At 39.0% G+C, this 1068534-nt stretch overlaps 6 protein-coding genes, 2 long non-coding RNA genes, 2 other non-coding genes and 2 pseudogenes across 20 annotated transcripts; 5 read left to right on the top strand and 7 right to left on the bottom strand.

Annotated features, from left to right (window-relative positions):
- The first annotated feature begins 2066 nt into the window (after positions 1-2066).
- On the top strand, positions 2067-7693 carry LOC144369482 (uncharacterized). The gene is made up of 3 exons (XR_013429312.1): positions 2067-2868; positions 6509-6584; positions 7491-7693. It is a non-coding gene; the product is annotated as an uncharacterized LOC144369482 (long non-coding RNA).
- Positions 7694-82790: 75097 nt separating this feature from the next.
- Pyroxd2 (pyridine nucleotide-disulphide oxidoreductase domain 2) lies at positions 82791-108440 on the bottom strand. 2 transcript variants are annotated; one of them, XM_005335245.5, is made up of 16 exons: positions 108214-108431; positions 104270-104289; positions 101798-101891; positions 101655-101728; positions 97734-97889; positions 95773-95926; positions 93877-93938; positions 93687-93784; positions 91681-91822; positions 91198-91332; positions 89873-89945; positions 89482-89638; positions 86503-86657; positions 85587-85693; positions 83787-83907; positions 82791-83099 (listed from the first exon to the last, which is right to left on the bottom strand). In XM_005335245.5, exons 1-16 carry the CDS (start codon positions 108338-108340, stop codon positions 83023-83025), a joined length of 1752 nt encoding a protein of 583 aa, XP_005335302.2. In that variant the 5' UTR covers positions 108341-108431; the 3' UTR covers positions 82791-83022. The 2 variants fall into 2 exon arrangements, with proteins under 2 accessions (XP_005335302.2, XP_040128523.2); XM_040272589.2 differs by lacking the exon at positions 82791-83099 and having other exon boundaries at positions 83895-84032; positions 108214-108440.
- Positions 108441-110361: 1921 nt separating this feature from the next.
- Positions 110362-133741, bottom strand: Hps1 (HPS1 biogenesis of lysosomal organelles complex 3 subunit 1). Of its 6 annotated transcripts, none has more exons than XM_078029427.1 (20): positions 133605-133741; positions 132172-132277; positions 130616-130732; positions 126474-126611; positions 126110-126252; positions 124877-124985; positions 122422-122582; positions 121928-122033; positions 121452-121553; positions 121228-121297; positions 119393-119442; positions 117896-118063; positions 117636-117815; positions 117138-117199; positions 116605-116739; positions 116451-116515; positions 115339-115484; positions 113128-113241; positions 111579-111661; positions 110362-111088 (listed from the first exon to the last, which is right to left on the bottom strand). In XM_078029427.1, the coding sequence occupies exons 3-20, from the start codon at positions 130730-130732 to the stop codon at positions 110926-110928; spliced, it is 2112 nt and encodes a 703-aa protein (XP_077885553.1). In that variant the 5' UTR covers positions 132172-132277; positions 133605-133741; the 3' UTR covers positions 110362-110925. The 6 variants fall into 6 exon arrangements, with proteins under 6 accessions (XP_077885553.1, XP_077885506.1, XP_077885599.1 ...); XM_078029380.1 differs by having other exon boundaries at positions 132172-132286; positions 133605-133720; XM_078029473.1 differs by lacking the exon at positions 133605-133741 and adding an exon at positions 133387-133595 and having other exon boundaries at positions 132172-132286.
- Positions 133742-137795: 4054 nt separating this feature from the next.
- Positions 137796-767737, bottom strand: Hpse2 (heparanase 2 (inactive)). Its single transcript, XM_005335241.4, has 12 exons — positions 767391-767737; positions 764190-764347; positions 687278-687439; positions 381608-381781; positions 369641-369812; positions 342565-342612; positions 285434-285527; positions 270995-271101; positions 265935-266049; positions 167307-167452; positions 160127-160273; positions 137796-141790 (listed from the first exon to the last, which is right to left on the bottom strand). The coding sequence occupies exons 1-12, from the start codon at positions 767678-767680 to the stop codon at positions 141625-141627; spliced, it is 1779 nt and encodes a 592-aa protein (XP_005335298.1). The 5' UTR covers positions 767681-767737; the 3' UTR covers positions 137796-141624.
- LOC101961178 (cAMP-regulated phosphoprotein 19 pseudogene) lies at positions 526733-527063 on the bottom strand (annotated as a pseudogene).
- On the top strand, positions 734363-734496 carry LOC120886012 (small nucleolar RNA SNORA18). Its single transcript, XR_005728794.1, has one exon. It is a non-coding gene; the product is annotated as a small nucleolar RNA SNORA18 (small nucleolar RNA).
- A 159-nt stretch (positions 767738-767896) lies between the features above and the next one.
- Positions 767897-828189, bottom strand: LOC120885251 (uncharacterized). The gene is made up of 3 exons (XR_005727735.2): positions 828046-828189; positions 772543-772614; positions 767897-768325 (listed from the first exon to the last, which is right to left on the bottom strand). It is a non-coding gene; the product is annotated as an uncharacterized LOC120885251 (long non-coding RNA).
- Positions 820142-820203, bottom strand: LOC120885977 (U7 small nuclear RNA). The gene has a single exon (XR_005728763.1). It is a non-coding gene; the product is annotated as a U7 small nuclear RNA (small nuclear RNA).
- Positions 828190-841535: 13346 nt separating the features above from the next.
- Cnnm1 (cyclin and CBS domain divalent metal cation transport mediator 1) lies at positions 841536-896321 on the top strand. 5 transcript variants are annotated; one of them, XM_005335239.4, is made up of 12 exons: positions 841541-843386; positions 867180-867323; positions 870139-870279; positions 871338-871507; positions 873312-873411; positions 873859-873906; positions 877336-877398; positions 885087-885250; positions 890765-890948; positions 891102-891251; positions 892716-892817; positions 893856-896321. In XM_005335239.4, exons 1-12 carry the CDS (start codon positions 841808-841810, stop codon positions 893933-893935), a joined length of 2925 nt encoding a protein of 974 aa, XP_005335296.2. In that variant the 5' UTR covers positions 841541-841807; the 3' UTR covers positions 893936-896321. The 5 variants fall into 5 exon arrangements, with proteins under 5 accessions (XP_021588867.1, XP_005335297.2, XP_005335296.2 ...); XM_021733192.3 differs by lacking the exon at positions 891102-891251 and having other exon boundaries at positions 841536-843386; XM_005335238.4 differs by lacking the exon at positions 877336-877398 and having other exon boundaries at positions 841543-843386.
- Positions 896322-900824: 4503 nt separating this feature from the next.
- Got1 (glutamic-oxaloacetic transaminase 1) lies at positions 900825-923876 on the bottom strand. The gene is made up of 9 exons (XM_005335237.5): positions 923635-923876; positions 914801-914982; positions 909011-909134; positions 908443-908555; positions 908126-908230; positions 906181-906331; positions 905929-906094; positions 904777-904919; positions 900825-901627 (listed from the first exon to the last, which is right to left on the bottom strand). The coding sequence occupies exons 1-9, from the start codon at positions 923750-923752 to the stop codon at positions 901488-901490; spliced, it is 1242 nt and encodes a 413-aa protein (XP_005335294.1). The 5' UTR covers positions 923753-923876; the 3' UTR covers positions 900825-901487.
- Positions 923877-929000: 5124 nt separating this feature from the next.
- Positions 929001-930180, top strand: LOC101959939 (large ribosomal subunit protein uL3-like; annotated as a pseudogene).
- A 78739-nt stretch (positions 930181-1008919) lies between these two features.
- Nkx2-3 (NK2 homeobox 3) lies at positions 1008920-1012483 on the top strand. Its single transcript, XM_005335236.3, has 2 exons — positions 1008920-1009442; positions 1010930-1012483. The coding sequence occupies exons 1-2, from the start codon at positions 1009097-1009099 to the stop codon at positions 1011664-1011666; spliced, it is 1083 nt and encodes a 360-aa protein (XP_005335293.1). The 5' UTR covers positions 1008920-1009096; the 3' UTR covers positions 1011667-1012483.
- Positions 1012484-1068534: the final 56051 nt, after the last annotated feature.

The raw sequence follows: 1068534 nt of genomic DNA, 5'->3' as shown, positions 1-1068534 counted from the left end.
TTGGTGGCCTGGGAAACTCGTTGTAGAATGGGAGAGGGAGGGTTAGATCACAGAGATCCAAACCTGGGGAGAAGAGGAAGGGCGGAAGACAGGAGTGATCCAGGGACGTGAGAACAAATGTACTTGGCCTTTTTTGCCAGAATGGAGCACTATCCTCTGAGTCCGAATATTCCCTAGTCCATAAGTCTGAGAACAGTTCCCGAGCTACTGGAAACTTCTCTATTGTGAAGTAAAGCATTTTTAGATTTTGCATGACTCCAAAGTATCTTCCTCACCTCAGAGGTTTCTTTTTCTCCAGTGTGGCCTGGAGGTGGCCTCCTGTGAGTCTAAGCTTTTATTTAGAGAGTTTTCGGCATTCCCCAAGCCCTGACGTTGCCACAATTGAAATATCACAAATGGCCTTACCTAACCTGCTGGGATCAATCCTAGCAGAAACTTGGGCCTCAGAGAAGCAGAAGCACCTACCCACAGGCACATGGCAGTGTCCCCGCTAAGCCCCCAGGCTCCTGAGTCCCAGCCCAGTCTCTTCTCCCCATTCTCAATGTCCCACCATGTCCCCCTGAAGCCCTGACCCGAGTGCTCTCTGCCCTAGGCACACTTGGTGTTTGGGGGAAGGCCCCCCTAGCCACAATCACTCTGCTGCACCATTTAACTCATCCCTGGACTCAGGTTGGTCTTGGTTCCTGGGTTCCCACCCTCCACCTTGGAGGGAAGGTAACTTTGTCATCAGGTGAAAGTCAGAAAGAGAATGTTTGCTGGGGAGAATGCAAAATGGCGAAGCTCCTCTGGAAAACTGGTGATTTCACGTGTAGTTCAACACACACATACCTACGATCTGGCTCACTCCTGGGTATTTTCCCTAAAGAAATAAAAACCTATGTTCACAAAAAAAACCTGCACATGAAGGTTTCTAGCAGCTCTATTCATAATCACACACACAAAATAAATAAATAAATAAATAAATAAATAAATAAATAAATAAATAAATAAATAAATAAAACACCCTCAATCCAAACGAAATGTCTTTCAACAGATGAATGAAGTGTTGCTGCAGCCATGCAGTGGAATGCTCCTTGGTTACATGCAGAACAAACTACTGAAAAGTTCAACGACCTGGGTGAATTTCAAAGGCATTGTGTGCAATGAGAGGGGCCAGCCTCAAGGGCTAGAGACTGGATTCCAGACCTAAGACCTTCAAAAGGCAAAACCACAGTGAGGGAGAACAGATCAGAGGATGCCGGGGACTAGGGATGGGACATGGTGTAACTACAAAGAGCAGCATGAGGTTTTGGGGGTGTTGGGACTGCCTGTATCCTCACTGTGGGTATGTGAATCTGCTCAGTGGAGAGCGCTTGCCTAGGTTTAATCCCCAGTAATGGAAAAATAAAACCTAAAAGTATTCAGCAAAAATAAAATAAAGTTCAATAAAAACCAAAAAGGACAAGATCCATCCCTGCTAGATCCAGTATCAGGAAGAGGTGTTTCATGAGGAGGACCAGCTGTTGTAGACCCCCTTTCTGCTGTCCAGACCAGCAGGACAAAGCCTGGGGAAGGCTCCAGTCCTGGCATGGCACCGGTGCATCCTAAGCTGTCACCTCCAGCCTGGAGAAATGTGCATCTTCACCTCTGGACCCAGCTTGGAAAGCTCCAAGGCTTTTTCTTGACTTCTTTGAGACTGGCCAAGAAATTCCAAAGCCCTTTTCCCTTCATGCTAGGGAACAGATGGCTGGTTCTGGGGACAGAGGTGTTACTCACACATGGTTGCTCTTTGGAGCTATGCTCTACTTCCTGGGATTCCAGAGAAAGGAAGCCCAACCTCCCCTTCCACCCCAAATCATTCATCAACCAGAATTACTCCACCCTGCTACTAGGAAAGACTCCAGATTCGAATTAGCCTGAGTTGGCCGAGCTAGCTGGGAGCCCATGGGCCACGGGCACGAATAATGGGAGGGTGCCGGGAAGAGATGCCCAGGGGTGACAGCTCCCAGGGTGATGATGCCGATGTTGAAAGTACCTCTGGCCCAGCCTGGGCTGCAAACTGTTTCTGAGTCCCGATGACCCACATGTCATAGGATCGCATTAGGAGGCAGGAGGAGAAAAGGCCGGGTGGTGACTTGAACCATCTTCAGTTCCAAGGGAACTCAGAAGGGCAGCTGGTGGCATGAGTGACTGGCAAGGTCTTGGGCAGAGCTGGGCCATCCTGGGTGGGTCTGGGCTGTTGGCCTCAGCTGCCAGTACTTTTCCCACTTACTCATCAAGCTCAAAAACAACTCCACCCACTTGTGGTGAACTCGGCCTGCATTTTTCACCTTTGGGCTCTCAAATCAGGGAAGAAATATCAGCCCAGGAGGAAGGTTTTGGCCAAGTTCAAAGGGAAGGACTTGGAGAGTGGAAAGTCCTTTGAAACCTGGCTTGGATGCTGACTGCCTGACCTAGATTTTTTTTTTTTTTTTTGGTTTTGTTTTAAAAAATACGCTTTAGAGCTCAAAGACCCGGGTGTCATGTTGACGTGGGCGTGACAGAGTTGCAGGGAAAACTCAAACCAAAGGACAGCTGGAGCTTCACTCAGGATAAACCTCAGGCCTGAGTCAGGCCAGACTCCAAAGGTCAGCCTGCGATGGCAGTCATGTGGTGCCTCTGGGGACACCTGCAGGAGGTGAGACTTGAGCCCATCCTGAGACCCTGGTTGGCTCTTCTGGGGACAGCTCCTGTCCCAACAGGAGGTCTCTCTCCCCTGTCTCTGTTTTTTGGGGATGTCTTAGTTTCCCCAGACATGGAAGCTGAAACCTAGGAAGTGACCCCAAAATCACCCATCGAGGCCGCTCCTCCAGATGACATTTCTGCAATCAGGTCAAAAACAACACGCAGGTAGGTACTTCCCAGACTCCACTCCTGCGGAAACAGAGGTAGCAAAGGCGGGCCAGGACAACATTTTGCACACCACTCTCTGCTGGCATTTCTATGACAAGGAAAAGAACTGCCATCCTTTCTTCTCTAGCTTAGCACGTCCCTTCCAGCAAGGACGACACCTGGTCCCAGGCATACCTGAGTGACTTCCTCCCAGCTGACTCCCTCGTCCCCTACAGATGGAAGAAACAGTGGGAGGAAATGCTGAGGATGAAAGGGACAGCTCTCAGGCCGGTCTTTCTCGGGTGCCTGCTGAGCACCCACTGCTATGAGAAGCCTGGGTCACCCCCAAATTCAGCTACCTGGAGCACTTTCAGTTCCATGGGTCCCAAAGCATCCCATGGAAGCCAACTCCAGCCCAGCCTCACCTTCCACCCCTGGGCTTGCTCGATTCTCCTTCACTTTTCATGGGGCCTGAGGCTGTCAAACAGCCTGGTGACAACATCTCTCATCCCCAACCCATTGTTCTGTACTCGACTTTGTGGTACAGGGCCAGGACTCTGCAAGCCACATGTTCCTTTGGCCAGCCGTTTCCTGTTAGGTCCTGCCAATGGGGAGGCTAGAAGGAGACAAGAATGCAGGAGGCGGGAGCTGGGCCTTGCTCCTTCCTGAATCTCTTGTTGCTTCTGGTAAACTCATCCCCCCCGCCCTCAACCCTGCCCCGGTCCTTCATCTGGGCAGCAGAAGGCAGTCCCTGTCTGTAGCTTTTCTGCATACTTCTAGAATCAACCTCCCAGCGTCCCTTTAGATGTGCCAGCCAAGCAGCACCCCTCCTCGGAAGTTTGGGTCCCAGTTCCTGCCCCCCAGGGAGCTGCTCTTCCAAACTGCTGGGTTCTGGGAATCCCAGCCCTTCCCTGTCTTCCTGCCCTGGGGTTGGTGGCTAGTTTTTGCAGTTAACCACCCTGTCATCTCAGTGTGTCCTTATTCTTTTTCATTTCTCTCCTTTTTTCTTTTGTATTGAGGATTGAACCCAGGGCTGTTTTATATCCCCAGTCCTTTCTCTTTATTTTTTAATTTTTAAAAAATGTTTTATTTAGAGACAGGGTTTTGCTAACTTTCCCATGCTGGCCTCAGATTTGTGACCCTCCTGCCCCAGCTTCTGGAGTCACTGGGTTTACAGGTGTGAACCACCGTACCTGGCTTCCTTTTTTTTCATTCCCTCTTTTTTTCCTTCTTGCCATCCAAAACCAGTTTAACAAATCCTCTAGGTTAAATTCTCTCTGTTAAAATAACTGCAATGGTTTCTGTTTTCTGGACCAGGCACCAGCTAATACACACCCCACAGCTGCCAACCAGGATATAAGGAAGCTATAATTTACCATCTGTTTTTCATCCCTCCAAGAAGTAGGTGGTTGTAAGCTTACCCAGTTACCTCACCATGTTGAGGCCATTCCAGCCCAAAGCAAAACTCCCTGATATTTTGGTTAGCCTATGCAACCTGATCACGGGCAAAGTTATGGATCCCCTTCTGCATTTAGAAGAAGTGAGAACTTTTGGCGGGGACCCTTGAGATCACTGGAGGAAAGGAAGCAAGTGTCTGACCTCAGGTCTCCTTAGGCAGTTTCCAACTTCCATGGCTCCCTCTTAGGTTGCCACCCTGCCCCTGGGACCCACCTCCCTCCTCCTAACCAGTTATCAGTGCAGGGTCTTGTGGTGTCTTGGGGTCCCTCAGAGCCTAGACCAAGAGCAAGGGAGGTTCCAGCACACACAGAAGCTGGGCTTGAGCTTTTCCAAGCTTGGTGACACCACCATCCACAGAGTCTCAGAGCTGGGAGAGAATCCAGAGATCAGCTGTCCCCACCCTGCCATTTTACTGATGGAGAAAGCAAGGCCCAGAGTGGGTGAGCATCTTGTCCAAAGTCCTACAGCTGTTAGAAACAAACTGTGACTAAGGCCAAATTCTGTCTCTGGAGAGCTCCCAGCTCTTCCCTCTGGCCACACAGAGATGACATGGTCTCCAAGTCTGAGGTCAGTTGAGGTCAGTCTGTTTCTGCCCAGTGTCCTCCTTCCTGAGAAATCAGCAGCGTTCTCTGCTAAATCCTGGCTTAACTCTTCCAGTCCCCTCAAGCTCTTTCTTACTCTCTACTTAAGCTCCAGCTTCCTGATTCTCTGCCTGTCCTACCTGCCACCAGCCCCAAAGCCCTTCTGGCTGTCTAAGGGGACAGGGGGCTCTCACTTTCCCATTACCAATTAGTCCTGACTGCAGGATTCTGTAAACCATGGCTTAATGTATAGCATACTCCTGCTCCATGGACCCTGGTTTAGCTGCCTTTCCCTAAAACACCGTTTTTCTCCGACTGCAGCCTCCTGGGTACCTTTCTTCTGGGTGTCCTTGGGAAGACGGGGCAACATCTGTCCAGACACAACGTTCTTCTGCTCCGTCTGACTTGCTCCCCAAACCATTTCCTGCACGAGCCTGTAGTGCAGAATAAAGGGAAGGCATGGTTTCCCTCCGAATAGTGACAGTAGAGTCTGTTCTTAGAAATCACACCTAAAGACTCTGTCCTCATCACAGCACAATAGAACCTCCACTTGGGTTTGTGGTTCAAGACTGTTTACCCTGGTTCAGGGACTAAATCAAAACCACCTGGAAAACTGCTTCAAAATAAACTCCTGTCCCTTCCACTGGGCTGGCAGACATAGTCCTGGGGGGTGGGACGTGAGGTCTAAGGATCTTTATATTTAAAAAATCACTTTCCTGATGATTCTGTTGAGCAAAGTTGGGAAACACTGACTTCACAGATAACACAGGAGGCCTCGAGACTGTTAGCACATTTGGGTGGATGCAGGGGAGGGTCTGGAGTGTCCAGAGAATGAGCTTCTGCAACTAAACACTTTGAGGCTGAGCATTTGTCCTGGGGTAGGCTGTGTGGAGACATATTCTGGGCTCAGCTCTTTTTGACTAGTCCTAGTTGGGCAGGAGTTTTTCTTGCAGGGTCGTGCCACCTCTGAGACATAGGCTGAGGAACCAGGAGACCTGTTCACTCTGACATCTTCCTGGATGACTTTGGGACTTGCATGTGCCTTTAAGGGCTTCTGTGCAAATATGATGTCTGTGAAATCTGGCCCACAGTTATGGAATGAGGCTTGTAGGTCCCACTCTGACAATCCCTATTACTTTCTATTTTTTGGAAAGTCCAGTGAAAAGAAAAATACACTGAAAAACCTGTGACTAAAGTAATTCTGCCTCTATCACTCCTGAAGTCTTATCCTCTATCTATCCTCTATCTAGCCATTTACTGTCTCTCTCGTGTGTCTATCATATAACTACTTAAGAACTTCTTTGCATCAACAAACATTTAAAAGTTGTTTGCATTGGAAGTCCAAGTGACTCTATTGGATGTGAGTTCATCATGTCTTCTTGGTTTGCCCAAGAATGGCACCTCCCTGTGAATGGCACAGGGCATTCACACGCCCTGTAAATGGCACCTCCCTGTTCAGTCTCCATATCCGGGCTGGGGGATCTGTCCCCCGTCTGACTGTTGAATCAGGGGTGATTCCAAACAGGTCAATTCAAATTTTATCTTCCAAAAAATTGGAGTTGGGACTAATAAAATGGAGCCAATCTGGTCAAGTGTCTGTTCTGGATCTACATGGGCAGGTGGGACAGAGGGACAACCAGCCTACAGAGGAAATAAGAAGACACCATAGAAGAGCAGAGACAGTGCAGGATCCTGGTAAGTTTATAGCTCCCAGTCTGCAACCCTGCCCAGCTGTGTGGCAGTTTATGCTCTTGGCTTCCATGAGACACCACCAAGTCCTGAAGCACAAACCCTGTTATTATTATTATTATTCACAAGCTCACTTCCTTTTTCTGTTACTTGCAACCATTGAGTCCTAACTCAAAAATGGGGAATATGAGTCACCAATCCAGATATTGACTGGTGATAGGAGCATCCTAGTCACAGATCATATGGATATTAATATTAGGCACTTGTTCATGAGCACCTACTATGTGCTAGACACAAGATAAGTATTTTATACTTCCAACTTTTAAAATTTCTACAACAACCCTAAAATATAAGTGTTATTATCTCATGGGTTTGTGGTTTTTCAACTCATGGGTTTTTCAACTCATATATTGAGGGGGGTAGAACTGAATTTCAAACCCAAAGAAATGTCCCCTCTTTCAACGATGCTACTCTACTTTTTTTCGTGTGCTGTAAAACTAAAGAAGATGTAGACCCTGCCAGGCTGTTAATATTAGATATAACTGGATTCGAAGACAAAAATCTAGGAAAGCAGAGGTAGCGGACCCAGCTCAAGACCTGAGGGTCCACTGGGTCAGAGACTCCAAGCAGAGGCTGTCCAGTACCCTGGAGAGCTCCCAAGGAGCACCACAGACTAAACCTGTTTGCCCAACTAGCCGCTCAGCCCTCTGATGACCCTCTGATGTTGAAGGCTGTTCTCTGGCATACTCAGGAAAGCGCATCCCTGGGACCCTAAGGACTCTCCTGGAGCATCCTCTGTGGCCTCTACCCCAGCCTACTACCCCACTGTGCTTTATGGGAGGGAATGCTGATGCAGGGTGCCCGTGTTTTCATCTCCAAAGAGTTGAAAATAACTTAAGCAATCTCTTTCAGGCTTGCCCACCTTTTCATAGATGAAGAGACGGGCAAATGTGATCCGTTCATCACGCCAAGCTTCCTTAGGCAATGTGAAACCAAACTGGCTGCTTTGCAATGTAAAACCAAACTGGCTGCTTTGCATAATAAAAGGTTAAAATTATGAGCCACACAGGGAACAAATAAAGCTTGATCATTCGGGCTCGAAATCTGTGACTGAACACCCTTGCCGTTGCCTTTCACATTTGCTCCATCGTTACACGTCTGCCCTCCACTACGGCTGTTTATTTTTAAGCTGTGTTTCCCCAAAATAGACATTAATAATTTTCCTGCAGCTTCCCTGGCAGTACCCTGTGCATCGACCAGGAGCAACAATATTTCCCTGACCTTACGCACTGGGGTTTTCTTTGACACCACAAATGGATCTTTGACTCGGTATTTAAGTTGGCTATTTGTGGGAAGCGTTGACCAGTTCAGGTTTCCTTAATAAGTTCTTCATGACTGCTTTTGAGATGACGCTAATGAAAGCATTCTGAATATCAGTGGGCAGGTAATGAACACAGGGTGAGGGCTCAGAGAGAGGGCGCGGCGGGTGGCGGAGGGAAGTGTGGGCAAAGCTGTCTTTCTGGCTCCTAATGGAAGGTGAAGGTGAATTTGAGATCCCTCTTCTCTCCATGTCTCCCTTTCCTGCCTCCATTTGGAGACAGTTGGTGGAGAGAATCCAGGAGTATAATAGTTCTGTCCCCAGCCTGGGCAGCAAAATAAGACTGAGTCTGCTCTTCTACAAGAGAAGCGAGCTAGGGTTCTCCTTTCCATGCTTAGAGAGAGACCTGGGGGGAAGGTCTTGATGCTTGTTGAATGCATTTGGCTTTTCTCTCTCCTTATTGCTGTCCTTACAGTCCCCTACCCCCATGCTGGCCCCTGGCACTGCACATCCATGCTGCTGGGAGCAGCTCCCAGCCTCCTGGCCCTCTCTCTTTTCCAGTCAAAGGTGGACCTGGGCTCCCACCTCTATCCTGGGAACATTTCCTTGGACTGCAGAGGGTGGAGGAGGCTCTGGGGACCTTGCTCAGGCACTCTGTGGGTTGTCCATTCCAGGCTGAGCCAGCTATTCAAGAAATGGAAGGGGAGAATCCAAGGTCTTCATGGAACCGTAGTGGATCAGGGATGAAGCAGAAAGGAGCAGTGCCACCCATCTAGGCCACTACACCCCACTGTGCAGATGGTGCACAGTACCACCCGGGAGGTCCATTCATATCTCATACACAGTAGGTCTGCAGAAGAGTTGTGCCAGGTTCCTGGCAACCAGGTATCCTCCACTAACAAAATCAATAGATTACAACCTTGTTTCAACACCCGGGAGTGAAGTGTGTTGCACAGAGATGCTGTACAGGCTGGAGTGGTTCTCCACTGGGAACCCCATACATTGTGAGAGAATTTCTGCATCATGCCTGAAGTCAATATTAGTCTGCCGGTTGTGTTGGGATCTAGTCATGTGAGATTAAACTGGTTTCTAAAACTTCCATCGAGGGTAAGAAGAACGGGAGCCATAGAGGCGGCGGCTGTGTGTTCTGGAAACAGTCACATGACTGCTTGAGCCTCCACTGATCCTCTGAGGGCTGCAGCGGCTGTGGTCCAGTGACTCTATGTCCTGGGGGCATTAGGAGGCGCAGGCATGAAAACGCTGCGCACGTGCTCTGGAATCTGGGATTTGGAGTTGTTTAAATACTTTGGCCCCATAATATACACAGGGCTAGAGCAGGGGCCAGACCACTCCATCCACCCCTGCAAACAGTAGTTCCATTTCATCCTTCTAGACATTCCAGAGCTGCTGGAATAACAGTCTGCTCTTCAGAAGGCCATTCAGTAACTTTGGCCCTGGCTGGCCCCTCTGACTCTTTCCGTAAGAAAATAAGCAGGGAGGCAACCCTGGCAGTAAACAGCGGGACCAGGGGCCAACCAGGCAGCTGTGAGGGGCACTGGGGGCCAGGTGTGGAGCTCTTCCTCTGGGCAACAGACAGTCCTGCTGAGCAGCCAACTGGAGCATCGCTCAGGGAGGTCACGGGGAGGTCAGGGGCCGTGCCTTGGACTCACCATGGACTCAGGGAGGGTCTTGACTCTGGGCCTTAGTTCTCCAGAAGGTCAGGGAGAGGTGATCTCTGAGGGTCCTGGCCACTGGGAGAGGTGTGGTTCTGGGTAGCTCACCTCCTGGCACGGTCGCAGGTGCCCGGGAATGGGACGGCTCACATGTGGGTTTGTGTCCACCTTGGCCCTGGTCTGGGAGCTGCAGCTCTCAGACCACCCCCAGGCAGCTTGGTTGGAAGAAAATGCATTCCTTTCCCATCTGGGATCTGGGCATGTCCCAGCCCAGCTCCATGGCCCCCGCTCCCAGACAGCTGGTCTCCCAGCTGGAGCACAGAGGTGCCAGAGCAGCAAACCAGTCATGCTGCTGATTTGAGAGAGCGACTTCGAGGTCGCGTGTGTTCTTCCCTCCCCTGGAGAAGCTGCTCCCTGTAGCCAAACATCTCAGCTCAAGGGAGTGCAAAGCTAATAAAAATAGACTTCCGTCACAGTGGCAGGAATGGGAAGAGGGGACAAGTCCCTTTCCTTCCTGAAAAATCAGAACAGGCTCTGAGCTCCACCCCAGGGGTCGGGGGCAATTGCTCCTTGCCCTCCTGCCTCTCCGGAACCACTGACTAGTGTCCTGCCCCACCTTTGTCTCTCAAGGAAGGACAGAGGGGCTTGAAGGAGGGCTTATGTCATCATTTAACAGAGAAGGAGAGCTTTGGTGTCAAGAAGATCACATTGGGCCAGGTAATAATAATAACCAGGTTTATTACCAGGCAATCCTGGTAATGGATAGTGGTAATAACCCACTGGTATTCAGCACTGGCTATACACCAGGCACTGCCACATGCGTTATTTCACTTAGGTCTCATAGCAAAAGTATCAGGGTTATAGTGTCATAGTCGGTTTGGGATGCCATAGGAGAACCACACTGGGGTGGGCATTGGGGGTGTTAAGCAACACAAAGGGGGCTGGAGGCTGAAAGTCTAAATGAGGGTGCCAGCCAGCATGGTTGGTTCTAGTGAGGGCTCTCTTCCAGATTAGACTTACATGATAGAATGTGTGTGTGTGTGTGTGTGTGTGTGTGTGTGAGAGAGAGAGAGAGAGAGAGAGAGAGAGAGAGAGAGAGAGAGAGAGAGAGAGAGAGAGAGATATGGGGGAGGGGGAGGGGGAGAAAGGAAGCTCTCTGGGGTCCCCTTTATAGGAACTAATCCTGTCCACCCTCATGACCTCAAGACCCTTTTAATCGCCTCTCCAAGGCCCTACTTCCTAATACTATCACATGCGGATTAGGACTTCAACAGAAGAATTAGGGGTGGGGGGAGGGGACACAAACACTCCTTCATGTTACCAGCTCCATTTCTCAGACAAGAGACTGAAGCTCCAAGAGAGCCAGTAACTTGCCTGAAGCCACCCAGCTGGTCTGTATTCATGCCAGGATCCCAACTCTGTGCCTACCCAACCATCAAGCCCATGTGCTCAGCTACGGGGTCATGTGGGCAATGCACCTGTCTGTGGATCCAAGCTGATGGGAGTTTGCCCAGCTAGGGACCCTGGGAAGGAGGGCACAGTGATAGATGTTGGAGGCTCAGATGGATGTTCAGTACCCAAGATGTTCAATACAGGGGATGACCATAGGCCCAGCAGATGTGCCCCAGTGTCTGGAGCCTGGGGAGTTGGGGAATGCTGAGCAGTTGGCCCCTGTTCAGGTGGCCTGCAGGAGGGCAGGTCATCCCCAGGGAGGGATGCGAGTGAGGAGACCCCAGACTCACCCTCAAGGGTTCTTCTGATGCCTTTAGAAACTTCTACAGGTTTGGAACCCCAGGACTGCCCATGAGCCTCTTGGGAAGGGCCTTGGGAGTTGGTCTTGTGCAAGCTGCTTGGATGATTCTGATTCAGATGTCTTGGGGACCGTATTTCAGGAAGCTTCTCGATGAGTCAGAGGTGGACCCAACAGCTCCCAACTGCTCGGAAAACTGGCAACAGGGTAAGCAGTCAAGTCACCAGACACGAGGTGAGCGCCAGGTGCCACCAGGATAGACACTGGGCCCCTGAGGAAAACCCCCAGTTTGGCAGAGTGAGGTTCCCAGATATCTCCATGTGGGGTTGAGTTAGGATTCAAGCTTGAAGTGATGGGAATGGGAAGGATCTTGTAATTCCTCCGTTTAAAAGTTTAGAGGCCTCCCACACCCTAGAATAAATCTAAACCCCTTCCAAGACCCTCGCACTCTGCATGATGGAGTCCTTTGCTTCTTCTCTGGCCTGGCCCCCTCCAGCCTCCTCATCCTTAAAGGCTCCCACTTCTGAGCATCTGAACATACTGGTCCTTCTGCCCTGAGGAGCTTCCTCTCACCTTCAGTGGGGATGGAACTCAGGGCCTCCCGCGTGCTAGGCGAGCACGCTACAACTCAGCCACCTCCCCAGCCCTTCCTCTCGTTCCAACAGTCCCATCTCTTGGTTCTAAGGGAGGGACTCACGGAGGCTTTGGACGTCTATCTGAGGCAGGTGCCCTCACGCTCTACCCCACAATTATTTTCTGTCTCAGCTCCCTGCTGCTTTCTCTCATAGGTCTCACCAGTCTCTGTGACGTTTTGCACACCCCACCCCCTGCCCAGGGCTCTCAGTGGGCGCTCAGCTCCGTGAGGTAGGAGGAACAGGCCATCAGTCCTGCTTACCTCTACAGCCCCTGAACCTTCCACTTTGCTCACACCTGATCAGCATTTGGGGTGGTGGGAGACAAGAGAAAACTACAGGGCTTCAGAAATATCCAGAAACTTTCTGAAATGTTTTCCGTGATATTAATTTACTCTGCATTCATGGAAAGCAGAGAAAAAATGCATATCACCTCTGATGCTGTTGTCTCCGTCTGATAGAGATGGGGGTGGGGGAATATGTGTGCTCTTGCTGGTGCTTGAAAACATAAAGTAATAAATACAGCGGCTGCTGACAGGTTACCCTTCCCTAAGGCTTTGCTGCAAATGCCACCTCCCCCAGGAAGACCTTCCTGATCACGGCCCTCCTTAGCCAGTCAGGTGAATAGCCACCTGCATTTTTGTGTGTGGTGCTGGGGATTGAGCCCAGGAGTGCTCTACTACTGAGCTACATCCCCAGACGGTTATGTTTTATTTCGAGACCGGGTCTCACTAAGTTGCCAAGGCTAGCCTAAACTTCACGATTCTTCTGCCTCAGCCTCCTGAGTTGCTGGGATCACAGTCGGGTACCACCTCACCTGGCTCCCCGCTGCATTTTTGCTGCACCTTTGGCATACCTTCTGAGATGCTAACCACATACTGCCTGGATTGTGCCCAGCCCGTGTGTGCTTGTCTTCTGTGACAAGTGTGCATATCTGGCTCCTTAGGATCCTTTTGATTGTCAGTGACAGAATCTCAGCTCAAACTGGTGTAACCTATTAGGGATGTATTTAGGAAGAAAGGCAAAGCTAGGGCTGGGCAAGCTGCGTGGAGAATCATCCAGCGGCCGGACACGGGCAGCAGCTCTGTTGACAGCCTCTCCCTCCTCTCTCCCCCCACTTTCCTACCTCCATCTTTTCCTACCCCCAATTACCCCATCTCCTGGCTCTTCTCTTTCTATAAGAAATTTATTCTCTTCCTTTGAAGCATTTCCTTTATGTAGTAAGGCATATGCTCACTGCCAGTCTCAGACCTATCATCTCCCTGGTCACTGTTCATGCAGGATAAGCCTCTCCCCCATCGTCCTGTATCAAGTTGCATGGAAATGTCCTGATTGGCCTTGCGTGGCTCATATGCCCAGCCCTTTGGCCAGGCCTTGAGAATGCAAAGGGGGATGAAGATTTGACATGTCCACCCTTGAGCCAGGGCAGAGGCCACTGTGATTGGCAACCTTCCTAGACCCACATGATAGGGAAGGGAAGAGTAGGTTGCCAAAAGAAAGGGACATGGAAGTTAAGCATAGTAGAATTTACTAAACTAGCTTATATGTCTCTGTCATTTTAGAGTGTTTATGTGTTACACATGGAGTAAGACCTTTCCCTATGCTATTTCTAATTCCTTTAAATAGATAATCAAGGTGGAAATTATGTATCTTATTTTTTAAAGTTGAGGAAACTAAGTTCAGAGAGGTTAAGTAGCTTACCCAAGCCACATAGCTAGCAAATGGCTAGTCCATGATTCAAGGTGTGTTTATCCAGAAGGCCCAGTCTTGTGCCATGCCTCTATTATTCCCGGTGATAGAGATGGTCTAATACTAGGAGTAAACTGATAGATAATCTCATATATTCTCACTCAGGGATTGTATCAGTCAGGACAGATTTGTTTAAGATACAGTAACAAACAGCCCTCAAATCCCAGTGACTTAAGACTAAAATGTCTTCTTTCTTGCTTAGCCAACATGTCCATTATGGGTCAGCAAAAGAACTGTGCTCATAATAGTAGCTCAGGAAGCCGGCTGATGGAACAACCACCATCTCAAAAGTTGCCAGTCACTGCCAGAGGGAAAAGGAGTTCTGAAGGATCTAGAACCTTCCATGCACAACTCTTTGGCCAAAAAGAGTTATCATATCCCAAAAAGGTCTGGGGATGTAGCTCAGTAGTAGAGCACCCCTGGGTTAAATCCCCAGCACCACAAACAAAAGTGCAGGTGGCTATTCACATAGCCTCATCCAAGCATAGGGGCCCCAAAAGTGCAAATCTACCATGCAACCCACAAAGAGGAAATGCAAAAGAAAAAAATTTAGAGTGCAACACTAATGATCTTAAAAAAAATCATATTGTAACTTTTATGTAGTAATAAAGTAGTTTTAAAATATAAGAATTTTATTTTAAGTCAATATGTTATTTAAAAGTATACAATAAAATTTATTTTAATTATTAATTATATCCATAATATATAAAGATGAATTGGGGCATTTCCCTATTAAGTGAGCAATAAGTATTTGATTTACTTTAACTTAATCATAAGACTTTTTGACAAATCTTAACTTGATATATTATGGTTCACTGAAGACCAAATGTATTTTTTTAAGTGCAGATTGTAGTGATAAGTTGCAGCAAAAACAAGCAAACAAAAAAACCCGCTTTTAACTTTAGACAGGGCAACGAGGATGGAGGGGAAAGGAGTGGGTATAGGGATAGGAAAGTTGGTGGAATAAGATGGACACCATTACTCTAAGTACATGTACAAAGACACAAATGGTGTGACCCTACTTTGTGTACAACCAGAGACACGAGAAATTGTTCTCTATATGTGTACTATGAATTGAAATGCATTCTGCTGTCATATATAACAAATTAGAATAGATTAAAAAACTACTTTTCAAATTTCATATCTGGAGCTGTTGAATTTTTTTTTGTTTGTTTTTTTTTTAAAAACCAACAGGTTTTTTCTATTTAATGTAAATGGTTTTCTTCCATTGGATATGGAGATTAAAGGGAAAGTTTGAAAACCCTGTTTACAAGCCTTTCTTAAAGCCACATTATGGGAATAGTTTATCTTTATTCTTAATAAATAAAAAGGCCAAATTGGCTCTAATTGCCGTTGTGTTTTCCTTTTTTAGTATTGGTTTATGGGGTACTAGGAACATTTTTAGAATTATTCTATTTTTTATGTTCTTCATTAACTTGGTGTTGTATTTCCATCTCAGTTTTCCTTATGTTTCTTGTCTTAAACCAATGGCCCATACCGGGTGTAAATTAAACTGACTATGACTCAACATAAAAAGAATTTAATATTGCGTGATGGTGAAATTCACCAGGATGCTTAGTGGTGTTTGGCCAAGTGGTGAACTCAGGGGCTAGAGACTGAGTCACGGCCAAACTTACCTGGTCTCACTCTGGCCCACAGAAGTGTTCTCAAGGCTGGCTTCAGAGCACTTCTCCTTCAGTTGGAAAAAGTGATTATTTCTTTATTGATTTAGAAAAGAAATGGAAACAAACTATCTTTGCCTTTAAGCACCGCTTTGCAAGATCATCAGGAGCCCTTGGGAAGCACCAGCAAAAACCCGGGAAGTGCTTCCCAGTACCACTTTCCATCAGGCTGAAGGCACCAGGGGCACATCTGGAGCTCAGTTATCGGGCAGATTACAGCCTCCTGGCTTCCAGCCCAGTGCACTGCGCGGAGGCTGAGATGCTTGCTATTTGTAGATAATTGTTGATATTGCTTGATATTTGGAGGGAGCAAAGAAAATAAAGAGGGAAAGACCCAATACATCTTCTTGAGTCTATTCTGCTTCCCAGTTTACAAGGCAGTGGGCTGCATTGCCCAGGTCTGGATTGTGTCTGCCCAGCTCAGGGAATGAGAGGGGAGGTTGGGTCAGAAAGACCGGGCTGGGCTGAAAAGAGAGGCAGGCATCCCCACCACCAGTGTGTGAGCTCCCGGGCTGTGCCCTCCCTGGCCACGAAGAGCTGAGATAATGAAGATAGAACAAGTTCACCGAAGGGCAGCAGAAGCCATCCAGGAGACATGACTTACGGGAGGAGAGTTTAATTGGTTTAGCCTAAAAAGCCCATTACGCTCTCTGCTGGACACGATAATGCTATAAATATCCGCAAGGTGACAACAAGGGAGAGGGTGAAATCCGTCTCACTGGGTACGACTGTAGGACCCGGCGAGGAGGGAGCACAAAGTCTGCTGGGGGTCTGGGCCCGTTTCAGGTGCTTAGAGACCTTTGCAGTCAAATCCTCTGTTCAATAAAAGCAGACGTGGAATTCTGCTACTTGGAACATATTGACAGCTGTGTGTTTCTAGTTGAAGTGAAGATTGGGCCAGGACCCCTCTCTGCACCCTTCCCCTGCACATCAGCCCCACCGCCCGCCCAGCCACCTTCTCGGGGTTTAGCGTGGTTCCCAGTTCTGACAGCCCAACCTGGAGAGAGAAAGCTGGAGCTGGAGAGGAGGGCACACAGAAAGGGCGATGGGACACAGACAGAAGCAGGGCCACGGGTGGAAAGGGGTCTTGGATGGGATTCGGCTGTGAGACGGTCCCAGTCAAGCCTCAAGAAGAACTGAGCTCCCTGGGTCCTGAGCTGGAGCTCACCAACAGCTGTGCTCTTGGGTGCAGGAATTGGTGAGTCTGCGGGGCCTCTCAGGAGTCAGGAGAGGAGCTCAGCTTCCGGGGAGCATCTCTCTCTTTTTTGGGGGGGGTACCAGGGATTGAATTCAGGGGCACTCAATCACTGAGCCACATCCCCAGCCCAATTTTGTATTTTATTCAGAGACAGGGTATCACTGAGATGCTTAGCGCCTCACTGTTGCTGAGGCTGGCTTTGAACTCACCACCCTCCTGTCTCAGCCTCCTGAGCTGCTGGGATTACAGTTATGCACCACCGTGCCCGGCCTGGGGAGCATCTCTTTTTGAGTGTGCAATGGCAGGAAGTGAGGGAGAAGGAAAGGGGAGAATCTTCTGGGCTTGGGGGCTGCTCAGAGGAAGCAGGTGGTGAGGCCGAGCATCCTAGACCCAGAGTGTGAAACTCTGAGCTCCAGCCCCAGCCCCCTAGTGAGTGTGCCATGTGACCTCAGGTGGCTGGCTCTCAATTTCCTTATCAGAAACACAAGGCTGGGTAAGAACAGGGAGAGGAGTGGGGGGATAAGCAAGTGGACTCCCAGACCAGACTGTCAGGATTCATAAGCCAGCTGGTGGTCCTGGGAAAAACCACTTACCTTCTCTGTGCTTTGGTTTCTGAAACGGGGACGGCAGCTCCATATTAAGGATTAAAGTGCTCCATGCAGAGGGTTTAGAAGAGTGCCTGGGGCATTTAAGTGCCAGCTCTGCTTATTTCACCACTTAAGTAATTGGGTTCCCAGAATCTTTTCAGCTCAGCGGTGGGTCAAGGGTTTTCTGTAGAAAAAGGAACTTGTTACATGAGAGAGAGCAGGGAAGGGGACAGAGGAGAACTACTCCTGTCCTCGAGGCCATCTGGTCTTACCCTGTGTGCGCATTTGTTCATTCATTCATTCACTTGACACTTCTGAAGCACGCGTCTTCCATAGGCCACGGGCGGCTAAAGGTTGGGGCCGACCCTGCGTCTATGGAGCTTGTGACTGAGGAGGACAATGGGTGATCAAAACCCACCCAGAATGCTCACTGCTTTTAGAGGTGCAGCTATGGGGCACAGGGCAGGGGAAAGGGGTCAGGCAGAGTTTTCCAGAGGATGTGAGGTTTAGGTGGAGAAAGGAGGGAGACATAGGAGCTGGCCGGGGAGCAGGTGGAAAGGGGCTGAGGATGAGCATTCTAGGAAGGACAGTAGCATGTGCAAAGGCCCAGAGGCCAGATAGAGCAGCTCACACTGGGAAGCCTGAGGTCTTCAGGCAGTACGTAGAGATGAGGCTAGAGAGGTGGGCGGACCTCAGAGGCCACACGAAGGTGAGTTTTATCCTGGAGGCAATGGGGAGCCACAGAGAGTGTTAGGTTGGAGAGTGGCATGACCATTTTGGTGTTTTAGAAAGACCCTCTGATGTCCATTTGGGAGTGGATGGGAGGGACAGAGCTGTGGATGGAGCTGTTGGAATCATCTCAGCAAGGGAATCAAAGAGCAGGACAGACTCAAGAGGCATTTCAGGGGTAGAACAAGCAAGGCTACGTGATAGTGTGGATGCAGGAGAAGACCCCAAGCTTCCTGCCTGGGTGGCCCATGGTCCTGGAGACAGGGAACCTGGGGCATGAGGAATTGGGACCGAGGATACTGTCACTTGTTTGGTGCTTTAGAAGAGATGCTGGGCCTCTAGCATTGCCCTGCAAGGGTGGGGGCTGCAGAGCTCCTCCAGGGCCTAGAAGGGAAGCTGATGATAGACACTAAGGCTTCGTGTTTCTGATTTACACACGAGTGCATCTGGTTCTGATGCAGCTTAATAAGGGCACTTTGCAGATGAGGAAACAGTCCCACGAGGCCAACTGATGGGCCTTAGGTGTGGAGGCCATCCGAGTCCTGCAGAGATGAGGTTCTCAAGGTACAAATCTCATCCCAAGTCCCAGGAGCTGGTGCTGGGAAGGCAGGCCTCAGAGTGGCCCCTGGGGAGAGCCACACAGTCGGTAAAACTGCTTGCAGAGAAGTGTGCACAGGTGGGTTTTAGCTCCCAGGGCCCGTGACCCTCAACTCTAAGAACACAGACCTGGCTGAAGGTGGTCCCAGGACTAGCTGCTTCGGCTTCAGTCTGGGTCAAGGGCAGGGGAGGAGGAGGGTTCAGGGTTACAAGTGTGGGACTCTGTGCTCCTAGGTGTTCCCAGGTCATAGGCACACCATCAGGTGACTCGACGGCAACAAATATTGATTAAATGTGCCCTGAGATGGGCCACTGGGGGCTGGGGACACGGGAGAGCAAGGAAGCTCTGGTCTATTTGTTCTGGTGGGGGGGCTCCTTTCGGACCACTCCCCACCCCCCCTCTGTCCCTTCCCAGGGGCAGTCAGCAAAGGAGGGTCCAGCACCTTCTCTCCCTGGCCCTGTAGCTTGGGAGCAAAGTCCTGAGGGACAAACATGGGGGAGTGTTGGGGGAGAGGAGGGAGAATGGGGCCCCAGCTGCCTCCCAGCTCCCCAGAAAGGCTTCCTGTGTGTGTGTGTGTGTGTGTGTCCTGTGTGTGTCGTGTGTGTGTGATGTGTGTGTGTATCCTGTGTGTGTATGCCCTGTGTGTATGTGTGTGTGTGTGTGTGTGTGTGTGTGTGTGTGCATCCTACTCAGAGGGAGGGAAGTGGCCCACTCAGGGTTCTTGGAGGCCCCCCTATACCTGGTGATGCCCTCTGCCTTTCTCCACCTAAACCCCACATCCTCTGGAAATATTTGTTGCCGTAGAGTCACCTGATGATGTGCCTATGACCCGGCTCCTGGCATCAGGGCAGAGAGGTGGGGTGTTTCCTGGTGTTGCTTGGGAAAGTGATGGAAGTGAGAGAGAAAGAGGGGGACAGGAGTGTGACCCAGCAGCAGAGAAAGGCCCCGGGGGCCCCGTGCTCCTGTAAAGGCTCCCCTCCCTGACCACTCCAACACCCCAGCTGTGCAGCTACACGGACGGACGTGGGCAGCACTTTGGGGTGAGTACAGGATCATCCCTCACCTCCTTCTGTGGGACCATCAACCTGACTCTGCTCTCATCTCCCAGTTTGCCAAGGAGGCTGTTAGACGCAGGGAGGCCAGTTCATTCGTTCCCCCGCAGCCAGGAAGGGGTTCCCTGGGAATCCCACGCACAGTTCAGTTCTCATGGTGGCATTTGTCCCGTTAGCCCTGCTCCTCCTCCCTTCTCCTTACTCCCTCCGCCCCCCCCCCCCCCGCCCTACTCCAGTGCAGTGCTGGCCCCCAGGGTCTTCCGTGGGCTGCCCTGGGTGCCTGCCCATTGCAGAGGCTGCTGGGCTGGCCTGTTACCAGGCCTCTCCTGCCCTCTTATGGCAGCCCATGACCAGTCTCTGCTAGGAGCCTTCCCAGGGCCTCGGGCCTGTGCGGGCAGCCTAGGGAAGCTGGGCTTGGCAATGACCTGGCAAGGGCGTCCCGGGCTGTGGCTCCTAGATGCCGGACAGTGGGCTCAACTCCACCCAGAGCTGGGACAACTCCCTCCCCAGGGACCACCTGGTGGGTGACTTTTATATTCTCTCTCCACCAGGAAACGAAGACATCTCCAAGAGTCCCTCCTTCGTTGGCTGTTGTCAGAGGACATGAGTGATGGACCCTCCTATACTGTGGTTCCTATGTCTCTCACCTCCCAATTTCCTTCCTCAAACTCTGTTTAACCTCATGCTCTCCTTCCTCACGCTCCAGTTAATCCCAGGACTGGACAGTCCCCAGTCTCTGCTTCCCTTGAAGGGCTGGCTCCTGTCCCAGCCCTCTGCACGACAGCAGACCCCCTCCCTGACCAGACACAGTTACACTGAATACAACTGTTGATGGGAGAAGCCACCCAGACCCCAGGACTCACCCCCAGATGTGAATTCCTTAGCAGGAGCCTCCTGCACCTGACACTGAAGTCTTCCTTTCTCATCATTATCATTTCATCAATAAGACAAGCAATTGTCTTATTCGCTGCTGCATAATCCTTATGATGATTTAGCAGCTGTGTGATTCATCGTGGTACGTATTGGGGTTCTTAGCTGGGTGTAGGGCTCTCGGAGAGATGACACCCAACTGCCATTCAACCACGGGAACTCTGTTCTTACCCTTCTCATGGCCTCATTGATTATCATGGTGGTGGAAACACAGCGGGACAGCGGGTGTTTTAGGAAAGATTTTATTTGGCAAAAATTCTGTACTTTCAAAACACTTAGAAATCATGGAGGTAGATTCACAAATATGTGCATGACCAAATGTACGGTTTCAAAGATGATTTTGTGTATGTAGACGTCCTCCTCCTCCCTCTCTCCCCTCCCCTCCCTGCTTCCTCCTCCTCTTCCTCCTCCTCCTCCTCTCCTCCTCCTCCTCCTCCTCCTTCTCCTTCTTTTTTCTTGTGGGACTTGGGATGGAACCCAAGGGTGCTCTACCATGAGCCATATCCCAAGTCTTTTTTTTTTTTTTGGTTTTTATTTTGAGACAGGATCTCACTAAATTGTTTAGGGCCTTGCTAAGTTCCTGAGACTGGCCTTGAACTTTTGATCCTCCTGCCTCAGCCTCCCAAGTCACTGGGATTACAGGCCCATGCCACTACTCCTAGTTTAGACTTTTTTCTTTTAAAAGTATTTCCTCAGCATTTTCCTCCACCCCACCCCCCCACACCCTGCCCCCCAGCATCACAGTTCTCTAGGGAATGCATTTTCCATGTCCCTTCTATTAGAACAGGATTCCCAAGAGTCAGGGAATCCTGGGTCCTGCCCCTCTCAAAGCCTGGAAAAGTGTCTTGTACACAGTAGGTACTCACTTATGGAATCAAATGTAAAGTTTGCTCCATGGGTAACTCTGACATGTCTAGGTTGGAGGGGCAAGTTCAAGTTCAGAGTTTCTCAGCACATCAGGGAAGAGCAGAGGTTCTGCTACTGAACTTGTGTTGGCAGGACAGCACCAGGACCACCTCCTCACCTCTGGGCCCCGTCTCTGGGGAGCTCAGAGAGTGGTTGCTGAGGGAAGGGTTTTATAATGACTCTGGGATAAAATAGGCACCGTTGGCCCACTCCTGGGCTCAGGACAGGACCCAGGTGGGGGGTGCTCCCCTTTCAACCTTGTCCCATGCCCTCCACTGCCACTGTCTCATTCAATCCCCGTCCCAGAAATGACTCCCATCAGAATCTTCAGTGGACTCTTTACTGGGGAGAGATATGCTAGGGGTCCCCAGGCACGGCATCTGGTACTTGGGTGGCTTTTCAAGGAAAAGGCAGCCTGGTGTACATGGAAGAGCTCTGGACTTGGACTCAGGGGACTCAGGTCTGGACCCTAGGCCTACCATTGCTAAACTGTGTGACTTTAGATAGCTCCCTTAGCTTCTCTGGCTCAATGTTTTCTGCATGTCAAAATGAAGCTATCACAAGCCACTCCACCAGGGTCGGTGACATTGCAGGCAGAGCATACTAGGATCAGCTCATCACGGAAAGCCTAAGTGACTCCATCTCTCTCTTTCTCTTCCTGAACAATTGCCCATCTCACCTTCATTCCCAAATAGTAATTGACCCTTGAGAAACACTCCCTTTTCTTTCTTTGCCTCTTTCCCTCATTCCCCAACATGTTCTCTGGGTCCTACCTCCTTTAGTCTGAAGTGCAGACGGTTGCATAGCTCATGGCCCTGGGTGGAGACAGGGATACTCTACAGCACCTGGTGCCAGGCTTGGCGTGTAGTATGTGCTCCGTGGAGGTCACTTTGGTGGCTGGGCAAATCCGCAGAATCTCCAGGGAGGAGGTGACAGTTGAGGTGCTCCTTGAAGAGTGGCCAGGACTGGGTGAGCTTCATCGTGCATCAGCAACCTGAGTCCACTGCGACGGCCCTGAGGGGCACTGTGAGTGAGTGTCTGCCTGGTCCCTGGCCTCCACCTGCCAAGTCCTGGCAAAGGTCCACCACCCAGGTCTGTTTGAAGTCCCTGGGCTGTTCCTGAGTGGCCTGCTGGTGAAGGCCCTTGGCTGTGGTTGGAGAGACAACCCTGGTCCCATCTGTGGGCCATTTCATTTCTGCCTCAAGTCATGGCCACAGGAAGGGACCCCACAGCCAGCTCCAGGCAGTGGACAGAAGTGGATCAAGACCCAGAAGACCTTTAGGATCTGACACAACCTCATTTATTGATGACCTCACAGCGGCACAGCCAGGCTGGAGACAGGGCCCGAGACCAGATGCCCCTCGCCAGCACCATGAGCCAAGGGGACCCCAGGAGCGGCCTGCTTAGGTGTGGCTCCTAGTCCCCGTGAGCTCTGGCTCACCCACTGGACAGGACACACAGGAGAGAAGCACAGGCCTAGGAACGGAGACGCGGTGTCTGGAGCTCACAGCTGGTGGCCTGGGGGAGGAGAGCCGAAGCCCCTGGAGCCTCAGTTTGTTCAAGTATAAGGCAGCAAGTCGGAGCGGCAGGTCGCCACAGTGTCTTCCAGTGTGACACTGGATCGCTTTCTGTGGGGAGTAGAATTGGAGGCAGCTCTAATTTCCTTCATTGTGAACTCCTAAGTCAGGGATCATGTGAAGTACCATCCAAACTGGAGCGCTTCTGAGGGTAACAGGGAGTTTTAGTTACAAATGTGCAGGGGCCACAGGTATGACCCAGGCTGACTGGGGTGCACGGTTCCTGAGTCCTAAGCTGTAGGTGAAGAATGAATATGGGGTCTAGCTTAAGCCGCAGGCACCCACGGGTGCCCCTCGCAAATGCCCTGTAGGGTTTGCTCCCAGGGCCAAGGCGACAGAGGTGTTAGTAACACCAAGGTCCACCCCGCTCCTCCCCCTCCCCCTGAGGACGGGGGATGTTGCAGGATCCAAGACAGAGAGAGGAGCCTCCTCCTGGGGGTCGTCCACGTGACACATCTGATGTCTGATGTGCCACCAGGCTTCTTCCAGAAACAAGAGTTAGCAGCTATCTTTGAGTGGCAGAATGCTATGCGGTCTTTACTATCCTGTCAATCTGCTCTAGGCCGTTTGATCATTTTTGACATTCTTAGGAGGCAGGCATCAAGATTTCCATTTTATGGAGAGGAAACTGAGGCTCAAAAACATTAGATTGTTCCAAATCCCACAACTACCTACTGGCCGAGTGGAAACTCTGGGCCAGGCACGTGTAGCCTGCCTCTCTATCTCTCCAGCCTCCACCCTTCTTGGCAGACTGGGGGCTGTGGGCTGCACAGCCCAAGCTTAGGTGCTCTGAACGGGAAGCAGCCTGGTGAGGAGGGCTGTGAATGATTTGCTCAAACCTCAGGCCAAGTACTAGGCCCACTGTGGCTTTGACTTGGTGTGGATGCCCTCCCGCAGGGAGGGGGCCTCTGCATGCTGCACTGGCTCTGCCAGGACATCACTTCTGGGATTCTGAAAAGATGTGTGACTTCACTGTCACTGGAGCCAACGCTTGAGAATCTTCCTTGGTATTTGCTGTGGAAGGTTGGAAGGTTTGCATTTCCCCTCTCTGCCAGGATCCTTCCCCAGCCTTGTAGGCTGAACTAGTCTCTGTCCTCGTTCAGGTTAGAAGTATAACCAAGGAAAGGAATTTCTATTGAGGAAGGGCCTACTATGCCTCCCTTCTGTCACTTCCATCATTAAATCCTCAGCAGGAGCCTAGGAAGGAAGGAAGCTCATGTTCCAGATGAGAAAACAGAGTCTGCCACTTGCCGAGGTCACCCACTGGGGAAGGCAGGACCTGGGTCTTGAGCTCCTGTGGCCGATGGCTTTTCCTTTGCCTGTTAATAAAGGCCGTAGATCCCAGGGAGCAGCTCTCAGAAGCCAGAAATATCCAGGGCAGGAATTTAAGTCACATTCAGGCAAAGATAGAAACTGCTCCAGAAAACCAAGAACTTGTGGGGGCTTTGAAATCTCCTTCTAGAATTCCAAGGACAAGGACCTTGGAAAGCTCTGACAAACACCCAGAAAGGGGCTTTAGAATTCAATTAAAGTCAGCAAACGTTCACTGCTGCCACCCTGAGCCAGGTGCTTTGGGGGGTGCTGCCTTTGTGGAACGCTCTGGGTGGGGCTGGGGCCCTTCTGACATCACCACCCTCTGGACACTTCTCTTCGAGATCACCTGCTCTGGCATTTTCAGAGGCCTTTGAAGGAAGGACAGTGGTTTGATTTCCTTCAGTCCAAGTTCCCTGAGCTTCTTTGACCGTGGGCCCCCCTTCCCCAGCGCCCTCTTGCTCCTGGTAGTTATTTCTTAGCACCTTTGGAATAGTTCATGGAGTCCAGTTTGGCCTGTGGGCAGCCTCATGGTGGGGGCCTAGCAGGCTGATGAACACATCCTCATCTTTCAGTAAACCACAAGGTTCTGTGGTCGGGGGCCGTCAGTATTTCTCTTTGCTCTTAGGTAGAAAAAGTGTCTGCTAATGCCAGGGCTTAGCTGGGGCTGCTTTCTGAAAAGGGTGTCTTTCCAGACTGGAGGATTCTCAGGCCATTCAGCCTTTGGGCGAAGGGGTCCCTCAGGTCACCAAACAAGCGTCTGGGGCATGTGAGTCCGTGAGTCCGGGCATGGCTTTCCTAACATATGCAAGAGCACAGTTTCCAGCAGGGTGTTGACACAGCCTGAATTTTAATAAGAAGAACATACTGGAAAACAACAGAGGAGGGACCATTTGCCTCCAGCAAGGGGGGCTTGGTCCACAGCCCTGCTTTCATCTCTCCTGAGGTCACCCTACCCACCAGCCAGACTGTAGGCATTTATTTGCAGGCTGGGGGGGGGGAGGGCAGCTGTTTACAACAACACTCAAGCTGTGCCTCATAACTGTGGCCCTTCTCCAAGGTGACACGTAGCTAGGGCTGTTTACCCAGCACGGCAGTGCAAGGAAGTCACTTAACTTGCCAGGCCTGTGGCAAAATTAAATGCCTTCATGGGTGTGGTGACATTTTTTCTTAGTTGGGAAATAGCCTGGCACAGTGACAGAGGATACTCTCCTGTGTCCTGCCCTGGGGCTGTCACATAAGCTTTCTGAGCCTTGGGCTCTTCTGCGGACAGGGATATTTCCATCTTGGAAGGTCCCACTTGGGGAATTTAAAGACCCCCTGGGCTCTGTTTTTAGGATTGGATTGTCATGAGGATGTGACAATGCTTGGTAAACTGTAAAGTGCTATGCAGATGGAAAGGATTCTAACTAAACCTTAACGAGTGTTCATTGTTTGCTAGTCGGTTCTGAATGCATTATCTCACTTAAGACTCACATCAACCCTAAGAGAGAAGATATCATTCTCCCCATTTTACAGATGAGGAAGCTGAGGCCTAGCCAAGTTAAGTGGCTTGCTAAAGTTACCTGTGAGGCACTGGGATTTCTGCCCAGGTCTGTTTTTCTTTAGAGCTCCGGACCTCAATGCTTCTATTTTTTGCTAGGAAAAAGTATTCTCCACTGGGAGGGGATGTGCAAGAAGGGCACAGGCCTCTAGGGGCTCCAGATTTTTTTCCTGGGGTCTTTCTGTCAGGTGTCGCTGAGAGAGGCGTGGGGAGTGAAGAACAGCCTCTCACGCTGGCCCTGCAGGCCGTGGTCCTTCCCTGCCTCCCGGTGCTGGAGGTGGGGTGTCGGGTGAAGAAATCACTAGTGGTAGGGATATTTGTTTTCATCTTATTTCACCTTCACGACAGCAATGAGAGAGGGACAGCAGAACACCGCATTTCACAGGGAAACGGAGGTGCAACACCCACCACGCAGAGAGCAAGCTTCAGAGCCAAGAGGACTGGCCCCAGAGCCCATCTCCCTCTACATCATGTCGGTGTTTTGGGTCCCTGGAAGGGCCCAAGGGGAATGATGTGGCCGGTCCAGGCCTGGAGAGGAAGAGGTGGGCCCTTTCGTACTTACATCACATGAATCCTCATAATAGAGGGGACTTGGCCCACTTGCTTTTGCCGAGGGGCACAGGCAGGTAGAAAGAAGAAAGGGGGACATGTGTTAATAGGGAATCACGTCCCCCGTCTGACCCCTTGATGGCTGCACCCCTCAGTCTTTGCAGAGACTTTCTTCGTGGCTTCTAGCCACTTCCCTGTTCAGAATCGACACCCTGCTATTCACTGCTCACGGCCACATGCCCCTCGCTGATACGCTGTAGCACCCAAGGGCCCAGGTCCAGGACCTCACAGGGAAGGTCAGGGCACAGTTCGGAGGTGTGGCTGGAAGAGCCAGGCTGGGAAGAAGCCGCTAGGGGGGTGATGGTGTGGAGGTGTCTGCACAGGCTGAGCCCGGGGACGAGGAGAGAAGTCATTCACTTACCTACTTGTTCCTCTTAGCACATTTTATTAAACATCTACTGTGTGCCGGGCACTGTCGTTGATGCTTAGGGTGAAGAACAGGGACTGGGGAGCTTATTGGGCTGAATTCGAATTCCACCCTGGGCAAGTCACTAACCCTCTCTGTGAAATGAGTGTCCTCGTTTCGGAACTGGAGCTGGCAGCAGCACCCAGCTCCCTGGGCTGTGATGAGCTTATGTATATTAAATACTCAGGACAGTGCGTGGCACATGGTGAGAGCAGAATAAATGGTGGCTATTAGCGCTATTATCGTCTCTGTCCTTGGGAGTTCACTGGCGAGACACAGACATTAAAGGAAGCAGATAATCTCCTAATGACTCGGGCCAGGAAGTGAGGCCAAGGTCCTCCGAGTGATGGGGTCAGAATTCCTGTCTCCCCCCTCTGTGAAATGTGGAGGTCACTCTGGGCTTCTTCTGGATCCAGAGTCCAGCAGCAAATAGTCCCTCTGCCTGGGCCCCCGGGGGGGGGCAACCAGCACAGCACCCCAACCTTTGCTGGCGATTGATTTCACCTTTTGAAAAGAGAGAGAAACTTGTAGGATTGGAAAGAAGGCTGAGGCCCCTCTACAATTCTGCACTGCAGACAAGAAACAATGAGGTGGAAAATCCAAATGGCCCAAATGCAGACATAAAAGCGAGAAGTTTAGCGAATTAACGGCGTGATGACAAGCCGCACGTGAAGTGAGCATCCCTGGGCAGATGATAAGAATTTTGGAAGCAACAAAGCAGAAAGGGATGGGGGTGGTGAAGTGGGGTAAAGTGGGTTTCTCAACCCTGGCCCAGGGCAGCTCCTCTGGGGGAGGGGTCTGAACAGCTGTATAGATTTAGGTCAGTTCACCTGAAAGACTCACCCAGAGGCAGAGCCGTCCCTAAGCATCACCTGCTTCATTGACTTCATGATCCTAGGGGTGATATTGTTCTTAAGGATGAAATTCTCAGCTTTGATCAAACCTGTGGCCATCTTACTCTCCGATCCTACTTACAGAAATCAATTTGAATTTTGTCTTTACTATTGTCAACTTTGTACCCCAAAGGGTCACTGCTAGGAGCTACCTTTGAAAAACACATTTTTTTTAATTGAAGTATCTTCTTGGAGTGGTTTAGTCTGGTGGAGGCCCTCCTTTGGAAGGTGAACTGGGCTGGATTTAGGATGAGACAGGACTGAAGCCAAATGTGACTCTTAGGTCTCTCTGCTGGTGGATCCATTCCTTGTGGTGCTACTGACAGAGTCAAGGGACGATCTTGTCCCTGCGGCGATGCTGAATTGTAATCATGGGCAAGAATTGGATGAGGAATGAGAACCACAGAGGAGGGGTCATGTGAGTGAACTAGCATCATCCAAGTGCGGAGATTTCCCGCTAGGATGGTCCTGTCCTGGTGGGCAGAACGGCTTGGATGGCCCTCCCTTCCATACATGTCTACACATTCACCCCTGGAACCCGTGAATGTGACCTTATTTAGAAAAGGGTCTTTGCAGATATGATAAATTAAGGATATTAATGTGTGATCATCCTAGGTTATGGAAGAGGGCTCCCAGTCCTTCCATGAGATAGGAGAGAACGTGGCCCTGCGAGGACAAAGGCAGAACCCGTAGGGATGACAGTAAAGGCCGAGGAACGGGTGGGGCCACCCGAAAGTGGGGGAGGAGACGGCTCTCCCCCCACCCCTCCATGGAGGAGTCCAGTCTTGCTGACACTTTGATTTCCACCCGGTGAGGGAGATTTTGGATTTCTGGCCTCCAGAACTGTGAGAGAATCAATTTCTCTCTCTCTCTCTCTCTCTCTCTCTCTCTCTCTCTCTCTCTCTCTCTCTCTCTCTTTTAAATTCTAAGTGTGGGTAATTTGTTATGTAAACATGCAGTGGGTCTAGAAGAAGTAAGTGGTGAAAACATCAGTTGAAAGCTGAACCCATGAAGATGGTGGGTCCTAAACAGGCAGGAACTTTTGAGGCAGAGGGGCCAGGGTGGGCTGTTGAGGGAAAGGTGGGAGGAGGCATTTAGAGCCTCTTGTCTTCACCCTCCAGCAGAATAAGCTCAGGCCAGGGATGAGTCACCCTGGATGACCTGGGTGAGCCCCTTCCTGGGTGACCTTCCCTTCTCCATCCTTCTAATTATGCTCCCTGGCTCTTCATGGTCAGTCACAAGGACGAGACATGCCCAGGTGACTTAAGGAGGCATGAGAACATGAGGTCACAGTGACATCCCCTCAACAGCAGCCAGGTCCCATTGGAATCCAGTACTTCCGCCAGATGTCCTAGGAGCTGCGGGGCTTCAGCACGGTGCTGGTGGCTCTCGGGGAGCTGTCCAGGTCTGGGCAGTTGGAAGTGGCTTTCTGAACCCTCGAGGACTGGATTCCTACTCACAACTGTCAGTCATTTTCCACAATCCATAATTTTTTCCCCTTAAGCTCTGATACGTACTGGGCAGCCTTGGGAGGTAACAGCATGAACGAGCAAATGCTAAGAAGTCTCACACAGCCAACCTCAGCTTGGTGTTTGTTTGTTTGTTTTTTCCTCTTCTAGGACACATGTGTTTGTGGTTGTGATATTATATCGCACACATTAATACAGTCATATTTTCTGCTAGTAAAATTGTTCCTGGCTCATATAATGGGATTACATATATCAGTATTTCATGGTGTTCCGCAAAAAGCCCCATAACTTCCAGGTGCTCAGCCACATGGACAAGTTTGAGAACCACTGATCTATAATGAAGGGTAAAATCATTGAACACATAAGTAAGCAGGATGTTTGAAAGCAGCCATTTGTCACTAATCTATCAGCATTCTGGGAGATTGTATAGGCAATCTGATAAATGTAAGTTATTTGAATTTTTCAAAAAAGAATTTGATTACCCTTCATTTCTAATAGGGTTGACACAAAATACGCCTTAGAACTCTCTTGGCCAGAAAATCAGATTCCTTACATCATGAGTCAAACACAATCTCATTATCTCATGGCCACCCTTGGATTTGTCTGTCCCAGCTTGGCCATGCAAATAGAAGTTGTATGTGTGGAGGCCACATCACAGATCTTGGCTCCAGGTGCCAGAATTCATGTGGCCCACCCTTCATTCAGTTGCCTTGGGGGGCCTCCCAAGAGAAAGGTCCATTCTGGGACCAGGGCCATTGTCTCCCTGACTGAATTGCATCCTACTGAGCATGAAAACAGAGGGGACTTAGAGTCCCTGAGAACGTCTCTGCAGTTATTGACAGGAGGACATTCTGCGAAGGCCAAGAAGCCTGGGTGTTGACCTTCTGTCAGAAGACCTTGTTCTGCCTCTCAACTCAGCAATGGACTCTCCACAACTGCAATGTGTGTACTGCTCGGCCGCTGGACATCCCCAAGCCAGGGACAGTTTGGAGAAGTTTGCTGAAGAAGTTTGTGATTTGGGATAAGAAGACAGTAAAATAGTTACTATACAGTAATAACAGGATCCCTTTAATAATAATATGGTACTATCATAAGAAAAAGACCGGAAAGAAGAAAATGTTTATAAAAAGCAAGAAAGCAAGGGATACACTTTAGACCTGAAAAAGATGACTTCAAATCAATCAAAGGGATATTTTACAAGAGCACAAACAGAAACCTGAGCTAGAGGTGGGTGGGAAGCTTGAACAGGATCCCTCTTCAGCGAAACTACAACTGGCTCTTAAAGGAAATGGTGAGCGTGGGGGACATACTGTGCATCCAGCCATAGTTTATTCAGACCCTTCCATATACTGTCCCAGGCCCTGCAGAAACAGCTGCTTGGAAGAGAGGTCTTGCCCTTTAAGGAACAAATTCTTTGGTGGGTGATCTAGTAAGATGGTGGTGATTGCAACACCAGGTGACCAGGGCTGTGGTGGGAAACCCAAGGTCCCAGTGAGAAGGGTCATCTACCCCAGATCAGGGGAGTGTGTGATCACTGGGAGACAAGGAACCCTGGCTTACTCAGCCCTGGGCAGCAGTTCCCACCCTGGGACACACCATCTCTCGCCCCCCAACCCCCTTTGCTACCAGGAGCACAAATGGTTTTGAAAGCACGTTAATGACTGGGCCCATTCATAATGTAGCTGCTGCAGCCCCAGCCACCCAGACAACAGGCAATATGATGGAGTCGACCCTATTATAAATATTTGATCTTCTAAAACAGTATGACCGTAAATATTATTTGCTGCCCTGAAAAGCTTCAACCTCATAGTTTAATTTCCCATATTAGGAGGCTAATGAAGAGGATTCCAGAGTGGACTCTCTGGGGACAGGGCTTACTGGCAGGCTCCCGCTTGTCCGTGGGGAAGAGGGTGAGTGCAGGGCAGGTGGTGCCAGCTCAGGGAAGGAGATGGATGGGCCAGGAATGGGGGTGCTCAGATACAGGTGGGCAAGCTTATGCTGCGCATCCAAGTGGGGAGACTCTTCTAGGGGCTCCATGGGGGTGGCAGAGCAGGGAGTCTGTCTATCATCCTGGCTCCTGGAGAGATGCTAAACCATCTAGATGAGGAGCAGGTACTTGGAGGCAGCTCTGCTTCTGATTCACTGGGTGACCTCGGGTTTGGAACAAAGTCATCTCACCTGCAAAACACGGTGAATACTGGCTTCCCTTCCTGCTTGAGCTGTGGAAGGAGCTCAGAAAGGGCTGGCTCCGAGCACCCCTTGGTTCCCTCCCTGGAGCAAGTGGGCTCCTGCCACAGCTGAAGGTGCTGCTGCTGCCAACTGTCCCCACCCCTTGCCTTTGTTTTTGAACATGACCCCTTTAGCAGGGCCACTGGGGCCTTCCCGGGCTGGCTCCTACCCTCTCCTCCATCCTGTCCTCCCTGCTGCTGGTACGGACTCCAGGGCACAGTTTGTGGCTATCTATGGTGGCCACACGGTCCTCTTTACTCTGACCTTGCAGAGCTTGTTGGCCCCCTCCTTCTCCACACAGCCATCAGCATCTGGTGAGCAAGGATGGAGCCTCACTCACCTCTTAGCTCCAGGGCCGGCAGAGTGCTGGGTGCCTGGGGGTCATTGTTGAATGAATGAATGTATCATAGAGATTTATGATCTCAAAGGACTTTCATGCCCCATGTGCCATTTATTCCACTGAAGTTCCCGGGAGCATGGTGATGCTTCTCAGAGGCCCAGGGAAGCTAAGTGACTTGTCTGGAGTCACTCAGCAAGTTAGAAGCATGATAATGGCTGGGACTTACCTGTGCCCTGGGCTCAGGGAATCCTCAAGGAATTACAGAATATTCTTGGGCCTGGGTTGTCTGAGCCAACTCAGGCTGTCTCTTTGTGACTCTGGCTGATTTGCAAGCTGAAGGCTCCTTACAGAAGCATCAGTCCTGGGCCCGGGCAGTTGGGGGTGAGGTGGGGGTAGAGGGTGCTTCCTGCAGCTAGAAGCCCTCAAGAGTCCCCATTAGATCCTGCACAATGCTCTTGAGCTCACTCTCAAGTGCGTACAGCCCCATGTAAAGAAGAGGAAACCGAGGCCCTGAGAGAATGGATCGCCTGCTCAAGGTCACACAGCTGCTTGGTGGTAGAACATGGCCAGAAACACAGGCTCTTAACCACTGCTCATTTCCCTGGGTCTTTGACACGGAGATCATGCCAGGGCCTAAAACAAATCTAGCCCCCAGGATGGCTGGTGCCGATGATTTAAAGGGCCTAGCAGTGCTTAATCTTCCTGCCGGGCTCCCTCATTTTAGAAAATGTTGAGATTTAAGAGCTCATAAAACTGAGCTATAACATGTCCTGCCAAGAACTCTGTACAGGGCTCTCTATCCTGGGCTGCCCCTGGCCCAGGGGTCCCAATCTTGTCCCAAGTCACCCTGAGACATTTCTGTAGTCAATTAAAGCTGCTGGGCTCCTCCCATCCTCAAGGGGACTGTCAGGCCCTCATGTCCTTCCCAGAGCTAGTATGACATGCCAAGTGGCCCTGTGGGTGGCGACTGATGGGATTTGCACCTTGCTCAGGATTCCAGCAGCAGCAGCAATGCTGGGTACAGCCTGGTCACAAAAGCAAATGAGCACCAATGGGCATCTGTTCAAGGAGCACCTTCCTGTGGCCACAGCCCGACCGACACTCAGGCCCATGGAAGCAACTCTGTCCACCAGCAGTGCCCTCCCCCTCCCGCCCTTAATCTGTGTCAGTGACAACTTTCCTGTGGTTAGAGCCCCCCTTCCAGCACGAGAAGAAGACCAACATTAAATAAGGAGGAGAGGTGGGAGGGAAAGGGACAGAGAAGGGAAATTGCATGGAAATGGAAGGAGACCCTCAGGGTTATACAAAATTACATACAAGAGGAAGTGAGGGGAAAGGGAAAAATAATACAAGGGGGAGGAATGAATTACAGTAGTGAGGGTAGAGAGAGAAGAGGAGAGGGGAGGGGAGGGGAGGGGGGATAGGAGAGGATAGGAAAGGCAGCAGAATACAACAGACACTAGTATGGCCATATGTAAATCAATGGAAGTGTAACTGATGTGATTCTGCAAGCTGTATACGGGGTAAAATGGGAGTTCATAACCCACTTGAATCAAAATGTGAAATATGATATATCAAGAACTATGTAATGGTTTGAACAACCAACAATTAAAAAAAAAAAGCCCATGTATTAAGGGCTAGGTGTCAGTGGGAAGTAGTAAAACCTTTAAGATGTGGAGCATAGGGGGAGGACTTCTGATCATTGGGGGTCTTCAGTTTGAGGGGATATTATGACCCCCAGTATCTTTTTTTTCCCTTTGCATCTGGCTATGAGGTAAATGTCTTTATCTGTCATTCACCTTCCTGCCATGTTATGCTGCCTTGCCACAGTATCAAAGCAGTAGTACACCCTGACATTGGACGGAAACGTCTAAAACTGTGAGTCAAAATAAACCTTTTTTCTTTTTTTTTAAAAAAAGAGCCCCCCTTCCAAAGTCAAGAGCCCCCAACATCTACATTCTCCAGCCAGGCCGCCAACACCTAGCATGATCCTTTCCTACAGGAGGTATCTAATCACTGTGTATAGATGGAAGGACCGATGGATAGAAGGAGGGCTGGGAGACAGGAAAGGAAGGACAGTGTATGGGGATTATTAAAACATCCCCATTTCTTTCTGGATCCACATCTTTTTCAATGTGGCCTTTCAGCTCCTTGTATGAAGTGGGAGAAGGTCTTTCCCCTTACCCCTTAAAAACTTAGGTTGCACTTGTGACTTCCTTTGGCTGATGGAATATAGTGGAAATGAATATGGACTAGTTCCAAGGCAAGGCCCCAAGACCTCTTGGAACCTCTGCTTGTTCTTTTGGAACACTGTGGAGCCGCCAAAGGAGGAGGCGTGAGCTGGCTTGGTGATGAGATACGTGGCCTAGTTATGCTATCACTCGTGTGGGTGAGGAGCCTCCAGCTGCCCATCCTCTCAGCTCACCAGCAGATACAAGAGTGAGCTGAGCCAAGGTCAGCCATGCCTGGCTTAGATCTGCCCTACTGTCCCATGAGTGACAATGAATGTTTGTGGCTTTTAAACCACTGAACTATATGTGGCGATGTGTATGTTATGTTGTTATGTCGCAGTAGCTAACCGATACAAAGTAGAAACCTGGCCAAGCTCTGCTCTCCAGACCCTGCCCTGCCCTACAGCCCTACTGCTTCAACTGCAAGAGGTCTTTTCCTTCTCTCTTATGTCCTATGCCCTCCTCCTGCCTTCCTAGCCAGAGCCTTCCACCCATGTTTGAACTTTCTCCTAAGCCCATACCCAAGATCTTGTGCAAGCCCCTTCAATTAAGTTCAGGACTCCTTTTATGTAAAAGACCTCACACCAGGTACTACGGAGAGGGAGGGAAATAACCCAGCTCTTGCCTACAATGAACTTAGTAGTAACAGTACCGTGAGCGCTAACTGATATCTGCAGAGTCTTTTATTTGCACAGTATTTGAAGAGCTCTTCCCATGTATCATAGATTTGAACCTGTGATTTAGGGGATGAAGCAGATCTGATGCAGATTTAGCTATGGCTGAGTGCTGACTCTAGACACAGTACCACAGTAGACGCTGGTGAAATGTGACTGTCACGGGGTCCCTGTAAAGACTCACTGTTGAGCCCCCTCCCCGTTTCCCTGCTTGGTAGAGGAAATGGAGATGCCAAACCAAAGACTACAAGGGAAAAATTGCAAAGAACAACCTGTAGGTTTAAAAAATCAATTTTGCAAGTGTAGGTTAAGGAAGCCATGGCTTGGCTAGGTCCCTGGGGAAAAGATCTAGCAGGTTCTGGCTGTCAGTGCTACGGAACAGCCAATGCAGTTTTAGGTTACAGAATGAGCACTGTGGGATCATGTCACTGGGTGCGAGCTCCCTGGGCACGTCTCAGTCAAGGCCTTGGAGGTCCAGAGGCCCAGATTGGTGTATTTACAGAGCAAGAGTAGTTGGGGGGAAGCACAGGACAGAGAGCAAGAGTAGTCGGGGGGAAGCACAGGACAGAGAGGAGCTGGTGAACAGTGCAGAGTGAGGGAATTTGGAAGGTTGAGCCTGCAGAAGAGGAGACTGAAGAGAGATGGAAGAAGGGCTTCCAACAAATGAAAATCCCGTTATGTCCAAGAAGGCCGCACTTTCCCACTGTTGGCCAAGGGCAAGAAGGAACAGGGTGAGGAGTGAGGCTGGAAAGGGACTTTCTCATATCTGGGCCCCTCTAGCAGAGCAGGCCTCCCTCCCTCAGGATCCGCCCAGTGTCCATGGCTGGGCAGGAGGGGCTCCATGACTTCTTAGGGCTCTTTCACCTCCACGGTCCTGCAAAGAGTTCCACAAAAGTGTCCCCCAAGGCTCCTGGTGTCCTGCCACATTCTTTTGGAAAGACCGCTGAAAAGGCTAGTTGGCAGAAGGCCCCCGTGGACACTCTGGACTCTGCAGGCTGCTGAGAACACCGAGGACAGGCACTGATTTGTCTGTAGGGACTTACAGAAAGATTTCATCTATATGAAAGCCACAGGTCTGTGTGGTGACAGTGTGGCTGTGAGCACATACCTCTATGGCATCTATATAAATGTGATGTGCAATATACAATTCTGCTCTGAAGAGGCGGGCCCCTCTTTCCATCAGGTCAAGTGACTCATCTTTCCAAATTAAAGGGTGAAGGAGTACGAAGCCACGGTGTCAACCGGAGAGGCAGGGAGGAGACGGAGCACCAAAGGTCACGGGCAACAGTGCGCAGCCTGGAGACAGGGGCGGGGGGGAGGGGACGAGGCTTCTGATGTGCTACTTTGGGACGATGATGTTGTTGATGACCATAGTGATCCTAGTTGACATTTACTGAGTACATATTCTCAGGGACTATGCTTCACATAGATCTTCCATTTAAACCTCACAACAATCTTGTGCCATAGGTGCTCTTGTACAAGAGCAATTAAAACACAGAGAATTTAAGTAACTTAGTCAAGTTCACACAGCCAAGAAGTGGCAGAGTTTGCATTTGAACCTTGGTGGTCTGATGCAGGCTTGCACCCTTAGCCTCTTCCGGGTCACATCTTCTCTGTCTCTGTGCCTGTCCAGCTGTTTTTCAGTCATCTGCAGTCCCTAGGGGGTGAGGGCATCAAGATACACTTCAAGAGCACCAAGCAATCCCACCACCTCAATATATTGATTCCTCCTCTGGAGTGAGACAGGAGAGAAAGATGAGTTCTGCCTGGTGGCATAAATTAGCTCCGTGCCCTTGGGCTTTGTGTGGCTGTGCCGCCTCCTTGCCATTCAGGTGGCCCGCCCGCCTGCAGCAGGGCTTTTGTTTTGGAGCGATTCATGAGCAGCATGTGGCGTGGTGAGTGCCGGGACAACAGCTTCCATGTTGGGCCTGGACAAATGGCAGAACAGAGCAGAGGGCAACGCGATTTACAAGGAATCTCAGCAGCCAGGCAACGGGCAATAAACCAGAAAATCGCAGAGCAAACTCGGTGGAGCATGAGCTAAACGAATTGCAGGATTTGTGAACCAATTTACGCCCATCAGAGGAGGTGTGAGAGGCACCGGCAGTGGCTCCAAAAGTCAGGCCAGAGGACCGTGAGACTGTCACCTCCAGCAGACTTGTGGAAGGGCAGCAAGGACATCCAGTCCCTGCTGAGGCACAGCAGCTGGGCAATGGCCCCTGGGGGGCATTGCTGAGCAGAGCTTGGGCCTGTCTCTCCGGGAGGCTCTAGGGTGTCAGGTGGGGGCAAAGGTGTGCATGGAGTGAGACTTCTCCTTGCTCCCAGGGAATCAGTGAAAGACAACCAAAGTGCTATTACCAGAAATGGAGCCCACCTTTGGTGTCCATCCCAAGAAGCAAATTTCTTTCTTTCTTTCTTTCTTTCTTTTTTTTTTTTTTTTTTTTTAATTGGTACCAGGGATTGAACCCAGGGGTGTTTAGTCACTGAGCCATGTCCCCAGTCCTTTTTTCATTTTTTATTTTGAGACAGGTTCTCGCTAAGTTGCTGAGGCTGGCTTTGAACTCTGGATCCTCCTGTCTCAGCCTCCCAAGCCGCTGGGATTAAGGGTATGCACCATCCCGCCTGGCCCAAGGAGCAAATTTCTTAAAACATGGGCACCATTGCTCACGTGAAACATCTCGTCAGGATATGGAAGGGGCTTGTGAGGGTGTGGAACATTAACAGAGGCAAGGGCTCCTTCTCAGCAGGTTAACAGTGGCGCTGTCTGCTCACAACAGAGTCCCCTCTTGGGAGTCTCTAGGAGGGACAACTTCACCTGTCCCAGGAGACCGTGGGGTGAGGAGGGCCCAGAGCGGGTAGTTTCTCCTGATATGAACATATCCACCTGGCTCAACAAAAGCCCCTCAAGGTCATTCAAAGGCAAATGCATCACTTCTGATCACACAGATTCCTCAACGCGTCTGGTTCAGTGTCGCTGGCACATGGTCTCAGGTGAATGAGTTAGCACACTACTCACAATACGTGTGCGAGATACAGAATTTGTGTGAGGGGACATCATCTCAGGTTCAACTGAACACAGCCCTGTAGAAATATTTTAATAAGGGGACCATGTTAGCTGGCTTTATGTCACTACCTAATTAACTTATAAAGAGAGAGGGCTCACGGTTTTAGGGGTTCCATCCACGATCAGGAGCACCCACTGCTTTTAGGCCTCCGGTGGGGGTACCGGACGGCAAATGTGAGGGGGCATGGTGGGGCAAACTGCCACCTCATGTCCAGGAAGAAAAGAGAAAGGGCACCCCGGGAACTAAGGGCATCCCGGCAGTACTACTCCTAAGGGTTCCACCGCTGGCCCATGGTACCACTCTGGGGAACAAGTCCTTAACATTGGGTCTTCAGGGACATTCCACACAAACTATAGCAGGGACCAGTGGGCTGTCCCAGCATTGTCCCCCTTGCTGATACTCCTGGGAAGTGAGCAGTGAAATATCAGATTGTAAAAGAACAGGCCTCAGTTTCCCCATCTGTAAAATGAGGGAGTTGGAAATAAAGTTCTCTCGGCCAGGCCAGCCCTGCCTTGCCACAGGTTGGTGATTTTCAGCCGCAGTGGGGAGCTCAGGCTTTGCCCTAGAGAGGCAGCAGGATCCAGGCTTCCCATAAGCCACACAGAGTCCCCCCCCCCAGAAGCTTCTGGAAAATCACCCCAATTATCTCATGGCTCTTGCTTCAAGTTCTCCAGTCTCATTGGCCACAGAAGGGCTCCCCAAGGCTTTGCTACTGCTCAGCAGGATGCAGCACAGGGGATCTGCAGGTTCCTGCCCCCAATTCCTGTCTAGGAAGCCACCTGCAATGGAGCAGGTGGGTTCTTGTGGAGGAGGGAACAATGGCAAAGATGGCAGGTACCAGGAATCCAGGGCCTGCTTCCTGGCTCTGAACACAGAGAAGGAGAGAGAGCCCAGCCACACTTGGAATTGCTTTGTCTGCTCACCTAGTTGGTGGAACACAGAAGTGATTCATCCGCTTGGGGCAAATACAGGCAGCAGCAAGGTGTGGGCCCTGGAGTGGGCTCAGCTGGTGCATATTCTTTCTCCACAGGGCTTTGGGACATGGGTAAATGCTTGAGCACATCAGTCTCCTTGTGGATACAGCAATGATAACAATAACTGCCACATAATTCAAGGGGTACCTGAAATAACGCCCATCGGCACTTAGCAAAGGGCCTATTGTGCTGTTAGCACACGCTCACTTAAGTACTGGTTATTTTTAGAGTCTAGAATCCAAATTCCAGGGCCTAAGTGGGTACACATTTCATACCTACTCATTATTAGGACACCCCAGAGATTCTAGTCCCATGGGACAAGCTGGAGGATGAAGACTATCCCTGAACTGTGATCCTTGGGACAGGCTGGGACTGCAAAAGGAGTGGAGTCTCATTTCTAGGGGAAATTAGTTAAATGGTCTCACTAATCAGGGCCAAAAGGATAAGGTCAAGAATCAGAACCAGATCTTTCATGAAGACTGTTAGAGAGTGTGTCAGTCAGATTTCGCCGTGTAACAAACAGCCACAGCATTTCAGCAGCAGGCAACACTAAGTATTTGCTTTACTGGAATGTGAGAGTCATCTGTGGACATTCTGTTTCATAAGGACCCCAGGCTGGAGGAGCAGCAGCTCCCCAGTGGAAAACCTGCTCATGGCTTTGGCAGAAGCCCAAGGGAACAAGCTGAATCAGTTCACCAGTTCTCTTAAGGTTTAGGCTTATGGGGCATACATTTTATCCCTTTCCATTGACCAAAGCAAGTCACAGAGCCAAGCTTAAAGTCAAGAAGCAGGGAAGTGTGTTCTGTCCATGTTGAGGGCACAGCAAGGTGTAGTTGCAGGGAGGGCTGAAGAATTATGGTCTTTAATTTGATCTATCACTTGAACAGCAGGCCCCAATGAGAGGGGCTTTTTAGACAGCTGAGAGATCTCCAAGGGGGCATACACCAAAGTGGGCAGACATACACAGAGGAAGTTCATGGTGGAGCTTACGTGGGTAGGGAATGTTCAGTGGCTGACCTGCTGCAGGAGAAGGCAGAGTCCACTCCCACGGGTCCCAGGGCCCTGACAAAAAGCCCTGCTATCTAAGACCTCTCTGTTTTCCTCGATCAATTGCCGAGTGCTGGTATAAAGGTGGAGTGGGCTCTCACCCTTGCAGGGAAATGAACCACTGTTACCTCAGAAAGAGGGTGCATTTGGTCAGAGACACTTACCAGGACTCACTTGCACAGGAAAATGACTAAATGATACCAATACATGGCAATCTATTCTTTAAAAAACCCTATTCCTCTCTGACAAGCCTAATGTTCCCAAGTGCATCTTATAATAGCTCCTTGGGTGCAGTTGTCTGGAAATACCAGGAGGGAATCTGGGATTAATGAAGGGAATTATTAAGTGTTCAGGCAGGCGAGACTTTAAAGAGATGACTTGGGGTCAAGGCGATAGTTATTTACTATTTGTATTCCTCCTAACTTCCAAACAAATTGGAGATGACTGACAATTAAAAATGTAAGCCCCAGGACAGCAAGATTAAAGACAAAATATCCAAAGTCATATGGATGAAGGGAAGAAATGATTAAACCAGAAACCTAGCAGAAGATAGTTACTGCAATTGCGCATTAAATTGAGCTAAAGCGAAAGGGGAAATATGATGAGTTATTGGATAAAAGAAAGGATAGCCATTTGTCAGGAGGGCCAAACTTTTCTCTGACACTGTCTGTGAGCACAAATTTATCATTAGAATCTCAATAGAAGGGACAGAGAAGGCACATAATAGACGCTTTCTTTAAAGACTTTTGCAGAAGATGCAGAAACATTCCTCAGACAGTCGTTTATTATATCGACCCTGGATAAGAGCTGCGGACTTAGGGATGAACCCTGCTAGATTTAATACAGCCCCAGCTAATGGCTTATGGATTGTTACAGCGGCAGGCCGCCTTCAAAGTGTTCAGAAGTCCAGCGCTGGCGCCGGCCGTGAAAGCCTTGGAGAGGTGCGTGGCTCTCTTCCTGGGATCCAGGCCCAGAAAGGACTCTGGGGCCAGAGACCACATGACTGTGTCCTCCTGGAGGCCTGAGAGCCAGGTGAGGCAGCGTCCTGGGTGGGTGGAGGGTGGGAAAGCCCTCCATAGAGGAAGAGCTAGTCTGCCAAGTGGAGTATGACCATATGATTTCACTGATATGAATAAAACATGTGCCAAGGAAGAAGGAAAGAAAAGGTGTCACCAAAGTTCACGGTGGTGATCTCGGGGCGGGAGGATTTGGAAGGGGTTTTTGTTGTTGCTGTTTTTGCCTTAACTTTTCATATCTTCTGCAGTGACTTGGTAAAATTTTATAAATAGGAAAAAAAAAAAGAAAAAGAAAAAAAAAGGAGGTTCTTATGCCATCCTGAGAATGCAATCCATGATTCTTGACCCTTTCCAAGCCGACAGGAATCAGACTTGGAGGACGGGGATCAGACTTGGAGGATGGGGACCCCCTTTTCCTTCCTGTATCTGCCTCCCTCACACGCTTCCCCATCTAACCCCACCTTTCTGAATTGTGTCAATTAATCACATGCCATTCATTTCACGGCAGCGGCCACCTGCTGAACGTAGGAACGTCTTGCCTCGCTGGCACCTCTCCTCTGGTGGCAAAAGCCTCGAAAGCCTGCAGCCTCCCGCTACATTCCTTCTCCATACGGGAACGCATTCTAAAGAAATAATCAGAGCTCCACGTGAAGCCCGGGCTGTAACACATTGCTCACAGCATCATCTAAATGGGGAAATGTGGGAACCACCTAAATATTCACCACTGGCCATCTAGATGCACACACTGGTCTCTGGGAAGGCAGTGCCTCCATCACGAAGGACGGCTTGGGAGGGCTCCAGGGCCGGGCTCCTGCTTTATGGCCTGTTAGGCAAAAAGTGCAGGTTGAAAAGTTTGTGCACAGGACTGTTCTATTTTTTGAAAAAAGAAAAAAAATGCATCTATCATTAGGGTTACAGGCGAATTTCTTCCTACTCCTTCTTCGGGTCTTCTCTGTATTTACTGAAGTTTCTAGTATGAACTATGTATTTCTTTGGTACTAAGAAAAAAAGGGGAAAAAACCCCGCAGTTCTGTGTTCTGGAGGAAAACTGGAGGGACACCATTAGTGTTCGGGGATCTTCAGGGAGCTTATTGGAAAGCTCCTGGTTTTAGGAGCTGGGTCGAATGAGGGCATCTCCAGGTCATTTGTCTCCTAAGCCCTTTCCCTTTGGTCTCTCGCTGAGTTAGAAGCAATTGGTATGAGAGCACAGAGTCCCCCTATCCATCCTTCTCCCCTCGCTCTCCCCGACTCACAGACACGATCGTGAAGGATTAGCTGCGGGATGATTATGGGGCTCGTTCTGAGACACTGGCTCCTGGGTGATGCACCCTACCCGGATGTGAAAAATGACAGGAGGCAAGAACAAGAACAATTGCCGCCCCTGACATCAGGCTGGCTTTTAAAAAATGACACATTCTTCTCAGGATAAAGCAGTTTCTAAGAGACAAGGACCCCAAGCAGTGCCCCTGTGTCTAGTGTATACACTCCATGAGATTTATTTGGCTTTTTGCTATCAAGTTCAGCCCTTGAAAAATTCATCTCAGTCCAATTTCTTACTATGTTGCTCCTCTTTGCAGACAGGCTAAGACATGGGGACATTTTTCCTCTTGGTGTCTCTAGCTTATGAGCTCTGAGATGTGAAGGGATGTGTCTTCAAGGGAGAAGAATACATTTTGGCACATCACAAATGTTGCCTGGACTTTGTGCTGTGAGATTAGGGATGTCTGGTTGAAATAAAGACAGGCAGAAAAAAAATATCATTTGACTGAAGGAAAGAAATGACAGGCTATTGGAGAGGCCTGAATCAAGCTGGCCAAATGGTTCATTGTCTGTTAGGATAGTTCTTAAAATATAGCCCAGGGGTGCAGGTGGGACTGAAAAAATTTCTCTATGCAATTGTTTTTCCTGTTTTTTGTTTTTGTTTTTTGATACCTGGAAGTAAACCCAGAGGCATTTAACCACTGCGTCACATCCCCAGCCCTTTTTACTTTTTATTTTGATACAGGGTCTCACTAAGTTGCTTAGGGCTTCACTAAATTGCTAAGGCTGGCTTTGAGATTGCAATCCTCCTGCTTTTTCCTCCTGAATTGCTGGGATTACAGGCATGCACCACCATGCCCAGCTCTCCACGTGTTTTACAGAAAGCAAAGGAAACAAGGATAGATTGAGGTCTCCCAGATGCAGTATGTTTTGCATAGCTCACCAAGCCTTATGCACCATAGGAAGTACCTATAGGAGAAGAGACCAAAGTTCCGAAGAGTGGAGTAATTTTCCTTAAGCCACACAGCTAGAACATAAAGGAGACAGAATTTGAGCCCAGAACTCTGATTTCCAAAAATGACCCCTTAATATTCCACCATGATGATCTCCTCCAGTGCCAATATTTGTTATTAATAAATTATGAAAATTGATCAGGACAGTGCTTTTGCCTTGGCACTGTCAAAGACCTCCAACTGTTTGCCAAAGGCACTGAATTTAAAAAGTTTAAGTACTATCTATTTCGGGCATGGATCAGTTGTTTGCTTTTGAGATTGTAAGCAAAGGGTTACTTTCTAGTGTCTGACTGAAGCAGTACTAGATTCTCATTCTTGTGAGAGATTTAAAAATGCATTTTATTTTGCCTTTATTTTTTTGCAATGCTCAGCAGAAGAGGGGGACATGCTTGGTTGGCTGAAGTGGATAATGGAAGGAATTTTCCAGAGCCTCTGCTATGATGGTGAAGAAGAGCTCTCTCCCTGGTGTCAAGAGTCTGGGGGGCACTGAGAGCAACTTCAGGAAGTGGTTGTTTTATAAAATTTAAAAATAATTTATTTTGAAATACTTTCAAACTTGTAGGAATGTGGCAAGAAGAAGTTCAAGAGCTCCTCTTGTCCCTTGCTCACATCCCCAGAGGTCAGTGGTTTACCTTATCCACGATCATTATTGTTTTTCTGAACAATTTGAGAACAGTTTGCAGGCTGGATATCCCAGAGTGTGTGCTTCCCTAAGCCAAGGGCACTCTCCTAGCGGACAGCTGCAAAGCCTCCACATCAGGGAGTGACAAGGACACAGGGCCATCCAGATCAGACTTACTCAGAACTTGCCACAGCCTCATCCACGTCTGCCTGCCTGGCTCCTCCCCCTCCTCCCTCTCCCCACCCTTTCTTGTTCAAGATCCAATCTGGGATCATATTTTGCTTTTGCGTGTCACGTTTCTCTGTTTTCTCTCAATACGGAACAGTCCCTCGGTCTTTCCCCATGTTTCTTGACTTTGACAGTTTTTATTATTTATTTATTTAGGTCCTGAGGATTAAACCCAGGGGGATCTTTACCACTGAGCTACATCCTTAGCCCTTTTGATTTTTTATTTGAGTAAGGGCCTTTCTCAGTTGCTGAAGGTTGCCCCAAGTTGCTGAGGCCAGACTTGAAGCTGGAATCCTCCTGCCTCAGCCTCCTGAGTCGCTGGAATTGTCAGTATGCACCACTGTTACCGGGCACAGTTTCTCAGTGGGTTTGTCTAGGGCTTCCTCAGGCCTAGCCTCAGGCCAGGGATTTGGACAGGAAAACCTCAGAGAAAAGTCTGGGCTCTTGTCAGTGCATCTCATCAGGGGTGCCTGCGGTCGACCCACCGTTTTCGACCCTCATGATGTAAACCTGATCATCTGTCTGGACAAAGTGTCTGCCAGGCGTCTCTACTGGGAACTCACCAATTCCCCCTTGGTACTGACAAGCCCTCTGTCAGAGGTCCTCTGAGGCTGTGCAATATCCTATTCCAACTCCCAGCCTGAGCATCCATCGATGCCTTTACCCACAACCCAATAAGGGTGGCCACGTGGTGACAACTGATTCCCATCATTCCTTCTGCATTTCTTCACTGACACTATGGTAAAGAGGAGCTACCCTATGACTTACCTCTAGCCACCTCCTACCTATCCTGTCAGTACAGACCGTGGGGTTGCCACCCACTCACACCCTCTGTTTGGTGCTCACTTGTTCCCGATTTGGCTGGGTGAGTCCATTCATGCTGGCTCCTATGTCCTTTTGACAGCTGTCTGTCATCCTTTGACACAAAGAACGTCAACGAGTTTTCTGGAACAACATGGGGTTTTACCCTCATTTTGTACTTTCCCTGCCTCGGGAAGCAGCCATTTCTCCAAAGAGCTCTGGTTCCTTTTGGTGAAGGGTGTTTAAAACCAAATACACCCTGGGGTGTGCCTGTTTTCAGGGCCTCTTGCCAGACAGAGCTAGGAATCACGTGTGTGTGTATTACATATCCGTGTGTGCATAGTAAACACACGCGCTGTCTGTCATTGACCCACCCATTGCATCCTGTCACCTCTGGATTCTCTCTTTCCATTCTCAATGATAAAATCACTGGCTCCAGTCGGCCTGGATTTATTGACTTCTCTGCCCAGCCCCCTTATGTCACAAACATCCTGACAATGTCCATGGATGCCCAGGTCCTGGCCCTGCCACACCCATCTCAGCCCATTGAGGCTTCCTGGGCCCTGGCCACCAGCCAGCTCCTTGGCCTTGCTGCCTCTGAGCCCGAGGCCATTGCCACCTACAACGGAAGGGAAGAAAGAGGAAGCAGGAAAAGCGAAGCAGAGTGACCTGGGGATTGACTGCCTTCTGCAGGGTCTTTCTGTCTTGGTTTCCTCTGTGGTTAACACATTCTGAAGTCACCTTTTCAGGCCACCAGGCTCATTCTCGGACAATGACAAAATGATGAACCACTTTTTATTCCAAAGGGCTCCCTACTCCTCCGTGCTTGCAGGTCATTGGAAGGGGGCAGCCAAAGCATGGGTTGACCAGCCACCCTTTCGATCTTTTCTAGTAAGAGCTTGAGCTGGGAGTGGCAGAGACTTAAGGCAGTGAAGTAGGGGCTTGAGCAGAGAGCCTGGCCTGAGAAGCCCTTCAGCACACTGGTGAGTGGTCCAGCAGGGGCCTATCTGCAGAGAGAACTGAGGCAAGGAGCACAGGATGGATCCAGCTTTTGCAGGACCTGAAGCTTATACATCTTGGGGATCCTTTTGAAGAAAAATAATGGAAAAGTGAGTGCCTTAGTTCATTTTCTATTGCTATAACCGAACACCACAGGCTGGGTAATTTATAAAGAATAAAGGTTTATTCAGCACATGTTTCTAGAGGCCAGGATTTTGAGGGACTGCATCCAATGATGCTGGTGGGGACTCTGCAGAGTCTCTGCAAGGCATCTAATGGCAAAAGACCCAGCCTCAGACAAAAAGAAACTAGAATAGCAGACCCACTCTCAAAGTAATCCATTAATCCACGAATAACCTCATCATGACCTAATCACCTCTTCAAGTTCCCACCATGTCTTAACACTTCACAACAGGGATTAAATTTCAACTTGCATTTCACTGGGGACACTCGTGCCACAACAATGAGTATATAAGCCCACAGACCCTAGATGTCCCTTGCCCTTTCCGTAACTGTTGTATTGAAATTAGCCCAAGCAGCTTTCCACTTCCTGCACCCAGAAGTCAGCTCTCTGAGCACAGGGCACCAGTGAGGAACAAACTGGCTGCTTTTCTTCCTCTCGATTCTGAAGGCTAACTCCTTTCAACATTTTTGTCCCTGAAAAATGCTCCTCTTAAGCAGACCACTGAATTGCCAGATAAGGTTTGGGATTTTGCAGCCATAAATAAGGAAGAATCAGAAGTTATAGTTCTGGCATTGCTATTCTAGGTTCTTTTTGTCTGATTCACACAGATGCCCTCTAAATCAAGTGTCTGGGTGTCCTTCAGCATTGCTGTTAGTTCAAGATTACTGGGAAGCTTTACATGCAGTTCCAAAGAACCGTGGAGTCCAAATCAGAAAAAGTTCGCACACACACCAGCAGCAGACGCTTTTTTGTAGAAGTGAAAGTTAACCCCTTCTGCAGCAGGCGATGGACCCCAGGGCACTCGTCGACTGCTAATGAGAGGGTTACCGGTTTGCCAACAGGGGGCAGTGTAAGCTGGAGATGCCCCTGCCACCCACTTCCTCATTCTTGCTAACATGGCAGGGTCGCAGAGGGAGGGCTCCCTCCTGCATACTCCCCCTCTCCCTGCGGCCTCGATAATCCAAGAGTTGTAAGTGATTTGGAGACTTTTTCTGAAGACTGTTACACATAACTGATGTCAAAAAAGAAGAAAAATCAGCTAGGGGTGGTGGCACACGCCTGTACTCCCAGTGATTTGGGAGGCTGAGGCAGAAGGATCGAAAGTCAGAGCCAGCCTCAGCGACTTAGTGAGGCCCTAAGCAATTTTAGCAAGACCCGGCCTCAAAATCAAAAATAAAAAGAGCTGGGGATGTGGCTCAGTGGCTGAGTGCCCATGGGCTCAATCCCTGGTACCAAAAAAAAAAAAAAAATCACGGAGTGGGAGTGTGGAGTGCTGGAGGGATCTTTCCACTGATAGTTCCTGGCTTAAATTCAAATTGCACTTTCTAAGCGAGTTACCTAACTTTCCTAAACACCGGGTCCCTCTTCTGTAAAATGGATGCAAAATCAACACCTAAAGCTCTTTGTAAATGGCAAATACAACAACGCCTCGGCAGCTGACAGTATGTATGGGGCTCCTGCTACCTCAGTCAGTCCTTGCAACCATCTGAGTCAGGCACTATTTTTGTTTCATTTTACAGATGAGGAAAATGAAGAGGCTAAACCGAGAGTTTAGGTGATTTCCCCAATGTCGCTTAACTAATGAATTATTATTTTTGTTACATCAGAAGAAACTGGAGGACAGCAGTGCCTCACCCAAGGTCATGGCGTCCTTCTGATTAAGGGATATTTGTTTTGGGAAATTTGCTGCAAGTTTTTTTTTTTTTTTCCCACTAAGGCAGGGAGCAGAGTCGGAAAAAACTTGGTGACTTCTTGAGTGTGGGTGGCCCAAGCCTGTGGTCCAGGAAAAGGAAGAAAAGCTTCTCACTCCTCCTTGGGCAGGGCAGGGGCACGGGGACCAGACAGGTGCAGGGCTCTGAGATGCATTTTTTGGGGGGCGGGGAGTGGAGTACCCTTTCCGTGCATGAGCTCAGAAGGCAGCACCAGCTGTGTGGATGGTTGGCGACCTCAATTTACCCAGAGAAGTGACCCCAGAGAGGGGCACAAATAATCCACCATCCTCCAACAGGATGCGGCTGGTAGCCAAATGCACTTCTATGTTTGAAGCACAGCAGTGACTCCCAAATTCTAATGGCTACATTATAATTAAGTGGCATCAACCGTCTTATAATTTAAGACCCACAGGTTTTGACTAATTCTTGGAACAATCCAGTGATCCCCTAAAAATGAGTGTCTTATAAAGAGATATTGTTTGGGGGAATATCTGAGTCCTCCAAAGAATATTTGCCTGGGGACACTCCCAGCTCAGTCACATGGCCATTTAGCCACAAAGCCAGAACTAAATGCCTCTTTGGACTTAGGAGCTTGGGCTGTGGGTTTGTTTTGAAGTGGTCCCGTCCCAACTGCACCACCCACTCACTGAGGGAATGTGGAAACGACTGATTGCCTAGACACCTCGTTTCCTCCTAGGCTGGAGGAGGATGAGCTGAGATAATGTGTCACCTGGCTTGGCTGGCGTGATGCTGCAGATGAGCTGATCCTGCACCTGCTGCTCTTTCTGTGGCTCAGGAATAATATGGCTCCTCCAGTTCTTTTGGAATAGTCTCCCCATAACCAGATTTGTTGAGGTGTAACTGGTGTGCCCGATACCACCCCCCACTGAATTGTGCAATTCGATGGGTTTGGACATGGGCACACACCTGTGAAACCATCATCACAATCAGGACAATGAACAGATTCCCACCCCCCACACACACAAGTGTCCTTGTGTCCTTTGTACTCCATCCTTCATATCCCCTTCTTGTCCCTTCATGAATGCTGATTGACTTTCTGTCACTGTAGATTGGCTTGTATTTTCCAGAATTTTTATAAATGCCACATGCACTTGGTTTTGGTCTGGCTTCTTTGACTCAGCATAATTATTTTGAGATTCATCTATCCTATCCGTTACTGACCTGACCTTTTAAAATATTATTTTCCAACACATGATGGACAAAGCATTTCCTTGAGAGAGTCTCGGGCCAAGGGGGTTCTTCTTCAGGGTCGTGGCTGGTGTTACTAGTTATGGGCTTGCAGCTGCCTGGGGTTCCTGACATGCATTTTGAGCACTTTGATACTCCCATAGATGGTTCCAAAGCCACAGTACTTACCAGAGAGCATCCCAGGATCTTGCAACAGCTTTTCCTCATTGCCCCTGCCCAGACCCCATCCCCAGGGCTTCATAGGTCTGAGGTGTGACCTTGTTTAAAACAATTAATACCTTAGTACCTCTAATTTTTAAAAAATAACCTTTTCAGTGGACACTAAAGCAAAATAAGGGAATCAGACAGCACCTGATGATCAGAGTCACATTCCTGGCAGGAGTAGGCTGCTCAGTGTGGCCTGAAATACCCGGTAAGACAATTGAGGTCCATAGTGTGATTATGGTACAGGTTGAGCATCCCTAATCCAAAATCCAAAATCTAAAATCCAAAATCCCAAATGCCTCCAAATCCTAAACTTTCTGAGCACAAATGACATCACCAATGGAAAATTCCACACCTGACCCCATGTGACTGGTTACAAGCATGCTAAAAATATTGTATAAAATTTCCTTCAGGATATGTCTCTAAGATATATGCAAAACACACTTGAATTTCATGTTCAGACTTGGGTCCTGTCTCCATCCAAGATATTTTATTATGCATATACACATATTCCCAAATCTGAAAATATTCTGAAATTCACATTTGGTCCCAAGCATTTTGGATTAGGGACGCTCAACCTGTGCCTACAGGTTTAACGATCTCACATGCAAACAAGGCTTCTTCCTGGGTTTATTTCAGTCTTCTAAACACAAATGACCAGAGAGCCACTTCGTGTTGGGCATCAGGAAATACACAAGGGCGTGCCATCACCTGCCCGCACACAAGGTTCTAGAAAACCACACTCAAGGGGGCGCGGAAATCAATATCGAAAATGAGACACTCGAGTTACCACAAAGAGCTATTTTTGCTTATTCCAAATTGCTCTGTTTCTCTAAAAAGCTATTTTCAGTCAGCCGCTTCCCTGGCTATGTATAGGGATGGCTCGGCAATTTAAACACAAGTGGGAAGAGAAAAGAAATCTGCAAATAGGCTCTCACCCCAGGGATAAATCTGGGGCAATTGAAAAGGTGTTGAGAGTCCATTCGTTCCCCAAATATCCGGCCTCTTCAAATTTCCACACATGGGTTGGAAACCATCAAGAAATAAATATCCATGGACGTTGGAGGGTCACTTTCTAGTAAGTGCTCAGGGTTTAAAAATAGGGATTTAAAAGGCAACGTCTCCGCTGTGTCTGGGGGCTGCTCCCTGTGCGTCCTGCTCGGCCACGAGGGACCGGGTTTAGACAGCAGGTGAGGGGAGCGCGGGTTTATTTTTAAAGCTTTCTGGTTTTCGGGTGGTTGCCAGGGAGAGTGTGGGGAAGACAGCAGCGCGGCCATGGGAGGGTGGCCCCACACACGGGTCCAGTGAGTCACTCAGCAATTATTTACTAGTCCTACTGCCCCCAAATACACGGAATCTGCCCACTTGGCTCTGTCCCCCTATCTCGTCTGCCCTTGTTTTCCACCCTGGCCAGGGGGACTTCCCGTTTTCACTTGGGCTCCTCTAGTCCTCCTCCATCCTCGCAGCCAGAGAGAGACTTTTAAAAGGGCTGAACCACAGCCTGATTAATATATAGATGTATCTTAAAGAGCCTGGAAACGGTTAATAGAGTCTCTGGGGAGGGCTGAACAGAGACCTGAATGTTTTGACCATGCCTGCTTCCATGTGGTTTTGAATTCTATTCAGTGAGCTTGTGTTTCTTTCATAATTTAAAAAGAATCCCAAATGTATAATGTGGTCCTTACCCTCCAGGAGCCCTTAATCTTGCAGTAGGGTCCCAGGTGCTAAAAATTCTAGGGGTTACATCTGTTCATTTTAGCATGGAGGAGCAGAGGTGATGGTCACTAAGTGGAAATTACTAGAGAAAGGAACATTCAAGGAGAGGTGCTGGTGAGCCCAGATGCCTGGAGATGGACAGGTGGGCTGCATTGGCAGGGACCAATGGTCAGTGCAGCGTCTAGGCTGGGGGGGGGGAGTGGTGGCAGGGATGCAGGGTGTCAGGGAGGGGACTTGCATGCAGTTCTGTGACTGATGTGATATCCTGCCAGGAACATGTTTTTAGCCCAATTGCTCAGGGGATATTCTCCAAGGGACCTAGTCACTCTCTGCTTCCCCCTTTCCCACCTTTAACCTTCATCAGGCAAATACAGTCCCAGAAGGTAGGAACAGCAGCTATGGAATTCCACATGCAGTCCAATTAGATATTAAGAGTAGAAGGAGGGGCTGGGGCTGGGGCTCAGTGGTAGAGCGCTTGCCTCGCACATGTGAGGCACTGGGTTCGATCCTCAGCACCACATAAAAATAAACAAATAAATAAAGGTAGGCTGTACATCTATAACTACCAAAAAATTTAAAAAATTAGAATCTTATTTAAAAAAAAAAAAGAGTAGAAGGAGGATGAGTCTCCAGGGAAAGTGGCCAGACATACAGGGACAGTCAGCACAGGCCTTTCCAGCTAACCTTGACCTCCAGTCTTTACCCCTAGGGCCACTTCATGTGGAGCTCAACTCCAGGACATGCTTGTCTGTCCACTTTCCAGAGGTGGCTGGCTTTCTCCCCACCCAGCTCATTCCCTCAGGCACGGTGCCACTTCCTGAAGTAGCTCATTGTTTGACTTCTGAAGGGAAGTCACACCACTGTCCCAAGGGATGACATATCCTCCAAGCCATCATTATTCTTATCGCGGAATAAATAGAGATATTGGTCTGACTGGACAAGCGCTTTATGGAGCCCACCGTGTTCCCTGCACTCTCTCAGACGTTTACAAATTGGTTGAAGCATGTTTTTATTTTTTCCACCACCTCAAGGCCAGACGATTTCTCTTTTTAATATACAGACCATGCCTTGCACAGAGTAAGTGCCAATAAATATTTGTTGAATTGATTTTCCTGTTCATAGACATGGCAGAAAGACCCTCCTGATTTCTGTGCATAATTCTTTTACACAGCTATTTTTGAATTCCTATCTCGTGGGTCCTGGTCCCATCAGCCAGCATGGGGAAAGTCTCAGGTTCTGAGCTGAGCATTACCGGAGTCAACAAAAACAGAGGCAACCCAAGACTGAGTAGAGATGGCAGTGGGGAGAGGAGCCCAGAGGTGGCAAAAAGAGAATAAAACCAGTCTCATGTGAATGGGGGACAAATATGAGCCAGAGGCAGGAAGCCAAGGCAAGAGGTTGAAGGTGTATGAGATAAGAAAGAAGAACAAAGCAGGATGGCATGATGGGTTCAAGACCAAGCTGGTAAACAATCATGGCGGCCAAGTCAGCCATCCTGGGCTTGCGTCCTGGTGTTGTGGTGGATGCCACTTTGGACAACTCGCTTTGTTCCATGGAGCCACATCATCAGTGGAGAAGCAAGGTGGCTCATAGTTATTGTGAGAATTAAATGAGGGAGCTAATATTTGAAAAAGCAGTGCAAATTAAAGAATTCCTTACAAGTATTCTTCAGCCTTCTCAGTATCTTCACACTTGGCGGGATCATAGGGTTCATTTGGACGATTCCTGTCATGCTATAGACCAGAAAACCAGCTCAGAGGGCTAAAGTCACACATGACTGAAGAACAAATCAAGTGCTATCTGTTTGGATGTAAGGTGTCCCCCCAAAGCTCACTTGTGAGACAATGAGAGAAGGTTCAGTGTAGAAATTATTAGGTTATGAGAGTCTTAATCCAATTAGTGAATTAATCCCCAGATAGGGATTAACTGAGTGGCAATTGAGTGATAAGGGGTGGCTGGAGGAGGTGGGAACTGGGGTGTGGCTTTAGGGTATATATTTGTATCAGGCAAATGGAGACCTCTCTCTGTGCTTTCTGATCACCATGTGAGTTGGTTCCCTCTGCCTTGAAGTTCTGTCTCATCTCCAGCCATGAGGAATGGAGCCAGCCTTCTATGGACTTAGATCTCTGAAACTGTGAGTCCTCCAATAAACTTCCTCCTCTACAATTGTGCTGGTCGGGTCTTTTAGTCACAGCAGTGAAAAAGCTGACTAAAGCACCATCCGACACATCAAAGGTTGTCTGAATTGGACAACCTGGCTTCTATTTTTACTTTGTTCTTTTACTTCTCTGGTTTTTATTTCACTTTCATTCTGAGGACAAGTCATGCTGGTCACTATTGAAAATTCAGTGTAAGTATTGAGGACATGGCAAGTTGCTCACTCAACTGCCTCTGGGCCTTTATAATAAGGATTACCCTGGCTCAGACCCCTTGAATCTCTGCTGTTGCAACCAGGCTACTTTGGAAAGGACGACCTTCTGCAGGTCACGGCGGGAGGGAGACAGATGAATAGCCTCAGCTCTCTTCTGTGGAGCAGCATCAAATGACTCTCCTATGCAAAGTTAATTTCCTTCAATTTTATGTGGTTACTTGTAGGCAGTCTGCTTCCTGCCACTCCTCTGTTTGCTCTGCTGTCTTTGACCAGGGCTTGCAACCCCTCGAGCTTTCCTGTTTGGCCTTGCTCTAGGTAACTGGATAGTGCCTACAAGCACCAGGGATGGGCACATACACATAAGAAGGTGACACCGTGGAATGATGAAAGGACTCATTAGAGGATGACTAAGAAACCCTACAAAAGATGGGTACATTCTTTTTTGGGGTTGTCCTTTCATGAGCAAACAGAGGAGGAACAAAGTTGCCGAGAGTCCTAACGAGGACTGAGCAGCCAGGGGAGGGCTTCAGTCAAGGAGGCAGAAAGAAGCGTTTTTTGCCACCTCGTTGAGCAGACTTCCCTACACTGCCGCCTCCTTAATTGCTGGGAGAAGCCTCATTCTGCAGGTCCCCAAAGCCCTCATGACCTACTGGCTCAGTGTGGTTGCTCTCCCACAGCTGTGCCCTGTGACCCCCTGCATGGGGCTTCCCACCTGCACTGGCCTTGTCTTTCCACCACCAAATCCTGGCTATTAACTGAGGGGTGACCTGCCCTTCCCAGATGTCACTTCTGCACTTCTCACATGGAAAACAGCCCCTGTGCTGTGGCAGAGTCTCCTGATGCTCACGGGGCTCCTCCTGCCTCCCTGCATCAAGGTAGGGTCCTTCCTAGGAGGTGGGAGATGACAGTAAGTTGCAAGGTATGTTTTTCAAACCACAAAGAGCGTACATATGTTACACACCAGCAGACATCACTGCTGGTGACGGAACTAGAGCAGGCCTGGGAAACAAGGACAAGCCACCGGCAATCTCGTTAATTTGCACAGCAAGGCTCTGTGAACAGACTGCTGATGTCAGAGAACAGTGTTCCCCATGTTCACTGGGGGGATTCTCAGTTTCCTCATTTGCAAAACAGGCTTAATAGTCAAAATAATGCACATCTAATTTGCTTTACAAGGTCCTTGTGTGCCTCAGAGAACACAAAGCCCTAAAAATCTTATTTCTTGAAAAATTATACTTGCATACAAGATTATCCGTTCCATAATTGGATATTGTCTTGTTTAAAATAAGTTCTCACTAGACTTCAGAGCTGCAGACGGATTGTGAAATGCTATTATTTCATAGCATTTCCTACTTGGTATTCATATTTGTTTGCCTGTTCAATACCCACCTCTTCCATTAGACTATAAGCCCTATGAGATCAGGAACTGTCCGTGGTACTCAGAACTATATTCCTTGTACCTTGAGGAGTCTTGGCACAAAGAAATGCTCATTCAGTGGTTTAGAGGAAATGGATGGTAGATTTATGACTCAGAAGAAAAAGCAATGTCAGGAGCAGTTGATATGGGCCTAGTTCTGGTGGGTACAATCTGTTTAACTAGAATTTGCTGCTGGTTTAGAAATAAGCTGTATCTTAGAAAGTGACTAGCTCCTTAGAGACTGAAATGTGGAAGGGAACACTGGGCATGAATAACAGATAAGGGACTCTGTGAATTTTGAGCAGGGAGAGAAGATTCATTCTCAATGTCTTCTAAAGGACTGACTCCATTTGTGTTACCCCAGAATGTGGAACTGGGACCTAAAGAAGCCGGGGTTTATGTCAGTCAAAGATATTTTAAAAATAAAATAGGCTGCCTCAGGAGGAGATGAGTTTCTTGAGGGGGGGGAAGTTATTCAAGAAGAGATGGGATGAATTCGTGGTGCTAATATTGTACGCAGACTGAAGAACTATGGTGTTGCACAAGGTAGATGGTCTCATGATCCCATTTAACCATAACCTGCAGGGTTCTGGAGGCAAAGTCCAAAATAAATCAATAAGTATGAATGCGAAGTGGGTAGGAAAAGGAGAGGGAGGAGTTGGAAAGCTCTGCCATTTCGCTTCCTTAAAGATCCTTTCCATTCTCGGTCCAGGGCCCCCTCAGGGGACCTCAGTCATGTTCAGCACCCATCTCAGAACAACTCCTGACCTACATGCTCCTTCAGTCAGACCTAGGCTTCTCCCTGGACACATGGCCTAGGGTTAGCCCTCAGCTCATCACCCCAGTCTTCAGTAGGGTGTTCTTTGGTGTAGGGAAGACACTAGTTGCTAGGGGCTCTTCATGCATGACCTCAAGATGCATATGGGGAGTAGGAATTGGTAGCCCTCCGTTAAGGACCGCACTTTTGTCTCTGCCTCGCCCCATACCAGTTCACTGAAACCCTACCCTCAGTGTGGCTGTGTGTAGAAAGGGGGGCTGTAAGGAAGTAATTAAGGTAAAGTGAGGTCATAAGTGTGGGGACCTAACCTGGTAGCATTGTGTCCTTATAAGAAGAGACATCTCTCTCTCTCTCCCTTTCTCCCAAGCACACACTAAGGAAAGGCCATGTGAGTACACAGGGAGAGGCAGCCTCTGTTAGCCACGAGGGCAGCCCATGCCAGGAGCTGGCTCATCTAGCCTCCAGAACTGTGAGAAAGTGATGGTGTTCTGCTATGGCAGCACCTGCAGATCAAGACCCCCTCTAGCAGGAGGAGACATGCTTTGAAGGTCCATTCTGCTTCTGACTGACCGAGGAGGCTCGGACAGGTTATTTCTGCTCTCAGAGCCTGACAGCTACTATAAGAATCAAATGAGAAGTTTGGGGTGTCTGCAGCACAGTAAGACACCTACGAAATGTAGGTTTTAAGGAGGCAAGACTATCTCTCTCTGTGTGATCACTTGAAATAAACCAACCAACAAACAGTAACAGCCTTAAGGTAAACCCCATCCCCCATGAAGGCCTCTTCCTCTGGACATTGAACTTGAAGGTCCCACTTGTTTTTCAGTTACCTTTCAGTTGGTAGCAGAACACTGATCTCCTGCCAGCACCAGCATCTCCTAAGTCTCCTGTGTCACATCCAAGAACAAAGTCTATGCTCTTCTCCATGGAATTTTGGGATCACAGCTAAGGGAATCAACCAGTCTGATGAACATTTGAGTCCTTCTGCCCTCCTGGGACTGGCAGACACAGGTGACAATTCCACATGCAAAATTCCAATTAACAATGGGTCCTCGGGGGCCATAATTCACATCCTGAGACTTCTCTGGGAAGGGAAGCTGGAGGTCCCCCACAGAGGAGCCAACCTACCTGCAAGTCCCATGAGCCAAAGTTGCCAGCCCTTTAGATCCAATCAGCGGCAGGCAGAGATTTAGAGCTTATCTCCAAACATCCTGACTGGCAACGTCAGTTCCAGACAAACAGCAGGAGAAGGGCCAAATTACAGGCCTTGCTTCTGAAGAGCAGCTGCCCTGGGTGTTCGCCTGGAGCACTTCTCAGCGTGCAGCCCCTCCAGTGTGTGCACATCTGGACTTGCAACTAAGAGGGACAGGTCTACATTTTTCTTGCCGCTGAAATATGGCTCCCGGGGGACCCTGCAGGTTGGGCCAACACAGACACTTCCTGTATCCTGACCTCAAACAAGCCACATTCTCCAGGAGAACAGAAGGGAAAGTCTGTACGCTGCTGTCAGTTAAGCATTCCGGCCTCCTTGCCTCGTGCTGAGAGGAGACTTTAAAAACATATCACTGCCTGGCCTGAGCTTAGGGGAGAAGGAAGCAGGAAATGTGATTAACATGTAACTATAAAATGTTGCAGCCATAAAAAAAGAAGGGAGAGAAGTTATGCATAAGTAATGGCTGCATGAATGGCCACATCAAGCTACCTCCCAGAGCCCCATCTCACTAAACGGCAGTCATCTTGCTCCACCGACAAACAACATTTCAAAATTAGTGACATTCTGCCCGGAGCCACACTAAGCGACTGCACCAGAAATCCTGACCACAGTCTCAAACATCCTTGCATTTGACTTTAAAAAATGCGATACACCCCGCAGGGAGAATGTCGGGGGTTGGCGCTCCTGGGCAGGGCCATGATCAGGTGTGAGGTGTTACAACTAATTTGTTTCCAAGGTAAAGAAATCATGCTGTGAAGGAAAGAGGAAAAACAAAAAGGAAACATATTGGACATAATTCCTCCAGTAAACATCATCTCACTTGTATTCTCAAGTGATGTTCCGAGTGGGAGAGAAAGAAATTGTCAAAGACAGCAACAGTGAGCGGCCAGCAAGCCAGGATCCCTTGCTCACCTTGTGCCTTGTGAGGGAACCTGCCCCAGGGATGAGACCCACAAGTGGCTTGGGGTGGCGAAGAGTCTGGGGATTTTATGTTCCTGAGAGGAGAGTTTCACTGTTAACTAAGGATTCAAGTTTACAGCCTGGATAGGGTGGGATGAATCCATAAGTCCATACCATGAATGCATAAGTCTGCCCGTGATGAGTTCAAATAAGCTCCTTTTTTCACTGTTCAAGAGAATCTTCCTTCAGGTCCAATGTGCTATTGTTGTTTACAGTCTATGGTCCTTTCTCAGACCCGGTTAGAATCAGAAGGCATGAAATACAGCAGGCAGGTTTGATATCTTGGAGGCAAAATCTCCTGCAAGTAGAAAGTTCTTTACAGAGTGGAGGAGTTGATGGGAAATTGAGGGAGGCATCCAAGGAGCCTGTTCTGAACAGCATCACTGCTGTGGTGTTCAGAGGAGACTGAGACTCGCAGCAGCTACATGCATCGGACTGCCCCTTCCTGTGCACACGTTCCAGCACACATGCACTGTGTGTCTCGACGCCTTCAGCAAGATTCAGGGAAGAGGAAAGTCACTCAGGGAGAGTCCCATGCCATCATGTTATTTACCGAGTAACCACAGCTCTCCCTGCGTCTACAGGCCTGGCCCTGGAAGGTAGCAGAGGAGTTTGGTTGTTGTTGGTGGCCACAGGCTGTGACTTGTGGGGAGGGACTGAGCTCAGGAGTACAACCCCCCATGAAAGTCATGTCTTAAAAGATGTAGTGTGAGCCGTGGGAATCTCTCCCAGTGAGAATGAGAAAATGCCCATGTCTGTCCAAATCCAGAGAGAAGCCATCAGTTATGAAGAGTTTATCAGATTTGCAGAAAACGGCAATGATCAAGATGTCCCTTGTATGCCTCACCAATGGCTAACGGTACAACTCCAGTGCAAAATCAGAACCAGGACATGGACACTGGGTCAGTGTGTGTCCTGGGCCATTTCCTAACATCTGTAGATCTGTGTAGCCACCACTGTGAGCATATCCTGCCACTACACAGAATACAGTCGCTCCTTTTATTGGGTCCTTAGGGTGTTCCAGGTACAATACTGAGTGTGATCTTGTTCTACCAAATAGGGTCCATAACTGTCTCCACTTCACACCTCAGAAGATGAACTCCAGATGGTCTCATTTCTCACCGTGTCTCAGTTGGTAAGTGGCAGAGAGCTTGATCAGTAGTCCTGGTGTCTCTATCTCATAGCCAAACACACCATGCCAAACCAGGGTGCTAAGAGCCAGGGTGAGATTCCAGGAAGTACAGGCAGCCAAGAGAAGCATATAGGCTTAGGAAGGAGTGGAGAGGTGTCAGGTGGAGCCACGTTACTCAAAGGTGTTCACAAGCAAGTCAGATCACACAAGAAGCGTCCATTTGGATCTGAGATGAAGTGTTTGAAGATGGACTTGTCTGTGGCAGCTTGCAAAGGTCAGGGGGTCTGCTGTCTGCACAGGAGACACCTCCAGATTTTGCTATGGTTGGAGGAAAGGGCAGAGCAGAATTGCAGGCAACTGTAAGAGGACACCCCCATTAGAGGAGAACTTTGGCTACAGACAAGCATATAGAGGGGCTGTGGCCCCATTTCTTCTCCCATTTGTCCCCTGCAAAGAAGAGAAGAACTGGAGCCCAGAAATGTAGGCTAAAGAAGGAAGATACTCCTCCTTTTCACAAGTAACAAACAGTTGGCCAAAAGTCTACCCTTGCAGGCCCTCCCACTGCGGAGGTGGCGATGTACAAGGAGCAATGCTTCAGGAATTCAGTTTGGCAGATCTGTACAAGTCTACAACAAGTTCCACGGGGTAGGATTGCATCTCACATCTCTCTTGGCATTTGCTGGCGATGACTGATGAAAGGAGCAGGCATCTCGACACTGCAGGTGCCTGCCCTGTGCTTCCCACCATGCTCCTCACCAGCGGGAAACCTGGGGGAGTCTCTGAACCTCAGTTTCCCTGGTTGAGAAATAGGGGTGGTAATAACAAAACCTCCTTCCTGGGGTGGCTGGGAGGATTCCCTGGGAACAGCCAGGTTTTGAAAATCGTATTGCCCTCTCGAATGTTTGTTAACATTGCCACGGTGCCACGAGAGAGGCGGAGGTCATAGGAAGGAAGAGCGGGGAACACGGACCGACAAAGTGGGGCAAGTTGAAACCAAGCCATTGAGGAGCTAATAAGAAGTTAATGGGAGCAATTTCCAGATCTGTCAACAAACACGGGCATGACCAAAACTAGAACCCAATTTAGGGGTGGCCTCTAAGAAGCTGCTGATGGAAGAGGAAATGGGGGGTTTAGAAGCAGAAATATCACCCAGGGACACAGAAGCCCTGCGGGGGAAGTGCCACTTCCAGAATGGATAAGCTTCTTAAAGAATTTTTTTTGCTGGTGATGGCCTCATTGTCTGAAGAGGAGCAGAGCAGAAGAGAGACAGCAGATGGGGGCCAAGTGGCAGTGGTGGGTGACCCCACCCTCCCCTGCTGGAGTGGGCCCAGTTTCCCCTGATGATACCATATTATATGGTAAGAATTTTCACTTGAGAGCAGGGCAGATGTCTAATTAGGCTGCATTACTGTTAGTGGTGGGAGCCAATGGGATGATTCCAGATACCAGTATGCTGCTGGGAGAAGGCTGGAGCCCCACGACCTCAAAGAAAGAAGCCACAGGTCCTCTAGGGAGACGGTTGACCAGGCCCAGGGCTTTCAGCAAGTCAGGCCTGGCCTCTGAGCCCAGAGCCACTGCCTACCAACCGCACCTCCATGGACAGGGTCCTTGCCTTCTCCAGCAAACTATGCCAGTCTCAACCATAAACTGGGAACGGTGTTGCCCCCGCTTGGAGGATGATAATGAAGGTCACCTGCGAGAGCAAGTGACGTGCCCAGGGTCACATTCAAGATGCCTCCATAAGCTTTTCTTTTCCAGTGCATGAAGGGCCACCAAGATGAGAGGTAGATAGAATCAAGTTCACAGCTGCCTAGACTGTCCCTGACATTGTCACTTAGACATCAAGGCAAAAAAAAAAAAAAAAAAAAAAAAAAAAAAAAAAAAAAGCACTGCCTCGTTCCCCTTTCTCTTACTCTCATTTTGTCAAGTCCAAGGGTGCCTTTGGTGCCTTTTACAAAACAGGAAAGGCCAAACCCCTTAAAGGAAATACCAAGTGCCAGGAAAATGCCGAGGTGGGTGTGCAGAGGACTGAGCAGCCTCTTCAGGCCCTGGCCCTGGCCCCATCTGTTCCTGACACTGCCTACACCCTCCGGGGGGCCTTGGTGGCTTCCGCCCTGTATGTAACATTTGCCCAGCTCTCCTGGCGGGACTCTTTCTTTTTGTGCCCTTCTTCCCCATCCTGCTTTAGCCGTCCCAGAAGCCTCGACTCCCTCCTGGATATCCATTTCCTCCATCTCCAGGGAGGTTGTGCTGATTCACAACGAGGGCCGGCTCCTCCATTGAGGAGGCTTCACCCTGGGAAAGTGTGCAGCCCACGAGCCCAGAAGGTGTGTGTGGAGGTGTGTGTAGGTGTGCGGTGTGTGTAGGTGTGCGGTGTGTGCAGGCCAGCTCACATCTTCAGGAGCAATAGCTTTGCCTCTCTCCCTAGGGGACCTGCACCCCCAACCCCACAGACACATACTCTGGGGCTGTCACGAGAAGATGAAATACCAGATGTGGGAGTCAAGGGGCCTCCTCTGGTAGCCTCCACTTTTCAGCTCAGGTCAAGGACGAAGTTCCTGTGGGCTGAGGCCATGCAGGTCATCAACCTGTCAGAGGCCCCGCCTCCAGCCCTGCTCCCCCAGGGCACAGATTCCTGTTCTGACAAATGTGACCAAAGACTTGGCTGTGGTGAGCTCAGCGTTTTATTCCCTTGTTCTGACATATTGGTAATATTGGCATTTGAGCTGTGAGATCCCATTAGCTCTCCCCTGACCCTGGGGCTTTAAATTTTCCACTGAATTCATTTTAACCAACATTTATTGGGCTGTGTATAAAGCTACCAGCTCAGCAGAGAAAGCAGAGAACTGGCCTCATGGGAGCCTGAGCTCGTGGTGCATCAGGAGCAGACCTGTGAGCCAGGCTTGTGGTAGGTGTGGGCCACCCCAGGATGGCGAACGAGCAGCATGCTAGAGGGGGGCATGGGGGATGGGGAGGAGACTCACTCTTTGGAGCCTGGAGCCAGGAGCCAGGACTGTGGGTGTGCAGCTGTCTAGGGAGAACTGTAGAAGGAGCTGGGATTTGATGTGAACAGAGAAAAGGTCTTCAGACAGAGGGGACCTCATGGGAGGGGCATGGAGGAGCAGGTCTGGGCAGAGCCTGTGGCAGGCAGTGAGGACGGGCTGGGGAGATGGCTGGCCTAGACACAAAGGGCATTGACTCCTACCTGAATCTGAAGGTCAAGGTCAAGGTTGGGCCGGGGGAGTCAAGGATCTGTGACTCCAATGGTGAGCAAGTGTCCAATGTATATTTCATCAGGGTTTCAATGAGATCCAGAGCCTTCACTGCTGATGGAGACCATGGGAGACCCATCAGGGTCTCACTGTCAAAGGTGATCAAACCAGAGCCAGTCTCAGCTGTCTTCACCTCTTTATCACCCCTACTTTGATGCAGATCTTAGGTGTCTTATAATTCCAACTGGAAATAGTAGGTGTGTTTCCAAATATCCAGCAAAAAGTATTCACATTTCCCTAATTGTCTCATGACTTAAAAAAAAAAAAAAAAAACAGTTGGTTCATTTGATTTAGAATCCATATGAAACCCAAACATTGCTTTTTAAAATCCCTTTTAATTCATAGCTGCCCATCTCTCTCTCTTCTCTCTCTCTCTCCTTGTCATTTTGTTGTTGTTGTTGTTGAAGAAACCTGGTCATTTGTTCTGCCATTCACACAGTCTGGATTTTGGGGGATGTGTGTTCACGGTATCATTTAACACGCCGCTCTATCTATTTCCTGTAGATTGGGAGTTTGAACTACAGATGTCATCTGATTCAGGTTTGATTCTTCACTTTTTTTTTTTTTCTCCTAAGACTACTTCAGGAGGTTCATAACATCTGATCGTCTCCCTTTGTTGCCATCAGAGTGATTTAAGCTGGGAAAAGAAGTGTGGGCATTCCAGAAAGTTCTGTATATGCTGTGGAGTCTGAGTGGAGGCAGGGAGACCTGGAGGCAGGAAGGTGTCTGGTCTAGGACAGCTGCTGCCTCCAGGCTCACCAATTAGCCTGTGTAAGCGAGGATGCTGGTGTGCCTGCCTCTGTGGAAGGCCACCGGAGATGCAGGCATCTCTCTAAGCCAAAGCTTGTGTCCTGGAGGCACTTGTCAGCCACATGGGTCCAGGAAGTAGCTAAATGCAGCAAAATAAACGAGGCACTCTGCCTTGGATCCATTTGCTTTTCTGTGTCTGCCTGAAGCTTTGCTAGGTGAACTGGGTTTTCAGTATGTTGGTCCTCCCTAGAAACATAACATGCTCAGGGGTTAGGAGGTGGGATGGAGGTGACTACAGCACAGAGCCCCAACCCCTGGTCCTATGGTTTGGTACGTGTGTTTTAAAAGAGAAAAACGGTAGCTGTTTTGAATGGCCAATGCTAAAATAGCGAAAAAGACTCAGCTATTTCTCAAAATCTCTCCCTCTCCAAAAGGTACAAGGAACCAATTGTTTTAAAATGGTTTTAATTTTCTTTAAGGGCCAAAAATATTGCCCTTGTCTCTTGGCCCATCAGCTAGTTAGTTTCTGTTTTTGAAATCTAGCAGGGGAAGAGAGGGAGAGGTGGATGACACCTCTTTTTGGAATGAGTACGCATGAAAGTGTCCAGTAATGTAATTTTTGAATGTGTAACTAGACTTATTTTCTAATAGTCTTGAGTCATAAGATTAGACATTAATTTTAGAAAGCATTTTGAGTCCAAGATGTAATAAAATCATATTCGATGCTGTGAAATATTTTGAAGTGTGTTTTTAAAAGAAAATAATATATTTTGGAGAACTATTAAGGAGCTCAGCTATTCAAAATAAACTATAAAATGCAAATAAAAATGTATTGGGTTATATTTTGAATTTCGGCTCATTGCCTTAGAGATGTGCTTTAGCAACAAGGATTACTGAGCCACACAGATCCCGCTGGGCCTGTTTGCTATAGGCATCTACAACCCAAGTCCTGCAGCTGGATCTTCTGCAAACTAATGCTGGTGACACCTTTGTATGTGTTTCTGAGTGTCTTAAGAAAGCTCATTTTTAAAATGACCAGGCTAGCTGGGTGCGGTGGCACACGGCTATAATCCTAGCTGCCCCAGAGGCTGAGGCAGGAGGATTGCAAGTTCAAGGTCAGTCTGGGCAACTTAGCAAGACCTGGGGATATAGCTCAGAGACAGGGGGACCCTGGTTTCAGTCCCTAGTACCTTCGGGGTGGGGAGAGATCAGGTGGAGGTGGCACGGAGAGCAGAGTAGAGGAGGCCCAGCCCTGGCGTGCACGTCCGGCAGCCATTATACAGCAGTTGGGAAGGAGAAAGACTCTGAGGACTGCTGAACCAGGGTTTTTAAGTTGACTACCATTCCTGGCTGGGTGACCTTGGGTGGGCTGAGTCTTTGCCCCCCATGTCCCAGAGCTTCTTGGGAGTAAATTAAGTCCATTGGGATGGCAGGTGTCTTTGGAGCCCTGGGAAGTGGTTCTTAAGGTCACGACCATCACTATGTGCTTTCCTAAGGGGTTTGAAAGCATGGAGAGCCTGAGACGAGCATCTTCCAAAGGGATCAGGGTGTCACCCAGAAAAGTCACAAATGTCTGGTTTCTGGGGACTCTAGGCCCCGGGTTGACCTTTCACTTAGGAACAAAAGATGTGGAAACAATATTCAGAGAAGAAGTTCCCTTCTCTCACAGCCAGGAGCTGCAGAAGACAAAGCTTTTGTTGAGAAAGAAGCTCCCCAGCTTGATCAGAAGAAAAATATCAACCTTGGTCTGATGACTCCAATACCAAAGCTTTGAGGTAAACTGGGACATAAGGAGGCTTGAAGAATGCACAAGTGTCACAAAAGCACATCATGGGATCCTTGGAGTTGGTGTTCATACCCATGTGGGAAGTCACTGATAAAATACAGAACTTTCTAGAACATTGGCGTTCCTCATCCCCTTTTACCCTGAGCCAACCATTTAATGTAGGAGATTGCTATCCCTGTTTTACAGATGGGAATACAATAATACCAACATAAATAAAATGTGGTATAACTAATGAGCAGCAGAGAGGCTCTTGCATCTCCGAGTCGGGTTTTTACCACCACACAACCCTGGAAGTGACAGATTCGTGTAGGAAACGGACTGTTAAACTAGTAAGTAGATGGGGGAGGCTCTGGAGGAAAATACTTGATCTTAAAAGTGCAAAACATTGTGCTTCGTGCCCAGTCTATTATTTCTCTCACTTGACCTGATAATTTCTGTGTGTATGCGTGCATATGTGCCTATGCAGATAAAAATATATCATGCATTTAAAAGTGTATGTCCAATCCAAACAAATCATAATAAAATAAACACCTAGTGCCTACCAGCCAGCTCAAAAACCAGATCATCGCCAGTACTTTAGCTTCTCTTGTAAGCCCTCACTAGCTGAATACCCCTTCTTCCTTCCAAAGGTAATTCTGAATTTTATGTTAAGCAGTCCTTACTTTCCTCTGTATCTATTGTTTTCAGAGTCTTCTGGGTGTTTGCTTGTTTGTTTACTCATAGTGGCCAGCATATTTGTATTTGGGAGGATTCTAGACCAGACTAACAAAACTTCTCAGTTTTCTGGGTGAGAAATTCAGACAAAAATGGATAATACCTGCCTCTCTTCTCCTCTGAACCACCCCAAGTAACGTGGACTCCAGGCGCTTGACTGTATCTAAAAACAAATGCCATTAGTCATGGACTATTAGAGATCAAAAGGACTTTAAATATCATCTAGGAAGAGTTATCCGAGTGAAATTCTGGCTGAGAACACAGGAGGAGGAGCCCCCTCCCCATCAGAACCTCTGGGGGCTGGCAGAAAAGGCTCCTGCCTGAAAGCCTGCTGGAAGTGGGGTGGGGGTGAGTCAATGGTTAATTATCATCCTCGCCCCCATAAAAATGCTGTTTTCAAGTTCAGTGGAAAGGGATGCGGGCAGAAGCCGGTGGAGGTGGAGAGCACCGAGCACAATATGCTCACAGCAACCAAGGTGCTAGGACCCCGTCCAGTCTGGCTTTGGGCTTTGCTCCACGTTTTAAGCCAGAGCCAGGCCCTGGGCTTAGAGCTGCCTGTTGACATCCTGAGGCTTGATCACAGCCCAGGGACCAACAGGTCTCTCTGGGGAAGGCTCAGTGGCCTGTGCATGGCCCCGGTGACCCTTCTTTGCACACACAGCTTGGGGCAGATGCACAACAGGGGAGGCTTGTTCAGCCCCGAACTCGCCAGCTGACTTGGAGCCAGCCTGATGTAGCCGGGGTTTCCGACTTCACCTCAACCCACCCTCAGCCTGGTCACAAACTCAGTGCCCTCTTTATCCCCAAATGAAAGGGGATGGTTTTCTCGCTTGGGGCCCAGGTGCCCCATGTTTACTCTTCTTTGAAGAGCGTATTTCTGGGCCTGTCCTTTTTTTTTTTTTTTTCTTCACAAAGAAACTAGAACAATGCCCCTTTACAGGCCAAGGGAGGCTCAGAGATCCCTCTCTAGTTCCGTCTTCTTCCCCCAGATAAACAGCTGCCCTCAGCTTTATGAATTCCTTCCTTGGTCTTACTGGTCTTAGGAGCTATTTTTAATTGACCTGTACCTCATGATCTGTCCATCAAAGCACCACTAAAAGTGTCCCATGTGTATATAACTCACCATTAATTGTTGAGTTGCGGCCTTGCCCTGAATGTCACCCGTGTGCTGGCTACTGATGAGAGCAAGAGGGTGAAGGGGAGGGACGGAGGGGATCTGGTGAGGGATGGGGACTAGGAGGTGGAAGACGGGCTTGGCTTTAGCAGAGGAAGGGGACACAGAAGATGAAAGAGGAGAGGAGAGAAATTGAGAAGGAGGAGTGGGAGGTGGAGGAACAAGCAGGGAGATGGCCAGGGACTAGAACTGAACGAAAGAAAATGAGAGAAAGGTCCACACGTCACGTCCTACCCCAGAGCCTCTGCGTGTTTTCTTATGTAATCCTTACAACGCACAGATGACAACACACAGGTGACATTCTTGTTTTCCATGCTTCCTGGTGAAGAGATGGAGTTTTCAGAAAGGTTAATTGGCTCATCGGATATTCCTCAGCTCCGAGGCAGCAGAGACTGGAATCTAGCAGAATTTGGGCTTCAATCCAGGGCTCTTTCCTTTCTACTGCCTACTTCCCATTAAAAGAACGATAGAGAAGAAAGAGAACAAAGGAAATAGAGGCCAGAGGCCAATGTTGGTAACAGGAGCGCAGGTTTGGAGTCCGGGCAATGCAGTCATCTGGACTATTCTTCACTTAAAGCCTTGGGAAGAAACGAGGCTCCCCCACATCCCTTCACACACCTTAAGGCCAACTGGTGCATGGGAAGAACTATAAATTCAACCAGTAGTCTTCAAGGCCCTGACTGGTCCTGTCTAAGTTTTGTCTTCTTTACTGATAGCCCAATGGCTCAGCCCTTCCTAGCAATTAAGCCTCTTGAGACTGAGCACTTGCAGGGTGGGCTGTCTCCAAACTTTCCTCTGCCCTTGCACAGGGTGGCAGTGCACGGGGAAGGGGAATTGATGAAATGCACCCCTCTACCCCCTGCTTCTCCTTGCTTCATGGCAATGCAGACATGGCTCCCCAATACTCCATCACCCCCTGATCCCAGTGCATGTGGATTCCTCTCCTGGATCATGTGCCCCACTCCCAACCATCTGTACCTGCTACAGCACACTTGCCATCCAACACCTTGACGTCCAAATCAACCCAAATCCTCCAGAATCTCGCCATTTGTCTTATTTATGGTGCTGGAGCACAAAATGGGAAAAGTGGCCCCCTTATCTTTTTATTCCAAATGTTTGAAATGGAACCCGGGGACCTGGAACAATGTGGGTGTGGACTACACCAGTCCTTTACTAATTTCTCATGATCCTCCTCATCCACATCCTTCAGTGATTGCTCCAGGCCTAGTCCCACATATCTTCATTGCTTATTTGCTTTCCGGAGTCTTCTCAAAGTTAGGGACTTCATGTTATTCTCTGCTCTGCCCCTGCCTCCCCCCCACCACCTAGCACGCACTGTACTTGCCACATAGTAGTCTCTCAGTATCAGTATATGCTTGGGAAATGAATGAATGGCTGCAAGGACAAGTCCTCCTATGCTGCTGTAACATACAGCACCCCCAGTCAAAACTAAGCATTATTAAAGCAACATTCTGGAAGGCATCTTATTTACCTGCCTTCTCACTGGGGGAATAGCAATCTTTTTTCCCCAAGTTCCCTGGGAGAATTTCCAGTACAAATTTATAATTATAATGATAGCCAGTGAGGTTTTTGCCATAAGCTTCTAAAGACAATAGCAGACTTGTGAGACTGTCTAAACCCACTCTACAGAGAGAATCATATACAGTTTACTATAAACTTAAGCATAATTATATGCTGTGAACTAAAGATACACAGTGGGATTTTGACTGGGATTAATTCCCAGTCACTCCTCACCCAAAGATTGATGAAAATCTTTAGCTCAGTGCGGTTAAGGAAGTGACTCTGTTTCCACCTGGTTTGGATTGATCCTCTATGTGTTGCTGTCCCTGGATCCCACCTTCCAGGCTGTTTCTGCCCCACACTGGTCAGTACTGGAATGTTCAGCTCCTCCTACCAGGATTCTTTTGTTAGCAATCGCAAGACCTTCTTAGGTCCTGTTTGCACTCATACATAATTCAGATTTTAAATTAAAAAGATGAAAATGGAATGATTTGGACAACAGGTCACAGAATATTAGAGTTAAAAGATATATTAAACATAATTGAGTCCAGGGACTATTGTTTTCTATCTCAGGGGCCAGCACCAATCAATGCTGTGTTCAGATTTTTCCAGAAAGAATACAGTGATCATCTGGTGACGTTGGCCACCAGCGAGGGATGAGGAGTTCCTGGATAGGCCATCTATTTTCCCTCCTTACAGAAAGGAGGGATGTGCTACAGATGAAGAGAGGGCAGGAGTCAAGTTGAAAAGAGCATTGGTAGTTTAGGAAAATAGAAACCTGATGGCAAAAATAGGTTTATTCTACTCAATATCAATTGATATTCAAAACCACTCTCAAACCAGCAAGGCTGGTGGCAAATTGAAAAATAAGAAGAACAATGCTTGGCCCTGACATGACTGGTTTGGGGCAAAACAAGTCTAAATCCACACCCGAGTGAAGCCACTGCCTGGGACTCCAGCTGAGTCCTGTCCTGAGTGTCAGCAGGAGTCGTGGGGACCTGGAGGTCATAAACCACCCACCCCCTCTTTCTTGGGCCACGCACAGTGAACTTTATGGGTCAGACTTGTTAGGAGGACTGTGACTCCAAACAGGTTCCTTCAAAACCCTCTTTCAGCTCCAGCAGAAGGGAAGTTGGGGTTCCATGAGGACAAATCACCTGGGTCCTGGGACGTTAAATGTTGAAGCCATTTCAAAAGCTGTACTTTGAAGAAGAGAAGAGAATACTGTGCTAAGACATAACTGCAGATATTCACTACAGAGGATTACAAAGACAACCATTGCTCATCAATCAAAATAAATCAATGGGATAAAAAGTAACACACCTTGTAAACTGCATGGCCCTCTAAATTTTGATGTGAGAAGTAAAATATAAATTGGCTATTTTTAAAATTTCAATTTTAAAGCTAAAATGTACCATTATAAGGACTTTTTAAGTATGGAAAGTCATATATGCCTAACGGGCTATGGTGTGTATATTAAATGACTTATTTTGAATGGAGGGTTAGAATAATATGGAGAATGCTTGTTATGAATATAAGTGAAACCACGGAATTGTCAGCCCAGGATGATCAAAACCAGGGGACAAAAGTGTCTCACAGGAAAAAGCCATCTTTCTTTCTTTCTGGGCTGAGGGTAAATGCTATGTTCATATGTAGTCAGGTCTCTCTAGATGTTTTTATTTAACCATCAGGTATCAAAATATCGATAACATTCGTGCTCAAGAGATACAACCTTGGGTAATTTTTTTTTCTTTTGCTGGTTTCTATTACATCAGTCCTTCTTTATTGTAGCAATATTAGAAAAAAGATCAACCAAAGTAAAATAAAATAACATGCATAATTCTACCCTGGAGAGATACTGTCTTGGTGTTTTCTGTCCTGACATTTTAATATGAGGATAGACATGTCAGCTCACTTACTTTATTCGATTGTGATGGTACTGTGTAGCTGATGAATATTTATAAGCACCGTCCTGTCCTCTGGGTGGAAGTTCATGGGCGGTCAGATCACAGACCGACCTGGTCTCTATGCTGCAAAAGCAGATGTTAAGAGGAGAAAGCCATGTGATGGACGACCTGCTCCGCTTCACAGAGGCAGCCCCTTCCCCTAGAATCTGATGAGCTCTTCACTTTTGTCCAGAACAAAGCAGTGAAGGGCAACCTGGCTCAGGGAAGCCCTTGTCCTTGCCCAATGTCAAGTGGCCCTGCAGAGGCACTTGACCAGGAGCAGGCCTGCATCTTTCCAGCACTTCGCTGAGAAGGGGGTGTCAGCCAGGCTCCCAGAGGCTCTGCTGGTGCATCACACAGGAGCGGACACCATGTCCCCGGCTTTGGGCTCAACCTGGGAGTCCTCTCAGGAAAGGGAAGGGAGACCCTCAGCTCCCTGATGCTGCTGCAACGGGGACAGGAGGGACACCTGGAGAGGTGTGGAGAGGGCTGCTCCTCCCCTGAAGCCTCTCTCTGTTCCCAGCTGGGTGTAGAGACTGGAAGAGGGGGACTCCAGCCCAGAGAGCTGCTAGCCACTGAGGCCCTGCATTGGTTCCCTGGGCTTTGTAACAAAGGGCCCATCTTGCGGGGCGGGGGGGGGGTGGGGGGTGCTTAAAACAACAAAAATGTATTCTCTTCCAGTTCTGAAAGCCATAAGTCAAAGTCCAGTGTCACTTGGGCCATGTTTCCTCTGAAACCTCTAGGGGAAGGTCCCTCCTGCCTTTTCCATTTCTGGTGACCTCAGCTTGTGCCTCTATTGTCAGTGGCCATCTTCTCTGTCTCCGCCTGGCAGGGTGGGTGTGTGTGTGTGCACACCTGTGTGTATGCCTCTGTCCCAATTTCCATTTTTTTAGGACACCAGTCATATGGGTAGGGTCCACTCTCATGAGTCCATCTGATTGATGATTACCTGACAACGGCCTTATTTCCCAGTAAGGTCACATTCCTAGGTACTAGGGACTAAAATTTCCATTTGGGGGGTCACAATTCAACCTGTAGCAGGACTACAGTAGAAAGCCTCTTTTGCTACTTCAGGTGTATCTGGAGGGATTAACTAAATCGAACAGATTAAATATCTGAAAATCCTATAAATTTCCCTAACACACTTCCAGAGCCCTCAGAAAGTCTTTTCTTTCTTTTTGTTCTATTTATTTATTTAGTGGTATTGCAGCTTGAATCCAGGGCCTTGTACACACCCAGCAAGTGCTCCACCACTGAGTTATATCCCTGACCCTTTTTAAAGCTTATTATTTTGAGACAGGTACTCACTCAGTTCCGCAGGCTGGCCTCCAACTTGAGATCCACCTGCCTCAGCCTCCCGACCCTCTGGGACTAGAACTGCATGCCACCATGCCCAGCACCTCAGAAAGTTTTTTTTTTTTTTTCTCCTGGAAGCAGTGGTGGGGGTGGGGGCGGGAGTGGGACCATGATAACTATAACTTTAGAAAAGTCACTTGACTTCTCTGGACTCAGTTTTCTAATTTATTAACCAAACTAAAGCAGTGACCTTCAAGATGTTGGCCTTGGAACTGAGCATCATTCTGACAACTAGAAACTGACCCCAGGACCCAAATCTTTCCCGTGGTATTATTCATAGCATGCTGTTCTTCCATCAGGAATATTTTCCCAGGCTACACTGGGAAACTGTGTAGTTCCTACAGGTGGCTCACACGTGTTCCACGGACTCTTCCTCTTATGTACAATGAAGGGCTTCTAGCCAGCAACCCACAAGAATTTGCTATTCATAAATTAAAAATGCAGTTCCCAGAGTTTACTGAGGACTCAGATTTATTTTTTCTACACTATACTTTACATAGGCGGATTTTTTTTTTTCTTTTTAATGGGCTCTTTGGCAGTTGTTTTGAGCTGCTGTGGGTTTTGGTTGCTGTTACTCATATTTTTATTTATAAATTACCATTGGTCCTGGGCCCTCATTATCCATGTAGCCTGATGAAAGTTTTTGGTCTGTCTTAGAGTGGGTAATAATGAGTGTTTACTTCTAGAGCGTTTTTGGTCTGTAAGATTGTCCAGTACTTAGATGTGATATGTAAATGAATCACTGCTCAATAATTAATCTTTCATGTGTCCCTATTGATAAAGGAAATAGATACATAACCCACTTACAGGCTGCTGGTATGGCAGGGTGACCATTTGTCTCAGTTTTCCCAGGGCTGAAGGATTTGCCAGGATCCAGAGCATCAGTGCTAAGACAGGGAAAATCCTAGGGTGACTGCCATGTTTTGTTACTCTATTAACAGGGGCATCACAACGATGGCTTGCTTACCTGTGGATTTGAACTATTCAAATCACTCTCACCTTACGATCAAGGTTAGCATAATAAAATGAGTAGGGTTATTTTTGCCATCAGAGGGAATTCACCTATCATGTAAATCAGTGCCCAGTGGCAGGCTCTTCTCCTTCAGCATACATAGAAAGTGAGTCATGTGAATTGCGTGATCAACAGGTTTAGGGCAACATCTTCCTTTGATTCCCCTGCAATTCTCAGCCCCACTCCACCCAATTCCCATATTCAGGAGAGAAGTGGAACGGGGTGCGGGGAGGTGGAGGGATGTTGGTGTCCTTTGATCCCACGTGATGGGCCTAGTCAAAAAGTTTAGGAACTGCTGGTTAAAGGACTTGGAGTGCTCCTCACTCTCTACCCCACCCCACAGCTTCCACCTTGACCTAGGAATCAGCCTCAAGAAGCATCTCCCAAGGTCCCTGCTCAGATGTCCCTGAAGGGTAGGCAGCTCTCCCTGCCTTGGGAAGATTTCCAGGACGGCTTCCTTGGGATGTGTCCACGGTGGGTGGTCTTACCAGGCTCTGCGGGGTCATAGGAAGGAGAGGATGGAGGCAAAAGAGCTTCCCTTTTTTGCATGTGTATCTTCAGTGGGTCAGACCCTGAGTGAAGGGTTTTTGCTTTTGACTTAATTTAACTTAGTCCTCGGAAGAACGCGGTGACATATTGCTGTCCACCCTGGTGATGGTCAGGACCTGAACTGAAATTCAGGCCTTCTCGCCTCCTCCACACGGCTCACCTCAAGCCCTGGTCTCTCCCCCTGGATCAGCTCCTCTGGATCAGTCCCAGGGAGCCCAGGACTCCACTCACCTGAGCAGAGGTCACTTTCAAACCAGAAAGGCACAGAGCCTTAAAAAGCCCAAACAAACCAACCTACCAGAGGTTGACCATTTAAAAATAAAACCAACATGAACCCCGCCTGGGATGGAAGCTCCTCACGGGTCCATCCTTAGAATTCATTGCTCCCAATTTACCTCAAACCCTGGGTGACCCCAAGCCCACTGTTGAGGTAGCTCTTGGGGACAGAGCATGCCAGCCACCATAAGAGGCTGCAGAACATCAGCAGGAGGCAGGTTTCCCTTTGCATACCATCTCCTTCTCCTAACTTATGTATCTGTTTAACACAGGAGAATTTCTACCATATCTTTTTTTTTTTTTTTGGAGGAATTGTCCTTAATAGTGGGTAGGTGACCATATTGTGACCTGATTCCTGCTCGGCCCAGAGCTTTTTCTGTTCCCTGGCAGGGGACAGACATAGCATTCCAGTTAGTGTTAGTGTTGGGACCACTATGTATTTACCTGCTAATCCCACTATGGTGGAATGAATTCACTCCACTGTTATAACTCACCCTGCTTCCTGTCCTGATGGGCTCCTATAATTCACACCTGACTGCACCATTATGTCCCCACTTCCTGGGCTGAGGGACAGAGGTTGGAAGCTGAGTCTTGGGGTGACTCACATCAAGACGTTGCCCTAGACAGAAGAGAGGTTTTCTCCTTATAGACGGAGGAGGGTTAGTATAAAAACAGTGCTAGCTTTTTCCCCCTCCTAATAACCAGTTCCTCTTTAGGCCATCCCTGTCCGAGGAACTCTGCATACTATTATTAAACTTCTTCCCAACTCCAAATATGGGCTGCCCCAGTTTCTGCAGAGTGCAGATGAGTCTCTGACTTTTCTAGTACAAACCCAGCCCCTGGGTTCCCATCTGCTCCCAGCCCTTGACAAAATGCAGGTCATTCTCGCAGTCCCCAAGAAGGCTCTGGTGGAGAGATGTCTGTTGCCCCAGGGTTTGTTACTTTCAAGATTTTGCAGACACCTTTAAAAGCTCCCAGGAGCTGCAATTACAGCTTCCCAAATCCAGGCCCCATGGCCAGGGTCTCTCACCTGTTGTTTGGCAGAGGCAAACTGCATTTGCATTGAGGCTGCTGGGGGCAGGGCTCTTTTTTTTTATTGTTGGTTGTTCAAAACATTACAACGCTCTCGATATATCATATTTCACACTTTGATTCAAGTGGGTTATGAACTCCCATTTTTACCCCGTATACAGATTGCAGAATCACATCGGTTACACTTCCATTGATTTACATATTGCCATACTAGTGTCTGTTGTATTCTGCTGCCTTTCCTATCCTCTACTATCCTCCCTCCCCTCCCCTCCCCTCTTCTCTCTCTACCCCCTCTACTGTAATTCATGGGGGAGAAATGAATTATAGTAGAGGGGCAGGGCTCTTGTATAGGGATGACAGTGGACCATGCTGGCCTCCTGGTGACATCCCTACGTTGGGCTCCTGGCCAGGACAGACAGTGGGGTGTGATGTGCTGAAGACCTTGCTCTAGTGTCCTGATGACAAGGTCCCATTCCTAAGTCACTTCCACCTCTGGAGAGCTCATTTGGGTTCTTGGGAGAGCCAGGGTGGGTGCCAGGAGTTCGCCTCTTGGCCACTCACACTCAGTAGTCTGACCACGAGTAGCCACTTAAACTGGTCAAGGGATTGGCCATGTGTAAAATCTCCAACATCCCCCCAAACCCCACGTTGGCCGGAGACGAAGCCTGCCTTCAGCCAGGTGCCAGGTGCTCGGGAAGTGCACCGTGGCCAGTCCTGGTTCTGCTGTTGCTCTTCACACATCCTCCTCCATCCCACTGTGAGCTCCTGACCCCACCTGCTGTGTGCCCATTCCCACCTCCTTGTTTTTATCACCGGGGTCCCTGCCCCAGCGGAGTTGGCAGAGCACCAACGCCCTCGCCCCTCACACTCACCAACTCGCCCTCCTAGGCTCCCTCCAGCTCCACCTTCTCTGCTGTGAGAACTACCTCCAGCTTCGCAGTTCACAGGCAGCCCGCCCTCCTTCCCTGTCTCTCCAGTGTGTGTGAACAGCCAGGGCCCTGGAGCTGTTCATGATTCTCACATGGGTGCCTCGTCTTCCCCACTAGACTGTAAACGCTGGGGCCCAGGACCATAGTTTCGGATTCGTGGACCACCCTTCACAGAAGGTGGTGAGCAATCATGGGACTTAATGCCACAAACCAGCTGTGTCCTCATTGGATCCGGACTATAGCTTCCTGCTTAGACCATGACTTTTGATATCAGAAAGACCAAGGTTTAAATCTTTATTTTTTAAAAATACCTTTATTTTGTTTATTTCGTTTTTTTATGTGGTGCTAGGGATTGAACCCAGTGCCTCACACGTGCTAGGCAAGTGCTCTACCACTGAGCCACAACCCCAGCCCAAGGTTCAAATCTTAACTATATCACCTGTCAGCTCGGTGACTATGGACACACTGTGTGACACCATTATGCTTTATACTCATCTGTACAATGAAGACCCATGGTTAAGAACCTGGGGTCGTGCAGATTTAAGTGAAGTAATGCATGTGACATGTGTATCTGGTACACAAAATCAGGGCCTCATGAAACAGTGATCATTATTAGTATTTTTTTTGGGGGGGGCTGGTATTTGCTACATTGAGAGTCAACCAAAAACAAATTAATGGAGATGCTGGTTTTAGGGGAGGCATTCAAGAGAGAATGTTGAAATGAGTTTTAGAAAATCCAACAAGGAGAAAAATCAGAGGCTAACACATCCCACTTCTCCAGCCTCTCAGCAGCCTGCAGACTGATGTGTTCAGCGGGTCCTCCAGGCAGCACATAGCTTTCCCTGGAGGCCTGTGAAGAGCAACTGTGTTTGACTCTGAAAACCAGTGCTTGTCTTTTGACCTTGTATACAACAAACAGCCTCTGAGGAAGGTAGTTCCAATTACAGTCACAGAGTTGGAGGAGCTCTTTCAAGCAGATTGATTTATTGGACCAGAAATACTGCACAACAGCCCACACAGATCTCTGCCTTTGGCAAAGTGCCCTGCCTGCTTCCTTCCCTCTTGCCCTGCTATATTGATCTGTATGTGTGAGCTGGTAGTTGACTGTAGAGGTGTGTGTGTGTGTGCACAGAATGGAAGCTCCCAACTTTGGGGCCCTCACACGGAGGCACGTTCGGTGTCTTCAATGGAAGAGAATCTTACCCATTCTCTTTTTGTGATGGCTTTCATTTCAGGTGCATCATGTGGTCCCAGAATATTCCAAAGGCCTCTCATTCTGTTTGATCCGTCTGTTTTTGAGTGGAGTAACAAATCATTTTTTTGGTTTTTTTTTCAGAAAGGAAGAGCCCTAGTTTCTGTTATGTATCTTGTGCCAGCAAAAGAGCACCACCCCCTTAGTCACAGAAGAAGTGGCGACTCTGAAGAGTGAGGGAAAAGCCTGAGGGCAAGTGGTGCAGAGCTGTAAGTCAACCCTGGTCGTCTAGCTCCATGGCCTCAGTGATGGCTGACTCCAGGCTTCACTCTTCTGCAGGATGGAGCCCAGGGACCAAGGGAGCAAATTCCAGAACACAGGGCCATTGTGAGTGGGAATACTTTGAAATTTAGGAGCACAATTTTAATTTAAATGGTTAGACATCTCTTGCATCCACCCTGTGCTTGGCTGTGTGGCCTTCTCCTTATATGAGGCATTGGCTGCTGTTAAGATTGCTACAGACTTAGTGGTGTCAAGTAGCACACATTTGTTATCCCAAAGTTTCCAGAGGTCAGGAATCCCTTGTGGAGGGTCTCAGAAGCCTGTCGTCCAGGGTTGGCTGGTCTGTGTTCTCATCTGAAAGCTCAACTGGGGAAGCGTCCACGTCTCTGCTCACGTGGTTGTGGGCAGAATCCAGTTCTCTGAGGCCAATGCCCAAGAGCCTTGGTCATCTGGAGGCTACTCAGTTCTTGTCACATGGGGTTTCCCAGTGTGGCCACTTGCTTCCTCACAGAAAGCCAGGAGTCCTGTAAGAGCCAGAGTCCTATAAGATGAGTGCTGTCCTCTTATGTGACATAATCATCTCCATTCCGTCACCTAGTTGTATTCTGTTGGTTAGAAGCAGTCATGGATCAAACCCACACTCGGGGCAGGGGTTCACACGAGGGCAAGGACTCTAGCAAGAGGGGATCATGGATGAGGCACTAAGGGTCTGTTCTCCACTTCCCTTTTTTTATTTCGCCTCTTACTCTCCTCCTTCATTCTCCCTCTGAGTCTAGACACAGACATAGGGCTTGGCTGGTAAATGAGAGCTGTGTAGTAATGATGCTAATAAGTAACCTCACTATGTTCCAGGCATCGAGTAGGGTGTTTAAAACATACATACAGAAAGCTGCAATATGCCAAGTGTAGAGCCTGATCAAGTTTTCAGAAACTGAATATAGCAGTGTAACCATCAGAGAGATGAGTCTGCAGACATTACCAGCACCCAAAAACCCTCCCTAGGCCCCCTTCTAGACCCCAACACCCTCAAAAGGGAACCTCTAACAGGAAAGATTACTTCAGCTTGTTTTCGTCCATTTTATAAATGGATCCTGCAGCATGAATTGCTCCGCATCTGGCCTCTGCCTCAACACAGTACTGTGGCTTGGTTCTGGAGAGCCAGTTCCCAGTGCTGAATGGCATCTCATCATGTGAATGTGCCACAGTCTTCTTATCCATTCCACTTTTGGTGGCCATTTGGGTAGTGTCTGGTTTGGTGGTATTGCAAACAACACTGCAGCTATAAACAGACTAGTCATAGGTTAAGCATTCCTAATCTAAAATCCAAAATGCTCTGGAATTCTACACTTTTTGAGTGTGAATGCTCTAAGAGTTTCAGATTTTTGGAGATTTCCGACTTTTTATTTTCAGAGTGAGGATGCACAACCAGTACGTTTGATGAAAATATTTCAAAATCTAGAAAACTCCAAAATCTGAAGTTCTTTAGTACCATGCACTTCCCATGAGGGGTAATTAACCTGTGCATAGCTCTTGGTGAGTGCATAAGTATAACTCTGGTGGCTGCTCACCTGGGTGTAGAATTTCTGGGGCATACGGTCACAGTGCGTACAAATTTGGATGAGCTAAGTTTAACAGATGACCCTCACATCTTCTCTGTGAGGAAGGCACCATCTTTATATATAAAACAGCATTTGAGCCAACTACATATTCCCTGCGGGTCCTGAAAGAGCAAACAGGAGGCAAGACCAACTGGTACAGAAGACAAAGGGGAGGTCTGGCTCAGATACCGTCTCACTATTGCTTTTTCTTAAGATGAGCATTGCTTTGGAAGATTTCTGCATACTGAGGAAAGGTCCATTGCTGGGGATCATTTAATTCATCTTCCAGTTCTCCTATTTCTCAAAGATATATTTAACTAACTGAGGAGCCACTGATGGGACAACTTGCGTCACAGAACTGACAAGATTCAGATAAAACCAGAGAAAATCCAGGCATGGGTTCACCTCTCAATCACCTTCCAGCAACACAGGATCCCTGGTGGGCTGTTGAAACACGGACACCATCCCAGCCTTCCCCTTGATGACGTTACAGGAGGTGATTAAGGACCCATGCCTCCACGGAGGGTCTCCAAGATCCCACTATGTCTGAAATTCTCTGATTTCTGACCAATTAATATACATCAAAGCACAAGTAATGCACAAATCATTTGGAACAGGCCTCGATCATCATTTTAGACAAGGTTCCAAAACCCCATCCATTCACTTGGGGCTTGTTTTTGAGATAAAACAGGTTAAATGCAGGTAGGACAGATTAAATGCGGTTAAATGTTTTGAGATAAAACAGGTTAAATGCGGGTAAGTGGCTGGAAAGACTTGGAGTTAGTGCTACCACTGGGCTGTACCTTGCTCCATCTCAGTTTCCCCCATTTCTGTTCTTCTCCATCTTTTCCTGTCTCTCCTTCCTTTTTTCTGTTCTCTCTGTATGTATATCTATATGCAAAATTTACAAATGTATAAAACATCTATCTCTATCTCTATTTCTATCTAGATCTACCAACCAATCAGCAAAATTAGCATCTCGGCGCATCTTACTTTTCACTAACATTTTTCCATTTGATCACACAAAGTTTCTTCCAAAATGTAAATTTTAAATTGCTGTTTGCTATCCTGTCACGTGCAGTTATTACATTTAGTTTAATTCTCTAATTTAGGGACATTTAGGCTATCCCCAGTATTTTATTTATTTATTTATTTATTTATTTTTTTAAGAGAGAGTGAGAGGAGAGAGGGGAGAGAGAGAGAGAGAGAGAGAGAGAGAGAGAGAGAGAGAGAGAGAGAGAGAGAGAGAATTTCCAACATTTATTTTTTAGTTCTCGGCGGACACAACATCTTTGTTGGTATGTGGTGCTGAGGATCGAACCTGGGCCGCACGCATGCCAGGCGAGCGCGCTACCGCTTGAGCCACATCCCCAGCCCCTATCCCCAGTATTTTAGCACTGCAAATAAAACTGCTTGAATATCCTTGTACCTAAATGCTTGGGGACATCAATAATATTTTCTCTAGGCAAAGTGATAAGATGTGGAATAACCCATCAAAGTACATGGATGTCTCAGATTTTGAGTCTCAAATACAAATTTATTCCACTGCTAACAGCATACAAGAGTGTCCCCCCTCCGATGGTAATTTTCTATTACAGATAATCTTGTAGGTAAAACATGATTGGCTTTAATCTCAATTCATTGATTGCAGGTGAAGTTAAATATTTTTTCAGGTTTGCTGCCCATGTGCATTTTCTCTCTCTCTCTCTCTCTCTCTCTCTCTCTCCCTCCCTCCCTCCCTCCTTTGTGTTTCTATTAATTTCCCATGTGCCCCTCTCCCCCAGTGAATGCCACCCTGTGCCCTGCTGGCCTCTGCATGCCAGCCTTTACCATGGGAGTGAAGTCAGCGTCCCTCAGAACTCAGCGGTTGTCAACAGCTTTGCCAACTCAAGCCCACAGCTGGTCAGACACATCTCTCATTCCTCCCACTAGGACCGCTGAACCCCTCCCAGAGCTGTAAACCTTGCACGTCCCAGAGCTTCTGGTCACCATATCCTGGGGCCTTCAGTGCAGCAATTCTCTGAGGCGTAATGATTTAGCCAGGTGAGCTTCCTGAGCACTCAGGCTCTTATAGGAGGGCCTCCAAAGAAGGGTTCCTCCTGCTCCAGGGAAACAGGCAACCATAAATCAGGAAGTGATATGGCCCTGACTTATTTATCCTTGTAAGAGTTTTATGTGCTGCAGTCAGCAAGGGACCCATTTGCTTGATTCATAGCCAATTTGCCGAACCATCACTTTGGGTAAGACGAACCCACCCTGCTCAGCAGGTTGGCATGAGTTGGAGCTTGTAGGAGACGAGGCACCCTACAGTGCGAAGGCCTGATCCTGTCTCTCCATCTGGACCAAATGTTATCATTCAGAGACATGAGACACAGGATGGGAAATCACTGAACAGTGGGAAGTTCTTCCTCACAGTGCTAAAACAGCTCTTTCCCTCTCCCCTGACCTCCTCCAAGGTCCTCCTCTTTTAGAAGGAATGTTCGGCTGGACAGCAGCTGCATCCTTGTGATCAGAGTCAATAAAAGAGAATTAAGACCATAAAAGAGAAGCTGGCCAGCCTTTGGCTGGTGGTAATTAGCAATCAAGCCCAAGGATGAACTCATCATAAATTACGATTCATCCTTATTAGAGAATATTCAGCAGTTTAAAAAAAAATGTTTTCAAAGACTTTTTGTGATTCTGGAAAGTGGTTCCAACATGAAATAAAATGGAAGAAAGACATGTACAGCCCACAGATAGAATAGAGAATATGATCCCTATTGTGTGAAAGACTAGTTGGAAATATTATAAGATGGTAGCCATGATTCTCTCTGCAGGTCAGATCCTGTGTGAGTTTTATATTTCTTTTTATTATACTTTTAAAAGTTCCCACATTAAGTTGTGGTGAGTTTTTTTTGTTTTTTTTTTTTTTTAACAGAGAAATAATCACTAGTGTTTTTAAAGACCAAGTCTGATGTGATCCACCCCAGGCCTCTGAGAATTTCCCAAGCTCCTGTTTGTTACTCACTTCTGTTCTCTTCTCTGTTAGGGCACGTCCAGGGCCATCTGCTGCGGGGGCCCAGGGTGACGTATAAGTGCTCTGCTGCAGGGTGGAAAACACGTCTTACGTAAGATACCAGTCAGCTTTGGACCTTGCTTCCTCCCTCCCTTCCTCCCATCCCTCCTTCACGGTGGGGGGAAGCGTTTCCACTGTCACTCCAAACTTGGGAGACAGGTGGGGGAGGAAAATGGGTTTATTCAAAGCCCACTTTGAGGAAGATAAAGACCTTTCTGTCTTAAATCTCCATCTTGAGGGGAAGTGTGCAGGGGTGTGTGAAAAGTTATTCTGACATAAGAGGAGGCTCAGGGGAACAAAGGGCAGGAAGTATACTAATGTAGATGTAGTCAGTTTCAGTTTCCTTGGTGTCTGTCCTCAGCAGGAAGAAGTACAAAGGACTGGATGTAGAAAAGGCATAGTGGCCGGGGCCTGTAATCCCAGCAACTCCGGAGGCTGATGCAGGAGGATCACAAGTTCAAGGCCAACTTCAGCAACTTAGTGAGGCCCTAAGCTATTCAGCAAGACCCTATTTCAAAATTTAAAAAATAAAGGGCTTGGGATGTAGCTCAGAGGTAGAGCACCCCTGAGTTCAATCCCCAGTACCAAAAAAAAAAAAAAAAAAAGCTGTTATTACAAAGTTGCTTCTGGTTTTAAAGGGAGTCTATTTCATTTCCCCCTTTCCAGCCTTTCTTTCTTCCCAAGCATATATCTATATCTATATCTATATCTATATCTGTATCTGTATCTGTATCTTCCCCCCATTTGGGCCCCAAGAGATCTTTTGAGAAAAGTAAATCTCAACAAGCCAGCAATCCTGACCCAAACTGAATTTTCAATAAACTCAAGTCCGTTGCACCTATTTTGAATGCAAGGAAATTTGGAGAAAGCTTGGTGAACCCAAAAAGTGTTGTGCACTGTCTTGGTGACAGTGCCTGCCACGGGCTAGTTTCAAGGCTGGATGGAAAAGATGACAGAAACCACCGTGACACCTTCACCACTAAGATCAGCAGCAATCCCTCTGCTCTGTACTGAATGCCCATTATGCTCCAGGTGCTGAACTAAAACATGATCTATTGTCTTATTGGATCTTTAAAACAACTCTTTACACTTGAGAAATCTGGGTTTATCATCATTAAGTAAGGATGAGGACAACTCCACCTGTGTAAATTTGCCTGGGGAAAGAAGGGAGGCGATGCTCAGGAAGCTTGTCTCTCCTCTACAGAGGGGGGTGCTCTGGATGGTGGCCTTGTCTGCTGACCTCTGAGAGGCGGCTGGGAGGGGTGCATTGCCAGGGGGATATCTGTGTGAGTCTTTCTGACAACAACTTGCTTTAGGACAACATAGTTTTATGTTGAAAGGCTTTGGTGCTGCACAGGCCTAAGTCATGGGAAGCAGAAGCCTGGGTGCTTTGGAATTGGGAGTGGTGGCCTCCGCTGAACCCACTCCAAAGTCACCCTTGATTGCCATTTGCCTGACTGCAGGTTTTGATGGCTTGAGATGACAAGCATAGCTCAGGCCCATGCCCCTGTGGGTGACTTAGTGGGTCACTGGGGATGTGGACCCTTCCTGTAGTGACAGGAATGTGGTAGCCATTGATTGTGTCCCTGCAAGGCAATCTTCCATCCACTGGTCAGGGGACCCAGCCACGCAGAAGAGGATGCTGGGATCACACTCTTCTGATGTGAACAGGTGTGAGAACACTGCGTGTCTCAGATGAGCTCATCCCACCTCTTATGATTCAGTTCTGCTATCACAGAGAAACAAAGCACAGGCCAACGATTTGTATAAAACATTGTTTTTTTAATAAATCAAACCAGCTCATTCATGGAGGCATGGGGCACAGGTTAACTTGTGCTCCATGTAACTTGCACACTTCTTCTAAAATAATGGCTTGAGTCTTGTGAACTTGGCTGCCTTAAGCAGTGTCCACTGGAGCACAGCTTCCTGGGCAGCCCAGCCCAGGTCTGACAGAGAGGCTCAGGCTGAAGTTTCGTCCTGCATCAGAGTTGGTTCAGCGTCCCGCACTCTTGAGGTCCTGCAAGACTACGTGGGCTGCATTTCGTCCAGCGGCTCCCATCACACCTCCTCCTGGAACCGAAGCTTTTCTCAAAAAACCCAGCAGGGAGGGATGAGGCAGGGCGTACAGAGACCCTGGGACAACTGCTCCAAGAGACTCTGGGCTCCCTCCAGGCTTCCGGCCACAGCAGGGGAGGGGTAGGCTACAGTTCCCACAACCTCCCTCAGTCTGCTCTGCAGTCTGAATGCTACACTACCTGGTGAGACCCTTAGCAGGCAAATAAAAAATACCAGCATGAGGTTGGAGGGGGTGTGAGTAGAGCCCTTTCTAAGAGGCTGAGGCCCGCAGAGCTCAGAGAAGTGTCCGTAGGAAGCAGCAGCCTCATCCCAGCCAGTTAGCTTGAAGTGGCACAGGAAAGAATTTTAAAGTTGAGGAACTTTAGTCAGCTTTTCTGGTCTCATATATGGGCTGGGAATTTAGGGACATGGGTCTCCCTTAACACAAAACTGGAATTGGGCAAGATGCCTTCGGTGGGACACACTCTAAACCCAAGGAGCGGGCGGTGTGCGCTGAACTGAGGGTCGTGGACAGTCAGGCAGAGGCACCCTGTGTGCTCACCCTGCGCAGAGAATTCTGGACATGGGCCTGGCTTGCTGGGGTGGGGGGTGGGGGTCCACGTCCCCTCTCGCCCTCATCCTGCAGCCTCCTCCTCTTCCTGCAATCCCTCACAGCCCACACAGGGAAGTAGGATCACTCACCAGGATGGGCCCCACTTCCGCACAGATACAGGCCTTGGAGAGGGCAGCGGTAGCTGGAGTGCAGGGGCACCGGGCGGGCGAAGTAGAGCTGGTCCAGGGTCATGGCGCAGTGGAATATGTTCTGTGGAGGCAGGACCGTGGCCATTAACTTCCGAGTGCTGCCGTCTTTATTGCCCTGGTGAGGTTTCGTCCCTTCCCATGTTCTGAAAGGAAAGTCCTTCTCCTTCCAAGATATTTTCTTGGGTTCTTAAAAGTGCAGAAAGGGATGAGGATGAGAGAGGAAAAGCACGTGTCCTAGGGCTGGGGCTGAGGTTTTCCAGAGACATTTTTCAGGATAAAAGAAGGCCGGGGGGGGGGGCATCCTCAGAGGGCGAGGAAACTGAATGGGAAAGAAATGGGGGGTTGTAAGGGATTTTTCCTTAGACCATGAATCTCCCTCAGTATGTCTGAAAAATAGGAGCATTTGATTTGCCTGACTGCTGGCTGCTTCTGTGGGACCTCGTTTCTTAGACTAAGCCACCCTGGACTCCTGGGGTCCAGCTCCATCAGGATCACTATCAAAGACAGACCAGGGTCAATGGGACCCAGTGAGGTCCTGCTCCACCTGCCTGGGTCAGACCATCCCTGGGCTAGAAGTGGACAAGGCAAGGTTAGATGTGTCAGTCCTGGACAAGGACATCAACCCCTGCTGGAGATGCTGCTCCCGCTGCCCCTCACCATGCCCCAAGCTGAGCCATGCTCTCCCCCAAGTCTGTTCCTCTCCTCAGCCGCCAGGCTGGACCCTTGGCATCACCTCCGCCCTCTGCCTGCACCTCCTCAAGTGCACTGTCACCAAGGCCACAGAGCCCTACTTGCCCCGCGGCGTGCTCTCCCTCCCATTTCCTTCCTTCCGGCTGCCTGGCCATCTCCACTCTGCATCTGGACCAGCGCTGCCCAGGAAAATCCTGACGAGGGCCACACGGGTAATTTTAGATTTACTAGTAGCCACTGTTTAAGAGGTAAAAGCAAACTGGTCCATAATAGTAATGTTGATAATCTATCTTATTGATCTGAGTACTGTGGCATACACTTGTAATCCTGGCTACTCCAGCTGCTGAGACAGGAGGATCACAAGTTCAAGGCCAACCTCAGCAACTCAGCAAGACCCTGTCCTAAAACAAAGTAGAAGGAGGTGAGGTGTAGCTCAGTGGTAGAGTGCTTGCCTAGCATGTGGGAAGCCCTGGGTTCAATCCTCAGTAACTAAATAATAACAATGATAATTTTATTTAGCCTAATCCCAAATATCACCATTTTATTGTGCAATCAACATTAGGCACTAATGAGACAGTAGCATGGTTTTCCATGCTGTCTCTGCATTGTACAACTGCAGCAGATCTCACTTTGGCCTCACCACCGTTCTGTGTTCAATAGCCACCTGGGGTTGGTGGCTGCCATATTGAAGCTGATCTCCTAATTGGGCTCCCTGCCTCTGGCCTCTGGCATTTGATAAATTGAAGGGAAGTGCAAGGACGGGCTTCTTTAAGGAGGGAGCTCCTTCTGAAGAGAGTCAGATGGGAGAGGATGATGTGGATAAGGAGGCAGAAGGGCCATAACCCTGGTGGCCTTCTCAGGTGGCACCTATGTCTCTATGTCCCCATCCCTCCCCCATTCTCTGGGTCTGACCACTTCTCTGTCCCCTCTCAACCATGGTCTCTGCCACTATCCTCCCATATGAAGAAGGCCAAGTCGGGCCCAGGGGACAGAGCCACAAAGTGGGGTGCAGGAAGAGGAATATGATGAGAGACCCAGGCTTAGACTCACCCCTCCAGGAAGCCCAAAGATTCTCTCCAGATCAGGAGGTGTGAGGATGTCTCTGCCCACCACAGAGCCCTTGAAGCCAGGGGCATAGGCCTCGATGCAGTCCAACACTGGGTGTCCAGCGGCAGGGGAATGAGACGGTGTTGGGAAGAGGAGGAGGGAGGCGTTAGAGTTATACAGCTTGGAAAATCTACCAAAACTCATTAAATTGATGCTTAAAAGGGTTCATTTTATCCTACGCAAATTATACCTAATAAGTAAAAAAACAAAGCAAAACAAGAAACAGTCCACAGGTAAATAAAAAGTTCATCATAAAGGCCTATGGGTCTTAGCCGGCACAGGCCCCACTCTTTCCCCACTCCTTACCCAACCCCAGGGACTAAGCTGCTTGCCTCCTCTTTTTCACCTCTTTGCTCTGCTCAAGCTGTTTCTTTTGCTTGCAAACACCCTTTGCTCTCTGGCTAACTCCTATTCATCCTTTAAAGCCCAGTTCAAAAGTCCCTTCCTTTGCAAGTTTTTCTTTCTGGCTCAGGGCTTCCTCATTTTGTTCAATAAAATATATTGAACGATAGCGGTTGGTTTCTTTTTCTTTTCTTTTTTTTTTTTTAAAGAGAGAGAGAGTCTCTTAATATTCATTTTTAGTTTTCGGTGGACACAACATCTTTAATTTTTATTTTATTTTTATGTGGCTGAGGATCGAACCCGGATCCCGCCCGTGCTAGGCGGGCACTCTACCACTAAGCCACAATCCCAGCCTCACGGTCACCATGCTGACGTGAGCCTCCCTTGGGCCACCCTCTCTCCTCCTGGGACAGCACTTGCAGGTGTTCATCTTGAATGAGGCGGTCAGGAGGGGAGGGGTCTACTTGGTCACATGGCCAGCTGTCACCTGGAGGCTGGCTGGTGTGGCCCTCTTTACCTTTGTCTGCGTAGGCATTTCTCTCCTGCTCATCCCAGACCTTGCCTCCAGCCAGCGTGTAGGGCGTGTACTGTGTGAAGAGGGAGACGACGTGGCAGCCGGGGGGAGCCAGGGTGGGGTCCAGTGAGGAAGGGATGCAGAGCTCAATCATGGGCCTGCGATGCAGGGGAGGAGACGGTCAGGCTGAAGAGAAGGGGCTGGGGAGCCACTCTGAGATGAATTGGGACAAAATGAAGGCCCTGAGATGACACCAACGCGGGGCCCGCTGTCACTGGAAGGCCAGAGGGCTTATGTACCCAACCGGGTTTAGCAACCACCAGGGCCGTCTAGACCCCCCTGAGGAGCACCTCCAGCCCTAGCCCCAGCCCCTGCCAGGTCTCAGGCCCCCGAGTTGCTGGTCTGACCCAGCCCCCTCTAATGTGTGGCCTGTCATCTCCTTCCTTCCCCAGACACCTTGAACTCTAACCAGGGCCCCCCAACTCGATGTCTCCAGGGTCTGGACATACAGTGAGAACAAGAAGGTGCCAGGACCCAGACAGCAGGTCCCCAGGTGGCCTGGTTTCATCCTTTAAAGGATGAATAGGAGTTAGCCAGAGAGCAAAGGGCGTTTGCAAGCAAAAGAAACAGCTTGAGCAGAGCAAAGAGGTGAAAAAGAGGAGGCAAGCAGCTTAGTCTCTGGGGTTGGGTAAGGAGTGGGGAAAGAGTGGGGCCTGGGCCGGCTAAGACCCATAGGCCTTTATGATGAACTTTTTATTTACCTGTGGACTGTTTCTGACCAGAACCAGTTCCTGAGTTGGCCCAACAAACCAGAGCCGCTGAGGCTGCTCCAGCACCCAACCGTGGACTGTGAGCGACGTCCATCCCCAGCGCCTTTGCCTGAAACCATCACCTTTTCTACCCGGAGCCCATTTTCCCTCTGACCTCCCAAAACATCAGCCTTCCATATCTGAGGGTTCCATGGACTCACCAAACACAAGTTGAAAATACTAACAACAAACAAGACTTGCGTCTGTACTGAACACACAGGCTTCCCCCAATACAGTATAACAACTACTTGGATAGCATTTCACTGTATTGTGTATTATAACACATCTAGCTGGTGCAGTGGTGCACGCCTGTAATCCTAGTGGCTCCGGAGACTGAGGCAGGAGGATCACGAGTTCAAAGCCAGCCTCAGCAACGACAAGGCACTAAGCAACTCAGTGAGACCCTGTCTCTAAATAAAGTACAAAAAAGGGCTGGGGATGTGGCTCAGTGGTTGAGTGCCCCTGAGTTCAATTCCCTGTAACCCCCACACAAAAAAACATCTAGAGGTGATTTAAAGTACACAGAATGTGCATAGGTTATATGAAAATATTGCATCGTTGTACATAGGGACTTGAGCCTCTGGAGATTTCAGTCCCGTGGATGAGGAAGGGAAGTCCCGGAACCAGGTGCCCATGCATACCAACCTTGTGAGCATCCTTCAGGCCATCGGAAATGCCCCTCCTCCGCTTTCCCTCTGAACTTGGACATCTACCAGCATCTCCAGTGACCTTGTCCCAACCTCAACGTTGGTCTGATATCCTCTTAATACCCCTCCCCCAAGCCTCTCCCCTTTTCAATAAATGCAACCATAATTTTCTAATTGCCCTTCTTTTCACTCACACCCTATTTCTGTTCAACAGCAAGTCTCATCAACGAACCTTCAAAATATGACCAGAATCTGGCCACTTCTCATCACTTCCTTTGTTCCCACCCTGGTCCAAGCCACTGTCCCCTTTCCCTTGGATTCTGCACCAGTAATCAGTTGCAACAGATGCCCTCCCTTTTTCTCCACACAGTGGCCAGGACAGAGGTTATAAGTCAGGCTCAGCATAAACTTTCCTGGTGTGAAAGCCAGGAGCTGTGACAAGACCCAACAGGATGGAGTTGCTGCGGTTTTCAGCCCCTTCCCTCCCAGGTTCTTTCCCCAGTCACTCTGGCCTCATACTTCTGTCTCTAACACAGGAGCACACTCCTGCCCCAGGGCCTTTGCACCCCACCATGTGATTGCTTTTCTCCAGATACCCACAAAACCAGTATTCTAACTTCTTTCAGGTCTCTGCTCCAATATCACAGGAATTAGCCTTTTATATAGCAAACATTCCCCTCCCCTGCCTTTATTTTCTCCCTAGCACTTATCACCAGCATGTGATGCTGACTGTCTTGTCTCCCTCCAGTGAAAGGTCAGCAACTCAGGCAGAGGCCTTGTTGACTTTGTTTGCTGCTTTGTGCCCAGGTCCCTGAACCAAACCTGACACAGAATAGGGGCCTCAAAACATTTGCGAATGGGTAAACTTTGCCCTGCACCTTTCTCTTTAGCCCCATGTCTTCTTTACCTTATGTCACAATGTTTGTGTGGCCACTCATCATAAGCTTTGTGTCTGCTTCATACTCCAGTTCCCCCCGTGTGCCAAGTACCGAGCCTGGCACCCACAGATTTCAGCAAGCGTCCATTGCACAGTGGACAGGATGGAAGGGTGGGCCCACCTGCTCTGGTAGGATGGAGACTCAGCAGGGGCAGGAGATGGGAACACTTTTAGGGGTTTTGCATGAAGGCAGCTTATAAGACACAACACAGGACATGGAACAGGGTTCGGCAAATGGGTGCCCTCTGTTGGACGGAATCAGAAATCCTCCTTTTCTCTCCCAGAAAGCATTTTCTTCTGTTCTCCCAGCATAAATGCAGTCCTCTGGAGGACTATGCCCTTCCGCTAACCCGTCACACTCTTGGACATGGCCCACTCTTCACCCCAGCTGCCCTGGTCCACACTTTCTTGCCCGGGGTGCACTTCCTGTCCTTGGAACTCATGTATGGGTTGAGGCAGTTTCCAGGTCACTGGGAAGGTTCAGCCCCAGGTGGAAGAGATTGATCCCTGCTGCGTCTGAACAGTCACCCTCACCCCAGGTCCCTGTGTCAGACCCTCCAGGGGATGTAAAGTCCCGGGGGCCACCCACCTGTGAGACGGCAGGCCATTCATGGCGTCTTCAAAGGCCTGATGGAGGAGGAGGGTGTCTTCACAGTTCAGGTGGATGGAGCACTGGTGATGGGGCAGCGGCTGGCCCGTGGGAGTATTGGGTGCTGCCAGGAAGTTGGGCAACCTGTCCACAGCCACTGAGGGACCAAAGAGAGGGTCAGGCCCACCCACTCCAGGGTCCTTTCTCTAGAGCATCGCCATGCTTCCTCGAGTGGTGGATGGGGAGTCTGAAAGTGTTTCACCTTCAAACTAGGGGGCCAGGCTGGAGGGCAGGGCATGGAGGTGATGGTGTGGGTGGATTTTCCCAGACTTGAGGATTTCCCACCCAGAGAGCATGAAAAAACACAGTTCTGCAAACTGGTGCCTCTTACCATTGATCTTGGTAACAGGAGACTGGGTGTCCAGCTGAGCAATTCTCTCTGCAAACCCCTCTGGAAGCCACTCCTGGAAGGGGAAGTCTGTGAAAGGCCTCAGAGAGCGGCTATCTTCCTGCTCAGACTGGTCTTTCAACTTCTGCCTCTACAAACCCTCTTTATTCCTCAGCATTCAGTCAAAACCACCTCCTCTGCAAAGCCTTCCTGGATCCCCTTCCACTCACGCTCACCACCTCTCCTCTTCGCTCTGCCAGCTGTCCTGGGTACATAGCTCACACCTGGACGACATGGGCCAGGGTCAGCGTATGCATGCCTCTTTTCTCTCTGGTCTATAAGCTCTTGGAAGTCTTGATACCTAAGAATTGCCTTAAGATGTGTTGCACTGATCTTGGTGAAATGCTTTTAGTGAAAACACTTTTTTAAAAAGTGGTGCTGCCCCCAGGAACAGCCCAGTAATGGTTGGGAGCTCCAAGCTCATAAACACATTATCTTCTCTTTTGGGACAAGGGAAGTGTGGCCAATTTCAATACCTTCCCTAAATCCTCAGCCCCTGCTGTGTGCACACCCCTTTTCTATGTAACTTTGTAGCATTCCACTCTGGGCTGAACCTTGAGACTTGTTTTAAACAAAGTTATCAAATAAGATACAAAGTTATCAAACAACACCATGAGCATGATTGAGCTTGCTTGCTTTTGTCCTTGGCCAGATCCTGAGAACATGCCAGGACTGCTGTGCTGAAGTTTGAAAGACACATGAAATAGAGCTCAGTCACCCTGGTCATTCCAGCAGAAACCATCCTGGACTAGCCACAGCCAACCAGCTCCCAGGCACATGAACACGTCCATCCCCAGATCAACAGGGCTGACTGGCTGCCCCGCAGCTGACGGCGGGTGCACAAGCAAGCCCAGATCAGTTGAATTCAACCAAGAGACTGAATTCTCCAGATCTGCAAGATAATATTTATTCTTATATGCCCAGCATTAATATGGCAACAGATCTCTGACATAAGATAGTGAAATTAGAGTTGGTAAGAGGGGAGGAATTCAGAGAATAGGAAAGTTGTAGAAATAACTTTAGTTAGGAAGTCAGATCTGGGTTCCAGCACTGGCTCCTCCAATTTCCAGCTGCATGACCTAGGTCACCTCACCTCTCTGCTCTTCCTCCTCACCTCCCTGCTTGCTACCTGCCCATTACCTTCCCATTTCTCCAAATAAGGAGACTTGGCAAGTGCACCTCCTGCCCTAGACAGCTCCCCGCCTACAATTTCCTGTCCCTGTCTTGGCAGAGATCTCTACTCCTGTCCACCCAGCACCCTGCCTCACCTGTGGGGTCAGCTTCAGGAAGGTGATCTGCGGGGACGCGCTGGACAGCACCACTCTGCTCCTCACCTCCAGGCCGTCCTGCAGCACCACTCCTCGAACGTGGCCTTCGCCGTTCACCTGCACTCTAGCCACTGTCTGAAGCCCACCAGCAAGAGGTCCCAGAAACCCCCAGAAGGAAACGGCGTAGGATCAGGTGGGATTTCCACTGTCTGTACCGCTCCTGGGAGCTCCCAGCTTCCTCATCCCTGTCCCACCCTCCAAGTCTGCAGCTACTCAGGGAGCCTCCACCCCCCAACCCCCAGCTTTGCTGAATGTGGTTATTGACTGGTGAATCCAAAGGGTGGTCAGAGGAACTGGGACCTCAGTGACAAGCTCAGCCACTGACAGGCTACAGAACTGTCGTCTCTTGACTCTGAGCCCAGCTGTCCATTAGGGACTACCCGAATCTGAGGCCAACCAGAGGAGTGGGAGTGGGACCCTCACCTTCTCAGTGAAGATACTCGCTCCATGTGCAATGGCTGATCTTGCAATGGCCTCAGAGAGGGCACCCATGCCACCCTGGACGTAGCCCCAGGCACCCTGGATCCCCTCCAGGCCACCCATCACATGATGTAGCAGCACGTACCTGAGGGCAGAGCACAGGATCGGTGTTGGAGGTGAGGTCTCATCTCCCAAGTTTTAGATGCAAATATCTTTTCATACCTTCAGCCTCTCCTGCCCCCATCCAGTCCTTTCCATGAGACTTCAAATGAGTTTGGAAAAGCCCTTTGCCTTCTCATCTGTGTCCCTCTCCATGCAAATGTGTCTGCAGCAGAGCTTGATGCTGCCGGCATGGCAGCAATGCCCAAACCTGCCGCGCCAGCTCCTGAGCTCCGTACTGTGAGTAGCTACCTGCTGCTTCCTTGGCAGGCATCGCCTCTCCCCATTCCCCAAGCTGTTTCACCGTTTACACCCCCCACCCAGTAAACGGTGCTCTGTTTCCAACAGAAACCCAGGTGTCAACCTTGACCCTTGCCAGTCCCTCACCCTCTATATCCAATTCCACTTCTGTCAACTCTTCCTTCCAAGCAACTCTAGAGGCAACTGTGCCCCGGTGCCTCGCTCTTGTCTTCCTGAAACTGCCACAGGAGGGCCCCCAGGGGGATCGCCTTCTCCCCACATTTGCTCACTGCAGTCTCCTCCACGCAGGCAACCTCAGAACCAGCTGGTTCCCACCACTCCTCTCCTTTCAAAACTTCACCGGCTCATTGTTGCCCTTAGGGGAACACCCGCCTCATGAGGTGGCCTCAGGCCTCCCATCCTTGTCCTTCACCATGGTCCTGTGACCCACAGCCCCACTGAACGGAGCCTTGAGCTCTTCTGGTTCCTGGAGTGGAGCACTCTGCTCACCTGTCCAGCTGCTGCGGCTGGCCTGGAGCCTTTCCTCCCTCATGGTTTGTTTGGCTAATTCCTCCTTGTCCCCAGGTCTGGATCAGGCGTCTCATTTGGATCAGCTGGAGTTTCCCTGGGGGCCTCCTATCTTAACCCTCCTCCTCATCACTAGCCTGGGTCTCTCTCTGCCAACGGGGTTTCTGGTTGTTCACTTCCCCAGCACCTCGCACAGGCACGCGCTCCATCAGCGGTTGTTGAAAGAAAGAAGGAACCAGTAACTTCATGGCCCACTGAGCAGCCTCTAAGCCTCCCACAGACCCCCACCACCACTCCCCAGAGAAAAGGACAGGAATCCAGCTGGAGACTGATTGGCTGGCAGATTGCAGAGCTGGGCCAGGGTGCAGCAGCTGCCGCCAGCCCTCTTCTCCCTGGCCCGGGGGGAGTTGGGGCTGGCTCAATATGTGTTGAAAAGCTACTTCCGAGGGATGCTCTCATCCCTTGAGAGAAAAGCCACCTTGACAGCTTCTAGCTGCGTCTTCCGGTAAATTGGAAAGGCTGCACTTGGCAGTATCCTCCATTCCAACCCGTGCGCATGTGCACGCTCCTCCATTTCTACTCCTACAAGGGGATCCTTAGGTCAAACCATGACCACAGCCCTCACTGTGTGTGATGCCCCCCTTGGACTGGGCTGTAGGAATGTGCCCTGCTCAGAGAGGCAGCTTCCTGTCCATAGAAGGTGCCTGTGAGTGTCTTAGAGCCCAGGGAAAAGAGCATGGCCGGAGGGGAGAGAGGGAGAAAGAGAAGGAGGGAGAGGAAGGGAAGGGCGGGAGGCAGGAAGTATGTTGATATCCTTGGGAGGCCTTTCCTAGGGGAGCACAGAGTGGTAGCTAAGGGCTCTGCTAGTTACTAGCTGTGTGACTTTGCCTACGGCACTTCCCTTCTCTGAACCACAGATCTCGGATGGAGCTCTGAGGTTCACCGTGTGTGAGGTGCTTGGCTAAGTGCCTGGTTCCTGGTAGCTCCGTAAATGACAGCTCTGCTGTTCTGCCCTTGTCCTTCCTGCTGGCTCTCAGCAGAGCCTCCGCTTCCTCCCGCGGCCCTCCTCCCTCGTCCCTCACCCACTGCCCGGCGTGCGAGGACTTGTCATGGCTCCAATAACAGCATCCGTTGCTAGAGTGGCTTTCAGGGGCTCAGACTCAAACCACTGATCCAGCACCTGGATGAAGAACCGTGGGAGAAGCGCTCAGGGCCTGGCTGGCAGGAGAGGTCCCCGGAGGGCGGCGGGGCCTGAGGCTGGGAGCTGCTCACCTTGGTGATGGGAGCTGTGAACACCTGGTAGTACTGAGGAAGCTGAGCTCCCAGGGTGCGACCTGAAAGAGAGGAACCCCAAAACGTCAACAGAGATGGGCTATGAGGAAACACTCTGGTCTGGTCCCAGGCGATGGAAGGATGGCAGGAGACTGAGATCTGCCAACGGCAGGCAGTGCAGCGGGGTGGATGCCGGCTATGATTTCCTCCCTTACCAACTGCACGGCCTTGGACACAGGTTAACATCTCTGAACCTGTTCCTCCATCTGTAAAATGGGAGTCATGTCTCACACCATAAAAGGCTAGCTGAGGATTCAATGAGACAGGCAAAGCATTGGCAAGTTCAGGGGCACTGATTTTATTTAGCACTTAGTACTACTTAAAAAAAATTATCTTGTACCTTATTCTCTTATTTTGAACTCTGTAAGGCCCATACCCTAGGAGAGGACCATTCCTATGACCAATTCAGAGAGCCACTGGCCAATAGTACTTGAAGGCAGAGATCTTGGTCTTAGCTATTATGGTCCCTGTGTGCAGCTTGGTGTCTGACAATAGTAGTTGCTCAATAAATGTTTATTACCCAAATGTTTATTGTTCAAAACTCCTTGGGCTGGAAGTCTGAAAGGAACATCTACTTTTGGGGCATGTAGGGGTAGATTTTCTCTGTATCTACACTCTGATGTATAACTGCAGTTCCTTCTACCCACAAGCTGGTTTGACCTGAGCCTTGACTCCAGACTTATTCACATGATTTGCTTGGCCAATGGCATGTCTGTAGATGTGACACAGAGGCTTATAACAGGCCTGGGAACCAGGAATCAGCCCCATGTGGTCTTCCATTGATATAAGAATTGCGTACCCAGACTAGCATGTTGCTTCCATAAGGAGGATGAGACACCTGAGGCCCAGCTGCCCATGATGACCTGTCCCAGCCACAAGCACATGCATGAAATCAGACTGGATCAGCTGACCCAGCTGGGATGAGCTGAACCACACATGCCAGGGAGAAAAAAGGGTTATTTCTAAATGCATGCCACAGGGGTTTTATGGGCTTTTCCCCCTTGTGATCATAACTAACTGATTCAGTACTTTTCTAGGACACTGATGCTAACTATACTACTTGGTCTGTATATCCTACAGGGTCACAGTAAACAACAGCACACTCTGTGGACCGTCCCTTCTCATACCCATGGCAGACATTACTAATTCATCACAGAACTTCTCCTGGCTGCACTCAAACCTAGTATCCATCTTATGTGGAGACAGTTCTTTACATTCTCTTGGCCCCTCAATCTTACTCCAGCCATGGCAGGATAAGCACCCTGCAGCTTTGATCAGCTTCACACACTGAAACCCCAGCAGCACATGTCACCTCAGTCCTATAAAGTGTGCTGCTTCATTTATTCCCTGGGCTCCTTTGGTACTATGCCAGGTCACCCACTGACCTGGACATCCTAAGGGGCAGCCCTTGACCCTGGGGGACAGAGCCTGCTGGATAAATCTCTCTTCCTTCTCCAGGAATGGTCCTCAAATGCATTTCACAGAGGGTCCAGGCAGGTCCAGTGCCTCGTTGCCCATCGTGGTGGCCAGGGCAATGACACACCCTGGCAGTGGCTCTCCCTTGGTCCAGTTTCATTCCTCCTTTCCCCTAGTTTGGGGCCCTGGGGTCGCCTTTCTAAATCAGCTACTTGTATTTAGGCCTTTGTCTCAGGTTCTATTCTTAGGGCACATCAGCCTGAGATCTCAGTAAAGTGCTCGGGGCAGTCCTAATGGCCTTAACCCGCCACCACTGGCAGGCTGCCATGGCGGTTCAACCTTCTGTCCAGGCATCAAGAACATGACCTCTCCTCCGTGAAGGCTACTCCTCCTGCCCCGAAGCCTGCACTCGGGACTCACCAGCCTTCAGCAGGGGCTTGAGGGTGGACAGTGACTTGAGTCTCTGCAGCATGGAGCCGCGCTGTAAGGCCACGGTGTCCACTGGGGCTGCATCCAGCAGAGGGTCGATGGCTGATACCAAGCGATTCATGAACTCCTCGTATCTGGGAAAGGCCTGGGACAGAGATCTAGGTCAAGGCTCCACTGTGTGGAATCCCACGAGGATGTGGTTCTCACGCTCTGCCCCACACCATTCCCACATCGATGCTGCACTCCACAGAGGAGCCCGGATGCTTCCACAGGCCTCAGCCCCTGCTGCGGCTCAGCTCGGCTCCACTGGGTCCTCCCACTTCTAGGTCTGAGAGTTGAGGTCAGTGCCAGGTGGGCAGTAGGAGAGCCACCGAGGACAAGGTCAGTGTGGGCCAATACCAGCCACAGGAAGCTGGCAAGTTGCTCAGGGTCTGGGCTCTGTGATAAAACCACAAAGAAGCTTTGCTCTCTGTCCTTCTGTCCTTCCACATGTGACTGGTAGAAGTTAGACCTCTTCCCCAGAATCTCAGCATGCCGTCTATTCTCTCCTGGCCCATCAGACTGACATGTCGCTTCCTCACCTGCAGCAACACAGGCCTGCGTCCTCTTTCCTCACAGCTCCCACACGGAACCCATTGTTCACGGCCAGTTTCTAACTCCCACACTCCCTTCGCTGGACAGCAACAGGGCAGGGGCAGACGCCGGAGCCACCAGGGGCCTCCTCTTGATTCTCAGCCCAGAACTTTTAATTTGGGCTCAGCTGTACCCGTGGGCACACACACGAACTTTAAGTGTCACATAAAGAAAGGTTCCGTGTTGAGGAACATTTGAGAAGTCTTGATAAAAATGAAATTTAACACCCTTCTCTAGGACAGACCTTTAAGATGACAACTTGTAAAACCAGAAATCAGGCTCCTTAGGTTCCACAATGGGAAACAGGCCCTGGCCTCCTGCTTATGTGGTCATTAGAAGGCAGAGCCATCACCAGTGTCCTGCAGGCCCAGGGACCAGGCCTTGTGCTGACTCCTGTCTAGTGCATCTGAGGCGAGCAGGATTTGGAGGGTGGAGGCCATGGTCCTGAGCCCGCTGCACAAAAAGATCCAAGAGAAATACTCTGAAAAAGCTAAGTCCCCAGGAGATCCTGCTCCTCCACCAGATTTGGAAAGCACTGGTTGGAGAGATGTGCACTGGGCCTGTGGCCCGTGGTTCTCTAGATTTTACCCCGTGTTTCATGAAAGCCACAGAAAGCAACACACATGGATGGCATTCACCTAGGTTCTTATAAAAATGCCTCCACCAAGATGTGATTTAATGCTACACCTTTAGCTTGTATGCAGGATGAGTACAAAAGTGGCCAGAGTTCCTTTCTGTGTCCACGGAACCTGTCACACCAGGCTGTCCCATCATCTAGTGACTCACGTGAACAAGGCTGCCCAAGAATTCCTGGGCAGTAATCCCAAGAGACTGCACATTCTCTGGTGTGTGTGCTTCCTTCCCCAGACCTGCGCACCCTCATGGACGCTTTCTGCCTGGAGCGCCCGAGATGAAGCCAAATTGAACGATATTGACTCCAGCCCTCCTGACGCAGTCCAGTCGGTTCTGAGTGATCTCTGATCTGCCCGTTAGCCTCCATCGCGACTTTAACATGGATAACCACTTGGGTTACAAAGTACACCCACACACAGCAGGTGGAGACAGTCTGACCCCATACTGAGCACAGGCAGGTTCAAGAGCTGGCAGTGTCCACTGGTCTCAAATGCTATCCTCCGTCCCTTTCCTTCACAGCCTAAGATGACAGGCAAGTGCAGACTGGAGCCCTCCTCACGGAAGGCAAGGCAGCCCGTCTACTTGGACATTGCTCTAGGATGGCTCCAACCAGACCCATTTCCTTTCTAAAGCCCCCTCCAGGCTGGCGAGGGAGGAGGAGCCGGGTCTCTGGACACTGTCCTTACCTGGGCATCCTTCTGTGAGAACTGGGCAATTTGCTTCTGGTTTTGTGTCATGTCTGTTCCCAGAAGAAGGGATCTGGGCACGTTGCCCCCTGTGCCCTCTTCCAACATGGGGGTGAAGGAGTAGGGATTTCGGAGATGAAGCCTCAGTCCATGTTTCTGCAGAATACAAACAACGCAGGCAACATTTTAGAGGTCTGTGGTCTCCGTCCCTAGTCTCCTTTCTCCAACTGTGTTTGTGAGACAATTTAGGTGCCTGTGGGCAGGTTCCCAAGGTATGTGATCCTGGATCCCATTTTTTAAAAAAAAATATAGGTTTATAAAAGCCCTCTTGCTCAGGCACGCAAGAAGACCGTACGGTATCACACATGCACCATCTTGCCATACTGTACCACACCAGAGCACAGCACACCTCACCAATATGCCACACCAGAGCACAGTGCCCGCCACACTATGCCATACCTTGCTACACCAAGCTGCACCATATCTGCTTACCCTGTGCCAGAGGCAGTGCTGGGGTCTACAATTACTACCTCACAACAACTCTGGCGGTATTCTTATCCTCTTTGGTACAAATGCCATAACCAAGGCTCAGAGAAGTTAAATAACTTGTCTCAGGTCCCTGTAGGAGGCAGATCTGGGTTTCCAAACCACATCTCTGTGACTCCCAGGCCCTGGCTCTCAGCCCTAATCTATAACTGTCCCACTTCAGAAATAAATAATTAAAATTTAGAAAGACACAATAAAGCAATGGTTATGTGAAAATCCATAGGCACAAGGTAGATAAATTATTTACACCCAAAATTTTTATTTACTTTACAGACTCATTTACTCCAGGGTCACTTTAAATGGAAGTTGCCTTGATGCAGTTAAAATATGATTTGATTTAGAGGGGCTTGACCAGCACACAGAACTTTCTAAGAGCACATCTACTTCTCCATAGATACAACAAAGGGGCCTGGGCTACTAACACAGGCTTACCGTGGCCGCCATCTACAGACTTCTTTCTCTAGATCCACGGCCTGTCCCCTCACTTCTTTGAAGATCTCTGCTCAAGTGATCCTTATGAGCAAGGCCTCCCCTCACCATGCCAGCACTTCCTGTCCCATCTCCCTGCATTTTTTTTTCTCCAAAACACTTGTCAGCACATGGCTAATTATACATTCAATTTTTCTTCATCTCCCACAGTAGAATGAGGTCAGGGGCATTATCTGTCTTGCTCACTATTATGTCCACCAGGTATAGATTCAGTGTAGTCACTAAGTGTGCTGTTGACTTGAGTGGATGAAAACTTTATCTTGCAGGCAAAGTGTAGCTCCAGGAGACAGAAATGAGATCTGTGAGTAGAAGTATTAGGACAGTACATGGAAACTAGAACAGACCTTCCTGATCACTACAGCTGGTGTGGCTTCACACCAGAGACCTTCCAGATGGACAAGATCCCCAGGCATTGAGCATGCTGCCCAGGAGACTCTAAACATGGCCAGGAGTTTGGATTGGACACCTTTGGGTCCTTTCTAACATTAAGACAGAGAAATTTGATTCCGAGTTGGAGGAACTTCCAGCTTGGTGCTTCTTAATGTAGAGAACTTGACCCTAGAGGGCATCCTGAGTTCCTCTTCTTCCCTCCCCCTTGACTTCCTATCCACAGCCAAGTCTCATCAGCTCCATCTGCAGAAGTTGTCCACTTCCCTCTATGTCTGTTGCCCCTGGCCCAAGTCGCCATCTTGTGAATCACTGTAGGAGCTGCCTCAACCACCAACTGATCTTTCACAGGGTCATAAATCCCATACGCTCCTTCCTAATTAAATGCCTCCACTGGTTTCCCCCTGCACCTGGGTTAAATGCAGTCCCCTCGACACAGCCGCGGTAGTCACACACCTGCCTTCCTCTCAAGTCTGCCTTGGCCTGTCCACTCCCACTTCCCTCTGCCTAGAACTCTCTCTGGTCCACAAGGCACAAAGCTGGTGACTTCTTCACATTAGAATGTCAGTTCCCAGGTCCTGCTCACCAGTCTAGGCTGGGAGCTCCAGCCTGTCCCTATCACATGGCTTCACTTTCTTCCTGCCACTTACCTCTACCCGGAGTTCTCTTGGGTCCTTGTCTCCCTCCCTCGTTCACCCCACCCAGCCCACGCCTCCCAGGGCTTCTCCAGGGTGTGGCTCAGAGCAGGTGACTAGGAACACTGACTGGATGAAGGAATCCATCAACCCTCCACATAAGGGACCCGAGAGGAGCCCAGGAGTTATTTCAAGTGTAACTAATCAAAAATGAACATTATTTTTGACTGCCTCTAGGACACTCTTAAAAAATGGTATCTTCGGGGGCCTGGGGCTGTGGCTCAGTAGTAGAGCCTTGCACGTGTGAGGCCCTGGGTTCGATTCTCAGCACCACATAAAAATAAATAAAGGTATTGTGTCCACTACAACTAAATATTTTAAAAAAGGGTACCTTTGTTGTTCTTGATGGTTTTAATTCCATGGAGTTGAAATAAGAAGGGGAGCATTAAACAGCCATGAGATTATCTCCATGAGATTTTTTTTCAAGTATCCAGTTTTCTTTAAAAACAAGAATAAAACAAGAACAGACCACTTCCTCTGGTTAACCCATGAGTTTTCTCAGCAGGCCAGCTGTCCCAGGTGGGAACTGTTGGGAAGGTCAAGGTGTGTCTGAGACATCATGGACAAGGGGGATTTATAGGTTTGTTTCTCAAAGAAGTGTCTGGTGGCTTCCTCTTTCACAACAACCTGAGACTGCTACAAAAATGCCAGTTCCCAGGCCCCACGACTCCTACAGCACCAGGCCTCCGAGCAAGAACCCCTGGGCATCTCTGTTTCCCCTTTAGTTCCCCCGGTCATTCTTCTGGACATGTAGGGCCAAGAGTCCCACTTTAGGGAGATTTCCCAGAATAAAGCACCAGCAGAGGGAACAGAGCTGAGACCTATGGAAGGGAGGAAGGGAGGTCAGAAGTTGCCTCTGGTGCCCAACATCTGCCTCCATCAACTATAGGTACAGTCACAAACTGCCTCCAGTTGCAGTGTGGTGTGGGCTGAGGATCCCAGACACACCCTTGGGCCTTGGCTAAATTTATCCAGCGCTGGCCTGAGGGTGCTTACATTCTTTCTCTCAAGTAATAATTTCTTCATTTGGGTTTCTATGGTCACCAAATTCACAGAACTCCTCTACATGAACCAATTACAGAAGCCAAGGGGTGTAAACAGCGGCTGAGCATCTAATTAATTTTGAACTTTGAATTCAGAGCAAAGTTGGCACTGAAGTACACGGCAGCTGCCCGTACACATGACACCAAGGACCTTTTTCCCAAGGGGTGGGTGACAGAGGCACAAGCAGGTGGGAGCCAAGTCAGCCTCAGGAACTTGGTGGCTTATGAAACAGGCCATGAGAGGTGGAGTCTGTGAAGGGTAGTGGGCAGAGCTGGACAAGCCAGGGGAGAGTTCTCAGGATCTCCTCCAGATAGCCCAGGAACCAAAAGGGGTGAAAGTCCAGGTTCAACGTCCTGTTCATGCTGCCAGGCTCCAAAGTTTAATAAGGGTGGAAACACGGCCCAGTCTAAGGTGGCTTTGCAAACTCAGGAGCCCAAAGCTTTAGGCAGGTGATGCCAGAAGATGACAGGGACCAGGCTGAAAGTGCCACCATGTAGAACAAGGGCCTGATGCTGACAAAGCTCAGTCTTCAAATGAGGTCTGAGTTTTGTGTGAGATTTCTGAGTTTTTAGGACGTAGGGTGGGTGACACAATCTATGGCATGCAGCAGAAGATCCTGGGGGTGGCCCAACCCTGGGACAGAAGGAATCTCAGGCACTGGGAATCACCCTGGGCACAAGGTAGGGAGCCCCTGCCCCCTGTCAGGGAGATGAGAGGTGATCACAACCACCCATCCACCACGGCCACAGGGCTGTTCTACCTTCAGCTCCAGATCTGTGTAAATCTGTGGCCTCAGAAGGCTGAGGAGGTAGGATGCACGGGAGAACTTAAACCCTGGAACAAAATCAGAAAAACCAGTCACCAGCGGTCACTTCTCAGCCCCTCCCACCTCTTGGGGCTCACCTGGAATGATCTCCTCAGTGACTGCTGCACCCCCAATCACATGGCGCCTCTCGAAGACCGCCGTGTTCACCCCCAGTCTCTGCAGGTATGCTGCCTGGGGGTCACATAAGGCCCTCTCTCATCCCTCTGGAACATCCAAGATCCCTGGGGGCTGCCTCATGGTCTTGGGGTCCTCAGTGCAGAGCCAACACACTACCCTGTGGCTCATGCTGTTCAGACGTCTTCCAAGGCCTGCTTGCTTGCTCCTGCCCCTCCACATCCCAGCTGAAGGTGACCTTCTCTCCTTAGAAGGCTGGTGTCCTAGGAAATCTCGTCACATCCTACTTACCCTGTCCCAGATGTCCCTCTCCTCTAGGCCAGAGAAAGTCTCCTTCCCCTTACAAGCCCAGTGAGAGGTGGGCACAGTGAAGTTGAACTTGAGAATGTGAAACCAAACCCCAGGTTCAACTCTGCGTTCCCTTTCTGCTGGCTCAGCCTCAGTACCTGATCCATCCTGTCTCAGTTTCTACATGTGCAAAAATGGGGTTGATATTATAGGACTGACTCTACCTATCTCATAGGGCTGCTGCGAGGATTCCCTGAGCTGGTCCCTGGCCCAGGAGACACACAATAACTGAAGCTGTGTCTACAGCAGAACTTTATTGGGGGCAACAAATGATGCAAGGGTTTCTGTTACTTTTCTTCTCACATTTAGGGGGAAATCAATAAATATTTGCTGAACTGAGCTAATCCTGAGCCTACAATCCTACAGTGCTCGTCTTCCCACTACCTCTAATACCAAGGAATGGTGAAGTTCAGAAGTCACCATCCTTGGTTCACTGGGCAACTACGGGCCAGACATCAGATGCACCTTATTAAAGTCTCCACCATCTTGGAGATAGGCACAATGGTTCTCCCTTTTGTACAGATCAGAAAACTGAGGCTCTGTGTGGTTAAGCTTGAATCCAGCTCCCAGAGCATGACATCTGGAAGCTACCTTAACATGCAAGGGTAAGCCATGTTATTCTCCAATTAGACATAAGCTACTTCACAGAATGGCCTGAAATAATTACTGGGAGACTGTGATAAAATGAGATGGAGCAAGCTCTCCGCACAATTTTGTTTAAGTACAAACAAATCCAAGGTCTCTGTGTCATCCACAAAATATGAAATGCCCCTCTCTTGGCCAGTTTGAGTGACGGCTACTTTCTTACCAAATTTCAATGTCCTCATCTCAGTCTCTGCTCCCTACAGATAAGAGGTACTGGAGTTCCCAGTCAGAGGCTGTCCTTACTTTCTGACAGTGTCTAACCTACAAGGTGGGGCCTCTGACTCCAAATCCTTATTTTCTCAGGCCTTTTCCCAAGTCATCCAACCAAAGCTCAAATCCTCTATTAGGTTCTTTCTAACACCGTGCTGAGACACCCCACGGTTCTCCCTCACTGCCAAGAGAAATCAAGACGACTTGATTAAGCCCAGGTGCATTTCTGGTGGTCTTTGGCTGAAGGGCATTGACATTAGCCCTCCCTGGGCTGGAAACTTCCAATAGTAGGAGCTAGCATTCAGGTCAAGTTTTATGTGCCAGGTCCCTGCAGCACATTAACTATTGCCTTCACCAATGGCTTCTTGAGGGTCGGCACGGCTGTTCTCATTTTATGTGGCTCAGAGAGGCTGAGTGACTCACTTAAACCTTGACAGATAGAAAGTGACAGAGCTGGGAGACAAACCTGCACTTACATTAATATCAAATCAGTGTTTAAATTACTGATTGGTTGAGCTGCAAAGGGTCCCCTGTAGAATGTTCAGGTAAAACTGATAAGTTGTTTAAGGTATTAAGGTCCTACTGTAGTCCCTGGGCACCCCCTTTGGTGATACTTTAGAGCTGCCACTGCTTAAAGAAGAGGTTCCATATTTGTTTTATGGCCTTGAAGACTCTCAAAGGCCTCTTGGAAGTACCTGGACTCAGGGTTTAGAAGGGGAGCCCCAGAGTGACTCTGGCCTGGCAGAGCTTGGGATCTAGAAGACACCTGCTGGGTACATGAGCCCTGGCCTCTCTGCTAGGGAGCTCTTGCTGTCACTTGGAGATGCAGTAGCAGTGTGCTTCAGGTTGTGGGTCACCTGAACCTGTCCCAGCAAGGACTGCCCCCTAACCTGGAGTCAGAGGCCCCACCTGCCTCATGCTCCTGATCCCCAGGGTCCCACCTGCTCTCTCTATGCCAGATAGATGTTTCCCCACATTTTCACCAGCCTGCTTCTGAAGCTCCCTGACTCTTCCATAGGCCACGGGTGGGGTCCCAAGTATTATGGAAAGGACAGGAAAGGGAGCCCATGATATCCTCCCTGAGTGGCTGCAGATACACATTCAACCCAGCTCCTGGTCAGCACCAGAGCACGCTTCTTTCCTCTCTCCTGCCACCTGCTCGCTTCTCCCTGTGGCTGCTGAGAGCCACAGGCTCTAGGGTCAGTGCAGTGGGACCCAGGGAAGATACTCACAGCCACCAGCCCGTTGTGTCCTGCAATGAGAAGGGGGAGGGGAGGACAGATCACTGGTCAGCTGGCAGATGAACATCCCTTGAGGGAGAGGGGCCCAACTCTGCCCCACTCAGGTAGATCCCTGGTGGCCCCAACCACCCCACAGGGTGGAGCGATTTGCCTGATTTGCCCTGACTTGAAAGAAGTGCTGGCCCCTGGCTCTGTCGATGGCTCCATGCTGGAGTGAGGGTCAAGGAGAGTGTCAAGGTCACAAGGGCTTCCATCACTAGGCAAGGAGCAGGTGACCGAGGGAGCATCATAGTTCACATGGTGGGGACCGGAAGCAAAAGAAAGGTGGCCAGTACGCTTTTGCTCCTGGAATAACTGACCAGCCACCCAGGTGAGCACTGTTCAGGGGCAGAGTTGCTGTCAAGCGTGGCCTAAGAAGGCTTTATCCACACAGGATGTCAGTCTCATGCTCTAAAAATGAAGTTTGGATAGTTAAAAATGAAGTAATCAAACACACTCACTACTACGGGCGTGTGCCTCAGTGTTAGCTGGCTGGGGGAATTTGTTACCTTAGTTTTTTCTAAAAAGATTTCTAAAATCTTAGGAGGGCTGCCCCTGGCCATGAGCCCTGAATTTGGCTTTGGGATCTCATGTTCCCCACCAAGTGGGTGGTGAGTGCAGCTCTAAGTAGCTCAGAATCACCCGGCAAGAGTATGGATTCCCAGACCTCCCCTCCTCAGAGCGTCCTTCAGCAGGTCAGGGAGGGCACCTGTGTGCTAGAGCTGATTCCTCATTGGATCCCAGGTGATTCCCACCCAGGTGACCTCAGATCCACAGGTTGAGCACACAGGCCCTGGGGCCTGCCTCCTCCTTTCCCCACTCTTAGGAGGAAATGAGGCTGTTGATGAAGAATCACTTTCAGGCAGAGAACAGGCCCCAGTGGTTGTCGGCCAGCTCCTGTGACCCCCAGTCTATTCTCTCCTTGGTGATAGTCACCACTCTGAGTCTTTTAGATGTCAGTGGATGACCATGATCCCGAGCACCGACCTGAATCCAGTGTTGACTCAAATGAACTGCTCAGCTGTTAGCCTGGCAAATGTCCCTAACCAGGGGCAGCGATGGCCCATGTGATGCATCTCCTCATGGCTGAGTCAGTTGCTTTATGGAGGCCTCCCAGGATGTGAGGGGTCACAACTGCATTCTTACCATTCCTAGTGGAACCTGGGCTTTTCAACCCCCTTTGACTACGATCCACAGGAAGAATCTGACAACATGATTTGGCATATGCCACGTAAGTAAATGCATTTCTCAGGAAAAAGCTTTCATGTACTAATACTAACTCTCACTGTGTGATAAGCATGTGATGATCTATTTGTTATATTTCATTTTAAAAAGCACTGGAAAATTGCCATAAGAAAGTTTAAAAAATATGCTGGGACTTATAAATATTGCCTGAACCTGCAGTTTGAGAAGCCCTTCTCTTAATAAACAAAGCAAATTCAAGAAGGCAGGCTGTCCGGGGCTCAGCCTAGCTCTGCCATTGACAGAGAGGCATTTAGCAGCCAGGAGGTGAGGCAGAAAGGGTGCTGGGGATCTTGCCGCAGTGTGGGCAGGATGACCAATAATATCCATAAAGCACCTGGCCCTTCGAAGGCCCACAATAAATACAACAGCTGTTCGCCTTTAATTAGTGGTGCTCATCAATTCTGGAAAACTAATCAAGTCTTCCAGGCAACAGAGTCCAGTCCAGCGATGGCGTGTAAACTCCCAAGGGCACAGACCCAGAAGGATGAAGGCCCAGGAAGATCCAGCGTTCCAGAATTGCCCCCTCCCCCATCCTGGATGCATTCTCCTATGGCTTCAGATGACCTGTCCCCTTGAAGGGTCTTTTGCTGCAGGCTAAGGGAACCCCTAGCCACTTCTGGGGATCCTCAGATAGCAGGTGTGTGGGACTTAGATGAGCTGACCTGAGCACAGGCTCTGTGCTGCCGGCATCAGATTTGCTCAGCGTTGGTGGGCAGATGTGCTGATGGCTGGGAGCGCCCCCTCCCCCCTCGGCCAGCCCTAATCACCAGCTACAAAGCGCAGGTATCTGCATTGTAACAAGCTCCTCAGGGCATTCTTAGCTACAGGTAGTCAAATGACAAAACTGGGGTCTCTTTGAGGTGATGGCCAGGCATGACTTCAGGGACTCAGATATAACTCTCATCTCAGAAGATGCCGCTCTGCTCCTCACTCAGTTTGGAACACCCCTAAATCAGGTAACTGAAGCCACCTCACTGAGGCAGTCACACTGTGGGAGAGTCACCAAGGCAGCTGGCCCATGGGAGTCGGCAGGGGGGCTGTGACCAAGAGCTGAGGGGAGGAGAGGCTTTTGGGAGGCTCAGAGGACACAGAGCGCTTCCCGTGGGTGCTGGACTCCAGGAAGTTTGTGAGCCCACTATCAAACAGACCATTGCGAAAAACTGAATCCTATAAACTTCCTATTAAATATACTAAAAGTGATCGCAAAACTACTTAAAATCACCACTTTCATTTTGCTACACTGGCCTATAACTATGCTCTTGAGGTCACCTGCATCTACATGCCTGGATGTGGCCTGCTACTGTATGTCTCCCCTAAGTCACATTCGGTGACCTCCCAAGGGTGGGACAACATGGGAGGACTTATACATGGGACACGGCAGGGCTTGATCTACTGTGCTGTGGACTGGCAGGCTCAGGGAAAAGATGGGAAGATGCTAACAATGCAGCTGGAATTTAATGGAATGCTTGTCGGTGGCGTTACATTGGGAATAAACAGCACCAAACATGGAGAAGATAGATGTTCTTCCAGTATCAAAAAAAAATATTATCTGACCGAGCAAAGTCATTCCTGTTTTTGAAGAAGGAATGAAGCTGGGACATAAATCTTCACTGTTTCACTTTTTCCCCCCATTTTTGTTCTGCTCTTCAAAGTGAATGAAAACATCAAGCATCCCTTTCCAAGCTATGACCACTCCGGAACTGCGGCCACAGCTCGGCAATTGAGTTTGGCAAAAATCAGAGAGTACTGGATCAGAATCAATTGGCCACATGGACTTTTAATTAAGAGCACTGTCTTCTTGAATTTTAGAACTGTGTGCTACACATTTTTAAATTCAGTATTTGCAGTAAATGTGTGTATGTGAACATGTTCCCTGGAGAGCGGACGGAGGCTTTCACCAGCTCGTGGCTGCTCTTGGTAACAGACCAGGCCCAAGCAGAGAGCACCTTGGGACTGTGCCGAGCACGGAGCCTGGGCATCCTCTTTTTTTAGGCATCGCATTGAAATGAGCCCAGTTGGAAATAATGCCTTCAGGCCTTCTGAGAGTGTGAACAGGTCACCCAGTCACACAGCAGACTTGAGTACTCTGAGGCTAGGGGTCAGCAAAGTGTCACGGGACCACACAGCATGTCCCCAAATGTTTGAGAGGAAAACATGGCTGTCATCCTCTGTTGGACATACAGTAGGGTCTCTGGGATTCAGTTCTGTTTTTCTCTTAACTCCCCTTTGTGAAGTGATTCTGGTTTCCTTTGGGGATGGGTGACCTCAATGGTGAGGTAGTGGTGACATTTTGCTGTTGTCCCAGGGTTCTTTCTATTCAATGAACCATGATTTCCAAGAACGTGGTGAGAGCTAGCTCATTAGTTCATCTAGCTGGAGACAAGAGAAGCTTCTGCATTCACCTAATGCCACTCTAGGTGACAAGACTCAAGCCCAGAGAGGGCAAGAAATTTTTTCCTAGACCACACAGCAAGCCATCGGCAGAGCCAGCACTAGAACGGAGAGGCGCAGAGACCAGAAGGTCTTCCCTCACAGCCCCGGCTCTCATCCAAACTCGTGACCAGGTTGTGCCCAGAGTGAAGGGAGAAGTGGGGTTCTGCAAAAGGGCCTCTCCGGGCCTCTGGGCAGCGCTGCCTTCCCGCCTTCTTTACCTGCTCCTATCACCACCGCATCGTACTCGGGCTTCGGGCGTCCGCCAGCTTCCCAGTGAGCATGTCTCCAAGCGGGGCAGCGAGAGGCACCCCAGGCCCTACCGAGACCCCGGCCGCTCGCAGCCATTTCTGCCTCCAGGAACCCGCGGGCGGCCCGCCCTTCGCGCCGCCCCAGGCAGCGGGGGCAGTGGGGAGGCGGAGGGGAGGAGCGCCGCTGGCCCGGCCTCGGCCGCGGGTCCTCCTGGCGCTGCGTCTGCGCAGGGCAGCCCCGGGGCGTTGCCTGGGAACCCCGCGGAGTCGGTGCAAAGACTCAGAAAGCGAGGACCCGCCGACAGTCCCGAGGGCTCCCGTGGGCGGGTCGCTGGGCTGGACGGGGCGGACCCCGCTTCCCCGGCTGTCACCGTGTGCCCTGTCGGGATTGTGGGGATGGCACAGCAAGTGGGAGAGGGACCGTCCAGTCTGTCCACCCCCCGGCGCCTGGTCCTCAGGCTTCTGGGTGGAGTCACAGTCGGAGGTAGGGACAGTTCCCCACCCAGGAGAGCCTCGGGCCACCTTTAGCAGGAGGCCTTCAGCCAGCTGCACAGAAGGCTACAGGTCTGCTAAACACCGGCCCCTGAACAGGCTGCTGCGGTCTGCTCCACGGTCTGCTCCACTTAGGGCCAGGTTCACTGTAATTCTTGGGGTTGCCTTTTTCTTCCTAAGGTCTGCACATTTCTGTTGGCATCTTTCCCATTTCCCAAGAATCCTCAAGGGTTAAAGTTCACATTTGCAAATATCCTCAGCTGAAGTGCTTTCTTACTGTCCCTTTGGGCTGTCTTCAGTCAGGAGCCCCTTTCTTCCTTGGCTACTCCTCCCCAGATGGTCCCCTGTAGGCAAAAGGCTCTTGCACTAGTCTCACCCTGTGTCACAGGAGCCTGCTACTAAATGACTCTCAGAACCAGAAGAGGAAAGACCGTCCCAGTAAGCAGGCTTTCTAAGAACCCTTCTCTCACACAGGTACCCCTCTACACACAACCAAGGTTCACACTGTGTGAATCTGCTAAAATCTGATTCAGGATATACGCCCCAGTGTTTTAATAATAGTTTCCCCCTCCCCATCTGTAGGTTCCACATCTATAGGCTCAATCAGCTACAGATTGAAAATATTTGAAAAAAACTGCAGCTGTACTAAACATGTCAGACGTTTTTGTTATTATTCCCTAAGCAATAAAATATAACTGCATTTACATGGTATTGGCTATTGTAAGTAATCCAGAGATGATCTGAAGCGTAGGGGAGAACGAAGATTACCAGCCAATACTGCATCATTTTATTTAGGAACTTGAACGTCTGCAGATTTTGATAGGCTGCCTGTGCACCTGTTGTCAAGGAGTCCTGGAGCCAATCCCCTGTGGATGATTGTACAGAACAGTCAGCAGATTAGCTCAACCAGATTCTTCACATCATGTACAGGCTAAAAATCAAGGGAAAACATTAATTTTTTTAAAAGTAGGTGTCTTATACAGTGGTGGGCTTATAGGCTACGTTCTTTTTCCTTTGTGCTCTTCTGTATTTTCCACATTTGATATTTTTCTTTTTAATTCTCACCCATAAAATCACGATATTAAGGAATACAGATCAGGTTGTCTCTGGGACACTGTCCTCATAAGGACTCTAACCCTCAGTGCCTCTGTCCTCCCCAAAGCAGTTCCCTGCAAGGGAAAGACCAGTGTCCTTCACAGAGTTTCTGCCCAAGACTGAGATGCAGAAGGCTGGGCTCCTGCCCGCACACCAGGGTGTCCTTTGCTTCTGGGGTGGATGCTTATTTCTACCCTGCCACCTCTCTCAATCCAATGCCTCCTCTTTGCCTGAGGAGCCCACACCTGTGTCCCAGTGTTCATCTTGGTGTCTGTCCTGTGGTAAGAATCTCTTGGTTAGAAGAGAGGGGCTGTACCCCTGGGAAGTGGGTTCAGTCTGGGGAACACCAGATTACCTGAGGAGCTTTTAGAATCATCAGTCTTGACTTTACACCGAGCACATGAATCTGAATCTCTGGGCCAGGGTCTGGAGCCAAGAACTACAGCCCTAGGGAGAAGCAAGCCCGGCATGGAGGGGCCAGACCCTAGCAAGGTTTCTCAGTATTGACAAAAGGGTCCTGAAGCACAGACATGCTGGATGACAACAACTGACATTTATTAAGCACCTATCATGTGCTGGGTGACCCTCCCAGCCACCTGAGGGGGGTGTCATTACTTGAAATGTGGGGGAACAGCATTGAAAATGCCCCGAGTTGCAGACGAGGCTGCAGAGCTGGAACCCAACCAACCAATGGCGCACCTATTATCTGGGGGCAGAAAACAGGCTTTTCTGCTCAGAACAGCAGAGGCAGAGGGGGGTCTTCAGACAGTCTGAGCATTAGGGTCTTCCTCTCTTCTGGGGACAAGTGGGGATGCAGCTCTGAAAGAGGAGCTGCTGCCGTCTCTGACCTCACAGTCACCACTGTTTTAAAGAGGAAGCCCAAAGCCTCTGCCTCCAGAGGGCAGGATTTAGGAGTTTGTTCACCACCCCGTGTGGAGGCGGTCCAAGTGGGGTGTGATAAACCTTGGGGCCTCCTCGCATCCTCAGGAGGCTACTGGGGACAGAAGAAAAGTTTCTGCTACGGGGGGGGGGGGGCACTTTTGCAAGCAGGGATGGCTGCAGAACAGGTGCCCTGGCAGCAGCCTGCAATCTGGCCTAGGGCAGGGGCACACGGGAGGCCTCCCCCAGGCGCCGGGCGAGCTGGCTGGCCTGTTGCACCAGCAGGTTGGTGGGGATGACTGACAGGTGCAGGGCCAGCAGCTCGTAGCACCTGATGGCCTCCGTGGGGTGGCTCTTGCTGTAGTAGCGAAGGAGCTTCCTAAAAGGGAAAAGGAGGACAAGGACTCAGGAGTGAGCGATGACAGTCCTCCCAGGCCAGAGGCCTCTTGGGCCACACAAGCACCCAGACACCCCCCCTTGGTCCTCTCACTAGGCCCCAGCACCAGGCCGGTGATTCTGTCTCCTGCTCCTCATGACCTAAGCTTCTAGGCTTAGCCCCAGGTCATGGTCCCTTCTTCAAGGTCCTCCCTCCTCAGCCGGTTGCATTCTAATTAAGAGGTGTCAGCAGGGAAGTTCTGGGTCCACATGGAGGTCTCCCTGTGCTACCAAGACTGTGCCGCATCAGGGTGGGTGGGCTCGAGGGGGCTCTCCTGGTGCTTCCTCCTCACAGGTTGCTGTGCCAGCCCCAGCCCAAGTTTTTAGCTTCTTGGGGTGGAATGGGGCAATTCTGGAGGAACTGTCCCCACGGGGATACCCTAAATCATTGACATCTGGGAACACGGACATCCTGCGCCCTGAGTCAGCGTCACCTGTAGTAGTCACCTCCCAGCACACCAATGGGGACTGAGTCATCGGAGAGGACAGGCACCTCAATCATCTGCAGCTTGTAGCCCTGTGGAAGGAAAAGCAGGGTCTTGAGGACAGAAGGTGGTGGGCTGGGTGAGGAACCCGGCTCGAGGGCGCCGGGCGTGGCCCTGCTGTGCTCAGTGCTGCAGAACGCACCTCTCTACCTGGTTTCCTGCCCTGTGAGGCGGGAACATCCCTCATGAACCTCGGAGAGAATGTTCGTGGAGTTCTCAGTGTGACACCTGGACCAGCAGGGCCCAGCAGGCCGAGGGAGGGCAAGGTGGGGGGCGGGGGTGTTGGCCAGGGTTTCGAGGCTCTTAAGAGGCTCAAGTCTCTGCTTTGAAGGAACTAGGAATTCCATGCTAGGATGAGGTAGGAAACCTGGATCCCTAGACACGGACAACAAGCGAGGCACCACCATGTGCTCTTACAGCAGCCCTCACGTGATGCTCACCTGGCATCAGAGGCCTCCCCTGTGGTGAGGAATCGGGCCCAGAAGTGTTAAGGGACTGTCCACTCTGCCCAGGTGGGTGCTGTGGCCAGTGGCCTGACCTGGGCCTCCCACCCCACAGCTCTGCTTCTTTCTACCACTCCTGAGGCCCCCTCAGCACACGCTTCCTTGTCTCTCTCGAAGCTCAGGTAAAGGTCAAGGAGCCCCCCAGCACTCCTGAGGCAGAGAGCTAAGCTGAGAGGCTGCAGGTTGTGAGAGTAGCTTCTGGTTCTGGCTTCATCACTGAGGCCTCGATGGCCTTGGCCATGGCTTTTGATCCCTGAAGCATGAGCATCACACAATGAGGTCAAGGAAGCTTGCCCCACCCACTGCATGGGGCTGTGAGGGTTGAAGGAGGGAACAGGGGTGGAGGCCCCCAAAGTACACTGAGTTACGGAAGGGGTGGGTGGGCAACCTGGAGCAGGAAGGAGACTGGAGCATGAGGACAAGAAACCAAGGGGCTGTGGGGTGGAGGGGACGATCCTTGGTCCTGGAATAATGATGCCAAGTGACAAGAAAGGAGAAAACATTAAGAGAAAGAGAGGGAAAGGAAAGGACAGAGAGGCGCTGTGGACAGCAGAGTCTGACCCACGCCAGCTGTGGCAGCTTCGCCTCAGGCAGGCTGTTAACCCCTTTGAACCTCCACCTACCAAATGGGAGTGATGGCACACCCCACTTTACACAGAAGCGAGAATGTGAAGCACTACAGAGGTACCAGCTGTGATCCGAGGGCCCATCTCAGGGGCACCCGGAGTCTATCTCTTCGTGTGTTCATCAGGACGCTGCCTGAGCAATGGCACAAGTTGGCCGGGCAGTAGGTGATCACGAAGCAAACTTAAATGCTGGCGTGACAATGTGACCATGGTTCTGGGACCCCATCGCTATACTTACCTGTCATTCCACCAGGGACAAGAAGAGATGAGGGACAGATAGACTGAACACAGTTCAGAAGAAAGGAATCCGAGGGTGACAGCAATGGACAGCACTTCAGGACTTTCCTGTCAGGGCCCTGGCACACCCACCATATCGTTCTCAAACCACAGGAAGTAGGAGCAGCAGAAGTCCCCCTCGTGGAACAGCAGAGTAGTGTAGCCCTTCTGCAGGTATCGGCGCGCCAGCCGGACCAGGGCCCAGACCTGGGGAGGGAAGAGCGTTCAGCACTGCCCTGTGGCCACATGGCTCAGGTGAAGGAAGAAGGAAGCAGAAGTGCTGGGCTGAGGAGCTCCAAGGCCAGGGGCACTGCCTTGGCTCAGAGCAGGAGCTTTGGAAGCAATCCCTGTCAGAGGGATTGCCCGGCCACCCCTCCAGCTGTGGTGAGGATTAAGGACTTTATAGGACTACTACATACGTAAGTTGTAAATTAGTAAACCCATACTTCAGGCCAGAAAATGGCCAAGGCCAGTGTCATGTGCATGACAGGAGATTGAGGTGTGGCCACTTAGAAAATTCCTCTGTACAGGGGCCCCCATGGGCTAAGAGGTGATGGCTCAGCTCTGCACCAGGAGCTGGGGGGAGCATGTTTGAACATACAATAAGTGGAAGCCAGGCGTGTCCTCTGCTACTGGGTTAAGATCCAAGTGAGGATTCACCTTGGGGTGGACATGACCAGTGGACCTGAGAGATCACCTGCCTTAGGTCCCTGTCCTCCAGGGATGTTCTCTTGCCTAAAGCAGGGACTGTCATGGAGCTGCCTGAGAGCTGCCAGAGGGAAGGTGGCCAACTCAGCTTTCCCGTACTTCCAGGGCTGGGAAAAGACTCCATGAACTCTCTTATTAAAAGCCTGGGTGGGGGGATGGAGGATTCACTCCATAGCTGATCACAATTTACTGTCTAATTAAATCCACAGATACACAGGTTGGCTATACTTTCCAGGAAAGCAACTTGACAATGTGCATCAATATCCTTAAAAACATTCCTGCCATCTAACTTAGTAATTCTGTTTCTGGGAATCCATATTGAAGAAATAATCAGAGATGAGGACCCAGATATATGCAAAAAAGGTGTGTTCTGCAGAATTATTTATAACAGGGTAAGCCTGGAGACAGTCTAGAACTTCAAACATCGGGAAATGGTTATGTGAACTATGTTGCATTCACATAATGGACTATTATAGAGTTGCTAAAAATCAGCATATGAAGAATTAATGGCACAAGGAAATGCATCTAACATAATGTGAAGTGAAAACGTGTCAAATAAAACTACACATGCAGAGTGAGCTCAACTGCAACAAAGTATGCAGAGGAAACAATAAAAAGTAACATGCCAGGGAGCCCTGGCTGTCCAGAGAGGGACAGCCATGAAGATGGTGGGGTTGGGCCACTGGCCAATGCTCTATGGCTTATATCTATATTTTGTGCCACAAGCTGTGCTAAATATTTTACATGCATCATCTCAAGTCATCTTTACAATGATCCAATGATGTAACTATTAATATCTCCTTAGTTGAAACTGACACTTCAATTAAGTCATGCCCAAGGCCACATAGCTAGTGGGAGGCAAGATGGGTTTCCAACATGGCCTTCTGCCATCCTGCTTATTTTAACTAGTAGGTATACTTTATATGGACAACACAAAAAATTGTTTTTAGAAAGTGGCAGAGGCCCTTACTCACCATAAAAACAAAACAAACAAAAAGTTTGTCATGAAAAAGAATCAGTTAAATTAGGAGAATGGTTCCTTAGTAGAAATGGTTCCATCTAATTTTAAATTCTGGTGGGGCTGGGGGTGTAGCTCAGAGATGGAGTACTTGCCTAGCATGTGTGAGGCCCTGCCTGAGTTCCATCCCCAGCACTACAAAAACTAAACATGTACAAAAATTCTGACTTCTAAACTGATTTCCCTAGAGTTCTTTCCATTTCAGCTAATTCAACAAAGTCTTACTGAGCATTTACTTATGCCAGACACTGGCCATTTCCTCCTCTGACCTAACAGCAAAGAGCACTCTGCTAATGCCAGGTGCATTGATATGCTAGGAAGTGCTGCCTGACACGGACAGAGGCCGACATGGTCCCAGATGCTGGGCCTCTCAGCTCTGGAAGACAAGGTGCTGTTCCCGAGGAGCTTGCAGCAGGTATACCTGGCAGTCAGGTACAGTAAGGGTTAAGGTGGGGGTGTTCAGAGTCCCTGGAGCCCAGAGGACAGCAGGGTCCATTCTTCCTGGGTGGGAGTCAGACCTCAGCACATCCTACCCAATGGGCAGTGCAGAGTGCCTGGACCAGAGGAGCATAAGTTACCTTGGCTTTGACGAAGGCGGCCAGGGGCCCCTTGCCCAATTCTGATGAAGTCTTTTCACTGCTGCTAAGGGAAGGTGCCACCATCTGCCCAGTTGTTCGGTCCACGTAGATGAAATGCACCAAGCCTGGGAAGTCTTCCAGGTAGGTGAAGGGTGAGTTAAGGTGCTTATAGAGCCAGGGATTATAAGCCTCTCTGTCTGGCTCCTGGGCTTCTGGTTCTGAGAAGCAGTGCCCAGGATGCCCCTCCTCATAGGCTTCCATTTCAGCCTAGCCCCCTGGATCCCTGCTGCCCCAGAGATCTCTCCACCTGTCCCACCTCCCTCAAGATCCTGGATGCCTTCACAGGTAGCATAGTAACACAGGCACTTCTGGACTCTGTGGAAACGCTGCAGTTTCACAGTTGGTCACTTTGGGAGTGAATTTAAATTATACACACCTTAAAGCTACATGTGAGCAGAACCTGGCTGACCGCTCAAGCGCACAGTGATCTTGTTCTTCCCCATCATTCACCTAAGAGGTTGGGAAGGTTCCCAGTGACGGGAACTGACCCCCATGGAAGGACAGTAGCTGGTGGACAAGAGGCCCCCAGGCATCCCTCTGTCCTGCCTACTGAAGAACAAAGTCCCATAAGATGGAGGTCTGACACTTTGGAAATTTTAATACAGAAAAAGTGTTTGAAGTTCCCTGTAAAATTGGTATTCTAAAACTGGTGTTCCATAATACAAGAGACAAATAAAATTGGGAATGGCTCTTTAAACAGAGATACACATTCACCACAGGCCTTCCCAGGATCTTCACATGCCACTGTTCCTGGTAGCAATCCAAGGAAGGTGACAGGGGCCTTATGAACCAACCAGCCCATGGCAACCCCTGTCCCTGCCCCCAACAGCTATTACCATTTTGCTGGCATAAGGAGCTTTAAGGCTGTTATGATTTACCTTTGGGACAGTGGTATTTCTGAAACTTCAGCCTTGGGGTGTCCTATAGATGAGGCAACTGTGACACAATCCCCTATTATTTTTCTTCAGAGAGAAGCAGCTGAGGTGGTGGAATACACATCCTCTCTTCCCCAGAGAGGCCTCCCTGGGCTGGCTGCTCAGATTCAGGATATGACACCATGGTGATGTTCCTCCTGCTCTTCACCAACAGAAAGTCCTTCCAGTCCACCAGCCTCTCCCTATGGGGGAAGCGAGGGCTGCTGAGAGGGGAGCCCTGCACTCCTGCTCTGGCTCCGCTCCCGCCTGTGAGGGCCTCTGCCCCACTTACCGCATAAGCTTCTGAACTTTGTCCTGCAGGTGCTGAGGCAGGTGTGGGCCTCCCCTGCTGGGCGCTGTGGTCAGAAAGCTGAGCCGGTAGATGGAGCAGAGCTGCCGCTTCAGCTTCCCACACACCTGGAGCAGCCTGGGCACAGAGTGTGTCACAGTGGGACTGGGAGCGCAGCACTGCATGTCCCTCACTGCGCCAGGAGACAGCTTCCCCGCTTCCCCTACAAGGTGCTCCTTGCCACTGTGCACCTCACCAACCTCATTATTTTGCTGACTAATGTGGGGAAGGACTTGCCCAAGATGGCATCCAGTCAGTGCTGCAGCTGCCTCAGGTCTTGGGGTGCCTGGTGTCGGGTCCTCATGCCCTGGCCCTCCACTTCCAGCTCTGCTTCCTGTGGCCTCCTGTGGGCTGGCCCTCAGCTTCCCAGAGACCCTAGAGCCTTTTCTCTCTCTGGGCCTGCAGGGACGGCAGTCTCTCTGGGGAACATCTCCCTGTTCCAAAAACTCCCCTTGTCCTCTGGGCCCACCACTTACTCCCAGGATGATCCCGGTTCGCTTTTGGAGAAGGCCTTGGTCTTAAACTCCAGCCAGGTGCTCTGTAAGGAGGACGGTGGTAGGTCAGCCTCCAAAACATGTCCTACAGTGAGGTCCAGAAGAGCGGCTCTGGGAGGACACAAGCTCCGCCCTTACACAGCCCAGGTGGGCTTCTCTGGCAGCCCCCACTAGCACTCTGAGCACCACAGCCCACACCGTCCCATTCACACAGTAGGCCTTACTTAAGAGTCATTTCCACAGGCCACGTGTGGGCATTACAATTTGTGTTTTGCCACACTTACGTAAACAGGCTGTGGAAGTGTGGCTGTTTGCTTTCTGTTCCCATTTCATAATGGGGAAAACAAGGAAGGTGGATCTGTGGGGAGCAGGCACAGGAACCAGTACCACTGGCCCCTGCTCTACTGGGATGAGATGGCCCTGCCGCTAAGCCTTGCTCATCTCCTCTGAGGCTGGGTGAATGCAGGCTTTGGGTCCCACCTGAATCTCCTGTCCCCCTCGATTCTTGATGAACTTGTCCATTCTCTGGCGCAGTTCTCCCAGGAGGGGCTGGGACCGCAGGCCACTGCCAGCCTCCTGGCCCTCCTTCAGCTTCTTCTCCACCAGGGAAAGACCATCCAGCAGCTGGTACAGGACCAAGGCCAGTGGGGTGCTGGGGCTCTATGGGAAGGAGCAAAGGGGTCATAGAGAGAAGCTGTTCGGGTTTAAGTGTCACCAGGGCAAGGTGGGAGATCCTGTACCTTGGTCAGGAGCACCATGTTGATGCCCGGCCACAGGGGTAGGCAGTACATGGTGTGGGGCACCAAAGGGCAATAAATTTCTTTTATACTGGCATCCAGGAAGATTCTTCTGGGGCTGGAAGGCACTGGGGAGTGAGGAACCTTTGTCTGGAGGCTGTCCTCAGCTATCTGTGGATGGAGGAGATTATTAGTGAGGTGGGTAAGAAATCTGGCCTCCTCCCCAAGTTGGATCTACTGTCAATTGTCCCTTCCCTCCCCTACATGTGTATGAAGAATACAAAATGTTAGCTGCAGGAAATGCTGGTTCTTAAATCCCTGCATTGCCCCAGCAACTCCAGTTTTCTGCTCTCAGCTTCTTCTGGGCCTTTCTGCCCCGGTCGGGACAGGATGCCAAGCAAGGCAGTGGAAAGGGCGCAGGGAAAGAAGGAGCACAGAAGGCAGGATGGATGGACGCTAGGGGACGGGGAGAGGCTCCCTCTCCTGCATCCCTTAGAGGAAAGTGTCTAAAGTTCAGTATGCTCGTCATTTCAAAGTCCCCCAGAATCTCCTGACAACCTTCCAAACTGGGTAACTAGGCATAAGACAACTAAATGAGCAAGACTCGCGCCTTAGTGGGGGCTCTGAATAAGGAAAGTCTTTAGTTGGAAAAATTATAGAGAATTAAGGAAATCATTAGAGATGCCAAAAAAATTTCTCTGTAAGGATGTCACTTCAGTTATATATAACAGCAAAAAACTGAAAACAATGTATGGCTTGTTCCAGGGATTTGCTAAATAAATAGTAACATATGCGTGGATGGACTCTCAGCAATTCTTAAAAACCATACTGCTGAAGAGTGCTTGGTAAATGGAAAATACTTAAGCAAGAAAGTATAATGAACTACATTAGGATCCAAATGTAAGGAAAATATATATAGTATGTGCGCATATACAGAGAGAGAGAGACACACACACACAGAGAGAGAGAGAGAGAGAGAGAGAGAGAGAGAGAGAGAGAGACAGACAGACAGACAGACAGACAGACAGAGAGAGACAGAGAGACAAAGAATGTGTGTTTGTAAAATCAAAGGAATAAAATACTTTAAGGAAACATAAAAATGTTAATTTCACTTTGTGGATAGGATTGAGTGATTTTTGGTCTTTTCCATACTTGAATTTTGAATTTCTTGTTTTTCTAGAATAAATATGTTTAGGTTTCTTTTTTTTCCCTAAATATCAAAACTTAAGTTCTTTTTTTTTAAAAATATCAAACTTATGTTCAACTTTCCCTCCCAAGAAAATGAGGAGGGAAAGAAAATTCATCAGGCCTGAGGTCCGGCGCCTGGAGGAAGCTACCCTCATACCCTCTCCCTTACCCAGGTGGGTCTGCCTCTGGGCTGAGCTGGGACTGACCAGCCTGAGGGGCAGCCGTGGGGCTAGTGCTGGAGGAGTCATGCGGTCACTCAGCATCCCCAGCACTGCAGAGGAGCTATACCCATGTAGACCTCCAGAGACTCACCTGGGGAACATCAGTTGGTGGGGTGCCCCCTTCTAGCCAGATGGTGCTACCTGTGGGCCACAGGTAAGAATAAACAACATAAATACTGTGAGAACAGAATGATGTCACCTTAGCATGTCAGAAGGACTGGCGCCCAGAGGGCCCTGTCCATTGACAGCTCTAAGCCCCAGGTAGGAGCACAGGTTGTAGCCCCAGATTAGCCACCTTCTCCCAAGCTGACCAGTGCTGGGTGAACTCTGCTTTACCAGGGCTAAAGCAGCCTGGGATGGGAAGAGAGGCTTGCCGAAGAGCTGGCTGTTGGGACTGGAGCTCCTTAGCATGTACCTGGCAGTGTGTGGGGGGGTGCATTTTCCTTAGTACCTCTTCCTTGAACCCTTAATCTTCTCCTTGTTTCTGTCAGCACACAGCTGACATCCAGTTCTCCAATCACCAGTCTTTTACTTAACACTACTATGTGCCAGGAATTGAGTAGATTTTCTTCCTAGCATAACTCACAACAACACATGAAACCCACTATATATTTGAAATATTACATGTTTGCAATAAGTAATAATTGTTCTCTCTTGTATTTAATTGCAAATAGTCTTCATCTGTAATCATGCTTCTTTGGGGGTAGGAAGTGTGCTCCTAGGTTTCAAATGCCTGATTTACAAATGGATAGCACAACTCAATAGTTTGTAAGGCTTGAGTTCTGTTCTCAGTGGATGAACATTTACACCTCTGAGGCATAAAAATACCTAGTCACCAAGAGAGAAAGACCATAAGGAGGATTCTGATGACTGAGGAAAGGGAGTGATAAGAAGGAATTTGGAAGTTCATCCAAAAGCCACACCTCTCATCGTGCCCTGGGCTCAAGGGGTGCTTAAAGAATCTGCAGATGGCTATGGACCCTTGTCTCAGAAAAAGGCACAAGCATGAGTTGTCACACAATCTCAGGGGCTCCTAAGCTCCTTGAAGCTGGTCCAAGGACTGAAAATTGAGAACATTTAACCCAGTGGTGTTCAACCTTGGCCGCATATGAATATCATTTGGCACCCTGGCCACTGCTCAGACCAATTGCCAGGAACAGGCTCAGCCTCAGTAGCTGTGAAAGATGAGTCCAGTTAGGCAGTCTTAACTGCCCACAGCAGCCAGCCCCACTTGAGGCACAGGTATGCTATGTGCAGCCAGAGCTGGGAGCCACTGGCCTAAAGACACCAAACAGTGAATCCCTCAAAACAGACTCCAACAAGTTCCTCCTCCTCCAACACTGGCCTTCTTTATTCTATGAAATGGTGTGAGCCACAGGATCCTTCCTTTTATCCTAAAAACTTCATAGATAAATGTGATGCTCATTTGTGGTAACAATGACAATACAGATTTCAGTTTATCTTCTTTCCTAAGCGATGTGTATTATTTTTTGTTAATAACATTTTTGAATGTTAAGATAAACATTTTATTGTTTCCCCACATATTCTGGAAAAACAGGGAAAGTACAAATTATAGAGACTATTTATATTTTAAAATGTACTTAACATCAAAAAATTACATAATTTTACTTAATGACAATTATTTACTACAAAAAAGAAAAATGAGGTTGATACACATATAGAATTTTAAAATGAAATCAACTTGTCACAAAATGCTTTAAGGTGCATTTGAGTGGTCTCAGCAGTCCGTGAACACACACTAGCGCCAACACTGACTGTATCCCATAGCCTGTGCTCTGGGAACCTGAATATCTGCCCCAGGTCCTTGGATCCCTTGAGTGTGGAGATCCACTGAACCCTATGACAGATCCCCAGGGCTGCAGACTAGCACCTGTGCTGCTACCCAGGCTCCTCCTCAGGGCTCACCTGAGCTCTGCTGGCCAGGGGAAGGAGCTGGTGTGAAGTACTCTTCAGGGAGAGAGAAGCTGTCTGTATCCTGGGTGGGGAAGAAGGCAGCTCAGACCCAGGGCACAGGGGACTCTCCCAGAGGGCTCAACCCCCACCCTGCTCTCCTGGGAGAGCCAGGAAAGGCCTGGTCCCAGGATGAGACAGGGCCACCCTGTCTCCTTCATGCAGTGCCTGATACACACCGTCTCTGCTGAACTCCCCTTGGTTGGGCCCGAGACACGTGGGCTCCGGGCCTGCTGCACAGGGATGTTCTGGCTTCTGTGGGGCCTCCTCCCTGGGGAAGGCTGTGAGAGGGCAGCGGAGCTGCTGGTTAGCATACATCTGACCCAGCTCTTCCCCATCATCCTCTGCATCCCAGCACCTCACAGAGAAGCCCTCCATCCCTCCACCCAGCTTAGAGGGGACAGGTACCTTCCCAGCTCATACAACTAAGTGGTGAAGCTAGATTTCAAACCAGGACTGGCTCCACAAATCTGCATTTTCAATCCACATGCATTCTAAACCCCACATTCATCTGAAAGGAGAGGAAAACAGTCACGCCCAACCACACGTCCAGCTGTCTAGCTGACTGCACAGCCTCCCTCCGGCCTGCCTGCCACTCTCAAGGCAGGTTTTCTACACCATCTCCCTGATGGCCTCCCTTCCACTGCCATGAGACCTGGCCATCATCGTCGTCCTCTACTGTGCTCTCACTTGGGTGGAGATCCTGAACCAGGAGGATGAGGGCGAGAAGGTCAGCTGGGCGCAGGGAACTTGCACCATGGCTGTAGGCACAGGAGAAGGGCATCTCATCAACACATGCCCAGAGGCAGCAGGGGCAGCTCTGCCCTCAAGCAGACAGGCAAGGTACAAATAAAACTAACTCTTCTATTTTAAAAATAAAACGTGGCTGTGTAGAAAAACAAAAATTAGCAACGAGAAAGCCCCAGGGATCAATAACATTATAAAAGGAGCTCTCCTAGATGCAGGCTTCCACACTGTTCCAGGGAGAAATAACAGAGAAGCAAGTGGGCTGAGGGAGGAAGAGCTGAGCCTGGGGCTTCAGGAAGAGACAGGCCTGGAAGCTTTGCTTGCTGGGCAGCTGCACTCTCCAGGTGGAGGGAATAAGAAGGACGATGTGGAGGCCCTCCCACAGCAGGGCCTCGGGCTCACCTGGAGTAGAAGGCCAGCAGCTTGCAGTGAACGAGCAGGAACGCGTGCAGGGCCTCCTCACTGCCCCGCTCAGGGCTGGAGTTGACAGCCTGGATGACATGCCGCTCCAGCGCCTCTATGCTCAGCTCACAGAGCTGGGGGTGAATCAGCCGCTCCACAGCCTGGCCAGGGTGGGCAGGAGAGGGAGCCATGTCACTCACCACCTCTCCTGCTCTGGGCCCAGGGCTGGTGGGCATGTTCACTCAGTCCAAACTAAGTTCATACTAGATGCCAGATATTTGGAAATAGGGAGACGGACTAACATGACCCCAGCCTGCCTGGGGCTCACAAGCTGGTCCCCAGACTCCGGTGGATGAGGCCAATAATTCACAGGAAATAGAAGACATAAGCATCAATTGTAATATATTCTGAGTAGGAAACACACAGGGCTGAGCCAGAGAAAGTAAACAGAGGCCTATTTGAGTGAGAGGCCTATTTGAAGTGTCCCTATGGAGGTGACCTTTAAACTGCCACCTAAAGAACTGGAAAGCCTGCTAGAGAGCAGGAGGGGGAATGCGACAAGTCAAAGACCAAGCAAATCCAAAGGCCCTTCGGGGTGATGTTCAGAGCAGGGCTGTCCAGCTGAAATGGAAAGCAAGTCCTAGGCAGAATTAAGTTTTTTTTTTTTTTTTTTGTAAAAATAAAGAGATGAAATTAATCTTACCAGTATATTTTACCCCATACCTAAAATATTACCAATGTATAACATAGACATGAATTGGATGCTTAACATTCTTTTTTTGTGTGTGTGCTAACACATGAAAGTCTGGCGTGCACGGCATGTACAGCATGACTCACAGCTGCATTTCAAGTGTTCAAAACCACATGTAGTCAGTTAATCACTAATGACTGAACAGAGCTAAACATAAAGTATTCCTGAAACTGAAAGAAGTGAATAAGGCGAATAAGGTGAGAGAGGCGTGAGCTGAGGTCTAGGTGGGACAAGCAGAGACAGATGGTGACGGAGCTGGTGGAGCTGGGGAGGAGTCTTGATTTTTTCTCACCTCCATTGGGTCATTTACTCTAACAAGTCTTTCTTGATCCCTGGAAACAACTGACTACCCCATCCATTGTGCCACCATGAATTTTGATAAGAAACCTAATATGATACCCAGGATACTTGTATTTTTAATACACATTCTGAATGACTTTCTCCCAAGGGCAAGAAAAGTGTCTTCATTCATCAGGGCCTGACCCACCTCTTAGTGTACAGCAGGTATTATACGTTTACTGGAGGAATGGATAAGTAGGGATGTGCGAATGAATTCCTTTCATCATCTAGTTCACTAATTCTCTCTTTAGCTATGTCTCATATATTTTGATGAGAAACCTAAGATGACACCCAGGATATTTAACTCATCCATTAAGGTTTTCATTTTACTAATTATGCTTTTGTTTCTAAATGTCCACATGGGTTCTTTTTCAAATCTGCCTGGCCAGATTTTTTTAGTCTCTTGCTATTTGTTCATTTTTGGAATTTTAATTGTTATATCTTTATATACTTTAGTTATTTTATATTCTGTAACCTAATAATTCTAATACAGCAAGCTTCTTTGTTGGTAACTGATTCCCTGACTTCCCTTGACTCTCAAGTTATAATGGCTTATTTTCCTGTGTTTCTGACTTCCTTTAACTGACTTCATTTCTATTTGATTTTAGTCTGTCCTTTAAGGCAGTGTTTTCCCAGGTATGGTTCCTGGGTCAGCACACTCAAGATCACCCAGGAACTTGTGAAAAATGCAAACTGTAGAGCCTTGATCCTTGGCCCAATGAATGAGAGGGTGGTGAGGCCCAGCAACCTATACTCATCCAATATTCCTGAAACTGAAAGAAGTCCCAGGAAACCAGTGCAAAGTGAGCAAGGACAAGAGAGGCATGAGCTGAGGCTGAAGCAGGACAGGCAGAGACAGATGATTCTAATGCACACTAGAGTGTGAGAAAATGTGTGTTTGTTGCCATGAACAATCAAGAAGTGCTATTGACCAAAGCTACCCTAACCCTCAGGCCTGGGCTCAGCCTGGAAGAGGCAGGTTCAGCTCCCAACATCCTGCTGGCTGGATGCTATTTTCTGGCTATGGTGTTGGTATCATCCGCTCTCAGGGCCTCTTGCCACTTCTTACTTGTTCACTACTTGTTCACTGCCTCCCACTCTTTTTGTGGGGTGGGGATAATGTCAAAAGATTATCTTCAGGAATTTCAGTAATACATAGTGAGTCCCAAACCTGCACTGGGAAAATTATTACCCAGAATCCAGTGGTCCATCAGAGTACGCAGCCCTCCACATGGCCAGAAAGAATGACTCAACATAAACGAGTAAATTTCAGGGTCTTCCTGTGCCCAAAACAAGGTCTTATAGCTTGATGCCCCCCGTGACTCAACACCTCTGAGGCCCAAAGTATCCATGCCCCATAGTCACCTCCACAGCGAAGCTCTGCTCCTGCTCCCGTAGGCGGCTATAGGTCCACAGCAGGCTCTGGAAGTGCTCCCACACCTGGACGCGCTGCTCCAGGTCAGGAGGCCGTAACCTGGGGGTAGAACCAGGGAGAGTGGAAGCCCATGAGAAAGGTAGTATTTTCAATTCAAGCTTAGGACCACCATCTCAGGTCAGCATAAGAGTCAGCAAGCTCAGGAGATGTGACCATCTAAGTGGGACACACACCGAGAACAGAGACCATGTTTCAGACTGTGCCCTGGCTACATTGTGGTATGACATGGGCAGGGAACCAGAAGACAGGCCCTTGAACAAATGAATTCACTCCTTAGTCTCCTTCACACAGGTGTATCAAAGGCAGCTAGAAGCAACCAGGAAGGTGTCTGCAGTTCCTAAGCTTCTCACACCCCCCACAGGCACTGGAAACAGACAACTCTGGTCTATCATCAGGGCAGAACACGGGGTGCAGCCCTCTTCAATGCTGCACAGGTAATGATGGTTTGTGTAATGGTAACTGCTGCCTGTAGCACTTGCTGCCGACACTTGTGACCATCTGGGTAAATGACTCATGAGATCATGTTTGACAATTTGGTAAATGACTCAATTGGCTACTTACTTACATCACTTCAAAACCAAAAGATTCCAGGGTTTCCTCTATGTTAGGGAATTGGGATGATTCCACCCTGAACCTTGCTCTTCTGGGTCCATGTTTCAACCAAGTCCCTTTTCTGGGTTCCTTCTCACCTCAGTGTACACTCTGAACCAACAATCTTTTTTGCCAAGTTTGTTGCAGGCCCAGAGTTGGGTTTGGGGGCCTGACCCCTCAGATAACACAAGCTTGGCTGTATGAAGGCACGCATTTTTCTGGAAAATGAGCCTGAAGCTTCTTTGAGAGGGGAGAGAGGACCAGCTCAAACCAGGGTGGAAATGACAAAGAAGGGAGTTGAGAGTACTAAAGTCAGATTTCCAGGCTGATGCTGTCGCCAATCAGCTGGATGGTTCTGAATAAATATTCTAGTTCTCTGCCCTTAGTTGCCCCATATGTAAATGAAACAATCAGACCAGCTAATCTCCAAGGCTCTTCTGAGCTCTAATCCTCTGAGGGCCACAGGTGGGGCAGAATATGGAAGCACAACTTCAGAGGCTAGGCATATGGCTGCCTGGCCCCATGAGGGTACTCAGCAGAGGACAAGGAAGGGACCAGACTCAAGGACTCACTCCTTTCGGATGAGCTGGCCATCCATAGTAACCAGTCCAAAGTGCACCTCGAACAGGTACTTGAGCACACAGAGCTTCCGCCGAAGATCTCCCTCGTTCTCAGAGTGGTCCCCATTGATGGCGATGAATAGGCATTCTCCAAACTGTAGGGACAGCCAGGCAATGTCAGCTAGTTCCTGGGGACCACCCTTTATCTGCCATGATCTCAGCAGACAAGGGAGGGGAGGCCTGAGCCCCAGGGGATTTTGATAATATGCTGTTTCTGCCCTTCCAAGGAAGTCTACAGTCCAAGATGAGGAAGGGTATGTGGATTCCCCATGGAGCTGAGGGAACAGGAACATGGGCCACAGGGCCTCACACTCACCAGGTGAAGGACATACAGGGAGTTGTCATTTTCTGTTGAGAAGCATGTGTATGTATCTGAGAGTTTCTCCAACATCGTCATGGAGGAGATGATGACTGGGGCCAAGAGGGTGCTGAGCTGGTCTTCCAGGGCAGGAAGCTGCAAGGGGTCAGGGAAATAGCATTGCTTGGTGTGTGCCAGATGCTGAGGACAAAGGAGTAAATAAGACTAGACCTGTCTGGGAGGGGAATCACTGTCATGATTGGGAGGGGACAAAGAGAACTGCCCCCACCACCTTGGGTGATAGGTAGGAAGGTGGGGAGTCAGCCCAATATCTGTGCTGATCAGACTCTGAATCTGGAAGGAAATACCAAGGAACTGGCCACATTTCCACAGTAGAATGTCTGGGGCATTTAACTGAGAACTTGTCAACTCTAAGGAAGTCTACAACACCTACCAAAGTCCATGCTGGTGATAGGAGATGTGCGCACAGATGTTCATTATAGCACAATTTACAGATGCAAACAGTGTAAAAAACATAAATGCCCAGTACTAGGGAAAGAGTTAAATAAATAACAGTATGTTTAAGTGATGGGAGAGTCTGCAGAACCACTTAAAATATTAATGTTTCGATGACAAGAAAAATTTCTCTTATACAAGGTTATGCATATATTTTTAAAAGATGTGAATGCTCTGTATTTAAAAATACTTAGAAAAAAGTACTGAAAAATATTAAGAAAGCCAACACTGTTAAGTCACTACTTCTAGATAGAGGAATTATAAGTGATTTTTTCCTCTATTTTGTTTCTATGCTTTCCATAACAAGCATGTATTTGCTTTGATAAGCGCTCTCCCTATCCATTCTCCTGGCCGCCAAAAGAAGGAACAAAACAACTAAACAAAAGCAAAAAGGAATGAGGCAAATTTGTTAAGAGCCTGTGAATGAATGTGGGAGGAAGCCAGCTGAGCTCGGTACCTCCAGTTCCCAAAACTGCAGTGAAATAAAGGAGGAAACAGCTGATGTCCCCCAGGGGACTTCAGGGGACTGGAATGGAATAAGGGGAAAGTTATACCCTTACTTGGAGCTGGCACGTCCTACAAGGAGCTAAGTAAGTGCTCGCCTTGAAAAAAGAACCAGGCGGCTGGCGAGGAGTCCTGTGCAGCCCTGAATGGGCCTGGGTGCAGCAGGACGGTGCACATTTTCTGCAGACATTCTCAACATGCAGGCACCCAGCCCAACAGTGTGTCCTGCGGGCTTTCATGGTGGCTCCTTCACATCACTCCCATCCCAGCCCAGAGGGCTCCGTTCCTGGTGGCCACCCCACCCCAGCTACTCCCCATCCCACACCCTGTTCAATGTCTTCTCTCCATTTACCACAGCCTGAACTGGAGTATTTCTTTGCAGTCTGGTTCACTGCCCATCATCCCTCTTTAGACCCTAAGTTCCCTGACAGAAAGGATCACATGGCTATGGTCACTGCTTTATCCCCGTAGGCCAGCACACAGTAGGTTCTCAGTTAATATTTGCTGAATGGATAGTCTCCCACATAGACAGGAACAAATGCTTGTTGAGTTATTCACATTCTATGATTTTCTTAAATTGTCACCAATTCTACTAATAGAAAAGCCACTTAAAATCTGATTCTATACAGCAACTCACTGTGAAGAATAGCTTTCTCTACAGACATAGGAACAATCTTTTTATGATTGGGAAAGGAAAATTTTTGGTATATGTAGAGTTGGAAGGGGCACTCTTATATACTATTTGGTGGGATTATAAAGTGCTACAATATATTTGAATAGCTTTTGACTCATTTCTATTTTAGGAATAATCATAATATCAAATAATCGGAAATAGGATGAAATTCAAGCACAAATGCCCCATACAGCAAGTGATAGCTAACTAGACGGAATATATATGTCCAGCATTAGAAAATGGTTAAATAAATGATGATACATTTGTTCATGTACTGGAATATAATGATGCCATTAAGAATTATGCTTTTGGGAACATTCAACAAAATGGAAGAATGATTTTGATATAATGGGATATGAAAAAAAACAGGAAATAAAACTGTAAATGTGGTATGATTCCTACTATATAAAAGATACTGACTCAAAGCAAGTATATTAAAGAGCTAATAGCTCTGGGTAGCAGAATTATGGGTCATTTAAAAACTATCTCTTTGCTTTCCAAATTTCCTTCAATTAACTCATGTTATTTATATGATCAGAACAAATGAGTGTCGCATACAAAAAATACTTTTTTCCTTTACACTAGTCTTAGGAACTGGAATATACTTAGGAACTGAAATATCAGGAGTTTGTTTCAGTACCAGGTTTTTAATAAGGGCGGGGAGCACAAAATAGTTCGCTTCTTAAATTGATCTAGTTGAAATAGTAGTTCTAGACTTAAGACAAATTCGTAATTTAAAAATTAGATGTCCTGCCAGGCGTGGTGCCTATAATCCCAACCACTTGAAGGCTGAGGCAGTAGGATCAAAAGTTGAAAGGCAGCCACAGCACCTTAGCAAGACTCTGTCTCAGAATACAAAAAATAAATAAATAAAATAAAGAAGGGATGGGGATGTGGCTCTGTGGTTAAGCTCCCCTAATAAAATCACTCTAATGTACCTGAGCTCCAATACCTTATTTTCTCTTAGCAACTAATAAGAATATCAGTGGAGTGGGCTCAGCTGGAGGGCAAGCCCTTCATAGCAGTGAGGGCAGAGAGGCAGCCTCTCTCTCTGTTGCTGTGGAAGTTCAAGAACTCCCACTACTGTATCCCCAATTAATTTTTTTTGAACTCAAAATTAATGAAGAAAACATTTAACATAAATCGCTTGTTCAAAATGCAGACCAGAAATATAAGTGAAAATGACAATAATTTCAGAAATCAAAGTAGTAAACTGGATGTCCATGAGTAATAATAGAAACCCCAAAACTTTAATACATACCTCACACCATATTCAGAAGTGCAAAATGGGTCATTAGGCCAAATATGAAGCACCAAACTCTAAAACTTCCAGAATAAAACATTGGAAAACTCTTGGGTTAGGCAAAGATGTCTTACACATGACATAGAAAGCATGATTTATAAAAGCAAAAATGGAAAATTAGAGTTATCAGAATTGAAGAACTTCTGCTCTATGAAAAATACTCTCAAGAGAATGCAAACATAAACCACAGACTGGAAGAAAATATTTGAAAAACATATCTAATAAAAAGACTTATATCCAAAACATATCAGAAACTTGCAAAACTTGAAACTATCCAACCATTTGGAAGACTTTAGTAGTTCCTTAAAGAGTTAAACATACACCTATGTGAGCAAGTCATTCTATCCTAGGTATTTACCCCCCACATACATAAAAATGAAAGCATTTGTCCAAAGATTTGTACATGAATGTTCACAGTTGCTTTATTTATATTAGTCAAAAACTGGAAACAATCCAAATGTCCATCAAGAGGTAAATGAGTAAACAAACTGTGGAATATTGATATAATAGACAACTACTCAGCAATGAAAATAAATGAATGATATATGCTACAATGTGGATGAACTGATAAAGAATTATGCTGAACAAAAGAGGCCAGATTGAAAAAAAAACACACAAAAATAAAAAAACTAAACTCAGATATACACTGTATGAAATACAAACTATTCATGATGGACAGCAGACCCGTGGTTGCTAGGGGAGGAGGTGGGAAAGGAGAGATTACTTTTTTCAATTGATTGTGATGGAGTCATGGGTATACACACACACACACACACACTGAAGCAGATCAAACTGAATACTTAAATATGTACAGATAATGGTGTGTTGATTATAACTTAAGACAGCTATGAAAAAATAATGCATGGTTTATTCTAAAGATTTTTGGTACAGAAACTAATAACACTAAGTTTCTCTGTCACATGGTTAAAAATCCTATCTCCTCTTGCCCTCACTCCCAGCAAGCCCTGGTAGGGAGCAGGCACTGAGGTCTCTGTACCCACAGTAACAACCGGCTGACTTCCAGGGATATGCACCTGGCTGTGAAGGACACTGGACATGCACACACCCTGCTAATTCCTTGGGTCCTCCTGTATCCTTGCATTCTGGGAAATCCACGCTGCTCCCTGCCACCCCAGCTCCTGGGACCACCTATGCTGCACTCACCTCTTCTTCCTCATTCTCTGATTGCCCGAACTTCAGTCGGAGACTTTCTTTAAACTCTTCATCTGTCCAGTAGAAGAGAACCTCTGCGCCCTCAGTGGCCACCAAGACACACTTCATCTGCCAGGAAGAAGCAAGGTCAAGGTCAACCCCGGCTCTGATATCCATGAGCTCAGCCTGAGTAATGAAGAGAATCCTAACCCCAGCAAACTCTAACTGAGCCCTTTCTGCATGCTAGCCACTATCATGAGGGCCTTCTTGATGTATTTTGTTGTACCTTGATATAAGACTCTCCAGTTACTGCCATTTTACAGAGCAGGGCGGGGGCATAGCCTGAGTGGAAGAGCTAGGACCAACCTAGGTGTGTCTGATGCTGAACCCCTGTCCCCATAGCATCAGACTCACCATGGGGCCTACTGAAAAACAAGGAAGGGACCCTAACATTGGCCTGGACACAGTGGACTGCCTAAGGACCCTGTCCACAGTTCCTACTTGAACTGCTCAGCCACCGCCTCCAGGGTCTACAGCCCTTCTAAACTCTTCCCCATTGCCCACACTTGCACCTTCTGTGCCACAAGTTTTAATACTTGAGAATAAGAAACAGTTCTTGTTACCAACAAGATTCTTAACACAGAGCTTGATACCCTGGCCCTGGAGTTCAGAGATCTGGATCCTCTTAACCTGTAGGGTAACCTGACCAAGACCGGCAAGGCCAGAGCTCTGGGCCAGTGTTTGCAGCTACATTAGTTTAGGCTTCAAATTCCCTCGTGGACCTCAGTGTGCTACACAGATGTGACTGTGCTGTAAAGTGCTAAGCTGTGATGATGCTTAGAAAACTTTGCTTTGACTCTTGTAGGAGAAGGTGTCCAGTTTCCCAGGAGGCTCACAGCATCCTGAGGTCCTGGCCTCTGCTGTAGTCTCCAGGAACTGCTCGCAGCTCAGCGGTCCTCACTGTGTTCATCTCAAATCTCATGCTGGTTTATCAACTCTGAAGCACTTGGCCCCAGGATGTTTACAAGGTTAGAGTGGGGAGAGGAAACTACCACAGAAACTGGGAGAGCAACGGGGTGTGAAGAAGAGGCTGCTGGGAGAGGGCAGGAGACCTGTAAGAGGCTGCTCAGGGACTCTGGAACTGTGTGGGGTTGGTCTGACCAGAAGGAAGTGAGCTATGATCAGAGTCTATGGTTGACAGCAAGAGGGCCCTTTAGGCTGTGGCAGGCTGGCTGGAGATGGGCCACTCTAAGGTCATGAAGAGCAGCCATCTGAGTGTGGGGTAACGAGGGCCTGCTCCTTGGTGGAGGCCAGGATTGTGGAGAGGAAGGAGCCAATTAAGGAGGTGTAGCTTAGAGATTTAGCAGGCTCGGATGACTGCCAGGATGTGGGGGATGAAGATTGGGCAAAGGTGGCATAAGGATGCAGACCTGGGGAAGGGGTGTGGGGTGGGGAGGGTTTGCAGAGCCAGGAAAGCTCAGTCTACTGTCTATCTTCGGTTTGCTTCCCACAGTCCCAGGGTGGGTGCCTCCAGCCTCCCTGTATGCCCAGAGGGCAAGGTCATCTACCTTTGTAAGTAGCAGTGGAGCTTCCAGGCAGCCAGAGGCTCAGAAGTGGTAGTGGTAGGTAGACTCGATGACCAGCTCATGGAACAACAACACAGCATTCTCAGTCCTGCAAATGCTTAATACCAAAAAAATAAGGGCAAGCAGAGGCTCTGGTCCCACTAGCTGCCTGTTCCTAGGAGTGGACAAGCTAGGGAAGGCTTGAAAGGTCAGAGGTCTCCCCTCTTCCCCCTTTAATGGAGAACATGAGCCTAGCCAAAAACATTGGTTCCTCCTGAGAGCTCTCATTTCACTATGGGTCACTCAGAAAGGAGGTGTGGTCAGCAAATCCTGAGCAGCCCCAGGGAGCTGGCTGAGTAACCAAGTGGAGACAGCACAGCACATCCCAGGCTGGCAGGTGAGCAGTCCCTGTGTGAAAGATGGAAAGTGGCTATCCTGGGGGAAGCCACAAAGGGCAGTAAATTTATTGAAAAGGCATGAGATCTGGTTCTGGCTTTGTCTTTGGCAGGTCAGTTAAACTCTGAGCCTCAAACTCCCACTGGGAAAGGAGGGAACAACCCTCTGCTGAATCTGCCTACAGGGTTACAAGGAGTCTTGGAAGCAACCAGCTAGGTTGCTAAAAAAGCTCAGCAAACTCAGCTTTCTTATATAAATGGAGAAGGGATCATTATTGTTTTCCAGTTGTCCTTCTTCAAGTAACAGGATGAACTACGAAGGTTTCAGAATCATTCAATTTTTGACAAAAGACAGGAAAAATATAAAGCTACACAGGAAACCACTGGAAGCAGCAGGGCTCTTGGGGACTAAGGGCTGCATTCCAGCATGGTTGGTCTTAATGCCAGTCTAGAAACATGGGAATGCTTTTCAGTGGGCATTAGATTCTACTCTCTTCCCTGTAGGATGAGTTTGTTTGGAAGTGAACTTCACCCATCTCATTTTGGAATTTCCTTTTCTCCTTGCTATCCTGCTCTATAGAGGAACGCACAGGAGGGGGCTTTCTGGCAATGGGAGTTCCAGATGGCACCAGCGCGCTTTCATCATCTGGACCAGGAGTCCCCTCCAGCAAACTACCCCTGTGACTTTGGTCCTGTCGGCTAACTTGGGGCCGGGCCTTGCCCCTACCCGGGCAGAGAACCTGCACTGTGTGCGGACAGAGCCTGAGCCAGCCCCCTGCAGCCGCCGGGCCTTCCTGCCCGCCAGGCACTTCAGTTTACTTACTGGTTTCACCCCCAAGACCCCAGGTTCCCCCCGAACTTTACGGCGACCCTGGTTAGGAGGCCCGGCTGTGGTCCCCGGCCCACAGGGAGGTGGGGCCCGCTCTCGGGGTCCCCACGGAGTCCCCTCCGAGAGGGCTGCGCCGGGTCCCGGAGGAAGCTCCGCCGCCCGCTGGGGGATCCACCCGGGGCGGCACTAGGACTGTCCCGAGGCCCACGTACCGGATAGCAGCCCCCACGGCCCAGCCGGCGCTAGCACCCGGGCGCGCTTCCGGGTGAGACCGCGTGACCCGCCACGTGATCGCCTGCGCGGGAGGCGGGAGCTGTGCTCCGCGGGTTCGAGCCCCGCCCTGCCTGGCTGTGCCTGGTCCTGCCTGGCCCGCGGGCGGCCGCTGTCTCTGCTCGCCCAGCTGGGCGCCCTGTGGTGCCGAGCCGCGTTTCTCCCGGCATCCAGCAGGGCGCTGGGCCCACGCACGCGTCTGTGGTCGAGGCACTTGCTGTACATCCCGCACTGCATAGTTCACTAGGCATAATGTCCTAGAGGTTCATTCATATTGTAGTGTACATTGAAATGTCCCTCCTTTTTTCCCCCTCCTTTGTACCAGGGATTGAACTCGGGGGCACTCAACCCCTGAGCCACATCCCAGCCCTATTTTGTATTTTATTTAGAGACAGGGTCTCACTGAGTTGCTTAGCGCCTCGCCATTGTTGAGGCTGGCTTTGAACTCAGGATCCTTCTGACTCAGCCTCCCAAGCCGCTGGGATTACAGGCCTGTGCCACAGCGGCCAGCAAATTTCCTTCCTTTTGAAACTCAAATAATTTCCTTTATATGTGTATAATCATCTTTTGCTTATTCATTCATCTGTCCATGGTCACTTGGGTTGCTTCCACATTTTAGCTTTTATTAATAAGTCTGTTGTGAATATGAACATGTATCTCTTTGAGATCCTGCTTTCAATTCTTTTGGGAATATATTCAGAAATTGCTTGATCATATGGTAATTCTATTTAATTTTTTGAGGTACATACTGTATTCCACAGTGGCTGCATGATTTTACTTTCCCACCAAAAGGGCATGAAGTTCAAGTTTCTCCACATTCTGTCAACATTGTCATTTATTTTTCTTCTTTGACAGCAGGCGTCCTAATGGGTATGAGGTGGTTCACCAGAAGTTTTTATTTCACTTTGGTGAACACCTAGGAGTGGGGTTGCTGGTCTGTATAGTAAGTCCATGCTGAACTTTATGTTGAACTGCTAAGCCATTTTCCAAGGTGCATGTACCATTTTATGTTCCCTCAAGATGCTCTGTACCCTTGATAGCATTGGATATGGTCCTTTTTAAACTTAAACCATGCTAGGGATGTGCTGGCGTTTCATTGTAGTTTTAATTAATCATTTTCTTAATGACTAATGACTTCTTTCCATGTATGTATATGCTACCTTTATCTGTTCCTTGGTAAAGTGTTCAAATCCTTTGACCATTTAAAATTTTAATTCTTGGGGCTGGGGTTGTGGCTCAGCAGTAGAGCACTTGCCTAGCACTTTCAAGCTGGGTTCGACCCTCAGCACCACATAAAAAGATAGATAAATAAATAAATTAAATAAAGGTAGTATGTCCAACTACAACTAAGAAAAAAAATAAAATTTAATTCTTTTTCTTATTGTTTATTTGACGTTTTAATATATTTGGGTATAAGCCACTTTATCAGGTATTTTCTTTTTTTCTCTTTTGGCAGTCTATGTCTGTTTGTTGTTGTTGTTGTTGTTATTGTTTACAGTGACTTAACTTTGTATCTAATATATCTAAAGACCACATGGAGAGGAACTGGAAAAACAGCAGCAGATCAAATACGGACCATCTCACATAGAATTGGACAACAGGAAAGTAGGTAATTGTGGGTTTCACTTAACTTGAAGTCCTCATTTTATAGATAAGGACACTGAGAGCCATAGAGGCTGAGTGAATTTTCTTTTGAGATGCACAGAATCAGTGGGATAGCATTGCTGTGATCTCTGGATGTGGGTGTTCATTTGGTCTGGAGTCTGGCCTCTGATTCTACAAGTGATCTTATAACCTGCTTTGCTATTTGAGTTTTCAAATTTTATTTTTGATGTGTCCAGTAGAGGGCGCAGCACCTAGTACTACCTGTATCCTAACTGGATAGTAGTGGAACAAGTTTTTTTTTTTTTTTCTAATATTCTTTTTAGTTGTAGATGGATACACCTTTATTTATTTATTTATTTTTATGTGATGCTTAGGATCGAACCCAGTATCTCACACGTGCTAGATGAGTGTTCCACCCAGCTAAAATTCCAGCCTCAGAGATAGATTTTTGATAAAAATCAGCCAAATACTAGAAAAGGCAGGACCTAAAGAGGGGGTTCAGGGGAAGGAGAAGAAAGCTCCTAACCTAAAAAGGTTATTTTGGAGTCTGCAAAAACGTCCTGCTGATCTAGATATTACCACACACAAATGTAACAGTTACTTGATAGCAAATCAACTGCAGGGACCTAAAACCATTGACTCATTCTCTGGCCTCCCAACATCTAAGTTCTATGCTCCTTTCCCATGAAATGTACTTGGGAAGTAGCTGCTAGCTAAGGACTTCATTTCCTGAAGCCCTAGTATCTAGATGGGCCTATGTGACTAACTTTTGGCCCACAGAACTGAGGAGAAGGGACATGTGCCATTTCCAGGTGAGGCCCCTAATTGCCTCCATGTGATCCTTTCTCTCATCTATCAACTGCATGTTGATGCCAGAGTAGCCTTGGAGGGAAGTCCACAGATGGCAGACGGCCTGTGTCAGTCCAGATTTCTAAGTGACGACTTGGGAAGATAAAGCTACTGACCCCCTTCCCTGTTACCACCAAATGAACTGAATGTGGGTTATAAGCAAGAAATAAACTTTGATTATGTTAAGCCATGGAGATTCTAGAGTTTACTTATTATTATATTTAACTGTTAAATAATATAATCAAAGACATCTAACTTGAATTATAGAATTTAATTTCTACCTAGACTAGTTGAAACAGAGCTTGTGGGGGAGGGGGAGGGCAACACACCATTCAATCAAAGGTTCCCAGCATATGCTGGTTCATCAAGCAATAGGTCTTAAGGTCAAGGTGTAACATGGACAACAGGTGCCTCCCTCTCCCCACAGAAAACCCTGAGAACAGAAAGTTAAGAGTAGTCACATTTTATTACTCACAAAACATTACCTCCAAATATAAACTACCTCATGGACCCAAATCCCTGCGATCCCCAGGCTCATATATACCATAACATAATCTGCTTTCCAGAAGGAAATATTAACACCTGTTAAAATCCTCCCCATAGAGACAAAGCTTTTCCTGTGAGGTGTCCTGTACTCATTTTGCCAACTTCCAGATGAATAAAACTAAGATTTCTTTTTGCTTCTTCCAAAATTATAATTTATTGCATAATATTTACAACTTGAAAAAGAATCCTAGAATATTTTCATGCATAATAATTAGAAGAGTAATATTCCTGATGTGGGCTGTTGGAAGTGCCTTCTTTTCTCTGCTGGGTCATGGGACTGTGCGACTGATTCATGAGCCAGTCGAATGGAACTTTCTCAGCTCCCACCCAATGCTCCCAGTGCTTACATGGACTGCTCTGGCCTATAGAAGGAAATGGTGCCAAGTAGTTCTTTGTTGTATTTTTATTCTCTTTTTTAGGGTGGTATTTGCAAATACTCCCCCTTGGTCAATGGTCCATGGATTTATTATTTAGTCTGGGAAAGTGTGAGTGGTATCCTCTGAGGAGGACAAAGTGTGTTTAGTTTCTGATTAGCTCAGTCACTTACCTCCTAGGACCTAGAAATACAAGAACCATTCATTACCTATGGTGGTGGCTGGCAGGAATTGTCCTTAGATTGTTCCACAGAAAAATACAGAGGGGGAGACCAGAAGAGTCACTGGTGGGCCAAGATGAGTCTGGACTTGGCCAAGGCTGTTAGTTGGCTTCCTTAAACCAGAGATCAAGGGGAAGGCATTGGGGGAAGTCATGCTAGGGTTCTCTGTGGGACATGCACAGGGTATTAAGAAGGCTAGCTATGGGCAAACAGAGATGAGAAAAGGTTGTCTATTGTCAGACAGAGGAGAGGCAACACAGTGTAGTGAGAGCCAACTTTGGAACCCAAAAGACCTGGGACCAAACCTCAGCTCGGCCACTCTTCACCTGGATGGCTATGGACAGGCTCCTTCTCTAATCCTCCCCATCTCTAACAGAGTCAAAATACTCACCACACCACCCAGAATGAAGAATAAATAAGATGTCTGATGAGAAGAAGGCATTCAATAAAGGAAGGACAGCTATGGAAGCAATCATTTCATTGTTAGTGGAACTCAGAGGGAGGGATTCCAAGTGCTCCGGTTGTTTGGACCTCATAGTACAATAAAATTCTGTATTTTAGCATTGGCTCTCTTGGGAGTATTTCTTACTATCTTCTTTACAACTCAGGTACATGCTAAGGAAAAGAATACATACAAATCTAAAATTAAAGTTTAAGAGTTGGGGATAGAGAGGCTGGCAGGGGAGGGGCTGTGGAACAGGAGAGCGAGTGCGGGAAGAGCAAGTCAGTGTCCAGAGCGGCCCAATGGTGCCCAGCTGGACAGGGGTGTGGAGGAAACTGTTAGGTACAAGACTCTGCCCTTCCTTCTCTGGCTTTCCCAGAGTCATATCTTGATTCATTTTGGTTACTCCATTGATATTTCAAAATATGAAAGTCCTTCCTTGTCCTAGTGTTTTTACCATCAGAGGGATCCACCTGATTTGCCTTTGCTTCTGCAGAGATTAAATGCTGACATTTTGTTTTTAGAAATAAAGCCACTCTCAGTGGGTTTCCAAGGTGAATCCTGTAGCTACATCCATTCCAGGCACTTGGCCTCAGTGCATGGATGCTGGGCCCGGCCCCAACCATGCCGCCTGCAGGAAGCTCAGTGACTAATAGCCCACTGAGTGCTGGCCCCTGATTCTGGGAGTGGGTAACAATAGAATCCATCAGGCTTCTCTGTCCTACCTGAGAGTGTGTGGCTTTGGGCCTCCCTGCCTGGGGACTGCCCACACTTCTGCTGGGGAGGAACTGGGGCTGGAATCATGGTTCTAGGAGGTCCAGGCCTTAGTCCCACTGGAGCCCCCTCCCCCTCCGCTGGTATTTTCAAGCTTTTCTCCAGCCAGCGATAATACTAATATCCCACAGTTGCAGTTTTTTTTTTACAGAGCATTAGAAGAATTGGGACTTTCTCTCCAAATAACAATGAGAATTTATTCTGAGCCTTTGTGATAAGAAATGAGAAAGGAAATCATTCCTAGAGGCAGAAGGAACACAAAACCATCTCAACAAAAGGCACGGATTCTCATTCTGCATCATTACTCTTTCAAATCAGTATGTCCACCAGCCCATTCTTTGGTTTAAAATAAAGCAGTTCTTAAGTCTCAGATGATCTCCACAGTGTCCTGCTTGAGGAAGAGGAAAGTCTGGGGGACACACACTTTGCTCTTTTGTCTCTGGCTGGCCTAGAAAATGGTTCTCTTGATATGGGTTGTGATGCTGTTTGCCCCAGGCAGTCTTTAGGGGTGTGTGTGATGGGGATTCCTAGATGGAGCAACCCCCACTGGTTTGGTAACTGCTCCTCCTACTCCTCAAGGGCACCAGGACAGATGCCCTGCACTAAAACGGAATGTGATGACAGAGTGGGTTTCTTGGTATCCTTTGAACAATGTAAGTACTTCTTCATGAGATAGTTGCAGAATTAGAACTGCAATATTCCAAAGATAAATTTCAGTGCTTCCCTCTTCCCCTTTTATTAACTAAAAAATAAACAAAACTTAAACTTCTTGGGTGCAGCATTTAATATACAGAGAAAGACAAAAGAAGCAGGAATTACCTATATTCTGCAAGGCTTAGTGAAGAATCAACACTTATTTACAGCAAGTGTGTCTGAATGGAGCTCTGAAAGTCCTGGATGTATTGAGTGAGAACATACCAGGAGGTGAAAGGGGTGAGTCTGTGACTTGGGTACCACTGAACTTGCTGATTAAGTGGATAGGCTCTGGATTAGCAACCATTCCCTGGGTGACCCTGGGCAAGCTAAGGACCTCAAGAAAAATGGGGATGACAATAGTAACTCCATCTTGGGGCTTTATATATGCAAAGCAAACTAGGCCAGGGCCTGGCTATTAAGGACTCGTGGTGTGGTTACCTGTTATTATCAGAAAGCCCTGAGGCGGCATCTGCACTGGCATCTCCAGGAGATTCGGATGTCTTCCCCAGAGTCTGGGGAAACAATTTTTTGTCTCATTTCTCCTTTCCTTGCTCTTCCCTACTTTGGCCTGTCCACCTGTCTCCTTCCTATCCTTAGTCTGGGCACTTCTCTCTCCTGTCCTCTAAGAGCTGAAGCTTCAGCAGGAGGTGCCTGTTCCTGCTAAGGGAAGCACCCTGGGGACCTCTGGGGCAGGGGGCAGTCTCAGGGTCTGCTCTGCTCTCTCCAGAGGTTTCCATGCTAATCACTGCACTGAGCAGGTCCAGTGCATCCTTGGGCTGTCCCTTTCCTGCTTGCTCTAGCACACCAGTGTGCTGTTATCCCACGCCTAATAATAAGTGTGTCAAAAACCAAGTCCACTACTTTCCTACATAAAATTAGCTAGTTGGCTTTCTAAGTTCCCAAATTCTGGATTCTCCAAGCTGAGAATCCACTACCACCTTGCTTGTTGAATCTTCCGTCTCTCACTTTGCAGACTTGGCCCCAATCCTTACTCCTCGGCTGTCTTAGGCAGCCTCCCTGGTGCTTCCTCAGCAACCCCATCCCCACCCCATTTCTAGCCTCTCACAACAGTACAGCTGTATGGCTGTCAGCACCCTAGGATGGCGACAAGTATCTTCTCCTTTAAAAGAAGCATCATTTATGTCATTTATCCTGAGGACAATCACATCCACATAAAAGAAAGTCTCTGCAACTTTTTGCAAAGACTCGTGTGCTTCCTGAATCATAGAGATCCTTACCGTGACTTTATATCACTTCCCACTGACAGAAGCTTCCCACTGACATTCCGCAGTGTTGCCATCAGACCTGTCTCCAGCTCTCTTGTTCTCCTCCATATGGCTACTCAAAGCTTTGTTTTCTGCTCAAATAAGCAGGCCTAGGATAGGAGGCACTGTTGGAGACTACATTTGTTGGAATTTCCACCTGGCCAGTGCCATGGAGAGGCTTCTCTATGTGGCAAGAGGTGGAAAGGCTACGTCTCGTCGTGTTTCACAGTGCTAAGCTTTGATTCACACCTTCTGAACCATTTTTGGTTAACCAAACAACTAAGGGCTTACCCTTTCAGGCCCTGCCAGTTTTCAGTTTTGGGGCAGGTCTGATTGGCTTTGCTTAGCCAGGGTATGTGTGATGTCTCCTCGTGCTTTCTCCTTTGTACTACGACTCTCTCCTCCTGGCAACATGAAGGATGATGATTGCTTTTTGTGGTGCCTGATACATTGCTCTCTACTCAATGAATATTGTTACCTGACTCCCGTCCAAGCCTGGGGGAATCTGGATTCACAAAGGAATAGAAAGAACCTTCTTACAGAATCTGGAGTATGATTGTAATTCTACTTTTGAAGCACCCGCTTCCCAGAGGAATGGCCAGTGATGGATGCCACTGTCAGAAACCCAGATGCACACACTCATACATCAGCCAGGAAATTACATAAACAGCTCACCCAGCAGGCCAGAGCTGACTCACCATTTGCTCTCCTACAGGAAGAGAGGTATCAGGAAACCCAGGGCAGCAGCAGGAAACAGACAAGAGAGAAGGGGTTAGAAGAGGAATGGGTTCTTGCAGGTCCTCCTAGTATTTTCCTTCCTCATCTTCTGCTGTGGGCAGTAGCCATAGGCTCAGCTTGGGGGTTTGTAGTTATGCTGTAGTGTGGCCAGAATCATGGAGAGTTGTTTGGAAACATTTGTCCTGGGAGTGGGGAATCAGCCTGCTTTCATGGTGCGTGTAAATGAAAACATACAGCTCTAGACACATACCTTTGTTCTTACATGGGTACAGAAGATGTCATTAGGGATGGATGCAAGCTACCTAGGCTAAGCTCAAACTATGACATTTAGTCTCTTTGGAGAGAAAAATCTATGTTGATTCCAGCAGGATGGGGCAGCAGAGGCAGATACTAGTGTGGAAGGGAGAAAGTAGCCCAGCAGGCCCCCCGGCAGCTCCTGAGTGGGGGGTGGTTTATCGGTAGCGGCAGGCCAAAGCGTTGACGTTCTTGACCACATAAAAGCCCATGGTGACTGGAGGGATGACCAATGTCCGGCCGGCCCGCAGGGGGCGGGGTTTCAATTCTGGGAGGGTTCCGTCGTCCACCATCACTAAGGGCTGGCCATTCAGCTGCACTGACCTGCAGTGGGGAAACAGCACGGACCTCATTACTGGATTATCAAGGAGACTTCTCAACAAAGTCTTGCAGCCCAGCTTGCCTGCCAATCACTCTGGTGCATGCTTTGCCAGCCCTTACATGATGCTGGCTATGCCCAGGTGCTGACCTAGTTGTTGTACCATAATGACTTGTCAAACATTCTGACAGCCCTCTGAGATAAGTAACTATCATCATCCCTACTTATCTCAGGCAGCAAGTGACCTGTCCAAGGTCATTCAGCTTGTAGGTTTAGGAGCCAAGATTTGAACCCAGGGAATCTAACTCCAGAGATGTATCATTTAGATCAGTAAAAAGTCTCTGATACAGGCTGTATGTGGTGGCAGACGCCTGAAATCCCAGCAGCTCAGGAGGCTGAGGCAGGAGGATCACGAGTTCAAAGCCAGCCTTGGCAATGGTGAGGTGCTAAGCAACCAGTGAGACCCTGTCTCTAAATAAAATACAAAATAGGGCTAGGGATGTGGGTCAGTGTCTGAATGCCCCTGAGTACAAAAAAAAAAAAAAGTCTCTGATACAGAAGCTGGAAATGTGGAAATGTTTCATGCCTTTTTGTCTTAAAATCATAATTGCAGCTCAGCCTGTCACTTCTAAAACTTCTGAGAGTTTTCCCTGGTGGAATGATGCACAAGCTCAAGATGATTTCAGAAATCTTCCATTTACTTCATCTTTCATTAATTTGACAGGTTAGATAACTGGCATCGTGTTACTTGTACGTGTTACTGGCATAGGGTTATTCTTTTTTTTATACCTTTATTTTATTTATTTATTTTTATGTGGTGCTGAGGATCAAACCCAGTGCCTCACACATGCTAGGCAAGTGCTTCATCCTGGAGCCACAAACTGCAGGCCCCAGAGGGTTATTCTTAAGGGGGTCAGAGATATACCTAGCAACTCTACTTTCTCTAATCTGAGTTTTATATTTGATATTTAACAGGATGGGGCAGGTGTTTTCATTTTAGCACCACAAAAAAGTAGGCAATAAAGTAGGCATCTATGGTCACAATTCACCTATCCTGCTTGCTTTTTGTTCAAGTCAGAGAAAGGAGATCATATCCATTTCAAACTTGGGGAGAAAAGAGAAACAGCTAATCTTAGGCTGGATGGGAGAGAAATGCCACCTGTCATGCCTATGATGCAGACTCCAGACAATTTCCCAGAAATTCCTGACAGCCATGCACCCAGGTGGTATCTCAGTTTTATGGATTAGTCGAAAAGGCCAGACTCAGGCCAGCAGCTGGAAAAAAGGTTGTGAGTCATCCCCAGAAAATCGACATTGCATAGTGATGTCTGTCTCAGGGCCTTGCCCAGCCTCCAAGGTGATAGTACTATAGTGATATCATCTGAGTCTTAAGGAGAATAAAATATTATAGATTAATATAAAGGCCTTTGTTTGGTATTCCTTCTGTGCTATAAATGATAGACAGGTTTACAGAGAGATAATCATCCCCATGCCCAAGAGAGCAGTGAATTCCCAGAGATAAGTGTGTTTCTAAATTTCTCCCAATGAAGAGCTAGGCAGAGAAGAGGTTCAGGCCTCGTCCCACCTGGATAACTTTGGACTGGGTCCAGACCTGCCAAGCCAGAGGGAGCAGCATGCCCACCCCTTGATGGAATGACTAAGGAATGAATGAGTGAGCAGGGGACTCCTGGGCTGCCTCCAGACAGGATGGTGTGGGAGAATTGAGAGCTGACGGTCAGCACTGGCATCATCAGATACGCAAGGAGCTTTTGCTTCCAAATATGAGACAGCTCTTGCTCTCTTCTTGTCACTGGAGTGGGAAGCAGGGTGAAGAGAAGGGTTCACTTGCAAAAAAGCCCAGACAGGTTGTGTCTTCATAGTGTATTTCAGGTGAAGTGAATATCCAACAACCAGGCATAAGCCCCGTCAAATGCAAGTTCAATAATGCTGATTAACCTTTCCCAAACACATTCCAATGTGTATCACTTCTCTGCTTGCAAATCTTCAATGGTTTCTCACATACAGAATTAGGTGCAAGAAATTAGGTAATGCCCTTTTAGATCCAGAAGGTCCCAGAACACTTACATCTTTGAGTTTTGGGAAGAGCAAAACAATGTGACAAGCAAGTCTTTAAAAATCTAATAACTATTAACCAGTAGTTATTCTGGAACAGGCCCTATTCTGACTTCTTCCCTGGGTGATTAAAAAGTCCCTGAGTGTGGGTGATTGGGGAGCACCTTCCAGACCCTGGATTGAAATCTCTAATTCCAGAAGCCAAGTCACTAACTTGCTAGATGGCTTTGGCAAATCCCTTAACCTCATGGCCCTGCAGAATTAGCATCTGTAAGCATGTTCTATGGTCTATAGTGCAGATTAAATGAAATTTTAAAAATATGGAAGCGCTTTGTGAGCATAAAGAGCTAGGTAAGTAAGAGATGTGTTTCTGTTGTTATTCTTTTCATTTTATAGACAGATACACTTTTTGGTCCTTATCATACTTGACTGCTCTGTAGAACTGACCCTTTTCCTGGCTTCCTTCTGAAAATCTTCTCTCCCCTTAGTTCCCATGATCTTTCTCTCTAGGTTTTCATCCTTCATTTCTGGATGTTGTTCCCCTCTACCTGCCTCTTAGATGTGGGGGTTTCCAGAACGTTGTTCTTGGACTCTCTTCTTACACTGTTTACTCCTCCCAGGGTGCAGTGACTCTGCCTACTATCCAGCTGTTGACAGCCGTTTCTCTAGTCTACATCCTCCTTCCAGACTTGCTTATTTCTACTTTGCAGTTCCATGGGTTCCATTTGGATTCCATGCAATCCAAATCCAAAATCTTCTCCTCAAGCCTTGTCTTTATCTCTGCTTTTAGAACACCTTTGTGATAGTACCACCATTTATTCAATTACCCAAGTCAAAAAGTTGATGTCATGAAGTCAAATCAATTCTGTTCATATTTTTCTTTTTTCATGTTTTTCAATGTTAATGTTTTCTCCATTCACTGCAATGATGGTAGTTCAGAACTTGCCTCCTACTCTATCCCTGTGCCATCTTGCGGACAGAGCAATCTGGTGTTGTCACTGCATGTCTCAAACTCCCTATCAACTGGCCATCCCTTCTACTTCACTATGGATGATGGAGCTGGCTCCACCTATCCAATCTCAGATCCTGTCAGTCTCCACAGGCTGCAACCTAACTATGGACCACAGATGTCAGCAGTGGGCAAGGGATGAATTGGCAGTTATCACAAGGATTTCTATTTTTTTTTTCTTTTATACTAGGGATTGAACACAGAGGTGCTTTACCGCTGAGTTACATCCCAACTCTTTTTTATTTTTTACTTTGAGACAGTGTCTTGCTAAGTTCCTGAAGATCTTGCTAAATTGCTGAGGCTGGCCTTAAAACTTTTGATCCTCCTACTTCAGTCTCCAGAGTTGCTGAAAGACTTTTTTCCATTCTAATCTTTGCATACGGTTATATCGAGGAAATTGTAAAGATTTCCATATGCAAAGATTAGAATGGAAAAAAGTCTTTCACATGAGATAATTATTTCTCAAGTGAAAATGTTAAATAGCTATATACTGTGGGGATTAAAATATATGCAGCATTTAAGTGCAGTAAATATTTTTTCTAGCATAAATATCAGTTGACACTGGGACTAACAAGACATGAGTTCTTTTAAAACTCTTATGAAATTACTGATAGATTTTTTTTTTGGTGGGGAGGAAAAAATATCATATCTTTTTTTTTTTTTTTAAAAAAAGATTTTTCTGTGAGCAGTGGCAAACACTTGTAATCCCAGCAATATGGGAGGCTGAGACAGGAGGATTATAAATTTGTGCTAGCCTCAGCAACTCACTGAGAACTTTCTCAAAAAATAAAAAAGGTGAGATGTAGCTAAGTGATAGAGCACCCCGGAGTTCAATTCCCAGTACTTCTAAAATGAAGAAAAATAAATATTTTAAAAGGACAATTAATGTGAAGTGGGAAGGCCATGACACACACTGACACTTCAAAGGAATCGTCACACTGGGAGAGGCTGTCACCCTTATGCCAGCACAGCCAAAAGGAATGACTTGCCAGTCCTCCTCTGTCAGATTAGGTGCAATGGGTCTGCAGAGTCTGTCCAGGTGTTTCCTCCTCTGGAAAACCTCCTCTGACCCCTGGGTTGGGTCAGGAGCCCCACATCTGGGCTGTCTTGGTGCCCAACACTTATCTATACCCAGGGCCCTTCTCTCACTGCTTTGTAATGATTTGCTTGCTCTACTCTGCACTGGTCTGTGACTCCTTAGTGCCCAAAAGAACAGAGAAGGGGCTTAATATTTTCTGAATAAGTGAATGAACTTGGAATCTTTTTGCATTATTTCTAGTCTTCCTGAGTTAATATCTCCAGTTCTGAAGAGGCTCCCTGGAGGTTCACTGAGTGACTTTACAGATTTCATTAATAGTCCAATTACTCTTGCTCTCAGTGGAGGTGTTAGATAAAATCTGAATTATCACCGATTCTCACAATCACTCACTAGATACCTTATCCCAACCTGACACAAGACCATTGGTCATGGTTAGTGTTTTTCATTCTTAAAAACGATCCATACAATCATCTCTTAGCTAAACCAATGTGAGTTAATTTTATGAGTAAGGTTTTGGGAGACCTTAAGTCTTTATATGTCCTTATCTAGAAATACATTTATTTTAAAGATAGACAATGTGCTTTATGGTCTCCATTCTATTCTTCCTGCTTATAGTTTTCTTTCACTATTTATCTGATTACTCAGTGAAATCAAATCATACTAAATATACCAATAATTCTTGGTATACATTGAACAGTTTGTAAGCTTGCAGACAATCACATTAGTGGTTAAAAAAAATCACTGATTATGGAGCACCATTTATGTGAAAGGCACTATGTGTTATGATTTTGTCTCATTCAGTCCAGGTGTTAGTATTCCTAGATTGCAGACAAGCACATAAAAGTTCAGAGGTGTCTAGAGCTTACCTGAGTCACACAGCCAGGAGGTGGTAGGGCTGAGATCTGCACTGATGCCTTAAGTGTAGTCCTATCTGGCCTCCATTGCCACATGTAATTGCTAAGAGTCCTGTGCAATTTGTAGGGCAATACTACTATTTTTGTAACTTCACTATTGAGATGAGTTCAGAAAGGTTAAGTGGCCTAGGAAAGGTCACATAGCTAATAAGTGGCTAAGCTAGGTCTCAGTTTTGGCCTCCTGACCACCTCCTGCTATTATTTCATGTTGTTTCTCCAGTTCCAGGTGGTGTTCACCAGGATCATGTTTCTTTCTTTGAAAACATTTCTTATCACATTTTCATCATATGCCTGGATCTCCTTATTGGCTTATGGCTTTTCAAACCAAATGCTAAATGATCCAGCCTAGGTTGAACTATTTCTCTTAATTCCCTAGCTTGCCTGAGCTGCTGAGGGCAATTAAATTATCCAAATATTAGGACAACTGCATTTTATCACCATCTGTTTTTACAAAGTTTAAGTTACTTTCCAATTTCTAAACTTGTTTTCTTAATTTTTCATGCTATTTGAAAGGGGATTCGATGGGTCTATCTGGAGTCAAGACCTCTGCTCTCCAGGTCTCCATGGGAGCCTCTTGGCCAGGCCATTCTCCCTCCACCCACCACTAACCTGTCTGTAATCTCTGGTTTTCATGTTTTATCATGGTTCTCAATAGCCAGGAACATTTAAGCAAGGATTTAACTGTTCCGAGTCTCAGGGGTTGTTCTGAGTCTCAGGGGTACAAGTCTAATGATCAGGTCCTTCGGGGAAGTGGGAACAACTCAGACAAAACCCTGAGACTAGAGGCTCTGACTGGAGGAGCTACAGGACAGTTTCTAATGAACTTCCTCCCTAAGCCGCCCCAGATGCGCAGCCTCCCCCAGAGAGGAGTTATCTTCTCAATCTTGAAGATAACTTGCTGGCCTCTGGACTGGCCCAGGATGACTTTTGTAAGGAATTGTGTGTTTTATTGGTAGTGGATATCTGTACATGCTGGAAGATTTGGAGGACTTGAGTGGGAGATGAAGAAAACTAGTTCTACCTCAGCCATGTACAATTTGCCTCCTCTGAGCCTAGATTTCTCATCTGTGAGAGGAAAGGTGCCATCAGTAGAATCCTAAGGTCCCTTCTTGCTTGACTGTTTTTCATTCAGGGAGCTTATACCTAATAGGTAGGCTATGGCAGAGTTTAATACCAATGATCCTGAACAAACAAATCTGATGATGATGTTCAGTGGCTTTGGGTTGTTCTTAGAACATTGTCCAAAGTGCCCCTGAGCAGGACCTTTTGTCCACTTCTGGCTGCCTCTAGAAGTTGTTCCACCCACTCCTGCTCCCTATCACTCATCACTCCTTTCTCCCATTCTGTAGCTCCTCCAGTCAGAGCCTCTAGTCTCAGGGTTTTGTCTGAGTTGTTCCCACTTCCCTGAACCTCCTCCATATTCTGGCCCTGAGTGTTAGCTTCCTTTTCCTGGCTATCCCTTACTTGTTCTTCAAATCAGGACTAAGTGCTCCTCCAAAGTGTTTTCCTATTACCCATCACCAATATTGTGACTGCTCGTCAGACTGTCCCCTAGGTAGGAGAGCAAGTGACTGTCTTCCTTTCCATCTCTTGTCCACCCACTTACAAGGTGGAAGTCAATCAAAGACATACTGGAAATAAATATGTGGGTGGAAGAACTACAACCTAGAAGGAAAAGAAACTGACCAGAAGGCCAGAAGCTGAATTTTAGTTCAGACTCGGGACAAAAATGTGCTGGTCTAGATTGGTTACCAGCCACAGGATGAAGATATGAATAAATATGTGCATGGAGAGGCCTGAGGGTCGCACCCCCTCCTAGTCCCAGCGCCCTTTCTTGTGAGCCACCAGAGGTCACTCTTGTTCTACTTATCAGCGCCTGGAGAGCGAGCCTTAGCAACGGCTCCCAGGAAGCTGGAAGGCGTCCTTCTGTCCTCCCTGCGGTCCCGGCAAGGCCCGAGCGAGCCTGCGCCTGGCCTCTCGGGAGCAAATCACAGAGTCCGTCCAATCCCAACCGCAGCTTCACTGCGGACCGCGCGGCAGGGCCCCTTCCTGGAATAGGGCCTAGAGCTAAGGAAACGTGGGAGCCGTCTGCGATTCCTGCCGGGGTGCGGCTTCCCGGCCGGGGGTCGAGAGGGGGGTCCTGGCGCAGGTGCGGGGTCGGCGTCCGTGCGACTCCGCGCCAGACTCTCCGGGCCCCGCGGCCGCCGGCCCGCACCTGGTTGTGCTTTGCAGGCCCCCGAGGCCTGGCCCCTCGCTGAGCGAGGAAGCTGGTAAGCGCAGCTGCCCTGCCCTCCCCGGGTCAGGGGCAGGTTAGAGCCCCAGGGGCCCAGCCAGGTCTCCGGACAGAGGGCTCTGCTCCCCTCTCCGCTCTGCTCTGGGGGAGGCTGCGCATCTGGGGCAGCTTAGGGAGGAAGTTCATTAGAAACTGTCCTGAGCCAAGGCTACCACGCTGAGGAGCCCCGCAAGACCACGGGCTGGTCACACAGGCCCTGCTGGGGCAAAGGCCTGATCCTCTCTGGGCGCTCCCACTCCTCAACAGTCACGGGGAGAATGACCTCCTTTCAAGTATGCCCTGTGTATTTTTCGTCCGTAACAATCAAAAAGCCGCTTCTTCCCTCCAGGGCCATCAGATGTAACCTCCTCCACGGGGCCTATCTGGTGGCCAAGCTGGGAGAGACAGGGGCACATCCTCTGCACCTAGGGTCCCCTTCAGCCTTATTTTATCTGTGTGCTTGAGTCATTTTGTCTGCCAGATTGACTTGTTTTCATTTCTTAATTTTCAATAGTACTTGGCTCATTGCCTTCTTGCCTACCACAGTAGTTCAATTAACACTTGAGTTCACCCTAGGGAACTTGGTTGGCAAGACATTCCAATCTCCTACCACTGTTGGGAGAGGAGACTGTCTGAGGGAGGAAAGAAAGCTTCTTGTTCCCCTCACCCCTCCAGTGGCCCACACCCTATGTGAAGTTCTTGGCCACTGAGATATTTTTGAGCTGATGAAATCAAATGCCCTGCATCCTACCTTCTGAGTGGCATATCAAGACAATGAAGAGTTTTGATCTATCTTCTGTATCACTGACCAGTGCAAACACTAGGACTTCTTTGTTCAAGGAGAGCTGGGGGATCTATAGGCAAGTTGTAAGGGATATAGGGTTTTCTTGTATGTAGTTAGGTTAGGGGTCATGATTTGATCTGCGTTCTATCCAAGTTTGTGTAATAATGGTCCAAGCCATAATGGGATTCCACCATGTGCTTCTAATGGCTTAAAATAACTTAGCACACTTGGCAGACAAGATGAGAGCCTAGTTAAGAAACCTAGATTTATACTGATACTGTTAACTCCCAACAGATGAGGGAATCATCTGGGGACAGTTTGGGAAGAAATCTGATTCGGCAACCATCTCAAAGCTCCATGTCATAGGCATATCATGCTCAAACCACAGTACACAATCTGAACCAGCTATAAAAACCATGGAGACTTTAGTATGTGGTTAACTCTGTCCCCTTCCCATTGTAAAGAACTGGTGCCATGATCACCAATATTCACAAACAGTGTTTAAGGGCCATTACTCATATCCCACTGTTCTTTGTGTTGTACAAATTCAATTATAACAGACTTAGTCCTTGCTCTCTAAGACAGAAAACACTGAAACATACAGATGCATGGCCAAACACACCATAATAAAAACATTACACAAAAAGCAGGAAGAGAAGGAAAATCAAATTTAGCCTAGATTTCAAGGCCTTCAGCAGTGTGGCCCCAGTGTATCTTTTTGGCTTTTTTCTCACCCCACAAAACATCCTATATTCCAATCATATGAGATGATTTTCCACCTCCAAGACAAAATGAGCCTTGAACTTGTGTACTTCCAAACCTGGAGTAAGCTTATCCTACTGCCTCAAATGACCTTCCCTACAGCATTTCCTAGGAGCTTTCCTTCCAGCTCTATCAGGGCCTTCAGCACTGAGAACTTCCCATTTCCCAAGTCAGAATTGTCTCTCCTTCCCTTGTGCCCAGTCTCTTGTACTGACCTTCAGGGGGTAAAGAGTCAATGTGCGTTCTGTGGGGAGGGATCTGGTTTCCCCAGCTCTATTTGCAGGGAGCAGGAAGAGGCAGGGTGGGGGAAACAGCATTCCTTTATAGGCAGTCTGCAGGTGGTGTGAAGAGAAGAGGGAAGATTTGTGTACATTGTGCAGATAGGTTTTCCACATGAAAAGCATATGAGGTAGTCCATAAGCTACATCCCAAACCAGTTCCATTACTCTATGGCCATGGCTCCCAGGATACCTATTCTAATCAGTTAAAGGAGATAAATACCTTGGTATTATTGGCTTTTGATAAAGTGTTCCCTATAACATCAGGGGCTTTGGTATACTCTCCAAAGTAAAAAATAAGATGTCTCAGGTGGCACAGGCTCTGTTCCAGGGTTCACAGCTATCAAAGATCAAAGTGTGTGGTGACTCTGGACCATTCTTGCAAAGATTAGCAGGGAAGGGGTGGTCTGCAAAGTGATTGCTGATGTTTGGCAGTTGGTCTACAGTTTTGTGCTCCAGGCCCCCTGTCTGGAATGAGCCACATCCTGCCCTGGTAGCCAAAGAACATTGGTTCGGGGCCCAGGCCTTGCTATAGGGGTGAGCTGCATCAGAACTTTGTAGTTCCTTGAGGTTTGCATTTGTCCATTACTAAACCACAGCTTCTGGAAGGTGAAGAGAAAGAAGATAAGGGCCACTTCTCAGTCCCCAAGAACTGCCTATATTTTCTGCTTCCCTACCTTTCAGTTTACAATCAACTGTGCAGAAACATGCTAGCTGTGCCCTAAAATGCTCATTTGCCAGTGTTCATCTGGGTCAACTAGGACAGAATGGAAATCCTGCCTCCAAAGAGGGTCCCCAAGTGAGGGGGGTTGAGGATGAGAGACCACAACCTTGATGGACAGCTATGCAGAGAGTTTCCAGCTGGTGGAGCGAGCTAGAAGGAAATATGTTCTGGAGCTGAGAACAAATGGAAAACTCAGGAAAAACAAAAAGAGTGAAAACTCTGAGGTTTTAGATGTCAAGTCTTGGTTTAAGATGTCAAGTCTCTGTAAAATATAAAAGCATTTTATAATCCTCTAATCTGCACAGTGATCTGCACATTACTAATCTGGAAGTTAAAACCAAACAAACAATAAAACCTCTGGGAAGCCAGCACTCATCCTTCCACTCAGCCATAGAAAACTCTAGGGGCTCATGGTATGTTCACACCTTTGGCAAAATGGCTTGGTGCCTGAATGAAGACAAAATCTGGGGAAAATCAAAGATGCAAATCATCTGGGACCTTGTTCCAGAGGTTTATAGAGGGACAGTGGTTCTTGACCTTGGCCACATATTTGAATCACCTGGGGAGCTTTAAGAAATATTGGTGCCTGGGTCCCAGCCCAGAGATTCTGGTTTAATTGGTCTGGGGTGCAGCGTGGGCATTGGGGTTTTTAAAGCCCCCAGGTGATTCAAAGTGCAGCCAAGTTTGAGCAGCACTGGTAGAAGAAGGGGTGGGAATATATTTGCAGCTGGGGGTGGAAGGGAATCAAATAACTTTCTAACCATTACCTTCTGAATTTATTTTGAAGAAAAAAAATGCTTTTCTTACTCTTTCAGAGTACCATATTAGGAGGCCACATATTTTAACACAGAAGAAAGACATGAATTTTTCAAGGCAAGGGTTTTTGGTTTGGGTTGAATTGACTGAAATGAGAATTTTTGCTGTTGTAGTAGAACTACTTCATTTAATCACTACCCCCCCCACACCACCATGAGATGAATTTGCTCCTCAGTATGTACAAGGGAAGTACTTGGGCAGCACATCACAGGATGAATTAAGAACCCAATCAGATGAAGCATTAGCACTGAAAATAAAAACTTTTCTTTTTGGACAGGCAAGTTCTATAAAATCCTCTTCAATTTCTCCCAAATTCTGGGATGTGTTAGAGAGTGTATAGAGTGGTTCAAGTTTTCTTTAGGCAGAGAAGAATCTATTCCTTGGTACCCTCAATATATTTTTCAGCTATGCATATAATCATTTACTTAGATAACATCATATACACTGTTATAACCACTATCTCTTAGTGAGCCCAAAACCCCCCAAAATTAGCACAAGATCTGGACTCGTCTACGTTCCAATGAGTAAGCTTGCATTATCTAAAGATGTTTAAGGATCTTTTCTTTACATATTTACTTCTCTTTTTTTTTCTACAGACTGCCTCAGAACCTTAAGTGTAAGCATTTTTAGAAATATATATGCTCACATATATTTACATTTCTGCTTTTTATAGTGTCTATTTCAGGCTCTCTGAACTGGAACATGAACTGAAATGTTAGTGTTTAGAATAAGTACCACTTTCCTGTTCACTCTCAGCCAGCTTGTAAATCTCCGGTCTTTTCTTGCCATTCAGTGCTGCCCTGTCTCTGAGGCTTGTATTTCTTCCAGAGGGCTCTGAATGACCTTTCAAAAGGGCTGCAGCTGACAGGGTTGCATCTGCCCCAGCAGGACTTTTTTTCTCCCAATGTAAAAGAAGTCTTTAATCTAAGCCTTGCTTTTTATAATGGATTCTTTTATTTTTCCTGATATTTTAAAACAAATACCTGAAGTTCCGTGTGGGTTAATAGGTTTCTTCACACACTCTCAGCTTGAACATCAGTACTATTGAGCTATTGAGGTTCCTTACCTTAACTGTACAAATTCCAAATGGACGAAAGAAATAGATATAAAAAAAGAAACAAAAAAAAAAAGCTAAAAAGAGAGAGATGCATATTTATCTGATTTCATGAATATAAATGCATACACATATAAGTGGAATGGATGAAACCACAAAGCCAAAGATAAATAGATTTAACTTTAAAAAAAGTTTTTCAAAAACAAAAGTTTGAATTGAACCCAGGGCCTTGTACAAGTTAGGTAAGTGCTCTCATGCTGAGCTATATCATTGGCTCAAGGGAACACTTTTTTTTTTTTAAATGTCAAGATAATACCTGAAAATTAAAATAGTTGGAAAAGTAGCAAATAAAGTCTTGGCAAAAAAGTTCAATACAAATAATCAAAGGGGAAAATCACCTGATAATAGTCAAAGTTATACATTATTGATAAAACAGACTAACACTCCCATAGAAAAATAAGCAAAGGACATAGAAAATTCATAAAAGCAACACAATACTAATGGACATGAAAAAACTTTGAATCTCACAAATACTCAAAGACTATAAATTAAATAAGAATACCATTCTTGATTATGAAATTGGCAGAGATGTTAAAATGTTTCTCTACTGTGTTGGTGAGGGGAATTATATTAAAATGTTCTTTTTGTTTATACTAAATTTCCTATTCCTTCTCTGACCTTTTCAAACTAGCCTGGATGAGATAAAACAATTGAAACCTTAATCCTGTGAGATCAGATCCTATAAAGTGATGGATTCCTGGGTGATCAGGAATCCAAGGTGAGTAGGCTGGAAACTAGAAGATTTGAGGAATGGTTGAAGGATCTTGGAGTGGTTAGTGTGGAGACTAGCAATCCAGGGGGAGACATATTGAAAACTTGTTATAGAAGTTTAATTTTTTCTGCTTAATTTTTCTAAAGGAGGGGTAGAAATAGCAAGAAAACACCCTTTGGCCTTATGTAAGGAGGATCTTCCCTACAATCAGAGCTGTCTAGTCCTAAAGTGGACCAGCTCAGAAACATCAAACAGAAGCTGAAAGGCTTTTTGGCAGGGACATTGTAGAAGAAACTTCTTGACCTGTAGGCATCCTTTGAAATTTTTCCTCTAGAAAGCTGCCTTTTAACAACTAAAGAACTTTAATAGAGAGGTTTATTTTAAAAAGAAACTCATTTGAATGATCCCAGACAAGTGAAGATAATGGAAACCTGCAGGGAGGACATCTGGTTGACCACAGTTCAAATCATCCAGATACCAACTACTACCAGCAGTACAGAATGCAGGCACATAGATGTCTTGGATCTGCAGAAATAAATGGACTAAAGGCCAAGCTCCTTTTGCCAGGTCTGTCCATGTCCAAAAATGAAAGATGGTGCTTCCTTTTACTAGTGAGCGATTATGGTGGGTCAGGTAGTGACCAGTTCAGCTCTCAGGACTTTTCATAATAGCCAAGTTTTGAATCCAAAAATGAAATATCACAATATAGTCGGTTCCAACAGGGACACAAAGATATTTTTAGTCTTAGCACCTGGGAATTACTTGAGTATTTTCAGAACCATTCTGTTTGGCTAACATCATATGACACCTCTCTAATGGCATGTAGTTAGATGCCAATGTTTTTCTTTGATATAGAATTTAATGAGGGTGAAATCAAAGCAAAAGTTATATATCTCAGAGAGATGGAAAAAATGAGCAGTATGTGGAAAAAGAAGAAAAAGAAAATTTTCATTTCTTCACAGAGTAGACTCTGGGTTTATAGAGGCCTTGAGAGTCTTTCAGCCAAACTCTTGGTGACTGAAGAGGAGGCTCAAGCAGATAGCAAGTTCAAGCCTTAATATGGAACCTATTAGCCCAAAAGCAGAAATTCTGAGCCTCTATTATGGCACCACCCACAAGTTGCTTCCTGTTAGATGTTTGTTTCTAATAATAGGGATAAGTTCTTTGAAGGTAGGGACCTCAGAATCCACTCCCCCAGCCTCACCCCTAAGCACTACACATTAAATAACTCTTGCAGATCAGGTGATGGTGTGATTTAGCATTAGGAAGATCAAGGGGACATACTGATCTGGAGCATTCATATTGAACTTCACATTCAGACTTTTCTCCCAATTTGTCTACCTATAATTCCTGAGCACTTCAAGTTATAAGACCACCATTCTTTTAAAATTGCAGTCAGAGTAACTGTCACTTCAAGTTAGATTGCTGCAAAACAAACTATGTCTAGCATAAGATAGGATCTCAATACAAAATTGATAATTGGATGAAGATATATGCTTTCCAGTTTCCCCCAAAGTCTCCCCTATTGGTGTCTTTCTCTCAGAAATATACCTCTGAGGGTGGTTCCATTAGGTATAGGGGAGCTGGCAATACCTGTATGTATGGGGTTGGAATATAATACACTGAGATTGATTTTTATGAACCTCATATTAAACTGCTTTATAGTGAGTCCTGGTATTTAATAATCCCTTTGTCTAACAGAATAGAAGAAACAGAAGGGACTTCCCCAGTTTTGATGAGGGGAAAAATTGCTTTTATTAGAATTCCATGACAGGAAGGTAGTTTTAGAAACAGCTCAGAGAACTTCTAAGAAAGGTCAGAAACCAGGACCTGAGAAGAAAATTTAATGAAACTAGAATGAATTAGCCCAGGAGAGAAAAGAGAGGCAACCTTACACTCTTCTAATGTACTCATTCTCTAATGAGCTTACAATGAAATGAACCCAGACAATGTCGTGACAGAGTTCAGTTATCCAAACTATGTGTCCTCTGTAATTATAATTTTGTTACTGGACTGTTGGAGTAACACACTGTTGAAGAAAGTGCTCTGGATTAGAAGTAAGGAGAACTGAATGCTTGAATATGTCACTTAATGATCTAAGACTAAGTTTCTTTAACTGGAAGGAAGACAAGAATTATTCTACATGCTTCATGGTATTGTTCAGAGGTTCAGTGAGATACTGGCTATTAAAGCTAATATCCATAGAGTCACAGCCATAGGGATAGTGGGCCCCTGTGTTATTATATGATGAAGCACTCAAATAGATTGAAATTATGGCCACTCCATTCCCTAGTTTCTCTACACACAGAGCATCCTCTGGTCCAGATAGCTTCTCACAGATTGTCTGAGGGCAGGGGATTGAACCAATTACTTCAAAATGTCATTTCACTTCAGAATACTTAGCATCCACTAAGGTCAGTGTGTTACAACAGCCAATGTGATGAACGTTGTTTCCTTTTTTTCCTTATCTTTTGGATTATTTTTCCCACCAAATGGGATTGAGCAAGACACACAGGGAAGAACCCTAGGATCTGATCTACCATCTATTCTGGGTTTGACTTTTTCCTGGGAAAGTGAGCACCATGAAGTCTTCTATTTTTGGATATAAATTGGCTTTTTTAGGGGTACAGATTCACATTGCTTCTATTTGTTGAACAACACAGGGGATATTTATGTCTCAGGTAGAACTCATTCCCTAGAAGATAATGTTTCTTGATTTGTGATTACATGATTTTCTCTTTTGTACATGATAGAGCTTCCCCAAAGGTACTCCTCTCCTCTGACTTATCCATAATGAAACCATTTCCTGGTGCAAATGGGGCCATCTTCCAGAAAGGTGTGAAACCAGGGAACATGGCCAGGGAGGAACTCACAGCTGGGGATTTTCTAGAAAAACAATTAGCCAGATATTACCACAATTTGCTCTTGTAGCACAACCTCTTTGTGTGGTCCTTTAGTGGCTTGAAGAAGCTCCTTTGCTAGTGACCAGAGAGACTTCTCCTCTGGGAGCAGGTGTAGAGGGGATTAGAAGAGAAGATTAGAATTCTAGAGCTGGAAGGGAGTGGCACTCCTACCCAACCTCCCACCCAGGAAGGAATCAGAGCACCTCTGGAGATACTGCCCTCTTTCTCACCTCCCCAAAGCCTTGTCTGTTGGTCAAACAAGGTGAGCCTTTGGAAAATGAATTCATTTTTTTAGCAAAATCTCTCTTTTAAATTGAACTCCTTGTTTTTGTGCCATTTTGGAGTATTCTAGGCCAAATCTGTTTACTTTTGCTTGGCAGTTCTGTGAGTATCTGAAAAGAAGTCCTCACGAGTCACCTTACTTTTCTTCTCTGAACAAAATATCCCCATTGCCTTCAGCCATTCCTTGACAAATATGTATTCCAGATGTAGAATACCCTTCTCTTGCACTCATTATTGCAGTTTCTAAAACCTGTATCCTCTAGGGTAAAAAGCACCCACCTTTTGTCTGGTTCCTAGAAGGAGAAAAATCTCTTATGTAAGGAGTTGAGATTTGTGTGTGAGGTCTTATGACTGGCTCACCACTGAGACAGGAAGCAGGAACCTTCTTTGTGAATCCAGATGCCTAGCCTGTGTCTGATTAGTGGCCCAGGGTGCTTCCTCTGAGAGCTGACATACCTTAGTTTTGAGTTCACATGGAGAAACCCTTTCAGAGATTTCAAATCTTTACACCCTGGATAGCAATTCTAAGAAAATGAGAATCACTCTACCTCAACCAATCAAAAACATTTTCAGGCATCTTTCTACTTCTGAAATCCTAATCCAAAATGCCTAACTGGTGGCTTGAATAGGGCACTACTTGGTCTATATCCTTTTCCTGGTGCCCCCAGATAGGAGCAATTGCATGTTCCCTCACTTCCAGAAATTTCCATCCATTTCTGAACTAATGTGGCTTCAGGCTTCAAGGAACTAGCAGACATAGAACAAAGAGTTTGGCCCCAGAGACTTACAAAAGCAAGAGACACCCAAGACTGAAACCACTTTATTTTATTTCCTTTCATTTTTCTCTTCATGTCTGTTTCATTGAAACCACACCCTTTCTAGAGACCCCCAGCCAGAACCACTGAAGACTCCTGCTCTTCAGTAGTTACTGAGCAGAACACTGGACATGGTGTTGGACATGCACCTGACAGTCTCTGCCCAGAAGCTTATAGCCCAAGATGGCATATCACAGGGTAAAGCCACTGCATTCTAGAGTAGGAGAGGTGATATATTAGTAGTTTGTAGGAGAGGAACAGACTTAGAGATGTGTTTAGGACTCTTGACCTGTTAGACAGCTTGACCTGTTAGACCAAAACACTTGGCCAGTTGCTTCCATATAGTGTACATGGTCTTCCTGACACTGGGCAGGCTCAGTTCCTAAGCTCTTTGGTTTCTGGGAGCCTTAACCTGTTACAATAACTGCAGATGAGTCAGTCGTTCTGCCAGAAATGGCTTTGCAGGACATTATTGAAAGGTAGCAGGAGACTTTAATGCATTCATGGTCCTCAGAAAATTAGGCCCAGGATGAGAGTTTTAGGGCTATGAAGGATGTTTCCAAATATACAGTAATCTTTGAATTTTGCAGGTGTGGAAACTGAGGCCAAGAGATGAGGATTTGCTCAGGTCATACAATTATTTTATGGTGAAACTGGGACTAGAACTGTGTCTCCTGCCTAGGATAAAGGCTGGGAATTAAGCATACCAGTCATAAACTACTGGGAAGTTGAGAGAGAAAGGACAAAAATACTCAAAAATCCTGCTGCTATAGGTAGAATTGGGAAGAAAGAAAAGTGGAGGCCATGGACGTGAAGCCAGGGGGAAAAAAGCCAGTATGTGAAAATACAGATCTAGGGTGGGCTAAAGAGACTCAGTAAGTGACTTCCCAGATTGTGTTTTGTTCCCATTGCACATACAGTTGGAAGCCAAATGCAAGCCACCAAGGTTGCAGTGAAACAGTGAACAATTATAGCACAAATATTTGTGGGCAGCTGTGGGAGTGCAAGCCACCTGCTCCAAGTTTACAGCTTTGTTAAACTTGGTAAACATTAAAAATGGAACAGGAACGCCCCCAGTCTGCAGAGCATCCCAAGCCTTTCCTGAGAGGCCTTGCTCGGGGAGCTGGGGATGGCCTTGCCCTTGACCAGGTCCTTCTCACTCTGGGGGGAACTGCTTTCTGTTGGTAGAGTAGTGTTGTCAATATGCTGTAGCAGAGACTGAGGGAGGTAGGAGGTCTCATGGAATCTTACAGTTTGAAAGGGCCACAGAGTCTCCAGAATATAATCTCTCTGCTTTTGTTTAGATGGAGAAACTGATATTGAGCTGTGATGTGCCCAAAGTTGTAAAGTGGGGGAGAGAACCATTGACTCCTTTTCCTTGCTTCTTCCTTTAATACTCATGAGGCTTGTAGATGATGATGAAAAGGGGTCATAACATTACAGAATGTTACAGCTGGAGGGGACACTGTAATCAACTACCAGGACTTTGGGTGGTCATGTGACCAGGGGCATCATTGGCATGTAGTGGGCAGGTGCCAAGGATGCTAAGTAGCTGGCAGTGTGATAACCTGGCATGATGAAGAACTGCCTTGCTCAAATTTCAAGAGTACCCTTGTTGATAAATATTTTGTCCACCACTTGCCTTTACTGTACTAAACCTAGAGACAAAGACGGGCTTGACCCACGCCGCTGAAAGTCAGCAGTTTTCTGACTCCAGACCACTCTTTGTTCTACTGTATGCCACTGAAGCCCAGAGCAAACCACTACCATCAGCAACGGGTTGACTCCAGCTTCCTCCCCGCTCAGCTCCTGCCACACTAAGTTATTTCCAGGTTGGCACTTACTTGGACTTCAGGCCCTCCTGCCCATAGGGCTGCAGCAGATACTGGTGCACGAGCTTGTCCCTGAGAGTTCCAGCCAGTTTGATTTTCTTTCTTGATCGATGCAGGTTGATAATAAACAGTGTAATGGAGCCACGAACATAGTTGTGGCTGAGAGCCAGAAAAGACAGAAGGGAAAAGATGGAAACAAAGTGGTCAGTTAGATGCTCCTAAATTATTTATATGCCACACAAAAGAGGACCACCCCAGAAAAGGACACTGGTTTTATGGCTCTTTGTCACAACAGACCTTCAAGACAGGAAGGCCTTGATATTGTGGTTTCCTGAGAAGATACCTGCTTCCCACCACATTTCTTGTATTTTAAAAAATGTATTGCAATGATTTTAGAAAAAAAACAGATATATAGATATATGTATATAGAAATACATATATTTTCTAAGTATGGAAGTAAAACATGATTATTGCAAACAAACAAACCTAGAAAAATATATAAAAATACAATGAAGATTCCCCATAATCATTTAATCTTGAGATATGACAACATTTTGGAAAATATTCTTGCAGTATTTTTTTAGTTTGAAAAATATTTATTAAGTACATTGACACATACAAATGTATTACTTAGTTTTTATGTAATTGGGATCACATTATTCATACAGCTTTTTTCAGTTAACAATAATCTTAAACATGTTCTCATGCTATTATATATTCTTCTACTTGTAAATTTTTCAACCATAGAAATGTAACATCATTTATTTAGCTAATCCCCTACTTTTGTGAACTTCTGTTGCTTTCAATTTTTTGCCATTATAAATTATGTCATGAAAAGCTTAATTGTACATAAACTTTTTGGACATCATTTTTATTTCTGATAGATAAACTCTTAGAAGTTTTAATATTAGGCCAAGGGAAAGCACATTGTATGTTTTGTCACCAGACGTTCCAGTCTATTTCTAATGGTGCCCTCCCCATGAGAAGATTTTACGTCCTTGATCTGCTGAACCCCAAAGTGATCACATAATTTGCCTTGTCCAGTGAAATGCGAGTGGATGCTAAGACCTCTGGGCAGAAGCTTTAGAGGCCAGCCTATGTTTTTGTCCTTAATTTTTTTCTCTGTCAGAAGACTGACAATGTTTTGACAGAGGCTATGCCTGGGTGTTGGAATAAAGATTATGCAAAACAGAGCTACAGGGGGGCCATGGTGGACAAATAGTATGAATCAGAAATAACCATCTTTATTGAAAGCTGTGGAGATTTTGGGGGTTCTTTGTTATCACAGCATAACCTCACTTATCCTGATGGGTACACACATTTTGGTAATGTTAACTCTCTAGAAATTTTGCAACCATTTGTTTCTACCAGCCTCTGAATGAGAGCACCCATTTTCTCTTACTTTAAGAGTATCAAATATTAACCTTTTAAAATACCCTGTCAACCTGAGAGGTGAAAATGGGATCTTGATGTTTTATTAATTTGTATTTTTTTCCAATTCATACTAAGGTGCAGCATTTCTTCATTTGCCCATTTCCATCGCCTTTCTTCTTTTGTAAACTGCCTGTTCATGTCTTTTGCCCATTTTCCTATTCATTTATGAAAACTATGTACTTATTAAACACAGCAAACCATTGTATACAAGTGTATTGCACAGATTAACCCAGTTTTCTTTGAGCATTTCAGTTTGTTTACATTGTATTCTGATATATAAAAGTTAAGAAATTTTGTGTAGTTGAATTTATTTATCTTTGTTGACTCCTGCTTTTGCTATTTTACCTGCCTCAAGATTATAAACTATTCACCATTTTGGATTTCTTTTAAACCTGCACAGGATGTCCAGAAGCCTAAAAGAGCTATATGCTTATGTGTAAGAACTTTTCAGCAAGCACTGATGACACTATAATGATTTCCTTCTCTCAGCAGAAAAAGAAAAAAAAATGCCTTGTTTCTCAGGGGTCCCTGAGGGCCCCATCTGGATGGGTTAATGAGAGGAAACAGAGAAAAATGACCCAGTCCCATCTTCAAAGAAGGAGTTCAGAGAAACTCTAAGTCAACTTTGCTCAGAGGAGAACATTGTTCCTTGCTGACATAGCACCCCTGGTTCCCTGGGTCACTCATCTCTGCTTCTAAAGGTGCTAATTAAGAGTTGAGCAGCCAAGGGCAGGTCAGTATGATAACTTGGAATTTTTAAAAGACATGCAAAATTCCAAGGCTATTCCCTAGAGATTCAGATTAAATCCATTTAGGTTTGTGGCCTGTGAACCTGTATTTTAAAAAGTCTTTCTGAGATATTTGGTCAATGATTTGGGTTTGATAACTTCTTACTGAAGGATAAGGTTACCTACCTGTCTTTCCACCCTGGCCTGAATGATTCTGACACCAAAACTCGTCCCATGGCCTGGCTCTGCTAAGGGTGTATATAAAGTCCAGAACCTGGTGGCCAGCAGCCATTTTATCCCTGAAAATGAGCCACACCAGGTATTTGTCAAATGGACCTTTCCGCTGAATAAAGAGATGCTTGCTGATCTGGGATCTGCTTCCTGCCTCTGTCATTTGTGTGCCATGCGCTTACACTCACTTAGAACACTCCATTTAAAATTATGAGGAGAATTCCCAGAATATTCTGCTGGCTGTGCATCAGATGATCCTTTTTGCATTCTTAGGAGGGAACATTATTGTGTTCAAAGATTTCTGGATGACTGCATTATGTTCTGATAAGTTTCTCCTATGCAGTAGTACCTCCTCTGCCAGTCTTTCGGAATCCCCTAGAGCACATGAACTAGCTTTTGTAGCTACATGAGTCAGAAGAGAATATCAATGATGTGAGCAGACTTGTGTCACCAGAGCTCTAAAGAAAGATATTGGTGGTCTGTGTTGGTGCTGACCATCACTAAAGAAGAATACCAACTGGATTCCTCTTGGGCTTCCAACTCAGCTAACATGGAAACTTGAGGAAGATACCATTAGCTGCGGGTGCTCTGGGCTTTAGAGTGTGAGCAAAATAGGCATGGTGGGCACCAGTTTTGCCAGACTGCAGTAATTCCCTTTTGCAAACTATCAAACAACACTCTCAAAAGCCAGCACTGGAGGAGGAGAGAGCCACATGCTTGCATTTATGAGTTTCTCCTCTGCAGAGCTGGGGCAGAAGGAGCCCTTGGAGACTTCAGAAAGAAGGGTGGGAATGTGGGGAAGTGGTGGGTGGGAGAGAGACCTGAAATCACAGCATTGCTGCAGGAAAGTTGTCTTTTCAAGCTGCTTGGCAGTGGTCTGATTTCCATTTACATAGATCCCCTGGGGGAGACAAACCCATACAGCCCTGGGGGACTAAAGTGCACAGGCTCTCACAGAACTCGAGGACCCTCCTCAGGTAGGAATTGGCACTGCCTCAGCCATCCCCCGCCCTGCCTGGCTGAGGGGCAAAGACATGAAGCAGAGGACTATGGCTACAAAGACACATGCTTGGCTGGGGATGACATTAACCTGACAGTATGTGTGGAGAATGCAGATTCTTGAAGAATGCATATTCTCTGCTATAGAAAACTAACCCTGGAGAGTATCTGTTTCTTAAGAAATTGGTGTCTGAAGGCTTGGTCAGGAGGCCATTTTGACTCCTGATGTTGTCAGGTCTAGGTGGCTTTTGGTTTTCTTAGTAAATGCCCCTTTCCGGAGAGAAACTGTCTCTATAGAACTTCTCTCTTACTCCATGTCTCACTCATGGTGAAACTTTTTCGCCAGCAGCCAATCCATGTATCTGGAGTTCATCTTTTCTGGCTGCTCCTTTCCTGCCTGACATCTTCTCTGTGTTACCATGGGAGGAGGAGGAAGTGAGTCAGGGAAGGGAGGCTGTACTCAGAATATCTTGAAAGTAAGAGGTGGGAGATGTCATATGGGAAGTGCATCTTGAGTTCCAGATAGAAAACAGTTGTGTTCTAGAAACATCTCCAGTGAAGCTAGGAGTCTGGGAAAAGGAAGAGAGGATGATGCTCTGCAGTCCATGGTCATTCCCAGTGAAAGGCAATGTGCTTGAAAACTGGGTTGCTCCATTGTCTCCAAATCTAATTCAAAGGTTTTGGGTTCGGTAAAAGTCAGGTCCTGTTTTGCCAAACATTTTTCCCCTTAATTTCAAAGCCCCTGTGTATTTTAAGGGAAATTTAATCCACATGTTTCTGATTCATTTACACTTAACTCATCAAAATATTGTTTTGTAACAGTCATTTGATGTCCAAGAAGCCTCAGGAACCTTTTTTATGAGCCTTTAAAAAAATTTCTTCTGAAAAACAGGAAGTTGTGTTTTGCCAACAATAAACGAACTTGAACCCCAAAAGGCTCAAGTTTGCTTCAACATCCACCAGGTTCCAACTGGTTCTAAACTTGGCTAAGGACCTCAATTCCACCCCAGAAACATATATTGTCTCAGCAGAATGGCTCATAAAAAGATTTCTCTGTCAAAACTTTATTGTTCTCTGAACAAGATCTGCCATTCTGCCCATGTCCTAATTTGTTAATTCCAGAGCAGAAAGCAGAAAAGCACCTGCTGGTGTTGATATGAGCAGCTTTGTTTCCTAAATCAATTACGAGACAAGGTTCTGCTAGGTCAGAAATGATCTTCAATGCAAGAGGCTTCCCTCAGAGGTGGTGAGGTGTCCAAGTCAGTGTTTTATGTCTGAATTTCAAGGAGACAAAGGACTCCTGTGTTCAATAGAGCATTGGGATAAATGGCCTTTAAGAATTCTCTTCTTTGCATCATTAATGCTGTTATTCACATACTGGGGTGATACCACAGAACCCTAAGAACTCAAGAAGATAATGTAAATGCAAACATCTGGCAGGATGCTTGTCACAGAGCAAGTGTCCAATACACCCTGGAGTGTAGGAGTTGTTGTTCTAATAGACACTTTCTTTGGATTGCTTTACTAGTAAGTTTATACTTTTTCATCCAATTCCTGTTTTGTCCCAGGACATTCATTTTCAGAGTACTGGTCAAGGCTGATTTGCATGAAAGGAACATGCTCACTTTGGGATAATTCTGTGACTTTGGCTTTTTTTGGCCACACCTGAACTAAATGAGTCAGTAGAGCTTCCTAATGATGATTGTGGAGGATGGATGTGGGGGCACAAACCTCTCCAGGCACCTGCACCCACCACAGGGAGGAGACCTGCAACCTCTGTGGCTCAGTGGGTCCACTGTGGTCTTTCCTTCCAGACCTAATAGGAACAAGAAGACCTTTGCCTCATTTTTTTTTATCCTTAGCATCACGTGTGACATGGATTATGAAAGCTTTTTTTTTTCTTTCTTTTTAACAGGGAATGGAAGAGGTATCGATAGAAACCTGCTGGCACCTCTTCCCTGGAAAGGTTCCTCAGTGACTTCCCATAGAAAGTGGAAGTCAGCCAGGATGGAGAGAGAGAGGATCCAATCCTGATGATTTTACTCACTTGTTCGAGGTCTCATGGTAGTAAATGGGAGAACTCCTAACCATTCTACCACACCACCTTCCCTGGCTAATGTGGTGACACCACAGAGGCAAGAGCCATTAACCAGCAGTAACATCTCAAAGCCCTATTTCTACATTTGTCCAGTCTTTCTTTCATTTATCAAATATTTATAAGACCTTTTTCATGCCAGTCACTATATTTAACATCAAGTTTATAAAAATGAATGAGACACTGGCCCAGGGTTCATGGTATCCCGAGAATATTGTAACAACTTCCATGAGAATGTCAAAGAACACTGGAATGAACATTGACTTGAGACCATGTGAGTGGCCCTCCCTGAGGACATACAACTCCTGCTAAATCCATAAGGCTACTGACAGTTTTGCCCTGGGTCCTCAGGGAAAAGGCCACAGCCTGGAGTGTTTTCCAACAGGGACGGAAGGTGCAAAGATCAATTTTTCTGTCTTGAGGCTGGGGGTCCACCTTTGGGTGGTTACCTCAGGGCTAGGCAGAGACAAGAAATACAATGCTGCCTTGTGTGATGATCAGATAACTTCAGGCCAAGGCCATAAAGCAGTCACTCTCTGTCAGGTATGGGATCGAGCTTCCTGCTGAGCAAAAGGGATGTTGAAAGCTTCTGGCCTCTGCCCAAACAGCCTCCCCTCACCTACAATAGGCACTTGTATCTACAGGCATGACAACTGTCCCCAACCCCCACTGCTCAGAGTGCTTCTTTGAAATAGCTTATCATGAGGAATTAACTGGCTTGGCTCCTGTCTCATCAAGGACAGAGAAGTAGCATCTGGTGTAATCTGACCATGGCAGCTCTTTGGCTTCCCCTCCACTTGATCAGTCCTGATAGGCCCAGGAATGGAGGTCTAGCAGGAGGCACTAGCTACCTGTCCCTGCCCCAAGGTTTTTCTCTGCAGTAAGAGAAAGAATTCTCTTGTCCAGAGCAGCTTACTTTGCCTTAAACAGGAAGTTATGTCAGAAAGACCTACTTGGCCAGATGAGTTTTGCTTTAGGCCCAGTTTTATGTCTTTCCCTTATGGTTTTAAAATTTTTACTGGCAAACTTTATTTACTGATAATTAATTTTCCTATTTATTTTAAAGACAACTCTAATGTTACCTCACTGGATAGATACATGTGAGCACCCCCATCCCCCCGAAAAAGAAGCCTACATTTTATTTAGCCTTTTAACACTTAAAATAATGAAGAAGATTTTTGAAATACTGAAATGGCTCTAAAGCTGGCATGACTATCTTTGGGTACTCTTTTAGTTCTAGGGACTCCAGTTTGAGAAAGTCTGGTCTAGGGCTAGGATTCTAGTGGTGTAGCTCTCCAGCATACATCTTAGAAATGGAAACTTATTTTCTCAAATTCTGCTGGTGGGTCATAGGGTGAGATTTGGCCACTCACCTTGCCTGAGTCTTACGCACACAGAAAAAACCTTGTGGGCATTATATCAACTGGCACAGAGAAAATGACCAATAAAAATTTATTGGATGAATAAGAAAATGAATGAATAGCATGTATTTTATTAACCTTTTATGAATAAATCCTGTAAATATGAGAAGGGGAGTTGACTTGGAGAAAAATCTACTTATCAAAAATCATTTGAAACCTGCAGAGTATGGTGAGTCTAGAGGCAGTTTTTAACTACGAATAATGAACATAAATATTCCTTGAAGGTATACCAAATGAGGGCAGAGCCATGGTGGCCTTTCTGTTCCCTCTCTGTTAAGACTTACTTGTGGTGGTTTGTGCAGTGAGCATAAATCCTTAGTTTGTCCCGGATCACTCGGCCTGGCCTTGGCTTCCGCTGGAGCCCAGCCACATGCACGGCCAAAACTTTGGGGCCGATCAGGCGCTTGTAAAGGAGAGAGAGCCAGTAGTCCTGAGGAGAACAGAGAGGTGGAGGAGAGTCAGGGAGAGACTCATGTTTAGGTGTTCTGAGTGAACATGAAAAACACATCAGAAACCACTTCCTACCAGGGGTCCAGCATGGTCACCCACTGAAATGCTTGCTCTGATTTGCTAATGAACTGGGTTCTGTCTAAAGTGGCCTTTTTCACTGACTAAATGAGGAAGGGAAGTGGAGTGGACCCACAGCTGCACACCAACAGATGAATCAAAGCTTTTCATATATGAAATAACCATCTAGGGCCTTCTATTTTCAACTTTGTTTCCTATGGCTTTAAGTGGCTTATAGCTTTGGTTTAACTGAAGAATGGAAGCATTCTAACCCGAGGATTGCTACCAATTATGAAAATCCAAAATAGTATTCTCCAAATATCATCAATGGGGACCCACTAGCCTAAGGGGAGGGAGATGAAACTTCTCCAGCAAGGAACTCAGAGTCCTTGATTCCAGAGCCAGATAGGCAAACAGAATCATGTTTGCATGCCATTCTTGGTTATCCTTTGTATTCTACAATAAAAAGAATAATTCTCAACTAAAAAGAATGTGATAATTTTACCATTCCAGGTTCCATATGTAACTGCTTAATAAATATTCTTTCTATAACATGGGTGTGTGTGAGTTTAGAAAAGCCTATCACCACCTTAATTTCAGTTGTTGCTACTATCACATATAAAATTTATATTTCATATAAAATTTATATTTTTATTGTGTAAGCTCTTAACAACTACTATGGAGTAATGACTTCACTGTTTATAACTCATCATGTAAATAAGGCTTCCTAATTCATTTGCCCCACCTACCTTGGAATTCAGTGAACATTATTCAGTGCAGACTCTAGAGTGTTCAAGACATCCTCATCTTCTCTGCCCTCATCTTTACATCTTTGTTTTTTTTCTTGTGTGGTCATCTATAACATTAGTTGCCCCCAAATTTCTGGTGAATTGTATAAATGAGAACAAATTCTCAAAGCTCCTTGTCACCAGAATAGCTCCAAATCTTCTCTGAGTAGCAGGATCTAAGCCCTGCCCAACTATTTACCTTAATTAATTTTAAGTGGCCCTTGGATGGCTGTTAAATATGGTCTCCTAATATCTAAAATGACAAATATTCAATTATTGTCAATCACATAGAAGGAGAAAATATCTTTGGTTTAATTTACTCTGATTTGGTTATAGTTTCTTTGTTTTTCAAATTACTTTGTGAAATATCTATTACATTCCAATGGAATTTCCACCTTTTTCTTACTGATTCACAACATGCCTTTTGAAAAAAATAATAAAGGTTCTTAGGGATTATTATTCCTGTTCAATAGATATGATAATGGGCTCAGAATGTTTAAAGGTGTATCTCAGGCCACAAAACTAGTCAGTGCTAACCCGTGAAAGCAAACAGAGATTTATTTGCCCCCCATGGCTGTACAATACATTTATGTACTCTGGAGGGGACAGTTATTTGTAGTATATGGAGTTACTGTGATTCAGTTTCTGATTCCTGCATTCTCAGAGCATTTCAAAGACAAGAAAGGTGAAAGTACAAAACACGTCTATTTCTCCAATTCCAACTCACTTGTAGCATGTTTCTTTTTCTTATCCTTCATTTCAATGTCTTATCACAAACACCTGGTTTTTATTTAGGAAATATTAAAAAGCTATAAAGGCTTGCTCTCAAACTTTGCATTTGGAATGGCTGTGATTTTTGCATCATGGTGATTTTCACTTAAGATAAGACACATTTATAGCAAGCCACTCACATTTAGGAAAAAGAGATATTATATTTAATTCTCAATAATTTTGTAAAGATAAATATATATTTCAGAGAAATCAACATGAATATTTTTTGCCATTATTAAGTGATAGGGTTGAATTTTCTCTCAGGTTTATTAACTTCAAACTATGAGACAGCTAAGTGCCAGAATATTCTCTAAGAAGAGTTGAGGATTCTTGGGCAAAATCTTAAAGAGGTTTTGAATCGACACATAAAACAAATTGATGGAATTAATTCTTAATGACCAGTATTTCTCCCCAGCTTTTCTTATTGTGAATTTCTTAAATTCACATAAAATTAAATTTACCATCTTGACCAATTTTAAAACTCAAACTCTATACCCACTAAACTTAAACTCCCCAATTCCTTTCTCTCCTAATCCCCTAGAAAACACTATCCTACTTTCTATGTACCTCATATAGGTGGAATCATACCTTATTTTACTTTTTTATGACTTGCTTATGTCATGTAGCATAATATCCTCAAGGTTCATCTATGTTGTACCCTAGGTCAAAATTTCCATTCTTTATGTTCCATGTTTTGGCTTTATTTGTGACCTCACATGTGGTCTATCTTGAAGAAAATATTCCATGTGCAACAAGAAGAATTTTATGCTACCGTTGTTGGGTAGAATGTTCTGTTTGATCCCGTTGGTCTATTGTGTTGCTTACATTCTCTGTGTCCTTAATTATTTTCTTGCCAGTTATTCTAACCACTACTGAGAGTGGGGATTACAGTATTCAACTACTATTGTAGAACTGTGTATATTTCTCTTCCCATTTCTGTAAGGTTTTGCCTCATATAAATTTTGATGTTATTAAATGTGTGAATATTTATGATTGCTAAATTCTCTTGCTGTATCCAAACTTTTATTACTACATAATGGCCTTCCTTGTCTGCTATAAACTTTTTTGATTTAAAATCATTTTGTCTAATATTACTGTAGCCACTCCTATTTTCTCTTGGTTACCATTTGCATGGAATTTTCTTTTTCCATTCTTTCAATCTGTTTGTCTTTGGACTAAAGTCTCTTATATATGGCATACAACTGGATTGTGTTTTTTTTTTGTAGAATCCTTTTGGCCAATTTGTCTTTTGACTGGAGAATTTAACCCGCTTATATTTACAATAATCATTGATGAAGAATGACTTCTACCATTTTGTTAATCTTTTCTATAGGTCTTTTAGCTTTTTGTCTTTCATTTCCTGCATTACTATCTTCTTTTGTGTTTTTACTGACTTTTTGTAGTGAATATTTAAATTCCTTTCTCATTGCTTTTCATGTGTATTCTATAATGTGTGTGTGTGTGTGTGTGTGTATGTTTGTGTGTGGTCACTATTGTATTACAATTAACATCATAATTACAACACTTTAATTTCCATTTAAACCAGTTTAACTTCAGCAACACAAAAACAAAACAAACAAACAAACAAACAAACAAAACAACAGTGCTCCTTCACTGCTCTGTCCCTATCTCTCAATGGCTTATATCACAAAATTACCATTCTATACACTGTGTTCTCTAAAACATTAGCTAATGATTCTTTTAAAAACTAGTTTTTTTAAAAAATTATGTAGAAACAAATCAAAATTACAATAATGCAAAATTTGCAACTAATAATTATTTTAAAAAAATGTTTTAGTCTCTAAAATCATGTAGAAAATAAAAAACAGAGTTACAAACTGTTGTTACAATAATACTAACTTTTAGCATTGCCCATGTATGTACCTTTGGTGAGATATTTATTTTTTGTATGACTTCTAGCTATTGTCTAGTGTACTTCCATTTCAACCTGCAGTATTCCTTTGAACATTCCTTGCATGGCAGGTTTAGTGGTAACAAACTTCCTCAACTTTTGCTTATCTGGGAAAGTCTTCATTTCTTCCTTAATTTTGAAAAAAAAATGATGAATATAGGTTGACAGTTCTTTTCTTTTGGTACTCTGAATAGATCAGCCTGGCTTTCAAAGTTTCTGATAAGAAATTTTCTGATAATCTCTTGTATGTTATGAATTGCTTTTTGCTATTTTCAAGATTCACTCTTTGGGTCAGGAGGATTGTAAGTTCAAAGCCAGCCTCATCAACTTAGTGAGGCCCTAAGCAACTTAGCAAGACCCTGTCCCAAAATAAATATAAAATGGGCTAGGGGTGTGGCACCAAAAAAAAAAAAAAGATTCTCTCTTTGGCTTTCAAAGTTTCATTATAATGTGTATTGGTATGGGTCTCTTTAGGTTTATTACTTATACTTTATGGAGCTTCTTGGATGTTTATGTTCATGTCTTTCATCAAATATGGAAAGTTTTCTGTCATCACTTTGTTAAATATTCTATCACTTACTTTCTTCTTCTGGAACTCCTGTAATGCATATGTTGGTACATTTCATGGTATCTCACAGATAGATACTTAGATAGATACCTGTTCACATTTCTCCAATCTTTTTTTTTTTCTGTTCCTCAGAATTGATAATTTCCAATATACTATCTTCAAGTTTGCTTTTCTTTTTTCTGCTTGCTCAAATCTGCCTTTGAATTTCTCCACTGATTTTTTTTTCATTTCAGTTATTGTATTATTTGGCTCCAGAATTTCTTTTTGGTTTGTTTTTAGGCTCTTTATTGCTATTTCTATTTTGTTCTTACATGATTTTCTTTACTTTCTTCACATTTTTAGGAACCCTAAGCTATTATTTTAAAGTCCTTGTCTAGTGAATCTTCCATCAGATATTTTTCAGGAACAGTATGTATTTATTTATTCTTTAAATGGGCCAATTTGTGTGTTTCATTGTATGCCTTGTGATTTTCTTGTTATTGAAAACCAGACATTTGAATCTAATAATGTGGTAATTCTAGAAATCACATTCTCTTCTTCCCCACAGTGTGTTGTTTTACTGTTTTCATTATTTCTTTAAATTGTTGTAGACTTTTTCTGTGCCAAGGATCAGCCTGAAATATAAACTTAAGGTTTTCTTGTTTTTTATCTGATCCTGTACCTTTCCCTAGGCATGTTAGTTAATTTCTAATTTTCTCTGCATATGCAGTTGTTTTTTGAATGTCTGGCTACTCAAAAGGGAAAAAGAAAAAATATGAAGGTGGTAAATAAAAAAAGCACAGATCTTTTAAATCCTTTGTAGTCACTTCAGTTGGGAGGGAGGGGTTTACAATAATGGTACAAAAACAATGACTGCTTGTTTCTCTGTCTATACCTCTGTAATCAGAAGCAGCAATCAGCCATCAGAGGAGAGATCTGAAGCAGCAATCAACAACCAGAGGAGATATTAGGTAGTAGTTTGTAATGAGTAGTGGAATGTGATCCAATAATGTACCAGGGACCTGGGATTTCTTTAAATTGCCTAATGAATAATTGAGTAACTTGTAGGAAAACAACAGGTGTACTAACCCTGAGAATAAATAGATGGAAACAAAGGGAACCAATTAAGAAATACTTGTCAAGAAGGAAAAGACCTACAGGGCTAACTCCTGATAGGGTCAACAAAGATCATTGTAAAGTTAGAATTTATGGCTGAGTTTTTCTCAGTGTATATCTAAAGGGAAATTTCTTTATTAGTACAAGCACCATAAGATAAAGTTTGCCTGATAATTGACCCCAACACCCACATTAACATAGGATTGATTTGTAGATGAAGCCTCTTGAATGGGATGATTGACATGACAGGACAACTAGGATCCAAAACTCCCGCGCCCAACATGAAGCAGGAGTTAAACACTGAATTGGTGAAGAATGCAGAAGGTGAACTCCAGTTCTCCTGTGAATGTCAAATGGTAATAAATTTGGAAGTAGCATTAAATTTCATTTGTTGTTTTCTACTCAGAGATGACCCACTCTTTTTCCCTCTTGAGGGTGTTTTTTGTTTGAACCTTAATATGACTGATAATAAAATTCTCTTGCTTGGCTTTTCATGTCTAACTCTAAATTTGATTTCGTTGGGACACAGGAACCGAGGCTTGGAGCTTTGGCTCACTCATTTGCCTGTGACAGAGACATCCCTGATACTTGGGGGACAGTGTCTTTTTGGCCTCTTCTTGTGTCTGCAAGCTGTGTCTCAGCTGCTTCAGGAACTGTGCACAGATGCCTGCCACAGGGCTAAGGGATAAGGAATGGGTAGTGTCACTGATGAACTCAGAGCTGAAATTGGACAAAATTAACTGCAATTCATCATCCAAGCCTTCTCTTGGAACAGTAGGCTTTCAGAGTACCAAAATAGTTACATCAGACAGATTATGCCAGTGCAGTTGTCATCTAGGTAGACAGATTGATTCTTAGAGCTTCCTATTCCATCATCTTCCAGAATCCTCTGCAAAATATTTTTTAATATTAGTAGTAAGAATCCTTTAGTTGTATATGATACACATATCATATTTAATTATTTTTGGTACTGGGGATTGAGCCCAGGGGTGCTTTACATTGAGTTATATCTTCAGTCCTTTACATTTGTTATTTTGAGGCAGGGTCTTGCTAAATTGCATAGGTCCATCTCGAATCCTCCTGCCTTTGCCTTCTGAGTCACTGGGATTACAGATGTACATCACCCTGTGTAGCATGCTTGTCAAATTTTTAATTTACTTTTTATAATTTTTCTTGAAGAATTAAAAAAAATTTACAGAAATGTATCAATGTTTTTCTTTTGATTTCTTCTGCTTTTATTCTTAGAAAGTCTTCTGCATGCAAGGATCAGATATATCTTCACTTAAATTTCCTCTAGTTCTTTTTTAATATAATTTAAAAATATAACCTTTAATTCATTAGAAATGGTTTGATATATGGTACTAACTTTATTATTTTTAAATAACTTAATAAATGGTTACTATAGTATCATATAGTGAATAAGCTATCCTTAAGTCCATCTTTATCATACAACAAGTTTATAGATGTTATATATCACACGTACTTGATATTAATGTTTTAAAAATGATAACACGATGTGCATAATTTTGTCTTTTTTTTCATTTAATGTTTTGAGACTCAGCCAGGTTGATATATGCATCTATAGTTCATTCATTTTCAATGTTGTATTTTATTTCATTGTGTGAACATTCCATAACTTATTTATTCATTCATTTGCTGATTTGAGTTGTGTACAAATTTTTGCTAGTATAAGCAACATGGCTTTAAAATTATTGTTCCTATTTCTTAATAAACAGATGAAAAAACATAGGGGAGTATTATTGCAACTGTGTTAGAGACCAGCAGCAACCTCAACACCTAGGACTTTGAAGAAATACAAATCCGCAGAAATAAATCATTCTTGGTCTACTGAGTTAGAATCTCCAGGGGTGGGGCTCCCAAATAGTGTGGCTCTCTGGGTAACTGTGATGCTCATTAAAGTTTGAGAATCTTTATTTTAGATTTATACCAAAGAGTGGAATTGTGCCATTATAGGTATACAAATATTCAACTTTACAGGGTAATGCCTAACAGCCTTTCAAAGTGATATCAGTTATTCCAAACTACTTCCAGAAGTATCTGTGTACTTGTTATCACTTTCTTTTTGTGTGTTAAGAAGTCCTTTCTTGGGGCTGGGGTTAAGGCTTGGTGGCAAAGCACTTGCCTCATGTGAGGCACTGGGTTTGATCCTCAGCACCACATAAAAATGAATAAACAAAATAAAGATATTGTGTCCATGTGTAGCTAAAAAATATTTTTTACAAAGAAGTTCTTTCTTATGTCTAGCTCAGAAAGATAATCTATATTTTCATTTAAAACTGTATTTTTTTTCTTTCATGGTTAAGTTTTTAATCAGTCTAGAATTGATCTGGGGTATAGTGTGAGATAGGTATATGATTTCATGTTTTCCACATACCAGCATCATCTATTAATTAGTCTCTCTGTTATTTAGTGATGCATAATGCCCATACATTCATTTGTCTGTTTCTGAGTTCTCTAATGCAGTACTGCCCTGCACTATTCCTTACTGCTTTATTCTGTATCGAGAAACCTGGTAGAGCATGTCCTCCTATCCTATTCTTTAGAAATGGCTTTGCTAATCTTGGGCCTTTGCTCAGTCAAAGACATTTCAGAATCAGATTATTCAGTGTCTTAACAAAATCTATTGGGACCTTGGAATCACATTACATTTAAAACTCAGATGAAAAGAATTTACATTTTTAGACTATTAAAACTTCTTACACATAATATAAAAAGAACTAACAAAAACTTCCTCTACTTGAAGGTAAAAGTTCACAATCATGTAATTTCTCTTAAGAAATTATCATAGATATGTTATAAAGAAAATAAATCTGTAACAAAACAAAAGCCATGTAAACCTTTTTTATCTCAGTGAATGAAACCAGAAAAGTTTATTTTTAGGAGTTTTCTGGTAACTATTTGGTAGTAAGCATAGCAAAACAGAGAACTCAGTGTTAAGCCTCAAACTTGCTCTGTTGGCAGATTTGCTGATTTTCCATCTCTAGAGAAAACACTTTCAAAGTGCTTCTACATTCCTCTTCTCCCTGTCTATCCATTCGATAGTCTATGAAAACTGTGCAGGATCTCTTCACTTCCATTTCCAGAGTGTGCATCACTGTGCAAAAGCCCTCATTGCCTACATCCCACCTCCAATTCAAAGGTCTGTACCCAGGTGAGGCCTATGATCTGGCAATGACTGCATTTCTCACATTTGGAAGGCAAATACTTGCTTTATATTTTTGAAAACATCAGTTCACAATTAGCTCAAATATATTTTTAAAGCACACATAAGCTGTAATCAAATTGAGTGTGCTATATATGAATAAACAAACTTTAGGACAATGGTTACTGAGGATGTGACAGGAGGAATCAGGAATGGTGAAGGGATGGAGAAGGGATTCATAGATTGAGGGGAGTTATTGCTAATGTTGTAGTTTTGGGGTTGCATGATGGACTCACAATTCTGATTGTATCATTTTGCTTTGAAAATAACACATTGGCACAGCTAATCTTTTGTATGTGCCAGTAATACATTAAAAAGATAAATGATGGAACATTTTGTGTGATTTGTTTATTAGACATTCCTTTGGGCAAATGATACTGATGACCTGCCCATTGGCTGGCATCTCTTTTAACTGTTTTGCACAAGAGAGATGGGGTAGTGGTCATTTGCTCTTAGTTTATCATCTCTTCCTCAGGGGAATGGAGGACTATTGGTGATCCAGTTCATGGAAGAGTGTTACTTTTACTTAGTGCCAGAGGCCATTTTCGTACCCCCTTTCATCCTTGCTCTTGTCACAGTTTCTCATTTATCCTGCCTCTTTTTAAAAACTCCATCCTCTCTTTCTATTCTCAACCCTCTCTCATGAAAACTAAAAGCTCTCAGCAGAATCGAATTGTTTCCTTTCTGCTTCCTTCTCTCCCTTTGTCTTCTTTCTTTCCCTTTTTCCCATCCTTCAATTTTTTATTTTAATTATTTATATATGTCATTTATATAATCATAAATAAAATTAAATAAATGAAATGACTTCTGAATATTTTTTAAGGGAAAGACACAAAAAAGTGGGAAGAATATCTTTATGCCTAAAACAAAAAGGAGACAAATAAACACACGTACATGTATAAAAAAAGACCTTGAATGAAAGAACATAATAAGATGTTACCAGATAATGTGAGTTATTAATAAGAAATGTAAATATAATGACTTTTTATATCAATAAAAAAATTATCCAATGAAAATGTATTGCAATTTTCAAGGGACAAAGAGAGACAAAGACAGACATTCCTTAAATGCATCAGACATGAGAAGCTGAAGAAAAACAGAGTCCATTTATTAGTTGGAGGGGAAAAACTAATAGCATATGACAATAAAAAGATGGAGGTTTTTAATCTTTTCTTTTTCTTCAATATTTGTCAAAAATTCAATTGCTGTCTGGAAGCTAGACAAGAGAGTACATGAAGTGAGTAAAACCAAAATAACTAGGAAAACAGGAACTGACAGAGGGTTACAGGGTTGATTGGATTAACTGCTGAGTTCTTCATTCCTTGAGAAACTAATGGGCCAATTCTGAAACTAATGGGCCAATTCCTGTAGCCCAGTTGCTATAGAAGGTGCTGTAATTCAATCACAGAATGCCTACTATGTTCAAGGCTCCGTGTTAGGCATTCAGGATACTGTAATGGACATGTCAAATACAGTTCTTGCCACTAGTAAGCTTATAACCTAGCAGAAAAGACAGTCCTTAAAGCCAAACCATATTGGCTTGGTTGGCTTCAGTTAATTAACGCCAATGGTGCTAATGATAGATTCCAAGAGATCCCATAACAAAAGGTTTGATCCAGTTCAGGAGGTTGGGGATGGTATCTTTCATAGAGTGATTTTTAAGATTTGAGAAAAAGAGGGGAGGGGACAGAAAGTTATTTGGGCAAGATAAAGAAAATTTACAAAGGCCCTGGGAAAGAGTTTGACATGTCTGGGAAAATGAACACAGACCAATTCAGCTGGCTTTCAGCAAGCAAAGGCAAAGAGTGACACAAGATGAGAAAGATAGATCAGTTCGTGTGGACCTAAGGATTTTCGAATTCATCTTAAAATAAATGGGAAACCATACTGAAATTTGAAGGGAAATAGTGAGATTATTCCACTTAACATTTAGCAAGTTGACTTTCACAACTGCACAGAAAATGGATTGGAGGAAACTTAGGAGGTTAATTTAAAAGAATGATGATAGTTTTGGTTGAGGAAGTTAAATTGAAGTGAAAAAGGATTTGAAATATACTTAGGAGATAACAATGATGGGACTGGTGATTGATTTGGTCAAGAGAATGAGCATGGGCCAGGATTCTGAATGCTCACATGCTGTTCTGCAGGATGGGATGGCGACTGGTTGCCCAGCAGCAATCGTGGGTTTTCCTTCTACCCTCAGTCCCACCTCCTCCTCACCCAGCCTAGCTCACTAAAAATTAGTGATGGCAAATTCTGCCAGAAAGTAAACACCAAAAAGGGAAAAAAGGGTCAAACAGAACAATAACAATGATGAACCAGTGTGTACGATTTGGTTCTGGGTTTGTTTTATCATTTTTAGTGCATCTTAATCTAATACATACTTTTAATACATATCTATGCACTTCACTCAGAATTTCTGACATTTACTATTTCCAATAAACTAGAGCTAGACAAGGGGACCCTTGCTTCAGAAGGCCAAGCTCTGGCCCTCCTTCTATGAGGCCCTCTCTATGGGATGAGAGACCCAGAAGTTCAAGGGTGCAACCCCCTCTCCCCCAGCTAGAGCCCCTTTCTTCTAGACCATGTTCTAAGTATCCAGAACCCCAAGTGTTCTCTGCTCAGATAACCTCTTTCATGTTTCTAGAGCGTGCATTGGCTGCTAACTATAGTCTGGCTTTCAGACCTGGAACGTGAGTTCTGGTGGACCAGTGCTCTGGGGTGTGTTCCAATAGGTCGAAAGGTGGCAAGGGAACCTGCATATTCAAATGTGATCAGGGATTGGGTTTGTGGCGGGGGTTGCCTACACTGTGTACTCATGAGACCTCTGATGATATACTAAAGAGCTGGGGTTGAAAAAGAGTGGGCTGGTCTGTGGCCCTAGGCTCTGACCAATCCAGTGAGATCTGTAAATACATTAGTTGATTCTTTTATACTATAAGCATTTTATGAGTACATACGAGTGGTGTACAAGGTGTTTTGTTCAGCCTGAGGGGTGCAAAGATGATGAAACATCTTTCTGTCCTCTGGGGACTTAAGAGCCAACACACATGTAAACAACTCTCTGTAAAATTAAGTTGACTAAAGTAAACATCATGTGAGCAGAAACCGCTTGCAGCATTTTGGGAATTCAGAGGGGAAACTTTTTTTTTTTTTTTTTTTTTTTTAAATGACTTGGGAAATTCAGGGAAGGCTTCACAGAGAAACAAAAGTAGAAAATTAATTTACTTAGAGCTGAAAGATATACACTCAAATCCTGGAAAGCTATTGATTGCCCTTAAACCTCAGTGTCCTCTTAGGGATTAAATGAGAGAATATACCTGAACACATCTATCATTTTGCCTGATTTAAAAGAGTATTTAATAAATGTTGCTTCTTCTTTTCTTTATTCCTTTAAAGACTTTTTATCTTCATGAAAATATTCCACGTACACAGTTACATTTCAGGTTGCCCCTAAGACATTGTGTGTGTGTGTGTGTGTGTGTGTGTGTGTGTGTGTGTGTGTGTTGGGAAAGTAAAGTACGGCTGGAAAGAAGCTCCTTGAGATCTGGGATCTCCTGCATCCCCATTGCCCTAGATGTTGGTATTCTTTGAGTGGAAAATCAAATAGGATTCACCTGGAGCTGATGGCGGGCTTCCAGGGTTGAATAGGAGTGAAACGATAACTTGAGAAAGTTCAGAGAACCTGGTTTTCCTGAGCTCTGACAGGCCCTGTTGCAGGTGCCTCAGCTTGTTTAATCTCAGTATTTTCTGTTTCTGACATTTGAGAGCAAAATTACAAATATTTTCCCTCATGGAGCCTCTTGTGTTACTTCCAAAATCACAAAAACCAAGTTCATCCTAAGTGGGCACAGATGTTACACCAGTAGCCACCCTTCATCTAGATATTTGGCCGTGGAGAGCCAAGAAGAAATGAGAGGAATATTACTGTTGGTTTTATACCAGATGTGGTGGGCTGCCAGAGCTAACATGTAGGGGAAGCAACCCCATAGCTCCATCTTCCTCCACAGAGAGAAAGCTGCCAGCCAGATCCAGAAATTTCCCATGTAAGGGAGGCATCTTCGGATATTCTAAAAGCTACAATTTTCTGCTTCCTTTACTACTTAGGGAAAAAGAAATCCCTCTGGTCCATTGTTTGACTATTCTACTTCCTACTGCTTGTAGACCAAAGAAGAAAAACCAGAGGTTTTAGTCCAAACTGCCCCTTCCCACTTCATCTTTCTCTATCTGGCTTTTTATGCTCAAGGATGGGGATTTTTTTCTTCCCACGACTGATGGAGTCTGTTTCTCTAATTACTTCCTATTCCAATCCCCTCAATTCACACATACTTTGTTAACTAAGATAATTGCCTTAGGGGCTTCTTTTCCAAGGAAGCCCCCCTGAGCCACCCTGCCATTTCAATTCTGTGTTACATGTTCTTAAAGAACCGTTCCCTTCATTTAGGACACCTGATTCAGTTTGTATTTAGAATGTATTGCTAGGATTATCTGACTCATATGTCTCTTTTCTTCTGGACTATTAATTCCATGATAATTGGACCATAATATATATTTTTTATAGCTAAATCCCTGGAGCCTAACACAGCACCTAGAACATAAAGGTACTCAATAAATGGGTGAAATTAGGAGGACCCAAAGGTACCCATTTTCCCTTTAATCTCATCCACTGCTTCTTTCATACAATCTAATCTATAACTGGACATCAGGTAATTTACTTTGAAAAAAATTTAAAGATATTTTCTTTATTCAGACTCATCAATTCTAGGCCTTAGTAAGGGTTGGAGATTGGTTCTGTTGGGGGCTCTTTGGAGCAGCCAGAGGTAGTGATGATGAATTTCTAACCCAGTACAATGGTGGTGATGCCCAAGCCAGAGAATTGAGTGATACGGAGATCCATGCAGCCTCCAACCCAGAACCACAGTCCAAAGGGTCCTCATACAGGGGCATCAGAAGTACCAGGACATGAAATCAGAATTACAGGCATCTGTGACTGAAAACAATCATGAGCTTGCATGAGGATGTGCCTTCATCTGCTCACTGGGAAAAGTCAGGCAATGCTGTCTGGGCTCAAAAGGTCAGTGCAGAACTGGAAAATATCATGTAAAAAATGCCAAAGTTTTCAGTGAAAAGTTATATCAGGCAAAAAAAAATGCATCTGAACTATTCTTGTTTCAGCAACTTGAATAGCAGACATGGAGGTTTAAAATGCCAATGAAACATTTCCTGGTGTATAGTATGTCCTGCTCCCTAATGTTTTTTCTTTTTTGGGGTGGCACTAGGGATCAAACCCAGGGCCTCAGGCATGCTAGGCAAGTACTCTATCACTAAGCCACATTCTTAGCCTTGGTGTTTAGTATCCAGCATGAATTGCCAAATAGTGTAACCGATGTGGAAAAACTTGGCACTCCTCAAAAAGTTAGACACAGAATTAGCATATGACCCAGCTATTCGACTCCTAGGTATATAATGAAAAAAAAAAAAAAAAAGGAAAACAGGGACTTAGATACTTGTATGTGAATATTCACAGTAGCATTATTCATAAAAGTCAAAAGATAAAAATTTACTGAAATGACCACTTAGGATAACAAAGTATATATTATCTAGTCACATAAAGGAATAAAGTTCTGATATGTGGTTCAACAATAATATGCTGAATTGTGAAATAAGATAGACACACATGGACAGATATTGTATGATTCCACTTATATGAACTACATAGAATATGCAAATTCATAGAGACAGAAAGTAAAATAACATTACCAGAAGCTGGAAAAGGCAAGAGTAGAGTTACTGTTTCCTGGTTACAGAGTACTAATTTGGAGAGATGAAAAATTTTGGAAATAAATAATGGAGCTGATGTGAAACATTGTGAGTGAACATAATGTCACTGAATTATAGACTTGAAAATTGTCAGGATCGAATTTTGTGTTACATATATTTTACAACAATTAAAAAAGAAAAGAATGAAGAAATTACCAGATATCAATGTATTTGAGAGTAACTTAGCAATATATATCTCAAGCCTTAAATTGCTGCTTACTCTTTGACTCAATAATTCTACTTTTCATAACATATTCAAAAGAAATAATCATAGATACATGCAAAGATTTGTCTGTAGGATGGTTAGAGTGGACATGGTCAGTTTTGTGCTCTGAGATTCATTCTTCCTCCTCTGGTTACAGCACTCTCTATCTTCTCATTTGGATTTGGAGAGCCACTGACCTAGAGTGTGGGAAATGGAAAACACTGGGGTATCCCCTCCCACACAAATCACAGAGACTCTCAAAAATATACATACAGGCATACTTGCATTTTATATTTAATGATGATATGTGAGAAACAGCTAACTAATGAAAAGATAGCAAGCAGAGGATAAAGTATTCAAAGGGGCATATGCAGGAAAAGGAGAGAGAAAATGGGGAAGAAAGACAAAGATTAAAAGTGAATAGTGGAACTTCAATGTGAAAGCTAGGGACCAGTGTGTTTGTGTGCCACAAAGTCCTTGACTAGAAATAAACAGATAGTATTTTAGAAGGATCTTCTGGCTAGATACCATCACCACCACCACCATCACCACCAACAACAACACCATCGCTGTCATCATCATCCACCATTGCTGAGCACTTGTGATGCACCGAACCAGCTAAGACACATTCTCATACTTTGAAGAGCTCAGAATTTGGTTTCAAAGGCCAGTGATGTTTCTGAGCTAATTCTGAGGTTCCATGTTTCTTTCCTTAACTGACTCATCCTTTTGATGTTCATGGACAGAAAAGGGCAAGCCCCTATAATGGGTCCTTTCTCTCCCTGGACAAAACCTTTTCTCTCTTTTACCATCTAAGCTTTGCTGCACCAAAAGTGCTTGTATAAGTTAGAAAAATTAAGATGCATTTAAGTTGCTTGGAGAATAGATTTTACGTCACACACTGCCTTCTGAATAGGCTATAGAAACTGAGTTGGGGAGAAATCTCTGGAAGGGAAGTTGGAGAGAAGTTGACTGATTCCTTCGTCCAGGGTGGCATCAAGATAGCATCTTTCTGAGTACAAAAAGTAGAATTAAGCTTGTGAAATCAGCCACAGTCTTAACCACAGTTTTAGTAGGCCAACATCAGGCTCAATGGCCCCAGAGGAGATATTTTCTTGACAGCTTCTCTGACAAAATCAGGGATTCAGAACGCACAAGTGAAGGTGGCCTTCACCCAGACAGCTCCAGGAAAACCTGGGGAACGTTGCGTTGTCCACGAGCTATTTTGCAGCTGCTTCAATTAAAGAATTAAACTATATCTGAGTAGCAGCAACGTCTACAAGAGCCAAATTGGATTCTTTCTTGGAAAACAAGCTACAGACCACATCTTTATTGTGCAGACATTCATTAACAAATATGTTAAAAAAAAATACCAGTTGGGGAAAGATGTTTTCCTGCTTTGGAGACTTTTAAAAAGCATTTAATTCAATCTGGCACGCATGGCTGACCCTGAAATGGCTACAATGTGTAACTGGTGGGAAAGCATGACCAGAGGAGCTCTGCCTATCAATTCACCCTCTGTGGGACAAATACACCCAAAACTTACTGGGGTCAAGGAGACAGGGCCATATCCCTTCATTTTTTTTTTTCCTGAACACCAAAGAAGGAGTTTTTATACTTGAGGCACGTCTAAGTTCTTTCCTGAGGAAAAGAATGCTAGGTACAGATAACAAGGCCAGTTCCTCCATCTCTCCCCTTGCTCCTGAGCAGAATATATATTGCAGCTTATAGAGCCTATGGCCACCTACAAAAGATTTAAAAACTAGATTTTCAGTAAATTTTCCCAAATTATTTCACATTTCACTTCTTAAATGTAGAATTTGCTGCCTGTGATTTTTTAGGGTCCACTAAGATTATCTGGACTCCAGACCCTACTCTACAAGGCTCAAGCTCAAGTAGTTGCTGGGTGAGAGAAAACAGGCCTATGGAGTAGAGCCTGCCTCCATCAGGGGATCTTGACAGGAGGAGACAGCAGCAGTGGAGAGAAAAGGCAGAAAGCTTGGCTTTTGTTCTGGGCCTTGAGTATAACTGACCCATTATTGACACCAAGTGAGGAGGACTGCTAGTTAACCGGCAAACACATTCTCTCAAACTGAATCATTTCTAATGGACTATGTACTAGAAACAAAATTAACCAAATCCTGTCAAAGCAGGATTTCTCTGGGTTGTGGTTCATTTTTTCCAATATGTATATGGACCTATGGCCAGGGACAACAGGTAATTCTCTTGGTTGGGCATGACATACCCCATTGGAAGGGTTTTAAAATTTTTCAGTTTTCATTTTGTTTTTACCATTCTGGACATAATTGTGGAACACTTTGGAGCAGGTACTCTGCCAATATAAATTCTTATTCTTAATAACTGCAAAAAGGAAGCCACAGTGCTAATTTAGTAACTACCTTTGATACTTTCATAAATTACTCAATATTGAAAATCAATCATTATTAGTCTACAGAACTTCACTTATGTGGTTTCACAGACTTTGCATAAAAAACTAGTAGTTGATGGAAAAGTTAAAAAGAATAACAATCTTGCCATAGAAATCCAGTATGAAATATAATATGAACTCTTTTAAATGTGTGAAATTTTCGAAATTCAAAGGAGAGTCCAATTTCAGTAAACTGCAAGCTGGAAAATAGCTTACTGAATTCTGAATGAAGACATTACTATAAATCTCATTATATAATTTGATTATCCTGACATTTGCAAAAGCATAATGGCAGAAGTCTTGAATTTCACAAACTTTCTACATAAAATAAGTGGGATGGAAAATATTATTCTAGTTTTACTCTCATAATCATTCTGTAGTTTTAAGTTCCAGTAGTTGTTTAAAAAGTATAAGTGGGGTACTGAAAATGTATTTTAAATTTTCCTGTATGATTTAAGTCTATATAGTGTAGGTTCATTAGGTCTCTTGCTTCTACTTCAGAGAAGTTTCCTTAACAATTATAGTGAAAAAAATGGCAAAGACACCTCCAATCTTCCCTACTCTGTTAGCCCAAGATATAAACAATACTTTCAGATGTTTTGGGGAGAAATCAGACCAGAAAACCTAACAGATTAGGGTTCTTTCTTAATAAGAAAATTAAAAATGATAATTATTATTATCATTGTTATTATTATTGTTATTATTTTGCCAGAGCCAAGGTTTCTGCTCCACCTGGTTTTTTTTTTTTTTCCTCCCAGCCACCCAATTATAACCCTTCTCAGTCCCAGGTCCAGCTTGATGGCATGCTACCAACCTGTGCAGCTGCAAACTCAGAAAGGCTGTGCTCAAAAGAGTGCTGCCCTTGGCTTACACTTTACTGTTGCCACTGTGAAATTCTCACTCATTCTATGGTTGAATTTGTAGTTGATACATGAGGTCCAATGGGGCAATGGAATATGCATATGAGTAGAGATGCGCACAAACTATCATGAGCTCCTTGCTACCCAGTTAATATGCAGCATTTGCCATGCCCCAGAGGCACAGAGTTCCAGTGGAGCCACAATGCATAGGAGTTCCATGAGACTCAAGTGAATGTAAGGGAAGGTGTGCAAGTGGGAATGGAGGGCCTGACAGTCCCAAGAGGCCACCCTTTTTGTTCATGCCAGAATTTTTTAAGAATACTGGAAGAAGGCAATGGCATTTTAAGAAAAACAAATAACCAAAGAACCTGATCAAATCCTTTCTTACTAGTGTTACTTCTCTGTATTAGTCGCACACTTTGCTGAAAATGATAACAGGGAAAGAAAAGGCAAGCTAGGGCCACACATCAATCCTTTTTTTCCAGTACTTTCTTACTTAATAATTGGATGGTAGAGAGTGTTGGTAGGGAGTGTTGGCAGAACGTGCACTATCAAGAAGCGAAGTAAAAACAGCTGAATTAGTTTAGTGCAGTGTTTCCACTGGTCTGGTGGAACAAAATACAGATGTACATGAGAGCTGTGAAATATAAGTTATATAATTTTGGTAGTTCTGTGTTTTAACACTGCAGAATTAAATGCTCTTATATTAAAATTAAAATCTTTAAGTCACATTATAAAGATGAGTGGTAAAAATTCATAGTAATTATTTAAAATCTTCATTTTTCTTAACTTAGAATAGCATAAAATGGCAAATAAAAGAAACCATGACAGGGCTGGAGTTGTGGCTTAATGGTAGAGTGCTTACCTAGCACGTGTGAGAATTGAGGTTCAATTCTCAGCATTGCATATAAATAAATAAAATAAAGATCTATTGACAACTAAAAAAAATTTAAAAAAAAGAAAAAGATGCCATGACAAATCGAGAGAGATACTGAAAAAACAAAGCTCTACATTTTAGTATCTCTAATGGCCCTTTTTTGAAGTGGAGTTTCCATATTGTCATGTCCTGTTCAGTCCTCACTTTTCTTAACTCCATGCCATCATGGTGTGCCCCTTCTTCTTGCTATATATTTTCCAGCCATATACCATCAAATGGAATAGGCCAAAAACCAGAAGAGAGAATTATGGACTGCCTCCTGGGAGGACAGGCCTAAGAGAGATTCCAATGGCTTTCTGACAATAGAGGAAAGGCCTTTGATACAGTGGAAGATGGCAGCTGGTAATTAAGGAAAATAGAATTTTATGGGTAAGACCCACGAGTTCCAGAGAAAGCAAAGCAGGCCCATGGGCTGCTGTAGTGACCAATGTCTACCCATGTGACCTCTGGAGTTCAGAGGAGCAGAAAGTGAAACGTAGGAGTGGGATGGTTGGTGGCACATGGATTCAGAAGGGTGAGATTGTGAGAAAAACGCTTCAATATTTAACCCTAAGAGGTTTCAGAAATTTGGCAGCACAAGGAAAGTAGTGTTGGAACCCTTTTTTTTTTAAAGAATTTTTTTTCACAATACCTTCATTCTATTTATTTATTTTTATGTGGTGCTGAGGATCAAACCCATGCTAGGCAAGTGCTCTACCACTGAGCTATAGCCCCAGCCCATGTTGGTATCTTTTAACATCAACTACAAATGATGTCATGCTTTAGAAACAGAATCTATCCTGTATATTAGATGCTTTTATAAGTGCAAGGCCAACTTACGTCATCTTCCCAAAACTTAGAGTTATCTAAGAATGCATTGTCTAAGATACATTTCCCAACATTACATACACTTTAGTTATCCCACAGAACAGGGAAATGACAATTGTTATTGTTCCTCAGACAAAAAGCCCACAGCCTCAGTATCTAGGGTTTCTGCTACTTCTAGGTTCTTAGGATGGTCAGATGTGGCAAATAGTAATATGTGCTACTTATGGACCTGGATGCAGGAAGAATACATAGAAGTCTGGGCCAGCAATGGAAAGTGAGCCCTAGGCATACAATTGTTAGAAGTAGTCTAGATAGAATCTTTGTCTTTTACTATGAGTTGGCATTTGCATAATTATAGAGGAAACTACAATTTTGGTGTGGCTATAAAACAGAAATGTGTATAAGTCATTTACACAAATGTCATTTCTCTCACAGCATAACAGCAAACATATTTTAGATGTATCAGATCAACTTGGATATACATTTTGTTTGGATTATGACAGCAATGCCTACATTAAACTCAAATCCTATAATATAAAATTTAGCAATAGTCATGGGTAACCAGTCTCATTCCAAAAGTCACATTTCTTTGGTTCAAATTTCAGTGCTTGTACTTATGCAGCATGGCCATCTGCTCATGACTTCAAAAATAAATACAGAGAACACTGCTTTTAAGGACCCGAGGCTAATACACAAGCCTGGTCATTATCATGTTTACAGATGAAACTAATGGGAAGAAGGGTGGGGAAGGAATTCCAAACAGGGATAAATACAGGGTAAAGGCCTGGAGAGAACATCCTAATCATAAAATAGATGGCTTTTTGTGTTCATGACCAGATTAGGATCAGGACCTACTGGGGTTGGGGAAATTAAGCTAGTATATATTTCTGGGACATAACATTCTGAGTCCAATTCAAATCCCTTGCAAAGATCTTTAGCCAGTCCACTCTTGCTTGGGTAGAGGTAGCGACTCCCCCTGCCATAGGCTAAAACCCACTCTGGGACTTGTGTAGTACTGATGTGATTTTACATCTCCTACTATCTGGACCAATGCCTTACTGACTCAGTTACTTATTATTCCTTGTTGCTGCCCTACGTCAACTCTGAGCTCCTTGAGAGCAGGAGCCCATGTCTATTTCCTTCATAGCTATGTTCCCAGAACCCAGCACGGTGCTGGCACAAGGCTGGCACTCAGCAAATATTTGTGGAATAACAAAATCTGTCTCCTGTTACAAGATCACTGCAGTGCCCAGAATATTTAAAAAATGGACCTCTAATCTATGGTCATTCCTGTGTCTGAAACCACAAAGCCGATGAATGTACCTGGATAGTAAAATTATATTTTTGATTCCCAAGTTTCTTCTCTAAGGCTCTTTAGAGGTGGGAGAGGTGGGTATTGTGCATGGTCGTGTGATCCCAGAGCTTTCTGTTGTAGCAGTGGTCGTTTTGAAAAGACAAGGTTTTTCTTTTGTAAATTTCTCACCTACAGTTTCTATGCCTTGGGAATGCCTCTAAATTTCATATCATTTACTTTTTCATAAAGTGGCTTTAACATCTGTTTTCTAGATCCCCAATGATGATGACAGAAACAACAATTAAAGGGTTCCTCATCCCCAACTGCCTCCCAGCAGGCATCCCGGCTCAGCCCAGAGGCACTCACTCACCATTGTCCCGTGCCTTCCCCAGCCAGCTTTCAGCTCATTTGACTGGCTTAGATTCAAACACACTTAAGTTTTGAAAGCCGAGATTTATAATTCAAGATGCTTACATTCTGAGTCGTGTTATAGTATCAAAAAACACATGATGCAAGTTTTAGAGGGCATTTCCGGAGGCAGAGCTGGAATTCCAGAGAAGAGTAGAGAGCAAGAGGATGGCTTGTACTTTGATCAACACTCATTTCTCAGGCCACATGGTGATTCCATCAGTGAAGCAAAGTGTGTGCAGATCAAACCATAAGAGCCAGTGGAGAACAGACACCCAATTAGTTGTAATAACCTTTGACTGGTAAGTGAAAGGAGAGAACTATGGAAACATGGACACCCAGAGCGAATTTCAGGACTGAACCACTCTGAATTTCCTATCTGATGCATCAGCCGGAAGGGCAGCCCTCCTGAGAGATGTGCTGTGCATTCATCAGAACACAGGGAGCCAACCAGTTGGGAAGTCATGGCTCCAAATGGGCTTTACAGTTACTGTAAATGAAAAAGGAAAGCCATATATTTTTAAGAGAAAAAGTCATATAAATCTGACAGCTCCACCCCACTCATAGCAAATCCCAGTCATCTCCAGCCAAACCACTCTATTTTCCTGACAGAGACTTGCACAGTGGGAAGGCACTGTGAAAAATCAGTGGTAACAACCGCAAACCACTTATGGTGCACCCTGATCTTAATCATGATGTTTTTGGGTTCGTTCATTCAGGGCAAGGTAGGTCACCCAAATTTTTCAAACACACACACACACACACACACACTCACTCACTCACAGCCCAGTACTCAAGCAACACACAGGTAGCAGCAGCTTCACACAAGATGGATCATATAAAAATCTGTTTCCCTCCTTTAAATTGCATCAAACCTTTCTGTTTTGAAATTTCTGAGTTATTAGTCTTAATAATACTATTATCCAGTTAAATTTTGTTGTGCTGAAATAGGCTAACAGGGATGAAAATAATATTTTTGATAATTTTCCAGCTAAATCTGCAAATATTCTAGTGATATCTACCAATATTTTATATAAACATATTCTGCTATGGTTTGGATACAGCTTGTCCCCCAGAAGTTCATGTGCTTGAGGCCTGGTACCCAGTGTTGTGGTCTTGAGGAAGTAACACCTTTAAGAGATGGATCTAATGAAAGGTCAGAAAGAGGTCATAGGAGACCCACCTCTATGAATGGATTAATGCTGGGTCTCTGAAGTAGGCTAGGTCTCCTGCGACTGGATTAGTTTTCAAGAGAGTAGGTTGTTATAAAGGGAGGCCAACCCACTACCTGGCCCCTTTTGCATATACCTGGTATTTTTTCTATTTCTCTGACATGTTGTGATGCAGCCAGGGGCTCCTCACCAGGACACTGATGCCAGGCTGTTTAGACTCTAGTCACCAGAATTGTGAGACAAATAAATCTCTTTATTTTATATGCTACCTGTCCTTAGGTATTTTGCTACAGCAACACAAAATGGACGAGTTCAAACCCTTTTAGTATGTTTAGAATTCCATTTTTAAATATTTTTACTAAAGACTTATAAAAATACACAAAGGTATTGTTATTAATTAATTTTTTCCTTTTTTGTACTCAAGTCCCTGAATGTAGTTGGAGAAAAGCACACATTCAAGCAGACAGATTTTAAACTTTAACATGATCTTAAACTTCAAATGTGCTTCCTATTTTGCCAGTAATCCTATGATGTTTCTCTAGTTGCTTTATCCAGCTTGCTTTTCAAATCTCTGAGATAATTATTTTGTACAGTTCTTTTCCTCCCCAAACATTTTCATTCATTTTTCTTCCTCTTAGTCAATGGCTGCCTTATGCATACCATAAACCATGGTTTGGGAGCTCCCTTTTCTGCCCACTGCCCAACCTTGCATGGCTGCCTCTTTACCTTTCTCTTTCTTCTTATACAAGTTGTACGTGCTATTTCTTCCAAGCCCGTTTAGGTTCTGTGTTTGTGGTCTCCCCTGAATTGTCACTCCTCTTACTTTCACTGAGCTTTAGATACACTGACACTTTTATATCTTCAGTTCAAACATCTCCTTTGAGCCCCAGACCTGTGCATGCTTGATATTCTGCATGGACATCCATAAACATCTCAAACTTAACATGTTCAAAGTTAACCTAAGTCATCCTTCCTCCTACAAACTATTTTGTCCTCCGAGACTTCCTCATGACAGTGAATGGCTCCCCATTCATTAGTTTTCTATGTCTTTCTTCTTCAATCCCCGCATCTATTCCTGTCATGCATGTTAGGTTTTCCCCTCTAAATATATTTTGAAACTGACTGTCATGTCCAAACCCTCCATTATCATCTTGAGTGGACTTCTGAAATAGTTTCCTGCTTGGCCTCACACCTACCCGTGCTCCTTTCCCATCTGTAATAATAGCTGAGTGGGACCCGGGTTTGATTCTCAAAAAAATAAAGGCATTGTGTTGTGTCCATCTCCAAAAAAAAAAAAAAAATATTTGGGGCTGGGGATATGGTTCAAGCGGTAACACGCTCGCTTGACATGCGCTGGGTTCTATCCTCAGCACCACATAAAATAAAATAAAGATGTTGTGTCCACCAAAAACTGAAAAATAAATATTAAAAAATTCTCTCTCTCTCTTAAAAAAATAGCTGAGTAATCTGTAGTGCATATTACCCCTTTGATTAAAATTCCCCAGTGGTTTCCAGAGCATTTAAGATAAAACTCAAACTCTTTACAAGATCTTGTATGATTGGTCTCTGCATCTCTCCAATGTCATTTCATGCTACTTTCCCTCATCTGTCACCTTTCAGCCACATTGGCTTTTTTTAGTTCCCTGAAAATGCCCAGTGCTTTCCCATCTGGGGGTTTACAATTGTTGTTTCACATGCTGAGAATATCCTACCATCATTTTGATCTACTTCTCAAAACACCCTCTTATAATCATACGTTTACTTCCTCATTTTTTTGTATATATTTCTGCTGATAGACTGTAAATTATACAAGGCAAGGATCTGATATGTATACCAAGCCCTGCTCATAATATATCACATGTAAAAGGATAAATATATATTGAGGAATATTTTGAGTAAGTAAATGAGTGAGCGAATGCAAAAAAATGTTTGTTATAGCATTGTTATAACAGCAAACAATATAAACAACTAAAATGTTTATTAATAAGTGAAAGGTTATGTAAATCGTGGCATACCCTTGGAATACTAAGAGGTGGATCTATTTGCACAGGTATGGAAAGCTGACAAAGACACATCAAGTGAAAAAAGCAAACTGCAGAACATAATATTTAAAAAAGGTCTATGCCATACATAAATAGTTATATAGTATTTTGTTAGAGTGCGTAGATGATTGGAGTCATCGCTGGTGCCTCTGGCACAGATTTTCTGGATCCCCACCAACTGCCAGGGCTTTGATTGGAAAAATCTGCAGCCCAAATTGGTGCCCACTGGCTCCTTTTGGTTTCCCTCTGGCTGCTTCATTTGTATTTATAGACAGACACGATGCAGAGGGCATGTATGTGGGGACCAGGGTGGGGTGGGGTTTATGCTCTTTCTTGCTCTTAGGTATTAAGCCAGATTTACTTTAGTACACTTGACCTTTAAGTCCTTTCGTGGCTCTCAAACTTTAGCATGCAAAAAGGATCAGTTAGAGGGCTTGTTAAAACTCAGAATTTGGGGTCCCATCCTCACCAATTCTGTACAACTGGAGAGATCCTGAGAATTTGTACTTCTAACAAGTTTCCAGGTCTGAGGCTGTACTTAGAAATGTTACTTCAGTGGAATAACCTTGTCTTTCTTTTCTCTAAGCACAAGTGGCAAGTGTTGTGAGGTCATACAGGACATCATCCTTCCCTTTTGTTGGCTTTCAGTCCAAAAGCCTTTGATTTCCCTGCCTTACGAGCTCCCGGCAATCACTACTTTAGAAAGGTGAACAGAGGTGGCTGTGGGGAGTGTCTCTGCTTCAGAGAGTCTCCAGGGTTCCAGCTCCCAACCCTGCAGTGTTTGTGCAGCATTCTATGCCTACCTCTGGCAGGATTTAGATGTCAGATGTAGGAGGGGAGTCCCTACATCCTCATTCCCTGATCAGCATCATGTCTCCTGTCCCAAAGGTGACCTCCTGGAGAAGGCTGGGAGTGAGCAAAGGGACTATAATGTGGGATGAGTTACTGAAAAAAGGGGTCTGGGCCCTGTTAAGGGCCTTGATATGTCAACCCTTCGCTTCTGCTCTTTCTTGTCCCCTACCCCACTTGCTCCTTCCCTTTATTCCTCCAGTATTAACTGAGCATATGCTCAATGCCAGGCACTATACTGTGCGAGTTAGGAAAAACAAATGTGGAAAACTCAGTCCCCACCCTCTGTTTATGTGGTTTTATACTGTTGACAGCTAGCTAAGCAGAAGATCAAAAGCAAATAGGTACTAAGATGCAAATACATGGAAGTACAGGGAGCACAGGGGTAGGAACAGTAAATTCTGCATGAAGAAATTAGGGAATACTTCAAAAAAGGGTGCCATTTCAGTGGCCACAGAGGAAAATGGGAGTCTAGGCTACTGAGGGAATAGAAAATGCTGATTTTCCCATCAGTATGTGCCCTTCTGTGCTATGGGAGTAGGGGAAGGGGTGGGGAAAGGGCATTAGTATGTCTCCAAGCTTTTACATAGTGCCCTCAAGAGCATCACGTCTTTCAAGATGCAGCCCTACTTTCCAGGGGCATTTGCCAGCTTCCTAATTTGGTAGTTGTTGCTGTGATCTATCTTTTCAGATCTGTCTTTGCTCTCTGAATCAGAAAATGGACTGTAGACTCTGGAAAACCTTCCTCACATCTGTCTATTTTGAACTTCATTGCTTCTGGCCTTATTGATGGGTAAAGATTCATTTTTTTTAATGGACCTGAGTTCATTCCCATTTCAGCAGATGCTCTGGGCTTACTCTGATCCTTTGATATCTTGACATCTACTAGGACCAGGTATGCCACTTCTTAGAGTCTCAATATTCTCAGTTGAAGGGACTATGATATCTAAGTTCCCTTCTAATTCCAGAATTCTATGAGTCTCTGGATCTTAACTGGTACCCTTTCCAGCTGATGTTTGGCTTAACTGCTACAAAGCTGGATGCATTCAAGGGCAGTGTGGGTGACAAAGATTTCAGCCAATAGGCTAGGACTGCAAAATAATCATCTGCGATGTCAAGAAGCATCACCACATTTTGAGGTTCAAACAGCATAAAACAGAATTTTATAAAAGATAGATATTCAGAGGTATTTATTGGAGTCACAATGGGACATTCTGAAGATATAATAATACCTTAATACAAAATTTCCTGGCTTTCTTTTGAGTCACTGGAACACAGTGTTTATGTTTCGTAATGTTAATCACATGCAATTCTTCTAAATCTGGGATCTAATGGATGCAAAAATTGGTCCAAATGTCAATTTTAAACATATGTTTTTTATATTGAATAGACCTGTGTGATTCCAAACACCAGTTAACTCTTTGATGAAATTGGGTCTGATTTTTTCCAGGGGTGGTTCTAATTGGTATTCAAGATGGGGAGAGATTCTTAGATCACTCCAGCAATGGGGTCAGCAGAAAAATTGGAAGGCTACTTCCCAAAGCAAGGAATGAAGGCCTGGGACAGCTCAGTGAATACTGCTCCCTCTGAGGAATGGAGAGCGTTAGGAAGCTGTCCAGCAGACTTTGGTAGGATCTGGAAATTTGAAAATTGGATAGAACAATGAACGCCAATGTGAGAACCCTTTCGTGGGGACTTTAAATGCAGATGGAGAACATACTGATTTTGTTGGTCATTAATAGTCATTTTGAATTTCAAAATGACCATTTTCATTTTTTTCTAATGATGTGAAACAGTTTCACTTGGTCCTCAGAGAGCAATTAACCAGATTTTTTGTTGGTGTCCAACAATTGTGCTTGTTGTTTTGTCTGAAGAAAAGGAGGCTGGAAGATGACTTTGTCTTTCAGGAGAAGAAGAAATTTATAGTTTAAAAATAACATAAATAAGGGCTAGACATAAGGCTTTAAATGCCAGGGCATCACAAGCAGAAGAACTAGCAAAGGCCTTGGCCCTTGAGGGATGGGGGCATCTGCTCTGAAGATCTGACAACTACCATCTGTTTATCTTTCCAGGAGATATTTAAATTGGAACTACCTTTTGAGCCAGTAAAAGTCATGGAAGAAATCCACTTCATAGTCATAACCTTGGATTTATTTTTAATCCCAAGTAAAATTTCCCAGTTTGACGATCCATTATATTCATTAGTTTTGGCTTCAGATAACTTTTGGACATTTCAAAAAAAAAATCCACCTCACCTCTAAGGGATAAAGATTAGTGATGGATAGGGTACCAAAGAACATGTCATGAATGTGGAAAGCAATTCCGAAAAAAAAAAAAATTCCCAGATATTTTGAGCAAACACAACACCAATACAAGAACTGCAGTCTTCTGGAGTGTTTTTTTTTTCTCTTGTAACTGAACTCCTTTTTTTTGCATATAAATCCAGAATGTTTTATAAAAATCTAGTATATTACCTCCTCAGCTTATATGTGAGGTCATCTGTACCTGCTGACACCCTGTCCATTCTTAGATGTAAGAGTATAAGTGCAGCAGTTTATTGAAAGGATCCAACTTGGTGGGAATCCCCAGAAAACAATTTTACAGTTTTAAAAACCTACTGCCTTTCAACCCCACTTCCCTATACCTAATGTCATCTGAATGTAAATTTCTAACTTTTCCTATACCAGTGAACAGTTTTATTTTCAAGTATAAGAAGTCTGGCCAATCTTATATCAAGACTTGAGGGTTTTTTTAAAATCGAATTCAATTCATATCTTGGCTAGTTCAGTCTTAATAAATATCAGAAAATTGTAGTGGGGAAGGACATACATACTTTTGTTTGTCTTTTCTTTAATCCTCTTCCTAGCCTATTCTGGAAGGAGCAAAGGGAAACAAGAAAGGAAAAATGGGTACAAAAATGCCTTACTGACTGGCTTGGGGGCATTCTCTGCCAAATCATGGATGCTTCTTTTGTGGGATTCCTTCTGGGAATCTCTGTTATACTGCTTTTTCCTCCCCCCAGTTCTAGGAATCAAACCCAGGGCCTCGCAAATGGTCTACCACTATACTCCCTTCCCTATGCTGTTCTCTTATGCGGGCAATACACTCTATTGCTGACCACTTACACCCCTCTAGGCTTATACTGATGCTCTGTATCCCACATGTTCTTTCTGTGGGGGTGTGATTCTTTTATGACAACTGAAGCTTGCTTGCTTGTGTGCTTCCATTCTAGCCCAAGAGAAATAGGAATGCTTGTTCTGTCCTCAGCAGAGCTATAACTTGATAACACAATACTCTTACCTCATTCAATTATTGGGGACAATTGAAAGATCCCAGCCTGCCTCTTCTTTAGGCCCTGAACTACCAAACTCCAGGGGACACATGCCAAGAACTTTCCTTATACTCCTGTGGTGCTTCTAAGGCCAAAGAACCTATCACTGGGCCAGGGGTGGAGATCAAAAGCCTTCCTCCTGTCTCTGTGTCAGGATAACAGGGCTCTCTTTAGAAATAGATACTGTCTTCTTTCTCATCAGCTGTCCACCTGTGTCTTACATGTAAGCAGTAGATGGGCAATAGATTCCCTTCTCATTTGGGTCCAGATTGCAATGGACACAAATGAAAAGGAAATTCAGGAAGTTCTGGAAGCATGCTCTAACTCTAATATTTCTTTAAGATGAACAAGCACTTTATGCTCATTGACCTCAGCTTTGGAGGCTCAATAGAAGTGGGCAAAAGAAGTTCCACTTGTTACAAAAGCAAAGACTCAATGAGAATCAAAGCCAAGGCAGAGCTGAAAGACAGTTTATCATTAGAAAAAATCATTTCAGATATAATTACTCCTTTATTGATTTGTTTTGAACTGGTGGTGAATCCAAAGAAAACTACTTTAAAAGCAGGTAAGGTGTAAACCAATGGGGTGATGCTGGATGAGACATTTCTGATGTGAGTATAGAATACTGGTGATCCTTCTTATTGACCTACTAAGGCAGAGTTAAGTAGAGATGAATCTGAAAACCAGAGATGGGAAAAGGGGGATAAGGATTGGCGGTGAAACATTAGGAAGCGAAGATTAGCACAGGGGTCCAGAGTCAGGTTTGCTCTCCACGGTCAAGAAAAATAGTCAGATGAGGCAAGAAAAGCATTATAGATCTGAATCAGTAGATTAGTGCTGAGGAATTTGCTCACTAACAGGAATTTGCTCACACACATTCACAAGCACTTTCTGGGTGCTGACTCTGTACCATGGTCTGCAGTAGGCACTGGGATTATAGCAACATGATGAGTTTACCCAGAGAAAAATAAACCACATTTAAGGGAGTGGAATAAATTCAGTTTGGCTAGAGAACAGAGTGCAAGAAGGATGACAAGAGATGAGAGTGGAGATGTGGGTAAAGGCGAAATCATATAGGTCTCTGAGATCATTTTAAGGAATTTGAATATTATTCCAGAGGAAATGAATTAAGAGTTTTAAGCAGGTGTTAATAAGCACTATGTCTTAGAAAATCAATTTGACTGCAGTAGAAAAAATAGATTGAAGAGAGTCACAGCAGAAGGGCAGAAATTAAGGAGGCTTGGAGAATAAGAAAGGGATGCACTGAGGTCAAGCAATTGGGTGGACATGGTGCCATTTGTTTAGAAATGGATACTAGAGGAGATTCAAACTAAAAGAAAGGACACGGAAGGGTTGAGGAATGAAGATGTTACATTAGATATGCCTGTGAAGCACTTAATCAGATATATGAAGTAGGAAGCAAGGTTAGAAGAGAAATGGGCAAGACGTGTATTTGTGAGTAACTGACAAATGTATGATATTTGGAGATTTTTGAGTGGATGAGGAATATGTAGAATGAGAAAAGAAGTAGGTCTACAAAAGAACTCCAAAGAATATTGGTATTTAAGGATGGATAGAGAAAGAACTTACAAATGGAAATGAAGAGTGGACAGAGAGTTAGGCCCAAAGACAAGAAATAATGGTGGGCTCAAAGTCAAGAACTTATTAGCCCCTTCTTCCAATGGACTTTCTTCATCTTCCTGTGAATCTGGAATTATTATGAGAATGGGCTTATGAATATTTTATGTTAGTTTCTTGGGGCAGCTGGGAGCAAACAAAGCACATTATTTATTCCCCAAGGTTATGTAATGTCCCCAGGCATATCTCTCATTAAGAAGGTCTAGGTCAGTGGTTTTTAACCTTGGTTATACAATGGAATCATCTGGAGAGCTTTAAAAATACTCATAATTGGATCTTTATCCTTTCCAAATTATGATTTAATTGGTCTTAGAATGCTGCTTGGAGATTGGATTTTTTTTTTAAAGAAGTTCCCCAGATGATACTCAATGTGTAGCCAAGCTTGAGAAGAACTGACCTAGATCTTGTTTAATTGAGGTAGTTTTTGATTTTGCATTAGTGCTTCCTGATAAAGGACACATTAATCTCTTAAGAACTATTTGTTTAGCTTACCATTAAGTGAAAAGTGAAAAGTTTATGCAGGCTCTTGAGAGATGTGAGTGAGTGGATGCATGAGCATACTCATTTGGGGGACACTATGGACACTCAGGGCTGTAGAAGATTGGTTCATGAGTATTGTCAAGTACTTTGACACATTATGTCTAAATTGTGTACAGGTGGCCAGCCCCATAGGCTTGCCTATTAGTAATAGCACCAAACAGAGGATCGGAATACTGTTCTCCAGAGTCATTGAGCTATTCCATGGGGGAAACCAATAGGTGGCAGCTTAATATTAAGCTCAGGAGAGTGGTGAAGAAGTTGAAATCTGGTTTTGGCTCTCTCTTGTCAAGCCATTTTATCAACAAATCAACTCCACAATATTTAACAGTCTGGTAACTGCAAGGCTTGATGCTTACTCTTCCTTAAAAGGCGTGTTAAGAAAGCTGTTTGTATGATCCTATTTTTAACGTTTTACTCATATTATTAGAAAAGCATGTGGGTGGCATTCTACTCCAGTGACTTTCCCACTGACCTCTTTTTTATCTCGTCTGTATTTTCTTTCTTCTTTCCTAGTTCACTCTGCCCCATGCCTCCCTGCTTCATTCTTTCCTTCTACTTGCTTTTATTTCTCTTTTTCTTTTGTTTCAGTTTCTTGGCACTTTGCCCTAAGCACACTGCTTCTTTTTTTTTTTTTTTCTTCCTCTTGTAACCTCTATACTCATTACTGGTTTTACCCACCCAGAGGCACATCTTTCATAGCTCTGTCTTCCACTGTCTTTCTGTACCCTTCAACATTCTTCCTTTATCTTTAAGGAAAGACATTATGAGAGAAAGGCCATTGAGTTGAGAAGTATGAAACACAGGTTTCAGGCTCTGCCCTGCCAGTGACAGCTGTATTACCTGTGATAAGCCACTTATACAATCCAGGCCTTGGCCTCTCCATAAGAAAATAAAGTTGGTGTGGACCAGTGGTTTTCAATCCTGACTGCACAGAGAATTTTAAAAAAATACTAATGGAAGGAGCTCATTACAGATCAGTAAAATCAGAATATATGGTGATGGAACCAAGGCCAGGTCCCATTTCTCTGGCTAGTGAGGTATAGGGAGACTATGCTCAGAAACTCCAAAATTCAATCCCATCTTCTTCTGCCCATAGCAAGTTTGGCTCTACTTTAGAGAAGCTTCCCAATTTCATAGTTTCAAGGTTCTTGGTTTTTAAGGCTGAGTGTAAATAAGGGGAATGGACAAATGGCACTAAGGATACAGAGAAGGAATCTGAAAGAATCGGCTGGAAATCACATTTAATTAAATCACATTAATAATGACTTGCACAAGGGCAAATGACACACAGGAAGGAAATACATGTACACATCTGTAAGGGCCAACCAGAAATGCTGACATGAATAAAAAGCTAACAATGTTGAATAAACCCCAACAATCTCAGGTTTATAGAACTACTGATATAGAGAAGAGCTGCTAGGGATCAACTAGACTAATTCAGAAGGTTTCAAAGGACAGTCCACAGATCCCTGGGATCCTCAAGACCCTTTCTGGGGTTCTTTAAACTCAAAACTATTTTCACAGCAATTCTAGGAGGCTGCTTGCTTCATTTACTCTGTTGGCATTTGGGCTGATGGTGGAAAAGCAAGAGGGGGTGAAACTGCTGGGGCCCAGGCTGAGGCAGTGCCATCCAGATGCACTAGCCTCCCATGGTCTTCACTGCCTCACACTCGAAGGAAACAACAAAGCGCTGACATGAATAAAAAGCTAACAATGTTGAATAAACCCCAACAATCTCAGGTTTATAGAACTACTGATATAGAGAAGAGCTGCTAGGGATCAACTAGACTAATTCAGAAGGTTTCAAAGGACAGTCCACAGATCCCTGGGATCCTCAAGACCCTTTCTGGGGTTCTTTAAACTCAAAACTATTTTCACAGCAATTCTAGGAGGCTGCTTGCTTCATTTACTCTGTTGGCATTTGGGCTGATGGTGGAAAAGCAAGAGGGGGTGAAACTGCTGGGGCCCAGGCTGAGGCAGTGCCATCCAGATGCACTAGCCTCCCATGGTCTTCACTGCCTCACACTCGAAGGAAACAACAAAGCGAGTGTCACTTCATGATGTTCTTGATGAAGTGGTAACAAAATTTTATTTTCTTAATTTTGACTTCCTGGGCACACATCTTTTTACTATTCCTTGTGACAAAATAGAAAGCACATGCAGGCTTTACAGTGCCTTCAGAGGAACAATGGTTTCCTTGAGAAGCACTGATGTAACATTTGAGTGGTAAGCTAAATAGCTGTTTTCTTCATGGAACATCTTTTTTTTTTATGAATAAAAATTATTGACAAACTATGATTTTCAGGTTTGGGTATTTTGGCAGAAATTTTCTCCAAAATTAATGAAGTCATCTTGTCACTTTAAGGGAAACAACAGCTAGTAGTTGTGGCCAATAATAAAAATCTGAGCTTTCAAAGTGAAAGTTGGAACTTTGGAAAACGTGAATCTATCTCTGTAAATTTCACAACTTCCCAGTAATTCATGTGTTTTTTTTTTCTGAAGAGATTTGGGGTGATTTTGATGAAGTCATTTTAAAATATTTTATAATGAAATTATACAACATTTAGAAGATCCACATAACTCACTGAGCCAATATTTTCCAAATTACTGATGAATGATGTTACTGTGTGGATAAAAGAGCCATTCAAGTGACAAGACAAACAGTGGGTTTTAACCTAAGAGTATTGAAAGTTCATTGATATGGGTTTTGGATTTCACATTGCAATTAATTTTTGAAAAATCACTCTACTGAGTTTTGGTGTATTATCAAACAAGAATATCTGAATGGACTCTTAAGTACTCCTCCCTTTTCCAATTACATATCTGTGTAAGTACAGATTTTCTTCATATGTTTCAAACAAAACAACACATTGCAACAAATTGAATACAGAAGCAGATGAGAATTCAGCTGTCATCTGTTAAGCCAGTCATTGAAGAGATTTATAAAAATACAAAACAATGTCTCTCTTTTTACTATTTTTTATTTTTGAAAATGTAGTTATTTTTTATAAGATGTATTATTTATATTTACATGTAATGGGGTTTATTATTGTTATTTTTGAATGAATCTATACATAAATATTTATGAATTGTTTTAATTTTTGTAAGATAAATATTACCATATATTTGGATTCTTCAATAATTCTTATTATTACACTTCAACAAAATGTAAAGGGGACCTGAGACCAAAAGGTTGGAGACTCACTGCTCTAGTACAATAGAGAGAACACGGGGAGTATCTCTGTTTAATCTCACATATCACAATCAGCCCTGAGGACCTAGTACAGTTTCATGATATATATGAGCTTTATGACAGAGTGAAGAAAAGAAAAAAAAAAGAAACACTAAGAAGCCAGACAGGAAACTCATTTATTATTTGATTCACTAAATATGTACTCTTTAAGGCACTAAGAAATGGCAGTAAAGAGAATAAATAAAAATCCCCACCCTGTTGAGCTTTCTTTCTAGGGGTTGATGTTCTAACCCTAATCCTGGCCCTACCTGGTTGTGTAACTTGGGTAAAGCATTTACTCTTCCTAGGGCTTGATTTTTCCATACATAAAATGAGTCCTTTGGGAAGAGTGATGTCTGGGAGCTCTCTGAATTCTTTGATGCTATACATTTGACTTGGTTTCAGGAGATAATACTAGTGAGTCACCAGAAATGCTGTCCCTCATTTTCACCTTCCTAACTCATCATCTGCTGGTTCTCATTTTAAAAGTTGCTTCTTTTCCCAAACCTTTAGGTTAGCACTCCTTGCAATACCTGGTTTTACTAGACTCTCCCCTTTTATGGACTCTCATTGGGCTGGTGATTGCTTGTTCATTATCTGTCTTCCCTACTGGGCTGTGAGTTTCCTGAAGGAAGGAACTGTGTCTGCCTTTTCCTCATACTGGATCTGGGGAACAGAGCAGGTGCCCCATAGCAATCCTCACAGATGTCTTCCCTAGCCACTATGCTAAAAAATTTACCATTTCCTCAAATATTTCCTAACCACTCTACTTGATTTTTTATCTTTAGTATCTATTTCTAATATCTTACTTAGCACGTTAATTATATACGGTGGCGGTAAAGAGGTCTACAATAGTAAAAATTCCATGAGGGCAAGAATAGTTTCTTCTGTTTAGTATGTGTCCCTAGCAACTAAAAAAGGGCCAGGAACATAGGAGGAAGTCAATATTTTTTTTGAATAAATGAATAAATTTGTTACTTGTTTAAGTCATCAGTGGCAGAGTACATATATCAAACTACTCTTGTTTTAAGCAGTGGGGTTGGATTTGAATTTATTCATACATGTGTTTTCTCCTAGTTTCTCTGGTGCATAAAAATATACATTTGTGTGAATTCTGAACAAGATCATAAGTAAGGTCTGTCATCTGTAAATGGTGTGACATAAATTGGCCCATGTGGTAAAGGGCTTATGACCTTGACCATCACTGGACCGTAAAGAGGTAGTAGGCCAAATGCAATTATGGTTGGCTTGACCATTCTCTAAAACCATTTACAAGTGTGCCTTAAACACATTTTTGAGAAAATGAAGAGCATATGAACAAAGAAAAAGAATCATTTTTAAAAAGACTGCATGAATAGACAACAGAATCCAAAAGGTCTTGGAGTAATAAACTAAAGATATAAAACATAAACTCCTTCAAAAGCACATAAATAACTTAAATAGATAATGTCTGCTCTCTGAAAATATAGTTTGCAAGATGGAGGGAAAGTTAAACAGCAAGAAAATTAAGTAAACAAAAGCAACGAATCCCCAGAACATTAAGACTTATAATCCAGTTAAGAAATGGCAAGTTTGAAATATATAGTCATTTCACATGCATTCACCATGATATAATTGGATTCAAGATGTAAAAAGGAAAAATCAAGATAATTAAATTTAAGGTTATATGAAATTAAGGACTATACTATAAACTGTATCAAATTAAAAGGGAGAAACAAGTATAATGTAAGGAAGAGAAATAGCTGTTTTTTAAGAAATAGTCTTTATTTAGGACTCAGATAACTCATTAAATAAAGAATTATTCATTAGTTCCCCTTCACATCATTAAAAACACAGTACAATAATGTAATAATTTAACTTGGGTGGTAGAATCCTTGTAGTAGTTTTCCAATTTTCAATTATAATTTAAAAAGCTTTAACATTTAACACTAGGATATCCTTACAGTATATCACTAGAATTTAATTGTTAAAATTCAGTTTTTCAAAGCTTAAGTTGGCTACTCTGAAATATGTTGCATACGTCAAAATCTGAATTATACATAAGTATTATATTTACTAAAACATTGCAACTGTCTCCACAAATTCCTAAAATAAAAACCAAAGTGAAGTAATTGAAACTGATTTGTCCATGTACAAGCATTTGTTTAAATTTGGAACTATCAAATTATGCACAATTCCCAAGAAGTTAGACAAGAGGTCTTTCTCCCCTACAGTAATCCAATTTAAAGACTTATAAACTTCTGAGATTCTAGGCATTGTCCTGGGCATTAGAAATATAGTTATAAACAACACATAGCCCTGTCTTCCAAAGTTGTTATCTCACAGGGGACAGAAAATGCCCAGGAATAACTACTATAAGGCCAGTTATATATTTAATAAGAGGACAAAACCCTATGTCTACAGAGAAGAAGAATATATTATTCACTTCTAATCACTCTTATAATACTTTGGCTGTAATCTTGATTCTTTGATGACTTAGTGAATAATGTTAGAAAAAAATATATTGTTAACAATAGGTTGGTAAACTTCCTTTCTCCTCTACTTCCTTGCATAATTTCAGAGAAACAGAGGTGGATATTTATTATTTTCAACGTTTGGGAAAGGAGAACAAGAACTCCTTTGACATAGGCCTATCATGGTGGGAATCCCATTTGAGTACAGTGGGAGTTGAGATGCCAGGTCCATTCCTGGCCTTTAATTCTATTTGTAGGTGCTTAAGCACCTGTTCATTCTGAGGGGTCAAGAAAAATCAGCACATTAATGATACCCGCATTTCTCTCCCAGGGGCAGGCAAGATTCACAGATTCAATCTTCTGATTCATCTTTTACTAGTTGCTATTGAGTTTCTCACACAGCAGATTCCCAAGTCATCCCTATTTTCACAAAGCCTCCTTTTCTTTTCTTTTTTTTTTGCCCACTTACAGTAGATGCTCTCAAATTCTATTTTCCTACAAAGTTTTAGAACATCTGATATGAGTATCCTAAACTTCCGTGTTAGCAATCTCAAAATATTTACCATTATGTACACTGAATTCAAGTTACCTGGAATTAAACCTTATTTATGTACAACTTACTTCCTTTGAAACCCTGGGCAAGTTGTTTGAGACTCTGAGCCTGTTTTTCATCTGTAAAATTAGGAACTTTATTACCTTACAGAGTTGTTATAAGATTAAATATTTTTAAACCCTTTAGAATAGTTCCAGATACTTAACAAAGATGTAAACTAATAAATATTTTTATTATTCTTTCATTGCTGTTTTTTAACAGCATATTTCTCTACATTGCTGAGAATGAAGAGACATATCATACTTGTTAAGGGTCCTCTTTCCTCTGGTCTCATTTGTAAGTTGACTCTTCTAATTATCTGCACTTTATATCTTGACTTATTTCCGTTATCTATTCTCTCATTACTTGAAAATTCCATTAAAAACCCTGTTTTCTCATTCCTGTTATTGTCCTGTGGCTCTTCCTGTGAGAACTGACAGACTTCTTGAAAAAAATATTTACAATGTTGGGAGTTCTCTTCTTACTTTTCAGACTGTGCCTTTCTCTCCTCTCCTCTCCTCTCCTCTCCCCTCCCCTCCCCTCCCCTCCCCTCCCCTCTCTTCTCTCTTCTCTCTCTCTCTCTCTCTCTCTCTCTCTCTTATCTTCGGTCTTCTCTCAAGGTGTCTTCAGTCTGCTTCTACCCAACGTACTCCTCAGCAAAATCATCTACTCCCACAGTCAGCTCCGCTTCTGACTCCTGAATCAATATCCTTGGCATGATAGCTGATGAAATCTACACACTAGTCTTTCTAGTTGAATAGAGGTCATTTGCCCCTGCATGTCTTTCTTGCTTAAAAATGTGTCCAAGTCAAGCCATATCAATGTTTGTGGCAGCACAATTCACAATAGCTAAATTATGGAATCAACCTAGAGGCCCTTCAGTAGATGAATGGATAGGGAAAACTTTGGTTGGTATATATACACAACGGAATATTACTCAGCATTAAAAGAGAATAAAATCATGGCATTTGCAGGTAAATGAATGAAGCTGGAGAATATAATGCTAAGTGAAGCAAGCCAATCCCCCAAAACCAAAGGCTGAGTATTTTCTTTGACATAAGGATGCAGATGTATAATGGCGATTGTGGGGGGAGCATGGGAGGAATGGAGGAACTTTAGATAGGGCAAAGGGGAGGGAGGGGACAGGAGGGGGCAAGAGAGTAGGAAAGATGGTGGGATGAGTTCAACATCATTATCCTAAGTACATGTATCAGACACGAATGGTGTGAAAATACTTTGTGTACAACCAGTGTTTTGAAAAATTGTGCTCTATATGTGTAATATGAAATGAATTACATTCTGCCATCATGTATAACAAATCAAAATAAAAAAAATACTGGGGAAAAAACACAAATACAGAAGCTTTTACTATTCTGTATCTCTCAGAAATTAAAGAAACTGGTAAATATATTTTATAAATCAATTTTCTTCCATTGTTAAAAAAGAAGTATGTTGTTTATTTTTATAATATTAGAAAGATATCTCAAGTTATTTCTCTGTTGTTGACTTCTAATTTAATTTTGCTTTGGCTAATAAACATAATTGGATGACATAAAATCTTTTAATTGTTTGATACTTATTGTATAGCCTATCATATGGTCTATGGAGAATATTCTATGTGTATCTGTATATAATATATAGTCTTAGGTTGTTGGTTGGAGTGCTCTATTAATATCAGTTGGTCAATTTGGTTGATGATGTTATCCAAGATTTCTATATTTTTACTGGTTTTCTATCTAGTTATTCTATCAATTACTGAAAGGGTGGTATTGATTGAAGTCTCTAATTATAATTATTAAATTATCTATTTTTCTTTTAAAAAATGTGTCCAAGTTTAAATATCCTCCTTTGAAAGGAGATTTTCTTATTTAATTACTTGTTCCTGTTGGAGTAACCTTTTCTTGTAGCATCCCCTCTCTCTAAGGTCCAGCCACGCCGGCCTTCTCATTCCTTTACAGTGTCGCTTTCCAGCCAGTGTTCCCTTTATTGGAAACATACTCTTTTTCCTGCCCAGTCGTCTTCTTCAGCTAAAATTTCACTTTACTTTTTATTGTTTTGTTAGAGTATTTTAGTTACACATAGTAGTGAGTCATTGGAACATATTTACACAGAAACAGAATAGAATTTGCTCTATTTCATTCCCCCATGCTTCCTCTTTCTCTCCCTTCCTCTGCTCTATTGTTCTCCCTTTTATTTTTGTGAGATCTTTTTTTAAAATGTCATTTTCTAAGGGTAACCCTCAATATTCCCCCATTTTTATTAATGCTTTCTCATGATAACATTTACATTTCTTTCAAAGCACTTAAAACAACTGGTTATTATATTTTTTTTCTGTGATTATTTGCTTAACATCTATTTAATCCCCCAAATATAAGCTCTGTGATGCAGGGCTAGTATGTTGGCTCCCAGTTGTCCCTCCAGTACTTGTCTACTGGTGAGTCTTCAGTAACTATCCATTGATGAACGGATTCAAAGGCATGAAACAGTATAGTATTTTTGAAGAACTACAAATATGGTGGACCCTCTCTAGTTAGAGGTTCCACATCTGCAGATTCAACAAACTGCAGGTTAGAAATATTTGAGAAAAAAAATCCATCTGTGCTGAACAAAAAATTCTCTCATCATTATGACCTCAAAAATATGGTATAACAACTATTTACACATTATTTATACTGTACTAGGTGTTGCAGTAATCTAGAGATGATTCAATGTATATAGGAGGAAATGCAAATACTACACCATTATATAGAAGGGACTTGAAACATCTGTAGATTTTGGTGTCTGTGGAAGGATACTGAGTGGTGACTATACTGAAGTGTATCTTGGAAACAAGTAAGGGATAGGAAAGGGGAATTGTGAAAGACAACCTGAAGAGGTTATGCAGGGGCCCTCAGCTCACTGCAGGCCTTATATGCCTTGTTATGAGATCCTGCTGGAGGGAGTGGGTCCACTAAGTTTTAATCAGGAAAGTAAGCCAATTAGAGTTATGCTTCAGGAAGATGACACTGACAGTGCTACGGAAGAGAGATATTGGAGAGGTGTATATCTCCCCAGGTGAGACAGAGAATGAATTCTCCATCTACACGTTTGGGTTGTTAGTCATGAACATCTGCTGGTTTTGCCTGCCCAATATGAACTCCCATTTCTTCTGGCAATAGCATTTCCATTTTCCTTTTGGAAGAGTGCCTTCTTCTCAGTGGATGCCATTTTTTGGACTGTCATTAGAGATGTCCTGCCCTTCCATCAAGGGGCGGGAGTATGATCCAAGTTAAGCCAATCAAATATGCTCTCTCTGGAATCTGAGATTTGAACTGAATGACATAAAGAATGAAGCTAATTTATCTCAATTATGGCCTCTGAGGAGACTGTCATTAGTGACTGCTCCCTAGGTCCTCACAGATATCTAATTTCCTACCCTTTTTTGGTTGTTTAGCTTTTAAAACTGTGTGTTATCTATATTTTTCCAATATGTTCATTTTTTTTTCACTTAAGTTAACCAGAGTTGGTTTCTGTTGCCCACTGCTAAGAAACCATAAATGGATACAGCACTAGATCCCAAACTTAGGTGATATAAACATCATCTAAGGTGCTTGTTAAAAATGCCAACTACAACTAAAAAACAAATAACCCAATCAGAACAGACACTTCTCAGAAGAAGATATACAATCAATCAACAAATATAAACACTCACCATCTCTAGCAATCAGAGAAATGCAAATTAAAACTACTCTAAGATACCATCTCACTCCAGTAAGAATGGCAGCCATGATGAAGACAAACAACAACAAGTGCTGGCAAGAATTCGGAGGAAAAAGGTATATTCATTCATAGCTGGTGGAACTGCAAATTGGTGCAGCCAATTTAGAAAGCAGTATGGAGATTCCTTGAAAAGCTGGGAATGGAACCACCAATTGACCCAGCTATTCCTCTTCTTGGACTATACCCAAAAGACCTAAAAACAGCATACTAGAGGGACACAGCCACATCAATGTTTATAGCAGCACAATTCACAATAGCTAAACTGTGGAGCCAACCTAGATGCTCTTCAATGGATGAATGGATAAAAAAAAAGTGGCATGTATACACAATGGAATATTACTCAGTACTAAAAAATAACAAGATCATGGCATTGGCAGGGAAATGGATGGCATTAGAGCAGATTATGCTAAGTGAAGTTAGCCAATCCCTAAAAAACAAATACCGAATGTCTTCTCTGATATAAGGGGGGGTGACTCAAAATGGGGAAGAGAGGAAGAGCATGGGAAGAAGATTACCTCTACATAGGGAAGAGGGGTGGGAGGGAAAGAAAGGGAGAAAGGGAATTGCATGGATGGTGGAAGGAGACCCTCATTGTTATACAAAATACATGTATGAAGATGTGAGAAAAAAAATAGCGTTACCCTAGATTAGGTAGAGAGAAGTGGTGGGAGGGGAGTGAAGGGGTTGGGGAGATAGGGAGAGTAGAATGTAACAGACATTATTATTACTGTGTGTATATATGTGAGTGCATGACCAATGTGATTCTGTAACCTGTATACTCAGAAAAATGAGAAATTATATCCCATCCGATTCAAATGTAAGATATGTCAAGGTCATTGTCATGTGTAACTAATTAAATAAAAAAAATGCCAACTACACTAAAAACCAAACTATTTAAAATAAATAAATGCATATTTCTGGATCTCATCCCAACCCAAACCACTGAATCAAAAACTCCAGGGGAAGGACCTTGGAATTTTTACTCTTAAGAAATTTTTTCTTAGGTTTTTTGGGGGGGGGGGCGGGGAGGGTATCAGAGATTGAATTCAACCACTGAGCCACATCCCCAGCCCAATATTTGTATTTTATTAGAGACCAGGTCTTGCTGAGTTGCTTAGAGCCTCCCTGTTGCTGAGGCTGGCTTTGAACTCAAGATCCTCCTGTCTCAGCCTCCCGAGCTGCTGGGATTATAGGTGTGCACCACTATTCCCAGCCTTAAGTAAGTTTTAATAAAAGGAGAATTCATCCAACACTAAACTAGGGCAAAGGTGTGGGAAAAAAAGGAATAAACTGACAGACATTATGATAAATTTGGATGTTGAATGAGGGATTGTTAGGAGGACATGCTGTGGAAGCTGAGGAGAAGCATGTTTATGGAGGGACAGAGAATTTGGATTGGGGGTATGTTGATTTTTATATATTACAGGACATTTGAGAGACAATTTTAACTAGTAAATTGTGCTTTAACTTATTAGATATGTGACATAAGGCATGTTGCTTAGCTTAACAACAACAATACATACTGGCAGGATTTCTTATGATGCATAATATAAAACACTGTGCCTGGCATCTGATAGCTACTACGTAAGTGTTAAGGAAATAAGTGAAGCAAAGTTGGATATAAGAGTTCACATTTTAGGAGAGACATTCTGGAGGGAGGTAAGGACTTGTGAATTAGGATCCTAGAGGGAGGGTTTGAAGTCATGGACAAGAAAAATCGAAGAATGTGTGTGGTATATAAAAAACAGAAGGACCCCTACTTTGTGGGCTTTTCTCCTATTTCAACCTGTCAAAATCCTTCAATTGCCACATTTCAACGATTCTACAATGATTTTCCCCACATTTTTAATATCTCTGAAGAAGGGATGCCTCTTATCATCAATGACATTCCAGGCATGTAACAGTTTCATTATCAGATTTCTTTTTTTTTTCTTTTTTAGTGGTCATGATACAATGGTGTTTCTTTCAATTCACAGCATCTTAGATCTTATATTTGATGAGACATATGAGAAGTGTGATCTCTTTTCTTTGAATCTCCAAGACACCCTGTATGAGTCATCCATTAATATTTATTTTAGTCTACCCTCTATTAAAGTTGTCTATCAAGTACTAGACTGAAAGGTCCCTGAGGGTCAAGAAATCCCTGACTTTGTTTGTTTGTTTCCCTAAGAAAACAGGCTCTGTCTGCAGAGATACCTCAATAAAATTGTTCAGATTGAACTGAATTCCAAGCAGGATCTAAATTTTTTAAAAAAATTCTGATATTTTGCAATTAGCTCTAGTGCTATTGCCATCTCTTAGTTAATTTGACATGCATGAATGCACCCTTGTTTTCAGGTTACTAACTTTACACATGATTCAAAGAAATTGTCTGTCATGTGAATTCCCAAGGTAGTTGATTAACTAAGCTATTTCAAGCATACTTTATTTAAGGTAATATTTAAGATAGGACCAAAAGTCTTACCACAAAATTACATTGAGAATAGAGCACAACATTCATACACATGTTAGTGTATGAATATTACACATTATTGATTAACTGTGTAATTACAGTAGATGCAGATTCTTTCTGAGTGATCTCAGTTTGCATTGTGTGTTTTTTTTTTTACCTGCTAAAGAAGCTCTAGTCCTTTCCCTGGTTTACATGCGGCTATTACCTTTGTATTCAGTCTCCCAGGAGCCCCAGGGGTCAACTACATGCTCAGACGCACAACATAAATTGAAGTAAAGAGCTCACTTCCTCTCCAAGCCTACCCACTGCACAGAACATACCTCAAGGTTTGGCCACGGCCAGGTAGATCTTCTTGGTCTGTCCCAGCTGAACTTCTTACCTCTATTCTCTCCTATCTGGCCTTGCCATCCTGTTGTTTCAAGACCTAATCTCACTCTCACCACTTGGATCCTCAGATCACACCAAGTCATTGGCCTCACCATTTTTTCCAGGCTACAGCTTGCTGAAGTCTCTCCAGTGTCACAATAGGAAAGAGGAATTTACTGTTGTCACTGATGACTGCTATTTTGTTTCTCTTTTCTCCCTAGGGCTCTTTGCATGCTTGGTTGGGAAGCTGATTTTCATCTCCATTGGGACTTCTTTTCTCCAGTGGGATGGTTGGGGTAGTCTCAGTCTGGTCAGGCCTGCAGCTCATGTATCTTTTTATTGTTCAACTGGCATCATGGTCGTATTCATTTAATTCTTTCTCCTCCTCAGAACTAACGAAGGATCCTAGGGTACTTTGAGTCATCTTAGTGTTAATTAAATAAGGATATAAGCATGTAGTCATCACCATGGAGATCTGTGGTTCCTCAGTCTCTCTTGCTATGCCCACCAAGACTCAGGCTCTGCCTACTCTCCAAGCCTTTCCTCTCTCAGCATCCTACACACTGCTCCCTCTCCCAAGGCCTCCATCCAGGTCTGTCTCTTCACTAAATTCCCCACAGACTCTAGAATCTCAGGCTGGAATTTTCTTCCCTCCTTTTAGCCCATTGAAATCCAGTTCATTCACCCAAGCCTGACTCAAATAGCACCTTCTTTATGAAGTTTCTCAGTCTCCACCTGAAAATAATTTTCTGGTTTTCTACAATAATTTTCTAATATTGCTGTATCTATACTTACTTTATTGTGTCTTGAATAATTCTTTGGATTTAAATATCCACTTATCCATAATATCATAAGTTCTTCGTGGTCAGTGACCCTATCTTAATCCTTATATCACCCCAACAGTGCTTTGGAATATTTATTAAATGAATGATTACATTAAGGCAGAGAGCTTATTTACAAAGACACAAGTATCATTGTTACAAGCAGCAGTCTAAAAAGGTAAGCAGTCAAAAAAGGTTAAGTTGAATATCTAGAAACCTTACAATTTTGAATTCTCTGAAATTAACAGGGAAGCCTCTCAGTTGTAGAAGAAAGCACACTGGTCTGGGAAATAACAGGCTTTGGTGTTTGTCTTGGTCCAGCCTGGGGCAGGTCATGTTTTCCTCTCTGGCATAGTTTCCTCATAGCTGAATGAGGGAGTTGCTCTAGACCAGTATTTCCCATAACTTAATTTCTGAAATATTTGAACAATACCTGTGCTTTATTTGCTAACAGTTTTCTTTAAATCACCTCAAGCCTTACATTTCTACCCTATAGCCACATCTTACATATCAGAATATCCACAAAATTGGTTCGTTGTGGTAGCTAGGATTTTTTTTTCTGTTAACACAAGTTAAAATAAATATAACTAATATACTGATAAAAAAACTTATGTATCATTAAAATAATTTCCTCTGTTACTAATGGCACACCAATCATGATTTAGGAGACACTGCCAACCTAGACTTCCCTGAGGTCCCTTCTAGTCCCAAGGACCCTGAAGCCTCCCATGGGGAAGGTATGTCCCCTCTTGAGCCATTTGACAAAATATATTAAATGAATCTTTAACAGAGAATGATCCAAGCATTAGCCCCAGGGATCAGAGTGGCACTTAACAGGCCTTCTAGCACCTCTGATGACTAGGATCCCACCTTCTTTATGCTTCCCCTCGGAGTCTGAAGCTGTTTGCGCATTCTGTCTTTTTTGCAGTCTCCGTTTTCCTGCAGGGCCATGGATGTGTTTGCTGCCCAGATCTCCCCGCTGAGGGCTGTTTGTGTTTGCACACTCGGCTTGTCCTGTGGACTTCTCTAACTAAACTCCCCTTTGAGGCTGTATATTCTGGCACAGTCTGGCTCTCTAGGGGATTCTTTCGTCCATTAACACCTCTGTCTTGCAGTTATACCAAAGTCTTTGCACTCTTGCCTCCAGCAAGTCGGTCCACACTATTTTGTTCTGAATGATTCTTCTGTGTATTTCCATTTACTTCCTAGATTTTCTACAATGAACGTGAATAAAGTTTATAATAAAAAAGCCCATAAATTTTAGTTAAAAAAATGTAAAGAGGACAACTGATCCAAGATGATGGAATAAAGGCATTTTAACTTGATTTTCCTCTCTCCAACCCATTTGACAAGAAGAAAAAGAACGAAAAGCAGTATTAAGAAGAAGGCTTGATGGAATAAGGAAATAGCCACAGTACCAAGCACCATAAACAAAAAGCACGCTTACCAAGTGTTAGGCATCTTGGCTTGAGGAAGAATAAGGAGTCCCAGAAAATGTCACAGCCTTGAAAGCAGACTCATGCTAGCAGTGAGAAATCTGAGGGCATAGGTGAACAAGAGAAGTCGGTAGCATCCCTAGATATTTAGTTCCTCCCCACCAAAAAGACTGAGTTGAAGAGGGAACACAGTGCTCTCCCACTTGCATTGTTTACCACATGCTTTTCTAGCCAAGAAAGACCAGTGGTCAGAGAGAGGAGTGAACTCACCAGACAGCAACAGCTCCCTATCAGTCCATCTGAGGAAAATTGCTGTAAGCTACACTGACCTCTAGAATGCAGTGAACAGAAGAGGGGACACATTCCTAGAGCACAAGAAGCATGAACTTAGTGGAAGGAGCTATGAACATGGAATTCTAATACAAATGGAACACTGCTCCCATATACATTTCTCTTTAGCAAATAGATGGCCCCAGTCAAAGATGAATAATCATCAGAATAATAATCATCAGGAGAAACACAACTGTCAGAAACTGCAGACAATATTATCATGTCTATAGAGAATTCAAAAGAATCTACAAACTACTAGAATTAATAAGTGAACCTAGCAAGGTCACTGGATATAAGGTCAATATACAAAAATCAATTTGACTATTATACGTTAGCAACAACTACATAGAAAATAAATGCTCAAGAAAGATACAACTTTACCTGGGTGCAGTGACATACATCTCTAATCCCAGAAGCTGAGGAGACCGAGGAAGGAGGATTGTGAGTTCAAAGCCAGCCTCAGCAACTTAGTGAGCCCCTAAGTAACTCGGTGAGACCCCATCTCTAAATGAAATATAAAAAATGCCCGGGAATGTGGCTTAATAGTTAAGCACCCCTAAGTTCAATCCCTAGTACCAAGGAAAAAAAAGATACACTTCAAGAAATATCAAATACCTAGGAAGACATCTACCAAAAAGTGGATAAGACCTCTACCCTGAAAATTATAAAACATCAGTGAGAGGAACTGAGAAATCTAACTGAATGAAAGGATTTATTGTGTTCACTGAATGGAAGACAATATTATAATGGCATTAATACACCTTAAATTAATTTACAGGTTTATTGCAATCCTTTTCAAAATTTCAGCAGATTCTTTTGCAGAAAAGGACATAATGATTCTAAAATTTATGAGGAAATGTAAATAACCAAACATACAAACATCTTCTTGAAGAAAAAAACCAAAGCTGGGAGAGACTTATACCACCAAATGTGAACATTTATTATAAAGTCAGTCTTTAAGACATTGAGATTTTGGTGTAAGGAATGATAAACTGACAAGTTAAATGTAATGCAGAGTGCAGAAGCAGCTCCTCATTGATAATAATCTGATTTATGACAAAGGCACCAATTTAGAACTTTGTGGAAAAGATGATCTTCAAGAAACAGTGTTGAGTCATCTGAATATTCATAGGGAAAAATGTTTATTGATTCCTATCTTATACAGGTCAGTAAGACAGTTCCAGATTCATTGCAGATATAAATATAACGGGCAAAACAAAAAAGTTCTTATAGGCAACACAGAAGAATATATTTGTGACAGTAGAGTGTACAAATATTTCTTAAATAAGACAATTCATGAAGAGAAAATTGATAAATTGGATGATGTTAAAATTAAGACTGTGAATCAATAGGTACTACTGAAGGAATGAAAAGGCAAATGGCTGAGGGGAAAGATATTCAGAGCATAGGCATGTGTCAAAAGATCCATACCAGAATGTACAAACTGATAGACAGGCTGACAAACTGATAGAAATGTAAGCAAAAAATTTGAACCAACACTTCTAAAAGTGGCTATCCAAATGGCCAATAAGACATAGGAAAAGGTGCTCAAGTTCATTAGTCATAAGGGCAATAACAATCAAAACCAATGTCACTCTGCACATCTATGAGAATGGCTAAAATGAAAAAAAATTAAGTGTTGAGTGGAGAAACTGGAACTTTTATACCCTGCTGGTGGGCTTGGGCATCTGTGACAGCTGAACATATACCTATTGTATGATCCCACTCTATTTTTAGGTGCATACTCAATAGAAATGTGCATAAGTTTATCAAAAGACATCTACTAGATGTTCTGAGCAGCACTCTGCAATAATTAAAACACTGAAACTCTTAAATGTCCAAAGACAGTAAAATTGATATATAGATTGTGGTATTCACACAGTGGGATGCTGTACAGCAGTGAGAACAAGCAATCCCCAGCTATGCCCAGCCAGAAGGATGTGTCACACAAATATAATACTGAATAAAGAATCCCAGGTACACAAAAAATTAAATACTCTTCCATTTATATAGAGCATAAAACTGACAAAGTTGTTCTATGTTCTTGGTTGGGGGTTTCTTGGCTGCTGATTATCTTCTGATAATTATGATACTGATTATGTGGGCATGTTCAATTTGTGAAAATTTACTTAGGATTAAATACATTTGTTTGTATATGATATTTCAGTTAAAAGTTTTAAAATCTTAGTTGTTTCCAATATTTTACAAATGGAGGATTTCACCAAAAATATATTTTTGACTTTTCTTAAAAAATCATGAAGCTCTGTTCATGGTGGCTTACCTCCAAGAATCCTTTAGAGCTGAGCAAAAGTTGTACCCTTCCAATAGGATGCAGCACTCTCTACCAACTTTGCTCATTAGTGTTTCCTACTCAGACCCTACAGGCGTTTGAGTTGTGTCTCTGGGAAACAAAGCAATCTGTCTACTGTCCTCCAGCTCAATCTGAGTCCCTCGGATGGAGCTTGCTCTTTGCATGCATACTCCTTCCTTTGTCCATTACCCCCTTCAATTACCCAACTCCACTCTCCTGGCCTGCTGTGGCACTCATTTAACTACATCTATCCTCATATCCCCCAACTCTTTTTCTCTCTCTTCTATTCATGTCCCTATTCTATTAATTCATTTGCTCCCCGATTCGGCAAGCATTTACTGAGTACCTAATAGGTAACAGATTCTGTATCGAGGGCAGGTGAATTAAGAAGCCATCTTTATCCCCAAAGGGCTTACCCTCTGATGAGAAGTAAAGAAAACCTGGTAGAGTCACTATACAGATAAATCATTATAAGAAATCAGATTAATTTTTAGATTAATTCTGTCAGGAAGGAGACTTGGGGTTTTGAAGAGTCCTTGTGCAAGATGGTTTGTGAGTGCCCTTTGAAGAACTGGACGTTATTTGGATTTGGATACGCAGAGAGTAAAGGAGTTTATTCATGACAAAGGCTGGATTCTGTTTCACATGGGAGAAATGTGTTGGCATGGCTGCATGTGCTAAAGGGGAGAAGAAGTAAGGTTGCAAAGTTAAACTGTGGTCAGACCATGGAGGGCTGTGGATGTCTCACTAAGGACTTCATTGTACACAGACAATGAAGACACAGAGCTGGGAGGATGAAGAATCTGCTTCATCCATGCTCATCTATCCAGTCTCTTTGACTCCCTTAAGCTCTTCCTGCCAGAACTCCAAAATATCATCCCCAAGTCTCATAGAAAATCTCCTCCTCCAATCAGCACAGCAAATTCTAGCTCCTGGAAATGATGGTCACCATCTCCTGCTTTCTTCCTACACCTTTGCTGATGAGCCATGGTTCTCCTTAGAGTGTGACTTGGAGGAGGGGGCAAAGCCACACAGAACATGTTCCTCTCCTAAGCACCTCACAGAAGGTTCTGTGCCCTGTTGTCCTTAGGATGTCCTAATGAACCCTGAATAACCTGAGAACAATCAGGTCATTTTCTTTTTCTTTTTCTTTTCTTTTACTGAGCATATTTTCCTAGTCCATCTCAAGAGGATGCTTCCTCCCTTTTTTGCTTAGATCTCCTACCACAACTTCTTCAGAGTTGAACAGCATTTTCAGTGTACAAAGTATTTGATCCTGCTGAATTCTCACAGACATCCTTCGAAAATGGAAAAGCAGTGAGCAGGTCTTTTGACTTAAAATCCTTTTGTCTATTCTTGTATATAATATTTGTAATTTGAACAACAACAAAAAATGTTTCAATGTGCATTCCAATTTCTTTTGAGGAATAGTTTCTTATTCTTTATTCTGTTTTTTCTTATTTGGATGATTTTATTTTATATGAGGCTTGATATGGAGCCTCTAATTTTAAGATAACCTTCCCTCATCCAATTATCGTATAAGGGGTTACTGGGACATGACTTTAAGAAAATAAATTTAAAAACAACACCCATGTTCCTCAAAAGGTTACACAGGAAGTTGCCACATGATCCAGAAATTTCATACTTAAATGAATGCCCAGGAGAAATGACAATATAGTCCACACAAAACCTTTATGAGTGTTTACAACAGCCAAAAGTAGACACAACTCAAAGGTCCATCAACTGATGAATTGATAAAAAAAATGTATATATCTATGTAATGGAATGTTATTCTGCAACAAAAATAAATGAAATAAGAGCCAATGTTACAACTTGGATAAATGTTGAAAATATTATTCTAAGTAAGAAAGAGGCCATTAACTAAATATTACATGTTGTATGATTTACTTAATATGAACTGGCCGTACAAGTAATTCTATAGAGGCAGAACGTATATTAGTGTTACCTAGCTAGGGATGGTTGGGGGTCAAGAGACAACAGTGAGTGATAGTGATTATGAGGTTTCTTTTTGGGTGATGAAAATGTTCTAAAAGCAATTATTGCACAATTCTGTAAATATACTAAAACCATTAATTGTACACTTTAAATGGGTGAGTTGTATGTCATGAAAATATCAAATAAAGCTATTATAAAAATGACACATTCACTAAGCAAAACTTAGAAAATGAAGACATAGAGAAGAAACAAATAACCCATTGTTCTACTCCCAGAGACAATCACTGTTGATATTCTAGCTACACTGCCTTCTTATCCTTTTTTTGTGTATCCACATACACACATACACACATAATTAGGGTCATTTCCTATGTTCAATTCTAAAACATGTTTGTTTGACTTAATATTAATCATAAATGCTTTCCAGAGATGCCAGACAGTATTCCTTGGTGTGAATCTTGTTTTTGTTCCTGACTTATGTGAGGTTTAGACAAACTCCTTAACTTCCCTAAGCTCCCCTTTCTTTAACTGTTTGATGGAAATAATGACGCCTACCTTCCATAGATACTATGAGGATTAAATATGAAATTTAACAAACACTGTTTTTCTTTTTTTTTTTCTTAGTGAAGATCAGCTAGTTCTCAGTTGCAAGGCAGACTACTCTCAGCAGTAGTCAAAAAAAAAGGAACAAAAACTAGTGGGTACTGCTATATCTCTTGACCTTTCATTTAGACTCAAGAGTTCTCTCTTTCTTAAGAGAATAAAGCACAGTAGTTAAGATTATTTCTCTAGATCCAAACTGCCGGAGACAAATTCTGATTTTGTCATTAACTTGAACAAGTTCCTTAACTCTGTGACTCAGTTTTATCATCTGTAAATAAGCTTAATTGTAGAACTAAATTTATAAGATTTTTTGGAGATGAAGAATATTCATATATTTACACAACCCGGCACCTTTTTAACTATTGTTAAAACTTCTTTATGTAGTATTCTATATTTTATTCTTTCAAACATACAGTTGTCCAAGTATTTGTTAATTTCCAAACCTAGGAAATTGTAGGACAATATTTCTTTCCTACAATGTGAAGCAGAATTTTACTGGCTTGAAATGCATAACTGTTGCTCATCCACATCCTCTAACCCACAGCACAAAGCAATTTTTGTTTGGCAAATTGAGTAGTTTAAGAATGTTGTTTCCATTAATTTTATTACCTATGTACCTCCTGGAGGCAGGGCAAGGCAGTTTAGTTAAACCAAACCAAACAAAGCATTTTAGGAGTTTATAAATGAGTGCTTATTTGCAGTGGTTCTAAATCATCTCATCCAGATGGGCATGTTTTAAATATTTCTAAAGAAGAACATTTCACAAGCTCTCTCAGTAACCTGTCTTAATATTTCTAAACCCTATGAAAGTTCTTCTGAAAATCTAATGTTTAGAGTGACTCTACAATTTGTCATCCAAACCAGGACATTTAATAATTACCACTGAAATAAGGTGGGACAGTTCTGGTCAAACAGGAACTTATGCCACTCTCCTGGAGGCAGTCCCTCTTCTTATGAGGGTTGCCCATATCATTTTACTTACACACAACAGAAAAAAATGACTGGTTCCAATGGTCTACATAGCAATTTTATATTCTTAAACACTTTTTATTGTCAATTTGTGAAATGGAGGAAAAAGAAGCAGAAGCTCAACCAAGCAAAACTGAAGAAATTTTTTGTCTTCTTTCTACTTGGTAGTGGTGATGATGATGATGATGATGATACTTATAGAGCACTTAACACATACCAGACACGTGGGGAGTGTTTTACATGTATTATTTCATTGAATCTTCACCAAAACCTGTTCAATAATCATCATATAACCTTGTGTTATGGATGAAGAAAGAGGGGGAGAGAGAGACAGAGAGAAAGCACGTTTCACCTAAGGCAACAGAGCTTAGGATCTTCCCTAAGAAAGTCTGAAGGCCAAGCTCTTAGTGAAGGTGCTCACCTCCAGCCTTCTGGATGACCCTAGCAGCAAAAACCTTTTGCTGCAGTGCCCTGCCCAGCCTGGCTATCCCTATAATACTGTGTTATAATGAGAACACTTCAGAATGTTTTAAAGTATGAAATGTACATTATCTTCTTTAATCCTTGCAACTCTGTGAGGTGGTCAATGAAGGTTATCATTCTTCCCATTTAATAAATGAAGAAAATCAAGGCTCAGAAGAAAAACTCAAACTCTACAGAGAGCAAGTGGTCCTATGACCTATGGCTCAACTCATACTGCTCTTTTCATCAACGGGCAATGTTCTTCTCTGTGGGTATTTCTATTTTAACTGAGAAGCCTTGGAAAAGCAAAGTCTACCATGAAGGATGATCTTTTAGTCCCCACGCACATGCATGGAAGGCATTTGAGGATGCAGAGTCTTTCCAGTGGCCTTCAAACCAAGCCTCTTATCATGTCCTTACCTGTTTTCTATGAGGCCATGCAAAAAAATGTAGGTACTTAGGAGCAACCACACTTTTATTTTTTTAAGTCCAGCTTCTTTCCCATAGTTGAATGGTTCTTCTGCTCATTTTCTCCAAGCCTTTGTGCAAAGGCAGTGCTTCAGACCATCAGTGACCTGTCTATGTGGTTAGGGAGACTGAAGAGAGCAGGAGCCAGTGAGCTATGGGAAAGCTTGCTCCTGGAGACCTGGTGTTCATGTCCAGCAGGGGAGTTCAATTTCCTGTTTCCTGAAGTAGAACATACAAGGCTCTCCCATGGAAGGGGAGGTGACTTAGTCCCTGTGGCTTCAGAGGGAAGAGGAAGAATGGAAAGAGAAAAGGATAAAAGTATAGAAAGAAAAATTCAGCTCAATAAATCCAGTCAGAGACAAGTGCTACACAATTACCTCATTACCATTGACTCTCATTAGACTTTGCCCAAGAAAGTAGTGAGTTCTACATGACTGAATGTACTCAAACAGCACACTTTGCTTCTCAGGGAGGGAATTAGGTCATCTGCAGTGCACAAAAATCTCTTGGGGAGCAAGTGAATTGCAGATTCCTAAGCCATAGTCCAGAAAGCATGATCCCTAGGAATCTGCATTTCTTACAAGCTTCCCTGCAGCCTCTGATGCAGGTAGCTCAAGCAACACTGCTGTAAAGGGATTCCAGTTGGAGTGTGAGACAGGATGAGGTGTAAGGCAGGGTTGAAGGGATAGGGAGAAGGGCTCACATGCATCCCTTCTGAGCTGAACCATATGGTTGGGTGAACTTTACTCTTTTAGTCTTTCTAATATTAATCTTCTTTTTGGATGTTTATTCCTTGGTTTCCTGACAGAGAATGCTTGAGTGACATATGAGGTGAGAGATCTGGGGTGTAATAATACCATGTCATGGAAACACTCGTAAAGCCATGACCCCATGGCATATGATTCTACGTGGGGTTTGCACAGGTATTAAATGTTCTGTGGTTGGCTTTTGGAAGTCTGCTCTATCCTGACACCAGGATTTCTAAGCTGGCCTGGAGGGAAGCAGGCCTGCAGCTTCCTGGTGTTTGGAGCAGATGGGGAAAGAGTCTGAAATATTCCTTGTCATCACCTCCAGCTGACAGACCACAGGCAAAGGAGGCAACAGGGAGAAGTCAGACCAGTTGATCTGGGAGAAAAGAGAAATCAATGGTGATGCCTTGTGAATGCTTCCTTCTTTGTGCTCCTCTCCAAATAGATGGTGTGTGCCAGAGAGAGAGAGAGAGAGAGAGAGAGAGAGAGAGAGAGAGAGAGAGAGAGAGAGAGAGAGAGAGAGAGAGTGTGTGTGTGTGTGTATGTGTAAGTGCCAAATTGTGCAGCACTTGTCTCTGGCTGGAGACAGTAATAAATCAGGGGTTACAAAACCACCACTAGCCACCTCCTGCAGGTCCTGTCAAAGAAACAGGCCTTTGAGAGCACAGCTGAGCCGGCAGGATCCCCAGTACTATGCCCCCCCTCCCCCCATGGGATGAAAATCACACATCTGGGATCAAGCGTGCCAGATGTGCAAAGGGCTAACATAGAAAAGACACTGCTGGAAGGCCACATAGCTCTCAAAAACATTAGTGCAGGACTCAAAGCTTTTTATACACTTAGTTGCCATGCTGCTTTTATCAGACTAGGGCAGTTGGCTTTCCCTGTGCCCTGGTTCTCTGCCCTGGAGTGTCAATAAAAATGCAAAAGGATTGGACTCTTAAAGAAAGCATGTTGATCTTACTGAGGCAGTGACAGTAAAGATCCAGAAGCAAAACGAATCCTGGTTGAAGTCCTTGGTTCAAAGTCAATTCTGGCACTTGTATCATCCTGAGCAAGTTACTTTAATTTCTATGAACTTAAGTTTGTTATCTATGAAAACAGGGTACAGCTACATCTATTCAGTGGTCTGTTGTGGGGATTCAATGAGACACCACAGAGAAAGCCCCTAGATTAGGGCCTGGCACAAAGAACCTTGGCAGAAATGAGGGCAATGCATACTTCTCCAGGGAAGGATCGGAAAAGGGAAGTAATCTCCTGCTTAGGCAGGGCCCAGGGTTTGCAGAGATGCAGGACAGTGGAAGACTGTCTGGTTCCTGGGGCTGCTGGGAGCATGCTGCCTTGTTGCCCTCTCTGCTACACGGGTGGACTTCTCTTTCTTTGTGGGCACAACAGCTCTGTTCTCTCCCTTGGCCTCTCTTATAAAGCCTTCCTTTCTAGGCTCCAGGTCCTCCCACCCCCAGAGCGTAGCCACACCAGGATGTTTTTCCTTAGAGCAGCAGGTGATGTGGGACTTGAAGATTAATGAGGATCTTTCAAGGTTTCCACCAAGCGAAAGGAGACAGAATTCCTGGCAGTCAGAGCCTTGCGTTCACTGCGTGTGTGAATTTTAAATTAATAATAGGTCAGACCAATGGGCATGGGGCTTCTTTTGGGAGTGGTGAAAACATCCTAAAATTAGATAGTGATGATGGTTCCATAGCTCTGTGAATATACCAAAACCTACTGAATTGTGTAGCTTTTTTTTTAAAGGGTGAATTTTATGGGATGTGAGTTATATCTCAATAAAGCTGTTACAAAAAACAGGTCAGACTATTTAGTTAGCTTTCTATTCTTCTGTCCTTCTCCAGTTCTAATTAAAAGGCAAATTATAATTTACTTAAAATGTAAAATATAATTTAATTAAAATATAAAGGACCATAACATACCACACAGCATTTCAAACTAAGATTAAATAACACTCTTATTTCTCCAGGTCCATATTCACTCTCTTTCTCTATTCCTCTTCCTTTCAAGCACTACTCCATCTATCAAAATCCAACTTACGTCTCTATATTTATCTTATGAAACATTTCCTGGTCTCTCCTCTTGAATCACTTATCAAGTCTGTGCTAAGTTATTCCTGTATGTCCCACATGCTCTTGGGAGCAGGGATGAAGAGGTAGAGGAGGATATTAACAATGTCACTCTTAATGTCTTCTCTGCTCAGAAGTTCTCTCATTCAGCTCTTCAAGACAGCTTCCCAGTCTCCATCTTAGACCAGGACTGAGGCCGAGGAAGCCTCCCTGCCTCCTGGATCCTCCCACTCCAGTGACTTCCAAAAAGCTTCCATGAAAGAAGTTTCTTCATACAAACATTTCCATTTGCTTTGTTGTTCTAATTAGGAACCAAATATAACATCAATTTCTCATGGGGTGCATCTAAGTGTTAAGTAATCTGTTTTATTTCTGGCTTTTAACATGTTACCCCTTGTACTCTAGGAAGGAGGATCTCTGCAAGGGTACTTCCTGAAGGTGCAATTTCTTCCCCAAGCTACTCCTCCCTTGCCCCTGGCCTCTTCCCAGAGTCAGATCTGAACACTCCTTCTCCCTGCAGGAAGTCCTCCCCTAAGGAGCCTCATTCCATTTACCTGATATTTAGCTGATATTTCTGTTCAGCTCATAGTCTGTTATTTTTCCCTCATCAGTACTATCTGCATTGCAAGGCTTTTATACCTGTACAGTAGGATGCTTTGTTCCCAAATGGTGTTTGCTGACTTGACTTTTAATTCAATTTTATTTTTTGTGGCACCGAGGATGAACCTAGGGCCTCAAGCATGCTAGCACTGAGCTACATCCTCAACCCCTTGACTTTTATCCTTTAAGAAACACTATGTACCGCTTCAGAGTTCTCCCTTTTGACTAAAGGGAAAGTTTTTTTTTCTAATAATAAATTAATACTTAATTAGCTCTGAATTATCCATATGCTAGGCAATGTGGAAACTATTTCTTTTCTTTTTTTTCTCCCCCCCACTGACACACACTCTTTCTTTTCTTTTCTCTTTTTTATTTATTTATTTATTTTTTTACTTTTTACCAGGTTGTTAGAATAGGAAAACCAGCAGTTATGGTGCCTTGGTAGTTGGATACATTGTTATGCCTGCTCAGTCCCCACCTACTGATTTCCTTAACTTTTCACTTAAAGCAAAGCAAGCCAGATGGTGGCCACAGAAGCAGACATTTTGCACAATATGATCCTGGCCATGGCCACAGATGAAGGGTCTAAGGGTGGACAACCAACTAGGTTGGGTGAATTGGAATCCCTTCTTTAAAACTGTACTTTGTATCTTCTGACTATAAGTTCAAAGTTTGAAATGCTCTGTCCTGTCCAATTTAAAAAGTAATATTCCTCCCAGATTCTGTTTTCAACCACATAGTGTTAATTTTTGCATGTTTATAGTTTTTAGTACTGTACTGTGTACAATCTCAAGTGTATAAATCTAATGACATAAGCTTGTTGTGATCTCACCAAGGGCAGTGGGACTATATGGCTTTCTTTTTAAAATATAATTCAGGCAAATAAAGGCATTAAGTTATACTAGTGCAATGGAAGATTTATTATCTAAACTTTGAAAAGTCAGGAAATTCCAGAGCCAGATTCCAGGAGAGATATTTCTAGAAAAGAAAGTAGAAAGACCTAATGTATATCAGCGCTTGGTCCATTTACTGCCTGGTACAATAATCCTGTGGATTAAGCATGGGGATCATATTGCACAGACTAACCCTGTTCCCTGCACAAAGGAGGCCAATATTTAATGAACGATTGTTGACCCGGTTTCAAAAGAGTAAAATAATTTTATGTTTTAAAAAAGCATTTACCTTGAGATAACTGGCCATTAAAACCACATTCTCTCTATTCCAACAAGAGAAACTGAGAAACAGAAAAATGAAGCAACTATCTCCTATTTCCAAGATGTCCCTACCAGACTCAGTACCTAATTCATTTCTTACTCTGAAGATTTTCCAATTTTGAAGTTACAGCTTTCATGGATTACTAATGTAGTTCATGAGATTATGAAATTCTGTTCAGAAATGAGGACATTCAAAGATACCTCCAAGACAAAATTCCATGAAAATCTCACACAAAATAATTGTTAGGAAAGAGAGGGTGAGCCCGATTCATTTCAGGCATTGGTAGCTAGGCCAGTCTTATTTTCATAACTGTGAGGCTTACTAGAACTACTATACTGTCAACTCTGGGACACTAAATCCTTGGAGTTCTAATTCAGAGTAAAAGAATTCCCTTTTTCTTTTTCTTTCTTATCGAACCTTACATCTAATTGCAAAACAAAACTGCCTTTCTACACATAGTATATTTATTCCACTGAGGCAACATGCTATATAGTTAATGATTTATTTTTTCTCTAGAGATAGCATCTGCATGTTCCAGAGGTCAATTTTATTTCTTTTTATGAACATATAATCGTATCTCAAAGTGCATCCTTCTGCTTTGGCCACTTGCTCTAATTTTTTTCTTTCCTAATCTGATCCACACATGCTCATGTGCATTGGGATGCCTGGAGTGGAGTTCTTTCCTCTGAAGGTACTTTATGAACTCTTGTACCTGTTATTTGCATCCTTCCAACTGCATTCTCTCCATCTCTCCACTTTCCTGCTTTCTTGAGAGTGAACTCACCTTCCATGACTAATGCAATCCGTAAGCCGACTTCATGCTGATTCCACAGATTTTAATTTCCTAACATTTCCCTTTAGACTCTTCCTAACATCCTCTTTTTAAAAAGAAAATCTCTTCTTGGAGTTACTCAGAGGTTCCGCATGGCCTCCTAGGTGAACTCCCCCCACAGGGCTCAGACACCTCAGGTGGTACAATGAGACGCTCAGACAAGACTCTCAAGGACCAAGTGAACTAGAAGTCTTACAACACATTTCTCCCAACATAAACTAGGAATCAACAATGTGCTGACAACCCTGATAGGAGTACAGAATGGGACAGGAACCAATGGATCTTAATCCTGAAAAAAGAGCTTGATGGTCCTTAGTGATATTCAAGGCTGACTCATGCAGAAGACAGCATGGTGTAGGGTGTAGCTGAAAGGGTACTGGCTTTGGGCAAGGGGATGTTCCTGACCTTGGGCCAGTCACTTAACAGGAAAAGGTAATGATACCTATCTCACAGAAGTTCTTGTAAGAATTCACCAGTGTGATGGTATATACAAGACATTCAATAAATGGCTTTTCATTATTTACTGTTACTATTCTTTTAAGAAATAATAGCAGCATTTACAGTTAGAACCCTCCAGTCAGTTATACAAAATCTGAAGCTCATTTTTTGTTAAGAAAGGCTTTTAAAGACATCTTCAGTACTTATGAGAAAAAAATTGGTGAGTCTCATTTTTGAGACCAGCACATAGAACATCTTTCTATTCCTCTAAAAGGGTGCATTTTTTACAATGGGGCAACTGAGAGAGGACCCTTTGGAGAACCATTCTGGATTGCTTATTGCTTTAGGATGAAGACAAGGACAGGTTTACTGACCTCCATTCTAGAACCATAGGTAAAACAGGGTGACATTGTTTCCTGTTTGACTCTTGCTCTTACATTTCATATAAATGGAATCATACAACACATGGTCCTTTGTGACTGGCTTCTTTCATTTAGTACTTCAATATTAAATGTTTGTCAAAAGGGGAATTGCTAAATGAAGCAAAGTGCAACCAAACTGTGGATTAATAGAGAATTCTTTAAAATTAGGAAAATCTAAACTGACTGAACTGGTGCACACCTATAATCCCAGCTATTTTGCAGGCTCAGGCAAGAAGACTGCAAGTTCAAGGCTGGTCTGGGCAAACCCTGTTTCAAAATAAAAAGATAAAGAGGGATAAGGGTATAGCTCAGTCGTAGAGGGGCCCTAGGTTTAATTCTCATTACAAAAAATAAAAAAGGTTATATATCTATATGTATATCTTAATAAAATTCTCTAAAATATGTACATAAATATGAAATCTGAAAGAATACACACCAAATTATCAAAGTGAAGACCTTCAAAAGGGGAGAAAAGAATAATAGCAGCATTTACAGTTAGGACCTTAGAGTCAGTTATACAAAATCTGAAGCTCATTTCTGTTAAAAAAAGCTTTTAGAGACATCTTTAGTACTTATGAGAAAAAATTGGTGAGCCTCATTCTTGAGACCGGCACATAGAACATCTTTCTATTCCTCTAAAAGGGTGCATTTCCAATTTGAGGAAGACTGCTTAATCTTTTCTTGTCATTAATTGTATATTTCAACTAAATTCATCTGATAAAGACAAGAGTAAATAATAATATAAAATTTCACCAAGTTAGTATTTTCATACATGGAAAGTTATAATTCAGGTATTTACTGTTACTAGTTAGCTAAAAATTGAAATTGATTCCTTAATTTGTAAGTGGAATAAAGCTTCTGCTTCACTCTTTACTGGAAGAAATATAGGTAAAGATCAAGAATGAGATCAGAAATAATGTGACTAATATATACTAAACTACTTAGTGATCGATTTATGCTATTACAGGTAAAACCTAGAGTAGATTAAAAAAAATCTAAGGTGTCACAGAAAAGCACAAATCACCAGGGAAACCATAAAAATTCTGGCATATGAGAAGGTGGATTGCATTTACCACAGGGAACTGTGTAGGCTGGGGAGTGGGAGGGGTGAGTCTTGAAAGGCCACTCACCCACAGAATGAAGTTGACTGAAGACCACAGAGAAATAAAAAGCAACTCAATTTGGTGTGTATGTATGTATGTATATATATATATATTTTTTTTTTTTCATGAGAAACAAAAAATGTTGAACTCATCTGCTTTTTCAATTATGAACAGGAAACATAAAACTATATTCAATAAATGCACCAAAAACTGTAATAAAAACTACTTCAGGCCCTGTTACAGCCAGTGAAAGAGGAAAAGCAGCAGAGAGGGAGGGAGGGAGAAAGAAGAGAGGAAGCTCAGTAGGGTCCCAGGCACTTTTCTGCATCTGTCACTGTCAGAGCCCTCCCTTTCCAGAGTGCCCTCCCCAGCTATCCTATTTTTCTGCCTCCTTGAGGCCTAAACATCTCCAGTGCCCTTTGTTTCCATACCCCACCCCTGCCCCCACCAAAATCTCTCTCATCACTCCCCCTACCACTCAGAGAAAACAGGTCAGCAACAAAACCCTGTGATCTGGATTCACAGCCCTTATTCCCTATAGACATTCTACTGAATTTTCAATTGCTTATCAGCATACCTGCCTTGCCTTCCCCCTCCCTCTCTCCCTTCCTTCCATCATTCCTTCTCTCTTTTTCTATATTTCATTTTTGCCAAAGTAATACATTCACATGGATAAAATACCAAAAGCCTTATCCTGAAGAGTCCTGCCTCCCACACCAAAGATGTTACTATTTCTTGATTATCACCTTTAGAAACTATCTCTGAATTCAGAAAGCTGAGGATTTAGCTTTTTAAAAGTATTCACCATCTATTCCCTCTTTCCTTTTCCCAATATGATAAAATGATATTCTCACTTTTTCTTTCAAACCTCTGCAGTTTCAAGCAACATATTTGAACCTATGATTCTTTTGCCAGCAACCATGCAATTATGTATGATAGTCCACTGGGTGCAGAAATCATCCACAGGCCAACAGCTTACTGATGTCTGTTGTTTCTCTGTCTTCATCAACATGAGTATTATTCCAAGAAGGCATTACCCAGAAGGGCTCAACCTGAGACTGTCTTTATTGCTTGTTTCAGGGATTTCCTGAAACCCCACTTAAATGAATATCAGACGGCTCTCGTTTTCAATATTAGTATCAAATGACTGTTGGCTCTCTAAGCCTCTTTGAAACCCTCACCTCTAAATTTTTGTTTTGCTGTGTCCACTAATCCTAAACTAATATATCACTCTTACTCCTTCCTAATCACGTCCCCCAATGAAACACCCACTTTAAATCAGTCCTCAAAAAACGGCCTTTGTTCTTGCTGGTCTGAGAGGCTACCAACATTTGTAAAGGTATTTTTCCTCTTTCTTACCACAGTAGGCAATCAACTTAGTTTTGCCTTATCAGAGGTTAGTTTAGTGGTAATTTGGAGGTAGTAAGAGAACTCCTGGGCATCACTAACTAAGATCTCAGTTTACTGAGCTCTGCAGACTCCTGCTGGGAGCTCTCTGACCTCGCATTGAAGTTTCCATCCCACACCAGTATCAGGGCCAGGCTCTGATTACTTTATTTCACTTCTTTAAGCTCTCCAAATGCTGAGTTTATTTTGTACCCCAAGATTAAGAAACTCTTTAAGAACACTCTCATTATCTGATCAGTTTGGGTAAACTTTATTCCTTGATAGAAACCTGCCTCATTATTAACACTACTCTTTATTTGTGTCTGCCCTTGCCATTTCCTATGGTACATCTTTAAGAGAAAGTTCAAAGGGGAGAAGACAGAGAGCCAAAATCTGTTCCTTGGGCTAGTCTCCAGGACTTAGAAGTCCAGAAAGTTCTTCACTGGCAGTTTTTGAACAAACTGTACTTCTCAAAAATAAAATAAAAAGGGCTGAAGAGGTAGCTCAATGGTAGAGCACTTGCCTAGCACATGTGAGGGGTCTTGAGTTCAATGCCTGGAACTGGAAAAAAAAAATCTTTTGATGCTTCCAACACCTCATAACTTGAATCAAATGGACTTTACCTGCTGTTCCTCTTTCCCCATTTTATGCTCTTCCATGTTTCTCTGCCTCTTTCTTCTTCAGATCCTCTCCCTTCTCTCCTAGATGGTCAGAAGCTCTCAAAACTCAACCACCCCTGAAAGTTAAACACCTCTCAGAATAGGCAACACCCTGTTGTTTTGTTTTGTGTGTGGGGAGTCCCAGGGATTGAACCCAGGGACACTTAACCACTGAGCCACATTCCCACCCCTTTTATATTTTGAGACAGGGTCTTGCTGTGTTGCTTAGGACCTCACTAAGTTGATGAGGCTGGTTTTGAACTTTTGATCCTTTTACCTCAGGTTTCTAAACTGCTAGGATTGTAGGTGTGCACCACTATGCCTGGCTAAGACTCTGTATTTTAATTTTAGCTGAGAGCCGTTGAAAGGACTTTTTAAAGCCTAAGCAAGCTATTGTGAGAACTGTAGAGGACTTTAGAATAGTCTTAATCATGTATAATTTAGGACTCCTAGATCTATAACCATTAGTTCATATGAGGGTGAGAACCCCAGATTAAAAAAAAAATAGATAGCGAAGGCAAAGCAGAAGATCTTGAGGATGATTTCAAAGCCTTGGAATTGCATTGAACACTGATTCAGTCCTATAAGCAAGGAAAGTATGAGTCCATTTAAGACGTTCAGGGTAAGTTCTTTAGCACTGTTAGACAGCGTTCAGAAGTAGATCTGGAAGCAGGGGAGCCTCCAATTCTCTCCTCACTTTTTATGCATAGCCATAAAACCAGAAATATGGGAATTAATGGGCAAGCAAACTCTAGAATGGGGAAGAGTCCTATTGCTGGAAGTCCCCATCTCACAAGAGCCTTAGAACAAAAACAGAGCAAGAATTGCCATGGCAGTGTTTTCTGTTAATTGTGGTAAGCAAGCCACTCAGCTTTGCCTGTGGTGGTATTTTCAGGAAGCTACCACTCAATTCCACTTTGTGAAAAAAGGTCATTTAGTAGTTTTTTTTTTCCATCTTTTCCTCTACCTCTCCTCCTATCTTTAACCTCCTAACCTCCCAGACTCTGTGAACTGCATTTACTTTCCTATTTTCCTAAGGATGAATAATATTATGATCTATTCTGTAATAATGACTATTTTCCACTCCTATTCAAAAGGCATATTCTGCGTATTGAAAACCACCCACTGAAAATCGGATCAACTTTTAGTTTGTTCACATTGAGTCCTGACTTTCTTATCTAGTTCTCACCCTCTCCCTTCACTTCACACTTTCTAAATACTGTTTACCTAGTTTTTATCTTAATGTGGTTACATCTTAATGTAGCTAAATACAACATAAAAGTCAGAAATTTTGGGGCTGGGGATGTGGCTCAAGTGGTAGCGTGCTCACCTAGCATGCGTGAGGCACTGAGTTCGTTTCTCAGCACCACATAAAAATAAAATAAAGATAAAACTAAAAAATAAATATTTAATAAAATGAGAAATCTGACAGTAGCACATTATATATATAGCTAAATGCCATTTTGTCGTCTGTGTACATCTGCATATCCACTACAATCAAGAACAGAACTATTCTCTTAATAGTCACTCCCGCCTTATAAACTTCCACCATCCCTAATCCTTGGATTAAATTTAATTATAAATTATCTGACTTTCTGATGTTGGCCTTTAAGAAGTGACTAGAGGCTCGGGATATGGCTCAGAGGTGGAGTGCCTGCCTAGCATGTGTGAGGCCCTGGGTTTCGTTTCCATGCAGCAGTCTGCTCACTTGCTCTTCTATCTTCTGCCATGTAAGGACCCAGTGTCCACACTTTCACACCCATGCTTGAGAATGCAGCCTTAAGCAGGCAATCAAATCTGCTGGAGCCCTTCAGTCTCCAGAGCTATGATAAATACATTTTTGTTCTTTATAAACTACCTTGTCTTTGGCATTCTCTTATAGTAACACAAAACAGACTAAAATGAGATTTACCTAGATGGTTGAATGTTCCAATAGTCATCTCTTTCTATTACTGGTATTCCTTGGTATGGATGTATTGCAGTTTAAACTAATTTACCTGTTGAGAGACACTTTGTTTGTTAACAGTTTTTGCTATTACTAATAAAGATGTTATGAACAATAGTGTATGTGTTTTCATGTGAATATTTTAATTTCTTTGGTACAAATACCTAGGAGTATGATTGTTGGATTGTTATGGTTAAGTAAGTGTGTGTTTAGTTTTAAGAAATTGCCTTTTTTTTTCTATAGTGGCTGTGCTATCTCACAATCCCATCAACATTGTATAAGAGGTTGAATTTCTTTGCATGCTTACCAGCACTATAAGCTATTTGAAATATCAATTTAAAGATAGGCAAGGTGTTAGGTTATTATTTTTCTCAAAACCATAGAAATGCCAGTTTTTCTCTTTCTTTTAAGCTCCTGAAATGTCTATCCATTAAGCCATTCTCTTAGGCTGACCATCAGGAAAAACAGAATGACTTTGTGGTTATGTTGAAGTCAGGTAGATAATGGCATGACATGGCCTACTGAGTAGAGTCAGGAAGTGGGGGTATGGAGTAGTGTCCAATTCCAATCTTGGGCTGATAGTATGATGGATGGAGTTACCTTAAATCATTCCTGGGTTCCATCTGTATTTCCAGATGCCCAGCCATAATGAAAGCACTATAATCTCAGGAGGGGGCAGAATGACTAGACTAGGGTTTTTCCTGCCTGCCTTTCTCTTCAGATGTGAACAGGGAAGATATGAAGACAGGGATTTTCCTTAAAAAGATATTCAGGTGATATTTTCTGTTTCAGTGAGTTCTTAAATTCACCCAATACAAACACAGAAGCAAAATATTTTTTGTGGTAGATTCATCCTCTAAGCTTTTTTAGCACATATGGTTTTATAGGTTAAGAGTATCATATGGATTTATAGGTTAAGAGTATCAGATCAATTTAGAAAACAAAATGAATAAAATAATTACAGACTGGGTACTAGAACCATCTGGAAGCACTTTTACTCTGGTGTCTGGTAGTTGTTGTCTATTGGTTGTGACCTCAGCTGGGCTATTGGTTGGAACCCTTGTCTGCGACCTCTCCATGTGGTCTGTGTGGCTTACTTTGGGCTTCCTCATAGCATGGAAGTTGTTATACAAGAACAAGTATCCCGAAAGAACAGGCAGAAGTGCCCAGCATTTTATAATCTCCTCTAGAAAGTTACACAGTAGATCTTCCACTGACTCTGAGTGGAGGCAGCCTATGTCGGCCCAGATTCGAAGGCTAGGGATGGGGGCAGAGCCCTCCTCTCTCTGCGAGGGTGTAAGAAGGGCATGTGAGATGGAAGATATTGTGGTCACTTAGAAAACAGTAAGGCATTAACAAACATTTCTGAGCAAATGTTTAATGTTCTAAGTCCAGTTGAGTATAACTCTAAGAAGCAGCTTTCCCTTCCTTAACTGACTCATTTTGCTCTGATTGGGAACTTCAGAGTGGGGAAAGTACCTATAGGATGGGCCTGTGGGGCTTCTTACAATGTGGTGAATAGGTCCCTTAAACAGCTTTCTGAGGAAAGGAAGTGCTATGGGGACTACTGACTTCCCTAACTTTGCTCTGTAAGGGCTATCAACCAAAGTAAAGCAGGTTTCACACATAAGTTGTAGACTATTAGAATTAATAGGACTCCTTAAACCTGGAAGATGAAGATGGAGAAAAATTATTAAGAATGCTTATCCATGCTAAGCAAAAGAAACCAGACAAAGAGTATATATGTATTCTTCTATAAAATTCTAAAAAATGCAATCTATAGTGACAGAAACCAGGTCAGTTGCTGCCTGGGGTGTAGTTGCAGGAAAGGGCTCCCTACTAAGGTAGACTAGGAGGAAATATCTCAGAGTGGTGAAACTGTTCCATGTGCAGATTGTTGGTGGTGGGATTACATACTCTATTTGTTAGAACTCACAGAACTGTATTATCTCTATTATAGGATAGTTCAAAAGAATTGATAGGCCCTTTGTGTGTACCAGAAATAAAAATGATTTTTAATAAAGAAAAATTCTAAAACACTAAAAAAAATGCTTATCCAAACTCACTCTTTTATATAGAGCCAAGAAGATATAAAGGGACATTTTAGGGTAAAATTTCAAATTTGTGAAGATCCTATTAAGTGAGAATGACAATCTGTGCTACAAAATTCAGTTAATGATGGTGAGCTAATGACAATTTGGAAATTTCCTATTAATTATGATGTGCCAATGAAAATACTGAATCCATGATAATTTTAAAATTACCTCAATTTAAGATTGAGAATCAATAAAAGAAGTAAGAAAAGCATGTCTTGCCCTCTGACCATAGAATGGCTTCTCTGCTCCACTGTCACCTCCCCCACCCCCAACATGCAGCGCCTCCTGGAGAACTCCTTCCCAGCCCTCAAAACTCAGCTTGGATGTCAGCTCCCATCTAGAGTTTCTTCCTGCCCGTACAGAGCTAATTACTCCTGCCTTGATGTTTCCGCAGTGCTTTGTACATTCTTACATTACAGCACTAATCACCCTGAGTTACAACAAGTTGTTTATGTGTCTGTCTTTGCCAATGAGACAGAGAGACTTTTGAGGGCAGAAATGACTTATTCTTATTTGTAACCCACACTTTGCACAGTGCCTGGAGTGTAAGAGAACCAGACAAAAAATGGAAGGAGAGAAGGCAGAAAGGCAGGCCGGCGAGAGAATAGACCAGGGATGGGTGGATGGGATGATGGGACATTTTAGTTCTCCAAACAAACTTTTAGACCTCTAAAATATCAGTAAATTATATAAGTCTCTAAGAACTTTCAGGATTCATGTTATAGAGTCAACTGATCTTAATTTCCTTACAAAAGTTTGTTTTATATTTTACACATTTTTGTTGAAAAGAACTCAGTATATCATTATAAACTACAGTTTCAAATGCTTTTATGAAATGGAATAGATAAAATCACCTCCTTTCGTGTACTTTTTTATATTAAAATATTCAACATTTAAAAATAATATTTGTGAGCTGAAGACTATGGAGCATGCTGGTAGTCACAGCTAGCCAGGAGGCTGAGGCAGGAGGATGGCTTGAACCCAGGAGTTTGAGGCAAGACTGGGCAACAGAGCAAGACCTGTCCAAAAATGTGTGTGTGTGTGTGTGTGTATGTGTGTGTGTGTGTGTGTGTGTGTGTGTGTGTTGGGTGTTCCAAAAGCTCAACATCTGACTATAAGTAGTTTGTAAAAGTCAATATTTTCTTTTTTTTTTAGTTGTCAATGGACTTTATTTATTTATATGTGGTGCTGAGAATTGAACCTAGTGCCTCACACATGCCAGGCAAGCTCTCTACCACTAAGCTACAACCTCAGCCCATCAATCGTTTCTTCTTAATGGAAAACAAACAAACAATTTTTACCTTGATAAATCTATTGTGACTTAGTGTGGGCATTAGAACCTCAGTAAGCTCAGAGATTTGATCAAAAATTAATTCCAGGAATAGGATCATATAACTTGCTAACAGCAAATTTAGATTTAAATGATACAACTTTTCTTTATTATTAAGTTAAAATATTCGAATCATAGTCATTATAGCTGTTAGATTATATAAGCAACCACTCACCATGGATACCATTGAATCTCCAATCTTAGATGTCCCACGTGTAAGGTGGTGGGAACAACCCACCCTGAGTGCAGGCACTGAGATTTCCAAACAATAATAAAACTGATTAAGAATCAGTCTGCTTTTTATTATCACCATGTGCCAACAATTCTAAACACGGCCGGTGATACACTACTCCTCCTGGAAAAAGGCTTTTGTTGGTCTAACTTCTAAACAGTCCCTGTGGTTACTGTTGAGTTTTAATAATACATGTGTAAGCTTCGAATTAGCACATTTTAATAACTTATCCTTTAGAAAACACCATATTCTACATGAAAGTTAATTCCTTGAACTCCCAAGTAGTCAGCTGTCCCCTCCTCATTGTTCCCTGTGAGCATAAGCTGTGACGGTGTGATCAATTTGGCACTGTGCAGGCCCTCTCCCAGCTGCATCTCACATCTCCAACCCCTACAGGGCTCTGTGTTCCTACATGTAAACAAAGGGGTCTGAACAAAGCGATTGTGTGGTGATCCTGAAGATGAGGAAACAGAACCAGAGTTGTTTCAGGACTGGAGTTGATTCTGCCTTCTTATGTGACTACTTGGACTCAGTGTTGAGAAAACACACAGTAAAACAGAATACGAGCTGTGAGGTATACTATTTCTGTTTGACAAGTGCAAATTTTAGTTTACACTAAATAATTTTACTGAATTTGAACAATGTTTAAATAGAACTATGTTTAAAATAGGAATGCATTCACTCTTTCAAAATGTCAACTGTTTTAATACTGTAAAAGAAATAAAAAAAATAATGCTATTACTATCACTACAAATAACTTTTTCATATTGAGGAAAGGGATGTTAAAATATGATTCCCCTCTGGGTGTCTCTCTGGATCACACCAATCATGCCTGGTGTGACTTGGCTGGTTGCAAGGCCAGGGGGTTCAGGGAACAGGTGAGGGTGGTAACAGCATATCACTCCTCCTGTGCCTCCCCTCTCAGGCTCCTCCCCTTCTGAGCACCCTTCTCAGCCTTCACAAATTCAGTATTTTGCTTTCAACAGTCAACTAACACATTTCTTTAAAGTAAGTCTTTCACAGAACATTTGCATTTTGTAGGAGACTTAAAAAAACACGGCTTTATTGAGATATAATTCATGTATCATAAAATTCACTCATTTAAATTAATTTAAATAATTTAAGTGTGCATTCCAGGAACTTCCCAAAGAATCCACTGATTCTTCAACAGAAAGCAGTAAACAATAGACTCCTTTGAAGCTCTCACTTCAAAATCCCCACTTGGCTGTCCATCAGTACTAAACCATTGCATCATTATCCTTACCAAGCCTAACCAATCCCCCACAATGAATGACCCACCTTTACAGATTTCAAAAATCTCACAAATATTCTGACTTTACCGTTTCTACTATGCGATGTCCCCCAAGACTGCTTAGGCAGTGTTTCCTCTACTAATAAAAACTAAACAAAATTCAGTTTTATCTTCTCAGCAGGTTGCTTTGGAGAGATTCTGGGCTGCTAGTATTTGACAGTGGATCATTGTAAAAAGCCAGCAGATGTCTTGCCTCCCTATCTGGAAGATCAGACTACCTAGGACTGAGTAGTATCCTGTATTACTAATGAGGGTGTTAAAAATTGTCACAAAATATTGTAGTAAAATGAAAAAAATATAGAAACCATAATTTAAATTTTCTATAAGATATAGGTTCTCTGAGAGGTTTCCAATGATTTAACTACTCAATCCCTTTAAAAAAGTTGCAGTTAGGTCTGTTGCTACCAGATGGTGATAGGGTGGCTTAAGTCATATGGTTTACCCTAAACCTGGGGTTAGTCACTATGTAAAAAATTATCATCAGTAAGAAAGGTGCCAAATCATACCATAAATTCCTCTTTATTTTAAAATTTGTTCCAATGTGGTATCTTTTCAAAGGTTGCCTGATATTTATTTGATGCTAAATGTTTTATATTAAAAAGGTAATATTTTACTTGATTTAGTTAGTGAAAATTTATTAATGATTACATCATGAGAGTGGGAGTTGCAGCAACCCTGGAGTTAAGACATAATCTTGAAGACCTGAAGCTTTACTTCTTTTTTTCAGCTCATTTTTACATATTTTTGGTGCATTCTATCATACCTGTTAGTGGAGTTCACTCTGACATATTCATAAATGCCTGTAACGTAGTTTGCTCCAATTCAACCCCCAGTGCTTCCTCTCTCCTTTCCTTCCTCCCTCCTCCAGCCCCTTCCTCTACTCTACTGCCTTCCATTTATTTTTTAATTGGTGCATTATAGTAATATATGAAACTGGAATGAACTGAGATACATTCATACATGCACATAGCTTTATTTCTTTTTTGTCCTCACCTTTAGGCTGGCTCAGTGTCAACACCTAGGAATATCTTTATTCATGGTGTTTGCTGTTTGCCTATTTCTTGTCTAACAAGTTTGAATTAAATCATGAGAAGCCTCTCAGTTCCCTTCCTGTCTTCATTCTTTCAAATATCCTCCTTTTCTATGTGTATCACAGAGAGAAATAAACCATGAGACAACAGTGTGCTCCAGGAAGCACAGTGCTCTGTCAGGCTTTGCCATCTACAAAGGTTTAAGTGTCACCAAACACCTTTTTATACTGTATTTCTCAGATAGGAAATGAACGTAACTTACATTACATTACATTTTCACTTTTTTTCTCTATTGTTTTCCTTGAAACAACTGAAGGTAGAAGATTTAAAATAGAAAATTTCCTAAAAATAGATATTTTCAAGGAGACATAGCATATCTCATATTTTTTAAAGCTAAAAGCACATTCCCTTTCAGAAATCTGAGACAGGGGGCTTATTTGCTTAAAAGGCCTTCATCTCTTACCTACATGCCCAGAATGAGGCTTCCCTAATATTTAACCAAGGTGATGGCAACTTTTTACAAGCAAGGGAAGGAGGGCTCGCAGTGGATTACAGAAAGAGACACTACTGAATATCAAATGTCTCCTATAAAACTGCAAGCAAAGTCTTCGCATGTAATTGTGATGTTGCCAGGTTCCTGCCTCAATCGCCACCTCGTGTATCTTAGCTCCCCAAACTACTCATTGTTTCCAAATGCACAACATTGTGATATGTTTCTGGCTTTCTGAGTTATTTTCCCTCCTTGGAGTGCTCTTTTCTTCTCTTATATCCAATGACTACTTCCTCTCCTCACTCCTATTCACTAGGCACAGTTCTTTAGTGTCCTAAGTGCCATTCACTTGGGTTGCTTTTATACCTCCATCAGCCGTTTTCACTAGTACTTTCCTAATATTTAGGTAAATATATAGTTTTTAACTTAAATTAAGTATATAAAAGGGAAAATTCATATCAAATTTTGTAAGAACACAAGAAGCATCATTTTCCATCATTGGAAAATAATCATAAAATAAATATTATGAAAAAATACTAGCTAGAAAAAGTTCTAGCTGAAAGTCACCGACTGCTCTGAATCTGAATCCCTTTGTAAGATGAGAAACTGGCAAGATTAAAGAGGTAAGACTATACTTATCAAGTTGAAACTTCCTCTTTGACTTTATTAGAACAATGAAAACGGAATAATTCTCCGTGTAGGTTTCAATACTACATAATACTCCAGTGTATTTCTCCTGATTGCAGTCAGCATGCCTAGATTTTCTCCCCTCAATCAGTAGTGTGCATCTCACACTTTGGGAAATACTGATGCAGAGAACAATGGTGAGCCTTGGAGTCACATAGTTCTGGGGTCAAATTTGAGACTTTACATTTATAAATTTGGCTTCAGACAGGTCACATACCCTGTGAGCTTCCCTTTTTGCTTATTGAGTAAGTTCTGTCTCAGTGGGATATTTGGAGGATTTGATATACTATATTTATAAAATAGCTGACAAATAATAAGACTCAATGAATAGTAGCTTATAGGATCTTTAATATAATCATCATCATCATCATCATCATCATCATCATCATCATCATTATCGTTGTCATCATCATCTTTCAAGGTGTGGATCAAGCATCCCCTTTGCAAAAATGCAACTTCTTTCCTGGAAATTTCACAATACTCTGAACACACCTTTGTTTTGAGAGAATAATTTGCTTATATCCGTCTTACTAGTGTTTGGTGAATTCTTCAAAGCCAGAGCCTCTTCTCAGCCCAGGAAAGCAGACACTGAGTGAAAGCCTACTGTATTCAAAGCTTTCTGAGCCATATCATAATTTGGAAAAAAACTACAAATTTAGCTATCAAGAGATTGAATACTTAGGCTGGTTATGGTTCCAATATGGTTATTGGAACTACTGCTCAGGAAATAGCCTCATACATGCTGAAGAGAGCAACTGGGATATTGTTCTACTTTGTAAATTAAGAGACACTTGAAGCCAGAGAATTTTCCACTATGTCCCCAGCAAGTCCTTGTCTCCCACAGCTGTTCCTTCCTACTCCTCTTAATAAAATGCAAGTTTCCCAAACAATGGCTGCTAATTCTCAAGTACAATTCCTCCTTCTTCTGAGAACTGTCCTGATCCAACAATTCCCGAAATCAGCTGAACTTCAGCTAACCTCTCCTGCTGAAGTCCTGTAACAACTTCTGCCTTCCTTTCCCAAGTTAGAATGCTCCTCAGAACCTTCTCTTGCCTGGCATTTTTTATTAAAAACTTATACCAACAGACTGTAGTTGATTTATTTTTTATCACATAAGGGAGTTAAATGTAATGTGAATAATATTTGGGGATCTTAATAAACTAATATTTTAAAAATGTATTACAAACATTTCATTGAAATAAAAGAATACATGAAATAAGCCATTTAGTTTTCATTCTCTATAATGAATCTAGTTTTCATTCTCTATAAATCTTGCTGCCCTGCAGTCTTTATATAGTAAATCAAAGACATTCAAGTTTCTGCTGGTCAGATACTACTAAGAACAAAAGAGTCAGTGCTCAGCTTTTAGTTTCAAATTAGCCTAGAAAAACTTATTAAGGACAAGTATTGGAAAACAGATTTTGTTAATTCTCCCTTGCTCCCTTCCCCCACTGAAATTCTTTTTTTTTAAAGAGAGAGAGAGAGAGAGAGAGAGAGAGAGAGAGAGAGAGAGAGAGAGAGAGAGAATTTTTAATATTTATTTTTTAGTTTTCGGCAGACACAACATCTTTGTATGTGATGCTGAGGATCGAACCTGGGCTGCACGCATGCCAGGCGAGCATGCTACTGCTTGAGCCACATCCCCAGCCCCCTGGCCATATTTTTTGTATTTTTTTTTTTAAATTTTTAATACTTATTTTTTAGTTATCAGTGGACACAACATCTTTATTTGTATGTGGTGCTGAGGATTGAACCTGGGCCGCACGCATGCCAGGCGAGCTCGCTACCACTTGAGCCACATCCCCAGCCCCTCACTGAAATTCTTAAAGCTTTTCTTAACATGGCAAAGCTTAGAGGTCTGAATATAAAGTTTCATTTGGGAAATGTATTGTGGAGAGGACAGAGGATTCAATATAGAGAAGGCTTGGAGGGGATTAGACCAAGGTCAGGCAGTTGCCTGCATCATAGAAAGAGATCCAGTGTTCAACCCCCTACCCCAATACCCACCAGCACTCAGGCTAGGGAGAATGAGAAACTGAAAGAAGAGGACACAAGTGCCCTACTTCTCATCTGGAACTTTGGGGAGACTTCGTATACCAACTGAGGGCAGCTACAGGGGCATAGAAAGGGTGGCTTGGTGTGATTCTAAGTACGGAAGGCCTGATTCAGTATTTCCCATCTGTCATGACCTGTGCTTGACTGCAAGAGATCCACAAGTCCCCATGTGCTCTGTGAGGCCAGACAACTGCCTAGGAGAGTTTGGGAAGAGTTCTGGAAGAATTCTGATGACAGCATGAGGAAGTCCCAGAGTGTGGGAAGCTTAACATATAGCAATGGTAACGCCTGTGCTCAATACAACATCAAAAGACCTGGAAGTACGCACTACACCTGGTTAAATATTAGGGTAATGTGTCAAGTCATCAGGAGATGGGATGGCTGAGTGAGGTCTGCTGGTCATCAGATGACAGCACATGAGCCAGAGACCCCTCCCCAGTGCCAGAACATGGTATAAGCACCTCGTTGTGCCCAGATGGTATGTAGGAATGAATAAAGAAGAAAGAGATGAAAATTTAACAAAGTCTAAGAAATTACCAAGAAGAAAAGATAGAGTTGCTTTTATCCATAAAGTTGATTTTTGTTGTTGTGATTTTGTTACTCCCAACGAAGGTTCAAAAAAGATCAGTTTATAAAATAAAAAATTTTAAAGTATCTGACCTGTAGAGTATGAATTCAAGTACTCCCGTTAAGATAAAATAGTAGTGGACATGAAGGGCTTTTAGAGTCAGACTTCACACTTTAAATCCTGGCTCAGTACTTTTTAACAGGAATTAAAAAATCCTCCTTTTAGTTTCTACCCAGAGTTGCAGTTCTATGCCTTATAAGAAATTTATGTCTTTCAGAAGAAATCTAAACCTCTGTTCATGACAGCCTTTCTTTGCATATCCTGAACTTACCTTTTTCGTAGACTATTTTCTAGAACTTCCAGTCCATCATCAGATCATATGATCCACAGTTCTTCACCATACAGATATCTCTCTCTAAAGGTGTTTGAAAGTCACCTGTATTCCCTTCACACTAATTCTATACTGATGTACATCACTGCTTCATGAGACTGCACTTTCACATTGATCCACAGTTGGAATAGTTCTTTTCATTCCCCTTAAATCTTCATCTTTGCTTGAACTCTTTATAGACTTACTGAAGAATTGAGCCAGCCTGTCAGGAAAAGGCCTTCTGGAAACTGAATCTACTATACAGACTTACAATTTTCCTTGTCTTATCTCCATTAAGTTGGTAGATTTAAACAAAGGGATGAGCTTAATTAGCTATCGAGCCCAAGTCCCCTGGTTGCTACTTCTTTATAAAGCAAGAATAGAAAAATAAGAAAGCAAGGCAGGGTGTCTGTCTGTCCACACTGCATATCATGACCCAGTTTCCAGACAGCTTACCTGTAATGACTAAACTTCCCTTTGGCCTTTTTGGGTGAATATTTGATCTCTTCAATAAGTGTTTCCAAATGATAAAGGAGGTCAAAACACTTCTAGGAAGGTCTCCTGTGAATGGCCCATAATGTGGTTGGGGCTTTAAAACACAAATTGTGTCCTTTCCTAGAGAAAGTGTTTCATTTGGCAAGTTACTTCTCTCTCATCCTTCAAATCCCCTCCCAACTCTTATTTGAGTTGGTACACAACTGCACCCAGGTGCTTTTCAGTAGTGGCAAAACATGTGGAAAAGTAGTCCTGAATATCTGAGATGACATTCTGTCCACATTATAGTTGATACACAACTGTCTGCACAGTGGATGTCTTACAGAAGAGAGGGTGATTAAAAATTTATTATCAATGTCCCTTTAGGAAGCAGCTGTAACTGTTTGAACTTGAGCTTTGATTTCTCCTGCTTTGGATCTCAGATTCCATTTTGCCTTTGTAATCCATGCTCTTGACTTTGGTAATTTATTTCCTTGAGTTTTTCATAAAAAAATTAGTCCAATTTTAGATAAACCTTTCTCATCTCAGGTAAATATTGATAAAATCAGAAATGAAAGATCTTGTTTACACTCTCTTGTTTACATTTTGTATTTCATAGTCTGGGACCTTTGCTCATGTATCTCCAGGAATAACAACTACCAGCCTTCTATACATGGGCCATGCAAACTAGAGATCACTTTTAATACCTTATAATCTTTATAACTTCATTGAGTTCTTTCTCAAACAAAATCTCTGTTTCTGATTATTTTGCCTCAGATGTACCTGGAGCATATTTTCAAGCCAAATCTCATTTTCTTATTTCCTGTCCATATTTCTAACTTCCCCAGACCCCCTGGATAATTTATCTATTGCACTAATATTTGTAGTTAAAGAACTATAGACCCACTCCTTCTCAGTCTTTGAGCTCAGGAAATATCTCCAATCATTTCTCAATCATTTTTGGTCCAGAGAGAGCCCAAACATGCCTTTTCTGGGGAAATTTAATCCATGTGTTTATGATTAATTTATATATAAGTCATTAAATTGGTGTTTCTAAGACATTTCATTTGGCAAGTTACTTCTTTCTCACTCTTCAAGTCCCCTCCTAACTCTTATTTGAGTTGGTATAAAACTGCACCCAGGTGCTTTTCAGAAGTGGCAAAACACATAGAAAAGTAGTCCTGAATATCTGAGATGACATTCTGTCCACATTATAATTGATACACAACTGTCTACACAGTAGATGTCTTACAGAAGAGAGGGTGATTAAAAATTTATTATCAGTGTCCCTTCAGGCAGCAGTTGTAACTGTTCTTAGAGTGGAATCTAGCTTCTAATGCCTGATTTACCCAAAGTTCAAATTCAATTTAATTCCAGCCAATTTAATAATCTTTCATTCTGTACCTATTATGTGCTGGCTACAATTAGTCATAAATATTTCCTGCCTTCAATTTTCTCATTGTTTAAAAGGAAAGACTATTTTGTTTAGTTGTGATAGCCAACTCTGTATAGCAGAAGCAAAAGTGACAAGGAATCAAAGTGCTATGAGAGAAAGAAGCTAAGAGATCTCTACAGGGGACATTAGAGAAGGTGGCCATGGAGCAGGGCCTTGGAGTTTGGGTTACTATATAGACAGAAGGGATATAACAAGAGTGGAATGACATGATCATATCTCTAATTCTGATATTGTGGGAGAAATATTGGAAATGGGAGAAAATACAGGTAGAGGAACTTTTAGGAGACTGCTGTGAAGATCCAGACAAGAGCTAGAAAGGCTCTGACTGATGACAGAGACTAGAGTTATGACAGTGGGCGACTTGAGTTTGAGATGTATCACTGAGATGGGCTCTACTTTGTTCAGAGATGAGCCAGATATGAAGATTATAGGTTGTGAGTGATCTCTGGGTGAAGTGCTTACACTCTCTAGGTATTCATTCCCTTAACAGTAGATAGAATATAATATTTCTACCTGATTTAAGAATTTAAAAACATTGTATAAAATTACCCACTTCCTTCCTACATTTTCCTTTCATAGTAGTTTAGAAGAAAATGATGATAATGAAGTTCATAAACTAGGATTTTTAGAACAATTCAATATTTATGCTACTTGGGTCTTTGAACCTTTGGTGTATTTGCTCAAAGGTCTTTCATATGTGTCTCTATAAATGTCTAGTTATTGGCTCATTTCACATTTTAAAAAAAATTTTCTGTGGCACTGGAGATTGAACACAGGGTCTCATGTATACTAGGCTAGTCTAGCACTTGCCTATCAAACTATATCCCAGGCTACAAATTTTTTGATTGATCAAAATTGTATACATTTATTATGTACAACATGTTTTGAAATATGCATACATTGTGCAATGTCTAAATCAAGGGAATTAACACATGCACTAATACATTACCTTACATACATTTTTTTATGGTGAGAATGCTTAAAATTGGCTCTTAGCAATTTTTAAGAATGTTTATATTAATTATAGTCACCATGTTTCACAATAGATCTTTCTTGAAAAGATTTCTTACAGCTAACTGTAATATTGTATTCTTCGACTAAAATCTCACCTCTACCAGAAGCAGCAGCAGCAGCCCCTGGTGACAATTATTCTCTGATTCTATTTAAGTTCCACATATAAATGGTATCATGTGACTTTTATCTTTCTGTTGCCGGCTTATTTCTCTTAACAAAATGTCCTCTAGGTTCATCCATGTTGTCACAAATGGCAGGATTTCCTCTTGAGTTTCAATTGTATTCCATTGTGACACATACCACATTTTCTTTTTCTATTCATTTACTGAGGGACATTTAGGTCAATCCCATATCTTGGCCATTCTATATAATGCTACAATGAACATGGGACTGCAGATAGCTCCTGGACATGTTGATTCCACTTCCCTTGGATATGAATCTTACAGTAGTGGTATACAGGATCATATGATAGTCATATTTTTATTTTTTGAGGAAACTCCAAACTGTTTTTCATAATGGCTGAGCTAATTTAAATTCTCATTAAGAGTATAGAAAGGTTCCTTTTTCTCCATATCCTTTCCATTATTATCTTTTTGCTCATGCCCATTCTAGTATGTTTAAGGTAATATCTCATTTGGTTTTAACTTGAATTTCTCTGATGATTAGCAATATTGACCATTTTTTCATACACCTGTTCATCATTTGGATATCTTTTTTTTGAGAAATGTCTATTCAGATACTTCGATCATTTTAAAATTGGGATACTTGTAACTTTTAATTGAACTGAGTTCCTTATATATTTTGGGTATTCACCTCTCATCCGATGTACAGTTTGCAAATATTTTCTCCATTTCTATAGGTTGTCCTTGACTCTGCCAATTTTTTCCTTGGCTGTGCAAAAGGTTTTTAACTTGATGCAGTCCCATTTATCTATTTTTGCTTTTGTTGCCTATGCTTATGGAGCCATATCCAGAAAATCATTGCCAAGACCAATGTCATAGAGATTTTCCTCTATGTTCTCATCTAGAAATTTTATATTTTTTGATATTACATTTAAATTTTTTAATCCATTTTGAATTCATTTAAATTTTTTTGTAGATGTATATGGACAGAATGCCTTTATTTTATTTGTTTATTTTTATGTGATCCTGTACTCTGCCACTGAGCCCCAGCCCCAGTCCTTGAATTTATTTTTATATGTAGTGTGAGATAGAAATCTATTTTAATTCTTTTGCACATGGAAATCTAGTTTCTCAATATCACTTATGGTAAAGACTGTCCTTTCTCTATGTGTATTCTTGGCAATTTTGTTGAAAATCAATTGACTATAAATGCATGGATTTATTTCTGGGAACATTATTTTTTCCCATTGATCCATGTGTCTATTTTATGCCAGTATAATGCTGTTTGATTATTACAGTTTTATAGTACACTTTGAAGTCAGGTAGTGTGAGACTTCCAGCATTGTTCTTTTGCTCAAGATTGTTTTGGCTATTTAGAGTCTTTTATATTTTTTTTTTCTACTTCTTTGAAAAAAAAAACATTGGATTGATAGGAATTGCACTGGATCTGTATATCACTTTGGGTAATGTGGCTATTTAAAAAATATTCATTATTCCAATCCATGAACATGGAACATCTTTCTTTTTATGTTTCTTTCGATTTCTTGCATTAATGATTATTTTTAGTGTATGGACCGTTTACCACCTTGTTTAGACTTATTTCTAAGTATTTTATTTGTTTTGATGATGTTACAAATGACTTCACTTTATTTCTTTTTCAGGTAGTTCATTGTTAGGGTTTAGAAACACTACTGATTTTGTAAATTTTATATGCTGTAAATTTACTTCATTCATTTATTAATTCTGATAGTTTTTTGGTAAGTCCTTAGGTTTTCTATATATAAGATCATGTTATCTTAAAACAAGGATAATTTAACGTATTCTTTTCTAATTTGAATGTTTTGATTTCTTTATCTTGCCTAAGTTTCTGGGTAGGACTTTCAGTTCTATATTGAATAGAAATGGTAAGAGTAGGTCGGTATCCTTTTCTTGTTCCTGATCTTAAGAGGAAAAGTTTTCAATGTTTCACTTCTGAGAATAATGTTAGATGTGGGTTCGTCATACACAGCTTGTATTGCATTAATGTGTGTGTGTGTGTGTGTGTGTGTGTGTGTGGAGGATTAAATCTGGGGTCTTGCATGTGCTAGGTAAGTACTCTACCAATAAGCTATATCCCAGCCCCTTTATCATACTGAAATACATTACTTTAATACTTAATTTTTAAAGATTTATTTTTTACAAAAAGGGATGTTGACATCTGTCAAAATTCTTTTCTGTATATACAGAAATGATCATATGATCTTGGTCCTTCATTCTGTTAATATGACATGTCACTTTTACAGATTTGCATATGGTGAACTATTCTTGTATTCATGTATATATCCCACTTGTTCAAAATAAATGATACGTTTAATGTTCTGTTTAATTTTGTTTGATAGTATTTTGTTGAGAATTTTTACATTTATGTTCATTAGGGATATTTATCTGTAATTTCCTTCTCCTCCTCCTCCTCCTCTTCCTCTTCTTCCTCTTAATTTCCTCCTCCTCCTCCTTGTGTCCTTCTTTGACTTTATATTAGAACAAGTCAATATAGCCCCAGGGTTCCCCAAGATAAAATAGATGGTGGGAATAATTATGAACTTATTGCTTGATATGGGGCTTTGGATGGACTGAAAACATTGGAAGTTCAGTTAGTTGAATTGGAAACAGCTGCCACACCTCTCAAATCTGAAAAATACTTGCTAAATCTATCCTGAAAAAGAACATCTTCATTATTAGACTCACATTTTTTAATTAATAAATTTACTACAAAGCTACAGTAATTGAGTATGATGCTTTCATAAAAACAGATATACAGGGCTGGGGATGTGGCTCAAGCGGTAGCGCACTCGCCTGGCATGCGTGCGGCCCGGGTTCCATCCTCAGCACCACATACAAACAAAGATGTTGTGTCCGCAGAAAACTAAAATAAATAAATATTAAAATTCTCTTTCTCTTTCTCTTAAAAAAAACCAGATATACAGATCAATGGAATAGAATTGAGAGTCCAGAAATAAACACTTACATTTATGGTCAAATAGCTTTCAATAAGAGTACCAGAACAATTCAATGGAAAAAGAACAGTCTTTTTGACAAATGGTACTGGGACAACCATCCATGTATAAAGAAGGAAGTTTGTAAAAATTTATTCAAAATGGGTTGAAGACTTAAATATAAGGGCCACACCTATAAAACTCTTAGGAGAAAACATAAGGGTAAATCTTTAGGGGTTTCAATTGGATACCATAAACACATAAGACAAAAGAAAAACTAAATAAATTGGACTTCATCAAAATGAAAATATTTTGTGCTTAAAAGGACACCATAAAGATAATGAAAAGACAACACACAGATTATTGAACTTCTAGCTTCCAGTTCCATATGTTCAAAGCTTGGAAGTCACCATTACTTCCTAACAAATATAAAGCTGAACTGACCCAAAAGCAATATTTCTTCTTGGACTCATAAGAGAGGTGAGAACACGGTGTAAATTGCTGCCTTCAGGATTGGACAGAGGGACAGGTAGATACAGGAGCTGCAGCTTACCAGAGTAGACAGCCGGAACTGAAACTGATGAAATGCTGGAGGCTCACTATGGGCAAGTCTGAGAGTGAAACACTCCAGGGGATTCAGTAATAAGGGGTTCCTACACCTTTGTGAGTTTTATCTCCAGGAGCTCTACCAGGTTCTTATGGCCAATACTAAAAAAAAAAAAAAAAAAAAAAAAATCCCTTCCTGCTTCTGGAAGGGCAAGAGGAAATGGATCATTTAAAAATATACCAACACTCTCTTCTTAACAAGGCTTGCCCATAGGAGAAACTATTGAACCAGAGTCGATCCTGATGGGGTATTGTCAGAGCCTAACTGACCTGATAGAAGGGAAATACCCAACTCTAGTCAGTTCCAGCCTTCCATATAGGAGGACGAAAATACCCAACTTCAGCTAACTCAGGTCATCCTATCACAGCTAAGTGGGACCAATAGTACTGAGTAGCAGTTGTGAAGTTCACAGGCCAGAGGCAGAGGCTCACTGAAAATCTGAGACCTAATCATAAGACTATAGAAACCTTCCCCTCCCATACTCCACCATGTTACTAAAGTCCTATTTACAACTGTTCCTCTTGCTTAGTACATCATTCCACAGCTATAAAGAAAAATTAGAAGGCATGACAAATGCAAAAATTACATTTTAAGAAACAGAAGAAACATTAGACATAACAAGGATGCTGGAATTATCAGACTAGGAATTTAAGACAACTAATTAGTCTGCTAAGGGCTCAAATGGCTATATCGGGCAGCATAAAAAAATTGAGTAAATAGAGAGATGTTAAGTCTTCAGAAAGAACAAAAAAGAAGTGCTAAAGTCAGAAACACTGTAATCAAATGAAGAAATAAAGAATGCTTTGGTAGACTGATGAGTAGACTGGAACGGCTGAGGAATCTCTTAGTTGAGGATATATCAATAGAAATCTTTAAAACAGAAAATTAAAGAAAATAAAGACTGAAAAAATAAAACAGAATATCCAAGGATTATGGAATAATTAAAAAGGGGTATAACATGTAAGTAATGGGAATACTAGAAGGTGAAGAAAGAGAGAAAGGAACAGAAGAAATAATTAAACAATAGTGACTGAGAATTTCTCCAAATTCATGTTAGAAACCAAACTGCAGGTTCAGTAAATTCAGAGAACACTGAAGAGGTTAAATGGACATAACTTCTCCACAAAAAAGACTATACCTAGGCATATCATTTTCAAACTATTGAAAATGAAATATTAAGATGTCCTAAAAGAATCTATCTTATCTATAGAAGAACAAAGATAAGTATTATATCTGAGCTTTTCTCAGAAACCAAGAAGGGAGTGTAGCAAAATATTTAAATGGGAGGGTGGGTGGGGGGAGAGAGAAAGAAACCTTCAAAAGTTAAGAAGTATTTACTCAGACAAACAAAAATTGAAGGAATTCTTGCCAGTAGATCTTCCCTGCAAGAAATGTTAAAAGAAGTTCTTTAGAGACAAGGAAAACAAGATAGGCCAGAGACTTGGATTTATATAAACAAAGGAAGAGTATTAATAAAGAAATAAGTGAAGGTAAAATGAAAACATTATTTTTCTTATTCTTAATTGTCTACAGATAACACTTCATTCAAAGTAATAATAGCAATAATGTATGTGATTAGGTACGTATATGCATATAAGCTTATGCTTATATCATATAAGCTTATGCATACTTAAAAGTAAGTGAAATGAATAATAGCAATAATACAGGGAACAAGAGAGGGGAATGAAAATTATTTTATTATAAGGCACTCAGATTACCATGAAGAATGTTCTTGAGAGTGGGGTTATATTGGTTGTAAATATATATTGTAAACTCTAGGGCAATGATTAAAAATATATATTTCATATTGTAAGAAAGTAGAAAAAAATGGAATCATACAAAATGCTCAAAACCAGAAGAAAAAGAGTGAACAAAAAAAAGAGTGAAACAAAGAACAACGGCAACAAATAGAAAACAGAAGTAATAGATTTTAATCAACTATATCAATAATGATTTTGAATGTCAATAGTCAAAATGCACCAATTGAAGACAGATTGTCAGAACAGTCAGAGTTGATCCAAAAACAAGGCCTAACTATAGCTGTCTATCAGAAACTCAATTTAAATACAAGACACATATAGATTCAAAATAAGAGTAAGGAGAAAAATATGCCAGACTAACACTAACCAAAAGAAATTAGGACATTAAAAAAAAATGAAATCAGGGCATTTGCCAGTAAATGGATAGAAATTGAGAATACCATGCTAGGTGAAATAAACCATATTTGGAAACTCAAAGATTGAAAGTTTTCTCTCTTTATGTGGAAGCTAGAGTATAATAAAAGAAAGGGAGAGGGAAGGATAGCATAATATAAAGATAAAGGGAAGATCAGTAGTGTAGAAGAAGGAGACCAAGACTCAAGGGTGGAGGGATGGGCAAGAGGGGCAATGCAGAATGAATTCTTAGAAAATCATGTTATGTGCCTACACAAATATACAACAAAGCCCTTATCTTTATACATAAGTAAAAAGAACCAGTCAAATATAAAGAAATAGGTGAAAGGAAGTCTAGTAGAGGAAGGAGAATGGGGGAGAGGGATGAGAAGGAAAAGAGGGCAAAGAATGAAGAACTGAAATCTAATTCCATGCATGTATGAGTTTGTCAGGATGAACCCAACTACTATGTATAACTCTAAAGCTTTAATTTTTTAAAAAAGCATTTAGGAGTAGTTATGTTAATTTCAGACACAGCATAGAAAGTTATCAGGCATAAAGAAAAGCATTACATAATAATAAAGGTTCAATTATCCAAGAAGACAACAACCCTCCATTTGTATACATTTAATAATAGAGTGTCGAATTCTAGGAGGCAAAAACTGACAGAACTGTAAGGAGAAAAAAGTTAGTCCAATATTATAGAGGGAGACTTTTAAACATCTTCTGTTCCAAAGGGACAGATCTAGCAGGCAGAAAATCAGTAGGACATAGTTGAAATCAACACCATCATCAATCAACTGAATATAATTTACATCTATAGACTATTTCATCTGACAACAGAATACACATTCTTTTTAAACTCACATGAAACACTCATAAAGATAAATCAAATTCAGAGCCATAACACACATCTTTACAAATTTTAAAACAGAAATCATAAAATCAATGTCTGCTCTCAAGCTACAAAGGAATTAAAATAGAAATCAATAATAGAATGATAACTTGAAAATCCTAAAATATGTAGAGATTAAACAAAACACTTCTAGATAATACATAACTTAAGAAAAAATCTTGAGTAATTAAAAATATTTTGAACTAAACAAAAATTAAAGCACAACTTATCAAAAATTATGGGATACAGTGAAAACAGTGCTGAGAGAAAAATATGTAGCACTGAATGCATAGATTAGAAAATGGGAGATCTTAAAATCAATAATCTAAAGTTCCATCTTAGGAAACCAGAAAAAGAAGATTAAATTAAATCCAAAGTAAGTATAAGAAAAGTAATAATGGTAATTACAGTAGAAATGAATGAAATTTTTAAAAAAATCAATGGAAGTAAGAACAGGAAATCAATAGAAAAAAATCAATAAAACAAAAGCTGGTTCTTTGAAAAGATTAATAAAATCAATAAGCTATAGCCAGGTTAACTAAGAAAAAAGAATTAGGACATGAATTATTAGTATCAGAAATGAAAGAGGGGACATCACTGCAGATCTGGTGGACATTAAAAATATAATTAAGGAAAATTACAAGCAACTCAATTTATAACCTAGATCGAATGGGCTATTTCCTTGAAAGATACAATCTGCCAAAAACTGCACAGGAATAGGCAACACGAATAGGCCTAAATCTATTAAATAAATTAAATCAATAATTAATAACATTTCCAAACAGAAAGCAGCTTTGGCAAATCCTATCACACATTTAAGGAAGAAATTGTACCAATTCCGTATAGCCTTTGTCAGAGGATAGAAGGACAGGGATTAGTTATGAACTCATGGATGAGTAACACAGATACAAAAATCCTCACTTAAATTAAATCCATCAATATATGAAAAGAATTATTAACACAAGCAAGTGGGATATATTGTAGGTATGCAGATCATTTGAAAATCATTTAATCTTATTTGTCACATTAACACATAAAAAGTAAGTCTCGATAGATCCAGAAGAGAAAGGCATTTGGCAATATTCAACACCCATGCATTTTATATATATATATATATAAAACTTTCAGTGAACTAGGAATTGAGGGGAATTTCCTCAACTTGATAGAGAATGTCTACAAAAACATCATATTTAATAGTGAAACACTGGAAGCTTTCTCATTAAGATTAGGAAGAAGGCAAGGATATCCTCTATCACCACTACTTTTCAACATCATACCACAGTCCTAACTAGTGCACTAGAATGAGAAATGGAAATAAAACGTACAGAGATTGGAAAGGAAGAAATAAAACTCTGTGTGTTTGTAGATGACATGATTATCTATATGAAAAAGTCAAAAAATCAACAAAAAACTCCTGGTACTAATAAGCAATTGTAGCAGGGTTTTAGAATAAATGGTTAATATGCAAAAGCCAATTGCTTGCTTATATCCCAGTAGTGACTAAGTGGAATTTGAAATTAAAATGCAATACTGCTATTTACATTAGCACCCCAAAAATGAAATACTCAGGTATAAGTCTAACAAAATATGTACAAGAGCTATATGAGGAAAACTATAAAACTCTGATGAAGAAAAAAACCCTGTAAACAAATGGAGAGATATCAGTTATTCCAAGTTTGATATAATATTTAATACAATCCCAATCCCAGCAATTTTTTCTGTGCATATAAACATACTGATTTTAAAGTTTATTATATAGAGTGGCAAAAGACCAAGATTACCCTACACAATATTGAAGTTGGATAACTGGCAATATCCATCTTTAAGACTTACTATAAGCTATAGTAATCTAGGCAGTTTGATACTAGTGAAAGAATAGACAAATAAATCAATGGGACAGAACAGATAAATAGATATAATCAACTGATTTTTGAGTAGCTAGGATTTCAGGTGTGTACGACAATGCCAGGCCCAGAGACCACATTACTTAATACTGCTGTATTGGGGCCTAAGTTTCAGCAGGTATTTTGGAGGGGACACCATTATTCCAACCATAACACTAGACAGATGCCCAACAGAAGACATACATTATGCATTGTACACAGTGTTTAAGTGAAACATTCTTCATGATAGCCAAAAGCTAGGACAGTCCTAATATCTACCAATAGATGAATAGACAAATAAGATGTGGCATATCCCTATGATAGAATATTATTCAGCAATAAAAGGAAAGAAGTTCTGATACTTGGATGAGCTTGGAAAACATTAAGCTGAGTCCACACACAAAGGGCCACATGTTTTATGATTCTATTCACATGAAATGTAGAGACAGAAAGTCAATTCATAGTTTTCAGAGGCTGGGGAAAAGGAAGAATAGGAATAACTGCTAATAGGCATGCGGTTTACTTTTCAGATGATATTCTAAAATAGATTGTGATGACAGTTATACATCTCTATGGATACACTAAAATGATCCATTTTTAAAGGGTGAAATTTTCAGTATATGAATTATATCTCAATAAAGCTATTATTAAAAGAGGAAACTAAGGTCAATGCAGAGCCTTGCCTACTGGCCTGGAGCTGTGCTTTCTGTTAGTGCCAACAGCCTTCTCTTCCCTCTACCCTCACTACCTGTTTCAGGGAGAAAGATGACTAGGTGTGAAGCTGAGGTTTTCCTATCTCTAAGAAGGACCAAAAGCAATATACATCTGTTCAAGTATGTAGGAAAACTTTAGGATGAAGAAACTAAAACTTTTATGGCTCTATTGGATAAAGGTATCCAAGCCACTATCCTATCAGTTTTATTGGTGAGGAGTGCTCTTGAATCCAATTGATAAAGCTTAAGCAACTTTCCCAGAAGGAAAAATAAATCGAATGTGACTTTGTGGGTAAGGCCTTTGAACCAATTCAGTGTCCTGTTGTGGCTTTTACTGCTATTTTACAGGATGTGCTGTGAATGCTCATAACATCCAGAAAAGATTCTCCTGATTCAGAAAAGTCTCATGTGGGGGAGTAGAGGGACATGTGGAAGATACCACATGTTACTAGGGCATGTAAATCACTCCTGAATCAGCCTCCAAAGCCTATCCCAAATGGTTCCAGAAGAGAAAGGGAAATCACAACATTGGTTAAGTTCTAAAAGAGAGATAGTAAGAGGTGCATTATCTCAGTCTACAGCCCTACATGTCAAGAAGAACTGGAACTGGAGACCTATGGTGGATTGTCCCCAGCTGAATGCAGTTGTTACTCTTATCCCGCTATTCCAGTATTATGACTGTAATTAAATCCATTCTCAGACTGATGGCATATGTATGTTGTCCTCACTCCACTTTTAAGTCTCCCCTCTTTGTTATCAACTTAGCAACCTTTTTGTTTCCTGAGTAGCATTCTGAATTTTGTAATAAATTACTTTTTAGTTTATTTGTAGTCTTTCCTTCTAGATTATAACTTCCAGTGAGGGCAGGGATCTTGTCTTTCTCTTTCACCTTTATTTCCACTAAAACTAGAGATTACTGACATATAACAAATATTCAATAAATATTTGTCAAATAAATAAATGATAGGATAGTACTAAATATTTTGTTAATATCTCAGTAACTGAACCAAGAGTTGAGTACAAAAGAGAAGAGAAAAGGTAACTTCTAATTTAACCAGGGTAAATAAAAGCTTCTAACTCAGTAGTTCTCATGCCTGGCTGCACATTTGAATCACTTGGGGAGCTTTAAAAAAATACCAACACCTGGAATCCTCTATGGTCCAAATGAATTGGGATCTCTGGACCTGGTGCCTGGGCACAGTTATTTTTAAAAAGCTCCCTAGATGACTACAATGTGTAGCCAGGCTTGAGAACCAGTGTTTTAATACAGAAAAGATAAAGATTTCAATATTCAGATGAGGGCAATGAATTCTAGAGTAGATAGCAGATCTTTTCAAGTCAAGTTTGGAGTAAGTGAATATGGTATACTCTGCTTCAATCCATTCAATCAATTCAATCCAGTCAGGGATAAAATAAGCAGAGATTGATAATAGTTAAAAGTGACTGAGGTACCAAATGACTGATAGATTTTTTTAAAGTTTATAGATAGTATAGTGCATTTAATAAGAATTTTAAACCAATTTCAATTTATTTGTTCTAGTTTTATTTTAAAAACACTTTTGCTCTTATTTAAACAAGCAGCAAGAAAAATTTAATGGAGTTAGGAAAAATGATTTTTGTGTGATATCTTTCTATTGCTATGACAAAATATCTAAGACGAACAACTTAAAGGAGGAAAGATTTATTTGGGCTCATGGTTTCAGAGGTTTTAGTCCTTGATTGGTTCCATGGCTATGGGCCTGTGGCGAGGCAGAGCATCGTGGTGGAGAAAGAATGATGGAGCAGAGCTGCTCACCTCATTGCAGATGGGAGGAAAGAAAGGCAAGGAAGGGGCCAGGGACAAGGTACCCACCCCTCACCAGTGACCTACTTCCTCCACCTAGGCCCTACCTCCTATATTTTCCACCACCTTCCAATAAATAGTTCATTCAATTATGAACCCACTAATGGACTAATCCATTGATGAGATCAGAACCCTCATGATTCAATCATTTCCCAAAAGACCCACCTCTGAAAATTGCTGCATCAGGTACCAAGTCTTCAACACATGAGCCTTGTGGATACATTCCATACCAAAACCATAATACTTTGGTTCTCATGGTCACTTATCAGAGGTTTATTTGTTGGTTCCTGAAGGTCATACAGAATCACTGTGCTCTTAATATTTTCAAATATAATAAATAATATAAAGTAACCTTAGATTTGTCATACTGTGCCATTCATAATTAAAGCCTTTGAATCTATAAGAGGGCATTCTATTTTTTTCCCTCTCCTGGCTTCCCTCCCTCCCTCTCTTCCTTCTTTCCTTCCTTCCTCCCTCCCTCCCTTCTTCTATTTTCCTCCCTCCCTCTTTCTTTTTAAAAGTTTTAAAATTTATTTTTACTGGTGCATGTTTTAGTCAGTTTTTTTCCCACCACTGAGACCAAAAGGCCTGACAAGAAAAATATAATGGAGGAAAAGTTTATTTGGCCCTCACAGTTTCAGAGGTCTAACTTCAATGTTTTCTGCCCAAGGTGAGACAGAACATCATGGCAGAAGAAAAACAGCTCAGAACACTGACAACAAGAAGCAGAGAGAGCTTCCCTCACTAGGGACAAAATATAAGCACCAAAGGCATGCCCCCAGTGACCCACCTCTTCCAGCCACACCCCACTTGTCTATAGTTATCATTCAGTTAATCTATTCAAGTGGATTAAGTCATTGATAAGGTTATACCTCTCATAACCTGATCATTTTGACTCTGAACCTTCTTTTATTGTCTCACACATGAGCTTTTGGAAGATACCATATATCCAAGCCATAACAGTGCATTATAATTATACACAATAGTGAGGTTCATTATGTCACATTTGTACATGTACATAATTTGCACAGTACCTTCCCTTTCTCTTCCCTCTTCTCTCCCCATGATCCATTTTCTCTACTCCACTGATCTCCCTTCTATCATCATCATTATTATTCTAACTAGTGTACTTTCATTTATATATATATATATATATATATATATATATATATATATATTTCTTGCTGCTTGTTTAAATAAGAGCATTATATATATATATATATATATATTTCCAGATATCCACACAAATATATATTTATAAAATGCTCTTATTTAAACAAGCAGCAAGAAAAATTTAATGGAGTTAGGATACATTCTAACATAACACAAAGTATTATGGTTTTGGTATCGAATGTATCCATATATCCATATATATACATATGTATATATAACATTTAATTTATATATATACAAATATATATACATATATACTTATGTATATGACTCATGGTGGTATATTTGTACATGGACATGGCATAATTTGGTAGATTTTGCTCCCCAGTACTTCCTGTGTGACCTCCCCTCCTCTCCTCCTTCTCTCCTCTTAATCCCCTTCCTCTACTCTCTTGATCTCCCTTCTATTTTCATAAGGTCCACATATTTTTATTCCTTTATTTTTTTTACTTTCTAGCTTCTGCATATGAGAGAAAACATTCAATATTAGACTTTCTGTGTTTGGCTTATTTCACTTAGCATGATGTTCTCTAGCTTCGTCCATTTACCAGCAAATGACATAATTTTGTTCTTTATGGGTGAGTAAAACCACTAAACACATAACCCAATCAATAAATGGGCAAATGAACTAAGTGGCATTTCTCAAAAGAATAAATGCAAATGGCCAAAAATATGTAAAAGCATGTTCAATATCCTTAGCAATCAGGTGCAAGTGCAAATCAAAACTACACTGAGATTTAATCTCACTCCAGTTAGAAGCAATCATCAAGAATAAAAATAACAATAAATGCTGGTGAGAATGTGAAGGAAAGGTACAATTATAATGTTGATGAAAATGCAATGATTTGTAAATAGATTTCCACAACTATTTTGGAAAGCAATATGGAGATTCCTCAAAAAATTAGGAATGGAGCCATCATATGAACCAATCGCTACCCTACTTATTGGTATATAGTCAAAAGAACTAAAATCAGAATATTGTAATGATACATGCATTCATATGTTTATACTACTTCCCTCTCTTGTCTGATTAATTGTATTGGTTTGGTAGGTAGGTGAGGTGCAGCTCTTCTCATTCTGACCTTGTTCCTCCTCACCTGCAGGTTGCTTCAAGGATGGTGAACTATGCTCCTAAGCTCAGGCACAGTGAGGCTGTAGTTGTTTCTTCTCACTAATTTATTTAGCTTGTGCACAATTTGCTGTAGCTGTGATTTATCAGTATTGCAGTCTGGGAATAATATAAATGGTTGATGGCAGAGTAAGATTTTCAATTGTTGCTTCTCAGTGATTCAAATAATGCACTATCATTACCACTTTGATGTGCCATATCATGGTTTCCAGAGCTTACTGTGCCATTTTATAAATACCAAATGAAGGTGTTAGAGCTAGTATTGCAGCTTTGTTACTGCCTTAATTGCTTTCACTGGGAAAGGTTGGCAGCATCTTTTCTGGAGGGAAATAAAATGTAATTTTTAGTTTGCCTTTAACTAGTTGCAGTCAATTCCTCTAAAGTTCAGGAATCACCATTGTACCTTTTGGTTCTTTTAATTTTCTAGCAATTTAACTTTCACTAAAAAACCTACTTTTCATATTTTAGTCATTACTTGATTTCCAGATATCTGCACAAATACTCAAATGCATATTTGTCTCACCACAGTTATGTTCAAGTTATTAATGATAATTATATTATGACTTACATAATTTTACATTTTACAAAGTGATTTCATAAATGATAGAAGTTAACATTTACTGAATATTTACTCTGTGGTAAAAGATACACTGCATTGACTCATTTAATCTTCCTGAGAACTCTCTGGGATAGACCTTATTATTATCTCCAATATATGAGAGGAAATTGATGTTTATTGAAGTCTAGTAGTAATCCATGGCCATGTAGTTAGTAAGTAGTAAGTGGGAGAGCTGGGTTTGAAATGCTGGTCAGTCTGAGTCCAAGCCAGCAGCACATTCAAATACTCCCTGCTCTCCAACGACCCTTCCCCCTTTTTGCAGAGAAGAAAACAAAGACTCCTATGACTAGAAAATTATCATGCTGAATTATGAGCCTGCAGCTTCTGATTTCAGGTCCAGAGCTCCTCTACTTCCCAAGGCAGTCATAATTGGGGTGAGTTGTTAGACAGCAGGTGTGGTTGCTGACATACTGTGCACATTGCTCAGATTGATAAATAAACAAAGGATGAGAACTAGTAGTAGAAATATCAGAGGCACTTCTATGTAAAAGCATTTGGGGCAAAAGAGCAGCCTGCCTGGTCATAAGGTGCTCTGAGGAGAAGCCAGGTGTTAGAGGCACAGAGGAGAAAAGAAGCAAATCATGTTCACTGGGCATTCAGCCCAGGTGCTTTGGCCACTGACATGGAGCCAGCCTGAGTCTCAGTGATTGATCCTGCAGCCAAAGATGCCCTTCTCTCAGCAGCCGCAGGTTCCCACAAAGGAAGGCTGCACATGGAGAAGTCTTTGTCAGGGCCCCTAATGAGAGGATTGGGTTTCACATCACAGCTCCCCTTAAACAGGTACACTTTGCTTCTTTCATCTTCCTGATGGCTCCCACGGGAAAGACAAGAAAGAGAGAAAAGGGTACACCAAGAAACAGGACACAGGCTAGTTTGGCTGGGTTTTGTACTTCCCCTGCCATACCACCTCCAGGTTTGTAGTTTGGGAATTCTTTAACTTTTGCACACCCTGTGTGGCCACTGCTTAGCAATGTGAAAAACTTCCCTAAGTAGTTTTTCATAATTCATCCACCATGACTCACTAGAAAAGTAATGTCTCCATGTCTTTGCACAAGTTACTACCTGTGTTGGGAAGAGACTCTCCAGACCCAAACTCTTCTTCCTCTGGATAACTTGACCTTCTTCAGGCTCCAGCATAGGCATTGCCTGCTCCAGAAATCTTTCTGGACGCCCATGTTGCCCTCCACCCATTCTGGCCACTGTGTTCCTTTTCCATCCTTTTAAAATGTATCTTTCATCTTTCCTGATAACTCACCTGTCTCCCCATCTGTGCTGTAAGCTTCTGGAGGGTAGGGACAGGGACTCTAGCGTCTAGCACAGAATCTTAGCACATAGGATGAGGTAATAACTGCTTATGAATGAATGAAACATGAATGATCAATGAATGAGTCTGATATCATATTTATTTAGCTATGTAAAACAATCCTTTCAAAACATTACATTGTCTTCTAAAACTAGCCTTTATTCTTTTAGATTTTTAAAGAAATATTGCTGATTGCAGCAATTTTACATACAAAAATAAAAACTGCCTGTAATCCCACTATTCAAAGAAAACCATGTTTAACATTTAGTTATAGACCCTTCCAATGCTTTTCTACATGTATATGTATACAAAAAATCAGAAACTTACTGCCATAGTTAATTTTATCAAAGAAAGCACCAATAACTTTTGGAGGCAGATAGAGAAGACATTTTTATCTCAATTTAACCAATGGAAAACTGGAACCAAATACCCATATAATTAATGGCAGAGTTAGGTTTAGAATCCACAAATCTAGTCATAGTTCTAAATTCTTGCTGTTCCCTCTGATGCTTCCTAGTTAGCTGGCATTCTCACATCAATAGAGCATAAGTGGAACTCCGTTTGTTACTAGTTGTTCTTTCTGAGAAAAAGGACAGATTTAAGCTGACCTTCTGTCCACACAGGAGCTATGCAGGGCAAAATGTCTCTAACATTTTGAAAGGAAGCAAGGATGGAGCATGTAGGATCTTGGGCTAGAATCTCATAAGAAGCTAACTAAGAGAGCCAAGCGAGCAACAACAGTAAGAGTTAGAGTTTCTTTCCAATGGCCAAATGACCTCTAAATAGTGATAATTTGGCTCAAGAATGTTTCCATGCTATGGAAACTACAATAATAGGTTCGATCTCACTATAGACTAGTGAGTTGTGCTCTATCCATGACCAATGACTGTATTCTAGAGCAATGTACATAAAAGGTGCTGAATTAAATATTTATTATTCAGCAAGAATAGTAGGCAAAAAAAAAAACAACAGCGAATATCCACACCACTATGCCAGCGTAGAAGAGGCAGTATGATATGATCTGTCTAGCTTTTATCTCACTCTAAATATAGGATTTAATTGTAATCAGACACACACACACACACACACACACACGTCATTAGCTCTGCAGATGGAGGAACTATGTCTTACTTAAGTGTGTATTCGTATAATGCCCAACACCGAGCCAGATAGATTTCAGGTGTTGATGTTTTCTGAATTGAATTATATTTTTGTGAAGACTGCATTTGCTAGCCTGGCGTGGGAGTTAGGAAGATGTTGTCTAGTAACTCACCATTCCTTTCCCTGAAGGCTCTGTAAATCAAGCTTTTAAAAAAAGCAGCAAGCTAAATTCCAAAACCCTCTCTGAGGAGAAATGCCCATGGCTGGTGGGGTCTGGACTATGTCCACTGAATGTGCAGATCTCTTCTGCACAAACATCGCCTGCTCCCAGGGGAGCCCGTGACTGGCTGGCTGGCTGTGGAGACTCAGGCGTTCCCTCTTTCCCAATGGCAGGGGGGTCAGGGGAAACGGGTGGGAGTTGAGTGATGAAGCATGGCTGAACTAAATGTTCTTCTCTTCCCAGGCAAAACAAAGTCTCACAACAGGGGGAGGGCTGCCACTTTTCTAGAGGAACAACCCTGTGGAGCAAGAGTTGTAGGTGAAAATTGTCTTTTCTGAGCAAAAGTTTTTCTTTTTTCCTTTCTCTTTTTCCTTTTAAGACTTTTTCTTAAAAACATTTTAGGCTCACAACAAAATTGAGCTGAAGGTACAGAGATGTCCCACATAACCCTGTCCCCACAGGTGCACATTCTCCTCCATATCAACATTCCCCACCAGAATGGTATATTTACTGTATTTGATGGACCAGCATGGCCAAATCACTAACACTGAAAATCCATGGTTTCCAGTAGGGTTCGCCCATAGTGTGCATCCCACAGGTTTGGATAAATGTATAATAATATGTATCCACAGAGATATTATTATTAGTGTAGTTTCACTGCCTTAAAACTCCTCTGTGCTCCGCCCTCCATCCCCATTAACTCCTGGCTACCACTCATCATTTTTGTTTCTCTTTTAAAGGGCTGTACTCACATCCTCTCTTACCTTGGATTGGTGCTATTGGAAGGGCTACGCCAGAGCTGTGCTGAACTACCACAAACTGGGATCAGAGTTGACTAGGGAGGGGTAGTTGGGATATGGCTTGAGGAGCCACAAGGCTAAGATGCTCATTTTTTTTCCTGAATTTACCCAAGAGTTCTAACAAAGACAAAAACAAAAACAAGACATTTTTTTGTTAATAAGATCCTTTCCTGAAATGCACTGAGCTGGGTTTAAAGAACCAGAATTGAAATTAACTTATTTTTCGGGGAGAAAACCAAAACACAACTCACCAATTCCTTAAGCTCTTAACAAACTCTCTTTAAGATTTAATCACAATACAAAATCCACACGTTTATATTGGCAGTATGCGTTATCAACTGCGCAACTCTCTGAAGCGGCAACCAATAGGGTTCCCAGCTTTGTGTTCATTACACATTTTAGAGAACTGCTGGCTCTGTCTGTCAGATTGGTGCCCAGGGCCTAGCCTTCTAAATTCTGTCCAGGAGAGACTTAGGACACACTCCCAGCTGCCAAGTTCTCTACTCATAAGGTACAGAATTTATTATAACAAAGAAAGAAAGAAAAGAAAGCCTGCTACTTTTTAAGAGTGCTTTTTATATGTGGTTTGTCTATTAGAGCTTGGTGTTTCCAGAAATACAGCTGCTCAGTTCATTTGAGACTCTGTGCTGAATCCATGGAACCTGTTTTAGTTTCCTATCGTCTTCTATGAGCTCTGCTGCCATCATGTATCACTGGAGGTCTTTTGTGCCAGGCTTTTAAAGGAAGTCATTGGCAATAACTCTTATGGGAGAACAAAGCCATGGGAACTTGCATCTTTAATGTATATATGGCAGTGTAAAAGTAGATGGAGGGTTGATTAGGAATCCAGGATTGTCCGACTCTGGAAATGAAGCTTGTCTAGTCATCCAAAGACCTTTTCTAGACTGTTTCTTCTTTTCAATTTCCCAATAGGCCTGTTTTTAATCTTCTGATTTAATTCAAAGGCAAAATTCTCTCTAGGCCCTTGCAAAGACACCTAAGAGAATGCTGCAAGAAACAGTATGGCTCAGTGAAAAGAAAAGGAAATTTAAAGCTGGAAAATCCTGAGATTTCCAGCTCTGGCTACTTGTTTGGCCTGGTATTTTCACTTAATAACCTCCTAGGATCTTAGTTTCTCTTCAGAAAAAGTAAATTTGAAAGTTATATTTAACTTACCAGGCTTTCTTCAGAGCAGTTTTGGAAAACTGCAATTATCTTTTTCATATGTTTATGTGTTTTCCACTTCTCAGTACACAGCATTAAATTATAAGCTCCAAGAGTTCAGGGACCTTGTCTTTTTGGTTTACCACTGTGACCGATAGCCAGAAATAGCGATCAGCACATAGTATATGATCAAGAAGAGAGAATGAAATTAGAATGAAGGAAGGAAAGAATAGAAAGGAAGAAGGAAAGATAGATTGAAAGGGGTGACAGAATTTTAGATCGTTGTTGATCCACAATTTATAAAAGTGATCTGTAAATATTTTTAAATGTAAATGTTTTTAAAATGCATTATTAAAGTAACTAATATTTGATGCATTAATTATGCTAGGTTGTAAAAATGTAAGTTGGATCTTGTTACTTCCATAATTAAAGCCCTTCAAAGGCTTTCTTTACTACTTATAATTGAAGCCAAACTGCCCTGCATAATCTCACCCTTACCTACCTACTTCTTTCCAGTCAGTCTTCCCCTTCCCTGCCGGGACCCAGTCACTCTGGTGTTTGTCTTTCTGCAAGCATGCCAACTTTGTTCTTGCCCTGGAGCCTTGTGTTAGATTCTTGCTCTGCCTGGAAGGTTCTTCTGTGAAACCTGCAAAGCAGGCTTCTTACTGTACTTGGGCCCTTCCGCGCATGTACTCTAGAAGAGCCTCCACAGGACTTCATTATATTTATTTATTCATTTATCCATTACTAGTGCCCCTGATGTTCAATAGATATTTGAAATAAATATCTAGTGAACTCATGGATCAGTCAGAGAAATCCTACAAAAGCTGCTTTTCATAAATATTACGTACGTTATTTTTTTACGCAGATGTCATATAGATGTTCAAATAGATATTTATTTCAAATAGAACATGTGGTCTTATATGTGTTTAATGCTTACATTTCATAGACACTTTTCTAATTATTTTGTTTTATTTCTACAAACATTTGAGCTAAAAGAAAACAGAACAAACCCCTATGGTTCCAAACTGAAAATTTACTCTCCATCCTTTTCCATTCCAGCTCCTCACACAAATTTTGGAAGAGGTATCCCTGTTCTGTGAATAAAAGGAACTGTACCAGTTAGTTTTAGTATTTGTGATTTAGCTGAAGTCTTGGAGTCATGTGCATCCAGTGACACAATAATTTCTGAGTACTCTAACCCAGAATGATTCTTTGGAGATGTGGAAATGGTGCTGTTGGGTGCCAGTGGAGACCTCCTGGCTCAGGATTTAGAAGGTGGAGGGAATGGGCTAGAACCAGGAAGGCAAATGGCAGGATCACTTCTAGTTTGGGTTTGTTTCCTGTGGATGCTAGGGCAACAGTAATGTGGTAGGAAGAACACTGGACCAGGCACAGGTACAGGGTCTGTGGCTGCTCTATATTCTTTCTCCTCCTCACCCCTGCTTATCAGTCCCTGATAAGGCAGAACTTGATCATCTTGAAGGGGAGACCCCACTTAGAAATTCTTTGAGTTGATGAGAGGAGTCTGACATTTCATCATAACCATGACATCTGCGTAAAAGAATAACCTACGTAATATTTATGAAAAGCAGCTTTTGTAGGATTCCTTTGACTGATCAATGAGTTCACCAGACAAATCCAGAACTCTGCTTTTGCCATTTCACTTTATTCTTCTGTTTACTTTCCTAGAGAAAATGGTGCTCTGGATAAGTCCCCTCATTGTCATCTAGAGATTGACATCTAACTGTAAGTGTACTTCAGCCGTTCCCTAAGAGATGGGCTCCTACTGTATCTAATCTTGGCTAACACTCCCCCATCTGCTTTCAACATGTTGCATTTGACATTAACTAATGTCTCGTATTAGCATTAAAAGAAAACAATCTGGAAAAATTCACTCTCAAGCAGAGTTCAAACAGGCCACAAGTAGACGTGGAATCTCAACTGCACTAGGTTTGTTAAAATAATGTAATCAATACATAAATATTTAATAAATGTTAATAAATATAATGTAAATATATATGTAGATATGCATCCATGCATATGTATGTGTATGCGTGAGTCTCTATATAGAGGTAGAGGTGTGTGTGTGTGCGTGTGTGTGTTTGTGTGTGGTGAAGCCCAAAGTCTATGAAATAGGTCAGGGGAACAGAGACAAGAATGTTTCTGTCTGATTTATGAAATTAACTGGCAACAGCAAAAGGAGAAATATTCTCTACAAAGAACTGAATGATATGGAAAAGAAAGTGGGAATCTTTATGCCACACTTACTGGTAGTGGGTTAAAATTCTGGTCCACCAGATGATTGTATCCATGATCAAAAAATGAGTGTCGTATCACAACATCAATACCCTGATTGGCCAGCATTCCTAAAGTGTTGAGCCATCTATAAGGTAGAGGAAAAAAGCTACATCAGTATATTTCTAAAATGGCATGCAACAGATCTACACAGATTAAATATGACACACATATACACTAACATTCTTTCATCAAATTTACCTAATACTATAAAGGAGAAAAATATTCTATGCATTGAATACACAGCTGTAAGAGATTTCAAAGATGACCAAATTTAATCTCTTTATTTTATAAGAAAAGAAACTGAGGTCCTGGGAAGTAAGATGAATCCTTGGTCATAAAGTCACTGTTGATAATGACTTTTATTCCTAGAATACTAAAAACTGAACAACCTAGCCACTTGTGAACCTGATGTCATCTTCCATGGCCACAGGCTATTGCAGTCACAGGAAAACATCCTCAAACTCCCCTGCTTACATCTGTCACTGTACATGTACCTTTCATGGGACTCTACCTATATAGACCTGTGACCTTCACAACAGTTGTCCAGCCATTTGCATCTTTCATATATTCCCACCAACAGCCAATTCAGTAACTTTTTATTTCGCACTATAATCAACTATTGAGGGATGCAAGTATACTACTATTCCACATGTGTTATAATGGAAGACCTGCGTTGCTCACACACTTATCTTATACCCACTTTCCAGGGGCTGTCATCCTTCAAAAATACTGCCCTCTTGATTCCTCCAACAGTCACCACTGACTTTGCATTTATTTATATATTCAATTCATTCATCCTCTAATGCATTCATTTTTCCTTTCTCTGTATTCTTCCGAAACTCAGGGAAACATTTAACTGTAACAACAAAGTGCATATGTAATAGACGTGACTTCAAACTTCAATCTTCAGATGAAAGATGAGGCATTTCACAGGCTGTCCCAAGCACATGTGTGTCTGGCTTCATCTCCCCTCTTCTCTCACCCTAAACCCTATTCCTTAAGGCTCTAAACCACATAAAACTACTCTTGATTACCCACATGCACCATGATTTCTTGTACTTACCCAAGTCCTTATATGTGTGTTTACTTCTGCTTAGAATTCTCTTCCTGTCCTCCTCCAACCCATGTCTTTTCATTTGGCAAATTTCTTCCCATTTATTAATCTCCAAATCTGCTGCTTGTAAACCCTGCTGCCCCAAAATAGCACCTTCCTCTAGACTTCTCCAGAACTCTTACTTCTGCCATGCCCTCTGCTAACCCACTGTATCATCACCACTTATCACCTCTTCCCCCACCAGTTGTAAGCTAATCAAGCATAGACACAGTACTTAAACTTATACCCCAAACACCCATCACAGTTCCTGGAACACTGTAAGTGCTCAGTACTCTTTGGGTTGAATTTCTTTCTTTCTTTCTTTCTTTCTTTCTTTCTTTCTTTCTTTCTTTCTTTCTTTCTTTCTTTCTTTCTTTCTTTCTTTCTTTCTTTCTTTCTTTTTTTATCTGGATAAAATTAGATTCCAGGAACCTTAAGAATGACCATCCATCACATGGGGGAAATTACACAGTTATAATTTCCCAAATCTGAAACCCTATGGAGCCCCAAACCCATGACTTGTATAAGAACTAAAATTTTTCCTTGCTGAAATAAAAAGTGCTGGTAATTTTTATATTCTAAATATTATGCACACTTAACAGTCTTTTTCACATTTTTAATTTTATTTTATTCTCATAAAAACTAACACAAATTTACTGATAGAATTACAAAACAAAATAAAAAGTAAAGCAAAGCAAAACACAAAAACAAAAATTTTAAATCAAAAGGAAAATCTGACTATAATACAACAGAACCCTCTTTGTGTTTATTTTTGTTCAAATTGGGACATTGTGACCCAGACACCTGAAATTACTTTTGGAATGTCACGTGGCTAAGTCACTTGCCTTATTATCATCCTGTGAAGTTAGGATAACAAGTCGAGCTTTTCCCTTGGCATAGAGGGATGGCAGTTAGTTAAATTGTCAAACATGTCCTGTGGTAGAGTTATAGTGGAATTTTCAGCAAATGCCTCTTAACTAGTGCTCTTTCCATGTTGGAACAGCACATATGTAATGGGGTCTCTATGGAGCAAATAGTTATCTATAAGAAGAAGTATGTCTCTCTAGCCTTTCTAGCCTTATGCTTGTTGGATGAAAGAAGAAACAAAAAAAACGAGTAAACAGGTGATCACAGATTCAAGAGCCCCTCCATCCAGCAGCATCTATGTATCATACAGGGTTGTACCTTGGTGATTTTATTTGTGAAAAGATACCATTTATTCCTTTATTCATTGTTCATTCAATAGTGTTAATTAATGAACTATAAACCCTGGGAATTATTTTCAACATTGAGGATACCTACTTATGCTTGTGTGATCATGTGTATCATTAGTAAAGCACTGGGTGTGTAAATATCCGTACATACACATTTCAGGAACAGTATCACATTCTTATTTGTGACCTCTTCAGAGTCTAACACAGGATTTGCACAGAATAGGTACTAAGCAAATAACTATCAATAACTAAACCTAATGTTTTGCTAGTGTATGGGTAGTTCTTGAAGAAAATGATTATGGCCAAGACCACTGCTGCCTTATGGATTTCAAGTAGAATGGTGTACTGAAGTTATCTTCATCTTTCTGAAGATGATGATAATAATGTAATGATAAGCCCCAGGAGAGGGACTTTTTGTTAGTCTTCCTTCTATGCTCAGGTAGAGAAACATGGTAAAATGACTGCATATCCCAACAAGGATGCTGTCCCAGCCACTGTTTTCCATTCCACAAATGTTTATTGATTATATATTATGTGCCAGACAACATTAGGTGCTGGAGACACAGTACCATGCCAAAGATATATCTGGCATATGCCACAGAATCTCAAATCCCTGACTGGAAATGCTACCTTTGAATACTTGTTAGCAGAAAATTCTGATTCACGCATGCATTTGTATGTGTCCTAGTGAACTCATAGTTACGTGATATATTGAAAAATTACTGAGAAAATACCATCTATTCAATTTCTTGCTAGTTCCTTGGAGGTCCCCTCCCTAGAATACTTTCCTTTTTTTCCCTTTCTCCAATTTATGCCACTTGGAGAACTAGATTCAAATGATATATTGCTGGGTACGGATAGAGCTGAGACCAAAAAGGTAACAAAGAGATAGGAGAGAAGACTAGGAGCAGAATGGACTAGTTTAATCTGATCTGCATCAATCAAACATTTATTATCTGAAAGGTAACTCAAATCTAAACAATGTTTATCTATGTGCTGTGCAGTGAATACAGAAACATCTATGGGTATTTGGCTGATGCTCATGTAAAGGCAGTTCTATACGCCTCCATAAAGGTTTGTTGTATTTCTCATTTTACAGCATTCCTTAAAGGGAAGAATGCTCATACAAACTCTCAGCACAACTGGGCCGCTTGATGGACCCCAAAGCAGAGTCATTTGGTGATGGCTGAACAATGGCCCTACCTCTGCTCACTCCAAGAAATACCCTGCACCAATGACTGCCAACCTGGTGCTCACTTGCAACACGGCTCCTATCAAACCAGTGTTGATAGGAAAGAAAACTCTCAGCAAGTCTGTATTAAATGCAGATTCACTCCATTTTATTCATTTGAACATGCTTCTTGATAACTTTATGCCACACAATGCTGGATGCTAAGGATAGAGAGATGAAAGACCCCAGGTATCACCATGAATCATACTGACTTATTATCCTCATCTACATTGGACAGGATTCCATCTATAAAGGCAATCCTGTTGGCTGCCCTGATTTGTCCCTCATGGACATATTAAAGAAGCTAGCTCAATAGAGGAGAACTGCATTGGACAATTATAAATAGCTGTTAGTAGTAAAACACATAACTGAGGGCAAAACTCCAATTCTTAGGAGAACACTATTCAGTCAGAAAGCCAGGGCCACTCTCTACCTACAGAAATTGGAGTAATCTTATGTCCCACTCAAATGCCACTTCCTGCATGAAGCCCTTCCTGAAACTCCCAGTCAGAGAAATTCTCTATTTCTTTACAGGCCTGTCACTTTCTTGGAAAGACCATGTGACACAAAAAGAGAGTGGCGAAGAGGCTGAACTCTGGAGCAGACCATCTGGATTTAAGTCTGAGCTCTGCTGTTAAAGTGAGTGACCTTGGTTGGGTGTTACTTCAACTGTCACTCAATTTCTTCATCTGTAATTTAAGGATAATAATAGTTCCTATTTTACTGTCTCATTATGGAAACCATAACATCAATTTTACTGGTTGCTAAATTATTAAATGTATATAAAATACTTTAGAAAGTGCTTGGCACATGGTAAATTAAAGCTACTATTATTGTTGCACTTATCTCTGATAACTTTATGATATAGTTATCTCTAATTCTAGTATATCCAATCATATGCTTCTGAAGGGCAAAAACCACGACTTCTATTAACTATCTCCCAGAATTATGGTAAAAATTGGATGAGAATATGTACATTGCTCGTTCTGTGGTTAGAACTGTAAACTTATAGCCAGGAATGGTGGGCCATGCCTGTAATCCCAGCAGCTTGGGAGGCAGAGACAGGTGGATCCTGAGTTCAAAGCCAGCCTCAGCAAAAGTGAGGGGCTAAGCAACTCAGTGAGACCCTGTCTCTAAATAAAATACAAAATAGGGCTGGGGATGTGGTTCAGTGATTGAATGCTCCTGAGTTCAATCCCCAGCACCTCCGCAAAAACCTTTAAACTTATTAATAAAGTTCTTCTCATTATTATGTTACTGTTACTCCTCCTCTTGCTTCTCTCATTCTTGCTCTGATACCTTTGTCTGACATTTTAGTATTTAGATAAGGAAATAATAACTGTTAAGTGGTTAAAAGTATTCACAGATGAACAGATGAAGAACTTTCAATGGGAAGCAAGCTTTACCCAGCAATGGGCAGAATAACAAGCATGTTACAGCATCATTGTCCTTCTTTCCTGAAAGTCCCTGGGAATGCAATTGTGTTACTTACAAGAATCCTGCAGCATAGGAGTCTGACAGATTGTTTGTGCCTCCAGCTGAGGTAGTCACCACACCTTCAAGCCAAATCTTCTTTCCTGGGGTGTATGTATTAACCACCTGGCCAAACAACAAAGCAGAAGGGGATAATCAGTTTTTAAAAATCTATTCCCAGATGAGAAGCAACACACATTCCCTAAAGGAAGTTTCTCTGATTCCCTGCTCCCAGGTACTTTTTTCCCTGATGACGCACACAATTGTGTTGGCATATAGCACACCAAAACATTAACATTGACACATATCCCCTCAAAGAAATTATTATTTTTCCTCAGGAAGACCTAAGTGACAATGTGATAGAACAAATGCATATTCTAGGATGTGAGGTGACTTTAGGGATGAAAACACTGTTCAATGTCAGTACAGGTCCCCAAATAAAAATCATATTATGTTTCCATATTAACAAGTATTGAGAAGCAAAGTTTTCAGTATTCTGTTATGCACTATCCATATGTTAGAATTCATTAATCATGAGAGAGTAGAGGGTGATGTTTTAGAGAATTATTTTATAATAGCAATGGCTTGGATGTTGTAGCCACAGTTTGAAAATAACTACAGTAAGTGTAAAAAGAAAAGTCACTGACCCACAGGTCAGATCCTACTCAGGGAGCAACCACAGCTGCATGCCTTCCCAGCAGAGGCAAAGCCTCTTGTCAAAATGTTGCCCTCTAAAATTTTAAAGTGGCTCAGTCTCTGATCTACAAGTTTGAGATGGAAGTAAGGATTGCAACTGGTAGGTTGATTTGGAATATTGTTAAAATTCACCCTTGGGCCTGGGTTTGAAGCTCCGTGGTAAAGCATATGCTTAGTATGTGTAAAGCCATGAGTTCAATCCCCAAACCTGCAGGGGGAAAACCCCTTCACACAGAAAAATAAGAGTCATTTGAGGATGCCACAAGACAGTCCTCTCACCCTTTTCAACACTGCTTAGAGTGCCCCACCCAGGGGAAGCTGGAAATCATAATGATGGAAAAGTAAGAAAAATACCTTAAATGATCACAAGGTAAAATTAAAGGACTATATCTGTGAGCTCCCTTAAAATGCAGTGCTAGGAATGTATCTGTGCATATGATAAACTTCATGCTTCCTTTATAATTAACTGAGTAATAGATTTGTTTTTAACTCTTTGCCTTTGGCTTCCAGGATATTCACAGTTTAGTTTTGTGTTCAAAGACAGATATTAAAGTGAGATAGTTGGAGAAAGAGGATTTGGTCAAACAAAACAAAACTGTAAACACTACAACATGGTTAAACCTTGAAAAAACTAAGCTGAGTGAAGGATGCGAGGCATAAAAGGCAAAACACTATCTGATTCCATTTATATAAAATATCCAGAACAGGCAAATCCAGAGAGAGAGAAAGTAGATTAGTGGTTTTTTAGTGTTGTAGTCAGCTTTTTTGAGGGCTCACAGTTTCAGAGGTCTTAGTCTAGAGAAGGCTGGCTCCATTCCTTGAGGCTCGAGGTGAGGCAGAATATCATGGTGGAAAAGTGTGGCAGAGGGAAGCAGCTTTCAAGTTGATCAGAAAGCAGAGAGAGAAAGAGATTCCACTCTCCAAATACAAAATAGATACCCCATAGCCACGCACCCACTGAGCCACTTCCTTCAGCCACCTCTGCCTGCCTCCAGTTACCTCTCAGTTAATCCTAGCAGGGATTAGTCACTGATTAGGTTAAGGCTATAGCCCAATCATTTCTCCTCCAAACCTTCTTGCATTATCTCACATGTGAGCTTTTGGGGGACACCACATCTAAATAATAACAGGATTGAAAAGGAGGGAGTTTGGGGGTATGTGAGCATAGGGAGTGACTGCTAATGAGTGTGAGGTTTCTTTTGGGATTGGAATTGAGCATGTTTTAAAATTAGTTGGCAATGTGATATCAAAATTCTATGAATATAGTAAAATCCACTAAATTTCATACTTTGAAAGGGTGAATGTTATGTGTATTGTATCTAATATATATATATATATATAAACACTCTAGCAAAAAGAGAGGTAGAGTCTAGGAGTGCAGTGAACCATCATATGGAAAAATATATATGCTGGAAATTTTGGGTTCCAACAGATGCTAACTTGGAGACTTTTGGAAGTCTTTATCTTGGACTTCAATTTCTTCATCAACATTTAAATATGTGGATTTGGAATAGATGAATTGTAAGTCCATTCTAAATATAAAATGTTAAAATATATTACTTTCTATGATATGAATATAAGTCCCTTTGGCTCCTATCACCCAAAGATTAAGAGAATCTTTGATTATGGAAGTTAAAATCAAGTAACAATAAAAGAAAAAAAAAGTCAAATATAGGTGAAAACTGGTCACCTCTGAAACAAAGATCTAGATCAGAGGAAGGTCCACAGAATGGTAGAAAAAGCCGGAGGAGAATATGAAATTGTCTAGAGAGAACATATAAAAATGAGGCTAGGAAAGGAATCAGGATTTCTATCCAGCTATATTAAGGCATTACCAAATGCACTAATTTATTTATTCAACAAATTTTGATTAAGCACCTGCTCAATGCCAAGCAGGTATACAGCAATGAAAATAGGTCTTTGCTCTCATTGGCTTACACTGTGGTCAAGGGGACTTGGTGGGGGGATATAATTCTTTAAATTGTAATTCTATAAATTAAACTACTTAATATTTGCAAAGCACTTGAAATAGTGTCTGGTATATAGTAAGCACTTAGAAATATAAACCAAAATGTTATCTAGATCACTCTCCTTGTCCAAGGCACATGTAACTGGGTCTGCATGAATCTAACATCAGCCATGGTTATTTTCCTTCACACACCATACTGGATGATAGGAAATGTTCCAGATGTATGCTAAGCTGCAGAAAAGGCCACTTTAGAATATAAAATGCATATAGCTAATTCACATCAACATAATTAACATTCAGAGTAGTTCACTTATCTACTCTCAATACAGACAACTCCTGTCAAGCCACACAAACAAAAATCACAGTGAGATAGAACTTTGATACAAAACCTACATCAGTTATATGAAATATCTTGTGGGTAAAACAGTCCTAGAAAGCATTAATGTGACTGGTTCTAGGAGCAGTCAGTGCAAATCAAAAACTATTTTCGGAGTATTTTCTGTTGGGGACATAGCGGGAGGCTTGATGAGCTGTGTCTTCCGTGAGCAGAGAAGACCAGCATGGTGACATGTGGTGGAGCTACAGAGACTGAGGTTGGGTGCTGGCTGGGCCTGGGGAGGAAATCTGTATGGGCAGAAGAAGAGAGAACAAATTAGGAAAAACAGATGGAACCAGCTGCAAAATTCCCTTAGAAAGTGAAACTGTAAGAAACCAAAGGCCATAATTCACCACTGTGGTTTTCTGAGAGAATATGATTCTCCCTATGCTGGAAGAGAGAAAATTAGAGGACTTTGGAAAGAAAAAGCATTCCTGGTGAGAAATGATGTGCCAGTGAAGATTATTTTAAGGTATACATTGTTTGGGGAGATTATTGAAGTGAGAGTGGAGGGAAGTGGGGCTTTTAGTTCCTTTTCAGTTCTTTTGTTGCTAAATACTTCAGTCCTTGGCCCCATGTGGTAAAAGGAGCTTTGAGGCACCCACAGAACTGTTCAGTAAGTGGCCAGTGGCTGCTCAGAACCCCTGGGCCTGCTTGACGTAGAATGGAATAAAGACAATATCTTCCAGCTCCCTTCCCTCAGATTTTAGGGTCAGGGACTGTCAAAACTGTTTCACGTGGATACACTGAGGGAGGAGGGTAAGAGAAGAAAAAGAGAGCACTTAGGCAAAACATCCTTGATTTTTCAAAAACAAAGTTTAATTTTCCCTATGACTTCAAATTTTAAAAAGGAAAAGAAAAATAGGAACATAACCATTTATGTGACACCTTTTCAAAACTGGGCTTCCTTTTCCTGCATTTCCTTGATATCCTGCCTCCAATACTGTGACCTAAGTCTTTTAAAAGACTCCTGAGAGCCTGGCTCCAGCCACTGGCTGTGTGAGAGATGGTAGCACTGTAACAGCAGGCATGTTGTTTACGGTTATCCACACCAACACCTTCCTTAATGAGAAAGGAAGCAATAAAACAGAAGTAGTGGACAGGCCAGCTGGGCTAATCAGCGCTGGCAGGAGGCCCATCCTCCAAAAGAAGCTGGAGTCCATTAATTCCAGCATCTCATCCACTTGGAAATCGACCTTCCTCAGGACCTCAGAAGAGCAGCAGCTCTTTACATAACCAGAGTGGTCCTTGATGTAGCTGGTTACAAAGAGCTGGATAGCTTCAGGAAGCTTCTTAAACCTTACCCATACAGCTGTTTCTTGCCTCTGACAGTCTTGTTCCCTTATCATATTTAAAAACAGTCTGGGAAAAAATTTATTACTGTTTCTATGTTGTTTCTTTCCAGCCTTCTTGTGTAGGTTTTGACTCTGTGCTTACTGACAATCTTAGACCAGGAGGGGCTCATATTCATCTGTCCTTTCCTTCCTCACTGCTCCTTCCTGTGATTTGCAGCTTATTATTTATTCCTTCGTCTTCCTGCCTGTACTGTTTCTCCTCCAGCCTTTCTTCCACACTGATGCCATTAAGCTAACAGAAATCCCTCCCCAGTTTAAGAACCTTTAATGGTTCCCCATTACCAGTAACAGTACTCAATTTTTCCTGCCCACTGAAAGATCTGGTTGATCAGTTGGCAGATGTGCTACAAGTAGTTTGTTTCTGGTCTTACTGAAAGCCATGTTCAGTGACCCACATGTTAAGATGCCAACTGCTTAATTTAACTTGGTATCTAAGACCCTTCAGAACTACCTCTTAGCTACCTCTTCTCCCATCCCTTCCCACATGGCCTATGGTTCACTACACAGAGTAAACTTACCACCTTTAAACTTTGCAATGTTATTTTAAGTCTTTACTGGTTATGTTCTCCCCTCCCCTCTTCCCACCAACACTATCTTTTTTTTTTCAAGGATTATTTTAAAAGTTATTTCCTCTGTGAAACATTCCTCAAACCTTCAGGAAATTATTTATTCTTTTCTCTGGGTTCCAAAATTCTTTGAACTTATATGTGATCTTGAGCTTATCAGACTTAATTATAATTTTCTATTTTTTAAAATTTTGTCACATCTAATGGACATTTTGGATTACTTTGCTTATTAAATATTTGTTAAACAAATGAGAACATACAAGAGGCAGCATTTTATTGCTGAAAAAGCTAAGTTTCAGAAAAGGTAACTAATAACCTCTATAACAAAAAGAAACACCAAATGCTCACAGTTCCAGTTCAGAGTTCTGATACTTTCTAATTGAATTTTCCTGTTTTAGAAGACCCATAAGCGTCTGGCTCACTGAATTGCCTTCATATTTAACATGTCCTTCTTCGGTTAGACAGCCAGGCTATTCTGAGCACAGTCATTCCAATATCTCATCACATTTCACTTGATTTATTTCTTCTGTCTAATGTACTTTCTGTCAGTTTCATTAATTTTTTTCTGTGTAATTTCTTTTTATCATCTTTGTGTTCTGCTGTGCCATATTTGTTCATTTTCTTTTGGTATCAGATCAATTTTTAATTTGTGGCTTCTGTTTCTACGACACTTTTAAGATTTAAAACTGTACTCTCTGCTCTTGTTATCTCAAACCACAGAAAAGCAATTGAATGTAATTGCAACAAAACATAAAATTAAAATAAGAACATACATAAACAAGATAAAGTCACTAGGGAGGTAAGGAAATTATGAACAGATGCAAGAAAAGAAGAAGAAAGTTTCAAAGGCCCAAAGCAATGACTGTGCTCAAAGGGATAAGTGCTAGTGGAAAGAGACTGGAAAGCAGACATTTGCATTTAAATCATTCTTCCTCCCTCTCCCTTTTCTTTTTGGTGACTAATCAATTCCTCAAGTTTACTGCACACTTAGCCCACTTATAAGTCACAGTGTCCACCAGCCTCAGTGGTAATCTTGCTCTGGCTCAGGAAAAACCCTATAATCCTCCCACTTCCAGGTTGCCTCTCCCTTCTGAAGAAGCATTTTCCCTCAAGTAGCTATTGGTTCCCAGGGCCATTGCTTTAAGTAGCACATTCCTTCTCATTGTCCTTCCCTTCCAGTATAGCAGGACCTTGTGACACACTGACCAAGAGCCTGTGTTCCTAAAACATGGATGGAGTCCAATGGATGAGAGTCGAACTTTGAGAAGTCTTGTCCTCTTCCACCTTTACTTGCCTAATATCTTGATATCCAATTTTCCTTCAATCCTCACCTCTAGGGCATCATTTCAGATTATCAACTGATTGTGGGGTCAAATTGATGTTCTCTCATCAAGAAATTCAGCATTCTTTTTTGGGGGCGGGAGGATACTGGGAATTGAATTCAGGGGCTCTCGACCACTGAACCACATCCTCAGCCCTATTTTGTGTTTTATTTAGAGACAGGGTCTCACTGAGTTGCTTAGCACCTCACTTTTGTTGAGGCTGGCTTTGAACTCATGATCCTCCTGCCTCAGCCTCCCTAGCTGCTGGGATTACAGGAGTGCACCACCACGCATGGCTAGCATTCATCTTTGAAAGCTTTTCTAATCCTGAGTGGTTAGAAAAATAAATATTACATGAGTTATAAAAGAAATGGTTAATAACGGTGGGAGATATAGAATAGTGTAAGGGATGATGGTAGGTTCTGGGGTTAAATGGGCCTTGGTTTGGATTCTAATTTTACTACTTAGTAAGCTCTGAAACCTTGTGTAAATTATTGGTTTATTCAATGAATTAATAACATCTATGCAATCAATAAAAAACACCCCCCTCAAATAATAGGTCTACTATGTTTTTGTATGTTGATGATACATTTTTCCATTTTAATGCTATTGAAATCAAAATGTTTTTTGTCATCACTATCAATCAAAACTTGCTTGCTGTTTCTTCCTAGCTGTTATTCAATTGATGGTGCAATCCATAATTTTTTGTGGATTAAGAATCAAGGGAAGACTGGGGCAGAGCACTTGCCTAGCATGTGTGAGACACTGGGTTCAATTCTCAGCACTGTATTAAAAAAAATAAACAAAGGCATGCTGTCCATCTATAACTACCAAAAGAATTTAAAAAAAAAGAATCAAGAGAATATTTACTTCCAAGAATTAAGGACATCAGGGTTCATGATTAAAACTCTGAATCTCTTGTGATAAACATACTTTTAGGGTAGATCCCCTGTAATATCAGTGTCTTTTTTTTTTTAAGAAAGAGAGAGAGAGAGAGAGAGAGAGAGAGAGAGAGAGAGAGAGCGAGAGAGAGAGAGAGAGAGATAGATAAAGAGAGAGAGAGAGGGAATTTTTTAATATTTATTTTTAGTTTTTGGTGGACACAACATCTTTATTTTATTTTTATGTGGTGCCAAGGATCGAAGCCAGCGCTCCGTGCATGCCAGGCTAGCACGATACAGCTTGAACCATATCCCCAGCCCCAATATCAGTGTCTTAATATGAAAATAAAGAGCCAGACTTTCCTTTAGCCAGACTTTCCTTTAGGTTGGCTTAAAGTTTTAGCTCCCACTCCCACAGGCTTTTATCAATATCCTGGGAAGGTCTCTATTAATGTACCCATATGATTAGATACCTTTAAATTTTGAAAATTTGCTTCGTCTTCTTTTCTTAAAGAGGTACCTATTGTATAAGCCTCGTGCCCTATAAAATTTAGAATCACTCATGGATGTCATCCCCATGTATTAATGTGATACAGTTTGTATTTGGAGTCCTCTGCCTACTCTGAGTACTTCCTTGGCTTGTGTTCTTCTTCCCCTCCATTGAAATCTGCTCTTGGGAAAGGATCCTCTATTGACATTAATAACACTGTGAATTTCAGCTAGTGTCCTAAATTTCTGTTTATAGTTTAGAGCATTTTCCTAATGTAGAGAATGTTTTTTTTTACAGTGAAATATCTGGCATTTACAAACAGACTGAATTGTTATTTGGGGCCATGAAGAGACCTTTCCTTTCCCCTAAACACAAACATAGAAGACATTCTCCTACCATGCTTGTGTAGAAATAGCCTACAGGGCTATTTAACACTATAGTATAAAGTTAGGAACAGCCTGAGGTTCTTCTTCAGAAAGAACACCAGAGAGCCCATACAATGTGAATGAGACATTGTTTCTTTACTGCTTCTACTATTTTATTCTGCCAATTCACTGCCCCTTCATTTATGCCCCCTCCCTCTAGCATGTCAATTGATAGGGGATATGATAAGCACTGGCACATCAAAATTAGCATTAACAGTATTGAATGAGTGAGTGAATAAATGAATAAGTAAAACACTGAATTTTTGGTGATACTACTGTTCTTACCCTAATAATGTGCTTTCATTTTCCAGTTTTCTTCAATTAGAGAAGATTGATGTTATCATAGTTCTCAGTTGCTCTTTAATTGCCCCTCTAGTTATTCTATGATCTTCAAGAATAACAGTTATTTATTCCTGCCTTTTGATAAGCTAAGAGGCTCAAATACAAGGGTAAACTGAAAGTGTGAATGAGGAAAAAGGTTTCTTTTTTAATGTATTAGTTACTTTAAAAGAATCGCATATCTTTCTGCCTACTTCCATGGTCCTGCAACTAACATATTGGAAGAAGCAGCATAATATTACTGCATTTATGGAGACTTCAAAAGAGTTGACTTTCATTAACATCATAAGTGATCAGAAGCAATGATGATGTTAACAAAACAATAATGGTCAGATTATGAATCACATAAATCATCCCCCTTCCCAATGCACATCCACATCAGTGATCCTCTGATCACACCCTAAGAACTGTGTAAATGAGAAGGCATCTATCCTTTAGGTGTTAACCCATGTGTCACTTCCCTTGGGAGGGCTTCCCTGACTTCACAAAGTAAGGTGGACACTTCCTGCCATGGGCTCTCATAGCACCCTATGATAGGAGTCATCACATTTTATGATCATTGCTTGTTTCATTAACTATTTTTCCCACTAGATCATAAAGTCTATGAGGATAAACATCACATCAGTCTTGCTCACCATTTTATTCCCAGGGGCCAAGGAAATTCTAACAACATTATGAACAGTTGATAAATGAAGGGAAGAAAGAAAGAAGAAAAAGAGGAAGGAAAGAACTTTTCAAATATCCAGGAAGCCAACTCCAGTTTATTAAGTATTCAAAATGCAATCACATGGACAGGACTTTTGGAAATACTTCCCTTGTGACTGGGATTTCACCAACTCTTTTCTGTGCTTATTGAATTGCTGAAAATAATATCAAAAAGTGTTACTTCCTCTTCTGATTCCTCTAGGAGATGAAGACACAAATCATAGAGTCCAAATGACTTAAGCCAAAGTGGTTCTTCTTGGTTCTTACATCATTATTTTGGAGTCTGCCCAGCTTTCCACACTGTACCATCTGCACTGTGTCCTAAATATCTCACTTTCCCACCTGACTCTTCCCTCCATTGTTAGATGTTCACTGCCTTTCTTTGACTCATATCCCCATGTCCAGATGATTATCCTTAGTCTAACGGAAGGGAGACATCCAAAGGAGTGGGTTGTCCAAACATTGTCCAAACATATCTCTGTTTGGCTTCCAAAAGTATCATGCAGATTTTCATATAACCAGATAATTTGTTCACTGCTCAGAACACTGAGAATTCTTCTCTAAGTGGCAGTCCAAATTTGGAAACCACAGCTGTTTTTAGCAATTGAGTCATTGTGTTTCAGGTGCCAAAAATATCACCTATCATATTCTCCAGGGTTCAAGTAGGAGGGAAGAGAGAAAAAAAGAACAAGTAAAGGATAAAGGTACCATGAAGCTTCTTTAGTCACAGAAATTATTATTTAAAATAACTATTAGAACTGTAAGAATATCTGTAACAGTTATAAGAACTAGCATTCAACAGGAATTAACAGAACAGCTTCGTATGACCTTCTTAATCTCCCTAAGAGGGAGGAAACACAAGATTCTTAGCCTCTTAATCTTACAGAGAAAGAAAACAGACGAAAAACCCCAAACAAACAAACAAACAGGGAGATCAAGTAACCGGCCCAAGACCACACAGCTAAGTCTGTGTTCTAGCTCAGGTCATCAGGCTTGAAATTCTGTTCTCTATCTCCCATTTAAACAGCTTCAGCACAGATTTATCAAACTGCTTCTTCCTCAGTGGCCCGGTGGGTGGGGCCGGGATGGTCATTAAGACTTCTCATAACTTCTATTAATAGAGAAGAAACAAAGATTCCACTTCTAGCTTTTGGGTGGGGGTTTCAGGTATACAGACATTAAAAGCTTACCTGGCCCATCTCTGAGCTGGTTTGTGAGTTTTCAAGAAAAACATTGAGCCAGTCTGCCCAAGTTTTCACTTTGGGCTCCCATTCTCCAGACCTCCTCCCCAACTTCCCCACCCCAAGGATGTCAGAAACAATCAACATAATTTTTCACCAGTAAAAGCTTGGTGACCCTGCTTTGGTACCAGCTCCTGTCTCCCGAGGACAGGCACATTATGGAATGTGAGAGAGACTCTCATCCTGGAGGCTCTGACAACTGAGTCCAGGCTGCTGTGGCCAGTGGGAGGGTTACCTAAGGAGTCAAATCTCAGAGAATCTGTGACCCAGCAGTACTTCCCACAGATACCCATTTAAGGTATATCTGGCAAAAGCTTTGAAAAAGAGAATTGGGAAATTAAAACGTGTCAGGGGAATGATTTAAAGCTTGCAAATGAAACAGGGAGGATGGGACTGTGGCAGAAAGTATTTTGCAAAAATTACTGCAAAAATATTTCTGGTCCTATATGCTTTTCAAGAATTTTGCCACTTGCTTATCAAGAGGAATTTATTTCTTTTCTTCTCTGAACTTTGTGGATCTTGGCAACTCCTTCAAGGATGTGGCTGAAGTGATGTCCTGTGACCTCTGAGGTTGAGTTAGAAAAGGTCAGAGTTACCACCTGGCCCTCTCTCTCTATCTCTTTGAAATGTATTCAATTTATTTCTCTACAACCCTTGAATCTCCATTCTGTTGTTGGGATAACATAAAATTTTATCTTTACATTTTATATACATTTTCAAGGCAAAACTTGCTTACATAGCATGTAGCATGAGTTAATATTTATTTTAGTTATATATATATGTGTGTGTGTATGTGTGTGTGTGTGTGTGTGTGTGTGTATAAACAAACAGGGAGATCAAGTAACTAGATCAATCAATCAATAAAAGGAAATACACACACACACACACACATATTTTTCCATTTATTTATTTATTTATTTATTTATTTATTTTTGGCCCTCTCTCTTGAACATCTGAATTTAGAACCTTGGGAGGAAGACTAAGCTACACAGAGAATTCAAATGCAAGTTCTCTGGCTATCAGCCTTAGCTGAGGTACTAGCTGTTAGCTGGCATTACCTGCTAGATGAGTGGCCTGGCTGAGCTTTCTGGCCATTCTGATACAACCTTTGTCTCACCCCAGCCTTCAAGTCTTCCAGCTGAGGCTTCAGACATTGTGGAGTAGAGACAAACCATTCCTGTGCTGGGAATTCCTGGCCCATATAACCCATTGGCATAATAAATGTTTGTTTTATGCCACTAAGTTTTTAGTTAATTTGTTGCAAGCAAGAAGTAACTAGAACAGGAACCTTGGCTTGTGGGGATCTCTGGGCATGTTCCTTTTGTAATAGTCAAAATGTTACCTGGGCCTGCTGCTAAGCCCTCCCCTTCCAGGTGTCTTCTATAGGTCATATCTTTCAGGGGCTCCATTTTTTTAAAATTTTTTATTTGTTTTAATCAGTTACTTGCAATGGCACTGGGCTTTCCCACTTCAAGTTCATCAGACATGTTTTTAAAGGTCTGAATCTCAATTGTGCACAGGATTTAGCCTTTGTTTTCTTTGGTCTTGAGGGTTCTCAGCCTCTAGACAAAGCAAGCCCTAGATAAATCAGGAGGTAAGCTTAGTCACAATTTCGGGGTTTGAATGTTCTGTAACCATTAAGGAATATGCAGTGGTGAAGGGTGATGGAAAGTGGGGAGAAAGAGAAGAACCTAACTCCCAGCATCTCTGACTTACTTAGGACCTAAAGCCATACTTACCTAATAACACGAGCACAGTAAAACCTTCACTCTAGCACTGTGGTATCACTTCTTAACCACAACTCTTTGACTCAGAATTTTAAAAGCCAAGATAAAGGGAATTGACTATTTTGTATATTTTTGTACTCTAAACACTTAGAATAGTGCCTGAAACATGGTACATACCCAATAAACATTTGTTGAATTTAAAAAGGACAAATTAATGAATAAATGAAAGAAAATCTTTCCCTACTTCTAGAGAGCAATATACAATATTAGATTAGCACAGTGAGATAAGGAAGCTGCTATATTCAATAAGTTGACATTCTGTTACAGTAGGTAATATGTTTCATGTTGCTCAAAGTAAATATTAAAACTTAAAACTGAGTTCTTTGAGGGCAAAGGCCACATTTTATTCAATTCTGTATCCCTAGCATCTGCCACTTTGCCTGGCACTTGCTAAGTGTTTAGTACATATTTTCACTAATTGAATGTCAAACATAGACTGGTAGAAATATTTTAAATCATTTACTTCCTCTTGCCTAGTAAATGGCAGGAGGCAGTGACAAAAAAGGATGCTGGCCAATGTAAGTGGTCCCAGGAGGAGTTAGACTAGAAATCAGAAGTCCTGGGGTTCTCAGCCTCTAAAATTTCATGAAGATAAGAAGACTCAAGAGACTGTTTGTAAACTAAGTGTGATATTTATTGGTGTGAATAGGAAAACAAGGTACAGACTTCCACTTTAGCTTTCAAAAGTGATTGTCTATGATTGCTTCAAATAGAATTTTCTTTCAGAGCTAATTTTAGACATGAACTATTAATTCATTTATCCATTTATTTATTCATTCATTCCATCTTTACTGAGTTCTACCTGTTGAGATTTGTTTTATTTGCTCAAAAGACAGTGCAGCATTCATAGAATCTCCATTTCCTAAAAAATAAACTGACTGAGCAACAAAAGATATGCTATCTTATAGAGACTTGTGGAAATTACAGGCGTAAAATCCTCACAAGTCAGAATTAACTAATCCAATGTATCTCAAAATGTGACCCTAGAACAATATGCATGTAGAATTATTTGACCATTATTAAAGACAGATCTTTATGATCTCTATTTTTAGTATAGATGAGATATAGAGATCTCACATACAAATTCCTGAGAAGAAGAAAATAACATAGTAAACCTATTCTTCCCTTGCTAAACTCACAATTTAGAAACAAACTATTAAAATATGTATTATTAAAATAGAGAACTTTTTAAAACAATTTATAATTGCATTTAATTTTGAAAGAAGTATTAATTGGAGGGTGCAGAAAACTTTAATTTTTTTAACTTTGAAATATTTCCCATGTGGACAATTTATTTCTTAATTTTATTTTTGTTTTAATTAATTTTTAATAGTTGTACATATTTACTGTGTGCTGTGTGATATTTCAGTACATGTATAAAACCTGTACTGATCAAATTACAGTAATTAACATTTCTATTTTTTTATCATTGTTTTATGTTTGGATTTTTCAAGATCCTGTCTTCATAAAACATATAACAGATCGTTGTGTACTATGCTCACCCCACTGTACTGTAGAACACTAGAACTTATTCTTCTTATTTAACTGTGTTTTGGTACCTGTTATGCAGCTTCCCCTATTCCCCTTCTTCTCCACTTTTCCTAACCTCTAGTAGTTATCATTCTATACTTTTCTAGTTGAAGATAAACTTTTTAACTTTTACAAATAAGAGGGAACATGCAGCCCTTGTCTCTCTGGGTCTGGCATATTTCACTTAATGTCCTTTAGTTCCATCCACTTTGCCATACATGACAGGATTTCATTATTTTTTTATGGCTAAATGATATTCTGTTGTGTATGGAATGCTACAAAATTTCTCTATCTATTCATCTGTTGGTGGATAAATGGACATGAGGTTGATTTCCTATTTTGGCTACTGTCCATAGTGCTATAATAAATAGGAAGTGCAGGTAATTTTTTGATATACTGATCTCATTTCCTTTGGATATATACCCAGAATTGGGCTAGCTGGATCATAACGTAGCTGTATTTCTAGTTTTTGAGGAACCTCACATTCATGTTCAAAATGTCTATACTAGCAATGTGTAAAAATTCCCTTTTCTCCATATCCTTACCAACATTTGTTAAAAGAAAGAAGTTTTGAAACCTTGATGTAGCGTGTACAAACCCTTCTGAATTTGAAAAACAATAAACAGTAATCATCAACTGTGAGAGGGAGCTCTTGCCCCTAGATTGTACTCTTTTCTATACTGGTTCCCACAGTGCTGAAATATAGCTCAGACCCTGTTATCTTTTCCTTGCTTTATCCCCAAACTCACTCTTCTTCCCAGGATACTTTTACTCACTTTCTGAATTTTCCTAATCTGGTCAGAGAGTGTGTCTAACAGGCGAGTTTTCAGGAAGTCCATCACCTTGACCACCCGGCCATCAATGTAGCAACTGGAATAAAAATAAAATAAGAATCAGATAAAATCTTGAGCGGGGGTGTTATAAGTATACTTCTCTAGTCAGAAGTCTCTGTTGCTGAGGATGCTGAGGAAACAGCCCAGGCATCCACCTGGCTCTTATCCTAAAAGGTTTTGATCCGGAGTGCTTTTCAAGCCAATCATAGGCTTTTTATCCTCTCTATTTCCATTTTCATTTGTAGGCTATACTGTGATATTTTCCCCAATCTTTGTCATGTGAAAGTCCCTTGCTGGCTCTATGAGAACTGACAGGAATTCCATAATACAACTTGGATACAGGAAAAAGCTGCATTTTTTTCCTTTGGGAAAGTGACTTTCTACTCATCTCTTTTCTCATCCCTATCCCTACCTTAAAGTGATAAAATATGTGAAGACTTTCCAAAGAATACTCACACATATTGATGGGTTTTCAAACCTTTAAATAAAATAAACACCAAAGTAGCAATCTGACTCAGTGCAGCAAGGAGTGTCTCAAACATCTCCAGCTCGCTTCCCTGGCAAAATACCTTAGTCAACCTTCTCCCACTACCTCTGGGATGAATGAATGAGTGAATAAATGAACAAGCATACAAATAAATAAATAATACAAATTAAAGCCCAAGAGCCCCCTTCTGAAATAGTAAACAGTTGGTACCCATTGGGTTTTTATTAGCTAAAGTGAAACATCAAGTGCTGACATGATATTGTGAACAGTTGACCTATGCAGCTTTATGGGGGCCTCCTTTTTGAGTCTCTTTTTCTGAAAACTAAACTGAGACTGGCCCAGAATATGGTGACCTTCATTACCTCAAACCTTCCCTCATCCTCATCTTTGCAAAACTGAATTGAACTGAATTGAGTCAGTTTCTAAACACTTATGATTCCTGGGTGCCTTTTATGACCCACTAAGGTCTCCTTGGTTGATGACTAGTGATAGATTTTTTTTCACCTTTAATAGGAGATCCACTCATCAGTACATATTATAGAACTATGTGAAAATTGTTTTTAATGTTAAATTCCCAAACAACATGTGGTATATTGGAATGGTTAGATTTTTAAACCTTTTTTTTTTTTTCTAAAATAGGTGTTTGGGTAAGTCCCACTTACTGAGATCCCCTAGGCCTCCTTTACCACTTCAAGACATTTCCACAGTATTCAGTGTTTAAATCATTGGTAAGAAGACCTTACACAGTTACATAGTCTCTATGGGCCTTAGTTTTCTTCTTTTCTTCTTCCTCCTCCTCTTCTTTCTTAGCTTCTTCCTGTGTGTGTGTGTGTGTGTGTGTGTGTGTGTGTGTGTGTATGTGTGTGTGTGTGTGTGGGGGGGGTGTTGGGGAGTAAACCCAGAGCCTCACACATGTTAGGCAAACATTCTAACACTGAGCTATATCTGCAGCCCTTTTACATTTTTATTTTGAGATGGGGGTCTCAATAAGTTGTCATTCTTCTGCCTTAACCTCCCATAGATGAGATTATAGGTGTGCCAAATCATGCCCAACTCAGTTTTCTTATTTTTTAAAAAGGGTTAACACATCTATTTCTCTGGATCAATTGCAAATTAAGGATATAACAAGACTAAAATACCTGGCATACAATAGATACCCAAATGCTTTTAGTTCTTTTCTAATTTTTCTAGTTTTCAGCTCACAAATATGGGGTTATAAGGAATAGAGAACTGATTAATGAGATTATGTGTAAGTATAGAGTTTTAAAAAAGTGGAAATGCTGTCCTAAAGGGTACATATTTCTAAACTTTTTAATGGTTTCTTAGGGACTAAAACAAAACAATGATATGGTATTTCACCTCATCCATGGTAAGCTAAGATTCAGATTCAACACATATTTATTATATACAACGCACAGTGCCAGGCATGGCCATTTCCTTAAGATCTCTTACAACCTCTTCCTGTTAGTCTTCAATATTAGCACATTTGATTTTTTTTAAAGTTGAGATAGATGGTGTATTACATGAAAGCTAGGCATATTGTGACAATGTAAATTAATAATAGTTTCTGCAATACTAATTTAACACATGGTTGAAGACATGAATATTTGTTATCTATCATACAGTGAGTAGGCATATGCCAAACACTGTAATTATTCTTTTATTATTTAATGATACATATAATTTCCTCTTTTCCTTTTGTTAGTTCCCCAGTAAATAATATTAAGGGTCAAAATTCATAATTTTTAGCAGCAACACATATAGTTTAATATATATTGAGATAAAAAATGCCAGATGTAGCTTTTCAGTATGTGGGATTCCCTCACTAGTCCACCTATTACATGGCCTAATGTGCAGCTTCCTTCACTTTTTTTCCACCTTTCTTTTATCACTTTTCTCAAGTACACAGACTCTAGAATTAAAAAATCCTGGCTCAATCTTTTTGCCACTTACCCATGTGATACTGGATTTCCCTTTCTTTAAGAGGGGTTTAAAAAGAATCCAGACCTATATTATTTCCACAGGGTTACTTTACTGACCAAATAAGGAAAAATGCTGGCCACAGGGCCTGGCATATCAAAGATGAATAGCAAATAACTAAATCTCCTCTGTCAGGTTCCTTACCAATTAATGTAGCAGAAACTCAGAGAGGCAATGGGTGGGGTGTGCAGGGGAAGCCTCTCTCCAGAGAGGAGCATAATTATCCACTGTAGGATTTGAAGGAGAAAAGAACAGAGCAGGATTTCCAGCAGGTGGGAGGCAGAGGGAAGTCTATTGCCTGGTACTGTGTACTCAATAACTAATATTCGGTTTTTCTGGACCCAGAAAAAGTCCAATTCGTCCTTCATGTACACCTCAGAGAAGAGCACCAATAAAAACTTTGACTTGAGGTTTTAGAGCCTATTCTTGACCTAATTTTTAACCTACCAAGCTGAATTCAATGATTCTTAGTCAGTTTTGAGCTACTCCTGAATGCTGTGAATTAGATAGCAGCAGGAAAAGCTACAGGTATGGAAACCAGTGAACAAAGTTATGTTAATAATGCAAGCAAGTAGTGATCTGGGTCTCAATAAGAGATCACAAAAGAAGTAAAAGTGAGAGGCTATGAAGGAAGAACTCATTGCCTAGTGAGGGTGAGGGCAAGGAAAGGACTTGGGTATATGCTTATGTGGGCTAGTCAGTCTGGGGTACAGATTTTCAGAGGTGACAAATAGGATTCTGTTTGAGATACCAAAGATAATGCAGAATATCAAGTAGGACCCAAGTAGCTGCATTTTTGAGGAGTTACACAGAAAAGTTGAGACATGAAATGTTGACCTGGGGCTCTTCTCCAGCTTATATGTAATGCATAAACCATGGCTACAGAGGCACTCTCCAAGCAAATAAGGGAAGTTAACAGGGGTATCAGAGACCCTTTAAAATGCTTCTGAAGTATAGCCCAGGGGATTACTGTCACCCTTACCCAGTTAAGGATCCCTTCCCATCACAGCATCTTAAAAAAAAATCAAAAAAAATTTTTTAGTTGTAGTTGGACACATACCTTTATTTATTTATTTTTATGGGTGCTGAGGATGGAACCCAGGGCCTTGCACGTGCTAGGTGAGTGCTCTACTGCTGAGCCACAACCCCAGCCCCTCACAGCATCTTTTTTTATTATTATTGGTTGTTCAAAACATTACAAAGTTCTTGACATATCATATTTCAAACATTAGTTTCAAGTGAGTTATGAACTCCCATTTTTACCCCCAATACAGATTGCAGAATCACATTGGTTACACATACACATTTTTACATAATGCCATACTAGTAACTGTTGTATTCTGCTACCTTTCCTATCCTCTACTATCCCCCCCCATCTTCTCTTTCTATCCCATCTACTGTAATTCATTTCTCTCCTTGTTTTTTTTTTCCAATTCCCCTCACGAAAGCATCTTTTAAATAAACTTGATCTGAGTTCAATTCACATTTGGGTGTCAAAAGAAACCTCATATTATATTGATAAGATTCAGCAACTTTTCTTTACAACTTCGTACTTACATTTATATTGTATGGAAATAGGAACTTTGGTCACCAGAATTTGGTATTACTTTTAATAGAGGGGGTGATTTAAGCATTGAGTATGCATCTAATAAATTCCTAAGCCTCTTTCTTGACTCTTGAACAATTAGCTTTCTGAATTTATCCTTTGTAACGGTGAAGCTCCTAAGAAAACATTCAGTATGGGCAATCTGTGGCTATGAAAAAATTCCTTCCTGTTTCAGAGGTTTGGTTTTGATGGTGGCTCCCTGTAGTGAGGACCCAATATATCACTTATTTGGGCATGAAGGAGGTGAAGTAGTCTTTGGTGACCATTTGGTAACAGATTGTTAAAAAATATAATATTGGTGGTTTCTTTCTTTTCTTGTCTTTTTTTTTTTTTTTTTTTGGTGGGAGAGTACAGAGGATTGAACCCAGGTCCTAGTACATGCTAGAGAAATACTCTATCACAGAGCTAAATGCCTAGCTCCAATGATGGTGATTTCTAACAAAGTGTGTGTAAAAGGAAGTGAGCTAAATTACGACTGAACATCCAGTGATCTGGGACCAACTCTCTCTGCTTTTCTTTCTCATTGGGAAGATAAACATGATTTTCACCTTTATCTCACCAGTTTCCCCAAGAGTTAATTAACTAATTTAGTAATTGCTACAAAGGACTCTGAAAACCAAATAAATTAGAAGGAAAAAAATTGGGGGGAGGAAGAGGGAAACGAATGATCAATTAGAGGTGTTCTGACAACTTCCACATAAATCCTGACAGAATGGTTTTAGAATCACCTACACTGCTACTTTTAGGTATATCATGGTCCTCCTTCAAGTTTTCTTGGAACTTCAGCATCTCTTACAGTCACACCACTAGTGACTAAGCTGTTCAACTAAAAGCTGAAGCCAAGAAAGGCAGTGCTGTAATAACCTTTTTGGCAACTATTACAAATGCAATAAGGTTGAAACCTTCATGCATGATCAAATAATTTGTCTTGCTCATGACAGCAACCTTCATTTCTGTCTCCAGATTGGCAGGTTTTATCAAGCATACATCATGGAGGTGGCAAGGACAGCAGAGTATACAAAGTAAGTTTAACCACTTCCAATTTATTTACCAACTCTATTGTCCATCTGAGATTTAAATTTTATTCCTTGTATAATACACTTCATTTTGGGTTATTTGAAATAGTGCTCTTTATTTTTTATTACAAAAGAAATGAATGCTCATTGTACACCAGTTAGAAAATAAGCACAAAATTGAAATATAAAATGAAAAATCACCTATAAGCTGAAAACCTAGAGAGAACCACTGTCAAAATTTTCTATAAAACCTTCCAGAGCTTTCAAAGTTAATACACATAAAATTTCCTCTAATTAGCTATTTAAAAATCTATTCCAGATCCTATTTCAATTAGCATATAAACTTAAAACTGCCCCAAATGAGATATCCAAAACCATCTAGAGGGACACTGAAAGAAAGAAAGGTCAAAGCATCTTACTCTTATTTTAATTCTATTCTGGACACTTATGGATCCTCTACCAGGTTCAGGTCTTACCTTCTTTATGACTCTGTCAGCCAGGCTTTAATCCCAATGCCACCTCACCAACCCCCTGCTCTATCCCCTACATGCAAACTTCAGAATTGGGCTACAATTAGCCACTTATGCCCATTAGCCTCTTAAAACATTTAATGAGGGAAGTTTGTTGGCTCCAAGGGCAGCTGGTTTTGTTTACCTGGCCTTTTACTTTAAGAGGAAAAACCTTTGCCCCTTATTTTCTGACCCCTTCTTTTATTTCAGGTAATTACATTAGTGCTGGCTTCCCAATGCTTAGGAATTTCCGGACTTATTTTGCTGCCTTCTGCTTTCAAGGAGGAGCAGGGGCAGTCTGCTTAGAATTTTAACACCAAGCCTGCTGACTGGGCAGGTTATTCCATAAAAATCAGGGCTTTCCCCACTGAAGGGGGAGAAGCTTGGATAATCATTAGAACAACCCTGTTGACCTATAAAACCTATTCTGACACCTCCAAGTCCAACACTGGAGAAGGCTGATTTAAGTCTCTATAAAGCTTTATAAATTGCCCTTGCCCCTCCTCCAAAAGCATCACCCTGGGCTCCTGCTGAGCACATTCTTCATGGGCCAGCTGGCCATGGGGGCTTTCCTTCTTAGGCTACATTATTCTTCATTTTTTCTTCAATAGGTCAAACTTCCTACCTTGTATTGAGAACTATTTGGGCTGGAAATTTAAATAAAATGATGCAGTTACAAAGAAAGATCCTAGACAATATAGATGTGTTCTGTGACTTGCTTGAATCACTATGTGTAAATCCATGCAGGAGTCATACAGCAGGCTAGAATGTTGGAATTCAGGAATTTGAAAGAGTTTGTATTCTGGAAAAATGTTGTAGGCAAATGGTACAAGTAAAGGTCAGGGTTATGGGCAATCCCACATGCAAACAATGGGTACTCAAAACTGTACTTATGAAACAATGAGTGTCTATATGATTTAAGCCACAGGAGCCAAAGGGATGGCTCTGAAGCTCAAGTGTGGTGCTCAGGGCCCCACACCCAATCTTCTCTCTCTCAACTCCTTGTACACTTTGGATGCTGACCCTAAAGTCCAGATTGTTTCCCCTCACGTATCCAGGGTTGTGTCTGAAGAGAGGCTATGTCTTGGCAGAGGTTCAAACAGCTGGACCTTGATCCCAACAGTACTGAGGAGAGCTGTACAGGAAGTTGAGAACAGAACAGGGTGGGGAAGTCCTGTCATGGGAGTGGGCGCTGAGGAGGGCACCTCTGGGGTTTTTCAGTGTAGCAGCAGGTAATGGCACCAGAGTTGCAGACAGGAGCAGATCATATGTTTTGGGTCTAAAACACAATTTGTGGGGTCCTTTTTAAGAAGAGATAAGATGTACAGAATACAAACTTAGGCTTAAAAGTAAATATTTACATAGAATGACAAAATAAATCAACAAACTCCCTGAAACTTAAAGAATCAAATCTCTTCTTTCTGGGAGCCCTTTAGGTAACTTACCAGAAATATGTACATAGAAATGCTTCCTGATAGCAATCTCTCCCCCCACCTTAGAATAGTCTATAATTCTTAGCAACTGCCAGCACTCAGGAATCAAAGCAAGAGAGGGGCCTGAAGCTTATTTCATTAACATTCTGGTAAATTTAACTGTGGGGTATTAATAATAGGAATAACAGGGTTCTAAGTTGCCAGAATCCAACCATCTATGTGTAGTACTTTTTTATAAATTCAGTGTTTGTAAATCGGTATTGTTTATACAGTTACCACCCACATCCTTTCCCTGACCTCTTTTCATATAATTGTCATTGTTTGTGGCAGAATAGCACAATTTAGCTATAATTAAATTGGTGCAATACTAACTAGAAGAACTTGGAGAGAGGAACATTTAATGTATCAAGTTTCTTTTAATTTGCTAGCTATTTTACATATAGTGTCATTTAATCCTCATGAATACTTAGAAACTCTGGCTCATAGAGATTCAGTAACCAGTAGGTAACCAGAGATAAGGTTGATGCTAAGTAACAAATACCCTAAATCCCTCCCTGCACTCTGAGCTGCCAATTGTCTGAGCACATCTAAGCATTGTGCTTACTCTGTCCTAAAATCAAGTATAATTGCTTTTCAACTGCCTTTAGTCTTGCCTATTTCAACCATCTTGACCCATAAACAATATTGGACTAAATTCAAATTTCTCAAGAAAGCAGAACAATTGCAACACAATAAAAGCAAAACCAAAACAATGACAGAATAAAAATGTGGGAAACTTAAGTAAAGGCATGGAGGCAATGTATCTCTACTTTTTTTTTCCCCCAACAAATATAGTTCAATGTATTTTAGTTATTGTTATGTGAAGAAAAGGGGGCTCTGTGGTCAAGTAAGTTTAGAAAATTCTGGGTTAAAACCAAATTAAGAAGTACTTTCTGTCCAGTCATGACAGAATAGCTGGTATTGGAATTACCATCTGGCACAAACAACCAGAAACCTAAGACAAAAATGTGTATATAAACTGTTGGTAAGAATTATACAGCAACCAACTCGGGCTGGGATTTTGAGTTGGGGAAGCACATGAGGTGCTTCTAATTTCATCTGGGTTTGCTCCCTTGACTAGGTTGGAGATAGTTTACTGACTATCAATGATTTGTGCTTCCTTTCCATGGTGTAGAGCTATTGCTAAAAAGAAGCTTCCTGGTCTGAACCTGTATTTTTCTGCCCCTCTCACAGGCCAAAGTAATGTGAAAAGAAGTCATGTGTCCCTTCAGGGCCCAAGTTAGCTGGAGATGTGTGACATTCTCAGCAGAGATAAAGAAGCTATCTCTTCCTTAATAGTATTTCCCTGTTTTGCCTGATGAATGGAAAAGTCTGAGGAGAAGCCACAAGATGGAGACTTATTTGTGAAAGCAATTCCTGTTATATTAAGTACTACATAAGTATTCATTACAGCAAAATTCCATTACACTGTTTTGCCAAGAGTTTATAATAAAGAGGTTTTACTTTGAGAGGATATGGTTATTGGTATGAAAATTAAAAAAGTTAACCTGGAGAACTCACTTCTAATTCTTGTTCAAACTGAATGAGTGTCTGTCAGAGATTAGCTGAATAATAACAATATTCATTCCAATACCACACAAGAACAATTAACTGAGGGGAAAGATCATTCTTATTCTACAAAGAGACAAACTGAGCCTTGGTAAAAACACACTGACCAGGTGATTACCAATGACCAAAGAGGACATGAGATCCAGAATGTTGGAAGGGAGGTCAATTGATAAAGGTCACATACCAGTACAGATTTTTGACTCTACATCTAGTAGTCTCTACTAGGCTTCTAGATACCTCAGTTTTTACTCTCAGGACATCTCCTGTTTGAGGTAGATTTATGGAGACATTGTGCTTGTTTCAGTTTCTCAGTGAGGACATAAATCACATGTGCTAACCTGCATGCATCATATATGCAGGAAAACCAGAGGTTCATTCTGCATTCTGATGCTTATATCTAGACACTCAGTATTCATAAAGGCACAACCCGCCCCCCTTTTCTAGCTATACTCACCAACACCCTGCATATATTAGTTCCTGCACATAACTTTTTCCTCCAGAAAACTCAAGGTTATACGCTTTACCTTATTGATGGATGTTCATTATGTAGAATATTGAATCAAAAGAAAATCTTATATAAATATTATTTCATTACAATTTCCACTTCTCTGCTTTTAAAGAAAACCTAGCTCTCACTATATGAAACCTTTTAAGGAACAATTTGTTATGAATATATGTGTATATCACACATGCATGTGCTTATACACGTGCTAAGAGAGAGGGGGACTGAAAGAGTGAGAGATTCATTTACCAGTTAGGTTTCAAGACTAGGATAAATATAAAGTTGGGTTTTGTGTTGTATGGAATGTGAATTGACCTGGAATGTGAATGGACCTCCAAAGAAACCATTTCTGGTAGGATAGCTAGAATTTTATATTTCAGAATTTGTAATTTTGTGTTAATTTGAGAATCATTAATATTCTAAAATAAATTACATTTTCCATTAGATTAATTGCTGTACTCTTTTAACTTTTGATTTTAAATAGAATAACTTCATGATCCTGTAACAAAAATATATACGCATTTTGAAACTTTACCATATAACAAAAAATACAAAGTTTAATAATCACACCAATATGCTTTTACCAACACTTAGTAAAATCATGACAGACATCTGTTTGTATAAATACATATAGCTATATATACACACTTTTGTATGTACAATGAAAAGATATAAATAATTTTAGAACAATGTTATGATACCATAGATGCTGTTTTCACAATAAAATGTAACAGTATTTGAAAGTAAGAAAAGAAGTAGTTTCAAAAATAATTAATGAATATCAGATATTAGTTCCTGAAAGCATTTTTTTTAGTGAAAAAATTTAAAGGATGGAGTCACTAGCTTTTGGTTAATTATATTCAACTTCAGACTATATATTCCAACTGCCTGTTGTGAAAGATAATGGTATTATTTCCCTTTCTCTACACATTGGCAACCCACCAGTGGGTGTTAAAATTTTTACTTCAGCCATCAAACATAATTTAGAAAACTCAAGAGAAGTAGTCCTGAGGTTGTGGCTCAGCGGTAGAGCCCTCCCCTAGCACCTGCGAGACCCTGGGTTCAGTCCTCAGCACCACATAAGAATATATGAATAAAATAAAGATATTGTGTCCAACTACAACTAAAACATAAATATTTTTTTTAAAAAGAGAAGTAGTCCATTGTGTCAATTCATCTTTTACCTTTCTGTTTTTCTTTCTTTCCATCTGATGTTCCAGGTTTCCTTATTTTGCCATTTCCTTTCTTTTTAAAAAACTTACTTTAGTCATTCTTCTGCTAACAAGTTCCTTTAGTTTTTCTTCATCTGAAAAGTTATGATTTCTTCATCCTTACTGAAGGATATTTTCACTGGATATAGGATTCTAGATCAACAATTCTTTTCCTTTGTCATTTAAGAGATGTCCGGTCATTTCCTTCTAGCCCATAGTTTCTTACAGAAAAGCCTGATTTTGTTTGAGTTGATTTTCATCATTATTATTATTATAATTATTATTATCATTACTATTATTATTATTTTTTTGCCTATAGAGATAGTGACATTTTCCCTCTCTGTGCCCACTTGTATCTGCTTGGTAGAGTCCTTGATTTTGCCTCAATGTCTGGGGCTGTGTGAGCTTGCTCTGAGGTTTGGAATACTGTGATTTTCTTCCTGGTTTCCCTGGTAGCACCCCTCTTGTTGTTTGTCTATAAGTTTTGAGAGCAGGCATCCTTTAATTGTTTTTGTTGTCAGAGAGAGAGAGCCTTTCATGATTTTTCCTTATTTTTAGTTTTCACAAGTTTGATGTGCATTGGTTTGGATTTCTTTGAATTTATCTGTTTTGGGTTTGCTCAACTACTTGAATTTATAGGTTTATATTGTTTGCCAAATTTGGAAGTTTTCAGCCATTATTTCCTGGAGGAGTACTTCTTTCAGTCTTACCCTATTTCTCCTCCTGTTCTGAGACCCCTATGATATAAATATTAGCTCCTTTAGTCCTACATATCCCTGAGTCTGTTTATGGTTTCCCTCAGTCTAAATTCTCTTTGTTGTTCAGATGAATGATTTCTGTTATTTGATCTTCAAGTTCACTGATTTCTTTGCACTATCTCTTCCAATCTGCTGTTGAAGCCATCCACCAAGTTTTCTATTTCAGTTTTTGTGTTTTTCAGTAGTAAAAATTTAAATTTCCATTTGGTTCTTTATATCTGTTATTTCTTTTTTTTTTTTAAAGAGAGAAGGAGAGAGAGAGAGAGAGAGAGAGAGAGAGAGAGAGAGAGAGAGACAGAGAGAGACAGAGAGAGAGAGAGAATTTTAATATTCTATTTCTTAGTTTTTCAGCAGATACAACTTCTTTGTTTGTATGTGGTGCTGAGGATCAAACCCGGGCCGCACACATGCTAGACGCCGCGCTACCGCTTGAGCCACATCCCCAGCCCCATATCTGTTATTTTTTTGTTGAGACTTCCTACTTCTTTGCAGAGTCTTCCTATTTTTTAATTTGTTTTATAAGTATCTGTAGTTGCCATTAAAATATTTTTATGATGACTGTTTTGAAATCTTCAGGTAACCTGAACATATTTCTTATCTCAATATTGGCATATATTGATTGTCTTTTCTCACATCAGTTTATATTTTTCTGGTTCTTAGTATGACAAATGATTTCTAGATAACACCTGGACATTTCAGGTATTATGCTATGAGTCTGAAGATCTTGTGACATCTTCTGTTTCAGCTGGCCTCCTCTGACACCACTCTGGCAGGTCAAGAAGAGAGACTGCCTCCAGGTTCCCAACTTGGCCTCCACTGACACTCAGGGTTCTGGAAACCTCATTACTGGTAGACGGGCATGAGAGTTGCAGCTTCCTACTAGGCCCTCACTGTCTTGTTACTGCTCCCCACCTGCCTTCCACTGTCACAGGAAGAGGCTAGGGAACGACCTCATTCCCACTGTGATAATGAGAATCCTGGTTTTCTATTAGGCCTCTTCTGACATTGTCCTAGGTTGGGGTGGGGAAGAAGACACCTCATTACCATCAGCTGGGAGTAGAAGTCCAGGTTCCCCACTTGGACCCCTCTGACACCTGAGTGGGGAGTGTAGGGAGTTATTCTATGTTTCTGTTTGACAGGAATAAAAGTCTCAGTCCTCCTCATTTGGCCCACACTGAAGTGGCTTATTGTGTTGTGAGGGTAGAAATCTTTGCTGATGGGGGTTAGGATTGGAGTGGGATCACAGTTTTCTGTAGTATTTGACTAGAATAGTATAGTTATTGTCCAAAATTTTCTGTTTTGCTTGACTGTTCCTATTTCTGATCCTTTAACTAGAAAGGGCTGACTTTTGCCAGGGTACTTTTTTCCCTCTGTGCTTATAGGTGACCACCTCTCTAACACCAAATACAGGATATATGAGAAAAAACAACAATGAGAAGCCAGCAACCATGGAATTCACTACACATGTTGTTCCCTGGGTCTTAGTCTGCCTTATTCTTTCCATCTTTCAGTCTTTATATGTTGGTGTACTTGTACCCCATATTTCCTAAAGCAAAAGTTTTAATATTTATTTTAAACTATAATTATAGCTATTTAACCTTTATCATTAAATATAGAAAATTTACATCCCTTTTATATTTATAGTAAATCCTTTTACCCCCATTTCTCCATCATGATTCCTGTTTTGATCTATTTTATGGTTGGCTGCTTCATCCTAGATTGTTTCACAAAATGGTATATATACCTTGTGTATTAATTAAATTCTCCCTAATCTTTTGTGTGCTGAAAAACTCAAACAGAACTTTCACTTATTAGATACTCATCTGGATGAGGAGTTAATACATGGTATATTTTAGAAACAGTTCTATGAAAAGAATATGAATTCTGCAGTTATTAAAGAGAATATTCTACATATATCTATTAAGTCAATTTGATCTATAATATAACTTAATTGTGATGTTTCTTTTTTTTTCTTTTTGGTCTCAATGATGTACTTATTGGTGAGAGTGGGATACTCAGGTTTCCCACTATTATTGTATGGGGGTGTTATCTCTCCCTTTATGTTCAGTAGTGTTTATTTTATACAATTGGTACTTATTTGGTATATTTATAATCATTATGTCTTCTTGATAAATTGTTCCTTTGATCAATATATAGTATTATTTTTTTCTGATTTTGTTTTAAAGTCTTATTTTGTCAGATATAAATATAGTTACTCCTGCTTGCTTTAGGATTCCATTTGCTTGGAATATAATTTTCCATCCTTTTACTTTAAGTCCTGTGTATGGATTTGAAGATGAGGTGAGTTTCTTGTAGGCAGCATATTGTTAGATCTTTTTTAAAAAAATCCATTCAGCCAGTCTGCATCTTTTATTTGGAGAATTAAGACCATTTATAGTCAGGATTATTATCTCCCAGTCCCTAACAAGATTGGGAGACAGTGTTACCTTTTCTTCTCTAGTAAACTGCCCTTGAACTCACCACTACAGGAAGAAGAGGCCTGCTAAGGATCTTGGAAGTGAATATCTCCCAGATTAACAAGTGAATCAGGGTGCCCTGGGACCCCCTACAAGAGCACACCTGGAATGTAACCCTTGAAGAGTTCCTTTAAAACCTCCCTGTCCCTCCTGATCTAAAGAGTCACAGCTATGGGACAGGAGTCCCCTTGTGTTTCTCCTTTGCTAGCAAAGCAAAAAACCTACTTTTTCCTTTTTCTCAAAACTGTGTCCTCATCATTAAATTGGCATTGATTTGCATTGGGGATAGAGACCAAGCTTCCGATTACAGGTTTAGACACTAGTCAGTTCCTGGTGCTTCAAGTGGAGAGGCAAGGGCCAGGATCAGAGCTATGACACTCATGATTGTTAATGATGTGTTACTTAACAGGTGTTGGAACAAATGATGCCGAGAACCCTCATGGGTGTGGTGCCCATGGAAATTGTTTTTTTTTTTTTTTGCTATTACCATGGTAACAACTCTTCAGCAGTAGAATGTCAGAGTCCCCTAACTATGAACACTTTAGGGTATAACATAAGTTGGGGGCTTTCATCCACCCTGTTTTTTTTTTTTTTAAAGAGAGAGAGAGAGAATTTTTTTTTAATATTTATTTTTCAGTTCTTGGTGGACACACATCTTTGTTTGTATGTGGTGCTGAGGATCGAACCCAGGCCGAAAGCATGCCAGGCGAGTGCGCTACCGCTTGAGCCACATCCCCAGCCCCCAACCTGTTCTTTAAATTGAAGTATCTGCTGAGATGTGGTTGGGTCTAGGTCAGAGCTGGTGCTATTGCAATTCCTCTCAGCTGAGTGAGGTGCAAAGTTCAGTAGTAGAGCACCTCTCTAACCCACACAAAATCCAGTCTCAATCACCACAAGAGGAAAAAAGAGACAAAAATATCAGCAACAACAACAGAAAAGAAAGGGTAAGAAAATAAAGAATTAAATAAAACGACAAAAGAAAGCATAAGAAAAATTTTAAAGATAAAACAATAACAGAAAAGGAAAAGTAAAATGTAGGGCAAAATAAAAAGATAAGTAAAAGAAAATAAAAAGATTTAAAAGGGACAGAGAAAGCAGGAGCAAAGCAATTACAAAGAAAAATGAAAAAGAAAACCAAAATAGAATGAAGGCTAGGATTTACCCCCCAGCCCACCAAGTTCCTTCTATTGTGCTTGCCAAGGTGATGGGTGGGAGTGAATTGTGGCTGAAGCTATTTGGAGTCCCTTTCAGCTGCTCTGCACTGCTAATAGAGCTAGCAAGGTGTGTGGAACTTGCTTGGCAAAGTTGTCTCCTTAATCCTGAGGGCGGTGCTCTCCAAGGGGGGCAGTGCATTCAGGAACCAGCTCAGAATGTAGATCTCACTTAGCTAAGATTCTCTCTAGAAATTTCTGGCTTTGCACTCTAAAGGTAGAGCTAACACTGGCATTGCAGTTAAGTTAACAAGCCTGTGAGAATGCTGAGGTCACCTAGAAGAGTTTTCTTCTGGAGTTCCCTAGGCTGTATGTTCCAAGGACAGCACAAACCCTGGGGTGCTCCCCAGGTATGCCTCCCCAATAGGGTGAGACCCAAACTGAAAATATTTGTGCTGGGCGGGGGTATGTGTGGCAGGTTCTGTGATCTGCCACATATTATCTTGAAGCCTCCAACCTTGGATCCACGTAAAATCTCATAGGGTTGTTTTCTCTTCTGGGCTCTGACAGCATGTCTCCCAAAACACTGATTTTTAAAAAAATTCTTTTTAATATAAATATTTTTTAGTTGTAGTCAGACACAAGGCCTTTATTTTATTTATTTATTTTTATGTGGTGGTGAGGATCAAACCCAGGGCCTTGCACATGCTAGGCGAGCGCTCTACCACTGAGCCCCCTCAAAACACTGATTTTAAAGGGAAGGACCTTTCACGGTTCATGCTTCCCACCAAATAAATTTCTCAGTGGATTTGTGTCAGAGTCACTCCTGTGGCAAAACAAACAAACAAACAACAAAAAAAAAATCCCCAACTCTCTCTTAGGGAGTCAGCTGAGCCAGTGGAAAAAAGAGGCTATTTGGTCAGAAAAATTGCAGGTGCTCCTGATTCCTTTTAGCAATAAGTGTAGGAAATAGAACCCTTTTCAAAATGACTTTGGTTATGACATAGTATGAAGATGCAGGGAAATGCAGAAATACTTCTATAGCAATAGTGCAGATCCTAGGTCTCTTGTCGGTTTAGACTATCTGTTTGCAAGGTGCTCTTGAGATTGCCAGGATTCTCTCTTTTACCTCTACCCCTTCTGAGAGGGAACTTCGTCCCCATGCAGAGCCCCTGAGCACTTGGTGCTGGGTGTTCTCTTTCTTTTATTATCCTGGTGTCCACAAGTTCTGGGTTTCACTTGGTTATTTATTTTCTACTGTTGAAAGCCAGTGCTATCTGAAGTCCTCCTACCTTAACATGTAGCCACACACCTGTTGTTCTGGATCTATTTCATGGAGAAGCAGGTGACTGCAAGGATGACTAATCATTTTGGTCTATTTTAGATTGACCTTACTCCTGAGACATTGTCCATACTTCTAGGGTCTGGTCACTTTTAAAAGTGTGAGCCTTCTGGAATCTCAACTCAAAGACAGGAACATGTATAAAAAGACCCCCCTCCTTGAGAAGACTCTATCTATCACTATGTGGCCACTGATATCTTAGTATCACACTTTAGTCTTCCATCTGCTGTTTTCAGCTTGGTTTCTTGGGGTCACATCATGTATATATGCCAATAACACATGATGAGGAGTTGGCCAATAACTTGTGGATAATTTGTATTCAAATTTTGGGGGCTCTTTCTCTCTGGGATTTTCCTCTTTAACACCTAGTCATTTTTGGCAGCCCTAAATACCAAGTCTGTCCTCCCAGATCATTTTTGCCCATGGTTATAACCTAGAAAATACACTTTTTCATTTTCTCATGGAGAAGTCTAGGATGGGTGGTTTTGGGGGAAGTATGGATCTGACTTTCTGAACTTCCATTTTCTCAGGTGTACTTATATTAGTTGTACTCCAGTGCCTTCAAAAGGTTGTTTCATATATTTAATCAGCTTTAGAACTGATTTTGGTGGGAGAGCCAGTTGATACATGGCCCCAAACAGCTCCACTCTCAAACAGATTTAACAAATGTTTAAAGAACAAATAATCCTTATACAGGTGTACTTCAGAGATATTGTGGGATTGTCTTCAAATCACCACAATAAAACCAGTCAAATGAAGTTTTTGGTTTCACAGTGCATATAAAAGTCATGCTTATGCTATACTACAGTCTATTAGATGTGTAGTAGCATTATGTCTCAGAAAGGAATGTGCATATCTGAATAAAAAACACTTTATTGCTAAAAAGCGCCAACAATCATTTGCATCTTCAGTAAGTCATTATCTTTTTGTTGGTGAAGGGTCTTGCCTTCCTGCTGATGGCTACTACTGATGAGTGGTGGAGGATGAAGGTTAGAGCACCTGTGGCAATTTCCTAAAATAAGATATCAACAAAGTTTGCAACAAATTTCTCTGAAACATGCAATGCTGTTTGATGGTATTTTACCCACAGGAGAACTTCTCTTGAAGATGGAGTCAATATTCTCAAAGCCTGCCATTGTTTTATCAGCTAAATTTATGTAATATTCTAAATCCTTTGTTGTCATTTTAATAATGACAATATCTTCACCAAGAATAGATTCCATCTCAAGAAACCACTTTCTTTTGCTCATCTAAAAGATTCAACTCTTTATCTTTTAAACTTTTGTCAAGAGATTAAAGAAATTAAATCACATCTTCAGTCTCTCCTTCTAATGCTAGTTCTCTTGCTATTTCTACCTCATATGTGGTTACATCCTTCACGGAAGTCTGGAACCCCTCAAAATCATCCATGAGAGTTGGAATTAACTTCTTCTAAACTCTTGTTAATATTGATCTCCTCCTATGAATTACAGATGTTCTTAATGGCATCTAGAATGGTGAGTCCTTTTCGGAAGTTTTTCAACGTAATGTGCCAGGATCCATCAGAGGAATCACTATCTATTTAGTGACTATCCACAAAATCATGAAATATATTTCTTAAATAATAAGATTTAAAAGTCAAATAGACTCCTTAAAACATGGGCTACAGAATGGATTTTGTGTTGGCAGGTATGAAATAATTAATCTCCCTGTACATCTCCACTGGTGCTCTTGGTTGACCAGGTGCACTGTCAGTGAGCAGTAATATTTTGAAAACAAAACAAAACAAAAAACAATGTTTTTTTCCCCCAAGCAGGATTCTCAACAATGAGTTTAACATGTTCAGTAAAACATGTTGTAAAAGATGTGCTGTCATCTGGGCTTAGTTCCATTTATAGAGCACAGGCAGAGTTTATTTAGCATAATTCTTAAGGGCCTTATGATTTTCAGAATGCTAAATGAGCACTGGCTTCAACTTCAAGTCACCAGCTGCATTAGCCCCTAACAAAAGAATCAGCCTATCTTTGAAGTTTTAGGGCTAGGCATTGACTTCTCTGTGAAAGTCCCAAGTATCTTATTTCAATATAAGACTTTCATCTACATTAAAAATATGTTATTTAGGGTAGCCATCTCCATCACTTATTTTAACTAGATCTTCTGGATAACTTGTGACAGTTTCTATAACAGCACTTGATGGTATGCCTTGAACTTTTAATTTATGGAAATGACCCCAATATTTAAATCTCATGAACTTCTGCAGTTTTTTCACCTCTCTCAATCTTCACAGAACTAAAGAACTTTGCTCTGGAATAGGCTTTGGTTTAATGCAGTGTTGTAGCTGATTTGATCTTCTATCCAGGTCACTAAATTTTTCTCCATATCTGCAATAAGGCTGTTTTGCTTTCTTAATCACTTGTGTGTTCACTATATACTCACTTCCTGGTGATGGGGAAGCAGAAAAAGAGAAAAAGACAAAGGGTCTAGAGAAAAGATGAGCTCTTCCAGGGCCTGCTCTCAGCGACTTGCTTCCTCCATCTAGTCCCCTGCTCCTTCAGTCTCTGCCACCTCCCAAAAGTCAATTCAATTATGAGCCCATTAATGGATTAACCTATAGATGAAATCAGAGCTCTTATGATCCAATCATTTCCTAAAAGTTAGACTTCTGAACATTGTGGCACTGGGACAAAGCCTTCAACAAATGAGCTTGTGAGAATATTCTATATCCAAACCATAATAATAATTTAAAAGTTTGAAATGTGAAAATTATCATAATGTGACACAGAGATAGGGCACATGTACATGCTGTTACAAAAAAATTCTTTGATTCTAGATTTCTACAAACTTTCAAGTTGTAAAAATTGCAATACCTATGAATGCAGTAAAGCAAAGTGAATCAAGCAAAGTGCAATTAGGTGAAGCCTGCCTTTATATATATGCAAAGAACAGAGAGATATTATGCCACCATGTCATGGTGATAGAATCCTATTCTAAAAATAGCAAATAACAACATCAGAAAGCAAAATTACCAACTCTTATCACTGATGAATATGGTAGCAAAATTCTTCAAATATCAGAAAATAGAATTCAACCAAGTACTAAAATTACTATAGTTGAGGTAGGGTTTATTCCATAAAAAAACAGTGCAACAACAGAAACTCTTTCCATGCAATATACTATTTCAACATATTAAAGAAGAAAACTGTTGATCTCAATAGACACAGAAAACGAATTGGATCCACTATGACACTTTCATTACTAAAAAATTGATAAAACAACTCCTTGCAGGCTGAGAAGTTAAGATCTCCTTAACCTCATAAAAGTTAACTACCAAAGACCTAAAGCAAAAATTGTACTTTATGGTAAAAAATTAAGTCATTCTGATCCAGTCAAGAACATATGAGAATGCCCTTTGTCACTTTTCCTATTTAACACTGTACTAAATGTCCTAACTAATTTGAAAAAGAAGAAACATAACTATTGGAAAGAAACTAGCATTATGATTTAAAGTAATATAACAGCCTATAGAAAAACTAAAAAACACTATAAATTTTGAAACTCAAGAGGAAATTTATAGTAGTAGTTAAATAATAAATGAACATATGACATTCTTAGTAGTCCAAAATAATAAAATAACTAATTATAAAATGTATTTAAAAGATGATATTTACTATAGTAACAAAACTATAAGATCTTTGGAACAAATCTATTCAAATGCATAAGAAAAATATAGAGAAAATTACTAAATCAGATTCCTAATTCATATAAAACTATATCCCAGATGGAATTAGACCCAAATATTAAAAAATTAAGACTCTAAGAAAAACAAGTGAGAGAATTCCCTATTATTTTGTAATGGAAGAAAAATTTTTTTGGAGGGGTGGGGTACCTGGGAGTGAACTCAGGGGCACTTAACCCAGCCCTTTTTTGTATTTTATATAGAGACAGGGTCTCACTGAAGTGCTTAGCATCTTGCTAAGTTTCTGAGGCTGGCTTTGAACTCAACGATCCTCCTGCCTCAGCCTCCCAAGCTGCTGGGATTATAGGTGTGTGCCACCATGCCTGGCAGAAATTATTTTTAATTATATTATAAAACAGACATAATAAATTTATATGTAACAATAGCTAGATCTTAAAAACATGTGGATTGAAATAGTAATTTGCCAATTATGTAAAGTGCTATCACTCTATATTCATGTAATTTATATAGTTTTTCAAACATAAAAGGAGACTATATATGGTTTATAGAGTCTTACATATGTGGTAAAATTATGAAATGTGGGTTAGAAGGATACAAACTAAAATTATAAAAGTAGTTGCCTCTTAAAAATGATGGGACTAGGCAGGGAAACAAGTGGACTTCAATTTTATATTTATAATGTTCTATTTTACATGAAAATATATGAAAAACTGAAAGAACATATTAAACTTGTAAATTATGCATGTGAATACATGGGTGTTTTCATATAATTCTTCTTCCATTTATGACTTAATTAGAAGATTATAATAGGAGAGACTTATGGATGGAAACTACCCTCTCACCTCAGGAAAAGTCAGTAGAGTCCTCTTTGAGCACATTCTATGCAAAAATTTTGAAAGATAAAAACTAGCAAACAGAATCTGGGCCAAAATGAAATGAAATCATATAGCACAACAGGTCCATATGTACCGGTGGAAAGGAGACCTGGAAATATAGAGGCCAAGAGGTTTGTATTTTCCTCCCTGGGGGACAGAAGTATGGCTAAAGTTCACTGAGTACTTGTGAGGCATTAAATGGGCTGAGAACAAGGAAAGTCAGAGTCCTTGTTCAATTATAATTTGGTTGCAGCATCTTTGAAACTAAGCTGCTCTGCTTGATATTGATTTCATCTTTGGCTACCAGGTTGTGTGTCTGTCTGAATAAAGACAGGAAGTACTGCTGATGGAGATGATCAAACTGAAATACACCTGAGGGGAAAAGAATAGTCATGTGTTAATGAGTAAGAGGAAGCTGATGCTGGAGGGGTTCTCAGCACAGCCTTCTCACCACAAATTTATTTTCTAAATTTGATGACAGTATGTGTGCAGAGTTGCACAAATGCTTGGGATTTCTTTCTTTCTTTCCTTTTTCCAATTGTGCTGGGTAGTTTTATTATTTTAGGACTGGAAGGGACTACATGACCCTAAGGGTGTCCTCAATGACAGACATGGAAACTGAGACCCAAAGAGGTAAATACAACTCATTACTACGGCCATACAACTCATTACTAGACCTCCTTCCAATGCTTCTGAAAACAATTCTAAGTTCCATTTCTAAAGTAGTCCGCCACTATCAAAAGGGCAGCTTAAATAGGTACTTGGCATACCACAGTCCCTCTTGGTCATAGGAAAGCTCTTGGCAAAAGGAGCCAGTTTGAACTGGGAGTGCAGTTATTGGCATCAGCTATGTCTCTGCATTCCAGCTTTTTTATAATGCCCCTTAAACCCTCTTGATTAGGTTCCAGAGCTTGAAAAAGATACAGAAGCACCTTCTGCTTCCTTTAGGATGGATGGTGGTACAATCAGAGAGGCTGCAATGCTCTCATATGGTATATGGCAGTATCATTGGATGACTCTTGAGAAGTGTTCTCTCCACACGGAATCCTTCTCTTCCATCTATATGGAACCCACTGTATTTGGCAAACAACTTTACATCTACAGTTTCAATGACCCTCAGAATTCAGAACTAAATCAGGCTCCATTATCCCAGTTTTCCAGAAAATAAAACTAGAATGTAAGAAGAGAGTAGGCTAAATTGGTACTAAAGCAAAAGTTAATCTCAGGACACCCACCTTGAATCTGGGCTTCTAGCCATTCCTTAGTCCCTCCTTGCCCTGACACAGCCTCCTCACAGGTTAAATGAGCTTGTTTGGCACAGACTAACCTACACTAATGTTCCCCTGGGAGTTGCAAGCCTGAATGAAGGCTGAGAAGTATGGGGAGCAGTGAAGGGAGTGGAAAATGATTATATTCTTCAAAGGATGCATGAAGAAAGTCAGTGGAGGCAGTATGGTAAAACTTGAACTAATGAAGTCTCAAAGGATTCTGGTCTAGAAGAAAAAAAATATAGTCTAGTGGTTTCCAAATCCCTGTTGCATCAGAATTGCCCAGGACTGCTTTTCATTTTCTTAATTTTAGTTCTTGAGTAGCTAATAGATTCACAAGGCTCAGAAAATCAAAAGGAACCAAGGATATATGGTGAGAACTCTCCCTCCCACTTCTAAGTCCTGGTGACTTCATTCATTCGCCTTCTTCGAGGAAACAAATGTTATCGGTTTCTTATCCATCATGATTTTAACCACATATAAGCAGAGCATATATTTTTCCTTCACATATTTTTATATAAAGGCAACATTTTATACACATCATTCTTGACTTTCCTTTTTCCCCTAAACAATATCTTTGAGATCATTTCATATTCGTGTACACAAAGCTTCCTATCTTTGTAATCTGCATTATTACATGCATATACCATGATTTTTATTTAGACATAGTCCTCTAAATAAGTAATTAATGTTTTTAAAAAAATTTTTTAGTGGTAGTTAGACACAATACATTTATTTATTTATGGTGCTGAGGATTGACCCAGCACCTCACAAGTGCTAGGTGAGTGTTCTACCACTGAGCCACAACCCCAGACCCTCATTATTTTAAATATTTTGCTACTATAAGTAACCTTGTGTATGGTTGTCTATGAGAACCAAATTTCAGTATAAGTTCTCATACTGTGTAGCCATGTGGCCTTGGGCAAGTGAGTTAGCATTTTGACCTTTTAGAAATGGAAGGAATTTTAATAACTATTTGATATAGTATTTTCTCATAGCATGTGCATGTAATACTCTTCCCAAACTATGCCTTCTGGAAATTGACAGCACATATTAGACTGAGAAGACCACACAACATGATTTAATTCAAAATTTCACAAATTTATTTAATAGCAGACTCATTGTTTTCAAGGCCCAATTATTAACATACTATTGAAATAATGTTCCTTAGAATATACTTTAAGAAACTCCAACATCCTCTTATTTTAACAGCTATGGACTCAGAGAGGTTTTAGAGATTCAGCACATAACACGTTTGAACTTTATAGCTCAATAAATACTATTTGACTTTCTTTAATCAGTGAGAAAACTATCTAGGGAGAGAAAACAAACCTGTAAAATACATTTGGAAAGATTGAAATAACAATAAAGAAAAAAATGGATAAGATTGAGTTAGGACATGATAAGACCACTAGAGTTCAGAGACAGATAAAGGTTATTTAACATTTATAGAGAAAGTAAGACTTAAAATAAGTCCCCAGAGGTGTGAGGGTTAGACATTACAAGAAAACACACAACATGTTCTGGAAATGAGTTTGACTAGGCCTCTAGTCTTTACCAATCTTTCTTTCTTTAGTTCCCTCACTCAATAGTCATCATTAAACACTGCTATGTACCAAGAGCATTTTAGGTACTAGGGATACGGCAATGAAAAACTCAGCTTTTTGTATATTATAGAATTTATATTCTAGAAGAGTGAAAAATAAACCGTTTCACAATGAGGATAAGTGCAAAGAAGAAAAAAAATAAAGGAGGATAAAGGTTACAGAGAGTGTTGAGCTGAGGGAAAAGACTGATCTTTTACAAAAGGCAGCCGGGAAGGCCACATTCATAAGGTGACATTGGAGCTGAACCCTGAAAAAAGTGGAGCATCATCAGAGTTCTGGAGGAAGAGTATTCTAGGCAAAGGGAGAAGCAAATGCAAAAATCTAAGGTAAGAACATGACTTCATGTTTTAAGGAACGAGGAACAGGTCAGAGTGGAGCTGGGCAGTGGTAGGAAGGTGGTAGCAGAAGAAGGGTTCAGGGAACCAGTTAATCTAGGGAGTTATATAGGCCATCTTAAGGGCTTTGGTTCTTACTTGAAGTCAATGAAGAAACACTGAAGGACTCTGAGTAGAGGAATAATAGGGTCATTCCAGTTCCCTCATGAAATAGGTGAAAGCCAGGAAATCAACTATCTATTGCAATAGTTTGTGAAAGAATGAAAATCATTTTAAATTTTAGTGACGGTAGTAGAAATAGTAGTGTTTGGAATCTGAATCTATTTCAAAGGTAGAATTAACAAGATTTGATGATGGATTATCAGATGGCACTATAGGATAAAGTTCTGCCAAAGGAGGGCTAAATCCTGAGTTCTGGTATCCTCTGTTACAGTTTGGTCATGTGATATTGGTTCTTATTGACCAATGTATAAAAGGAAGTCCCCTTGCTTGGGGTTAAGAGCCAAGTCAAGTGATTTCTTTATGTCTCTTTAGTTGTAAGATCTATATATTTGGTTTGGTCTGTGCCTAAAAATGAGCACTCTATTACCTAGTCTTTTGTATTGTTCATTACAGTTTCATGTAATGAACTGCATCTTCCCCACTGTATTATGAACCCCTTGGAAAATGAGATCTTATCACACATTCTTACACACATCCAATGTTTATCAACTGATGGTGAACAACCAATCCTCAAATAATACATCTAGGGGAATTTTAGTGCTGAATTCAATTTGTAAATAAATTTTGCAATTCTTCACTCCCCCACTACTTCTTTTCATATATATATTTAAATCAAGTGCTTAAGAATAACCTTCAGTTTCAAAGAGCAAGAAAGGTAAGGGAATAAAACAAAGAAATTCCAGTTGAATAGCTGCTGTGTTGAAGTACATAGACTAGTTAAGAAAGGCTTAAGTAAAGAAGTTGAAAGTTTGATATAGGAGCTCAGATATAAAGTAGAGGTGATACTTCGTAACATAGAAAAGAGAATGAAAAGCATTCCAAGGAGGAAAAAACCTAGCATCAGTATGAAAGTGCACACTGTGGGAAAAGAATGACCGCCTCAATTGAAGCACAGCATGTCAAGGGTGAAGGAAGTAGAATGGAGACAGATAAAGCTGTGAAGGTAAATGATTCCAGATTCTGACAGACAGGCTTTACATGTTAATCTTGTCAGTAAAAAAAGAAGATATTTCTAGAATACAATCTCTTCAATAGTAGATCTTTATGTCAGCCTTATTCTCCAGTGTATGCTAGTGTCTATTATATGGCCTGGTAATGATATGTGTTGAAAAAATTTCTATTGAATGAGCCACTATATTAAAACAGGAGAATGATATAATCAGATAAGTATCTTAGAAAAATAACTAGTGACAATGATGAGAAGGGATTGAGAAGTGTGACAGATTAGACAAGGAGACCAGTGGGCTGGTTATTGACAGTCTAGATGAGACTAAGCAGGCCAGGTTTACAGTGATGTTTATGATTAGCAATAGGATTGTTGAATATAATTCAAATAAATGAATGCTAATTTTTAAAAAAATTAATATCCAGAGGAATTAAATAGACATTTGTAAAATTAATGTAACAAAGATACAATTCTACATTTCTAATTAGCTCTGTTTGCTGAGAGGTCAATAATAATAACACCAAAATTGCTATAACTAATTATTTTACTTTAGAGTATAATATTCTCTCTGATATCTGCAAGACAGTTACCACTATCCTGCAGCATCATATGATTTACATATATTTTGTCTACTAGATGATATCAAAGTCATAAAATTGCAAAAGCTAAGAAGTGAAGGTAAAGAAGGGAACTATGTACACCGCATCTACTATGCTGTTTCTTTAGTCACAATCAATCCCCAACCAGGATGGATTTCTCTTGGCAGGGAAAGGGTAAGCAGAAGGCCCTCAGTAGTCCCCACTAATACCATGGACACATGAAGGGCTACTAGAGACCAGTTCGGGTAATGCTGGGGAACCCACACTGCTGAGTTTCCCCAGAGAAGGAGCCCAACCCAATTTGTGCCCTCTTTCATCCAGGCTCTTGCTGCACAATACCATGTTGAGACTATCCACTTCTATCCTGTGAAGCAGCCAAGGGACCACTCCTAGTAACTTAGTGGCCTGCACCTGTGAACCAGCAGATTGTTCTCTTCATGGAAGCAGATATGCAGGCCTGATCTGATTAGCTTGGCTTGCCAATACTTCTGAGAAGTAGCCAGATGGCTCTGTCCACCTGACCACAACCTGGAAGCAGTCAGGTAGTCTGTTCTGAATGGTTTATCCTGTCAAGGCCAGGATAAGTGTACTGTGCCTACTCTCACATGAACCATGGCAACTGATGGGCACTCTGTACCTGCAGTCAGTCACACCACACCCAGATCCTTGGTAAACCTCTCCTGCCTAAAGAGCTGTACCACGGGTAGCATATAAATTTCGCAAATTCCTAAAGCCTAAGCTACTGAGGCACTCACAGGCATAATTGATGTTAATTACAGCTGAAAAAGCTACACGGACATTACCCTATCAAGCTCACCTGGAACCAAACCAATGTAGCCTTTTCAATTAATATCCTAGGACACATTTCCAGGAGCAAATAAATCTTTTACTATAAAAGCTTCCCTATAAATTAGGTAAAAGCCACTAATCTACCAGATATGCAAATATCAATGTAGGGATGTAAGAATAATGAAAAAGCAAGGTATAATATGCATCTAAAGGAGCACCATAATTATCTGGCAAAAGAGCCCACAGAAAAGGAAATCAACAAGTTGCCTCAAAAAGCAATGCAAAAACAATGATTTTTTTTTTCATGGAAACTCAATGAGATAGAAGAAAATAGAGACAATTCAGTGAAATTAGAAAAACAACTCATGATCTCAAATTAAAAATTCATCACAGAGTTAGACATCATAAAACAAAGACCAAACAAATTTGGCACTAAAGAAGTAATAAATGAAATAAAAAATATAGTTGAAAGCCTAAGTAAAAAATTAGATCAAGCAGAAGAATTTCTGAGCTGGAAGACAAGTCTTTTGAAATAACCCAGTTAGATGATGAGATGTACTACATTATGGTGAGACTATCCACTTCTATCCTGTGAAGCAGCCAGGGTGATGATGGTAATGGTGATGGTGATGATTTAAAAAAAAATAGGAAAGCCAACAATGATGTTATGAAACATCATTAAATGAACAAATCTTCTAATATTGAAGAATATGATCATTCTTTCAACTCAAGAGGAGAAGAGGCAGATACACACATAAAAGGGTGTTCCAAAAATAGAAAAGAAGAGGAAAAGTAGAGAAAATTTATTCAACAAAATAATAGATGGATACTTTCCAAATCTTGAAAAAGATACAGACATCCAGGTCCAGGAAACTCAAAGGACCTCTAATAGATTTGGCCATAAAAAGTCTCTGTCAAAAGTATAAAAAGAAAATTCTAAAAACAGCTACAGAAAGGTGTAAGGTCAATGAAGGATGATCCTCATTAGACCAAGAGCAGACTTCTTAGCAAAACCTTTTCAGATTTAAGAGAATGGGATGAGGACAGGAGGAGGAGGAGGAAGAGGAGGAGGAGGAGGAGGAGGAGGAGGAGGAATAGTAGTAGTAGTAGTAGTAGTAGTAGTAGTAGTTACAATGGAAGAGGAGGAGGGGGAGGAGGAGGAGGAGGAGAAGAAAAAAATCCACAACCCTGCCAACTAGCAAAAATTACCAGCAAAGCTATCCTTCAGAAATGAAGAAAAAGTATTTCTAAGACAAGAAAAAACTTAAAAATTCATCACCACCAGACTGGGCTTATAAGAAATTCTTAAGGAAGCCCTATACTAGAAACAAAAGAATGATAAGTACCACTATGAAAATACTTCACTAGTAAAGCAGATACACACATAAAAAAGAATTAAACCTTATCAACATAGAAAATTGCCAAACCATGAAAATGAAAAAATGAGGAATAAAGGGACAAGGATATACAAACTAACCAGAAAAAAATTAACAAAATAATGAATATTTCTTACCAATAATCTTGAATGTAAATGGATAAAATTCATCCATGAAAAGATTTAGATTCTGTATTAGCTTTTTGTCACTGTAACCAAAATATCTGACAAACAACTTAGAAGAGGAAAAGTTAGTTTGGCTCATTATTTCACAGGTTTCAGTCCGTGATCCACCAGTTCCATTGTTCTGGGCCTGAAGTAAGGCAGATCATCATGTCAGAAGGGTGTAGTGGATAAAAGCTTTTCAGTTCATGGAAATTAGAAAGCAGAGGAGGGGAGGAAGAGGCAGAAGAAGGAGGAGAGGGAAAGACAAGGAGGAGGAAGAGGAGAAGAGGCAGGACAAAATATATGTTTCCAAGGCATGCCTCCATTGATCTACTTGCTATAACCAGGCCTCACGTGCATATATTTCCACCATCTGCCAATAATCCATTTAAATTATTAATCCATTTGATGTATTAACCCATTGATTAAGTGAGAACCCTCATAATCTAATAATTTCCCCAAAGCCCCCTTTGGAACCTTGCTAAATTGAGGAACATTCTTTCAACTCATGAGACTTTTGGACATTCCAGGCTCACAACAGACTGTATTTAAAAAGAAAGACTCAAAATATGCTTCCTACAAAACACACTTCACTGGTAAAGACACACAGAGACTGAAAGTGACGAGAAAAGACATACTCTGCTAATGTAAACCAAGAGTAAGAAGGAGTGGTTATATTTCTTTTAGTTAACATAGGCTTTACATTGAAAACCACACACACACACACACACACACATACACACACAAGCAAAAAAGTCAACAAGAGGAAAAACAATCTATAAATATGTATGTACCCAATTTAGGAGGACCCAATTATTATTGTATCTAAAGGGAGAGATAGACTCCAATACAGTAATAAATGGCAACTGCTAAACCCGACTTTCATCAATGGACAGATCATCCAGACAAAAATCAATAAAGAAAAACAAATAAAACTATACTAAAGAAGAAATTTACAAAACATTTTACCCAACAGCTGCATTATACACATTTTTTCTTCTTACCAGCATGTGGAATATGTTCCAAGAAAGATCATGTTAGGCCACAAAACAAGGCTCCATAAATTAAAAAAAAAAGTCATATTATCTTCTCAGGCTAGACTGGAATAAAACAAAAAACCAAAAGCTAAGGAAACTTTAGACACTGTACAAATACATGAAAATTAAATAACATTCATTTGAATGACCTAATTGTCCTAAATGACCAATGGAGTCACTGAAGGAATCAAAAGGGAAAATATTTCTTAAAACAAATGAAAATGGAAACACAACAAATCAAAACATATTATATAAAACAAAAGCAGCACTCAGAAGGAACTTTACAGCAATAAGTGCCTACTTTTTTAAAAAAAGAAGAAAAAGTCAAGAAAACGAAAGATTTGAAATAAACAACCTAATGATGCAACTCAGGGAACTAGAAAAACAAGAAAAGCAAACCCAAAATTAGTAAGAGAGAAATGACAGATATTAGGGCAAAAATAAATGAAACAGAGACTAAAAAACACAAAGGATCAATGAAAAAGAGTTGGTTCTTTGAAAAGATAAATAAAATTGATAGTCTTTGGCTAGGTGAAACATAAATAAAAGAGAGAAGACCCAAATAAAAAAGAGACATTACAACTGTTACCATAGAATACAAAGAATCATTAGGGACTATTGTGAACAACTATATACCAACAAATTTGAAACCCAGAAGAAATTTTAAAAAGTTATAGACACATATAAATTTACCAGAATTGAGATATTAATATACAGAAAGCTTTAGCAGACCACTAAAATAATGAGCTTGAATCAATAATAAACATCTTCCAATAAATAAAAGCTAGAATAAGATGGCCTTAGTGCTGAATTTTACCAGACTTAAAAACAAACAAAATTAAACCAATTCTTTCCAAAGTATTCCAACAAATGAAAGGGATGAAACCCTTCTGAACTTGTTCTATGAGGCCAGTATTACCCTGAAAAGGACACAACCAAAAAGAACCCAAATAGGGATACAACCAAACAGAAAACTACAGACTAATATCTCTGATGAACATAGACAGAAAAATATCAACAAAATACTAGCAAACTAAATTTAATGGCACATCAAAAAGATTATACACCACAATAAATTGAGACTGACTGCAAGAATGCAAGAATGATTCAACATATGCAAATCAATATATGTAATATATCACATCAACAGAATAAAATACAAAAATGATATGATCATCTCGATGGATGCAGAAAAAACATTTGATAAAAATTCAACATCACTTCACAATAAAAACCCTCAACAAAATAAGTATAGGAGGAACATGCATCAACACAATAAAAACTATGACAAATCTACATCCAACATCATATTAAATGGAGAAAGTTAAATTATTTCCTTTAAGATCAGGAACAAGTGTGTCCATTTTCACCACTATTATTCAAGATAATATTGTTAAGTCTTAGCCAGAGCAATAAGGCAAGGGAAAAAAATAAAAGATAATTTTTGAGAAAGAAGTCAAGATAGCAACCTCAATGATGAGAGCTGTAAAACAAAAAAATTCTGAGAATTAAATTTAACCAAGAAAAATAATGATCTCTACAATGAAAATTAAGAAACACTGATGAAAGAAATGGAAGAATACATAAAAAATGGAAAGACATCCCATGCTCATGGATTGGAAGAAACAATATTATTTAAATATTCACACTCCTCAAAATAATTAACAAATTCAATGCAATCCCCATCAAAATACCAATGTCATTCTTCATAGAAATATAAAAAATAATTCTAAAATTCGTGTGGAAATATAAGAGACTCCAAATAACCAAATCAATCTTGAACAAAAGAACAAAGCTGAAGACATCACAATATCTGACCTCAACACATAGTACAAAGCTGTACTAACAAAAACAGCATGGTACTGGCTTAAAATTTGACATATAGGCCAATGAAATAGAATAGAGAACTCAGAAATAATGTATGCATCTGTAGCCAACTGATCTTTGACAAAGGCATCAAAAGCATACATTGGAGAAAGGACAGTCTCTTCAACAAATGGTGTGGAGAAATTTGACATTCATATGCAGAATAATGAGAATACACTCTTAGCAGGCCACAGTGGTGCACACCTGTAATCCCAGTGGCTTGGGAGGCTGAGACAGAAGGATTGGAATTTCAAAGCCACCCTCAGCAACTTAGTGAGGCCCTAAGCATCTTATCAAGACCATGTCACTAAATAAAAAATAGCAAAGGGCAGTAGTTAAGTGCCCCTGGGTTCAATCCCTGATACCAAAGCAACATCACCACCAAACCAAACCAAATAAAACAAAACACTCCAGACCTCTTATTTCTCACTTTATACAAAAATCAACTAAAAATGGATCAAGGACATAAATGTAAAACTTGAAACTATGAAACTATTAGAAGAAAACATGGGGGAAATACTTCAAAATATCAACACATAAGTGCTTTATAATAGGACCTTAAAAGTATAGGCAAATAAAAACAAAAATATACCAATGGAATTATATCAAAGAAGCTTGGGTACAACAAAATAAACATTCAATTTAGTGACAAAACAATATACAGAATGAGACAAAAAATTGTAAACTATTTATCCAATAAGCAATTAAAATCCAGAACATAGAAGAAACTAAAACAAACAGCTCAAAAACAAATAAATAATCTGACTAAAAATTAGCAAATGACCTGAACAGAAATTTCTAAAAAAATAAAAACAAAATACAAATGATCGTCTTATATATGAAAAAATGATCAACATCACTAATCACCATGGAAGTGCAAAACAAAACCACAATGAGATATCATCTCACCCCAGTTAGAATGGCTACAGTCAAAAAAAAGGAAAAAATGCTAGCAAGAATGTGGATAAAGGGGAACTCTCATACTCTGTTAGTGGGAATGTAAATTAATACAATCTCTATTGATAAAAGCATGGAGGGTCCTCAAAAAAATAAAAATAGAACTACCATATGATCCAGCTATTCTAAAGGTATTAAAATCAGTAATGTCCAGAAAATTTCCATACTTCTACCATGTCTATTGCAGTGCCATTTATAATAATCAAAACATGGAATCAACCAAAGTACCAATGATGGATAAAGAAAATGTAGTATATATACACGATAGAATATTATTCAGCCATATGTTTTTGATCAAAACAATAATAATATTATTATTATATGATGAAATAGAGATTAAGAAAGGTTAATTTAATCAATGTATCTTTATTATATCATAATTCATTGATTAATATATTTGATAACAAAGCTTTTAGTAAAACTTAGTTTTCTAGAATTTCATGTCTTCTTTCACTTCTTTACTGATGGACACATACTTATTAAGGACATAGTATGTGACAGTATCTGTACATCCACTATTCAGTTCCCTGGTATGGTTTATTGGTTTAATCTGCCAATCCTGCTCTCCACCCGACCTTGAAATTAGCTTGGTCAAGTCTATCTTTTAAATTATTTTTAATATGTAAAATTTCATAAAAATGAAATCCTGTCTTTTGCAGCAAAATGGAACTGGAAGACATATGTTAAATGCAATAAGCCCAGCAAAGAAAGACAAACACTGTGTTCTCATTCACATGTAGAAGCTAATGAAGTTAATTTCATAGAATTAGAGAGTGGACTAGTCATCAGTAGAGGTTAGAAGTATAGAGGAGTGAGGAATAGAGTAAAATTGGAAAATGGGTACCAAAATGTAGTTACATAGGAAGATAAGTTCTAATATTCTATAGCATAGTAATGTGACAAGATTAACTTATTATATATTTATCATTAACTTATTATATATTTCAAATGGATTTATTATATAGTTTGTAAAAAATTAGAAGAGAGGAATTAGAAGGTTCCCAATACAAAGAAAAATGATTAAGGAGATGGAAATGTTAATTACCTTGGTTATATCATTATATATTGAATAGCAATACTGAATTAACATACCATATCTCAAAAATATGTACAAATATTACATGTCAACTAAAAATTAAAACAATAAAATTATACCAAGAAAAAAATGGACTCTAGAGATGACTTAATAAAAATAAACTAATTTTACAAATTTGAAGTAATCTAAGAGAGAGATTTGCCCAAGGTGAGCTCAAGGTCAGATGGAGAGCAGGATTGGCAGGTTAAACCAATAAATCATACCTTAGGACTGAACAGTGGATGCATAGAGACTGTTACATACCAGGTACTCATTAAGTATCTGTCCAATCAGTAAAGAAATGAAAGAAGACATGAAATTCTATAAAACTTATAGCAGCTCAATTCATAATAGCTAAACTGTGGAACCAATGTAGGTGCCTGTCAACAGATGAATGGATAAAGAAGTTAGTATATATGTACACAATGGAATATTACTCAGCCTTAAAGAAGAATGAAATTATGGCAATTGCCAGTAAATGGATGGAACTGGAGAATATTATGCTAAGTGAAATAAGCCAATCCCAAAGAATCAAAGGCTAAAGTTTTTCTCTGATATGTGGATGCTAATTCACAATAAGGGGGAAGAGGTCTAGGGGAGAATAGAGGTACTTTGGATTAGACAGAGGGCAGTGAAGAGAGGGGCAGGGGTACAGGAGTAGGAATGATAGAGGAATAAATTGGACATTATTACTCTGCATGCATATATTATTATGTTGAGTTACACCTGGTGTAACTCTACATCATGTACAACCAGAAGAATGAGAAATTATACTCCGTTTATGTATGATGTGTAAAATGCATTCTACCATCATGTATAACTAATTAAAACAAAAAAATTAAATTCTAGAAAACTAGGTTTTAGTAAAGGCTTTACTACCAAATATATTGATTGATTATTATGACAAATGCAACATATTATTAAATTATCTAATCTTTCTCAACCTCTATTTCATCATTCACAATATAGAAAAAATAATATTTTGATCCAAAATTCCAGAAGCAACATGATTAATAACAAACATAACTTTTGTTATAATTTAATTTTTGTCTAAACTGTTAGAAAGTTAAAAATTATTGTATTTAAGTTTTATTTAAGTGTCCTTTTTTCTTTTTATTTTCTTTCTTTCTTTCTTTCTTTTTCTTTTTAAGAATGGCTTGAAAATCTTCTTGCTATATAACACTGTGAAACATTTTGTATTTTATGATCAGGGGAAGGTTATGATATAGGTTAGTCCTTGAAATATCTCCTACTAGTGTTAAGAGTGTTCTTCAAGAATAAAGCATGTATTTTATTTTATTCCATGATCAGGGCATTTTCTTAAAGGTAACCTTTTTAATTATCATTGGTCTATTTTCCCCCCAAATAAAATAGATTTAGATTTAGCACTGTCAGAACTGTTTCCTGCTTACAATGGTTAGTGTTTGGTATTAGGTTAAAGCATATGAAATTGTCTTTTTGTGGGTCAAAACAGTTAAATACTGGCAGTTTCACATGATTCAATCTAAAACTGTAACATTTGTTATTTCCTTTTTCTATCTGCTAAAATTCCTACACAGTGCAGTCTGGGAAAACTTGTTAAACACAGAAGCAACTGAACAGAAAGCAATTGTTGGATAAATTCTGTAAAAGGATGCTGTGACAGAATACTCAGTGGTTTTTATTTTTTATTTTTGTGATCTTTCTATATAGGTTGTACATTAGTTTCTGTTAGTTAAACTTCTTAATATAATTGTAGTAAAAATGCTTGTCCCCTAGATGTTCCCCAAAGTGCTGGGATGGTGAATATGCCATCCTGCAATATTTCAAGAACCTATGATGGAGAAAGTCATAGAAACTACAGATTATGAAATTATACAAACAGCTCACTGCCTTTTCTTCCCTGTCACATCCAAACTCTGGCAAACATCAGTCCCAGGCAAAATAAAGCATCTAACAGAAGTTGGTCTTCAGGCAGTCTTAAGTGTCTCTTCTGTGTGTCATTACTAATTAGACTTCTAAGTTATTTTTTGAGCACTAATTATATATAAAATTAAAACAAAAGAGGAGTGAACTTCTTTGCCTGGCATCTACAACCCATTCTTTGTATTTCTTATTATTCAGGAATAAATTGTTATAATAATATTATAAGATATTTCTGTTGTTCTACTTCAAAAGCATTGTCAAAGGAACTTGGGGGCCTGAGAGTTAGTAGTTTCGTGTGAAGGAATGAGGGCAGGAAAAAGCCATGCTCAATCCTAACTCTTAATAAGGATCCTTGGATTCCTTATGAGATCTGTGGATGGGCTCTAGGGAATCCATAAAAACCTTAGAATTATGGAAAATTATGTGTGTGTGCGTGTGTGTGTTTAATTTTGCCCACATATATAGGCATTTTTCTAAGATCAATAGTTTTCATCAGAATTGGAAAAGGATTGATTACCTTGAAGAATGTTTTAAACCCAAATAAGTGGTGCTGAACTTTTGGCTCCTGTGGTAAGGGATAAGATTTCCTGGGATTTTGAGTGCCACCATCCACAGCCTGTCCATTGATTAGCCTGAGTCAATTTGTTTTCTCAAGTATTGAAAGTCTGCTGCTGTGGGGATGCTCCCAGTTGTGCCCTGGGTAGAACAGAGGCTATGTGCCTTCCTTATGGCAAAACATGGCTCTTTATGAAATGAAAATGTCCTGTATGCTACGTGGAAATAACTATCCCTTCACTCAGCTCATGGTAAATCTCAAAAAGAAAAGGTGCTTTCCAAACCCAGCTGGCCCTCCCTTACCCACCCCAAGCCCATTAGGCTAACTTCAAATTTACAAAATTAGCCACATAGAATAGGAAATGCAAATAACGTGCTCATAATATTTGGCCACACTTTTCAAATGATTCATATTAAAATATCATATGTGAAAGTTGAATATGTATTGGAAAAACTATAATTACCCACAATATAAGTGAATTTTATTTTATTTTTGGTACCAGGGATTAAACTCAGGGGCACTCAACCACTATGCCACATCCCCAGCCTTATTTTGTAAAAAGTACAGAAATTTTGAATTTCTTGTCTTCTATAGGAAAGCACCTATCTTTAACAAAAACGTTTGTTGGTGATGGTTCTCTTATGCTACACTTAACTTTATTTCCTTTTATTTATATGAAATTAAGTGGGAAGGGAAAAAAAGAAACAGCTATCCACCCCTCACCAAAATACCAGAATAAAACCAGAATTATGCTGCCATCTAACAATAATATATTCTGTTTAAGAAACTGCCTGATTCCTCTAGACAATAATGAAATTATATCCTGCACGTGTTCAAAACCATCTCCGGATCTTCTAATCATATTTTATTAATTATACAATTTTCTGAAGTTTAAAGGCAGCAAAACTTTCCTCAGGACAAATTCCATGAACTACTTAATTTGAGTTAGATTTTGTTCTTCAGAAAAGAGTGATAAGTTTCAGAGGTGATGATAGTAGAGATGGAGGGGAGAGACATGGCAATGCAAGTTGGTTGGGACCTCCAGTTTTAGCAGCCATAAATTTGGAAGACGACATGTGGATGCATGACTATTTTTTTTTTTGCCAAAAAGAGTAAAAAATTGGACAATTTTCCTAATGAGAACAAATGTCTGTCAGGGTAGATGATTCCCAGAGTATACTCAGCCCTTTCTCTAAAGACAGTAGGTAGGCTTACACTCATGTCATCAAGACAACTTTCACTACAAAGTTTCTCAGGAGAAAAAATTTAATTGCTGTTGCTATCATATACATGCATTCTATTTAACCTTATAAAACTTCAAATGGTGAGTGTCTCTTGTTTAATTTTTCCAAGAAAAAGTTAAATTATATTTTTAAAAGTTAATGTGAAATTCATAATTATAAAAAAATTCAATCAATATGTTCCCCAAAATAAAAAATGAATAACATAGGAATATAAAATACAGAGCACAAGTAGAAAATAATAATTGCAATAAAATAGTAAAATAAATATAACTACATTGATAAATAACATTCATTTTCTATAAAGCAGTTAATATTCCAAGCTCATGCATCTCTATTGAAACACAAGTCATTGTGTCAGTATGCATTGATGCTTAGTTCTGTGATCCACTCCAAAGACAATGGTCAGAAACATGGAGAACTGATACCAATGAACTACTAACAGTAACTACTAAAAATAACTTAACCTGAGATTAAATTTGAAAAGTGTTACAAAGTTTACCCGAGATGAGAAATTAAAATATATTACCAAAATTGAAAAATTGGGGTGACTTCCAATATATCTATGATTTTTGCAGTTGCTATCAGGTACAGCTTGCCCCATTTAATGATAGTTGTATGAGATCCTGGGTTCCAATCACCTGTGAGGTTTACGTGTTCTGTATTGTAGAATCCAAACTCCCAAATGAATACAACGAACACTCCATGTAATTTGAGGAATACAATCAAACAGACATGCTCATTGCACAGAGTAAGGCTGAAAGTCAAATATCCACACTGAGGTAACATAGCTTTCAAAGGGATCAAATGACACCAGAGACAAATATATCAAGTTGTTGTGGCAACTGATCCAAGTGTGGTCCAGCTGTTCCCAGTGTGTTTCCCCAACATCAGAGGTTATTCACTCAGGGCAAACCATAAAAATACCTCCTTGCTCATAAAAAGACATTCCCTGTCTCCTATGCCAGACTGCTCATCTCCTTAGGCTATGCCCTTCCCATTCATTCTTCTCATATGTTCATCAGAGTAAGACTTTGGGAGAATCCTGCCAATAATTAAACTTGGGGGGCTGGGGATGTGGCTCAAGCGGTAGCGCGCTCGCCTGGCATGCCTGTGGCCCGGGTTCGATCCTCAGCACCATATACCAACAAAGATGTTGTGTCCACCGAGAACTAAAAAAATAAATATTAAAAATTCTCTCTCTCTCCTCTCTCACTCTCTCTTTAAAAAAAAAAATTACACTTGGGTTCCCTAATTCAACAGAAAGGCAGTTTCCCTTAGAAGAGCAGGGGAGCACATGACTCCACCCACAGCAACTCACCCATTCAATTGTCGTCTTCCAGCCTGCTTCTTTTGACCAGGTGTCTATACTCAGCCTGTCTGGGCAGATCTTTCAAAATGCATTCAAGTGGAAGCTGATCTATTTATTTTATTTTTTCTATAAAACAGATTGTGAAGGATGCCTATTAAAAAGACCTACTAAGAAAAATGTTGTAGTGGAAAGAGCATGAACTCTGCTTGTGAACAGACTGCAATTAAATCCTGGACCACTGTTAAGTGAGTCCTTAAACAATGTATGTACTCTCTCTGAAACAAACTTACCTCATCTGAAGAATATGGTGGTAATTATGTTTGTTTTATTAGGGCAGTTCTTAATGTGTATATTAAATACCTGGGGATCTTATTAACATGCATATTCTAACTCAGTGGATTCCTAGAGTCTCCCTTTCTAAAAACTCCCTGGTGATGATGGTGCTGATGGTCTGGAGCACCCTTTAGCACCAAGATCAAAAGGGTTTTCCAGGATTTAACTTTATATAAAAATGCTACAACAATATTTGACCCATGGAATGTTTTCAGTTTATGTTAATTTTTAATTTTTATTTTCATCAGTTCATCCTCATACAAAACACTGTGCATGCAAGAGCTTCTGTTCCTCTGAGGATTTGCACTTTGAGATAACAAAATAGAATTCTAATAACATAAAATCTCCCATTTTTTTCAAAACACTAGAGAAACTGGAACATATCTCAACATCGTAAAGGCTATCTACGCTAAGCCCCAGGCCAACATCTTTCTAAATGGAGAAAAACTGAAGGCATTCCCTCTAAAAACTGAAATAAGACAGGGATGCCCTCTTTCACCACTTTTATTTAACATAGTTCTTGAAACACTGGCCAGAGCAATTAGACAGACAGAAGAAATTAAAGGAATATGAATAGGAAAAAAGAACTTAAATTAGCACTATTTGCTGATGATATGATTCTATACAGAAGACCCAAAAAAAGCTCCACCAGAAAACTCCCAGAACTAGTAAATGAATTCAGCAAAGTAGCAGGATATAAAATCAACACCCATAAATCAAAGGCATTTCTGTATATCAGTGACAAATCCTCTTAGTAGGAAATGAGGAAAACTACTCCTTTTACAAATAGCCTCAAATAAAAATGAAATACTTGGGAATCAACTTAACAAAAGAGGTGAAATATCTATTCAATGCAAACTACCGAACCCTAAAGAAAGAAATCAAAGAAGACCTTAGAAGATGGAAAGATCTACCTTGCTCTTGGATAGGCAGAATTAATATTATCAAAATGACCATACTATCAAAAGCACTATACAGATTTAATACAATTCCAATCGAAATCCCAATGGCATTCTTCATAGAAATAGAAAAAGCAATCATGAAATTCATCTGGAAAAATAGGAGACCCAGAATAGCTAAAGCAATACTTAATCGGAAAAGTGAAGCAGGGTGGCATCACCATACCAGACCTTAAACTATACCACAGAGTAATAGTAACAAAAACAGCATGATATTGGCACCAAAACAGACTGGTAGACCAATGGTACAGAATAGAAGACACAGAGACTAACCTACAAAATTACAATTATCTTATATTAGACAAAGGCGCCAAAAACATGCATTGAAGAAAAGATAGCCACTTCAACAAATGATTCTGGGAAAACTGGAAATCCATATGCAACAACATGAAATTAAAATCCTATCTCTCACCATGCACAAAACTCAACTCAAAGTGGATCAAGGAACTAGGAATTAAACCAGAGACTCTGCATCTAATAGAAGAAAAAGTAGACCCTAATCGTCATCATGTGGGATTAGGCCCCAACTTCCTGAAGCACAAGAATTAAAACCAAGAATCAATAAATGGGATGGAATCAAACTAAAATGTTTCTTCTCAGCAAAAGAAACAATTTGTGAGGTGAACAAAGAGACTACATCCTGGGAGCAAATTTTTACCCCTCACATATCAGATAAAACACTAATCTCTAGAGTATATAAAGAAGTCAAAAAGCTAAGCACCAAAAAAAATAACTCAATCAACAAATGGACCAAGAACCTGAACAGACACTTCTCAGAAGAGGATATACAACCAATCAACAAATATATGAAAAAATGTTCATCATCTTTAGCAATTAGAGAAATGCAAATCAAAACTACTCTAAGATATCATCTCACTCCAGTCAAAATGGCAGATATTATGAAGGACAACAATAAGTGTTGGCAAGGATGTGGGGAAAATCACTCATTCATACATTGCTGATGGGACTGCAAATTGATGCAGCCAATATGGAAAGCAGTATGGATATTCCTTGGAAAACTGGGAATGGAATCACCATTTGATCCAGCTATCCCTCTCCTTGGTCTATAACCAAAGGACTTAAAAACAGCATACTACAGGGACACAGCCACATCAATGTTTATAGCAGCACAATTCGTAATAGCTAAACTATGGAACCCTCTCTTCCAGAAGAAAGGAATTGCTTGTAGAAGTGGTCACTAGAGGGATAAACTCCTTGCTATCTAGAAGCTCATTAAGCTCCCCAGGAAAAAGCATATTATCTCTTACTTGTTCCCTTGTCTATCCATAACATCTAGCACAGTGCTTATACATAGTAGGGACTCAAGAAACTATTTGCATGAATTGATAAAATGTAACAGAGTCATCACAGAGAATCACTCAGTTTTATATGCTGAACATCTATACATTCCATAGTGAGATTACTTTCATAAACACAGAGAGATTATAAGGGACCATAGAAAGACGAAGGAACTCAAATTTTGTGAGGACTAGTATATTGTGTGAACTGAGCCAAGAGCAAGTGATTTTCATATTATTCCCTCATTTAGTCTTCACAGTAGTTTTGTGAGGAAGGCATTGATCCCACATTATAAATGAGAAAACTGAGCTCTGAAGAATTTCAAGGCCACACATCTACTAAGGGTGAGAGGGATTTGATCCAGGCCGGTTTGATTTCAAAGGCTTTGTTCTTTCTACCAAACCCTGATGTACAGCCTTATAGGCTTCTTGATTCTTTGCTTCCAAAATAGTGTTTTAAGCAGGTTTTAACAGTCCTGTGAATCACTTTGTCGAACCTTTTTTTCTAACTCTTTTTCTATATAAGGTCTACATTTTGTTATCATTTTTGCTTTAAAATTGTTATTTATGTGATAGATTCTTCAGCCTTCCCTTTTCTGCAGAATCTTTGCATAAGAAGTCATTCTAATGTTCCATTACCTCTGGAAATGTTCACGAATTTCCAATAGATGTATTCTCAGAGTCATTTTATTCACATTTACTTTTATTATGGGCAAATTCATAGTTGCCCTTGCAGTTACTTTTTAAAATGTTCATTTTATGCATTTAAATGTAGCTTAAAAATCTAACTTATAAAATTGATCTCTTTAAGCTTCCAGCTGTAGTATAGCCACCATATTTTGTTTTTCTGCAACAGCAGAAGTAAAGAATGATGTATACAAGTGTGAAGTGAGACTAAAGAGAAAAAAGTGCTGAGTTTTATATAAGAGAAAAACTTATTGAAAAGTCAGTGGCCTGAAGTTATGATTTTGACAACAAGGTGAAAGAATTTTCTAAAGGCCAATTCCCAGGACAATTTTTCTTTCATCTTTTCCCCTATCTACATGTCAGAAAAGAAGGTACTGAAGCAAGTTTTATACTAAAAAATATGGTGATGGATGTACTCTTAGAATCTTAGAATTCTTAGAATCATGGATGTATTCTTGAAATCAGATATAGGCAGACATCTGCTATGGCAGTGGTTCTCAAGCACTCAAGCACATGAGAATCACCTGCAAGTCTTGTTAAAAACATGCTGCTGGGTCCCATTTCCAAAGTTTCTAACTCACTGGTCTGGGAGGAGACCTGAAAACCTGCATTTCTACAAAGCTCCCAAGTGATGCTGATGCAGCTGGTCTGGAAACCACACTTTGAGTGGCTCTATGGCATGTCAGCACCCCAGGATTATTGTGCTCAATCAGGAAACTCCAGGGAAGTGATAATTCTCAATCCTCACCAACCCTCAGAATTACCCAACAAACTTCATAAGAATACTGAAACAATCAGCGATTTTAAAAATTATTATTATTATGGTCTCTGGTGGGACGTAGGCATTGGGAACACTTGGGTTTAACCTGATTAGTATTAAAAATGAATTTCATATTTTTTGGAATTTGAATTTTAAATTCATCTTATTAAAAGTAAATCTAGACAGGGGAAACAGCTGGATATCAGGTTAAACATGGTAGTTTAAGTATAGGCATTTACTAAAGCTCCTTCCCTAAATCCCACAAAACAGTAACAGAATAGAAAAATAAAATATAAAGGTGTTAACTCACAAGGTAAGTGCAAGAAAAAATAGCAAGTACAATGGTGAGACTATAAACAGAAGTGACAAGAGAACACTGAATTCTATACCTGTGATGAAGGGAACCTCAAATCAGGCTGCAGAACCCCAGGAAGTCCCAGCAGCTGAAAATATCAGGTGCTTTTGAGAAGGAGGAGATAAATGGACTGAAACAGGAAAACTGAGAACAATGAGACCCTTGATTCCCATCCTCACTCTACATCATCAGTTCTTAGGGTATGGTCAAGAATATGTGGGGGTTCCCAACACCCCTTCAGCTGTCTTTGAGATCAAAATTATTTTTCATAATAACACAAAGTCATTATTTGCATTTTTTACTCTGATTATTTCAGAAATGTAGATTGGCATTTTTCAGAGTCTATATGACATGAAAATGTCAATACTCTGACAGTTAATGGAAGATGTGTTAGTATATTCTTCCTAGACTTTTCTGAGGCATGGTTTGGGGGTACACATATGTATATTTTCAGTTTGTTTTCAATATTTCCCATTCTGTTCTTACAAGCTATTTTCTATCATATCCGATATAACATTTGTAACCTCATAATTATCCAACAAGTTATTGTGAAACCTAATTTTTTGTGTGCCTACAGAGAAATAATAACACCTTGTTATCTTGTTTTGATTTAAAATTATTTTGAAATTAAAAGTTTAGGAAGCATATTGAACCAATGTAGTTCAACAATGTAGAGATATGTTATTGAACTACATTGGTTGAAAAGTAGAGAGGTTAACTGAGAGATTAACAAAGCCAGGCAGTGGACATTGCTGAGTGTCCACTGGATGAAAGGTCAGTAAAGGAAATCATACCAGAAGCACTCCCCAATAATACAGTAACTTGTTAAATTAAAGATTTTGCTGGAAATATGAAGAAAAACATTAATATCACATTATTAAAAGTACTTTTGCCTCAGAAATGCATATATGTATAGACATAGCTTTTTTCTTGTATTTATCCAGTATCAGCAGCAACTTATCATCAATAAAGATCATTATACGATTGCTTGAAAATAAATACAAATGATAATGAAATGAATAAAGCATAAATTGACTCTCATTATTTGCACTGGAAAAACTGCTGATATTTTAACTGATGGTCTAATGCAACAATGTGTAAAACTGTTGGTACCTTAGCACAAATCAGGTCAGGAGCACCACACTGTACTGTTGGTCACTATCACATGTTTGTGATAAAACAAAAATTGTAAGCTTCACTTACGCATATACCTGATAAAGTAATAAAAATTAGGCTTGTTAAATTACAACCCTTGAATACATATTTTAGAAATATTCCATGTAATACGAAATACCCATACCCTGGTCCAAAGCAAAGATTAAAACTTCTATGATTGAAGTGGAAATAGAAATAGTTATTTTTGTAATGGAACACAATTTTTACTTAAAAGAAAAATTAAAGTTACTTTTACTGAGTATTTTGATGACTTTTTTTCAAAAATGAACTAAGTGAGCTTGTCATATCAAGGAAAATATTTGACGGAATTTGTTGCTGGTTGTTGGAGCTAAGTTAAAATTAAAATTTGAGTAGATTTGTATTTGCCACCATGAGTTTGTCAGCTTTCCAAAATATAAAGACTTGCAGTTAGGTCAGTGGTGGTGTTAAGGATCTATATAACTCATAACTCAGTGAAGCAATATTTTCCAAATGATTAAATTATGTTACAGTATCATGCCTGGGTAAAAGATCTGTTTGAAGTATAAGACCAATGAAGTTTAATACATCAGAATATGGGAAGGTCATTCACAGTGTAAATAACTTTTAAGGAACTATCATTTGTTGAATTTTGTTGTAATATCTGGGACGAAAGGATAAAATTATCTGGAAAAGGACATTCAAATACTCCTCCCTTTTCCAGCTACATCTCTCTATGAGGCCAAATTTTCTTCATATTCTTAAACCAAGCAATATATTTCTACAAAATACAGAACATTATATGGGAATCCATATGACTTCAGTTAAGTCAGATATTAAGAGATTTGTAATAATACAAAAAAAACCCCACCACTCTTCTCACTTATTTTTGTTTTTGGAAAATATAGTTAAACTTTTTATGAAAATTTTTGTGTTAAAATATAATGGGGTTATTTTTAATTAAGTAATAATTTTAAAATTGTTTTAATTTTAATACACTAATTATCTGTGAATGTGATATACAAAAAAAGGGATTTGAGGTCCTCAACATTTCTGAAGAGTGAACAGAGTTCTAATTCAAAAGAGTTGATGAACCATTGCCCTAAATAATTAGAAAACTGCCTTATAAAATACTACAATAATTTTTTCCCCAATAAAGCAAAGTACTACAAGTTGAGCTGCAGTCAGGTCACCAAGCACAGGGGAGGTGGAGGACAATTATATTGAAAGCTAGGGAATTCTATACAATGAGAAAACAACCCCTTCCCTCTAATGTGAAGATGCTAACAGATTTATACTTCTAAGTTGAGAGGACAGAGAGTTCTTCTCTAGAACAAATGAATTGCTCAAAGGAGAAGATACAGCCAGTTAAGGGGTCCCCAATGATCCAACCAGATCATCCCATATATTAGTTGAAAAGAAATGTCCATGAAAGAAATCACCCAAACAGCTTGTTATGCCTCTCTTTTAAATAAGAATTGAAACTCAAACGTCATTAAACATTTGGGTAAAAAGCTTTAGTTTGAAAGCTAGAGACTAAGAAAAATAAATGAGGAGAGGAGGGAAGCACATAGAGAAACAGTAATGAAAGGACTATTTAAAAACTACTGGAAAAAACAAAAGGGCTGAGTGAAGGAAAAAAGAAAAGAAGGAAAAGAAACAAAATTAAAATTGATATCCTTAGAGAGGAAACAGAAGGTACTGCATTCCAGAAACAAGGAAAGGAGTAACAAAAAAGGTTGCTCTTTGTAATGAAAAAGAGTTTTTGGTAATAACAGAAATGTAGATTTTAACAGACAATTTAGGTCATTAAGGAGATTTATCAGAAAACAGAACAATAATAAATGAGGGAAAATACGTAAAAATTAGAGTACTGTTTGAGAAATACTAATATTTGTCTACTAGCAGTTCCAGAAACAGCACAAGAAAATGGAATGAAGAACATCAAAGAAAAAATTGGGAGGAAATCTTTTCCCTAAATTGATAGTCACGAATTTCAGACTAAGAGGGTCTACCACATACCTAATAGACAGAATAAAAAGAGAGGCGCAAAGAATCACAGGATAGGAATATCTTAAACGTGTTAAGAGAGAAAAAAGAAGGGCAAAAAGGATTGGAGATTTTAAAAGGCACTGGATTTTTCAATAGTTACAAGGAAAGCTAGAATAAAATGGAGCACAGGTGTCAAAATCTGAGGGAAATCTATACGCATCCAAATATAAATCAAATATAAATCAAATATAAATATAAATCATTTATCTTCTCTCAGGATGTTCCTGGGAGAAACACTCCACCACAATGAGAGAGTGAACCTCAAAGAAGGGGATGAATCCAATAAATAAGAAAGTAGAAAAGAATCCCCAGGACGCTGGTGAAGGGGGATCCCAGGACAACAGCTGTTCAGGAAGCACAGAAATCAGCTGGTCCAGATGGAAACAGAAGGAGGATGGCTCCAGAAGGGGATCTCCAAGGAGATAAAACTGATGGTTACACAAGGTGTCTGCATCTAGAAAGGAGATTTACCACTTTGTAAAGTTAGGGATGCATTAGGTATAAATTAAAGGACACTAAGAAATAGAAAAAAAAAAGAATTATTAACTCCAAGGGAAACAAAAAGTTGTGAAAGAAAGAAAATGTAACCATTGCACACCACAAGTCTCTGCTGTGACTCAAATTTACATGGTAATACACACGTAAACACTGAATTCTGAGCTAACCAATAATTAAGATATAAGATACTGGAGGACAAGGTCAGGTGAGTAAGAACATTGGGGTGCATGAGGACCTAGAGAGCTAGGAGAGCTAAATTCTCATCTTTTGGCGAGAAATGAATAGTTATTTGAATTGGAAAAAAAAATCAAGAAGTAGTTGCCTCAGATTGTTATTTAGTATGTGAACCAATGGCAGAAGTGGCCAAAACTGTGAAAGTTGCTTGTTGAATGAGGGAATTGAGGGTGTAAAGAATGGAGCTTGGCACTAATGATTTTTTTTTACTATAACAAAAATGCATTATATGCTTATTACTAAAAATTTGGAAACTACAGAGAAGTAAAAATGAGAAAAAAGAATCTGCATATCCTCGAAATCTTGGGATTAATATTATTAACCTATTGTTGCCTTTTCTTTGGGTTTATATTTATGTTCATTTTTTATGTTGTTGATATATTATTTATTTTAAATTTTAATTTTAATATTGTTGAAATATGATTTATTTTAAATTTTACTTTAATCACTTAACAAAAATTATATTTTCCCATTTATGTTTTTCTCAAATATTTAACAGCAACATTTTGTTTTATAACTGGTAAGATTATTCTTTTAACAATTTAGGCTTTTCCCCAATTTTTTTTTAGGAAAAACTCAAAGCAATTCTTTACTCTGCTTAGTTTGGATTTAGTTTGTTCTTTCTCTAGCTTCTTCAGATAGAAACTAGAATGTTTCTTCTTTTCTACTATAACCATATTAGACGTAAATTTTTCTTTAGATTCTGCTTTTGCTACACATATCAATTCTAACATAATGTATATCCATAATAATTTCAAGATATTTTCTACATTCTCTTATTTCATCCTTGGCCTATAGAACATTTTTTTAAATGTCATTTTCTCAACATTTACATGTTGTTTTTTTTTTTGAGGTGAAACTAGTTTTTTTTAACCTTTATTTTTATTTATTTATTTTTTTATGTGGTACTGAGGATGGAACCTAGGGCCTCACATGTGCTAGGTGAGTGCTCTACCACTGAGCCACAACCCCAGCCCCCATTTACATGTTTTACAGATTTTTAAATTATTAACGTGTAACTTCCTTGTCATCAAAAAATATACTGTATGTTTTCAATCTTTTGCATTTACTGAGACTTGTTTAACAGCAAGCATATGGTTTATCTTGTTGAATATTCCATGTACACTTGAAAAGAATATGTTCAATCATATTCTACAAATGTCTGTTAATTCAAGCTGATTAATAGTGCTGTTCAAATTGACTCTCTCTTTTCTATTTTTATTTTAATCTAGTTTTCCTATTACTAAAAGTATATCCCCAAATATGAAAGGGAATCTGACTCATTTCCCTCTTTAGTTGTTAGGTTTTATTTGAATCTCTGTTATTAAATACCATATTAATTTTCTATTACTGCTTCAAACAGACTACCACAGTGGATTAAAACATCCAACTTTATAAATGTATTGTTCTAGGTTAAACATCAGTTTGGGTCTCAGTGAGCTTGGGAGAGCTATTTTCCTTCTGGAAGTGCTAAGGAAGAATCCATTCCTTGCCTTTCTAGCTTCCAAGGTTACAAACATTGCTTGACTCACAGCCCCCTTTCTCTGTCTTCAAATCCAAGAGGTCAAGTGCCTCTTACATGGATGGCATTGTTATACTCTCCTTTTTCATAGTTAAGTCTCCCTATGCATCCTCTTTTCTGTTCCCTTTTCCATTCTTGTGTTTATGTTGGATCCATCCAGGTAATACAGCATCAGCTCCATAATTTAAGTCAGTTGATTAGTAATCTTAATTCCCTTTGCTATGCAGTGTAACATACTTAGGTTCTACAGATTAGCATACAGACATCTTGCGGGAGACCATTATTCTGCTGTCACAGGTAATACATTTATGATTATTATGTGTTTCTGATAAACTGACCTTTTAACATTATGAATACTCCTTTTCTTTGAAAACACTCTTTTTTTGATGTATGTTTTGTCTAATATCAATATAGTTTCACTTTTTATTATCATTGCATGTATGGATATCACTAGCATCATTTTCTATTCAATTTATCTGCATATTTACATTTAAAATGTGTTTCTGGTAGACACATTTGGGTTTCCCATAGCATCCAATCTGATAATCTTTGTCTTTTATTATATTATTTAGAATGATTATACTTAATATTATTAAAAATAATATAATTACTTAATGTAATTATTGATTCTGATTAAGTCTACTATTCTGCTCTTTGATATCTATTTTTTTCCCATTAATGTATTTTAATTTTTTTCCAGTTATTTTTTTCTCCTTTGTTCCTCCATTTTTGCTGTTTTTGAGGTTAACTCACTATTCCTCAGTGTTCCATTAGAATTCCAATATGGATTTTTAGCTATATTTTTTTTGAATACTTTTGCAGTGATTCTTCTAGGAATTCAATTTTTACCTTCTTGTAATCTTCTTAAAGTAAATATTATACTATTTTCTGTAAAAAAAAAAAAAAAAAACTAAAACTCCCCAAACCTTTGGAATGGTATGAGTCCATTAATTGACTTTTCCCTTTCCCAACTTTTGTGGTTTTCTTGCCATATATTATTATATTTGTTGTAAAACCAATAATACAACTTATACTTTTGTATTAGAGGTTTTTTGTTTCTTAAATAAAGTCAGAGAAAAATAGACTTGTATATTTAACCACAAATTTACTATTTCCAATATTCTTCGTTATTTTTAGAAATCCAAATTTCCTTCTGGTGTTACTGTCTTTCTGTCTGAAGAACTTTAGTATTGCTTTTAGCTTTTGTTTATCAAAAGCATCTCTATTTCATATTCATTTTAAAGAATTTTTTCTGGTGGAATTTTATTGAGCCATAAAAACAATGAAATCATGTCATCTGTAGCAGCATACATGAGTCTGGAGGACAATATGTTAAGCAACTTAAGTCAGTCACAGGGAGGCAATGCATATTCTCATGTAGAAGCTAAAAAGTTGTTCTGAAAAAACTAGACAACAGAATAGTGGTCACTAATGTTTATATAGTTTCCACTTCACTGCCAATATTTCCCTATGTAATCACCAATGTGAACATTTGCCCCTTAATTCTGAATACTTAGAGTGGCTTCTTTAAAATCTTTATCAGCTAATTCTAATATCTGGGTTACTTCAGCATTTCTATTAGTTACTTGTTCTCTTGGCCATGGGTCCTATTTCTCTGTTTTATTATATGTGTAGTAATAGTTTTAAATTGTGTACTGGAACACGTATGCAGAGACAGAGGAGCATTGATTCTGGACCTAGTAGGAGATCAAAGAATGACTAATCATCTTGTTCTTGTGCAGACATCAATTTACATTTTGGGCAAGTCTGTTTTGTTTGTTATACTTTAGTCTTAGGGAAAGTCCTTAGTCTTGGGACATAGACTTTACTCCTAGTTGTAACTCTTTTAGTCTCACTGGAAAGAACGAGACATTTGTTAGTTTCTTCTAAAATTGTGAGGTCTAAATTCCAATCTCTATCTCTCATGTGACATCAGCTGAAACCTCTACTCAACTTTTTCAGGCTTCCAGTTGTTGCCTTCCAACAAACTCTTTGGATTCTCCACAAATATGGAGGGAGATCAGGTAGCAGACAAAGATTTGAGGAAGTTTATGTGCGTGTTTAGTATCATTCTCCTGTAGTTCCTTCAGTCTGGGATTTTTCACTCTGAAGTTCCAGCTTCTCACTCCTTCTGACACCTCTAGTCAATACAACCTTGTATAATCTGTGAGTTCTAGGTACTTTATGATCCATAAATTGTTAAGGACCCATAGTGGAAAAGTCATAGAATAACTTCTTTTAGTTTCCATCTCCTTGAGATCACTCTCCAGTGTTTGTTTGTCTTTGTAAATGTATGTGTAGATTTTATCATTGTTATCTATAGGAAGGTGATTCTGATATAAGATACTCCCTTATACTAATAATTAGAATTTCATTATACTGATGAAAAAGGAAAAAGCACCACAGGCATCACAGAAATCCAGAGGATCATTTAAAAACTTATACTCAAAATAAACTAGAAAACATAAAAGAAATGAATACATTTCTATACATTTATGACCTGGATAAACAGAATCTAGAAGATATAAAACATATAAACAGATTAATAACAAGCAATCAGAAAGAAACAGTAACAAAAAGGTTTCCAACAAAGAAAATCCCAAGATCAGATGGATTCTCAGCTGAATTCTACCAGACCTTTATAGAAGAATAAATGTCAATGTTTCTCAAATTATCCCATGAACTAGAAAGGGGTAGAACACTTTCAAATTCATTCTGTGAATCCAGTATTGCCCTAAAGCTAAAACCAATTAAGGACACATCAACAAAAGAAAACGACAGGTAAATATCCCAAATGAAGGTATATGCAACAGTTCTTAAGAAAAATGTTAGAAAACTGTACTAAACAATATATTAAGAAGATAGTTGGTTTCGTTTCTGAGATGCAAGTATAGTTTAATGCAAATTAATAAATGTAGTTCACCGCATACAGAGTTCAAGAAAAAAAATCACATAGCTTAATTGATGTAGAGAAAGCTTTTGACAAAATTGAGCATGCATTCATCATAAAAACACTGAAGAAACTAGAGATAGTAGTAATTTACCTTAATATCACAAAAGCTACATACAACAAACCAAAGCTAATATAGTTAATGGGAGAGAACGGAAAGAATTTCCTTTAAAATCAGGAACAAGACATGGATGTCCACTCTCACCATTGCCATTGAATATAGTACTAGAAATTCTAGCCAGAGCAATTAGGCAAGAGAAGGAAACATTTGCCTTCAGTCACAGGAGTGAATACGCCCCTGTGTTGCAGCAGAATGAATAAGGACAGAATAGTACTAGGTGAGATCAGAAGGCAGCATAGGCCAAAACAGGAAAGGATGAAGTCAAATTTTCACTGTTTGCAAATGGTATGATCCAATAACCAGAAGATCCAAAAAACTTCACCAAAGACTACTCAAGCTAATATATAAATTCAGAAAAGTAGCAGGTTACAAAATCAACACACAAAAATTAATAGCTTTTCTATACCCTGATAATGAATCTGCTGAGAAAGAAATTAGGAAAAGAATCCCATTTACAATACCCTCAAAATTTATAAAATACCCAGAAGCAAATGTGACCAAGGAGATAAAGGGCCTATACAATGAAAACAATGAATGCTGAAGATAGAAATTGAATAAGACCTTAGAAGAAAGACTTCCCATGTGCATGGATAGGCAGAATGAATATTGTTAAAGTCATCATACTACCAAAAGCAATGTACAAATTCAAGGTAATCCCCATCAAAATATCAATGACATTCTTCACAATACTAGAAAAAACAGTCCTAAGATTCATTTGAAAGAATAAAAGACCCAGAATAGCCAAAGCAATTCTAAGCCAAAAAGCAATGCTGGGGGCATCACAATATCTAACTTCAAATTGTACAACAGAAACTTCAAATTATACAATAGTAACAAAAACTGAATGATACTGGTATAAAAACAGACACACAGAATAAAAGACATAGAGACAAACCCACAGAGATAGTCATCTGACACTTGAAAAAGGAGCCAAAAATATATGTTGAGAAAAGATGGCCTTTTCCAAAAATGTTGCTAGAATACTGGTAATCCATATACAGAAGAATGAGAATACATCTCTCTCACTGTGAACAAAGGGCAACTAAAATTGAATCAAAGATCTAGGAATTAGATCCGAAACTTTGCAACTCCTTAAAAAAGAAAAAAAGTAGGGTCAGCAACATATAGGCACAGGCAATAACTTCCTAAATTGGACTCCTAAAGTTCAGGAAATAATGCAAAGAGTTAATAAATAGAATAGCATAAAATTAGGGGCTGGGGATATAACTCAGCGGCACAGCACTTGCCTCACATCTGTGAGGCACTGGGTTCGATCCTCAGCACCACATAATAAACAAACAAAATAAATAAATATATTGTGTCCATATTTTTAAAAAAAATCTTTAAAAAAAGAATGGCATAAAATTAAATAGCCTCTGCATAACAAAAAAAACAAGAATGTGAAAAGAGAACCTAAAGAATGGGAGAAAACCTTTGCTAGCTACTCTTCTGACAGAATATATAAAGAAATAAAAAAAAAAAACTACTGAAGGACATCTAGGTTGGTTCCACAGTCTAGCTATTGTGAATTGTGCTGCTATAAACATTGATGTGGCTGTGTCCCTGTAGTATGCTCTTTTAAGGTCTTTTGGGTATAGTCCGAGAAGGGGAATAGCTGGGTCAAATGGTGATTCCATTCCCAGCTTTCCAAGGAATCTCCATACTGCTTTCCAAATTGGCTGCACCAATTTGCAGTCCTACCAGCAATGTATGAGTGTACCTTCCCCCCACCCACATCCTTGCTTGCACTTATTGTTGTTTGTGCTGCCATTATTATTGGAGTGAGATAGTATCTTAGAGTAGTTTTAATTTGCATTTCTCTGATTGCTAGAGATGGTGAGCATTTTTTCATGTATTTGTTGATTGATTGTATATCCTCTTCTGAGAAGTGTCTGTTCAGGTCCTTGGCCCATTTGTTGATTGGGTTATTTATTTTTTGTTGTTTAACTTTTTGAGTTCTTTGTATACTCTAGAGATTAGAGCTCTATCTGATATGTGAGGGGTGAAAATTTGTTCCCAGGATGTAGGGTCCCTATTCACCTCACATATTATTTCTCTTGCTGAGAAAAAACTTTTTAGTTTGAATTCATCCCATTTGTTGATTCTTGGTTTTAACTCTTGTGCTATAGGTGTCTTATTAAGGAATTTGGGGCCTGCCCCCACATGATGGAGATTAGGGCCAACTTTTTCTTCTATTAGATGATGGTTCCATTCCTAGTTCCTTGATCCATTTGAGTTAACTTTTGTGCATGGTTAGAGAAAGGGATTCAATTTCATTTTGTTGCATATGGATTTCCAGTTCTCCCAGCACCATTTGTTGAAGATGCTCTCCTTTCTCCATTGCATGCTTTTAGCACCTTTGTCTAATATAAGGTAGTTGTAATTTTGTGGATTGGTTTCTGTGTCCTCTATTCTGTACCATTGGTCTACCAGCCTGTTTTGGTGCCAGTACCATGCTGTTTTTGTTACTATTGCTCTGTAGTATAGTTTAAAATCTGGTATTTCGATACCAAGATGCCCTTCAATAAATGAATGGATAAAAAAAAATGTGGCATTTATACATAGTGGAATATTACTCAGCACAAGAAAATAACAAGATCATGGCATTTGCAGGGAAATGGATGGCATTAGAGCAGGTTATGCTAAGTGAAGTTAGCCAATCCCTAAAAAACAAATGCTGGATGTCTTCTCTGATATAAGGGGGGTGACTCAAAATGGGATAGGGAGGAAAATCATAAGAAGATTACCACTAAATAGGGAAGAGAGGTGGGAGGGAAAAGGTGGGAGAAGGGGAATTACATGGAAGATGGAAGGAGACCCTCATCATTATACAGAATACATGTATGATGTTGTGAGGAGAAAAAAAAAAAAGAAGTGTGTCACATTAGATTGGGTAGAGAGATGTGATGGGAAGGGAGGGCAGCAGAATAAAATAGACATTGTTATGGCTGTATGTATATAGGTGACTGTATGACCAATGTGATTCTGCAACTTGTACAATCAGAAAAATGAGAAATTATACCCCATTTGATTCAAATGTATGAATTGTCAAGATCATTGTACTGTCATGTGTAACTAATGAAAAAAGAAATAAAAAAACTACCAGAAAAACAAATGGTCCAGTTAATAAATGGGAAAATAAACTGAAGAGTCACTTTTCAAAAAAAGAAATACAAATGGCCAATCAATAGTTGAGAAAATGTTCAACATCTTTAGCAATTAGGGAAATGCAGATCAAAACTGTGCTGAGATTTCACCTCACTGCAGTTAGATTGGCAGCCATCAAGAATACAGATAATAATAAAAATTGGAGAGGATGTGGAGAGAAAGGAACGTTTCTACATTGTTGGTGGGAGTGTACAAATACAACCACTATGGAAATTAGTATGGGGGCTCCTCAAAAGACCACGAATATAATCTCTAGCTATACCACTCCTCAATATTTATCCTAAAGAATTAGTCATCATACCATAGTGACATATGCATGCCCAGCTTTATTTTTTTCCATGCCCATCTTTATTAGCACAATTCATAATAGACAAACTTACAATTATTTAGCCTAGGTGTCTGCCAATGGAAGAATGGATAAAGAAAAAGTGGCATATATACACAATGGAATTTTATTCAGCCATAAAAAGAATGAAATTATATCATTTGCAGAATAATGGATGGAACTTAAGAGCATTAGTCAAGTAAAAATGCCAAACTCAGGATATGAGGGGCATATGTTTTTTCTCATATGTGTAAACTAGAGAGGAAAAAGGAAAAGAAAGGTGGGAATGAGGATCTCCCAAAATTTGAAAAGAAACCAAAAGAACAGGACCAGGAGGAGGAAGGAAGGTGAAGAGGGGAAATACTGGGAAATGATATTGACTAGTTACATTTTATATTGTGTGCATATATAAATAGGTAATAGTGAATTCCACTATTATGTATGATTATAATGCACCAATAAAAATATGGGAAAGAAGAACTTTATCTCACTAATTCTTGCTGAGCTTTCTAATTCCTAGTTAGGATTTCCTGTGATTCTTCCATGATTTCCAAATCTAGACCGAAAAATATGGTTGAGAGGGGTAAATGGTACATTCCAGGTATAATTTGTCCCCAAATAAGGGCTGAGCTGGAGCTAAAAGAAATACAACTTTCTGCCTGTTTGGAGGGTATTTTTGGCATAGTTGCAAATATGTGATATTTATCTTGACACGAGGTTAATTATTTTTAGTAGTAATAAATGAAATGTATTTTAAAAATGTATTTCTCCATTATTAAAAAATATACATATACTATGCATGCTTCATTCCATTTGTGCCAGGGGGAGTGCTTGAACAGAGAAGAAAGCTTTCTCTGATCCCTTCCTGTCAGCCATGGTAATTGAAGCCATACATTTCTAGTCAATAATTTTCTTACTCTGATCTCTCCCTACAAATCTTGTAAATTCTTTAAGTTTCAGCCTTTATGCTACATTATCCAGATAGCTTTGGTGAGGATGCTGAGCAGGGTTTCAGTAAGAGGCATTGTCTTGTTAAAGCAACAAAAGAAAGAACCTTTGGAGTGACACAGATGTGGCATCAAGTTCAAAATCTGCCACTTCCTTCATTACCCTTGGATTTTCTACAATTTCCTCTGCTACAGGAAAATGGAGGTAAAAAAAGTGTCTCCCTTTTACTTGACTGTTGTGAGGATTAAGTATGGTAAGGCATATAAAGTTCTACAACAGTTCCTGACACATTTATTGAATATTGTCATTGTTATTTTTCTACATAGTAAATCCCTTATAATGAATTTCCTGAATAGGCACTTGGTGAACTGAAAAAGTACAACTCTAGTGAAAGAGAAAAACAAGTTATGAGAAAAAAATGTAAGTTATTATGTAATGTGGAAAAAAAAGAATTACATGGGGATCTATTTTGGGTTAGGATTGTCGGGAAGAAGTCTCTGAGGAGACGACATATAAAATGAGACTTCAGAGGAAAAGCCAGCCACACAGAGGGAAAAGAAAATCTCAGGTGGAAGGAAGAGCATATACAAAGATCCTGAGGTAGACATGCATAGGAACTGTCACAGGACTGAAAAGCCACTAGTGTGTTGGGTCAGAATAAATAAGGACAGAGTGGCACAAATGAGATCAGAAAGCAACAGAGACCAAACACAAAATACCAAGAGTAGAGAATTCAGCTTTTGGTCTAAATGCAAAGCAAGGAAGACACTGTGGGGTTTTAAGCAAGGGAATGACAAGATCTTTAGACTTAATCCATGACTCACAAAAACAAATTGAAGAAGGCTAAGAATTTCTGAAAACATTTGGAATTTGTTCTTTAGATAAACTGAAAGTATAAATATAGACTAAAAGTATAAATATAGATACAAATATTTCCCATTATGACTGAAGTTACCAATAAAACCCAAATCTTTTTGGTAATATTTAACAAAGATTTCATCGACTTTTCTTTCTTTCACACTAGTCATGAATCCTCAATGGACAGTGCCACCCACTTAAAACAAAGGACAGACAAGAGGGCAGGAAGATTTAGAGTAACGGAGAAAGATGGCCATAGTCAGTGCCAGCAGAATGGAAGCATAAATGTCTGAGCTGTGAGCACCAGATAAATTTCTCAACAGAGAGGAGCAGGATGAGATTGGCGAGACACTGTAGCACAATACTGGACATCCTGTCACAAGTAACAGAAATTTAAAGAATGTTTAAATTTATATATCAGACAATTATCCTTATGAGTCAGGTACCCTTGGGATAGGCAGTCTTGTTACCACTGGCTTCTTCCTGTAATGCGGGGTTTAATCTCCTCTCTTGAAGCTGCTGCAATCTCATTATATTCTTCTTTTTATTTTAACCTACTTCAAAATTAGTGAATCACTTAGCACTAATTAACACCACAGCTGTTAATGTAATGAAGTGTTTTTATTTTCACATGACATAATGAACAATTAAAACTATTTTTCTCTCTTAAACAAGTACATTTATTCCCAAAAGAAAAGTCTATGGGGGAAACAGTAGCACGTTTAGACCTCCATTACCTCTCACTCACGGCAGATTAAGAGTGTACATAAAATAACCAAGCTCCCCAAAATATGTCAGTATTTTTTTTTGTGTGTATGTGTGTTTTGAAAACAAAATTATAGTACTAGAACAGTTTTGGGATTAATTTAATTTTTTTCTCAAAAAATAAAAGTTTATTAAACATCAGCTATGAACTCGGTTTCAACTAATTATCTTTCATTTCACACAGGTGATAGTAAGTGAGAGCAAAAATGATGAATACCTACTGTTGCCAGGTAACTGCATCCACCGTGCTTCCTGCCACTTTCATGAATCTGTAAAGAATAGAGAAAAAGAGGATAGTGTAACATAAAGTAAACCACATCCCCAAGGTTAAAATAGGATAAACCAAGACATATATTGGATCAATTCCTGAGCAGCTATGCTCTCTGAAGAGACCCACAGTCATAATTATGGCCTAACCATTGCTATTAAAGGCCAAAATAAAGAAGGTTAAGGCTAGGCTCCCCACACATCCCTCACCACCTACAAATCAAGACTTCAATATACCATTCTACCTGTGTTGACCTTCCCATGTCCAAGCCTGCTGGCTCTCACATTGATTTTCCTATAATCAAAACTTATCTATACCATTTCCAATTCTCTAAGGACTCTTATAGTTTGCTAGAAAAATAATAATAACATTTAATAAATAAATAAATAATAACATTTCCCAAGGATAACATCACAATAGATGCCCTTGAAAAACTGATGAAGAAAGCATGGGAAACCCCAATTTATTTATGTAACTATAAGGCACTATCAAATATACCACCATGAAGGACTGCCACACTTGTTTGAGTGTAGAAACTTGAACCAACCAAGAGAACTTATCCACTTCTGGAGCAGCTATGAAGAGCACTGAGTGTCCTCTGATGAGTATGCTCAGCTCAAAAGGAAACCCAGACCTGGTTCTGTGCATCTGAGCACACAGCAAAGTCTTGTTAGGAATTCCTCAGTGTCCTGAGTACTTGGTGGTGGAAGGAAGGCCAGGAGGATGCATCTGGGACTCGCAGATGCTACAGAGTATCATAAATCACATGTCTGTGAATAACTCAATTATCTGCCTATCCTTCTCTGGTCCACATGTTATGAGGCCATGTGCTGTCATGGCTGTTATTACTCTTTGAGACAGTTACTACCCAGGCACAGGAAATCAAAGGAACATTTTAATTCCTTGGCCCTGAGGCCCTAGAGGAGAGCTTTTCTTCAAAGGAAACAATCTTTAATAGTACCTCATAACCAAAGGACTCTTCCACCATGGAAGGACATTGTGTTTTGTCTGGAAGGCCCTATTGCTACCCTAACCTAGCATGATCTTGCCAGGCAGTTTCCTGGGCAAAGAGGTTGTTACTGTGTCACTTACCAGGCTCTGCTTTGCTATGCTGGTGGAAAGGAATGAATCTCTGTGTAGTATAAGCAGAGAAGGCATAAGAGCTAGATATCCGGACTTTCAGTTAGCAACAAAGTAAAGTTTATAAAAGTAGGGGAAGAAGAGGGGGGTTGGGAAGGGAGGAGTAGTAGGAGGACAGAGAAGAGGAGGAGCAAGAGTCAGCTACCATGAAGGCCCTGGCTGGGCTCTGTTCTGCATGGTTTTGCTTTTTTCTCCAGGATCACTCTGCAGTCCAAGAATGAGAATGTGGGAAATAATAGAACATGAAAATGATCCAGGAATGGAATTGGTGTAGTGGACAGGACTAAAATGTCAATGTGGGTTGGTGGGAATACAACACTTACTGAGTATCTAGTTAGGATCACCCATTTGTATGAGTTATTCCTTGTTTCTCAAAATTGCTTTGCTTGGTGGTATTATCCCATTATATAGATGACTAGCTTTCTTACAAGCTTCCAGACACCCCACAGGGCAAGTTTTTAGCAGCACTCCTAGCAGCACTCCTTGGGAAGCAGGGGCATTACTTTGTGACCTATGGACTTCTCTTTCTTTTCACCTCATCTCCTCTTCCCCAGCTCAGAAAAATCTCTTTTTAGTTGGAAGAGTAGTTCCACTCTCTTCACTACTTCTGCCCCTACACTTAGGAATTAAACAGCCAGACATGCTTGTGAACTTTGTCTTTTCCATCCTGCCATGTGCTATTCTGAATCACTAAGTACACAATAAATACCTACTGGAAAAAAGAGAGAGGAAATAGAAAAAAGGAATTGGGAGAAATAACAAAAAATTTGTATTCAAAACATTATCCCTGTCACACATTCACTCTAAGCAGTGGAAACCCAATAGTGCTCTTAGAATAGATTAGCTAGAAACAAAGAGAGGAAGATGAAATTTTGTACCTCGTCCCAGGATATTATAAAAGTTAGAAAACCTAGATGATCTTAGATGGAAGTATAATTTTGAAAAACAAATAGAAATTTCAAAATATACATAAATTTACATGAGATTTACTCTTCTAAAATGATTTGTCAAATCTCTGAAATAGAAATATTTTATTAAAAACTGTCTTTGTATTCATATAAAATAACCAGAGTGAAAACAGATGCATTTTTATTATGATATTAATAGATCTTACTCATTATAAATGTTTTTCACCTTCTTATATGTATAATTTCAACAATCTTCACAAAAAACCCATTAGGAAGGTATTCCTGTTTTATAGTGGAGGAAACTGAGTCTCATATAGGTTATCTGACATGCTCAATTCATAGAGCTAGTGTAGACTAAACCTAGGTTCTCATTCCAAATCCTCCCTACTTTCTAGCATCCTATGCTACCTCAGTTGTATTCACTGAGGCTAAGAAGAATAGTACAATTCTAAAATGCAAAAAAAGAAGTTGATTTTTGTCTTGAGGAAACATGGTAATATCAGAAAAAGATAAATGGTCTGATTATTTTCTTCACTTTTTGGCCTTTTCTTACAGACTTGAGCACTACAGTGCTCATTTTAAGGCAGTATGCTGCATGCAACTATCAAAAGATGATTGACTCAGGGCCCCTGGTATAAGACAACCACAATGAAGCCCAAGAAACAGATATGTAGACACTTGGCTATCAAAGTTCCTGTGTGCTGTACAGCTGGGACAAACTAACAGCGGTGGGATCAGTCAAGAGAGCAGTTAGTACTGTGGTATTAGAAAATGGGATACAGATTGAGAAAAGCTTCATATATATGGTATTGAATTTGACATTGAAAGGAGGATTTTGCCATGAAGAGAATCCCAGTCAAAGAACAGAATAAACTGGGTGCACTGGCCCACGCCTGCAATCGCAGTGCCTCGGGAGGCTGAGGTGGGAGGATCCAGAGTTCAAAGTCTGCTTCAACACAAGTGAGGTGCTAAATAATTAAAGTGAGGTGTTAAATAATTCAGTGAGAACTTGTCTCTGAATAAAATACAAAATAGAGGATGTGGCTTAATGGTCCCGTGATCCTGAGTTCAAACTCCAGAACCCCACCCCCCCCACACACACACCAAAAAAAAAAAAAAAAAAAAAAGAACAGCATGAACAAAGCAGGAAGAGTCAGATGAGCCATGTTCTCAGGGTCCAGAGTGAATGAATGTCAGGGAATAGGTAGAGAATGGCAAAAGTTCAGGCTGACCAGGCCTCTAGAAGTTGGACTATAGTGCTAATAGTTCTGGCTTTTATCCCTTACTCACAAGATGCAAGTCCAAGTTCTCTTTGTATGATTAGCATCCATATGTTTATAACATAATCAAAGTAGTATCAGGATCAAATTTGGGTTTTAGAAAGATCACTCTGGCAAAAGTAAGATGAAAGGAACTAGTGTAGATAAACTGACAAGAGATTACTGCAGAGAGATGGGAGGCTTTGAAATGTAGGGAACAACACACACAAATTGACAATTGAAAAACATGTTGGTGTGCTAAAGAAAGAGATGACGTTCAAGTTCTAATGGCACCAGTGCAACTGCCCAACATGGGGGATCCAGAGAGGACTTCTGATGCTGTTTTTGGTGAATATATTCTATCCTCTCTAGCATGCCTCAAAGAACGTGAAGTAAACAGCCATTGATAGTAACAGCTATGTATTCACAAGAAAATTAGGACAGAAAAATCATTCATGCCCTGCTTGGCTAAAAGGCTGTGGACTGGCAATTAAGAATGCTTCTAATTTGGCATGCTGGAAATTGGAAACTAGTTCCTCATGAGAATATTATTTGGAGATCCTCATATTCATCAGATGGTTTGTTCAGCTCTAGATGTTAACCAAGTTCATAAATAACTCTCTATTTAAAAATAACAGAAAACAAATGGGAAAACTATCATATTAGTGACATTTAAAGTAATGTTGATTATTTCTCTTTATACCCATACCTTACATGCCTTGAAGAAAACTTTTATGGAAAATCTACAGCATCTATAAATTAATATGAAATGTTTGACTCATAAATAGAATATTAAGTAGTTTGTAGAGAAATGTTTTAAAATTAAATACAGGGGAAGGTCTACCATGGTCCTGAAAAGAAAAGTAATTATTATTCCTAAATTATAGGCTTAATGAAATTATAATAAAAAATACCAGCATATATATATATATATTTATATATTGGTACTTGGAATTGAACCCAGGAGGGCTTAACCACTAAGCAACATTGACAGTCTTTTTTATGTCTTATTTTGACATAGGGTCTCACAAAGTTGCTTAGCGCCTCACCAAGTTGCTGAGACTTGTTTCAAACTTGTGATTCTCTTGCCCCAGCCTCCCAAGTTGCTAGGATTACAGGCATGTACCGCCATGCCTGGCCTCAGCAGATCTTTTTGATACTTTACAAAATCATCCCAATCTTCCTATGGAAAAAAACCGAGAAAATTCAGAAAAACTAAAATAATGAAGGGATATTTATTTACTCCATCATTTATTAAAATATGCTATAAAAGTTGTAAAGATTAAAACATTTTTATTTTAGTAATTAGTAAGGAAATCTGTGGAACAGAGTAGATTTTTAAGAAATTATATTTAAGAATTTATTGCATGAAAAGGGATTCAGTATATAAAAACCTGAGGCATTTTTTTAATGGTACCATGTGATTTGTTGTTGTTTATTTAGAAAAGAAATTAAAGTCATGTCCTCACATAGTTTTAAAAATATTTTAATTGCAAAAATATTTACTAATTTAAAACTAATATGTTATATTAGTTTTTAAATTTCAGTAGTATATTGAAGCAGTAAAAAAGTTGTTTAAGCTAACTTTGAGGAAACATCATTATTAATTATGTGTTCATGTGAAAATTGTTATAAACTATACTCTTCCTTTTTCTTTTTTAGCAAAATGATGAGACTAAACATCTGGAAGCATTTCTACACTTATTTTGAGGAGGAAAAATCAAATTTGCAAATAATGTCAAACAAAATATATACTTCCAAATACTACCAAGATAGCTAAATGCTTGTTTTTTGAGAAGTGTATAAAAGTGTATAAAACTCATCATAGGTGCAAATATTCTGTTTTCCAAAGTCTCTTAAAATATATATATATATAATGTTTTAAACTAGAAAAAGGAAAAACAATCATAGAAATAAAATAAATGAAGGAAACAGATTAGACAACATCAAGTTCGTGGAATTCTTCCCATCTCTATGATCCTTCTGAGAAATTATGGCTTTCAATATCAACTCTGTATCTATATCATTTCCATACTTTATTTTTATATCTACATTGGCACTGTGGAAGACACGAAGTAAAAAAAAATCATAATTTTCTTTGTTCAAATCAAATGCTGATGGATTCTTCTGCTCTCTAATTCTGCTATTTCTCAGAAACAGGCCTAAGCTACATAAAATGAGTAACTTCAACACAGCTGCAAAATGCTCAGCAACAATAATGTTAGAGATAGAATAACATGAACACTGAACAATGCTGCCAGGAGCAAAATACCACTGGGAAAGTGAATTTCTGTTTAAGGTCTGGTGTTAGTTTAGGATTTTCAACCACCCATTTCCAGTCCAATCTCTTGATGGAGACCTATGAATGTACCAGCTAAAGATGATCCAGGATGTGAATATTGATAAGAAGGGAAGATCTTGGTTTTCCAAGGTTAAATGTTTCCATACCTAAGTTGTTATGACAGAAATCTGGATTATAATCCCAAAGGAGAAGGAGTATATGCCCTTATGATGACCTCTAGTCATACAAAGAAGGATAACAGATGGAAGGGGACAGGGACCTGTATCAAAAGAAACTGACCAGTGCCAGGCAGACATTTCAGTATTTGGGGGTCTTTCCTATTGGAGCCAATCTGCTGCTATAGAAAAGAACAAAATATCTCCTTTCATTGTAAGAGTTCCTTTCTTCCCCCAGAGGACTCCAAATCTGGGAGAATTTCTTTCCTTTGTTATCCACCTGCACATATGACGTATCTGAAATATTGTCAAGCCTTCTCTCCCAGGGCATATCACAACTCTCTCTTATAATAAGGACCATCTTTATTCATGGTCTTGGGGGTTTGATTTCTATTCCTGCACCACAGAGTACAACCCTAAAAACTGGATTCTGAATTTTGCTCCCAGGAAAGAGGATAAATACTTCACAGGGAACTGGAGATCTAAATGAGTACATACCTCAATAAAAGGACAGCAGCCTGAACTTTCTTGTCCACAAAAAGAATGTTTTGTTTACATAACTAACATGAATATAACATCTGACAGTCATTCTATAGAAAAGTCTAGAAAAAGCTTGCAAGAAAAGTATTCATCTTGGGTTAGAGTAAACCGAACTGAACTTTAGATAAATAGTAAATTTATGGGCATTTCCATTTGGTCCACTTATTTTTCCATGGCTAATTATGTTCTGAGCTATATTACGTACTGCAAAGAACAAATGAAATATTGACATCTGTCTTTTTTCCCTCTCTCTCCTTCCCTTCCTCCCTTCAATCCTTCTTTTCTCTGTTCCTCATTCCTATCTCTCTCTCCCCTTCCTACCCTATTTATATAGAATATCACACTGGCAGTAGACTGATAAATGGCATAGCTTTATGATGACTTTGATGCCTAGTGCTCATCTCTATTTAGGCTCATCTTTAGGAGTTTATATTTCATTCATTTCATAAATATAGGAGTCTAATGTGCAAAAGAGATGATGAGATTCTTCAGCCAATCTCTCTTATCGATAAAAATTACATCCAGGAGGTTTAATTTAAGGAGGATCCTGAATGAAGAAAGGAAAAAATAAATTACTACTATTTACTGACTGACAAGTACTTGGTAGCAATTTACGTATTTAACAACCCCATAAGGTTGATACTATCACTTTCATTTTATAGATGAAGAGACTGTCCTCAAGAAAATTTAGGTAATATGTTGTAGATCTGGAATTCAAACCCAATTCTGACTCTAAAGTTCTTGTTATAACCATGCAGAGATGTCAGATTTATGATCTGTGTGGGGCTGTTCCTTTTCCTGAGTCCATAGTAAACACTGGTAGTAAGTAGGATTTCAATATTCTCTCCCTTGTCTGAGAATTGGCCTAAGAATCCTTCTCAAGATAGGGTGCCAGGCACAGTTACTTGGAACTGACCCCCAAGATGAAGGCAATTTGCTCCAGTGTGGGTGGGGGTTGGGAAGAAGAAGGCTATAGGATAATGTCTGGAATAAGACAGGCAGATGTCAGAGACTAACACACAGAGGAGGACAAATAAGTCTGCTTGACTGGAATGAAGAAAAAGGCAATGAATGGGAAATGATGAGAGAAGATGCTGAAACATACCTGGAAGGCTCTAGCTGGAGCTGTAAGAGGCTGGTTAGAGAACATGACAGACATGGCTTGACAGTCCATACTGTTGCTGAGCAAGTTGCAAAGACCTGGATTCAAGCAAAGAGGGCTACAACTGACTTGATATGATTTTCCCTGGCTGTGGAGCTCAGTGGGAGGGAGGAAAAATGCATCAGGATGTCATTATGAATTTCACAGAGAAAAACTAATCTTTCCAAAAGTTAAAGCCCTGGTAATAAGCTGACTCTATGAGCATGAACATTGTGGGCTTCTGGTAAAGGAGGACTTTCTATTACTTTGTATTCTCCACTGTTCTGCTTAGGTGAAAGATGAAAATTCAGTAAAACAACATCACAGAATAGAAAGAGAATTGGGCTTAGGGGTAAGATAGATACCTGATTTGAGATCTGGCTCCACAACTCATTAGTTAAGAAACTTTGGGTAAATTGTTTAACCACCCTAGAGCATTTTACATGGAAAGAAAAGCACCTGCTTCCCCAAAATGCTGTGAGGATTAACCAGAAAACATACATGAAGGGACAAGGGCAGTGCATGGTATACTGCTGGTACTCAATAAATGTAAATTTCCTCTTCCTGGTTCTGGCTTGTGAGCTTAACATTTTTATACCTCTACTTCTTGATCTGCAAAATAAAGATTAAAAACCTACTCTGTTTATCACATAGACTAATCATTCTCATATTTTGGTGTACAAATCTTTGTTCAAAATGCCAAAATTTGAGCCCCATCTCTGGGGCTGGTTCAGAGTCTAAAGTCTAAACTGGATACAAAAATCAATGCTTCATTTTCAATAATCCTTCTAGGTCCCTCTAGTGCAGGAGAATCATGGACTGCTACTTTGACAAATCCTGATTTTAGCAGCATCTGTGAGGGTAGAGCATTCTCGAAGGAGAATGTATGGTTATGAGGAAAAGAAGAAGTAAGGAAGAATATTTCCCAAGATTTTTGACTTGTGAAATGTCAAATGTTAGTATATGTTCCAGGACTCTATACTCCTTCTCCAATGTTCTAACTTTCATTCCAGACTGACTTTTCTGATATTAGAGGCAGGGAGAAATATCCTTCATAATAGCAAAAACTCATAAACTTGAGGTTGGGTAAGGAATTAGGCTGTTTCTCTAGTTAGGAAAGAACTCCTTTCTAGAAAAAAATGCATTAAATTTATAAGTAACTATTCACAACATAATTCTTGAGTAGGGAGTAGACCCTTGCAGTAGCCAGTGTTTCCTGTTAATGAGCACTAAACAGCTTTGGTCTCTCTCTTGAGGCAGCAACGTAAATTCTCTTCTTATGAACTACACTTCTCCTGTAGTGATGAAGTCGTATAACACTTTCACGGTTGAAATAAAACAGAACAATTATTAGAAATAACATTGTGATAATTACTGTGTGCACCAAATTGTCCCCAGCTGTGCATCTTCTCACTCCAGGCAAGAATGTGGCATAAGTGGGTTTCTGGGCAGGAAGTAGAGCTGCAATCACTCTCACTCTACTGACATGTTATTGTAGCTAATCTTCCTAGTTTCCTTCCTCACTCAATTCTCTGAACTGCTCAGCAGCCTACATCAGAGTTAAATAGGGGAAAAGCAGACTAAAACCTGCCTTTTCATCTTTAAAACATGTCTATTTTTCTTAATGACTGTGGTTATCATTCCTTTGGATGTCAATGTGAGCCAGGAACTGTGCTAAGCACTTTAAATTCATTACCTCATTTATTTCCACAACATTTCATTAGTTCACTTTACAGACAAAGAATCAGAAGTTTTAGAGAGATTAATTTATTCCTTAAAATGATCCACATAGTAGGTAATCCAAATCTGATCTAGTTCCAAAATACATATTATTCACTATCCTATTGTGGTGAGTGAGCACTTAACAAAGAGAAAACAAAAGGCTGTTGTTACATAGTAAGAAATTAATTGGGAAGTTTTTGTAAGGTTTTTTTTTTTTTTGTGTGTGTGTGTGTGTGTGTGTGTGTGTGCTCCAAACTAAGTATGTGATAATTTAAAATGGTTGGAGTGAAAAAGTAATTTGTTACTATCTCCCTATGAAGAGACTGATGTCCAGAGTGGATGTGATAGCAAATAAATATCCACAATTTTGTCTCTATTACAATCTCCTCTCAATGGGCACAGGAAAGGCCAACTTCTCCATTAGGTACAGCAGGCACAATGCCGAGGGCAATACTTTTAGAGGCCTCTAGTCAAAATCAGAAGAAAAAAATAAAATGAAGTTTTAAGTTGAAGAGTTTTGAGTATTTATATTTTATACCAGTGAAGTAAAAAAAAAATGTAGATGTTAGTATGACTTTAAGAAGAAAGGTACGCAGGAAGTCAAAGTGTTTTGGGCCTGCAAAAATCATAATGGAACACTGTGAAATTTCCATCCTTGCCCACCTGTATAGCCTTCAGAAGAATTTGTTTTGAGTACAAGGTGGAGTTTATAAAATGGCTCTAGACATGTAGCAGAGGTATTAAACACAACCAAAAACAGAAAGTTTGGATAAAAAAGGATAATTTTTCTATTCTGGTTTGTTGACCATTTAACATACATCACTTTGAAAAAGACCATTATTTGCTTCCCAGTCCTGTTCTGCTTCTATACACTTTCCTCAAATTTGCATGTTTTCCAGAGCTCTCTGTGCCACCACAGGAGCAGAAAGTTATATCTAGCCTTCTGTTCTAACATAGGTTCACATTAGAATGTTCTGCTAGCAATTCTGTAGACTGTGGGAATAAATTCCATTCTTTATTCATGTATCCATTCAACAAATATAAGCACCTACTATGTACTAGGCCTTTTGCCAGTATTGAATCTACAATGGTAAATACAACAGCTGTACTTTTTGCCCTCACAGAGCTTATAATTTACAACCCACAAGTAAATGGTAAATGTAGAGTTACAAGTTGTGATAAAGACTATAAAAAGACTAACAGTGTATGTATATTGATACAGAATTATTTAGGTAGGATACTCAAGGAAGGACTCTTTATTTATTTATTTATTTATCTATCTATCTATTTATTTATTTATTTTATTGTTGGTCGTTCAAAACCTTACACAGTTCTTAATACATCATATTTCACAGTTTGATTCAAGCGGGTTATGAACTCCCAACTTTACCCCGTATACAGATTGCTGTATCACATCAGTTACCCTTCCATTGATTGACATATTGCCTTTCTAGTGTCTGATGTATTCTGCTGTCAGTCCTATTCTCTACTATCCCCCCTCCCCTCCCCTCCCCTCCCCTTTTCTCTCTCTACCCCTTCTACTGTAAATCATTTCTTCCATTTGTATTATCTTGTCTTACCCCTCCATTACATAGTTCTTGATATATCATATTTCACATTTTGATTCAAGTGGGTTATGCAAATGGATCAAGGAGCTTGATATCAAATCAGAGATACGGCATCTGATAGAAGAGAAAGTTGGCTACGACCTACATGCTGTGGGGTCGGGCTCCAAATTCCTCAATAGGACACCCATAGCTCAAGAGTTAACATCTAGAATCAACAAATGGGACTTACTCAAACTAAAAAGTTTTTTCTCAGCAAAAGAAACAATAAGAGAGGTAAATAGGGAGCCTACATCATGGGAACAAATCTTTACTCCTCACACTTCAGATAGAGCCCTAATATCCAGAGTATATAAAGAACTCAGAAAATTAGACAATAAGATAACAAATAATCCCATCAACAAATGGGCCAAGGACTTGAAGGAAGGACTCTTGATAAGAAGAAACCAACCATGTATCAGATGGACAGAAGATCTGAGGATGAAGTTGAGCATGTACCAAGCCAGTGAGGCCAGGGTGAAATAAGAAAAAGGGTTAGTGGTAGAAGATAAAAACGAAGAGCTGGGCAGCAGCCAGATTATTTACAATAGAGCCTCATGGGGCATAATAAGAAGATTAAATTTTATTCTAAGAAGGAGAAGTCATTAAAAAATCTTCAGCAAGTTAATGACATTAAATGAATTATGTATGTAAAAGATTTTTTGGGGAGACTGAGTTGGTGAATAGATTGAAGGAGGACAAGGATAGAAGCCAATAGAAAAATAATAAAACTATTGAAGTCATCTAAGTTCTCTGAATCCTCCAAATTGTAATTCTTTTATTCTGCTCTATTGCAAACTCTCGACCAAACCAGAGCTCATATTCTAAATTGATGTGGTACAAATATGTTAGTGGAATACTAGTCCCTCAAGAAGACTTCTGAAAATATGACTCTGTGGTCAGATAAATTTAGGAAATTCTGCAACATAAATCTGCTTCATGGAGATTCACAATGTAAACTAATGTATTTAAAGTTCCATAAAGTATTTCAGTAAATGTGTGATCCCAGTATTTCTCAAACTTACTTGACCACAGAACCTTTTATTTTCCCTCCTCTGGATAATATTAATATCTTGAAAGACTAATATTCCCCAAGGAACATTTAAGGAAGTAATGCCATAAATCATTATAATCAAAAGTGAAGCAAATTCCATGTGTTGAGATGCAGGGCCTCATATTTTCTACCTCTCCTTTTATTATTCCAGTGGCTTAGACAGTAATTTCTGAATCCCCATATTTAACATGAGAATATCAGCTTCCTATGTTTTACTTCTTCTCTCTATTTCTACCTTCTATTTCCTATCAACTGTCTTTTTACTTTTCATTTTTAAGGCTGGTAAGATTTTCACTGTTTCTGTAACCTTATTTTTCTTCCTGTTTTGAGATATTCCAACAAGACAGTTTTGAGTATTCTGAATCAATCCTCTGTATCAGTAGCATTTTACGTTAAGTTTTTTTTGTCTTTATATAAAGCTTCTGGTTTGGAATATATCCTTGACTGTATCTTCCAGTTATTTTATTGAAATTTTAGTAGCCTTTAGAGGTATATTTTATATACTATGCAATTCATTTATGTAAGTGTACAATTCAATAGTTTTTATTATATTTGCAGAGTTATACAGCCATAAACCTACTCTAATTCTAGGATATCCATCATTCTAAAAAGAAACTGCATGCACATTAGCAGTCACTCCTCATTTCCCTACAATCCCTATTAATAAGAATCAACTAGTAATATATTCTTAGTCTCTATTTGTTTGCCCATTCTGAAAATTTCATATAAAAACAGTCAACAATGTCAGGCCTTTAGTGACTACCTTCTTTCAGTGCACATAATGCTTGTAACATGTCTTGGAATTTCACTTCTTCTTAATTGTCTAATAATATTCCATTGTATAGATATACCACATTTTACTTATCCATTCAACAACTGATGGATATTCGGATTGTTTCCACTTTTTACTATTCCAAATAATGCTACTAAGAATATCTGTGTACAACGGTTTTTATGTGGACATATGCTTTCATTTCTCCTAGATATGTACTTAGGAGTGAAATTATCGACTTATGTGGTAATTATATTTAACCTTCTGAATAACTACCAGACTGTTTCCCAAGACAGCTGTAGCATATTATATTCCCACCAGCAATGTATGAGGGTTCTAATTTCTCTACATACTGTCTAATACATGTTATATGATGCTGTTTTGGTTACAGTCATACTAATAGATGTGAAGTGGCATTTAATCACAATAAGAAGAAACAAATAATTTGCATTTTCCTAATAACTAATAGTGTTAAGCATCTATTTGATTATCATTTCTCTCTCCTTAGGAAAAAAATGTCTATTCAAATGACTTCTGCCCATACCTTAATTAGGTTATTTGTCTTTTTGTTGTTGAATTGTAAAAGATCTTTATACATATTCTGGGTACAGGTCCCTTATCATATATATGACTTGCAAATATTTTCTCCCATATTTTAAGTTGTCAGTTCAGATACTTAGTGGTAGTGTCTGATGCACAAAAGTTCTTAATTTTGATAAAACCTAATTTATCAGTATTCTATTGATATGCTTATTGGATGCTTTTAAGTATTTACTATGGTTTCGATGTGTACCCCAAAAGCCTTACCTTGAGAAACTTAATTCTCAATGCAACAGTGAGGGATCTTTGGAGGTGGGACCTTTAAGAGGTGAACAGATTAAAATGTTATTATTGAGGAAACAAGTTTATCAACAAAGGTGTGTATTCCTTATATAAGGATGACTTCATCCCTCTCTTTGCTCTTTTGCTATGGGGTGACACAAGAAGGTCTGTACCAGATGCCAGTGCCATGATCTTCCCACCCTCCACAACTGTGAGAAACTAAGTTTCTGTTCTTCATAAGTTACTGAATTAGAGAAGCACAAAACATACCGAGACAGTGTTGGATTTAAGAAAGCATTGCCTAACTTGTATTAGACTCTATTGTAGCAAGTTTATGTTTAGTTTCCAAAATATCTTTTGTTCTGATTGTACCTTTTCATATAAATCTAATTTTATTTTATAAGTGCAATATCTTACAATGTCTTATGAATTATATATTTTTAAAGTACTACTCTGAATTATAATTCTTCTTAGGTCAATTGTTTAATTTACTTAAATTTGTTTATTTTTATTGGTACTGGGGGCTCAATCACTGAGCCACGTCCCCAGCCCTATTTTGAATTTTATTTAGAGACAGGGTCTCACCAAGTTGCTCAGCACCTTGCCTTTGCTGAGGCTGGCTTTGAACTTGTGATCCTACTGCCTCAGCCTCCAGAGCTGCTGGGATGTAGGCATGCACTACCGTGCCCAGCTCTGCTTACTTTTTCATCTGTGCTATTTGTTTCTTTCTTTGATCTGTGATCTTTGTCTATCCATTCATATTTTAAAATTGTGAAGAACTAAGGATATATTTCTAGGCTGAAAATGCAGATTTTTCTCTGTTGTTGAATATGCAAGATTTTTATAAGTCTCTTTTTTTGACTGGGATTTCTATTTTGTGGATAGGACTTGCTGATCAACATAGGAGTAATTATAATAAACTTCAGAAACAATTTAAAAAATGCTTCAAGGTGAAAAGAAAAGCACCAAACATGATGGCATGTGACTGTAATCCCAGGTGTTTGGGAGGCTGAGGCAGGATGATCGAAAGTTTCAGGCCAATCTGGCAACTTAGTGAGTCTCTGACTCAAACTAAAAGAAAATTTAAAAAGTGGGTGAGGATGTACCTCAGTGGCAGTGCTTGCCTAGCATGTCTGAGTCCCTGGATTACATCTTAAGTACCAAAAAATAAAAAATAAAATAAAATAAAGAAGACAGAGAGAGTGTAATAAATTAAGATAAAATTGTCATTATATGGATAATAATACATAAAAGTTTACAAAAGAAAAACAGAGGAAACTGATGTAACCCTAAAGAACAATTACTTATGTGTTTAGATAAAACACAATAGCTAGGAATAGGCAGTTCATGAATGAGGAAATGAAAATAATAAGACAAACATTTTATTAATCCGTCCCCATTTTCCAGGCAACATGCTGCTCCCTATAAATATAAACATGAAGATTCTCTCTGTCCTAATGGAGTTCATATCCTCACGGGGAAGAAGATAGACCTGTTTAGTCCTCAACTATCCAAGTAAACAGCTTAAAAGTTGACTTGGCTCTATAAACTAAAGCAAATCATTGTGAATTATACAAATCACCATAATATATTGAATCACTATCTAACAATTTATAATTCCTTTCAGTCACAATTATGCATACTATTTTTCATGTTAGATAAACTTAGAGACAGTTATTGAATAAGATAAATACTATTCATTCAATAATATTTATAAAATGCCTATTATATCAGGGTCCTGATCCTAGTCCACAGTCTATAAGGAAGGCAAATATGTAAACATATAAATTATCATCAATTTGATAAATACCATAACAGAAAAATAAATAAATAAAATGCTATAAGTCCTGCAAGGCCAAAGGGGACCACAGAAATCCTGCCAGAAGATGTCAGAGAAGTCTAGGGAAAGATGAAAGAAGGATGGGCTGATATTCCAAACTAAATGACAGAAAATAAAAAGGTGCAAAGGTAAAAAGAATATGGCGTCTTCTAGTTCACATACATTTTGATGTAGCCAGCAGGCAAGTTGTACAAGGGAGTGCAACTGCTTATTAGATACAAATGTAGGCAGGCAGAGACCCTGAAGGCCAGGAATGCACCTGAAAGGGTTTTGATTTCACACAAAAATGACTTCACCAGATGTTGCCTTACAAAACAAACAAAAAACTATTCAGAAATCTATATGGGGAATTTATTAGAATCTGAGACTAAATACAGAAAAATTGTTTAAGAGGAAAAATGATAAAGTTTAAAATAAAATGAAAAAAATGGTTTATGAGTGATACTAAGAATTCAGAAATAACAGTATTAATTAATTATGTGAACAAAGAAGAGGACTAAATCTAAAATAATCTGGTCTGGGACTCAGAAAAAATCATTATCATGTTACGAAACAAACAGGATAGAATGAAAAAAGACAATATAAAGATTTAGAGAATATTCAGCTCTTTTCATTGTTAACAGAATTCAAATTTAAACAGCTATGCAGCATGATCTTTCATTAATTAAAAAAAAAAAAAGAATGAGCCAACCATTGTAGCACACGCCTGTAATCCCAACAGCTGGGCAGTCTGAGGCAGGAGGATCGAGAGTTTAAAGCCAGCCTCAGCAAAAGTAAAGCACTAACCAACTCAGTGGGACCCTGTCTCTAAATAAATTACAAAACAGGGCTGGTGATGTGGCTCAGTAGTCAAGTGCCCCTGAGTTCAATCCCTGGTATCAAAAAAAAAAAAAAAAAAAGAATGAATTCTTAAAAAATCGGGTTATGTACCTATATAAATATGCTACAGGGAATTTCACCTTTATACATATGTAAAAAGAACCAATCAAATATAAATAAGTGAGCAAAAGGAAGTAGAGTGGAGTAAGGAGAATGGAGAGAAAAATTTGGGAGGGAAAAGGGGAGATCATAAACTGAAATCAAATTCCATGCATGTATGAGTTTGTAGGGATAAACCCAACTACTATATACAACAATAAAGCTCAGATTTAAAAAAGAATAAATTAATAAAAATGGCAATACTCATTGCTGTGGGAGATTGGTGAAAAACATACCCCCTAATACCTTGCTGCCCTACAACCTAAATTATGAAGAAATTTGGCAGTAAATATGAGAGCCATAAAAATTATCATCTATTTTAATCCAGAAACCCAAGTTTTTGGAATATAGCCCAAGGATATGATTCAAAAGAAAAAACTATTTGTATAAAGATGTTTATAGTTGGACTATATATTACAGGCAAAAACTGGAAACAGCCCAAATGCCCAACAGTGAGGGAATGCTTATGTAGACTTTTATACATTAATGCAATGGAATATTTTATTGCTATTAAGAATGACAAATATGAGAATTATGTAGAAATAAGGAAAGGGTCATATGAAGCAATGAGTAAAAAATGCAGAACTCAAAATGATGCATATACAATGATTAAAACTATGTAAATTTATATCTGTGTAACCAGGAGGATTGGAAAAGACCAAAGAGATGGTAATTTAGAGTGCTAACATTTTTGTTGTTAGTTCAAGGGGAATGTTTATATGTTTCTAGTTATAGTTCACTATATAGTTAGTAATGTACATCAAGAAAGATAGCGCTCCATTTTTTCTGTCATTAAAAAAAGAAACTCGTTTATCAATATTTTTTCTTGTCCTAGAAGATTTTTGCTAGTCTTCTGGGTCCTACTTTAGTTTTTTTGATATGAAGGAAGTGGAGCCCACTTTTTGCCATCATGACACCCAAGTCACATGCTCATCTCTTTCCTCTTTGCTTATTATTGCATCCAAGTTGCTTAACTTATTCATACAAACTTAATATCTGTGTGTTCACATTTGTACCATGTACACAAACTGGATGCCCTAACTACAATTAATGTAGTGGTGATAGGTTTCTCTTATGACTTAAAAAATCTGTATTATAAAGAAACATTTGTTTCTTAACTATTTCTTTTACCCTTGAGGAATTGCCTTTAATTTAATGAAAGTCAGTCCCTTCAGGTTCCATCATTTCTATCCTAAAGGACTTCTAACTTTGGCTATATTCTGTTTTTCCTGTATCATCTAGATCTTCTCCTCTCAAAAGTTGCAATAGTCAGTTTTCATCTCTGTGACCCAAATGCCTGATGAGGACAACTTATAGGAGGAAAATTTATTTTGGCACATGGTTTCAAAGTTCAGTCCACAGTGAGTCAAACCCACTGCTCTGGGCCTGGGGTGTGCAGAACATCATGGTGGAGAAGCACTGCTTCATTCATGGAAGCCAGGAAGCAGAGTGAGGAAAGGGAATGGGCTGCAGAAAAGACACACCCTTCCAGGGCACATCCTCACTGATCGGTCTCCTCCAGCTATGCCCCTCCTGCCTATAGTCAACACCCAGTTAGTCTGTTCAAAATATGATAGACTGATTAGCTCACACCTCTCATAATCTAATAATTTCATCTCTGAATATCCCTGAATTAACATAGGAAATATGGGAGATACCTCATATCCAAACCAGAATAGGTGTTTATCTATTTAACCTACATTCCTATTCTACTATTTACCACATTAAAGAGGAAAAACATCATCATCTTCCTTGACTACAGTTCTCCCTTTATTTTCCTATTTTTCTTCATAGTAAAAAAAGAATCTCCCTAGGGTTGACTACATTTTGGTTTCAAATTCTTACCCTCCACTTACTTTTCAAACTATTGCAACCCAAGTTCAGTTCCCACTACTCTTCTGAACTGTTTCTCAAAGCCACCAACTATCTACATGTTGCCGAACCAAAAGGTACTTTTCTATATTCCTAAGAGTTGACTTCCTGACCTCCTAGAAGCACTTTCTATATATTCAAAATTCTTTTTTCTTAATGCACATTGTCCTCCAGTTTTATCTCACACTGAGAGCATTCCTCTTTTCTTTCATTTCTGAATATGCAAGTTCTTCAGGGTTCTCTCCTAAGCCACTATCTCTGCTCTTTCTATAATTCTCTAACTTATCTCCTCCATTCCTATGGCTTTAAATCCAATTTTCAATGCTAATGATTCCCCAAATTGGTATTTCTAGTAGAGATCTTGATTTCTTCACTCATTCAATGACATTCTTGATATCTCTATTTAGATTCAAGCATAATAATATGACAGAAAATCAAATATCATGATTTTCTTCCCAGAATCTTGTCACTCCCCAGTCTTCTCATCCCTGTGAATGACAACACCATCTACCCAATTATTTACACATCTGTCGGGCAGGCCCAAGATGGCTACAGTTAAGCTCCCTCACTGAGCCCTTACAGTAAGCTATGTTTTTAGTATGTAGCCAAGGTCACAAACACACTGATTCAGCTTATATACTCAAGGTCATAAACATTTGCTTGTGAGCATGAATTCACTTATGTAACCTGCTGACAATATGCCTTATTTATCTGACCTGCATATAAAAAGGTCTATGGAGGTTAATGGAACTGGTTGGGTTAATGAAGCTGGAGCTGGAGGCTGGGGGCTGCTGCTGCCTCTGAATAAAGAAGGCCTACTATTCCAACTGCACCTTGCATCACCTTCCACCTGCTGTGACCCTGAATCTGTTTTCCTGGGTCTGAGCCTCCACCTTGACAATTTGGTGTAGTGGGCAGGCTATTCCACAGGGGAGAAATGCATCAACCTCAGTAGACAGGAGGGCTACCTGAAAGGGTAAAGTTTCTAAGCTGCAAGGCCTGAATTAAAAAGTGAAGGACCAGGTATTGTTAAGTTCCTCTGCTACACCCAGAACCTGAAATTCCTGAGGCAGTTAAGACAACGCCCTACTGGCCATTTAGTTGATTAATAGCCTAGGCCCCTGTGCAGCTTGTCACGTAGGCATACAGGGCCCGAACCAATCAGTTTGAATGTGTACCCCGCTTAGGAGTGACCAATCACCCCCCCCACACCTGTTCCCGCCAATGAATGTACTAATCAAGTTTAAGAATTATTGTTTGATTTTCCCGCGCCTCATGATGATTTGTCCTGATGTATGCAAAGCCTCTGCCCTCCCCAAAAAGTGTACTTAAGCACTGCTTAACCTCTGCTTGGGGCTCTGGGCTGCTCTCCCTTCTTGAGTGAGCACGGAACCCCAGCGCGCTGGAATGGATCCCCAATAAATCCCCTTCTGCAATTGCATGAGTCAGTCTCTTGGTGGTCTCTTCCTCCGACGCTTCGCCGTACCCTTACAACCAAGAAGCACTCAGTTGCCAAGAACCATTAGCATGGATTCCTGTGTAGAGATGTGCTGAGAGCCATAGCTAAGTAAGAATGAGGCATGGCAATTTCCTTGTCAGCCTACCCCATGTTGCTTAGAGGGAGGACTCTCCATTGTGGAAATGGGCTTGCCTTGGACCCAGGTCATTTGCAGTGACATTGCATGTATGTTTGACTAAAGTGACCCTGCTCAAAGATCAGGGTAGATATGGGTTTAGGGAGGATCCTGCTGGATTAGGGTGGGTCCAGGTTTAGAGTGTATCCTGCTGGGAATAGGGAGTATCCTGCTGCCTCAGGCATCCGCCTGCTCCTTGAGTTCCCACTGAGTTCTCGCGGGATTCTGAGAGTATTTGGGGATGCAGAGCCCAGTGGAAGTGTGGATTTTCCCCAGAACGTGCGTGTAGAGTGCCGGTGTGAGTTTGGGAATAAAGAATTGCTGTTTGAATCTACAAGGCTGTGAGTGGCTCGTGATTTTGTGCCCAGCCAGACTGTGGCATTTTGTGGCCTGTAGGATACAGTGGAGGGTTCCCTGTGAGCATAGGGATTCTGATTGACCGTGGTAAATATGGACCTGGCAGAGTGGACTGTGAATAAAGTAATGGAGCTGAGGCATTGTCCACAACCAAGGGGAAAGGTGGCAGCAGCAGTGTGGAGAAAATGGAGAAACTGCCTGAGAAGCTGTGCACACAGCCACTGGAGCCATGAGATAAATGTTTCTTACAGCTCTGAGAGCAAACAGTGATGCAGCTTTACCAGAGACTGCCAAGATGAGGGAGTTGCGAGATATGGAAGAGGCCTTGGAAACCAGAGTAAGATCACTGGAGGAGGATCTCTGTCCTTGGAAACACCCCTTGGCCTCCCCAGAGAGCTGATGGAGTCTGGGGAGGAGGAGAAAGAAGATTAACCTATAAACCCAGCCAATGGTAATACAGAAAGTGAAACAAGAGCAGCCATGTCTCAAATGAGCAGCCACCGACAGTGCCAGCCCAGTTAACCAAGTTCACCACATTCTGCCTGTCAAGCAAAGTTGGTGGACTTGGGAAAATAATTTGGACAGAGGCCAAGAGAGCCCCTGGCTGCTTTGATGTTATACCTGTGAGACTTAGGGCACTGGTAGCCAACAGAGGCAAGACACCCTATGTGTTATACATTATTGATCCTGCACAACCGAGTGACTTAGAAGTGCCACAACCTTGTGACTTAGCAGCGGCCAAGAGAGAGCCTAGGTGTGCCAGGAGCCAGCAGCAGCCAAGAAAAAGACCAGATGTTCTAGGAGCTGGCAAAGATAAGAGACTTCAGGAGATGCCTAGGTCTTATTACTTATGTAACTGAACCAGAAAGAAGCAAATACCTTGGAAGCACTTACACTGCCCAGTGTTTGGTACACTGATGATGCCAGCCATGGACAACTGCCTGTGTGGATGTTGGTAGCTGTGGGACCAGAGACAGACCCTGTCTAGTTTAATATCAGTACAAGACAAAACAGTTAGTGAGCTGAACTAACTGGTGATAGCAAATGAAGAATCCTCCATAGTGGGATGTATGACAGTTGTGTGGTGTTGTGTGGTGTATTGGGGGAAAGTTCTGTGGCAAGAGCTTTGAGAGCTAAACCAACAGGAACTGGTGACTGTAGGTTGTTTTACTGGCCATGCTCCCTGACTAGCCCAGGGAATGATGGTTAGGATGTGGTGGTTAGGGCAGGCACCTTTCACCAATTGGGCATCTTGGTTGCATCACTGCCTACAGCATACAGGTGTGAAAACTATGTGGAACCTAGCCAAACAGTGGGGCCTGCCTTTAATGCAGAGTACCCTAGTGGTTTGTGCCCAGGAATATCCACACCTCTGATGCCTTGAAGTCACAGATGGCCAGGTAATGCATGGATGCGTGCTCTTGACACAAGGGCAGGTTTACCACATTGGCCCTTTACCAAAGTCAGAAAGGTGCCATGTTTGCCTTGACGACAGGGGATATGGCTACAGGCTTGTTGTTTACCTGGCCCAGTAATCAAGCAAATCTGAGTACTATGGTTCATGGCCTGGCTGTTTTGATGGCCTTATATGGTCAACCTATCACAATAGAGTGTGATCAAGGCACCCATGATGTGCATGGTGAGTCTTGTACTCAGTTGCAAATTCAATGGAAGCTGTACCTCCCATATCACCCACAGGCTGCAGGCATGATAGAAAGACATAATGGCCTGCGTAAGAGAGGACTTAGGACTGCAGTTAACTCACCTGCTAGGAAGGAGTCATCACAGTGTCTGGGGACAGTTGTGAGAGCTCTGAATAACCATCCCTGATAAGAGGCCTAGCTCCTGTGGAGGCTTTGCTGCACTGCACAGCAGCATCAATACAGGTTCAGGTGACAACAAAGAATGTTGTACTTAAGTCTGGGTTTGGAAAGCAAGAGGATGTTCTTTTGCCTGATCCCACTGGATTGAATAGAAGGAAACTGTGGATTCAACATGGCCCTGGACAATAAAGTCCTCCCCTGACCTTCCCTGGGTAGCTATGTTAGTCCCATGGGGAGAAGGTTTAGAATGTGATCTCCTTGTGACACCATGGGTGACTAGTGAATGCCTCCCGATGCACACACATGTATCTTGGCCAGATCCTGCATGTGGGACACAGATTTTAAAAGGTACCTTTGTTATTTCCCTTTGACCAATTATGAGCTACCCAGTGCTGGGTGCACACAGAGTCTGCTGAAATTCAGGACCAAGCTGTATGAGTATATGGTATCACCACCCAGGGAGGCCTCTGCAGACAACCCCTGGGTTTTCCTGGGACTAAAAGCTGGCCTGACTTCTCCAAGATGTATAGGATTTTCTGTACTAGTCCCTCTAACTGCACTGTCCTTTTGTCTATAGGTATGCCCTCACCAACACTATTGTGAACTGGGCACATGCCTATGCCAGAGTAGCAAACACCTCCATCTGCTGCGTATGCTCTGAAGTGCCTGTGAGTCCTACTGCCAGACTACTCAAGGGACAGCCAGACTATGTCCCTTGACAACTGACATGGCTGGGAAAGACTTTTATTGCCACAACAACATGGGATAAAACCAGTTTTTAGTAATCCTACGTAATGGGGCTTGTTCGCTGTTTGTATGCTGTGGCGGCTTATATAGCTGTTAATGCATATGGATGCAGTGCTGTGGCCTCCTCACTAAGGGAACTTGTAGAAGACTTCAAACGCTTAGATTATACAGTGAGAGATCCTAAAGGAATGGATTGTCGGGCAGGCCCAAGATGGCTACAGTTAAGCTCCCTCACTGAGCCTTACTATGAGGCCAAGGTCATGAACATCCTGATTCAGCTTATGTACTCAAGGTCATAAACATTTGCTTGTGAGCATATACCCACTTACGTAACCTGCTGGCAATGTGCCTTGTTTCTCTGACCTGCATATAGAAAAGGTCTGTGGAAATGGCTCAGGAGGCTAATGGAACTGGCTGGGCTAATGAAGCTGGAGCTGGAGGCTGGGGGCTGCTGCTGCCTTATGAATAAAGAAGGCCTACTATTCCAACTGCACCTTGCATCATCTCCCCCTGCTGTGACTCTGAATCTGTTTCCCAGGGTCTGAGTCTCCACCCCCAAAAACATCTCTGTCTCATCGTTATGGTCCTATCCAACACACCATCACATCCCATGGATTCTACTGTTAACAGTATATTGTACTGCCACCATCCTAGTCTAGGTCCAATCATTCTTTCTCTGCATTGCTGCAGAAACTTTCTCACTGATTTTCCTGCTTTCTGTCCAACCCAATTGCCACATACTAGGCACAACATACTAGTAATGGGATAAATCTGATGATTTGTTTCCTCAGCTTAAAAACATTCAGTGTTTTTCTGAATGTGCTTAGAAGAAATTGCGAGCCCTTCATTATGCCTTTTAGCTCCTATATAACATGAGTCCTAGTTTCTTTTCTAGCTATATCTTTTGTTAGCCAACCTAGCCATTTTTTCATCTTCAGGGCCTTTGCACATGCTTTTCATTCTAACAAAAACACTGATACTTTTCACTTTGTGTAGTTAACATCTATTCATCTTTTAAATTAGACCTTAAATACCTCTCATCCTCCCCTTATATGTTACTTGAGGTAACCCTTCCATGACTTCCCTAACTTAAGTATAGCACTTATACTCACTCACAGAACCACATAGCTCTCCTTGGTATTAGCTTAGTTTTAAGTTTAGTTGATTAATGCCTATGTCTCCCTTAACTCAGCAAATCACTCTGTGCAGGTAGAGAATGTTTTTGTTTTTATTATTTTATTACCAGTTCCTAATATAGTACCCAGAATATAGCTTCTCAAGAAACATCTTCAGGGAGCTGGGGATGTGGCTCAAGCCGTAGCGTGCTCGCCTGGCATGCGTGGGGCATTGGGTTCGATCCTTAGCACCACATAAAATACAATAAAGATGTTGTGTCCACCAAACACTGAAAAATAAATATTAAAAAATTCTCTCTCTCTCTCTTTAAAAAAAAAGAAAAAAGAAACATCTGCAGAACAAATGTATGAGTACTAGAGTGTCACGCTACCGAAAAAATGTTGTAGGTCCTGTGAAAATATATTAATCTAATAAAGAACAATAATCCTGGGCTGGCTTTAGCTCAGCGGTTCCTTCGCCGGAAAACTTGCAAAGAACAATAATCTAAAAGAATAACCATGTGAACTTAATGATAGAGTCATTAGCTTTGCTTGATTATTTATCTAAGAAATGTAAGTAACATTCTACACTCGTGATCCTTATCCCCTAATTATAATAGGCAAAATGAAACCAACCTGTCCATCTCCTCCACTACACACATACACAGAATAATTTCAAACTTCAGTGAAAGTATGCAAAGGGAAGCTCAGCTGATCTGTGGGTAAGGTCATGAATTTTTTTTTTTTTACAAAAAAAGTAGAAGTTGCTCCTGAGATGAAAGGTGTTTCAGTCAGCTTTTTGTTTTTGTTGTTGTTGTTGCTGCTGCTGTGACCAAAAGACCTGACAAGAACAATTTTAGAGGAAGAAAACTGTATTTGGCACAGGTGGTTTTAGAGGTCTCAGTCCACAGATGGCTGACTCCATTGCTCTGGGCCTGAGGGGAGGCAGAAATCCATGGGGGAAGGGTGTGGAGGAAGAAAGCACTGCAGGACAGGATAATCAGGAAATCAGGAATGGGTGGGGGAGAAAGAGAGAAGCTCCTCTCACAAGGGATAAAATATAAACCCCAAAGGCATGTTCCCAGTGACCTACCTCCTCCAGCCACACCCCACATGCCTACAAGTTAATTCATATCAATAGATTAACACACTGAGTAGGTGAATGCTCTTCTAAACCATTTGTTTCACCTCTAAACCTTTGTCATTCTCACACATGAGCTTTTAAGGGACACCTCATATCTAAATCATAACTGAAGGCAAGAAGAGAAGAGTGGGGAAGACAGCGGCATTGAAATAAGGGTGGCTACCCTTGAACTATTTGAGTGTCTTCACTCTGCCTTGAGCCAGGAGACTTGGTTTGGCATTGCAAGTTATTTTGTAGCTTGTGGGTAGCCACAAAGGAGATAAGCACACACCCTTAGCCTTGAGGGATGGAGGTGTTGAACTAGCTTCAGGTGGACCTCACCTCCGCTCAGCCTGGGAATGAAGCTCTGGGAGTGGATGTCACTCAATGAGATGGGATACACCCCCCCTGAAACCCAATCCCTTGCCTCATTTGGGTTTCTTCAATAAATAGGATGGTGGCATAGTCTCTCTCTTTCCAACAAACCTTTAAGGTCAAGAGCCGTCCCTGATTCCTGCAAGTAAAAGGTATTTCTGTGGGTTGGGAGCTTCTTTCCCATTTTCTAGTTATTGATGTAGCCAGCGCTTGTGAACCCAGCTCAGGTCACCCGCCGAGCTAGCTCCCAGTAGTGGCTCCTCCCACTTAATGGATTACACAATGCACATGACCTCAGTCTTTGCTGGGCCTGGGAGAGAGCTGCAGTAGCTCCAGAGTTGGGCGTAACCCATTGGGCCTCCTACTTTAAAAGGCAAAGAACATTCTATGGAAAAACTTTTGATGCTTCTCTCATATAAAAAAGCAAACGTAGGCTCTCTCTTTCCAGTGTGGAAGCTCCACCCCTAAGATCAAAGAGTCGACCCACCCTCCCTTTTCAAAAGTACTTTCTGTGTGCTTTTTTTTTTTTTCATCTTCTTAGCTTTATTTCACAGCCAACCTGCATCATGTAGAGGAAACCCAAATTCCACCAGCCCCAGGTTCCTGAGTGAGAAAAACACCTAAAATTAAATTTCAATTTGTTAGTGTTGCTACAGTATGAATCCTTTTGCCTTTTCAAACCTTCAGTAATATTTAATCTTTTTATGCAAGAACGAAAAAAAGAGAAATCACAAGGGCCATCAAGCTATAAGGGCCATTCAGGAGACAAAGTTTTCCCTTTCCTTGTATATCTCTGTTTCTACTTGTATATCATTTCTCTAACTTCACTTGGTCTGTGCACATCACTAGAAAAAGTCTTACTTATCTTTGATTTGTAGGAATAACCTTTCCTATTCCTGACTATTGCAAAATGCCTTTTACAATGTGTGCCTTGGTACATAGGGTACTGTGTTCCAGAAGAGCTCCTAAATCCCCCAATTTCATTGCTCTCACCCCTCCTGCTCTAGTCTCTAATTTGGATCTTGATTAAAGTTGTATCTATCTTCAGCCTTCCTCATACCACAGTGGCTCCCTGTAATGTAATTCTACATGTTTATTGGTAATAAATTCATGGTCAGGCATTTCCTCTGACCCTGAATGATTGGTCCCAATGTACACAGATTATCCAGATCAAGTCTGGTCCACCACCAGGATTGAGGAAGAAGCATTGAACAGTATCTCATTATTATCAGTGCTTTAAAAAATGATTGTAAGATTAATTCAAAACCAAAGAAATCAAGTGGTAGCAATTCTCCAGAATATCTGCTAATAAATCTATCAATTCAGTTGTTCTTTAATCTACAAATATTTGTAGTGCTTTTCAACTTTTTAACCTAGCTCTGCTTGTCAAACTTTACTTTTTATAGAGGCCATTAGAATAAAGTTTTGTTTTGCTCTGTTTTGCTTTTTATAAAATTCAAAATGATGGTATGTAATGCTATAATTAAATGTCATTTTCAAACAATGCATCCCTTCCAATCCATCCTAGAGATTGTGATGTGTCTCCCCCATTATACCACTCTCTTCTGACCATGGAAGTTCTTCCATTGTTTGATGAATAATCCCTAGTTTAGACTGGATTAAGCCACTATGGAAAAAAAAATCTCCTTTACTCTTAAGATTGAATATAACCAGGAAAAAGTACAAATACTTTAGATCATTACATTTAATGAACAATGTCATAAGGAAACCTATAATCTGACATACCCATCTAGGAGAGCAATGACGTTCTTCCTTGGACGCCCAATATTAGGGCCATATAAGCTGGCTCTGGAGTAAATCCGGATGGGTTGCAAGAGGCTCTTCAGCTGGATATAATCTTTTCCCAACTGGCTGCCATTCACAGCCCGGCCATGCATGGTCCGATAGTTATTTGGCTCTAGGTTAAAAACAGACATGTAAGTTAGCTTTGAGAAGAGCCAGACTCTGCCAACCCTTTCCTGTCCACAGACCTCTGCCTTTTCCTTAACAGAATGAATAAAATAACCAAAGAAAGGAAGTGTGGTGTATCTAAGTTGAAGAACTATCCCAGGAAAGAAGTCAATTTAGCAGTGTCCTCTTACCGTTTCACTCATTTCAAAGCAATCTTCACAAAAGATCACCTAATCCACAAAGGAGACAGTGCTGATTTTCAGGCAATATTTCATAATGCATGGTATACTGGATTGAATAGTGTCCCCCAAAATTTATGTCTACCAGAACTTCAGAACATGACATTATCTGGAAATAGGGTCCTTGAAGATGTAATCAATTAATATGCAGTCTCACTGGATTAGGGTCAGCCCTAAATTCACTGATTGCTATCTTTATAACAGAAAGGAGAAGGAAGTTTACACACACACACACACACACACACACACACAAGTATACCATTCAGACCTGTAAACTGCCTAAATGTTGACTGTACTCCCCCCACTCCACAATCCACCTACAATCTACTGGCAAAAGATGGAAGCACAATCTCTGATCAAACATTGACCCACAATTAAGCTATATTGTGATATGCCTTCTTCACACCATCTCTTCTAACTCTGGAAGGCCTGCAGAGATGAGAATTTCTTCCATTGTTTGATGAAGACTCCTCAATTTAGAGTGAGCTAGAGGGAATATCTAGAAGCTGGCCTTAAAAACGTTTTTAAATGATAAATTTAAAAAATGTAGAATTATCAGTAGCTACATAATGTGAGAGAGACAGACTCTATATAATTAGTCCATGTAAGTTTCTAAGCAAACAAACAAAAAGGAACAATAAAAGCATCTCTGGTATGGAGGATTTATAATTTAGAGGTTCTCCAACATATTATCTAAAATATATTATTTTCAACAAAAAATTATGACATGCATAGAAATAGGAAAGTGTAACCCAAATATTGGGAGGGGGAGGACTGTTCTAAGAAATTATTTCTTAAGAGGTCTTACTGTTACACTCAGCAAACAAGGACTTCAAAATTTCTATTATAAATACATTCAAAGAACTAAAGAGAATAATGAAGAATGAAAGGAAAGCATAGTGTTATTGACTTATCAAATAGGAATATAAGAGAAATAAACCATAGAAAAGAAGGCAGATTCTTGAATTGAACTGACTCATCATAAGCAAGAGAACACAATGAGATTAATGGCTGAGTTTTTGCCAGAAACAATGGAGGCCTTAAGAGAGTGGGATGACATATTCAAAATACTGAAAGAAAAACCCTGTTAACCAAGAATTCTACATGCAGCAAAGTATTCTTCAGAACTGAATGCAAAATTTATATATTCCAAGAAAAACATGTGAGTAAATCTGTCTTATAAGAAATTAAAAAAGAGGGCTGGAGATACAGCTCAGTTGGTAGAGTGCTTGCCTTGCATGCACAAGGCCCTGGGTTCAATCCCCAGTACCACAATAAATAAATAAATAGGAAGTCCAGATTGAAAGGAAATGCCACATATGGCAATTCAAAACCACACAAATAGACAATATCAATATAGGGAGTTATATAGGTAAATATAAAAGTTGAGAATATACATGACTTCGTTCTTCTCTTGAGTGACTTAAATGACACTTGCACAAAACAAATAGATAAAGTGTTGTTGGTCTTTATCATACAAAAACAAAATCCTAACAGAGTGACACATTTCAGATTCAAATAAACAAATAGATTTGAAAGCAAAAGGATGGAAAAGGAGAAATATCATGCAAACAGTAACTATCAAGACAGTGGGAACAACTACACTTCTGAATATCAGCAAAATAGACTTTAAGAACAAATGTTACTAGAAACATTGCAGAACATTTTATAATGATAAAAAAGTATCTGGTAATGAGAATAAAGACCTCAATTTTTTCAAGAAGATATAGACATACCTAACAAAAACACCAAAATACAGGAAGCAAAATTGAAAAAATTGGAGAAATAGAAAATTCAAAAATATTACAAGGATACTTAGTACTACATTCTCTATAATGGATAACACAACTGGACAGAAAATCATCTAAGATATATAAGAGTTGAGTATCATCATTGGCTAATGAACTGCTTGATCTATAGAACATTCTACTGGACAGTAGCAGGATACACTCTTCCAATGTAGGGTAGAACATGCTTCCATATATAACACATGCTAAACCATAAAACAAATCTCTTTAAAGGATTAAAATCATGCAATGTATATGCTCTGACCACAACTGAATTAAACTAGAATCCAACACCCGAAATTTGAGAAATTTATTTGAAAACTAAACAAATAATCCATGGGTCAAAGAAGAAATCACAAGGAAATAAAAACTGGAGTGAAATAAAAATATAACACAAGAACATATGGGATGCAGCATAAGCAATGGCTAGGGAAAATATTATAGTCAGAAATGAGGAATGATCTCAAACCAACAACCAAGGATTCTGCTGTAAGAATGAGAAAAATAAGAGAAAACTAAATCCAAAATAAGAAGGAATAAAATAATAATAAAAAATTAGAGTGGAAATCAATAGTATTCAAAAATAGAGACAAGTCAATGAAAGCAAAATTGGTTCTTTAAAATGACAACACAATTGACACATGATTAGGCAGAGACACCAAGGGAAAAAGAAGAGGCCACTGACTACCAAAATTAGGAATAAAAGAGGAAACACCATAAAGAACTTCGTAGTGATTAAATTGATACGGAAACACTGTGTACAACTTTATATCACTAATTTAGACAGCTTAAGTAAAATGCAAAAATTTCAAGAAAGACACAATTTATTAAAACTGGTTCAAGAAATATAAAGTCTAAATAGATATATAACGATTAAAATCAATGAATCAGTAATTAAAAAATCTTTTCATAAAGAAAGCCCAGACCCAGGTACATTAATTGGTGAATTCCATCAAATGTTTAAAGAAGAAATACCAATCCTTCATAAACTCTTCCAGAACGTAGAGAAAGAGGTCACGCTTCTCAACTCATATTATTCCCATTCCAAAGCCATTATGAGAAAACTAAAGATTAATATGTCTCTTAAATATAGATGCAAAAATCCCCATTCAAAAAAATATTTACAAATCAAAGCCAGCAACACAGAAAGAGTATCACAAACCATGATAGGATTTATGCCAGAATGCAAGGTTGACTTAATATCAAAATCCAATTAATATAAATTACTATATTGATAGAATGAAAGACCAATATCATCACAGTATCATCTCAATAGATGGGAACAAAAGCAGCTGTAAAAAGACACCACCATTCCCAATAAGCACTCTCAATGCACCATGAATAGAAGGAACTCTCAACCTGATAAGGGAAATCAGAAAAAAACCTACAGTTAATATCATCATACCTAATGATGAGATACTGAATGTTTTCCACTAAGATTGGGAACAAGGCAAAAATGTGCTCTTGCCACTCACAGTCAACATTTGTACTAGATGTTCTAGCCAGTGCAATTTCTCAAGGAAAAGAAATTAAAAGCATCCTAACTGGAAAGGAAGAAATAAAGCTGTCATTACTCTCAAACAACATGATCCTTTTTGCAGAAAATCCTAAGGGATCCACACGTGTGGGGAAAAAATTTAAATATATAAAAACAAGTTCAGCAAGGTTGGAGAATATAAGAACAATTTATAAAATTGTTATTTTTAAATACTAGCAATACACAGTTCAAAAATGAAATTAAGAAAATAATTCCATTCATATTAGCATTAAAAATAATACTTAAGAATAAACCTAGCAAAAGCAATGCAAATTGTATATGCTGAAAGCTAGAAAATATTGATTAGAGAAATTAAAAATTAATCAATCGGGAGGCTGAGATGGAAGGACCATGAATTCAAAGCCAGTCTAAGCAAAAGCAAGGTGCTAAGTAATTCAGTGAGACCCTGTCTCTAAATAAAATATAAAATAGGACTGGACATGTGGCTTAGTGGTTGAGTGCCTCTGAGTTCAATCCCTAGTACTCCCCCCAAAATTAAATAAATGGGGAGATAACTTAGGTTCAAGAATAGGAAGACACTAAATTAAGATGGTAAGTCTCCCCAAATTGATCTGTAGATTCAATACTCTATTAAAACCCTAGCAAGGTTTATCGAGGATATTAACAAGCTAGTTCTAAAATTTACATGGAAATACAAACATCCAGGAAAGCCAAACCAATTTCAAAAAAGCACAAAGTTGGAGAACTTAACACTTGACAATTTTAACACTGTAAAGATGTTGTAAAAAGACAATATAGTCCTAACAGAAGAACAGAAATATAGATCAGTGGAACAGAAGTAAGAGTCTAGAAGTAGAACCACTTAAGTCAATTAAATTTTGATAAAGGTGCTAAAGTAATTCAATTGGGAAAGAGGTTATCTTTTAAATAAAGTGTTGGGAAACTTGAAATCCACATGCAAAAAAACTAATTAAGAACCTTACTTCATATCACATGCAAAACTTAACTCCTAATTGATTCATGCCCAATATAGGAGCCAAAACTACAAACTATAAAATTTAGAAGAAAATAAGGCAAAGAACCTCTGTGACTTTGGGTTAGGCAAAGAGATAACACCAAAAGCATGGTCCATAAATTTTCTAAAATTTGATAAGCTGAACTTAATCAAAATTCAAAGCTTTTATACTCCCAAAGATTCCATTAGCTAAGTGAAAAGATAAGTTATAAATGAGAAAAAAACTGTTTTCAAGTCATATATTTGATTTAAAAAACATATTGAAAGTATATAAAGAATTCCTGGGCTGGAGTCGTGTCTCAGTGGTGGAGCGCTTGCCTAGCACATGTGAGGCACTGGGTTTGATCCTCAGCACCACATAAAAATAAATAAATAAATAAATAAATAAATAAATAAATAAATAAATAAATAAATAAATAAAGGTATTGTGTCCATTGTCAACTAAAAACAACAACAATAACAAAAAGAATTCCTACAACTCAATAATAGGATAAACGTTAAGTCAACATTACACCAAAAAAGTGCAAATGATTAATAAATATATGAAAAGGGACTCACTATCACTATTATCAGTCACCAGGAGTGTGCAAATTAAAGTTATATTAAGATACTACTTCAAACCTACTTGAATGGCTATAATGAAAATGATAGACAATAATTAATCATGCCAAAGATGTAGAAAACTGGAACCCTCATACACTGGTGACAGAAATGTGAAAAGGAACTTCATAAACTTTGGAAAAGTATTTTGTAAAATAGTTTGACCACCTCTTAAAAAATGAAAATAAATTTATCCTAAGACCTACTAACTCTGCCCCTCTTAGGTTATTTTTCTAAGAAAGAGATGAAAGCTTTATGGGGATCTTTTGAGGGTGATGAAAGTTTCCAGAAGTGGAAATGATTGTATAAATCTTTAAATTTATTAAGAATAATTCAATTATCAAATGAAAAGAAGGGATGGGAAGTAAAGGAATTGTTATGGTTTGGTTATGAAGTATCCCCCAAAGGCTCATGAGTTTAAGGGTTAGTTTTCAGTGTAGCTATGTTCAGAGGGGGGGCTTTGGGGAAGTGATTGATTCATGAGGGCTCTCATCTCATCAATGGATCGATCCACTGAGAGATTCACAGCTGATTAGACTATTGGGAGGTGCTGGAAATTATAGGAAGTGGACCCCAGTTGCAGGAACCAGTCCTTGGGGGCATACTATGGGGACTATACTTTTTCCCTAGCCCCTTCCCCTTACTGTTTCCCAGCCGTTATGCTCTGAGCAGCTCTATTCTGCCACATCTTTCTACCATGATGTTCTGCCTAACCTCAAACCCAAAGCAGTGTAGCCAGCCATCTATGGACTAAAACCTTAAAACCATGAGCCCAAATAAATCTTTCCTCCTCTCAGGTATTTGTCATAGTGATAAAAAGCTGACTAACACAAAGACAAATGGTAGACATAAAAATGTTCTCTAATAGTAAGAAAAGGAAACAAGGGGTCATAACTATCTTCATATGTACACTAATTTATTGTTAGAAAAACAATAGAGTCAAATTGAACATTTAAGTTTGAATTACTAAAGGGCAAAAATGGTGTGAGAGAAAAGACAATAATCAATTGTTTCCAAGTGCTATTTAATATTTATCTCCTTTACCAAGAGATAAGCAGCTATATCTGTTACTTACTATTGTGTCTCTCCAACCTAAAAAACATACTAGACAATCAAAAAACATTTGTTGAGTGAATGAAAGGTAGACAAAATGAAGAAAGCCAAGGAGTCTAATACTATTAAAATAAAACAAAATAACCCCCTACCCCCAAACAAAAAAAATCATAGGGTAATAGAAAAAGATTTCTATTAGAATTCTCAAGTTCCTAGTATAGATTTAACACTTACTGCTGCTTTTAGAAATTCACTTCACTTCTCTGAAGTATATATTTTTTCTTATATAACATTTACTTTATCCAGCACCTTATTTAGTTAGCATTTTGAGATCCAATAGAAGAGTCTATTTGGAAGTGCTACCTAAACTAATACTATGCACTATATTGTGCACTATAGGATGATGATAGTTAATAATCACAATGTAAAACTCCTAAGGAATAGTTATACATGTCACTAGTCAGTGGTAAGGAATATGCATTGTTATGCCCTTCAAAATAAAAATAAACAGATGAAATTTAGTGGTGATGGCTTTATTGAGATATAATTCACATGCCATAAAATTTGGAAATTCTATGTATATAATTCAGTTGTTTCTAGTATATTATACAGTTATGCAATCATAACAAAATGTGGAACGTTTTAATCATCCCAGATTAAACTCCTATGCCCCTGCTTTCCTCCCTTCCTCCCATTAGGCAACCATCAATCCATTTTCTATTTACATAAATTGTCTATTCTGGACATGTCACATAAAGAGAATGATACAATATGTGTTTTTTTATGACTGTCCTTTTTATTTAATGTTATCTTTTCCAGATTCATCCATATTATAGAATGTGTCCAACCATAATTCATTACATTTTATAGGTTATAAATAGACATGCCTATTTTTAATGATGGATGCATAATATTATGACCCTTTTAGAACATGGAGTAATAATATTGCATTCGATGGCTATGCCACATTTTATTTACATTCCAACTAATGGAAATTTAGGCCATTTCTGTTTCTTTGCTATTACAAATAATACTGCTCTAAATAGTCACGTGTAGTTTTTCTTTGTGTGTGAACATATATTTTCATTTCTCTTGGATAAAAAGTACACCTAAGAGTAGAACTGCTGGGTTATATGGTAACTCTGTTGAACTTTTGGAAGAACTGCCACACTGTTTTCCGTAGCCAGCTGTACCATTTTACATTCCCAGTAGCCATGTGTCAGGGTTCTACTTCCTCCACATTCTTATCATTCTTGTCTCCAACACTTGTCATTTTCTATTTTTAAAAAATTTTTTAAACATTTTCCTTAACTACCTGGCCATGACACTAACTAGAATTTAGGTGAGGTACCTAAATTAGGTATCTCATATAGATTCTCTACTATAATAATAAACTCAGATAAAGAACTTATGTAATTAAAATATTACTAACTTCCCTTAATAACCAAAGGATAATTAACTTAAGTGCTTACAAAAGTAAATGATGAATTTATCATAAATTATGTGCATCAATTTTTATTTTTAGCATATATTATTTGTCAGCTTATCAACTTCCCTGATTTATTATTTATTCCTTTCAAAGTATAAATACTCTCTCCAGTTTTAGCACAGGAAGCTTTATGTAGTTCAACAGTTTTAAGATTATCCTGCTTTTACATTTAGGTAATAAACTTCAGGAGACAAGAATCTTGATTCTGTTTATTAACTCTGTCCCAGGGTGCTCTGCCAAGCCAGACAGTAGAGAGCAGAGCAGAAGCTCAAGGATATCTTCTAATTTCCACCTCATCTTGGCATAATATTTTGCAAAGCACATATCCAATACATACATATGAAACACAAGAAAGACTAAATGCCATGAGAGTATGCTTGTGGACAAGAGTGTACGGGAAGGAACTGAGAGGAAGAAGGTGAAGGGGGTGAGAAGCCCACAGAGAGAGGGAAAGGAGAAGAGTAAGCCTCTTTTCCCTTCCTCTCCTTCTTTAACCATCAATCTATCACCTCTAAAAAGACAGTTCTCTAAAGCTCTGATCTGTGACTTAGGCTCATAAATAGTCGCCAATGTATTTGAGGACTGTGGTTCAACCCTTGGCTTTTACAAGGCTATTATTGTTATATATACGCAAGTACATGTGGTCAAAATGTATAAATGTACATTTGATTTTAAATGTGCATAAATATATTTTACAGTTATCCACATAATTGCAGAGTAAAAGCTCAATAGATGTTGAGTGAATAAATAAAACTGGACTTCCAGAATAAGCAGAATCATCATCTCTAAAGGGCTAAAATTGCTAAGGTAATAAATTTGACTTTATCAAATCACTCAAAGGACAGGCTCCAAGGACCTGAGTCATGAAATTAAAATCAGAGAATAATGAGTAAATATATATAGGTGCGATGTAGGTATATGATACTGATTGAGTAATTAATTATGGTAGTTTCTACTTTCTTATAGAAATGGGCAGATCTGTTTGAGAAGCACATTTATAGTTCATAATGTATTGTGGTGGTCATTCAATTAAAGTTTTCACATTATCTTAAGGTAATTTTAATTATTTTCTCTCTTCTAAAGAGAGTTTGACTGAAATTCTTATCTATGTCCACAGTTTGGGTCTCCACTTCAATTTTTTCTCAGTTTTTCCTTATTTTTGATTCATTGATGGTTAACAGAAATACAAAAGATTATAATCATCACCTACTATTAATCAGTTACAAAGTTTATAATTTATGGATATTTAAGGAAACATTTTTACCACAGAATGAAATATTATATCAGGAAAGTCATTCTTTCATAGATTTTTGACATCCTAAATGTTCTTAAGCTTTATCTCTTGATATTACATATACCTTGCTTTGATATTCACTAATTTCAAAGGATTAAAAAAAGTAGGTTAGTCACTTGAAATTTAGCCACTCTAGGAGAAGCAAACAAAGAAATGTCTATTTGGCTTTTCCAACACCAGATATTCTCTAAAGATAAAATGCTTGTTAACAGGGTATAAGTATATGGAAAGAATGAGTGATGAAGACTGACTAGTTCTATTGTCCCTCTTGAGATTGGAACATAAAGATTACACTATTACCTCTAACCAAGACAAAATATGGTTACAAAGAAGAAATGGAAAGAAGACTGGGGAAATACATTTAGGCCAGACGATGACCATGCAGATCATTTCTGACAGGAATAACTGTGGGCAGAATACACTGGATATCAGAAAGGATATGATTCTAGCACAAGGAAAACTATTAGTAGTTGATAAATTAATTAAAGAAAGAACAAAATGATTATTGTTCAGTTCCTAAAAGGCAAGCTTAGATGGGCAGATAATTTATTAAAATCATATAAAAAAATAGAAATGAAGTTTTTAAAAGAGTAGGTGGTGGGGATGGTGAGCGGGGTTTGACAATGCAGCTTAACTCTAGACTTCCTGACTACAGACAGAAAATTAGCTACAGGAATGCTCTCAACAGCTTTACTGCATTCTTTCCACCTCATTGAATGGATTTGATTATATTCCTATTCATTCTTATTTATATTCCTATTGTCTTATCTATGACAGAGCCTTTCCTTCTCATAAATGATTCTCTTTGTTAAGGGCCTGAAGTGGCCTTCGTGAAGATAGGAATCAAGTGTTGAAGGGCTTAGTGACTAACATTCTTTTAAAGTAATTAGCTCCATCTCTGAGCTGTTTAGCATAGTTTGAGGGAAGAAGGTGAATGGGTAAGGGCAAGATCTCAGAAGAGATAAAGGTATATAGAAAGATGGGTCCTTCAACCCATCCTAACACCAAATTACTCCAAGTATGTCAACTGAATATTAAGTTTAACAAACTCTCACACTCAGAGATCCCAAAACATCTGAGGAATCATTTCCATCAATAGCTCATAGAGAAGTTTTAATTGCTTTAGACTTATCTATAACTAGTTGAGATTTTTTTACAAAACAGTATTATTTAGGTATCACAGGATTTTTACAAAGCAAACAAATAAAGATAGACTGAAGGCAGACCATGTACTGTGCTGTTCAGCAGAGGCTACAGCTCTCTACCTGAACTCTCCCCAGATTTCTCCCATTCTGAGGGAAGATGAAAGAAAAAAGAATGAGGGGGGAAACATTAAAGCTACATTCCCCGAATTCCAATTAATGCCTACTGATAAGAAAACAGGACATTATCCCTACAAGACCCTTCTCCTTTACCATCTTATGAGAACTTCACATTCTGGAATGCAGTAAATTTATGTGTGAATATAAATCACATATGTGTGCATGTGCATACATACATACAAACAAATATGAATTAGCTACAGACATGCAAGGTCATGAGCAAAAATGTTGAAATAAATTTGTAATAGTAATTTTAAGAAAAGTCTTTTGTTAGACCAAATTGTTTTTGTCTAAGTTTTGCCAAAAAATCTTTTTTTTAATTAGAGAAACAGAATTTTCAGATTTATAACTGTCCATAATTTTAACTAACTTATATCAATTGACTCAATATTAGAGAGTCATGGAATCTACAGAATAGTGTATATATCATGCACAAACATGTATTATTGAGAAAACATAATTTTGGAAATATCAAACTCTGCCATGGACTTGTTTCATGGAAAGAACAGTAACAGATGTTACACATATACACACACAGCATAGAGCATGCACACACACACACATACAAATAATTCAGTGATTAATCAGGAATAGCTACATTATTTTCAGGACCCCATGCAAAATAAAAGTGTGAATCCCCTTTTTAAAAAGTTATCAAAAATTTCAAGATGGCAACAGCAGGACAGTAAACCAAGAATGAGTCTCTTCTAACTGAGGGGTCCTATATGACTACACAGGTTACATACACCTGAAAACAGTCTTGAGGTGGTACTCGTCTATAATCCTGGTAGCTCGGGAGGCTGAGGCAGGAGGATTGAGAGTTCAAAGCCAGTCTCAGCAACTTAGCAAGACCCTAAACAACTTAGCGAGACCTTGTCTCAAAATAAAAAGTAAAAACATCTGGGGATGTGGCTCAGTCATTATGAGCCCCTGGGTACCAATCGGGGGAAAAACCTACCCTGATTAAACAGCTTACAAAATAAAATAGTGTTGAACAGATTTCTGTGTAGCAGAACTTCTCAGAGACTTTACATGCTAATGTACATTGTGAACCCTCAAGAGGTTCTTGTACCATACAGCATTCCTCAAATATATTTGAGCATAGCTCTTTTGAATTATGATTTTATAAGGATCATCTTGTAAGGCCAATATTCTGTAGAATGAACATTGTTCACTGAAGCTCAGGCTGTGCTGAGAGTTTGTATCTAGTTTAACATCAACTTGTTAGTCACAAGTCACTGACCATATTTTCCCCATTTTTGTGCCATTTTCCTTATCTTTTAGAAAGATAACTGTAAATGCAAATGTCATGGCTTCACCAAGTCTACTGTCCTTAACTATTTGGTCTTTTACTATATGCATATTTAACTCCGTGGACTAAATATCCCAAATAATTTCTGGACTAGTATACTAGAGACGGTCTGATGATTGAGATTATATCCCAAACCAACTTATTTTCTTCTCCTTTATCTTGTCAATTCAGAGGAAATAATATCCTTACTTACCATTACCCAGTTCCCAAGAAATGTTGTACTTTTTGCTGGCGCTGTACTTCAACAGACTCAGGGCACTAGAACTGTTCCAGGAGTTATTGGGATTACGACGCAGTGCATTTAGAGCAAATATCAGGTGGAGTCCAGAGCAATCAGCAAAGTTATAAAGTTTGTCTAGAGACCTGGCTGGGAAGAAGCAGAGAAAGGCTTATAACTTTCAAATCAATATCCAACAAAAGGAAAATATTAGCTGCTAAAAAGAGGCCTTTCTATGAGCTTCCTGCTAATAAGAAATTGCACAGAAAGGTTTCTAAAAGGGACAATTTCCTTTTGGTGTGAGATGCAGTTTAAGGTGATTTTAGAAAGAAGCACAAAGGGGATTGGAGGTGTAGCTCAGTGGTAAAGTGCTTGCCTACCATGTGTGAGGCTCTGGGTTCCATATCCAGCACAAGCAAAAATAAATCAATAAAAAAAATAAAAAGTTTAAAAAAAAAACAATCAAAAAGCCCCCAGAGAATTCCAGAAGCTGCAAGTTGGCAATCATGTCTAACCTACTCTTATTGTCATCTTATTTTGTTAACAAACAATTGAATTGCTGATGTTTAAAATGGGACAATTCCAGTGTAGCTGGATTTTTAACTTTTTCAGGAAAAATAAGATCTGCCACTGTTGCATATCCTGCATGGCATGGCAGGAATAGTGTCTGATGAGTCTTAGGAAAAAACTCAGCCTACCAGGACTTTCAAAAAATGTCAGTCAGGTCCATGTTTCTAATATTTTTAAGTATGGAAATACCATAACCATTACTAAGATATGCTCATTTCAAGCTGATCCCAAATAACATCAACTCTATAACCCCACGTATCTCATAACCATCTCATTTCATTTCTGTTGCCGTCATTCTTGTCTGGTCCTTGTCTGTATTTTCCTGTCTCCTTCTAGATTCTTCCCATCTTGCCAATAAATCTTCTCTCAATCACCCTTATCAGTTTCACTCACCCCTCAAAACCTTAGCATATTCTCAAAACCGTTTTCTTCCTCAGTTCAAGATCTCTATGAATCACCATTTTTTTTTCCTACAATGTTAGGCATTTCTATTTCTCTCAGGGTTCTTTGTTGATGTCAACCAGTTCAATGTATTATAGAATTCTATGACCTGTTGACTTTTGCTCTAAATATTTTCCTCACTTGGCTTGCCCTTATTCAGTTTTGCAGCATATCCAGGTTTTACTTGTTCTTTTAGGCAGTGTTTCCTAAGGTATGGGTAACATGACTTCAGGTGATATGTTATTGTTAAAAATATTTTAGGTTAATAATTATGTACAGGGGTTAACATTATCTTCATATTCATTATCCAAGCTCCTAGAACAGAGTTTGTCAAATGAGGTTCATGAAACACAAAAGTTCCACAAGAGGTCACCAGGGGTTTGCAAAAGATGATGCATAGAGAATAAGGCTGTTTTATAAGCAATTTTGTTATAGGTCTTTTAGTCTTTTAAAGTAGAACTATGGTCATTAGATTGAGTTCATTATTAGTGTTTGAAGTGAGATGCAGTAAGGCTGTGACTCTCACTTTCTTACATGTGCAAGAAGGCATTTTTTAAGAAGCATTAGGAATAAGCACTGAAATTGTCTCATTTCAGTTGAAAATAAAATCCATTCGAACTATCTCACATTCTACCCAGAATTGAGCAACTAGGCAAAACAACAAAAAGCATAGGTTTCAGATTAAAGAGACAAATTTATTTATTTTTAGTTCCAAAACAGCAAAAGCAAAATGCATTTATAGGCCTATTAAAATCATTATAAAACCAACACATGTGTATAATAATTTTATAATTATATACATGCAACTCAGTAAGAAAATGGCATTTTAAAAGTCTCGTATAAACTGTATCATAGGCTATAATTTAATTTAAATGCCACTAATAAATTTTTCATATTCAAAATAATGTTAAAGAAAATTTATAAACTTTATTCAAATTAAACCTAAAAACCTACCTATCAAAAATTGTGACTCATATTGGTTTAAACAAATTACTTAATAAACACTACTTATATTTATTTGCCTTATCAGATTCTCAAATTCATGGAAAGGAACTAATTGGACTAATTTCAAGAGATAAAGTTAACAACTTTTTTTCTTTTCAAGAATTGTTTTACAAAAAGTAATTCTTTAAAATTTAAATAGGAAGAGGGAAAAAACCTATACCTGTACTTTAATATACTACATATACTACATATACCTCAATACCATTTGCACAATGGAAAGTTTTGATAAGACTTTTAGGCCTACTTGGGTAAGATACAAAAAAATTATAACTTTTTTTTAAAAGAAAAACTTTTCTTTTTTTAAAAAAGAAAAAGTTTTCTTTTATCTGTACCAATGAGGTTGGGACCATTGGAGAGGAAGGTGGTGAAACCATACAAAAGAACAGTCTGAGAAACTGGCCAGACTAAACATATTCTCAGGAAAATATTACTCTCTCTATAAAAGAGAATTGGTAATTATTATTGGATTAATATATCTACAACTAAATACTCATATTAATATACTATGAGATTTAGATATGATCACTTTTAAATAGGAGTTCCCTAATACCTGATCACTATTATAGATCTCAAACATAATTTTCATATTAAAGATCAAGAGAAGTTCATTTTAAAGTCCATTAATATTTTTGCCACAGAACTTTTGATATTTTACTCAATGTTCAATTAAATCACATCTTGCTTATCCAAATTTTTCATAATTTCAATAATAGCTTATAATGTGTTAGCTGTATTGAAACATTCTTATTTTTATAATTTTTAGTTTTAATTATAAACTAAATTCTGGCAGATTTGTTTGATATGAATGACTGATATTAATTTTAGGGAGATTAATTTGCTTTATGTAGCTTTTTACTAGAACTAATTATCTCTATATAATGTGTTATAGTTTAGATATTAAGTGTCTTCCCAAAGCTCATGTGTGAGACAATACAAAAATGTTCAGAGGTGAAATGATTGGGTTACAAGAGCTTTAACTTAATTGGTGCAGGAATCCATTTTACTCTATTAGCTGGGTGGTAATTATGGTCAGGTAGGGTATGGCTAGAGGAGGTGGATGATTGAGGGGTGCCTTTGGGTTTATTTTGTCCTTGTTGAGCAGACAGAGCTCTCTACTTCTGGTTGGACAAGTCCTGAGCTGTCTTCCTCCACCACACCTTTCTGCCATGAATTTATGCCTCATCTTGGCCCCAGAGCAGTGGAGCTGGCAGTGTATGAACTGGACCTCCGAAACCACAAGCACCAAAAAAACTTTGCTTTCTCTAAAATTGCTCTTATCAGGGCTATTGGTCATAGGGGTAAAACCATTATGCTTATCATATGGAATTCATCCAAGGGATGTGAAGTTGGTTTAATGTATAGAAATCAATAAGTGTAATTAATCACATCAATAGATAATCAATAAGCCAACTCCAAGTCAGTAAGCCAATCCCAAAGACAAGAATCACATGATTATCTCAGATGCAGAAAAAGCATTTGACAAAATACACCATAAATTCATGTTAAAAACACTAGAAAAACTAGGGATAGTAGAAACATACCTCAACATTGTAAAAGCTATATATGTTCAACCCAAAGCCAACATCATTCTAAATGGTGAAAAATTGTATGCATTTCCTCTAAAAACTGGAATAAGACAGGAATGCCATCTTTTACCACTTCTATTCAACATAGTCCTTGAAACTCTAGCCAGAGAAATTAGGGAAAGGAAAGAAATTAAAGGGATATGAATAGAAAAAGAAGAGCATAAATTATCTCTATTTGCCAATGACATGATTCTATATTTAGAAGACCCAAAAAACTCTATTGGAAAACTTCTAGAACTCATAAACACTTTCAACAAATCAGCAGGATACAAAATTAACACCGAGATATCAATTGAATTCCTATATACCAACGATGAATCAACTGAAAGAAAAATTAGTAAAACTACCCCATTCACGATATCCTCAAAAAAAAAAAAAAAACCAACACAACTTGTGAATCAATCTAAAAAAAAAGAGGTAAAAGCCCTCTACAATGAAAACTATGGAACATAAAAAAATATGAATAAGACCATAGAAGATGGAAAAACTTCCCATGTTCTTAGATAGGCCGAATTATTGTAGAAATGGCCATACTACACAAAGTGCTATACAGATTTAGTGCAATTCCTGTTAAAATTCCAATAACATTCTTCATAGAAATAGAAAAATCAGTCATGAAATTCATTTGGAAAAAACAGAGGCCCAGAATAGCCAAAGCAATCCCTCGCATGAAAAAGTGAAGCAGGAGGCATCAAAATACCAGACCTTAAGTTAAACTACAGAACTATAGTTACAGAACCATAGTTTTAAAAAAAGGCTTAGTATTGGAACAAAATAAAAGACATGAAGACCAATGGAACAGAATAGAAGATACAGAGACAAACCCACATAAATTCAGTTATTCATACTAGACAAGGGTGTCATAAACATGCATAGGAGAAAAGATAGTCTCTTCAACAAATGGTGCTGAGGAAACTGGAAATCGGTTTGTAGTAGGATGAAGTTTAACCCCTACCTCTCACCTACATAAAACTCAACTCAAAGTGGATGGAGGATGTAAGCATTAGACCAGAGACCCTGTACCTACTAGAAGAAAATGTAGGCCCAACTCTCCATCATGTCAGTTTAGGAACCAAATCCCTCAACAAGACTCCTAGAGTGCAAGAAATAAAATCAAGAATCAATAAATGGGATGATATCAAACTAAAAAGCTTCTTCACAGCAAAGGAAACCCTCAATAACGTGAAGAGAGAGCCTACAGAAAGGGAGAAAATCTTTGCCAGCTGCTCCTCAGATAGCGCAGTAATTTCCAGGATATGTAAAACACTCAAAATAGCTAACACCAAAAAACCCCAGATAACCCAACCAATAAATGGTCAAAGGAACTGAACAGGCACTTCACAGAAAAATAAATATGATTGGTGACCAAATATGTGCAAAAATGTCCCACATCTCTAGCAATTAGACAAATGCAAATTAAAATCACACTAAGATTCCATCTAACTCTGGTTAGAATGGCAATTATCAAGAATACAAGCAACAATAAATGTTGATGAGAATGTCGGGGGGAAAAGGTAAACTCATACCTTGCTGATGGGAATGAAATTGGTGCAATCGATCTGGAAAGCAGAAGGGAGATTCCTCAAAAAACTTGGAATAGAACCACCATTTGACCCAGTTATCCCACTCCTCATCATATACCCAAAGGACATAAAATCAGCATACTACAGTGATGCAACCACATTGATGTTTATAGCAGCACAATTCACAATAGCTAAGCTATGTAACCAACCTAGGGGCCCTTCAACAGAAAAATGGATAAAGAAAATGTATATCTGTACACAATGGAATATTACTCAGCCATAAAAAATAATAAAATTATGGCATTTTCTGGTAAATGAATGGACCTGAAGACTAACATGCTAAGTGAAATAAGCCAATCCTCCAAAATCAAAGGCTGAGTGTCCTTTCTGATATCTAGATCCTAATACACAATAAGAGAGAGGGGGAAAGAATAGAAGTTTATACACAATAGAATATTACTCATCAATAAAAGAGAATAAAATCATGGCATTTTCAGGTAAATGGATGGAGTTAGAGCAGATAATGCTAAGTAAAGTTAGCCAATCCCAAAAAACCAAATGCCAATTTTTCTTTGATATAGGGAGTCTGATTCATAGTGGAATAAGGAGCAGGAGCATGGGAGGAATAGACAAACTCTAGATAGGGAAGAGGGTTGGAGGGGAAGAGAGGGGGCATGAGGTTATTAATGATGGTGGAATATGATGATCATTGTTATCCAATATCCATATCCATGAATTGGTGTGAATATGCTTTGTATACAACCAGAGATATGAAAAATTGTGCTCTCTATGTGTAATAAGAATTGTAATGCATTCTGCTGTCATATATAAATAAAAAATAAATAAAAAAGAATAGAAGTTCATTGAATCAGACAAAAGAGAATGAAGGGAAGTCAGGGGGGATGGAAATAGAAAAGATAGTAGAATGAATCAGACATAAGTGTTCTATGTTCATATATGCTAACATGCGCAGTATAACTCCACATCATGTACAACCACAAGAATGGGATCCTATTAGAATGTTATACTCCACGTATGTCAAAATGCTCTCTACTGTCATGTATTTCTAAAGAAAAAAATAAATTAATTTTAAAAAACCATAATGATAGTGCCTATATTTACTACATGTCTATTAGGAAAGTGAATGTACATCAAACACACAAGCACACCAAACCTGTGAATTCATGACTTGATGGTTTAAGGCAAGGAAAAGGTAATTTAGAAAAAAAAAGTCAATGTAATGAACAATGTGGAGAAATTATTTAAATGGTTTGTTAACAAGACAAAAATCAACAACTAGAATGCTAAAACCTTGGGGAATACTTTGTTAAGGATAAATTTATATTTTGCCTTTTCTGTGAAACCATTCAGAAACAATGAACCCCCTAAAGTGACTTCAAACACAGGGTCTATAACACTTGTTGGTATCTGCCTTGTGACATCTCCTGTGACAGACATTGTCTTATCTTGGGATTAGCCTTTTGATTCATTCACTTCTCGAGAGTGATTTGGCTTGTTCTTTCAATTAAACTGATAAATCCTTAAGTCTGGTGCTATGACTCATCATATCTTTCAAAGAATCTAACACACATGCCAATTTTCTGCCTTGAAGTCATGCTGAAGAGTTCTTATAGCTTTTTTTGCATAAAAGTGATCTATTATAAAATTGAATGGAGTGAAAGAGACATCTGAAATAACTATTGCTGGGGCAAGAGATGTGATCTAGAGTTCATTAGAGAGTACAAGTATTTGAAGATAGAAAATTTAGTAGATGCTCAACAAATATACAGATTCCCTCCAAACACGTAGATACTTAAAGATGATTTTCTACTCTCTCCACCAGGATGCCAGTGCCTCCCTGTCTTCTAGTTAGGCTACCTTTATATTTCATAGGATAGACTTTTGAGGAGCAGGAGAGGAAGGGGAAGAACTGGAAACAAGCCAGATACAAGACAGCACAGGTTCTGAGGCCATCTATATAGTGCTGGTAGTTGATTTTCTGAAAGATCTTGAGACTTCTGAAGGACATGTAGAAAGATGGCCAAAACCAAAACCTTAAGAAATGTCCACACATAAGAGTCAGAATGGGGGCGGGGGGGGGAGACATTAAAGAAGAAGATCCAGAAATCCAGTTTTAAGAACTCTAAAGAAGAGCGTTACAAGCAGGTGCTGGTCAATAACAGTAGGTGTTAGTGACAAACAGAGGGGAAAAAGGATGGGGTCTACTACATTAATCAAGCAGTGAGATTACAGACTAATGTGAGGTGAAGATGAGAACTTAAAGAATGACTAGAGGGAGAACCAGGTATAGACTCTGTATCTTCAACTTGCTTATCAGAGTTCTATGGCATTAAAAGGAAGAAAAGAACAAACTAGTAACTAGAGAAGCACCAGAAACTGATTTTTAAAAATTCAATATCCAAGGCCCTATTTTGGCAAAAAGCCGTTTCTTCAATATTAAGACCAAGTAGACAAGGATAAATGAATTCAGACTAAATATGAGTGACAGATTATTTCTTTGAGTTTCCTCAGGACCTCAAACTTCAGAAAAAAGAGAGACAGATAATTCAACAAAAAAAGTAGTACATTCATTAACTCATCAATTTATTTGACAAATATACACTGAGCACCTACTATGCACCAAGAACTGTAGCAATGAGCAAAACAGAAAACAGGCCCTACCCACATGGGGATCATATTTAGTGTGGGAGCAAGGGAGGGAAGGGGATTGGTAGAGCCAAGACAGGCTTCAATATTATTTTAAGTAAATATCACATGACAAGGTAACATTTAAGCAGAGACCCAAGACAGGTAAATCAAGCGGATAACTATGGAAAAAATTCCATAAGGGAAAAGGCCAATGATAAATATGAGACTGATGGATATTAAAAACAGCAGAGTCCAGTGTGGCTGCCCCAGAATGAATAAAAGAAAAATAGCAAGAGATGAGGTCACAGTGGTAGGAGGGCCAGATCATGAAGGGCCTTATTAGCTACTGTATAAACTTTGGCTCTGATATTGAATGACACAAGATACCACTAGGTGTTTTTGAGCATGACCCACTCACATTTGAAAGACTGGAAGAGGTGGGGAGAGTAAGGGTGAAAGCAAGGAAATGAGTTGGGAGTCTCTAGCAATAATTCAAGTAAGGAATTACAGTGGCTTGGGCCAGGTGACAGCAGGAGTGGTGGAAGTGTTTGGGTTCCAGGGATGTTTTAAACATAACCAGTAAAATTTCCTGAAGGGTTGGATGTGTAGGATCAGGCGAGGAGAAAATGAGTCAAGGAAAACTTTTTGGCCAAAAGATTTTGGCTTGACAAAAGAAAGATGACCTTGACATTTATAAGGAAATATGGAAGATTGGGAGAACCAAGAGATCAGAATTTGGGCTTTGGACATGATCAATTTGAGATGCTTTTAGACACATAAGTAAAGAATTTGTATGGACAAAATATGTAAATCCTAAGGTAGGGGAAGAGGTATCAACTGAAGATATAAAACTGAGTAAAACATTTTGAAAGACTGGGAGAGGCAGGGAGACTCTTATTGTAAAGAAGGGAAATAGCTGTCATAAGGTTTCTTAAATTTACAGATGCAGCAAACTCAAGGGAGCTTCATCTTTCCCCCACTGTGCCCCCTGCTCTTCTTTCTGCAGAGCATTTAAACCTTTCCTAATTCTCACCTCCATTGACTCCCTATCTAGGATTAGCTTATCATACTTTCATCCTGTTTTTATTTTCCTTAAAGCAATGGCTACCCTGCTCCCAACCCCACTCTGACAGAGAAAACATACATTTTTATTTTACAAAACTTTTATGTAAGCAAAGCTTATAGACATGGCCCCATTTCTCATGACCAACTCTAAGTTGTTTTCTATAGAAATTATGGAGCCATAGGTATCCTTTGGGAATTTAATAGTAAATTTCTCCATAATTTTTGCTTCCAATTTTGTTTCCTGAGTTCTATCAAAAAGAGACATTTAAACATTATTCATAACTCAATACTTATAAGTCATTCCCAGCATTAAACCTACCCCAAATAAGCCCTTTTCCATTACGTCATTTTTTTTCCTTGGGGGTTAGGAGACAGCTGAAGCAAAGTATCTAGGACTGCTTAAGCTCTACCTGTTGTTGTTCATGTGGTTTGATAACCTGTTCAGATTCTCATGTGCTCATAAGTAGAATAAGGGACACTACTGCAACCATTTCTCTTTTTGGAATCACCAGCACTGTCTTCCCAGAGTTAAGGTTAAGGATCAGCTGCTAAGTCCTTAATCACAAACAAAATGCTATCTCCCTTCATGTGAAATTTTGAGAGAAGCAAAGTCACAGAGTGATACTATACTCTTTTTACCAGTTAAGAGAAGAACAGGATTTGGTGGCTCAGTTGCACATGCCTGTAATCCCAGTTATTTGGGAGGCTGATTTAGGAGGATCAGAAGTTTAAGGTCAACCTAGGCAATTTAGCAAGATCCTATCTCAAAATAAAAATGTAAAAACGGACTGGGGATGTAGGTCAGTAGATCAGTGGTAGAATGCCAGCCAAACATGCATGAGGCCCTGGGTTAAATCCTCAGCACCACAAAACAAAAAAAACCAAATTAAACTGAATCCTTAAAACAAATTAAGTAAATTTTGTGTGATTCATGCTTGCCCTTGGTTCAAAGAATTTCTCAAACACTGGAGTCTGAGGAAATTTGGGACATGTTTGAGTTCCTCGTCATTCTTTGACAAACCACATTTTCCTTGACTCCATGCTTGTTATCTCTCCTGGAATAGCCTTTCTTCTTTTCACTCTTCATAACCTAGATCAGTGGCTTCTGTGAGAGCTTCCCTGATTCCCCAAGCCAGAGACCTTGGGATTTCTTCCTCTGATCTCTTTCAATTCGTTGCCTGCTCACATTACAGCAACAGCCAAACATATTACCATTGTTCAGCCCTGTTTTTCAGTCTCAAGGCAAACTGGAACCTTTGCCAGAGAGAAGAACCACTTCTGTCTCTTTAGCATCCAATTCAGTGTCTGTTACTTAATAAACCTTATTAAATATCCAACTCATACAGGTGTTATTTCAGCCCATTTAATGCCACTTAAAATTTGTACCCTAAACTATCCAACCTCAATTATCAATATTCATTATAGCAAATTCTCTTTAGATTATATCTATTACCTCATGCTGTTAAATGCTCTAAAATAATATACTCATTGCTTTAAGTGTTCAATTTAGAGTGAATAATACTGGTGAGGCATGGGTGAACATCCAAAAAGGCTGTAAAAACAGAGGAAGCCATAAAAGTGAGAGAAATGCAAGAGTGAAAGCAGAGTGTGGCAAACTGAACTAATTCAGCCTCTTGTAATTCAGAGAGGAACTCTCAGTTAATAAGGAATCATTTGAGTTAGTGAGTATAACCAATGCAGGGAGGGAGTACTTTAATTGTAGCTATTAAGACAGAACAGCTTGAAAATTGCCTAGGAGGAAAACAGAATCATTTCAGAAAGAGTGAAGATATCTCTAAACTGAGAGCTAATTTTAATAGGAAGAAAAATGTCTCCAAGTTAGTCAGGGCACTAAAACCTTAACTAGGTTATAAAGAAATCAGCATAAATGCCTATAATTTAACTGAAGCTGTTTGAAGGAGAATGAGATTTGGGAAATGTGTGTGAATAAAAATTACAACATTATCAGAAGACTCTGTGCTTGAGAGTAATTATTGCATTAATTAACTAGATTAAAGGAAAACTGAGTGCCAGTGAATATAGTAGGTCCTTTGGATCCCATTAGAAACCCATCCAAGTAACAAGAAGAGAAGATTATAAGAGACACAGACAATAGAGACTGATACTGCTTTTATGAAATGTACCCTTAAGAAACAAGTTTTTTAAAAAATATGAATAGGAGTTCTAGAGGATAGTTTAGAAATATCTATCAGAATTTTAAATGGACAGTCTGAGACCAAGAAAAGCCACTCACTTTTAGACATTTTTCTAAGTATAAATACTTGCAAAAGTTGTCCAAAATAGATGTACAAAGAACATCATTGCAGTGCTCTCTTTAACAGCTAATAATTTTAAAAATCTCTGTCAAATGGGAACCAAATAAATAAATTAGAAAAACATCTATATTGCAGAAAGATGTTATAAAGGGAGAAGGCCAGCATAAACTCTGTACTATTGGGTTAGAATTGCAGGCATCAGTAGAGCTAACAGTTCACACTCACACACACACACTCAGAGAGAGAGAGAGAGAGAGAGAGAGAGAGAGAGAGAGAGAGAGAGAGAGAGAGAGAAGGAAATGGCTGATGCCAGGGGTATTAGGTCAGAGAAAATACAAGATTACAAGATGTACTTCAGACATTTTAGGGTACCCAAAATTAAGGAAGTGCTCAGAAATGAGGGAAGTATATCAAAAGGATATAGAAGTTAATCTGAAGGAGTCCTTCCCCAATGATCAAAGCTGAGATAATTTAAATGACAAAACAAATAATGATACATCTAAGTGCAGAATTTTGCCAGGGTGGGGAGCCAGCACCATAGTTATTATTGCCCCACCCCTATGCTCTGTCTTGGTGCATACTGGTGTCAGGGATGACCACAGACACCACAGAGTGGACATGTGTATTCCCCTGGCACTTTGCCTCATGCAGTCTGTATGCCAATGCTACCCTCTGGTTTGAAGTCATGTGCTTCAAGTCCCTCACCACTGCTGGAGCTGCCAGTGCCAGATACCCAAGCCAGAAGTAGAGCTTGCTTCAACAGTGCCTAAAGAAATGTCCTTCATCTTACTGGTGCCACCACTCCCCTTGTCAGAGTGGTTATGCAATGGGCATTCCACTCCCACTCCTGTGTGTACCACACTTGCCTGAGTCACTAGAGTAACTATCACTGGGGACCCTCTGGAGACAGTGGGTCTCTTCAACTCTGACATGGCATGAACTATGCTCATAATCATAAATTACAGTCAAAGATGCTATAGAGAGACAAAATTTTGGTGCCCAGCTGAAACCAAAGTCAACAGTGTATACCATATGATACCCCAAGACACATCTTCAAGAAAAAACTCTTTACTATGAAGGTCACTCCATAAAAGTGATAGAGATAACTGATTCACCAAATGTACAAATTTCAACACAAGATTAAACACACACACATACATACACACACAAAATGAAAAACAAGGTAATATTATACTTCCAAAAGAACCCAATAATTCACTAGCAACAAATGCCAAAGAAAATTATATTGATGAAATGCCTGATAAAAAATTTAAATATTTTCTTAAGACAAAATTTCTTAAGATGTCATTATGACACACTGACCAGTCTTTTGGCAGAGGTCCCACTGAGACAGTGATATTTTTACCATAGAGCAATAAGAAGTACAACACTTCTTACTTTACTTAAAACCAGTTAGGGTCTAGGACAGATTATGCCCTCCCATGAGCAAGGAAAGTGAGTCATAAATAATGCAGGGAAGAGCAATGATTATACAGAGATATGGGGCATTTCTCCAAAGAGTGTGGTTCTAAAACTATAAAAATCTGGCCCATAGAAGGAAGAAGAGGGATAAAGAAAGAGGTCACCAAATAGTTTGAGGCAGTGAATTGATTATTGGAATACCAAGTGTAATAAAAAATAAAACATGGTCCTTAATTTCAAGGAATTTATAGGCTGTGTCACAGTAACATGAACACAACCAGCAGATTATCAACATGGGATAGAATAATGAGACAAAAATATGCTCTGGTCATATTGGTCATCTATGAAAGCCACATTTATATTTTTCTTTTGGATGTGAAAGTAGAATATTGTTGCTAAGCTTAAAGGGTATCTCTCCAGAAAGGACATAAAAAGTTCTCATTACTCAAGACACTGAAATAGTGGTAGTTCATACACTTGGTAATTTGTTATCTCACAGTGTCCAGAAATTGTCGAAGTCAAAGTTGTTGTCTCTCATGACAATATCAATCTTTGTTGTATTCCAAACATTCACTTGTCAGTCAGCTATTGGAAACTTTGTATGCTCATCACATTTGAAACAAAGGAACAAATAGGGGATCATTTATTTAGACTGGCTAAGAATGGTTATTCGAACCCATTCTGAATAAGAAATTATAGTAGTAATGGTATGATGGAGTCTTATCCCTATAACAATCTGTGCATGTATGTGTGGTGTGTACCCACATGCATAGGGCCACCAGGAAAATGTACCACTCAGATCTCCTTCTGCAGAGCTCATAATTCATTAATGGTTCCACTTGCTACTCTTCTGCCTTTACCACTGTGTTTGTATAATGTCACACTTCCCATGAGCTGCTTTCTGTCAATGATTGAGCATGATAGCCAAGGATCCTTAGGTAGGTATCCTTAGGTCGGCTAGTAGTTGCAGAACTCTTCCTACAGACAATTTTGGAACTGTGTTGTAAGACTCATTTTATCATATGCACCTTTCTTTCCTCTCTCCATACATAGTAAACTGGTCTGAAGCTTTATTCATCATCACCAACTCTCCACTGCCCCCAATCTTTGGTATATATAATCCTCTCTTGGTGTCCACTTCTTGGAAGACACAAACTACTGCATATGATAGTGAAAATGGTCCAAGAAAACAGGAAGTAAGATGAAGATTTGGGACTGGCTCTTCTATCAACCAGCAGGCAAAAAATAAGGCTATCCTGAATGGGATAGATAAATACAGTTCCTAACAAAAGGTGAAATTTTATTTGCTAAGGATTTTATTGGTGGTGATCAAAGAAAACAGCCAGGTAGAGGGATGCAACTGAGATAACTCAGGGATTTGAAATATGTGAAAAATGTGTACAGAGAGCAGTTTCAGGTTATACAAAATTGTGTTGAGGCCATGAAGAAAAATAAAAAACTGAGGGCAATTAACAAGTAAAAAATGGGTAAAGGTGAAAGAGGACTTCCCTAGTCATTAAGGGCTCCTTATTATGTGGTAGAAGAATGCACACAGCTAAGCAGACACTTGGACATATGATGGAGTTATAGGATCAGAGGTGTTTAAATGTTCAATCAAAGCTGGTTTGTTATGCTATCAGGTATCTACTGAAATGCTTGGTACCCTGAAATATGGGACAGGGATGTTTGGGTACAAGTTCCAGGTACCAAAGCTGAAGACCCCTTAAACTCTCAAAGCTTACAAGGTGGCTCCTACTTCCCTTATAAGAGGTAGGACCCACCCTGTGCTAGAAGACACTGCAGAATCCTCTCCTCTGAAAGGCAACAGGTGACACCTCAGGAGTTGCCTCCATCTACAAGACCAGGAATATTTTCTGGCTACCAGGAAAATAATTAAGATTAAAGCCCAAATAACCCAACTAATGAAATCTAGAAATTATGCAGTTGAGGGGTTCTGAGAGTCATCAATAGGAGCCAGGCAAGTATTTCTAGAACTGGGTTTCAAAGGTGTTTGATCAAGGGGCCCAGGATATAAGACTGGGTTTGGACTGCTTTCTTGGACATGGGAGCTAGTACCCTGGCAAGAATATCAGGAGATGGGGAGATTGCTGCTAGCATGACTTAGAAGCCTGAAAAAAGGAATGGCTACATTGTGCAAAGGAGAAGTGCCTCAGATGCCCTGACAGATGGTAGAGGGAGATATAAAAGACACTCGTGGAAGGTCAGAATGGATATATTAATAAGGCCAGAAGGCCCAATAGAGATTTATAACTGAGAAGAGAACCCACAGGATACCATTCACACCAAAACATCCTTTATGATTGTGCTGGTTAGAGGAGCGTGAAATCACTAAGAAGTTCAGTGATGGCTTCTATCTGCAGGCTAAGTGTAGGCTTATCAATAACTACGGGATGATTTTCAGGGGGAAAAGAGCAAAAGATCTCAGATATTGATGCTTAACTCCTAGAAGCCAAAATGCTCCAATTACCATAACGGCTAGCATTGGGTCACCAATGGACTTGACTTGCAAGGAGTAGTGAAGATAGTTAGCAGAGCATGATATCCATAGAAGCAAAAAGATGGGCAGCTAACATGAGTGTTACTTAATGTCACAATCACAAAATGTCAAAAATGGATGAGCAAGAATATGAGTGTCATTGCCCCAATGAAAAATCCTGATCTCTTGCTAAGTTCCTGGTCCAAAGCCAATTTTTATATACAGAATCCTTTGAAGACATAGCCATGTCTCTATGAAGAATGCTGCAATATTACATATTATAATAATTCTCCTTCCCCAAAAGGATCTGTGCCCATTTATTCATGTGACTAAACTGAGGAAAAGGGAACATCCAGACATTTTGAGTAATATTTAACACAGTGTCTGAATGGACAATAATTCCTTGAGACCCAAAGCACCATCATTGTCCTATTATTAGAGTAGAACTTCTAGAGTTCAGGTGATAAGTGGAATCCTAGAATTATGTAATGCAAACTAGATGCTTGCTATTTGTAAATTGATTTGACTCATTACAAGAATGGGTGTGGAAAAGGAAGAGGAATATTATATCAGTTGAACATGTGTGTGTACTAATTTTTAAGACAAAAACATCATTAACAAAGAGTGCTGAATATGAGAATTATTGCTTGAAGATTAAAATTCTGAACACAGAATTTGTTAAATACTGGAGATTTCTAGGAAAGACTAAGATTGTAAGGATAGTTATTTCATTAGGCTGAAGTAAGTTCATGAATCCAAGAAAAGTTTTGATTAAGAGAAGATTTTGGTTAGAGAAGATCTACTTCCTCTTATTATGGAAGTCCTTAACTTCCACTTGCCTGCCTTCCATTTAAGAGCTTACTTATGGTGGTCTGTTTCTAAGATTCTTACCAGAGATAAGTGAACTACTACCTAGCAGTCAAGTACATTCTATATGTTGGAAATATTTAACGCAGTAGGGACATATGAAAGAATGTATCTCATTAGAGTATATTATTTTCTACTATAATATTATCTCCATATTATTTTCCTGATTTTTTTTCAAATGAGAATCTAAGTACTGTGCATCTTATGTCCTGTGGGTTGGTTCATTTAGATATGAGCACTACTTATGCTCCAATTAGTGTGCCAGCAATAGAGAATCAGAGGCCTAATTCTTAGATGAGCTCTCTTTCTCTAAGCAAGTCCAAAAGATTATACAGTTATCACTCTCGCATAGTCTTCAGTGATGGCTACTCCAATTGCCCCAGTTTAGACACTTTTAAGATACATAATAATGATCTTCTTTGTAACTTGTAATCAAGATCTACATATAAAAACTGTAAATTGGATAATCCTAATAAGACTTTAAGAACTCCTCAGGGAAGGAATTGTTAGCCATATGTACCAAAAGCTCTCAAAATGTACAGATCCTTTGTCTAAAAAACACAACTTCTAAAAATTTTGTCACAAGAAATATAAAGAAATAGACTCAAGAGTGCATAAGAATGTTGATCACAGCTTTGTTTAATGATAAAGAGGAAGAGAGAGAGACAAGAGAAGAAGAAGAAAAAGAAGAAGAGGAGGAGGAGGAGGAGGAGGAGGAGGAGGAGGAGGAGGAGGAGGAGGAAGTAGTAGTGGAGGAGGAGAAGAAGGGACCTAAATTTCCAGAAATAGAGGAGTGAATAAATAAATCTGTAGAATGGAACTCAATAAAGGCACTAGAGAAAAACATTTTGATATGAGAAAAATATTGATAATATTGCTAAGTGAAAAACAGCAGACTGCAAAAACAACAAATATATTTTTGTTGTAAAAAAAAATCACCAAATAGTTCTGTGATTTTTAAGTTTTCTGCATTGGCTGCAATTCTGGGCTTTTTGTCTTATTCCAGCCTTAAAATGAAGATCTTTTAGAGTAAAACTATCAACAGAAAATTCAGATCATCTTTTGGATAAATATATATATATATATATATATATATATAAAATATTTTATATGTTTGTATGTATACATATATATTCCTACATGCATGTGCTATGTTTATGCATGTGTGTAAAGCAGAGAAGATAGTAAGGACCAAAATAGGAAAGAAGAAAATGATTGAATAATAGTGCCCTGATCATATTTTTCAGTTCTACTTGGCAAGTATATATAGTACTGAAGAGAAAAATGCTTAACTGCTCCACATTATCAAGCAGTATTGATGATTCAAGAAAGCAGAAGTGAGAGAGCCACAGCTATTAAAACAATACCACCAAAACAAAAAATCGCATTATGTTGAAATGATTGTTCCAGCTCTTCTTGCTTCTTGGCACTTGTCTGCATTGTTAATATGTGGGAGAAACTTCCAAAGTCAGCTGCACAATAAGATCAGAATTCTAATGCTGGCTCTCAAGAAGTTCCCACTCATCCCAACCCCCATTCACCCGATAATTGCATCCTCCTTTCTCTTAGCCTTGTGGTGCTGGCGGGTCAGGCATGGGGCTGGTCAGGGGAAAGCATCAGGGCAGATGTTGCAGTTTTAAGTGAAATCAGGTGTTGCCTTCCATGAAGTGATATCTGGAAAATGTCAGCTGTTAAGTTACAGGTATTGGCAGCTGAACACTCATCCTTCCCCTTTACACTCAGCCTCCTCTTTTGCTGCAAGAAGTCTTTAGGCTTTCTCTTTTCCTCTTCCATTGCCCAGTCTCCTTCATCTCCTCTTTAGAGAATAATAATTATTATTTCCATTTTGAATATATTCATCCAACACGATTCTAGGTGTGTCAGAAATGGCAAAGTTTTTGGTAATAGAATCCACGAGTGTCAAATAAAATACTCTCAAGTCTTGTTGGTGACTTATGTTTTCACCTGTGAAGAGAGTACAGAAAATTTCTTGGAGTAGAGAGAAACAATTGAATCTTGACTCTTCTCCATTTGCTAAAAGCTCCAGGCAAAAACACAGCAGTCAGATTTGATAAAGTATTGAATGGAGCTGAGAGAACATTCTTCCTTTCTTCTGCTAGGTCAGTCTGGAACTATTCCATCATAGAATTGCAATCCAGATTGCAGAAATACATCTGCACATGCACGGGGAATGTATGATCATCTTTATTGTGTTTGGTTGATTTGCATAATGTGCCTCAGCACATTGTGGGACTGAACCAAACAAAATTGGGGAGGTCTGGCAGTTCCATTTTAACCAAGCTGTAACTCTCATGAATGAAACAGCCTCACACTTATCTAAGGTGATAATGAAACATGGATCACTGTGATTAAGAGGTCAAAGCCAGTGATTATCTAGTTGTTGGGGCAAATGCAATCCACAACAAAGCCCAATAAATCTGGATTTAGTTGATGTCTAAAACACAAGGTAATGGAACAACCTTAGAACTTAAAAAGTCTGAAAAATGGAGCAACAACTACTGGGAAACAGCATAGACTAGGAGCATTGGACTGCTAAATCTTAATTAAGAATGTTTTGTCACTCACAGTGTGGCAATCTTCTCCATCTCTATGGCTTTACCTCCTACATATGTTAGTGTTTTAGTACCAAATTTAAATTTCTAGTCTAGGGCTCTTCTGAACTCCAGACTGGTCATATCAATGACCTCATCCAAATGACTCATGGGCATTTCCAATGGTACATGTGAAAAAAGAAAAAGGAAAAAAAAAAAAAAAACCTCATCAGCCATGCCTATAATCCTATTTATTTTCTGATATTTCCTGAACTGGTGGATGCATTCATTTCTTAGTAACCCTGAAATTATCATAGGTTTCTCCCTATCACCTACCACAGTGAAAACTGATCTTTAAGTCTTCCAAATCTTCCCCAGAATTTGACCTTCTTAAGTTCCCCCACCATTATTCTCATTCAAACCATTATATCATTCACCTGAATAGACTCCATGTGGTCCCCCACCATTGGGCACTCAGGAATCTTGTCTCCACACTGCTGCCTGTGTTGCTTTATAAAAAGCACATCTACACATCACCTATACAGTATTGTGAAATATATTTAAACAGAATCTAACCATAAGTAAACAATCTGACAAATCCATATTTAGGCACATTCTACAAGAAAACTGAGCTGGGCTCTTCAAAAATGTTCTCAAAAATATCAGTGTCACAAAAGACAAATAAAATTGGAAGAACTGTTCTAGACTGAAAGAAGACTAAAGAGATAAGCAAATTAAATACATGCATGATCCTGGACTAGAATTGGCAGGGAAGGAGGTGGGAAAATTTACCATGGACACTACTAGGACAAATAGAAAAAATTAGGGTACAAACTGTATATTATATGATATTGAGTATAAATGTTAGGCTTCTTAGGTGTAGTAAGGTAAAACTGTGGTTATTGATAGGCGACACATGCTAAGGTATGTAGGAGTAAAACTGTCGTCATGTCCACAACTTATTCTCAAGCGAAAAATTACAGAGAGAAAGCACCCGTGACACAATGTACACAGTTGATGAATGTAGTCTTTCAACTTTCCTCAAGGGTTTACATTTTTCAGAATAAAATTTTTTGGAGGGAATGAGAGAGAAGAGAGAGAGAGAGAGAGAAAGAGAGAGAGAAGAGTTAGTCACCATTGCCAAACTGTTCTTCCAGGAGACATCTTCCTCGTAACAAAACAACTTGTTGGGGTAAAGAAGATCATGGACACAAGCTAGGCAGTGGGTCCCGATCTCCTCTCGACACAGAAAGGAGGCAGTGAAGGAAAAGTAGAATTGAGAGGTGGGTGAAAAAACAAATGCTCTAAGGTTTTCTATTATTTCGTCTGAGATGTAGAGAGACTGGAAGATAGGTTACCAGAGTAGAAAACAAACTCAGGGTGCCCTAATCCTGAACCTGAACCTGAACCTGTGGATGGGAAGGGATAAAAGAAAAAAGAGAGAGAAAGAGGGGAAGCAGACATTCTCTTAAGCTCATCCACTTTTGTCTGTTGGAAAGACAGACAAAATTTAAAGCACAAAGGTAACAGAAGGCTCCTCAAACAGCGCAAACAGCTTAAAACCAAATTGTGAAAAGAAAGCTGAGCGGGGGTCCACAGACATCTTGTGGAGCTCTCAGTTCACCAGTCCCCCTCTTAAATCAGCATGGCATCTTTCCACGGCCAGACAGCTGCAAATTAAACCAGTGGGAAGTCCCTTGCAGTGGAACCTCTTAAGAATCCAGCCAGAAAGAACTTCTAGAAGGACCTCTGCTAGCCATAAATTGCTGAAATCCCTCCACCCTCTCACGCACTGTGAAGGGTTGGTGGGGACCTGTGCCAGAGAAGTGCACCTAACCCTGCTCAGCCTCTGCAACCCAGATAAGGGCAGAAAGCCTTGGGCAGTGTACACTTGCAGGATTCAGACAACAATGAAGCAGCTTTGGCTTTCAGAGCCTGCATCCAACAGCCCAACTCACAAAACTGCACCCCCTGAGCAGTCAGCCGCAGGCCCCTGAGCTGACAAACCCAAAGCTGCTCATAGGAGATTCATAGGAACAAGGGAACTGGCTCCTGTGCCCCTGCAACTTGGAAGAAACCTGTAGCCAAAAAAATGATGGACATCTGCTAAATGTCCAAACCCCAATGAAATACAAACCCAGATTCAACAAGAATTTTCTTCACCTTGACATGGTATACTATAAAGGACTCTGTCAACTTTGATCAGATAAATAACTCCTTAACTTGAAAGATAATTGTTAACCCAATATCTAACATTGTATCCTCAACCCATTTGAATATATTTCATCTAATGGTTGAAAGCATCAATTGTACTCAATCTTCCTATCTTTGTTTACCTAACTCTAGTTTTTACCTGCTTCTCTTAGTCTCTACTCATCCTCTTGTACTATCCACTAATACCTTAGATAATTCTATTTCTCTTTCTACCTTGAAGTAAATTACCCTTTTATAGTTTATCTCTCCCTCTCTCCTGTCCGTCCTTCCTTCCATCCTTCTTTCCTTCCTCCCTGCCCCATTCTTTCCTTCTATTTCCCTCTCCTATTTGTCCATTATTTTCTTCCTCCTTTTAGCCCTCACTTAAGTTTAAAGTAAGATAACTAAATTTAACAACTAATTTTTGACCTGTTCCAGAACTTTATTATAGATTTATACCTGAATTTGGAGAACCAACAGAGAACAATTACAAGATTTTGTTTTTATAATGTTGAAGAGAACAAGGCTTGGCTCAGAAGTGATTATAGTAAATAGGGCACAGTAGCATCTCTTAAAGTGGTGCTTATATTGGGATCAGCAGAGTTCAAACACTGAATTAAAATATCAGTATCTGGATAATCACCCAAGCCAAGGCTCTTATTTAAAAAGAAGCTCACAAAGTAGTTCTTTGCTTAAAAAGAAAAAGTTAGAACTATACCAATAGATGGATAGACACACAAGCGATATGAAAAACAAACAAACAAACAAACAAGGGAACAAATCATTCCAAACAATCCATAAAACTTCGAAAATAGAACTCATTGACACTACAATGGAGGAAATGTCTAAGAAAGTTCATAGTTAAACTGTTCGATGGGTAAAAGACAATGTAATGAGTGAAATCAGAGAAAAAATACAGGAAATTGAAAGATTGCTTCAATAAAGAGAAATTCTGAAAAGGAACCAAATGAAAATCCTTGAAATGAAGGAATCAATAAATAAATTAAAAATTCAATGGAAAACATCACCAATAGACTAGATCACTTTAAAGATAGATTTTTAGGCCTTAAAGACAAAGTATATTATCTTAAAAAGAGGTTTATAGAGAAAAAAGATGTTAAAAGGCCAGGAACAGAATATTCAAGAAAGCTGGGACAATATTAGAAGGCCCAATTTGAGATTCATTAGGCTATAAGAAGGCTCTGAACCACAAACTAAAGGGATGCACAATTTTTTAATGAAATAATATCACATGCAAGGCTCTGGGTTCAATTCTCAGCACCACATTTTAAAAAAATTAAATAAATAAAATGTATTGTGTCCAACTACAATTAAAAATATTTTAAAAATGTTTTCTCTATGAGAATAAAAGGAGGGATAGGATAGAGAGGGAAAGGGAAAGAAAGTATACACAGGAAGGCAAGATAGGAGATTCTCAGAGCTATTTTCAGAGTGCTCAGAAAGGCAGTGTCTTCTCTGGTAAATTATGGGCGGATAGTTTAAGAGCTGAGGGAAATTTGCAAAGTGTTTAAATTTAACAATCAAACCACAGTCAAGCAAAAAAAAAATTCTAATTCTTAGAGAAATTTTATCAGTGTTGGGAAGGACTAATAAGTAGCTAACTTTAATTAAAGTTATTTATTCCTATTTTTTCAATCTTGCTCTTTTAAGACATGTAAAAATAATAGTAGTTAGTTTTAAATCACAGATACATTGGATTGTTATAAATAAATAAATACATTTTAAGAAAAACCATAAATCAGGATTTTTGCTCCAGAACTTTCACTACAATTACGGCACAGAAGATAGACAGGGGGATGAAGAGTGGGAAAGGATTTGAGACAGAAATAGAATATAGGAGATTAATGCAATATTACAGACATGAGATAGACTTTTGATTGTTAGATAGAAAATGTGAAAAAAGAATGCAACTGTAAACAACCCCCCATAATAAATATCATGAGCCGAAAAAAAATGCAAGTTGACTACACTGCAATAATTCAATAGAATAGGGGTCATGAGTGATAATATAGTTTGAAAGAAATAGATCTTAAAATAAAGCCAAAATTCTGGGAAAATTCTTGTAGGTCTTTACTCAAATGTCACTCTTTTCAGCAAAGCCTTCTGTGGCAGGAAACAAAAATGGCATAGTCACAGTACCATTTCCTTTTTCTCGTGCAGGCAAGGGGACATTTTTTTGGCTTCCCTATAGCTAGTCTGGAAGCACATGACTTAGTTTTGGAAATGGAAATGTGTACAGGAGAGAGATGCATCATTCCCAGGCTAAGGCATTTATTGGATACTGATCTATCTTCATTTCCTTCAGTCTATGTGGTAGCATCACAATATGGAGGAAGCCTGGGTTCCTGAGTTGCCAAACAAGGTGATGAATTGCCTACATCAGGCTTCTTATGAAAAGAGCTAAATTTGTGTTGGGTGAAACCACTAATACCTAGATTTAGTGTTATAGCAAAGCATAACTTATTCTGAATAATACATCTTCTTTTGATACCGTATCCAAAATGTCCACACACATCTGATACCCCAGAAAACAAATACCCACATACATCACACATGTACATTTTTTATCCTTTTCTTGCTTTTTTTCTTTAGCACTTGTCACTATACAACTTAGAATACATTTTACCTGTTTATTTTATTATTTGTCTTCCCCAATAGAACGTGAACTCTATTAGATTTTTTTTGTGTGTGTCTGTGTGTGTGTGTGCATGTGTGTGTGTCTGTGTGTGTTGCTCACTGTTATAACCCAAGTGATATGGTTCTTGGTTCTTGGAACATGGTAGGAACTCAATAGATACTTGTTGGATGAGGAATAAAAAGGAGGGGGTCACAGTCATAAGAAAGAGGAAGATGATGAGTATTGCAGATTGAGTTCTTCAAGAGCAAACTCTGAGTCTGAATGTTTATTAATGATCAATAACTTTGAAATGAAGGTAAAAGCTGGGAATATAGCTCAGTGGTAGAGTGTTTACTCAGTATGTGTGAGGCCTTGGGTTATATCCCCAGCATCACAAGAAAAAAAAAGGAAGTGAATGTAGGAAAGTAGGTTGGATATAGGAAGAATTCAGACTGCAAGGCAAACTGAAAATGTCCAACCTGGTGGGGAACTTTGAAGTATATATAGCCTGTCAGAGTTGTCCTGAATCAGGCTACAACGGTTGGGACTTCATGGACCCATCCCATTCAATCACTGATGTGGGGTGCCTGGAAAAAGGCTGACCTGGGATAAGGCAGCTTCCTGCAGCTGAGGCAGACCCTGAAGGAGCTGAGAGCTGGGGGCAGCAAGTACTTCTATGAAGAGGAATCTGAGCACTATTGCTTTGTGTTTACCACAAATGGGAAAAGAAGACAAGACTAATGGCTAAATGCCCAGTTAAATTTGAATTTCAGATAAGCAACAAATAATTTCTTAATATAAACACGTGACATGTAATAGTTGGGTCATAATTATGTTAAAATATTGTTTGTTCTTTATTTAAAATTCAAATATTACTGGGCATCTATATTTATCTAGCAACTCTACTAAGGGCTGAGTCAGTATAAAGCCACATGGGCAAACAGTGAAACAAGTGGAATTATCAAGAACACATAACAGGAAGTCAGAATGAAGAACCAAGTTGAGGTAATAACAGTGATATTTAAGGAAGAAGGTTTTCAAAATAGCAAGGTGATATAATATTGGATTTTGAAAAACTAAAGAACAAAATGGAAGATAAAGATGAGAACTAGTCACAGACTAGGGATAAAACAGTTTTAAAAATTAGTGGTCTTTAGTGTCAGATGACCCAGAGACAGAAAGGACACTGCTGAAATTTTAGGGGTAGAGGACAAGGTATGCCAAATTGAATGTGGTAGGGCATGCCTTGCCACAAGATGGCACTCATAGTTCCTCTTTTTCTCAAGTTTCTATCAAATATTCTGAAAGGTTTTTTGTTTTTTAAAATTTTTATTTACTGCCATAAAACAAAGAGATTGGGCTGGGGTTGTGGCTCAGTGGAAGAGCGCTTGCCGAGCACATGTGAGGCACTGGGTTCAATTCTCAGCATCACATACAAGTAAATAAAATAAAGATCCATAAACAACTAAAAGATAAAAAGATTTAAAAAACAAAACAAAGAGACTATCTATGTTTCATAAATTATATATAGCATTATGTTTCAGGTTTATCGTTTTCCCACAATGTATCATTGTTTTTCCCTTTAGAACATGAAAATATAATCAGTGCCGAATTAACAAGAGTTGGGGGTGGGAGCATGAGAACCTGGGAGAAGGAGTCAATGCAATACTATTGCAGACACTCAGTATAAAGCTTTAACAGGGCTGTTTGATTTGACGATCAGATGATGACTAATGAACTCCAAGAAAACTAGGTACAGTGATGGAAGTGGAAGCCAGACTGTTTGAGGTTTAGGACTGAGTGTGTTGCAAAAGACAAAGCAGTGAATACAGTCTATATGTTTAGTACCTCTACAATGAAAAAAAAGGAGGGAAAATAAGTATTTTATTCCTCTCAACATAAGATAAAATGAAGACAATTTTAGCTTTTTTCCTGTTTACTTCCCCGACCCCTTTTTTCTTTAAGGAATTATTTTGTGAATAAGAGTTTGTTTGCCTTATACATAAGTTTAAAATATTTGATCAAAATATTATTTAAATAACAATAATCTCACATAAAAATTACCTCTATGAAACAAATGCAGTTGTGTTACACAGCTACTTCTACTTATTTAAATAACACTTCAGTCCCTTGGTATTATAGCACTTATTTCTTTCCAAAATACTTCCATACCTCTTTTTCATATTATTTTGCCCATTGAGTGGATGTCTGACTCAAGGTCTAGAAAGATCACAAGATATGTCTAGCATTGCACAGAAACAGACTCATGAAATAAAGTTTTCTGATGTCTAATTCCACACTCCTCTAATGGAATTATTCTTTCTGTTATGTAATTTCTAGTTTAAGTTTTCTACTTATTTTTAAACTTTATTTTTCTAGCATGTATAAAATGATAATGGCTCTTTGAAATTATACTAGTTTGAATATTTTCCATGCTATTTCAGATAATGTAATGTTAAAAGAAAACATGGGCAAAATTCTATACATATTATTTCAAGTAGAAAGATATTTCTGCTAGAATACAATCTCACCATGCAATACAACTTTATTTTTAGCCAATAAATCTAATCTCTTCTTTCTTTTATGGGGGTGGGGGTGTGCTGGGAATTGAATCCAGGGCCTTGCACATGCTAGGGAAGGGCTTTAACACTGAGTCTGCATTCCCAGCTAAATCTAATATTTAGCCATTCATTTGTATCTTTTTGTCATCAAGGTGAAAATAGTATTGGTTTTTGTATCTGTATAAATCTAAGCAAAATTTGTTTTATTCCTCTCAACATAAGATAAAATGAAGACAATTTTAGCTTTGTTCCTGTTTACTTCCCCGACCCCAAACATAGAAAAAAGGGTGGAGTGGCTTCTATAGCTACTTCATCAATAATTCCACATAAACCAAACAAAAGAAAACTTCAAACTTGCTTTGTGGCTAGGCCTCCATGGGGAACAGCCTTCTTACTGAATTGGAAAGAATAAAGGGTATTTTTGAACTTACAAGTGCCTGAAAACATCATGCTTTCGAAGTGTGGTTGGCATTTTTATGCATTAAAAAGAGTTTAATGAAGCCCAGCTCCATACAAATTCCTACAAAAAAAATGAAGAATGGGAAATGGTTCCTACCACCCAGGGGTCAGAGTGGTGGTTACTGCTCCAACCAATTGTTACAAAGGAGACCTGTCATTTATAGATAGCTCCAAAGTCTTGCATTAGCAAGAACACCATGAAGACTGGCCCTTACCCAAAGAATTTACTCAGAGAGACATTTAATATGGAGTAAATACAGCCTCAAAGAGAACAGCTTTGAAGGAGGGCTTTGAAAAGGTCGGAAGAAGATGAAATGAGGAATGTTGTTACTTAGTGCCTTTATTAAACAAATGCTTGCCTTAGCTCTTCTCCAGCACGTCTCAAAATGTGGCAAAGTAATAATGACATGCCTACTTCACAGACAAAAGATAAGATGGAATGTGAAATTTTTCATTAGGATGAGCCCTCAGGCCAATGGGTTGTTCTCAAAGTATGTGAATGCCCTATTTCCTCAAACCTGGAGATCCCTTTGTCTACTGCTCCATATACCCCAGGATTGTTTGGATTTTAGATGTTCTCCTTTAACTGTCACACTGGTTAAGTTTGGAAATTCTATTCTCCCTAATCCTTTTACGCCTTTATCCCTTCAGCCCTCCCTCTAGGTAGAAGATGCTGCCTTCAGTATGGCAGACAGCACTTTAGGAATTAACTCTTCTGGAGTCATGGCACTTTCCGTTGCGAAGTCAGGTGGCTAATTGCGTTTAATTTTTTTTAAACACTCCCTACATTACTTTCTGCTGCTATTTTTCTAGTCTTTGTACATGTAAATTTATTCAGCAAATATTATTGAGCACCTGCTGTGTGCCAGGAATGGTTCTGAACAGTGAGTATATAACAGTTATTAAGACAGACAAGGTCCTGCTTGTATTGACCTATTTTCTAAGTAGGTAAGGATGGAAGAATGGGAAGTAAGGGAGGTGACAGGCAATAAATAAACAAGATAAATTCAGATAAGGATAAATCCCATGAAGACAGGAAAGCAGGTTAATGTAATTGAGAAGTGCTTTTGTTTGAGTAGTCAGAGAATGCTGCCCTGAGGTGAGGTGTTGAAGTGTCACATTTGAGCCAAGGCCCAATGATGAAGAGAAGCCAGCCAAGTACAGATCTGGGAGAATGCTGTAGGCAGAAAAAAATAGCAGTACAAAGGCTTTAAGGCAGAACAAGCTTGGAATGCTTGAGAAACAAAAAGAAGGCCAAGGTTGTTGAATTCTAATGAAAAAAAAGGGGGAAGTAGGACATGAGTTCTAAAAAAATCACAGAAGCAGGCTGAGGCTGCTAGATCATGAAAAAGTTATAAGTGGGGGATCTCAGGAGGTGAAATGAATGGCTTTTTGCCCCCCAACCCCAAAATATTTTAGTGTATTTTTCTAAGATCAAGGAGAATTACGGGAGTACAAATGTCAAAGTCAGGAAGTTTTCACTAACATAACCATAATATAATGATCAAAATCAGAAAATTATGTTAAACATTTGGATTTTTATACTGCTTCTCCATAAAAGACTTTCTAAATATAAATATAATTCTCAAGGAAGAAAATAGATATTATATTCTGTTATAGATCTTAAATTTTGCTATTAGTTCCAAAAATCTCCTTTATAGAAATATTATTGATCAAACTCAAGATCACATGTTCCATTTTTTTTCATGCCTCTTTAGTCTCCTTTTCATATAAGGAAGTACAGAATGTCAGTTTCTTCCATAACTAATATACTAAGAGGGATGGAATTTTAAAATCTATGTTTCTAGGAATAAACAATGTATGTTAATGTTTTAGAAGACAAAATATCTTAATTTAAAAAATAAGAGTAAATGTAAGCTAATTTCTATGAATTAAATACAAATACAGGAAGGATTTCCGTACTTGTTCAATATCCTGAATATATCCTTGGGGGAAAAAAGTCTCAAGTTACTAAAAAAAAAATAACAAAAGAGAAGGAAAACAGATTGTGAGTTATTAATGATAAGGAAAAAATTATGTTTAAATACTTCTAACAAAAATAACTAATTTTGAATATAAACCTATATCATTAAGAAAATGCATGGAATGATTAGGAAAATAAATAAGTTGCCTTTATTTAGGCAATGTGAAAAAAAGTATTAAACATTTAGGAAATTTAAATTCATTTGTGGCAATCACAAGGTCTCTAAAAGATTATTTTTCTTCAATGGTTGTATAATTTATATGGTCATGAAAATAAAAGCAAAAAAGAGGCAAACAAAAAAAGTTTGGTTGGGAATTTTGTCAGTAGGAATAGTAGAAAAGGAAATATTAGGGAAAAAAGTTCATATAGAAAACGTAAGGAATGAAAGGGGATAGGAATTGAGCATGAATTTCTAAAACATGAATGTAAGTAACTAGCAGATAATGATGGCCTTGAGGACGTGGACTATGGTTGTTCTCTGGTAAAATTGTCTTATCTATATCTCCCTTAAAATAGGATATTCAGAAATAAAAAACAAAACTCTCTGCATGTGGCCTAGAACATGCACAGGACTATGGCTTCCCATAAGATCACTGATACCTCTATAGTGCCTAAATCATGATCAAATCAAATCTGCACATATTTAGAAATGAAGAACCAAACTCTCATCTAGTCCAGGGCTGTCAGTTTCCAAATGAGGAAAATAAAATTCATTAAAGTTAACTGAGTTGCCAAAGACATGACTTATGAGCAAACAATTTAGGCTTAGAGCTCCAGAACACTGGAAGAGAAATCATAAAGATGTCACTACAAAATTAACACCATGCAGGGAGTGCAGGAAGCAGAGCATTGAACATGAGAGTCAAGAAATTTGTATTTGAACCCTAGCTTTGCCTCTTAACTCCCAGGAGACCATGGGCAATTCACTGCAATAAAAGGAGAGAGATAAGACCTACTTCATAAAAATATTACATATATACAATACTCAATATAAAAGTGTTTTGTAAAAAACATTAAGTACTAAAACTATTAGAATCTATTATGATGATGATCTCATGGTCAGTATTTGGTTAGAGGGGTAAAGTTTCTCAAGTAACTATACCATTACATGGATATTGTACAATAGATATTTTATGTCACTAATTCTCTGCTTTGAAAAAGATTTTGTAAACCTTTAAGTTTGCTTTCAAAGATTATTAAATTTTTTAAACTTGTAAGTAAATTTAAACATAAAAGTGAATAAAAGTATAAAAAATTCCCACATTCAATTTCAATATTTTCACTCTTTTTTCAATTTCAATATGCCACTCTTGGGCTAGGGATGTAGCTCAAGCGGTAGCATGCTCGCCTGGCATGCGGCATGCGTGCAGCTCAGGTTCTATCCTCAGCACCACATACAAACAAAGATGTTGTGTCCACTGAAAACTAAAAAATAAATATTTAAAAAATCTCTCTGTCTCTCTCTCTCTCTCTCTCTCTCTCTCTCTCTCTCTCTCTCTCTCTCTCTCTCTCTCCCTTTATAAAAAAATATGCCACTCTTTTTTTGTGGGAGTTTTAAAATAAAAATGAATAAAATTTACCATTTTAACCATTTTAAGTGCATAGTTCAATGGCATTCAGTACACTCCCACTATTGTATTTACTGTTCTTATATCTTCTAAACTTCTTCTGACCCTCACATTCAATGATTATGAGAATCTTACTTTTTACATCAAACATCTAACACCTCAATTTTCATCCAAGTAGGATGTGACTCTTTTGCATCTAAGCTTCAATTTCCTCAGAAAAATGAGTATTATATAACCCCTCTTTTGTAAAATTTAAAGGACACTTTGTAATATCAGGCCACAAGTACTCAATAAATGTTAGTTCACTTTCTCCCAGTATTCACATATTCCTAGAACTTGTGCTCATTGATGGATTCCATTTTATGAATGTGATGGCTCTGGAGTTTTATTTGGAGTATTTTCTTTACATTTCTTTATTGCTCCCTTGTACTTTATCTAGGTGAGACATATAAACTTAGTTAAATTTCTAATATGATAATGGTCTTTGTAGAAAAAATGAAGAGTTCTTTATATCGTAGTGTTAGTATTTAATTATAAAATAATTACAAAAGCAATAAAATAAGCCTCAGTATCCTAAATAGGGATTTTCTACAGTCACTGCAACTATTTATTCAAGTGGGAAAATCAAAAATACCTTTGACTTCCCTTTAATGATAAAGTCATTGCAAAGAACACAGGAAAGGGCTGACACTCTTGAGGATCACTGCTCTCACTAGACTCTCTCATCTCTGATAGTTTCTTCTCAGACTCACCCTAACTTTCTGTGCCCTACACATGGAGATATTCCAAGACCTACTCCTCTGACTTGAATACTTTTACAAGCTCCAATGGATGACTTATTTAAATTACTGTAGCCTACATCTCTAAATGAAGTACTCTAAAATCAACATTTCTAGCCAACAATTCTCTGGCTCCAAGAATATCCTGAGCCTCAAAAGGAGAATATTCAAAACTTAGCTCATCATCAACCCTCCCAGAAATCTTCTTTTCTTTTGATGATATCTATCTTAAACTATAGCCTCATTCTTCCATATTTTAAATGCTCTCTTTTCATTCAACTCAACTCCAAGAAGAGTAATTCTTCTTTAAAAATGTCTCTTTTATTTGCTCTGCTCTTTTCCCAACTTCACTAATTGAAGCATTATAACTTCACAACCTAACTAATGCGATAGCTCACTTAGTCAATAAAATATATTTTGTAGCTTATAATGTTTAATCAGAATTTTGAACTCCTCTAGGAATTAAGAGCCATGCCTTACAAGTCTTCAACTAACAACAAAGTTTTAAAAGACATAAATTCTTTTTCTGAGCCAGAAAAATACAAAGTTTTCTTTATTGGTAAAGCATGTGATTTTATAACTAGGTCTGAATAATGCAAACATCTGATAATCTTCAGAGAAATCACATTAACAAAATCTGAATGCAATCTGCACTCTTACAAATACAGCTCACATTTACCTAATTTTTACAGTCTCTATATAAAAACTTATATTCCCATAATTACATTTAGAGCACCCTTCAAAGGTGCCATAAAGATCCAGTCTTGATAGTCTCCAATTAGTATCCTAGCTACATAGCTCTGAAGTTCCAGTTTACTAGTTTAACATGTAAGCTACAGCTTATCTTAACTGAGAACATTTATCTCTAATGACTGGTTCCCATTAAAACCAAGCCTCCAGAAACATAAAACAGCTAAATTTCAGATTTTAGTTTTTTTGTTAAGTTTTTCTCTTGTAATCTCATATAAGCAAGATACCTACCTTCCCAGATGATTCTTTGGAGAATACTCTAATTGACCCCAGTGATCTGGGGCTCAAGGCTTTGGTAATAAACATCTAAAGGCAAATTTACAACTATATTTACTATTGTTGCATTTGTTTGGGAAAATCTTAGTCATAACCTTAATGTCTATTCTCAAATGAATAGAATAGAGGATGAGAATGTAGAAGAAACAAAACTGTCATAAACTGATAATGTTTATATTGTGTGATACCTGAGTTGTACAAATTCTCTTTGCTTTTTTGCAAATGTTTAAAATGTTTTCTCAGCTTTTGGAAATTAACACACTATTGATATATGTAACCAATAGAAACAATTAAGATTGATCAACCTATACTGACAGAAATAAGACAGATAAAGTGAGATGATAAACAATAAGTATAATAAGACTCCATTTCTGGGTTTTTAAAGCTGTTTCTGTCTATGAACTTAGGGATACATGTTTGTAGATCCATAGATGACTGGACAGGCCAACCAAACTAAGTCTAACCCTGGCAACAAGGAGAAACAAGAGTAAACAATCATGCCTTACTCTTCAATATACTGTAATAACCTGAAAAAATATTTTTTAAAAATAATATTAACAACTAAAATATTTACTACTGCATGGACTTGAAGAATTACATTATTGGGAGCATTAAATGCTAAGGAATAGAAAAAGTATATGTCCATATTTCAAAGTATGCTACATATTGAAGGCACAATGCACTCATATAACCTATTCTCTCAAGGCACTGACTTTAACTAAGTGCTTTTCCTACCAGCCTTATCTGGGATTGCCTTCTGTTACTTCCTGGCAAGGTTTTACTTAATTCTTTGATCTTTCCCATTATAGGCAGAACAGATGGAGAAAAAACATAAAAGATTTTCTTGCCCTTTAGTTTATTCCAGATTCATAATTTTCTGTAAAATAGTAATGGAAGTTGATTTGTATTTCTATGGCAACCAAGAACTACATTCTGTTTGGCCCAAAGATGCGCCTACTATTCCCCTAGGTAGAATCTGTAATTATCCTAATTGTCTTCGCTTTTCTAATGCTGATCCTTTCTTTGGGTCCAATGTTCCCTGCATTTTGCTACCTCCCTCCATCATCCCCCCAGCTGCCCATATCTGGATCATTTGTCTTTCCCTATCATAGCACTGTCAAACTATATTGAAGTTCTTTACTTATCGGCCTCCCACATAAGACAGCAAAAGGGTTGGAATCAGGGTAAATGTATGTTTTGTGGATCTTCAAACACATACAACTTAGGAAGCCTAGTTAAAAGAGAATGTAAAATTACAAATACCAAATAACATTAACATGTATATACACTTAGAGTGAGAAAATAAATCATAACAGATCATTGATGATTTAGAGACAAAGATCCCTCTCTTCTGAGGCGTCTGTAGAGAATTTACCAGCAATGTTCACCCTGAAATGTATCTGGTTTGCATCTAGTCTTTCCCTTCCCAATACAAGTATTTATAAAGCCTGTGCAAGTGATGGATCTAGAAGTCTAAATTTCATTAGCTTCATATAAATGTATGTGAGACTTCATTGCTTTATTTTCACCACTCAACCGAGTGCCTTATACATACTGAGTCCTCAAAATATGGCTGTGATGCAGGAAGGCAGGGATAGATGGGTTAATCCTCCTTTTATCAAATGCCTACTATAAGCCCTTTAATGGCTGCCCATTTCTCATTAAATAATGAGTGCTCAAAAGCACTGCCGGTTTGGTGGCACATGCCTGTAATCCCAGCAACCCTGGAGACTGAGGCAGGAGGATCCCAAATTCAAGGTCAGCCTCAGCAACTTAGTGAGGCTATAAGTAACCTAGTGAGAACTTGTCTCAAAGTAAAAAATAAAAAGGACGAGGATATGGCTGAGTAGTTAAGTGCCCTGCTAGCAATCCCTGATACAAAACAAAACAAAGGCACTGCTTAATCCAGCCTTTGCCTTTCTCTCCAAGGACATCTTTTTCTTTTCCTGTACTGCCTTTCTCTTAGTGCTTCAGTACCTATCCCTGGGTCGTTTGTTTTCCTAGATCCTTCTTCCCTCCCAACTTCACCCATACATCTATTTCAAATGTTTTTTTTCAAGGAATACTTATAGCCTAGGTCAAACCTCCTTCTCATCCCATTGATGATATTCCCTACTTCTTCAATATGCTTTTCAACAATGTAATTACAGAGTTTGTAAAAAGTAGTTTAATACCTATTTTGCTAATGGAATGAAAATTCCATGAAGGTAGTTTTCAAAGGTGTTTATTAATTGTTTTCTCAGTCTACCACAATGTTGTGTACATAGTAGGTACCTGATTAATATTTGTAGAATTTTAATGAAGACATAAATGAATGAGGGCTAACACTACATACTCTGGTGTGTTTTCTGGTTACTCACTTCAGTCCAAGGTATGCACATTATACTGTAAGAGTGAAAGGCAAGCATTTGACCTTGCTTAAAACTCCTACAACACTGCTTATAAAAACTCCTTCAACATGACATTGAATTTATGTATATGCATACAGAAATGTCTGGAATCTTTTTTTCCAAATTCATTGGTTATTTACAGATAGGGATTATTCATGATCATTACCAATTTTTTATTTGTTTCTGTGTTGTTTTAATTATTTATACTAGTCATCTATTCATTATAAAAACAATAAGGTTATCACTACAGAACAAACTACAATATGATGCAAGTCTTGAAGTTAAACAATGTAGTTAGAAAACTATATTTGACATTGTTAATTATGTACAGGGAGAAAATTTAAAGTGAAAAAAAAGAAATGAATGAGGACTAATGCCCAAGAAGATAGAATTCTGTGTATTACAGGGAATTAAGATCAAACACATCCACTGGCCAAAGGGAATGATGAAAACTTTCATTATAATAGATAATTTTTATTTTTTGATGAATGCTGGGCTGTAAACTCTTTATGTACAGTTATCTCATTTGATCCTCAGAACAATTCCATAAGCAAGTAAATGTTAAAATAAGTGTGTTGATATCTACAAGAAATCCTATTGAATTTGGGTTAGAATTGTGATTGCTCTACAGATCACTCTAAAGATCAGGATGACATCTTAACAGTGATTACTGAAAACCAAGAACAGAGTAAATATTTCCATTTACTCAAATATTCTTTGATTTATTTTATCAGTATTTTTTAGTTTTCAGCTTACAGATCTTATACATATTGTGTTGTTACATCTATAATCATTTCATGATTTAAGCTGTAATTGTAAATGTTATTTGGTGGACTCCAAGATGGCCGCGAATAGAGTGCATCACACCCCGTGTACTGCGCCACTGCGCAGGTGAATAACGAGTTAGAACAACAAAAAAACTATCTTGTTAGGAACTTACAGCAAAATTGGGGTGCACCAAAACCTACAGGAAGGATTTCCAGCACCAAGGTCCGGTAATTGAGTCTCAAACACGAGCCAACTGTGTGGCCGGAGATCCAGGCTGACTGATCCAAGTGGCCCGCCCCGCGGCTACAGATGGCGGGGCACCACCGAGAAGTGACCAGCAAGCAGAGAGAAACGTTGCTACGGATTCGGTGGGATCCTGCCGGCTGAGCCGTCACTGAGCCCATGGCTGAGTTTGGGATTTCAGACGGGGAAGGAATCGGGACAGTTCTATCCCCCACAATGGAAACTCCACCAAGGAAACCAGTGACACCATCTTGGAGAGCTGACATAACCACCGCCAGTGTCCAACAGATTGCAACAATAAAACAGGTGTGTGTTACTCAGCCCATCTCCCATACAGCGGGGAATTAGCATAAAATCTCTCCTAGGCATTCCTGAGGATGGATTATCAGAACAAGCCTGCATAGAGACTCGGGGAAAGCTAGAGACACCTGGCCTTCAACTCCCCCTCCCATCAGCGGCGAAAATTAAACCTGTCTTGCCAGCACTGGGGGAGGGACAAGCGGAAAAAATCAAAACAATAGAGTGCCAGGGTTCCCAATAGCCACCCTCCACACCCAGCAAACGGCAGGCCCAGAGTACAGCTTGAACTGCCGAGAGGCATCACTCAGAGGAAATCTAGTCTAGCAGGAGAAACCAGGACTAGCAGGAGAAACCAGGAGACTAGAGGCCAGGCCCTTGCAACTGGGTGGCTGGAGAATGCCTGCCCACCAGCGACTGGGAGCTGAAACCAACCAGACAGTCCAGTCCCACTCCCCCATTCGGACACCCGGCAAGGAGCCTGGGGCCCACCATAACAGAGAGGTGACGTCACGGGAGCTCAGCCATCGGAATTCCTTCCCAGCGGAATCCACTTTAGCAGGCATAGTCTACCAACACAAAGGAGAGACAACAGAGATATAAAAAACCAAAACAAATTTATAGAAGAGAGCAGAAACACAGCAATCAAATAGAGCTGGAAAGTAGCGTGAACATCATGAAAAAACAAGGAAAAAAGGAGTACAAACAATGCAGGACAACTTAAATCTACAGGAGGACCTAGAAGCATCAGAAACAGGGATAGGGAAAGAACTCAAGGCACACCTAACTCAGATGGAAAGGAATATTAGAGAAGGCATGAGACAGCAAGTCCAAGCAATGAAAGTATATTTTGAAAACGAATTAAACAAACAAATTCAAATGGAAAAGAACGAGCTTTACCAGGAGATAGACATCTTAAAAATAAATCAAACAGTAATCCTAGAAATGCAGGAAACTATAAACCAAATTAGAAACTCAAATGAGAATATTACAAATAGACTAGATCAAGTAGAAGTCAGAACATCAGATAATGAAGACAAAGTTTATCAACTTGAAAAGAATATAGTCAACACAGAAAAGATGCTTAAATCTCACAAGCAATCTATTCAAGAGATATGGGATGTCATAAAAAAAAAAACAAATTTGAGAGTCATCGGGATAGGAGAAGGCATAGAGATTCAAACTAAAGGAATGGACAACCTATTAAATGAAATAATTCTAGAAAACTTCCCAGAGATGAAAGATGGAATGGATTGCCAAATCCTGGAAGCCTACAGGACCCCAAACATTCAAAACCGTAATAGACCAATTCCAAGACATATAATTATGAAGATAGCCAACATACAGAACAAGGAGAGGATATTAAAAGCTACGAGAGAAAGGAGGCAGATTACATTCAGGGGTAAACCAATTAGATTAACGACTGATTTTTCATCATAGACTTTGAAAGCGAGAAGATCTTGGAACAATGCATTTCAAATGCTGAAAAATAATGGATTCCAACCAAGAACACTGTATCCAGCAAAATTAAGCTTCAGATTTGACAATGAAATTAAAATCTTTCATGATAAACAAAAGCTAAAAGAATTTGCAGCCAGAAAACCAGCACTGCAAAGCATTTTGAGCAAAATACTTCAAGAAGAGAAATTGAAAAATAGTGCCCAAAACTAATAGTGGGAGGTATCTCAGTAAAGGGGGAGGAAAATAACCAAAAAGTAAAAACTAGCCAAACTAAAATAAATAAATGAATAAACATGACTGGAAGTACAAATCATATTTCAATTGTAACCTTAAATGTTAATGGCCTAAACTCACCAATCAAGAGACATAGGCTAGTAACATGGATCAAAAAAACAAATCCAACAATATGCTGCCTTCAGGAGACTCATATGATAGGAAAAGACATACACAGGCTGAAGGTAAAAGGTTGGGAAAAATCATACCACTCATATGGCCCTCTGAAGCAAGCAGGAGTGGCCACACTCTATCGAATAAAATCAACTTCAAACCTAAGTTAATCAAAAGGGATAAAGAAGGACACTATATACTGTTAAAAGGAACCATCCACCAATAAGACATCACAATTATCAATTTGTATGCTCCAAACAATGGTGCTGCAACATTCATAAAACAAACTCTCCTGAATTTCGAGAGTCAAATAGACTACAACACAATAATTATGGGTGACTTCAAAACACCGCTCTCGCCATTAGACAGATACTCTAGACAAAAGCTGAATAAAGAAACTATAGAACTCAATAGCACAATAAATAACCTAGACTTAACCGACATATATAGAATATATCAACCATCACCAAGTGGATACACATTCTTCTCAGCAGCACATGGATCCTACTCAAAGATAGACTATATATTATACCATAGGGCAACTCTTAGTAAATATAAAGGCGTGGAGATAATACCATGCACCATATCTGATCATAATGGAATGAAACTGGAAATCAATGATAAAAGAAGGAAGGAAAAATCCTACATCACATGGAAAATGAACAATATGTTACTGAATGATCAATGGGTTACAGAAGACATAAAGGAGGAGATAAAAAAATTCTTAGAGATAAAAAATAACCCAATCAACAAATGGGCCAAGGACCTGAACAGACACTTCACAGAGGAGGACATACAATCAATCAACAAGTAAATGAAAAAATGCTCACCATCTCTAGCAGTCAGAGAAATGCAAATCAAAACCACCCTAAGATACCATCTCACTCCAGTAAGATTGGCAGCCATTATGAAGTCAAACAACAATAAGTGTTGGCGAGGATGTGGGGAAAAGGGTACACTTGTACACTGTTGCTGGTGGGACTGCAAATTGGTAAGGCCAATTTGGAAAGTAGTATGGAGATACCTGGGAAAGCTGGGAATGGATCCACCATTTGACCCAGCTATCACCCTCCTCGGACTATTCCCTGAGGATCTTAAAAGAGCGTACTATAGGGATACTGCCACATCAATGATCATAGCGGCACAATTCACAATAGCTAGACTGTGGAACCAACCTAGATGCCCTTCAATAGATGAATGGATGAAAAAAAATGTGGCATCTATACAAAATGGAGTACTACGCAGCAATAAAAAATGACAAAATCATAGAATTTGCAGGGAAATGGATGGCATTAGAGCAGATTATGCTAAGCGAAGCTAGCCAATCCTTAAAAAACAAATGCCAAATGTCTTCTTTGATATAAAGAGAGCAACTAAGAACAGAACAGGGAGGAAGAGCATGAGGAAAAGATTAACATTAAACAGAGACGAGTGGAGGAGAGAAAGGGAGAGAGAAGGGAAAGCATATGGAGATGGTAGGAGACCCTCAATGTTACATAAAATTACATATAAGAGGTTGTGAGGGGAAAGGGGGGGAACAAGGGAGAGAATTGAACAACAGCAGATGAGGTAGAGAGGGAAGATGGGAGGGGAGGGGAGGGGGGATAGTAGGGGATAGGAAAGGTAGCAGAATACAACAGTCACTAATATGCCATTATGTAAAAATGTGAGTGTGTAACCTATGTGATTCTGCAATTTGTATTTGGGGTAAAAATGGGAGTTCATAACCCAATTGAGTCAAATATATGAAAGATGATATATCATAAGCTTTGTAATGTTTTGAAAAACCAATAAAAAAAATTAAAAAAATGTTATTTGGTTAACTGTTATTATAATTATTCATAAATATTAATTGTACAAATTAAAGGGTTTCAGTGTGACATTTCCATACTTGCATATATTATGTTTAGTAACAAATAAAGTAACATATAATGTTACTTTATATGGCAAAAGGAATTATGAATATGTGATCAAATTGAGAATCTTGAGATGGGAAGATTATTCTGGAGTATCCATCCAGATGGTCCTGATGTAATCATAGATTCCCATGAAAGGAATGTAAGAAGAGTCAAAGTTAGGAGGCAATGTCACAAAAGCAACAGCAACACAAAAAGAAACAGACTTGAATATTTTATGCTATTGGCTTTATAGCTTAAGAAAACCACAAACCAAAAAATATAGACAGCCTCTAGGAACCTGGACATGTCAAGGAAACAGATTCATTCCTGGATACTCCAGAAATAACACAGCTCTGGGGGATTCACTTTAGACTTATGATATCTAGAAGTGTAAAATAATAAATTTATTTTGTTTAAAGTCACTAAATTTGTGATGATTTGTTAAAATGGATAATTAATGAAGAAAATGGATAATTAATAAAGAAAACTAAAGATTAAAAAGTTAATCTTCTACCAAGAAGATTAAGTAATTCTAAGTGTTCATGTCAATAAAAACATAGACTTAAAATGTATAAATCAAAAGTTAATAAACCTGAAAGGATATAAAATAAAGTCCACAATTGAGAGTGGGCAAAACCTTTAGAAACAGATAAACTACCAATAAAAAACATAGGGTTTAAGGGACAAAATCAATAAAATTCACATTTTTTTGATATTTATAGAACTTCAAACAGAAAAATATACGCTTTTCAATAAATATTTACAAAACAAAGCATATGCTAGATTACAAGACAAGCCTTAACAAATCTGAAAAAACTGAAGAGTATATTATCTACAGTAGAATTAAATGAAAAAGGTAACTATAAATTAAGCTAAATTCTTTTCAATAGTCCACAAGTTAAGGAATATTTCAAAGGGCAAAAGTTAAATTGAATATTAAGACTTGGGAGGTCCAGTTAAACCAGTGTACAGAAGGAAATGAAAAAGTTCTAGTGTTAAATGGAATATTAGAAAATAAGAAAGTTGAGTTAGAGTGGTAGAGCATTTATTTATCATGCATGGGGCCCTGAGTTTGATCACCAGTCAGCAAAAACAAACAACAAATAAACAATACAAAACAAAAACAAAAAAAGAAGAAGGTCTAAAGAAATTTCTAAGCTTCTATTTTAAAAAGTTACAAAAATAAAAGCAAATCAGAACCAAGGAAGTACAATGAAGAAAGTAATAAACACAGTTGCAGAAATCAATGTATAGAAAATAGACATGAAATAAAAAACAAGGCCAAAAGATAGTTCTTTGAGAAGATTAATAACATTGGTGAACTCTTGGCAACACTAAACCAGAGAAAGAGAACACACAAATAACAATATCAGGTATTAAAATTGGCACATCACTGTGGATCCTGTATATATTAATAATATAATGAGAAAAAATTTTAATAATCTCAATTATTTGAAAGTATGAATGAAATGAGTGAGCAAATTCCTATAAAATGAACTTATCAAAATAGACACAAAAAGAAATAAAAATGAGTAGTTATTATCTATTAATTTTAGGGGGAATACTGAGGATTAAACTCAGAGACAATCTACCACTGAGACACATCCCCAATCCTATTTTGTATTTTATTTAGAGACAGGGTCTCACTGAATTGCTTTGTGCCTTGCTTTTGCTGAGGCTGGCTTTGAACTTGATATCTTCCTGTTTCAGCCTCCCGAGCTGCCTGGATTATAGGCATGTGCCATTGCACCCTGCTTCTATTAAATTTTTTGATATTTGCCTTCTAATCCATAAAATTATATTTGGAAACTTAACATGTGTCCTATTTCAAATTTTATGGCAAAAGGGATTGTTTTCTAGCTTATTTTTTCATACTTCTACATTTATATGTTCAATTTGTAATTTAAACCATTATTCACAAAGAATATTTCTATCTAGATTGCTTCCTTGGTAAAATTCTTCTGTTAATTTAAGGAAGAAATAATACCAGTATTACAGACTCTATCAGAGCATAAAATAAAGAAGAAACTATTCCCAATATATTTTATTAAACCCACATAACCTTGATACAAATCCTTATATAGAGGCATGACAAGAAAGAAAAAATAAAGGTCAGGCTCATGAAACTAGATGTAAAAACCCCAAATAAAAGCTTAACACACAAAATCTAGCACTGTATAATGATAATACATCAAAACTAAATTGAAGCTATTCTAGGAATGTAAGCTTTTTAATATTCAAAAATCAATCCATGTAATTCACCATAGAGAATAAAAATTACATGATTGTCTTAAAGCAAAACATAGCTAAAATTCAATACTCATTCATAATAAGATTTCTGAACAAACTAGAACTGAAGAAAAAATATTCAACATGATTAAGAGTGTCTATAGATATCTCAAACTAATGATAAAAAAGTAAAAGATTTCTTCCGAGATTAGAAATAAAATGAAGATGCACATTGGTATTAAATTCTGTCATTATTTACAGGTGACACTGTTGTATACATTTAAAGAAAAAAAACTATAGAACATTTTTTAGAGTATGTGAATTAAGGAAGATTACTGGATATTTAAAAATCAATTGTTATTTCTATAATTCCACCAACCATTAGAAAATGAAATTACAAAAACATGAGACTATTTCCAATAGAATAATGCATATAAACTACCTGAATAAACTTAAAGATATAGAAGACATCTACAAAAATAACATACAAAGTGTTGCTAAATATTATTGCAGAAAAACTATGAAATACTGCAGATAAATGAATGCACAAATCACTTCATGGGCTGTAAAACTCAATATTAATTCTCCCCAACTGATTTATGTTTTGAATGTATGCCAAATCAAATCATGAGCAGGTTTTATGTAGAAATTGATTAGCTAATGCTAAAATTTATATGGCAATATGAAGGACCAAGTATTGCCAAGGCAATCATAAAGGAGAAAAACAAAGTTGGAGAATATATTTTACTGGATATGGAGACTTATAAATCTACAGTAATTAAGAGCATGTGATATTAAGAGCACATAACCAGAATGGCTGCAATGAAAGACCAGGAATACCCAACAATGGTGAAGATGCAGAAAAACCATGAGGTAATGTGTGTAAGCTAGATAGCTACTTTGGGAAACTACTAGGCAATATCTAAAACCTAATACAGTAGTCCACTGCATTAGGTGCAGGTGACATTCATTCAGTGGATGTCTGAAACTGTAGAAATTTCTAAACAATAGATATACTGTTTCAATTTTATAGTAGATCTTTGAAACCTCAGTATATGCTCCCCCCACCTCTTTCCTTATTGAGATCTTCTACCTTTTCATTGAAAGGAAGCAATTTACAGCTTCTCCTTGATATATGCAAATTTCCAGCATGCCTTCACTTGTAATTTAGGCCATTGCTAAGTAAAATAAGGGTTACTTGAACACAAACACTGCAATACTGTGACAGGCAATTTGATAACTGAGAGGGCCACTAAGTGATGAATGAGCAGGTAGCATGTACAGCCTTCATGGGATGCTTACAGAGATGATTCATGTCCTAGGCCAGAGGAAATGGAACAGTATTTGATTTCATTACAATGCTCAGAAAAGCACTCAATTTAAAAGTTATGAAATGGTTTATTTCTGGAATTTTCCATTTCATATTTTTAAATCATGGTTGATTGTGGGTTAGCTAAATCTGCAGGAAGCAAAACCATGGATAAAGTGGTTATATATCTGATTGATAGATGTATCATATTATACCTTGATAATTTCATTCCTAGGGATTTACTCAAGAGAAATGTGAAGATATGTTCACCAAAAACCAGAAATGTCTCTAGACCTCCTTATATAGAAGTACAATTTTAATAGCTCAATTTGGAAACAACCCAAATGTTCATCAATGATAGAATATATTAACTTGATATATTCAAATAACAGAATACAACATAGCAAGCATAAAGAACTATATTTGTATGGTACAATGTGCATGAATCTCACAAAAATAATGTTGTGAAAGAGCCCAACAAGAGAGAACACATACTCAGTGTTTCATGTGCATAATGTTCAAAATTATTGTGTTTCTTTCCCCCCCCCTTCCTTCAGTATTAGGGATGGAATATAGGACTTTACACATGCTAGGCAAGTACTTTACCGCTAAACTACATCCCCAGCCCTAATCTGTGGCTTTTAAAATGGCTGTCTTTGAACAGGAGATTAAGGTCATTGTGAGGGAGTGGTCATGAAGGGAGCTTAGTGCTAGTAATGATCTGTTTCCTCGCCTGGGCTATTGTACACAGGTATGTTTACTTTTCTGCATATTTATTTTATTTTCTTAAAATTTAATTAAAATAACTTCAAAAAACTTCATTTTTGTTTCTCAAGGTACTTGAAGATTGGGGTGTGTGTATTGATGTCTCTTACTATCAGAGAGAGCTGTCTAGGTTAAAAAAGTGTTACTTCATTTATCTTTAAAATGAAGGAGCTAATCTTTAAATGATTCAGAAACCTATCTAATTTCAAATCTTTTTTTTTTTATAATTCCATTAACTGGAGACCGGTTTAGTCACACTCTGCTTCTCCTATAATTATTCTCCTAAAATTATTTTATTCCCCTAAAGTATTACTTTGGGCCATCAGAGGTCATAGTTAAATGATATGAGCTGCCACATCAATTCCACTCAATGAGTCTGCTTGGTTTTCAGGCAGAGTTAATTGTTGCTTCTACTCTTAAAACTCTTAATGACTTACTTCTAGTATAGCACTTAGCAACCCTCATTGCAATTATTTACTCATTTCTCTATCTTCTCAGAAGCCTGTATGTTTGTTAAGGATAGTGATTACCTCTATTCTTCCCTTCCTCCCTTTGTTATTCACTTATCAAACGCTGACTGTGTCAGGCACTGTGCTAGCCATTAGGGACATAATTTGGAGGAAAAAAAATGGATAGGGTAACTGTGTTCTTGCAGCCAGCAGTGTCAGGAGTAGTAGATACAACACAAGTAACCATACCCCTAACCCTGCTACTGTAATAAGTACGATGAAAGAGAGATGCATGGCTCTTTAGAGTTTATAAATCCAAACAAATGTGACCTAATTCTTGGATGGTTGTGAGGTGGGGAGAGGTAAAGATTTTCCCAAAGAAGTGATACTCGAGCTAAGCTTTCTTGGTAGAAAAGATTCTCAGAAGAAGGAAGGGAGAAGAAAGAAGAGTGAATAGCTAAAGGGAATCTCATTGGCAAAATCTGGGATAGATACGTGGATAATGATTTAAGGAAAGGCTGGGGAACTAGGTAAGAAGACAATTATCCGGACCCTGAGTCTTTCTTTCTTTCTTTCCTTCCTTCCTTCCTTCCTTCCTTCCTTCCTTCCTTCCTTCCTTCCTTCCTTCCTTCCTTCCTTTCTTTCTTTCTTTCTTTTTTCTTTTTTTGAGAAAGGCTAGTTGCTTCCTGCCATTCATATTTTAGTTTAAATAAAATCTATTCAGAAAAGGCATTCTCTAATCTCCAACTTAAAGTTTAATCTCTCAAATTGAAGCCAGTTCATCTTCCTTCTTTGCAGACTGGTGTTTAAGAGAAAAACCGGCTCCACCCCCAGGCAATGAATCCTAATTGGTCTAAGTCAGTTATAGGTGGCTCTTTACCATTGCCAGGATGAGTTTAACCCTGGGCATGTAATACAATTGTAATCAATGAAATAAGAGGAAAATCTATTTCTGAAAAAAATTTCACTCAGTCACTTTGTGGTGCTAGACAGCTATAGCCACTGTATGACCATAAGAAGGAAAAGATGAAAGCCCTGGTGTTCTTGATGGTGTCCCTGAACACTAAATTAACCCTACAGAACTATCCACTCCAAATTCCTCATTAATTGTTATGCTTAATTAAATCCACCTGTTCCTGAAAGCCGAATTCATTCATTTTCAGTCTTTTAACACATCATTATAGTTTAATCATTGAAATATTATTATAGTATTTCATGTACTTATCTTCCAACTAAAATCTATGCTCCAAAAAAAATTCAAAGACCTTGTCTATCTTGTTCACTATTATATTCTTTGAAATTATTAAGTTTAGTAGAGTGGTTTGTTATACAGCAAAAGAAACAACCTTCAACAGAAAAGGGCAGAAAGCTGCTGAGAAAACGACAGATTAAATACACTTACAAAGGGAAAACAGTAATGACAGTTATTTAAGTACTGGGAAAATGAAAGGCTAGGTGAATTACAGATTTTTTTTTCATGTGGCAAAAATTAACAGTTATAAGTTGCTTTAAGATTGATGGGCAGTGGTACGACCAAGGAATATATCTGCCATCAGTCCAGAAATTTCTATGAAGGTAATGAGATTAACATATAATCAGCAAATTTAAGTAAAACAGATTACCTCCCATAATGTGGATGGGTCTCACCCAACAAGTTGAAGGCCTCAACAGAATAAAAAGACTGATCTTCCCAAAGAAATAGAAATTTGCTGGCAGACTCCCTTTAGACCTAAATTGTAACTCTTCCCTGCATGTTCTGCCTCCTAGTCTAATCCTAGATTTTGGAGTTAAAAATCACGAGTCAGTTCCTTAACATAAATCTGTCTCTGTCTCTCTCTGATTTTTTTCTGTCTCTGTCATATATTTTTTATATATTCTCTCTCTTTCTCTCTCTCTCTCTCTCTCTCTCTCTCTCTCTCTCTCTCACACACACACACACACACACACAAACACACACACACACACACACACACACACACACACACACACCCTCATAGAAAAAACAAAACCGATTCAACTTTAATAATTTTGGTAAAAGGATTGGATTGCATTTTCAAAGTGATTTTTGTAATGTGATCTTTGCTTGTGAAATTTTTACCTCTCATTTTTCTCTGATAACTACCAGGAATTTAAAAATTACTTTTTTCTTTTCTGACTATTCTCATTCATTCATTAATTTATTAGGCTTTCAGGAAGTTTATTAATAAATATTATTGCCTACTATGTGCCAGGACCTGAGGAAATAGCAATCAATGAGGTAGACTTAGTCCCTGTCATAAAGGAGATTATATCTCCAGTGGGGAATACAGAAAACAATAATAAATGCAATTGAGGGATTGGGAAGGGGTGAAAGAGCAGGGGAAAATGAAGAAAAAGAAGAAACCAGAATAAAGAATAGGACCTAAGGGGAACTAGTTTAGACCATTATAACTATTGAGAAAAGGACATCTATGATTTAGAAATAAAAAGCTTTAGCCTGAAAATAGTGGGTTCAATAACAGAACACTGGGCCTCAGCGGTTACATCCTCCTGGAAGAGGGCAAGAAATTTACAAGAATTATGTTTGACACCTACTAAATTGAATCCTATAGGAAAAGTCATTGTGTAGACTCATGCAAGGTTTACTAATAAAACTCCTAACATTATGAGAATTATAACTGTGCTTTAATCAAGAGATATTTTTTAAAAAACAGCCATATTGTGTGTGGGAAAAAGACTATAATTTAAAGTATTCTTGAACCTAACCTCCCTTGGTCAAAAGCAAACACACACATTTTGGCCCTGGAGAATATGATTCTCTCCTCAGAATCAATGGGAAAGCAGGCCATGCATTTTCAATAGTGGACATGAAATTCAATTTGATTCACAATAGTTCATGCAAATTTTTTCCCAAGTTATTTTTATATTAAGGCATGCCTGAAAAATTTCAACCCAGATTTAGGTTTAAGTTTCCCAGACCTAGTAAGTAATTGCCACAGTAATGAGTTCTTATGTCTTAATTTGGTCTGCTCCAGATGTTAACATCTCGATTGTTTGTTTTTCATTCTCTACTCCTCTGCATTTCCTTATAAAATAGTACATTTATAAATGTTCTGATTTTTTATATTGGGGGAGGGGTAGAACAAGAGAACAGGAAGAAAAAGGATGGGCAAGAAGTTTAAGGTCCCACCTGCTATGCCAATTTGACCAACTTGTCTACTGGAGGGAAGCTGAGGGAGAAATAGTTTTCAATTTTACAGCAGCCCTACTAGCCTTTTTTAATTTGTGGAAGGGGATATTCCTGAGGGACACACATTCTGGCCTGCTGGTTTGCTTCTCTCAAAGCAAAGTGCAGTACTGGTGGTCCTCTATGAGCAGGACAGAACCCTGTGGTAGAGTTGGTGTACTGTACCAAAGTCAACATATTTCCCTCCCTCCATATTTATGAAACCAGGGGAATGAGCCCCATCCTATAAACTAGCGAAACTGAGTAACCATTGGGAAAAACTTGGCTTTGAATGAAAAACATTCAAGCTAATAAAGTAATGCACTGATAGAGTATATTAATAAGAACCTGCATTTTAGACCCAGCTGGTGAGCAGCTGGATGGCAGCTGAGAGATCTGGGATTGTTCTTCAACAGATATGGGAGATCTTGCTAAAGGCCAGTGGTTCTCAAATTTTACTATGCATGGGAATCAAATAGAGTGCTAAAAATGCAGATTCCATGGCCACAGGCCTGATGATTCTGAGCCAGAAGATCTGGAATAGGACCCAGAAATCTGCTTTTTAATAAGCAGCCTCAGGTGATTCTGATGCAGGTGGTGGAAAACCACATTTTGAGAAGTACTGCTCCTCAGAACTACTAATATCATCATTCAGGATCTTTAGCAGCTGAAAAAGATAAATAGGCTTTCAACCAATCTTTCCGCTTGGTTTTTGACAGCCGAGTCCAATCCACAGCTGGTAAAGAGGTTGGATAATGACCACAGATACGTTTGATCCCTTGGGATAGAATACTTAAAATCGTTTGGGGACCTTTATTTCTCCCCCATCAATAAGGAGGTTGGAAGGCAGCCACAGACTGGGCTGGAAATCCAGCTGGCACAAAAATTGGAAGACAATCCTCAGTGAGGTCTGGGTTCAATATCTAACTGCTAAAGAGCTGGCTGTCTGCCTTGTGGTGTGTAGTCAATATCCAATTGATACAATGCTTTGATAACATATGAGCATCATGGGTTAAATCCAGAAACTGTGAAGAACTTAAATAAAAGTTCTAAGACCTAAAGTTTGGTCCCCAAATGGCATGGAGCTTGGACAATATTTGGGAATGAGTTTAATTCTCAAATGGTAAGAGTTTTGGATGTCAGGAATGAGGTCTGGGTTCAATCTCTTGTCATTAAAAAGCTTGGAAGACCAGCCTGGGGTCTGGTTTCAATCGTCAGATGGTAAAGAGTTCAAATGACAACAATGGTTTCTAGGTTCAAGTGAAAGCTGACAAACAGCTTGAAATAAACTGCAAGATCTGTGTTCAATCTTGAAATGTTAAGGGTTTAGATAATTGTCATGAGGAATGAGTTCAGCTTGGAGGATTCTAAAAGTCTAGGTGAGGTAGCTAAGAATCTGTACCAGATGATTAGAGACAACTTGTGGTCATGATCCATGTGGGAAAGGATTTAGAAGGTGGCTACTCTTTTTTAGAGTAGGAGAGAGGGTGCTCAGATACCATTGATCTGGTGCTACATATTTAGCTAATGTAGAAAGAAGCTTGAATTTCAGCTATGGGGTAAGAAAATGTGCATACAAGTACTAGGTCATGAGCTAATTTTGCAAGAGAATATTATGTGACTTCTCCATATCCACAACTATGGAGAGGAATACAGGCACCAGGCCTGGGAATGTGATTTCTGAAATAATGGAGCTCTTTTGCCAGGACTTTTGCTGACAGAACGACTGTTTTATATGGCTAAGAGAGCAGATGTCTGAAAAGCATTGAAATCTATGATGTGTGTTCCTAAGTGGGATGACAGCTGGCACCACTGCATAAAGTCTTGTTCTTACTTTTACAGTTTCACTAATACTCTTCTTTCTGATTATTCTGATTTATCAACAAACAGCAGTTTCTGGAAAACTTTAAAAGCATTCTCAAATAGTCAAGAAGCAGACAGCTCTCCAAGCACCTAAAAATTCATGAGGCTCTTAGAGAAAAATGGAACTTCATTCCTTGGGGAAAAAGCAAACCCTAGATGACTACCAACTAGTTTTCTTCCTAGATATCTTTATTATTTGACCTGACAATGCAAGGTAAATTCAAAAGAGACGTCCTCATTACGGACATCATTTAGAGTACGGGATATATCTGCCAAAACCTTCTGTGCTTCTTGAATCTGAGCATGTTCTGAGAAATACCTTTTAAGGAATAACCATGCTTCACACTTCTGGAACATATTAGGAATTCATTTTAAGACACTGCTTATGGAAATGATATTGTTACTAATAGGTACCATTTATTGAACAATTATAATATGTCAGGTACTGTATGAAACATTTCACGTATACTAGTTTATTTAATACTTAACATGACCCTATAAAGTAGGTCTTGTTATTATCCTTATTTTATAGATGAGGAAACTGAGACACAGATGTTAAGGCACTGCTGTATTCATCCCAGCACCTTTTTGTAGGATCAATGGAAGATTGCTTTTTTCCAGCATTTTTTGCACTTTCGTTGTAATCTTGTAATTCAATTCATCTAATGGGAAATGTAAATAGAAGTGATAGAAACCACTTTTGAACCAAGACCTTTAAAACATCTGGAACAATCCTCAGATTTTTTTTATAGCCCTGGCAAAAGTAAGCTTAGAGACCAGTGTTTTAGATGATCTAACAGGATAAAGTGGGATTCCCAACATGCTTTAAGAAAACTTAAACAATAAATAAATCTTATTTGTGTAACATGTGTTAGTCAGCTTAGCCTCACTGTTAACAAAATACTTGACAAGAACAATTTAGAAGAGGAAAAGTTTGTTTTGACTCATGGTTTCAGAGGTTCAGTCCATGATGGACTGACTCCATTGCTCTGGGCCTGAGGTGAAGCAGAACATCATGGCAGAAGGGCTTGGTAGAGGAAACTGCTCTGTTCATGGGCCAGGAAGGGCGGGGAGAGAGACAGAGACAGAGATAGAGACACAGAATATGAATTAATGCATTTGGGCACTGAGCATAAATAGTTGTTCTCACCATAAACAAGAGAGACAACCAGACATCATATCTCCTTTGATGAAAAAACTGTAATCCACCTACAGACTTTCTCAGAGGTTCTCAAGATAAAGTCTAAGGACTCTGAAACCCTTTTAAGAAATCTCTAGGGTCTTTATATTTCCAGTACACATCTCTGTGAGGCCAGGTTTTCTTCATATACTTCAAATAAGATACTATAACAAATTTAATATAAAAGTAGATAGGATAATCCAGCTGTCTTCCATTAGAACAGACATTAAAGAAATTTACAAAAAATGCAAAATAATGTCAATCTTTTTGCCACTTTTTCCCATTTTGCAACATTACTTATGATTTTATAATTATGATTTGTTAGTATGTAATGGTTTATTATGGTTACTTTTAATGAATTATTACATAAATATTTTTAAATCTCTGTTTTAAATTTCTAATTTGGCAAATATTGATAAATATAATCACATAAACAAAAGCTTTGGGGAGTCTTCAAAGAGAGAATACTGAAACTATGTTTGAGAATTGTTGATATGGACAAATAGATCAATTCTGTCTGATCAATCTTCCAAATCAAGCTATCAATTTTCAGGAAATACCAAGAACAGAAATCATGGTGAACTACAATATAAATATGTAGTCAGCAGAATCAGACTATGGGAAGCTCATTCTGCCCTGGATTCTTCCATAGACATACTGTAAGGAACAGAAAAGAATGAAGAGAAACCTTAAAAGACATCAAAAACATGAAATTTATTTTTAAATAAGCAAGACAAACTATAGTGTGTGAGTATGGACACTTGGGTAATAAAAATAAAATGAAATAAAAGAAAGTGGTTAGAGGTAAGGAGAAGGTTAATTGGGGCAGAAAACACTGAGGGGGGTTCAGGATGACTTAAATTGTTCTCCTACTTGACCTAAAGGTGTTTACCTTATAATTACACATTAAGCCAAAAGAGTCCTTCTTAGAATGAATAAAATAAGTTAAGTTACCATGTCATTCAGCCATTTGGAAATAGAGGAATGTGTCCCAGAGCCTGTATGGCTAGCCACTATGCTATAATGATAGATGTATTACAACTTGAAGAGACTACTCTTTAATCACATATTTAAAAGAATATTAGGTAACAGTTATGTAGCTCTTGGTTTCCTATATCTGTGACTTTTTTTTTTAAAGCTGTTGGCTTTTTAAAAAAAATCTTTATTTTTATGTGGTGCTGAGGATTAAACCCAGTGCCTCATGTGTGCGAGGCGAGCGCTCTCACTCTGAGCCACAATCCTAGCCCCTATCTGTGACTTTCTAATCATCGGTTCTCACACCTTTTCTTTGGATTTGTTAAATAAAATTTATGGAGGTCATTGTTTTAGACCTCGTGTCTACACTAGCCCCCAACAGACCAGATCAAACAGTTGCTCATGATAGGTGGCATATAATCAAACAGAACTAAAAACAGGCCAGTTTAAAAAAAAAAAAAGATTCACAGAAAACCTTCAAAAAGAGTCCAGTCAACCTGAGCTGGTATCATAAAGAAGTCCCTCTGCTCTAACTCATATAAGGACAGTAACTTTGAAATGACCAATCTGCTCTGTTCCTTGTTTCTGCTTTTCTGCTTTCTTCAGCCTTTTTCTGCCTCTAAAGTCCATGCCCTCTGCTAAGTTCAGTGAAGTACTTTTCTGTTTCACAGATGGAATGCAGTACAGTTCATGAATCACTAATAAAAGCCAATTAAGACTTTAAAACACATTTTTGAAATTTTGTTCTTTAACATAATCTGAAACCCACCTTTGAAAAGACCTGAGTTATAAAGTGATCTCCTCCCTTCTTCAGATTGTTGAAGTCTGCTATCCAAATTTCTAGCACCAAACCTTGTATTTATCTGTATATCTGCCTCTTTGCAGCAGATTGGCACACACGGCGGGTTTTTGGGAAACCTCATGAATCTGAAAAACTTTTAAAGACCTTCTGATAAGAATTCGCAGATTTTTGGGCCAGATATAAAGAAGCTAATGCACTTAACTCTTTCCCTTCAAACCTCATTTAAGAGTATCTATTCTTATATTTCATGCTATTTTCTTACAAACTCTTTGGTTCTTGCTTATAAGCTTCTAGTATTTTAGAACTAACACATTAGAAATGGCTCTTGACAATCAATTCAGCAAATGTTTGTGTACTTATTACGTGTAATACACTATTCAATATTAGAAGATAAGAAAGTGAAAGAGAAGACAAATAACTCAAAATAATAATTTTTGAATTATTAACAAATAAAAATGGCATAACTATCATTAAAGATGAAAGGAAGAAAACAGATACCCTACCAGAATTTTCAGTACAGTATATATATATCGATCAGAATTATCATAAAAACAGAGCCAGTAGGAGATGAATATTAAGAGGTTTATTTCAAGATTCATATAATTAAGGGATCTGGCTAGCTGTCTGAAATATGAGATAGACCATTAGAAAAGGTAGGCTGGACCTCATAGGAGCAGACTGAAGCTGCTGACCATGAACAAAATTTCATCTCTGAGGACACCAACCCAGATTATGTAGGTATGTAGCTTATGAACTTTAATCATAACTACAAAATATCCTTATAGAAATATATAGATTAGTATGTGACTAAATAGCTGGAAAATTTAGCCTAACTAAATTGACCCATTAAATACTGTCACAGTGTAAGACAGCAGTCTTTAATACTCATAGTATGGAAACAGCAACATAAAAAAATGGATGCATTATTTTCAGTCAGTGATTACAAGAATTTTTGTATGGGAGAGCCTTAGAAGCAGAAGCTGGTTAGAATGGGAGCTTGAATAGCATTTGCGCTAAACTTCACATAAGGTTAAAAAAATAGCAATCGCCTGTTTTAAAGAATAGGGCAGATACTGAAAAATTATGGAAGGCAATAAAACTGCCATCCAATGCCATTCCTTGGCAATACTATTGCTTTCTATTTTCTATCCATAGGAATAAAAATATCAAATTCAGAATAAATACCAAAATCAGGACAGTAGATACCCCAAGGGAGAGATAAAAGCATGGATCAAAGAGGAACACAAAGAAACCTAATTGAAGCTAATTTGGTAAAATACTAATATATGACAAAGCTGTGTGGCAGATACATGAATATTTATTATATTATTCTTTGCTATTCTGTATGCTTGAAATATTTAATAACTTTTAAAAGATGCTAAGAAAGTATATGGCATTTTTCCTTTAGAAAATGTTTCTAAAAATACAAGTTGGGAGTATTTCCTGAAGTAGTTGGTACTACTCACCTGCAGCTCAAATCCTGCTATATATAATTCACTTTCAAATCAGATATAACTAGGTTTAAAAATTACAGATCCAAAGATTACTGGTTGTGTAACCATAGACAAATGATTTCTCTGAATGTCAGCTTTCCATTCTGTAAAATGGAGATAATAGTGTGCCTTTCATCTTCTTATTGTAAATATTGACTACACTAAAATATAATAATAATGTGCATAGGGAACATAAAAGCTGAATGCACTGTATTATTTCTCCTCTGTAGCATCATTACCTTTTTTACAGTTTTGTTCTCTTTTTTTTAAAGAAGAATCCAGGCATGATTCATTTTCCTATTCCTCACAGCATCTAAAACCGTGCTAAGAATTCCAATGATTGTAAAGAAATATGACAAGATGGGGCTGGGGTTGTGGCTCAGTGGTAGAGCGCTCGCCTAGCACGTGTGAGTACCTGGGTTTGATCCTCAGCACCACATAAAAATAAATAAACAAAATAAAGGTATTATGTACAACTAAAAAATAAATATTAAAAAAAGAAATATGACAAGATGCCCATTTCCTCCTCTTATCCATACTACTGTCCTTAAGCTTTCAGCTGACCTCTATGAGGCAGAGCTCTCCCCACAATACACATATGGGTCCACCTGTGGATCCCATATAGTCTTCATGAAGTTAGAGGACATTGAAAACTTATGAAAAAGTTTATATTTAAAATTTGTAAACCATCTAGAAAAGTTAATATAAAACTGTAATATATCAACCCTAGAACTAGGCCAGTGAAAAATATGGGATCCACATTTTGCTACAATATGTCTTTACTAATGTAGGAAATGAGCCATATAAAGAACATTCACTTATTCATCTAGACATAATTAAAATATGGAAACTTTATAAACTAAAGCTGTAACCTATATCCATGCAACATTAAGGCTGAAAATTTAAATGCAGAATTTAGGAGAGATAATTTTCTCATAATATTGATGACTGGCAGTCCAACTCACCTAGGACTGCTATTGTATTTGATATAGATTATGAATCTTATAAGATTCAAACCCTTTCTACAATCTTTGAAAGACAAGATGCAGATTAGACAAAGAAATGGAACATAAAAAAGCGAATAGTACTTTTGTAATTATGAGTTTGACTTCATTATTCATTTATTAAGTATAAAAGCACACTCACAATGTTCAGGATTCCATACTAAATTGAAGAAGGGGGAAACAAAGGTGAAATTACCAGGGACCCAGTCTTTCAAATCCTTACAATTTATTAGGAAAACAACATACACATAAATAGTAAAATAAGAAATATATAGGTTAAGTGATCAGACCTGATTCATTTTTGCATTCCTCACAGAAATAAGAGTTCAAACAATTGTAAGGGGATCTGGGAAGGTGTCCTTTCCTCATCTTATCCACTACTGGCCTCCTGAACCCTTACTGACCTCTATGAGGCAGAGATTTGACAATGCCCAATATGGGTCCATCTGTGAAGCTCATATATACTAAAGCATAGTGAAAGTGCTACTAGAATTCACAAAGAAGATCTACATTCAGATGGAGGAAGAAGTGGTGATGGTTAAACAAAATTTCCAGGAATAGCAGTTAAGATGATCTAAGAAAAGCAGAAATGGGAGAAACTAATTAGATGTAAAAATATTTTAAAGCATTTTAAAAATATGTACATTCTTATTAAAACCTTATGACAATTTTTTAGTTGGATTTCCTTTTTTTTAAGATAAGGTCATTGGGAGTTGTAGTTGTGACTAATCCAAAATCCTACAGCTGGTGATCTTAAACTCAAGTTGTATTTTATGTCTATTAATAATTCCAATAAATAAACTATCTTTTAATTGAGAAAATCTCCTAACTATCAGGATGGAGCAGCAATTCACAGGATATTTACAAAGGAAAGTGAATTATACTCCAGCTGGGCTGGAGTATAGGATGGATAAATAAGAGTAGAAAATATAGTTAGAAATAGGTGGAGAGGCAGATGGCAAAAGATCTAAAGAACAAGCAATTGAGTTTAAACTTTTTAATATCTATGGATTCCCGTAGATATTATGGGTATATTATTGAGCAGAGGAATGCCTTAAAATATTAAAACACAAAGGGAGAATTAATCTGACAACACAGGACAAAACGGATGGCAGAGATAATGACCTAGAAATAAAAATAGCATTTGGGGACTATTTTAATAGGAAAAAGATAATAAGGGCCCAAGTAGGGTTTATTCTGGTAGGAACAGAGGAGATGGCTAGATGGGTTAGATGGACAGAAATAGACTCCACAGGACTTTTTAAATAAAAATATATATCCTGGCTTTTTTTTAAATACTAGGGATTGACTAGGGGTTGCTTATCCACTGAGCCACATCCTCACCCAATTTTTTATTCTGAGACAAGGTCTTGCTAAGTTGCTTAGGGCCTTGCTAAATTGCTGAGGCTGGCTTTGAGTTTGTAAACCTCTTGCCTCAGCCTCCCGAGCCACTGGGATTACAGGTGTGTACCACCACACCCAGCTTATATCCAGACTTTTTATAGTCATACTATAAGTAATCTTCTGGAACTTACCGTTTGCCCTTGATAGTATTGGTAAGGTTTATCCTAATTTCTATGCACCCTGGGTGCACATTTAGAGTCATTGCCTCCAGAAATGTAGCAGTGAGTGAAATAGGACTAACAATCACTTCCTCTAAGCATATTCTCAATAAGGATGTCTTTGCAATAATTTTAATGTAATATGCTATCATGAGAGTTGTTTACGATATAGCAAAAATTACATTGTCTTCCCCTATTAGAATGTACATTCCATGATTGTTGGCAGAATTTAATTTTCCTTGTTCACTACTATATCTCCTTGTCTGACTCTAATTACAGATTTCTCAAAATATTTGCATATATTAAAGCAATGGAAACTAGTATACAGAAACAGTGTGGTCTAAAGGCAGACATGGAGCAGGTAATCAGGAGATATTACCTTTTCCTGTGCATGCTTACCTAGAAGAAGCAACACAGTACAGCCACCAAGCTTGTTATGGCTATGGTTTCTATATTCATAAGGCTACTCTTACAAGGAACGATGTCCAGTTGGATGAAATGTTTTTGATAGACTTGTCAAATACTCTGCCTCACTATTTTATAGTCATGTCAATAAGACATGTTGTATGTTAAAATACTATATTGGGGGATATAGTAAATGGATGGTACCAAAAAAGACACTCCAAGATAGAACACAACACATTCTCAATTATTTTACAAAGTTGGAGTGAAACAATGATATAGCTAATTCAAAAGGCATTTGTATTTGGCTTTGGGATTTGGGCACTTATTTTTGAAAATGGAGACGTTTGGGAACTATATAAAATTGCAATAATTAAATTAAACCATAACATAAAAAATAACAGGAAAAGAAATGGAAAGTTCTTCAAATTCCCTAAACTACTTCCTGCTAAAAGCTATTTCCATCCCAATATTCACTGTTGAAAGTAGACATAACAACATTTCTCATGAAAAACTAGCATTCTACAACAAAACTACAAACAAATCTCCCCTTCTCTAAGTGGCTGTATTTGTGCATTACTCCTTTCCCAGGTTGGGAAGAGTGTGTTGGAATGTTTCGATTCCAAAACTTCCAAGTGCAGAGCTTATTGCTTGGTGAGGAAAAGCAAATAAAACCCCGAGTCTCCTGACTTAATTTTAGATGCATATATATCTTCCAGTTTTAGAAAGTGTTATTACTTCAAGTCTAATTCTGGTTAAAGACAGTTTCTCTTTCATTCCTAGGATTGTAGTTTCATCAGAAAATTGGAACTCCTTTGTGCTTCTAAAGACTGCAGTGGCAGGGGCTCATTTAAATCACTCATTAATTGATCTGGTTCCACCTGTAAACTATGTGGCTTTAGGTAAGTCATTGCCCACTCTGGGCCTAAGTTTCCTCACTTGTGAACTAAGGAAATGGAATAGATATTTCTGAGGTCTCTTCCAGCTTTGATATTCTCTGGATTGAGTAGAATAAAAGATGGGGAGAGAGTTGCCTCAGACATGATCTGCCTCCTCAGAAGGCACATGCAAGATTAAAGCTTCCAGAAGAACAAGAAGATGTATGTGAAGTGGCTAGTCTCGCTACTATAGGAATCTTCATTTAGAGCTTCTTGCATTTTATTGTGGGCTATGCTTGAGTTTATGATGGTATTCATTTTTGTATATGATTTTGGTTATTATTTAAATGATACTGGTATTCCAACAATAATATACTTAGAACTAGACAACAGATTAGACAATCTAGACTTCTGTCAGTATTTGACTTGTTCATAGGCAAATTAATGAAATGAAAAAGTCAGCACCTGGATTAGTAATTATCATACAAATTTAATGCACTTGAATCCATGTCTATAGTAGAATATCAATCAGTCATATAAACTAAGAAAATCACTTAGCCTCTCTGAAGAACTTGTTTTTAATTTAGCTAATTAAATGTACAATATTTTCCAGGCATTATATTGGTTTATGTTAAAAACATATTTTTATTCTTTCTTTATTCATTTATATTATACATGATGGCAGAATGCAATTCATTTCATATTACACATATAGAGCACAATTTTTCAAGTCACTAATTGTACACAAAGCATTTTCACACCATTTGTGTCTTATACATGTACTTAGGATAATGACATCTGACTCATATTTTTAATATTTAATCCTTACGTTTGGAGACATTTGGGAACTACATAAAATTTATATGGTTCTTAAGAAGTGGGCATTACTATTCCCATTTTACAGGTGAGAATTCTGAAGCTGAGAGTAGTGACATTAACTGAGAATAGTAACATTCTCACCCTGGTGTTCTGACTGAGAATCCCAACCTCTTTCAAGCACATTTCTCCATCAGTAAACTATATCAAATCAAAAATATTTATTTCAATTATATGCAAGATAAGTCAGCTGCTAAATGCTATTAAGACTAATTTCTTGGCTGAAAGCATTGTCAAATGTGACACAAGTAAAGTGAAGGTAACTTTCAGGGTCATAACTAAGTAGGGAAAGGTTAGGGGATAGCTAGGAACAAGACAGGGAGGATAATTCTGGGCAATTGTCTCTGCCTTGGACCTGAATAGGGATGAGAAAGACTTAGAGAAAGGGAAGTAAAAAGCAACTTGACAACTGAGTTAAGAGCATGGGCTCTGGGAAGGAGAGCTCATTCCTTTACTCCTTTTTCTTCACTCAAATCAAGACTAGAGCTGAAGAGTGGATAAGTATCCCCAAAGTGTCCTTCATCATCAGTTTCTCAACTACTTTTACTGTTTATTACAGGTAGTTGGTGGCAGTGATGACGTCTTTAGTGGTATCTCCTGTCTACCTCTGTTCTAAGCACCAGATCTGCAGAATAAATCGCAATGTTTTTTATTCATTGGTATTTGAGTATAAAATTGAGCAAACTTTCATGAGAAGACCATAATCTCTAAAGGCCATTCTCAAGGAGACATTCAAAAAGTATTATGAGCAATGGCATTATTTTTATGTTTTCCATGGTGATCACTTTGAGGAACAATCCTCAATTGGATGAATAAATCCCATTTTAGGTTTGATCATCTTGTTTTGCTTATAAGTTAGCCTCATTATTTTCCAGTCACACCTGGTGTCTGTCTCTGATGTGACTGGGAGCAGGCTGGACAGGGGACTTCCCGTCTACTCTCCAGTGTGTCCTGGCTAGTGCACAGGTGTGTTATGGACTAAAATAAAGTTGGGAACTGGGTCGTTTGCAGGCTGAAAGCAGCTGGAGTCTTTGGAGCACAAGCTCCTACTGATTGTCTTGGGACTGCTCAGTAGAGGAATGAAAGCTTTTAATTATCAATAGTTGTGTTTCCCAACCAATAGAAATTCTTTTCCATTCAGAGTATTTTCCCCTTGAACAGATGCAGAATAAGAGGCCTTGGGCCTGGCATGTGGTATGGGATTTCTGTTTCCTATCAAGCACGATAACTTTACAGATTCTTTGTACAGCTAGAGTTTATTTACCATCAGATGGGTTTTTTGTCATGGCTGATTCTGTAGGAGAATATGATATTATTTTAAACTAAGTGACTTGCCTTTCTACAACTTAACAAGAAAATAAGCTGGGTCAAAAGCTTATATCAACTTGCTAATTTTTAAAGGGAAGGAAGTCAAACTTTAAATTTTCAATAACTATGTCATGCCTTGCCTGCCAACTTCCTGGGATCACTACACAGATCTATTTATCTAAAAGCATTTTGAATCCCAAGTGACTTAGGAGGCTGAGACAGGAGGATTGAGAGTTCAAAGCCAACCTCCACAATATCGAGTCACTAAGCAACTTAGTGAGACCCTGACTCTAAATAAAATACAAAATAGGACTGATGGTGTGGCTCAGTGGTTGAGTGCCCCTGAATTCAATCCCTGGTATCAAAAAAATAAAAATAAAAATAAAAATGCAAAATGTTCCATGTAGATCCAACACACAATTACTTGACTATGAAGAAAATTAAAATTGAGTTTGAAGTTTGTGATTAGATTAAAAGGAACATGGGGGAAAATAAAGCAAAAGGCTTTAGGTGAATATGCCACCCATGAAGATATGCTTTGCTTCGTATCTCCTGCACACAGCCATTTCTTGTTATCCAGGAAGTCCAGGAGTCAGGTAGCATCTGCTAGAACTCTCTCTGGAATAACGAATGCACAATTTGAATAGCTTCAACCCTAATAAAAAAAAAAAAACTTTCGGCAAGACCTGCAAAGTCAAAAAGTTACTGAAACTTGAGCCAACAAAGAGGCATATTAAAGTAAACAAATGCTTCTTTTAAGTGAGTTTCGTTAAGGCAGTTGCCAATTATTACAGTGGCACATTGTTTTCTCAATGACATAGTTCACACTGATGAGTCCAGGAGATGAATTCCATAACACTGATCTATGCAAGTCAGAGAGTGTAAATCTACAGAGGCAGAAAACCTCAAAATCTTCAAGAAATTTCAAGCAAATATAAATTATAGAAGAAGAGAACTGATGGGTCAAGTTAGCCAAGCCCATTCTTGCATAGTCTAGCAAAGTCATCCCTTCAGTTCACCATTCACCTTCAGATTCAATAACAGCATATGATGACGCTGAGAATTATTAAGCGGTTTACCCAGGGATAGATAAGTTAAACTAAGAATATATTCTTGTAGCTAAGCAACTGAGCCCCAGAGAACCACAGCAATTGACCACTCAGCCAATCCCAGGCTGAAGCCTGCCAAATTATGTCCAAATAAAGCGAATGCTAAACTGCACCAATCAGATGATGCTTTTTCCTTAAATTGCCTTACAAGAGAGCAGGGAGAAATAGATGTTGTAATTTAAAAGGTAATCAAAGGGGAGCAACAAAAAATGACTCTGACAGTTAGGATTTATTTTGAATCCATATCAGACTGAGTTTGAAAACAATACTGATACCCAGCTACAGCATCCCTCACTTAAATTTACATTCAAAGAACGAATCATCTTTAATGGCAGTTTTGTAAACCTTATGACACTGCTTTTTTCCCCCTTAGTAACTTACAAACTGAAGGAAGAAACTGAAAAAATAAATTGGTAAAAAGTAAGATGAACTCTTATACCATCTGCAAGTAGAGGCTTGTTGATTTCCTTAAAAAAGAGCCGAGAAATCACTCGAATGCATATTACATTCACTGCCTCATTTATTTGCCTATCATTTATTTATTTGTTTGTCTATTTCAGGCCCTCTGTCAGGCTATATGTATATCTGGCTGAGCTCCAAAACAAATGCTTTAAAATATAAATTAAGCACAAATGGTAAAAGTCACATATCTGAATAGTTAGAAATGTAATCCATAGAGAAAATTTCAAAAATATCCATGTTATTAATCTTTTTTGAAAATTATTATGCAAAAGGCAAATGATGAAAGGCCAAGCCATTTTATTCTCACTGTTAAACAAGAAGGAATAGCCAAGTTTCCTCTCAAAGTGCTAGGCACTTGTGTAGGACTTCTGAAGAAAGCTCAAAGGGGAAAAGTTTCCTGTCTTAAGTTTGCCATAAAGCAAAATAAAGCATTGAGTCCATTTGTTCCATTCCTCTCTGAGAAGTAAGGTGCATCTGCAAACAAAGCTCTCTAATACTTCAGTTCTGATTCCAGGTCTCCAGGCAACATACTGCTTTTTTTTAAAAAAATTATTTATTCTAATTTGTTATACATAACAAAAGAATGCATTTCAATTCATAGTACACATATACAGCACAATTTTTTCATGTCTCTGGTTGTTCACAAAGTATAGTCACACCATTTGTGTTTTCATACATGTACTTAGGGTAATGATGTCTATCTTATTCCACCATCTTTCCTACTCCCATGCCTCTTCCCTTCCCCTCCCATATTACTTTTAATATTGACAGTGAACAGAAATAAAGCTTCCCATCTTTATCTTATTCTCATTTTCTTTTTTCTCTTCATTTCCTCTCATTTTCTTATTACTACCCCTTTACTCTCACCTCCTCCCTTTTCCACATATATCATTAGGAAAAATGTTTTGGTATAATGAAATGCATAGTCTTGATTAAAATGGCAAATAAAAAGTAAGTTTATGTTAAGTCAGTTTTTGCACTGCTGTGACCAATATACCTGACAAGAATAATGTAGAGGAAGGAAAGTTTATTTGAGGCTTATGTTTGTTTTGGGAGGTTCAGTCTATGGTCAGCCAACTTCATAGCTCTGGTCCAGAGGTAAAGCTGAACAGCATGGCAGAAAGGCGAAGTGGAGGAAAGCTGCTCATGACATGGTGACCAGGAAGCAGAGAGAACAATCTGCTCACCAGGGACAAAATATATTCCCCAAAGGGACACACACCCTCCGTAACCTGCCTCCTCTAGCCATACCCTACCTACCTACAATTACCACCCAGTTAATCCATATCAATGAATTAATCCACTGATTAGATTACAACACTCATTATCTAATTGTTTCACCTATGAATGTTCTTGTATTATCTCACACATGAACTTGTAGGGGATACCACATGTCTAAACCATAACAAAGTTCTATTTTCCTCATGAACCCATCTATCTGCCCATAATAATCTCTTCCTCAGCATCAACTATTTTAATACATTTGAAACATTAATATATATGAGTCCCAACAAAAAACAGAGCAACTAGAAAAGGGAATTTATGATGCTAAGCCAGAAGAGATGGTCCAAATCATACTTCTTACCAATGTATGAGTGGCTTAATCATGTATTACTCCATGTTCTGGTATGTGAAATTCTTAAACTGCAAAGGGCTAGACAAGTGAAAGGGATTATTATCTTCCCTCTGTTCTTTTATTGAGGTAAGCTAATCAATATTACCAAGATACTAGGCAAGACTTATGTATCTCAATAATTCAAAAAACTATTTAAAAATTATATTAAGAAAAGTGCTCTGGAATGATATAACTAGAAAAAAATGCCTGTCTTCCTTTACTCTGAGAATTAAAGGTTTTAAAGACAAGAATGAGAATCTAAAAGTGAAGGTTTCTGGAATGCCTCTGCTCTTCCTCTTATTTCCTCAAGGCTGCATGTTTCATGCATACTTTGTATCACAAAGACTGTTTTATGAATTGGTGATGTTTTATGAGAAATGGTTTACTGCATAATCAAGCAGGGAGAGAACTGTCTCAAGGTTCACTTACAAGAAATTCAATTATGAATTGCTAAATGTGCTGCTCACACAGAGAGGACTAATATACATTTTTTTCTGTTACTTTTTGAAATATATCATTAGCCATAGCAGGTCAGCATTTCTTTGCCTGTCAAGGCCAACTCATGACTTTTCAGCATTCCATTAAGAAAATAAAATGACACTCTAAAAGACCCAGTGGTGCAGTGACCTATAATTGAGGACAAATTTCTTTGATTGAAATTCAGCAAACATGTATGAACCTTTACTACACATAAGACACTATGTTAGGGGGAATGAGGAAGAACAAATATGAATAATAGATACACAACTGTTGCCCTTAAAGAGCTGAAATTTCACTAGAGAGAAGAAAAGAGAGCCTCTGATTGTAAGAAACATACTGAGGAATATATTCATTCCTTAGTGTTGGTGTCCACAGACACTAAGAGGGAGGGACACTCACTATAAGCTGAGGGGCAAATAAAGCCAGACTTTTTTTACTTGTGGTTTAGTTTTATAGGAAATAATTCTAAATCATTTTTATATATCATATTTACATATAGGAACAAATAAAGCTAACAGGGAGAGAATTTAAGTTATTAAACATCTTTTTTAAAAGTTTAGTAATCCACTCATTATACTTCTAATGTCAGCTTAGATACAAGAAGCTGGACAAGAGCTTTGCTCCCATTCTGATGATAAGCAAATCCATATGATAGACAAAATTGTTTCTTGAACCTATCAGAGAAAATTCAAGACTCTCCGGGCAATCTGCAAGCATGAATTCTACAGAAACACAGGCATTTCCAAGGAGAGATGAATTGCCTACACTTACTGACCTGGGGCAGGGCATGGGAATAGGAAATGTGAAGCTTATCAGAGCTCAATTAAAAACTAAAGTTCAACAAATTGCAAAAGGTGGAGAGTATTAACCTCCTGGGAGACTCAGACACAAAGGAAGTTTTGCATTCATTTGTGGGCTCTTCTTCAATGTATCTCACTGGGAATGTATCAAAATGATTGGGTGCATGGGGGTTAACTGCTGGGAGGAAGGAGATGGGGCAGGAGATAAAGGAGACTTACTTGGTGGTTCAGGCCTGGAAGGTGAAGGGAGAATAACAGATATTCTGAAAAAGCTCTGCTCATATTCTTCTGCCTTATCTTCTCAAAGGTACAAATGTCCTCAGCTACAAGGAGATGGGGAGTATACTCTATTACTCTCAGGGCATAGCTGAAAACTCATTGCAACTGAGGAAAGAGTATAGAAAATACCCACTCCCACATCACTGAAGCAGGAAAACAATCCTGGATCTAGACCATTAGATTTCCTATCACCTGGAATGAAACAAGATGATCAGTGAGAAAATCCTGCCTCTGACACCCAGAAACAGAGTGCCTACCCAAAACTAAGGTTGAACCAGGGAAACAGGCTGAACTTCCTACACATTGCCTTCCCAGCTAAGCTAGTAAACACTGACTACTAAATATCAACAGTCTACTTTTGAGGAGGCAAGAATGGGCAGAAAGATCTTTTCTGAGGTGTCAGCTCACAAGAAAAGACTGAAGCTGAAGGTAGGAGAAGAACATTAAGAAACTCCCTCAGGTAAGCCAGGCATCACTTAAGAGCTGGTGATCTTTACAGGAATTTGACCTTAGTGTTATAATAAGGTAGCCTCATCAATGATAAAATCCAAACCTAGCTAAACTCCTCATGAAAGTGACTAAAACACTCCCTACTCATATTAAAGGCCTAGCTGAAAGAGAAGTGTACCCATTTTTAAGCATGAACACTACTTTGCTCAGCCTCCACTGTCCTTCATATGACTGTCTGGCTTTCAATTAAAAAAATGAGACAAAGAAGCAAGAAAAGCAATCCTCTATCAAGAAACAAATCAACACAATCAGTCTCAGAGATGATTCGGATATTGGGATTATCAGATAGGAAATTTTAAACAACTACAATTAGCATATAAAAGGCTTCAGTGACAGTGGTGGACAAAAGCAGGAACAAATTGATTAAAAAATCATTAAATTGGATTAAAAAAAACAAACATAAAACCTCTAGAGACATTTATTCAAACTCACATCATAGTCAAAATTCTGAAAACCAAAGAGAGAAGAAATCTTAAAGGCACCAGATGGAGTGGGGAGATTGTATTACATAACAATAAAGGTAATGTTAGATTTATCAGAAACCCTGAAAACCAGAAGACAAGGTATGAAAAGGGAATTGTTAGCCTCAAATTCTACATGCAAAGCATCTTTCAAAATATATGGTTGCACAACAAAGTGCCTGTACTTAAGGCCACTAAACAGTACTCTTAAAAATTATTAAAATTGAAATTTAGGTTATGACTATTTTACTATAATAAAAATTATCTTTAAAATTATGAAGGAGAGCACCTACATTGGTTCCATAGTTTAGCTCTTGTGAATTGAGCTGCTATAAACATTGGTGTGGCTGAATCATTGTAATATGATGATTTTAAGTCCTTTGGGTATAAACCAAGAAGTGGGATAGCTAGGTCAAATGGTGGTTTCATTCCAACTCTTCTAAGGAATCTCCATACTGCTTTACATAATGGTTGTACCAATTTGCATTCCCACCAGCAATGTATGAGTGTACCTTTTCCTGCACATCCTCACCAACACTTATTGTTGTTTGTGTTCTTCTTGATAATTGCCATTCTAACTGGGAGTAGATGAAATCATAGAGTAGTTTTGATTTGCATTTCTCTAATTGCTAAAGATGGTGAACATTTTTTCATATATTTGTTCATCAATTGTATTTCTTCTTCTGGCATTCACCAGTAAATGGATGGAACTGCAGAATATCATGCTAAGTGAAATAATCCAATCCCAAAAAACCAAAAGCCAAATGTTCTCTCTGATATGTAGATGCTATTTCACAGTGGGCCAGGGGCTAGGGAATAATAGAGTAACTTTAGATTAGGTAGAGGGGAGTGAAGGGAGTGGGGTATAAGGGTAAGAAGGATAGTAGAATGAATCAGACATTATTATCCTATGTACATATATAATTATAAGACAAGTATGATTCTACATGATGTACAACCAGAAGAATGAGAAATTATACTCCATTTTATATGATGTATCAAAGTGCATTCTACTGTCATGTAAAACTAATTAAAACAAACAAATTTTTTTTAAAAAAATATGAAAGCAAAAGAAAGACTTTTTTCAGCTATTTTTTCAAGTATTGAGACCTCAAAACTTTAAATTCTGCTGCTTTGGGGCCCAATAGTCTGGAATAGAGTAATAAGTGCTGGCAATTAGCAGCTAGAAAAAACAAACAAAAAACCTGAGGCATAATTATTAAGCTTTGGTTCCTTGGCAACTTTATAGATCTGTGTTATGTTTGGCAACTAGCTGCATTCTTATATTTGGTGCTTGGCTTCCATAGACTTAAAGCCACATATTTCATTAATAAATCAATAAGAAGTTAAAGTATATTTAGAGAAGAAACAGTGGTCCATATTAATAACTGAAAGCTGGAGATTCAAAGCTGCTGAAAAATCCTCATTGCAATTCTACAGAAGGATCCCTAACTCAGTGTTACTAGTAAATTTGAGTTGGTATTGCAGATTATTTCTGAGTGGAATGATTCCCAAGAAATCTATGTTCATAATAAAGTGCCTATATATAAAAATCAACTAGCAGAGGGGACTTTGCAGGAAGAAGTCAGTGTAGAGGCCACACAGATCCCAACTTACCAACAGGTTGTTTTTTGAAATTCTGTTTCAAAGTCAATTATTCACTATGCATAATTCATTTCACCATGGGAAGCATGCTACAAAACAGAGATCAGCAGTATGATTTACAAGCCTACCACCTGTTTGGGTTTTATTTGTTTGTTTGTTTAATCCACAAGCTAAGAATGGTTTGTACATTTTTAAGTAGCTGAAAATTGTATAAATGATTAATATTTCATGTTACATGAAAATAACTTGGAATTTAATTTTTAGTGCCCACTGATAAAATCACATTGAATTACATCCGTGCTTATTTGTGTATTGTCTATGGTTGCTTTCACATATAACAACAGAAGTGAGGAGCTTCAACAGAGACCATAGGGCTCACAAAGCCTAAACACATATATTTACATTCTATCTGACCCTTTACTTTAAAAGTTTGTTGATCTTGATGGTTAATTTTATGTGTCAATTTGACTGGGCTAAGGGATGCTCAGATAGCTGGTAAAACATTATTTCTGGGTGTGTCTATGAGGGTATTTCTGGAACAGATTAGCATATGAATCAGTAGACTAAATAAAGATCTGTTCTCACCAATGTCAGAGGATATCATATAGTCTTTTGAGGACCCAGATAGAACAAAAAGCAAAGGCAGAGTAAATTTTCTCTTTTCTTGAAGTGGGACAACTTTATATTCATGCCCTTGGACTCTGGAGCTCCTGGCTCCCCAGCTTTAGAGCTCCAGAACTTATACCATCTGTCCTCACCCATTCCAGGTTCTCAGGCTTTCAGAATCAGACTAGGGGTTAACTATGGGCTTCCATAGTTCTCAGCCTTTGGAGTCAAACTGAATTGTACCATTAGTTTTCCCAGGTTTCCAACTTACAGACAGTGTATCATGGGACTTCTCAGTCTCTATAACCATGCGAGACAATTCCCATAAGAAATTTTTCTCCCTCTATAGTAGAGAACTCTAAAATACTCGTTCTCATAATAAAGGATTATTACATTCCCTGGTTAATGGACAAAAGCCTATAACATTTAAAATGTAACTGTGCTGTGGTGTTAATAGAATCCCAAGTTTGTGCTCTGAGTTCTTTGGAGAACTTTGGCAGCACTTCTAGTTGAGGAAGCTCTGAATATCAGACCAAATCCTTCCAAGGATTCACTTATGCTATTCAATCAATTTGAAATACCCTCCCTCTACATTAAAATAATAAAAAAACTAACATTTATAATCTTAAAAAATTTGAAGACTGAGATCCATAAAAGTAAAATAACTTATTATAGTTACACTTCTAAGAAGTGCTAGCATTAGGATATAAATACTGGCAACCTAGCCCATTTCAGACATTTTGCTTTTAGACACTAAGCACAAGGACATACAGATGGTTTCCAACTTACTATGGTTTGACTTTTTTGAATGAATACACATACAGTAGAAAACATTGTTTATATTTTGAATTTTTATCTTTTCCTAGGTAGCAACTTGTGGTACAATACTCTTTTATGGTGCTGGGTGAGTGCAGCTCTATCAGCTATACAATCATGAAGTTAAACATTGATATGTTACAGCGTACTATGTTGTGGTATGTTTTGGATATGGGGAGTCAATAAATTACATAAGATATTCACTACTGTATTTTAAAACAGGCTTTTCATTAAATGATTCTGTCCAACTGAAAATAATGGAAGCATTCTGTTTATGGTAGGCTAGACTAAGCTATGATGTTCAATAGGCTAGGTGAATTAGATGCATTTTCAAAGTAGGATACATTGAGCTTACAGTGAGCTTATTGGGATATAAATGAAGAAGCATCTGCAACCCCTTTTCAACTTATGAAAGTAATTTCAACTTTTAAGACTCAATTCAAATGCCTACATTCTGATGAAAGTCTTTCCCCAGATTTCTTAGACCCACAAATTCAAAATAACTGCATTAATTATGTTACCAGCCCTCTGTGTACCTACAAAAGCACTCTGCTCATTTTACTCTGTATTCTAATTTGCTTGTCTGATCACCCCACCCCAGGCAGATACACAAATAAAATGTAGATTTCAAGCTCTTTGAGGGCAGGAAGCATATGGTTCACTCTTCATACATAATACGTTCTTGATAAATGTATTCTGATGAGTGGATAAATTAGAGGCAGCTGGCTCCTGATACTAAATGAAACATTGTAAGGGAAACAATTCCTCAGCTGACAACGACACTAACACGTTCTTATTGTGAAAGATAGCTGGATTTTATTTGCTGTACAGAGTTAAACATAATCAAGGTAATCTTTCCTGACCCTCTCAACCAAATGAAACAAGCCTTACTTATAGCCAAATAGGGAGCTTGAAAAGTTCTTTTATTCACACAAGATCTAGCCAGGGAAACAGAAGCTTCAGCTTTCATATTTCTTTGAGAATAAGCCAGCATTTATTTTATTCACTGAATATTTTATTTTATGAAATCCTACATGGAAATCCAACTTACAAAATAGATGAAACCATCCCTTTTGAAGGGGACTATAGAATTCTTTCATCTTTAAGAGACCCCTAGTTCTATCATAGGACTTCTAGGACACAGAGCACAGCAAAGCCTTGAAAACAATATTGAAATAAATGATAACTCATCCATTATTATTACTTACTATGTCATCAGTTATCTCTGTAGTAAGATAGGGCCTTAGCAGCATTCAACCCCTGCCTGTTGACATAACATAAAAGATAAAATTTGATAGCTATGAGGTCAAGAAAGGATCTAGTGGAATCTGGGATAAAACAGACATAATAGGGCAGCCACCCCAGAGTGTCACTGGACAGTCAAAAGATAATGATCATAGGCACTGTCAAGAAGAGATACAGAATGAAGGATTCAGAGGGCAGCAGGCTGACCTTATATCACCACTGGAAAGGAATGTGGTAATTTTTAGTTATTACTGCAAGATGTTTTATGATTCAAATAACACCTGGAGGGAGTAGATCTTTGAAACATAGGCTTTCCAGTGTTTGCAGGAATAGAGAATTGTCCATTATAATATGAAGGTGGAAAATACATGTTCAAACTGAAAAAAAAATGTGTTCTTAATTTTATATTGGTTCAAGAAATACTCCATAACAGGAATATTAGCTGGGTTTAAGCCAAGACTTAGACAGACCACCATTGTGTGTAACTTGGTGACTTCTTCAGTACCCTGGCTCTTACATGCATACCATAAGCCCAGGCCCACAGTATAAGTCCAAGAATAGAGGAAGAGGGAGAAAATAGGAGAGAATTAAATGGTTTTATGTATGATCTTCACATTGGTAGCAACTGGAGGTCTCACACATTTCATTTCAAATTTCAATTACCAGAAAATTTTAAAAAAAATTCTACTTTTGATTCAAAAAGTCTGATTTGAAGTCCTGGCACTTAATTGTACTTACTAGGTCTATGTCCAGTTATTTAACTTTTATGCTATGTACAGTAGAATTAGGACACAGAGCACAGCAAATAATAACTTGTTATAAAAGTTTTAATAATAACTTCTTTAATAATAACTTGTTATTAAAATAGTATGATAAATTCTAAATATTTAGCTCTTTAAAGTTACTATCAATCATCAGTTATTCTCTTCTCTGCCTAAGGGAGAGTGATTGTGGAAGGTTATACTAGAGTTCAGCAAACAGAGAAGAATCCCTATGGAAAATTTTTAAATAAAACATTGGAATTATTCAATGAAGTCCCTAAAGAATAGAGTAAGGAAGAGACCACTGTCAAGAAGATCTGACTAGGATTCTTGGGACCAGCATAAAAACAATGCTATTTGTAAGTGAAAAGGAAATTCTTGATTCCTTTAGAAACACAACATGTGACATTAGTTTAAAAGAGACAGTAAAGAAGAAATTTTGGTTGACCAGAGTTACCCAAATACCACAGACAATGAGACTCAAGCCTTGGAAGAAATATGAAAAAGAAAATTGCAAAGCAGTTAATAGGATATAGGAAATTCCAATACACCAAATCATTGATATTACTTCTGATAGATCTTGTCAGTAATTCTGTGGCAGAGAATAGAAGTAGACCTGGCAAAAAACAAAATCAACAAAACACACGTGCATGTGTGTGTGCATGTCCTAATTTAGGAACATTTGCCCTGTAACTATTAACATACATATAGCTGCTGCTTTGCTGTTTCTTGGCTCTTCTACTCACCCTATTCAACACCAGAGAATAGAGGAAACCTACAGCCAGCCTCCATTTCTTCTGTAGCCTCCTGTTTCAAGTTTAGAAGGGGCTTAGCTCAGAAGTGCTCAAGCCTACAATTAGTAGGATAGTTTAGCCACCCTGTGGGTTAAGTAATCCTTGAATGGCTGGCCTAAAAACTCTCGCGCTTACCAAACTTACACCAGGTATAAGGAGACCTTTCTAATGGAAAAGCATATTATATTTAAGCTCTCAAATGATGATAACTAGATTTTTAAAAAAATCTCTTAAGAAAATGCACAAGAAGAAAGCTGCTATAAACTCAAAAGTTTTGAATGAATTTTATTTTTAGTCATTATAATAGAAATAAATACACTTGAAATTTGACATATTACAAAATATGTGCATATATTAATATATATTATACATACTATATAAAAAAATAAAATTTGCCCAGTCTATAGGTAAGAATTTTTATGTAAGGGGATTCAAAGACCTCCTCTAGTTCTGAGGGCTCCAGAAACCTGTAGTCCACATTGAAACTATTGATTTATAACATTAATCTCACATAAAAAATGTACTGGGTTCTAACTGATCAACCAAATAATAAATTAATAATGATAATAGCTAAACATTGGACTAAAGTAGTGCTTCTCAACATTTTAAAAATTATTTCCACCCCCACCACTGACCCAAGAAGCCCTTTGGACATTTATTTTTCTTAATCATCCTCCCTTATCCATAAATTTTAATACCATATATATACTACAAATATCTTTTATACTGTTTATACCATAGCCCTTTGGAGGGCTACAGATCACTGTAATAACTAAGCCTTTTCACATACACACTCCCACAATTTCTAAACAACTTGAGGGCTATATTGCTTTCATTGGAATTTTATATTCATTATTTTATTTAACATTTACACTATAATGACTTTTGTTTTGCCCATTTAATAGATAAACACACCTAGTTGAGAAAGTCTGCTATAATTTCTTTAGATGAGTGTCCCCTAATGGTCCATGTTTAAAGGTTTGGTCCCCAGGGTGGCACTACTGGAAGATGCTGTAGACCTTTAGGAGGCAGGGTCTCATGAGAGGCTTTCAGTATGTGGGGGCATGCCCTTGAAGAGGATTTTGAGATCCCAGTCTCTTCTTCTTTTTTCTACTTCTTGGCTCATAAGGTAAGCAGTATCCTCTGACATGCACTCCTCATTATTGCTATCAGGCACTCTTACCAAAGACCTAAAGCAATGGGGCCACCAGATCTTGGACTGAAACATGCAGAACCATGATAATAAACCTTTTCTCTTTATACCTAATTGCCTCAGGTATTTTGGTGTAGTAATATGAAGGTGACTAATATAAAAAGGCTAAACAAATTTTTTCAGTATGTCAGATCCACCAATACTACACAAGGACTATAGAAACACTACACATGTTAAATTCTCCCATGCCAGCCAATAGGATATGCACAAATACAAGTTGCCCTTAAAGAATGACAGTATGAAAGCCATGAGTTCTGATTTAGGAGAATCTGCTATATGTAGTGCTGGGTTTTCTCTCTGATACTCATTATTTGATTAGGCCTGGAAAGTCTTTGTGGGCTTATCAGTAAAAGAGTTTTTCAACATTTGTGAATAAATGTGAATTATTTAACTTCACATTTTAAAATGTTTTAAAGTCTTCAGCCTGAGGTAGTAGCATACATCTGTAATCCCAGTAGCTCAGGAGATTTAGGCAGGAGGATCCCGAGTTCAAAGCCGGCCTCAGCAAAAATAAGGCACTAAGCAACTCAGTGAGACCCTGTCTCTAAATAAAATACAAAACAGGGCTGGGGATATAGCTCAGAGGTCGAGTGCCCCTGAGTTCAATCCCAGGTAGTGCCCCTCCCCACTCCCCACAAAAAATCTTTTAAAGTTTTTATTTCTTAGTAGTCCAAATAATTTAAAGATATATGTGATCCTCAGACCATGTACTTCTTTAACTCCTTAGAGGCTGTATAAGAACAGGTTTTACTCTTGGGTAATTTTAGCAGGTAGCAATGATATTTAATTGTTAAATAATTTAAATTTTTGTACAGTGTTTTTATCAATGTCACAAGAGATAGATGCATGAAACATTAACACTAAAAAACTGTTCAAGAAATAATCTCAACTAAAACACAATAATCATATCCCTAATTAGAGAACTAAGAATTGAATTACAATTGTGAATCTTTTCTTTTCAACCAGAAATAATTAAAGTGATGATAAAAATAAAATAAAATTATAGATTTTAAAAATAGGAGGTAAATGGAAATGATTCGTAAAATATTTCCAAATTTCCAAGTCTCTAAGTGTACTTTAAAAGAAAATGTGAGGGCTGGGTATGTGGCTCAAGTGGTAGAGTGCTCGCCTGGCATGTGCAGGGAGCTGGGTTCGATCCTCAGCACCATATAAAAATAAAATAAAGATGTTGTGACAACCGAAAACTAAAAAATAAATATTAAAAAACAATTCTCTCTCTCTCTCTCTCTCTCTCTCTCTCTAGAAAAAAAAAAGAAAAAGAAAATGTGAGTCTTTTGAATCCAGCCAGTATGGAATAATAAGGACCAGATTCAAAATATGAAATAATTATTTTCAAAACAGTGTACATTAGGCAAGAAAAGAACAGTGACCTCTGAAAAATGAGAGCCAAATAAGGCAAGTACTATAATTTCTCAGTATTCTGCCTTAAAACAGTTCATGGGTCATGGTACAAGGCAGGAGCAAGAGGGATTCTGATAGACTTCTTGACTTGAGAATATGGAGATGAGAGTCTGGGGAGAACAAGGGACCCACTTCAGAGTACTAGGAAAGGAAGAGCTACACAGAAAAGAACACTGTATATCTGCAGAAGGTCCTCAAATATTCAGAATACAGATCAACATATGGGTATTAAAAAAAACTACCTGAGAGCAGGGAAAGAACCATCCAAAAGTGCTAAGGGGAACAGTGCCTGATGCTCGTCAACACTGAAGATAAAGCTTATTCACACCAGCTATAACAGGGAAATTCACACCTCACAAGGCATTAGATAGAATACTCAGAAAGTCTTGCCTCCATTATAGAGAACATCAGGATTAGACTTAACATTCTAGAACTGCCTAACAAATCATGAAAGCAAAGCATGAAAGGATCACATCAACTCTAAATAACTCAATTATCCCTAAACAAAACTCAAAATGAGGTATGAGAATGCAAAAATACACCTCTTGACAGATAAAATTCATAATGTTTGGCATTCAATCAAAATTAGTCAGTATGTAAAGAGACAGAAAAACATGACCCAAAATAAAGAAAAATAGTTCAAAACAATCCAGAATTAACAGATGTTAGAATTAGCAAAGAAGAACATCAAAGCAATTACTGTAATTGTATTCTATGTATTCAAAAATTAAGTAGAAACATGAAGGATTTTTTAAAAGACAAATTGAATTTCTAGAGATAAAATCTACAATGTGGGAGATGAAAAACACAGTGGGTGGGATTAACAACTGGTTAGACAATGCACAGAATGATTTTAAACTCTAACAGCAGTATGGTCTTGTTACAAAGACAACTACATCAATGGGACAGCATTGAATCCGGAAATATATGCACATATATGGAAAAATGACTTTGACAAAGGTGGCATGATCATCTAGTATTCAGAAGGATGAAAAAGAGGCCAGAGAAACCTTTTGGGGGCGATAGACATATTCCCTATTTTTATTATAGTGATAGTTTTATGAATGTATGCACATATCCAAAGTTATCAATTGGACACATTAGATATTTATGTTTATCTTATGTTAATTAATGTAACTCAATAAGATTGTTTTCAAAAAAGACAAATGTGAATAAATAGCACTTAAGGTGGGTAAAAAGAATACATAAACAATTTTAGCAGAAAACTTTGTTGATGGGTAAGATACTATAAATGCACTATTTCTTTCCTTAGAGGCACTTTGAGAATAGTATTAGAAATTTGTTAAGTAACAAGGGTTCGTTTTGTATGTGTTTTTCTAATAAAGGCAATCAAAATAAATTTGAAAAATCAGATTAATAATGTTCATAAGTGATATTGCCTTATTTTAAAAAGTATGACTATGCAAAAAAAGGATAATAAATAAGAATAATTTCTTTTCTTTAGCTTTATTGAGGGATACTAAGCTTTCAGGATGATATTTGTTTTTACTTTCTGTAAAAAAATAGATTCCATATTTTAAATTGTCATTACTGCTTTTTTAAAAAATTTCTAATTGGCTTCTATTCTAGAAAATGAGCCAAAAGGAGTTATTTCTAAGAGATATTTCAGAAAACTAAAGGATCAGCAGACCTCACCCTGTTTTAATTGGATTTATGCATAAATTGAATTAAAACTTAACTAGAATTTTAATTTGAAATGCACAAAGGGAATAAATTTGGAACATATCATCCATTATATCTGTTATTTATGCCACATTTTAATTTATTGTTAGTAGAAGGTCAAAGTTTTATAAAAATAATTACATAAAAGAGAAGTATCATATTTCTCGTGACTAAAGTGATATTATAGATCATTCTTAGTAAACAACCACGCAATAAGTACAAAGGCACATGACTTCTAATCAGAAATCAGTATTATATGTTGAATGTCAACAAAAAGAGCTCTGAATACTAGTGGGTGTTTACTGAGTACTAACTAGTTATTAGCAATAACTGATATGTTTGAAAACTTACTATAGTATGGGTCCCATCATCAACATTTTGTACCTATTTTATCATTTAATCCCTTAACAAAGCAAAGAGATAGGTATTACTAATCTCCTTATTTTACAAATGAGTTATATGAAGCTTGAAGAACCTTACAACTAGTAAAACGCCAAGGTAAGACATAAACTCAGACAGGCTTTATTAATGTTAAGTATAGATGAGGGTGTGTGTGTGTGTGTGTGTGTGTGTGTGTATGTGTGTGTGTGTGTGTGTGTGTCAATCACACTTTAAGGTCTGTTGATTAAGAAACATATAAAATAAAAAGATTCTCAGAATTCAGTATGTTCACAGTAAATGTATATATGTTTAAAATTTAATAGTAAATCTATGTAAGAAGAATATTGTTTGTTTGTGCATAGCCAATATCAACCATATATATTTGAGGACATCTTATAATAGGGGGACTGAGGTCTCAAATGAATGTAAAAACATCTTTATAAAATTACTTTTCTCATGTTAATATTTATTATTATGCACATATATTTTCCATTTACCATCTGATGTTGGGAGGAAATAACTAGTCTAAAAATCAGGAGGTTTAATAAAGGAGTCTATAAAGGGGTGTAATAGACTGGAATTGTGATAAGGTATATCAGGCACCCAATTTAAAGCATGGTGTTTGGAACAAAAATATCTACTATTCCTTGCTAACCATTCTTCAGGTTAGGACTAGTTCTAATTTTCTAATATTCTGCTTTTCTTTATCAGTTATATTGGTTTCCTATAGTTGCTGTAACAAATTATCACAAACCTAGAGGCTTAAAATAACAAAGATAGTCTCTAATGGTTCCACAGTTTGGAAGCCTGAAATCAATTTCTCTGGGCTAACATCAAGGTATTGGCAGAGCTGGTTCTTCCTGGAGGCTGTGACTTTCTTTCCTTATCTTTTCTAGCTTCTGGAGGTCACTTGCATTCCTTGGTTCATGATCCCTTCCTGAAAACATTCCAACACTTTGCTCCTATTGTCACATCTCCTACCTCCTAATCTGTGTCAAACCTCCTTCTACTACCCTCTTATAAAGAAGTATGGGTCCCATCATGACATTTAGGTTTTACCCAAATAATTCAGGATAATATTCTCAAAATCCTTCACTTAATTACATCTGCAAACTCCCTTTGGCCATACAAGTTAGAAGTCATAGAATCTGGTGATGAGGACATGTATGTATTTGGGGATCAATATTTACCTTCCACATCAATGGATAGTGCCCATGATTATTACATAAATTCCTTTGTGTCTTAGAGTAATTTGTCTTTACATTTCTTTTAGTTCACTATTTCCCAAAATATATTCTGTAGTATGCTTATTTCACAGAATGTTAAAGATAATGTGTGGAGATAAAAAAAAAAGTAAGTTCAAACATCAAAACTTGTTGGGAAAAACAGTAAATAAAAAGTTAAAATTTCTTATTAATGGACTTCTCAGACCCCGTAATACGTGAACAAGAATTAAAAATTTCCAAGGGGAGAATATAATTTGTAGCAAGTCTCAAGTCTGAACCTCTTTCTGTGGAGATTTCTGTGGAGTTAGAGTTCCCTTGCACACATTTTTGGAGATTCTGATTTAGTAGATATGTAGGACTTTTGCAGTTTTGCTATATTTCTGACTTACATATATGGCATCCTTAATGCCAAGGAACTGCCATATGTGAACATGGCTATCTTCAGTTCCCAAACATGGATGTATCACAAGTTCCCAAGACCTCACAAGAAGATTAACTATGTAGACCCTACAAAAGCAAATATTTCCAAACTGATAGGGTAGATCTTAAGAGCAAGCTTGCTCTTCCCATTACTCCAATAACAGGGTTGCCACCACTCATGGGATGTGAGTTGGAGACAAGGTAGAAAATGGCTAATCTTAGGGATGATTATTAAATGCTACAAAGGGATAATTTTCATTCATACAATTTTAAAATTTATATAAGCATTTGTCAAAACAGCTCTTTTATTATAACCTCAAGTTATCACCTTCATTACTCTTGATGTACGACAAGAATGTTTCTAAGATTCTGTAAAGCATCCTGGTCTCTGTCTTTACTGCATTATCTAAAGCCTCTAAGAGTCTATAGTTACTAACAAGAAGGATTTCATAGTAGAAACACGGTATTTTAGTCTCAATTTCATTTTGTAGATGTACTAATCAGTACATTCCTTTGGGCAAGTCACTTTTCTGGGCCCAAGTTTATACATTTACAAAATGAAAAAAGTCAGTAAGGTCACTTACAGCTATAATTTTATGGCATCCCACTATCCCAAGAGGAAGCCTGCCATAATCTATCCACCTGCCTCTAGTAACTGGAGCCACTGGTTCACAAGAAGTTGTAGCAAAGAAGATGAGGCTCTTCTTTCAGAGGTGTAAATTTTACATATGTGCTTGTTAGTCAGCTTTGTAGTACTATAAAGAAATACCTGAAGAAATTATAATGAGAGAAAGTTTATTTTGGCTCATGGTTCTGGAGGTTCCATCCAAAATCAGGTGGTCCCACTGCTTTGAGCTCATACACTATGGCAGAAGCACATATTGGAACAAACCACTTACATCTTGAATCAGGAGGCAGAGAGGGATGATAGGCCAAGGTCCCACAATTTCCTTCAAAGCCTTGCCCTTAATGACTTAAGAACCTCCTAGTAGGCTCCAACTCTCAGAGATTCACAGCACCTCCTAATAGCTCCATCCTGGGATCCAAGGACCTTACCATAAGGTCCTTTGGAGGATGGTACCCATATTCAAACCAAAGCAGTGAAGTTTCCAAAATCTCACTTCTGCAAAAATAGATTCATTCTTAACTCTGTGTTTAAAAGTTATACTCAGAAATGGGGAAGTTGACTGAATTAATTTGTATGTTAAAAATTGTGACTAAAATGGAAATTAAAGATGTTTATTACAACAATGGAAACAAGAGAACACAACATGATATACAAATCAGGAAACCCAATCATTCATTAGATACCCTACTTTTATTTTTTTTTATTTTATATATATAATATTTCATTTTTTATTGGTTGTTCAAAACATTACAAAGCTCTTGACATATCATATTTCATACATTAGATTCAAGTGGGTTATGAACTCCCATTTTTACCCCAAATACAGATTGCAGAATCACATCAGTTACACATCCACATTTTTACATAATGCCATATTAGTAACGGTTGTATTCTGCTACCTTTCCTATCCTCTACTATCCCCCATCTCCTCCCCTCCCATCTTCTCTCTCTACCCCATCTACTGTAATTCATTCTCTCCATGTTTATTTTCCTATCCCCTCACAACCTCTTATATGTAATTTTGTATAACAATGAGGGTCTCCTTCCATTTCCATGCAATTTCCCTTTTCTCTCCCTTTCCCTCCCACCTCATGTCTCTGTTTAATGTTAATCTTTTCCTCTTGCTCTTCCTCCCTGCTCTGTTCTTAGTTGCTCTCATTATATCAAAGAAGACATTTGGCATTTGTTTTTTAGGGATTGGCTAGCTTCACTTAGCATAATCTGCTCTAGTGCCATCCATTTCCCTGCAAACCCTACTTTTAATTTTGAATTTGATCTTTTCTCCCAGGCTAGCAACATGCAGTAACTCTTCCAACATGTGAGGTGGTAGTAGCAAGTAGCAGGTCCCAGTCAGACATGTCATCAAAAAGATGAACAACTGATACTCTGCAATGTGCTGTGCTGAATGAATGAGTTACGTGTAGAAGATACTAAGGGCATAGTTTTTCCTCTTTGGATCTCAGATTTCTCATCTATGAAATGATAGGACATATTAGTGTCTGGCACATAATATACTTTCAGTAAATGGAATTATTGTTATTATTATTATTAGGTACTGGGGATTAAACCCAGGAGCACTTAACCACTGAGCTACATCCCCAACCTTTCTTATATTTTATTTAGAGATAAGGTCTTTGTAAGTTGCTCAGGCTCTCACTAAGTTGCTGAGGCTGGCTTTGAATTCTCGATCCTCCGGAGCCTGGTACACCACTGTGCCTGGCTAGCCCTTTCATATTTGTTGTAACAAATAAGTTTTTTATATTAAGGATGCTACTTAAACCTTACAACACATCTGCTCAAAAAAATTAATACTTCTATTCCAATAAACACATTCAGTAGCAACAAAAGGTTGAAATGTCATTGCACTGGCGATCTCAAGATCTCTCTCCCGAAAAATATAAAAAGTAGTGCTTTTTTTGCTACCAAACATTTCTTTGTCTTGTGACATCCTCTGGCTTTCAGCTGACTGCTTCTGTTATATGTAAATGAAAAAGACTGTAACAGGGAAAGGTCATGTATAGCAACTCTGGGGGTTATTAGCATGTGACCCTGTCAACAAAAGAAAAGATCACATAACAGATTATTCTGCTGGGCTAGAATTTCATGAAAATATGGAATCTGCTTCAGACACATAGTTTAGCATATTTTCTTGTTAAAATTTCTTTAATTTGAAATATTTAGTAGAATCTTTAAATGCTTTTTTATTGTAGTTTTGTTCCAATTATCAACTTTAAAATGAAAAGTTTCTCCAAATTCAGTGGAGAGAAGGAATAAGCAGAGAAAGTGATAAAGAAAAGGAAAAAAGACTCCTGTGTATTATCTAGAAGATATAAAATCATATTTTGTTTTGCACATTTGATATTCTACCAGATGGTTGTGAATGGATGAGGCTATTTTATTTTTTTAAAGAACAACAGTGTATATTTTGGATGCATTAAGTTACTTTTATTTTTTAAGTGATCAAAAAAATCCTTAAGCTCTTTATATTTAGTATGCAGACTCACAGACAAGTTGGAAGTCCTTGGAGAGTATCTTGTCTAATACTCCCATTGCACTAAGAGGAAACTGGTGTCCATAGTGAGACAAGAAGGTAAGTTAGTGGCTTCCAGTTCAAAGAACTGCCTTTGTACTTTAGTATCATAAATAATCTATGTCTAAGTCTGTTCCATACATCTGGAATACTATGAAATGGGGCGTGGCTGACTCAGAGCACAAGATAAGATTCTTAATTATTAGCTAGCTCTAAAATATTTCTTACCATTTTTGAATACTAGAAAACTCTGCTTATTGCTACTGTAACAAAAGCTTTTATTAACTGAGGGAGAATGTCTACTTTAAGAATAATTTAAATTTTCACATAATTAAAAAGTTTGTTGACTGAAAGGATCCTTAAAGCATTAACCCTTTCATAAGCTAACCTGATTCTCCATACAATATTGAAATCTCTGTAATACTCAGGTTTAGTGGTCACCTATGTGTTTGCTTGGGAACAATGTTTTTTTTTTATTTTTGACTATTATACTTTTTAAAAATTGTGCTCAGATTTATATCCCTTTGATCCCACTCTCTACTACTCCTACCAAGGGTACTTGTATTTTTAGCAAACATAAAACAAACCTTATCTCTCTCTGCCATATGATAGCCTTTCAGAAGTAGGAGGATGGTCAACACATGGCTTCTCCTTTCCAAGCAAAACAGTTGAATGCTTTAGATGTTGTTCAAAGAACATATTTGGGAAGAGGTGAATCATAGTGAGAAAGCATTCGGTGTTTGGCATCATACTCTGAAGGTTTAAATCCTATAGTCAGCCTGCTGACTGTATGATATTTGGATACTTATTATCTTCCCTGTATTTGTTTCTTCCATCTCTAAAAAGGAATAGTAATGGTATTGATTCTAAGGTTCTGTTTTAAAGATTCAGATTATCTGTGTATAGTAGTAGGCTAGATTGAATGATCATTGATGCAAACTTCTCATTCCCTGTCTGGGTTAGAATTATGCATGTGTGCTCTTTGTCATCTTTCCAGGGCCTACCAATGTGGGAGAAATATTCCTTTCTGTCTTAACAATGTTGGGTTTAGTCAAATGACTTGCTTTAACTCAGTGAAATGTTAGCAGAAGTGATATTATCAGAGACTTAAAAGTACTTGCACAGTTTGCTTAATCTTGATCTTCTATAAAAATAATCCCCAGAAGATAGCAAATTAGAAGAATATTACATTTCCAGTTGCTCTGTAGTACAAAATTCAGCTCTCCATGGTAAAAATGCTTCTCAGCAAGATGAGCTTTCTGAAAGAGGGAATTTACTGATATTCAATTTCAGAGAGTGTCAGACTCTCTTAAAGACTCACAAATTCAGGTACACTGAACACAGAACAAGAATGACTACATTGGAGCCAAGCAGATTTTGGCAGCAGAGATTAAATAATACAGTTTTGAATGGTGAATGGGTGATAAAATAAATCAGATGATAAATTTATAAATTCTTAAAATCAAATAAAAATGTTGACACAACATAGCAGAACCTCTGGGACACTGTGAAGGCAGTTTTAAGATGAAAGTTTCAAGGTATGAATGCCTACATAAGAAAATCGGAAAGATCCCAAATAAACAGCCTAATGATGTATCTCAAGACCCTTGAAAACCAACAACAAACCAATTCCAAAACCAGTAAAAGGAAGGAAATAATTAACATCAGAGATAAAATCAATGAAATAAAAAAATAGCATTGAAACAAAGAGCTGGTTCCTTGAAAAGATAAATGATTGATAAACTCTTTACCAAACTAACTAAAAGCAAAATAGAGAAGACCCAAATTAATAAAATAAGAGATGAGAAGGGAGAAATTACCACCGATATCCCAGAAATCCAGAGGATCATTAGGGACTATTTTGAACATTTTATACTCCAATAAACTGAAAAACATAGTAGAAATGGTTACATTTCTAGACACATATGACCTGCCAAAATGGAATCTAGAGGACATAGAAAACCTAAACAGACCAATAACTACCAATGAAATAGAAGCAGTAATAAAAACCTTCCAAGAAAAAAGCCCATTGCCAGATAGATTCTCAGATGAATTCTACTAGACCTTTAAACAAGAACTATTGCCCATTTTCCTCAAATTATTCCATGAAACAGAAATGTTAAGAGCCAAGGCAAGTAATATGATGCATGGCATTTTGGGTTGAAAGGTGACACCAGCTAGCCATTGAGATGATACGATTATGTCAAGATTTGCATTCATATGGATATTGGACTCCTGCTGTTCACCTCGGCCTGCTACGGGACTCCTGGAGAGTTCCCATTGGTTGGGGAAGTACAGTAGGAGGGAATTCTGGGGGAGGAACTTCCTCTGGGGTTCCAGAGAAGCCGCGTGGGTCGATCAGGATTCTTCCCGGGGGCGTATGGGGCATTGGCGGCAGTTTCAAAAAATAAAGTTTGTTCCTGCTTGAGTGGCTCGTGATTTTGTGCCTAGCCAGACTGCAGCACAGAAAAAAGTGAAACACTTCCAAATTCATTCTATGAAGCCAGTGTCACCCTTATACCCAAACCACATAAGGACACATCCAAAATAAACAAAAACAAAAAAACAAATAAAAACAAACTACAGACCAATATCCCTGATCTTAGATTAAAAAATTCTTAACAAAATATTAGTAAATTTCATTCAATATCCTATTATTAAGAAGAATGTAAATCATGACTGAGTTGGGTTTATCCCAGTGTTGCAAGAATTGTTTAGCATACACAAATCACCAAATGTAGTTCAGCATATAAATAGAATTACAGCCAAAAAGTCATATAGTCTTCTCTATAGATACAGAGAAAGTCTGATAAAATTCAGTACCCATTCATGATAAAGATACTGAAGAAAGTAGGGATAGAAAGAACTTATCTCTACATCATAAAGATTATTGTGACAAACCCTAAGCCAAAACCATAGTAAAATGATTTTAAAAAGTGAAATCATATGCTTTAAAATCTGGAATAAGACAATAATGTCCACTCTCACCATTCTTACTCAATATAGTACTCGAATTTCTAGCCAGAGCAATTAGACAAGAGAAGGAAGTAAAAGGGATAAAAATAGGAAATAAAGAAGTTAAATTCTCACTATTTGCAATATGATTCTATACTTAGAAGATCTAAAGGCTCCACCAGAAAACTGGTAGAAGTAATAAGCAAATTCAACAAAGTAACAGGTATACAAAATCAATGAAAATCCATAACTTGCCTATACACCAATAATGGATCTTCTAAGAAAGAAATCAGGAAAACAATACCACTCAAAGTAGCCTCAAAAAATATAACCCATGAATAAATCTAAAAAGAAGGTGAATGACCTCTACAATAAAAACTATAGAACACTGAAGAAAAAAAAATAGAAGACCTCAGAAGATAGAAAGACCTCCTATGTTCATGGATAGGTAGAATTAATGTTGTTAAAATGGCCATACTGTTAAAAGTAATATACAAAATCAAGGTTTTCCCCATTACAGTATCAATAATATTTTTACAGAACTAGAAAAAAAGTCCTAAAGTTTATTTGGAAGAATAAAAGGCCCAGAATAACCAAAGAAATTCTAAGCCCAAACTGGGATATTGGAGGCATCATAGTACCTGACTTCAAATTATACTACAAAACTATGGTAACAAATGCTGCATAGTACTGACATAAAAACAGACACATAGACCAATAGTATAGAATAGAAGAAAGAGAGATAAACCCACATAGATACAGTCATCTGATTCTTAACAAAGGTGCATATGCATGGAGAAAAGACAGACTTTTAAACAAATGGTGCTGGGGAAAATGGTTATCTACATGCAAAAGAATGAGCCTAGATCCTTATATCTCACCCTGAAAATAAACCCCTCAAAATGGATAAAAGACTTAAGATTTAGACCATAAACTATACAACTCCTGGAAGAAAACATTCTAACATATAGGTCAACGTTCTAACATATAGGTACAAACAGTGACTTTCTGAATAGAACTCCCAAAGCTCAGGAAATAATATCAAGAATGAATAAATAGGATGGTATTAAATTAAAAAGATTCTACACAGCAAAGAAAATAAGAATATGAAGAGAGAACCTACAGAATAGGATAAAATCTTTGCTAACTACTATTCTGACAGAGGATTAATATCCAGAATATATAAAGAACTAAAAAACTCAACAGAAAAAATATAACCCAATTAACAAATGGGCAAATTACCTAAATGGGATACTTCTCAAAAGAAGAAATACAAAGGTCATCAAATATATGAAAAAAAAATGTTCAACATTGTTAGCAATTAGGAAAATGCAAATTAAAACTACACTGAGATTTCATCTTCACCAGTTAGAAGGGCAGCCATCAAGAATACAAATAATAATAAATGCTAGAGAGCATATGGAGAAGAAGAAACATTTTTATGCTGGTGGGAGTATAAATTAATACAAAACATTATGGGTATCAGTATGCAGGTTCCTCAAAAGACTAGCAATGAAATCAGTTATACCACTCCTCTGTATTTATCTTAAAGAATTTAAGCTAGCATAATATATATAGTGGCATATATACACATTAAAGATTTATTCAGTCACAAAGAAAAATAAAATTATGTCATTTTCAAGGAAATAGATAAACTTGACAGCCTTATATTAAGTGAAATAATCCAAATGCAGAAAGTCAAGGGTCATACGTTTTTCTCTCATATATATAAGCTAGAGAGGAAAAATAAAAAGAAAGATGTTGGTGGAGATCTCATGGAAATCAAAGGGAGATCAGTAGAGTAGAGAAAAAGGAGCAGGTGGAAGGAATTGAGGCAAGAAAGGGGAAGTACTGAGGAATGATACTGGACTATATCTCAGATGGTCATTAAAACAAGGAAAATAATAAAATATACAAAGCTGATTTGAAACCAGTCTTCAGTCTGAAGCCAAAGCTAGCAAAGCTACAACTGAAGCTCAGACTTTTGAGAAAAAAAATAAACAATTCAGTGTGTGCTATAAGCCATTGAGACATTGAAGTTGTTGCCATACTGATCAATTAATTATTGCCACAATAGTGCTGCATAATAAAGCATCTAAAAAACTCAATGTAACAATAAGCATTTACTCCTAGCACTCGTCTATAGTTTGGCTGTAGTTTGACTGATGTAGGGTGCTCTAGGCTGGAAAATATTCCAAAAGCTGCAGATTGGGTCTGAGGTCGGAGTCTGGTCCAGGAATGATATTTCATCACTCAAATTAGAATAGCAGCCATCAAGAATACAAATAAAAATAAATGCTGGAGAGTATGTGGAGGAAAAGGAACATCTTTCTCAAGCCAGCAACTTCCCAAGGCATATGCATCTCTAGGTGAAAGGCAGAAGTGTAAGAAAGTAAACATAACTAGAAAACACAAAAAAGGTGGAGTTTTTTTTCTGTCACATTTGCTAGCTTAACAAAAAGTTAAGTCAAAAAGCTGTGTGCCTAAGATCAAAATCAAGAGGAGGGGAAGTAAACTCTGTACTCCAAAAAAGTCACATGGCCACTTAGCTACATTCAATATCAATGGTTGGAGAAACAGAATCTTCCAATGGATGTAGGGGATGAGAGAAGTGAATATTTGCTAAACAATAATTTATCACCTTTAAGTAACAAAAGTTAATCCATGTGCCCAATAGAATATTTGGTATATAAAAACTGATAAATACCAACTATCATAATTAAACATCATCATAATGATTCAAGTTCTTCTCAACTTTTACTACCCTACTATTAATGTAGTTTATTAGTATTACCCTCAAAAATAATAGGTCAATAGAGAAATCAACAGTTCACATAGGGTATGGTTGGTTGGGATTATCATAGTCCCATTCTATGTATTCTTACTTCAAACCAGCCTAAACATTAATATTCTAAGTCTCATCACCCCACCTAAAACCCTCATTTTCTTCCACATAGACCATACTCAAATCATCTATTCCATCAAGTAATGAGTCATTTGGTTATATGTATATTTAAGTCCATCTTAGTATACTGAATTTAGTTGCAATGTGAACTATTGTTACAATATTGGAATATTGATTTTTAAAATCAGTATAGCCCTCCTACCTTTCTGTTACATACACATTATCTACCTTCATCCAAGTCATTGACAGAAATGTTATACTCCCAGTACAAAAGGTAATGAATTGACTGGACTATATCCACTAAGGGAAGCTATAGAACCCCTATCCATAAACACAGAGCTGACTGCTTCCAGGAAGAGTAGACCTGCTGAAAACCCAGGCAATTCTATGAATTCATCATTCTTTATGTGTTCTTACTGAGCAGCTGCTTGCAGCCTGTGCTGAGGTCATGAGACTACAGAGAGAGGGAAGTGGAGGCCCAAACCCATAATCAGAGGAAGCTATGCTCCTGGGGAAAAAAAAAATCACTGGGTCAAAAGAGCTTTTCTCAAGGGAGCAGCACTATGGAATAGAGAGAGCAGAAACAGCAGCGGGTACAAATCTTTTTCCAGCATTAATTTCTGATACTGAATTCTTTTTATTCTCATTGATGCAGAGAATTGACCACTTAGGGCTGAAAAAGCAATGTCAGGAATATCCAAAAAGACAAACTCCAAGGAGAGAAACTATTTCTCGTAATTCATCAGCTAAATGCTTATATTCATATTGATTTTGTTTTAAACAACAACTTTGTTGTTTTTTAAATTAAACATAAGGGGAAATCTAATGGTATAAAAGGCAATATACTGAAAAACAAGTCTCCTTACCTCCAGTCAACTTCCAGAAGAGTTCTGTGAAAACTCTGCAGTAAATTCAAAGTAGAAAATAAGCACATTTATTTATATGTTTAATAATCAAAAGGAAGCAAAGCAAATGGAGTCATTTAATACTTAACATTCATTTTTTTCACCTGGTAAGAGTAGGGCATCTTATTTACATATATGAAGCTCCTGAGCTTCTCAGAGTCTGTAAGATGAAAAGACAGTATCTGATCTAAAAACTAGGATAGTAAGACCTATTCCTAACAGGCATGAGGTTACATAAAGGAAAAACACCCATCATACAATTTAGGAAAGGTTTTCCAAATCTGCAAATAGGCTGTAGTTATTGAAAAGGGGCAAGGGATCCAACATCGTGGGCCAGAGGGAGGCGGCATTCTGTGTTGCTCTGTGAGCAGGGTATCAACTAGTGGGAACACTGCTTCTCTGAGAGTGATAAAGGACTCCTAAACAGCTGCTGTCATGCAGAAATCACCAGCACTGTGCTAGTGCATAGGGCTCCATGCCTCAGTGTTAGAGCAGGACTTCCAACTCCCAACTTATGCAGAGCTAGCAGGTGCATTAGCAGGATCACTACATCAGCATCAGCGCAGAACCTCCAGACACCGCTCTGCACCAATGCAGCACAATCAGCTGCTACCCACCCACAGGAACTCCAGCTGCCACTCATATGTAGATCCTCATCTACCAATGTGGGGCTCCCCTGGTTGCCTCCATCTTACAACTCTGCAGCTACTGCCAAGTCCCCTGTGAGTGGTAGTCTGCCTACACCTGGGGACATCCCACAGGCTCTGAAGATGACCAAAAGCCCCAATTCTGCATGCCACAGAAGTCATCTCTGAACACATGGCACACCATTGCCTGGCTCCCCCAACCTGACCCAACGCCCCAGCACTGGAATCAATCCACCTCTATCTTGGATCACCTTCCTTGCTATCTTTGGTGAAAGCAGCTCCCAGATCGGAACTCCAGCTGGCCAGGTACCCAGTTTCCAACTCCCCCCTATTCCCAGTGGCTGGTAACCTGGCACAGTAACTACCCAATACAAAACAGGTCTCAGCGAGATAGGTGCACAGTGCAACCTGGGTGCTGCATATGGTAGCCCCAGAGAGAGAGGTCCCTAGAAGAAGAAGGTGCAACATCTTGGAAACTAACAGAGAGACCACCATCTGGGAAATCTTCAGGCAAGATAGGAAAATAGGATCTGGCACTCAAGTCATATGAGCAGACCCAAAAAGAGACCATTGAGGTGCAGTCTCCTTTCAGGGACTGGAGAGTGCCATACTTCACTTCCAGGTGCTCTGCACCAGGACCAGCCTTCCCACCCTGGTTATCTGCACCATCCTGAGGGTAGAGATACCTGATAACAACAGAAAACCCCACCTATTGGAGGAGAAGGGAAATAGGAAAGAGACTGATCTATAACCGAAGCAATTAACAATCCTGATTTCTGATTTCTTCCTTTGAGATTTTATTTATTTATTTATTTATTTATTTATTTATTTATTCATTCATTCATTCTCTTTTTTTCTCCCCCTCTATTCTCTCACCCTCATATCCCCAATATATATGAAACAAAATATTTGCATGAACTAGGATTTTGAGGACTGGGACATCTTTGAATATTATATTATACTGGTGCTGTATATGCCCCTTTTTTCCTCTAATTTTTACTATTTTAACATCCTTTATTTTTCTAAATACATATGTGTGTTTATTTTATGTATTGTATTGTCTTCCCATGTACTTGTCTAACCAAAATTACTTCCTGTCTATTCTCCTGTTACTAACCATCTTCATTAGATTTCCCTATCACACTTCCTAAGATATACTAACTCTATATCCTCACATCCTACCTCCTCAGCATATCATGCTATACCTCACTACCAGTTTATTATTCACTGTCAGAAACTGTAAACCTTTTTACAAACCTATTGATTTTATTATAGATAATAATCAAATTCAACATTTATGTACATTGTGACCAAACTGTAAATGTCTTAATAGCAATGGATTTTTAATAGGTGGTACATTGTTCATATTGGGATCTGTTAACATTGTCCTTTCCCATAAAGGAGAAGTATTGGATCCCTACAAGGGGACTATAAACCTATAGGTAAAAACAATAATGCTTTGGACCCACAGCACTAGAAGGGAAGACACACAAGCAACATGAAAAGACAAGGGAAGAAAGTGCCCTAAATAAATCAAGATATCACATTATTAGAATCCATGGCTAGCACAGCAAAAGAAATGACAGAGAAGAAGGAGATGTAGATGATTAAAATGTTCTGTGAATTAAAGGATGATATAAGATAGCAAATACAGGCAGAAAAAGATAATTTCAACAAAGCTACATAAACAAATACAGGAAGCAAAAGATTACTTCAATAAGGAGATAGAGGTTCTTAAAAAAAAAACAGAAATCCTTGAAATGAAAGAAACAATAAACCAAATTAAAAGTTCAATTGAAAGTATCACCAACAGAGTAGACCACTTGGAAGATAGAACATTAGACAATGAAGACAAAATATATAATCTTGAAAAGAATGTAGATTACATAGTGAAAATGGTAAGAAACAATGAGCATAAAGTTCAAGAAATATGGGAGAGCATAAAAAGACTAAATTTAAGAGTAATTGGGATAAAGGAAGGCATAGAGTTCCAAACGAAAGGAATGAACAATCTATGCAAATAAATAATATCAGAAATCCTCACAATCATGAAGAATGAATTGGAAAACCAAATTCAAGAAGCTTATAGGACACCAAATGTACAAAAATCACTACAGATCCACACCCAAGGCAAATTTTTAATGAAAATGCCCAACATGCAAAATAAGAAGAGGAATATTAAGAGCTATGAGAGAAAGGAATCAAATTACATATAGAGGGAAACCAATTAGGATAACTGTAGATTTTTCAACCCAGACTCAGAAAGCTAGAAGATCCTGGAACAACATATATCAAGCTCTGAAAGAAAATGAATGCCAACCAAGAATTTTGTATCCAGAGAAATTAAGCTTTAGATTTGATGATGAAATAAAAACCTTCCATGATAAACAAAAAAGATTTTACAGCTAGAAAACTAGCACTACAAAACATTTTTGCTGAAATATTCCATGAAGAGGAAACAAAAAACAATAATGAAAATCAGCTGAGAGAGGTATTATGCTAAAGAAAAGATCAATCAAAGGAGAAACCAAGTCAAGTTAAATAACAAAAATGGCTGGGAATACAAATCATGTCTCAATAATAACCCTGAATGTTAATGGCCTAAACTCACCAATCAAAAGACATAGGCTAGCAGATTGTATTTAAAAAAAAATAAAAGAAAGACTCAACAATGTGCTGCCTCCAAGAGACTCATCTGATAGGAAAACACATACACAGGCTAAATGTAAAAGGTTGGAAAAATCATGCCACTCACATGGACCGCAGAAGCAAGCAGGGGTTTCCATTCTCATATCAAATAAAGTAGACTTCAAGCTAAAGTTAAGCAAAAAGGGTAAAGAAGGACACTACATATTGCTCATGGGAATCATACACCAACAAGACATAACAATTATGAATATATATGCCCCAAACAATGGAGCTGCTATGTTCATCAAACAAATTCTTCTCAAATTCAAGAGTCAAACAGACCACAACACAATAATCTTCGGTGACTTTAACATACCTCTCTCACCACTGGAAAGATCTTCTAAACAAAAGCTGAACAAAGAAATTATAGAATTCATTAATATAATCAAAAACTTAGACTTAACTGACATACATAGATTATTTCATCCTTCAACAAGTGAATGCACTTTCTTCTCAGCAGCACATGGAACCTTCTCTAAAATAGACCATATAATATGCCACAAAGCAACTCTTAGCAAATATAAAAAGTAGAGATACTATCCTGCATTTTATCAGATTATAATGGAATGAAATTAGAAATCAATGTCAAAATAAAAAATAAAAATTATCCCAACACCTGGAGACTAAATAATATGCACCAGATTGAACAATGGGTTGCAAAAGACATCAAGGAGGAAATTTTAAAGACTCTTAAGAGGTAAATGAGAATAATGACACAACATATCAAAATCTCTGGGACACTAAGAAGGCGGTACTAAGAGGAAAGTTCATTACATGGAGTCCATTCCTTAAAAGAAGAAAAAGTCAACAAATAAATGACCTAACATTACATCTCAAAGCCCTAGAAAAAGAAGAACAAATCAACACCAAAAGCAGCAGAAGACAGGAAATAATTAAAATTAGAGCTGAAATCAATGAAATTGAAACAAAAGAAACAATTGAAAAAATTGACAAAAAAATCTGCTATTTAAAAGATAAATAAAATTGACAGACCCTTATCGCGCTACTGAAGAGGAGAGAGAAATCTCAAGTTACTAACATATGTGATGAGAAAGGTAATATCACAACAGACACTACAGAGATACAGAAGATAATTAGAAATTATTTTGAAAACTTGTACTCCAATAAAATATAAAATATCAAAGGCATTGACAAATTTCTTAAGTCATATGATATGCCCAAATTGAATAAAGATGATTTATACAATTTAAACAGATCAATATCAGGCAATGAAATAGAAGATGCCATCAGAAGCCTATCAACCAAGAAAAGCCCAGGACTAAATGGATATACAGCCAAGTTCTACAAGACTTTTAAAAAAATTAATACAAATATTTTCAATTTATTTCAAGGAACTGAAAAAGAGGGAGCTCTTCCAAACTCATTCTGTGAAACCAATATCACCCTGATTCTAAAACCAGGCAAAGACACATCAAAGAAAGAAAACCTCAGACCAATATCTCTAAAGAACATAGATGCAAAAATTCTCAATAAAATTCTGGCAAATAAAATACAAAAGCATATCAAAAAGATAGTACACCATGATCAAGTATGATTCATTGCAGGGATTCAAGTTTGATTCAACATACGGAAATCAATAAATTGTAATTCATCACATCAATAGACTTAAAGGTAAGAATTATATGATCATTTCAATAGATGCAGAAAAAGCATTTGACAAATTATAGCACCCCTTCATGTTCAAAACACTAGGAAAATTAGGGATAACAGGAACGTATCTCAACATCATAAAGGTTATCTATGCTAAGCCCCAGCCCAACATCATTCTAAATGGAGAAAACTTAAAGGCATTCCCTCTAAAAACTGGAACAAGACAGGGATGCCCTCTTTCACTACTTCTATTTAACATAGTTCTTGAAACACTATGGCTAGAGCAATTAGATAGAAAATAGAAATTAAAATGAAACAGATAGGAAAAAAAGAACTCAAATTAGCACTATTAGCTGATGATATGATTCTATGTCTAGAAGGCCCAAAAAGTGCCACCAGAAAACTAGTAAATGAATTCAGCAAAGTAACAGGATATAAAATGAACACCCATAAATCAAAGGCAGTTCTGTATATCAAGTGAGAAATCCTCTGAAAAGGAAACAAGGAAAACTACCCATTTACAATAGCCTAAAAATAAAATAAAATAAAATACTTGGGAATAAATTCAACAAAAGAGGTGAAAGATCTATATAATGAAAATTACAGAACCCTAAAGAAAGAAATCAAAGAAGACCTTAGAAGATGGAAAGATCTACTTCGCTCTTGGATAGGCAGAATTAATATTATCAAAATGACCATACTCTTAAAAGCACTACAGATTTAATGCAATTCCAGTCAAAATCTCAATGGCATTCCTCATAGAAATAGACAAAGCAGTCATGAAATTCATCTGGAAAAACGAGAGACCCTGAACAGCTAAAGCAATCTTTAGCAAGAAGAGTGAAGCAGGTGACATCACTATACCAGACCAGCCCTTAAACTACACTACAGAGCAATTGTAACATATACAGCATGGTATTGGCACCAAAAGAGACTTGTAGACCAGTGGTACAGAATAGAGGACACAGAGACTGACCCACAAAATTACAATTATCTTACATTAGACAAAGGTGCCCAAAACTTACATTGGAGAAAGGATAGCCTCTTCAACAAATAATGCTGGGAAAACTGGAAATACATATGTAGCAAAATGAAATCAAACCTTATCTCTCACCATGCACAAAATTCAACCCAAATTGGATTAAGGGGGCTGGGGATGTGGCTCAAGTGGTAGCTTGCTTGCCTGGCATGCGTGTGGCCCGGGTTTGATCCTCAGCACCACATACCAACAAAGATGTTGTGTCCGCCAAGAACTAAAAAATAAATATTAAAAAAAATTCTCTCTCTCTCTCTCTCTCTCTCTCTCTCTCTCTCTCTCTCTCTCTCTCTCTCCTCTCTCTCACTCTCTCTTTAAAAAAAATTGGATTAAGGACCTAGGAATTAGACCAGAGACCCCATGTCTAATAGAAGGAAAAGTAGACCCTAATCCTTGATCATGTGGGATTAGGCCCCAACTTCCTCAATAAGACTCTGTAATGAAAGAATTAAAATCAAGAATCAATAAATAGAAAGGATTCAAACTAAAAAGTTTCTTCTCACCAAAAGAAACAATCAGTTGTTGAGAGCCACAGCAGAAGGGGCCCCAGCAAACTTCCAGCTGCCAGCTGATTGGCTCCTCTGTGGTGATGCTCACTGGGCTGTTTCCCCGCCCTTTCAGACCACGGAGCTGCTCACTGGGGGACTTTTTTTTGGCTCCGTCCATACTACCCAACCAATCGCCCTCAAGAGCAGGAGGAGTGTGTGTGTGTGTGTGGGGGGCGTTGAGAGGCTTGTGGGAAGCCGGTGGTGGCAGTTGGGCTCTGAGGGAATTTCTGAAGAGCTCGTGTGGTGCTGCATGTGTGTTCTAAAAATAAAGTTTGTTTCTGCTTGATAAGTGGCTCGTGAATTGTGCCCAGCCAGACTGCGGCAATTAGTGAGGTGAACAGAGAGACTACATGTTGAGAGCAAATTTTTACCCCTCACTCATCAGATAGAGCACTAATCTCTAAGGTATATAGAGAACTCAAAAAGCTAAACACACACACACACACACAAAAAAAAAAACCCCAAATTACCCAATCAATAAATGGGCCAAGAACCTGAACAGATACTTCTCAGAAGATGATATACAATCAATTAACAAATATATGAAAAAAGTTCATCATCTCTAACAATTAGAGAAATGCAAATCAAAACTCGTCTAAGATTTCATCTTACTCGAGTCAGAATTGCAGCTATTAAGAATACAAACAACAATAAATGTTGGTGAGGATGTGGGGGGAAAGGCACACTCATACATTGCTGGTGGGAATGCAACTTGGTGCAGCCAATATGGAAAGCAGTATGGCGATTCCTTGGAAAATTGGGAATGGAACCACCATTTGACCCAGCTATCCCAGTCCTAGGTCTATACCCAAAGGACTTAAAAACAGCATACTACAGGGACATAGCCACATCAATGTTTACATCAGCATAATTAACAACAGCTAAACTGTGGAAGCAACCTAGATGCCCTTCCATAGATGAATGGATAAATAAAATGTGGTATATATACACAATGGAATATTACTTAGCAATAAAAGAGAATAAAATCATGGCATTTGCAGGTTAATGGATGGAGTTGCAGAAGATAATACTAAGCGAAGTTAGCCAATCCCAAAAAACCAAATGCCAAATGTTTTCTCTGATATAAGGAGACTAGTTTCTATTGGGGTTGGGAGGGTGAGCAAAGGAAGATTAGATGAACTCTATATAGGGCAAAGGGATGGGAGGGGAAGGTAGGGGGTATGGGGGTAGATATGAGGGTGGAATGAGATGGATATCATTACCCTAAGAACATGTATGAAGACATGAATGGTGTGAATAAACTTAGTATATTAGTATATATCATATATCTCAACCAGAGATATGAAAAATTGTTTTTATATGTGTAATATGAATTGTAATGTATTCTGCTGTCATATATAACAAACTAGAATAAATTTTTTTTAAAAAAAGGGGAAAAATTAATTACAGAATACTTAATTGTAACTATGATCTAAATCCATGCCCTACGACCTTAGCCACACTATGGCAGCTTAAAGAGTGACTGATAATATACATATATGTATATTTTTGCACTTTTTGAGCCAGGGATCTGGTATTTCTCAAAATCCTAAAATATTCTAACTGAAAACTGTCCTAAGAAAAAGGAAATGTTTCAATTTGAAATCCTTAATTAAAACCACATTCATAATTCTAAGTATTTAAGGAGAAAGTTACAGAAGAAATTTACTTTTGCACATCACAGAGATTATAATAAACACAGAACCTTGCCAAAAGACATGCCTCCAGCTGCACTGAAGAAACATCAGAGTAGACCAGCACTGCAGCTTTAGCAAGAGCAAGACTGAAGGCAAAGTTATGTACAGAAAGGCAAACAACCATAATGTAAAACTCATGTTCTCTGTTGGAGTCAAATTCTGTAGAAATGCATCTTACACACACACACACACACACACACACACACACACACACACACGGGAGGGGGGTTGGCTACAGTTGTTTTCCAGTATTAACTCAAAAACTGTTAGCTATAAGTCCGTTTTCATGAGGTTCACCAAGGTCATAGATGTTTGCTCCATAAACATTGCCAATCCAGGCATAAGCTCAATCAACTTGTGCCTAAAAATGATTCACATGGGTCTTTACACTGCGGAGCTCATTACTTCAGGGATTTCCCAGATCTCTACATTCTTGGCTGCCTTCTCCAATAAGAGAATGCATATTTATTTTGCCAGGATACACATCATAGCAGGAAAAAAAACTTCAACAGTCCTACAGAATTCCTGCTAATTACTAAGAAATCCATTGCCTCAAATGTGGAATGATATACCTGTTAGAGAAACCAGTCATCAGCTTGAACAGGAATAATGCTTCCTGGTTACTCTATTAAAAATATTGATGATATAAGCACTCTGTATAGAAATGTATAAAAAAAAGTTAAAAAGTAGAAGTACTCCGAAGGAAATAAAAGAGTTGGAGCATCTCTTACAGTATACAGACATGTGTGAAACACCTTAAAAGAACTACTGAGCATACAGAGAAGCCAACAACAATAACAAAATGAGTATACTTAGACATACCATGAGTGACAGGGCTAATTTTATCTACATCCATGACATCTATTATCATCTATATGGTGAAGCCTCCCATATGTTGATGGATGAGCACTAGACCTATGTATTCCCCACCATGACAACTCTACTTGGATATTTCAGAGGTATCTCAAGTGTAGTATGTTCAAAGTTACACTTATTTTTCCTCCTTCCAAATATGCTTTTCTTCAGACTTATCTCTTTTGATAAAGAACATCATTTTCCTAGTTGAAGAGACATTCCTGACTTTTCTGCCTCCTCTTCATCTCTCCCTAGATATTTAATGTATCACCCGATTGTCTATGTCTTTACATCCCACTGGCAACTGTAATCCAGTCTCTGTAATCTCTCACTGGGGTATATGTATTAGTTTCCTAAACTCCCTTCCTCTAGCCCATTCCAGTTCATTCTAGACTTGGATGACTCCAAGTGATCTTTTAATAATATAAAATAGACCCAATCTATTTTTGTCCTAGAAAGCATTGGTAGATTCCCATTGCTACTAGGATATGGCCTATAAGCTGTGGCATGCTCTGATCGTTGCATCATTCTTCAGGTTCACTGCAGCTCTTTAACCACCAATTCCTTCTAGTTCCATTCTAATCAAACTAAATATTTAATCACCAGCATATACTAGAATCTCAATAGCTTCTGGTTCACTGAACTTCTTTCTTCAGACTAGAACATTCTTTTACTCTTCACCACGTTGTCCTGTTTATCTTATTCATCTACCATAAAATAAATTCCCTCAGAGTAAGAACCTAATTTTCTGTTCTATTTGGCCACCCTAGCACCTAGAACAGTGCATGCACATGACAGACTCTCAATAAATATATACTGAATGAATTAATGAATCTTTTGAGTCTCAGCAAAAACATGGCTTCCTTTAGGAGGCTTTCAATGACTACAAGAAAAAATTAGATCTTTTCATTATGTATTACCATAGCATGCTATATGTAGGCTGCAACCTAAAAACTACTTCTAGGCAACAAGTGGAAGAAGTTTGTTTCCCTTTTCTTAGTGATCACAGTCTTATGCTCCCTGTTGTCCAAGATCTGAAACCTATCTTTTATCCTGTGTCCAGCTTTTTAGTTGTTTAAATGAGGAAAGCAATTCTGGTTCCTATTATTCCATCTTGGCTGGAAGTGAAAGTTCCAGGTCAATTTTAAAGACTAGAACTCACATACTTTCCCTTGGAATTATTACATATTAGCATTCTCTGTGGTTTGGATTCTACTTCTCCCTAAAGTTAGTCTTCTTCCCTTTAACTCCCTTAAATTTAGAAGGTAATTTCAATTGGCTAGGACTTTGTTTTGTTTAATTCTGTATATGCAGTGCCCAGAGCAACATGTGGAGAATACAGTAGACACTGTATAAATTAGAAGTTGAATGAAACCTGCCCCCACAATATCCCCAATCATTGCATATTTGCTAATTAACCTACAGTAGGACATAAGCCTTTGAAAAATCCTAAAAAATTGATAACATTGATTTTGGAAGTATATAAAATAGTGCATTTTCAATCCTTTGCACTGCAAAAAATTGCACATTTAATTTTTGGTTATTTTAGTTCTTTATCAGTTTACTCTTCATAATAATTAAATCTCATTTTTCACTTTCCTTATTTTTAAGAATAGTTAAAATTTATAACAGTGATTTTATCTTGTGCTGATTACCAGAAATGGGCCTAATAATTGTAAGAAGAAAAAGAGGAATTTCATTCTATTTTATCCAGATATTAGGAGACAGTGGAACAGGATGATCTTATGTTCCAGTCCTTTTAGAGGTATTTGATTATATTACATTTATTAGTTTTGGAAAAGGCCTCAACAGAAAACAGTCCTACTTCTTATCTACCTACATACTTCTTTTCTAACTAGTCTTTAATCCTAGTCCACAGAAAAGATTTAACAAAATGCCCAAATAGTTGAGAACAGTGATGGAAGGGGAAGATGATTCATTGTAGATTTGATTTTTTCTCTCCTGAATAGAGAGGTAAGACAAAAAGAGAAAGAAGACCATTGGTAGAACTGTATTGTTTAGACAACAGTTTACCCTTTCGCTTTTACTATTTTGCATCTTCAGTGAGTTTCTGTTTATTATTGATGTCTTAACAATAGAAAGTCTCCAATTTTATTAATAAGGCACAGTGGATTCCTGATCACAGAATTGTCAACTCTATTAAAAATAGCCAACATTTTACCTGCTTGCCTATAGTGCAGAGTTTTCCAGAATCCTTTGCTTAGGCTGTTTTCTGCTTGGAATGGCATGTCCTACTAAATCTGATATCTAAATCCTTCTTCAAGGCTCTGATTAAATGCCACAATATTTTGTTTTCAAAGTGAATAAATATTTTTTAATCAAGGGGAAAATTATTTTAAACAAAAATAAAATACATAACATAATTATCTTAACTTAAAATGTTTACTATTAAATGCCATTAAATTATAAATAAATTAAGTGCTATTAAACTATTACCAACTGTTAAGTGTAGCTCTGAGGTTTCTTTTCATGCAGGAATATTCAGAGGTGAAATGATTGACTTGTGAGAGCTGTAACCTAATCAGTCCATCCTAGTTTGAATGGACTAATGGACTGTAGGCAGGTGGGGCATGGCTAGGGGAGGTGGGTCACTGGGGGCACTGTCTCTGCTTCCTTGCTGCCTTGAGTGGTTCTCTGTTGGGTCCTTCCTCCATGATATTCTGCCTCACCTCAGGCCCAAAGCTATGGAATTGGCCATCTCTATACTGAGACCTCTGAAACCATGAGCACCAAATAAACTTTCCCAGTTCTAAATTGTTATTATTAGTCAGTGTTGTTGAAGCCGACCAACATGGCAACATGCCTACGAATCTAAGTTATTTTACTTAAAAAGTACACAGAATTTTTTTTTTTACAGACCAGAACCCAGTAATATTAACATTTTCATGGAGGTCAGGGAAAGAAAGCACCTGATTTTTTTTCCTCATTTAGATCCATCATTTTAATTTTATGTGTACATACTTATTTATGACCCAATTTGGTACCATGTGGACACAAAATATGATTTAGACATGTACACAAAGATAAAATATAGGCAGAAAACAAAAGATTTTATAGTTTTTATCTAGATTAACCATTTGCTAGTTTTTTTTTTCAGAGTCATTAATGAGCCAGATGTCCTTTTTAGCAAAGAAGCAAAAGGAACTGCCTCTTGAGACGGGCAGAAGAGATAAACTAGGGCCTCTTTTCCTAGAGTTTGCTATAGGCAAGGTGTTGAGCAACCATGTGAAGAGTATAGGAAAATTAGTACTGCTCATTAAACAGAGTGAATTAGTTTGCATTAAGAAAACTCCCATAATATTAATTCTTCCTCATTCTAACTATGAGATTTCCTTCCAAATATTTGAGCTTGTTAATCTGGACATTTCATATTTATGTAATAACTAGCACTGCAATAATGATGTGGCTAAATATTCATAAATATACTTTATATTAAAAATCTTGGAACATCACTAACAAAGAAGAGATCGTTTTAATTTAAACTAAATTTTGCTTTTTTAATTTGTTCTTTCTAGATATACATGACAATAGAGTGTATTTTGACATACTATACATACATAGAATAAGTATAACTTGTTCTAATTAGGATCCCATTATTGTGGTTGTATATGATGTGGAGATAAATTGGTCATGTATTTATACATAAGAATCAGAAAGATATGTTCAATTCATTCTACTGTATTTTCTATTCCCATCTCCCCTCACTTCCCTTCATTCCCATTTGTCTAGTCCAGTGAACTACTAGTCTTCCCCTCCTTTGTTGTAGGTTAGCATCTATATATCAGAGAGAATATTCTGCCTTTGGTTTTTTAGGACTGGCTTATTTCACTTAGCATGATAGTCTCCAGTTCCATCCATTAACTGGAAAATGCCATAATTTCATTCTTCTTTATGGCTAAGTAATATTCCATTGGGTATATATACCACATTTTCTTTATCCATTCATCTGTTGTAGGGCACCTAGGTTGGTTCCATATCTTAAGAAAGCACCTGATTCTATCTTGGTACCATGTGAAATTCAGTGATTTTCCTATCACTTATACTGGGATGTAGACAAAAGGGTGGTGGTTTATTTTTCCATATGTGGGATGGAGATATATATCTATATATCTATATCTATCTATATATCTATAGATTTCATTTTCATAAGCCTAAAGTATTAACTAGGCACATAATCAAAATAGTAGAGGAGAGACTAAAAATGATGTGCTTTGGTATGGATAAGAGAATTGGAAAACATCTACTCAGTTTTGCAGAGCATGTGAAATGAAGGCTACCTGCAGTTTTTTTTGGTTTGGGTTTTGTTTGTCCATTCAAACTATCAAATTACTTTGACCTCTATAATCATGGTGAAATTGGAGACAAGAGTACAAACCCTGAAAGATGATAAAAGTTTTAAATGAAGGGCCTGCAATAGAAAAATAAACATTCTTAGTAGCCATAATTTTTACAAAAGAGTAAACTAACTATGTGCATCTTGTTAAAACTTCAGGATGCAAAGACACTCAAAAGTATCACGCGATGTATGGACATAAAGATACATAAAATAATTCTAGAAAGGTGTTTATGGATAAAATATTATTTCCAATATGACTACTTTTGCAATGAATTCTCATATTTCTTAATCATAAATCTCCTGCCACATGGTGTTTCATTCATTGGAGGAAACAGAATAGATATTCACATATTATATATGTATTATATACATGCATTATATACAAGACATATCCCAAACACACAAGTTAAACCAGTTTTACCTTATTTGCTTAATAAAAGGCATGTCAATCTAACCTAATAAAAAATTTTAAAAGATAATTTCATTAACATAACATTTACCTATCATCACATAAATTATACTCTATCTGTTATGTATAGATTCTTAACACTATAACACATATGATGTCTAGCCATGAGTTAAAGGTTTACTAAGGGACAAAGAGAGACATATTAATGACTCACATACAAAGCCTACCAAGGCTTTTGAGAAAGCTCATGCAAAGAGAAAAGTTTAAAGGAGAAAAACAAAGGACTCATTAAGAGGGATATCAAGATTCATCCATTCAACAAAGTTATGAAGTCCTATCACATTACAGGTTTAGTGATAGGTAAAAGAATAAACTGAGGAGTAAGCTAATCAGAATTAGTGATAAGGAACTCGGCTGGGTGGTACACACTTGTAATACCCAGGAGGCTGAGGCAGGAAGATCCTAAGTTCAAGACAAGCCTCTGCTACTTAGGGAGACCCTGTCTCAAAATTTTAAAATAATAATTTAAAAAGGGGTGGGTTATAGCCCTGTGGTAGAGAGGCCCTGGGTTCCATCCTCAGTACTTAAAGCAGGAGGAAGAGGAAATGAGTGGAGATAGGAGAGAAGATAAAGTTTGAGAAGCTCAAAGAAGTCCATGTCATGAACAGAATGGATGTGCATGTATTTTAATGCAGAGTTCACCAGGTGCTGTTCTATGAGTGCTTCCTTCAATCAGCAGGGAATGAGAAGCCAGAACATTTTTTGAACAGGGCAGTGATAGAATAAATCAAGTATCTGGTACATTTAATAGTATAATTAACTGTTCAAAAGTAATATCCACTTCAATGTTTTTTATTTGCAATTAGCAAGAAATATGATTAGATCTTTCTCAATCTACTGAATTTTGAAGACAGCAGCAATTAATTGAGTGTAAACAGTTTATAACAAAGATACCAAAGTACTGAGCTCAATAGTGTCAAAATACCACAAATTTCAAATAATTAACATACCAAATAATGAGTTTTCTTATACCACAAAATCTGCATTATCACCTCTGATTAAATACTCTTCAGAACAAAAACATACAGTATGTTAATTTTTTCAGGGCAAGACTAAGGATCATAATGTCAGTTTTGATGCCAAGTGAATTCTAGAGTTGAATCTCAGTTTACCTCCATTTCCTTAAATCATTAGGCCCCTTTTTTCTACAGTGGGGAAAAATTTATATTACCTACTAGCTCAATTGTTATATGAAAGCACTAAATCACACTGGTTAAGGGGTCTAAGACATAAAAAGTGCTAAATTTAATTAGCCATTATTAGCATCTCCTCCCCCATGCAGATGTTTCTGGTTTGAAAAATGTGAACCATGCGGACAACACAGGATCAGTAAGTCTAGTAAATGAGGAAGTGAGAAGGGTAATAGACAGACATTATGAAAGTCATGGATCAGGAAAGAAGGAACACTGAGGTGTGTGTGGGGGGGTGAGAGGTGTCAAAATTAAAATTAATTGAGTAGACAAAAATAAAGAAAGGAAAGGAAATGAAAAGAAAGGACAACACAAAACTTTCTAGGTAAAGGATATTTAATAACTGAAAGTTCTGACTCCTGTTGGGGTTACAAAAGCAACCAAATCTAATACCTAGTCAGAACCTTATACATCCCTTCACTGGATGCACACAGTGTTTATAGGAGATGCTTTTGATATGGCTATTTTAGTGACAGGGCTAGATTTTAAACTTTTCTGGACAATCCACCAAAGTACTTACTCCAAATGTCAACTGAACTCAGAAAGAAATAAAAATTAGTAACTTTCTTGATGTAATTTGACTGCAATAAACACACACGTGCATATTCAATGCATATAATATTTCCTTAATTTTACTGTCACTCTACTTTCTCATATAGATACATTAATAAAATTTATGAATATCAGAAAAACCTTACCCTGTTTCATAAAATCTTATTACTTCAAAAATTCCAGACAAAGCTCTTATGATCTGAGTTCTAGAGTGCATCCAAATGTTTTATTTCTCAGAGCTTTCCATACAATATCAAGAACTATATCCAAATCAGTACCAATAACTAACAAAAAATCATTTGAATAGCAAATCATCAAAATCTCAAAATGATCCCATAAGCATGAAATAATTAAGAATAAAATGAATAAATAATGCAAATCATATAGAATAGATTCAGTTTAAAGATGACAGATATGGATCATTCATTTCTAACTGATTCACAGAATGTAAAGAAATTATATTAGCAGTTGTTAAGTAGTTTTTTTAAAAAATTTAAATTTGTTTTAATTAGTGATACATGACAGTATAGTGCATTTATATGCTTTGATATATCATACATAGATGAGATATAATTTGTCATTTTACTGCGTGTACATGTTGTAGAATCAAATTGGTCATGCAGTCACATATATACATAAAGTAATAATGTCTATTTCATTCTACTATCCTTCCTATCTCCACATCACCTTCCTTCCCCTCCCTTCACTTCCCTCTACCTAATCTAAGGTAACTCTATTCTCTTGTGTCCCCCCTTATTGTGAATTAGCATCTGCATATTAGAGAAAACATTAGACCTTTGGTTTGGGGGGATTAGCTTCTTTCACTTAGCATGATATTCTCCAACTCCATCCATGTACAGGTAAATGCTGTAATTTCATTTTCTTCTTTAAAGCTGAGTAATATTCCATTGAATACCACATTTTCTTTATCCATTCATCTATTGAGGGACACCTGGGTTGCTTCCATAGTCTAGCTATTGTGAATTGAGCTGCTATAAACATTGACAAGGTTGCATTACTGTACTATGCTGATTTTAAGTCCTTTGGGTATAAATTGAGGAGTGGAATAGCTAGGTCAAATGGTGATTCCATTCCAAGTTTTCTGAGGAATCTCCATACTGCTTTCCATAGTGGTTATAACAATTGGCAGTCCCACCAGAAATGTATGAGTGTATCTTCTTCCTCACATCCTCGCCAACATTTATTGTTGCCTATATTCTTATGATTGTCATTCTGACTGGAGTGAGATGAAGTATTGGTGTAGTTTTGATTTGCATTTCTCTAATTGCGAGAGATGTTGAACACTTTTTCATATATTTGTTGATTGGTTGTATTTCTTCTTCAGTGAAGCGTCTGTTCATTCCCTTAGCCCATTTATTGATTGGGTTATTTGTTTTTTGGTGTTAAGTTTTTTGAGTTCTTCATATATCCTAGACATTATTACTTTATCAGAGGTGCATGTAGTAAAGTTTTCTCCTCATTGTAGGCTCTCTCTTCCCATTATTTATTGTTTCCCTTGCTGAAGAGAAGCTTTTTAATTTAAATCCACCCCATTTATTGATTCTTGATGTTACCTATTGTACTTTAGGGGTCTTGTTAAGGAATTCAGATCCTAGGCTGACAAAAGATTTGGGCCTACTTTTTCTTCTATTAAACACAGAGTCTCTGTTCTAGGGCCTAAGTCTTTGGTCCAATTTGAGTTGATTTTCGTGCAGGTGAGAGATAGAGGTTTAATTTCATTTTGCTACATATGGATTTCTAGTTTTGCCAACACCATTTGTTGAATAGGCTATCTTTTCTCCAGTGAATGAATGTTTTTAGCAGTCTTGTCTAGTATGAGATAACCGTATTTATGTGGGTTTGTCTCTGTGACCTCTCTTCTGTACCATTGGTTTACAAGTCTATTTTGATGCCAATACCATGCTGTTTTTGTTACTATTGCTCTGTAGAACAGTTTAAGATCTGGTATTATGGTTCCTCCTGCTTCACTTTTCTTGCTAAGGATTGCTTTGGCTATTATTTTTCCAAATAAATTTCATGATTGCTTTTTCTATTTCTCTGAAGAATGTCATTGGAAATTTAATAGGAATTGCATTAAATCTGTATAACGCTTTTGGCAGTATGAGTATTTTTTTGAATATTTATTTTTTATTTGTAGTTGAACACAATACTTTATTTACTTATTTATTTGTATTTGGTGCTGAGGATTGAACCCAGAGCATGGGAGATCTTCTGAGTTTTTCTTCTATTTCTTTCATTAGTGTTCTGTATCTTTTATTGTAGAGGTCTTTCTCCTCTATTGTTAGATTGATTCCCAGATAGATATATATATATATATATATATATATATATATATATATTTATTTATTTATTTATTTTTGAGGCTTTTGTAAATGGAGTGGATTATTGCTGATGTATAGGAATGTATTTGATTTATGGGTGTTGATTTTATATCCTGCTATTTTGCTGAATATATTTATTAGTTGTGTAAGTTTTCTGGTGGAACTTTTTTGATATTCTAGATATAGAATCATGTCACCAGAAAATAGTGATAGTTTGAGTTCTTCTTTACCTATTTGCATCTGTTTAATTTCTTCTAATTGTCTAGCTATAATTTCAAGGATGATTTTGAATTGAAGCAGTAAAAAAGAACATCCTTATCTTGTTCCAGTTTTTTTTATTTTTTTATTTTTTAGTGTATATGGACTCAATGGCTTTATTTGTTTTCATTTGGTGCTAGGATGGAACCCAGTACCTCACACTTGCAAGGCAAATGCTCTACCACTGAGCTAAAACTCCAGCCCCTTGTTCCAGTTTTTAGAGGAAATGGTTTCAATTTTTCTCCATTTAGAAGGATGTTTGCCTTGGGTTTAGCATTGAGAGCTTTTACAATGTTGAGATATGTTCCTACTATCCCTAGTTTTTCTAGTGTTTTGAACATGAATGTGTGCTATATTTTGTCAAATGCCTTTTCTGCATCTATTGAGATGATCATATAATTCTTGCTTTTAAGCCTATTATTATAATGAATTACATTTATTGATTTCCATATGTTGAACCAACCCTGCAATCCTGCATGAACCCCACTTGATTATAGTGCACTATCTTAAAAATATGTTTTTTATGTGATTTTTCAGAATTTTATTGAGAATTTTTGCATTTATGTTCATCAGGAATATTGGTCTGAAGTTTTGTTTCCTTGATGTGTCTTTGTCTGGTATTGGTATCAGGGTGATATTAGCTTCATAGAATGAGTTTGGAAGGGTTCCCTCCTTTTCTATTTCTTAGAATGTTTTGAGGAATATTGGTGTTAATTCTTCTTTGACAGTCTTGTAGAAATCAGTGGAGAATCCATCTGGTCCTGGGATTTCTTTGGTTGGTAGGGTTTTGATGGTGTTTTCTATTTCATTACTTGAAATTGATCTGTTGAAATTATTCAGGTTGGGTAGGTCAGATGTCTCTAGAAATTTGTCAATATCTTTGAGATTTTCTATTTTATTGGAGTTCAAATTTTCAAAATAGTTTCTAATTATCTTCTGTATTTCAGATGAGTCCATTGTGATATTTTCTTCTTCGTTTTTTATTTTAATAATTTGAAATTTCTCACTTTTTCTCTTCATTAGCATGACCAGGGGTTTATCTATTTTATTTATTTTTCTAGGAACCAACTTTTTGTTTTGTCACTTTTTCAATTGTTTTGATTTCATTGATTTCAGCTCTGAACTTAATTATTTCCTGTCTTCTACTGCTTTTGGTATTGATTTGTTCTTCTTTTTCTAGGGCTTTGAGATGTAATGATAGATCATTTATTTGTTGTCTTTTTCATCTTTTAAGGAATGAACTCCATGCAATGAACTTTCCTCTTAGTACTGCCTTCTTAGTGTCCCAGAGATTTTAATACATTGTTTCAGTGTTCTTATTGACCTCTAAGAATTTTTTCATTTCATCCTTGATTTCTTCTACTATCCATTCATCATTCAAAAGTGTATTATTTAGTCTCCATTTGTTAAAGTAGCCTTCTATTTTTTTATTTTATCATTGATTTCTAATATCATTCCATTGTGATTTGATAGAATGCAGGGTATTATCTCTTATTTTTTTGTACTTACTAAGATTTTTTTGTGGCATAAAATATGATCTATTTTAGAGAAGGAGCCATATGCTGTTGAGAAGAAAGTATATTTGCTTATTGATGGATGAAATATTCTGTATATTAAGAAGTCTAAATTTAGATAAGTCTAATTATTGATTGTATTATTTAGATCTATAGTTTTTTAATTTAGTTTTTGTTTGGAAGATTTGTCCAGCAGTGAGAGAGATGTATTAATGTCACTCAGTGTTACTGTGTTGTGTTGTGGTTTATCTGATTCTTAAAATTGAGAAGGGGAACCTGAGGTTGCTGATTCCAACATGGCGGCGGGCGCGGAGAGATCAAGTCTCTGACCTCTTCAGCTGTGCAGGCATAGGGAGTCGTAAACAGCCTAATTCTGTTTGCTCAGGATCACTAGGCAATGCTGAGCTGACATGGATCTGGGACGAGCAGTCTGGGCCTCTCAGAACACACACTGAACCCGGATCGGCTGAATTCAAGCTCCCGTTCGCCTGCTTCCCGCAGACAAACAGCTGTGACTCAGCACTAATCCATCCGGCTGAAACAACTGGTCAGCCCTTCTGATCCTACGGAGGTAAATGCCAACCGAGCCTTCATAGGTAGTGGCCACAGGTTTGAAACGGGGCTTGGGAGAGACAGTAAGGACCCACCCGTTGCATTGGTCACCCGGCAAAGGGAAACGAACTGTCGCCATTTGCAAGAGATACCACCATGGCAGACAACTGACGTCATCAGACTGCGGCGGAGGAGATTACTTCATTGAAACCTGCGGCTACAGGTGTGTAATTCCCTAGCCTTCCCTCTCCACACATCGGGGAAACCTTAAGGGCCAATCTCAGCTCTCCTGTAAGGGCCCCTCCCAGCTCTCCCGTGAGCACGGTAGCCAGACCGAGGGAATTAGAGGTGGCGCGGGACCCACGGCGCGGGACTACTGCTCCAACCAGTGCTGACAGCTGAGGTCTCTTGCACCAGCTACCCGGGGTGTGGCTACCGGAGGGGCAGTAAAATTCGCTGAGGATTCTCAGCCCCAAGCTCTACAAACTTAGGGTCTGAGGGATTGGCAAACTGGAAGAGTGTGCCCAGTCATTCATGACAACAGGGCTCCCGGGAGCAGCAGACCTGGCGTGTACCCAGTATTGTGGTGAGCGGCACCCGTGAGAGAGGCCTGGCTAGAGGAAAAGTGGGGAAGTGACTAGACACAAGAGGACGCCCTAGGCACCCAGGATTGGAGACTCGCCCAGTCTGGGAGGAGGAGCTGCTGCACAGTGATTGGTTTCCGCGTATTGATAGGAGAAACTTGGCCTGGTGGTCACAGCGCCACCTACTGGAAGAGAAGTTAATCAAACTCTAAGACTGCATTTATTAGTTTTTTGGTTTTTTTTCTTTTTTTCTTTTTTTTTTTTAAATTTTGATTTCGGGTTTTTTTTCATTTTCATTTTTCTTTCTTGTTTTATTAAATTTTTTTTTACATATTTTTTCTTCCAATTTTAATTTTAATTTTTTTCTTATTATTTAAAATTTTTTTTATTTCCTATTTTTTTCTTCTTTTGTCTTTTCATTTCTTTTCAATTATCTTACCCCCCCTTCCTTGAATTCTACCTGCTTACTCTCATTCTATTTAGTGACTTTTTCCCTTCCCTTCTAATACTTTTCCTCCCAAGCATCAAATAAATTTATAGGAGTAAACAGTAACTCAGCAGTCAAACAGAAGAAGAAGTAACATGAGCAGCTTCAAAAAGCAAGGAAGAAAAGGAGTACAAACAATGCAGGACAGCCTAAATATTCAGGAGGACCTAGAGTCATCAGAAAAATGGTCATATAAAGAACTCAAGGAACACCTTAGACAGATGGAATGGAACCTTAAAGAGGATACGAGACAGCAAATTCAAGCAGCGAAAGAACACACTGAGAATGTATTACACAAACAGATAAAAGAAGAAGTTAAGCACCTTTATCAGGAGATAGAGATTATAAAAAAGAATCAAACCATAATCTTAGAAATGAAGGAAACCATAAACCAAATTAAAAACTCAATTGAGAGTATCACTAACAGAGTGGAGCAAGTAGAAGCCAGAACGTCAGATAATGAAGACAAAATATTTCATCTTGAAAAGAGTCTAGCCAACTCAGAAAGGCTGGTAAAAAATCATGAGAAAAACATCCAAGAGTTATGGGATAACATAAAAAAACCAAACTTACGAGTCATTGGGATAGAAGAAGGTACAGAGATTCAAACCAAGGGAATGAGTAACCTGCTGAATGAAATAATTACAGAAAACTTTCCAGAAATAAAAGAGGAAACAGATATACAAATTGAAGATGCATACAGGACACCGAGCACACAAAATCACAGTAGACCAACGCCAAGACACATTGTTATGAAGATATCCAATATACAGAACAAAGAGAAAATATTAAAAGCTACAAGAGAAAGGAGACAGATTACATTCAGGGGTAAACCAATAAGGTTAACAACGGATTTTTCATCACAGACACTGAAAGCAAGAAGGTCATGGAACAATGTATTTCAAACACTGAAAGACAATGGATGCCAACCAAGAATTCTGTATCCAGCAAAATTAAGCTTCAGGTATGACAACGAAATAAAAATCTTTCATGATAAACAAAAGTTAAAAGAATTTGCAGCCAGAAAATCAGCATTGCAAAGCATTTTGAGCAAAACACTACATGAGGAAGAAATGAAAAACAATAACCAAAACCATCAGAGGGAAGTGCCTCGGTAAAGACAGAGGGCGAGGGGAAAAATAATCATGGAGAAACAAACTAAATTTTTTTTTTAAAAAAGAGGATAATTAATCAAACATGGATGGAAGTACAAACCATATATCAATAGTAACTCTGAATGTTAATGGCTTAAACTCTCCAATAAAGCGACATAGGCTGATATCATGGATTAAAAAAACAAATCCAACAATATGCTGCATCCAGGAGACACATCTGATTGGAAAAGACATACACAGGCTGAAGGTGAAAGGATGGGAAAAAATATACCACGCACACGGTCCTCGTAAGCAAGCAGGGGTGGCCATCCTCATATCGAATAAAATCGACTTCAAGACTAAGTTAATCAAAAGGGATAAAGAAGGACATTATATACTGTTGAAAGGAACCATTCACCAACAAGACATAACAATTATCAATATTTATGCACCAAATAATGGCGCTGCGACATTCATAAAACAAATTCTCCTCAAGTTCAAGAATCAAATAGACCACAACACAATAATTATGGGTGACTTCAACACACCTCTCTCACCATTGGACAGATCCTCCAAACAAAAGTTGAATAAGGAAACTATAGAACTCAATACCACAATCAATAACCTAGACTTAACTGACATATATAGAATATATCAACCATCATCAAATGGATATACTTTTTTCTCAGCAGCACATGGATCCTTCTCAAAAATAGACCATATATTATGCCACAGGGCAACCCTCAGTAAATATAAAGGGGTGGAGATAATACCATGCATTTTATCTGATCATAATGGAATGAAACTGGAAATCAATGATAAAAGAAGGAAGGAAAAATCCTACATCACATGGAAAATGAACAATATGTTACTGAATGATCAATGAGTTACAGAAGACATAAAGGAGGAAATCAAAAAATTCTTAGAGATAAATGAGAATACAGACACAACATATCGGAATCTATGGGACACAATGAAAGCAGTTTTAAGAGGAAAATTCATCGCCTGGTGGTCATTCCTCAAAAAAAGAAAAAACCAACAAATAAATGAGCTCACACTTCATCTCAAAGCCCTAGAAAAGGAAGAGCAAAACAACAGCAAATGTAGCAGAAGGCAAGAAATAATTAAAATCAGAGCGGAAATTAATGAAATTGAAACAAAAGAAACTATTGAAAAAATTAACAAAACTAAAAGTTGGTTCTTTGAAAAAATAAATAAGATCGACAGACCTTTAGCCATGCTAACAAAGAGAAGAAGAGAGAGAACTCAAATTACTAACATACGGGATGAAAAAGGCAACATCACAACAGATGCTACAGAAATACAGAAGACAATTAGAAATTATTTTGAAAACCTATATTCCAATAAAATAGAAGATAGTGAAGACATCGATAAATTTCTTAAGTCATATGATTTGCCCAGACTGAGTCAGGAGGATACACACAATTTGAACAGACCAATATCAATGGATGAAATTGAAGAAGCCATCAAAAGACTACCAACCAAGAAAAGCCCAGGACCGGATGGGTATACAGCGGAGTTTTACAAAACCTTTAAAGAAGAATTAATACCAATACTTTTCAAGTTATTTCAGGAAATAGAAAAAGAGGGAGCTCTTCCAAATTCATTCTATGAGGCCAACATCACCCTGATTCCGAAACCAGACAAAGACACCTCAAAGAAAGAAAACTACAGACCAATATCTCTAATGAACCTGGATGCAAAAATCCTCAATAAAATTCTGGCGAATCGAATACAAAAACACATCAAAAAAATTGTGCACTATGATCAAGTAGGATTCATCCCTGGTATGCAAGGCTGGTTCAATATACGGAAATCAATAAATGTTATTCACCACATCAATAGACTTAAAGATAAGAACCATATGATCATCTCAATAGACGCAGAGAAAGCATTCGACAAAGTACAGCATCCCTTTATGTTCAAAACACTTGAAAAACTAGGGATAACAGGAACGTACCTTGACATTGTAAAAGCTATCTATGCTAAGCCCCAGGCTAGCATCATTCTGAATGGACAAAAGTTGAAGGCATTCCCTCTAAAATCTGGAACAAGACAGGGATGCCCTCTATCACCACTTCTATTCAATATAGTTCTCGAAACACTGGCCAGAGCAATTAGACAGACGAAAGAAATTAAAGGCATAAAAATAGGAAAAGAAGAACTTAAATTATCACTATTTGCAGATGACATGATTCTATACTTAGAAGACCCAAAAGGGTCTACAAAGAAACTACTAGAACTAATAAATGAATTCAGCAAAGTGGCAGGATATAAAATCAACACGCATAAATCAAAGGCATTTCTGTATATCAGCGACAAAACTTCTGAAACGGAAATGAGGAAAAACACTCCATTCACAATATCCTCCAAAAAAATAAAATACTTGGGAATCAACCTAACAAAAGAGGTGAAAGATTTATACAATGAAAACTACAGAACCCTAAAAAGAGAAGTAGAAGAAGATCTTAGAAGATGGAAAAATATACCCTGTTCATGGATAGGCAGAACTAACATTATCAAAATGGCGATATTACCAAAAGTTCTCTATAGGTTTAATGCAATGCCAATCAAAATCCCAATGGCATTTCTTGTAGAAATAGATAAAGCAATCATGAAATTCATATGGAAAAATAAAAGACCCAGAATAGCAAAAGCAATTTTAAGCAGGAAGTGTGAATCAGGCGGTATAGCGATACCAGATTTCAAACTATATTACAGAGCAATAGTGACAAAAACAGCATGGTACTGGTACCAAAACAGGCGAGTGGACAAATGGTATAGAATAGAGGACACAGAGACTAATTCACAAAGTTACAACTATCTTATATTTGATAAAGGGGCTAAAAGCATGCAATGGAGGAAGGATAGCATCTTCAACAAATGGTGTTGGGAAAACTGGAAATCCATATGCAAAAAAATGAAACTGAATCCCTTCCTCTCGCCATGCACAAAAGTTAACTCTAAATGGATCAAGGAGCTTGATATCAAATCAGAGATTCTGCGTCTGATAGAAGAAAAAGTTGGCTCCGATCTACATATTGTGGGATCGGGCTCCAAATTCCTTAATAGGACACCCATAGCACAAGAGTTAATAACAAGAATCAACAAATGGGACTTACTTAAACTAAAAAGTTTTTTCTCAGCAAGAGAAACAATAAGAGAGGTAAATAGGGAGCCTACATCCTGGGAACAAATTTTTACTCCTCACACTTCAGATAGAGCCCTAATATCCAGAGTATACAAAGAACTCAAAAAATTAGACAATAAGATAACAAATAACCCAATCAACAAGTGGGCCAAGGATCTGAACAGACACTTCTCAGAGGAGGCCATACAATCAATCAACAAGTACATGAAAAAATGCTCACCATCTCTAGCAGTCAGAGAAATGCAAATCAAAACCACCCTAAGATACCATCTCACTCCAGTAAGATTGGCAGCCACTATGAAGTCAAACAACAACAAGTGCTGGCGAGGATGTGGAGAAAAGGGTACTCTTGTACATTGCTGGTGGGACTGCAAATTGGTGCAGCCAATTTGGAAAGCAGTTTGGAGATTCCTGGGAAAGCTGGGAATGGAACCACCATTTGACCCTGCTATTGCCCTTCTCGGGCTATTCCCTGAAGACCTTAAAAGAGCATGCTACAGGGATGCTGCCACATCCATGTTCATAGCAGCACAATTCACAATAGCTAGACTGTGGAACCAACCCAGATGCCCTTCAATAGATGAATGGATAAAAAAAATGTGGCATCTATACACAATGGAGTACTATGCAGCAATAAAAAATGACAAAATCATAGAATTTGCAGGGAAATGGATGGCACTAGAGCAGATTATGCTTAGTGAAGCTAGTCAATCCCTAAAAAACAAATACCAAATGTCTTCTTTGATATAATGAGAACAACTATGAACAGAGCAAGGAGGAAGAGCAGGAAGAAGAGACTAACATTAAACAGAGTCATGAGATGGGAGGGAAAGGAAGAGTAAGGGAAATTGCATGGTAATGAAGGGAGACCCCCATTGCTATACAAAATTACATATAAGAGGTTGTGAGGGGAATGGGAAAATAAACAAGGAGAGAAATGAATTACAGTAGATGGGGTAGAGAGAGAAGATGGGAGGGGAGGGGAGGGGGGATAGTAGGGGATAGGAAAGGTAGCAGAATACAACAATTACTAATTGGGCATTATGTAAAATTGTGGATGTGTAACCGACGTGATTCTGCAATCTGCATTTGGGGTAAAATTGGGAGTTCATAACCCACTTCAATCTAATGTATGAAATATGATATGTCAAGAGCTTTGTAATGTTGTGAACAACCAATAAAAAAATAAAAAATTAAATAAAAAAAAAGAGAAAAAAAAAATTGAGAAGGGACTGTTTGATGTACATAGATGCTCTATTGTTTGGGGCATAAATATAATTGTTATAATTGTTATGTCCTGTTAATATATACTTCCCTTAAGAAGTATGAACTGTCCTTTTGTGTCTCTTCTGGTTAACTTTGGCTTGAAGTCTACTTTATCTGAGATAAGGATGGAAACACCTGATTGTTTATGCAATCCATATTAGTAATATGTTTTTTTCCCATCCTTTCATCTTCAGCCTGTGGATGTTTTTGCGTATGAGGTAAGTCTCTTAAAGACAGCATATTGTTGGTTCTTGCTTTTTAATCCAATCGGCCAGTCTATGTCTTTTGAATGATGAGTTTAGGCCATTAACATTCAAAGTTATTATGGATATGATTTGTATTCTCTGTCATTTTTATTTCTGTTTTTTTCTCCTTTGGTTGAATATTTCTTTAGTGTAGATCATCTCTTTGCTGGTTTTCACTTTTTTTTCACTACATCCTCATGAAATATTTTGTTGAGAATGTTCTGTAGTATAGGCTTTCTAGTTGTGAATTCTTTTAATTTCTGTTTATCATGGAAGGTTTTAATTGCATCTTCAAATCTGAAACAATTTTGTTGGATATAAAATTCTTGGTTGGCATCCCATTTTCTTTCAGAGCTTTTCCTCCTAGCTTTGAGAGTGTAGGTTGAGAAATTAGTTGAGATTTGAATTGGTTTCCCTTTGTATGTAATTTGATTTTTTCCCCTCTAATAGCCTTTAAGATTTTATCTTTATTCTCTGTGTTAGTCATTCTCATTATAATGTGTCTTGGTGTGGATCTGCTATAATTTTGTACATTTGGGGTCCTGTGAGCCTCTTGTATTTGATTTTCATTCTACTCTTTAGGTTTGGGAAATTTTCTGTTATTATATCATTGAAAAGATTGTGCATTGCTTTGGTTGGTATCTCTGCTCCTTCATCTATTCTGATAACTCTTAAATTTTGTCTTTTCATGTTATCCCATAATTCTTGGATGTTCTGTTCATGGTTTCTTATCACCTTCTCTGCATGGCCAACTCTAGTTTCAAGATTATATATTTTGTCTTCATTGTTTGAGGTTCTGTATTTCAAGTGGTCTAGTCTTTTGGTGATTCTTTCCATTGAATTTATAATTTGGTTTTTTGATTCCTCATTTTGAGGATTTCTGGGTTTTTTTTTCACAATCTCTAACTCTTTATTGAAGTGATCTTTCTTTCACTTCCTGTATTTTTCTTTGATTTCACTCCTTATACTATCCTTTAATTCACAGACCAATTTAACTATGTACATTCTTAACTCTCCTTGAACATTTCTTCTACTGTGTTATTAGTGGATTCTGTTGTTGGAGCATCTTGGTTTGTTTGAAGTGGTTTATTCCCTTGTTCTTTCATGTTGTTCATGTGTTCTCCCATCTAGCAGTATGGCTCTAAGACAGCACAAATTCTACCCTGTAGACCTATAGTGTCCCTGAAGGTTTCCAGCACCTGACCTTTAATGGTGAGACCAATAACAACAGCACCCAGTATAAACAATATATAGCCTTAAACCTAATTGCTTCCACTAAGGTATCTGCTGCTTTCTCACATTAAACCAAAATTATAAGTTCAATAACTATCTATGGTATAAATAGAAATTTGCTAAAACAGTTTACAATTTCAAATGGTGAATGAGAGAATAGAAGAAGCAAAGTACTCGATGTTCGCAAGGGTAGAAGAGAGAAACTAAAAGCAAAAATTCACAGGAAGAGTGGAAGATGAGCTGACAGAGACTGGCTGTTGGTTGGAGAAAAGTTGGGAAGAAAATAAAAAAAAACAGACAAGAAAAAAAATTAAGACATAAGAATATAACAAAAATGCAAAACTCTATTCATATATCATTATCCTCCACACACTGATGCATAAAAAACACCTTGTTCCAATTATGGTAGAGATATAAATGAATCAAAAAATAAAATAAATCTCCATGGAAAATCAAACTGTCTCCATTAGCATTCAGAAGTTTCTTATCCTGTCTCTGACGTCTCATGGGTCTGTCATCAGCCCTCACAGACCCAGTCACTATCCCACTGATCTGGGCTTCAGGTACCTCAGGCTTGGCCACCCTGCAGTCCCAAGATCTCGGTGATGCTCCTAGTTTCAGAGAGACCAAGGATACGCTCATGTAAAGGAGCAACCCTGAGATGCAGCAGCAAGACAGGGGCCACCAGCACTCCCTGCAGGAAGACCTCAGGCACCTCCAAATCCGCAGGCACCCCCACACTGAACCTGCAGGTCGGTCCCAGCCATAGTCCACAGACAGAGGCTCTTGTAGTGGTCAACTTACTGGCATTCTGGCCTCAGGACCTGGCCAGTGTCCCAAGATGGGTGCGGCCACACGCAACCAGACCTGGAGTCTCCCCTACAGCATTCCTCTAGGCAGTGGTAGCAGAAGTCGTGGTGTTTGGTGGCAGCAGACTGAGCATCAGCAGTAGCTGCAGCAGTGGCTGCAACTGCAGCTGTGGGGGCAGGGTCACTCAGGTGTTCTGCGGTGGGGGGTGGTGGCAGCAGTGTCTGTGGTGGCAGGGCAGCTGCAGCCCAGAAAGAAAACCTCTAGGCAACTTCCAGGAGGGAGCAGCAATATCAGAGACAGTGATGCTGGTGGTGGCAGTGTAGGTGGCAACGGATTGGAGAAGAGACCTCTGGGCGTCAGCAGCAGAGACCTCACAGGTAACATCAGAGTTAGCAGCGGCCATGCACAGGGAAAAGACCTCCGGGCACAGCAGGGGTGTCTTAGGTCAGCAGTTGTTAATCCTTAACAGTTACATTCTTAAATTGAGAGTTTAAAAAATATTATTTACATTTCCAGCATTATGTCACAGATATTTCAGACACAAAACTGGGGATGTTGAATAGAAAAAGATAAGAAAAAACTGAAAAATCTTCTCAAAATTAAATGAAAGGAAGAGGAAAAAAGAAAAAATTACAGAAATGAATGTTATCAAAAAGATGAGTGTCCTCAGGATTACTTGCACTATATCTCTGTTGTATTATCCAAATCCTTAACTGCCAACACTTAGCATGACAACCAAGGCCTCCATGCAATCCTAATTATCCTAAATGAGCTTCAGAATAAATTTAGAATAAAAACTCTTCAGTGTATCCTGACCACACCAAGTCCATCTTCTACTTAATTCAACAACTATTTACTGGGTGTTTACCAAATGCAAGGGATGGGAATAGCTAAAAGAAAACAATTTAAAAATGAGCAAACATGAACCTTTCTCTCTGGACATCCCAGTCTACGAACTTCAGAAGAGCTCTTCATTATCCTTTAGAGATATCTTGTGGAACAAACAAGACATAACTGGGACAATTCCCTTCTGCTGAGTTGTGTTTCAGTTCCAACTTCCTAAAACCACAAATTAATTCATCAACTGGTTAACTGACAACTAAAATAAATTGCCTTGTGACAAGTCTCTCATTCCCCTGAATGATTTTAATTATCCCTGAAGCCAAAAATTGTGACTAACTTCTGTGACAGAAGTGAATAGTACACTGTTGTAAAAGCCATTAACACTCTTTTATTTTTAGCATTAAACCTTTGTAAAATTGTGTTCTCTACAGCACAGGGTGGGATGGGGGAAGCTTGTGTGTGTGTGTGTGTGTGTGTGTGTGTGTGTGTGTGTAAGAGAGTATATGTATAAAATCTCATTTAACTCTTCTAAATAATGCAATGAAGTAAGTATCATTATCACCTTCAGTTTTAGAATGCAGTTAAAAAGGTTAAGTAATTCAAACACAGTCACAAAAAGGGCAGAAATTGGGGGATCCAATATGACAAGCAAGCACTAATGCCATAAACCCTGGAAACATCCACCAACGTCTGAGACCTTGAGCCCTGATATGATATGGCTGAGTAGAGCACAAAGGACATGACTAGAGCCTCAAAGGAGAGAATCAGAAGATTCCTCCATAAAACTGGGGTGTTCAAGGGTTATACCATTGTAAATTGTTAATGAGAAAAAAATTAAAACAGAAAATAATACTTCCCCTCAAATCGACAGCAAAACAAAGTAACCTTGACAAGAAATGAATAGATGGAGGAAAACATATCTTTTCTGAAAACACATGCCACAGACTTGCTTTCACATGAGCATGTAAACTAAATTCACACTAGTGGTATAGATGAAAAAAAAATTCCTCAATCTTTAGAAATTATTTTAAGTAGTCATGAACTACTAATGCTCAAAGACATCTGGCAAAAATAATACTTGCTCTCTGGAGGAAAAAAAATTCAAGACTGAAAGAATCTCCCCAAATAAGTATCAAGATAATATGGGGCAGCATGAGCAACAAGCAATGAGCAAAACAACAGATATCAGAATCAGACCCAACCAGATGTCAGATATTGAAATTATCAGGAAGAAAATACGATAAATATGTTTTCTATGTTGAGAACATAGTGGTTAGACTGAAAAGGTTTGGCAGAACCAAAAGGTGGAATACACAGAAATTTCAAGTAGATTGTCATCTGGCTTTCTCAGGTGCAGAAAACAACAACAATAAAAAAAACCCCACCAAAATAGTGAAATAATACCTTAAAGTGACAATAACTACTGACCTGGCATTATACTCAAAATAAAACAATTTTTTTCAAAACTGAGGATGAAATAAATTTGATGGCAAAAAAAGAGAAAGAAAGAAACTAGGAGAGTTTACCATCTATAGACCATCACAATTTCTTACAGTAAAACACTAAAATTATGAATAACAAAAAGTTAATTATTAAAACTCCATATATTAAAAGTACACTGCTTTGCCTGGGGGTGGTTGCACATACCTGAAATCCCAGTAATTCAGGAAGCTGAGGCAGGAAGATTGCAAGTTTGAGGCCAGCCTCAGCAACTTAGCAGGGTCCTAAGCAACTTGGCAAGACTCTGTCTCAAATTTTTAAAAAAGATGGGGAGAGGTTGAGGATGTGGCTCAGGGTTAAGCACCCCTGAGTTCACCCAGTACAAAAAAAATACAAGGCTTTTAGTAAAGTCATTTTTCAAGTAAGAAATCAATACATGTAGATAATAGAGAGAGCTGAACAAAATTTTAAAATGTTGGTTATCAACACAGGCTCAATGTTTTAAACTTATACAGTTGTTAACTGGGGTTTCAAAGATTACACTAGAGCCACAAGGTCTATGTAGTTGAAATCTGAGTTCAATTCTTTGTCATTTAATTCATTTTACCGGGATCTCTCTTAAACCTATTCTGCCTATGCTCTTAACTAGAGGAGCTTTACCCCAATGTTGAGTATCACCCCAAACTGCTTAAACACTCATCCAAAGTATCTCTTCTAAAGGAATTTACTTGAAAGGAGATATTAGTTTTTCTTGTGCCTCATCTAAATATCTCTCATTCCCCACAACACAACACATCTGAGTTTATTTCCAGGTGGTCAATTAATTACAAAGTCAAACCCAAAAGGAAAAGGTTTGTGCACCAAAAGCCTTGTTAACTATGCCTTTTGGGGAACTATATAGGGGGAAAGATCCTTAGCGTGTTTGATGAGAGAGAGAGAAACTTTTAAAATCAGCTGATTTTTTGACTATAGGGAATGCTACCAGAGATGCTGTACTTAATGAAGTAGCCAATGCAACAGGGAGTAGTTCTAATCATGTTCAAATGGTTGTCTGAAATCTGGAAAAAAAAATGGTGATTTAGAAAATGTGCTACTACTTTAAGGGAAATTTAAATATATTAGAAAAGAGAAAAATATCTAAAATCAGTAATCAAGTTTCAATTTTATAAAACTAGAGGAAAAAAGAGCAATTTTAGTCTAAAGAAAACAAAAGAAAAAATAAAAATTGAAGCAGAAATTAATTAAATTGAAATCAAGAAAGCAATAAGAAAAATTAATGAAACCAAAAGTTGGTTCTTGGAGATTATCAGTAACTGATAAACCTCTAGCCAGGCTAACTAAGAAATAAAGAAAGAAGCCAAAAATTACCAATAAAATGAAAAGGGAGTATATCTACTAAACCAATAAGTAATAAAAAGATAATAATGGAAAGTTAGGTGAAACTTTATGTCCAAAATTTGATAATTGACATGAAATTAACTAATTTCTTGGAAGACTCAAATTACCAAAATCCATACAAGGAAGGTGTTATGGTTTGGATCTGAGGTCTCCCCATAAAGCTCCAGTGGTAATGCAGGAATATGAGAGCTGTAAACTAATCAGTTCATCCTAGTTTGAATGACTCAAACTAGGTGGTAGCTTCAGGCAGGTAGTACATGGCTGGGGGAGGTGGGTCACTGGAGCCATGCTCTAGAAGGGTTCATCTTCCTTACAACCTCTTTATCTTTCTCTCTCTCTCTCTCTCTCTCTCTCTCTCTCTCTCTCTCTCTCTCTCTCTCTCTCTCTTCTCTAACACAATAAGGTCAGTCCTATATTTTACCACATAATTGTAGCAGATTTTATGCTGTATTTACTTGCAAAAATGTGAGATGTGACCATTATGTAAAGTTATTTTTAAAAAAAACTGTGCTGGCATTACTTAAAAATCATTTATTACTAAACTGTCTTTGGTGAAAGATTAGAATGCATGGAATACTCATGAGTATGTATTAATGCAGTAGCAATGATTTGTAATGAAATACAGGTAGCTTTCCTCTGCCAGGGGCTTCTAGCTTCCATCATGATGCTCTGCCTTACTGAGGGCCCAGAGCAATGGAACTAGCCCACTATGATCTGAATCTCTGAAATGATGAGCCAAAATAAATGCTTCTTCTTTTACGTTGTTTTTGTTGGGTATTTTGGCTAAAGTGAGAAAAAAGTGACCAACACAGATAGAGAAATAGATTTCCCAATATTTATTAAAGAAACTGAATTGATAATTAATGTCCTTCAAAAAACTAAAGCACCATATAGACATGATTTCCTTGGTGAAGCCTATCAAACATGTAAGGAAGAAATTATACCAATTTGCTGTAATCAGTAGAAGGAGACACACTTCCTAACTCATTCTATGTGGTCACCATTACCTTAACATCAGTCATATAAAGACAAAATAAGGGGGGAAAACTAAAGGTCAAGCTCTTTTATGAACATAAATGCAAAACTTCCGAACAAAATATTAGCAAATTGATACAAAAGTGCATAAAATGAAATATACATCACAACAAAGTAGAATTCACCCTCAGTGTACAGGGCTAGCTCAATATTCAGAAAACACTGTAATCTACCACATCAACAGGCTGAAAAGGAAAAAAGCATCATATGATCATATTAATTTATACAGAAGTATTTAGAAAAAAATAAATATTGACTTGTGATTCTTTATAAAACCTGAGCAAAGTATGAATAGAAGAAAACTTTCTCAACTTGATCTACTAAAAAATTCCTGTAGCTAAAATTAGAAACAAGGCAAGAATGTTCCTTCTTAGCTTTCCTATTTAGCATTATAGTAGAAGTCCAAGCCATTATAATAAAATGAGAAGGGGAAATAAAAGCCATGCATATGGGGAAGGAAGAAATAAAACTATGTAAGCTTCCAGATGAGATGACTGTCTAAGTATATAATCCTAAAAGTTGTCAACAACAACAAAAATCCTGTAAATAACAAGTGAGGATACCAAGGACACAGGATTCAAAAGTGAATTATAAAAATTCAATTGCTTTATGCCAGCAATGAATTGTCAGGATTTGAAATTTTAAAAAAATACCACTTATAAAAGCATCAATAATTCAATACTTAGGAAAAATTTCAACAAAATATGTAAAGGATCTATATGCTGAAAATTACAAAAATCTGAAGAAAAATCATAGAAGATTTAATAAATAAAAGGATATTCCATATTCATGGATTGAAGATTCAACATTGTTAAGATTCCCAATTTAATTTATAGATTCAATGCAATCCCAATAAAATTTCTACCAAGGAATTTTGTAGATCCCAACAAACTGATTCTAAAATGTACATGCAAAGGCAAAAGACTTATATTGGCCACCACAATACTGAAGAACAATGTCAAAAAAACTCACACTATGCATTTTAAAGACTGCAGTATGTCTGCATAAGCCTACAATATTCAAGACCAGTAAAGCTACCATAATCAAGACAAGCATGGTACTGGAAAAGAATAGACACATAAAATAGTGGAACAGAATATAGAGTCCAGAAGTATACTCATACAAATAGTCAACTAATCTTTAATGAAGAAGCAAAGGCAGATCTATGAAGAAAGGATAGTCTTTCCAATGAATAATGCTTGAACAACTAGGCATCTATATGCAATAAAACTGAAGTCAGATACAGTTCTTATTCCTTACTCAAAAGTTAACCCAACATGGATCATAAATTTAAATGTAAAATGCAAAAATACACAACTTCTAGGAGAAACAGGAAAAAAATGAAGACTTCTAGGAGAAAATAGGAAAATCACATTCATAGATATTAAAGCAACTAATTTGAACATTTCGGTCCACAAAACACCTTCATGTAAATGTCATAATAGTTTCTTGCATATTTGACCCAAACTAGAAGCAGCCAAGTTGTCTTTCAATAGGTGAATGTATAAATAGTCATAGTACATCCATATGGTAGAATATTGTTCAGTGATTAAAATATGTTAGTAATATACAAGAGGCATAAATGAATTCTAAATGCATAATGCTATGAAAAAGGCAAGGCTATAAAGATAACAAAAAGATCAGTGATTTCTAAAATTATAGGCAATATAGTGGATACAAGAAGGTATATACAAAGTAATCACTTCTTTGCTTAATATTCCATATATTTATATAAATAGATTAAAATGAAACATATTAACAGGAGTTACTTCCAGTAAACAAAATTGAGTGACATGTTAAAAACCAATGCCATATATACTCCAAGTCAGTATCACTTCTAAGCCTCATTACACGTGTGATCTTCAACATTTTCCTACTATCAGTTGTGACAGCAAGATTATTTTAAGGCCACAAAATGGTGGAGCCACAAAGAGAAGTATCCTGGTCCCCGTGCAGAAGTATCTTGTGTCCCTGGATCATAAGGCTTGATCCTCATTTCTCCAAGAGAAAAATAAACCTTTTTTGTGTGTCAAGCCACTGATATTTCAGGATTTATTTGTTACTTCAGAAATTGATAAGGTAACTTTTGTAATTTTCTTTATTATTTTCCAGAATGTCAATAAGGAACATTTAATACTTCTACAATTGGTTAAAAAAATTGAAACTTTTACATTTTAAATCAATAATTTCAGTTTGGGTAATGTACCTAAGCCAAAAAACTGAAATGTAAGAAAAACTTAAGCACAAAGATATTTACTTCGAGGCTACAAATGTCATTTATAAAGAAATGAACACAAATGTCACAAATGTCATTTATAAAGAAATGTTTAGTAAACTATATCCATGTGACAGGATATTAAGCAACTATTAAAATAATTTCAGTAAAGAATTTAAATGGCATAAGCAAAGGCTTATAATATATGTGAAAAAAGCAAGATTAAAATATGTTCAAATACGGAAAGCACAGAAATATAAACTATTTCACTATAATCACTTCACACTCATTTATACTTCTTATTGTTTTTTAAGTTTTCAAAAAAAAGAGACTCTAATGCTATTGTGAGAAGCAAGAAGTGCTCATAAAAATGGTATCTAATTATGCTGAAAGAAAGGCACCACAATAGTATTGATGCCACGGGGCTAATAGGAAGGCAGTGAGCCACGGTCTGCTTACCTTCCCCAGCACAAGGAAAAAAGATGATAGTTGTAAAAGGAAGGAGGAGTAGCCCCTGAACCCCAGGAGGAGGAGAGGGAATGAGATAGAGCTACTTTGTTAGACAAAACTTTCCCTGGCCAAATACCTTCACTGACCTCAATGCATCATCGGGCTCAAAAAGAATTCTGAGTCATCAGGAAAGAGAAGTTATGACTGAAAGGAATAGAAAAAGGCCAGTGCTAAAAGTTTGAAAGATCAGCAAAAGTATATGTGGAGGCCTTCGGGGAGTGCCAGCAGTGTTCTACTTCTTGATAGTTATATGGTTTCATTTACTAAATCTTATGTACATGTTTTTATGCACTTTTCAGCTTGTATGCTAAACAAAATGTAAACTTAAAAAAAATCTCTGCAGCAGCATCTTCCTAGATGAGACAGAAGAAGTCAGGGTAGAAAGAGAGAATTCTCAATGCAACTGAGAACAGGCCCAGAGAAACAGTAATCATTCCATGTTCTTGTATCTTACAAAGTACTTTTTATATTACATACCTCATTTAAAGCTCTGGATGACTCAGAACAAGATCTAGAACTGAAGTCAGCCAGTCATATCCAGTCACCCTTCCACTAGACCAAATTCAACACAAAACACATTGTGAACTGGGGGGAAAAAATCTTTACAGATATGAAGGTGTATTATTCATAGTCTTCCTTTAAGACTTTGCCTAATTGAAGGCATTAAGTTTTTGCCTGCTCAGCTTCACCTTGCTACTGTATCACTGAAGAACTTTCTACCTCTGCTGGAAAAATATTCTTTGAGGTTTTATGATGAGGAATATAAAACATTAGAATAGGAAGACAGAATTAAGGCCAAAGAAAAGCAAGACAAGTTTAAAGAGAAGGAGGGAAAAGAAGGAGGAGAAAAAATCAGATGGCAATGAGAAACAAGTTATTGGGCATAAAAGTAGTTTGGAGGGGAACGAAGACCTTGACAAACATTGTTCTCATCTTTGAATTGTATTTCTTTGACCAAGACATGATGTGGTTCCAAGTTTTCTAGGGATGGTACATTAATCAGTGCCCATTGCAGAATATGTTTGAAGCTGCAAGAAGTACAAAAATAAGTTAACTCCTGCCCTTAAGGTGCTCACAGTCTAGTGAGGGAGAACAGACACATAGATAACTAAAGTTCTTTGCATGTGTAATGGAAGTGCAGAGATCAGAGTTACTAATTCTGCTAGGAAAGCTGGAACTTTTAGTTTTATAAAGGAAGTGACATAGGGGCTTGGTCTAAGGAGATGAATAGGAGTTACCACATCATAATGGGCATGTGGAATGTGTTTTAGGCAACATAAACAGCAGATAAAATTAACCATTCAGATAATGCCAACAAGTTTGGTGCAGCTAAAGCATAAGGACCTGGGAGGTAGTAAGATAGTGAATGGGAAAGGAAAGTAGTCAAAGATGCAGTAGGGGTCCAGCTAGAATCAGGCTGAAATGAACAAGAGGTCTGAAGTTCATTGTAAAAGCAATAATAGGCTCACTGATGTTTTAATATACAATAGCACTGCAAAATAAGACTAGAAAGAGAAATGGGAATGAGGTGGTTACAGGAAAATTAGAAGGCTATGGAAATTAGAAGGCAATATTGAAGTAGTTGTGGAGCCAAGTGGATATGCATTTAAAACCTGCTTTGTCACTTAAATGTGTTTAATTTATTTAATTTAAATAATTGGTGTGTGGGGGGGTATTCAACTTAAATAATTCCCAGACCTCTGTTTCTTCTTCTGTAAAATAAAGATAATAATATACTTTTTGCAGAATTGTTATGAGGATTGAATATGATAATGTGGGTTCTGTTTTATTTTTGCTTGACTGTCTTATTTTTGCTTGACTGTTTTTACTTCTAAGTGGATTATCAGTACACCAAATAATAATGTTTAGCAAGTTCTTATATTCTATCTCCTAGTTATTTTGATTAAAAGAATACCTAAAAGCAGGCAAAACAAGTATACTAGTATGCATTTTTCAAATCAGTCAGAATGGATAACTAAAAGCTGCTACTGCTTCACACAAGTTATAAACAACTATTTAACACTTAATTCTAGATAAATCCCCTAACTTTCAAGAAAGCATAAGGGAAAAATAATTAGTTAATCCCTTTTTTTCTTAAAATAATTTTTCTCCTCAATCTAAGAAAGAAAAACTCAACTTAATACACGTTATTTGTGCTGAATGTCATAGGAAACCAGACAGCCTCTATTAAAAAAACTCTAAGAAATATATTAAAAGATGATATATTGGAGTATTAAGTCTGTATAAGAAAGCTAGATTTGCTACTCTCCAAAAAGTGATGAGACCAACTATATTGCATACATAAATAATTTAATGTCTTTTGATCAGAAAAGAACATGAGCTTTGCTAAAGATTCATATTACATGAGGACCCATACAATACCAATCTATGAAGTAGGTACTTCTTTCTTCCATCCATATATGTGATAGAGTTCATGGATTTCTGACCTTTGCAGGCAAAGGTCAAGAGGTCATCTAAGACTTCAACTTGTTCTGCGGGAAACTTGTCTGGAGGATGATCATCTTCTCAAGGGTCTCCTTCTCCACCTCAGTATTACAACTGCCATGGATTCCAGTGAAGTGTCTTCCTTGGCCTTCAATTCTTTCTCCCTCCACAGGTGGTACTGTTCAATTTCAGCCTGAGCTTTCTGGTTGGCTGCAGCCACCTGTTGTTTCACTTGGTGATCTTTGGACACCTCTTCCATGATCCCACTTCTCCAACTGCTAAAGCTCCTAGATTCCCTGCAACTGACTGACCATAGTGGCGATGACTCAGAGCCGATAATATGTTTTGTAGTATCGGACTAGATATTATTTAATAAATTTTAGTAACAAATGTATTGGTAGTGCAGTGGCACTGAGGCTAACGAAACAGATTCAAGGGGTGATCATGAGATAATTACCATCAACAAGATTTGGAGATGAATTGAATGGGTATTTTAAGGAAGATGCAGAGGAAGGGAAAATCCTATAAATACAACAAGTACTTTGTTCTCTACAAAAAAACACCTCTAATGTCAACCCACTGAACTGTGAACATCTAATGTCAACCCATTGAACTGTGAACATCTATCTCTGAAGCATCATGACAAACAGAATAGAATCCTCTAGCAATGTGATTTGAGGTGAGTTTAGATCATTCTCCCTTTTTATATCTCCTTCTACAGTTAAGATTCTCCATTCAAAGATTTGAGATCCTCAAAAGAAAAATATTAAAGAACTATATTAAGTAACTCAGATTTAATGTAGAGTTGTAATATAAATAGCAACAACATCAGTTGCAAAAATGATAAAATAACCCTATCTCTTTATAAGGAAACTTTGAATAGCCCACAGAGAAGTGCTCAAACCGAAATCAGATGACTAAAGCCTCTGTCCCCAAAATTTAAACAAAATTATATTTTGTTCATCTTTTTATTTTTTTTAAAGAGAGAGAGAGAGAGAGAGAGAGAGAGAGAGAGAGTTTTTGTAATTTTTTTTATTTTTTAGTTTTCGGCGGACACAACATCTTTGTATGTGGTGTTGAGGATCGAACCCGGGCAGCACGCATGCCAGGCGAGCGCGCTACCGCTTGAGCCACATCCCCAGCCCCAAGTTCATCTTTTTAATGGAAGAAATTTTGAGATAAGTTTTTAAGACAGAAATCACTCATAAACTATTCTTCATGTAGTGAAGTAAATTATGTATAAATCTTATGAGTGCACAGCAGAGATGAAGCAGAGCCCAACAATACTTGGAAACAGAACTGGCCTCAAAGAAGACTGACATATTCCTATCCATTTTAGTCAGTTTTTATGTTGTTGTGATTGGCAAGAAAAATTAGAGGAGGACAAGTTTATTTGGGGGCTCACAGTATCAGAGGTCTCAGTCCTTAGAAGACTGGCTTTATTCCTCAGGGCTCAAAGTGAGGCAGAATATCATTGTGGAAGAGTGAGGTGGAAGAGCTGGGAACATGACACCATGAAGCAGAGAGAGAGACTCCACTCTCCAGAGACAAAATATATTCCCCTAAGCGATATCCCCAAGACCTACCTCCTCAAATCACACTCTACCTGCCTTCAGTTAACCCCTATCAAAGATTAATTCACTGAGAGGGTCAAGGTTCTCACAACCCAATAATTTCACCTCTAAATCTTCTTGCATTGTCTCACACATGAGGTTTTGGGGAACACCTTATATCTAAATCATAACACTAGCTTTGGGGTTCTTCCTGAAAACCCAGAAAATACCAACCTAAAAACTCTCCATTTTTGAGGAAAAATAGTCTAAAATCTACCCAAATGAGCAGTTCAAACGCCACTCAAAATGCCCAGGAATGTAGAATACTGATTGAGCGCCATGGTTTGAAGACACATGAATCAGAGCAAAAGAAATAAAATTAAAGCTGTCACTAGGGGCATCTTAGATGGGTCTTTTTAAAAATTTTAAACAGATCTTTTGAAAGGGAAGTATCTAAGGACTAAAATGTAAGAGGAAGATTCTTCAATAAAAATAAACAATCAACTGAATGATTGGTAGAGCTCAAATCCATAAATAATTGAGGGGAATAAAGTCAATTTATTTTTTTTTCATTTTTCCATAGGATCTTTGAGGGAAATTAAATTTTAGAAAGTGAAAACTAAAGATTTAATCATTGTGAAAACTAGTAATATTTCTTCAATAAAAATAAGAGGCAAAACAAAACAAAAACCACTATGAATTCTCCAACCAACACAATTTAGAATCAATTGGGGCATTTATGTTGCTGGAAGGAACCATAAAATAAAAACTAAGATTGCTCCAACATGTTGCCCAGAGGCCAAATAGCAAGCACTTCTTAATCCAGGACAGCCGCACTTAGTAACTTGCTGTAACATCAGATGTATGTCTGATCCAGTATCTTCTTACATAAGGAATGAATGCTTAATAAGAAAAGTTACCCAATCCTATGAAAAATCACCCTAGTTGAAGCCAAGAAATCTGAACCATAGGAACATAAAGATACCTTCCCTCTATACGCAAAGGCAAAAGGAAAATAGAAGATGGACATCCATTTGCTGTCAAACTTGATTGAATTTTAGCACATTCCATAATGCCCGCTAACTAAGCATTCAGAGAATCAAGGCAGGGAGGTAATGTGACAGGCTTCATACTTTGACCCTATGTCAAAGATCAACTTTAAAAAAATTAATAGAATTTATAAAGCAATATCCAAAAGTGTATACACAGTATAATCTCAACAATTTACAAAGTAATATGTTCTGAAAAGAACAGAAAGCACTGAAGGAAATGTGCCAGATCACTAATAGCTTCTGTTTTTGATGGCAAGATTATTTTGCCTTCTAAATACTTCTTTGTACCTCAACAAATTTACATGCAATTTTTATATTATTCTATATCCTTTTCTAAAGTTTTCATGTTATACAATGAACAAGCAGTAAGAAAATAAATTTTAAAATAAAAAATGGAAAAAAGGAAAAATTCAGTTTTAAGGGAATGATTCTAGAATTTTCTTCAGAATGTCATGATCTACTGACTGTTAATATCATCAAAAGTATGCTACTATGCTTTACCAACATAACAGACTAACATGCCCCAGTCTCTGGTCTTTTCTGTCATTGCATTTCCTCTCTGCAAATTTGCTAAAACGTTCACAATAATCTCATTCCATAGAAACTGTATGAATGAGAAGAGAAAGGGAAAAATTTGCAGTTGTGGAAAGAATAAATATTTGGAAAGGGGGACCAAAAAGAGTGAGAGGAACTTCCACAGAAATTTGTATGTGCAGAAATGCATATAAAACTCCAAAGGAAAGTTATATGATTCATTCTACTATCTTTCCTATTTCCATGCCCCCTCACATCGGGGCATGGAAATAGGAAAGATAGATAGTAGAATCGAATACATATACTTTCCTATGGAGTTCATATATGCATTCTGCAACATACAAATTTCTGTGGAAGTTCCTCTCACTCTTTTTGGTCCCCTTTCCAAATATTTATTCTTTCCACAACTGCAAATTTTTCCCTTTCTCTTCTCATTCATACAGTTTCTATGGAATGAGATTATTGTGAACGTTTAGCAAATTTGCAGAGAGGAAATGCCAATGACAGAAAAGACCAGAGACTGGGGCATGTTAGTCTTTATGTTGGTAAAGATAGTAGCATACTTTTGATGATCTTAACATCATAGATCATGACATTCTGAAGAAAATTCAATTTAGTTGCCCTGTTCTAGCTTGCTAACCAGAACCAATTTAATTTTAAATCTACACACAGAGCCAAGGGGGATGAAATATTTTGCAATTACTTTTAGCTCCCTGTTGGAAGGAAGAATAAGATTTAACCAGTTCTGCTCCGGCTGCGATAACTATCCAGGTTTGTCGGAGGCCTAAGTGGTGTCCTTGGGCTGAAGATTAAAGAATGGAAAACTCTGTACTGAAATTACTTGCTTTGTTTAACAACTTAATGGGAGTGAATTTTGAGAATGTGACAAATTGCTTTTGATTTATCTGCACAGAGCATGAAATACTGGTGCAAGAAAGCAATTTGTTACACAGACAATGTCTACTTTTTGCTATAAATCTGTCCACTGTCACATTCTATTTGACATCTAGTTAGGTGATTTTCAAAGAACTAGTTTATTACTGCACTTAACAAAGAGCAGGAAACTGATATATGATTCTCTTGTTGCTTCTCAGCTACCAGAAACACATTTCTCAGGTATCAATCTATGCGAGTGTCTTTTGGTTTTATCCTCTATTGTGACAGATAGGTAAACAAGCTGATAAAATCAAGTACTTTCTAAAAGGAAAAGTTATCATATTTATGTATGCTCTGGGCTTGTCACAAAACTTCAAACAGTGTCTGGCTCTGCTTACCATCTGCACAAATTTATTCCAAATAACATAACAAAGTTTGTTTCTTGATTTCTTTCAACATAAATAGAACCATTAAGTTTGGGGATGTTTATATTCTAGGAGATAGTCAGATCAATTGTTCTGATTAACCTTAGCACAAGACTTGGCCCCTGCCACCATACATACCTCAGCCCCAGCTATTCTTGTCCAAATTTCTCTTCAGTCATCTCTAGAGCTTATATCTTCAGAACCATTTGTTCCTCACCATGCCTAATACTGGGAGGAAATGAGGTTGCTATAGGTCTGGCTGAAGTCCCCCTTGGGCAGTGTTGTGGTCTGTCTTTATTAAAAGCAAAATAAAGGCCTCATATGGGGACTTGGCAACTACTCCAGATTATGCCAGGCTTTTTGATTCTTGCTTTTTTCGGAAAGAGAAGTAGAAAAGGAGGAAGCCATTTATAAATGTTATCCAAATAGACAGATCTACCCAAGACTATTTTATCACTGTCAATTTAAATGTAGACATTCTGCTCACACCAGTTCACTATTAGTTTGTTGAAAATTGGAGGAATTTGAGAGAGAAATACTAGCATGTATAGTAATAATCCTCATGAGCAAAATGCGAAGAACTACAACTGCTCTATATAAGTCTAACTATATGTATTAGGTTTTCAGTAAATATGATGTTGATTCCAGAGTTTTATTTTGTATGGCATTATCTAATTTAGTAGTTTTTATCATCATATTCCTAGACTAGTAGAAAAACTCAACAAATATAAATTATATCAGTAATATTCAGATGAGTGGGGTGGGAATTATTCTAAAAGAAATGATTCTAGACTCAATTGTGGAAAAGTCTATCTTCAAATCCTAGCACCACCACTTAACTTCCCTGAGTATCAAATCTTCATCTTTAAAAGAAAATAATATTTTTTCCTCATAGAGTTGTTATGAGATTAAGTCAACTAATTTGGTGTCTTCATAAACCCACAATAATAGGCACCTACTCTTATGATTACTATTTATTATTTTTTCATGGACTATTTACTTACTACTATAAGCTAAACAATTAATGAATAAATAAACATCTAGCAACATTTGTATAAGAGAGAATGATAAGCACGGAACCAGGAAGTTTGATTTCTTTAAGTCTTTCTTTCTTTTTCTTTTTTTAAAGAGAGAGAGAGAGAGAGAGAGAGAGAGAGAGAGAGAGAGAGAGAGAGAGAGAGAATTTTTTAATATTTATTTTTCAGTTTTCGATGGACACACCATCGTTATTCTATTTTTATGTGGTGCTGAGGATCGGACCCAGCGCCCCTCGCATGCCAGGCCAGCGTGTTACCGCTTGAGCCTCATCCCCAGCCCTCTTTAAGTCTTTCCAATAGCAAAACCCATAAGGTATTTTAATGAAGAACAGTCAAACGTCACCAGGAACATTTTTCTGCAGATACACCCCAGTATAACTGTTCAAGTATAGATTACATAGAAAAAGAATGATAGCCATTCTTGCAAAATTGCTCAGGCCCTCAATTATATAATATTATGTAATATTATATATATAATATAACATATATGATATATATATATATATATAACAAAAATAAATGGTGTAGACACAGCAGTAAAGCAAATAAGGCAAATGCTCTCAAGTAATGAAAATGGTAAGCCATAGTAACAAAATAGCATGGTACTAACATAAGAACAGGCACTTAGATCAATGAATAAAAGAGACAAACCCAGGCAAATATACCCATATTATTATTGAAAAAAAATCGCTAAAAACATACATTGAAGAAGACATAGCCTCTTTAACAAATAGTGCTGGGCAAACTGGATAATCATATTTAGAAGATTGAAACGATATCCTTATTTCTCATCCTGTACCCAAATCAACTCAAAATGGATCAAAGATGTAAATATAATCTAGAAATTTTGAAACTATTACAAGAAAACAGGGTGAATACTTCAAGACATAGGCACAGGCAACGACTTCTCGAATAGGATTCCAACAGCTCAGGAAATAATAGCAAGAATTGACAAATGGGACTGCATCAAATTTAAAAGCTTCTGCCCACAAAGAAAACATTTAAAGAGTGAAGAGACAGCCTACAGAATGAAAGAATATCTTGTCCAGCTATTCTTCCTACAGAGAATTACTATCCAGAATACATAAAGAACTCAAAACTTAACACCAACAGAAAAAAATTCAATCAATAAACCAAGTGAACCGAATAGATATTTTTCAAAAGAAGATGGAAAACCATCAATCATCATATAAATAAATGTTCAACATTTTTAGTCATCAGGGAAATTCAAATCAAAACTATGTTGATATTCTATCTCATTCCAGTCAGAATGGCTATCAATAAGAATATAAAAAATACTAAATTCTGACCAAGATGTAGGAAAAAGAAACACTTAGACACTATTAGTAAAATTGTAAATTAGTACGGCCACAATGGAAATCATTATGGAGTTTCCTCAAAACACTAAAAATAGAATCACCATATAACCCAGTTGTTCCACTGTTTCATATAGACCCAAAAGAATTAAAGTCAGCATAGAGATACCGGCATGCCCATGTTTATCGAAACACAATTCAAAGTAACCAAGTTATGAAATTAGCCTAGATGCCTGACAATAGATGAATGGATCAAGAAAATGTGGTACATAGACAGCAGAACGTTTTGTAATCCTAATGACTTGGAAGGCTGAAGAGGAAGGATCCCAAGTTCAAAGCCAGCCTCATCAGCTTAACAAGGCCCTATGCAACTTAGTGAGACACTTGTCTCAAAACAAAAGAAGAGGGGGCTGAGGATGTGGCTTAGTGATTAAGTGTCCCCGGGTTCAATTGAAAGAAAGGAAGAAAGAAGGAAAGAAGGAAAGAAGGAAGGAAGGAAGGAAGGGAGGAAGGAAGGAAGGAAGGAAGGAAGAAAGAAAGAAAGAAAGAAAGAAAGAAAGAAAGAAAGAAAGAAAGAAAGAAAGAAAGAAAGAAAGAGGAAAACAGAAAAGGAAAAGAAGAAGAACATTTGCAGGAAAATGGAGATTATTATTTAGGTAAAATAAGACAAATACATAAAGACAAGTATCACATATGGAATCTAGAGAGAAATAGAAAAAAAACCAAAAAAGACATGATGGTAGCAGAGATTATTAGAGAGAAACTATTAGAGGGGAAGGGTTGGGATCAGGAGAAGGGAAAAAAGATGATGGAAAGGGTGATATTGGGTGGATATCAAAGTGTGATATTATAAATATGCCACAATGAAACCTAGTCTATATAACTAAAATGCACCAATAAAAAAAGATGTAAACCTCAATGTCAACAAATTCATTTACTGAATAATGAAACTGAGTTTCTTATGATTCCTTAGGTATATTTTCATTTTATTCATTACACAAATATCTGTTCAATAAGAAGACTCTGTGGTGGACACTGTGGGCAATACAAATACTGCAATTAAATTTTGGTTCTGTTAGACCAATATTTATTGAATACCCCTTATGGGCTAAGCAGTGCACTATTTGCAAGGGTGATAAATAAAACTAAATTCAGCCTGGGCCTTTGAGAGAAGAAGATAACTAGCTATAATACAAAATATGGAGCTTCTAATTACAGACTGCAGAGGAGTGGATGACCAGAAATCAGGAAAAACTTCAAAAAGAATATGGTATCTGAGCAGATTTTTGGTAGTAGTGTGTTAAATGGACAAAGATAAGTATATTCTGTGAAAGAAATTTATATAGGTAGGCAGTGTGCAGATTGATTCCATACCACTGAAGAGAAAGTGGAGCAGGAATAGAAGATAAAAGTTAGTAAGGGGGTGCAGAAATAAGTTTGTGAATGGCCTCTAATGCTGGGGAGCTTGGATGTTTTTTTTTTTTTTTTTCCTTCTAAATGCTAGTAAGTCATTGAAATTCTCTAAAAAGGTTAGATCTGTGTTTGGTAATTGTTTGGAAGGTGAACTAAACAACAACAAAACTAGAGGCAAGGAGGATAGATAGAAAGCTGCTAAAATAATGTAAGAAAGTGAGGATGAGGAAACAGCTAATGTAACAGCATAAGGAACAGAGAAAAGATAAATTTTAAATATATTAAAGAGACAAAATTAACAATCATTTTAGATTAGTCAATGTTTATAGAAAAATAAAATTGAGAAGTATGTATAAGAGTGTTCTTTCTGCTCACATAAGGATAGAAATTTGAAATACTTAGAAAAATTATTAGATACAAACATGGCAAAGTTTTAACAGATTAAAAAAATGTCTAGAAAGTTGGATCTGGTGTCTAGAAAGGAAGAGATAAAGGGATTTTTATAGATAATGACTTAGATTTTAGGGCATTTACTTTTAGAAGAAAATTCCACTGAAATGAAAAGACTGCTTCTTGATTCACTTAACACGGATAGTAAATTTTAAGACAATGTTCGTTTGGCAAGGCAATGTGTAACTGGGCAGACATTGAGATGCCCTGCTCAGATCCCTTCAAGAGAACCTGCTGCTAGAAGCATAGCTTTCTGATGGGCTCCAGCTGCTGTACCTTTAGATTCATGGCAGCATTCACACTGAAGCCAGGCTCTCCATCCCAACCCCTCCCCCCTGACCCAGACAATGACTAAGCACAGAAGGTGCAGTAGAGCTAGGCCAGTCCCCTACATTATGGGGTTTCACTAATGGAGAATTTTTGCTTAAAGCTCCCTACCACCTGGCCAGGACTCAGAACTTCACTGTGGCTTGAGGCTCCTTCTGCTCAGTTCTTTTTCTTCCTCCTTCTCCTTCCGTAAGTGTCAGACGTGCATCACCAGTTGAAGGTTCTTGCTGTCTATTCCTACACCTTTCAAACTTAACTCTGCCAGGATGTTTCTCAAAATAAAATTCCAAGAGAGACACCCTTTTTGGTGTCTGCTTCTCAAAAGACCTGAACTGACAGTTTAAGTAAGTTTACTAAGAATAAGAATCACAAGGAAATGTGAGTTCCTCCTCAGAGAATCTCACACCTAAACCACCCCTGGAAAACAGAAATCTAACTGATCCTTAGGGTTTTCCAAGAAGATACAACCTAGCCCAGTGTTACAACAGCCCTCACAATTAGACATTTTATTATTGACTTACCCACCTCCCTTGGGTCATATGTTCTATTCTAACTTCCAGAACATCTTTTACTAACATTTCATATAATTAAATTAAATTAGATTAAACTTCCCATAAAAGCTGGATTGAACTAAAAATAGTGAAAACTCTATCCATAAGAATTTTATTTTGAACTGAGTGAATTCTCAACTTAAATAATCATAGTCTCCTCTTTGAGCCCCAGGGGCACAGGCAATACAGGCAGACAACATAGTCTCCTCCGGAGTACACATTCATCTACCCTCTCAGGAGAATTTGCCTTTCCTGCTGCAAGCAGCTTCGTCCAGCTGCCAGTAGAATATTTGGATGACATTGCCTCAAGTCAACACATAAGAATTCTAGTCAAGGGAGGCAGTCTGGCATAGTAGTTAAGTATACTTCTCCTACACACTTGGTTTAAATCCTGGCTCCATTAGGTGCTCAAACTGGGTGACTTCAGAAACGTTTTCCCTTCTTCTCTCTGATCATCAGTTTACTTGTGTGTAAATTGAGTATAGTAATAGTACCTTCCTTGCATGTTTGTTGTGAGGATTGTTGCTATCTGCCAAGGCAGATAAAGCATTTAGTACAGTTCCTGGCATGGACTTAGTACTCAGTAACTGGAAATTATTTATTTATGTCATCATTGTTAGCAGAAGCATCTGCTCTGGATGTGGACAGAGTTGCTTATCCACACTTGGAGAAGCCAGTGGTCATATAAAATGGTTTGGCCTCTTTTTTGACGAGAAAGCTGAGAAGCTATGTAAGTGGCCACACATTAAGGTTCAGCCTTCACTCACGACAGCAAAGGGGAAGCTGGCCTCTCTCTGAATAAGGGACAGACAGCTGGAGAGGGCCAAAAGAGGGATTACCAGAAGATTATGATGGTCAGGGGAAAGCTGAAATAACTATTTTAACAGACGATTTGTGCTCCAATTACCAACTAAATGTTCATGGTAAATAAGGATCCATAAAAACACATCTGTAAACCCCAAACTTTAGTGACTGGAGCTTTGCATGGTTCATTAGCACATATTCCTTTGCCCAACTGTGACGTCACTTATCAGCGCAGACATTTTTTTTTCAAAGTCTATTCTTCAGGAGTTGGGACCAGTGCCCTGTGATGAAATTTTATGAAATCAGTGCAGTCACAGTCCTTCTCCATTGAGTGAAGGGAAATTTATTAAGTGAATATCTTCCATGATGTTCTATTATCTACCTTTTTATTCCTCTTTTAAGGTAAAAGTTGGTAATTATAAACTAGAAAGTGAAAATTTACTACATGCGAGTGTTTAGCTATAAGGAAGCACTAAATTCAAGATCTGTACTCCAGACTTTCTCTGTCCAACAGAATTATAATGGTGAGTCACAAATGCAACTTAGGTTTGTAATTTTAAAATTTCTATTAAACACAAGAAGTAAAAATAAGAATTATTACATTAAATAACATTATAAATTAATTACCAACATAACTAAAACTTGTTTCAACATGTAATTAATATAAAACTTTTAGTGAAATTTTAATTTTTTATACCAAGTTTCAAAATCCTATGTGTATTTTACTCTTATAGCATATCTCAATACACACTAGCCAAGTGCTTATTAAGTTTTATTCTCAAAATAAATATTTTCAAGTGCTTATTAAGTTCATGTTGCTAGTAGCTACTAAATTGGATAGTACACTTCGGGGGACTGGACTGGGCAAGAGTAGGGTTATATAAAACACCAGGTTACCGTTATGGTTGTTTGTCATTTTGGGCTGCCTAGCATCTTTTGAAAATTCTTCCTATGTTAAGAGAAATCTCATATCATAAATCTCATTTCAAGAAAATAGATTTTCTCAGATTCTCCTTCAAATAATGGCCAATCAGAAACAACCACATGAGATTTGAATTATATAGAGAAAAGCATGAAGAGAGTGGCACTGTGTATGTGGAACTGGTGTTCTGGTAGAAGTGATGGTGAAGGCATGTAGTTTTAATGGGCACCAGCAGGAGTGATCTGAAGTCTAATACTCAGAACCCATGGATACAGGTATGTTCTGCTTTAACTATGGCCAGTAGAAGTGAAAGTGGGGCCTTATGGAACTACTTCAATTTGGATAATGTTTCAATTAGAATCCAAACCTGGCTCTCTGAGCTACCTGTTATCCTTTATTTCTTTCTATACTCTAGTTCTATGGTCTAGATATGGAAGGTTCCCCAAAGGCCCATGTATTGAAAGCTTCATCTCTAGTCTGTGGCACAATCGGGAAGGGTGAAACCTTTAGGAAGTGGGACCTAGTGGAAGGAACTTATGCCACTGAGGATGTGCTCTTAAAAGAGAATAATAGGATACTGGACTGCTTCCCAGTTGTCAGGAAGTGAGCAGTTTTGTTCCACTACACATTTCCCACCATGATGTTCTGTCTTGCCACAGGCCCAAAATCAACAGAACCAACCAACCATGGACTGAAACCTTTCAAACTGTGAGCCAAAATAAACCTTTTCTTCAGAAACCTTGATCATCTCAAGTATTTTGTCATAGTAATGGAAAGCTGATAAAGAAAACTAGTTAGTGTGGCCCCTCAAATTTAGCCCCTCAGAACTATGAGCCAAAATAAACCTCTTTTCTTTAAGTTTTGCTAGTCTGTAACATTGTGTTACTAGCAACAGAAAATGAACTATGGTGGTCCTAGCTCATATGTCACTGTTTGAATTAGACATTCTTTGAACATTCTAAAATCATACCCTCTTTCTTCAAATAAGTCCAGAATCCCCAGTCCCCTTTACCTTGAACTACTTTGTTTGTTTAACTAAATTATAAATTCATTTTAACTAAACTTGTAAATGAAATAATTGATGCATAGGGATACCATGTGCCTTTTACCCAATTTTCCTAATGATGATATATTTTACAACTATAGTACTTCATCATAACTAGAACACTGACAATGGATACAAATAAAACAGAACATTTCCATCATCTCAAGGATCCCTCAAGTTCTCCTTTTATAGCCACATCCATTTTTCTTCTTTGCTCTCCATCAAAAATTTCACCCTTGGCAACCACTAACCTGTTCTCCATTTCTATAATATTTAGCTTCAAGAAGATTATGTAAATGCAATCTCATAATATGTTAACCTCTCAGGATTAGTTGTATTTTTTCATTTGGTATAATTTTCCAAAAAGTCATCCAAGATGTTTGTGTCAATAGTCCATTAATTTCCAGGGCTGAACAGTATTCCATGGTTTGAATGCACCACAGTAGTTCAAAGATTAACCTACTGAATAACATCTAGGTTGTTTAAAGTTTTGAACTATTACAAATAAGCTACTACAATTTTGCATAGGTTTTTGAGTGAATATATTTCCATTTCTCCAGGATAATGTCCAGGAATATAATTATTGGATCAAATTTCTTATATTTTTCTTTTTTAACAAACTGCCAAATTAAAAATCATGCTTAATTTTCTTTTCTTTTCTTTTTTTTAAAGAGAGAGCGAGAGAGGAGAGAGAGAGAGAATTTTCAATATTTATTGTTTAGTTCTCGGCGGACACAACATCTTTGTTGGTATGTGGTGCTGAGGATTGAACCCGGGTCGCACACATGGCAGGTGAGCGCGCTACCGCCTGAGCCACATCCCCAGCCCTTAATTTTCTTTTAACAAACTGCCAAACTATTTTCCAGAGTGACTGTGTATTTTACATTCCCATCAGCAATTAGTATTTCTTTGCATCTTCACAAACATTTGTTGTTATCATTATTTTAAATTTTAGCCAGTCTGACGGGTCCAGATATCTCATTAATATACCATTGTGGCTTTAATTGGCATTTTCTCCTGACTAATAATATCAGATATCACATGCTTATTTGACATCTGTATCTCCTCTTTGTTGAAATATCTGTCTTTTGATAGTTTTCTAACTTAGTTTGGTGAGTTTTGAGAGTTCTTTCTGTATTCTAGAATCTAGTCTTTTGTCAAATATGTGGTTTACAAATACTTTCTCCCACCTACAGTTTTTCTTTAGACTGGGAGATGTAGCTCAGTGGTAGAGCACTTATCTAGCATGTGGGAGCCTAGGTTCAAACTTCAGTACTGTGAAAGGAAGAAAGGGAGGGAGAAGGGGAAGAAGAAAGAAAGAAAAAACAAAAAGACATCTCCCTATAGTTTGTCTCTTTATCCTCTTAAGTAGATCTTTCACAGAACAAATTTTAATTTTAACAAACTCCAACTACAATTTATCAATTTTTCTAGGTGTGGTTTCTGGTGTTGAATCTAAGAACTTCCAGCCTAGCCCTAGATTCTGGATTTTGTCAATATTAGATCCTGAAGATTTTTTGTTTGTTTTGGAAGGTATATGGTTCTAAGTTTTGCACTTTAATTCTGTAATCAATTTTGAGTTAATTCTTATATAAGGTATGAGATGAAGTTTGAGGTCCTTTTTTTTTTTTTCCCTAAGATGCTCAAGAGCTCCAACACCATTTTCTGAAAAACCTATCCTCTATTGAATTGTTTTACACCTTTGTCAAAAATCAATTGGGCATATTTGTGTGGGGCTATTTCTAGGTTCTGTTTTTGTTCACTGGTTTATTGTCCTTCCCTCTGCCAATACTGCTCATTTTTTATTAATGTAGTTGTCTAAGAATCTTGAAGTTAGTCAGTCTTTCTACTTTATTTCTTTTTCAAAATTCATTTATTTATTCTACTTTATTTACATTTTTATGTAACTTTTAGAATAATTCTTTTGTATCTACAATTTTTTTCTGAAATTTTGATAGAAATTGTGTTAAACTTGTACACCAAATTGTAGGAAATTGACATGTTTATTATATCTAGTTTTCCAATCAATGAACATGGTATCTGTCTCTGTTACTTAGATTTTCTTTTATTTCTTTCATTTGTATTTTATAATTTTCAATATACAAAGCTTATACATATTTGTTAGGTTTATACCTAAGCATTTCACTTTTTTAAACAATTATAAATGATACTCTATTTTTTTCATTTTAATGTATACATGTTCATTGCTGGTGTATATAAATAAATACAATAAAGTTTTATACATTGACTATGTATCCTACAACCTTGATAAGCCCATTTTTCAGGTCTTATTTTGATTTTGGTTTGTAAATTCCTTCAGATTTTCTACATAGACAAGTATGTCATTTGTAAATAGGAACAGTATTTATTTATGTTCTATATGGATTTTATTTCCTCCTCTTGCCTAATTGCAGAGTTTTAATTTTCCAGCATTATGTTGAATAAGAGTGGTAAAAACAGGCATCTTTGACTTGCTCCTAATCTCAGGGTAAAAGCATATAGTCTTTCATTACTAAATGCATATTAAGTATAGGTTTTGTTAAGTATGGGTTTAAGTATATTAAATATAGGTTAGGTAGATATCTTTTATCAAGTTAATAAAGTTCCACTCTATTCCTGTTTTTCTGAGTTTTATCATAGGCAATATTGGAATTTTTCAGATGCTATTTTGTATCACTTGATAAATCAAATCTCTTCTTTGATCTGTTAATAGAGTGGGTTACATTGATTGCTTTTCAAGTGTTGAAAGAGCCTTGCATCCCTGGAATAAACCCCATTTGACTTTGAAGTATATTTTTAAAATATATTGCTGGATTTTATTTGTTAATATTTTATTAAGGAGTTCTTTTCATCTATATTAATTTTAGACTTTGTTCTGTAAATTATTTGTACTTTTTGGTTTTAATAAAAATATTCATAAAATAAAATACGAAATGCTTTCATTTTCTGGAAAAATTATGTAAGATTGATGCTAATTCAATTTAATTCTCCAAATAAATCATCAGATAATAGAAATGTTTGTCTTGGAGTTTTAAAATTATAAAATCAATTCTCTCCATTGCTATGCAGATACTCAAATTAGCTATTTTGTTTTGGTTGAGTTGTGGTAATTTATGTTTCTTGAGGAATTGGTCCACTTAGTCTAACTTGTCAAATTTATGTATATAAAGTTGTTTGTGTTTTCTCTCTCTTTTTTTTCTGTTAGTCTGTCAATTTTATTGTTCTTTTCAAAGAACTGGCTTTTTATTTCACTGATTTGTCTTTATTGTTTTTGTTTTTCAGATTTACTTATTTTATTATTTTCTTCCTTAAACTTTTAGCTTATATTGCTCTCCCTCTAGTTTTTTTTTAAATTATTATTATTGACTGGAGACTCTTCTGATGTATGCATTTTAGCGCTGTAAGTCTTCCTCTAGGTACTGCTTCAGCTGCATCTAACACACGTTGATTTATTTTCTTTTTTATACAGTTTAATAATGCACTATCTTAAACTTCATGGAACTTATCATTTTGACTCATGAATTGTTAAAAGTGTGTTGTTTATTGATTTTTTTCCAAAATTTCGGGAAATTGCCTGCCATCCCTCTGCTATTGATATCTAGTTTCTTTCCATTACAGCTGAATACCACAATCTGTATAATTTCAATTCTTTTAAATTTGTTTAGTTTGTTTCATGGCCAAAGATATGGTCTACCTTGATATTTGAGTATCTAGACTGTGGGTTGTGGAAACGGATGTGTGTTCTACTATTGTTGGGTGAAATGCTCTATAAAAGTCTATTAAAAATCTATTAAATTCTCTTGGTTAGGTACTACTGAGGTGTATATATATATTTTTTGATGGAAATATATATATATATATATATATATATATATATATATATATATATATATATATATAGTGTTGATTCTGCGTCTAGTTGTTCCATCAATTTTTGAGAGGAGGGTGTTGAAGTATCCAAATATAATTATGGATTAATTTATTTCTCCTTTCAGTGCTATAAGGTTTTGCTTCATATCTTTGCAGCTCCATTATTTGGTTCATATACATTTAGAATTGTTATGTTTTCTTGGTGTATTGAACCTTTATCACTCTGTATTCTCTGTTTCTGGTAATTTTTCTTTTTTTTTTTTTTTTTTTTTTTGCTTCAGTCTATTTTGTCTGATATTATTGATACTGCCGGTTAACAGTAACAAGTTCTGATCCTCACATGTTGAAGTGTAACATTAGAGGAGTACACAGAGGCAAGCATATAAAGCAAGTTTTATTTTAAAAGGGGTAACATAGACTTCTTCCGGAAGAGAAGGGGGACATAACTGGTATCCTGGTATTCCAAGAAGTGAGAGCATTTTTCCTTTTTTATATATCCTAGGCTTACTTTGTTCTCCTGCTCTCTTCCTCTTATCTCTCTCCTTCCTGCATATGTAACTAGGCCCAGGAGATGGCCCAGATGAGTTGGCCAAAACGTGAGAAGCAGATGGGCTAGAGGGGCCAAGGTGGAGTGATCCTGGCAGGAAGGGGACCCAGGACACATTAATTAACAACTTTCACAATAACTTTCACAACTCCCTGTAGGGAGAGACAATCCCTGGAATAGGTTATCTTGGCAACAGGTTGGAGCAGGGGCAGGTTATCCTGATAAGGGTAGAGGAAGGCCTCTGAAGGCATTGACATTTCAATTCCTCAGACCCCATCTCCTGGACCCAAACTGGCCTCCATTCTGTGGATGGAACCTTTGCCTATCTGCACTGACTGCCTGTCTTCAATTCTGGTTTTATTATTATAACTAGTTCTGATTTCCTTTGATTAAATATTTCATGGTATCCTTTGTTTTTTTTTTTATTCTGTTACTTTCAACCAGCCTATATTGTTGCATTTGAATGAGTTTCCTGGAGATAACACGTTGTTAGATCATGTTTTAGAATCTATTGCTCCAGTTTCTGTCTTTTAATTAGTGTATATCTTAGGGCTTAAAAGCCTTCCATTTCATTTCTTACTTCCTGTTATATTTTTGGTTTCTCTGTTTTCTTCTTACCTTCTTTTAGTTACTTAAACTTTTTGTTTTAATTTATCAACATTTTTGTTTTAAAACATTTTAAACATTTTTAAACATTTAGTTGTAGGTGGACACAATGCCTCCATTTAATTTTTATGGGATGCTAAAGATTGAACCCAGTGCCTCATGCTTGCTAGGTGAGTGCTTTTCCTCTGAGTCACAACCCCAGCCCCTACTTAAACATTTTTAAAAAGAATTCTATTTTATTTATAGTGATTTTTCTGTAAAACTACTGTATGTACAAAAATGGCACAAAAGTGAATTCAACAGTCGATGCACATGCATACTTTATTCACATCTTCAACAATAAAAGGTTTTAACACTACAGAACTAAATAAGAATACCAGCTTTAAGGGCAGCTGTTAAGTACTGAAGTCACATAAATCACACCAGAATGGACAAATATTGCCCAAGCAAAATTCTATTATTAAAACTCAAACAGGCTTAAGGGCATTCAAGTTCAAGCACAATTATACAAATCTTTTGGAGTCCCTTCTATTTATGTTTGAATTATGTGAATTTTCTTCCAACTTATGGTCTTAAAATTTTGCTTTACAAAATCCAAAAGGAAAATACAGAAGAAATCAATACAGTCAGGCATGGTGGCACAAGCCTGTAATCCCAATGGTTTAGGAGGCTGTGGTGGGAGGATCCTGAGTTCAGGGTCAACCTCAACAATTTAGCAAGACCCTAAGCAACTCAGAGAGGCCCTGTCTCTAAATAAAATATTTTAAAAGGTTGGGGGTGTGGCTCAGTGGTTAAGCACCCCTGGGTTCAATCCCCAGTACCAAAAAAAAAAAAAATCAAAATCAATACAGAGGTTACATGGTTACATTAAATAAAAGAAGCATACATAGCTATAATTAAGATGAAGTGAGGAAGACCCAAACATTAAAATTGTAAAATTTGCTTGTTACTTGTTGGAACCAGTCCTACACTAGGACTTAGGTAATATATACAATTTTTTGTTGTTGTTCTTGTTCTAACATTTATTTTCCTCCAAATTGATTGTGTTTTTCTCTAATGATATGAAAAGTCTTTGTTTCCCTTTTCCAAGTGTTGAGATTCAAAAAGCCAGGTCTTAATCATACAGTAATCTTCACCTCTTCAATGTCTTGTATGTTGATTTAGTTTCATGTATAGGTATTTATGTTAGTTTTCCTCAGGGATTTATACATTGACATATATTTTCAAGTAGATTACTTATGTTGCTCTAATGCATCCTTTTCATCAGTGTACTGTTAAAACTAATCAAAACCTCTTCGCATGTATTTTCCCTTACAATCACAGCATATACTCTCACTACCTGCAAAGCCAATAGTCTCAAATGATTTAGTGAATGAAAGGAAATAAAAAGTGAATAAATAATATATGAAGGAGAAATAATGGGAATTAGAAAATTCATGCAGGTCAGCTCTTTTAATCAGCCAGTCACTTGCTAGCAACAAGGGATGGTTTCCATTGAGGAAGCTGCTGTGGAGAGGGAATGTGGTCACCAGTGACCTCTGTATTATCTGGGGCTACAGTGGGAAGTTGCTTGTTTTTCATCGCTGCTTTTGCTATGTTGCAATTCCCAGAGTCAAAATAATTTTTGCCCTTTCTACAATAATTTCCTTAAAAAAACTGAACTTCCAGACTTTTGTCCCAGATGAGGATATCTTGTCTTCAATTTTGCTTCTTCAGTTTTCTCCAGACTAGTCATTTTATTTTTCATTTCCTACTTCTCCTCTGCTGAGGCTGCCTCAGGGACTTCCACAGGCATAGCACTCCCTCTGCCTAGCCCATATCAACAGTGATTTTGAATGTATCTCTTCATTATAGCTTTTTATTGGTTGTTGTAGGAATTAAAATACATACATGTGGCTTATCCTAGTCTACTGGTGTTATCATCTTACCAGTTCATGTGAAATAAAGAAATCTTACTCGCTTTACATTTCTTTACCCCCCTCTGTTTTGTTTCAAATATTTTCTCTGCTTACATTAGAATCACATCAGAGTTGTTATAAGTTTTGCTTTATATGCAAAAAAATTAAATTCAAGAGGAGAAAAGCCTATTGTATTTACTCATATTTTTGCTTTCTACGTTCTCCCTATCTAATGTTCCAAGTTTCTTGTTTTGTCATTTCACTTCCATTTAGAGAATTTTCTTTAGCCATTTGTTTAGATTAGGTCTGCTCACCACAAATTCTCTGTAATCATGATGTATCTTGGTGTGGATTCTTTAGACTAGTTTGAAGTTCACTCAGGTTTTTGAATCTTCAGGTTTAAATCTTAGCAATTTTCAACCATTATATCTTCAAGTACTTTATCATCCTCATCCTGTTCTCTCCAAAACTCTAAGGACGATGTTCTCTTCTTCTCTTCCACCCTTTTGAAGTTATGCTTTATTGATATTTTGCAGTTCATTAAGTTCTTTTCTCTTTTCTCTCCATTCTGCTCTTAATCTTATCAACTAAGCTTTTTGTTTCAGTTGTTGCATTTTTCAGTGTTTAAATTTTCCATTTGGTTCCTCTTTATGCCTTTCATTACTTTGTAGGGATTTTATATTTTTTTTCATTTGTTTCAAAATTCAGTGAGAAATGCTTCTCACTGAAGCATTTCTTTCATGACTATTATAATATTTTTCTTAATTAAATCTAATTTTTTATCTATAGATTGTCTATTTTGTTGTTGTTCATTTTGAGATCTTGATTTCTTTTCAATTTTCTATTGAAACCTAGAAATTTTCATGTTATAAAACTCTAGGTCTTATTTAAACATTCTGGTTTTGTTATTGTTGCTTCTCTTGGTTTTATTTAATTTTGTTTTGGAGATGGGGGTCTCACTATGTTGTGTAGGCTGGACTCAAACTCCTAGGCTCAAAGGATCCTCCTGTCACAACCTCCTGAATAGCTGGAACTACAGATGCATGCCATTGCACCCAGTTTAAACCTGTTTTTACTTTACTGGCTTTTTAAACGCATTGCTTTGGCATGGGAAGTGAGGGCACTACTGCATTATTGCCAAGTGTAGTTAAAAGTCCAAGTTGACCACTAAGCCTACATTGATGCCTAAGGAAGGCTCTTCATTAATTCTGGGTAGGGGTATTAGTTATTGTTGCTCAAAGGCTCCGGTGACACTGCAGCAAAAGGGGAAAAAGTCACATCAATACCAGGCAATGGGAATGAAAGTCCAGTTTCCCTACTTAGACACCATCCTGGCAAGAGTGGTGGGGAACCACATTAAATGCTTATGAAGGTGGAAATCTAGGCTTTCCACCTGGCCTTTGTTATTATGAACAGTAGGGCAAATTTTTGTGGTGGTGGCTAAGACAAAGTAGTTATTCTGTAAGTTTTTTGTCTAGCTACATTGTTCTATTAGTCCTTTGGCTAGAGAGAAGTGAATTTTGAGGGGAGCTTCTTTGGTCTACAGTCATTGGTACTTCCAGGTTATTGGATGCTTCAGTTTCAAGTCTGGGATATATAAGGGGAAAACAAACTCCAGAGAACTCACCATCATGTCATTCCTTGAGGTCTGTCTGACAACTTCTCTTCACTTTTCCATTATATTTGTATTATATATGTAATATCCAGGGATTTTTAGTTAGAGTTGTCAAGAGGAATAAGGAAAATAAATTTTATACTATCTTCTTGGAAGTAAGAGATGAGACACTATTTTTCAAAATACGATATTTATTTAGTGATAATATCTATTTTTTATGTTATATCTTTCCTTGCTAGAAAGTGAGCCTCAAAATGTATGTTTTAGCTGGGATAGTGGCATATGCCTGTAATTCCAGTGACTCAGGAGGCTGAGGCAGGAGAATTGCAAGTTTGAGGTCAGCCACAACAACTCTGTCTTAAAATAAAAAAAGTAAAAAGATCTGGAGATGTAGCTCAGTACCCTCTCCTCAATGTCATGCTTTTAGTCTGGACATAATAGCTTGTTGAGTGAATTTATGAAGCCAAAAAACGAGTGCTACCAAAAAACAAATAATAAAAGAAGTTTGATTTTTAAATTGGCACTAAGCCAGTAGGAAGAATAGGTGGAGGGAAGAAAATCACTATATAAGAATTAAAGATAGCCAAGCATGGTTGTGCATGCCTGTAATTCCAGTGGCTTGGGAAGCTGAGATAAAAGAATTACGAGTTCAAAGCCAGTCTCAGCAACTGTGCAGTGCTAAGCAACACAGTGAGACCCTTTCTCTGAGCAAAATACAAAAGAGGGGATGGGGATGTGGCTTAGTTGTCGAGTGCCCCTGAGTTCAATCCCTGGTACCCCCCCCCCCTCAAAAACATAGAATTAAAGTTAGGAAGCAAAGTTTAAATAAAATATTACTAGAGAATAGTAAAATATATAGAGTACACAGCTCAAGCGAAGGAAGAAAATGGTGTAATACAGCCAGGATTATCCACTCTTGGAGACAGATCTGATATAGTCTACTCCCCATCCCCAACTCCACAATCAGCAATCACTACATGAAGCAAGAGAAAAAGGAGGCATATTTCATATTAGCTTTGGGAACAGTACAAAAAGTTTGGTCTCCTCAAATTGTCACCAACATACTTGCCATATTAGCTTCTTATTGCTTTCCCTTTTAATCATCCTCTTCCTAGCACTGACAACAACAGTTGTTAACAACAAAACAGCAACATGTCTTCAAGGTACTATTAAATACAAGACATGCTTTTTCTACCAAGCCCACAAGATGGAAAAAAAGACGGTTATTAGGACACATTAAATGAAAAGTTATAATACATGTTGTCCCTTACTCATCCTTTTTCTTTCCATATCACTAAAACCCTGCCCCAAACCATGAATTTAAGAGAAAAGAAAAGGAAGAACCAGACACAGAAACTTATGCTTTATTTATGCAGTAGCCATCAAATCCCCCTTTCTAGCACAAACCCATCACTCCTGGGTCCTCTCTGACTTCTGATGTCCCCTAGAAGCCATCAACTTCCTATTAGCCACATTTCTATTAATAGTCATGTTACATCCAATATGGTCTTTTAAACAAAAATTGCAGACCCAAGCTTCTAGAAACATGCCACTGTCAATTACCAGGCGAAGAAATAGAAATTGGAAGCTTCAATGACAATGGACATTGCAATTCTCTAATTTTTCATTTTCCCATTATTTATGACCTATACCAACATAAGACTTCTTGACTGAGTTGTGGTAATACCTCTCCCCTTAGTAAAATAAAAATTTTCCTTAAACTCTATACTTCAGATTCATTGTCTAAAATAGAGAAAGGAATAGGGAGGTGGACAAGATAACGCCTGATAGAGTCTACAAGATATGCTCCAAATATGATTTGGCCCTATTGATTCAGGATATTATATACTAAGCATTTCCTCATCCTGAAAAAGGGGAAGAGGAGAGGCCCAGTCTTATAAAGAGGTATGCATTTTGAATGGCTGATGAACACCTATGGCAAATAACAGAATTTCCAGCAACAAAAAATTCAGAGACTATAGATAACAAGCTTACTCTAGAGAGATCCAGAATCATTTAATGACCCTAATGGAGAAAAACTAAGACTATATATTATATATTCTTGTGTCCATATATTCTTGTAAGACTATATATTCATATATTCTTGGCTATATATTCATATATTCTTTGCATAAAGAAAGTCTAGAATAAATGTAAGCAAACTATTGCCAATGGGCAATATCAGCCTATCTTAATATAGCCTCCAAGCTAATGATTTTCACAATTTTTAAATGTCAGTTAAAAATTAAAAGAATAATATTTTACAACACAGGAAATTAGAAAGTTACTTTTAATAATTCAAATGTCAGTGTTGATACATAAAGTTTTATTGTCATATTTTATTTGTCATGTTTTATTTGTTCTCTTGTTTACTATTGCAAATGAATGAATGCCTTCATGCTACAAGAATAGAGCTGAGTAGTTATAGGAGAGATTGTATGGTCTATACAGCCTAAAATACCTGACTCTTTATTTAAAAAAATTTCCAGCATCTATTCTAAATCAATATACAAGAAACTTTATTAAATGATTACCAGGGAAACGGGAAGGGATGAGGGCCAGATTGGAAATTGTATTAAATATTTTTATATTATTTTGCTTTTTTAATTTCATAAATGTATTACCTTTTAAAATAAATTTTTAATTTTTCTACAAAGAGCATTCCTATACCCTTGTGGGAGCCAGACTTCAAGATCACTAACTTCAATTATCACTAACTTTTTAGCCAGACTTCAATTATCACTAACTTTTTTTTTTAATTTATTTTTTAGTTGTAGTTGGACACAATACCTTTATTTCACTCATTTATTTTTTATGTGGTGCTAAGGATCGAACCCTGGGTCTCACGCATGTGAGACGAGCACTCTACTGCTGAGCCACAACCCCAGCCCCATCACTAACTCTTGATATTCACATTCTCTCACACTGTACCAAGAAGGTATATGTGACAAATAATGTACTGCAAATGGTTTGTAAATTCCAAGACTGGGTAATAAAAGACAATGACTTCCATCTCACTCAGCAACCTACAGAAAGGTACATGTGGTGAGGAACTGAATCCTTTGGCCAATGGTCACTTAGGAACTGAGGTCTGCCAACAACTGTGTTAATGAGTTTGTAATAGATGTTTCATGTTGAGCCTTCAGATGAGACTGCAGCCATCCAATATCTTAATTGAAACATCATGAGAGAGCTTAAACCAGATGTATTCAGCTAAGTAGCTCTCAGATTCTTTCTCCATAGAAACTGAGATTATAAATGTTTGTAGTTAAAACATCTTAGTTTTAAAGTAGTCTCTTATACAATAAGAGATAACTAATGAAACCATTATCTTTGGCTTTTTAAGAGAAAAAAAAACTAGAAATATGGTTGAGGACCAAAATTTCAGATAAATGAAGGGTTCAGGGAGAATGTTGGTGACTAAATAGGTATAACAATAAGAATGCAGATTAATTTGGAAGGCAAAGTGTAATGACAGGGATTACATGAGTCCATTTACATCAAGTGATCAGATGGAAAATGTATTAAGGAATGGTCTCTAAAGCAGCTGATATATGGAGTAAGAGAGCAGGAAGGAGGCAAGGAAAGAGCTCTGCTGCTGCTGGTCTAAGATACCAGCATTTCCTAACCAATTATGTTTCTAATTAGCTATGGGATCCTTAACAAACATATTGGTTTCTCTAGGGTTTCAGTTTCTTATCAAAAAAAGGAAGAGTTTGATAGGGTGATTATAAACTCTCCGCTATTGGAACATTCTCTTTGCACAATGCTAGAGGTAGTAGCATTCATTTACACTAATTCAGAGGAATTATACAGAGGAATTTCATAGAGCATCTTCTCAGTTGGGAAGGCAATCCAATTTGTGATATACATTTTACCTTTACCCTTAATTCCTTGATTGTTTACTGAGTATTTTCTCTGTTCTAGGCTTTAGGGATGAGAAGAAATTTAAAAAGTCAATGAGATACAATACCATTCCTCAGAGAAACCATAATATTCTAATTATATCTAGTCTGATACTCTTACCAATGTCAATTGGCTTAAAATCCACTCTTCATCCATACCTGAAATCCTTAGTTAGCTTCAAGTTGCTTCACCTTGACCTCTTAAGTTTGTTCATCTGTTCTTTTATTTTCCCCATAGTTCTGACTTTGAACAGAAAAAAGGTACCTGACAGCCAGGAACCTTACCAAGCACTATTAATTTTAACAACCAAGGGACCATTATGCCCTTTTTTATGGACATTACACATCTATTAATGGGGCCTAAGATTGCTTTAGATTGTTTTGCTGTCATACTACAATGGTTGCTCAATCAACTGCAAACTCACTTAGGTGCAAATTCATCATTTTAGCCACAAGATGTATGACATGGAAGCCTTTTAAAATTGCTTTGCTGAAATCAATATATCCTTTGGTTATGGAATTTCCAGATAAATCAAGGCACTAACCCCACCCCAAAAAGAAGCAAACTTAGTTTGATAGGGTTTCTCCTTAGTGAACAAAATTGGTTCTTATTGATCCCCATTTTTTTGTTCTAAATGATCAAAAAGCACAAGCTTTATAATTCTTCAAATTGTTTTTACAGATATGGAAACATTAAAACCACTCTGTTGTTTCCAGAATCCATTCTTTTTGCCTTAAAAATGAACTCTTACTCACATTTGATTGACTGATAGTTTTCCTTACTTATCACATTTAGAAATTGATGCAGAAAGATTCTCCATTGCTTTCTTCCTTTACCCTCAATCCAACAAATACAGTATAAATTATAAACTATTAACATTATGGAATAAATAAATAGTCATTATATGATCATTCTAATTGCCATCTAAAAAGTCAGAAAATATTTTTTGCATCCTAATAAAAGCACAATAAAAAGTGATAGGCAAATATGTTTATAACTTTATACATATTTTGGGGTTGTGAAATAGACTCAGAACGGAATGTGCAAAAACACATTAAGTAAATGGGATTTGGGGTAATAACTTTCTCTTTTCAAAGTTTTTCTTAAATCTTTTTTTTCTTGTTAGTGGAAACTTAAAGATACTGAAAGAGAAACAATTAAGCAATACTGTCTTACTTTGCTTTTATCATTTACATTGCAATATTTCATTACTGTCCAATCCTCAAAATTGGCCAATGATAAAGACAGAAGATGGATTATAGTTTCTATTTTAGATATATATAGGTGAGACTTCCTTTTAAAGCCATAGAAAGAAATAACAACATAATATAGCCAAGTTCTTCAGATGAATTTTTTCTAACTTTAATAATTCTTCTTAAAAAAGAGTGCAATACCCCCCACTCCCCACCACAGAACACTCTTACTAACCAGGGAGTTTTACTTGAGAGTTGCCAAATGTGGACCCCTGACCCTTCCTGAATCCAGTGTAACTCAATGTCTTTCCCTGGCATTTATTAAATAGGAGCCAGGAAACAAATTCAGTCCTACTCTGGTGGCAGAGCTGTGACAGACATAAGAAATAGGAGCTGCTGTAACCAAGTTTCCAGCCATGTAAAAGCCAGTCTTAATAAATTAAGCAGATCAGAGAATAGCAGAGTTTATACATGAAAAGTGACAATTTTATGACACTATAGTCCTTGGTGTTAGTAATCCTTTAGCCATAATTTCACCCCTTTCTGAAGACAAGTTTCTACTTTGTTTGTCTAAGTTGATCTGAGCTGTATTTCTGTCACTTGAAATAAAAAGGTCATTTCGGTTTTTTTCTCACATTTTTTAAATTTGTGCATTATAGTTGAACATAATGATGGCATTTGTTGTTATATGTTAATACATGCACACAATATAACAATATAATTTGGCCAGTATCACTCCCCAGCAATTATCAAGTAGAAAAATAATAACAAGAAAGCCAAAGTGCAGCAAATGGAGGAAAAAATTATAAAAATACTTGATAGGTTGTAACCATATTTTATCTATTGAAACCAAAGAAATATCAGGTTTTCTATACTATTTTAGAAAACAAAACTCTTGAGACTCTTCAGTAATAACTGATTCCATCTTAGTGTTAACTGGGCCTTCTGCTTCTGGGTCCCTCATATGGGCCTTTCCTGCCTGAAAGCAAGACACAACATGGTAGCTTGCTTTAACAGAACAAAAATGCAAGAAGAAAAAGAAGAGTGCAAGAGATGGAGGGAGGAGGGGAGAGAGTGACAGAGAGTGAGAGAAGCCCACAGAAAGAAGCAGAGGAGAATTTGTAGTGGTTTGGATATGAAGTGTCCCCCAAAGATCCTATTAATGCAAGAATATTCAGAGGTAAAATGATTAGATTATGAGAGCTGTGAACTAATCAGTCCATAATAATTTGAATTGACTAACTGGATGGTAATTTTAAGCAGGTTGGATATGGCTGGAGGAGGTGAGTCACTAGGGGTATGCCTTGGAAGGGTACATCTTCCCTATGGCCCCTTCACTGCCTCAACCCCTCTCTGCTTCCTTGCTACTTTGAGAGAAGCAGTTTTCCTCCACTGGATATTTCTACCATGATGTGCTGCCAACTAAAACTTCTGAAACCATAATCCCCAAATGAATTTTTCCTCCTCTAAGTTGGTCTTTATGGGTGTTTTGGTCATACCAGTGAAAAAATTTGAAACACCTAGCAAGATTAACGTCATAGTCTTTTGTAATCTACATGAAGTTACTTCCCATATTTTGTTCTGCCACATTTTCCCATATTTTGTTTTGCCACATTTTTTTCTTTGGAAGAAAATCACTAGGGCTGAACCTACACTTTAGGGGTACCAAAAGGCACGAATACTAGGATGCAGGAATCAGTGGGAGCCATATAATATGTTGCCTGAGACATTAGTTGTACTCAAAGTAATGATGCAGCCACAACTGAAATCTTAGATTCACCTAAATACAGTAGGAGGTGCTCAGTAAATGTTCATCAAATGATCAAAATTAAAAAGGTAAAATGTTCCTATCCTTTCTGAAACAATCACATATATAATTTTCCTGCTATGTTATCAATGTTTCTAAATGTTTCTGACCATATCTGATGGTACCAACTTCACTCACATTGATTTTCAAAAAGGATGCAATCACAGAGACAATATAATTAACCTGACATTTCACTATGTTATTATGTGATGCGAGAAAATATAGCACCTTTCTATTTTCAGTGCAATTTTGCCATAAGTATCCTCAACAAACAAGTCAACATTCCCATCTCAAATAATCCATTCAAAGAGATGAGCAGTTCAAATGTTAAATCATTACATGATAACATGAAATCTCTTCCAAAAACTACAAAGTTCTAGTGAGCCCATTAAGAAGTAGAAATAATTCCAACCCCCTTGACTTGTTCTAATTATTGGCATTACTGTTTAAACATGTTGACCTCTTTCTACCTTTCTGTGCCACCTTAGGTCAGAGACTGTAATGAAGAAAAGTCCATGTGATGGCTATCCAAGTCAGGCCTGAAAGTATAAGTGAAAAGAAGTTGTGGTTAGCCCCTTTCTCATACTGAAAGTTTAATTAGAGAAGGAACAGGGGTGCAAGATGGGGTAGAAGATGAAAGTACCATTTTATCAGTTTAAGAAAACAAACTCTGGCCCTTTTTCTTTCTTAAAACCAAAAATCATACTGCAATAATCCTGTTTATCCAAAGGATGAAAGCAGTTTGACTTCAGAAATATTATAGAGTCAATTCTAATGGAGAATAATAGAAAAAGCATTTTTATTGGTACCATTATGATACTCTCTGATCATTCTTACAGAACTATTTCATTTTGCTTTTATAAAAAAATACTATCTTTATGAAGAAATTACAAAGTTGGCATGTGTGATACATGAATCCTCTGGACTGGATGTTCTTCCAAAGAAGTCTCCCCACTTTGTATGCAAGAAAAGGGTCTATTTTGGAGAAACACCAGGGAAGTGACAAAAAAAATAATACATGAAGTATAATATTTGGCCACATTTTATATAGGTCCAAGAGGAAAGATGCAAAAAAGCCTAGTGTAGCTGACTTCAAAAGGTTTAAGAAGACAGATAAACTGTGTGTGCAGGAAAACATGACAGCAACTTTACTGGAAAACAGGAATTTTGAGAATGTCTTTAAAGATTTGGTTTCTGAGTGCCTCTTGACTTCACAGGAATTCTGCATGCTGTTTTTCATACATGTAAGCTCCCTGAGGACAGGAAAAAAATATTATTTCTCTTTTTATTTCCAAGTATACTGTCCTCTACAGGAGATGATTAGTTTAAAAATAATAATAAAGCTACCATTTATTCATACTTAAGTGAAATTTTTCTGCTACAAACTTAACACACATTATACAACTAAATCCCTACTACCCTTTGAAGAGGTATTATTAGAAGCCCCATCTTATAGATGAGGAAATAAAGCCTTGGAGAGGTAAAATGGTTTGCCCAAGTTCATACAGACATACTATGACACCAAAATTCAAGCCAGGTAGCCGATTCCAACATTATAAGCACTACACCAAATGTTTTGCCCTACACTAAATGTTGCTTATTTGATTGATAAAGGTTGAGAGGGGGGTGATGAGTGACTTCCTTCTGATTCTGTTTTATAGAAATTTGTTTTTCACTTTTTGTGATCAGAAAAGAATAATCTATTATTCAGAGGTAGGCACTCTTTGATATGAGGTGCTACGCAGATCACCTCTTTTTCCTTTGTTCCACCACTCCCCTGTGTGTAAAAGAAAGTGCTCAAGAAAGCCAAGAGCTATTGAGGAAATATTTCTTAATCAAAAGGATTTGCAACTGTATGTGTGTTTATACACATCTGTAGTGTGTGGGGGGTGGGGATGGGTCAGTATTGGGAGGGTGAAAAACAGTGGGAGATAGATTGCAACAAAACTCATTTTAAAATAACAAATCCTTCATTCTCTTGGTTAAAGTTATCAGCCATTTACAAATCAATGTGAATTACTTTGATATGTTTGCTTTCCTTTTAGAGATAGAAAGAATTCCCACTGCTCTGGCCAAAGAATATTATCAGTCACAGAGAACAAAGGCTCTGATGATAAAGTGGTCACAGATTGGGCTTCCATAACAAAATACCATAAACTGGGTGATTTCAAGAACAGAAATTAATTTTCTCACAATTCTGGAGAAAGAAAGATCAGGGTACCAGTGTGATGGGGTCCTGGTGAGGGCTCTGTTCATGGCTTATAGATATCCACCTCCTTCCTATACCTTCCTATGGCCTTTCCTTGGTGCATGTTCATGGATCTCTCCAGCATGTTCTCTCTCTCTCTCTCTCTCTCTCTCTCTCTCTCTCTCTCTCTCTCTCTCTCTCCCCCCCCCCCCTCTCTCCCTCCCTCCTTCTCTATCTATGGATCTATCAATCTATCTCTCTCTACCTTCCCCTTTGTTCTTTTAAGGCCACCAATATTAATGGATTAGGACTCTACCCTCATAACCGCATTGAGCCTTAATTACTTCTTAAAATTCCTATCATCAATACAGTCACATTGGAGTTAGGGCTTCAGCATATGAATCTGGGGAGACAGGAAGGACACAATTCAGTCCACAGCAGTAGTGGTAATAAACTCTAACAAAGAAAAATGATTCATGACACTGCACTCATACCTTCTCCTCCCCACATTCTACCAGAGCTTCAGATAAGTGTAAGAAACTGTTGCTTAATGGGGTGGGGGTGAGGGATGCCAAAGTCTTCTCCTGATGGACAAGAGGGATATTTTTTAAGCAATCAGAATTGGGCTTCTTTTTGGTAGAAGGCTGACCTAGCAATTCTGAGAGGCCCCTAAAAGGCTTCAGTTCTAAGATTTCGGTGAAATCTATAATTCAATTAGTAATGTCCTTGGCATAGGAGACTCTTCACTTTGTTGATTGGCCTTATCTACATCAGACATGTCTAATCCAGTTCTTTCAATGACCCTTCAGCCTTATCAATGCAGGCTTACCTTGCCATGCTTCTGTCCACCATGGCAGGTACCTAGGAAGAATATTATCAGCCACTTTACTCTACATTTCATTCTGCCTAGGTCTGGCCCTCCCTACCATTAGCCTAGGTCTTTGTATTGTTGTACCCTGTATCATTCACTTAGCCTAACTGAAGGTTTTTGAGCCTGCTTGATTGAAAGCAAAAGGACAAAACTTCATAATGAGCATGTAGATGAGATGGACTATTTGGGGGCTTGAGGAATTAGGGGAGATGGTATGTAGCACTAAACTCTAAGACTATAAAGACCTATTTTTATTAAAAAAGAAGATGTGATTCACTGGTCAACTTAAAAACAATCACAGAGACAAATGCTTGTAGAGACATGAATAGAAGGAATTTTAGCCTACAGTATTCATTCACTCAGAAAAAAATGTTATTAAGTACTTATTATGCATTTTTTCTCCTTAAGGACACCACAATAAACAAGGAAGATGAGGTCTCTCCTTAAAGAACTCACATTCAAGGTAGAAGAGACAAATGAAAGGAAGAAAGGAAGAATTTCAAGTTATTGAAAGTGCCGTGTAGAATCCAAATCAAAGAATAATGCTATGTCAGGTGAAGGACACCTTAAATTGGTTTGCAGTAAATTTGTCTGAATATATAAAAGACTGCAAAATAACAATGGCTTAAGTAAACAAAGTTTATTTCTCTATCATTTAAAGAATTCTGGAGGTAGTCAGTCCAGGGCTACTTTAGGGACTTAAAAATTCATTGGGACTCAGGCTTACTATATATAGTCAATGACATTTCTCCCATGTTCCAACATGGCAGCTAGAGCAGAGTCATCACAACAGATGTTACAAGTAACAGGACAGAAAAAAGGAAAAGAATGAACCCTTTCCTTTCAAGGATGCTTTTCAAAAGCCCATTACACTTTGATTCACATTTCATTGACCAGAACTTAATCACAGGGCAACACCAACTCCACAGGTGGCTGGAGAATATAGTGTTCAATGTGTGACAATACCAAACAATAGAAGAAAAGGAGAAGGACATTGGAAGCAACTATAATTCATGCTGAGGGAGGTCAGGAAAGACCTCTTTGAGACTTCAATTAGGAAGGAGGGAGCCATGAAAGATCTGGAGGTGAAAGATTTCAGTAAAAGCAAATAACAAATATAAAATCCCTGTACTGGGAAAGAACTCGTGTATCTTTGGAATCAAAAGAAAGAAGGGCACTGGCAAAAACTGAATGAAGAAAAGAATGGCACAGAATGTTGTCAGTAAGTTGTCTTGTTAGATTTTATAAAAGGTCATGGTAAGAGATTAGAGTTCTTCCAATCCCTTTGAAAGAGTCATCCATACTGGGATAAGGACATTTTAGGCTGAGACCATCAAACATTCAATTTACCTAAGTCTCTTCATTGTGAATGCATGCCCACATAGTTGTCTACTGATTCCACACACTTCATCAATAAAACAGCTCTGGTTCTTGAGTCTCATTCCCCCTCCCCCAACTTCCTTATCATCTTTTCCCAATTGTTGCATTGAAGCACTTTGGGCTCTAAGAAGATCATATAGCCTGTAGTAAATAGAAATACAATTCAAGGTAGTTACATTTTAAATTCCCTCGAAATAAACATATCAGTCAGATAATGTAAGATTACATTTGTGGCTTCCAAGAAAAATATTCAGAAAAGACTATATTAACCTTTGTTTGCAATAAAATAAGCACCTCAACAGTTTCCCTCCTGTTTCCTCTAGATTCCATACAGGGGTTTATGGGGAGTACTCACATTGGCAAAGAAAAGAAAGAAAACAACTGGAAGGGTTATCTCTCCATCCAGCATTTGTTCTCTGTAAGCTTTAACAATCGGATTCACTGATCTTCCAGTGACTGAACTTCTAAAAAGTTCATTGGTTTAAAGATGGATCTTTATTCCCAAGAGATCAGCAGGTTTGTAACAAAAATAGTGCCCTATAAGGATGGTAGAGTCTCAGAGGGCTTTCATTGTCTCTATACATCACTCACTTGCACAAACACCACACACACATTGCACATACACCTATTTATATGCATATACAAAAGGTAAACCAGATCAAGTAATTTGCATGTGAAAACATTTTGAATATATATGTAGAACCTGGGAGGGAATTGTAAAAAGATTACTTGAACAGATAATGAGACATTTTTTTAAACACAAGAGTCCACACTGAGACCTGTGGAGGATAAAAAAAAAAAATCTAATGGAAAAGAAAAGTTGGACATGGATTATGGATTAAATAAATTAATGATGACAATAATTATTTATGCTATTTATTATTGAGTACTTACTATATGCTGGGTAATGTACTAAGCACTTTACTTAACCTTATCTCATTTAATAACAACCATAAAAGACAGGCATTATTTGTACTTGACTTATAGCTAAAGAAATTGAGTACTAGAGATATAATTTCTTGCCAATGCCTGAGAACTAATAAGTGATGAAGCTGGACTCAAATCAAATCTACTGAACTCAACCCTGTACTCTAACAGCTTTTTTATATTTGTGTGATGCTTATATGCCACAGTGAGTAGAAAGAAGGATAAAGGAAGATGTAAACTTAAGCTACATTGATATTACATTTTTATAATGTTTCTATTGTACTATATTCTTGCCATACTTAACCTGAAACATCATATCAAATTAGTAAATAAATTTAAAGACACAGACTTAGAAAATAGTGACTCCCACTACTTCTAGCTCTAACTAGTTCTGCAAGATCCTCAATTTCCTCACCAGAGAGTGAGGAAAATACCTACTTTACAGAGTTGTTGAGAAGATTACAGATATTGTATATAAAGTGAAAAACAGGTTCTAACATAGCAAGCATGGAAGGTAATATTTATTATTACTCCAAGAAGAAGACAACTAGGATATTGATCATGTTTCATGAACAGTAGTGTGAGATGTGAATTTATACTTTCTAAAAGAGCGCTTTCAATATTACTTTGCTCTAAAGTATAACAAGTTTAAAGTTGGGTCCTTCTGAGATAAACAAAATGGATCTTATAAATATAATAATTTCACATTCTTCATAAAATAAGAGAGATTCTCTCTAGTCTCTTGTCAAAATTATTTCTGGTGGGTGAAATGTCCTGTGGGAAAGGAATTCCAGTGGCTGCTGATGTCCTGCCAAATCCAAACACCCATATCTCTTCAAAGGTCTATCCCATAAAAAGTAAATAACACTTTCTGTATTGACTGACAGCTTTATCTGGGTTACAAAGCATCAAAGCACTGTTTGTGCCCAAGATATTTTGTGAAATGATACCAACGTGTTTGATGATCTGCATTTGAGAGGTTGCATTTCTGAACTGATAAACTCCAACAAACCTCACTAATAAAGTCCATTTTCAGTATACAAACTTTATCTGCATTCAAAAAGGCACCATTAGTCATCTTCAGAGGCATTTATAGTCTAAAGCGGATACACAGAGGAGTGGAGGTAGAGGGCTTCTTCTAGATTGAGGCAACTAGGGAGAAGGCATTAGTGATGCAGAAAAGCTGACACAATTCATTCTTCTTAAATAAAAGGAATTACAAGAGCAGGAAAATAAGAACACAAAATACAAGTCTTCCTCCTCTTTTCTTTTCTCCTCTTTCTCTGTCATCATACAAGCCAGTATGTTTCTGCACAATTTTTCCACAGGGATATCCTTGCCTCAGATTATGCTAAACAAAAAGCCTCTGATGTCACTTCTTTTGTGAACTCTGCCTCTTTTCTTCTGAGATCATATCCATCAAACCTAAAATATGGTGTGTGGATCCACCAAAGTATTTCCAAAACAGTGAGATTGGTACCACAGCAGTAGGGCAAGGCATTAAATAACATTGAATCACACAGGAAGAAAGTCATTCCATTTTCAGATCTTTTGAATTTCTCTTTTGTTAAGAAGCATTTCTCAGTGCCATGCTAATATGTCATTAGCACCTCTCTAACACTTGCTAAGCTTTCTTTTTATAAGGACTCAGTCTCAGAGCCAAGGAACAGGCAACATTACCTAGATAGAATTTAACAACACCATTTTATTTATACTGTCTTTATTTTTAGTTACTGTCTATTTATGGTGAGCAAACTGTTTTTCCATTTATAGAAGTAAAATAAAGTTAACTTTCTAAATTCATTTATTTGAACTATTAAAGAAGATGTATCAAGTATAAAATGGTATGAAAATAAGTAAAAACATGAAAGTGAGTTAAGAATGATTAAATTTGGGAAATACTAATTATTATATAATCTGAAAACAGAAAATTTTAAAATGTATCTCTATATTACCCCAATGCAGAACTAATCTCTCCCTCCTCTGCAATTCCAAAGCTATCTTTGAACCTCTAATACAGCATGAATTCATCTTCTCTGAATTATAGTTATCTACCTATATTTCTCATTTTCCCTAAATAGAGTGTAAGCTCCTGGAAGACAGAGACCTTGCTTTGTCTTGTTTTGAAGATGTCTTTTAGGTTATACAGAATGCATTCTCTGGGAATGTTTGATATGGGAACAATTAGAAGCATAATTCAATTCCATTTGTGGAATACTAGTAATAACTTTAAACACCTCCACAACAAGCAAAGCAATGAGATTTCTTTATAGTCCAATTTTCATTGCTCAGTGTTTAGGATCAGATAATAGAGAATCAAGATGTGCTTTCCTAACATTCTATCATATTCAAGCACTTTAGGGAATGTGGAATAAAATAAACAAGGCTCTTTTTAAACTTTTCTTCTGATCTTAAAAGTTAAATCATGATAGTTGCAGAGAATTTAGACAATACAAAAAGTGAAGGAAAAACGGTATAAAAATAAAATTATAAAATTCCACAGTCCCCACATTTTCAGATAATTGCCATTAATATTTTTAAGAGAGAGAGAGAGAGAGAGAGAGAGAGAGAGAGAGAGAGAGAGAGAGAGAGAGAGAGTTTCAATATTTATTTTTTAGTTTTCGGCGGACACAACATCTTTGTTTGTATGTGGTGCTGAGGATCGAACCCAGGCTGCACGCATGCCAGGCGAGCACGCTACCACTTGAGCCACATCCCTAGCCCCAAATTGCCACTAATATTGTAGAATATTTTTTTCCAGTCTCTTCTGTTTATTTTCAGCACTGAAGATGTTTGTATATTGAATAGTGTCCCTGGCTTTCATCTTCTCACTCATCCTATCATTCTTCTGCCATCTTGTTTTGTACTGGGTTTCTATGTATCAGCCACATGAATTACTAGTAATGGAGAAACATTGAGAAATATAGAACTATGTGTATCAACATCCCCTTACAGACTCTGTCCAGGTAGAAGCATTCCATAACTTAAAAGTAAACAAAGAGTTTCATAAAAGATGTGTCCAAATGTTTCTTTAAGTGAAGAACATCAATGGTGACTACTGCCACTACAAAATTAGTCACAGAACCATAAACTGTATAGACTGTAAAAGGCTTAAGAGATACCTTTATAAGCTAGGGACTGAAAGTCAAGATACAGTTATTAACCTAGGGAAGAACTCTCATTAGGATTTATTTCAGACAATGTCAAGTAGAGATAAAATATTTCATGTCGTAATGTAAGTCAATGGGAAACACAGGTGAATGTACACACAACTTAAGGAATAAAAACCAAGGGATACCCGCATAGCTCAATGAATCCACACAGAAGGTTTTCCCCTCTAAAGTGACCATTCAAGGACTTGTGACAGTCACCTTCCTGAATTTTGATTTTGCTCTTCTCTCAACTGGCTATACTTTCCTAATGTAGATTTTATTTTATTTCAAGTTACTTTCTGTTTTCTTTCTCATGAATGTATAATACAAGCAATTCCTATTTCAAGTTTTTTTTTTGTATACAGATCTAAGTTCCTTGAAGGAAAACAACAATTACACATTATAAATAAAGGATTTTTTTGGAAATGAAATTGATTTGAGTTACTTGGTATTCATTGGCATTACTTTCATTTTAGCTCTTTTCCTAGCTAATAGATTATTGTTTTAAAATAATTTAGAAGCCATTTTATCTGCAAATATCAAGCATCTGATCTGTTACCCTACTGATTACATTTGATTTCTTAAAGCTTTCCTTCTTTTCCATAATATTCCTCTAGTCTGGCTTTTAGACCTTCTAATCTTTCAATTTATGTTTTAAGTATCTCATCCTCTCCTTCTCTGTAGATGATAGTATTCCCTAAGTATCTATCCTCAGTCTTCTGCTCTTTTCTATATCAAAACCCTGTATTCCTCAGTGATTTCAATTGTGTGTAAGACATGTGCTATCTCTTTTATTAATCAATTATTAAATGAATCTCTCAAGCACTGACTTCTCTTCCAAGCTTCAATAGTATCCTAACACCCTTGAAGAACATCTATAATTACATGTCTTGCTATCATCATAAGAATGACTCAATTTTATTTTATTTTCCTCCAGATCAATGCCACTCCCTGGTTTATCTTTGTTTCCCTTAGCTCACTCAAAACCTCAATATCATCTTTAGCTTCTCTCTCCTGCACATTATATTTATTCCTTATAAATTAACTCTACTTTGATCTTCCTAATATTTCTCTGTGTGTGTGTGTATATGTGTGTGTGTGTGTATGTGTGTGTGTGTGTATTGTTGGGACTGAACCCAGGGCCTCATGCATCCTAGGCAAGCACTCTACCACTGAGCTACACCTTATCTCTTCTTCCTAAGATTCATAACTGCTTCCCATGTTTCCATTTTCCAGATAGGATCATTTATTGCCTCATGCAGAGACCACTGAAAAACCTTTCTTACTAGTATCTCTGTCAACAAACTCTGCCTCTAATTTATGGTATGCACGCCTACCATAAATTATTTTCCTGATCAATAAGAAATATTTTAACATGTAATTCCCCTGATCATAAGTAAGATTTTTAATAGATAATGTCATCCCAAGGAGAAGCTCCAATTTTCACCTCAAGTTCTCCATAATCTATTTCCAATCCAAGATTCTTACTTGGGGACTATCTGCAAGAAATAGTATGGTAAAATATAAAGAGAAATAGACTTTTAGTAAGAAGGAAAAGGGTTCAAATATTAGTTTATACTATTTGCTAGTTGTATGAATCTCAGTAAAGTTACTTAACCTCTATGAATCTCAATTTGTTTTCATAGACTATAAAGATAAATAAGAATGTTTTTATATATTTGAAATAAATATATGCTAAATTTAAAAATTAACCTCTGCAACAGATGGTTAATCTTTCAATCATGGCCATTGAAATCTGAACATAAGGTATCTTCCATCTCTAAAGTTTAGTCACTCTCTCCAGCCTCTCCAACTCGTCCAACTCCCACATTCACTCCTTTGAAATAGCATTCTTCCATTTGTATATACCCTTCTTCTATGCCTATTCAAAGACTATCAACAAGTTTGCTTCAAAACTCATCTACTTTGTGAAGCCTATATATAAAACAAACAAACAACAATAACAACAAAAAAAACCCTTCAGCTAAAAGTGGTCACTGTCTCCTCTTAAGCACGCAAGTCTCTTAACATATTAGCTGTCTTACATTATGAACTTTTTACATATTCAGAATATATCTTGAAGGCTGCTATTCTGCATTGTCATTTTTTTCTATTCCCCATTCATTCATTATTCATTCAATATCCTCCTTGATGAGGACTGAGTTACACTGAGTTTCAAAGGATAAGGAGAAGTTGGCAAGGCAAAGAGAAGAAGGGAGGAAATTTCAAACAGAAAGAATAACTTATGTGAAGGTCCTAAGGACAGAAATAACAGCAAATTAAAGTAACTTTAAAAAGGTGATGAGGTAGACAGAAAGAAAGGGACTAGACAAAAATTGAAAGAAGAAGCGCAGGAGACAAATCACTGGAGAAAGTTCTGCTTTACTGCAAAAGGTTGTGGGCTTATATAGATCTAAGGAGAGATGGCAGGGCTTAGATAAATGACAGGTCATCCTTTATTGGCAAGTTCTTCCAGATATCAGTTCTGGAGCCCACGAAATTAGTTCTTATTGGGGCTAAGGTTCCCCGCCAGCAAGATTTGAAATATTGGTGTGCGAGGGAGAGTTCGTGCCAGTGGGGAAAGGGAAAAGCAGGAAGAGAAGCTATTGGTGCCATGTTGGGTTTTTTTTTCTGGGGTGCGGCTGCCTTTATACTTTTTCCAAACAAAAACTAGGTCCAATGGCAGAGAAAGGGAAGAAGAAGTTCCTTCTCCTGAGTACATTCTACCAAATGGCAAACTTCTTTTTAAAGGTACCAATAACAGCATTGAACGTGAGCTGTTGCTACTATAATGAAAGACTTCATAGTAGCACAGAAACTACTGGGGTGGGCTGGGGTTGTGGCTCAGCTGTAGAGTGCTTGCCTAGCACATTTGAGGCCCTGAGTTCGATCCTCAGCACCACATAAAAATAAACAAAATAAAGATGTGGTGTCCAACTACAACTAAAAAATAAAGAAAGAAAAAAGAAAGAAAAAAAAAACTACCAGGGTGACAAAAGGGGAAGAGAGTTAAATGGTGGTGCAATATTTTGATCACTGCTTTCTACCAACCAATGGAGATGCTCCCTGCTCCTTCTCTGGCCATCCCCCTCAACTCAGCTGACATTACAATCCTTCCAGGCCAGAGTTCAGATCAAGAAAAGTTCTTCCAGGGTATGGTGAACAGTTAGGATTTCATGATAGGAAGCTTATATCTGCTTTACATTCTAAGATTACCCTTTGCATTAGAAGCACCATTTAGAGGAAAGAGCTAGAAGATAGTAGAATCCAATCATTTTTCTTCTAAGCATTTAGCTGGCAGTTTCCACAGAGGTTTAGCTAAAAACTGATATGGATGCTGGAGCATAGAGTAAGCTCAGATGGAACAGAATATCTCAGAAATAGCTTAGCATATACAACCATATTAGTCCAACCTCAGTCATAACCCAAATGTGGTCAGTTCTCTGGAGTTCGATACTGTAGATGCTATAACACAGACACCAATTAGTCATATTTTTTTCTCGGCATTTAACCAAGGAAAGTCTTCCTTCCACAGGTTTGCTCTTATTTAACCCTTCAACTATAAAATGTGAAATGCCTCCAAACCATCTGAGGTTGTAAATTCCCTGTCATTTATCTCAGCACAAATATAAACTCCTTCTGGGAAAGTCTGAGAAAAGTTCATGAGATATTTGTATGCTTTATTTAATTTTTCAAGTGGAAAAAACAATAGACATTTCCCCATTTAAAAAGAAAAACTAAAACTGTTGACTCTTACATACAAATAACTCAAACCAGCTGACCTTTAAAATGTCAAACTTCACATGTGGTCAAGCCTTGCATGGATGCTAAGCTAAGTTTAGGAAAAAGAATAATTTAAATAATGAACTGGTAAAGCAAATAAAGTAAAATACTTGGATGATGATTCAGTTGAGCAACAACTAGTGACCCCAAACTACCACTTGTTATGAGTAGATGCCTCATAAGATTTTAACTTGGAAGAGTTCAGAAACAACCCAATTATGGTGGGTGTCTTTCCAAATTGACCAGGGGCTAGAAGCAAGAGGGGAAGGAATATCTGATCCAGTCAAGATTAACATTCTTAGTTCCTGGGGAATACTGGAAAAAAGTGCATCACACATGACTCACTTACTCCTGGCTTGAATCATGAATTTTTCAGATTAAGGACTAAGACCTTTTTAGCACTGAAAAATATGAACTTTTCTCTCCTTACATATCCCCCACCATGTAATTAAATAAAAACAATACTAAGCTATAAAGGAAAAATAAGGAAGCCTAACAAATTTCTGATTTTTCCATGGTTGCCATTTTTATGCCTTTTAAAACAAAAAACTTCTTTTTAAAAAAATCTGGTGACCCTATTTTTGCTGGCACTCTAAGTATATACTTAGTTTACTTTGGGGGCAATTAGCACTGTCTGGATCCCTGTAGCAACATTGTTCAGATTTCTTACCATTACTATTTCCTGAATTCCTTAAACTTACTATTGTGGAAACTCTGGGATAAGTTGTTTTTGTTTTTGTTTTCTGTTTTTACATACATCAAAGTCATTTTACATTACTGGATAATTAAATGGTTATCTGTAAATTTTAAAAATGAGAGAGCACAAATTCCAATGAGACTCCTGTCTGATCTTTTCATTCCTCATACAACAAACTACTCAAGAATAAGCATGTCATATATGTTTATGCACCAAGAAAAATTTACCTTGGCTTAGAGAAAACTATGCAAAGCCATTTTATTTAAGTCAAGTCTTAGTAACCCAAGGATTTTATATTGTTACATTTTCTTTTTTCCACCTGCTCTTCAGCATCACAAAGAAAATGTCCATATTTCATTTCTAGACCAGATAAGCCAATTGCTTTTTTCTGATGCCCAATGCCAACTACTTTTGTTCAGACTTCCCCTATTCAGTAGGAAAAGAAATATTCTGCAAAGTAGCAAATGGTTAAGTTTGCTCTTTAACCTTTTTTCTTCATGTTTCTTTTTAAAATTTTTCCTAGGTACGTGTTTGTGTTGGGTCCTCACTTCAGGTTAATTAAGAAGCAGTGGGATATAGTTCCTGGAAAGTACCTTTAATTGAAGACAGAAGACACTGTGACATTAAGCCAGTTACTTCCCCTCTTGCCTTCAGTCCCTAACTAGTGTCCTAGCAATTTACACCAAAAGTGACCTCAAAGGTCACCTTTGACATTTTATAATTATTGAAGCCTCTCTACGTAGTGAAATCAAGGTAAGAGTTAATTAGGGACAGTGAAAATGAAGGACATGGTGATACTTAAAGAGCCCATTGACTTAAGTATTTACCCTTTTCTATTATCACTGTATCCCATGAATAATGACTGCTCATCACAAATAAGTCACCTAAAATAGATTCTGTTTATTGTACCAAGTACCTGCAATCATCCCATAATTTTGAGAGCGAAAAAGCATTATTGCAAGATCAAATGTGGAGAGGCAAGAAGTCATCCAACAAAAAGTTATATATTGCAAAATGAAAGAAGTTCTCTTTGGCAGGGAGAACAGGGTGCTTCAGGAAAGTGATGAGGGAAAAAAAAAGTGTCGAAGCCAATCAAGTGCATGTTAAGTTTTAAAAAGCCATCTGCTACTTAATAAAGGTCTCAAAAACATACTTTGGGAAAAGATAGTCTCTAACAAATGGTGCTGGAAAAACTAGATATTCATAAATAGATGAAATTTGATCCCTATTTTTCACCCTGCACAAAGAGTCAATTCAAAATGGATCAAAGAACTATTAGACTATTAGATCAAGGAACTGAAGACAGAAGACAACTGTCTTCTAAAAACTAAAACTAAAAACTCTGCAACTATTGGAAGAAAACCTAAGGTCAACACTCCAACATATTGGCACATGCATCAAATTTCTTAACAAGATTCCTAAAGCACAAAAAATAAAAGCAAGAATCAATAAGTGGGACAACAGCAAATTAAAAAGTTTCTGCACAGCAAAGGAAACAAGAGCATGAAGAGAGAGCCTACAGAATAGAAGAAGATCTTTGCCACTTGCTTCTGAGATAGGACATTAATATCCAGAATATATAAAGAACTCAAAAAACTTAACACACACACACACAAAAAAAATCAATAAATGGGTAAAAAAAAACCTAAACAGATAATTCTCAAAATAAAAAAGGCAAATGGACAATAAAAAACATGAAAAAATGATCAACATCTTTAATAGTCAGGAAAATGTACATCAAATCTACATTAAGATTTCATCTCACTCCAGTAATAATGGCAATTACCAAGATTACAAATAATAATAAATGTTGTTGAGGATGTGAATAAGAAAAAGATACACTCATACATTGTTGGTGGTACTGCAAATCTGTGCAACCACTCTGAAAAGCAGTTTGGAGATTCCTCAAAAATCTAGAAATGAAACCACCATATGACCCAGCAATCTCACTCCTTAATATTTATCCAAAACCCTAAAATCAGCATACTGTAAGGATGCAGCCACATTTACAACAGCACAATTCATAATAGCCAAGTTATGGAACCAACCTAGGTGCCCATCAACAAATGGATAAAGAAAATGTGCTTTGTTTACACAATGGAGTATTATTCAGTCATAAAGAAGAATGCAGTTATAGCATTTGCTAGTATATGGATGGAACTGGAGGTCCTCATGCTGAGTGAAATAAGCCAGACCAGGAAAATCAAAGGTTGATTGTTTGTTCTGATATGCAGAAGGTAGACCAATATTAGGGAAGAAAGAAAGGGAGAGGGGCATGAAAATAAAAGAGTAGAGGAAGAGGGTTTAGGAGAAGGGAAGAGGAACTGGAAAAGAGAAGAATGGTGGTATGAATCTGACCAAACTTTCCTATGTACATATATGAATCTATCACAGTGAATTTCATCTTTAGGTATGTCCACAGACACAAATTTTTAAACAACTTAAAACAAATAGAAGAAAGATCAGTACAGTGGAGGAAAGGAAAGAGGGGGAAGGAGGAAAAAAAGAAAGGGGAAGTATTGGGGACTGAATTAGAGCAAATTATACTCCACATTTGTATAATTATGTCAAAATAAACCCTAATATTATATAGAACTAAAATGAACTAATAAAAAAGGAAATATTGAAAAATAAAAAATAAGTGTAGTCAGAAGTCAATCATGCTCTTGTTAAGTTTTAAAAAGCCATTTTCCCACTAAAAGTTTAGATGGAACCAATAAAGCATTTAGTCATGGTGTAATCAAATCTGTATTTCAGAAAGAAGCCTCTGATCCCATTTGCACAGTTTGTGATACAGTGCACAAAGCCACCAAAACTAAGAGGCTTTCCTGATTCAGAGTAGTTTAAAACTTGATAATAATAACCATAAGAAATGCAGAATTCATGAAAAATAATTAGTCATGTTCATTTGTCCATTTTTTTACTAATTAAATTGACAAAAATCTTAACATTACTATTATGAGCCAGGCACAAGAATTACAAAGACTAACAAGAAAAACAAAATCTATTCTTTCAAACAATTCAGAATTTGTAGAGTATTTACATATTTTAATTTTTTTCTGTAATTGTTATAACATTGCTTTTGTTGTTTTATTTCATTCATGATTTAAAATGCAGAAGATTTTATTAATTATACTCTGTTTATGGCACATTATCTTCACTGATCATTGCAAAGACCAGTTCTTCTTTCATTTATTTTTTTCCTTTTATATCCATATCACATTCAATCCCCCATCCTGAACAAAGAACACCATTTAAATGTTTTAATATATTTTCCTTTTATGTGTTTTTATAAATGTGTACTACTGTGAAACATGTATTTTGAATTTATGTAAATGATATTATATACCACTGTCTCTTTCACAATGCTTTTATGATTCATTCACCATTGCTACATATAACAACAAATAGGTTGCCTGCAACTGCTGCATAATACTCTTATTTATGCAATTACATTTTATCTATGTATTCGCCTGGTAATGAACATGCAGATTGCTCCAACTCCCTGCATGAAGAAAACTCCAACAAATATCCTTGTATGTGTCTCCTTAAACACTTACATGAGAATTTCCATACAGGAATAAACTCATAGTGGAATTTCAAAGTCAACACACTCCATTTGTTTTCCAAAATGGTTATATTGGTGTAGAGTCCCACTAGCAGTGCATGAATACCCCTATATCCTCTCACTGATACTTCATTGCCTCCAAACATTTTATGGTTTTGCTATCACTGTTTAGTCATGTTCATTTGTCCATTCATTTTACTAATTCATAGTTTATAGATTTATCAAATGTGAACAACTTATAAGAACAAGAATATAGCATTTTTTCAGGGGGAAAAAATAAGCAGCCTATGCTTTATGTTGAAATTTTCCAAAAGTATATTTGGGTGATGTTTTCTATTTTTTCTACTTTTCAAATTACCTATAATGTATGAAGTGGAAAACATGAAATAATTTTTAAAAAACACATCCAATCACTTTATCTTCCTTACTGCTACTACTAACACCACCATGCCCATGAAAATATAACAAAATCCCTGACAAAAGAGGGATTCAAAACTTAAGGGGAATTGAACCAGTAAATAGGATGATTTTGTAATACCAAATAGTTTTATCTTTATCTTTAATGTGGGATTTTAAAAGAATGATGCATCTTTTTAGAGAAAAGTATTATCTGGTAATCATATAAATAGATTATATTTTAAAATTGTAGAAAATTTTGAGTTGTATGTTAGGCATAGTAATTCAACTTTAAGCACAAATATATTTATCATGAATATCCATTATGTTGATGAACAGCACAATCTATTAATTACACAAATTATATTCCCTTGTTCTCTTTGGCTGTTAATAAAGATCTACTTAAAATTGCTAACTGAAGACTGATTGCATAGATACTAATATTCTGGAAGCAAGAACTAATGTTGACTAAGGACAAACAAAATCTGTATTAGTAGGGAAACTTAATGCTATTCGTGTTGTCATTCTGATCCTCACCATATCAGTTTTAGCATTTTAGTGTTCAATATAGGAGATGAAATTTCAGATTTCTCTTCTTTGAATGAACAACAACTAAATGAAGTCTGAACTTCGAAAATAAGAGTGTTCTTCAAATTTAGTTTCAATTTTATCTTCTTCAACATTATTTCCTAAGTGGACTCCAGTTTCACTTGTGTTTGAGTGACGGCTTTTCACAAAATTTTCATAGCTTTGATGGAAAAACTGAAACAGTTGCTTAGATTATAATGCTAATATATTTAGCTGATCAGTGTGCACTCTGTTGCATACATGAAAAGGAGAAAAACTACTGTGAGATCACACTATCTATTCAAAGAAACAACAGCCACCTTTTCATAAGGCTTTGCTCTTCTTTCTTGGCTTTTTCTTGTATTTTCATAATATGGAGGAATGAGAAGGAGAAAAAATATTTATAGAAAACTATCATTAAATGTAATTTATTCAAGAAATTCCCCTTTCATATCAGAGGTTTTTGAGACCTCATTCATGTATTTCAAGAGATTGAAGAGCAGAAGAGTACCTGTAAGGGCAAATTATTTACCTGAGAAGACAACAACAGAGACTGAAATTAGAATAGGCTTCTGGTATCTATGCAGAAGTTATTAGTATCTATGCAATCAGTCTTCAGTTAGCAATTATAAGTAGAAAAAACTCTTGAACTTGGGATACTTTTTCAAAAATTAGAAGATTCAGATTCAGAAAACCTGAGACTTGGAACAAATCTTATAATTCATTCACCTTAAAGATAAAGTTTAACTGGTGCAGGTTTTAGAAATAGAGTGAAGCTAAGAAAAAGATGGTTTCCTCTGCCCCATCATAACAAGGTAGAATAAAGTTGCCACATTTTGTCCATTTTTTTCTTTAAAACTCTTCAATTGCCTAACCCTTCTAGTTTATTCCCCTACCAAGTTCAGGATTCCTTATTTGATTAAAGATTTATGACAACAACCTCTGGGACAGAATTTTGTTCTATTATCTTACAACCAAGACTCAACTATATTAGTCCCTTTTTCTTAGAAGATATTACAGACCTCATGGAAAGGGAAAATGTCTTATATTTCTCTGTATCCCCAAGAAAGGAAGTACAACAATAGCTAATATTAGTTATTGCATGTTAAGTACTTGCTGTGTGTCAGCTCTGTTCTAATGCTTTACATGTTTCAGCTCATTTAATCCTTACAACAACCTAATGAGGTAAGTACTGTTATGATTTCCATTTTATAGATAAACTTACCTAAGATCATATGGCTAGTAAACAATGGGGTACCGAGCCTGCATTCCACTAAGCAATCTGGTTCCAGAGCCTGCCTTCTATCTTTCTAGGATAGGGGTGAGAGTTGAATATTAAATTCTTTCAATAAGAAAAATTGGGTGACTGGGAAGATATTCAGAATGTAATATACTCTAAAATGACAACTTCTTAAGTTTAGCTGAGCTGTTTTTGTACACACTGCCATTTCTCTGTTGAAAGTTGGCAACATAACCATTCCTCACACCTGAAGTAAGGAACTGTTCATACTATCATAAAAATGGACTTGACAGCTGTTGCTCTCTGTGCTTGGTTAAAAATGGCTGCTCAAAATATCCATCTCAAATCTCTGAAAATTTTGAATCTTACTTTATTTGGAAAAGTGGGTCCTTGTAGATTTGAGATGAAATCATCCTGGATTATAAGTGGTCCCTCAGTCCAATGTCATGTGTGCTCATAAGAGAAACACACAGGAAAATACATAGAATAGAGGAGGCAATATGACCCCAGAGGTGGAGACTGGAGTAACAGTCACGAACCAAGGAATGCCTAAAGTCACCAGAAGCTATAAGAGGTAAAGAGTAGAATTTACCCTAGAGCCTTCTAATAAAGTCTAGCTCTGATGACACCTTAATTTGGCCTTCAGAACTGTCAAAAAAGGATTCACTGTAAACTCATAAGAGGGATGCCTAAACCAGACTTATGGGCAGTATAATTTGAGAAGCAAGCAACTTCTCTGTGACTTTACTCTAAAACAAATAATAATAATAATAATAATAATAAACAGGGATTAATCACTTTTCCTTCCATAGAGAATTGTTGCATTCTCATTTAAAATAGGCTATTTATAAAAATATATACCTTACCAGGTGCAGTGGTGCATGCCTGAAATCCCAGAGGCTTGGGATTGCGGGTCCAAAGCCAGCTTCAGCAATAGTGAGGTACTAAGCAACTCAGTGAGACTCTGTCTCTAATAAAATATAAAATAGAGCTCGGAGATGTGGCTCTGTGGTTGACAGCCCCTGAGTTTGATCCCTGGTACCAAAATATAAAAACAAAAATATATATACTTTTTCTGAAATGTTGATATTTAGTTGATATTATGTTAAGCATTTTTACAAATTAATCTATATTACCTAAAATTATTTAAGAATATGAATTATATGTCAAGTATTATAGTATATATGAAACATAGACTCCATACATTTTGTAAATTTTATGCATATAATTACATATTTTATATATATTTATAATATATATAAAACAATATACCATTATTTCACCACTTTTACAAAGGAGAAATAGACTCAAGAACAGTAAATAGGCCCAAATCCACAGAGCTAATAAAAGGTGGATTTTTAATCAGACTTAATTCCACAACCTGAGGTTTAGCCACTACACCAAATTTGTTATGCAAATGTTAAACTTTTCAAATATTAAGTATATTTTTTATATAATTTTTTTAAATAAACAAGTGCCTTTGTGTGAACATAAGGAAAAAGAGCTATAGTCTCAAATGAATCATCTTATTTCAGCAGGCCTTCAAAAAAAATGACATACAGGGTAGTAGCAAGATAACTGGTGAAATTAACCTGGCAACTTGGTGCTGTTTTGCCACAGTTAAATTTTAACAAACCAGTAGCTTCTTGCATTATTTGCACTTCTCATTAATATATTTTGCTAACTTCAGCAAAATATTTGGAAAAGTGGGTCACTTAATAGTAACCTGATCATAAATTTCCAAGTTTTATTTACAGGCTATTATGTGAAATACATAGTAAAAAAGCATGTAGCACTTTAAGACTTTTTTTAATTCTTCCTGAGTCATTCAAAGATTCATAAAAGGCCTGAGAATTACAAAACATAAAAAAACTGTGGTTTGCAATAAATCCTATTATAGCTGATCTTTGTTTTCCCTGAACCAGTACTTGCAAATTTGTCTACTTGCTTAAAATTTATTTGTAACCTCAATGTGAATACTAGTTAAGCTTTCTTGGTCATTTTCAGACATTTGTAGAATGGCAAAAAATTGGAGACATGCATGTTCCCAACTGATGTCAAACAAGGGGAAGCTGTACCTTCTTATTTCAACTCTCAAAATATAAGTAAGTGTCCTTTTCTTGGCCTATTTAGTGCCACATTTTTCATATTTTTGTGCTTCATTTCATGATTTTTCACTTTTTATGGATCCAAATCATAGTGCTTAAGTGCTGTATAGTGTTCCTAAGTTCAAGAAAGCTATGATGAACCTTATGGAAAAAAATGTGTGTGCAAGAGAAGTTTCCTTCAGTCACGAGCTGGAGTGCTGTTGGCCATGAATGCAATGGTAAGGAATTAACAATATACAACCAGAAAAAGGAAAAAACAATTTGCTGATTTATACCTGAGAAAGAAAATTTAACCATATTTCTGGATTCATGAGATGATGACCTACCATCTAAAAGCTTATTGGACAGCATTGTTGTGAGGCTGAAAACTAAAGGAATTTACAATCATATTATCCAAATCTCTCAGTCAAGAAAATAGGACACCTCTCTCAGCTAATATTATATGGAAATAATGTATATAATTACTTATACTACTGTATATTAGATGTCTTTAAACACACATATATAAAACAAGATATGCATCAACTGGTTGTTAAAGATGTGATCGGAAGTTCATAGAAACCTAATCCTGTTTTCCCAGTGGTAATGGTTCAGTATCCATTCATTCAGTGTTTGTGCAGTTTTATTGGTAATAACTACTATAGGAAATCACTAAAAAAGGAATAGCAAATAGAAAACCAAGAAATCCTTTATTACTGACAATGTGTTGCAAACATTCTCCCTATTTCCCACCCCTAACCTCAAAATATTTGAATAGCATCAATGTCCAGAAAAGAAGTCTGCAAGTAGAAAGAGGGAAAGCTAAAATGGATTAGCCTCAGAAAAGATGAAGATGGTTGTTCTAAACCAGTAAGTCACCTGCAACTAGGGAGGCAAAATACCCCTTTTTGCTTGGCTTAATTCAAATGAAAATAATGCATTCCATGTGAGATGAACACCACAGACAGGTAATTATCACTACAAGCACTTTCTTTTTGTAGTTCTCCATAACTATAATCCTCATCTTCTGAAAGGCAGATTTTTTTGAGTCAGAAAGATCCCAGCTCAGACTTAAACTCTGCTGTTGTGCAGCCTAAGCACCATTGGACAACTCAACATTTCTTAGCTTCATCTTTAAAAGGATAAGGTTCTTTCAGTTTTGCTTTAACACTTAAATGGGAAAATTATGTTAATAGAAACACACCATAAAGATTTACTGTCACTAAATTATTGTTTTGTTGTTTCAACTTTTAACAGTGCTAGAATATTGGCACTTTGATATGATCAAACCTAGTATTACTTCACTGTTCAACTTTTAATGTTAAATAAAAAGAATAACATTTATTTATGTCTAGTAACTGTACATTCTGGTTGATATGTCAAATGTTTTTCCTTTATGCTTTGATTCCTTCTGTGGTTTAGCTACTAATCTGGAAAAAAGTTTATGTATTAGAACCATTCCAAATCCCAACTATTTCAGTAGCTATCCCTCATAGCCAATGATGGGAATATGTTTATGCTATGTAGCAATTTACCAATATTGAGAATATGAAATATTTAGAGAAAAACTCAAGTACACCAGCCACAAGTCAAAACAAAAACAAAAAACTCAAGAAGAATCAACTCCACACTTATATAACCTGGTTTTGAATAAAATATAACTGGTCAAACAGATTCTAAGACTGCCCAAGCTCCTCCTTTTTCTTTTTAGATATCTTTATTCTTTTATGCTCTCTGTTTGCCCTGTACCTCTGTATTTTTAAATTTCTATCAACAAAATTCCTGTCCAAAGTTCCCTTTTCTAGGTGTCAGAATCAGTGTGATATAAATGAGGAAAACGTGAGCTTCAGATGCAGGCATGTTTAACCCTGGCCCTACCCATGTATTAATATAAGATCTGGAACAAGATCCTTAACATCCTAATCTGGAAAGTGGGGCTCACAGTCTCACAAGTTTAGTGTAAGAGTTATTGGAATGACATTTATGAAAAACTAGCATAGTGTCTAATTTAATGACAGGTTTAAGAAATGTTAATTTCTTCTATTTACTCTTTTCTGGCCTTACTAATAGATCCAAATTGGCTTTTAGGTAAAAGAACACTAGACTACTGAAAGTTAAAAACTCTGTTTCCAATACTGATATCTTTTGTTAACATCTCATCTAATTCATGACCTGTCTAGTGGCTATTTATCTCTCTATGACCTTCCCCAACCCTCAATTGCCAATATATCTAAAACTAATTGCCCTTCTGGGTGATGTATTTCTATAGCAATTTTTGTGTGCTCATCACTACTCTTTTTAAAAAGTCAATGCTATTGTTCCTAAGTTTTTTGAGTTCTTTATATATCCTGGAAATTAACACTCTGAGTTGGAGGTGGCAAAGATTTTCTCCCATTCCATAGGCTCTCTTTTCATGATCCTGATTGTTTCCTTTGCTGTGAAGAAATTTTTTAGTTTGATGCCATCCCATTTATTGATTATTGATTTTATTTCTTGCATTTTAGAAGTCTTGTTAAGGAAGGGGCAAAGGAACTGAAAAGACACTTCTCAGAAGAAACACAAATGGTCAATAAATATATGAAAAAAATGTTCAATATCTATACCAATTAGAGAAATGCAAATTAAACTACACTGAGATTTCACCATACTCCAGTCATAATGGCAATTATCAAGAATACAAGTAACAATAAATGATGATGAGAATGTGGGGGAAAAGGTACACTCATGCATTGCTGCTTGGAATGCAAATTGGTGCAACCATTATAGAAAGCAGTATGGAGATTCCTCAAAAAACTAGGGATGAAACCACCATTTGACCAACTATCCCACTCCTCAGTTTATATCCAAATGATTTAAAATCAGCATACTCTAGTGACACAGCTGCATCAATGTTTATAGCAGCACAATTCATAATAGCTAAGCTATGGGAACCAATCTAGATGCTCTTCAACAGAAGAATGGATAAAGAAACTGTGATTGTGTGTGTGTGTGTGTGTGTGTGTGTATACATACATGCAATGGAATACTACTCAGCCATAAAGAAGAATGACTTTATGACATTTGCAGGTAAATGGATGGACCTGGAGACTATCATGCTAAGTGAAATAATCCAATCCCAAAAAAACAAATGTTGAATGTTTTTGCCAATATGTGGATGTTAACCCACAATAAGCAGGAAGAAGAGAAGAAGAGATATTCAGTAGACTAGACAAATGGAAATAGAGGGAACAGGAAAAGGAATGACAGTAGAATGAACCCCAAATAATTTTCCTATGTATTTATATGAATACATCATAGAGAATCCCACCATCAGGCACAACCATAAGAATGGGATCCTAACTAGAATAAGATATATCCCATGCTTGTCCAATGTATCAAAATGGATTCTACTGTCTTGCATAATTAAAAAGAACAATTAAAAAAAGAAAAAAAGTTAATTTTATCCTTGCATTCATATATTCTTTTCAACTTCATGAAATTAAAGTGAGACCACTTAGCAAGGTTGTATATTTTTCTTCAACATCCTTAAACTGCTTGGGAACAGTTCGGAAGCAGACTACCCCCAAGTGACTCCACTGTATCTGAAACACTCCCTGACTATTCCAGGCTTCAACCATCTCTTTAGTTTGATCAGTTCCTCATATATTTCTCTAAAGTGATACAGTACTGATGTCTTTATACCCATGTAAAACTGACTCATTTTCATCTTTATCTTCATTCCCAATCACATTTTACTGTCTTAAAAGATACAGTATTTTACCACATCTTCCTAAATACAAAATAAACTCATATATTAGTCAAGTTTACTTTTCAAAAAGAAATGTTATTTTATTGTTCCCTTGGGCTTTGGGGAAGTAGTATATCTTTCCCTTTTAACTTTCTTCTTTTTCTTTAGTACTGATTTTATAATTTAAATAGTCATTTTTTATACTAACTAGCTTGGTTCTTTATTTTTTATAAAACTTCTTAGGAATAATCCTCTAAACAGGCCAAAAATAAGACATTTTAAAATAGAAAATGTTAATGTATTCCAGAAGACAAGCATGAAATCATGTTACTGCCAATCATTTACTGGGAGAATTTATAAGGAAGCTGAGGCAATGAGGATTGTATTTCCAAGCCATAGCCCTTCCTGTTTATCAAATCATTAGAACACAAAATGGGATTTAATTCAACTGAATAATTTATCATTGAGCACCTACTGTGTACAATTCATTCTGCTAGATTCAAGGAGAAAATAAAGAGAAACAAGAAAAAGAAAACCCTTCCAGTCAAAAGCTTATGATGTAAGAAACAAACATAGATGGTCCATGACTCACAATTGTTCAAATTATGATTTTTCAACTTCATAATGATGCAAAAACAATACACATCCAGTAGAAACTGTATTTGGAATTTTGGTCTTCTCCTGGGCTAACAATATGCAATACAATACTTTCTCACAATGCTGGGCAGCAACAGTAGACTGCAGTTCTTGGCCACATGACAGCCAATACTCTACAGTATACTGTGCTGTGAAGATATGATGTTTGATAGGTTAGGTGTCTTAAGCACATTTTCAACTGATAACATTTTCTATTCATGATGGTTTTGGGGGGACATAATACTATTTTAATTAGTATCTATATTAGGAGAGTAGTATGATGTCTATAGAGGAGGCACAAAGCAGTTGAGGGGAAAAAAAGTAGTATCCCTCTTTCCTGCAGGTATTCTTAATAGTAATCAAGTGTGGAATAAATTGAAATGTGATATGAGAATCAAAATGTCTGTGTATTTTACTGGTTGGAAACACAGGGTTTAAAATAAAATGGCATTGGTTTCCAATCCTGGATATATTTCTTTATAGCAGTTTGTCCTTGAACAAACTCTAATTTCTCCAAGCCTCCAATCACAATAGCTTTCTCTGATCTTTTCAATCCCTCTAAAGATTTGAGTTAGAACCATATTGAGTTAGAATGATGGTTCCTCCATTCAGTCATTTACCAGTGAAAATTCAGGCATTTAAGATTACCTAAATTTTATGATTAGTGCTAAAACAGAAAATTGCAAGGAGGTTAGAATAGGGAATAACTAGCTGCTAGAAATGTTGGGTAAGGCTTACACTAAAAGAGGTATCAAGCTAGGTTTTAATGAATGAAGAGGGCTAGGACATCTGAGGCAGAGAGAGCTGCATATAAAAAACCACAAATATAAATGTACAATTTCTTTGTATTCCAGGAAAGACTAGTTGCTTAGATATATAAACTTCCCTAAATTTTCATAATAAAATTGTTAAAATTGCATATAGTTGTCCTGATGAATATCAATTTCAAAGTTTAGGAATTTCTCCTTCCTCTCTTCTCCTAGATTCCCTAAATAACTCATGGAACTGCCATTCATTAAACTTTTCAATCTTTCCTTTGAAGATGACATTTTTACCCTTCACTACCTATTCAATTAAGAAGTTCCAGAATTTGTGTTAAAAAAATTCTTATTTCCTTTTACTTGAGCTCCCATCTAAGAAAGAAGCTTCAAGGATGGTCCTTTCATCCCTCTCAGCATCACATATCACTTCCAATCTGTAGACGTGGAAGTGTGGAATATCTTCACCACCATCATGCCTCCTCATGCTATATTATTTATCTGACCTTTCTGATTCCATTATTTTGAAGTATAGTGACCAAAAAGTTGTATATGGTGTCCTAGATAGAGAGGAACCAGGTCTACCCAAACATGAAAGAGTATATTCTGGAGAATTATCAACATACTCCTTTTTCCACAGAAATGACAGCAGGAACAGCATTCCCTATCTCCTGGTTTCCATATTTGTAGCCACACTGAAGCTCACTGACTACTACTTTTTTTTTTTTTGCCAGAATAGCACAGAAATTAAGCATACAGGCTGTGGAATCTGACTGCCTGTATTTAAATCCTGAATTCACCATTTTTTAGCAATAATTGAACACATTATTTACCTTCTTTAAGTCTTGGTTTGTCCTCATTAAATGCAAATTAAACAATCCTACCTCATAGGGTTGTTGTGAGAATAAAATGAAATTATGCATATAAGGCAATATACAAAGGATGTGCTACATAATAAGTACTCAACAAACAATCAGAAATTACTATTACCATTATTATTATTATTATTATTTCTCCTGATATATTCTACATTTATATTTCAATGTCCAGACAAACTTAGTTCAAATAAGATCTTTGAGGGAGTCATTGTATGTTCTTCCCTCCAGATTAATTGTAATAATATCAAATCTGAGTCTTCTTTTTGATGTATGAGAACTCTAATATTATACTTTCTTCTTAAGTGTTCACTTTTGCTTATTCAAACACAACATAAAGAAAATAAATAAGTCAAATAAAATGTGAAAAACTAAACAAAGGAGTCATTGACCAGAAATAAAATACACAAAACAATATGTATATTTGACAGTGAACCTACACAAAAAACACAAAAGAAATATTTAAAAATAAGTAATAAAAAGGCAAATAACACTCACAACCATCAAAACAAAATGAAATCATGCAAAACATTTGGACAGACACTTTACCAAAAAACTTTATAAGTGGCCAATGAGCATATGAAAATATGATCATCATTAGTCACCAGGAAAGTACAAATTAAAACCATAATGATGTTAAATGAAATGCAGTACCCTGGATTACATCATGAAACAGCAAGACTGGGTAAATCCAAATAAAATCTATAGGTTGATTAGTAGTATTGAAACAGTGTTAATTTATTTGTTTTGATCAATGTCTCACTGTGTAATTTTGATCAAATGTAAGATGTTAACACTAGCAGAAGCTGTGTGAAAAGTTTATTGGAACTTGTAAGTTTTCTGTAAATCCAAAATTATTTAAAAATAAAAGTTTTTAAAAATGAGATACAGCTATACTCCAATTAGAATTAGCAAAATAAAAAGGAATTAATATGTATTGAAGAGAATGTGGAACAATCATAATACTCAGACATTGTTGGTAAGATTATAAAATGGAACCACTTTAGAAAATGGTTGGGCAGTTTCCTAAAATACTAAACCTATGTCTAACTACCCTATTACTCCACAATTCTAACCTTGGATTTTGTTTTGTTTGTTAACATACTATTTAACCAAAGTATGTAAGTACAATAATCACAACATTGACACAGAATGGGTATAAAAATAGCCAAGCCTTGGCTGGAATGCTGCTCAACTTGAAAGAAGTATATGGACATATTTTAGAATAGCTGACTGGCTGTGAGCATTCTACCTGCTGAGAGCAAAAGCCAGGATGTTTTTCAGAGGCCAAGAGAACATCTAACCCTACAAGTTGGTCAAAGGGAGGTAAGCTAAAAGAATTTTAAAACCTATGCCTAAAAAAGCCTTAAGAGTGGCCACAGAGCCAGGCATGGTGGTGCATACCTGTAATCCCAGCAACTCAGGAAGCTGAGACAGGAGGATGGCAAGTTCCAGGCCAGCCTCAGCAACTTAGCAAGGCCCTATGTAACTCAGAAAGACCCTGTTTCTAAATAAAATATATTTTAAAAGGTTGGGATGTGGCTCAGTGGTTAAGTGCCCCTGGGTTTAACCTCCAGTAACTCCCCCCCAAAAAAAGAGTGGCAGAGAAGATTGATTCAGTGTAGCAAAGATCATAAACAATTCAGATGCTCATAAGAGGATAATGGATAAATAAACTGTGGCATATTCATAAAATGAAATAGTGCTCAGTATCAAAAAACAATGGATGAAGTATTTATATAAAGAGCAATACAGATGAATCTCAAAAACATTGTACCAAAAGAAGCCAGACACACAAAAAAATGTACATGTTACATGACTCTATGTAAAGATCTAGAATTATCAAATTATTTTTAGTCAACTTTTTCACTGCTGTGACTTAAAGACCTAACCATAGCAATGGTATAGGAGGAAAAGTTTATTTTGGGTCTTATAGTTTCAGAGGTCTCAGTCCATAGACAGCTGGCTTCATTCCTCTGGGTGCGAGGTGAGGCAGAACATCATGACAGAAGAGTATGGTGGAAAGAAGCAGCTCACATGATGATCGAACAGCAGAAAAAGACTAGGCTCAACACACCAAATATATACCTCAAAGGCAAGCCCCCAATAACCCACCTCTTCCAGCCATACCATACCCACCTTCAGTTACCATTCAGTTAATACTTATCAGGATATTAATTCACTAATTGGGTTAAGGTTCTTATAACCCAATTATTTTTCCTCTAAATCTTCTTGCATTGTCTCACACATGAACTTTTGGGGAACACCTCACATGCAAACCACAACATTCTGACCCTGGTCCCAAAAGTTCATGACTATCTCACAATGTAAAATACATTTAATCCATTTCTAAGAATCCCCGTAGTGTCCACAGTTCCAAGATTGCCCAAAAGTTTAAGTTCAAATTCTCCTCTAAGACTCGGGGCAAACTTCCCTCATGAGCACCTGTAAAAATCAAAAGCAATTTACAAGAATCCAATATATAAAGATACAGAGTAAATATTTCCATTCAGAAAAATAAAGGCATAGAAAGAAGTGATGGGACCAAAGCAACACAGAAATCCAGCTGGGCAATAAGTCCTGTAGTTCCATGACTGGCATCTGGAACACATGGCATTGTGACATTCTCTCTAAAGGGCTTATGTAGCTCCATCTCTGTGGCTTTGCTGGTTGTAGCCCAAGTGGCTTTTCTGTTGGCTTATCTCTGCTCAATTCCTGCATCTTTCCTGATGATGTCCCACATTTATTATTGACATATCTTAATCTCAGAGGTCTCCACTGACACTTCAGCTTCCTCCTCAAATCTCCACATATTGCATTCTCAGGGGCACTCACAGGGAGTCAGACCCTGCTGCATTGCCTGGCCTCCCAGGCCTTCCTTTAAAATCTCGATGGAAGTCTCCATGACTCCCAAACTCCAACTTCATGCATTCCTGCAGAACCAGCACCTCATGGTTGATGTCAAGGTCTGCTGCCATCTAGAGCAGTAGACAAGCCTCGGGGACCCTGGCTGCAGCAGCCTTTGAGTGTCTGAGTGGCTGAGCACATTGACAAAACTTCCTAGGCCCCCTTGTGCAAGAAGAGTGTCCCACTGTTCTATTCTCAAGAGAATTTTTATTTTTACTCCCTTAAGCCTGAGATTGGTGTTGTCTTGCCAATTCCCAAGATGCCCTCAAGCCATCTTTCTTATAATCTCAAAGCCTTATGCTGAGGGTCATTGCCAAGTAGGAATGATGCATCGAAATTTCCTTGCCAGCGTACCCCATGCTGCTTAGAGGACATTCGATGGGACATTGCATGTATGCTTTAGTAAGGTGACCTTGCTCAAAGACCAGGGTGGATCCGGGTTTAGAGCTGATCAGGTTTGAGGAAGTTTCCCCGCTCCTTGAGTTTAAGGCGTTCCCGGTTTAAGACAATAGGGGTTTTAGGGAAGTTGGAGGTTGAAGATTCTTGCTGCTGGGATTAGGGTGTTCCTGCTGCTTGTTCCCGTTGAGTTCTCGTGAGATTCAAACAGGATTTGGAAAAAAGCCTCGTGGAGTAGGTGAATTGGCGGGAGAACTTGGATTTCCCCAGAACGTGTTTGTAGAGGCCGGTGTGAGTTCGGGAATAAAGAATTGCTGTTTGAATCTACAAAGCTGTGAGTGGCTCCTGATTCAGTGCCAAGCAGAGACATTGGCACCTTAAGCATTTCTTTAATGGCAGTAATGTCTTTAACAACTGCAAATTCCTTAGCCCCAGTTTTACTCCTGCTTTTCTAGTCCCAGTTTTTCAAATCTTTCTGCTCTGCTTTCTGTTCCTGAATATCACAATAAATTAGGCTAAAAGTCACCAGCAATATCCATGCCCCTGCCTGAATGTTATGGGGCCTAGAAATTTCTTCTTCGAGATAACAAAGTCCATCACTTTTAAAATAAGCCTCAGAGAAAGTCTCAGGACATAGGCAAACTGAAAGACAATTTCTCACCCAAAACATAACACGAATGGCCTCTACTCCAATAACCAATAGTGTCCTCCTTTTCCTCTAAAACCTCATGAACAGTCTTTACTGTGCACAGTCTTATTGGCATTCTGGTCTTCTGAGCTCACACCAGAATCGCCCACTAAGCTCTGCTGACAACAATCTAAAGCATTTCCAGCTTCCACTACTAAATATCTAAAAATTGCTCTCACCAATTCCAAAAAGCTCCAAAAACTTATGAACCCCATGGTTAGATTAGTCACAACAACAACTCCACTTCTTGGTATGAATTTCTGTTTTAGTCAGCTTTTTCACTGCTGCAGACAAAAAGACCTGACAAGAACAATTTTAGAGGAGTAAAAGCTACTTTGGGGGCTCACAGTTTCAGGTCTTAATCCATAGGCAGCAGGCTCCATTCCATAGGGCTCCAGGTGAGGCAGAAAGAACCTCATGGCAGAAGGAAGTGGCTCATATGATGATCAGGCAGTAGAGAAAGACTCCACTTTCCAGACACAAAATGTATAACCCAAAGGCACAATTCCTTTAGTGACCTACTTCCTGTAGCCTCACCCTTCCCGCCTTCAGTTTCCACTCAGTTAATCCCATCAGGGGATTAATTCATGGATTGGGTTAAAACTCTCATAGCCCATTCATTTCTTCTCTTAACCTTCTTGCATTGTCTCACACATGAGCTTTGAGGGGATACATCATATCCAAACCATGACACAAATTTAATCCATAGTGGCAAAAATCAGATCAATGGTTGGTTAAAGGTGGGAATGGGTGTGCATTGATTGGAAAGAAGCAAAAGTGAACTTTCTGGTTGTGATGGCAATGTACAGGGTGCCAGTAGGGTTAGGATAACAAAGGTATGCACTTGTGAAAACTGATCAAATTGCTTACTTAACATCTTTGTACTTCATTATGTGTAAATTATACCTTCATAATAACCTAAGTATACATTTATTCCTTCCTTTTGTTTCCTGTCCCTAGATAATGTCCCTACTATAGTCAAAACAAACTTTTCCCACTCTAAACTCAATGCAATTATTACATTTTAGAGGCCTTGAATTAAAACACTTGTTATAGTTTTTTTTAAAAGTCTAGTTAAATTATATCCACTTGTTCCTCTCAAAGAAGCTGCAACTTATAAATAGGAGATTAAAAGGACTACAGTATTTCCACCATTTGTATTTTATACTTTCGTACATTTTTATACACAATTTAAGAATATACAAATAGCCCTCTTACTGAAAGAATCCTACGTGTTTTACAAACCTTCAAAACAGATTTTTTAAAACTATCTAATATTTTATAGGAGGAACACTTCATGCACACTAAAGTACAGCCACATCTGGCCTGCAACATGGCAGCTGTTTAACAGTCATGACACCTCACAAAAGTTTAGGACAGGAAGTGAAGAATTCTACAGCCAACTGAGGCAAAGATGAGGAAGGCTGCAGAAGCAGAAGGCTGCATGGCTGGGACTGGAGCACAGCCAGCATGATGTGGTTAACACCTCTGTAGTAATGAAAAGCACAAGTGTCATTAATGGTCAGAGTCTTGTCTCACAGAAGGCATGCCACACAGCACAGTGATCTTTCCCTTCCATCAGGGGCAGTAGTTTATTTCTAATACAACAGGTAAAATGTATTACCTAGCCACAACCAAGCCATTCCTTCCTGAAGTTTCCATTACAGGTACAACACCACATGCAAAGTTAACTGTGCTTAAATTAGACAAAGTCTTTATTCTAATGTCAGAAGGTCATGCCAACACTTAGTTGGATACATTGTATAATAGGCAAATAGAACAGAGAAATCTGTGATTTGAGGTAGGAGACCACAAATAAACACACTGTCATGCAAACACTCTCCTTATAGGTAATTTTTTTAAAACTTTTTTTCCAAATTAAAAGAGAACAATTGAGTGGGTTTTTATTTAATTTTGCCTTAAATTATCTTCCTAATGGAGGCTCACCTAGTTTTTTGTTGAGCCTAGAGGGAAATTCTAAGTGTTGAAGAGATGAAAGAACACCACAGATTCTTCACAATTTGGGCCAGTATTATCTGCCTGTGAAAACACCTGTAAATAATCATCACACCTTGGCTTTAACTGCTTGAAAACATAGATCCTCCCTCATTTAGCTCCAAACTCTTCTGGATGCTAGACCTCAAATCATTTTTTTCTGAACAAAGTAATTGAACGAGATCACTCAGCCTTCCATTAATTCCCCCATCAGTCTCAGAATTACATAAGAATTTGTGTGTTAAATTTCAATACCTCTCCCTTGATAGTTCTGTACCACAGTAAGAGAAAACCCGAGTGAAAGGTATGCTCTACCCAATCACAAGGCCTTTAATGTTGTAATGATATCTCCTGAATACCAGAGGATACTAGAGTGATTCCAACATTGAAAACCCTTTTGTCATTATCAGTGAACAATTTTTTTGTGTGTGGTGCTGGGGATTGAACCCAGAGCCTTATGCATGTGAGGCAAGCACTACCAGCTGAGCTATATCCCCAGCCTGATGAACAAGTTTTTATTCCCTTTGGTTCTGCCCAAAGGGCAAGACAAGTCGGAGAGATAATTCCAGTTAATGCAAGTTAATAGACTTATCTATTACTACTCAACTCTAAATACATGGGTGTGTATATATGGGGACCTTTGAGGATGATCAAAGTTGAGGAAAAAGGAGAAAAGTGGTTATATTTAAAGCCTATGTCATCACGTAAAAAAGCCTACCAATCACTAATCACTGGCCACATGGTGTAACCAAAGTACTCTTTGTAGTATAGAGATTGGAGTGAGGCAAGCAGAGATCATGAAGAGATCATTCACCATAGTAGGCAGTAAAAATACAAAGGAAAAACATGCAAACAATTTGACTCTTAAAGATTCAGATGCAACAAACATTTGTGGGCAATTACCAGGTGCCAAGATGCGATACCTGGAGAGTTTACATGTTTCTATTTGTTTAATCTTCCCAACATCCATATGATGGTAATTGTATAGTCTTAAGTGATTCATTCAAAGTCACTCATAAGATGACCAGCAGAGATAAGTCCCCTGAGTTCAAATCTCTAAATCTCTTAATTTTTTTCCTATACACTGTGCTGCCTTTTCATGGGCTACTCTCTACTGAAGCAATTTCACTGGAAGTGAGATGTGACCTGGGACTTGAAGGATGTGCAGTGGAATGGAATAGGGAAGGCATTTTAAATAATTCAACTAGACTTTACCATGATTTTCAATCAGAGAATGCCAAACAAAAGGTGAGTTCTATGAACAAAATGGAATTATATAGGAAGGACGAAGTTAACACTAAAGACAGGCTTAAACCAGACCACGGAGTCACTCCACTATTAAGTTTACGAGTTATACTTTATTCTCTCAATAGTGGGGAGCCACTACAGTTCCTTGTATGTCATGAAATTCACTTTTAAGAAATGTCATATGGGGCTGGATGCAGTGGCACAGCCTATAATCCCAGTGGCTCTGGAGGCTGAGGCAGGAGGATTGTGAGTTCAAAGTCAGCTTCAGCATAAGCGAGGCACTAAGCAACTCTGACTCTGTAAGACCCTGTCTCTCTTTTTTTTTTTTTAAGAGAGAGACAGAGAGAGAGAGAGAATTTTTAATATTTAGTTTTTAGTTTTTGGTGGACACAACATCATCTTTATTTTATTTTTATATGGTGCTGAGGGTCGAACCCAGCACCCGGCACATGCCAGGCGAGTGCATTACCGCTTGAGCCACATATGGCTGGGATGTGGCTCAATGGTTGAGTGTCCCTGAGTTCAATCTCTGGTACCACCCTCACCCCATCCCCAAAAAGAAATTTCATTTATCCTGGGTTATGATAAATAGATTAATGGAGAAAGAATAAAGCAGAGAAAAGAGTCTGAGGTGGTTGTCATAGCAGTGCAGATGTGGAACAATAAAGTAGTAGAGAATGGAGAAGAAGAGAAAAATAAAACATCCCTGACACACAATGGACAGCACTTAATACTTACAAAAATGCAGAGCACACAATAAAAAGGCGGTGGAAGAAAAGAATCATTAGAACTTGTTCACTTACTGGCTATCGAAAATAGGAGAAAAGGTGAATCAAATGTTGGACTCTACTAACCCTGATGATAATAGGCTCCTTAATAGAAGTAAGACATTAAGGAGACAAGAATCAAACTTAAGAAATAAAAAATACTTTAAGATGTAAATACAAAACAAAATACACACTCAGAGGTGTGAAACAGTAACAAATGGTGTATACAAATCAAGAAAACTGCAACTAGGAAAAGAAAACTGGATTTGGCAGTTAGGAGCTAGTAGTAACTTCAAAGTTCAGATTTAAGCAAGTAATGACAGGGGAGGCATATTTCAGAGAGCTAATGAGAGTGTAGATCGAAAGGGCAAGTCAAGGGAAAGACTACTCATTTGAAAAGATAAGCAATGCAAGAAAAAAATAAAACTGTATATTATGTGCTAAGCTTAATGTACCTGAGAGAACTTTATAACCTTTTCAGTCCATTATTTTAAAATTTATTTTTATAGTAAAATTCTATTATATAGCACCACTATGCTGTAATATGAATTAGATTATACTGTGAGTCAAATCCAGTCCCCTGTGCACATGGCGTTATATATACCAGAGAAAGTATATGAGTGTCAGCCTTATCCACACCACCTATCTGTGACATTATAGGGGTGAACTACAATTTGAACTTATAAAACTAATGTTGCTTCACTGGGACTTTAATATGTTTATTATTTGAAATAAATCACTCCATTTCTCTAATCACTCTCTATTGACAATTTTACTAATTTGGTAGGATGATCATGTTGGAGTGTGAAAAACATTTTAAAATAATTTGTGCCTAAACCCAGATGTTGAGACATATGAAACCACCATGGAGCCTGATATTTATTTTCTCTCACTGCAGGTCACAGCATACATAGGGCTTAGTAAACACTTAGGAGAAGTGGGTTAAAGTACTCACATTTCACTACTGGAAACTTTGTTTCCAATTTTACTAAATTTACCAAGGAAATAAGCTTGATGGACTTGTGCAGAACTCTATAGTCAACATGTTTAGCTTCATGTTAAACTTTCTACTTAATTCCTTCTATATGGTGGACCTGGTGCTATCAACAAAAAATTTCTCAAGTACATAACTCTTTAAACAACTTAGGCTGTTATTGTATGAATTCTTTTAGTACAAATTAGTAAAAGAAATAAAGACATGATGCATCTGAATTTTAAAATGTTTCCTTTCAATGAAAAAAAAAACTGTGGACAGAAAAGGCGCTTTAAAACTAATCAAGTACTTAGGTGAAGAAACAGCCAACCAAAGGAACATAGTCACCCAAATCCATGATTGTTTAAGAAAGGCTTGTTGAGGTATCATTGGTTATCATAATGCAGGGTTAAGTTCAAGGTCTGAGTGAAAAAGCATAACATGAATTTAAATATGAAAATCTTGGAAAGTTATACTGCATCAAGTTATAGCTACAGTGTTTCCTAAAAAAACATAGAAGAGTCTGGATAAAAAGTTCATAAACTTTTTCTGTAAAGGATCAGATAAGTAAAATATTTGAGACTTTACAGGCCATATCGTCTACAACAAAAACTTCCAATGATGAGGTATTTCTAAGAGACAGAGAAACTAACTGGAAAAGTATCACATAATCAAAGCTGAAACAATTTAGACAATGAAAAATGTAAATTAATAGTGATTAAAAACTCAAAATATGAAATAAATATCCTGTTGGGCACACCTCTACATACTTATAATCCCAGCAACTCTGGAGGCCAAGGTAGAAGAAACTGAAGACCAGCCTCTTAGAGAAACTTTGGAGAGACCCTGTCTCAAAATAAAAAGGACTAGTGATATGGCTCAGTGGTAAAGTACCTCTGGGTTTAATCCCCAATACCCAAAATAAATAAATACTCATAGTCCATACTGATATTAATAAATAATTAAATAAATTTAAAAGTTCATGCAGTTGCAAATGACAGCATATTCTTTTTTAAAGGCTAAAAAGGATTCCATTGTTCATATTAACACAATTTCTTTATCCATTCAACCAGTGATAAACACTTAGGTTAAATCTGTATCCTGGCCATTGTGAATAGTGCTGCAATGGCCGTGAGTGTGAAGTCACCTCCTTAACACACTAATTTTATTTTCTTTGGATATATTCCCAGTAGTGAGATCGATAAATCAATTGGTAGTTCTACTTTTAATTTGTTAATAAACTCCATACTGTTTTCCAAAATGGCTCTACTACACTAATTTATATTCTCACCAACACTATGCAAGAATTCCCCTGTCTCCGCATCCTTGCCAACACTCATTACCTTTCACCTTTTTAAATAATATCCATTCTAACAGGTCTGAGGTGATATCTCAATGTGGTTTTAACGTGCATTTTTCTGATTAGTGATGTTAAACACTGTTTTGTATACCTTATAGACATCTTACATCTTCTTTTAAGAACTATTTATTCAGGTCCTTTTCTCATTTTAAAATCATTAGTTAGTTTAAATAATTAATTTTTTTAATACAGGGGAATGAACCCAGGGATACTTTACCACTGAGCTACATCTCCAGCCCTTTTTATTTTTATTTTTTTTTTTATTTTTGAGACAAGGTATTTCTAAATTGTTGAGGTTGGCTTCCTTTAGATCCTCCTGTCTCGGTCTTCCAATCTCTAGGATCACAAATATGCACCACCATACCCAGCTAAGTCAATTATTTAATCCATTTTGAATTGATTTTTTTGAATATGGTATGAGAAGTGGGTTTCATTTCATCCTTCTGCATGTTGATATCTAGTTTTCCCAACACTATTTATTGAAAAAAAACTGTCCTTTCCTCACTATGTTCTGGACACCTTAGTCAAAAATCAATCAGTCATGATTTATTTTTGAGCTCTTTATTTTATTCCATTGGTCTGCTTTTGTACTAACCCCATGATGTTTTGATTACTGTAGCTTTATAGTCTTTTCAGTCAGATAGTGTGATGCCTGAAGCATTTGTCTTTTTGCTCAAGATTACTTTGGCTATTCAGGGTTTTTTGTGGTTCCATATGAATTTTGGGACTGCTTTTTCCATTTCAGCAAAAAACAAAACAAACAAAAAAAAGGTCTTGAAATTTCAACAGAGATCATATTGAATCTGTGCATCACTGTGAGTAATATGGACATTTCCACAATATTTATTCTATCAATTCTATCTTTCCATTTATTTGTGTCTTCTGTTTCTTTTATCAATGTTTTATAGTTTTCAGTGTATAGGTCTTTTACCTCTAAGGTAAAATTTATTTCTACTTTTTTGGTAACTATTATGAATGGGATTATTTTCTTGATTCTGTTTCATATTTCTTTGTTAAAGTATTGAAGTAGCCCAGATTTTTATATATTGATTTTGTATCCAGCAACTTTACTAAATTCCTTTATTGGTTTTGATAACTTTTTGATAGAATCCTTGGGGGTTTCTATATATAAGATCATGTCATCTGCAAACAGGACAATTTAATTTCTTCCTTTCTAATTTGGATGTCCTTTATTTTTTTTCCTCTTGTTTAACTGATCTGACTAGGCCTTTCAAAATTTTGCTGAATAGAAGAGACAAGAGTAGGCATCTTCATCTACTTAGCTTTCAAAGGAACTTTTCACCATGGGTTATGATGTTAGCTGTGGGTTTATCATATATTTATTATATTGAGGTAAATTTCTTCCATATCTAATATGTTGAGAGTTTTATCATGAAAGATGTTGAAAAATCTTGTCATATGCTCTTTCAGACTCTATTGAAATTATATATTTATATCTTCATTCAAATAATGTGGCATGGTATACTTACAGATTTGTATATATTAAACAAAACCTGCATCCCTGAGATAAATCCTACTTGATTATGGAGAATGATCTTTTTAATGTGCTGTTCAACTTGGTTTTCTATTATTTCATTGAGGATATTTGCATCTATCTTTATAAAGGATATTAGGCTATAATTATCTTTTATTATGGTACCCTTGTTTGCCTTTGATATCAGGGAAATGGTTGGCCTCCTGAAATGAGTTTGGAAGTATTACTTCTTTTTCAATTTTTTGGAAGAGTTTGAAATGTATTGGTATTAGTTGTCCTTTAAATGTGACAGAATTCATTAGTGACATCATCAAGTCCTGGGCATTTTTTTTAATGGGAGTCTATTTTTTATTACTGACCAGATATCCTTACTAGTTATTGGTCTGTTTGGATGTCCTACTTCTTCATAATTAAGTCTTAGTGTGTTGTATTGTCTAGAAATTTATCCATTTCTTCTAAGTGATCCAATATTTTTGGTATATAATTGTTTATAATAGCCTCTTAGAATGCTTAGTATGTCTGAGGTATCAGTTGTAATGTCTCTTTTTCACTAATTTGAGTCTTCTCTCTCTCTTCTTAGTCTAGCTATGGGTTTGTCTATTTATCTTTCCAAAAACCAACTCTTGCTTTTGGTTGATATTTTCTATTGTTTCTCTAGCCTATTATTTCCTTCCTTCTATTAATTTTGGGCATATCTTTTCTTTTCTGTTTTCTTTAAATGTTGTATTAGGTTGAGATATTTTTTTAATTGCTGTAAACTTCCTTCATACAACTAACTTGTTTCATTCTATAAGTTTTGATATTAGTTGTGTCTCTTTTCATTGGACTCAAGATATTTTCTAATTTCTCAATTTTTTTCATTGATCCATTGGTTGTTCAAAAACATGCTATTAATTTTTGTGTTTGTGAATTTCCTGACATTTCTCTTGTTAATTGATTTCTACTTAAATATCATTGTGACTGGAAAAGATATTTGGTATGATTTTAATCTTTTTACTCAATCTCTAGCTTATTTTGTACTCTAACAATGATTTATAATGGACAAGGATACATGTGAACTTGAGAATGTGTTTTCTGTTGTTGGTGAAGAGAATGTTATATATATGTTAGGTATATTTGGTTTATTATGTTGTTCAAGTCCAATGCTTCTTTATTGATGTTCTATCTTAATCTGTTTATTTCAGTAGAGGGATATTAAAGTTCCCTGTTTATACTTGTAGTCTATCTCTCCCTTCAGATTCTTTAATATTGCTTTATATATTTAGCAGCTCCAGTGTTAACTGCATATATTTTACCAGTATAACCTCTTGGTGAACTGACCCCTTCCCCTGTATATAATTACTTTTTCTCTTTTTATAATTTTTGAGTTAAAGTCTATTTTATCTGATGTGACCCTCTGCTTCTTTTGGTTTCCATTTGCACAGAATATCTTTCCATTCCTTCATTTTCAGCCATATACTTTTTGAGGTGAAGTGAGTCTCCTGCAGATATACTTGATATCTGCAGATAGACAGATAGCATATACTTGGATCTTGGGGTTTTTTTTGTTGTTGTTGCTTTGTGCATTCATTTTCATCCATTCATCCATCCTATGTCTTTTGATTTGATAATCTAATCCATTTACATTCAAGGTAATAATTGAGAGATAAAGAATTACTACTTCCATTTTGCTATTTTTTTCTGGCTGTTTTGGAGATTCCTTGTTCCTTTCCTCTCTATCTTGCTTTGTGATTAAGTGATTTTTCTCTAGTGGTGTGCTTTGTTTCCTTACTTTTGGTCATTTGTATATAAACTGTAGGTTTTGCTTTGTGACTAACCTGAGGCTTACATGAGACATTTCATAGTTACAACAGGTAAGGTTAAACTGATAACTTAATTTTTGTAAATATTTATTTTTTAGTTGTAGTTGGACACAAGATCTTTATTTATTTATTTTTATGTGGTGCTGAGGATCGAACCCAGGGTCTCACATGAGCTAGGCGAGTGCTCTACCACTAAGCCACAATCCCAACCCCTGATAACTTAATTTTGATCACTTAAAAACACTCAACACATTTATCTGCCCTATTTAATGTTCTAGATGTCACAAACTTTTGTATTTTGTATCCTTTAAAATTACTCTATTATTGATTAGTTTTGTCATTTAAGCCTTATATTAAAGATATGATTTATACATCCCTTTTATAGTAGCATAGTATCCAGAACTTGTATACTTACTTTTACAAGTGGTCTTTATACCTTCATTTGTTTTTTATATCACTATTTAGAGTGCTTTTCTTTCATATTGAAGAACTTCCTTTAAGCCTTTCTTTTAAGATAGGTCTGGTGGTGATGAGTTTCCTCAGCTTTTGTTTGCTTGGAAGTCTTTATTAGTCCTTCATTTCTGGAGGACAGCTTTAACAGGTACAGTATTCTTGGTTTGCAGTTTTCTCTCCACCCCTCTGGTACTTTGAATACAACATTTCAGTCTCTCCCAGACTATAAGGATTTTGCTGAGAAGTCTGCTGTCCATTATTGAAATTCCCTTATATGTCATCTGCTTCTCTTTTTGCTACTTTCAGGAGCCCCTCTTTGTCACTGAGTTTTAACTGTTTGATTATAATGTCCTTTTTTTTAGTTGTTGATTTTATTTTATTTATTTTTATGTGGTTCTGAGGATTGAACCCAGTGCCTCACACATGCTAGGCAGGAGCTCTACCAATGTGCTACAACCCCAGCCCTAATTATAATGTCTTGATGAATTCTTGTTTGGGTTGAATCTGATTATTTATATCTGTCGCCAAATTTGGAAATATTTCTTTATTTCTTTAAATAATGTTTTTATTCCTTTATGTCTCTCTTCTCCTTCTTAAACTTCCCTAACTCAAAAACAAAATGGCTCTTTTGACGCTGTCCTTTAAATCCCAGCTTTCTTCATTTCTTTTAATTCCCTTTCTCTTTCTTCTTTGACTATTTATCTTTAAACAGCCTTGTTTCACATTCATACTCTCTCTTCTGCTTGATTATGCCTGCTACTGATATTCTATATTGCATTTTTTCATTTTATTCATCATATTGGCAGTTTGGCTTAATTTTTAAATAATTTTAATCTATTAAATTTCTCATTTTAGTTATTGCTTTACTGATTTTATTGAAATACTTCTCTGTATATTCTTAAAGTTTGCTGAGTTTACTTAATTATTTTGAATCCTTTTTAGGCAGTTTGCAACTATTACTTTAGGGTCAGCTATGGGAAGATGATTGTATTCTTCTGGCTGTGTTATACCTCCTTGGTATTTTGTGTTTCTTGTTACCTTATGATGATGTCTGTGCATTTGAAGAACTAGGGACTTGTTCCCTTGTTCTTTGCAGACTGACTTTGTATGGGAAAATCCTTTATCAGTCCAAGGGTGGGCTTACTACTAAAGTCTTTGGACAGGTTGGACTAGTAATTGAGTCATCCTCTAGATAGGCCTGATTTAGAGATCCATGGGATTGGGCCTGGATCCTCAGGGATAGATCTGCAACCTAGGTCCTTAAGAGTAGATCTGAAGCTTTTATTCTTAAGGGATGGCCTGAAAACTGGATCCTGGCATACTGGGATGGGCCTTAAGCCTAAGTCAGCAGGAATCAGCAAGTTACTCTGAAGAGTATAGGTCCACTTGAATAAACCTAGAATAAGAATCTATAGAAGCTGGCCTGGAACTAGGGTGAGGCTGAGGCCTAAATTCATGGGGCATTCCTAGGTTCTGAGTCTATAGGGATGGTCCTTGTGCCTTGTGGCAGATAGACTGCCACCAAGGTTTGCTAGAGCAGTCCTAAACTCTGGATCTGCTGGAATATGGGACCGTAAGGGCTAGCCTGAAGAATGGGGTTACAGGGACTGGTCTGACAATGGACAGACTTGTAGCCTATGTCCACAGGTGATGATCTGATTTGAGTCTGTGAGAACTGGCCTGATATCAGCCCCAGAGTCTGGCCTGTTAATAAATGGTCTTGGAGCCTGTGTCCATAGGTTCCATGGGGCTGGCCCGGTGCTAGTTTAGGCTTGAAGCAGAGCAGATATCCATAAAGCCTCGGTCAACAGGTACAGTTTAGCACTAGGATGGGCCCAGAAGCTCAGTTTGTAAATACTACTATGGAGTCTGGAACTGTGTGGCAAATTTTACTGGGGAGGCCTGATGTTAGAGTCTGAGGCATCATCTAGTACTCACTTTTCTGTCCTTCCCTCAAAGGGAAGATATTTGTCTTTACGTTGTATTGACTGGTTTTGAAGGTGAAGAGACATAGGTAACATAAAACTGTTCTTTCTATCCTCTTCAATACACCTTTTCTTATTCTATGATATATCTAGGTGCTGTAATCTCTTACCTGGTTTCCTTAGTCTTGTGAAGGTATTTTCATGCATGGTTAATTACTCAAATTGATGTTTCTGTAGAAGAATGAACATTGATAAGTCCTATTCTGTCCTGTTGTTGATATCAGCCTGGACTTCAATTCAGTTTTGAAAAAAATATGTATATATATATATATATATATATATGTGTGTGTGTGTGTGTGTGTGTGTGTGTGTGTGTGTACTTATATATAATATGCATACATATATGTGTGTACATGTATGTATCTATTTATATGTGTATATGTATGTGTATGTACACACACACACACACACACACACACACACACACACATCTCAAGATACCCAGGGATCATAGTTTTCTCATTCCAGTCTGGGTAACTGGGTTAACTGCCATATTTACTAGAGACACTAGATGTTTTCCCACAGGCACAAAACAGAAACAGAAATAGATAACAAAATGAGAGCAGAAATTTTCAAGCCTATCTAGTCTAGCCTCTTATTTTACAGCCAAGAAAGCAGAAGCAATGAAGGTAAGTGTCTTGTTCAAGGCCAAATGTTTAAGTGATGAGCCTAAAGTTGAGATTCCAACTTCCTGGCTAATGCTCTTTTTACTACACTATACTGATGCTCCCTCCTTTTCCCTGTTTGCATAATACAAAGTCCTTCATAAACAAAGAAGCACTTTGGCAACTTACATCCTCAAAATACAAAAAATAAAACAATACAACAACAACAACAAAAAACAATCTTAGTATGCCTTCCTGTTTTCTTCCCAGATAATATGTTTTCCCCAAATTCTCTCAATGGAAAGGTAGAACCCAAGAAACAACAGAGCCCAGAAGGACTCCTCACTGCTTTCCGTCTCCTAATCTTGTTTACATGAGTTTGTCTGCAAAAGTTTTAATAGAATAAGAGAAAACGAGTGCTTTAATTTCCCAATAAAATCTGTGCCACAGTATGAGTCATTGTTTTCTTTTTTTACACTAGCAAGGGTAAAGCCTTCTGGATTTAATAACTAATCCTGCTGAGTTCAATAAAAAGCACTTAATTTAATTTAATCCAAACCTTGATCAATACCAGCTTCTCCTGGAATTTTATCTTTGTTTTAATTTGAGTTTCTATGTTCTGAAAAATAAGAGGCCAAGAAGAAAGGAACAGAAGTCAATTAGTTTGTAGGTTTATTTGGACAAAAGACATGAAAATACAAGATTGACAGGGAAACTCCAAAACTCTAGTGTTTCTGCCACACCATACAGTCTTTTCCTGGCAGACTTAATGTTTTCTTTAGTTCTGAATAAAGAAACTGAACAATTCCCAGCCCCATTTGGAAAATGTTTTTTAAATAAAATATTCCAAAGCCCATTAGCATCAGATTTCTAGGTTAGAAGCATATTGCCTTTAATGTGTTAATAATCGAGAGATATGCTACTGTAAAATTAGATACAGAAAGTTCCTTGAAAGCCTCAGGCTGTTTGAATACTAAAGCAATATTGGGAGACTGGAATGAATACAGGGACTGAAATAGAAACTGAATAAAGCAATCTTGAGGAGAGTGTGATAAGCATTTCTTAAATGATCCCTTTATTGTTACAGTAGAATTCAGCCCTGTATCTGAAAACATGCACCATTTTAGAACTGTCATTTACTATTAACACCACTTTCTTAATTTACACCTGAAAATTCCAATTGCCCTGTTAAATATGAGCCAAAAACTATAAGGAATTATGAAAAATCTCCATTATGGTTCAATTATGTAATTTTCCAGTGAATGAGCCTTTATAGCTCTTTTGAACGCTCTTAGAAAACTAAGCATCAGGCCCAGTTTTGAATCTCCCCCAGAGCAGAGTTACTGGCAGCTGCATGATTTTCTGTCACCCAGAAGTACAAATTCATCAGTGGATCAGAGAAATGAGGCAGCCAGTCTGTTAAAGAATTTTCATCTTAAGTTCCTATAGTATCTGGTTCTACATGGGGGTTATGTTAATCTTGGGAGGAGACTTGAAGAACACAGAGGCTAGAAATTCATATACTATGGATTTCATGTACCAGTAATATTTTAAAATACAGATATTTGGGGGAAAACTAAAATAAGGTTGCTATTCCTGTCATTTACTTTTGTAAGGTAAAGCCATTTAAAATGGTAACTACCATAAATTATCACAATGTTATGACATTTTAAAACAACAACATACACAAAGAGCATAAAGTTGAAACTTGAAAATTACATATCTTTAACCTCACTCTTATTTCATCCTAAGTTGCTGAAAATTCCACCACAGACTAGCATTCATTTATAGGCCATTGTTTGAGAACCAGCAACTAGTTCAACTCTTTTACTTTATTGATAAAAACACTGACTTCCTGAGAGATGAAGAGACTAACATAAAGAAATCAAACTGAATTATGGCTGAGCTTACACCAAAACCCAGATCTCTAAATTTTGCGTTGCTTTCCATATAGATTATTTCATTTGATTTAGAAACATTTCTTGATCTCTAACTACATACTTATAGAAAAGATCTCTCCTTTAGAACTATAGTTAGAAGCTGGAGATGTAGCTCAGTGGTAGAGTGTTTGCTTAGCATTTATAAATCCCTGGGTTTGATCCCAAACACTGCAAAGCAAAACAAAAACATATTATTGAGATGAGGGATGTGTAAGGAGGTGGATATAGATTTGTAGAAAAGACAAGTAATAATGAATGCAATATGTAGGGAAATACAAATGTTATGACAGTTTCAGAGGAAGAAAGAGCCACTTACAGCAGAGGACTTCATGACATCTTCTTTAGAAAAGCCCCATTTGAGCTGAGTCTTACAGATAAAAAGGTAGTATTCATAATACAGTGAATCTTGTGAGCAAAATTCAGTAGAAAATTAAGTTTAGCATCTGATGGAGTGTCAAGTATTTGAATTTTGACAAAGCTAAAGAATAATCAAGAAAGAACAAAAATGATTGTTGGGCATTTCAGTGAATGTTGAATGTTGATCTACAAAGTTTACACTAATTCATACCAATGTTTCATGTGCCTAGGAATCCCCTGAAAAATTATTAGAATACAAATTCTTGGGGCTCTCTCCAAATATTCTGATCCAGTAGGTCTAGGGTAGACCCTGGGAATTCATTTCTAACAAGTTCCTAGATGATACTAATGCTACCAATCTATGGGCCACACTCCTAGTAGCATTGTAACTTTACTAACATTTAGACAAGAATTTTAGCCAGTTGTGGTCACCAAAAAGATTTAGGTGGGAATTTGTACTCTATATCACTATTTATTCATTATTTTGAACTGAAAAGTGGAATTACCTACAGACCAATTTTTAGTAACAGACCCTTAGAATCCTTTCTATTGTGACCACAACTGTCATCCAATTAAAAAAAAAAACATTCAAAACTCAAGTGATATTCTTTAGGAAATGAGATTCTTTACTAGAAGAGGACATCAAATGAAAATTGTCCATAATTCAAAGTCACAAACCAAGACATAAAGCAATCATTGTTTTGGAAAGCCAAAAGCCCAGGAAGAAATCCAAATGTATTTATTGGCTACCTCTTTTAAAAATCTTTTAGCATAAAACATTTTAAGAGATAAATAAAACATACTTGGGAAGAAAATTGAACATGGAATAAGCCTGTTCAGAAATCATCTTCCCTTAGAAGCAGTAATTCTGTTAATAATAAACCCTACCAAGCTTGGGGAAAAAATAGGCTCATTAACTTGCAATATTTCAGAATATGGTTCAGACATGACTCCTATGATTTCAGAAATCAAAACTACCAAAAATGGGTAGAAATGTTAAAGGAAGCAGTACATAACTAAAGATAAGAACTCGCTTTTAAAGGCATAACTTTCTAAGTCAGTTCAAAGATGACTGGGCAGCTGTACACTGTGATACATGCCTGTAATTCTAGCTATTTAGGAGGCTGAGGCAGGATTGCAAGTTCAATGGCAAAAAGAGTCACCAACTCTTTATATATATAAAGAGTTGGTGACTTCATCATCTGGGAAGCCACACTAGCCTGGAAATGTTTAAGCAAAGCCAGGCTAACAGTTTGGTAGGTTTACTACAAAAGGAAATCAAGAAAAGGTCAAAGAGTAGATGGGCCTAGACTGCTTCTAAAAAATCCCATCTACATCTAAGAATCTAGAATTCCTTTCCCATTCCATTCCATTCACTGTTAGTCAGGAGTCAGCAAAAGATTAGTCAAATAGTTCAGGATATAAACAAAGCCCTCAGGAGGTTGAATCTTTTTTTCTCTCTCTCAGTTTTATTTTTGGAGACTACGAAAAACATGTTACACAAGGTAATATCTGACCTGGACTGGGAGGATTGTCAACGTTTGACCAGGCTAGGAAAAGATATTCAGAAGAGACAGCAGAAATATGAACTTAATTTGAGAAGATATTGAATTCTATTTTAAATATATAAAATTTGGGGTTCATTTATATTGATCTTATACCACTTTTTTTTCTTTTGGAGGGTACTGGAGTTTGAACTCATGGGCATGCAACACTGAGCCACATCCCTAGCCCTATTTTGTATTTTATTAGATACAGGGTCTTGCTGAGCTGCTTAATGCTTTTCTAAATTGCTGAAGGTGACTTTAAACTCATGATCCTCCTGCCTCAGCCTCCTGAGCTGCTGGGATTACAGTTGTGCACTATGACACCCAGCCCTGATCTTACACCACTTTACATGTGAAATTTGAAAAATCATTGATCTATAGATTTCATAAGATGAAATTAAAAGAATGACTTTACAAAGGACTTTATAGTATTTTCAGTTGATGTTTTTCCTAGATAAATTGGAAGATTTTAATTTTTTATTGGCTTTTATGTTAAATTCACAAAAGTTTAAATTTTTGTAGCATTTTCCCTGTGAAGTATAACTGTGTATATATTTAAAAGTAAAATAGCATTTTATACTTTTAAAATATTACTTTGCTTTATGGCCTGTTCTTTTTTTACTTTCTCAAATGGTTTGCTTATCTGATGATGTTTATTCATTTTTATTGGTTCTTTTTAGGATTTATTTTGACATAGTTATAGAAGTATGGAATGGAATTTTTTTTCTAATTCAGTACCCACTGTTTCCCTTTCCTCTCTTTCCTCCCCCTACCTGTTCCCCTCCTTCTAATTTACTGATCTTTCTACTATTTACTTATAGCTGTTTTTTTTTTTTTACTAGCATCTTGTATGTGTACAAAATGGTGAGATTCATTGTGGTATATTCATATAGGTACAGAGCAGTGTTAGATCAGATTCATTCCACTGCCTTTACCAATCCCATCCCTCCTCCCTTCCCTTCCTCCCCTTTGTCAAATCCACTGATCTTTTTTCTATTCTTTTCTTTTTTATGTCTCCCCACACACATTATTTTGGACTAGCTTCAGCATATCAGAGAAAATATTTGATTTTTGACTTTTGAAGACAAGTTTATTTCACTTGATAGTCTCCAGATCCATCCATTTACTGGCAATGCCATAAAGTCATTCTTCTTTATGGCAAAATAAAAACCCATTGTTTATATATACCACAGTTTCTTTACCCATTCTTCTTCTGGAAGGCACCAAGGTTGGATCCATAGCTTAGCTATTGTGAATTGTGCTGCTATAAACATTGATTTGGCTGCATCATTGCAATATGCTGGTTTTAAATCCTTTGGATATATACTGGGTCAAATGGTGGTTCCATTCCTAGCTTTTTGAGGAATCTCCATACTCCTTTCCAGAGTGGTTGCACCAATTTGCAGTCCTACCAACAATGTATGAATGTACCTTTAACCCCACAGAGGATGAGTATTAGTTGCACAATTACAGAATACTGATAACTAACTTAGCAAGCATCAAGATTGACTGAATCACTATCAGGAGTTGAGAATCTAGACTCCTCAGTATAACCTTCTTCTTTCAATAGAATACTACCTTTCATTGGATGCTTCTTTAAAGCCACTTTGGTGCATATTTCGATACACATTTTGAGCATCTACTTGCCAGACAATGTGCTCAGGTGTTGTTCTGAAGTAAACACACCAGACTTATGTGAAAAGAAATACCTTCAATATTAAGGAATCTAACTACACAATCAGAAGAATACTTAATACTAATAAGAAGGAAAAGTAGAAAAAATAGGTACCTACTTAAGAGCTTCCCTGTCTATGAATAGTTTCTTCCTACTAACAGTTCATGAAACCTCATAAATAGCTATCTTTTCTCTTAGGTCTTCTTTCTATTGGTTCTTAAAGATTGTTGGAAGATTTCTATTAAGAAGCAAATACTGGGCTTGGTGGGGCATGCCTGTAATCCTCGTGGCTCTAGAGGCTAAGACAGTAGGATTACAAGTTCAAAGCCAGTTTTAGCAACTTATAGATGCCCTATCTCAAACTAAAAAACAAAATGGGATAAGGATGCCTCTGGGTTAACTCTCAGAAGGAAGAAGACGAGGAGGAGGAAGAAGAAGAAATATTGAGCTGGGGGTATAGCTCAGTGGTAGATCATTTGCCTAACATGTACAAGGCCTTGGATTTGATCCCTAGCACTATTTTTTTAAAAAAGGAGGAAATAAACCTTTGGGAAGAGAAATAACTTAAAATTCTAGCAGCTTAATCATTTCCTCTCTTTGGATTTCAGTTTCCCCACCTGTAAAATAAGTAGTTTTGATGAGATGATCTCTATGGTCCTCTCTAGCTATGATAATCTAGGACTCATTAGGCCTGTAGGCCAGGGAATGGGAGCAGTTTAAGGCTGGATTTTCAAGGCTGCCTAGAAATAGAGGTTGAAGTCGCAAGCAGCCTAAAGTACTTACAGTGATCAAACTCTTTCCTAACCCTGAAGTTATAAGGAAAGATTTAAACATGCCTCTAAGTCTCATGGGCAAATCATTCCCTTAGAGCTGCAGGACAACCTTTGGCTAATAAAGATTAAACAAATAAATATAAAAAATGGTTCTATCCAACATCCTAAGAGGCCAATTTGCTGTTAATGGTGGTGTTTAGGCCCTAAAAGGGTATTAACTTACAGAATAGTAAAGTCTCCAAACACAGCCCAGAGCTTTAAAAGATGTACAGGTGCCAAAATTAAGGGCCAAATTACCAATCTGTTTTAAATGATGGTCTGGGAATGCTCAATATGACAAGGAAAATGTATGACAAATAATATCTTCAATACAAAGAAAAAGTTGTTTGAATTTATTAGAGGAAATGTGCTGCCTCTTGGGGTTTCTTTTTGCCCGCTCCCCAAAGTGGTAATTTTTCAAAATCAACTTGAAGACACAGCTAATGCAAAATGACCCTTTAAGCATAAAATAAGCTCATTTTTAACTAAAGCAGTTTCCATGTCAACATTTGCTAAAACCTTTGGGAACTTAGAAATCACAAGGAAATGCACATTCCATTAGTATCAAAATAGGTACTTCCATGATACACTAAAATCTGCAATACTCAACATGTGTAAAAAGCTTTAGACCAGAGTAAAGCTGGCTGCCTCTCTACTCACCAGCAAGTTTAAAGAGTTGCATTGGCAGCCTGGCTGGATGACAGCAGAATGACTTCCTGTCAAGTAACCTCCTTCCTCCAAGGTGACAGGAAATGGGTTTAAACACTGGTAATATCACTAATCAATTTGAGGGAGCACATGTTCCTAGTCTGCAATTCTAAAGTTTAGTTGCAATGTGTTAGTTGCTTGCTGAGCCATGTGATTCAGTATAATGACAGATGAAAGGAAGGGTCAGATTTACTAAGTGTTGAAGAGGTGTCATCAAGAGTTGCATATTACTTCAAGATGTACTCTGCATCAGAGGCATCTCACATATAGGAGTTGATTTCTCCTGCAGAATCCTTCAGTTTCCCTATGGTCCTTTACAGAAATCTGCAAATTTATTTCAACACATAAAGAATTGAACGTTTTCTTACTCCTTGTTGAGAACAAATAGTCCAGTTTAATGGCCTTACCTTTCTTTATATGATCCTACTTTAGTCTAAGATAAGTACACGTATGCAGGTACTTTCAACCCTTGCCAAATTCATTCTTGTCAGGTTAAAATAGCCAGATTTCTCAAAAGTTCTTTCTAGTGCCTTATCCTCTCTTTCTCTCCTTCTCTCTCTCTCTATATATACACATATACACATGTGCAAGCACGCGCACGAGCACGCACGCACACACACACACACACACACACACAAACACATATAAGGGTCAGAGGGGGTACCAGGGATTGAACTCAGGGGCACTCAACCACTGAGCCACATCCCCAGCCCTATTTTGTATTTTATTTAGAGACAGGGTGTTGCTGAGTTGCTTAGTACCTCACTATTGATGAAGTTACTTTAAACTCCAGATCCTCCTGCCTCAGCCTTCTAAGCCATTGGGATTACAGGTGTGTACCACTGCACCCGGCTTTGTGCCTTACTATCTTGAGGTGGTTTTCCCCTTTCTCAAATAAAATGTTATTTGTATCCTAATCAGGAAAAAAAAAGATATTATTCAGTTTTACACTAAGGAGGGCATGAGGAGATATAACATTCTCTTTATATAACAAGAAAGGACATTAGTAATCCTCTCCCAGAGCCAAATCATATTACAGATTCATTACTTTACATAATTTTTTTCCATAATTATTTTTAGAGCACTTTTTCTGTTAGGCATTGCACTAAGCAGTAACAATAGTGAATAGAACCAGACACAGTCCCTGATCTCTTGGCAATATGTAATTAAATAATCAAAATATTAACTAAAATAATTATTCAAATGACTATATAATCCATGCATTAAATATTCAAAAATGTTAAATAAATCAAGTAATATATAGTGAATTACTTGAATTCAATGAATGTATAGTCATTAATTAGGAATAAGTAAGTAGTCATAGAAATGTACAGTGACTTTCGAAGGTTCGAGAGTAAGTCAATTACAGAAAACTGGTCACCTGGCTCCCAGCCAAGCTCTTTTACTGTGTTCTTCAGTGCATTTCAGTGTTCTTTGCCTGGACTGAAAAATGATCTGATTTTCTATTTCCAAGGTGGTCTTATAGCAGCTTCCCCACACAGGGCTTTCCAAGTTTTTTTTTACCTCCTATCACAACTATAAATTGTTTGCTCTTTGCTGAAGTATACCTAAGAAAGGGACAGGGTGTGTTTATTTTTGTGTGTTTGTGTGTACTACTGGTTTAAAATGATGAATCAACAGCTTAAGGGCTCCAGGGAATTCAGAGGTCAAGGATATTACTTGGCAAACTAGAATAATCATTTATGGCAGAGAAGGATGATTGATGGCTTCAAGAGCAGAGTCAGGGGCCTCTTAAGCATTATCTCAAAAGTAAAGTTGCAGAACCAGGTATTACCCTTTTTCCTCAACAGATCTTGGAGGAGACAGAAGTAAAGAACTGTCAGTTACCTGATCCCTCCACTAAAAGCTTTATAACTTCCTGTAAAACTTTCTCCCATAAAGACAACTTACAACTCAGATTGCTGTCCCCACAGGAAAAAAGACAAGAAAAGAAAAGAAAACTGTTCTCAATATTCAAACTACAAATTACATACCTAATCAATATTTCCTGAGTGCAAAAATGGCATGGACTATAGCATCAATCTGCATCTTTGAACATTAATAATGATAATTCTAAAGAACTTAGTTTGTGACAGATAATATATTAAGGCTGTGAATACATTTCTGTACTTAATCACTATAACATTGTAAGATATCTATTATTATTATTTCCATTTCTTAGGTGAGAAAAATAAGAGCTTTAAGAGATTTAGTTACTTATCTAAATTTATTCAGCTAACAAAAGACAAGAGCAAAGATTTAAACATAGGTCTGATTCACTTCAAATCTCATACTCCTGAGCACCATATTTATTGCTTCCTTGGAGGTCTAAACAGGGTAACCTGTAGAGCATTTCATTAAAGGGTCCTCTGAAGTAATGTGTGTACTTTTGGCATAAAATAACAGAGAAAAATGATATAACAAATAGCAGTGTCTTATATAAAAAGAGAAGATGAGGTAAGGCACTTTTTAGGATCATTAATTGAGTAGCTCAGTGATATCTTCAATGTTACAAATTTCCAATTTTTGTTGTACTCTCCTTAGAGTGTTGACTTTTGTCCTTAGGCTTGTCCCTTAATAACAGCATAATGCCTACCACAATTGCAGACATCACCTCCTCACACAGTGTGTCTAGATGCAGAATATGAACTATATATCCCCCTGTATTTCTTTTTAAAAGAAAGAACCCATTCTCAGAATCCTCACACTAGCCTTCTTTGTTTTAAAAATTTTTTGTCTGTTTCCAAACCAATCATTGATAAAGATATTAGAACTAATCATGGTTCACTTAAAGTAATCAAGATCTACCTACCTAAGGTTAGAAAGGAATAAGCGTCCTCTGAAACTCATAGCTGCCTGTTCCTGAGCAAAACTGAGGTGATTTTAGAAGAAAAGAAGGGTGGGGCTGGGCATGGTGGCTCACACCCAGCAGCTCAGGAGGCTGAAGCAGGAGGACCTCAAGTTCAAAGCCAGCCTCAGCAACTTAGTGAGGCCCTAAGCAACTCAGCAAGACCCTGTTTCTAAATATAAAAATGGGGCTGGGAATGTGGCTTAGTTGTTAAGCGCCCCTGGGTTCATTCCACAATACCAAAAAATAAAATAAAGAAGGGAAGGAATAACTGTTAGGTAGGAAACTAATAGTAACTGCAACACATCCTAACAAAATCATAAGTAAAACTAGAAACTGTATCAACTGAGGCATTGCCTAGCCACTTCCAAATAGTATTTGACAAATGCTTTCAAATCTAGCTATGTTCAAAGGCAAAGGAATGATCATCTTCAATCTTCTAGACTTTAGAAGTGAGTATATTGTTAAAGCAACCGAAGTAATCAATTTTCTACTCATCTGAAATCAAAGGAAGAAAATCATGGTTTCTCCATGAGTCTAGAGCCCAGAAATACACAGAGGTGATTCTCCATAACTCCCTGCCCATTAGCAGAAGACGAAGAACTGCTTGCTGTAACTAGAGCCCAAGATAGCACTTCTGTTTCAGAGGTGGAAACCATTCCTGCCACTGATCCCTAAAGGTTGTTGACATAGGGTTACCATTTCATGTCTCTGTTCCCAAATTCAGGGAATACTCTACCTCATTACTTTCATGATTATGTAGGAATAGAGAAATTTCCTCTCTCATTCTTCCAAGACCTACCTTTTGGTGCAGATCAGACTGTGCTTCTGGCAGTCCTAATATCATTTTATATAAATTTCCCCGAGTAAATCTTTCTTTTCCCCAAGTCCTTTATATCCACCTAAAGGTACACTTTTTGCCTTCCCATCCCCAACTTCCAAATGTTTTCTAAAAGATTTTCTGCTACCAGTATCCATAATCGCTTTCTTTAATGTATTAATTTTAATAGCTAATATTTATAATTCCTTTACTATATCAGGTCTGATAGTGATCTATATTATCATCTTTTTACATTCTCAGAAAAGCTATTTGAGATAGTTATTACCATTATTCTCTATCTTATTAATGAGGAAACATATGCTGAGAACACCTAAGGTTTCCATAAAGAATGAATATGAGTATCACATCATTCATATAAATGAGTTCATGGTTCCCCAGTAGCTTTTTTATCTCAAAATCTCTATATCTGATATTATGTTCATTATGGTGTACACACAATGGTCTCTCCACTAACTCTATGCCTCAGATCCTGAAAGGCTCATTTCCAAGCCTCAAGTTGTCTGGCTCAATATTATTTTCACTCTTTCAAAAAAATATTTCCTTTACAATTGCTTCTTTATGCTAAAAGGATTGGGGGTGGAGAAACAAGTGTTTGTTTTGAACTTCAAAAGTTCTAAGGGAGGCACTGGCAAGGTGGCTGAATACAGATGCCCAGAACTCACCTTCTCCTCTACAAAAAGAACCAGAACAACAAATGAATAGTTTCATTTTGAGGAAAGGGGCACTGGAATCCAGAAAGGGGAGAACAAGAACTTTTAAGACACAGAGTCCTGGGATAGCAGCATAGAGAGTGTAGTAAAGCACAATGCAAACTGAAACCCCTGCTCCACAGGCAAGGAGGCACCCTATTGCAGGGGAAAGGGTGAAGACAAGACTCTAAATGGACCTCATCATTTTAGACAAGCAGCCTAGTGACAGGAGAGTTTCTGAGTTATCATAGGCTTAGAGCCCAGTTAGACTCTACCCTGTAGCTTTGCTTCAAAAAGGGAATTTATATATTCTGCCACCAACTTCTAAAGCCCAAGATGCTCAATGCTGCAGTGTAGTGGGTGACACTAGGCTGTGTCCCTCAATCAACCCTACTCCCAGCTGGACCTGAGGGCAAAAGGCATTTACTATGAAATCCACATTATGAAACTCATAGAAACAACTAATTGACCAATGTGCAAATCTCAGTGTAGGAACACAATGTAGGAAACAAGAAAATATGTCACCTTCAAAAAAAACACAATTACTCCTTAGCAAGAGATGCCAAGGAAAATGATACCAATGAAATTGCCTGATAAAGAGTTCAGAATAATGGTTATGGAAAAACTCGATGAGATTCAAGAGAATACAGAAAAACAATGTGATGAGATTAGAAAAACAAATCATGATAAAAATAAAAAACTCAGCAGAGAGAGATCATGACAAAATCATCAAAAAGAAATGTTGGAATAAAGAATAATAAATGTTGGAATAAAGTAAGTCAAGTAAAAATATACTTAAAATTCTGAAAAACAAACTAAAACAGAAAAAAAGAATTTCTGAACTTCTTGAAGACAAGTCTTTTGAAATATCCAAACCAGAACAAAAGGAAAAAGAAGAAGCAGTTGGAGGAGAGGAAAAAAATGAATTAAGACAGCCTCTGAAATTTATGGGAAACCATTAAGTGAAAAATATTTAAATTCTGGCGATTTCAGAAGGTGAAGGGGGTGGTTTAAAGATGATGGAATAGAGCAGGTTGCTTTCCTGGCTGCTCCATGGTGTGAAACCAAGAAAGCAGACTGGTAGCTTCTTTGCAAGGTGGGCGAATAAAAATAAAGTTGCGGGCGGGGGCGGGGGGGCTTTTCTGGAATTTAATATTGAACACTCAAGCAGATTAGGGACTCATGAGGCTGTATATAATAAAATAAGGAAGAAATCTCCAGCGACACAGCCACTGTCGCAGCCAGAGGCATCATCCAGAGTAGTCCCTCCACCAGCACAATGGAGGGAAAACAAAATTAAAGGAAGCAGTATTTTGGGTAGTACTAATGCATGTCTGGGTATGAAGAGTTTAGAGATCAAAGATACTGCTTGATTAAAATGAAAGCTGTGCTGCACAATATCCTTATATGGGAAAGAAACTGCATCTCTACCTGTGACATGCTGAAGACAGAGGAAGAAACAATTTTGCAGCCCTTGTGCAGGAGACAATTCTTGGCAAACCCGATCCTGGCTCAAAATACAGGCCTAGCAAACCCACACTGCACAACATAGAGTGTATTTAAGTGACCAGGAGAAAATTAAACATGGAGAGAAAATTAAACAGGGGACAACTGGTCAAGGAAATCCACTCAGCTCACCCCTTCCCTCTCTAATCCAATTGCTTAGCAGTGAGAGAGGCACCAGGCCTGGAATTCCGAAGGGCAGGGGCAGGAAAGACAGCTTGGAGACTGAACCTTGGAGACTAGGAAACTTGGGGTCTGCAGGTGACATAGTGAACTAAGAACTGGCCCCTCTCACATGAGTGGAATCCAGGGGAGATCCTGGAGTGCAGTCTTCCAGCGTAGACTGGCAATTGCTGAACCCTGGAGGTGCGCTGATTTAGAATCTCCAGACCATTACCCCCACAGTAGAGCCTGCCTAAGCATAAACACCCCCTCCAAGTGTTCCACCTATGGATTACCTCCCTAGCAACCCCATCCAGAGGGTGGAGAAAACATCATACTACAGACAACCCCACCTAACTGCTGAGAAGGGAAAATGAGAATATTCTGAACTCCAAAGGAAGCAATTTTTAAACTTTTCATCAAGATCTTTTCTTTTTCTCTGCTTAATTGTGAACTTAATGGCTCATGGAAATTTATACATGTTCATATTTGTTTTTTTCATTTTCTCATTTCTAGCATTTTTGAAACCAGTTATTTTTCATGGATCAGTTTTTTGAGGACTAGGAAGTTTAATTAGTATATTTCAGTTTTGTTTTGTATTCTTTTATTTTTTATTCTTATTTTTTAAACTTTTTACTTTATCTATATTTTGTCTCAATTATCAGTTTCCTTTGAATCTTGTTCTCTCTTTTCTTCTGCTAACAGCCAAATTCTATTGTTCTCTTTTTCACTCTTCTTTAATTTTTTACTTCTATCATTTTTCCACCCCACTCATAATTATGACATCCTACATTACTTCTGTTCTCTTCCAGTCCACCATTCAAAATTGTAAACAATTCACTGTTTTTATTGTTTATAATAACTGAACATATCATTTCTGTTTATTGTGACAATTTTGTAGACATCACAGCAAGAACTATTTGGTATAATCCTGTATAATTGTTTGCATTGGTTTTGTTATTATTTGACTCCTCCTAAACAGTGAGGTACTAGAAAACTTCAGGGACTATAAGTCTACAAGGTAGAAACTCTACTGTTTCAGATCCATACTGTTAGATAGGCAGACTCAAAAATAACATAAAACAAGGTAACAAATTGCCCCAAACAAACCAAGATACTCCAATAACAGAATCCATCACCACTACAGTGGAGACACATCAGAGAGGAGTTTAGAATGTACATAGTTAAAATAATCTGCAAGGTAAGGAACATGTAACGAGTGATATCAGAAAGAAAATACAGGGAGTGAAAAATCACTTCAATATAGAGCTAGAGATTCTGGGAAGAAAAAAGCAGAAATCTTCAAAATGAAAAAACCAATCAACCAAATTAAAAGTTTAATGGAAAGCAACACCACAGACTAGACCACTTGGAAGACAGAACCTCAGGCAATGAAGACAAAATATATAATCTTAAAAATAGAGTTGACCACAGAGAAAATATGTTGAGACTATGAACATAACTTCCAAGAAATATGGAATAACATGAAAAGTCCAAATTTAAGATTTACTGGGATAGATGAAGGCTTAGCAATAGAAACCAAAGGAATGCATAATCTTTTCAATGAAATAATATCAGAAAATTTCCCAAACCTAAAGAATAAAATGGAAAATCAGATATAGGAGACTTACAGAACTCCAAAAATACAAAATTAAAACAAACCCACACCCACCAAGGCACATTATAATGAAAATGCCTAACATACAGAATAAGGATGGGATTTTAAAGGGTGACAGAGGGGAGGAAAAGTCACTTTTAAAGGAAAACCAATCCATATATCATCTAATTTCTCAACCCAGACCCTCAAAGCTAGGTGGTTTGAAAAAATATATATCAAGCAATGAAAGAAAATGCATACCAACCAAGAATATTATACCCAGCAAAATTAAACTTTAGAATGACAATGAAATAAAAACCTTCCATGATATAAACAAAAGTTAAAAGAATATGCATCCAGAAAGCCTGCTGTACAAAACATTCAATTAAATATTTCATGAAGAAGAAGTAAAAAATAAAAGTGAAAACCAGCAAAGGGAGAAACTACACTAGAAGACTAGTCAGTCAAAGGAGAAACTAATTCAAATTAAAAACTAGATAAATCAAAATGACAGGAAATAAAAATTCTATCTCAATAATAACACTGAATGTAAATGGTCAAAACTCATCACTCAAAAAACACATACTGGCAAATTGGATCAAAAAAATAAGACCCAACAATATATTTTCTCTAAGAGACTCACCTCATAGGCAAAGACATCTACAGACTAAAGGGAAAGGATGGGAAAAAACATTTCATTCACATGGATCTTGAAAACAAGCAGGAGTTCCTATCCTCATATCAGATAAAGTAGATTAACTTTCAGATTAACTTTCAAGCCAAAGTTAATCAGAAGGGACAAAGAAGGTCATTTCATACTGCTTAAAGGAATTATACAACAATAAGTCATAATAATAATGAATATTTATGCACCAAACAGTGGAACATCTATGTACATCAAACAAACCCTTCTCAACTTCAAGAATAAAATAGACTACAACATAATACTGGATAACTTAAACATGGTTCTCTCATGATAGGATAAATCCTCCAACCAAAAGCTAAACTAATAATTTAGACCTAAGAGACATATATAGAATATTTCATCCATCAATGAGTGAATATACATTCTCCCAGAAGCACATGGATCTTTCTTTAAAAGAGACCATATCTTTTTTTTTTAATGTGAAACCAAGTAATTTTTTATTTTTGGTATCTGGACATAACACAAATTGTGACCAACTCTATTTTTTTGTTCCTGGCTGTGAAATAAATATACTGATCATCACAGTACAAATCAAAGGATTAAAGACTTGTAGTTCATTATCAGATTATTTCAAAGAATACAGTCTGGTAATGAGCTAGGCCTACCAAAACTATTTCAGAGCATAACAGTTTTGATGAAAGTTTTTTTTTAATGGTGTTAAAATATACATAGCATAAAATGTATCATTTTAACCATATTTTGGCATACAATTTAGTTGTATTAAGTACGCTCACTGTCATACAACCATCGCCACCATCCATCTAAAGGAGACCATATCTTACACCACAAAGCAACTCTTGGCAAATACAAAAAAATAGAGATAATATATTGCATTCTATTGTACCATAATGGATAAAATTTAGAAATAAACAATAAAATACAAAATAGAAGCTACTCTAACATCTGGAGACTAAATAATATGCTATTTAATGACCAATGGATAGCAGAAGAAATCAGCGATGCAATTAAAAAAATACTTAGAGTTAAATGAGAATAACAAGACAACATATCAAAATCTCTGGAACACTTTGAAAGCAGTTCTAAGAGGAAAGTTCACTGAGCTTATTCATTAAAATAACAGAAAATCACCAAAGAAATAACCTAGGGGCTAGGGCTGGGGCTTAGCAGTAGAGCACTCATCTCGCCTGTGTGAAGCCCTGGGTTCAATCCTAAGCACCACATAAATACATAAATAAAAGAAAAAGGTATTGTGTCCACCTACAACTAAAAAAATATTTAAAAAAGAAAGAACCTAATATTACATCTCAAAGCCCTAGAAAAAGAAGAACAAATCAATACCAAAAGTAGTATAAGACAAGAAATAGTTAAAATCAGAATCAAAAATTAAACAAAAAAAATTTAAAAATCAAAACAAAGAAAAAGTTGTTTCTTTGAAAACAAATAAAATTGATAAACTCTTAGTCAAGCTAATGAAGAGAAAGAGAAAGAAAACTCAAATTACTAAAGTTCAAGATGAAAAAGGAAATATCACAATAGACACTACTGAAATGCAGATGATACTCCAAAGCTATTTTGAAAATTTATACTCCAATAAAATAGAAAATCTTGAAAACATCGACAAATTTCTAGAGACATATGACTTACCAGAATTGAATGAGGAGAACATAGAAAATTTAAACAGATCAATTTCAAGCAATGAAATAGAAGACGCCATCAAAAGTCTACGAACAAAGAAAAGCCCAGGACCACACAGATTCTCAGCAGAGTCCTACCAGACCTTCAAAGAAGAACTAACATCAATCCTCCTCAAATTATTCTAAGAAATAAAAAAGGAGAGAACCCATCCAAACTCATTCTATGAAGCTAGTATCACCCTGATACCACAACCACAAAGAAAACATGAAAAAAATTCCAAAGCAATATCCCTATTGAACAAAGGTGCAAAACTCCTTAATAAAATTCTGGAAAATCACATACAAAAATATATTTAAAATATAGTATGCCATGATCAAGTGGTGTTTATCCCAGGGATGCAAGGTAGGTTCAAATGCAGAAATCCACAAACATAATTCATCACATCAACAGACTTAAATACAAGAATCACATGAGTATCTCATAGATACATAAAAAGTATTTGGCAAAATACAGCATCCATTCATTTTAAAACACTATAAAAACTAGAGATGATAAAAACATTCCTCAATATTGTAAAAGCTGTATATACCCAAGGCCAACATCATCCTAAATGGAGAAAAATTGAAAGAATTCCCTCTAAACACTGGAACAAGGCAGGGATGCCCTCTTTTACTACTTCCTATTCAACCCAGTCCTGGAAACTCTAGCCAGAGCAATTAGAAAACAGAAATTAAAGGAATATGAGTAGGGAAAGAGGAACTCAAACTATCACTATATGGTGATGACATGATTCTATATTTTAAGGATCAAAAAAACTTCACTAGAAAACTTCTAGAACTAATAAATGAATTCAGCAAAGTAGCAGGATATAAAATTAACACCCACAAATCAATATCATTCCTATGCATCAGTGATAAATCAATTAAGAGCTTCAAAAAATATAAAATACCTGGAAATCAATCTAACAAAAGAGATGAAAGACCTCTACAATGAAAACTACAGAACTCTAAAGAGAGAAATTGAAGATCTTAGAATATGGAAAGATCTCCCAAGTTCTTGGATAAGCAGGATCAATATTGTCAAAATAGCCATATTACCAAAAGTGCTATACAGATTTAGTGCAATTCCTATTAATGTTCTGATGACATTCTTCATAGAAATAGAAAAAGTAGTTATGAAATTTATTTGAAAAAATAAAAGGCCCATAATAGACAAAAGCAATCCTCAGCAAGAAAAGTAGAGCAGGAGACATTACAATACCAGACTTTAAATTATACAACAAAGCTATGGTAAGAAAAACAGCATAGTATTGTTACCAAAAAAAAGGCATTAAGACCAAAGGAACAAAATAGAAGGCAAAGAAACATACCCACATAAATATAGTTATCTCCTGACAATAAATTATTCATTAGTCTGGGAATATCTTTATTTTATCTTTGTTCTGAAGGATATTTTTACTTGATATAGGATTTTCAGTTGACAGTTCTCTCTCAGTACTTTAAAAATGGTGTTCTACTTCCTTTTGACCACCATGGTTTCAAATGAGAAATCTGCAGTTACTTAAATTGTAGTTCCCCCATAAAAATACATCATGTTCTTCTGACTACTTTCAAGATTTTCTTATTGGTTTAAGCTTCCAACAGATTGATATGATGTATCTGGTGCATATTTCTTTGAGTTTATACTGTTTGGGGTTCTTTGAGCTTTTTGAATCTGCAGGTTTATGATGAGGTTCAGACACTAGTACATTAAATATTTGTTTACACTGCACTTTGGCTCCTCTCCTTCTGGGACTCCAATAACACAAATATTAGATGTTTTTATGTTGACCCCCATATTCCTGAGGCTCTGTCAAATTATTTTTTCAGTCCTTCTACTCTATTGTTTGAATTGAACAGTTTCTCTTGATTTATCTTAACATTTACTGACACTTTTGTCATCTCCACTCTTCTAATAAGCTTCAACAGTATGTTTTTAAATTTTCAATTACTGTATTTTTTATTTCTGAAATTTTTTATTTGCCTCTACTTTATATTTTCCATTTCTTAAACTTTATGACAATCTATATTTCCATTTGTTTTAAGAATGATCACTTTATTTGTTATAGTGTTATTTTAAGAGCTACCTTGGAGTCTTTACCAAATAATTGCAACATCTGTTCACATCTTGTCATTTGCATCTATTGATTGGGTTTTTTTCCAACACAAGATGAGATTGTTTTAGTAATTTTTATGCCATGTAATTTTGGATAATATCCTGGAAATTTTAAATAGTATGAAAATCCTGGATCTTATTTAATCTTATGGAGAATATCGATATTTTTTGATTTAGTAGACAATCTAAAAAAGTGAGTTAAGGCCATAAATTCAAACCAACTCTCCTTTGATAGGGTTTCAATGATAGTTCTGCTTTCAAAACATTTAAGTGCTGTTTTAATAATTCTGTGTTGTACCCCCAACCAATCATATTGGATCAATGGTCTTATCTCTTAGTTGAATTAGAAAGATCTATCCCTTAACTGAATTCTTGAAGTTTTTCATATAGTGTTTAGAATTAGATCGTGCATGCTTAGCTCAGAAATGAGTCCTCAGAGTGTTTAAATAACTCAACAACTTTCATGAGTTCCTTCTTGCTGTAATCAGTTTGATTCTTTCAAAGCTTGAGTTTTAGTTTTAAGAAGCATCAGAACAAACTTTGGTCTAATAATGATTTTCCCCACCAATGAGGGAACACCCTGCTGAGTAATTTATTCCATGTCTCAATAATTATGAGGTTTTTAACTCCAACTGGTGAGAATATAAACTAGTTATTAATATTATTATCTCAAACCCTGCAGATTGTTCCCTCTACGTCTTAGGGAGGAAATTCCCTGCCCTCAGACAGTTTTAGCACACACACATACTGGTCAGTAATTAGATAAAGACACAGTGAGGACTCTCCAAAATCTATGAAACCCTCTCACTCACTTCCCCCCCCATCATATCTCTCTCTCTCTCTCTCTCTCTCTCTCTCTCTCTCTCTCTCTCTCTCTCTCTTCACCTGTGAACTTAGCTACCTTGGTTTCCCTGGACTTCTAGAGTAATTTTCTCACCTTAGGAGAAGCACCGGACTAAACCTTGTTTCTTGCTCCCTGCACTGAAATCTAAACTCTCCAAGCAATAAGCTAGCACAACTATAGGATTTATCTCATTTTTTACCCCTCTCTCATAGGTCATTATTCCATATTACATGATGTGCTGTCTTTGAAACCATTATCCCATGTATTTTGTCTGGTATTGTGGATGCTTCAGGTAGTTTCTGGTATTGTAGATATTACTCCATCTTGGACGGAATCAAAAGTCTCCAAACTCTTGATACCAACTTCCAAATTCTGATGAGAAATGGTAATACGTAGATGGAGACATGAATGAATTGAAAATGTTAGGCATCCAGAAAACATGGGTTCTAAAGTACAATGTACAGGAAAAAAGGAGATAGAGTTACAAAGAAAGGTAGAAGTAAATAAAATATGGTAGCTGAGTTCAGCAAAGATTTGGGAAGAAAAGAAGGCAAGAAAGCATGAACTTTCAATGAGAAAATAATAGATTAATGATCTGGAAAAGTCCCCAACACAGTGGTTGATCAGGGAAGACAAGGATTTTGCATTAGTTACTGATATATGGATAAGACATTATACTGAGTGCTCAACAAACATTTGTTGAATGACTTAATGAATGAATATAGCTGATGCCAATCCCTTAGTCCCCATGAATAAGTGGAAATTTGGGGATGAAAGTTATATGTGAAAGTCCCATCTGGTTTCATTTGAAAGTCAGTTCTTGCTTATGTTGAGCAGCTGAAGGGAGAAATAGAAATGTGTTTAACAAGAAAGAATTTGTCCATTGTATAACAAGAAACATTGGAAGAATCTTCATTTTTTCCTTAGCTTTTCAAGACTTAAAAGAACAATAATTTTTTGAGATGTCCTTCAATTATACAATGAGGTCATAACTGGTACATTTAAATTTTTTCATTGTTTATTCTAAATTGACCAAGGAGACTGATGTATTTATTTTTCCTCTACATAGTCCACTGCATTTACACTTCAATATGAAATACTAAAACTGGTATGGTAAAAATATAAAATGCATTAATAAAAATAAAAGGCATATATATGAAAACTGAAACTAAGATGCCAAAATATTTCAAGTGTAAAAACTTTTCTGTGTGAGGGTCCATGTAAATGGTCCTAGTTTTTCTACTCCAATATTAACCTCATGTAACCCTATGCAATATCTCTTCAGAACCTAAAATTTATATTAAGTCCTAAAAGAATTAAAATAAATAATTTAGAAGTTTCCTCTCAAAGAGTATATATATACTCAAAGTTCCATAATACATGGTACTGTCCTATCCGTTAAACAGACAATTTCCTTCCTATTCAGAGAAAATAAGATGTTTAATGTAAAGAGACAGAATTTGAACTAGGACTTAAAAAATGCTGAGGCCTTCAGTATATTAAGAAGGAGGTAGGATGGGAGAGAATTCTAAGTAGAATCATAGAAACCTATAGAAACAAGAAAATAACTGGTTTTTATAATATCTGGATTATTTACAGGGCAATATTGAGAAACAAACAGATAAGGCCATAAAAGTCCTACAATTCAATGATAAATAGTTTTAAGCTAAGTTGATAGGTCCATCTAAATGTGACACTTTAGCAATGAAAAAAATGGCTCAGAACTTTCTAGGCTTATATAGAAAATGCCAGGAGATCAAATATGGAAAGCTGTTATTGACTTCAGTTCCCAGGATTCCCACTGTTTTGTTAAATAAAAGATCATTGACAACATTCACAAAATATTCACAAATTAATCTATGTTTCTACTTTTTGTTTGAATGAATCACAGCACATATATCTCACTCAAGTATAGGCACAAAAATCTTAATCTCCACTTTCCACATCATAAATATGAAATTTTAGAAGTGTTTTTCATAGACACTGCTAAATGTTTGGAGCACATCTGTAAGAAAGTGAGAAACAGCTGTTGTATCTAGGTTTAGCATACACATATTTGCACATGGTGCAATGTTTAGAAAATGTCTTCAACCTGTGCTCTTAAGACCTGCTGCTTGAAGAAATAGATAGAAAGAGAAAAAACATCATCACATATGAAGGTACTGGTCCGTAAACGTAGAAAATTACACTACTATTCAATCATTTAAAAAATCAATCATTTTCAAAGTGAATTCTATGAAACTCTAAGGATTCCACTGAAGTACCTCAGAATCCTCACATACAATCTCCTTCTCTATTCCCTTTCAAATTCATGTTATCTATTTTAATATTTACTTGTGCTTCTGATTTTGCAATTTTAAAAAATCAATAGTAGATGAAAACTTGATGTAGAAGAATTATCTTGATACTTATATTGATTTTCTTTCTATTACTGTTATAAAAAAATTGCCCCTCTACCCTAAAGAGTGGCTTAAACGAACTTTTTATTACATTAATGGAAACAAAAAGTATGAAGTGAGTTTTGCTGGACTAAAATTAAGATATTATGATGGTTTCAGTCCTTTCTGGAACCCCTAAGAAAGAATCCATTTCCTTGCCTTTTTCAGCATCTAGAAGCTGTTTACATGCCTTGGCCCATGACCTCCTTTCTTCATCTTCAAAGCCAGCAACAAGTCAAGTCCTTTTCATGAGACATATAATCTCTCTAATTTATACTTCTGCTCTGGTCTTCCACTTTTAAGGATCCTTATGATTATACTATGTCTACCTACATGATCCAAAACAATCCCCCTATTTTATGAAAAACTATTAAAAACCTTAATTCATTCACAATCTAAATTCCCCTTTTCATGAAAGGTGACATATTTACGGTTTCTGGGGATTGAGATATGGATATCCTGGGAGGGGGACATTATTATACCTATTTAACACTTAAGTTTCAAAAAGGCATATTAGAAAACAATAGACATATAGACACAGTATGAATTTGATTAAATACATAAAAATTGCATCTACATGAACAGCAAAAGTTACAGAAAAGTCCAAAAATATGATTATTACCAGGTAGTAGAATGGTGCTTTCTATTTACTTTTGGAGGGTTAAATGTATCTGCTAATTTTTATTCAACAAATTTTTATTACTTTTAAATAAAGAAAAATATTATTATTTCCAATTTAAAATCCCAAGTCTTGATAGACACATCTCCAAAAAGAATATATAGATAATAAATAAACACATAATAAGACAGCATCTTTAGTCATTAGAAATATGCAAAATAAAACAATGATATATCACTATAAACCTGTTTTAAAATCTTGAAACAAACGGCAATAGAAAGTGCTAGCAGGGATACAGAGTAAATGGAATTCTCAAAACTGCAGGTATAAAGGCAAATAGTATAATCAGATTAGAAAACAGTTTCCTACATAGGTAAACACACACTTACCATTTGACCCATAAATCCCACTCCACTAACTGAATCAAATGCCAATGAATTTTTTAAATTTTCACCAAAATATCTATATGTGCATGGTTATAACAACTTTATTCATCATTGCCCAAATTGGAAATGACCTGAATATTCTTCACTAAATATACTGAATATACAAACTATGATACTTCTATAAAATACAACATTATTTAGCCATTAAAAGGAACAAACTATGATTAATTCAACAGCCTGGATAAATCATAAATGCATGTTGTTGAGTGAAAGAAACCAGATTCAAAAGGCTATATAATTGCATGATTCTATTTATATGACATTCTGGAAAAAGTCAAACTATAGGAATAAAAAAGCAGATCTGTAATTGCCAGAGGTTAAGAGTAGAAGAGAAATTAACTATAAACAGGCACTATGAGGGAATTCAGTGGGTAATGGAACTATTCTGAATTGTGTTGTGATGGTGGGATACATGACTGTATGCATTCCTCACAAAAGTCCATAAAATTATATTCCATGAAGAGTAAATTGTATTGATTCCAAACATTAAAAAAAAAACAGAATGTCAGAGGAAGATAGAATGTAAACTGTGACAAATACTTCCAAGGGTATTATATGTGTACGTGTGTGCATGTGTGTGTGTACACGAATGTGATACAAAAATAAACATAGATATGAGTGTATGTGTATATGTGTGCACATTTATGCATTAGTGGGCAGACATACATTTCCAAGCTTTGTTCAATGACAGAACTAGAAGCAGTGACATCCCAATAGCAATGAGCACACTTAGCATCCAGTAAGTGGTCTCTAAATACTATTCTTCAATAAAAGAAACCAGGGAAATATTAGAAAAATATACTGTAGTTAATACCAACAAAATAAGAGTAGGGGAAATACAGATGAGCCTTGGGCATCTTATGTTGCTAGAAAGACAATTGGTGCTCAAAAAAAAAATGACATGTCAAAAAGATGCCAGAGTCAACCTGAAGGTGCTCCCAAAGATCAAAGCAGGGGCAATTTGAGAAAAATAATAATAATAATATTGAACGATAATTTAAAGTAAAAGTGAAAGGCAGAAAGTTCAATGGAAACAGTCTCTGAAAGTTATGGAATCAAGCAATATTAGTATTAATTAGTATTAACACTAATTAGTATTAATGCTAAGAGTGATAGGAAAGACAAGAAGTCAGCTCTTTGATCTGACTAGCTCACATTAGACTTGGCCAAACTAAAATAACTTAAGTCAGGACTATATGTTTACTTACCCTTAATTTTTCTTCAAAGATTATTTTTAATCATAAATATCCCTATACATTAAAAGCCATATATTAAATCTAACTGTTGTTGACTTTTTAATACGTATGATTCCATAATTATATGATTATATAAGTAGATTATAGATTATGTACACACATCTATATACACATAGATCTTCATACAAATAGTTTTCCTTTTTCTAAAAATTGGGTCATGACATAAAGATATTTCTCCAAACTTCATTTTTTTTCCTTTTAAAATCAGGCATTTATAAACAAGAAAGCACACACTAATTACATAAAAAATGGTTCTCCAATAGCAGAGTAAGCCATTGTATTGTCATCAGCAGCAGCATAGGACACAGGGGTGAGGGTTACAGGTTATAAAGGTAGAGGTGGGGTCTGCTTCCTTAATAAAAAACAAGAGAACCCTGACAGAGTGAGAGAAGGGGTGCTTCCCCCACCCAGGAGATGAGGGTGGGTGGCAAAAGCCCCAGAGACCTGGGTCCCAGGGAGCGAGGAGGGCTGGCCAGAGGCAGCAGCTAGCAGATGAGCATTTTTTGCCTCAGTTAAAAAACAACCCAGAAAATAAGACAACTAACAAGCAAGAAAATTTTCTGAAAAAGAATCCACCATATACGGGTATAATACAATGGTGTAAAATGAGACAGTATTTACATGTCAGCTGCTCTACACTGGCTATTTCTGTAGCAAAGCCAGGGAGGGACAGGTTAGCTGCTCCATAGATATGAATGAAAATGCTGGTTTTTTTTCCCTTTGTTAAAAATCTTCTTTCATGTAGAAACAATGAGGAATGAAGCTGAGCACAATCACCTGGACAATGGGCTACCACACAAAGTCAACAGCCAAGAGATAATTCTTCTCCCTCTTTATGAAAAGAAACTCACTTGTACCTCACTGACAGGAGAGTGGGCAGGCAAGGCAGGGACCTGGGACACCTTGGGACAAGGACCCAGGGATCCAGGCAGGAGCAGCTCTGGGAAGGCCAGAGCACATGCATGCTGCTGGTGAGGACAGCGGTGGCAGGTATGGGCTTATTTTCAAGTACATCATAGGTCTCTTTCCATATCAGCATATAGAGTTCTACCACATTCCTTTTAACAGTTATATTTATTTCAACTGAATGGATGTACAGATTTATCTAATCATTCCTCTATCAATGCATATATAATTATTTCTAGTATCCATTAACTGCTATAGTATTTCCGTAGAGTACTAGAGTAAGGATTATTAACAGTATGCCTCTTAATTTTTTATGCCAATTCCTATTCCCACCAGAAGTGGCCATTTTACACATACTTATCAATATTTTGTATTCTATATTTGCATGCATTTTCTTCTAATCTTTTATTCATTTTTATAAACATTTTATAAAAAAGTTTTATATAGTCAAATCTGCTACTCATTTCATTCATCATTTCTAAGTTTTATGATGTACATATTTATCAACAAGTTTAAAAATATACTTCCATGTTTCTTTAATTAGAAGAGCAGTTCAATTTAGAGTTGAAACTGTTTGGGATTTTTGTGTAAGATGTGAAGTAGAAAATAAAATATAAGCTTCATAATCAAATATTTAGCACTTACACTTCCTCATGAATCTGAAATGTTATAATCCATTTTTTATAAATTAAATCCCTATATATGCTTCCTTTTCCACATTCTGTACCACCAATCTTAAGTATTCCGGTATGTTAAAGACCTTAGCATTTTATTCTTTAAACATTTTCTAGCTACTCTCATGTATTTATTTTTTAAAATGAACTTTAAAATCAACTTGCCAAATTTCACCCCCTGAAAACTTTCTGGGATTCAAATTAGAATTGTATTATTAGTGGTATAGCAACTAAGTATATTTCTCCTGATATGATAAAAGATGAAATACACAGCATTTGGGAATAAATGATAGTTTTCATCACAAGAAACGTGAAATGTTGCTCTATTTATTCAGATTTAGTTTAAGGAGATTCAGTAAAGTTTTCCTAATCTCTTTGTTTAGATTCATGTCTTTCTGGTTAAATTTATTTCAATTTTAGACAAAATTACTTTGAATCATTCAAGAAACAAAATAATTATATATAAAGGAACAAAGTCATAGTTCTTCTCTATAATACCAAATGAAAAACAATTGCATATTATAGAATTTAAGGGTAAATGACTATTACCACAATGCTTTTTAACAAACCAAGTTGTCATTCTTACACACACAAAAAACAATATGGCTACAAATGTGGCTGCAAAGGTAGAAAAGAGAATTTTTCAGGGTAATAAAATCTTGTATATCTTGATGGTGGATGTAGTTACATGACCATTAACTATGTTATAATTTGTCAAAATCATTTTTGCTGCATGTAAAGTATATCTAAATAAATCTGACTTTATAACATTGATAACATTTAAAAATACATATAACCTTTTAACCAGAAATCCCACTTGAGAAATCTACAAAAATAAATGCATCAGTAAAAAAGGATATACATATATATGTATATGCACACAAATGGTTTGCATGGGCAAATTTAAAAACATAATACAAATAATAATCCTTCATAATTTATATTGAAAAATACTTTGACAATAGTTTTTTTTTTAATTTTTAATTGTAGATGGACACAATACCTTTATTTTGTTTATTTAGTTTGTTTTGTTTTTTGTGGTGCTGGGGATTGAACCCAGTGCCTCACACATGCTAGGCAAGCACTCTACCACTGAGCCACAACCCCAGGATCTTGACAATAGTTTTGACAGCAAAAAGTTTTTTAAATAGTGTTGCTCACAATTGGCTATTACTTTAAAATCTATAAGGCCAAATGCCCTCACAGCAAAATTTAATCTCTTCAAAGTCTAAACTTATTATACTGCTAACATTTTGAGCTAGACAACAGGGAATGGATTTCACTTGCATTATCTAATCTAAATCTAGCAACAACCTTTTGCAGTAGCTACTACTACTATCCTCATTTTGCCCACAAGTAAAACAGTTCTAAGAAAGTTAACTAACTCATCCAAAATCACAAAGCTAAAAAGTGACAAAGCCAGGATTTGAACCTAGTCTAATTCAAGAACCTATGCACTTAGTTATCACAATATTCTCTTCTAAATTGATTCTGTACCATGATTTTCAAACTTTGAAGGAGAAAAAAAAACTTTCTAAAACCATCCAACAGAACAAGCAGGCTCGAGAGATAATAGGATAATATCCTAACTTTTGTCTTTCTTATCCCTTCCAAATACATTTCATGGGACAAGCATTTCCTATGTCCTGGATAGAATCTTGAGATGTTTCATGGCTTTTGACTCTCACTCTCAGGTAATAAAATAATCTATGGTCATTTTAAAGACTCAGTCACAATCTCAAAATTTACAAATATGTCTGATCCCAAGTTATAATGAAACTTTCACATTTCACTCAAAATTATATCTATCTTCTGTCCAAATAATTGCACAAGGGTAAGGAGAAGTAGGGGAAGAAAGAAAATTCTTGTTTAATAATAATAATAATAATAATAATTATCATTGTTATTTGGCTTAAAACTTCCTCTCTCTCCTCCCCTGCAAAATATCCTTGACTTAGAAGAATGCATTCTATTTTGGAAATCCTTTGCTCCCTCCTCAAGCTCTAGGAAAACAGTAGTCCACCTCTGCTATTTGCTCTTATTTGACACTCTGGGACTTTCTGATGAACTGTATGTCTCTACACTAGCTCTTGTTCCTATAACAACACATTAAATCCACAAGAAACACTCTGTATTCTCCCTGACAAATACTCTGGGAATGCAAGCCAATCATAATACATTAACAATTTTCCTTTAACCCACCATGAATAAAGAAAGCCTACCTATTTTTTATTATCTAAATTTCCTACCAAGAAGTGAGTTCACTAAGTCCCTCTCCTCGACACAATGGGAGACAATTCATATCAATGACTTCAAACATCCCTTCTCTCTTGACCTTACATGAAGAGAATAGCATTCTCACCTCACCCCTAGGAAAGAGATGTGGAGAAAGATTCACAATACTCTTTTTTCCAAATAAAACTTCCTTTAAAATTTTCTTCAAATATTTAACTATAATATCCTTCATAAGGGTGAAGAGAGATTCTATGACTAGTTTCCAAGCATATCCTTCTGCATCTTGGACTGGTATTTTGCTTTAATATGCAATATGTATTGTATATTGTTGCCTTAGTAGCAACCCCCAATTTAACATGTTGTTATTCTTCCTTATAGTGGAATATAGAGTTTTCATGAAAAATCTTCATATAATTCTAAGAGTCCACAGGACAGGTCTTCTACTGAATCATCATTAAATGAAGCAGCTTTAAAGAAACCTGGACAAGATGTAAGGGTGATCTGACTATGACATCTGTCACCCCATTGATTGCCAATGTTGATTTTGTTGATCTGGCTGGGTAGGCAGGTGTCCCCTTCCTCCCTCATCTCTCTATGAGTTCCCCTCCTGAAGCTGTGCACTTGGTGGAAGAAGATGACCTTCCCAGATACAGGAGGACTATTCTTCATTCAAGGGTATAGGAGTAGCTACGCTGCCCAGCTAGAAATTCCAGACAAGTTCTCAAGGAAACCTGAACAGTTTGGCTCTTTCTTTCCATATCTTTACCCAGGAGCTGGTTGACTAGAGATCAATGGTCATTATTTGGTAATTTATAGTCATAAATGGCAGAATTCTATAATTGTCATTTGGAGGAAATACTTGCCTCACACTATTTTAGTGGTATTATCTGTTCTCCTATTTCTGATGAGATCTTTCCAAAACACCAACCTCTTTTAGAACTGCTAACATTTATATAACATTTATTATACTGCCCTGGCCTTCCTTCCAATTTCACAGAAAATACTCTTCTGTGCTTAATCTCTGATGATCCAAAACAAAATTTTTGAAACTACACAATCTTTTACCATTAGTCATCTAACCAAGATTTAATAGCAATATTTTTTTCAAATCCTTGAAACAATTGGTTTGAAAACATTTAAAATTAGTTCATAAAGTTTGGAATTTCATGGAAATGATTCTCCTGAAAATGCCAACTGCTTATTTATTTTTAAATGGTAATATTATACATTTCTTATTTGATGACATTCACATTTCTGTGAGGAATTAAACAAACATGTGCAGCAACATGTTAAGTGAAAAATGGGAAGGGCTGATTCCAAACAGGTGAAGCCAATTATCATAATATAGACTCTTCATTTTAAAACAAATAAACAAAAATTTCATTTTCTCTACAAATTTTAAGACCTTAAAAACATCCAGATAATAGGAAGTCCCAAAAGTTTGTGGACTTGCTAAGACAGCTGCCCCTTTGCAGCTATAAAGAGTTGTGAGCTTCCATTGGTAAATTCAAGTGGAAGCTAGCATTTTTAAGAAAGGGAAATAGCAAGCAAGTCCTAGGATTCTCAAATATCTTCACAGGTTAAATATTTGGAAAGGTCAAGGCACCAATCAACATTAGAATGTGGGAAACTTAATTTTTATGTAATTTTTTTATTTATATATGACAGCAGAATGCATTACAATTCTTTTTACATATATAAAGCACAATTTTTCTTATCTCTGGTTGTATACATAGTATATTCACACCAGTTTGTGTCTTCATACATGTACTTTGGATAATAATCATCATCACATTCCACCATTATTAATTACCCCATGCCCCCTCCCTTCCCCTTGAACCCCTCTGCCCTATATAGAGTTTGTCTATTCCTCCCATGCTCCCGCTCCCTATCCTGCTATGAATCAGCCTCGTTATATCAAAGAAAACATTCAGTATTTGGTTTTTTAGGATTGGCTAACTTCACTTAGCATTATATTCTCCAACTCCATCCATTGACCTGCAAATACCATTATTTTATTCTCTTTTATTGCTGAGTAATATTCCATTGTGTATATATGCCACATATTTTTATCCATTCATCAATTGAAGGGCATCTAGGTTGGTTACACAGTTTAGCTATTGTGAATTGTGTTCCTATAAACATTGATGTGGCTGTGCCTTGTAGTATGCTGTTTTTAAGTCCTTTGGTATACACGGAGGGGAGAGATAGCTGGGTCAAATGGTGGTTCCATTCCCAAATTTCCAAGAAATCTCCATACAGCTTTCCATATTGGCTGCACCAATTTGCAGTCCTACCAGCAGTGTATGAATGTACCTTTTCCCCCACATCCTTGCCAACACTTATTGTTGTTTGTATGCATAATAGCTGCCATTCTGACTGGAGTGAGATGAAATCTCAGAGTGGTTTGATTTGCATTTCTCTAATTGCTAGTGATAATGAATATTTTTTCATGTATTTGTTGAATGATTGTACATCATCTTCTGAGAAGTGTCTCTTCAGGTCCTTGACCCATTTATTGATTGGGTTATTTGGTTTTTTGGTGCTTAGCTTTTTGAGTTCTTTATATACCCTAGTGATTAGTGCACTATCTGATGTGTGAGGGATAAAGATTTACTCCAAAGATGTAGGCTCTCTATTCACCTCACAGATTGTTTCTTTTGCTGAGGAGAAGCTTTTTAGTTTGAGTTCATCCCATTTATTGATTCTTGATTTTAATTCTTGTGCCACAGGAGTCTTATTAAGGAAGTTGGGGCCTAATCCCAAATGATAGATTAGGGCCTACTTTTTCTTCTATTACATGAAGGGTCTCTGGTTGTATTCATAGGTCCTTGATCCATTTTGAGTTGAGTTTTGTGCATGATGAGAGATAGGGGTTTAATTTCATTTTGTCGCATATAGACTTCCAGTTTTCCCAGCACCATTTGTTAAAGAGGCTATCTTTTTCTCCAATGCAGGTTTTTTGGTGCCTTTGTCTAATATAAAATAATTGGAGTTTTGTGGGTTGGTCTCTATGTCCCGTGTTCTGTACCATTGGTCTACCAGTCTGTTTTGGTGCCAATACCATGCTGTTTTTGTTACTATTGCTCTGTAATACAGTTTAAGGTCTGGTATAGTGATGCCACCTGCTTCACTCTTCCTGCTAAGGATTGCTTTAGCTATTCTGGGTCTCTTATTTTTCCAGATGTATTTCATGATTGCTTTTTCTATTTCTATGAGGAATGTCATTGGAATTTTGATCGGAATTGCATTAAATCTGTATAGTGCTTTTGGAAATGTGGTCTTTTGGTAAGTTGATTCCCAAGGTGTTGTTTGTTTTTTTGTTTTCTGAGGCTATTGAGAATGGGGTAGTTTTCTTCATTTCCCTTTCTGATGATTTGTCACTGTTATACAAAAATGCCTTTGATTTATGGGTGTTGATTTTATACCCTGCTACTTTATTGAATTCATTTTCTAGTTCTAGGAGTTTTCTGGTGGAAGTTTTAGGGTCTTCCAGGTATAGAATCATATAACCAGCAAATAGAGCCAATTTGAGTTCTTCTTTTTCTATGTGTGTCCCTTTAATTGGGAACTATTAATTTTTTACCAAAAAATATATAAAATAAGCTGTTGCTGATGACTATCTCAGTTTTATCTAATAACTCAGTTGTTGGCAAACATTTCTGAGATCACCCAAGAAGCACATTTTTAAAACTTAAATTAGTAGCATTTTTTTAAGAGTTGAGCTTTGAAATTTCAAAAAGTGTAGTAGCCGATTCTGATTTGAGAAAAGGATGTCAATTGGCCCCAATCCAATACATAAAGTGGGATTCAAAGAAAGACAGAAAGTGATAAGAGCATTTTGTTCTGCTGGGAGACTGACAGGTCATTTCTGAGAGAGGTCTGTGAGTTTTATTCAGAGACGAGTTTTATCAATGGATTTTTTTAGTTTTATCTTACTAGAATCACTAAACCTTGGAAGTCAGGTGTATAGGCTAATAAAGTTGTCTACTATTCCTCTGGTGTTTGCTACAGGTGTTTTCTGAGTAGGCTGTTTCCATGTGTTTACCCGTTCATTTGCTATTAAGGTTTCTTTGGGTTAGAGTGGAGTATATTCCAAAAAGAGGTATTCTATAAGTAAAGTAAATATGGACTATGAATAATTTAAAATAATTAGGGAACGGTACTGTCATAACACTGAAGAACAACAACAACAAAATCAGGCACTCTGAATTGTGTTGCTATCTGTATTGTGTTACTATCTGTTTTCTAGATTACTAATTTTTTAACTGAGACTGAGATCCCTCTGACAGGAGAATCTATATCTTCCTCTTCTATAAATGTTGTTCTACTTAGATAAGGCTGGTCAGAAACAATGTCAGTCAGCATCACTTTACTTAAAATAATTAATAATAAAGGTAAGATTATTATAATTCTTATTTTTATGGCAGATGGAATGGAAGTTTAAAAAAATGAATGCTGATATTTAAGTCAGATATCAAAAGAGTATGTAAGTGCTAAAGATCTTATTTAAGTCTTTTATTAAGGAATATTCATGAATTTTTATTTGTTTGTCAAATTCTTCTCCATAAAATGAGGTTAAATAGTACCCCTATATACATGTATGTGCATGCACACACATGTATCTTTTTATAATCATAAAAGATTGACATATGTAGAATTCCCCAACATAATTCTACTTTATATAGATATAAACATTTGTGGACTAAATTTAATGACAATGAGCCACTCCAGCTTATAAGTAGATTGTTTATATGCACACACACACACACACACACACACACACACACACATATAAATAATATATGTAGTAATTAAATTTCCAGATTTTCCAAAAACTATTCATATTTAACTTACATTATTGTCCCCAAAACCCTATTAGGATAGCTATAACTCAGAGAACACCAGAGACAAAACACCTGAGAATGTAAAAAGAAAAAAAGGAAAATGAAGATGTTAATAAAAGTAACAAACACATCTTAACCAGGTGCCATAATTCTCACTTTAAAATCAGTCTATCTCTGACCAGTCTATAACTGGTGCCCTAATTTTCAAATGTTATTTCAATAACTATAATGTCACTTTCCTAGTGTTCATGAGGTAGAATTGGTACACTTGAAATAAGCATTACTATAAAGTTTCCAGAGAACTTTGAAGTCCTAGGGGTGGTTCTTGAGAAACAGGCACAATGTAAGGAATGAACTTCTTATTCATTCTAAGTGTATACATACACATGCACACATGTGTGCACACATACCTGGATACACACAAATGTATATATTCCAAAGGTCAAAACTGGAGAAGTGTCATGAATAAAATGGGGGAATAGAATGTACCAGGCTTCTCTGTGTCCACAAAAAGTTCAACTAATAACTAACCACAGACAAGAATACCCTGTGAAAACCCTAAAACTTAAGAATAAGACAGATACCTGCATGCCAGTTGCATAATCTGGAATAAAGTCACATGCCATTCCAAAACAATCTTAGGGCTCATGATTTCTACAGTGAGCAAAGACAATTTGAGGCAGAAATCCAGGTTTCCCAGCATTCCAGAATACTTTCCAGGAAGCCAAACCTAATCTAATCTCATAGGAAACACAGGAGGTTATGCATAGATAGAACACCTGAAGTCAGATGGAAACACCAAGGAAGGGGAACTCTCAAGGACCAACATGCGAATCTTGGTGATAACTTTCTGTACCTGGCAACAGTGGCACCTGATTAGAGGAATCAGCCAACAGGACAACCCAACTACAAAGTCAAGGTGGTCACTCCCAGAAGTGTTTGGAAGTTTTAAATGGTTGAATCCCTAGTAGTCATCTTACAGGCCTACCTAGCCTCATACTCTAAGAATCTATCCTAGGTTCTCACCAGGAGAAACAGAGACCAACCACAGTGCAATCTGGCAAAAAAGGAAAAAAGAAAAAAGAAAAGAAAAAAAACAGAAGCTAATTCTGCCACTCCCAGGAGTTAAAATGACATTCTACCCAGAACAACCAACACAACACACTTCATCAAAGAGTATGGGCTAGTTCAGCCTATCCTGGAGTTTAAACAACATTTAATTCAACCTAAAAACCTACAATTCTCCACCTTCACAGGGAGGCAACAATCATGCCTTTCTACCTAGATAGCAGTTGGTCCCATCCCCCCAAACAACAATACTTCCTAAATGTGGGACCCAGCCTGCAACTACTCTACCCAATCAAAGAACTCAAATGACGGTACCACCTGGCCAGAAATACACCCTGTAGTCTGAACCAATCATAAGTGATTGCAGTACCCAAGAAAGCAGCAGTTCTACACAATTACAGAGATAGGCCAGTGGTCTTCCTGAGCAGAATAATTCAGGCATAGGCCCTCTCATATAAGAGGTCATTAACAGCTGGCCCATGCAGAATCACAAGTAAAACTAGTAAATGTCCCTACCTGCTAAAGAACACTTGTAAAAACCAGAAAAAGTGATTGTGTCATCAAATATTCAGACATCAATGAGAAGACACAAGGAATAAAAAGAAGCATGGAAGCATGACATCTCCGAAACAAACTAGTAAAAGATATAACAATGGACAATAAGGAAAAGGCGATCTATGAAATGACAATGTTTTCAGAGGAATCCTATTAAAGAAGTCCAATGAATTACAAGAATATATGAATAAAATTAAATTTAAAAGGCGATATACAAACAAGAGAGAAAAATGACAAAAAAATAAACAATTTTTAAATTCTAGAGATGAAGAACACAATGACTAATATGAAAAATCCAATAGAAAGTTTCCACAGGAGACAGGAGGTTCTGTTAAAAAAAAAAACTCAAGCGAAGCTAGCCAAGCCCTAAAAAACAAATGCCAAATGTCTTCTTTGATATAAGGAGAGTAATTAAGAACAGACTAGGGAAGAAGAGCACAAGAAGAAGACCATCATTAAACAGGGTTGAGAGGTGGGAGGGAAAGGGAGAGAGAAGGGAAATAGCATTGAAATGGAACGAAACCCTCAGGTTTATACAAAATTACATTACATGCTTCTTTTTATTCCTGTGTCTTCTCATTGATGTGAGGGGAAAGGGAAAAATAATACAAGGGGGAGGAATGAATTACAGTAGAGGGGGTAGAGAGAGAAGAGGGGAGGGGAGGGGAGGGGAGGGGGGATAGTAGAGGATAGGAAAGGCAGCAGAATACAACAGACACTAGGATGGCAATATGTAAAGCAATGGAAGTGAAACTGATGTGATTCTGCAAGCTGTATAAGGGGTAATATGGGAGTGCATAACCCACTTGAATCAAAATGTGAAATATGATATATCAAGAACTATGTAATGGAGGGGTAAGACAAGATAATACAAATGGAAGAAATGATTTACAGTAGAAGGGGTAGAGAGAGAAAAGGGGAGGGGAGGGGAGGGGAGGGGGGATAGTAGAGAATAGGACTGACAGCAGAATACATCAGACACTAGAAAGGCAATATGTCAATCAATGGAAGGGTAACTGATGTGATACAGCAATCTGTATACGGGGTAAAGTTGGGAGTTCATAACCCGCTTGAATCAAACTGTGAAATATGATGTATTAAGAATTGTGTAAGGTTTTGAACGACCAACAATAAAAAAAATAAATTAATTAAAAAAAAGAGTAATTACTCATTCATAAGTATTGACTGAGTATATTCTCTGCATGGTACTACCTATAAATTGGTGATGAGCAAAATAAATATGGCCATTACTTTCAAAAAAAAAACTCATATAATCTCAAATATGGGACATTTGAAGTTATCCCCAAGACTAAAAAGGAAAAAAATGAAAAGAAATTAAGAAATCCAACTGAAAATCGTGGATTAGAGAAAATCACTTTCCTGATTGCTCCATGGCACAGAACCAAGAATTCAGACATGCAGCTTCTCAGCAAGATGAGAAAGGGGAACTTTTCTGGAAATTAGTTTTGAAAATTCAAAGCAGATCTCAGACTCAGGTGGTTGTATATAACAAAATAAAGAAGAAATCCTCAGCGCTTCCACCATCTGAAATAGTGTCAGCAGATGTGATCTCCCCTATGATAAATAGTAGAGCAATACGTCAATTAAAGGAACTCAATTTTTTTTTTTTTTGGGTTGGTACCGGGGATTGAACTCAGGGGATACTCAACCACTGAGCCACATCCCCAGCCCTATCTTGTATTTTATTTAGAGACAGGGTCTCACTGAGTTGTTTAGCACCTCGATGTTGCCGGGGCTGGCTTTGAACTTTAAATTCTCCTGTCTCAGCCTCCCAAGCCCCTGGGATTACCGGTGTGCACCACCATGCCTGGCAGGAACCTACATTTTTAGGAGGTCTGAGCTTTGTCTGGATACAAAGAGATCAGAGATAAAAGACACCTGACAAATCCAAAAGTTGTCCTGAACAGCATTATTGTGTGGGAAAGAAGCTGCATTTCTCCCAGCTACCAGAAAAATCAAAGGAACCATTCTGAAGTGCCACCAGAGGGAAATGACAGCTGGGGAACCAAATCCTCACAACTGTGCTTAACCCAAAAAAAACAGGTTTGGCAAACCCACACCACACAGCATAGTGTGTGCCTAAGAGACCAGGAGAAAATCAAATGTGGGAAGGGGTTTATACAAGGGGAATACTGGTCAGGGAAAGAATCTGGGCTTGTCTCATCCCTCTCCAGAATGGCCACTAGAAAGATTGGCTGAGAGAGTTGTGCCTAGCTGGGAGAGATGCAGCTGGCTGAAAATTCAAAAGAGCAGAGGAGAAATTGATTGCATTTGAAGTCTGAACCCAAGAGTCCACAAAACACCAAGTTGATGAGTGACTAAGAGGAAAAAGAATTGGCCCCTCCATTGCATGAGTGAAATCCAGGGGGTTTCCTGCAGGACAGTCTCCTAATGTGGACCAGCAACTGCCCAGCCCAGGAGGTGTGCTGATTTAAAAACATCAGCCCTATCTGCCATTCAAGGAAGATCCTGGAGGACACTTAAGTTTAAATCCCAACCCCAGGAGTCCTGCCTATGGGATTTACCTTCATACACCAGCAAATCCACCTAAAACACTTAAGAAAGGAAGCTGAGAATCTCTTGAACTTCAATAATAGCAATTCTTTAACTTTTCATCAATATCCTTCTTCTTCTTCTTTTTTCTTCCTTTCTTTCTTTTTCTACTCTCTGTTCAATTGTGACCTGAATGGTTCATGGACACTTATAAATATTTATACCTGTTTCTTTTTTCTCATTCCCAGCATTTTTTGAAGGTAGTTATTTCTCAGATATCAGTATTTTAAAACTAAGATGTTTGATTAGAAAATAATCAATTTGGTTCTTGTATTATTTTACTTTTATTTTTTATTATTTAAAAACTTTTTACTTTATACATTTTTATCACACTTATGTGTCTCCCTCGATTCTTTCTCTTTTCCTCTGCTAAAAGCCAATCTTTATTCATTTCCCTATTACTCTTCCTTTATTTTTCATTTCTATTTTCTTTCCTCTTCCCTCACAACCATGACATCCTACATCAATTCTTTCTATTCCTGTTCAAAACTTAAAATTAAAAAAAAATATGTAAACTTGCTGTTTTTACTGTTGGCAATAACTGATCATATCATTTCTGTTTATTGTGACAATTAACATCGTAGATGCCAAAGCAGGAACTATTTGACTTAAAGCTGTAAACTGTTTGCATTGATTGTAGGTATTATCTGTCTCCCCCTAAACTAAACTGTGAGGTACTAGAAACCTCAGGGACATTGTAAATCCACAAGATATAAACTCTGTTGCTTCAAAACCACACTATTAAATGGGCAGACACACAAACAAGATGAAAAAGCAAGAGAACAAATTACCCCAAACAAACTAATATAATTCAGTAATAGAATCCATCAATCCTACAGTGGAAGAAATGTCAGAGAAGGAGTTTAGAATGATTATAGTTAAGTTGATTGGAAAGATAAAAGAAGTATGGGGTGACTTCAGGGAGAAAATACATGAAACAAAAGATTACTTCAACAAAGACATGGAGATTCGGGGATGAGGGGGAAGCAGAAATACTCAAAATGAAGGAATCAATGAACCAAATTAAAAATTAATTGGAAAGCATCATCAGCAGACTAGACTCCTTGGAAGACAGAATTTCAGGCAATGAAGACAAAATATATAATCTTGAAAGATTTTATATAAATATATTTTATATATATATTATATATATATAATATATATATTATATATATATTATATATATATAATCTTGACATCTTTTCTTGGAGAAAGGATGTCAAGAGACCATGAACAGAACTTCGATGAAATACAGGACAAAATGAAAAGAGCAAACTTAAGATTTATTGGTATAGATGAAAGCTCAGGGATATAAACCAAATAAATGTAAAATCTTTTCAAAGAAATAATATCAGAAAATTTCCCAAACTTAAGAATGAAATGGAAAATCAAATACGGGAGGTTAACAAGAACCCAACCATACAAAATTATATCAGACCCACACCAAGGCACATTATTATGAAAATGTCCAGCATACAGAATAAGAATAGAATTTAAAGCCTGCCAGAGAAAAATGACAGGTTACATTTAGAGGGAAACCAATCCAGATCTCAGCTGATTTCTCAACTCAGACTCTCAAAACTAGGAGATCTTGGAATAATATGTACCAAGCTCTGAAAGAAAATGGTTGCCAACCAAGAATACTACACCCAGAAAAATTAAGCTTCAGAATTTAGGATGAAATAAAAATCTTCCATAATCACAAAAGTTAAAAGAATTTGCATCTAGAAGTCCTGCTCTACAGAACATTCTCAGCAAAATATTACATAAAGAAGAAGTAAAAAATAAAACTAAACACCAGCAAAGGGAGAAACAACATTAGAAGAATAGTCAATCATAAAAGAATCTAATTGATATTTAAAAACAGAAATAAATCAAAATGACAGGGAATAAAAAATCATTTAATAATAATATTGAATGTAAATGGTCTAAACTCATCACTAAAAAGAAATATATTGGCAGACTGGATTTAAAAAATAAGACCCAGCAATATGCTATCTCCAAGAGAGTCACCTAATAGACAAAGTCATCTAAAGACTGAAAGTAAAAGGAATTGAAAAGAACATATCAATCACATGGATCACATAAACATGCAGAGGTTTCTATCCTCATATTAGATAAAGTGGACTTCAAGCCAAAATTAATCATAAGGGAAAATGAAGGGAATTACAAAATGCTTAAGGGAATTATACATCAACAAGACATAAAAATAGTATATATTTATGCCCCCAAATAATGTATGCATCTATATACATCAAAAAAACCCTTCTCAATTTCAATAATCAAGTAGACCACAGCACAATAATAGTGGGTGACTTTAACACAACTCTTAGGACTGGATAGATCCTCCAAGCAAAAACTAAATAAAGAAACCATAGAAATAAAAAATAAAATAATTCAGACTTAACAGACATATATAGAAGATTTCATCCATCAATGATTAAATACACTTTCTTCTCAGAAGCACATGAATCTATCTCCAAAATAGGCCATATCTTATGCCATAAAATAACTCATAGCAAATACCAAAAAAAAAACCACATACACACACACAGATAATACCTTGAATTCTATCAGATCATAATGGAATGAAATTGTAAGTCTATGATAAAATAAAAAGTATAAGCTACTCTAACACTTGAAAACTAAATATTACACTACTGAATGACCAATGGACAGCAGAAAAAATCAGGGATGAAATTAAAAAAAACTTAGAGGTAAATGAGAACAGAAAGACAACCTATGAGAATCTCTGGAACACTATGAAGGCAGTGCTAAGAGGAAAGTTTATTGCATTGAGTTCATTCATTAAATGAATAGAAAATCAACAAATAAATAACCTAACATTACATCTCAGAGCTCAAAAAGAAGAACAAAAGCATTAGAAGACTGGAAAAAAATTAAAATCAGAGGCAAATTAATGAAATTGAAACAAAGAAAATGCCTAAAAATAAATTTAAACATGGAGGTAAAAAATCTGTACAGTAAAAATTATTAAACACTGATCAAAAAAATTGAAGAGGAACAAAAGAATGCAAAGACATCTCATGTTCATGGAATAGTGAATATTGTTAAAAATGTCCATATCAAAGCTACCTATGGATTCAACACAAGGTTTATCAATCAAAATACTAATGATGTGTTTCACAGAAATCAGAAAAAAAAATTTTAAACCCTAATATTTTCATGAAACCACAAAAGACCCAAAATACCCATAGCAATCTTGAGCAAAAAAAAGAGAGAGCTACAGGAGTCACACTACTTTAAAATATACTACAAAGCAATAGTATGGTACTTGCTTAAAATTTGACACACAGACCAGTGAAAGAGAATCGAAAGCCCAGAAATACATTCATACATTTACAACTGTGTGAGTCAGATTTCCATCACTGTGACAACATATCTAATAAAATGAATTTAGAGGAGAAAAGACTCATTTCAGCTCATGGTTTCATAGTTTTCAGTCCATGGTCATTTGACTAGATTGATTCTGCAACTGTGTTAAAACAGAACATCATGGTAGAAAGCACATTACAGAGCAGAGTTGCTCACTTCATGGAGGCCAGGAAACAGAGAAAAAGGAAGGAAGAAATAAAGGAAAGTAGGGAACCAGAGAGGGACCAGGTGCAAGCTATTCACTTTCAGGCTATGCCCGAAGTGACTGATTTTCTCCAAGTAGGCCCCACATCCTACAGTTTCCACTCCTTCCCTATGAAACCTTCAAATGATAAATCCCTCAATGGGAGTCAGAGCCCTCGTGATTCAATTACTTCCTAAAAGCTCCACCTCTGAACATTGCTGCAATGAGGACCAAGCCTTCAACATCTGAGCCTTTGGGGGTCATTCCAGATCCAAACCATAATAGCTTCCAAACCTCAAAGGCTTATGTCCATCTCACAATGCAAAATACATTTGGTCCATCTCCAATAGTCTCATAAGTCTCAAGAGTTCCTACATTATCCAAAAGTCTAAGTCTGAAGTCTCCTAAGACTCAAAACAAGTTGTGAGCCCCTGTAAAGGCCAAAAACAAGTTACATACTTCCAGTATACAAGGTGTGACAGGAACAGGGTTAACATTTCCATCCAAAATAGAGGAATAGAGGGATAGGAAGGAAGGATCAAACCAAAGCAGTGGGAAAACTTTAAATCCTGTAGTAGTTCCATGTCTTACAACAAGGGCACATAGCAAGATGTGAACTACAAAGGGCTTGAGCGGCCTTGCCATTATTGGTTTGCTGCTTGAAGCCCACATGGCTTACCACTTGGGGTTGTACTTCTTCCTGCTTGATGCATTCCTTGGTAGATGTTCCATATTCCTGGCATCTCTACATTTCAGGAGTCATTATTCCAGTCTTGGCTTCACTCTTACAACTTCACACTGTGCCCTCTCAGGGACTATATACAAGGATTCAGACCCTGACACATTTCCTATCCTCCTAGGGCTTCCTCTGAAATCTTGGTAGAAATTTCTATAACCCTATATCTGTGAATTTCTCATGCCTGCAATACCAGCACCATATGCAATATACCAAGGTCTGCTGCTAACAGGAACAGGAGCCAGTCCCCATTAGGCAATAGCTGCATGGCCTCAGTGCCTAGATGGCTGAATATGATGAAACCAATCCTGGGAAAACAATGCCCTAGGCAGCCCTCTGGGAGCAGAGTACCCTCATACTCTCTTCTCAAAGCAAAGTCTTTCAATCCACCAAATTGAACTGGTGTGTATTCTTAATAACACCACTGCACTGAAAATATCTCCTGATGCTCAATTTGAATGTCTACAAAATTTTTTAAAAACTTGAGTATTTGATTGGTGCCTGAAAAAATAATTTTTAATGGTTTCTTTTAAACATCACTACAGATTCTTCAGACATTAAGAGAATCCTAAGAGTAGGCTATGAGCAACTCAATGCCAATAAATTTGGAAACTTAAGTAAAATGAGAAAACTACTTTTAAAAATGTATAACTTAACAAAATTAACTAAAAAAGAAGTAGAAAACCGAATAAACCTATATATGTACAAGAAACTAAATTATATAAAAATTTCCCACAAACCTGTTAAGACACAATTGGGTTCATTAGTGAATTCTATGCCTTCAAAGAAAACATAACATCAATTTAAAAAAAAAAGTTTTGAGAAAATAAAGAAAAAAAAACTAATGCTTACACTTCATTTTGTAAACCTTATGTTCTTACCAAAATTTGATAAGGACATTAGAGGGGAAAAAATGCTAATGACCAATAGTCTAAATCTTCAACTACATAACTAAGTCAGCAAAGAATAGTCTTTTCAACAAATATTGCTGGAACAACTGGATAAACATTTGCAAAAATAAACATTAATCTCTCCCTGGAAAAGTTAATCTAAATCATAGACCTCAGTATAATTTATGTGAAATGGATCATAGCCCTCAGTGTGAAAGTTCAACCTATAAAATTGTCTAGAAGAAAACAGAGGAGAAAAACTTTTGTGCCCATTGGTAGTAGACAAAGATTTCTTATATGTGACACAGAACCATAAAAAAAGATTTTGATAAATTGTTCTTTATCATAATGAAAACCTTTACTCTACAAAACTGAAAACACATTATAAATTAACATAAGAAAACATATACTATTTTGGGATACTCATACAATAAAAAACAACTTAGAAAAAAGTTTTAAACGAACTGCTGATGCACATAATAAAATGGATGAATATAAAAAAAGTTTTAAACGAACTGCTGATGCACATAATAAAATGGATGAATATTGAACATTATCTTAACCTTAAAAAGCCAAACACAAAGAGTACAAATGTAGTTTAAGTACAGGCAAAATAATGTGTGGAACTGTGGTTGTCTTTGGAAGCTTACAATTTACTGGAATAGAATAACAGGGAACTTTTTAGGTGATAGAAGGTTTTAGATATTAATTGAGATGTGGGTAACATAGGTGTATACTTTTATCAAAATTGATCAAGTTGTACATTCAAGATATCCAATTGTCCTATTTAAATTGTACTTCAATCTTTAATATTGTTTTAGTACATATAAATTGTACTTCAATTTTTTAAGTGAAAATATGGGAAAAGAAATTTCAGTTCCTACCAATTTATGTAATTTTCCATCTAAATTTCAAAAGATACCAAGAATTAAGTTAAATAAAATTCTAGTGACCCATATGCCTTCCCTGAACCTAATTATAGATCATAACATAGCTAAAATGGAGTATTCCAACACTCATTTAAACAAAAGTTTCCAAAATTCATTTATTTTTCTACAGATTAGGAAAGGTATATTTACAACTGAAAGATACAATGAGGGCAGCAGGCAGCCAATAGCATAGGGGGTTTCATCTACCAATCTCTTATTCCCTGTTCATCTACATAGTTCTTAGCTTCTAGGGAACATCAACCTGAATCCTCTGAAGACGAGAAAAAAAAAGACTATAACCTTTCAGGCTTTGGCACCATAAGCTGGGAATAACTCCAGACAAAGCTTGTCATCAAGGCAATGGCCAGGACCAACCCAGAAGCAAATGCTTTCTTGATAGTCCCAGCAAGTTCATTCAAGCGAATAAAATTGACCTTCTGATGTTAACCTAGGACTCTGACATAGAGATGAACTTATTTTGTCCAGCTGGCTGTAAAAACCTGCATGAATTCTTTCTTACTCACCCTCATGCTAGCTTTTCCCTCCCCTCTTCCTGTTTCTTTTCTTTTTCACACGTGCATAGTCACGTCGTCATATGAGACAAGTGAACACTGAATCTTATGGGTAAAAAAACAGATGTTTTCCAATTTCGCTTCATGAAACTATATTTTATATCAGGTTCTTCTATGGATTTATAGCCGATGAAGAGATGTTAGTACATTAGCTCATGGAGGGGGATGATAAAAACTGGAAAGGAAGAGTCAGACAAGGCAAAGAGAAGCTATCCAGAAGGCTGCAATTGGAGAAGCATGACAAATGGGCAGCACAGTTTTAGAGGGTTCCGGCAGAGAGGCAGATTGCCTGACTGGGAGAGATTCTACACAGCTGGAGCAGCGCACACACCATCTGGAATTTTTTAAATCTGCTTTCCCCAGGTGATCTGATTCTCAGAGTGCCAGTGGAGATGAGAAAAGGAGGGGGAGGTATAGTTCAGAGTAGCTTCAAATGCTCCCCAAATTAGTTAATGAAATCTTATTTGAATCAGTTTCAGCTTCTCCTCTAAACTGAGTCTCTAGTTTTGTATTGTTTTCTCACAAAGAATTGCATGTTTGGAGTTTGAGCTCTACAAGTTTTCTGTACAGTGGAACAAAATAGGATTCCCAGCATGGTAGTCAAAAAGGCTCTAAACTGTCTGAGCTGATCCAAATTTCTCAGTTCAGGCCAGCAAAACTTCATTTTCAGTCTCACTTCTCTTAACTAGGCTTAGTGCTACTTTTAGCTGTTGCCAAATGAAGAACCTACATAGGAAGATCCTCAGTTTTCGTTCCCAGATGGTCTAAATTCCAGATTTAAAGCAATAAAGGAAAATATAATTTAAAAATTAAGAGCAAGCACAACCCTGCATAATAATGAAGACTTTGGTTTTCTTTCACAAAACCTAAAATCAAAAGTTTGTGATCATGAAGGTGGAGTTGAGTGGGTGTGGGTGAAAAAGAAAGGACGACAAAGTTTACTGGGTAACAGGAGCAAGGGAAGAAATAAAAGGTACAAGGAAAGGAATTTAGCCTCTATCCACATTTATGCCCCCTACCTTCTTCTTCATTTTTTTCTCTATTTTTGTCTCTTCTCTTTATATTTAAAAGGCCAGTTAATAATTACTTTAGGCTATGTAGAGGCTGTTACAACTGCTCAAATCTGTAGTTGTAGCATAAAAGCAATGATAGATAATATGTAAATAAATGAGTGTAGCTGTATGCCAATTTACAGATACTGAAATTTGGATTTTATATTATTTTCACGTCATTAAATATTCTTTTTTTTAAAAAAAAAAAGTTAAAATCAGTTTTAGCTTGCAGACTGTACAATAACAGACAGTGGATCAGATTGAGTCATAGTTTACCAATCTCTGTTTTATACCAGCAAAGACCATTATCCAAGTTTCACTTCCAGAACTGCACAATGGTTGCAGCAAGAGTCACATGGTACCTTACTCAGGATAGATTTTTTTAAAAAAATCGAAGTGTTTCATTGAACTGTGAGGGACTAGTAAACTTCATTCTCAGGATCAACAGATGCCCAGAGGTCTAAATAAATAGATGTATATGAAATAAATACCTTTCTCACTTTAAAACTTTCAAGAATTTTCTACTTGCCTATCCTTTTCATATATCTTTTATATTCTCATTGTTATCAAGAAAGGGTAGTTTCTTGATGAGCATGAACATTCTTAAATTTTTGGAAATGCTTTACTTTGGTGATGATAAAGGATAATACAGGTATCAGTACCTTTCTATTCTCTCACTCATTCTTTTTTAATTAAAAAACTAACACATCCACCAAAATAAATGAGCATCTCTATCTTGATAGACCTATTTTCCAGGAACAATGAATTCATTTGTCTTTTTTTTTTTTGATACCAGGAATTGAACTCAGGTGTACTCAACCACTGAGCCATATCCTCAGCCCTTTTTTGTATTTTATTTAGAGATAGGGCCTTGCTGAATTGCGTAGGGCCTTGTAAAGTTGCTAAACTGGCTTTGAACTCATGATCCTCCTGCCTCAGCATCCCAAACCACAGGGATTTCTGATGTGTGCCACGGCACCTTGGCTCATATGTCATTTTAAAAGAAAATACAGTTGGATGTAACTGCTGGCTTTGCCTTATTCTTCAGTCTAACATTATGCTGTTTGGCCTCTTCTTGGATTCTTTTCCAATTTAGCGGGTTCCCTTTGCCATGGCAGGCAAATGCTTTTCAGTTTTTCCTGAAGAAGCCATACCTAGATAAAGACACCAGATCAGGAACTGCTACTATAGATACGATCCTGCCTTCAACAAACTTACTTCTCAGTCATGGAGGAATAAGACACACATTAAAGAGTAATAGAATAACTACAAATTGTTCACATAATTCAACATATATAAAATTTATGACAATATGGAATCCCATATTGATATAATAAAAATGAAAGCTTGGAGAAATTGTGAGAAAACTTAATTTCCTGTCTAATTAGAAGAAAATTGGAAAAAGGTTAGAAAAAGCAATAATATAATGAAATGCCACCCTCTCTTTTCCTCCCCCTCCACAAAAACAAAACAAGCCTACAGATATAAGAGTATCTTTAAAAAAAAATCATATGGTAGTATATTACAAAAATACGAAAACATGAGAACCAAATCACAAAGGATATAATAAATAATATAGCCATAAAGAATGCCCATGACACATGTACTGAGGGATATATCTTTATGTTTAAAGTCAACTGAGTATTAAAAAGTTAAACGTATAGTATTTAAAATTCTACAGAAAAAAATTTAAAAGGGCAACAATAAAGAATAAGGGTAACTAAGTATCTAGTGACAGATAACAATTCAAAGAAATCAAAGACTGCTGTAGACTGGAGTAGTGGTTTACAGGATGGCATGGTCCCATGTACAGAGGCCTAGAGAGAAGAAATCCAGATATTGAAAGAAAAGGATGACATATCAGAGACAGAATGAGGATGTTAGGGAAAACTTGGGTAGGAAGGGTATCTGCCTGCCATAGCAAAGGTAATCCACCAAATGGAAAAAGAATCCAAAAAGAGCAACAACACAAAGTCAGACTGGATAATCAGGCGAAGTCAAACTCTGAAACATCTCCTTCATGTAATTGTTCTATGGCATTAATCAATGAACATTACAATCAGAAAGTTCCTTTAAGAAGATATAATCCTATGCACTAATTTTATATTGGTTCAGAGAGAGAGCTAACTTGCAAAAAGTCACATAATGAATTGGTAGCAGGTCTAGTACTCTATCCTAGTGTATTGTCTCCCAGATGGCCCAATTTGATGACCACTGAAACACACTAGTTCCACACCAAGTCTTCAAGTGATATGTTTTCATTCCTGTTTTTACTGTCTCAGAAATATCTTAAAGGTTCTTTTTTACATCCAAATTTATAATTATAGGCTTACTTGGAATTTTACAATTACAATTACAGCTGAATTTTGTTGTTCTTAAATAAGCACACAGAATAATTAATACAGGTTCTAGGCATCAGAATGATGTATGCTTGAATTCCAGCACAGCCATTACTGAGTATAAGGGCTTGAGTAACCTACTGTACCTAACTCTCGTTTTACATATATAAAATAGAGATAATAATGGCGGCTCCCATAAAGAACTATCATAAATACTAAGTAATACTTTATAAGCAAAGTACATAGTACATGTCCTGAAATACAAAAACACTCAGTAGCTATTAGCTGTAAAACATGTTAACTAGCTATTGTTGAAGAAAACACCCACTTTCTCCCATATTTTCACCTAAGAGGGACAACATAGAATAATGGTTAAGAAGGTTGAGAGCATAGGCTCTAGATCCCCCTGCTCTGATGCTTACTGTCAGAGCTTAGAAAACATACTTAAGTTCTCTCTGTCTTACGTTTTCTATCCACAAATAGGGTTGTTCTAAGAATTAAATGAGATATTTTGCATAAAGTGCTTTAAAATACAAGTGTTTGGTAATAATAATAAAAAAACAGGAATTTCCACCTATTAAACACTATTGGGGAGAACATTTTGACTTTGCTCCATGGCTGGAAAGAGACAATGAATAATATATGACTAACAATAAACTCATGGTGGTAGCTGGGGAATATAAAAGAGGGAATATGCAAGAGGGAGGAATGAGCAAAATACAACTCTCTAAAAATTTGCCTCCAAAATCCCTATAAAGAAGTTTTCTCCTTCAATTAGCTAGAGTTAGTTTTTATTGCTTATAAGTAAGAATCCTCATGAATATAATATTCTAGGGTAGTGTTTTTTATTTTACAATAATAGTATTGTACCATCCATGATGCCTAATAGCTTACTTTTTCTTTTTCTTTTTTTTTTTTCATTTGATGATAACTTCTTCACATGGGTCTTACTTTGCCTTCTAAATTTCAGATTGGCTTCTAGTCTCCCTGTTCCTCTTAAACCTCAGATATCAGAATGACTAAGGAGAATTTATATGACTTCAATTCATGCAGAAAAAAAAACTGCCTATAATTAGTTCTTTTAAATCAAAAAAAATAATGAAATGTATGACTCTTCCAGCCCTAACCTACTTGCTCATAGATATCTGGTATCCAGTAGCTAAATCTCCTCATTAGAACACTTTAAGAATATTTTAAAATAGTTAATTTTTCTCTTTCCCAATTTTCCATCTCTGTTACCCACTTATATATACAAAGACCTCAGAGACCAGTATCAGCACTATGGCCTTCAACCAGTGCCAGAACATTAGATTTGGAATCAGAGGATCCACCGAGATTTCAGCCAGTAATCTGTCCATAGGAATAGCCAATGGTCAGAGCCAGAAGTTATGAAGTAAGCAAAGTTAATATCCAAGATCTGTGCCAAGAGCCATAAAACAAAGTTGGCAGGAAGAGGCAAGGAAGGGAAATGGGTGTCAAATGAAAGCCAAAGGAGTTACAAACACCTAATATCAACAGAATCACCTAGAGGCCACAGTAAAACTATTATTGCTGCTTTAGACACACAGTCCTTAAATACTGCTGACCAATGGCTGGGCCCAGAGGAGCAGTAAATCTGGGAAGAAGCAAGGGTGGTACTAAAGCCTTTTGAGTTCTGTGGCTTCTTATTTCTATTCACCTAGTCTTATTCACCTAATGGAGTGTGCATTTTTAGCAATGTAGGTCTAGATGTGAGCCATTCCTCCTTGGGTAAGTCACTGAAACTTTGTGAACCTCAGCTCCTTCAACCCTGTGATGATTATGATAATTCTTATTCTCACAGATTTTCTTTAAGAATAAGAGAATATGTGTGAATATCTTAGAGAACTGACAAAAATGATTTTTGAACAATATACTACAGAAGTAAAAAGATAAATATTAGACTGAGAGAAAATATTTAACAAAAACTTTCCTATATCTAACAATTCAAAAACTTCTTCAGATCAATATGAAAAAAATTCACTAAACAGGGAGATAGGGAGATACCATTCTTTGGCTTGGCAAGAGTTGAAAAGCTAATAATAATAATATAAAGGATATAAGGGAAAATTATACATTCAGAGTGGGAGGGAGCAAAAATCATTTAGGTAGGAAGTTTGCCTATAACTTTTTATATATATGGTCAGTATTTCTATAACATTACACACACACACACATTCATATACACACATACACATAAATATGTTTATAAGTTAACAGGTAAGTTAAAGGTATAAATGTTTATACAACTCTTAATGGCATCTATTCCAGGTAAATACAACTGAGGAAAAAGGCAGAGAATAGGGGGAGAATCAATCAGGATATACTATGTATACAGTATGTCCTATAGTTTCCTCCAACCAACATAGACTTCTATCATAATTTTTAAATTAAAAAATGTTTCTTTTTTATTGTTGGTTGTTCAAAACATTACATAGTTCTTGATATATCATATTTCACACTTTGATTCAAGTGGGTTATGAACTCCCATTTTTACCCTGCATATAGATTGCAGAATCACATCAGTTACACTTCCATTGATTTACATATCGCCATACTCGTAAAAAAAAAATAAAATAAAAAAAAAGAAAAAATAAATACAAAACTATACCCCTTGTAGAAGTACCAGAACCTTTGTAATTTGGAATTAGGCAAAGATTTCTTAGATACCTATCAAAAACACGATCCGTTAAAAATAAAGTTTAACTTGAACTTCATCAAAACTAATAACTTGTTCTTAGACACTATTAAAATAAGGAAAAGATAAACTGAAGCCTGGGAAAAATATTTGCAAATAACATATTTGAGGTTTATAATATCATATATAACCAATAAAACCACAAACAACCCAATTTTTACAACTTGTCAAAGAGCTTGACCAAATACAATAGTTAACATGTAGGGATTATAAATAAACACCTCAAAAATGCTGGACATATTTTCAGCTATTAAGGAAGTGAAAATTACAATCTCAATGAGAATACTTCTACACAATTTTAGGAATGCCTAAAAATTAAAAAGATGTAATATGCAAATTGCTGGTGTAGATATACCATATGGTGACTTTCCTATACTGTGATGAGCATGTAAAGTGGTTTTGCTATTTTGAAAATCCCTTTGACTGTTTCTAAAGTAATCTTTGACTTATCACGTGGCCTAGCCATTTCACACACACAAAAAAAATGTTTGCTGATTTTTGTAAAACATACTACAGATGTTATTATTCTAAAGTTATACCTAACAACCGAAATAAATTTAAGATGATATACAAATGTGAAGTATTGTTTTTCACCAGATTTTCTTACTTAAAATTATTTAAGAGTCCATAAAATTTTTAAAAATGTTATTACAAGGCTTCATTTTGCATAAGAATATGGTATGGTAATTCCAGTCTAAAAGATAGAATTACAGCTTTCTTTAGGAATAATATTATTCAGCTTTCCATTACTATAACAGATAGTTGTGATAATCAACTTAAAGAGAAAATTTTTCTCTTGGCTTATAGTTTGGGAGATTTCATTCCATGATTGATTGGCTCAGTTGTTTGGGGTCTGTGGCAAGGCAGTACATCATGGAAGAAGTATGTGGCACAGCAAAACTGCTCACTTCATTTTCCAGAACAAAAAATGAAAGAGAAAAAGGCCAGAATCCCATTATCCCCTCAACAGCATGCCCTAACTCACCTGAAGATCTGTTAGGCCTTACCTTCCACTAGCACCACACACACTAGGAACCAGGCCTTTAACATATGGGCCTTTGGAGGAATATTCCAGATCCAAACACAGCAAATATAATGAGAGAATTTCCTTATAAACTCTTTTTTCTATTATTATTATCATTTTAAAGCACATAATGGATATTAATATTATTCCTAGAACATAAACCCATCTTTGACATCATATTAAATTTAAACATATTTCTCTCAGATACAAGATTATAAGTTCAATTTTATGAAATCAGCAAATTAAACATATATTATTTCAACTTTGTCACTGAAAATAATATAAAAAGTTACAATTTTATCAAAGAACAAGAATTATGAAAAATCATATTTAGTTTGGAGGTAAATGAAGCAGCACTAGTTCATACTCAGAGGAGTGAAGTTTACCTTCAGTGTGCCCATTTCCTTTTTCTGTGCCCAGTTCAATTTGGTACCACTTCTCAAGGTACCCCTAACTCCCTCCCAACAAAATCTGCTTTCAGGAAAGGTTGTAAAAAACAAATTTACATTGATGAGTAAAATATATACAAAGGAATAAAGCTAAATTTTAGAAATTTATTTTTATTTAATACTCAATATTGGGTTTAATGAAAACCAAATTGATAGACCCTGTCCTCAAAGAACATGGAGAACAAATAAAAAAACAAGCAGTATAATGAAGTATGGTAATTGCCATGATGAGTTTAAGACAGGGTGTTATAATAAGAGAGGAGTTCTAGCAAAGTGTAAAGGCTCTTAGAATTCTAGAAGAACTATACAAGCCAAGTCTTCAAAACTGAATGGGCATTAACCAGACAAAAGTGTGGGAGGTGGAGGAAGGAAGTATGACAAATAACTTCCAGATGCCTCTGAATTCACATTACCCTCTTAATCCAAATGTCAGGCAGGAGGATCTCAAGTTCAAGGCCAGCCTTAGCAATTTACTAAGACCCTGTCTCAAAATACAAAAACAAAAGGACTAGGGATGTAGCTTAGTGGTAAAGTTCCCCTGGATTTAATCCCCAGTAACCTCTTCCCCACCAATTAATATAATATAATATAATATATAATATAAATAATATAATAACAAATTAGATAATTTGGATGAATGACAAATTTCTTAGACAAAATTTAACAAAACTAATGCGTAGTGAAGTTAGAAACAAAATCCAGCCTTTGTAACTTCCATCATTTGGAATATTATTTCCCTCACTTATTTACTTCTCTTCAGCTTCAAGTGATCATGGAAAATAATTCAACTATTAAAATAAGAAGTCATAGAAAACCCTGAATGCAGGTCAGAAAGTGGATAAGTATAAACAGACAGCTGGGGAAATGGTTTTCTAAGATTCTCCTCTAGAGGACAAATGTTTAGGACAAAATGGAATTCCTAGCAACAGTGTGTATGCCACTGAAGATTGTAGCTTTGGCAGGGCAGTAAATATTCAACACCAGTGTCCAAACAGAATAAATATCTGGATAGTCTCTGCCAAACCAAGATTAGAAACTACTACTATATCTTCTGAGGTAAAAATAATCAGCAGTAAATTTATCCATTTTTAGCTAAGCAGTACTTAAAGGGGAATTTATGGCTTTAAGTGCCTCTATTAGAAAAGGAAAATAATCTCACAAAATTAACACAAGTTTCCACCTTGGGAACCCAGAAAACAAGGAGTAAATTCAACCCAAAGCAAAGAAAGGAGATAATAAAGACTGGAGTGGAAAATAATTAAACAGAAAACAAGACAGAAAAGAAAAAATAAATAAAACCCAAAAATGCTGCTGAAATGGTCCAAAAATTTTCAGTCTTTTGACAAGAGCTAGTGATCAGGTCAGAGGAGAACAAATAAGCAAGCACCAGAATCAGGAATTAAAAAGGACACATCACCACTGAGCCTACAGAATTATTAATATAACAAGGGAGTATTTGAACAGTTTATATAAACAAGTTAGACAATTTGGAAGAAATGGACAAATTACTTAGACAAAAATTAACAAAACTGACTCAAGAAGATACAGAAAATTTGAACAGGCCAATACTTAATAAAGCCTAAATTAGTAATTAAAATCTTCATTTAAAGAAAAGCCCAGGGCTGGGGATGTGGCTCAAGCGGTAGCGCGCTCGTCTGGCATGCGTGCAGCCCGGGTTCGATCCTCAGTACCACATACCAACAAAGATGTTGTGTCTGCCAAGAACTAAAAAATAAATATTAAAAAATTCTCTCTCTATCTCTCTCTCTCCTCTCTCACTCTCTCTTTAAAAAAAAAAAAAAGCCCAGACCCAACTGGCTTTACTGGCAAACTTTTATTAAACATTTAGGTAGAAATAATGCCAATATTTCATAAACTCTTTCACTAAATGGAGAAGGAGGATCTATGATCCCTGAGAATACTCTCTATACTTGTTCTGAACAAAACCTAGAACCATAGGGTTCCAGATGGTTGGCTGGTTGGTTTGTTGGTTGGTTGGTGGGTTAATGGGGAGATTAATGGGGACTGAACCCAGTGTAATTTTATCACTGAGCTATATCACGAGTCCCTTTCTTTTTTCTTTTTCTTTCTTTCTTTCTTTTTTTTTTAAAGAGTCTTGGTAAATTGCTAAGGCTGGTCTTGAACTTGAAATTCTCCTGCCACAGTCTCCTCAGTCACTGGGATTACAGGAGTGTGCCCCATACCCAGCTCCAAATGGATTAGTAAGGCCAACAAAGAAGCTTAAAATGTTGTCCTAATACATCGTAAGAAAGTTTTAAATGCTAGACATCAAGAATACAAACATTAATAAATGCTGGAGAGGACTTAGAGGAAAAGGAACATTTTTATACTGTTGGTAGGATTGTAAATTAGTACAACCATTATGAAAACTGTATGGAGATTCCTCAAAAGTCTAGGAATGGAACATATCACTCCTAGGTGTGTAGCCTAAAGAAGTCAAGTCATCATACTATAGGGATACATGCATAGCCATGTTTACAGCAGCACAATTCATAGTAGCCAAACTATGGAACCTGCCTAGAATGGATTTTTTAAAAGGTGATATATCTATATCTATATCTATATACTGGTTCCATAGTTTGGCTACTATGGAATATATAGTATGTGTGTGTGTATACACACACACACACACACACACACACACAAAGGAATTTTATTCAGCCACTAAAAAATGAAATTGTGTCATTTGCAGGAAAATGGATGTAACTTGAGAATACTGTGGTAAGTGAAATAAGCCAAACTTAGAAGGTCAAGGATCATAGGTTTTCTCTCATATGTGAAAGTTAGAGAAGAAAAAATAAAAGGGAGGTGAGGGATTTCATGAAATCTAAGGAGGATAAGAATAGAGAGGGAGGGAAGACAGGAGGGAAAGAATAAATACTGGGGAATGATATTGGCCAAATTATATTGTTATAATGTGTGCGTGTCTAAATATGTAACAACAAATCCCACCATTATGTACAATTGCAATTCAGCAAGAAAAAAAAATATATGGAAAAAAAGAAGAAATTTGTAAAACCAACCTTGATCTCAGAAGTCCTTTATCTATTTAAGACCACCTCACAGGGAAATTAAGAAGAAATACCTGAAAAGGTCTGAAAAGATGGGACACTTTTTGGCTTACAGGGCAATATTGCGATCAAATCATAAAATATCTCTCAATTCTCAAGTTATTTTACATATTTTGGACATTTGGACATCCTTATTGCTTTAGGTGACTCGTATGTTAGGTTATTATCTCTATGGAAGAGAAGTTATTTTCCAGTTTTAAAAAATATATATATTTAATAGTATATCACATAAAGGTACTTTTTCTTCCCTCTCTTCTTCCCTCTTATGTGCTTACATTAATTATATGCTCATTTTAATTATGTTTATAAAACACCAATGCTCAATTTTATTCAGATATGAGTGATGCTACAAAGTGATTAAGTCAGCATGAAATGGCAATGGTGATCATAGCAAAATCCAGCCTTTACTTAGTACTCAGTGTTTTCATGTATCATTTGATTTTATACTCACACTGGTCATTTCTATTCTCATTTAAAGAGGGTTATTATAGACATTATAACTACTATCAGTATAGCAGCTTTTTTTTTAGTAACCTGAAAAAAAATTGCTTCCTTGGAGAAACAAACTTGGAGTATTTTGTCTATAACAAAGAAGAAAAGTAGGACAGAGGTAGGGAAAGTAGAGTCTGTATATCTAGGTATTGGAGATGTGGGGAAAGTGTACAGCAAGGTTTTGTATTACTATTATCCAGAGCAATTTAGAGAAAGATGCCTAAAAACATTTTTAAAAGAATTAAGAATGTGGGGCTGGGGATGTGGCTCAAGCGGTAGCGCACTCGCCTGGCATATGTGCAGCCCGGGTTCGATCCTCAGCACATACAAAGATGTTGTGTAAGCTGAAAATTAAAAAATAAATATTAAAAAATTCTCTCTCTCTCTCTCTCTCTCTCTCTCTCTCTCTCTCTCTCTCTCTCTCTCTCTCTCTCTTAAAATAATATGTTTAAAAAAAGAATTAAGAATGTAAAAACACCAAAGGCATTATGCACACATACAAAAAATTATTTAAAAACTGGACTTCATCAAAACTGAGAATATGTTCTAAACCAAAGAAGCTTACTAATGATGAATAATGTTGACAAAGGACAGACAAATGCAAGTGGTAGGAGGGTGAGGTTAAGGGAATAATTCTATAAAGTAATATATATATAAATGAGCCCACTGTACTGACCTCCTCCACATGCTTTCTTTTCCAAGAAGAAATTTACCTTCAACCCTACCTGGCCTAAGTGGACAGGATATGTTACATTCCTTAGTAAACTATCTGTTATCTGTAGGAGAAATGCAGGCCCAAAATAATGTTGATGAGAGATACCCAAATATCCATTAAAATAAATAAATAAATGATAGATAAATAAGAGGAACCCAAGTTATCCTCAAGGGGGAGTCTTTTGTGACCCTTTTCATAGACCAGATCCTGAAACTCAGAGAGATAAGGATTATTCCTCCTAATCATAAAATCTAGAAGAATTTATGGTTAAGAATCATACTAGCACTGGACTAAAGTGACCTAGAGTTGTCATGACAGTTAAAGTCTGATGTCATCCTGCTTTCAGTCAAGAGGTGTTCCTGGTTGAGGCTCTCTGCAACTTCTCTGGGATCCCCATTAAAAGTAGAGTGCAGGAGGCCACACTGTCCTTCTACTCTCTAAGAGGACCCATTCTCTCCCTTAAGAGTTTCCCCTTTCTTTTTTTCTATCCTGTCAATAAGCTCATGCCTGTTACTCAGAGCAACATATCTGGAATCTTTCTGACTTGATCACAAAAATCAGGGTCTAAAGAGGAGGTTCTCACGCTGCCTCGGTTTTTCAGAAGACCCCAGCTCTGTAAAAAAAAATGATACAGTGTGCACCAGAATTGCTTATTAGAGAAATGAAAATTAAAACCACAATGAGATACCACTACTTATCTGTTAGACTGGCTAAAATTACAAAGACTGGTCATATAAAGTATTAGTGGGAATGTGAAGCAACTAGATTTCCCATATGAACTAGTAGAATGTAAAATGACTACAAGCACTTCAGAAAATAGTTTCTCAGTTTCTTAAAAAGTTAGACCAAAACTTAGCCAACTCAATCCCAGATATTTGCCCAAAAATAAAAGCATATGTTCATACAAATATCTATATAAGAATATTCATTACAATTTCATCTTTGATAATCAAAAACTGGAAACAACCCAGGTGTTCATAAACAGGTAAATGAATAAACCAATTGTAGTTCATTGATACAACAGACTATTATTCAGCAATAAAAAGAAACTATTGCAGGGTGTGGTGGCACATGCCTGTAATCCTAGTGGCTTGGGAGGCTGAGACAGGAGAATTGTAAATTCAAAGCCAGCCTCAGCAACTGAATAAGGCCCTGAGCAAGTTAGCAAGATTCTGTCTAAAAATAACATATAAAAAGAGGCTGGGGAGCCCCCACTGAGCCAGTACAGAGCACAGGCAGGCCCACGACAGCCCTGCCTACACCTGCAGAGCCCACACTGGGTCTGAGGTGCATCTTTGAACACATCACCCAATGCTACTGCCCTACCCCCCACAATCCAATCTGACACTCCATCACTGAAAGTAGCAGTCTCCATCTAGGGACACCTTTGTGGCCATCATTAGTTGTGGCAAATCCCAGGTTGGAACACCAGTTGGGCAGGTATCCATAATCCCCAACTCCCTCCTCTTCCAAGCAGGCACTAACCCCCGCACAGTGACTACCCAATACAAAATGGCTCTCCAAGACAGGTTTGCAGCCCCCAGAGTATAACCCACAAGACCTCCTGAGAGAAGGGTCCCCAATTAGGAAGCAGAAAGGGAGAGACTGAGAGAGACACAATTTAGAGACTAAATTAGAGACCAGGAACTGTAAGGTCTATAGGCGATATAAGTAGATAAGGCCATATTACACAGTAGGCCTAAAGGAGATCCTTGGGATGCAGTCTTTTATCAGGGACTGGCTGATGCCATACTCCACTTCCAGATGCCCTGCACCTAAGACCAACCCTCCCACCTTGGTAACCTTCAACATCCTGAGGGTGGAATTACCAGCAAATATCAGAAAACATCACCTATTGGATGAGAAGGAAAGCAGAAAACATACTGAACTCCAACCAAAACAATCCTTATTTCTTCCTTCAAGACATTTTTCCCCTCCCTCTCTATTCTCCTGCACTCACACTCCCAGTATTTGTCAAACCAAGTACTTTGCATGAATTAGGATACTGAGGATTGGAATGTCTAAATAGTTATACAGTTGTGTTGTACATTCTTTTATCTCTTATTTTTCATTTTTCTTAATATTTGTATGTTTGTTTTATATGCTCTAAGATTCTCCCATTTACTTATCTCCCCAAAATCACTTCCTCTCTCTTCCTCTACTACTAAATATCTTCTTAAGATTCCTTTTTAACACTTCCCAAGATCTAACAACTCTATATCCTCACCTTCTACCTCCTCAATATCTCATCTTACACCTCACCCTCATTTCTTTGCCCACCATCAGAAACCTACTACAAAAGAATATAGATCACATAGTTAAGATGGTAAGAAACCATGAGCAGAATATTCAAGAAATATTGGATAAAATAAAAAAAAACTTTTGCAAACCTACTGTTTATACTATAGAAATTAATTGAACTCAATATTTCTGTATATTGTGACAAAACTGTAAATGCCTTAATAGCCACCATTTGTTTTAAGGTTGTATTGGGATCTGTTAACACTGTACTTCCCCTCAAAGGAGAGGTATTGGAACCCTACAGGGGCAGTATAAGGCTAAAGCATTAAAAAATCATAACTCCGGTATCTGCAGTGCTAGAAGAAAAGACATACAAACAAAATTTAAAAACAAGGGAAAAAAGTGCCCCTAACAAATGAAGATATTACACTGTTAGAATCTATGACTAGCACAACAGAAGAAATTACAGAGAAGGAGTTCAGAATGAACAAAATTTAAATCTTCTGTGAATTAAAGAATGATATAATAGAACAAACACAGACAGCAAAAGATCATTTCAATAAAGAGCTACATAAGCAAATACAGGAAGCAAAAGATTACTTCAATAAGGAGAGGGGATTCTAAAGAAGAACCAAACAGAAATCCTTCAAATGAAAAAAAACAATAAATCAAATTAAAAGCTCAATTGAAAGCATCACTGAGAGATTAATGCACTTGGAAGACAGAACCTCAGACAATGAAGACAAAATATATAATCTCAAAAAGAATATAGATCACACAGTTAAGATGGTAAGAAACCATAAGCAGAATATTCAAGAAATATTGGATAGATATAAAAAGACCAAATTTAAGAGTTATTTGGATAGAGGAAGGCATAGAGTTCCAAACCAAAGGAATGAGTAATCTATTCAATGAAATAATATCAGAAAAAAATTCCAAACATGAAGAATGAATTGGAAAACCAAATTCAAGAGTCTTACAGGACACCGAATGTACAAAATCACAACAGATCCATAGCAAAGTACATTATACTGAAAATGCCCAACATACAGAATAAGGAGAGAATCTTAAAAGCCATGAGAAAAAGGAATTAGATTACATAGAGGGGAAACTAATTAGAATATCTGCAGATTTTTCAACCCACACCCTGAAAGCTAGAAGATCCTGGAAAAACATATTCCAAGCTCTGAAAGAAAATGGATGTCAACCAAGAATCTTATATCCAGCAAAATTAAGCTTTAGATTTGATGATGAAATAAAAACTTTCCATGATAAACATGGGTTAAAAAAAATTTACAACTAGAAAGCCTACACTACAAAACATCCTCAGCAAAATATTCCATGAGGAGGAAATTAAAAACAACAATGAAAATCAGCAGGGGGAGGTATTACACTAAAGGGAAAAATAAACAAAGGAGAAACCAAGTCAGTTAAATACCAAAAATAAAAAAGAATGGCTGGAAGTACAAATCATGTCTCAATAATAACCCTGAATGTTAATGGCCTAAATTCACAAATCAAAAGACATAGACTGGCAGATTGGATTAAAAAAAAAAAAAGACCCAACAAAATGCTGCCTCCAAGAGACTTGTCTCACGGGAAAAGACATACACAGACTGAAGGTGAAAAGTTGGGAAAAAACATACCAATCACATGGACTGCAGAAATAAGCACGGATTCCATCCTCATATAAAATAAAGTAAACTTCAAGTGAAAGTTAATCAAAAGGGATAAAGAAGAACATTCATACTGCTCAAGGGAACCATACATCAACAAGATATAACAATTATAAATAGATTTCCCCCCCAAAATGGAGCATCTACATTCATCAAACAAACTCTGGTCAACTTCAAGAGTCAAATAGACCAAAATACAATAACTCTGAGTGACTTTAACACACCTCTTTCACCAATAGTTAGATCTTCCAATTAAAAGCTGAACAAAGAAACTATACAACTCAATAATATAATCAATAACTTAGACTTAACTAACATATATACAATATTTCATCCATCAACAAGTGAATATATTTTCTTCTCAGCAGCACATGAATCCTTCTCTAAAATAGACCATATATTATGCCACAAAGAAACTCTTATCAAATACAAAAAATGTAGAGATACTACCCAACATTCTGTCAGATCATAATGAATGAAATTAGAAATCAATGATAAAATAAAAAATAAAAGCTACTCCAACATCTGGAGACTACATAGCATGCTATTGAATTAATAATGGGTTGTAAAACACATCAAAGAAGAGATTAAAAAATTCTTAGAGGTAAATGAGAACACTGATACAACATATTGAAATCTCTGGGATACTATGAAGGCAGTACTAAGAGAAAAACTCATTGCATGGAGTTCATCCCTTAAAAGAAGAAAAAGTCAAAAAATAAATGACCTAACACTACATCTCAAAGCCCTAGAAAAAGAATAACAAATCAACACCAAAAGCAGTAGAAGGCAGAAAATAATTAAGACCAGAGCTAAAATCAATGAAGTTGAAATGAAAGAAACAATTGAAAAAGTTGACAAAACAAAAAGTTGGTTATTTGAAAAAAATAAACAGAATTGACAAACTTTTAGCCATGCTAACAAAGACAAGGAGAGAGAAAAATCAGACACTAACATACATGATGAAAAAGGAAATATCACAATAGGCTCTACAGAGATACAGAAAATAATTAGAAATTATTTTGAAAACTTGTACTCTAATAAAATAAAGAATATTGAATACATCAACAAATTTCTAGAGGTATATAAGTTGTCCAAATTGAATCAGGATGATATATACAATTTAAACAGATTAATTTCAAGCAAGGAAGATGCCATCAAAGCTTACCAACCAAGAAAAGCCCAGGACCAAATGGATACACAGCTGATTTCTATAAGACCTATAAAGAAGAACTAATAGCTATATTCTACAAATTATTTAGTGAAACAGAAAAAGAGGGAAAACTTTCAAGCTCATTCTATGAGGCCAATATCACCCTGACTCCAAAACCAGACAACACACATAAAAGAAAGAAAACTTCAGACCAATATTGCTAATGAACATAGATGCAAAAATTTTCAATGAAATTCTGGCAAATCAAATACAAAAACATCAAAAAGATAGTGCACCACAATCAAGTGGGGTTCATCTCAAGGATGCAAGTTTGATTCAACATATGGAAATCAATAAACATAATTCATCACATCAATAGACTTAAAGATATGAATCAAATGATCATCTCAATTGATGCAGAAAAAGCATTCAACAAAATACAGCACCCATACATGTTCAAAACTCTAGAAATACTAGGAATAACAAGAACATATATCAACATCATAAAAGCTCTCTATGCTAAGCCCCAGGCCAACATCATTCTAAATGGAGAAAAGTTGAAAGCATTTGCTCTAAAAACCAGAATAAGACAGGGATGCCCTCTTTCACCACTTCTATTTAACATAGTTCATGAAACACTGGCCAGAGCAATTAGACAGATGAAAGAAATTAAAGGGATACAAATAGGAAAAGAAGAATTCAAATTAGCATTATTTGCCAATGACATGATTCTACACCTAGAAGATTCAAAAAAATTCCACCAGAAAACTTCTAGAACTAATAAATGAATTCAGCAAAGTAGCAGGATACAAAATCAACACCCATAAATCAAAGGCATTTCTGTGTATCGCTGACATATCCTCTGAAAGGGAAACAAGGAAGACTACCCCATTTACAATAGCCTCAAAAAAATAAAATACTTGGGAATCAACCTAATGAAAGATGTGAAAGACCTCTACAACAAAAACTATAGAACACTAAAGAAAGAAATTAAAGAAGACCTTAGAATATGAAAAGATCTTGCTTGTTCTAGAATAGTCAGAATTAATACTGTCAAAATGACCATACTATCAAAAGCACTACATAGATTTAATGCAATTCCAAGTAAATACCAATGACATTCGTCAAAGAAATAGAAAAATCACTTATTAAATTTATCTGGAGAAATAAGAGACCCAGAATAGTTAAAGCAATCCTTAGCAGGAAGAGTGAAGCAGGTGCATCACTATACGAGACCTTAAACTAATACTACAGAACAATAGTAACAAAAAGAACATGGTATTGGCACCAAAATAAACTTGTAGACCATGGTACAGAATAGAGGACACAGAGACTAACCCACATAATTAAAGTTATCTTATATTAGATAAAAGTGCCAAAAAAATACATTGGAGAAAAGACAGACTCTTCAACAAATGGTGGTGGGAAAACTGGTAATCCATATGCAACAAGATGAAATTAAACCCCAAGCTCTCACCATGCACAAAACTCAACTCAAAGTGAACCAAGGACCTAGGAATTAAACCAGAGACCCTGCACATAATAGAAGAAAAAGCAGGCCCAAATATCCATCATGTCAAATTAGATGCCACTTCCTTAATAATACTTCTATAGCACAAGAATTAAAATCAAGAATCAATAAATGGGATGTATTCAAACTAAAACACTTCTTCTCAGCAAAAGAAAAAATCAGTGAAGTGAACAGAGATCCTACAGAATGGAAGCAAATTTTTTACCATATCACATCAGATAGAGCACCAATCTCTAGGATATATAAAGAACTCAAAAATCTTAGCACCAAAAAACAAACAACCCAATTAATAAATGGGCCAAGGAACTGAACAGACACCTCACAGAAGATGCTATACAATCGATCAATAAATATATGTAAAAATGTTCAACATCTCTAGCAATTAGAGATATGCAAATCAAAACTACTCTAAGATTTCATTCAGTCAGAATGGCAGCTATTAAGAACACAAACAATAACAAGTGTTGAAGATGTGGAGAAAAGGCACACTCATACATTGCTGGTAGAACTGCAAATTGATGCAGCCAATATGGAAATCAGTATGGAGATTCCTGGAAAACTGGGAATGGAACCACCATTTGACCCAGCTATCCCACTCCTCATTCTATACCCAAAGGACTTAAAAACAGCATACTACAGGGCACAGCCACATCAATGTTTATAGCAGCACAATTCACAATAGCTAAACTGTGGGTCCAACCTAGATATCCTTCAGTAGGTGAACAGATAAAGAAAATGTGGTATATATACACAATGGAATATTACTCAGCATTAAAAGAGAATAAAATCATGGCATTTGCAGGTAAATAGATGGAGTTGGAGAATATAATGCTAAGTGAAGTAAAACAAATGCTGAATGTCTTCTCTAATATAAGGATATTTGGGTGTCGGTTGTCATTCTCACTTTACAGACAATCAAAACTGAAAGCCATGCTAGGTAACCTTCTTGACCCAAATCACAGAAATTACATATGATAGTACCAAGATTTAATTCCACACCTTTCTGGCTCTGAAAGCCATGTTCTTCTGTTACAGTCCATGGGAAAAGTGAAAGACAAAATGGTATTAATATAATATTGTAATTAACTAAAAAGAACAAAAATGAAAATACTGCCTTAGGCTATTGAGATAAAAAATTATTTCTTTTTGATTGTAATAAGAATATTTTTAATGAATTCTGTCTTTTAAAAAATCTGTTCAATATCAGTTGACTGGAAGGGGCTACATAATATAGAATTTTTAACTATAGGCACAATATTAAATATCAGAACTTATTCACCTTGCATAAATCACATTTTACATTCATTGTAAAGTAGATCCTTATTTCCCCTTCTTTTCTACTCCTTGCCAACCACCATTCTACTCTTTTTTTTTCTATTTTAGATACTTCATATAGGTGGAATCATATTATTTTTCCTTCTACAACTGGCTTACTTCACACAATGTCCTCCAGGTTCATCCACATTATTGCACCTTACAGTGCTTCATTCTTTGCTCAGGCAGAATAATATTTCAGTGAATATATTTACCAAATTTCCTTTATTCATTCATCTGTTGTGTATGGGGGTGATCTCTTGTTGAGCAAGGAGGTCCACGGAAGTGGGTAGAGGAGTGTGTGGCTGTGGAGTCACTAATCAAGACCTCCAGAGACTAAGCAGGAAGCAGGTCTGATTTTATTGTACAGTTACCATGTATATATACTCAGGAAGTAGCTATGCAGATTACAGGGAGCCACCAATACAATTTCTGCTAACTGTCCTTGCAGTGACCAATTGAGGAGTGGGGCTGCTGCTCACATGCCTAGCACGGGGGAGTGGTTTGCCACTCAGATGCCCTTAACGTATGCCATGTATGCAGTACTCCATGCATTTGTCTCCACAGTTTTGGGGTATTTAGATTGTTTCCCTATTTACTAATGTAAATAATGTTGCAACAAACATGGAAGTAAAAATATCTCTTTAATATCTTGATTTCAATTTATATATATATACCCAGAAGCAGGACTACTGGATAACATATTTCTATTTTTTAATATTCTGAGGAAATACAATATTGGCTTGCAATCATTTTACATTCCTGCCCAAAGAGTGTAAGAGTTCCAATGTCTACACATTCTCACCAAAATTTGTTAATCTTTTATTTTCTTTCTTTTATAATGACCATCCTACCAGGAATGAGGTGACACTTCATTGTAGTTTGATTTGCATTTCCTTGATGATTAGTGACATTGAGCACCTTTTCATATACCTGTGGGTCACTCGTATTCTTTTCAGAAATGTAATCAAGTCCTTTGTTCATCTTTTAATCCAGTTTTGTTGTTTGTTTTTGTTTTGCTACAAAGTTGACTTCTTTATATATTTTTGGTATTAACCACTTATCAAAATATAAGGTTTGCAAATATTTTCTCCCATCCCATAGGCTGACATTTTACTCTATAATTCCTTTGTTGTGCATAAGTTTTTCAGCTTAATGTAGTCCCACTTATTTCTTTTTGCATTTGTTGCCTGTGTTTTGGTGTGCTATCCATGATATCAATGACAAGGCCATTGCCACAAAGGTTTCCTTCTGTTTTCTACTATTAATTACACAGTTTCAGATCTTCAATTTACTTTCTGAGTTGATTTTTGTGTATGTAGTAAAAGATTAAATTTCATTATTCCATATATGGATATACAGTTTTCCTAACACCATTGGTTAAACTGTATCCTTTCCCTTTTATATATTCTTGGAATAGGTGGTGAAGTTCAGATGATGGGGTATGAGTTGACAGGGTTCTTAAATGTGTTTCACTGACATATATGTCTGCCTTTATGCCAATACCATAGTGGGGTTTTTTGTTTTGTTTTGCTTTTTGTTTTTGTGGTGCCCGGGATTGAAACCAGGGCCTTGTGCATGTGAGGCAAGGACTACCAACTGAGTTATGTCCCCAGCCCTACCATAGTGTTTTAATCACAGCTGCATTATAATATAGTTTGATATTGGGAAGTGATATATCTCCAATTTTATTTGTATTTCTTAAGATTGTTTTTGCTCTTCAGGGTCCTTTGTGGTAAATTATATATTTTAGATCTGTTTTTTTCTATTTCTATAAAAAATGTCAAAATGAAATTGGGACTTTGGTAGAGATGTTATTGAATCTATAGACTTCTTTGGGTAATACGGACATTTCAATATTAAATCTTCCAGTATATGAACATGGAATATCTTCATTTACTTCTGTCTAATTTATTTCATCAATGTTTTTAATATACAGTGTGAAAATCTTCTCCTTAGGGAAGTCTACTTCTAAATTTCTTATTCTTTCTGATGCTTCATAAATGTAATTATTTTCTTAATTTCCTTGTCAGATAATTCATTGTTAAAATATTTTTTAAAAAGCGGATTTTAGTACAATGATTTTTGCATCCTACCACTTTACTGAATTCACTTATTCATTCTAAAGTTTCTGAGGAGTCCCTCAGGTTTTCAATGTGTAAGAGAATGTAATATAAAAACTTATAATTGTAAATTTTTCCTTTCTGATTTGGATGCCCTTTATGACTTTTTCCTAATTATTTTGGCTGGCATTTCCAGTACTATGTGAAATTTAAGTGATGAGAACAGAGGTTATACCTTGTCCCCAGAGAAAAAGCAGTCATTTTTTTCACCATTAAACAAGATGTTAGATGTTGGCGTTTCATACATGTCATTTATAATGTTAAGATAATTTCCTTCTTTTTTAGTTTGTTGAGAGTTTTTATCATGAAAGAGTGATGATTTTTGTCAAATGCTTTCTCTGCATCTATTGAAATGACTTGTGTGATTTTTATCCTTCATTCTATTAAACTATCGGATCACATAAATTGATTATTGTATGATGAATCATCCATAGAGCCCTTATACAAAACCTACTGGCTTATAGTGTATGATATTACTCATGTGCTATTTAATTTGGTTTGCTAGTATTTTGTTGATAATTTTTTTGGTACCAGGGAATGAACTCAGGGGCACTCAACCGCTGAGCCACATCCCAGCCCTTTTTTTTTTCTATTTTACTTAGAAACAGAGTCTCACTGAGTTACTTAGTACCTGGCTATTGCTGAGGCTGGCTTTGAACTCAAGATCCTCCTGCCTCAGCCTCTCAAGCCATTGTGATTAAAGGCATGCACCACCCCTCCTGTCTTGTTGGTGATTTTTTGCATCTATGTTCATCAGGAATGTTATCTTGTAGGCTTTTTATAGTGTGCTTGTATTTCTTTGGTATCGAAGTAATGCTGGTCTCAGAAAATGGGCTTGGAAGTGATCCCTCCTCTTCAATTTTTTGAAAGAGTCTGAGAAAAACTGACATTAATTCTCTGTACATGTTTGGTAGAATTCAAAAGTGAAAACATCTGATCTTTATTAAGAGGCTTTTGATTACTAGTTCAATCCTCTGATTCATTATTGCTCCATTTCCATTTCTTTATGAATAAGTCTCAATACATTGATGTTGCTAGGAATTTATCCATTTCTTCTAGATTATGAAACTAGTTATCATATAATTGTTCAGAATGGTCTCTTACAATCCTTTATAATCTCTGTGGTATTAGTTGTAATGTTGTCTTTTCATAATTTCATTTGAGTCTTCTTTTTTCCTTGGTTAATCCAGTTAAAGTTTTGTCAATTATGATTATCTTTTCTATTGCTTTCCTACTCTCTACTTCTGCTCTGCCTTTATTTCCCCCCTTCCTAACTTTTAGCTTAGGTTATTCTCCTTTTTCTAGTTCTTGAAAAGTAATTTAGGTTGTTTATTTGAGATCATTCTTTTCCCTCAATGTAGACATAAACTTCCCTTTTGTTGCTACTTTTTCTTCAAATTATAAGTTTTGACATGTTGCATTTGTCTGGAGGTATTTTCTAGCTTTTGATTTCTTTTTCAACATACTAGTTCAGGAGTGTGTTGTTTAATTATCACAGTTTCCTTCTATTATTGATTTCCAGTTTAGTTCCACAATGGTAAGAAAAGATACTGGTATGATTTCAATATTCTTATATTTGTAAAGGCTTATTAGAGAATGTTTAATGTGTACTTAACAAGAATGGTATTCTGCTGTTGGATCAAATGTTCCACATATGTACATTAGATTCATTTGGTCCATAGTGTTTTTAAACTTGGCCCCCAACCCCGCCCCATCTTCCTTTCTCCTTCCACTATCAATTATTATAAGTAGGATATTGAAGTCTCCTATATTATTTCACCCTTCAGTTCTGTCAATGCTTGCTTTAAATACTTAGGTGTTCTAATGTTGGGTGCATACACATTTATTACTCTCATAACTTCTTGGTAAATTGATCCTTTAATTTTTATATAATGTCCTTTGTTTCTTGTTATGGTTTATAACTAACGGTCTATTTTGTTTGATATATGTGTAGCCATCACTGCTCTTTTAGTTGTCATTTACATAGATTATTCACTTGGGCCCTATATGTATCCTTAAATCTAAAGTGCGCCTCTTATAAATAACATATAGTTGGATCTGTTTTTTTAATCCATTCAACTACATTATATATTTTGACTAATTTAATCCATTTGCATATATATTATTTACACAAAATGTCTTATTATTACCAATCTGTTTGTTATTTTCTGGAATGTAGTTCTTTTGTCCCTCTTCTTTTGTTGTTGTCTTTGTTTTTCTTTTTTCTTCTTTTCTTTTTTTTTTTTATTGGTACGCTTTGGTTGTTTTTCTTTTTCTTTCTCTTATAAATATTCTATAGGTGTTTTCTTTGTGCTTACCATGATGCACACATAAAATATCTTATACATATAATTGTTTTAAGCTGATAATTTAACTTCAATCACATATAAAAAGCTCAATTTTCTCTTCTCTTTCCTCCATACTTTACATTATTGATGACCCAATTTACATCTTTTAATTTTGCATGACTATTCATGGATTTTATATTTGTACTTTTTTCATGCTTTTATATTTTAATCTTTACAGAATTAAAAGCACTGTAACCATACTATTATAGTGTTACATTGTTCTGTGTTTGTCTTATATTTACCTTTGCCATCAGGTTCTATACTTTCATATGCATGTCTACTACTGTTTAGCACTCTTTTGTTTTAAGATTAAAAAAAACTTAACATTTTTAAGGGAAAGTCTGGTGGTGATGTACTCTCAGCTTTTCTTTGTCAGGAAAGTCTTTGTTTCATTTCTGAAGGATAGTTTCATCAGTTACATTATTTAGAATTGGCCTTTTTTTTTTTTTTGGACTGGGGTTTAACCCAGGGGGGCTCTCCCACTGAGCCACATCCCAAACCCTATTTTGTATTTTATTTAGAATACAGTGACTTACTGAGTTGCTTATGGCCTCACTAAGTTACTGAGGCTGGATTTGAATTCGCAGTCCTCCTGCCTCAGCCTCCTGAGCCACTGGGATTACAGGCATGCACCATGGAACCCAGTGGCTTCCCCCGACCCCACCCCCCACCACACACTTTGTATTCTATCACTCCCTTCTGGCCTGCAAGGTTTCTGTTAGAAAATATACTGGTAATCTTTAATAGTCTTCTGTTGGTTCCTTTTTATATGCCATGTTATTTTTATATTGCTGTTTTTCTTCATGCTTGGTCTTTGACTTTCAACAATTTGGATAAATTATGTCGCAGTATGGATTTGGTTGCATACATCTAACATGAGGCCCACTGGGAGTCTTGGATCTGGATATCCATTTTCTACACCTAATTTGTGAAATTTCTGATCATTATTTCTCTAAATAAGTTTTCTGTCCCATTCTTTCTCCACCTTTCCCTCCTTCTAGGACACTCATAATGTGTATATTGGTCCTCTTCATAATGTCCCATAAGTCTCTTAAGCTTTGTCCAATCTTATCCACTCAATTTTCTTTTTGTTTCTCTGACTGGATAATTTCCAATTTTTTGTCTTCAAGTTTGCTTGTCCTTTCTTCTGCATTATCCAATCTGCTGATAAAGCCCTCTAGAGTATTTTTCAGTTCATTTATTGTATTCTTCAGCTCCAAGAGCTCTGTATGTAGAATCTCTTTGTTGAAATTCTCACTTTGTTTATGTGTTGTTCTCTTTATTCCATTGATCTTCTTCATGACTATCTTTAATTCTTTGTCAGATTATATATATACACACACATATATATATACATACACAAATATATATAACAAATCCTAATGATGTATATATATATAAAAAATAAAATGATTATATATATAAAAATAAACACACACACATATATATACATACACAAATATATATAACAAATACTAATAATTTATATATATATGTAAAATAAAAATAAAAAATAAAATGAATTGAGATTTGTTTCACAAGTCTTATCTAGCTTATTTGTTTGGAACATATTCCCTGTTTCTTTGTTTTATTTTTTGGTGATGGTATCTGTGCATTAGAGGAAACAGTTACCTTTCCAAGGCATTATGAATTGACCTTGTATAGAGAATGGCCTCACCAATCAGCTTAGCCAGAGATTTAGGGGATTTTCAAATCTTTGTGCTAATCCAAACTGCTTTCTTTGTTCTTAGAAGATACCACAAATAAGAGTATGCTGGGTTCAGTCAGCATCCAATATTGAAGCCAGTCTCTTACACAACCTCTATAAAAGCTAGATCATTGGATGCATTGTCCAATTATTTCCTTTATAGGGAGAAGTTAGGATGTGTATTTTTGGTTGTTGCTCTGTGCTGAATGAGGTAGATGGATATGGTGGCTGCTAGTTCAAACTGCTGTCTTTGTTCACACTGGGCCTTGGGCAGCAAGAGTATACCAGATTCTATTAGTGTCCTGGGAAATTCAAGACAGAAGCTAGTGCTTTGGACAGACCTAGACAAGCTGGGATACTGGACATACCATCCAACTTTTTCCTTCCTCAAGGACAAACTGGGATTTGAGGGGCAGGAGTAATTTCCTTTCAATTGTTTGGTGTTCTGCCATCATAGAGTTTTGGTGAGAGGGTTTCTTAAATTTCTCTACCATTTTAATGTGGCTAGGTTCGTGCTCTCACAGGTTATGATAGCCTCTCAACTATTTTCTGGATGTCTTCATCTTTTGTTATTGAATTGATGTGTTCATGGCAAAAAAAAAAGAATCCAGACCCTCCTAACCTTCATTTCTATTGATCAATAATTCTTTATTTTAAAGAGATTTTGTTTATTTTTTAAGTTGTTAGCTTAATAGTCATTGTGGGAAACTTCTTTAACTAGTTTGAATTATCTTGTCCAAAACCTCAATAACAGCAATATGAAATGTGTTTGTTGCCTCCTATGTAGTAAATAATATAACTGAGACTATGGCATGTGGGAAATAATTGCTTAGAATACAAAACCAGTATACATTGATTCTTAATGCCATAAGCCTTATTAGGGTTGGGACATCTTTGGTATTGACAGTAACATTCCTAGAACTGTGTAGTCTTAGGTATGTGGGAAAATAATATTTAGAATCCATCATATCATTTTATTTGGAATTACCCTGACAATGCTCAGTCATCTTGTAAACTGAGTGATTCCAAGTCTACATATTTCTGATTTAGTTCCACTCAACAAATCAAAGTGCTGTTTTGTGAGTGTTATTTGAGATTCAGGGCAACATTCAAATGATGTCCTTTGAAATAAGAAGACTGAGTCAGAAGTCATCATTCAAGTGACAGATGGGCTAAAGATGCTTTATACAAATCAGTTCTATCAGTTTCCCCTGAAGCCCATGCTTTTGCCAAATGCATTCTCTTAGCATATACAATCAGATTTTTTTCACATAGACCAAAATTCTTCTTACAGCCACATCCTGGTTTAGTTTATTTTGAATAAGTTTCTATCTCTTATAAAATGTTGGTTATAGAATATCTGAAGGTGTGTTGCTTAAATTCTAGAAGACAGGAATTGTATTAGGGTTGGTAGAGAAGTGAAGAAAGAGCACAGAACATAAGAAGAGAGTTAGTAGAAGTATTTATATTCAGAGACATGTAGATGAAAATAAACAGGAAGAAATGGAAATGTGAATAATCATGAATATGTCTCAAAATGAAGGTTGGGTTGTCATGTCTATAATCTACATGTCTGAAGTTTTTAACTACTGCCATAACTTGACACAGGAAAATAAGGACATGAGTGCCAATCTCACTCTTTCTCTCTTTCCCTTCTTTTTTTAAAGGAGAGAGAGAGAGAGAGAGAGAGAGAGAGAGAGAGAGAGAGAGAGAGAGAGAGAGAGACCTTTATTTTATTTTATTTTTTAATGTGGTGCTGAGAATCGAACCGGGGTCCTGCCCATGCTAAGCGAGTGCTCTACCGCTGAGCCACAATCCCAGCCCTCTTTCTCTTTCTTAATGTCTACTCATCTTCCTGTCTCTCCAAATCTCTAAATATTTTCTCCTATTCAACATGCATAAAAAATGTTGTATGCCAAGAGGAGGAGGAAGAGAGAAGAGATGAGAGAAACTAGAATGGAAATAAGAATAAAGAGGTGTGTTAAGTCACCTGAGCACCTAAGAAGTTTAGGCACTAAAGCAGTTTTGAGACATGATTCCAAATGTTTTGACATTCTTCCATCAATAATTGGGCTCCATGTCTCTTTCCCTTGAATCTGAAATCTGCATAATCATGAATCTGAGTTGATTATTGGCCATCATACTTCCAGTATAGTAAAAATGAGGTTATATAATATCAAAATTAGGTAATTAAAAACCAAAAAGCTTCCACCTGGTTGTTTGGAATACTTACTCTCAGAAAGGTCACTTTAATGGAGAGATCACATGGAACCAAACCACCACGCTGAAAAAGCCCAAGTCACACTGAAAGGCCAGGTATAGGTGCACAAGTCAATAGTCCCAACTAAATTCAACCTTTGAGTCATATTATTCCAAGCATCAGAAATGCTAATGTATACACTAGGAAAATCTTCATAGTCATGCAACATGTGCAGTCACACAGGGACTTATCTCAAAAATACCTCATGCTTGGTTTAATTCTCTATTGTTTCAATCTTAAAATTCATAATATTTTTATATTTTAAGCTTTTGTAAGTGATGACTGATATGACAACAGAACATGCATGTGAACAGAAAGGATGCACATGATATGTACGTTTTCCACTTTTTCTTGCTGTCCCATCAGTATATAGCATATGCCATACACTCTGCAGTTTCCATAACATGCTTACCTTATACTCAAGGCCCTGTGCTTAAATGGGCTCCATTCTTGGTTTAATGCTCTGCTGTTGTCATCTTGAAATTCTTAATAATGGTATCTTTGAACTTTTGTCTTGTGAGATCCAACAGTAAAGTATGAATATGAGTAGAGGAGATATGCATATATTCTGCCATTCCTTTCTAACCCTTTCACATATGGTCTTCATGATCTTTTGTGAGCACCGAATCTCAACAGATCCACAATATGATGATATCTAATAAGAATCAGAGTCCAAAATAAACATGTAACATCTATGACTGAAAAAGCATGAATGGTCTCACTTTTCATTCAAACTGGAATTTTCTTCAAGCACAGAAAGAAAGCAGTGGCATTCTAAAAAACATAAACAATCAAGGAACCCTATCAGATCCTTTTTTATTTAAAATCCTTCCCTGTATTAGCCAAGCACTTGCAATGAAAACGATGACATAAAAAGGTGAAAGATAGTATAACCCCAAGTTCCTTATCCATTCAGGCCTCTTATTCACTGGTAAGCTAAAAGTATGCACACATCAAATGATTTTTAAAAAAACTGATGATTTGGACTTGTACAGCCTATCCCCTGGTAAAGAAACAAAATATATATGCATACACAAACCACAATACAAGTCATTTAATTCCTGTGGTTCTACATACAGGTTTAATGTTCTTATATTTGTATTTAAAACTTTGCATTAGACAATATAAAGACTAATGGCAGCCCAATTTCTTCCATGCAGTGCTTCATTCTCTTACAACATAACCATCTGTCATCTAGTCTAGATGCTGAATTGAGTACTCAAAACCTCTCTAAGTCTCAGTCCTCACCTACAAAACTTAGCAAGGTCCTAAGCAACACAGTGAGACTCTTCTCTAAATAAAATACAAAAATGAGCAGGGGATATGGCTCAGGAGTTAAATGCCTCTGGATTCAATCTCCAGTGACAAAAATAAATAAATAAAATAAAAAGTAAATAAATAAATAAAATAAAATGCACACACACTAGAAAATCAAATAGATTTCAAGTATTTTGTATAGCACCTGGAAACTTCCCAAAAGACAATTACAGTGGAGGCAATTACAATGAAATAATTCATGAACACAAAAATGAAACATAAAGGGAAAAAAGTTGTCACTCAGCCTGCTCCATGTTTTTGCTGAGGTTGAGCAACACAGTTAAGCTCCTGAATATTGGGCAATCAGCCTGCTGCTATTGCTTTCCCTGAAACTAATAGCTAAGGGTCCACTTAACTCTATTACTGAGAGAGATATGCTGCACAGATATGTTATCATCACCCACCTTACATATGTAGCCTTACTTATAATCTTAGACCTCATAAGTGTCCACAAAAACATTTGAAAATAAGAAATTCTTGACTAGAATGGTGGCTAGAGGAGGGCAGATGTTTTTATTCTCTATGCTTACTGTTAACTCTCTAGTACCTGGCACATACTATAAACACATTATTTGTTGGATGAATTAAAAAATGGATTCACAGTGAACAAAAATATTATTGGTTCTGCTATTATTTTCACTCCACATTCTAAAAACCTTGGAGTTCATATTTACCCAGGTCCTAATTTAAGTCCTAGAGCCTTAATATACAAAATTTTAAAATACTTGAATGTCTAAAAGTAAATTATGTCATTTGATAGCAAGAAAAATTACTCTACAGAGAAATACATAAAAGAAAATAACAAAGAGGTACAAATTCAACTTACAGCACTAAAGCAAGCCTTAATTAGAAATTTCTACTTTAAGTTCCACAACTAAAACATTATTTGGGGAATTGAGGAGATTTTTATAGGAATAATGTTTTAGAGAACAAACACTACATAGAAAATCTAAAGAAATCAGGCATATTTCATCCAGAGAATCTGAGCCTTCAAGAATTTAAATGACATTATAGAAATACCAGGATATGGCTATTTCCACTAAGAATGGTACAAAAGGAATATCCTTTAATTATGGCAGAAAATTCTTACATCAAAAATTGGAATTACATCTCAAAGAATGTGAAATATTGGCAAAGCCTGCAAAAAGGGAAATGAAAAATGAAGTATATAAAGAAAGCAAAACAATCAACTCAGCAGTGAAAAAGATCAGCTGTCTATTTTGTCACTCTTCCTCTCCTGACCTGCAACTGTCAAACCTCCAGTTCAAAGTACACCTTTAACAACTTCCCTCTACCTCTAGCAACTCTCATTCCTTTTAATTCTACTACCTTTCTCCAACAGCAGAAAATAATAGCAGATTTTCATTAAAACAGAAGTATCTTTCTAAGATGATTTAAGTGAATTTCTGCCCAAAGGAAAGTGTAAACTAGATATCTCAAGGACACTAACCTACAATTTTTTAAATCAAAAATGTCTGTGAAAAATAGGGCATTTTCAAGTACCCAAAGTAAATCACATAGAAAGTTTAGGAGGTATTTTAAGGCCCTACCCTTTTTATTTTTATAAAATCTTACAGATAGATAGCATTTCACAATTTGCAGCCAGCCTTCTGTATTTTACCTCTTTTAAGTAGTGCCATACCCAAGATTTTCTGTCTAAGCTTAAAGGATTAAAAAAGAGGAGTGCAGATCAGAAGTGGTTTTAAATTAACCAAGTTATTCATCCTGTTTCCACTATCTTTTCATTTATTTTTCTAAGAAAAAAATTTTTTAAGAGAGACATGCTTTCCCTCCAATAAATATGCTTTGGATGTCAATAATGTAAAGAAAATACCTTGAAAGAAGAACAAAAATCAAAGAAGACAAATGTGAATTTTGCAAAAGAGTGAAAATGTCTATGAGCCCGAAAGCATTGTTTATATGCAAATTTGAACTAAAGACCCACAAAGCTTTATGGGAATGTGTGAAAGTCTTTTTTTAAGTAACTGCTCAAGATTTTCTCCCAAGAGTCATTTCAGACCTAGTTACCCCATTTTTAATGTGATGAAAGATGCAGATATTGAAAAAAAGGCTGCCATTCACAGCCAGGTCAGAAGTCTAGGATTTATTTGTTGTGCCCTTTGCAATGAAGATCATAAAATTCAATTCCTCCCCATCCTGAAATAAATGCTAAGCAGAGTAATGCTTCAGAATGTCAACAGAATGCCACAGAGAAGCATTTGCTTTTCTTGGTAACCAGTGTTTTTAAGGGCACTGAAGTCCATATTTTCAGTTTCAGAGAATTTAGGGAAAAACAATGATGTCATGCATTTATTCCCCCTACAAAAAGTTCTGGGGAAAAACTAAAATATAAAATGGCCTTTTGTTTATGCATTGCTTCTTTCACTAATCAACCACCAGGTGCACATTAGTTCTTAGGTAGATCAAAGTTCCTCACAGAGGAAGAATCCAAACCTTCTCAGGGTGTGGGTTTTCCTTTATACTCAAAGGATTATTTTTAAAAGCTGGACACTTCAGCAAGTAACCCTAATGCTGAACCTCTCTGGGCACCACCCATTTCTACTGTAGAGGTTGACTTAACTAGTTAGAAATGGATTTGTACCAGGTCAATAGTTCAAATTTCTTCTTTTCACGGGACAAAACTTTGAAAAACAGAAACAAAAAATAAAAGCAAAAAACAAAAACCTAGACAGAGATAGCACCCCTTCTAAATATGTGCCTTTAGTTGCCAGCAGAGTGATTGCATCTAAAGAAGTTAATAGAGTAGAAACACACACACACACACACACACACACACACACACACACACACACACAACCAACAGACCAACCCTCCCTGGTCAACACTGCCTGACAAAGGTAGAGTACATAAAGAAAGAAAAAGCAACTCAGCAGTGAGAAGGATCAGCCCTGCCTATTTTGTCATTCTTCCTCTCCTGGCCTATTATCTATCAAACCTCCAGTTCAAAGTACACCTTCGACTAACAAATTTCCCCCTACCTCTAGCAACTCTCATTTCCTTTAATTCTACTACCTTTCTCCAACAGCCTTTGCTTGGCTGGGAGGTGTGAGACAAAAGGAAGGAGGAGGGCATGTCACAAGCAGTAGATCCACAGTGAGATGCATCCCAGCAGCTGCAAAGAAAAAACCTCTTCCTAGGTATAGCCATGATTGCTCAGTATTAAATCATGAAAGAGGAAGGGAGTCTGGAACTTATTTACACCAACTCCTCATTTTCAAAGTAGAGAAAATAAAGTCCAGAGAAGTAATTTGTTCAAGACTATATATTTGGGACTAACACCAAGGCCCAAGCTTATTTCCCAGCACTAAATTTTGCCAGATTGGAACTAGCTACTTGTCTGTGCTAGAAACCTACATCATATCTAAGCAGAACAAACACCAACAAGAAGATCAAGCTGAAAGCTATTCCTCCTTCACTTGTATTTTTCTCATCCAAAGAACTTTTACATCAGTCTTTTCACATAAATCCCTTCTATGATATCCATCGTATGGTTCATAAACCAGTTTACTTGATGGGTGGAGGGTCATATTAACTGAAAGTGTAAATAGAAGATGAAAAAAATCAAGTGTGAGTATAAGAGGCTTGGAAGTAATATCTGTGAGACCATTTTTTTTTTTTTACAAAATGACTGGAATTGCATCCTGATGGATTAATTTTATTTTTTTATATTGTGGGGGGGACCGGGGATTGAACTCAAGGGCACTCAACCACTGAGCCACATCTCCAGCCACTGAGTTGCTTAGAACCTCATTCTTGCTGATGCTAGCTTTGAACTTGCGATCCCCTTGCCTCAGCCTCCCAAGCCACTGGTAAGTTTAGATTATCTGGCCTACACTTCTGTTACCAATCAGAACCTCATTCATTTCCAAAGCTCATCAAAGATGATCCAGATTACTTTAGAACTTTGCAAAACAGTTGATAAATTTGAGCTCTTTTCCCCACTTCATTCTTTCCCAGAATTTTGTTTACATGTCTTTTCACAGAACCTACAACACTCTGTCTTCTGTACAGAGTATAGTATGTCTGACTCCTCAACAGATGCTGACTACCCAGTAGAGACTGGTTTTTAGCTTAGGGTCTCATCCCTAAAACTAGCCTAAAAGAGTTAGACATTAGAATGTAACTGTTAATAGAAGGTTTAGGGGAAAGGACAAATTATTAATAAGCATTAGAAATTCTATATATGATAATAAAGAAGAGTACTTTATCTAAAGAACTTAAATGATGACCTCTTAATATATTGTAACTGGATTTCATATATAAAACATATTATCCTAACTCCATCTTTCAATCAAAAAGCAAATGTGTTTGCCATATTTTGTGACATAAATGATGACTCTCTCCCATTTACCATTTCTGTCCTTCTGAGTATTAACAAGCATTTTCCTCCATCTAACCAGCAAATCAGAAAATGTTTCAGAATTTTATTTTCTTATTTTAAGATCCCCAGTAGTTCTTAAACTCCAGATACATCCATAATGTAAAATGTATCCACCAGTGTATGAAAAATAGCACTAGTTTAGAGAATGTTTGGTCTTCTCTGTATTACTCCAAGTCAAAAATTATAGAACAAAAGTGATTTGGGAATTTTAGGGGTTAGAATTTTAATATCATTACATTTAAATACACACAACAGGCAAAGGATAAAAACATCGCTGAAACCCTCTCCTGCATATTTGAAAAATTATGTGTATCTTGAAAACACATTTTCAGATCATAATATTTGTAAACTTACACAGTAATAGGGAGGGCCCATTATTTTGCATCCCTGGGTCATTTTAATTTGTCATTGTTGACATTACCATAGAAAAACTTCCCTTTCATGGTTAGTAGCTTGTCCCTCTCAGCAGATCTGTGATACTTTCTGGCATCCCACAGAGGGAATTATTTAATTTAATTTCTAAGGGCCAGATTTTGCCCTTGGATACGTGTGAGCAATAAGTATTGACGTCAATGGAAATTCTGGATATGCATGTGAGGGCAGACTACCGTCCTCTGCATATTCCTAAACTGACTGCTGAAATTCTATTTGTTAAGACTGGTTTGATTTTTGGCTTTCTTTCTCTTAAATGTGCACACAATACTAGAAGTGCTGCAGGAAGGCTATGATCAAATGAAGAACTACTTAGCTGAGTAATATCCTGTGTGGCCTTTCAACCTAAGCAAAGAATGAGATTTTATGTCTTTTAAGTTCCTGGGTCTGCTAATATTCCCAGTGACCAACACCAAATGAGATTTTTTAATATATAAAACCATCTTCTAGTTAAATAAAAAAAACCTGATATTTCATAATGTTGATAATCTTGAAAATAGTTAATAGTATTAGAATGAAAATTATATTCAACTCTAAAACTTGACTGTTAGTCTTTAGCCACTAAATTGTTGTGCTTTCTCTTGTTTTTTATTACTTTCTGAATTTTACTGCAAACTCTAGTAATTTCAGGACATTTGTACACCTGAATACAAATGGAAGAAAAAGATAGAATGGCAATCTGAAACTGCTCAGAAACCTGAGACATATCCTAGGCTCTTCATTCTTCCTGGCCTGATCTCCATCTGATCTTGACCACATACATATACACAAATACATGTATGCATTCAGTTACCAAGACTTCTCATATCTATCTCCTTAATATATCTTGGGTTCTTTCCTTATTCTTGAGTTCAACAATCTTTTAGATCTGTTTATTTTTTCCCTAGACAGCTGCAATAGTCTCTTATTACTCTGGTCTTCTGTCTCCCTAACTTGAATACTCTGCAGCCTCCATACAGATGGCAGAGTGATTCTTTTAAACTCTAAATCTGATAATGAAACTCTCATTAATAAAATGCAAGTGCTTCTCATTGTCTTCAGGAAATACCTGATAACCCATTATCTGATCTCGCCCAAACTGCAAATTCAATAGTTATCTATATCCCTCTACCAACCTATCCATCAAGTTCAATAAGATTAAGAAGTGCTAAATTAAGCCCTGATTCCTTGTAAGTTTTTAATGCATAGACATCTCTTAATGATAATAAACATGCTATTTAATGCAATATGTGCAGTGCAAAATAAAAAACTAAAACATGCACTATTTCAGTTTTCAAAATTACTAACAAAAAGACATATCTTTTATCCAAAAGGAATGTTTTGTGACTAGTTAGGCCTTGAACTTTAATTTGAGGACAGGAGTTTATATCAAGAATGGATTACCAAAACTTGGTTGAACTCTGGCATCTATTATCAAAATCAATTTGATTTCTTCTAAAAATTCTTATTGAGATTCAACTTTAAACCCTATTTCTGGCAGTTCATTTGAAATGCGGCTCAACTGATGTGTATTAAATGCTTACTCAGCAGGCCCTGGATTTTTCAAAGAGGAATAAATATGACCCTTACCCTCAAAAACTATTTTATCACATCAATAGTCCTATGTGGCAATTCTTAACCAGGCTATTAAAACTCAACTGAGAATGCTGTGATGCCTTTTGGTGATTTTTAAGATCATTATTCTCACTTGAAAAATTCCCAAGACCATAAACCATATGTTCCCTCCCATTCCCAAATTCCCAAATTCTTCTCATTAACTCTCTGAACATATCCCTCAACTACACTTTATTTGTTTACATCCCTCCAAGCACATTGAGCTTTTACATGTTCCTGGAACACAGTACACATACTCATGGCTCAGAGTCTTTGCCCATGATTCTCTATCAGCCTGGTACACTTCTCCCTATTACCTTTTATGATCTACTCCCCAACTATTTTAGGTCTTCTTCAAATGTCACTTTCTCAGTGAGCTCTTCCCTAAACAGCCTATTTAAAATTGAACAATTACCCAGCATTCTCTAGCTCTCTTTCCTACTTTACTTTTTCAAAGCAATCATCATCATTTAACAGAATGTGTGTTTTGTTTGTTTGGTACATTTTCTCTTTTCTTCTAAAAAGGTCATTATTATATTCTACAGTATTTAAAACATTGCATGGCACATAGCAGATCCTCAATAAATACATTCAGGATAAATAAGGGGAATATGCCTAAGAAGAACATAGAGCATTAGGGACATTCTTCTGCAACAAAGCTTTTGGAGAGCAGCAATTCATAATCAGAATACTCTCCTTTTACAAATTTAATATTAATCTATAAATGCTAAGTCAAATTGAAGTGTAAATGTTCAAGTGAGAAATATACAAGCCAATCAGTAAATGTATAAATAAGAAAGATACTTTAAAGAATAAGATACCTTAACATAGTGATAAAATATTTCAAATTATATTTTTTTTAATTTTTTGTTGTTGTTGTTGTTGCAAATGGACAGAACGCCTTTATTTTATTTATTTGTATGTGGTGCTAAGGATCAAACCCAGTGCTACTGAGCTATAGCCCCAGCCCAAGTATTTAAATTACTAATAAACTTTCTAAAAAAACATTCTTTCTTCTATATGTCACATTTTACTATTATGATATTAACTTTATATAGGTTATAGCACAAATTTTTCACAATATTATCAAAGACCTATCTGCATTCACAAATACCTGAGGTGCTTATTAGTAAAAATGGAATTTTCTGCCTCCAACCAAGAACTCTGAGACCATGGTCTACTTATTTCCATTTTTCTAATGAGTTCCCCAGGAGATTCTTACTTAAGTTTGAGAACAATTGCTTTAGTCCACCAGTCCTCAAACCCACCAGACCATCTCTGTCCATGTCTCCCTTCCACAGGGCTCTCCCTAGGTCTAAATAATCTTTTAAATCAAGAACTGGATTTTATCCTAACTATGGATTTTAAAGCACTAAAAGCTACTATATTTTCTTTTTATGCTAATAATCCTTCAGAAATATGATTACAGACCAACATTTTTATCAATGACATTAAATATTTCTTTAAAACTAATAGTCCTAGGAAAACTCACAAGCTTGCTTCCTTAATAGTTGAAACAAAAAAACAGACCAAGTTAAAACAGGAGAGAAGCATCAAAGACATTGAAGGAGATTGCACAATTCAGTCCAAAGATTTATAAAACAGCAAATCACGTTTACTGATAAGCAAATTAGACTTTCTGTGATCTCTTAGCCCAAATTTTAACAGCCAGGAAGACTAAGAAAGATATTCTAAGCCCTGAGCCAGGTACAGTAGTACATACCTGTAATCTTAGTGACTCAGAGACTGATGCAGGAGGAGCACAAGTTTAAAGACAGTCTCAGCAACTTAGCAAGGCTCTAAGCAACTCTCAACAAGACCCTGTCTCTAAATAAAACATAAAAAAGGGCTGGGGATGTAGCTCAGTGGTTAAGTCCCCTGCATTCAATCCCTGGTACCAAAAAAAAAAAAAGGATATTCTAAGCCCTAAAAGATAATGTTTGCCAACCAAGATTGCTATAATATGGCAAAACTATTTTTCAGAATTGAGGATGAAATAAAAAATCTTCTTAGATAGCAGAATCTAAAAGAATTCATGACTACAAAACTAGAGGCACAGAAAGCATTTAGTGAAATATTACATGCAGAAGAATAAAAAAAAAGTATCAGAGCCAGCCAATGCTTGAATCTCAACAGAAGAATAGCCAATTAAAAGACCATCAAGGCTGAATCACTTTCAGTAATAACACTGAATGTTAAGTGGTCTTAACTCTCTAATTAAAAGGCATAGACTAGCAAAGTGGTCTAAAAAACTATCTTACCATATGTTGTTTATAAGAGACTCGCCTTAAAGGCAAAGATATCTAAAGGCTGAAGGCGAAAGGATATACCATGCAAATGGAGAGCAAAACTAAGCAGGAGTAGCTACTCTCATACCTGACAAAGTAAACTTCAAGCCAAAATTAAACGGAAGAGAAAAAAGTCACTTCTTATTAGTTACAGGAACTATTCAACCACAATGATACAATGATTATAAATAAAGACCCCAATATAATAATACTAGGTGATTTCAACATAACTCTCAAAAATAGGCAGGTCATCCTGAAATACATTAAGTAAAGATACTTCAGACCTAAAAACCACTGTTAATCAAATGAATCCAATAAACATCTATAGAAAATCATCCACTGACAATTGAATTTGCTTTTTACTCAGGTGCACATGGACCCTTCTCCAAAATAGATAATATTTAAGGAATTAAGAAAGTCTTAGTAAATATAAAGAAAGGATAATTCCTTAAAACCTATCAGAAAAATAATGAAATGAAATTAGAAATTAATAACAAAGACAAAAACAGAAATCTTTTTAACATATAAAGACTAAACAATACGTTATTTTGAACAAGGAATAAGTCATAGAAGAAATCAAAAAATTCTTGGAAACAGAGATAGAACATATCAAAAAATCTGGGACAGTACAAAGACCTAAGTATATAGGAGTAGATAGCAATGAGTACCTAAGTATATAGCAATGAGTACAAAAGAAAGAAAGAAAGAAAGAAAGAAAGAAAGAAAGAAAGAAAGAAAGAAAGAACAAAAGAAAGAAAGAGAGAAAGAGAGAAAGAGAGAAAGAGAGAAAGAGAGAGAGAGAAAGAAAGAAAGAAAGAAAGACAGAAAAAGAAAGAGAGAAAGAGAGAGACAGAGAGAAAGAAAGAAAGAAAGAAAGAAAGAAAGAAAGAAAGAAAGAGAAAGAAAATCATCTAATATTGTATCTCAAGGCCATAGAAAAGCAAGAATAAACTAATTCCATAATCAGTAGAAGACAGAAAATAATAAAAATGAAAGCTAAAATTAATTCAATTAAAATTAAAAAATACAAAGGACAAATACAACAAAGATTTGGTTCTTTGTAAAGAGAAACAGGATTGATAAATCCATACCCAAACTAATATTAAAATTAATTAAATTTTAAGATTTAATTAATTAATTAATTAAATTAGAAATGAAAAAGGAAAAATCACAAATATTTCTAAAATCCAGAGGACCACAAAGAATTTATTTTGAAAACCTATATTCCAATAAATTGGAAAATATATAAGAAATTGAACACTATCTAGACACATCTGACCTACCAAAATTTCCATAGACTAAGAGTCTATAGGAAACCTAAACAAACCACTGCTTATCTCAAAATATAATCTAAAAATATAATCAATTATAGTTTAGAGATAGTGTGGTCTCTAATTATTTCCTGTCTTCAACTGCTTTTGGTGTTGATTTGATCTTCTTTTTCTAGGGCTTTGAGGTGTGGTGTTAGGTTATTTATTTGTTGACTTTTTCTTCTTTTAAGGGATGAACTCCATGCAATGAACTTTCCTCTTAGTACAGCCTTCATAGTTTCCCAGAGATTTTGGTATGTTGTATCAGTGTTCTCATTTACCTCTAAGAATTTTTTTAATCTCCTCTTTGTTGTATTTTGCAACCCATTGTTCATTCAGTAACATATTATTTAGTCTCCAGGTGTTGGAATAGTTTTTATTTTTTGCTTTATCATTGATTTCTAATTTCATTCCATTGTGATCTGATAAAATGCACGGTAGTATCTCCACTTTTTTGTATTTGTTAATGAGTTACTTTGTGGCATAATATATGATCTGTTTTAGAAGAGGATCCATGTGCTACTGAAATGAAAGTGTATTCACTCATTGAAAGATGAAATATTCTATATATGTCAGTTAAGTCTAAGTTATTGATTGTATTATAGAGTTCTATAGTTTCTTTGTTCAGCTATTGTTTGGAAGATATATCCAGTGGTGAAAGAGGTGTGTTAAAGTCACCCAGAATTATTGTGTTGCAGTCATTTTGACTCTTGAACATGAGAAATGTTTGTTTGATGAACATAGATGCTCCATTTATTTGGGGGATATATATATATATATATATATATATATATATATTTAAAATTGTTATGTCTTGTTGATGTATGGTTCCCTTGAGCACTATGAGATGTCCTTCTTTGTATCTTTTGATTAATTTTGGCTTGACATTTACTTTATTTCATATGAGGATGGAACCCCTACTTGTTTCTGCAGTCCATGTGAGTGGTATGTTTTTTCCCAACATTTTACCTTCAGTCTGTGTATGTCATTTGGTGTGGATCTCTTGTGATTTTGGTGAATTTGATGTCCTGTACGCCTCTTGAATTTTGTTTTCCAATTCATTTTTCAAGTTTGGAAATTTTTCTGAATTTTGTTTTCCAATTCGTTCTTAATGTTTGAAAAATTTTCTGATATTATTTCATTGAATAGATTGTGAGATGAATCTCTTGGAGGCAGCATATTGTTGGGCCATTTTATTTTTTTTAAATCCAATCTGCCAGTCTATGTCTTTTGATTGGTGAGTTTAGGCCATTAATATTCAGGGTTATTATTGAGACAGGATTTGTATTCCCAGGCATTTTTGTTTATTTTTGTTATTTAACTTGACTTGGTTTTTCCTTTGATTAGCTTTTCCTTTAGTGTAATACCTCCCTCTGCTGATTTTCACTATTGTTTTTCATTTCCTTTTCATAGAATATTTTGCAAGGATGTTCTGTAGTGCAGGCTTTCTAGTTGTAAATTCTTTTAACTTTTGTTTATTATGAAAGGTTTTTATTTCATCATCGAATCTAAAGCTTAATTTTGCTAGAAACAAAATTCTTGGTTGGCATCCATTTTCTTTCAGATCTTAGTGAATGTTTTTCCAGGATCTTCTAGATTTCAGGGTCTGGGTTGAAAAATCTGCAGATATACTAATTGGTTTACCCTATATGTAATCTGATTCCTTTCTCTCATAGCTTTTAAGATTCTCTCCTTATTCTGTAGGTTGGGAATTTTCAGTATAATGTGGCTTAGTGTAGATCTCTTGTGATTTTGGTGCGTTTGATGTCCTGTACACCTCTTGAATTTTGTTTTCCAATTCATTCTTCATGTATGGAAAATGTTCTGATATTATTTCATTGAATAGATTGCTCATTCCTTTGGTTTAGAACTCTATGTCTTCCTCTATCCAAATAACTCTTAAATTTGGTCTTTTTAGCTATCCCATATTTCTTGAATGTTCTGCTCATGGCTTCTTACCATCTTCACTGTGTGGTCTACATTCAGTTCAAGATTATATATTGTGTCTTCGTTGTCTAAGGTCCTATCTTCCAAATGCATTAATCTGTTGGTGATGCTTTCAATTTGGCTTACTGTTTCTTTCATTTGAAGGATTTGTTTGGTTTTTCTTTAGGACCTCCCTCTCCTTATTGAAGTAATCTTTTGTTTCCTGTATTTGTTTATGTAGCTCTTTTTGCCTGTATTTGCTCTCTTACACCATCCTTTAATTCACAGAACATTTTAATTATGTACATCCTTAACTCCTTCTCTGACATTTCATCTGCTGTGCTGGCCATGGATTCTAACAATGTAGTATCTTGATTTGTTTGGGTCACTTCCTTCCCTTGTCTTTTCATGTTACTTGTGTCTTCCTTTCTCATTCTGTGGATCTGAGGTGTTATCGTTTTTTACCCTATAGGCTTATAGTGCCCCTATAGCATTCCAATACCTCACCTGGCTAACCAGTGTTCAAACTGGTAGTTGCCCCAACTGAAGATGATGATGGAGGTAATCCAGGATTGAGGCGGCTGCTTTTAGTGATGGGGTGTTGGGTCAGGTGGTGGGAGTGGGTGATGGCATTGTGAAATGTGTTCAGAGATGAGCTCTGTAGCAGGCAGTGTGTGGCTGTTGGCTTTCTTTAGAGCCTGTGATGTCCCCAGGTGCACGCAGGCTATCGAGAGTAGGGGACCACGGCTGTAACTGCTGAGTCTCAAGATGGAGGCAACCAGGGGAGCCCTATGTTAGTAGATGGGGGTCCACATGGGAGTGGTTCCTACACATGGGTAGCTGAGTGTCCTTTGTGGGAGCAGCACCTGGGAATTCTGCACCAGTGCTGATGCCGGTAGTCCCACTAAGGCATCCATGAGACCTATATGGGCGAGTAGTTGGGAGTTGGAGTCCTTTTCTAACACTGAGGCCTGGGTCCCCCTGTGGCACAGCGGCTGTGATTCCTGCATGGGATCAGCTTTGGAGGGGTCCTCTATCACTCTCAGCAAAGCAGTATTCCCACTAGTTGAGACCCAGGTCATGGAGTGACACAGAATGATGCCTCCTTCTGGCCTGCCATCTTGGATCCCCCCATATTTCACCTTTTTTAAAATCTGTAAAAGCTATCTAAAATGTCAGTATAAAAACAATACTAATCTTAACATAATAGTAAAACAATGTTAACATTAAAATGTGGTATTATTATTATATTTTATGCTAAGAGCCACAGCCAAGTAATATGATGCATGGCATTTTTGGTTGAAAGGTGACACCAGCTAGCCATTGAGATGATGTGATTATGTTAAGATTTGCATTCATATGGATATTGGACTCCTGCTGTTCACCTCGGCCTGCTACGGGACTCCTGGAGAGTTCCCATGATTGGGGAAGTACAGTAGGAGGGAATTCCAGGGGAGGACCTTCCTCTGGGGTTCCAGGAGAACGCCCCGTGGGTCGATCGGGATTCTTCCCAGGGGCGTACAGGGCATTGGCGGCAGTTTCAAAAAATAAAGTTTGTTCCTGCTTGAGTGGCTCGTGATTTTGTGCCCAGCCAGACTGCAGCAATTTTAAACCATTACTCTTTTTCCAAATTTTTGTTCTATAATATTTATAATGATTGCCACTTGCTTCAGAGCTTACTATAAGCTGGGCACTGTGCTAAGCCCTACACATACATATTACTCAATCTTCACATCCACCTTGTAAAGGAGATACTACCATGATCCATATTCTATACCAATAACACAAAGGCTTCAAGAGATTATCTTCCATAGTCCCGCTGTTGGTGTTAAAGCCAGGATTCTATACCTAATAGACTTTCTGAATTTACTACTGTTTTCTGGAACCAGCCTAGATGTACAGCAGTGGATGAATGCACAAAGTAAATATGACATACACACACACACACACACACATACACACACACATACACACAAACACACACCAAAAAAATGGAGTTTTAGTCAGCAATAAAGAATGAAATGATGTCAATTTCTGGAAAATGGATGAAACTTGAGAACTTTATGTTAAGTGGCATAAGCCAAACTCAGAAAGTCAAAGGGCATAGGTTTCCTATCATAAGTGGAAACTAGAAGAAAGGAAAAATGATAAAAAGATGGCAGAAGAAGAAGAACTACATGAAAATTGAAGGGAGATCAGTAGAGGGAAGGGACAAGGGAAATGAAGAGGGAAAGGAAAAAAGAAATAATGGGAAATTATATTGGCTGGCTTATATTTTTATATTGTGTGCATGTACGAATATGTAACATGTACAACTACATCATGTACAACTACAATGCACCAATAAAAGTGGAGAAAAAGAAATAAAAATAAAATTTTAAAAAATAATTCACTACTCTTCATTAAATTTTCTAGAAAGTGTACCATTTTTAGAAATTTTATTTTACTTTGACATCAATCTGGTAATAAACTAGACATCTTTTGAAATAAAATCTTTTAAGTTTTCCCTTACAGAGATCCTCAGTTCTGTAAGGTTAACCATATCTTCCAATATTAATCAGCTATTCTGATACTCTTTTAATTTTGCCATGGGTTTTCTACCCTTTTATCATTTCTTAGCAATTTATCTTCCTATTTCCCACTTAATTTGAAAAGTAAATTAGTAGTCTCACCATAGACTCTTTTACTGCCCCTCCCCTAATCAACCCTAAGTAAAATTATAATTTAATTTCACATTTATCTATTAACTTTGAATCTTAAGTAATATTTTTAAATGGGCACTTATTTTTAGATCAATATTTAATGCTTTATTGTAGCTACCCTGAAAATCAAGAACACATATTCAACTTCTTTTTCTCTAAGGCACCTAGCATTTTACTTTACATACCTTTGTGTGTCAGTTAATAAACAGCTGATTTTTAAAAAACTATTCAAAATAACAATAGCATATTATTGAAATTTTTATGGGAGCTCATAAACTTCTAGATGTGCCTCTCAAGGATTTGCTCATTTAGCATATTTGGTTTTCTCTAAATAAGAAAGAGGACAAAGTAAACAGTAAGTATCTCCTGGATTTGTCATTTAAGAGAGCATCCTATTAGTCTTCTGTAAATATTAACATTCCACTGAGAAGTGAGAGGACAGTAACTGTAAGATCTTTTTAGCAGCTTAAATCTGTTTCTCTTTTTCAAGCAAGATATAAAAAACACAGACCTAATTCCTATAAAATAAAACAGTCTATCTTTTTCTCTAGATGAAGAATTTTCCAAAGAAAGTTCAGAGTTACTGTAGAGTTTAAAAAAATAAAAAAGACATGCTATTTTTAGCTACTAGAAAGAAAACAAATAAAAACAAAGAAATACAAAGACAAAAAAAAACCAGGAAGTTGGAAACCTACCTGAAATGAATTTTAGCATCCATTAAAAGCTTAATGTATTCCCAGATTTCCCAGGAATCTCCATATTTGTGGTGAGCCGCCTCTGCCGCTTATGCAGATTATGGTCGCCATTACAAGATGGCGTTGGCTCCGCTGTGGTTTGTGACAAACAACTCCTTATTTGGGAGAGTTGGCGCATGGCTTTTCAGCACCCTATGAGAAAGTTCCACGTGGCAGCTTCGCATTGGGGCTTGAGATGCTATATTAAGGCTGGGAGGGGCATCCGAGGGATTAGTAGAAGAAATATCAAGGGCCTGAATAAACCACTGAAAGAAGATTCCCGAGTTGCGTCTTCCTTGCGGGCAAGGGGTCGCAACGCATATTGCTTTCCATATTGGCTGCACCAATTTGCAGTTCTACCAGCAATGTATGAGTATGCCTTTTTCCCCACATCCTCGCCAACACTTATTGTTGTTTGTCTTCATAATAGCTGCCATTCTGACTGGAGTGAGATAGTATCTTAGTTTTGATTTGCATTTCTCTAATTGCTAGAGATAATGAACATTTTTTTTCGTATATTTGTTGACTGATTGTATATCCTCTTCTGAGAAGTGTCTGTTCAGGTCCTTGGCCAATTTGCTGAATGAATTATTTAGTTTTTTGGTACTTAGCTTTTTGAATTTTTTATATACCCTATAGATTACTGCTCTATCTGATGTTTGATGGGTAAAAATTTGTTCCCAAGATGTAGGCTCTCTGTTCACCTCATAGATTGTTTCTTTTGCTAAGAAGAAACTTTTTAGTTTGATTCCATTTCATTTATTGATTCTTGGTTTTAATTCTTGTGCTATAGGAGTCTTAATCAGGAAATTGGGGCCTAATCCCACATGATGAAGATTACTATCCCTCTCCCTGGTCTATATCAAAAGACTTAAAAACAGCATGCTACAGAGACACAGCCACATCAGTGTTTATAGCAGCACAATTCACAATAGTTAAACTGTGGAGCCAACCTAGATGCCCCTCAGTGGATGAATAGATAAAAAAAATGTGGCATATATACACAATGAAATTTTACTTAGCAATAAAAGAGAATAAAATTATGGCATTTGCAGGTAAATGGCTGGCATCGGAGAAGATAATGCTAAGTGAAGTTAGCCAATCCCCAAAAACAAATGCTGAATGTTTCTCTGATATAAGGAGGCTGACTCATAGTGGGATAGGAATGGGGACCATGGGAGGAATAAATGAATTCTAGATAGGGCAGAGGGGTGGGAGGGAAATAAAGGGGCCAGGGGATTAGCAAGGATGGTGGAATGTGATAGACATCATTATCCAAAGTACATGTATGTCAACATATTTTATATACAACCAGAGATATGAAAAATTGTGTTCTGTATGTGTAATAAGAATTGTAATGCATAATGCTATCATTTATTTTTTTAAAAAATCAGTTAAAAAAAAGCTTAGTGTACTCTGAGAGGGTAACAATAACAAAAAAAAGTATTGACCAGGTATTCTGTAACTTCAAACTAATAGGCATAAACTACACAGAGAAGGCATACTAAGTTACCTGTGAGGGCTGGGTTAAAAAGAGAGAAAAGACATTATTCAGAGAAATAAAAACAGTTTATTTTAGTAACACTGTATTTTAGTTTAGATCTTGAATATCCCCCAAAGGCTCATTCATTAAAGGGTTGGTCCCTAATGCAGCAATGTTCAAAGGTGGGCTTTGGGAAAGTGATTAAATCATGAGGGATCTCACCTCATCGATGAATTACTGGGTTCATAATTAAATAGACTAATAGAAGTGGTGGAAACCTTAGCAGAAAGGCCTAGGTGGAGGAAGTAGGTTACTGAAGATATGCCCTGAAAGGGGATATTTTGTCTCCAGACATTTCCTTGATTTCTCTCTCCTATTTCCTGGCTGCCATGAAGTGAGCAGCTCTGCTCCACTACATGCTCCCAGTCATCACATTCTACTTCAAGAAAGGCAGAAAATAATGGGTCCAAATGACCATGGACTTAAACCTCTGAAACTGAATCAAAAATAAATCTTTCCTCCTTAAATTTGACTTTCTCAGGTATTTTTCACAGTGACAAAAAAACTGACTAACACATACAGTATATCCCTCATATTTGGAAATCTGTTTCTTCCAATCCCTATACCTAAGATTTCATGGGTAATTTGTATTATCACCTAGGTGAACAATTCTACTAAAAACTCTTATAAGTGATACTTTTACTATACAAATTTGAAATTTTCAAGAGGCCCTAAAGGACTAAGTATGCCACATTTTCAATAAAATTAAACTGGATCCTCTCATACATTTTACAATAGGTTAGATACCCTTTTAGTGAAATTCTTCCATATCCTCCAGAATGTATTACTTTGAGTCCCACAGCATATTTTCCCTACTCTTGAAAATAGACACTTTTAATATAGTGTCCATAAAGTAGGCTCATCTAAGGCTGAACCACTAACATAAGAGAGAATATGTTATGAGTATGTATTATGAGTATGTACCTCTGCATCCAATAGAATGGTGACTCAAAACTTTAAGAGTACATATACAAATTAAGTTTGTAATTCTTTTTCAGTTGGAAAAAATAATATTTCATATGCAGAAGAGAAAGCATTTTGCAGTATACTAGTAAGAATTATGAACTCATGAAACCAAAGACTGGATTTTAGTCTGGCCTAAGCAACTAGCTGTTTCATCTTGAACAAGGAGCCTCAGTTTATTTATCATAATATGGCATTGTTGGACTTAATTTCTAATAACTTTTTCAGCTACAAATTTTACTTAATTTGGAAGATTTTTTAATCTGTTTAGTTTTTTTTAATTAATTTCTTGAAATTCTTCCCCAAAGTACTAACTGCTGAAATGAGAACTTCATCGAGGCAAACAAGGGTCATTCCCAACAATCACGGGGTGGAATAGATTATTTTACAGCTGAAACTGGGACAACTCCAATAATGGAATAATAATGCTAAACAGGAAGCTCTTGTGCTATATGGGGTTGTCCCTTTACTGCCTTTTCCCATGAAAAGTGTTCTTCTCAAAAACAAAAATGGCAGCATTCACTACCCACCTAATACCTCAAACTGCTTTTTAGCTGTATAACTTTTTAGCTGTGGTCCCTGTTCTTCTTTTACATTTTTCCTTCTACAAAGAGTTTGAAGATGCCATGAATAATTAAAAATAAAACTGAAACACTAGGTTAGGCACTTCTAACTCATAAAGAAAATCATAAGAGTTATTACAAACACAACATTTAAGTTGGGAGACATAAAAGCAGTAAACATCACTATTGAGTATGATACTGTTTAGTTGTGTGAGGTCCTGTGAAAATCAGATTCTGTGAATCTACTCAAATGGAAGATCAAAAAGTGTAGGCCTGGAATCTGTGATGTAATAAAGGTTATGAAAGCATACATTTTAAAATCTTTTAGGAAAAGACAGATAAATTTGTTTTCCAAAAATCATTATACAAGGAAATAAATTTGTATCCAAAATAAACATCTGTCTATGACATAAATAGAATTATCTGATTCCAGAACATAATGATGTTAGTCTGGGAGTGTTTTCTCCTAAGGAAATATAAATTTAAAGCTATTTTAAATGAACGCCTGCTCATTAGCATTAGCTTACTGTACTGTTTCTTACATAGTATACTCTTCTTTGGCCCAGCCCACTTGAAAATGAGGTTGCATTCTCAGCTCCCTGGTTGATTCTTCAGTTCTAAGAGCCCTCTAAAGAGAATGAAGCAGCAGCCATATCATAAATGTGAAAATTGTTCTTCAGGGTATTTGCAAATGTCCCACCCTTGAAAGGTATACCATGTCCTCCTTGCCTTAGAAGAACAGAATAATAAGCATTCTCCTCTCTTCAGTTATGATTTCTATGCATTGGAAAGATAAAGATTTAAGGAGAAGGAAGATTCATCTATATGAGAATGTATAAAGTCTAATTTTCAGGAAATTAGTTAAGAAACAGTAATCCCATTCAGAGTAAATGGAAATTGACAACTGAATATAAAATTTATTGACTAAAATAAACTTAAATCCTGATGACAGAAGAAAATGCTACTTTAGTTTCATCTCTTTTTATAAACAGATTAGAAAAATTCAAAATGGACTAGGAAATCCAAAAATTGACTAGAAAACCTAAAATTAGAAAATCTAAAAATTGAACCAAGAATATTCACAAAAGCATCATTCAAATTATCATTATTGATCATTTTCCCTTTCATAAAACAAATTTCTGATAAGTTTACAAAAGATAAATAAATTCACTTTTGAAATATATACTATAGTTTAAAGAAAGGAAAGATCATTTTTTATAAAGCCAAACATAAAATATTATTTTATTCCAAATTAAAAATAAATAATTGATCCCAGAAACTGGGGAAGGCTGAAGCAGGAGGATTACAAGTTTGAGGCTAGCCTCAGCAACTTAGTGAGCCCCTGTCTCAAAACAAAAAGTAAAAAGGGCTGATGGTCTAGCTCAGAGGCAGAGTGTCCTCGGGTTTAATCCCCAGTACTAAAACAACAACAGCAATAAAAATAATAATAATAAAATATAGAATTCAGAGTTCTTTATTCAAAAAATAAAGAATTTTTGGACCTAACTAGTCATTCTCTTTAACAGTGTCTTTCATACAGCAGAGGATTTAACTTTTGATGAAGTCCAACTTATCAATGTTTTTCCATCATGGATCATGAGTTTCTAAATACTCATTACCAAACTCAAGGTCATCTAGATTTTTTTACTATATTATTTTCTAAAAGTTTCATAATTTAGCCTTTGACACCTTGGTTTATGATCTGTGTTGAGTTACTTTTACAAAAGTAACAGGATCTGTTTCTGAACTCTTTCTTTTTTTTCATAGTGGATGCCTGCTTGTCCAGGACCATTTGTTTAAAAGACTATCCTTTCTTCATGTATTTGTTTTTGCTCCTTTGTCAAAGATCAGCTAATTATGTTTTTTCTCTGGCCTCTTCATTCTGATTCATTGGTACATTTGTCTATTTTTTTCACACATTAACACACAATCTTGATTACTAATGTTTTACAGTAATCAAGATCTTTCTATATGCTTTCAGATTTTTTTCATTATTTTGTATGCTTTTTCTTACAAAGAACCTCAAAAGTTCTGTAAGCTACAGATCTCACAAAATCAGAACCATTTCTGTGTGACAGTTCAAGTAATGAATAATAGTATGGATTAACACCTAAGAAGGAAGAGGGCTGAGACTCTAATGAATCTCCTCACAGAGACAAAAGAAAGAAATAAAGAAAAATATGTAGGTCTTTAATCCACTTTGAGTTTTTTGCAGGGCTAGAGATAAGGGTTCAATTTCATTTTGCTATACATGTATTTCCAGTTTTCCCAGCACCATCTGTTAAAAGGCGATCTTTTCTAAAATGTATGCTTACGGTACTTTTATCTAGTATGAGATAACTGTATTTATATAGGTTTGTCTCTGTGTCTTCTATTCTGTACCATTGGTCTTCATGTCTGTTTTGGTGCCAATACTATGCTAGCTTTTGTTATAATAGCTCTGTAATAAAATTTAAGATCCTATATTATGATGCCTCCTGCATAACTTTTCTTGCTGAGGATTGCTTTGGCAATTCTGGGTTTCCTATTTTTACAAATGAATTTCATAACTGCTTTTTCTATTTCTATGAAGAATATTATCGGAACCTTAATAGGAATTGCATTGAGTCTGTATAGCACTTTTCATAGCATTGCCATTTTAACAATATTAATTCTGCCTAACCAAGAACATGGGAGATCGTTCATATTCTAGGGTCTTCTTCAATTTCTTTCTTTAGTGTTCTGTAGTTTTCACTGTAGAGGTCTTTCACCTCTTTTGTTAGATTGATTCCCAAGGTTTTATGTGTGTATGTTTTGTTTTGTTTTTGAGACTATTGTAGATCCAACACTCCAACATGTTGGCTTAGGAGCAGACTTGCTCAACAAGACTCCTAAAGCACAAGAAGTAAAATCAAGAGTCAATAAATGGGATGGTATAAAACTAAAAGCTTTTTCACAGAAAAGGAAACAATTAAGAACATGAAGAGAGAGCCTACAGAATGGGAGAAAATCTTTACCACCTACATCTCAGATAAGGTGTTAATTTCCAGGATATACAGAACTCAAAAAGCTTAACACCAAAACAAACAAACAAAAAAAACCAAATAACCCAATCAATAAATGGGCAAAGGAACTAAACAAACACTTCTCAAAGGAATAAATATGAACAATCCACAATATATGGAAAAATGTTCAACATATCTAGCAATTAGAGAAATGCAAATTAAAACTACACTGAGATTTCATCTCATCCAACAGAATGGCAATTATCAAGAATACAAGTAACAATAAATGTTGGCAAGGATGTGGGGAAAAGGGTACACACATACATTGTTGGTGAGATTACAAATTGGTGCAACCACTCTGGAAAGCAATGTGGATATCCCTGAAGTAGAACCACCATTTTGCCCAGCTATCCCACTCCTTGGTATATACCCAAAAGAATTAAAATCAACATACTACTTTGATGCAGCACATCAATGTTTATAGCAGCATGATTCACAGTGGCTAAGCTATGGAACCAACCCAGATGCTATCAACAGATGAATGAATATATATATACACAATGGAGTATTACTCAACCATAAAGAAGAATGACTTTATGACATCTGCCAGCAAATGAATGGATCTAGAGACTATTAGGCTAAGTGAAAGAAGCCTATCCCAAACAACCAAAATTCAAATGTTTTTTCTCCTTTTGTGTGGATGTTAACATACAGTAAGAGTAGGGGGGAGAATAAAAGTTCAGTGGATTAGACAAAGGAGAATGAAGGGAAGGGGGAGGAATAGAATAGAAAAGACAATGGAATGAACCTGACATAACTTCTTATGTACATATATGAATACACCACAGAGAATATCAACTTTGTGTACATCCACACACCTGGGATCCTAATTAGAACAATATATATTCCATGCTTGTATAAATATATACAAACTAATTATAATATCATGTACAACTAAAAAGAATAAATAAGTTTGTTTAAAAATGAAGCAAAGGAGCACAAAGAAGAAGAAAAGATAGTTGTTCAACAATACTAATTCCAAATCATATTTGAAGGTACTTATATATATAGTACTTCTAATTCAGTGTGATAAAAAAATGTAGAATCAACAAATGGGACGAATTCAAACTAAAAAGTTTTTTCTCAGCAAGAGAAATAATATGTGAGGTGAATAGGGAACCTACATCCTGGGAACAAATTTTTACCCCTCAAACATCAGATAGAGCTCTAATCTCTAGAGTACACAAAGAACTCAAAAAGTTAACAACAAAAAAGCAAATAACCCAATCAACAAATGGGCCAAGGACTTGAACAGAAACTTCTCAGAAGAGGATATACAATCAATCAACAAATACATGAAAAAATGCTCACCTCATCTCTAGCAATCAGAGAAATGCAAATTAAAACTACTCTAAGATACCATCTCACTCCAGTAAGATTGGCAGCCATTATGAAGTCAAACAACAACAAGTGCTGGCTAGGATGTGGGGAAAAGGGTACACTTGTACATTGCTGGTGGGACTGAAAATTGGTGGGGCCAATTTGGAAAGCAGTATGGAGATTCCTTGGAAAGCTGGGAATGGAACCACCATTTGACCCAGCTATTCCCCTTCTTGGACTATTCCCTAAATAACCTTAAAACAGCCTACTATAGGGATACTGCTACATCGATGTTCATAGCAGCACAATTCACAATAGCTAGACTGTGGAACCAACCTAGATGCCTTCAATAGATGAATGGATAAAAAAAATGTGGTATTTATACACAATGGAGTATTACTCTGCGCTAAAAAATGACAAAATCAAGGAATTTGCAGGGAACTGGATGGCATTAGAGCAGATTATGCTAAGTGAAGCTAGCCAATCCCTAAAAAACAAATGCCAAATGTCTTCTTTGATATAAGGAGAGCAACTAAGAACAGAGCAGGGAGGAAGAGCATGAGAAGAAGATTAACATTAAACAGGGAAGAGAGGTGGGAGGGAAAGGGAGAGAGAAGGGAAATTGCATGGAAATGGAAGGAGACCCTCACTGTTATACAAAATTACATATAAGAGGAAGTGAGGGGAAAGGGAAAAAAAACAAGGGGGAGAAATGAATTACAGTAGATGGGGTAGAGAGAGAAGATGGGAGGGGAGGGGAGGGGAGGGGGGATAGTAGAGGATAGGAAAGGCAACAGAACACAACAGACACTAGTATGGCAATAAGTAAAAAAGTGGATGTGTAACCGATGTGATGCTGCAATTTGTATACGGGGTAAAAAATGGGAGTTCATAACCCACTTGAATCAAATGTATGAAATATTATATGTCAAGAACTATGTAATGTTTTGAACAACCAATAATAAAAATTTTTTAAAAAGAAATTTTAAATTAATCAGCTAAAATTATGCAATATTTTACATTTTTCATGTTTTATTTTAATAAGTTCAAAAGCTTCTTTTGTTCCTAAATTTTAATGGTAGTAATAATTATGTTCTGGGCATTATAAAAGCATTCAGGAAGACTCATTAAAAGCAGCATATGTAAATCCAAATCTCAAATGGTCTTTTTGATAATATAGACATTTTTTGATCATCTCCTTGTCAGATTATTTTTATTCCATTATGTGACTTACATAGAGTTCATATAAGAAAGCAAACCATCAAATTTGCAATTTTCTTATTCCTTGTGCTGACATTATTAGTACTACATTTAATCCAATTTCTTTTCAAAAATCCCTTTAAATCCATTTAGCTGGGAAATGTGGACTGCTGTATGCTGAACTACACTGGAAAGTAGAGACTTAGGAAATTCCCACTCTATTCTCAGACTAAAACAGAAATATACAAAACTAGTAATATTCTGAAAATTTGCATAATTATTAACAAAATTCCCATACCCAGTGAACTTCCTTGCATTTTTTGTGGAGTGCCTCTTTATCCTCTCCCACCCACATCCTGACCTTGGAGAGCAATGACCTAAATACTCTGAAATTCACCTCTGGATTCAGCCAGACCTGTCTGCATTTAATTTGCTGACTTTGTTTAATGGTTCTTTGAAACAATGCCATCAAACTAAACGAAGAAACCTGCAAGAAACTGCTTCTCAGCCTGAGAACATGAAAGCTAAGGTTAAAGTGAACTCAAAGGACTCCTTCCCTCCTACATCATCTTTTACAAACTAAGGTAGAAAGGGAGAAGTAAAACATCTCCAACAAACCAATGCTCTTATAAACAAAGAAGCTCATTCTGGAATTCATAAAGACAAACTTTTTTATATCAACTTAGGAGATAAATCAATCAATGCTCACAAATATAATTTTAAGAAAAGCAGAACAAGAGCACTTTTTAAAAAATGTATCCTTCAATGATTTCCTATATTAATTGCCCACACGATGCTTTTAATGTACAACTTGCAGTTATTGTTCTTATATATCTTTTGCTCTTAAGTTGTTTTTTTTCTGAACATATTTATAAAATGTAGTTGTATGAAGGTTAAAATCTAATAAGAATTTGATCTTTTAAAAAATTATTCAGGGGCTGGTGTTATAGCTCAGCAGTAGAGCACTTGCTTCGCACTTGTGAGGTACTGGGTTCAATCCCCAGCCCCACTCAAAAATAAATAAATAAATATATATATATATTTTTAAAAAATTATTGTTATGTGATGGTTTGTAAAAGGGCTTTCAAGCAACAAAGTATATATTTTTACCTAAAAACTATAAAGTGGATACATAAAATAGAAACTTCTAACCATGTAATTTCTAACTTATGACTGTGCATTTGTGACTGGCCACTAACTTAGGAAGACACTTCATTTGCTAATAACAGCAATATGCTCATTCTAAATTTGTAAAATATCACTTAATTTCTGTTCTCAGCTTCATTTTAGGTAAGCCAAAAAATTCCAATACTCATGTTCATCTAGTTGGTATTATGCCCTCTTGAAATTCAAAATGCTTAGCCAAAAGATTATAAACAGTGCTTCCACATGACATATTTTTCAGATCTTTGTTTTCCAGGGGACTGGATGATTCTTCGTGCTTTATTCCATGAATCCCTACAAACATCCTAAATTACTGAGAAATCCAAGGCTCAGAGTAGTGGGAGATTTATCTATCATGAAATTACAAGATAATAGCAGAACTCAAAATGTATCTGACTGGCTCCACTTGAGCACACAGTGTCAACTGTGATTTTAAAAGCAGAGAGATTTTAGCACTAGAAAAGCAGCTAAGCTACCCAAGGGCAATACTTACATTTGGAAGCATGGTTAAGATTAACCATAATAAAATCTCACATGTATTGAATACTTACTGTGTGCCAAACAGTGTGCTAAATGCATTAACTACATAACCCCCATTTAATCCTCAAGAAATTTTCTAGGTAGGTACTAATATAATCGCCATTTCACTCCTGAGGAAATTAAAGCCAGAGAGGTTGAAAAAATTTTTTTCCATAGCTTTCCTTACAGAGCTAATAAGGCTGATTTAGATTCAAACTCAAAACAGTCTAACTCCAAAACTCACATGTTAAACTAGCATGCTATGTGGAATTAAAGCTAGCAACCACCTGCACATTTCTTCACCAAGTAACCACTATGATTCCTTCATTTATAAAGTGATGAAGCATATTTTTACCTTTTATGAAGTATTTTCACTTTCATCATCTTTTTATTCAAATAAAATTGTACACTATTCATTCAGTTTTGACACCGTCTAAAATGATAATTCCCAAAAATAACCCCAAGATAAAAGTTAGGCAAATATTCCTCTCTAACTATTAATGATGGAGATGTTGAAGCTCAAAATATACTAATGATTATACAGCTGGAAAGTCTCAGTTAGGGTCTTGCCTGACTGCCATATCTAAACCTGTCCCTTCTCTAGACTTGCCAAACTCATCACTGTCACAGTAACAGCCAGTAGTCTGATTGCTAAGAGATAATGTAGATAAAAGTTCCCTCTGAGAAATAGAGAACTAGAGTCAGACTCACTAATTGGAAAACATGGAGGAGGGGGAGGTCCAGCTGGGTTGCTTCCAGATTCAACATTGACAGGAAGTGGCAGGGATAATGGGAGAGCAGAACTGCAGGACAGGAGGATAAATATATATCCTTGCAAACCTACAAGGCAAGAAGCCATGCGACTCAGGGACAGTGTACGAGTGTGCAACTCTCAAAGATCACCACAGAGCAGGAGCCCAAAACACCACTGTGAAACCGAATTCTGGAACACATACACCAAGGACATGGCAGGACCATCCCCAAACTGCAGCAAGGCAAAGGTAAAGAAAGACGAAAAGGGCAGTGGGTGGGGGAACATAAAGGCTATGAAAGGATACATAGAATACATACAGCAAAAACAAAATTTAAAAGTCCAAGAGTACTTTTTTGGTAATAACATGACAAAAAATTATTATCCTTAATACATAAAAAGATCTCATAATTCTGGAAGACATGATAAATGCCTCAATAAAAAAGTGACCTAAAGAAATAGAAAATTCATAAAAGAAATAAAAATACCAAAGAATGTAAAAAGACAGTTAACCTCACTACTATTGAATGATATATAATCAAAAGCAATAATGTCAAATAAATTATTGTCTACCATATTGACAAAAATGAAAGACTGGAAAATAATCAATATTATCGAGACAAAATAAATGATCTCTCTTGTGCACTGCTGGTTGAATATAAACTGGCATGACCTTTATGGAAGTCCACTCGCTGAATATATTACAATTTTAATTGAATACTCCTTTGACAAAGCTATCACACATTTAGGAATTGTGCAAAGACATATTTGCAATGAAGTACATCATAACATTATTTATAGTCATAAAAAATTAAAGGCAGTTATGGTATATGTCAACAGAACAATTAAATTATTATGACACATACACATAATGTAGTTCAAATGTAGCCACTGAATAACAAGCCAGAAATCAGAAAACTGGCAAGAGGAATTAAAACTTTAATTATGAACCATTAAAGAAAAATTCATAATTTTATATTTGAGCACTGTTAAAAGCTTTGCTGATTCAAAGAAACTGTTAAAAAATAAAAATACAAATCATAGACCAGGTAAAACATTTATTCATCACATATTTGTTAAAGGACTTCTATCCTAGAAATAGCAAAACTCATTATTAATTTTTAAAAAATGCATAAAAAACATGAACAAGCAATTCAACAAAGAAGACACACAGATCATAATGACATGAAGATATGCTCAATCTCATTAATCATAAGGGAGAAATGCTAATTAATTAAAATCACAAGGACATACCATTATCTACACTAAAGAACTATTAAATTCAAAAGACAATCAATACCAACTATGAGCAGGATGTGGAGGAACTAGAACTAACACATACTGCTACATATGGATTTCCAAAACTCAAATCTAAGTGGTTCAAGGACCTAGGCATTAGACGAGAGATCCTGCCTACTAGACGAAAAAGTAGGTCCAACTCTCCATCGTGTTGGATTAGAAAAACTGAATTCCTCAACAAGACTCCTAAAGCACAAGAAGAAAGTCAATAATCAACAAATGGGATGGAAACAAACTAAAATGCTTCTTTACAGCAAAGGAAACAAGCCAGAATGTGAAGAGAGAGCCTACAGAATGGGAGAAAAATCTTTGCGACCTATACCTCAGATAGAACATAATCTCCAGGATATATAAAGGACTCAAAACACTTAACACCAAAAAAGAACAAATAGCCCAATCAATTAATGGGCAAAGGAACTGAACACACTTCACAGTAATAAATAATTATTACATTATATTGTTTCCAGAATAATGTCAAGAAAAATCTGCACCTTTTCAGTGTAGACAAAATTTCTTAATATTTTCAGTTCACAGTTGGTTAAATCTGTGGATATTGCTACAGTTTTCATCAATGGGCATGTATTACTTTAATGACTGGGGAGAAAAGTTAATTTCTAAGACAAAGGCACTTCTCAGGTAAATTCAGTGACATATACTTTGGGGGAATTTTTTTCTATAACAAAGAAAAAGGGAACAGGAAGATCATTTGTTTTGTAAAATCAGTATCATGCTTATAATTCTACAGGTTTAATTAAATACTTAGTACAGAAGAGTTTGGATGAGAGAATTCCTTTCAGTTTTCCATTCCTTTCAGCTCCTACTTATGAGAAAAGTAAGTAAAGAAAGAAATTATCAAGATAAAGAAGAATCTGGATGTCAGAGCCAGTGACATGCTGATCATAACTGCTTGGCCTGGAGAAGATAAGCCAATATCCACAAGTGGGTAGACTTGCTGGGGCTTGGGTCTGATGGAAGGGGACAACTGACCTGGAAATAGCATTAGGAAGTCTGAAGAGGAAGTACCCAAAGGTTGACTTGTAAGTGGTAGCAGGAAATAGTGGTATACAGTAAGCACTTAGTAAATACTGTTGCAAATTAAATCCAGTTTTTTTTATTACTCATTCCCTAGCCAGGCAGAAAATGAGCAGCAACAAAAGCCTCTTCATTACACAAATAAGCTCCTTCTCCTGATCCCTAATAAAGAAGCCTTTATCCTCCCAAACCTGAGAATCACTATTTTGGATAAAGATCCTAAAAATTCACTTATATTTAACCAGACTTTAAAATTAAATCTTTAATTTTTATTCAAGAATTGTGAAGTCAGAACCACAATCAGGAATTCAGAGAGACTGAATATATGTATATATTACTTCAAAAGTACAAATTCCCATCAAGTGTGCTTGAAGAGTTAGGATGGTTATTTTTAGTACTTACAAAGAATGTGTTAATACAAAGATTTTGTTTGCTAAGTTACTTATAAAATATATCACATTATAGAGGGTGTGATGGTTAGTTTTATGTGTCAATTTGACTGGATTAAGAAGTAACTAGAGAACTATGTTTTTGAGGATGTTTCCAGAGGAGACTGATGTGTAAGTCTAACTAGGCTAAGTGGGGAAGGTCTGCCCTCAATGTGGGCAGGCACCATTTAATTAGCTGGGGGCCTCAAGAGAATGAAGAAAGCAGAGAAAGGCAATTTCTGTTCTTTTTCTCTCCTGGAGCTGGGATATTCCTCTTCTCCTGCCCTTGGACATCAGAGCTCCGATTCTCCAATCACTGAACTTCAGAGCTATTGAAGCTCCCAGTGTATATGGTATATATACATGTATATACATGTATGATATATATCATATACCTATCCTAGCCCTATAGAAGATTTTCTTTGGTACTTCACATCCCTCTATAAAATGTTGATAAACATGCAAATAAATGCCCACAGTGCTACAGACTAATCACTTTTCAAGGTCATTTTTAAACATTATTTTATTTTATTTGATAAAGTTGGCAGTAAATGTCATCGGGGAAAAAACCTGATATTAAAAACTCTGCTATCCTCAGGTTTTGGTTTTGCTACACATCCAGTCACACCCACCTGGCTTCACGTTGATAGGCAAATATACTTTCTTTCCTTGTGCTCTCACGTGAATTTAAGATGTGATGTTACTATATGAAGAGATTTTAAAATGGCTTTCAATGACCCTAAAAGAAAACTTGGCAAATGGGAGACATGAAACTGCTCCAAGCATATGGGGTAGAGTGGAAAAAAATAGAGAATATTTAATGATATAATTTGGGCAGATAAGTTTACAGTAGATTCACTTTAAGTAGGGAAATTAGTAAAATATAGAGGCAGATGGATCTCCCAAGATCTCAAGAACAACAATAACTGAACTCATTTTAATAAGAGTCAATCAAAGAAGGGAAGTGATGTTTTTCAAACCATTAACAAAATTAATTCTGAAACATAATTAAAATGCATTGACAAATTATTTTACACTTCCACCAATTGCCCGTAATGGCATAAACAATTGGTAAATGCAGTGAAAATGAAGAAAAGAGCTCTTTAGTTTGGGATAATCACAAAAGATGCTACCAAGAAGGAATTTAAGTCAAAAATATATTTTTGTCCTTGGTTGGCTACCGCAGCTTTAGGCATAGCTAGAAATAGTTAGTTCCCTGAGCATTTGTTTTGTGCAAACTGAAAGAACAGTTTTTACACCACTGCGAGCTCCTTTGCTTCACTGAAGTTAACAGAATGGGCCACAACAGGGAAGTGCAATCTCTTATTCAATTCACATGCTACAGCTACACAGAAAGCCAACTTTAGGAATACCACTTTAGTTGAGGGTTTAATGACTGAAGAAAGGTATAAAACCAAAAATGGCAACCAATAGCATGACAAAATAAAATGTGTCTTGAATAATGCCACTCATTTATAATGACTAGCTTCAAGCTGCCTGGCTACAGAGGCTAACTAGATAACTTCACAGAGAAAAAAATATTTTTTAAAAAACTCATTTCATGGTAATTCACTAAGATGATCTACATATTATCCAGAATACTAAAGAATATGATATTCCTTGCCCTCCAGGAATATAATTTCTAAATTTCTAGAATTTCTAAGCAAAAATCCTAGAAAATTTAATTCCACTTAAGGCTGCCTTAACTTTTATCTTTTCCCTTTGATTATGGTACAGGGATCACTCAGAAAAATTCAATGTATACCTTCAAAAAGGGAAAAAGAGGGAGGAGGAGGGGAGACAAATAACTGAATCTGAATCTGTAAAAGTTATTAAAAAAATCAACACTATCCCTTAAAAAGTAGTCTTCAAGTGAATTCACTCATTATGAATGTAACATTTTCAGAAAATTTATAGAGCATTCCTATATTAAGAATAATGATAACATGAAGAAGTGTGTGACATCTGATCCCTGCTCTTTCTTAAAGGCTCTCACCAGTTCTCCCTTTCATTAGTCTCTCTTTTAATGACATGCACAGGGACTACACTCTCATACTCAGGGATCTACAGGACAAGCATACATATCCATGCCATCAAGTCAGTGTGAAAAGTGCAGCACATGGCTCATAGCCATTTAAAATAATTCCAGTAGTTCCATCACCTTCCAGTAGCCTTAGAGTTTATTTCAAAAACTCCCTAAGTTAGGCAAATCTAATATTATTTTTAAAACCAGGTAAATCATTCACATGAGAACATTAAAACAAATCTAAAACCATGTAGAAACACATAAAAACAATCCACTTTTCTAAAAAATATGATGTAAAAAGAAATATTTCAATAAGATAAAGTTTGGGATTTTTTTACTACTTTCTATTAACTAGGTTATCACCAAGGTCTATAGAATTGTCTCCTTTTTTGTAAGTGGTTAGAAGACTTTTAAAGCTGGAATATCATTCGCCCTTATCTGTTTAAAAGGAATTATTAGTTAAAATGTAGAATTGAACACATGCTTCTGACCTCAGCAGCTGAGAGACATGTCAGCTGAGGGTGGGACTTGCTTGTGTAAGGACTTGCTTGTGAGGTGGAGGACATGCTTTTAAATCACATGGAATCTTGGTTGGCCCATCTTAAAAATAAAGAATATGCCTCAAGCTGACCAGGAAACAATCACACACTTCTCCTCAAATATATGAAATTCCGTAAATACCTAGGTTGGGGGGAAGAAGGGTTTGAAAAACTCATGTTTTCTTAGATTTTAGTGGCCCAGTTTCCTCATCATATTCCCATATAAATACTTTCATTGCAAATATTTCACACATTGTGCCAGACTTACACAAAATAAGTAGATCATCACCAAGTAGAAATCCTAGAGTAGGTGTTCTAAATGTGTTGGTAAAGAAAGTCACTTCGTTTGAGGTCCCTGCCCCTTCAACCTCACCCTCCTTACCAATATACATTCATCACCGAAAAGGGAAATATTTACAAAACTTAGTTTAGTTATGTTTAAATATTATGTTTAGCTGTCTGGAGACCATGTTCTCAAGATTTATACAAGAAATCAAGGATTAAACTTCATAACAATTAGAAAATCACACTGTGTAAAATCAAAGACTTAGTTAAAGGACATTAAAATAGTTTTACCATTGGTGCTACACTGAAATGACTCCATGTCTTCCCAACACCTGGTACCAAAACCTTTTGAACTTTCATGTAAACAAACCAGGGCATACCAAATGCTCTGTCTGCTGCAAGGTACCACTCTGCACAGGCATTTGGGTGAAAAATGTGGAAAACGCCTGAGGACTCTTTGAAGCAGCTTGGGAGAAGTAAGAGCAGGAAAGAGGCTCTTCTCTAGGGTAAGTTTGTTTAGTAGAAAGTAAGCAAGTTGTCAGGGTAAAAGTTGACAATGTTGATTCCAACAGTTTGAATTGTGAATAAACATCCAAAGGGATTATGTTACTGAGAATTAGAAAAGATTCCATTGAACTCAATAGAACACTTGTGTTTTCAAAGATAATATGCCTTCAAGCCATACTCTGGATCCACAGTTTAGGGTTAGAATTACCCTAAGCTCTTTATATGCCACATTAAAGAACACAGGGTATGACCCCTCTAATACATGTCAAAAAATATTAAAATGAGAGTGGAAAAAAAATGTGTCATTTCCAATCCTTGAATTGGAGAATAGTAAATATATATACATGTATACATTTGAGGTAGAGTAAAGAAACTTGGAGAAAACTCTGTTCTTCCCAAACATCTAAACTTAAACTCAGTTTCACTAACCAATTTAGGGAAATATATGCATTGGCCATAAATCACTTTTAAGTTTGCCCTCCTTAATGATCTATCAAAGAGCAAAAAACAGGGCCTATACTTATGAAATCCATAATCCTCTTCTCTGCTCACCAAAGCCACATTTAAATCTGGCTTTCATCTCATGCTGTTGGGTTTTCCACCAGGTACAAGATGAAAAGTTGGAAGAGTCTTGTGCTTTTTCAAAAGCAAAACAATTTGGTTGCCACTCAGCAATTCCTGGTGAAATGCCAGGAAGCCTGTAAAAAAAGTTAAAATTTTCCTAACTTAGAGTTCACAAATCAAGTAAGTGTGAATGTTCATAGCCTATCAGACATTCTATTTTTGTTTTGTTTTTAAACTATTCGTAAACAAGGCAAAACACATGCCTTTGATGTATTAAAGTTCATTCAGATCAATATGTGGATCTGCCTTGCATGTTCTCAAAAAAAAAAAGATGGAGGTAACTTGAACTTCTCCTTAGTTTATCTCAAATTCTAAATGATTTTCACATTCAAATCTGTTACTATAGTCTTCTCCAAAGCCTAATAAAGACATGCAACTAAGCATGTTCTTTACTAGCAAAGTTTGCAGACAACCCTGCCAAAAGTTGATTCTCCTTGCAGCTCTGATACATAGGCACTTTCATCCTAGAACTAAGAAGTAAGGGAATATGACTCAGTCTCATAGCCTCTTTACTCGTTAAAAAAAAAAAAAATTCAAATTCCCCAAATATTTTCAAACACCATCAGGAATAGAACATTCCCAGCTCTGCCTAAAGATTATTATCTCTTTAACATTTCATCTTTATATTCACTGGGTTCATAGAAAGGGCATGCACAGAAAGAGGAAAATAACTGCTTCTTAAAAGATACCAAATTTAGTAATTCTCTCAAATCTACTGGCACACATCTAGAAAGTCATATTTTTATAAGGCTTCAAGGTTGTCATTGGTTCTGTCTTTTGAGAAAACACATGCTGAATCGTCTATAACTTCAAACCAAAATACATCTGAAAACTATAAGAACTATTTATTTTAGAAAGACAAGAATCACCACAATTAAAAATGTGATATAGTGGGTGGAGACAGATGTAGGCTCATCTGAATCCCACACTAGTATCCCCCAAGCATCAATTTGCTAACTGATGAAGATCATCAATATATAATGCTCTAAGATTCTAGCTGATTCCAGTTGCCTTACCTGTTAATATGAGATTACTGTAAGTATTGGAGAATTGCTCCTTTAGAAGAACCAGATGCATCTGAGCTGCCTTCTCTCTTTGGAGCTCCAGCATAATATCAGGGTGCTGAGCAATTTTGCAGCCTTTCTGTTTATCCAAAGCAACATCACTTCGAACAATGTCTACAAAAAGAAAGAAAGAAGACTGGCAACAAAAGCAAAATCTAAAATAAAACAACAACAACAACAACAAATATATATATATATATATATAAAAGGTTTATTTTTACCCCAAATAACACAATTTGTAAGCTACAAGAGTTTTCATCAAACTAAAGAAATGCAGAAGTACTAACCTTGCAGGGTTTTCAACTCCATGACACATTCTCAAAGTTCCTCTGGTTATTTACAAATTCTTTGGAGATTTCTGTTTCTTAGCTCTCTCTGACCTCATTAGAGTCTACTCAGACATTTTCCTTCTTAGCTCACCTCCAAGACTTATTTATCTCCAGGGCCCTTTTCTTAATATCATTTCCCCTTTTTTTCATGGGGAATAATAATACAACTTTGAATACTAGTGACTATGAAGGTCATTTCCTCCCAACAGAAGGCAAAAGGAATAGTGTATTTAGATTATACCTTTATAAAATTTTTAAATTAGATTGTCTCATCATATTCATCATCAAAATATTATGAAAGTGACAGACATTGCTGATTGTCTGACCCAAACTGTAAACACAATCCCTTCTTCCTTGCCTTCTTCTAATCTAGACACTGAAAAGTACAGTGTACAATTTCCTAGTTTTCCTTGAAATAAAGTGTGCCTATGCTACATGGTTCTGGCCAATGAGTTACAGAAAGACATCTTAAAGAGGAACCCCCCCTTGCCAAATTAAGAGTCAGAGCCTCACTAAGAGAAAAGTCTTTTAGTTTTTTAGTTCTTCCTATTCTTTATACATGAAGCATATACATAAGGACCAGGGTTTTAATAGACATTTTGTGCCCCATGATTCAAGAAGCTAGAACCCAAAAAACTACATGCTAAGGATGTTTTTATGGTTATATGTGAGGTGTCCCCCAAAAGCTCATGTGTAAGACAAAGCAAGAAGGTTTAGACTTGAAATGATTGGGTTATGAGAGCCTTAACCCTATCAGTGAATTAATCCCCTGATAGGGATAGTGGAATCGATAAGCAGGTAGGGTGGTTGGAAGAGGTAGTCCTGGAGGCATGCCTTAGAGGTATATATGTTATCTTTGTTGAGCAGACCTTCTTTCTGCTTCCTGGTCATATCCTGAGCCACTTTCCTCTACCACACTCTTCTGCCATGATGCCTCAACTCAAGACCCATGGAATGGAGTCATCTGTCTTTGAACTGAAATCTCTAAAACCATAAGTTTCAAAATAAACTTTCTCTCCTTAAAATTGTTTTCATCAGGTTCATTGGCCCCAGAAACTCAAAAAAAGCTGACTAAAACAGATGTTGAACAGGAAAATTAAAAGAGCCTACAGTTGAGGCTAGAGTTGTAGCTAAGTGGTAGAGCTCTTGTCTAGCACTTGTGAGACCCTGCGTTCGACCCTCAGCACCACATAAAAATAAATAAATAAAATAAAAGCATTGTGTCCATATACAACTAAAAATATATACATTAAAAATAGCATAAATTCTCTAATCTCTATATTAAATAGACTGTCCATCTTTTGATTTCTTTTTATATGAGACAAACACTATTCACATAAGTCACTAATAGTCAGTTACCTGCTTTGTAAATCCTAACCTGTTTTTGTAATCCTGAACAATAAATAATAATAATATACCTATTTTACATATGAGGAAACAGATCCATAAACCTTAAGTAACTTGCTCAAATCCACACAGCCTGGTCAATAACCAAATATGGGAATTTTAGAAGTCCAGTGCTCTTTTAGAAGTAACTCCTTTCTGAGGACCAATAGAGTAGAGGAAGGGGAACAAGAGGGAGGGAAAAGGAGAGGGCATGGAGAAGTACTGGGGAATGAAATCTACCAAATTATGCTATATCTATGTGTGAACATACCATACATATATATGATTATAATACACAAATTAAAAGAACAACAATAGGAGATTGGTAGAGTAGAGCAAGCAGATGGGGGAGGATAGAGGAGAGGGAAAGGGAAGGCATTAAGGAATAAAATTGCTTAACTATGTTATGTATATTTTTTAATATGAAATAATAAATCTCACTATTGTACATGATTATAATATACCAATAAAATTGGAAAAAAAGAAATTACTCCTTTTTAATAGTTCATGAGCTTAATATTGGAATCATATTAAACAACAAAAGTGATGAACTAAAAAGAAAAGCTGAATTATATTATTATAAAAATATAGCAGACTATCTGAAAAGAAATGTATATGATGTTTCTTAGAAAAGGTACAAAAATTACACTAAATCATAAAGGGTGAAGAAGAATATCAATAATATCCTTGTATCTTCTGATAGAAATCTAAACTCTATTTCCCATCTAATAAATGTATTGCTCAAGAGCACATAGGAAGCAACAATTGTAACTGATCTCACCATCATTCCAACCAGAATCTTGAATAAAGTGCCAATATTATCATACCATAGAAAAGAAAATTACTAAAATGGTCAAAGATATATTCTAGATCTAAGAAAAGTACCTTTCAAAAACATTTGGGAAGATAACAGATATACTGTATAAATTCTTTATTCAACCTTACCTGTTTGAAATTTTGTATCAATGACTACATAAACACAAAGCAAGGATATTTATCAAAGATGTACATGGTCATATATCTGAAAGAAGAGTTAATATCATAGGTGAAAGACTCAAAATTCAAAATTATCTTGGTAACCTTGAACCTTGGGATGAAATCTTCAAAATGAAGGTGAAGATATGAATACAAACTGCTGTATTTATAGATTCAAGATGGTGAATTAGAGGAACTGCATTTTCAGTTGTTCTGTGGCTTCAAATTCAAGCAACAGGAATACTGCTTCTCAGAAAAGTGGATGAAAGAGGAATTTCACTAAAATTCAATATTGGACAGAGTGCCTTAGAGACTCAGAAATTCAGGTGCACTGAGTGAACACTAAAGAAGAGTTTCTGGAGCTAAGTCGTTGCAACAGCAGCTGAGACAGCAGCAATGGCACTCATTCACCACAGAGGGAAAAGAACACAGAGAGAGAAATACAATGAACAGATTTAGTACAGATAAATCTGTAGATCAGAAAAATAGCCAAAATTTAGCTGATCCAGGGGCTGTATAGCAATCAGGTGTTTGAAAAGCCCTCTCTATTTCTCAAATGGCAAGCAAACAGATAAGAAAGTGTAGTGGCATCCCTTTCTCCCCAGAAAATCTTAATTAAGCTTCTCCAGAGACCCTCACCATAACTGTTGTTCTTAGACTATCAGCAAGAATTTCTGCAATAGAGTTTTCAGGTGGGAAGTGTGTTGCTGAAACAGGACTTGATAAGAAAGAATAACCCAAGGCTTCCACAGAGGCGTTTGTATTCTTGTTTCCAGGCTGGGTTCAATATCCTGAACAGTGGAAAAAAAGCTGCTTTGGAGTAAACATCTGTAGATTGTGAGACTCTGAGGCCTTCACCCTGTACACTGGATATAAAGGTCTGAAACTTTCTGAACTCGGAGTTCAGGGAGACTGGTTGACTGTAGCAAAAGCCTTTTTCCCCTCTGGACCTGGCTGCAGCCAATAAACCTGCTTTCTGCTAATTCCTCAATGTTCAGCCTCATCTATCCCACAACAGCAGGAGCCATCTTGAGGAAGCCACACTGCAGACTGCTACTGCAGAAAACCTGGGAGGTCATAGCAAACATTGCCATAGTCTCCCAGCAAGCTCAAACCATGTGGCCTAGGGTGTACCCAGGAAAACATGAGTGAAACAGGCACAGAAAACCCAGTCAGATTCAAGTAAGAGTAAAGAATAACTTGTTTTCCCTCTAAAGTTTGGCAGTTTACATGATCACTCAAAAAGGGTAGGAAAAATAAGGAGGTAAGTGTGAATCCACTGAGGGACAAAGTCTGGGGAGGCTGCATGCATCCACAGCAGAGCTTGTGAAAGATTGACTCACCTGCCCCTCAAGGAGAATTCTTGGGACATCCCTTAGATCCACACTCCCAGCAAAGATCAGAATCTACCTGTTCCTAGAAATGTGTTGCTATAATCTCTCCAGAGCAAATACCACCCAACAAAGTCCCTAAAGCCAGATTAGATCTAAGCCCCAGGCTCCAGAACTCCCCTCATAGAATTCTGCAACAACCCCACCAAAGGAGTACATCTATCTCATCCATGCAGACAAAACTTCAATCTCCCGTTCCATGCTACTTTATACTGGTAAGAGAGAACCTGATAATTATTTCAGCCAGCTTCAGTTTTGGGGCTATTCCAGTTGGCAGCTCAGTGAGCAACACAAACAGAAGAAAAGGTTAACAACCACCAGCCCTTGTGTGTGGGGAGGGGGGGAGGGGGGGCTGGCTCGCGCTCTCTCTCTCTCTCTCTCTCTCTCTCTCTCTCTCTCTCTCTCTCTCTCTCTCTCTCTCTCTCTCTCTCTCTCTCTCTCTCTCTCTCCCAAGAAATGGAAAACACAATTGGACACAGACAGTGACCATCTATTCTCACTGACTGTTTTTGACCATCTCTGTGGAGACTATTTCTTAATTTTTCATTAATAATCTTTTTTTTCCTTTTCTTTTCTTTTTGGTGTGTATGTGTGTGTGTTCTTGCTGTGCTAAATGGTTCATAAATACATATAAACATATGTTTCTTTTTTCATTTTTAGCTTTTCTTTTTTTACAAAAGTTATTATTTTCTTCCTTGTCTAGAGGGTTAGAGGTTTGGGTTTGTATATTTTTGTTTGGCTTGACTTCTATTTCTCTTTTTCTCCTTTCTTCTACTGCTAAAAGCTCAAGTTAATAAAATTAGAGATGAAAACGAAAAAATTACCACAGACATCACACAAATCTAAAAGATCATTGAGGACTATTTTGAAAACATGTAGTCTAACAAATTGGAAAACCTAGTAGAAATAGATACATGTAAGCACATATGATCTGTTAAAATGGAATTAAGAGAACAGAAAACCTAGACAGACCAACAAGTAGCACTAACATAAAAGCAGTAATAATTCTTTTTCCAAAAAAGAAAAACCCAGGACCAGATGGATTCTCAGCTAAATTCTATCAGCCCTTTAAAGAAGAACTAATGCCAATTATCCTTAAATTATTCCATAAAATAGAAAAGGATGGAACACTTCTATGAAGTCAGTACCAAACTAATAACCAAAACCAGATAAGGACACGACAATGAAAGAAAATTACAGACAAATATCCCTGATGAAGTTAGATGTAAAAAGCCTTAATAAAATATTAACAAATCATATCCAACAATATATAAGAATATTTTACATCACAACCAAGTTGGTTTTATCACAAGGGGGCAAGAATGGTTTAACATATGCAAATCAGTATAGGTAATTAATCTCATAAATAGAATTAAGGACAAAAATCACATAATCATCTCAACAGATGTAGAGAAAGTCTTTCACAAAATTCAATAGATCATGAGCAAGTAGGGAAATGCAAATTAAAACTACACTCAAATTTATTAATTTGAGCTGTCTCTCCTTTTCATTTTGTTAGTTTGGCTAAGGGCTTTCAATTTGGTTTATCTTTTCAAAGAAAAAACTCTTTGTTTCTTTGATCCTTCATGGTTTTTAAATTCTCAATTTCATTGATTTTGTTTTTGATCTGAATTATTTCCTTCCTTCTACTGGTTTTGGAATTTGTTCTTATTTTTCAAGGGCCTTAAGATGCATCATTAAACTGTTTATTCGGGAACTGACGTCCTTATTCTAGTCGGAATGGCAGCCATCAAGAATATGAACAATAATAAATGCTGGAGAGGACATGGAGAAAAAGGACCACTTTAACACTGTTAGTGGGCCTGTAAACTAGCATAACCACTATGGAAATCATTATGGAGGTTCTTCAAAAGACTATGAATGGAACCAACATATGATCTAGCTATAATACCCCTTGGTCTTTATCCTGAAGAATTAAAGTCATCATACTATAGGATACATGCATACCCATGTTAGCGCATAATTCACAATAACCAAGCTATGGAATCAGCTGTGTCCATCAAAGGGTGAATGGATAAAGAAAATGTGGTATATTTGTACAATATAGTTTTATTCAGTCATAAAGGACATTATGTCATTTGCAGGAAAATAAGTGAAACTGAGACCGTTATGTTAAATCAAATAAGTCAAACTCAGAAAGTCAAGGGTTATAAGTTTTCTCTTATATGTGGAAGCAAGAGAGAAAAAGGAAAAGAAAGTTGGGGGTAATCTTCTGAAAATCAAAGGGAGATTAGTAGATACCAGAGAAAGGAAGAAAGAGAGGAAAAGAGAAAATATTGGGGAATGATATTGGCCAAATTATATTGTTATATTATGTGCATGTACAATCACGTAACAACAAATCTCACCATTATGTACATCTATAATGCACCAATAAAAAATATGGAATAAAGCACTGTGTTTATATTGAAAATTAAATATAAAGATAAGATGGGAAGGTCAGAAAAAATAGAAGCTCATATATTTAGGATCTTATTAAGATTTGCAGGATTTAGTTGTAGTTGTATATGAGCTTAATATGTACATGGTACTATCACTAAAATGATTGACACAGTCCTAATATAAGTTAATAGAACTAGAACATTCAGAATACCAGAGGCAACATAGTGGTACTGCATTCAATGCAAGCCAACTGCAACATAGTGAAGAGTTTCAATTGCAAGCAGAACTTGCTTCAGATTCTGTCTTTGTGGTCACTTATTTGTCATAGAAAGGGTAGATTAAAACATCTCTCTAAGCCTCAAATTCTTCATATAAGTTACTGTAAAAGCACAAAGAATTTTGCACTATTCATCCCACATATTAAGAATCAATAAAGGGTAGCTATTATTTTTGTTATTATGATTCTACTTGTGGAAGGGGGGCTGGGGTTGTGGCTCAGAAGTAGAGCACTTGCCTAGCACATGGGGGGGCTGGGTTTGATCCTCAGCACCACATAAAAATAAAACAAAGGTATTGTGTCCAACTACAACTAAAACAAAATTTTTTTTAATTCTACTTGTGGAATTATATCTATTTCTAGCTGTATAGTCTCAAAAAGAGAATGATTATCTCAAGTGCACTGAAAGAAAATCATAAACATGGGAAATAAATTTGATTTTTAAAATGGTGAAAAAACCAAGTGTTGATCCTGATCAAGGGTGGGGGGGAAGGCAACTTGTTTCATTCAGAAGGGGTAATTCAATCAAGTGTATATCCAGACAACCAAACACACAAGAATAAACAGGCTCTTTATTTCCACATGAGACAATCTTATAAAAGACACAATCAGATAAGGAAAAGGACTACGTGAGAGTTTTCCATCCACAGAGATATTCAAGCAGAGATTAGGTAACACAAGTACAATAAAATGATTCCACAACAGACATTAAAACCTGCCAGGGCCAGGAAAGGTGGCACATGCCCATATTCCCAGCAATTCAGAAAGCTCAGGCAGAAAGATCACAAGTTCAAGACCAGCCTCAGCAACTTAGCAAGGGACTAAGCAACTTAGCAAGACCCTGTATCAAAATAAAAAATAAGAGGGGGTGGGAGTGTAGTTCAGTGGTGAAGTGCGCCTGGGTTCAATCCTCAGTACCATAAATAAGTAAATAAATACATGCATACATGGCTGCCAGGTACAGGGTTAGATACTATTATGTGAGGCAAGATAGCACTATGTTTAAAGGTAAGGTTTTGGGGCGGGGGTTGTGGCCCAGTGGCAGAGTGCTTGCCTAGCAAGTGTGAGGTGCTGGGTTTGATCCTTAGCACCACATAAAAATAAATAAATTAAATAAAGGTGTATGTACATCTACAACTAAAAAAAATTTTTAAAGGTAAAGTTTTGAATTCTGACAAAGTTTGGACCTCAGTTGTACAAAACGAGCTGAGTCTCTCTCTCTCAATGCCTTTCCTGATTTTAAAAAATTTAAATGACTAACTTTTTTGTAGCAAACTTATCATAGTAGCAAAAACATATTAAGCGTGCTTTAGTTGTTGTTAACAATACTATATTACTATAATTATAATATCAAAAAGTAATTATTGGTATATATGATTATTCTTATAGGTCATTTTTAACTCTTGCTTTATGTCTCCATGAAAATCTGTGCTTTTCTTGTGTTCTTTACTAGATATAAAATAAAGAATAAAGACCCAAAACCAGAAGACCTAGGTGTGAATTTAACCAATTTACCAAATAGAAATAAAACTATAGACTCAACATTTAAAACTGAGCCTCAATTCCTTTCCTGGCCTATCAAACTAGGAAGCTGATTACCAGGATTATCACTAACCTTCTAATAGTTCACTCTACCACTTCTCCCCTCTTGCTGATATTATTTGTTGTAATCAAAGTACTTCTACATTTTGGCCCAAATATAAAGCAATCCATACTCCTTTCTCCCTCTCTCTCTGTGATCTCACCCCTGATATATAATTCAAGGATGCCAAAAGACTTGACATATACCCAGATGGAGTCAACAAGGAAGAGAGTATCTTGCACCAAAGTTGATGTCCTAGAATCAAGTTAGTGTCTGTAAATACTTCTGGACATGTAAGTATGAAAATATTCATATTTTCATTCTCTATTATTTCTTCCATAAATCTTTCCATGAGTTATGCCACAGTTAGTATCCCATACTTGTGCAAGCCTAAGGTTGTAGTTCTACTTGGGACAATCAACAAACTGGCAGGCCTGCCAAACAGTTTAATAGGGACTTTCTGAAAGATATAGAAGCTATATAAACTTTCCATACAACCTTGGACAATTAGAAGACTATGTGCACACTGGGGAGATTAACCTAAGTTTTTCACACATAACTGACTAACAGAAAGACTTTATACAAACAGGGGAAACCCAAGAGGCCAGGACTAAGGTAAAAACTGAAGAAGACATAAAGTTCCCCATAAAACTGAATGTATTTACCACACAGATATTCATCAGTAGAGAGTAGAAGCCTTCTGGGCTCAAAGTGTTTGAAATAGAATCTATGAACACTCATTTGTTGATCACTAAGCTTGTAGACTCAGTACCAAACCATAGGAAGCCAAGCTTAAAGTAAAATTAAGAATTTTTAAAATATGTAAAGAATACAGTTTACAACTCTTGTTCAGTCTTACAATTCTAAAACCACAAAAAAATACAGAAAAGACATACTAAATTCCAAGTAATTCACTAAAGAAATAGCAAAACAACAACAATAGGATAGGAAAAAATAGACAATGGGTTGACTATGACATTTTCAACATGTTCAGTTAAAATATTGCAATCCATGCCAAAAAAAATTTTTTTTAAAGTCAGGGGGTGACCCATGCTTAAGAACAGATGCATCTAATAGAACTAATTCTAGGTGAGTCCAGTAGATAAAGACTTCAAAGAAGATATTATAAATATATTTTTAAAAACTAATAGGGCTGGGGTTGTAGCTCAGTGATAGAGCACTTGCCTCACATGTGAGGCACTGGGTTCAATCCTCAGTACCACATAAAATTAAATGAAAAATACATAAAGATATTGTGTCCATCTACAACTAAAATATTTTTTAAAATAAAATAAACCATGCTTAACTAACTAGTGGGGAAAAAATTAAAAATGATTCAATAAATAGAAAACCAAAATTTAAAAATATAAACTTTTTTAAAAGAATCAAATGGATATTCTATAGTTGAAAAGTACAATAACTGAAATGAAAAATGCACCAGATGGGCTAAGACGTAGATTTGAGATGCCAAGAAAAAGAGAGATTCAGGGAAGGCTGGTGGATTAGGAGGAAATGGCTTTTCTTACAGCTCTGTGACTTGGGACTCAAACAATGAGAAAACTAGTACTCTGTGAAGAGAGTGATAAAAGCACTTCACTGATACTCAATATTGGACAGACAGCCTGGAAGACTAGGAAGTTTTAGGTACATAAGATAAGAACAAGAAACAGAATTGGAGCTGAGCTCTTGGCAAGAGCAGGGATAATTAATATTCAGGGCCAGAAAAGACTGAAAACTGCTGGGAAATCCTTAGCTTGGGGAATCCCAGGATTGGAGGGCCAGCCTGCCCTGGGCCAACCCAGCAGCTATTCGGCTCATTAAACTGTGAAGAAAGTCACTATCCTTTTAATGAAGTCTATTTTTAACTGCCTGTTGTGCACGGGAGCCTAAGCTGGAGACATTTTGGTACCTCCATGCAATGACAGCACCAACTCAGACCAGGAACTTAGATACATGAGTTTAGGGCTAAATCTAATACATAAATTGAGCAGACACCAACTGTGAGATCTAAACCGAGCCTAGCAAATCAGAAGAATCTCTAGCGCAGAGAATTTCTGGCACAGAGATCACTTTGTCTGGGTGTAATAGAGATAAGAGAGGTTAGAGAAAGCCAGTCCTACCCTGCTCCATTGAACCTGGCAGCAGCAGGACCAGCAACAGGGAGAATCTGAATGGGTGGAGTGACTGAGCTCAGTGCTTGGAAACAGTCCTTGGGAGGGCAAAAAGGGCAGTATTCCCAAACAACAGAGCCAGGGAAGAACCAACTCCTCCTTCCCACTAATGATGCACTGGGGAGAGTAGTGGGGTCCAGGGCTAGAAGTAGATTGATTCAACAACAGCCTGAAAACTCCCCACACAACAAAAACACCAGGGGCAATACCAGATCTAATCCCCATCCCTGGAAGATTCATTTGCAGAAACTCATCTCTTACAACCCAGTCACAACTATACCAAGGAAGTGAAGCCAGAAGTATCTTCCACAGCTCCTCACACCATCCTGCTGAGAAGGAAAGCTGAGACATGGAAAGACGGTTTGGCACAGACAACATGCTCATACTCTCATTGACTATTCTGTTATTTTGATTTTGTTTTGTTTTGCTTTTGAATGTACTGATTGATAAGTAATGGACACTTATACATTTGTACAAATATGTAGACAGACTTTCAAAAAATGATTACAAAATATATAATCTTAACAATAAAACTGACCATGGAGAAAGATGTTAAGAGACTATAAACAGAACTTCCAAGAAATATGGGATAACATGAAAAGAACAAACTTAAGATTTATCAGGGTAGATGAAGTCTTGGAGATAGATAGAAAGCAGAGAAATGCAAAGTCTTTTCAAACAAATAATATCTGAAAATTTCCCAAACCTTAAGAATGAAATGGAAAATCAAATACAGGAGGCATACAGGACCCCAAATATACAAAATTACAGCAACCTACACCAAGGCATGTTACTATGAAAACACCTAACATACAGAATAAGAATAAAATTTTTTAAACATTTTTTTAATTGTAAATGGACATGATATCTTTGTTTTATTTATTTGTTTTTTTAATGTGGTGCTGAGGATCAAACCCAGTGCCTCACACATGCAAGGCAAGTGCTCAACCACTGAACTACAACCTCAACCCATAAGTATAGAATTTTAAAGGATGCCAGAGAAAAATGACAAGAGACCAACCCCAGCCCAATGTGTGGAGGAGGTGGAGGGGACCAACCCTGGCCCTACACATGGAGGAGAAAACTGACAGTGCTGCAGCCATCCACTTAACAATTTGTGGCTGTCCCTGCCCGCTTCAATCTAGAGACAACAGCCAGGACTGGAAAGACCATCACCAAGGTCCCTGAAGGCCTTACTACATCAGAGGTGAGGTATTGGTAACCTACAGGGACACTACAAGATTATAGTGTAGAAACTAATACCTCAGATCCATACTGCTAGAGAGGAAGACACATGAACAACTTGAAAAAACAAGGGAAGAAAATGCCCCTCAAAAACCAAGATGCTACAATAATAGAATTCATTGACAGTACAGTAGAAGAAATGTCAGAGAAGGAGTTCAGAATGTATATAATTAAAATGATATGCAAAGTACTAAATAATATAACAGAGCAATTACAGGCAATAATTGATCACTCCAACAAGAGATAAGAGAGTAAATGCAGAGAAAAATGACAGGTCACATTTAGAGGGAAACCAATCCATATCTCATATCATTTCATAACCCAGACCCTCAAAGCTAGGACTTCTTGGAAAAGTACCAAAAGAAAGAAAATTGATGCCAACCAAGAATACTAAACCCTGAAAAATTAAGCTTCAGAATTGACAATGAAATAAAAACCTTCTATGATAAGCAAAGGTTAAAAGAATTCACAGCTAGAAGCGTACTCTAGAAAACAGACTCAATAAAATATTTCATGAAGAAGAAATGAAAAATAAAAATGAAAACCAGAAAAGGGAGAAACTACACTAGAAGAAATGCCCATCAAAGGAGAAACAAATTCAAATTAAAACCCAGATATAAGTCAAAACAACCTGGAATAAAAATCATTTCTGAATAATAAAATTGAATGTAAATGGCCTAAACTCATAACTAAAAAAGAAAAAAACTGACAAATTGTATTAAATAACCAGACCCAATAATATGCTGTCTCCAAGAGACTCACCTTATAGGCAAAGACATCAACAGACTGAAGGTAAAAGGATGGGGAAAAATATATAATTCACATGGAACTGGTAAACAAGCAAGAGTTTTTCTATCTTCATGTCAGATAAAGTGGATATCAAGGCAAAGTTAATCAGAGGAGACAGAGAAGATCATTTCATACTGCTTAACAGAAGTATACATCAATAAAACAAAACAATCTTAAATATTTATGCCCCAAACAATGGAACATATACATACATTAAAAAAAAACTTTTCATATTTTCAAGAATCAAATAGATCACAACATAGTAATACTGGGTAAACTCAATATGCCTCTCATCACTGGATAGATCTTCCAAACAAAAACTAAATAAAGACTAAAAAATTTTAAAATGCAATTAATAATTAGAATTAACAAACATATATAGAATATTTCATTCACCAATGACTGAATACACTTTCTTCTCAGCAGCACAAGAATACTTCTCTAAAATAGACAATATATGAGCTAAGATTGTAGCTCAGTGGTAGAGCACTTGCCTAATATGTGAGGCAGTGGATTTGATTCTCAGTACTACATGTAAATAAATAAAACAAAGGTTAAAAATAAAAGTACATATTTTTTAAAAATAAATAAATAAAATACAACACATCTTAGGCCACAAAGCAACACTTAGCAAATACAAAAAAAGAGAGAGATAATATCTTAGCAAATACCAAAAAAAGAGATAATATCTTGAATAACATTAGAAATTAATGATAAAATAAAAACAGAAGCTACTCTAATACATGGTTACTAGTAATATGATACTGAATAACTAAATGATAGCTGAAGAAATCAGGGATGAAATTTTAAAATACTCAGAGGTACATGAGAAGAGTGACATATCAAAATTCTAAGAGAAAAGTTCTTTGCATTTAACTTATTCATTAAAAGATTAGAAAGTCACCAGATAAATAACCTAACTTTACATCTCAAAGCCCTAAAAAGAAAAACAAATCAACACCAAAAGCAGTAGAAAAAAGGAAATAATTAAATCAAAGATGAAGTTGAAACAAAACCCAGAAATAAGTCAAAACAACAGTGGAACAAAAATTGGTTCTTTGAAAAAACAAAATTGATAAACCTTTAGTCAAGCTAATGAAGAAAAAGAGAAAAACTCAAATTACTGGGCTGGGAATGTGACTCAGTCGTAGAGTCCTTGCCTAGCAGGTGAGGCACTGGGTTCGATTCTCAGCCAAATAAACAAAATAAAGTCCATTGACAATAAACAAAATGAAGTCCATTGATAATAAACAAAATAAAGTCCATTGACAATAAACAAAATAAAGTCCATTGATAATAAACAAAATAAAGTCCATTGACAACTAAAAAAAATATTAAAAACTCAAATTACTAAAATTCATGATGAAAAAGGAAATATCACCATGAACACTACTGAAATATAGATGATAATCAGAAACTATTTTGAAAATCTATACTCCAATAAAATAGAAAATCTTGAAGACATAGACAAATTTCTATAGGTTTATAGATATATGGCCTATGCAAATTGAATCAGGAGGACATAGAAAATTTAAACAGATAAATTTCAAGCAATAAAATTGAAGACATAATCAAACACTTCCAAAAAGAAAATCCCAGGACCAGATGAATTCTCAGCCGAGTTCTACCAGACCTTCAAAGGAAAACTAACAACAGTCCTCCTCAAATTATTCCATGAAATGAAAAGGAATCCTTCCAAACTCATTCTATGAAGTTAGTATCACCCTGATATCAAAACCAGGCAAAGACATATCAAGGAGAGAAAACTTCAGACAAATATCAATGATGAACATAGATGCAAAAATTCTTAATAAAATACTGAAAGATCACATGCAAAAGCATATTAAAAATATAATGTGCCATGATCAAGTGGGGTTCATTCCCAGGATGCAAGGTTGGTTCAACATAGGAAAATCAATATCATTCTAAATGGGGAAAAATTGAAAACATTCCCTCTAAAAACTGGAAGAGGACAGGAATGCCCTCTTTCACCAATTCTATTCCAAATAGCGCTTGAAACTCTAGTCAGAGCAATTAGACAAAAAAAAAATAGAGAAAGAAAATAAATTAAAGGAATATGAAAAGAAAAAAGCTCAAACTATGAAAATATCCCTATTTGCCAACAATATGATTCTATATTTATAAGCCCAAAACACTCCACCAGAAAGCTTCTAGAATTCATAAACAAATACAGCAAGGTAGCAGGATACAAAATTAACACCCATAAATCAATGATGTTCCTATACACAAAGGATGAATCAGCTGAAAGAGAAATCAGGAAAACTGTCCCATTCACAATGCTGTTGGAAAAAAAAAAAAACTTGGGAATCAATCTAACAAAAGAGGTGGAGGACCTGTACAATGAAAACTACAGAACACTAAATAAGAAATTGAAGAAGACCCTATAACGTGGAAAGATCTCCCATGTTCTTGGTTAGGCAGAATTAATATTGTCAAAATGGCCATACTACCAAAAGTACTATACAGACTTTTGGTCTTCCTATGAAGGTTCTGATGACATTCTTTCATAGAAACAGAAAAAAGTTATGAAATTCACTTGGGAAAAATATGAGACCCAGAACAGCCAAAGCAATTCTCAGCAAGAAAAGTGAAGCAGGAGGCATCACAAATCCAGACCTACATAGCTACAGTGACAAAAATGGCATGGCATTGGCACCAAAACAAACACAAAGACCAATGGTACAGAATAGAAGATACAGTAACAAACCCACAAAAATACAGTTATCTTATACTAGACAAAGGCACCATAAACATACACTAGAGAAAAGATAGTCTCTTCAACAAGTGGTGCTGGGAAGACTGGAAATCTATATAAGTAGAATGAAATTAGAGCCCTATCTCTCACTCTGCAGAAAACTCAACTCAAAGTAGATCAAGGACCTAGGCATTAGACCAGAGATCCTGCACATACTAGAAGAAATTGTAGGCCAAACTCTCCAACATGTCAGCTTAGGAACTGAATTCCTCAACAAGGCTCCTAAAGTACAAGAAGTAAAGTCAAGAATTAATAAATGGGATGGTACCAAACTAAGATGCTTCTTCACAGCAGAGGAAACAATCATGAACATGAAGAAAGAAGCCTACAGAACAGAAGAAAATCTTTGCCACCTGCACCACACATAGAGCATTAATCTCCAGGATATATAAAGAATGCAAAAAAACTTCACACCAAAAAAATGAATAACCCAATCAATAATAGGTTAAAAAAAACTGAACAGGTACTTCACAGAAGAAGAAATACAATTGACCAACAAACATATGAAAAAATTTTCAACATCTCTGCAATTAGAAAATTGCAAATTAAAACTACACTAAGATTCCATCTTATTTCAGTCAGAATGGCAATTATCAATAATACCAGTAACAATAAATGTTGTTGAGCATATGAAGAAAAAGATTCCCTCATCCATTGCTCCTAGGAATGAAAACTGGTGCAACCACTATGAAAAGCAGTATGGAAACTCCTCAGAAAACATGGAATGGAACCACCATTTGACCCAGGTATCCCACTCTTCAGTATATACCCAAAGGACTTAAAAATCAAAAAATAATAGTGAGGCAGCCACATCAATGTTTAGAGCAGCTCATTTCACAACAGCTGAGATATAGAACCAATCTAGGTGCCCTTCAACAGATAAATGGATAAGAAAATGTGGTACATACACACAATGGAATATTACTTGGCCATAAATAATGAGATTATTGCATTTGCTGGTAAATGGGTGGAACTGGGGAATATCATGCCAAGCAAAATAAGCCAATTCCAAAAGAACAAAAGCCAATACTCTCTCTGCATGTGGATTCAGAGATAGGTGGGGAGGGAAGAACAGAAGTTTATTAGATTACACAAAAGAAAATGAAGAGAAGGGAGAGGCAAGGAAATAGGAAAGACAGTAGAATGAATTGGAATTGACTTTCCTATGTTAATATATGAATACACAACCAGTGAAACTCCACATCACGTACAACGTCAAGAATGGAATCCTAATTAGAATAAGTTAAACTCTTTGTGTGTATAATATGTAAAAATATTCTTTACTGTCATGTATATCTAAAAAGAATAAATTTTAAAAAAACAGAGAATTTGACTATAGATAGAGATAGATGAATTAAAGTGACCTAACCTAAAAAAAAAAGATCAAGGTAAAAAAATAACAGAGCCTTGGATAATTATGGAACTATATGAAGCAATCTAATATATACATCATATATAATCAACATGTATAATTAAATAATCATGTATAATCAAATCAATGAACAATCTAATCAACTAATAAGCTAAGGTCTCACTAAAATATATGACAAATACATTAGATTATGTATATACATGTGTTATACATACATACATGTGTACATATATATTAGATTGTGTGTATATGTGTATATGTATTATTTCTTTAAATAACTCTTTTTTGTCCTCTCTGGGAAAATGCATACACATATACACAAAGTCCCAGAGACAACAAAGTGAAACACTGGGAGAAATAATGATCAAAATATCCCAAATTTGATGAAGATTATTAATCCACAGATCCAAGAGGTAAAACAAACCCCAAGTAGTTTCATCACAAAGAGAGCCACACCAGGACACATTATATTAAAACTGTTGAAAGACCAACATAAAACGGTAAATCTTTTTTTTTTTTTTAAAGAGAGAGTGAGAGAGAGAGGGGGACAGAGAGAGAGAGAGAGAATTTTAACATTTATTTATTTTTTCTTAGTTCTCGGCGGATACAACATCTTTGTTGGTATGTGGTGCTGAGGATCGAACCCGGGCCGCACGCATGCCAGGCGAGCGCGCTACCGCTTGAGCCACATCCCCAGCCCAAAACGGTAAATCTTAAGAGCAGAAAGGAAAAAGACATAAAAGGTACCAGCAGTAAAATTCACAACTGAATTCTAATGTGAAACAATGAAGGCCAAAAAGTAGTAGAATGACATGTTCAAAGTGCTTAAAGAAAATAATTCTGATAACCAAGAATCCTATATCTAGTAAAACTATCATTTTAAAATGGAAGACAAAATAAAATAATTCTTATATAAAAAAGACTGACAGAAGTTTTTGCCAGTAAGTCCTACAAAACAAGAAATAAAGAAGATCTTCAGGCTAAAACAAAATAATACCAGGTAATCAGCAGAAGAAATGAAATACACTAGAAATGGTAAACTTGTAGGCAAATATAAAAAAGCGTTTATCTTTTATACTCTCAATGTCTTTAAAATATGAGAAGAGATTATATTAGAAATAAATAATGCTGTAGTATATGCAGATGGAATATACCAAAAAATGTAGCACAATAGAGGAATAGAAGAGACAGCTATATTGGAGCAAAATTGCTATAGTTTATAAAAATTATATTAATCTTTTTTTAGAATTAATAAGTCAATTTATTAAGATCAATTAGTTGCAAAAGGTCAACTGTAAAAATTATTTATATTTCTATATACTATCAACAAACAACTGAAAAATAGTTTAAAACATAGTTTTAAAAATAGTTTAAATATGAAAAAAATACAACATACTTAGACATAAATTTCTAAATTTGACTGTGATAAGAAGTAGGGTGTTATCCTGAGCAATAAATAAGAAAATAACTAAAAATAATACAGATAGAAATTAACAGCATAATTAAGTAATCTTTAAAAATCTTTTTGGAAATCTAAATCATTTATTTAATAGAAACAAAGCAACAATAAAAAGACATGCAGAAAATATCAAAATTGTAGACAAAATCCTACTGTATCAATTATCGCATTAAACGTCAATAAAATAAACACTCTAATCAAAAAACACAGATTGTCATATGTAATTTCAAAAAATTTATGGGACACAGCTTAAATAGTGCTATGAGAGAAATTTACAGCATTATACTAGAAAAGAAGAAAGCTGGGCTGGGGTTGTGGCTCAGTGGCAGAGCGCTTGCCTAGCATGTGTGAGGCACTGTGTTCAATCCTCAGCACCACATAAAAATAGATAAGTAAAATTAAGGTATTAAAAAAAGAATAAAGCTTTCATATCAATAAATAATCTAACCAACTAATAAGCTAAGCTCCTATTATAAATTAGAACACTGTGAAAAATAAACACAATGATCAAAGAAAGAAAATAATAAAGATCAGATTGGAAATCAGTGAAACAAAACAGAAAAAAAATGGGGAAAAAATGAAATTTTTCTTTTGCTTGAGAAATTCAAAATAATTGAAAAATCTTGAGTTAAAATGACAAAGAAATCTCAAATTATCAAAACCAGGAGAAAAGAATAATTTCACAAGATTATATAAAATAGGGTATGATACCATTTACATAAGATTTTCAAAGTGCAGATAGGAGAGGTTGCTTTTTTGTGGTGGAAGAGTTCTGTATTCTGAATTATATTGGTTATACAAATTCATATATCCAACAAAATTTCATAGAAATATATATTAATACCCATAAAAGAAATTAGTGCATGTAAAAACTGTTTTATAAGATTATAATCTAATATAATTTCAAAATATTTATTAAATATTTTGTTAAATAACAGAATATTTGTTACAGAATTTAGACCTTTATCTCAAAAAATTAACTCAAAAAGGATCATAGAGATAAATACAAGAACAAAGGCTATAAATTTTCTAGAAAAAAAAACATAAGAGAAAAACTTTTGCATTCTTAGAAGTTAGATAAATATCCCATAGTTGTGAAAACAAAAATGTAAGTCCTAATGGGGGAAAAGGAAAGTGAACTTCAAAAGTAAAAGGTTTTACTCTTTAAAAAATACCATTAAAAACTCCATTGTGGAATGAAAGTATGGCATTTGCTGGCAAATAAATGCAACTAGAGACTAACATGCTTAATAAAAATAAGCCATCCCCCAAAAGTCACAGATTGAATGTTTTCTCTGACATGTAGAAGCTAATCCAAAATAAGGGGAAAAGAGAGAAGATAATGGAGAGCAATTCCATCAAAATAGAAGAAATATCAATGTAGTAGAGGAAGGGGTTTGAGGAAGAGGGATGAAAGATAGGATAAGGAAAGAAGAGTAGAACAAATCTGATCTAACGTTCATATGTACTTATATGAATAGAACACAGTGAATTTCATCATGTATATCTCCAAGACACTACCTAAATATATATAATATAAATAAATGAATATAAATATGTATTTATATGTAAATAGCAGAAAGACCAGTAGAGAGAAGGGAACAGAGGGAGGGAGAAGAGGGAAAGGAGAAATACTAGGGACTGAATTCAAGCAAATTATATTCCATGCTTTTATAATTATTTCAAAATGAATCCTAATGCTATGTACAACTAAAAAGAACAAATAAAACAAATTCCATCTTGTATATTGAGAGAAAGATATTCTTTTTCTTTATTCATTCAACAGTTAATGGACATTGGTTCTATAACTTGACCATTATGAACTGTACTGCTATAAACATGTGTATGGATATCTTGGTATAGTTTGCCAAGTTAATTCTTTTTAGCAGCACACTATTCATAACAGTCAAAAGACACAGAAAATACCAAAGGATCTATTGACAGATAAACGAATCTAAATGTAAGTATAAACTCAGTAGAATATTTTCAACCTTAAAAGGAAGGAAATTCTGACACATGCCACAATATGAGTGGATGAACATTGAGGATATTATGCTAAGTGAAATAATCCAGTCTCAAAAAAAAAGAAAAAAATTGTGATTCCACTTACATGAATCATCTAGGGTAGTCAAATTCATTCAACCAGAAAAATAAAATATTGGTTGTTAGGGGTTGGGAGAGTGGTTGACCCAAAGCTGGGTCATATGATGGTTCCATTCCGAGTATTATGAGGAACCTCTATACTAACCTGTAAATTAGTGTTTGTACTAATTTACAATCCCAGTAACAGGGTACAAATGTTCCTTTCTCCCCACATCCTCACCAGCATTTATTAGTTTTACTCAGCCATAAAAAATGAAACTATATCATCTGCAGGAAAAATGGACAGAACTGGAGATAAATAAGTAAGATAAGTAAGATAAGCCAAAATCAGAAAGTGAAAGGCCATATATTTTCTTTCACATGTAGAAACTAGAGAGGAAAAAAAGGAAAGAAAAATTAACTCAGGATAATAGAAGATCAGCAGAGTAGACAAAGGGACAAAGCAAGGGGAAAGGGAGATACAGGGGATGAAATAAACCAAGTTATGCTCTGTGCATGTACAAATATACCACAATGAAATCCAATTATTATGCATATAATGCACCAACAAAAACTTAAAATAAATAAATATAAATAGCTAAATAAAAAAGAAGGGATGGAAGCATAACTCAGTGGTAGAACATTTGTCCCTAGTGTGTGTGAGGCCCTGGGTTCGATCCCCAATACTACCAAAAAAAAAAAAATTACTGAATTGATACAAAAGTTAGTGAATTACTCAAATTGACAATTTTGAAACTGATGGGATTTTGCTTCAAAGTTACATCAATTCTAAAATAAAGTAATAACTAAATTTGACAATGTGGATGTAAATATTTTAAAAAGAAAAGAAAATTATCAACTCAGAAGTAGTTCTCTCAACTCAATTATTGGAAAACTTTAAAGTATGTCAGAAATAAATTGGATATGTAAAACTACTTTTTATTTTTCTTTCTTTTTTTGAGTTTTATAGTTACACATAGTAGTTGGGTTCATCCCAACAACTCATACATGCATGGAAACCATTTTCCCTCCCCCCTCCATTCTCCTTCCTCTACTCAACTAGACTTCCTTTCAATCATCTATTACTTTATATTTCATTGGTTCTTTGTGTTATCCTTTCCTTCCCTCTCCCTTTCCTTTATTTTACATATGAAAGAAACATTCAACCTTTGAATTTCTGTGTTGGACTTATTTCACTTAGCATGATATTATTCATTTCCATCCATTTACCAGAAAATGCCATAATTTCATTCTTTTTTATGGCTAAGTAGAACTTCATTGTGTGTGTGTGTGTGTGTGTGTGTGTCACAATTTCTTAATTCATTCATCTACTGAGTTGATTCCATAATTTAGCTATCGTGAACTGGGCTGCTATAAACATTGAGATGACTATTTCAAGTATAGCAATTTTAGATCTTTGTGGAAAATACCAAGGAGTAGAATAGCTGGGTCATATGGTGGTTCCATCCCCAGTTTTTAAAGAAATCTTCATAATCCAGAGTGATTGTACTAGTCTGCAATTCCACCAATAAGTGTACCTTTCCCCCCACAACCTCACCAGCATTATTATTGTTTGTATTCTTGATCATTGCCATTCTGACTAGAGTTAGATGAAATTTTAGTGTACTTTTGATTTGCATGTCCCTGCTTGTTAGAGATATTGAATATTTTCCCTATATTTGTTGGCCATTGTGTTTCTTCTTTTGAGAAATGTCTATTTAGTTCTTTTGCCCATTTATTAATTGGATTTGAAACAACTTTTTCAACTACATATTGTGTGAAATATAAATACAGATCTACTTTTTCTGATCAAATTTGTAGCTTGAATTAAAATATGTTGCAAGTTTATTCATACGGAATTCAGGAGATTTCATATGAAAAAAGATGCAAAATATGTAATTAATAAATTTTATATTCCTTATATGTTAAAATGATACTGTTTTGGAGATATTTGGTTAAATAAAATATATTATTAAAACAAAATAAGGATATCATTAATAAAATGAAAAGACAAGCCCCTGAGAGAAAATATTTGAAAATTATGTTATGTGGTAAATACAATAGTATATAAAGTTTTATAATGTAATAAAAAGACAATAATTAAAATAAGGCAAAATACCTAAATAGACATTTAGAAAAAAATATATACAAATGGTTAATAAACACATGAAAATATTCACATCATTATTAATCATTAGGAAAATGCAAATTAAAACCACAATGAGGTACCACTATACAGTCACTACAATGGCTATCATCCAAAAATCTGACAATACCAAGTGCTGTCAAGGGTGTTAAGAAGTTACAGCCTTCATACACTGCTGAGGAACATGTAAAATGGATCAACTACTTTGGAAAGCACTCTGGAAGTTTTTTACAAAAAAAAAAAAAATTACTGTATAACTCAATAAATCCACTCCTAGGAACCTACCCAGGAGAAATGAAACATATCCACATGAAGATTCATACATGAATGCTTATAATGGCATTGTGTATTGTAGCCCAAACTGGAAACAATTCAAATGTCCATCAACTGGTAAATGGATAAACAAAAGTGGTAGATTCACAAAATGGAATAATATTCAGCAATAAAAAGAAACAAATTATTGACAAATTCTAGATTGGGATAACCTCAACATTAGGCTAAGTAAAAGAAGCCAAACACAAAGGATTGTGTATTATATGAATCCATTTATGTAAAATTTCTAGAAAAGGCAAATCATTAAAGACAGAATCATATCAGAAGTTTCCTAGATTAGTACAGGACTATGGAGTGATTACAAACAGGCATAAGAATGTTATAAAACGATATGTTTCATGGAAACAATTCAACTATACTCTTAAGATGGGTAAACTTTTTGGTATTATGTTGTACCTCAAAAAAACTGTTTAAACAAAAACAAAATAATATATTCATATAAGCACTATCCACAATAGTCAAAAGATAGAAACAACCCAAGAGTCCATCAACAAAAAAAAAACTGATAAACCAAACGTGGTAATATAGTCAACAGAACATTATTCGGCCTTATATGTAAAGACATTCTGACACATGCTGTAGCATGAATGAATGACATTGAAAACATTATGCTAAATTAAATAATCCAGTCACGCACGCACACACACACACACACACACACACACACACACACAAAAAAAAAAAAAAAACTATGATTCTACCTATATGAGGTTCATGGAGGAGGTTCAATTTATACAGAAAGTAAAATGGTAGTTGCCAGGGGTTGGGGTGGGGCATAGGAGTGTAATGTTATTGGGTACAGAGTTTCAGTTTTGCATGATAAAAATGATTCTAAAGATGGATGATGTTATGATCACACAATGTTATGAATCTATTTAATAACATTGAACCATATACCTAAAAATGGTTAAGATAGTAAATTTCACTATATACATTTTACCATAATTTTTAAAAAATTAAATAACAAAAGTAATAGAACTACATGGTTTTTCAAATATTAAAACAAGCTGCACAGTGGTGCATGTCTGGGACCCCAGATACTCTAGAAGCTGACGCAAGCTGATCACAAATTGAAGGCCAATCTCAGCAATTTAGCAAGATCCTGTCTCAATATAAAACATAAAATAGAATGGGGATATAGCTCAGTGGGTAAAGCACTCCTGGGTTCAATCCCCAGTTAAGGCAGATATGGTGGCATGCATTTGGAGTCTCAGTTACTCAGGAGGCTGAGGTAGATTGCTTGAGCCCAGAAGTTCAAGACCAGTCAGGGCAACATAACAAGAAACTGCCTCAAAAAAATAAAATAAAACAAATCATCTTCAACCTTGGAACCACAATACCATTGTTACACAGTGCACACTCTGTTTTCTCTTCAGAGTATATGAAATTAGCTATTGCCACTTTGAAATAATATTTATGCTGCTATTGCAGTGCTGAATCCAGAAAAATGAGATTCAGGCTTGAGAGAAAATGTGTTTGTTGACTGCCCTCACACAAACTGACAGAGGTTGATACTAAAACCACTCCACTCTCTCCAGGCCTTAATGAAGCCACTCTGACAACTGCAGGATGTGGGAGATCCTGAGGAAGCCTCAGACCACTAAAAGATTCACAGAGCTCCTGCAGGCCCACACTCAAGTCCTCATTATATACCCTTCTCCTCCATCTAGTTGCCCTGTCTTTGAATTTCTCCAGTTTCCCAGTCTCTAATTCTTGATAATTTCTCATTCCTTTCTCTTTAGGTCTCTAAGTTTACCTACTTTGGTTTTGAAATTTCTCTAAATTTGTCTCCTTCCTTTCAGCTCCAATTATTACTATCTACTTCATATCTGGATGATTAAGAGAGTCCAGCATAGTATCCATAAATCCAGATCAATGGATCCCTGAGGCATTCATCATAACATCTTTAGAAAAAAAATCATTTTTACATAGTTTGAATTACAAAGTTCCAAACAGAGAGATGTACAAAGAATGCCCAATACATGCATATACCCTCATACTCAGCTATTCCCTTACAAAAATATTTTGCCATATATGCTTCAGGTTTGTTTAAAGAAATAAAGTAGTTCAGAAACATTTGAAGTCTTCTGTTTACCTCTCTAGTTTTGTTCTTTTGTTTGGTTGCAGAACTGAGAACCAAACCCAGGGCCTCATGCATGGTAGGCAAACTGCTATACTACTAAGCTACACCCCCATCCCGACTCTGCTTACCTCTGCAATGACAGTCTACCTTCCTTTCTCTACACTCAAAAAGATAACCACCATCCCAAGTTCTTCAAATAGTATACTCATATATCAAATAGTATACTTATATATCTACATTATCTTTCTAGCTTTAGCTACTCGGAGTTCTTTCAGATTGGTTTCTGTTACCTTTAACATGTTTCTTTTTTCTCTTTTTTTTTTTTTTTTTTTTTTTAGTATACTGGGGATTGAATTCAGAGGCATTTGACAACAGCAGTGCATCTCAGATCTATTTCATTTTATTTTATCTTATCTCATTTTAGACAGAGTCTTGCTAAGTTGCCAAGGTTGGCCTCAAACTTGCAATCTTCCTGCCTCTACCTTCCAAGTAGTTGGAATTATAGCCATGCACCTCTGTGCCTGCCCTTCATTTTAATTTGTAAAGCACTTCCTGGCACTACAAATGTCTCAGGCTTATCTTGTATTTTCTCAGTCCACCCTAGAATCATCCACTTCTCTAAGAATGGTTTCTTTTGTTGGAGAATGGTATATAGTAAACAAGATCTAGGGAAAACATGTATTCATTGTCATTACCTCTAGGACTCTCAAATAGAGACAGCTAAAAAAGGTTTATATGTTTACTAAATGATAGGTACATGCATCTATGTATGCATAGATACACAGATGTATGTATCTGTACCTCTGAATCAATGTATATTTATATCTACTAAAATAAAAAAAAACATAATGCCTCTAAATCCAATTCATTACTAACAGGTTCATTCAAGCCTTACTATTAGCTTATTTGTAATTTCTTCTTCTGGAAATGAGAGACCTAGTTCTCATTAACTGTATTTGCTTATTTATTCAACAGCAGTATACATAGGAAATAATTTTAGAATTGCTAACCCATACTCCCCAAGAAATAAATTTACCAACTATAGTACAGAATTTTCGTATAATATAAAATATCCAGTCAAAATAGTTACTTAAGTAACATCCTTTCTTCTCCAAGCTTTTAATGTGGCTGTGTTGGTGATCACAATATGATTAGATTCATTTATCAAATCTGTAGTTCACTTTGGGTTCCTCAACTTCCACAAAAGCATTTGGTATTTTCAGTTTTGCTTATTTGTTAGAAATTCTAATAGATTTGTAGTGGTATCTCATTGTGGATTTAATTTTCATGTTCTTAATGACAGTAGTGTTAAGCATTATTTTCATATATATATTTTCCCATCCATATACATTATTTGGTAAATTATCTGTTCATACCTCTTGTTCACTTTTATTTTGTTATTTATGTTCTAATCTTTTCAATTTTAAAAGTTCTTCATGTGTTCTAGGCACAAATCCCTTATCAGTTTGTGATTTTTCAATATTCATTCCCAGTCTGTGACTTCAACTTTTCATTCCCTTAAGAAGTCTTTTTTGGCAAAACAATTTTTTTAAGTCTAAGTCTAATTTATCAATGTCTTATTTTATAGATCATATTTTTCTTTTTTTATTTGTTCTACTTAGTTGTACATGACAGCAGAATGCATTTCAAATCATAGGCAAATAGAACACAACATTTCAATTCTCTTCTTGTACGGGACGTAGAGACACACCATTCATGCAATCATACATGTACCTAGGGTAATGATGTCCATCTCATTCCACCATCTTTCCTACCCCCATAATTCCTCCCTCCCCTCCCCTTTACCAATCCAAAGTTCCCCCATTCTTCCCATCCCCTCTCATCATAGATCAGCATTCACTAATCGAGAAAACATTTGGCCTTCAGTTTTTGAGGAATGTCTTACTTCACTTTGCATAATATTCTCCACCTCCATCCATTTACCTGCAAATTCCATAATTTTCTTCTCTTTTAATGCTGAGTAATATTCCATTGTGTATATATACCACAGTTTCTTTATCCATCCATCTATTGATGGGCATCAGGGTTGATTCCACAGTTTAGCTATTGTGAATTCAGCTACTATAAACATTGGTGTGGTATGTCACTATAGTATGCTGATTTTAAGTCCTTTGGGTATAGATCAAGGAGTAGGATAGCTGGATCAAATGCTGGCTCCATTCCAAGTTTTCTGAGGAATCTCCACACTGCTTTCCATATTGGCTGCACCAATTTGTAGTCCCACCAGCAATGTATGAGTGCACCTTTTTCCCCACATCTTCTCCAACACTTATTACTGCTTGTATTCTTGATAACTGCCATTCTGACTAGGGTAAGATGAAATAATATCATAGTTTTGATTTGCACTTATCCAATTACTAATGATGTTGAACACTTTTTCATATATTTGTTGATTGCTTGTATATCTTCTTCTGAGAAGTGTCTGTTCAGTTCCTTAGCCCATTTAGCCCATTTATTGATTGGATTTTTTTTGCATTAAATTTTTTGAGTTCTTTTTGGGGGGAGCAGTGTATATAGCATAATTTTTTAAATTTATATATGACAGCAGAATGCATTAGAATTGTTATTACATATATAGAGCACAATTTTTCATATCTCTGGTTGTATACATAGTATATTCACATCAATTTGCATCTTCACACCTGTCCTTTGGATAATAATGATCATTACATTCCACCATCATTAATTAGCCCATGCCCCCTCCCTCCCCCTCCAACCTTTCTGCCCTATCTATAGTTCGTCTATTCCTCCCATGCTCCCTCTCCCTATCCCATTATGAATCAGCCCTTATATCAAAGAAAATATTCGGCATTTGGTTTTTTGGGATTAGCTTACTTCACTTAGCATTATCTTCTCTAACTCCATCCATTTACCTGCAAATGCCATGATTATTATTGAGATATTGTTTGTATTCCTGGTCATTTTTGGTTTATTTTGGTTTATTTTTGGTTTTTAACTTGACTTGTTTTCTCCTTTGATTAGATTCTCCTTTAGTGTAGTTCCTCTCTTTGCTGATTTTCATTGTTGTTCTTCATTTTCTCCCCATGGAATATTTTGCAGAGGATATTCTGTAGTGTGGGCTTTCTCATTGTAAATTCTTTTAATTTGTGTTTATTATGGAAGGTTTTTATTTCATAATCAAATCTGAAGCTTAATTTTGCTGGATATAAGATGCTTGATTGGCATCTATCTTCTTTCAGACTTTGGTATACGTTGTTCACTTTCAGTCTATGGATATCTTGGCCTGAGAAGATATAAGACAACATATAGTTGTCTTATTTGCTAATATATTCTGCCAGCTGATGTCTTTTAATTGAAAAGTTGAGACCATTTATAATCATTATATTGTAGAGGTGTTTTTTATTTCCTGTCATTTTGGTTTATTTCTAACATTTAATTAGATCCTAAATCTCATTTGCTTATCTACTCTTCTAATGAGATTTATACTTTCCCAAGCTCTGCTCTTTGTTTTTATATTCTGTGTATAGTATTCCCTTAAGTATCCTTTGCAATGCTAGCTCACTGTTCATGATTTTCTTGAGTTATGTATATAAAATGTCCATCTCATTCACAAGGTTGAGAAATTTTTCTACTATTTCAATGAAAAGTGATCATTGTTATTAGATCAATTCCCTCCTAGATTCCATTGATTCTTATGTTTAGTTTCCTAATGTTGCCCCAGAATTTCTGTACATTCTGAAAATGATTTTTTTCTTTATTGCTGAGCATTCAAGCTCATATACTTTTCTTTAAGGACTAAAATTCTCTCTTCTTCATGATCTAATATATTGGTGAGACTTTCAACTGAAATTTTTATTTTATTTATTCAGTCTTTTATTTCCAGGATTTCTTTTTGGTTCTTTTTTAGAATCTCTCTTAATTGCAATATTCTTTCACATCCTGCAACTTTCTCTTATTCTTAATTCATTCCTTAGATCTTCTATTAGTTGGCTGATCATCATAAAAATCAACTTTTATAATTTTCTTAGGTTTCATCCACATCAATATCTGTAGATTCACTTACAGGAGGTTATAAATTTTTAGAGGTATCTTGTTGGTCTGTTTCCTCATGTTTTGGAGGGGGTCTATATCTGGGTGTCTGTTGAGATGAATTTCTTCTCTTTTTTTATTTGGGAAGTATTTATTTCATTAAATTGCTTAGGAAGGCGTTTTGTAGTACATTTCTATAACACATGTTTATCGGGCTATTCCCTGCATTTTCATGTTGTATTATTGATAATCATTAACCCTAACCCTACTAAATATTGAGGTCCCTTAATAAGTAGTTATCTCTTATAATAAGTCCTGGGATGAAGATATAAATTAGCTTCAACATATCTGACCAATGTAATCAAATTGTTAATTTTGACTATCAGTGTCACTTTGAAAGGAATGACTAACCACCAGTAACGATAATAATTTAAGAGCAACCATACATCAACATACACTATAAAAGTTATCACTAATGATCTCTACAACTCTATTAACCAAAGAGATATGTGACAAATAATATGAAATGAAAGATTAATGATAGTATGCTAAGTTGAATTGGAATAATGGATAAAAATAAAGAAAAAATAAAGGAAAAGGGTCAGAGAAAGAAGAGAGAAGCTAAAATGAGGAAAGTATAAAGGATGAATGAGAAGGGAACAGAGGAGATGAAGAGAAGAAAAGAGGTACTGAGAAAGGAATTAATTGCTTGACCAAACATAAAATTAGATAAACTATGATAAACTTTGGGCAGACACTGAAAATCAAGCAGTTAATATCAAGCAGTTAATGCAATAGCTGTCATACAGAGATTTCATTTTCTTCTTGCTGAGGTTTTTTGAAATGGAGACCTTTTTTTCCCAAGAGTGCAATTTTAAAATCTTCCAACCATGAGAATGTTTGTGTATAAATTATCATGCTATTTATTCTCAGCTCTGATCCAAATTAGCCAAACTTGTTAGGGGAATCTGAATGATGAATTCCACCCTGTCCTTGTCTGGTAGCCTCTAGTGAGGGAGTGTTGATTCATTCAAAGTAGCCTCTACCCTCTATATGACTTTGTGATTGTGTGGGGGGGTAGGAGCATAAGTCTGGGAGGGCTGCTGGTCAGCCTTTGGTGGCTCCACCTGTAGACCAATCTGAATCAAGTCTCCAGAGAACCTCAAGTCTGTGTGCTGTAGGGAGGTTTGTGGAACATATCAATCTATCCTCCAGCTTCTTCTGGGCAAGGGGGAGGTGATGCACAGAGTTCACTGCTTTCCATCTGACTCTGATCTGTCCAGTTCTACCCCACTCCAACAGCCATGCTCCTTATCCCAAAGATCAGATCACCATTTCCAATAAAAATGTCCTGTCCAACTTTAATCTCAGTTCTGAAGACTGATACTGCCACGATCACCCTGAGTTTCTCCCCAATCTGTGTTGCAGTCTCACTCCTATACCCAGAATGACTCACAGAGTATCCACAAATCTAGTGAAAAGTAGATTATAAGTGGCAATTTGGTCTGGAGTATTTAAAAATCTCAGTGTACCAATAAGAAGACAAAAAAAGAAAAAGAAAAAAAGTGAAATATTAAAAACAAAGGTAAACTGCAGGGATTCCTAGTCACCCACTTAGGAAGTGAAGGCACAGAGAACTGTAAATTTTTAGTAGAGACTTTCTATCAGGTTAGGGAACTTCCTTACTCTTCCAGTGTGGTAAATTTTATCAAATGCTTTCTCTATATCTATTAAGCTGGTCTGCTTGTTAAATACATTACAAACATACAAACATACATACACCTACCTTTTAGGAGATTTAACTATATTCAATTTATAAATTAAGTTGGAGAGAATTTCAAGATACTTAGTCTTTCTATCCATGACATGATGTATCTGTAAGTAAGTGTCCTTTTTATGTTATTCAACAAAGTTTTGCAATTTCCTCTATTAAAACTTGGTGCAATTTTTGTTAGATTTATTCATGTGCACTTTGGCTTTTGCTGCCTTTATAAATGGTATAACTTTTATAATATATGATCTAAATTTCTGTCCCTACTTTACAAAAAAATCAACTAATTTGGGAATATAGAGATGGAATCCAGCAATCTTGGTAAACTCTGATTTCCAGCTATTTGTCTCTAAATGTTCATAAATTCACTGTGGGAAGGGAACATATTTTTGTTGTTTTCTGGGGGCTTGGGGTACTGCAGATTTAACCCAGGGGCACTTTACCACTGAACTACATACTCAGCCCTTTTTGGTTTTTGTTTTGTTTTATTTTGTTTTTTAAGACAGGATCTCACTAAGTTGCTTAGGGCCTCATTAAGTTGCTGAGGCTAGCCTTGAACTTGCAGTCTTCTTCTCTCAGCCTCCCAAATTCCTCCCAAAATACAGGCATGATCCAGGCAATATATCTGGCTAACAATAACAATTTGGTTTTTTCCTCATATATTTTTATATATTTTATTTACTTTTCTTATTTCTTGGAAGACATAGAGAGACACCAACTACTTTTGTCTCAGATTATCTATTGAGGTATATCTGCATAGTAAACAGCCTTGCAAGATAAACATATTGTCTCCCTCCAGGAAAATGGTAGTAGACATGCTTACTGTCCAATACAATACAGATAAGTTTCCCTTAAAGGAAAGGTCTGTTTACTACACATTATGAAAGAATTGTATTCTCTAAACCCAGGTTCTCCTCAATCCATTGCAGCAATTATTTGAATATCTGATGCCCCCAACTCATATTGAAATTCAACTGCCATTCTGATGGTATTTGGAAGTGAGACCTTTAAAAGACATATAGGTTACGAAGGCATCACCCTCGTGAATCAACTAATGGTATTATCATAGGAGTGAGTTTACTCCCTCTCTAGCCCTCTATTTGCCCTTCCACCATAGGATGACTTCCACCATGTTCTCATACAGCAAAAAGGTCTTTACCAGAGGCTGGTACATTGATTATTACATTGATATTCTGCCAAATCTGTTAACAAACAAATTTCTGTTCATTAAAATTACCAAGCTTATGGTGTTGTTATAACAGCACAAAATGGACTAAGACAATCACCTAGCCTCTTCTTGTTGCACTGTGGGAATTGGAACTCAAGAAACCAGTGCACAACAAATGCTGATACTCTGATCTTTGCTCTTGTGAAAATAAATTATTTTTTCTCTGACATAGGAGTCTCATCTCTCTTGCCAACACACATGAAATTCTGGCAAGTTATCTCTGTTAGCTTATAAGTAAGGTAAAATCTCAAACCCTTCACAATTGATAGCATTTTTGTGCAGGCTAGAATCTCTAACTAAAAATAACCTGAAGTCATCATTGGCTTCATCCTGATTATAAATGGAATGCTTATAACATTTTATAACTAAATTATTAAGTTCCCAGGTAGATACCTTATCTCAGGTTGAGAGTGATATCAACCTGAGATAAGGTATCTACCTGGGAACTTTAGTGGCCTAAGAGTTGTAGCTTTCCAAAGTGCCTCTCCTTAGAATCAAATGGAAGAAGGCATCTTTATGAGGGACTTACTGGAATTTCAGGCAATTCATTATTCCCTGTCCTACAGAATATTTGACATTCTTGGCCTCTGTTATGCTTTAGATCTATAATGTCCCCCAAAGAAGGCCCATGTGTTGAAGACTTGGTCCCCAAAGCAGCAATGTTCAAAGGTGCAGCTTTTAGTAAGTTATTGAATCATGAGGGCTTTAACCTCATCAATAGTTAAATGGATTATTGAGAGATGGTAGAAACTATAGGAAGTGAGACCTAATTGAAGGGAATGGTTCTTTGGGGACATGCCATTGGAGAATATATCTTATCCTCAAATCTGTCTGTGTGGCTCACACGTTTTTGCTCACACGTTTATGCTCACACATGTGAGTGTGTGCTCTATGAGATGAACTGCTTTTCTCCACCATGCCCTACCACAACCCAAACCATGATATTCTGCCATAGGCCTAAAAGCAATGTAGTCAGTCAAATATGAACCTAGGGAACCATGAACCAAAATAAACATTCCTCTTTAAAGTTGCTTTTCTCAAGTATTTTGTCACCATGACAAAAAAAGCTGACCAAGACAGCCCCCACCAACCCAATACCAATAGTATCCTCAGTCTTAATGCTTGAAAACTCCCCAATTTTTTCAAATGTTCTCTAGAACACAGGCAGGCAGACATTTTTCTACAAGACTCAGACAGTAGATGTTTTAGATATTTTAGGCCCTCAACTCTCTGTTACAACTGAGCTCTGCTATTGATATGCAAAAGCAGCCACAGATGATATATAAGTAAATAGGCATGGTTGCATTCTAATAAAACTTTTTAAAAACAGGTGGTGACAAAATTTGGTCTTCAAGTTATACTTTGCTGATTCCCCTACTAGACTAAAAAGTAGGTAGTAAAATAAATTTAAATTTCACAAATAAAAAAACTGGGACCAAGGATGAAGAGCTCTGCCTGAGGTTTCATTGCTTTTGTACCAAAGATTGGAACCCAAGCTTCCTGACTGCGGTGCTCTTCCCATTACATCAACCAGAAGAACAAATGACACTTTGGCAGGATCTGCCTCAGCAAGTATTTTTATCCACTTCAACTAAATGTATGCAAATATATATGGATACTTGGCAGATGTCCATGAATATTCAAGTCTCTGCTCCAGCTCCCTCCTCTGTGGTCTGCATTACTTCTCTAGTTTTGCATCATTCCCAGATGAAGACATCACAGTTACATCTCAAGAATGTTCATGAAAACATATAATACAATTGGGTTTGAGGCTGAACCCAGCAGCAGAGCCTTCCCACAACTAATCAGCATAAATCATTCATCTGCTAAATATTTTGAAGGCCCTCCTCACAGTATTGACCACAACTCTGATTTTTTCATCTGTATACCAGAACTTATACCAATCAACTTGAAATCTATTTTCAAGTGAAAGTCTTTTCAGAACTGAATCTAATACTAATGTAAGCAAAGGATCAGTATGTATCACATCTACTTCATTTCTTTCATCTGCAATTGCTGAGATTCCATCCACAAAGTTATTTTGTTTGGCCTGACTGATTCTTCACAATAGTGTTAAATAAAAGAATTGAGAGTAACCATAAATTATTGTCAGCAATGATATATAAAGCCTGAAGCAAAGAATTAGTTCTTAGAAGAAGACTGGGCTCAAACAAGAATACCTTACATAACCTGCTTAGGCCAAAACCAAGACATTTCCTGGTTCACTCAGTGTACCCAGGCCATTTTAAACCATATTTAGAAAAATTCACACATTGGGTGGAAGACTGAACTACATGAATTAAAGATCTTTCAATTCTAAGATTTACTTATTATAAATTTAGAAAAAAAAGAGTGGATGTTATAATCTGGGGAAACCCTCAAGGAAGATGAGCTCCTCCATTAAGTCTTTAATTTAGATCTGGAAAGAAAAAACAAACATATGTGAAGATATTGCTGTAACTCTGAAAGTTCACCTCCAACAGTAAAAATAACTCAAAAGTTCTTCAATTATCTCAATATCAATGGCACCCTACATAGACAATCTTTTTTTTAATTCATCTAATACATATTTTTATTTTACTAGTTCTAATCAGTTATACATGACAGTAGAAAGCTCTTCAATTCTTTGTACAAAATGGAGCAGAATTTTTCATTTCTCTGGTGGTACATGAAGTATAGTCACACCATTCATGCAATCATACATGTACCTATGGTAATGACATCCATCTCATTCCAACATCTTTCCTATCTCCTTACCCCCTCCCCCATCCCCTTTGCCCAATCCAAAGTTCCTCCACTCATCCCATGCCCCATCCCTCCATTAGTAGCCACTTTTCAGAGAAAACACTCAGTTCCTGGTTTGGGGGTATTGGCTTATTTTGCTTAGCATGATATTCTCCAACTCCATTCATTTACCTGCAAATGCCATAATTTATTCTCTTTTAATGCTGAGTAATATTCCATTGCATATACTACATAGACAATCTTTTAAAAAATGATTTAAAATTGGCTACACCAAAACAGCAGTCATGAATGCCACTTACAACAGCTTGACATCTCTGGTGACTGAGCAAGCAGTAATCCTAGATGGTAATTTTTGTTGGACTCTATATATTGAAATTCTTTGGAAGTTAAATGAATGATAGGCATAGAAAAGAACCTTAATACATCCTTCTTGATGAAGAAGACAAGAAATATTTAGGTCCTGGATTATGAAGTAAGTATCCCTTGCCTTTGTTCTGTGCCAGAAAAAATATCCCACTTAGCCTCTTTGAGAATTGCATTTCATTCCATAGCATGAATAGACTGGCTAAGAGTAGAATGTTCATATTACTGTTTTATCAACATCTAGTTGTAAATTATAAAAAGGGATATTGTCATTGAAAGCTACCAATGCCAAAGTTAACCAAAAAAACCAGAATTCTAAAAAGTTAAAACAACAGGTTTAGATATTAGACAACTGAACTTTTGATAAAATTTGTCAAGCATTATCAGTTCCTTGACTAACCTGGAGGCAAATCAAATTTCTTCATGTGGATGGTTTTGGAGCCTCCTAGTGGCAGCCTCGGGGGACCTACAGGGCAAGCTTGGACTAGGCTTTCAAGCGAAAATATTAGTTATATATGCCAGTGATCAATTCAAATAAACATATCAGCTCCTACAGTGTACTATATTAGACAGAGGAATAAAAAGTTGAATAAACATTTGTCCCTCCTCCATGGAAATCATAGCCTCTTATGGAAACACACAAAAACAAGAATAACTCTGAAACAATGTAGCAAGTACTTATAATTGCATAAATCGAAAAAGTGGATGAAGTCAGGGAATATGTAATAAAAAAGGGTGACATTTTTGCCTTTAAGAGTAAATTGAAGTCCTCAGTTGTGCTTGGGAGAATTCAAATACATTAATATGTTTTCATGACTTTGCTAATTCTGCTCCCTGCTGAGAATACTCCTTTTCCACTTGCCATCATACTTAGAATAATAAGACTACAGTATAGAAGAGTGGAAAGAAAGTTGCGGGGAAAGGCTGAGAACAAACTTATGGTTTGAGCTTTATCCTCTAGCCTCTGAAGAGAAGTCAGAAGCCCTGAATCACAGAAGTGACCTACTGAAGGCTATTCACTAGAACAACTTTGACAGCAATTTGAGGAACATACTTGGAGATAAGGAAGCCTATTTTGTTATGATAATTCAAGAAAGCCATAGGAAGAGCTAGTACCACGACAGTGGCAAGAAAGAGGATTTTAGAAGTAAGAACAGCTATACCTGGTGCCCAAACTAACATGGAGATTAGTCTCAGGAAAAAGTCAAAAATAAGTTCAAAATTTCCTTAAGATACTAGGTGAACAGTGATGTCCTTAACCAAAGCAGGTTAACCACAGAAGTTGAAGAGATGAGTGATAAAGAGAAACTTCAGAAAATTTTATTTGGCTTACAAATTAAGATCTGAGATTTGTTTAATAAACACTAAAAAGAATCTTTAAAACTCATAACTGAAAAAAACTGTACTACAGCATCTCAAAAAGCATAGAAGAATTATAATCACTATGAAAATAATAAGGTAGCATACCTAAGTGATAGGGAAGTGGAAACAATTCCACTTTTCACAAATGATACTCTGATCCACTCTCATTAGATAATGAAAATTTTTTAACAAAGATTAATATTTTATTTCCCTTGCTTTTGTCCTTTTTAGCTTATTTAAAATTTCCCGTCTTTCAAAGAAAATCTTGAATTCCATCTTTGCCACAAAGTCTTATTTCTTCAGACCTCATTATATCCAACATATGTGGATGCATGTGAATTCCAATACTATTTTAAAGTAATACTCTACTATTCTCCCATTATTATTTGTTTGAGTATTAAGGAAGTTCTGTTAAAAATTTCCAACTATATCTAAATTCCTTAAGGACTATGGTATAGACTAGTTCTGTAGCTTCTATAACTCTTACCACAGAGATACACAGAGAAGGAATGTATGGACAATACTGGTCATACTATGGGAGCAAGCCTCTCTGTTATGGTGATAACCATCATGCTATGCCCTATCTTGTAAATTTAATAAATGCACCAATACTTATGATCAGCCACGTCCAGTCCTATATTGGTAACATTTATAAATCAAATTACAGAAATTAATATTTGAAGTAAATAAATGGATGTGTGTCATTGCTGTGTTTATGGAAACACTAGCTGTTATAGGAAGATCTGTGCCCCCTGACAAATTCATATATTGAAGCCCTAACCCCTGTACTTCAGAAGAACATGGTTGTATTTGGAAACCGAGCCACAAAGAGTTAATTATGAGGCCCTTAGGGTGAGTCTTAATCCAATTCAATCCAAATGGTTTCCTTAGAAAGAAGGAAAAGATTAGGACACATGTCAAAGACACAAGCACACACAGAAGAAAGACTATGTAATAAGATAATGAAAAGGTAGAAGCCATCTACAAACCAAAGAGACAGGCTCAAAAGAAACAAAACTGACTGACACCTTGATCTTGAATTCTAGCGTCCAGAGATCTGCAGAAGAGTCCCTTCACATCTTTGGGTAACCTATACATGTATATGAGAAAACTGCCAAGTTAAGGAAAAGAACTCTCAGGCAGGATTAAGTAGAACAATCATCACAGTTAACAAAGGACTAGGAATAGTTCATGTTCATACCACAGTACACAGACTAGACAGCCAACTGAAAAAGACCTCATAACCCACAGACATTTTTAAAGAACTGTCAGAAAAATCCAGCATCTAAATACATTAAGTACAAAATGTGATATTTAATTTAAAATTACAATCCATAAAAGCAGCAGGAAAATATTAGCCACAGAGGAGAGAAATTGAAATATAAACAGACATAGAAATGACACAAATGATGGAAGTGGTAGACAAAGATACAAAAAAAGCTATTAAAATTATATTTAATATGTATGCTCAAGAAGAAAATAAAGTACAAGAGTAAAGATGAATATTCTAAATGATATAAAAAACTGAATTTCAAAAACAAACATAAATGAGAGAAATGAAAAGTATGCTAAATGGATTAACAACAATTTAGCTATTACAGAAGAAAATATCAATGGTGTTGAAGACATAGCAACACAAACTATCCAAAATATGAGAGAGAAATAAATACTTAAAAATCTTTAATAGAGCATCACTGAGCTATTGGACAATACTAAAGGGTCTAACACAAAAATAATTGGTGCCCACAACAAAAAAAGGGATGGGAGAATAGAAGGAAAGGATACTTGAAAGAATATGGTCAAAACCTTCTAAATTACGTGGAAACTATAAACCCAGAGAGTCCCAGGATAAAGAAACAGAAAGAAAACAACACTGAGTCATTTCAAAAGCAAACAGCTGAAAAACTAGAGATAAAGAGGAAAATATTTAAAGTAGTCAAAGTATACATTAAGTATAGAAAATATATATAAGAAGAGTAGATATTTTATTAGAACTATGCAAGTAAGAGAAGATAGGTCTATAGAGATTAACTAATAAAATGCAAAGAGAAAAAGAAGTCCAAAAACAGAACAAAATATCCTAAGGACAGACCAATTTTAAATGGGATGTTAAATGCATAACTGGAACAGGCTAAAGAAATTATGGCAGAGAATTTTTTAAAACTAATGACAGACAATAAGCCATAGCCAGATTCAATAAACTCAAATAACACTAAGCAGAATAAATACCACAACAACAATTACAACACACACACACACACACACACACACACACACACACAAACACACCCCGTAGGCCTATCATAGTCAAATCCAGAAAAAAAGGAGTGTGCAGAAATGGAGTAAAAATTAAAATAAAAATGTTAGCCCAAAATTCCATTATCCTTCAAGAGTGAAGACAAGCTTCCCCAAACAAATTCCTTGCCAACATACCTATTCTTTTAGAAATATTAAAGAAAAGATCTTCAGGCAAAAGAAATATGATGTATATCAAAAACCTAAATATGAAAGAAAATAGGATTCATAGGGGAATAAATTAAGGTAAAACAAAGTAATTTTTCTTATTTTTAATTACTCTAAGAGATAACTGAATACAAAATAAAAACATATAGCATATGTGTTCAGGTGAAATTATATCAACAGCATGAGGGATAGAAAAAGAAATAAATTTACACTATGCATTAAGCAGTAAAACAGTATTTGAAAGTTGGCTCTGATTATTTATAAGTCCTTGGATACAAAAGGCACAAATTATTTTTTAATGATGAATTGGACATCATCAAAATTTAAAACTTTTACAGGGGTCAAGGACGACTGGGGTTGTGACTCAGAGGTAGAGCACTCACCTAGCATATGTGAGGCACTGGGTTTGATCCTTAGCACCACATAAAAAATAAATAAATAAAATAAAGGTATTGTGTCCATCTACAACTAAAAAAATTCTTTTTTTTATTGTTGGTCATTCAAAACATTACATAGTTCTTGATATATCATATTTCACAGTTTGATTCAAGTGGGTTATGAACTCCCATTTTTACCCCGTATACAGATTACTGTATCACATCAGTTACACTTCCATTGATTTACATATTGCCATTCTAGTGTCTGATGTATTCTGCTGTCTATCCTATTCTCTACTATCCCCCCTCCCTTCCCCTCCCCTCCCCTCTTCTTTCTCTACCCCCTCTACTGTAAATCATTTCTTCCACTTGTATTATTCTTCCCTTACCCCATTTCCTCTTGTATGTAATTTTGTATTACCCTGAGGATCACCTTCCATATCCATGCAATTTCCCTTCTCTCTCCCTTTCCCTCCCACCTCTCATCCCTGTTTAATGTTAATCTTCTTCTCAAGCTCTTCATCCCTACTCTGTCCTTAGTTACTCCCCTTATATCAAAGAAGTAATTTGGCATTTGTTTTTTAAGGATTGGCTAGCTTCACTTAGCATAATCTGCTCTAATGCCATCCATTTCCCTGCAAATTCTATGATTTTGTCATTTTTTAATGCAGAATAATACTCCATTGTGTATAAATGCCACATTTTTTAATCCATTCATCTATTGAAGGGCATCTAGGTTGGTTCCACAATCTTGCTATCATGAATTGTGCTGCTATGAACATGGATGTAGCAGTGTCCCTGTAGCATGCTCTTATTAGGTCTTTAGGGAATAGACCTAGACGAGGAATAGCTGAGTCAAATGGTGGTTCCATTCCCAGCTTTCCAAGAAATCTCCATACTGCTTTCCAAATTGGCTGCACCAATTTGCAGTCCCATCAACAATGAACAAGTGTACCCTTTTCCCCACATCCTCGCCAGCACTTGTTGTTTGACTTCATAATGGCTGCCAATCTTACTGGAGTGAGATGGTATCTTAGGGTGGTTTTGATTTGCATTTCTCTGACTGCTAGCGATGGTGAGCATTTTTTCATGTACTTATTGATTGATTGTATGTCCTCCTCTGAGAAGTGTCTGTTCAGGTCCTTGGCCCATTTGTTGATTGGGTTATTTGTTATCTTATTGTCTAATTTTTTGAGTTCTTTGTATACTCTGGATATTAGGGCTCTATCTAAAAAATAAAACAAAAAGACAAAACAGATACAAAAGAAGAAGTTATGAAACAAATATCTAATGAAGGACTTGTATCTGAAATCCATTAAAAACTTTCACAACTCGATAATAAGATAAACAACCCGATTTACAATGAAGAAAGGATTTGAACAGCAATTTCACCAAAGAAATAATTCAATGCTCAACATCATCAATTATTAGAAAAATGCAAATGAAAACATGAGGTACCACTGTACACTCACTATAGTACTTTTCAAATTAAAAAGACTCCACAAAAAGCTGTGATTAGGGCTGGGGTTGTGGCTCAGTGATAGATCACTCTCTTAGCCCAATCAAGGCCCTAGGTTCAAACCTCAGCACCACATAAAAATAAATAGATAAAAAGTACTGTGTCCTACTACAACTAAAAAATAAATATTAAAAAAAATTGAGATTAGGATGTGGAGCAATCAGAACTCTCAAATGTTATTGGGGAAATGCAAAACAATCCAAGAACTTTGGGGAAAAGTTTGTTAATTTCTTTAAAAGTTAAACATAAACCCCACCACAAAAAAAAAAAAACACCACAGAATCTAACAATTCCACTCCTGTGCATTTACCCCAAAGAAATTTAAAAAAAAAAACACACATATTCACAGCAGTTCTATTTGAAATAGTCAAAAACTGGAAAGAACTCAAATGTCCATCAAGTGGTAAATGAATAAGTATTTACAGTATATCCAACAAATGAAATACTATTTAACAATAAGAAAGGAACAAATTTCTGATAACTGCAACAACAGTGATGAATCTCCAAAGCATCATACAAAGTGGGAAAAAAAAAAGGCCAGTAGTCAGGCAGAGGAATAACTATGAAAAGCATAGAAGATACTTTTGAGGAATACAAATCTTCCTGAATCATGTATCATCATGATTGGAGCAGGAGTCAAGAAATCACTATATCTGTCAAAATTCACCAAAGTGTATGCTTAAAATTAGGCAAATTTTACCTGAATAATGCTGACCAAAATTGAGGAGGAGGAAGAATTTTTTTTCAAATCATTTCCAAAAGCTGTCACTTGTTCTATCTACTCACAAGGTAATTTCTCACCGAAATCTAATTGAGACACATACCAAATACACTTGAAAAAGCACAAACAGTATAATACATGGCGAGGACGGGGGAGCCCCAGACAAGAGAAAGCTTAGCAGAGCCATTGCAAAGAGACCATTTTAGAGCAAAGGTAGAACTCAAATAGAAGTTGAAAAACAGAGTCAGTCTGAATTAGAAAAAGAGTCTTAGGACAAGAAAAATGATTTGTTTAAATATTTTTAGAATATTGAAGTGGAAATTCATTTGCAGAGATGAGAAACTTATTTTTGGAAAAAGCCTTTGAATTTCTCATGGACCCATATGGACTAGTTTGTGTGCTCATGACTTCTCAGGCCTGAGGAAAGCTGGAAATTCCACACTCACTTCTCTCTACAAGAGTCCTATTCCCACCACATGACTTTTCCCCGTTTTAACACCACAAAGATATCTAATTAACTTCTGCCACATGCAGCTGGCACCAAAGCAAACCAAGCTGTGATGTAGCTGACCCAGAATTACTGATGAATGTTCAAAATAAACATGCTTTCAGCCAATCTGGAATGGTATATTTCTAAGAGGACAGAGAACTCTTAAAGTTAATTAACTCAAAAGGGACAAACTGTCCATCCAGTGGAAGTTTTTCAGTAATGAGTATCAGACCACAGATCTTCCTGCAGCTGAGCTTGTTTATGGTTCAAGGAGGCTGCTTCTGCACGTCTCATGGATATTTTCATGATTTTTGTTTTCACTGGCTTCTGGCTTCTTACAGTTATATAAACAGGCCAAAAAAGCAAAACACACATAAGAGCAATTTTAAACGAAAGATCCCACACTTCCCCCAAATGGCAAAAGCACCTACCTTTTTCCTTTTCCACATGTCAGAGCAGACAATAGAGGAGCAAAAGAGTAAGTTTGGGAGAATAGGAGAAGGCCTCATTAAAAAGCACAAACTTAATTTTTGTCATTTTGTAGTTGTATGGAAATTTTAATAAAGTGCTCTCTGTTGCAAAGTTTGATGATTCCCTTGTGTGAGCTATTCAAAAATGATATCAGACCCATATCTTAACCCTAAATTATGGAAGTACCAAAGCAAAGTTCTTGAAAGTACCTACTTGACTGGCACAGATAGTCAATGCCATGTCAGGAAAAGGCTTTTCTGTTGTTTTATTTGCCTGGATGCCTGTTTTTGTTTAAGTAGAATATTATCTTCTGAATGGGCTCTGACTGGTTCTAGGGGGCAGTACATCTCACATGGATCATTTTTGAGACAGTAGAAAGATCCTAGAACATATCACCTTCCTTTGAATTAATTGGCCACTTCTGCCTGACAGTGTTCTTGCTTCCTTAACAGAAGAGGGCCTACGAGTCAGTGAGGTCAGCTTCAGGAGTAGAAAGAGTACTTCCAATCCTGAGAACTAGCCTGGGTTGATGCTTCTGCTGCCCTACCTTCTGCTATCCTTCTGTTACCCTTCCTCCACTGTCTGTCTCCCTGTGAAGTTTTTCCAACTTTATTCAATAAAGAGTCATTTGTGTCAAGGATCACTTTACAGGATAACAAGGTGGGTACTCATCTAAAAGGACACAATAACTACCATTTATTAAGTACCTACTATTCAGTGGGCACTGTGTTAATACTTACATGACATAACTCTACAATAACTCAACATGACAGTTTTATAGAGCAATACTTACAAGCACAGGTTCTAGAGTCAGACTACCTGAATTGGATTGTTTTTTGGTGGTGGGAGGGCAGCATCAAGAATTGAACTGGGGGGGGGGGGGCCCTCAGCCACTAAGCCACAGCCCCGCCCTATGTTGTATTTTATTTAGAGACAGGTCTCACTGAGTTGCTTAGTACCTCACTGTTGCTGAGGCTGGCTTTGAGCTCCCAATCCTCCTGCCTCAGACTCCTCAACTGCTGGGATTACAGGCATGTGCTACCACGCCCAGCCTGAATTAGAGTTTTTACTTTGCTACTTATAAGCTGAATGACACTGGAAAAGCTGCATAATCTTTGTTCCTTACTTTCCACATCTATCTATAAAATGAAAATAATGAGAAAATCTATTTCATAAACTTTCTCTGAAGGTGAAATGAAATACTCAGTAAATATCAGCATATATCATTTTTGCATTACAGGTTAAAAAAAACCAACAAATTAAGGCCTAGAAAGCTTAAATGACTTGTCCAAGCTAGTTAAAATATAGCAGAGTTCAAATACAGGTCTAACCTTAAAGTCAAAGTCCTCAACTGCTATACCACTATGACCCCCACACACACAAAAAAAAAAATCTAAGAAAAAGACTTTCTCAAAAAATGTTCTGTAGAACTCTGATTTCATGAAATCACATACTTTTATCTCTCCCTTGGAGATTTGCACTACATATTAATATATTAAAACCTCCTCGAAGAAGTCTATTTAACTTCATTTATCCCAATGTTTCACAATTTGACAATTCCATAGATAATCAGAATTGCAGAAACATCATTTGCTAAAAACTCCAAGGAGTTAATCCATCTCAAGTAAAATGTAGGTAGTGTTGGCTAGGATTATGTCCAAGTGCCTAATTTCTACAATTAATATTTACACTAGTCATTGCCTAAAATCCTAGTATTTTAAGAAAGAGCAAAGTTTTTAAGTTGTTTACCAGGAAAAAAAAATAGCCTATGGAATTCAAATTTTAAAAATAAACAGAGTCAGTTACAAGAAATGACTTGGCCTATCCATTGGCATCAGAAACAAAATCTAATTTTCTGACTTAAACTAACTCTGTCTTCTAAAGTAACAGTCTCCAAAATGAATTATGTGTGCACAGGGAAATCTGAAAAGGAAAAAATGTAATATCTATTTAGGCAGTTTAATATGTTATAATTTCTGATTTTGCATATACATTATAATTAGTATCCTAATATAAGTACACAATTTACAAATAAATATACAAATAAAAATTTATGAATATGCTCAAAAGGATTTTACTAACAGAAAGACATTATCAAAAAGTCCAGGGCCTGGAGTTGTAACTCAGAGGTAGAGCACTTGTCTCGTTTGTGTGAGGCACTGCATTCGATTCCCAGGATCACATATAAATAAGCAAATAAAAGAAAGGTCTATCAACAACTAAAAAAATTTTTTTAAAGTGTAGAGTCCACTATTTCAGTCTCTAGATCTAAGAAGTAGCATGCCACTATGATAGAGGACAACAGAGGGCAGAGTAGAATAGAGTAGTTATGGTATGCCCCAGCAATGTCTTCCAAACCAAAGAATCAGATCCCTTTTTTAAAGTTGAAGAAAGAAAAAAGAAATTCTCATGGACTTCCCTGAAGATAGAAATAATTTATTCTCATCATCATATTTCTTAAACATTTAAAAAACATAAAAACCAGCCTTTACCTAGAGTTCTTAAGCAACTCCAAAAACCAAACAAATTTGTAAGTTCAATAGAAACAAGTTAGGGAAAAACTCATAACATTTAAATTATCAGCAGCAATTTAACATGGCAGATGGTGCCATTTTATTAATAAATCACCACTTGTACTCTAACTATAACTAAGACTTGTGACACAAGTTATACCGGTTTCCTCATAAAAAATTGGGAAACAAAAATTATTTTTCTTAGTTCATAGGGCTATTATAACTTAAAGAGCTAATATTTATAAACTGAACAGAATAGTAACTAAAACAAAGCAAGTAACCAATAAGTATTAACTTCACCATAATCATATCATCATCACCATCATCTTCATCATCATCAATCTAGAGTGACCTGTATGAATCACTCAATTACTCTACTATTTTTTTCTTTATATGAACTATTTTAAACTTTCATTCCTAGAGACTTCTCTGACATGATTTTGCCTTCATAGGCTCCAATCTAATTATACTGTCCATGTGTTAAGTCTGCCCCTGCTGTTTTCCCATGAACATGAAACAATTAAAGGAGTATAACTTGGCACCAACACAATCCCAATGCCAATAATATAGATAATAAAATCCCGTAACAGAAGTGTTCATTCAGATGAATCAGAATGTATAACATTAGATTATTACTAAAATGAAACACATAGTTATAAAATTCTAGTAAAAAAAATCCTAGACACTTAAAACACACACACACACACACACACACACACACAACTCTGCAGGAGTCATCAGAAATTTAGGAATACACTGCTCTACAAATATATTAAAAGAGATGAAAATTTGTTTTCTGGCTGAAAATGAGTTAGTTCTTCAAGTTTACTTTATACCACAAGAATATGTTCAAGTTTTCTGGTTAACATTAATTAGCATTGCATTCCATGTCTATGTACAATCTATCTTCCTTACAAGAGAAAGAGTACTAAACATGGTGTTTAAAGTACAAGTTCAAATTTCTCTCTGACTGAATTAATAGCGGTATGAACCTGGGTATGCCATCTGATTTCTAAATGGGTTTCTTCTTTGTTGAAATACTAAGAGAACCCACACAATAGAATTTTTTGAAGATTAAATGACACATACCTCTACATCCACAGATTGAACAAACCTCTGAGTGAAAATATTTTTAAACAATGTATCTGTGCTGAAAATATACACACTCCCTTGCCATTATTTCTTAATATAAGAATTATATACTTATATTAGGTATTATAAGTAATCTAGAGAGGATTTAAAGTATACAGGATGATGTGCACAGGTTATATGCAAACATTACACTGTTTTTCTATAAGGAATTTGAGCATCTTCAAATTTTGGTATCTGCAGAAGGTCCTAAAACCAATTCCCATGGATATAGAGGAATGGATGTATATTCAAAGTATTTAGCCAATAGTGAAATATCATGTAAATACATTTTAGAAATACTAATGTAAAGTATTAATCTGACAAAAGCAAAAAAAGATAGGACATATCCTCTTCTTAGATTCAATACTATCTAGGCATGCCACCACTAAATTATACATTTAAAATGCTCACAATTGTAAATTTTTTTCCAGGTTAACAACAATTTATGGAGGCCGAAGAAATATATTTCTGGAGTAATAAAAAATAATCAAATCTTACTAATGACATCTCACACAACTCACTTATTTCTGAAACTAAGATACTTCATCATTACAAATATGAAAAGAAGAACTCAAACTATTCCTATTTGCTGATGGCATGATTCTATATTTAGAAGACCAGAAAACTTCTAGAACTCATAAATGAATTCCTAAAAGTATCAGGATATAAAATTAGCACCCATAAATCAATTGCATTCCTGCATGAGAGTGATGAATCAACTAAGAGAAATTAGGAAAACTATCTCATTCACAATAACCTCAAATAAATAAAATATTTGGGAATCATTCTAACAAAAGAGGTGAAGGACCTGTACAATGAAAACTACAGATCACCAAAGAAAGAAATTGAAGAAGACCTTAGAAATTGGAAAGATCTCCCCTGTTCTTAGATAGACAAAATTAATATTGTCAAAATGACCATATTACCAAAAGTGCTATACAGATTTAATGCAATTCCTATTAAGATTCTGATGACATTCTTCATAGAAATAGAAAAAGCAGTCATGAGATTCACTTGGAAAAATAAGAGACCCAGAATAACCAAAGCAATCCTCAGCAAGAAAAGTGAAACAGGTTGAGGTCTTCTTCCCGATGGAGCTTCTCTTGGAGCCACTCGTCACTGGAAATGCCTCATAGAGTAATTCTGTGGTTTTGCTTTACTCATAGGACTTTTTTTTAGGTCTGTGGGAAGGAAGTACAAGACAAAAAGTATAAAAGACCTAATTTTTCTTTTTATCTTAGGTATCAGTATATCCCACACTTGCACTACTGAATGTGAAAATAAGAATTGATATGATTTGAACTCATTGATGTTTAGAGAAGTGTCAGTACTTGAGAACCAGGCAGATCCATCTATATCCAAAGTATAAAGCTTTGTTTATATTGCTTCTGGCTATTTGTTTTCTCTTCTTTGGATCCTAAAGTCAATTACTTGAGAAAATTAAATCCCAAATATCCTAGGTAGAGAATTGTAAAATCATTATTATTCCATAATTCAAGTGGAAAAAGATCGGTGGCAAGGCTGTTGAAATAAGTAGATAACCTCAGTTCTTTTAAAAAGGTTTGAAAGTAATCTGTATGGAATTAAATACATTTATTGAAGATATAAAAATAAAGCTAAAAAACAAAAATAAAAAGTGAAGCAAGGAGGCATCACAATACCAGACCTTAAATTATACTATAGAGCTACAGTAACAAAAAAGGCATGGCATTGGCACCAAAACAGACACAAAGACCAATGATACAGAATAAAAGACACAGAGACAAACCCACAAATTCAGTTATCCCATACTAGACAAAAGTGCCAAAAAAGAAAGGCTCTTCAACAAATGGTGCTGGGAAAACTAGAAATCCACAATGTAGTAGAATGAAATTAGATCCCTCTCTCTCACTCTGCAAAAAGCTCAATTCAAAGAGTATCAAGGACCTAGGCATTAGACCAGAGACCCTGAACCTACTAGAAGAAATTGTAGGCCCAGGTCTCCATAATGTCAGCTTAGGAACCAAATTCCTCAACATGATTCCTAAAGTACAAGAAGTAAAATCAAGAATCAATAAATGGGATTGTATCAAACTAAAATGGATTTGTATCAAACTAAAATGCTAAAATGCTTCTTTATAGAAAAGGAAACAATCAAGAACATGAAGAGAGAAGCCTACAGAATGAGAGAAAATCTTTGCCATCTGCACTTCAGATAGAACATTAATCTCCAGGATATATAAAGAACTCAATAAACTTCACACCAAAAAAAAACCAAATAACCCAATAAATAGTGAGCAAAAAAAACTGAACAGGCACTTCACAGAAATACAAATGGTCAATAAATATATTTTTTAAAAAAGGTTCAACATCTCTAGCAATTACAGAAATCCAAATTCAAACTACACAGATTCATCTCACTCCAGGCAGAATGACAATTATAAGAATACAAGTAACAATAAATTTTGGCAAGAATGTGGGGGAAAAGTTACACTCATACATTGTCAGTAGGAAAGCAAATTGTTGCAAACATTCTGGCAAGCAGTATGGAGAGTCTTCAGAAAACTTGGGATGGAATCACCATTTGATCCAGTTATACCATGTCTCGGCATACACACAAAGGACTTAAAATCAGTATACCATCGTGACACAGCCACATCAATGTTCAATGAAGCTCAACTCATACTTTTCAGCAGATGAATGGATAAAGAAAATGTGGTATATCTTCACAAGGGCATACTCAGCCATAAAGAATGAAATTATGGCATTTGCCAGTATGTTAAGTGAAATAAGCCAATCCCAAAAAAAACTAAAGGCCAAATGTTCTTTCTGATTTGTGAATGCTGACTCATGATGGGGGTTGGGGGGAAGTGGACACTCACCAGATTTGAGAAGGGAGATGGAAGGTAATGGGAAGAAGTGAGAGGAGATGGGAATGGGAAAGACAATAGAATGAATCAGACATAACTTTCCCATGTTCATATATGAATACACAACCAGTGTAACTCCACATCATGTACAGCCACGAGAATGGGAAGTTATACTCCATGTATATGTGATATGTCAAAATACATTCTACTGCTATGTATAACTAAAAAGAATAAATAAAAAGAAAAAATATACCTGATCATTAAAATGTGAGAAATAACTTTCAGGATTCTATAAATATTTAAATGAAACAAATGATATTAAACCTTTAGCACAGTATCTGGTACACAGAAAGTACTAAAAGTATCAGTTACACTGTGTAGTTTTAAGGTCCTTATTTTTCATAAATTATAGATCCATCTATTAATCAAAAGTATCAACTATCCACTATATGGTTCACCATTTTTAGAGGATGGGGTATGGAATAAATAAAAGATGTGGACTCTATTTTCTTTTTTTTTTTTTTAATTTATTTATTTTTTATTTATTTTTTTTTATTGATTGTTCAAAACATTACAGAGCTCAAGACATATCATCTTTCATACATTCGACTCAATTGGGTTTTGAACTCCCCAAATACATAATACAGACTCACTTCTGTTACATACTCACATTTTTACATAATGGCATATTAGTGACTGTTGTATTCTGCTACCTTTCCTATCCCCTACTATCCCCCCTCCCCTCCCCTCCCCTCCCATCTTCCCTCTCTACCTCCTCTGCTGTTGTTCAATTCTCTCCCCTTTTTTTCCCCCCACCCCCTTGCCCCTCATAACCTCTTATAATTTTGTGTATCACTGAAGGTCTCCTACCATTTCCATATGTTTTCCCTTCTCTCTTCCTTTCTCTCCCCCCCATTTGTCTTAGTTTACTGTTAGTCTTTTCCTCATGCTCTTCCTTCCTGTTCTATTCTTAGTGGCTCTCTTTATATCAAAGAAGACATTTGACATTTGTTTTTTAGGGCTTGGCTAGCTTCACTTAGCATAATCTGCTCTAATGCCATCCATTTCCCTGCAAATTCTATGATTTTGTCGTTTCTTAGTGCTGCATAATACTCCATTGTGTATAGCTGCCACAATTTTTTTATCCACTCATCTATTGAAGGGCATCTAGGTTGGTTCCACAGTCTAGCTATTGTGAATTGTGCTGCTATAATCATTGATGTGGCCATATCCGTATAGTGTGCTCTTTTAAGGTCCTCAGGGAATAGTCCAAGAAGGGCAATAGCTGGGTCAAATGGTGGATCCATTCCCAGCTTTCCCAGGAATCTCCATACTGCTTTCCATATTGGCCTCACCATTATGCAGTCCCACCAGCAGTGAACAAGTGTGCCCTTTTCCCCACATCCTCGCCAACACTTATTGTTGTTTGACTTCATAATGGCTGCCAATCTTACAGGAGTGAAATGGTATCTTAGGGTGGTTTTGATTTGCATTTCTCTGATTGCCAGAGATGGTGAGCATTTTCTCATGTGCTTGTGGATTGATTGTATGGTGGACTCTATTTTCATAGTGCTTACAATTTAGGAGGCCAAAAACAGTTACAGGGAACAACACTTTCAACCCCTAACATATACATTTAATAAAATTTAGCATTTTATAATATTGTTATGATTGAAACCTTTTTTATATTATTGTGGTGAAAACACTTAACATCAGAGCTACCTTATAAACAAAAATTTAAGTATAGAATACTATGTTGTTAGCTATATGTACAATGTTGTATAGCAGATCTCTAGAACCTTGAATCAGAAAGCATAAATAAAATTTTATTCTGAATAGCACTTCCTATTTTCCCCTTCCTCCCAGTCCCTGATACCCTGCTTCTATGACTTTAACTATCTTAAATACCTTGTCAGTAAAATCTTTAAATATTGTTCTGTGACTGGTTTATTACTCTTAGCATAATATACTCCATATTCATCCATGTTATCACATATGGTAGAACTTCCTCCTTTTTAAGACTGAATAATATTTAATTATATGTATACACTACATTTTCTTTACCCACTCATCAATCAATGGATACTAAGGTTGTTTCCACATCTTGACTATTGTGAATACTGTTACAAAGAACATGATATTGCAAATTTTTCTTCAGATCTTGATTTCAATTTTCTTGGATAAGTACCAAGGATGTTTTCAATAAATACCCTGGATAAAAATCCAGGATTGCTGGATCATATGGTGTTTTATTTGTAATTTTTTAAGGAGTCTTCCTATTTCCCCTAAAGACTACACCATCTTTCATTCCCACCAACAGTGTAGTGTTACAATTCTGCTACATTTACCAACACTCATTATCATCTTTTTATAGTAGTCATTATAACAGGTATGATCTGATAGCTCATCATGGTTTAATTTTCACTTCCCTGATGTTGAATATCTTTTCATGTACTTGGCCATAAGTACATTTTCTTTGATAATATTTATTGTCTATTCACGCCTTCTACCAATTTTTTTCAATCAAGTTATTTGGTTTTTTGCTTTTGAGTTTAAGGAGTTACTTTTATGTTTTAGATACTATTTCCTTCTCAGATATATGGTTTACAAATATTTTCTCCACTTCCATAGGTTGCCACTTCATGATGTTGTATCATTTTTGTGCAGGAAATTTTGTTTGATGTAGGCACATTTGTCTAAGTTTCCTTTTGTTGCTTATACTTTCTGTAGTGTAACAAAGAAACCATTGCCAAAATCAATGTCATAGAGATTTTACCCTATGTTTTATTCTATAAATAATACAGTTTCAGGTATTAGATGTAAGTCTGCAGCACATTTTGAGTTGATTTTTGTGTATAGTTTAAGATAAGGATATAATACCATTCTTTTGAATATGGCCATCCAGTTTTCCAACAGTCTACTGAAAAAAGAAATTAGGAAGGGCTGGGGTCATACCTCAGTGGTAGAGCACTTGCCTCACATGTGTGAGGCACTGGGTTCGGTCCTCAGCACCACATAAAAACAAATAAAATAAAGGCACTGTGTCCATCCTCAACTAAAAACATTAAAAGAAAGAAATTAGGAAAACTAAGTCCATTCACAGTAACCTCAAAAAAAAGTATAATACTTGGGAATTAATCTAATGAAAGATGTCAAGGACCTCTACAATGAAAACTACAGAACACTAAAGAAAAAAAAACTGAAGGAAACCTTGGAAGATGAAAAGATCTCCCATGTTCTTGCATAAGCCAAACCAATATTATTAAAATAGCCATACTACTGAAAGCATTATATAGATTTACTGTAATCCCCATCGAATTACCAATGACATTCTTTACAGAACTAGAAAAAGCAATTCTAAAGTTCATTTGGAAAAAAAAAAAAGAGAGAGAGACCTAGACTAGCCAAAGCAATCCTGAGGGGAAAAAAAATTAAATTGATGCTTTAGGCATCACACAGAATGGTACTGGCACCAAAACAAACACAATGACCAATAGAACAGAATAGAAAATACAGAAATAAATCCACATAAATACAAATATCTGATACTAGACAAAGGTGCCAAAAACATTCATTAGGGAAGAGATAGCCTTTTTAATTAATAGTACAGGGAAAACTAGAAATCTATATGTACAAGAATGAAACTTGACTTCTATCTCTCATCCTGAACAAAAGTCAACCTAAAATATATCAAACAGGAATTAGACCTTCTGAAACTCTACAACTACTATAAGAAAATGTAGGCCTATCATTCCAACATATTGATACAGGAACCAACTTCTGTAACAAGAATCCTAAAGCATAAGAAATAAAATTAAAAAATCAATAAGTGAGATGGAATCAAATTAAAAAGCTTTTGCACAGCAAAGGAAACAATTAAGAACATGAAGAGAGGCCATACAGAATGGGAGATCTTTGCCACCTGTTTCTCAGATACTGCAATCATATCCACAATATATAAAAAATTCAAAACACTTGACACACAAAAAATAACCCAATAATAAATGGGTGGAAGAATTAAACAGATACTTCTCAAAAGAAGAAGTACAAGTGACCCACAAATATATGAAAAAAATGTTCAATACCTCTAGCAATCAAGGAAATGCAAATCAAAATTACACTGAAGCTGGGCACATGACACATGTCTGTAATCCCAGCGGCTCAGGAGGCTGAATCAGGAGAATCCTGAGTTCAAAGCCAGCCTCAGCAAAAGAGAGGCACTAAGCAACTCAGTGAGACCCTGACTCTAAATAAAATACAAAATAGGGCTGGGGATGTGGCTCAGTGGCCAAGTGCCTCTGAATTCAATCCCTAGTACCCTTCCCCCCCCAAAAAAAAAAACCTCAAAAAAAAAAAAAAACAACTACACTGAGATTTCATCTCACTCCAGTCAGAATGGCAATTACCAAAAATACAAATAATGGTAAGTGTTGGCAAGAATGTGGGGGGGAAAGGTACACTAACTAATACATGGTTGGTAAGACTGCAAATTAGTGCTACCACTCTGGAAAGCAGTATGGAGATTCCTCAAAAAACTAGAAATGGAACCACCATATAATCCAGTTATACCACTCTTTAGTATATATCCAAAAGATCTAAAATCAGCATACTACAGTAATGCAGCCACATCAATGTTTATAGCAGCACGATTCACAAATGCCAAGATATAGAACCAATTAAGGTATCCTTCAACAGGTGAATAGATAAAGAAAATGTGGTATGTATACACAATGAAATATTACTTAGCCATAAAGAATAATGAAATTATGGAACTTTCTGGTATATTAAATAAGCCAGACTCAGAAAGCCAAAGGTTGAATGTTTTCTCTACTGTGTGATTTTGTCACATATGGCCTTTATTGTGTTAAGGTACATTCCTTCTACAGGAAAGAAAATAATCAACAGAGTGAAAAGAGAGGCTACATAATAGGAGAAATTATTTACAAACCATAAATACATATGGTTGGGGTTAATATCTAAAATATATAAGTAACTCAATTCAGAAGCAAGGAAACAGCACAATTTAAAAACAGGAAAAATACATGAATAGTCATTTCTGAAGACATACAAATGTCCAGTAAGAACATGAAAAAATGTTCATCATAACTGATAATCAGAAAAATATAATTTAAAACCCACAGTGAAATCACACCTGCTGGAAAAACTATTTCCAATCACAAAGATGAGAGCTGCCAAGAATGATGGTACATGCCATACGTAATCCCAGCAATTTGGGAGGCTGAAGCAAGAGGATCACAAGTTCAAGGACAACCTGGGCAACCTAGCAAAGCTGTCCCAAAATAAAAAATAAAAAGGACAGGAATGTAGCTCAGTGGTAAAGCACCCCTGGATTCAATCCCCAGTACCTAAAACAACAACAAAAAGATGAGAGCCAGCAGTATAGCTCAGTGGTAAAACACTGGTCTAGCATGTGCAAGCCCCTGATTCAATTCCCAGTACCACCAAAAAAAAACACAAAGATAAGTGTTAGCAAGGATATGGAGACAAGGAAACCCTTGTACGTTGTTGGTGGGAATGTAAATTAGCACAGACGTATATATAAAACAATATAAAATATCCTCAAAATATTAAAAATAGAACTATCATAAGAGCCAGTAATTCCACCACAGGGTATAAAGTGAAAGGAAATTAAATTAGTATATTGAAGAGACACCTTGACTCCTATGTTCATTATAGCATTATTCATAATAGTCAAGGTACAGACTCAACCTGAGTATACATCAATGGATAAATAAAAGAAAATGTGAGAGAGAGATATAGATATATATATATAAATATATCTCATATACATATACATGGATATTATTTAGCCTTAAAAAAAGAAGAATAAAATCCTGTCATTTGTGATAACATGGATGAACCTAGAGGACACGGTATAAGTGAAATGAGCGAGACAAGAGAAACAAATACAACATGATCTCATTTACAAGTGGAATCTAAAAATAGTTGAACTCATAGAAACAGAAAGCAGGAATTTGGTTACCAGGAGTGACATGAAGGGTAGTAGGGTGGGGAGATGTTGATCAAAAGATAGAAAATTTTGATTAGAATAAGAAAAAATTCAAAATATCTCTCATACAAGATGACTATAGTCACTACCAATGTATTATACTCTTTAAAATCTCTGAGAGAGCAGATGTTAAGTGTTCTCACCACAAAAAATAAGTGTGTGAGGTAACCCATATGTTAATTGGCTCAAATGAAACATTCTACAATGTACATCTTGAAACATCATGTTGTATATGATAAATACAAACAATTTCTAATTGTCCAATTAAAAATAATATATAAATTTCCTTGCAGACGTAGATGCTCAAGAAGTGTTTATTCCTTTCCTTTCAAAGAAGTTAGTGCCACTGAGTCATTTTAGGAGGTTACCATTTTAGTAGGTCTGGAATAGGACAATAACAGGTAGTCAAAGTAGAAAATAACAAAGGAGTTAAAGAAGCAGGAAAGAAAGTTGGTGCTGCATCAAAAAGTCTTTATTATATTCATGAACTAACTAAAAGAAACATTCTTTTAGGGAAAATACTGGATATCAAAATAGGATTTTTCCCCCACCTTAAGCAAAATGAGACTTCTAAGGAAAATCCAAAAGGCAGAAAAGAGAAAAAGATACCCTGAAGGTAAGAAAAAAAAAAAAAGTCACTGAAGAAGTCTCTCCATTGAAATGGAAATGAGGACAACCACCCCATTCACAATATCCTAAAAAAAATGAAATACTTGGGAATCAACCTAACAAAAGAGGTGAAGGACCTATACAATGAAAACTACAGAACCCTAAAGAGAGAAATAGAAGAAGATCTTAGAAGATGGAAAGATATACCTTGTTCATGGATAGGCAGAACTAACATCATTAAAATGGTGATATTACCAAAAATACTCTACAGGTTTAATGCAATGCCAATCAAAATCCCAACGGTATTTCTCACAGAAATAGAAAAAGCAATCATGAAATTCATCTGGAGAAATAGGAGACCCAGAATAGCAAAAGCAATCCTAAGCAGGAAGAGTGAAATAGGTGGTATAGCGATACCAGATTTTAAACTATACTACAGAGCAATAGTAACAAAAACAGCATGGTACTGGTACCAAAACAGGTGGGTAGACCAATGGTACAGAATAGAGGATACAGAAACCAATCCACAATATTACAACTACCTTATATTAGACAAAGGTGATAAAAGCATGCAATGGAGAAAGGATAACATCTTCAACTAATGGTGCTGGGAGAACTGGAAAGCCATATGCAACAATATTAAATTGAATCCCTGTCTCTCATCATGCACAAAAGTTAACTCAAAATGGATTAAGGAACTAGGAATCAAACCAGAAACTCTGCGTCTAAAAGAAGAAAAAGTTGGCTCTAATCTCCACCTCGTGGGGTCGGGCTCCAAATTCCTTAATAGGACACCCATAGCACAAGAGTTAAAATCAAGAATCAACAAATGAGACTTACTCAAACTAAAAAGGTTTTTCTCAGCAAGAGAAACAATAAGAGAGGTAAATAGGGAGCCTACATCCTGGGAACAAATTTTTACTCCTCACACTTCAGACAGAGCCCTAATCTCCAGCGTATACAAAGAACTTAAAAAATTAAACAATAAGAAAACAAATAACCCAATCAACAAATGGGCCAAGGATCTGAACAGACACTTCTCAGAGGAGGATATACAATCAATCAACAAATACATGAAAAAATGCTCACCATCAATAGCAATCAGAGAAATGCAAATTAAAACCACTCTAAGGTACCATCTCACCCCAGTAAGAAAGGCAGCAATTATGAAGTCAAACCACAACAAGGGCTGGTGAGGATGTGGGGAAAAGGGTACACTTGTGCATTGCTGGTGGGACTGCAAACTGGTACGACCATTTTGGAAATCCGTATGGAGATTCCTCTGAAAGCTGGAAATGGAACCACCATTCGACCCAGCTATTCCCCTTCTCGGACGATTCCCAAAAGACCTAAAAAGAGCATACTACAGGGATACAGCGTCATCAATGTTCATAGCAGCACAATCCACAATAGCTAGACTGTGGAACCAACCTAGATGCCCTTCAATAGATGAATGGATTAAAAAATGTGGCATATATACACAATGGAATATTACTCAGCACTAAAAAACAACAAAATCATGGCATTTACAGGGAAATGGATGGCATTAGAGCAGATTATGGATGGCATTAGAGCAGATTATAAGTGAAGTCAGCCAATCCCTTAAAAACAAATGCCGAATGTCTTCTTTGATATAAGGGGGACGACTCAAAACAGAGCAGGGAGGAAGAGCATGAGAAGAAGATTACCATCAAACAGGGACAAGAGGTGGGAGGGAATGGAAGAGAGAGGGAAAACTGCACGGAAGAGGGAAGGAGACCCGCATTGTTATACAAAAATACATATAAGAGGATGTGAGGCGAAGGGGAGGAAAAAAATAAGAGAGAGTGAGAGAAATGAGTTATGGTAGATGGGGTAGAGGGAGGGGAAAGGGAGGGGAGAGCAGGGGAGGGGAGGGGAGGGGAGGAGAGGGGGCATAGGAAAGGGATAGGAAGGGCAGCAGAAATCAACAGACACTTGTTTGGCAGTATGTATAAACGTGGCTGTATAATCCTGCAATCTGTACACGGAGGGAAATAAGAATTCATACCCCATTTGAAACAAATGTATGATATATGTCAAGATCAATGTAATGTTTTGAGCAACCAATAAATTTCTGATGTTTAAAATTTTTTAAAAAAGTCTCTAGCATTGAATTCCTTTTTAAATAATCTCTGATAAATAATCATACAATGATTAAATAGACCACTTCTGGCCTTTGTCTTCTGCTGCACAAGACAGGAAGTCCATGGCAAAAGGAAAACATCATATTTCCCTGAGTTCAGCAAGAGAAAAAAAAATTCCCTTTGAGGTACTCACAAACACAACTTTCAAATTGAGGTAAATGTTGTATTCAATGTCATTGTCAACAAGCAAAGCCAATAAAAGAGGCCTAGAAGGCTTATGTTTTCCCATGAGCATTTGTTCCCTGGGTTCATATTTTTAGAAAAAGTAATCTGAAGGAGGCATAAGGAACTAAGTGCTAAAGTTAAACTGCCTGAGATGGCTGGGATAGGCGGGGTTAGGGGAGGACATAATATCCTGGCTCTGCTACTATCTATAAAGGGCTTTCCCACCTCTCCCTCACTAGGGATTGAACCCAGGAGTGCTCTATCACTGAGCTACATCCCCAGCCTTTTCTTTATTTTTTTTATTTTGAGACAGGGTAACTGCTAAATTGCTGAGGCTGTCTTAGAATTTGCCATCCTCCTGCCTTGGCCTCCCCAGACCTGGGATTACATGTATATATCACACACTTGGCTTCTATGTGAGCTTTAGGCAGAGACTTAACATTCCCAAGCCTTGAATTCCTCTTCTATAAAATGGGAATATCACGAAAATTAAATGAAACATTATCAAAAAAATGTTTTTAAAAATCATGCTCCAAAGGGCATAATCAAGAAAGTGAAAAATAACCCATGGGATGGAAATAAATGTATGCAAGTCATATATCTCATAAGGGACTTACAGCTGGAATACACACACACACACACACACACACACACAAACATATGTGTGTGTGTGTGTGTGTGTGTGTATATATATATATATATATATATATTCTCTAACATCTTAATAATAAAAAGACAAATAACAATTGAAGCAGACAAAGAATTTAAATAAATATTTTGGCAAAGACATACAAATGACCAAAAAAGCAAAGGAAAAGATGCTCAACATTACCCATCTTTAGAAATATAAATGAAAAACATAATGAGATACTATTTCATGTCCCCCTCTAAGATGGTCAGAATCAAAAAGAGACAATAATAAGTGTTGGAAAGATGTAGAAAAAATTGGAATCCTCATACCTCGATGGTTCAAACATAAAATGGTAGAGCCAATGGACAAGTTTGTCAGTTCCTCAAAACACAGAATTACCCTAGACCCTGCATATATTTCCACTCTTTGGTATAGACTCAAGAGAAAGGAAAACATATGTCTACACAAAAGCTTACACAAATGTTCATAACAGCATTATTCATAAGAGCCAAAAAGTAGAAACCCAAATGTTCATTAAACTGATAAATGGATAAATAAAATGTGGTGTATCCATATGGTGGAATGTAATTCAGCAATAAGGAACCTAAGTACTGGTGCATACTACAACTAGGATGCACCTTGAAAACATCATGCTAAGTAAAAGAAATCAAAAACAAAGAACTACATATTGTATGATTACATTCACATGAAATATCCAGACAGACAAAAGGTAGATTAGTGATTGTCTATTGTCTTAGGGAAAGACAAATTATGAGAAAATGGCTAAGGGGTACAAAATTTCCTTTCAGGGTGATGAAAATGCTCTAAAATTGTGGCATATTGTTGCACAACTCTGTTAAGATATTAAAATTCACTGAACTGTAAATTTTAAATGGCATGTGAATTATATAGAATGTGAATTATATTTCAATAAAGCTGTTTGTTAAAAAATTTAAATGAGCCAATGCTTTTAAATTTTTTAGCATAATGCCAAGCTCCTTGGAATTATTCAATAAATTCAAACTGATGGTGTTACTGATATTCCATAAGAAATACATTTAATTTTTTAAAAAGTTATGCATGTAACTGATGAGAATCACCTGGATCTTTAATCTCAAAATTATAAAACCATTCTAAACACAGAAGAAACCTTTAGAAATATCAACAATGTTCTAATAATCTAAACATTAACCAATGTTTACAATAATCAAAAACAATAACAGCAATAAATTCGTCTGGGACACCTACAAAATATTCCTCAAATATTTCTTACAATTACTGCTTCTTCCTCAGTAATTTGTCTGTTCACATTCCTACAATATCGTTATCTATTTTATGTCATTTTCTTCACTAAAATCTAAGTTGTATCAGGACAAGGACTGTGTCTTACTCATTTTTGTATCCTTAGAAGGGAAACATAGTAAAATGCTAATTACATAGTAGGCAATTAAGGAAAATAACATTTAACTGTGAAAATGTACGGCTTTCTTGAAATTTCTCATCGATCTGAACTCCTGTTTCAGCCCCCTTTAACAAGAAGAGGAAAAGTTTGACAACTGATCCATTTAACAATTACAACCACATCTCTTATCTGACAGATAAACAAATTAAATCTTACAGTCTTGACATTTAAAAGGGTTTTCAAGAATGCAAAAACTACCTGCAACAGATTATTTAGCTCTAGAAAAGTCTAGGATGGCCCTAGGAAAATGCTGGGATGTTTATTTAATTGGCCTTTAATTGGCCTGCCATCATCACTAAAGCAAAATGAATGAGAATTCTCTCCCAGCTCCCCATTTTGCTACTGTCTTCCAGTAAACATTTTTTCCTTTGGGCTCCCATAAATGCTAATATTAGTAACCAGTAGCAAAGCTTTGCTTCTCCCCTTTGCCAGCAACATAGACATCACCTAGAAGTTTGTCAGAAATACAGCATCTCATTTTTACTAGATCACCATATAATACATATGTATATTAAAAGTGTAGGCATCACTAAAATACTTGATGCCTGGACTCTAGCTCCAAATGCCACCATAGACCAGGTAGGGTGCCTCAGGCAAATCACTTCACCCAGAGGTTCTTATTCTGGTGTGCACTTTAGGGTTACCTGGGAAGGTTGTTTTTTTTTTTTTAATTGAAATGCTGATACTAGAGATATATTTAACTAGTCTAGGACCCAAATATATTTTTTCTCCATATTTTTATTGGTATATTACAGTTGTACATAATGGTGGGATCTATTGTTACATATTCTTAATATGCAAACAATATAACAGTATAATTTGGTCAGTATCATTCCCTAGTATTTCCCCTTTCCTGTCCCTCTTCCTTCTCCTGGTCCCTTTCATCTAGTCTACTGATTTCCCTTAAATTTTAATGAGATCTCCTCCACACCATTCTTTTCCTTTTCCTCTCTAGATTTCACATATGACAGAAAACATAGGACCCTTGACTTTCTGAGTTTAACTTATTTTGCATAATGTCATATTCTCAAATTCCATTCATTTTCCTACAAATGACATAATGTCATTATTCTTTTATAGCTGAATAAAACTCCATTGTGTAAATATACCACATTTTCTTTATTTATACAGCCAATGGTGGACACCAATGTTGGTTTCATAGTTTGACTAATGTGGATTGTGTTGCTGTAAACATAGGTATCCATGTATCTGATTTGTTAGGATTAACCCCAACAAGTGGTATAGCTGGGTCATATGGTTCCTCTAGCCTTCTGAGGAATCTCTGTACAGATTTTCATAGCAGTTGTACTGATTTACAATCCCACCAACAGTGTAAGTATTTTCCTTTTTTCTCCACGTCCTCTCCAGCATTTATTATTGTTCATATTCTTGATGGCTATGATTCTGACAGGAATAAGAAAATCTCAGTGTAGTTTTAATTGCTAATGATGTTAAACATTTTTTTTCTTTTATTTTTTGGCCATTTGCATTTCTCTTTTGAGAAATGTCTATTTAGTTCATTTGCCTATTTATTAATTGGGTTGTTTATTTTTTAGGTATTAAGTTTTTTGAGTTCTTCATATATCTTGGGTATTAAACCTCTGTAAGAAGAGTAGTTAGCAAAGATTCTTCTATTCTGTAGCTTATCCACATTCTTATTTCCTTTGCTATGTCAAAGTTTTTTAATTTGGTGCTATTCCATTTATTAACTCTTGGCATTATTTCCTGAGCTTTGAGATAGAACCCAATATGTTTTAAAATTCCCCTAGCTAATTCTAATGGGCGGCCAGAATTGGGAACAACTCTAAGCATCTATCAAATGGTACAACTTAATGGGGTTCTGGGAACTAAATCCTATCACTTTTAAAAAGCTCTAGGTCGAGCAATAGGGACATTTAAGTACTCAATAAATGGTAATTATTATTATCATGCCTGGAAATCTAGAAATGAATATTCCTATAGCAAGGACTAAAAAAATAAAGAACAAAAATAATTTTAAAAACAGGCTCCAATGTACTGGTCTGGCTCCATCCTACAGGTAGGTACCTGCCACAATCAAAGAACACATTATCCCCAACGACAAATTCTTCCTAGCTACAAACTGTTGATCCCAGCTTCAAGGAAACAGAGTGTCAGGTAAGGGGCAAACCACGTCTACATGGTGTCTGAAAGGCCAACACCTTCATTTGGAATTTATTGGTGGAGGGTAGGCAAGCCTTATTTCAGCAGTTCTGTAACACAGGAAATCCCCCTTACCACACCTTCCTGATTTACACTGGTCCTTGATACACACCACATGTGTCATCAACTCTTTTCCCCTCCCCCAAAGTTTTCAATTGTTGTGTTCCACATTTAGGTGATGAAAACTTAAAACTTGTGGTTATAACTTCTATGAGAAATTTCATTTTGAAAGCTTGCTAAATTTCAACTTTATTGCCATGAGGAAAACATAAGAAACAAAAGACCTCAGTCATCTACTAACACAAAACCCCTAGTGAAGACATTTAATAAGTGTAAGTTTTCTGCTACAAGTTGTTGAAAATCCTGACCTTTGGACTGGGGTGCCATTCATTTGTGTCTACAAATGTTCTATGAAACAATAGCATTTATGTTCAATGGTTTTAGATTACGTGTTTAATTTCACCTAAGGATTTTAACTTGGCTAAGCCTGGGACCATAGTTCCTTTTGAATCTACATCTCACTGATTTTACCTTGAGTCTACTTTTCCCAGGCAGTACACAATGGTCAGGCAAATAAGTCCACAATATGGTTTTCCAAAAAATTACAAGGAAATAAACACCTAGCCAAGAATAGCATGCCTATCAAGATCACTGAAAAAATATACAGACTTATCTCAATAGTGACTATATGCATTTTTAAAAGTGTGCATGGTTTAGTGACTGTCACCAGAAAGCTCAGGATCTATTTCCAGCTCCTCTGCTTACTCACTATGGGCCTCCTTTGTAGCAGTCAAACAGACAATTCCATACTTTCACTGGGTGCATTGTAATAGCTAATGAATGTCTACATTTACATCTTTTCTTTATTGGAGGTCTCAGCAGTGATATTGGCATCCCACAGAGTACTCTCAAATTCTCCTCTGTTACATGTTGTGGACTGATTCTAACAATATCTTAGGTTTGGGCCCCAGTCTAAAGAAGGTCTGGGGTTCAAGTTCTAGGTCTCCAGGAATAGCATTCTACAAACTGTTTAGGCGTTTGTCAATAGAGAATAGTTCAAAACCATGCAAGAAGCCATGATTAAAATGAACCCCAGCTTTCCTACAAGCAGATGTGACCTTTCACAGAAACCAGAGACCCATTCTAGCCTTTCAGATAAGCTGTTTCACATTGGATCAACCACCACAGAACATAAGTACCTATGGCCACTGAATGGGAATAGGTACTTGTGTTCTGTGATGATTTAGCCATGATACTTAAAAGAGCGTCAGGCCTGAAGGTAGAAGTTCTAATCCCAGCACTGATACTTAAAACCATGTTATTATGAACAACTTCAATGAATCTATTTTCTCATTTATTAAATGGAGATGTCTATGTGAAATAAAATTACCATATATAGTTGCTGTGAGGATGTAAGGAGTTCTTTTTTTAACCTTTAAGGAATATTACAAATGTAAAGTATAATTATTTTTCTCATGCAAATGACTGATCAGAAACTATTCAAAAACGGTTGCCTTCTGTCTTCTTTAGTCTGTTTCTAATTAAACATGCCAGCTCTTTATAAATCTCTCTTCATGGGCTGAGTAGTATTCAAATTTATAAAACAGCTTTAATGAGATGAGTGACATTCAAAGAGAATCAAAAACTCCCCAGCCAGGATTTCTTTCAAATCACATAGTGATATACTACTTGAACAAGAGGTCAAAACATTTTTAGTGTCACTTTCCATCTGCATCCATAACTTTACAAAGCACTTGTTTTATTAAAAGAAAACATATTTTGATGGGTAGGATTGGTTTTGCTCTAGCCATTTTCATTTACCCAAAGAATGTATTATAGCAAAAGGATTAAGATGGATAAGGGTATATAAAGAGATGTTAGGGGAAAAAAATTTAGATCAAGTTCTAATTTGAAGAGAGATGTAATACTTCAGCATTGTTTTGTTAGACACTACAAATAGCAAAAAGATAAATTCTTAAAAACAAAAAAGTACCAATGAAAGAGAAAAATTAAATAAAGCTCATTCACATTCAGATTATTCTTTAGCCAACGAAAAATGGACCAAAATTACCAGCTAAGAGTTTTCTGATAGAAGGTAGACCAGTAGAATAAACAAAGAGACCAGAAAAGGGAAGGAGGAGAAAAAAGGGAAGGTACTGAAGATGGAAATTAACCAAATTATATTGTTATCTTGTGTTCATGTATGAATATATTACCATGAAGTCCACTATTCTGTATAATTATAATGTGCCAATAAAACTTTTTAAAAATTTTTCTAGATAACACAATATGATCCCATGTGTATATTTAAAAATTTATACACTTCTGTATGAAGAACAAAAGATCTTAAAATATATATGCCAAACTATTAAAAATGATTATATCTCTGAAGTGGACTGGGAGTAGAATACAAAAGAGAGACTTTCACGTTTTATTTGATGTATGTATTATTGAATTTGTATTAATGAGCATACATTGCATTGGTAAGTAATAGAATGAATAAAAAAGTATAAATCTTTAAAAAGAAATGAATAAAGAAGTTAAACATCAACCAGAAAAATCCTATGAATTAAAAATAAATAAATAAAAGCAGGAACAATGAAAGAGATGTTGCTTCCTTTAGTATGTTAAGCTGCCAAGTAAGTGGGAAATAACCAGTCAATAAGTATTCACTGAATAGCTACTAAGCAAAACGTATATATAGATGTTGTAGAAACTGCTGAAATTGATATAATTGTTTTGCTCAAATGGTCAATAAACCAGGGACAGAGACAAGTCTTCATAAAAATACACCAAAAAAAAAACCTGAGAGCAAAAGATAGAATATTATAATAACTAAAGGAATTATTTTTAGGCAATAAATGCTTTAAGCATTCAGGCCCCAAAAAGAGTTTTAAGAATTAAAAAAAAAATAATTAGAATTACTTGAACTGAGATAATGAAGGATCAGAGAGAAAGAAGACAAACTTAAGCAGGATTTTGAAAGTAGGTGACATTTAGAAATAGCTAGAAAGTGGCATAGGGATGATTGGGCAGGGGATTCAGCAGGTTAGAGATGAAGAGAATGGCAGAGAGGTAGGAACACTAATACAAAGCAACACTATCAGCTTATGAATGGACTCAGGTTCCTATGGAAAGACTGAAGGAAGAAGCTGGACAAGGAAGGTGGGCTTGACTGCAGACAGCCTCAAAAGGTGGTGGACAGTTAAGGAGGCCTTGATCTAGTAGACACGGAATGTATGACCCTGAAGTTTTCACTCTAGGCAATGACAGAAAGAAAGCAGAGCTTCAGAGACTAACCGGACAGTAAGGTGGAGAGAATATGAAGATAGAGACCCAGATGAGAGGCTACAGAATAGGTTTGCGATGATAAGTGTCCAAACCACATGGAAACAGCCACAGGGAAATCAACAATAATTATCATTTAGCCCTTTTTTAAAAGAGATATTCAAATCAAACTGAGGCAAACACAAAAGCATTTCACCTAAAGTAAAGGCCTTTGAATCTGTCTTGGTAGAGAAATAAGGAACAGTGTGTTACTGTGCTATAATAGGAACTGTGAAAATTTCAAACTTAGGAATGTGATGGTCCTGGATTCATTGACAACTCAGTCGATTACTAGCACATTTACTTAATCCCTGAGACTTGGTGCAGAATATATAACCTCTTTGTTCTTTAATTAACTTCATTTTAAGTACTATAAGGTTCTCTGCTTAAATTTAACAAAATCTTAAGACAAAGACTTCAAGAACTTGAAGGAAGTATGAAGGAAGGGCCTTCTTGAAATATCACCTTTATCAGCTCCCCTATCCTTCCATAAGTTCTAGGCTTAGAACTTGATGGAACAGAAAAGTAGAATATGGTTCCAGTAAGTAAATACAAGATAACTTAATTCTAAAATTACCCAGAAATTTTTTAAATATTTTCAGTTTCCCCAACATTTTTTCAAAAGTTCTTATTTCTGTTTTTTCCCACCAATCTCCTTACATCAATCATACTGTTGATCCATTTTTATAATCCCCTTCAATGTGTGTACTTCCAAAATACACCTCCTTCCAAAAGAAACTATAAGTTCTATTCAACTCATATTGCCAGTTATTATGCCACTCTAATAAAGCTAAAAAATGTGACAGCCACTTCTTTCAATTATTTTTGTGTCTCCTTATAATTATTCTTTCACTGTTTTATCTAACAATGATTTTGTGTCCTATCCCGTAAGACCTTCAAATATACTGAAGGGAAAACCTAAAGCACTATTTTTTTTTTCTTTTTTTGCTTCACAAGATTTTGGGGTTCCAGATAAATGAATGAATGAATAAGTTAAACAATACAAACAATACATGAATAAAACATTGGATCACTCTCTTATCTAAGCACAGTATAATGAATATACTCATCTATCAAAATCCTATGTCTTTTCTGTGTATCTGTTTATTCTATGTCTGTGTACGTCTCTCTCTCTCTCTTCTCTCTCTCTCTCTCTCTCTCTCTCTCTCTCTCTCTCTCTCTCTCTCTCTCTCTCTCACACACACACACACACAAAAAAAAAAAATTCCTATAGATTAAGAATTAAATGAGCCAGGCACAGTGGCACATGCCTGTAATCCCAGCTCAAGAGGCTGAGACAGGAGGATCACAAGTTCAAAGCCCAGCCTCTGCAATAGTGACACACTAAGCAATTCACTGAGACCCTATCTCTAAATACAATACAAAATAGAGCCGGGGGTATTACTCAGTGGTTCAGTGCCCCTGAGTTATTGAACCCAGTACCCCCCCAAAAAAAAGAATTAAATGAAAAACAAATGTAAAATAAGAATATCTCAACAAACAGTAGCTATTATTAGCATTATCATTATTCCTCCCTAAAGCCAGCCCAGATCCCTCTCCCAAGATTCCTCTCCTGACTAGCATATGTCACACTTAGCCCCCTTCTCTGAATTTCCACATCCTTTATAGCTTTTTCTACATCCTCTAGCCTTTGAATATCTCCTATGTTGGTCTCATCACCATTACTTCCTATGTGTCTTATGATTCTGACATCTGTAATTTACAGATATCAGAATTAGACATTATGTATAGAAAATGTTATCATTTTTCTTCATTTAGGAATTTAGGAAAGTTAACAACTAGCCCAATGACATACAGCTGAATCGAGATTAGTACTGAGGTCTCCTGTAAAGCTCATAGCATAAGCAAACATTTAAGCCTGCTATTTAAGGGCCAACACCATTGAGTCCCTGCCCCACAACTCATTAGATAGGTGGCCTTGGGCAATTTAATTAACTGCTCTGCGCCTCAGTTCCCCCACCTATAAAATGAAATAAACAAGATATTTCTTATAGGACTGAAGGGAAGAGTAGATGTGTTAATGTATATAAATTAAGACTACCTAGCACTATTTCAGAAATAATGCCATAAATTTGGATAATTTGCCTTTTCACAACCTTCCAACCTCATTTTTCATCTTTCAAGGCACTTTTGTCTTTCCAGACGCAGTGAAAATAAAGTGCCAGTTTAATCCCCAATTCCCTTAACACAAACTCGAGATACGTTACAAGATCCCCAGCAGATGCACGAAACTATGGGTAGTATGGGACTCTACATATATTATTTTTTTCCTACATATATAAACCGGCAAAAAAGTTTTATTTATAAATTAGGAGTAGTGATATTAACAATAATAACTAATAATAAAATAGAACCATTATAACAATACATTATAATAAAAGCTATGTGAATACTGTATCTCTCTCTCAAACCATCTTATCAGATGGTACATGCACCTCATCTTTTCTAAATATGCAGTCTCCTGTCTTTCACTCTTCATTATTTGCCCCACCAAAAAACAAAACAAATGGATTAACTATGTAAATAACATAAATACTTTTTTTGACTTATTGTGTCTGTTCCATGCAGTATGATGATGGTTATGTCTATCTGAATTTTCATGTTTATCAATGCCAGTGTGTTTGCATTATAAATTTCTAAAGACAAAATTCATGTGCTTAAGTGAGCCAACATAAATTCTGAAGCACTTGGACTCAAAAATTGCATATTTATAGAAGAACTCCAGAGAAATACAGAGGAAAAGGAAGAGATTAACATATTTTCACAAAGGGTACTTAGATCTGTGAAAGACAAAAAAAAAACTGAATTCAGGAGGGGAAGATATATGTTTCAAGGTGAGGGATACAGCATTTACAAAGTGCAGAGTGAACAGACTAAGCCAAGAGTAGTCTGAGTGAGGTGGAAAGATGATCCTGGAAAGTACTAGGAAATTAGGTTGTGCATGTAAGACCACAGCACTTTAAGAATACAGTTCACGTTTTATTCCTGTTGGTAGCCCCAATATCTAGCACAATCTTGGCATATCATTGATAATCAAAAAACTTCTATTGAATTGAGCAAAACTATTATTTTTCACTGTATTAAAGTGAAGAAAACTGAATAGAATTTGATCCAATTCAATTAGAGGATGAAAGTGAAAGAAGAAAGGAATTCAACAAACTTGTATAGGATATTTATGCCTTAAATGCACTAGCCACTTGTCTGGAAATTTGTATTCATTTTGTCTAAATCACCATCCACACACAAGGACAGGAGAATAAAATGCCAGATTCTCTCATTCCCAAACTTCCCCTGCCTGCTTTGTCTCTCTTGCCCTTTCTCTCCCTCTCTCTGTCACCAAATACATGTACACACAGTGCACAAAGTTCCAATCCATTGAGATAGCTGAGAGATTAACTAAGGCATGAAGGACTGAAGCTAAGATTGTTAACATCTAATCTATTTTGATTAAAGAGTCTCAGAAAAGCCGCCTGACTCCAGGAGCCCAGACCATGAGACTAGCAGGCTAAATAGGCCCAGGAAATTTTGAAAGAAACTGCTTTTACCAAAAGATTCCCATACCATCAATAGTGCTTGGGAAGAGAGAGAATTTAAATGAATTTAGCAGGAGAAATAATGATATTTGATACTGATGAAAATAGCATAGTTTGTGTTTGAAGGGTTATTTGCTGGCTTTTTTTGATTCATTGGAATAAATTAAGCCACCCAAAAAAACTAAAGCCTAATGTTTCCTTGTCCCTGCCACTTCCAGCACTACATGACCACAATGACTAAACTATGAGTAAATGACATAACTAAATGACATGATAATTAAGCTAGATACCACATTCAGATTCACAGAAGCACAATAAACTGCAACTCATATTCAGGACCCAGGTACCAAAATCCAATGATATTTCAGAAAATAAATCCATCTTGTTTCCAGCATACAATAAAACTTCAGGTAATTACTATCACCCATAAACACAGTATTGAATTATGTCAAATTCTTTAAAAGTTACTCTCAGAAAAATCATGAAATGCCAAATGGAGCTGAAGATTTTCTTAGGTCTGTCTAAAAGTCTGTAAAACTAATTTTGGCTGGTACCAATAAAGTAATAAGAGGTTGGTAGTAAATGATATGACAATGATACCCAGACCTCATTTATCATGCCTGACTCAGTATCAACTAGAAGCTCAGAAATAGATGCTTACTCAGTGAGTGAATGAATGAATATTAGAAAACACAAATTAGGGTTTTGCTTTGTTTTGTTTGGATATGGGATACCCAGTATTGAACTCAGGGGCACTGGACCACTGAGCCACATCCCCATCCCTATTTTGTATTTTATTCAGAGACAGGGTCTTACTGAGTTGCTTAGTACCTTGCTTTGGCTGAGGCTGGCTTTGAACTCCCAATCCTCCTACTTTAGCCTCCCAAGCCACTGGGATTACAGGCATGGGCCACTGTGCCTGGTACAAATCTGTTTTAACTGTACAAAAGAAGGAAGCATAGCATTAAAAGTATCAAGTAAATTCCAAAACCTTTATTTTATAAACCCTGCATTATAAGAATCTAATTAATAATTCAATTTTAAATTATCTATATTTTAAGATTGCTTCATAACTTAAATCTTTTCAAGTACAGTTATTATAACACCTTTAGCTAGAGGACATGAATGGGAAAGGGAAGATAAGGGAAGGCAAGCAACATTGAAAGCTCATGTTGAAAATGTGCCTTTCCCTTCTTCAGTGAAGTAAAATAAGTCATAAAACAATTTTTTTTTGCTGTAGAATCAATTCTATTTTTCTATACCTAAAATCTAGATTCCTAAAATTGGATTTGAATTTACCCAACCAACTTTTTCACTCACACATGTACTCCCTCTCCCCCTCCCCCTCCCCCTCCCCCTCCCTCTCCCCCTCCCCCTTTCCCTCTCCCTCCCACTTCATTTTTGGGGGGTATTGCAAATTGAACTCTGGGGTGCTCTACCACAGAGCTTCACCCCAAGGCCCCCCAACTCTTTTTTTTTGAGACAGGGTCTTGCTAAATTGTCAAGTCTGGCCCCCAACTTGTGATTATTTTACCTCAGCCTCCCACATCAATGGGATTATAGGATTGTGCCACCATGCCAGACTCTCCTTTTTTAATTACATATTTTAAAGCTAACAAAAATATATTAGAGGGGCTGGAGTTATGGATCAGTGGTAGAGTGCTTGCCTAGCATGTATGAGGCACTGGGTTCGATTCTCAGCACCACATATAAATAAATAAAGGTCCATTAACAACTAACAAAATATTTTAAATATATATATAATATATATTATATATTATATATATTAGAACATCTTAAAACCTAATTAAGACATAATTCTAGCAATATGAATTTTGTTTGGGAAAATTTTAACATGTAGTTTACTTTCCATATTTTTCTTTAATTACAAATATTTCTGAATGAACAAAAATATGCAAATAGGCTTCCACAGAAAAGAATTTAACGTGGTTGTAGCACATGAACTAAAGATAATTTCTAACACGAACGTTACATGCGGGGGGGGGGGGGGGGGTCATTTTGCTGCACAAACACATATCAGGCTTTGCCCCAGGCTTTCTCTTGAGTTAAATGTCCTCTCTTTCAGTCTCTACCTCTTCAAATCTATTTGTCTTTCATAAGCCCAACCTAACTTCCACCTAAATCTGACAGGATTTATCTCTTGTTATACTGTAATAAACTATTGTATTCCACTTATTTCCATCCTATACATTCTTTGTGTTACTCTTCGTCACCAAAGAAGAAAATTTATGAACATGTACTAAAACTGTCAGAGTAATTAATTAATAAATATCACGGGGGATATGCTTTGAGATTATGCAAATATTCTGTTCTTCTCTGACATTTCAAATACTAATTTCAACAATGATTTGCAGATTTTGTTTAAAATAATTATTACTGTTGTGTCCTAATGGTGATTTGAGACAATATCTTTTATTTATTTCATATTCTGCCATCTTTTATTTATTTCATATTCTGCCATTTTATTTATTTCATATTCTGCATAAAAACTAAATAAAGAATAGATGATACATAAACATGTTTAAATGTAACTGAATCTCAAGAAACGTGTGAAATAAAATAAGATAATGAAAGGTGGATAAATTCAAAGCAAATACGTAAGACAGCAGTTGTGCTATTCTTATGTGACGCATCTTGATTGATAAAATGGGAATAGAAAGAAAAAGTTAATTACTTCACCTTCATGAAAACTTCCTGAGAAAAGAGAACGATAATAATGGTTGTTAAACTTTAAACTTTAAAAGTTTGCAAAGTATACCCACATTCATCATTTAGCATTTCAGAAGCTCTTTCAAGACAAAGTCTTCAGATGAAGATTTTTAAAAACTAGAAAATTGTGGGAAAGCACTGTTACATCAAGAATTAGAAAATCTGGCACAGAAGGCTATCAGAGAAAAGCAAAAGTAAAGGCAAAAACAAAAACAGATACAATCAAAAACAAACCTGCAGTTTTTTCTCATATGCAGAAGCTAGAATAAAATAAAGAAAAGGGAGAGGGAAGGATAAGATTACAAAAGAACCAATCAAATACAAATTAATACATGAAGGAAAGGAAGCCTTATAGAGTGGTGGAAGGAGGGAGCGAGTAGGAAGGATGGGAGGGAAAAGGGAGGATCATGAACTAAATCGATTTCCATGCATGTATGAGTCTGTCAGGACAAATCCAACTACTATGTGTAACCATAAAGCTTTAATAAAATAAATAAAGAAAAGAAAAAAATTTTAAAGCCTGTGGTTCCAATGCAAAGCTTTAAATAGAATGGTAAAGTTAATTTAATGTATAGCCCAAAACCAAGACAACTCTGATAATCAAAGATAAAAGTATATGATTAAAAGAATGAAGAATGCCAGGGCTGGGGTTGTGGCTCAGCAGTAGATGGCTCGCTGAGCACATTACTAACCCTGGGTTCGATCCTCAGCACCACATAAAAATAAATAAATAAAGATATTGAGTCCAACTACAACTAAAAAATAAATATTTTTTTTAAAAAAAGAAGAACGAAGAATGTTATTAAAATAAACATCAACAATGGACTTCATGGGAATATACCCTCAAGGCAAAAAATGAATGGGATCTTCATGTATTTTCTTCCATTTCTTTATTGGTTACCTCCATTTTCCCAGGGCCTTCCACTGTATTCTTAAACTACTATGTACCCAAGACTATTTATTGAAGACCTACCATGTATCATATATAATGCCAGACATTTATACAATAATTAATTGTGGTCCCTTACCATGACGAATTTACATTATTTAGAAAGGCAAAATAAATATAAATATGAGAAGTTAAATATCAAAACAACACAGAAAGGTCCAAATGAATACCACAGAGTAAAACCTTCAACAGTCCAGAGGGAAAAAGATTACTTGGAGCACCCTATTCATGAAAGAATTTATGTAAATAAGAAACATTTGCAATGGGCCTTTAAGAATTGGTGGGTTGAGGCTAAGATTTAAACAGAGTCAAGAGAATGTCATTAAAGGCAGAAATACAAAGGCTATCCTAAGTAGGGGGTTGGGATAGTGAAGGTGTTATAAGGAGACAGTGACTAATGATGGAGGCCTATATTTAAAAGTAATGAAAACATAGAGCAAAACAAAGTAAGCCAAGAGTGAAATGTGAAAGGTGTGAATGCCACATAAAAGAATTTGAAAATTTTTTATAAGCAATCCAAAAGGTTTTTGAGCAAAAGAGTGACACGATACAAAATTTTAGAAATATTAAGCTGGTTGTTGATGCATATAATAAATGTTATACATCTTAATTAGATATGTGGTTATGGCCATAAAGAGACAAGCATACAAATGAAGCATACTGATTATATTACAAGCAGGTTCAGATGGAGCAAAATAAACTTAAGAACAAAAAATTAGCCCAAGATTTCTTTGTTCGGAAAAAGTAAAGCATAATATACCACAGAAAAGACAGAAAGTCAGGCAAAGGCACAACTCCCAGGGTATGAAGAACTACCCTATTTTTACTTCCTTTATGATCATCACCATGTTTGTATGAAATCCAAAGTGCCTAAGCATAGAGTGGAATAAGTAATTGAATTAAAGGTGTAACCAGAGAAACTGCCAAAGTGATATATAAACAGTGGCCTTACAAAGTTAGAGAAAATGCAATTGCTTTAATGTGCTCAAAACGTATTTGGAAAATGGAAGCCACATGTCATTAATTGCATTATTAATTCAGAAGAAAACAACAAAAAAAATCACATTAGGAAAGCAATATGAATGAATTAATGAGAGAAAAAAATGGTTTTTGCCCAAGCTAAAACTATCACTTCCTTTCAATTTCAATATATAAAATTAAAAAGTAATCTCTTCTCTCATCTCCACAAAAAAGGCCACTTGATATTCTTACCTCTGTGCCTTAAAGTCTTCCTATATTGTCTTAATTTTCTCAAATGATTCATTAAATCAACCAGCTTCATTCTGTATAAATTTCAGTCTTACCTAATCTTTTTCACTTATTAATCCCACTTTAAACATTAATAATATGTTACAAATTTCCAGAAGTTGTCTTTAATAAAGTAAGAATCCTTCACCTTGTGTTTTGCAGTCAACACATTACACACTTTATCTCTTGGAACTCTCACAGAAGCAATGCACAACAGGTATTATCATCATCCATGTTACAGAGAAGCAAACAAGCTGAGGGCCATACATTCATAAATGATAGAGCCAGGCCTGTAGTGCAAACTTACTAAGCCCAAATTCCATATTCTCTTTGTTCTATCATTGAATTTCATAATATACCAGCAGGTGTATCTTACTACTCAAAATGTACACTGTTATTCTGTATTAGGTATAATTACACACGTTTTTAATAAGGTGCCCTGATGCCCAAAGTGCCTATTACAGGGCCACTTACTGAGACAACCAAATTATTTTTAGATGCTCATGATGAGAATTACCAGTGGATAAAAAGTCAAAAGAAAATATAATGCTTGCAAAATTGTTGAGATTATACCAAAAACATTTTTGCCTTGATTTCTGCAATGCAACAACAAAGACAACATGGGTGATTTAAAGATATATGAGCATCAAAGGGCAGAAGTAGGGCATTCCTACTCTCTTTAACTCTGCTAAGGCCTCAAATACTGATATAGTTCAGAGCATCTTATTACCAGGGAGACATAAATCAAAAGGAGTTCAGCAAGGAGCAATAAAACAGATTAGTGTCTGGAAGGACTGACTTTAAAGAAAGTTTTAAGAATTAAATCCAGGTAGTCTAGATTTTTAAAATATCAGCTAACAGGAAATCTTTATTTGAAGCTAACATTCACACCAAAGACAAAAAATATTTTGAAGATAGATGTCTAAAACATGCAAATGAATCACTGTAAATATTTGGGAGAATATTTATTAAAAGAAAATTCGGGAGAAATTCCAGGCAAAAATTTGTGGTACAGAACTCTCTCCTCAAGGAGTGGTGAAAACTACATTCTTAGAGATATTTAATATGAGGTGAAGTTAGATGAAAAAAATTTTAAAAAAAGATTTAATAAGAAATGATCCTGCATTGGACCCTGAAGTTGCAAGAAGACAGAAGATGGTCTATTAGATGTTTTCTATTCCTGGTTTGTTTGCTTGCTTTAATTCCATGACGTTTTATGTGGCACAGCCTTCTGCCAATTTCTTTTCTCCCCATAATGCCCACTTTCTACTTCTACAAAGGGAAATAAATTATATCCTTCATTTTAAGCAAATTTCATTGTTCTCAATGAATTGGTAATATAATCTTAGGTATGAAGTTGGGAGAAAAAGGCCAATTTCTAATTTACGAAGTTGTTTTTCCCACAGCAATCCCAGAGGCTCTTACAAGATTTTCCACAAACTAAAGGGGAAGTAGTTTAAATGAATTCAAAGAAAAACTGTCCCATCAGGAAAATCATTAATATAGCCTTTCTTGTGTCTGTCTGATATTGAGCTGACAGTGACCCTGGGAGCTATAAGGCTCTGGGTCAAATTACCATTAGAGCTGCTGTTCAGGGTTATCTTTTTTCCTTTCAGTATTTTATGCTGAGTGACAGCAAAATCTACTTGCAATCCACATTTTTATGGCAATGACTTTTACCTTTGAAAAGATATAGCCTTAAACACCTCCACTCTTTGGCAAATGTTATTTTTAAAAAAAAATACACTAAGTACTACTCAAGCTTCAAACTCAAGAAGCCTCAGCCTTGCTCTGTCTCTATTCTGAACTTTTATAAAATGTTTCTCAGCCACTCTTTAAATAGATACCAAAACTTCTCCAGAAGTCCCATTCAGTGAAATCCTAGAAACACAATGATATTTTCTTGTAGCTGGTGTAAGGACAAGATTTTTACAAAACTGAAAACCTGATCCTCTACCCTTAAAAAATAAAACTGTGGCTTACATAATTGTGAAAAGGGACAGCAGGAAATAACCCTCCAAGAACCAACACTAATGCATCTTCTACCCAATTTTAACAGCATCGGTGGCTGGACACATGGATTCCCATCACACCTCTTTGAAAGAATGTCCCACTAGTCACACAGAATGCTGATAGATATTAACACCAAACTTTCTAAACAAAAATTTTTAAGTACCATTTTCATCTTTCCCTTAGTAAAAAATGAGACTGCTCAAACTTAAAAAGACCGGCCTCTCACATGGAATAGAATTTGTAGTTTTCAAAGCCCTTCCAACACCTAACTCATCTGACTCTGGCAGGAAAGAAGGCTGACATTTGCGGTGCTTTTTTTTTTTTTTTTTTTTTTTTTTTTTTTTTTTCATCTAAGGGAGGAAATAGGACTCTAAGATTAGGCTCTTTGAAGGGCAGAGAATAATCCAGTACTGAGGTTTACAAACCTTCCTCAAAAAGGGGTGAGTGTAAAAGGCAAAGCATTGCTCCAGAAAACTTTAGAGTGGGTTCTAAAAAGACTAAATCTCTGTATCCTCATTCCAGGAAGGCACGTGTGCCTAGAATTTAGGGAATGAAATATGACTCTGACAATTCAGTAATCTGTGAACCTGTCTGAATTTTCTTAAGAAGGCTGCTGCACTTTCTCCACCCAGATCCAGAGCCTGCCTTAAATTTTAGTTATCAGTTCCTGGCCTTGGAGATTGCATCCAGCAAAAGCCAGGCAGCTGGTACTAGGACGACCTGGAGATCCTCCTTTGCACAGTCAGGAGTCTCACTTTGTGGGTGTCCCTGGCCTTCGACTTCCAGTTTTTCAGGGGACAAGCCGTCCTCTAAATCTGCCCCCTTCATACACACACACATACATACATACATACATACACACACACATACACACACACACACACACATACACACACACACACACACACACACACACACACACCGGGTGCTCAATTCCAACTCCCAAATTTCTCCCACCCTGCAAGAATGGGGACCAAGTTTCTCACCATCCTCATAGTTTTTGAGATAGTAATCCGGGCCCGGGCCCCCGCGGCTTTTCGCCGGGTTCCTCAGGTTCTGGAAGTGCAGGAAGTCCGTCCGTTTGCCCCCGAAGCGCAGAAAGGCGGGTGAAAGTCCCCGGGCCAGGGTCACCAGACGCTTGGAGCTGCAAGGGTAGAGAAAGAAAGGAAAGGATCCCAGGAGAAGGCTAGAGCGGGCATGACACCAGCAAGGCCCTCTTCTCACTCCCTGAGGGAGACCTGGCGGGTTTTCTGTGCCCGCCCCAGCCCAGGGTCGCACGGCCAGGGGCTGCTCCGCGGCGTCTTCTGCATGCGCCCGGCGCCCTAGTCCACTTTGCCCTCGGCCTCACAACTTCCTCATGCTATGCCTCCGGTGCCCGGCTGTCCACTACGGCCCCTTCCCACCCGACACCTGGATGCCCAAGGTACTGATTTCCAAAGGATTAGAGATTACGTTTGTGTATGTGCCTAGAGGGACACTTGCTTGTACTGAGAACATGGGGCCAACGCGCAGTTGCCTGGCTTCTGCCACTGCCAGGAAAGCACTCCAGACCTAGACGCGCAACCCACCAAACGCAAGCCCCCGACCTTTGCCAAACTTTCACACAGCAAGCCTGCGTTGCCCCAGGAGCATGGGAATCTCTTAAGGTGAAACCTTGACTTTTTTCTCTCGGAGAAGGCCTAGCACCTGAGGTCAAGAGGATTCCGACTTTTTTAAGTGAAAATTTTGATTTTCCTTTTACATTATAACAACTTCATTGTTTCCCAAATCCCGGGGCGGAGAGATTCTCTGAGTAAATCCTTGCCTTTCCAGAACACTAGCGCGCGCACACACACAGTAAAAGCAATGTCTTTTTGGTCCCTGAGATAGCTCAGCCTGCAAGAAAGGTAACATTTTTCTTCAAACACCCTAACTTGGGCTCTTTTTTTCCTTCCCACTTGGTCAGTTTGGGAGTGCTGAGTAAAGAAGTTTGCAGAAAAGTGGAACTGCCAGTGGGGGAAACTCGGTGGGGCACCACCAAAACAACAACATTTACATCTATTTAAGTTCAGGATTTCCACCAACAGGTTTTTAGAAACTAAACGCTGCTGTTTTGAGAAAGAGTAAGTGAGGAACCATGCAGATACTGTTAAGGAGAGTTCCAGGTCTGTAAATTATTTTTAACGCTTTGCTGGCTACGGTTCTGAAAACTCCAAATCAAAATGCAGAAAATAAAGAGCATGATAAAGGAGGTGGACACAGGAGAGACTAAACGGAGAGTCGGCTTATAGAGAATTTTTGAGAAGAGACGTAACTAGCCTGAGAGTTTCGGTGGCAAGAAGGACGATTTGGCAGTGGACTCCAGGATCCAGTTCCAGGGCGCGCGCAGTTAGGGCGTCGCGTGAACCCGCTGCGGGCAGAGCAGAAGTACGCGCCAGTCCGGCCCCAAGGAAAAGCGGCATTTCCAACCACCTTCCACTAAGAAGCCTGTTCTACCAATGCAAATGCGCCCCTCCCGTCCGTGTTTCTTCCCGGAAAAGCTGCCTTCCAGTAGTTTTTCTACAGCGGGCAAGTACTTGGGGAGAACGGGCTAATATTTTTTAAAGAAAAAAAGAAGGAAGAAAAGGAAACCCGGAGGAGTTTGCGCAGCTGGAGGAGCGCAATGCAAGTGGGGCGTGCATTTCGGAAACCCTGCTGCACCCCATATTCTGATGATACACGCTCAACAGCACAGAAGAGCTTTCGAGGAGGAAGCCTGGCGGGGCAGAGCTGTTCCCGCCCTCCCACCATAAGCACCCGCAGGACCGAAACGGCCTCCGCTGCGGCGACAACATCCACTCAGTCATCTGGCTTAGCTCCCCCCACGTGAAAGGAGCGCTCCACGTGGCGGCTCCAGCTACCTGCCGCGTCCGCAGACTCCGCCGAGGCCAGAGGAAGACGCCCGAAAGCTGAGGGGCGGACGCATCCGGAGAAACAAAACTCGAAAATCCGAAGGAGTGAAAAATACTCACGAAAGACCGGCAGCGGACGCGGCCCTGAGGCAGAGGAATGGCATGGAGAGCTCTCAGGACTCTGGTGGAGCCCACAGCTGAGGCTCCAATTTGGAGGGAATTTTTTAAAAAATCAACACTTGGATTTGATATTTTAGATGATTTATTTATTCTATTTTTCTTTTCTTTTCTTTTCTAACACTGCAACTTTGTCCCTGATGGGAAACGACTGCGGATGCCTAACTGCTTAATAGTAATAACCGAGAAGAGGGAGAGCCCAGTTAGATTCCAAGGGGATCACACTCTCCCAGTCGGCTAACCCGCTGGTGCCGGTGCAGGGTTCAAACCTCCGAAACTTCTAGGACCCTTACCGCCCTTCTTATGCACGCTATGACCCACGCGAGGATTTTTTTTTAAAACTATGAAGTTACCGCAGGAGACTGAAGGAGGGGGATCGGGGGTGGGGTGTGCATTCTGTCTATAAAAAACGCCTTGCAAAATCCTGAAGTCTGGAGATGACAGTGAAGGATATAAAATAAAATTTTAAAGCTATGATCCAACTTGCAATTGCTCAAGCCTCTCCTTAAATTCATTTTCTTTCTGGGAATGGGAGACAACTGACGAAGATCTTTCCGTGGAAAATTCCACTTTCGTGCAATTCCGGCTTGGGAAAAAAAAACACTCTCTCTCTCTCTCTCTCTCTCTCTCTCTCTCTCTCTCTCTCTCACACACACACACACACACACACACACACACACACACACACCCCCATTCCTCTCAGGTCTTTGTTGCTCCAGATCTTTTCCTCGCTTTTGTAACTGCCCTGAACCTCTTGTTTCTTTTTCAGAAGGAGAAGGGGAGGCTAATTGTGGATATATGTAAGCACAACATTTTTTCAGTCATAACTGATAAGTTTCTGAAATGCCTTCTGCATTGCAAACATGTGCATCTTAATAGAAAACACTGCTTTTCTCAATCACTAGTTACAGCCTCACAGCAAATATTCCAGGAGGAGGAAAACCTCCTTTTTTCTCTTCTGAGAGAGATCCGCTTGACTTATTTTCTCCTTCTTCTTCTTCTTCTTCTTCTTCTTCTTCTTCTTCTTCTTCTTCTTTTCTTCTTCTTCTTCTTCTTCCCCCTTAGAAGTGGAGGATAGAAAGAGAATGGGGGTGGGAGTTACTTAAAATTAAAAATGATCCATCGAAGCCCCTGCCTTACCTTAAGAAATCGAGCCAGCCATCATGAATGATGGAGGGATCCAGCTGGAGAGAGAGGAAGTTTTCATTGACTGTCCTGACTGGGTTCTTGGTGCTCACATCAAGAAGAATCAGGGTCTTTTCCTTCAAACCTGGAGCTCTGTCTACAGGCAAGGGTCTCCTGTCTCCAGCTTGGGAGGAAAGAGAAAGATGGAGCAACAGAGCCAAGTAGAGAGCCACCGGGGCTAGGCACGAGGGGGGGCGGGAGTTGCTGGAGGGCATGTCTTCAGGGAAGGCACAGAGCACCCTCATTAAATCCCTCTGATTTAAACCTCTCTCCCTACTGGGTCTCGCTGGTGACTAATTGTCCTTATCTAAAGTGTGTGTCTGTCTGCCTCCCCCTTCTTTTCCCTCCCCCCCCCATTCTCTTTCGCGCTTTCTCTCTCTCTCTCTTTTTTTTTCTTTTTTCTTTTTTTTTTTTTCCTTCAGTGTTTTGGTGCTGGTGGAGCGAACTCACGCCCCTAGCCAGCCTTCTCAGCAACTCGTGCCAAGAGTACTCGTTCACCAGCACCGCCCCTTTAAGAGATTTCGACTGCAGACATTTTTTAACTTTTTAAAGGTGAGGGGTGGGGGGAGGCGGGAAGTAGTAGGAAGGGGTGGCGTTGTACCCTCCTGATTTAACCCTCCAGGGTCAGGAAAGAGGACGGTGGGACCGATGCAGTACAGTGGTACGTCTTGGGCACTGGGTGGAAAGTCTTTTTACTTCCCTTGCTGGGAGGCTTTGGAGAAAGCGGTTTAAGCATAAGCTCCTACCGCGCAAAGAGTTTGCACAGACTGCACGTCTGTTTGTCCTGACAGCATCAGGCATAGCGTCCGATCGGGCCCTTCTCTCTGGGCTGAAGCAGCAAACGCAAGGGTTGTTAAGTTGCAAGGATTCTGGGGAGGCGACTGTGATTCCTGTCAAAGAACAGAGCACAGAGGGAAACTCCGTGATTAGGAGCCAGGACCTCCGCTATGCACGGGGCAGCCCCACAGAAGCATCCTCTGACCTTGATATGGCAAAGGGTGGTCAGAGAGTAAAAACAGAATATCCAAGTCAAAGGGATTCTCTGTTCGGAGAAGGGAAGAAAAAAGAGAAAGAAAAACGCCCAATCTGTGCCATAGTTCTGCTGGCTCTTCCTGCAGCCACCAAGAACTAATGGTTTTAAGGCCTTCAATATACTCTGGCTTTGATTAAGTCAAAGTGACCTGGACTGCACTAAGACAGGGCAGCTCTGCATACGTTTGAGACGCTCTCTGGCCATGCTATTTCGCTGCACAGGCAGATCTGCCCCTCCTTAAGGACGACCCTTGGGTTTTGCCTTTTCGCAGGGAAGTGAGTCTGTATGGTGCCACCGAGGAACAGAAAGACGCTGCTACAGAGGCTTTAAACTGAGCCCCTAGTCAAAGCTGGCCCACAGGCAATTCCCAGATGCCAGAGACCAACCCTGAACAGCATGGTTCCGCCTCAGCGCGGAACTCCCATCCACAACAGCAGATTACACTCTAGGTCCATCCTGCAAAGTGGGCAAAAGGCCAGGCAGAGTTTGTGGTAGGTGGGCCCCACTTTCAGCTTCTTTCTGGAAAACAATAGGCCTTCTACTTGGCAGATGAAGAGAACTACTCTATGCAGTTATGAGTACACAGAAGCATCCCAGGGTCTCCTTGGTATCAAACACACAAGACAAATTGGATAGGTTTTCCCCAGAGTTGGGTGTTCAAAGGGCAGTCTCAGAGTTCAGTAAACACTGTAATACTAACCTGTCTCCGTTTTCCCTCAACTAGATAGTATGATCAAACCTGAAAAGGGCTGAAGTAGATGACCTTCAGCTTACTCCCCGAGAAACCTCTACCAACCCAAATAACCACGAAATCTAGAAGTTAATGTTTTATTGTACCATGAGGACCTTCCAGAAGCATGACCACATGAATGAGGTTAAAAGAAGCTCCAAGTCATAACTTTAAAATGATTTTTAAAACCAAGCTGTAACAACATGTATTAGATGTTGGCTCCACTTCTAATGCCTGCTTCCTTCAGTTCCTGAAAATTTCGAACATGCCCAGATCCTTTAAGATATGTGTATGTGTGTGTCTGTAGGTGTGGTATTTGGTGTAAGTTCCAGTAGAAACTTGCTAATTTTTAAATGCTTATTGAGAACTTCCCAGAGACAGTGACAGCCTGATGAGTAATAAATAACCTTTATTTTTGTATCAAACAAACCTGGGCACTTAGTAGGGACTCAATAAATATCCGTAAAATATATTAATGGGCAATCAACTCATGTTCAACATACTGAAGTCAAATACTGCTCTTAAGAATATGAAAAATAAACACTTTTATTTGTCAGTAAATTGTTTTGGGACTCTGTTTGGTAATTTGTTTTCCCAGTTATTAGCATTTTCCTGGCCATCTACTTCAGAAATACTTATTTTGCAAGGCCATTAGTTCATTTGCTATGTTCAGAATTGAAACAAATTACATATTTTTAACAATGAGCCAGATTTTCCAAAGGCCAAAACACTCCCTGGCTTATAAGTGAATGCAATTTTACAAGCCACATTAATTGAGACCAGCAGAGATCATTAGAATGAAATAAATCACTTGCCCACTAGATGTCTATAACAAATGCTCCTCTCAAAAATACTTACTTCTGTGACTAAGGATGAACTTGAATATATAAGAACCTGCTTAATTACAAATATTCACAATTTTACTGACTCAACTACTCTAGAATATTTTGGTGCCTAGTTACTTTAACCTGTATTTAATGTTTACTTCAGAACCTCTATATGGGATTGAAGTCAAAACCAACAAAACAAAAATTTTGTTTTCTTAATTACTGATGAAAACCATCTCTAGTCTAACCACTGAAATTTTATAGTCATATCCAACTTCAATGCATCAGGGGAAGGAAATCAATTCAATAACATTTAAGGAGTTCCAGATAGCCCTGGTTGATTTCAAGATGATCTGATTGGGCCTTTAGTCTACTTTGGGTATAGATCTCCCAGCTACTCTTTGCATCTACTTCTCCCCCATCATGGTTTTTGTCTGTTATCTAGCCCTAAATTAATGATTGTTAATCATCTATATATTAGATTAGTGTGTTTACCCTATCTTCTGTGTGTTGGATAACAACAATCTGCTTCTCTGCTCTATCTTACATAATTTCCTAGGGGACAAGAATATAATGCCTGTATAAAATATGAACTGTTAAGAAATAGATATGTTGCTATCTCCTTAGAGACAATCTGCTTAATTTTTAATGATCTGTATAGGTTGCTTTGACATCTAGGAGACTAGATTCTCAGAACTGAAAGAAAACTTTAAGATTAACTGCTTCACTGTTTTCTAGATTCTGGGGCTTCAAAATAAGTATTAGTTAATGGGAGAAACATACTAGTTTGCCAACTTTTTATTTTGTCTAGAAAGGACCTTAAAAAAAATCTATCAACTACTTATCACTATCACTTTCCAAAAAAAAAAAAAAAAACAGTTTACAATAAAAAAAAGCTGAAAAGCTACATCTAAATAGACAGCAAGTGTTAAAACCAAACAAATTTAGCTTTATTCAAAAAAATCACTATATTATCATTTTATCTGACAAGTGGAACTGAATCAGTGACCATCATGGGTACTAGGACTGGTAACTGGAACTACCAGTATATCTTGTGTTTATGACTTAATTCTACTTGGTAACATCCAGTGTTTTTTCCAAGATGTAAGTGCTTTTTAATAATGGTCATCTTGACTAAAATGATTTCTTCTGATTTTTTCCTCTTCCTTTTTCTCAATTTCAGCCTGTCACACTAATTGATTCTATATGCCATCTCCCTTTCATTCTAAACAATCAAAGCCTAGTTATCTCTGTCTGTTTTCTCCTTCTGAAAGAATTGTACTTAGCTGTTAAATACCAAGAAAAATTATGTGCCACTGTAACTAGGACTAGAAAGCATGAAGATACAGCATCAGTTCAGTGTTTCATCATTCACCTGCCTTTCTACATGTCCATGATGACTGTTATCAAAACCCTAGGGTCAATCATGGCACTCAGGCCTATACATTTTCCATCTTGTTAATCTTCTTCAAAAGCTCTGAGAGGTAGATATAATTCCTTATTACATACAGAATACATACAAAGAAATCAAGACTCAGATGTTATGCAATGTTCTCATGGTAGCAAGTAAGTGGCAACAAAGAATTGAAAGCCAAGGTTGCCTCACTCCAAAGCCTATATTGTGTTCATAATCACCACACTCTACTTATCAGTGTATGGGGGGGCCTTGAACTAGGAGTTGGAAAACCTAAATTTAAGTCCTGATTTTATCAAATCTGACTTTGTGGTCTTGGGTAAATTTTTAAACCATTCTAAGACTCAGCTCTCTGCTCCATAAAATTAATGTAATATCCAAGAGCAGGATAAGAATGGAGTAAGGTTATGTAGGAAGAAAGTGCTTTATAATTTCTAATATATTATGCAATTGTGCTACTTGTTTATTGTTGGTTCTTATTACCTATTTCCCACACTTGCCACAAAAATACCACCTTAACTGATGACTGGGGTGAGAATAAAGTAATATGTATGTATCTTAATGGTAAGCTTACAATGAAAGGTCAACTTTCATTGTCAGTGAAGGCAGCAGTTAAAACAACACAATACCACACATTTTAACCACACAGACTCTTCCAATGATTTGTACCTAAAAGAAAAAAAGGTAAATAGGTTCTACATGCCGTCTTCAATTTTCCACTAAGAAAGGGACAGGAATAGGTAAGGACAGTACTGGTTACAAAGTGTGTTATATTATCATCAAAGATTGCCTCCATCCTGTCTGAAAGAGCAAGGAATGACACCACTTGCTTCATATGGCAAGTTGAAGGAGAAAGGAATTTGTAACTCCACGGGTGTTCAACCTCATTATACAAGCCAATAGGCTGTATGATCTTTCATCCCATCACTGCCATTAAGCAGTAAACTTTTGTAGGGAAGATTATAACCATAATAAATGTAGTTGACTCTGATAAGCTCTGTTTGGAATCCCTTAACAGGTTTGAGGGTAGGGATGACAGTTATTTGAAGAACTGCTGTATGTAGAAAAACCAATAAACAAGAAAACAGATTAAAATTACTTACGTCTTGGTCAAGACCATTGAAGAGTCAATCATATTCTTCTTAACCCGTTCAGTTTTGAAAATGCATCACATACTGGAAAAAGCAGGAAGTTGAGGCTGACAGACTTGGATTAAAATCTATTTCACAATTTACTATCTGCTAGCATGACTTTTATAAACAAGTAATTTATCTTCGCTAAGCCCCAATTACTGTAATAACTTACATGCATACTACTTATTTATTACATGAATACTATTTAATTTTATTTTCATAGTACTTAGGACAGGTTTTAATCCTCATAATTCAGGTAAGAAAATAGAGTCAGAAAGTTCAAGCTATTTCTTGAAGAATTTAAAACTAAAGTCAGCTCTTCTGATGACTACTGTTTTTGTTATGTTTGTTATTGAAAATATTTGAGCATTTTTATATTTAATGTCCCAGAGAAACAAATTCAGATGGTCTTTCACATTTCTTATAGCTTCATTATTTATTCATACCACTTTCCTAGTCAGACAATTAAGTATTAATTAATGGTACAGATGACTTCTAAGAAGGTGAAATATATAAATCATGAATATTTATAAAGATATATAGATATATATCAAGTCTCAAAATTTAGAAATTGGATGTATAAATAAAATATTTGCCAGGAACATAATTGTATTGACTAGCTGTGATTGTATTTTCTTTGGTTCCCTAGGTAAATGGCATACTTTGACATTTTATAACACCATGTTCATAATGAGAGTTAAACAAATTTTGATAATAGCAGGCTTGCCACTTCTCCTGTCCTCTCCTCAATGATCAAAACTGGTGATAGACTCGACTGTTAACATACTTACTCATTTTGATTAATTTACCTGAATTAACATCTATATTCCTAATTCTTTGGAGTCGTTAGGTCCTCACATAAGCAGATCCAAATCTTTCCTTAATTCAATGCCAGTTATAGTAAACCTTACTAGTCCTAACTCTCACCAAAATTTTCCAATTCTTCTAGGACTTTCAGTCACCTAGAAACAATGACATGCTGATGACTCTTAGAAAGTATGTTTAATTTCACACACTTAAATTTTAAGTTCCTCTTCTGATTTTGTGAAGCCTAGTCAAAACATTAAAATAGTATTTTATGTGCTACTTAAAAATAATGTTGCCAGGCGCCGGGGCACATGCCTGTAATTCCAGCACCTCGGGAGGTTGAAACAGGAGGATCTCAAGTTCAAAGACAGCCTCAACAACTAAGGCACTAAGCAACTCAGTGAGACCCTGTCTCTAAATAAAAATACAAAATAGGGCTGGGGATGTGGTTCAGTGGTTCAGTACCCTTGAGAATCCGATCCCCAGTATCCAAAAATCATCATCATCATCATCATCATCATCATCATCTTTTTCCCTTTGAGGTGGATAAGAAAATAAAGTGAGAGTCTAGGTCACAAGGTCCTGGCTGCACATTAAAATCACCTGAGGAGATTTTTTTTAACCTTATTTGTTTTTTATGTGGTGCTGAGGATTGAATCCAGTGCCTCACCTGTGCTAGGCAAGCGCTCTACTACTAAGCCACAACCCCAGCCCACCTGAGGTTTTCTTAAAGCTGATTTGGAATGGGACCTGAGCATATCCTAGATCCCTCACTCTTCAACTCAATTTAGTTTCTGCTTTCCTACAGCAAATTTAGATGGCAAGGGATACATGTTATTTAAATCTATTTGATTCCTAGTTTTTGAGAAGATAATGAAGAGAAAGAGTTCAGATTCTAAGGAATGTATTAAAAAATATTCAAATCTATTTCATTCCTAAATTTACACAGTGAAAGCTTAGATAGTGAGGAACCATCCTCAAAGGGGAAGAAATATGAAAGTAAATATGAAATATCCCATTAGTTTTAATAAATTTTCAACAGATAATTTTCACCCAATAATTTCATGTTGTATTACCTGATTGGTAAAATTTGAAATATCAGATAAAGCCTAATTCTGGATAAAAGGAGATGGGAACCTTTTTGTACATTAAGGGGAATGTAGACTGGCTGGGCCATTCTGAAGAGTGAGATCTTGCAGTATTTCATGAAATTAAGTATGTGTGCTCCCTAAGACCCAGAAATCCCACTACTGTGCATAACTCAAAGCAACTCACAAAAGGCTCATACAGTACTTGAATGAGAATGACCAGTTCTCATAAAAGCAATGAACTTAATGTACATACAACAATATGTATAGGATTTAAATACAATGATTCATGAGGAACACAAAAATAACCCAGTATCTACAGCACAATAATGTTAATGCAAATTAAATACACAAAAAACATCCTTTACAATGAAACAAAAATATCAAAAGACATACATACATCAAACATATTAGAGCTTATGCCTATGATGTAACTGTGAGACGGAAACAATTTTTTAAATGCTTTTCATGGACCAATGTTCATAAACTTTATCCTGCATTCAAGGCAATACTTAACAAATTTTCTGGAAAAAAATGTTTATTGAGTGCTAACTGTAAGCCAAATATTGTCTTTTCCCTTTTGCCATTAATATCTAAAGATAAATAAGAGCATTCTTTCTTTTAACCTCGCAGTTTGGATGGAAAAATGATCATGTTAAAAAATATATATCCATTTAATAAGTGCTATTAATGGTTTGGTGGAAAATGTATGAATCACATATGGTTATGAAATAATATAAATTTGTCTATTAATTGATAAATATGTAATTCTGCATACAATAATGGCTGGAGTGTTTCATGCTTTGTGTACAGTTTTGCCTACTTTCTTATTTGGGAATATTTAAGGATTGCCTGTAGAAATGTTAGAGTGCCATCTGCTGGCGAAATGTTTTACATTCTGCCACCACCATCTCCCCACCCATGAACCTCACAATCTTTTTTTTAATTTTTAATTTTTTAAATTTGCTTTAATTAGTTATACATGACACTAGAATATATTTAAGCACTTTGATGTATAATACATATATGGGATATAATTTCTCATTTTTCTGAGGGTATATATTGTAGAATCACATTAGTCATGCAGTCATATATATACACAAAATAATAATGTCTCTTTTGTTCCACTATTCTTCCTATCTCCACATCCCCTCCCCTCCCCTCACTTCCCTCTATCTAATATAAGGTAACTCTATTCCTCTCTAGTTCCCACACTTACTGTGAATTATCATCCACATATTAGAGAAGACATTCAGCCTTTGGGTTTGTGGGATTGGCTTATTTTGCTTAGCATGACATTCTCCAACTCCATCCATTGTCCTTCAAATGCCATGGTTTTATTCTCTTTTATTGCAGAGTAATATTCCATTGAGTATATATACCACATTTTCTTTATACATTCATTATTGAAGAGCACCTAGGTTGGTTCCATAGCTTAGCTATTTAAAATTGAGCTGCTATAAACATTGATGAGGCTGTATCACTGTAGTACGCTAATTTTAAGTCCTTTGGGTATAACCCAAGGAGTGAGATGGCCGGGTCAAATGATGGTTCCATTCCAAGTGTTCTGAGAAATCTCCATACTGAGTTCCATAGTGGTTGTACCAATTTGTAGTCCCACCATCAATGTATGAGTGTACCTTTTTCTTTTTATTTTTCCTCTTTGAATTTCTTTTTTTTCCTTTAATTTTTATTGTTGGTTGTTCAAAACATTACATAGTTCTTGACATATCATATTTCACACTTTGATTCAAGTGGGTTATGAACTCCTATTTTTACCCCATATACAGATTGCAGCATCACATCAGTTACACATCCACTGTTTTACATATTGCTATACTAGTGTCTGTAGTATTCTGCTGCCTTTCCTATCCTCTACTATCCCCCATCCCCTTCCCTCCCATCTTCTCTCTCTACCCCATCTACTGTAATTCATTTCTCCCGATTGTTTTTTCCCCCTTTCCCCTCACTTCCTCTTGTATGTAATTTTGTATAACCATGAGGGTCTCCTTCCATTTCCGTGCAATTTCCCTTCTCTTTCCTTTTCCCTCCCACCTCTCACCCCTATTTAATGTTAATCTTCTTCTCATGCTCTTCCTCCCTACTCTGTTCTTATTTACTCTCCTTATATCAAAGAAGACATTTGCATTTGTTTTGTAGGGATTGCCTAGCTTCACTTAGCATAATCTGTTCTAATGCCATCCATTTCCCTGCAAATTCTATGATTTTGTCATTTTTTAATGCAGAATAATACTCCATTGTGTATAAATGCCACATTTTTTTATCCATTCATCTATTGAAGGCATCTAGGTTGGTTCCACAGTCTTGCTATTGTGAATTGTGCTGCTATGAACATCGATGTAGCAGTGTCCCTATAGTATGCTCTTCTTAGGTCTTTAGGGAATAGACCGAGAAGAGGAATAGCTGGGTCAAATGGTGGTTCCATTCCCAGCTTTCCAAGAAATCTCCATACTGATTTCCAAATTGGCCCCACCAATTTGCAGTCCCACCAGCAATGTACAAGTGTACCCTTTTCCCCACATCCTAGCCAGCACTTGTTGTTGTTTGACTTCATAATGGCTGCCAATCTTACTGGAGTGAGATGGTATCTTAGGGTGGTTTTGATTTGCATTTCTCTGACTGCTAGAGATGGTGAGCATTTTTTCATGTACTTGTTGATGATTGTATGTCTTCCTCTGAGAAGTGTCTGTTCAGGTCCTTGGCCCATTTGTTGATTGGGTTATATGTTTTCATATTGTTTAATTTTTTGAGTTCTTTGTATACTCTGGATATTAGGGCTCTATCTGAACTGTGAGGAGTAAAGATTTGTTCCCAGGATGTAGGCTCCCTATTTACCTCTCTTATTGTTTCTTTTGCTGAGAAAAAACTTTTTAGTTTGAGTAAGTCCCATTTGTTGATTCTAGTTATTAACTCTTGTGCTATGGGTGTCCTATTAAGGAATTTGGAGCCCGACCCCACAGTATGTAGATCGTAGCCAACTTTTTCTTCTATCAGATGCCATGTCTCTGATTTGACATCAAGCTCATTGATCCATTTTGAGTTAACTTTAGTGCATGGTGAGAGAAAGGGATTCAGTTTCATTTTGTTGCATATGGATTTCCAGTTTTCCCAGCACCATTTGTTGAAGATGCTATTCTTCCTCCATTTCATGCTTTTAGCCCCTTTATCAAATATCAGATAATTGTAGTTTTGTGGATTGGTTTCTGTGTCCTCTATTCTGTACCATTGGTCCACCCGCCTGTTTTGGTACCAGTACCATGCTGTTTTTGTTACTATTGCTCTGTAGTATAGTTTGAAGTCTGGTATTGCTATACCGCCTGATTCACACTTCCTGCTTAGAGTTGCTTTTGCTATTCTGGGTCTTTTATTTTTCCATATGAATTTCATGATTGCTTGATCTATTTCTATAAGAAATGCCGTTAGGATTTTGATTGGCATTGCATTAAACCTATAGAGAACTTTTGGTAATATCACCATTTTGATGATGTTAGTTCTGCCTATCCATGAACAGGGTATATTTTCCATCTTCTAAGATCTTCTTCTATTTCTCTCTTTAGGGTTCTGTAGTTTTCATTGTATAAGTCTTTCACCTCTTTTGTTAGGTTGATTCCCAAGTATTTTTTTTTTTTGAGGATATTGTGAATGGGGTGGTTGTCCTCATTTCCATTTCAGAAGATTTGTCACTAATATACAGGAATGCCTTTGATTTATGCGTGTTGATTTTATATCCTGCCACTTTGCTGAATTCTTTTATTAGCTCTAATAGTTTCTTTGTAGACCCTTTTGGGTCTGCTAGGTATAGAATCATGTCAGCTGCAAATAGTGATAATTTAAGTTCTTCTTTTCCTATTTTTATGTCTTTAATTTCTTTCGTCTGTCTAATTGCTCTGGCCAGTGTTTCGAGAACTATGTTGAACAGAAGTGGTGAGAGAGGGCATCCCTGTCTTGTTCCAGATTTTAGAGGGAATGCCTTCAATTTTTCTTCGTTCAGAATGATGCTAGCCTGAGGCTTAGCATAGATAGCTTTTACAATATTGAGGTATGTTCCTGTTATCCCTAGTTTTTCTAGAGTTTTGAACATAAAGGGATGCTGTACTTTGTCGAATGCTTTTTCTGCATCTATCGAGATGATCACGTGGTTCTTATCTTTAAGTCTATTGATGTGGTGAATAACATTTATTGATTTCCGTATATTGAACCAGCCTTGCATCCCAGGGATGAATCCTACTTGATCATGGGGCACAATTCTTTGATATGTTTTGGTATCCGATTCACCAGAATTTTATTGAGGATTTTTGCATCTAGATTCATTAGAGATATTGGTCTGTAGTTTTCTTTCATTGAAGTATCTTTGTCTGGTTTAGAAATCAGGGTGATGTTGGCCTCGTAGAATGAATTTGGAAGTTCTCCCTCTTTTTCTATTTCCTAGAATAGCTTGAAAAGTATTGGTCTTAGTTCTTCTTTAAAGGTTTTGTACAACTCTGCTCTATACCCATCCGGTCCTGGGCTTTTCTTAGTTGGTAGTCTTTTGATGGCTTCTTCTATTTCCTCAATTGATATTGGTCTGTTTAGGTTGTCTATATTTGCCTGATTCAATCTGGGTAGATCATATGACTTAAGAAATTTATTGATGCCTTCACTATCTTCTATTTTATTGAAGTATAAGGATTCAAAATAATTTCTAATTATCTTCTGTATTTCTGAAGTGTCTGTTGTGATATTGCCTTTTTCATCCCGTATGCTAGTAATTTGAGTTCTCTCTCTTCTTCTCTTCATTAGCATGGCTAAGGGTCTGTAGATCTTATTTATTTTTTCAAAGAACCAACTTTTAGTTTTGTCAATTTTTTCAATTGTTTCCTTTGTTTCAATTTCATTAATTTCAGCTCTGATTTTAATTATTTCTTGCCTTCTACTTCTTTTGCTGTTGATTTGCTCTTCTTTTTCTAGGATTTTGAGATTAAGTGTGAGATCATTTATTTGTTGGTTTTTCCTTTTTTTAAGGAATGAACTCCAGGCAATGAATTTTCCTCTTAGAACTGCTTTCATTGTGTCCCATAGATTCCGATATGTTGTGTCTGTGTTTTCATTTATCTCTAAGAATTTTTTAATTTCCTCCTTCATGTCTTCTATAACCCATTGATCATTCAGTAACCTATTGTTCATTCTCCAAGTGATGCATGATTTTTCCTTCCTTCTTTTATCGTTGATTTCCAGTTTCATTCCATTATGATCAGATAAGATGCATGGTATTATCTCTACTCCTTTATACTGTCTAAGAGTTGCCCTGTGACATAATATATGATCTATTTTTGAGAAGGATCCATGTGCTGCTGAGAAAAAGTGTAACTGCTTGATGTTGGGTGGTATATTCTATATATGACAATTAAATCTAGGTTAATTGTGTTATTGAGTTCTATAGTTTCTTTATTCAACTTTTGTTTGGAAGATCTGTCCAGTGGTGAGAGAGGTGTGTTGAAGTCTCCCATGATTATTGTATGGTGTTCTATTAGACTCTTGAACTTGAGAAGAGTTTGTTTGATGAACATAGCTGCACCATTGTTTGGGGCATATATATTTATGATTGTTATGTCTTGTTGGTGTATGGTTCCCTTGAGTAGTATGTAGTGTCCCTCTTTATCCCTTTTGATTAACTTTGGCTTGAAATCTATTTTATTTGATATGAGTATGGACACTCCTGCTTGTTTCCGAAGTCCATATGAGTGATATGACTTTTCCCAACCTTTCACCTTCAGTCTATGTATGTCTTTTCGTATCAAATGTGTCTCCTGTAGGCAGCATATTGTTGGATCTTGTTTTGTCATCCATTCTACTAGCCTGTGTCTCTTAATTTGTGAGTTTAAGCCATTAACATTTAGGGTTATTATTGAGACATGGGTTGTTCTTCCAGCCATATTTGTTTATTTATGTTACTAAACATGGTTTGTTTTCCTCTTTGATTATTTTTCCCCCTTTACTGTACTACCTCCCACTGTTGGTTTTCATTGTTATTTTCCATTTCCTCTTCCTGTAATGTTTTGCCGAGGATTTTTTTGAGAGATGATTTTCTAGCTGCAAATTCTTTTAACTTTTGTTTATCGTGGAAGGTTTTAATTTCATCTTCCATCCTGAAGCTGAATTTCACTGGATACATAATTCTTGGTTGGAACCCATTTTCTTTCAATGTTTGAAATATGTTATTCCAGGATCTTCTAGCTTTCAGAGTCTGTGTTGAAAGATCAGCTGTTATCCTGATTGGTTTACCCCTAAATGTAATCTGCTTCCTTTCTCTTGTAGCTTTTAAAATTCTCTCCTTATTCTGTATGTTGGGCATCTTCATTATAATGTGTCTAGGTGTGGAACTCTAGGATTTGGAGCTTCTAGGATTTGGGATTCTGTCTCATTCTTCAAGTCTGGGAAGTTTTCTCATATTATTTCATTGAATAGATTGCTCATTCCTTTGATTTGGACCTTCCTGTATCCCAATGACTCTTAAGTTTGTCTCTTTATGTTATCCCATATTTCTTGGATGTTCTGCTTATGGTTTCTTAACAGTCTTGCTGAGCTGTCTCTCTTCTTTTCAAGTTGAAATACTTTGTCTTCATTGTCTGATGTTCTATCTTCTAAGTGTTCTACTCTGCTGGTAGTATTCTCAATTGAGTTTTTAAGTTGGTTTATTGCTTCCTGCATTTCTAGGATTTCTGTTTGTTTTTTATAACCTCTATCTCCCTGTATAGTTGATCTTTTGCTTCTTGGATTTGTTTATGTAATTCATTGTTTTGATCTTTCATTGTCTGATTTTGCTGTATAATGTCTCCCTTGAGACTCCAGATCATCTGAAGCATGTATATCCTGAATTCTTTATCTGACATTCCATCTGCTGCAGCTATTACCTCTTCTAAGGTTGAGTTGACCTGCATTGCTTGTGGTCCTTTCTTTCCTTGTTTTTTCATACTGTTCGCGTTTCTTTCTGCTTGGTGAAACTGTTGTGTTATTGAATTTTCCCCCTATATATTTATATTGCTCTTGTATAGTTGCAAAGTCTCCCTCGCAGGTGCGGGTGGTAGCTCTGCCCCTCTGCCGCAGTCCGGCTGCAGCAGAATAACCGGGGGGTGACGAATAACTTGTGTAGATCGATACAGCAGGAGAGGGAGCTGTTTATTGTAGGACAACAGAGCTATTTATACATTTTGCACAGCTTATCTTAATTAGCATAAACTAGATACATCAGTCAACCAATAAGGAATCTCCACACTTAATGGCTTGCTTTTGTTACTTCTCAAACCACTCCCTCTGGTATTTTGCTAGGCACCATCCAGACTTGTTTACGAACTCTAACATTCCCCTGGCAAAATACCACGTGTTATTTTGACTTGTCTATAGACCTTAACACCCCTCCTCCAATTGGGGAAATGTGCCTACCACGCCGTCAGGCCGCTGGGCCTGTTCTACTGGTTGGTAGCAGGTCCACCTACCTTGCAGGCGCAGGCGCCGGCTCTGCACCTCTGCGGGTCACTGGGCCTTTTGTGTCGGTGGTCACAGTTCCGCCTACCTTGCAGAAGCGGGCCGCTGGGCCTATTCTGTCTTTCTGTTGCAGGTCTGTCTACCTTGCAGGCGCGGTTGGCAGCTCTGCCCCTCCCCCAACCGGGGCGATGTGTCTACCATGCTGGAGGGTCGCTGGGCCTGTTCTTCCGGTGGGTTGCAGGTCCGCCTACCTTGCAGGCGCGGGGGGCCGCTCTCGAGTGTACCTTTTTCATCACATCCTCACCAACATTTATTGTTGCCTGTGTTCTTCATAATTGGCATTCTGACCCGAGAGAGAAGAAATCTTAGTGTAGTTTTGACTTTCATTTCTCTAATTGCTAGAGATGTTAAACACTTTTTCATATATTTGTTGATCGATTGCATTTCTTCTTCTGTGAAGTGTCTGTTCAGTTCCTTGGTCCATTTATTGAATCAGTTATTTGGTTTTTTTGTATTAAGTTTTTTGAGTTCTTTATATGTCCTAGAGATTAATTCTTTATCAGAGGTACATGTGGTAAAGATTTTTTCCCAATCTATAGGCTCTCTCTACACATTATTGTTTCCTTTGCTGAGAAGAAGCTTTTTAACTCGAATCCATCCCATTTATTAATTCTTGAATTTACTTCTTGCACTTTAGGGGTCTTGTTAAGGAAATCAGATCCTAGGCTGACATGATGAACATTTGGGTCTACTTTTTTCTTCTATTAGGCACAGGGTCTCTGTTATAGTGCCTAAGTCTTTGATCTACTTTGAGTTGATTTTTGTGCAAGGTGAAAGAGGTTTAATTTCATTTTGCTACATATGAATTTCTAGTTTTCCCAGCACCATTAGTTGAATAAGCTATCTTTTCCCCAGTGAATTTTTTGGCACCCTTGTCTAGTATGAGATAACTGTATTTATGTGGGTTTGTCTCTGTGTCCTCTATTCTGTACCACTGGTCTACAAGTCTATTTTGGTGCCAATACCATGCCATCTTTGTTACTATAGTTCTGTAGTATAGTTTAAGGTCTGGTATTGTAGTGCCTCCTGCTTCACTATCTTGCTAAAGATTGTTTTGACTTTTCTAGGTCTCTTATTTTTCCAAATAAATTTCATGATTGCTTTTTCTAGTTCTATGAAGAATGTCAATGGGATTCTAATATTAATTGCATTAAATCTGTATAACGCTTTTGGTAGTATGGCCATTTTGAAAATATTGACTCTGCCTATCCAAGAACATAGGAGATCTCTCCATCTTCTGAGGTTTTCTTCAATTTCTTGCTTTAGAGTTCTGTAATTTTCATGTAGAGGTCTTCTACCTCTTTTGTTCCCAGGTTTTGTTTTGTTTTGTTGTTTTTGAGGCTATTATGAATGGGGTAGTTTTCCTAATTTTTCTTTCAGCAGATTCATCGCTGATGTATAGGAATGCATTTGATTTATAGTGTTGATTTTATATCCTGCTACTTGAATTCATTTATTAGTTCCAGAAGTTTTCTGGTGGAATTTTTTGGATCTTCTAGATATAGAATCATGTCATCAGCAAATAGTGATAGTTTGAGTTCTTCTTTACCTATTTCACAATCTGTTTTTTTTTAAAAAAAAAATACATTATCTATAGAAGAATATTTTGACTTGAAGGAATTTTATAAATCATCAAGTTCAGACCCCTGGTTTTAGAGATTAGGAAATATTTCCTAATAAGATTTCGTCTCAGTTAAGGAAAGGAAGCACACCTGAACATGCTCTCGAACTTTGCACATGCTACATTCAATCACTACTGTAGGCACCAAAGAACTCCTTTAAAGGGTTACAGAAAGCATTTTAAAACCTTTAAATAAACTCCATTTATCAGGAAAACAATCTTAGGAAGAAAGTTTACTCCAGTGAAAAAGAAGCAGCTCTCAGTTCAGATATAAGTTCATCTCAGTCATCCTATGAATTAAGAAGCTCTGGGGCTGGGGATGTGGCTCAAGTGGTAGTGTGCTCGCCTGGCATGTGTGCAGCCCGGGTTTGATCCTCAGCACCACATACAAACAAAGATGTTGTGTCTGCCGAAAACTAAAAAATAAATATTAAAATTCTCTCTCTCTCTCTCTCTCTCTCTCTCTCTCTCTCTCTCTCTCTCTTAAAAAAAAGAAGCTCTGATTTTTTAATTTTCTGAATCCAAATTCTTTAAATGTTTAGGAACATAGTTATTATAAACTAAAGCCTTAATAAGAAATTGAAACATGCTTCCTAATCTAACCTCAATGAAGCTAAAAACTGGAAATAAGTATTGTTCTCATTTTTCTTTAATCTTTATATTTAATACAAATAATTTGCCAGATCTGAGATATTTTATAAAAGTGAGTCATATAAAAAGTGTTGGTAGAAGTCAAAACGTACTTTAACAGCATATTACACACCTCAGAAAATCATAATTTTGCTCTAAGGTCTTGATATTTAAGTTCCATCCACAGACCCAGTAGAATCAGAATCATCTGGATGCTAAACAGAATCTAGCTCCATTATTTTACAAGACCTTACAAAACTATCTTTGTTCTGCTTCTCTAAGCTAAATTTATCTAAGTTTTAGTAATTAAGTACTAAAACTTCTTCATTTCTTTAAAATTCCACTGAAACTCATCTTTTTATTTCACACAGCACTTAATACAGCCCCGTACAAAGAAAACAGAAATATGCAATACCAATATATCAACAAGATGATGTTCCAAAGCCAAAAAAAAAAAAAAGAAATTGATGAAGACTTCTAAGAATAAGGAATTACAGGGTTTCTGTTACTGATGGTAAATAAGCATTTGTAAAATATAGAATAGATTAATCAGAAATATGAAAATCAAGGCCTACACAATCCCCCTCAAAAAACAAATACCAATTGTTTTCTCTGATATAAGGAGGCTGATACATAATGGGATAGGGAGAAGGAGCATGGGAGAAATAGATGAACTCTAGATAGGGCAGAGGAGTTGGAGGGGAAGGGAGGGGCATGGGATTACAAATGATGGTGAAATGTGATGATCATTATTATCCAAAGTACATGTATGAAGACACGAATTGGTGTAAATATACTTTGTATACAACCAGAGTTATGAAAAATTGTGCTCTATATGTGTAATAAGAATTGTAATGCATTCGGCTGCATATATAAATAAAAAGAAAATCAAGGCCTACAGATGTGCGTATGTGTCTTTGTGAAACATAATAGTAGATGAAGCAGCAATCTCAAATTGAGCAGTAGCCATCCTAGATGCTGAAAGTCCTAAAGTCATGTTGATGAAAAAGCATGAGCTTCACAAAGACAATATTGGTCATGGCCCACCAGAACCAAATTTCCACCAGAACAAAATTATTTTAAGACATGTAATGTGCTATTCATATTCTGTAAAGAAAAAACATTTACCAAATATTTAGTACCTACTCTGTACAAGGCATGATAAAATCAAAACAAAGTCATTATTTTAGAGAAAGCCTACCAGGATGCTGAGACAGGAGGATCTCAAGTTCAAAGTCAGACTCAGCAACAGCAAGGGACTAAGCAACTCAGTGAGACCCTGGATCTAAATAAATTACAAAATAGTGCTCAGTGGTTGAGTGCCCCTGAGTTCAATTCCCGGTACCCCCACACACACCAAAAAAAAAAAAAAAAAGAAAAGAAAGAAAGAAAGAAAAGAAAAGAAAAGAAAGGAAGGAAGCATACATATGTATAATACCATGCAAGCAGGCAAAAAACTATTATTGCTGAAGGAAAATTCAACATGAAAATAAAGTTGATGTCACTATAAGCCCTTCTTCCATCATCTCAGATAAAAAATACATCTCCATCAACAGACTAATGATAATATTTATTCAATTTTATTATTTATTTATTTTTTTAATTTTTTGGTACAAAGAATTGAACTCAGGGGCACTTGACCACTAAGCCACATCCCCAGGCCTTTTTTGTATTTTATTTTGAGACAGGGTCTCACTAAGTTGCTTAGGGCCTCCCTAAATTGCTGAGGCTAGCTTTGAATTTGCAATTTTTCTACCTCACCAATTCTCCTGCCTCAGACTCCTCAGCCGCTGGGATTACAGGCATGTACCACCTGGCCCATCTTATTCAACTTTTTAAAGCACATATTAAATATAGATACTATGCAAAACATTTTAATGCATTACCTTATTTAATCCTTATAAAAACATAAATGGGTTCTAATTGCCTAATTTTAAAAGGAAAAAAAGGAACTAACTGGATCTCTTAATTAAGTCAATGAAAGTCAATGATTAGTAAGTAGAAGCTTGGGGATTCAAATCAAGGTCTGTTATTTCAGGGGCTAGGCTCTTAATCACTGGGATATTCTGATTATATTTAGAGTTAATGAACATTTAAATAAATGTAGCATGTATTTTTACCATTTAAAAAATTGGGGGGGGGTGGTTACTGGGAATTGAACTCAGGGAGGACATTCAACCAGTGAGCCACATTCCTAGCCTTATTTTGTATTTTATTTAGAGACAGGGTCTCACCAAATTGCTTAGCGCCTCACTGTTGCTGAGGCTGGCTTTGAAACTGCAATCCTCCTATTTCAGCCTCCCAAGCTGCTGGGATTATAGGCATGTGCCACTGCACCCAGTAACATTTTTAAAAATTTTTATTTGTTCTTTTCAGTTGTACCTGACACTAGATTCTATTTTTATATATTTATACAAACATGAAAATATATCTTATATACCTTATTCTAATTAGGATTCCAGTTTTGTCAATGTACACAATGTTGAAATTCACTTTTTAACATTTTTATTAAGCTTTCTTTCCATATCTAAATGACACTTGGCTCATCTGCACAAAGAAAATTCTATTTCCCTTCTTTATTATTATCAACACATATTAATTGTACAAAATAATGTGATTCACTGTGAGATTTCCATACATGCATACATTTTGCATTGGTGATATCCATCCTCCCTTCTTCTAACCTTGTTTCCCCTTCCCCTTTTCCCCTTTTCCTTCCACCAGTCCCACCCCCCCAACACTCATTATAGCCCCTAGTAATTTCTCTTCTACTTTCAGGCATTCTTTTTTCCCCCCATATGTGAGAGAGAACATGTGATACTTGTTCTGTGTCTGGCTTATTTCACCTAACAAGTTGTCCTCCAGTTCCATCTGTCTTCCTGCAAATGACATGATTTCACTACTTCTTTATGGCTGCATAATACTCCATTGTGTATACATCTCATATCTTCTTTATTCATCTGTTGACAGGCATCTATCCTGATGCTATATCATAGCTATTGTGAATAGTGCTGCAATAAGCATGGGTATACAGGTATCTCCTTTGTCTGTTATTTCCTTCAGATATTTACCCATGGAGTGATATAGCTGGATCATATGGTAGTTGCATTTTTAGTTTTTTGAGGAACTTCCATACTGTTTTCATAGTAGCTATTCTAATTTACATTTCCACCAGTAGTGTTTAATGGTTCCTTTTTCTCCATGTGCTCACCAGCACTTGTTATTTTTTGTCTTTTTTATAGTAAGTATTCTCCTGGGATGACATGGCATTTCATTATAGTTTTGATTTGTATTTCCCTGATAGCATTTTTACATCTTTATTGGTCATTAGTATTTCTTCTTTTGAGAATTATCTATTCAGATCATTTGCCTATTTTTAAACTGGATTTCTTTTTTGTTAAGTTTTTGAGCTCTCTATATATTCTGGATATTAACTGAGAATTTTTGAGAAAGAAATCACAAAAGCAATCCCATTTACTGTGGCCTCATACACAAAAATAAAATACTCAGGAATAAATTAAGAAAGTGAAAGACCCCCCCACACAATTAAAATTTCTTTTTGAATAAATTAAAATTCATTTGCTTTTTCAAAAGTAAAATTGATTATTTGATTTTCTCTACAGATTTCTAATTTAATATACAACATATATTAATACATAAAGATTAAGTCTCCCCCAATAGTTAAATTCACTTTCATAGAGCATTTTTCATTGAAATAGTTAGAAAGTAAGACACAGAGAATCTGACTCCAAGAAACCTTCCCAGAAATCACCTGTGTTAACATTTCTATTCATGTTCCTTCTCCTTTCTCTCTACACACGCACTCGCACCATCCACCCACACACACACACTGGAAAGAAGAGTATACATATTTGAAAATAACAGCAAAAGAAGTGGGCAGGTTTTATATACCCTGATTTTGGGGTGCTTTCAAGCATCCATGTGAAATGTGAAGGGCCTGAGGCACTCTGCATCCTGTGAACTCAAAACCAACCAGCTAAAACTTCCACAAATTTTAAAAAAACAACATACTGAGAAACATTTAAGAATAGAGTCTATTTTGGGCAGTACATAGAGAACTGAAGCAAAGGAAATAGAAAGCTCAGATAAAACTGGAGAAGGTAAACAAAATCATTAGGCCAAAGGCCAAACTTTTTAAACATACACACACAAATAAGGAAGCCCTAGAGTTGTAAAGCTAGACTGGGTCTCCACCACTCCTTCCTTTCAGGAAGATTCTCTAAATTTTTATTCAGAGAATCTAATTTTGCATAAAAATGAATAATAAAAAAGAATCATAATCAGTCTCATAAAAAAATAAGAAAAAGAAAATAGAAGTTTATAATCTCCCAAAAATGATAAAATCATGTCAGAAAATACATACCCATGAAAACTACGAAGACTTAAAACTAATATTTTAAAACACAAAATAAAATGATGAAATATATGAAAAAGCATAAATCACAATTACTCAGAAAAGATTTAGAATTAAAAGAAAAACATCATTTCAGAAATGAAGTTCAAAAGAACTGAATCAATAAAAAATATATTGCCTTAAAAGAAATAGATAAAAAGAAAAAGACATGAAAATGAAAAGTAAAAGATAAAAATAATTTCAAATGAAGGGAAGAGAGGGGGATAGGAAAAGGAAATACAGTGCAATGAATCTGATATAATTTTTCTATGTACATATATGAATACAGTGAATCTCAGCATCATGTACATCCACAAGACTGGGGGCCTAATTAGAACAAGATATATTTCCATGCTTGTATAATTGTATCAGAATGGATTCTACAGTCATGTATAACTAAAAAGAACCAATAAAAAAGAGATAGAGTAGTTTATGATTCTGAAAAAAAAGAATTTCAGAGAAGTAAAGAAAACAGATTTAAAAAGATCTAACATAAGCATAAAGAAGTTGCTAAAAAATAAAACCAAGAACAAAATAAATATGGAAATGATAATTAAATAAAACTCCTCACAAAAAAACTAAACATCAAATAGAAAGGACACTATATCACAAAATATCCAATAGCTAAATATATTCTAATAAAGTACTGGATACAGACAAAAAGAAAATGTCCTTCAGGGATAGGAAAAAGACCAAATTACTTCTGAGGGGAAAAAAATCAAACTTACCATCAGGTCTCAACAAACATATTTTATTCTAGAAGATAATAAAATAACACATATACTCCAGGACAAAAAAAAATGTGAGTCAAGGATTTTACATCAAAGCCAAAGTGACTTTCAAATATAAAGGCCACAGAAAAAGTATGAGGGACATGTAAGAACTCAGAGAATGTTCTCATGAGCCCTTCCAGGGAAATACATTAGAAAATAAACTCTAGTCAATTCAAATGACTTTACAGACTTCTAAGAACTGATTGCAAACATCAATTATATATCTACTTAGAGAATTAAAATGGTTATGAGATAGAACATAGTAGATAACAGCTATATGCTCTAATAATGAAGATCCAAAACAACTATCAAAAAATGAAAAGAGAGTGAAAAAATACAGAGTAAATCTGCTGACTGGCTCATAATCATTAACCAGGAGCAAAAAGACAGTACTTCACATGAGATGCTGGGAGAAAAGGAATGAGAGAATGCAAGTTACCAGCTGACTTAATATTACTTATATTAGGAAGCCAACTGAGAAAAAGCAAAGTACAAGTAGACTAAGAAATTAAATAAAAATATTGAAATTTTAAATGTAGCTTTTTTTACTGACTTTAGAACCATATAAATATTTTGCTTAAATATGAAAGAAAACCAAATTTTAAAGTAAGCCCTAAAAATTGAAAATAAAATGAAATAAAGCAACCCAAATGTGTACGCAGGTAGGGTATAACCACACAGAGAAGAACTATTACAAGTGGTTGTGAAGCCCAGTATTATACATGTCTAGTAATCAAAATTGTTAGTGGTAGTATTGGTATTATTCTTAAACTGGTATGTGTACATGTAAAATGTGGGATAAAGCAAATTAATTTTAAAGCAACATTCTATTTTTTAATATCTATTTTGTAGTTGTAGTTGGACACAATACCTTTATTTCACTTATTTATTTTTATGTGGTGCTGAGGACTGAACTGAGGGTCTCACAAATGCAAGGCAAGCGCTCTACCAGTGAGCCACAACCCCTGTCTTGAGACATTCTATTTTATTCTATCATATTCAGCATTCACAAAAACTAGGATCCTCAGCATATAAGAAAGGAAATATAATTAGAACAACACCTAATATTAAAAATCAAACAAACAGGGCTGGGGCTGGAGCTCAGTGGTAGAACGCTTCCCTCACATGCCTGAGGCACTGGGTTTGATCCTCAGCACCACATAAAAATAAATAAATAAAATAAAGATATTGTGTCCATCTACATCTAAAAAAAAAATGAAAAACAAATCAAACAAACAGGTTTGAGATGTGGCTCAATGGTAAAGTGGCTTGCCTAGTATGTGAGAGGCCCTGGGTTCAATTTCCAGTACCACCAAAATTAAAAACAAAAAAAGATCAGACAGATGAGGTCAAGTTAAAATCCTATAGTTCTGAAATTGAATGGAGAGTATGACGAAGAGTTCAGAAATTCTAATACTAAGTATTTAGAATGTATTTAACTTTTTTAAAAAATCAAATTCCTGAGCTGGGTACGGTAGCACACAACTATAATCCCAGTGGTTCAGAGGCTAAGTATCTTGAGCCAGCCTCAGCAACTTAATGAGGTGCTAAGTAAAAATTCAAAAAAGGGCTGAAGATGTGGCTCAGTGGTTGAGTGCTCCTGAGTTCAATCCCTGGTAATAATAATAATTATTATTATTAATATATATATATAATAAAATCACATTTCCTAGTTTTATGCAATGAAATACCTTAGGAACAATCTCCAGGCCACTAGGTCTTATGAAAATGTCCTCAAGCCCTAGACCAATGATGGGGAGGCCCAGAAGACTATTTATATGTAAGAGAAATTAAACATAATATGGCAATATAAGGAGTAATCAGAGTTTGATCATCTGATTACCTATATCTGATTTTAAAACGACTAAAATTCCCTTTAACAACAACACTGACCTTCATTAATAGGTTCCCATGCCCCAATCTACACACTTCAACTTTCATTTCTTTCCTTTTTTTTTTTAAAGAGAGAGAGAGAGAGAGAGAGAGAGGAGAGAAATAATTTTTTTAATATTTATTTTTTTTTTAGTTTTCAGTGGACACAACATCTTTGTTTGTATGTGGTGCTGAGGATCGAACCCTGGCGCACGCATGCCAGGCGAGCGCGCTACCGCTTGAGCCACATCCCCAGCCCCAACTTTCATTTCTTAAAATCTTCCTATTGTGAAAATTCCCTTTAAGCAAAAACTAAGTCATCAAAGATGAAACAAAACTCATGCTGTCATAGTTCTTATTTTAAAAAACATAATAAAGACTTGATAAGTTAAGAGATTCACCCAAAACTATTCATAAATTATTCTAATCCATACGTTGGAATTTGCTTTAGAATACTCTAGGAAAAAGAAGTGAGAGGAAGGTAGGACAAGTGAAAAAAGTTTCTCAAAATAATTATAATTATTTAATATGGGTGATAGATACACAGAGATTAGTAGACCACCCTATTTGGGGGGGGTCTTTTGAAAATACTCATAATTAAATACAAAGGGGGTTTTAGTGGTAAAAAAGAAAGAAAGAAAAGAAAGGTTCACATGCAACTGCACATGCCTGTAATCCCTGTGACTTGAGAGGCTGGGGTAGGAGTATGGCAAGTTCAAGGCCAGCCTTGGTAACTTGGTAACTTGAGACCTTATCTCAAAATTCAAAAATTTAAAAGGACTAGGATGGAGCTCAGTTGTAAAGCACCCCTGTGTTTAATCTCCGGTATCACACACACAAAAAAAAAAAAAAAGAAAGAAAGAAAGAAAGAAAGGCTATGGGGGGAGGGTCGATGGCCAGCATCTCATTGGGGGGTTCTTTTTCCTGCCCAGGAGGGTGTAAAACCATCCTAAAACTTAAAATCTCAAATAATTAGTGAATAAGAAAGCACAAACATTCAGAAGTACAAAAGGCGAAGCCCCTGATAGATCTAGTCCACAAGGGTTCTCGAAGTAGACAAAGACAAAGTGCTCTGGTGGGTTATTTAAGGAGGTACATCAAAAGCAGAGATAATATTTCAAAGGCGGAGTCTCACTCCATGATGTCTAGCAGTCAGCAGGTTGATTGACAACTTGGCAGGTCACGCCCATGTCAGGTGCTGTGTGGGTCACCACAGAGCTGGATAGAGATTCACATTCTCCCTGGGAAATTGACCAGAGGAAATGGCCGCTGGTCATTTCCAGACACCATATGTCTCCACCCAAGAGGCTTCCATGTGCGGTGACCCACATGCAACCCATGGACAGCTTCTAACGAAAGTCAGTCAGTCAATCAAGGTTTGAGAGTTTTCCTCCCTTCTCTGCCTTTAGCCTAAATGTTAAGACAAATGACAGACAAGGAAAATGGGATCTGAGAAAACAGGGTTCTAAATCTTGGCACTAAAATTTGGAAGAATCAGTTCCAAGACATAAACCCCTCTATAGTTATGGTACTATACTATTTAGTGAAGGCACGTATAAAATGGGCAGATGGACAGATGGATGGATGACGGATGGACAGGCAGATGGAGGGACAGATAATATGATCCAGTGATTGACAGAACCCTTTAAAAAATGAGCCCTACAGGAGGGAGGGAGTAGCCATTTTCCCAGTAGGGAACAACAACAAAACCCATGATATTCTCTGGCCATTGAGAATATGTGCACTAAAATACAATCTGAAGTGAGCCCTTGACACAGAACTTCTCTGATGAGATCTGCGTAAATAAAAACTAGCTAAATTCCTATTAAGGGAAGAGTCCAGACAGACAGGAACAAAAACTAAGAATTATGCTTGGAGTTCTTTAACTGCAATCTATCAATCAATGACAGAAACAGAAAGGGGACTTTGAACTCCTGCATCAGAACTGCTAGGCAAGAGATAACATCTCTCATGGCAGTAGAAAACTGGATGCTTTCAGAGATTCTCATTCTGTCTCATTTCTTAGGAGGCTAAATGCAGATAATGAGATTCTCTAACAAGAATGGCACTGCCGCTGTCCGAAAAACTTTTTTTTCCCCAATTTTCACTGAGAAAACTTGAGCAAATTTTTACATAGTATAAAATCAAACTACACAAGACTCAGCTGGAAAATATACTAAACCAGTAATAGACTTCAATATCTTATTAACTTTGGTATGACTTCTTACTAGAACAAAATTCTGCAAGGGTGCTCCCTAACAATCCACTTCTCATGAAAAAAATAACCATTTAATATCAAAACTGAAAAAGACCTAAAAAATAATTTAATTCTGTCCTTCATTTTATAGATGTAGACACTTGGGCTCTTGCAGGGCAAAAGAGGAAAAGTCATATAGCAAGTTAGTGACTCAGGTATATCTAGAATCCAGTTCCTCCAAAATCCAGTATTAATCCTTTCAAAAAAATCTGGGAAGCAATAGCTCTTTAGAGAATTATAGTAGTTTTGTATTCAGTTTCTAATTTTTTTCTATTAAAATTAAGACAAGCTGAGGTGATATCTTTAAAATTCATCTTACTGTTTAACATTAACCCTTTTTGTTATCATTTCCCCTCAGCACATCCCTGTTCTCTCTGTAGGTAATCATGTAAATGGCATAGAGCCAGGAAATCTTTCTTGACCACTATACCTTAGCACCATAGAGTGGGGGTGATCATATAATTTATCATACAAACTGGGACACTTCTGAGAGCTCAAGGGAATGTTATTAATAAGTGCATAATGACCAAGAAACAACCTGGATTCTCCTAGACAAACTGGAACGTTATTATGGTCACTCTGCTTCAGCTGTCTGGGCCAGAAAAATCCCAGCAACAGTCCTCCCTCCTTACCCATTTTATTGCATCTGCCCAATCCTAGGCTCCATTCCAGGCATATGTAAAACCCATTCTCTTTGAATCCTCCCTTTTTCCAAGGGTAGCATCCTTACTGGGTCTTCTCCATCCTTTCTCTCCAGCAAGATATTGGCACTAGGACAGTCAACATAATCTCAGATACCAGCCCAGACTAGGCTCCCTGAGACCAAAATATCTAGGACATGGAACTATAATAGAACCTTTCTACTAGGAGTGAAGGAAAAAGTCCATTACGTGATGATAATGATGTATGATGAAATCCTGGTAATATTAATGACTGATTAAAAGTACATGGTATTGGACTGAGAATGTGGCTCAGTGATAGAGTGCTTGCATACCATGCATAAGGCTGTTGGCTTAATCCCCAGCATCATCAAAAACAGGGAAAAAAAAAGAAAAATTAATGGTACATTGGATGCAAGTATGAAAAAATTCAGCAAAATATAGATACTAATAGTTTTTGTTTTATTAGTAATCTTTAATAATGATACCTTATATACCCCAAACAATAGTATTTTATTGGCACATATAGTACTCTGCCTATAGTAAGTGCCAAAAAATATTCATTAAAATGAATAAAATTAATTTTTGAACTATTTATCACATATAGAAAAATATTATTACTTGGAACAATAGTCTTAATAGCTCATTTAGCAATAAGTACATTGAGCCAGATGCTAAATTCAGTGCTTCATATATATGTTCTCTATTAATGGTTATACATCCTACATCCCAAGAAATACTCCATGTGTTACTAAATATCTTTATTTCATTATAATACAAAGCCCTATTAAGAAGTGTTAACATTGCATAGTCAGGTACATATGTAACTTTTTAATTTTGCTTCCAGTCCAGTGTTTTTCACTACACACTGATCTCTTTCATATATGTCAGAGATAACCTATTGTCCCCTTATTTTTTTCTGATGCTTTCAAGCTTTTATAGCCTCATCCAAATTATACTTATAATGGTTTTATGCATTCCAGAGTTTTTTTAAAAAAAAATCGGTGTTATCTTTTTTCACATATGTGCTTAGAGTCTTGAAAATCCCATAACTGGCAAAGAGGATAAGCTGTTATTAGTAATGGCAGACAAGAACCAATATTGAATTCTGTTCTCTGCAGAGGTTATTAAATAAGTGATGGTGACACAAGTACAAGAGACAAATTCATTTTTTCAAGTCATAGGAGTGTCATTTAGTTCCGTAGAAGTATCTTAATACTAAATTAGATAGCTGAGAAGTGACTTAGGTACTAGAAAGGATATTGGAACATAAAAATATAATCCTACCATAATAGCAAAAAATATTTGTAAATTTAAAATAAAGCAAAAACTTTTGACTACAACATATTTAAAATATATTTTTTAAAAAATTGTAGATGGACAGAATACCTTTATTTTAAATACTTATTTTTATGTGGTGCTAAGGATTAAACCCAGTGCTTCACATGTGCTGGGTAAGCGCTCAGCCACTGAGATATAGCTCACCCCCAGAATAAAAATAAAAGTTTTGTTGCTATATTACCGACTCAAATTTTTAAATTACCTGATAAATTCTGAAACAATGGAATGAAGAGGAGCTAATGGGCAGGGACTGCCATCTTGTGGGGTTTTATCTAATTACAGGGAAAATATTTAAATGTTGGAAAACTGCTGGGGGTTCATTTATCTCCATTCATGTAGTATACATCAAGATATTCCCCAGGGGTGGAAATAGCACAAACACAACCAGCTCCATCATTGTATGGCTTTACAAAGTTCAAATGTGCACACGTGTCCACATACACATCCACCTACCCTAAGGTGTACAGAACAACTTGAATCATTAAAAAGAGAGAGGGAGAGAAACAACATATTGTGACTGAGGGAAAAAACATCTTGCTAGGATCCTGGAAGAATCTAGACCCTAATTTTAAACCAGCAAAATGTTTTTATACTTCTCTTCAGAAAATATGCCGATCTGCATTTTAAAAGCGTGAGTACACTAACCCAAACTTATAAATATTAGACTTCTTTAACTTATTCCTCCAGAGACAAAATCTACCTCTTATGGAAGGTCTTACTTAATATTTTTCCATTTATTTATTTGTTGGCCCCAAAATTAAATCAAGAATGATGCTATTTAGCAAATAGTGAACATATAATGTTCATAACTAATCCAAAGCCCCCTTTATATCTGCAGGGGATATGTTCTAAGATTCCCAACAGATACCTGTACCCAGAGAGAATACTAAATCCTATGTATACTATATTTTCTCCTATACATACACATACAAATTTAATGATTTTTATATCTTAATAAATCACTTGTCACCCACTGTTGCAATAGCTTTTACAGTCTGAGGTGCAACAGTAAAACTAGCACAAATTTCTTTTTCCTCTTTCATAAATTAATGGGTAGAAGATTCATTTTTTGTCAACAAAGCTGCCATTCTAATTATCGAATACAGAAGATCATTAACACAAAAAACATGTATTTTTATTTTGGGGGCTAAAAGGGATTATATTGTTTCAAGTTTCTTTCATTTTATAGGAAATGTTACAATGCATTTCTTAATAAACTGAAAGGTTAAGGATGCAGCCACTTTGAAAAACTACAGAAAGGTAGGTTTAAGGTTCAAAGCTAAGAGATGAATTAAAATTAAACACTTTCTTTTACTTAACAATGTTCACAGAGTTAAAAACATTCCGTCAGTTAAAAATAAATAATTTTAAACCAAAGGTAATGGTACTGATTTAAAAGGAATGTGCAAGTAAAGAACAATGAAATTACAGCATTTGCCAACAAATGGATGGAAATGGAGAACATCATGTTAAGTTAAATAACAGAAAAATCAAGCATCCAATGCTTTCTCTCATATTAAGCTAGAGCAAAATAAGGGAAAGGAGTGGGGAGTCAAATATCATAAAGCTGTAGGGACAGAGCCATAGGGATGATCAGTGGAGTAGAGGAAGGCACTCCAGAGGGAGGTAGAAGAAACTGGAAAGGGGAGAAAATGCAGAATGAATTTAATAAAACCATATTATACGCATAAATATATCACAGAAATTTCACCTTTATGTAGATGTGGAAAGCACCAATCAGAAATAAATAAAAGAAGGAATGGAAGATCAGTAGAGGAAGGAGAATAGGGAGAACAAGGAGGCAAGGAAAAATAGGGAGACAGGAGACTCGTTCTACAATAACAGCCTCAGCATACAAGTTTTTTTTTCTTTTTCTTTTTCTTTTTTCTCGAAAGTTGAGCACTTTCACTTTATTAAAGGAAGCACTTTATAGCTTCTCTTTGGTATATCTGAATTGTCAGCATCACTACACTTGAACTCTGTGACCATTGTTAAGTAAAATAAAGGTGAACATAAGCACTATAATACCATGAAACAACTCTGATACCTCAAATAGCTAAGTAATTAACAGGCACATAGCATATCCAGTATGGATATGCTAGACCAAGGAATGATTCATATCCCATGCTGGATACAGCTGGATGGAACAAGATTTTATCATGCTACTCAGAACAGCATGCACTTTAAAACTTATAAAGAAAGAGTTTTGGGAAATTTTCATCTAGTATTTTTGTACCTTGCTTGACCACCTGTAACTGAAACCATAGAAAGTCAAAGTGTAGACAAAGGGGGACACTTCAGTAACATGCAGAGTAGACAGCAGTCAGTGCATACAAATGAATTATACAACATTAGAATATCAAGAATCAAAGAAAGCAAAATTAAGGCAATGATGAATTTCATTTTTGTCCATCTAATTAGAAAGGAGTAAAATAAAATAATAATGCCCAGTAATATAACTAATTTTTGCCAAGCAAATAATAAGAGGGATACTATTTCTTGTAAGGAAATAAAGTCATACAATCTTCCTAGGAGGAAACAGTAATGTAATACATTTGTATGTGTGTGTGTGTGTGTGTGAGTGAGAGAGAGAGAGAGAGAGAGAGAGAGAGAGAGAGAGAGAGAGAGAGAAACCTTAGAAACACTCATATTTATTAACTTCCTATTAGGATGTTTTTCTAAGGAAATAATCAGAATGATACACATGAAGTGTATCATTGATTGCACACCAACATGAGCCTGGGACATTATTTGTATGTCTAACAATAAAACGAGAGTTAAATAACTCATAGTATATGTCCATAATGTCAGAATCTATCATCATAAAATTTGCTTTGCTTGGGTAGCCTATATCTAGAAGAACACTGATAAACTACAGACCTTAGAAGGAGAAAAATTTGAAAACATCTAATGAAGGCCTTATGTAATAGAAATCTGAAAACATCTAATAAAGGCCACATGAAGAAAGATCCAGATTTCTTAGCTGGAAAAGGTAATATAAAAAGAGAGTCTTTCAATAATTGGAAAGATTATCACATACGAATGGTCCCAAACTTTTTAACAGATCATATTGTGTGGATTACATACATTTACAACTTCACAAAATAATGAACATCTTAATGCACAAAAATGTCAAAAAATAAGATTACCTAAATTGATTTAGTCTCCTGAAATGCTTGCACTCCACTTTGAGAAAACCCAAAAAAAGCTGAAGTATTTTGTTTGATTTTATAGACAGCAAAGCTGGGACCAACAGTAAAAAGGAAAAGGAAAATGATGTTTTGGACTCTGTTTAAGGAAAAATCTACCAAATAAAGCTGTTTGACAAAGATGAAATGGATCCCTTATGAATGAGTGCAGTCCTACTAGATGAAGCTATGAAAAGATAAGTATAACAGAAGAGGCTTGGTTCTTCACCAGGTGAGAGGTCTATGAGCCCTTCTACCCCTGAGGTTCATTTAGATACCATTCCTGCCCTCCATATTACAAGGCTTTTAATAATAGAAATATATAGTATTTGTGAACACTGGTGGATTTCTTAATAGTATAAATGCCATACATCCAATATAATTAAATATAAATTCACAAATGCCTTTAAAAAGGATGGAAACATAAAGATCACTTTTATGCAGTACATAACAGTTTTATAAGTGTGTACCTCACTTTAACATAAACTAATATGCAAAACTCCAAACTTAATAAATTAGGGACAGAGGACTCTTCCCAATACTTTGACAATGAATATAAAAGTACACTGATATTTCATCTCCAGTCAGAAAAAAAGTATTTAAAATATACATAGCTATTTCTAGGTTTATAAGTGATTTTTATGTCATCCTTTACACTTTTCTATATTTACAATGTGTTCTATAAAAACATTACTTATAGAATCATAAAAGTACTGTAACACTTTTAAAAAATAAATTAAAAGGTCAAAGAAAGGTAATTAGGAACTTTCAAAATGAAATTTTTCTGAGTATTATCATTATTACTTTATGTAAGTTTAATTAGAGTTCTACCAGTAATAATGCTATTAATGACAATAGCTTCATACTTAATAGCTTGGAATTATTAGATTCTTTATATAGGTTGTTTCACTTTATCAAAAATAAATAAAAAGACCACGAGGCATTTTATTAAAAAGAAGAGAGAACTTACACATAAAGTAGTATACTGACTTTATTTCTTTAGGATAAATACTGCTATGTGGTATAGCTGGGTCATGTGGTGATTCCATTCCTAATCTTTTGAGGAAACTCCATACTGATTTCCAGAGTGGTTGTACTAATTTACAATGCCACCAACAGTGTAAGAGTGTTTCTTTTTCTCCACATCTCTACAGCATTTATTATTGTTTGCATTCTTGATGGCTGTCATTCTGACTGGAGGTGAAATATCAGTGTACTTCTGATTTGCATTTCCATAATTGTTAACAATGTTGAACATTTTTTCATATATTTGTTGACCATTTATATTTCCTCTTTTGAGAAATTTCTTTTTAGTTCATTTTCCCATTTATTAACTGGATTATTTGGGTTTTTGGTGTTCAGTTTTTTAAAATTCTTTATATATTCTGGATATTAATCCTCTGTCAGAAGAGTAGGTAGCAAAGATTTTCTCCTATTCTATAGGTTCTTCTCCTCACATTCTTAATTGTTTTCTTTGTTGTGTAGAAGCTTTTAAATTTAGTGACATCTCATTTATTAACTTTTGTATTACTTTCTGAGCCTTTAGATCTTACCAAGAAATTCTTTGCCTGTGCCTATAGGTTGAAGTGTTGACCCTATTTTTTTTTTCTAGGAGTTGAATGTTTATGGTCTAATTCCTAGGTCTTTGATCCATTTTGAGTTGACTTTTGTGCAAGATGAGAGATAAGGATCTAGTTTCATTCTTCTACATATGGATAACCAGTTTTCCAGCACCATTTGTTTAAAAAGCTGTCTTTTCTCCAATGTATGTTTTTTGCACTTTTGTTAGGATCAACTGACTCTATCTGTGTGGGTTTGTCTCTGTGTCTACTAGTGTGTGCCATTGGTTTATGTGTCTTATTTTATGCCAGTATCAAGCAATTTTTGTTACTAATACCTCTGTAATATCATTTGAAGTCAGGTATTGTGGTGCTTCCAGCATTGCTTTTGTGGAGTAGAATTGCTTTGGCTATTATTCTTCCAAATGAATTTTAGGACTGTTTTTCTTGTTCTGCAAAAATGTCATTGGTATTTTAAAGGGAACTGCATTTAATATGTACATCATTTTTGGTAGTTTAGCCATTTTAACAATATCAATTCTGCCTATCCATGAACATGGGTGGTCTTTCATCTTTAATCTTCTTCAATTTCTTCCTTCAATGTTCTATAGTTTTCATTGTACAGGTTGTTTATCTCCTTGCTTAGATTTATTCCTAGGCTGTTTGTTGTTGTTTTATGTTATTGTGAATGAGACTATTTTTCCTGATTTCATTCTTAGCAGAATCATTACTGGTGTATTAGAAAGCTATGATTTTTGTATGTTGATTTTTTTGTAATTTGCTTATTCACTGAATTTATTTATTAATTCTAGAAGTCTTCTGATGGAGATTTTTAGATCATCTAAGTATGGGATCATATCATCTGCAAATAGTGATAATCTGACTTCTTCTTTCCTACTTTTATCCCTTTTATTTCTTTCCCTTACCCAATTGTTCTGGCTCAAATTTCTAGTACTGTATACAATAGGAATGGTAAAAGTGGTCATTCTTGTCTTGTTCCAGATTGTAAAGGAAATACTTTCAGTTTTTCCCTATTCACTATGATATTGGTTTTAGATTTGTCATATATACCCTTAATGACATTGAAGAAAGTTCCTTCCATCAGTAGTTTTTTCAGTATTTTTATCACAAATACATGCTGAATTTTGCCAAAGGCTTTCACTACATTTATTGGTATGACTAAATGATTTTTGTCCTTAATTTTATTTATGAAGTGAATAAATTTATTGATTTGCAACTGTTAAACCATCCTTGTATATCTGGGACTAAAACCAACTTTGTCATGATATATAATCTTATTAATACTTGCTAATATTTTATTAAGGATTTTTGCATCTACTTTCATTAGAGATATTAGTCAGTAGTTTTCTTTCATTGATGTGTCCTTATCTGGTTTTAGTACAAGGGTAATACTAGCTTCAGAGGATAAATCTGCAAGTGTTCCATCCCTTTCTGCTTCATGGAATAATTTGAGAAGCACTTGCATTTGTTCTTCTTTAAATGTCTGTGGAATTCAGCTAAAAATCTATCTTGTTCTGGGCTTTTCTTTATTGAAAGGCTTTTTATTACTGCTTCTATTTCACTGCTAGATATTGCTCTGTTTAGGTTTTCTGTCCTCTTGATTCCATTTTGGCAGGTTGTATGTGTCCAGAAATATATCCATTTATTCTAGATTTTCCAATTTATTAGAGTATAACTGTTCAAAATGGTCCCCAATGATCCTCTGGATTTCTATGGTATCTGTGGTGATTTTTGCTTTTCCATCATTCATTTTATTAATTTCAGTCTTCTTTTTCTTTTTTGCTCTGATCTTAATTATTTACCGTATTTTAGAGTTTGTGCTAAGAAATCAGAAGTAATGCTGATTGGCTTTCCTCTAAATGTGAATTGACACTTTTTTTCTTGGGGCTTTTAAAATTTTACCCTCATTCTATATGTTAGGCATTTTAATCATGATTTGTGTTGTGGAAAAATTATTTTTTTATCTCATCAGTCTGAGATTCTGAATGTCATCCATATCTAGGTGTACCTCTCATTTGAGGGTTTACAAATTTTTCCATTAGTATTTCTGAAGAGTTTTCCATGCCATTAGCCAGCATCTCACAACCCTCTTCAATTCTAATGATTCTTAAATTTGTCTCTTAATGTTGTCACAAAGTTCTTATATATTCTGGTTATGTTTCCCTATTTTCTTTTCTTTATTACTGTCTAAGTGTTCAAGGCCAGTCACTTTTCTTATAGCTCTGAGATTCTGTCTTCAGCATGGTCTATTCTATTTTAAAAACTTTCAACTACATTCTATTTGATTTATTGTGCCTTTCATTACCAAGATTTAGTTTTTTAAGTTGTAATTGGACACAATACCTTTATTTTATTTATTTGTTTTTTACATGGTGCCAAGGATCAAACCCAGGGCCTCACAAGTGCAGCACAAGCACTCTATTATTGAGTCACAACCTCAGCCCTTGTTTGGTTCTTTTTTAATATTCCAATCTCCTTATTGAATTTCTCACCCATATCCTGAACTGATTTTCTTAATTCATTCAGGTATTTTTCTGTGTTCTCCTGGACTTCATTGATCATTTTTATAACAAGTCTTTTTAATTCTTTATCTGATATTTCATCCACTTTAATATATTTGGAATTAGTTACTGCTGAATTATGGACTTCAGGAGGCATCATGTTACCTGGTTTATTCATATTTTTTGTATCCCTATATTGGGTTTTATGCATCTGTTGGGATAAATTTCTCTTCCACTCTTATGTGTGGGCCTTGTTAAAGCACAGCCTTCTCTCACCAAGTGAGATTGAAACTCTCCTAGGCATGGTATCCACAGCTTTTGTGTTACTTCTGCTAATTCCATGAATGATATCTGAAGGCCTCCATAGCCATTCTTTAGGGCATGGTCAATAGTTTGGGGGGTTTGTCTCTATTCTTTGTATTAAAGTTTCACAGAAGTTTAAGTATGGTTAATTTGAGAAGAAAGGTACACTGTCCCTTGGCTGAGTTTAGACCAGCAACAGAATCTCTACCCTGTGAACTTATAGTATCCCTTGTAGATTCCAAGCACCTCACAGACAATGGAGAAATAAACAACAGCAACAACCAAAACAAACAATGTACAGCAATAAAATAAATACCCAGTGCCTGCTATGATATCCAGAACAGTACACAAAAACAGCAATGGAGGGGCTGGGGATGTGGCTCAAGTGGTAACGCGCTCACCTGGCATGCGTGCGGCCCGGGTTCAATCCCCAGCACCACATACAAACAAAGATGTGTGTCCACCAAAAACTAAAAATATTTTTTAAAAATTCTCTCTCTCTCTCTCTCTCTCTCTCTCTCTCTCTCTCTCTCTTAAAAAAAACAGGAATGGCTGAATCAGCAATTGCCAACTAATAAATAGCCATGAACAAGGTCTAAAATTAAAGTAAACAGTGTCAGTGGTGCCAACATCAGCAATGATGGATTCAGGAATTATATAAACGAAATAGTTCTAAAAGATGTTAGAACTATTGGGAGAAAAGAAAATGTGTAGAAAGGTAAATGAAACTTTAGAATGTTCAAATGTGAACAGAGAGAATGCAGAAGAGATGCACCAAGTAATGGTTATAAAGAAGGAAGAGGAAAATAGGAAAAATACAGTAAACAGAGAAAGAGGAAAGAAGAGAATCTGGCTGTTAGTGGGAAAAGAAACAAACAGAAATGAGACAAAATTAAAAATAACCCTCAAAAGATAAGAAAAAACAACTATGATTAAAAAATGCTAAAAATGAGAAAAGAGAAATAAGTATGTATGTATATCTGTGTGTGTACAAATCAGCACAGCAATAACACCAATAAAAAATTAAACTAAAAAGAGGAAAAAATATTCTTGATGAAAAATGAAAGAATCTTCGCCACTGAGGTGCTCAAAACTATCAACAAGGATAGATGGTCACTGCCTATGTCTGACTGTCCTTCTTTCCATTTTCTTCTTGGGCTATGTACCCAGAGAAAGAGACAGAGCACCATGTGCATGTGCATGCAAGAGCTGGGGGTTGTTAACACATTCCTCTTTTTGTGTTTCTCACCAAACTGCTAGCTGGAGTGGCCTCAAATTGAAGTTGGTTGGAACAGCTTTCAGCTTCACTTGTTACCATACTGAGGTAGGACAAAATGGGGATTACTGTCAATTGGAGTTCTGTCCAAACAGTCCAGATCAATGCATCCCAGGATGCTGCAGGTTCTAAAAGGGGAGTTCCAGCAGCTAGGACTTAGATCTAAGCCTTAGGGACTTTTGTTGGGTGGTATCTGCTTTGGAGAGATTAAATCAATACACCCCTAGGGCCTGGAAGATGCCAATTTCTGATGGGAGTCAGGATCTCAGGAACCTGCCAAGAATTGTACTCATGGGACATAGGAACCAATTCTTCACAGGTCTCACACACTCCAATGACCACAAATACAGCCTTCCCAGGCTTAGTCCCTGAATGTATTCATGCACACCTGCTCAGTTTCCCACCATCTTCAGCTATGCCTCCAGACAAAGGGAAAGAAAGTTGCACTTCCCTCCTTATTTCTGACTTGAAACTCTTGGGTATAATCTTCTTTTGTTCCAGTTTCACTCATTCTAGTAAGTACACTCTAGGCCACACAGTAGATGTTTCCTGGGATAGTATGGCAGTATTTCCTATGATCTTCCAGGCTTCCAAAGCAGCAGGCTATGGCATGGCCCCCTCAAGATTGCTCCCAGCCTCAGCTCTCCCCTTGCCAATTGCAAAACTCAGAGCACTTTTCAAATACCAATTCAGTGAACAGCCTTCAGATTAGCTAAATTCATACTGTTTTTCTAATCTACAGGTTCTTCCATGCCAAATTTGTCAATTGTGTTTTTCTCTCTCTGTGTTATCCTTCACCTCTGTGGTCAAGCAATGCCACTGCTGCTACCGCAGTCACTGCCATAACCAATGTACTTTTTCTTGTTCTTTGTTCAATTCACCCAAATTTCTGAGTTCTCTAAGAGACTCTGACTCTGATATTGAATTTCAGTGAATTTCCTCTTTCACCCACCTTGTTGAGAAGTGGTACTCCTGCTGCTTGAATCCTGAGCCACAGAACTAGAAATGCAGCATACCTCTAATTTGCTGTCTTAACTCCTCCCATAAGAGTTCTTTAAATGCTTCAGAATGTAGGTTCTAGAGTGTGACAGATGTCAAGTCCCAACTCTGATATACACTAATTGTTTGACAGTGTACAAGTTACTTACAAAGAAGTCTCTGACCTCTATTACTCCATTAGTAAAAATTAGTATTAAAAAAGCCACTTCATGAATTTGTTCAGGAGATTAGATGTTAAAGTATGTAAAAGTAGTTGTCACAGAATAGGTGTTTAATAAATGAAAGATTTAAGTCATCCCTTTACCAGTTTCCTCACTCATAAAATGGCAATGATAATAGCAACAATAATTTACATCTATCCACTGGATTGTTTTAAGAAATAAGGCAGCCAGGAAGCTGGGGTTGTAGCTCAGTGGTGGGAGTGCTTGCCTCACATGTGTAAGGCACTGGGTTCAATACTCAGCATCACATAAATAAGCAAAATAAAGATATTGTGTCCAACTATAACTAAAAATATATAAAATAAAAAATAAGGCAGCCAGGAGCATTGGGAATCCAAGTGACTGAGAAGGCTGAGGCAGGAGGATTGCAAGTTTGAGTCTAGCCTTGGTAATTTAGTGAGGTCCTAAGCAACTTAGCAAGACCCTGTCTCAAAATAAAAACTAAAAAAGGCTGGGATATTGCTATGTTAAGTACCCCAGTACCAAAAATAAGTAAATAGAAATAAGGCAAATACAATGCTCAGTGCAATGCCTGGCACATAGATGTCACCCTCCCCTGCCAAAAAAAAAATGAAACTGCCCCTCTATCTTGGTATTTTTAATATGAATTAATTTATACAACTTTGCTCTGCTATTTATCATAAATACAGCTATTACATAAAGCAAGGCATATCTTAAAGTATACTTTGTAGAATTCAATCACCTTCAGTCAAGAACTTGTTGTGACCATAAAGTAACCAGTGCTTCTCAAACTTCAGTAGTCACACAAATCACTGGGGATTTTATTAAAATGCAGGATCTAATCCCAGATGTTGCTAATACTGCTGGTCTACTCACTACACTTAAAATAGTAAGAACATTAATTATAAAGAACTTAACTAGTTGGATGTAGCTAAGCACCAGAGCACCTATTTAGCATGTGCAAAGCCCTGGATTCAGTTCCCAGCAAAACAAACAAAGTTAACCACTTAACCATTCAGAAAAAAGGAAAGTAGACCACAGTATTGAGCTAGTGTAATAAATGTAGATGGTTCTTAAAAGTTTAACCTGGAACCACTTTCCACTAGGAACAATTTCCACTTATATTTTATGGCCTCTTCTAGCCAAAAAAGAGGCTGGAAAGTACATCTTTTGCAGTCTCAAATAAAATTGGAGTTCCACATATAAGAAGGAAAATAGGATAAACATTGGGTAGGCAATTGGCCTTCACAGCTATAGAAGTCACCAAATCTGAGTTTAAATTCTAGTTCCACTTCACTAATAATGTGATCTTAGGCAAATTACTTAGGATCTCTGAACTTCTATCACTCCATCAGTAAAATTAGTGTTAAAATAGCAACTTCTTAAAGTTTTTAAGGAAATTAAATGAGTTAAAGTATGAAAAAAAGTTGTCACATAATAGATGTCCAATAAATAAAAGATTCAGCTCATTCCTTTTCTGAAAGTACAAAGAGGCATTCTGCAATATGGAATAAGAGTAATAGTGAAACTCTAGATAGAGCAGAGGGGTTGAAGGGGAAGGGAGGGGGCATGGGGTTATTGATGATGGAATGTGATGGACATTATTATCCAAAGTACGTGTATGAAGACATGAATTAGTGTGAATATACTTTGTATACAACCAGAGATATGAAAAATTGTGCTCTATATGTGTAATAAGAATTGTAATGCATTTTCCTGTCATATATAATTTTTTTAAAAAGAGTAATAGTGAAATTCTTATAAGAGTAAATACCTGCTTAGATTCTAGAGTTCAAGCTACCAAAGATAACTGATTGAGTCATCAAAATAGCAATTTACAAAACTATATTACTCTCCTAGTTACTAAGCTCATATGAATTTCCTGATCTCCATTTATTATCAGGAAAAAAAGAAATATTATTTCAGAACAATAGACCTATAATTGTTCTTTTTGACAGATGACAGAACCAATTAGGAAAGAAGAAGAAAACAGCTTCTTTTCTTGAAAAAGTTACATTGTTCTTTGGAAAGTGATAGCACATAAATAAGCTATACTCAGAAAAATTCTATAAGAAAATTATATACAGGAAAGCAATATGATGCTGTATTCTTGGATCAAGAATAGCCATTCTGATAAAGAACATGTTGCACAGGAAAAAGGAAGCTGAAAAAAGTTTACAGTTCTAAGAATCAAGGCTTTAATTCTTTACTTAAAGGATTACACTTAGCTAAGAGATTCTAATTTATAAATAAAATTTAGATTCCAATTTCTAACACTGTAAGTAAAAGACTAGCATTCCTTTGTCAAATATTGTGCTTCATCAGAATACTCAAGAAACCAATTTGGGGGCTGGGGTTGTAGCTCAGTGGTAGAGTGCTTGCCTAGCATGTGTGACGCATTGGGTTCAATCCTCAGCACCACATTAAAAAATAATAGTAAAGAGCTGGGATTGTGGCTCAGCAGTAGAGCGCTCACCTAGCATGAGGAAGGCCATAGGTTTGATCCTCAGCTCCACATAAAAATAAATAAATTAAATAAAGGTATTGTGTCCAACTACAATTAAAAAAATAAATATTTTTTAAAATAGTAAAAAAGTAAAATAAAGATACAGTATCCATCTATAACTAAAAATAAAAAATTTAAAAAACATAAAAAAAGAAAGAAACCAATTTTTGAGTGGTAGGTTTTGGCAAGTTTTAAATTTAATGCATAAGTACATATGAATACCCAATGTACATAAGACAGAAGCATTTAATAACTTTCAGCTTTGTCCCATATGGTGCTACCCAGGGCTCTTTTTCATTAGGGGAAATCAAACTATGACAAACAAAACCCATGGGAAACAAAAATTGTGTTCCTCTCCCACCCCCAGACACTGGCAAGTCACCAGAGGAGGCAGACTAAATAAATTCTATATTTGCATATTTCTGTCAGGGACTACACAGAGTAAATAAAACAGACGTGACTTTCTCGAAAAATCCCACACTCTGTATATGAAAATTCACGCTGGCACATATTTTGAAGTTGATGTCAGAGGAGGTCCAGAGGCCCTCTCAGCATATTCTTTAAAAACTACTTCTAGCAATGTAAAGGCTAGAAGTGGGGCTGTGTACAGAGCCTGTAACTACAAATCCAGGAGAACTGAGTTCTTGACTGAATTTGACATTAACTGTGGTATGACTTTGGCCAAGTCTCTTCAGATTTCTGGAGTAGACCTTCTTCAAAGTCTTTTCCAACTCCAAAATGGTTAATTTGTGACTAGCCCAGATTTATCACAAGAATAGGTATAGGCCTCATTAGGCAAACACTGAGGAAAAGAAGAGTGAAATGTCTGTTAAAGGGACAATGAATGAATCAGATCATCTAAAGAAGGACTTGGTATGGGAGGAAAAGTTGAAAGGGAGAGTCTATCCAGAAAATGAAGGGATAGGAACACTAACACATCTTTTTTTTTTAAGAGAGAGAAAGAGAGAGAGAACTTTTTAATATTTATTTTTTAGTTTTCGGTGGACACAATATCTTTATTTTGTTTTTGCTGAGGATGGAACCCAGCGCCCCATGCATGCCAGGCAAGTGCGCTACCGCTTGAGCCACATCCCAACCCCACTAACGCGTCTTTTAAAACACACCTGTACTTATCTAACATCAGAAGTACAATAAAGCCTCAAACGTCCTCAGCTATATAGAAAAGGATCAAAATGGACATTGGATATTAATATGATTTCCCAAATCTCCATTTGCCAAATAATTACTTCAGCTTCTCTTTCACACCATTCACTGGAGCAATTAAATGAACACTAATTTTCTACTTCCCTTCTCCAGACTCTGGGGGACAGTGAAACAACCACAATAAAAGCACCTTTAGCCAAATTCAGAACCATTCACTATCATGATTGCCTACCTGTATAATGTAACATAGCCTCTCACTTTCAGCCACCCAATGTTGTAGTTCCCCCATTAAGTATGTCTTTGTCTCACAAGCAAAAATTCTAGCTCTGAATTCAAATCCAGACTCCTACATTTAATAGCTCTGTGACTTTGAACTAGACACTTAAATTCCCGGAGCTCCAGATTCTTTATTAAGTGGAATGTCATTCATTCACCCAACAAATATTAACCGAGAGCATATATGTGAGAGCATATATAAGTCCTTTATACTGATGGCACAATAGCAAATAATGAAAACTACAAAGTCCCTGCCCTCAAGAAAGTTGTACTATAATGAAGTGACCAGCAAGAAAAAAATGAACAAATAAACCAATGATATAAGGGAAACAAAACAAAGAACAAGTGACATAGAGTGAAGGAGAGAGAGCAACTTTATTTATTTTTTATTTTTTTATTTTTTCTAATTTTTATTGTTGGTTGTTCAAAACATTACATAGGTTTTTTTTGTTTTGTTTTTTGAGTAAGAGAGAGAGAGAGAGAGAGAATGAATTTTAATATTTATTTTTTAGTTTTTGGCGGACACAACATCTTTGAATGTGGGGCTGAGGATCGAACCCGGGCCGCACGCACCCCAGGCGAGCGTGCTACCACTTGAGCCACATCTCCAGCCCCATTACATAGTTTTTGATATATCATATTTCACATTTTTATTCAAGTGGGTTATGAACTCCCATTTTTACCCTGTATACAGATTGCAGAATCACATCGGTTACACATCCACTGATTTACATATTGTCATACTAGTGTCTGTTGTATTCTGCTGCATTTCCTATCCTCTACTGTCCCCCCTCCCCTCTCCTCCCCTCCTCACTCTCTACCCCATCTACTGTAATTCATTTCTCCTCCTTGTTTTTATTTTTTTTTCCCTTTCCCCTCACTTCCTCTTATATGTAATTTTGTACAGACCAATATCTCTAATGAATCTAGATGCAAAAATCCTCAATAAAATTCTGGTGAATCGGATACCAAAACATATCAAAGAATTGTGCCCCATGATCAAGTAGGATTCATCCCTGGGATGCAAGGCTGGTTCAATATATGGAAATCAATAAATGTTATTCACCACATCAATAGACTTAAAGATAAGAACCACGTGATCATCTCGATAGATGCAGAAAAAGCATTCGACAAAGTACAGCATCCCTTTATGTTCAAAACTCTAGAAAAACTAGGGATAACAGGAACATACCTCAATATTGTAAAAGCTATCTATGCTAAGCCTCAGGCTAGCATCATTCTGAACGAAGAAAAATTGAAGGCATTCCCTCTAAAATCTGGAACAAGACAGGGATGCCCTCTCTCACCACTTCTGTTCAACATAGTTCTCGAAACACTGGCCAGAGCAATTAGACAGACGAAAGAAATTAAAGGCATAAAAATAGGAAAAGAAGAACTTAAATTATCACTATTTGCAGATGATATGATACTATATCTAACAGACCCAAAAGGGTCTACAAAGAGACTACTAGAGCTAGTAAATGAATTCAGCAAGGTGGAAGGATATAAAATCAACATGCATAAATCAAAGCATTCCTGTATATCAATGACAAATCTTCTGAAATGGAAATGAGGACAACCACCCCATTCACAATATCCTCAAAAAAAATAAAATACTTGGGAATCAACCTAACAAAAGAGGTGAAAGATTTATATAATGAAAACTACAGAACCCTAAAGAGAGAAATAGAAGAAGATCTTAGAAGATGGAAAATATACCCTGTTCATGGATAGGCAGAACTAACATCATCAAAATGGCGATATTACCAAAAGTTCTCTATAGGTTTAATGCAATGCCAATCAAAATCCCAACAGCATTTCTTATAGAAATAGATCAAGCAATCATGAAATTCATATGGAAAAATAAAAGACCCAGAATAGCAAAAGCAACTCTAAGCAGGAAGTGTGAATCAGGCGGTATAGCAATACCAGACTTCAAACTATACTACAGAGCAATAGTAACAAAAACAGCATGGTACTGGTACCAAAACAGGCGGGTGGACCAATGGTACAGAATAGAGGACACAGAAACCAATCCACAAAACTACAATTATCTGATATTTGATAAAGGGGCTAAAAGCATGAAATGGAGGAAGAATAGCATCTTCAACAAATGGTGCTGGGAAAACTGGAAATCCATATGCAACAAAATGAAACTGAATCCCTTTCTCTCACCATGCACTAAAGTTAACTCAAAATGGATCAATGAGCTTGATGTCAAATCAGAGACATGGCATCTGATAGAAGAAAAAGTTGGCTACGATCTACATACTGTGGGGTCGGGCTCCAAATTCCTTAATAGGACACCCATAGCACAAGAGTTAATAACTAGAATCAACAAATGGGACTTACTCAAACTAAAAAGTTTTTTCTCAGCAAAAGAAACAATAAGAGGTAAATAGGGAGCCTACATCCTGGGAACAAATTTTTACTCTTCACACTTCAGATAGAGCCCTAATATCCAGAGTATACAAAGAACTCAAAAAATTAAACAATATGAAAACATATAACCCAATCAACAAATGGGCCAAGGACCTGAACAGACACTTCTCAGAGGAAGACATACAATCATCAACAAGTACATGAAAAAATGCTCACCATCTCTAGCAGTCAGAGAAATGCAAATCAAAACCACCCTAAGATACCATCTCACTCCAGTAAGATTGGCAGCCATTAAGAAGTCAAACAACAACAAGTGCTGGCTAGGATGTGGGGAAAAGGGTACTCTTGTACATTGCTGGTGGGACTGCAAATTGGTGGGGCCAATTTGGAAAGCAGTATGGAGATTTCTTGGAAAGCTGGAAATGGAACCACCATTTGACCCAGCTATTGCCCTTCTCGGACTATTCCCTGAAGACCTTAAAAGAGCGTACTACATGGATACTGTCACATCGATGTTCATAGCAGCACAATTCACAATAGCTAGACTGTGGAACCAACCCAGATGCCCTTCAATAGATGAATGGATAATAAAATGTGGCATTTATACACAATGGAGTATTATGCAGCACTAAAAAAATAACAAAATCATGGAATTTTCAGGGAAATGGATGGCATTAGAGCAGATTATGCTAAGTGAAGCTAGCCAATCCCTAAAAAACAAATGCCAAATATCTTCTTTGATATAATGAGAGCAACTAAGAACAGAGCAGGAAGGAAGAGCAAGAGGAAAACATTAACATTAAACAGAGACATGAGGTGAGAGGAAAAAGGAGAGAAAAGGGAAATTGCATGGAAATGGAAGGAGACCCTCATTGTTATACAAAATTACATATAAGAGGTTGTGAGGGGAAAGGAAAAAAGAGAGAGAGAATTAAATTACAGCAGATGGGATAGAGAGTGAGAAGATGGGAGGGGAGGGGAGGGGGATAGTAGAGGATAAGAAATGTAGTAGAATACAAAGGTTACTAATATGGCATTATGTAAAAATGTGGATGTGTAACCGATGTGATTCTGCAATTTGTATATGGGGTAAAAATGGGAGTTCATAACCCACTTGAATCTAAAGTATGAAATATGATATGTCAAGAGCTTTGTAATATTTTGAACAACCAATAAAAAAAATTAAGATTCTCAGATCTGCTCTTTTCCCCCAATTATTTTTTAAAATATTTATTTATTTATTTTTAGTTGTAGTTGGACACAATACCTTTATTTGATTTATTTATTTGTTTGTTTGTTTTTATGTGATGCTGAGGATCGAACCAGGGCCTTGCACTGTACAAGGTGAATACGTTACCACTGAGCCACAACCCCAGCCCCTTTTTCCCCAATTCTAATGGATTACAGTGCTCACCCTCAAAACTCTAGTCTTCAAAAAAAACTACTTGAAAAAAAATTTCACAGTGCAAAGAAAAATATTGTCTCAGCCCTACAGTTGCAAGTAAAGAAGTTTCTATTCTAAAACAAAAAGCTATATAGTATACTATGTTTGGAGAACAATGTACTATATTGTGAAAAAGATGTACTTTAGAACCAAATTGCTTGGATTCAAATCCTGCCCTGCCACTTAATAAATATGTGTTTCAGGGCATATTACTTACCCTTTCTGTACCTCAGTTCATCATCTGTATAATGATGATGATAATATTAATACCTATCTCATGAACTTACAGAGAATTAAGAATTAATAAATACCAAGAAATAAAGCTGGGATTGGTGGTGCACATCTATAATTCCAGTGGCTCAGGAGGCTGAGGCAGGAGGACTGCAGGTTCAAAGCCAGCCCAGAAATTTAGCTAGGCTGTAAGCAACTTAATGAAACCCTGTCTCAAAATAAGAATTAAAAAGGACTGGGGATGTGGCTCAGTGGTAAAATACTCCTGGGTTCAGTCCCTGGTACGAAGAAGAAGGAGAAGGAGGAAGGAGGAAGGAGGAAGGAGGAAGGAAGAAGAAGAAAAAAGAAATCAGAATAATACCACATAATGTAAGTTTACCTATAATTTCATAATCACTATATTGAATAAAGTATTAGATTGAGAACATTCAAAACTATCCCACTTACTGTGCTACCTACTGTAAAGACATTTGAAAACACAGTATTTGTTTTCTATTATTATAAAAGTGTTATTTGTAAAAACACAAGAAATCAGTACTTATTGCTTTGTCCTATGAACCTATAACTCCTAAATTTTTCTATTTATGATTGATTGTTTCACTTAATAATTATTGCTCTTATAATAATTGAGTTGTTATCTATTCTTTGAAAAGTATCATACTGGGGAAGTTTCTTTGTTAAATAAGAAAAACCATCTTTGAAATTTTCCTTCCCTCTTTTGTTTATAATAAATCTTGATTCCATTGGATCCCTTATTAAAAGAGACTGTCTCTCTGAGACAAATATGTTCACTTTTACCACCTGAATTTTAGCCAGAGCAATTAAACAACAGAGAAACAAAAGGGATATAAATAGGAAAGAAAGAAGTCAAATTATTGAAGGAGTATGAGTAGAGGAAAGCAACCAGGGAAAAAGAGAAGGGAAGGGAAATGGGAAATACTGGGGAATGGTTTTAGCCAAACCATATTGTTATATTGTGTGCAAAAACAAATATGTAATAATGAATCCCATCATTATGTACAACTATAATGCACCTAAAATGTGGGAAAATTTTTAAAATTAATAACATTTAGTACCTTAAAAAAAGAAGTCAAATTATCCCTATTTGCAGATGATATATGATCCTATCCTTAGAAGACCCTAAAGACACACCAAAAGACGTTTGGATCTGATAAACAAATTCAGCAAAGTAATAAGATAAAAAATAATTATATAAAAACCAAAACTAATAATGAGCCTACTGAGAAAGAAATCAAGAAAACAATTCCATTCACAATAACTTCAAGTAAAATAACTAGGAATAAACCCAACTAAGGAAGTTAAAGACTTTTAGAGTGAAAATGACAGAACAGTCAAGAAATTGAAGAAGATACTAAAAGCTACAAAGACTTTCTATATTCACAAATTAACATAATATTTTAGCCATATTACCAAAACCAATCTACAGATTCAATGCAATTTCCATCAAAATAACAATGACATTCTTCATAAAACAAGGGAAAATCTAAAATTCATGGAAGCAGAAAAAGATCCTGTTAAGGTTTGGATATGAGGTGTCCCAAAAAAGCTCCTATGTCAATGCAAGAATTTTCAGAGGTGAAATGATTAGATTATGAGAGCTATGAGCTAATTGGTCCATCTTAATTTGAAAGGATTACTGTGTTGGGTGGTAACTATGGGCAGGTGGGACATAGCCAGAGGAAGCAGGTCATTAGGGGCATGCCCTTGGGGATTGTATGGTGTCCCCCTGGCTCCTCCATCTATCTGCTTCCCACCCACTATGAGATGGGCAACTTCTCCACCGCCAACTTCTCCACCATGGTGTTCTGCCTTACCTCAGGCCCATAAAACAGAACCACCATGGACTGAACCTCTGAAACCTCTAAAACTGTGAGCCAAAATAAACTTTTCCTCCTCTAAGTTGTTCTTGTCAGGTATTTTGGTCACAGTGACAAAAAACTAACACAGACCCTGAATAAATAAAATAATCCCAAGCAAAATGAATAATGCGAAGTATTGCATACCCACTTTCAAACTATACCACAGAAACAAACTAACAACATCATCATGGGTCTGGCTTAAAAACAGACACATAAACCAATGGAATAGAATAGAGTACCCAGAGACAAACCCATGCAGCCATCTGATTCTCGGCAAAGGTGCCAAAAACAAACAATGGAAAAAGGACAGCTTCTTTAACAAATGGTGCTGGAAAAACTGGATATCCATGTGTAGAAGATTGAAACTAGATCCCTTATCTCTCAACCACCACAAAAATCAACTCAAAATGGATCAAAGACCTAAAACTTTGAAACAACTAGAGAAAAACATAGGAGAAATACTTCAAAATAAAGGCACAGGCAACAATTTCCTGAATAGGATTGCAAGAGCTCAGAAAATAAGAGTAAGAAACAAGTAGAGTTGCATCAAATTAAAAAGCTTCTGCAGAGCAAAAGAAACAATTAACAAAGTGAAAAGACAGCCTATAGAACGGAAGAAAATCTTTGCCATATCTTCTCAAAGAAGACTAATATCTGGAATATCTTAAAACATAAAACAAACAAACAACAACAACAAAAAACCCCAATCAATAAATGGGCAAATGAACAAAACAGACATTTCTCCAAAGATGAAGCAGGAGGGCCTGGGATTGTGCCTCATCGGTAGAGCGCATGCCTCGCACACGTGAGGCACTGGGTTCAATCCTCAGCACCATATAAAACTAAATCAACAAAATAAAGGTATTTGTCCATCTAAAACTTAAAAAAATTTAAAGAGATGAAGCAGGAATGGCCAACAATTATAGGAAACAATGTTTAACCTTTTTAGCCATCAGGGAAATATAAATATAAACTACACTGATATTCCAACTCACCCCTATCATCAAGAATTCTACAGCAACAACAATAACAAAATGCTGGTAAGGATGCAAGAGGAAAAAAAATCCTTAGACACTTCTATTGAGAATGTAAATTTTTAAACCACTATGGAGATTATTCTAAAGACTAAAAATAGAAATATTATATTATCCAGCTGTATCACTCCTCAATACATATCCAAGAGAATTAAAGTCAGCATACTCTAGGGATAACTGCATATCCATATCACACTAAAATTCACAATATCCAAGCTATAGAATCAGCCCAGGTATCCATTAATGGATGAATGGATAAAGACAATGTGGTATAAAATGGAGTATTATTCAGCCACAAAGAAGAATGAAATCATGTCAGTTGCAGGAAAATAGATAAAATTGAAGATCACAATGTTCAATGAAATAAGTCAGACAAAGAATACAGATACTGCATGTTTAGTGGGGGAAAAGACAGGAAAGTAGCAGGGAGATTATTAGAGAAGAGTAAATGAATCAGGGGAAGCGAGAAGGAAAGGTAGGGGAGGATAATGTAGGTGGTTATGGCCAAAGTATGTTATTCACATGTATGAATATATCACAATGAAACGCATTATTCTGCAGAATTGAAATGCACTCATAAAAAGAAAGAAAAAGAATTTTTCAGATAAAAGTCAGTCAGTCCAGTTTTTCTTTAATGAGCACAAAAAAGCCAAGACACTCAATGGCTGACCAAGATTGTGGGGATGCCTGCCTGTTCTAGGTGAAGAAACATCACTTTCCCCAATTCAGGACCAAGGTTAGAAAGCACAAAGCAAAGCTTAATCTATCTCTGCTACTATCTGTTGGCGTCAAATAACAAATCCATTGGTAAAATTCAGTCTGAGTAAATGAATCTAATCTGGTTATTACTGTCTAGTGTTAGATCAAAGTTTTACTTCCATGTTGAAAAATGAAGAGATAGAATAAGAATGCAGAATCTTAGTGAAGATCATTTTGTTTCCATTGACTTTAACATCACAATGATTGAAATACTCCAGAAATCAAGTATTTGCCTTGTTACTAATGAAATACTTACTTGCACAATGGTAAGCTGTTGATAAACAGAAGAGAAATTCCTGATAATATGTACTCAAAAGTATTTTACTTTTTCTTGTTTTCCTGCTCTCTCCCACCAAATTACCTTTTTCCATAATTAATAAAATTATAATAATTATTTTTATTTTAAAAGAAACAAGTTACAACCAGGCACAGTGGTGCATGCCTGTAATCCCAGTGGCTCAGGAGGCTGAGGCAGGAGGATCTCGAGTTCAAAGCCAGCCTCAGCAAAAGCAAAGTGATGAGCAACTCAGGAAGACCCTGTCTCTACATAAAATACAAACTAAAGCTATGGATGTGGCTCAGTGGTCAAGTGCCCCTGAGTTAAATCTCTGGTACCCCCCCCCAAAAAATATCAATAACAACAACAAAAAAAAACCAAGTCAATCAGAAATAGTAAAACTTTCTGTCTTGTTATCCTTCTGTATTCAGAATCTCGGTATTTGCAAATGTGATGCTATTACTTTTCTAAGTGTACACAAAATTATAATCAACTTCTTAAATCCACTAACTTTAAACCGATTTAAAAAAAAAAAAAGGCTTGCCACATTTAAATTAAAATTGGTAAGCAAGGAACAGATTGTGTAAAGAGTTTGGACTTTACTTTAAATGTACCAGAAAGTCACTTACAGATTTTATGAAGAAAAATGGCATAATCTTTTTGCCTTTTCTTTTTTTTTTTAGTTTTTCCTGGTGATATTTGGAAAGTAGATCACTCGAAGAAAAGAATGCAAATGGGGAGGTCAGTATATCACACAAGAAATTATAGAGTTTGAACTAGAGTAATAGAAGCAAACATGCCAAAAAGTGATCTGAAGTAATATATATTCTGGAAATGGAGCCAAGAAGATTGGTGATGGAATCAGGGAACAAGAGAATAATAACACTACTTAACTTACAAGGTTTTTGTAATGACTAAACTGATGTTTGAAATGACTTAACATTATGCTTGTCTTTGCTCAACAAACAGTGATATCTATTAGTATTATTTTATTTTATATCTGCGAGACAAGACTGTACTTTGTAAATACTAGATGCTGAAAACATCTAATGCTCTGAAAACATGTTTTTAAGATGTATTTTGTTTTAAAGAGCAGATATATGGAAATGTTAAGAATCAAACATCCAAAAGTTATTGTAAATCCATTTGTTTTTCTTTCATGTAAACATTAACTTCAAATGTGCTATGAAGCCAGGTTTACATTTTAGACAAACTTGACTGACATTTAACACAAACTGTTACAATGCGCACTGACTATATATTAAAACCTTATATATGACAGATTAATATTTTTTAAAAAAGAAAAAATTAATGCTTAGAAACTTAATTTTTAAAAAAATTTCTGCTTCTCTTAAAGATTAACATTTTATAAGTATTAATTCATATAAATTTTTCATTCAAAAAGTGCTTTCAGTATTAAGTATTAAAATCATGATTCTTTCATTTCCTTCAGAATTTGAGGCCTGTGAGGAGACTAAAGAATGAAAAGCAAATACAACAGAGAAAACAAACATTACAGCTAAATAACAGACAAAGGCCCTTTCTTATCAGCAATTACTTTAAATGTAAATGGATTAAACTCTCCAATTAAAATGTAAAAATTATCAGAATGGGGCTGGAGTTGTGGCTCAGTGGTAGAGTGCTTGCCTAGCAAGTGTGAGGCACTGGGTTTGATTCTCAGCACCAAATATAAATAAATTAATAAATAAAGTAAAAGGTCCATCAACAATTTAAAAAATATTTTTAAAAAATTATCAGAATAAATTTTAAAAGAACAATTCATTTATATACTCTCTATAAAAACTTACTATACGAACAAAGATTTAAAGATATTGAAAGTAAAAGGATATAAAACTATTTTCATGCAAATAGTAACTAAAAAAGATGAGCTGACTTTTATTACAGGAAAAAGGAGATTTTAAGTCAAAAAAGATTAGAAGAGACAAGGACATTATATATTTATAAAAGATTCAATTTATCAATATATCCAATATATCACAATGATAAACATATATGCAGCTAAAAACACAGTCCTAAAATAAATGAAACAAAAAGTAATATAAATTGAAGATCAAAATAAACAGTTCTGGGCTGGGGTTGTGGCTCAGCAGTAGAACACTCACCTAGCATGGGCGAGGCCCTGGGTTCGATTCTCAGAACCACATACAAATAACTAAAATAAAGGTATTGTGTCCAACTACAACTAAAAAATAAACATTTTTAAAAAATAGACAGTTCTATGATAATAGCTAGAGACTTCAATATCCTGCATTTGGTAATGGATAAAACAACCAAACAGAAGATCAATAAGGAAGAAAGAACTTGAACAATACTATAAACTAATAAAATTATACAGAACATCTTCCCCAACAACAACAGAACACATTCTCCTCAAGTACACAGGAATATTCTCCAGGACAGACCATATGTTAAAGCACAGAACAAATTGCAAAAAAAAATTTGAATTTATACCAAATATGTTTTCCAATCATAAGAGGAAAAAAACAGAAGTCGACAACATAAGAAAACTAGAAATTCACAAATATGAGGAAATTAAGTAGTACTCTTCTCTTTGTCCTATAGGAGAATTTTCCAGCAAAAACCAGAAAACCTGCTAGACAAATTCTTAAGGAGCTAAATCACTATTGACACATACTTGTGGCTGCGTGTGGGTGTGTGTATGTGTGGTACTGGGAATTGAACTCAGGACCTCATACATACTACTCAAGTACTCTGGACACATTGCCAGCCCTTTTTTTATTTTGTTTTGAGACAATGTCTCACAGTGTTGCCCAAGCTGACCTTGAATTTGCAGTTTCCAGTCTCAGCTCAGGAGGCTTAGGCAGGAGGATCATGAGTTCAAAGCCAGCCTCAGCAATGGCAAGGCACTAAGCAACTCAGTGAGACCCTGTCTCTGAATAAAATACAAAATAGGGATGAGGATGTGGCTCAGTGGTGGAGTGCCCCTCAGTTCAGTCCCCTGTAGCTTCAAATCAATAATCTACTAATACACCTTAAAGAACTAAAAAGAGGGCTGAGGTTCTGGCTCAGAGGCACCGGGTTCGATCCTCAGCACCACATAAAAATAAAATAAAGACATTGTGTCCACCTATAACTAAAAAATAAATACTAAAAAAAGAATTAAAAAGAGTAAAATAAAACCTGAAACTATCTGAAGGAGAAAATAATAATATTAAGATAAAGGTAAATGAAATAAAAATAAGAGAAAGTCAACAAATTAAAAATTAGTTCTTTGAAAACATTAATAAAATTGACACAATTTTAGCTAGATTGACTACGAAAAGAGAAGACTCAAGTTACTCAAATCAGAAACTAAAGAGGAGACATTTCTACTGGTTTTACAAAAATAAAAAAATATTATGTTATAATATAATTAAAAAGGCTTATACTATAAAAACCACCAATAAATTTGATAATCTAGATTAAACGAATAATTCCCTAGAAACATACAAAGGATCAAATTAACTAAAGAAATAGAACTTCAAAATACAACTGAAATAAGGAAGGAAATTGGATTAGTAATCAAAAAACTCTCAACAAAGAAAAATGCAGAACCAGATGGCTTCACTGGTAAATTCTACCAACTCTTACCACTTAAAGAAGAATCAACACTAATCTTCTCAAGCAATTCCAAAAACCTAAAGAAGAAATACTTACTTATTCTGTAAAATCAGGAATAAGGTTTCTGGAGTCAAAGACACTATAAGAAAAGAAAACCACAGACCAATACCCTCTAAGAAAATAAATGTAAAACTCCTCAACAAACTACAAGCAAGCTGAATTCAGCAGCATATTAAAAGGATTACTGCCCATGATAAAAGGGAGATCTATCCCAGGAATGCAAGGATGCTTCAACACACAAAAGTCAATCATGTTATAATATAAAATGTTATAATATAAATAAAATGTTATAATGATATCAATGAAATGAAGAAAAAAATCCTATAATCACCTCAATTGATGCCCCAAAAGTAACTGACAAAATCTAACACCCTCTCATGATTTACCAAAAAAAAACTCAATAAACTAGAAATAGAAGAAATTCCTCAAATGATAAATGCCATATATGAAAAACCCACAGCTAACATCTTACACAACAGTGTAAGAGTAGAGAGCAGGGGAAGGCCGTCATCTTAAAGCCTTATTTCCTTTATTTGGGTTCAGAGCAAAAACAATTAAGTAACTCAAATCCTAGAGTGAAAAAGATTCTGAACTCCCAAGAGCAGAGCCCTAGGCTTTTGTGGCATTCATCTACGCATCCCTACTGTTCAGCACTATGCCTGATATCTTGTAAGAATTTTAAAATTCTTTCGGCATTCCTCCTGCCTGGGCTGAAGTTGCCACTCAAGCTCAAATGACAACAGAGCAACTCATTATTGCTGGATCCATCTCTTCACTGAAGCACCCAATCTGAATGAAGTTCCCACATCAAATCAGTGTTTCCCTCTAGTCACTGCTTCATTTATGGTCTGTTATCCCAGTGGTTTGGGGCACTGAGTTGTTAAGGAAAAGAACAGTTGATTTCTAGTTATGAACCTCCCACAAACTATGTATGTCAAGAAAAAACAATTTCTCCAAGCCTTTGTGTTGATATGCATTCATTCTTCTACCAAATAAATTCAAAGATCTCATCCAACTCTAACATTCCATGACCCTCAATGATCCTGACCAGTTAGGGTTGGAATATAGCCATATGCCTGTTGTCCCAGAACTTTCTTGAGCTGCCAAATCAACAGAACTGAAGTTTTCTAAGGATATTTGGGGATTTAGTCAACATTCCTAATCAAAAAAATTAAGTCCTGAAGATACTTACGGCTTTTAGCAATCATCCAAAAAAAAGTGTTTTGGGCTTGATGTAAGTGAAAAGACTATAAGCAACTGTTAAACAACCAAAAGTAATTAGAACTAAGTGAGCTCTTGTTTATGAGTATTCTGTTCCCAGAAGTAATAGAAAGGAGGAAATAATCACAAGTAGAATTAAAGGGTAAGAGAATTAACAAGGCCAATGTTAGAATAATATGAATTAGCACACAGTGTCACAGGGGTAGATCAAAACCAATGGAGTTTCCAGCCTGAATTCACAATGGTCTGGTCTTCCTTTGGTTCTCCTTTTTGCCCTCTCTAGTTATTGCTTATAGAATCACTTAGTGTTCTTTCTGGAAGTGACCATAGAAAACATCTGGTGTCCTATTTCTTTTTCCCGCCTGAGGCCTCAAGAGATTTGCCCCAAATCACGCTCTTTGTAAGTGTTAGGGCTGAGACCATAGCCCAGATCTTTAGATTGTCTGTGGGTCTGTGTACTTTTTCTTCTTTGGCTCATATCTCTCTCTTGTTCTAACTCTCATTTATTTATTTAATTATAAAAGATAATGGTCTATAGAGGGTTCCAATCTGCCAAGTAAATCACACTATAGTGAACTCCACTGAGAAAGGCCTGTGCAGGTGTCAAAGTAAAGAGAGGAAATCTAGATTCTTCTACTCAGCCCTTGGCAAGCTCCACTCCCCTTCAGTGAAATTTATAAGGATGAACAAAGTGTAAGAAGTCAGAGGAGGCTGACAAAATGGCTTTTGAAATAATAAATAAAAGGTTGTCAGGGCCTGCATATCACATTGATTTGAAGGTGTCCAAGAAATAAAAGTTTAGAGAAAGAGAAAAGAGAAAGGAGATGGAAAGAAAGGAAAGAGGCAAGTATCCAGGCATATCACACTGGAAATGTTGGAAAACTAGCTGGAAACTGGATAATAACGAAGAATTAAACAGTTAGGAAGTTAGATGGAAATTTCCATGAGAAGCATTCTTCTTTTATTCATTCATCTAATAAATATGTTCTAATTATGAGTTTGTCACTCTATGAAGCCTAGGGGGAGACACTCAAAACATTAAAATGAAGTCCCAAGAAATTGGGAACTTGTAATCTAATTGGAGGGGAAGACATATGATTAAATGAGCATTCATGGAGTGTTTAGCCCCATACTCGGTATTAGAGAAATGAATGAGACCCTCAGGGAACTCAAATTCTAGAGCAGTACTAACCAACAAAGATATGAGAACCACAAATAAGAACCACAGGTAATTTAAAATTCTATCTAGTAGTCACATCAAAAAAGGTAAAAAGAATGGATATGATTAATTTTAGTAATATATTTTAATTTAATCCAATATATCCAAAATATTATTTCAACATGTAATTAACATAAAAAGTAATTGAGGGGCTAGGGGTGTGGCTCATAGGTACAGTGCTTGCCTAGTGCATGCAGGGCGCAGGGTTCAATCCTCAGCACCACATAAAAATCAAATAAAGGTATTGTGTCCAACTACAACTAAAACAAAATATTTTTTTAAAAAGTAATTGAGATATTTTATATTTTACATTCTTTCTCCATATAAATTTGAAACCCAGTGTATATTTGCACATCTCAATTCACTCTAGTCACATTTCAAGAGTTTAAAATCCCCACTTGGCTGGTGGCTGCCTACTCTAGAGTACAGATCTACAGCAAACCTTCTCAAACCTCTTTTGATAAACCTAAATGTTACCCACCTCTGAAATTTCTGGTATATATTTTTCCGGCTCTCTCCCCCTTCAACTTTTGTTCAAGCAGTAATTCTCTCTCCATTGTCACCTCTCCCATTCTATCCCCACCCAGGTGGTAATCTTTACTTTGCAAAGGGCCAAAAGTTCTATGCTTTAGAACTTAACAGGGATTGAATCCAGGGGGACTCAACCACTGAGCCATATCCCCAGGCCTATTTTATATTTTATTTAGAGACAGGGGCTGACTGAGTTGCTAAGTGCCTTGCCATTGCTAAGTGCCCTTGACGTTGCTGAGGCTGACTTTGAACTCACAATCCTCCTGTCTCAGCCCCCAAAGCTACTGGGATTACAGGTATGTGCAAGTTCTATTCTTTTCCAAGGTACACGTGACTCTCTTTTCCTGTACGTTCTAATATGTATTTAACTACCCCAGCCCCACAACTAAACAAATACCTATTTGAGAACTGCCATTAAATCTAAAGATGAATAAAATATAAAATAAAATAGTAACATATAAGGTAAATAACAAAAAGAAAAAAGCCACCTCTATAAGCTATTTCACAAAGCTGTCATGATCATATAGCAAATGCTCTGAGTTAGGACTGAAAAATATTAGACAGGCTAGAACGGTCAGGGAATGGGACTTGAACTGCATTTTTTTTTATTTAACTGCATCTTATTTAACCCAATATATCCAAAATATTATTTCAACATATGTATTTAACTACCCCTTTTATCATGGGAATGGGACTTGAACTGCATCTTGAAAGATGAATAAGGCACATTGAAATAAAATTTAAAATACTTTGCATTTGTCATATAAAAATAAGAATTTGAAACCTGTATGAGTCATGGCTTAAAATACATTTTTAAATTTGTCTGAAAAGACTGTATACCCAGTCCTAGAATAAGTCTTAGGGAAGGGGATAAAAACATCTTGTACTTCCTATAAAAATGGAGAGGACAGTCAGTTAAGCAGTATTGTCTAGTCAGTGAGTAGAATTTTTTTAATTATATTGAAGCAGGGTATGATAACACAAACCTATAATCCCAGCAACTAGGAAGGCTCAAGTGAAAAACAACTTTGTCAGTTGTAAAAGAAAACACAGTCACTAGAAAAGTATGATTTCCGAAAAATCTTAAAAACAATTTTAAATAGCATGTAGCCACAGGAAAGTTACTGAAAAATCATTGAAGAAAACAATATTACAACTTAATACAGTACAACAATTATAATTTTTCAAAACTTCAATCTCAGATTATAGACAATTATAGGAGAGGGAAAGGAAAAGAAAATATGTACAGAGCAAGACCTACAAATAAAAGCATAAATGTCTCTTTTAGTCCAAACCCTGGTTACTTTTGTGACTTTCCACCAGCCTAAATCCCTGTGCAAATGCCTGGGCAAAGGCTTGTCCGGGTCCAGTGCTGATTGACACGCCTAACCTAACACCATAAACTCCAAACCAGGATCATGTTTCCTCCTCAGTTTTCACCTCCTGGCAAAAACTACTTAAGGCAAGAATACCCCTTCCTCAAAATATTCATCTCGGGTGAATACCACAGTATTGTCTAGTCAATCAGTAGAATTTTTTAAATTATATTGAAGCAGGGTGTGATAACACAAACCTATAATCCCAGCAACTAGGAAGGCTGAGGCAGGAAGATCACCAATTCAAAGCTAGCCTCAGCAACTCAACAAGACCCTGTTTCAAAAATAAAAGTAAAAAGGGGGCTGGGGTTATAGCTCAGTGGTAGAGCACTTGCCTAACATGTATAAGCACCTGCCTAGCACTGGATTCAATTCTCATCACCAAATATAAATAAATAAAAATGAAACGGTCCATTGACAATTTAAAAATTTTTTTTTTAAAAGGGCTGGGAATATAGCTCTGTGGTAGAGCACCCCTGGATCTAATCCACAGTACCAAAAAAATTAAATTCAATAAGTCTGCACCATAACTAACAGCTTACCATTTCCACAATTGAGTAGTGGTAAAGAGTGCATACTTTGACTGCCATGGTTTAATTCCCACTCTGATGAAGTTTTTTTGGGTTTTGTTTGTTTTGTTGTGGTGCTAGGGATTGAAACCAGGGCCTTGCACAGGCTAAGCGCATGCTAAGCACACGCTCTACCACTGAGCTATACCCCCTGCCCATAATCTTCTAATTTAATATCATATATATATATATATATATAATATTTTCACAGCCACATCCCAAATAAAATAAATCATATATATATATATATATATATATATATATATATATATATATATATGAAAAGCTACACTGTATTTGTTATACTTTACCAATAGCACTCACAGGACAGAACAATAATCACTCTACATACTATAAGTGGGAGGGTAAATTGTAAATTAACAACCCATTTGGAAAACAATTTTGAGAGATGCTTCAGGACTTTAATAAATATATTTTGACTCAGCAATTTCATTCCTAGAAATCTATTTTAAGTAAGTAACCAAATCCCCACAAAATCTATACCAGAGATATTTCTAAAAATTTTATCAAATTATAAAGTGAAAAAAGCTAAACATTTATCAGTGGAAAAATGAACAGTAATAATAGCCTTTAATTAAGCAGCATTTAGCTCCTATTAGGTAAAATGTTGACTCATTTAATCCTCTCATCACAGGGTACTATAAAATTTTTAAATGGAGAAATTGGGGGTACCTAAACTAAATTGTTCAAAATCATACAGGTAGGAGATGCTCAAACCAGGATTAGAACACAAATAATTTACAAATAATTTAGAGTCAGTGTTATTAGCCACCATACTATAACACCTCTCAGTAGAATAGAATTAGGGTATGGTTTACTATACAATAAACTATTAAATAGTCATTAAATTGTGTTTATGAATAATGTATTAAACTTTGAAAATGCTTACATTATAAAGTTTAATTTAAAAAAGCAAAACCCAAATTGGACATAAATACAGATATTAGTTCAACTATGTAAAACAAATTAACAAGAAAATTCTGAATTAAAGATGATTATTTTCCTTTCCTTTTCCTTTTCCACGTTTTCCAAAACCTTTATAATACTTGAGTTAAACTTATTTTACACAAGAGACAACTGGAGAGTACAGCCGTACTTTTCCTAACAATAAATCCCAAAGATAAACTTTGTTTTCAAAAACTTATTTATGAAAAAAATAATAATAAGGCAAGAAGGTAGAGCAGATAAATATTATGGTTGTGGAATGAAAACCTAAGGCTGAAAAACCTGAAACACACAACTTTACCCCTTTAAGGAAGATCTATCCTTATCTGTAAAATGTGGATACAAACAAAGCCCACAATTACTGTGAAGATCAAATAAAATGATTCATGTGAAAACAAATTGGAAAGCAACTTAGAACAATTTCGCAGTGTGAGGTATGGGCCAGGATAACTTCTAAGTTATCATATTAATAACACTGCTCTAAAAAGCATCCCCCTAACTTCCCAGATCTAGTTTCTTTAACCTTGGCTTTCATAGTCTTTAATCCCCACTAAACATAACACTTGACCACACTGTGGTGTTGTCTGTTTAACTGCTTTCTGTTGGTGGAGGGGGCTCACACAACCCTCCAAAAGACTTTTTCTAAAAACAGGCATCTCTGAACATTTATGTTTCCATGTACAATGAGGAAGTCTGACGCAGGAAAACATCATCATTTACAACCAAAACTGGATAGATGGCAAAAATCATACGTTTAAAGACTTCAAAGATCTGCAAAGTCAGTTAAAACTACAAGGAACAAAATTCTAGAGAGTAGAGAAGCCTCCAGAGTTAGTGGAAGAGTCCACAGTGTTTGGGGGTAATTTGCCTTTCTGAACACAAGCTGGTGATTGAGTTCTGGAATTGAAGCAAGCACAGGAGTGCTACTATAGGACAGAAAAATGAACAAAACTTGACAGTTACCTGGGTTTGAGTGACAAAATTGGAGCTTTGGAAAGCCTCAAATAAAATTTTCCTTCTCAAAGTATTTTCTGAATTCTAAATGTTGGGAGTCTCCCGGGCTCCAAAGACCAACTTCCCCTTCCCCAAGAGAGCCTCCTAATGGTGAGCTCCCCTGACTCTCATGATCCATACCCACCAATCAGACTACTAACTCCCCCATCCCCCAGAAGAGCCGACCAATGGTGAGCCCTGCTGACTCACATGATCCTTATCCTCCAATCAGAAAGCAACAGTGCCAACTGTCAAACCATTAAACCGTTAAACTGTCATAACTGTCAAACCGCCCCTCCCCCTCTATAAATATGCAGAGCTGTTCCTCAATAAATGGGCACTTCTCCAACAACGAGCCTTGTCGGGACTCGTTCTTTCACTAAAGATAAGTCAAAACTTCAGAAAAGTAGAGTAGAATTTCCTAGAATCTATGACTACTCAGGCAACAAAGGCTAGCTAAAGAAAAGAACTTTGAGTACACCAAGTGAGGAGTAAAAATGTGGAGGGTAATACCCACATCAACTACCACGTTTTTCTTTGTGGCATTTGCCAATATGGGCAGAGTTGGAGGTTGAGAATCCAGGTTTGCTAGAAAGTCACTTCTAGAGAACAGAGAAACCAAAACTGGTCTTGAGAGACCTCAGACCTTCAGTCTTTTCCTCATCCAGAAATTTGCTGGAGCTCCAGGAGGCTGAGGCAGAAAGACGACTGAGCCCAGGAACTCGACACTAGTTTGGGCAACCCAGTGAGACCCCATCCCTCTCCCCCACCCTTTCCCCGGGGTGTGTGTGTGTCTGTCTCTCTGTCTGTCTGTCTGTCTGTCTGTAATTTATTTATTTATTTAAAGTGACATAGTATTAAATGTTATTTCTTTCCATCCTAGTTCAGGGACCACCAGAACTCCTGGGTTAATGGAAAGACCGAGGGGAATGAGGAAGAAAAGAGGCAGCCAGGGGAGGGGCAATGAGGAGAGGGAGAAGAAGGAATAGAATGAGGGCAATCAAGAATCTCAATCTGAGCTCAGGCTCAGAGGAAAAAAAAAAAAAAAGCTTGGAGATTCATTGCCCTTGAGGTCAGCATTTCTAAGGTTATTTTATAACAACTCCGTTCTCTTCCTCATTTCCATAAAGGGTCACCAGGTTGCAGCACCTGCAAGTCCAAAGATAATCAGTATTTCCCTCGAGCTCCCCCAAGGGCCAGTATAAATTTGATACTTAGCCACATCCCAAATCCTGCGCTCTTCGTCCCCAGCCACTTAACTAGCAGACTGCTTATTTTCTGAGGTTGGTCCTTGCGGATTAGTCCTCTAAGACTCCTCGAGTAGGGTGCTACTCACCTGCGTTCTCAGCTACCACCTGCTGCTCCGGGTCCCTGGGAACTCGGGATTCACAAGGATGGCTGCTCGCTGCCTGCAGCGTCCTCTACCCACCCAGCCCAGGGCCTGGAGAACAGGGTAAAGATGCCCTCTGGGTCCCAGTTGTCTGGTGAGCAGCTTTCTCTCCCCGCCCCCCACCCCCAGGTCAGTCTTCAGTTCTCCTTCCTCCTCCGAAGGCCGCTGCCGATGCCCTGCTGGTCCTCCCCTCAGGGCTGCGGCCTGGAGACCACCATCCTGTCACAGGGCTCTGTCTGCTCAGGTCCTGGGTTCTAGCCGGCGAACGTTATGGCAGAGGAAGACAACATTCAGGACTGCTGCCCAGCCCAAGACCTACAGAGGAAGTTCCCGAACTCTCCGTGACCCAGGGAAACTGCCTGAAGGCGAACAGTTTGGTTCCAGGTCTGTGAAGAGGGTGGGAAGAGTATGGTGCTGTGCCCCACAGCCAAAATACCCATATACTCCAGCAAGCAAGGGCCTTCAAAGTCCAGTTTCCACTAGACGTATCGCTTTCTCACTATCCTAAGGTCAAAGAAAGTAAGTTGAACCATTGTGAGTCAGAGGCCACCTGTATAACAGATGAAGTAAATATCAGAAGGTGAAGGACCTTTGGGAACATTAACAGCAGGGGCTTCTGACCCAGACTTGGAGGACCATGGAACCTTCTTGGAGAAACTTCAAAGCTGAGGTCTGCAGGACAAATGCGGAGGTATTTTCTAAGCCAGGAGACTGAGCAGAGAAAATTCCAGGCAGAGACAGCATCCTGTAGTGACACCCAATGACAAAACTGAGTGACTTATGGGAGATGCAAAAAGAAATTCAAAATGACTGACTGCTGGGAAAATGCAAGGAAGTAGTTAAGAATATTTGGCTCTGGGGGCAGCCAGCTCTGCCACTTACTACCATTGAGAAACAGTAATGAAGCAAAAGACTGAAGGAAGCAGCTTGAGAAGGACTTTAATAAGCCATGTTAAGAGGTTCCCACTTCATCCCTGCAATAGAAAACCTTTGATAGGGCTTAAACAGAGGATTAACTAGCTGGATTTATGTTTCATAAAGATCCTCTCTGCAGGACTGGGGTCGTGACTCAGGGGTAGAGCGCTTGCCTAGCATGCCTGAAATGCCTGTGGCACTGGGTTCAATTCATTGGCATCATGTTAAAAAAAAAAATCCTCTCTGCCTTGGGAAAAAAGGAAAGAACAAAACAAGAGTGGAATCAGGAAACATAGGCTTGAAAAATCAAAGTCACTATGAGTGAACTAACAATGTCCTTTACAGATACATTTTCATTTTATCTAATAAAAAAGCAAAGGCAGTTAATGTTAGCATTTGCCTACATGACTAATAGTGGTATGTCCAGATAATTTCAATTTATCATCCTTTACTTCCTAAAAAAAAAAAACCTTTCAGTTTTGACAAGGTACTTGGAAATTTGATTTGTTTGGCTGCAGATAACATGCAAACTAAGATGGTATACCTGTTGACTCCTTTATCCAAATAGATGTTTCAGACTTTATAATACAGAGTTGTCACTGACTCCCATATCCTTGGTTCCATAGATTCACAGACACAGTCACTTGGATACTCAATAAGGAAGACTTTGGAGAGGCTGATACTGTAACTCAGTGGTAGAGCACATGCTTAGCATACTCAAGACTCTGGATTCAATCCCCAATCCCCCACCCTGAAAAAAATCTCTTAGACACATTTAAGTCTGTTGCCTAATTAGACAGGTATTTCTCAAACCTCTTTTCAAAATACAGAGTTATAGATATGTCATATTTTGACCCTTGATAAATAAGTTCATACCAAGGCATGTGTCCTCAACACCTCTAACAACAGCCAAATTCTTTGTATCCTAATAGATCCTCTTAGCTTTTTTTTTTTTTTGCCTCTCCCAAGATTATATCACAAAAAACTCAAAATTTGACTTACCATATGTTCTAACTCGTGTTTTTATTCCTATTACTCTCCTTAAATTTTCTTCTTTTCCTGATTATCCCCAAAAGGAATGACTTAAGATCACACATTCTCAGATATGGAGGTAAATTCTTCTTTACTAGAATTTCTCAAAGGGGAAAAGACAACACACAACTATTCAAGTAATTGATCCATTGCCCGTCCTCCATAACCTGGGCAACTTGAACTGCCAAGATTAAATCCTGGCTCTGCCACTTACTTGCTATATATCCTTGGGCTAGTTAAATTTAGCGTCTTTGCACTTCACTTTACCCATATAGTTGATGTAAGGTGGAAAAGATTGTTCTATCTCATAGGATTTCTGTGAGGATTAAATATATGTAAAACACTGAATAGCGTCAGGAATATAGTAAGAACTCAGTGTGTTAGCTATTACTACATGCTAAGCACTGGAATCATAGGAATGAGTGACACAGAAAAGGTCTTTGCTCTCCTGGATCTTATAACCTAATAAGAGGAAAGGTAATAAAGAAGTAAGTAAATAAAGATAATTACAGATTGTGATAATGCTATAAATAGGATGATGAGCTGAGGATAGAGACTTCAGATAAGATGGTCACAAAAGGAAGAAAGGTGAGAAGGAATCAACAACACAAGGAACTAGAGGAATAAAGAGCAGTTGCAAAAACCAAGGCTGGAAGAAGCTTGAAGGATTCTATAGAGTGGTGGGGCTGAAGATTGGTGAGCTCGGTGGAGAGTTACAAAAGCTAAAGGTGAGACCCAGTTCCTGTAGAACTTTGTGGGCTTTTAATAAGAAGCTAGATTTATTCAAAATGTCATGAGAAATCATTGAAGATTTTTAAGTGGGTCAATAATATTACTAGATCTATATTTTAAGAAGAGCTTTTCTAAATCCCTGTACAATGCAGCCCAAGAGCAAACTGCCCAAATAACAAAATTTTAGCTCTGCCTAGGAACATAAAAAGGTCATTAAAATTCATCACCAAAGTCCCTCCCAGCTTCAACAATCAGTGGTTCTTTGCTGAAACTGAAGAGATTTTTTATTTCACAGCAACACAAAGTACAGAGCTTCGTTATTCCTTTTTTCCTCTGCACCATCAGTTTTGAATGGGTGAGTCACGTTAAATAAATGCTTTTAATTGTTCTTGTTTCTTGCCTCCAAATTCCCAAATGCTAATCAGTGATTTTCTGCTAATGAAGTGTCCAAAACTAAAAACAGCATCCCAGGTGCTATCTGTCACTAGGGCCAAACAGAAAGAGCCATTATCTCCCTGCTTTATGACAAGAGACCAGTGTCATATTTTCCTTGAAATATTATACAGCAGACATGTAGCTAATTTGCTGTTTAGTGTCACCCCTGGGCCTCTTACAGCCATTACTGTTTTCCAGGTGTTGCCCTCTGCATGAAAAAATTTCTTTCCAATTACTTTCCCCCAGATACCTCTTGAAATTTTTCCAAGTTGAGTGTCATTCTCTTTGCCATATTGCTAATGTTTTATATAATTTCTTTGGCTTTCCTGTTTGCAGCATGTCTTCTGTTAGTATCATCTGAAAATTTCATTAACATGTTTATGGACAGGATGTAGCTAGACAGGAATTGTTGAGGGACCTATCTTCTATTTGTTTATTAGTTAGGTACTGGTAGAAATGCAGAAGGAACTCCTTCATCAAAAACAGAATTCACGGGCTGGGGTTGTGGCTCAGCGGTGGGGCGCTAGCCTTGCACATGTGAGGCACTGGTTTTAAAAAAATTAAAAAAATAAAACAGACTTCACCTCTGCTTTTTACACACACACACACACACACACACACACACAGTTTTCAATTCTCTAAACCTCTCTCTTTAAAAATATGAAACAAAAAATAAACAATCAAAACAAAAAAGCTTCTTGCCATAAACAAAACCTCTATTTTGGAAGTCCCTAACCTGAGGATTACAAACATGATACCACTGAGGTTCCCCTGAACCTCCTGCAATTGTATTTATAATATATTCACAACATTGTGTCCTTGAGTAAATGTGAGATTTTCTGGGGAAAAGGCCCATAATTCTCATTAGAATCTCATGGGAGTGTGTAAACCCAGGAAGTTTACACAATTAACAATCACCATTTGATAACATATTTCTCAAAGAATGAACCAATGATTAGTTTTATTAGAACCACATGAGTTACTTATTAAGATACAGATTTGGGGTCCTATTCCTGATACATGGACAGAAATGGAGATAGGACTATGTATTTTACAATTAAATATTAGTTATTTTAATAGAAAATGTGTGCTAATTTTACCAAACTTATAAGTTCAGAAAAGTAAACTGTTCTGTCCCTGTTCCCCAGCTATCAGTTTATCTTTAAAGAAGAAAACTTTGTTATCAGTTTTCCCTCTATTATTCTAGAATCTGTAAAGAAAAAAAAATGTTAATCATTGTTCTATAAAGAAAAAGAATAAGTATTGCATTAAAGCCTACCTCAATCAAAGTGACTCCCCCACCACCACCCTTCTAAGAATCCAATTATCCTAAAAAACATTGACTCAAGTCAATTACATATGAATAACTCAACTTTTCCATCTCTTCTCAGTAAAGAAAACATCTTTTTTTTCTTCTTTCTCTGTTTGGCTAAAGATTATCACCTCTGCTTCCAGCTCTCTGTGACCCAGTCTGGGCTTCTACACTGGATTACCTGATTCAGGTGTTTAAAAAAAAACAAACTTGGATCTTTTTGGGCAAAGCAAAACTCCTCCCTATACTAGACTGGGAGTTTTTCTTGTTGTCTGATAGAAATATCTGTATCTCAAAAATATAGTGCACAGAATTAATTGTTTGTTGTGTACATTAATAAGTCCAGACTGCTTTACACCTCCTCTACTGGCAGGTATAGAAGCAACCATCTGTACACCATAGGATGAAAACTCTCTCTCTCATCTTCTTTCTGATTTGGTCCAGGCATTCAAACTGAGTAAAATATGAATTTGTGGAATATCCTATAAAAGAGACCAGATGTATCTGAAATGCCAACCCAAAACTTTAGCCTCTGATTTCATATATGAAAGGCTAACAAATGTGAAGAGATGAAAAGTTACTAGGAATCATAGATATCCATCTGCCTGGGCAAGTGTAGGCTAAGATGTAGGAAAAGAGGCACTAAAGGTGGGGAGTAATCTGGTAGTACTGAATGTACACATTATGACCCAACTGTTCCTCAGTGAGTACATCCTATAAGAATTCCCCCAAAGTCCACTGGGATCACCATGAAGGACTTCACTGTGGCTCTGTTGGTAATAATGGGAAGTTGGTAGTAACCTAAGTTGGTAGTGTCCATCACAGTGGTATACCATGCAGCATTTAGAAACACCAAACCAAGAGTACATTTAGCAACATGGACAGATCTTACAAACATGGTGTTGAGTGAACATGTAAGAAAGAGAACAAGTTCTATGGCACATTTTGTGAAAATATAAAAACATACATAGCTAGAGAATAGATTAGTTCTTGCTAGAGCCTGGGACAAAAGATGGGAAGTGACTGTCAATGGGTCTAGGGTTTCTTTTAGGGATGATGAAATGTACCAGAATTAGATAGCGATGAAGGTTACACAATTTTGCCAATATACCAAAATTCACAGAATTGTATACTTTAAAGGGATGGACTTTACTGGGTGTAATGATGCATGCATGTAACTCCAGATGCTCAAGAGGCTGAGGCAGGAGGATGGCAATTTTAAGGCCAGTCTGGGCAACTTACCAAGACTCTATCTCAAAATTAAATTTCAAAAGGGGATGGGATAGAGTACAGAGATGGAGTGCCCTCGGTTCAGTCCCCATTACTTAAAAAAAAAAGTTGGGGTGAATTTTATGGTCTGAGAATTACTAATTAAAAGACAAACCAATACTATGGATTTTACAAGGATAAATACACGTTTGGGGACATATCTTAATATGTCATTTCACATTTGGAGTGGCTGCCAAAAAAGAGAAGAGATGAGATTGGGCATTATGATGGGCTGGAGTAGGACTTTAACCGCCTACAGTGATAGTATACCACCAACCCACAACCAAGAAAGGCAACCAACTCAATCTTCTGTGCCTGTCTGTGGTAAAACCAACAAGTAAACAACATCAACTGGGGATGGGGGTGAGGAAAGGAAAGAGGAAAAACATGTTTATAAATTGTTTTGATGAAGCAAAATATTTATGCTACAAGGATGAATAAAAAAAATAGCTGGGGGTGTATTCAGTGGTAGAGAGTGTACTTGGCATGTGCAAGGTCCTGGGTTAGATCTCTAGGACTATGCAAATGGAAAAAGAAAAGAAAGAAACAGAGTACTACAAGTGTAGGAACATGAGAAGTGCAATTATGTAAAAGAATGTACACAAATGATCAAAAGTACAGCAAGCATCTATTAAAGTAGTGTTTATATAAAATAGTGCCATTCATTGACAGTGTCCCTGCTACAGGCCACCAAAGCATTTAATCTCTTTGTAGTTTAGCTTCCTCGTGTAAAATGGAAATGATAATATGTACTTCCAAAGGTTTTTCTGAGAATTAAATGAGTTCGTTTATGCCTGATAAGCTTTCTGTAAGGGCTACCTGGTATTGTAATATTTCTAACTTTTAAAATCATAGGCTCTGACTCAGACTGTTTATCTGTTTGTTCTCAACTAGCCATTAATTGTTGATTTTCACAGTCTCAATCAGAACCTCAGTTTTCTCAACTATTGTGAGGATTAAAGGGATAACGTACTTGGTAGTTAGTAAGCACTCAATACATGTTAAGTAATATTATTAGGAAAAATAACACACTATAATAATTGTAAGGTAGTACAAAAAGTGAATAGAAGACAAAACACATTTTTCATGTTCTTCCTAATGTATACACTATTTTCATTACACTGATTTGGGGGAATAGTTTATCCAGATCCTTCTATCTAGATGAGTCCCAAGTTATATACCCTGATAAAAACCTTTTTTTTTTTTCTACCAGGAATTGAACCCAGGGCAGTTAACCACTGAGCCACATCCCCAGCCTTTGTTTATATTTTATGTAGAGACAAGGTTTTGCTGATTTGCTTAGGGCCTCAGCTAAATTGCTGAGGCTGGCTTTGAACTCATAATCTTTCTGCCTCAGCCTCTGGAGCCACTGGGATTACAGGTATGCACCCCTGATAGCACCTTGAACATAGCCTTCACAGGAGGGAACGAGCAATTTCGCGTTCATATCTGTCTTCCTCTATAAAATCTAAGCTTCATCCTGGATGGCATCAGATACACCGAAATCCAGCATAGGGGCTGGCACTTTATCAACTAACAAATATTTATTGGATGGATGAATAAGTAATGAAATAAAAGCATTTTAACATATACATTCTGAAACAGCATACTCATGATATTAGAGGCAAATATTATTTCCTCCATCTAAGAATTGAGAAATTGCTCATCTTATAAAACTAGGAAGATAGAGAACATTCAGATTCTGGGGAGCTATTTTTGGCAGCTCTTCCTTAGGAGATTCAGACTGGCTGAACCTGTCCCTGGGAATCCTTCAGTTGCAGCAGGGCTCTGGGAACCCAGTACTTTTCCAGCACCTCCTGTTCAGCAAAAGGAAAAGTACTTGTCTCTCTAGATGATTTTCACTCGGGGTGCGTAAGTCCTTAATCATGACGGAATACAGACCAGAAAAATGTCTTTCAGTTCACAGGTGAGGAACTGGACTCAGAAACGAAAATTGGTTTTCATAAATCTAACACTTAATAAAACAACCAATACAATCAGACCATTTTTACTGTTCTCTTTCTCTTCTCATTATAAAATTATGTTTATCAAAGAAGTTTTTATTATACCAGGGGTAAAACTCTTGACATGTTAAGAGGCAGAAGACTAGAATTGTACATATAATATATTCAATTATAAAATATATAAATATATGGAGAGCATTGTGTAGTTTTCTTAATTATTTAATCTATGTAGAAAATAAAAAGAAGTAAACCAAAATATGTGTTTACCTCTAACTCATAGTGTCATAATTCATTTATGTTTTTTCTTTGTGTTATTTTTGAAATATTTTATTTTGGTACCCACAGGGTTTTAAGGAATATCAACCCAAAGTTTCAAGGACATTTTAGTAGTCATTTAACTTGACCTGGATAGTAGACATAATAACATCTACTCAGGGCTCTTATGTATGTAAGATAATAAAATGTAAAATTTCTTTGTAACTCTTCATTTTTTATAAAAGTGTTAAATGTTATTGTTGTGGTGATAAAATCCTCAGGCCTAAAAGAGGGGCAAGAATCCTTAGCATAACCGGTATCTTTGTACTGAGGGATTTAGGTTGGGAGGGAAGAGAAATCTAAGATCAGGAGAGAAGTAAGAGTTTTTAGTGAGGATATACAACTTAGGGACCATCTAGAGAGAAGGGTCTGAAAAACCCCCAAAATGAGATGCAATGAAGATAGAAGAACTTATACATTAGGAAGAACATGAAAAATATTATATTTTGTGTCTTCTGCCCCTTTTTCCTATATGAAGGGCTTACTCTATGCCACATACATTATTACTTTTAATCTTCACAACAGTTGAGAAAACTGATAGGATCTACTGTATTTAAAGGTCATGGCAGGTTTATGGCCCATTTCCTGCAGAGTGTGAAAGGCAAACTATAGGATATGACCAACACTTGCTAAGGCCTATCTAATGCCAAACAGGGAAGAAGCTATTTCCACTGTGGGTTATAAAAATTTGTGATGAAAAGAGGTTGCTCTTTTGCTGAGGTTGTGGCTCAGTGGCAGAGCACTTGCTAGCATATGTGAGGCCCTGGGTTTGATTCTCAGCACCCCTATAAAAAATAAAATAAAGGTCCATTGACAACTAAAAAATAAAAGAGGTAACCTTTTCAAGGATGGTGTGTATTAGGCTTTATTCTTTGCAAAACTTTCCTGGCCAAGTCTTTACAGGCTCACAAATGCTACAGAAAATAAAATTTAACACATAGTAATGATTATTTTCATTGTCCAGAGGTGCCAAAGGTAGTATGTGAAATTGTTGTTACTTTTACATATTTAAATGTCATCCATGTAAGTTAGAATGGTCATCTTGGAAAACTGTATGGAAGTACCATAGAAAACTAAAAACAGAATTACCATATGACCCAGCAATCTCACCGCAGGGAATATACTGAAAGGATTTGAAATCAGAATGCCAAAGAGATGCCTGTATTCCTGGGTTCCTTGCAGGCTTACTCACAATAGCCTAGAGAAGGACCCAAGCTATGTCCATCAACAGATGAATAAAATTCAAACCACAGGAAATATCTGTTATTTGTGATAGCAAGGATAAACCCAGAGGGTAGTATGTTAAGTGAAATAAGCCAGGTACAGAGACAAATGCCATATCACCTCACATCATATGTGGAATCTAAAAAGTTGAACTGGTGGAAGTAGAGTAGGTTGATTTTTTTTTGTTGTTTTGTTTTGTTTTATTGGTTGTTCACAACATTACAAAGCTCTTGACATATCATATTTCATACATTAGATTGAAGAGGGTTATGAACTCCCAATTTTTACCCCAAATGCAGATTGCAGAATCACGTCGGTTACACATCCACAATTTTACATAATGCCCTATTAGTAACTGTTGTATTCTGCTACCTTTCCTATCCCCTACTATCCCCCCTCCCCTTCCCTCACATCTTCTCTCTCTACCACATCTACTGTAATTCATTTCTCTCCTTGTTTATTTTCCCATTCCCCTCACAACCTCTTATATGTAATTTTGTATAGCAATGAGGGTCTCCCTTCATTTCCATGCAATTTCCCTTTTCTCTCCCTTTCCCTCCCATCTCATGTCTCTGTTTAATATTAATCTTTTCTTCCTGCTTTTCCTCCCTGCTCTGTTCATAGTTGCTCTCATTATATCAAAGAAGATATTTGGTATTTGTTTTTAGGGATTGGCTAGCTTCACTAAGCATAATCTGCTCTAGTGCCATCCATTTCCCTGCAAATTCCATGATTTTGTCATTTTTTTAGTGCTGCGTAATACTCCATGGTGTATAAATGCCACATTTTTTTTATCCGTTCATCTATTGAAGGGCATCTGGGTTGGTTCCACAGTCTAGCTATTGTGAATTGTGCTGCTATGAACATCGATGTGGCAGTATCCCTGTAGTATGCTCTTTTAAGGTCTTCAGGGAATAGTCTGAGAAGGGCAATAGCTGGGTCAAATGGTGGTTCCATTCCCAGCTTTCCCAGGAATCTCCATATTGGTTTCCAAATTGGCCGCACCAATTTGCAGTCCCACCAGCAATGCACAAGTGTACCCTTTTCTCCACATCCTCGCCAGCACTTGTTGTTGTTTGACTTCATAGTGGCTGCCAATCTTACTGGAGTGAGATGGTATCTTAGGGTGGTTTTGATTTGCATTTCTCTGACTGCTAGAGATGGTGAGCATTTTTTCATGTACTTGTTGATTGATTGTATGTCTTCCTCTGAGAAGTGTCTGTTCAGGTCCTTGGCCCATTTGTTGATTGGGTTATTTGTTATCTTATTGTCTAATTTTTTGAGTTCTTTGTATACTCTGGATATTAGGGCTCTATCTGAAGTGTGAGGAGTAAAAATTTGTTCCCGAGTAGGTTGATGTTTACCACAGGTTGGAGAGTAGGGTAGCCTGGGAAATGGGAGAAGCTGGCCAATGCCTATAAAGCTACAGCTAGATGAGAGGAATAAATTGCCATTGATGATGATGTATTGTGAATTTTAAAATAGCTAAAAAGTGGATTTCAAATATTTTCATCACAAAGAAAAGATACATATTTGAGGTGATAAATATGAAAATTTTCCTGATTTCACCATTCCACAATGGAACAAAACATCACATTGTACTACATAAATATACAAAATTATTATGTCAAAAATAAGGGGGTGGAGTTATAACTCACTGGTAGAGTGCAGTGCTTAGCATGCATGAGGCCCTGGGTTTAATCCCCAGCACCAAAATAAAATGAAACTTATAAAAACCATGACTTTAATGATGCACTCCATTTGTGTACAATGAATTGAAATGCATTCTGTTGTCATGTACAACTAAGTGGAACAAGTAAAAAAATAATAAATTTTTAAAAAATGACTTCATTATAAATAAATAAATAATGACCTCTAGTAAATTCACACAAGAGAAATGAAAACACATGTTCACACAAAAACTTGCACATAATTGTTTAGAGCTGCTTGGTTTATAATTGCCAAAAATGGAGAATAACTCAAATTTATTTTAATAAACTGTGACACATCATAAAATGGAATACTACATATCCATATTTTAAAAAGTACTGATAAGCACAACAATAGGGATGAATCTTAAATGTATTATGCTAATTTAGTAGGGGATGCCAGATCCAAAAAGACTACATATTGTATTATTCAATTTATGGAGAGGGAAACTATAGGGGAGAAGAGATGATAAACCTCCCCCCTCCCAGTTCTAGGAATCCAACTCATTGCCTCCAATATGCTATGCAAGAACTCTACCACTGAGCTATAACCTCAGTCCCATAAGTTTTTAAGTCTCTCTCAACGGAACTTCCAGAGCCTAATCCTGCTCCCTAGAGGTAAACACTATTCCATTTCTTGTGTATCCTCTACATTTTAAATCTAATATTTACATATATGCATGTGTGTATATGTATACATATAAATTTATTCATAAAGATGTTGAACACAAAAGGTAGTAAATTCCATTCTGCACCTTGATATTTTTCTGCTGTTACTTTAGAGACTTTTTCATATCACAAATACATTGGATCCATTGCATTCTTTTTTCTTGCAGCATAGTATTCCATTACATAATGGTATCCATGTATTTCAAGTTCCTTAAGGATGGATATTCGTATCTTAAAAAGGAATTAAACTTAAATAATTTGGAAATTTTTACAATATCAAAGGTCAGCTGGAGTTGAGAACAAATCTTAAAAGTTTTCACAGATTCAAAAGTAGCTTGCTTCCAGGTTATCTTCTCACGAAAGAGACAAACTCAAGTGGCAGCAAGCCAAGGAAGACAGTGGGAAAATTCCTGAGCCAATAGGAAAGTGGTGAGGCCGGCAGGGAATTACTGCCGGGTAGCAGTTCTAGGAGAGGTGTCTTACTGCTTGAGTAGAAGGCCACTCCAAGCCAAACCTTCCCCAGGCTGCAGCTCAGACATACTAAAGTGTGTCCCGCTATGCAGGGTACGGTGATGCTTAGCCACCTTCAGCCTCCCGCGGAGATCCCCCTCCCTGGCGGATTCTGAACCCCCACAGCCTCCGGCCCACGCGCAAGGGCAGCACACGTGGTGACCTGCCTGGGGCCGGGTTCCCAGCTCCAGCTCCTCCTCCCTCCAGCTCTCGCTCGGCTTTCTGCAGTATCACGTGCAGCCGCGCCGGGTGCAGGATGGCGGCGGCGGCGGCAGCAGCAGCAGCAGCAGCGGTGGGTGTCAGGCTCCGGGACTGCTGCAGCCGGGGCGCTGTACTCCTGCTTTTCTTTTCTCTGTCTCCAAGGCCCCCGGCCGCCGCCGCTTGGCTGCTTGGCCTGCGGCCTGAGGACACTGCTGGAGGCCGCGTGTCCCTGGAGGGGGGTACCCTGCGTGCTGCCGAAGGCACCAGCTTCCTCCTGCGAGTCTATTTCCAGCCTGGTCCCCCGGCCCCGGCTGCGCCGGTGCCCGCACCCACCCTTTCCCCCGGGGAGAACGGCACGGGCGATTGGGCCCCACGGCTCGTGTTTATTGAGGAGCCCCCGAGCGGGAGCGGCGTGGCGCCCAGCGCAGTCCCCACGCATCCCCCGGGACCGCAGCGCTGCCGCGAGCAGAGCGACTGGGCGTCAGATGTGGAGGTCTTGGGGCCCCTGCGCCCCGGGGGCGTGGCGGGCTCGGCCCTGGTCCAGGTGCGGGTGCGAGAGCTGCGCAAGGGCGAGGCAGAGCGGGGCGGCGCGGGCGGTGGCGGGAAGCTCTTCTCGCTGTGCGCCTGGGACGGGCGCGCTTGGCACCACCACGGCGCCGCCGGCGGCTTCCTGCTGCGCGTCCGCCCGCGGCTCTATGGCCCAGGTGGGGACCTGCTGCAGCCCGCTTGGCTGCGGGCGCTCGGGGCGCTCCTGCTGCTGGCCCTGTCCGCCCTGTTCAGCGGCCTGCGCCTGAGCCTGCTCTCGCTGGACCCGGTGGAGTTACGGGTGCTGCGGAACAGTGGCTCGGCCGCCGAGCAGGAGCAGGCGCGCCGCGTGCAGGCCGTGCGCGGCAGGGGGACCCATCTGCTCTGCACCCTGCTCCTGGGCCAAGCCGGAGCCAACGCCGCCCTGGCGGGTTGGCTGTATGCCTCGCTGCCGCCGGGCATCGGGGGGTCGGGGGAAGATTACAGCGAGGCGGGCATTCACTTCCCGTGGCTGCCCGCGCTGGTGTGCACTGGCGCCGTGTTCCTGGGGGCAGAGATCTGCCCCTACTCTGTGTGTTCGCGGCATGGGCTGGCCATCGCCTCGCACAGCGTGTGCCTAACCCGACTCCTGATGGCGGCCGCCTTCCCGGTGTGCTACCCGTTGGGCCGCCTGCTGGACTGGGCGCTGCGCCAGGAGATCAGCACCTTCTACACACGGGAGAAACTGCTGGAGACGCTGCGGGCAGCGGACCCCTACAACGACCTGGTGAAAGAGGAACTCAACATCATCCAGGGCGCCCTGGAGTTGCGCACCAAGGTGGTGGAGGAGGTGTTGACCCCTCTCGGGGACTGTTTCATGCTGCGCTCGGACGCGGTGCTGGACTTTGCCACTGTCTCCGAGATACTTCGCAGCGGCTACACTCGCATCCCGGTGTACGAGGGCGACCAGCGCCACAACATTGTGGACATTCTATTTGTCAAGGACTTGGCCTTCGTGGACCCCGACGACTGCACCCCACTTCTCACTGTCACCCGCTTCTACAACAGGCCTCTGCACTGCGTCTTCAATGATACCCGGCTGGACACGGTGCTGGAGGAGTTTAAGAAGGGTGAGCAGTGATCTTTCTCCTCCCCCTAATCCCTCTCCCCTTCAAAGGTATTGCACTTTCATAAAGATGAAGGGCTTCAGATACTTAACGCTATCCCCAAACTCAAGGAAGGCCATACCTCATGTTTCCCTGGCTGTTTGCATCTCACTTCTCCCAGCCTTCCTTGCAGCCCACTGAGCCCCAGACCTCATCCCCTCTACTAGGCTCACCAGGTGCACCATATTCTTCATTCATTCCATTCCACCAGTATTTTTTCAGTGCCTACCAAATGCCAGATATTGTGTCCCCTGGACTTGGAGGTCACGGCATATTTTCCCACTCTTAACAGGGGCACCTCTACAGGTTCCTATAGCAAACACCCTTTGCGTTAAACTCCCTTCAGCACTGGAAGCTCACCTAACTCCATTGCTGGACAGCTCCAGTTGCTGACAATGTCTTCCTTACACAGAGCAGAAATGTCTGCCTCCAAAGTCTCCTAGTTATATGGGGTAGAGTAAGCCTCAGGCACCTTCAAGTTCTTCCTCAATATTTAACTTAGCATCTACCATTAATTGGACCCAAACAATACTCGAGTTGGGATTAGATGTTGGCGAAAGCTGTTGAATTCTTGTACTTCTGGGAACTCCAGCCCCATAGTAGATCTGAACTTGAGGAAATATTCTGCAGAAAGGAGACCTTAGAAACTTGCATATCCAAATGAGAGGGGTTTCCTTCAGCACAGCCACCATTCCTCCCTCACCTCTTTACCATAAGCTTGGTGTCAAACCATGCTATATGACATGTTGATTCCATGGCTGGGGTTTGTCTTTAGAAACTGCCATCTGAGACTGAGTACCAGTTCACTCAAGAGAGGTCAGCCTGGATACTTGAGTCAGTCTCCTTGGGATTATGTTTGTCTGCCCCCCATCCTCCACCCCAGTTCACCAGATTGGGCCCAGAAGAGCCCCTGGTTGTTTTTGAAAATCAAATCTACTTCGAGGATTCACATTGAGAGCATTTAAGCCTATTTCACAGACCCTGAAAACAACTCCAGCCATGGTTTAAGAACAGTCACATGGTTAGAATAAATTTAGAACTTTACAGAATAATTGTTTTGAAGGACACACTCATTTGTAATACTTACTAAAAATAAACAAACAAAAGTCAATCCCCTGACTTTAGAATCAGACTTCAAATGTAGCTTTCCTGTGGCTAGAAGATCTCTCATTTGATTGTATTTTTTTATACATTTTTTCTGTCAAAAATTCAATCTTATCATCATAGGTATATTCTCTAGGACTTTTGAGTATAAAGAAAAATCGGGGGTCTTCCTCCTGCCACAGTATTTTGAAGTTATGTTAAAAATCAAAACATATTCTAGGGAGGGGGAAAAAGTCTAAAAGCTATTTTTAGTCTCAGATTTGGTGGGAGCCCTAGACTTTGTGTTGTTATTAGGAGAAGGGGAGGGAAATGTGAATATGGCAGCTATTTTAGCCCAGTCTGGGCTAATGCCTCCCTTTCTCCCATCTGTCTCCCTGAATCCTTGCAGTACTGGTTCCCACGGCACTCTGGGGTCCATCCATCAGTTTGTAAAACTATGCTTACATTTTGTATTTCCTGCAGAAGTAGAGTCTTGAAACTGGGCATAACAGCTATGGAAAAAAAATCTGTATTTGTTTACTAGAGCTGCCATAACAAAATGCCACAGACTGGGTGACTTGAACAACAGAAATTTATTTTCTCACAGATCAGGGGTCTGGAAGTCCAAGATCAAGGTATCACTATGTTTGGTTTCTTCTGAGGCCTCTCTCCTTGGTTTGCAGACAGCTGGCCACCTTCTTACTTCTTGACATGGTCTTTCCTCTGTACACTGGATCCTTGTTGTCTTCTTGTGTGTCTAAGTTTCCTCTTCTCACTAGTTTAGATTAGGACCCAATCTAATGGCCTCATTTTAACATAACCACTGTGATATGTAAGATAGTCGTTAAAGTACTGCCAGAAGACATTTTTTAATGCAATTATTTTGAACCCCTTCATTCCTTCTGTTAGTACTAATTGAGCATCTATATGATTTTAGACAACAATGGAGACAAGACTGCCCTCAGTAAGTTAACAGTCTGTGGAACTTACAGTGACAATAAGAATCATCTTTGTAAGCAGGAGTTATCTTATTAACCCTGCATCCCCGGCACTTGTATTTTAATAATCTGTTCATAAGGGTTAACATTGATCTGAAATGAGTGGCTGTGCAGAAGCTTCTGAATCTGGTGAAACAAGCTTGTTAGTGTCTGTTAGTACTCTGTGGTTAGTGGATCAGTGTAGCGAAGCTGTCCATTAAGGAGAACACCAGGCCAAGGAAGATACTTCCACACCCTTTCAGAGCCTGGCCTTGTTTCCTCAGTGTGGTCCATGAACCAGCATTAATCTCAATGAGAACTTATTAGAAATGCAGAACTTCATGCCCCACCCCAAAGCAATTGCATGAAAGTCTGCATTTTAACAAGCCCTCAGGTGGCTCATGTGTCTATTAAAATTTGAGAAACATTCCATTCAGAGGACCTTTATTCATAGTGTGTGGTAGATCTATTTAGGATGGAAGACAAGGAATAATGAACCAAGTTGTGTCAGGCTCCAAGCTATATAATTCAGTGGTCAATTTCTGTAAGAGTTTGTACCATAGATTAGGAGAGGAAAACCGAGTTGAACTGGTTTTCTTTGCCTTTAAAAATAACTTTTAAAGTAAGTCTTTAATAGCTCTTCCATTTTGCTTACTTCCTTACATCACAGTAACTTAACCACCTACACAAACCCCTTAGGAGGCAGAAGAGGAAAATGATTATATTAATAGGAACAACAGTTAACATTAATTGAAGGACCACTCTGCCAGGCACCATGCCAAGCCTTTTGCATTCTCAGAACAACTCTCCTGGGTAGGTATTATTAACTCCATTTTACAGATGAAGAAACTAAAGCTCAGATCAATAATATGACTTGTTCAGCTTTCTGTAACTAATAACTGACTGAATTGTGATTGAGCGAGGTCTGTAAAGCCCCAGTGCCTGTTCTTTTTTCCTGACTACTTCAGTCTTGTTCCTCCAATCTGGAATCCCTGCCACCCACAAGGTTCAGCTGACCTTGCCTCTGACTTGCTGACTATGGCTGATTCATCTTCAGTATTTGTGGATTAGAAATGTAGCTTTAATAATTACAACAATTGCTAGATGTGGTGGCATACACCTGTAGTCCCCATAATTTGGGAGGCTGAGACATGAGGATCACAGATTCAAGATCAGTCTTGGCAATTTAGCAAGACCCTGCCTCGGAAAATGGACCAAGGGATGTAGCTTGGTGATAAAGCACCCTTGGGTTCAATCCTCAGTACCAAATAGTTTAATAATAATTACAGTAATTGCTAATATGCACATTGAACTTTACAAAATATTTCTATCTCCCTTTTCTTGTCTGATCCTTAAAATAGCAGATGACCCTAAGACCCAGAGGGTTATTTGGCCTGCCTGAGATAATCACCCAGCCTGTATATTTCAAGACCCAGATTCTAAGCCAGATTACATTACTCCAAAGCTCTTTGTTCATATGGGATTTTCTCTACATCTTATGAGTTGTAGGTCTTTAGAAATAGGGAAAAGGAAAATGGCCTTTCAAGTTGGCATGCTAGCCTCACAAAAGGGAACTATATTTCTCCCCCACAGGACTGTGAGTTCCTTGAGGGCAGAGAATGAATCTTATTTAGTTTGTGTTCTTAGGACAAGCATAGGGTTCACCATGGTGAGGGAATGCATTCATAAACATATTTCTTGAATAGCTAACCTCTGTATTTCTGTTTGAGTGAGTAAACCCTAGATACAGAATAATTAGTGTTGTCTCACTGACCACAGCAAATATCACCTCTTCTTCTCCCAAGGTTTCTATCTATGTTAGTGGTGTCATTGTCCCTTCAGTTCCCTGGGCTAGAAACCTCTCCTTCACTACCCACCCTCATCCTAATGATTGTCTTCATCTGCTGAAGCTGCCATAACAAAATACCATGCACTGGGTGGCTTAAACAACAGAAATGTATTTCCTCACAATTTAAAGTCTAGAAGTCACAGATGGAAGTTCTAGACAAATCTGGTGAGGGCTCTTTTCCTGGCTTGCAAATGACTTCCTTCTCTCTGTATCCTCACATGGCCTTCCCTGAGGGCATATGCAGACAACAAGAGAGCCCTAATCTCTCTTCTTAGAAAGCCATCCATCCTATTGAATTAGGGCCAATTTATTACCTCATTTAACCTTGATTGCTTCCTTACAGGCTCCCCTGGGGGTTAGGCTTCTACATTTGAATTCATTGGGAACCCAAGCTTTCACTCCATAATACTTACCAAAGTCCTGTTGTTCAAATCATAGCAATTATCAGTATTGCATCCAACCTGTTTTTGGAACCTATGCATAATTTAGTCCACTATTTTCTCCACGTGAGTTATTCATTAATTTTATTCAACAAATAGTTACATGGTTCCTCCTGTGTCAGCATAGAGGGAAAGACACTAGTGTGGTTCCTGTCTGCCTGGAGGTTTCATTCTAATACAAAAAGAAGTAATTAAACAAATGGGATGGTGAGTAAGAGCCTAAGCTTTAGTTGCAATTTACCTGGATTGATACTGGCGTTGAACAAATTACCTAACTCTATGTGTACCTTGTTGTCTGTAAAATGAAGATAGTAATAGTATTTACTCATAAGATTGTTTGTTAAGACTATTACATTAAAATGCATATTTAGTACCTGCCATCCTCTAAGTGCTGAGTAAATGTTAGCCATGATTATTAAATATAAATACAATTTTATTACTCATTTGTGCAAATGCCTCCTAAGAAGTTATGCTTCTTCAAATCTTCATCTCCCTCAAATCCATCTTCTCCAGTACCACTAAAATAATCTCTCGTAATGACGTCCCCAGTTTAAAACCCTCGTGTAGCTTCCACCAACCACAGGATAAAGTTAAGCTGGGAATGGGGTTGGCGATGCCTTCATGACCTGCTGCTGCCTGCCCACCCCCAGCGCCCTGCTTCTCCGGAAACCCTCTATTCTGCAGCTGCACAGTGCTGTTTTCTTGTTTTTGTCCCATGACTCATGCTCTACTCTGTCAGGAACATGCTTTGCCTGACTAATCCATCCTCAGCCCCTCCTTTAATGCTCAGCTCAGGGAAACTTCTTTGTAGACCTCAATTTTGGCCAACCTCCTTGTTCAGTATATTTGTATCTATTACTGAACTAACAAGCTGTTCTATCAGTGTGTTTACAAGTGCCCCCGCCCCCATGTAATGAGCATCTGCAGTGCAAGGCTGTCCCATCTCTTTGTAGCTCTAGCCCCAGCACCTAATGAATATGACACTCAGTGAATTTTCAATAAATTATGAACAGCTAACTGAAGGAGTTAAACTGTAATAACTTGAAAGGGATCTTCAGAGCTTGAGTAAATGAATCATTCATTATCCCTAGTTCAATTGTTTTGGACTACGCAGCAGAACAAATCAAACTTTCAAACTTTAGATGTTTGAAGAAAAGTGCTGCATGTATTATTTTTCTGCCTCTTTAGGTACATTCATATATTGCAACAATTCTTTTTGTGTGTGTGTTCAAAGCATTGTGTTAAGTTGGGCATATGATACCCCCAAAAAACTGCTCCCCTAAAGCAGAACTCATTTTTCTCCATGACTTCCAATGATATGGCAATTCAAAATCTTAATGTTTGAGCCTGTGGGTAAGACAGACCTGTACCTACACAAAAATAAAAGAAATGTAAAAAGCAGTGGGAATGTAGAGGACAAAGTAACTATGTTTAAGTGACATATTTTGCTTTTATAAAATTTTTATTGCAGTTTATAAGTTTCTATTCTTCATATAGAAAAATTTTAAATATAGAACAGTAGATAAAAGAAGTAATAATCATACCACTATCATAAAATAATAACTCTTAATATTTGTTGTATTAAACATATATTACATAGAACAACCACCTTAATCAAATTCTTAAAAAGAAAGTAAAAGGAAAACTCATGATCCTACCATCCTCCGCAAATCAAATGTCCCATTCTAACCCCTGGAGTAATCATCCTGTACGTTAGGATTATTTTCAATGCAGTTCCTCAGGGTTGAGCTCTATAATTGGAGAAGCCTAATTATAAAATGGAACCTTTGGGGACTTATTATACTTCTAAAATTTACTTTTCTAATAGATTATTTTTAGGAGAAAACCAGCCCTGTATAGACAACAGGGGAAAGGAATAGTCTGTTTTCTGAATCCCAAGGAACTACAGAACTGGTAGGTAACTCAGATAACCTAGCTCTGCTGAGTTAGTAATATCATCCTCCTAAACTGAAGACAGCTCAACCCACATGTGCGTGGTTGCTCTTTCCTGTAGACTAGCTGGCTGTAAAATGCCAATTGCAGTTTTCATATTCAGTCTTTGCTCATTTATTGATTCATTCTGATATTTTTAAACTAACCTGGGCCTGGGAATACAGTAGTCAGCCCGACAGACATTGGCCAGCCATTTTGGAGCTAAAAGGTACTCTCTTCCATGTTAGATCTTCCTGCAAGGGATCTGTTACCTAAAGTATATCAAACCAGCCAATAAGTGCTCCCGGCCCAGATGCACACTGTAACCTTTCCACCAAAGAATAATCTGGTTGAAAAAGTCAGTGTTTTATTGTATACTCCAAATTCTGATCTGAACTATTTATCTTCTTTGTCATCCATAAAAGAAAATAAAAAGTTGTTTTTACTCAAAGTTACATTTCACTGGTAAAATTAGATATAATATGCCTTAAGGTGTGTGAAACATTGCTAAGTAATTAGTAATATTTAGAATGAGATGTTTACCTTCTACACAGTAGGGCAAACTGTAGACAAAGCATAGTCTCTCATATACAGGGAGAAAACAAAAGGAAACAAAAGATGAAAATAATTATACAAGATGGTAAAATTGTAAGTTTACTTCTCTTTAAAATTTTTTCATTATGATTGTTATAATGTTGTTATGTAATATCTTTTTATTTCCCCTCTCTAGTCTGGCAAAAGAAATGCTAGATAACAATAGAATCTGAGCTAGAAGGGGCACAAAAACCTCAGGGGGGAAAATCTGTAACTCAGGCTTTCTTATTTTTAGATTTAGCCTTCTTTTCAGGCGTACCAGCCTTCATTGCCAGGCTTTCTTTTTATCTAATCTAAATTCTGCAATCTACAGTTAAATTCTATTTTCTCTTTTTAGCATCTTTCCTGGGTTCCTTTTATCTGAAGAGTATTGTTGCTCACCTTGTTTCCATGTTTTAACCCCCATGTGCATTTAGCTGTGTTTCTACCTTCCTTAAAGCATTTGGATTTTTTCTGGGGGAGGGTCTGTGAGTGTCCCTGCTTTCCTAAGCTAGTTTATCTCCAGGTTGGTGTTTGGGGACATCTGAACCTCCAATAAACAACTCTCAATGCTCTTTTTTTCCTGTTGCATGTTCCTTTCCAATTTGAGAATCTTTTCCATTCTTCCTGTCCTCATTCATCCTCCCTTTCTTTCCTTCCTTCCTTTTTTCCTTCTTTTTGTGTATTGACAGGGCCATATTCTATGTCAGGCCTGTGCTTGGCACTGGGGATACAGTGTGGACCAGACAGACATCCTTCCTGCCTTCCTGGGGCTTGCAGCCTAAGAGGGAGAGGGTCACTAACCAACAAACTGCGATACGTAGTTTGAAGAAAGTATATGGAACTCTGAGAATATAATGGGGGTACTGAACTGGTCTTGTGGGTGAGGGTTGATTCTCCCTCCCTAAGTCTGAACTCGAAAGGGTGGTGAGAAGGAGTTTGTCAGATCAAGAGCTCTCCAGAAGAGAGCAGACATGCTTTGAGGAAGGAAGGCCAGTGTGAGTGCCATGTTGGATTCCTGGGCTGTGGTATATCCATTAGGAATAGTGCTTCTCCACCAACCAAACTTCCTTCTCCCCTCTGTGACCGTCTAGGCAGTTCAGTTCTGTAACATTACCCACACCTGGTCTCTAGCAGACAGACAGAGATGTAAATGTGGGAACATGAAGAGGGGAGAGGCCCTGGTGAAAAGGCTGATCCAAGGCAGCCTGGGGTACACACAAGGACAGCCAGAAAGGGGAAATCATTCCCTGTTTGACCTAGGATAACTTCTCTGAGGAAGTAGAATTTCAGTTTGGCCTTTAAAGGAGAGGGACCGTGATCAGCAATTATGAAGGGAAAGAGCGTTCCAGCTGAGGCAGGAGTCTGAGCTGGAAAAATAAAGGCAGAGTGGAGCCGACACTATATTTGAATGCTGGTAAAGCAATTATCATAATGTTGCTTTTCTTCCAGCAAAATGTGGAACCAAGCAGAATGAAGTACTTGTCGAACATAATTTTTATTCCCTTCAAGTGCCAAAGCATTTTTGGTAGTGCTATTTCTGAAATGTTTTATACCCATTCCTGCTTTCCTTAATAAAGGACCCTAAATATAACTTCATCTTTTCTTAATGACACAGGATCATGGTCATGAGAATGTAGTTATTTTATGCTGTATTGTAAAGCAGTTCTCTGTCCACTTTTTAACCTTTTCTGTCCTCAATCAGCTGTTCTGTCTGCATTTGCCTCGGGCAAATCCTTGCCTCAACATACTCTTCAGTGGCCACTTTGTCCATCTCACTTATGAGTTCTATTTTACTGAGAAATCAAGTAAGCATACACGTTGAGAATTATGTACCTGGTATACAGTAAGCTTCAATAAATGGTGATTGAATGAATGATTACTTAGGCTTTGATTGGAAGCATAAGGCATGAAGTTTGAGGGAGAGACCTGGGACAGTTCCTTCTGGGACCAGATTCAAAGCGGTGCAGAGTCAGACCTCCAGATAATGGGTCGTTAGTCTGCTATTTTTGCAGTGTTGCTTAGCAAGCCAAATTGCCAACTGGCTTAGACTCTAGTGACTAACAACTATATTTTCATGCCCTAGTGATGTTGGTTACCATGGTTCTCTGGCTGACACAGTTGGCTTTTTTATAATTGCTTTTTAGTAGCTCAAGAATTTTTTTTTTTTTTTTGGTGATAAAGGTGTAAATTACTCCATTTATGAAAAAGTAAAGTGAGACAGTGATGACAAAGTGCAGTTCTTTTTTAATTTTATTTTTAACCAGAGAAAGAGACAGTTTTGTTTTTCCAAGTCAGGGTGGATTGGTAGGATAATATTTTTGTGTTTCTCCTCCTGATTTGGTAGAAATGATCATATAGATTTAAAAAACACACACACACACACACACACACACACACACACACACACACCCCTAGAACTTGTTAGGTTAGCTTTATCTCATCTTATTCCAGAGGAGTTCTTCCATAAACACCGAGGCACTGTTAAAATTCTGATATATGATATATCACACACACACACACACAAAAAAAAACCCACCCTATAAAGCCAAACTGTTTTTATAGCCTGGGACTATTTAGACTTATAAAAGTGTAGAACTTTAGAACCAGAAAAGGAAATTTGGGAAGCATCTGGTCCCAATCTTTACTTCTAAGGAGGAGGAAACTGAGGCCCTGAAAAGACCAATAATCAAAACAGCAACAATTACCCCTCATAGTTACAAAGCCCTCACATTTTCAAAGATCTTTTCAAAAGAGTAACTCATTGTGTACTCAATGTGACTGCAAGAGCAGCATTTTCCACCCCCACTTTGTATGTGAGGCACCTGGGATCCAGACTCCAGTGTCCTGCTGGACATTCATCTGTCCAGGAGATAGAACCAGCACCCTCATCTGTGACTCGCTGCTCCGGTCCATGGAGACACAGGCACAGATGGAGAGTCCTGGAAGCCTGAGTTCTGGCCTCAGTCTCTCTGTTTCCTAGCTGAGTGATTAAGGCAGGTCCCTCTGCCACGGAGGCTGATTTTATTTCTTCTTGAAAGGAAAATCATGATACTCCATTGAAAGTTCACTGTGAAGGGAAAGAGAATTCTGATACAGCATTCCACCATTTGCCTTGTACCTCCCTGATCTAGTTAACTGAATTATAACTAGTTAGTCATGAGTATAACGAATCCTTTTTCTGATCTAACCCATGTAAAACTCACAATATATAAGAAGAAAATAAAATTGAGAGCTTGACTCTGGGTAAGGCCCAGGAGACCACAATTGCATTGTGGTGGGTTCCTTATACTTCTTTATCCTGTCATCAGTTAGAATTAGGTTTCCTCCCCCATCTCTCTATCCTTCCTCAGATAGCTTTTAAGCTTAAAAAAATGACAATATAAATAAATATCATATCCTTACAAATAAAACCATTCAAAACTCTAAGCAGTCCACTAAAATAAAACATCAGTCTAAACATGGGAAAGGTTGGACCTAAAAGCTTTGGAAAGTGGGACTCTGACTCCTTTTGCCCTGCCCATTCAAAGCTCTTTTCATCACTATAAACTCACTTGTGAGTGCTGGGCATTAGTCTGTATGTTTTCCTGTATACTTTATCAGCTGAGCATACCTGGGATTTGGCTTGAAATGTGGAATCCCTATTATGTTAGAACACGCACAGGCTGGGGCTGGGGTTGTGGCTCAGTGGTAGAGCGCTCGCTTAGCATGTGTGAGGCCCTGGGTTCAATCCTTTGCACCACATAAAAATAAAATAAAGATATTGTGTCCACCTACAACTAAAAACTAAATATTTTTTAAAAACGAAAAAAGAATAACATAAAGGAAGAAATATTTATTTTGGTTCATGCTTTCAGGGATTTCAGACCATCCTCGGGTGGCTCCACTGCTGTGACCTGTGATAAGCGGAGCATCCTGGCAGAGAGGGAAAAGAGCGGCTCACTGCATGGTGGCCAGGAAGCAGAGAAAGGGAGAAAGGGGCTGAGGACAAGATGTACCCTTCTAGGGCATGCCTTCAGTGACCTACTTTCTGCAACTAGATCTCATCTCCTAGTTTCCACCACCTCTCAATAATATCATCACATTATTAATCTATCCCTGGGTTAATCCATTGATGACATCAGAGTCCTTGAGCTCCAGTTACTTTCCAAGAATTCCACCTCTGAACATTGCTGCCTTGGGAACCAAGTCTTCAACACATGAGCCCTTGGAGGACATTCCAGATCTAAATCATAGTACCTACCCTTCATACAGTATTCCTGAACTCCATTAGCTATAGTTCCATTCTTCTGGTTATTCAGGTCAAAACTTCTCTTTTCTGTTTCACCCCCTATCCAGCCCTTCCTGTAGGCTCTGCTTTTAAACATGACTAGAGAATCTGACATCTCTCCACTGCCCCTGCAGCCATCTCAGTCCAAGACATCAGTTACCTCACTTTTGGATTATTGCCAGAGCTATATCTATCAGGTCTCTCTGCTTCCTCCTCTGCCTACATTGTGTTTATTTTTAACACAAAAGCTAAAGAGTTTCTTTTAAAACATAAGTCAGACCATCTCACTTTTTTTTTGTAAAGAAAAATAAAAACACAAAGTCCACAGTGGATTTTTCTGACACAATAAAAACCAACACCTTTACAAAGGCCTCTCAGGCTCAGTTACACCTATGCCTGCCCATCCTTCTTGACCTTGTTACCCACCACTGTCCTTTCCCACTCCTTGCCCTTCCATAAACACATCACTTACACTCTGAACTCAGGGCCTTTGCATCTTGTACTACAAAGATGTCAGCAACTTTAGATTGTTATTCAAACATCACCTTTTCTAGGAGTTTGTCCTTGGTCTCCCAAACACCCAAGATGCTCTCATATACTTCTCTCTCTCTCTCTCTCTCTCTCTCTCTCTCTCTCTCTCTCTCTCTCTCTCTCTCTCTCATTGTTCTTCTGTGCTTCGCATTCCCCTTAGCACTGGGCTATTTATCCTACATGTTTATCTGGTTTATCATCTGTCATCTCCACTTGCAAGAGTATTAGTTGCAGGAGAAAAATTATATCACCTACTGTGTTCATGGGTGCATTTTTAGTACCTAGAGGAGTTTTGGGCATGTATTAAGCATCTGATAAATGCTTACTAAGAGAGTTAGAGAAGAAGAATTGGAGAAATGTAGGGATTTTTGCAAAATAGAAGCAAAAGAAAAGAAGATACAAAATGATCCTGTGTTCTGACTGGGGGCAAATAGAAGGTTGGTGGTGTCATTTACTGTAGTGAAGAGGAAGAAGAGTAGAGACAGTGAGTCTCGAACATGAGGTCATAGTTGGTAAGTGATTTTGACAAGATAAGGGGACAGCTCAGGCAAATGGCTAAAATAGGATGAGAGTTCAAAATAGACATTGATGTTGAGTTAGAAATCTAGTTCTTAGGGGAAGGGTGATGGTGACATTCAAAATGATGGGCTCTGCTGAAAGCTTTAATCAAAAGAAAGAGAAGAGCAGGGAATCAAGAGCTGGAGCAGAGGTTTTTACTGCAACAGCTCATTGGAATCACCTAAAGTTTTGAACACCTCATACCAATGCCCCCACCAAGTATAGATCAATAAGATCAGATGACGGTTATTAATAGGTTTGAAAGATTCCCAGGTGATTCTCAATGCAACAGCATTGAGAGTCACTAAGGTAGGGTCTTTAATATATATTTATCTGTGAGGATAAAATAAAGGAATCCACAATGGAAACATAAAAGTAGCTATCATAAGGATAGGAAGAAAATTAAGAAGGTAGTCTAAGCCAGTTCACCTCAACCTCAAATTTGTATAAGAATCACTTGGAGCATTTTCTCATGTACTTGTTGATTGATTGTATGTCCTCCTCTGAGAAGTGTCTGTTCAAGTCCTTGGCCCATTTGTTGATTGGGTTATTTGTTATTTTATTGTCTAATTTTTTGAGTTCTTTGTATACTCTGAATATTAGGGCTCTATCTGAAGTGTGAGGAGTAAAGATTTGTTCCCAGGATGTAAGCTCCCTATTTACCTCTCTTATTGTTTCTTTTGCTGAGAAAAAACTTTTTAATTTGTGTAAGTCCCATTTGTTGATTCTAGATGTTAACTCTTGTGCTATGGGTGTCCTATTGAGGAATTTGGAGCCCGACCCCACAGCATGTAGGTCGTAGCCAACTTTTTCTTCTATCAGATGCCGTGTCTCTGATTTGATATCAAGCTCCTTGATCCATTTTGAGTTAACTTTTGTGCATGGCGAGAGAAAGGGATTCAGTTTCATTTTGTTGCATATGGATTTCCAGTTTTCCCAGCACCATTTGTTGAAGATGCTATCCTTCCTCCATTGCATGCTTTTAGCCCCTTTATCAAATATAAGAAAGTTGTAGTTTTGTGGGTTGGTTTCTGTGTCCTCTATTCTGTACCATTGGTCCACCCGCCTGTTTTGGTACCAGTACCATGCTGTTTTTGTTACTATTGCTCTGTAGTATAGTTTGAAATCTGGAATCGCTATACCACCTGATTCACACTTCCTGCTTAGTATTGTTTTTGCTATTCTGGGTCTTTTATTCTTCCATATGAATTTCATGATTACTTTCTCTATTTCTACAAGAAATGCTGTTGGGATTTTGATTGGCATTGCATTAAACCTATAGAGAACTTTTGGTAATATCGCCATTTTGATGATGTTAGTTCTGCCTATCCATGAACAGGGTATATTTTTCCATCTTCTAAGGTCTTCTTCAATTTCTCTCTTTAGGGTTGTGGGGAAAAGGGTACACTTGTACATTGTTGGTGGGACTGCAAATTGGTGCAGCCAATTTGGAAAGCAGTATGGAGATTTCTTGGAAAGCTGGAAATGGAACCACCATTTGACCCAGCTATCCCCCTTCTCGGTCTATTCCCTAAAGACCTAAAAAGAGCATGCTACAGGGACACTGCTACATCAATGTTCATAGCAGCACAATTCACAATAGCAAGACTGTGGAACCAACCTAGATGCCCTTCAATAGACGAATGGATAAAAAAAAAAATGTGGCATTTATACACAATGGAGTATTACTCTGCATTAAAAAATGACAAAATCATAGAATTTGGTGGGAAATGGATGGCATTAGAGCAGATTATGCTAAGCGAAGCTAGGCAATCCTTAAAAAACAAATGCCAAATGTCTTCTTTGATATAAGGAGAGTAACTAAGAACAGACTAGGGAAGAAGAGCACGAGAAGAAGACCAACATTAAACAAGGAGGAGAGGTGGGAGGGAAAGGGAGAGAGAAGGGAAATTGCATGGAAATGGAAGGAGACCCTCAGGGTTATACAAAATTACATACAAGAGGAAGTGAGGCGAAAGGGATAAATAATACAAGAGGGAGGAATGAATTACAGTAGTGGGGGTAGAGAGAGAAGAGGGGAGGGGAGGGGAGGGGAGGGGGATAGTAGAGGATAGGAAAGGCAGCAGAATACAACAGACGTGAGTATATCAATATGTAAATCAATGGAAGTCTAACTGATGTGATTCTGCAAGCTGTATACAGGGTAAAATGGGAGTTCATTACCCACTTGAATCAAAATGTGAAATATGATATATCAAGAACTATGTAATGTTTTGAACAACCAACAATAAAAAAAAAAAAAGAATCACTTGGAGATCTTTATGAAATGCAGATTCTGGTCCAGGGAGTTAGGTTGGAACCTGAACTGATGCATCTCTCACAGCTCCCAGTAATGAGAATGCTTGTGGTCCAACCATGCTTTGAGTAGCAAGTGTCAAGAGCAGTGCTTCTCAAACTGTAATGTGCATAAGACTCACCTAGAGAACTCAGTATTTCAGCCTGTCTGTGACCTCCTCACCCCCAAGATCCTGATTCAGTAGGTCAGAAATGGGGTCCCAGAACAAGTGCCCAGGTGATGTTCATGCTGCTACTCCAAGGAACACACTTGAAATGATAACAAGTCACAAATCCAAGGTAAGGAAAAAAAGGTACTTGTACTATCTACCAAACAAATCAAAGATGCTGCAGAGACACCAGGAAGAGCATAGCAAAACCACTACACTTTATAAGGTGAAGGTCATAAATGAGGCAGATACCATCAAACGATTTCTGCTTTCCTTAGTTTTCTATTTCTAGGCAATATGCCCTCCTTGCTTCTATATTTTACCTTGGAAACAATTACCTTGCCAAAGTGCTGTAGCTATTTTTGAAAGAGAGGAATCAAATCAATTATTTGATTTTTTTCCCAAGGCATAAGAAATATGATAACAGGGTCCTTGAGAGCTCTCTATGAGATATACCTAACCCATCTAGAGCACATGAGGCTATATTTATTAAAGAGCCTTGAAGGATATTTCAATTTGTTCAAATACAATTTTAAATACAGTGTGATGTTGTTATCACTGCCTGATTTTCTGTATCTTTAAAACAGGCTTTCCAACCTCAGCAGTATTAACATCTGGGCCTGGACAAGTTCTTGTTGGGATAGGGGGAGGCTATAATTTTAGGATGTTTAAGCTCAATCCTGGTTTCTACCAACTAAACACTAGCCGCAAGTTGTGACAACCAAAATTGTCTACAGACATTGCCAAATGTTTCCTGGAGGGTAAAATCACCCCCAGTTGAGAACTACTCTTTAAAAGCAATAATAAAATGTAGTCACCCTTGGGCTAGGGTTGTAGCTCAATGGTAGAGTGCTTCCCAAGCATGTGTGAGGCACTGGCTTCAATTCTCAGAACTGCATTTACATAAATAAAAAATAAAGGTCCATCAATAATTTTTAAAAAATATTTTTAAGAATATAGTCACCCTTCTAAGAAATCTAACTTTGGATAGGTTGATGCTAGATGGAGCTGTGACAGAACTTTACATAGACAGTTACCAGTAACCAGTACTAAGATTCTTGTGGCAACAGGAAAAAAAAACTAGTTTACCTTTTAGTAGTGGGCAATTGCGAAATGTGGCCAACCTCAGACACTCCAAGAGCCTAATAGTGCAGTACTGCAGTGCAGTACCTCAAGCCTCTCTCAAAGGTGCTTGGTATAAAAGTCACAAGAGACCCCTTCCAAAGCCCAGCATTAAAAGTTATCAACTACTTTCTGCCCATGTCTACAAAAATACCATAACCACCCACATCATTTGGGAGAAAGCATTTAATCACTTTGCTGTGACAGCTATCCTTTTTTCTAGAAGTTTCTTTTCTGTCTTTTTGTGAATATTTAACATCCTGTGAGCCTTAACCAGTGCACCTGAGGGGCTAGGATTTACTAGACATCGCAGTACTTATTTCCCTTTCTCATAGATCATAAGACAAATAACTAGAATGACACGAAGCTTACTCATAAGCCAGTGGTTTTTAAACTTTAGCCTGCATCAAAACTACCTGTAAAGCTTATTAAACCACAAATCACTGGGCTGCACCCCCAGAGACTCTGATTCACTAGGCCTCGGATGGGGCCTGGGAATTTTCATTTCTAGCTAGTTCTTCAGTGATGCTATTGCTGCTGGTCCAAGGACCACACTTTGAGAACCATTTCCATAAACCAAAATAATAATAATTCTCAACTTTGACTGTATATCAGAATCACTTGGGGGAAATTTTTAAACCACTCACGCCATGACCCCATCCCAAACCAATGAAATAGGAATTTCTGAGTGTGGGATTCAGTCAGTAAAATGTATGTAAAGCTACACACATGATCCTAATGTACAGCCAGCACTGAGAACCACTGAGCTACATGAAATACATTCCAAAGCATTTGGAGTGCAGAGTCTTACCAGATGGTGCTATTTAGTAGAGGAAAGATGGATCAACGTAAGTATCGCTTAATCCTTGAGAGGTATGACTCAGACCCCTGATGATTCCTTGAGGATTACTTCTCCAGTTCCAACTGAAACCATCCTAACTCTATATTCTAAGCAAGGTTCAAGCCATAGGTGCATATTCTCCACCTTGTGTCTCATTAGGATGTGGGCAGCATTGAAGTATAAATTAGAGAGTGGGAGGAACTAGTCAAGGCTTGAGGGAAGCAAACTCTCAAGGAGGGTTAAGGAGTCCATAGCTGCTAGAAATCAGGAAAAGGCAGCTGTCAGCAAGCCAAGCCATCAGGACACGGCTGGGCTTCTGTGGAGGCTGGATAGTAGGAGTATGTCAGGGATTCAAACTAGATGTCAGAGAGTCTGTAGTTGCTAGTTTAGAACTGGGACACTGGTGATCCCAGAGGAAATGGTGCTTTTTACAACTTAGAGACAGATGTAGCCTTCATTTTTAGGAAGTGCCTTGCCATAAAATCCACTGTTTATCTTTCAACTCAGCCCAAGGTTTCCCATCTATTGGTGTTTGGTGCCACAATAGTATGCTCAAGGGACATATAAAAATGCCCATGAAAAATGCATTCAAGAAGTTTCTATCCAAATAATTACCTCTTGCCTCTGCTCTATCTTAGTGAGATCATAATGTCCATGGACTTAGCATTCTTGACTATTTTAGAACTGGAAAGGTTAATTCTGCCAGGGTCCCATTGCTCTGGACTTGGCTGATGGTGTGCAGAGCAAACCACTTCTCTTAGGTTACTGCTCCATATGTGCAACTCAGGGTGGCTCTGCTGTTCTGCACATGTCATCTTTCTCCCAGAGATGGGCCAAAAGGAACATCCCCTCTCAAGGAAAATGGCCCCCACATGAGAGAGGACCATTTAAGTTGAAAAAGAAGTTGTTTAAGAATATGCATAAGACACATGTGTCTCAGTAGATTCTAGAGCAAGTTGAGAGCCTGGGAATCATTTCTAATTCACACGATGAGGGATGCAGGAAGTTCTCAAGAACATCCTCTCACAAATTCCATGACTCTTCCTCTGTACTCTGTATAAAGCCTCCTGGAAAATTGTGAAGTTCTATATTAATGGTAATGATATTCATCAATATTGGCCTAAAATGTTCACTTGTCTAGAAAGTTGGAGGAAAACAAATTAATGAAATAATATGGAGGCATTTGAAAATTTATGATAGTCCACAAAGGGATGGCTCAACAGGAAAGACCACAGTTCCCATTCGCAGAATCTCATAGGAAGGCAGAAGAGGGAAATAGCTGAAACTTAAGCCACTCAAGTATGCCATTAGGAACTAAGCACCACACTCATCCATGGGAGGGGAAAGAATGTGGGTTAGAAACCAGCATTGACAGGTGGCTTTAATGCAGGCTAAAGTTTGAAAATCAGAAAAAGATAGAAACACTGGGGAAATTAGAGCCCCTACTGCTCCAAATTTGCCCCAGATTGTGAATCTTAAACGCTGCATTCCTGAGAACTGATGAGACCTCTAATAAAAGATAGGAAACTCCTATGCTCAGCCTTACAGCTGTTTGTCCTCAAATTCCCCCCTCCCCTCTGTGGCCAAGCCCTCTTCCCTGTCCATCACTTCCCCTCCACAGAAAAGCAAAACATGTGCCCCCTCCTCCATTTCTGGTCTCCCAATGGCCTAATCTGTGTCCCCTTTTGGTCTCCACATACTAGAACACAAAACAATGATGTATGCTCTCAAGCAATATTTTATACTATACTATTATCCCTAATCAAACCAGATGTGCTCTTTCATTTCAACCTGTTCTCCTTATGAAGCAGTCCCCATAGCTCCCTACAGACTCTGAAGGGAACTGTAAAGGCTAATTGTAAATTATAAGTAGATTACATAGTCATGTTGTCTTGAATATCATATAAATAGGTCCTAAAACTCACACCATAAAATTCAACCTTTTAAAATGCATAATTTATGTTTTTAATCTATTCTTTTTAATTGATTTTTTAAAATGACAGCAGAATGCATTACAATTTTTATTACACATATCCAGCACAATTTTTCATATCTCTGATTGTATATTAAGTATGTTTGCACTAATTCATGTCTTCATACATGTACTTTGGATAATAATGTCTATCGCATTCTACCATCCTTGCTATCCCCCTGCCTCCTCCCCTTCCCTTCCACCCCTCTGCCCTGTCTAGGGTTCGTCTATTCCTCTCATGCTCCCCCTCCCTACCCCACTAAGAGTCAGACTCCTTATATCAGAGAAAACATTCAGCATTTGTTTTCTTGGGATTGGCTAACTTCACTTAGCATTATCTTCTCTAACTCCTTCCATTTACCTGCAAATGCCATGATTTTATTCTCTTTTATTGCTGAGTAAAATTCCATTGTGTATATATGCCACATTTTTTTATCCATTCATCTACTGAAGGGCCTCTAGGTTGGCTCCACAGTTTAGCTATTGTGAATTGTTCTGCTATAAACATTAATGTGACTGTGTCCCTGTAGTATGCTGATTTTAAGTCCTTTGGGTATAGACCCAGGAGAGAGATAGGATAATTGGGTCAAATGGTGGTTCCATTCCCAGATTTCCAAGGAATCTCCATACTGCTTTCCATATTGGCTGCATCAATTTGCAGTCCCACCAGCAATGTATGAATGTGCCTTTTTCCCCACATCCTCTCCAACACTTATTGTTGTCTTCATAATAGCTGACATTCTGACTGGAGTGAAATGATATCTTAGAGTAGTTTTGATTTGCATTTAGTTGTGCAACCATCACTACTAGCTAATTCCAGACATTTCTTCACCTCCCAGAAAACTCTGAAATCATCAGCATCACTCCCTATTCCCTTCTTTCCCCAATTCCTGACAGCCACTAATCTACTTTCTTCCTTTCTAGATTTGCCTATTTTGGAAATTGCACATAAATTGAATCATATAACATGTGGCCTTTTGTGTCTGGCTTCCTTCACTTAGCATAATGTTTTCAAGGTTCACTTATGTTAAAATCTTACCTTATTCTTTTTATGACCAGATAAAAGTCCATTGTGTTCTATTGTATGGCTACACCACATTTCATTTATTTGGGAGCATTTGAGTTGCTTCCACTTTTTAAAATAAGAATAATGCTGCTCTAAAATATTTGTTTGATCCTGTCTTTCTTGCTGCATGCCCTACTACATGTGTTTGTGTGGACATATGTTTCCATTCCTGTAGGAGTGGAATGGCTGAATCATATGGTACTTTTGAGTCTGACATTTTGAAAAACTACCAGAATATCACCAGCAATGACTGAGACTTTCAGTTTTTTCACATGTTCCCCAACATTTGTCATTGGGTGTCTTTTTTATTATAGCCGTCTTCATGGTATAAAGTGGTGTCTCATTCACATTTCAAATTGAATTTCCCTAATGATGATAATGTTAAGCATCTTCTCTAATTACATATCTTTCTTAGAGAAACATCATTTCAAATTATTTGTCAACTTTTCAATTGAGTTGAAAATTGAGATGTATAATCTGGATATAAGTTCTTTATCTATAAATATTTTCTTCTGTTCTATGAGTTTTTCCTTCTTTTCGCTTCCTTGATGGCATCCTTTGGGGTATAGACAAAAATTTTGGTGAAAACATATTTGTCTGTTTTATTTTTCCTTTCTTTGATTGTTCTTTTGTTGTCCTATCTAAGAAACCCATGTTTACTCTACGGTCACAAAGCTTATTCCTGTGTTTTCTTCTGAGAGTTCTATAATTTTCACTTTTACGTGTCTGATCCATTTTGACATGATTTTTGTGTATGATTCCAGGTTCTATTCAGCTTCATTCTTTTGCATGTGGATATTCAGTTACCAGCTATTAATTATTGAGTTCATGGTGTTAAGCATTCCTTCATTTGCATGGACCAGTTGTATATTTTCCTGAAGAAATATCATTTTGAATACTTGGTCACATATATTTTGTGAGAGTCAGGACAAGGTCTTGCTATGTTTCCCAGGCTGGTCTCAATCTCCTGAGCTCAAGTGATCCTTCCACTTTAGCCTCCCAAGTAGCTGGGACTACAGGTACCTGTCATTATGCCTGGCCCTTTGCTGACTTTTTTATGATAACATACCAGGTACTGTTCTTGATTCTGGGAAAACAGAGATAAATAATTCATAGCTGTTGCTCTTCATAGATCTAACCTTTGTGGTGTGGGGAATTAAATAGAAATAGCAAATAACATGGTGAAATAGTGTGTGTATGATGCTGGCCCTGTGCTTGGCCCCTAGAGTAAATGGTGCCTTCTCTGATAATAGTGTTATTAATGGCCATTATTATTATAAACGTTAATCCTAAAGTATGCACGAAGTGTTGTCGAGGAAGGGGTGACTGACTTTTCCATGTCTCCGGATTATGTCACTCACAAACACTTCTGGGGCCCAGGAAGAGGAGGGTTGCAGGGCTTTGAGAGAGGATGGACCTCAGGTGTGTGTATCTTGGAAGCAGCTGGTTTTCTTGCCCTTGTTGAGTGTCATCTCAGAACTTGGCTATGTGATTGCTGATTTCTGTCCCACTCTGTACCTAAGAAGGGACATCCACCTCTATTTGTTCATAGCTCTGTATAGATTTTGAAGGGAATTGTAAAGGCTAATTGTAAATTATGAAATGTTTCTAAATAGATTACATAAGTATGTTGTCTTGTCTTGAATATCATATAAATAGGTCCTAAAAATCTCTATTCCTTGATGACTGACCTCATAAATTATAGAGCAAAGGTGACTTTTTCATGTAAAAATTATAGCACTCTTTGTAAAATAGCAAAAGGTATTAATTTACATAATTCTATCATATGACTCAATCATTACTAATAGTGGGAAGTATTACTAGATTGCATTTGGGCTCCACATTCCAAAAATAACCCATTATAATTTTTTTTGCGGGGGGGGGGCTGCTGGGGATTGAACCTAGGGCCTTGTTCTTGTGAGGCAAGCACTCTACCAACTGAGCTACATCTCCAGCCCAAAAAGATGATTTTAAGAAATTGTTTTTCTACCATATTGGTCATTTGTTTTGTCATCTTCTAGCACATGTTAGCAAAGAAGTGAGAACAGGTGCCATAAGTTTAAGAAAAATGTGTTGGAGAGTTTTTAAGAAACCTTAAACCACACACATTCTAAAAATTAACATAATTTAATTTAAGCTACAAAACACTTTAGTCTGTTTGGGTAGGATCCAGTTGTTTTAAAGGATAATTTTAGAACTGCTGATGCAGGGATTAGATCTTAAACACATAGTATTCTGTCAAAAAAAAATGAAGGTTTTGCTACACATGGTGGTGCATACCTGTAATCCCAGTGGCTCAGGAGGCTGAAGCAGGAGGATTTCAAGTTCAAGACCAGCCTCAGCAACTTAGTAAAGCCCTAGGCAACTTAGGGAGACCCTGTCTCAAAATAAAAAAATAAAAAGGGCTAAAGACATGACTCAATGATTAAGGGCCCCTGGGTTCAATCCCTGGTACAAAAATTAATGTATCTGATTTTTATGTCATTTATCTACCAGCTATGGATTTTCATTCAGTCGTCATCTTAGTTCAGTCCATCAGGCATGTATCAGCTGCCAGATACACGGAGAGATCACACCCTGTTCAAGGGTGTGATTCCTGGTCCTGAAGGAGCTCATGATTTGTAGGAGAGACAGTGTCCAGTGTAGGACACACACATTGCTAGTTACAAGAAGCAGCAAATTTTGATACCTGCTCTCATGAAGTTATCAAAGGCTTAGAAGCACAAAGCAAGCAATGGTTGGTCCAGATTCTGAATGGGGCCAATCTGGAAGAGTTTTCCCAAAGAGCCCCCATGTGATCTGGAGCCTGAAGAGCCAACAGAGATAGGGTCCAGGAAGGCCACCGTGTGAGCACAGAGGTAGAAAAGGTATGCAGGGGAAACTGAAGAAGCGAGGCCACCTGGAACACCTGAAATGATGAAGGGATGTAGTAGGGCATGCAGCAAGAAAGACACGATCAAACCAGTGTGCAGCTTCAATTTGTCTAACTAATGAGTTTGGACTTGATTCTGTACCACTAGGGAGCCATGGAGGATTTTTGTGTAGGACTGTGGCATGATCAGTATAGAAGGAGGTCAAAGACTAAGTTGAAGGTGGGGGAAAAATTAAAGACCATTGTTAGATGATGAAAATATCATCTTTCCAATTTTATTTCATTTAAAAATCCCAAGGAGTGGCTATGTGTTTCAATTTTAATAGTTGATTTTGCATCTGTCAAACTGACTACTTCTCTCCTCTTGTACTTTTAACAGAGTCCAAGCAAGAGCTGATAAAGCATGAACTTCTTTTTTTATTTTTATTTTTTTGCAAGAATAACATCTGAGTCAGTAGGCCAGATTTTCTCCTTAAATATCTCATAGCCAAGAGAAAGAACCAGCACTCAGTTTAACATTTTAGGAACAGGACAAGGAAATGGGTCTATATTACAGAAGAAAGTAGAATTGACATGAAGCAGGACAGTTAGATAAGACTTTAGTCTCTAGGCTAGGACCGAAATCAGTTACCAGGATTGCATTCCAGCTGTGCCTCTCATCAGCTGTGCAACCTTAGGCATGTTACTTAAGTAATCCGTGCCTCAGTTCTTTCATCTGTAAGATACAGGTAACAGTAGTTATCCTCAGGCATTGTTATGAGGATTAAAAAAATTAACATATAGAAAGTGCTCCTGGACCATAATAAGAGCTCAATAAATGTGAAGAGTTGTTATTTCATTGCCAGCTAATAAAAATGAATTTTCTGGCCATGACACATTATAATTTACAAAACTTTTTCACATACCCACTAGGTCTGGAATTGCCTAGCAAAGCATGTCTCAGAACATGCCCCTATCTTTAAGCAACACACAAAGTGTATATTTCTTTAAAAAGTATGAGGTTTGCATTAAAAAGCTTATACATATAAAAGCTTGTACACAAATTTTTGCATACAAAAGCTTGTACACAAATTTTATATTTTAAGGAAGTCCAAGGATGAGTTCAGTCCTCGAATTCTTCAGGCAGCAACTTGGTATCATTTTCTTATGAGGAAAATTCTCTGAAAATGTCCTGGAAACTGAACTATGATTTCATCTGTTCTCTAGGAAAATCTCACCTGGCCATTGTCCAGCGGGTGAATAACGAGGGAGAAGGGGACCCTTTTTATGAGGTGATGGGCATTGTCACACTGGAGGACATCATAGAGGAGATCATCAAGTCAGAGATCCTGGATGAAACTGACCTCTACAGTAAGTTCAGGGCCTTGGCTGTTTCTCCAAGGTCATCTTATTTTCCTCACAATTAGCTTGGTGTGTACAGTGTAAAAGTGTGTCAGGGCAAGCCCCATGCACTGATGTGTGACAGCCACCTCTGCCTGGTGCTGGCACAGCAAGATACCATAGCCTGAGTCAGCCTGAGTCACTCTGGGCATGTGCTAGCAAAGTGTGAATCAGGAGACAACCTCCAGGAACTAGCCTAGACTAGGGAAAGGAGACCTCCCAGCCTTTGGAGACATGGAGTACACAATAAGGTGGCTAGAGCCTTTCTGTCCTTGTTTCTGCCCCGTGTTGTTCCTGTATTGCCTTTTTGTATACTTGGAGGCAGATCCCAGGACCCCTTGGAATTCCATGTACACCAGACCACCAGTGGGACTGCAGTGGAGACTGTTGTGGCATTGCCCTCTCCACACCTGAGCCAAAAACTTAAATGTCCCTTCTTGGATGCTGCTCTTCTCCCGACCCCTTTTGACATCACCACCCTGGGTTCCTCATTGTCCCCGCTCGCCCCTGAAGCAAGTGCCTGCCTGGCTCCTACCCCTACTCTCCTCACCCTCCTACCCTGCCACCTCAGGAACAAAATGGACCCCTCTTTGCAGACACTTATTTGACTTCCAAGCCTTAACAAAGCTCTGCTTGCAAACATTACGAAGGCATGCTTTGTCTCTGGGATGGGAATGTTTTCTAAATCCAGGGAAGTCACTGGGCCAGGAAGTGTTTCCTCCTCAGAATTTCATCTCATGGGACAGCCATCCCTTTCCCGTCAGATATCTCAGTTCAGACCTCTGTCCTTAGTTTGCTAGAAGTAGCCTTTGAGAAATGCTCCCGGGAGGAAAGGCATTGATTCCATATGGTGCAGAAAGGGAACCTCCCCTCTGGATCTAGACGAGATCAAACCTGAAAGCTGGGCCAGGACTTGACAAAATCTAGGGGGAGTGTCACAGTGCCTCCCTCCAGGGACCTGTTTTTTTTTTTGTTGTTGTTGTTTTTTCCTGTGCTGTGCTGGCCAGACTCTTTGAACAGGGATTGAGCTCAGAAATGGCCTCTCCATCCCCATTCCAGCTCCCTTTTCCACCTGTGCCCACACCCTCGCTCTGGAACTCCCAAGTGTCTCAGTAGAGACAATTGTGAAAACATCACATTGGAGTGTTAGTGTCTAAGAGTTGTTTAAATGAGTAAGGTCCTCTCAGTGTATTTGTTTAAACAACTTTAATGTTTCATTTCTAATTAAAGAAATGAAGGGAGAGATCAGAGAAATGCTTCTCTAATGACTAAATATTGAGTGCCATTCTGATGGGGGAGAGGGAGGGATATGTAGGCAAACGTGTCATTCAAATCAGAAGGTCCTGAACCTTGACTTGCTACTCATATGTTGAATGATCCTCTTTCTACAGAAGAGGGTCAGGGATTTTCTACCCTTAAATAAAAAATTCTGGTGCCATTCTTTAAGAACTGTGAAAAGACCGATGAGCCAGGAATATTGTGTTTCTTCGTACATGACCCTGACTTCTTATGTGATCTGGACACCTGCATCTCCACACCTAAGCAAAAGGAGTATTGTTAAAGAAGGGACCCAATGACTACAAAGACCCACACAAGTGGGTGGAAGGGCACTTTCTCCCTTCTAGAAGGAAATTTAAAGAATCCAGAAGAAGCAGGCTCCAAAAGAAGAGGGAGTCAGATTCTGGAGTCCTGTTTCTTGCCCGGGTTCACCCGCTTCCATTTCTACTGCCTCCAGTCCACTTGCACAATAAGTTCCCTGTAGCCTTGTTGTTTTTCAGGTCAAGTTTGGAGAGAGAACCCAGGTCCCTTTCCTGTTCCCCTTAGCACAGGTGAGATAGGCTAGCAGTTTCAAAATGTTTTCAAAGCTCAGGGAAAGCAAGAGAAATGACCAGAAAACATCCCCACTAAATGTACAGCTCTATTTTTTTTTTCAAAGACAACCTTAAAAATTAAGGAAAAAAAACTAAATTGGGGGAAGCAAATTTTCTCAACCTCTAATCACATGCCCAGTATACAGGCTTTTGGAGGCTCCAGGACCTGACTAAGTCTCCTGCATTTATAGATTATGGATCTACTCTGTTTCTTCTCCTTTCTTTTTTATTGTATTTTCCCTGATTTTTTCCCAGTAGAGGGGCTGGGGTTGAAGCATGAGAACTCTGGCTGGTAAGAAAGTGGCATGCCTCTGCTATTGTTCAGAGCATGATTTAAATCAGCAGGAAGATGAACTCAGTTTGGGGGAAAGGAGGGGGTCAGAAGCAGAAATGCCAGGGCCCCACCAACCCCAAGAATGTCGGTCCTTCAGGTTGGTATGACTGTATAAGCGCTTTCGCGTGTGGTCTCCTGTTGATGTTTCATAATAACTACATTAGATAAGTAGAAGTACTATGTTTAAATATGCTTGCCTCCTTGTATAGATTAAAGCAAACAGCATCTCTGGTGCTTAGAGAGGCTGCACAGCTGGTAAGTAGAGGAGCCAGCGCCAGAATCTCGGACTTGGGAACCCCACGCCAGCCTTTTCCCCTTTGCTACTTCTACCACCTAAGAGTAGATCACACTGAGAAGTTGAGAGCCATCTCCCACCTTCTACCCCATGTTGGCCACCCCTCTCCTGGCAAAGAGGCATTGTGATGTCCTAGAACAGAAGACAATAGTTGGCCCTGCAGAAATGTGTGTGGTCCCAAAGGATGTGTCTGTGTCCACTGTGACTCTAAAGATCAATCTAAAGATCTCTAAAGATCAATAATGATTCTGAAATAGTTGAAATCTGTCCCCTGTAACCCTGCAGCTGACAATCGGAAAAAGCAGAGGGTCCCACACCGGGAGAGGAAGCGGCATGACTTCTCCTTATTTAAGCTTTCCGACTCGGAAATCAGAGTGAAGATCTCGCCACAGCTTCTGCTAGCCACGCACCGATTCATGGCCACAGGTAAGACCCCGCCCTGGTCTCCAGCCTAGAGCAGCCCCAGCAGAATCTAGGGTGGGACCAGGCACCACCCACTGTAATACCTCCCAACTTCACCTCCACTTGTGGAGGCACCAAGAAACCACTGTTCTAGGAAGAAGGTTGCCTTCTGCAGGGTGACAGAATGCCTCTCCCTGTCCTGAGGTGAGAAGCTAAAATAAACTCCTTGTGAGGAAGGTAAAAATTGTCTTTGAACTCTCTGACCTTCTCAGCCATACTGAATCAATGTGCTGAACTAGAATGAGCATATCCATATCTTAATTTCAGTGTTTTATTAAGACAGCATGTATTTATTGAGTATACGATGAGTGCTAGCAAAGCACGGTTCCATGTGCTGAAAAGTAGAAAATTTTAAATTAGAGCTTTTTTAAAGTCAGGTTTTCAACATGTGATCCAGTTCTGAATACAGATTTCTTTCAACCACAGGCTCATTTCCCAGAGCAAAGCAGTTCTATCTGTTTAATGTAATCTAATAATATGCTAAAGTATAAATATATAATAATGTCTATTAATAAATAAATGTGATACAATGATGCTTCACATTATTGACATCTTATCATTTAAATAAGTACCTGTCTCTATAAACTTGGGATTACATTGCATTCATCAGACAAATGTCATGCAGATAAGTCAGAATAAATTCTCTGTATTTCATTCTATGTTAGCGTTAAAGTCTTTGTTCTCTATATGGCTTAGTTATCCATGCCCAACTTTAAATAAAAATCAAAGAGAAAATTAATAACAAACTGACAGTTCCAGACTGGTGACCTACTTCTCCTGAGATGCTGTTGCAGAGACACAAGTCCCCAGAGGGCATGAGGAAGGCCCCAAGATGCACACTTGGATTTAGAATCCCTCATCCCCAAGGAATCACAGAAGCCCACCAGCCCAGTGCCCGGGGGTTTGAAGGGGATGTTCTACATGAACTCAGCTGCACCCACTCTGACTCCTCCCAGCTACCACTGCTGAATGGGCAGGGCATGGGAGGGGCTCACTCCTCTCTACCTCCCACTATCTCCTAGAAGTGGAGCCTTTTAAGTCTGTGTACCTTTCGGAGAAGATCCTGCTCCGTCTCCTGAAACATCCCAACGTGATCCAGGAGCTGAAATTTGACGAGAAGAACAAGAAGGCCCCAGAACACTACCTCTACCAGCGCAACCGCCCTGTGGACTACTTTGTGCTGCTCCTACAGGTGAGTAGGAAAGTCAGGGAACTTGTAAGGGCAAGAGGAAGGCATCTGTAGAGCAAAGGGGAATGGCATGCCTTCCTCCATGCCGGGTGCCAAGCCTTGAGAGCAAGGCCACTGGGGAAGTCATTTCTGTGTGACCTACAGGAGGGGCCTAGGCAGAGAAGACTTGTGTCCTGGGAGAGGCGAGATCTTTGACCTTTAGTCTGACCCCTCAGTGATATTTCAGGTGGGACTCAACTTCTGAAACTGCTACCCTGCACAATCCCAGGGATCTCCTTATCTCTGCGTTATCCCTCAAAGTGAAACTGTCTACTGCCTCATAAACTTTAGACAATTCTTATTTAAACCCTTTCCTCTGTCAAGCTGAAATCTCACTGTCTCTGACTTCCACACTGGTCCTCTTTGTGCTCTCTGGAGGCACATGGAACGCATTTGTTGTCTATGCCACATTCAACCTTTGCATCTTCTCCCCCTCAGAGGAGCAGGAAGGGAGAAGATGACTAAGTAAAATAAGTGCAGCATCTTCCCAGTATTCATTCAAGGATGATCACTTTCTGCCCTGGGTCCGGCCTGACTTGAATAAGTGTCAGATGTGGTTCTACTGCAACACTGTTGGTGCCCTGTCCTGGCCCCACCATAGCTCAGTCTCTGATTCTCTGTCTCTTCCCAGCAGAATCATTTGGACCCTAAAAAAAATAATGGTCTTGAGAACTTGATAAAGCTCAATGAACTTAGAAATTACCTCTCTTTGTTGTGGTCCACCTTAGCCTCTCTGCTCTGACACTGTAATTTGCTTCACAAATATCTTTCTAGATAGCCTCAAAAAAAAAAAAAAAAAAAAAAAAAGGACCTTTCTTCTCCAAAAATGGAGTCACGTTCTTCAGTGTTGGCAATTGAGATGAGTCCTGTTACAGTATTTATAAAACATAATACCACATACAACCTTTGTCTTACACTAACCAAAAAAATCTTGGTTCTTATATAAAATGTGAAGGGAACAAAATTTATAGCAAAAGGGTAGGCTCAGAAATTGGAAAGATATGCCTTTAAAATTCCAATGTTGCCATCTTCTAACTAACCTGACTGTTACTTAACTTCTCTGAGCCTCAGAATTGATGCATGTAAACTAGGGATAAAAATGGTATAGATCCCATGAGACTGTGGGGTCAGTTGGAAAAGAATCCATGTTTGCATATAACCCAGTATCAGATCCATCAACATACTATACACTAGCCATAACTATTATCTATAATTCAAAAAGCTTCACACATGATTATATTTTTTTTAGTTGTAGATGAACACAATAAATACCTTTATTTTATTTATTTATTTTTATGTGGTGCTGAGGATTGAACCCGGTGCCTCACACATGGTAGGCAAGTGCTCTAACACTGAGCCACAACCTCAGCCCTATGATTAGATTTTATCTCAGCCAGACTTTTTTTTTTTTTTTAATGGTCTAATCTCAGACTAACCCAGTTGGGGGAATGTTTATTTATGGGGCTCTGACTTTTAGTTGGTTCTTGATCCTGTGTCATGGGAGGGCCATTACTGTATGCAAGGAGAGCTTGGTTATTCATGACTGGGTGCTGCTTTATGAATAATGAAGCAATGAGTTTACTGCGAAGAACTACCAAAGCTGGAGCTGCTGTTTTTGCAGCATAGATCTGGATAGAATTAATATTGCCCTGTGATAAAAACAAAAATCTACTTGTCATCCAAGCCAAAGTCCTTAGGGTCATAATTGATAATAGACCTGGAATTGCTCATACACACAACGCCCTCAGTACCCTCCTTCTTTCTCCAGGGTAAAGTGGAAGTGGAGGTCGGTAAGGAAGGCCTTCGCTTTGAGAATGGAGCCTTTACCTACTATGGTGTCCCAGCCATCATGACTACTGCTTGCTCAGGTATTCCATTTTCCAAGCCATGGCTTGTTGGGGAAGCAATGGAATGTCTTAGAAAAATCATCTAGGCTCAAGTCTTGACTCCTCTTTTGACTCCTGTCGTGGACTCTGGACAAGCCACTCAACTTCCTCGGCTTCAGTTTCCTCTCTGAAAAATGGGCATAAAAATCACTTTTCATTCACTTTGTTCATGCTTAAAAAAAATAAGGAAGGAAAAATGAAGTTGGAAAAAGCAATCACATTATCAAGTGTTGGGGATGGAGAGTGGTATTTCTCAGTGTGAAAGACAAGTTTATTTTGCTTTTTTATACTTGTTTCCTACCTTCCCTTTGCTTGCCTGGTTTTTACAGGGTTAATTGGTAGTGGGGGGTGGAATGGAAGTAGAGATTCCCAGAAGAAGGTGTGTTTTCTGAATGGCCTCTGAAACCCACTGCATCCTTCTGTCCTTAGATAATGACGTGCGGAAGGTTGGAAGTCTGGCTGGATCCTCTGTCTTTCGTATGTATCTCTCAAACCCCTTCCTCGTCCTTCCCATCGTGGTCCTGCCTCAGCCTACTCTGGGGACCTGGACCAAGCACTTTGAGCCTGGGCTGGGCTAACACAAATGCTGGCAGCCTCTTTGTAATACTCTGCCAGGAACACTGCCTCCTGCCAGGTACCCACAGACCACGGGGGCTCAGGTTCTGAGTGTCTGGAATGTTTTCTGTGGCTTCTCTGCTCACATGCAAGTAATGAATGGTGGTAGGGGGTAGGTTTGTGATGGAGGTACCATTTATTGCCACCTGCCAGGCATTGCAGGCGGGTGACTTGTGTGCTTTGGTGGAGGTCAGTCTTTCCTTCTCCGCAAAATGATAATTCGCCCTGGCCTTTATTTGAAAACCTTCATGTGCTATTGTTGTGTCTTGTGATATTTGTCCTCAGTAAAAAGTGACTGTGAGATTTGGGGATGTAAATCTCAGGCTGGTGCAATATGTTGCTTATCTGCTTCTCTCTCCTTGCTCACCACCTCTCAGCTGGTGACAAGGTGGCTACCAGCTGGCCATGCATGCTGCTGGGGCAGGGGGCGGGGGAAGCTGGCACAGGGCTAATGGCTGGTTTGCTCTGTACCTTCTGTGCTGTATCTTCTTGCTGTTTCCTGTGTACAATTATTGCACATGTGTTTAGAGAGCATGGCATTTATTGTAATAGCAATGATTCGGAAAGAATTCTTTCTCTAGATTTCCTTTTGATTCACTGGTCTGAATTTTGCATTGCATTCAGCTGTTAGTGTTTACGATGGCCACTTAAATACCAAATGGGGTGTTTGTTTTCTCTCATCATAACAAAGATTTTGCATATGCCTTCTATTGGGATTTATTAGAGGGTCCCAGAGTTTGATATCATAGTCCCCAAAACACAGAAAGGTAAATGCCATTTTAGAATGAGAGAAACTAAAGAAATGACTGGCTCCAGATTACCCAGCAAGTTGGTGACTTACCTAGATGCATCCTGGTGTCCAGACTAGCTCATGCAGCACGATGAAATACAGATTTTAGATCTATCATGTTCCAGAATGCAATTGCATTGTGGAAACAGTGGAACAATTGGCCATGTAATTTCACTTTCCAGCCCAGCAGATGGCTGAAGTGAAATCTATGTATCTGCCACACCAAAGAACTCGAATTGAAGATCTGTTTTTTAAAAAAGGTACATAATTATACTTATGAAAGCCAACAAATCTCAATCAAGGTTGATGAAGGAAGCAAGTAATCAACATAAGAATGCCAGATGGGTGAGGAACAGGTTGCTTTCTCAAAAGGCGATTTCTACCATCCATCACATTAGGGACTGCTCTTGGAACTCTAATATGTTCCTAGAAATGTTGGTCCTGTTTTTGCTCTTCTATAAGAAAAAAGAGATAGGAACTCTGAGAAAAAAAGAGTTTCATGGGACTTCTCAACCCACCCACCCAATTTAAATGACCTGTCTTTAAGAAAACAAATTTAAAAAGTCCTCTGACACTGCCAAGAAAAAGAAAAAAAAATTAATAGGAAGATCTTACCTTTTTTCCCTTATTTTCTTACCTCCTGATTCTAATTCTTTCTGTCAAATCCTTCAGTCTTATCACTGAGACAGGAGTAAACTCACACTGCTCCCTCCTTTACTAAAGGGAAGCATTAAATTCCCTCCCTATGCTTCTGAGTACCTTCATAAATTTTCCAGAGCAAAAACCAAATGATAGGTCTGGGGATATAGCTCAGTTGGTAGAGTGCTTACCGCCTATACACAAGGCCCTGGGTTCAATCCCCAGCACCACAAAAAGAAAGAAAGAAAGAAATTATATTAGCCAATAGGGGTAAAGAGAGATATTTTTCCATCCTCCCCCAAGACCTCCCTACTAGGGGTGTGGTGTGTGAAATAATTGCAAAAGCTACCCATACCCAGGGTTGTTCCCCCAGCCACCCCAATATCTTTCGCTGGCCCAGAACCTTAGTTGATAGGTTGAAGGACAACATGATCCTAAGCTGCAGAGCAGTAAACTCTTGCAGGGTCTTGGCCTAGCAAACTTCCCCTGTCCTTGAAGCCAGCTTGCAGCTTAAATAGCCTTTCAGGGTGAGAAGTAAAATGGAAATTGCCAGATCATTGGCCCTGTGACTATGCATTGAAGTTGAACTGAGATTACAAGGTAGCCTCTCTAGTTTTCCTGGGTGGGGTGAAGGGAACACAACCCACACTGTCTCCTTTATCTTCATTCTGATTTCTGGCAATCCAGGAGACCATGGTGAGCCTGAATCTGAAGGAATCTTACCTGAGCTCAGGGCAGCCAGGACAGGTGTGGCGGGGCAGAGAACACATCTCCTATCTATTTGGTGTTGTATACATTTAATTCAAGAACAGTGGTACTTCTTGAATCTATGGGGTTTCTTACTCCAGTGTGTCTAATTAACACTTCACATTAGAATTAATGATTATCTGGGATCTTAAAGCTCCATTTCCCACTGCCCTGCATGGGTAAGTAATTCCAAATAAAATCCTGTGGTGCAGGAAATAAGGCCACAGAAGCCGTTTCTGTGTGCCTCCACCTGCAGACTGACTTTGTTTGGCTCCTTGGAAGGGACTCTGGGAACGATCAGATAAGACAGGTAAAGGCAGATTCTCAGGAAGAAACTCCTCTTGATGGGGAGTTTCTTCTCAAGTGGGGAAAGGACTGGAAGTTGCTACAAGCTCCACTCCCCCCCCACCACAAGGTCCATGTGATATGATAGCCAGCAAGAACCATTTCTGACACTAGGAAAAGAGAGAAGAAAAAAAAAGAGATAGACGGGTGTTTCAGAGCACTTATATTTGCTAAGGAGTGACTGAGATTTAATTCATCAAGTTGATTCACATTGAAACCAGGAGAATTCTGCCCTTCCCTTGTCCCCATCCTCTAGCAAGCAGTGCACCATTGCTTATCTGCACCATGGCCATAGAGGGAGTGTGAAGCTTCCTCCAGGGCTGCCCTAGCAGGAGTATGCACTTGGCTTTCAGGCTTATGAATGCTGTGCAGGATACACAAGGCAGCTGGGAAGCCCCATGGGAATGCAGTGCTGGGCTCCCAGGACGTTTGCTGGCTCAAGGTGGGCACCGAACAGAGAATGCTGCCTTCGCACTCCCCACGGGGGCTGTCAATGCTTGTCATTGACATCTCTGGTTCCCTCTGAGATTATTGTGCATTTTTTCAGAAGAACTTTAGCAAAGTCCATTTTATTTTCTTGTCTTTCTGGAGAGTGGCTTTGTAAGCAGATGCAGCTCCCATGGTTTCAGAGGCAAGATTCCTTTTTGCAGAGAAATGTGATGTTGTGAAGATCCAGGAACAGACTGTCTCACCCACTTTGCTCTTTGTCTCTCTCCTTTTGTTTATCTTCCCCTTCGCCTCTCACACATCCTTGGCCCCTGACTCTTTAGTGCCCGTCTCTGTGTCTCGTACCTTCGCCTTCAGCCGAGGGGACTCTCTGGCAGGCTCCCCAGGTAAACATGCATGGCGTCTCAGGTCTTCAGATCCAATGTAGTTTGCAGGAGGCCTTTGGTCTCTGTCCCTGTCCTGCATGAGATCTTGTCTCTCCCAACAGGCACTCCCATGTCTTCAGCATAGTGTACACACAGTCCAGGCATTTCTGGTTCAATGGCATTATTTATGAATTTCCCTCCCCAGCATGTATCTGTGTATATACATGGGAAGTGGTGGGGGTGAGGATAGTTGTGAGTTTTTCCTTATCATTTTTCTGATTGCAGATTGGAGGGATAGATCTCTGCCTTGAGCTAACCCATCCCTCTTTTACTAGTAATGTACCATGGAATAGTCATATTCCCTCTGACTCTGCTCATAGGATGCTATATGTAAAAATTACAAAACATTTTTTCATTAGGTTTAACCTCTCATGTTAATTAAGATTGCTGATTTGTTTTTAATCAAGTAAAACCTCATAGAGCTACACAGGAACTTAGTGGCTGAATAGAATGTAATGAATCTGAAAAAATAGCTGTTTATATTGTTTTCTTCTCCAGAGATTATTCTCTTAGGCCCACAGAGCAAGTAATGACCAAAGCAGGAATTTATTTGTTCAATTGCCTTGCTGTTAGAAAGCAGTCCAATTTCCTATAGCCTCTACATCTGTGTCCCTTATCCCAATGTGCCATCAGACCCTCAATCATGAAGAATCCAGTTATGTTTTGCTGTCTAGATCGTAGACCCTCAACATTGAAAAGGGCTATGTCCTGAGACCTTAAACCCTGCTGTCTGTAACTTCATAAGTATTTATGTTGACTTCTTTTTTCTCCCAAAATCACATTTTTCCATCAAAAACCATCTGGTTCCCATGTTTATCTGTTCAAGACAAGTTAACCACCTTCTCAAATTTCACCAAAGTTTTCTCTCTCACTTGATGGTGATTTTCCACTAAGAAATAAAGTTTTCCATGCTCATGCCTTCATGATGAATACCAGGTAGTACAGTCAATGTGAGATGCCAGTCTGGCACCCTTACCAGCTAAGTGGTCTATTCCTGCATGCCTGCAAAATTAGAAATGACCACATCACGGACCATCAAGATCCTTAACATGCGGTGAATCTCAGAGAATGCCAAGAGTATGCTGTGAATGTTCTGCAGGGAACACATTTTTAAAAGATTTTCTACTGAAAGGATCAAAGCAGCAGCATATTTCCCTTTTTAAAATTTTCTCATTTTTTTTCTCATTTTTTTTTTCATGGCACTGGGGATTGGACCCAGGGGCACTCAACCACTGAGGTATATCCCCCAGTACCTTTTATTTTTTAGTTTGAGACAAGATCTCTCCAAGTTGCACAGGCTGTCCTTGAATTTATAATCTTCCTATCTCCGCCCCATGAATAGTTGGGATTACAGGTGTGCTACACCCTGCCTGGCTGTATTTTCTTTTTAAATTACATTCAGTTAACCAGTATCCTGTTAATTATAATTTCTCAGTTTAAGAAAGGTTAATTCAAGTTCATCAATATTTATTATGACAAACTTCATGGCAACCTAGTCAGAAAGAGATTAAAAATGACTCATTCTTGCTGTGCAGTCTCCCCCAGGAGGGGCTGAGTTGTCTTTGACTCTGGCTGGGGACAAAGTCAAATTTCCCCCCATTCTCTTTGACTTTCAACCTTCCCCCCCCATTTTTTGTAACTGTGGGTGTTCAAACCAGTAGGCAACCCACTGGTACAGAGGTGAGAACAAGGTCAACCTTTCTCTGTTCTTGGTGCAGCTCTGCAGGGTGCTGGGTACAGCAGGAAAAAAAAAAGAAGTAGGGCCTTAACCCCATCTACACAGGAAAAAAAATACATCCTAGAAATTAGTAAGATTTTGAAGTTTTTAAAATAAAATCTATTTTTATTTTATTTGATCCCCACAGTCACCTTGAGAGATATGCAAGAATTATTACTGGAAAATAGTAACTAAGGAAATAGACTCAGAAATTAAGCCATTGAGTCAGTTTTGTATGTGTAATAAGCACAAAGAGGGGTGAAGACTGAAACCCAAGCCTCAGAACTCCTATGCTGGGGACCTTTGCACCTCTGAATGTAGACATTTTGCTCCCCCTAGAGGGCTGTGACGTATTTGCTTTAGCTATGCTAAGAAACAAGCTGCTCACACTGGATTGAGACCAGGGGTTCTCACACCAAATATTGCAAAACTAAGGAGTGTATGGTTGCAAATCATTACCAATAGGGCATTCTTTTCTATTTGAGTCTCAGTTTGAAGAAGGAGAGCCAAGTGGTTTGTGGATTACCTCCAGAGTGTTGTGTAATTAGCCAACTTTGAAAGTGCTTTCATTTTAAAATGAAACTTCTGATTGGTTGTTGTTCCTTTTCCCCAGATTTATTTCTTATTTCTTCTCCGGGTGGTAGTGATAATGTTGAGTTCCCCGTTATAGTCTTTTCAAACTCACAATCACAGATACAGAAGAGACGTGGGAACCAATGGTTCTTTTTTAATGTTCAATTGTCCATCTATAACACGCTCTGAGATCAAAATGATGGAGTTTTCTTCATGAATATACAGGGATTTCCTAAAAATAATCTTTCTACTTTGCAAAATGTGGCAAGTGGAAATATTCCTTTGGGTTGGCTCTTGCGTAGAAAACATTTGGGAACCATTAAACTCTGTGTAACGTGAGCAAGTTCATCTGGGATCGTAACTTGGGCTGACTTGCTGAGTTCACATTGAGCTTTGACAGAGGCCTCGCTTTGGGCATTTGGTTGTCTGATGTTGAATACTACCACAGGATGATGAATTTTAATAATCCCAGTTTGTTCTCTTATAAGCCTATGTAATTAAATATCCCTTCCGATTCGGAGAACACAGATGGCCCATGGCACAGTGACCATGACCAAAGGAAGCTGTGCCCCCGATCCCTCACTGATGTTTCAAAAGAAGTAGACAAGCAGCCACTAGGCCCTTCTTTCGCCTCAGATCCTCATACCTAAAGGAACAGTCGGGCATTCTAATTCTGTGTCTTGGCTCCTGTTTCCTGGAGAGGGTTGTGAAGGCTCCCTGAATAAGGTGTCACAAGTAAAACAAGAGTCCCAGAGCTTTAAGTTTTGGGGCCCCTGCATATTAGTGCAGAGTGAGATTCCATCTGGCCTCAATTCCAGTGTGAAACCCTTTTCCATCCCACCTCCTCTCCTCCCCCAATTTTACCCCAGTGTCTTTACCTAACCTCAGTAACTTCAAGCTGCCAGCCTGGACACCTATCTCTTGAAGACTAACTACTTAAAGGCTACAAGAATGTGATCTGCCAAACCTCCACAGCAGCTAGGGGTCCAGAGCAGAAAATCCTGCCCGCCTACCACCCAGTCACACCAGAGTGTATATTGAAGGTATATTGTAAGAGCAAGAGCACGCCAGGGACATGTTGGCTGCCTGGCTTACCTTCCATTGACAGGTCCTGTGGTGGGTTTTATGCATTGCTGTTCGATCTGTCATCTTTCAGAAATCCTTGCACTGTACTTAGGATTTTCCTTGTTGCTTCACCCCCCAAGCTGTGCCTCCATGCTCTCCGAAAATGCCAAGGGGAATTATACAACTTGAACTAGTTTGCCATGCTGCCGGGACACTCGTCTGTTACTGATTTCTTCTCTGTTTTTATTAAAAGCATTTCCATTTCCATTTCCCTTGCTCAGAGACCTCTGAGTGTATGTGCACAATTACAAACTGCCGAGTCATCAGCATCCTACCTATTGAGGAATGTCAGGCTTTGGGACACGAGACATTGATCTTGCACAACACTCGGATGAGCTGAGACGTTCTTTGTCTCGGAACGAAGGTTCCTTTTTCTTTTAAAATTTTCTTATATAAAGCTGACCTTCATAAGACAGTTGTATTTTTTTGGTATTGGAAACCCTTTGGGATTTTATGAATAAATCTTCAATAGTGTATTTACTTAAGAGAGAGAGAGAGAGAGAGAGAGAGAGAGAGATGTTTCTCCTTCTAACACACCAGGGAGGTAGCTTGTGTTTGATTTGTGAGTTCCCATGAGTGGCAGCAAGATGGCCTATCTTTTCAGGGTGCCCAGGAGACGATGAGAGCTTTATGGGGAACTGGGATGTGGTTGTCACCTCGGTTTCCAACTAGAAGTGGAAGTGATCATGCAAAAGCTTCTGTGGATGGAAAGAGTGTAGTAGATAAAACAGGTCAGTTTCCCGCCATCCTCCCTGAGTACATCTTGAATCATGACATAAGGGACATAGGTATGGAGCAATAGGCATGGTGTATGTGAGTCCCATGTCCAGCCAGGCAAAGTGGAGGATGAAGGTGAGATTGGGCTTTCTCAGATAACTGAAACCATAGGCCCTTCTCATGTCCTCTCCCCTAGGTCATGACCAAATTGAGTTGAGGCCAAAATTCACTGGGTCAGGGTCCAATTTTCCAGACTCCACTCATAAGCCAAAGAAACTGCTCTCCTGGGAGGCTGCCTGCCCACTTCCACAGCTACCCTGGAGGAGAGAACACTGACTTTCTTAGCCAGCCATCACTCTGAACACCCAAAAATGTGTCCAGCCAAGCCAGAACTCATCAATTTGTTTTCAAGGCACCAGGACCAGGAATGGAGTGTCCCAGTGTCTGCCCAACACTATCACCACCTACCCTTCTGGGTGCTTCACTATGTACTCTGTGGCACTGGGTCTGTCCTGTCAGTCCTCAGGCCCTCTGAAGGAGGGCCTGCTGCCCCTCACCCAGTGGATAAGCAGGCCCTTCACATCAACTCAGGACTCCTGATTTACAAGCTGCTCTTAAACAGACAAACAAACAGAGTCCTCCCCCTGTTGCCTCCCCCTCAAGTTACTGGGCCAACGCCCGAGGCTTCTTGGATTCTGGTTACACACAATTTAACTCTGTACAGCTGTGTTCCTGGTGTCCTGCTCCCACCCCAGCTTCCTGGAAAGGTCAGTTTCCCCAGAATGACTCTATCCTTCAGAGAAAAGGCTTTCCGACTCCAGGATGACTTGAGAACTCTGAAATCTTTTTTAAAAACAAAGCAAAATTTATATTCTAAATTAAGACTCCTGAAAGAAACAGATTTGTTCATTCCATAAATTTTCCTTGAATATCTCCCCCAGGCCTGGCACTGGGCTAGGTAAGTACTACACTGTTACTGATCAGAAAGGACAGGATCTCTGCACTCAAGAATCGAGAGCTAAGGAGACCTGAAGTATAAGTATAAATGTGTAATTAACTAAATGCTTGAAGGAATGACAGGGGCAGTGAAAGAAGAAAATGGGAATCTTCAAAGGATGGCCAGACAAGGTCTTCAGAGAAGGCGGCATCTCAGTGACAGCCAGGGCCTGAGAAGCAAGCAGCCTTGGCAGTGGGTGGGGGGATGGGGGGATCTGCTGAGGTGGGAGAAGCTTGCATGGTTGAAGAGGCCCAAAGACCAGGGGCTAGAGCAAAGCAGGGGAGGGGAAGGGCCGCCGAGAGGAGACCAGGCAGGAAAGCAAGGACCAGGTCTGGGGTCTTCAGGTGCCACAGAGAGAGGTTTGGGTCTATTCAGATGAAATAGGAAGCTAATTTGTCTTTTAAAAATATGATTCTGACAGCTGAGGTGAAAACAGAACCTAGTGGTCCCTTTCATCTGCAGTTTCCCTGTGCACCATTTCATTTACTCAGTCCATAAATATTAAATGGAAAATTCTAGAAATAAACAACTCACAAGTTTTAAATAACTTTCATCATAGACTATTATTATAATTGTTCTATTTTATTGGTTAATAAATGGAGATAACTGCTAATCTCTTATTGAATCTAATTTATATATCAAACTTTATCATGAGTGTGTATGTATAGGACAAAACATGGCATTTATCAGGTTTGGTACCATTGGTAGTTTCAGGCATCCACTGGAAGTCTTGGGATGTATCCCCCTCAGATAAGGGGGATGACTGTAAAAGATGATAAGTGGAGAGACCAGAGTGTGGTCCAAGTGAAGGTGTTGGAAACTGGGCTTTACTGGAGAGAGATTAATGAGATGGACTTGTGTTGGAAATGAAGATGGCAGGAGTCAGGGATGACTCCCAGGTTTCTGAATTAACAAAAGCACATAGGTGAATGACATTCACTGAGAATTGTAAGATGAAAGTGGATTCATTCATTCTAAGTCATACTAAGGCAGTAATTATTATGGTTCTAACAAGAAAATGATCAACCTATTGTTATTTTAATCTCCCTGCTACATAGTTTGCCAGACAATAATAGTTTGGCAGCTAAACAGATTGTCAGCTGCCGTGACTCACTCCAAATAGGTTCTAATCAAGTATTTTGATTTATAGCAGCATTGTTTCAAGAGACAGAATTAAATCTCCCAAGTTCTACCTGGAAGAGCTAGGACCAAAATCTATGAAGAATTTGGTTCTTCATTTGAGACCCCCTGAACTAAATCTGTGTTAGAAGAGGCGTACAGCTTCCTGTTCCCCATTTTTGAAAGAAGTACACAGTGATTAGTTGGGAAGTGGAGGCGGGTGCTTCACAGTCTGTCACTGGGGTTGTTCCATGTTCGAGGTAATGCTAGGGTCACCTTCAGCATTCTTTTCCATTGATCCTGGGGACGGTAGCTCACAGAGTCCATTTTGAAACTAAGTGACATGGTATTCATTGAACTTTCCCAAAAAGTATTTCTTAAAAATATAAAAACAAGCTGGTTGAATATTAAGGTCTTGGCTAGAAAGCCTGTGGATTATCCCAGTTCACACACAGGCCTGTGCAACAACAAGCCCTGTCCAGACCCACACTTTCAAGGGCCCCCCTTATCAGTCTTGTCCCTCTAGGGAGGCAAGGAGTTCACAGGACCTAAGGATGTGCCACCCAGAGCCTATGTTCTTCCTGCTTCCAAGTTTCAGATACCCAGGATCCCAGGATTCCCCACCCAAACAGTCCTGGGGATAGTGAGTAGGTCCAGAAACCCTAGGGCCAGGGGCAGGCTCTCCCTCTATTCAACTATAAAACTTCAAGGAGACAAACTGGCCTCACAGATTGCTATGAGCATTTGTCAAGGACAAGGATACAACATTTCAACAGTTTAGTCATGTGTCTTATAATTTGTAAATATCGGTATTGTTTGTGGGCCTCTGTACTCTTGTCCTAGGCCCTGCTAATGTTGGGGCAGACCTTGAGTTAACCCCATAAAATGTATCCGCACAAGAAGAAGTGGCTGTCCATGCTGTGACAGATGGTTTGAGGGCAAACCTAAGGCCTCAGCCTTTCCTAAGTAAGGGATTACATACAGGACCTCACCACAGCAAGGGACTCATGGGCTGGGACAGCAAACCATGCTCACAGCACTTCATGCCTTTGGGATCCTCCTGCCCTGCCCTGAAAACAAGATCTAGGAAAGACAGTAGACCCCCATCTGCCTGCTGCTCGGGGAAACAAATGTCCCAGCTCTTCATTCAAGAGGTCACGGGGGTAGGATTTTTTCCTCCCAGGAACCCACACCAACAAAGCAGCTCAGCTCCATCCTGGGCTGATGGGAAAGTGAGAGCACCTTCCCCCCACCCGGAATTACCATTTGCCTGATAGTCCCGCGGGACCTCAGTGAACAGCACCTTTCTCTCTTTCCCTCTTTCCATTCCTTCTCCTTTCTCCCCACCCACCCACCCCTCCTTGTCTTTTCTCTCCTCTCCTCCTTCCTCACCATCTGCAGTAAACCGGTCCCCTTCTCGCTGCAGCGGCTTGAATCGCTCTGAGTCTCCAAATCGAGAGCGCAGTGACTTTGGTGGGAGCAACACCCAGCTGTACAGCAGCAGCAACAACCTGTACACGCCCGACTACTCCGTCCACATCCTCAGCGATGTGCAGTTTGTGAAGGTAACTCTCCCTGGGGGGGCAGTACCTGTCCTTCTCCCAGTGGGTAGGGTTGGCTGGGGGAGCTGGACCAGGAGTCCCCCAGGCCCAGGCATAATATGCATCCCAGTCTCCCTATTCCAGCATAATACTGTGTGGCAGCTCCTTGGCTTTATAAAGACCCTGCTCTCAGGGAGCTTTATTGTGGTTGTCACTTTTGAAAGATCTCCTGATCCCTGTTTTTCATATGGAGAAACTGAGGCACAAAGTGCTGCGAAATCAGCTTTGCCTGAGACAGAACTATTTCCTTTGGATCCCCTACCACTGACACCAGGTTAATTTCACTCATTTTTTTCCAAGATCAATTAGGAGGTGATTTATAAGTCAAGTGTTTAGAAGGAACTGTGCTGTTTTTATATGATAATATATTTATAGGTATGATAGTATATTTTTGCCACTAAATATTTAAAGTGTGTGTTAACGGGAAATCCCTTGTAAGAACAATTAATATCTGCTTAGCTTCACTGAGCTATTAAGAAACCCCCCTCTGCACAGGCTGCGGGGTGAGGCAATCATGCTCATTAAGAGGAGGGAGCTATGTCTTCATACCTTTCATGGGGGTTGGTACTATACAGAAGTCTTTTAAATTATCCTCCTTTCTCTTGCTTCACTAGATTTTATTGTTTTGTTTTTCTAGCATTCAGCAAACAATTACAAACTTTGGACTAAGATCTTGGCTAAAGTCCCACTTATCCCAGTCCAATAAAACACTCAATGAGTCCACTTGGTAATGTTGTCCCAGTGTTGGGCTGGATGGGAAGTGTACTGGAGTTACACGAGTGGGAGAAGTTCCTTTCCGCGTGTCCAGAACACCCACCCTGATTATTTGGAATGGTGTGTGCTGGCTGGCTAGCTGGGTTCCGGAACTCTGTCAACAACCTGAACTAACACATCAGCGGATAACATAGCCAATAAAAGAAGTACCCATGGGCAGTGACTAGTGGAGAAGGGGTTGGGATAGTAACTATTGTGTGCGGAGCGAGGTGCAAGAAACTTTACTGAGTTCTTTGAATTATCCTTGCACTCTCCTGCCAGCCTATGAGGTAGAGACTCCTGTCACTCCCACTGTATTGATGAGGAAGTTGAGGCTTGAGGAGCATAAGATCCTATGGCTTTAAGGAGAGTTGTAGGAAATCAGAGGCAGAGAGAAGTGACGGAGAACCAGCTGAGCAGTACCCACAGGTGCAGTCTAATGAGACTAGCAGGTTAAACCTTAAAAAGCCATAGCTCCTGACTCTCCTCCCAGTGGCTTCCAGGCTTGAAGGCTTTTCATAGTTACTGCAGACAGTCCCTGGAGGTGAAGTAGGGGAAATGGAAGAAGGGAATCCTTAATGTGCCAGCTTTTATTGGTTTCTATGGGGCACATGGCTTGTAGGAAAAGGAAGGGAAAGCCAAATATAAGTATGTGATTCAATAAATATCTAATCAACGTCCTCTCTGCACTTGTCACTGAGAAACTGGCAAAGACAGCAAGTGGCTGCCATTCTGGAGCTTATGTGACAATAGGGGAAGAAGATGATAGACAGGGACCCCATAAATAACCTAGGGGAGTTCAGATCGTAATAAAAGCCATGAAGGAAATAGGGTTCTGGGTAAACAGTGATCGTCAGGGGAAACCAGAGAACAGAGGAGGCCTCTGCTTTTGAAATGGCTATGAGAGCAGGCCGAGAAATGGACACTTTTGCTGAGACTTGACAAGGGAGGTGAGGAGAATGTTCAAGATGAAAACAAGAGACAGGGAGAAGTTTCGTAGGTCAAAGATCTGAGAGCTGGCCTGTGGTGAGCAAGTACATTGGGAATTTTGTTAACTTTATTTCTTGAGTCCTTCCAGTTGTCACAGTCATGTCAGTATGCTATAAGAAATTTCAATTGACTGGGTGACTTAGAGAACAACAAAAAAAATTTTTTTGTCTCACTGTTCTGGAGGCTGGGAAGTCCCAGACCAAGGTGCCAGCAGATGTAGCCTTCTCACTGTGTCCTCACATGATGGAAAGCAGAGAAAGGGAAGGAGCCACCTTCTTTTTAGAGGGCACTCATCCTACCCATGAGGCTCCACCTCAGGACCTAGTTACCTCTCAACAGCCCCTCTTCCAAATACTCTCACATGGGGAATTGGGTTTCAACAGAGACGTTCTTTTTGGAGTAGGAGGAGACACAAACATCCAGACCATAACATCATTTACATCCTAAGTTCAGAAAGTCATACGATTTTCCAAGACATTACTAGACTTGCATAGGTTGGAGAGTACTTTGGGGAGATGGGTTTTGTCCCCTCCTCAAGGAGGAATGTGCTATGACAAATACCTTGCAAAAAGCTGTAAGGATTTTCGTAACACAAATGACCCTGTATCTCCACCCCTAGAACATAAGAAAAGGAACAGTCTACAAATAACAAGGATGTGATACAGCAGTAGTATTGGGAAACCTCAAATCCGATCTTCTCGATCAGGTGTTTGTCCTTTTGTTAGATCAAAGGGCCTTGCTGTGATCTGAGCCTACCCAGGCATCTTGAAGTTGAGAAGATTAGCCAATTAAAGCATATTCAAAAACCTCTTCAAACTTGTGGCTTCCTTTTCTTAAAAACTTTGACTATAATTGTAGTCCTACACAAGGGAACTCTGTGAGTTCAGAGCTCTTGTTTTAACACATGCGTTTGTTTTGGTTTGATTTTTCTCCTTTGATTTTTAATAAAAGATACCTTATATAAAGATGCAAATCACCTCCTCCTGATTTTATTGGCTTTGTCAGGGCCATTGTTTAGGCTTCCTCCTTTTGTACTCCAAGAAGAGTTTTGAGAAATGTTTTCCCTGCTCAAGCCCCTGCTGCTGGCTGCAGGAAGGGTCCATGGGGGCTCTCTGAGTCCAATGAACCGAAATTCCAGAAGTGTCAAGATCTAGGAGTGATTTGATTTCAAGTTACAAAATTAAATAGAAAGGTGCATCTAGTGATTATCCGGGAAAAGTTTTAAACACAGCCATGACTAATAGTAATTAATGAGCTGACGTGTGGCTCAATGGAGGGTTCTTATCTCATACATTCAAAGAATGAAGTAAGCAAAAGTCTGAGGGTGAGAATTCAGTAGCACATTTATTAGAAACAAGCAAGGAAAGCTCCCACAGCATGGAAGAGGTCCCTCTGAGAGTACTGTTGGGGACTTTCTGCCTGGGGGCTTTATAGTGTTTTGATGAGAAACTAATCTTTCATTGGGGAGTTGACTGTTCTCTTTCTCTGACTCAATCAAAAGTGTACAATTTTAATTTCTTGTTCCCATAATGGGATGATCTAATGTGTTTGTTAAGCTGAGTTTGTCCTGTATTTGTTCCTTAAAACAAAAGAATTCCTTGGGTTCAAAACAACTCTTTGGAGATGACTAATGTTAGGATAGTGAAGGAAGCCTGGGGCAGCCACCAATGTCTGGGCATCCGGGTATGAGTGGGGCCTTCCAATCAGGCAGCCAAAAACAAAAAAAGAAGCTTCAGTCTGGGGTTTTAATCTTGGGTGGTGGTCTTGCCTCTGTTGATGAAGTTATGAAGGTACCAAAGAATCCTTATGAGGATATATATATATAGATAGATAGATAGATAATATATATTATATATCTACATATAATATATTATATATATATAATGTAGTATAAGTATTATTATAAACTAAGAATATTTGGCAGTTGTCTTACAGTCTGGATTGTGTAATTTGACCAAAATACCCCATCACCATCTGGTGGCAGGATCCCTATATTGCAGGATTGTATTTAGAGGGAGAAATAAACCACGTGAAAGTTGAAAGTTCAAACAAAACATCCTAAAATGACAGGAGACATCACATACTAGCCTCAAGGTTAACTTCTCCAGCAACTCGGCTGCCAAGTCAAAATGTTCAAAAAATTTAACCTTATTTTTTGTTAATTTCTAGATAAGCAGACCCACTTTTCCTTTGTAATTTAGAGCTTGCTTCAAGAAAAAATTTTTTTTAGTTGTAGATGGACACCATAACTTTACTTTATTTATATATTTATGTATTTTTGTGTGGTGCTGAGGATCAAACCAGTGCCTCACACGTGTGAGATGTCCTCAAGAACACTGAACTGGGCTGGGGTTGTGGCTCAGGGGTAAAGCTCTTGCCTAACTCACTTGAGGCACTGGGTTCGATCCCTCAAGCCACATGAAAAATACTAAATAAAGGTACTGTGTCCACCTACAACTATATATATATATATATATATATATATATATATATATATATATACACACACACACACACACACACACACACACACACATATATTTTTTAAAAAAAGAACACTAGGGGCTGGCATTGTGGCTCAATGGTAGAGCGCTTACCTAGCATATGTGAGGCAATGGGTTCGATCCCCAGCACCATATAAAAATCAAAACAAATAAAATAAAGGTGTTGTGTCCATATACAACTAAAAAAAAAAAAAAAACACTGAACCAACCTGTTGAAGACTTTGGACAAATGTCAGCGTTTATAAAGCATAGAACCTACAGTTTTGAATTGAAAAATATCAACACCCGTTACTAACATTCTGCTACTTTATCCTTTAAATTCCTCGAGGGAAAAAACAAAAAACTTGAGTGGGACCTGTGTCTTATTTTAAGTAGGTCTCAAGTCCATGGTTTCTATCTCCAGCAGCATTAGCATCACCTGGATCTTTGTTTGAAATGCAAATTCTGTTTCTACCTCAGACCAAGGGAATTAGAAACTGTTAGGCCCAGCAATCTTATTTAACAAGCCCTTCAAGTGGTCCTGATGCTGAAGTTTGAGAGTCCCTGATTTTGGACAGTTTTACATAACTGTGTGCTATGATTTGAGTTTGGCTTGGGGTATCCCTCAAAGCTTCATGTGCTGGAACCTTGGTCCCCAGTGTAATGTATTGAGAGATGGTGGATTTTTTAAAAGGTGGGGCCTAGTGGAAAGTGATTAGGAAATGGGGTTACCACCCATGGAAGGAATTAATGTAGGACTCTCTCAGGACTGGGTTATTTTCTGTTGTATTAAGGCAAGGTCACACACATGTGCTTGGCCCCTTGTGTACTCAGCCATTTTCCTTTCTGCTTCTCTACCAAATTGTGAAGTAGCCAGGGAATCCCTTGCTAGATGCCAGCACCGTGCTGTTTGGACTTTCCAGCCACCAGAACATTGAACTAAATAAACCTCTTTTCTTTATAAAGTATCCAGACTTAGGTATTCTATTTTAGCAACACAAAATAAACTCAGGCTTCTTCAGATGCCCTATAAAGTGTGAAGCTAATAAAAATGAACAGTGGGGACTGGTGGCAAACAAAGAGCCCCAAGTTGCAGCTGCTTGGCTGGTACAGCTTTGGTAAGACCCCTAGTTCACATATCTCAGGGGTTCCAAGTACCCCCAAAGGAGTAACTTGTGAGCTTAGGAAAGCTGGCTGCATCCAGGGAAGTACTCTGTCCCGTTCTCTTGAGCTTCTGCTCGCTTCCTTCCAGGTCACTCGACAGCAATACCAGAACGCGCTCACAGCCTGCCACATGGACAGCTCACCCCAGTCTCCAGACATGGAGGCCTTCACTGACGGAGACTCCACCAAGGCTCCTACAACCCGGGGCACACCCCAAACCCCCAAGGATGACCCTGCCCTCACGCTCCTGAACCACAGGACCAGCCTGCCTTGTAAGTCAATCGGGCGGATGGGCTGGGCTTCTGCAGGGTGAGGATGGCCCTGCCTTCCATCCCTTAGGCCTGCTCAGGGCTGCCATCTTCTGCCTCCCAAAGCCCCAGGTGCCCTCCGAGGCAGAGAGGTGATATGCTCACTGTATTCCCCAGGCAGCCGCTCTGATGGGCTGAGAAGCCCTGGCGAGGTGGTATACCTGAGGATGGAGGAGATGTCCTTCACCCAAGAAGAAATGACTGACTTCGAGGAGCAGAGGACACAGCAACTCTCCCTGTCTCCTGCAGCTGTTCCCACAACAGCAGGTCAGGGAGGGGCCCCCAGGAGCAAGGGGGATCGCTGCCTCTGCCCCCGGGGGACTAGAATGACCAGGGGCAAGCTGGGTGAGGGGAGCTCTAGGACCCCAGCCCCTGAGCCAAACTCTCTCCTCCTTACACAACCATGAAGGAAACACTAACACAGAGCACCTGCCATGCGCCAGCCTGGCCTAATTCATTCTCCCAGGAAAATCACGTGGGGCAGGTGTGAGGAGCTGTGTTTCTGCCTGAACTCAGACCCTGCCTCCTTCATTTAGGAACTTTGCAATTTTAGGCAAGTTGTAAAAGATTCCTTTTTTTTATCATAGTAGATATAAATTGTAGTAGCTATTTCATAAAGTAGCTTTGTAAAAATGAGATAATGAACATATCTAAAGAGCACACCAGGGTGTTTCCATAAATATTAGGTTGTTGTTATTAGACCCACCTTACAGATTAGGAAACTGACATTAGTCATCAACCTTGCTGAGCGGACTCTTCCCTTCCTTTGTTCCTGAGGTTTCCGATCACCTCCCTTTGACAAGCTCCCAGTGTCCCCGCAGTCCTGAGATCCTTCTGTGCTTGCCTCACCAAGTTTGCAGCATCCCCTCCCCCCCCCCAGGCCAACAGTTCCTCTCTTGCTCTTTGAGAATACCCCAGTTTGCAGTGCTAGAGACCTATCAGTCCAAAGCAATGACCTGAAAAGGCATATCAGTCAATGAGATCATGAACACTAACCTGGAAAATCTGGGACATACATAGTTACCAGTCTAGGACCTGAATTTAGAACTGTTGTTCTTTTTCTCCCCCAAACACTAAATTTAGTAGCTAAAGCATGTAGCTAGAAAACATAGTAAATAAATAAAGTATGGAGGCAATGGAGGGTTTGGAGAACATCTGGTCCACCATCCTGGGGTGACACAGGAGAACCCCTGAGGTCCAGGTGAAGGGAATGACTCACACCTGTCCACATGCTGCACCATCAGCCCCATGACTTCGGGTGCAGTGCAGTTGCTAGCACAGCACCCCACTTCCCCGGCTACATTTCTTTTGAAATGGTAGGAAGGCTTGGACCCCTTCCCTGCTCTGGGATTCTGTGGCTCTCTGAATAGCCACTGGTCATGAGGGAGAATCCAGGGGCATGTGTCCAGTTGTTAGTGAGCCCTGTAGTTGTCTAGGGTCTGTGCAAGTGGAGGAGGTTGTCCTCTCCTGTATTCAAATGTGTTTGAGGAGGGAATAATTTCTGACTTGGCATGGAATGTTGGATTCCTGTGCCTATTCTCCATCTCTTTGCTCCCTTTGTGGCACTGAAAGGCCTCTTGCTAACTAACAGAGCCACACCTTTCTCGGGATCCCTCCTTTGTCACACCTTGGTTCTTGTCTTAAAGCTGAGGGACATTATCCAGAATCCCCCAGCCTTGATCCCTAAATGTGGTGGTTGACTTGAGTTCACTCTCCTTTCTTTTCTCTCAGCATCAGATAATGAATGTTGTAATATCAACCTGGACACAGAGACCAGCCCTTGCAGTAGTGACTTTGAGGAAACCATGGGCAAGAAGCTGCTGAGAACCTTAAGTGAGTATCTCCTCACCCAGACCTAAGCCACGCTGCAGTTTAGTAGGAAAACATACTGGGATCTCCCTCCCAAAGAAGCCGTTGACTCCAAGGCAGTACAGTTGTGGAAATCCATAATAGGGCTCAGGTCAGTATTGTACCTTGATAGTGTAGGAATCCGTCCCATTTAGTTGGTGGTCCTCTAAAGTCAGGAGTCTGCAGACCAGGCCCCTGGGTTAAATTCTGACCTCCTGCCTTCACTTGTTTTTAAAAAAAAAAAAGACTCATTGGATCATAGACCCATTGTTTCTAGTGGCCACTGTGGCAAGGGTGAAGGTTGAGTAGTTGTGACAGGAGTCTGTAAGGTTTGGTTCACAAAGTCTCTAATAATTACCATGTAATCCTTCAAAGAAAAACTTTGTGTTCAAGAGATTCCATAAAAGGAGTAGCAGGTATGAAGATTAGTTCAGGGAAAGGACCAAGAATTTCTTATCTTCCATAAGTGGACATCAAGGCAGAGAAACAACGTGAAAATAATCCTTCCAAAAACAACAGAGCTGGAAAAAATGATTCGTCCATCCTTGAGGGAGATTATGTAACTACCCCCACCTTCCCCAGTGCTGGACTAGAGTTCCTGGGGGATGACTCCCAGTTGTGCCCACCAACCAGGGCTCCTGGGATGTCCTACTGTGTGACCAGTCCTCTCTAAGCTGGTGTGTCTGGAAGTAACTAGGGCTGGGCTTTCTGGGGAAGAAAGGCACAATGTCAAGGTGTTACATGGGCTTCATTCACCCAGTCCCCTCCAAGAAATGTCCATTGTAGGCAATAGTTGGGCTTGTGGCTTTTCAGAAATGTCACTTTATGTGGAAGGTACATCCTAATCCTTCAAGATTTAACTATACTGATATCAGCACCAGGATAGAATGCACATGAATGTCAGCCAAACTTCAAGGGCTTTATCTCCATTTCTGCTTCTATTTTGAAGAAAGCTCAGACCACTGAGGGAGAATGAATGCCCTCTGGGCCTGCAGATTCAGACTCACAGACTGTGTTTTTCAGGTGGTCGAAAAAGGAAGAGGTCAGCAGATGGGGAGAGAACCTCTGAGGAAACCTCCAATTTAACACCTCTGATCACATGACCAGACAAAGCGCATTTGCTGGATGTGTGAGATTCCAGGGCTCATCTGCTTCCCCCAGGGCCTCCCGCAGGTGACAGAACATTTCTGCCTTCCTTTCCACCTCTTCACCCCTAGCTGGTTTTTTTGTTTGTTGGTTTGTTTTGGCAGATTTTTTCCTTGTTGCCTCCAGTTTGACTCAGAGCCTTGACAGAAGAAGGTGCCTCTAATGGAACATGCTAGAAATGGTCTTGTCCATAGCACAGTCTGGGAGATGACCTCCAAGCTGACAATGCCACTCTGGGACCCCTGACATTCTTCTTTGTTCTTTGGGATCCCCTGTGCCCATAGCAGACCCATGTCTTGGGGTTCACCATTCTTTCCTCCAGAAAAAAATGATAACTTCGTGCCATGTCTCATGCTTAGCTTAACTCAGAAGGTGCCACTGGCAGATAGGCACATAGGAGGCTGGAGTAGCAAGTATGAAGATTAGTTCAGGGAATGGACCAAGAATTTCTCCAGAACTTTGGAGAATGGGACTGAGCTGTGTTGGGCTGTGATTAATGTTACAGCCCAGAAAATTGTCAGTGACTGATTCTATTAGATAGCAGCTTCACAGCCTGGAGACATGTGTCTCAGCTGAACTGGAAAGAATGTAAGATGGAATCTCAAGTCACTGTTTTTCCCAGGGACACATCTGTTTTGGCTCCCAATCCACAGGCATTAATCGATCAATGAATCTGCTCTGGAAGAGGGGGAGCAGTGAATGGAGAAAGCCAATTGGGAGCCAGAGATGGAATTTCAGGTTTTAAGTGAAAAAAAGAAAACTTATATGGAAAAGCTCTAAGCTATTAAAGCAAGTTTAGCCATGATAAACCAAAGAGTGCCCAGGTCAGCCAAGAAGGATGTATGTGCGCATGGGACTTCAGTGTGCATTACACAGGAATGTTGAAAAAATCACTTTTCTTCTTCATCCATTTCCCCCACCCCTTATTAAACACTGGCAGGTCAGTTAAGTGTACTTTATTCCAAGAACTTAACTACACCTGGGTTTTCTCCTGAATGTTGGGGCACATGCAGTTCTAAGGAGAACCACAAGGTGGAAGAATGACTGCACATACCCACTTCCAAGTTGTGATCAGGAACCACCACAAGCTTAGTAAAATCTTGGAAGTAAGTGCAGTTTGTCTGTGGGACACCTGTCTGCCTTTCCAATCTATTTCCCACCCATTGGAAAGCCCTCAGTTAGGGCCCAATGATCTTGTGCTGCCTGATGAATATTCAAACCATTCCCAAGAATTTCCCTGTTGCCACACCATTCAAGCCTCCCTCCCCTTTCTCCAAACCACCACTCCCTCTCCACACCCAGTCAATCAGTTTCCTGGGAAGTAGGAGACCAGCAATTCCTCTGGGTTATTTGCATCTCAAAGGAAAATGCTTACCCACAGGAACCTTTGACTCAGGAGTTCTTAACCTGGGGTCCATCACCCCAGGGGGGTCCATTGCTGGACTTCAGAAGGTTCCTGAAACCTTCAGAAGGTCTTAAAACTGTCAGAATTTAGTGTATGTGTTCTCGTGTTTTCCAGAGAGTTGAAAGTTTTCATAAGCTTAAACTTCTCAAAGTTCTCAGACCCACAAGGGTTAAAAAATAAAAATTAAAAAACTATTTTCAATAGTGGAACTTTCAGCCCAGCCTTTCTGCAATGCAGAGTGAATACTGGGCAGTTCATTTTTAATTATAAGTGGTCTTCTCCAGTGTCCCTCAATTGATGGGAAAGGCTGGCATCTACCAAGAAGCAAGAGTCCTCAAAAATTCACACCCTAAAGTATTATACAACCTCCATCCCACATAACTTTGGCTTATCACCCCCCACCAAACCAGAACAGGTATTGCAGACCGGAGGACCACAGCATGTGGGAGTAAAGAATTGAGCTGGAGTTGCCTCTTCCAGCAAAGCATTATTGACTTTGACACACCCCTTGCCTGGCCTGGCCTGGCTGGAGGCTCAGCATGCATGTGTTCTCTTGCTAACTCCACAGCCACCTACTCCTCACCTGCTCTTGCCTGGTTGAAACAGAGAGGGTAAGCCCTCAGTGCTGCCTCAGACCCAGACTGTTTATAGTGAGTTTTGAGCAAGAACTGCCGTCCTGCAGTCTTCTTGCCCAGCTGGCCACTGGCCCACAGGGGCCTGCCTGGCCAGACTTCCACCAGGCTCAGCCCACTCCTGTTGCATTCATTGTACCTATCCCTTGGCAGAACCCCTGAGGAGCTTGTCACCACTTCTCTCCCTATCCCCACCCCCAAGTATTTTCTTCAGGTTAAAAAAAAAAGATTTTAAAATAAAGCATTTATGAAGGCTCAATAAATTGTAAATAATTTTTAAATAAAATGAAAATGCATTTCCTGGAATGTGGCTGTTTTCTTTGCCCCTGGAAGTGGAGTTCAAAGTGGCTTCACTTGAGCTGCAGGTTGGATGGTACACAAGTGTAACTAACTCCACCTCTGGCTACCTGCTGACAAGGGTATCTCTCAAGGCCAGGAGTGAGGCTGAGGAAGGTCACTGGGAAGCCCTGGTGCTCTACTCTGAGAAGCAGGTAGATGATTTTGCAGGAGCAAATGGCAGATAGAGGAAGTAAAACCCAGACAAGAAAGGAGCACTAAAAGGATGAGGAGAGCTGGCATGTGGTGGTGAGGCACTGTGGTGGGAGCTCTCCAAGTTCAAGGTCCTGGGTGCGGATGCAGACAACCTCCAGGCTATGCACTGGTCATCTTGGCTTGCCTCTGCAGACCCTTTAGGAAGGAGTCAAAGTGGCACAACTCCAGCCATTTCCAGCCCAAGGCTGGAGGAAGGACCAGGGGAGCAGCGGGCCAGACCTGTCAGTGAGTTGTAAACCAGTGCAGGAAGGCAAGCGGCCAAATGAGATGTCCCTGAGCATTGAATGGAAAGCTGAAATCTGTTCATTTCTTCAACCAGCAAACAAGACAATGAATGACCTGTGCCTGAACAAGCTTGGCCTACGCCAGGAACCTTGATGAAGGCTCTTCATTTTATTAACAGTAATGATGAATTACAGTATCAACTATTTTACTTTGGGCTTTAGGTATCCATTGCCTCACTTCTTTCTCCACGGTGTTCCTGAGAGATTGGATGACTCATAGGTCTGAGCGCCCTGCTCATGTACAGGGACCATCTGCTTAGTAGTCCTGCCTCTGACCTTCACCACACACAGCCCTGAGAAGTCCCGCAGCTTTCCCCAGACTTACACAGAGCCCTGGACATAGTGGGGATACACTGACTAAAATATAGGTTAGAATTAAGAAAGTCAAACTCCCATTGAGACTGGGCTTTTAAAAAATTTTTTAAATAATAACATTTTAGCACTTTGGTACGGACACTTAGGCTTAAAGCAGTTTCTTAATGATTTTTAATTATTTGAGCAAGAGAAATTAAACACTAAGATTTGGTTGGGTAGGACTGTATTCTGGAGGGCCACAGATGATTTTAATATCAACTTTCCTTGCTCCCAAGAACCAAGTTCTGCCTGTACTGTCATCCCCATGCAGGATGGGTTAAAGCCACATTTGGGGAAAATGATAGAAGACTGATAGAAGGTAGACTCATTCAACTTCTATTTTGGCTCCTTCCCCTACAAATGATAAGCATCTTTAAAATGGAAGAACAAATGTTGGTAAAAGGGAAATGAGAACTGAACGTATGAAGATGACAGCATCTGATCACTTTCAGTCCATCCATATCCCCAGGCCAGTCACACACCTGCAGGGTGATGCCAGCCAGATGCTGAAGGATCCAGAAACTATAGCCTGTTGAGAAACACTGAAGAATGAGGGGAGAGGGGGCTCATGTGGAAAAGCAGAAACAAGGAATGAGTGCTTTCACGTACTTGAAACATCATCCATTACACATGCCAGTAGACTCACTGTGGTTAAAAGCAGGGGAATAGGACAAATATAAATCAAATTCTGGTTCAAGGCAAAAGATCCTTTTAACCAAGGGCTCCATCAACAGAACAGGATGCCTCACCAAGCATGGAAGGAATCCATCCCCCCAGGTGGAATGATGAGTCAGGGACAATACAGAAGAGAATATTTCACAGGGGGACAAAGGCTAGACTTGGTGACTCCTAAAATATCAATCACCCTTCAAGGCTAGGAATTTATAACTCATAGGAGTCCTAGAAAGGAACAAATCCTATTAAAATACTATTTTGAAACACCTATGTACTAAACCTCTTAAGAAACAACCCCACCAAATTCTACAAAACCACCAGTTGGAGATTTCTGGCACCTGGAAATTGTGATCTATGTTCAACTGGCTGTAATCCTTCTGATAGAGCAGATAATCCTTCCAACTTCAACAGAAGGGGCTAGTATTCTAGAACCACCCAGAGTGAAGCTATCCTTCCCATGAGTCCATGAAGTCCAACTTCTTAATACAAGAAGACAGCTGGCTTCTGAATGAAGCTATCCTTCCCATGAGTCCATGAAGTCCAACTTCTTTTTTTTTTTTTCTGTGTCTTAGGAATTTTCACTTATGTTTATTGTATGATTTTAAAAGTAATTTCCCATTATAATATAGATTTCCAGCATTGCCTGAAAGAGCCTTAAAATGGAGCTGCCACCACCCTTGAGGTAAACCCTGTCTCCAGGAGCACCACCCACTTTTATTATCACCTAGTCTCTGTGAGGCTTTAATGCCCAACTTCAGTCAGGACTTCTGGTTTTAAATCTTGGCTACTCTAATTATTAAAAGTCAGTTTTCAAAAAGAAGATAAAAATCATAGCTCTTATCTGGAGATAAAATGAACACACATTAAAGATTTTATATAGCTCATTCAATGAGGGAACCTGTAAGATGTTACAAACAGTTCAAGGAAAATCTAAAGTATCGTTGCCTTTTATATTTGGTTTTTGGGAAAAGTGGCCTTACCTGATTTGTCGGATTTCTTTTTTTTTTTTTTTAATTGTTGGTCGTTCAAAACATTACACAGTTCTTAATACATCATCTTTCACAGTTTGATTCAAGTGGGTTATGAACTCCCAACTTTATCCCGTATACAGATTGCTGTATCACATCAGTTACCCTTCCATTGATTGACATATTGCTTTTCTAGTGTCTGATATATTCTGCTGTCAGTCCTATTCTCTACTATCCCCCCTCCCCTCCCCTCCCCTCCCCTTTTCTCTCTCTACCCCTTCTACTGTAAATCATTTCTTCCATTTGTATTATCTTGTCTTACCCCTCCTTTCCTCTTATATATCATTCTCACTCCCTTTCCCTCCCACCTCTCATCCCTGTTTAATGTAAATCTTCTTCTCAAGCTCTTCGTCCCTACCCTGTCCTTGTTTACTCCCCTTATATCAAAGGGGTCATTTGGTATTTGTTTTTTAACGATTGACTAGCTTCACTTAGCATAATCTGCTCTAATGCCATCCATTTCCCTCCAAATTCTATGATTTTGTCGTTTCTTAATGCAGAGTAATATTCCATTGTGTATAAATGCCACATTTTTTTTATCCATTCATCTATTGAAGGGCATCTAGGTTGGTTCCACAATCTTGCTATCGTGAATTGTGCTGCTATGAACATCGATGCAGCAGTGTCCCTGTAGCATGCTCTTTTTAAGTCTTTAGGGAATAGACCGAGAAGGGGAATAGCTGGGTCAAGTGGTGGTTCCATTCCCAGCTTTCCAAGAAATCTCCATACTGCTTTCCAAATTGGCTGCACCAATTTGCAGTCCCACCAGCAATGAACAAGAGTGCCCTTTTCCCTGCATCCTCTCCAGCACTTATTGTTGTTTGACTTCCTAATGGCTGCCAATCTTACTGGAGTGAGATGGTATCTTAGGGTAGTTTTGATTTGCATTTCTCTGACTGCTAGCGATGGTGAGCATTTCTTCATGTACTTATTGATTGATTGTATGTCCTCCTCTGAGAAGTGTCTATTCAGGTCCTTGGCCCATTTATTGATTGGGTTGTTATCTTATTGTCTAATTTTTTGAGTTCTTTGTATATTCTGGTTATTAGGGCTCTATCTGAAGTGTGTGGATTAAAGATTTGTTCCCAGGATATAGGCTCCCTATTTATCTCTCTTATTGTTTCTTTTGCTGAGAAAAAACTTTTTAGTTTGAGTAAGACCCATTTGTTGATTCTAGTTGTTAACTCTTGCGCTATGGGTGTCCTATTGAGGAATTTGGGGCCCGATCCCACAGTATGTAGATCGTAGCCAACTTTTTCTTCTATCAGATGCCGTGTCTCTGATTTAATATCAAGCTCCTTGATCCATTTTGAGTTAACTTTTGTGCATGGCGAGAGATAGGGATTCAGATTCATTTGGATGCAAATGGATTTCCAGTTTTCCCAGCACCATTTGTTGAAGATGCTATCCTTCCTCCATTGCATGCTTTTAGCCCCTTTATCAAATATAAGGTCCAACTTCTTAATACAAGAAGACAGCTGGCTTCTGAATGACGAGCCCACAAAACTGACACACTTTTTTTTTTAATTTGGTCTTTTTAGTTATACATGACAGTAGAATGTATTTTGACATATCAGATATACATGAAATATAACTTCTTAGTGGTTGTACATGATGCCAACACAGACTTTTGAGGATAAGGTGATTTCACTAAAGAGATTTTTTTAAAATTTCTTTGTAGTTGTAGATGAACAGCATGTCTTTATTTTGTTTATTTTTATGAGGTGCTAAGGATCGAACCCAGTGACTCACATGTGCTAGGCAAATGCTCTGCCACTGAGCTATATAGCTCCAGCCCCAAAAGGGACTTGTATTTTGAAAATACATTTTCGTTTTTCCATTAGCCACTAGTGAATCCCTCTAAAGTCTTCATTTTCAACTGTGCATCACAACCCATTAATGGATCACAAAGTCAATTCCACGGGTCTTGATCAGCATTTTTATTTTTCCAATGAAACAGAACACAATTGAATAGAATAGAAAAATCTTAGAATACATTACACATGGCAAGGGTTGATACTGTGTCATGAAACTTTTTTCAGTTAAGCGCAAGTGTGTTTCTGTGTCATGATGTAAATACACTTCTTTCCACAGTCATCCTACGGAACTAGTTGCAGACTAGCAACACGACCATGCAGAAGGAGCAGGGAGACAAGACACAGGGTGGAGATGATGAGTTTTAATGCCACAGCCATCAATCACACGTGGCTCCTTCAGACAACATGTTCTTTTGGGACTAGACTTTGTTCAGAGTCAGATAACACTCAGCAGAAGCACACAAACAGCACTCCCACTTCTAGCAAGGGGGCAAGGTACCTACGTCTCATGATCAAAATATTTATTCTTAAATAAAAACCTTAATTTTCTCTGGCCTTCAAAAGGTTCTAATCTCAAGCCCCCAATTATTTTCAAGGATGTTCTGTTCACGCGTGGGGCCAACCTAAATAGAGGTGGCTTCACCAGGGCAACCTTTCAGTTCTTCAGTCATCTCTAATCCATGATATGTACAACTAGGTTTGCGCAGGCAGGGAACACACGTGACACAGCAGCTTTGGTGGTGTGGACTGGATGGTGTTTCTTCACTGGATTTTGGTAACTGCTTCATGGATGGAGGTAGCCACATAATCTATATTTTTGGTGGTTAAGCCGCACATGTTGATCCGACCACTTGGCAGTAGATAAATGTGCTTCTCGTTGATTAGATACTCAACCTGCTTGGCTGTTGAGAACCAAAAGAAGACAGAATCAGAGTCATAGGGATCATTACCCAGTGTAGGTTCGGTAACTATAGGACAATTTTCCTTCTTTGCTCTTAACATAAAGAAGCAAGACAAAAGGAGCTATTCTGTCCAAATCACAAACAAAAATATACTTGCCAGATTCTGGAAAGCACTCCTATTAGTTGACTTCCTAGTCCCCAGAAAGTTCAACATGATTACTACTGATGGCATTTTAACCTGGAACTACACCACCAAACATCCACCAAGCCCCCATAAACTAAAACAACCACCAGACTTAAAAATACTCCGCTGATGTGAAAAACTGGTTGTACGGTGCTCCCTTACCACTTCCCCAACCTGCTGGCTGCTCCTGGGCACCTAGCAGCAACTTCTCTTTGACATTTCATTTTTACAGTACATTAGACAAGGCACCATGCATTGGGTAGTTGATAAATGCTGTGTGAAGGAATCAATAAGCCGGAAAGCTACACCTCTGGCACCCCCAGCTCCTCATTTCTCAGCCCTTCCTCTCAGATGCAGAAGGGGGTTCCATTTTGTAGAAATGCCACATGTGTGAAATAGGAAGGGACAGCCTTGATGCTATGATGCCTTAGAATGGTTTTCCTTTATTGCAGATCCATGATAGAAACCCTAGCCATTTTGCCTAATTAGCACATTGAAGACACCACCAATCTGAGTGAAGAGGGTAATAATAATAAAATCATAATATAATCAAAAGAGCAAATACTATGTGCTAGGCAGTTTCTAGGCACTTCAACTCTGATAACTTTGTCATCCCCATTTTATAGATGAGGCACAGAGAAGTTAAATGTTCTTCTCAAGGCAGCTGGTAAGTGTGGATGTGTGACTTTAAGGCTGAGTCTGGGCTCTCCACTGCCTCTCTGTAGAAGAGGAATCATGGACTCTGGACTCAGTGCTGCCACATGCCCCTCCAAACGAACAAATAAAGCAAGCTTCAGAAGTCAACCAACTGACTTTAACCGTGTGAATGATAGTCATCCAAGGAGATAAAGCCAAACCTCAGGGCCAAGAGAGCCACAGGCTTACCCCTGTTTATAAAACCAGAGCCCTGGAGGCAGGTGTTGTTACAGGGCTCCTCCCATCCTGGTTTGTTTGTTTTCTTCTTCTTCTTAATAAAAATGTGAGAAGTTGATAAATAGTAATAAGCTCTTTCCCCCCCAAAAAATAGCCAATATCCACACATGCAATTTGGATACTGTAGTTCCAGGGGCTTCACAGATCTCCTAAAGTACACCCACAGACTAGGTGCAAAGCCCTGTTCTGACAGGTGAAGGGTAACAGAGGAAGTATATCATGAGAACTGCAGAAACTGGGGTTGGCACATGGGGACTCACTATATAAGTCCTCCAATTTTTCTGTATGTTTTCCTAATAAAAGATTGGGAAGAGAAGGAGGGGGGAAATGCTGTTTTTGTAAAAGGACAAATGATGTCAAGAAGTGCCAACCATTTAACTTCAATGTTATCAGCACAGGTCTATTCTCATCACCTCTCAATTCATGACAAAACTAGTTTCCAATCCTGGACAGCAGGAGGACAAAGCTGTTTTGTGGGGAGACATCCCCATCATGTGAACTTTTAGAATATTACTACTAAAGACCATTTCTATTACATTTGATATTTTTACAATTATATAAAGATGGCTTTTCTTATTCTAGTGAACTAATTCTAAATTCCACAGTCCCAGGGACACATACAATTAAGTTATTCCTTTTACTTTCTTGAATAGCCTTATTTTACCCAAAGTATTCTGAGGGGTCTACAATATAATCTCTTACCACCTCTCTAATTTATATTTATTTCCTTTGGCTTTTTCTGAGCCTGTTTCAAACTGCCACTTGCTATTATACCTCCTGGCACCTCTGATGTTCCACCTCTAGCCCAAACCAGTGCACATCCCTTGTACACTCCCCAGGACACCGGTAAGTGGCCACATCTGCATCATTCAACTGGTGGCTTGACCAGTAGGTACTCAGTATCACTTAATTAAATACATGAATCCTCAGAAGGAACTGCTGCTCACTGATATGCCCTACTGATGGCTGATCAAAATCATGCAAGTTTACCTACAAGATTTGCAATCAGCTATTAATTTCAACTATTTATAATCTAAATTCTTATTTATTTATGAAATAAAAAGACAACTTTCTTACTTCTTTTTTTTTTTTCTTTGATATGGGATCTCACTATGTTGCCCAGATTAGTCTCAAAACTTGTGGACTCAAGTGTTATACCCACCTCAGCTTCCTGAGTAGCTGGGACCAGAGGTGCATACCATAGCCCCCAGCTTATAAACCTCTTGAGAGAAATGCCTGGCGGTCAGGAAAGACCTGTTAAGAAGTTAGGCCCCTGAATGCTATAGTTTGGATCCAGAATGTCTCCCAAAGGCCCATATGGTCAAAGTTTAGTCCGCAGCTTGGCACTGTTGGGAGATGGTAGAAATTTTAAGAGGTAGGAAATAGTGGGAAGTCTTCTGGACACTGGAGACATGCCCTTGAAGAGGACTTGAAGGGACCCTGGTCTCTTCCTTTGTCTCTTTCAAATCCTGGTTATGAGGTAAGTGGTTTTTCTCCACCACATTTCCCGCCATGATGTGCTGTCTTACCACAGGCCTGAAAGCAACAGGGCCAACTGACCACAGACTGAAACCCCCAAAGCTGTGAGCTAAAATAAACTTCTTCTCTTCATAAACTGACTGTCTCAGTATTTGTTACAGTAACAGAAGGATGAATAATTATATGTAATATTTATACTTAGGATTAAGGTAAAGCCAAAAATTACCTGAAGATTTATAAGAAACCTTTCATAAAGCAAGTCTCTAAGCTACAAGTCCTGTTACTTCCCAGCTGGCTCTGAGCCTCTTCTCAGCCCACAGTAATGAAAATATCTTGGTTATGGATAGTACAACAGACCACAACAATGCTCTTCTGAGTCCCAAGGGATTCAGGAGATGGTGAGACACACTGAGGAAACCTAACTTGTCCTGGCCCAAAGCACTGACAGACCAATTGGGTAACAGCTAACAGAGGTGAGTTCCTGACTGGTAACTAAGAGGAGTGCTGCATCTACATGCACACATGCGTGCTCCAAGCAGTAGGCACCACTTACGGTTCAACCCAGTGAAGCTGAACATGCCAATCTGCTCAGTGATGTGAGTCCAGGTCCCAGGAGTCTTGAGAGCTTCTAATCGGGCCCTGAGTTCAGATCGCATGGTCAGAATCCGGTCAGCCATTGTCTTCACATTGCCTGTCCTGAAGTGTAGACAGTGATATAAACATCAATCAAGGGGAGATAGTACATGAAAACACAAAGGTTAAAAAACTGTAATTTAAGCTATAAGCAGAAAGTGGTATCACAACCTGCCTAATATAGTATGTTTGCCCTAGATGGGCAAATAAGCAGACCAGAGTGATAGACTTAGCAGGCAGAAGGCAAGGACTGTATATACTGATGGAGTCTAGTGCTAGACATAAGTACACGGCTGTAATGCCACTAATGTTTCAACTCAGCCTTCAGTGAGATGCTGATATATTTAGAATAAGATAGTTTATCAGACCTAATTAAGTAGAGATTGCAGATTTGGTCTACAAAAAATAACTCTGCTTTAAAATAAGACAAAGTACAGAGGCCTCTCCACTTCCCATCCAGGGATTGTTATCCATGGTCAATAACAGTCTGAAACTATTAAATGTGACATTCTAGAACTAATTCATAAGTTGTAAAAAACCTTTATTACCATTGTTTTAATTGTTCTATTTTATTATTAGTTATTATCATTAATCTTTCACTATGCCTAATTTATAAATTAGACTAAATCACAGGCATGTATGTCAGGAAAAACAGCACAGACAGGGTTTGGTGCTATCTGTGGTTGCAAGCATCCACTAGGCTAAGAAGGGGGAATGACTGTATATGCGAATTACAGATAAGAATGAGGAACCCCCAAATTGGCAGACTTCCTGAAGTTTGGTATTTTATCCAATCAGGAATTCTATCCTGTGTTTTCCAACTTTAATGAGAAGACAGGGTGGCAGAGAAGTGGGGAAACTGCCATTTATTGAATGTCTCCTCCTCCTCTGCTGCAGATGTTGTGTTGCACACGTGTGAATAGGGATAAGCCCTACTTTACAAAATATCTGAGATTCAAAGAGGTAACTGCGTCCTGGCTCTGCCAAACTAAAAGGAAGAGACCTAGTTAGATGTAACAAGACAGTTAATTTCTGCCTTCCACCCTTGCCCATCAGGCTTTGAGCCCCTTACCATTCTTTAAAGAGTTCAGGGTTAGAAAGGGTAGTGGCCACAATTCGTGCTCCCTGAGCAGGGGGATTGGACCATGTAATCCGCACAATCTTCTCCATCTGGGAAAGCACTCGCAGGATGCTCTCAGATTCTTTTCCAACCACGGTCAGATTACCCACTCGCTCATCTAAAGAGAGAGTGGGCGAGAATCAGGCTTGGCTGCTGTTGGGGGCAGGAAGGGGAAGTAGGACTACAACGCTGGAGAGCACTCACTGTAGAGCCCGAAGTTCTTGGAGAAGGACTGGGCACAGAAGAGCTCGAAGCCTTCAGACACAAAATAGCGAATGGCCCAGGCGTCTTTCTCTAGATCTCCAGATGCAAAGCCCTGATAGGCTGAGTCAAAGAAGGGGAACAGAAACCGGCGCTGCGAGGAAGGAAAGCAAGTCAAGGCAGGAAATCCTTCTGGAACCAACCTCAGATACGGGCCTTCCTTTCTCAACTGGTGCCTGGAAGGAATTTCTGACCCTTAACCTTTCTCCTATTTATTGTCTATATGCACTCAACCCCCACTGTTTTATATCTGTTCCTCTGTTCAGCTAAACACCAACCAATAAACATCACGATTTCAGTAAACTTCACTTTTTAACAGTATACTATTCTGAAATGTTAAGATGCAGCTTTGTAAACAAGGCTTATTTTGGAGGTGTGGAGGTACTCTCCTATGTTAATGGATTCTTCTCCATGAATTCCTGGGGTTAAGTAAGGCTCAGCATCCCCAGGGCTGCATCAACCTCAGGGCTACGCTAACAGGTACTCAGGATGAAATAAGCAGACTGGTCTCTACCTTAAGCACCCTTATTGCCTCAAAGAGCTCCCAACGCTGAACCTGCTCCTACTGTTAGCTGCACTCTCTGAGTGGACACCATTTCCCTCCCCCAAAATGTCCAAATCAGAGACCAGGGTGTTTCTTGACTCTGACCTCAGCAGCTCGACCCCACATCCAACCACACCCCAAGTCCACTCCATCCTGCTTCTTGAGAGCTCAAGGACCTTTTGCATCTCATTATCCCCACTGCCACCTACGTTCAGGTCACCATCTTTTACCTGGATTCTGACAGTAGCTTCCTAATGCTCTTTGGCCCATCTAATGTTGCCTCCCTCTGATCCATTCCCTGCTGTATAGTCAGGGTGACTTAAGACAATGATGGGCATTCACAGTACTCCCCAACATCGCAGATCTTAGTGGCTCACTGCTGGCCTCAGAATGAAGTCCAAGCCTTCAGCACAGGGAAAGGCCTAACTTACTCTCCAGCTGCATCACTTGTGCTCCCCTACGTCCCCAGGACTTTAGACCATAACAAGAATGGTCACTTCCTTAAATAGGCCATGATCTCTGCCTCGGGTTTCTGACCATGGTCTGCCCTCTGCTCCTACAAGCCCCTACCTACCAATGCCTTGTTAACTCCTTCCCTCCCAAGACTCACATGGAAACCACTTCTTCAGGAAGACTCCACCACCACCAGTACCACCTCCATATAATGCCCAGAATTTGGGCTCTTTACCCCATTAACCCAGCATCTCACAGTATTGAAGCTGCCCTAGAACTCATCAGTCTCCTCAGGTAGGCTACATGCTTTTTGACAGCTGGGAACATTTCTGTTTTGTTCACTACTATATCCCCATGGTACCCAGCTACCTAACAGTTCCTCAATAAGCATTCTATAAGCACATTAATGGAGAACATACACACTTTGAGCTAGAAATTCCAATTTAGAAAGTTATCTCAAATAAATAAAAAGAAGTTTTATTACATTGTTATTCATAAGACCAAGAAATCTGAAATGAAACTAAATGTCCATCCCTTAAATGGACCCATTTATCCAATCCCTAAGACAACATATCCATGAAAGCTATGAAAAATAATGCTACAAAAACATTAAATGGAATATAAATATAGAATTTCAAGTGAAAAACAAAGTGTGTTACAAAACATTACAGGCAAATGATCCCACCTGTAAAACACACACACAGTCTGGCATTCCACTACAAAAACATTAATACTCCCTTTTTTTGAGTAACAGAATTTACAGTTAATATTTATCATCTTCTTTGAAATTTTCTCCATTTTCCAAATTCTTCAGTAAACAGATTTTGCTTTTGAATACATTCAATTATATATGCTTTTTTTTAAAAGAAATGCTCTGCAGGAGGAGTTTACCTTCATGACGGAAGCGATCTGCTTCCACTGCTCTGGAGTTGGGTCAGTCCCAGTTGGGTTGTGTGCACAGGCATGGAGGACAAAGATGGAGAACTCGGGAGCATTCTGAGGAAAAGGAAGCTACATCAGCTTTGGCACTAGCAGTGACATCAGGAGACACAGCAATGAAGAGCATGCTCTCTCTTACATGCTCTTTTAGAATCTACTATCTGGTTTGGGGATAATGCCTCAGATTCTCACTTATCATTCATCCAAAGATTTTCCCCACTATACCTGACACCAAGAATTTTCTTTAATTTTTGTTCTAAATCACCCACCTCTAGATCATTCAGGAAACCCTGGAGGTCAAGTCCTCTCTTCTCTGCATCCCAGTAGTGATAAGATCGAATGTCTTTAAAACCAGCAGCAGAAAATACAGCATTATGGTTCTCTGCAGGCAAAGGGGTAAAATGTTAAGTGCTTTCACAAACACTAGGAGACATAATTAGAAAAAATACAAATCAGCTTCCAGAGCCCTCCCAGGCTCATGCTCACTTGGCATCATGGAGAGCAGGCATTAAGACATAAATGATTGTAAACAAGAACAAGTTCAACCAGTTACATGAATGCCAAACTTATATCATTTCCATCTGTATTTTATGCCTCCTCTGGGAAGTTTCAACATAGACTAAAATACAAGTCTACCAAGAGTCTTGGGAAAAAGTGTCCCTAATCTGAATTTGAGCTTTCCAGGTTTCTCAAGTCCTATCATAATCCACTGCTCAACTACTCCCAAGTCAGCTATTCCAGGGCTGGATTATGATTTCTCTGTAACCAGTGAACATCAGGAGGATAATTCTCTCTGGCTTCTCAGCTTCTCCTCTTAACCACAACTAAAAGACTCACCCCAGGTTGGGGACGATACATAGACAGGTGTATCCTTGTTGTTCGTTCCATTGTACCATCGAGCTAAGAAATCAGCTCCAATTCGAAGTGCACCTGTTCCCCCCAAAGACTGGACACCTCCCACCTGAAAAAAAAGCAGATAATGGTGAGGTCAAATAATATTAGCAAAATAAGATAATGATAAGCACTTATAATTAAATTAATCCTTTAATTATATTGTCTCATCAAAACCTCACAACAGGGGGGTGGGAATATAGCACAGTGGTAGAGCAACCACCTAGCATGTGTGAGGCCCTGGGTCAAATCCCCCGAATGGGAGGTGGGGGCAGATAAAACAAAATCTCATAACTACTATTTGAAGGTCCTTTTATTTGCCTGTGTTTGCAAATAAGGGAAATTTGAGGCTAAAAGAGATGGAACACCTTGCGCAAAGGCACCAGCTACTGAGCAGAAGGACCATGTCTTTTACACAGAGGTCTGACTCTAGGAGGGAGCTTCCCTTCTGAACACAGAGGTTAAGGGCAGACTTAAGCCATGCTACTGCGTGCCTTGGATGGCAAACCCCATGTCTTCAGCACCCATCTCAAGATCAAGATTTCCCTCCAGCAGAAGCCTGTAAAACAGTGTTTCTAGCTGCCACTGACATAGTCTGTAGTTCTCCCTCTCATGTCTAGAACTCAGGCTTATGAATCCATAGAGATATGTTCTAACAAAACAAAGGCCCTATGTGAATGCTACTTTCCTCTCTTTAGCTTCTCTCATCTTAGAAGTGACCTAATATGGACAATAATAAAAGCCCTGTTTTACCATTATTAAATGTTTTTGCAGGCATTTACATTTAATCCTCACACACCCTGTATATTCTATATCCCTTTTAAACATAAGGACTGATCCAAAGAAATGGTTCACCAAAGGATACACAGGTGGTGAGTGGCAGGACTGAGAATAAATCCAGGTCTTCCCACCCGCCCCCCACATCTGGTCACTATGTCCTGTGTATGTCATTCTGCTTATCTATCTTTTAATTCTGCCCCTTTAAAATTCTCATTTTCAGGATAATTCTCTCAGTAGACAAATGTTATAAATGACATGTTACCTAATGTATCTGAGAATAAGGAGAAAGGAAAAGATCCTATGAAAACGTTTAAATAAGAGGGGTACATACCAATCTTCTAATAGGGGAAACTCTTAAGAGGGGTCTAGGATGTAGGAAGAGTAGTCAAATCTATAAATTTTTCTTTTTAATGAGAAGAATATGTGCAAGTATTATTTGTAAAATTTTACAGTAATTTTTAAAACCATTCATTCTGGAACTTGCTGTAAAATAATCCAGCTTTGACAGTGGGTCAGTCTTATACAAGAATGATGCATATAAATGACATTGAAGCTAGGTGAGAGACACATGGGATTTGTTTATTACACCGTTTTTCTTACTTTCACAAGAAAAAAATCTGAATTTTTACATAATAAAAAGGTTTTTAAAAATTTTCCTAGAGAAGCTTCTCAAGTCTTTTTGAAAACCTAACATTGATGTCAAAAGTTGACAAAGGAAAAAAGTGAGAGACCTGGCTCCTTATGTTTAACCCCACCTTCTGCCTAATCCAGAAAGTAAATTCATTAAAAGCCAGAAAGTCAGTAGACAAGATTGAAAAAGTGCTTGAAACAGATACTCCACTAACATGTATTACTTCTTGACATTTATAACATATATGACATATAAAATATCAAATTCTCAAAAAAATTCTCATTCCCTAAAAATGTATTAAACACTGGATAGTTTCAGCAAAATACAAGTTGCTCTAAATGTCAGCAATTAACAGAAACAAGTTTGGAATCAGTAATGCAGCAATTTGGTTATTCTAGGAACTAATTTTGACAAATTAATCTAGAGCCCAACAAAGTCCTAAAATCATTAATATCAAAGTAAATAAGTCCAGACTTCTCCACTGGAACTGAATGGCTAAAGAGGGGTATCCAGAACAAGGGAAATCCAGTCAGATTTCCTGGTGTGAAGCCAGCTAAGGCAGGACTTTGTGTTTACTATACACAGTACAGAACTGCTGGACTCTAGAACCTTTTCTGAATCACAATTTGCTGATGTTATGACTTCACTGTGGGAGTTGACTGGAGTTACTCACGGCCAAGGCTATGCTGTGTTCATCTGGGTGCCTGTGGCAGTTTCTGGTATATGGTACTACATAAACATGTGCTCACCTAGCTGAAGAAAGGTGATGTGGAAAAGACTGGAATGGAACCACAGCAAGGCCCAGGTCTCCCAGAGGCAATGGTCAAAGCAAGAGACTGGCCTGTCAAGTAATGACAAGGATTTATGGCCCATGAGCCCTACAATGGCTACCTACAATGGCTCCAAAACTTCAGAACATGAAAATGACTAGGTGAGAGATGAAGAATGGAAACTTCATCTAGATCCCAAAGTCTGAAAATGGGAAAGTATAAGAAGCAGTGAGGAATCTAGAAAACAGGTCTCCTCAAAATGGATAAAGGACCTGGTAATGTTAAAACCTTGAGAAGAATGATCTAAGGGAAGACATCATTATTGTTTGTCTTCTGGTTCATTTATTCTTTCATTTATGCCTCCTCTCCAAGTTTTGGCTCAAATATCATTTGTATTTCTATCCTGAACCACCGTAGTTAAAACTGAATCCACTCTTATTCCCACATATCCCAATCTTGATTCTCTTAATAGCATTTTCATTTTAATATAATAGATCACTTTGTTGTGTTTATAGCCTGTCTCCATAAAACTAAGAGCAGGAGCAGGGGATTCTGTGTGTTGATCTCTACTAGGCTCACTATAGAATCTAGCAGAGAGCCCAGCTCTTGTGGCAAGCATTTACTAAACAGAAGAATGATGAATCCAAACATCCAGGAATCTCGGAAGGTCCCAGAATAGGAGCCAGATGCTGAAGACCTGCCAGGTAAATGAGCAAGCCATTATCCTCACCCTGGGGGGAAGTTATGGTCTTGTGGGAGAGAAATTCTTATAAAACTATACATTATTATAATAATTATACATGGTAAGTACTGTTATTTCCAAGCTGGAATAACTCAGAGGACACACACAACTGGCCCTGCCTGAGAAAGTTAAGGATTCAACATAGAGTTGACCCTTGATCAGGTCTTAAAGAACTTGGAAATGGGGCCTAGGGAGGTGGAGAAGTGAGAGAGGGAATCTGGAGCAGGGGGAATCTAAGCCAGGAAAAGGCTCTAAGTTATGATAAGACTCTAATCATGACAAGGCTCTAAGTCATGACAAGGCTGGGTGGGTCTGAAAAACAGCAAGGCACTTAGAATGACAGGTGGGGATGAGGAGTAAGCAACTGGAAGAACAGGATAAAGACTATTGATTAAATTCACTGCCAAGTTCAAAGTCTGGATTCTACCCTGCAGGAAATGGGAGAGCCACTACAGGAGAAAGGACGTGTGTCACGATTAGCTTTTCTTCTAAGGAAGATCACTTATCTGCAGTTTGCAGAATATACTAAAATGAAAAGGAGACTAAAGACAGGAAGATCAATGAGGAGGCTGATAGAAGGATCTACATGAGATGATGGAGGGCTGAACTAAGTAGTTTCAGAATAGTAAGGACTTCCAGGGAAAGAAGAAAGGCTCAGAGCTCAGGAGCAATTGGTGCCTGGGAGAAGGAGTACAGAGTATCCTAAATCAGTCCAAAGATCTTCAGATATTCACTGGCATCCAGTGTGAATACTAGTGAAGACTGACATCCTATGATCAAAAAACGCTGCACAGGATGAATAGGACTTCGAAGGAGGGCTGGGTTGCCAGGTCAAGGACACAAGCAATAGCCCCAAGTCTTATGATGTGAAGAGGTCAAAATAGGAATCAATGAGCAGAGAAACAAGCCTCTGCCAACATAGTTACTATGTATGAGATGCACAGCAAGCAGTTCCCCAACATGGAATCTGTTTTCATTTGTCAACAACTTAATTCCAACTAATTTATCTAGTATCTGGGAAGACAGGTCCCCAGTTACCAAAGTTCCCCACCTTCCAACTTCATTACAACTTTCCAATCTCTCTCTCTCTCTCTCTCTCTCTCTCTCTCTCTCTCTCTCTCTCTCTCTCTCGGGAAACACTGGATTTTTCAGAGCAACTTCCCCATGTGACACCTAATCTCTAACATTTCTACCCACGTCTTCAGTTCCTCGAGATAAGTGACAGTCTTGCACACCAATCCATTCAAAACCCTAATTAAGTTAGTTACTTGCCTAATCACTGACCTGAGTTCCAATTTCTCCACCAGAGCCTTTATTTTATCCTACCTCTCCACTTAGCAGTGCATCTGGGGAACATGATACACAAAAGAAAAAACCTGCTGTAAGCAACATGTGAAGAATACCTCAAAGGCCTCCAAGATGTGGTCCCTTCAATGCATGAACTGCAAGATGGACTATAACATGGCCCGGGAGGACAACAAGGGCAGCTGGTTTAAATTGCACCACACCTAACTGGACTATTGCAAAAACCTGATCTCTTCCCTTTCCCACCCATTCAGCCAGGCTTATCTTCTTCAAACAACACTTTCATTGGGTGATTTCTCTGTTCAAACCTTCAGTCAGCTTCCCCTGCCCTGGCTGCCAAAATCGGCCTGCCTTGTCTGTCCAGCAGGTTCCCAGTTCTAATCAGGCAGGTCTCTTTACAACCTAGACTTGATTATCATCCACCTCTATCCCTGGACTCCCCGTCTCGAGGAATACCCCTCAGTTTTCCCCTTCTCTGTATTTTGTGGTTCTCAAATTGGAATTACCTAGGGAATTTAAAAAAATATTTCCATAGAGGGCAGGGAAAGAGGAAATAGAAACAGAAAGGTAGAAGGTGGTACCCTCCAAGATTCTGATTTAACTGCCTTGGTGTGAGGTCCCCGGGGTCCATGTTACAAACTCTCCAGGTGTTACTAAATGACAGAGTTGAGAGCGGGTGTCCTAGCCATGTTCACACATTCTCCAAGGCTCAGTTCAAGAACCACCTGCGGTCCTCAAGGGTCTCCTTCTCCCCTTGGCTTCTTACAACACCAAGTACCTATCCCATACCACTTCCTGCTACATACAGCCTATTTTGCTGTGTCTGGTTCCAAACATGTTCTCATTCCATTTGTCTCTAGTTATATACATAAACCCTTAAATGAGATATGCTGAGATCAAGACTAGAAGTATTAAGGAATATTAGAACTGGCAGGGACTTCAAACAGCATCTAGACTAGTGGTTCTTAAACTTTTAGAAACCACAGATATCTTTTGAAAATCTTACAAAAAAGCTTGTAAACCTACTCCCCAGAAATAAGTACACAGAAAAAAATTCTGCATATAATTTCAGGAAAAGCCCTTTAAATGATCCCCTATTCAAGTACTCCTTATGAGACCATGAGCCATAAATCTTTTTCTAACATATAGATGTAGGGACCAGGAGGTAAATGATATTTCTGTAGCCAAAAATAGTGGCAGAGTTGGGGGTCTAGAACTCCAGTCTCTTAGAATTTCATTAAATTTCCTTTGCTTGGCACCTCCATTGACTGGCTCAAACCTGGCAGCTGAAATCTGATGATCAACTGGACAAAACTGAACAACTAAAAAACTGTGCTTTGGATATGGCCAAGTTATCTGCACCCTCAGGTTTCTGAACTCACACTACTTAGACACTTATTGACAGCTCACTAGGCATAATACCTAATACTTTACAACAAATTAAAATTTCAACCTCTTCTCACTTTCATGATTTCTCAAGAGAAAATATATCCTCAAACCAAACTCACCCGCTTCTCCTGGAGAGCTGGACTGTCATCTCCAAGGACAAGACGAGAAGCACAGGTCCGGAACTCTGCCAGGCCCAGGATGGGCAGATACTCGTGGTTGAGGCTACTGTCATTAGCGATCTTCTGTTCCACTTTCCTCACTACTGGCAAAACCCAGGGCTGGCAATCATCTGTGCGATAAGCTGAGCACAGAAAAGAGATACAGACACAGGAGTTTCAGGCTTCACTCAAGTCAGAATCTAAAACTGTGAACAGAATTCAGCACCTTCCAGTCAGAAGAGTGACCAAAACTGAAGTAAAGCACCTTCACTTGCTGAGTACCTGCTTTGGGCCAAGCCCTGGGCTAGGTGCTGGGCAAATGGAAAGACAATCATGGTGGTTCTCCTTACAGAACTTACAAGTCTTGGAAATGTGTGTCTTCCAAAAAGTGGAATGCTGAACTAAACTGGGACAACACAGAGCCTGATCAAGTGAGAAAGTGGAAGGGAAAAAGCACTTTGCAAAAAATGTCTTGGAAATGCTGTTCCTGTTGCCAGTGCACTGCGGTCTCTACAGACACTGGCCCGGCAATCTTCTTCCTCCTTCATATCCCTAAAAGAGTTTCAGGAAAGTACTCTTCACAAGAACTCTGCACCTTCAAACCTAAACATGGAGAAAGACAGGGTGGGAGAAGGCCTATCTCTTCCTCTTGTCTCAAAAAAGCAGAAACAGGATGGACAGTGAACAAATGCTCTAGACTGGAGTTTGATAACCGGTTACACAATCACCCAAGGACCCACTCAAACACATCTTTGTCCCCTCTCTGCATTTTGACAGCAGCCAGTGTTTACCATTTTGACTGTTTATCCACATCATCTGCCTCACCCTTCCATTGATCTAAACTTATCTATTTCACAATATTTAATCTTACTTTATAGGAAATGTCTAAACATTTCCTCCACAATGAAAGTATTTTTAGGGCACTTTGAGTTATCCTATCCACTGATTTTGACCCTACACTATTCTATGGATGTGCTGGGATTATAGCTTTAGGAGGCAGCTGTTCTAGCCTTGCACTCAAGCAAATCGACTGAGTAGAATTCCTAAGAGATCATTTGCCTCTCTGCTTGGATGCATATGCATATGGAAGGTGTAGTATTTGGAAAACTGAAACATAATATATAACTATATAAATGTTTTTTCAGCACAGGGCATTAAAACCAAGAACACTTTACCACTGAGCTATAACCCCGACCCTTTATACTTTTTTGAGATAGGGTCTAAACTAAATTGCTGACAGTCTCATGATCCTCCTGTCTCAGCCTCCTGAGTTGCTAGGATTACAGGAATGCACCACCTGGCTAAAATTTTAGAGTAATTCTGATCAAGTTTATCTTGATGATTTCTGTTCAACACTAATCCCTGACTTTTTAAAATATCACATTTTAGGTATTGTTAATATTTACTGAACAACACACGTTAATGGTAATAAATTTAGAAAAATCCAAAAGTAAAAAAATTAATATGCAATCCCAGCACTCAGACAAGGGGCATGCAAATGTGGTGTAAAACCATCCTGGGTTTTCCCCCCTATGGGTATATTCTTTTATAAAAATATGAATCCTACTGTACACAGGATTTTCCATACATTTTTCCATTTATATTTATATTATAAATATCTTTCACCAACTAGTCTGAAAGGCGATATGCTTGCATACTCCCATGCCATCCTTCTTTCTCTTTTTGGGGGGAGAGGGAGGGTTACTGGGAACTGAACTCAGGGGCACTCAACCACTGAGCCACATCCCCAGCCCTATTTTGTATTTTATTTAGAGACAGGGTTGCTTAGTGCCTCGATTTTTCTGAGGCTGGCTTTGAACTTGTGATCCTCCTGCCTCAGCCTCTTGAGCCACTGAGATTACAGGAACTAGGAGAAAAATATTCTACCATACCCAGCCCATCCTTCTTTTTCTCCTAGTTCCTCCCTCCATAAATAACAACTGTTGTCAGTTTCATATGTATCCTTCAGAATCTTCCTCCATATACACAAGCAAATACAGTTTCTTATATCTGTCTTTTTAAACAAAGGTAGTGTATAATATACTGTACGCTGTTTTATTCATACTTTTTCCACCTAAACGTCTTTTTTATATTTCGCTTCTTTTTTATAGCTACTTAACTGATGAATCATATTTTATTTGCCAGTCTCTTGTTAAACATTGAGTTATAAGTGTTGGTTATTAAAACAATACTTCAGTGAACAACCCTATAGGTATGCTATCTCACATGAATGCAAACCTATCTACAAGTTACAGGATTGAAAATGGAAGAGTTGGCTAAGAGGTAAGTATATTTGTAATTGGAACAGCTATTTCTGAATTATTCTCCATAGGAATATATCAGTTTGCATTCCTACCAGCAATACAAAAAGGTGTCTGCTTCCCCACGGCCTCACCCACTGAGTGAAATTTTACCCGTATGAAAATGCAAATGTATCTCATGAGTAATTTGCATTTTACTTATTATGAATGCAATTGTACATTTTTCATACATATAAGTCATTTACAACATATTTTAGTAGCAAGGTAATGTACTTTTCCATCATAATTAATCATGTTGCTTTTAATTATTTGCTATTATGAACATCATGGTGAATGCTGTTACTATGCATACTCATAAGTGGCTTCGTAGGAAATATTTCTAAACGTAAAACTACTAGGTCAGAAAGTATGCAACACACGAAAGACCTTGTGGGATCATTTTAATCTTGTGTCTGTCTCCTCTCAGCTAATCTACCCTCCAGAAATGTGACATCTGCAACTCTGGGAAATATATCAAGCTAACAATAAAAACATGGGCAGAGCTCCAGACTGACACACCACTAAACAACCAAAGTCAGTCCCTGGGTTGATGAATCTAATTCACAATACTGTCGTACCACTCATATTTACCCTCAACCCACCAAACTAACTCCCTTGCCACAAGTTCCAATAGTCTCTTTTACCAGGTAGGATTTGAGCTGGTTTCTTTAAATCCATACCAAAACAACTACTTCCAGTAACAGCTGTCCCTGAAGCAGATGCCCTATCTGAACACAATGTTACCACTGTTCAAAGTATTCTGGGTGCTCTTTGGTGGAACTGTTTTTAGAGGCAGCATCTCAATACTGGCAACATCCTCAGTAGTGCCAAATCATTCTTTGAACATTGATTTAATTTTTGGAAGTGAAACTTGCATTATCTCCAGCATAGAGGGTGGGTGAACAAACTGCCTGATATAATGAAGAGATGGTTTCTCATGGGAGTCTTACTGCTTCAAAGGCCAGTTCAAAAGAGAATTTCCAGAAATCTTTAGCAATAGCTGCACATCTGGACTACCTAGAAAGGATATTATTTTGATGTACAAAATTTTAAATGTTCATAGAAAAACCAGTTCTATTATGATTAGGGTCTGTGTTTGGTTGTTTATACATTATGTAATACAATTATGCTATATGTTTTAGTAATAGTATTCATAAATAATATATTCTAAATAAGTAAGATATGAAAGAGGAAGAAAAGACCATAGTACTGCTGTTCTCAGCACTACTGTATACTCTGTGAAATCCTCAAGAAAACTCTAATACCATCTGAGGGTGGGGATGAGGGGAGAGGCATTGGTTCTGTACCGTGACAACAGACAAGTTGGCCAATTCAGTCCTCCCCATCCTTTGTCATTGCTCAGTTCCTCCCAGGTTCAGTTCTAGATGTGTTCCCAATGCCTCACCTAACTGCCCACCTCACCTAACTGCCCTAGGGAGGCAGAATCACAGATTCCTCTGGGGTGACTGGAGCAGGGAGGTTGAACACCTGTATCATATTATCAATAATCACTATTTTTCCTCTCCTGGGAGGTCCGTTCCTGTTGAACCCATGCATTTCTCATTCTTCCTTTCCTTTACTCATTCACTTGACAAAGAATTACTAAATCTACCATAAGCCAGACACATCAGGAAAAGCTACACAGAGATGGAAAAGATAAAATAAGGTACTGTCTGCCTTCCAAGAAGCACAGTACATTAAGTCTTTAATTCTTCTTTGAAGGGTCAGAGATTTTACAGAGGATGAGGTATGAAAGATGACAGATTAAAAGACAGGCAAAGGAAGAGGGGTATTCCCGACAGAGGGAACACCTGTGCAAGGTCCCAGAGGCTGGGAGAACACAGGATTTTTGAGGTTGTGCATTGTCATGGCTTGGAAATAGTATCCATGGAGGAACAGCAGGGAGTGGCTCAAGGAGTCACTTCTAAGGAACTTCTCTATCCATGGGGAAACCACTAAAGGCAGTGAAGCAAGACTGTGATGTGAACAGCTGTCTATTTTGACAGGATCACTTCAGTGACACCACAGAAAGCAAACTGAAGAGGACAGAGGCAGGTAGCTAAGTCAGAAGGCTCCTGCAACAATCCAGAAGGGGAATCATGAAGTCTTGAATTAAGGTAGAGGCAGAGGGGGACAAAGAGAAGGGAAGATATTCAAAACAGACTTATGAGGTAGAAAAATCAGAACCCGATGACCAAACAAATAAATGTGGAACTGGGGAAAGGGTTGCTAATGGTTCCAAGTCCCCAGGTAGTCTGGATAACAAGTAGATAGTGGTGATAGAGTTAATGAAGATCTAGAACACAGAACACAGGGGAATAAAAAGAAAAGATGAAGGTCATTCAGAGAAAAGGGCTGGGATGGGAAGATACCATCATTATAGACACTGACGTGGCTGAAGCCACAGTAATAGAACAAGGAATTCCGAATTACTTTCTACAGACTAGGCATGGTACTAATACTTTACATTTCTTGACTCTCATTTAATTCTTAAAATACCCCAAAAATATCTATTTGGTAAAAAAATTAATTTTCCCAAGATCATAAAGATAATAAAAATTAGACTGCAATAGTATCCGAGAAGCAAGAAGGCATACAAGAACTTTTTTTTTTTTTTAAGAGCAAGAGATGAAGCAAGCAGCCCCAGGGAACTGTATCAGGAATCTTTTTATCAACATTCTTCCCTGTTCCATGCACTAATGCCCTTCTTCCTGGCCTTTCAGAGGTTTCACACAGCTTTCACGTGGGCCTGGCAGTCTTGTTTTGCAGAAGGAAAGAAAGAACACAGAAAACTAAATGATCCAACTACCACCCTCATCCTCCTCCCAAGTTCTCCACTTCCCTCATCCATCCCCACCCAAGAGCCTATGCAAGTACACCTCCAAGACCCTTCTCCAACTAGGAGGGACCAGGGATCCTCAGAAACACCTAAGATAGTACCTCTTTCCAGCAATTTTGTTTGAAGTACATCTTTCCAACAATTTTATTTGAAGATACTAAGACAACCACACTGAAAACAACTATTAAAGCAAACACAGTTTATCTGGGCCAAAAGGAAGCTAAATTTACATGAAAAAAAATGGACTAGAGTCTTCAAAGAAATTTTCTGCTGCAGGCTGCATCAGGTTAGATCCTTGTCTCCCTACCCTTAAAGCTACTTCAGTCTTCAGTTTTGCAAAGCACTAAAATGATCCACTCAGAAAGTAAGCCTTGTGCTACAGTGGAAAATATGATACTCTGCTCTGTTTAAGTATAAGGAAACTACTGAACTCATCACAGCAAGAAGAAACTCCCTGGGGAAACCATCTGCAAATAGGAACTAGCTAATGAGATTATAGTTGTACTTTATCAAAAATGCCCAACATTTCTAGAACCTCAGCTAAATAACCTTCATTAGGTTTCATCTTAACTTGGAGGATGGGGAGCATCTTTCCCAAAGTCAGCAATTAATTACATTTCCTTCAAAAAGGATATACTTGGGGATGTGTGTAAGTAAAGCTGGGACATACCAAAGCTGGAAAGAGAACTTTATTCTACTCTATTTCAATTAGATCCTTATCTGAGCACCTACCATTTATAAAAAGATGGTTCACAGTAACGATTAAAAACATTTAGATATAACATCTTTCATTTACATATCAAATTTCACACCTAACCTCATTCATTTCCTTCTCAACTAACTGATGAGGTCACCAAAATTAACATCTTACAGTACAGTCACAGAATGTGTCAGTGGATCTTGGAGTAGACTTATGGTAGAGTTGAATCTTGAGAGTAAAATTTTAGAGACAGCTCATTCACTTCTGGCTTCTCATTTTACAGACTGAATTGGAAGGATGTTAAATAATCCTCCCAAGGTCATGTCACTGAACCACAGAGCTGGGCCTAGGTCTCCTGGCTTTTCCCACTATAGTCCACTGGCTGTCCCCAGACCATCTAAAGGAACCTAAATAGAGGACTGGGCCTAAGAGACCTGGCTGGAATTCCAGCTCTTCTACTTAGTGGTCACATGACCTCAGGAAAATCTTTTCTTCTTTCTAAGCTGCAGCTTCCTTACTTCTAAAGAGTAAATGGTAAGAAGATGGCAGAATGAGATGGACATCATTACCCTCAGTACACTGTGACTGCACATATGGTGCAACACTACATTGTGTACAACCAGAGAAAGGAAAAGTTGTGCTGCAATTGTGAACAATGAATCAAAATGCATTCTGCTTTCATATATACCTAATTAAAATAAATAAATTTTTTTAAATGTAAAAAAAAAAAAAAAAAGGAGTAATGGTTATAAACAACCTTCCAGGTTTGCTATGAGCATTAAATGAGATCACATGCATTACTCATTTGTTCACAGTTCCTGGGTTCCTGGAAAATAATAGATGAGGTGGCCATCTGAGCTAAAGATGGATTCCAAGCCAATCACTTCTGGCTGAACTGGGAGCTTTTTCTCTGCATAAGCAGTTTATTTTTGAACCAATGTCATATTTCATTTTCCAATTCTTGTGCTGAAAATATTTACTCAACATCTTTTATAAGATCCATTCAAAGAAATGCCAAAACAACAATAGTGAACATTTATATAACCTTCACTTCTGTGCCAGACATGGTTCTAAATACTTTAAACACATTTAATCTTCACAAAAACCCTGTAAAAAGGTCAAGGGTCATATGCTTTCTCTCATGTATGGAAGCTAGAGAGGAAAAAGAAAGGTGGGAAGGGGTGGGGAATCTCATGAAAATCAAAGGGAGATCAATAGAAGAAAGGGAGGAGGGTGGGAAGAGGGGAGGAAGAGGGAAAGTACGGAGAGTGATTGTGACCAAATGATATTGTTATAGTGCGTGCATGTACAAATATGTAAATGAATCCCATCATTATGTAAAACTATAATGCACTAGTAAAAAAATGTGAAAAGGGGGGGAAAAACTGTAAGATTGTTCAAAGGAGATTAAGATAATAAAATCAGAGATTTTAAAAAGACATATTTAGATTGATACTAATCAATAAAGAAATACTGGTAGGTTCAGGATTAAAAGCTTGAATGGTACCCATTCAAATTTAATTTGAAACAATCTTGTACTATTTCTCCCAGTCTGAGGACTGCTAAAAACATCACATTCCTTCTATGGGCAGACAATGCAGTATTGACTTTTTAAAAAATGCTTTATTATGAAAGGTTTCAAACATATACAAAAGTTGAGAGAATATTCATGTATGCCATGTGCCTACCACCCAACTTCAAAAACCATTACTTTTTAATGGTTTTTCTACCCTCACCCCTCCTCCTTTGCTCCTTGGTGAAGCTTTTGCTCTTTGGAGTTTTGTTGTTGTGTTTGTTTCATTTTTAAACAAGCACTCTGTACAGACACAAATACTCTCTATGGGAAGCACAATTCTGAATATCCCTCTTGTCATCCTATACTACAAAATAATTTCAATTTTTCTTTCCAAAATTTCTAATCCTCTTATTCTAAGCCTATTTCCTCCCACGGGACATCAGCCTACTCATTTCATATTCCTGGCTGGCCTTTTTATGTGGCAAAAAAACAAATCAAGAAAGTGTCTGTGGCACTTCAAACATACAAATGAGAATGATTGGAATAACAAATTCACCAGAAAAGGTTAGAGTTAAAAGGAATCTCAGAGGCTTTGAAATACAAATATTTTTCTTAACAGATGGGTAAACTGAGGCCAATGCTCTGAGTTGTTCAAGGCCCAAGAAAAACAATAAAAAAATGAAGACAAGGGAAGGAAAGGTACTTGGGAATAAGAATGATCAAATTATGTGTGTGTAGGAATATGGCTATGTATAACTATAATACACTAATTAAAAACAAAAAGAAAAAAGAAATGAAGACAAGGATGTGTGGAAAGTAAGATCTACTCCACCATATCTACCCATTCCTACCACATCTGTGAGGGTCAGAACCATCTTCCTAGATCCCTCCAGGCAGTATTAACACATCTCAGAAGCATTTCAGATCTCTGGTGTGCAACACTTGCTGATTTTGAAATCCTTGAAAACAAAACCAAGCCTCAGTCTTCCCCACAAAATTTAATAGGGTATTTTCAACACTTGGTGATCACTCAAATATTTACCAAACCAAAGCTCCCTAAGGCTAACAGTTCTCCTTTACACACTCCCCAGCTACTAGGACCCCAAGCCTACGAAGCTTATTTCCACCCAGTATTTTCCAAGCCTATTTCCTCCCTCTCTTTACAATCCTTTGATGTAGTTTAAAGAACACAGGATGGGGAATCAGAAAGAATGCATTTGTGTTCTGGCTACTCTACCTATTTTGAGTGACCTTGAACACATCTCCCATTTCCAGGGCCTCCTTATCCCCATCTGTAAAATGGGCAAGTTGAACGAAACTGTGATCCTGCCTCCTCTCCAGGGTGCCCCTCTCCAGGCAGTGTCCAGCCGGGCCTTAGACTCCAGGCCGGGGTTGGGTCCGCTCCCACGCTGCTCACATTCCAGGGCACAGCATCCTTACCTCCTACTCCCAAATTGACCTTGCGGGGGTCTGGATCCTCCCGGAAGTCAGCCGTGAGCTTAAAGACAAGGACGGGCTGGGCCTGCGGAACCTCGGCAAAGACTGACGGAGGCGCCATGGATACAGAGCAGGAATCTGCGGAGAGCCTTGACAGGGCACCTGGAGCTAGCTGCTCGGTTAGGGCTCGGTTCAGCGACTGGAGGAGACGCTCACCTTCACTAGCTGGCGGAGGCGGGCTCCCGGCCTCCAATAGTCGAGCCGCGTCCGGAGCTTGGCAACGCGAATAACCAATCACAAGCTCCTGACTAAACCAGAGAGGAAGGAGGGGGAGCTATTAGCCAATCCAAGAAGAGAGTCTTATTGGAGGCCGGTAATGATGCAACCAATGCTATTTACGCTGACGGAGAAGGGGGGGGAGACTAGGGTTGATTGGCAGAGCGTGTTCCAATCACTGAGGCTTTTATTCCTTGGGGGCTGAGAGGAGGAACCCAGCGGCCGGAGTCCCCACGGGGCATCCTCCTTGACCTTCCAGGACCAGAAGACGAGGGGGAGGTGGCCAGCGGGAATTCCAAAGGACGGGTCCTTCTGTTCCCGCTGAGGAGATGGTGTCACTGCCAGGCCTGGCTGCGCACACGTTCCTGACCCGACCGGGCCGGGCTGGCAGCCAAATCCCCGGCGTTTGTACATGGGATGGGCGTCTACAGCCTAGACGTGCAGCTCGGGAGGCCACGCGGGCGACCTTGACCGTCCCCGCCGGGTGTTTCCCCCAGAAAGAAATGTGGATGTGCTCCCTGCCTTGGTTGCTGACAGGAAGATCTTTCTAAAAATGGGCGATGATCACGAATCCCTTTCTACCGCTTTTCTAGTTTGAGAATTTTGCTCCGCAGTTCCTTACAAAGAGGGTCTTGGTCCTCAAGGAACCTTCAGGAACCTTAAGGAAGGGGCTGGAGTCCTGGCTCAGCGGCAGAGGGCTTTCCTAACACACGTGAGGCACTGGGTTCCATCCTCAGCTGTGTCCATCTACAACTAAAAAAAATGTTTCCAAAAAAACCCTCCCTCTGCAGCTGTCTTCCCACTCATGCACTGGGCCAGATATTGCTGTCATTTTGTCAGGCTATTCCTTTCCCTGAGAGTCTTTCCACGCCAGTCTCCTTCTGCACCTATTGTGTGACCTTGAAGACCAACACCAAATGTCAAGCCTCCCCTTAACCCTCATTCTAGTCAAAATTGTTTTCCTGTGCTTCTGTGCTTTGTTGGCCATATTACAATTTTAGGAAATATCCTTATGGTGAGGAACCTGGCTCCAGAGCCAGACTACCTGAGTTTGCATTCTGGTTATCTCTTACTAACTCAAGCAAGTTTAGGCAAGTTATTTAACCTCTTTGTTCCAGCTGTGTGAAGTGGAAATAATAATATTTTCCTCAGGGTTGTTGTGGGAATTATGTGAGTTAATACACATTAAGTATTTAGTTGCATATAATAAGCACCCTACAAATGTTAACTATTGTTATTGCACATCTGCCTCACCCCATGTAGATGCTTTTTGGCCAGGGATTTAACCTGAATAAGTCCCCCCTCCGTTTCTTGTACTTACTAACAACAAATGCTGGAGTTAGTTCTCTTGTTGTCTCTGAAGAAAATGTTATAGACTCTAATCATCAGATAATATGACAAATCTTAAAATGAATTTTCCATTCAAAATATAAGCCAAAGTACTTAGTGTAACACCTGCTGACCTTTTGTATCATCTACTTCTTTTTTGGAAACTTTGCCTCTGGTTCTAAAGGTAACTGCCCTCGGTGTTTCATTAATAACAGTTTCCTCCACAGATTGCAAGGTAGCACTGAAGGTCAAATGATAATGAACTTTTGGTGCCTCCAAAGGCAGAGGCAGAGGGCAACTGTTGAGAGGGGTGTTCCACAACCTTGCCCTCTCAGAATTTGATTTATAAGTATGATCTTCACAGTATTGGCCAACAATATCCTGGTCACTCTCTGCGTCATTCCCAGCAAGAAAAACAAGCCTAGCTTGCCTAAATATTATCAGTTGTGCTAAGATTAAATAAAACTTATTGACAGAGTAATCAGCTCCATAATCAAGCCAATGCTGATAGGGACAAAGTGTCATATGAAGTGTTTTTTTTTTTTTTCATGTCCCCATAATATCCACTCTGAATTTTAGAAAGGACAGTAACTGAGGATGGGTAGGGACAAGGAGAGAATCCTATATATCATATGGGATCCAAGTCTCCAACTCTTTTCCTCAGGAATGAAAGGATTTTAGAGATTAAGTTTAGTACTGTTCTGTCTTGAGCTCTTAAGTCTGTCCCCTTAAGTAAAATACCAATCTTGAAATAAACAAAATGCCTTCTAGGTCATGGCTAAATTTAACACTTAGAATTGACTCAACACTGCCTCCTTGCTGAAACAAAAGACTCACAGAGTCTAATACCACACAATCAGGTAGGCAGCCTGGCAAAGTGGCTAGGGAATGGGCAGTAAGGGTCAGAAGAGAAAGGTGCTAGCATTCTCATTGCTTCCTGACTTCCTTAAAACGATCTGTTCAAGCATTCTGCCTACTATATTCCTTCTGACTTGTTTCCCTCTTCTCACAAGAACTGGAAAACAGGAACTAAGAGCCCACACAGCAACAGCTGTATCTGTAATGAATTTCTTTAGATATACACTCTTGGAAATCTGAAACCTTCAGGGCTGTTCCAGAACATAAGAGGCAGGACAGCAGTGGGCACTGCCTGGTTCTCTAAGCAAATTCATACCAGCTTATTTTACTCAGTCTTGCCCCTACAAATACCCAGGAGGTCTACTAAACTTAAGAACAAGTCAGAAGAGGGAAGAGTTTACACTTTTTGCACTCAAGTACATAATGCTTTGGGGATGGTTATATTTGGGCCTATGCTGTCACTAAGGGTAGGGTATTATTTGGAAACTGAGTTGTAGGCTGAACAAATATTTCTTTTAAAAAACAAAGTTTTTTATAGGTATGGTGGTACATGTCTCTAATCCCAGCTACTCAGGAAACTGAAGCAGGAGGATCAAAAATTGGAGGTTAGCCTTGGTAATTTAGAGAGACCCTGTCTAAAAATAAAAATAATTATTTCTCCATTTTTGTAGGATTTTCTTTTTAATCCTATGGACAAAACACTTTTCTTTACTGAATTCTTTTAATTCTGGAGAAAAATAGGTCTTTTTCAACAAAAATCTTTGTAATATAATTGATAAATGACTGTCAATTTCTTTAAAAAAAGGGGGGGCTGTGGATGTAGCTCAGTGGTAGAATGCTTGTCTTGCATGTGTGATGTCCTGGGTTCAAGTTCAGTTCTGGGGGAAAAATACTATAAAAGATCTGTTCAAGGGGCTAGGGTTGTGGCTCAGTGGTAAAGCGCTTGCCTAGCATGTGTGAGGCACTGGGTTTAATTCTCAGCACTGCATATAAATAAATAAATTAAATAAAGGTCCATCAACAAGTAAAAATACATATACAATTTTTTTTAAAAAAGAAAGAAATCCACTCAAGCGTTGTAGTGTGGCCAGGTGTGGTGGTACATGCCTTTAATCCCACTGGCTCAGGAGGCTAAGGCAGTAGGATGCAAAGTTCAAAGCCAGCCTTAGCATCTTAGCAAGGCTCTAAGCAACTCAGTGAGACCCCATCTCTATATAAGATATAACAAAAGGTCTAGGATGTAACTCAGTGGTTAAGTGCCCCTGGATTCAATCCCTGGTACCAAAAGGAAAGAAAAGAGTCATAGTGTGGCTAAATAATGGGCGGTAAGAGCCCCACTCAGGAGTTATTTTTCTCCCACTGTAATAAGGATTATCTTGATGATGAACTTGTTTGCTGACCAACCTCTATGCCAAAATTAACTAGCTTATATCCTGGTTGAGTCTCGATGAAATCCTATCTCCTTGATTCTCTACCTCCCTCCCTTATGTATGACCCCTTTCCCAACTTACACACATGGAACTGGACCAAGCGAGGATTCTTGCTTCCTGTCTCATAGAAAGGCATATCTGAGTCCTGGAATGGACGAAGTCTAAGGTTAGTTCTTGAACTGGGAACCCACCTATGCATGACTTTATTTAAAGTTACTGAGCTGGGCATGGTGATGTGTGCCTATAAATTCCCAGCTACTGGGGAGCCTGAAGCAGGAGGATCACGAGATTAAAGGCCAGCCTCAACAATTTAGTGAGACCTTGTCTCAAAATAAAAAGAACCAGGGATTTAAATCAGTGGTAAAGCATCTCTGGGTTCACATTTCCTAAGGATGGGTGGCAGGGGGAGGTGCTGAGATTTTTAACAGATATCAACAGGATTCAGAACTTTTGATGGTTTCATCTAAGTGTTGATTGCAATGAATTTCCAGGGCATCATTTAGAAAGTGTTGTGCTGTAAAGTTTTTGTACTTTACTTTAGAAACAGTATAGCATAATGGTTAAAAGCATGGCCTCTGGAACTGAATTTCTTCTGTATGCCTCAGTTTCCTCATCTATAACATGAGGATAATAATTCTACACCATGGTTTTGTCATGAAGATTAAATGAATTCATATAATTAAGTGATTTCATGTAAAACTCTTTAAACTATATCTGATACTTAATAAAACTTCAATAAGTATTTGAGCTTCCCACTTCTCCTCCTCCTCCTCTTCCTCCTTATCCTCATCATCATCACGAATATTGTTTCCAAGCACTTGGCTTTGATACTTATTTATTTTTTTAAATGAATGATAAGCCACATAGGGTTGGGCCTGAAATAAAATTGTAACTTTGCTTCTTACTAGTTTTGAAACTCTGAGTAAATTACTTATATGTCAGTTTTGGTATTCCTACCTGTAAATTGTAATACATATATGTGTTTTATATATATATATATATATATATGTGTGTGTGTAATATACATGTATATATGCATATATATATAATATACATGTTTATATGTATATATGTGTGTATAATATACATGTATATGTAGACAGGGGGATATACACATAGTTGAAGAAACTACGATTATTGTCACAGATATTACATTTACTGCCTAACTGTGGTGTAATAGGCTAACTCTCTTTGAAATCTATCTGATCTGGCCTCTTTCAGTCATGTGCTTCAAAATATTTTTTAAATGAAAAAGAAAGCAGATAAGACAATTTTTAAAGTATCTAAAATCCTTAAAAAAAATAAAGAAAAGAAAAGAAAAACTTTGTAGATATCTGTAAATTCCCAAAGCAATTTAAAGGTAACAAGACCATATAATTAATTAATTTGCAAGTGTGTTAATACTAGCCCTTTGTATTCTATACTGCCTTTTTCTGAAGAATAAAAAGTGTTTTAGAGCCTTATCTATGGGCTTTGATGTCTCATAGGAAGTTCTTTGCTCCCAGATGTGGATCCTTGGGCTTCTTTACTTGGCAGTGCAGCATCAGGCACCATGGAAAGGTAAGGAGATTCCCCTTAGAAGATGGACCATTCCAAGTCCATCCACCCCACAGCCTTTTGGGGCTTCAAGGTTGGCATGACTCACATTGTATGCCAGGATCCAAAGTGAACAAGAAGGAAGATGTAAAGACTGTGACCACTGTGGAGACGCCACGTGGGGCAATTGTAGGAACTGTGTGTTCTATGGAAACCTCTGGAGGCCTCAGGACCTACAAGACCATCTTTGCAGAGTACATTAGTGCACACGATCACTTACATAAGAACTGGCATAGACCTAAGAAGAAGGCCTTCACCAAATTCTGCAAGAAATGGCAGGATGACAGGGACAAGAAGCAGCTAAAGAAGGACTTTAGCAGCTTGAAGTACTGCCAGATCATCTGCATTATTGCCCACCCTCAAGTGTACCTGCTTACTATATGCCAGAGGTCCACCTGATGGAGATCCAGGTGATTAAGGGATATTGTGGCCCATAAACTTGACTGATTTCAGGAGAGGCTGGAGCAGCATGTCCCAATGAACCAGGTGCTTGGGCAGGATAAGATAATCAATGTCACTGGGGTTACCAAAGGCAAACGCTACAAAGGAGTCACCAGTCACTGGCACATCAAGAAACTGCCCCATAAGACCCACTGAGGGTTGTGCTAGATTGCCTTATTGGAGCATGACACCCTGCCCATATGGCCTTCTCTATGGCAAAGGTTAGACAGAAGGCTACTGTCACCACACTGAGATCAACAAGATCTACAAGAATGATCAAGGCTGCCTTTTGAGGACAGCAAACTGATGAAGAACAATGCCTCCACTGACGATACTTGTCTGAAAAGAGCATCAACCCTCTGGATGGTTTTATCCACAATGGTGAAGTGACCTGATGACTTTGTCATCCTGAAAGCTGTGTGGTGGGATCCAAAAAGCAGTTGCTCACCTTCTATATGTCCTTGCTGATAAGGCACAGAACTAAAGAAGATCAACCTTAAGTTCATGGTCACCAATTCCAAGTTTGGCCACAGCCAATTCTAGACAATGGAGGAGAAAAAAAAAAGTGTTCATGGGACCACTTTAAAAAGACAGGATTGAGAAGGAAGAAGGTGCTTAATGTCAGGGACAGGTTGTGCAGTTGGCAGGATCTTAATAAAAGTTGTTTTCCAGTGGGGGAGAAAAAGTGTTTTTGAAACACAATTCCACTCTACTCAGAACAGCAGAGTAGCTGTCATCTCTACTCAAAAACAAAAACAAAAAACACAAAGAAATAAATGGAGGGCTGGGGTTGTAGCTCAGCATTAGAGAGCTTGCCTAGCACGTGCGAGGCCCTGGGTTCGATCCTCAGCAACACATAAAAATAAATAAATAAAGATATTGTGTCCAACTAAAAAATAAATATTTAAAAAAGAGAGAAAGAAATGGATTACCTGAGCAAAAAAGCAAATGAAGACACTCCAATTCACAAAAGAATGGGAAAGCCATAGGCCTTAAAGTCAGAAAAGATCTCCCCCTCCTTGCCCTGCTCCCTAAACCATCTATCACAGATAGTGTCTTGCTGCTAAAGCAAAGTCTTAAGCTCTATCCCCCTAAATTGTGATGTCCTTTGCAGGGGAAGGGCTGTCCTGAAATCCCTGGCTTTGGTACAAGATGAATATTAATGAAGAAATAATGAAAGAAACAAATTCAATGTGTTTGCCAAGAACACACTGTCTTTAAAACATGTGAAAAATGGTTTAGAACAATGTAGCATATTGTCAATCTTGCCCAAAACCAGCAGGATTTATTTTTAACACTTTTAACATCCAGCAGTAGAGGGCAGCACTATCCTTCTTTTTCAAAATGCTAAGCCCCTGACAGTTGTATCTGTGTGTTAGCTTTAACCCGACACCCTTTGGGGGTAGGGTTGGGAGTGGAGAGGAACAGAGGCTTTTTCTTATTGTTTGGGTGATATTGTAGAAATAATTTCAGAGCTTATATTGCCTCGAAGTGGTAGAAAAGATAATTGGTGAAAAGCACAGGTTTTAGTTGTCCCGCTGACTCTGGATATGGTTTCTACAAAGGTAAACAGAAGCTTGACCCTGGGTAATCAGATAGGGTTATTGTGTGAACACACCTCATGTTCCTGTACTTTCTGGATAGAAGTCAACCTATGAAGTAGCAGGATGTGGTTTTTTAAATGTGTGTAAGGCATGTGGGCTTAGCCCCAATGACTGCTTCTGAATTCTTACTATCTTTATTCTGATCCATGTGTTCCTTTCTGACATACCTGGGTCAGATCAGAACTATCTCAAAAATAGCACATATGTTACGATTTTGAAGAATGATGTCAGACATTATGAGTAAGGAACATCTAACAACAAAAGGGCAATGCGTAAAGCAGTGGAATTGAATACTTTTATGCTAGTCCTCACTGTATCACAGTGTGATTGGAGAAAAAAAAAAATTGTGATTTTTGTACTAAAAGTCACTCCATGCTCTAAGGCAGGAAGATAGAGAAGAATGAATTATTCTAATTGTAGCAAATATATAACCAAATATTCCCAGTGCATTTGGGTTCTATACTAGCCCTGAAAATGTTTCTGGCAGCAAAACTTCAATGCCAATTTAAACAAATCTCACCAGGAATAAGAGCTGAAAAACAATGAGACTAGTTCCCAGTTCTACTGTGTAAACTTGAGTAAATGACAGTCTCTGAACCTTTGTTTGCTACTCTGTTAAACAAAGATAATATCTCCTAAATGTATTAAAAGGATCCCTTTAGAAAATGCATATTAAAATGCTTCAAAGTCCATTTAAATAATTAACAAATATTTATATCATTATAGCCCAAAGAGAGTCCTGTCTACTCCTAAATTCCCCCCTTGTTTGGTATCATTATGTTGCCTGCGGTTGTCAGTTACTTGTTGTGTGCACTTAACTTTTCTTTCAACTTAATTGCTAGTTTCTTAAGACCTAAAATCATCAGCTACATTTCTTGATATCCAGTAACAAGATACATAATAGAACTCAAAAATTTGTGGACTGATTTAAAAACAGACAACAGTGCAGCCCAGCATGATGGTGCACACCTGTAATCCCAGAAACCTGGAGGCCGAGGTAGGAGTATCACAAGCTCAAGGCCAACCTCAGCAACTTAGCAAGGCTCTGAGCAACTTAGCTAGACCCTGCCTCAAAATTAAAAAAAAAAAAAAAAAAGGATGGGGATGTGGCTCAGTGTTTGAGTGCCCCTGGGTTCAATCCCCAGTACAAAACAACAACAACAAAAAGCACTATAATGCATATTTAACTTTTTTTAAAAAATTGTAGTAAAAAACACATATTTACCATTGTACCCACTTTAAGAGTACAGTATAGGAGTGTTAATCATATGCACATTGTTGTGTATCAGATCTCTAGAACTTTTTCATCCAGAATTAACTCTTCAGTAACTGGACCACTGCTTTCCACATCACTAGTCCCTGCTTTCCAAAGAGTTTCACTGATGGAACAAAACAAGAAAAGAATATAGGACTTTTACTGGGTAGCAGGGGATATGTGGAGCTAGGTCATCAAAACACTTTCACTCTTTTAGTTCCTTCTCCCTTCATAGAGGTTCTGCCCACCTCCAGACTACAGAGAAGAAAGTACTCTTGGGATCTCAGGAAAGGAGGTGCCTCTATAAAATGCTTTCATGCACTATTTATGTCTAGCATACAATTAAACATTTATGAGAAGGAAACCATTAGGTTTGAAATATAAACTTGCTTGCCAATCATTTGATTTTCATAATATCTGACTTCTGTTAATTACTGAAAACAATGGATTTTTAAAAATCATTACTGCTATCAAAGTAGCATTTTTATTTAGCTAGTGTATACGAGGACTGGATTGCAAAGAGAAACTTCCCTTGCCCCCAAAAAAGATGCACTGGCTCTAGATATATGTGTTTTTGGAATTTTCTGAGTATGGCATGACCATATTTAACTTTCAATAAGTGTTTTTAGAAACAATGTCCCTTTTCAACGTAGGCCTTCTTCTAATAGTATAACTATGAATTATGTCAAATTCATTTGAGATTTTAAAAAAACTGGCTTTTCCTTTGCAACAAGCACAAGAATAAACTCTAGATGGACAGAAGATTTAAATACTTTAAGTTACAAACAAAATACAGAAAGTAATGGAGATTTTTTTAGACATGGTATTAAGTTAGAATAGACTTTTCTAATCATGACTCAATCTCAGAAACCATAAAGAAAAAAAATTGACTTTGTATGGTGATAGACATCATAAATAAAAATTTGCAAATAACAATAATTTGGGAAAGTACTTTCAACATTCTTATCAGTCACATCTATTATATAGTAGCATCATTGCATTGTTAGAAAAACGAGTTAAGGATATAAATCAATCAATCATAAATACAACTGGGCAATAAATGTGCTCAAAATCATCCTCATTATTAAATTGAAATCATACCAATGTATCAATTTTCCCACCAGACTGGCAAATATTTTGAATATTGATAAAAATTATATTTAAGGGAAAGAATACTGAAACACATTTTTGGGAAGAATGACAATTGGTAAAGCCTTTTCTTAGAGTGTATTTTGACAGTATCAGTCAAAATGCATATGCCATTTAAACAAGGAATTTCTACCCTAAGAATCCATCCTAAAGAAATTTGTACAAGTTTACAAAAATATATAGGTATATAGTTATGCATTGTGGAATCGCTTTAATAGAAAAATAATAGACAACTATTCTTTTTATAAACTAAAAATCAAGTTTTTATTAAAAATAAACAGGTTTGAAAGAAACTTCACAAGAATACAAAATTAAGATATCTGCTCACAGCAATAAATAGAAGGAAGGAAAACTTAATTTTTCAAAGCACTGTACATGTAGCAATTTAAAACTTCAGAAGTTATAAGAAGGTGTTTTTGATCTCAAACTGAAAAACAAAGAGGGGTGGATGTAGCTCAATGGAAAAGCACCCCTGGGTTCTATTCTCAGTACCAGAAAAAAATTAAAATAAATATAGAATAAACAAGATGGTAATGTTTTTTGAATTTATATTTTGCTTTTGTCCCAGAGAACTCAGAATATTTTATATCAAATTGTGCTTGAAAATCATTCCCATAATCTCCTTTTCAGATACAACATATTTACAAAAAAGCTTTAGAGTAAATCATTAAGTTACTAATTGTGCTTAAAAATAATGCTGGAGGTCCTTGTTCCTATGAGGTCACATTAATTTCCATGACATACATATGATGTTCTTGTGATGATATCATGTTAATTTCCATGAAAACAGTCATGGAAACCATGTTTGGAACAGAGAAATATCTTGTTTTGTAAATGGAAGAGTAGTTAAGGCATATGGAGAATTACATAGCAAACTTACTTAAAGAGGTAAGGTGGTGTATGTGTGTGTGTGTGTGTGTGTGTGTGTGTGTGTGTATTTATCTTCCATATAACTAGAGCAATGATTCTCCAGTTGTTCCGATCAGGTCTCTTTCTTCTATTCCTAAGCTTTGAAGACTTCTTGAGAGCTTATGTTGCTTTTTGTTTGGTTTTTGTTCAATTTTAGTTTTAACCTTAGTTTAACTTCATCTCATAAATTAATATCAGCGCTTCTTTATCTTTATGATTTAGTCATTAATTCCATCAATATTTATTGACCAATCACCATGTGCTAAGAATGCTAGGTGCTAAGAATAACACAGTAACATATTCTATAATCTAATAGGGAATAAGATAAGAAGAATATTGCACAAATGAAATCACTAAGATACAGCCATGCTACATGCTACAAATATTTCTTTTTTTATTGTTTGTTCAAAACATTACAAAGCTCTTGACATATCATATTTCATACATTAGATTCAAGTGGGTTATGAACTCCCATTTTTACCCCAAATACAGATTGCAGAATCACATCGGTTACACATCCACATTTTTACATGATGCCATATTAGTGACTGTTGTATTCTGCTACCTTTCCTATCCTCTACTATCCCCCCTCCCCTCCCCTCCCATCTTCTCTCTACCCCATCTACTGTAATTCATTTCTCTCCTTGTTTTTTTTTCCCATTCCCCTCACAACCTCTTATATGTAATTTTGTCTAACAATGAGGGTCTCCTTCCATTTCCATGCAATTTCCCTTTTCTCTCCCTTTCCCTCCCACCTCATGTCTCTGTTTAATGTTAATCTTTTCCTCCTGCTCTTCCTCCCTGCTCTGTTCTTAGTTGCTCTCATTATATCAAAGAAGACATTTGGCATTTGTGTTTTAGGGATTGGCTAGCTTCACTTCATGCTACAAATCTTCACAGCTAAGGTCTAGGGCAGCATTTTTTACAAGGAATTAATCTAGTTGAGGCCAGTTCTTTTCCCCTCAGAATGTTCCCTCCAGCAGGGATCGGATTGCAGTTCTAATTTCTACCCTAGCACACCTCTTAGACCCTTCTCATTAGAAGCATTAATTCTGAATTTCTGAAATCCATTTTGACAGCCAATGTTTTCAAGAGAAATTGGCCCATTAAAAATAACATCTTTAACTTATTTTGTTTTACTCTATAATTGCTTATAACTCTTTGTTCCAAAAGTGCAAAACTTCACTTTAAAAAAAAATCTAAATTTGCATTTAGTAAGACATAGGTATTTTTATCTAGTTGAGAAATGTGAAGAAAATAAGAGATATACTCTGTGTAACAAAGTTATTTGCTAAGTTAAAGAAAGATACAAATATTAACAAAAGAGGGAACCGGAAACATTTATTTGTATTATTTTCATCCATGTAGGACAAGAACCCCTACATGGATAAAAATGATACAATTTTGAAGGGAAATTTCTAGTGACTGCCACTGCCCAAAGAGGACAGCCTGCCATTGATGGTAAGTGGACATCAACAAAGGACAGCATTTCTTCAGTATGTGATGACATAGGAGCCAAGCTGGGCCACAAAATCTTCTCTGGGAGACCACTGTACCCATGGAGGGGGTGATGGGCAGAAACAGGTCAAGTTCAGGGTGGGAAACTGGTTCCCCAGGGTGGAACCAGATTGTTGCTGAGGCAGAGAAGACAGTGGGATGAATACTAAGGGGTCCAAGGGCTCCCATCGGGGCCCCCAAGAACGGAAGGTTATAATCAAAAGCAAGAGACAATCCTGGGGAAGCTCCAGTTTTATATAGAGAGGTTATAATGTCAGCAGCCTTGCAATGCTGTTCATGCCCTTTAGGAGGTGCCCCGGTTTAGGACATGGTCTGGAGGATGAAGGGCATCCCCATGTAGCTGATGTAGAGGAAGTGCCTCTTTCTTCCCTACCCTTTATTATCTTCTCTTTTTTTGCTCCTCAAAGTATTTATCATTTCAAACACAAAGTGTTTATCATTTCAATGACACCTAGTTTTTTTCTATGGAATTTGGTTCTCCATTGTACTGAATTGCTACCTCTTATCTAGGTGCTTACTAATCACAGTCCAGCAGCATAGTGCCACCTATGGGCTCATTAGAAATGCAAAAATCTCAAGTCCCTCCCCAGACCTACTAAATCAAAATCTGAATTTTAAGAAGCTCCTCAGATTTTTCTGAGACACAGTAAATCCTCAATCAACTTTCTGGTCAAGGTCATTCCTGGTCCACCTTGCTTACAGCTTTGAAGATGATCTGAGATTTTTTTAAAAGGGGAGGAGCATGAAAAGGACAGTTTTTTCAAAAGATGAAATGCTGTACAATTATTAAACATCATACTTAATTTCACCTGCACAATTTTATTTACTCAAGCTATTTTCAGAGTAAGCAAATAACGATTAACCAGTAACTATTAACTGATTCTTTTTCCACAATAATTAATTATACTATCTGGAAATGCTCTAGAGTTCTGTTTTATTTAATGTTCAGGACAATGATTCTCAATCCTTGCTGCATGTTAAAATTTTTAGAATTTTTTTCTGAACATCTAAAAACCTGAGCTATTTCCACTCCTAAATATTCTGATTCAATGGCTTGGGTGCAGCTTGGGCATATATGTAATTTTGAAAGTTCCTCAGGTGAATCTAACATACTGCCAGTGTTGAGAACCTGATAGAAATGAATTGGGAGATGAGCCGAGTTAGACACATCATGCAATAAACAAATGTAGAAATGGTAATGAACTAAGAAAAATGGTTTGAGCTTTGCCATCACCTCTGCAATTCTACCTCTAAAAATCTATCCTTCCAAAGTATGTTTACAAAGATGTATGTCCTGAAGTCTCATTGCAACACTGTGATAGTGAACATAATGAGAACGTTTTTACTGCCTACCAATGAGTGAGTGATTTCACAACCAGGACACATCCATACAATGCAATTCTGTGCTGAGTTAAAATGAGTGAAGCAGACCTATGAATACTGCCATTAAATATCTCTGAGATATTTACTATGAAGCATAACAAAACAAAGCACAGTTACATAACAATTCATGATATATGATCTCATTTATGGAAAAAAGAAGTGTGTGTATGTTTATATTTGTATACATACATAAGTATGTAAATGTTTAGAAAGATCACTGAAGGATGTTCACCAAACTGTTGTCAGTAGTTACCTCTGGGAAAAGGAATAGGAGGGAAAGGGACATTTTGCTGTATAAACTTCTAAATATTCTACAAGAATGTATTCATGTGCTATAGGGCAACTCATCAAAGATTATTTCCAGGACTATTGCCTGTCATACCTTCTGTAATCCTAAATAATCAACTATTCAAACTAATTATTATAATCTTAAATGCATAATTTTATAGTGAAAAGCAGAGTGGGCTGACAAAAATAAAACAAATCTATTATATCTACTGTAAACAAAAGCTGCAGGGCACTCGTGGCTATTGTTATTAACCTGTCAGCTTCTCCACCAGGGATCACTGGAAGCGGGTGCTCTGGTTTCTAGGTGTACCCCTCATGCAACTTTATACTTGGCATCAATTCTGCCAACCTCTCTAGTTCCCAAGATAACTCACCTGTGCAAGCAGACCACTTCTAGAAGGATCTCTGCATTAGCACTTTGTAATGTCTCCCTCGGTTCAGTCCAAAACATCGCTGGGAACAGAAGACCACCTACCACTCAGACTGGCTGAGTCATGTCTCCTTGACTTTGGCAAACCAGGAAAACGCACTGATGAAGCTCTAGTGCGAGGGATCTGCGTCCTGTCTAGGGCAAAATTTTGGAGTCTGCTGTGATGGCTCTTCCTCGGTGAAATGGTGATTAAGCACTGGAAGTATATAATAAGAGAAATTACTTAGGAGTCTGTGCCTCTCAGCCCCAGGCCACTTCTTCTTCTCTGAGAGAAACTCAAGGATTTTTTTTATCTTAATAGCATTGGAACAAAGTCAGGGCTGAGGCAGGCTGGCAGCGGGAGGCTTCCAGCCATCGGTGGGGCCCCTACCACGTTCGACAGCTCATTAGAAACTGTCCTTCTCCTGCTGCCCTTTTATTTCTTCAAGTTACTGCGTCTGACAGTGTTTGACCTAAGGCAGCGATGTTCCCCACAGCAGCGGCCAATTCCCGCTTCATCTCTTTGTTTGACAGATAAGGAGAGTCCATGTCACCTACAAAATGCTTCACTCACTGGAACCAAGTGTGCCAGAATGATCCTGTCACCCTCACAGGACTCAACAGGAAGAATCCAGACCAAAGCCCATTTACAGGTGAGATTTCTTGCAAAAGAAAATCATCTTTAACCAGGCAATTCCTGAAAACCAAGTGTCCATTCTGGCTGTCCTTAGTAAAGTGCCTATCACACTGAATAACTTTAACAAAATGATACTTTCATTTACAAAAATATTTTCTAGGTTATACCCTCCAGCTTGCTTTTGAGGACTGGTGACATTTTTTTAAATTTTTATCAGTTATTAATGGACCTTTATTTATTAATTTGTTTATATGTGGTGCTGAGAATCCAATCCATGTCATGCATGTCTAATGCATGCTAGACAAATGCTCTACCACTTAGCCACAAACCCAGCCCTTGAGGACTAGTGACTATTTAAGGTCTGAGAAATCAATCTGGGGGTCCACACAGAGGGTCTGAGCCTCCAATTTTGCCACACTCCCAGAAAGCAGGATGTAGAAAAATAAAAACACCTGTCCATTCCAGAGAAGAGGGGGTTGGACATATGGGTATCTCAAGGCTTTCTTAACTCAGCCTTTTCTCATTCTCAACTTTAACATACACCAGAAAAATCAGCGAAAGCTGTTTAAAATGCAGATTCTGATTCAAGTCGTGAGGAGGGCCAAGGAATCTGCATTTCAACAAACTCTCTAGCTGATTCTGGATGAGGTTTCTGGGCCCTCCTAGAAGGACTGCTCCTGCCTGCTGCTGCTCCAGGCAGTACTTTTAGCATGACCCCCTAGTGACACTTATAGTAGCACCTCTTAGCTAGGAGTCTCTTTCTCTTCCTTGCCTGCCAAACCCAGAGCTGGTTCCCAGCGGTACTCCCACTTAAAGTAGAGCCATTTCATCTCCTGGATTCCCCTGAAGGTAACAACAGTCCCCAGAGGCCACCCCAGCAGCAGAGACTTCCTAGAGTTACTCAGTATCAACCTCTCAGAGCCCCCCTGTAGAAGGCAACTACCAAAATGAAGTTCCTGCTAAGCCTGATGCCACCATGTGATTTTGTCATAGTTGTTGCTATTTTTAACCAATCATCTTTTATTAAAACCCTTAAGTTCTCAAACCTTGGTATGCATCAGAATCACAAAGAGAGTTGAATAAAGATGTCTACAGATACAAGCCCCACCTCAGAACCACCTCCAGGACAGAAGCTGTTGATCAACAGTTTTATATGTTACCAGAGGGTGCTCATATATACCAAAGTTTGAGAATTGCCTTCTAAAACAAAAGCATATACCAAAGAAACAATATCATTTTAAAAGCCCAACCACTGTATTGAGAAAACTAAAATCTACAGCATTATTAACACTAAACACAATCACTTGCCCTCTTCAGTTGCTCAATAGTTTTCTACCCTGGAATTCCTACACTTTTCGAGGTGGAAAAGGCATTAGACTACCTGACTTACCCAGTACAAATATGCTGCTGTGTGGTTTTAAAAACTCTATATTCAAAAACTCTTAATATTAATTAGAGCTATTTTATCATTATAAAAATTATAGAAACTATAATGAAATTTTATTGATTTTTGTAAGTACTTTAGACGGATTAAGATGAAGAAACTGAGACACAGAGAAGTTCATTTACTTGCCAAGATTTATACAGCTGTTAAACAGGGCAAAAATATGAACCCAGTGCCCAATGCTTAAACATTATGTCACCTTGCTCATATTAGTAGTAATAGTACTTCATTCAACAAGTATTTATTGTGATATATTTTTTGCTTAATATATTAGGGGTTCTGTTCTAAATGTACAGTGGCAAACAAGAAAATACTGTTTGTTTTCATGGGGCTTATGATATAGTTAGCAATCCAAATGTATAAGTGAGCCATTCAATGCAGAGCAAGGGCACAGTTGAAGGAAAATGCCAGGTCTGGTGCTAACATGATAGCCCGAACAAGGATCAAGAGAGGTTTGGTGAGGTCTAAGCTGAAACTTAAGGATGTGTGTGAATTAGCCAAGGAAAAAGAAAGAGAAAGGGGGCTCAGAGTTAAGGATACCATAGTATCTTATCAAAAGCAGTAAGAAAATATATAGCATATTAGTCTAAGAATTGAACAGTGGCTTGCTATGCCTGGAGAAGAGAGGAAAGAGGGAAAGGAGTGAATAATAAAATTGGAAAGATACACTGGAACCAGGTTTCCAAGGACCCTGTAAAACATCTTCCAGAGTTTTAGTGTGTGGTCAGTGGAGAGCTATTAAGAATTAGGCAGAGCATGTAGCCAAGATCCACAGAATTGTATGTCATGGGCATGCAGTGGGAAGATAGCAATACCCAGAGAAGACAGAAGAGAGCTTGAGGAGCATCAGCATTTTGGAGATGGAAAGGGAAGGAGGAGCCCCTGAAGGAGACCAAAAGAGAGGAAGAAATGATAGGTGATATAAATCCTCCAAGATCACACAGCTAGTGAGTAGCAAACATAAAATTCAAAACGTCTCTGATATTCCAAAACCACACTCTTGACCTCTCAGTATCTCATAAATATTGTTTTTCCTTAGTGTCTAAAATCATGACCAACATAAAAATGTTACTTATATGTATTTTTCTAGTACAATTTTTTAAAAAGTTGTCAAGGAATTTATTATGTGCATTCTTGAGTCGCATTAAGAAGAAATTTGTGAAACCGTGCTTCCAACTGCCACCTCATCTCTCTCCTTGTGTCCCCTGCCTTGTCTTGAGTTTGGATATGTTCTCTCTTTATCGAGGACCATCCCCCAGGGTATATAGCCCAGGGACAAATATTCAGAATTTATCTTTAGAAGTCCTGCTCTATAGCACAAGGACATCTATGCAGATCCAGGAGCCACTCTTGGGTATCCACAGTTCTCCAAGGAGCAAACCAAATAACCGTATTGATCTTGCTCCTTAAAAAAAAAAAAAAAAAAAAAATGAGTATCTTCTCCATAAAGCAAATTAATGACCACTGGTTGCTCTATTGATTTTTTATTATTTTATTAAAACAGTAAATGTTCTTTCTAAAATAATATATATATATATATATATAATTAAATGCAGGATATAAAACATTTCAGAAGTGTATTAAGTAAAAAGAAGTTATTTTTTTTAAGAGAGACTGAGAGATGGAGTGAGAGAGAGCGCGCGCGAGAGAATTTTTTTAAATATTTATTTTTTAGTTTTCAGCGGACACAACATCTTTGTTTGTATGTGGTGCTGAGGATCGAACCCGGGCCGCATGCATGCCAGGCGAGCGCGCTACCGCTTGAGCCACATCCCCAGCCCCAAAAAGAAGTTATTAAATTCCTCTTTCTTTCAGTCTCCCTACCCCATTCATTACTTATAACCTCATCCCCAGAAATATTTCTTGTTAACAATATTTTCTTATATGCATTTTTCTTTTTCTTTTTTTCTATTTTTCTTTTTCTTTTTTCTTTTTTTCTTTTTTTTTAGTTATTGATAGACCTTTATTTTACTTATTTATATGCGGTGCTGAGAATCAAACCCAATGCCCTACACATGCCAGGCAAGTGTGCTACCGCTAAGCCCCAGCCCCAGCCCTTATAAACATTTTTCTACACGTATAAATTTAGTGCTGTCGGGGATTTGTGCATGCAAGGCAAACACTCTACCCACTGAGCTATAGCTCTAGCCCTCATATAAATATCTAAATAAGGTTTTTTAATGAAACGGGTCATATTATCTGTGGTGTTCTGAGGCTTGCTTCCTGGCTCTGTGGTGACCTATCATTTTATGTTGGTGTATGTGGCTTTATCTACTTTATTCTTTCCACATATCAGTTCACATATAGATGAGTCATTATTTCTTTAACAATCCTCTATGGATGCCCATCTGTATTGTTTCTGGGTTTTCTTGGCCTGCTTTTATTCTGCAGATTATGAGGAGTCCAAAAGAATGTTGTTTGGGCTACATTTTGGCCTAAGTGTCTTTCTGGATTTGCCGTTGTTTGTCCTTACCTTTCCTCCCTCTTTGAGCTCCTTGGCTGTTTCCTCGCTACTGCTCCCTCTAATCTCGCCACCATTCAGTTTAAGTTATGTTTGTTGTTTTAAAGATCCTCTTACAGAGTCTAGGACTCTTTGGAGGATGTAAGCTCAGCAAATAAACAAACTATTGTCCTAACTTTATATTCTCAGTTCAGAGGATTTCGGAGGCCCTGCAAGAAGTTCTCTTGTTATCTGGGAATCGGCTTAAAAAACCTCGAGTCATGTTTGAATTGTGCTTTTCATTTCCCTTTAAAGAGCATCCTAGCTAGAGATTGACTGAATATATGTAAATTGAAGGCATATCCTATAGCCTCAAAGGGCTAACAGTCTCCCGCAGTCTGTTGGGGAGACAAAATGAGCATTAGGGAAGCAATTAGAAAGCAGTTGAGTGCTCAATTATATGCTCCAAGCCCCTGGGCTACAGTGAGGGAAGACAGGAGCTCTGCCTCCAAGGGGAAAGTGGAACTAGAGCTGGGTTAGGAAGAGGAGGTAACATTCTGAGAAGGGTAGGCAGAATGCAGAATGTATTGCAAGTGCCTGATAACTATGGTAGGATTTTCTTACCTTCTTATTAAGTGACATTAAAAAACATAAATATTTTTAGGGTGTGCCTATCTCCATGGGAGGGTAAGCTTGATGAGGGCAGAGACCAATTCTGTTCACTAGTGAATCCCCAGTTCCTGACCAATGCCTGCACATAATGGCTATCAGTGGCTGAATGAATGAAAGAACAAATGATCATGCCGTAAGTGAGGAACAGTGGAAAGACTGGTCTGTTTGGAAAGAGGTGCCTCCCTTCTTTAGTGTGGGACACACTAACAGACCAGCCCAGGGGCAGCCAAGTGGACCTAATGAGATTCAAAACACAGAGGCAAGTGGAACCAACTGAAGAAGGTGTTAAAGAGCTGCCCTCAGCTAATACAGAATTTGAATGTGAAATTAAGTTAAAACACAAAGAAAGAAAATTGTTCTGTATTGCCAACTTGACCATGTGCTTGTTCAGTCAACAGTTTTTATGAATATATTCAATTCTACCCTAACTTTCTCTTGTTAAGAAGAGATATTAATGTGATCATCATGTTTTTATTAATACCTACTGTGATCATATTCACAGATTCATTGCTGCCTCATATTGTACCAATTGCCAAACTCACACTGCTTTGTTTTTACATAAATTGTTGTTTATGTAAAACATACTCATGCTATTGATTATTGGACCTAAATGCAGTGCTTTATGTTAATTTCTAGTGCATCCTCTTATCGATTTAAGACCATCTTTCAGCTTATGGGATTCATTTTAAACCTTGATCCTATCATCAATCACAGCAGTTATTCCTCTTAGCTTGGTGCCATCCATACACATGATCTGCAAATACCCCCAAGAGTATGGATGCTTGGAGGAAATTTGCAGAGTTCTAAAGGACACCGAGTGTTTACTAGGTGACACAGCACCAGCCATGTGTTTAAAAAAGTAAAGATGTTTGGCATTAGGATATGGATACTTGGGGCAAAACCTGAGGGTCTAGGTGGAAACGAAGTAAATGTTGGAATTCCAGGTTGAGGCAGGCCCAACTCAGAGTCTCTGGTTTAAGGGACTAAAAAAGGTTTTATCTAGGAAACCACACTTTAGAAGTGAAGGAGGAAAATAGTTTTAACAAATCTGAGGCAGGCAAGGGGGGAGGGGAGGAAGGGGGGAGGGGAAGCATGTTGTTTAGTTTACAAGCAAAACTGGGGGGAAAGGGTGACCAACCAACTTAGACTATTAGAACTTGGGTCTCCCCTCAGCAGGCGCATATTAAATTCTCTTCGAATCACGAACCACCTCTGGCTCTCAGGAATAAATCTGTCATTGGTGTTTTAAGCTGGTTCTCCTCCTTTAGCCACTTTCCAGGTTTTTCACTTGGATCCTGCATCCGTCTCCTCTGTACCTTTCCTCTCACTCTTGTCTCTGTTGCAAAATCAATTGCAATTCGCTTACATCTCCGGGGATGGGTACATTTTCCATCTGCTCCAAACATGCACGTCCTTGGACGGCAGGGTTCTTGGCCCCGCCCCCTCCCCCACGCTGCCTTCCCCCCATTAGCTTTATCTTCTACACAGAGCAGGAGCACAGATGTTTTCACCCTGTTGCTCCAGCACAAGGGTATTTTCCCAGTGTCTCTCTGTGTGTATGCTCCAGGCACCGTCTCTCTGGGGAGGGAGAGAGTAAATGTTTTCATTCCAAACCCTCAGGGTCAGGTCTTGTTTGTCTAAACTGTGTTTGTTGCCGTAATTATCAGATTAGCTGATCTCTGGCGGCAAGTTGGGGGGCAGTGCAGGGGGGATATTAACCCTGTGTAGGATGGATGCTGTGCTTGGTCACGGGAATTCTTCTGGGAGGAGCTGTCAAGTCTCTTCTAACCTGGAAGGTCTGGCTAGAATTCTTTGAGCCAATACTTCTCAGTCCTTCCTAATAGTCTGTTCTAAGTAAATCCAGCCATCCAGTGTGCTCTGCTCCGCTGCTGGGATCCAACAGGCATTCAGCAGAGAGGGAGGGTTGAAAGGGCATCTCCCTAGGGATCTGCTGGGGAAAGAAAGAAATGGAGCTTAAGCAGGATCTGGATAAGTAACTCCACAAAGGGTATCAGTGTCTCTTAGGCCCAATAAGGGACTCAGAAGCATGCTGCTGGATGACTTCGGCTTTTCACCCATCCCCTTGCCCCTTGGCATACACACAACATGGCTACTGGGCCTCATTTAGCTTTGGGGATTTTTCTGTTGTTTCCGAGAATGTTAAGATAAATTTTCACCACTGCTGCTTGAACAATGCCAACAGTCTTCCCTTATGTGGATGCTTACAAGTCTGCCATCATGCTCAGATGGTTGACCTTTCAATTTCAGGGTGTCCTCATCTGCCTTTTCCTCCTACCTGTGGCACTTCTGAACTTCTGCTTGGTCTCCAAAGACACAATTTCTCTCTTTGCTTGACTGTAGCAATAACAATGTGTCCTCAAATGGACTGCAGGCTCTTTGAGGTCAAGAACTGTCCTAGAGTCCCATACATTGGTTACCTGACAGGGCTCGCCAAATAGGAAGTGTTTAATAAGTATTTGTTGTTGATAACATTTTTTTCTAAAGTTCTTTTTTCTATTTCTTTCCTCTGATCCTTTCTGGCTTGGTATTTGGTTTTTAGTATGATTGTCTACAGATCTTTTATTTTTTGGAAGAGTGCTTCAATATTTAGCAACTCAACTCCTTTTCACTCCAAGGAGACACACATACACACACACACACACACACACACACACACACACACACACACACTGAGAGAGAGAAAAGGCAACTGACACTCACTGAGTGTCTATATACCTAGCACTGTGCAAACTTATTCCACACTTACCATCTTATTTGAAACCTATCAGGGCTTGTGAGATAAGTGCCATCACATGTTAAGAAGCAGAAACTGGGAGAGTAAAATAGCGTGAACAAGCTCCCACGATTCTAAGTGATACAACAAAGATTGAGCCCAGGTGTGTATAACTCTAAAACCCATATAAATCCCATATTTCTAGCTGTTAATGTGGAGGAAAGTTCAGACAATTAGTGGAAACATACTTTTCACCCAATACTTAATTTAAAAACCAATCTCTTTTCAACAATTTTCCCCACAAATAGAGCTATAAATTCTTTGTAATTTTGTAAAAAGCTCAAATCCAATTAACAAATTCTGAACAAAATTTCATTATTTATTTAGTTTTGCTATTGTGTTAGCATCATGTTAAGTTAAATTTGATGCAGTTTTTCCATGTCTGTGCTGTTTATGAATCTGTCTGCTTAAAGGCAAATATAATTTTTCAAGTATTCTATGTAATCCAATTCCCTACTGAAAAGATGTACTGACTTATAATATGCCCTAAGGATTGAAAGCATTGAAGGAATAGAAGAGGCACACAAATAAGGAAGGGCCAGAATCCAGAACTGTGGTTTCCAATCCAGGGTGGAACCTCTGATTTTTCCTCCCTATGAAACATGGGCATATTCTTGGTCAGGGACCTCAATATCTGGAGACTGTCCCATCTATTCCCCAAACATCTGACCAAAGTCTTTCCTCTTTTGTTGCCAGATCCAGTTCCAAATGTGGGTGGGACACAGGGTTCTTGGGAAGATCCGTTCAGTACCAGAATAGGTTAGGGACTGCCCCAGAAACAGAATTCAGATGAATTTTCTTGGAATCAAACAACCATGCAGCCAGCTCTTCTCACCTGCTGGAGAGGTGTCCTGTTTACCCTGTAGCCAACTAAGAAGCTGTCTGCAACCCTTCCACCCAGCGTTCCCCTCCTCCTGACACTTTCTTTCCTTCTGCTTCTTACATCCTTTACCACAAACCACACAGGAGTGAGACTCAACAGGTCTCAAACAGTTTGAATCTCTTTGTTAGTGTTCTGATAAGAGAGTCAATGACAGAGAAGTTCAAATGATTTCCCCCTCCAGAAAGCCCATTCCAACATGAAGAAGTATTTACTTGGCTGCATTAGGAAAGTTTTAAAGAGGCTGGGAGCCAGGCATGGTGTCACACACCCGGGGTCCCAGCTACTCTGGAGGTGTAGATAGTGGGATTGCTTGAGCCCAGGAGTTTCAGACCAGCCTGGGCAACATAGCAAGACCCTGTCAAAATGAAAACAAATGAACCTGGGAAATGGAAAGAGAGATGATGGAAGTGTCTAAAAGGAAACTCAAAGAAGGGCCTACTTTTAAAGATAAAAAAGTAGGAACATGGAAAATTTAATCTTGGCATATCTGGAAGAAATGTGTTCATGTAGAACAAAATGATTTTCAGGTTCCTAAAATACCTTATGTGATCCTAGCTATGAATGGTCAGTTTATTCTTGTTAAGATATTTGAAGTACTCATGATGTTTCCTGTGCCAGAGCCTAGGAGATCTGACTAACAGCTGTGTGGCTTTCAGTAAGGTACATACCCTCTCTGGGACTTATCTGGGAAGTTGGGAATTGGACAAGATGACATCTAGATTCCTTCTTTCATGGTGTGCATCATATTCTGTGCTCCTAATTAGAATCAAAGAGGGAAAATTGTTTAAAGATAGAACATTTTCTTGATTAATATATGCAAAAATGCTCAGAATGTGTGGCACATACAGAAGTAAAAGCTATTATTATCATTGACATGATGATACGGGTCTCAGGGATAGATCCATGCACTACCAACATATTTTTACCTCCATATCTGGCAATTTAAAAAAAGAAATGGGCTGGGGCTGTAGCTCAGTTGCAGAGCACTTGCCTAGCATGTCTGAGGCACTGGGTTCAATCCTCAGCACCACATGGAAATAAACAAATAAAATAAAGTCCTGCTGTCCATACACAACTACAAAAAAATTTTAAAAAAAGAAACAATCCAGTATTCTGGTAACTTTAAAGCCCTTTCTCTTGCAAAAACCTTGATAGAAAAGGAATGAGCATATCAACTAAAAAATTGTAAACGTAACTATCATTCATGGAAGGAGAGTTTATTAAGCAAGCAAGCATCATGACCAAACAGGAGTGTTTTCTTTGAAAATTCAGCTTATTATTTGGCCATGGGAAGGTTTGGGCTGCCTTGGCAAGCAGTGAGTTTCCCTTCCATGGATTCAGAGATTCAGTTGTCAGATAGCTGGGTGGACCATATGACTTTAAAGGATGAATTTTTCTCCCAAAGCCTCTGATCCAAAGCAAAGCCTTGCCAGCATTGCAGAGTGTCCCCAGGCTTGTGGGCTATAGAACATCAGAGAGTGGACTGTGGCCAGAACACCTAGGCTTGTAAGAGCATAATGTCAGCCTGCCATAATATCATGGCATAATTTTAACTCGAGTCATCTTGCACCTTAAATGGTGAAGCTATGTCTTCTAAGCCTCAGTCGAAAGGTGATTCATGGAGTGCATTACTGAGCAATGCACTAATTCCCTCTCTCTTCAAATCTGAGACCTAAGGATTGAAAGCACTAAAGGAACAGAAGAGACACACAAATAAGGGAAGGGCCAGAATCCAGAACTGTGGTTTCCAATTCAGGGTGGAATCTCTGATTTTTCCTCCCTATGAAAAAATGAAGTACTCTTAGGCCAATGATGGAGACTTGACTATAATTAGAAACTTCGTGCAGTGCTGAAGCAAGATGAATGGCAAGTAAGACAGAAAAGGAAATAAATAATAAAAAAGAACAGAAGAGCAAAAGGGTAGAAGATGGAGAACTGGAGAGGCTGTAGGGGAGAAAAGAAAATGAAGGGTACTTTTTAAGAAAAAATTTATACTCAATGCAAGAGAGATGCACAGAGACTTTAAACAAAAGGAGAGGATTGCAAAGAAAGAAGTTAACTTCTTTCTAAGAAAGATCCACAAAAGAGCAATTAAGGTGCAAAAAGGAAGTCAACTGCAATTTGTAATTTAACAAGTTATCTCACCAGAATACAAGAGATGATAGCTGCCTCTTTGCAAAAGAGATTCTGGGTCAGAGACCTTAGTACCTGGAGACTATCCCATCTATTCCCCAGGTTCCTACCCATCCAAACAGAAGGAGACCCTTTGGCCACAATGTAGTCAGAAGCAAAGCTTCTGGTGAACCACCTTGGACCTTTGCACCAGCCTTTTCTTGGATGACCCCTTTGTCTTCCCTCGCTTCTCTGCACGTCTGGTATTACCTTTATTGTTTCAGTGGAGTATTTGGGTCTAAAGGACCTTCAGGGTCACTTCCAACCCTCTGAGTCAACACTTATCTACATCTGTTTTCACATTTATATTTTCTTTCTTTCTTTGCTGTCTCCTTTACTGGGGTCTGAGGACCAGGGAATAGTGTAACTATATGTGATGAGCACAGGGATGATGCATGTGACAGCTTAAAGGCTGACTTGTCTCTTTGCTGATGGAAAAAACCTGGAAAAGTTGTTTCCAGGTCCACAGAGAGGTTGCTTGGCATCAGGCATTAGTCACCACTGGAAACAGAAGCCATATTTCAAAATAGCTGAGCGTTATTTTATTAACAACAATAACCATGATGAACTAAGTCACTTAGGAGTACTTAAAGATAAGACCATAGAACCTGTCCTTGAGCTCACAAACCAAATGTGGCAGTTCTAGACTCTACATGTTCAATAATAATCACCTCTGCCTGGTATGGAGCACCTTTTAGGTGCTGGATACAATGTTAAGGGAATGTTAATGTTCAGGGAATGAGGATAAGAAAAACAAGCCTGGCATCAAATTATATAATTCTCATAACATCCCAATGAGCCAGATACTGTTATCTTATCCTCACTTTGCAGCTGAGGTAGTGGAAGTCCCAAATTTAAATATTTTACCAAGATCACTCAGCTTGTGACAGCCTGGGATTCAAATATGTTTGGAGGCACCTTACTACTAGGCTTTCTTCACAGGTCCCTCTCTGCACCAACCAGAATCCACTTAATGACTGAAGATTGACTGCAAGATTGAATCCATTAAATGACTCAAGAGTGAGGTTCCCAGATTCATCTCACTCCTGCTTTAACATTAATTTTAAGAACTAGTGCTCAGGAGCTGCTCCTGTGAGCTCTTTCTCACCATGTCAACTTTGATCCAACCTGCTTTAACCTGTCTGTTCTCTTACCTGTCTCAACCTGCAGATGCCCACACTAAGGGATTCTTGGCCCTGAGATCCTCCCCCTCTCTTCCCCTCTCTCTACCAATCTATCTATAGCCCTGACTGTTCATCAAGCTTTATCCAGCAATGGTGATGATACCATTAATAGCAAATGCCCCTGACTTTGTGGATTCCTACCTGTTTTGTTTGTCCCCTTCTTAAATCAAACGAATTACTATGTCAAGGTGCAGAAACTATCTTTGAGATAGGAAGTTCTTCTCTCTGAATACTGTCTTTCAATCCCAGGCACAATATCTTCTTTTGAACTACTTTCTGCCCAAACCAATAGTCCAATAAAAACTTACTCTTGAGCCGGACTTGGTGGCGCACTACTGTAATCCCAGTGGCTCAGGAGGCTGGGATAGGAGGATGGCAAGTTCAAAGCTAGCCTCAGCAATGGTGAGGTGCTTGGCAACTCAGTGAGACCCTGTCTCTAAATAAAATACAAAATAGGACTGAGGATGTGGCTCAGTGGTCAAGTGCCCCTGAGTTCATTCCCTGGTACCAAAAAACAAAACAAAACAAAACAAAAACCTTTCTCTTAGTCACTTAGACTGTCCACTAAAACTTAGAATTTAAAATCATTAACTTTATGAGATGCATATTATTTTTAAAACCAGAATTTGGGATAGAAGAGGATAGAAATGTTTTCACACACTAACAACTAATATGCTATTAAAATTATTTTATTATTTTTACCTAATCTATCAACACCTTTTAGCCCAATTTGAGGATTATAATTATGAGAAAAATAATAAAATATATTAAAAGTTACAATTCAGACTTAATTTTTAAACCAAATTCCCCATTCTTCCAGCACCCCTTCTTTGCCTTTCCCACTCCCTCCAGGCATCCAAAATGGTGAACTCTATATGAATAAGGCCAAATACTCTAGGAATACTCAGTAAATATTAACTAACTTTCTAAATGAATTAATCTCTTAGCCTCTGGTATTGTACTTTTGCTGTCTCTCAAATTCAAATCCTTTCCTTTCCTTTTGCTCACATGAGCATTCATGCATTCAATTCAAACAGTTGTTTACTTAGGGCTATCAGGGCCTCCACAAATGCCCAGCCTGCTAACAGTGTAAGACAGTGTGGGAACAAGGGCTCAGGTGAGGGCTGCAGCAATAGGGAAATGGAAAGCACATGAACCTTGACCTTGTCAGACCTGGTTCAAAGCCTGCCTCATGGATGCTGCCACCTCGCTCTGAGAGAGCCACTAATAACTTTTTAGGGGGCTGTGTGTGCTGACATTCTTGATCTTCTCTGCTACATAGGAGGGAAGTGGAATTTGGAGGGGCTGAGGTCTCAGAGCTAGTGCAGACAGTGCTGGAATTTGAACACATCCCTAGCACTTCCTTACAAGACCTTTTGTGGGGGAGGGGGGGAGAGAGAGAGAGAGAGAGAGAGAGAAGCTTTGAAAGCTAAACTTCTGTCAAGTTCCTCTCACACTAAGTGTTCCCTTCAATCCCTTCAATGAGACAGAAGGATACTAAGTTTCAGTTATGGGAATCAGTCAAGTTACTTTAACTCTGGAGAAACACAAAGGTTACACCCTGAGCGACAATGGTCTCAGACAAACTCTTGACCCAGGAAGGATGAGGGAATGAGGATTCTGCTTCCCTCTGCATCTGAGGGCGCAGATGGTTGGTAGAAATGCAGCCAAATCAACCTGTAGCCACCCTGGCAGGACTCCAGTGCAGTGATGAAGAGGATCCTCCCTGTCAGGACTTCTACTCTGATGCCTTTGTCTTTTCTGATTCCAGCGTGGTTTGGTTTATCTCACTTTTGTAGTAAATATTACTTTGTTTTTGAGTAGTGCTAATCCTTGTTTCTACTGAGCAAAGGAAAGAAAGGGTTTGTTTCTACCCAGGCTGGCCCAAGAGGAGGATCAATGTGTCCTTTGGGTGAGGTGTGGTGGTGTCAGCTGGGGAACTGGGGAAAGCAGAGGAACCAGGCGTGGAGCAGGAGAAGGTGAAAGCAAGTCAGGAAGCTGGGAAGATTCATCTCTCACTCCAGGGGGTCCCACCACCAGCTCTGCCCAGCAGGTTTTCCAGTTTCCCACAAAAGGCAGGCAGTGCGTAGGAAGGTCAAAGATGCCATGCCTTCTGAAGGACTGGTTGGAGGCAGGTAGCATAGGAAGACATGGCCAAGCTTTGGAGCCAAGAACACCAGCTGTGAGATCTGAACAAGTTTCTTAACCTCTCTGAGTGTCCCCCTGTGGGATGGGGTGGGATGGGGATGCTATACACACCTAGCAGGGAAGCTGTGCCTACCAATGGAATCTGTTCATAAATGACCTTGCAGAGTAGGTGACCTGAACACCTGGGGAAGGATGGGACACTCAGGCTGCAGCCCAATAAGTGCTAGAATTTAGATTTTGCTGTATCGTACCCAAAATTTGGCTGGGCTATTCTGAATAGAAAATATGTGGTGATGATAACTCTAATAGCCACTAAAGTTAGTCCACCTGGAGAAAAGAAAGAGGAACTGCAAAATAATTCCATTATCAGAGTAGGCAAAAATGGAAACGAAGATTTAAGAAGAAAAACAACACACAGCAAATCTGGGAAATAATCTATAAGGCTTCAACATAAAGTCTAAATTTAATCTTAAAAAAAAAAAAAATCTTGGTGCCCGGGGTGAAAAAAAAAATCATCTTGTTTGCTGAGTGTCAAAAGTAAGATGTTTATAATAGGAATAGAAAAGAACTTTTTAAAATATGATGGTAAAAGTAAGGTAATAAAGGAAATACCACACATGGCTTCTAATACCTTTTAAATTGCAGTAAATTACACATGACATAAAATTTACCATCTTAACCATTTTTAAGTGTATTTTAAGTTAAATACATTCACATTGTTTTGCAATCCATCCATCTCTCTTGCTAAACTGAAACCACCCGTAACTCCCTATTCAGGCCTCCCAGCCCCAGTTGCACCATTCTACTTCCCTTCTCTATGAATTCAGCTACTCTGAATGCTTCGTATAAGTGGACTCATACAGTATTTATCTTTTTGTGACTGGTTTATTTCACTCAGCATTGTGGACTCCCAGCTTTTAAACTAGATATATTCCAAAGTCATTTGCAAAGTGATTTATGGATATTAGTCATAGTAAATGTTTTCAGTAAAGTGAAAACCCAGATGCTACCAGGTTGGCATGACCCAATGCCAATTTCCACATGGAAGAAAAATGAAGAAGGCTTTTCCCAAATCTGAAAGAGGGAGGGGTATGGATGTAATATGGTCCCAACAAGAAACTAAATGCAGCTTTTAGAACCAGGGACTTTCGTCCTGTTCTTGAATTCCTTTGTGTTGCCACAACATGAGTTCATGAGATAATAGACTTTAGGATTGACAGCATTCCCCTTTATGTTTTCTGTAGGGCTCACTCCATTATTTCCCCTTCCCAGAACATTCACAGTAGCTTATAATACATAGGCAGGCAGGGAATTAGAAAACTTATATTTCCTGAGAATCTGCTGTGTGCAGATTCAAAAATAAATAAAGACAAAGTCAACAATTTAAAGTGAGAGTTTTAAAGAGGAAATTGTAGTGGACAACATAATCGCTTCCCATCATCTCTATTTTTTTCTTTCCTAGATTATGAAGCAGCTATGAGATTTGGAGGGGGTGAGCCTTTAGTTTGAAACTTCAGTTGTCTTAAATGAATCAGTAAGGCTCATCACCATGACCACAGTGACTGATTTGAGAATGGACCCACAAGATAATTCCAACTGATGGGACAAGTCCTTTGGAGGTAAACTAGGAAGCACAAAATCTGCATTAAAGAGTATGTAGTCTTAGTATGAAAGCAATATTATGAATGTCAGAGTCCTTTGAAGACATAATTCAGATTGTTCCTGATCCTGTTCAAGATCAACAGATCCTAAGGTCCACCTTAATTTGCCTCTAGTTATCTGGGCCAACAGATGCCCTTTTTTATTTAATCTCCTTTGAGTTGGGTCTTCGGTTACTTGTTACTTAAATGATCCTAATTGCTATGTTCTGAATTGTGACCCTCCCCAAAAAAATTTATGTTGAAGCTCTAACCCCAATACGTTGGTATTTGGAGATGGGGCCATTGGGAGGTAATTAAGTTTAGATGAAGTCATGAGGATTCAGCCCTCAAGATGAGATTAGTATCCTTATAAGAGATACTAGGGGCTGGGGTTGTGGCTCAGTGGTAGAACGCTTGCCTTTTGTGTGTGAGGCACTGAGTTCAGTCCTCGGCACCACAAAATGTAAATAAAGGTATTGTGCCCATCTATAAGTAAAATAATTTTTTTTAAAAAAAGAAGAGACATTAGAAAACTCCCTCTGCCAGGTCAGGACACAGCAAGAAAGTAGCAGTCTACAAACCAGGAAGCGAGCCCTCATCAGAATCTGATCATGCTGACATCTTAATCTCAGACTTTCATCCTTCATAACAGAAAATAAATTCCATCATTTGAACCACCCCTCATTTCTACATCTACGTCTATGGTATTTTGTTATGGTGGCTGGCACTAACTAATATACTAACACAGACATCTTAGGATAGATACATGGTGCAGCAGAGTGGTTCAGCTGAAGGTCCACCTTTACCCAATGAGGGTGACTGAGCCTGGAGCATGACTCAATCTCTCCCCAGCCCTGTGTCTGCATCACCCCCCACCCCGTCCCCCCGAAAGTCAGCTCCTCCCATAACTGCAGTCCTGACAGCAGCCCTGTACCTCTGAAAAGATTGCATAAACAAGTGGCCTTGGGGTGCTGGGAGAATGACAGCACCATCTAAATAAATGAAAACAAAACAACAACAACAAAAAAAAAAAAACGAGGAGGAGGTAAGAAGAGGTGAGAGATAGGATGGAGAAGAGCAGTATCTGTCACCCACACTCACCAGAGCAACAAGGGAAAAGAGAAAGCACACATCTGAAAGGCTGGGAGTCTGGCCAGAAAGGCCACTGCTGTTAGTGCCAAGGTCTTTGAGATCTTGTATTTTATTGTAAAAAGTTATACAAATTATGTGTTGAATTTCATAATGTGCCTTCACATGACTTTTTTCCTTGAAAATCTTTGAGAAGATTCACTTTTTTCCCAAACTTTTATTTTTATTTATTTTTTATTTTTTGTTGTTCCAGGGATTGAACTGGGTTCAACTAAGCTCTTACCACTGAGCCACATCCTCAGCTCTTTTTATGTCTTATTTAGAGACAGGGTCTCACTGAGTTGCTGAGGCTGGCTCTAAACTTGTGATCCTCCTGCCTCAGCCTCCCAAGCTGCTGGGATTATAGGCATGTGCCACCACACCTGGCCTTTTCCAAACTTTTGAAATAATTTCTTAGTCCCACCTTGACTGCCTTGGGGTGGTCACACCCCAAGACAAGAAGCAGAAGTACATCAGAAAGAGCACTAGACTCACAGTCTTAAATCCAGGTTCCTTTTCCAATTTCATCCCTTCCTGGATGTTTGACCTTGAAAACTTACTTGCATTCTTTAAGCTTATCTTTCCTCATGAGTAAGGAAGAATGACAACTCTTCTGTCTTTCTTATAAGGCTGTCAAGCTCCAAGGGGCTAATGTGAGAAAAAGAACCTGGGAGACCAGGAAACCCTGACCCTGTGGCCATATAGGGTGACATCAGTATTATCTCAAGATCACTGGATGTTTCTCCAGCCCCAATAATCCATGCTTGCCCTCACCTACCCTAGGCACTCTGATGCCTTTTTGTCCAACCCTGTACTTGTGCTAGGAAGAGGAGGATAGGAGGCAAAAGAATGAGGATTTGTATCAACAATGAGTTGTCAATGAGAATGGGAGAGAACCCAAGTTCTTAGTCTCATGTATTTCTACATCTTTTCGTTCCCCTCATTTCAACATCCTATATTTTCATTAGGGATCTCAAGCTGCCTACTCAGGGGAATTCGAGCCTATTACTCATACTAACCCTATGAACAATCACCTACAATAAAGGCAGAGCAAGAAAGTAGGTTGGCTTCATCTTCAGCACAGATTCATTGGTTGCTTATACCACTGTTTTAGGAAGTTAAAACCACTTGATGGGAGTTGGGCTCAGTGGTGCATGCCTGTAATCCCAGAGGCTCCGGAGTCTAAAACAGGAGGATTGTGAGTTCAAAGCCAGCCTCAGCAATGTTGAGGCACTAAGCAACTCAGTGAGATCCTGTCTCTAAATAAAATACAAAAAAATAGGACTGGGGATGTGGCTCAGTGATTGAGTGCCCCTGAGTTCAATCCCTGGTGCCCCAAAACAAAAACAAAAAGCCCACTTGATGGGAAAGACTGTAGTGATCAGTTAGTGATGTTTGTCCTGGGCACAGGATAAGAACAGCAGCACTTGTGCTACCCTGGTTTAGAGGACCAAGATGAGTCTACTGGAAAAAACGCAGCAATAATTGAAAGCTGAAGAAGGTCTTCATGAAAATGTCAGACATAGGGGTTTCCATTCTTGAGATCTTGGACCCTGATGACATTCACGAAGTCAATTAAAAACAACTTAGGTCTTAGTTTTGTGATATGAAAGCCCAGCTTCTTATCTGTTATAGTATTAACTAGGTTAACTAAATGTCAAGTTTCTTTCCTTTTGGATTGAATACTATCAACTTTAGTCACTAACCCTGGGTGTATCATGCTAGTCACTATGATTTATATTTGTTGAAATCGCAGAAGTCTCTGGAATGTTATTGGTTGACTTGACAGTCCAGTATGCCAATTGAATCCATGAACAATTGTGGACGTGAATACAGATCGATGACCTATGATAAGTGACCTGCTGTAAGGGAACAAGACTTAATAAAAGAATCTTAGTGGCTTAAGAGGTTGGAAATCACTCGTCTAATGAAATCTGATGTGAATCCTAATATAACATCTTCAAATCCTACCCCACATTTCTGAAAAATCTAGGGGTTTCAGATTTCGATGAATGTGACATGAGTTAACTTAAAAAAAAAATGCTTCCTTTGACTGCAGTATGCATTACTTGAGATGTTTCTAAAATAACAAATAGCTTCTATTAAATAATTAAATGTCACTTTGTTGTGGAATTCTAAAGGGTATGCAAGCTGCATTTAAACTTTTAGGAATTTATTTGATCACTTTGGGGCTTTCAGTTTACTGGAAGCAGACCCTTGTGGGTGAAAGGTAGAGCTGGCATTTAAACACCATCCATTGCCAGGCGGTCCTCAGGCTGAGAGGGGTTATTTGTGTCATGTTCGTCATGTCAGTCTTATCCTATTGTGCTCCACAGAAGGCTACACACAGAAGAAAAGACATGGTGATTAAATATTTTGCCATTTCTTACTCTGTGTTTTGTTATTCTGGGTTTTCTTGAAGGTCCATCATTTATTTCTCTGTTCTGAGCTTCCCTTGCAAATAAATTCTTGCATTTTAAGTAACAACCATAAAATGGGAACATTTCAGTAAAACAAACAAACAAAGGCACCTTGGAGAGTGACACGGTGGGGTTTGGGGTGGCCTGCATGGGAAGATGTGCATGGGAGAGATCACAAGACCCAGGCCTCTCCTAAAGGCAATGGGGATGTGGTAAATAATAAGCAGCCTCTCTAGGGATATTTTTCCTTGTTGTCTTAAAATTTTCCTCCCTCTCTTTGCAACTTTTTCCTTTCCTTTCCCCCTAGTGTTTTTTTTTTCCCTGTGACTTTGTTTTTCTAATTTCCCTTCCATTCTCCTGCTTCTCCCCCCACCTTATTTTCTTCTTTCCCCTATCCCTTCTTTTCTGTCCTCTCTTCCATTCTCTTCTCTTTCTATAAAAAAACATCTCTCCTTTACGGCATCAGACTACATTTCCCAAAGAGTGCTCCACCCCGCACTAGATTCATGAGATGTTTTGTGGAAAATAAAGAACATGAGGGAGGGGTCTGGATTTAAGTGAGCTCAGGAAACATTGCAGACCACACCCCCCTCCTGAAGCTGTGGCATGTCCATTAGCATTCCACAGGGTTTGAGAAATTCTGCAGTGAAGAAACTGGTCAAACTTGGCTTATTCCAGGGTTCCCCAAACTGTCTTGACCTCAGTGTCTTCTCCCTCCAGATAAATGAATGGCATTGAGGTTGCACTTTGGGAAATTCCATGGTAGCACTGGTTTCACCTGGTTTTAAAGGGTCTCCTGTTAAATATTTGAGTTGAGCCATCTTTTTGTGGTTGTTGTTGTTGTTGTTGTTCTTCTTCTTCCTTAACAGAGTATCAAAGATGGTTCTTGAAAATAATGTGCAGAGTGGCAGAGGTACAATAGGAAATATTTTTATTCCCTACTGGTGGTGATGTGAATTGATATTATCATTCCAGAAGGCAATTTGGCACTATGTGACCAAAGCCTTAAAATTCTGCCTTTCTCTGTCTAAAAAGAACAACAACAAAAGTTTTAAAGAAGATTGTGTGTGTGTGTGTGTGTGTGTGTGTGTGTGTGTGTGTGTCTGCCTTTCTCATCTGGAGAAAATAATTAAAGAGGTAAGCAAAGATTTAGCTACAGGATTTTTCCCCCTGGAGTCTTTGTTTACAATGCCAAAACTTGGAAACAACCTTAGAGTCCAACAAGAGAAGATTGGTGGAGTATACTGTGGCATAGTCTGATGGCAGGGTATTATGCAGCCCTTCAGATTAGAGTTCTAATAGAGTATTTAATGGAACACAACAGATGCCCCAAAATACCATATGTAAAATATGAGTGCATTTTCATCAAACCAATATATACTGAGTATGAAATATTCATATAAACATGTAAAAGCTGGGAAGAGTATTCACCAAAATTTGGCAGTATCATCTCTTACTGGGTAGTTTATTTCAACTTCTTGTTTATCTGTGCTTTCTGATTTTTATATAAAGAGCATGTGTTTTTTGTATATTGAAAGGAAACAGTTAGGAAAAATTAACAAAAAATGGTTGGTGATCCTTTACAAGTTTTGTTACCATTTGAAGTTCCATCTTACTCCAAATAGGGTCCTGTCAACACCAACTGGGACTTCTCTGTCTCTAAGGGGATAAGTGCTCCATGAGGAAGGTCAAAGAGAATGTCAACCTTCCTTCTGCTATCTGAGGAAATCTGGACACAAGAGCCAGCTTCTGGATTGTGATGCTGCAATTTACCAAGGAAAGAAAAAGATCAACACACCCCGCCATCTATTTATTTAATATTAAAAATAATATTTCACTGAGTTTGGCTGGCGTCAGCTTGAGCAGTTACTCATACAGGAATTCAAACAAAAGCAGCCTTGGCCCCGGTCCAGTGGGCTGGTGCTGGGTGGTCCATGTCGGTCCTCATTTCAGAGTAGCTCCTAGGCTGCTTGCAGACCTGCTTTGGGTTAGGAAGATGATGTATTCATTTATTTATTAGAAATGTTTTAACAGGAAATGCTAATAGTTTGCATTTAGGGAGAACTGCCCTGGAGACAGCTGGAGGAACCCAGCAGACACTGTTGGGGAGGAGGTTACTGTTCTTGGCCTTGGAGTTGAATCAGGGCCTGTTGTAAGAGTCTCCACTAGAACCCAGCATACCAAGTTAGCTCAAAAGATCCTGGTTGCTTTGCTTCAGGATCAAAGAGACAGCATCATTCTTTCAGTTGCCTTAGTTCCTTTCTATGATGCCATTTGTTTCTTAGAAATCTAAAAGTGTGATTTTACTGCAGCTGGGAGTACACACGCTGGCTCTGCTGGGAGTGAACGGGCCCTGTGCACACAATCCTCCAGGTGGGATTGTGAAAGCCAACATATAAGCAGCACATGTGCCACTTGAACCCACTCTGTGTGTGACTGCGGGCTGGTTGAGCCCTGTGTGGGTTCAGGGGGGATATGTGCATTTCCTTTATGTGTATGGCAATGAGTGAAAGACAAGTGTTTGCAGGGGATTCCAGGCATGTCCACAAGCTCCAGGGTGCATTCCAATGTTAGATCAAATTCAAGGATAATTTTGTGGCATCAGAGAGAAAATAAAATACAGAAGGGAGGATAAATCAGGCAGAAATGCATGTGTAGGCGAGAGTATGAGCAGTGTTGTGTTTTTAAAAAGACTCTTCCAGATGTTTTGAAGGGTGTAGAAATTTACTTGTTGGGGGAGGGCATGAGGAATGGGGTCCAATGTCTAACCCGGTCTGGCACGACAAAAGGGCTGTTCCTGTGTTTCCAGATAACAATGGAGGTGAAGCCTGACCCTGGAAACCAGTCAAGATTCCCAGAGATAAACCCTCAGGCAGCAAGAATACTGTCAATGAAAAGAAACTGACCTTTCGCCTCTTGAGTCACAGAATTCCCACAAATGCTGTGTCCTCGTCAGCTCTGGCAGGACTCCCCACCACAGCCCAGACTTCGACGCCACTTTGTAAACAGTATGGAAGGAGCTGCTGGAGTCCTGGGAGGGGGCTGTGCTAGAAATCAGAACATCGTCACCTCTAGCACCTCAAACTACAGGATGCCCCCTCCCTTTTTCTTGGAGAGGCTACCCTTCCTCCTGGGCTCACTTGAGAGTGGAATCAGGACCAGTTCTAAGAGTTTACTCTAGGCTAGTTATGTCCCTTGGAAGGACTGCATGGCTTTGGAAAATGAGGCAGGGAAGCCCTGGGACAAGGGCAATAGAGGTCTTGGGCTGGGGCAAAGAGGAGTGGAGTGAAAGAAGAGAAATGAAAAGAGAGAGGTGCTGTATGGTTTATCTCCTCCAAAACTCATGTTGAGTATCCATTAGTATTTTTTGAAAGGGTGAAAATGTAATCTGACTATGGTGTTTAGATTATGGTAATTTGGATTATATAAGGTCATCAGGGTAGAATCCCCATGATTTAGAATTGGCATATTTATAAGAATAGGGAGCGAGACCAAACTGGACACATGAGGACATGCTTCCTGCCCCTGGGCCTGTGATGCCCTACTCAGGATTCTGCCAGCAAGGCCAGCAACAGAAGCTCTTTAACTTTTTTCTTTTCTTGTTTCTTTTTCTTTTCAGTGCAGGGTATCAAAGAATCCCCCACCACATGTGCAATTATATTGCACCAATTAAAAAAAAGAAAAAATGTATCAGCACGAGAGTGTTCCCAAGCTCCCTACCGCCCATCCATAAAGAGAATATCACCTTCAATGACTTGACTAAACCTGCCCTCCTAGGAGTGTTCTGACTATTTCAAGACAATCCCTAGGCTTCGTGATTCAAAAATCAAGAGAAAAAATAAACAAAGACAAGACTGAAGAGGCAGATGGAAAGGAGGAGGGGAACAGCACTAGGACCTGGGGTGGGGGGTGAGGCTTTGGGAGAGTTTCAAAGCAGGAGAACTGGAAAGTGAGAGGTCAAAAGAGAAAAGCACTAGAGCTGAGGATATCTAAGAATTGATGAGGAGAGTAAAGGAAAGTTAAGAATCAAATACTTTTTTAATGTTTTAAACAACGGCAAGGAAATTTTTGAATTCATTTTAAAATACTTTTGGTCATTAGACATTTTTTGGTTCATTGCTGCATTGAGACTGAGCCACGTGGATGGCCAGCTTATATTTGGGTTATGCGTAAACCTTCTTCTCATTTGCTATATCACAATATCAAATCCTGTAATTCCCCCCTTGTAGCCGTATCACTCTCTACTGCCCAGCAACATCAGACCCTCTAGCCAGACTACCTACTTTTACCAAAAGCAGATCTCAAACTTTTTTTTTCCCTTCCGCCTTGGCTCATTCTATTTCCTCCACACTGAATCACTGCCCATTTCCATCATCTGAAATCCTTTCTATGCTTCAAAACCCAGCTCAAATTCTACCTTCTCAGGGAGGCCTTCCTGTTGATGCTCCACACATTCTATGTCCCTTCCTGCCCTTGTACATGTGATTCTCCATAATAAGAAGAGTGATATGAAAATATGAATAGCCACCATTTACATCAAGCTCACTGTGTCCACATACATCATCTTATTTAATTCTTGCTAATGTTCTACGTGTTTCACACAAATCATTTTATTTAATTCTTCCAACAACCCTGTGAGGTAATCCATTGGAAACTAAGACAGGAAAGCTAAGTGACCTCCCCAAGATTCCTCCAATTATTGTCACAGGATTTGAATCCAGTCTCCAGAGTCTAAATTACTTTTGCAGGACACTTTAATTGAATACCTCAGTACATGCCTGAAATCGCCTCATCACTCCTCTCTGTCTACAGGAAGTTTCTATTTGTTATTACTTCACATTTTGTACTTCCCTCCACTCAACACTATCCAATAAATGCTTGTGCTTCACTGTCGTCAGATTTACACAGTCACTTAATGGTTCCCGCTGAGATCCAAGCAGAAGACATTAGCATGTGCATGATCAGGATTTTGACTTAGAGAGATCCACTTTAGGTTGAAGTCTTCAGGGACACTTAGATTAAGAGCAGGGAGCATGTGTTTATAAATCTTACCTTTGAGTTTCATCTTCTTCCTCATAATGTCTTTGACGTGTCAGTTGTAAACCAAACCACAAAATGGCCACACTTGAGTGAGGCAAAGATTTAATGCTGCTGCTCTGGTTTAAGTGGCTATACCTAGAACTACAGTTGTGTTTTAGCAGTCATGGTGAAGTACACACACAGTGATTTAATGCAGCTTGGTTTACATTCAGATGCAGTTCTACTCTAACATCTCAGAGTAAGCGATGGGGTTGCTACTAAAGCAAAGGGCAATTCACAGGGTCAGAAACAATTTTCAGGTGAACAGATGATGGTTTTATTCAAAACATAAATTGATTATTTTAATTTTATAAAACACATAAATAGCTTTTATGATAGAAGCATGATTTAAAGTTTAAATACAAACTTCTATTTCAGGCCAAGACGGAGTAGCAGGTATTGCTTTACTCTCCCACCTAAAACAAATCAAAAAATTGAGAAAACATATTTTAAAAACAGTTTGAAAGACACGGGATATCAGAAGAAAGACAGTGCTCCCTGAGATATGTGAAACAAACTAAGCAAGTACCACAATTTCCCCAGGTTTATGGCTTTGAGAAAGTTTCTAAGACATAGGCACAAAAAGAGGGAGCCCATAAAGAGCAGGCAAACTCATGATTTGAGAATACAGAGTGTGGGGAGGCCAAGGCTGCTGGAATTCTTAGGGCAGAGTATAAAAAAAGGAGAGATCCGCATAGAGAGAGAACGTTCTAGAGGCATGCAGGGAGGTTCCACTTGAGTATTCAGGTGAGGATTGGTCAGCATTTACCTATAAGGAAAGACCATCCAAAATGACCCAAATGATAATGGACTGGGGATAGTCTCTGTTCCCACCAGCCAGACTTGGAAATCTCAAGCTTCATGAAGGGTAGAACATGCAACAGAGTGTGGCCTCAGTAATAAGGACAAATGAGTCCTGGACTGAATATTATTCTACTCCCAAAATAAAATTATTCTACTCCTGCTTAATGAATCTTAAAAACAAAGTCCCAAAATGTTCAAACTCTTTCCAAGTGGCTTAGGCAAATTGCTTAGGACAAAGCTCTAGAATATTTATAAGAACACAGAAACACCAAGAACCAAACAAAATGAAACTCAAATGCCTAGAATCAAGTTTTAAAAATTATCAAGCATCAAAAAAAAAAAAAAAGGTAAAGTACAATCCATAGCTAGGAACCAAGGGCCTCATTGAGCTACACCCAGGGTCTCCTTTGCCCATTTTAAAATTGGATAATCTGGGGCTTGTTATGTCGTTGAGTTGTAGAGAGAAGATATATATTTTTCAAAAGATCCAAGTCACATTTGTAGATGTGAAAACAATGTGTAAGATGAAATATACACTGGATGAAATTAATGGTAAATTAGACACAAGAAGAAAATATTAATGATCTTGAAAATATAGCAATAGAACAATCCAGAGAAAATATAGCAATTAAAAACAAACACAGAGAATCAGTGATACCTAGGATATTATCAAGGTACCCAATATACATGCAATTGGGATCATCAAAAGAAAGGAGAAAAGGAAGGGCCAAAAAACACATAATTAATAATGGCCCCCAAATTCCATATTGTGAAAACCCAGAGATCCAAGAATCTTAATGAATCCCGGTCATAAAGAAAGTGAAAACTACACCAAAGCACACTATAAACAAATTAATTAAAAGCAAGAATAAAGAGAAAATGTTAAAAGTAGCCAGAAAAAGGAAGGAGGGAAGCAGGGAGAAGCAAGAGGAGGGAGAAAGGAAAGAAAGAAGAAACAAAGGATGAACAGTCAGACACTGCATTCAGAGGAACAAAGACAGTTGCTAGCAGATTTTTTAAAAAAAATAATGCAAATGAGAAAACAGTGGAATATTATCACTAAACTATCAGGGGGGTTATCAGCCATGAATTCTATATATACTATGAAATTTTTTAAAAAATAAAAGCTAAACTCTAGTCAGAATGTCAATTATCAAGAACACAAGCAATAATAAGTGTTATCAAGGGTGTGGAGAAAAAGATACACGCATACACTGCTGGTAGCACTGAAAATTAGTGCAACCACTATGGAAAGCAGTATGGAGATTCCTTAAAAAACTTGGAATGGTACCACCATTTGACCCTGCTATCCCACTCCTCAGTTTATACCCAAAGGACTTTAAATCAGCATATAGTGATGCAGGCACATCAATGTTCATAGCAGCTCAATTCACAATAGGTAAACTGTGGAACCAACCTAGATGCCTTTCAACAGATGAATGGATAAACAAACTATGGTACATATACACAGTGGAATATTACTCAGCATTAAAAGAGAATAAAATTATGGCATTTGCAGGTAAATGGATGGAGTTGATGATAGCATGCTAAGCGAAATAAGCCAATCCCCCAAAACCAAAGGCTGAAAGTTCTCTCTGATAAGTAGATACTGATCCATAATGTGGGGGAGGAGTGAGGAGAATGGAGGAAATTTGTGCAAAGGGTAGGGCAGAGATGAGAAAGGACATGGGGACAGGAATGGATGGTAGAATGAGATGAACATCATTATCCTAGGTACATGTTTGACTGCACGTGTGTTGCAACTCTACATGGTGTACAACCAGAGAAATGAAAAGTTGTGCTCCATTTGTATATAATGAATCAAAACGCATTATGCTATCATGTATAACTAATTAGAACAAATAACAAATTTAAAAAAAAACAAAGGCTGAAATAATTCACCACCAGCAGATTCACACTAAGAGAATTATTTTTAAAATGACAAATGGAAATATAAACCTACAGAAAAAAATAAAAAAAGATGGAAATGGTAACTGCATAGGTAAATATATGTTTTATTGTGTCATTTTTAGAGCCTCTTTAAAGTTAAATGACTAAACAAATATAATAACACTAGTATAAGGCATATAACATCTGTGCAAAAGTCAGGAGGGGAGAAATGAAAGTATACCATTCTAAAGATCTTGTAATGAACATGAAGTGGCCCAGCATCACCTGAAAATACACTGTAATATATTAGAGATGTGTATTAAAACCCTAAAGCAAACACTAAAATAAAAGAGCCAGCACGAGAGACAACATGGAACCATAAAAAATTAAATCAAGGGGCTGGGATTGTGGCTTAGTGGTAGAGTGCCTGCCTAGCATGCATGAGGCACTGGGTTCGATCCTCAGCACCACATAAATGTAAAATAAAGATACTGTGTCCACCTAAAACTAAAAAATAAATATTTTTTTAAAAAATAAAATCAAAAAGAAAAGGCAGGAAAAAAGGATAGGAATATGAAGGACAGATGGGACAAATAGATAACATAGAACAAGATAGTAGACTTAAATATAACTATATAAATAACAACATTAAATGTAAATAGTCTAACTACTTCAATTGTCAGATTGGACTTAAAAAAAAATCCCAAGACCCAACTATATGCTGTCTATAATAAATGCACTTCAAATATAAACAAATAGGTTAAGAATAAAAAGATAGGAAAAATATGCCATGCTAACATTCAGCAAAAGAAGGCTGGAGTGGCTCTGTTAATATAAGACAGGATAGATTCCCCAGAAAAGGCTATTATCAGGGACAAAGCATCAAGTCATCAAAAGAACATAATAATCCTAGATATTAATATATATATAATAAGAGAACCTCAAAATACATGAAGCAAAAATTGATAGAACTGCAAGAAGAAATTTATAATCCACAATATTGTCGGATGTTTAAATACCCCTCTCTCAACAATTCATAGAATAAGTAGAAAGAAAATCAGAATATAGTTAAGTTCAACAACACTATCAATCAACCTGACCTAACTGACATTCACAAAATACTCCACACAACAGCAGAATTCATACACTTGTCATGTGAACATGAATGATTTCCAAGTCTGTTCACCCACATACCAGTCTAAATAAATTTAACATAATTCAAATCATACAAACTATGTTTACTGACCATATTAGAATTAAGGTAGAAACAAAGAAAAAAAGGATCTCTAGAAAAATCTCTGGAAAACCATTTGGAAATTAAATGGCAACTTCTAAATAACTCATGAACTAAATAAGAAATGAAAAGAAAGATTAGAAAATATTCTTAACTGAAGAAAAATGAACACATATCAGAATTTGTTGGATTAAAAAAAAAATTGGATGGTGCCAAAGCAGCACTTAGGTGGAAAGCTGTAGCACTAAAGTGTCTATATTAGAAAATAATAAGTCTTAATGCATGAAATTATCAGTGGACATCAGCTTCTACCTCGAGAAACTAGAAAAATTAAAGCAAATTAAATTTAAAATAAGTGGAAGCTATAAAATATTATAGAAATGTAAAATACAAAATAGAAATATATTTACATATAAATATAAAATAGAAAACAGAACAATAGAGAAAATCAATAAAAACAAAATCTGATTCTTTGAAATGGTCATAAAATTAATAAAACTACATAAACTATTCAGGGAAAGAGAAGATAAAATTGCTAATGTAAGTAATGAAGAAACAGGTGAAATTACTACAGATCTTACCTATATTAAAAGAATGATGGAGGGGGCATGAGGCACTGGGTTCAATCCCCAGTACTACCAAAAAATTTTAAAAAGGCATTTTACGAAAACTTAATGCAAATAAATGTAACAACTTATATGAAATGGACAAATTTCTTTTAAAATTTTTTTGTAGTTGTAGATGGACAGCATGCATTTATTTTATTTGGTTTTTTTATATTTATTTTTTAGTTGTAGTAGGACACAATACCTCTATTTTATTTATTTATTTTTATGCCGTGCTGAGGATCAAACCCAGGGCCTCGCACATGGTAGGCAAACACTCTACCGCTGAGCCACAACCCCAGCACTTATTTGTTTATTTTTATGTGGTACTAAATATTGAACCCAATGTCTCCCATGTTCTAGACAAGCACATAAACTATCAAAATTCATTCAACAAGAAATAAGACAACCTGGGCTAGGGATATAGCTCAGTGGTAGAGTACTTCCCTAGTGTGTACAGGACTCCAGTTCGATTCCCAACACTATTGAAAAAGATAGAGAAATAGGCAATCTGAACAGCCTTTATCTATGAAATAAATTGAATTTGTAGTTAATACCCTTTCCACAAAGAAAACTCCAGGCCTAATTGGTCTTACTGGTGAATCCTACAAATCATTTAAGGAAGAAATAATACCAATTCTTCACTGACTCTTCCAGAAAATTGAAACATTAGAACCATTTCACAAATCATTCTATGAGGTCACCATTACCCTAATACCAAAACCAGATAGACATTATAAATAAATTAGAGAGATTAGGGGTGAAACAAAAATTACAGACCATTGTTCCTTATAAACATAGGTACAAAAATTCTAAACAAAATTTTATCAATGAACCCAACAATATATAAAAAGAATAATATATCATGAGCAAGTTGTTCAATCTAGGAATACAAGATTGCTCTAACATTCAAAAATGAATTTAATTCAGCATATTAATAAACAATGAAAGAAAATACAATCACCTCAGAAATGCAAAGAAATCATTGAACAAAATCCAATGTCCATTTCTGATTTGTTTTTTTTTTTTTTTTTTTTAGTTAAACAAACTAGGAATAGTCAGGCACATCATCAACCTGATATTTTAAACATTTCTGAAATATCTACAACTAACATTATACTAATGATGAAAGGCTGAATGCTTTCTCCCTACAATCAGGAATGTGACAAGAATATGTACTCTTACCACTCCTATTCAACACTGCACTGAGGATCTAGCATATCCAACAAGGATTCAATTCGGAAAGAAAAAAGTGAAACTATTTTTGTTCACAGATGACATGGTTCTCTAAGTAGAAAATCCCTACAGAATCTACAAAACAAACAAAAAGCAACTGTGCGTGCATGTGTGCGCGCACACACACACACACACACACCACAAAATTCTAGAACTAGCAAATTCAGCAAGACTGCCTGATACAAGATCAAAACTGCAAAAAATAATGGTATTTCTCTACAATGGCAATGAATAATTGGAAAGTAGGATTTTTTAAAATACCATTTACAAAAGCATCAAAAGAAATGAAGTACTCAGACATAAATTGGACAAAAATGTGAAAGTACTGTACACTAAGCTGCAAAGCCATGTTGAGAGAAACTTAAGACCAAAATAAATAGGTGGTGCTAGAAGACCACTGCCCAGACACACCTGGGTTCCACTTTCCCTCCCACGGCCAGAAAGGACCTGCAGGTGGAGCCCTTTCACCCAGTTCTTTGTAGCTATTGTCAGACACGCCCATTTTATGTTTCCTCCATAATTTCCTCTCCTCTGAATTTCCACCCACAAACCTCAGGACTGGATCTAGAATCATATTTAATCTGAGGAAAAGGATCACAGGAAGCATGTTCAATACACGAACCTGTTAGTTGGTCACCTTGAGTCCTTCCCTCCCCCAGGCAGCCCACAGTTCCTCTTGGCTCTCTCCTGGCTTTTCCAGCTCCCACTGAAGTTCACTGTGCTCCTGCCTAAAAGGCTTCCTCAACTCCACTCACCATAGGTTGGTTGTTTCCCACCTCTCAGTGAAGATTTCCTTCCACACAGGCAATGCGTGTTCAAAGAATTGTTCCCCAGATGATTTGATATCTGGACCAGAGACAAGGATAAGTCTCTCAGGGGAAGAAAAAGAAAATTCAGGATCTGTCCTGCCAACCCCATACCCTGCTCTCCACCTATAAACAAACCAGAAAAGATAGTTCTTTGCAGACGGGTCATGTGGTGGTCACTCTTCAGGAGCAAGCTGCCGATTCCTTCTTGGAATAATTATACATCTGTTTTTGTTTTTTTTTTTAACTACTATAACTGTGGCAATTGCTCAACTGGTTATCCTAACCATTTCCCCTCACCTCCTAGGGTCCCTCTATTTTTCTGGTCATGTTTAATGTCTAGACTGGAAAAGAACAACCTAGTGGAAAGGTGAGGAGGTTTGTCATCAGCATTCCTGAAAGCAAGAACCATACTTAAGTCATCTTGGGGAGTCCACACAGCACCATGCCTTATCTATTCCAGGCAAATTCCTCTGTGCCAGACACAAATACAGCAAAATATATATTTAGAATGGATTCCAGCCTATTTAGAGAATGGGAGCTGTGGCAGTGCAAGGCCAATTCCAGGGTGAACCCCAAAGTCCACAGAGATATTACTCCTTTCCTGCTTATTTCCACTTACTATAAGTAGGTTGAGAAAATAATTCGATTGCTCTGCCAGACAATATGGTATTGTGACACTGTGACTGGATGAAAGTTCTTAGAGGACTAATCAGACATAAGGATTTAGCCTACTAGTGACCTGAACAGCTCTAATCTCTTCCTTAGCATTCTTGGTAACCCATTTGGTAACCAACCAACTGCAGGGAAATTGTGGTAGACTGCAGATAGTTGTCAATTTTTTCTTACTTCTTCTGTGGATCTATTGTGTGTGTGTGTGTATGTGTGAGAGAGAGAGAGAGAGAGAGAGAGAGAGAGAGAGAGAGAGAGAGAGACACAGAGAGAGAGACAGAGAGAGACAGAGACAGAGACAGAGACAGAGAGAGAGACAGAGATATGCAGGGCCTCATGCAGGCTAGGCAAGGGCTCTACCACTGAGCTAAATCCTTAGTCCTAATGTCTCCTGTTCTGATGTGGCATCTAATTCCTCTTTCCTTGAGGCTGGCTGGCCTTAGTGACTTTCTTCACCAATAGAATTGTGGTGGAAGTGATTCCCAAGACTTTCAAGACTGGGTCATTAGAGCTTTAAAGCTTCCACTGAGGCCTTTCAGAGCAATCACTCTTGAGTAAGCCAGCTACCAGGTAAGAAATCTGATCACTCTAAGACTGCCCTGCTGTTAGGAAGCTTGAGCTTCCCACTGGACAGGCCGCATGGAAAAAGAGATGCTTGACTCAGCCTCACATGAGTAGAGATAGTTCTGCTAGCAACTGTGCCAACTATTAGACCCCATGTGAGAATGACCCAAGAGAGTCCATTAACACCAACCATAAGAGATGATAATAATAAATTATGTGTGCTTACATACCACACCCAAAACAAACAACTATATAACTGTAGTTACCATATAGTTATAACCATATCATCATTAATGTCTTTTGTAATATAAAAAAAATTTACAACTTCTTGTGAATTTTAAATGTTTTTAAATTAAAAAACAACAACAAAACCCACATTTTGAAAGAGCTAAAGGCAGCTAGAGATATTCCCTGAGCCACGTCCCCAATGCTGACAATACCAGCACTGGCTGCAGCTAGCAGGTGTGTGTAACTATGGCCCTAAGTGCATTTGCTGGCTTTGAAAGCTCTGGAGAAAGCTGGGACGCACCCCCCTCCTACTGCCAGTGACTCAGCTTCAATCTGAACGCTTCACTCATCACATCTGGGTCTCCTACTAGGGAAACACCCAGTTTTTACTTTTGTCTAGTGAGAAAAGAGACTGTTTTAATTCTTCATTTTCAAAGACTGACATAACGATAGGAACAGACATGAAATGTCACTCAGTCAAAGGAAAGAGATTTTCTCTACTAGTGTTTTTTTTTTTAAATATCCTTTTTCTTTGGTTCAATTAAAAAAAAACCCTCATAACAAACAAGTGAAATCATGTCCACATTCTGCTGTGCTTTAGAGAGATGCTCCTCTTCAGCCCTTTAGGGAGACCATGCCCCTCATAGACAATGTCCCTGGAGAACAGATGCCAGTCCCACCCCAACGACAGTTTCCCTCACAGCTGCTGTCTGGAGAAGCAGACCTTCCACCTTTGGTGCTTTGCAGACTCTCACTCATACGCACTCATGGTTCATAAAGTGTAGAAGCAGCCACTTTGAGTTAGGAGTAGGTAGCACATAGGAAGGAAAACAGAGATCTGCAAGGTCAGTAGAGCAACCCACAAATAGTTACTGGAGCATCTAATTTTTCCCAACACTGAACTAGGCACTGTTGAAGTATAAAGATACAAGACTGGAGGCAAAAGACTGTAGTCGAAAAGCTCTGCGCTTCAAGGACCAGTTGCAAACTGGTTGTTCACTTGCAATGTGGTCTTGGTCTACTTTTTGTTTCTCTCTGAGGGGACAAGAAAATCCTCTTTACCAATCTCAGGAGCTTGCAAAAGTCAAAAGTGAGTACAGTGTTTTGTCAACCACTGGGGCTAATGAAGTCTATTATTATCACACACCATTGTGCTAGGAGGCCAGAGAAGGAAGAGGGAACTGGGCAGGAGCTGTCAGGGAGGGCTTGATGGAGGACGTTGGTCTAAAGTGGACCTTGGAGGAAGGAAAGGATTGGGAAAGGCAGAAAAGGCATTTCTCCCAAGGGGAACTGAGAGAGGGATTTGTATCCTGTGGGGGAGGGACAAAAGTAAGGAAACTTGACCTAACCTGTGAGAGGAGTTTTGATTGAGGAACCACATGGAAAATAAGTTTAGGGAGATAAGGGAGCCCCTAATTATGAGGGATCTAGAAAAAAAGTGTAGGACGGGATAAGATATTTGGTAAAGGATATGTTCCAACTTCTTATCTGCTCATTATCACAGAATATATCCAATACCTTCATTCTTTGAAAATATTAGTCACTGTGGTCTATGCTGTAAGACCACCATAGTGAACAATGTGGAACAATGGAAATTACAACAATAATATCATCAGTTATATTGGTAGATTCAATATGTAGGCAGGGACACTTTGAGATTTAGTCTTTATGCTCTCAGAAACAAAACAATGTTTATTCTGTTGGATATTTTCTAAAAGATGCAACAAAGCATTTTCCTAATTAGAAAACTCTAGGAAAGAAAGCCTCTCTTCTTTCACACACTGACCTACCCTGGTTCTAAATCAGTACACTGAAATGAAAGGGCAGCATGCATCTCTACACAGTCCTTTACCAAGATTCACTCTGGCCGGAGCCCCACAACTTTTCTCCTACCATGGGCACCTTGCAACTGTCTACCTTGGTATTCCAAGGTAGGAAATCAGTCTCTCTGTAGGATAAAGACCATGAATCCTGAAAGGTTCTCCTTTTTTCTTTTCTTTTCTTTCTTTCTATGTAGTTGTTCCTAATCTTTCTTTGGCAACTTACTCTTTAAGGGGCTACTTTTTTTAACCTAATCTTCCTGTTCATGAAAAAGAAGTAGGGGAATCTAATTGAATGCTAGAGAAATGCAAAGCATACCAAAAATAGGAGAAAATTAAGCCATATCACGATTAAAGGACCATTTGAAAAGAATCATATAAGACTTCAAAAGTTGCTGTTCTCAGGTTGGGGATATAGCTCAGTTGGTAGAGTGCTTGCCTCGTATGCACAAGACCCTGGATTCAATCCCCAGCACCAAAAAACAAACAACAACAAACAAACAAACAAACAAAAAACCTACCAGTTCTTGCAAGAAGAATCCAACAATTTTTCACAGAATTATGGCTATTCTTTCAAGTCAAATTACTACTTACAAAACCAAAATAAATAAATTCACTTAAAATGGAAAAAATTTTGTCAATGCCTCTAGACTTAAGTCTGAAATCGAGTCTTGTTCTTTTTGTATTTCTGTAATGTAGCATGGTAAATGTTTGTTGAGTAAGTAAATGCATTGAGTGAAATCTAATGAAAATAGTATATAATATATTGTGAAAATAAGAAAAGATGATAAACTTCTGGATCCAATACAAAAAGCAAATTAATATGGTCATAAAGAAATCCTGTGTATCCAATGTGAGTTTAATCATGTCATTATCTGGAACAAACATAGATTAACCTTTCACAATGCAAAAATAGCTATGATAGCTTCTTAGCTAGATAATAAAGTATAACCATAATTCCTATACTGGGGGAGCCTAAAAATTAATGAAGAAAACAACACACATGTTTATTCAACAAAAATGTTTTAAAACAATTATATACAGACTGGCCTGAGAAAGATGATGTGTCAGAACAGTGTTATCATTTTGGAGAATAGGTGGGGTTATGCAGGAAACATAAAATTTCTTATTGTCCAATACTTTTTATTGAGACTGATTCTATCTGATCATGTAGATAAAATGAAGACTATGATCGAGGTTGAGATTGAGGAAAAAGTTGAAGATGAGGTAAACATGAAGATATAGAATGATGGTAGAGGCTAAATAGAAGGAAGTAGAGGCTGAAGCTATGCTTAAGGAATGACTAGGACTTGGTTATCTGTGCATTTGGAGGATATATTTTTTTTTTTAAAGAGAGAGTGAGAGAGGAGAGAGAGAGAGAGAGAATTTTTAATATTTATTTTTTAGTTGTCGGCGGACACAACATCTTTGTTGGTATGTGGTGCTGAGGATCGAACCCAGGCCACACGCATGCCAGGCGAGCGCGTTACCGCTTGAGCCACATCCCCAGCCCTGGAGGATATTTTTATTAAAGGGATGATGATAAACAGAGTGAAGAGACACCAACAGAATTTGAGAAAATATTTGCAAATTATAAATCTGATGAAGGATTAGTACTCCAAAGACATAAAGAACCTAAGCAACTCAATAGCAAGGAAATAAAACCCAATTTTAAAATGGGCAAAGGATATGCATAGACATTTCTCAAAAGAAGGCATTTGAAAAAATGTTCAACATTATTAATCATTGGGGAAATGCAAATAAAAGCCACAATGAGAAATCACTTCACACCTGTTAGTATGATTATTATAAAAAAGACAAAAAAAATAAGTATTGGAGAAATGTAGGAAAAAAAGGAAACCCTTGTCCATGGTTGGTAGAAATATAATTAGTACAACCATTATGGAAAACAACAGGGCCATTCCTCAAAAACAAACAAACAAAACACTCTCAAATTAAAATACCATATGATCCAGCAATCCCACCACTGGGTATATATCCAAAAGAAGTCAACTCAGTGTGTAAAGAGATGTTTGCATTTCCTCATTGCAATAGTCAAGATACGGAATCCTAAGTGTTCATCAACAGATAAATGGATATAGTATATGTACACAATAGAGTACTATTCAGTCTTTAAGAAGAAGGAAACCCTATCATTTGTGACAACATGGATGAACCTGGAGGTCATTATGCTAAGTGAAACATTCCAGGCACAGAAAGACATGATCTCATTTATATGTGTCATCTAAAAAGTCTTACCAGAAGCAGAGAATGGAATGATGGTATAACCAGGGGCTGGAGTGAAGAGGGGCAGATGTCAGTCAAAGGATACAAAATTTCAGTTAGACAGGAGGGACAAAGATCTATTGTACAACATAGTGACTACAGTTAACAACACATTGTATACTTGAAGACTGCTTGTAGATTTTTAAGTGATCTCCCCACCAAAAAACAAGTATCTGAGTAAATGAATATGTTAATTAGATTAATTTAGTCATTCCACAATTGCATATGCATGTATGTGTATATATGTATGTATGTGTGTGTGTGTGTGTATATATATATATATATATGTCATGTTGTACACCATAAATATATACAAATATAAGATAATTTTTAATTGTCAAATAAATAAAAAATAAAAGGAAGAGCAGAGTGAATGGATTTCCTTCTAGTACCTTAAACAAGTTACTCATCCTTTGAGACCCTTAATTTCCTCTCCTGCAAAATGGAATAATAAAAATTCATTTTACCTACATAACCACAACCCCACCTACTCTCTATGATCATAAATATGATAACATTGATAAAGCACCTCTTATAATGCTGGGCCCAGAGTAGGTACTGAGTAGGGACTTAGGTATTTGTCTGCTTAATCCTTATAAGATAATTATAAAGGTTTTCTATTCCATCCTTGTCTAGTTAATCATCCATGGCTCCTGGTCCTTGTTCCAATTCTGCTGCTGACTCACTATATGACCTTGGGCAAATCTCAAGTATTCTCTGAGTCTGGGTTTTTCATCAATGAAATGGGGATAAAAATCTGTCCAATATACTTCCCAGACTGGTTATGAGGATAATGCATGTGAAAGTACCATGAAATGCATAAAGTGCCCAGCAAATCTAGGGTATTATTAGGATTAAGTCCTGTATGAATCATTCCCCAAAATGCAATGTCCATCATCCTGAGACTGGAGTGAGGCTGGAGAAAAACTAGGTCACTTCAGTGAACTAGTTATTGTTTGGACCCCCTGTCAAGAGTTCACCAGCTCTATGGTGCTTCCACGGGGGCACACCAAGGGTATTTAACTGAGCCCCTAAAACATAAAATTTCAATTATAATTTGAGGTTAGAAAAGGAAAAGAAAATAAGATTTATCAGGTAACCACAGAAGCCATGGTACATACTTATACTATTATAAAAATGAATGTAATGTCTCATTTCCAAGAGTTTGAAGATGCTTCTTAGTTGACAGAAGAGATAAGGAGACTGCCAACTTCAGGCACATATGCACACAGATGTCCATATTTAGAGATGTGGAAAGCGCCAAACTTATTTGCAGGTTTATAAACTGAGTCAAGGCCCCAGAAAAATATCTTAACAAATGCCCCAGAAGGAAATTAGACTGTGGTGGACCTAAAATTCCATTTCTGTCCTTTAGACCCCAATCATGCTTGCAAATAGTGGAGTTGATTTTCATTTGGGATCATTAAGTTTTAAGTCAGCTCAGATTGTGAAAAATCATGTTTAATTAAAGCTATGCTTGAAAAGTCTTTAAATCAGCTATAAAATAGAATGGATGTGCTTGTATTTACATGCCTCTCTGATGCCACCTCCATAAGTCATGCTAGCTAGTTTTTCCTCCAGGTCAAGAACAGTGCTTAGTTTATAAAGTAACAGTGCTTAGTTTATAGAGTAATAGACAGAATATTGGGGTTTAATATTAAAGACTATGTTGTTTCCTGTCCCCCTCTTTCTCCTCCTTCCAGAAAATACACAAAAATAAAACAAATATTTAAACACTAGAATCATAACAGACACATAGCAAATGAGACCATCTTCCTTTGCAATTCTCACTGGCTGTCTGCATAAAATCATGCATTAAGTCTTTGCATTTTAAGCCCTGGCTCTGTGCTATTTAGATCCTATCTGCCTCATTGCAGAGGCAATTTTATTTCAAAAGATACCTTTTCAATAAAGTACAATCATTACTTTATTGATGTGTAACCCACAATTAGACACACTTTTTTTTTTTTTTGAGATGGGTTTTCACTATGTTGCCCAGACTGCCCTTGAACTAAAGACTCTTCTGCCTCAGCCTCTCAGGTAGCAGAGATTACAGGCACTCACCACACCCATTTTAAGTGTACAGGTTGACAAGTTTGACAAATTTATATGCCTATTTAATCTCCACATTCAAGAGATGGAATATTTCCATCACCTATGGATTTAATCCATTAGTATAGAAAGCAACGAAGATGAAGACTTTGAATGTAACATAAATAGAGGAAGGAGTAGAAATGAGGGAGAGAAGTTGCTCTACAAATACTGGGTAAATTGTTCATCCTTGAAAATAGGAGAAACAATAGACAATCAAGGCCAAGGAACCACAATAAGATCAACTTCAGTAGGATGGATGGATCATTGTGGAAGATGAAAACATATTTAAAATCACTCAGGAGGATGTGAGGCAAGAAGTATGTTCAGTCCTGGTTTTATCATTTACAAGTTCTATGTGCTCAATATGGTCCTAGTTTCCTTGTCTGTGTAATAAATGCCTTGAACTACGTACTCGATTTCTGAGTAGCTGTTTTGTTAGATCTTTCATAAAGGCAGAGACTGTCTTTTACTGCTGTGACACAAGTACTCACCAAAATATTAGCATTCAATAAATATTTGTTGAATTAGTAAATGAGTTTAAGCTCTTTCCTATGTCTGTTATCTATCACTTGAGGTAGAATCATCTACATGGACAGTTTTTGGGTTTTGTTTTGGCGTCTTTTGTTTGTTTGTTTGCTTGTTTGTTTACCCTGGTGTTGGGGATTGAACCCAAGGTCTCAAGTATCAAGTACTAGGCAAGTGCTCTGTCACTGAGCTACTTCCCCAGGCTGGGGAAGAATCACCCTCTCTGCCATACAACCTACATCCATGTGGAGGCAAAAAGATTAGTCTTGCACACCCGTTAAAACCAGTGAGACATACACTTCCCATTTACTCAAAATAAGAAAAGCCTCAAGGTTCCCAGGAGAGCCAGGGGTATAGGGCAAAATGGGAAGGATCTGACCCTATAATTTGTGGTAGTAAAATTCATGACACACAGATCTTCTAATGAGGTACACTTAGTGGGCAAATGAGGCTAAAAGGTCGGGCATGTGACCTTCTAGAGTTACTAAGATGGTTGTAAGTATGGTTTTCCTTGGCTTAACAGCTTTCATTCTGAAAGTTTGGCAGCCTCCACTCCAGGGCAAAAGACCTTACCTCCAATTTTGCAAACATTTTTTTATTCAGGAGTTGGATAAGCAACGAATGAAGTGGGTTGGGAATATGTCAATATAGAATGTGAGAAGTGTGGTGAACTGGACAGTATATGCTTAAACAAACATAAATATTCTAGTTCAAGATTTTAAATGTTTTTCTGGCAAAATTACTACTTCCAGAATTAGTCCCTTGGGTTGCCAATTTGGGACCCAGGCATCATGTCTGATTGTACTCTTTATGGTCAGTGTCTCTCCGGCAGTGGCTCTTAGAAAAGTTCTGAGCATACAGTAATTCAATGGCTACTTCCTAAATTAATGGATTATGGTAAAGGACTGGTATTTTATTGAGCACAAAAATCAGTGGAGTGAGTCCCTTTCATCATCTTATTTCCCCACCTTGTATCCCAATAAGTGCCCACTCCAATGCCTGGCTTTCATTCATTCCCACACTTCCAGCTTGGTTACTTCAAAGTAAACTTCAGTGGGCTTGAAACCCTCAGTTCTCATTTTTCAAACCTGCCCTACTATCTCTCTATCCCTCTCTCTCTCTCTCTCTCTCTCTCTCTCTCTCTCTCTCTCTCTCTCTCTCTCTCCTCCCACTTCTCCCTCTCCCTCTCCTTCCCTTTCTATTTCTCCTCCCCTATCCCACCCTTGTTTTCACCATGACCTCTTCTTCCCAGAGCTGAACCTGAGTGTTTAAATCCCCAACCTTCTACCCGCTTCACGATTTTTGACCCTGACATCTCAGCTTTCTCTTTCTTAACTCTCCAATTTCATGCTTCTCTTCCTATTACAAAAACTACTTAGTCAACCTATTCACACAATGGTATCAGCAACAGCACGTTATGCCTCCAAGATTGTTCAGTTTCAAAGAGTAATACTGAGCGCAAAAGAACACACCTAGACAATGAAAAAACAACAACAACTAATATTTGGCCAACAGACTTTCTAGATGACCCTTAGTTCACAGTATCACTTTCACCTTATCAGTGAGACAAGGACAATCACAAGCCACATAAACCTTCTACTGCTAGGATGTAGGAAGAACAGAGAGGAACTGGCAGAAAGCTCCATAGCTATGTGCTTGGGTTCACATTCCAGTTTTGCTTCTTGCTAGAAATCCTGAACAAGTTACTTAACCTGTTTATGCTTCTATTTCTCCAGCTCTAAGATGGGGTTAATAATGGTACCTACCTGGTAGGTTGCTGTAAAAGTTAAAAGAGTTAAAGCATCTAAGGTCCAAGATGAGAAGGCAGCACAAATCAAGAATGAAATGAACATTATTTGTTATTGTCTGAAAATGAGAAGTACCTGCTTCTCTCTTTCTCTCTCTCTCTCCACACACACACACACACACACACACACACACACACACACACACACGGAGATACATTACAGGAATTTGTTCATTCAACTATTCAACTAGTTCCATAACTCACCATCTGCAAGCTGGAGACCTAGGAAAGCCAGTGGCATGAAATCAGTCCAAGAATGAAGGTCTGTGAATCAAAGGTCACTGGTATAAGTACTGATCTGAGTCCTAAAGCCTGAGAACCAAGAGTGCTGATGTCCAATGTTCAAGGACAGGAGATGAGTGTCTCAGCTCAAGCAGAAAGACCAAATTCCCCCTCCCTCCACATTTTTGTCCTATTCAGCCACCCAACAGATTGAATGATGCTGCCCCCACCATGGGTGAGGGTAGATCTTCTTGATTCAGTCAGATGAATCAAGAAACATCTGCACAGACATATCCAGAAATAATATTTTACCAGTTATCTGGTCATACTTAAGTGCAGTCAAGTTGACACATATAATTAAACAACAAGGCCCTCAAAGATATCCATGTTCTAGCCCTGGAACGTGTGGATGTTACCTTATATGGCAAAAGGGACTTTGCAGCACCAGGAGATGGGGAGAATAGTCTGGATTATCCAGGTGGCCCTAAATTAGCCACAGTGTCCTATAAGAGGGAAGCAGAAGGAAATTGGACTATAAAAAAGAAGACCACATGACAGAAGCAGGGGGATGCACATTTAGAGATAGAGGACATTATTAATGGCTTTGAAAAAAGAAGGTAGGGTCTGCAAGCCAAGAAATGCCAGCTGCCACCAGAAGCCGGAAGAATCAAGGGGAGACTAGAGCCTTTGGAAGGAACTCACCCAACCAGAACCTTGACTTCAACCTCATAAAACTCAGCTTAGACTTCTCATTTCCAGAACTGTAAGAAGATTTCTGGTGTGAAGAGCCACTAAGCTTGTGGTCTTTTATTACTGTAGCCATGTGAAGCTAATATTGAGTGCTCATTTTATCCTGAGTCCCCTTCATAGCATAGCAGGACCTTCAAGAAGTCAGAGGAAAAAGAATCCTTAGGGATAAATAGTTATGGATATATAAATATAGATTTTTGAGAGGTACTAAGGATTGCATCCACTGAGCTACATCCCCAGCCCTTTTTATTTTATTTTTTGATAGGGCACCTCAGTAAGTGGCTGAGAGTTTTACCAAGTTGCTGAGGCTGGCCTCAACTTCAGAGTCCCCTGCCTCAACCTCCAAGTTGACGGGATAATGGCAAATACCACCAAGCTAGGCTTTAAGCGGATATATTAATACTCTGGAGAAAACACATTTTGGTGCCTCTCTTGACACTGGGAAAATCCAGTTAAACTGTTTTCCCCCTGAGTCCAGAGGGAAAGGAAGAAGCTGATGGTCTCCGTCTATTTGCATCAATTCAAGAGCCAACAGCCAAAATTGTCATTTTTGCAGTTTTTTTTTTAAACAATAGAGTTTCTTTCTTTTCTGAATGCTTCAGCAGGACCAGTGGAGAAGACCTGGAAAGCAACAGCTAAGATTAGCTTCCCAGCTCCCCACTGAGACCTTGAGTGGCTGTCAGCTGGGCAGGGAACAGCAGCAAACCCTCACGCAAATGGCCTATAAAAAAAAGGCCTTGTCGGAGGCACCTTGACCCGCCAGGGCTGCTGGGGTACTCGGATTCCCAGCGGCCCTCCCAGGGTTGTGCTCCCTTGCATGATGTATTTCCCCTGCCTTTTTTAGAGCTGCATTATGCTTGCTCCAGGAAACAGCCTCTTCCTTCTCATAAACACAGCCTTGGCTTCCTGACCAAGCACCGTGCCACTCCGTGGCTCCTTATCCATCCATCACACCTTGCTGTCACTCCGGGCTGTGATTATGGAGAACTGGTCCAACTCCTGAGGCGAACTCAGGGTGGGAGAAGGAAGGTGCAAACCCTGGGAGCAGCTGAGGGTCACACACACACCTCAGCTTCAGCTCACTGATGAATTTCTTGGGAACTGGCTGACATGTACACTAAGCAAGGGTTTCCGATGACCCAGCCAGTGTGGTGGAAAAGTCTCGATAAAATCACCACCAGAGCTAGGCGTGGCCTTTCTACTCCCTCAGCTGTGTGTGCAGGGACTAGAGATGGGACAGAACAGAGATAATGTAGAGGGACTGAATTTTGAAAGGAGTATATATGTGAGAAAAGGGGAGATGTATGGGAAGCTCTGGTTCTTTGTAAGCAAGATGGATAGAGCTGAGGATGGGATGTAAAGGGTTAACATGATTCATCCCAAATATATGCTCCATTGGCTCTGGTAGTGCAACTGGGATTCCCACTAATTGCTTTACAAGATCTGACATTTATTGAGTGCTTATTATTTGCCAGGCACTGTTCTCAGTGCCTCATTTAATCTTCACCATCCTGTAAAGCAGGTACCTTTATTGCTCCAATTTGCAGATGAGGAAATGGGGGTAGAGAAATGTAAAGAAAACCACAGAAAGTCACAGAGCCAGGAAATGAGAACAGATATTCAAATTCAGGTAGTGACCCAGTGTCTACAGTGTACCATCATACTACCCTACACCTTAGGAGCAACCAAAACATTGAATTCAGAACTATCAGTTCAGAAAGGTAAATGGATATTTTAAAAAATCATTCCCTCCACTATTCCAAAGGATTTCCCTTTTCTACCATGAGCTCTTTCTGGACTTCAACCTGTTTTCTATAGTCACAGCCAGAGTCACTGAGGGAATTTTTTTAAATGCTGGAAATCTTCTGCATCAGGGCAGGACAGTGATTACATACCATATGATATGTAAAACTCCATCATCCTGTACACTTAAGATACGGACACCTTCCTGTACCTTATATTAATATATTAATATCTCTCTCTCTCTCTCTCTCTCTCTCTCTCTCTCTTTTCTCCCACCCGACCCCACCATTATTATCAGGACCCTAAATATGAAATGTTTTGCATCACAGCTAGGTAAGGCACAGGGGAACGGAGGGCAAAGAACCTTGTATTATAACCTCCCGTCAGTTTTCTTTTTCTCTTTTGGTGCTGGGGATCAAACTCAGGTCTTGCACATGCTCAGCACGCACTCTACTACCCGACCATACCCCGGCCCACTTGACAGTATTTAGGAAGAATATGGTTTAAATGAGCAACAGTAGATTTGATGTAATGTGAGAGAATGGAAGCTGGGACTTGGAGCAGCACGGAAAGAGGAGAATGTGCCTCATTGTTTTTACCTTTTCACCAGATTCACATTCCTTCAACCTGATTTTTTCCCACCTTCTCAATTCAGAACATACTCTAAGTTTTCATCACATCCAATAGTCTTTTCTCAGTGATCATCCTTCTTGACATCCTGCAACCTCTTATCTGTTGAGCAACCCTGCCTCCTTTGGAGGGGTTCTTCATTAGTCTTTGGTATGACATTATCTTCCTCTAATATTCATATCTATCTCTCTCTCTCTCTCTCTCTCTCTCTCTCTCTCTCTCTCTCTCTCCCTCCCTCTCTCCCTCTCCCTCTCCCTCTTCCTCTCCCTTTCCCTCTCCCTCTCCCTCTCTCCTCTTTTCTTTTTCCTTTATTTATGTCATTTCCTTCTCCTGGTGGCCTTGAACAGGAGTAATTTCAAGAACTCATCCCTGACCCTGGTCCTCTTCACAACTAACTCTCCATTCTCTGTCTCCATTTCCTGCCCATAGTCTTTAACCCAACATCACTTCTGCCTCAATGATTCCTTACTCTACAGCCTTACAGATTCCTTTTCTAAACTATGATCCTGAATGTCCAAATAACCACTCAAGATCTTTACCTAGAAGTTTTTCCAAAGGCTATATGTTAAATTGGATGGATCTTATCATCCTTTCCCAATAATCAACTTCAAACTCGAACATTGACATCTTCCCTGCTGTCTCTTCCTCTTTTCCAGCATCCATAAATCCCTAAGTCTCATCATATCTTCCTTTGCAAAATTTCCCCCGCTCAATCCTTCTCCAAGGCAGACTCTCATCAGCTCATCTAAGACTTCCAGTAGAGCAGGCAAGGAGACCAGAGTTTATGGAAAGGTAGTTCACTGAATGTCTTCCTTCAAAGCCCAAAGACTACACCACCAATTCATCACTTCATGTAAAGCATCACTATCTCCTGCAATCCTTTTTTAAGATGCAAAACTCCTGGGAGGAAGAATACTTATTTTTAAAGTAAGAAGACAAGTTTGAATCTCAAGTCTATTCGTTAGTGTATAACCTATAGCAAGTCCCTAATTTGGTTTTCTAGTCTTTGAAACAAAGATATTCAGCTCTCCCCTAGCTAGCTTGTAACTAATGGTGCTTTAAAGAGAAATTTATAAACTTATGTGCTCTTCAGTAAGTATTGCTTTATATTCTCAGCAACTTCATGTGTGTTGAGAGCCACACCCAAGTGGCCCCAGCAAACTTCCAGCTGATTGGCTCCTCTGCGGTGATGCTCATTGGGCTGTTTCCCTGCCTTTTCAGACCACGGAGCTGCTCATTGGAGAATTCTTTTGGCTCCGCCCATGCGACCCAGCCAATCGGCCTCAAGGGCAGGAAGAGTGCCAGTGTAGGTGCTCCCTGGAAGAGCCAGTGGCGGCAGTTGGGCTCTGAGGGAATTCCTGAAGAACTTGCTTGGTGCTGCCTGTGCCTTCTGAAAATAAAGTTCATTCCTGCTTGATAAGTGGCTTGTGAATGGTGCCCAGCCAGACTGCTGCACATGTGAATGCCTTTTTTAGGTTTCTTAAGAGAAAAGGCAACAATGCCAGACACTGAAGGACATGAATGGATATCTACCTGATCCCACCATTTTGCCTCAGGACAAATGTATCAAATAATCATTTATATAATTCTATCATATAAGTGCTTATTTGATACAAACACACACACACACACACACACACACACACACACACACACAGGATCACCATATATACCAGATGAGGAGATAATTGAAGAAGACTGGTTCTACTACAATCTAGAAAAATATATTTAGAGTAAAAATTCATGATAGCCCCCAAAGTATAGTAAAGAAAAAGAAATAGATGAAGTGAGATGTGGAAAATGTTAATGACTTTTAAACCTATGCAGTTTGTATATGGATGTTCACTATGAAATTCTATCTACTTTTACATATGTTTCAACATTTTTATAAGAAGAATTGAAATATGTTAAAGAAGTAGTGACTAATATATAAAATGTCCATCATGTTATTAACCTCAAAGGTGAGAAAAGTGAGTTATGAAATAATACATATGGGATGTTACTATATTTGTACTCCCCAAAAAGGAAAGAAAATGAATATAAACTTTGACATTGACAGTAAATATGCCCAAAATTGTAAAATTGATTATTGCTGTGATATTGATTATTTTTAAAATCATGTTACTTTGGGCTGGGGACATAACTCAGTTGGTAGAGTGCTGGTCTTGCATGCACAAGGCCATGGGTTCAATCCCCAGCACCACCAAAAAAAAAAAATCATGTTATTTTGTTTTACTGTATTTTGTAAATTTTACCAAATGCCAATGATTTTACCAAGGAAAATTACTTACCTTTTGTGTGTAATCAGACTGTGGAAAATGCTACTTAAATATATAAGCCTGTAAATTGTGTAAGGGTTTAGCTCAGTGGTAGAACACTTGTTTAGCATGCAAGAGTCCCTGGGTTCAATCCCCACACTAATAAATTTTTAAAATACTTATTAGATGGATGAATATTTCAGAGGTGAGAATAATATATATTAGTAAAGTTACCCCCAAACAAACACTATTATACCTATTTAAGTCTGTAAAAGTCTTTTACTCTAAATTTGGCAATATCTATTAAAATTCTAAATGTTTATGTCCTATTTTTTTTTAGGATTAAAAAAAAAGAGTGGAGAAAAAATACTAGGAAATAAAACCATCCAAAAAAGGAGGGAGTGTGAAATGACCCAAGGGATGAGGACAGTGAATTGTTTAAATTCATGGCTCATCCATACAAGCTCTGCAGCAGTGTGCTCAACATCAACAAGTGCTATCCTGTGATAGGTGCAGAAACCTTGCACAGAATGCTACCATCTGCCCCAAAAGAAAAAAAATATGTACTTATTTATATGCATGTGCATAAAATGTTTCTGAAAGTTACATTTTAGGGCTGGGGGTGTGGCTCAAGAGGTAGCACACTCACCTGGCATGCGTGTGGCCTGGGTTCGATCCTCAGCACCACATACAAACAAAGATGTTGTGTCCGCCAAAAACTAAAAAATAAATATTAAAAAATTCTCTCTCTCTCTCTCTCTCTCTCTCTCTCTCTCTCTCTCTCTCTCTCTCTCTCTCCTCTCTCTCTCTCTTTAAAAAAAAAAGTTACATTTTAAAACTTTCAACATTGGTTACCTCTGAAAGAAAGATAAGGGCTGGACACCTGGGAGGAGAATATTTACACCCTTTGAAATTTGAAAAACGTGAATGTAACACCTATTCAAGCAAATAAATGGAATCACAGTTGGAAATTGCAAAAGAAATAACAACCAGAATAACATCTAAGAACACATTAAACCCCACTGGTTCTTGATTTTTACTACAATTCTGCCAACTGAGGCTTCGAAGAACAATGCTTTGTATTGACTTGCCCCATGGCAAGGGTTTAAACAATGGGGTTGGAAATTTGGGTTCTAGTCCTGCATTGCCCCTTGTAGGACAAGAGGTGAAGTGTTCCTTCATCATTCATCATTCTTTGACTCTCTCCTCCAAGACCATGCTTTTTCCAGGTGTTCAGAGCTTTGTCAAAGGTTGCAAAACCCAAGAGGCACCTCTTATACAATTTGCTTTGGTGTATCTTTGAATATATAATTTTCTGGGAATATTGCCTTTACAAGTTTCCTTTCCCTCCAGAGCCAGACTTTGAGCTCTCTCCCCGCCCTGAGTGGGTGGAATGTATCCTTTTTTTTTTTTTAAAGAAAGAGTGAGAGAGAATGGGAGAGAGAGAATTTTTTTAATATTTATTTATTTATTTATTTATTTATTTAGTATTTGGCAGTCGCAACATCTTTGTACGTGGTGCTGAGGATCGAACCTGGGCCGCACGAATGTCAGGCGAGCGCGCTACCACTTGAACCACATCCCCAGCCCCAGTATTCTTAGGGATCTGGAATGATCTGTGTATTAGGATAGCAAACCCAGAGCACAGAGAAGGCCTTCTGGAAAAGATACAGGACAAAGGCTTGAGGGCTCTCTGCATGTGTATCAGGCTTGAATTAGGTTTAATGTGCCATTCAATTCTTACATTCTGATATTCTTGGAATCAGATTCCTTCCATTACCCAAGGGATTACAGAGTTAGCTGAAAATCTATGATACGCACAATTGACTTGGTTTTTGGATTCTCTTTTCTAGATCTGACTGCTTTCTGAAATAAAAGTTTGACATTAGGATCCTGAATTTAACCTTGCACAGTAGCCCTACCTTTAAACAAAGGTTTACTCGTTTGTTTGTTGTTTAGTTCTTTCACTTCCAAGCTATAGGATAGGGAGTGGTAGCAGAATGAAGAAAGCTAAATCATTAGCTAGTAAAAGGGAAAACTAAGAACCACTCAGATTTATACTACGGACTCCTAAAGCTCAGAAGGGGCAGCACCTAGAAGATTCTTCCCTGAGAATTTGACTGGCATAAGCAGAAATACCTAAAGGTTCTGACATCAAAGATTCTGAAACCAATAGTTCACTCAAATCATAATGCAGTGAAGCTCAGAGTCAAAAGCATCACTCCTGCTCTCAGATCACTCCTGAGCTCAGCATTTATTTAGATCTGATCTTAAACTATCATCAGACATCTAAGGAAAATCATTATCACAAAATACAATTATTAAAAAGAGAAAGAGGGTCTGGAATATAGCTCAATGGTAGAGAGTATGCTTAACACGCATCAAGCCCCTGTGTTCAATCCCCACACTCACAATCACACACACATACACTGAGATAATTAAATTTGAGGGTCTGAGGGAGTAGCTCAGTAGTAGAATGTTTGCCTAGTATGTGCTAGGCCCTGAAAGGAAAAAAAAAACTTAGAATATAGAGCAAATAAGCCAGACATGTTGATGCTAGCCTGTAATCTCAGCAACTCTAGAGGCTGAGGCAGGAGAATCATGAGTTCAAGACCAGCCTGGGCTACTGAGCAAAACCCCATCTCAAAATGAAAAAACAAAATGGGTTGGGGCTATTGCTCAGTGGAAGAGCACTCCTGGGTTCAGTCTCCTGTGTGGCAAAAAAAAAATTATGATAAAAATAATACAACAAGTTTACAGATAGAACAAAACAAAATTACCAATATTAGGTTCAGAGAAGTAACAGAAGATATTACAATCATGAAATGAACAGAATGCTGCATTTCAACAAAGTAACGTTCAGAGAACAAAATAAAAAGGAACTTATGAAAACAATAATTTAAAAATTCAGCTTTTGATTAAGTGTTTACTGTTCAGGAAATCTCCCAGAAAGTTGAGCAAAAAGTCAGAGGGATCTGGGCACGGTGGCACATATCTATAATCCCAGCTGTTTGGGAGGCTGAGGAAGGAGGATCACAAGTTCTAAGCCAGGCTCAGCAATTTAGTAAAGCCCTAATCTAAGCATCTTAGTGAGACCCTGTCTCAAAAAACAAAAACCCTGGGGATGTGGCTCAATGGTTAAGCATCCTGGGTTCAATCCCTGGTACCAAAAACAAAACAAAACAAAACAAAAGAAAAAGAAAGAAAGAAGAAAAATAAAAGGTCACAGGTAAAAGATTAGAAAAATAATAGTCCAAAAGATCCCCCAATATTTAATATCAGAAGAAAGAAGAAACTAGAGGGAAAAATCAATGAAATAATCCAAGAAAATTACAAAACTAAAGGACATGAATTAAAGGACTGAAAAGGTCCACCAAGTGTTTAGCACATATGAGTGAAAACAGATCCACAATAAAGTATATTATTGTGGAAATTCACACTATTGGAGGGGAGTGCAGAGGGGTAAGGGGCTGTTCTATAAAATTCCTGAGAAAACACATGTGATTTAGAGATTATTAAGATTTCTTGAAAGCTAAAAGGAAACAGAGCAATGTGTCCTAAATTCTGAAGGAAAATTATTTTCCAAGCAAGAATTCTAGATCCAGACAAAGAAGTCAACAAAATTTTCAGATACTCAAGGTCTCAAATGGTTCCCGTACACCTTCTTTTTTCAAAAACTTGGAAGTGGTATTCCTACAAAATAAGTCAATAACCACGATAGGGCATGGGATACAGGAAACTAGCATCCCAACTCAGGGGTGAAGGCAATCCCTGTGACAGTGATAGAGATCCCCAGAGAACAGTTTGCCCCCATTGAAGAGGACATTCAGTAGACATTGAGGCAGTAGGATTCAAGGACTAGTTGTTCTGAGCACTGTTGTCACCAGAATTTCCTCTGTCCTTGCACCATCTTTTAACCTGAAGACAGTACACAGGTAAGCCTGGCTCAGATCTTGTCTATTCTTATTTTGCCATGATAATATAGGGACCGATTCTAGCCATTCCATTCCATGCCAGTTAACGGGGCCAGCTAGAGATATTCATTTCACCCTACAGAAGTCTTCTTTGATTTTATTTGGGGATTAAAGGGAGTCTATGGATGCCCAGAAAGACAAAAACCCTGGGGATGTGGCTCAATGGTTAAGCACTCCATGCAAAGCACTCTACTCCCTATACTTATATATCTACTGAACATACAAATCTTATCCAAATCTACAGAAACACTAGATGGCCTGGTTCTAGTACCCTCAGCTTCAACTCAGCTATGAGCTTGCCCACTGACATCTCCAAGATAGTTCAGGTAAAATCTGCAGTTAAACTATGACCCAGATCCTAGCTGGTCACCTTACCTCCTCCTGGGAGACTTTATCTTTTTTCTTTTTGTACTGGGGAACACAGGGGTGCTTTACCACTGAGTTACATTTCCAGTCCTTAAAAAAAAAATTTTTTTTTTTTTTTACCTTGAGACAGAGTCTCCCCAAGTTGCTTAGGGCCTAGCTAAGTTACTGAGACTGGCCTTGAACTTGCAATCCTCCTGTCTCGGCCTCCTGAGTCGCTGGAAACTATTGTCCTTTATTTCCACAACTAGTTTTGTGTTTCCTACTTAAGTTTTCCCATGAAACTAAGCTACAGGGTGTTTAGGGAGGCACACATAGGTTGTGCCTAAGGGAAAAAAAATAAGGAAATAGTTGACACAATAATATCTGGGGGAAAGTGAAAGGAAAACATAACAATGGGGGAAGGAGACTGCTAAGTCCCAACAATGTTTTATCTCTTTGCTTTGGTGGTGAGTTCATAAGTTTCTATGTTTGTTGTTGTTGCTATCATTGTTAAAACTGAGCATATGTTTTATACACTCCTTTTTGAGTATTTACTTCACATACACACAGCAACTATACAGAAGGAAAAGTCTGTAATTCTAACACCTAGTAATGAATGAATGTTAACATTTCCTTTCATCTTTTTTCTGTGCAGTTTATAGAACTGAGATCAAACTGTGCATTCGTTTTTTGATATACTTATTTGTTGAGAGACTGTTTAACATAAGCATCTTTTATTGAATTCTTCACATATTTATCATTTAGGAATCCTGTAAAATTCCATTGATCTTTTTTTCCTTCTTTCTCTTTAATTTTTTTGAGATGAGGTCTTGCTACATTGCCCTGGCTGATTTCAAACTTAGAGGTTCAAGTGATCCTCCTGCCTCAGCATACTGAATAGTTGGGACTGCAGTACATGCCACCACATTTAGCTGATTGCATTGAAATTTTCCCTGTTTCAAAGGGCATAACTCTTGAGAATAGCATGGACTGAATCTTTGTGTTGATAGAAGCTTTTATCTGAAGATGCTTGTGAAATAATTCAGAATGTCTTCCAACCACCTATCACCTGTCCAAACCCCACCTTCCTTCAAGGTCCACTCAAACCCCATCTCCTCTAGGACCACCTTCCCTAGCCACCTTCAGAAAAAACTTCTTCAGCAGGTCAGCGGGGGCAGTAAAATTATGGCATTTGCAGGTAAATGGATGGAGTTGGAGAATATCATGATAAGTGAAGTAAGCCAATCCCCAAACCAAAGGCTGAATATTCTCTCTGATAAGTGGATGCTAATCCATAATGGGGGAAGTGAAGGGACTTTGAGCAAAGGAGGGAGAGCTAAGGAGGGAGCATAGGAGCAGGAAAGATGGTGGAATGAGATGAACATCATTACCCTAGGTACATGTATGACTCCACCTGTGGTGCCATGCTACATTGTGTACAACCAGAGAAATGAAAAGTTGTGCTGCAATTATGTACAATGAATCAAAATTTACTTTTTCAGGCTTACAGAACACGTGTTCTCTCTATTTTACATTTATTTATTTAGTTAGTTGGTTAGTTATTACCAGAGACTGAACCCAGGAACATTTAACCACTGAACCACATCTCTAGCCCAATCTTTTTCTTTCTTTCTTTCTTTTTTTTTTTTTTTTTTGCTTTGTTTTGTTTTTGTTTTTGAGATGAGGTCTTGCTAAGTTGCTCAGAGCCTCACTAAGTTGCTAAAGCTGGCTTTGAACTTGCAATCTTCCTGCCTCAGCCTCCCAAAAGGCTGGGATTATAGATGTGCACCACTTTGTCTAGCTTATTATGCCTTTATTTAGAGCTATGTGTGTCCATTTCTTTCCTATGCTAAAGTTCTTAGGGAAAGAGATTTGTCTCTAAAGAACCTAAAAAATTCCAAGTTCTCCATAAGTAATAGGTAAATAAATTTGAAAGACTACTTTTTAACTCTTTGCTTTAATATTCTTCATTACAAATAGTTTGTCTGTATGACTAAGTCACATCAGGCTTTTATCCAAATTGAAGGTTCTCAAATGAAAACACCCAATTTGTGCATAATTGACACATTCAGAAATTGAAAACCTGACCACCCTGCTATTCACTGAGAACAGATTTGACATCATTTTAATGGATGGTCTTAGGAATGTTTGAGCTATAAAAATAATGTGTATTGAGGGCCTACAGTCTGCCAAGAAGTTCACATGCATCTCTACTTTAATTCTCACAATAACACTATGAATTAAAAATTATTTAATTTCCTCACTTCACAGCTAAGGAAAACTAAGTCACTTGCCCAGAGACAATCAGGTTGCATATGGAATTAGAATTCCAACCCAAATGTGCCTGATTCTTATATTCTTCACTTTTTTGAGCGAGCCTACATCCTTATAAACAAAAGTAAAAAACCTAAGTGTTGATCTCCAACTCTCAGCAAAACTAATTCTTCATCAAATAGCTAACACTTCTGAGTATACATATTTATTGATACATACCAAAGAACATTAATATTTGAAGAGAAATAGTAAAGAAATCCATAATTTTTCCTCCTAACAAATATTGTTACTTTAGAGTACTCTCCTCTAGTCTTTCTCTATATGTAACTTTAAAGAGAAAAAAAGAATATGTGTACATGTGTGTAAGGTGTAAGTAGAAGAGTCTGCTCAGTGGTAAGGTAAAGACATATGTAGCACCAAAGACAAACTTCAGCTATTACACAGCTTGGCCTGGGGCTCATCTTGCATCATTTGGAAACTTGAAAATATAACAAAGATTAAAGTGCCGTTAACAAGGAGCTGATTTCCTGTACACTCAAAAATAACTTGCCTGTAGTGGGAGACTCCTGGATGAGAAGAGAGGGCAGAAGTTAATAGCGTCGGCTTATGCCCGAGTGTCTTATGTTATGTCTACAACTGCTGAGTGTGTAGCAAAGAGTAAAATGTAATTTACTAGGAAATGTCAACGTTTAGCTGTGTTCAAATGTCAACCTTTAAGTCTTAAACGTGCAGTTATTGGAAGTCTATTTTTCTGGGAAAGACACCTGGCAAACATTTCTCCTTTCTCCCTTCTCTGCTTCCTTTCTCTCCTTCTTCTCTCTCTCCCTCCTTCTCTCCTTTTCTGCATGTGTATGTGAATTCTGCCCTTACTGACTAATGTATGTGACTACTGTATGTTTGACACTCCAGCTGTTTATACATCCTTGAATTTCTCAAACAGAGGCCATCTCAGTGACTGCAGCAAATTCCCTATGATTCACCCTTCAGATCTTCAAATCCACTCATCTCCAAAAGAAACAGAAATTTTTAGAGTCATTCTTTGTACTAGCTAAAGGAACTGGTGACAGAAATCTTCTCTATCTTGATGAATAGTGCCTCCTACATGCAGTTGTAGCTCAATGAACATTTGTTGATTGACTGCTTGATTGATGAATGGTATGTACTTTAGAACTTGTATCTTTTTCTCAAAGCCATATGCTGGAGTTTTTTCCTACTATAGACACTGAGTCTCATCATGCCCCATCTTCCTCCAGGGAGATGGATGCATGCAGTAGGCCCACCAGGTAAAGTGGAGGTTGAAATAAACCTGAGAGTAGCTCTTCTTGGCCAAGGAGGACTTTATGTAAGCATAACTTACGCTGTGCATGAGGATACATATACAAACTTCCTTAGCCATTCACTCACCAAAATTGAGAACCTACTGTGTACAGCAGTCTCTGACCTGTTCTAAGAACACAGCATTAATCTGGACAAGGTCATTGCTACCCCAACCTTGATAGCCTAGGAATGGCTGTTGAGTGCCTTACAATGTGATGGATATTTTTATACACAATAATCTCATTTAAATATTAGAACAATGATCCAGAGAAATGGGTCCCATTTTATGAAAGATAAAACTAAAGCAGATAAAGTTAAATGATTTAAACAAATGGCAAGTAAGTTGTTCTTGGTAGACATAGAGTCTAGGGTCTGTCTGGCTCCAAAAGCATGTAATAACTATGCACATTATATAGCGATATAGTTTACAAAGTACTTTTATCATATATTACCTTACTCCAGCTATAAGTTTGTGAAACAGGCATTACTATACTAGTTGTACTGAAAACCAAACTCAAACAACACACCTGCGAAAGTCACAAAGTTCTTCAGTGATAGAAACAGAATTGAAACCCAGATATGACTCTAAGCCCTACTCCCTTTTCACCTTTCACTCTACATTTTCACTAAACTCTGAATTCCACAGACAGACCCACCTGCTTTGTATGAGTGTGATCTAAGTCCCTATGAAGACACCAGGGAGGCAAGGCAAACAGTGATGCTAGAGTTAGAGGTTCATGCCAGGTGAAAATTTATTAGAGCCGTGTTTACTCTGCACTGTCAATTATAATCACTTGCTTAATCTAGGACTAGCAAATTCATGTTGGGTGTGTCTTGCACATTTCTTAACATTTGGCACAAGCCCTATTTTGCTTAGCACCTTAACATTGTAATGATACTTATCAAAGTGTCTAACTAGTTACCTTTTACATTAGAAAAGACAGGTCCCCAATTAATATTCTAAACACTCTTCCTCCCTTCCAATAAGATGCCTGTGCCTTTTGGTAAAGGCACAAACATCAAATCAGAACTTTGTCAAGGAAAGTTTGGTGGATATCAGGATTACTTAAAATTGGTAGAGATGAGAAAAGACATTGGTGAAAATTCTTAAGGGTAGTGATCACTTTATTCATTTCTTTTTTCTTTCTTTTTTTGTACCAGGAAATGAATCCAAGGTTGCTTAACCACTGAGTCCCATCCCCAGCCCTTTTTTATGTTTTATTTTGAGACAGAGTCTCACTAAATCTTTAAGGCCTCTCTAAGTTGCTGAGGTTGGCTTCAAATTTGCAATCCTCATGCCTCGACCTCCTGAATTGCTAGAATTAGAGGCATGTGCCCAGTTTATTCATTTTTTTTATCCTTCATAATTTAAGGGACAAGCTAGGTCAATTACAAGCAGTTACTCACTGAGTGAATGAATGAATAAATGAATAAAATCCCCAAATGTGCCAACTCAGAAAGACCTTAGAACCCAGAAGCACCTGAGAGTGCAAAAGAAGTCAATACTTAGAGTATAAAGAGAAATTACATATGTGGCTTGCCACTGACCACCGTCAGCAAGTGTGAGGATTAAACTTGACATTTCAGTAAAGTGGACTACCTCTGCCACTAACAATGTGGTAGTCAACAAGTTTCCCTTCTTATGTACAAATATAGATGAGGATGGGGGACCAGTTAATTTCTGAAGCTTCTTGCAGTACCATGGAACACTTCACCACGATGCCCTATTCCAGCTTTCTTTACTGGTATTCTTGCATGCTCCACCCTGCTGCACCCATCAAGTTCATGTATACCACTTCCAAGCAGTCTCAGCAGAAGAGCTTCTGTCCAGAATCCCTGCTTCCCCACTCCACTGCCCAGCTCTTAAAGGGGTCTTCTTTCTTTCATCATCCAAGCAGCCCATTCAAATGCAGATGCTAATTTGTGAAGACCAGATGCAGTAATTCTCATATTTTGAGTGAATTTATAATTTTGAATGCCTTCTGAATGTAAGCAACTAGCCCAGGACTATTAATAGTATTTGTGCCTTTATTACCAATAAAAACCAAACTCAAACAACACACCTGCTCCAGTCACAAAGTTCCTCAGTTATAGAAACAGATTTGAAACCCAGATATGACTCTAAGCCCTACTCCCTTTCTACTCTTCACTCTACATTTTCACTAAACTCTGAATTCCATACACAGACCCACCTGCTTTGTGTGAGTGTGATTATTGCTGCTACAGATACCTCAAATTCCATTTACACTCCCCGTATTTTGAAATTATGGTTGTTAGATCTACCACCAGATCTTGCTTCTATCCTGAAAGGGGAGTCTATAGCCCTCACCAAACTGCCAAAGGGGTCTTTGATGAGTGTGTACATACATGTGTGAGCATGCATGCACAGTTTAAAAGCCACTGTTCTCGACAAAATGAGTATGCCAAAGAATAATAATAAAAAAAAATTTCCAGCACCCTTCTGCTCCCTGTTTTCTCTTTCTTGTCCCATCCCAAAAGCACCCTTTCTGCCTGATGGTGATTCACCCCTTCCCCAAGAATTGCTGAATTTTCAGGGCTAAAGACTGAGTTATCTCCCTAGTAAACTGTGTCCTGAAAGTAACCTCCGCAAGGGTTAAGAGAATCTGGGTTCTCCTACTTTCCTTGACCTGGAGAACTTGTGCCTTTATTTTATCAATCAAACTGAGTCACCCTTCAAAATCCACTTTTTGATATGAACACTGATTTGAGGGGTTAAGAAAACCACACTCCAGATGACCAGAAACTTCCTGGAATAGGTGGCTCAATATTCATCAGAAATAGAAACTGAGAGAGGTGAACTAGAACTGCCCGCTCTGTTGAGAGCCAACACCATCATCCTTACTTGATTTCATATTAATAGAGCGGCCTGAGAGTAAATAGGTTGGGCATATCCTTTCGGAAAGAGAAGCAAAAGAAGCAAGGGCATGCAAGCTGGCCAAATGCCTGCCCTAGGTCACAGGGTACTTGGGCGGTGCTCACCAACTACAAGCCCTTGCGCTTTAAAGATGCCTAAGCTGCTGCCGAAAGCACTATCCAATTTACAAATGAGGAAGGAGCCTGGAACACAGGCATCCTGGCCCCAGCGCAGGGGCAGGGGGAGGGTGTGGGCACCATCTACACTGCCTGCTCCCTGCTAAGAGTTTATCTAGGCATCCACAGCCGGAAAGGAATCAGCATTCCTGGGTTTGTGACTTAAAGAAAATTAATGACTAGGTCAGATGCGACCTGAGGAGGACTCCCCACCCTTGCAGTACTGACAGGGGGCAAGATTTCTAGACTAGGGCGAATGCCCCACCTCTGACTTTGGCTAAGACTGGGATTTCTTAGAAGGTTGGGGGGCCAATCAGCGGCCATAAATCTTAGAGACCCTTCACCGATTTACAAGGAGTTCGCGAGGGCTGCTCTTGTCCCTTTCGCGGTCTATTTACAACACCAAAATCTCCGTGTTAATGGACCTGGGATAATGGTGTTTACTTGACCGCGATAAAGCGCTCAGCTTCCTGGGGGAGCGCCTGTAAAATGTTCTGGGGTTAGAAGTGGAAGGGGGCGCCGTGAAAGCCGGCGTTGGATGGGCGGAGGTACCAGGTTCTCTTCCAGGAGGCCCCAGCCCTCCACCCGCTAGGCAGGGTTCAGCAGCCCAGGCCTCACGGGCCAGCAAGGTTCCCACATAAATCACCAGCGCCAGAGTCTCGGGAAAAGAGGCATTTTTCATTGCTGGCTGCAGGGCACCTCCAGACAGCCAACGAGAAACAGAAGTTGTCTTTAGATAAACGGTTTACCGGAGCGTGCGTCCTGGCAGTGCAGTGGGGTCCAGGCCTGGCGCTGTGCTCCTGCCAACAAATCACCTTCAAACTCCCCCCTCCCCCAAGAAACCTCCAGATCCTCAGAAGGATTGGCCCCTCTCCTCCCGCAAGAGGGGTGAGATGGAGCCAAGGGGGAGGAAAAGGAGAATTCAGGATCTGGGACCCTGGAGAAATGGTAGTCCGGAAACTGGAGTCCAAAGCCCACTTCCACCTTTCCCAGCTGTGTGATCTCCAGCAAGTGACTTTACCTCCCTGAGCTTCAAGAATCCATAGTTTAAAACGATATAAAAATACCACTTTTCTACCCTGTATTTAAAATTAACGTTAAATAAAATGCCACTTATACAGCCTGCAAATCCAAACTTATTAACCAGAGGTCCGTGGATAGGTCTAGGGAGTTCCAAGAAGCCCCTGGAATTGTTGCCATAGGATGCATGTTCCTGTGTTCATTCTTTGGAGGAGAGGGTTCATAGTTTACTGCCAAGATCCCAAGCCAGTACTCCAAATCCAAGACGTGGAGCACTACCCACGAGTTCTTGCTCTGCCACTGACTGTGAGATGGTGTTCAAGTTCTGATGTCCTGTTTCCGCTTCTGTAAAAGGAGAGAATAACAGTTCCTAGGATCTTTGAGGAAAGTATACTCACCTAACAGTACTAGGTGTATGACACATAATAAATGCTAACTAAACGTTAGTTATTTTTCCCCATCAGCCCCTAGCCCTGTAAGCAAAGATGCTTGCCTCCAAAAACAGGGGAAAAAAATCAGGCCTAGTCTTTTTCTGCTGCAAGCTGCCAAGATCTGGCAACCTTCCCTCCATTGGCCTTGGGCACCAATGGGCCACCTGCTCTGGCAGCCTTTCCATTGTCTAATCGGTTGCACTAGCCAGATTTTACTCCTGCGTGTGCAAGGGTGTGCGGGTGCGCACCTGGAGCCAGGCGCTACAGGACCTGCCCAATTTCGGGAGCTGCAAACTCGTTGCGCAGCCTCCCTTTGAAGGTGGCTCTAACCCAGCCGGCCTCCAGGCGCCTTGGGCGCGGCCATAATCCGGATTTGGAGGCCGAAGCACTAAGCCGGCCACCACCTACAGGGGGGAATCAAAGCGCCCGCCAACGTCGTAGCTCCGGGTCTTGTTTACTTATTGACCTGTGCGCACCCACACTGGACAGCCTAGAGTTTGGTGTCGGCCTTTTGAGAAAAGGGGTAGGGGCCCCGGGGAGCAGCCATCTCCAGCCTCCACCACCACCCCCGCTTCCTATCGCGAACAGACACGTTTCCTTCCCTTCTAAGGTCAGAGGTCGAGCCCGGGAGCGGTCTGCTCCCCCTTCCCAGGCCCACCCCGCGCGGAGTCCAGGAGCCCCCGTTTCCAGCCGCACCTCTTTCTCCCCTCCCAGCTCGCCATCCATTAGTGTAATCCCCTGTCCAAACACTGCGGCCCGGACAGCCAGACGTTGGTGTAAACAGACCCAGAGGGACAATTCTAAGGATATAAATAAAATAACCATTAATAGCGCAAATTGTTCGATGAGCCGGAGACTGAGCCCCCGGTACTCCAGCCTCGCTCGGGTTTGTGTACACAGCGGGGACACCACGCATCCGTCAGGTGAACCAGAAATTCTTGTCGCGGCCGAAATCTAAATCCAACGCAGGTGAGGACCCCGCAAGCGCGTCAGCGTGGCCCCTGCTCCTGACACGCGCAGGCAGCGACACGCACGCAGCTTCGGACAGACACACACACACCGAGGTCGCCACGCGCGGCCGCAACTCAACTTAATGGAACTGCTTGAGCCTGCCCCAAAACACAGCCCAACCCGGGTTAACCCCGCTCTTCAAAAACTTCCTCCCAAGGGCGCCACCTGGTCCCATCCGCACCTTCAGCGCGCACAGGGATCCAGAGCTCACACCCAGAAACGGAAAGTCAGTCTCCACTTGTCCCGGAGTTAATTACAATAAACTAATATTTATTGAGCGTTTATTGTGGCAACCATTGCCTTAAATGCTTCACAGAGGTAATCTCCTTTAAGCCTCAGGCAACCAATGAGGTAGGTTCTTTTAGTATTCCCAGTTCTACAAATTAGAAAAAAAATGGGGCTCAGAGAGTTTAAGGAATTGTCCGGAAAGCGAGTGGAGACAGGACTTGAACTCATAACTCTGCTCCAAGGAGCGCGTGGTGCATACCTGAGATATAGACACTGGCGGAGGTTCCAACATGCCGGGTTCCCAAGCTTTGATTGACGGTGGATTGTCCCCACTTCTCCCGAGGGCATGGGCAGAGTGTTGTGAGAGGTAGAGGTAAAGGCAAGAGGGGAGCAACCTCTAAAAGCCCCGTGACCTATTCCCAGAGAGTCCGCTGTGCGGGTCGCGATGTTTGCAGACAATTCTCTGGGCCAAGCCATAGCGTGGGAGCTGCAGACGTCCACACACTGGGAAAGGTCTCCCTGGGATCCGCTGACAGTGGACGCCTGGTTTCTGGAATCTGGCTGGGGCAAGATGCTCTCTTCAACCACCCGGGTGTGGAGCGGCTTCTCTGGCCTGCAAGTCTTTCACCAACCCGTTTGCTTCCTGATCTTAGACAATAATTTCACTTCTGAAGGCCTAAATTTCCATGGCTCTAAACAACTGGGGGGCAACGATATTTGTCTCATAGGGATGTTGTTGTAACAATCAGAAAAGATGCACATTTGAAATGCTTGGCTAGTGGGAAATGTGTTATAATTAATATTAGCTTGACCGTAGACTCCTCGGATGGCAAGGATCAGACTGAAGACAGTGAAGGAGAACCAGGTGGGGAGGAAGGAAGCAGCTGGGGGAAGGCAAAGACCTGGAGAGGTCTTCAGGAGGCTTCACCCACCCTGCGCAGTGTTTATTTTCAGGGCAGACTCCAGTCAATCCTGTCCCTAGAGCACATTCTTCTTGGGTGCTGTGAACCCCTGTCTGGTCCTGGCAGGATGATTTGAAGGAGTGGAGGGCTTCCAGTACAGAGCAGGAATCACAGAAGCAGAGAAAACAGGAGCCTTGGAAGGCAGTCCCAGAGTGGGGCACAGCCTGGTTCCTGGGGAGCTGCTGAGGGGAGGGAGGGGAGGGCAGAGAGGAAGCTGGGTGTGCAAAGCAAGGAATTTTAACAACCTTTGCCTCTCCAATCCTGTTTCCTCCTGGGTGACATGGTTATATTAATAGGGCCAAAGACAAGAGCGGCTGCAAGAAGCAGAAACACTAACAATGGTGGACACTTAGCAGGAGTTTACAGCAGCCTGGTGGTATTCTAGGAGCTTCATACCCATGAGTCAGTTCATTCTCCTAGCTCTGTGGAGGCAGCAAGCCCAGTTTATCTGGGAGATGGGGGAAGGGGAGGCTCTTAACCACTGAGCCATATGGCGCTTGTAGGGAGGCCATGAACAGTAGCTAGTATTATCCATATGGTCACTGGTGGTGGGAGGGATTATTGTTGTTCTTGTTGTCAGCTGTATCATTTCTATTACTCTATGATTTCTACCAATCCTAAGAGATAGTCATCATTAAGTCCCTTGTAGAAAAGGAATCAGGCTCAGAGAAGGGAAGAGACAGCCTAAAGTCACAAAGTCAGTCTGAGGCATAGTGGAGAAATTGCAAACCAGATTGTATCCAAAACCAGACATTTTTGTCCAAAACCAGAGTTAAAAGGAGAAAAGAAGCAACAGTATGCTTTATGAGACCCGGAGGCTGGAGACCTGGGTGGGAGAGAGATGCCCACCTCTGGGGTAGGTCCAGGACAAATGATTTATTTGCATTCCAGCAAAAACACTAATTGGTCAGATTTTTATCTAAACACGATAACAATGACATGAGACTCTGGGGATGTGTTTACAGCCGCTGAAGATGATGCATTTGTGGGAGCTGGAAACTCAGTCGGAGTTCAGGATTTGTTTGCTGGGGCTTTGGAAGGTGGGGGTGACAGGAATAGGGAGAGAAGAGACCAAAGGAGGCTGCTGGTATCTCAGCAAGTAAAAAATAATAATAATAATAAAAGCACACATAAGCACACAGTGTGATTGATAAATAATGCTTTTTTATGGCGGGGAGGGAAATGGAGGGCCTGGGAATCCTACTTTCTGCTCTCTGCCCCACCAAGGACTGATTCATTGCTTCCCTGACTGTGTCTAACAACCACCCCTCATGTTCACCCCAGCCATCACCACAAGAGCATCTCCATTTCCTAGTGCTTTTTCTGTAAAGCATTCTGTAAGTGCCTCTCTACCATCATTTTTTTAATCTTACTGCAGGCCTGAAAAATCCACACCATTATTATCTTTTTTATATAGATGAGAAAACTGCTGCTTGGTAAGGTTGGGGAACTGGATCAAGGTCACAAGACTATAAAACTGGCTGCATTCCATTTAAAACCTAAATTTAGTGGACTCCAGAGCTAGTGCTCTGTCCCAATACAGAGCCATGGGCTCTGATTATGGTTTGGAGAAAGTCAAGTCTCCCCATCCCACACTTAGCCTCCTCACTCTGGGATCTGCATGCAGTGGAGAGTATCTCAGGGCTCAGCCTTTATTCATCCCTGATCCTAAGGTCTTTGTGCATCCATCCACAAACATGTTTACTAGCTCATGAATTGAAAGAGGAGTAAAACATTCACACATGTCCAGGTACATATTCATTTAGTTAGGGGCACTAAATATAAATGCATAGATAAAACACAGGCCACCCTCTCTACTATACTAATGCTGGGTCATGCCCCATGGAATAGAATATTTCAATGTGATTTTATTAGTTTTAAGAACACCCACAGTCATTACAACTCTGGCAATAAAACCTATTCTTTTTTCTCTAACTACAGCTTAGACGGGTCCTTATGGGGTTACTTTGTTCGAGATTAACTGTAAGGATTCCATCAATAGCCTATATGGAAATGGTGCATCTGATAGCCATGGAAGCCAGTTTTCATCTTGGATCATGTAAACATTTCCCTCCAAATCTCATGTCACTACCAGTAATTTGCATTACTGTGGGGGACTAAAAAGGAGGAAGGGGGCTGAAAATGAGTGTTGGCTCAGCCTTCCTATGATGACCATGTCCTCTGAAAGAACAAGGCACCAGAGTACTGTCTACGTTTATGAATCCTAAATATATGCTTCCCCACACATATCCACATGTGCACACACTATGTTCACACAGGAAAGGATCTTTCTTTTTATTCTAGGAGAGAAAGTCAAGTCTGTAGAAACAGGTATGTCAGGTCTGTATGCATCTATTGGAAACCCATATTTCTCAGAGTGATGCAACTGCCATCAACCTCAGGAACATTGTTGCAGATGGAAGAGAAAAGGGTGGAGTAGTGGGTGGCCAGTGGTCTAGCATGCAATTGGGAGCCCCACTCAGTGAAGAAAGGGCGTCCCGAATCCAATCTCCGTGGAGACAAGTGACACAGTGGCCATATCCCTGGCAGCTCTGAGAAATAGGAGATTGTGGCTGGGCCTGGAACAGCTACAGAATGTTTAACTCCTACTCCCCGTGGCTGAAGTAAGAAGCTGAGGACTGCACTCTCCTCTCCCTGATTTAGTCCATGCATTTCAAGGAGTCACCTCCTAGCAGGAGTAATCTCAAGGCTGAACAACCCTCAGTCTAAAATAAGACTGGCAGGAAAGAAGGGAAGGTCAGTCTGGTCTCACTGTGTGTGGTGGGGGAGGAGGGTGGTCACTGGTCTCTGAGCCCCCACTTGCTCTCAAGGGATGTCTGGGGCCAGGGCCCCCTGCTCACCTCCAGCTCTGCTCTGGTCTACTCTAAACTGCCACAATAGAAGGAAACAGGGCTCCTCAGGATCTGCCTGAAGTGGGGATTTCCATGAGGAGGGTGGTCTAACCTGCCACCTGGAGCCCCACAGACCAGCTAGGGCCCCTTACTGAGGGACAGGGGACTGGGAGGTAGGGAATGTTTAAGGAGATGAAGCAGTGCAGAGAGTAACATTCACATATCCAAGGATGCATTGGCGTGGTCATGAGCAGCCCCAAGGGCACAGGGAGGATGATAGAAAGGAATAATGGATGGGCTCAGAAGTGGGACCTTGCTCAACTAGTGTGACCCATGCAGCCCTACTTTGCAACCCCAGATTCTTTTTATTCAACACCTGTGGGGACCAGGATCAAAAAACCTGATAGCATCAGAGTACAGGAGGTTAAGAAGTGAGGGAAGGAACTAAAGATGGGGTGGGGGTGAGAAAAGGAGGAAGCAACAGGTAGGGAGGAGACCAAGTGAAAATGGAAGCCTGAGAGTTGGGAGAGGAGGTGAGAGAGAAAGGAAGTGGGGGTAGGGCAGTAAGGAAAAGGGGGAGTGAGGAAGGGAAGGGGTGGCGAGAAAGAGATGGACTCAGTGAAAGAGGAGGGGGCTGAAAGGGGTGAGATGGACCCAGAGCACGAGGAGGAGGTCTGTGAGGAGACAAGCCACTGGAGTGCTGAGGTACCTGCTCAGATGCCGTGCCAGGTCTCTAGATGCAGCTAGCCTCAGAGAGGTAAGATCCTTCCCACGGGATGGCACGGGCGCAGAGAAGGGCAGTTCGGGAATCTAGAGGAAAGTTCAAGGAAGGACAAAGACGCTGCCCGCGCGGGCTAGCCAGGTCTCCCCCGCCCTGTTAGCCAGAGTCCGGGACCTGGGCGGGTAGTGGAGAGAGTCCTGCCCGGCAGGAAGCCCAGCACTCGCAACCCTGTCTACGTGGATAAAGTCACCGGCTTAGCGCGCGGCTCCAGGGAGAAAGGCCTTCAGTTCCCGAAGCCTGTACTCTACAAACCCCTGTCCTTGGACTTGACATACGAAATCTCTGTAGGACTCGGATGGCCCCAAATTGCAGGTCTGGACCTGGTTCTTGGGCCGCTTTGCCCCTTTTAGCCCCTGGGAGCGTGCCCTTGGCTGCGCTGCACCGTGCGCAACTGGGGACTCGGTCCTCTGTTTGTCGGGTCCCCAGCCAATTCCTAGCGAAGCCCATAACTCACTGCTCCATTCCACCCCACACACCCGCGCCCTGTCGGGCGAGCGAGGGCTGCCCCAGAGCAATAGTAAGTGTTGTGTGCCCCTACAACTTCAGGAGCCGAGAGCCCGTGGGTGGCTATGCCCTCCCTGTTGCCCATTGTCTACTGACAACAAAAGTACTGCCTGACCTCGGCAATTTCTCTCCCGGTGCGGACCAAAGTCCCGGACCTCCAGCCTGAACACAGAGAGGGCCAGATAAAATATTCTTTAGACCACAGAACTCTGGCAAACGTTTATTTCCAAGTAAGAAAGTTCTTTTTCGTTCTCAAATAGTTTCAAGATATTCATTCCAAAGTAACCCCCAGAGAAACTTGGGGAAAGATTTCTACATTCCGGGGAGTCCGAGGTCCCTCGGAGCTGGCTTGCGGTTGAGTAGACAACACTGAGAAGATAGCGATAGGAAGAGACACGAAGAATCTCTGCTTCTTGGAACACGATACACACATTTCTCTTTCCCCTCTTCTGCTCAGCCACCCGCACAGAGCAGGCAGGCGCTCTGGTTTCAGTGAATTAATTCTGCAGAAGACTGTAACAGTTCTTCTGAAGTTAAGGTTATACTTTAAAAGGTCTACAGACGTTGAAATTCTCTACAGGAAGTTAAACTGACGCTTATTCTTTAAAAAGTTAGGAATGTGTTCAGAATTCCAATTTAATCCCCTAGTTAAAACTTCTCGCTGCATTCCCAAATAGCACACACATCAGTACAAATACATGCCTGTATAATACAAGCATCCTTTATTTAGGCATTTATGTTTGGAAAAAAATATTGAATTGATGTTCATTCAACAAACATACAGTTAGTCTTTCTGGGTTAAGTGCTTTATTGGCAACAGAATTGGTTTGGTGAGACATTTTAAATTTATATTTTTATCTTTAAAATCGTTGGAAGGGACCAGACATGCGTAGGTAGACGTGAAAAGTTCTCTCGCTGAGAAATCGAAACTTGCTTTCTTAGGAAGGGCCTGTAATTTACTCAGAACTATGAGATTCGCTGAATTTGGACTGATTTTTCTTCCGGAAAAAATGAAGCGGTGGGTCATTTAGCAGACTCAACTCCAAACAAAAATCTAGAAAAATCTGGCAAGTATGCAAACATATGCAAAACAAGCTAGGAGCTCCCGGTGGCATTTAAGAATTCCTCAGAGGAAATTACTTCAACAAAGAAAAAATACTTCCAAGAAATTAGATCAGTTTAATGCTTTCTAGAACTGAGCAACCCAGTTGACATGTCTTTAAAAGTAGGAAGTGTATTCAGCCTTCTCACGATTAAAATGTTATTGCCTCAGATTGCCCAGAACTTCTGGATAGTTTTCTGCCATCCCTCAATTAAGAACAAAATCCACAAATACACACTCCACCGTTAACAAAAATCTATTTAGTGCTGTTGCTAACAAGGATATTTTTCTTTCTTTCTTTTTCTTTTTTGGTTAGATACAATGAAAATGAAATTTCTAGGACAACTTTAAGAAACAGTGAAAAATTCACCTGAAATGTGATATAATTTTGGATAGTTGAGTTCATCACAGGATGATTTTTCCTGCTTTAATAGAAAATCACTTCTGACTGTGGTGCTATAATTAAATTAGGAAGCCACAACAACTTTCAACTTCTTTGTGGACTTGGTTACATAATTAAATGACTATTTATGCAACAAGATAAACAGTGGCATACATAATTAAAACTATTAACTGCCTATATTTTAAAAACGTTAATTAAGCAAGGTGTAAAGAATAACATAGGACCACATTACAGTTTTTGAATAATTATTACATTTTCACTTGATAATGTATTTATTGTATTGGTGAGCACACAGATTTTCTTAAAGGTATAATTTTATTTATTGTTTATGCACCTATATAGTTCTTTCCCCTCCTGGAATTTGCCACCATTTAACTATGATCCTTAATCAAATACGTGATAGGGTGTGTGTATAAAATGTATAATGTGACGAAATCTACCAGTGCAGATAAACCGGTTAAAATAAAAGGAAACGCTTCTGTGGATGCAGCCATATTTACTTTACCTGACGGCAATTAGCTAAACTGTCTGGAAGGAAGATCTATTATTAGTTGAGTACAGCTCCGGGGTTTCAAAGATTCCCTTTTCAGACAAGAGAATGTAAATGCCCCAGAACGGTAGTAACTGGATATGCGTTCGAACCAGATTCCACACGCTGATAAGCTACTCCTGCGAAGCGACCACCGCTGTAGAACTATCCATCGCTCTTGAATTTTTCTCCCCGACAGCGGCTCACTGGCCCACCTTCGTCAGGGGACAAGCTACCTGAGCGGGAAAGGGAAGCCACCTAGATGGGATTGGCCTGGCTGGGATCCATGCTGGGAAGCCCCGCTACTGGCAGACTAAAGGGAGCCTGGACAATACGGAAAGGGTAGCTGGAGATGACTGGGATCCCTGCTCTGGCCATAAAACAAAGATCAACCCTAAGGACTGGATCCAGAGTCCAAACCTCCTACGGTTGGATCAGCCCGGCTCAGGTCTGAAGATGGAGAAAGAAAACCGGATAGTCACAGAAGCATCAGGCTAGGCCCCTAGGTTGTGGCTCTCCACAGGGAGCCTCTCAGGCCTCTAACTCTCTCGGCCTAACCAGTAATTGAATAACTAGGGGGTGTGACTGCGTCCCGCAGCGGTCTGCCTAGAAGACACTTGTTTAGGATCCACGAGGAGAACCGAGGCCTGATCGGAGGGTGTCAGGCACCGCAGTGGAGACCCGCCCGCGTGGGAGGGGAGGAGACTGTCTTCTGCACATGCAGAGAGAGGGCGATCTGGTGGGCTCGGGAGACAGCAGCGGGTGTGTGGTCGTGTCGCCGTATTCAGGGCGCTGGAGCTGCGCTTTGTCCAGATCACGGTTCTAAGACACGGGTTCTTGGGACCAAGTTTGGGTAAAGCCTAGGAGGAAAGCGCGCTGAGAAGCAAGAAATGTAGCAAAAAAAAAAAAAAAAAACTCGCAGATTTCTGTGGGAAACTGATGAAAGAAAAATTATTTCGGTAGGTTTTGTTTTTTTCTTTTGTCTAAATTTTGAAATCACCTAAGAACTAAGAAAAGTGGGTACAGAGGGACCAGAAACATTTCCCCTCAATGGTTTTGCCTTGGGGAGTGGGAGTAGAGGAGGGCTTAGCCTGGAACGCAGCTTCCTTCTTTCTACTAGCCTGCCGCGGTGACGCACATACACCAAGGTCCCCCACCCTGCAGTGCCGCGCACTCACCCCCACCTCTCTCGGTATCTTTGAGCCCAAGAGCTCGGGATCCGCTGCAAAACCGGGCGCCTTCTTCCCTCTGCAGATTCACGGCCGGTTTAGGGGACATCAGCCTCCGCCTGAGGCTTCAACAGTTTCAGGATTTAAGCAAAAGTTAACTGGCTGCCCTGTGGCTGAGGGATGGCCTTCGGGGAGGAGAGCCCTGCCCACAGATGGTCTCTCCCCGCCGCTCTGGTCCTAAGGGTACTCCCCGGAGCTGTGGCCCAGGCGGCATCTCAACTCCCCAGGCGCCCCCAGGGGCTGCCTCCCCTCAACATTTCCGCTCTCTCCTGAACAGCCCCGCCTCTCTGCCCTCCCAACGGGCTGTACTTTCGTTCCCCGGCCAAGGGCACCGACTCCTCTGCATCACCGGTTCCCGGCAAGGCAACTTTCAATCCTCATTCCTCCCACTCGAACACGGTGCCTGCCCCTTCCCGGGAACGTTGTCCACAGCCCCCACACCTTCCACCTGTTCCTTCTAGCTGAGGCCAGCTTCTCCCAACCTAGCTATTCAGGTCCAAAAAAAAAAAAAAAAAAAAGTTTGGGGCCACCAGATGAAGGACGCCACGGTTGGACTTGAACCGGTTCCAATTTTTTTCAAGGCCAGCGTTGCCCACGCGTGCTTCTGTGGGCTCATAGCAGCACCCGGGCCTACTCCCTGGACTATGCTGGCAATGGGTGAAAGCCTATGGGGTGGGGGGGTCCCACCGAGTGGAACAATCCAAAATCTCTAGGGAGTCTACAGATTTACCCAGAAAACAACAGAATCTCAGGAGGGCGCCAGAAGCTCCGTGGATAGAGAAATTAGAAACAAGTGTCCAAGATTCAAGGCCTAGACTCAGACTCCTGATTTCAATAGGCGGAAAAAACGGTAGCCACGGCAGGGTAACCTCCCTTCTGAGGACAGATCCTGCTCTCAAAACCATATGAAGCCACCCAGTGTGTGCAGCACTCCAGCCACCTCACCCCTTATACAGTCAACAAACACTGCGCTGACCTCCGATGCGGAATAGCGGTAGGTGACATATACTGAGAAATTAACATTGGGAAACTGCACTAAGCTCCTGGAATGTTTTACCTTACTTAATCAGAACAATAACCCAAAGCGAGTATTACTGTCTCCTTTTAAAGAGGAAGAAACTGATGAAACAAATATCCAAGACCACAGACTGACGGAGGCCAGATTCAAAGCAAGAGCACTCGGACACCAAAATGTAGTCAAGAACTCCATCATCCTATCTTTCACATACCTGCTCTGTGCAGCAACTAAGGGCTACAAGGGCAAAGGCAACCCTGGACCCTGGGCAAGTGCAACCTGGCCCGGCCCTCAGGAGGCTCACAGTCTGAGGCAACCAAACATATAAAGCTATAAACTAAATGGGAAATGATAAGTGACACGAATGTCCTTTGCTAACAGGAGCTGCAAGTTCAGAGGCGGGAAAGAGGACTTCCGGCCCGGCGAACAGGGACTGCTTCCTTGGAGGAGGTAGTATTTGAGTAGAGCCTTGAAGAACAGCTTTCCACTCTTGGAGACAAGGGCGGGAAAGACGTTCCATGTGGAAGAATCTCTTGAGCAAAGACAAGAAGTAGGAAATTGACACGTCGCTCAGAGATAGATGAAACACGGGTTGTTGATGCAGCGCCGGGTATTTACCAGCCAGGAAGTCTTCCTGTCCTCGCAGCACCTGAAAAAACCGCACTGTTGTGGCATCCTTCCCGTGGACAGCGGGCCTCCCAGAACTGGCCCAGGTCGGGAAGGTGCAGTCGGGCGGAGTGAGAATCGGTGGTTCGGACACTCGAGTCGGTGGTGCAACCTCTCCTGCAGCCACTTGGACTTAAGGCCCTATACTAGTCCTTGTCTATTTCTGGTTAGCGCTGCCAGAATCCACTTGGCGAATGCGGGGGTGTGGCCCTAGTGAGCCACAGCCAATGAGGAGGGAGGCCGGAGTACCGGCTCCGCCTCCGACGTGACGCAAGGCCCTCGGACAGAGGCTTCTCAGCCCCGGCCCCAGTCCCTGCAGTGGCTGTAACAAAACCCAGACCCCCAGATCCCGGCCAATGGAGGCGATTTAGACTGGAGCGGGACCGCGTCTGTCAAAAACCCGACTGGGCAGCAACCGTAGAGTCCAGAAGGAGAACGGGAGTCGCCGCGCTGCCTCCCCGCCCCCGCCGGGATTTATTGAGTATTTGGACTGGACAATTAAGTGGCCCTGATGATGTTACCAAGCCCGGTCACCTCCACCCCTTTCTCAGTCAAAGACATTTTGAATCTGGAGCAGCAGCACTTACACGGGGCGCACTTGCAGACAGACTTGGAGCACCACTTCCACTCCGTGCCCTGTATGCTGGCCGCAGCTGAGGGAACGCAATTTTCTGACGGAGGGGAGGAGGACGAGGAAGAAGAAAGGGAGAAACTGTCCTATTTGAACTCACTAGCCACAGCCGACGGCCAGGGGGATTCGGGTCTCTGTCACCAGGGCTATGTCCACTCGGTCCTTCGAGACTCGTGCAGCGGGCCCAAGGAACATGAAGAGGAGGTCGTGAGAGATCGGAACCAAAGTGAGTAGAGGGGGAAAAGAAACGCACCGGCACACCTGAAGCAATGGCACAGCGCCCACAATCAGCCCACAAACCTTACCAGGCAGGTTAAGCGCCCCTTTAACCTTTGGCTGGGGTCACGCCTGGGTCCTGGTTAACAGCAGCTCAATAAAGTGCAGATGAGAGAGAGAAAGAGAGAGAGAGAGAGCGCGCGAGCTAGCTCTGGCTGGGGAGGAAGAAGGACTTGGTGACCCTGACAATTACTCCCCCAGATGGGGGCAGAAACGATGCAGTCCCTAGGGAAGGGAAAGTGGTTATTGCTGCCCTGATGTTGATAAGCAACACAGGCTTAACTGTTGAGTCCCAACATCTAGAAATATTTTTTATCTCCTCCCACCCCTGACCCCCATCCCAAAGGCTCTTCTCAAAAAAAAAAAAAAAAATGAAGCCTGACCTAGTTTTTCACTTTCCCTCCAACATGAATTCTCTGAGGCCAGGTGTCCACCCTTCTCCAAAAAGACAGAACAAGCAGGTTGTGGCTCAAGTGTCCTAAGGGTGCAGGAACTTTGGTAGAGACCACCTAGGTGGTTTTCTGACTTCTCTGCTTGAAGATCAACGTTCTCACGGCTGCAGAGAGGAGGGGATAGTCCTAGAGTTCATGGGAATACAGTTCATTCCGTGTGATCTGTAGCTCTCACACCCCTGGGGCCCCGGCCAACGTTTGCTTTGTGTTTCAGATTGTAGGCCCAATAGAGAACACACCGAACTTAGTGTCAGATCTAGCCCTTCATATCTAACCAGAAGAGAATTAGGAGGGGTGATCAGATAACTGAACAAAGCTCCCAAAGAATTGTTTCCGAGGGGACAGAGTTAAAGAATCTCTTTCTCCAAAAGGAAGTTTGATGTGGCTGAGGCCATGGCCTGTGCTCTGACAGCTCACCCTAGTCTAAAATAGACATGAAACTGCCTAAAATCAGTTAATCAAACTTCTTTTTCTCTCTAAAGTAACGCACAACACACATTTGCATGTAGTCTTTTATAAGCAAAGAACTGTCCCTGAGCAATGCATTTCCCAAAAGTAAGATTTTTGCACAACCCATGCACATGGGTCACCTAATACCAGCATGTCTCACACCTTCAGCTATGCATGGTGTTGTGGAAGGCAAACGAGTTTGCAAATGCTGTATTATTTGTAGCTTTCATTCTGAAAATAGTCATTAGCATGTTGAGTCGCACACTTAATGCAGGGTAATCTCTTCTTTTGCTGATGCTCAAGTTTTAATAAATGCGCACTAACTACTCTATCCCATCAAAAGTGCCTTGGCCCACAGAGGGTGTTCTTTGGGTACTCAGGTTGTCGCCTCAGTGTGTCATGGCACCAGGAGCCACAAACTTTCTAAAAAGTCCAGGCATTTACTACCATATGCTCGGAGCTGCCACCAAATAAGGGGAAACCCGGGAGAGACCAGGAATAGCTAATGGATGCTGTTGTTTTGCTTCTCTCGCAGAAAACTGTCAGCTAAAGAAGCCTCTAGAGACAACCGGAGACTGTAAGGCGGCGGAGGAGAGCGAGAGGCCAAAGCCACGCAGCCGCAGGAAGCCCCGAGTCCTCTTCTCACAAGCCCAAGTCTTTGAGCTAGAACGCAGGTTCAAGCAGCAGAGGTACCTGTCGGCGCCCGAGCGCGAGCACCTCGCCAGCAGCCTGAAGCTTACGTCCACGCAGGTGAAAATCTGGTTCCAGAATCGCAGGTACAAGTGCAAGAGACAGCGGCAGGACAAGTCTCTGGAGCTGGGAGCACATGCACCGCCGCAGCCGCCGCGCCGTGTCGCGGTACCGGTGCTGGTGCGGGATGGCAAACCGTGCGTCACGCCCAGCGCTCCGGCCTACGGCGCACCGTACAGTGTGGGCGCTGGCGCTTACTCGTACAACAGCTTCCCTGCGTACGGCTATGGGAACTCCGCCGCCGCGGCGGCCGCCGCCGCAGCAGCAGCCGCCGCCGCTGCCGCGGCCTACAGCGGCAGCTATGGCTGTGCCTATCCCACAGGCGGCAGTGGCGGTGGGGGGGCTTCTGCTGCGGCCACCACCATGCAACCCGCCTGTAGCGCGACCGGAGGCGGCCCCTTCATGAACGTGAGCAACCTGGGAGGCTTCGGCGGCGGTGGCGGCTCACAGCCATTGCACCAGGGTGCTACAGCCGGGACCGCGTGTGCACAGGGTACCTTACAGGGCATACGGGCCTGGTAAGGACCAGTCGGATCACGCGGCAGGCGCCTACCGCAGCCTGGAGCCGCGGGAACGCAGCGCGAGAAAGGCCGGACCCAAGGGCCAGGTCCCCTCGTTAAAATATATTATGTATACATATGTCTCGCTCCCCAGGGCTCAGAATCGCAGCCCACTCGAGGCCTGGGGATGGCGACTCAGGGGCAAGGAGGATGCCCGAGTCCGGTTGCCAAAACCGTTTTTCGAGTCAGAAACTCCCTGCCTGGGCGCCAGGGAGGACTCTAACCCCTACCCTGGCCCCGAGGGGAATGCAGGAGGCTGGGACTCTGGCTGCCGTTTGTTCTCCCCAAAACAAGAAGGGTTTCTCTCCCTCCATCTTCCTGTGGCCTCCGCAAAGCGTTGGCGGGGAACCCGGACCTAAAAGAAAAAGAAAACAGAAAGGCATGAAAGAGAAAAATGGGGATCGTGGCTTGAGAAATATCAGGCTTTACCGACCCTCTGTCCCCTTTGCGGGGCTCAGAGCTCCACACTACAGTGAATTTTCGTTTTCCAACTGCCTCCCCTCCATAGCGGAGACTTTGGCCCAGATCTCCAGAGATTGTCAGGGGACTCAGGACTCCGCGAAGAAAACCAGCCAAGTGAGATCAAAAGTTGGGGGAGGGGGCGCTGAGCTAATCCAAGACCTGGTGACCCATTGGAGATGTTACCAGGTTTCCTTTCTGTTTCGTATTCTGTATTCAGCACATATTATTTTTATATATAACTATATCCACACGCCGTGTACACACCCGCTGCCATACACTACAGGAGTCAATAAACAAGGTGCAATACTTACAAACTATTGGCCGGCTACAGACTCTTTAGCCAAAAAAATGTGGGGAGGGAAGGGAAGGAAAAGGTGGTAAAGAAAAGCAGTACCCTGGGCAATGGGAGGCCTGATCTCTCCCGAGCCAGGCCCCAGGCTGCAAGTTTCTCTTCACGGCTTTGTTCATTAATTTATCTTTACTGTTGTGGCTAGGACCCGCCACAGACTCAGAGCCTTTTGAGGTCCCTGCTTTGTATTGCCCCCAGTTTTACCCACATGCTTGAAATAACTGTCTGGACCTTCCTCTCCTCGGTCAAGGTTTAGACTGCCCCACCTCGAGGGTCGCCAGGAACGAGGAAACCTCGACTCCAGGCCCAGCCGCAGGCGGCGCGAAGGCGGCTCCTTCCTTGGCCGCCGCCAGGGCTTCCAGCGCGCCCGGGGGCGCTGCACTGCGCCCCGCCGAGGCCGATCTCTCCCCCTCGGCCGCCCTCCCTTCTCCCCCGGCGGCCGCGGCTTTATGCGGCTCCTTGTCACTTGCGGAGAATGCCTGTGCGAGGCCTGTGCTGCCACACGGCCGATTGTGAGCGTGCCAAGGCGGGTGAATGGGGAGGCCTCAGAGCGCCGCGCCATTGTGGGGCCGGGCCTCGCTGAAAGGCGGCTCCGGGCCGGGAAGGTGCGGAAAGAATGGCTTTTTATTGGAGTCCCGAACAAAAGGTGTGGTAGGAAGGCGAGGTCCCCTGCGCGAACAAAAACCCCAGCGCGTCGGATTGACGTCCCCCCCGAGCTCCCCATTGCTTCTCAGAGCGGGGGCTTTGTGCAGCAGTCTGCTCAACAGAGGGACAGAGAAATGCGTGGGGGTTTTGTTCCCCATTTTTTGTGCGCTGGGGGAAGGGGCGGCAAGGGGACGGGGGCTGGGCGGGCAGCAGGGAGGGGCGCGCTGATTAGGCCGCGCCGGCCAGGGCGCGGAGACTTTCAGCGGGAGTCGGCGGCTTGAATGCAGGGTCATTATTGCTACAAGTTTAGCAATTTCGCCCTTACTGGAGGGGGTGGGGGCTGCTAGCTGCTGCGGGGCCGCCCGGCTGGGGAGCTGGAGAGACGCGAGGAGCTGGAAGAAAAAGGAGGAGGGGAGGGAGGGAGGCCGGGAGGCAGGCTAGGAAGCCCTGCGAAACCCTCTGACCGCCCAGGATGCGACTTGGACAAGTCCAAAAGAGCCTAGCGGGAGACTGCAGAAGCGGTGTTTGGGGGGCGAAGACCCTCCCTTCCCTCTTCTCTCCAGCGGCAGAAAGACCTCAGAGCTGGGCGTGAGTTAGGGCACCAGACTGCCTGTCCCACAGCTCCTGGAGGCCAGTTTTCCTCCTCCCTCACTCCGCGCTGGAGCTGGGACAGAGCCTCCCACTCTCCTACCCCAAGATATCCCAAACCCCCCTCGCCCAAAGCTCCCTCTCCTGGAGTCATCTTCCCAAGGGTTGCTTAGTCTAAGCGTTAGGAAGCTCTTCATTGCCTCTGGCTGCGAAAGTCATTCATCCATCAATTCACCGAATGATATATACTGGGCACATATTTCTTTGTACTGTTCTGGATGCTGGGAATGGTGGAGAGTGGGGGAAAATAGTGTTTCTAGATTCATGGAGCTTGTTTTCAGGTGTGTGGGGTGGGGTGTGACAACTAAATAAGTGTAAAAATCTAGATACACTTTAAAAAGGAAATTGAACCAAAGGCTGAGAGCTGAGGACCCTTGAGAGTAGGTAGGTGGTCAGGGAAAGCCTGTTGAAAAGATGACATTTAAGTTCTACCTGAATGACAAAAAGGAAGCCAATCTAAAACAGCTTTCTTTCTGTACCCATGTCTGTGCACAACTTTCCCTGGTCTGGAATGTCCTCTACCTTCATCTTTCTGATGAACTCCTGCTCCTGCTTCAAAGCCCAGCTTTTTTCCTGAACCACCCAAGTAGAGGAAATCGCTCCTTCATTTGGACCACTGGAGCCTTAGGTATTTTCCAATATCATGACATAATGTAGTACAAAGATTTATTTGTCTCTTTCCCTCCATGTAAAGTCATGGAGGACCTGGCTGGCATCTGTTCCCTCTGGGACAGATATCACAGTAGGAGCTCATGGAGCTAAGCGGATTGGGGGATTCCTTCCAGGCTCCTTCAATTGTTCCCTTCAGTGGTTTTCCAGAGCCTTTTAGGTGGCCCCAGTGGTGTGGAACTGGGCACCAGCTATGAGGGAGATGCTGAACAGGACTCTTGGCAACCATCCTAATCTTAGAACCAGGTCCCACCTTCTGTATCCACAAGATGAAATAGCTTCTCCTCCCTTCCCATAGATGTTACACTTCACCCTACAGCTCAAAATCTAGGAAAAGAAGCTGAATAAGACCTTGGTTAAGACCTTGATACCAGGACACACAGTTTGGAGTTTGGGAAGAACTTGGAGATAGGGTCTGGGACCCAACTGGGCTTCTTCTACATTCACTAGGTGCTGAGAATAGGAAGTCAGCAACACCCAGCCATATGATTCCCAAGGCCAAATTTCAGTGCCTTAACTATAGGAGCAGAAGTCTCTGACAACCCTAGGTTTTTGTAAATAAGCAACTACTTTTTCCTCCAACCCAGTCCTGTATCCTGCGGGGCCTTGGCCTCTCAGTGCTCCCAGCATGGGACCCTCACCTTCCCTGCCCGGTTTCCTTCTGGCCCACATTAGTTCTTCCTTCATTCTGCATCCTCTCCTGTTCTGGAAGAAGCGTGTGACCCTCATAGAGGAAACACAGCTGGTTCTGTGGACTGGCTTCCTTGTGGTTTGCGTGTCTTAAGATACTTAAAGCTAGCCTGGACCAGCCCGCTCCCTGTTCTCTACCCTGCTCTGGAGCCTGCAGTTTCTGGGTATAAATAGCTCCCATCACTTTGTCCAAGGATTTCCGCACTGGTCAATGCTGGGGTTCCAGGGCCAGGAACATTATAGAGTGGAAACCTTTAACCAGCACAGCTCTATCTTCCCTGAGCTCCCTCCCTAGGCACCCCCTCCCAAGTCCAAACTGCTTTTTCATGGGACTGTCCTTTGAGCCAGCAAGAATCAAGCAGTCCTTCTAAAATTCCATGAGATTTAGAGCAAGTAAAGTAAGTCACTTTTCTGGGCTCTGCTTTCTGAGCTTTAAGGCAGAGGGGAAGGGTGAAGTCTATGATTTCAGAGGTCACTTCTGGCTCAAGCCCTCCTTCCTTCTCAGATTAAGCTGACTTGTGTCATACCAGCTCAGGAGGTGGGCAGGCTGGACTGGTGGGAAAGATGGAATAGGTTCCAGATCGCAAGAGTTTTTTTTTTTGTTGTTGTTGTTTGTTTGTTTTTTTCCTGAAGAGACTGATTTTGAGAGGTTAGGAACTGCCTCAATTCTAATCTCAACACCACCACCGGCTGCAGCAGTATGTGCCTGGAGTAATTTAGGAGCATTCTGAATATTAGTTTCCTCCTCTATAAAATGGGTGTCCTTCTAAGTGCATCTCAGGATTTTTTAAAACCTACAATAAAACGCACAGATATTAAATGTACAATTTATCAAATGTTTAGGTATATAAATACTCATGTGCCAATCACTTTGGCTTTGAAAAAATTAATGAGATGATCCATATACAAGCTTAGGCAGTCTAGTACTCATCAGGCAGGCGGGCTGGCGCTGTGTGTATGTTGAGAACCAAGTCCGCGTGATGCCGTGGAGCAGTGGGCCAATCCTAAGGATTCAGAACCCCAACACTGCAGAGATGCTCATGACAGAGACCCAACAGTGTCACACTGGCAGAACTGGGCTAGCGGCATCCAGCGTGATTGCCTGCAGGTCCAGGAACACTTAGCAGAGGCTTGGACCTTGACTATTCTTCAGGAATTCGACTGAAGGGAAAGGTGAAAGGATTTGCTGGCGGGGCCATGAATCCCCGCTAGCCCATAACTGCAGCGAGCATAGGATCAGGAGGGAAACCAGACCCAGAAAGGATTTCTCCAGGACCTGCACGGCGGGTTGATCTGGGGCCGCGCATCACCTCCAGGGTGGGGTCGGGTGGGCGGGGGCTTCCCTGGAGAAATGCGCGTGCGGGAGGCGGGGTGGTTCAAGGTTTCATTCCTCCTCCTCCTCCTCCTCCTCCGCCGCTGTAAAGGGTCAGGGGCCCAGAGGGGATTTTCCGGGCGCCTTCTCCCAACTCCTGGGGCCCGAGCTGTCAGTGAGTCGACAAAGTTCAGTGACCAGCCACAGCCTGGCTCCGAGAGCAGTCGAAAGACCCTCGCGACCTCCAGGGGCTGCGCAGGTGCCGCCGGACGCGCGGCTCAGGCGCCAGGCAACGCCTCCCAGGCAGGCCCCAGGCGGCCAAAGCCGGCTGGGCAAGGAACGCACCAGCTAGCTCCGGGAGAGCCTGACCCTTTGCTGGCGTGAGCGCCCGAACTGGAAAAGCCAGCCGTCCTGGCCATCCCAACCTGGGCGCTGAGCCAGACCCAGCACTGCGCGGAGGTAGGACATCCGGGATGCGGTTTGGTGCCTCCACCGGGTCTCTGTAGGAAGTTTGGGGGAGCCCACTGATCTCAAAAGCACATTTGGTATGTTGAAATAGCAAATTTCAACTCCTTCTCTCCGTCCCCCCAAACTGGACTGTAGGTTGCAAGAGGTTAATAATAGCAATGTTTTCTTAAGGGGCGCCTAAATAATTTTTCTGAAGTATGCAGTACACCTAGAAAAGCCTAACAGTACGGGTCGCTCAGTCTTCACTAACGGAACATTCCCGTGCAACCGACAGCCTGGTGGAGAAAGCGTTATCAACCCCAGTCCACGTTTCTTGATTGTCACTGCTACAGCCCCCACCCCCAGGGTAATCACTGTCCCAGCTTCTAAAACCATGGATTAGTTTTACGCGTTTGAGGAACATTCTATAAATGGAATCATATTGCATGTATACTTACATGCCTGGCCTCTTTCGTTTGTGAGATTCCTACATATTGCTGTGTGCAGTTGGATGCAGTTCATTTTCAGTATCCATTGAGTAGTGAAGTCACCATGTGGTACTAATGGTGTGAATGTTTGTATGTATAAGCACTCACATACCAATCATTACCTTGGCTTTGAAAAAAATGGATGAGATGTGCTGATCCATCCATTCATCACTAGGCCACTTTTATTCATTCTTCTGTTGCTAGACATTGGGATAGTTTGGGCTGTGGTTGGAACATTCTCAGAACATTCTAGAACAACATCTAATAGACTTTTCTGTGATAATGGAAATATTCTGTATTCGTGCCGTTCAATATGTTCTCTAGCCACAGTGTGGCTTTTGAGCATTGGAAATGTAACAGGTGTGACGGAAGATTGAATTTTTAATTTTCTAAAATTATAGTTTAATTCTAATTAAATTTATATTTAAAATAGCCACATGTGGTTAGGGTTTCTGTGTTGGACAGCACAGTTCTAGTCCATCTTTTGGTGATTGTAAAACACATCTCTATTCAGAATATACCTGGGAATGCAACTGCTATGTCACAGAGTGGGAACCTCAGCTTTGGTAGAGTCCACCATTTCTACAGTTGGTTGTATCAATTTGCACTCTCACTCCCAGTAGCACACATGGTCTTTAATACTTAATATTTTCATTTTCCTTTCTCTTTCATTTTAGTCATTTTGGTTGTCGTGGAATTAAAAGAGGCTTTCAATCATTCACTTTTATGAATGAAGTTGCCATGTAGCAAAGATGGTGTTGTTGGTGGTGGTGGTGGTTGGAGGGTTTCTTGGAAGCTGAGAGACCTTCTACACTTCTAAAGTGTATCCTTTCTACCTCCACACCCCTGCAGTCAGGCCTTCACCCATCAGCCTTCTCCTCTAGGAAGGGGATCCAGGGCATCATCAGCTTTCCTAACATCAGTGCCCCCTCTTCCTTTACTACTACCTATTGGAATATCTCACCAGAGGAGATAGTGAGATTGCCGACAAGCTGCAGTCGGGCAGAGAAGCCAGGCTTTGTTCTGGCTGCAGTTTCAGTTCAACAATCCTTGGGTACACTACCTCACTGACACATTGGAAAGCAAAGTAAGACCTGGGGAGGGAACAGAGGGATGTCCCGCCATGTGTCAGGCTGTGTGTGTTGCTTTATAGATGTCCTCTCCTGTCAGAATGAACATGTGAGTTAAGAGTTTCTTGCTTGCACATGTAGTAACTGAGGCTCCAAGAGGGTAAGTTACACCTCCCAACACCCACATCTAGTAAGTAGTAACAATGACCCAGTAGTACTTCTGATTCAATGCCATTGAGAACATGTGTGACATTTTCTATTTCTCTTCATTTTCTGCCTCAGCCTTACAGGAAGAGATCTTGAAATTCTAGATTAAATCAGATGCTCTCTACTAAGCCTGCCTTTGGATGGACTTAGACTGATCGTTGACTAATTGTGTGTTGATAATTAAGCAGATGAATTTGTTACATTGCAATACCAGTGGAATTCACTTTGTACAACACATGAATTCTTGGAAAGTTTTGAGCAAAGAGCTTTTCACTTGGGGATAGAGAGGAAAACTGAGTATATTTTAAGCTTATTACTGGAATTTGTCACTAAAAGTGTCCCAAAGTGAATTATTTTGTGACGTGAAGGATCCCTTTGAAATATGAATAAGTCAGCATATGTTTTATAAGTTTAGGGTTCCAAGTCATAAACAACTGAGCAACTCAAAATTAAAAAAAAAAAAGATTCATCAACATCTCATACGTATTTCCTTGTTTGCAGAGAAAGATTATGAAAACTTCCCCTGGACCATCTGGGGAGTGAGTTCTCAGGGAGGTACTCAGATTAGTTCTCAAACTTCATGATAAGTTAACTAGAAACTCATTGTCCCCAGTGGCTACTAGTGGATTCAGACTTAGATTGGGTGTGCTTAACAGTGATGGAGAGAACCTCAGAGCTGGCCATCTCAGAGAAATGAGAACACAACCCACTGGTAAAATTTTAGTCATGTGTGTACATTGACCTCTATGCTTATGGAATTTTAGAGTTCTTCAATCACAACTGATAAGATCTGGAGTATCTGGGCATGATGGCACATGCCTGTAATCCCAGTGGCTCAGGAGGCTGAAGCAGGAAGAATGCAAGTTCAAAGCCAGCCTCAGCAAAAGCAAGGCACTAAGCAATTCAGCGAGACCCTGTCTCTAAATAAGATACAAAAATAGGGCTGGGGATGTGGCTCAGTGGTCGAGTGCCTCTGAGTTCAATCACTGGTACAAAAAAAAAAAAAAAATCTGGAGTACAGTGCCAACTGCCCTGGTTTGACTGTTGGGGGTTTCCTGGATTTCCAGTTCTAAAACCTGGATATTCCAAGAAAATTGGGAGGACTAGTATCCTACTTGGGAGACATTCTGCACAAACTTTGTCATTACAACTAAGAAACATGAGGAATCATCTTCCTTATCATTTTTGGTGATGGAGACCACCTCTGTTCATGATCTCCACTAATTTTCAGTGTTTCTTCATCTCTGGTCACTTGGCGAGGCTCTCACAGAGGGACTTCAAGAGTCAAATAGATTATCAGATGACATGACCATTATGATTGCTTCCAACCCTGAGATTACTTAAATTTGTTACATGCCTATAGATTCAGCTATGAAGTTCAGTAAGAAATCACCAAAATCCAACTCTTCTCTGATGCCAGATTTTGTCTACAGCTTTCTAGACAAGAAACTGTCCCACAGTAGTTTCCTCTTCCTAAGCCATATTCCAGATTTCTGAGAAGGCTGAGGCCAACTGGGAGACTGCCTCAAGGTCCTCATTCTCCCAATTTATTTTATTTTTGGTGGTTGAGATCAAACCCAGGCCTTTGCACGTGCTAGGTGAAGTACCACTGGACTATACCCCAAGCTCTCATTTTATGTCCTTGTTCCTTAGACTTCAAAGGAATATTTCCATTCTCTCTCAAAGTTACACCTACCCTTAAAGTCTAGATAGAATTTCTTTACTACTTCCTGGAATAATGCTTCTAATTTTGAATTTGAGACCCATCCTGTAATTCAGTATTCTCTACCTGTATACTAACACCCTTGAACATGTAACAATATCTCTACTATCTTCTCCTAACATTGGTGCTTCTTCCTCAGGTATCTTTCCTCCCCTTTTCTGTTGGATTATAGGATTTATATGCTCATTAACTCTCCCCTTTCTCTAAGCCTTACAAGGCTCATCTCCCAAGTGGTGAATATTGATGCCCAGTTGGAAGGTGCCTTTATGGTCATGTGGTTGAACTCTCTCCCCAGTGCCTGGGTGCCCTCTGCAGTATCCCTGGGAAGTTAGTATCCTACTACTCTCTTTAATTGTCTGAGCCTTTGATATCAGCCTTAGTCAAGTTTCCCATTTTTTTTCAGGGGTGGGGTACTAGGGATTGAACTCAGGAGCACTTGACCACTGAGCCACATCCCCGGCCCTATTTTATATTTTATTTAGAGACAGGGTCTCACTGAGTTGCTTAGTGCCTTGCTTTTGCTGAAGCTGGCTTTGAACTTGCAATCCTCCTTCCTCAGCCTCCGAGCCACTGGGATCACAGGTGTGTGCCACCATACCTGGCTTCTTCATTACTTCTTTCCAATGTTTGGCATAATGACTTTTTTTTTCTAGAAAGTTGTATCACGAGTTTGACACCTTGTATTTTCCTGACCATTTTCTTTCTCAAAGTGTTGTTGCTCCTCCTCCTTCAGCCCCTCTAACTAGAACTCTCCAAGTCTTAGCAGATATTCTGCACCCTCCTTGTCCTAAAGCTTGTCATTGCACAGTGTCAGCTGTCATTTTTAACACTAAGAGTCCCTTTGTCTACAGCTTTGGCCTTGGTCCCCCTCTGTTGTCCTACTTCTGCATTCTCATGGGATAATCCTACACATACATACTATTGTTATCTTGAGGCCATCACCGTCCCCAAACTGCTCACATCTCAACTTCTGCCAATGGCCTGGCCTTTCCTTGTTCTGTTCCCTTTGTCTGAAGCTAATCAGTCAACAAATATTTTCCTCCAGAGTCTCCCTGCCCCTTGAGCAGAAAGAGTGGGAGAACTAAAGTTGGCAGAGACCCTAATACCTGTCAAGCCCTGGGGCTCTGCATAGCCTGATCCATTGCATGCTAGACCCACCTGAAAAGTAAGTGCCATTATTCACATGTTATGGATTAAGAAATCAAAATGTGAGAACATGAACACTTTGTGAATGACACCCCGCCCTGAAATGACAGCATCCAGGGTTCAAATCCAGGTCTCTCTGATTCTGAAGTCTAAGCACTTGTTCCCTTGACTTGGCTATGTCACTCATAAGCCCCAGCCTCGCACAGGCACCAGATTCATTTTCTCCAAATGTAGATATGTCTGAATTTGGCACTGGGGTTGAACCCAGAGGCACTGAACCACTGGGCTACATCTCCAGCCCTTTTTATTTTTTTTTTTATTTTGAGACAGGGTCTCACTAAATTGCTGAGGCTAGTTTTGAACTTGCAATCCTCATCTCAAATCACTGGGATTACAGGTGTGTGCCACTGCACCTGGCCCCAAATGCATCTTACTTAAAGGCATTTATATTTTCTCAGCCGTACTGTGGTCCTCACCCAAGACCAAATATCCATTAAGACCATTAGTGAACCTCTATTTCCTTGCCTCACAATCAAATTTCTCTCTCTCTCTCTCCTTTATTTTTTGATGATTTACATAATCTCTTTAATGCTCCTTTACCTTCACGTCGTCACCTGCCATGCTCATTCCTGGAGGAGCCTCTCAGCTCTTTCTAGTCAAATTCCTCCTAACAGCTAAGCATGGTGGCACCTGCCTGTAATACCAGTTACTGGGAGACTGAGGCAGGAGGATTTCAAATTTGAGGCCAGCCTCAGCAACTTAGTGAGACCCTGTCTCAAAACAAAAGGGGCTAGGAATGTAGGTGAGTGGTAGAATGCTTGCCTAGCATGTGGGAGGTCCTAGGTTCAATCCCCAGGAACCAAACAACACACCCACCCACTCCTACACACCTCCTCCTGATTTTAAGTCTATTCCTTCCAATTATGAAGTCTTTTCCAGCCGCCACAGTCCACAGCAATCCTGTGTTCTCTGAATATAGATGAATATATTAATCCAAATAGTTTTGTTTATTATCTTATATTTCTATCCTTAGTTAGGAAATAAACTTCTTGAGGGTTAGGCTCTTGCTTTATGCTTCCTTTGTCATACAGAGATGAATATAAGTGAAATAATTTAGGATTAAAAGCTTTAGAAAAAAATCAAGTGCAATGTAAATATCAGTATAACATAATGTTAACAAAGTACATAAATAATAAAGTATGTCAGTCTTAATATTACTAACGTGTTAAGCATTGGCAGAACTTTTTGTCTTGGTTGGGATTAGGTACAGGTTCAGCCAACACAGAAACTGGAGGGACAGGAAAAGAATACAGGCGAGGGTTCCTCCTCCTCCTATTTACTCCTCCTCCGTGCCCTCTGCCCCCCTCAGACTGAACACATGAAAGGAGAGGCACCTTAGTACAGGGCCCTGCACCTTCTGGATGTTGGATTTGTGTTGAGGGAAGAATGAGAAGAACTGGAGGTAGGACCTGGAGCAGAGGTTGACCTTGTCCCACGTTTCCAATTCCTTTGGGGTTCTCTCCCTTCCCACCTTTGGAATGAGAGAGTGTCAGAGATGGAGGAACCAGGCCAGCCTTCCTTTAAAGATGAGGAAATGACCTGAGAGAGAAGGACATCTGTCCCTGGGTCACCTGGCCTTAGAGTCCTGTTTCTTCACAAGTTCAATCCAATATTTCCCGCACTGCATTTCACTACCTTCTTTTTTTTTTTTCCCTCCAGATTTCTGTCCCTGTACCTACCCCCAGCCCATCTTCCTCTCTGGAAAGTTCCCTCTCCCACACCCCCTCTCCCAGCTCTGTATTCCACACGCCCCCAGTTTGTGTTTCATGTTGTACACAGTGCTGATGGGAATGTAAGCAAAAAATACCCTTGAGGTTGTGAACATCCACATTTTAATAACATGTGACTATTTTTGGAAGGAACACAACCTCCACCAGGAATTTACCATTCAGGATCTCTTTCAGGGGCTACCTCCAGGACTCAAATACTCTCTCAGAATTTCCCTCTATCTAGAAACTGTGGGGTTCTTATAATAATAAACGATAGTCCAACTGCTTAAAATGCCGGGAAGTATATGAGGCATTCTAGAAGGCTTACAGCAACTCTACAACAACCCCAAATCATAGTAGTTTCATGTTATAATTGGGAAAACTGAGGATCAGAAAGGTGAAGCAACCTGCTCAAGGTCACCCAGCTAGTATCAGAACAGGAAATTGAACTGATCTATTTGCTTTCTCCACAAAACTCTGTTGGTCACTTCAATGGGATGCCCATTTCCTCCTCAATAGCTGCTCTTGGTGTTGTCTCAGCTAAAAACTGCTCCCATATGTTGGTTCCATCAATAGTCCCCTCTGTTTAGGATCCCAAAGTTCTCAGAGGCAGTGCCCTGCCTGCGCCCTCTGGTGGTCATAAGGGGATGCTCGGCTCTTCAAGGCACTGTCTCTGAGGACCTGTCAGCACCCTCTGGTGTTAGCCAGGGACCTGAGGCCAGTCTCTCCTGGGCCTTCTTGAGGAAGGTCCTAGATTCTCTCAGTTCCCACTTCTGCTAGTCCTTTAAGGAAGACCCACCCATGCCTGACAGTGACCAAGGTCGGATAAGGAAGGAACTTGGCAACAGCCCCAAATTCCCATCTGAGGAGTCAGCAAGGGTATCTCTCTGTGTAGCTGAGGTCTATTCTTAACTCCCAAGTCCTCTGTGGACATGCACCTAAGCCTAGCATTATGATCAGTTCCAGAATTTATTTTGTCGGACCTTGAATAGTGCCCTCATTTGAAAACAGAATGGAAATCCTGCCTCATCCTCCCTATTGGGGTATGATGAGGATCAAGCTAGAGGGAAAATACGGAGCAGGTGTGAGGGTTAAGGAGGTTCGCCCTCCTCTTCCATTGCTGTCTTGGGGAAACAGAGCCCGTGTGCAGATCCAGCCTCCAGAGCTGTCCACAAGATCACAGTCTTCCCTCAGATAAACAAACCAACAGCTGTGATGGGCCCCTGGCTCATATAGGACTCCTGGTACCTTTGGGAAATAAGAAAACAGCATCACTTCCCCCAAATGGACACAGTTTTGCCAGGTGCTTGGCTTTGTGGGTAGATATGAGTTTCTTTGGGGCAAAGCCTCTTATTCGTGAACAATGCATATGACTGAACATGGTGGTTTTGGTGTCACATACATCTATAAATTCCTCTCTCAGTTCCCTAACACAGCCCTAAATGGGTTTGCTGGTCACATTGACATGACACTAAACAAACATTGTTTTAGGAATAACTGAGCAATAAGTAGGTGGCTTGACTCTCTTTAGGGGGAGGAAAAGTTCAGTCCTCTGACTGGGTTTGCTTGATGTTTTCTCAGTCAATGGGAAAATATTGTTCTTGTCACTGGTCCTGTGGCCTAAAGAAGAGTTTCTCTCTTAACCGACCATAATTCCTAGTCACCGAGATAAGTGACTTATAGATGAAGATGTGGGCTGTGGACGGCGATGGATTCGAGGCCTGAGGATGAGTGAGAACACCACCACCCAGGAGAGACGGCAGCCCTGGTGAGGGCCAAGGCCTATGGGGAATGCTAGACTCTATTTTCTTCTCTCCCCTAGTGTCATCTCTCTCTTCTTCCACTTCTCTCTTTCCTCCCCTTTGTGACTTGTCCCCCATCTCTTCTCTCTCTTTTCTCTCTGCCACCTTCTCTAAATATCTACATTCCTCTTAAAGCCTCTTCATGTAGTTAGGCATGATGGCACACACCTGTAACACCAGTGACTCTGGAGGCTGAGACAGGAGGATCGAAAGTGCAAGGCCAGTCTCAGCAACTTAGCAAGGCCCTATCTCAAAAATAAAAGTAAATAAATAAAAAGGACTGGCCATGGGCTGGGGATGTGGCTCGAGTGGTGGCGTGCTCACCTGGCATGCGTGCAGCCCGGGTTCGATCCTCAGCACCACATACAAACAAAGATGTTGTCTGCCGAAAACTAAAAAAAATAAATAAATATTAAGATTCTCTCTCTTTCTCTCTCTCTTTCTCTCTCTCTCTCTTTAAAAAAAAAAAAAAAGGACTGGCCATGTAGCCCAGTGGTAAAGCACCCATGGGTTCTCTATTTATCCACTAACTTACTTATCACAGATGGAATTAAAGAATATTCAACAGTTTTATAAATTGTATAAATTATGTTTTAAAAGTTGGACAACTTGACTAAGTCATAATTCTCTCATAAAAATGGCAGGTATGTTAAATATATTTTATTTATATGTAAGTCACAAGCACTTTTTTTCTGTACATCAATGATTTTTTTTTTTTTTTGTACTGGGGATTAAACCCAGGGGGTGCTTAACCACTGAGCCACATCCCTAGCCCTTTTATTTTGTATTTTGACACAGGGTCTTATTAAGTTGCTTAGGGTCTCGGTATGTTGCTGGCTTTGAACTTGTGATCCTCCCATCTCAGCCTCCCAAGCTGCTGAGATTGTTGGCATGCAACACCGTGCCTGGCTAAAGATTTTTGGTAGAGAAATGCTCCTCACCACGTTTTGTATGATACAAAGGAAGGCAGGGAAGCTAACAGGGAGGCACTCATCTAATTAGTATCCAGGGGAGATCCCTAGGATGCCAGCAGCAGGACAGTTTTAGGGTGATTGTGGGGACATGTACATGGAGTACTGCATACATGGCATACATTAAGGGCGTCTGAGTGGCAGGCCACTCCCTTCATGCTAGGCGAGTGAGCAGCACGCCGCTTACCCCGCAGGCACAGTCCTAGGTGTGAGGCCATGTGTTGCAGTCCCAGTGCTTGCTCCACGGCCCAGTCCTCGATTGGTCGCTGGAAGAGCAGTTAGCAGAAATTGCACTGGTGACTGCCTGTAATCAGCTTAGCTATTGCCTGAGTGTGTGTGTGTGTGTGTGTGTGTGTGTGTGTGTATGCACTAACTGTGCAATAAAATCAGACCTGCTTCCTGCTTGGTCTCCGGAGATCTTGGTTAGCAACTCCCCAGCCACACTCTCCTCTACCCTGTTCCGTGGACCTCCTCGCTGGACGAGTGAGAGCCCACACAGGTGATGCAGGGTTGGAGCTGGGCTCTTCCTCCATCCTACCCTAGACAGAGTGGAAGCCCAGAGGAGTAACCTGATTTCTCCGCTCACCCAGCCAAGGCACAGTAAAACCTTCAGAAGAACCTATTGGCTTCATGTAACAAAATACACAACATGGGCTATGTTATGCTCTCCTCTGTAGGAGCTAACAGAGCTGGACTCCTCAGTCAGACCCAGTCACCACTTAAGGGCAATTTATGACCTCTGGGGAGAAAGTAGGTCATTTAACTCACACTCATTTACCAGGTGGACAAAATCAGATTCAACCCTAAAGTCTATAGATTATATGTCAAATTCACATCCACACACCATCAGTCACTCTAATGGAGGGTCAGGGATATGCACGTCCATACAGAGGAGGCTGTGCTTTACTTTTAACTCTCACGGATGCCCAGGGTCTTGCTCACTGAAGCACCTGACAGCAGCTCTCCACAAGTACATAGTCCCGTTACTGTGTGCCCTCCCATGCCCACAAAGGACCTTCTCCCGCAATAAGCCATGTGATTCCTCTTCCCGGGGAAGGCGTAGATCTGCAGTTAGCAGGCAGTCTTCCTCAGTGGCTTTGAGTTTATTTATTGAGTTCCGGATTCCCAAAGCACTTTGGTTGTTCTTGTAGTTGTTCAATGGCACCTGTCCATTTTTGTTCAGTTGCAAAAAAATATTTATGGGGTATTTATGATGGCCAAGAACTGTGCTGGGCACTGGGGATACCGATGCAGTAAGCCAGGCTCCCTGCACTCCAGGGGGTTAGAATGTCACTGGGAATCAAGAAGGGGGGTCAGGACAGAGTCCCAAAGAATATTTCCTTCCCTCTGCAATGGGAAGAGGTGATCTGTGGGTTGACAGGGTGCTGTTGGCCCGAAGGATGGGTCAGGACAGACTCCTGGGAGGAGGTAACATTTGAGCCAGATTTTGAGGAATAGGAAGGAGTATGCACAGACGAGTGAAGAGAAGAAAACTAGTTCTGTAAGAGGAAAGGTAGGATGCTGGCAGGAGAGAAAGCAGAGGAGGGAGCTCAGGCAGGTTGTGCTCACTTGCTGGGCCAGTGCTGTTTTCCATGTGGACACCATTTCTGTGTTGAGGAGAAGCAAGTAGAGATGCACAGGTTTTGTGCTTACTCTAGGAACAATTTCCTTTGACTTTAAAACATATATTAAAGAGACATATATATGTGATTTCACTCATATGTGGTCTCTGAAAAAGTCCAGCTCCCAGAGTGAAGAGTGGACTGGTGGTTACTAGAGACCAGGTGAGGGTCTTGGACAGGACAGAGTCACATTGACGTCTGTTGGTCAAAGGACATAAAATAGCAGACAAGAGACGTAAGTTCTAGAGAGTCTGTTATTCCACAGTATAGTTATTAACAATATACTATGCTCTTGAAAATTGCCAAGAGCTTGGATTTTAAGTGTTCTCACCACAAAAAAAGATATGTGAGGTAATGAATTTGTTAACTGGCGTCATTTAGCTATTCCATAATTTATACATGCATGAAAACACCATCCCGTACACCATAAATAGATGCAGTTTTATTTGCCAATTAAAACAATAATTTAAAAAGATCCTTTTGTGGGCTGGGGATGTGGCTCAAGCGGTAGCGCGCTCGCCTGGCATGCATGCGGCCTGGATTGGATCCTCAGCACCACATAACCAACAAAGATGTTGTGTCCGCCGAGAACTAAAAAATAAATATTAAAAATTCTCTCTCTCTCTCTCTCTCTCCCTCTCTCCTCTCTCACTCTCTCTTAAAAAAAAAGAGTGATCCAATTATTATTCATTTAAAAAAAAAAAGATCCTTTTGTCAGAATACTAAGGGGGCTGCCAGGGAGAGTAGCACAGGAGACCTCTCTATGCTTTCAGCTCGGTTTTCGCTCTAAAAATTCTAAAAAATAAAATACACTGATTTTTAAGAAAACTTACGTTGGGGTGTTAAGTTATTTATTTTGGGAGAGTAGCCAAAGTTATCTCAGTTGTCCTTGAGAACATGACATCATGGAGGTCAGGATGTGGGACTGCTCTCACTCCACTTGCATCCCCCTGGTCCTTCCCGTGTCTGGGACGGGCACACCATCCCCTGGTTGCAGAGGTCAGACACCTGAGTCATCCTGGATCCCTCTGTCTCCCTCACCCCACGTCTCGTCCATCGCCCTGTCCTGTAGCTTGTGCTTTCTGTACCCCTGGACTCCACCTCCTTGCCTCCTTCCAGAACAATGGTCTTCTTCAGCTCAGTTTCTTAGAGTCCTCTTAGCTGGACATGCCACATGTATTAGTGTGCTAGGGCTACCACAGTGAAGTGCCATGGTGGGGTGGCTTGAACAGCAGAAATTTAAATTTTCACAAATCTGGAGTCTGAAAGTCTGAGATCAAGACGTCCATACCATGTCAGCCTCTTCTGAGGCCTCTTGCTTGGGTTGTAGGTGCCCGTCTTCTTACTGTGTCTTGAACCCAGAGGCACTCTACCACTGAGCTACATCCCTAGTTCCACCCACACCTTTAAACAAAATTAAAAAAAAAAAAATTTAAGTCAGTTCTTCCTAAGTGGCTGAGGCTGGCCTTAAACTTGTGATCCTCCCGCCTTAGCCTCCAAAGGCATTGTAGGTGTGCTGGCTTTTTAAAGACTCTCTTTCTCCAAATACCATCCCATTCTGAGGTCCTAGGCATATGGACTTCAACATATGATTTTTTCAGGGACATGATCTAGGATATAACTTGACTTCTACTCTTGCATCCCTCTGAACCATTCTTCATGCAGCCAAGTGATCTAATAAGTCAGACCATGTTACCTGCTTAGAAGCCTTCAGTGACTTCTGCATGTGCTTAGAAATCTTTCCCAGGGCCTGCAAGGCATGGTCTGACCCTATCTTCCTCCCCAAACCCTCCATACCTCCCCATCCCTACCACGTTTTTTACTTTCTCCAAACTGTATGAAGCTCTGTTATGCTCTGCCCAGTGCTCACCTGGCTACCTCCTCCTCATTTTTAAGTTCTCAAAAGATTTCTTCCCTGAATGTCTGGTCTTAGGTAGATACCCCATTTTTCTCCATCCTAGTCCCCAGAGGCAGCTCTTACCTTAATTTGATATTGTATTATGTTTTCTTGATCAGTTCTGTTTGTCTGCCCCACTACAAACTTCCTAAAGGCAGTGATTATGTGTCTTTTGTTCTGTAAGCTTGCTCTGAGAATGAAGTGCTCATCAAATACTTACTGGAGAGACAGAAGGAATGGGGAGCTTGGGCTTTGTTCTGTGGGTGATAGACATGTGCGAGAGGATTTCTAGCATGGTCAAGTATGCATTTTATTTTATTTTATTTTGTAATCATTTTTTAAAAAATATTTTATTTACATTTTAGTTTTCAGCAGATACAACATCTTTGTTTGTATGTGGTGCTGAGGATCGAACCCAGGCTGCACCCATGCCAGGCGAGCGCGCTACCGCTTGAGCCACATCCCCAGCCCCTCAAGTATAGATTTTAGAGAGATCACCTTGGCTGCGGTGGAGAGGGGTGGCTGGAGGGACTGATCCTAGATCAGGGATATTGGTGAGGAGGCTATTGCAGGAGTCCAAGTGAGAGATGATTAAGTTGAGCCTGGGTCATAGAAATGGGAAAGGAAAAGAAGTAACCTTTTGGGGGGCTGGGGATATAGCTCAGTTGGTAGAGTGTTTGCCTCACAAGTACAAGGCCCTGGGTTCAATCCCCAGCACTGAAAAAAAAAAAAAAAAGAAGTGACCTTTGTAGAATATGATAGTTGATCAGAACAGGTGCAGGAAAGGTCACACACTAGGGTGGTCCCCAGGTTCCTGGACTAGGTGAGAGGGAGAACAAGTGTATCTTTCATGGAGATTAGAAATACATGAAGCCAAGCAGAAGAGGGGAGAAGGGAGGACAGGTTGATCGGGTGTGTTGGAAGTAAACTAGAGGGACACCTAACATCCCCCCTACTACCAGGCTCCCTTCAAAGGCAGGGACTGTGTTGAAGTTCACATTTAAACTGCCTAGCACCTAGTAGCCCCACCCCCATAGACCCAGCTGGGGACAATGCACAAGAGCCATTCAGTAATTCACGGCACAATTCACTTGTGGAGACCCTCGCACCTGTCCACAGCCCTGACACCCCGGGAATGCTGGTTCTCTGAATTCCCCATCCTCCAGCCCTGCTCAGCCTGTTCTGGCCCCCGTGGGCCCTCACCCTTTGCTTGTCTTCAGCCCTGGCAGAAACAAACAAGCCTAAAATACACCGGCCAACTGTCAAGCCAACTGTCAAGCGATGAGTGATTAGCCTCCTGGCTCTGAAAGGCTGGAGTGAGGGGCCTTTCAGTGCTAAGTGCAGTAACCCTAGCCTCGGCTCGCGGTCACACTAGATGGAGGTGGTCTGGGGCTGGGTGTGGACGGGGCAGCATGCACAGGTCCAGAGATCCTCAGCCCCATCACGGGAAGAGAGTGCATCTCTCTGCGGTCATTTTAAAGTATGAGATTAATGCTCAAATGGAGATAAATTAGATGTGCTGGGATGATGTGAGAGGATAAGTGAAGGATAAGTGAGGATAAGCTAAGGGAAGGATCTCCACAGGGGACGGGGTCTGGCTTGATGGCCATACTTGGTCTCTTTTTGCTCCTCACTTACTGTGAGACAGCACATTATAGGAGACCTGCATTTCTTTTTCTCTTTATTTTCTTACTGCCAAGTACCCACAGCTCTGTGGCTCTGAGATGGGTAACAGTCTCTCTGAACCTCAGTTTCCTCAGGGCAAAGTGAGTCATAATCCATACCCCAAAGGCCTGTTGTGAGAACTTAAATGAGCAGAAGGATTTAAGGAGTGACTGGTTCATGGGAGGTTTTCTGTAATGTTAGTGGACTCTGGATTTAGATGTTTGGCCCCTATATATTTCTTGTTTAAGTTTTTCTTTGGAGGTACCAGAGCCCTGGAGAAGTGCAGTCAGCTCTTGAATGTCTGTAGTTTATGGTGTGACAGTGAGTTGATGTTCATTTAAATTGTGTGCCAGGGGAGGTCAGTACCTTAATCAAGGATTAATCACTTCACCAATCACAGGGTCACAGGATCATCAGAAGGCCTCAGCTGCTTCCCCCCAGCAATTCTTTTTTCTTCTTATCCCTGCCTTGAGGGGCTTAATGATTTCTTCAATCAAAGATGCTACCCATGTAATAGCACTTCCGAGGGCCAGGCCCTGGGAAGTGGTAGTAGACAGGTTTCTGTTGGTATTGATTGTAAGATAACCCCTGGTTGAAAAATATTAAATTATATATTACAAGCGGGAGAGTCCTGTCCTTTAGACGTGGAGAGAGTACACACGGCCTTAGATTTAAAGGTTACACTCAGAGCCCAATGCAGTGTTGTATCAGGGAGAAAGAGGAATGACTGCACAGCTCAGGCAGCCCCTAGACCTCACTGCTGGGCCCTGCAGGGTTGAAGGCCCCAGAGAGAAGTGCTTTAGACACAGAAATGGCAGACAGGGCTGGGCTGTGGTCCATCTTTTGAGCATCTTTGATGTGGCCTCCAAGGACACTTAATGGACAGAGGAGTTATTCTGGGCTACATCAGATTCTAGAGATTAGGCATATGTTGCTTAATTCTTCACAAGGTGGTTACACTTCTGTATAGGACAAAGGGCACAAAGTTATTTTCAAGCATATCTCTGCTTTCCTCTTGTCAGAGAACTCAGGTAAGGAGGTGTGATCTTCCTCCCATAGTCTCACAGTTTCCTCTCCAGTATGTTACTATGTGCTTCCATTTGGAGAGGGGCTGTGCAGTTCAAAAGCACAGCCCAGGGCCTTGGAAAAGTCCGTTAATCTCTCTGAGCCTCCATATTTTAACCCGTTAAGTGAGAATAGGAATGAAAACAACAGTAATAAAATCCACCCCTGGTGTAATAATAAAATCCACCCCTTGGTGTGGTGCGGAGGAGCCTGGTACAAGGTGTGGTGGCATACTCCTGTAATCCCAGGGACTCAGGAGGATTGCAAGTTCAAAGCCAGCCTCAGCAACTTAGTGAGACCCTGTCTCTAAATAAAATATAAAAGGGCTTTGGATGTTACTCAGTGGCTAAGCACCCCTGGGTTCAATCCCTGGTACAAGAAAGAAAGAAGGTGGGAGCAAGTGAGGAGAGAGAGGAAGGAAGGAAGGGAGGGAGGGAGGGAAGGAAGGAATGCAGCTGATGTCACACTGCTTGGCAGTACTGACAGCATCCAAGTTACCACAGGAAACAGGGTTGAGGAGAGTGTTTTCTAAATTATCCCCATTCCACCAACTGAGATAAATTACCACTAAGCCTGGGACCTTCTCCACAGTCTACTCTTTGCAGGGGTCTGGGAATTTAAAGTGCAACCACTAGGGGGCACTCTATCATCACTTGAAAGCCTGCCTCTTTTTTTCCCAGAGTGTGAATGCAAACCTAAGCATCAGGGAAGCCTCAGGCAGAGGGAATCCCAAGGTCACAAGCTCCAGGTTCCCCATTTATGGGATCTCCTCCTGCCTTCTTTCCTCTTCTTCGTCTCAACTGGCATCAGCTCACCTGTTCTGCTCCAGCAGGGCCTCATTATTTATTCAGCCAAACATTTACTGAAAGAAACTCTTTTTAATTCCTATTATTTCAAAGTATTGGCCAAGACTGCAGTGAGGAACTCTGATATGTAGGACCTTTTTCCTCACCTTTGCCTAACTCCGAGTGGCTACCCAAGATCAGAGACAAAACTCCCTTGTTTCTCTTTCTTAAGCTACCAACTTCTCATTTGGTAGACCTAAGACAATTGGCTTAAACTTCAGACTATTTAAATTGGTGGTAATAATGATTCAAAAAAAATCTTTGTTTTTTTTTTTTTTTTTTTTGGAGTTGGATGGTGACAATGGTTGATGGCAAAGTGAATGTACTTACCACCACTGAATCAAACACGTGTAGAATTTAAGTGGTATATTTTCATGTTTCGTATATTTTACCATAATAAAGTAAAAGAGAGAGAGAGAGAGAGAGAGTCTCAAGTGTGACTCCCTTGGTCCCATACTACTGATTCGATAGGTTTGAAATATAGACCTAAGATTTGCATTTTTAAGCCCCTGGGGTTTGAGGGCAGGTTGTCTTAGAGAAACATCCATCTTCTGTGGTGGGGCTGTTCATACTTTCCAAAAGCCCTGCTACAGGAGGCTCCTTCACTGGCAGGAGCTTTAAGTATAGACTGCCACTCCCAGCATGCGACAAGCCCCAGGACCCACCTGTGCTTCAGATTCTTCATCTCTGCAATGGGATCGATCATGCTTTCCACCTAATAGGGTCTTCATGAAAATCGAAGAGGCAGTATATTAAAGTGCTTTGTAAAATGTTAAATTCTTATACCAACAGGCGATTCTAGATTATGACTTTCCTGGACGGTTAGGGTTACCCAAGGGTCTGCTCCCCGCAGACTTCATGCCCTAAGTATATTTCCAGTAATCAGTCAGGTGATTATTCTAATGGAAGAGTCTGCTTTTTAAAATACTTACTTCTGAATATTTTCAATGGCAACTAGCTTAGCAAGGCAAGATTAGGGGTTCCGCAGGTATTTCTGCTTCTGCAAAGAGTTCAGCAATGAGGATCTTGTCCCATGATGGAGCTCTAAAGTTGAGAAGGCTATTGTTGTATGTCTCATAATATTCTCATGGTTTTTTTTTAAATTATTCAGATGCATGTTTTAAAAAGAACCCCCTGGGAAAATTCACACTATACCAACAGAGGAATAGGGTTTATGTCAGAAGGTAAAGAGGATTTTCATTTTCCTCTCTATTTACTTCTGGGCTGTTTATTGCATACTGTGAGATCCTGTGTTACTTTTGTAACTTAGAAAAGTATTTTTGTGTGTGTTGTTGTTAGTGTAAATATTATATGTGGCTATCTCCTCCCATTCAAAATGGCACCAGCAGTAAAAACTCGGATACTCACCTCAAATAATGTCCTCCTGGAATAATATGGATAATGGTAACTTAGTAACTAGTAATTTGCATAGCATGCTCACATGCATTATCTCATTTAATCCATGGCATGCTTTTGTGAAGCAGGTAGCATCTTATCTACTTTACAGCCCAGAGACTAATGCACAAGAAATGCACATTAGTGTTGTCTAGACTGCATCTTTTTCATTGCCTTATCCCTTGAGAGTTGTTCTAGTCCTGGAATAAAATATATGTATAATTCATTCATTTGTGGATAAACATCCTTAGCTGAAACTGCCCAAATTAGGAGTGTGCTTTGAATTTGAGATCAGCACAGTCCTGGCTAACTAAGAGCCAGTGTTGCTCTGTTTGTTTGCCTCCCAAGATTATCATAACAAAATTCCTAAAAGCAAAATAGTTCATGCATATATGTTTTAACAGAACCATGCTTTTCTTTAGTCGGCTTGACAGGCAGAAACAATGCAAGATTGTTATCGAGTAGAGCTTCCTTTTACAGAAAACTAAAATGTCAGGTAGTTTTTGAAGAGCTGTGACTAGCTGTTCTAGTTGGGGCAAGTGTACTCCATCATTTACCAGTAGATGTTCCTGCCAGCAAATGTGTATCTTTCATCCATCAGGTAAATACTGATGACTTTCCTTGTTTGCACTGCAATTGCAAAGATTTAGTTGGATATTTATTTTCCAATTATGGTCATTAGTAACCTCAGGAAAATGAAAATGGGTTTGAATTTTACAAGTATCTCCTTTTGAATAAGTACTCAGTCTCACACAGCATTTGTAAAGCAGGGATCTCTCCTGGACTGGCTGAGTAATTTATAGGATCCAGTACAAGACAAAAGTGAAGGGACCCTTATTCAAAAGTTAAGCTTTTCAAAGGGTTGGGGAAGTGGCTCAGTGGTAGAGGGCTTGCCTAGCATGCAGAGGCCCTGGGTCCCATCCCTAGCATTGAAAAGAAATTTCAATATGACAACATCAGAGCATTTAAAGCAAGGGCAGGGCCCTTTGCAAGTGCGTAGTTTTCATGTCGATGATGGCCCTGGTCTCCCTATGTATTGGTTGAAGGTGAAATAAGCACTTGCAAGGGCCCTGCCCTTAGCTTTAAATGATTGATGTTGTCATATTGAAATTTCTTTCAAGCTAGGGATGGGAACCCAGGGGCACTTAACCATTGAGTCACATTTTTATGTTTTATTTTGAGACAGGGTTTCACTAAGTTGCCTCAGGCCTTGATGAATTGCTGAGGAAGACTTTGAATTTGCCCATCCTCCTGACTCAGCCTCCTGAGCCATTGGGATTATAGTCATGCACCACCATGCCTGGCCAAAATTTAAAAGGTTGAAAAATAAATCTTTAGCTTCCATTTATTTATTTATTTATTTATTTGGTGTAGATGGACACAACACAATGCCTTTATTTTTATGTGGTGCTGAGGATCGAATCCAGGTCCTGCCCATGCTAGGGGAGTTCCCAGCCCTTTAGCTTCATTTTCTATAAAACCACTATTACCAGTTTCTTGTGTATCTTTCCAGAGATTTTCATTCAGTAATACCATGCATATATATAATGCATTATCTGCCTTCCTTCAGGACATACACATAACAATAACATACTTTACAAATTGTTCTGCATTTTGTTCTTAACAATATGTCTTGGAGATCATTCTTTATCCCAATAGATAGTGTCTCCTTATTCTTTTCCATGGCTACATAGCATGCCACTGTTCAGACATAACACAATTTATTTTGCCAATTCCCTTTGGTGGATATAGATCTTTCTTCCAGTTACCAAAATGCTGCAACAAAAATCCAAGCAGGTCATTTTCCTGCTTATGAGAGTATTTCTGTGAAACTGTCAAGTCAAAGGTTACAGTTTGTTATAAATTTTGATAGATATTGCCAATTGCCCTGTAAGGCAATTACCTTAATTTATAACCCTAGCAATACAGAATTTTCACACCTTTTTTTAATCTTTGCAATTCTCCCCACTATGTTTCTCCTCTTCTTATCTTCATTTTGACATATAGAATATTTTTTAATGTATTTGAATTTATCAGTTTTCCTCTTATGGCTTCTGAATTTGGCTGAAAGATCTTCATTCCCATGTTTCCTTACAGAATTTCTTGATTTCATTCTCACACATAAACCTTTGCTCCGTTTGGAATTTATTTTAGCATAATGTATGAAATAGGGATTTATCTTTATTTTTTTTCCAAACTGGCTACCTAATTGTCCCAGAAATATTTATTAAATAATTCACTTCCACCACTGATTAGAAGTTCCATTTTTATCAGATAGTAAATTCTATTTATTTTTCTGAACATTCTATTTCATGTGTGTATTTATGTTGCTGAACAGTCTGTTTCATTTATTAGAATGTTTAAATATGTGTATAAAAAAGAAAAAGATTTTCTAAACCTCTTCCCAACTTGGAAATGGTCATAGATATGACTTGTATAGAGCAACCAATTCAATACAATAATCCTTGAAATCCTTTTACATATATTTGAGGGGGAAAATTATCATGATGGTTAAGAACATGGATTTGGAATCAGACAGACCTGGGTTTCAGTCTCAAATCCACACTCAGCTGTGGGGCCTTGAGTGAGTGAGCTGTCTTACCCAATCTTCCGTTTCCTCATAAAACAGAAATAAATATAGACCCTCTCTCAATGAGTGGATTGAGACGTAAATGAATGCAAAGTGCCTGATATATGATAAATAACTGCTATTGATTCATTGCTATTATGATTTAATTCCAGTGTAACCAACTCATCCCTGTTGTCTGGACTTTCCCCATTGTATCACTGAAAGCCCTAAGTCCTGGGAAATTCCTCAGTTCTGAGCAAACCAGGGCATTTGATCACCCTAAACCTGGGTGCCATGTGCAATCATTAAGAATCTGTGTTTGGGAGCTGGGGTTGTGGCTCAGAGGTAGAGCGCTCGCCTAGCATGTGTGAGGCCCTGGGTTCAATCCTCAGCACCACATAAAAAAATGAATAAATAAATAAAGGTTTGTGTCTAACTACAATTAAAAATAAATAAATAAATAATATTAAAAAAAGAGAGGGGAAAAAAAAAAGAATCTGTGTTTGTTTTTCCTCTATCAAAATCATACTACTCACACACCTCTAATATCAGAGGCTGGGGCAGAGGATCACAAGTTCAAGCCCAGCCTTAGCAACTTAGAGTGACCCTGTCTCAAAATAAAAAATAAAAAGAATTGGAGATGTGGCTCAGTGATAAAGGTTCAATTCCCAGGACCAAAAACAAATCAACAAACCATACTACTCAGTTCCTACATTACTTAACTCAACTTTTACAGAAATATCACAAAATACATGTTTTTTCATAAACATAAAATCCATGCTCTTATCTCATTCCAATACAGTGCCCTTCCCCAGGGCTGGGAGACATTCTTTGGCCATCAGAGCCTAATCTAGGATTTCCTCTGGCTTCTACCTGAGCCAGGATCAAAGAGCCCCATTCCCAAGCAGGGGAGGTGTTGGGGGAGGAGGCATAGGGGTGGGGGTCAGAATAGGGCCCCACAAAAACAGAAGGCAGAGTGACTCCAAGACGTTGGAGTCTGGGGTTAGTTGCTTCTAGAACTAAAACAAAACAAAAATCCACAAAGCAATCTCCCCAGGACTTTCTTGCTAGAATGTAAAAGAGCCCTGCCTTCCTCACCCACTAATCCTTCTCACTTTAGACCCTTCAATGACTAGTGAGGATATATGGCTTGGGAGGTAAGGCTCAAACCCTGCCACCGAAACTGGGCCTCTTCTGCTGAGGTGTGGAGCAGGCTCCAAATCCACAAGGACAAAAATGCCAGGCCTTTGCCACTTAGAGGGGAGTGAAGAGAAGTTTGTGTGGGTTGGAGAAATCAAGCCATGGGCTTACTCAGACTTGATGTAACCTTGCAATGGAAAGAGGACTGAATTAAGTCAGAAAACAAAACTCTCATCCCATCCCTTTGTGGATTAAGTTGGTAACCCCAAGCCAGGCACCTTTCCCAGAGCCTCTCCGTGTGACTCTAAGAGCTGTCATTCAGTGAAGTGCCAACACTTCCCCTTGCAGCTGACAATATTGGGACTGCCACCTCCTCTCAGGCACTCCACCTCTTCCTCTGTAAAATGAAGGACTAAATGTAACGATGAGTTTACTATTCTTAACATTTCTATGGTGCAATTCTAGTCACTGACCTGGGAGTAGTTAAGTAGTTGGGAAAACTGCATTCTGATGCTCGTGCCCCCAGGGATTTCTTTGATTCCTTCCTTAGAGAGTATAGTGGTGGAGAAATAACAAGAGGCAGAAGGAAGTCAGACGATGTGGGGAGCACCCATCCTTTCAACGGGGCCTGCACCCACTCCTGCTTCTTCAGAATTTGGGAGAGTAAATTCTACATTGGTTAAGAGTCTGGCCAGGCAAGGTGGTCACCCTTGCTGGCCAAATAGCATGTGAGCAACCCAAGTTCTTTCCTCCTATCACATGCTCTTTGCCTTAAATTTGAATTTTGAGCCAAGTGATGTGAAGATGGGAAATAGAGCAGATCCAGGCCAAAGGAAATACCCTAAAACAGATGTTGCAAACTGTGGCTCAGATGGAATCTGGCCCTCTGGCTCTTTTTATAAATAAAGTTTTATGGAAACATAGCCACAATCTTTTGTTTATGTATTGTCTATGGCTGCTCTCATGCTATAATGGCAAAGTTAAATAGTTATGGAAAGTCTATCTGGGGCTGGGGCTGGGGCTCAAGAGAAGAACAATTGCCTAGCATGCATGAGGCACTGGGTTCGATCCTTAGCATCACATAAAAATAAAATAAAGGTATTGCTTCCACCTACAACTAAAAAAAAAAAATGTTAAAAAAAAGTGTATCTGCCCAACCAAACCTAAAATGTTTTATTATCTTGGCCTTACAGAAAAAGTTTGCTTGTCTTTGCCCTAAAGGGATCACCCATTAAATTAATTCTGCTGCTTTGATCCTAGAAGGCATCTTTTTTTTCTATTTATTTCAAAATTATTTTTTCAAGCTTTCCTTGGATTCTCTGAGCCACTCTATACTTTCCTAAGAAATTCTTATTTTTTTTTAGTTTGTACATAGTTGTACTTTATTTGAAGAAAAAAAATCTTGTTATTTAATTACTAATGTATTTAATAGCCAAAGCTCCCTCAGTCTATTGATATAAATTATTAAATTGGAGAAATTCCTTGTTTTGCTTAAGTTAGAGTGAGTTGGTTTCCATTGTTTACAACTAGAGAAGCCTAACTTTTTAGCATTTAAATATATTTTTTCATATAAATTCCTTTGAATCTAGGCATGGTGACACACACCTATAATCCCAGCTATTCCAGAGGCTGAGGTAGGAGGAACTGCAGTTCAAGGACAGCCAGAGCAACACAGCAAGACCCCATCTAAAAAAAAAGAAAGAAAGAAAAAGAAGAAGAAAAAAAGAAATTTTACTGAAAATAGTGGTTAGGTCCTCAGGTTATCTCAAAATGAAAGAGTCATTCAATTAATGTTTTTAAAATTAGTTAAAAAGAAATATTCTTATTTTTTTGTTTGTGAAGCAGTACAGCTATGGCAGAGAAATCAACCCCTGTTGTGCTGTGTTTGATCTGATAAAGAATTTGTCAGAAAAGCAAACTCAAAATTTGATTTCAAGACTCCTTTGAAATTATGATAGATATTAGACCTACCACAAGACTTTGTTACCTAATGCATAAAGAGGTACATATATTATTACTATATCACACTTTTAAAAAAATTTTTTAAAGAGAGAGAGAGAGAATTTTTTAATATTTATTTTTTAGTTCTCGGCAGACACAACATCTTTGTTGGTATGTGGTGCTGAGGATCGAACCCGGGCCGCACGCATGCCAGGCGAGCGAGCTACCGCTTGAGCCACATCCCCAGTCCCACGTTTTATTTTTATTTGTTTAATTCTTGCCACACTGGGAATTGAACCAAGGGGCATATTATCATTGAACTACACCCCCAGCTCTTTTTATTAAAAATACCGGGGACTGACATTTTGCCCAGGACTGAGAATTTCCTGAGACTATGAAGTTTATGAAATATAGGATTTGCAGTCTTAAAACTGGAACAGTCCAGGCAAATTGAGATAACTTCACTATTCTGGGATTTTATGATTGAAAGTTAAATTATGTCATTCTTAAAAATCAACCAAAGAGTGTTTCTTTCAATTCCCATTGATTTTGATATGGTTCTAGCCACAATATTTTAAGTATTATTATTATTATTTACTGGAAGTCAAACCCAGGGCTTTGGGCATGCTGAGCACAGGCTCTACCCCCGAGCTATGCTGTCAACCAATTTTAAGTTGAGAACATGAGGTTTTCATGTTTAGCTAAAGGGAACACATGTAAGGGAATCCTGTGTTAATGGAAAGAGTAATAATAGAATCATGGTGTATTGGGATATCCACTGGGTTAGGAATCCTGAGCTCTGGGTTCACATCCTGGCTTTGGGATAAGAGTATTTTTACTTCTGAGGAATCTAAGGTGCCATACAAGTGCAATATTCTTATAATTATTTGCAAAAGGAAAAGAGAGCACAATCTCAGATCATTTCTGAAACATTGGCTAAGAACCACAACCTGGTTGGTGCCAATGATTTCAGAAATGAATCCAGTGCCGATGCTTGTGTGAAGGAAGGAGACTGATCCTCTGGATTTGCAGGGTCCTGGGAAATACCTTTAGTGATGAAAAACATCTATTTGGATTAGGCAGCCTCCAATAAGTAGATGGATTACCCAGCTTCCTTGGTTCGTAACTGACTGGACTTGTTGGACAACTTCATAACCATCAGGAAGGAAGGAGGTGGCGAGTGCATGTTAGATCTAGTGCAAATGTGAACTGCGCTGGGAGATGGCAAGCCAGGTTTCTTCCTATGTATGTGCAGGGAGTGCAGTGGGTGGGGAGCAGGCAGATGGAGAAAGCCCAGAATTAACTCTGAATGATCCATGGTTGTGGGAGCTGTGGGAGAGACTGGTGGCTTGGGTGGAAAGAATGGGAAAATAATGAAGGGGAAAAGAAAGTTTGGAAATAATTCTCTCCCTTCACCTTAATTTGTGTAGAAATTCTCCATCGCAGGGCTCTGTTGACTTAGAACTCCCCGACTATATTTCTGTGAGGCTAGAATCCAGAAGGTCTATGAACTTGAGTCGGAGTGCATGGGGGGCAATGATATTTCTGCTAACTTCAGATGAAGGGTAGCATTTCCTTTAATTACCAGTGAATGCCAGGACCATAGTTATATTAGTGAACCTGAGACTTGTCACCAGTAGAAATCACACATTTTCAAATGATGTGTAGTAGCTATCGTCAGATGTATGTGACAACTTTGAAATTATGATAGATATTAGACCTACTGCAAGACCTTGTTACTTAATGCATAAAGAAGCACATAGAGTATTACCATATCACACGTTTTATTTTTATATATACCTTTTTAGTTGTAGATGGACACAATACCTTTATTTATTCGTTTTTATGTGGTGCTGAGGATCGAACCTAGTTTCTCACATGTGCCAGGCAAGTACTCTACCACTGAGCCACAACCCCAGCCCACACGTTTTATTTTTATTTGTTTGATTTTTGCCACACTGGGGATTGAATGAAGGAGCATCCTACTACTGAACTACACCTCCAGACCTTATTTTTTATTTTGAGTCAGGATCTTGCTAAGTTGTCCAGGCTGCCTTTGAGCTTGCAGGGCTCCTACTCCTCTTGACTGGCTGGGATTACAGATATGCACCATGATACCTGGTTAGATATTTTTATTTTGATAATTATATTTCAGTGGAATTGTTTTCTTTTCTAATCTTACATGGTCTATTTTATGCAATCAAAGTAGTGAGAAGGGATATCTAAAATATGTAGGAAACCCTACATATTTCATTTTACACGTTGACAAGGGTCCAGGGGCACACTTGACTGCTGATGGATCCATCCCTGGAGAGTCCATCACCTTTCCCACCCCTGTGCTCTCCGGTACTCCGTACATGTCATTAAGGAAATTCTATAGAAACATGGACAGACGTTTCAAATGCAGTGTGACAAGGGAGTCTTTCAGCATAGTTAAAGCTAGGTAAAAATTAAAAACAAGGGGCTGGAGATATAGCTCAGTTGGTAGAGTGCTTGCCTCACATGCACAAGGCCCTAGATTCAATACCCAGCACTGCAGGAAAAAAAAAAAAAAGAACAAAAATCTGTTCTAATTTTTATATATGGACAAGAACTGTAAAAAAAAAATTAACAAAAATGAAACTATTTCCTTTTATGGTTTTACCTTTGCAATACTGGTTTCATTTTTAAGAAGCATTTATGATCTCTTTTTAACTTAGGTAATATATTTTCAGAATTGAAGCATTACAAAACACTGGCAAAATGATATAGAGCTATCTATTCTGACATGGAAAGTTTTATATCATTTGTTAAGTGAAAAAGCAAGAACAGTACCTAAAATAAGATTTTTTAAAAATTATTAATTTATTTATTTTTGTACTGGGGATTGAACCCAGTGGAGCTTTACCATTGAACCCACTCCAGCACTTTTTATTTTTTATTTTGAGACAGGGTCTCACTAAGTTGCTTAGGGTCTGCTAAATTGCTGAAGCTGACCTGGAACTTGTGATCCACTTGTCTTGGCCTCTGGAGTCACTGGGATTACAAGACTGCACCACCATGCCCAGCTGAGATCCCATTTTTTGTTTAAAAAAAAAAAAAAAAAATGTACAGGCTGGGGCTGTAGCTGAGTGGCAGAGCACTTGTCTAGCACATGTGAAGTACTGAGTTCGCTCCTCAGCACTACATAAAATACAAATAAAATAAAGGCATGCTGTCCATCTACAACTACAAAATTTTTTTAAAAAATACATGTACGTATACATATGAAAAGATATAGAAGGCCACACAGTGAACTGATTTTTAATAGTTTGTGATTATCCATAACCCTGAAGGGACTAGCTGCCCCCTCCCCCCCCAGAGCCCTCTGGTATCTGGGCCTCCTCTTTGCAGGCTCAGAAGTGCTGTTTGGTTTCTCTACCCAGAAGAGATTTGTTTCAGGGGAAATGGTTTCACTCACAAGGAGCCAATGCATAAACCACAATTCAGATGTTTTCCACTGGCATGCTAACACTTACCTGCCTTGCAAATGAGAGGATATCCCCTTAGCAAAATGTGTGGCTCGGGAAAGCCCACAGGGAACAGGAGCCATTGCTACTCTGAGGCTTCTTAAGATTTACGGGAGGGGAGACTAAGCTGGTTAGTAATCATGAGTAGCAAGGAGGGTTTCCCAAACGGTGCTCTCTGCCATGTGCTTTGAGTATATTGTCATTTTATTCTCACCACCCTGCAAGGCAGGTGTTGTTCTCTCCATTTCAGAGAGTGGCGTAGGAAAAGGTTAAGAAACTTACCTGGGATAGAACCAAGATTTGAACTCCAGTTGTTGGCTGATTCTTGCTTCATTCAGTTTCCCTATAGGTAGGATGAGAATAAAAATTAAACAAAATATATACAGTTTTTCATTAAAGTTTGGGAAGTCCTGCTAAAAAATCTATAGATCATTGATTGGTTGAGTCATTCGTTTAGCTATTATTAAACGCCTGGTGTGTGCCAGGTATACACAGGTGATGGAGAGGGGTCAGAGAAAAAAAAATGGCAAGGTCTGACATTCTAGCTAGAGGGAACAGATGGTAAGCAAGAAGCAAACAAACTCATTTCAGAGTGGCAGCAATGAAGCCAGAATTAGACAGTCAGGATCAGTAGGTAAATCAAGTCAGGTCAGATTAAGGAGGGAAGTTGGAGACTACCCCTGAGGGATTGAAATGACTTCAGAGCCCTTCTTCCACCCTATCAAGATAACCTGTCCCTGCTCCAAACTGTTGCTAAGGTAACTGTCCCAGGAATTGCCTCTTTCTACAGGGAACTGTAAAAGTTGTTAATTAATGTGTCCTGGGCTGCTCTATACCACCCCTCCCCTTCCTCTGTCCATCTGCTTCTCACTTTTCGACCATCCCACAGAGCATCTCCTGGACCTAGTCATGTATGCAAGGAGGAGAAAGATAAGGGGAAGAGAGCAGGAGAACAAAGGAGGACATATAAAAAGGCAAAACACCCTCTCTTTTGAGGACAACAGAATACCAGCTATGTCCCCCTTCTCCCTCCCAGGAAAAGTCTATGTTACCCCTTTTAAATAAACCCTTCTTTGTGTGTTTGCCTCGTCAAGCTTCTCTAATGTTATACTGCAACAGGTGAGGGAGCAGAACTGTCACCGATAACTGGCGTATCAGTAATACAGGGAAATGTGCTAGAGAGGAACCATGGGCCAGGACAGCTACTTTACGTCGTTAATGTGTCCTGGGCTGCTCCATATGGCCCTTCCCCTTCCCTTTACCTTGGGAAGGTGGGGGGTGAGTCAGAGTGCCTCTTAAGGGAAGGATGCTTGAGTGGAGTTTGAATGACATGGAACCAGCCAAGAGAAGATGTGAGGGTATTGGGGACAGAGGTAACAGAAAATAAAACCTTAGCAAATACAAATATGGAATGCCCACTTATATTTAAATTTCAGTGAAACCATAGACATTTTTTAATATAAATATATCCCAAGTATTGCATAATGTTGTGGTTTAGCTGATATTTGAATTTAACTAGATGTCTTGGTTTTTTTTGTATTTGGATCCTACCTGTAAGAGGTTCAAATGGGGGAGCAGAGCTGGAAGGGCACAAGAAGAAGGGGCAGTGTGACTGGGGTACCAGTGTGACTGGGTGCCATGAAGAGGGCGAGGAGAGATGGCAGAGCCCAAAGCTTGAGCTACCCAAAAGCCAGTTTTAAGAAACAGAATGGTCACCAGTGGGTTGTACTGACTGCCTCTGTTTCTTCCCCTCAGTGAAGTCATTGGCTTTACCTTCCTGCAACCCTATGGCTTCTGGGAAGGGCTTCTTGGAAGATGAACAATTGTCTGGGCTGTTATGCTTGGGTGGTGCTTGGGGAGACCTCAGTCCACTGCTTGACCTGCCTGAACATAGCGTGCTGTATATATTGTTTGGTCTGAGCTCTTAAGTGCTCTTTCCCTGTTTGTTTGTTTAATTCCTGTGCTTTTGTATGTGATCCCCTATAAATCTCCCTTTTCTTAAGGACTATGTTTGACAACTTCATTTCCCCCTCAACTGGAAACATTTCCCCTGCTAAGGGTCAAAAAGACTAATTTTCCTAAACGGAGTATTGGAGACACCCTCAGGCTCACACATGACCAAGAAGTGCATGATGGCCATATTAATAGAAAGACTCCAACAGGAGCATATTTGAGCACAGATGTAGTGGCGCCCTCGCAACCCAACTGTATTCCTGTTGGAAAATGAACTCCTGACCCCTTCAACAATGACTATGTGTGGAACCTCACAATAGAGGAGGCCATGAAAGACATTCTGAGCAAACACTTTAAATTTACGCATGAGGAAATGGAGGCCCTGGGAAGATCATAATTTGCCTAAGGATCCCAAATTGATGATGGTACTGGTATCTCTGATCGGAGCACCTAACTCCCTATCTGGTGCTCCTTCCCATCATGGTTGGGTTTGGTGGGGAGGTGGGTGGGGATGGAGGGGACTATTGGGGAGAGAGGTGGGGGAAGTGTATCAAAAATTCAACTGACTCTCATAAATTGTTTTAACACAAAGCACTTCCCTATACGATCTCATTCAAAGTAGGTGTTATTTCCATTTTGCAAGTGGGGAACGTGAAACGCAGAGAGGTAAACCGACCTGTCCAAGGTCACACCATTGGTTCATTGGAGGATGAGGGATCAAACCAAGATCTTCAGGCTCGTTGGTCTAGTGCTGCTTCCTACTGTAACATGGAAAGGATGGGACAGGAGAGAGCAGCCGGCTGGCACCAATGTAGCAAAAATGAAGAGAAAGCAGGCGGTTGGGAAGAGTGGCCTGTGAAAGCCCAGAGAGGACCACTGGAGCTATGTTAGGTACTTCATCTCCTCCCGTCTTCGCATCAGTCTCATGAGCAGAGTCTCAGCACCTCTGGTTAACAGATGATGGTCTGAGGCTCAGAGAGGTAAGTGACCCCCTCCCCCCCCCGCCCCACACAGCTGGACTTGAATCCAAATCTGTCTCACTTGAGCGCCTCAATAGGTCTCCACTGGACTTTTTCAGATTGATGAAAATTGGAATGAGACTGGGTGTGAGGGAGGCACAGAGGACATCACAGGAAAAAGGACCAGGAAGGCTTGTGTGTACAGTGAATAATCCTGGGGACAGAGCCTCTTTCTGACTCTCCATTGGCTCTGTCCTCTGCTGCATATGCAGACATCATTCCAGAAGCTTTAACCAGATCCCCCCTTCTCTGCAGGGTTTATAGATTTGCTTGGGGGCTCTTCCTGTGTCCTGGATGGTTTTCACACTTAGAACTGCAGTCTCTGGCCCCCTGTTTCTCTTGCCACACTTCAGAGCCTCCTTCCCCAGGAGCCCTCCCCACCTCTTCCAAAGACCACCAGCGGCAGGCAGGAAGCAGATCTGGATAGTGTTGTTCTCATGCAAGAACTTGTTGTATCTTTTCCTGCCTTCCTCTCTCTCCCTTTCTCTCTCTCTCCTACTTTCTGTTTCCAAAATACTTGTGAGGTATTTTCCCAGCCCAGGGTCCCTGAAGGACTCGTGGGGGAAATTCCTACTGATGCTCTCTTATCTCTATTCTAGTCAATCACCTGGTTTTTTCTCTGATGCAGGTAGCACCATTACTATCATTTGCCTCAGTACTTAATCCTGTGCCCAACGAGTAGTAGGTTCACAGAAAGACTTTCTGCTCTGAATTGACAGCACAAGGGAGGAAGAGGCAGAATTATTCGGAGGAACCGTCATGGATGATGTTTCTCTTGCTTAGACATCTTATGAAGTAATGAATCTCTCAAGGCTTGGCGTCTGGGACATTCCTTAGAGGCCTTCCCATGAGGCGAGTCACTGGATGACCCTCCTGTCCTTTAGGGGAATGCTGGGAGTCAGCCCATCTGTTCTAGTAGCTCAGGATTCCCATGTGGAGAGTGGAGCCTGCTGCCCACGAGCCAGCGCCACGTTGCTTCTTTTCCTTGCCCTTGGCAAGATCTGTGGTTGTTGAAAAAAACAAATGAAAATTTAAATCCAAGGGAATATAAAAACACAGTCAGAAAATGTAATCAATATTTATTCCCAGCAGAAAAATGCCAACATTTGGGGAAAGTAGATGAAGGACATATGGGGATTTGTTCTCCTCTGAAAAATTTCTGTTCATCTGAAAATATCTCAAAATAAAATGTTACATAGACACATACAATATGTTTCACAACCAGGTAACTAAGGACCTGAGGGACAGCATGGAACAGAGAGAGGGAGGGAAGGATGTAGTTAAGAGGAGGGCTGCAGGGTCAGGGAGAGCTGGGTTGGCATCTAGCTTTCCCACTTAGGAGCTCTCACAACTTGGACAGGTTGTTTAGTTTCTTCATCTGAAAAATGGGGAGGATGGATGGGATATCAAATGAGATGAGGTAATCCATGTCTGGCACTTGGGACGATGCCTGGGACATAGTAAAGTCTCCGTAAATGGTAGAAAGAGGACAAAGAGAGACAGAGAAGACAAAATCCTCCGCTGTTCGATCCCTGTGACGTATCAGTCTTTGCCATGGAGGGTCCCTAACGCTGCACCAGAGACTCACCACACTGACATAACCCTGGCTTGGACCTGCAGTTGTCCTTGTGATGATATAGGCCAGGGCTGCCGCCCTTAGGTGGCTTCCTGACATTCCCAACTGGTTATCTTAAGGGACTGCAGGAGGGCTGGGGATGTGGCTCAAGCGGTAGCGCGCCCGCCTTGCATGCGTGCGGCCCGGGTTCGATCCTCAGCACCACATACCAACAAAGATGTTGTGTCCGCCGAGAACTAAAAAATAAATATTAAAAATTCTCTCTCTCTCTCTCTCTCCCCTCACTCTCTCTTTAAAAAAAAAAAAAAAACACTAAAAGTCTAATCCATAGAGAAAAAAATGTGCCAGGTGAACATCACCAAAATCAAAAAAAAAAAAAAAAAAGGGACTGCAGGAGGGTACTTATGGATATGACTTAGTTTGTAACCTTGGGGCCACAGTCCTTTTTTTGTTCATTCATCCAACAGCTCTTCAGTAGGTGAGGGGAAAGGGAACCGTGGGGCAGGCACTGCACTTGGCCTGTGGAACATCATGCAACCATGACCTGTCCTGGCCCTCCAGGTGCTTACATCCTGGGAACGAGCCTTTGGCTGTGGTTTTCTCCAGCTTCCCTCCTGCTCTGTACTCCCCAGGCTCACTCATTTCTCTGGATACAGTTTCTGCAGTATGCAATTAATTCAGTGTCACACAGTCACAGACCAGGGCATAATGGCAAGAAGTGCCAAGTTATGGTGGCCTGATCATTCTTCTGCTGCAGTCTTTGGGTAAAATTTGGCCATGGGAGGTTCTAAGGTATCAGTAGTACCAAGCTGTAGCTGCCTTATCTGCAACACTTCAGCTCCAGTAGGCCACCCACCTCCCCATTCCACACCTGTGGGACTTTTACAACTATTCTCTGCCAAGACCATTTCATTCACTGTTTGTAATTTTTATCAGCCTTAAATGTCTTTTTTCTTTCTTTCTTTTTTTTAAGATGTAGATGGACCCAATACCTTTATTCTATTTATTTATTTTTATGTGCTGAGGATGGAACCCAGTGCCTCACACGGGCAAGGCAAGTGCTCGCTGAGCTGCAACCATAGCAGGAGCTGTGGTTGTCTTTTCTAAACAGTTTTCCTTTCCTACTTGAATATGCCTTTTGTCCTCTCACCCCCACCCTGACCCTCCCTCCCATGCCTCTGCAATGGGGTCGGAGATACTTGTCCAACCTTCCGAGAATCCAGATGTCCAGGCAATCACAGAATTAGCATCATAGCACTGCCCAATCTGTATGTGGAGATCTTTCCTGGTCATTTGTTTTACAGAAAACTGGAATAACAATCTAAACATCAACCAAGGTGTGAAGAATTTCATCTCTCCCAACACCCGTAGTAACTGGGATCAAACCCAAGGGTGCTCTACCACTGAGCTACATCCCAGCCCTTTTATTTTATTTTATTATTTTGAGATAGGGTCTTGCTGAGTTGCCCAGATTAGTCTTGAACTTGCAGTCCTTCTGCGTCAGCTTCCTGGGTCACCACAATTACAGGTATGCACTACCACACCCAGCTAGAGCTTCATCTGTCTTATTCTTGTTCATGTTTATAACTATTTTAGTGAATCTCCCACTTATGAAAACTGTTCTCAAGGAAAATAAGTTATTTTTCTCTTTAGGATATTGTTTTAATATTAATTATTGAGAACTGCTTGTGTCTTACAACTTAGAAAGAAAGATTTTTTTTTTTTTTTTTTTGTAGTGCTAGGTATCCAAGCCAGGTCTTATGCATGCTGGGCAAGTGCTCTTCACGGAACTACACCTCCAGCTTGAAAAAGTCTTGTATATTTCTCACAGATAAGATCCACCATATACCAAAAATATAATTAAGCTCATATTAAAGGAGCGCCCTGAGTGAATTCTGCATAGTAAGATATTGAAGCGTAAGACTTAATTTCTGAAAAGTGGATTTATGTGTGTTTGGTCAATGAAAAAAATATGTTTATCAATTATTCTTGTATTTCTATATTATGAAAAGTAATTTTTCCATGAAGCCTAAAAAGAAAAAGAAAAAAGCCCAGTCTCCAGGTCTTACACTGCCTTTCACTAAGTACTTGGTTATAGAATTGGCATAAAAATTAAAAGACATGATAGATTATAAATCAATTACCAGAGAACCTCAATAAGTGAAAGTAGAGACTGTTGGCTGTATATACTGACATCTATTCCCTTCTTTTTTTCAGTAATATAGTCCAGGATTTTATTTGGACATAGGCACTTCCTTGGAACAAAGTACAGCCTTGTACAAGGGCAATGGGTTTTGAACATGTCGTTGCATGGGATTTCCAAGAAGTCTCCCTAAATTGAGGACATACTCTTCATCATCCTTCTGCCTGTTATTGATTTGGACTCCAGATATGATGGCTTGTGCCCCAGCTGCTATTTTGGAACATGGGGAAGAGGGCCACACCTTAGGGATGGCATTGCAAAAAACTAAAGAGCTCAGATTCTTGATAAGCAGGAAGCTGCTATTCCAGCTCTGGACTTCCTGAAGATATTTTTTCATTAATTGTAAATGAATTTTTCTTTTATTTAAGCCATTGTTTTTCAGGTCTTAATTTCTCAAAGTGAAGCTAATCATATCTAATATATTATAATTATTATTGTCATCATTATCTTATTAGCCCACAATCCTATTCTCTCCCAGATCCCATCTTTACACCCATTAGAAACAACCTGAATGTCACCAATAGGGCAAAGAGCCTTGCCTTGTTCTGATCTCTGCTGCAAATCCATTCAGGCCTCTAATGTTGTTTTGTAGGGGGGTCACCTGTGTCCTCCAGCCCCAGTGACATGCAGTGACATCCCCTCTGCTTTCCCTGGCAAGTTTCATCTCTGTCTGCATTCCTGATTTCACACTTTCATCCCTCTCTTTGCAGAGTTCTGACACTGCCTGGGTGGGACTGAACCACCCTGAAAGCAGAGAGTTTGGATTAGGTGGAAAGGAAGGGGAAGCATTCCAGGTGGGTGAAAACATAAGTCAAAGGGGAAGCAGAAGGAACACAATTTGGGGACTAGAGGGGAAGTGGCTGAGGCCGTGGTAGGAGATCAGATTGAATGGGGAAGAGGGTGGGACTCTGTTGTGGAGGGTCTTTAAGGCCTAGGAGAGGAGCTGGACTTGATCCTGAAGGGAATAGAGAATAAAGCGTCTGAGTGAGGCAGTGAGAGGAGGCAAGGGATGCTTCCAAAAGAGCTAATGTGGCCCAAATGTGCAAAACAGACTGAAGGCAGGAAGAGCCTGGAGACAGGGAGACCAATATAAATCTTCCACCCAGGAATCAGATGGCCAAACATCATCAACAGATTTTGACAGAGGCTGTACGAAAAGGCAAAATTAAAGTGTAGGATTCCAGCTAAGCAGCAGAACAATAAGCCCCAAACAAAGCCCTTCCCCAGAACATCTCACACAGAGTAAGCTGCAAGCTTCCAAATAGTGAAAATTGCTTCAATCATTTTGGAAAACAATTTGGCACTATGGATTGAGATCCTCAAGAATGGTCACGCCCTTTGACCCAGTAATTCCACTTCTGGGAATGCTAGGGAAATCATCCAAACTAGAGAAAGAAAAAAAAAAATGCATGGAGATCTTAATCACAACACACTTTATAACAGCAAATATTAGAAACAACCTAAATGGCCAGCAATGGGGGGGGGTGACTAAGCACACTATGGTTATCAATTAACTGTTACCCAGCCATTAACTCCAAGGACTGAGAAGAGCAGGCAGATGACATGGGAAAGCCCACGACATGATCAGAGGAAAATAGTTTTTGGAGGGACTATAGATTTTTCTTCTTTTCCCATTAAAACTTTTTTTCTCCAATATGCTTTTATTATATGATTTTTTACCCTTTAATTCTGGTGCTGGGAATGGAACCCAGGGCCTTGTACATGTTAGGCACATGCTCTACCACAGAGTCACATTCCTAGCCTCTAAGAGTACACTTGTAATTGCAGGGAACATTAAAGAGAATTCTTACTTTTCATTCTGTTCACTCAGAATCGTTTGGCTTTTTTAAGAATGCACTGAATGTGTATTACTTATATATTTTCTTAAAAAATGTGTTTTCAGGGGATGGGGCTCAGTGGTAGTGCACTTGCCTAGCATTCAGGTGGCACTGGGTTCAATTCTCAGCGCCACTTACAAATAAATAAAATAAAGGTCCATCAACAACTAAAGAATATTTTTAACAAAATGGTTTTTTAAAGACAAAATACACCAATAAATGTGGGAAACCATGAGAAATGCCAAGGTCAACACCATTACAGCCCTTATGTGCATCTTCTCTATCATGGAGTTTACTAAAAAAAAAAAAAAAAAAGGAGAGAGGGATATGAACTTTGGGATGGTGGTATTGAGGCTGTGTTTAATCTCACCTTAGCTGGATGATCATGAAAAGTAAGGAATAATTCCTCCCTTGCTTAATTTCTGGAGAAGTCAAGTGAGAGCACATGCAGAAATCTCAGCACAGCCCTCTGCCTTTCAGAGATACCCAGTAAATTGAGGTTGTAAATACCTATAGTTATTATTTTCTCCATTCTGTATCATGGGCTTACAGGTGGGTAGCTGTTTACGGGGTTCACTGTCCAGGAAGAGAGACAGCAATTTCTCAGTTTTTGGCCACCTCATATCCTTAAGATGCAGCCACCATGGCTTTCCTGGACTCTGAACCCACTGGACAATTCCTGCCTTTGAAAATTTGCCTTTGCAATGTCTTTGCTCTGCCCCCACCACACTTTTGCTGTGATATACAAATGAACTGACCGTAGAAGACAAAGTTTATTTTCAAAGGGAAGTTTTATTCTCTCCATACTCAGTTGGCATATATTGAAGAATTGTTTTATGTTTTAGACACTTAGGTTGGAATATAAAGTGGCCTTTATTTGCTTAAATCATTCTGGTATAGGTCCCTTGACCCCAGTTTTTATGCAAACCCTGGTTTACAACCCTGCTTCAAGTTGTACAAGTGCTCTGAAGGATGGTATATGATTTTAAAGGGCCATTGAGATTAGGAAAAGAACAGAAGGGAAATAAGATAAGGGAGGCTTGTAGACCACCTAGGGCAAAGCCAATTAATGCCAGCAAAGATTTTGGGGGGTGCTAAATGGCACCACCAATTTCCCCCAACGTCCTGCTTAATAAAACATTCACACTCAGCCAGATTCTCCAAGTTTCTCAAGGACTACTTAAGTGGGAACCCATTCAAAACCTCATTAAAATCCAGGGAGATGACGTTTTATGGCTCTGCATGTCCAACTAAGGCTGCCAGGCTGTCAAAGGATACCAGGTGTTGACTCTCTGGTGTTCCCAGCATGCTGGCTGAATGATGCTCTGAGAGGGAAGATGGATCTCCTTCCTTCCCCAGCCTGGATTCTGTTCTTGAACCAAGGATGTGGCCAGTCTGCAAATAGAAACACTCTATGTGACACTTGGCCCACAGATCCTACCCTTCTAAGTCGGATTTACTGTTGCTGAGTTAACAGTAAACCACTTTGGGAGCCACTTTAGCTCCATTTAGGTGGAATGACTCATTATTAAGTGCTGGATGTAAAGGGAATGGCATATTAGCATTTTTAGGAACCAGCAGTCTTAGGTTGCCTTAGGTTGTTGGGACTTGTTGAATGGAATTGGAATTAATTCTGGTGTTATGTCTCTCTAGCTCTACTTGTGTGCAGATAGGTACAGATAGTACCCATCTGTGGGTGTTTCTTTACTGTTTCTAAGCACTTTCCCAAGCCTGATCTCATCTGACCCTCAAGGCATAGACTATCATCCTCATTTGCAGACGATGAAACTGAGCCACAGAAGTTTCTCATTAGCGCAACTGCTGCTCTTCATTGGAAGATGCAGAAAAAGAGCTCACATCCCCTTTTCTCTGTTGTGCCATGTTGCAGTTAACTATGGATTTATCAAACTCAAGGACTGAGGAATTATTAACAGCAAGTTTCTAAAAATTCATATTCAATGAAAAAGTTCCGATGTAGACTGAGGTTATCATCACTCTAATGAAATTAATGGCAAGATTCTATACTAGGGGTGTGGCTTAACGGCAGAACACTTGCCTAACATGTGCAATGCCCTGGATTGCATCCCCAGAACTGAAAAAAAAAATCTGAAAATTCCTGGGGTTGGTCTGTATAATCCAGTCTTGTGGTAAGTGAGCTGAGCATATGTAATATGTCTTTTTGCACATATGTGCTTTGGATATATGATGGGAGGAGATATACAAAATGGCAACAGTGATTATGAGCATAAATTACATAAAATATGTAATTCTACATATTTTTACTCTCTTTAAGCCTTTTATATATTGATTATATTTTCTATAATGTATCTTTTCTTAATCAGAAAAGATATGCATGTAACACTTCTCTGTGCTTATAGATACTTTATGACTTCTAAGATGTTTTCGAATTTTTGTTACTAGATTATATTCTTAAATCATAGAATGTACTTTGGCAGGGCACGGTGGCACACACCTGTAATCCCAGCAGCTCAGGAGGCTAAGGAAGGAAGATCATGAGTTCAAAGCCAGCCTCAGCAACTTATCGAGGCATTAAGCAACTCAGGGAGACTCTCTCTAAAAAAAAAGCTGACGATGTAGCTCAGTGGTTAAGTGCACCTGGGTTTAATCCCCAGTACCCCACCCCCCACCAAAAAAAATCATAGAAAGTACTCTGAGCAGGTGTTACTTTATTATCCCCATTTAACAGAGGAAATCACTTCCCTAACAGTTTATATGAGGTGGGCTTTGACATAAGCCAGGTCTTCTGACTGTTTCTTCCCGCTTTAAGACTTTGCACATGCACATGCGTACTGGGGAGCATTTGCCAACCCCTCACCTACACATCTGCAGCCTCACCCTCACTCTCCCTTGCCATTCCCTCTGTGTGGCCTCTCCGTAGCACAGTCCTGGTCACCCACACGTGAAGGAATCCAGGGTCAGTTTTCACGGGTCCTAAGACTGCACTGTGTTGGGCCAGTGTGTGCTGCCCACATGGGCCATGTGTATGCACGCGTGTGACATAAGTAGTTTTGCTGTTCTGAGCCTGCTGAGACACAGTACTGGGCACCGCTCTAGGGCTCTAAAGGGGGGTACGGAGAAGGCAAGCGTCCCTTTCAAAAGGGGTGAGTTGAGCTGCTCTTGCAATCTGGAGGGCTCTCGAGGAATGGCCCACTGCTGGACACCAGGCAGAAACTGGAAGGGCAGTCCTTTAAGAGCTGGTGACACCCTTGCTATGTTGTGTTTCTTAGAGGACACGACCCTGCCCTGCCCAGGAATTATAAATGGCTCTCCCGGGTATTGTTGAGTTTCTTTCCTTTCTACAATGAGCCAACAGTCTCTGGACCACAGGACTATTGAACGTTTGAGTCAGAGGAGAGGGCGCTGTGCTGGGTGAAGGGGGTGGTGTGGGAAAGAGAGGGGCCCGGGCATGCATGCAGACTGATGTGCACACATTGTGTGACCTGGACTTGCCAGACGATCCCTCTAAGCCTGTTTCCTTTTCTAAACTGGGGATGAGGCCAATGGTTTAACAATATCTACCTTGAAGGACCATTGTAAAGTTTAAATTAATTTACTAACCCAACAAATTGCCTATTGAGCATCTGTTGTCTTCCAAGTCCCATTCTGTGTGCTGGGGATAGGGCTGTGACCAAGATGGAAAAGGTCCTGGGCTTCATGGAGGGGAGACAGATGATAAACAATAAATGTATGATAAAACTTTGGACACGGATACAATAGGAGCAATAAAGCCAAGTGAAAGGGCTGGAGGGATAGTGAAGGCTATATTAGAAAAGGAATTTGGGGAAGACCTCTCTAGGGAGACAAGACCAGAGCCAAGACCTGGAAAAAGTGAGAGAGTAAGCCAGGTGGCCTCTGGGGAGTAGCAAGTGCAGTGAGAGAAGTTTAAGTGACATAGTTGATATGACAGCCCTGGTCAGTCCTATCTGGACATCATATATGAACAGAAAGACCCTCCCAGATAGCCACCCCTCACTAGCTTCTTGATCTTCCAACAGATAGCAAAGTGACCAGCTACAGAAAGATAAGTTTGCAGCTGGACGGGGTGGTGCATGCCTGGAATGCCAGCAACGGGTAGCCTGAGGCTGGAGGGTTACAAGTTCCAGGCCATCCTCAGCTACTTAGCCAGACCCTGTATCAAAATCAAAATAAAAAAGACTGGAAATATAGCTCAATGGTTAAGTGCCCCTGGATTCAATCTTCAGTACCAAAAATAAATAAGTAATTAATTAGAATTTTTTTTTAAGTGTGATACTTGGCATTTCCAAAGGTCCCCAGATCTCACCTATGAGCACCTACAATTTGTGGCCTATTTGGACAGTCTTTCCCGTGGGTCATGGACTTCTGAAGGCAGGACTGTCTCTCATTCCCCAGGGGCCCTGTGGGGCAGTGATGAGTCACACAGTCTCTGGAATCCTGAATTGGACTTCTGGTTCTGCTGAGTTCTTGCCATGTGAGTTCAGGTACATTCCTTACCTTTAGAGCTTCATTATTTAATCAGTAAAACAGGAGCATTTTCAGAGCTAACTCCTGGGACTGTTGTGAGAAAGAACAGGGCCCAGCACTTAGTAGGATCAAGAGTATAAATTATTATCACTAGCCACATCCCGGATGCCTGGTGGAGAGTAAGTGCTCAACAAATTTGTGACATATGAAGTCTGGCGTGAGAAAATGCTGGAGTGTTTCACACCTAGAGTTGCTGCTAAGGGGAGAGATGAGCTTACCTGGAGAATGCCCCTGAGAGGGATAGAGCCATCTGTCTTGGAACACCTGTGAGACAAGCTAAATCCCTAATCTAACTCCTTGCTCCCAAGCTGTTTTAATGTCTTGTTCTCAGATGGAAGCCATGTCAGGGCATTAACTTGATATACACAGATACAGTGCCTGATCTTTGCCTGAAGCTAAGAAGCAGTGCACTCGCCAGCCCACCAGGCTTGGCTGACTTCCAGCTCCTGAGAACAGGGTCTCCCACCAGCCCTCTCTCTCCAGCTGTGTGTGGGCCTTGGACTCCCTTGCCCCCACCTCAGTTGTGTAAAGAACAGGGTGAGCTGGGTAGCAGACAAAGTGGGATCTCAGGATGCAGCCAGATACAAATTCACCTGAAGTTCATGTGTTCTGAAGGTGAGACCACTGAGAACCTTCTTGGCCATTCAATTGTGTGGGTTAGAAAAGTAGAGACGAGAAGCTCACAGTCCGGCAAAGGGGGGTGTTAAGGACAAGGGGACGACACCTCAAAGTTCTCCAAGAGAACTTGGTGCTTGCCTGGCTACAAAAGAATTCTGACAATAGGCAGGCTGGCAGGATTGGGAAAGATGGTGATGGACAAGATTGGGAAGGCACCTTCCTGGGGGTCTCCTTGCTCTCCTTGCTCTGATTCTAAGCAGCCACCTGTCAGTATTTTGTTTGCTTTCTTGAAACCCAACCATGGCATGCAGCAATAATGTGACCTTGAAAACTTGTCCTCACTCTGTCTGCCTTTATCTTGTTGCACAACCTGACCCACACAGATCCAACATGTCTTCTGCCTTCTGGCAATCTAGTCCCTAAATTGGCAGTTGAGGAAAAAGGAAGTGTTCACTTCTGAAAGATGGGGAGGTGATAGGACTAATCCTTTTGTCCTCACCCCTAACTTTCTTTCCTTGCACACTTTGTCCAAGCCAACCAGACTCAGCTGAGTAACCCTGAATGAGCAAACAAACTTTTGATATGTCATTGCCAGAAATTCAGAGCATGTAACTGAAGTGGGCAACAGATGTAGACCAAAGTAGTGCTGTACTAAAACCCAGAGGTCTCTATTAACACTTTGCACAGGAAATCAGAATGAAAGTCGGGTGCAAGGACCCCAGGCTAAAGGTCCAAATTGCTGGCTGACAGTCTGTGGCTGTTTGACAGAGGACAAGAGCCTTAGCTTTCTTAGTATCAGTTTTTTCATCTATAAAATAGGGATAATTGCTAAGAGCCACAGCCAAGTAATATGATGCATGGCACTTTTGGTTGAAAGGTGACACCAGCTAGCCATTGAGAGGATATGATTATGTTAAGATTTGCATTCATATGGATATTGGACTCCTGCTGTTCACCTCAGCCTGCTTCGGGACTCCTGGAGAGTTCCCATTGGTTGGCGGAAGTACAGTAGGAGGGAATTCCGGGGGAGGAGCTTGTTCTGGGGTTCCGGGAGAACGAGGCAGCGTGTGTGGACCGGCTTCTTCCTGGTCATGTACAGGGTATTGGCGGCATTTTCAAAAATAAAGTTTGTTCCTGCTTGAGTGGCTCGTGATTTTGTGCCCAGCCAGACTGCGGCAGATAATAATCCTGCTATACTTTACTTGAGGTTCTCATGAGATCCCCATTTGCTTGAGCAAATTTATAATGTATGATATCAAAACTGATAGTACATGTCTCTCCCTCAGAGATGGCTGCGAGGTTCTCTGAGGAGTTATATACATGATCGACACACAATAGATGCTCAGTATGGTAATCATAAATAATTATTATTGCTTATAAAACTCTCCAAGTACAAATGTGATTTTAAGTTGCAGAGTAATGTAACATGAAAATTCTTAGTTTTGTCTTTTGTTGGCTAGTGCGTACAGTTAACACAGGATCCACTGTCAGCTGTTCCAGCCTGGCAAATTGCTTTCATCCAAGGGACCTCAGTTATCCCCTGCCATCCTCCCTGCTTTCGGCAACCCCCGCCCCCCCCCCCCCCCAGCTCAGCCCTGGACTCAGTCTTCTTCTCAAACACCATTTTCATCATGACCTTCCTGCAGATCAGGGCTTCTTATGGGCCTGAAACCGCAGCACCCACCAGCTGGGTCTTTGAAACACCCTTCCTTCTCTGCTTAACCCAAGGGGTTAAGCCATCTCCTCTCCACACCTCTGCTTATTTCCGAACCATCACTGGCAGGTGGAACACCCTTGTCTCTTTTCTTCTTTCTTCATTCCCGACCCTTCTTCAAAATTCTTATCAGCCTTTCCTTTAAGGAGCTTCTTGATTTACCATGCGCCACAGCGGCCTGGGCCAGTATGGGTTCTGTTTCTCTTTGGTGCACACCTGATCTGCTAAACATTCTTTAAGCCGGTGGCAGGGATCCAGTCCTCTACTCCTTTTGGATTACTCACCTGCACTTAGCAGAATGCACCCTGCAGAGCAGGCTCTCAGGGGACACTGTCCTTTGACCTTGAGCCCCTCCCCTCATTGGCTGCCTTCCCAGGTCTTCCTTCAGCACGGGAGCTCCTGGAGAGCAGTGCAGCCCTTTGATTAAACAGTTTGTTTCAGCTTGCCTGGTGGGTCCCTAATTCCTTATGCCTGGGGGAAAGTTTGCTCGGTTGGTGCCTACAGCTGGTAGAGCCTTTTTCGCTCTCAGCTTCCTTCTTATTCAGGCCTGTTCTCCAGTTTGGCTGGGAGAGACCTTGCTGCCTCACAAAAACTATGAGGGGTTAAATCAAGGCCTTGGGTCAGTGTCTCCTGTGCAAACTGGAATTTTTCCTCTAGTTTCAGTGTGCACCTGCAGACAGATGTCCAGCCAGTACTCTGCTCCCACCCCCACTACCTGCTCAGTTTAGTTCTAGGCTTGCCCCAGGGGGCCTGGAATCTAAGATGCCACATTGTCACTGGTGGAGAGATACTTAAGAAAGCTATCTTGAGTTTGCTTCAGGGTACAGATTTGCTCCCAAGTTTCTCTTCCCTTTATTGGTTTCTTTCCCCTCCATATTAATACTGTACTGAGCACTGAAAATATAAGACAAAAAAGATTCTGCCTGCTCTGAGAATCTTCCAGTCTGTCAGAGCTTCCCATCCCTAGGTCTCTGGAGGGGTCCCTGGATCCTGCTCTTTTCTCTAATTCTACTAAATGTTTTAGGTTAAAGACCACGGAGAATCTTGTAAAAGTTATGAATTCTCCATAACCACCCCCATGCAGACATACCTAATATTTGGCATAAACTCCAGAGGATTATGGTTATGAATACCATGGAGCCTATTCCCAAACACATAAGCCCCAGTAGAGGAATAGATTTTTTTTTTAAAGTCAAAAGGATAGAGGAGTCCTTAAATAGAAACTAATGAATTTAACTCTAGTTCAAATAGATAGTATTATCATTCATAAACACACAAACACATTAAAACAAACAAGTGAACCCAATAAACACTGAATTCTGGTTAGAAGGAATTTTCCCTGTAGTGATGGGTTAACAAGCTGAAATACTTTTTGTGTGCTATAAAACTGAGCAAATAAGTAAATATGCAGGGAATAATGGGAGCCCAGTTCTTGCTGTTGGAAAACAGGCTTCAGAATATGGAGACAGGGAAGACTAAAATGAATTTCAAGGTGCTAGATTGGAATTGGAAGTATCTATATCTGTGTGTGTGTGTGTGTGTGTGTGTGTGTGTGTGTGTCTGTGGTGTGTCTGTGTGTGTGCATGTATACTTATAGACATAGAAAGAAATGAAGATTCAAATATCCATATTCTTTAGTTTTGTTTGCTAAAAGGCTTAGAGGTAGACTGGCAGGAGCATTGAACATAACTGGCATCCAGATTTTGTTCATTTGTCCTTCCTTCCTTCCTTCTTTTTTCTCTTTTTTGGGGGTATGGAACAAATGGAAATGCTGGGGATGGAACCCAAGGAAGGTCTCATGCATGCTAGACAAATGCTCTACCACTGAGTTCTGTTTTTAATTTCAAGAAGGGTCTCACTAAGTTGCCCAGACTGGCCTTGAAGTTGCCATCACCCTGCTTCAGCCTCCTGTGTAGCTGGGATTTACAGGCATGTGCCACTGCAGTTTAGCAAAACTCCGTCTCAAAATACATTTTTTTTTTTTAAAGGTCTAGAGATGTAGCTCAGTGGTAGAGCCCTTGCTCACATGTGTAAATTCTGGGTTTAATCTACAGCATGGGGCCCGGGGAGGAAGATACTGACCCTTGGGCCTTCTGCTATGGCAGAAGGACTCTGTAAAGGAATCAATGTCATTCTCATGAACAACTGCATAACAGACCAAACCGAAGGGCACTTGATGTAATAATTGGCCTGTCATCTAAAAAAAAAAAAAAAAAAAAAATCAAGTTTTTTGTAAGATAAGAAAAAAAAAAGGGGAAGGCTAGTATTTGATCCAGGTACAGAAAAATAAACAGCAAATATAATGTACACTACTAGATACTGGGTCAGAAAAAAAGCTATAAAAGGCATTATTGGAGCTATTCATGAGATTCAAATATGGGCTATAGATCAGATAAGAATCTTGTATCAATGTTACATCTCTTGGTTTTGATGAATGTGTTGTGATTATGTAAGAGAAAGTTCTTGTCCTTAGGAAATATGCACTGAAAAAGGATATAGGGGCAGAATTTAGAAAAAGGATGTGTATGTACATGTATGTGTGCATGCATGTGTCCACATGTGAGTGTAGATGGATGGATAGATGGATAAAATGATAGACCAAATGGGGCAGAATGTCGGCAATTAGTGAATTTGGGATTCTTTATACTGTTTCAGTAACTTTTCTGCAAGTATGAAATTATATAAAAATTAAAATTTAAAAAGTGGCACAAAGGGGCTGGGGCTGGCTCAGTGGTAAAGTGCTTGCCTCACATGTGTGAGGCACTGGGTTTGATCCTCAGCACTGTATAAAAATAAATAAAGATACTGTGTGTTCATCTACAACTAAAACAATATTAAACAAAAAAAGTGGCACAAAGAATGCTCACTTTAAACTGTAATTACATTACCAGAAGGAGTCTAAGCTGATATAACCATATTAGAACTTTGGTAATGTCTACTAAGGCTGAACACATACATCCCTATGACCTAGCAAGTCTACTTTTATATTTGCCCAACAGAAAAGAGTGCTTCTGTTAAAAACTGGCAATAACATAAAACTGGAAGCAACCTGTGAAGGTTAATTTTATGTCAACTTGGTTTTATTGTCAAACTCTAGATGTTGCTGTGAAGGTAGTTTGTAGAAGTGATTAACATTTAAAATTAGTTAACTTCACATAATAGGGTTATTCATAACATAGGTGGGCCTCATCCAATCAGCTTAAAACATAAAAAAAATAAAATAAAATAAAATCGAAGTTCCCCAGAGAAGGAGCCTGCCTTAAGACTAACACAGAAACCCTGCCTGAGTTTCCAGGCTGCTGGACTACCCTACAGGTTTCGAACTTGCCAGCATCCCCCAATAACATGAGCTAATTCCTTTTTAAGAAGGATCTCTCTCTCCTATCTATATATCTTATTGATAGTGGTTCTGTTTCTCCAGAGAAGCATGACTGATACATAACCCATAAATACATAACTGATACATAATAACAACCAACTGCTCTATGCTTCAACATCAATCAATCTTTTAGGTGTCATGCCGAGACAAAGAGTACATACTCTATTAATACATTTTTATGAAATTCAGAATCAGGCAAGACTAATCTATAATGGCAAAAGTCACAATAGTGGTTACCTTTGCAGGGGTGGTATTAACTATGAGAGGACACAAAGGAGCCTTCTGGAGTTTTGAAAGCATTGTGTATCTGCATAGCAGTTCTGCAGGTACAAATATGTGTAAGATTTCACCTAGGTGTACAGTTATGTATGTTACTTTTTAAAGGGGTTAAAAAAAGAAAGAGTAATTATTCTAAATGCTAACCTTTTCCATTCACTGTACAGTTTAGGTTTAACCTCTACATGGTTGACTCCTACATCCATATTGCAGATCCTGAAAAATCTGTCCCAGCTTCAAACCCAGTTCATAACTAGGTTTATTAGTCTCCCCTGGAAAACTTGCTTTCTTTCCTAGAAAATTACAAGAAAAAAAACCTATAACCCTGAATACATCTGACTTTCAAGTTTGGTTGATTCTATCTCCTAAATATCCCTCCACTCTGTCTCTTCCTCCACTTCTCCTCACTGTCCCTGTTTAGGTGTCCCTCATTTCTGCTTGGGTTTCATCATCATCAAAGTGACACAACACCTAGAGTGTGTTTGAATAACTGGAGATGAGAGCCTCACAATAACCTCTCCATGTTAACATATAAAATTGACATAGGCCCAGCATTTACCCCAATTGCCGTCTCTGTTCAATACATGTTTGTGAAGTGATATGGCTCACGACTAGCTCAGTATCATCATTTTCGCAGACAAATCTTGGTGTCAGGCCCCAACCAGTCCATGGTGAGAAAGTAGTTATTGGCACCTGTTGTGAGGACTGTGGTCATACCAGACTGTGACCATTCCATCTGAAGGTCATACCAGAAAGGCAGGATTCTGGGCCCCAGTCTAACCAAGAAGGCAAAACACAGCCAGATGAGTGCTAGACAACCAACTGGTAGCTTCCCACATGAGTGTCTAAATCAGCAAGTGACTTTCATCTTGTAACATTTTTTCCTCAGGTTCATCTTTGTCTTGATGTTGACAACAGCCCCTCAGACGAGTAAATGTCTCCGACTGTCCTGTGTCTGGGCTGTAGGTTGAATCATCCTCAGACATTAAGTCTCTCCCTTGCTCAGGAACCACGAGAGCTCCCATGAGTTGCCAAGTCAAGTCTAAACTCCTCTGTCTGTGCTCTGTGCTCTGACCCCTCCCTAGGGACATGACAGCCATCTTAATATTTTTGAAGGGCTGTCAGAGAGAAGAAGGATTACTCTGCTTCTGCACTGCCCCGGCAGGCAGAAGGTGTCATCAGAGATGGAAATTACAGACACACTTAAGTGCCTCAATTTATAAAGAAACATTCTCCTTGATTTTAAGTGTGTGAAGTGAAGGTGGGTGGCAGGGGTGGTGATGGTGGTGGGGGTGGCAGGTTGTGTTTATGGGGCTCTGACAATGCTTGAAATACCGTACAGCTCCTGTGAGACGTGTTCTCCATGAACAGACTAAAGTAGCAGGAAATAGCACGATAATGCACAACCAGTCTAAACATCTTGTGTGAAGTTTCTGACAGTTTAGACAGACCTAGCAAGTCTCCTAAATTAATGAATGAAGATAACAGAAGGAAGGACTTGGATCTTGGAGAAAATAGGTGTTTGTGTTTAATGCCTCACCATTAGGTGGCAGGTTGGGGTTGGAGAGGCTACGGCCTCCTTATATAAAGTCCTTTGGGCCATGATGAAGAATTTGGCTGTTTTTCCCAAGGCAACAGAAGCAGGCTAGTGCATGATCCCCGAGTAAAGCAGGACTCCATGGACTTTCTAAGAGATGGTAGTAATGATGTGGATGGCCTTACATAACAGTGGGTTCCCAAATGCTGGAGCAGGGGCTAGTGAACCTGTCAGGGTTGCTATAGAATCGAAGCAGGGCTCCAGAAAGCATGGGAAGCCAGATGACATTTAAGGTGTCTCCCAGCCCTGACATTCTCATTGGCCAGGCTCAGCCCCACCAACCGATTACCTGTATCCTGGTCTCAGGTAAGATCTCTTCAGCCAAATCATCTCTCTACTCTGAACCTTTTGTCTAAATTTAATACTCTTCTTTGATTATTCAGATCCTACCTACCACAGTAATGTTTCTGATAATAAATTATTATTATTATTATTATTATTATTTTATATTTATTTTTTAGTTTTTGGCGGACACAACATCTTTGTTGGTATGTGGCACTGAGGATCGAACCCGGGCCGCCCGCATGGAGGCAAGAGCGCTACCGCTTGAGCCACATCCCCAGGCCTGATAATAAATTATTAAAAAGGTACACCAGGGGACTTGAGAGAATAATGTATCATCGAACATTCATATCATAGGATGTGGTATGGCCATTTACAATTAAAGTGGTGGAAGGAAATTTAGAAATATGGAAAGATGAACACCACAGTTTATTATGTGAAGAAATCCGGTTACAGTGAGATCTTATTTTTGAAAATTAACAGAAAGTATCTATGCATAAAAATACCAGATGATGTGTACATCAAAAATGTCCTGTCTAGGCTGAGGATGTGGCTCAGTGGCAGAGCACTTATCTAATGTGTACACGTTCCTGGGTTCAATCTCAAAAAAAAAAAAAAAATCTGCAATCTGAAATTTAAAAAAAAGTCATATTCCCTGGGTGATGGGGTTGGAAGTGTTTACTTTTCATCTATATTTTCTGAAATTTTGTAAAATTAACATGATTCAACTTTACTTTTGCAAAAGTATTTTTTATTCTGCTATTCATCAAAATCACCCTCTTCTCTGTTCATCTGATCTACACTTTTCCTTTTCTATTTCTAAAAGTCATTGTTGTTTCTGTATAATCCAGCGTACAGCCAGATACTGTCTTGTGTTGTTATGAGATTTTTTCATTCACTAAAAAGAGCTTTCTCTGGGGAAACTGTAAGTTATTTTCTCATTTTCTTTAAATTGGCCCTCTTCCCAAAGCTGGTATGTTGGTACTGGATCCTCAAGGTAACAACAAGCTACCTGGCTTTCTGGAAAGGCTCTGGCTCTAGGAGGCCACCAAACACCCACAGCTCTCCTGAGTATGGTGAGCCCCCACAAAGTGACCCAGGTATCCAGTCACTGGCACTCTAGACTGCAGCCCTGTCAAGTATTCTGCATCTATCTCCTCTAATGACTTGGACCAAGAGACCTGCAGAACCTAATGCCTCCTCCTACCTCACCCCCATTCCAAACTAGATGTCCTCTGGTAGCTAGAGCATAATTGGAGGTTGGAAGGTCACTCTGGATTCATTTCTCATTTGTGATCAGTGGTAGGGCTGAGCGGGTATTTATTTATTTAGTACTGTAGATTTAATCTAGGGGGCTTTACCACTGAGCTTCATCCCCAGCCTTTTTTTTTTTTTTTTTTTTTGAGACAGTCTCACTAAGGCACATACGGCCTTGCTAAATTGTGGGGACTGGCCTTGAACTTATGATCCTCCTGCCTCAGCTTCCTGAGTTTCTGGGATTACAGGTGTGAACTACTGTGCAGAGCCTGAGGGGGTCTTCAACAGCTACCATTCTTTCAAAAATTACCCCATGCTAGACATAGTGGCACATGCTTGTAATCCCAGAGGCTCGGGAGGCTGAGGCAGGAGGATCTCGAGTTCAAAGCTACCCTCAGCAATTTAGTGAGGCCCTAAGCAACTCAGTGAGACCCTGTCTCTAAATAAAATACAAAAAAGGCTGGAGATGTGGCTTATTGATTCAGTGCCCCTGGGTTTAATCTCTAGTACAAAAAAAAATTTTCTCCACATCCTCCTTTTGAAAAATGAACTTTATTGCCATGGTGCCTATTTTGTGCTGGATACTAAGCCAAACAGTAGTTCTGTGAAGTCGACTGCAAGAACATGGTCTGGAGAATCATCCTTTGTTCTCCTGCCTAGTCCACACCTGGAGGCAGCTTCCCACGTACATTTTTTACTTGCAGACCCTCTAAAATTGCCTCTACAGTGGTATCACACTTTTTTTTTTTTTCTCCACAGGGATCCAAACTCCAGTATCACTGTTCAACACTCTTTACATCTTTCCTTTCCATCACCAAATCAGATGGGCAGCCTAGCTTACTGGAATAAAGTTGAGAATAGGAGCCCCTGCAGTTTCCTTGACAGTTTTTTTTTTTTTTTCCAAGTGCTTTCAGACATGATTCTCCATAGATACTTGAAGGGCTGTCAGATGGAAGGAGGACAAGATTTATTCTGTAACCAAATCCTATTGCTTCTACAACCCTAACACGGCTCCAGTCTCCTTGCCAGTCCTGGCCCAGACCACCATGCAGTTGCCTGGATTAGTGCAGCAGCCTTCTAACCTGCCTGCCCAGTCTTGCTCCTCTAATCCTTTCTCCAGAGAGCCTAAGTGATCTGTTTAAATGGCAAATCTGATCACACCCTGCCTCTGCTTAAACCCCTGTAATGCTTCTGCATCGCCTTCAGGATAAACCCTGAACTCCTTAGCATTGCTTTAAGACCCAGCACCTGCTTAGCTGTCTACCTGCAAGCCTTGCCCACATTGTTTCAGTCCTACTGAACCACTTGCCCACAGGACCTTGAACACTTCTTATTGTCCCACTTCCAGGTCGTTTACTAGAACATCTCTCCTCCCCTCTTCATCTCATTGGATGTCACCAGAAATGTCACCTTTTCCAAAAGCTGTCACCCAAGGCTGGGTTGGTATCCCCCTCTAAGTGTATCCTAGGTCTATCCCATCATTTGTCTCATCGTTTGATCTTATAACTGCCTGTTTACATGTATCTTTCTTTTTTTTTAGTTCCCCTTCCCCACCTATGGGCATTTCTCTTTTTTAAATTTTTTAATATTAATTTTTTTTAGTTTTCGGCGGACACAACATCTTTGTTTGTATGTGGTGCTGAGGACTGAACCTGGGCCACACGCATGCCAGGCGAGCGCGCTACTGCTTAAGCCACATCCCCAGCCCCTACATGTATCTTTCTTTCCAGACAATAAGCTCCCTGAGGGCCAGGATTGCTTTATTTATCATTGTATCCCCAACTCTAGTACCTGACCCCGAGACCTCAGTAGTTACTGAATGAGTGAGCAGATGACAACAAGGAGGATAGGTGGGAGTTTCAGGGGCTAGATGCCTGTTCTGTGTCCTGAAGAACTTGCTAGTAACTATGGTAGCCAGAAAAGGGACAGCCTGACTCACATAAATGTGAAAGCCCCACCTCTGAAGGTCTCCAGGAAGAGCCCTGGTGGACATCAGCAGGAAGCTTCTTCAGTAACCTGCATGTTGGGGATCACGCCTCAGCTCACTTCCTATCTTCCACAGTTGGGTTCAATTCTGGGGCAAAAAAAAAAAGGGCTGGGGACTCTGTTCTACACTTACAGTGAGGTCTCAGGGAAGTCACAGCTTTTCTGCGCTTCCATCCCATAATGCAGACATGACAATTGCACCACCTGCTTCACTAATTCGTGAGAACCAGATGTGATCATATGTGTTCAAGTACTTGGTAAAAACCTTAAAGTCAAACAAAACGTGTTATTGCTCACACAATCTTCAGGACTTGCAGTTTCACTGAATAATTTTAATTTCAAAACTACATCAGAAAACAAAGGGCTGAGTGCAAAGTTCCACTGCTTAGGAGCTCAGAATTGGAGCAGAAAAATCGACTCTGCTGTGCCCACTGCTGCCCAAGGGAAGAGGCACTGGTGGGAACACGAAGCACTCATGCCAAGTTAGGGTCTGTCAGAGGCCCAGCGTTCAAGGTGACGGGGAGACTGAAACCATCATGAACGTCAGCAGAAACAAAAATTACAGCCATCCTCAATAAACCTT

The sequence above is a fragment of the Ictidomys tridecemlineatus genome, chromosome 1, assembly GCF_052094955.1.
Source record: "Ictidomys tridecemlineatus isolate mIctTri1 chromosome 1, mIctTri1.hap1, whole genome shotgun sequence".
Taxonomy (NCBI): domain Eukaryota; kingdom Metazoa; phylum Chordata; class Mammalia; order Rodentia; family Sciuridae; genus Ictidomys; species Ictidomys tridecemlineatus.
Note: the sequence above shows the minus strand (reverse complement) of the source record. Positions and strands in the feature narration are given on the sequence as shown.

Excerpts from the sequence above, each read along its gene's own strand:
- Nkx2-3 (XM_005335236.3), top strand. The coding sequence starts at position 1,009,097 with ATGATGTTACCAAGCCCGGTCACCTCCACCCCTTTCTCAGTCAAAGAC. Across the intron at positions 1,009,443-1,010,929 it reads CGTGAGAGATCGGAACCAAA|AAAACTGTCAGCTAAAGAAG; the intron begins GTGAGTAGAGGG and ends CTTCTCTCGCAG.
- Pyroxd2 (XM_005335245.5), bottom strand. The coding sequence starts at position 108,340 with ATGGCTGCGAGCGGCCGGGGTCTCGGTAGGGCCTGGGGTGCCTCTCGC. Across the intron at positions 91,823-93,686 it reads CCTCGCACGCCGGGCAGTGG|GTACGTGCTGCTACATCATG; the intron begins GTGAGGGACGAG and ends CTCTGCCCTCAG. Across the intron at positions 83,100-83,786 it reads CGGAAGTGGGGCCCATCCTG|GAGGAGGTGTGATGGGAGCC; the intron begins GTGAGTGATCCT and ends CTTCGGTTCCAG.
- Hpse2 (XM_005335241.4), bottom strand. The coding sequence starts at position 767,680 with ATGAGGGTGCTCTGTGCCTTCCCTGAAGACATGCCCTCCAGCAACTCC. Across the intron at positions 687,440-764,189 it reads TCTCAAAAACTATGAGGATG|ACATTGTTCGAAGTGATGTT; the intron begins GTGAGAAACTTG and ends TTCTTTTTGTAG. Across the intron at positions 271,102-285,433 it reads AGATTAGGAAAATTCAGAAA|GTGGTTAATACATACACCCC; the intron begins GTGAGTAAAAGT and ends TTGTTTGGCCAG.
- Cnnm1 (XM_005335239.4), top strand. The coding sequence starts at position 841,808 with ATGGCGGCGGCGGCGGCAGCAGCAGCAGCAGCAGCGGTGGGTGTCAGG. Across the intron at positions 871,508-873,311 it reads ACTTTGTGCTGCTCCTACAG|GGTAAAGTGGAAGTGGAGGT; the intron begins GTGAGTAGGAAA and ends TTCTTTCTCCAG. Across the intron at positions 890,949-891,101 it reads CCACAGGACCAGCCTGCCTT|GCAGCCGCTCTGATGGGCTG; the intron begins GTAAGTCAATCG and ends TGTATTCCCCAG.
- Got1 (XM_005335237.5), bottom strand. The coding sequence starts at position 923,752 with ATGGCGCCTCCGTCAGTCTTTGCCGAGGTTCCGCAGGCCCAGCCCGTC. Across the intron at positions 909,135-914,800 it reads CAGCTCTCCAGGAGAAGCGG|GTGGGAGGTGTCCAGTCTTT; the intron begins GTGAGTTTGGTT and ends CTTTTTTTTCAG. Across the intron at positions 904,920-905,928 it reads CCTGAACTCTTTAAAGAATG|GACAGGCAATGTGAAGACAA; the intron begins GTAAGGGGCTCA and ends TCTACACTTCAG.
- Hps1 (XM_078029427.1), bottom strand. The coding sequence starts at position 130,732 with ATGAAGTGTGTCTTGGTGGCCACTGAGGGCGCAGAGGTTCTCTTCTAC. Across the intron at positions 116,516-116,604 it reads AAAGTTCAGAAGCTTATGCG|GGAGAGGCTGGTGGACTGGA; the intron begins GTAAGTGGGGCA and ends CTTCCCCCATAG. Across the intron at positions 111,662-113,127 it reads TGTGGTTTGAGAACGATATG|GGCTACAAGCTGCAGATGAT; the intron begins GTGGGTGTGCCA and ends TTCCTTCCACAG.